This window comes from Camelus ferus, chromosome 11, assembly GCF_009834535.1.
Source record: "Camelus ferus isolate YT-003-E chromosome 11, BCGSAC_Cfer_1.0, whole genome shotgun sequence".
Lineage (NCBI taxonomy): Eukaryota > Metazoa > Chordata > Mammalia > Artiodactyla > Camelidae > Camelus > Camelus ferus.
Genome location: NC_045706.1, coordinates 5,338,047 through 6,491,479, shown reverse-complemented (window position 1 = coordinate 6,491,479; position 1,153,433 = coordinate 5,338,047). Strand labels below are relative to the sequence as shown.

The 1,153,433-nt window shown below is 45.2% G+C and overlaps 9 protein-coding genes, 5 long non-coding RNA genes and 1 pseudogene across 35 annotated transcripts; 3 read left to right on the top strand and 12 right to left on the bottom strand.

Moving 5' to 3' along the window:
• Positions 1-154,827: 154,827 nt before the first annotated feature.
• LOC106730122 lies at positions 154,828-170,180 on the bottom strand. 3 transcript variants are annotated; one of them, XR_004323737.1, is made up of 4 exons: positions 170,000-170,180; positions 169,698-169,893; positions 156,109-156,283; positions 154,828-155,366 (listed from the first exon to the last, which is right to left on the bottom strand). It is a non-coding gene; the product is annotated as an uncharacterized LOC106730122 (long non-coding RNA). The 3 variants fall into 3 exon arrangements; XR_001366558.2 differs by lacking the exon at positions 169,698-169,893 and having other exon boundaries at positions 169,965-170,156; XR_004323736.1 differs by lacking the exon at positions 169,698-169,893 and having other exon boundaries at positions 170,000-170,156.
• A 2,038-nt stretch (positions 170,181-172,218) lies between these two features.
• On the bottom strand, positions 172,219-174,857 carry LOC106730120 (annotated as a pseudogene).
• A 31,760-nt stretch (positions 174,858-206,617) lies between these two features.
• Positions 206,618-280,299, bottom strand: LOC116666933. Of its 2 annotated transcripts, XR_004323734.1 has the most exons (5): positions 280,185-280,299; positions 275,626-275,783; positions 247,666-247,786; positions 231,168-231,230; positions 206,618-207,961 (listed from the first exon to the last, which is right to left on the bottom strand). It is a non-coding gene; the product is annotated as an uncharacterized LOC116666933 (long non-coding RNA). The 2 variants fall into 2 exon arrangements; XR_004323735.1 differs by lacking the exons at positions 231,168-231,230; positions 247,666-247,786; positions 275,626-275,783; positions 280,185-280,299 and adding an exon at positions 208,051-209,273.
• A 28,467-nt stretch (positions 280,300-308,766) lies between these two features.
• Positions 308,767-319,132, bottom strand: TEX36 (testis expressed 36). 2 transcript variants are annotated; one of them, XM_006188741.2, is made up of 4 exons: positions 318,789-319,132; positions 313,830-313,961; positions 312,866-312,946; positions 308,767-310,621 (listed from the first exon to the last, which is right to left on the bottom strand). In XM_006188741.2, the coding sequence occupies exons 1-4, from the start codon at positions 318,837-318,839 to the stop codon at positions 310,325-310,327; spliced, it is 561 nt and encodes a 186-aa protein (XP_006188803.1). In that variant the 5' UTR covers positions 318,840-319,132; the 3' UTR covers positions 308,767-310,324. The 2 variants fall into 2 exon arrangements, with proteins under 2 accessions (XP_006188803.1, XP_032346578.1); XM_032490687.1 differs by lacking the exon at positions 318,789-319,132 and adding an exon at positions 315,429-315,945.
• Positions 319,133-322,426: 3,294 nt separating this feature from the next.
• Positions 322,427-327,986, bottom strand: LOC116666931. The gene is made up of 2 exons (XR_004323731.1): positions 327,849-327,986; positions 322,427-326,964 (listed from the first exon to the last, which is right to left on the bottom strand). It is a non-coding gene; the product is annotated as an uncharacterized LOC116666931 (long non-coding RNA).
• Positions 327,987-340,965: 12,979 nt separating this feature from the next.
• On the bottom strand, positions 340,966-347,479 carry LOC116666932. 2 transcript variants are annotated; one of them, XR_004323733.1, is made up of 3 exons: positions 347,277-347,479; positions 345,830-345,974; positions 340,966-340,978 (listed from the first exon to the last, which is right to left on the bottom strand). It is a non-coding gene; the product is annotated as an uncharacterized LOC116666932 (long non-coding RNA). The 2 variants fall into 2 exon arrangements; XR_004323732.1 differs by lacking the exon at positions 340,966-340,978 and adding an exon at positions 343,905-345,463.
• Positions 347,480-347,678: 199 nt separating this feature from the next.
• On the top strand, positions 347,679-383,389 carry EDRF1 (erythroid differentiation regulatory factor 1). 4 transcript variants are annotated; one of them, XM_032490684.1, is made up of 25 exons: positions 347,679-347,915; positions 348,867-349,075; positions 350,767-350,833; positions 351,466-351,591; positions 352,635-352,759; positions 353,261-353,417; positions 356,294-356,395; positions 356,663-356,784; positions 357,573-357,684; positions 358,945-359,092; positions 359,178-359,286; positions 359,577-359,688; positions 361,174-361,434; positions 363,544-363,615; positions 363,920-364,070; positions 366,132-366,320; positions 366,647-366,847; positions 368,209-368,427; positions 370,068-370,291; positions 371,672-371,830; positions 372,010-372,159; positions 373,444-373,597; positions 374,957-375,072; positions 375,943-376,094; positions 382,561-383,389. In XM_032490684.1, the coding sequence occupies exons 1-25, from the start codon at positions 347,808-347,810 to the stop codon at positions 382,718-382,720; spliced, it is 3,705 nt and encodes a 1,234-aa protein (XP_032346575.1). In that variant the 5' UTR covers positions 347,679-347,807; the 3' UTR covers positions 382,721-383,389. The 4 variants fall into 4 exon arrangements, with proteins under 4 accessions (XP_032346575.1, XP_032346574.1, XP_032346576.1 ...); XM_032490683.1 differs by having other exon boundaries at positions 382,558-383,389; XM_032490685.1 differs by lacking the exon at positions 356,294-356,395 and having other exon boundaries at positions 382,558-383,389.
• A 1,621-nt stretch (positions 383,390-385,010) lies between these two features.
• Positions 385,011-392,268, bottom strand: MMP21 (matrix metallopeptidase 21). Its single transcript, XM_032492053.1, is given in 9 exon segments — positions 385,011-385,544; positions 385,811-385,930; positions 385,933-385,986; positions 388,291-388,346; positions 388,348-388,429; positions 388,432-388,485; positions 390,839-390,874; positions 390,877-391,120; positions 392,254-392,268. Coding segments are annotated over 9 exon segments (1,125 nt in total). The 3' UTR covers positions 385,011-385,080.
• A 9,459-nt stretch (positions 392,269-401,727) lies between these two features.
• On the bottom strand, positions 401,728-428,382 carry UROS (uroporphyrinogen III synthase). 11 transcript variants are annotated; one of them, XM_032490675.1, is made up of 14 exons: positions 428,107-428,382; positions 424,905-425,077; positions 424,697-424,798; positions 419,304-419,392; positions 419,078-419,161; positions 417,379-417,475; positions 414,492-414,566; positions 411,511-411,585; positions 411,035-411,091; positions 409,008-409,137; positions 407,951-408,031; positions 405,963-406,048; positions 405,136-405,234; positions 402,113-402,249 (listed from the first exon to the last, which is right to left on the bottom strand). In XM_032490675.1, the coding sequence occupies exons 4-13, from the start codon at positions 419,364-419,366 to the stop codon at positions 405,155-405,157; spliced, it is 828 nt and encodes a 275-aa protein (XP_032346566.1). In that variant the 5' UTR covers positions 419,367-419,392; positions 424,697-424,798; positions 424,905-425,077; positions 428,107-428,382; the 3' UTR covers positions 402,113-402,249; positions 405,136-405,154. The 11 variants fall into 11 exon arrangements, 9 of the variants coding, with proteins under 9 accessions (XP_014418089.1, XP_032346566.1, XP_032346570.1 ...); XR_004323729.1 differs by having other exon boundaries at positions 402,211-402,249; positions 409,008-409,078; XM_032490679.1 differs by lacking the exon at positions 411,035-411,091.
• Positions 428,383-428,631: 249 nt separating this feature from the next.
• Positions 428,632-439,223, top strand: BCCIP (BRCA2 and CDKN1A interacting protein). The gene is made up of 7 exons (XM_006188734.3): positions 428,632-428,811; positions 432,169-432,243; positions 432,953-433,033; positions 434,824-434,913; positions 435,669-435,856; positions 437,339-437,513; positions 438,774-439,223. The coding sequence occupies exons 1-7, from the start codon at positions 428,665-428,667 to the stop codon at positions 438,942-438,944; spliced, it is 927 nt and encodes a 308-aa protein (XP_006188796.1). The 5' UTR covers positions 428,632-428,664; the 3' UTR covers positions 438,945-439,223.
• DHX32 (DEAH-box helicase 32 (putative)) lies at positions 439,008-489,067 on the bottom strand. Of its 2 annotated transcripts, XM_032490671.1 has the most exons (12): positions 488,807-489,067; positions 474,279-474,801; positions 465,715-465,908; positions 459,983-460,355; positions 454,190-454,435; positions 452,826-452,925; positions 452,578-452,736; positions 444,425-444,616; positions 443,675-443,824; positions 441,818-442,005; positions 440,556-440,737; positions 439,008-439,549 (listed from the first exon to the last, which is right to left on the bottom strand). In XM_032490671.1, the coding sequence occupies exons 2-12, from the start codon at positions 474,555-474,557 to the stop codon at positions 439,378-439,380; spliced, it is 2,235 nt and encodes a 744-aa protein (XP_032346562.1). In that variant the 5' UTR covers positions 474,558-474,801; positions 488,807-489,067; the 3' UTR covers positions 439,008-439,377. The 2 variants fall into 2 exon arrangements, with proteins under 2 accessions (XP_032346562.1, XP_014418087.2); XM_014562601.2 differs by lacking the exons at positions 465,715-465,908; positions 488,807-489,067 and having other exon boundaries at positions 474,279-474,448.
• A 77-nt stretch (positions 489,068-489,144) lies between these two features.
• Positions 489,145-580,578, top strand: FANK1 (fibronectin type III and ankyrin repeat domains 1). Of its 3 annotated transcripts, XM_032490672.1 has the most exons (13): positions 489,212-489,302; positions 496,400-496,504; positions 497,209-497,322; positions 556,383-556,560; positions 563,759-563,883; positions 570,826-570,907; positions 571,971-572,045; positions 572,874-572,939; positions 574,713-574,878; positions 577,977-578,120; positions 580,038-580,115; positions 580,205-580,249; positions 580,357-580,578. In XM_032490672.1, exons 3-13 carry the CDS (start codon positions 497,289-497,291, stop codon positions 580,420-580,422), a joined length of 1,059 nt encoding a protein of 352 aa, XP_032346563.1. In that variant the 5' UTR covers positions 489,212-489,302; positions 496,400-496,504; positions 497,209-497,288; the 3' UTR covers positions 580,423-580,578. The 3 variants fall into 3 exon arrangements, with proteins under 3 accessions (XP_032346564.1, XP_032346563.1, XP_032346565.1); XM_032490673.1 differs by lacking the exons at positions 496,400-496,504; positions 497,209-497,322 and having other exon boundaries at positions 489,145-489,302; XM_032490674.1 differs by lacking the exons at positions 580,038-580,115; positions 580,205-580,249.
• A 2,775-nt stretch (positions 580,579-583,353) lies between these two features.
• ADAM12 (ADAM metallopeptidase domain 12) lies at positions 583,354-909,659 on the bottom strand. Its single transcript, XM_032490670.1, is given in 24 exon segments — positions 583,354-588,318; positions 590,464-590,594; positions 606,724-606,738; positions 606,740-606,904; positions 608,675-608,783; positions 609,391-609,526; positions 612,137-612,245; positions 614,920-614,997; positions 617,101-617,299; positions 617,394-617,502; positions 634,128-634,323; positions 635,786-635,875; positions 640,305-640,482; positions 659,524-659,672; positions 663,401-663,485; positions 665,761-665,930; positions 672,291-672,362; positions 673,615-673,680; positions 680,997-681,183; positions 692,641-692,717; positions 706,437-706,515; positions 821,952-822,025; positions 867,746-867,882; positions 908,947-909,659. Coding segments are annotated over 24 exon segments (2,757 nt in total). The 5' UTR covers positions 909,035-909,659; the 3' UTR covers positions 583,354-588,260.
• On the bottom strand, positions 636,732-638,510 carry LOC116666928. The gene is made up of 2 exons (XR_004323728.1): positions 638,378-638,510; positions 636,732-637,867 (listed from the first exon to the last, which is right to left on the bottom strand). It is a non-coding gene; the product is annotated as an uncharacterized LOC116666928 (long non-coding RNA).
• A 30,028-nt stretch (positions 909,660-939,687) lies between the features above and the next one.
• On the bottom strand, positions 939,688-1,151,347 carry C11H10orf90 (chromosome 11 C10orf90 homolog). The gene is given in 11 exon segments (XM_014562609.2): positions 939,688-940,641; positions 940,729-940,828; positions 943,895-943,958; positions 960,305-960,482; positions 962,593-962,771; positions 965,989-966,273; positions 1,007,677-1,008,643; positions 1,008,645-1,008,797; positions 1,016,620-1,016,711; positions 1,128,141-1,128,213; positions 1,150,486-1,151,347. Coding segments are annotated over 11 exon segments (2,634 nt in total). The 5' UTR covers positions 1,150,990-1,151,347; the 3' UTR covers positions 939,688-940,602.
• Between the last annotated feature and the right edge of the window lie 2,086 nt (positions 1,151,348-1,153,433).

Genomic DNA, 1,153,433 nt, shown 5'->3' with positions numbered 1-1,153,433 from the left:
CACAAAGGACGCAGGAAGCCTGAAACATCCACACGTGTGTTTTCATCATCTGTTAACACTGCGGTTTTATTGCGGGAACACGCGAAAGTGTTTCTGCTGGTGCTGCAGCCCAGCCATCTTCAGCTGTCTTCTGACCTCTAAATGCACTTTTAGAGGGTTTATTTATAATTTTATAATATTCTTAAGCTTTTTTTGGGGGGGGATTAGATTTATTCATTTAATTATTATTTTTTAATGGAGGTATTGGGGATTGAACACAGGACCCTGTGCATGCTAAGCATGCGCTCTACCCCTGAGCTATGCCCTCCCCCCATAACAATTTCTTATGTCTCCCTTTCTAGAAAATTGAAGTCTTGTCCTTTAAATATCTTATTTTTAAAGATTTTTTATGAAAGGGAATCAGAAAAGGAAAATAGGATGACACCCCCTACCTTAGTGATGTTAAGTGAAGGGAATAGATTTCTTCCTTCGAAATACTGTTTCCGGGGTTTCCCGGTGAGCACCTATTCCTGTGCCGAGTGTGAGGAAGGAAGGCTCTGTCGTTGCCAAAGGAAGACTCAACTTCCCTTTTACCTCGTCTCAGCCCTGCCCCCACCCCCACCCCCACCAACTTCCCACCTACTTGCTAATGGCATGTTCTCACTTTTTCATCATCTTTGCAATCTGATCGTCAAAAATGATACCTGTATAGCTTTAAAAGTGTAGCTCTGTAAAAACTAGCATTTTCTTAAATTGTGGTTGCAGTGATTGGCTCTGAACATTTCTTTATCAAGCCAGTGTGTGATGTTCTTACTTCTCCTTGACTGTGGGTTATGGGTTAGCAATTCCTGCCTATTGGTTTTCTTCAAACGAGGAAAATTCATGGCTGTGTTTATAAATGTAGACGGCGGTTTTCAAAAGGAAATGAATTATGCAAACTTTCTAAAATTCCTCTGACCTCAAAGTCAACCTGAGTTCTTACCCATTACTCACCCCCTGTCTCACCGTAGTCCCTGCTCCAGTGGCCTGAACCCCCTTCTCTCTTTGAACGGGTAGGCTCCTTCCTGTCTTAGGGGCTGTTTCTACCCATTCAGTTCTCAGAACAGGGGTTGGCACTGGCTGGATTCTCAGGAACCTTTTGCTAAGGGGCCAGAGGATTTCTAGACCCTAGGGAAGCCCATGGGGCACAGGCAAGAAAATGTGCTTCGTGGCCCAAGACCTGAGTTCAAGTCCTGACCCCGGCTCTTCCTAGTGACGTTCTTGGGGAAATCGCTCAGCCCCCAGGAGCATCAGGCTTTCCCACCTGGAAAGTGGGGTAACAGCCCCAGGTCTGATGTGGAGAGTGATGGGAACCAATGGCAAAGTGCCATTCCAAGGTGGGGGCATTAATTACGCTCAGGTAACTGAGTCTCCGGTCAAAAGCCATCTCTGGGGAGAATGATGAGCTGTTGCCTAACAGATATATTTCATTTCAGATTTTTTTTTTTTAAAGTAACTTTTGGGATCAGTGACAGAATGAGAAATGCCAGTCCTTGGTCTTCACTGTTGAGGGAAGTTGGGCTGGTTGGGGACAAGAAGTGTGTGTTGTGTGGTCTGAGGGTGGCCTTGGGCACTGTGCCCATGAGAGGGGCAAGGACACTTGGCACCTCTGTTTGGCCTGGTCAGCCTGGGGCAGCTCAGGGCCACCCAGCCTCCACTGAGTGTCACCTCCTCTGTGCTGGGCACTGTGCTGGGGACAGAGGTAAGCCTGACCCAGGGCCTGGCTGGGCCTCTGGGGGAGAGACACAGAAGCAGGGCTGGCATGGAGCCAGTCCACCTCTATCTGGCATATCTGCCTGCTTCTGTCCCATTTGTCCAGATGGGTGTCGTATGGGGTGTTCAAGATGATGAATATCACTGTGCATGTAGGTAATGCCACATTCTGATAGTGTCAGGTACCCAGTGGAAAAGGAGAGTGTGTAGACCCAGGGGACAGCAGGTGTAGACCGGGTGGGGTGGGAGGGGCCTCCTGAGGACAGTGTAGTGAAAGGGATGAAAATACATACACTGCTGACTGTCAGTCAACGGGAAGATGGGGAGCACCTAATAAAAATGTAAGGTGCCATCCCTTCATCCAGCCACCCATCTGTCTGCTCATCCGTTCATCTGTCCATCCTGCAAACGTGGGCTGAGTGTCTACTCTGCTGGGCACCACGTCTGATGTGACACCAGAAAACCAAGACTCCTTCCTCATCCTTGAGACCTCACAGCTCAGTGGATAGTGACAGTCCCTCGTGAGAGCTTGATGACAATGCCATCAGAGCTCAAAGTCAGGGGAGAATGCCTGTTGGCGAGTGTGTTAAGTGGGGACTGGGGAAGGATTTGGGGGAGTCTGAGTCTTTGAGAAGGGCCTGGAAAGATGAGAGTGGTCAGGATTCAGGTGGGTGGAAGATGGTAAAGGAAGGAAAGGAGGACAGTCCAGGAGGAAGCGTGAGCAAAGGCAGGAAGGTGGGACCCCTTGGGCACGTCTGGGGACCAGAGAGGAGCTGGGTCTGCCTGGAGAGCAGGGTGTTAAGGTCCCTACAAAGGAGGAGTTGGAGATAATGGCTGGCATCCAGGTGGGCCACACCAGGGGCTAAGCCCCTTGTATCCATTACTACTCTGAAGCACCACTCTGGCCCTGTGAGGGGGACCCGTTTATCCCCTTCCCCCACTTTGCAGTGAGAACGCGGACGCACCTGCCCAAGGGCAAACAGCTGGTGAGATCGCAGTGATGCTTTGTAAGCCCAGGTGCTACGGACTGAACTGTCCCTCCCAGATTCGTATGTTGAAGCCCTAACACCCAACATGTTGGTATTTGGAGATGGGGCCTTTGGGAGATAATTAGGGTTAGATGAGTTCACGAGGGTGGGGCCCCCAGGATGGGATGAGTGGCTTTACAGGAAGTGGAAGTCACTCTCTTTGCACCATGTGAGGACACAGTGTGAAGGTGAGCCCGGAAGAGGGCTCTGACCAGGCACCTAATTGGCTAACACCTTGAGCTTGGACTTTCCAGCCTCCAGAACAGTGGTAAATAAATGTCTGTTGTTTGAGCCCCCAGTCTGTGGTCTCCTGTTACAGCACCCTGAGCTGGCTAATGCACCAGGTTTCTCTGGGCCTGCTGACTCTTCTCAGCCCGTCTGGGGCCGCCCCAGGTGCAGGCCCTCAACAGGGGTCCCCCATGCTCCTTCACTGATGACCACCGTGGAAAGAGCCTTTCCTCCTCTCCTTGGGGATGCACTTGGCCTTGGGGTTCCTCTGAGCTCTTGGACCTCCCCCAGATAAAAGAAGCCAACCTGGGGCTGCAAGGCTCAGCTTCCTCCCTGGGCTGCTCCCCCTCAACGGAGAACACACCACTCTTTCAAAGAATCCTTTCTCCTTGTTACCTTCACGCCAAGGTTATCTACTCAAGTATGTACCGAGTAAATGAGGTTGTTTGGCTTATGGATACAAATAGATACTGCTTTTTTGACTTGCAAAATGAATTCCACCGTGACTGGCTCACCCTGAAGTATGCTAATGCTCAATGAACCAGTTGTCTATTTATTTCTGTTTATGCCTGCAGACCCATTAGCAACTTTTTCTTGTTTTCTTTTAGAATATTAAACGGTTCCAACATATTCTAAAAATTAGTTGATTAGCTTGTTAGGGCACATTTTAACTGCTAGCTCCGCAGAACCAAAGGAGAAAATGAAGGTAATTTTGTTTGCAAGGAATGTATGATTCGGAGCTGACTGTTGAAAGATGTGCCGCGTCAACGTAATGAGGGAGTGTAATATCTTAGTTTGCATCAATATGGAAATAACCGCGCGCTTTGACAGACCTGATGCTGAAGGCATCACCCGCCCGCTCATTACGCATTCCGGCTCTGATTATGAAAAATAGTGTGTTTTCTTTTAAAGAGGAATCCGCATTATCAATCAAACCACACCAATTATTTCAGAAAGGGATCACAGTGAAGCCGACATGGGGGCTTTTCAGCTAGAACAGTGCCTGATAGGCAGGCTGATCGCAAAGGGTGTGATATTTTTATTTCATGACAGTTGTTAGTATTAATTAGGAACACTAACGAAGTATTTTGTGCCGTGGCACCCAGACAACCTGCTTTCCCCGCCATCATCTGGATCTTTATTATTTTGTTTTAATGAGCCCTGTCTTAAATAATATCAGTGCACTTCTAACGGTAGCTCTCATCCAGTCAGCTATTCCAGTGCTTTCCTAACAGGGCTGTCATATCAGGGAAATAAGGAAAGGGATGGAGAGGGGAAAAGAAAGACAACAGGAAAACCCTAGGCTGAGACGAGCAAAAACAAAACAAAGGGTGGAAACAAGACAATGCTCATTGCAACGGGGTATGTTTCCTTGTGTGCGTGTGTGTGTGTGGCATGTGGGTTTGAAGTTCACCCACTTATTTTTATTCTAACCTTACAGATAGGTTAGAGGAAGAGTCCAGGGGCCGGAACAATGGCTCCTGGGCCATCCTGGGGGTGTGGTCACTGGATTGCCGTTCTCCGCATTGATCCCCGCTGGGCGGCCAACTGCATGGGGACGGGACAGTCTTGCTCACATCTGGGGTATTCTTGGCAGGTTACTCCCGGGACCTGAGGCTAAGTTAACATCCAGGAGCTGTTTGCTAATTGAATAACTGACAGGAAGGAGCTTTCTCCTTCTAGTTTAAAACCTCCATCTCGATATACTTGGAGAGCATAGAGAAGCACACGTTTTTCTTGAACAAAAACACAAAGAAAAATTGACTCTTTAAGAGGCATGGGGGACACTGATTAAGCGTGGGGAGTCAGACAGACTGGGACACACTTTGGCTGTGACGTTGGGCACGTTGCGTCACGTTTCCATCCTCAGTTTCCTTTGGAACAAGCAGGGGGTGTGAATCAGGGATGATACAGGGATGATGTTGGCATTCCATCCCCAGCGGGTCATTGCTCAGTAAGTGCTTGTTGAGTGAAAGACTGGAGAGAGAACCGGGCACCTCTGGGTGCTTTTGCCCTTGAATTCCCAGTACCAGGGCACGTCGACTGGAGTGGTTGTGATGGCTGCACTGTTCCAGCAGTGGAACTGCTGGGTGGTCTGGGCTGTGGGTGTGGATTTGCACAGACCTGCACGTACATTCCGTCAGCGCTGCAGGACGGTAACAGAGAAAGCCTGGAGTCCTCCTTTTCACCACAAGGCGCGGCCACTCACTGAGCCCTCTCCCTCCCTGGGCACTGAACCCTGTCGGGGGCTCTGGCAAGTGCTGCTTCCCAAACCTGTCGCTCTCCCTCCCACCCACACTGCGCCCCACCCAGGACCTTTGGGGTTGAGGAGACTCCTGTCTATGAATCAGGTGGAGATCCCCTCAAACACAGATGCTCTCCTTCCCCAAGGGGCTCAGCTGTGCAGGGAGATTCCCTGTTCCCAGAGGACAGCTGCTGCTTGTGGCTGGGACACAGCCCAGGGCGGCACTGGGAGGTGGGGCTGACAGGTCTGGACTTCGGCCAGCCTGGAGGGGGAAGCAGGGATTTGTTTGCTGATAGCGAAGGCTGAGAGCTTGAGCCTGATGTCCTTGCACAAAGTATCCTGTGTCTACCAGAGACCTAGTCCAATGGCCTCTACTTGTTCATGCTTTCACAGATGCTTTTGTTCAGAACATGGGGTCCCTACAGTCTGCACAGAATGCACTGGATGAGGCTCAGTTTCTGCCCTCCAGGAACTTGGGGTCCCGTGGGAGGAATAAGACACGCTCTACAATCCAAGTCAGAAAAGACTGGTGTTTTGGAGAGGGCTGCTCCAGTACTGCAACAATTCTGAGAACTGAGGGACTGTAGGCAGCTGGGGGAAATCCGGGAGGGCTTCTTGGAAGAGGTGGAATTGTGTTCATTCAACAACAAGCACTTCCTGAGAATCTCTCTTAGGACTCCCTACTGTCATAAGCTCTGGGCTATAAGGTTCCTGCTGTTACAGTGCTTACATAATAGTGGGGGTGAGGTGCAGAGGCAGGCAGTGGATAAGTCAAGAAGCAGGTAGAAGGGACAGTGTGTAGAGAGTGATAAGTGCAGGGAATGCAAACGTCCTGTCAAGACAAATGAGTAGAACGGGGTCCTTCCAGAAAAGGAGGGTGGGTGCTCCAAGCAGGGCACAGTGAGGGCACTAGCGTGGGAGGAGCACAGGGCTGTGAAAGAGAGAGAAGACTGGAGCTGGGAAGTGGACATTTTATCCAGCGGGCAGTGGGGAGCCAAGGCAGGTTGTTGAGCAAGGGAGTGGTGTGGTGAGCACAAGCTGTGCTTCAGGAAGCACAGCAGGGAGGCGGTGGGTGGGACAGGAGGACTGCAGTGAGGCTGGAAGTAGGGAGACCCCACAGGAAGAGGCCGAGATGCCCAGGGATGAAGGAGTGGAGGGGATGAGAGGGAAGACCCCTGGGGGCAGCATGGGGTCATTGGAGTGGGGAGGGCAGGGTGCTTCCAAATGGGTAAGGCCTGGACACATGAGGCAGTGGGGGGTAGGGGTGAGGAGGGGGTCTGGGGAAGGTGGGGCCAAAGAAGAGGGAGATGAAGATGGCTGAGGATGGGGTACTTTAGCGACAGGACCTGTCCACCCTTCCATGACAACTTTCCTATCCTGATTTTTACCAAGGCTTGGTGGCCCTTGGATGGACAGGCTATGACAGAGTGGCAGACATTTCTCAATGGACTTAGGCTGCAGAGTGCAATTTCCCAGCACCCCTGCCCTCTTCCAGGGCCACCTGTGCCTGAAATTACAGCTTTTTGGTAGAGTTGTCAGATTCAGCAAATACAAGTCTAGGATGCTCAGTTAAATTTCATGTTCAGAAAACAATGAATAATTTTGTAGTCTAAGTGTATCCTATGCAATATTTGGAATATACTTAGACTAAAAAATTATTTGTTATTTATATACAATTCAAATTTAATTGAACATCTTGTATTTTATTTGGTAACCCTAATGTTTGGTAGCAATCTCTGTGAAGAAGCTGCCAGCCACGTCCTAGGAATTAATGTTTCTGTGAGTGTGGGGGGGGGGAGAGGGAGGGGCAGGGAGAGAGAGAAGTTATGTCTTAGTTCTGGAATAGAAGCAACAAAAATTCTGAAGGAGTTGAGGTTGCAGCTGCCTCATCAGATGGACACCGAGCTGTTCTCGCCGTGGCCAGCCCGACTGACCAGCGAGCTCCTCCTCACTGGATGGGTGTGTTGAGTTAGTGGCCGTGGCCATGGGATCCCTTGTTGTCGGGCTCCCTCCTCTGCATGGGCTGCTGGGAGCCACACATCCGAGTGGCTCTGATGACGTCCCATGCACTTGGGTCTGGCACTGTCAGGTTCTAGTTTCCAAAATGCAAGAGCCTGAAGGCTGATGACGTTGAACGTCCCCTGGTCCTGCTGCCTCATTTGCCCCGTTTGCGTCGACATGAAGAGTCCATGATCGTGGGGATCCCACACGAGGTCTCCCCTGTCCGGTTGTCTGTAATTTGTACTGAGCGAGAGCAGGACCCTGCTGGGTGGTCAGCAGGTGTCAGGGGCTTGGCAAAGCTGGCCCTGGGGGACATCTACCTGTCCGCAGGACCTGCCTGGTTCACCCTCCCTGAGATGATGCGGGGGAAACGCTCCCTGAGGCTTCGAGTCAGACCTGTCCTGTGTGCTGCCACTCAGAGGAGAGTGAGGAGGCCACGGAACAGCAGGTCCCTGCAGTTTCAGGCTCTGCAGAGGCCGTGGGGTCCCTGGCGCTGGGTGCTGAGGGTGGACATCTCTTGGATGAGGGGCTTAGCATGAGCCTTCTGGGGATTCCTGAAACTAGTTCCTGGAGAAAACCTTCCTTCTGCAGGGCCCTCCCACCCTGTTCTGGAGAGTACCACTGTGCTTGCAGTTAACCACACTCTGCCCCCTGCCTGGCTCCCCTCCGTCCCGTCTTGCACCAAGACCCTGCTTGTAGCCGGCTGTGGGGTCACAGAGGTGGATTAGACCCGGCCACCAAGTGCTCGAAATTGGGGCACTAAGCTGTGCCCCTAAAGTGGGGGGGTTTCTTTTAAGAAAAAGGTGGATTGGCACGGTCATTTCTGCCCTCAAAATTCAAAAAGGCAACGCTCGAGGGCCTGACCCTGAGTAAGTCAGAGGCAGTCTTAGCCCAGGTCGTGGGGTGGATCGAGGAGAACGCAGACTTCAGAGCCAGCCGGACCTGGGTGTCAGCCCCCCGACTCTGCTCGGCAGCTCTGTGACTGGGGGGCAAGCACTTGACCTCTGAGTGCCTCGGTTTCCTCATCATCTAAAGGCTGAGAGGACTGCCCAGGAGCAGGCAGGTAAGGCCCGTGGCTCAGGCCCACCATAGCCCACAAAGCCCTGCTGCGCGGCGGGGCCGTAAGTGCTGTGCACGGATTAACTCATTTAACTCCCCCAGCAATTCCGTGGCCACGATCATACCCATTGTGCGCACAGAGAAACTAACGGGCAGGTGTTCTTTCTCTTTGCCCTTGTGAATTAATGATCTGGTTTGAGGCACTGCCATACACCAGCTCCTGTGACTAGGAGCGGGCTGGTGAGTGCCCTCAGAGCGCTGCACAGGGTGCTGGGAGAAAGGGGTGGGATTCACTTAAATTAGGGGTGGTGGGAAGGCTTTTTGGCAGCGATGGGTTTAAACAGGGGGCCGTGAGAGACTGAAAGAATGTTTCTGGGTGGAGGGGGAAGAGGGTGGTTTGGATGGAGCATAAGCAGTGGCAGAGGGCGTGTGGGAGGAACAGTGGTCCTGCTGGGATGCAGCTGGGTGCTGCCTGTGTGTGTGTGCATGTGCACACGAGTGTGTGTGTGTATTGGTGGGGGACAGAGTGGGCTGAAATCCTGGCCAAGCCTTTTGAGATTTATTCTGCAGAAACCGGTACTATCTCCTAGGTGCAGACTCCAAACCTAAACCACCTTTTAACTCTCTATTATCGAGTCTGTCTGTCTTTTTAATAAGATGTTTTTAAATGGCAGTGGAAGCCTGCCCTTTCCGATCAAGATGGACCACTGGACTTGACATTTAATGGAAAACGCAGCCCGGGTCTGCAAGAGAAGGTGAGCGAGATGAGCACATGTTCTTACAGAGATTATCCTGTAACGGGGGTGGACATGTCTGGCTTCTGTTCCAGGGACTTGGTGCCTGGCTGAGTCTACCTATGGATATAACCAAATCACCGCACACCAGCATTGGCTGGCAGGCAGCAGGACAATGTGGGGAGATTCTGGCTTCTCCAACAGTCTGCTGACACATCACTCCTGTCGGAAAGTTTAAGGGACAGCTGCAGAAATAGCTGTAACAGAGGTCAAATGTGCTAAGTACCCTGAAAGGGGAATGTGAAATGCTGGAGGGGGCGCAGGTGTTTCCCTCTGGGGTCCAAGGGAATGGCTCTGTGAGGTGGTCCCTCAGCATCAGGGTGGTCATTCTATTAGCAGAAGCAGCCTGAGCAAGATTTGCTGGCCAAATGGGGTGACCGTCAGCCAGCAGCAAGAGTGGGCACTGATGAGATAGGGGAGGAGGGAGAGAGGTTGGTGAAGACTGGTGACCTGGAGGGTCCTGAGGAGGGGTGCTCATCTCGGGGATGGGACCTGCAGCTCTGATCCAGGAGGAAAAGGCTGTATCATAGCCATTGCCAGGCTCAGGATTTCTCAGCAACCTCTGAGGACCCTGGGAAAAGGAAGGAATAAATGGGTTGGCCAGCGTGCAACAGAAACTAACTCTGAACCTAAGCAAGAGGGAATTTATTGTAAAAGTAATCAGCACCAATGGGAAGACTGGAGACCTGGCTCAGAAATAGGCAGAAACCAAGGAAGCTTGCTGGGGTTGGGGTGGTGGGAGGATGGACACTAACAAGTAGGAATAGACTTGCAGTGGGAATGCTGGGATGGCCATCACTCCTGGGCAACTGGTCTACCTGCTCAAGCCTTGCGCTCAGCAAGGGCTCAGCCTCAGAGCTTCACACAAGCCCCATGTCTGCCTGTTGGCTGGGGGAGGAGGGCCCCGTCTACAATCCCACAGGTGAAGTGTGTTCCCATGAGGAGACTGGAATGCCATTAGAAATGGGAGGGGATGGGCCCTGAGCTGTGCCAGAGCCCACCAGAGCTGAACACTTGCTTGGAAAGGCTGTGGCCCACACCTGGTTCCCAGAGTACTGTCAAAAGAGACAGGTTGTCCTTTGTCCTGGTGACCCCCAGAGTGTCCATGTGCCTCATGTGTGGCCTGTGGCTCTGGGAATAGCCGTTCAGTTCAAGTGCCCCCCGCAGTGTAGAACGCTCGCATCCTAGCTGCGCGAGACCCACGTCAAACAGGAGACGCCTGTTCCCAAGCCTTTGCAGGAGCAACAGCAGGACACTGTTTCAGCAGCTTAAAAACATTTCTTCTAGCAGAAGCCATTATTCTACCAGGAACACTGCAATAAAGCTGAGAAAATATGACACGTTACGATAGACTGAGCAGTGCAAAAATGACAAGCCATGTGACAAGATGGTATTTTGGGGTTGGGGACAGAGTTAGAAATAATTGCAGTATAACCGAGCACAGCTTTCCCACCCCATCGTGCTGTGCTGCTGGGGTCTCGTGCGTGTAGACTGAAGAGAAAGGGGAAACATTTGACTCTAATTTCAAGCCTTGTTCCTCTAATGGTTCCTTGTGGAATGATGGTAAATAATGGTAATTATTACAGAGCCCTGGGCTTTGAGCTCCTCTTGTCAACTGCAGCTGTGGCCTGTGGGCTTTGCCATTTCTCTCTGAGACTGGTTAGTGAGGCCGGTCTACAGATGTCTGCAGATTTCTTCCTCTTAAACTTTGTAACTATAATTTGAGTAGGTGTCGCCAGATGAACACAGATCTCTTGAGTCTGACGTTGTAGGTCCAACAGTTTGGGCTTTTTGTAGGCATGGAAAACAGGAGAACACGGATTTACACACAACCAAGCCCCCAGTGATAGTCCATGAAAATCTTACTCATTCCTTCGCTCCATCCCATCAATTTAGTTCCATTCAAACACTGATGATTACCATGAACGAAACTCAGTTCTGCACCAGGTGCCCAGCACCCAGCCTGGGGCTGACGATGTAAGGTGAACGGGACATGCTTCTCCCTCCAGAAGTTCACAGAAAATAAAACCATTGGTTATAATACTGTGGAAGGCATTCTAATATAGACATGCACACGGGACTTAGGAATTAGAAAGTGGACTCCCAAGCCAGCTAAGAGACTCTAAGAGAGGATGATGCCTGAGCTAGGAAGTGAAGGGTAAGCAGGAGTTGGCCAGAAAAGAAGTCTCTTCCAGGCAGGGGGGCTTCACGAGTCATGGCATGGTGGCGTGCAAGCGAACTGAAAGTTTTGGGAGAAATAAGGATGGCTTAAGGAGAAATAAGGGGTGGCTGAAACAAGGCAAGACCCTATTTTTAATTTTAAAACAATTATGTTTTTCTAATTGTAGTAATAAGTATATAAAGGTAACTAAGGCTGAATGTTTGTAAATCCCAAATCCTGTACATGCTCTTTCTCTATGTCTTCCTCCCTCCCCCACTTCTTCTGTGGCTGTGCTTCCTTCTAGTCATTCACCTCTCCATCCCTCTCACTCCAGACCTGGGGTGAAATTGAACATATACTTTTATATCCTCTTTAATCACCTACTGATTATACTATGAACATTTCCCTTGCCATTAAATATTCTTCATAGATATTATTTTTAATGACTTTTAATATTTTATCGTATGAATGTACCATCATTTTCTAAACCATTTCTCTACTATGGAACATTTAGGTCTTGGTTTCTTTCTTTTTTTTTCTTCTTCTTCAGTTTTTTGCCTTATAAAAAACACTGCAATGAACACCAAAATAAAAGCATTTGTCCCTATTTCTGGTGATTTCTTTAGGATGAATTCCTAGAAGTCTAGAAGTGGAATTAAAGGCTATGAATATTTCTAAGGTTCTTGATACACATCATTAATTGCCGTCTTTAAAAAAAAAGTTTACACCAGCTTCCAGGTAAAGATGGCAGATTGAACACACTAATTTTGCCCCCTCTCCCCAACTACAGAAAGGGGATTTTTTTTTTTTAAAGGCATAAACTTGCAAGAACACGAAAGGAGAACAGCAGCACAATCTGGGAATCTGGCGAACAGATGGACAAGTGGTAACTGCTTTAGCAGATTTGAGAAGACTGAATCCCCAGCCGGTGGTGGAAAAAACAGAACACCAACTCAACGTATGCAGCCAAATCCTCAAAACACGCGGGAGTAGGTGGCACCAGTGAGTCTCAGGGAAGCTGGAAGTTGTTTCAGAAGCAGTGGGATCCCTCCATCTCCCCCCTACTCTGTTGGCTGGGCGTAGAGTGAATCCTCCCACCCCTCTCCCTTGCATAAATTCAGATATTATTCTCCGGAGAAGGTAAAACTGAGCAACTCTGCGCTGGGCCATCAGGAGCAGCTAGGATGGGGGAGCTTGTGACACCTGACGGGCTAAGTGAACTGAAGCAGGGTGGCCGCTGGGACCCCCAGTTCTCCCCTCCCCAGACTCCTGGAACACTTACAGCCAGGCTGGGACCTCCAGGATGGAGACTGAAGGAATTTTCTTTAGAGAGTTTGTTCAGAACAAGAGGAAAGACTGTAATGTACCAAGGAGCAGATATTCCAGATGAACTGATAGGGAAGTTCATGTTCGACATTCCCTGCCCACACACTCAGGGTTTCTAAACAGATTTTTAGTTTCTCAAGTATAAGCATGCGAAGGTAGCCAAGGATTACCAGGAATCTAAAGAAAGAGGCCGAAGCAAACCATCAGAAACATTGACCCCTACCTCACACCACACACAGAAGTCAATTTGGGATGAATCACAAATCTCAATGCTGAAACGTACAAGGATGACACTTCCAGAAGAAAACATAGGAGAATGTAGTCATGACCCTGAGGTAGGCAAAGATTTCTTAAACAGAACACAAAAACCCACTAGTCATAAAATAAAAGATTAATTAATAGGAGTTCATTAAAATTTAGAATTTCTGCTCCACAAGAGACACCAGTTAGAGAATGAAAAGGTGAGTCAAGGGGTGGGATTAGGTGTTTGCAATTCATACACTAGCCAAAGGGCTTCTATCCAGACTATACTAAGAACTTCTACAAATCAATAATAATAATAAAAAAGTCAATAAAAAAGATGCTTGAAGATTAAAAGCCTTCTAGAAGTAAATAAGGATTGGAAGACAAAGTTGAGAAATCTCACAAAAATAGAGTGAAAAGACTAACGGATGAAAAATTTTTTAAAAATTAGTAGACCAGTTCAGAAAGTAGGAAGAGGGGAAAAAGAAAGGAGAAAATAATAAGTGAACTAATTCAAGAAAAATTTACCAAACAAAATGACATATGTTTCAGATTGAAAGGACTCAGGAATTTACCATGAGTCGAAAATAGAGCCACATCATGAAATTTCAAGGCACTGAGGAACAAGCAAGCCATGAGCTGTCACAGAGAATAGAAATAAAATAAACCCATTGCAAGAAGACAAGTCACATTCACAAGGACAGGTGTCAGACTGGCTTTAGATTTCTCAGAGGAGAAGCAGTCTGGAAGCTAAAAGATAATGAGTGATGCCTTCAAAATATGGCAAGAAAATGAGTTCCACCCCCAAATTCTACTCGGCCTAACCATCAGTCAAATCTGAGAGTAGAATATACTTATTTTCAGACTTGGAAAGTCTTAGAAACTTTACATCCTATAGACCCCTTTCTCAGGAAGCTGCTACAGTTATATTGCACCAAAATAACAAAGTTAACATAAAGGCAGATTGAGAGGCAAGAAATTGGAGAAGCACGAAGGAGAGAGGTGAGAGGGTCCCCCAAGGTGATGGAGATGGATGAACCCTGGACCCATCTGAGGACCAAACATGTATGACAACAGAGTGAAGTGGTGTGAGTTGAGACAAGGATGCAAAGTTCTCATCACCAAGATGCCATCTCCTCTTTCACTATCTTTTTATTTTCTGCCCTGCAAATAATTTTAAAATTGTGGCAAAATATATATAACATAAAATTTGCCATTTTAACCATTTTTAAGTGCATCAGCTCAGGACATTCATTGCACTTCACAGAGGTGTCCTCCTTTGATCTCTCCTGATAGCTAGGGGTTAGTCATGGTGAACTCAGGGGCAGAAAGCAAAGAACACCCCACTCCCTCAGACCTATTCCTGCAGGATCCCCAGTGTGTGCCCACACCCCACCCAGTGCCCCAGCTGAAGTGAGTGCTGCTGCCATTAATTACTCATGGCCTCTCTCACTGACATCCCTAAAGGGGGCTCTTAATTCTCAGGGAAGCTGGAGCCAGACAATGACCCAGAGACTTGCTTATCTTGTCGTATCTCAGGAGCCTTCCTCCCATCCCAGTATACAGCAAGCTTTATGGCTGCCACTCAGCTTTCATATTAATTGCCATTAAATTCATTCATATCTAAGTAGTTGCTGATAAAGCAATAAAAATTTTTTTAAATAAAAATATTTGATTGAGAAAAAAGAAAGGTTCAGACTCGCCTATGTCTCACATAAGAAAAGAATCCATTTCACTGCACAAAATACATTTTTAGTATTTGGTGATTTGACAGGAGACATAAAGGTATTACTGTTTTATTTTTCTTTGTTTTGGTTATTGGGGAGACTGGCCAATTTTCTTATGTTTATTAGTTGTTTGTAGCTATCTTACATTCTTCAGCTCATGCATTTAGAATTTTTCACATCGAAAACAATGCTGAGTGGTTAGGGGCCATTTTTCACAACCATCCCACCTCCCTATCTACTCTGGCCCACCCGCTAGCATACTTCTAGAGGAGCCAGAGGCTGCAAAGTGGGGTTATGCACCTGGACCCAGTGATTGTCATCAAAGTAACATGCTGGTTATCTGGAAAGTCAAAGTTGCCAAAGACATTAATAAACAAAATGAGGAATTGCTGCAAAACCAGGTGGAGGGTTTGTTTTTCTTTCTGATCGCACCCACAGCAAGCACAGGGGTTCATGACGGTCTGGTGGCTGCGCCTGTGTGCGGAGGCAGGGCTGCTCATCGGATCCCAGTGGGAGTCCCCCAGGAGATACTTTAGCCTATTGGCCTGCAGCATTGGGCCCTGCGATGCTGGCAATATCCTGCTGGAAGATGCTCAGGGTCGCACCCACTGGTGTGGCGAGAAAAGCCACAGGTGACCAATGCATAGCCTCACTTGATTGTCTGCCAAGGGGTCAGCATCTCTCAAGGAGCCGCTTCTTTCTAACTGATTCTTCAGTTATCGTCACATGTGTTTAAAGCAAGGCGATACTAGATGTGGACACGTGCCATCGTTTGTGCCACGTTGTCGTTAATGCCCTTGAATGTAACTCAGGTGCCCAGCGGGGAAGGGCTATGCTAGGTCCCACTCACTTGAAGGAATCGTACACATTTGTTAAAACTGGGTTTACTGGGAGTTTATCATAAGATAGAAAAATGCTTATAGTATGTCGGTAAATAAAAAGAAAGTGGGGCACACCGCTGCATCACTGTGTTTTCACAATCATGGAAAAGAAGTAATCCATCCCAGAAAACAAAACATCCCGGAAGGAAACGCTATGAGCTTTGGCATTTTTCAAAATAAAAGATTATTTTTTTATGCTGGGCCGGGAGATCGACACCCTCTCCAGCTGTGTTGAAATCCAGCATCTTATCCAGAGTGGTCCAGGGTTGGGGGACAGGCTTTAGCATCTGCCAGGGCCTACGGTCTGTAATATGAATGGAGGTTCATAGCAACATCTCTGCATCAAATTTCATGGGCTTCAGAGGGAAAGAGGGCTTAGCGTGCTTTCTAATACTTCTTTAATCTCCTCTCATACTCTGCCAACACAGCCTTGACTTAATCCGAAAGCAGACTTTTGGCTGTGACCAAACACAAGGCTGTGGCCTAAAGAGAAGCAGACCCGTGGCCATTTTCCAGGGAGTCTGATCAGCTCAGGTGGTCGTTCCGGAAGTCATCACCCCAGTGGTTAGATTTGAGCCACATACTGGCTATGTTTTCAGTTACTCACAGTAGATGTCTATGCTGAGCCAGTTAACTGAACAGCCCTGCTCCCCTTTTATCCTGAGTTTTGTGGATATGATCCTCAGGAAGGCTTCTGCTTGCTAGACGTGGAACGGAATTAAGATTAATGAGAGAAGTGTGATTTACAGCTGCACCAGAGCAGTGGGCGGCTGGCAGGTGACAGGTGTGAGAGGAGGAGCAGGAAGTCCAGAATCCACGTGCATCTCACCTTGGGGTGAATTGGATCCTCACAGGGAACACACAGCACATTCATGGCAACGGTTTCTTGGGTTAGTGGGGCTGTTTCTAAAACTGAGAGACTGTACCTACGTTTTAAGCATTTTAAAGGGAACTGCTGCGGAGAGCAGAATTCAATTGTACAGGCCTTCTCCTTGCGGTCCGGGTGCCTGGGAATACGGGGTGGAGAGAGGAGCAGGCGACGGGGCACGATTCAGGGGCCAGGGGTGCTCTCGGAGCATTGAGGACGCGTTTGGGAGACTGGGCTGGAGTGAGGCAGAGAAGGAGCGGGGGTGATGGCGAGGGCAGGGGAGGTGGAACGGAAGGAGCACCCCAGGGGCAGGAAAACTGGGAGGCTCAGCGGGCGTTCTGGCTCCCCCAGGAGCAAAGGGTGAACGAACCTGGAGGGAGAGCCGGAAAATAAGAACCGGGACCAACGGTCCTGGGCACGGAATTACTCAGTCTGGAGAAGAGGTTAAGTGTGGGATTTGGCTGGACAGGCCAATGCGCAAGCCTGGCCTGTTTAGATGCGGAGAACAAAGGTGAGTATTCAGAGTCCCTGCTGTCGGGGGACAGAGAGATACAGAAAGCCCCTCCGGCATCGAGGGTCGACTCCATTAATGACCCCAGGCATGTGGTCTTCACAGTCTAGTTTGAACAAGAACACAAAATACTGGGCACTGACCCTGAGTTGCCAACTCTTCCTTTCTGTGGGTCAGGAAGTCATTTAAAAATCCCAAACTCACCTTCTCCACTCACCATCATTTTAGCAAACAGCGGACTTTCCACCATCATGAAAGTAGGAAAGGACCGCCCCCCAAAACGGGGCACAGCGCTTTATGCTGGATTCATGCCGTTTGGCAGGAACGGGTGTCTTTACTTCTTTACTTGCTTCCAACCAGTGTGAACTTCGTGGAGGGGCGGCTGCCCAGGGCCGTGGCTTCAGTGGGGCAATTAACCCGAAGGCCCAGCGACGCTCACCTGCTGGCTCCGCGGCCGCCCTCCGGAGGGCCCTGCCTTCTGATTAACGGGGACAGGGATGCCCTGGAGCCTCCGTAACAAAGGGACTGCGGTGACTGGAGCCAGGTGACTCCTGAACTTAATGTGGTGATTTGATTTGTGACCTTTACTCCCCATTTTAAGCAGAAGAATGAACAACTCTAATTGTGTACTGTGTTATTTTTTCTATATTTAACCTTCAACGTTACCTTCGGGCGAATACCTGCGCCTCCCTGGGCCCCAGGAGAGGCCTTCCTTGTTTACTCATTTAATGCTCCGCTCCCTCCCTCCCTCCCTGAGCTGACATTTTCAGCTGAAATGGAAGAAGGGAGAAAAGGGTAGGTAAATCTTTAAGCTTCTGTGTCTTGATTCTGAGCTGAAGACTTTCTCTCCTATTTCGGAGGACCTGAGCTGGATTTTTCAAAATTCTGGCCTCATATCCCTTAAGTGGATGTTAAGGGCGCATTGGGGTGACTCACCCCTACCTGTCCCGCCCTTGCACACAGTGCGGCCACAGGTGGTGTCGGGAACAGGCTCATATCACAGCAAGATGGGTAGGGGGTGAGCGGGTCCCCTTCGCAGTGACTGAGGACCCAATTCTGGTCAGTGAGACTAGAGTTTTTTTCCGGCAACTTCTGAGAGAGTTCTTTCTTACTTCTATGAGAGCCAGGATTTCTTCCTCCCTCTGGAGGTGAGAAAAGAATGCTCTGAATGCCACAGTCAGCTGTCCTGGAACCAGGAGTGTACCCCGGGAGGAAGAAGCTGATGATGGAGATGGAAAACCCTGGATAATCGTATGCCTGGGGTCCCATCTACCTGGAGGTTGGTGTCCAGTGACTTCTGGTTTGTGCAGGGGTTTTGTTTCTGAAACCAAAAGCCTCCTAGCCTGATGCCCCGCCCTGCTTCTTTTCCCCTGTGTACCTTGAGTAGGCGCCCCCCGGCTTCTCATGAATTCCTCCACCATCCCTTCCTGCATTCTCCGGGGACTTGTGTGTCTGCCCAGAACTGCTGGAAAAGGTTGATGAATGAATTGTCTCTTCTATTCTTCTTCCCGTGCCTGCCAGTTTCTTCCTCTCCCCGATTTGAGTTGTTTGGGCTTGTAGCCTCCAAGATGGAGTTCAAATGCCGTCTTCTCTGTACTCACACCCTCCTTTCTGCCTCCTTTGCGCACTGATGAGCGGGGGGCTGGCCAGCCCGCTTCTAAGGGATCGGCATTATTAGGAAACGGTGTCAGCTGTGTGTGCCAATGGTCTAATACCAGTGGCTTCAGGGAGACAGATATCTATTCCTCACTTACGTGGAAGTCTGAGCTGGAATGTGGTTCTGCTCCACGAAGTCGACAGGGTCCCTGCTCCTTCTCTCTCGTGGTGTCACAATCCCTCACGCGTTGCCCTCGGCTGCATGGTCCAAGAGGGCTGACCTCCATGTCCTCACGTCGACCAGCAGGAGGGGGCAAAGGGCAAGGGGAGAACTCGTCGCTTCCCTGTAGGATGTGCCCTTGTCTCTGCTCGCATCCTACTGCTTAGAAGGTAACTAAATAACCTGAGCTAGCTGCAAGGGAACCTGGGAAACGTGGCCTTTGTATTCTCGGGGGCTGTGCGTCCAGCTATTAGTTCGACTACAGTGAAAGGAAGAGGGGTTGGGCATAGGGGCCCCTTGCAGTTTCGGTGGTATATCACCAACATCAAACACGTGGGGGCTAGTTAACGCACGTGTCCACCCAGGACTCCTTTCGCAGCAGGTCCCGCTCCTGCTCAAGGAGAAAGAAAGCCAGTGTAACGGAAAACCCCCTGCTAGTGCCAGTCCACTGAGGGGCTGTGCCCCCGACACAAGCAAGGCGCAGAGCAGCCTCGGGCCACACTCTCCAGCTGCAGGCCCAGGACGTGGCAGTCTCAGGACACCAAAATTATGAGACCGAAATTGTGCATGGCATAGTTCTACTTACTGCGAATGAGAGATTTCTTTCATTTTCTACATCTTACACAGTCTAATAGGATCGCGCTACTTGCCTGGTTTGGTAAATCATGGAACGAACAGAATGTACGTGACAGCAACAGGAGAATGTCCCTCTTGCTGGCAGCAGAGCTTGGACGAGAACTTTCCAGTGCGTCTGGAGCAAGCCTTTGGTGCCCCCTCCATGTAGAACACCTCTCTCCCTAGTGCGCGCGAGGGACTGATGCTTTCCAGCTTGCGATCTCAACAATTAGCCCAGGGAAAGGCAGTGCCAGATAAGCTGTAACACTGTGTTCAGTACATGCAATCAACTGCTTATTTCAACCATAGAAAAGCTATGCTCTTCTTACTAACAGAAAAAGAATTTCTTCTACCCCTCTGTTACACAAATATTTAAAATGTGTTGCTTTGAAGGAGGGGCCAAGTAATTAGCCTGCTCCCAGGTAAGTCAAATGTCTTTTTTTTTTTTTTTTTAGTTTTTTTTTGATTGGGGGAGGTAATCAGGTCTATTTATTTATTACTTTATTTTAATGGCAGTACTGGGGATGGAACCCAGGACCTCATGCGCGCTAGGCATGCGCTCCACCACTGAGCTACACCCTCCCCCCAGGTAAGTCAAACGTCTTTATTGGATCCCAAAGGACTCTGCATTTTCATTACTTGTTAATAAGTCTCCCTGGCTCCCCCACGGATTCTAAGATTCTTGTGGTCAATAATGTACCTAAATCACAATATCCCCAGATGTTGGGGGATATGGGTAAAGCCTTGAGAAGACAGACACTGGTCCAGGCTGATCAGTATTCGGATCTGGATGAAGGATTCTATGGTCAGGTTGGAGCATCGCTGCCTGTGACATTCAGCTTTTGGAAACTCATAGCCCACATTCGAATACCAGAGGCCCTGAGAAGGACTGCTGCAAATAACTCAGTTTAACTTTGTTCACTCCAGTGTGTCTCAAACTTACATAATCACCCTTTTTTGAGGTATAGTTTGATTTCTTTAAAAAATGATTACTGTGATGTATTTTGAACGTGCAGGAAATATAAAGGCTGGCAGAAGCACCTGGTGCTTATCACCCTCGATGTTCAGTGTTAATATTTGTCAAATTGCTTCAGATTAAAAAAAAATTCGGCATCCATAGAGACAGAAAGTAGATTGATGGTTGCCGGGGGTGAGGGAGACGACAGCATGGAGAATGGCTTCTTAGCGTGTAATCTCCTCTGGGGAGGATGAAGATGTTCTGGGACTGGACAGAGGTCGCGGGTGCATGACACTGTGAATGTACTAAATGTCACTGAACTGTACACTTTATAATGGTCCCTTTTATATTGTGTGGATTTCACCCCCCCCCCGCCCCAAAATTCAAAGAGGGTGGAGTCTGGGAATCCTGGCTGGGGAAAGAACACTCCTGTCAAGGGGTATGGAGAAGTGGGCAGGGATCTGGAGGTGGCCGGGGAGGCAGAAGGGGACCCCGAGGTTCACAGCCCCGGGAGCTGGGGAGGGAGGTGTGACTGGAGAGCAGGTGGCCAGCGGCACTCAGTGTGGTAGAGCAGCTGGAGAAAGAGAAGCTGACCAGAAGGTCACGTGGCTTAATTATCCACATCTTAACTGCGCTCCAGAGATATGCCAGGCTCCCTGCTGGGTCAGGGGTTGCAGCAGTGTTTGAGGAGGTGGCTTTAGCGGTGTGCTGGGGAGGGAAGCCAGGTCTTAGGTACTGGAGGTGGGAATGTGCAGAGAGGGAATGGAAGTGCCAGATGCTGGACAGGGTGCACGGCCAAGTGAGGATGTTCATGCTCAGACGGTGGATGCAGACAATCGTTGGAGATGGAGGAGAAAAGATCTTGAAGAGAGGAGAGAGTGAAGGAGCTAGAGAGGGAAGAGTTGATTTTGGTGGTGGGGGAGGGGTCCCTTGAATGAGTGGCAGCCAGAGCCTTCTGAACCCAGCTCACACAGTGCCAGTGGGCGCACCTTGGGGGTTACTGTTTTGGATAGAGCCAGTAACTGGAATCCCAGCTCCACTGATGTCTGACTGGAGGAGGTGGCCCTGAAGGATGTGTAGGGCATCAGATGCTCTCAGCTGTGCTGAGCTCCTCTGGGACGTCTCATTACTGTCTGCCAGTCGTGTGTCCTCTCCCTGTGTTATCCAACCAAGGGGGGACCTGGCAATTTGTAACCATTTCTATTGGCTCAGTGAGCCCCAAATCAAGACCAAAGGTTTGAAGAATGCCATGATAGTTTTGATGCCTCTCTGCCACCACTCTGCTGGCCAACGAGCACTGGCATATGCGACTCCATTCTGTCCAAAACTAATTCAGTGCTTAAGAACGCAAGCACTTTCCAAAGACCATCTGTTTACTCTTCTGCTTAAGGAACTCCACTCTCCCGCAGACTCCTAGGATTGGATTCAATAAATCTTGACAGGGAGGGAGGGATATTTTTTTGGCGGGCCTAGGAACTGAATGTTTTCCAAATGGTACATTATTGATATTAAAACCGATTTGTGCATCACCAGCCATCAAAGAAATGTACTAAATAATATCTCCAGGAATGAAAAGGAAATTGAAGAGCCTGTCCTCACCCATTTATCAGCAGAAACACTAGCCTCAACCATAAAACTCAGCAAGAGAGAAATCTCCCGATCCCGGCACAGTGAGCAAAAGCTCCTTAGGTATATTCAGGCTTAAATCCACCTAAATCCACCTCGAAAGAGCCGACATAAAGCAAGCTGTCCCAGGCAGCCCTGGCTCTGCTCCCTTTCTCAGCCCGTGGCCGCCACGCACAAAGCAAAGACATGATGGAAGAAGCTCGGGTATGATTCCCAAGCCCCACCTCCCGACGCACAGATGTGCGTGATGTTGCCGAAGTTATTCAAACTCTCCAAAGCCTCCATTTCCTCATGAGTGAAATATCCTCCTCATAAGACCGGGTAAATAATAAATGACAACTAGCACACGGTAGGTCAATACATCTTCCTTTTCCTCAATACATCTTACTTTTATTTCTTTTTCTATCTACAGCTCTGTGCCCTCAGCACGAGATGCGCGTCAGTTTATCCTGCCTCCACTGGGGTGGGTTTGCCTGCTGCCTGTTTGCTGTCTCGGAGAATGTAATTCCCACTACAGAACACTAAACAGAGTAGTGGATATTTAATCAACGTTTTGTTGAATGCATAAGGATCGCGTACAATATAATTCAGTGAGTAACTTAAGTAAAGCAACGGCATAAATATTTAAAGACTCATTGAGGACGCAGCTGTAAATCTGTATTGATTGCCGCTGCGTGTTTTATAGAACGTTATAAATGTCTGTGCATCAGCACGGTGAAGGAGGGGGACAGATCTCCCCACGATCTGGAGGCAGGCACGATTTCCATTGGTCAGGGAGGGTGGAGTCTACCGTCTGCCTTGTCATCATCAGGGGTTCCCAGGCTAGTCCAGGAGCTTCCAAGGGTAACTGGCTGCAGCAGATTCCTTCTGAATTTTATAAAATTGTTTAAATATCAGGACTGTGGTTTTCAAATCAGAATCACCAGTGGTACATCAAATATTTGACTTAAATGTTACCTTTAGAATACTTTAGTGACTAGTTTTTTAAGATTGTAATTAAAAAAAAAAATAACCATTCAAATATGTTAGAGTCCAGTTCTCACCAGGTGGGGCTGCCGGGCCCGTCATGTGGGCTGACCCTGGAAATAAGGCTCCTGGGGTCATCTCTGTGCATAGGTATGAACTTTGAATAAATGTGTTGCTGTGAGGGGGAGTGTGGTTCTACCTTCTTTTTCAGATTCAGGTGTGTACACCTAATCACTGAACCCCTGGGCTGTGCCTGAATTAAAGGCTAGAAAAATTCAAGGGCATCTGCCTAGCACTTGTCCCCATAATACAAACTCAGTCAGGTGGACAGTTACACTTGTGCTATGATCATGCTGTCCAATGGTGGTGTTAGAACTTGTGAATGTAAGTTTTTACATCTGACATGTATTTGATAAAACATGGAGGCATCTGAAAGCTGAAACAATGTTATCTAAAGAAAAGCAGAGGAGACTCTCTTCATGATCGTGGGCTAGGCAAAGATACCATAAATAGGATCTACACACTCCCACAAATGCTATCCACTAAAGAAAAGATGCCAAATTTGACTTCACTAATATTAAGAACTTCTGCTCATCAACATGAAAAAATGCTCAATATCACTAATTATCAGAGAAATGCAAATCAAAACTACAATGAAGTATCACCCCACACCAGTCAGAATGGCCATCATTCAAAAGTCCACAGAGGACAAATGCTGGACAGGCTGTGGAGAAAGGGGAACCCTCCTTCACTGCTGGTGGGAATGCAGTTTGGTGCAGCCACTGTGGAAAACAGTATGGAGATTCCTCAAAAGACTAGGAATAGACTTACTGTATAACCCAGGAATCCCACTCCTGGGCATATATCCAGAAGGAACCCTACTTCAGGATGATACCTGCACCCCAGTGTTCATAGCAGCATTATTTACAATAGCCAAGACATGGAAACAGCCTAAATGTCCATCAACAGGTGACTGGATAAAGAAGCAGTGGTATATTTATACAATGGAATACTACTCAGCCATAAAAACCGACAACACAACGCCATTTGCAGCAACATGGATGTCCCTGGAGAATGTCATTCTAAGTGAAGTAAGCCAGAAAGAGAAAGAAAAATACCATATGAGATTGCTCATATGTGGAATCTGAAACAAACAAACAAACAAACAAAGCATAAATACAAAACAGAAATAGACTCACAGACATAGAATATAAACTTGTGGTTGCCAAGGGAGCAGGGGGTGGGAAGAGATAAACTGGGATTTCAAAATGGTAGAATAGATAAACAAGATTATACTGTATAGCACAGGGAAATATATACAAGATCTTATGGTAGCTCACAGAGAAAAAAAAAGTGACAATGAATAAATATATGTTCATGTATAACTGAAAAATTGTGCTCTACACTGGAATTTGACACAACATTGTAAAATGATTATAAATCAATAAAAAAAGTTGGAAAAAAAAGAACTTTTGCTCATCAAAATACACTGTTAAGAGAGTGAAAAGGCTTATAAGACCAGAGAAGATACCTGCTACACAGATATCTAACAAAGGACTTGAATCAAGAATATATAAAGAGCTCCTGCAAGTCAATAAGAAAAAGACAACCCAATAAAAACGGGCAAAAGTCTTGAACAGGCACTTCACAAAAGAAGGATATTCAAATGGCAAATAAGCATGTGAAAGACACTTGACATTACTTACCAGGAAAGGCAAATTTAAATCATAATAAAGACATCATTGCTCGTTCTCCAGAATGGCTAACACTGAGAAGGCTGTTCATACTAAGCATGTCCTCCAAAGGAATGCACAGAAGTGCTCATACCAGCTTTATTTAAACATTGGAAACAACCCAATGTCTGTCAAGAGTAGAATGGATAAATACATTGTAGTATTTTGACACAGTGGAATATTACACAGAAATGAAAAAGAATAAGCAATTGCTATAGACAATAACATGGATGAATCTCACAGACATAATGAAGAATGAAAAAAAGCTGGACACAAGAATATATACAATGTATCCATTTGTAAGACATTTAAGGACAGACAAAACAAGCCTATAAGGGAGGTCAGAATAGTGATTTTGTGTGTGTGTGTGTGTGTGTGTGTGTGTGTGTGGTGTGACTAGCAAAGGAGCTGTTCCACCATTGGTAGAATAATCGTATTGTGCTTCTGATGGTTCACATTACACACAAAACCGACCTACTCTGCTTTCAAGCTTTTAAAATCAATTAGGTAGGAGGTGTTTGCGTAAACTGCTTAAAAGTATTACTATTTGTAGCTACTTACCTGTTTGACTTAGGATTCTCTTGATATTGAGAATGAAAAATAAAGAAATCAATTGATTACTGGTGTTAATATTTCAATCTTCATCCATAACTCCTGGTTTTAGTTTTTGTGTGATTATTATAAAAGGCTTGCTGTTTTTAATTCAAAGGAAATGTGATAAAAACTGAATTTTTAAAATAGCTATTTTATATACTGAGGTATGAACTATTCAGGACTTTCTGGGGTGCAAGTCATAGAACACAATTTTAAAAAAAGGGAATATATTTACATGTGTAACTGGGAAGTTCTGGATAAAATTTAGGCATGGCTGGATCCAGAGGTTCAAATAGTGTTATCAGAGTTCATCAATCTGTCCATACCTCCAGATGCTTTTATTCCCAAGCAAGTTCTTCCCATGTGGTGAACTGTGCTGCTAGCGCCAGATCCCAGAGAGAGAGAAAAGTTTGGGAAAGACCAATTGGCCAGACTTGGATCAAGTGTTCATCTTTGAATGAATAACTGTGGCTGGGGTAAGAAGTGTCTTCACCAGTCCAGGTCGAGTGTGCCCATTTTGGGGCTCAGTTGGGTGTTTGGTACCAATTCCCTAGAATCACGTGGATGGTGCAGGCTAACTATGGAATTGAGACAGGCTGGGACTTGTTTACTGCAGTGCCTGCACCTGGGTAAACATCTCCTTGAGCAACAGAATACAAAGAAACTATAAGGGACTAAAAATAACTGTGGGCATGTGCAGTTGGGGCAAATTATGAACAACAAGATACAAATAGACCAAAAACCCAACTGCTGCTTCTGAGGTGTCAGGAGCAGAAGCAGGGGACTGAGCGGGATCCCTGCACGTGGCACCACCAGGGGGGTGGGCAGACCGCCTAAGCCACCCCTCTGGCCCCACCCACAGGCCCACAGACCCGCCCTACCCTCACCCCATTAAAGGGACCAGCTCACTCCCACTCAGGGGAGCGGGCAAGGGAACCTGTTAACTTGTTTTCATTCTCTGGTGTTGCAGCCCGAGTCCCAAAAAAGCCCTGCCTGAATGTCTCGTCTGGCCTCTTACCAGTTTCTATTGATCAAGGAGTCCAAGAACCCAGGTCGGTAACAAAAAGACACAAAGATGACCCTGCAGAGGGAGAAATTATGGGTAGACAGAGGTTCAGGGCCGTACAGCATGCAAAATGTCATTCAAATAAAAGCCTGGGCCACTACAAAGACATTTGGAAGATGAAACTCACAGGAAGAGAGGAAAAAAAGCTCAAGTCAAAAGGAAGAGGCCATGTGACTAAAGACATAGAAAGGGGAGAAGTCTGGCCATGCCTGATCTCATCAATGCCAGGGCGAGTGTCCTGGACTCAGGAGACAGTGGGGACTCAGGGACAGATGGACGGAACACTAGTCGAGTGATCTGGTTGGGGGAGTTCTTTAACCTCTCTGAGCCTCTGCTTCTTCACCTGAGAAATGAGAATGATGTCTACCTTGAAGCATCCTTGAAAAGACTAGAGACAATCAATCACTTACCAACCAGGTAACTGTGAACAGGCTACTTAAACTTCTCTGCGGCTCGTCTTCTGAACCTGCAGCGTGGGACGAGTATGAGCAACACCTCGTAGGAGTGCTGTAAATATTAAACGAGAAAATCCACGTAAACCACATAGAACAATGCCTGGAACACTGTCTGTGTGTAATAATAATTAGTATTCTAACATGGGTGGTAATTATTTTATTTATTACATTCAATTTAGTTTTTATATTACATTTTATATTATTTAATTTATTATAAATTTGTCAATTTAATGAAAACAAATTATATCTTATTAACCAAACGATTTTTTTTTTCCCAGCAGGTAAACTGGCACACTACACAGACTCAGAGCTACAAACCATTTTACAAGGGCAGACTTTTTCCCACCCTGCCTCCAGCCACGGAGTTTTCAGGATGAAAAATTCCCACTGCTGATCTCTCCCTACAGTTAAAAAACTGTTACCAGTTTCTTAAGAATCCTTCCAGAGAGAGCATCTAAGTCAATACATGTGTATTTTTTTGCACAAATGGTAGCATTCTATGCACACTGGCCTATAATTTAGTCTTTTAAACTAGACAGAGCTTCTTGAAGGTAGTTCCATCTCTACATACAAAGATTCTTCACTTTTTAAAAATCGGTTGACAGTACTCCATTTTATGAATGGAGCATAATGTTTTAAACCAGCCCCCTGTTGATGGACATGGGGTTTACATCTAATCATCTGCCATTGAAAACAGTGTCTCAGCAAATACCATGGTCTACACATTTTTTTTGTATATACACACATCTTTTTATACATGTATGACTCAGTCTGGAGGAGAAATCACTACAGGAGGAACTGCTAGGTCAAAGGGCATGGGTCAAATTTACATATTTGATGGATGTTACCCAACTGTCTTCAGTAGAGACTGTCTGATCTACCATCAGTGTATGAGACACTGTTCATTATCGAAAGGATAGACGCAAAGGCTTTATATTAAAAAATTTAAAACATAGCAGAACTCAAACAATCCATAAGTTTTTTGAGTCCTAGGAATTGCAGAGACCTGTAAGAATCACATGTGTCTGCTTTTAGAACTGGTGGGCGTATTTTAGGTCCGATGGTAGATTGTGTTCCTGTTGGGCTTGAGTCCACAGTAAGCACCTGCACTGCTCAAATAGAAAAGTATTTTAAAATCACTTTATGTGGCATAACAGAAGCGTCCTATAACCCACTCAGCCACTGCTAGCTTATTTAACAAATCCGTCCCCCTCTTATAATTGCCTTGTTTAATATACCATATATTTTAGTCACCCAATTTAAAGGGTTTGGGAAGATCTAAAAAAGTGTCATGCATCAGGACATTAACAACCTATTTAGCAGTATTTTTTTTTTTAGAAAAGCCAAAGGCCTAGAGGATAAATTTATCAAGTACATATTACACATACGATTTCTTTAAATGTTTGTTTCTGCTCCATTTCAAGCATCCTCGTTGTCTAAACTGATGGATTTTTATTTTAGTCAGTCTTAGATTCCAGGAGAGTGATCTTAATGTGTAAGATGTTGGCAGTTGACCAATAATAAACCACGAGCCCAGTTCTGTCAGAGTGAAACCGACAGCCATACAATGGCCTTTGGGGACTCAGTTTCAGCCCCAGACTTGTACCAAATCAAGGCCAATAAAAATTCTTGCTTTGGTAAGAAATGGGAAGAGTCTTTTGAAGAAAGTGACTTTTTAAAAAAAATCATGGGAAAGGATGCAACTAAAAGGAAAAAGCACAACTGGGACAGAGAGAACTTTCCACTTGCAGGGGACGTCAAGTCCCAGCAAGTTATGTTCTGGGCGGCAACAAACTGACTCTCAGGTTTGTCCAGCGACCCGGAGAAGCTAACGCAGTGTCAGAGGAGAAGAGCAAAGTCAGAAGACGCTCCCGGACTTAAGACCTCTTACAAAGCTGCAGGCGGCGTGGTGCTGGTGACAGGACAGGCAAGTATGCCAGGAGAGTGAAGGCAGAAACGGAGAAACAGGGACTCATGAACAGAGTCAAATGATCTTTGTCAAAGGAGCGAAGGCAAACAATGGAGAAAGGACAGTCTCTTCAACAAACGGTGGACCAACTGGACATCCATGCAAAAAGAAAAAAAAAAAGAATCTAGACATTTGCAGTGGAGGGAACCAGCCTATTCGATGCTGGAAAGCGGAAATGTTGCACGACACGCCCGCGCAGGGCTACCGAGGGCAGCGAGAACGTCTTTCCTGAAAACTCGGAGTAAGAAATCCTGCCTAATTGGGAAGGTCAGCGCGGCTGGCTAAGGTTGCTGGGATTTTACAGCATTTTTCACCCTCTGAGTAGGCTGCCTCTGCTGCTGTTGCTTTATGGTGCCCAGGGGTGACGCAGAGCAGTCAAATGTGTCCAGGCGTATTACACCCAACCGGGGGCTTCCGCTCCAAGCAAATCAGAGTGCGAAATAAATACTCATTGGGTTTTTTTTTTTTTTTTTTCCAGGCTTATCTAAACAGGCTCGTTAATGGTCGCTTCCAAAAAATATATTTCGCCTCTTTGAGTAGAGGAAAATCAATAATAATATTAGGTTTATGTGAAGGTCAGTCGGTTCAGCACTTAGCTCCTCTCATCCTCAGGTTTTAAAGGAAGCGAGGAAGGAACATTATTTCTGACAACCCTGCATGGGAAATGTCTTGACTGAGATTCTTGGACTTAATAAAAGATTTATGGTGGAAATTCTGCAAGTAATATCTTGTTAAAATAACTTCTGTACTAACCTCAAGTGACAAGCGATTGCTCAAACTTGTTCCTGCGGCTCCTGGGCTTTCTCTTTAATCTTTTATTAGCGCTGTTCTCCAAACTTGAAATACAAGGGATGACAATTGTTTTGGTCCATTATCTTTGATATGAGTGTCTCTTCACTGTATTTGAAGATGTGTTTTCTTTTTCTGAATTACAAATGAAGTAAATGTCACCATTTGATGGCAATGGATGGCATTTAAATACACACTGAATGTCGCCCTGCTTAAAAGTCAAGACCCTTGTAAGCAGTATGAAGTGATGGGCAGAGGGCGTTTTCTGGGGTGGAGCAGACAACGGGAAGAGCTCTGGTGGTGAGAGCCAGAAACGCTGCCTGCCCTTGGCTCTCCAGGAAATCTCTTGTACCGAGATCTTTATTGTTATAACGTGAAAATAAAGAACAACCCAAGTGTGTGTGTACACGTAAAGCCTGGACATTTACAGAGGAACAGCGGCCAGAATCATCTGCTGACTGTGGGCGGATGCTCCTGGTTGTCTATGGTTACGGACTGAATCGTGTCCCCACAAATTCACACGCCGCAGACCTAACCCTCTATGTGATTATATTAGGAGGTGGGACCTTTAAGGAAGTAGTTAAGGTTAAATGAGGTCAAAGGGTGAGCCCTAATCCAAGGTGATTGGTGACCTTCTGAGAAGAGGAAGAGACACCAGGCGGGTGCATGCACGGAGAAAGGCCCCGTGAAGACAGTGAGAAGGTGCCCGTTGGCAAGCCTGGGAGAAAGTCCCCACCAGAAGCCGATCCTGCTGCCCCTTAATCTTGCATTTCTGCCTCCCAGAGCTGAATGAATCTGCTGCTAAAGTTCCTCAGGTTGTGACACTTCCTTGTAGCAGCCATAGCAGGTGAACACACCTGCCTGTCAGGTGATCCCAGCCTCCCTTGCAGCTAGGGCATGGATATGTGGCCCACTCCTGGCCAGTGAGATGTAGGGAAGTCTCCTGGGAGCTTCTGGAGGAGACTTTCCTCCTGATGAGAGAGAGAGAGACAGACATATGAGGAGAACCCTTCACCCCTCTCGTCTTGCTATTGAATGTTGTCATGTAAGGACATGGAGTCTGGAGCTGTTGCAGCTTCTTAGGACCCTTTGTGGTAAAGGCCAAGAGAATCTCCAGGGTGTGGCCCCAGAGCTCTGACCCTGTGGAGCCACAGGCCAACCCTGGAAACAGCCCATCCCTGGACTCTTTGGGATTTGAGAAATGTAAACCCCATATCTGAGCCACTGTACTTGAATATACATACTTCGGTTAAAATATGCTAAGTGATACTGTGATTAAAACAACAACAACAACAGCAACAACAACAAATTAAATCTATTGAAAAGTTTCGTTCCACATGGTACCATACAAGAGAAGTTGTGATTAACTCTGGCCATTAGAAAGTTGAATCTTCAGCCTAGAGGTTTCTCTGTGTTGGTATTACCTACAGACTGTGCACTGTCACAGGGACTGTGTGTGGTTCCGACATAAATGACATGGACTGACACTCTGGAGTTCCCAGTTTTTTGTTTTTTGTTTTCAAATAGATCACTAGAATTTGGCCTCTTTTAATTTCCTCCACAAACATCCAACTCATTGTCTTGCTTCTGTATGCTTCCCATAGCATCCCTCTTATGCCAAGTCACTTATCTTTCACTTAAAAAAATTTCAAATCAAAGTAACACATGTACATGATCAGAAAAGAAAGTTGCACGGAGGGACTTACAATGGGTCTCCTGTCTCACGTTCCCCTCCCAGTCCTGCTCCTCAGGGGTAATCACACATAAACCATTAAATCATCATGTATTAACTTTATGTTCCCACTTTTCCCCTTTCCACTTAAGTATAATCATTATTTTAGTATTTTTTTATAGTTTGTACCTATTCTTAACTATCTATAGTTTGACAGTTTCTTTAAAAAAGTTAAACACAGATTCACCCTGTGTCCTAGTGATAACTGACACCTAGGTATCTGCCTGCCCAAGAGAAATAAACGTGTATGTCCACCCAAAGAACTTCATGAGAATGTACACAGCAGCACTACTCATAATCGCCAAATCATGGAAACAACCCAAATGTAGATCAACTTATGAATGGATAAATATATTGTGCTATGTCCATTCAAGAATATTATCCACCAACAAAAAGGAATGAAGTCCTGGCACACGCTACAACATAGATGCATCTTTAAAACTTTAGGCTATGGGAAAGAAGTCAGACACAAAAGACCACACATTGCATGATTCCATGTATGCAAAATGAACAGAAAAGGCAAATCTACGGAGACAGGAACATTAGTGTTTGCCGGGAGCTGGGGATGGGAACAGGAAGTAATTGTAAATGGGCACAAAGTCTCTTCCTGAGGCTATGGAAATGTTATGCAGTCCCGTGAGCTTACTAATAAAAACTGAATTTTATGGTATGTAAATTATGCCTCAAGAAAGCTGTTAAAATATTAAAAAATGACATCATTCTTTATTTCTTGTCCCATCAAGGAGAAACAGTGCCCTCTACTTCCTTCTTTGTGACATGAGACGTTACTGCCCCATCTCCCACCTCGTCTCTCCCCTTCCACTTCCCAACCTTCCAAGTTGTATATTTACGTTTGTTCTGTGGGGGACGCCAACCTTTCTTTCTGTTTATCTACAAGTAAACTCTGTAGCGGTAAAGGCAATTACCAGCATTTATAATAATATGATTATGCAAATATTTTTCGCAAAAGAACTTAAATTATGACTGCATTTCCTTCTCAACGCTTCCAATGTTATTTTTCCTGGACTACTTGAAAAAGAATGTGCAAATGGACTCTGCATTTTTGCATTCCATCAATCCATTAAAATAATGTCACATTTTATTTTTTCTTCATACTTGAGCAATGCTTCTCTTATTCATTTGAATCCCTCCCCTGCCCCTTGATTGAAAAAAAAAAACCTTTCTATTTTAGAATAGTTCTAGGTTTACAGAACTGTGAGGACAGTACAGAGAGTTCCAATACACCCCACACCCAGGTTCTGTTATTATCAACATCGTACACTAGGATAGTCCACTGGTCACTAACTGAATTATCAGTGAATCAATATGGATGTGTCATTATTAACTAAAGTTCATCCTTTATTCAGATGTCCTTAGTTTTAATGTAATGCCCTTTTTCTGATTCCATTCTGGAAACCACAGTACATTTAGTCGTCCTGCCTCCCAGCCTCCTCTTGACTGTGACAGGTTCTCCGACTTCCCTTGTTTTGATGACCTTGACAGTTTTCCAGGGGGACTGGTGGGGTGCTTTGCAGGGTGCCCCTCTACTGGAATTTGTCTCATGGTTTTCTCATGATGAGACTGGGGCAATGGGCTTTGGGGAGGACAGTCACCGAGGTAAAGCACATGCTGATTACACTGCATCAAGGGTACAGACTGTCCGTGTGACTGAGCTCTGCTGACGTGGACCACCTGGTGCTGGCTGCGTCGTCAGCTTCCTCCACTGTGAAGTGACTTCTCCGCCTCCCTTGCTGTCCTCTTTGGATGGAAGTCACCCTGGGCAGCCTTAGGTAACACTAGTGGGAGTTAGGCTCTACCTCTTTGAAGATGGGACATTTACATGACATAAGTTACCTGGAATTCTTCTGCACAGGAATTTTGTTTATTCTCTGCCATTTGTTTATTCAATCACTCAGTTTTATTAGTATGGACTCATGGATACAGTATGATTTTTGAATCTCTCTAAATCTATGTAAAAATAGAGAGAGAAACGATATAGCTAACCCCCCCCAAATCCATGGACAACATTGACAACAAAGTGAGGTAATACTAGATTGTCTCTGCCCATCCCAAAGGACAGGTGGGTGGGAGAAACACCAAGAGCCACAAGACCTGCATGTTATCAGTGTCTGTGCAGGAGCGAGGTGGAGGAGGAAATGGAGTGGCACTGGATGAATCTAAGTACAGGGGACCCCAAATAACATGAGAATCTCATGGGAAAGAGGGTGGGGAAGCCAGGCAGTTGCAACTGTAGCCAGGAGGGGTTTTGCCCTCTCTCAAAACGAGGCAAGTGCAAGGGCCCATGGTAAGAAATGAAGGAGCTCCCCCCCCCCCACAAGGGAGGAAGTGCTGGAAATATAATACACATTGAGCAGGACTGGGACAGAGAAAGGAGGGAAAGGAAAACCCAAAATCCAGGTCAAAAGTGGGGAGAGGAACCGTGGCAGGAAAGCCTAGAAAACAAGCCATAATATGTTGGGGCACCACAGAAAACAGCAGAAGAGGGAGCTCTGTGAAGTTAGGAAAGCTTTTTTGAACCCTCCCTCATCCTAAAATTCAGGAGAACTGATTTCCCAGAAAAATGAATAACAAAGTACCAAGGCCATATTCTTAAAGTTATTCTTATTAAGAAAAAGAGAGACTGAAGAGCAGAAAAACAGCCCTGCAGATACGTGCAAGAAAGGCATCCTCAAGAAACAGATCAAAACGGGCACCCCAGGAACAAGGATGTGAGTCAAGGGTTTTAAAGGGAGCAAAACTAACTTTCAGGCGTGAGGACTGTGGGCAAACTGGACTATTCTCCCATGAGCCCCTCCTGAGGAAACCACGAGGACAAAAGCTCCAGACACCCCAAATGCCTCGAGTCATCAGCACACGGACTGGCCGCAAGCAGTAAGTAGTTACCCACAGAACGTAGAATAAATGAGGGCTACGTGGAGCTTGTCGAGAACATGAAGTCCGCATATCCTGATGATGCAGTAAAGCAATCGTAACGTCGGGGAGTGAGGGGGTACGTGAGTAAATGTTCAAGGGTACTGGTGGTAGTATCGGTACTACTGTTCTGGGCTGGTTGGGTGTGTAACGTGAGGAAAACCAAACGATCAATTCTAGGGCACCCTAATTTTCTCATTCCCGATGGCTTTGAAGACCAGGGGTTTCTGTGATTTCACATGAGTCCGTGAGACAGTTTACTTCCACAGCTGGGTGTGTTGGTGTGCTCAGTCGTTCGTTCCCTCGCTCTGTCTGCTGCAAAGACCCAGAGACGATGGCCAACTGTGTTAGGCTCGTAGGTTTATCGGGTTCTTTATTTCTAGATTTTCCTCACTACCCTGACCTCTGGAAGAGACCCAGCTAGCTGTTCAGTTGAATGTCTCTGCAGAGCCCCGGCTAAACCTCCCTGGCCTCCTTTGACCACGTGTTTATCTCCAGAATTGCCTGGAGCAGAGCACCGACTTTGGGTCAAAGCTTTGGGTCTATTTTTTGGTAACTGTTTCTCTGTCCCAGCCTCCATCACGCACATTTCTGTTCCTGGGCATCCAGGGCCCGCGGCGGTGGGCCAGCCCTTCCCCCGCTGGCTCTCACTCTGGCCGCTGGCTCTTCGCTGTAGCTCTCAGCTGGGCCCCAGCAGCGACCACCTCACCATCTGTTCTCTCCCCTCCATGAGTTCTGTGCTAGTCTAGGCTCAGCAGAGGCTAAAGGGTACCCCTTTACAGGGAAGTGCAACCCCACGTACAAAGAGAGTGACACAGGGGAGGAGGACGTGGTGACAGGTAAGTACAGTGGACTGACTGGTCTCGCAGGACCATCCAGTGAGGGTCTAGTGGTTCCCATCTCCCATTGGCCAAAGGTTTATCCCATGAGACTCCCAGGTTGCGGGGGAGTGAGAGCCCGAGGGGCCCTGCAGTATCGCATGCTCAGCATCCAGCGGGAAGACGGAGGCAGAGGCGAGACTTGGTCCGGCGGCGTCTGCAGGGAGTTGGCCTACACCCTCCCCGCACAGGCTGGTGCCGCTGTGGCTGGAACAAGGGGGCCTGAGAGGTATCCCACCCGCGGCTCTGGCCGATGGTCTGCCTTTCATTCTCTTGTCACCCTTGACTTAAACCTTTTTCTTCTGTGTTGTTTACTGTGATTTAGATGCAGCAACAGGAGAGACAGAAGCAGAATGCTCGCAGTCAATCCGAACGGTGGCTACACACCATGGATGGTGGGTGTCCTCTTCATTTGCCTTCTGTGCTTCTTGACATATGAAGACGTGAACTTGGCGGTGTGCCGGGGAATGCCGAACACTTGGCATTCTGGGGAAGAAGCCCCAGCGTGTTAGGATTTGCTGATGTCCACCGTGCAAATACTGCCACCATGCAACTTTCAGGTTCCCTATGTAATGTCACCGAGCGCAGAGCTGGGAAGAGACACACAATTGGCTCTGGTGAGCTGGTACAAGCCACACCCAGCACACCCCGTGTGAACTGCACAACGAGTAACGAAGGACAAGGTAAGTGTGGGAGGCTTGCTCCACGGTCGAGCTGTGAGTAGCAGAAAAAGTGAGCGACAAACAAGCAGAAGAAAAAGCAGTCTTCGCGAGCTGACCCTTTGTGCACAACAGATAACCAGCTTACAAATGAAACAGAAAATAGCTGCTCCTAAGAGGGAGACTGCTTATATTTTTCAGCTATGCCTGATTTTGGGGGGGTTATTTCCAAATCCAAGTAAAACATAAAGACAGTAACAACAACAATGACAAAACAGAGAGGGTTTGAGGAAGATGCAAGAACCAAGTGTATCCTGTTTGTTGAGCCCACGGGTTTACAACCAACAGACCTGAGACCCGGTCTCCACTCCCACCACGCAACTGCAGGAATTCCAACGGGCCCAGCCTTCCCAGCAAGACCTAACCTCAGTGTACCCGGGGCCCACACACTTAACTCACACAACCTATTTCCTAGCAAAGGGATTTTCTCTTGTGAAACACATCAGCTTCACCAGATGGGCTTTGCCCAGGCCCCATTCTAGATGAGTTAAATAAAAATTTCCTTATGATTCTAATGTGCCTCCAGAGCTGAGAATCTCTGCTGGAGTTCGGGTACAAACACAAGATGACTTCATGGTGATGGATGAGTCATGCCTTGTGGTGAGTCTTCAAGGGGCATCACTGAAAAATCAAAGCTCATCTGTCAAGAAAATGCTTCTAATGACGTCAGTGGTCACTAGAAGACCCTTGAGGAAATGACTTTGATGTTGATCCACGGGCTTATGCATACCCTTGCTCGTGGGCGGCCCAGAGGAGTGGCCTGAGGCCACCGGGCTGGCACTTCACCTGACACCAGTTCTGCAGGGTCCAAGAATGCGTAGCTCCTGTGAGGGGCACGGAAGTCCCCCAGGGGCTTACAGGACGGTGTGCAGAGATGCGTGTTGTCCTCCAAGTCCTGGCTGGATGGAAACGCTCCTAAGTCCTGAGAGGTCCCAGGGATGCAGAGAGACTGTGTCCCCAGAGCTCAGGCAGCCAGCGCCCTCAGCCCCCTCATGCAGGGCTGGCGTGCACACTGCTGCTTCAGCTGCCCCAGCTTTTTGGGATCTGGAGTCCAAGTCCACCCTGATCTCATCAAGGATGCTTCTTCCTTAACGGATTTTGACCGCACTCACTCAGATTTCGCTCTTCTAGACCAAAGAGGCCCAGAGCTTGCAGCCTGTCCTCCTCAGCCGCTCCAGTGTCATTTCTGTGGCCCTTCTGCGGGCAGCCTCGTCTAGGTCCCAGAGGCACAGTTTTGCAGACGGGTAAACGCTGCCCAGTCTCATTTCATCACTTTACACACATTGGATGCTCTTGGTTGGAAATAACAGAAAACTCAACTAGGAGTGATTTAACAAAAGAACATGTATTATCTCATGAACTGGGAATTCTGGCAGTAGACTGGCTCAGGCTGGGTTAGTTAAGCAGCTCAGATACCCTCAGAGACCCAGATGCCTTCTACTCTCCGCTCTGTCCTACCTTCCTGTCGCCTGCCTTGTCCCCTAACATTACAAGCAGGTGCCCAGTGCCCAGCAACTCGGGCAGACACACGACGTGAGTGGCAGAGGGAGAGCCTTCTCTCATATGTTTCCTTTTATCAGCAGGGGCGAGCTTGCTCTGGAGCTTTCTAGAAGTTTCCCTCAGTATCTCAGAAGCCATAAATTCATCACACACCCACCCCTAACTGATCATTGGCTAAGAGAATGCATTTACCAAATTTCCATGTTCATAAATAAAGCTTTACTGCAGCACAGCCCGCCCACTCATTTACATATTGTCTCTGGCTGCTTTGGGCTACAAGGGCAGGGTTTAGTGGTTGTGACACAGACTGCATGGCTTCCCCCAACTCCCTGAGGGCTGGGCGTAGCTGCCTGCCGTACCCCAGCACTCAGGACAGTGCCTGATCATAGAGGGCGTGGGGACATGTCTGCTGAGAACCTGCTTTGAGTAACCATCCATCTAGCCCTACCTGCAGCTTATCTTTCAGAGTTTCCTCAAACTCTCTGCTTGGCTTCAAGATTGCTTTTTAAAATCTTTTTTAAAATTTTCTCTTTTTCATTTTAACAGAATCTTGCAAGGAAACAGACAGGTCTGTGTACTTAGCCTGGCCATGATTTTGGCGACATCAGTTCTCACAGCTGTACGGTTTTCTTTGGCAATACTTAAGGTATTTATCTATTTCACTAGTTACTGAGTCAGGCACTGTGCTGGGCACTTGGGAGATACCAGTGAACAGAACAGACAAAGATTCCTGTCCTTGCAGCTGGGAAGACCCACAATAAATAATTAACATAATGAGAGAAAAATTACATAGTAAGTGAGATGGTGATAAGTCATATGGAGAAAAGAATTAGAGTGGTCTGAGGGGGTCCCAGGTGGTGGGTGTGGAGGTAGGTTGCAGTATTTGGTAGGGGTGTCAGGGAAGGTGAAAAGGTGAAGTCTGAGCAAGACTTAAAGGAGGAGAGAGTTACCCAAGTAGGTGTCCAGGAGAAGAGTGCCCAGGCAGAAGGAATACTAGACTTTGAGGTTGGAGGCTGCCTGAGTGTTTGAGGAACAGCAAGGGGGCTGATGTGATGGGCACAGAGTAAATGAAGGGGAGAGATACAGCCAAAGAGGTTAAGGACGGGGCAGGGGGCCATAGCATATAAGGTTATTGTGGGAGACTGAGTGTGTGTCCCCTTAAATTTATACGTTGAAATTCTGAACCTCATGTGGTACGATTAGAAGGTGGAGACTCCAGGAGGTGATTAGGTCATGAGGGTGGAGCCCCCATGAATGGGATCAGTGTCCTTAGATGAGGGACCCCAGAGAGCTCCTGCAGCCCTTTCGCCACCTGAGGACAGAGTGAGCAGACGACCACACAGAATCTACTGGCACCTTGACCATGGACTTCCCAGCCTCCAGAACTGTGAGGAATATATTTCTGATGTTTATAAGCCACCAAGTCTATGATTTGTTACAGAGGCTGGAATGGACTGAGACATTTGTATTTGCCATTGTAAGGGCTTTGGATTTTCCTCTGAGTGAGACCGTAGTCATTGAAGGAAGTTGAGCAGGATACCATTATGATCTGACTTATATTTTGAGAGGTTTTCTTTGGTGCTGTGTTAGGAGTAGCCTCTAGTGGGTCAAAGATGAAAACTGATCCATTTGGAGGCTAGTGCAGTGTTCTCATCCACCACTTTAACAGGGGAATAATAATGGAGGTGGTAAAATGTGATCAAATTCTGGAAATGTACATTTTTTATATTTTCCATATGTTATTACAAACATTTTTAAAATTCAGAAAAAAGTAGTCTTTTTAACATTGTCTTTTTTCTTGAAACATGGGTCACATTTTCTCATTTCTTGGTACGTTGAGTAATTTTGGGTTGTATATATTGTGAATGCTATGTTGTGAGACACTGGGTTCCATTATACTCCTCTGAAGAATGCTTATTTTTTTAATCAGGCACTTAACCTGGTTGGGTTCCAAATATAAACTGTCTACCCTGCAGGTGGTAGCTGCTCGAGTATTAGTTCAGTTCTTTTAGCTTCAGCTGGGTCTCTGGAATCTGCCTTCTCATGTGTGGTTTGGCATCAGCCAGAGACTTGGGTTGAGCTTACACCCGGAATGTGGAGCTTCATTTTTATTGTTCTTTTCTTTCCTACCTTTCTCCCCTCATTTGAGCCTTTCCTTGTATGACACCCAGTAAAAATGGGAAACTCGTCCAGAGTCCTTCCCTTCTCCCAGGTCTTCACTCCCCTCCAGAATCTGTCTGCTGTGGGTTGCTCTCTGGTGCATTTAGGTAGTTATATTTTTATACTTTATTATCTGTACTTGAGTCTATTTGATTGGAACTTCTCAGCAATAACCATAACTGGATATATTTTGAAGTTAGAATGTGGGGCTTGAGAGAAATTTGGTTTTTCTCCAAGGAGCTTTAACTGGAAATTTGTAGAGACAGCGTTAGTACCAGTTGAGTTGGGGAAGACAGGGGATGATGCAGATTCTGGAGGCAAGATCAGAAGTTCGGTTTGGGACACGTTGAGATTGAGATGCTTGCCGAGTATGCCACTGGATACACAAGGTCTGAGTTTGGGAGATACAGCTGGACTAGAAACATGCATATTTTTGAGACTGTCGGCATACAAATTTAAAGTCATGAGATGATCGAGACAGTGAGTGTGGACACAGGGGAGAAGACCAAGGACTGCGCTGGATGTTAAGAGCCCCATGAGAATGGGGGTTAAATGAATGTAAATGAGTGATGGTTTTTTTTTTAAAAAGCTTTTATACTCTTATTTAAAAATTTTTAACATCTTTATTGTGGTATGGTTCCTGTATAGTAAACTACACATATTTCAGATGTACAATTTGATGAATTTTGATAGATGTATACACCAGTGAAACCACTACCACAATCGAGATAGCTAACATTTCCAAGGGAGTGATGGTTTTGAGGTCTTCCTCCAGCATCCTTGTCCTTGTGGTGTTGGCATGTGGGGAATGAACATTCCTGCGAGATCAGGGCTTTGGGGAGAGCAAGGCTTCAGCTTTATTACTCTTAAAAAAATTAGGGGAATTATTTCTGCTCCATCATTCAAGCCTTCAATAAAAATAGTCAATACCAAATACTTTTCAGTCCCAGAGCCGTTACTGCTTAGCATTCTGTGCCCATAACGTTTTCACAAATTGATTGTTCAGTGTTTTGTTTTACTTAACATATCAGGGTTAATGGTAAGCTAATGAACAAACCCGTTCCCTTCACAGAGCCTTCTCCCACTCCTTCAGTTTGAAGTTTTGCTGCCCCCCACCTCCTCCCCTGCCCCATCTCCCCTGGCGCTCAGCTGCCTTCCGTCCGAAGCCCTTCTGAGCATCCAGGTCTCAGCTTGATGCCATCGTCCTGGGTGATCCCCTATTCTCCTCCCCAGTCTGTTCTTTATTTCAGCACCCTCTGCTTTTCCTTCATAGAACTTACTCAAATGTAGTCAATTTATTGATACGTTTCCTTTTTAAATGATCAATTTCTCTGACTAGAACATTGTTTCACTAGAAGCAGCATCACCTGCTCGTTCGCCACCATGTTTCCGGCATCAGTCATGGCGCTTGGCGAGCAGCAGGCATCTAACTTGTCGGGCAGGTGATAGTATCTCCACTTCATAAATGACAAACATGAAACCTGGAGAAAGTGGCAAAGCCTGGATTCCAGCCCAGGTCACCCATCCTTCTATTTCCATAATCTTTCTTGGAATCATGGGACAGCTTATTCTCTGACTCATCATGGTGGGTTAAAGTGGCCCCCAATTCTTTGTCGCGTTGCGAGGTGGTGCATACGTCCCGCTCCTCCCATCCAGGCTGGTCCTGACAAGGGTGCTGCAGAAGGGATGCTGGACCAGGTCCAGGCTCAGCCTCCCAGGGGCCTGGTGACTCTGAATTCCTCCCTCTTGGAACACTTACTCTTGGGGTGCCACGTGAGACTGACGACCCTTCTGGAGAGCTCACGTGGCAGTATCACCTTGGGAGGGAGAGTGGCCTAGCTGACCCAGCATTTCAGTAGAACCCCCAGACGACTCCAGCCCCAGCTGCCAGGTGGCTGCATTTTTCACGGGATCTCAGGTGAGAGCTGCAGAAGGATCTCCCCGCTGAGCCTCTGAGCCCACAGCACCGGGAGAGATGGAACGGCTGTTGTTTTAAGGAGGGTGGGGACTAGGGTGAGGAGGAAGTCACCAAGAGCACGAAGTATAAGGAGGTGCCCACCTGTACTTGCTGGACCTGGAGAGTGAATGCCTCCTTGAGCCTGGTGCCCGCGGGGCCTCCCTCAGTCCTGGCTCCTAGTTCTCAGCCATTCGGTTTGGGTGGTTTTTACCCAGCACTGTAAAGTTGCATCGCCTGTGGTGCCCAGCACAGAGCAGGTGCTCAGGGACCCATAATTACTGAATCAATTAAGGTACAATTCACAACTTCCAAATAAGGTAATTTCTATAGGAATCCCTGGGTCCGGAATATTTTGTATGGAAATTTCCTTGACACATTATTCTTATACATTTCCCACACGTCTTTCCCTGTGGTTCTAAACTCTGTCATTTTCTCCACTTCAGCAAACGTTTTTGAGCATCTCCTCTGGGCTCAGCACTGTCCAGGGCACTCAGGGAATTGTGGGGAGAGGGTGTGGGAGACATATGAGCAGGATGTGGTCCCTGCCTTCCAGGAGCTGAGCAAAGGGCAGGGCAGCCCTCTGTGGACAGGTGAGGTAGCAGAGAGCAGGTTCCGGGCATGGGATGGATGGGAGCCCACGCCGTGGGAGGTGGGGCTGCCGAAGGGGCTGGGGGCTGTAATGTTTGAACTCAGCGGTTAGGAGAAAACTGTGGAGGGGGCCATTTTGTGCAAGCCTGAAGGATAAGGGGTTCTGACCAGCAGCAATGAGGGGACAGGACAGAGAGAACACCTTGTGTACGGCCATGACCTTGTCATTCGAGATACTCAAAGGGCAAGAGGACATTGCCCTTTGTCCTTTTGTTCTCTTGTTTCAGCCCCTTACCCATCCCCTCTGAAAGATCAGATGAAAACGGTGTCTAAGAGGTCCTGCCTCAGTGGTCCTTCAGATTGGGTCCGGGCCTCTGCCTTTCTGGGTGGGACAGTGCTGGGTTCCGGTCAATGGCTGGCTGTGAGGTCACCATCACCCCTAGTCCAGCTCCATCGTCCTTTAAGAAGAAAATGACCTAAACGGTCTTGATGCCGTTGCTCCTATCTGCAGATGTTCTATAAAACCCGACACATTCGGAGTAAACACGGGGAAGCCTGCCTGAGATCAGGGCCCCGGCACTGCCTCCCACCAGTGCAACGCTTTACCCTCAGCTCGCCGACCGTCTGCAGCGAAGGGCGGCTAAGTGCTTTCAGAGCGCTCTTCCCTGTAGGTTAAACATTTACCTTCTGCTCGGCTAACATGGTTAATTTGCAGAATGAACCCCCTTTCCTGGTGGAGCTCAGGGTAAATTCCTGCTTGAGCTTCCAACGAATGCACCTGAATGCTCGCTCCAGGCCCTCCCCTGCAATGGGCTCCCTTGTGAGGGCAGGAGGGGGCGGGGAGGGGAGGGTGGTGAGCAGTTGGCTCAGGAGGGGGAGTGGGACGAGGCAATGGGTCCAAAAACCCCTTTAAACCTTTGTGGTCTGCTGGGGCCCTCCAGGACCTCCGAGAAAGAATCCCCGTGTTTTGGGACTCGTGGCTTCCAACTCAGGGAAAACCCGATGGATCGGACATGTTCACAACGTTAATGTCCATATGTCAATCATAGTTCTTAATTTTCATGTTGACATCACCATTCTTCCCCTGTGTTAGAACATCTCACTGAGGTTTGGCCCCTCAGGGTTCCCTGGGGACCTGGCTGGCCGCCCCTCCCCATTCGTGGGTCTGGGGGCTCAGCGGGCTTTGTCTCGCTCCGGCCTCTGATTCCTCAGGCAGGGATGCGGACTCGCGGGCTCAGGGGAGGCCAAGTGGCGGGCAGGCCTGTGACCAAGTGAGGCCCTGGCTCCCTTTGAAGGGAGGTAGGACTCAGCAGACTCCTGGCCCTGGAAAACAGGCCCAGGGGCCTGCGGCGGTCAGGTCTTAACAGGAGAAGATGGACATCTGGATTTTTCCTTGAAACGGGCAAAAGAACGTTGATAGATGAAACCAAACTTGTCGGCATTCCCCACTGGGCAGGAGCTGGGGGAGGGGTGGACTTTTGGCTTCTAGTTCTCTCAAGCTACTGACCGTGTGACATTGGCCAAGTCACGTCCCTTCTTGGCCTCATTTTCCACATCTGGAGAGTCATGAGTCTGGGAGATTTTATCTTCAAAGAATGGTTCAGCTTTAGGACTTTGAGCCTCCAGCATATGGTGTGACTACTAGGTTGTCAAAAACTGCTGTTGAATTACAGCATGAATGACTCATCTGGCCTTTTTTGCCAAGACAACCTCAGAACAAAGCCTTAGACAGGCTCCTCCTTTTTCTGAGCAAATTCTCCGTTGTTGTCTAACATTTTCCTTTGATGCTGTTTGTGCCCTAGTTTTCAGTTTCTTTTTCCCGTGAAAACTTAGCTTTTGGAAAAGCAAACCCCCCAGACCCATCTGCAGACCTTTGGTACGAGAGCCCCCGGCGGGCTGGCCACCCTCTCCTTGGCAGAGCTTCTGGGGTGGTCCTGATGCGCTCCCGTGGTCAAAAGCCACTGATGTGAAGGCCACGCCCTGCCACATCAGACAGGTGCGAACCTCCGAGAAGGCTGGCCTCCCCGGCAGAAGCCCAGAGCTAGGAAGGACCCCGGGCCTGTGGGGAGGTGATTAGCGGCTTCACAGCCAGGAAGGGAAATTGCTGGTGGGGTTCATCTGTGGCTGTGGACGGACAGGTGATGTCCCCAAGCATATCCAGTCCAGGTGATTGCATGGCGCCTGCACCTTCTCCTTAGGGACTCCCCTACCTGTACCAGTGAAGGCAGCCCTGCCAGAATAGGATCCCAAAGATGTTGCAGATGAAGATGGGGTTTTCCAGTATACATGGAATCACAGAACTTTTAAATTGAAGGGACCTTAGGAGAGAGGACAACTGGAAAGAGACTAACCCACTATGTCCCACCCACTCTTCTGAGGGCTTTATTTCACTCAATCCTCAGATTAAATGAGACACTATTATACCACTTCTTCAATAAGAGAATGAAGGCTCAGGTGAGGAAGGTAATTTCCCCAAGATCATGTAACCTGTAAGTTATAGAGCCAGGACCAAACCTCAGAATTAAGGCTCCAAAGTCCTCGTTGGAATCTAGAGACGATCTACCAGACTTGTTTCCCTCACTTTACAGGTGAGTAAATGTGAGCTCAACGGCTTTGCCAAGGTCAAGAGTGTGTTGAGCAGCTGGGGCTACTCCTGCCCCGAGTGTTTTCCATGCTGGGATATGGCCAGCTGGCGTCCACTGGCAATGCATCCAGCTCTGGGTGAGGCCAGGCTGGTGCAGGCAGGTCCCCAAGCACCAGGGATAGAAACCCTTGTGCCACTGCCCCCGCTTTATGGCATCCTCAACACCAAGAGTCACTTTGGATTAGTCATCTTCCAAAAGAAGCCACTGGAATGGTCAACAAGGCCACCTTGAACGTGACTTGGGACGCAAGATCTTGTGGGCAGTGGTCCACGTATAGGGGCCCCACTCACAGGGCCCCTTCTCTTCCTCATGGCCCCAGTCTTCTCATCTCCCCTTGGGGTGTTAGCAAGCTTGTGGTCCAGGGACTTCATTCAGGGTCGCACCAAGGCAGCAGTGGTGGGGGTGACCCAGTTCCTGGTCGCTGACCTTCCCTCTCCACCATCCACCTTGACCTGTGAGGTTTCTGAGAGCTTCCCAGCCGTCCTCAGATTCGTTTCAGCCTGCTAGGTTCTCCCGCCGCTGCGCCACCTGTCAGCCAACACCTCCCACACCAGATGGCCGCCCCCTCCTGCCCTCCGTGCAGTCCAGCCAAGCCCAGGCCCGGCACGGACAAAAGAGGTCCTGAGTGGCTGCGGCCAAGGTCAAAGTGTCCATCTGGACGCAGGTATCAGCAGAACTGAGGCACTGCCACAGAAATGACTTTGGCAAGAGAGAGGGTCCCCAGCTTCTGGCTCTTGGTTCCCTGTCACTCTTGCTTCAGAATCAAACGCTGTGCTCAGAGGCCCAGCTTCTCCGGCAGGCTGATGGCCCCCCCTGACCAATGCCTTCGGAAGGGCCTCCTCCTTCGGGCTGGGTCTGCTTTCAGTAACCACTGAGGGCCAGTCATCCCAGTCCTTTGCCAGAGAGGAGCCTGACCACGGACGGCTCCCCCGCTCTGCTTGTGCACGGCCTGCGAGGCCTGGTGCTCCAAGCCCATGGTCAGCAAACCCTTCCTGCGCCCCTCAACCCCTCCTGGGGGAATCTTGAATGCTGAACTTTTTTCACTGCCATCCCTCCTAAAAACTTCCTTTTAGCTCTTCAATTTGACCTCACACTGTGAGTCAGTCAAATGAAAACGCGAGGCAATATTATTGTACCAAATTGTTTACGAAAGAGAAAACTGAAGAGGAAACTATGCTTTGTTTTCTGAACAGTGAGAAACCTAAACAGACCTACTTCTTTTCAATTCTCTTATTTTTCTATGTGTGCATAAGAAGGCCGTTGAGCTGACCTTGGAAGACTGCTTGTTTCTACTTTCAACCAGACCCTCTCCCTTCAAATTGCATTGGTAGATGACACATTCTGAATTAAAAAAAAATCCCACAGCATTCTGAGTTTCCAAACCAGCACAATCCATGTCTTATTCTAAACAAGTGAACAAATATTTGTCTTCAGGGCCAAGATGTCAGTGTTAAAACAAATAAACAAACCGTAAGTCCAATCTGAGCAAGGCTGACTACACGCGTTAGCTGACACACAGAGTAGCCAGGTCTTTTCCTTTTTCCTGACATCTTTTATTTTATTTTCCCTCAAGTGGTAGCTTCAAGAAGTCACCTCTGTCTTCATTCCAGTGTGGCCAATGTTGGATTCAACTTTTCAAAATGGTACCAGTATCAGTTTCCTCTGTGACTGGTAAAATGGAACCCATAGGAACGGTCACTGTCTTTTATGAGAGACACGTCTGAACAGGGCAATCTTATTTATAGCTAGCCTGTCTGGGATGGTGGGTGGAGTTGGCGTGCGTGAATTAAATGTTGGACTTGCAGTTCTACTGGACTTCAAACGCCCATGTTGATTGAACACTGATTGGCTGGCACTCCTCAGATCACTGTTCTGCCATCTCAGCATTCCAGCTCTTTCCATCTTTTCCATTTGCTTCTTCGTGGATGGGCACGTCACCTGACAGTGGCCGCCGGGACGAAGCTGGCGTTGCAGTTTTGCCATTCTCCCCCGGCTGTCATCTGATGCCTGCCGGCACTTGCCAGCCTCATTTACACATTGCCAGTTCTAGAGGGGTAAATCAGATCTAATTAGAGCACCGTTTTATCTGCCTATTTTACACACAGATGTGAGTACATTTCTCTCGATTATGTAAGTATTTAAGCTTTCATTCCAAGTGTCTTAAAACACTTACTACAACAACCAACCAAACAGACAGCCCCCCCCCCCCCCCCAGTGCCGGAAATACCTTTTCACAGGCCTTGTACTTCAAAGGCTATCAAAAATAGAATGTTTTGAAATGAAGCTAGACTAGTGGAGGTTACAATAAAGTCACCCCAAGTTATCTGTCTGAAGCATTTCAAATTTTCTGGAAGTGTGTGCTGAGAAGTGGTGGGTAGAATGAGTTCTCTATTCCCAGCTTTGGCTCCTCCAAATGAAGTATTAATAATATTACTATGGCTATATTTGGCCATGTAAAGAAGCTTCCACCAGTAAGTTGTGCTTACAAACATGTTTGTATTCATTGCAGGTAAGCAGAACCACAATTTACATGGCATGATATGTGTGCATTCCCCAGGCACGGAAATTGATCAGGGAGGTACTGAAATCCTTGAGGATAATTTATTCACCCCAATGAAGGCTCACCTGGAGACGTGAATAAAGTGCTGTATCAGCAAAGCCTTGCTCCCAGTTAGTCTGGACTCAGTTATTCATTTTGGCTGCATGATCCCAGATGCAAATGACTGGCTGCTGGTGTCCATGCAGTCAAGGGGTATAAGTAAGCCACTGTACGGGGCAAAGAATGTGCCTCTGAGTGCTTCCAGTTTCAGCGTGGCTGATGTCTATGGTTGCTCTGATGGACTTTGTAGAGAGGACAGCCACGTAGTATTGGGTTTTAGAGGCAGGAGGAACCCCACCAAGATGGGAAGGATTAGTCAGCGCGAGTTGCTATAATAAATACCATAGAATCAGGGGCAGGGGGCTTAAACAGCAGACATTTATTTCTTAACAGTTCTGGAGGCTGTAAGTGTTCGAGCGTGGCTGGGTTCTGGTGAGGGTCCTCTTCCTGGCTTGTCGGTAGCCACTTTCTTGTATCTGTACATGGAGGAGAATATACAGTATGTGTCTTCAGTTTTATGGGCCATATAGTCTCACAGCACTGATCCCAATCAGGGGGATCCGCCATCAGGGCTCATTTCCCCAAAGCTCCACCTCCAAACCCCCCCACACCAAGGGTTAGGGCTTCAGCATGTGGGTTTTAAGGGGACAGGAGCATTCAGTTCATTACAGAAAGTGATGACTACAGATGCCTTTCGGGGAGGGAGACTGAGCATGACTGATGAAGGACCAGCAGGGGCATGAGGAGTGTAGAAGCAGCCACTCCTATGGGCTTTGCTGGCTTCAAGCAGTGAGGAGCTTCCCCCGCCTCATCCTGCCATGTTGAAGGTTCTTTGGAAGTTTAAACTGCCTTACACTCCATATTCCTCAGCTTGCTAGACCCAAACATTAAATACTTTAGCTGAAGTTTGTGGTTCTAGGTCCAAAACTGAGGGGAAAACATGTGGTTCATAGTTGAGCTTGCAGCCCGAGGTCACTCCAGAAGAAGAGGGTGCTGGTGAGCAGAGGGCATGCGGGAGCACAGGATGGCCACGGTCCTACTCTGCTCCAACCAGGAAGTCTGGCAAATGGAACCTCTTTGGGTATAAGCATCTTCAGTTACCTCTTTACCATGTAAGTCACCAGGATTAATGAGTTGAGAAACCCCTGAAGCTCCTCAGATAAAATGTCTATCCACTGATGGCATCATTATCCTCATCCATGGATGAGGTGTCCTTGTGAAGGAGTTTCCTTCTGAATAAAACGTGCTTCTTCAGGATCATCTGGGGTTCGTGCAGGGGCAGTGCACTGAACAGCGTTCTGGGCTCAGAAGTTGTTCACCATTGTGTGCTGCTCCGATCTTGAGATTCAATAGCTCCTGGTCACCGGCTCCTTATTGTCTCCCTGGTGCCCAGTCCTACAACCAGAAATGATGTCAGACTTTTCCTGGAAAGGGCCAGATAGTAAGTATTTTCAGTTTTGTGGGCCATCTAGTCTTGTAGCACCTGCTCAACTCTGATATTACTGAGTGAAAGTAGCCATAGACAGTATGTAAACAAATAGATGCACCTGTGTTTCAATAAAACTTTATTTATAAAAACAGGAAGCGGGCAGGATTTGGTCCTCTGCTGTAGTTTGCAGACTCCTACCCTAGACAGTGTTGGCTGGTCAGCTGCCTCAGGCAATAAATCAGTCATGTATTCAGCACTAAATCAGAGCCCTCTCTACGGCCGGCCCTGTCTCCCCAGGAGGGAGAATGCATGGTCCCAGGATCTAAGGCGTGGACGCAGGTGTGTCCCTGTTAACCATCATGCCCAGGGACTGACTGGGGGATTTTGTACTTCCTGTCTCCACAGCTCTGGACTCTGGAAAAAAAAACGTTCCAACCTGACAAATACTACCTCAGTCAGGTGATCAGGGTTAACCTCACCATGATGCCACACTGATAGCGTGTACCCTTGGGAAGATGCGATGAGGGTGGAATTTCATCTCTGTCAAAACACATACCCCAGTCGAGTATGAGGAAAACATTAGGCAAATTCCAACAAAGGGACATCCTACAGTCTCCTTGACCTAGTACTTCTCAAAAATGTCAAGATCATCAGAAATAAGGAAAGTTCAAGAAACTGTCACGGAAGCCTAAGGAGACATGCTAACAAAATGTGGTATCCTGGATGGAGCCTGGACCAGAGAAAGGACATCGTTAGGGGGAAACTAAGGAAATCTGAATAATGATAGGTATTATAATTTAACTATATTTTAATTATCAGTCAAGAAATAATGCATTCCTATTTAGTTAATAATAATGTATAAATATTGGTTTCTTAATCGTGACAAACATGCCCCCCAAATGAAAGATGTTGACAACAGGGAAAACTGGGTGTGGGCATATGGGAACTCTCTGTACTATCTTCACAGCTGTTGTAAATCTGAAACTATGCTAAAATGAAGTATTAAAAGAAAGGTTTTGCTCTCAAAGGGAGTCCAAGCTTGCTCAGGGACACAGCAAGGGTCTCACTGAACGAGAAGCTGTGGCTGTTGCCAGGGAACTTTGGACTCCTTGTGCCTGGGACCAGCAGATGAGGACCTGCCATCTTGGCAAAGGAAGTGCCCTGGTCAGCAAAAGAAAGGGCATTTCTTTTCCTGTCCTTTTTGGTGACGTTTGGGAATTTTTGTTCCATAGTGTGAACGTCCTGCTCTCCGAGTCTCTGCTGTCCTTAGTTTCTGTTTCCTGCAGACCTGGGTCAGAAGACACAGGACCTCGAGCCAGATCTCAGGACCCCACAGAACCAGCTTCTCCAAATTTTGTACAGGCCACCCCTGTCTTGGGAGCCAAAACACTAAAAAAACTCAGTGCTTCAAATTCATTTTTCTGGCAAAACAATGTTGTCTTTGTAAGATATCCCCAGGGTGCCTCTAAGAGCTTGTTTAATAAACATTGGTGGAGTTGAGGCCAGAATAGAACTTCCCAGAGTGTTAGGCGAGAGGCAGTGGAGTTTGGAGTCAGGTGCAAGTTCCAAGCCCAGCTCTGTCACTCACTATGACCTTGGGCAAGTTAGTTGATAACTCTGAGCCTCAACTTTCCTATAAGTCAAATGGGAATGTACACCTGTTTCACAATCTCTAAGTATTAAGTCAGATGACAAATCTAGATGAGCACTTGATATTTATTACTTTCTTTTTCCTCCTTAAATTGAATTCTAGTCCCCCCCACCCCCTTCCTGCTAGGCTGGCAGGAAGCTCCATGTTAGTAATGATTGAGGACCACTCTCTTCCTTAAATCTCTGAGCTTTTCTTGGTGGCAAAGACACTAGGAAATTTTGCAGTATTTTCAGTCTTCCCATCCTCGTGGACCTGCAAGAACCCTGAAGTGCAGAGGCATGGAGGGGGGCTACCCATCTCCTCTTTTGCCATTAGTTGGTTCATTCACTCACTCATTCATTCATTCATTCATTCATTCATTCAACCAACGTGGTTACCAACAGCATGTTGTGTGCCAGACAGATTTCTAGGCAGTATGAGAAGGGAGCAGTCAAGGGATGGAGTGGAGTGGATACAGTGGTGCAATGCCCAGCTTCCCGTGAGGAGCAAAGCATTCATCCTTGCAGCTGCAGGATGAGTTGGCTGCTGATGGCTCAGCTGTGTCCCTCTCAAGCCTAACCTTGGTGAAAAGGTATTGTCTTTCCCAGGACGCTCTTAAGCGTAGCCCATGTCCAGTGTGTGGTCACTGTCGGGGTAGGAAGGTGATGGTAAGTCTGGCCTCTTGCCTCAACTCTGAAGGGCTGCCCCAGCTCCAGAGCTTCTTTGTGAGACCAGCTGAGGCTTTAGTTTTGACTGCATCTTCTTCCTCTGTCCAAACCTGCTTCCCCCACTTTCTTGCAGGCGTTACTCCCAGCAAGGTCTCCTCCCAGAGTCCTGCGTTCAAAGTCCTGCTCAGAGTCAGCTTCCTGGGAATCCGACCTAACACATGCTCCTGATTTTACTGTCGAACTTCTCTACATTGTGTCTTTTCCAATGTCAAGACTTAAAAATATATACTTACTTACATAAGGAAGTCTACTATTCTTTAACTATAGATTGATTCAAATTATCAAAATCTGTAGACAACATTTACATTGTTAAGATGATGTAACTATTGTCCAATGCCTGATCAGATAGTGAGTTGAGACGACATTCCCTTCTCTAAGTGTCCAATGTCATGACCCCTGAGACATTAAACGGAGGGTAATCACTTTGCTTCATATTTGAATTGTGATTTTCTGGTGTAGTTTTGTTTGTTTTCTTGAAGTTTCTGATTGCCTTTCCTTTTTCTACTGTAACTCCACACCTCCACTCTAACTTATTGTTTGGAGTTTTACTTCAATCTTCCCCCTTTAAAGCATTTTTCTTGGAGAATGTTGATTTAAGGTATAATCTAGACTGACTGCTTTCCAAACCTGCCAGGTAGCATCCCTCTGAAATTTCTTGATTAGTTCCATTAATGACGATATCTCACTCCTTTCCGATTTTGGTTTTAACTATCTTCTCTATTTTTTCTTCTGAAATTACATCTTCAAGTAATCTTCTCAGAAGGGTGGATTAGGAATAAATTCTCTCCACCTTGTATTCGAACAACTTTGTTGGACACTTTTCAATGATCCCTTCTGAGTGTGCCATCTGTTCCTGGCTGGGACCCGGATCGGCGCACTAGGTTTGAAATGATACTCCTGCAGAACTCTAAAGACCTTTCTCCTCTGCCTTCTAGCATCAGTTTTGGTGATGATAAGTCTGATGTTAATCCAGTTCTTGTTCGTCTATAGGTAATTTTTTTTTCTCTCTGGAAGACATTAGGCTCTTTTATTAATTCTTGCTGCTATGAAAGGCTTACTAAAATATGTTATATTGGTGAGAATTTGTGTAGCTGTAAGTGAAAAAACAAATCTCCCTGCTCCCCACACCAAAAAAATCCAATTAACAGCGGCTTAAGCAATACACTTAGGAAACAGATGGTGCCAGGCTAGAGGCACCAGTTCAGCGGTACCTTCAAGGGCCCTTTCTATCTGTCCTGCCTTACCAAGGGTGTGGAAGGAAAGGACTCTTCTCACCCCTGCCTGCTGACTCAGGGCTGAAAGACGCTTCCACACCACACCCTCGCACTCAGCAGGGACAAATCACTTCTCTTTATGAGGCTCTGAGTTTTATTGCGAAAGAACAGCCCCAGCTCCACCACCACCCCAGGACATCTCCTCAGCGTCTCATTGTCCAGAGCCTGGCCACACGGTGCCCCCCGGACACCCGCTATGAGCTGAAAGTTTGTGCTCCCACAAATTCCTGTGTTGAGTCCCACCCCCCCAAGACGACTAGGAGGTGATCAGGGATCAGCAGGTGGGGCCTTTGGGAGGCGACTCAGTCACGAGGGTGGAGCCCTCACGGATGGGACTAGCGCTCTTATGAAAGAGACCCCGCGGAGCTCCTACGCCCCTTCCACCCCTGAGGACACAGCAACGCGTCAGCGGCCAGCAAGCTGGAAGAGGGCCTCCGCCAGAACCCGAACAAGCTGCCACCCTGACCTTGGACTTCCAGCCTCCACAACTGTGCGGAGTAAGTGCTTGTTGTTTCTGCGCCACCCAGGCAGACTGTGCTACCTTGTTAGAGCAGCCCGAACGGACTCAGACAACACTCACTGGTGAAAGAGAACGAACGTAATTTTAGTTGATTAAGACCGATTAGAACTCAGTCCCTCTTTCCTGATGTCATAGGATCTTTGCCTGCTACCTCGGCCCCCAAATCGGAGAACTGTTGTTGGGGAAGAAAGAGGAAGCTGTGTGGGGGTAGGCTGCAGAAGACGTCTGCTTCCTGTGTCTAGATGCGGCCCTTCTACTTTCAGATTTTTAATTTACAGCCTCACTTTTCCTTTTACTCTGGGAATGTTTTCCTCCCATTATCTGATAGTTTCTTTCTCTCTGTTTTTTTTTTTTTTTTTTTTTTCAGAATCCTTTTAAATGAAAATTGGACCTACTGGATTAATCTACCACATTTATTAACTTTTCTGCTAAATGCCCTGTTTCTTTGTCCTTTTGCCTTTGTTTTATAAGATTTCCTTGACATCATCTTCCAACCTTTTTATTTTTAATTTTATTTTACTTATTATTTGTTTCAGATTGATTAAGTTTATATATTCAATTCTTGTTCTCTGCTTCCGTTTTTTTTTTTTTTACAGCATCTTATTCTTATTTTAATGATGCAATATAATCTCAAATCTCTCTGAGGATATTACAGAGCTTTTTTAGAAAGTCCTCTTCTACTTCTCGAGTCGCCTGTTCCTTGCAGGGTCATTTTTGCTGCTGTTGTTATTCGTGTTTGTCTTTCATGCTTGCAGATTCTCCTCAAATGTCTGATGCCCTTAAAGAAGAGGGGCTAGAAATGCCTGCCTGGGGGCCTGAGGCTAAGTTTGGGGCTTGTTGACCTGCAGGTGTAGGATTCCTTAGGGTGCAGGGGCCTGAGAGTCAGCGCGACAGGACTGTCCCACCCCGATGGGTTCCAGAATGAGTGCTTTGTTCTGGGCCAAGGGCGCCCGCACCAGCTGCCCCTGTTCACCCTAGACTTTTGTTAAATAAATTGATTTAGAGAAGAACTGTGTTTTCTCCACCTTAGGTAGTAATGCCTGGCTGACTCCTGATGAGTCTGCAGAGAAAGGGCTGTGTGAGTGTGTGTGGGGACTTGACCATTCAGAACAGAGACTTTTCACAAATGCCTGTTTTCAGCCCCACCTCTCACCACTGCCCACTGGAGACCTGCTGTTTTCAAGTCTAGAGACTCTCTGGGTCCTTCCAGCTCTCCTTGGTTCCCTTTATTGGTGTGGGCTCCTACATTTTACAATATCTTAATTATTTTAATGGGGTCACAGGAGAAAGGAGAATGCTGGGGCTCAATCCTGACCTGGAAAGCTACTGTGAGGGTTTTTTCTTTTTTGATAGCATCATTGCTTAAATTCTTCTTTAAATTTTAAATTGTGGTAAAATACACATAGCATTTTTAAGTGTGCAGTTCGAAGTACATTTACACTGTTGTGCAACCATCACCACCATCCATCTCCAGACCTCTTTTCATCTTACAAAACTGCAACTTCATATGCATTAAACAGCTCCCCATCCCTCCTCCCACTCCCTGGAAACCACCATCCTACTTTCTGTCTATCTGTATATGACTACTCTAGGTACCTCATGTGAGTGGAATCACACAGTATTCGTATTTTTGTAACAGGTTTATTCCACTTAGCATAATGTTCTCAAGATTCACCCATGATGTAGCATATGTCAGAACTGCCTTCCCTTTTAAGGCTGAATAATACTCCATTTCATGCACATACCGCATTTTATTTATCCATTTATCCATCAGCAGATACTTGGGTTGCTTCTACCTTTGTGGCTATTGTGAGGAATGCCGCTATGAACATGGGTCCTTTTTGGCTATTGTGGAGAATGCCGCTATGAACATGGGTGCACAAACACTGCTGAGTTTTGAAAGGACTGCTATGCAGGGGATCCACAGCCAGTCAAACAGATGAATTTGTGTGCAGCCTTCCCATTGTGTTGGGATGAAGTCATCCTCATCACCCCATTGTCACCTATGTGATACCCCAGTGTATAGAGTTTTACTTGACATACCTCTTCTGGGTTCATTATCATAACTCACAAGGTGGCGAAAGCAGATGGCATAATTTCTGCATTACAGTCGAAGATTTAGAGCTACCGAGAGGTGAAGTGACTTGCCTAAGCTAGTAGATGATACAATTAAAACTACTAAATAATTCTGTCAGCCTGAAAGACATTGTTGAACAGTTTTATTTGCATAGACTCTATTGTGGGTTGACTATGTAGACATGGCCATAGAATGATTATCTCTAATCTAGTAAATTTAATGCAACTTTTCCTAAATGATGAGACAGGCTGATGTCGTAAACTTCATGTGAAAAAAAGAAATCTGTCTGAAGCTCTGCCAGCTAAGACAGAATATCAGATATGGTATAACTATTAAAATTATAGAGATTCATTTCTCTTTATTTTTCACGGAGGGGAACCAGGTAAATGTTCTTGGGTTGTTGGCACTGTTTCTCCTGTTTGTATATTCCTTCTAAACATGAACATTATGTTGTTTATTCATTTGTTAACGACAGCTGATTATCAAGCCATAAATATACATGTTGGATCTAATGGTTTGTGAATGTTAAGCATCAGACAGTAATATTTGTGGATATTTAGAGAAGAACTCTACAGTTTCATCCCAATCACTATCTAGCTTGTCAGTTTTCTGCAGAATTATCTGATTCTTTGTGCTGTCAGCCATGTCATGTGTTAGGCGGAAAGCAGATTTTTTCCCTCCATTATTGCTATTTTTTCCTTCCTGTCAGTAAACATATTAAAAAAAGAAAGAAGGAAACATAACTCTCTTGTGTAATCTAAGCTACAGATACCACATTTTTTCTATTTCTTTTGGAAAATAGCAAATGTGATTTCTTCAGGCTTTTCATTTTCAAGTCATTTCAGGAACATGAGCAGATACATATGCACTCAGTATTTTTGTACCATATATTGCAGAAAATAACAGATATGAAGATGCTAAAGTTCAGAGTAAAAGCCTTCGTCCTTCATCCCTCAAGTCCCCCGGTACTTACTGAAAATTAAAAAAAACTTAGCCACTCGTGGTTTGCTCCCTAAATGCCAAAACACATTTATTTACTTTCTAAGCAGAGCCAGAGCAGCCCGGTGTTTAAACTTTGACAGTATGCTAATACGCGCTGGAGAAAGACACACCGTTCCCCAGGGTGTAACCAGGAGCCTCTGAGAACTTTTCTTAAACCGTCTTCATTCCTCCACTCGCTCAGCGAACAGTGAGTGAGCACCTGCTGGTGCCAGCTCCGCGCTCAGCCCTGGGGAAACAGGAAGTGTCTGTGCTGGAGGTTCTCCAGGCCGGCAGGATGGCAGGTAAAATGGCAGAGCAGAGACGGCACGGCCAGAACTCCCGGGCTTGCCTGCAAGGGGCGCGGCCTTAACCTCCCTAAGCCCTTCTTTGGCAGGGATGGAAATACACACCCCAAGGAGCTGGGAGATTAACTGGTTTACACACTGCTGGCTCGAGGCACAGGATGCTCCTGCAGCCCTCAGGACGCTCCTGGCTTATTTCTCTTTCTTTTGCGCCCCTCGACCCCTTTCAATTTGATTTCTATTCCGTACACTCTACCAGTGCTGCTTTCTTATCCTCCTCCGCTTTTGCTGCTGCATTAGACCTTAAGAGCCCTCAAAGTCTTGCCTGCCTTCCCCTCAACACTGTCTTGTCCTCTTACCTCTCTCAGCTCCTCTCTCCTGGGGCCCTTGCTCTTTTTCTTCTCTTTCTCCAACAATGGATTTTCACAAAATCTCTGCTCATTTATCTCCTCGGAATATTGCTCTTTATGCATCAACCGTCTCTTCAAGTCCTTCTTGCTCTTTAGGCATCACTCAGATCCATTTTCCTGGCTTCAATCACATCCTCACTCTGATGACTCCCAAACTGACATCTTTGTTATTTTCGTATCCAAACCTCTAGCTTGAATTTTCAACCAAATAGCCAACTTGGATGTTCACCTTCAACTCAAAATCTCTAATGTGGTATGTATCATCTTTCCCCCAAACCAGCTCCCCTACTAGAAGTTTCTTCCCTCTCCCCTGCCTCCATCCGTAGCACCATTTTCTCAATTATCTACAAAGGAAATATTAAAGTCAAATCTAATTTTCTTTAACTGCCTTTTCATTTGTTCTTACCATTTTTATTTATTTATTTAATTGAAGTAGAGTTCGTTTACAATGTTGTGTCAGTTTCTGGTGTACAGCATAATGTTTCAGTCATACATACAAATGTACACACTCCTTTTCATATTCTTTTTCATTACAGGTTGCTACAAGATATTGAATATAGTTTCCTGCAGTATACAGTAGGACCTTGTTGTTCACCTATTTTATATATAGTAGTGTGTATCTGCAAATCTTGAACTCCCATGTTATCCCTTCCCACCCCTTTCCCCACTGGTAACTTTAAGTTTGTTTTCTATGTCTGTGAGTCTGTTTCTGTCTTGTAAATAAGTTCATTTGTGTCTTTTTTTTTAGGTTCCACATATAAGTGATTGCTCTTACCATTTCTGACTCTTCTTTCAAAATATTTCTGTGCAGAAAAGCATTAAGTCACAAAAGACAACAGCAATTTTAAAAACCTGTAAATAAATAAAAGAAACCCATAAGCTTATAAGGCAGCATATACAGTGTGACCCCTGTCTTGTTCTTGTTGTGTTGTTTGTGCCTCCGTCTCTCAGCTGCCAATCTATTCCATCTACAAACGTGCATAGAAACGGATGCAAAGAGTGTCCAGAAAATGCTGATGGTAGGTGTCCCTTGGTAATGGGATTATGAGTGAATTTTACTTTCTTTTTTATGTTTCATTTCCGTTTTTGTTTTTATTTTTTGCACTTTTGATGCCCAGAATAGGATTAATTATGTGCCTTAGTTTATGACACACACACAATTGGTCCCTCTTATTTGCTTATTTGAATATTTACTAGATGATTGCAGTCAGCGTCTATGCCCACCGCCCAACCCAAGCTCTTCAACCACCACGTTCGTGTGCATTTCCTGTGTGCTGAGCCCTGCCCCCACCATCTCCTGGGTCCTACCAGCAGGGCCTACGCCAAACCCCATCCAATATTTAGTATGTCAGGCTTCTTAATTTTTGCCAATTGGATGGGAATAAAATGGCATTTTATTGAGGTCTTGATTTGCATTTCCTCAGTACTAATAACACTGAAAAATCTTCATATAGTTACAGACGATATCTTTTTCCTCTATGAATTCATGGGCTTAAGTCTTTTCCATTTTTCAACTGTTTGTTTTTGTCATAGTGATTTGTAGGAATAAGACAAGGATGTTCACTAATGCCGCTGCTATTCAATACTGTCCTGGGGTCCCTGTCAAAGATTAATAAAGACGTGAAAAATAAATTAAAGACATTAGGACTAGAAAGGAAGAAACATATGACCATTGTTATTTGTAGATGATATTACTGAATATATAGAAAACCTCAAACAACCCGTAAATTTTTAGAATTAATGGTGACTTCAGCAAGGTGGTTGAGTATGAAATCAACAGACAAATGCCAATGGCACTTCTCTACACCAGCAATAAACAGAAAATGTAATATTAAGAAGGTCATTATTATAATAGCAAAACAATACTACACAATACCCACAATTAAACTTGTAAAAAGATGCAAGACAAAATCTTAAAACTATAAAATCCTTCAGTGAGATATTTGGAAGACCTAAATAGAGAGAAATTCAATGTATATGTTAGGATTTCAGCGCAACTCTATTCTGTGTCTCTGTGAAACATGACAAGCTTATTCCATTTCTATGGAGCAGTAAAAGCACCAAGAGAATTAACAGTTAGGACATCTCAGAAAAGAAAAAAAAGTAAGGAACACTTCCCCTATCAGATTTAAAGTCTTGTTTTAAACATATGGTGATTAAGATAGTGGCATCGGTACAGGGAGCGGCAAACTGTGATTGGAACAGATCAGAGACCAAGAACACATCCTTGCACATGTGGAGCTTTGAACTACATCAGCGGTGGCGTGAGAAAAGCACTGGGGAGAGAGAGGCTACTCAGTAGCTGAGAAATTGGGTATCCATGAGAAACATCAAACTGGGTCTCTGTAAACTCCAAAAGAATTAAAAGTCTTAACCGTCAAAAATAAAACTTTAAAATACAGCTGAATATCATTCTGATCTTGAGCCGGGACGGACTTCTTAAATAAAACACCAACAAGTTCATCATAATGGGAAAGATGGCTGAATTTGATTAAATGAAAATAAAATTCTCTTTTTTTCTTAATCAAAAAAAAATGCTTTTAAAAAAGTGAAATGGAAAGCCAACAAACTGGAAGGTATCTGCAAAAGTGACAAGTGATAAAGTATGTGTGTCAAAAAAATATGAAAAACTCCTATTAATCCTTAAAAAAGATAACCAACGCAATAGAACACAGTAGAAGCATGCTTTTATATTTTCATAGCAAAACTGTTTTACTTATGTAATAAAATGCATATTCTAAAGACACTATGAAAGTAAAAGAGCAAATTAAAAGAGAAATTGTCTTATCTATGAACTAAGCTTTCTCTTCATGTGGGTATTCTTTAATGTCTCTTTTTAAAAGGTTTTTTTAATGTTTTTCATTGTAGATCTCATGTATTTCTGGTAGATTTCCATTTAAAGATATAAAAAGAGACCAAATGTTAAAATAATTCATATAGAAATAGTTCTTACTACTTAATAAGAAAAGTACTCAACACAACAGAAAAATAGGATAAGGTTAAGAACTTGATGAAAGAAAAATACATATGGAAAATAAACATAAAAATGTTTCGGTGTACTAGCAATCAAACAAATTAAAATAAAAATGATGAGGTAATATTTCTTCCATTTCCAAAGATTATAAGGATGATTATAATTAAATGATATACAGTCATTCTTGTCTACTGAATCTGGGAGTGTGTAGAATAATTCAACATTTCTGGGAAGCAATGTGTTAGTTTGTATCAGGAGTATTTAAAGTGCTCATACTTTTTGACCAAGTAACCCAACTTTTAATCCATACTAAAAACAATTAGGGATAGGGTCAAAGTCTATAAATAACAATATCATTATTTATAATAGCACAAGACTGGAAACAAAAATAAAATACAAAAAGATAAAATGGGATCCATTCATTGGACGGGCTATTGTACAAACTTAAATTTTTCATACTCAGACAAGCTCATGAAGTCATATAAAATGAGACCAGATTTTACCAGATGATACCAATTTTTACTTATGAGATTACAAAGACTGAGAACCCTAAGTGATGACAAAGATATAATGATATAAAGATATGTGTGTGTGTGTGTGTGTGTGTGTGTGTATATATATATATATATATATATATATATATATATATATATATATATATATAAAGATATAATGAAACAGATAGTATCACACGCTTTGGGTGTGAGTTCAATGGCACAGCTTTTCTGGAGGGAAATCTAGCATCACTAATGAAAATTTAAATGTATAAACCCAGAAATTTTACTTTTGAAAATTTCCCTATAGATGTATTTGTATAGGAGTACAAAAGACTTTTTAAAAACAATTTTCACCACACTATAACTTGAAATACTCTAAACGTCTGCTGGTAGATGAGTAGTTAATTAAACTGCAGTAGATGCATATGATGAAAAACAGTATCAATCACCCTTATAAAATGAGATAGAACACATGTGCTGAGATGAAAAGGTATCAAAGACATATGATTAAGAGAAGAAAGGTATGTCTTAGTGTGGGTTTCCCTGGAAGCAGAGCCTGAGACAAGGATGTGGGTGCAAGCACATGCCCACATTTGGGATGAGATCCCGGGAAGCAGGAGTGAGGAAGCAGGGAGAATGAGACGGGGAAGAAGGAAAAGTAAAGGGGACGTATCGTCACATAACGTGGGCAGCAGGGGTGTGATTCAACTGGGATCTTCTGAGAAGAGTATGGAAGGGCTCCAGAATTGTCCCCTGATTGCAGGACAGGAGACAGAGCCTCTGGGACAGAGGGTAAAAAGAGGGACAGCACAGGTGAGAGGAGTTGTCTCTCACACAGACCTGCCTACCCGAGTCAGTGCTGAAATCAGGGGTGGTCCAGGGGATGTGATCTGGGGTACCATAGGAGTCCACAATAGAATGATTCCATCTGGTTAAAAGAAATAGTTTACATATATACAGAGAGACATGCATGAGAAACTCTCTTTACTGTGATCAGGTTAACCGATGCCCTCCATTCCCTTGATGAAATGTGGTCCATGCTTGTGCAGAATACTCGGGACTAGCAGGTTGCTCTCTAGAGTGACGGTTCTCAAATGCTAGGGACACCAGGGTCACCTGGAGGGCATGTTAAGACATAGATTTCTGGGCTCCACCCCAGGAGTTTCTAATTCAATAGGTCTGGGGTGGGCTGGAGAATCTGCATTTCTAACAAGTTCTCAGGTGGTGCGGAATCATGTTGCTGGCCTAGAGATCCCTCCCTCAGAACATCCGGGCATCTTCCCCACCATCTGGGTTGTGTGTTTACCCAGAGTCTATTGTGTTGGTTCCCAAACCTGCTTATGTCTGTTGTACTTTTACTGCAATCAGGTAATTTAATTAAATGTTGAATGAACTGATGAAATATGAGGAGGTGAAGAAAAATACATGTGTCTATAAAATACAAGTTGAATGCCATCGAAAAGATTCAATATAGAAGAGTCATTGAAAAATTGCTATAGAATTAGAAGTGGTCAAGACAACAGTTCAAGAGTCACAGTCACTGAAAATTGAAAACCACAATAATCTAGATTATTCAAGAGATTACTTGCAAATATCCTTTAGTTCTTGCTCCCATATACAGTATCTCAAAATAAAAATGTACATCAATATATTAACAGTGTGATCGGTGTAAAAAGGACACCTGAAATGCCCTTGAGCATTTTACACTCAAAGAGGTCTTGCACCCACATTAGAACATTGTCAAATACATCTAAATGTATTTGTCTTAATTCAAATATAAAGTTTAAGGTACTTATGAATTTTTCTGATTCTCTGGTTGAATTACTGTGATCAACTGATCCAACTGAATGAGAGAACTTCCCTGGCCTCCACTATGAACTTCCCCAGGCAGGAACCTGGAGACCAGGAATTCCAATGAGGATCCCTCAATGTCCCAAACAGTATTTTGCTATTAAATGTCAGTGTTGTGTTTAAAATTGCACAAATTGTACATTTTAAACATTGCTGCCAATAAATGTGAGTCACTGCCCTACCCCCAAGTATGCACAGAATAAAATCTAAATCCTTGGTGTGGCATTCAAGGCGTCTCTCTGCCCTGATCGACTCTGTCTCTCATTCCCTGTCACTTCTTACTTCTTCCCTTCATGTCCCTTGAATCACACATGAATTACATTTCCTGTTTCTGCAACGTGCACCTTTTTAAAAATGAGTTCTTTCTTCTAGTTATTCACGTAGAGATCCCTATTTATTCTTCACAACCCAGCCCAAACGCCCCATCTCTGGGAAGCCTTCCCCGACTCCCTCCTTTATTCTAACAGCTCTTTTCGTGTGGTCTTTGATAGTACTTGTCAGATTGCTTTGGATTTCTTTCTTTTTTTTTTTTTCTTTTTTTGCTTTGTGGATCCTATAGAATCTTAGCTTTCAGTGTCTAGGACCTTTACAACCTTTCACCACATTTTGCTGCACCACTTTGCCACAGCTTTGTTCCAGTCCTGACACCTGGAATGGGCTCAGGAACACTGTTGAAAACTATGAACGAATGAATGCACACTGGTGACCTCTTATCTTTTTGATTCTTCTTACTCAACCACCTGTAGACATAAAGACCCACTGCAATTTAAATAACTTAAGTACAATATACGTTGTCTTGAATTATATCACTCACTTTCTTAATGCTTTGCAGTTTCTTCTTGTATTCATAAATAAAGCCCATCCTTGTTTTAAAAACAGAAGAGTGAAACTCAAATTGTTGAACAAATAGCTTTGTTAGACTTGATAGCTTCAGAATTTTACAGATTCATCAGTCAAACTTCTTCACTGAGGCAACATGTGCTCCTCAGATGTAAAATGGTGCAATAACAGAAATGACATCTCAGAGAGATGGGAAGTATTTAGACAGATCACTTATGTAAGGTACCTGAATGCAGCAGAGACCCAAGAAATTACCTGGCTACATGTCTGTTAAATTGAGTTTAAAAATAGTCAGAAACTGTAGAGCTGCAAACACCAGAGCCAACCGCATGCACATCCTAAGACGCAGGAATCCCACTCCTAGGTATTCACCCGATAGAAAAGCTCACACAGATGCATCAAAAGACATGACAAGAATGTTGATAGCATCTGTACTTATGACAGTCTCAAATCGAAAACAATCCAAATGTCAGCATCAGAAGAGGTGAGTGCACGGTGTTATATCCACCAGTAGAACACTACACAGCACGGGGAACAGACGGAGAAACGCAACAGGAAAAACATGGCTGAATCTCATCAGCACAACGTAAGGGAGAAAAGCCAGATGCAAAAGGGCACAGACAGTGTTTCTGATTGAGATAAACTTCAACAATAACAAACTACCCCGTGGTGACAGAAACTGTGAGTGGTCATCGTTGTGGGGTAGACACTGGGAGGGATCTGAAGGGGTCCTGGGTGCTGCGATGTTCTAGACTTGAACCCAGTGGTTCTCTGGGTAGCTCACTTTGTAAAATTTCATAAAGCTATTTGTGACCTATGAGCTTTTCTGCATGATGTCACACTTGAATAAAAAGCTTCATTAAAAAGACAAGAGACACAACTGGCTGGGTGATTGGAAGGATGGATTTGACAAACAGAGTGACTAGGAACTCACAATATTTGAATACGCAGCAGAGACGCAGGGAAGCAGGGAACCATCAAGAATGTATTTTCAAGTGTCTATGTGTATCTAGGGATGAAAAACAAAATCTCTGACAGTAATGACTTGTTTTCTTTTCTGGATGACACAGCGAAAGGCTTGTCACCAGATAAGACCAGAGAGTAGCCATCTGCAAAAATAAATAATCTAAACTTCACGCTGTACATCAGGATGGATTCTAAACACATCAAAGATTTATATGCAAAACAGAAAGCCGTAAGTTTACCACAAGAGAAATGAAAGAATTCTTTTTCAATCTTGCAGCGGAGAAGAACTTTCTAACTGTGACAAAAGCCAAGAAAAAGACTGATAAATTTGATAATAGTCTCTTGTATGGCAAAACACCCACAGCCACATCATACACACAAAAGACAGCAAACAAACAAATTTACAAAGCAAAGCCAAAAGACAAATGAAAACTGAACAGATAAATTCTAATTCACACCATAGTAAGAGGGCTAACACTCCAAATACGTACAGAGCTCCTAAAAACTGGTAAGAGAAAAAACCCTAAACCAAAAATTCAAGAGAAAAACAGGCAAATGATACAAACATGGTTTATGGAAAAGGAAATACAGAGTGTTCTTAAACATATGAAAAGATGCTTTAACTTCTCTCAAAATAAGAGAAAGGCAAATCAAAATGAGACTCCATTGTTCACTTATCAGGTTTTGCTAATACTCTGTTGGTGAAGTCGTGGGGAAATTGGCATGTTTACACTTTGCTGTTGGCTGTGTAAATTGGTGCAGCCCTTCTGGAAGGCTATTTGGCACAATTTAAAAGGTATGCCCCTTTGACTCTGAATTCCAGCTCTGGGAATTCATACTGTAGATTCACTAGCCCACATGCAAAGTGACGTCTGTACCAGGCTACTCACTGCAACACTGTAACGGGGGAAGACTGGAGATAATGCATCAACAGATGACTGGTAAAACGGCTGATGCAACCACACAATCTATTTAGATAAAGAAAGATCTCCAAGATACACCGTTATGCAGAAAAAAAGCAAGGGAGTGCGGTGTACAGGAGATGCTACTTTTTACGTAAAGGTGTGAGTGGCAGGCGGGGGCACGAGAAGAATCTCTATCTGTACCTGCTTGATTTGTGTAAAGAAGCCTGGGGGACTAACTACACTGAGTCTCAAAACAGTTACCCGCATAGGGAGGTGGAGGCGGGTGCAGGCAGAGTAGGCAGCGGACTTTTCCCTGATGACACTTGCATATTAAGAGGTGTTTGATCTTGGTGAATATATTAGCTATTCAAATAATTTAAAACAAAGAAATGAAGTATCACATCTCAGCCTGCACGGGTAGAGTTTTGGGTAGAAGGCCCTGCCTCCTTCTTAAACTGATGACTTGGCAAAGTAAGATTAGCGAGAGAGAATTCATGTTCTTTTGTGGTTTGAGTCTTTCCATTAATAGAAGAGCAAACAGCAGATATGCACTAATCCAGGACTCGTGTTTTCTTACAATGGTTTTTAGTGAAAGAAAAGGGATTTAAATGTGCGGCCCAACCTACTTTTGAGATGTCATCTTAAAAAACAGGTTTGGAAGGGCAGAGCTGAGGAAGTACAACCACAGAAGTGTTTTGGGATCGCGCACTCGTAGCTCCGAAGGCAGAGACAGAGGAGGGCTATTTAGATGAATGGTCCGGCGAAAAATTCAGCGTGCGCCAATTCTACTCAATTACCTGGATATTTCAAACACGAGGTAAAAATAATTCTGGACAAGTAACATGATCTCCTGTTTTATTGTGTGCAACACAGAGAAGGATGGCTCAAAGTCCACGACCCATCCGAGTCCGCCTTCCTCTGACCCTCTCTCAGCGCGAGGGGAGCTGCGCTTATTCACGCAGCGCGGACTTGCTGCGCGAACAACTGCGTGGCCGGCGCGCTGTGCCTCTAGCCTTTGCGCAGAACTCGCACCAGGCAGCCGGCAGGTAAAAAGGGAATTAAGATGCGCGGTGCACGTGGCGGGTGGACCAGCTTGGTGAGTGGCGGTTCTCTAATTAAAGGGAACGTGAGGTGAAGCCGTTGTCTGCAACTTACAGACTTTGAGAAATTGTCTCAATAAAGGAGAACTTCATTTGGCCTTAGGTAGGAGCCAATCAATAAATTAGTTGGCTTTGGCTGAGGGCAGAGACGTGAAGGGAGAGAGAATAAGGGTCAGGCGAGGGATCTGTGTAAAAACAGGGTGGAGATGAAGAATCAAGGGTTGGAGGCGGGGTGGGGGGTGGGCATGAAAAGCAATTTACAAACGGTAACAAAATGAAAGGAAAGGAAAAGCTGCTCCTTCCCTAGCGTGCATTTCCCTGTGAAGTATAAACCAGCTGATCTTCGTTAGCAGTGCTTAGCCTTGGGAGAGGCAGACACGGCGGAAAGGGGGCCAGTGGGCATCCATTTCCCCAGTGTGATTGTCTCCTAATCTGTAATTCTGCTCTGAGCGGCTGCTGCTGATGCTATGCAGTTCTGAGGGGTGTGGTGGCCGAGCCCTGGACCTCTCTGCAGGCTGGGCGAGGAAAGATGTGCTCCATCACCTGGCGGCCGCAGGCGGGCGGGGCACCGGTGAGGGCTCCCCACTGGCCTTGTAAAACTTGAGTCATGGTGACAGAATTCTTTCCATCATCATTTATGCCTCACCTTCCCGCTGCATTACCGTTATTTAGCATCCTTCTGCCATCCATAAAGCACTTCCCTGCTGTTTGTTTGTTATTTCTCACTCTCCTGAGGTTCGCTGTTCTCTCTGCTGTGTTGAGGAGAGGAGAGGACTGGAGAGGACAGGAGGGGAGAGGGAGGGAAGGACTCTGTCCCAGGCTGCTGCCCCCGCAAGATGCCTCCTGCGCAGGCTGGGTGACTGGCTTCCCTTGGAAGGGCCCTCTCACCTTTGGAGGTGGCACCTGTCAGGTGAAATACGGGGCCTGGCACCTGGCCTCTCTCCCCACTGTTTCATTTTATGACAGTGGACAAATCTCTCAGGCTCTTCTGTGTGTCCTGAGCTATAAAATGGACCAATTATGGTGTTCCCTTTTCCCCTCACAGCAATGTCAGGCCAGATCTTTTGTTTTTCCCGAATGTAATAAAGTGGAGAGACTTTAGGATAATCAAGAAGAAAATTCACTGTGTTCTGAAGAAGGGGACATTTCTACGCTTTCCTATTCACCTGCATCCTTGCCGAAAGGCCAGCCTCTGCGAAGGTGTCCACACTCCCCACCGACTTCCTGAGCACGCTTTATTTCTGTCCCTCTGCTGAAACTCTCCAATGGTCCCCATCTTACACAGAGTCCAAATGGGTCCCCAGAGTGGCCTGGGGCCCCGCACAGATTCACCCCTCTTCCTGTCTCTTACAGCGTGGCCTCCTTGCCCCGTATGTTCCCTCTTCTCCTGCTCCAGCCACCCCTGTCTCCCCGTGCCCCCATCCTGGCATGACCCCTCCTCATAGACACCTGTTCCGACACCTCTGACTGCGCACTTGCTGTTTCACAAAGCCACATGGTCCTTCACCTCCTGTGCTCGGCTCAGATGTCACCCTCTCCGGGAGGGCTTCCCTGATTGTCCTTGGCACCCCTGCCTTATTCCCTCTATAGCACTTACACCAGCTGACGTGCTAGGGACCCGGCCTGTGAGTTTGTTCGTGGCATCTCCCCAGAACAGACTGTGACCTCCTTGAGGGTAAGAATTCTGCTGCTTTGTTCTCTCCAGACTCTTCAGTACCTTCGTCGGTGTCTGGCACATGGTAGGCAATAAATATTTACTGAATAAGTGAATAGAACTTGATTGCAGCAATGAATAATAACAGTAATACACATCTGTATTACAATTTACAAAAAGACCCATAATACTCATGTATTTTCCTGTGTTGCAGGTACATTTCTCAGTCACAGATTCAGATGTGCAAAGATGATCACATTATGTATACTGGGAGTTCACTTGTTTCCAAATCCCTCGTTCCACCTGAGGACAGAGCAATCCATCCTGGCAATACAAGGGAACACAGCAATTCCCCCCCCCCCCCCCCCATGGCTGACTCCAGGGGGCCAGCCTCCGGCCTGCTGCGTCCTCTGTGGCTGGGCTGGGTGGAGAAGCATCAGTCTCCCGACGTGCGTCCACTCCATCCTGCTTTCTTGGGGTGCTCCTCCTGGGAAGGGTTGTGTCCTGCCTGCAACCAGGCTGGGAAGCCAACCTTACAGCCTCGCCCCAAAGCCCCTCACTGGGCCCCAGGCAGTGTGCAAGTCTTTGAACGTTGGCCATCTTTGGCCTCTACTCAGGCATGAGGTGACTTCTCCATCTCCTCCGATGCCCTGAGGAAGCACAGGCTGGTCCCCTCTGCCTACGGTTGCCATAGTCATCACTGTCCTCTGATTCTCTTGAAGGCTCTTTCCTCTCAGACTTCCAATGGGGACCAGTTTTTGGTCTCCTGACCCATTAGGAGCATCTCAGATGCCTGGGCATCAGGATAGAAGAGGGCCCCTTGCTGGCGTTTGGACCCTAGCCTCCTCTTCTGGTTCTTCTAGCCTTTTCCTCAGCCTCCTGGACTGGCAGGAGAAACAGGGTGCTGGGGACACATTCTCCCCTCCACTGCAGTTCATGTCCAGTTCACTAGGCTTCAGTTTTGATGGGCTAGCCAAGATTTTAGAAATCCCCAAAGCCACTTTTCTCTCCAGGGCCTGGTGCATGCAAACCAAACGCAAGGCTGGCTGTCAAACAATGGCGAGGCATGGACTTCTGAAAGTCTGTTGGAAACTCAAGGGGAAGCACAGCAACCATCCAGAAGGAAAGATATGTTGAATAATGTTTCAAAATTGTATCTGCAGGCAAATACATTGCTGAAATACAGTTTACCCAAACACTTCTATCTACCTTGGAATGTTTGACCGTATAGACTTACTGTAGAGACAAAACAGGGGCTTCCCAGGAAGTAAGAGCCCTGACATTCTAAAACTCCAATCCTTTGGTTCCCCAGCTTGGGTTTTTTAGTATAGCAACTTTGCGTCTTTGGTCTCAAATTGGGCTCTATGATAAATATTGGATGACCTGCTGCCCTCATTAGCCTAGAGACCATCTCTGTTTGACTCCTGTGTCCTAAACTTAACAGACATGTTATGTGTGGATTGAAAACAAATTTCCACTCCCCAAAGTCACCTGTCCTTGGGAGGCTTATTATAGAAGTCACTTCGTTTTCTCTCTGTGTTTCTGCTTTTTCCAGTGCTTGGCCCTCTTTTCCATCTCTCTGTAGTGTATCTTGCTGGATAACTTGGGGGTGAGTATATTTCCCTTGTCCAATGCCAGATTAACAGGTGCTTTATAACACTTCCAAGTAATAAAAGTATTAATTTCTCTCTCTAATAAATGCAAAACAGATAAAATCACTGTTGCAAACAGACATTTTAAGGTCTTTTGATCCCCAAAGTGGATTTTCAAAGCTGCTAAAAACATACAATTATCCAATTATTTCACAGAGGACTACCTCTTTAGGTTGAGTAAATGATACATGTGTTTTGTGTACACAAGGATTTTAAAGACATGTTTTTGTTTTTTTCTCCTTTGTTGAGCAAATTTCATTGACTAATTTCAATGTTTGTTCTGCTCACAAGACCATATGTTGGTGAGAGGTTGGGTTAGAAGTTTTTTAATTGCCTGAAAAGTCTTATTGCATTTCTCTGGTTGTTAAATACACATATTTGTTTTGGTAGTGGCATGCTTAACACGTTTGAAAGGTGTCCAATTTTGGCTTTCGAATAGGTGCAATAAGCTAATTTCTAATTTTAAAGATAGTGACAAATTAAGGTCACTTTTAATGGTCAATTGTGTTGGAAAGGTACGAAGACTGGCAAAACTAATATCAAAAGTAAATGCTTATTTCCTTGATTTTCTCCATATCTCTTCCCCTCCTTCTTTATCCATTCAGTCATCTGTGAATTCATTCACTGAACAAATATTTATTGAGTGGCTACTATGTCCCAGGGGCTGCCCAGGTACCTGCTGGGCACCAGGACACACAGCCTCCGGTGATACAGTGTCTGCCCTCAAGGAACCAGTGATGGAGAGAGACTCTGATTTCCAGAATTGCCACATTATTTTAAATACAGTTTTCAGCAAAACAAAAACACAAAAACAAACCACAAGACTTGCAAATAAACAAGTATGGTCCACACACAGTGGGGAAAATTTCAATAGAAACTGTTCCTGAGGAAGCCCAGACATTGGATTTACTAGACAAAGATTTTCAATATATTCAAAAACTAAAGGACACCACGTATAAAGAACCAAATGAAAGTATGAGAATGATGTCTCACCAAAAAGAGAATATCAATAGAGGGACAGAGATTATGAGAAAGAACCAAGAAGAAATTCTGGATTTGAAAAGTACAATGATTGAAATGAAGAATTTACTACAGGGGCTCCATCACAGCCTTGAGCAGGCAGAAGAAAGAATCAGAATACTCGAAGATAAGTCAACTAAGTTCTTCCAGCCTGAGGACAGAAAGAGAAAAGAACGAAGAAAGATAAACAGAGATCTGTGAAACTCCATAAAATATACTAACATATGTACACTCAGAGCCCTAGACATAGAAGAGAGTGAGAAAGGGCAGAATAAATATTTGAAGAAATAATGACCAAAAACTTCCCAAACTTGATGAAACACATTCATCTACACATTCAAGAAGCCCAACAAATTTTGAGTAGAATAAACAAAGAGATTCACATCTAAATATATCATAATGCAACTGTTGACAGACAAAGACAAAGAAAGACTCTTGAAAGCAGCAAGAAAGAAGAACTCATCACATACAAGGGATCCTCAATAGGATTAACACCTGAGTTCTCATCAGAAACTGTGGGGGCCAGAAGACAGTGTGGTGACATATTCAAAGTGCTAAAAGGCTGTCAAGCAAGAATTAAATCCAGCAAATTATCCTTTGAAAATAAAAAAGTTAAACTGTTTCCAGAAAAATAAAAACTGAGTGATTTTGTTGCTAACAGATCTACCCTACAAGAAATACTAAAGGGAGTCCTTAAGGCTGAAGTGAAGGAACACTGAACAGCAACTGGAATCCATATGAAGAAATAAAGAAAATCAATAAAGGCATTTACATAAGTAAATATAAAAGACAATATTAATGTACTTTTATTTGTAATTCTTCCTTTCTATCTAATTTAAGAGCCAAGTGCAGATAGCAATACTTATAAATTTGTGCTGGATGACATACAATGTATAAAAATGTAATTTGTATTCCAGTAAGAGCACAAAGGATGAGAGAGAAAATGAAAAACATAGATTGGTATAATACTGAAATTAAGTTGGTATTAATCTGAATTGTATTGTTGTAAATTAAGATGTTAATTGTGATCTCTAGGGCAACCCCTGAGAAAACAGCTACATTTTAAAAAAGCATAAGAAGTGACAGTGAATTAAAATGGTACATTAGAAAACATTTAACACAAAATAGACAGTAAAGGAGGGACAGAGGAACAAAAAGGACATAAGACATATAAAGCAAATAAAAATAGCACACATAAATCTTATCCTATCAGTAATGACCTTAAATGTAAATAGATTAAAACTTCAATTAAAAGGCAGATACTGGTAAAATGGATTTTGAAAACTATATGCTCTCCATAAGAAACATGTTTCAGATTCAAAGACAAAGATAGGTTGAAAATCAAGGCATGGAAAAGACATACCATGCAAACAGTAATCAAAAAAGAGCTGGAGTGGCTATATTAATATCAGACAAAACAGACCTTAAGGCAAAAATTGTTACTAGAGACAAAGAAGGATATAATGATAAGACATCAAGAATATATAGCAATAATAAACACTTATGCATCTAAAACAGAGTTCCAAAAAGCATAAAGTAAAAACTGACAGAATAGAGGGGAGAAATAGCCAATTCAAAAATAGTTGGGGACTTCAACACCTGACTTTCAATAATAAAGACAACCAGACAGAAAATGAACAAGGAAATAGAAGACTTGAGGAATGTCATAAACCAACCAGACCTAACAGACATCTGCAGGAATACCCCACCTAACAACAGAATACAGTCTTCTCAAGTTCAAACGGAACATCCTCTGAGACAGACCATACATAAAGTCACAAAACAAATCTCAGTAAGTTTACAAGGGTTGAAGTCATATAAAGTATGATCTCCAACGAAAATGGAATGAAACTAGAGATCAATAGCAGAGGGAAATTTGAGAAATACACAAATAGGTGAAAATTAAACAACATATTACTCAGTAACCAGTGGGGTCAAAGCAGAAATCACAAGTGAAATCAGAAAATCTTTTGAATGAAATGAAAACACAACGTACCAAAACTTATGGCACACAGCAAAAAGTGCTTCGTTGAAACTTACAGCTCTAAATACCTAAGATTTAAGTTGAAATAAATAAAATAGAGAAAATCAGTGAAAACCAACAAGATAAAAAATTGAAAAATCTTCACACTGATCAGAAAAAAAGAGAGAAGACACAAATTACTAAAAGCAGAACTGAAAGAGGGGATATTAGCACTAAATACAAAGGATGCCAGTGTAGCACTATGAATAATTGCACACCAATAAATTAGATAACCTACATGAAATGGACAAATTCCTGTAAAGACAGAAATTGCCAAAACTGACTTAAGAAATGGAAAATTTGAATCGAAGGAAAGAAATTGAATTAGCAATCAAAAAGCTTCCCACAAAGCAAAGTAAAGCCCAGGACCAGATGGCTTCACTGGTAATTTCTACCAGAACTTAAAGAAGTTTGATCAGTTCTTCATTGAATCTTTCTAACACAAAAGGGGAGGAAACCACTGCCCAAGGCATTCTAGAGGTCAATATCACCCTAATATTAAAACCAGACAAAGTCTTCACAAGAAAACTACACTCCAGTACCTTCTATGAATATAGGTACAAAAGTCCTCAACAAAATACTAGTAAACTGAATCCAGCAACATATGAAAAGGATTATATTCCATGACCAAATGGAATTTAGCCTAGGAATGCAGGGTTGGTTCAACATATGAAAAACCAGTGTAATAACACCATATTAATGGACTAAAGGACAAAGCCCGCATGATTACCTCAATAGATGAAGAGAAACCTTGCGTCCAAATCCTGTCTCAGCCACTCACTGATTTTTGTCTTGAGCAAATGCCTTGACAGCTCTGAGCCTTAGTTTCCTCGGTGGTAAAGAATTAAATCAGTTAACGTATCTAGCATAGTCAATGTATGCTAGTAACGCTTACTGAAGAATGTGGGAGATTCCGATGCAGTAGATCAGGTGTGTGCATGTGCACGTGCATTTGACTCAGAAGCTTTAACTGAAAAGAAAATACGAGTGTATGTCAAAATTACAAAGCCCTGATGATAAAAGTCCTCTCCCTGGTGTTGAACAGATTCAGACATTTTCTGTGGTGTGGACGTTTCCCCCCACCTCCTGCGTGCGTGCCCTGGATGTCACTGGGAGCCACATTTGCTGGGATTGGTACTAACAGGTGTGAAACCTCCTGGCACACAGGTGTTCAATTAATTTTAGTTCCTTTTCTCTTGATACACTTCTTGTGCCTCTGGTATGATTTTTATGAAGCTCATTATTATTCACATTGCTATGCTGTATGCTTTGTCTACTGAACTAGCTCATGAACTCCTTCAGAGGAGGGACCCATGGCTTTTGTCACTTTTATGCTCACCACAGGGTCATGCTTTTTAAAATATATATTGTTGAGACCACATTAAAATTGATAAACTAAATGAAACAATTTTGCTCTTATTTCGATTTGTAAGGTCATTTGGAACTGTTGTTATAATCTAGTAACAATGCACTAGACACATTAGAAACACTGTTCCCTCTTCCCTGGTGGCACAGTGTATTGCAGTGATAGTGCCTGCACACCGCAGAATACAGTGCAGTGAACAGCATGGCACTGAGCACACAGTAGGTGCTTACACAACTGCTGAATGCACTGAGTAATGGTGTGATACGGAATTGTTATTGATGAGAGAACAAAGAAAAACATAGAACCTGTTCAAGACATGAAAGATACTCGTGTCAGGATGAGCAATGAGTTCTTACCTACACCAAATGTGCAAAGCAGCTTTTTGGAGACAAAAACAAAAGGTTATTTTGAAGGCAATCAATTTTGTTTAATTTTAACATGGCCACATTTATGCCAAGTGATTAGCATTTTCTCGTTAGCTTAGCAACTGTGATATGGCTAAAATATTTGGCAAAATGCTGATTTTATAAGTCAGATGTTGCGCCAACCTTGCTAAATGATGTAGATATAATTTTTAAACCGCCCAGCCAGTTCACGATTGTTTAAATGGGCCATAATAGCTTTTCATCAAAAGAACGATATTTTCTTTGGTGGAAAGATAGATATTTAAAGTACTGAAGATAATGTTGAATATTAGAAAAAAGGGAACACATTTGAGGCATTTGAAAGGTAGAGATATTGGATGTTAAAGAAAAATCACTCCCTGGAGGAACCTGCCATGGGAGTTTCCACAAGGCCAGGAGCTAGGGACGAGGTCCTGGGGTACTGCCTTCCCGGACCACGCTCTGTGGGGTTGCAAGGGAAACAAAGAGCCTGTACTGCCCACCCTGAAATTCATTTTTATTTTGATTTTGCCTTTTCATGTCAATTAGAGACTCTTTGTTAGAATGATTACATAATTTTCGCAGAAATGTGTTATTGCGGACTGGAGGATATAAAGCCTCTTAAATGTGACTAATGTACTCACAAATTCCTGCCCAGAGCACAATTTCTCAAGGGAGCCTCCTGCATACTATCTTTTTAAAGTGCAGCGGAGAGAGATGTAAATGCCCAAGAGATAGAAGCGAGGCTTTTGGCTGAGATGAGGGATAAACTCCTTGTTCAAACAGCCAGCAGTGGTTGCAGGAACCAAAGCATCCTTTGCTTTGGAACTCATCTCCACGCTCGGATCCTGTCTTGTGATAAGGTTACACTGAATGGGGCTGGCATCCTTCAAGGTTACTGTTCCAGAAAAATATTTGCAAATAATTTGACGTGCTGTCAGCTAGCAGGCTGCAGTGAATTCTTATAATTCAACATACTAATGTGGGTTTTCATGCCTTAAGCTATAAATAAGTTGGATATGCAAAAGTTTCTGTAATGTTTATTTAATAACAATATTTTAAAAATAAATCTTGATTATTCCATCGCGCTCCAATGGAAATCTTCCACTCTGACGGTTGTCTGTGACCTCAGGCAGTTTCTTCCTTCCTTTGTCTCATTTGACATCACTAAAGAAACATGCTTGTTTTTCTTTTCAGGTTTTTGGAAGTAGCACTCTGATGCTTCTGCCTACATGCGCCCCATCCAAGTCTCTGCTTGTTAAATGACTGAACTCAATTCAAGTTGAATAAACCCAGTGGGATAAGTGCCTCCACGGGCACAGGGCCCTGGGCTGGGGTCACAGGAAGTAAAAGCAGGCACCCCTGGACCTGGAGCCCCAGACTCATAAAAGACCAATCGCATCACAAAATCAGTGCCCCTGGACTCTGAGAACACAGAAGAGAATCATTGGTTTGCAGAGGAGGTGACCCTGAGTGGCATCTGCAAAGATGTATATACGATTTCATCAAGGGAAGGCGCAGGAGCCAGGTTGCTGGCAGAAGGATCTGATCTGACTGCACAGAGATGGGGAGGAGAGAGGGTGGCTCATTAAGGCAAGACAAATTGTAGCAGCCATTCTTCTACTAAGTATCTGGAATGAAGTCCTTTAAACTATGGATCAGCCAAGTACATCTGCATGGCTCTGAGCATGCCTTGCAGAAGACCTCCAGGAACTTCCTGAAGCTGGGCGCAGCCAGGAGCAATGGGGTTGGGGTCAGCACATATCGGGACCCTGGGGGACTGAAGGACATCTGTCCAAGTAGGCGCACCCTTCCAAGGGCCCAGGGCTACACACCCTTTGTCTGGGGTTGCTGCCACTGGTCCTGAAGGAGACTGGCATCCGACAATGAAAGGACACTGAAGTGATGCTCAGGCTTCACTGATGCACCCATGTCCCAGTGTGCCCCACAGTCTCAAGGCTGGAGTGGTGGATGCTGCGGGGTGGCAGAGGCGGGAGCGGGGAACAACGTGGTGGCTTCACATTGTCTCCAGGGCTGTTCCTAGAGCCAGGGTGGGTCCTGCCTTCGGGGAAGTTGGTGGCCAGTGCACGGGGCACAGCTGGGGAAGAGGAGGTTAGCACCCAATCGCTCTGAGGCAGGAGGCGTTGCTTCTCAAGCCACTGAGACTATTCCCTTACAAAATAACTTTATTGAAATATAATCTATACACTGTACAATATGCCCACTTAAGGTGCACAATTCAATGAAAACAAATATATATATGTTCATGTATGACTGAAGCATTGTGCTGTACACCAGAAACTGACACGACATTGTAAACTGACTATACATCAATAAAAAAAAATGCAAATAAAAAAATGCTGATCTTAAAAAAAGTGCACAAATTCAATTCTTATATATTCACAGAATTGTGTACCAACGCCACAATCAACTTTAGAATATTTTCATTACCCCCAAAAGAAAACCCACACCCCTGACCTGTCACTCCCCACCCCATCGCTCTCCATTTCTCCGTTCTCCCAGCCATAGACAACCACTACTCCTTCTGTCTCTATAGCCTTGCCCATTCTGCACAGTCAAGTAGAATCATAACATGTGGTCTTTGTACGGGCATCTTCCACTCAGCATAACGTTTTCTAGGTTCGTTCATGTTGTAGTTATAAGCTCCTTAAGTACATGACACACAGTCGGTGCTAAAACACAAATGCTGAATGAAACAATTTCAGTGGCGGTGGGGCAGCCAGGGATCCGGACTTGCCCTGAGAAGACCTGGGTTTCTTCCCCGCCCAGCTCGGCCACACACCCTGGGCTCTCGTTCCGCCTCACTTCAGCGCTCATCTGTACCATCAGGGAGGCAGTCCCTGGTTCATGGAGACTCGCATGACTCAGCGACTGTAAATTATTTTTGTGAATGTCAATGTCACATCTATATATAGGGAAATACTGTGAACAGAGCAGGTAAAGAATTCCAGCCTCCAGAGCAGAGCAGCGGTCGGTAGCGTAGCAGTCCAGGTAACTATTGTATTAATGCCTTATCCGCTTCCTCTCCTGCCCCACTGTAAAATACACAGGTAAAATAAAGGTTAAACCAGCCTTGAAAATATCCGTGTTGCTTTTTGAGCATACACAATTTGGGGGAAAGAATTTACTCATTACAGTTATACTCCACTAGGCAGAAATATATCTACAACTATGATTTCTTTTTATATTTTAAGTAAGTAGACTGGCTGCTTTTTTCTCAAGCAAAGTCATAATTGTATTTATTTTAAATTTATATCCTGTCTGCTTCAAAAAGGGATTTGAGGCAGCCAGGAAAATCATAAGCTATAAAGTGTGCAAGCTCCATTTTACACTAATAAAATAAAAGTTAGGATCTCATCAGTGAAACAACTTCTCTTTGTGCTGTACTGTGTGCAAATATTTGGATTACTAAAGTGAATTTATGAAGCAATTACTTTTAATGCTATAAGAGGAAATTAAGTACTCATTGATTCTTGATTTATAAGCTAGAGCTAAAGATCATGAAAAAGCAAATATAACTTAATTAAATGTCCCTTGGCTTTGCTACCCTTGAGGTCTTCACTCATAAAGTTAGTAAAACAAACCATTCTTAGAACATAAATGTATATTGGCTCTTCCAGTTGGGAAGGCAAATAATTTACTGGTTAAATATATTCAGCAAAGTTAACCCAAGTGAGAGATTTTCCCAGTGTCCTCTGGGGCTTGAAGAGATAAAAGCTATTGTTGTAGTTTTAAGGAAACCATTGTCCTGGGAATGATAGGCACTCACTTGCTGTAAAAAGGAGTAAACAAAAGGGCATCTCATTTTTTTTCTATTAGAAAATATATTTTAATATGCTCACAAAATAGACTATGAGATCTGTGAAAGAAATAGAGCTTTACAGTCTGTTCATTGGCTATACACTTGTGGTTATGCAGTGCTGACAGTGAACACATTAACCTGGGATAATTTAATTGAATCTTCCAGTAATGTTGCTATTTTTCTACTCTGAAGTATAAATGATTTTTAAAAATTGGGTTCTAAAATGTAACACTTTAAGTGATGTACACAGCAAATCAAGGAGCCAGTGCAAGTCTCCTTTTGTGCTCCATGAGTTATCGATCAGAACAGAAAGACTAAAGAAAGGAAAAATAAAAGAAAAAAAACAGCAGCAAAAGAGCGTCAAATGGAAATAAGCCCAAGGAGAGCTTGCCATGAGGAAGCTCCTCTTACACCTCCTTTTCCTGCCCTCTTTGGTCCCCTATTGAGATGAGTGAAGTCAAGGTGTAGGCTTCCTATCTAGTTGGGTCAAGGGAGGATTTATTCAAATTAGCTGTTAAGTGAGCACGAACATTAAGAGTTCCAAATTTTTCGTGGAAAATAAAGGTTTTGAGAAATTCTCATCATTGTGATAGACCAGAATCTCATCCTCAACGGGATATCAAGCTGGTTTGAGAAAGAAAGTAGCAAGAGAATTGGCTTTTGAGATCCTAGCCAGGAAATGTTAGGGTAACAGTCATGAAAGATGGAATATACTGACTCCAAGGAGATAGAATTATCACCAGCAGGGCCTGTATTTTAAAAGCGTGTTTTAAAAGAAGTATTGATGGGCTGATTGATAGGTTGGTCTTTTGATTAGGCAAACATTTACGTCTAGCGGTCGCTTGGCATTAGGGGCAGTTCTGCAGTGATGGAGATGTTTTCCACCCTGTGACTGAATCCATGACCTTGGCCTCATTGGCATTATATTCTAATCATAGGTACCAATGACCTAGATTTGCATACTGCATGCAGTAAGAAGTACACTAAGAATGTAAGAAAATCAAAGTAGAAAGATGAGTTGGCTAGGGTTGCCTTAACAAGTAGCACAGACTGTTCTCACAATTCTGGAGGCTGGGAGTCCGGGATCAAGGTGTCTGCAGCGTTGGTTTCTTCTAAGGCATCTTTCCTTGGCTTGCAGGCGGCCATGTTCTCCCTGTGACTTCACATGGTCCTCCCTCTGTCTGTGTCTGCATCCTAATCTCTTATACGGAGACCGGTCATATTGGATTAGGGCCCGCCCCAATGACCTCCCTTTAACTTAATGACCTCTTTAAAGACTCTGTCTTCAAAAACAGTCATATTCTGAGGTCCTGGGTTTAGTACCACAACCCATGAATTTAGGGGGACACAATTCAACCCATAACAGAAGAGAAAACTGAGGCAGACACATGGTTGAGTCAATAACAAAGAACTAAATGAACAAATCTTATCTTTTCCTCTGTATTTTTGTCCATGTCTGTCAGTGGTGTGCTGGTAAAGGCTGGCCAAAAAACTGAGAAATAAAAAACCTGACTTTCAGCATTTGCTGATTTCCCTGGCATAAATATTCCCAAGATGGCCTATTTTCAACATACCAAAGTGACGCCACTGAACAGAGTAGAGAGGAAACCCACAGTCTGCTCTCATGAGCAGGTGTAGGCTGGCTCCAAACCACCACTGATACAGGGACCAAGACAGAGAAGTAAAGGGGAAGAAACTGAAGCTCAATTTTGGTAATTTGAAAACTATTCCTAGAAGGGTTGACAACGGCAGGGGATTTAAAAATGTTGATTAAAGTGAATTACAGATAATTTTCATTTTGCTTTTATTTTCTTGTTAAAGATGAGAATTTTATAGAAATATGGAGAAAGGACTAGATAAAAAAGGACATAATATAAAGAGTGTTAAAAAGAGCTCCCATTCCTGGTAATGTGGAAGACTAGGAACCCTGAGACACACTCAAACACACACAAATCCCTTTTAAGAGTGTCAGTGACAAAAAACAGGGCACCGGGTAAGCTGCTTTTCTTCTTGAGAGCATCTGATGAACAGGATAACCTTGAACTTTGATTTTCATAGCTCCATGGGCATAGGAGACAAAACTCAAGGTCTATGTAAGGATGGAGTCTAAACGGAGAATCCATGCTGGTACCCTAAAGCAATGTTTTTTCCTTAATTGAGGGTGATTTTGCCAACCAGGGCACACTTAGCAATGTCTGGAGACATTTTTGATTGTTATGGCTGGAGAGCTGCCACTGGTGCCTACTGGAGAGAGACCAGGGCTGCTGCTAAACACCCTGCAGTGCACAGGACAGCCTCCCAGGACAAAGAATTATCTGGTTCAAAGGTCAATAGTGATGAGGTTGAGAAACCCTGCTCCAAAGGCTTACATCACCAGTATAAGAGTGAACTAGAAATTAAACCACCTTTCTCTCATCCCCGCAAATGCTAACAAAATTATGTGTTTGAACCATGGTGCTGGGGTGGTGTGTCTCCATGAGAATTCATAACTACAAGTTGCCCCTATACAGATTTGCACCTCAAATTCCTTCCAGCTGATACTGATTTAGCTCATTTACCTCAGGCTAACTTAAAGTGGTTACACGCCTGCTGTCCTCCCAGGTACTTTGCAGAAGCAAACCACCTCTCTCATCTCTGGGTAGATCCACCTTAACTTGAGCCTCAAATGCCCCATACATATACATTTTGGAGAAACACACACACGTAGTAAAAGACAAGAAAATAATGTATCAATAGTGAATGCCAGCAGAAAGAGAAGAGAACTAGCCTCCCCAAGACTTTGGTTGTTGAAATTAAAACACAGAGGATACAAAATAAGGATAGGTAAATATTTAAAGAAAAAAATGAGTAAAAGAAAATATGATTAAGGAAAAAGATTATAAATAATGACCAAGCATATTTGAAAAATAGAATTAAAAAAATAAAAACCAGAATTATTACTAAATGAAAAACAGAATGACTACTATCAAAAATTCAAGGGAACGCAATCAGACACAGCAGATGAAGAGTTAGTAAAATAAAAGGTAGGGCGAAACACTTTCACAGTGAAGCACAGAGAGATTAAGATGCAGAAAAGAAGAGTGATGAAAACGTGCAGAGGATGGAATAAGAAGGTCCAACTTATGTCTAATTGGGGATTTCTGAAAAAGAGAAAATGGTGCCAGTGCAATATTTGAAGAGATAATGACCAGTCATTTCCCACAACTTGTGAAAGATGCCAACACAGAGATGGAGCAATCCCAGTGAACCCCAAGCAAGATGGATAAATAAAAGAAAATCCTACACATAGACCCATCACAGTGAAACTGAGACAGAAACAATCTTGAAAAAAAAAAAAAAATCCAGAGTGAGTTAAATTCACTTCAAAAGAATGACAATTAAGCTGATTGCTGACTTCTCAATAGGAACCACAGAAGCCCAAACAGGACTGAATGGTATTGTCATCATCCTAAGAGAAAATAACTATCAATCTAGAGTAATGTACCCAGTAAAATATCTTCCCCCCAAAGCAGACTTTGGTGTCTGCAGAGCTCTAAGTGAAGGAAATTCTACGAGACAGACTTTAGGCAGAAGGAAAGTGATCCAGATGGAAGGTCTGAGATGCAAGAAGGAACAAAGAGTGAAGAAAGAATGTGCAGCTTAACAAACATGAACTGAATAAAGCAACATTAACAATTCCCCCGCGCTGAAAAAGATAAATAAGAACACTTACAAAATAGCACTAACGTCTGGAGGGCGTGATCAGAATTGAAGTGTCATTAGGTCTTGTATTGTCTGGGAGGAGGGTAAAGATAGTCATTCGTTATATATTTCGGTAAATTAAGTGTGCATGTTGAAGTCTCTAGGGTAACAATTAAAACAGTAAAAATGAGATTCATTCTTAACTAACAGAGGGAAAAGGGAAGGACTCATGTATAAAAAGTTTAAAAACAAAACTACAAATATTTTGTTTAGGGATACAAACGCATGATAAAACGTTTAAAAAATAAGAAAGATAAACAAAAGTGAGGATCATAGTTACTCAGCAGGAAGTGGAAGGAATCAGATCAGGGAGGAACACGAAGGGGATTGACTTCAAATGTAACTGAAAGTTTTTCTTAAACTGAATGATGGGTACATGATCACTGAACTGTTGTTACTTACAACTTAAATGTAACTCAATCTTTTGTATTGACTCAAATTAGATTACAAAAAAAAAAAAAGATTTTCAAAAGAAAAGGAAAAAATACTCTCCAACACTTTATTTTTTGTAAACACTACTAACTCTCAAGAGTCAGAGAGATTTGTGTAAATGGCTCAACTCCGTCTCCTAAACCATCTGTGGGCTGCTACAATCCTCTTGGCTCCACCAGCACCTCACTTAGCACTAGCCTATAGAAGACGTTAAACACATGCTATTGTGTTTGAATTAAGATAAAAGAAGCTGTAACTATCAGTAGGATGACTGTACTTAAGTTAAAGGGACACTCTTATTCACGTTATTTAAAGGTTTTCATAGCAAAGCTTAAATAGTGTCTTTCATCTCTTTAGGGGGCTGTCTTGATTTGGGTTCTCCTGGAAGCAGATCCAGAGATAAGGATTGAAGGGCTAAGTAGTTTATTTGCGAGGTAATCCCAGGAAATACTGGCAGGGGCGTGGGGAAGTGAGACAGGGAAGGGAGGGAAGCCAAAAAGGAGGAATTACGCAGCCAGCTTTTCACTGAGCTGGGCTCAGTCCCTGTGTGGCCTCTAGCAGAAAGCTCACATGTGCCTCAGAGTTAGCCCAACCACTGGGCTTGGCAGTCCCCTGTCACCAGGTGAGGCTGCTTCCCGAGGACCCCCTTCCAAATTTCTGACTTGTCCTGTGCACAGCCCAGCCGTCTCTCTGGCTGGAGATACAGCCCCCTGGCAGAGAGCTGCGGTGTTTGCAGTAAGCCTCCTTCGGCTTGCAGAGGGGATATCTCGGGGAACGTGGGCAGAACACCTACAGCACCTGCCAGAACACTGGAGTCCTTCTGGGTAGAAAGCTGAGATGTGGGTGTGTGGGCAGGAGTGGCAGAATTTAGCTTTGGGGAATCAAGTTAGAGAAAAGAAGCCTTGAGATAGTCAAAGGGGACAAAAGGGTGAGGAGGGCAACTGCAGTAAGGTAATGGCCTCCGTGGCAGGCGGGGCACAGAGGTGCGCTGATGCAGCTCGGACGGTGACGGCTGTGACCGTAACTGGGGCTTGTCTGAACACAGACGTAGAGAGTTAGGGGCTTTACAAGCGTGAGCATTCTACATATGGCAAGGGTAAAAGACCAACAGGTGAGCAGCGAAGTTACCACGAGAAAAAGGTTAACCTTTTCCTGCAGGGCAGATGTGAAGAGAGATGACAGGCATGTCATCCCTAAGGGTGACTCAATGGCTGTAGTTTCATTTCCACAGGACATATATATACTGAGATAGGCAATGATGAGGCAAGCAGAATAAAACAGACTACAGGATGATTATGAAGTAGAGAATTCAAGGAAAGAGGCGCTGGGTGAGGCAATCGTTAGGGAGGTCGTGAATGGACATCGGTTGGCTGTTTTTCTGGAAACCACCCGCCCACTATTACCCCGGTTCCCTCCCCCTTGAGGAATGTATCAGTCTTCCATTATTAGCCACGTGTCTTAAGGTGGCAAGGACCCACTTTCAACTCTGGGACAGGCCCCAAAAGAAAACAGATTCCCCAAAGAAAGTAGAAAGGAGAGAAGCCAGATTCTAGCAGCATCGTTACTGAGCAAAGGCTCCCTGCCTGATGCTCAAAGACGCCAGTGCAATGGTACCGGCTTCAGAAAAAAGAAAGAGCTTTATTGCCAGGTTGACCGACAAGAGGACAGGGGGCAAGGCTCTCCTACCTGTCTCCCTGATCCGGGCCTTGGGGTGAAATTTAAGGGATTAGGGGCAGAAGCTGATTGGCTGGTCTCGAAATGGTCCAAATAAGCTACTCAGGCTGCCGGAAGCCAGCTTTTCCTTTCTGAAGGCATTCTCTCCTCGTAAAGGGCTCTGATGGCAACAGTTCCTGTTCTTTGAGTTCCGTAGATTGAGGATTCTTGGTTCCAGGGTCACCCTGGAGACAGGAGTCCCATCTTGCACGTGCACAGTGCTGGCTCTGGAAATGACTCCATGTTCAATTAATCAACAACGTGTTTTAAGGAAGAAAAACCAGTTTAAGCCAGTCAATGTTTTACCTGCTGTTTCAGCATCATCTGGGGCTGCTAAATCGAGCCTCACTTCTTTGATTTGTTAGTTACAAAAACCAGTATATTCTGTTTATTGTTTAAGCAAGTTCAAGTTGGATTTTCGAATCACTTGCAACATAAACAGTTTTTACCTACAAAGAGTATAGTACACAATTAAGATAAAATTGTCATAATCTTTATTAACTAAATAAAACCTAATTATTGAAATATGTAAAGAAAAACTCAAGAAATGTGGGAGGAATACAATTGTACTGGAAGACTTTACAACTCCTCTTTAGGGGCCAAATAGGAAACAAAAGTGAGCATGTGGAAATATGAATAATATAGTTAACAAGGCAGGTCTATCAGATGCATTAATTTTACACAGTATACCTTTGCAGGTGCCAATGGTACAGTTACAGATTTTTACAATTAAACCAAACCAAAACTTAATTATGTTCCCTAAAGGAGAGAAAGGACTGCAGTCTCTTCCAGATATTCCAGGAGTTAATAACAAAGGTGGACAAGAAAACAGTCTTCCAGGCCTCTGAACCAAACAAGGGCCCTGCTTTCTAAAGCATTTTTTCAATAAAAAAGGAAATAAAATTTGTAACTATAGAATATCTGGGAAATAACTACAATAAAAATGTGACTTTAAAACCTTTGAGATATAGCGCAAGTTGGACTCTAAGGGCATTTTCTATTAAGTATTGTATTAAATAAAAAAGAAAAAATACATAACCCAAGTATCCAAGTCGAGAAATACAAATAATCTGTACTTTCTGCTCAGTTTTGCTGTGAATCTGAAACTGCTCTAAAAAATAAATCTGTTCAATAAAGATTTCATAACTCTTAGGAAAATGCAAGTAAAAAACTGAGACATAAAATTAATGTTGACAAATTATAAAATGGTGTAACTAATAAATAAGCACAAGAGAGTTCTTAGGAGGTGGGGGTTGATGCACTGTATTCATCTACTACTTTGCTTAGTCAAGAGCTCAGAGAGAAAGACCAAATTTACAAAACTAGGAATCACACAGGGAGACTCAGCATAGAGGCGGATAAGATTTGAAGGATTCTAAGATAGCACTTTGCTTAATTTTATGTTAATCTACTGAAGTATAAGAATGAAACAAATGATTTCCAAGGAAAGTACCCAAGACCATAATGAATAGAAAGAAAATTAGAAAATCAAGATGGGCTGATGACCAAGGAAAGGGCTGAGGAAGCAGTTTAAGAAGTCTTAGCCTACAAGGCTCGAGACCCAGAGGGCTTCACCGGCTGTTCATTCAGACCTTCAAGGAGCAGATAATTCCTAGGCTCTGTGAGCGCTGTCAGAGCCCAGAGAAACAAGAAAAACCTCTAAAATCTGGTTAGAAAGCCACAATTTGTAAGAGGGAGCATGCGACAAACCAACCAACCAACCTGCTGACAGACAAGCAGCAGGATGATTTCACTCAACACCTGGGTCAATATCAGAATCTGCTATTGAAGTGTAGAATCTATGGGGTATTAAAGGAATTATGACCGAGAGGAATTTTTAGCACAAGAGTAAAAATGGTTAATACGATGAAATTATTCCATTAATATATTCCACCATATATTAGCAATGGATACCAAAAATTCATTTGATGCATTTCAATAGCTACTCCTTACTTTTAAAGAGCCCAGGGTAAAACAGAAATAAACGGATACTTCTTAGATATAATTTTAGGTGTGTGTATGGTATGTGTGTGTATTTTATAACACAAAACAATAGCCAATATCCTGCTTGCTAATAGAACTCTAGAAGCAATGGCCATTATAGTCAATAAAAGACAAGAGTGCTGGTTATTACTATTATTACAATTTGAGAGTTATCACCAAATTCCCATGCAGTAAGGTTTAAGCAGTTTATACTTCCGTCAACTGAGTATGAAAGTGCCTGTTAACCTACTCTTGTCTACACTGTGTTATCACTCTTTTAAATCTTTGTCAACGTGATGTAGAAAATAATAGTTTACTGTAGAGTTAGTGATCATTTCCTAAGTGTTGGTAAGCTGAATTTTTACATGTTTAAAAGCCATTTTGTGAATGGCTTTTATGAATAAACTATTCAAGTCCTTTCCCCACTTTTTTGTTTGATATTCTTTGATATTGTTTCATTTGTAAATTAACACTATTAACCCTTTGTCACATAGCTTACAAATATTTTTGTTTGTCTTTAATCTTGATGTTGACATTTTTCTGACATGAAGAAATTTAAGTGTTTTTATAGAATAAAATGTTAAATCATCTCTAAAGTTTTGTGGCCTTTGTGTTTTTATGGAGAAAGGATCTCTTCCAAGAGCATAAAAATACTCTCCACTGTTTTTTTCTAACAGTTTTATACTTATAGTTACAATTTTGCATTGAATCCTCTGAACCACCTGTAATTTATTGTGGTATAAGGACAGAGGTGAGGCAAGTTTTCCCATCTCCATCGAATAAGTAATTCATCTTTCGCTCGTTGGTTTCAGGCATCACCCTTAAACACTATTTTCTTTTGTAACCTCGGGTTTGCTGGTGTTGATTCCACTTGTCTGGTCACTGCTATGACAGCACATATTGTTTTAGAAACCAGCATTATCGGTTCTAATATTTGTCAGAGCAAATGCTCCATTCTTCTAGGACTTCAGTGTTTTTTCTTGTTATTCTCACAAATTAGTTCTTCCAGATGAGCTGCAGAATTATTTTGTCAAGTTCCAAAACAAGCTCTGCTGGCATTATGACTGAGACGCTACTGAATTCTAGTTCGATTTAGAAAGAATTATTGAGTATGTCTATCTAAGAGTAAAATATGTTTCTCTATCTTAAAAATCATTTTTATGTCCCTCAGTGGAGTTTTATAATTTTATTCATGTACATCCTATGCTTTCTTCACTAGCTTTATTCTTAGGTGAATTATATTTTTGATATTAGCGTGGATTTTCCGTTATGTTTCTTTAAATCATATTTTGAAACTGATTGTTGGCTTTATATTAAAAGTTGTCTGTATATTAATTTTAATTGGTAACCTACACGGTAATATAAATAACATAATATTATGAAAAATAACTGTATTTTCCAAAAATATTATAGTAAATAAAGTGGCTTTGTTTTATATTTTTGCAAATCTCTTTAATGTTTGGCTTAATGCAAGATGCCTTGACTCTCTTGGCTGCTTCTGCATTCAATCTACTGTATTGTCATGTATCATGTAGCCTCTGGAAACCTGTACTATATATTAGTAAAACAATGAGAGTGAAAAAAATCAAATAGCATCTTTATGTTATTATCATGTTCTCAGGAACCTCCAGGGGTCCCCAAAACACACATTGAGGTCCACTGCTCATTACCACTATTATTAATATTATTTACACAGGCTATCAAACATAATTTTTAATGGAATTCTACTGTTTGTTGAATGTCTACATTATGCTAGACCCTCTCTTAAAGTCTTCAGAATAATCTTTCAGGGCTGGCATTATTACCTCGTGGCCCCTCCTCCCCCCAATTTAGAGATGAGCAAACTGAGACCCAGAGACTCAACCATTTCCCTAAACTCACACGCTGGCTGGTAATGGTACCAAATTCAAACCCAAGTCTATCTGACTTCAAAGCTCAAACTCTTTCCACCATCCCTGTCTCTCAACATATTTCATTAAAAGCACTGTGCTAAGGTGAATTAAATGACAGCAATTCCTTTGATCTCCTCCTTGAGTGCTCTGTTCCAATGCAACACGCTATTAGGGTTCTTTGTGTGGCCAGGACCTAAGCTGACCTAAGCCCTTCCCTGGTCACTGTCTATGCAGGGCAACCAAAGCTCCTCCACGTGCTTCGCTGCCGTCAATTCTGACGAATGGCTCAGAACACGCTTTTAGCATATTGCATCACACGCTCTGGTGTGAGGACGATTATTCTGTAATAAAGGAAAGGATCACATCCTCTCATGAAGAATAGGCAGCAGTGGTAGATCAATTTCTTAAAAAGATTTTGTCTTTATTACTGTCAGGGGGTTAGATCTAGGATAGTGTAGCATACAGATAATAAAGGTGAAATACAGGATACTTTGCAGATAACTACTATCCACTTTCTTTTTTCTGACAGTTATGGAGGGAAAGGAAAACCACAGATGTCTGATAAGGCCCAGAGACATCCTTTCATTATGTGTCTTAGGAGACAGAAATAAGTGAGAGTAGAGGAGAAAGAGACATAGGAGAAAATTAGGAGGATAAAGGAAAAAACGGAACAGTCTCATATTATATGGGTGGTTTCTGATTACTGCACATCTGCAGACAATATCTGAGATTTATTTCTGCTCTCTGGGGATTCCTTGCTGGGCTAAAGTTGATGTCTGGAGCTATGTATAGCTTCTGTGAAAGGATCCCTTGGCAAATTAAATTCCACGGTTTTGTCTTCATTCATAATACATACTTTATACATCTCTGCAAATAACCATTGGAATTTAAACGAGAAAGTGACAAAATCATCTTGGCTGTGGATCTAAACAAAATTGGAACAGCTGACTATTCTGAAGTCATCCCTGATCACTTTCTTCTTAACACCAGACTAAGCTTTTCCCATTGAAATGATTCTTTCTCGCTTTCAGAATTATCAACAGTGAAGAATGAAAACAAAGATGCTACAGTACAATTTCTCAAAATAAGTCTCTATGCTAACATCATCCATACGGAAATAGGCAGAAAATCACCATAAACATTTAAAAGAGAAAGGAAAAAAGGAAGAAAACGCAGAGGACTCTGCCCACCCTGCCCACTCTGACCTGGCCACGAGAACACTGGAGTCCTTTATAAACGACTGCAAGTAACTGCAGGCAGATTCAACTTCTTAATGGAATTATTTCAAGATCTAACCTTAAGGTTCCCATAAATACAATTCCAAATCTCAGAGTACTCCGAAGACCTTCACCCCAGGCAAGCAGGAGAAGTAAGACACCCCTCGCCATCAAGCTCACTACGACGGAAGCCTGCCATGGTACAACATCGAAGTGGGGGTTCACGCTGGCCATGACTGACGAACTGACCAGCGTTTCAGTCCGTTTGGAGATCTGGGAATTTTCTAGATACACTTAAGTTTCAGGTGAACATTTGTTCTTTTTCTTTCTTTCTTTATTTGTAAATGATCAGTACACTGCTGAAAGAAAGAGAAGTAACAGTACAGCCTACAAAGAAACAGAGCACACGAAAACAAATATATATAAACATAACGGTAACAGAGTGAATAGAAACAGGGGAAACAGTTATCCATAATCTCACCATTTTAACTTGACGATTTGTAGCATTTTAATTTTTTCCCTGCTGATCTTTTTCCCTATGTGCCTATGTAAGTACATGCTCTTTTTTAAAAAAAAAAAAAATGGTCACATTATATTGTGATATAATTTGTATCTTGTTTTTTTAAAATTTAGCATTTAGTATCATTAGCATTCACAAAGTTCCTATATAATTTTAATAATTAATTAGTGGATGAACCATAACTGATTATTCCCTTTTGACTATAAGTGCATGTTGTGTCTAAATCGTGTGTGTGTGAGTGTGTAGAATACCTTCATACATATTGCTTTCCCTTTTTTTCTTTCTCTTTCCTGGTGTTTCATCTTTGTTTTCTTTTATCTCTAATTCTCACTTCCCCATTTCTTACTTTCTTCACTGAGCCCTAAGTTTAGGATCCATCCACATTGCTGTAGGTATATCTATGTCCTTGCTTTGGCTGCAGTAAACATTCCACGCTGTGCAATCATCCCACATGTCGTAAACTCTCCACTCTCCCAGTGCTGGGATCCTGGGTTACCTCTGACTCCCCTCTGCTACGAATAACTTTGTCCTTTACCTGTCCCTTTTAGGAACATACTTGTACGTGTCCCTTTTTGGATCTCTTTGAGAATTTCTTGGGGAGGTATATCCAGGGTGAGACTGCTGGATCATAAGGCTTGTAATACTAACCTTGACCAAGAACACCTGAGGTTGTTTTCAGAATGGTTGTAACTTCTTAAGTTCTTACCAGTAGTATATGAAAATTTCATACCTCCATGTCCCTTCTGACACTTGAAGTCATCTCACTTTCTAATTGTAGCCAGTCTCATAGATATAAAGTGATGTCTCATTGCTGGCTTGTCACTCTCTGATTATTAATACATTTGAGTATCTTTAAATTGACCAGCTAGCCTTTTGGGAGTCCCCATCTGTAATTTGCCTTTCCATATCTTTCTCCCATTTTTCTACTGGGGTTGTCCTTTTCTTTTGATTTGCAGGACTTCCTTCACTATCCCAGATATCTTTGTTGGTTTGAGACGCTGCAAATAACTTATATTTTATCATCTTACTTTAATCTTTGTCTATAGTGTCTTTAATGGACCAGAAATCCTTACTTTTGATATAATTAAATTCATTCGCTTTATGCTTTATGATTTGTGCTACTGAAGTTTCATTTAGAAAGTCGTTCCTTTCTCCTAGATCATAAATGCACTGTCCTATACTTTATTGTATGGGCTTTATGATTTTGTATTTACAAGCAGGTTTGATTCATCTGTAGTTCACTTTTGAATACGGTGATAGGTAGGAATTCGATTTTTTCCCTCCATATAGGGAGCAAGTTTTCCCAATCTTATCCAATAAGATAATCTGTCCTGTTCATATTGATTTGCAGTGTCACCTCTGTCATATATTAGGTTCTAATATATACATAAATCTGTCCCTATTGTGTTACATCACACTTTATTTCTTTGTAGTATGTTCAAACAAATGTTAACTCTTCTTTTTCACAGTTAATTTAGTTAATCATGGATTTTTTTTCCTATTTATATGTCAGAATAAGTGTACTGAGTTCCTAAAAACTTCCAGAGGGAACTCTAGATGATACTACTTTGAATTTATACAGCAATTTGGGACAGATGACAGCTTTATAATATTGAATCATCCTACTCGAGAGCATGAAAGTCACTCCATTTATGCAATTTACGATCTATACACTTCACTGGAGTTTTAAGTTTCCTCCAGAAAACTCTTGAATAGTCTTCATTAATTCCTGCATACATTGCATTTTTTCTATTGCAAACAGTATCTTTTTTTTTAATGGTATCTTCTAGTTGGTCATTGCTGCTGTTGCCTAATCTAGCAAACTCTTTTATTAGTTCTTTTATTGATTACTTTTAAATAAAAATATTATTTCATCAAAGTTTTAAAATTTAGTTGCATACAGTTGTTCATAATTTTCTTATTACATTTCAAACTTCTATTATGAAAGTAGTAATTTTTCCCTATACATTTGATATTTTGCTCACTGATTTTGCTCTTTTCTTAAATAGATGAATGATTATCTCTAAATAATGATAGGTTAATCCCTTCTCTTCTAATTCTATGTCTCTATTGCTATGTGAGACAATACCAGTGAGAGTTAGCATTCTTGTTTTGCTTCTTTCTTAAAGAGCATGATTGTAAAGTTATTTAATTGAGTATAAGTTTTGGTGTAGGGTTTTTTTTGGGAGGGGGTCATTAGGTTTATTTATTTATTTATTAATGGAGGTGCTGGGGATTGAACCCAGGACCTTGTGCACACTAAGTAGGCACTCTGCCACTGAGCTATACCCTCCCCCAGCTGTGGGTTTTTGATACATAACCTCTACTAAGTTAAAATGCACTCCTATTCCTGCTTTGCTAAGAACTATTGCAAAAACCACAAATAAGTGTTGTTTTTATCATATAATTTTTAGGCATCAACTTCAATAATCATTTGCAGTTTCTCCTTTAATCCATGAATACAATGAATTACACTGACAGATATTCTGAGGATGAACCATCCTTGAAGTCCTAATATAAAGTCTACATGATGATAATGTATTTATTAGATTTGGTTCAGTTAATATTTCACTTGTCTATCTTTATAAGTGAAGTGAACATGTAATTTTCTTTTCTTGTGTGTGTTTTTTAATCTAGTTTGGGAATCAAGAATATTAGTAGCCTCAAAACACTCTGATATAAATCGTAGCAATGTTCTCCTAGGGCAGTCTACCCAGGCAAGAGAAATAAAAGCAAAAATAAACAAATAGGGATTAATTAAACATAAGCTTTTACACAGCAAAAGAAACCATAAATAAAATGAAAAGACAACCTACAGAATCGGAGAAAATATTTGCAAACAATGTGACTTACAAGGGCTTAATTTCCAGAATATAAAAACAGCTCATACAACTCAATAACTAAAAAGCAAATAGCCCAATCTAAAAATGGGCAAAAGACCTAAACAAACATTTCTCCAATGAAGACATGCAAATGGCCAATAAGCACATGAAAAAATGCTCAGTATCACTAATTATCAGAGAAATGCAAATGAAAAAACTACGAGACATCATCTCACACCAGTCAGGCTGGCCATCATTAAAAAGTCCACAAACGACAAATGCTGGAGAGGGTGTGGAGAGAAGGGAACCCTCCTCACTGTTGGTGGGAATGTAGTTTGGTGCAGCTGTTATGGAAAACAGTATAGAGATTCCTTAAAAAACTAAAAATAGAGTTACCATACAATTCAGGGGTCCCAGGAGGAGTCCTGGGCATATATCTGGAGGAAACTCTAACTCGAAAAGATACATGCACCCCAATGTTCATAGCAGCACTATTTACAATAGCCAAGACATGGAAGCAACCTGTGTCCATCAACAGATGACTGGATAAAGAAATTGTGGTATATATATGCAATGGAATATTACTCAGCCATAAATAACATTGTAATAATGCCATCTGCAGCAACATGGATGGGCCTGGAGATTGTCATTCTAAGTGAAGTGAGTCAGACAGAAAGAAAAATACTATATGAAATCACTTATATGTAGAATCTAATAAAAGAAAAGACATAAATGAACTTATTTACAGAAGAGAGACAGACTCATAGACATAGAAAACAAACTTATGGTTACCAGGGGGGAAAGAGGATGGGGAGGGATAAATTGGGAGTTGGGGATTTGCAGATATTAATTACTATATATATAATAAATAAACAACAAGATCCTACTGTATAGCACAGGGAACTATATTCAACAACTTGTAATGGCCTGTAATGAAATAAAATATGAAAAGGAATATATATACACATATATATATATATGAATCACTATGCTGTACACCAGATATTATCACAACATTGTAAATTGAGTATATTTTAATTGAAAAAAAAAGTTAAACATTACCAAGTACTGTTTCTGGAAAAAAACTCAGAATACATTAACCTTATCAAATAATGTAGGCAGTTTTTTTTCTGACTTCTGAAACAACTTATTTAAGAAAAGAATGAATTATTCAGGGGAAGGGTATATATAGCTCAGTGGTAGAGAAATGCCTAGTATGCATGAGGTCCTGGGTTCAGTCCCAAGTGCCTCCAGTGAAAGATAAATAAATCAACCTAATTACTACCCCCCCCAAAACCAAACAAAAAATAGTGTATTACAAACAAAAAGGAATGAATAAGTCTGTAAAAGATTAGTACAATACACTTATAAAAACCATCAGGATACTTTTTTTGGGGGGGAGTGGGAAGGTAACATCTTTTCAATTAATTTAACATTTATTTCATTGATGTTCTAAGATATAATTGCATACCGTTGTTTAAAACTTTCAAACCACAAAAAGAAAAAGAAAGGAACAAAGAGGAAATACCAAATCAACTGCAAAACTAAGTCCAAAATGGCAATAAACACACATCCATCCATAATTACTGTAAATATCAATGGACTAAATGCTTCAATCAAAAGACACAGAGTGGCAGACTGGATAATAAGACAAGAACCTACAATATGCTGCATACAAGAGACCCACTTTAGGGAGAAGGACACACATAGATTGAGAGTGAGAGGATGGAAAAAGATATTCCATGCAAATGGAGATGACAAAAAAGCAGGAGTAGCCATACAGATTTCAGACAAAATAGACTTTAAAACAAAGGCCATAAAGAAAGATAAAGAAGGACATTTTATAATGATTAAAGGAGCAATACAAGATGAGGCTATTACACTCATTAATATATACGCACCCAATATATAGGAGCACCTAAATATATAAAGCAAATACTAACAGATATAAAGGGAGAAATTGATGGGAATACAATCTTTTTAGGAGACTTTAACACCCCATTAACATCACTGGACAGATCTTCCAGAGAGAAAATTAATAAGGCAGTAGAGAAATTAAATGATACAATAGAACAATTAGGCTTGGCTGGTATTTTCAGAACATTACATCCCCCCAAAATATAATATACATCCTTTTCAAGTGCACATGGAATATTTTTTAGGATAGATCATACACTTGGGCACAAAAGAAGCCTCAACAATTTTAAGAAGATAGAAATTATTTCAAGCATCTTTTCTAACTGCAATGCCATGAAACTAGAAATCAATTACAGAAAAACAGAGGAGAAAAAAATGACAGCATGGAGATTAAACAACATGCTACTAAAAACCCAATGGGTCAATGATAAAATCAAAGAAGAAATTAAAAAATACTTTGAGACAAAAACTTTTTATTACATTAAAAACTATGTATTGTGCCAGTAGTAATTTTGTCCCTAATATTTATTTAATAACTTTTTTCATTTCTGTTTTTCTCTTGATCAATATTGCCAAGGCCCATCAAACTTATTAATCTTTTGAAAGTAGTTTTATTTTTCTAATCTTCTCCATTATTTATTTTTCTTTATTATATTAAATTATGTTCTATTTATTATTTCTTACCTTCTTACTTGGTTTGGATTGCTCTGTAAGCTTGTTTTCCAATTTCTTACCTTAGCTTTACTTTACTTGTGTTTTATCTTTGAAACTTGTTTTTACTGAGACATAATTGACATGCAGTGCAATGAATGATGTTTGCGTACAGGGTGATGAATATTGACAGCTGTATACTCCTATGTACCCCAAACCCCGCTCTAGACATACAGCATTTCTGTGATCCCTGAAATTTCCTCCCACTTTTTCCCACTCAGTCTTCACCAGCCCCCTGAGAGGCAAACACTACTATGATTTCCACCACCACATATCACTTTTGCATTTTCTTCAACATTATGTAAGTGAAATCATGCAGTATGTACTCCTGTGTTTGGCTTCTTTCACTCAGTGTGTTTTGAGATCCATATTTTTATTACCAAAAAGTATTCATTGTATAATTAAAACCATGATTTGCTTATTCATTCACTTGCTAATGGACATTTAGGGTTCTCCCCCTTTCCCAGATCATCATGAGCAAATCTTCCAAGAACATTTTTTCACAAGTCTTTTTGGAGACCTATGTTTTCATTTTCCTTGGGTAAATCCCTAAAAGTGAAATTACTGAATCAGAAGTCAGATTCATGTTTAATTTATAAGAAACTACCAATGCGTTTTCCAAAGTATTTATACCATTTGACGCTCCCACCACCAACGTAGGAGAATTTCAGTTGCTCTGTATCCTTGCTGGCATTTAATGTTGTTGGTCTTTTCAATTTTAGCTAAGCTAGTGAGTGTGAAGTGGTTTCTTACTGTGGTTTTAATCTGTATTTCCCTCATGATTAACGATGTAAACACCTTATGTGTTTATTGACCATTCATATATCTTCTTTTATTATTTGTTTTGTCTTTAGCTTATTTTTAATTGGATTAATTCTCTCTTTATTATTGAATTGTGGAAATTATTTGCACAGCCTGGATCCAAGTCTTTAATGAGATGGGGGTACTAGGATTATTTTCTTGATCAATCAGAACAAAAAGGCAAGTCCAAAATCTTTTGATGACCTGCCTTTTCTTTTTCTTGATAGTAACTCTTGATGACCAGAAGTTTTAAATTTTGATGAAGTGCAGTTTATCAATTTTTTTTCACAGTTTAGTTCTTTTTCTGGGTACTTGCTAGCAAATATCTGGTAAGATATTCCCCTGAATTTTCTTAAAATTAATTTTTGTATAGGATGAGCATTGTTTTCCTCATATATAAATAGTCCCTGACTTAAAATGTTTCAACTTGTGATTTTTTGATTTTACAATGGTACAAAAGCGATATATATCTGGTAGAAACCATGCTTTGAATTTTGATCTTCTCCTGGGCTAGTCATATGCAGTAGACTCCTCTCTTGAGATCCTGGGCAGTGCAGCGAGCCACAGCTTCTGGTCAGCCACTTGATCCTGAGGGGAAGTGACTCATGCAAGTACAACCATTCTGTACCCAGACAACCATCCTGTTGTTCACTTTCAGTACAGTATTCAATAAACTACGTAAGCTATTCAACACTTTATCATAAAATAGGCTTTATTTTAGATAAATCCTGTCCAACTGCAGGCTAACGTAAGTGTTCTGAGCACATTTAAAGTATGCTAAGCTAAGTGACAATGTTTGGTAGGTCAGTCATATTAAATGCATTTTCATGTATTATCTTCAACTTAAACCCAAGCACAAGACGAGGGAGATCTGTGTTATCCAGTTGTTCCAGGATCATTTGTTAGAAAGACTTTTTTTCTCCCTGAATTGCTTTGATGCCTTGTCAAAATTCAATTAACCATAAAATGCGTGCCTCTGAACTCACTCTGTTCCATTGATCTATGTCTTTACACTAAAACCACATTGCTTTGATGACTATAACTTTATAATGAGTCTTGAAGTAAGTGAGTGTACACCTTTCAACCTTGTTTTGGCTATCTTAGGTACTCTGAATTTCCATATAAACTTTAGAATCAGCTTGACAATTTATACACACATACATGTGTGCATGAACTCTCACTGGCTAAGAATCTGAACGAGATTCAATCAAATCTGTAGATCAATTTAAGGAGTCTTAACAATGTTTAGTCTTTCAATCCAGGAATATATTTGTCCATTTGTTTAGGTCCTGTTAAATTTCTCTCAGCAATGTCTCGTAGATTTTAGTGTATGTGTCTTGTTTATATTTTGTTACATTTATGCTAAGTATTTTATGAATTTTGATGTTATTGCAAATGGTATTTTAAATTTTTTACTTTACAGTTTTTCATTGCGGATATATAGAAATCAATTGATCATTAAAGCCTTGACGATGTATCTCACAAGCTTGCTAAATTGGCTGATTCATTTTAATAACCCTTTTTATTGTTTTCTATATAGATGATCATGTCGCTGGTGCAAAAAGACAGCTTCACTTCTTTTTTTCTGACCTATATGCCTATTGTAATCCTATTACTTTATCTTCCTGGCTAAGACATCCAGCATAATGCTGAGTAGAGTAGAAGTGGTGAGAACAATACTTGATATTTCAGCACTAAATATGATATTAGCTGTGGGGTTTTGTAAATGCTCTTTATCAGGTTGATAAAGTTCTCTTTAAAACTCATAGTTTGCTGAAAGTTTTCCTCATGAATGGGCCTTCAATTTCCTTAAATGATTTTTCTAAATATATTGAGGTGATCATCTGGTTTTCTTCTTTATTTGATTTGATGTGGTGAATACATTAATTTTTGAGTGTTATATCAACCTTGTATTCCTGAGATTAAGTCCTTAGTTTGTTTATTTATTACTGGTTTGTTAAGTGAATATTGCTGGATTCATTTACTGATATCTTGTTAAGAATTTTTGCATCTATATTAATGAGGTATGCTGTTTTATTATTTTGTTTGTTTTGGTAAGTGTTTTTGCCTGATTTTGGTATCAGTGTAATTTGGCCTTATACAAGAAGTTCACAAGTATTTTTCCTTTTTTAATTTTCCTTGTGCAAAATTGGTATTACTCCTTTTTAAACAGCTTGATAAAACTCACGAGGGAAGCCATCTAAACTTGGGAGTTTTATTTGTGAAATTTTTTATTACAAATTCCATTTTAAAATTTGATGTAGAACTGCAGATTTTCTAATTTTTGCTATACTTTTGGTAATTTTTGTCTTTCAACTGTTTGTCCATTTCTTCTAAATTTTCAAAATTATTGGCTTAAAGTTGTTTAAAATCATCCCTTATTATCTTTCTAATACCTGTAGAATCTGTGGTGATGTCCTTTCTTTCATTCCTGATATTGACAATATATGCCTCCTCTCATTTCACTTGATCAATCCAGCTAGAGTTTTCTTTTTTTTTTTTTATCATATTATTGATGTTTTCAAAGAACAAACTTTTGGATTCATTGATTTCTTTCTACTATTCGTTTAACATTTTATTGATTTCCATTTACATCTTTATTATTTCCATCCATTTACTTTGTGTTTAATTTCTTTCTGTCCTATATTTTTAAAGGGGAAGCATAGATCATTAAGATTAGATTATTACGCCTTTCTAAAACAAGCATTTAAAGTTATCCATTTTCCTCTGACTCCTACTTTAACTTCAACCCCTGCAACTTTTTTTTCTAGCTCCACCATTTATTGGCCATGTTACTTAACAGCTGGTTCTCAGTTTTCCCATCTGTAAAGCACATATATTTACATGATAGGTAAACTCACATGACTGTTAAAATTATATGAATCAAGAATGCATCTAGTCTAGCTGCTGGCACGCCACACAGGAAAGCATCCCAATAAAACATTCTAAAAGTTGGAGGTATAGCATTAATCTTCATATTAAAAAGCTTCTTAAGATTTGCCAGAGTAAGTGGCATTACCCAAACACATAAAGGAAACAAATATTGTACAACATGGGGGAATATAGCCAGTATTTTATAATAACTGTAATCTTTAAAAATTGTATAAAAATTTTTTTTGAAAAAGGAAACAGAAGTCCAATATATAACACTCGTCCTGTAGCTTTCTCAGTTCAGCATCAAGCTTAAGAGACCATGGACTTGAGGGTAACCTGTAGCATGTCTGGATGAACTTGACTATTAAATCACTGTCAATCCTCAAATTTGATATGTTGCATTTTCATTACCATTCCCCTGTGACTTTTGCGTTTATTTAGAAGTGTATTGTTTAACTTCAAAATATTTGAGCATTTTAAAGATATCATTTGTATTGATTTCTAATACAATTTTATAGTGGTTAGAGCATACTATGTGTAATTTCAAATTTAGCAAGACTTGTTTAGTCCTTTGTGTGCACTTCAAAGGAACTTGTATTGTAGTTGTTGCGTGAGTTTTGTCATAAACATCCATTAACTTAAGCTTGTTGATAATGCTATTCTCTATTCGTCCAATTTCTGTTTACTGGTCCATCAATTACTGAGGGTGAAGTGTTAAAATCATGAACTATATCTTTTCCCCTACTTTTCACTTGTTATTTTGTTTTTTTAATGTGTTCATGCTCTGTGATCTGGTGCATACACATTTAGGGTTGTTAGGTCTTCCTGATTAGTGGATCCTTTTATCATCAAAAATCTCTCTCTTTATCTCTTGTAGTACTCCTTGTCTTTAATTCTATGTCTAGTATTAAGAGAGCCACACCAGCTTTCCTATAATTTATAACAAATGGTCAAGATTTTAATACATCTTTTTGTATCCTTTTACTTTTAACCTACAAATGCTTTTATAACCTTTATATTTAAAGTGAAACTCTTATAAAGAGCAAATAGTTAGGTCTTATTTTTTCTTTTTCCTTTTAATCCAGTGGAATTAGGCTAAATAAAGTCAACTGAAAGTAGAGAATACATTACACCAAGATGGGACCAGGAAACTAGTAGGAAAGTGAGAATTGTTTTAGTAACCAAGAAGGTGTCTGGTTAATATGAAAGGAAGAATATTTTAAATCCAATTATCCAGGTGGCCTGAATTTGCTAAGCTATTTCTTAACCTCTAGTTTCATGTTTTCTTCACATTCTTGATCCAAGAATTTATTACAGGAGGGAGGAAGCCACTTAATTTCAACCTCTTCGGGGAAAAAAACAACAAGTAAAAAAATAAAATAAGAAATTTTTGATTGTTCCTCTTTAGAACGCTACCCATTACTGAAGATGTGCTCACTGGATAATTAAGTACCCTAGTGATAATCAGGGGCGTTACGATGCTGGAACAGAAAGAGGAGATTTCATTATTTTCCCATAACCTGTAGTCTCTAGGCTGTGGTGCTCCGACAATCAATATTTTTATCTCTGTGAGGGCAGTGTAGATTCGTTTTGTTGCACATCTAGCATTTCCAAACAGGCCATTGTTTCTCACAAATAGAGTCAGCCCAGTACTCTGTTATTATAATGAATTCTCCTCCAAGAGGCATAAAGTACTCGGAAAATTGCAAACTCCTGTTCTAACCAGCATGACTTCCAGCAGTTTTAATGAATGTTTTTTTTAAGAGAAAAAAAAAATCACCCTGACAACAAACAGTTGTATTTATCATCTTTGCCACGAAATAGTAAAGATCTGACTGCTGTTCAGGTAATCAATTTCCATGAATTACTAATAACAGTTATAAGACCGAACAAATCTCCCAGGCTCAGTAACTCAACAGTTGTGTGTAAGCTATAATTTGCGCTAAAAATAGTCATCTCGTGATACAAATCCTGAGACCGTACTAACTGCTAACTTTTATGTAAGAGATATGGGTTGGTTACTTACACAACGGGTGCTATGCTATAAGGCACCTAAGTGCACAATTAAGGCTTATCACAGAATTCTTATATATTAAACATTTTAACCTCAAAATTTAGTTTCTCAGCTTTCAACCTACCATGGAAATGATGTTTTTAAAATTTACTATTGTAACACAGTACAGATTGATCCTTTTGAAGAAGTTTACCAAATAATTAGAAGAATAGTAATTGTAAATGCAGGCTTCAAGAAACATATTGGGTCATAATTTGAAGCGCTGTTTCTAAAACTCTCCCTGAATTATGTTAGCTTGGTTTTATGAAACAGGTTCTATGCTTTGCTGCCTCTGAAATCAGAAAGACAAAGACTGTGTTGTTTTTAGCGTCTTCTAACTATGTATTTGCATGCCTCTGACTTTGATCCACTCTCACCTCTGAAAGTGAACAATGAAAAGGCCTTATTAACGTGACATTCGCTAGGACAACGGCTGAGGTCCCTCTTGGTAGCTAAAAGTCTAGATCATGAATCTTGATGGAGAAAGATGTCATTCCATAAATATGTAAGATGTCCTTAAGCCGAGAGATCTATCACGGTGGCCTTATTTGTCAGATGCTGGGGAGCGAAGCCCGTCTCCTGAGACACTGCGGGGAGGGGCTGTCCCCAGCAGAGGCCCCCTTCTGGAAAGAAGACTTTTGCGGGAAGCTGGCCCGAGGACTGTTTTCTTCCTGGCTGTGCTGCCGAAAGAATGTTCGTCAAAGTGAAAAACAAAGAAGCATTGTTCAAACTGTGCAAAGAGAGAGCCTTGGCGATCAATGCCGTCTCCAACCCTAACCTCTTCGATGGGTTAGGCTGAGAAACCTGGGTAGAAGGTCAATTTAGGTATGTTTTCTGTTTAGGAGTGAACTGTGCTTTATCTTTCCAGGGTGGAATTTCACCTTTTGCTATTAGATATGAATACAAATCAGAGGTCAGAGCTGAAAATTTGGGCTTGGAATAGTTTTGCCACTAGTCCTGTGTGATGCCTGCCTTCCAAACATTTAAGCATGTTGAGATAACATGTATAAAACGTAAGCATAAAAATTTTAAAGCTCACTTTCTATGGAAACGATTACACATAATACCAAATAACTACAATTTATGGTTCTCTGGGAAAACAGAAGAAATAAAATTATTCATGAAGTCAGCTTTCACGTGGTTACCAATGGGCTCTATGAGACTAACTGACAGGTAAAAATGGTACCTGTCACCACCAAGTAGATAAAGTGACCTTAAGTTTCTTTGTACTCTGTGCACTCCAGTATTTGAGCGTATTTTCTCAAGCTTAAAATAGAAAGGCCATGAGAATATACAGTGCCCATAATTTTGTTATATTCAGGGAAATGATACTCTCTGCTACCATATGCATTTGTGAATGTGTAGGGGAATATTTATCAGGGAGGTGGGGCAAAATCTTCTGAAAAAATAAGTTGTAGAGAAAAAAACAAGTTAAAAAATTAAAAAAGATGAACAAACCAGTCAGCTATATTCTGAAGAAAGATTTTGCTTTTCACTGATGAATGTTGGAGACAACAGTTGTAACTTAGCCACATTTTCAACAAATATTTTTTGTCTGTTAATTTCAAAGCCTTAAAATGCTAGAGCAGGCGGGATCTCTGAGATTGTGTGGCTCAGGTGCCCCTCGAGGCAGGAGTTTCTTATAGAACAAACATTCTGACAAATAATTATCCAGAAGCCACTCGAACCTCCTGTGAGACCCACACTTCTCTCCCTTGAGAAGCAGCCTGTACAACTGCTGCTGGTAGAAGTCTCCCTCGTTTGCCATGGAAGCTCCCCTCTATGACATGCATTCCCCAGTGCAACCACATCCTCTAATGACAGAGAGCCAGCTTTTCACAGGAGGACCCTTCCACCTTGGGAGAGGGGATCCCAGCACCAGTTCCTTCAGAAAACATAGCAAAGGGAGCAAAAGTGGCTCTCAGTCTTGTCTGGGTCATTGTTCCCTTGGAAAATCAGGTGCAAGCTGCTTGCCTTCCTCTTCCTAAAGCAAATAGACACATGCACTTGCCCTTAAAGATGGATAGCAATCTCAGGGTCGCAGGCGTGCAGTTTGAGAAGTGCTGGGTCTCATGCGGGTGTTCCAGTTGTCACGGGGAGCATCAGAGGCCAGCGGGCAGCCCTGGGCACGGAGGCTTGAGAGGGGAGTGATCTGCTAAGGGGGCACCGGGCACAGGGAGTCATGGGACATTGATTTTTATTCCTTTTCAATGAAAATGACTGACACCAGGGTGTTTTGTATGAAAAACTGAATGCAAATGAATTCTGGTTCACTAAGGGCTGTGGATATGCTGAGGATCTGACTGTGCAGATGGGTGCATGTCAGTGTCCCATTTTCCTGGGGAGGGCTGGCTCGGCCAGCATCACACATTAACCTGCTGGAGGCTCCAGTGGCTGGGAGCTCTCTCCCTCCCCGTCACCATCCTAAGCTGTTATATGGCCATCATTGTTGGAAGAGCTACCAATCTCTTCTCAATATAGTATCTTATACTTTAGAATTAACAGCAGTGATGCTGGGAACAATTCATTCTCATTTTACTGAAGGGAAACCAAGCCACCGAGAAGATAAACCACTTGCTCGGGGCCATGGGGGTGAGTGTGACCAGGACCAGCAGGCCAGACTCCCCGTTACCCCACCCAGCTCCTTCAACAACACAAAGCCAACTCCTAGCCACTAACCCAGAGAGCTGGACAGTAACTTCATTAAGATAGAATGAAAAGTGTTGCATCCCAGACTTCCCAAACCTCATCGTCCAGGGCAGTGTCTTCACACAATAGGTGGGTTTGAAGCCCTAGGAGTGAATCCTTTACTGCTGATCCCAGAGGAACTGGGGATGACCAGAGGGGAGGAGCAGGCTTTGCGAGGGAAAGTGACCCATGAAAAGAGGCCATGCCGTCCTCGGGGGCGGGGGGGGGGGGGGCAGGGGCAGGTTCCTTGACCTTCAGCTCGGGGAGGACAAGTGACCTTCCCTGAGATTTTGTTGAGGGTCTAAGAATATAAACTGGGGGCCGGATAGCATCTCATAGAAAACAAAATCCTTAAGAAATCATATCTTGCCCTGGCCCCAGCCAAGAAGTATGAGGATGCCAGCCAGATCCAGAGAGCTCCACAGAGAAAAAAAAAACTCCAAGAACCGCAAGAGGAGCTGCATTCGGGTGGAGACCAGCTGTGTGCAGCTCATCTCTGCTCTTGGGTATCTGATGCCCGCGTCCGTTTGACTCCGGCAATGCCTGCTCCATATTTATGCTCTTCAATTTCTTCTCTGACCTTGAAAATGCATGAAAATATCTTCCTCTGCTGTTTATCTGAGCTTCAGGAGGCGAAGTCCACTCACGGCGAAGAGGGAGCACTGGTTGTTCAGACTTTGTGCTGGAAAGCTCTGCAGCAAATCAAACCCGCTCCCTATCTGAGACAGAAGGCATGTCCCGGGGGGCTCTAGGCTGGCCAGGGAGTGGAAGTAAGTGCCCCTGTGTGCTTCCCCACTAGCTCTCCAAACTGCTCGAGGCCACATGAGCAGGACGCCCAAGCAGGGCATGTGTGCCTGTCAAGCAGAAACCAAACCACCAAGGGCCCATTGCAGAGACTCCGAGGGGCACTGTATTTTGCCTGTTATGGGCTTGTCCCGGCCTCACCCCACACAATGCAGGACACTTTGGGTGCTGAAGTGGGACTTCTACCAGGAAAACAGTCTCAGTGGGTCATAGGTGGGTGCCAGTACAGGGTCCCGCTCACTGCCAGCGTGTGGCCTCAGGCACGTCTTACACGAGGTGAGCATCACTCATGGTCTAGATGTGCCGGCACCAGGGCGGCTGCCACAGGACTTCCTCGACCGAGGCATCTGTTAGAGACTCCAGCTGAGGCTTGGAGGATGAGATGGTTATTTTCATGTGTCAAGTTGACTGGGCCACGGAGGGCTCACATTAAATATTATTGCTGGATGTATCTGTGAAGGTGTTTCTGGATGAGCATTCGAATCAGTGGACTCAGTAAAGCACATGGCCTGTCCCAGTGTGGGTGGGCGTCTTCCAATCCATTGAGGGCCTGGGAAGAAGAACAAAATGGTGGATAAGGCGGAATTCACCCCCTTTGCTTCCTGCCTCACTGACTGAACTGGGATATTCATCTTCTTCTGCTCTTGTACTGGGATTTATGCCATTGGCTCCTCTGGTTCTCAGGCTTCGGAGCTTGGACTGGAACTACGTCACCGTCTTCCCTGGGTCTCCAGCTTGCTCACCCAGACCCTGCCAATCGTGGGATTTCTCAGCCTCCACAGTCATATAAGCCAGCTCCTCTTGCTTGTTCTGTTTCCCTGGAGAACTGGACTAACACAGAGGGCTGGGGCCATCGGACTAGTTCTAAGAGTCAGGGCTCAGACCTGGGTCTTTGAAACACAAAGCCAGTAGTCTTCTGATCGGGCCACGCTGCCCCAGAGCCGGTAAGATGGCAATATCCACAACAGGATGGTCTCCCCCACCTCCTCACAGGGCTCTGAGAGGACTATAGGGTGGCTGAGCCTCATGTGCAAAGCCCGAGATGGTTTTAGGCAGCACCGAGACAGGCAGTAACTTCACTGGACTCACACAGTGACAAAGTTATTCCCTTTCCAATTCCCTTTGAATCACTCTGGCTCCAGCCAGGAACAAAGGCCCAGTTGGGTGTTAGTCTTCAATACCTTTCCAAAGCCCCAGGCTCGGAGCCTTCTGCCGACAACAGCTTCAAGCCAAATGTTAATAACCCTGTTGTGTGCTGACTGCATTTGCTTTTATAGTTATTTTTTCCTATTGGTGACAAGTGACACTTATTTTCCATTTACACAGTGACATGAAATTTTAAAATTAACGTATTATTTTACAAATGGTAATTGATTTAAAGAAAAATAATCAATTAATTAAGAGGACAAACGGTGCACAAATTTCTCCAAGGCTTGGAAAACACTATTACAAGACCTACGGTGCAATCTGGGCTTTGAACTTGGCTCTGCTGTTCCCTAACCACGTAGCTGTGTGCAGATCACTTAGCTGTTGTTAAATAATGAGATAACGGAAATGGAGCTTTCCTTGGAGTATAAAGTAATAATCAATTATTATGTATTGTTATTGTTGCTGAATAGTTACATTTAAAAATATCACATCTCAGTCATGCTTGTAGTTGTCATTTGTTGCTATGACAACTACGGGTGGACATGGGGTATGCGGATACTACAGGATCTCAGGTGGAGACCTAAGGGCTAAAACCTGGGCGGGGAGGGAAGAGGCTGACTGTCCTGCTCAGGAGTAGGAATTGCAGCGCTATTCATCAGACAAATGGCTTCCTGATGGAGTCACAAGGACAATAGGCTGTTTGGCAGCTGGGCCAGGGACACAAGCTCCTGCTCTCCTGGGGAGTGAAAGGGTCTCTGCCAGTGAAAGATCCAGAGAGGCTGCAGGGAAACCCGGAGCTGGGTTCCCGTCGCTCTGTTATGGACGGGGTGCTTCAGCCAACGGCACTCCCAGTATCCCAGTGTCCATCAGCGTCCACCCTGAGATGCTTGGATCCACGTCTTCAGTTGCCTCGGGGAGGTGCTCCTGCGGGATTTGTATTGGCCTCGTCCTGGGGAAAACTTAGAAGAGGAAGGTTTGTGGGATATTGTGTAGCTCCTCCCACAGTTTTGGGGCCGAGACTGATGCTATTTTTCTCACTCCTCTACTGCTTTGGTTCACCTTTTCTTTTAAACAACTTTTTGGAGGTAAAATTGACATATGATAAACTATACATATTTAAAGTGTATGATCTGATGAATTTTGGCGTACGAAACCATCCCCAGAGTCAAGACAATGAACATTATCAGTTTCCCTCGAAGTTTTCTTAGTAATCAGTGCCCCCAGTTCTCTCTGTAGCGATTAGACAGATCCGCTTCCTGTCATTATAGATGAGTGCGCATTTTATAGAATTTTATATGGACAGACTCACATAGTATGTATTCTTTTTTTGTCTCCCTTCTTTCAGCATAAGAAGTATCAGCAGTGTTGTTGTAACAGTTCATTCCACTATATCGCTGGGTCCATCATATGGATACACCGCAACTTGATTCTACCTTCACCTGTTGATGAACATTTGTATTTTTTTCCCAGCTTTTGACTATTATAACTAGAGCTGCTTTGAACGTTTGAGTACAGTCTTTGTATGAACATATGCTTTCATTTCTTTAGGGTAAATACTTAGGAATGGAATGGCAGGTTCATATGGTAGGTCTATATTTAGCTTTTTAAGAAACTGCCAAAATGTTTTCAAAAGTAGTTGTATCATTTTATATTCCAACTAACAGTGTATGAGGATTCATTCCAGTTCTTTTAAATCCTCCCCAGCACTTGGTATGGTCAGTTTTTTCCTATTAGCCATTCTAGTGGACGTGTGATGATATCACATTGTGGTTTTAATTTGTATTTCCCTAATTGAGTGCTGAGCTAAACACTTTTTCATGTTCTTATTTGTCATTTGCATATCTTCTTTCATAAAGTATCTGTTCAACTATATTCACATTTTCAAGTTGGGTTGTCTCATTCAATCATAAATTTCTTTATATATAAAAAACAGAGAATTTTGAAGAGCAAAAGTTTTTCACTTTAAGAAATCAATGTAATACTATTTTTTAGCATATGTTTGTGCTTTTTGTTCCTTTTTGTTATATTTAAGAAATCTTTGCCAAATCCACATCATTAGGGTTTTCACTTATGCTTTCTCTATGAGGTTTATAATCTTAGCTCTTACATTTAGATATATGATCTATTTCATATTAATTCTTGTCTATGGTGTGAGGTAAGGGTTGGGGTTCTTTTTTTTTTTAAGCATACAAATCCAGTTGCTCCAGCACCATTATTCTTTTCCTACTAAGTTGTCTTGGCCTCTTTGTTGAAAAGCAACTGACCATATATATGTGGGCTGCTTTCTGGACTCTGTTCTGTTCCACTAGCCTCTATGTCTATCTTATGGTAGTATCACACTGTCTTGATGACTGTAGCTTTTTAATGAGCCTTATCAGGTAGTGTATACTCTCCAAATTTGTTCCTCTTTTTCAGAATTGTTTTGGATATTCTAGGTCCTCTGCATTTTCATGGAAATTTTAGGGTCAGTTTTCCAGTTTCAACTTGCCTTCCTGCATGATGATGGGTCTAGGCTTTTTTGGTTTACTTGGGCACCTGGGAAGGTAGTGAGTGCCACCTCTTTGCTACAGAAAACAATGGCAGGGGAAATGTCTGTGTCTCTGTCTCTCTCTCTTTCCCTGCACTCCTATCCCTAACTTGTATAATTTTTCAAGAAATACTTCTGGGAATTAAAATTCTTGTTACATAGTCATAGTCTATGTCAAGCATGTCTTCATGGTTGAATCTCTTTCTCTCATCTGGATGCCAGCAATCGGGATTCGTGGTACAGATGAAGATGGTGGAACACTTATTTTAATAGGCTAGAAGACTTCCTGGCATGTTTTGAGTAAATTGTGCTACAGTCATGCAGAACTGGATTAACGTCTGTTTTATAAATAAGACTCAAATGGTATCACTTTGTCTGCAAAGTGTAAGAGCCACGGTCACCCGGTTACATCTCCGTCTGCTGTGTTCAGAAGCTTTCTTGTCCATACTGTTTCATTTTTCTCTCTGAAGTGTAGGGAAAGGACTTGATGTGACTGAGTCCAAGACAGCTTTGTATCATAGCCTAGAGCTAACAAATGCAGAATCCAACCCCACTAGCCATATAAGACCCAGGGCTGGGTCTAGGGTGAAGATGTGAGGTGCCTAGAACATAAAATTTAATAGCCATTGGGCAGCCCTGAAAGTGAGCGTCACATTAAAGTCTGCACCCTGGGTGCCTCCCTCTCCTCACCCAAGTCCTGATTGTGCACGGCAGTTGGCCGAGGAGTGTTTTGAAAACTGCAGTGGATCTGAGGCATCAAGGACTCTCATTTTCAGCCTAATGCCATGCATTTTCAATGTTCTTCTAAATTAAAAACAAAAAATCTTGGCCTCCGTATGCTACTCCTATCTCTCAAATCAAATCAAACCAAACCAAACCAAAAAAAAGATACAACTCATTCTCTGAATTGAGTTCACATAGTGGATTTTAATTAATGTTTCATAAATCAAACTTTTCTTTTGTGTGTGTGTGTGTGGGGGGGTGGTTTTCTACTTTGTGCCAGGTCCTGGGCCCATGACAGGAAAGGCTGGGGTGGCCCCTGCCTTCCAGGGGAGCATGACCTCCTGGGGAGAGGAATAAACCCATGAGTGATTAAAGGCAAAAGGGGGCTGGAAGATAACGCAAGAGAGGGGCAGGTGTCTTCTGCGGCTGCTCGGGGCAGGGAGGGGGCACCTCTCCCTCCAGGGAGAGCCTCAGGGAAGAGAAGGCATTTGAGCTGGGCCTGAAGGTTAACCTGTCAGTTTTTATCAACCTGTTCACGGCAAATAATGACGACAACATCGCATCACAGGTAGGGAGCACTTCATAGGAGCCAGGTAACCCCGGGTGCTTTATGGCATTTTCTCCTTTAAGTCCCATAAAAATCGGATATTTGTATTTTATATATATGTAATATATCTATACATACACACTTATACACACGCACACACACACACACACACACACATTTACGTCTATATTGCCTCCAATTCACAGGTAAGAAAACTAAGGCTTGGAGAGAGGTTAAAAGTCACTTAGTTGAGGTTTATTATTATTAGCAGCTAACAAGAATAAACACCAAGACTTGAATCCAGGCAGTCTCATGTCACAGCCCAAACATTAGCAGAGAAAAATCTTTCTTTATGTTAAGTGGACTCAGGTTAAGCACTGAGTGGAACCCTTTCGGGTCTTTTTATTTGGCATGTTTCAATATTTAGGTGTGTTGAAAAGGCACGGCCCCATGCGGACTTTCCATCCTAAAACGTGTGTGCACTGACGATCGCGAGGCTTCTGCTTGCACACGAGCGTGCGGGGAGGGCCAACCACACCACCCCTCTGCCCTTACAAGCATTCATGGGGTTTAAATAAGACTTTTCTAGCTATAACACCCATCAGTTATCTGTGCTGTAGTGTAAACAATGAAATTCTTATTATGTACTCACAATCCACAAAGCCATTTCCATGGAAACTCTGTTTTCATGTCATATCTTTAATGAATAGGTAATGAAAGAAACGCTGCATTTACAACTTCATTACTAGTTAAAAACAGAAAGAAAGCACACACACTCAGACACACATACACAAGCCCAGCTGTAAATCTGAATTATGGTCGCTGCCGTGCTTTAGAACATGGTGAACATCACGGAGGAGTTTTCAAGTCTGTCATCTTGGTTTGAATGGATGGAAGACAAAAAAAAATATGTCTCCAAACCCTACCCACCATGCCAACAACTTCAAGTGTTAGTTTCACTCTTGATCTCATTATGATTTTAGTAATTTTGGCACAGAATGAGTCCCCATGCCCAGGAACAAGCACGTTTGGGAGTGGAGAGGGCGAATTTCAAATGAGACCCTTGTTTCCCTCAGATCCTCCCAGCTGACCTGCCTCATTTTTTCTTTTTTTGGTGCGGATATGTTAAAAACGGTTGTCTTCTTTAAGACTTTATCACAAGAAGGTTGACGAGACAGGAATCTGATTTACTGTTAGAAGATTGCTCTGATGTAACATAAAAGATCTTCCAATCAAGGCGTCTAATCACTGAGGGGGATCAGCTCTTTCACATCAGTGCAAGCATCTCAACAAAGCCTTTTACAAGAATTATTAACAAAGAACTGTGTAGCCTCCATTCTGATGGTCTGATCAAGACACATGAGCAGGTCTGAAGGGACAGTGATAGAACCGCAGGACGACAGGGACGAGGAAGAGGCTACGACGCCCTCTCCATATACACACCCACCCACCCACTGCCTCCCAGACCAGCAGACTGGTATTCACTGCCGCTGCCCACACCCCTCCCCACCCCATGCCATGGATGGAATGTGCAGATGGACTAAAACATCTCAGTGGCAATTTGATCTGCACAGATCAAACCTTATTCCCATCCCATCAGTCTGTCCTGTATCCCCATCCTTGCCCAGGTTAGGTGTCTGCCTGCTTAGGAAACAGCGCCATTTCCCTGCATGGTAACGTATCATCAGGTGACTGAGCAGTGACATCCAGTGGTTCACGGGGCAGCAGATCCTCATTCACAAGACACTCCCCCACCCCCGCAACCATGTGGGACTTGTGATCATCTTAACGATAACAGGGCTGAAGCTCATCTTCATCCTTTCCTGAAGAGAGCATGCTAAGAAAATCCACAGGGTTTTCTGGCAACAATAATGGAGACCTAGACTGCAAAACATAATTGAGTCCATGTTCATCATTTGGTTGAAAAAACTCATAGGGGTTGGGGCTATACTTTGTGTACTAAATTCTGTGAGTCTCCTGCAGTGATCACTTTATGCGTCCCATTGCCTCTGAGAATCTGAGGCGGAAACGCAGGATCCAAGATATTGGGAGTAGGATTATGTCAGTCCTACGAATGCTGGAAAAGTGTGGACAGCAGCTGCTGGAGATAATGCTAGTCAGTGTACCCTTGACCCTGAGTGAGAGCCTTCTGGCTGAAAATGGGAATAAGAAACTGGAAAAGAATGAAATCTAGATTTTTTTTTCTGCTTTAATTTACAAAAGCAAGAGTTTTCATTTGGGGACTTCAAATTCTTCCTGGAAATTTAGTATTAAGGGAGGGTTTATTTTATTTTATTTTTTGTAACTGATGGAATTTTTTTTTTCTCTTGGCTGGCATTACATTATTTGGAATATTGTTTGGGCTCACTGCAAAACCTCTAACGGTCCATATTGCACAACACAGCTAAGCATTATGAGAGATGGTAAATAAAAGAGTCCATCATCATTCCAAAAAAAAAAAAATGAAAGAAAATCCACAGGGAAAGAAAGATTTCAGAAAAGATATGCAGACTTCTTTCAAATGCCCTTGGGGTAACAAATGTCCATTTGTCTATAAAGCATAATTTATCTATTCATTAATGTTCTTTCCCTACGAGCTTTGGACAGGTCATTTTTTAAAGTGTATCTCCAAGTACTTGAAAATAATAAAGCTTCATTTCTTTAATAATACTCTATGGATGAGAGGCATTTTGCTGTAATAAAGACAAATACTGTTTGGGCTCCCTTACTAACTTACTGTGCGGCCTCGGGAAATCTGCTCCTCTGGGCTGTTTCCTCACCTGTACATTGAATGGGCAGGACAAGACGACCTCTGAGCTTCCTCCAGTTTTAATGTTCAGTGAATTCACATACTTTGCACTGGACCCAGGCTGAGCCCACCCCTACTAGGCTGAAGCACAGGGTCGCCTGTGTGAGAAGCAGCTGCACTGACACAAACGCGGCCACTGCCAGCACCTCCGGGCTCTGACTGACGGAGGATCCTGCTCATCGTCTCTGTCCACGGTCACTGCAGTCTTTGTCCACACGAGCCCCTGGGGGCTGCTGTCCTGTGTCTCTGAGGCGCCCCTGATGGGAACTTGTGTGGGCTACACTGCCAGCATCTTACACGAGCCTGCCTCTCACATGCCCTCCAAACCCAGGACAATCCAGCCGTTTCTGTGCGAGGCACATGAGTATCCACGCTGCACGGGGTTAGGGGGAGCCCTGGGGGAAGGTCACAGCACCGGGCTTGCAGTCAGACCTTCGGGGTTTGCGGTCCAGCTCTGTGATCCTGGGCAAATCACTCCAAGCTTCTGTCAGCAAGTGAGAACAGCAACACCTGCCCCCGAATATTGCTCTAGGTCCACCCGAGAAAGTGTGGTGCGAACGATTGATGAAGTGTAACGTGCAACACGAGTATCATAAGAAAAACCAGAGCAGACGCACTCGCCTCCCGCTCAGACTCGCCAGGCTCCTGGCTCCGGCCGGTCCCACTCCTGCCCCCCTGCCGGCACCCGCTGTATGCAAGCGAGGTCGTGGCTGTGGTCTGCCATGGTCCTCTGAGACGCCTTCCTTACAGGTTAGCCTTTTTCTTTCCTTATTTCTACTCATAGCACCTTCCTCAATGTTGAGCAGAAAGGACTCCACAGTTATGACACTCTGTATATGTTTGGGTCATTTGACAGCGAACAATTATAGAATCTGTACAACATACAAAGTGGTTTTTCCCTATAGATGAGTCGTCTTCTAAAGGGCAAAAGGTCCTTTTGATCAACATTTTCATTTATGGAACTCTACCCTGAGGATACAGTCTAAAATATATAAAAGTTTTATATGTAAAGATGTTCATTGAAGAGTTGTTTATAAAAAGAAAAAGTTTTAATTAATTTAAATGTCCAGAAGAGGAAAAGGAGCAAACAAATCTGAGTGTCTCGACTATGCAGACCACAGCGCAGTCCTTGGAAGCAGTATCTGAAAGAGTGGAAGTGCTTCCGTTTCCCATTGAGGCAGGAAAACAACGTGAATTGTAGAATTGCAGACTCACCACTAATTCATTTAGTCAACAAATATCTCTTGAGCACCAGGCATTGTTACAGGCCTGGAAGCAGAGCCGTGCACAGGCAAGTAGGCTCCGTGTGTGTGTGTGTGTGTGTGTGTGTGTGTGTGTGTGTGTGTAAGTGATTTCAGAAGGAAGACATTATGAAGTAGGGACATGCTGGGTGCCCATTAAGATTCACAGCTGTGAGTTCTAAAGTCCCCCGCCCCCGGCATGACTGTGAGCTTCTCTCCAACACCACCCAGCTGCTCAGGTGGGCAGGGGAGGTGATGGGGATGGTCACATATCCCTAAAGCCCAAACTAAAAAGACCGTGAGGAGACAGACCAAAATGGGTGTCTTCTGGTGGCGAGATCATGGTTGGTATTTCTTTTCTCCTTTTAATTGTATATATCTTCCAATTCCCCTACACGGAGCTTTAATAATAGTGAAAAAATAATTACAGTTTTTAAAAGAAAAAACATATGGAATCAGAGGTGAGGGTGGTCACAACTCCCTGTATGTCAGATATTTTTGTCTGCCAGGGTTGCTCAGTGACAGCTCAGCAAAATATTCAAATCAGCTGGAGAGTATTTCCAATGTACTTTTTAAAAGTCAACTTAATTTTTTTTGCGTAATTTGAGATTGAAAGAAAAGTTGCAAAGGCAGAGAGTTTCCATATCCCATTCATCCAGATTCCATAAATTGACAACATCTTACATAAACATAATGCGTTTGTCAAAATGAAGAAATTATCCCTGGTGCATTACTATAAACCAAGTCACAGACTGTAATTGAATTTCGCCAGTTTTTCCACTCACATCCTTTTTCTCTTCCAGGATCTAATCTGGGAAACCACACTGCATTTAGCCAGTTAGCTCTCAAAGATTCCTTGGCCCAAGTGCAAAAACTGTTAATTTTATCTACTCCATGGTGTCACTGTAAGAATTAACTGAAAAAAAAAATCTGTAGGAAAAAGCTTTGTAAACTGAAAAGTATGACACTTACTGAATGATGATGATGATGATACAAGCCTCACACTGGGGCTAAACCCGCGGGCTGAGACTGAAGAGGAAAATGAGAACAGAAACTTGCATTTGTACACTGTCTTGTACTTCTTTAAGGGCCTGAAAGTCTCACCTGCTGCTAAAAACCCCACCATATACCGTCTGCTATTTATGCCAGGCACTACGTTGTGTGAATATCAGTTTCCTAAGGCTGCTGTAACGAAGTGCCACAAACGGAGTGGCTTAGAACAGCATAAGTTAATTGTCTCACAGCTCTGGAGGCTGGAAGTCCAATCTGAAGGTGTGAGTAGGGCTGGATCCTTTCTGGTGCCTTTGAGGGAGAATCTGTTTCATGCCTCTTCCAGCTGCTGGGGGTTGCCAGCAATCCTTGGCATTTTTTTCGATTGTAAAAGCATCATTCCAATCTTTACTCTGTCATCGCCAGTGTTCTGTCTGTGTGAGTGTGTTTCCTTTCTCTGTGCCTCTGTCCTAATCTCCCATTTCTTGTAAGGACACCAGGCGTTGGAAAAGGGGCCACCCTAATCCAGCCTGACTTCATCTTAACTCAATTATGTCCGCCAAGACCTTATTTCCAAACAAGGTCACGTTCACAGGTTCTGGGTGGGCCTTAATTTTAGGGGGACACTAGTCAACCCAGTATAGAGCTAGCTCATTAACTCATTTCACATGACTCATCAACTTTACCAGGCAGATACTTACAGACAGAAACTGAGGCTTAGAAAGGTAAATAACTTGCCTAAAGTCCAACAGCATTCAGAGGCCACGTGTGAACCTGGTCTCCAAGCTCCATTCCTTTCACCACTATTCCCACGTTCCTTGACCTGGGGTTCAAGGTCATATTCTTGGGATTCCTTTATGTCTCTACAATAAGTTAAAAATTGTGTTCTTTTATTCTGACAACACTCTTCTAAAAACGCTGTGTTGGCATATTTTGGAAACTTGCCATGCGAGCGAAGCTTGAGCCCAGCGCCCACACTTCCAATTGTGGGTAGGACGAATCCGGGGTCAGGGCCAATCACGGGCAAACAGAGGACGGCATACGTAAAGAACGCCTCGCACCAGGTGACGTCACGACCCGCAGGGCACACGCAGGATCCCTGGGGGGCTGCACTGGGAAAAGCTCCCGTGACAGAGGGAGGTGAAGGGGCTTCAGCATGAGATTCCGGAACTCCCGCCACTGCCCACCAGGGAGCACCCCGAGGAGAGTCCCAGCCTGAGAGGCCGTTTAGTCCTGGCCCAGCAACGTCACCTATCACGTTAAATCCATGCTTCTAGTTGGACTTTTATAGGTTTTATGGTTTTGTTTGTATGTAATCTTCAAATATGCTTTGGTTTTTATAGACGTGTAAGAGCTATAAACATAAGGAAATTATACCTAACTTATGTTTGTACACATTTAAGTAATGTTATAATAAAATGAACTAAGGTCAACACAAAGAATTCATGAAGTTTTGCTCATGTTGGAGAAAAACCAGCCTCTGTTGTCTCTTGCCTCCCAGCTTCACGCCTGCCAGCAATTGTCAAGTAGGGTGTGTGCCTGCACCAGGCTTTGGGGGGAGGACACCTGATCTCCAGGAAGGCAGGTGACTTCCCAAGTGATGTCACACAGGTGGTTTGTGGGAAAGCTGAGAGGACCCACCCACTGGTCAGGACTCCATGCTGTAAGGGGCAGCAAACTCAATTCAAACTGGCTGAAAACTTAAAGGGAATTTATTGGTGCATGTTAGTAAATAGGTCAGGAGTAAAACTTACTTTGCGCTGGTTTTGATCTGGGGTTTAGATATGTGACCAGGACTTGGGTGGTCTCCTCTTAGCCCCCCTGACCGTTTCTCAGGTCAGCTCTTCTCCCAGGGCCCCAAGATGGCCACCAGCAGCTCCCTGGACTTGGTACTTTTCCACTTAAGGCCAGCAGGGACATGGCAGCCTAGAGAGCCCCCACCGCATATCCTCTTGGCTCCAACTCTAAAGCATCCCTGGGAACCAGGAGAAATGTGAGCTAGCCGACTGCCATCTAGGTTCCGTGCTCACCTCAGAGCCGGGGTGTAGACACCACCTCTAGAAGTGCATGGATGGGGTGAAGCTACTGAGAAAAGAGCAAATGTCTGGCTGGACACAAACCTAACAGATGCCAGGGAGAAAAAGCACAGTGGTTGAGACTGCACGGTCTAGGTTTTTATCCTAATTCTGTCACTTTTCTTACTGTGTGAACTTGAACACTTGCTTAACCTCTCAGTACCTCAGTGTCCTCAGCTGTCAAATGGGGATCATGATAATATCTATATCATAGTGTTCTGGGTTTTTTTGGGGGGGTAAATTAAATCAGATAATACACTTAAAATGATTATCCCAGCATCTGGGAAACAGAAGGCCTCACCAAACGTTAGTTGTTACTCACACCCGTTTTTAACCTGGTCACAAAACACAGAGGTGAATAGTAAGGATAACTGATGTCCAGGGTGAAGACTGGTGGGGGCTGCTCCTGGGCTTGACAGGTGAAGAACCTGTTCTTGTTTCGGATGAACATCCCTGGCTCATCCCTTAGTCATAAAATCTCTTAAAAAATGGGGCCGGAGGAATAAACCAATGAGTCCTAATTCAACTTGAAAGGTTTTTGCACAGCAAAGGAAACCATCAGCAAAACAAAAAGACAACATCCTGAATGGGAGAAAATATTTGCAAATGATATGACCAATAAGGGGCTAATATCTAAGACATATAAACAGCTCATACAACTCAATATAAAAAAAAAAAAACAATTAAAAAATAGGCAGGAGACCTGAATAGATTTTTCCAAGGAAGACATACAGATGGCCAACAGGCACATGAACATATGACCAACATCACGGGCCATCAGAGAAATGCAAATCAAAACCACAGTGAGATGCCACCTCACACCAGTCAGAATGGCCATTGTTAAAAAGTCCACGTAAGATAAATCCTAGAGAGGGTGTGGAGGGAAGGGAACCCTCCTACACTGCTGGTGGGAATGTAGTTTGGTGCAGCCATCATGGAAAACAGTATGGAGGTTCCTCAAAAAACTAAAAATAGAATTACCATATGATACAGCAATTTCACTCTTGGGCATTTATCTGAAGATAATGAAAAATACACACACTCTAATATTCATAGCATTACATAGTTTACAATAGCTAAGATATGGAAGTGTCCAGCAACAGATGAATGTTTAAGTTAGATGTTATACACACACACACACACACACACACACACACACACACACACAATGAACTATTACTCAGCCCTAAAAAAGAATGAAATTCTGCCATTTACAACAACATGGATGGACCTAGAGGGCAATATGCTTAGTGAAATAAGTCAAAGACAAACACTCTATGACATCACTTGTAAGTGTAATTTAAAAAAATAAAACAAACAAATATGTGTAACAAAAGAGAAACAGATTCACACACACAGAGAATAAACTAGTGGTTTCCAGTGGGGAGAGGGAAGGAAGGAGGGTCAAGATAGAAGTATTGGATTAAGAGATATAAACGACTATGTATAAAATAGATAAGCAACAAGGATATACTGTACAGCACAAGGAAATAAGCCATTATTTTGTAATAACCTTAAATGGAGTATAACCTATAAAAATATTGAGTCACTATGTTTTATACCTGAAAGTAATATCATATTGTAAATCAACTATGCTTCAATAAAAAAAAAAAAGTGGAATCGATGGCAAGGTGTCCTTAAAGTTCAGGCTCATGGATGTCCTGTGTCAACAATGCAGTGCATGCTCCCGTGTGGGTGTGTGTGCATGGGTATGTGTGCATGTATGTGGAACATGTGTGTGAGTGAGAACTATGGACAGGTATATGTGTGCATGTGTGTGTGCCGGGGAATCTGGAAGAATGATGTGAGGTCCTCAGACCGAGCTCAGTTTTGGAACCATGCAGGTAAGAGGAAGGTGGTCTGTGGGGATGAGAGCCTATGAACCCTGAAAACTGCCAGATGCAAAGGTGTGCCTCCGGGGCCTCCAGGCCTCACCTTTCTCCCTCCCGGGGAGGCCATGCTCTTGCTGACTCTGGTTCAAGAACCAGGAGGACCCAGGTGTAAAACTGACCCTTAAATGGAAGCACATGGAGACACGGGGGTCTCTCAGCACGTGGTAGAAATCTGTGTATAAACAGCCAGTGGGGTAGTAGCAGCAGTCCCTCTGTTTTCTCTGCGACTCTGGCGGGACCCAGCTGTGCGGTGCAGGGAATGAGGTGAACGGCAAAGGCCGAAAACCAAAACCAAAACCAAAACCAAAACCAACAGACAGTAAAAGCTTTGCCGGCACACGCCGCACCTCCTGCTGCTCTGGGGGCTGTCCTGCTTCTGGGACCAAGTTCTGAATCTTGGGGAACTCACACTGGGGGTGTGTGTGTGTGTGTGTGTGTGTGTGTAACTCCCCTGCAGTGTCCGCGTGTGTGTGTGTGTGTGTGTGTGTGTGTAACTCCTCTGGCTTCCCAGGCAGTGTCCTTCCCCACCTGGTATTATAACAACAAACCACCCCTCCGGTGGGTATTAAGCAGCACAGGGTGATGTGGCAATGGGCAAGATTCCTTAGGACAGGGACGGAGCACACTGCTCAACTTGTTCATCTGCAAAGAGAAACAAACCCCCCAAGTGTTCTGTTTCAACTTGTTCTGGGTGATCAGAAACTCACCAAGGTGATTTAGATGCCCTAAGCATCCTGTTAAAAGTTCTGGTTTCTAGATAGGGTTCTAATTCAAGCCCATGTTGAAAATTTAATTAAAAACCATGAAAAGGAAATGCAGGGAATAAATCAGTGAGGGGACTGTTCATATGAGTACATTTTTTTAAATGGCAGGGTTTCTTTCTGATAAGCAATCTGAGGATTTGCAGCATGAAGGATTGAGAATCATTTTTAAAGATGAAACTGCAAACAAAGACTGTGTAGCGATGCCTTCTCAGAACTGTCTGACTCAAAACCAGGATAAAAATAGAAGGATATAATTATTGATATGCACCAAAATTTATGTAAAGAAGGTTTATCATTGTGCATTCATAGTGCTGAAAATTGGGAAACAGTCTAACTTTCTAAAATAGGGAAAACAGTTAAATCACATTACTTCCACATGCTGGACTTAAATGCAGTTATTAAAAATCATATTTGAAAATATTTAATGACAGGGAAATGCCTATGGCTCACTGCCCACTTTAAATAAGGAGGGTTCAAACTCTATATGTTGTATGATCCCAATTTCGTGTTAAAATATACAGAGAAAAGACTGAGAGGAAATCTTCCACTACGATAACAATGGAAATGAAAGGTATGTCTTCATGGCTGGGTGGTAAGATAGGTGCTTTCTTCTTCATGTTTTCTTGACAAACATTTTGCAAATGTGTTTATATACACATACACACACACACACATATATAGATACACACAGACACACACATACACCACACCAAATATATAATGCAAGTATCATATATAATGTGATACAAATACTATGTATATATCACATTTATAATAAGAAGGCAATTTTGAAGATATTCAGATGATAGGAAATAGACATTGAAGATACAAGTACTCATTGTTAGTAGATTAAGAGCTTGGACAGTTATCTTGAGAATCCTCATTGAGCTGTGGGAAAATTTAAAAAAAAAAAAAAACACAAGCCTCTCTGATTCTAAAAAAGCTTCCCTTCACTGTACCTCCCGCTGATGACCGCGCACTTTTGCCTCCCTCCTCCCTTTCATAGCAGCCTCCTCGAGTTCCTACCTGGGCCAGGTCGCTGGGACTCTGTCCCTCTGTCCTGATGGTGTTACTTCTACTCCTCAGCTCCGGGGACAGTGTTCTCTCTTAGAACACTGGTAGCCTCCCGATGTTGGAGCCCTCACTTGTCTTAGCCGGCTTGGGCTGCCGCAGCGTGGGTGCCCGAAACAAGACACTTCTTCTCAACTAGTTCTGGAGGCTGGCAGTCCAGGATCAAGGTGCTGGCAGGTCTGGTTTCTGCTGAGACCTCTCTCCCTGGCTTGCAGATGGTCACTTCTCGCCGTGTCCTCGCAAGGCCTTTCCTTCATACGTGCACACACTTTGTGTCTCTTTCTCTTCTTATAAGATACCAGTCCTTTGGGATTAGGGTCCCACCCTTACAACTTCCTTTGCCTCTATCTCCTTCATGGCCTTACCTCCAGAAACAGTCACATTGGGAGTTAGGGCTGCAGCATAAGGATTGTTGGGGGGATGCGATTCAGTCCATGGCCATCCTGCCCACACCGACAACTGTCATCGACCATCTTTCACTTGGCTTCCAGGTACACGCTCTTCTGCTCTGCCTGCCTCTCTGACATTTCTTCTCCAGCCTGTTCACTATTGCATCTTTTGAATTTGCTTCTTACATATTCAGGCTCCTGGGCCCTCCTCTGTCCTCCTGTTGTTTATCCTGAGTGATCTCATCACCCTCCGGAGATCTGCGTGCTGATACCTAAATCCCCACCTCTGACGCTCAACTTCTCTCTCCAGCTCTTGTCCCATAATTCGTATTGCCTATGCCAGTCACTCTTAAATGGGGACAATTCTGCCCCCCAGGGGACATTTGGCAATGTCTGAAGATGTTTTTGGCCATCTCAACTGGGGCTGGGGGTGCTACTGGCATCTAGTGGTTGCTGCTAAACATCCCACGCGCACAGGACAGAATTATTCAGCCCCCAAAGGCAATAGTACTGAGACTGAGAAGCCCTGGCTACATCTTGGCTGAAAGTATCCCCATCTCCTCTGTCTCCCATGCAAGAACCTTTCTTTCCAAGCTGTGCCCCTCACACCCAGGACATCCAGATGAATTCCCAGCCCCCCGCACCCTCTTCACCCCTTGCCTCAGCTTGGGATCCTTTAGGTCCCTGATGCTGCAAATTCTTTGGGCTCAAGACTCCCTCTTCCCTTTATATTGTTTTTCTTCTTCTGGAAGAAATTTTTCTGAACTTGGAAAATACATAAACGCATACACTGGAAAGAAAAAACCATGACAATCTCACAGTTGATCTGTGAAGTCAAAAGCCCTTTCGGTCCCTCTGATTTCACCCCTCAGAGATATAACCACTGAGATAGTTTGGAGTGTACCCCCCCCCCCCAGTTATTTTTCTGAAAGTATATGAATATAGACACACAGAGATTTTTTTTAATCAAATGGGATTATTCTCTATGTATTGTTCTGCACATTGCCTTTGTCCCTTAAAATTATATCGTTTCCCAGGTTGGTATACATAGCTTTTCCTCATTCTTTTGAACAGTTGTGGACTATATCCAGTATCCAGATATGCTGTTCTGCTCTTGTAATACTACACATTTTTCATTGTAAAATAGCATGTTTATGTCCAAGTATGGCTAATACATTACTTTGAAAGAACTACATCACCAGTAAAGAGCTATGGGCTAAGTCAGAAAAGGTGTCACCATGCATTGCCACTTGCCAAAGACGGTTTGCAAATGAAAATAAAACATTCCCCTGCTCCCCTGGCCGCCCCCTCCCCACCCCGGCCCCTGGGCTCTTTTTAAAGTGTACGTGCTACCTGTTGGCGATTACTGTCATATTTTTACATTTATCAACAAAGTTTACAAACACTTGGAATGAAAAAAGTCCTCTTCCTCAGAGAGCCTGCTAAGGAGGAAGCAAGCCTCATACACCACAGTCCTTCCCCGACTCTCCCTTTCGCTCATTCTCAGCCCAAGAAACCTAAGCATAATTCTGCTTTCAACACACTACTTGAACACGTTTGAGAAGACTGGGTGGATGACCTTCTGAATTGTTTGGGAATTTCTGAGTTATGAGTCCCTGACATACACAAATACTACAAATAAATTACCAAACAAGCGTGAGGTGTTCAGAGTCATTTGCCTCCAGGTATGTTTGTTTATAAACAATTAGATTCAGCAGAACCACAGGCAGATATTTTGTTCTCTTCTATTGACTGCAACAATGAAGTTTGGAGGAATAGAGAAGTCCTCACTCTGTATAAAAAATAAGAAAAGCTCAGTGTACCACAGCAGTGTCTTTCTTAACACGATTCCTGGAATTTGTATTGTTTATGATAAGAACATACTCCTCTCAGTTTATTTATAAAGTCAGCTAACCAGTGGCCATGAGAAAAGCAGTAGCATACAGCATTTCAAGATTGAACTTCTTTTGTGGAAGATACGTGGGAGTTACTGAGTATCAGAGACCCAAAGCTCTGCTGCTACAGAGCATACACAGTTGTAGCAGAACATCAGGGAATTTGGAGGATGCATCTGAACTTAGAGGACTTTCAGGCTAATCTCCTCCTCTCGCCTCAGTGGTCCTCTTAGCCCACGTGGGTAACTGAAGTCCCCTGCATTTTGACCATGAGTAGTCTGAAAATGAAGTGACTGCAAGTTAGAAATAAGACCACGCAGGGCCAGGTGGTCTTTAAGACATCAGGTGGTGAAATGAGCTCTCTCCTGATCCTGAGGGTAGGCGCATCTACGTAGTTTCTTTAGCATTCATTTAGAACTGGAAGGGCTCTGGGGTCACCTGGTCTCACCCCAGTGCCTGGCTTTACAAACGGGGAATCTGAGGGCCAGCATGGCAGAACCTGAAATGAGCTTGATGTGAGCCTCCGGAGGCAGGTTCAGTATTCATCAGAGGGCAGAACTTGAGCTTGGCAGAGAAACTGGAAGTTTTGTGGCCATGGAGAGGAAGGGTCCCAAAGTCTGAGCACAAAAGCACTAGCTGCTGCTGTAACTCAGACATGCTGTAACTGACTGACCAGCTCACCTTGCTGGGGTGGGTGTAGCCAGGTCTGCAGCTTGGTCAGCCTCTGCCAGGTCCCTTCAGTTTCTCTGGGCCAAGCCCATCCTGAGATGCAGAGGCAGCAAACAGACACAAACTGTCTGATGAGCTCCCACAGTTACACAAAGTCATTCCCTTAGAAAAAATGCATATTCTCTATCATGCCTAGTGGTTCTCATTGTTTTAAAATCACATCCTGACTGATACAGCATTCAAACAGAAAGAATAAGAGAGCTACAGTGATTACATTAATGTTAGATTAAATAAATTTTAAGTCAAAGAGAATTATTAGAGAGCAAGATGGATAATTCATAATGGCAACAAGGTTATTAGAGCAGGAATATACAATTATACTAAATGTGGCTCTGTGTAATAACAGAGTTACAAAATATGTGAAGCAAAATGGACAGAACTAAAAGCAGAAATAGACTAATTTTACTAACACAAACTGTAAAACAATTTAAATATATTTAAAAAGTTGTACATATTATGTTCTCTGATCACAACAGAATTAAACTAGCAATCATTAACAGAAGGATCTCTGGAATATCCCCAAATATTTGGAAATCAAACAAACACTTTTAATAACCTATGAATCACAGAAAAAGTTAAAGAGAAATTAGAAAATATTTAGAGCTAAAAAATGAAAACAATTTATCAAAAAGTAGCGAGATGCAGTAAAAGCAGTGCATAAAGTAAAACTAACACCTTTAAATGCTTATGTTAGAAAAGCCAAATGTTCTCAAACCAGTAATCTAAGATTCTACTTTAAAAAGCTAGCGCTAGATAAGCAAATTAAACCCAAAGTAAGTAGAAAGCAGGAAATAATCAAGAGTGGAAATCAATGAAACAGAAAACAAAAAACATAGACAAAATAATTAAAACCAAAAGCTTATTTTTGAAATAATCAATAAATTTAATAAGCATCTACCTAGACTGATCAATAAAGAAGACAAAGTGTACCAGTATCATAATGAATGAGAGAAGGGGTTCTACAGGTCTTTTAAAAAATAAGGAATTACCATGAACAACTTTATGCCAATGAATGCGATAATATAGATGAAATGTATAAATCCTCTGAAAGACACAAATTACCAAAATGAACTCAAGAAGAAATAAAAACATGAATAAAGAAATTGAATTCTCTTTTAAAATCAGTCCTGCAAAGAAGATTCTAGACATTCATGACTTTACTGGTGAATTCTATCAAATATTTAAAGCAGAAATAATACCAATCCTATAGAAAGTCTTTTAAAAATACAGAAAGAAAGGACACATTCAACTTATTTTGTGAGTTCAGAATTATCCTGATACAAATGCCAGACAAAGGCATCAGAAGAAAAAATATTAGACAATCAAATCCACTAAAGCAACAACAATAGCAATAAAACACTGGAATGCAAGGTTGGTTTATCATTAGAAAATTAATCACTGTAAACCATTATATTAACAGAATAAGGAGAAAACCATACAGTCATCTCAATAGGAGTAGAAAAAGCATTTGGTAAAATCCAACACCAGTTCCTGAAAGCTCTCTGCAAACCAGCAATAGAATGAAACTTCCTCAAACTGATCAAGAGAATTTATAAAGAACCTACAGCATATATGCTACTTAATGATGAAATAGAGAACAGTTTCCTCTTTGAGATCAGGAATGGTCAAAGGATGTCCACTCTCACCAAAACTATTCAGTCTTATACTGGAAATCTTACAGAGTGTAATAGGGTACACACACACATACAGATTGAAAAGGAAGATATAAAACCATTTTTATTCTCAGGACACATGAATCTCCAAAAAGGTACTAGAACTAATCAGTACTTTTAGTAAGATGCCAAAATATAAGGTCAGTATAAGAGTCAATGATATTTTGCAGGGATGGTATAGCTCAGTGGTAGAGTGCAGGCTTAACATGCACGAGGTCCTGGGTTGAATCCCCAGCACCTCCATTAAAAAACAATAATAAACAAACAAACAAACAAACAAACAAACCTAACTATCTCTCCCCAACAAAAAAGAGTCAATGACATTTTTATGTACTAGTGATGAACAACTGGAAAATACAAATTTTAAATATCATTTATAGTAGTATAAAAATATGAAGTATTTAGGGATAAATTTAATAAGATATGTGCAAGAATACACTACAAAATATTGGTGAGATAAATTTAAAAACATAAAGAAAGATGTCAGTGTTCCTCAAATTGATCTATAGATTCAACAGAATTCTGATCAAATTCATAGCAGTTCTTTTTGTAGAAACTGACAAGCTAAACTAAACCAACTAAAATTTATATGGAAATTCAACAGACCCAGAAGAGCCAAAATACTTATTTAAAAAGAACAAAGTAGGAGGACTCACACTACCTGATCTTAAGTTTCAGTATAAAGTCACAGTGATCAAGACAGTATAGTGTTGGCATATGGATCGACATATAGACCAAGATTCTTATTTATATGATTAATTGTTTTTCACAATGTAATTCAATGTGGTCTTTTCAATAACTGGTGCTGGAACAACTGGATAGCAAATAGAAAAAAAGAACCTCAACTCTTTTCTCTCACTATATACAAAAATAGATGTAAAGCAGGTCATAGACATAACAGTATGAACTTAAAACTGTAAGTTAACATCAGATAAAACTTTTGGTTAAAAAAATTTCTTAAAAAGCAAACAAACAAACAAATCAAAATGTTTGCTCTTTATCGAAGTTAAAAAAATGAAAAGGTAAGCCACAGCCTGGGAGAAAATATTTATAAAACAAATATGACAAGAGGTTGGTGTCAAGAATATATAAAGAACTCTTAAAACTCAATTTTAAAATAAGGACAAATGACCCAATTTAAAAAAAAAAGCAAGTTTTGAACAGAAATTTCATAAAAGAGTATCTACAAGTGGCCAATAAACAAATGAAAAGATGCTCACAGAAACAAATTAAAACCACAACGAGAGACCAGTAATCAACCATTTGAATGGCCAAGCAGCAACTGATGATATCAAGTGTTGGTGAGGATGTGGAACAAGTGGAACTCTAATATATTGCTGGAGAAAATAAAAAATGATGTGGCCTTTTCTTCAGAAAACAATGTGGCAATTTTATTGAAGTTAGACATACTTGCCAAATGACGCTAGCAATACCACTTACAAATAACTACACAAGAGAAACAAAATATATCTATATAAAGGCTTGTACGTGAATGTTTGTAGCAGCATTATTCATAATAGCCTCAAATTAGAAACAATCCAAATGTCTTCATATCATTAATGGATTAACACATTGTTTACCTATTTAATGGAATATTACTCAGCAATGGAAAGAATCAAGTTACTGATATACAAAGTAACACAGATATATCTCAAAAACATCATTATAAATGAAAGAAGCCAGACACAGAAGACTACAAGTTGACAATTCCGTTTATATAAAATACTAGAAAAGGTGGAACTATAGTGATACCAAGTAGGTTGCTAGGGGTCGGGGCTGAGGGAGGGGACTGACTACAGCAGAGCACAAGGGAACTTTTTTGGAGCGATGAAAATATTCTATATCATGACTATGGTGGAGGTTATGTGACTGTGTACATTTGCCCAAACTCATCCGGCTGTGTACCTAACATTGATGAATTTTATTATGTGTAAATTATAAAATCCAAATGTATACCCCAAGAAGCGGGAATAATTTATGGACAAATAGGGACCTTAAGCAGGAAATTTGCAAAAAGTTACACGTTCTCCTCCTTGTTGTATATAGTCTAGCACTCAGGAAGTGATAAACTGATTCTTTCTTAAGATTAAGAGACCCTAGGCAGAGCTGCTGAACCCCACCACCACGTGGGACATCAGAGGCTTTTCCTGTGGCTCTCCCACACCCCTGCGCAGCGGTGGTGGCTATCTCTTCCCTCTCTCCGCCAATAGCTTTAAATCTCAGAGACCTTGGCTCAGAATGAGTTGAACACCCCCATCTTTTCCCTCTTGTCTAGCATACCTTCAGGCAAGCCCAACTCAATGAGACTATTTTATTTTCACATTTTTACTGAGGGGCGTTTGAACTTCCCTGGTACCCAATTTCATTGCCAGTACCCCTTATCTACTCCAAATCCCTAATGCTTCCGTTTTCTCTCATTCCTTTCCTTTTCTTCCCTGCAAGCCTATGAAGCAAAGCTTATAACCATTTTCTGTAAAATAACCACTCATACCCTTGAGGTACAATCATCCAATCACACTCCATCCTTGCACACTGAGCTAAATACTCCTCATGTTCATGCTTTTCATATTTCCCCACATTTCTCCTCAGAGGAAGGCTCCCTGGGCCCCTCGCTAAGAGTTCACTCTGGGAAAAGGTATTGTGTTCCAGGAGCCCAGGACTTTGTGTTCCAGGAAGTGGGGAGTGGGTTCTGCTACTTATTCACTGTGTAACCTTGGGACAAGTGGCCTCTCTGAACCTCAGTCTCTTCATCTGACTGTTGGGCTTTATAATATCTATGAGAGGTGCTGATGAGGAGCAGATGCTCACTAATTTTCCTCCTCCACCCTTGCTCCCCAAACCAGAAATCTGCTAACTCCTTTTGTACCGTGGAAAGTGTTCCTTGGCACGTGCTATGACTGAACTCTACTTATCTCGGTGATTAAGATATTGCTTAGACACTGTATTTTTGAAAATTAATGAAGCAAGATAATAATACCTAGTATTGATATAGTCTTTGGTCTGTGATCTTAATTATGCTTTATGAAGCTACTATAAAATTGTTAAGTAAGATTACTGCAAGTTAATTAATATTTATTGTACTCCTGGAAGCAAAGTAGAGCCTTCATAAATCAAGGAACAGGGAACTAAAGAAATTCTTCCTGTATTTGCAGGATCCAGTGTCACTGATGGGGTTGATCTGCAGCTAAATTAACCCTCAATTTTCAGCCAGCACTGCTAAAGTCAGCAGGGACCCTCCTGTACGAGACCTGGCATGTACTAAGAACTAAGAAGAAAGAAGAAGAAGTCATTGAGGACCTGTAGTCCATTCAAGGTACAGCGTTTGAGATAATGCCTGCGAAATGACACTAACAGTCCTTTTTACCTTTATCCTCTACTTTTCTTTCAGTCTTGTCGCCAATTTCCCAATTTGCTGTCTTTCCATTAGTGTACGCCTACCTACTCTTCCAGGGGAAGGGAAGGAGAGGGTCACGGGGTAGGGAGGGAATGACAGATGGGAAAGTACTGAACTAAAAGTAGTCACTGACTAATCAATCAAACTTCGATTTTGTGCTGCATCGATGTTCCCTTTACCTGTTCTTGCTTTATGCTGCGTGGGCTGGTGGTGTCTGTGATTCAGTGACTTAGTAAGTGAGTAGTAATATTCAGTTTGGATATGTGCTTTAATTTACATGATCTTAATGATGCCTTTGATAACGCTAAGTATGCTTTACATACAGCCTCCCTCACCCTTATCATCAAAGATTTTCTACTCAAGTTTGTTTCAGAATTGGTTTCTATTTAAGTATCTAATGGAATGCTGGACAATTTGAGGACAGAGGGGTTGATTACCTTGTATCTAAAAGTCTACCCAGCATCCAGAATAGACAGGTGTTATGTGTGTGTGCACACCTAAGTCATTTATAAACAGTTACATGGTACCATATGTACAAACCATATTGCTAGGATTTGTCTAAATGTTGTGATTTACCTACAGTGTGGTACAGGGGAAGGGATATGACATTCAGTGTAACAGCCCTGAGAGCAAATTCTGGCTCTAACACCCACCAGCTATGTAACTTTGGAAAGTCACTGTGCACCCTTACTGCCCCAGTTTCCTTATCTTTAAGATGAGAACCACTGTAACATATTAATAATAATTCAACCCATCCCTCCAATCTTAAACCTTCTATTTTCCAGGCACACAAACCACGCATTTGAAAACTGCAAAATTCTGCCCAGGGCTAGTTATTGCTTCCAGATTTCATGGTAACATGGATATGCAGACTCACAGGCTGGAACTGAATTTGGATAAAAAGTTTCTCTAATGATTTTAAAAGACATAAATTCCATGCTTTTCCAAGATGAGCATCCACTTCACACCTATTAGGATGGCTACTATTAAAATTTTTTAACCCAGAAAACAATAAATATTGGTGAGGATGCTGGGAAATTGGAACCCTGGTGCATTGTTGGTGGGAATATAAAATGGTGTAGCTGCTGTGGAAAACAGTATGGTGATTCTTTAAAAAAGTTAAACGTAAAATTACCATATGATTCCAACAATTCCAGTTCTGGGTATATATCCAAAAGAACTGAAAGCAAGTACTTCAACAGATATTTGTAGATCAATGGTCATCAGAGCAATGTTCACACTAGCCAGAAGATGGAAATGGATAAACGAAATGTGTTCTGTCCATAAGATGGAATATCATTCAGCCTGAAGAAGGAAAGACGTTTTGATACGTTTGCTACAACATGAGTGACACTTGAGGACATTATTCTGTGTGAAATTATCCAGACACAAAAAGACAAATATTGTGATTCCACTTACAGGAAGTACTTGGAGTAGTCAAACTCATAGAGACAGAGAGTAGAATGGAAGCTTCCAGGGCATGGGGGAAGAAGAGACTGACTGAATGGGTACAGAGGTTCAGCCTGCGAGAATGAGGTTCCAGAGATGGATCGTGGTGATGCTTGCACAACGACATGAACATTCTTAATTCCACTTAACGCTTAAAAATGGTTAAAAGGTAAATTTTAAGTAATGTACATTTTGCCACAATAAAAAAAATTTCCCATGCTTTTCCCTCCCTAATCTAGCTACTTTAACTATTGGTCTTTTAAATATTAAATTTCAAAGTGAGCCAGCTCAAAAGGCCCAAAAGTAGAAACTGGTTAATGAGAGAAACTGCTAGGCTGTGACCTTGGTCGGGTAACCTCATCCCTCCCCTAAGGTGGGAAATGCCTTCTCTCAGCTGTGGTGGCTCTTATTTTTAAGCGTAACCATGCTTTCAAGCTTTCATATTTGTACACCCCATTCCATAGTACTATCTGTACCCTATTCTACACCTTTTACAAAAGGGTTCACTGTATTTTTTATGCTGTTGTTGGGTTGGGTTTTGTTGGGGGGGTGGTGGCCCTTGTTTTGTGTTTTCTCCCTCATTTTGCGTCCTTTCACTGTAACATGCTTTGCACTGTATGGTCACACCTTTATTTCCACCGCCGTCTTTCTCACCCTCCATTTGTCCTAACTGCTCGGAGTCTCTCAGCTAATTAAAAAAAAAATTCTTTTTAAAGCAAACATGAAATTATAAAAGAAGACATACAAATCACTGAGAGTGGGAGAGGGAGGCAGGGAAATATAGAATATTTTTTTCTTTCTTTTTTAAATTTTTTTAACAGTAGGATGGGTTTGAGATCATGTTACTACCAGTTTAATAAAAACAGTTATAGTAATGGGTTGATAGATTTACAAAAAAGGGTAACCACAAGCCAAAAATTTACAAAGGAGTCACAAAAATTAAATAAAATCCATGATAATACAAAGGAAAATTACCAAACCACAAAAGGAAGAAGAAAGGAACAAAGAGGATATACCAATTCAACTGCAAAGATAAGTTCAAAATGGCAATAAACACACATCTATCATTAATTACTGTAAATGTTAATGGACTAAATGCTCCAGTCAAAAGACACAGAGTGGCAGACTGGATAATAAAGCAAGAACCTTCAATATGCTGCATACAAGAGACCCACTTTAGGGAGAAGGACACATATAGATTGAGAGTGAAAGGATGGAAAAGGATATTCCATGCAAATGGAAAAGCCAGAAAAGCAGGTGTTGCAGTACTGATTTCAGACAAAATAGACTTTAAAACAAAGGCCATAAAGAAAGATAAAGAAGGACATTTTATAATGATTAAAGGAGTGATACAAGATGAGGATATTACACTCGTTAATATATATGCACCCAATATAGGAGCACCTAAGTACATACAAGAAATACTAACAGAGATAAAGGGGGATATTGATGGGAATACAATCATAGTTGGAGATTTTAACACTGCATTAACATCACCAGACAGATCTTCCAGACAGAAAATAAACAAGGCAACAGAGAAATTAAATACTACAACAGAAAAACTAGATTTGGTGGATATTTTCAGAGCATTACACCCCCAAAAAATAGGATATACATTCTTTTCAAGTGCACATGGAACATTTTCCAGGATCGATCATGTACTTGGGCACAAAAGAAACCTCAATTTTAAGAAGATAGAAATTATCTCAAGCATCTTTACTGACCACAATGCCATGAAACTGGAAATCAACAACAGAGAAACAAAGGAGAAAAAAAGGAAAGCATGGAGATTAAACAATATGTTATTGAAAAAACAATGGATCAATGAGGAAATCAAAGCTGAAATTAAAAAATACCTTGAGACAAATGAGAATGAAAGCACAACCACTCAAAACCTATGGGACACAGCAAAGGCAGTGCTAAGAGGGAAGTTTATAGCGATGCAGGCCTTCCTCAAAAAAGAAGAACAATCTCAAATAAACAATTTAACCCACCACCTGAATGAATTAGAAAAAGAAGAACAAAAAGCCCCAAAAAGCAGCAGAAGGAAGGAAATAATAAAGATCAGAGAGGAATTAAATACAATAGAGATTAACAAGACCATAGAAAAAATCAACCAAACCAAAAGCTGGTTTTTTGAAAAAGTAAATACAATCGACAAACCTCTGGCCAAACTCACAAAGAAGAAAAAAGAGAGAGCACAAATTAGCAAAATAAGAAAGGAAAATGGAGAAATTACAACAAACAAAATAGAAATACAGAATATCATACGAGAATATTACGAAAAACTATATGGAACCAAACTGGATAACCTAGAGGAGATGGACAAGTTTCTGGAAACATACTGTCCACCAAAACTGAATCAAGAAGAATCTGAACACTTGAACAATCCGATCACTAGAAAGGAAATAGAAATAGCAATTAAAAACCTCCCTACAAATAAAAGTCTAGGACCGGACGGCTTCACCAGGGAATTCTACCAAACATACAAAGAAGAACTCATACCAGTCCTTCTCAAACTCTTCCAGACGATTGAAAAGGAGGGAATACTCCCAAACTCATTCTATGAAGCCACCATCACCCTGATACCAAAATCAGGCAAAGACACTACAAAAAAAGAGAATTATAGGCCAATATCACTGATGAACATAGACGCCAAAATCCTCACCAAAATTTTAGCAAATAGAATCCAACAACACATAAAAAAGATTATACATCATGACCAAGTGGGGTTCATCCCAGGGACACAAGGCTGGTTCAACATACGCAAATCAATCAGTGTAATACATCACATCAACAAGAGAAAGGACAAAAACCACATGATCATCTCAATCGATGCAGAAAAAGCATCTGATAAAATTCAACACCCATTTATGATAAAAACTCTCGCCAAAGTGGGTATAGAGGGAACATATCTCAACATAATAAAAGCTATATATGACAAACCTACAGCCAGCATAGTACTCAACGGTGAAAAACTCAAAAGCTTCCCACTAAAATCTGGGACAAGACAAGGATGCCCACTATCACCATTCCTATTCAACATAGTCCTGGAAGTCCTAGCCACAGCAGTCAGGCAAGAGAAAGAAATAAAAGGGATCCAAATTGGAAAAGAAGAGGTAGAAGTGTCATTATATGCTGATGACATGTTACTATATATAGAAAACCCTAAAAGGTCCACACAAAAGCTACTAGAGCTGATTGAAGAATTCAGCAAGGTAGCAGGTTACAAAATTAACGTTCAAAAATCAGTTGCATTTCTTTACACTAACGATAAATCAACAGAAGAAGAAAGTAAAGAAACAATCCCCTTTAAAATAGCACCCAAAGTAATAAAATATCTGGGAATAAATCTAACCAAGGAGGTGAAAGAATTATACACAGAAAACTATAAACCATTGATGAAGGAAATTAAAGAAGACTTTAAAAAATGGAAAGATATTCCATGCTCTTGGATTGGAAGAATCAATATTGTTAAAATGGTCACACTGCCCAAGGCAATCTACAGATTTAATGCAATCCCTATCCAATTACCCAGGACATATTTCACAGAACTAGAAAAAATCATAATAAAATTCATATGGAACCATCAAAGACCTAGAATTGCCAAAGCATTACTGAAGAGAAAGAAAGAGTCTGGAGGAATAACTCTCCCAGACTTCAGACAATACTACAGAGCTACAGTCATCAAGACAGCATGGTATTGGTACCAAAACAGACATATAGACCAATGGAACAGAATAGAGAGCCCAGAAATGAACCCACAAACTTTTGGTCAACTCATCTTCGACAAAGGAGGCAAGAATATACATTGGAATAAAGACAGTCTCTTCAGCAAATGGTGTTGGGAAAACTGGACAGCAGCATGTAAAACAATGAAGCTAGAACACTCCCTTACACCATATACAAAAATCAACTCAAAATGGATTAAAGACTTAAACATAAGACAAGATACAATAAACCTCCTAGAGGAAAACATAGGCAAAACATTATCTGACATACATTTAAAAAATTTTCTCCTAGAAGAAGTAAAAGCAAGAATAAACAAATGGGACCTAATGAAACTTACAAGCTTCTGCACAGCAAAGGAAACCAGAAATAAAACAAGAAGAAAACCTACGGAATGGGAGAAAATCTTTGCAAGTGAAATCGACAAAGGCTTGATCTCCAGAATATATAAGCAGCTCATACGACTCAATAAGAAAAAAATAAACAACCCAATCCAAAAATGGGCAGAAGACCTAAACAAGCAATTCTCCAAGGAAGACATACAAATGATCAAAAAGCACATGAAAAAATGCTCAGTATCACTAATTATCAGAGAAATGCAAATCAAAACTACAATGAGGTATCACCTCACACCAATCAGAATGGCCGTCATTCAAAAATCCACAAATGACAAATGCTGGAGAGGCTGTGGAGAAAGGGGAACCCTCCTACACTGCTGGTGGGAATGCAGTTTGGTGCAGCCACTATGGAAAACAGTGTGGAGATTCCTCAAAAGACTAGGAATAGACTTACCATATGACCCAGGAATCCCACTCCTGGGCTTGTATCCAGAAGGAAATCTACTTCAGGATGACACCTGCACCCCAATGTTCATAGCAGCACTATTTACAATAGCCAAAACATGGAAACAGCCTAAATGTCCATCAACAGGTGACTGGATAAAGAAGATGTGGTATATTTATACAATGGAATACTACTCAGCCATAAAAACCAACAACATAATGCCATTTGCAGCAACATGGATGCTCCTGGAGAATGTCATTCTAAGTGAAGTAAGCCAGAAAGAGAAAGAAAAATACCATATGAGATCGCTCATATGTGGAATCTAAAAAACAAAAACAAAAACAAACAAACAAACAAAAACAAAGCGTAAATAAAGGACAGAAATAGACTCAAAGACAGAGAATACAGACTTGTGGTTACCAGGGGGGAGGAGGGTGGGAAGGGATAGACTGGGATTTCAAAATTGTAGAATAGACTACACTGTATAGCACAGGGAAATATACACAAAATGTTATGATAACTCACAGAGAAAAAAATGTGACAATGAGTGTGTATATGTCCATGAATAACTGAAAAATTGTGCTGAACACTGGAATTTGACACAACATTGTAAAATGTTTATAAATCAATAAAAAATGTTAAAAAAATTTCTTTTTAAATTTTCTTTTTGGTGGGGGGAGGCAATTAGGTTTGTTTGTTTGTTTGTTTGTTTATTTATTTATTTACTTGTTAACGGAGGTACTGAGGATGGAACCCAGGACCTCGTGCATGCTAAGCATGCGCTCTACCTCTGAGCTATGTCCTCTTCGCTCTCAGCTGATTTACCCTGCATCAGCTGAGACAGAACCCTCCACCTGCATCATACTCGGACAATCTCCGATCTGCCTGGGTTTCTTCCGAGGAACTTCTAACTCACCAGCCACCCCGCATCTGCATGGTGTTACCAGGAGATCCTGTCTTCCGGGACCAAGACTTCTTCCATAACAGGTCCCTGTTCGCCTTCGGGAACACAACATTTCCTCATTTCCCGGGATATTTCCCTCCGTTTCCTCCTCTGCCCTGGAGCCACTCCTCTTCCCACACTGCTCCCTCGGGCCCAACACATCACGTTGTGCTCGTGTACCAGCTCCTTTTCTCTCCTTCCTTTGCTGTGAATCTCTGTGCCTTGCGTCTTGCCTCTTCTCAAGTTCATTTTCATTTCCCTTTGCTGGTGTTGACTCTTAACACAGTGTTTCTAAATAGGAAACTGGAAATTTAAGAACATTTTGGTTTTTTTTTTTTTTTTCCTAAATGATACTGTAGCATGAAAAACGTTTGATTCCCAAGAAAACCTCTGAATTTCATGATGGTTCTCCTCCATTGTCGGGCTAAATTCACTGTCTTTTCATCACCTTGGCATTTAGTCATCTAGCCTTAGTGTTCCAGGAGATGATTTCAATCCTTGCCTTGCCTTGCCTTTCACTGGCTCTGGTCTCTGGCAGCCTTCAGGAGACAGTGGATTTGAACGCGGTGTTCTGTTGCACCCTGGGCAGGGAGGCAGCTTAGCTTCGCAGTTCATAACATAGTTCCGAGCCAGATGTGCGGGTTTGGACCCTTTATCCACCACTTGCTGTACCATTGTTGGCCCCCGTGAGCCTTTGCTTCCCCATCTGTGACATGAAGGATCTCTGCAGTATCTAACTCGCTGTGGGAATTGATGTGCTAACGCACACAAAGTCTGTGCCAATAGGTGACAATCATCCTGCGTCTGCACTGCACGCTCCACACTGGGTAGGACCTCGCCTCCCCGCCTCGTACCCAGGCCCCACACCCTGTCTGGCTGGTAGAGTTGAGCATGAATGGGGGCAGGTGGGGGGTTAAGACAGGTGATGTTCTTTGGTACCCGCCTGCCCCAAAGACTCCAGCACCAGTTCTCAGGACCTTCCCTTTACGACGCTCATGCGCCCGTTGGCTGGCACCTCACTCGTGTGCCCACACTAGAAACACGTGCACCTTCCTCCGCAGCCTCCTCCCTGCAGTTCTGGCACCACCTTCGTATTTAGACTCCTCACGTTTCTTCTCGACTTGGATGCCCTCATACATTTCTATTGTCTCATCTGATAAAGCTTGCCTTGTCCTGCCCAGTCCCCGCCCCTGCCCAGTCCCCGCCCCAACCCCCAATCCGGGCTCACCAAATGGCTTAACTCTTCTTTCACCTCTGTTACACCCCAGGAGTCTCTCCAGGAAGGGAAATCTGTGTTCTGCCTGCCTTGCATTGTTTGGAAACCACGTCAGCCTTTATAATGAAAGTCCTGTGTGCTGTTATAATCTGATTTTAATAACACGGGGCTTCCAGCCTTGGAGGGAAGGCTCTTCCCTTTTTTAAAACATGTCTCAGCCACTGCCTTTCCTGTTAAAGTCACATCAGAGTGTGGGTTCTGATGCTGGGCAGCCTGGGTCTGAATCCAGCTCACCTATTCTCTAGCTGTGTAACCCTGGGCAAGTTACTCAACCTCTCTGTGCCATATCTGTACAGGGGGATAATAATGACTTTTACATCTCACAGCAACATCGTGAGGACTCAATGAGATAATGCCTATAGAATGTTCAGTGTTTGGATCATAGTAATGTTCCCTGTAAACATTTTTATGAGACTCCTACCACAAGTAGCAAGTCTTTCCATGTTTTCTAATTTCTGGTTTTTGCTCAGGCAGAGCCACCTGGAATCCCAAGGAAAAGCTGTACTGGGCAGAGTTCACGTCCAGTTCCTGCCCTGGTCTGCATCCACAGTCTCCTCCCATCCTGCCATTTGCTGGCCTGGGCGTTCTCACAGGCGCTTGGAAGCACCTTGGAGGGAGTCAGAAGATGCTTCCTCCGGGCCTCTACGGCAGCTGGAGCAATTCCATTTAAATCTGTACCTTCTATCTCTGTGCCTCCAGCCATGTCCACTGCCAGTTACTCAACCAACACTGTGTGCCAGGCACGGGGCGAGGTGACATAGAGGGTATCTGGAACCCCTGTAACATGTGGTGGCGACAGATATGTAAATGGAGCCTCCAAAACCGATGCAGAGGCTCAGCGATAGGGGTGGGTACTCGCGGACCCGCCTCAGGGCAGAGGTGGAAGCAGGGGCCACCAAGGGCCATGAAGGGAGTGATGCGAAATTGGGGTGGGGGTGAGGAGGAAGCCGCGGGATGGGAGTGGGCAGCACATTCCAGGCACAGGGAACTGTTTGAGGGAAGCCCAGAACTGAATGCAGTTGTGTTAGGGACAGAACGGCGTGACTCCTCCCCGGACTTCTAAGAAAGCCTTCTAACTGGGCCATCCATATTCCATCTTGAACGTCCCCAATCCATTTTCCAGCCAAAAGCCAAGGTGATGGTTTTCAAACTAGAAATCTGGCCGTGTCTCCACTATCCACTCCCTCCTCCGCTTCCCTTGGCTTCTAGGATGGAGATCCACGTTCTTACCAGGACCAACGGTGTTTGCGTGATCCCCGTCCCCACCCCACCCTGCCTCTGCTTGTTCCAGCACAAGCTTCCTCCATCCCCTCTCCTCCCCCACCTACTGGGACTTCACTCACCTGGGACCTTCCTCACCCTCACTTTCTCCCTAATGCATCCTTCAGAACTCGACCCACACAGAATTCCCTCTGGGAAGCCTGTCCCGACACTCCGGGAGACCTCAGGTGCCTGTCACCTGTTCTTGGAGCCTCTGTTCCTGTCCAGCCCTCACCAGGGCGTCTTACCTTTTCGTCTCTGCAATCAGCACCATCATTCTGTCTCTTCCATCAGCTCACAGGTTCCCTGAGGAGGGTTTTTGCTCCACTCGGTCTCTCTGGGGCCTAGGACAATAGTAGAAATGCAATATAAATTAATGAATTCCTCATTATTAATTTAGAAGCCATCAAGCAGAGTCCTACCAGTGGGCTCCTTAAGTATGGAATTTAATGCCAAATCCTTATGTAATTTTAAACAGTTCTTTCACTAAAATTTGGGGAGAAATGTCATAATGAGAACCACATGGGGGGTACATTTTGCATATATTTCAGAAATGGAGATTGTGTAAAATGACATTCTCTGGAAAAATTCCCAGGCTATTAATATTAACCCAAGGTTAAAAGGAAAAGTTATTTCCCCAGTGAGTTGCACTGAACTGCAAAGTAATGCATGAAGGTGGGGCATCGTCTCACAGACCTCTGAGCTCTTCATGACTTTGGAAAAGGGAAAAGAAACTTCCCAAAGCAAGCAAGAGTGAGACAGTAAATGTGTTTGCAGTGACTGCTCCAACAAACTCATTCGCGGTTATAAGATGTGCAGTACAGGCACAGAATTCGTAGTATCTATCATTAGGGTGCTAATGAGAAAACATCACACACATATCACCTGAAAGCTGCAGCTGAAAACCACTATCACTGGAAGGAGCTAGAAATGGAGTAATCAACATCAACAAAATCTATTGTTCCCAGGTTGCAAAATTGAGGGATTATTTCTACTGCAAGTCAGAATGAAACCTGTTTACATTTGTCAGCAAAATGATCACATTTTACACCATTAACATTTGGCAAGACAGAGCACCCTCCATTAGCTAATCTGCAGATGCCCTAACCACGGATTCAGGAAAACAAAGAGCCTGGTGGTGCCGACTGGTCCCCACTGAGGCGAAGTGATGCGTTAGGGCTGCGTCTGTCTGGGTTACAACTCAGGTAAGGCTTCAGCCTGGTGGGTAAAATGGAATGGTTCATTAAAACAATTCAGGATGTGGTGACTGCTGGGAAAAATGTCACCAGGATGCATTAAATGTCAGGAGGTACTCAGGCAGGGACCGCTGGCACATTAAGATATGCATGGGGTGACCATAAAAGGCTTGGGACATAGCAGTAAATAAAATAAACACCCCTCATTAACTTACGTACCAGGATGGAGAGCAGGCTCCATGTATTTGGCTCTAAGCACCGCTGCTTGAGCCCTCATGCTAAATGCTGAGTTGGGTCCCCTCCTCATCCTCCACCCTGGCTTTCTCCTTGGGAGGTGGCCACTTGACCAAGGTATCTTCTGCTTTGAATCCTTCTAGGTGGAAACTGGCAAATGACTTTCCCCAGCTTAACCTGCCCTCCTTCCTGGCTCAAAACTCATTGGTCATCTGGGAAGTAAGGTCCACAAGTACCACCACCTGTGGCCACTGGACATTCTCCCCAGGGAGAGAAGCCCACACAGGATGCTGCAAAACAAAACTTGCCTGGTGTGGGGCTAGATGTGGCTGAACAACTAGCAGTGAAACTCCAGTCACAGAGGATCCTAATGACTTGCTGGAGATGGTCCATCCAGCAACAGTGCTGAGACTGAACACTAACAACTGGTCCCCAGATTGTCCTTGATAAATGGATCTGTGGAGGTTTATACATGTGGATCTAAGAAGATATTATGAAATATAAACACTGTAAGATTTATTAAGAAAGAATCATGACTGGGAATTTGTGCTGACACATAATGGTGCTCAATATTTATTGAACGAATGAATGAATGAGTGACTCCTGACTCCAAGAAAAGACGTGAGACCACGGAGTAAAGGAAAGCTTCCCATCTTATTACTCAAACTGTCCTTCTTAGCAGAAATATGTCAAAAACCAATCCACACGAAGCAAATATAGAGCTCTGGGAGCAGGGCTACCGCACGTATTTTTATGCGGAAAGGTTAGTGATTGTGGAAACTGAGAACCATCAATGTAAATGACTCTTAGTCAGCAAATGGGGCTATTTAATATGTACTAGCTGGACAGCTTACAATAGTCATGGTTGGGCTAGAATCCAAACTGGAATCTTCTAGCCCAGAAGACTCCACTAATGGACTTTTGCAATGTAGTCCCTGTACTGTAATAAAACAAAGGATTGATCTCAGCTATCTAGACAATGGTGTCGCTATTTTGCATTTGTATGGTGCTTTGAAAAAGTACTTCTATCCACTATTTCATCTGCACACACAGTATGTCTGGGAGGAGAGTGAGGCAGATATTGCCTCTGTGAAGATGGAAAACCGATGCTCTGGGAAGCTCCACTTGCCCTCGGTGGCCCAGGGGTCAAGGGTGAGCTGGACAGAAGCCCCACAGTCCTCTCAGCTCCGTCTGGACCCAGCAGGAGACAGACCCTCTCTCACTGGGACACCAAATTCTTCCCACCTCTGGCTCTAGTCTGTGTTCCTTCCCTCTGCTTAGAAAAATCACCCTCCCCTACTCCACCCTCACCCCCATATTCTGCAGGTGGAAACTTCATGTATAAAGATTTTCCAGAGAGGCATTCCCAGGTCACTCCATCCACATTTGTCCTCCTATTCGTGTCCTTCTCAGAACTCATCAAACTGTGTAATGACATGTTTACTTCCATGTATATGTATTAACATCTGCCCACCTCAGTAGCCCTGTTTTGGTTTGTTCCCTGGTATAACCCACTTCATTGGCATCATCCCCACCTGCATCATGTCTTTTATCAACTTCTGTCTCTAAGCTCCAAACCCAGCCTCTGTTCTCCTCTTGGAGTTGGGGGCTGTCCCTTTACCAGCTGGTCTCAGTAAGCGGCACTCGATGGAGCCTGGGCAGGCGGCAGGAGGAGGGAGGAGGGATTTGCTTCTTCCTGCTCTTCCTGCCAGTTTCCCTAGCAGTTTTCCAGGTTTTCTTGGTTTTGCTTTGTTTTCCTTTCTGCACTCCCAGAGGTTCTATCGTGCTCTTAGGCATTCGTTCCCCAACTCAGAGGTCTGAGTCCCATCTCTGTGGATTCTCTCCACTAAGGGCCCAGGTTATAAAATGTATATAATTTTACATACACACACACACACACACACACACACACACACACACACCCCATAGATATAATCATCTCGATGTTCCTGCTGGCTGCTCCCTGCAGTTCCCTTTCACTTTTTCTGCTCACCAATACTTGTTAAGCCCGTTTCTCATATTAAATTCTCCCTGCTACAATAACTGGTCTAGCTTCTGCTTCCCTGACTATCAGGACCCCTGCTGATAACAATCTCTGTAGTCATCATCATGGCTAACATTTACTGAGTGTTTATTACACATCAAACCCTGTTCCAAGGGTTTTACGTGAATTCATCGCATGTTCCCGATCCTGCGAGGGAGGCACTGGGTCCTGAAACTTACAAAAAGAAATGGAGAAACAGCGAGATTCAGCCATGTGCCTGAGTTCACAGCCAGTAAACAGCAGAGCCCGGAGTCTTCTGAATGAACGAACGAGTGAAGGAGAGAATGAATGAGTAAGTCACTCAGTCAGGGAATGAAGCCCTCTGTGCGCACCAGCATCCAAGCTGCACCACTGTGTTGGGGGCCTCCTGGGGTCCACACCCCCGACTCCTCCCACTTAGGAGCCCTGAGTTAGGCTTGGTCTCCAGCTTGAAAGTTTTCAGCTGCTGCTGTTTAGCTCATCCTTCGAGGCTGGCTTGAACGAGACAAGAAAAGCTCCCTTCCCTACATCTCAGTCTGTCTCTGTCCTCAGCCACTGTGGTCAGGGAAGCGGTGATAGCCAGGCAGGTGATGGGAGGCGGTACCAAGGGTCGCCTTAGGCAACACCTGCAGGAACGTGGGTGTCCATCACACAAACCCCTGTGCTGCTCTTGCTTCTGCCCCACAAAGCCCTGAAGAGCCACCAGGAAAGGCGAAGTGCTTACTAGGGACATCATGTAGAGCGCTGAAGCTTCCGAGTGCTGGTGCATGCCTAACGCTGAAGAGGAATTAGGCTTTTGGAGTGACGGCTGTTACGAGTTACCGCGCGGTGCACGGGCTGAGGGTGCTTCGGAGTAGAAGAGGCTTTCCTCCACGCTGCAGGATAATTACTTCAATTTCCTTCACTCACATGGATGTTTAATTTTATAACATTGCTATTGGGCCCAGAAAAAAATCCCCCCAGAGCCCATTATTAACATCCTGAAAATGGAAAGCATCATCTCAGAATAGCTGAAATAATATTTTGCCAGGGTTTTATTTTTGCGTTGTGAAGGCGGGAGGCTAAGCAGTCCTTTGGAGTTTCGTGTATTAGAACAAAGTGCTTTAAAAACAAAGGAAATTGAACCGAATGGGGTGGGATGGGGGAGACTTCATTCCTCCCCACAATCTTTGAGTCCAGTCCACATGCCCTTCAGAGAGGGGACAGCAGACAAGGGCAGAGGCGAGACCACCCCCCACAGGGAGACCCCAGACTCCTGCACCTTGCCTGGTACTCCTGTGGTGGTTTGGACCCTGGGCTGTTCCCCATCCACTCTGCCTCTTGCATCTGCAAGCTCAGAATTTGGCATCTCTAAGTTACGCCCTTAAATCATCAGCTCGTGTAACACACTCTTGGCCACATCTGGGCTGAGCGTCAACCCACACTGTCCTGTTTTCTGGTCCTTTGGGCTGGCCAGTGGTTTGGGATTCCATTTCTCCACACCCAGACTGAGAGTTTGGATCAGGCTCACCCCAGGGCTGGGGGCAGCTTGCTCATAAACCATCCTGAAAACAGAGAAAATGAGAGTGGCTTTCTTCCCTCCCCACACTCGTTGCTTCACTAATCACTGAGGATTTGTTGTGAGGCTCCCTGGGCCCACCTTTGCCTCAGCACGTGTGAGTGCTGGGTGCCCAGCCCTGCAGCCTTGACCCCTTAGCGCAGTACAGGGATGCTTGACACACAACTGACCTGAAGATCCCTGGCCTGGCACTCATCCTGAAGTCATACATCTATTAATTTACTGAGACAGGAAGCACTCACTCAGAGACTTATTCAGAAACATGTTTTAAAACTGTAATCCAGAAATGTAATTTAAATTTTAAATAAATACACTAAACGGTGCAATCTGAACAAGGCTACAGTGTGGCAAATTTAGGAATCGATCCTGACATTTATCTTGGAATTCCAGTTTCCCTCCCCAGATGTCTAGATTGTGGGTTGGACGAATTGGAGGTTGTGCAGAAACCGTCTAAGGATGCAGAAAGCTGAGTACCAAAGACTTTCCTTGGGCACAGAGGCCAAGAGAGAGGACCGGGCCGGCCCTGCCAAGGGAAAAAGTGTGCTAATGCAGATGCTCGTTTTAATTATACCTTTGGTATTAGGTACTAATATGTTAGATGCTGAGTTAAACAGTCCCCTCTGGAGAAACTCCCCTCCCTCCTTGCCACCCTCCTCCCCACCTCCCACTCTCCCATCCCTAAAGCCTCTTCCACACACACTTCAAGCTTTATTTCATCCACTTAATGCACTCTGCTCTGTGCTCAGGTACTTAAAATCTCCCATTACTATCACTCTGGCTCTTTTACGGCTTTTTTTATTTGCTCTATCATTTCACAGTCCAGTTGCTCTTTTCGGTCAGGTGGACTATAAAATACTCCGATAACAAGTTCACGCCAGGAGCCCATGGCAGGCTCAATCCATAATGACCGCAGACTCCTCTATTACCAGGTGTCCCAAGTCAACGCTTCCAAAAGGCTGCACATTTTCCCCCTACCCAGAGAACTGACTTCCTTACTCTTCTGTGGGCTGCTCTGAGGGTACCTCCTTTCATACCAACAATTCTTTTAGATAATCCAGCCTTTTCCACCTTGCTTCTGAGTTATCCCTCTTCCCTAAAGGTTTTTTGATCTGTTGCTGTACATGTAACATTACTCCTCTCTACCTTGGCTTTGGTGAACATGAAACAAAATCGGTGATGTACCTCATCTCTGAGGGGTGTCTCCATTGGCATGCTACCTTTGGCTGTATCTTCACAGCACGCCTTTATAGGCCCAGTACCCGCCCGGGGAGGGACAATGGCTAAGAGCGTCCCCCCTGGGGTCAAGCAGCCTGTGGCTCCACATCACACTCCCTGTTCCCGTGCTTGAGCCTCTGTGAGATGGGTACAGTGAGAGTTCCTCCCTCGGGGGTGGTCCTGAGGATGGAATGGGACGACCTGTGTGGCACCGGGTGCACGCAGGTCTTATTACAGGGGTCAGTGGAGCATGTCTTTCCCCTGGGGGCACACCTCGTAGAAGAACATGGTCCTCGTTGATTCTCTTCTTGCCTCAATCTCAAGAAAGAATGGCCCAGCCAAAATTCAAAACTCACCACTGCTGCTTCCCTGGGCCAAGGCCAAACCTGTGCCAGCCAGATGTAGCCAGTCCTGAGTGTTACCCTCTGCGTAAGGAAGTGCGGGCATCACTCACTCAGATCCACGATGACTGTTAGGCTTCTATCACTTCACTTTATTCATCCAAGCTTTAAAGTTTATTTTCCAAAAACACCTCCATGGCTTATAGTCTCAGTAGAAGTTTGATATCAACCAAGCCAAATTCAAGACTATTATTATTGCTATCTTTCTTTAAAAAAAACTTTTTAAAATTACACATTAACTGTATACGAGACTAAGAGTGAGGTGCTTAGCCAGTACTCAACCTACAAAGCCCTTCAAGGTGGATGTTATTTTCACCCATTTTACAGATAAGGAAACTGCGGCTGAGAGAGGCTAAAAGTCCTTCTTTGTAAGGTCATGCTACTGGACAGTGAATGGCAGATAGGATACAAGATTAAGCTTGCCTGACTCCTGCTACTGGACACTCCCTCCCAAATTTGCCCTCTGGGAGAGGACTGCATCTCAGGCCCAACCTGATCCCACGTGGGCTGGCCCCTCTTTTCCCACAGCCTGACATCACGGTTCAGAAAGTGCCAGTGGATCAGAGCAGTGTTGGACAGTCTAGAACATCAGCTCTGTATATGAAGGATGGAGTATTTATTACCTGCAATCATTCTTCACATTGAACTCCTGTCACCCTGATTGCTGGATGGAACATGATATGGCTTGATTCAATGACAGCAGTACATTCATATCACATAAATCTCATTTTGCATAAAATTAGGGTATTTCTTCCTATCAGTTCATCCAACTAAAAATAATGATCTAAAATTGAGATTCTTCTCTCTTCCATCTTTTTTCCCAGATACTTTATCCTTTTCTGAACAGAAAGCACCTTGAAAATAAGATGAATGAAGCAATTCATCAGCAGGACATGAAAGCTACTTATTACTTCAGATAACTATACTTACTTATAATGTACCCCCATCCACTTCTAAAAATTTTTTGAGGTGACTTATGGTAACAAATATACAGATACCAAGATCATTAAGACAAATTTTGAAAGTTAAAAACTGTAGTGAAGGAGAGGGACATTCAGTATTCAGCCTGGTGAGAGCCTCACGAAAGTGCTGTGTCCCGTGGAGATTAATTATGACAGCATCAGTCATTACATCTGCCATTTGTTAGCACACCCTCTGTTCCAGTTGCTTTATAGACACTATTTCATTAAAGCCACTCAACCAGGCTCCTGGTAGGTGTTATTGTCCCTGGTTTCAAGCTGCCATAATTTGCCCAATGCCCCAACTTCTCCAGGCTCTAGGAATGCTCTGTCTGCCTGCAGGATTAGCTTATACAAGCTGCACAAAATTCTTCTCCCTAGCAGCCCTGCCCTCCACGTCCCAGGAAATCTCTCTCTCCAGACTTTACTGGTTGGACAACTTGCTCCCTCCGGCTGCCTGTTTGTTTTGGCTAACGCATTCCCTTGGGTCCCTTGCTCGTCTTCCTCCCTCCCCTCTGGACTCGCCATTGTCTGGTCTGTCACGCCTCCTGGCCCACTCTGGTCCAAGCAGCTAGCATTTCCTCCTTCGGCCACGGAGCAGCTCTGTCCAGCACTTCCCACCCCTGTCTCTGAGCAGTGCTACCTCTCAGCACTCAGCTCAAGCCTCCTGTTGGCCCTCATTGGCCTGAGCATGCTTTGGTCTAGTCCTTAACCCGCTGCCCGGCCACAGTCTGATCTTATGGGCTGAATATGCTTCTCTTAAATTCATGTGTTGAAATGCAAGCCCCTAGTGTGACAGTATTAGGAGGAAGGATCTTTGGGGGGCGATTAGGTCATGAGGATGGAGCCCTTGTGAATGGGATTAGTGTCTTTATAAAAGAGACCCCAGAGAGCTCCCTAGCCCCTTCCTGCATGTGAAGATAAGAGAAAACAGCTGTCTGCCACCCAGAAGAGGCCCTAAGCTGACCACACTGGCACCCTGAGCTCGGACGTACACCTCCAGAACCGAGAAATTTCTGTTGTTAGTAACTGTGGTATTTTGTAACAGCAGCCATAACTAAGACATGTGCCAACCCACCCTCCTTTCCACTGGGCCACCAATTCTTCGCAGTTGCCCCTGGGTGACTTGTTTATCGGGAGGGCCCAGTGAACATATATTGAATACCTGAATGAATCACTGAATGATGAGATGATGAATGGATGACAGCACAAGCCACAGGCTCTGCTTGGAAGGACACTCAGACACCAGGATCACACCCCTAGGTCCACACCCACCTGTGTCAGTGTCTCTAAGGTTCAGGCTCTTTTCTCTGCACCCTGGTCTCCCTGGCAGTCTGTGACGTCCAGGCTGTACACAAACCAACCAGACCTCTGAGTGCACTGCACAGCCTCAGGCCACTGTGCGTTCTGGATTCCCTGGGGACGGTGCCTCCTGGAGCTGTGCAGTGCCGCAGCCCTGTCCCCCCTTTGCCACCTCCACATTTTGCAGATGATCCCTGGCAGCACTACTGTAAGTCTAACCACTGCAACTCCAGAAGGCTGGACATGCCCCGGTGCCCTGATACCTACAAGAAGGACACGTCTTGCTAAGGCACTGCCAGCCAATCCAAAAGGAAGCTCACAGGGCTTAGGGCAGGACCAAACTTGAGTCTCTCACAACTTTTAGCTGCTGTCTTTGCCCTGGAAAGTAACAATGGAATATTCCATGAGAGTCACACTTGCTTTCCTTATAATGCCCATTCAATACATTGTTTTGATGGAAACATCAAATCCATTTTGTGAAAACCAACGATACCTCCACCCAAGAATTCAATAACAGGACATGAAACTCAGGGAAAGAAATAATCAAATTGTCCATCCTGAGTGGAGTTAAAATTGTCATGAACATTGATCCTTCATTGCAGGGAACAGAAATAATAAACAGTTGCTCAAAGTGCAGAGCTGCAGAGATTTCATTCTCTAATTGTCAAAAAGCATTAAACATCAACTATTTATTTTGCAGCAGAGGAAGCAAAAACAGACTTCAGTGCATCCCTTCACCAGAGGTTGTCCCTAATTGTCATGCATAGATTGCAACAGAGGTTACTGAGAAAAACTGTTTGCATTTATTAATCAAAAGGAGTCACAGGCACACAAGATATCATCAAGGCTCCCTTGTGCTGGGGGTAGGCTGACAACTAACATTCCTGATGAAGTGTTTGCAGAGTGTTTGCAATCTGTTCAGAGACTTTTTTCTTCGCAGGTGCAAATCTTTCTATCTGAAACATCAAAGAAACAATTGAAAATTAAACATAGTAAACATCGTGATACAGGTTTCAATCTTCCATTTTTTAAGACAATGGAAGAGGTATAATTAATTTCAAAGCAATGTTTGTGTTCTTTCAAAATTCATTTGTGCACATTAGCATTTCATTAGCTGCGTATTAAGCACTGTTACTCCTCTCCCCGTCTCTTTTGCCCCTTTTGTTTTTTAAAAAATTAGAAACTTGAACTACTCTCGAGATGTCTTTTACACCAAAGCATCCATGCATAGATAATTATCTTGCTCAGCCTGTTTGATCAGTAGAATAAGTCAGAACTGCTTGGGTAAAGTCAGGCAGCAGAAAATAGACTAAGGGAGAAAGAATTCCTTTCTGGAAATGGTAAGAACTTCAGAAGCAAATATAGCTTCACTAAATTTTGCTACTGAATAATGAATTTAATGTGCTCATTGTAGGTGCCTTTTAACATGTTGATTTTCTTAAAGTGCTTTCCCCACCCTCACTCCATTTAGTTTTAAACTCATCTTCACATAAGATAAACTAAATGAAAATACAAGCAGCATGTATTATTTTGACATCTAAATGTTACAAGTGTCTTTTTTATATTTTGTTTTTAACCAATATCTGGCTTTTGGATATTACATTCAACTGGTGATATTTCCTGCATTATATGAGTTAGATACTAATAACCTTTTTCCTTAAGGTGTATTATTAATTTTATACATCCTGGACAGGAGATTGACTTTCTTAAACTGACGCAAGGTCACTCATGTTAAGAAAAATATAACCCTTTATTGTGCTCCATAAAATTGCACAAGTTAACATGAATTCTATGGTTATTAATACTTTTTAGTAAATAAGAATAATGCTTAATGTTTTGAGTGAATGTATTTATTAAGAGATAACATGATATTCACTTACTTTGTCCATTATTCAAGTACAATATATAATTATTCTATTTGTACTTAAAATCTTTAATTTGTGTAGCTCCAATGAGTACAGAATAGAATATCTGCTAATAAAAATTCAACACGGAAGACCAAATGGACCTTAACCCTGGTAGGTTGCCTCAGTCCCTGCCTCTTGGGAGAGCTGTATATGATGCTTGTTCTGTACACAACAGGTGCAACAGGACAGGGTGTGACCCAAGGTCTATCTAACCAGTGCCAGTTCCACAAGTATTTACTGAATGGCTACTCTGTCCAGCATCAGCCGTGCAATAAGCTGTAATATTATGGGACTCCACAGCACTGAAACGTGCTCATGAATACCATGCCCTCCCTCTATCTGCCGTAACACCCCCTTCCAAAAGGAAGACTGGATGGATAGCAATTGATTTTTTAAATTGCCCTTGGCCATCACAGAGTGTTTTAGAAGCAATGTACCAGAAATACATATTTTATTTGGGTGACTTCAAAGCAATGATTTGGATGAATCTTGTGTCCCCCTGCTCAGCGCTGAAAATGACTGAAGGAACTGATATTGCAAAAATACTCTACAAAGTGTTATCAAAACAAGAACCATAAAGATGGCTACGCGGTCACAGCCTTGGAGACACACAGTTGCCCACGTGCAGTTCCTTGTCTTCATCTCCCGGACGGGGGAGATGTGCTATATTGTCTTCCCAGCCACGCCCCTCTGCTGCGCCAAGCTAGAGACCCTAACAACCACCGGCAGGGTTAGTTAGTTAGCAGCCTGGCAGGGCTGCGGTTAACCTCATGCCCCAGGGGAGAGGAGAAAGGCTCAGCTAGTGACTAGCCCATCTTGTCCCTGTTTCAAGTCTGGTCCGTTTCTTTGGGTGGAGAATGCTGATTAAATCTGAGCAGGAATAAGCAAAGTTCTGTTGGTTGTTAAATCAGGATGAGATGTTTCCAGCTTCTCCACCCTTAGCAATTTTGAGTTTTCTTTTTAAAAACAAGGCTTGAGTTTTCTCAAGGGTGGTAAGAAATGCCCTCTCTTCTGTTGCCTCTGCCCTCTCTGTTGAGATCTTGAACGTTAAGCCCCACGAGGCAGCACAAGGAAATAGCGTGAGGGAAGCAGAGGAAATCAGCATGGAACTGAAGAGGATCACTTTTTTTGAAAGCTGACTTTATCACTTTATTCAAACTTCTGACTAGGAGCAATACTAACTTCTCAGATAAGGAAAAGCCAGGGTTTTACAAAGTCACAGAAAAACCTAAAAGAAAAATCTTCAAAAGAGCAACTGGCCATGCCTGTGGGGCTCCCTTCAGGTGAGTGTCAGTCCCGCGTCCCCCGCGTGGCTGCCTGGGCACTCCTCACACTCGCTCTGGGGGCTTGTCAGACTCGGGGCTGCTCACATCTTCATCCAGTATCGTGCCGAGATGTCTGACGAGGTCACTTGGAAATGCACCAGTTTAAAACTGTCAGCCTCTCAAGCGAGTAGTTGTTAAAGAACATACTCAAGCTCCCCAGTAATTTACTTGTTCAAGACATGCTGGAGGCTGCGTTTTGACGCTGGAGACAGTAGGCAGAGAGCAGAGATTAACAGCTGAAGGCCTGCTCTCCCGAGGGCTCACAGCTGGAAGGGCATTTACATCCCACGAGCCTTCCCAGACAACAGGGCAGCAGGCTTCACGCGCCCAGTAATGAAGGTTAAGCCTAGGGTAGCTCTGTTTATTTGCTAGGTCAGTAATTTCAATGACTTCTTTTCAAAGACTTCCTTCAGAGAGGAGAGAAGTGGTTACCATCAGATGTAGAGTTAAAGCGTCCTCAGTGAGAGATGCTGTGTTTTTCTTTTAAGAGCCTAAGGCCCCATACTGATCAAGAAATACAAATTCCATTTTACACGGAGCACAGTGATTTGAACTGTGATGAAAACTCCCAAAAATTTCTCATGCCTACTGAGACTTGAAAACGATGAAATTCTGGAGATTAAAATTTTCTATTCAAGTCAAGTAAAATAACACAGGATTATTTTATTCTCTTTTCATGGTTCTAAAATGACTTACTGTGGGATCAAAGAGGAAAACATTCATTTCTTTTATAGGAAATAGTTACTAAGTACTTACTATGTGACAAGTCCTGCGCTAATTTCCAGATGTAAAGATGAAAATACATGGACCTTCTTCTTAAAGGGTGTATGCCTCAGTGGCGAGATGAGCATGCAATCAGGGAAGACACTCGTCTACGAGAGGCATCAAATGAGCACCAGTCAATGTCCCCATCATGCTGGGCACCGGGGGACTGTGGTAGACAAGACAGACCACCTCCGTCTCCCTGGGGCACAGGAGTCCTGCATGAGACACAGACATGACACAAACGACTCCACAGTTACTCACTGCTGAGTGTGAGCCCCTCGGATGGGGAGACAGTCCTCGTGCAAGGATCCAGGGGATGCTTCCTGAGGAACTGATACAAGTGCCAGCAAAACAGGGCCACCAAAGAAAGGATGTTTCTAAGAATTATATTAAAAAAAAAATTTTTTTTCAAAGCACCAAAGTAGTCATTGTGTGAAAAATAGGAGTTTTATTAAACGATCGTACACTTATTGTGGGGTTTAGTTCTGTCTTTGTGTTTCATTCCATTTTGTAGACAGGCAACATCGTCACTCCTGTGCTTCAAGCTTCTCAAAGTCTCACTCTGGTTCTGGACCTGTTCTGGGCAGGGACCAACTTAAGGATTCTGAGTGTTGCTCTAGGAGCAAGGGAGGCTTAGGCAGAGGAGTGATGTGGTCAGATTTGCATCTTTAAGACCCCTCTCTCTTCTTTGTGTTTAGGGGGAGGAGGGTGGGAGAGGAGAAGAAATGCAAGGAGACTGGTGAGAAGGCGCCACAAAAAATGGTAATAATTAACTACTACTTACCGAACACTTCCTCTCAACATGGTCCAGCGGGAGCAAACAGGAAGACCTGCTCCGTGCTGGCAGGAAAAGTTCCAGGGGGTGGGCGCAGGTAGGAGGCACTGCTCCGTTTGAAGGATAAATAATTAATTACTTTGCAGGCGCATGGTCCTGGGGCAGGGCTTTCCAGGCAGAGAGAGAAGGATATGAGCCTGAATCTGTAGGGAAGAGGGGTGACTTGGGATGGTAGCGCTGGGGATACGGGGTGGGGGGGGGGGACAACTCGTGGGAACTAAGGCTGATCAGGCAGGGAACTGTGAAGCAGAACAGAATCCGAATGCTACGGGAACGGATGGAGGATTCAAATTTGGTGAGAGGGTTTGGATTATCAGAGCTCTCTCTGGGGGCAATATGGAGGAGGATGGGAGGTGGACAGAGCTGGACTGTTCCATTAGTTCTGTTGGGAGACCGTTTCAGTTGATAACCAGGGCAGTGGCTGTGGGGCTGGAGTTGATGTGTCTGCCTTTTTAATTTCACTATCACAAATGTTTCCAATGGTAGGAAGGGACACAGCAGATTTTAACAAATAGGCCTAAGGCCTGGTTACAAAGTGGGAATAGATCATCTTCAGTAATGGACCCCACTTCCCTGGCCCTCTCTTGCTAGCCTCTCAGCCTCAAGAGGAGGGTCATGTTCACTGCTGTATCTTCAACACCTAGCATAAGGTCAGCCATATAATTTTTATTTAAGAAAGTGAAAAACAGCCCTGTTGATGGACAGACTATGATGTTCCTAGCTAAATACAAGCAATGTTTCCAACTGGTCATGAGAACGTTGCATAAACAATGTTTCTATCCATGGCCACGTTTCAGCCCAGGAGACGTCTGCATGATGGTTCTGGGGGACTGCTGCTCTCCTGCTAACGACAGCCCCCATCCCACTTTAGTCCTCCCCCTCTGAGCAAAGATTAGTGAGATACCAGCTGCTGGCTGCCCCATATCTTGACAGTGTCCAACTGAAACTGGCCTTCCTTTTTCTAATCCATCCTTAGAATCATCCAGCATAAATTCATCTTTCCCTGTTGAGATATATCGCCAGTTTTTTCAGTGGGGGGGAATACATCCTCTCTTGCTGCATTCAAGCTAAACAGACCTGGACCTAATTTTGTTGACCATCGATGTGACCTTGGTGGTCTAGGGTTCATGGCTCCCACACATTCAGGGGATGGGTGCCGAGGAAGCAGGGTAGCACGCGGGGTTTGGGGGTTGGTCAGACCTGGGTCCACTTCTGTTACTTACTAGCTGGGAAGCTTTTAGTGAGTTATTTGGCCTCTAAATTTCAGCCTCCTCATCCATAAAATGAGGATAAAACCTTCCACCTGGGGTTAATGAGGGCAAAATGCTCTAAGTCATACAAAGAGTTTAGCAGTTGATCACACAAGGAAGCTGTGCTTAGTAAGTAGTATTTATGCGAGATGTCATTGTGGAAGCACCATCAGATCTGCTGTGACTTTGAAAGAAGGCTATGCACAATAAATAGAGTTGGGACATTTCCCAAGTGTTAGTTTGGAGACTGGATGAATGGAAGTTTCTGGAAGTGTAGGCACCTTTCCCCCAAAGAAACTTACTCTTTAAGACTGATACCAAAAAGGGAGGTACATAACAGACAGAAGGAGGGGTATTCTTGTCAAGTATGGAAGACAAAGAGCTAAACATCAAAGCAATGTCTTTTTTTTTAAGTGGTTGAATTCCTGAGTGATCAGTTACTACTGCCTGGAAAAACACTTGCAGATGGTATTATGGGCCTTCAAATGAGTGGCTGTAGTAATAAAAAGTTACATCCACTTTAACATGCGTGGCATGGAACAATTTATGAGAGCTCAGAACAAGCTGACGCAGGCTCAAAATCGTCCCCCACAACACGCAACGTGAGAAGAGGTCTGAACCACCTGGAGATGTGAGGTTGTTAGGCACCCACAGAGTGAACTGCGGCTCCCTGGAGCTGGTAGGCTTCCCAGCCTGCACACAGCTGACAGGTTATGCAGGAGCCCGCTTCCTGCGGTTCCACTTGCAACTGACTCCAGTGCTTCTTGGAAGAAAGTCTCTGTTACAGGCTAAATGTGTCCCCCCAAAATTCATATGTTGAAATCTACGCCCCCAGCGGGACAGTTTTAGAAGGTGGGGCCTTTGGGAGGTGATTAGGTCATGTAATCGCTAATAGGATTAGTGCCCTTATGAAAGGGACCTCTGAGAGCTCCCTCACCCCTTCTGCCACATGAGGATGCAGCAAGAAGATGCCAGTTACGAGCCGAGAAGCAGATTTTCACCAGACACTGAATCTGCCAGTGCCTTGACTTTGGACTTCCCACCCTCCAAAACTGACCTACAAGACCCTACAGGAGCTGCCAGCCTCTCCTGCCCCTACCGCACCCGTCTCTGACCTCAGCTATTAACACTCTCCCACTCGCTGACCACATCCCAGCACCACCCTGGTCTTTCTTTTCTTCCTCGTGTCCACTGAGCTCCTCGCTATCTCAGGGCCTCAGCACCCGTGGTTCCCTCTGCTGGGAATGCAGCCCCTGGAGCATCTCAGGGCTGGCTCCTCCCTTCTGCTGGCAGGACAGTTCAGACACCATCTCTTTCCTGAGGCTCTCCCCAACCAGCTCACATGCTCCTGCCTCTATTCTACTGCCTTAAGGCACTTTCCTTTTGGCACTGATCACTAATTTATTTCGTTTACTTGTTTGTTGTTTGTCTTGTCTGCCCTCTGCCACCCCACTGGACTGTATGCCTCAGAGAATGAAGCTCTGCAAACAAAGCAGATCCACAATACTAGGTCCCCCATCCAGAACAGCGCCTGGTACATAGTATGTGCTCAAAAGCTATGTGTTTAATAACAAATGAATTCAGCAGAAACCAAAATAACTATAACAACTGTAACTTAAATCACTACAATATGCAGAAGGGAAAGCACATGCTCTGTGCCCTCAAAAAGAACTCAAATGTATTTCAGCTCTAAGCCAGCTGTATTCATACAAGGCTCTCAAGGACTCTGGGAAGTTGAGATTGTTACCCCCATTTTAAAGACGAGGGAACTGAGGCTCCTAGTGATTGAGTGACTTGCCCAGGGTCACACAGGGCAGCTGTACTGGTTGGCTATGGCCTGAGTCCAGTCCTGACTTGGGATGCCTGTGACATCACAGCTATTAGATGTTTTGCTATCACTCCATGATGGTTAATTTTATGTGACAAGTTGGCTGGGCCACAGAGCCCAGATAATTGGTCAAACATTATTCTGAATGTTTCTGTGAATGTGATTTTTTTGGATGAAGTTAACATTTAACTTGATAGACATTTAATAAAGCAGATTATCCTCCATAATGTGAGTGGGCCTTATCCAATCAGTTGAAGGCCTGACTAGAACAAAGATGTCCCCCTAGCAAGAGGGATTCTGCCACCAGACTGCCTTTGGACTTGATCTGCAGCACTCCCCCGAGTCTCCAGCTTATTCCCCTAACCTATCTGAAGGGAAATAGGATTTGAATCTGGTATACAGTGTTTCAGAACCTATGTTCTTTCCACTGAGCTGTGATGCATCCCAGAGGGGAAAAAACGGGAGGAAATGGGCACATGAGCAAGAGAGAGATAAAGACATGAACAGGCTCAAACAAGGAATGGGTGGATCTTGCCACTGGGGACCGGGCTCAGCCCTTCAAGTTCCTGACGAGAGAATTTCTGGGCCTGCTGAGGGATGATGGTATCAGGAAAGGATGATTTCCGGCAGGGGTGCAGTTGGGTTAAAAATGTCTTGCCCAAATCTCAATGTTTTAGAACTCCAAGTTACAAGTTGGTGAAATCTGGCAGCACGATATGCTGTGGTTTCCCAGCACAACCCATTAAGCCTCTGACTTAGGACTCCAACGTTCAGGTAAGACCTTACCCCAAGACAGACAGAGGGGGTTTGATGAGGCTGTTGTCACTCAAACTCTCGTATTATTTCTATGAAGATATGGGCAAGAGGCACGTGGTTGAGAAATTGGGAGTACTTAATCCAATTAGTAAATCAAGCCCTTGATGTGCTATTACGTCCAAAAATGCTTTTAAATTGCCATGTTTTAAGCAGAAAGATGAAAACAGAGATATTTTATTAAATATTTATATCATTAATAAACACAAGAGAATCACTGAATTTTTTTTCTTTTTTTCTTCTTTTTATTTTGAATTAACTTTTCCATTTGGGTTCAATGCACATTTCATAGACATACTCTTTTCTCTTGATGTGAGGGAACTTAATTACAAGAGCACAACTGGACTTCTACTCTGTATGAAAATGAGGCAAATGAAATTGCTTTCCCCCTCAAAGGTTGTTGCTATGAAGAAACACAATTGAGTATGACAGTTCTCTGCTACCCAGGAATTGTTTTTTGGATGAAGTTTGGGGATTATATGCAATTATACTACAGCAAATTTTCCATGACCATTCATGTTCAAGGACTTATTTTAAAAACAGAAGGAAAGCCTAAGCACAGAACAAACAGAACCATGATAACAAGTGTCCTTTATACCTCTCTTACATCAGTGTAACAGTATTATATCTGCTTATCAGAAATCACTATAATGGAAAACGTGGAGCAGTCTGCAGGAAAATCCTATCCGCAAGGCGTGGCATCTTTTTGTACCTCCTTTTCCAAGCCCCCAGTAGTCACTCTTCTTCCTTGTTGCACAGTTCTTCCTTCCTCACTCTATGGCCAGATAAGACAAAGAGAAAGATGAGTGACTATGGCGTCTGGCAACTTGGCACCGCGCGGTGCTCTGGATGGATGGGCAGTCCTGGCTCCTGGCTTGTTCCCCCAGTTCTCGGCAATTAGGTCTGCAGATGGCTTCCCCCGCAAGGACCATGGCCCAGGAATGCTGCCTAAAGCCTAGCAGGCTGTGCACTGCACAGTGGTGGGGTCTGGATGGGGGAGAAGTGGACAAGATTCACACATAGTGCAGTGGGAACGGGGCCCTGGAGCTATGCAACGTTGTGGCACACCCCACTCTCCAAACGAAATCCCCCAGAGGCAAAGGTAATCCATCCCCTCTCTGAGTGGTCCCTGGGAGGTGGCCCGCAGCTCCTTATCTCCACTGTCAGCAACAGTACAAAGGGGCCTCTCTGGCATCCAGCCCTAGAGCCCTCTGGCCCTGAGTCGAACTCTGGGTTCACGCAGCTTCTGAGCCACAGCACTCCTTCCCCCACCGCTTCGGTTGGCTTAGGGCTCTAGGAGTAGGCTACTGACTCAGTTGCCCTATGTGGTGACAGCTGGCTGCCCTGCTCCCTCACCCAGCTCCTCATTCTCGGGTGGCACCCTGGCACATCTGCCTCTCCCTTTCACAGGGCCTGCATCCTGCCCTAATCCTACCCCAGAGTTCATGGTCAGGTCTTCTGGAACAATGACCACTGCCTGCCAGACTTCTGAATTGCCTCTGCTGGATCCCACCAACCTGGCTGGATATCCCCAAATCCAAAATATGGGATGAGCTGGAATGGCTGCCCCCTGGACACACTGGGGTTCTGGCTGTTCTCTTCCAACACCTCCTAAAGCTCCTGGCTTCCATCTCATTCTGCGAAGTGAGCTCCATCCAATCCATTATGCTGCTCCATCTCTGACAAGTGTCCCTTGAGAAATATTTCAGGGAAGAATTTTATCTGATCACTACAGGCAATGATCAAAGAAAACTAATTCCACTGTGTTTGTTACAACATCAGTGAAAGAAGTCAAGAATACAGTCTCAGAAGAAGCATAAAGTATGCAATAAAGGCTAATACATAATTAATGCCTATGCTGCCTCTAACATGGCACTCCTCAAAACCAAGCACACGACGTGTAATTACTCCTCACACCATCATAAAACAGGGAGTGGGCAGATGCTAGTTGCCTCTTATAAGTAAGGAAATGGGAGAAAAGCCAAGTAATTTCTCCAAAGGAAACCACCAATGGAAAGTAGAATGAAACCCAATAATCTTGAAACCCAGTTGTGATGCACTTAAAATGTCAGTATAAATCTCCATCTCAAATTTCCACTAATCTAAGGCAATCACTTGGCATTATCAGTTTTACAGTATCTGCTGTTGAGAATCCCAGCGCTGTCACAAGGTTGAACCAGTTTACGAGTTACACAAGAAAATGAGTCTAATTACTCACAAATGGCCACGTGGTCCAATGGGTAAGAGCACAGAATCTACGTCATGTTGCTTCTGTTTCAGTCTCAGTTCGACTGCTTACTCATATAGCTCTTTTGTAAAGATTAATAAAATTAGTAGTTAGATAGATAATGGATGCTGTTTAGACGAATACGTACACTGAGTATACGATGAGTACTGTGCATGCAGTAGCTCTTACTATCTATCACATTGTATTCAGGTTTCATTTTGACCCAAAATGGAATTAATTACCCATCTTGATCATGCTTGTTATTCATCACAATTGGTTTGAAAGATCTCCGGTTTAAAAAAGAATTAAAAATACATCCTCCAAGAGGAGTTAAATATATAGTCAACAGAATGATTCTACAAGTTCTAAAGGCAACAAAGGCCTCGCTAGAATATTCTGAAAGGGGCCACAGATTCAGATGTCTCCAGGCAGACTGTGTGAAATCGAGAAGTAGCCTGGTGTAAGACAACAGGAAAACATTTTAAAGTAATGTTGGCTAAACAAAGCATGCCTTCAGGGGATGTTAGTGAGTTCATGATGAATTAGTTCTAATATTATTTATTTGTAGCTGTTTGGTATCTTCTCTCTCACACTCATAAAAGAAAGCTTTAAATATACAAACAGATTGAATTACATTCCTTGTGCAGGCCTTCTTCTTCATCCTTTAAAAGAGCCTGCAACTGATTCTAGGTTGGAGGTGAATTTACTACGGAGTCAATCCACTCTTGTTTGGATGATTCTAATTATTCTAGCAACTCCTCAGCCTGCAATCGGTGAGATATATTTGTGCCTATTTATGTAAATCTAATTTGTGTTCTTGAGAATTTGGGTTTTTGTTTGTTCTCTTTTCTCCATTAGAGTGGAAATTCCTCAAGTGTAAGAACCGTGTTTCAACTCAGCCTAATAATCAAACATATCTATTAAGTACCTAATTGTATCCAGTGCTGAGCTGGGCAAATAGAGATTTCAGAGCTCAACCTTGCCTTTCATTCTTGTAGTCTCCGAGGTGGCTCAGTTCAGTGAAATGCTCCAAAGAGCCGTGACTGTTTCTCTGAAATATTTGCCAAGGGGTTCCACTGTGCCAGATCCCTTCCAAGTGCCTCAGACCTGTTGTCTCATGTAATTCCACAACAACTCTACAAGGCCATTCCTATTATTATCCCCATTTTACAGATTAGGAAGCTTTAGCAGAGGAGATGAAACACCTTGCTAAGGTGGCACGGCTGTTAAATGTGGAGTCAGGCTGAGAACCATGCTCTAGTTCCCAGTCTGCCTTCTGCATACCACGTGTGTGCACAATGGACCTGCAGTGAATGTAGCTCTCCTGGAATTCTTGTGCAGACCGTCCTCACCCCCAGTGCAGGCACTTTCTAGTATATGAATTTTTGGACACATATAATAATAATAGAAGGGCAGGCTCATTGGTTATAGGTATCTATTTTTCCTCCTGCCCCCAAGCCCTAGACATAGTAGGAAAAATAATTTTTCTAACATTAACTCTGTAACGTTGAGAAGAAAAAGAAATGTTAGTGATTTCCCGGGTAAAAGGAAGCAGATGGGGATAGGATTTACGGAGAAATGAGAGTAGAGAAAATCATGGCTGCAGGAGACATTTCTCAGAAATTTACAGATCAAGTTGACAAAAATATAAGTGAGCCCAGGGGCTACTGGAACAGCACAACTTATAAACTTGATCTAGTAACTATACAGAATTTTCTAAACAAAAATAGAGAATCATTATTCTCTTCAAACATCCATAAAGCATTCACAAAAACATGAATTATGCTAAAAATAAAATTCCCCAAAGCATAAATCTCAGAGGCCACCTTTGCTGCCCATACTGCATTAAAATCTGAAACTAGCAATAAGACAGAAGAAAAAAAACTTTGGAAATGATGATCGAAATATAACCCTTTAATTTGTTCGTATTATTCAGAATTATTATTTAGAAATGAATCTAAGTGCCATGTACATAAATAGTGGCAAAGATACCATGAAGGCAGTTTTGCTAGGGTAGCGGATGGAGATGGAGAGAACAGAATGGACAGAGGAGCTACTGAGAAGTAGAACCAACAGAACTTGGAAACAGATTCGAATGGTCCCCTGCCAGCCCTTCGCTGCCTGGAGTCCAGCCTTGCTTTGTTTGAACAAGACTTTGTCTGGCTTGTTCAGCACTGGATCCCAGTACCTAGTACAGACCCAGACCCAAGTCAAGTGATATATGTATTTCTGGTGAAAATCTTTCTTAGGCCTCTCCACTCAGCACGGACTCCCGTTCAATGAGGCCACCAACACTTGGTTACAACCCTCTCTCCTCTCCAGCAAATACCGTGCCTGACCGAAGCTATGAGAGAGGAACACCATCTTACCTTTACATATACTTTGCAACTGACAAAACTCTTCATGTAAACTATCTAGTTACAATTCTTAAAACAAGATTATTCTCATTTTTCAGATGCTGAAACTGACACCCAGCTTATCCAAAGTCACAGTTGGCAAGTGGCAGAGATAATATTTGGACTTGGCTACTCTAAACGAAAATTGAATAGTCTATGAAAATAAGTAAATAATCTAACATGTATTAATTTGCTGAGTGCCTCCTATGTGCTAAGTACCATGCTGGTGCTTTTTAGTAATCATTACCTTATTTTGTCCTCACAAGAACTTTGCAAGGTATTTATAATACAGATCCATTTTCTAAACTAATGAGGAAACCAGATGGGGACCTGCCCAAGCTCACAAGTAGAGGGGCCAGAGTTTGAACCCAGGTCATGAGTTCAAGGCTCATGCCCTTTTCCAAAGGTACACTGCCTCTCATAGGACCCCATGGATTCAACTTCATTATCAAGGCACTGTTAAGTAAAAATTTCAATACAATTTAATCATGATCTGGATCTTTTCTCAAGGAGGATGCTGTTTTTGTAATATGAAAGTGATGTTTTACAAAACTAAGCTAAGGGACTGTTTGAGAAATCGAAGTACTATTGATTGCTTAACAGCTGCTGTATAAATTTCCCGGGACACAAATCGTCTACTATTCTTTAAAGAGCAGGAGCCCAATATCTGGAAGAAGCTGGACAAATGACAGCACGATGCATATGAGAATCCAGGAGAAAACCAACAATATAAACCAACAATAGGGGTGGTTTATAAATATTTCATAGGCTCAGGAGCTATCTGTCCTAGAGTTCTAGTTTTGATAATCATCATAATCAGTTACTTTAAAGAGACTATCTGGAATAGAACCTTAAATTCTGATAGGTAACTACAGCAATATTATAAATGCACGAATCATCTGGATTAATTTTATGTGAACTGTAGTTTAAAAGATATCAATTTATTGATTTAAGAAATAGGTTTGGAGACAGAAGCAATTCTTGGATACCTTCATACAGTAAAATGAATAGCTCTAATTACTGAGTGTGACACCCACTTTGTGTTTGCTACAAATGTTAGAGACATAAATTGCAAAGCTACTTAGCATTCCATATATTAAAAGTGTTTTGAAATTAGGATCAATGTCTAGCCACATACGAAAATTGTCCTGAAAGAATGACCTGTTTGTTCACAGTTTTTCAGAAGGAAATGAAAATACTAAGGAATTTATGTTAGGACAAATAACAGCTTGGTAACTGGGCTCATTTAGTCATTCTTTTACTCATTCACGAGTTCAAGGAGCATTTATGGGATAGCTACTAAGTGCCTGTAGGTTAATTCTTTGGGGGAAGGACAAAGGTGTAGGTAAGCTAGAGCGAGTATACTTCATTGATTAGTACTCCTGTAAAAACACAGGAGACATACTTGACATACAATAAACTGCACATTTTAAAGAGTACAATCTGATAAATTCTGACTTTATATACAACTGGGAAATCATCACAATTAAGATAATGAACATAACCATTATTCCAAAACTCTCCTTATGCCCCTTGGTAATCTCCCCCCCCCACCTCTCTCCACCAGCCCCACCCCTTAGTTCCCCAGGCTACAACTGATCTACTTCTGTCACTACAGATTAGTGTGCATTTTGCATAATTTCATGTAACTGGAATCACACAGTATGTACTCTTTTTGTTGTTGTTTGGATTCTTTAACTTGGTATAATAATTTTAAGATTCATCCATGTGGTTACATGTATCAGTAATTTATTCCTTTTATTTCTTAGTAGTATTCCATGATGAGGATACACAACTTATATTTCCATTCACTTTTTGATAGACATTTGTGCTGTTTCCAGCTTTAGTTTCCTATAAATAAAGCTGTGAATATTTGTGTACAAGTTTTTGTGTAAAGTTTCCATTTCTCTTAAATATACAGCAGTGTAATGGCTGATTTATATGGTAGATGCACGTTTAACTTTGCAATAAACTGCCGAACTGTTTTCCAAACCGGTTACATTCCTACCAGCAGTGAGAGCTTCAGGCGTTCCATAGAGAGTTCCAGAAGTTCCAATGTTCCTTTCCAACACTTCTTATGGTCAGTCTTTTTAATTTTAGCCATATGTTATCTACAAATATTTTTCCAATCCATAGCTTATATTTTCATTCTCTTACCAGCGTCTTTTGAAGAGTAGAAAGGCATATATGAGAAAAATAAGTTGAATCTTGTTTTTTTTGGTTTTGTATTTGCTTTTAATCCAGTCAGATAATCTCTGTCTTTTGATTGCAGTGTTTAATCTGTTCATTTTTAGTTTATAATTATTGATGTGATTGAATTTACATCTGCCATTTTGTTATTTATTTTCTATATATTTCATAGCCTTTTTGTTTGTTTCTTCTTTTTTTTCAGGTTCTACATTGCTCACAAGGGCTTTTTTAAAATAATTAATTAATTAATTAATTGAGTTATAGTTAGTTTACAATGTTATGTAGATTTCCGGTGTACAGCACAGTTTTTCAGTTATACATGAATATACATATATTCGTTTTCATATTCTTTTTCACTGTGAGCTACTACAAGATCTTGAATATATTTCCCTGTGCTATACAGTAAAAACTTGTTTATCTATTCTATATATACCTGTCAGGATCTATAAATCTTGAAATCCCAGTCTGTCCCTTCCCACTCCCCTCTCCCGTTTCTTCTTTACTGCATTCGTCTGTATTAAACAGGTATTTCCTAGCACACTATATTAAATCCTTTGTTGGTTTTTTTAAACTATTTTTGAATTATTTTCTTAGTGGTTGCTCTGAGGATTACAATGTACATCTTAATTTATCACAATCTATTTCAGATTAATACTAACTTAATTTCACGAAAACAGAAAAACTTTTCTCTAGTATAGTTCCACTCCCATCTCCCTTCTTTGTGGGATTGTCAGTATATAATTTCATCTATATGTATTACAGATTCAACAATACAGTTTTGTTAAGTATTGATTTTTATAATCTTACATCTTTAAAGTTAACAGAAGAAAGAAGAAAAATGTATTAGAGTCTTTGATATTAACTACGTATTTATCATGTAGATACTCTTCATTTCTTCATATGAATTTGACTTATCATTTGGAGTCATTTTCTTGCTCCAATATACCTTTATTTCCTACCCCCTCCATTGTTCTATTATTGTCATATATGTCACACAATTATATGTTGTAGGCTCAATAATACAGTTTTATAATTGTTCATGTCATTGTCTTTTAAATTAATTAACAAGAGAAAATGTCTATTTATACTTTAATAATTACCTTTACTGATTCTCTTATTTCTTTGTGTGGGTTTGAGATACAGTCTGTTGTTATTTCCTTTCAGCTTGAAGAACTTCCTTCAGTATTTCTTGGGCATAGATTTTTGCACTCTGCTTCAAATAAAGCCAGCCTCTCTGCCATACCCTGGTAGAACCACCACAGAGTGGAGTTGAGGGGAAGAGGAGGAAGGCAGTAGCCCTAGGCTAAACTTCCACAGGTTCCCACTGTTCCTTTCAAGGTTCAATAGTTCTTTTGAATAACTTCTCAATCTGTTGTCTGCCTTTGGTCAGTTCCTAGAGCCCCTAAATGACTGTGACCATTTTCTCATTTTAAGTTGCTTCTTGGGAAGAGGATTTGCTGAGACCTTAGCTCAACCACTTAGGAGCCTAAAGTTACCATCTTCATGTTTTCCTCTTCTTATTTGTCCCATCAATTCTTGGTTCTGGTTTGCCTCTTTTTTTGCTTCCTTTTGGATTGATTCACTGTTTTTTAAAGTTCCATTTTATATGCTTTGTTGGCTTATTAGCTATTACTTTTTATTGTGTGATTTTAGTGTTTAGTTTAGGGTTTATATTATACATATTTAACTATTCCTAGTCTACCTTCACATGGTTTTATATCGCATCATTATTTGTCACAGAAAGCTTACGAGAATATACTTCCATTTCTCTCTTCCTGGCCTTTGTGCTATTGTTGTCATTTCACATTTGCATGTATTATAAAACCATAATTCTTTGCTATTTTTTATTTAAATAGTAAATTACATTTTAAGGAGACTGAAATAATATGATAATTTTTATATTTATCTATGTAGTTACCATTTCTGGTATTCTTCATTTCCTTCTGTAGATCCGTATTTCCATCCTGTATCATTTTCCTTCTGCCTGTAGAATTTCATTTAATATTTCCTATTGTTCAGGTCTGCTGGTGATGAATTGTTTCAGCTTTTATATGTATGTATTGCCTTTATTTTGAAAGATATTTTTGCTGGGTAAAGATCCTAGGTTAAGACTTTTTCTCTTTTTTCCCAGTACTTTGAAGATGTTCTTCAACGTCTTATAGGTGGCATTGTTTCCATCAAGAAATCTGGTAGCTATATCTTTGTTCCTCTGTACATGTCTTTTTTCTGTTTCTTATTTAAGATATTTTCTTATCACTTGTTTTAAGTGACTTGGTTATGTGCATTGGTATAGTTTTATGTTCTTGAGCTTGGGTCTGTTGAGCTTTTCTATCTATGGGCTTATAATTTTCATCAAATTTGGATGTTTCAGAGTTTTTTCATTATTGTTTCAAATTATTTTCCTTCCCTGCTCTTTCCTCTCAAGACTCCAACTATAGGAAAATTAAGGCTGTGGAGTTGTCCCACAGCTCACTGATGCTCATTCATCTTACTGTTAGGTTTTTTTCCCCTGTGTTATTTCATTTTGGATAGTTTCTATTGCTATGTTTTCAAGTTTACTAATCCTTCCTTTTGATATTTAATCTGTATTAATCCCACTTAGTGTATTTTTTGTCTTTGATATTATAGTTTCAACCCTAGAAGTTTGAATTGTATCCTTTTTTATGTCTTCTATGTTTCTGTTTAACATACTCTATCTTTCTCTAGCTTCCTTACATGGAATATAGTCACAATAATTGTTTTAATGTCCTTGTCTATTAATTCTGTAATTGGCATCAGTTCTCCATCAGTTTCAATTGATTGCTTTTTCTCTTCATTATGGGCTGTATTTTTCAGCTTCTTTGTATGCCTGGTAAGTTTTAATTTTTTATTTATTCCTAAAAATATTCTTGAGCTTTGATCTGGCATCCAGTTAAATCAGCTGGAAATAGTTTTGGATCTTGCTTTTAAGCTTTGTTAGATGAAATCAGAGGTATATTTAGTCCAGGATTGGTAACTCCACTAATGAGGTAATACCCTTACAGTACTCTAACTAATACTCCATGAATTATGAAGTTTTCCACTATAGCTGTTGGGAGTAGGCACTATTTTCTGCCCTCTGTGAATTTCAGGCACGATTCTCTCTAACTCTTTTGGGTGACTCCTTCCCTTGGCTTGAGTAGTTTCATCACATGGATGCAGTGACCAGTTCTCATTTGAATATTCAACTGGAGCCCTCTGTAGAACTTCAGAGCTCTCTCTTCTCTACAGTACTCCTCCCTGACTGTCTCTTAGCTGCCTGGGCATCCCAGGACTCCCTACCCTGCCTCCTCGATTCAAGGAGTCCACTGAACTCTGCTTAGATTTCCCCTTCCTGGGCTGTGGCCTGGAAGCTTTCTCCAGGCAGAAAGCTGGGGCAATTACAGGACTCATCCCATTAGTTCCCCATCTTGTAGGAATCTCTTTCCTTAATTGCTTGATGTCCAATGTCTTGAGAGCCATTGTTTCTACTAGTTTGTCTTGCTTTTTAGTTGTTTCTGGTGGAACAGAAATCTGTAAAACCTGTTACTTCATTGTGGCCAGAAGTGGAAGTTTCATTAATATTCTTTTGAAAGGACTCTTATTACAGTGTTTTATTCAACATCCACTATGTACCAGGCACTGTGCCTACCATGTTCATTGGCCTGTTAGGTTTTTGTTTTTGTTTCTCAGGAGGGGGCAGCGGGGAAGGTGAGGAAGTAGAATGCAAAAGTGGTAAGATATGATCCCCTCTAAAGGAACTCACAAGTAGCTGGGAAGGCAAGATACACTCACAGTTCAGAGTAAAGACAAACAACACTATAAAGAAGACAAAGACCCAGAAGCATCTGTTCAACAAATACATATTGGGAGCCTGTTCTAGCTCTCATGAAGAACCCTTCGCCTCATGTAGCTTACTTCTTAGTGGAAGATTAAACAGGGTAAAGGAACAAAGGATGACTGGGCGCTATTTTAGAAGGGAAAGCCTTTCTGAACCGCTCCATTGGAGTGGAGACCTGAATTCAATGAAATGAATAGTAAGAGCAGGTGACCTGTAAATCAGTTTCAAAGGAAGAGATTCCCCCTTTAACTGGAGGTAGTCAAGGAAGGCTCATAAAGAAGGTTCCATTTGAATTTCCACAAGATTTTCATAAAGAACAACCCATCGCTGGGGGTGGTGGGGTGGGCAATGATAAGAAAGGGAAAGGCATTTTTGTAGGACAGAGAATAAAGACTCTTGGCTGGAGCAGAGTATTCCAGGATGGGGGCAAATGAAATGTGGAGGAGAGAACTTCAGGGCTCAACTGCAGAAAGCCTGAACGGACAGGCTGAAGGGTTTTTAATCTTTGTTCTTCTGAAATTGCTTAGGAAGTGAGGCAGCCTAAGTACTAGGATAACCACTCAAGCCTCCATGTATACAGGACAAAGCAGAGGTATGGCACAAAGACAGAAGTCAGCAGGAGCGGCAGCGTGGGAGGGTACGCTGAACCTGGAGTGGGGATGGGAAGATGGCTTCACCCCTCAGAGGAAGAATCAGCAGTTCTTGGACACTCAGTGAGGTGTTGGGCAGCCAAGGGGTAAGGGATCCACAATACCACCACTGTCCAAATTCATTGTAAAGGTTTTAACACAAGGACTACAGAGTAGGATGGTAATAGAAGCTTTCTGCAAAGAAATATTCAACTTTAAAATATCAGACTGTTGATTTTAAACTGGTTTTTCACTGTGCCTTTTCTTAATCCACAGATAGGACAGTGATGCCAACCGGCTCTTGTGCTGTAACAGACTTGATTTCCAAGTGAACAGCTCAAATCCAGCATCTCTGAAAAATCTGAAATGTTCCACTTTCCCTGCCAACCAAAGGCACGCATTAAAAAAAAAAAATCACTACTTTCAGAAAGTCTTTTTAGTTTTCCCATCAGGAAAAAGATTTCTGAAAAGACGGAGGCAAGCTCCTTTAGACATCACATAAAGCAAACTATGCTCGAGGGACAATTGCAAATGAACTAAGGGAAGCGTCAGCCAAACGAAATGCGACAAACAACTGTCATATTCCAAATGGTCAATCAAAAGCTGGAACAACTTGAATGTAACAGAAGTCTATTGTGATGAAAATAATGATTCCAGGACAAGGGATACTTAATGATTTGCAAATTTAAGTACAAAATAAATATTCATCCATGTCCAACTGGTAACTTTCAAGCTCTAAGCACTTTGTGTGGCTGGGAGTATTACCTGGAACCGTGGGGCACCTTTAGAGTGAAAGGGGAAACAAATAATTCATCTTCATTTTAATTTCAATACAATTGCAGAATACCGTGCTACACTGGAAATGTGAATGATACACTGAGGGGTATCTTTTTTACATTCCAGAGTATCTCACTGTTTGGCCAGAATGGTTCTCTTACTGGAATTGTTCACAAAGCAACCTATTATATGGTGAGAGGTACCCTCCGGGCACCATTGAAATTAATATGAAAGGAACAATCAAGAATGCCAAGTGCAGAGCATAAAACGCAGGTAGGTGGTGGAAGACAGATAAGCAGCCTAGGAGGTTTAAGTTGCAGAATCTGAAGCCGCAGAAAGATGTGTTATACAATTTACATTACAACCAGTCACGATTTTAGAATGGGTAATGAAAAGCTCATATAGTTAAGTATTGAGTCCATAAAAAAACACAAAAAGCTTTACAACACAGGGGAACTAAATGATGGGTAAATAGACAAAGAAGATAATCAGAGAGCAGGAGGAAAAATCCAAACTCGCTTTCACAAAATTCCTCTGGTTTTGGCAACTTGACCTACACATCACAGGTAGCACTGTCTCTACAGTGGGATTATTTTAAAAGAGACTTTCTCAACCTTGGAACTAGTGACATCTGGGGCCAGATAAGTCTTTGTTGTGGGGGCCGTCTTGCGCATCATGGGACGCTTAGCAGCATCCCTGACCTCTATCTGTTAGTTGCCAGTAGCACCTACTCCCTTAGTTGTGACAACCAAAAATGTCTCCAGACATTGCCAGAGTCCCTCCAGGGGTAAAACAGCCCCCATTTGAGAACCACTCCCTTAAAGGAAAGCAACAATATAAACTACTCCTGTGAATTATTACCCCCTGTAATCACATGGACGTCACCCTTTAAAGAGCATTAATTATAATAAAATGCTAATTTTGGTCAAAAAGTCCTATTGCACACCAATTTAATCTGGAGGGCAACCTAATAGTAGTTTAAAATAACCAATTTCTGTGAGTTCTAGAAAATCTCTTTGCTGATTTCTCCCTCAATCTATTTAAAACACCTGTGAAAGTGTTTGGTTTCCTATTCATTCATGTAGTGAGCAATACTTTTTTGCAAAATAAAACCACAGATCCGCACCCTCTTAGGACATAGAGCAGCTAAACAGTAGTTCAACACTTTCTCCCCTGGATGAGACACTGAGAGAAAGCCAGGTATATTTTGTAAAAGAGAGAGAGGTTTATGTTTACTGTCAGACACTGAAGCAGCAGGAACAGTCTCGTGGTCATCAGGCTATCAGAGATAAGAAGGTTGACCCTTCCTTAAAGGTTACTCCTTAAAATTTGCACCCTAGCTGCATAGTTATTGCTGTAAGTTAAACTAGTTTCTGCTGAGTCTTTTCCTAACCTAGAAACTGGGCTAGATTTTAACGCCAGTAGGGCAGGGACGACGCTTTGTGTGCCATGCTAACTGAGGTATCCGTAACACCCAGCCCAGCGCCTGGTCTATAGCAAGCACATAACAAACATTTCTTGAATGAATGAATGAATGAATGAGGACAAAGATGTCAACTTTCAAGCAAACAGATAAGGATGCCAGCTCCTTAAGGACAGGAGCCTTTTCTTATTCCTGTGCCACAGCCAGCTCTCTGGTTGGCAGCTGGTGCACAGTAGATGGTCAATGAATGCAGAACTCACACGGATAGGAGTTCTCTGCCTGCATCTTTCGGGCAGCAAAGCCCATCTGGGGAGCACAAAGCCAAGGCAGCTGTGCTGCCTGAATCTGATGACCATGCTCATCCGTTCAACTGTGTCCAAGTACAACACAAAGACATATTTCACCATGAGGAAACAAATTAAGACATCTGTGTGGAAAGATTTCAATTTGCACTTTGCAAAAGGACATTGTCACCCCTCTGACAGATGAGGAGGTGGATCTGGTCCCTCAGCATCATGATCCTGTTACTAGAGAACTTCGGAAGTGCCACAATGGCCACTCAAACGGGACGTGACATCACTGGCTATGCTGCAGTCTAGGCAAAGGCTGGGGGACATTCTGTGCTAAATAAGTCACGACAGGCATCAGGAGTTTATCCTCATCCTCGAAGGCATTCTCTCATATTGAAACTTCAACGACTCATCTAAAATGAAAAATCAGAAGGGTGCCGAAACACAGAGCTGCAGGAGGAGTAAGATGTGGCTCTTGGGGAAGGCAAGAGATTCTAAGAATTCTAAGAGAGGGCCCGGTGAATGGCACACTGGGATACACATTAGGCTGGTGGAATGACAGTGCCCAGAAGCTACTGTGAATGGTACTGACAGGCAATAAAATACTCCTTAAAAATCCAGCAAAAGATAAAGAAAGTAGATTGTAGCAACGCTTCAAAAACCAACCATTAGGAGATTAGCACAGACACGGTGAGAAAACACAACTAAAAATTATTCAATCTTACCAAATGCTTGCAGGGAAACTAGACCAAGAAAGCAATCAAAATTAAATAGAAGCAAGGTGTGTTTATGTAATTCAGAAGTTCAAAAAAGAATTGCGAAATGTTTTACAAAGATATTTCAAGGGTTTCTAGCTCCGCTTTAAGAAAAAAAAAATTAATGAGACTTTCATTAAGGTAAAGAAAAGAAGAATACAGTTCTTCTCTATGACCCCGACCCCCATTCCAGGCCCAACCAGTATTGCCAGGAGATGTCGTATTTTGTGTGAGAATCCCAGGGTGCAATCATAAAGTATCACACACATTTATGCAATCTGAGTTAAGTTTGGTTATACACCATATGTGGCAGACCTCTTGAATTAATTGCACTAAATGTTTTCAGTTATAGAAAGAAGATTCATGACTCACAGAGTCCATAAATGAAACACGGCATAGGGGGTAATTACTTGAATTGCATTCTTGAGTCTTTAAAGACAAATTAGCCAACAACGAGAACTTGGTAACTAATGTTGCAATTAGTTACAGGTACAATGCAGTGACCTACGTAACTTACTGTTTTTTAAAAATCTAAAATTTACACAGGTTAATAGCATAGGAGACTGGTCACTGTTACTCACGGCAGAACTGCAGTCCTCTAAGTGCACCCGGGCGGTCTTGTAACCATTGCTTAGCTCTTCATACGGACGTAGGGTTACTCATGTTAGTTCTCGGAACAGGAAAGGCGCAGATCAAACCAGCATTCCCCGAGCATCACCGCGGCCCAGGCACTTGGACAAACAACACCTCACGCGATCTGCCCGTTGCTCCTAAGGGCTTATATCACCAGCAAAGCCCATTAACAATTCCCAGGAAACAAAAATACAAGCGGCGTAACAATATCTAACCTCTTTTTCTTCCCCTGTGCTCAGTCCGGCCTCACCTGCTTGCTGGAGCCGCGCAGAGGCCCTGCCCCCGGCGCTTCAGACCCGAGCTCCCAGGGCGGAAGGGCTGCAGCGACCCCTCAACTCAGCGTCCTAACGGAAGCGCTTCAGCGCTGACGCAACCTAAGATGGCGGCGGCGGCAGCGGCGGCAGCAGCGGCGGCGGCGGAGGGCCGTGTGCAGAGCCGCTGCGCGCGGCACTGGGATCCGGAGCGTGAACACTGCGGCTGCGCACACCCAGCGAGAACCCCGCCCCCTCACCGCCCAGTCCCCGCCTGGCCGGAGAGACACTTATTAAGCAGCCCCACCCACCACCCTTCTGAAAGACTTGTCTCTGGAGTGTTCTCTCTAGAGCTCACTGTGCACTTTTGGATCAAAGAATAAACGTTTGTCTCCTCCTCCTTCTGAACCCAACTTGGTCTTGATGTGGGAAGCCCCATAAAAAGACCGGCAGGACCCCTAGGCAGGGCAGCTGCTTTTCTCCCATCCCCTTCTGGTTCCCTAGCCCAGAGGCTCTATCTCACTTTCTGCCTCTAAAGCAGCTAACTTGCACCTAAAATTCTATTGGTTCCCTGAGCTCATTTCTGCTTGGTTATTTCCTTCACTCCTGATTGGTTATTAGTCTCATTTCTGATTGGTCCACTTCCCTAACTTCTGATTGGTCCATTTGTAGTACTTCATACGCATGGAACTCACTCCTGATTGGTTATTTCTCTCACTCCTGATTGGTCTATTTCTACAAATCTTGTTTCTGGTTGGTCAACTTCTGTTATACCTGATTTGCATATGATGTTGCAAAGTGTAAAATTGGCAGCCTATAAAAGGCCTGTGTAAACCTACAGATGGGGTCCAGAGTTTGAAGTGTTAACTCAGTTGGGTCTGCTGGCATAATAAACCTGAGTTCTCCAACTCTGTGAGTGCTGTTTGGTGTCTTGCCGGGATCCTGGTTGCTATCACAACTGAGCTATAACTCCTAGCTGTAACACGTTTTCCTGCAACAGTCTCATTCTAATGGTACTAGGAGCACCAGGCGGAAAGACCCTTGTTGGGACCAACTCGGGAGGCTCGGTAACAAAGGCCGTCCTTTCCCGCAGTGAGGCAGTGGGGCTGGGGTGGTGATGTCTTTCCCTGGGGAAAGACTGCCCCTTCAAGCCCTCTTGTCACTGAGCTAGGGGTGGGTTGTGTCATAACGTGTCCCTTCTAGGAAACCAGCTGTCCCTCAATCCCTAAACATCTTCCTGGTCCATGGGGTTTGAGTGTAACCAACGGCTGAATCCTAGTCTAGGAAGAAGCGCTTGGCCCAGGCAGGTTGCGGTTAGGTAACTTGGAGAATCTGCGCCCCAGGTTCTCAAGCTGACAGGACCACATGGGCCTAAACTGCAGCAGCCTCACTGCTCCTGGGTAAGTAACTCTGCCTGAGAGATGGCCAACTCAGGGAAACGATGGAGAGACGGAGAGAAACATTATCAACACCATTTGAATTGTACCCTGAAGTCAACTCTATCTCAAACAAAAAATCTTGTTAACTAAATTCTATTCTCTATTGCAATTTCATTAGTTTTTCCCTAATGCCCCTTTTCTGTTCCAGGATCCCGTCCAGGATATCACATTACGTTTAGCCGTCACGTCTTGGACATCTCTGGGCTGTGACGGCTTCTCAAATGTTCCTTGTTTTTGGTGACTTTGAGGAGGACTGGTCAGGTATTTTATAGTATGTCCCTCAATTTTGATTTGTCTGATCCTTTTCTCATAATTAGACTGGGGTTGTCAGGTTCAGGGAGGAACTTACCACATTATATCGAGGTTACATGATTTTTCACTGAGGATGCTGTGAATGCTTTTTAATCAAAGACCATCAAGAACACTCCTGCAATTAAATGAGATAGGTTTGTACGTCCTGCACTGAGGGAGTGCACACTGGGGAGCTGTGGCTGTCTCAGTAGAGGGTGCTGGAAAGAACCTGTAAAGACTTGGGCTTTGGTTGGCTGGTTTGGGGCAGGTCTAAGGAATCAGGACTTCATCTGCATTGTAAGCTCTAGCTGGTCAGAAAACAGGGCAGTTCTATGACTGGTGTCTCAATAAGTCCAATCTATAGGCAGAGGATTCTGGCACAAATTTTTCCTCCCCATAATTGAAACTTTGTGGAAAAAGTGACACCAAAATAGGAGATCACTGCTAATACCTTACAAAATAAAACATAATTACATTATCTGGTTGGATTAACTAGACTTACTGAACTGATGAAGCTCTCTGTCCCAGAACGCAGTCGAGAAGGTGTGCGATGACCAGTGTTGCTTTGTCCTAAGTGAACATCCTTCCTTGAGCCCGGCCTTTCCTCCTGTCAGCCGGCACAACACTGTCGAACACACTGTTGAACATCCTGCACAAAGAACCACTGTCTGAGCACGGCTGCAAGCTGCCCTCATCCAGTAGCAGCCTCGACATTTTACGTCTGTCAAAGCAGAATTTGGACTTTAAACTAGCTATTTCTTTTTATGTGTTTTCTTTTCCTCTCCGAGGATGGATATAGTAAATCTCTAGCTGAAGGCTATTGATCCTTACCTATATTTATCTACCTACTTATAGACAAATACAGCTATCTAAATCTGGTCTGCGGGGAGGGGAGGCTGAACACGGAAAACGCTATCAGGGTGAGGAGGAAAGTCCCACATTTTGGCTGAGAGGTGTGTGTGGTCTTTTGTGGGTGGCACAGCGATCTTGTTTTTGCCTGTGCTCAGATGAAAGTATGAAGTGCCTTTGTTTTGTCTAATTTAATTGCAGTGTCAGAATAACTGAGCTTGGTGTTCTGTGAGATTGGGTCTCAGAGAGGAGTATGGTCTAACTGTGAGAGCCAGACCAGCTTCTGAACGTCAAGGGCATTTTCTTTGTCAGGGCCAACCTCGATCGCCTATGTTTGCCAAGCTCCTCCGCTGCATCATTACTTTCCCCGGTTTCTGCACCGTACTGTACTCTTTGGAAGGGAGTGACAAAGCCTAGGTGACGTTTAAGCGGCGGGAGTTATGCTCCATCTCCTTAAGAGGTTATCCTTCAACTCTGACATCCTTTTCACTTAAGCTGATTTGAGTCAGGTTTTGGGAAACCGGACAGTTCTGATGAGCGTTCTCCGCCTCAGTGTTCCCGTTACTAGGGCTATTGTGCTGATTTCAGGTCCTCTTCCTAACAAAAACTTTACAATGAAGTCACCAAGGGGATTTCTTTGGAAACAGATTAAGGGAGACGATATGTCTAGACCAACGAAGTAGGTTTTTCCAGGTATCCTATTGGAGGATCGCCATATTAGCTAAGAACCAAATGTGCTTCTGGAAGTCTAGGGTGTCCACCATACTCCAGATGGAAGCTTCCTTTGAAAATTCAACTTGAACAGAAAACCAAGTGCTAGTCAGTGTGCCATCTAGAAACGATAAAATGCCATACTAACAGGAGAAGAGTTTCTAACAAATGAACGAAGCAGCATTCTGGCTGTGAGCTGGGATGATCGGAAGAAAACAGGTTGCTCTTTAAAAAATAAAAGTGCTTTTGTTCTGCACTAGAAAAGATAGAGTTCTTTCACTTTAGCAGTCAGTGTCTATTCACCACAAGCATTCTCCTGTGTAGGAAAATCAATAAAGACAATAAATAAATGGCAATCCCATGGAGGGCTGCTTACTAAGTGATTAAATGTTTCAAACCCCAAATACTTGCATGCTTCAGGGATACAAATCTGAATGAACATATGTAAATGGAATTAATGCTCAAATAATTTTCTAGTTACTTAGCACAAATGTGCAATTATTAATACTGCCATAATTTATGTTTGAATATTTTATCCCCGTTTTCCTAAACATAAAACCTTTAATCTACTTTTCTGAGATAACTTGAAAATAGACGTGGGAATCTTTTTAATCATCCCATGCTTTTTAGTGGAGAGAGAAAAGAGACCAAAAAAAGAAGCCTTGCAGGGATGCTTAGTCTGAGATAAAGTGAGATAATTTCTGATGTCTCCCCCCGCCCCACCTCCACCGGAAAGGGAAGCATATGGGTCTTCCCAAATCCATGATGAATGTGGTACTGAGATATTAGTTTATACCTCACTGTTTGCCGCTGTGGATGAAAAATGTTGCCTGATGTACCAGCAAACAGAGGACGCTGAGGCCATCAAACCATCAGCCACAACAGCCCCCCCATGGTGCCCTAGAACTCAGGATGGAGACAAACAGGCTGCCCACAGGCCAAGTCCCTCACACACTACGGCCACCTCCAGCGGCACATCCTGAAGGGACTCAGGATAGGAAAGAACAGGACACTGGCCCTAGATGGCTAAGGTGCACGTCCCAGGAATGATTTCAAAGAGCCCAGATGCTTGCATCTTCCCATACATAGGAAAGCACTAAATTCGTTGACTTGAGATACCTGGTTTTCTTTAATTAACAGGAAACTTTTGATGTTCCAGCTACCTGGTTTTTATTGCAAAAACTCCTATATGTTCTTGCTTCTCCCTTACCTCTTTGGAGCAGTCGCTCAGATCTACCTGAAAGGCTGTCTTCTGGGCTTAAATCCTCAGTTCTGCCCACCAAACAAAACTTAATTCTCAACTTAGGCTGTGCATCTTTTTTCAGTCCACATTGCAAAGACCATGCAAAGGACAGGTTTTACAAGTTATTTATGAGAAAGATTCTCTTGACTTACAATGAGGTGCCTGCGGGAGGTGTAGTACAAAGATGGCGTATTTGAGTCTTCTGACGCATTAACATTGAGAGGAGGGTTTACACCTGAGCCGAGGTGCTTTCTATTTGCTCTTGACTTCCTCCTTGGGGAGCACAGGTGGGCCCTGAAGGGTACCTCCTCGGCCAGCCTGCATCATGCCTCATAGCAGCAGGGGCTCATGTCTTGTTTCTCACCCCAAGCCTGCCGTCACCCTGCCTCGTTGGAAAACTATGGTCCTTTAGATGCTGCCCGAGTGTTTTTTAAACTTTGATGCTGGACAGAAAAGCCTCCATGCCCAAACCCTTCACTGTCCTTCCCATCCTGCCATCCACTCTGGAAGGGAAATAAAGCAGACACTGAGAGAGGTTGAGAAGATAAAGGGATGGCCTCTTGTATCTGCCTCCTTTTTCTTAGAAGGAAGACTTGGGTTGGAATTCCAGTTGTGCTGCCCACTCACTGGATGATGTTGGAGGAAGTTCTTCTCTTGGAACATCTGTTTCATCATCTCTTCAGGAAGAAAGGAAGGAAGGAAGGAAGAGGGAGAAGATGGAAGAAAAGAAGAGGGGAGGCAGGGAGAGGGAAGGAGAAAAAAGGAGTAACCTGGATGGTCTCTAAAGCTTCCTTCTAAATGAGAGTCTACGGTTCTGAAATTCCCAGATATTTTAATCATGTTTGCTGTGTCTGCTACACTTCTCATGTGTCCTGCAGCCTCATCTCTCCCACCTCCTGGCTGCATGGTGGGCACGGGCCTCCTCTCTAGGAATGTCCAACAAGCTAAGATCAGCGTGTAGAATCTTCACTGCCGACCAGCCTCCAACGTCTTGGGCACCTAATAAGGTTTGGAGGAAGTGAGCTGGGTTTAAATGTCAAGGAGACAAATGTAGCTCTAGTTCAATGAAAATTAAACTGTATGGTATCAGGGAATATTGTTGACGTTGACTTTAATAATACAGAATGGAGAACCAAGTGAGAAGTGAAAAACTACGGAAAGTTGGTTTGGTTTTAAAAAGTAAATAATACTATCATTTATGGAAACTCTATTCATGTCTCATTACCACACAGAATCTTGTTATCCTCAAGTATATGTTAAATTAAACTGTTGAAATTTTTAAAATGTCTATTTTTGAATTAAGTATTTCATTCACTTTGTTCAAAATACAAAAGTTGCAAAGTGTGTACAGTGAACAGTCTTCCTCTGATGCTGTCCCTCGGGCATGCAGCTCCCCTCCCCAGGGGCGAACAACATGACTAATTTCTTATGTGTTCTTGTTTATAAAAGTAAATATATAGATTAAATATATATTCTCCCTCTCTTTTTACACAAATGATGACACAACCTAAGTTGTGCACATTTTATGCCCTTAAGAAAAAAATCTGCAGGTCACATGGGCTTAGCCCTCATGATTGTCTGCTCATTAACTTAAGAAAAACTTGGTCTATTTTGATTGTGATTGACTCTATTTGTTTATGGACACAATAAACACATGTACAGAGCTTACAACATGCCAAGCACTGTCCTCAGTCTTTATAAGTATTAATTCATTTGCTCATCTCTCCTGTGATCTATTAAAGGGATCCTAAGGGAGGACTCAGTCAGTCTCATCAGCAGTTCTCGAGGGAGTTGTACCACCCCCTAGGGGGCATTTCAGAAATCTGCAGCGGCAATTTTTGGTCGTTACGGTGGTTGGTTGGCACCACTTGCAGGTGTTTGTTTGGTTAAGAGGTCCTGCAACGGACGGGACAGCCCCACTTGACATCTGTTGTCCTATCTGGGATAAGCTCTAAATGTCCCCCTGCACATTCAGCTAGGTAAACCCCCCACGCACGGTCATCTAATCCTAGCCCCTAACCCTGTTCATTACATAAGCACAAAACACTTCTTGCATGGTTTTCATATACAGTGAAACATCCAGGAAGGCAACAATGATGGAAATTGAGGGAGGGTTGGACTTTGTTTCATTGGGCACTTTACTACGAACTTTCCCCCATTTCAGGAAATCATATCGCCGACAGCAGTTCCTCCTGTGGGGTTTGGGGCCTCAGTGCAGCACCTCATCAGTCTGCATCACCAAGCGGCTCGGGCTCATTTTTTCTCTGTCACCATGGTTTGGAATCAACGTACCTAGAGATAAATGTCAGGATATGCTTTCAAGTACCTGTCAAACGCATTCAGTTCAATCGACCAGGACAATACCAAAACCAAGAGTCACCCAAGAATTGAAGAATGTGTGTGGCTATTATCTTAGGGGTCACGGTGCAGCTTGCGTTCGTCCTCAGAGTACCCCTCAGCTCTGGGCAAGTGGGAGCTTGGGACTTGCTGCATGAAGGGCTTCTAAAAGCCAGGATTGTGGGAGGGGGTAGGACCACTTAAGTTTATCTACTGGAAAGAGCTGGGCCAGGAAGAAAGGAAGGACCCAAACATTCAGAGCAGGTGGAATAGAAAAAGGGACCAGAGACTGTGGAATTAGGAAGCAGAGCTGCAAAGATTGCCAGAGAAAGCGAGGGCAGAGTGACCTTCGTGATAACCTGAAAGGGAGCCAGGGAACAAGAGGGAGCTGCAAGGACCCTGGGGTGGTTTCCCTTCCAGAACAGCGTCAGCCAACCATGAGGATGCACGCAGCCACTCGCTGCAACCAGGTAAAGCCAAAGTTAAAGACTTCACAGCCGGTTCTTGCAGAGGTGCTGGTGATTCAGTTATGGTCCCCTACTTGGACAATACTACTGTGTGAATTTGACAACACAGTGAGATAAAAGACATGAACATGGAACATAAAAAGACTTAGACAACTTGTTACTTGACTCTTTAAGGATTTAAACATAGGATGAGCCATTTAGCTGGTAGTATGTGTACATTTCCAGTAAATTTAGCCTAAAAACACTGGGCTCTTCTCCTTTAGTGTAAGATTGAAGATGAGGTTAGCTTCCCTTGTGTTTGTATCCCAACTGGTTCCATCTCATTCTCATTTTCCTCCCCAATCCATCCTCAATGTTCAGCAAGAGTCAATTTTTTAAAATGTACGTTAGACTGATCACGTCCCTTGCTTAAAGCCATTCAGTGATTTACTGTTGAACTTAAAACCCAAACAAAACACAAGTCCTTAGCATGATCTATAGATCTGTCCCCTCCTTACCTCTCAAGCCTCAAATTTTACTGTTCTTCCCCTCACTCACCATTTCTAGTTACATAAGCAATCATCATCTCTATCCACATGTCCCATAAATGTTCCAAGCTTTCTACCACCTTGTGCCTTCCCATGGTCTGCCCCCTGTACACTGGAGACCCAAGAAGCTGATGGTGTCATTTAGTCCAAAGGCCTGAGAATCAGGAGTGTTAGTGTCCTAGGGCAGGAGAAAATGGATGTCCCAGTTCAAGCAAAGAGAGCTAGTTTGCCTTTCTTCCACCCTTTTCTCCTATTCAGGAGCTCCGTGGACTGGATGATGCGCACTGGCATTGGTGAAGGTGGTCTGTCTTAGTCTGACTGAAATGCTAACCTCTTTTGGAAAGAACCCCACAGACACTCCCAGAAATATTTTAGCAGCAATCTGGGCATCCTTAGCCCAGACAAGTTGACACACAAAATTAACCATCACACTGTCCATCAAACCAGATCACTAAATTCAATGAAAAAACAATGATCAACAATAGGAAGACATATCTTGGGGAATTTACTGAACTTTAGAAATAAAGAACACTCCATGCAGAGAGAAAGACAGGACGAGTCTCTTTGAATGTGAAAAGTTAAGCTGGCCTCAGAGCTTAGGTAAGTGATATTTAACGCCAACAGATAGTGGAGTATACGTTACAGATTTTGAGGAAAAAGATAAGTGACCCAAGTCTGTTTGTGCAGCCAAGCTGTCATTTATATATTATGACAAAACACAGACATTCCTAAGAAGTATGCGAGGCCTAAAGAGATACATTGCCCTTACTGTGTGAATTGGAAACGTCTACTTAATGAAGAGAGGATGTAAAACAGAAAGTTATGGTTCTAAAGAATTAGAGGTAAGCACTGAATCTACATAAATAAAGTTAAACAACCACAGCAGTGATGCTATTAAAAACAGAATGTAAATTTATATGAAAAATTTAAAAATTTTACAAAAATTGGTACTACAAAGAGAATGTAAATGTTTTGTGCAAAAATAAAAACAATGATAATAGACTGAGATCTAAAAATATATACCAATGTTAAATATACCACAATGTACACATTAAAATTAAGAAGAAAAGAAGTGAAGTAAGCAAAAGAAATGTAAGGATACTAATTTCATTGAAATGTTTCATTTTCTAAATTGAGAAATGAAGAAAGATTTAAAAATATTGTTTAAAGTTGTAAAGGTAGCCATTTGTTAGAAATTAAAACAGACTGTGTATCTTCCATATGCCTCCCAAGGCAATGAAGAATCAAAAACAAGCCAAAATATATAGTGAAAGAAAGAACACAAAGGAAAAAATGAAGGAAACAAAACCCCAGAAAACATTAAATAGAATTACATAGTTGAAATGAAACATAGTTATTATAAAAAATCAATGCAAATGGGATCAAATACTAAAGCCAGTTAAATGTTCTTAGTGACAAACTTTGAAAGTAAAAGAATGGCCAGAGATACACCAGGCAGCTGCAAATAAAATTAAAAGAAAGCAGGATTTGCAATATTAATATTAAGTTGAATTCAAGGAGAAAAGCATTATCATGCTGAGGCACAAAATTCAAAATGAAAATGTAAGTTTCATTCATCTTTATACACCAAACAATATGGCATCAAAATACATAAAGTAAAAACTGCAGGAAATATAAAGATAAACCAATTAAAACAAAATAGTAAGGGGAGACTTTAACACACTTTTCTTACTCACTAGTGACTTCCAGAGTCTAACACAAGTAAACAGAAAGACATATACACACATATACAACCCCACTGGATCTGACTAATGTAACTAATAGAAATTCCTTTTTAAGTGTCCATATATTTTTCAAAAATTGAGTGAAAGATAAAACCTCAACATATTCTAAGAAAACATAAAAGGTACAGATTTTCTGACCTCTGCTGTTTAAAATTAAACAGCAAAGGAAAACAATAGAAATAAAAACTCTCTGCTATTAGTAAATATAGAAACATCTCCTAAACTACTCTTAAGCCTTAAGAAGTAATCAAAACAACAAATGTAAAGTAGCTAAAAATAATGACAAGAAAAACAATGCAAAAATAAATCCTAAAGCTGTACCCAGATGCAAACATCCATTTTAAATTCTTTCACTACTAATCATTAAAAAATGAAGCACATGAATTAGGCATCCAAATCAAATATTTAGGAAAATACAACAAAACAAACACAAACAGCAAATGTAAGGAATTAATAATAAGGATTAATGCAGATATAAATGAATTAGCAAATAAAACGGAAAGAATTGATACATAAAATCAAGACCTTGCTCTTTAAGAGGAAAGAGGAAAACTCCGGAGTAAAACAAACAAATTGATAGACTAATCAAGAAAAAAGTGAGAAATCACAAAAACCCAAAATTAGAAATAAGAATAGAAAAACAACCGTAGATACAAAGGGGGTTAAAAGACGCAGAACAATATTTTGCTCAACTCTAGTTAATACATTTGAAAACCTGAATGAAAAGTCAGTCATTATATTTCTGTCCCCCAGGTTCCCAGCCTCCCTTGCTAAAGGGACATCTGCTGGGGGCTTTCGGGAAAGTGTCTGCATTCCAGCTAACAGACAAGCATGGATGCACTGACCCTTCCTCTGTTTTGAACACAGCTGCATTCCCAGAACTGCTGCAGCCTCCTTGCAACCTTGAGAGAAAGGCTGAGACTCAGACACTGGGCAAGGCTGGGGGATGGAATGAACTCACAGCCTCGACCTCCAGCTTTCTTGCTATTGGAGAAAAAAGAACTTTTTGTTTGAATCTCTATTACCGAAGTTTTCTATTATGTCCAACAAAATGAATTTCTAACTGGAGCATATACACTTTGTTACCAGCACAAAGCCAATGTCTTGCATTCATTTTAAAAGCAGGCACTATTGTGACTTTCACTTAGCTTTATGCCAGAAGTTTTAGCCGATGCAATTAGACAAGCAAATCAAATAAGACATATAAACAATAAAAAGGAGAAGGCGAATTGTCATTATTTTAGATGCTATGACTGATAGAGTACCCAAGTGAATGAACTAAAAACTATTATTAAAAATATAACTTAATAAGGTGCTTGGCTACAAAATTAGTATCCATAAATACAATCACTACTTAGCAAATATAATAAAAGGAAAGATCCCATTTATAATAGCAACAAATTGATAACATAACTAGGAACACATTTGGAAAAACAGGATTTAAAACTATAAACATTAGACTTGATATACGCAGAAGTATGTGCCCAACAAGTGGAAAACAGTCATCCTCCTCAAAACCATGTAACATTTCAGAACGTTCACATATCATATCCTAAAGAAATCTCAGTTCCCAAAGGTAGACACCATAAATGCCACTTTCTCTGACTATCCTTCAATTAAACTAGAAAACATAGAAAACTATAATAACTCTAAACTCTGGACATTAAAAATTATCTTCTAGATAACATAAGTTAAAAATAAAATAAAAATTAAATTATAGAATATTTCAAAACTGATAAAAACCAAGACACTACAAATCAAAGTTATTGAGATGTGGTCACAATTCTATTAAAAAGAAATTGTATTGCCTTAAATACATTTTTTTAGAAAACAATGAAGACTAACAATAATAAATGACTAAGCATTCAACTCAAGTAATTTGAAAAAGAATAAAAGGAAAGACTTATTCATAACTTACATCCAGAATAAAATTAGAAATTATTGAAATAGAAAGCAAAAAGGTAAATTTGATCAACATAATCAATAGCAGATTCTTCCAAATAGCTGATAAGATAAACCTCTGGAAATTCTAACCTTAAAAAAAACAAACATACATTAAAATATTAAAAAAGAAATATGAGACATAAAGTTATAGAAAAAATTTAATAAGAACAGTTGTATACTTTCTCTCTTACAAGATGATGTTTTAATAAATCTTACAAATTATGTTAAGAGAAACAGGACAGCTGCCAGACAGAGGAGTATATTGTGGCTGCCATCACTGCCTGCACACAGCAGAACTTAGCTTTGCTTAGAAGCTCTCTCTTCACTTCAACTTCACCTCAATAAATGTACTTACACTGGCCAAAACTTAAGCAGTTTAACTTTTTACCTATATTTAGACCCCTTGGGGTTCCATAAAATGTCTTCAGGACTAATCCTAGTATCACAAAACGCTGAAGGGAGTAGCTCTGTGTGTTCAGGGTGAGCTCCTAAGTCTAAGGAAGCCGGAGCCCTTCAGGCCGCTGCAGAGACTGGAAGAGATATCTCAGGGGCCAGAGAAAGGACCCCCCTCCCCCCCAAGTTTCTTTCCTAGAAGAGTCCACTAAATTATTGGAAATATCTAGCTATGAAATATCATTGTTCACATAACTAAGGGCAGGAGTTAAAAGAAAACTAAAAGAGAAACAACACCCCAGCAAACAACAAACTTGCCAAGTGCCCAGGTCTTGTTTTCTGATAACCCTTCTCCACTGAAAGGAACCAAGGCTCCTTGGAGAAAGGGATGATTCTAGGACCAGGGCAGGAAATATACAAGAGGAGCCAGAGCATCCTACAGAGCCACAAAGTGTGCTGGTGCTTAAAAAACATACAGAGAGACAGACAGAAGAGCCCCCAGTAACAGGGATATGTCAAGGAGACACGGGAGCCAGCCAGAAGAACTCTCAAAGGCTGAAGACAGAGCAATTTAAGCAACACAATAAAATTGTACTGGATTATAACTCAAAGCATAAAATAAATATCCATGAGTCCATAATGTTATAAATAAATGACTGAATAGGTTAAAAATGGGAGAGAATAGACAAATCTTGCAGAAGAATTCTAAATAATTTATGTAGATACTCTGCCCTTGAAAAGGTGGAGCCTAACCCTCCACTCCTTAAGTGTCAGCTAAGTATAGTGACTTCCTTCTAAAATGTAGAGAATGGAAAGGGGGCAAAAAAGAGTAGCTTCACAGTCGAGAAACCTCCCAAGTGCTACCTCAGCCAGGTGGTCAAGGGCAACACCCACAACCATAAACCACATGGAGAGTATGTGCTCTTGATATGATGTGGTGAACACGAAACTTCATGATCTTCCTCCCAATAACCCATTAACCCCAGTCTTGTCATGAAGAAACATCACGCAGATCTCATTGGAGGGGCGCCCTGCAGAATGCCTGAACGGCACTCCTCAAAACTGGAGAGGTCATCAGAAACAAGGAAAATCTGAGTAACTCAGCCAAGAGGAGCCCACGGAGACACAATGACTAAATGTCACCTGGTCACCTGGATGAGATCCTGGAACAGAAAGGACATTAGGTAAAAACTAAAGGAATCTAAATAAACTATGGTCTTTAATAAAAAGGTATCATATGGGCTCATTTGTTGTTACAAGTGGACCATCGTATGTTAACGACAGGGGAAACTGTGGTCCAGGCATATGGGAACTCTCAATCTTTCTCGAAACTGAAACCATAATAAAAAATGAAGTCTATTAAAAAAAAAAAGAAAGAAAAAAACAACCAGTGATTGATGGAGCTGGGATATGGACAGAGCAACCTGATTCTATTGCTTATACTATTAACAGAAAATAATTTTCCAGAAAAGCAAAAATTATCACAATTTTCCTAATAAAGGGAATTTAAAAAACCTAACTAGAACAATAAGCCTTCATAAATGTAACAGGCTGTCAAAATTGCATACCTCCACCTTCTCCCCGCCCTCTAAAAAAAGGCAACAGGCCCAGATGGTTTCATAAGCAAGTTTTTCCAAAGGAACCAATGACTCCTGTGATACTTAGCCTTTTCCAAAGATTAAAAAAAAAAAAAAAAAAAAAAAAAAGGCTGAAGGCTTCTCAACTCATTCAATAAAGCTAGTATATTCCTGACACCAAATAGGACAAAAACAGCACACACATCCATTAGACCAATGCTGTTTGTGAACACATATGCAAAATGTGATATAATAATAAATTTTATGCTGGGGAGGAGCAGAGGGAGCCCAGAGTGAGTTTCTTGAGAGACCTGGGGGTTGCTGCCATTTACCAACTAGAGTAGAGCTAGTTCAATATTTCACAGCTTTCCTGACACGTCTGGCTGATGGTCAGCCCTGGCACAAACCCCTTTATGTTGTATATCTGCACACACCTGTGTTTTCAAGTCTGTAAATACATAGATCAGGGTCTGCAAGGACCCAGACTAAGCTGCTGACTCAGATGAGAGGATTGGGACCAGAGCCATGCTTGGTAAGAAAGGGAATTTTGCTTTTTATTCAATGATCTTCTGTTATTTGGGGAGTATAAAACTTGCCCTTAGATTAAAATATATTATAAAACTCAGCATTTCAAAAGTGCCATCCTGACTCAGGAGTAGGTTTCTGATATTTCTGTTTCTGTCTAAATGTCAATAGATCAGAATGCAGTGTCCAGAATAGATTGGGGCATATGCAGAAATTTAATGTATGATAAAAGAGGCATCTCAGATCAATGAGGAAATGATGGATAACTCAGATGTCTAGCCATTTGGAAAACATAAAGTTAAGTCTCTATCACACTGTTTACACTGATATAGATTAGATGCTTCAAAGATTTAAATGTAAAAATCTAAAACTGTGAAAGTACCAAAAGAAGTCATGAGTGACTTGCATAATCTTGGCATGAGGAAAGCTTTCCTGATATGGCAAGGAAACCAGAAACCACACAAAACCAGACAGTTAGGCTCCCTAAAAAGTAAACACTTTAGCACAATAAAGAACACCATAAACAAAATCAAAAGATAAAAGAGAAGCTGGGGGATGTGTTTGCCACACACATAGGATAAAAATGTGTATCCTTTGTGGAGAATAAGAAAAAGTAAAAAGTCCCAAGGCAAACTGGAAAAGGGAAGTGATGGAAAGAGAAACAGGCAAAACCCTGACAGAGTGATATTTAGTGATTCTCCCTCACATAGAAAATGTGCCTGCTCTTTGGTATAGATATTCCACTTCTAGGAACTGATTCTCTAGACACACAAAAATTGTAACATTGTTTGTAATAAGAAAAAAATGTAGAAAAATCTAATGTGCACTAATAGGGTATTGATAAGAAATTGTGGTATATCAATACAATGAAATACTCTGCTACCATCAAAAATAAAAAGATAAATCTATGTGTACAGACATAAAAGTCTCCAAGATAGTTATTTAAGCAAAAAAAAAGTTGCATAGCAAAGTGACCACATTTTTGTAAAATATTTAGAAGACATATATTTGCATAATTATAGAAAATGTTCTTGGAGGAATATAAACCAATCTGTTACAAGGGAGATTTCTGAGAAGTGGAAAAAAAGTAGAATGAAAATATTTCTATTTTATTTCTTACATTTACACATAGTTTGAATATTTTTACAGTTGGCATTATACAATCAAGGAAAATGACAATTAAAATTCAGAAATAATTTAAAAATTGTTAAGTATCTTTACTCACTTTCGTATTCTGCTTTATTAGCAAAATAAAACTTTCTAGAACAACAACAAAAAAAGGCAACCAGCCTCCATGGTTAGCCCACTGGACGAGTTCAGCATCATAGGCAATTTCAAATTTTCAGCCAAGGTGCTAGCTAGTTCATTCATAAAGAACATTCAGAAATGGGATTAAGAGAAGAGCCCCAGCGAAAACCATCACCGTCTCTCCCAGAAACTTATTCCTGGAACTTCACTCTCCAAGCAGGCTGATGGCAGCACTAGCCAGGGACAATGGTGGAGAATGAACAGCTCTGAACAGGAAGTTGCCATTCCAAAAGGAAACTTGGCAGGAGATCTGAATGAGTGGCAGCTTTGTGGAGTGAAGAAAGCCCACCAGCTGTGGAACACTGCTGGCAACTGTGTGTCTGAAAAAAACACTGGACTTGAGAGTCTTGAAATTCAGGTTGAGTAGCCCCACTGATGCTTGAGTTAGAAAATCAAATCATCTCTTTGAGACTCATTTTCTCCATCTGAAAAATGAGATGATAGTGATATCATAGGGTTGTGATGAAAGGTTAAATTTAAATATGTGCATGGAATGCTTTGTAAATCGTAAGTGTGCATGTGTGAAAACGGTTACTCTCCTACGTATGGAACGTGTTAGCCAGTAGAAGGCAGTAGTGGGACCCGAACTCTCAGCTCATGCTCAGTGCACCGTGGAAAGTCTAGGTAGCATTGCTGGATAAAATACAGGATGCCCAGTTAAATCTGACTTTCAGATAAAGAATTTTTTTTAGTGTAAGTGTGTCCAGTGCTAACTGAGCGTGAGCTAGCACTTGGTTTTAACTGCTTTCTATTGTTTTCTCCTCGTTTCAGATAAATTTGATGCATTTCCCCAAGCATTTTCAAAGCCCCGTGGGAATACAGATCCTGTCCTTGGATCCTCCAGGATGTGTGAACACTGTCATGCACACAACAGGTACTAAATAAATGATGGCGAGAGCAGGGTTTGGTTTGGGTGCCGTTAGTTGCTCTGACATCTTCAGTGCTTGAATGCACATGCTGGTGTCCTCGGGGTGCTCCTTCTCATCCAGCTGCCCCAGAAAGCCGTGAGTCAGCTAGTGCTCAGCGGCTCAGATACGGGCCCATTTCTGAGTTAAGGAAAGAAGGTCCCAGAAACTTAGTTTGATATAAATGTCTCTAAGCTCATTCATATTTGCTGCATCACTTCATAACGCGGGTATGACTCGAGTTACCTACACGTGGCTTAAAAATCTTAAATTCCTCCTGTACTGCATTTTAGTGTTGCTCCATGGTCATGCTTCAGTAAGGGATAAATAGAAAATGTTAGACTCTACTTGATTTATTAAAAAAGAAGAAAGATAATTTATACCTTTAAACACAGAAACTAGCTTAAGTTTGGCTGGGTTTTAGGCTACGAGATTTTGAAAGGAAGGCAGCCTTTCCTAAACCCTGGTCCCTGTCATTCTTCTTTCTTGGCTCTTTCTTGCTAGACTTTTCAATGAGGTTTTGGAGCTGCCGCTAACATCCCTGGGTTAAAAGAACATACTGAATCACTGTTTGGTTAGAAGAGGGGAGGAAAAACCAAAGAATGTAAGAGTTACTCTAATCTGTAGACAAGATGATGATCTAGATGCACTATGCATATTACGTGGTGCATTTTTCTTTTCAGGGAAGATACAGAACTTTCTCTGAGATTCTTTGATGAAATATCACTTGAATCCCCAAAACAGAAAAGTGACAAGGAAATACTTTGCATACTGAGTTGTAGCCGTGATCTTGGAGAAGCGTACACCATTCCCAGTTAAACAAAGAAATAGGCAGTAGAAAACACTTTTTGGAAACCACAGAGTCTCTCTGAAAGAAGAGTGGAATTTGCACGCTACCTTACTCATTAAAGTTAGAAACTGCCATCCCTTTAATGAGCAGCCGGAGGGTGGAGAAATTGTCTTGAATAGCTATATTCCAGGGAGCTCTTGGCATCGTCACTGAAATGTAATGTGGGATTGCAATTGTGCGGGGTTTTTTCCCAGTGAATAGGAAGTGATCAAAGATAACATTGCCTGAGAAAGAATTAAAATAGTGTAACATTGCATCAAGTTATAGCCAATGCCAATCATTATATGGATGAATGAACAAGATCCTTTAAATAATAGTATAGACGTGCTGTGGCATTCAAAATATAATGACCAATTTCAGTGGGGTTTAAATAAAAATGCAAAAGCATGTGCCCACTCATCTGGCCAGCACAGTGAAGTATAAGCATGTCTCTTTAAATAGATCTGTAAGCCACATCCTTCATTTACATCATCTATAAAACACTAGACTATACGAGGTAAATTAATTCAAAAAAAGCTGCCTTAGGAATTTTATCTTAGCAATGAGAAATGCTATCTACCAGGAGACTGGAAAAATTAGGAGCACAATCAGAAAACATAAAGTAAAAAGGACTTCTATAATTACAGTGTGATCACCTTTCCCTCTGTGAAAGGACAGGAAAGGAGGGCACAATACAGGAATTGAATTCATCATTGTGCAGATGAGAGTTCCTGGCATATAATGCTAGACAGAGCTATTTACTGTAAAAAGTGTTGGTTTATTTACATGCTAAACAGCACCACCTTCTAGCTTCGGCCCACTGACAAATAACAGCACAGCAAGGAAGAGAAAGAAAAGGCACTCTCCCCTGTTCCAGAGAGAATGAGAGCAGGAGAGACAGGGGTTGTCACAAATCCAAACATCTTGACCCCATCATTCTAAAATGCAATGCCCAGCTCCTCCAAACATCTCCAAAGAGATCATCTTTTCTTTTTCAGTAGCAAGAATCTTAGCAAGGAAACTTGACTCTGCATCCAAAAGGAGGGATGGGTGCGGGGGGGGGGGGGGATCAATACTCATCTAATCTACTAAATCTCCATAGCACAACTCTTTCAAAAGACGCAAAAAATAAAATTTAATCTTTGTCAAAGGACTTACAAACAAGGCCAAATGCACCCCTGTGCACTTGACTAAAGCAAAGGTGAAAAATGTCTGATCTGATGAACAAAGACTGCTGGATGAATGGAGTGAATTGTCTTAATACAGTAAACAGGAGATCTGAATAAAGAGATCAAAGGAGGCCAGAGAGCGTAATGCACCCACAACTGCAATTGCTCCCCAGGGAGTGACAAGAATAAAATTGGAAGACTTTGCTGGGAGAGATACTGCCACTGATTCTAATCTAGTTGTCTATGCTAATCAAGGCACAGCCTTTGAGCTTCCTCTAGAAGTTTCCACTTTTTTGATTTAGAAAATAATGCTTGAACTTGCAGTTGTTATGTATAAATTCTGACAGATATCAAGAGGGGAAATGAGGGCACTGAGAGGGAAAACAAAACATTCACGATGTTGTTCTAGTCTTGCTACTCCTTGCGATGCAAGCTTTGGCAAATAATTGGATCTCTGGGCAATTTCTAAATTTTATGTGCTTACCTTACTCTAAATATTTGTATTTAACAATAAAACACACAACCAAAAAAAAAAGTTCATTTTTTTTCCCCTTAAAAACAAGTAAGACTGGGTAGAGAGAAAATTCACATAAACCGTAGGGACAATATCCACGTTTTTCTTTTCTCATTTGACATTTAGTTTACTGTAGTGGGATAAATTCTGTAAGAAGTTATCTGGGTACCATTTACTTATATGACTTTAAAATTTGTGAACAAGGCTATAGTTAATTGGATAGAAATGAAAAATGAATGTTCCCATGATTCTGTTTGAATTTCAGTTTAGGGCCCAAAGTTTGAAGATAAGCTCACAGCAAAGCAGCACTTGGGAAGGTGGTGATGAAAATGGTGGGGAAAAAGGGGGGAAAAGGCATTACCTTCCTAGAAATTCGTGGTATAACCTTCAGAGATTAAAGCGTTCAGTGTGTCTGGTGAGGGGTTTCACAGGCGATGAGCATTTACCAAGAATGTACCATCTTACCGCTGACCCGGGCTGGACCTAGGCCAGGGAGCAGGGCCATTGCCCGAGGCCATTGTTCTCAGAGGATTTTGGGCAGTCAGGCCCCGCCAGGATGTTTGCACGAGGGACCCCAGGACTTGAGGGGACCGACCTCGGGAGGGAGAGGAAGTGACTTCTCACGGCGGGCAGAGGCTGAGGCTGGGTGGCACCTGACCACCTGGGCAGCTGTCTGAGGTGCCAGGCTGTAGGAGGCCACAGGGAGATCTGGAATACTTCTGGAATTCTATACAGATTTGGAGATTGTATTTTTTCACAACAATGCATCTCACTTCTGGTGTTGGAAGACTTCTTTGAGATGCTGATTTGGGTAAAACTAACTGCCTAAGGGGGTAGATGGGCTATAAACTTCTGACTTGCCCAGGTAGGTGTGCCCTCAGCCTGCAACCCCGGTCATCTATGGTTGGCCCACCTCTGTACCCACCCTTTCACCTCTGCGGTGCTCTGTCTCACCTCGAAGTAAATGCAGAGCAAAACATTTACAGGATTGTGCTTGTGGTGGAGGAAGAGGACCCGGGGGTTAGCAGGAGTGTGTCATTTACATTGTACCCCAGCCCAGAGCTTTGTCACTTTGCTGTGGTGGGCAAAGCCCAGATCACCTTGAAATCAGAGGTGTCCCTCTATGAGAGCTTGGTGTGGAGCCGGGCCCCGGAGCAGCAGCAGATCTCATCCACAGCAGCTGGGGAGGATGGGAGGAACGTGGCAAATAAGACAAAGGAAATTTCCCAGCTCCGTGGGGGTGTGGAATTAGAGAAATCTGTTTTGTGACCATCATCGTGACTCCTCTCCCCAGGCTGGGTGGCCTGGCACATGCGGAGAACTGTGGTGGTGAAGCTGTGTGGTGCCTCAGAACCTGGACACTTGACAGACAATTGCTGGCAGAGAGACTGCTGGCTTTGGGAGTCGTTTTGTAAACAGGCTTCTGTTTGTCAAAGTGTTTGTGGAAGGTCTTAATATTCAGCTTCCTGTGTAGAATGGGTGACATGGGTTCAGAACCCTGGATCCATCCAATGCACCACACATTCCCAGAGTCCTATGGACGAGCTCACAAGACAGTCTGTAGGGGTAGAAAGACTTCTGTGAAGAAATCAACCAGAAACTGGATTTGTTCCTGTTAATGAAATTTCAAAATCCATGCCAGACCCAAATACAAATCGTGGACTAGGACTATATCCTAGAGTGGCGTAAAAAGAGGAATCATTTCGGGTAAAAATATGGCACTTCCATCCTGGAAACAGAATTTCATCTTGGAAGCTTAAAATTCCAGGCTTTAAACATTAAAGTTACGAGCTTATTACAGTATCTCCAGCATGGACTGATTATGCAAGTAAAGTGGTGAATTTATCATTTCATTTTTAAAAGAAAATATTTTACATCATTTGTATCCCTTGAGTAAGGCCATTTTTTTCGTTTGGTTTTGATTTTTACGTTTTTAGAAGAAGGCATCTCTGATGAAAATAAAATGCACAGGGAGAACTACATAAGCTTTAGCCCCAAGAAATGTAGCCTGCGGGCTGCAACCATAAACCAGTGTGCCGGACAAGGTTACTCCGAGTTTGTGTACGTCATATTCTTAACACCATGTTCTCTAAAAGTGGTGCCCTTCAAACAGGAAGAGCGAGACAGAAAAAGTAGAGGGCACGTTGGAATTTCCAGGGTAGACACCATAGTGTAGTAGAGAAAGACTATTCTGTAGACTTCATCTTTTCACAATACAAATTACAGAAGTTAAGGCTTGACAGAATCTTTTTTGCTTATGGGGGAGATGCAGTGGTTAAAGGAGAAAAGTTAATTAAGTTAAAATAAAAAAGATTGAGAAACTATTAAGCTGGCCTGAAGAATTTATCTACTGAGAAGAAATTTAGATAGAGAAAATAACCATATGAAAACAGGAAATATGGTATAGACTGATGGAAACGTCCTAGTATCTGAATTAAAAATCAGCATTGCATTTGAAAACTTCAGCCATAGATAATAGGTGATAGACTGCAGATTTCCAAAATTAAGGGACTAAGATGATGAAATTCACCTTTTCATCCCTATTTTTAAACCAAAATTAGATTTATATTTGAAATCAGACACGTATTGAGGTCCTTAATACTGTGATTTCATTCTGAATAATTGCCTTTTATTCTCAATGCCTATTGTATCTTTACCTCATGTCACCATTTAATCTCTCCTTAAACTTAATTTAATGCCCAATTTAATCTCAATATGACAGCTAATAATTAAGAGAGCTCACGTTGTGTAGCTTAATGTTTGGTTGTGTTGGTCATGTATACGTGTCATGTACGATATTGTTTTATACCATGCAATTTAATGAACAGCATCACTTGATATGTTTATTCTAAAGAACAAGAAGCCAAGCCACCACTTTTTGAGAGTCAAAACATAGGTTTTCATGGTGATGTTGTGAACAGCAAGAGACTTTATGCAGTACACTACTTTTAGTGTTTGAGCATTACATGTACGAATGTACAAACTGCGTATTTACATGTACAGATCTGAATATGCTATGCACAAATACGAAATGATCACTTTGCAATCATAGTAATTACTTGGATTAATACTTTATATCAGTGGTTTTCAACTTTCCTCCCCTTTTTATTCAGTGAAATCTTTCAGAGGAATCCTTACTTGGAAGCGCCATTTGCAAAGCAGACAAAGGTGGCTCTGCTCTGATCAAAGTGCTTGTGGGGGCCAGGAGGCAGCCTTTTAGATGCACTCTCCATGGCCCTCAAGCCCTTTCATGGACGCTCTAGAATTTCTGGAGCACTGGAACCAGTGTCACACATAGTGCCTACATTTGCAGTGAGCTTGTATACACGTGCAGCGTTTCATCCTCATAATACTGTTCAGAGACATTCCATTTTGCAGATGAGAAAATGAGAGGTCAGATCAATTCATCCTCACACTGCCACGTAACTACTGAGTGATTAGATCTAGAACTTGAACTCAAACCTCTGACTCCAGTGTTTTTCCCATTATTTCATACTGTCTACAGCAATATCCAAAACATGCTCGGCGTCTCATACCAAGTAGGACAAGGTAGAATTTATAAGGCATGTGGGTATCTTAATGCTGTCTTTCTTCTGCAGACATGACTGACTGATGGTAGTCACAGGGGTCACACTCCTGTGGTTTACCCAGATTGCTGATGGCAGACGGCTGTGAGATGTGTGTCATTCCTAGCCCATAAACCTGGCCCTTCTCTCCCAACTCAGAGGATACTGGACTGCAGGGCATGAGGGTGGTGTTATCATCTGGATCTACTTTTATTCATGAGCAAGGTGAACAGTTCACAAATTTCACTACTTTAATTATTAGTGGAAACAATTGCTCTTCATCATCCTAGTTGAGAGACAGTATATCTAAAGAAGCAGAATTAGCGATCAGCACCTTGAGAACTATTGTTAGAATATAATATTAGAACCAAAAATTACCTTGATGGGAGAAGAGACTCAATAGGGGCCAGTGAAAAAAGGAAAATTAAGAAAGAAAAATAAACTGCCTGGGTATGAGATGGGAAGTGTTTAGTACAAGTGGAATTAATATAGCAATCAGAATTAGAATATTTAATACCAGCCAATGATGAAGCACTTAATTTTGCACGTGGCGGATACCTTCAGTACTAGTCAGGTGTTCACCAAATGAGCTTCCCCAGTTCTACATTTCTTCCCTTCTGAGGATCTAAAAGGATCCTGGAATGGAGTAAGAAGGAGCCACAACTCTCAGAGAAATGCAAAATGAAACCACAGCGAGATATCACCTCATACCTATTAGAATGGCTATTATCAAAAAATCAAATAAAAAGGGTTGGCAGGGATGTGGAGAAAAGGGAACTCTTGTGCACTGTTGGTGGGCATGAAAACTGGAGCAGCCACTATGGAAAATAGCATAGTGGTTCCTCAGAAAATTAAAAATAGAACTACTATATGATCCAGCAGTTTCACTGCAAGGTATTTGCCTGAAGGAAATGAAAAACCTAACTTGAAAAGATATATGCGCCTACATGTTTGTTTCATTGCAGCATTATTTACAATAGTCAAGACATGGTATTAACCTGAGTGTCTATCCACACACACACACAATGGAGTATTATTCAGCCACAAGAAAGGACATCTTGCCATTTGCAACAATATGGATGGCCCTTGAGGGCATTATGCTAAGTGAAATAAGTCAGACAGAGAGACAAGTACTGTATGATCTCACGTGTGGAGTCTTAAAAAAAAACAGACCTGAACTCATATATACAAAGAACAGACTGATGTTTGCCAGAGGTTGGACAGGCAAAATGGGTGAAGGGGGTCAAAAGGCACAATCTTCCAGTTGTAAGTCATAGGGATGTAATGTGTAGCATGGTGACCATAGTTTATAATCCTGTATTGTATATTTGAAAGTTGCTACAAGAGAAGGTCTTAAAGTTCTCACCACAAGAAAAACAATTTGTACCTCTGTGGTGGTGGATGTTACCAAGACTCACTGTGGTGATCATTTTGCAACATATAGAAATATTGATTCATTATGCTGTATGCCTGAAACTAATGTCGTATGTCGATTATAGCTCAGTAACGACAACAAAAAGGAGCTGCAACTCAAGGCCTTTGAGAAAAAAATAGAGAATGATATGAGTCTGAGGAAGGGAAAACTGAGGTTTCAACTGAGCCATTCTGAGGAGAGAAACATAAAAATGAGAATGGAACCATTTTGTCTCAGTCTCTTAAAGGGCAGGACTAGCCATTTATAGGAAATAAATACGAGAATTTTGCCATGTTGAGGGTGGAAGGCAAACTACGAGGGGAAGGCGGGTGAAGCCAAGAAGCTCATTAAATACGGGAGAATTTCTCACTTACCTAAACCATTGAAATTTGTTCTTGAAGACAAAGGTACAGACCAGTGAACCCCCTTGGATCTCTTCTATATGGTTTTATGACTCTTACGGCCAACAGAACACAAGAGAATTTTTAGCAGAGGAATTGTAGATATGCAGCATCAGTCGTGTCCCATGATGTGTTAATAGATCCTATGGGAAAATTGGTTCTGTGGGCAAAACATTTTGGGAAGCACTAAGTTTATACAAGGTCTACAGGTGTCTTCAGGACAAGACTTCTTTGAACCCTCGATATGTTCATGTACCTTGTAATGCTCTCATCACAAGAGAACCAGAAGGATTTTACAAACTTAGTTAAATGAAGAACATTTCCCTACCTTTTTACACCTCACAGGACACTAGAGTCCTGGGGAACACAGTTTGGGAAATGCCCATGAAGTACAGCTATGTTCTTAAGCAAGGACGCACAGGCAGAGAGTCGGCAGGTTCCTCCTAATTAATAAGAAATCTCAACGTCTGGGATCAAACTTAGGAATTTCACACTACACTTAGGTAGTCTTTCCCTCCCCTGAATCACACAGGACTAGGGTTCTATGGGACGCCCTGCGTCTCTGGGTCATGCTGTTCTAGCCCAACTGTTTTTGCTTACCCAACACAACCTACAAATTCCCATCTTCCTTCCTTTGTTTAATTGCCTTTTCCCAGAGTTAGAGTGTCCTGCGCTGAGTGCTTGTTAGACACAAATAGAGCACAGAACTCGTGGCAGGAGAGGAAGAAGGAACTGGGGAAGCTTCCTGATTTACACCTGAAGCCTTGACAATGTTTCCCTGCACCGACTCTTCTGAACCTGCAGGTGTTATGTTTACACCTCTCTTATAACTCTTGCCATTATTTTGCTTTGTACAATAGTTATTTTAAATTTAATATTAATTGAGCACATATTCCATGCCAGGCACTGTGCTAAGTGATGCAGAGGACAAGAAAAGGGGTCTGTATTTAAGAGCAGTTAACATTCAGGTAAAAATGTGTTAGAAAGGTAGTAATTTTTTTTCCTCTTTTTGACAAATTGACAAATAATCGACAAAACTGTATGTTTTTCAGGCATACAATATAAGATGTATACATTTTGATATGATCACCACAATGAACACATCTATCATACCACATAGCTACCTTTTTAAAAATTGAAATATATTGATTTACAGTGTTGTGTTAGTTTCAGCTGTACAGCAAAGTGATTCAGTTATATATATGTATATATATTCTTTTTCAGATTCTTTTCTCTTGTAGGTTGTTACAAGATATTGAATATAGTTCCCTGTGCTACATAGTAGGTCCTTGTCACTTAGTTATTTTATATATAGTAGTGTGTATCTGCTAATCCTAAACTCCTAATTTATCCGTGCCCCCTTCCCCTTCAGTAACCATAAGTTTTTTTCTATGTCTGTGAGTCTACTTCTATTTTGTAAATAAGTTTATTTTATTATTTTTAAAATTCCACATATAAATGACATAGTATGATATTTGCTTTTTCTGGTTGACTTCTTTCACTTAAAATGATAATCTCTAGGTCCATCCATGTTGCTGCAAGTGGCATTACTTCATTCTTTTTTATGGCTGGGTAGTATTCCATTGTGTGTATGTATGTGTGTGTGTGTGTGTGTGTGTGTGTGTCTTCTTCATTCAGTCATTTGTCAGTGGACATTTAGGTTGCTCCCATGTCTTGGCTATTGTAAATAGTGCTGCTATGAACATTGGGGTGCATGTATCTTTTCAAATTAGAGTTTTCTCTAGATATATGCCCAGGAGCGGGATTGCTGGATCATAGGGTAACTCTATTTTCAGTTTTTTAAGGAACCTCCATACTGTTTTCCATAGTGGCTGCACCAATTTGCATTCCCACCAACAGTGTAAGAAGGTTCCTTTTTCCCTGTACCTTCTCCAGCATTTATTATTTGCAGACTTTTTGGAGATGGCCATTCTGACTGGTGTGAGGTGATACCTCATTGTAGTTTTGGTTTGTATTTCTCTAATAATTAGTGATGTTGAGCATCTTTTCATATGCCTATTGGCCATCTGTATTATCTTTTAAAAAAATGTGCACTTTCATGTCATTGCTGTGCAGGGGCCACACTGATTTTCCTATCATTCCAGTTTAGTGGTGTGCTGCTGAAAAGAGCACTTACTAGTCACTGATTTGTTACCTCAAGTCTCAAATCTCCTGACTTACGAGAAAATGTAACAATTGTCCATTAGTTTTAGACATGCAAGTATACAGATACACCCTCAAATGTTATCTTTTCCTTTGCTCCTCCCAGCCTCCAGTCCCATACAAGAAATGAAAGGCTCTTTCTTAATATACCTTCAAATTCATGTTTCTTTGTACGTAGAGATGTGACCGTGTCGAAGGTGCCCTGAACCAATTTTTAAATTGATTTTGAATGAGAGGTAGGAAATTAAATACTAATGTTGCCCAATATTATATTCTTTTTTTTCTTTACAATATTTTGGGCTTACCTTTTATATCTTAATCGTTTTCTTCTTCCACATTTATTTTTTCCACTTAAAGCTAAATAACACAAAATGAAACCAAAGTGGAAATATCTTTTTAAATGATCAGTATTACCCCTTAGAATTTTGCTTTATGAAAATATTTTTAAAGCTAGTACTCATGTTGAAGTTTTAGCATTCATTAATACATGTATTTTGTGCAAAATTAGCAAACTCCACATTCCCGGTTTGGCTGTTATACACACAAATTAATGAATACACTTTAATGAATTTGGTTAATACGCAGCAGTTTAAGATCCATTTTGTATTATTAGCACAGAAATGTCCCGCATTGAATGCTGCTGAATCAGAATGCTGTGTTTGCCTGGGAAGGCTGTCACACACACACACTCACACACACACTTCACAATAATGTAAAGCTAAGATTTACATAATTATCATAATTCACTCATTAAGATATTAGCAAACTGTCGCATCCACAAAAGATTCTCCATGCATGGAATTTTCCATCTTTTGCCTGCACCCGAGCTATACACGCAGTGCCAGCGCCAGAGAGTGTAAACGGAAACCCTACTTCTGCATTTTATTAGCAAATTTTGCAAACTACAAACAGCTTGAGTGTTGTATAAATTTATGGTTGTACTTGCACATTTGTGATGGTGGTTTTCGGCATGGAAGTTTTATCTAAGAGCTTTTACTTGGAACTGCACAGAGCAATTCCAAAACCTCAAAACTAAAGGAAAATAAAATTGAAGTGCCTTTACAATTGAGTGATTTATACATTAAAGTATTTATTTTAAAACAAGATTAAAAATACTGCACTCCTAGAAACATTCTCTCCCGGTCGAAGCCACTCAGATGGAAAATTTCATCTATTTCAAACTGATTTTTTGCCTGAATGACTCTCACATATTTTCCTAAAACCTAGTCCATGTCAAATGATTTATGCTGCTTTAACAATGCTGTGCAAGTAGCCAGGAAGATTCAAGTGCTGAAGGGGTAGAAGGCAGTTGTCCAATTAGGTGTTTGACTGTATTTTAATTTTTTAATGCTTATATGTACTTACTCTTTTCTTAGCTTCTGATTTCCTACTCAGCAGCAGTTTCTTCTAGATGCTGATTTCTGCATATTTCTGTCTGAGGAACACTGAGCCAAATTTGAACCACAAATTGCATTTTAGATCAAAATTCCACATAAGGATAAGGAGGGAAATCCATTTTCCTACAGTTTAAGAGCTAATAGAGGGAGGTCAGGTACGGTGTACAAAGGGCGCTCATATTTCCAATGTCCTTCACACAGTACACCCCACCCTCCGCAGTGCGGTACCCCTGATGCGGCCACACTGCCCCTAGCAATAGGGATGCTCTGCATCTCATCAGAGTTGACTGGTCTAAACGAAGCTACCTGGGTCCAATACACAGGGCCACTTTTCAGTTAGATAATTGATGCTTTCTCTTCAGATTTTTCTTTCTCTTAATTAAAAAAAAATATATTTTTGTGCTTCAACTGTTTTTGCCATTGACTCACCATCCTCTGTGGTAACAGACACTGTTTTTGAAAACTGAGTTTTAAAGAAAACAAACAGCATGTAAAAATTTCTTAGGGAAACAACTGCCAGGTGGAAAAGTTAATGGGAGGCTGTTATTCTCTGAATGGGTTCATGTCAAGATCTTAAAGTTAAAAAGATTAAAGAATGTGGTATAACTTCCAATTTATGATCTCTGGTAGTATGTGAGAAAGCTACAAAAGTAAATCTAAACTTTAATATTTGGATTTTTTTTTTTGGCTATGGGAAAAAGATGCTAATGATAGCAATGGCTGTTGAGTTTTCTCTAGGGCTAGAACCCTAGCTATTTTGATTCTACTCAGCAAATCAGACCCACCATTATTTTTCTACATAGCAGTACCAAAACAAAACAAAACAAAACAAAACAAAACCCTGCAGTTTAGACTAGGTTCTTACTTTGGCCCATTCACACTCATGTAAAAATTCCTTAAGTGAAGGAGTTCGGAGCTTCCTGTGACAGCTCTGGGCCAGCCATAGAGAAGCGTGATGTGGCCAGTTAAGCCCATCCCCAAATGGCCATAAAACTGTCATCAGAAAATGGAAAAAGCATGAAGTCTCAAGCTTCTTTCTTTATAATGCCTCATTTGGAATAAACAAGTCATCAAGAAAAAGAATTCCTTTTTGCTGCTCTGACTCATGCATGCCATCCAGGGATTAGAAAGAGATAATCTGCTAACACTGCTAACCAAAGGCTGCTACGCCCCGTTACCTCAGGACTATTTTAACGTTCCCAAATTCCAAGATACTTGCTTAATTAAAATAAAAAATGAAATCATGATCCTCCCTAGAAAGTCATATTTGTCTCTTTCCAGCTGTTTGGTAACTTATTTTTAACTTTGTAAAGTCACTTGTTTGTAATTTAAACTGAAGTTTAGTTAGTGCACAAGTTGCTTACCTGTACGCTGGAGCTAATTTGTAATGAGAGACGAGAAAGATAACTGAGTACCACCAACTCTTGTGAGGAAAGAATTAACAGACCTCAGCCCCAGTTTTGGGAAATGTATGTTGTGTATACATCAGTCAGGGTACTGATGTAAATAACAGAAGGCATTTTTACTATTTTAGGCAGAAAGGGATGCTATACAGGGAGTTAGAACCTTAAACATTCATTGGAAGACTTAGAAGAAGAGCAGGCTCTCCACTGACCTCCAGGAATGACTCCGAGAACAATTTTGCAGAACCTAGCTTCCAGAGGGTTCCACTGAATCAGGAAGCCGCAGCGGTAACTGCCACCCCCAGGATCGCTGCAGATCTCTGATTTTAGCTGCTTTCCAGGGATCAGGAGGCACCACTGCAGTTATTAGCTCTAGAAAGTCACCACTTAAGCTGCAATCTGCTGATGAGAAATTGCAGCCAGGACCCTTGACTTCAGGGCCATGCTGTGCCTACTAAATGCACAAGAGGAAACTGGGTGTCTCCTGTATCCCTGCCTCTCCCTCCACTGAACTCAGTGAGTTCACACTGGTTTCTTTAGCTGCAAGGGAGTCTGGGAAATGTAGGTTTTGTTTTGTTTCAATTTTCTAGTTTTTTCAATCCAAGAAAGCATGCTAGCAGATCAGAACATCACTGAGATAGTCAGTTTATCAAGTCTAACCCCCAAACCCATAGACTTTCTACTATGTTAAGCATGCATAAAATCCTTCATAATTTCTTTGCTTTTCTAAAATTGGTGCTATTCCTTCTTTTATCTTTTTTGGGATCTTACACACAGTTATTGTAAAGTCATTTTGAGATTGCTCTACCATTTCCATCTTGCCAGGAGTAAATCAGTCTCCTGATCTAATAGGCAGAATAATGTCCCCTTACAAAGGTGTTTACTTCTTAATCCTTGGAACCTATAAATATGTTGCATTACATGGAAAAGGGGAATTAAGGTTACAGATAAAACTGAGGTTGTTAATCCTGACTTTAAGACAGAGAGATTATCCTGGATTATCTTGGTGGGCCCGATGTAATCACAAGGGCCCTGAATGTGGAAAACGGATGCAGAAGAGGGACTCAGTGTGATACAATGTGAGAAGAACCTGACCCACTGTTGCTGGCTTTGAAGATGGAGGGAGAAGCCGTGAGCAAAGGAACGCAGGCAGCCTCAAGAAGCTGGAAAGGGCAAGGAAATGGACTCTCCCCTAGAACCTGCAGTAAGGAATCAGCGTGTTAGAACCTGTTAGATTTGAACACATTGAGATCCTGTCATCTTCTGAACTACAAACTCATAATAAACTTGTGTTGCTCAAAGCCACTAAGTTTGTGGTAATTTGTTACAGCAGAAACAGGAAACTGATACGTCTGACACAGATCGTGGGCTTTTCTGAGAGCAGCTTTTTTGTCGTGAGCTTTGACGTGTCAGCTTGCAGGTGCATCTTGAGTGGGTCTCCCCCTCTCTGTCTACTCTCCGACCGGGTCTACCTGTCTGTGGACACTAGGAAGCTTCCTGGGTCCCCAGGTCTTAACCTGGTTATCCAGCGTCCATTTCCATGATGATACTGGCACTGTCCCAGAGCCAGCCACCAGACCAGTGGACGAGTGCTGCCAGTGCTGTTCCCTCTGCTTCTTTCTGCCACTGTCACAGTCAGTGAATGGCAACTAGGGCTTTCTCTGGCTCATTTCACATATTAAAACCCTGACCCAGCCCTTAGTCATCTGCAGAAAGGCCAGCTTTGGTCCCCAACTGTACATAGGATGCTCCTGTCCAGGTTACCCCACAGGAATCAAATCTTTACCCCCTGCCTGCTTCAGTGCTCAAAGCCCCATAGACTTCTGGCTAATGATGCGCTTTCTGCTTTGTAGTTCTGTTTCTGGTCTGTTAGGTTGGTTAGGTCATTTTTTAACATGACCATACTTTTACATTTATAATATATATTTAATATTTAATTTGTAAAATGCTTATGAAACGCTGGCTGCATATTTTGTTATTGCTGTGTTTGGAGCAGAGAGGAAAAATTCCAAGCGCCACCTTCATCACAAGACCACCGTATGTCGTACGCATGATTAACATTTCACAGAACGCCACGTCCCGGTTTTTCACCACGTTTTAGCTGAAGAGAAAATACAGTGAGGGGTTAGATATTTCCATTGCTCTCAGTGATTTGCTTTCTGTATTCTCAGGGATGTCACTTCCTCTAACAAATAATAGCCTCTTGGCAGAAGCTGGGCTGGTTGAAAATTATAAGAGAAAGTTTCATTGTATTGCACCTTCAGGTGGTGCTTCCAGAAATTCATCTTAAAACTTGCTATTTCAGGAAGTTGGCTCAGCTCCTCTGCTTTTTCTGTAGTCCATCAATTCCATAAATTGGCTAGGCGTTACTGGAGGATGACTGTTAGGGTCAGGAGAGGGGAGGAACAGAACGCCAGGTGTTACATTAAAAAAGGTGGCATAAGTCCCTGCTTTAGTCATGTACTTTAAGAGTGTGGAGAATAGCTGTTCGCAGTTAACACCACAAGTGCTCATTAAACTGGTTTTCTGTTGGGAATGATTCCCCCAGAATGTCTCAGGCTATCAAGTAGCTGAAATTCTATCAGGATTATGATACCCACTGAGTTACAAGTTAGAAGAAACTGATACTTGAAATAAAGGCTTTACAGGCAAATTAAAATAGTAATAATTTCAGTTAATGTAATGGTATCTTTTTTTTTTAAATCCCTTAATATCATTCAGCCAAAATTACATATTTGGAAAAAAAATGAGCTACTAAAGAAGATTTCCTAATTGTGTGTAATATGCCTGAAGGCACATTGCAGATGTAATTCAGATGCCTGGACACAGAGGAAGATGGCTCTGATGATGACATTGTGCAAGTAGAACTACATTTTAGTCACGAGTAGTCATAATGTAAAATTACTTCCCAGGAAAAGGAAGCTGGGACGATGCCACAGCTTCCCACAGTAAGCTCTGTAACCCTGGCTGCACTCTGGAGATGACATAACTACGTGAGCAGCCTTCTCCGTCAGCCCCCAAACCTTGCAGATCCAATTTTGACATCTACCATCTCAGTACTTCACAAGCAATAGCGCTTGTTTCCCTGAGATTCAGTCGAGTCTCTTGCCTCCTTCGTTTAGTTTACGCCAGTGTGGTATCCTCTTCACCAGTTCGTGTTGGCTCACCCCTGTCTCATCTACAGACGAACATAACCCCAAGCCATTTCTTGAGGTGAAAGGAGAATTAGTTAAACCAAACACGAATCATCCTGTGTATAAGTAGGAGTAACTGAAGGGCCTTCTCTTTCCTTGTACCTTGCTGAGCTGTATGTTGTCTATCAATCTATCAGTTAAAGTATCTCCATTTACTATAGTCCAGTGGCCACAGGCTCTTGCATAGAATTTCGAAAAGATTCACATGGGATCTTGATAAATGACTCAGAATCAAAACTTAAGGACACTGTATACTGATTTGTGGTCTAACTCAGGTGAGTAAATCTGGGATTTTTTTTAATGCTCAGGCAGATTTCGTAGACCAGACTGGCAAAGGCTCATACAAAAGTAAGTTTCTTGGTGTTAACCCCTTCTCTCCCCAAATCCCATGGTTTTAGAATTCCTGAGATAAAGGCTCAAAATCCATCTGGGCCACACTGTCGTGAGCTCTGCTTTCTTACCGGCCTCCGAGCTCACCATGGTGCCTTCTCCTTCGACGAGTTTAATTCCCTGTCCAGCCTCCCATCTTCTCCTTACACTGGGTAAGTGCATTCCACTGGGGTGGCTGGGACAGTGGAAGCTTCTGGGGAAGCCTGAGCTCCCAAATAGGCTTCTTGCCTGGTGAGTCTGGGTTCACAGTCCAGTCTCCCTGCGTTCTGTTTACGCCTATCTCCCCAAGCCCTCAGGGCCAGCTTCATGATCGCTTTCCAGTTACGTCTCGGCACTTAGCAAAGCTCAGCTGTGGACTCTGGCCCACTATTTGGCCAGGGTGGTCACTGGCTTGGGCCTCATACATCCAAGGGGGAGCCCGGAGCTGGGAGAGCAAAAAGGAACAAACAGTTGTCTCTCTGGCCTCGGTCAAGTCTCCCCGACTATTTCCAGACACTTGGAGAGGAGCTCAGTGTTCAGGATCAGCTCCGGGCTCAGTTCTTTCCAGAAGACAGAGGAAGATGAAGACCCATTCCCAGCTTCAGGCTGGGCTTTGTAAGAAGGCCTCCACCTCACTGCAAAGGCTGGGCGAGGAACCTGCAGAACAGGCAAGGCCCTCGCTTTTGTTTGACTCCTAGAAGGGCCCAGTGAATAATGGCTGAGAACTAGCTAAGAGGAGGCGACAGCTGGCACCCGCAGGCGTAACCAACACCAGATACTGTACAAGGATCAAGCTGTGGGTTTTTAGATGACACTGTCATACACAGAGCAAGGCCAAGAACTAGGCTAAGCTGGGATGGTACCGAGTACCTGCTGACCTCTTACCATTTCTTGATATCCAGAGAGCTGCCTTCTGGGGTCTAGCTCAGCAGTAGAGTGCATGCTTAGCAAGCATGAGGTCCTGGGTTCAAGCCCCAGTACCTCCACTAAAAAACAAAAACAAAAACAGAGATCTGCCTTTCTGTCTTTACTTTCCGTGTGAAACAAAGATGACAGATATAATCCTTTCTCCCCTCATGAGAGAAAGGGTCTGTGCAGATATCTGTTTAATCAGTTTAACTGCTTGCTCGTCACGCTGTACGTGTGTAGCCTTCCACGCGCGATGGGGAAGGAAATGGAGAGACAGGCAGTGTCCTGGAAGAGTCCTGCTCTCAGTAGCTATGATCGGTCACACGTGAGCCAGTGCCCCTTCCTTTGCACTGTGTTCCTCTGCAAAGAGGGGTGACAGTAAGAACACTGTGCTGACTTCCTGATTTTGTGGGGAGGAGCAGGTCGGAGAAGGGATGTGTCAAGCTCTCGAAAAAGAAGTTTACAAACGTGTTTAAAAAATACCTAGTGAGTGGCAGACTGCGTGCCAAGCCCCGTGCTAGGCCCTGGAGATCAGAGGTGAAGAAGACAGCCACCTGCCTCCTAGAGACCAACACTCCCAGCCGTTGAGAGGTGAAGTCACTGCCCCCGCAGGACATAACATTATTATGAGTATGACCCTCTGTAGCGACTTTAGTGTAGTGTCCATATTGCTGCAGGGTTACTTATTTTCGAGTCATGGCCCATTGTTTTTGTCCTTCCACCTCTACCTAATTTTTCCCTTAGTATCTTCTTGCAAAACTGGAGGTAGTGCTTGGGGACCAGACAGGGACAGTTGGTGCTGGGAGATATGTCAGTGAGCAGGGAAAGCGTGCCGGCAGAAGGGACCTCTAGCTGAGACCCGAAGGCTGAGCTGGATTTGATCAGGCCAAAGAGGGTTGGAAGTGATCGAGGAAGAAGCCAGGCTGAGAGGAAACAGCATGTGCAAAAGCCCAGGGATGGGAGAGAACACGGACAGTTGGAGAAATGTGAGTGATAAGGGGTGACTGGGATAAAGAATCCAGTAGATGGAAGGGAAAGACGTGGAGATGATGAACACTCTCAGGTATCTGGATGACAGGCAGATGGAGGGGAGATGAGCAGCTAACTAGCTCTAGGGGGCAGAACCAGGATCAAAGGGTGGAAATTCCAGTGAAAAGGACATTGACTAAAAGTTAAATTACAGTAATGATTTCCACTCATATATTCCTTACCATATGTCAGACACTGTGTTAAGGGTTTTACATCCATTATCTTGTTGGCTCCTCAGAACCACCCTATGAGGTAAATGCCATGAGGAAACAGAGACAGAGAGGTTAAACGAACTAGCTCAGGCTCGCACAGTAAGGACAGGACAGAGCCGGGGTTCCAAAGCTGGTGCTCTTAGTCACCACCCTCAAGGTGCTTCCTTGTGAGAATTACTTGTAACAGTGCAAATGCGCATCTGTGAAAGCTTCCCATCACTGCAGGTGTTTGAGCATTTGGCTGGGATACTGCAGAGAATCCAGGCATCAAGGAGAAAACAGTAGCTTTCTGAGGGTCTTCCCATTGTGAGATTCAGGGATTCAGTGGTGTATCAACAGCTGGAAATGCAAACCAGCCCTCAAAGTCAACCACCCTCTGCATGCGGGGCCGCTTCGTTGTCTTGTGTGTAACGGGCCCTCGCGGGGTACCTTTAAAGGGGGTGTTCCGCGTCTCCCTCACGGCAGGAGAGAGGGGTCTGGTGAGCACTGCAAGGGAGGCAGAGTGAAATGGACCGAATTAGGGCAGCTCAACCCTCCAGTGAAGACATGCATCTTTCACAGACATCTGCTTTAGCTACTGCTGGCCCTGGGCAGTATGAAATTATGTATTCAGCTCTTAAACTACCACAGATTCATGTTTCAAGAACATAACCGTGAGAAAATACTGCACCAGTAGCAGAAACAAAACAGCCTCGCTCACTTTGCATTAAACAATTTTTTGGTGGATTTCTATAGTCATTCTTCATTTTCTTTCAAATTAAAGGGCATTGTGGGAGACCAAATAGGTTAGAATGCATAAAAATTTTTTGTGTGTATTGACTTATTGAAAAAAAAAAAAGAATAAAAATTGCCTCTTTTGCTCATCATTCAGTGGAGGATATCCAAATAACAACAATAAATTACACAACGAATTCGGGAATCTTAGAGGCAGAGAGAACTTAGAGGGCACTTCGACACATTTTCTAGAACGTGGGAACTGCCTGTTATTTATAATGAAGTGCTCCACTGAAGCGTTAAATTGTGATCTTCTCGATACGTACCCTGTGTAGCCCAACTCCTATCCGTCCCAGCATTTTCTTAACACAGGAAGAGTCTTAGACTATCACAGTGTGAGGACTTTACTTGTGAATCTTAAAGAGAGACAGAAAGACAGGGGTTGGTGGGGGAGACAGAGAGATGCTGGGGAGAGATGAGGGCGGAGGACCCTCTTTTATCATCCACCCTGACAGATTTAGAGGTGAGCAGTCAGAAAGTAGCATTCAGAGTTTACCAAGACGTGTGCTTCCCAGAAATCCCAATAAAATAAAACACTGAGTCATCAACACAAGTGTGCTTTGCAAAGGCAGCCCAAGGTCCTCGAACACTGATGGAAGGTACTCTCCCTAGTGCTAACGGGCACAGGGGTTGATCTCAGGCAGAACTCAGAGCTGATTATCCTCTACCTTCAGTTGAGCAAGATATTTTCATTCCCTCTCCCCTTCCTCACCCTCCAAACACATAACAGCTTTCACGTCCCTTAAGTACTCGCTCAATTAAAACCCCGCATTCCAGACGCTTTCTGGTTCTTTCCTTTCTTTCATGAAGGGAAAAGCTCCTCTCTCACATAGGTATCCACAATATGCGCAGAGCATTTACTCTTAAAAGGTTGTGATAAACCGAATTTTTGAAAATAACATTCAGTATCATTACTTTTGCAACAGTCCTTTCCTATTTTACTCCTTCCATAAATATTTACCTAAATTTTTGGATCATTCTTGTTTAAAGAAAGATACACCAGTAGCCTTATATAAAAGAATCTTTCTGGCAACTTGAAAATGCAGTTATTTATAATAAACGGATAGCAAGGATTTTACAATAAGGGCCGCATACACACAAAGGATCTCAACTGGTATAATCATGTCAAGGAGCAGGCAGGTGGGCAGGCGGGCAGGCGACTTTTCTTAAATAGAATTCAACCCACCAGCACCAGCCATGGTCCAAATAAGGGAACGGCTGTGGGTCAGGGCCTCGAAGACAGAGCTGTTCGGGGACAGTTTCGGCGGTGGTGAACTGCGGGCACCTCTGCTCATCTCCTCTCTGGTCTAACGCGCACGAGAGAAGCGTTGATCTTTGCCAGCTGGCGTGAAACACAACCTGTAGGAGAAGATGAATTAAACTCAGCAGAAGCACGCTTGCTCCCGGGGCTGCTGAGGAGGCAGGAAGGAGTTTGGTGTGGGGCTCAGCAGGACCCACGATGTCTGAGGTGGGCAGGTGGAATGATGCTGGGCTGCGCCCAGAGGCCATCGGAGGCTGGGACTTCGGGCCTGAACCCCAGGCATGTCCAGCAGCAGTGTCTCCTACCAGCCAGGACTTCTGGACACCTTGATGCCTCTGTGCCTGGGAAGAAGTGGCAGGAGGAGGTGGAGAAACCAATCAAGGCTCTTTCGACAATGGCATTTCTTTGGAAGGTCTTCCACTGGTTTGCGTGGCTGAACATGGCTCTACAGTATCACGCATGTCAAGCTGTCCAAACTCACACTTTATCAAGCACTTTATTCCTCCAAGTCAGCACACAATCTGAGATCTGTAAAACAGTCTGCCAATATTTTGTTTCCTTTTCTCTCCCCTAAAGCCATTTTTTTTAGGTTGCATATTCGGGCATGTGCGTTAAAACTGAAGGCATCTGTCAAAAATGTTTCGTTTAGCATGGTCTTTGTGTGTGTCTTTTCATGGCCCGGGAACTGTTTTATTTTCCTTTACTGTTTGTCTTCTCCCTTCATCTGGCAAAGACCAAGCATCCCATCCACCTCCAGTGATTTAGAACAGAGAGGAAATTAATATCAGGGCTTTGTTTAACAGCGGCACTACATCTGCCATTAGACAACTTTTACTTCCTCTCTGAGTAGCAGGGAAACTGTCTTTCCTCAACCGAAATGTCAAATGAACACAGTCCTTAAATAAGAACACGAATTTGACCTTTACCGGATGTCTTTATTCCTTAACATTCTTCAAAGATACACACTTGAAAAAGTGAAGGCTTACGGATACCCAGCATGGATGCTTTATCGTCTGTCGTTTCCAAGTGGCCAGCGGCTTTCTTCTGTGAACAGAACGACGATTTCCCACATTGTAGCGCATAATTATGTATTCACCTAGGAGAGCAGAGGAAATAATTTTTTAAGCTAAAAACACAGAATGGGTTGTTTCTACCACGAACTCCCCACAAAAGCAGGAATCTTACTTCATAAGTAGAACCAGACCCCCACTCCATTCTCTGCCCAGCAGAAAAATTACATGGCTTTTAGCTTTAATGGCCTTTTAGGCTTGTCGCCAAAAGAAGTTCCAAAAAAACTTTTCTGGTCCCAATTTGCCCTCTCAGCCCAGTTCTTTTGTAAGCAGGGAGGAGAGACGCTGGAGAGAGTCCAAAGCCCGGCCCTGAGAAACGCAGCCCGAGGCCAGAGAACCACGCCACACGATCGAGAGAGAGAGGAAAAGGAGCCCCTCGACTGCAGTGAGTCAGGCTGACGCGGAGCGGGTTTCGGGGGGTGGGCACAGCCCCCCGATCTGGACTGAGCCCACGGCAGGCGCACAGGATGACAAGGATCCTCCATCATCACTGTGCTGTGTTCTCATCTGTTTCTGTCTTCAGTGAACAAACACGGCTTTTTGTTTCTTCTTTAAAGACTGGGGTTTTTACTTGAACGTCACTCCCCAGTCCTGAGCTCTTCCTGATTATGAAGCAGAGAGCTTCTCTGACTCTTCAGGGCATCTCCAGGCTGCAGGGATTTCAGGAGAAGAAACTGAGTATTCGAGCCAAAGCCGCAGGGGAGTTTGAGAGTAGCATCCATCCCTGCCAGTGTTAGCCGTCATCCTCTCCGTGAGCTGCGCTTCCTCACGCTGAAGATAACGGTCACTAACTGTCATAGCGGTCGCCGCTATGCCATATTATAAAATATTACGCAGCATTTTTGCATCGCACACAGGCTTTACCCGCCGCAGCCCTGGCATTCCGTCCTGCTCTCTCTTCTCCTCCTCCCATTCAACACCTGTCTACGTGCTCCCGAGGCACCAGGAGAGACTCAAGGTTGAAGTCCGCTCAGCCCCTGCCCTCAAAGAACTTAAGAGTTGCCCAGAGAGATGAGAGGGTGGCACGAAGGACAGAAGTGGCCACGACGATCTGCCCGGAGCCGTGAGGGCCGGCAGGGAGGAACCCGAAAGCAGCAGTTCTGCCAAGGAGGGGAGCTTGCTTCTGCTGTGGTGATCAGACACGGCTCCGAGGAGGGGCCTGCCCCCGAGGAGGCCTTGAAGGCTCCCCGGCTTGAGACCTGCAGAGGCTGAGGGCGGGCACTCCAAGTGCAGCAGGGGATCATGGAGAACCGTTTCCTCCCCACTTCCTCCGGCCAAGTGGGCACCTGAGGGGCTGGTGGGGTGCTCCAGGCCCTTGCCTCCCCTGCCGCAGCTGGCCAGGTTAAAAAACTGGTTTTAAAGCTGACACAAAAATGAACAGAAGTAAAACAAAAGCTTAAAATGGCCTGGATTGGAGGAACTTTAAAAAATATACCTAAATATGAAAATGAGTATGTGTATGTATATGCATGACAGGGACATTGTGCTGCACACCAGAAACTGACATATTGCAACTGACTGTAGATATGTACATATAAAACAAAAAGGGGTGCCCTGTGGTTTCAATGAATAATTTGCCTGGGTTCTAAATCGTGCCTGGATGCACTCTGAGCCCTGCCCCGGAGGTGCTGGAATGCTCTGTGTGTCCGAGGGATTCTGGACTCAGGGAAGACCAGAGCTCTGCCCTGGAAGCCCCTGGAGATGGAGCTTGTGAGACTGTTGTCGAAATCAGAGATGATTCCTGAGAATCAGAAAGCTGCGAATGCTGTGACAAACTTACACCCCGGGTTTCATATGAACAAATCCGAACCTGTGACTGGAATGTTCTCACAGTTATTTAAGTTGCCAGAGTGTGGCGAGTTTTCCTTCTAACCATTTCGTTCTTGTTGAAATGTAAGGAAAAGGAAGCTGAGAGATGGCATCCTGAATACGGGTCAGAGAGCCAAGAATGTAACAGTCCATCACAGGCACGTCCAAACCTTTCAAATGGAAGACAACACAGTTAAATCATTTTTATTACAGGCATAAAATAAAAATTAGTATAAAATATTAAATGTTTATGAGCACAGGCTCTGCTTTTAACAATTTCCAATTTAGATGGGATGGTGTAGCAATTAATTTCTCTCATAATCACTCTCCTTGATACATTAAGTTCCCTAAGTTTCACCTTCAGTCGTTTAATGGCAAAAGACAATGGTGTCTGTAGCCATATTTAAAATATAAGAAACTCTTCCCCCAGCGGCCTTTCCCTTCTCCGCTCCCCCGTCTCTGAATGCTGGACCAGGAGACTGCAGGAAGGTCAAATCCCTGGAGGGGCAGCGGTGGGCAGAGGGTGCCATTCCATTTCCTGGCACAGATGGGAGCTACACCCTGGAATCTCTCTCTTCAGCCCAGCTTAAGAAAGGGTGGCTTGAGGAGAGGCACTGTGTCCCTGTATGAATAATTAATGAAGTAACATATTTTTCCAGGGAGACAGTTTTATTCCTTTGGTATATCTGCATTATTTCTCAGTACATCGTACGTACTCATTCTGCGCAAACTTCATAGTTTTTAATACTCATAGTTTCATTTTATTAAAGATTTTAAAATATACATACAAAGGATCATATTATACACATATTTCTGAATCTTGCTTTTTGAACTCAACAAACCTTCATGGAAATCCCCCCAAAACAACTGGTATAACTTTAAGTCATTTAAAAATGCTGTGTAATATTTTATAATGTGGCTGTGCCATAATTTATTCATTCTCTTCCTGACAGGGCTTAATTTAATTTCCTCCTTGTATTTTATGCTTTTGCTAAATAATATACAAATAAATATCCTCTTATGTGTGTATATCCTTATGTCCTTCTGCTTTTATTTCTGTGGATTAGATTCCCAGGAATGGGATAGACATTTCCAGATAGCGGCTAAAAGAAGGGTTGTAACACTTTATAATGTGTGCATATTCTTTAGTGCTCATCCCTAGCAATATTAAGAATTTTGAGTTACTTAAGCTTTTCTCTAGTCCAGTGGCTGCAAAGTGATTCATTCAGCAAACACTTAGTGAACACCTTCTCTGTACTGGGTACTGTTGTTGGCAGCCGTATACAGCTGTGAATGAAGCAGGTCAAGTCCCTGTGCCCATGGGAATTCCGTTCTCGAGAGGCAAACGGACAAAAACATGTGGATACCTGGTGCGTCAGAGAGGATCTGAAGGGAAGGGGACAGGAGTGATGGAGGCAGTGGCACAGACAGCGCTATTTATGACAGGGTGCTCAGGAAGAACATCTCAGAGGCAGCATCTGAGCAGAGACTTGAAGAAAGTGTGGAACTGGGTCATGGGAAGAGGGGGCCGCTGGTGGAGGCTCTCAGGCTGGTGCATGACTGGCGCGGCTTGCTGGACGGACAGCAAGCGGCCGGTGTGGCTGGCAGGGGTCTCCGCCGCTCTATGCCTCGGAACTCCTTGGAAGCCCCCTGCAGAAGCGGTGCCACGGAAACGCACTGGGATGGCACCACCAGGTGTCCAGCACACTGCTGGCTGCCGCATACAGCAGGAGCACACTGAAGGCACACTGGAACAGGAAGAAAGACCCCATCTGCCCCAGTTTCCCTCCTGAGCCTCTACTGGCAAAATTGGCACAAAAATACATTACAAACATTTTTTCCAAAAATACCATGTGTCTTTTTGACTTTGTATAGAGCTCAGTTTGTCATCCCAGAGTTTAAAAACTGTATCTAGTCATATATATATGTCATAAATATCATACATACATGAATATCATATATATGTAATTAATTTAAAATCTATAACTTCTAGTTGCCAGTCATGGTTAAGAAGGTCCTTCCAGTCCCTGGATGGTATGCATACACCTCTAGATTTTCTTGAAATGTTTAGAATTTCTTTCTTTTTTTTTTTTTTTGCTTTCAAATCTTTAGTCCATCTAGATTATATTTTTTAATGTGATGTAAATAAGGATCCAATTACATTTTCTTTCAGACATCCATTATACTGACACTATTTATTAAATAATCCATCTTTTCCCCGCTGAAATGAAACCTTGTCTATCATATTTTTGTACTTGCTGGGATCTGATTTTGGATTCTCTGTTTGGTTCCATTGATCTCTTGGTCTCTTTCTGAGCCCACACTGACTTGACTGCAGAGCTTAGATCACGACCCATTATTTTGTAAGGCAAGTGTATTCACTGTTCTTTTCCATAACTGGCTTAGCTATTCTGGGGGCACTTATCCTTCCATATGAGCTTTAGTATCATTCCATCCCATTTGGAAACAACTCATTGAGATTTTAATTAGAATTAGATTACTTTCGTATATTAATTTAGGGGAATTGACTTTTCACGATATTAAGTCTTCCAATCCAAAAAGAGTATTTGTTCAGATCTTGTTTTATATCATTCAATAAGAGTCTTTGCTTTTCTCCTTTTAAAGACTGCACTTTTTTGTTAAATCCAATTTCTAAGTATCTGTGGCTCTTGTTATTACCATTGTGAATGAGATGTCTTTTCCCGTTTCTGCTTCTAGGTGCTTGTGGTTGTGTCCTGGCCAGAAACACATGGTATATTGAAGTGGGATACTAAAAAAATTTAAAAAGAAAGTATAAATGTGTAACAGGGTGGGTGTAAGTAAGGGAAGTCAGTGAGTGGAGAGGCAGGCCAGGGTGAGCCGAAGGGGCAGCAAAGGGTGGGCAGGAGCTGTTTACACAGCATGGAGGGGAAGCCACAGCTGCAGGAGAGGAGAGCTGGAGGGGAGTCTTCGCGGAGGAGCCAGCAGCCGGCCAGCCGAAAGGAAGGTGCCCTGTCTCTCCCTCCTCCCGCCCTCCCACCTCCTGCCAGTGGTTCCTATTGGCTGAACCCAGCTGGAAGCCAGGGGGCGAGAAAATCGATGCAGGTGAGCAGAGCCAGGCAAGAAGGGAGGGCAGTGACTCAGGAAGGCAAATGGTGAGTATCCAGCACAACACGCAAATCCAGAATAGAGGAAAGCTGTTGAATTCTGTGCCTTCGTCTTGTATTAGGCCTCCTTACATGTTAACTTATTAATTCTGGTAACTTAAAAAAAATCAGATCCTTCTGGGTTTTCTGGGTATACAGTTGCATCATTATTAAAAACAAGTAAGTCTATCTCTTCTTTTGCAGTGTTTGTATTGTCAATTATACAATTATATATACATCTCAATTTTTTCATTTTCCTCTTGTGTTAGTTACCCAGGGTTGCCGTAGAAAAGTATTATCAACCACGTAGCTCAAATAGCAGGAATGTATTGTCTCACAGCTCTGGGAGCTGGAAGTCCGAGACCAAAGTGTCATCAGGGCTGGATCCCTCTGAGGCTGTGGGGGAGAATCTGTTTCGTGTCCCCCCAGCTCCTGGTGGTTTACTGACAGTCTCTGGTGTTCCTTGGCATGCAGAAGCATCACCCCAGTGTCTGCCTTCATGTGCACAGGGCACTCTCCCTGTGTGCACGTGGCTGTGTCCAAACTTGCCCTTTTTATTGGTCATCTTGGAGGAGGGCCTAGTTTTAATGACCTCGATCTAATTAACTTGATCATCTGCAAAGAGCCTCTTGCCAAATTAGGTTACACTCACAGGAACTGGGGGTTAGGACTTCAGCATTTTTTTCAGCAGGGACACAATTCAACCCACAACACTTGTATTGCTTTTGCTAAAACCTTTAAGATGACACTTAATAATTATTAACAGCAATGGCAGACATTATTATCTCACTTCTAATTTAATTGAAATTATTTAAAGTTTTCCTCTTATGGAATATACTGGCTGTTGATTTTTGTTAAATGGTCTTTATTAATAATTGAGTAAATAATAGTTTAATAAATAAGTAATAATATAGTTGTTAAATTATTTCCTTCTCTTTCCCTTTTACTTAAAAATTGTGCTAGAAATAAAATTACCACTACATTTTATCAATTGCCTTTCTAACATTTGTTGATTTGATCACATGATTTTACTCCTTTAATTGATTGATATAATGGATTGTTGTTGATAATTGTAGAGCTGTTGAATCTTTCTTGCCTTCTGATATGAAACCCTTTGTGATAAAAATAGATTATTCTTTTGATACATAGATATATTCTAAAAAATTTTATTTATAATTTTTACATTGATTTTCATAAGTTAAATCAAACTATAATTGTCCTTTTTGACAATTTCTTTGGTCAGGTTTTGGTATTAAAGGTATGCAAATTTCACAAGTTTCATTGGGAAGACTTCTTTATCTCCGGCTTAGAATAGCTTACATAATGTTGGCTTTATTTATCTGATCTTTAAAAGTTAGATAAAATGCAGCTGTGAACCCACCTTGTTTTATATATTTCTTAATGACACATCTTTAAGCAACTCTACAATTTCTTCTGTGGTAATTGGTCCATTCAAGGTTTCCACTTTTTATTGTGTCAATTAAGGTAATGTATACTTAATTTGTTTTTTTCTCTACATTTTCAAAGTATTTGCCATAATATTACATGTAATATTTCCTATTTTTTCTAAGTTATTTTTCATCTGTGATTCAATCTCTTTTCTCATTTTTATGCTGTATACTTTTGCTCTCTTGCTATATTTTTCTTAATGAAACTTGAAAGGAATTTATCTTTTTTTTTTTTAGTGTTCTTTCCAAAAAAATAGCTTTTGGATTAATTTATCCTTCTACTGTCTTTGTTGCTACAGTTTTCTACTTCATTAATTTTGTCTTTTAAATTAATAAATTCCCACTTTCTGACTTTTTAAATTTATTTTATAGTTCCTTTTCTAATTTCTGGTTTCCTTCTTTTCATTATTTTAATCTTTTATTTTTTTATTTTATTATTGTTTTCTTATTTTTCATTTTTGATAACTAACTAATTAAATCTACAGTTTTTTTTTAAAGCTTTTCAATGTGTACCATAGTTTTTTTTAGAATAAAGTGTTCTCTTCATTATTTGCTAAGTGTTTTGCTATTTCCCTTTAATTTTGTACTTGATCTGAAGGTCAGCTAGGACTATGGTTCTTAACTTAAAAGATTTTTGGCCAATGTTTAATTACTTATTTATAATTTTTTTGAATTTGGTATAATAATATGGCCTTTAAATATCTACTTTTTGATCCTCTATGTCCACACTTACTTTTGATTTTTCATTATTGTTTCCTGTTTTTTCTTTAAAAATTTTTCTTATTTAGTCAAGTTGCTGTTCATTTCCTTTTCCCCAAGCTAATGTGGAATTTTAACTAAAGATTTCTATTCAATTAATGATTATTAGACTTTCCCCAAAACTCTTAAACAGAAACATATTTTTAAATTATTATTTTAATCGAGATTCTAAGTGCTTCCCCCACCAGGATGCACTGTTTCCCTTTTCTTCTGCGCTATCCCAGTCAGGTGAAGCCATTTTCAAGATGTTCCTGGCTATTCTGGAAATTTTATTTTGGTGAATTTTAGTGTTGATTTATAAAATTGAAAAATTAACAAACAAAACTAAAAAAGCAATTGGGATTGTGATAGACACTGCGTTAAGCAAATTTTTAGGAGCAGTGGCATTTTTTACAACATTGACTTTCCTGATCCGAAAATAGAATCTCTTTCTATTCACGTGTGATGTGACATCCTTCAGAAAAGCTTTGTCAGTTTTTTTATACTGAAGTTATGCATGTATCAGACTTATTTCCCCAATTTTGTACTTTTAATTGCTATTGTGAATGGATTTCTGTTTTCATTATATTTCCTAGCTGGTTATCATTGTAATAAAGGAAAGCATTTTGTATATTCACCTTGTCTCTATTAGAAAATCACCAGCATACTAAATTTTAATGTTCCACGTAGTGTAGAATAATGGTACTTAGAGAAGGTATTCTGGTTTTATTCTTAACTTCAGTCCAAATATCTTTATTTAAATATGAATTTTTATATTCTAATATATATTCTATATCATTTTATTTTATTTTGTCTTACTTTATTTTTTTCATGGTAAAACGAAAACAAGTTTATTTAGAGAGAGACACATTCCACAGACAGACTGCAGTCGGTCTCACTCAGAAGGGAAAACTTGACTTAGGAGATGCGTGTTCTGTAGGCAGAATGTGGGCCATCTCCAAAGGTGAGCGGGAGAGAGAACGAGAGGTGCGGGGGTACTTAGTTTAAAGTAAAAGCAGATACACACTCCATCGACAGAGTGCGGGCCATCTCAGAAGGCAAGAGAGAGAGCGAACGCAAGGCGCGGAGTTGTTAGGTTTTATGGGCTTGGTAATTTTATATCATTTAAAAAGTTTTATTTTATAGGTATTTCTAAAAGTTGTTTCTTTTTATTCAAATCCAGAATAAATCTGAAATTTTGTAGGCTGTCGTGATGTCTCCTGAGATGCTTACTAAATTTTTTCTTAACCTTTCAATGCAGTGATTTACATTAATAGATTTCTTAAGAATCTTTGCGTTCTTAATCTATTTTATACCCCACTGTAGTCGATTTACTAATATTTTCTTCTGGATTTTTGCATTTTTGCTTAAAAGTAAATGGCCTCTAGTTTTTCTTTCTTGAGCTGCCTTTGTCTGATTTTGATATCAAGGATATGTTAATCATTTAAAAGATGTCTGAAAGACACTCCAAATGTATTTCTGCAAAAAATACGAACTGTATCTTAATTCTATTGAAAAGTGTCTATCACTCTAATCAGGTCTTGAAAGGAAGGGATTCCATGGCTCAGCAGGTCTGGGAAGTGTACCCTCTCTTGGAGATTCGTAATACATCATGAGCAAAGGCTCTGAAAATTCCTGTTGGGAAGAAGCTTATTTCTTCAACCTAGACGTTACCAAACTAATTTCAGCACAGAACACTTATTTTTTAAGTTCATCTATTAAACCATCCTACAGGAGATCTTTAAAGAGATACCAGTTTTAGAAATGCCATTTTAAACACAAAGATGTTTCTTAAAAATTATTGATAATAGGAAGATTAGGAAACAACCTAAACAACAGGGGAATGTGTAGGTAAATTTTAGTGGAATGGGACATTACGTGGTCACAGACTGCTGTGTGCAAAGATTTTATAAAGGCATGAGAATGCATTCATGTTGCATGCGTGCATTGCATGAAAATGCAATAATGTTAAGTGAAAAATCAGGATAAAAATATACGATGTGATCACATGTACATTAAACACAAAGAAATGGAAACAGAGAAAGTGATTAGGAATAAATTCACCAAGATTCAGACAGTCATCTCGGATGGTGGTTGTTTCGTACACTTGTTTCAGTGTTCTTTTTTCTGTTTCTATAAGCACGTGTTGTTTCCATATTTGGGGGAAAATGGTAATACCAAAGTAGGAGAAGCCTTCCTTTTTTACCCAAAGGGAGCATGGAGGTGGGAGTCTGCTGGTGGAGGGATGAATGTCAGGAGAAGGTGTTGGGTGCCAGGGCCTCTGCCTAATGTTCTTTCTTGCCTCCTGCCTTTGCAAGGGCTTCCTGGGGCTGGCCACGTCCCTGGTGTGGACGTAAGTGTGAGCAGCCTCTCCTACACACCAGTGCCAGGTTCTAACTTAGCAGGATGGGCTCCTGAGCACATATTCCACCCTGCCCCTACTCCCTTTCCATCCCATATTTGCACTAACCACATTAAGACTCTCTCTCGCATTTGACCACAACTTCTCCAAGGCTGAGGACAGGGGCTGATGGACCTCTGAGTCAGTTAGCACAGTTCTGGCAATTAGCACAGGGCTATATGAAGGACACAAATGAGCACTTGTTTGTTCGTATTCTAAAATAATGTAAGTGGTGTCATTCTCTTTAGATGCCCCCCCACCCCCAGCTCCCAAAATCAACCCTGCTCAGCACAGAGGAGTCCAGAAGGAAGCAGAAGGATTCTGTAGCTCCAGGAAGAAGTGTTAGAGGCACGATGCACTCTGCTGGGTCACTGAGGACACTTCTGACTCTCTCCCTCTAAATCCAGTTTCTCCATTCTTGGACCTAGGATTCCCCCACCCCTGAAGTAGAAATTTTCTGTTCTACATTATGGAGTTCTAATTGATTCACATGACTATCCCTCAATTTCAGAGTAGCAGTGAAATTTTGTATATTGGGCAATTACCCAGTAAGGGCTTTTTTTCATGACAGAGAGAATTTTTCATCACAGAGAGAACTGGGATATCTAGTAACAGCTCCCACTCTTGATATATTTATTAATGGGATTCTGATTCTGACTAATTACGCAAAGGTTTACATAATTCTTGACCTCTTCTAACAGAGAATGTGTACTATGCAATTTTTGAAGGCTAAAGACACAGGATCTCCTATAAATTCTGGGCCACACACATAAAAGATCAAGAGCTAATTTTTCAAGGAGCACTCTCTCTCTCCTGCCTTCAAAATTCACGTGTGCAATCCAGAATCTATTCAACCACCACCTGACTTTGTATTATTTTGATCCTCTCTGTCAGATTAAGACAAAGCTTCGTTTTCCTGAGATTTTGACATAGTTTTGACAAGCAATGACCCCTTAATACCAAGAATGGCACCATCATAATGGCTTTCGTGGACTGAGCTCTTCCTCTGGGCCACACACCAGGTCAGGGCTCATCCTCAGAACCCACGGCCCTCCCACCGAGTGGCGGGTTCTGCTGTTGCAGGTGAGCAAGCCGAGGCTCAGGGAGGTCCAGTCACCACCTAGGACGGTGCAGCTAGTGAGTATGCACGAGGTCAGGGGCTCAGGCACAGGTCGAACTTTCTCCATAGCCAGAGCATTTGTTTGTAATGGCTGTGTGGGAAAAATGGAACTGACACATGAGATAGGCAGTACTCATGCAGTATGGTCATAATAGAAAGAAACTCCAATTGTCTAACCCCTGAGCAGCACCAGGCACTATACTTGGCACTCATGAGAGATGAATTCATTCCATTCACAATGACCCTAGGAGGCAGGGACCATTACTGTCTCCAGTTTACAGGGGGAGCAATGCAATGGTAGTTTAGGCCACTTGCCCAAGGCCATGCCTCTGGCAGGAGCAGGGCAGGGCTCTGACCCCAAGGAGTCTGGCTCTAGGTCTGGGGAAGAAGCTGCTACTCCTTCCTGCATGAGAGCAACAGGAGCCCTAGGACTCTCTTCTTGGCTGTTGGTCCCCTCTGTTAAAACAGATTAATCCAACACTTGCACTGCCATCCTCAGCTTAAAGAGATTTTTGGATTATCTTTGGAAATTGGCAAGACATGTCTGTCCTGGGCTAGTCAAGATATTCCAGCCTCTTTGCAACTGAATGTGTATCTTCAAGCACCCTTCGGGGAGGCAGGAAGCAGTGGGAAAAATCTGGCTATGGATTCGGTATTTGTTAAATCTGCATGTCACTTTGGTATAAATTGAGTTTTGGACTGACTTCTTGGTTTAATCAAACATCTATGTGTGTGTGTGCATGCGTACGCGTGTGTGTGTGTGTGTGTGTGTGTGTGTGTGAAAAAGCAGCTTCCTTCAGATTTTTTTAATCCAGATGCTAATAAGATGGTAGGGAGGAAAAAGAAAGTTCTGCACTTCACATTTTGGGGCACCAGCTGCCTTAGACCATATTAGTGACTCTTGTGAAGTGCTCTTTTCCCAGGAGATTATCATCATCAGAAGACCACCTCAAATTAACATTTTCCAAGAGCTTCCTATCCTCTTTGTATTTATTATTTGGCTTCAAATTACCTCAGTCAATAAAACTACCATTGTTGGTTCGCACCTTTCAGAAAATTTGTGTGCATTAAACACTTTGGCAATATTTATTTATTCTGCCATCTGTCTCACTATCTACACATTCTCAACAGTCTGGCCCAGAAAGCGCCCAAAATCACCTGAGCATCATAAAATTGTCCATGGCTGTGAGAGTAACGCGTGGAGAACACAGCTGCTGTCCTGCTGCCTGGTTTAATGAGGTTCTGAAAGTATGTGGACAAGGATGCTTTCCCTTGGTTACTATGGCAACAGGACGGGCGCTCAGAGCAGGTGGCAGCAGCACTGAAATCAAGATGAATCAGCTGATGGCTCGTCACCTGGGAGGAGGCAGTGACCAAGCCGAGGCGGCTCCAGTTTGCACATAGTCTCACCCTCCTGTTCCTTCCTTCAGACAAACTCCAGGACAGGGACCCAAACTCCACCCCGACTGTATTCTGAACATGTTGTGTTGCCATATAAGCTTTGTGAGTCTAAGAGGACTTGCACTTTGAGAATTTCAAAGTTAGAAATGCCTAGAATACTTCTGTTCTTTCAGATCCTAATTAATTGGTGATCTGTTGTTTTAGCTGAAAAGAAATAGTCACACAGCCACCCCGCACTTCCCTTCCTCCAACACGGGTTTAGTTGATTTCATTCAAAGTCAGGCTCACCTCCAGAGGAAACTTTTTGTTTGAGTGAATAGAATAGGATATCCGGTGCTTCTGGCTAAACTCACCATTTTTAGGGTCAAAGGCTCTTTGCACAAAGCTGGTTTTCATCCTAAATTATGTTGTTACCAGTGAAGCAGCACAACCCATGAACTTTAGTGGCAGCTCCGTGAGTCACTAAAGTTTATAAAGGGCTCATTACATCACTTGTAAAGAACAGAAAATTGAATATAAAATAATTCTCTACAATTCATTCTATATTTGTGGAATAGTTTTCAAGTGGGAAGGTATGAATTCAGTTTGGCTAACTGAACTGAAGTATTATTGGAGAACTAAGAAAAGGCTTGAACACCGTTCTTCAGAAAGTTCCAATTTGGCACCAGAAACTCGAAGCAGAGTAACCTTTGGTAAACACAGATCTCTTCCGATTTTTGCAAAGAGAAGGAATCTTTAACTTCTTGGCTTCATCTTCTTAAGATTTTTCTCCCTTTTTGTACAGGGTCAAATAGAATTCATTAGCCAATTAGCTCAGAGAAAATAAGGCAGCGTATATGCTATTTCATGTAGAAAAAGAGCAAAGTGTTCAATTTTTCTGCTTTTTGGCTGAACTGACAGATATTCTTTGTTCTCTAAGAATGTGATGATTTAGGCTAAAATTCTGCTTCCTGAATAATTCAGATAATTGCCTCAACCCCACACTTTGCTGGAGCTGGAGAGACTTGACTTCAAAAGGCAGGTGATTAAATTAAAATCACGTTTTGATGACCCTATTTTAAGCCATTTTTGAAAGAAAAAAGATAGGTATTTACTGCTTAATTAAACATTTCTATGTATTTTGAAAACATAGATGAACCACATAGATGCTGAACAGATTAGTCTAACGTTAAGTGGTGAGCAGTGAAAAAGCTCTTTTGAAATGGAGTGGAGGGTGTGTTGGATACACTAGACTTTGTTCCGGAAGAACCATCCAATCAGATGTTTTTTGTCAGGCAGATGTTACAGTTTAGATGTTGGAGGAGACAGAGCTTTCATCCTGGCCCTTAGAAGTTGCGAGCACAAAGTGGTGCTTGTTACGCGGCTCTGTAGCTGCCAGTCTGTGGCATGTCATTCAGTGCCGTTGTCCCGAGGAGTCTGAGGGCTAGAGCCACACCAAGCATTTCTTGGGTATTACTGGCATAGGGGCATCTAACCTGCACATGAAGGGAAATGCAAAAGATGTAATTGAAAGAAGTGGAGATGCTGTCAGACTTGCCTCCTGTGGTAGCCGAGAGCTCCACTTTGGCATCACGAGTGATTGTGTTCTCACCCTGTGGACACTCGCAAGCCCCTGAGTCATGCTCCTAACTCAGAACTGTGATTTGAGCACCGGAGTAGTTTGCCTGGTGGGTGGGTGATTCGGCCTGCGCCATCTGCACACCTTGTCCCGAGCGACCCAAGTGCAGGGTTTACTGCCTGGGGTGGACACGCACAGCTGTAGCCGCAGAGCAGAACGGAGCCAGGGAGGGCTGAAGCAACGGCTCCTATCTGTCCGCCGTGCCCACCGGCACAGGGCCCACCTAGGATGGACCCAACTCTGTGCCAACTCCCTGCTGGGCCCTGGGCTGCTCCTGAGTGCTGTCACACCCTGGGCAGGTGGGAGGCTGGACCTGGTGGCATCTAACCTCAGCTAGGCCTCAGCACTGCCCCTGAAGCCCACAGCCCTTTGGGGGTACGACTCTCTCTGCAACTCTCAGTGAAGCCCACTTTGAATCTTGGCCCCTTCCTCAAATGTCTGCCCAACTCTTCCAAGGGGGCCCCACCTCTCAGCAGGTGACTTTGTCCCCCAGTTGCTGGAGAAAACAGAAACCCTTGGGCAGGGATATGACCAGCCCTACAAAGCAACCTGCCTTCACCCATCCTCTCCTCATTCTCTCCTGTTCTAATAATAACATCAACAATAGATAATGCTTATACACCGCTTACCAGGAAGTCTCTGCATGTGTTACTTTACTTAATCTTCACGAGACCCTTAGGATGTAGGCGCTAGGCACATCCCCATGTTACAGACAAAGAAACTGAGGTACAGAGAGGCTAGGACACTTCAGAACCAGCAGGTGACCACCTTTTAACCACTATGCTAAGATGCAGCTCAGCTTCTGTCTCAGGCCAAGTCCTCCCACAGGCTCTGGGCCCTATTCCATTCCACCTTCTGCGGGACTCACTCCAAGGGCTATTTCTGCCTCCTCCTGGATCCTCAGCCCCTCCTTTTCCTCTTGGCCCCTTCCCATCGGCAGTTACATACACTCAAGCCCCCATCCCTCAACCTATCTTTTTAAATCCTGGATCCCTCTTCTGTCTGTTGTCTTCTCTTAGCTCCTCCCTGCCCACTCCACACTCACTCACTCACTCACTCATTTTCTCTGTCCTCCTCTTCACAACGACCAACCTTCATACAAAAGTCATCAGTGCTCGTGGCTCCATTTCCTCACCTCCACTTACTCAGCCCATGACAAACTGGCTTGTGCTCCTGTCACCCTATAGAAATGTCCCTCAGGTTGCCAGTGACCTCCATTGGGTTATTTCAGTCTTTTTCTTGGCACATAATTGGTTTTAATTGTGTAAAATAAATGAAGAAATGGATATACAAACAGAGAAATACATAAAATCTTATAAGAAAACCTTGGCTGACTTCTCCCCACTTTGTTCCCCATCCTTCTAACCTTCTAACTTCTGGAGATTCCCCCAAATCAGCACATCCCCATAGCACAGTTTCTCAACCTGAGCTCCTGGGACCACCTGCACGGGAACTGCATGCCCTCCCCTGCCCCCCAAGACCTGCTGAGTAAGATTCTCTGGGTGGGGTCCGGTACGTGCACTGTGAACGGACTCTGGCGGTGGGGCTCAGGCACGTGAGCTTTGAAGGACGGATGCTCCCCCCACATCTGCCCTTCTGTTAATCTTTATGACTCAGTGCTCTCCTTATAAACAAAAGGTTTAAAACCATAAGAAGCGATTGTGCCTTTGGAAACATTCACAGATACAAAGGAAAAATAAGCGTTATCTCTGGCATGCAGTAATGCCCGTGGAATTTCAGCAGCCCTTGCCGTTTGCTTACGACATTTACCCTTTCCAACAAGGGTGTTACTAAAGGCTGCCGCCACCGAACAAGAGCAGGAGCCATCAGGGCTCAGACTGCGCTCTGATCAGCTTCCGCCTGGGAGCTGACATCTTGGAGACTGATAATCTATTTTCTCTGCTCCCACTTTTTGGAACAAGAAAGTCTTAGTTAGAAGGTAGAATTGCTTCCCAGACAAATGCAGATCAGGGAGTACTTTCCCCTTATGTGAAAATGCTCAGTGTTTCCCGTTCCGCGTGATTAATAACTCTGCCCTTCCTGCTTGTCTGTAGACTTGCCGTTTACACCGCACGGTGTGTGCTTTAGCGCGTTTGACTCCAACGACAATACAGAGAAGTGGGCAGGGACTTCGATGCACCAGCCCTTACCCAGACTCCTGACAGCTGCCTGCTCTGCTCCCAGCCCCAGCCTGGGTGCCATGGGAACAGGGAAGAGGGTCTGACTTGGACTCTGCTGCTCTAGGTAACTTGCAGGCTAACGGAGGAGACAAGCCACGGATACAGCATCTGATACAACCTCGAGGGAATTCATTGCCATGCATTTTCCCACCTGTGAACTGTTGGGTCCTGCTCTTGGGTCTCCCCTAGCTCTGCCACGTACAACTTGGAGATGTTGGATAGTTTATTTAAACTCCATGAGTGTCCACTTCTTCATCTGCAGAATAGGTGTAGTAAGATTACCCACCTGAGAACCTGCAAGAGTTTCTAGGAAGCTTAAATGAGAGAAAGAATTTCAAGCGTTTAACACCATGCCTGACCTGTAATAAACATTCAGGCCCCGCTGATGACTATTGCTTGTTCAGAATCTTGTCATAATCCTCAGGTGCCAGCTCGGGGAAGTGTATACCCAGAGGATGCAGGACTCCTGGGTTGCTGGGGGCACCAAGTGACTTCAGGCAGAGGGGAAGCCAGGCATCCTCTGTGTTCTGCTCAATTCCAGTTTACAGCCCCAGTTCCCTGGCACCTCTGCCCGAGAGCAGGGAGCTGATGGCTTGTGAGTGGGCACAGTGCCATCTTAAGAGACGGGAATGAGAGCAGGCAGCCAGGGGAACATGTAAGTGTCCTGCCGTGTTTGTTAAACAAACCATTCCCAGCCGGGGAGCACTAAAACAGCTGTCAGTCCTGGTCTCACGAAGCCTGGTGACAGGAGACGTGCAGCCATTAATCCAGTTCTAGGAAGAATTACCTTTCAAACTTTTTTTTTTGTAAAAAAGAAACAGTATAGTAAACGCACCAAATACAGAGAAGTTGATTTATGCCTCATCCATCAAACTGAAATAAATGTTATTCCATGGAAACGAGACCAACACTTTGAGACTGGAGGTAGTAAATTCATTTGCTGAGCCCTGACTGAGGGGTACTCACATTTGTCACTTTCCCCTCTCGTCTGAAGGTGACACCCTGCACCCTGCCACCAGCAGCACGAGTTCTTTTAGTGGCTTTTCGTCCCCATTAGTGATAATGGGCTGTGTCTGGCCAGGCACACACTCCCTTCTTGAGCCCAGCAGGGCCTGGCCACAGCTGGTAGCCCCTTGGGGTGACATTTTGGACCACAAATAGACCAAACCTCAGCCTTTGGCACCTCAGGATGTTTTAGGTGGGTGTTGGGCCTGGAGAGAACAGACAACTGCTGGATGCAACAGGCAGGGAGAAGCAGGTGAAAGGACTCAGAAGGCAGGGGCTCCTCCACCACGTATCAATCACGGACCTTAGAGCCTCAGTCTCTACATCTGCGAAATGGGGATGCAAATGCCTGCTCTGCCTACTTCCCAAGAATGTGAAACCACACAAAACGAAGGCCTTGTTCCTGTGTGAGATATAATCATAACGGAAGCAAACATGTATTCTCTCTGTATTATTCTTTTAAAAAGACTTCCACATCTAGTATATATTTTATTTTTTAACAGCTTTGGAAGGGTTTAATAAATATTATTTTTTCCATTTCACAAAGTAGAAAACTGAGGTGCATTGAGTTTGACTCGCCAGGGTCATCGAGTGGAGCCCAGGCCTCCTGTTCTCACTGGACCGCACTGTCCCCAAGTGGCACAAGGATGCTGGGCTTGGGCACCTTCTTTCCATGACCTCGCTTTTATGCTCCTGTAGGTCAGTTCCAGCCGGGACTCAGGGAGCTGGGGCTCCAGGTGTATGACTGAAGGTTTCTCACCTGGAGAAGCCCCTAGGAGCCTGCCCCTCATCTCCTCCGTCCACAGAGCTCTGCCCTCGGAGGACTGGCTTGGTCAGAGAGACTCGGACTGGCGGCACAGCACCTGGCTTGGAAAGGCCAGTGCCCTGCTGGAAAGAGGGCAGACCTGTCAGGCAGGTGGAGTTGGGTTTTAGTCTCTCCACTTACCGGATGGGTAAGTCTCTGAGTCTCAGTTTCCTCAAAAACTGGGGACAGTACCTCATGCCACGTGCGGTTGTTGGAGGATTAAAGAACATTCAGTGTGCGAAGTACCAGACCCAGTGTCCAGCTCAGGGCCGGGGGACAGCGCTCTCTTCCTTCTTTTCTCCTGTCCTTCTCATCTCTCCCTTCTTTCCTTTCTTTCACGTTTTCTTCCTTCCCTAGGGGTCTTGGAACTACCTCAGATATGAACCAGACGTATCGTGAACTTGGGGAATTCTTGAGCAGATACATTCATGCTCATGTTCAGCAGATACTCCGAGGCCACACTGATGGTCAAGCAGATTAAATGAAAAGGGGGAACCACAGTGGCCTCTGAGGACAGAGACAAGCAAGATGCAGCTGGCTGTTCCTATAACTCAACTCATGTCGTTCAAGTATTTCTTAACTGGTACACCGCTCCTCACCTGCTGGGCAGCAAAACGGCCTCAGAAGCCCTGGAAGTTGCTCCAGCTTTTCCGAGATAATGGAGTATACCCTGAGTAAATCCTGAGGCCCCACGTGGTCCACTCTCGGGTAGTGTCATGTCAGAAACTCTCAGGCAACCACAAACGAGTACAAACAACTCCAATCCCCGCTGGAGGAACATCAGAGGAAATCCAAACTGTAGTATCTAGAAACACTTCTGAAAACTCCTTTATTCTTCCTTCCTTTTTTTCTCCAGTTCTCACACAGTCCCTGCATGGGGCTCTCAGACTGTAAACACTTCACTCTCAAAATTCTGCTTCCAGGTGTCCCAGAAGTCTCAACCCATGTGGCTCTTAAGTCTCTGGGAAGAGGAAAGTTCTCACCACTCCAGCCTGTGTGTCTCTATCCTGTCTTAGAAGTCTGGGGGTGCAGGACAGGGGAAGGCAGGACGCTCCGGAAGGACAGAAGAGGAAGAGGAGGGGAGCTGGGACCTGGGAGAGGTGGCAGAGTTGTGGCAGGTGATAGGCTGGGAGCATCACACAAGGATATCCTGTTTCTACTGCACATGCCTGTGCAATGCACATGCCTGTGGACCAGCAAATCTCCCCAGTGCGAGTAGAGACAAGACCAGGTGAACTGGTGCCCCCAAACTTTTTCTAGCGTGTCTGTGTGGGGAAAGGCAGGCAAGGATTCTGTGTGCATAAAGGCGCTGTGGTGAGATCCCCAGGACTGTGTAGACAGATCAGAATTCTTTCTCTTTTTTTGGGGGGGGGAGTAACTAAGTTTATTTATTTTTAAATGGAGGTACTGGGGATTGAACCCAGGACCTTGTGTGTGCTGGGCAGGCACTCTACCACTGAGCTGCACCCTCCTCCCTCCTTTTCTCTTTTTTGAATAGAGATGCTGGGTGATGTTTAAACTACTTGTGTAACTAGGAATAAATTTTGTAAATTTCCCTAAGACTCACTCGGTTTCCAACCCAACGGAAGACATTTTCCTAGCTCCCTAATGTAATAAAGTCAAGTCAAAGCTCATCACATTTCGGCTGTAATGAAGCCTTTCCTCTGCTGGGTGACTAGTAATTTCGCCTGTTCCTTCTACGCCTTGTGCTCGGTACTCACTGCTGCTCCCGACAGCTGCCTTCAGCTTGCTCCTGCTGCCTTGTCCCAGTTGTTCTTCATACTTTCCGGGCTCAGATTCAAGAAGGCTGGCTCATGAATTCCCCTGCATCTTCATTTACCTTAATAGTCAATGAGCCTAGGTATGAGCAGCCCTTTCTGAAAGGCCAGTACCTGGATATTTTTAGAATGGGATTCTTTTAAGGAATGTAGCCTTTTTGATACTAAATATGCCACAGAAGTAACACAGTGTACTCTGTGTGTGTGTGTGTGTGTGTGTGTATAAATAAGCTAGAAGACCAAGCCGGGAGATCTGGCCCTTTAAGCTCACAAATTGTTGTATTATTACCATTGCTCTATTAATAACATCTTCCGTTGCCATGGCACTTTGTTTTAAAGTATATGACCTGCATCACCTCCCTTGGTTTCCTCAAAACCCTTCAGGTCTTTCTGCTGACATTCTCTTTTGCAGAAGTTAAAATGTTTAAGGTGGTCAGGCATCTCAGGAGGAAGGCTGGCTCTACCTCATGGTCTAGGCAGATGTGCCCCCAAAAGTTTCAGGTACGCTGCAGACTTTTCCTGCCAGAAGGGACTATTGTGAGCTCTGGCTCTGCCACCTACCAGCCCGGCCATTGGTGTGGCCCCAAACCATCATCTGGTCCCTCTGTCTATTTCCTCCCTGAGAATTGAGGGGTTTGAACTGGATCCTTAGAGCCAGAAGTGAACTTCAAGCTCACTTGTCTGAAGCTAGAGAGGTCGTATGATTTGCCTAAGATCACACTGAGGGACCAGACCCCCGGCTTCCTGGTTCCCACTGGCCTGGGCATCTTCACCGCCTAAACACATGGTAGGTGCCTTTCCAAAGGAGCTCGCAGTTACACCTCTGGAGATGCAAACACCCCGGTTCTAACCACTTCAGCGTCTGGGAGGCCAAGCTTTCTAAAAACAAGGCACTTTCATTTTAAGGGCTGACTCTGGAAAGTGTTTCTTATCCTCTCCTGCCCCCAACCTGCTGAATGGTTTCTATTTTCCCACTTCTCCCCACTCCAGTCTGCAACCCAGAGGCTCCACGTGCTTGGTCAGGTCCTCGCTGCTCCCTCCCATGCCCCTGGGATTCAGAAGTGCCCCGCCACTCGAATTTCTTAAGACAGCCGAACCTTTGTCTGACAACGTGCTGCTTCCTCTGAGAACGTCTCTGCTCGCCCGTCTTCACCCAGCCATCACCAACTCAGCTCAGCATCACTTCTCCAGGAAGCCTTTCTGACCACCCTCATCCACCCCACCCACGTGGTCCAGGAGAGGAGCCCCTCCTTTGCTGCCTCCTCCTGTGTGTGGGCCCTGTGCCGGGCAGGTGGATGCAAAGATGAGCAAGACGTGGTCCCTGCCTTCGGGGAGCAATGACGTGGGGGAGACAGGACGGTGCTGGGCTCACCTTCCTTCTCCTGCAAGTCACACTGTCTACATGTCTATCTCCCCCACAGTGCACCCCTGGAGTCCTGGGAGGGGATCTCAGCCCCATCCGTGCCCCTACCCCGGCCACAGGTCCAGGCGTTTGTAGTCCTCTGCCCTCAGTGGATGCGTGGTCAACTGAATGAATGAACAAGCGGACTCAGGCGTGAGGTACGTGCAGATGTGTAAGGCGCAGCACAAACCTGATGCTACTGACTGTTGTCTAAGAGGCTGATAGTCTGTCAGGCATGCATGCTGATGGGGAAATTCTTAATTCAGAGTTCCCCGAGCAAACACTCTGATGGACAAACAGAACGGTCTCCTTCCCAAGAGATTCCTGCTGAAACACTCACTTCCTGCAAACGTGCACTTTTCTTGCAAACTGGAGTCATGGGTTAGGTTCCTCCAGGACAAGAATTAGGGTGAATGATTTATGAAAGGAGCACTCCTGGCGACCCAGGTGGGAGTGGGGCAATTCTGGGAACAACCCCAGTGCCAGCCTGATCCCACAAGGATTTATGGAGCACAAGTTACACTTGTGATGGCTTATTTTACGTGTCCACTTGACTGGGCTAAGGGAGCCCCGATAGCTGGTGAAACACGATTTCTGGGAGTCTGTGAGGCTGTCTCCAGAAGAGGCTCATGTCTGAATTGGCAGACTGAATAAGAAGAGCGCTTGCCTCCCCCTCTAGTGCTGGTGGGCATCATCCAATCCGTTCAGGACCCAAATAAAACAAAGAGGTGGAGGAAGGGCAAAGTCCCTCTGCATGAGCTGGGACATCCCCCTTCTCCTGCCCTTGCACACCGGTGGCCCTGGTTCTTGGGCCGTCAGACCTGGAGCAGAACTTACACCGTCAGCTCCCCTGGTTCTCAGGCCTTTGAACTCAGACTGAGTTACACCACCAGCTGTCCTGATTCTCTAACTTGCAAACAGCAAACTGTGGGACTTCTCAGTCTCCATAATCACGTGAGCCCATTTCTGTGATAAATTTCCTCATGTCTGTATCTGTATCTGTGTCTGTGTCTGTATCTAGCTATCCTATTGGTTCTGTTTCTCTAGAACATAAAACGTCTCAAAGCTGAGCTTGGGGAAACACGACCCCAGGAGCCGGCAGACAGGCCTGTACAGGAGGCTGGGCCAGCAGAGGCAAAGTCCAGGAGGCTGGGGGTCTGGGAGGACCTGGGAGCTCACAATAGTCCCTTCTGGCAGGAAGCTACACCTTGTGGGAACAAGATTGTTTGAAAGTCCTGGAGTTGGGGACCCCTTGTTTCTATCTTTATTTCAGAGTCTGTGTTTAACTGACAAATGCTGACAGCCCCACTCAGCAGTCCTAGAGCAAACACCCTGTGCGTGTCCTCCAATCACACCCTCTGGCTGGATGGCGGAGGCTGATGCCATGCGCATGGGCTGATCCCAAACACAGGCTCCCGGATCCCGTGGGCCCCCTGGTCCACTGCTACGAGGGATCCTGCCTGTGCCCTCAGGTCCTCTGCTAAGGACTCCATCATACTGTGCCGAGGGTGGGCAGGGGTTAATCCAACAAGACAGAAGAAGGTCTTCCTGAAGATCAAAGCATGTCTCTGAGATATCTGGTAAACTGCCAGAGACTACGACTGAGAAGGTGGCCACGGAAGCCCTGAGGGCTGAGTGTGCAGAGATCAGAGCTCTCTTTCCTTCCTGGCTTGAGTTTATTTCTAGAAAACATCACTTTAAAAAATCATTCAAAGTTATATTCGTGGATGCCGTGGCCAAAATATTTTAGTAGGACAGAGCGTTATCGCCCCCCTCCCCGCTGTCTCTAGTTCTTAGGAATTAAAGCATTTTTCTCCAGAAAAATGAAGGCTAATGTGAGAGAGAAGTGCTTGGGGAATTATACCACTTAACTAATTTCATAAGTGTTTACAGCAAACACAGCCTCAGTGGAAACTTTGGAGGGAAAGAGGAAGCTTTTCAAAGCCTTTATAAAACGTAGCAGCACCCCTCTGACACCGGGGAGAAGGTGAGGATCACAAATGAAAGAACATCTCAAAATTCAAAAGGAGGAAAGGATAGCTGGAGGAGGGCAGGGGAGGGGAGGCAGCGAACACAGGAAAAAAGGCATCGTTCCCACTTTGCTGATTACAGAGCTCAACCAAATCCTCCCACGCCGGAAAGAACAAAGTCCTGCGTTTCCAGCAACCCCGGAGCAGAAGAAGGGGATATTGGCGGAATCTCTTCTTATTAAGGAGCAATTAAGTTATTAGGAGATTTCAGAGAAGTTCCAAGGAAAACAGAGCTATTTTTTAATGTTACAGAATTACCTCTGAGCCCTTCACAACATCACAAGACACAACACTGTTGTGTTACTTGTTATTTTTTGGCTGTTATGTTCGCTCATTCACTCAACAAATATTTATCAAGCAACTTCTACGTACCTCATTTATCAAGCGACTTCTACGTACTGGCCATGGAAACCATTTCAAGGAGCCACCAAAACCCTGTAGAAGAAAGAGTCCAATCTGGAATTAGAGAATCTAGACTCAAGTCTCCACTTTGCTGAGTGCATCCTTTTTCATATAGATTTAAAACTCCAGGGTCTCAGGGTTCTCATCTGTAAAATAACACTCTGACAGTGCTTCTCAGAGCAAGTGGAGTGGCACTGTGAACCACAAAGGCCTTTACAAGGTGAGCTGTCATTATTTCTGAGCACTGTCATTGAGGTTCCCTGGCAGGATGGGGCAGCACCCTGGTCTTCCAGAAAAGTCCCAGGTTCCACCTGCTTTCGCAGCCCCTTTTCACTGTTACAGGTGTGCCAGTTTGGAGAATAAATGATACAATCCCCTCCTGGTAGGATCATCTGCAGCAAGAGGAAAGTGTGAGAGGAGGCCCAGGGCTCCGAACTGACTATCCTGTCGCAGGAACTTTCCGTATCTCAGTAGCCTGCTGGTGGTGGCTCCTCTCGGCCTGACAATACCTGCTCCTTTTGACGTTGCAGCCAGCTCAGGTGTGAGAATTCAGTGTGCTCACAGAAATGAGTACTTGGCTGCACACTCACAAGAGAGGTTTCTCAAAAAGAAAAAAGAAAAAAAGAGGGAAAAAAAGTCATTTGTGGAACACCCATTATGAATGCAGAATCTGGGCATAAGGAAATGTTTTCCCACACAAAGACATTCTTGAGTTTATAAACCAAAACATTATATTTAAAGGCAACAGTGCCGCTGGCCTCTTCAATAGGCACAAAGCACTGGCTGAGTCTGGCAGCGGCTGAAACCCAGGAGACTGGGGGCTCCCCAGGTGGAATTAGGCAGCTGAGCTGTGGTCAGGTGGGAGACACTGCTGAGGCTCGGGCTTGGATTTCAACTCTCAGCTCTCCTGCCCTTGGCTGTGTTTCTCAGTCTCACCTGCTTCAATGTCCTGACTTGGGGAGCGGGTACAACTGCCCCTACCCCTCAAGTGCTGTTTTGAGGGTTAGGAGGGCTGGTGCGTGTGGAGCATTTACACTGCCCCTGACACGCAGGGACATTGTCCGTTGGTTGTAGAAAGGCTTGTCATTCTCAGTTCTGCTGCTCCCAACAGAGTGGTCTGCAGAGGTCAATGGGCATTTTCATGGGTAACAAATAAATGGCAGGAGTTAAGAGCCAGCCCCTGCTATACATTCTCTCTTTTGGCCTTGATTCCAAATGCTCCAGAGTATGGTCCAGAACAAAGACTTTCAAATGTGGCCAATGAGTTTGGATGCTACCTGCATCAGTTAGCCATTGCCACAATAATGACTTGTAACAAACTACCCCAAGCCTCGGTGGCTTAGGACAGCAACGATTCATCCTCACTGATATGTAGGTGAGCTCGTGTCGACTGGTCCCGGCTGAGCTCTGCTTCAGACTGCCCTGGTTGGGGGCATTTTGGAGGTAGTTCTGCAAGGACACATCTCCCCTCCTCCTCCTGCAGCCAGGGGCCTATCCAGAGGCTGCTCTTCTGATGACAATGGCAGGCGCTAGAGGGCTAGTGGGAACACCCTCCAGGTCTCCCAGGGTCTAGGCTCAAAGCCAGTCATTGCCACTTCTGCGCACATGTCACTGACCAGAGCAAGTCACATGACCAGGCCCAAAGTCGACTCTCTCCCCAAAGGGCCATGGCAGGGATGTGGTGGGAGAGGGGTACAGAACTGGGGCCAATTCACAACATCTCATCTTTTGCAGAAGAGGATGGAGCAAACAAATTCTGAGCACCACTGTGGGTTGGGACTTGTTTCAGCTTCATGAAACCCTATAAAGTAGGTAATTTCTCTCTGTTTTATAGATGAAGACACTGAGGGCTGAGACTGAATCAATCAGCTCTTGCTCTGACCAAGCCCTCCCAGACTTAGCGTCTGGGCACCGCCATGTATCTAGTTCACAATCCTGCAGCAGCCTGGGCTGGGCTAGATGGATACTTTTGAGCTGATCTCAGCTGGAACAGCCACGCATCCATGGTCAGCTGGCAGGTCAGCTGGGGGCCGGCCAGTCTGCAGTGGCCTCACCCACTGTGTGATGGTTGGCTGGCCATCGGCTGGCAATAGGGGTGCCTGGCCCATGAGTCCCTCTCCTCACCCAGCACACTAGCCAGGGTTTGTTTACATGTGGACATCCTAGTTCCAAAGGCAGAAAGGGAGCTGTCCCAGAGTGCAGGCACTTTTTCCGCATTCGCAGGCTTGTTTGCTAATGTCCCAGTAGCCAAAGCAAGAGTTAAGGCCAGCCCAGAGCCAGCATGGGAGGGGGCAACCCACAGGGGCAGGGAGAGGAAGTCAGGTAACAGGTTGCCACTGTGGTAATCTCCCACAAGTACCTTGCTCGGGGCACACAATAAATGCACGGCAGACTTCCTTCTTCGGTGCTTTGGGCTGACAAGCATGTGGTAAGCCCGGCCTGCAAGTCTTCTGTGTCCCTGATGTGTTCCAGACATGCATCACTTCCCAGCAGGCCACGTAAACTGCCTGGTCCTCACTGGACTCATAACACAGCCCAAGAGCCTCTTGTCACAGGAGTTAAATTAAAAATGAACCAATAAATGTACTTACGTGACCTTTGGAAAAAAACAATGTGAATGTCTTAGAGGCAAAATTTACTTTCAGAAAAAGAAAACTTGCATATATGATTCTAGATTAATTCTCAACAAGCACTTTTATAAACGGAGGCAGGGGGCTCTACAGGTCTCTGCCCTCACCCCCAGCAGGGCGCTAACGTGTCAGCCTACTGCTGGGCCTGGTTTCCAAAGGAGCGCCTAGGGTTGGCTGAAGGCGCCCAGGTCTTAGCATGTGAGCTTTTACTATGTAAATAGGCTCAGATGCACTCACCCATTTTGCATCAGATATCTGGAAAAGGGCAAAATCATTTTTCCAAATTGGAGGGGAAGGGGAGTGGGGAAATGTGTTCAGTGTTATTGCAATTAGTCACGCTTTGGAATATCCTGGGGAAAGTCTACTCTCGAGTTATTATTGACATAGTGAAGTGGAGGAGGTTAAAAAGAAGTCTGCAGGCACCATTAATTAACCTCTCCATTATTTTTACTTCCCCGTGCATTTTTCTGACAGATGGGAGATCACGGGGTCAAACCCTGTTAGAGCTGCAGGCCTCCCGGCATTTACTGAGGCCAAGCCTCCTGCTTTCCAGAGACAGAAGGAACTGTGGGCACCCTTCACAATCACGGTGGGCTATCTGGCGAGCTCAGACCCTGGTCCGATATTGTTTGTGAGGTGGGCCTTCCTCCAAATCCTGCCAGTCCTCCCAAGACTGCTCACATGCTGCGTCTCCAGGAAGCCTTCCTGGAATGGACATCTCCTTCCTCTGTAACTCTCAGCCCTTCCTTAGAGCCTCCCTGCAGTGGAGGCTAGGCTATTCCGACCAGATTCCCTCTTCAGGATGACAGCATTCATCCCCCAGCTGCTCGCAGCTGCAGCCCTCCATGGCAACTGCCTTTGGCCACAAGAGAATAGACTTGTTCAAGGTTACAGGCCTCAGGGGAGCCTGTAGCCAGTGTGACTGGCTGAAGCTGGGAGACCAAGTCCAGCCCACTTCCCTGGATTTGGGCGCACTCTGGCTTCAGAGCTCCTGTAGGATCATCTGGGGCCTGTGTTGCACCCGCGTGGTGGACCCACTTCTGCCCAGGCCCTGCTTCCTTAGGTCCACCTCTCCGTAACCCTTCCCAGGACACCTCTGCAGGCAGCTCCTCTGCGAGTCTGTTTCCAGGGAATTCAACCTGAGACGCTCCTTCATGATACCCTGTGTCTTCTTTTATGTTTGCTAACTGGGTGCTCTGGGGCTGAACTTATACTGATATTTATTTTTCTGAAAGCTTAAATGGCTAAAAATGAGGAAAACTGTGATTTTCAAGTTGCCCACAGTTTTCTCCTTATCTAGAGGTGGAGGCCAGCCCTGTCCCTGGGAAAAGACTGTGTCTGTTTGGGGGCGGGAAGGACATTTCAGTGTCCTTGTGGTCATGCAAAGTGGAGCCCCAAGCCTGCTCTGGGATGGAGATTTGAGGCTGCAACATGCTCAGACACCACGTTTTGACCTTCCAGGATGTCTCTGCCAGGCAGGGAGTTCCATCTTGTTAGGGGAACCAGTCAGGGGGAATGGGTTTCTTTCCTTCTTGGGGCTGAGACAAAGCACATGGCCTTGAACTGACTCTGGTTAGAGGAAGATGATGGAAGCCATCCTCTCACTCCTGGAGGAGCTGCCTGGCCCTGCCAAGCATGACTGTCTGAGATGGACACCTAAGGAGAAAGGGAGCCGACATGGGCCCCTGTGAAGGGCATGGCCGGTGGACTCTGGGAGATGTGAGATCTGGGAGCTGTTTAAAATTTTTCTTCCTTTACACTGCAGGCCTTATGTTATCCCTGAGCGTCCGTGGCCACAAAGATATACAGGAAGAACCTGTGTTCACACTTGGATGGAGGAGGAGAGCTCCAGCAGGCTGGACAATGAAGGGGGATGGTGATAAGGGGGTGGACATGCCCAGCCGAGGTGATAAACTGTAATTCGGTCAGATTCGTGGGATGGACACATTCCTGAGCCCCTCAGAAAAACTTGGGGTGGGAGCAGGGGACTGGACGAAAACAGGACTTGTTGGCCGGGTGTTGATGGGAAGGTGCCTCCTGGAAACTGGGTCTGTGGACTCTGGCTGGTGAGTTCTTTCCCTACTCAAGGCTCCTTGAGAGCAGGGGGCATGCCTCATTCCTTCCTTGAGTCATCCTCATTGCCTACTAGCATGACTGCACATGGTAGGACCTTAATATTTGGACTCTAAAGCAATCATCCATTACAGACAGCACAGTGAGGCTGCCTGCCCAGGGTCCCAGAGTGAGCGAGTGGCAGACCCTGGACTAGAACCTGGCTCTCCAGATCCCTGGGTCTGTGCTGTCAGGAACTATGAGTGTCCTGGGTAAAACTAGGAGCAGCTTCAGCCTCCTGGGAGAAAAGAAGTAGTGGGTTGCCTTGAGCCAAGGGTGCACCACTGAGCACCCAAGAGCCAGCAGTCCCCTGTCCATGGTTTGTGGAGATCAGAATTCTAAGACGACCCTCACTCTCATGTGATCCCTCGCTGTGTACATGGTGAGCTATCACGCCTATGATCACGGTGTGTGATGTGGCAGAGGGATTCTGCAGCTGTAATTAAGGTTACTAATCAGTTGACCCTATGATAGGGAGAGTATCCAGGTGGGCCTAACATAATCCCAGCCTTTTCTCTGGCTGGTGGCAGACAGAGAAATCAGAGAGGTTCAAAGCACAAAAAGCATTCAATGCATCTTGAAGGTGGAGAGGGCCATTTGCAAGGACTGGAGAGTAGCCTGGAGGAGCTGAAAGCCATCCTGGCCAACAGTTGGCAAGTGTATGGGGACTTCAGTCCTACAGTCACAAGGAACTGAATTCTGCCAACAACCTGAACGAGCACATTCTATCCTAGATACGAGCCAAGCCAGCTGACACCTTGATTTCAGTCTTGTGATACCCTAAGCAGAGTCCAGCGGAGCCTGGTGGACTTCTGCCTGTGGAACTGTAGATAATGGGTGTTAGTTCTAAGTCATAAACATGTGGAGATTTGCTATACAGCAACAGAAGACTGATCCAGTCTTCCCTGAAAGCTCTTTGCAGAAGGTTTTGGAGCAGGACAGACCACGGATGAGTTCCTGTTATTCTTACCAACTCTACAACCGCTGAGCCTCAGTGTCCTCATCTAAAAGTGATGGCTATGACACCTACCTGTCAGGGTGGCCCCCTTTACTGGAGTCTGAGGTAGGTGGCTGCTCTCAGGAGAATCCTTAACCATTCTGATCTCAGCTGACTCCTTATAAAATAGGGCCCATTCAATACTCATCTTACCATTGGTCTAAACATCATATCAGATGAGACAATGGACAGAAGGCACAACACCAGCATTCCCTATTTGTACTGTCAGCCTGAGCATGAGCCACAGACAGCACACGCCCAGGATCAGGCCCTAAACGGCCATCTCCTGTAAACACATCACCAAGCACTGTCATTTTTGTGTCGTTTAGGTCCCTCTCATTAAGAAATGTATTGAATGTTCCAAAAGAATTAAACATATCATCAGTTTGACTAGTCAGATATCTCAATGTAATATTTTATTTGCATCAAAAAATAAGACTTCATGGAAGTCCAGAGGAGGTCCTGGGCTTTGAGCCTCTCTCAGCAGTGAGCGTGACTGGCTTCCTTATTTTATCAGGAGAGAATCTTTGCCAAAGAAGCCCCATCACCAAGGAGTTTTTGCCAAAAGAAGTCGTCAAATCAGAAACTATGTTGTCATTTATCTTTTCATGCCAATCCCATCCCGCCCTGTCCCACCGGGAAAGCTCCTAGTAAGGCACAGGCAAGCGATAAATTAGGAGAAGCAGCTGACACGTCGGCAGGAAGTAGTCACGTGGCCGGCGGAATGGACTGCTCCGAAGGGAACTGCCTCCCACTCACTGCGCCATATCTGAGCGCCCATGATTCATGGATGCCCCGATCACAGGCCCCATGTTATCTAATAGATTTCTGAAGTTTTCCACCAAGCATTTTATTTTAAATGACAGTTATTTCTATTAATGGGTGGGCCCTGTCAGTTTCCTGACCTCGGTCGGGAAGGATGTCTTTCTGTTCAAATGGCAGTCATCATTTCTGTGAAGTGATGCATGTAAAGGAGGCAGCCAGTGCGAGGCACCTCGCACGGGGCTGTCACTCAAGTTGACATCTCCATGTCGGAGCATTTTCTCAAAGTTTTCTCCATGTGACCTGTAAGTGAAAGATCAGGGGGCTCCCTTCATCCAAGACATCCATGTGCCAATCATCCTTACCTAAAAATGAAACTTACAAATAAGCCGGAGCTTCTATTTATACTCCTCTGCCAGACCCATCTTCTGCCTGTCAATCTCCCTCCTTCATTATGGATACGTGGTGCCGCGTCTCCTACGCTGGATCACAGATCAGCTGCTCCCGTTCCTCCACTATTTGTTTTCCCGCACCTTCTGTGATGTTTTATAAAATAATCCATGTCCTCCTGGCCTTAATAGGAGGAGAGTACATTTTCCTCCCCTTTCCTTTTCCTCTCCTTCTCTTCCTTCCATCTCTCCTCCTTCTCCTCTTTCCTTCCCTTCTCCCATGTCCTCCTCTTCCTTTTTCCTCCCCATTCCTTCTCATTTCTCTTTCTTTCTTTTGTCCCTCCTTCTTTATTCCCTCCGTGTCCCAATGTCTTCACACCAGGAAGCCAAGATTTGACTCTTGCTTGCTCAGCTCCTTTCTTTAGCCCTGCCCCAGGCCTCTTGCACCTGCCAGTCTGAACCCCTGGCCTACCTGACATCTTCCTCTTGTCCTGACTGAGCTGCCCCCTTGTGACAGACTCACTTCTCCCCTTGGACCAGCCTCACCTCTCCACCTGGGGCCTTTGCTTCTCTGTACGGCCACCACTGAGGATCCTTCTCAGCAACCCCTGGTAAGAGTACTACTCAGCTCATATGTTCAACAAATTTTCATCAAGCACCTTCGACATGCCAGGTTCTATGGAGGGACTAGGGATTCCGTGGTTAAGGAGACAGTCACAGACCCAGCTCGCAAGACCTGTGAAGCCTGACAGGGAAGACAGACACCAAGCCCACTTCTGCCAACACGTGGTCAACACATGGCGACGTGTCCACATGTTCACCATGTGACGCGTGTCACAAAGGAAGAGTCTCTCATCCATTTCCCCCATCGTCTGCCTGCCCTAGCGGGGGCCACCAAAGGTGCTGCTCCCTGAAAACCGTGATCTGCTTTTAAGAACCTCCTGCCTCTGAGGACGGAAGGCAGGCCCATCCTCCAGGGCAGACGAGGCCTTCCAATCCTCTCCAAAGTCTTCCAAATGCTGAGCTGGACGCCAGGGACCAGAGTGGGGGAAAGAACTGCTCGTGGCCCTTCCCGCGGGAAAGAGCCCCCTCGCCACCCTCGTCCAGGTGCGCTGTGGGACTCAGCTGTGCTCTCAAGCGCTTTGTGTGCACGGCGCAGTCTCCCAGCCCTCCCTCCGGCTCCGGCCGCTGCCTCCCCGCCCTCACCATTTGCCTTCACTGGGGCGAAGCCTGACTCTGAGTCTGAAGACGCAGGCGTGAGCCCTGAGCTCCGAGAGCCCCAGGCGCTGCGCTGCTACCGCGGAGCGAAGGAAAAAAGCGAGTCTTAAAAACCACAAAAGTAGTGAAGAAAGGGAAGAAAATCATTGGCATTGTCAGCCCCAGTTTCCCACGTGTGACGTGGTGGGTGGTGACAGCACAAGAAACATTTTCAAAGCATCGCACACACCATTTGCCCCGCAAAATGTTGATCTGTGCGACAGAGCTCGACACGGGAGCAGCACAGGAGAAGGTGGGGCGCACGCACACGTCTCGGTCTCTCTCTGCTCATCCTCCCCTGTGGGTGGTCACGTGGAAGGAAGTAAACTGAGGCACCAGGGCTGGGCTGACCGTGGGAAATGAGGGGTGTGATTTGCACGCCAGCCTCGATGTCTTCTGCACAGATACTGGCGACGTGAGACTCGTCATGACTTTGTGCGCTTTCTAGGAGAAATTCAGAAAGTTCGGATACGGGCAAAGCTGCTCTGGGGCCAGCACTGCTGACCTCCGAGACCAGGTGGCACTGCGAAATCGAACGCTTTACTTGGAGGACTGGGTTGAGGATACTGGGAGTTAAAAAAAAAATAAAACAAAGCTACTGTTAACTTTTACACTAAAATAGCAGCCCAAAGTCAGACAATTAAGTGGAGAAACCATGCACAGATGTCATACACAGAGGAGGAGACAAAGGAAAGGGCGGCCTCTGATAAAGACCAGGAGGGGCAGCGGATTTTTATGGCGTATGCTGACAAATGGCCCAAGTGGAAAAAACACCCAGTAACTTGATTTCTCAGGATGCTGCAGAGATCAAAGGCTGGCCTCAGAGGCAAAATACCACAAGAAATGGCAGACCCTTTTGTTTTTATTACTATTTTGGGGGACAATTTGTATTTCAGAGCCATAACTCAAGGGCTAGAAACTCATGAACCAGCATCATGAGAGGTCAGTCGGTTGGCTGAACGGCGAGGAAATACTGCACTTAGAAATGTTTTCCATCCCTCTCATCCTACCCCTTCTCCAGTAAAGGGGATACAGGACCTCCGTAAACGGACGGTGTCTCAGTTAAATGCTCCCGTGCCCGAGAATGCGGCTTCTTCTGAGTTTGATACTATGTCACTGTGTGTGCTCTTGTCAAACGTTCCATCATTACTGCTTGCTGGCATTTCATGTTCTCATAGTTACCCGTATCCCCTGGACTTGCCTCCCTCTAACTTTCTCTTCAGCGTCATCTTTATCATCTCCTAGGTGTGGTCTTCTTTGAATTGCCTATGGTTACATCTGTATCCACAGGATGAAAGTTACCCATCTCTCTGTGATCTGTCCCAACGTGTAGACATTTGGCAGCAGGTAAATAAAACATCCAGAAGTGCAATTGCTTCCGTTTTCATCCAGAACTTTGACAGAGGGTAGAGACAGCCTGGATGAAAGCTAGCCTATTCTCAGGATTTTCCACGTTTGGTTATCATTATGTTGTTATTTATTGTTCATTTCATATAATTTACTAGCTCACCCAGGTAGCGATCAACAGGCATAATAATGTGATTAATATTTTATACAAACAATTATCCTTCAAATATAAGTTACTAAATGGATTATGATGAATCCAAGAATATTTTGGCAAATATCCCCAGAAGCTGCATTGGGACTAAAGCCATGGTAACAAAGCAACGTGTTCAAGTTAGGGGATGACTGCGGTGTTTGAAAAGCTTAATAGAAACATTAAGATTGTTGATACTGCTGATTCCAGGAAAGCAGGCAGAGAAGTTTAATCGGGTATTAGGTAACATAGAGAATACAAATAAAATAGATCAGAAATGCATGTCCTATAATTGGTATATTTGCATCTCTCCAGAAGAGAATCACTCAGAGTGAGGGTAATGCTCAGGTTACTGTCGTGTGTTTGAGGAACCTGAGAAGTAAAGGTGTGCTGCCTGCTGTTGCTGAGTTCCTAGCAGGTGTGGTCCAGGGTCTGATCGGCACTGCTGAACTCCCTTCTTTCTCTGCGTGGCCAGTAGGGGCCCACGAGCAAATTTGTGTTTCCACCCAGGCTCACGCATCCTCAAGCCCTTTGGATGTTTCAAAAATCCAGATCCTCAGTGGGTCTTCCTCAGTACGGCATTTGCTAAAAGAGTAGTTTTTCACTTAGTTACTCTTCTTACAGAAAACGTCAAGCACTTACTAAGAGACAGCAGTATAATGAACCTCGAGGTACCCATCATTCAGCTTCACCAATTAGCAACCTTTTACAATTTTACTGCTGATTTCTTTTTTTATTTGGTTACCAAAAAAAAAAAAAAAAAAAACAACTCCTAATGTAAAATTTAGCATCTGAACCATTTTTAAGTGTACAGTTCAGCAGCGTTAAGTATATTCACATTGTTGTAAAAGAGATCTGCACAGCTTCTTAATCTTGTGACTCTCTATGGCTATTACACAACTTCCTTTTTCTCTTGCCCCAGTCCCTGGAAACCACTATCATGTTTTCTGTTTCTATGAATTTTACTACTTTAGATACCTCATGTGAGTAGAATCATGCAGTGTTTGTCTCTGTGTGATCAGCTTATTTCACGGAGCATAATGTCCACAAGGTTCATCCCGTGTTGTAGTATGGGACAGGTTTTCCTTCCTTTTAAGGCTGAATATCCCATTGTATGAACATATCACATTTTGTTTATCTATCCATCTGTAGGTGGACACTTGGGTGCTTCTGCCTTTTGGCTGCTCTGACTAGTGCTGCTGTAAACACAAGTACCCAAATACCTCTTCAAGATCTTGCATTCAATTCTCTTGGATATACACCCAGAAGTGGGATTGCTAGATCATATGGTAGTTGGCTTGTTTGTTTGTTTGTTTGTTTGAGGAGACTTCATACTGTTTGCCAAAGTGGTTGCACCATTCTGCAATAACATCAACAGGACACAAGAGTTACAATGTCTTTACATCCTTGCCAACACATGTTATTTTCTGTTTTTTGATAGTAGCCCTCCTGGATGGACGTGAGGTGATACTGTGGTTTTGATTTGCATTTCCCTGATGATTAGTGATGTTGAGCATCTTTTCATACACTTATTAACCATTTATATATCCTCTTTGGAGAAATGTCTAGTCAAGTCCTTTGACCATTTTTTAATTCGGTTACTTGATTTTTTATTGTTGAGTTGTGATTTCTTCTTAAGCAGAGACATAGAAGGTTTTCTGGCTTGTTTTTAACCATAAAATTGTAAAAGAAAAAAAGTGACTAGATTACTGAAATGGAGAAAGATCCAGATAATCACACAGAGGTGGTTTCCAACATAAGCCAGCGAGAACTAGCAGGCGAACTGGAACTATCCGTATGGCTAATGTGAATCACCCTTCAGTCATCAAACATTTACTGGTGCCCTATGGAGCCAGCCCTCCTAAGAGCACGGGGATATAATGTGTTCAAAAGAGTTCACATCAATGGAGAAGAAAGGCAGGGTTTTTTGTCTGACTTTTTTTTTAACAGCTTTATCGAGATATACTTCACATACCTACATAATGTACCCATTTAAAGTATATAATTCAATCGGTTTTTGTATATTAAATTTTGAGATGATGATAAAGTATATAAAATATATATTTTATATACTTTATCATATATATATGTATCATATATATATAATGTGTAACATAAAAGCTATCATTTAAGCCATTTTTAAGTGCACATTAAGGCACAAGATTTGGGAGTATGCATCCCATAGGCTGGCCAGCAACCTTCAATATGATTGAGGTTCTTCGTGCTACTTCAGGCGGGATGGTCAAGTTTTCTTCTCAAGTTCCTTGTGAGAGAAGGCAAACGCATGAGCCCTTATTGCTGCCTTAACTGTTCCCTTCGGTCAGAGGACAAATACTAGAGAGAAGCTGGTGAAGCATCTAAACATGCCCCTCCTTTGTTTAGTCACTAATCACCAATTACTTGGTATGAAGGTCTTTAAATTAAATAGTATTTTTTTTTGCCAAATTTTTTTACTCATTCATATGGTTCAAATGTTAAAAAAAAAAAAACCAAAAGGATGCCAATTCCTCATCTCTCCCAACAGAGGACCAGCATTATTAGATTTTTTATTTCTGTTTCTTTTTCCTTCCAGAGATTTTAAAGCATGTGCAATCCAAGGCAAGTACTACTTTCTGCCCGACTTCTATCATAAATGGTAGCATATTATGTACATTGTTCCACACCTTGCATCTTTCACTTAACAATATATTTGGAGAGCTTTCATGATGAGTTTTTAATCATCACAAACAGTAAGAAATCAAGACTTCTGATGGGAGTAATTTTTTAAAAGTATTTAGTTATTACTTGATGACTAATGTGTGAGTCATTTATAATCAGTGTCTACCAGAGCACACAAAAGTTCACAGCCTGAACATACCTGGGTGGAAAGAGACCCTGTCTCTACCTGAATTATGAGGCAATTGCGTTGATTAGAGTGGATCTAAAAATACATGGCCCTTTCCCTCTTCCATCAGGGACATACTCCTTTGTATTTTGATCCCAACTTATTTTCAAAATCAGCATAGCTGTGGCTTGAACTGCTTCACAGACACTTCAAAAGTGAGGCAGTGGCTCAGAAAGATGAGAAATAGCTCCGTGGGGGCCAATCTGTATCCTAGAAAACCGACAGACCTCTCTGGGGAGTAAATGAGGAGCACCCGAAGGTGAGAACCGCTCACTGGAACACGAGGTTGTGGCAGATCCTGAATCAGTCGACCAGCTCCTCCAAGCCAAATGCGTCATTAATCAACGGGGAAAGAAATCACCTCCCCTGAGCGATGGGTACTGCGGGAAACCGGATTCAACTGCGGGAAAATCCACTTCCCCACCGCAGGTGGCCTATTCCTAAGCAGAGCTTATGATGATTGTCAGCTGGACAGCTCAGGATACACCTTGAAGGTGAATGGAATTAACTGCATCAAAGGAAAGAATGGGGTACAGAGAGGGGTTATTGAGTATGAAAAGGGACAGAATTTGATAGCTCCCAACTGGTGAAACTCTCCTCTTGACCTTATGTGGGGAAGAAAAATAAGAAAATTGGAAAGTTTCATTTTTGCCTCAAACATTCCATCTGTGGGCTTCTATGATAATATTCACCATCACCTATTAAATTATCCTTTCCTTGTCAAATTATCATCTGAGCCAGACCACCAGCTATCTCATTCATCCATTTCATCTCGGCCTTCAGTCCTTTGATTGAAATAGGTAATTCTGAAATGACCCATCTCCCTTCAGTTCTAATGAAGTGGACAGGCTTCCTACAGGTGTGCACATCCTAACCCAGCGTGGACCCCGCCCCCCAGGTTCTGTTCCCATCTCGGATGAAGGGAGCCCGCTGCCTTGTTCTGCCGTCCTGCATGCCTCTCCTTCCAGTCTTCCTCTGGCATGCCCAAGAATTTGCAGAATTTTAATATCTTCCCCAGATGTCCCACAACTGTGCCAATTAATGCTTTAAGAATGATCTATATTTTATTCCTTAATTCCATTAACAAATTTATGACTTAACAGACTTGTGGGTTTTTAACCAGAGAGAATGCTATCACTAGAAACTGTCGCAACATATTCTTAAACCTCTAGTGAGAGGAGCTGGCTGGAGGTGCAGTGCCTGCCTGCGGATGATGCCTGCCTGGGGATAAAGTCATCTGTGCCACCTGCCCCGAAGCCCTGGCACAGCTCGAGGGGGGAGACCACTGGGGTTTGTGAGCGCATTGTTTTGGAGAAAGATACTATGGCAGGAGGTTGTTATTTAATAACCAGTTGCCTTCTGAGCCGGAGAGTTAATCACTACCATTAAGCAGTGATCGCTCCAGGTGAGATGAGCGCTGCTTCACATTGGAGAAAGTTTGGAAGACAAAAAGCTAATGGGCTGACGCAGCGGAAGCTTGACAAGAATGCCGTTTGCAGTTCCAACTGTGTTGGAGCATCAGTGCCTTCCTTTGAGTTGGGTGCTTTCAAGGTGGAAATTAAAACAAAACAACTTGATACTGGGGACAGCCCCTTTCTGGGTTTTACCTGTCTGTCATGTTTGAAAGTTTTTACCATTAGCCTGTCTTATTTTTGTAATTAGAAAAAGCAATTGACATTCTTTAAAACAACAGAAAAAATTTGTTTTTGTTTTTTCATTCTTGCTTTTCGCCTAGCTCTGTAGATAGCAGTAGCAGCTCAGGGTTCAGGGATGTTTACCCGACTGTGGTAAACAGCAGATTTTTGCTTTTACTTTCTGACTTTGGGAGAGATGAGATGCATGAAGGCTGTTTCTAAGTAAGGCAGCAAAATCAAGAACAACAAAGAAGATGGAGATAGAACGGTCATAATTTCTAGCCTGTTGGCATTTGTCTTCAGCTTGTCTGTCGGTTCCCCAAAGCCATTCCATGTACGCTGCTGGGAATCAGCTCTGACATTAAGAGCCAGAGAATGTAATGTACAGGGATGGGAGTGGTGTGGCTTATGGAAGGGTAATCCAGTGATGCTGGCTCAGAGACACTGCCATTCAACCTTGCCTGCAGTTTTTATCACCCAGGGAGCTTCACAAGAGACTGATGATCTAGGCCCACCCCCAAAGATGCGGACATGATTGCTCTGGATACACGCCAGCTGACTCTACTGTGCACCTGAAGTCAAGACCCTTCACCCTTCTCCCGTCTCCGGCTCCTGCTGCGGTGAAAGCTCCCTGTTCAGTGCGGTCTACGGGCCAGCAGCACCCACAGCTTCTGGGAGCATGTCAGAAGTTCAGACTCTCAGGCCCCATCCCAGACCTTCTGGATCAGAACCTGCATTTTCACAAGATCCCCAGATGTGTGGAGTGCATGTCACACTTTAAGAAGCACTGATCTAGGCCTCAAAATCTCTTGCCGAACTCATCCACAGTCTCCCAGGGGCCTTCTTTTCTCTGTTCTCTCCCATTTCAAGGCCATCTCCATACTGTTGAAGGGGTTCAGAATAAGCCACTGTAAAATTATTTTGAGCTGAGGCATTTGAATTCCTGAAATCTGCCTAAAAGCAGAGCCTCTCAAAAGAACTCAGTGGTCATAAATCCCCTCTCCCCGAGCAACTCTAAGTTTCTTCTCTTCTCTGACTCAAAAAGACATTGTGACAAGACCATCATATCTCCCATGTATTCTCCTAAGGGCCCATTTGTCTTTCCAAAAAGTCGTTTGCTTTTCCATAAGTTCCCTTTCTCCCCCTCTTTTAAGAAGTCATTTGTCCTCCCAAAAGTACCCCTCTGCCCCTTCCTATCCCCCTGGTAAGATGGTATATAAGCCACAAATTCTAACCACCTCCTTGAGTCACATTTCTTTGTGAACTCTCCTGTATGTATGTAATTAAATCTGTTTTTTCTTTTGCTAACCTGTCTTTTATGAGTTTAACTTGCATTCCCCCAAGAACTGAACCTAAGAGGGTAGAGGAAAAGCTTTTCCTCCCCAACACTATGTACCTGATCATGTCATGCTGGTGCCCATAGGATAAAGCACAAACTTCTTCACCTGGCAACAAGGCGACTCAAAACCAGGCTCCTGCCTACTTCTCTAGACCTATTGTGTGTCCCTGGCTCCCTGGAACCCTGCTGCTCCAGCCATGTTCAAACCTAGACATCAAAGCCCTTTCATGAATCTGTACATCTCCACAAACTGTTCACTCTAACAGACTGTCTTTCTCCCTCTTCTCTCCCTGGGGGTCTCTCACTCTCAAGAACATCTCCAATGTTGCCCTATCCACACAACCTTCCCTATTTTCTTCCCAGAAAAGGTTCTCAGTGCCCTAGTCTGTGAATCCAACACCTAGCATGACATCTAGTCCACAGGAGGGCCTCAAAAACTAGTTTTGTTTGAGTAAATGCACGGAAGAAAAGATGGATGGATTGACGGATGGGAGACTAAAAACTTTTATTTCCCAAATCCCTCCATCCATAAAAATATTTAAAGGTCAGTACCACCCTTAGCTTCAGGCAAGAGGGGCCTCTGTCCTGGGTTCTGAACGTCTGAGGGTTGTGTATATCACAAACACACACAATGAATGTTTTAAAGGACACATGGGTGCCTCTGTCACAGGGGGCCTCACAGGTGATGCTGGTACAGTCCCACTGGCAGCCCGAGCCACCTGCTCAGGGGAAAAGCATAGCTCAGCCCCTAGGGAAGCACTTCTTTACATGTCTTGCTCTATGTTCTTGAAACAAAAAGTGCCTGAGCTCAAACGCCATGAAGGCTTGGGGTTGTACCTGTAGATGTCAGAAATAGACACAGCTTCAGAACAGGGGAGGATTTGAGCAGCGGGAGTGCTTAGGTAAGACAAACAAGTAATTAATTACCTTGTCAAACGCATTCTCCTAGACAGGACAAACGTAAGAGATTCTTGCATAATGAAGCCTTCGTTGTGATGCTGAGGGTCATTTTCTTGTTTCTCATTTTTCAATTTGTAGCCCAGAGGTACTGGAAAACATTTTGCAATAGTTAAATAATTCATATTACTCTTAAATTTACATACATATGGATCTAGATATAACATGCATGAAGCCTGGTAACAACTCCTGAGCTCATAACTAGATGGGCATTGAACGCTAGAAATGGAAGTAACCCCGTATTTGTCAGCTATGTAACATGATTAGCTAAGGTTTCAAAATTAAATAAAAATTCAACTTTAAAAAATAGCTTCACTTTTTATACTTGTTAATGCTATTTTCTATTTTCCCTTTTAATTTTAATAGATATTCTTACTACTTTAAAAGAAAGTAACTTAAAAACATACGTTTCTGTTTTATCATCAAACAAAAATGTTTTTGTCACATTTGCTTTCATTTACTTTTTGATATAAATATATTTAAATTGTATTTACTTTTAAGTCCAACTGCATTCTAATTTTAATCTTTAAATCACTGGGAATAAATATAAGGCAAGATCGTGATAGGAATAAAAAACAGAAAGCGGAGCTCAGAAAAAAAACTGAAAAGAAAAAACAGAGTACCTTCAAATAAGTGGTCTGTCTAAATCTTTTAAAGTTAAAAATAATAAAAGTGAGAAGACTATGTCAGGCATGACTCATTAAAAATTTGCTAGTGAGACATTATAAAGTCTATATTTAATAAAGTTTTAATTACTGATCAAAACAATGAAAATGAGCAAGAAAATTACTCAAATAAAATCCACAACTTCAAGACGTTAGATGAAATTCCTGGGACCTCATATTCTTCACTACATGAAGATTTTTTTTTGTCACTACATGAAGTTTTAATTACTGGTCAAAGCAATGAGAATGAAAGAGAGGACTGTTCATAACGAATTCACAACTCAGAAGCAGCAAGTATAAGCCTGGCTTGTCCACTGAAAGATGTATGAAAATCCATTCATGAAATTTAGTAAATTGGATGAGAAAGATGAACTCCTGGAGTGTGAGTCATTTATTGTAGGATGATCCTAAAAATGGCGTCAAACCCTCTCTGACAGAATGAGAATGTTTCTAGCAAAACAAAATCTGATTCAAATTAGCTAATACGATTTTTCATTAGATGAGTATGGCAGAAAACTCAGTATTTAATTTTACACCAACATTCTTTCAAATGGAAAAAGAATCACTAAAGCAGGTTTTTCATATTCCAAGGAGAAAGAAAGAGGATGTTGTTACATAGTGTGTTACATAATTCACAACCAATTTTCAAGATCAATTTTGACCGATGAAGTTATTTGTGACCAAAAATATTTGGACTTTTTATTAAAATAATACACAATGTCACTCACACACATATGAAAAAAGTACACATGCAAGCACCAGAAATTTAAAAACAGGCTGAAAAAAACAGCAAACCACCAATGGTGTTCAACAGTGACAAGAAATGGCAGTTTAGAACACTGTTGGGATGTTCTAAAAAATATTACTTTGGGGTCCAATATTTACCCAAGAGTTATGGTTTGTTTTACAGTAGTAACAGTATGGTATTTATGGAAAGCAACACAATTTTTCTAAGTTTAATAGAAAAAATTCCAATTTTTATGTTAGGATGGTCAAAAATGTAAGATGGGTAAAAATAATATGACAAATAACCCCCATCTAGGGTGAATAACTTAAGATGAAATTGTTAATTTAGCAGGTAACAAAGTGAGAGAGTCAATCACACGTAACTTAAAAACATGAGTAAACATTACTCAGGGAAACTAGCTGTCAATGCAACCGCTGACAAAAGCCATGTGGAGCAGCAAACATCTGCTGTGTGTGCTGTTGAAGAAGAAAACAAGAACATATTGCATTGCTTTCACACCTAGAAGTGCGGTTTTTGATTTAAGTAAGAAGTGGAAAAGTAACTTTCAATTTTAGGCATTAATTTGAAAGATTGTTGAGAGTAAGTCTATGAAAACGGCACAGACGTAGTTGGTAAGGAAAAAAGTGTAGGGGCCAGAATTTTGTCAAAAATTCAGAAGCATCCTACATGGAGCTCACAGCTTGGATTTGTGACTAGGACACGTGGTCTCAAGTGGGTCCCTAGTGATGTGTCCTTCAGAATAATTAAGCAAGTATAAAAAGTATTTTCTGGATCCGCCCCAAATGGGAAGAGCTTGATCAAACGTACATCAAATCTGACCTTACAGACTCTCTCAGGCATGCAGTGGGAAGGCCAGCGAAATGCTGTCCAACAAATTAGATTTAATTTAAACAAAACATGAGAAGAGCTCCACCAAAAGCTCCAGCAAAAAAGCAAATGGGTAGAAAATGAAATAACCTTGAATTTGCATTATCCACTGTTGTTCAGTATATATTATTGCTTGCTCTCAATAATATTACCAGAAGCTTCCAAAAGAAAAGAATTATGTAGCTACTTTATTTTTTAATTATTAAAAAGTATTTTTTGAAATTTTAAAGAAAATGGGTTTTCATAATCAAAAGAAAATACATATGAAATATGTGGCATTCCATTAACATATAAATAAATTAGAAAAAGGAAAAAATAATTGGATAACTAAAAAGATCTATATAAAATAACTCCCAAATTAGTTTCTATAGAGAATATTTTCTGGTCATTGTGGATTGAGAAACAATCTCAGCTGAGAAGAGAAGTGAAAAAAATTGAGCAATTTACCAATATTTTCAGTTTTCTTTGTATTAACCCAGCACTGAAAGATTTGAAAGAATGAATTAAGAAATATTAAATCAACCTAGACACTGCTTTAAGAGTTGGCTAAAATAATAATAAGTGATAGTTATTTGTATGATAAAATATTTTCTGTAATAATCATCACATTTGGTTCCATTATAATTTGTGAACGTGGTACGTACAATTCATGATCCACTTTGGAGTCTATAACTATTGCATGAAGTTTACTGATGACTCCAGCAGTTCTACTTCACAGAGCAAAGTTCCTCCAATTTGAAATTAGTAAAAGGCTAAGAACTATGATAACTCAAGAAATGTCTGATTTGGCATTATTCCATATAAGCATAAGTTATATGAAAACTCTTTATGATGACAATAGTTAATTTTGCCAAAATAAAGATAAGAAATACACATTTTCTGTCATAAGTATATAATTTATGAATTATACATGTCTACTTTATTACTCACTCATCCATCACTGACCCATCAGCAAAATGTGTGGACACACACAATAATTAAATTTGGTCATCTTTCAACTTTTGTCAACTTTCTTTTATGCAAAAAGTAGTCAAACATATTTATTTTATATGTTAATATTTAACATACATCTAATTTTTAACATATTTAAACATTTTTTAAAATTGTCCTTATATAGGTGTAGCTCTCAAGTGAGAAGGATGGAACATCTTTTGTTTAACAGCTTGTTAGATGGAAGGTATTTTAAATGATCGTCACTGACATATGGTATGAGGGTTTCCACTTGCACTCTTGTGCTGGAAATGGGCCTTTTCTGACCCAACGACAGAGACATTTTCCCCAGTTCATCCAGTGACATTCCTAGAACTCCAACAGCCCTTTCGTTTCTCCTCACCTTGACTGGTTTTTAACTCAGTGTCTGTGAGGTGGAAATGGGGGTTGGGAGAGTACCCAGCATTGGCCTGTCCCACAGACCCCTGGGACTCAAGTTTCCCTGACGGAGTACTCAGCGCCTGTCCCCGGACCCTTCAGCTGACCTCCTGTCTGCTGATGGCTTCCATACAGCTGGCACCTCCACCCCAGGTGCCCTACTCCTGCAGGACACGGTTGGGAAGATGGACCCACTTGTGGCACCCCAGAGTGACTGTCTCTAGCTTCAGTTCATTAATCTCAAAGCCCAGCATGGACCCCTAGACTGAAGCTGTGTGCTTGCAGCACCATGGCTGACAGCTCCCCATGAATATCATGGCTGCGGTGGGGAAGCGGGGTTTCCCAAAATTCCATCATGGTGGGGTCTGCAGCAAGCTTGCAGCTGCGCCTTGGCGTCCTGGCCAAGCCCAGACGCCCCCTATCTAGAGCTGGCCTCTCCTCTCTGTATAAGTTTCCTACTGCTGCTGGCAACAAATGACCACACACTTGATGGCTTAAAACCACACAAGTCTATTCGGAGGTCAGAAGTCTAAAATGGGTCTCACTGGGCTAAAGTCAAGGTATTGGCAGGGCTGCTTCCTTCTGGAGGCTCGAGGGTAAATCCATTTCTCTTGCCTTTTTAGGATTCTGGAAGCTGCCCTCACTCCTTGTTCTGTGGCCCCTTCCATCTTCAAAGCCAGTAATGGCTTGTGAGCTTTCCTTACACTTTTTTTCCTGGCTTCCTTTTCTACTTACTGGGACCAGGGGAAGGATTTGATGTGACATAGCTTGATTCCTACGCCTGTCCCTGGACTGCGGTCAGGGAAAGGGGTGGCATTACTGGCTCAGTCTGCGTCACACACGTGTCCATCCCTCCAGCCAGAGAGGTGGGATGCAGAGATGGGCAGCCCTCAGCGAAGCACAGGCTGAGGTAAGAGAAGTTTTCTAAAAGGTCTCAGGTTCTCTTTCTGAATGGACAAAACAATAAATACTACAAATGTCCATTATTTTAAACCATGGGAAAATACTAAAAATTCAGAGTAAAAATATCATGTATAATCCTGGGATCCCAAAACAGCTGTAATGAGCACGACGGAATGTTTCCTGCAAGCCTTTTTTTTCCCCTCTAGGCTTTTTTTTTTTTCCCTCTAGGCTCATGTGCATGTTGAATATAGTCTTACCAGATTGTATAGGCAATTTTGCATCCTGCTCTTTTTACTTGAAATTCTAACAGAAGGATTTTCTCATGTTATTTCCTTTGACTCTGTGCCCTGCACAGTCACTTCCTTTCCCACTCGGCTCTCTAGCAGCAGAATTTGTGGACTGCACACATAACGGGAAGGAGTAGGGGCTTTTCTGATCCGGGGGCATTTGAGCAAAAAGAGGAGAAAGAGGGATTAAAAGGACAAGCCTCTGTGACCTCACAGAGCTGCTGAGATGAACAAACGACATATTACATGTGAGAGTGCCTTGGAAATGGCTTACTGATCAGAGTTATAGTCACTAATCACCAAACGCATTTTCCCCCATTTTTAAAATAACTGCATCCACCAGAGAGTCCTGAGTGCCAGAGGGAAGTCGTGCTCTCCCACCACAACGTCCTGCAGGGAAAGAGCGATTTCCCAGAGAACCCACGGATTTGGTGTGGGGGGGTGTGGGGGTAGGGGATGGCAATAGAGTTTTCCAAAAGCACCCTCAGCTTCAGGTGAGGAGAGGATGCTATTCTGAGAGCTGCTGATAGTACACGCATCCTAACCCACAGGCTTTGAAACTGTTTAATTGAAATTCACATCAAAACCTAATTCTGGTTTAGCTCAACTTTACTATGAATGATGAAAATAAATCCCTGGGTCACACAAGGATAGTGAATGAGTAGAGCTTGTTTGCTGGCACAAATCAACATTTCAACTGGAATTAAATTGTCTTCTTTTAGCAGAACTAAGTTTTCTGTCATTCTCTGACTTGGATTTTCTTTTTTCCCCAAGATAACGTGGACAGGACCCCAGTGTAGTCAGAGACTCAGAGAAGACAGTTCGTATATGCAGCCAAATCTGGCTACAGGCTTCCCCGGTATCCAATGGTCTCTGCTTTCCTGGAAGAACAGAGCCCAGGGAAGGCGGGGTGCCCCATCCTCCATCCTCCTCCCGCTCCTCATCCTGTCTGTCCCTTCACCAACAAGTTCTGCTGGTTCTACCTCCAGATTCTCCTCTGCTACCACTTGTAGCTAGACCACACTCGTCTTACCTGCACCCCTGAAGGTTAGCCTTACAAGAGCAAGAGTGACCTTGGAAAAACCAAAACTGCAAGCACCATTCCCCTACTCACAGCCCTCCCACGGCTTCCTATTGCATTGAGATCAAAATCCCCACTCTTTACCATGCTCCTGGCCCTGCCAGTGGAACCCTTCTGAATCCGCCCACCCATATTCCTTGCCCCACACACTGTGCCTTCCTTCTGGTTCCTGAGCACCCAAACGGCTTCCTGCCTCCGGGCCTTGGCACCTGCTCGTGCCTTGCCTGAGCTGCTTCTCCTCAATTCATCTCACCAAGGACTCGGATTATTTAATTCTTGACTCAAAGTCAAGATCATCCTTCTTAAAGCTTCCTTGGCTACTTCCTGTTGTATTGCATTTCTAGTACATTCACTCTTGGGCGGAAGTTCGTTTTTTTAATTCATGCGGGCTTATCCTCTGTCTCCCCAGCTCGAAGTAAGCTCCTTAAAAGCAGGGATGCTGTTGATTTCAGTTGACACTGTTTATCAAGAACCTGCTGGATATTTAATAAATATTAGTTGGAGGAAAGAGTGGATGAACGTCCAATTCTGAAAAGATATGTTTTTTATTAGATGTGGAGAATGACATTTTGGAGAATCAGTCTCACGCCAGCGACTGTCCCCTTGGCTTTTACCAGTAGTTTCCCGCATGTCGCGCTTGTCCTTGAGCTGTGAAAGGGTTCCCTTGGCATTCACTGAGGTCAGGCAAGGGAAAGTCTTATTCCCAGCGAGGAAAAGCGAAAGCATCAATCTAACTAAAATGTCAGTCTCCCTAAGGTGTAAAAAATATTTTAAAATTCTCCATTTGCTCTTTTCCTTTGTCCAAACCTTTTCTCCAAATTATGTTCATGCCTGATAAACGGAAGAAGAGGGGTTTCCAAGAATACCACGAAACACAACCAGCTAGGTGCGGTTTATGGGCTTTAAGTGTCTTCCTAACTCACAGTGCCCGGTCAGTTGGAAGCAAAAGTGGAGAAGTGGGGAGAAAAGGGCAAATTTAAATTTAGTGCCCAGAAGCCTTCTGAAAGGGAAGGGATCAAGACCCCAGACTCTCCTTTCCGAAGTTCAAAATATCTGAAGGCTGCCAGGTGGGCCTTCTGACGGGGAAAGTGGCCCAAAGCTTCTTCTGGCTTCACATTTCTGCCTCTGGGAACAGACCCCACCCCTCTGGCCAGGCCTGGGGAAATAACCCATCCTAGGCCAGTTATAACCCTTCATCACCTGGACTTCCCTGATTGGCCCAGGGATGGCCACATGACCCTATTTACCAGGCCAGAGTCCTTCCCTGGAGCGTTGCTTTCTGGAGCCAGAGGGAAGAGTTCTCCGTGATGGATGTCAGCCCGGAGGGGCTTGTGACCAAGTTCCCTGCAGAAAGCCCCCTTGTTGTCAGAGGGATCAAACTACCAGCAGAGGCAGACAGACAGATTCCCTAGGGTGTCTGGGCCCAGAGCAGGAGGAGTCTGTGCCAACTGTGTGGCCCCTGGCCCACCTGGGCTCTCCAGCGCAGCAGCCTGGGGCCAGCTTCCCACCTCGAGTCCCTGTGGCTTTCTTGTTCTCTGCCTGGGCTTCCTCCAGCTGGCACAGCCCAGAAGAGCAGAAAAGTTCAGATTCGCAGGGGCAGCTCTCAGCAGCAGGGGAAGAGAGGTGGTGGATAAGCACTGGAAGATTTTGAGGCCTGGTCTGGCAGCTTCTCGGGGTCCCTGCGTGGGAGCCCCGTTGCCCACCGCGCTAACTCATCAGTCACACAGGTCCTCAGGCTGTTCTCGCTTCTCTGTTTCTCTTTCCCCTACACCCTCACTTGAGCTTTCTAGAAACACCTACACAAATGACCTGCAGCCACGTCCTTGTCTCAGGCTCAGCTTTTGGGGAATTCAAACTAACCAGAAGTCGCCCAGCTATGATCATCCCCAAACCCAGCCTGTCTTTGCCCTTTTGAGGGCCGGGTTGCCTGAACCTAAAAATTCTGTTCCGGCCTAAACTTGTGGGATTGAATTTGGCTTCTGTCACTCTCCAGGAATCCTGAAAACAAAACCAAAAAAACTACTGGGCAAGTCACTGCAGAGAACCGGCTTTGAGGGAGGTGGTCATTTGCTGGGGGCGGGAGGGGCGATGGACTCCTGACCTCGCTCAAGTGGGTGTGAGAACAGCAGCCCTGGGAGCACGGGCATTTGGAAACAGCCTTGTGTGGGGAGGGAACCATCCGTCTTCCCAGCAGGAGGAGCCTGTGGCCCCAGCACAGCAGCGAGAGCCTTAGCCCCACTCACAAGGCTGCAGTGACACATTCCACGGGGCAAGCAGGGCTCTCCCCAGACTGCGTGCGGCTCCAGGCCTCGGGGCCAGGGGGGAAGTGGCACTCCTCCTGGGGCAGCCAGCTCGAGGAGGCAGGTCTGAGTGCCCGCCAATGGCAGAGGCAACCGAGTCATGAAGCAAAGGGGCACATGGCCCTTCAGGCCTGACAGCTCACACCCAGGGAGGTGGGCAGGCAGGGACAGGGTGCTACCTGCTGGGTCACTGCTGGGCCTGTAGCTTACATCCTAAGTGCTGCATCGTCCATAAAAAGAACCATGGCTTTCAGCTCCAGGATGGCTAGCAATAAAGCACTTTTGCCCCCATTATCTGACTCTATCTTCTCAAATTAGACTTCATGTACATCTCACAGAGGAGGAAGCTAAGAATCTAGGAAGTGAGGTGGCTGACAGCCCCCCACAGCCAGGAGGCATCCCTAAAAAGAGAAAAGAGAAAGAAACCTCCAGAGCTTGGGCAAGTCTTTCAAGTGAATAACTTCACGGTCAGTTCTCCCATTCAGCTGAGTGCGTATTTACAGATTGGAAATTACCACCAAATGCATAACATTTCACTGTTTATTTATGTGAACATTTGTGTTATTTTGTGAGCTATTTAATTAGCTGCTTAAAAGTTGAGAGAGTGACTCAGATGCAAATATACCTATAGGCATAAATCCACCATTTGTCCATTTGTTCATTCAGACAATCAACAAATAAGCCCTAGGAATTTACTTGGATTAAGAGCCCAAAGTCTTCTTGAGATGCCATTTTTTTTTTCAGTGCTTATTTCACTTTGGGTTGCTAGGAGATAAATTGGTTTTTTAAAAAAGCAATTTGCATAAAGACCAGGAAAGCATTTTAATAATGTCAATATATAGCCAAATGGACTAACGTAATAAAGTGACTATTTTTCACTGGATAATTAAGCCTCCAAATTTAAATGTTATAAAAGAGATATACTTGTATTCCATGGAGGTCTACCCACTTAGGTAGATAATTATTTCTTAAGAACAACACTGAGTCATGTTAGACATCTTCTTGCTAATCTAATAATATTAAACTACTGGGAGATGGTTCCTATCCTATCACATAATCAGGAATGGAAAGCGGTAGGGTTTTAATTGCAGAATTGTGAGAAATTCATTTTTCTAATCACTAGCACAAATCTGACAGTCTGTCTGGCAGCCAGGAACTAAATTAAAGAAGTTTTCTTTCCCTGATACATATGCTGTAAATCTCACTAATTCAAACTGATGGGGAGGAACAGCCAATCTATTATGGTGAAATATATTCACTGTAGGGCTTATTCAATACTTAAAAATTTTTTCAAGTCCAAATAGAATCTTGAGTCTGGCACAAAATGATATAAAAGTGTTAGGCATTATTATTGTCTCAGTATAGGTACATAGACCAGAAGAGTTTTTAAATTTCTTTAAAATGGTATGGTAAGTTGATTGCAAACGTTTACCAAGAGAATCAGATCGTTCCTTTCAACCCTGTACACTAGCCTCTCCACACCCTGACTTTACCACTTCTCACAGCCACAGGAGGGGTCTGTTTCCCCACCCTTGGCTCTGAGCAGGACTTAGGACTTGCTTTGACCAATAGACTGGGGTGGAAGTGACACTGGGTGAGCTCAGAGCTTGGGCCTTAAGAGGCCTTGCAGCCCCTACCTCTACCCTCTTGGGACGCTGCCGCCACCATTTCATACAGCCCCAGCTGGCACTCCGGGGAGGAAAGGCCCCATTGAGAGAGAGGCCCAGCTGACGGTCACAACCAACTGCCAGACTTGTAGGCCCCCTTGGACCAAACAGCCCCGGGAAAGCCACCAGACCACTGGAGCCACGTGACTGACTCCAGGAAAGCCCAGCAAAGCTACCTAACTGAGCCCAGCCCGAACTGCTGACCTACAGAATCATGAACAAATAAAACAGCTGCTGTCTGCACCTACTAAGTTTTGGGGTGGTTTGGAATGCAGCAGCAGATAACTGGTACAAATGGGTTTTTAGATAAATGTAGACAATTCAGGAATAAAAAAAGCACAAAAAAGAAAGATACCCCCCACAATCTTACCTCCAACGTTAACTACCCTCAGCATGTGTAAGTCTTCTTCTTCCAAACTTGTTTTTGGTGTTTATTTTTTACATGATGGAAACATATTAATATTGTTTTATAAATGTGCTTTTTAATCATCCCATCTGAATGTTTTTCTGTTATCAATAAAATAGTCTTTGTTCAAGAGTTCTTTTGTGTGATGGTCAGTCGGGTACAGTCACAAGAGGAGACACAGGAGAGGCTCAGGAAAACACGGCTGTTGTACTCACAGGTGCCAGACACAGGAGGCACGCCACACCCCGCAGGGCCACAGGGGAAAGCACCAGGGTGGTCAGGAGGGAGGAGCGGCAGCAGCCAAGGGAGAGCCAAGGCCACAGCTTTTATCAGAGTTCCTTTGGGAAAGGAAGGCAGGGCACGGTAAACAGCTAAGGTAGGATTGGCAACTTTGAATAACTTTGGCAGGCTTTAGGCTATGGGGGTGGTCTCCAGTTGCCTGGTGCCTGGCCCTGGGAGAGTAGGGCAGAGGACAGACAGAGGACATAAGGCTCTCAAAGAGCCTTTTGCTTTGCTGTCTCTAAGAATTGTCTAGCTCTAGCAGGGGCAGCCTCTTCCCAGCTGACAAGGTTTCTTATGATGTCAAAGCACCATAACATGCAGAAAATAAAATAGATATATAAACAATAAAATCTTCAGCATTATTTCAAATAATGGCTTTGTATAATGTCTTCACATAGGTCCTCTAGAAAGCACAGCCTTAGGCAAGGATTAAAGTCCTGATAACTTTATGTGGGAGGTGCAGACCCAAGGCCCAGACAGTGAAAAAGAGAAGAAAAACACAAGGTAATATACACTGTAATGAGTCACCATGCTGGTCACAATTTCAGGATGAGCTGCAAACAGATACAACAGGTCCCTCAACAGACATGTCCCCTCAGCATTGGAGCTTCCCAGAAGGGCTACGAGGAGGAACCACACCACGAGTAGCTCCCGGAGGGGAGCAAGAGGACAGGATGCATCCGCCCCACTCCCTCCTGTGACTAGCCTCGGGAGCTAACCCTCCCGCAACACTCGGTGCTGTTTGCTGGGGAAGTTCTGGCTTGTGGTGCTTCGTCTAAGGTCAGTAACAGGGGGCGACGTGTGCAGGTAGGACGCCAGACCCAAAGGACAGAAAGAAGCAGGCCGTCCAGGGAGTCTGAGGAGGCTCACAAGTCTGCATCCAGGACGTGCATAAGCACAACTTTTAATCCCTGTTTTCATACCTATCATTGTACATTTAGTTTGTTTCCAATTTCTTTCTTTTATCAGCAGGGTTGTGATAAATACTCTTGTAAGTTAACCTTTGATCTTATCTATGACTATATCTTTGGCCTAAATTCCTAGAAGTGAAATTGTTGGGTCAAAGATTATACATAGTTTAGAGGTTTTTGATAAATATTGCTACCCAGATAGGTACTGTTACGTCTTATTTAGTTTCGGGTCCTATATTTTTCTTGTTAAATATATACCTCTGTATTTTATTTTGTATTGTGACTATTGTGAATATATCCCCTAACTAGTCAGTATGTTTGCTGTTTTATCAAAAGGATTTTTTATATAATCATGTTTTAATTTAGTTTTAAAATGTTATTACATTCACATGGTTCAAACTTTTACAATTTTAGAAAAGTTATATAGTAAAAAGTCTCCACCAAGATCCCTCACCCTGCAGACACAATGTTGTCAGTTTCTTATCTAGGTATTTAGAGACAATTCATACAGACGCAGATAAACACATGGATCATTCTTGTTATGTGGTAGCAGTTCTTGTCCATTTCACAATGTACCTGGGAGATTACCCCATATTAGTAACTAAAGAAAAGAGTCCGTCTTTTTTCCTAGGTTCTCTGGCATAGGTTGGATACCACAGTGTATCCAACCATTCCCCTGTGGACAGGCATTAGAATGTTTCTCATCTTCTGCTATTTCAAAAACAAACAAACAACGCAGCAGTAAATAGCTGTAAGCATATCCTCTCACACACGTGTGAGTATATCTGTATACTATGGGGTTCTCTGAGGTCAAATGGACATTTGCAATTTTGGTAAATTGGGCTAGACTGCTCTCCAGAGATGTGGTACCAATTTTCATCCCAACAGGAACTACCAGAAGAGTCCTCCAGCCCCATCTCAGGGACTTCTCCACCTTAGCCAGGCTGACCGGTGAACAGCAGAATCTCCGTGTAGCTTTCGTTCGATTTTTCTTATTAAGAGTGAGGCTCAGCACCTTTCCACGTGTTTAAGAGTCATTTCTATTTCCTTTTCTGAGAACTACTCTTTCATGTTCTTTATCAATTTCATTAGGTTGTGTGTTGTGTATTTCTTTAAGGAACAGCAAGCTTACTAAATTCTCTTTTTAGTTCTAATAGTCTGTTGGTTGATCTTCTTGGATTTTTCAGGAAGACAGCTACAATACCTGCAAATAATTACCACTTTGTCTTCTCCCTTCTAAAGGCCCATCTAATATTCTTCTCTTTTTCTGTGTGTGTATTTTTACATTAACTTCCAGTTTCCAGAACAGCCCTAAATAATTGGGTAATAGTGGCCACCCTTGTCTTCTACCTGACTTTAATGAGAAGGCTTCTAGTATTTCACTAGTAAGTGGTATGATACTGATTGACAATTTAAGATAGACATTCTTTACCATTTTAAAGGAGGGTCTTTCTATTTCCAGTTTAGGGGGAGGGCATAGCTCAGTGGTAGAGCACATACCTAGCATGCATGGAGGTCCTGGGTTCAATCCCCAGCACCTCCATGAATAAATTAAATAAATAAGTAAACCTAATTACCCCCTCCCGTGCAAAAAAAAAAAAAAAGATTGCCTATTTCCAGTTTACTGCAGTAGTGTTTTAAAAATGTAATCAATATTGGATATTAAATTTTATTAAATACCTTTTCAGATATGCAAGTAACCTTTTTTTTTTTTTTGGTCTAACGATAAATTATATTAATAGAGTGCCTCATTCTAAACTATCTTTTCATCCCTGGAATGGTGTGTTAGGCTTTAATGTAGTATAAGACTCAATTGCCTAGTATTTTATTTAGGATTTCTGCATCTCATATACATTCATATGAGAATTTACTATATGGTTTTTCTTTTGTTAATATCTCTAAAGTCTGAGTACCACAAGCTATTTGATTGTTCTTAAGTAGTCTTGAACTTTAAGCATTATTTTGCTTTTTCAAACCTGCGTAATTATGTCCCCGCCTCTTTTTCCACAACTACCATCACCTGTCTGCAGAGTGTCAGCAGAGAATCCACTTATTAGCACTGTATGACCACAGGCAAGTTCCTTAATCTCTCTCAGCATCATTCTCCTTTTTTATTTAAAAAAAGGGAGAGGGGTGAACAATAAATGCTGTTTCATGGTGGCAGTGTGTTGTGAACATTAAACGAAATAATGTTTATAATAGCCTTTACCACGGTGTCACAGAATAAGTGCACAGAATGTAGAAGATACTAGTATTATTATTATTAGGCTAAAGGTCTTTCTTGAACCAGCCCTATGTGATGGAAGCTTATGTCGATACCGTACTTAGTAAGTGCTTACTGAATGCTCAAGTAAGATGTTTGTGAAAACACTTTGGAAACAAAAACACTGTGCTGATGTTAGCTACTGTCAGAGTGCTATTGTCTGGCTGAAGAAGTATGATTCACATTATGCTGCTCTTTTGAATGACGTGGTTTACAGAACCACACTGTGACACAGCACAGAGATTCACTACGTACAAATATTAATCGGGAGGCACAGAAGGCCTCGAAAGTTGTTCCACTGCACAGTTTCAACGTGTCTCTGCAGTTTTCTCACACTAGTGATTTTAATGGAATACGGTTTTCCCCCACATATGGCCCAGAGGTAAGTAGTCTCAACAGAATTGGCCTGGGCCGCCCCACGCTTAAGAAACAGCACTTCCCAGGGACTAGGAGCCCGGGTTCCAGGATTGGGGGGGGGTGTGTGTGTCTTGTGTCGTTACCTGTGAACCATGAATGATGAGGATAGAAGCCATCTCATCTGTGAGAACCGAACAGTGAGTTACTAAGGGTGAAGCATTGGATGAGTGTTCCAGGTCATTCATGTCGGTCCTATTACTGCTCCCCACGCTTGGTTATCAACAAGAAGAAAGATGAAGTGTGGGTGGGTGAGCGAAGTTTGGGGAACTGTCTATAGCTGGTTTTCATCAGGGACCCTGGTGCCCAAATCTCCAACAAGCCGGCCATTTGTTCCACCTGGAGTAGCTGGGCGGCAGCGGGGCCCAGAAGTGAGGGGCCCAGGCCACATGGATTTGTGGGGAAGATCCCTCCTGACAGGGGCAGTGGCTGGCTGGCTGGATACCTTTGCTGACAGAAACCTTACTGACAGAACCCCTGTCCCCACAGCTCTTCCTGCACTCTGACTTACTTGAGTCTGTAGAAGGTTAGTATCTCTGTATCAAAGCAAATCCTAGTCTTGACCTTGTGGTTGTTAATACTCACACATGTGGAGCTGCCACAGGAAAGCAGAAAATCCCCAAACAGAGGATCGATCAGCAGATGCATTCACGATGGTCTTGCTCACTCTGCTGTTGCCAACTTTTCTTTGTTTAAACCAGCCTCCTCCCCTTTCATGAGAATCGCTGGTGCCCAACGCGGAGACGTGGACCTTTGCATTTCACGAGTCAGCGAGCTTTCGTTTCTGAGCAGGCCGCAGGCTCACCCATTTTTTCACAAAGTGACAGCTGTAATCAAGCCCTAACAAATGACCGTCCTGCACAAAGAACTGCAAATAAAACTCTACATCTTGAATATGCTTATTGTTCCTTCTTGTTTGCAAACATGTACCCAGTGAGATCTTGACTATTTCAGAGCTTGGAAAAACAAAATTGTCTTTCAGCCTGTTTGAGCACTGGTTGATTTTTCTGGCTCCTGGAGAAATGCCCTACTTTTTTGGAAGAGCATCTCTTGTGCGTCCTAAACCCTCCCACTGGAAGAAAACCCTCGTAAAGACGACGAGCCTGACGAGGGAGAAGCTGCAGGCAGCAGTGGAGACCATGGGCGTGAAGACAGACGCGCACGCGGCACACCTGGCCCACGGCTGGACCCCAAAAGTGCGTCTGACCCCACATGTAATGAGTCTCCCCTAACCATGTGCTCATAAATTCAGCATGGTTCTTTCTTTGCTTTTATGAAATGCAGTTACTTGAACTTTATGTTTATGATTCTAAATGGAGGAAATTGTTCCCAGCTTCTGAGTGCAGATCGGTGTTTACCAGCGGGTAAGAGAGGGGAAGGGGTGAGTGATTGGTTAATGATGTGGGTTTATTTTGGGGTGATGAAAATATTTTGGAGCTAGATAGAGGTGGTGGTTGCACAATACTGTGGATGTACTAAATGTTACTGCTTAAAAAAAATTTTTTTTGCTTTAAAATAATTAATTTTATGTTATGTGAGTTTCACCAGAATTGGGGGAGGGGGGGAGACATAGTCTCTTTAGCAGAAGTGACACAGGCAGGTGTTGGCAGAGGAGCACAGAGTCCAAGCAGGGCTGGACTCTGGGAGCTGAAGGTCCCACACACCAGGCTTCCAAGGCGGAGGCCCAGCTACCACCTGGATTACGCTGTGCAGAGAGAGGGCTCACCTTACCTTAGCCCGCAAGAACTTAAATGCTAAACTTCTGGTTTCCAGCATGTAGTAGCCAACTGTCTTCTCAAATAAGCAAAGCAACAGACTATTTACTGGAAACACATTTAAATAAGAAAAGGTTGAATGTAAAGGTATGAAAAAAAGATGTCCCAGTTATGTGAGCACAGAAAGAAAGCAGATGTAGTAAAATTAATACCAGACAAGATTGAAAATCATTAAAGGAGGCGAGAGGGATATTTTATATTGATGAAAAGTTTAAGCCTGAGCTTTCATATTCTTGAAAACATAGCTTCAGAACCTGGGAGGCACTTAGAAAGATCAGAAGGGGTTGATAAGCCTGCATTACAGTTCAGTATGCCTCTCTCAGAAACTGATCAAGCAGACCAAAAGGTTTTCCTCAAAGAAGAATACCCAAGCCCACGTTTTTAAAAATTTAAAAGCACAATTCAACACGAAGTATCAAATTCTGTGTGTTTTGCTAAAGCAGTACCTAGAGGGAAAGTCGGAGCTTTAAGTACATAAATAAATACATATTAAAAAAAAATTGAAATTGATAAACTGGCTGAACAAGTTAGAAAAAGAACAGCAGTGTAATGACAAAGAAAGCAGAGAAGGAAATTACAGAGCCAGAAAGAAGTAAACAAAATAAAAGAACAGAGAGAACCCACAAAACCAGTATCTGTGTTTCAAGAGATTAACTGAAATAGACAAATTATGGCAAGTTTGGGTGAAGAAGAGATGGAAGGAGATAAAGAAAGAGAAGGCACAATACGAACTATTAGGCATGGAAGGGGAATAAATTGTTAGGATTAAGATTTTAAAAATCAGAAGAATCTTTGACGTAAATTATTCTTTAAGTTTTTAATAAAAACTTAAGGGAAAATGAGTCATTTTCTAGAAATACCTATTACAAATAGTGAATTTAGAAAAAATATAAATCAGAATGGGTCTATCAAATAAATTAAACCAGAGTCAAAACTCTTCTCACACAAAAGACCTCTGATTCAGCATGTTGACAGGTGAGTTTTGCCAAACCTTCAAATAATAAGTAGGTTACCTCTCACTTATATAAACTCTTCCCCTTCCAAACTACATAAGTAAATAGAGGAAAAGTTCCTCCAACTCATTTTACAAAGCTAGCATCATGTTAATATCAAAATCAGACAAAAACATTTAGGGAAGGGAAAGTATTGGCCGACTTTATGCAGCAGCTTCCTGGCTAAAACTCCTGCTATTCTTGCCCTCTTAGAGTTTATTCTATGTGCAGCCCAGCATGATCTATTTAAAGTATATCAGATTATGCCATCACCTATACACCCTGGACCCTGGCCTCCTCTCTGTCCTATCCTCTACCTCGCCTCCTCACAGCTCCTCAAGCATGCCAAGAGTACTCTTGCCTCAGGGCCTTTGCACTGACTGTCCCTCTGCCAGGACCACTCTCCTCCCACATTCACATGGCTCTCTCCCCACCTTCATTCCACCTCTGCTCACATGCCCTCTGCTCAGAGGCCTCCCTGACCCTCTACCTCCCTCACCCTGGTGACTTTCCGCATCGTCCGTAGCACTGCCCCCTGCTGTGGACTGAACTGTGTCTCCTCTCCCCCAACCACAAATTCATATTGAAGCCCTAACCCCCAGTGTGATGGTACTGGGAGACGGGGCCTTTTGGAGGGAATTAGATTTAGATGAAGTCATGTGGGTGAGGCCCTGATGAGGACGTTAGTGCCCTTATAGAAGAGACTCTAGAAAACATAACAGCATATTGACTAGTTAGCATTTTTCTCAGGAAAGCAAGAATAAGTCAACGTGAGATTTGCCAGCGTAACTGCTATAAGCTTAATAACGTCCCCCCCCCCCCACCAACCACCACCAGAGACATCTGTGTCCTAATCCCTGGAACCTGCAAATACGTTACCTTGTGCAGCAACAGAAATGCTGCAGGTGCGGTTAAGTTAAAATGTTGAGATTGGAATCTTAGCCTGGATTATCTAGGTGGACCCCAATGCAATCACCAGGATCCTGATGAGAGAAGACTGGAGGGTCAGAGTAGGAGATGTGAGGACAGAAATAAAGATGAGAGAGACAAGGAACGGGGTGGGGAGACGGGTTGAGATTTGAAGATGCTAAACATTGGCTTTGAAGAAGGGGGAAGGGGCCGAGAGCCAGGGAGTGCGAGCAGCCCGTAGAAGACAGAAAAGGCAAGAAAATGGGTGCTCCCCTAGAGCCTCCAGGAGTGATGCAGCCGGGCTGACGCCTTAATTTTAAGATTTCCAACCTTCAGAACTGCAAGATAATGAATGTGTCGTTTTAAGTCACTAGACTTGTGGTAATTAGAGCAGCAACAGGAAACTAATACAATAAGTTACAATAACAGACTAAGCGGGAAAAAATCATCTCTATAGACGCTGAGAGAGCACTCGGCACCTGCCTGTGGCATGGACAGGACAGGCCCTCAGTGCTACTAGTCAAGGCCAAGGCCGGCCATTCGGTGTGGAGCACTGTTCCCTGTGCAAGTGAGCGTAGCAGACGACCTGGAACTCTTGACTCTGACATTCTGGGGCGGGAATCTTGGCTCACGATGCAGTGTGTAAATGTGGACAAATGACGTGATTTCTTGTGTTGCATTTCTCATGTGTAGAGAATACCTACTTAAGAAGTCTCCATGCAGTTCCATGAGGTGGCCCACGCAACACTCCTGGAACGGAGCTTTAGCTCCTGGGGGCTGCTTGCCCTGGGGCGGGGCCCTGCAGGTTTAGGGGGGGACCACATCACACTGTTGACTTCCTGTCCCCCAGAAATGCCCCGTGCTGGACCTCCCAGCTTCCTATTCCATCCAGTGCAGGCGGGGGCCTGGCCCTCAGGCTTGGACTGACCCCACTTCCTTCCACAAGTGAAGTCAGTACACTGTCCCGCTCGATGAGGTCCCTCCAGAGCCAACTGCCACCTCAGGCTTTGGCTGCCTGCAAATTTGATTCCAGCCTCTTGTGCAGCATCAGCAGGACACATGGATTTCCTACCCTTCCTCATAGGGCTGTTGGCCATATTCTCGAGCCTGCCTTTTTAGATTCTAAGGCCAATAACAATCTAACAAGATGATAATAATGTGCTTTGGTGAGAGCATGGTCCAGGGCGGGCCCTGCACATCTGTTACCTGTAAGCTCACAGCAACCCTGCGGTGGAGCAGCAGTGGAGGAAACCAGACCGCACGGGCTGAGTTAGCCCCCAGATCACCTGGGTGATGCCCAGGCCAGTGCCCTTCCCACCTCTGCCGCCACCTTGGTCTGGGTTTGCACTGCTCAGCAGCCAGTTCACTTTGACCTAGAGGACTTGGGACCCAGAAAGTCCATGCTTCGGGCCCATGACAAGGACAATTCTCCCCAAAATCAACAGTGCCTAGCTGGTGAACAACCATTGCTCAATGGGCCTAATTTTTGTGCTCAGAAAAATAAATCCAGAAAGTGCATTCCTGCCATTCTCAACATCTCTCTTAACTCTGTATTTCACTAATCAGCAGATTTTACTGATTTTTCACTTGGAGGTTTTTAGAAACCCAGCAGATTGATTATAGGAAATCAAATCCACTCAGAGGCAATAGCCAAGCTGTTTCATCATTGGCCAGGATCAGAACTGCCTCAACAATAACTTACTTTACCTGAATTAAATTGTACCTTTTCTATAGGAAAAAAAAAAAAAGGCTAACATTGAGTAGTCTGGAAATTTCTGTACCATTGTTGGAAACCCTCATCCAAAATTATACCCTTGGTCTCACTGATCAGCCCATTAACAATAATGTGGAGCTAAATGTGAAGCTGACGGTATCAGCCACGTATTTCCAAAAGTGGAAACGCTCCGTGGACTCTTACCCATCTAAGCGCCACCTTGCTCCCCTTCCCACCAACTCTCGCTTTGCCACTCAAAAAATCACTCACTGAACGGTGTACTCATCTTGAACCTTTTTCCTTAAAAAAATAGGAAAAAAACACTCTTTCATTATAAAATGTGAAAGGAAATTTGAAAAATGGGAAAAAGAAAACAAAAAACACCCATAATCCCAGCAAAGTGAACCAGCTGATGGTTTATGGTGAATGTCCACACGGTGGTCCTTGCAGATGTAGGGCCACCTGCATGGTGACCACAACTCCGCTCACCCCCCGCCTTCCCAGCTGGGGCAGCTTCCTATTTGGAGTGTGCATGTGTGTGTGCGCACATGTGTGTGCATGTGCGTGTTTCCTTATCTCTTCATTATTGTAGCTGATGCCCCTTCCTACTCATTTCTCACTTTCTGTCTTGTTCTGCATTTCCTTCCAGGCAAAGCCCTTTAAGAAATGAGTCCCTCATTATACGTGCTCTCAAATTCCATGCATGCGGGAGGAAATGGATTCATAGAAAAGGAAACTGCCCATGTGCTGCGGAAGGATGGCCCAGGTGTGCATGGGGCTCACCCACCCCCGGGGCCACACACCTCACCAGAATTAGCAACATCTCACAGCTTCAAACGACTTGCCAAGAAATCCTGCAATGAAATGTCCACTGAGTTTGTGCAAAGACAGCATTGTAGCCCAATTTTTCAGAATGGGCATGAGTCAGTGGCCCCAAAAATGTGAATAAGAGTCCTAGTTGTGAACTTTCACAAGTGGCTCACCTTTCTGAGCCACCTGTAAATGTGAGAGTCAGTTTCCCCACCTGTAAATGTGAGAAGTCTCTAAGGACCTCCAGGGAGGAATTCTGTGGCTCCCCAGCCACCGTAGCCCTCTTGTGAGAGCAATGACTGAGACACCACCCCTAGCTGGGCCCTGCCCTGGACTCTGGGACCCACACTGACCCAAGGACGAATGAAGCTTCAGCTCCTTGTTTCTGGATTTGTCAGGTGTCCAGCCCTGACACCCCTACCCCAGCTCAGGAAACTGGGCTTGGGTTGGATTCATTTAGGCAGCAAACACAAATGAGCTTCTGCTCAGAGCTGGGCACTTGCCAGGATGCACAGAGGAGTGGTCCTTGTCCTACCCAGAGCGGCCAGTGGGAGGCAGACGGACAGCACCACACTGTATCCAGCCCTGGCCCTCGCACTTGTGCCCCTGTGCCCAGCCCAGCGGGCAGATCTGCCTGCTTCCCTAGACCTGAGCCTGGACCTGGCCGGCCCCTGTGACCCGCCTAGCAGCCACTGCACACTCCCACTCCCACCTTCAACGCACCTTTCTTCCTCCAGGACTTAGACTCCTGCCCTGAACCTGGGTCTGAGGCCAGGGTTTCTAAGAACTCACTCCTCCCAGCCTCCCTGACTCTGACTGCCCTCTCCTCCTGAGACCCCAGTACTCAGGGTTAGGCCCCCTGAGCACCCCATGGCCTGGGAACCGCCCCATACTGCGGGGCATCTGCTTGGACCCTCCTCTCTCTGAACTGGTCCTCCCACCAGTGCCCCAGCAGCCACTGCACCCTGCCCCTCTGGTCATCACTGACCAGCCTAAGGGGAACATGTGGCTTAGGGTAGGATTGCCAGAAAAGCACTGGATGTCCAGCCAAGTTTGAATTTCAGATAAACAAAGGGTCATTTTTTAGTATAACCATGCTGCTCCACACTGTTTAGGCAGACTTCATTTTTATTGGCTAAATCTGACCACTCCACCCAAAGTAGACCATTCAAATTCTCTCTGGTAGGATTTTGAACCTAGAATTCAGCAAGACTATAAGGTAATATCTTGGGGTGAGAGTGAGGCAGCAGATAGGAAGAGAAGAGAGGAATTAGATCTGCAAAGAGAAAGAACGAAGCCGAAGAAGGCAAGAGGCAGCGTCTTCCTCTGCGCCATGGTGTGGACATCTCCTGAGAACAGGGCATCGGCGCCCTAAGATGCCTTGGTGTTCTTATAATTAATACCCTCTTCAGGTGAGGGGTCTTGCCCAGCATGTTTTAGGTACAACCCCTTCCTTGAAACCCAGGCAGACTAGCTGTCATGAAAATCATGTTCTGTTCGCTGCTTTCCCCTCAGCGTCCCAGGCATCACTCTAGACTCCTCTCCCCCATCACCACATCCCTGCATCCAGGCCCTGTCTACTCCATCTCCCACGTCTGTGCCAGCTCTGTCTTCTCTCCATGCCAAGGCTGCCACCCTGCTTCTGGCCTGGATTACTAACTACTTTTCTTGCCTCCAGGACCCTCTACCCTCCAGCCAAAGCAGCTGTCCTAAGACATAAATCTGACTTGGTCCCCAAACCCCCTACTGGAAACTCCACAGGGGTTTGCCCTCCAGTGGCACAGAGGCTCCTCCGCGACCTAGCTCTTGTTGAGTTGTCTAGGATCACCTCTTCCTTTGCCGTTTCCCTACCCCATTCTAGGCTCTGGCCACACTGACCAGCTTTCACGTCCTCCTCCAGGCTCTCTCTCTCTCTCACCTTGGGGCATTTACCCTTCTCACCCCTCTTCACCTGGCTCTCTCCTGCCTTCTGGGGACCCAGCCTGGGTCATCAGCCTGCCTTGACTCCCTCCACCCACCTCCTGGCAGGTGTGATGAGTGCTTCCCCTGCATTGTGCTTCCTGTGCCCTGGGGTCCCTAAACCAGCAGCAGCACCAGCACCTGGGAATATGTCAGGAATGCAAGTTCTCTAGAGCCCCCCTGCCTCCGACTTCCTGAACCAGAAACACTGGGCTGGGGTCCAGCAGTCAGTGCTTTAATAAGCCATCCAGGTGGGTCTGATGCTCACCAATGTTTGAGAACCACTGCTATATTGTGATTATGTATTTATTTATTTGAAATAAATAGCTTGAAAGCCTTGAGAGGATTAGAAAAGCACATGGTAGACTTTTGGTAAATGTTGGTGGATGGAAGGAAAGGGAAGAAAAGGGGAAACTAGAAGGAAGGACGGGAGAAAGGCAGGCAGGCAGGAAGCTGCAATCCTGCCAACAGCACACTCGGTCTCTCTGACCCTCCAAGTGTTTCTAGACACAGCCACCCCTATTCTGGCATTTCGCTGGATCTCCCCTCTGTTGGCTGCAAGGCTGGGGATAGAGACAGAGCAAGACTCTGGGCACTGAGTTCAGGAGGGCAGCAGGACTTGCCCCGCGACCAGCGGGCCCCACAGTTCTTGCTTGGAGTTGGGTGCTTGCGAAGAAGCCCAGGGAGCTCTGTGTTTGCACGAATGGCCAGAGAGGGTGTTGGAATTTGGTAGCAGGAAGAGACTATGGCTCTGTTGCCCCACCCCCTAAGGCTGCTTCAGGCCGTGTGTTCTGGCACATCTTCCATCTCTTCCATCGGAGGCAGGAAGAAGGGCTCTGAAACGAGCATCTGCCCTTTATGTTCTCAGTGGCCTGCACTGACCACAGTCCCTGGCTGGGCAGTCCATGGAATCCCTGATGCCCTGTTTCCAATCTCTGCTCCCCATGCCTGCTTCTGAGCCAACAAGTCTTTCGTTGCCAGGCCTGAGCTGTCACCAGCGTCACTAAAGGGAACGGGTAGAGATCCAGGAAAACCCAAGAAGTGAATCATCCACAGGGGAGGCAAGGGCAGGGAGCTGGCCTCTGATGCAGAAGCTTCTGGAAAGGGCCTCCCAACTGGCTGCCACCAGCACCCCTCCCTCACACGGTGAGAAGGCAGCGAGGACAGGCTTAGGCCCAGGTTTCCCAAAGACAGGAAGGGGAGGACATGGGAGAAACTGTTTGCTATTGAGTGGCAGCCAAAGGACTTTCCTGCAGAAGAAACTGCAGCCATCTTCAAACTGGCAGATAAAACGATCCGGTCCAGCCAGAACCGCAGCCAGCCCACCCCGTCCGGGAAAAGTGAGACCCTCACTCCAGGACTCAGGTCTGGCGGGGCTCCTTCAAGAGGAAGAAGCTCCCAGTCACTTCCACCTGAGTTGCTAATAATAATCTCACACTTGAAAAGCTCTTCACCAACATCAAAGCCCACATCCTCGCCACTGCAGTCCTCGCCACCATCCTGGGAAGATGTGAGATTTCAGTACCGCCTGTAATAGATGAGAAGACCGAAGCTCAGAGAGATTAGGGCCCTGGGCAAGGAAGGAATGGAGCAGAGAAGGGAACTTCTCAGATGCACAGGCCAATTCTCATTCCCCTGCCCAAGCCTGTCGCTCAGTCAGACAAGGCAAAACGCACAAAACAGAGAAACAATCAGAAAAGCCTGTAGAGCGAAGGCGCTGATTGGTCTGGTCCGAGCTGAGAGAATGCTGCAGAGGCTTTCCTAATTGTCAACACCCTCTCAGCAGGTGGGAAGGAGGCAGGGGAGTGGGGGCAGAAAGGATATAAATGCCCTTTGGGTATTTTCTGGGTGGGTTTCACAATGCTCACCCACCCAAAGGGCAGTTCCCAGTCTAGGCTTGCTGAGGGAAGCGCGTCCTCCCCTCTCTACCCCTAGGCCACAGCTGGCTGCCCACCCACCCCCAGTCCCGGGCAGGCAACTTATCTATAGGCTGGTCAGTAAGTTAGGACCTGTGTAAGATAAGCGGGGCCAATCCGATTTCTTTCTCAAAAAGTCAGCATGAGAAAACAAAGAGATTAGGACAGTTGGCTGCAGGAATTAGTTTATATAGAGAGTTTATACAGAGAGGATAGGGGAGGCTGTGATGGATCATGTGTGGCTGAGGATGGAGTGGAGCCCGGGGACCCAGGGGAAGGAAGACTGAGATATGGGCAGATGCAAAAGGAGATGGAGGGGTGTCCTCATGGAAAGACCATGTGGCTGTTCCATCACTGTCCCCGCTCCTGGGAGAACCACTTTACCTGCAAACCTGGATCGCTGAGCCGTCCCTGTTACACTTACAATAGACCTTCCTTTACTGAAGCTACTGTGGGTGAGTTTTATTCTATTTGAATTACTTAAAATCAGAGTAAAGGAAGCACTCAGTTCTAACCCATTTTCAACAATTGTGGAAACCAAGGACCACAACAATCAAGGAACTTGAACCCAGGCCGCCCAGTGATCCCCCAGGGTCCCAATCACAACCCTCACGGCGGTGGCCCTTGAGTGACGGAGTTCAAGAGGGCAACAGACACGCTCTTGTCTTTAAACTGAACACAAATCAGTCTGTTTCCAAATACAACCCCATGGAAAGACCTGAAAATCTCTCGGCATCTCATTAGCATTTCAAGCGTACACGAAGCCCTACCTGTGAAAAAGTACGAAGGCTTGATGCTGTAAATGTGAGATGCAGAATACCACGGCCATTTCTACTTGGGTCGTACCTGAAACACTGAATAACAAAAGCCTGGCTGGTGACCTGAGCCCGCAGGAGACAGCTGCTGAAGATACAATGTGTTTGCCAAGTCCAAAAGCAATTTTGCTTTCACCTTCTTGCTTGGCCAGAGGAGTTGGCATGTTAAGTGTTGACTCAATTCGGCTCTCTTGTTAAAACATAAGACTTGGAAAATTAAACACATTTGTGAAATCTAAGCATACTTCTATCTATTAATGTCTACATTCTAATATTTTTGGTTTAATTTTCAGTTGCTAATTATCGCCAACATTCATGATGTGCTTAGTATGTGCAAGGAACTTTTAACTAATAATCATTTTTAATCTTCACAGTAACCCTATGAGACAAGTGTATTATTACAGAAACTAAAATAATTATTATATGAAGACCTCCCAGGAACTTGCCCACGACTCACAGCCAGGAGGTGGCAACACCAGGCCCCCACCTCAGAGGCCTGCTGTCTCTCAGCCTTTCAGCCATCTCACCCCGGGGAGGGTTAGCTGAGGAAACAGATGATTGCTTGTTTGTTTGAGGTACAGACAGAGAAGATAATTCAGGAATTTGTAATTGCTCATCCCTGCTGGGGGACATTAGCTAGACATTAGCCGTGACACGTGAATCACGACACTTGTTTCCGGCTGAGTTATTACCTATGCACAATGGTGCTCACCAGCTCGCCTGCTTGCTTCAGAAAATGATGGAAGATGGGCCTTGCTGCTTCCAGCTGCTCCCACTGCCGAAGGCTGAACCAGGAATCAGGGGCCCCCCACCCTAATAGTGAGCCAGTCCCTGGCTTCAGTTCTACTCCCGTAGGGTGAGTCGTGTTCCCAGCACAATTTTTAGGGATGCTGATGTATCACAGGCAACTATGCAGACACCTTCCAGGAGCAGTGACTGCAGCTCTCTGGGGGCCCAGCAGATGCTCAGAGACCCCTGACGGGCTGTACCCTCAGGGTCCTCAGAGTCCCCTCGCCTTCGCTGTGGGCAGGGGCCCAGGGGCAGGAATTGACCTCTGGGAGCCTCCCTTGTCCCTGCTCTCGATGCTCCTGTGGGAGACCTGGGCCACACGTCCCGGGGTCACCCTGGCTGCCCCCAGGAGGGAACTGCACGCATTCCTAGTGAGATCCAGGGGAAAAGACCTGCCCAGGTGCTGCCCTTCCTGCTGAGCACGCCACTGCCCCTCTTCTGTGCATCAGCGTCCTTGTCTGTCCAAGAGAAGTGCTGCCGGTGGCCCGGGGGAGGAGGGGAGGGCTCAGCCGTGACTCAGTGGGGCAGAGACAAGGTCCTGCTTACTCCTGGGATGCAGGGCAAACCCAGGGCCCGTCTCCTGGCAGATCCTTGGACAATATTTTCATCTCACTTCTGGGCATACACAAGGCCTTCACTTTCATCATGAAATTTGGAGTGAAAATGGTCATTCTTGTGCTTTAAAATATAGGAGGGAGGGTGGGAAGGGATAAATTGGGAGTTCGAGATTTGCAGATACTAACTAACATATATATATAAAATAGATAAACAACAAGGTCACACTGTATAGCACAGGGGACTATATGCAATATCTTGTAGTAACTTATGGTGAAAAAGAATATGAATACGAATATATGTATGTTCATGTATGACTGAAGGAATATGCTGTACACTAGAAATTGACACAGCATCATAAACTGACTATACTTCAATAAATATATATATGCAAAACAAAATAAAATAAAATGCATGCATAAAAAATAAAAAAATATAGGAGGGGAAGCACTTTTCATCCATTCAAAAAAAAAACCTTAGCTCCCAATACATCTCTCTCCCTCTCTGTGCTCTAGTTGGAGGATTTCCTTACTCCCCAGATACCGCCTGGTCCCTCCCTATCTACCATTTAGGAGTCAGCCTGAAGCCCCCTGTGAAGCAGCCACCTCTGAAAGTCTGTCTACCTGGAATTCATGCATCCTCCTGTGTGTCCCCAGCAGGGCACCATATTACTCTGACCTGTATTTAAACCATTCATTCATTCATTTATTCATTCATCAGACATCCCTGAGCACTTCCTCTCTGCCCAAGAGATGCTCAGCAGAAGAGGCAGAGAAGCCAGGAAGCATGACGTCCAAGGCGGGGAGAGGGCACAGGTGGAAACATGACGGAATAAGCCGAACTCTCTCCAGCCAGTTTATACTCTGTTTTATATTTACAAGCAATACAGGATTTCATTCCTTTAAAAAAAACAACACTGCTATCCTTTCATGGAACACCTGTAAACACAATGCCACACGTGTGTGGTGCAAATGAGGCCTTCCTGTAGAGCGTGACTATTCAGGGCCACCTGGAGATTTCCTTCTCTCTGTATCTGCCTTACTTGGGCCCAGGCCCACCTGGTGCCCTGAACACACAGGAAGGGTATAAATGGCTCCCTCCAGCAGAAAAGGGGCAGAAAAAGATTGGGACAGCTTCTTAAGTGCAACAACTGCCTGGGTGGGGTAAGGCTGAGTGGTCTTCCTGTTGCTAAAATGATTTAAATAAAGGTACCACCACTCCTCACCTCTCCCCTCTAGTAACAGATGGCTTTCCACTTAGATTTCTCCGACATCCAAGTACCTGACCGTCCCATCCCCATGCCAGAAAACTGAAGATGGGGGGCCCCGTGGTTCACGGGAAAGCCCTCAGGCACCCCCTACTCCCCCTGAATCTCCTGCATCTTCCTTCCATCCACCCCACCGCTCTTCCCTGTCCCCCCACCTTCGAACACTCCCCCCAGCCATTCAGTATTTTCTCCTTTAACACCACCCCCACCCATATTAACACTGAAACTTCACAGCATACACGAGCAAGGCCATGTGATCACTCTTACCTCTAAAAGGTTGGCAGGGGGTTGATGGCAAAGTCGGGGACCCGCTAAGATGGCTGGAACCCAGCAGCAGCAGAGGGGTTCCAGGGGCAGGGGTGCACAGCCAACTGCATGGACTTTGCGTCCCAGGGGCGGCGGGCCAAGCCTGTTTCCTCCTTCCCCTACAAGGACAGAGCATCCACGGTTCCCCACTGCAATCCTAGTGTTGAAGATCACAGCCCTGTTCCATCTGCCAAGACCCTGCTGCTCCTGCTCCACCTGAGCACCTAAGAGTGGGACCCTCGGGAGTGCAATGTGCCCTGTGTCTGCCAGCAAAGAGTGGGAGTAAAGAGGCCACTGCTGGGGCACAGGGGCTGGTGGGATAAGAATGGGTCCAGTGGAAGAGGCCGTGCCTGGTGCCTATCTGGTTCAGCCAGGCCTCTCCCAGGACCCACTAGGGGCATGCAGAAAGCATCTGCCCAGGGAAAAAGAGACAGATTTCCCAGGGAGAGGAGGGGAGGATGCTGCCCGGAGGCCAGGTCCTAGCCCCCAGCCAGGCACCGCTCCCTTGACTGTCCTCTTTCCCCTCCGGTGACCTCCTGTCACTTTACTTTTCTCCCCAGACAGATGGTACCTTCTGAGGTCAGAACCATGCCCTCCCAGTTCATCTCTGTATCCAGTATAGTGCAGTGGTGTATAAGTTCTTATTAAGCTTTTTGTCGAATGGAAAAAAAAGTGTATGAAGGAATGAATGAAGGAAACTCTCTGGGTCCAAGATTGGCATATGTTCAGATTTAGAGCACCTTTCGCTTATTTATCAAAACCAACTTTGTAGGTTAAAAAAAAAAGATGCAATTTATTCATTCATCTACCAAGCTTTTATTTAGCACCTACTACACAATTTTGTATTTGGGACTTTATGGGCTCTGAGGGATCTTTGTATCTGAGAATATTCCTCAACTCTCCTGTTACTCCTAAATGCAACTCTTAGAACCCCAACAGTCATGTTCCTAGGAGAAGGAAACAGACAGTCCTTTTAACTGAGCACCCTTGCAGGATTGTTCCCCGCCTATAATGAAATATGTTCAAGAATGACACAATGTCCATAGATTCCTGTATTCAAACATCTATCCAAGAATCCAAACCCTGGGCTGCATCTCCCTGTCTGTCTGAACAGGTAATTATACTTTGTATATTAAAGTCTTATATCTCAGACCTATCCAGTGCACAAAAACAGTTTAACCTTTAAACCAAGTCATGTACACCATTTTACTCCTAGAAAGATGAATTTGTGTTACTCCGTCAAATCAGTATCAGCCTGACCTTTAAACACATCAGTGTTTCTTGGAAAAATACTATGGCTGGGATGCCTACCGAGGTAAACAACATTAGCTGCTCTTCCCCAGCGCTGAGCCACGCTGCATGGAGACCTATCAGAATAAGGGGGTGGAAGGCAGCAGGGCCCAGAGCTCTTCTGACAAACTCCATAGGATATGAAGAACAACGTAAATGCACCAGAGCTGGCAGATCTAGTTCTCTATTACTGTTCCAGAGATAACAGCTAAGGTGAATCATTTCCCACCACCTACCATTCCAAATTATTTCAAATTCTGAAGGGACCCTATTTATTTCATTGGTAGCTAGCAATTTACTTAGCTCAAGATCATTATATTTATGCGTCTGTGAAATCCTCACAATAATTACACATTTGAGCCGTCTCAGGTGGGCTATCCGTGGTCTCATTAGTCATAGACTTGGAGGGATATTATCACGTTTTTGTAGCAACCTTCACAACGCATGTATAATGCGCCAAGCTGGATGTGAACTTTGAGTCTCATGGTTTTCTTACACATCAGATTCATCAAACAGCAGGACAGCCTGCATTCACAAGCAAATGCTTACAGAATGCTGGGAAATTGTCTTAATTTCTCTTGTTTTCTCAATCGCTTCAGTGCGGCAGCCCTGGAAGATATTGTATTGGGCAGCAGGGAGGACAAACCTAGCTGAGATCTAAAATTACTTGAGGAGCTTACCAGAAAGTTCCATTATGGGGACTATTTATAAGATGATATGCTTCTTTCCCAACTGTACAGTCATCGAAGGGTAAGGAGGAGGCGGGTGGAATTGCCAGTGTTCTCAAGCACGTGTTCCCAGGTTGAATTCTCAGGACAACAGCTGTGAGGCCGGTTGGTTTATCCGAAAAGTCTATTTGGTTGTTTCAAAGCCACAGATTATTAGAGGGAACCAATCGCCTAGTGGTTTTGCCCGTTTCTGCCTTCTGCACATTTATTTCAGAAGAACCTACTACTATTACAAACAGGGTGATTCTCAGAACATCTCTAACCTTGATAGCAAATAGCCATGATAAAACAATTCCCTGAGCAAGGATTCTAAGAGAAGATGGTAGATTCACACACCCGTCATGGAACCACGGAGCTCAGGACTGGGGGGCTTCCATGGCACGCACCACGGTTTACCAGGGCACACAGTTTGTGTGATCACTGCATTTACACGTGACTCCCCCAACTAGATTGGTAAACCCCATGAGCACATGGACTGTATGTGTTTACATTCACCTCGTACATCCTCAGCACTTGGTACAGTGCCTCGCACATAGTGGGTGCTTGATAAATATTTACTAGATATTGAGATATAACTGAAGGAGTTACCTGGACCTACTCTGTGCCCTTCAACTTCAGGTGGGTAGTATGATTATCTGACATTTAAATGGTCTGAGGCTACATCACGTGACTTTCTCATGCATGATTGAAGCCTGCGTGTCCAGACCATCAGGCTCTACTACATTCTATTCATTAAACAACAATTTGATGAGCAGCTACTATGTGCCAGAAAATATGCTAGTTACAAGTCACGGGGATCCAGCCCACACAGAACTTCTGGTCTAATGGGAAAACACGGGAAAACAGACCTTTAGCAAAAGCTCCAAACAAAGGAGATTCCCAGAGCAGGAAAAAGTCATCAAATGTGTACAATAATGGAGCCAGGAGAACGTGCCCCCAGTTACCACCGCTGTGGGACAAAGTACTCAGAGCTTGGTGGCTTAGGAGGGGACTTTGAGGGGCGATGAAAATGTTCGATATCTCAGTTGTGATGGTGGTTTCATGACTACACATTTGTCAAAACCCACCAAACTGTATACCTCAAAAGGGTGAATTTTACTTGCTGTAAGTTATACCTTAAAAAACTGACTTTAAAAACTAAAACAAACGAAAAGCAACTTTAGAGGCTAGAAACAGCAGCCACTGACTATGCTCATGGACACTCTGGATTGGGGATCTGGGCTGACCCAGCAGGGGTGCTTGCTCTGGGGCTTCTGCTGGGAGAAGCCATAGGCTGGACATGTCTGAAACGGCTGAGAGCCGGAGCCACGAGGGGGCCCCGGCTCACTCCCGTGTCAGGTGCTGGGGCTCTGGGCTCGGGTGACGGGAAGAGTGTCACCTGGGGGTGAGTGTGATCAGTGGCTGTTGTTTTTAGCCGCTGTTCAGCCCATCCTTGTGAGTACCTGCTGTATGCCAGGCACTGCTGTGGACAGAATATAGCAGTTAACATAACAGACAAACATCTTTGCCCTGTTGGAGATGACAGTCAGGTGGAAGACAGACAATAAATAACAAACATGATAAATAAGTCAGCTGATGATCTGGTGGAAGTAATATGTGCATAGAATAAAAACTTAAACCAGGTGAGGGGGTGGAGATGTGGAGGAGAGAATATTCTATATGAATGGCGCCTCCTGGGGCTGTGCAGCTAATGGTCCTGACACTTTGTTTTGCCGATGCCACGGTGTAAAATGGTATCTTGGTGCAGTTTTAACTGCATTTTTCTGGTTTCTGGAGACCTGAGCATCTCTTCAGATGTGGCAGGCCACCTGCTGGTCACCAGACGAGGTTCCTCTTTGTCCTGGGTCCAATTGGATTACTGCCCAGCCTCCCCTGTAGTTGGCTGTGGCCTCGGAGTTCCAACCAGTAGAAGGTGAGCGGTGATGGCCTCACCATTTCCAGGTCCAGCCCGTAAAAACCTCTTTCCTTCTCCCAGTGGCCCAGTTCCTAGGGCTACTGTGGAGGTCCCACATGGAAGATGACAGAGCTCCTGGCAGCTCGGGGCCCTGGGGGTGTGTGATGAGCAGACCCTGCCCCACCCCCACCAGCCTGGGGCACCTGCCCTGTTTTACGCTGGGGCCTCGACGTGGCAGCAGTGAGCCCGTCCCAGCTAAGAAGTTTCATTGCTCACTGGGGTTCTTTCTTGCGAGGGTTGCCTGCTCAGACCTCTGCCAGGCTTGGCCTGGGGTTATTCCCTCTTTCTTCTGTATCTGTGGGGGCTCTTTTATATCCTGGCTCTTCAAAGGGTGGCCTGCGGCCCGGCAGCATAGACTTCACCTGGGACCTTGTTAAAGATGCAGACTCTCAGGCCCACCCCCACCCCAGCCCCTCACTGAACCAGAACCCGCATTTACAACAGCTTTCCTGGTGATTTCTACGCAAGTAAAGTTCTGTCGCCGGCAAAGCCCACGAACAATCCTACGGAAATAAAAATAGAATCTGGGTAATACAATGAAGTCTAACCTTTTTTTCCCCTTTGTGCTCAGTCTGGGTTCACTTGCTCACAGGGGACGGCGTGCAGAGGTCTCGCACCCGACCCTTCAGACCAGAGGCTGTGATGGAAAATGGCTGCGAAAGGACTGCACCCGCACCTCAGCTCCCGGCTGGATGCGGGATCCCCGCCCACGGCCGCGACTCAAGATGGCGGCGGCGGGCCGTGTGCGGAGACGCCGAGCGCGACGACCTGAGCAGGCGCAGCACAACTGCGCCTGCGCCCGGGAGAGAACCCCGCCCCTCCCCGCCCACTCAGGAGACCCTATAAAGCAGCCCGGCCCGCTGGCCCCTCTGGGTTAGCGCTCGCACCTCTCCGTTCTTTGATTAAGGAGTATAGCTTTCCTTTGCTTCTGACCCGAACTCGGTCTTGCTCTATTGGCTCAAGTGACACCGAGCAGAAGTACCTTTACTGGGGACTGACTCAGGAGGGTCCGTAACAGTTTGAGAAGCACAGCTTCACATTTTCTGCAATAATCCTTCATCTTTTATGTGCACTGAATTCATTTCCTTCCTGTCTGTATCTTTCCATTTTTTGACTCTATCGGCTCATGTTCAGTGTTTTGTTTTTTTTTTTTAAAGTTTAACATCGTAGTGTTTACCAAAACTTAATTTTATAGTTTGTAAGTCCTCTTAGTCTTTCAAAAAATTTTTTTCTTCCTGAAGTCATACAGACCTCATGCTATATTTTCTTTAAGAAGTTTTAAAGTTTCTTTTCACAGATTGTTCTTCCACCTGGAATTTATGTTTGTGCTGTGCCATGACGCTCTCATTTTATTTTTTCATATAGATAATAATTACCCAGAACCAATCATTGACTTATCCATCTATTCGCTCCTGGCTTGTGATGCCACCTGGCCATTGGTCATATGTCAAGTTTCCATACGCGTGTGGTGCACGTCTCTGGCCTTCCTACTAAAATTTCTCTGTTGTGTAACCTGCTTTTCTCCCACGTAACCATATATTGCAATACATTTTGTCCCCATCATGAGTTTCTTTCACAATGTAAATTTCACCAGCTGCCTAGAAGTCTGCCATGCTTCATTTTGTTACACACTAACGTTGTTTTCAGTTTTGCTCTGTCGTAAATAATGCTGAGGTGAATATCCTTCATGCAATCCTTGCTCAAATGCATATTGATTGAAGATAAATTCTGAGTGAAATTAGCAAGTAGGCATATTTTTAAAGCATTTGATGGATTTTGCCCAATTGCCCTCCAGAAAAATTGTACCAATTTATATTCCCACCTGTTTCCTGCCACTTTCCTCAACATTTTAATTCCTCAGCATTTAAATCCCTGCCAATGTAATGGGTGAAAATAAATAAAGACATACTATTGTGGTAACAATTCATGTGCCTTTTATGACAACTGATGATGAACATTTTTATATGTTTATTGGCTTTTGCATTTACTACTTTAGCATATGTGTGTGAAACTACCCTGTTCTAAGCCCACTGAGGTGTAGGTTCATGTGCTTTTTTTCTTTATGGATAAAGGTCTTCATATGTGAAAAATGACAACTCCTGCTTATGTAGCTTGCAAACTTTTGTGTATTTTGCACTTTTATCTTTTTCTTTTGCTTGTGGTAGTTTCTTAATGTACAGAAGCTTTAAGTGTTGTTTTTTTTTAATTGAAATATAGTCAGTTTACAATGTGTTAATTTCTGGTTATAGTATAGTGATTCAGTTATACATATTATAAGTGTGTGTGTATATATAAATTCCTTTTCATATTCTTTTTCATTATAGGCTAGTAAAAGATATTGAATATAGTTCCCTGTGCTATACAGTAGGACCTTGTTGTTTATCTATTTTATATATAGTAGTTAGTATCTGCAAACCCCAAACTTCCAATTTATCCCTCCACCCACCCCCTGTTCCCTCCTGGTAACCATAAGTTTGTTTTCTGTCTGTGAGTCTGTTTCTGTTTTGTAAATAAGTTCATTTGTGTCATTTTTTAAGATTCATATATAAGTGATATCATACAGTATTTTTCTTTCTCTTTCTGGTTTACTTCACTTAGTATGACAATCTCAAGGTCCATCCATGTTGCTGCAGATGGCATTATTTTATTCTTTTTTATGGCTGAGTAGTATTCCAGTATGTGGGTTGTGTGCGTGTGTGTGTGTGTGTGTACCACAGCTTCCTTATCTAATCATCTGCTGATGGACATTTAGGCTGCGTCCATGTCCTGGCTATTGTAAGTAGTGCTGCTATGAACATTGGGATGCATGTATCTTTTCAAATTACAGTTTCCTCCAGATATATACCCAGAAGTGGGATTGCTGCATAATATGGTAAGTCTATTTTTAGTTTTTTACAGAATCTCCATACTGTTTTCCATAGTGGCTGTACCAAACTACATTCCCACCAACAGTGTAGGAGGGTTCCCTTTTCTCCACACTCCCTTCCCAATTTATCATTTGGGGATTTTTAATGATGGCCATTCTAACTGATGTGAGGTGATACCTCATTGTAGTTTTGATTTGCATTTCTCTGATAGTCAGTGATACTGAGCATTTTTTCATGTGCCTATTGGCCATTTGGATGTCTTCATTGAAGAAATGTTTGTTTAGGTCCTCTGCCCACTTTTTGATCGGGTTGCTTGTCTGTTTGTTATTGAGTTGCGTGTGTGTAGCTTTGTAGTTATGCAGTTGTATCCTATCCAGCCTTCTTACGAGTCTGCAGCCAGACAGGGGCTGCCTGGGCTCCTGTGACCACGTCATGCTCTTCTTCATGCAGTGCCACTGGGCTTTATAAGCTGGCAAACATAATATCTAAAAATAATTTAGTTTGTCTTATTTCTACTAGTCATAATTAACATTTTTAATTTGTTTATTTCATTGGCTAAAACTTTCAGAACATGTAGTCCTTTTATAATCAAGGGGGAAAAAAACTAAGTAAAACCAAAATAGAAGATGGCTATATTGTATGTAGGCTGTAATTTTTTTTTCAATTATAAATTTCAAAAGATATCCAGATGGCCTCCTGATGTGCACACAAAGATCACCTTTGTCATTCTCGTATCAGTACTAAAAGCAGCCAACATCGACCCCCACAGTCCCCAGCAGCCTGCCCTGTTCTCCTTTTGTACCACAGCAGTGAGTCCAGTGTTCCAGTGGGAAGCGAGGGTCACACCCGCCCCCCTGATGCCTCCGAGCAGCAGAGTGCAGTGTGCAAGCACACCACCTGAGTGTCAGGAAAGCCGGAACCCAGTCCCAGCTCCGGCCCTGGGCTGGCGTCCTGTTTGGAGCAAGCCATTGTCCCTCTCCTGGGTCTCACTTCCTCACCTTCCAGCCAAGGCACCTGCCTCCCTGGTCTGCAGCCTGGGACTCCAGGCTAGCGTTGAAATGGTCCTTCAAGCAGTGTGGGTCCTGCCACCTTCCAGCCCCAGATCTCTGAGCAAAGTGATTCTTGCCAGGGTGAATGCAAGCCAAGTGATGCCTTAAGTAAACACTGGCTTGAAAGCCTGCTGCAGTGAGGATATTAAGGGCATAAACCTTGGAGGATATTCTATATTGGCTGAGTTGAGCCTACATAGATCACAGAGAGAATAACCCCTAAAGCACTGTCAAACCCTCACGGAGCAGAGAGCCCAAGACGAGTAACGTCAGGGAAGGACAGGCAGTGGGAAGCGCTATCAAGCCCAGTGGATGCGGAGACATGGGCTCAAATCCTTCACGCTGCTCAAGCACCGCCCCTCCGCAGAAGCCCTCCCTCCTCCCGTCCCGTCACCCCCACGCCACCGCTCCCCTAGCATCCCAGGGGACATTTCGCCCGCTGCGCTGTCTGCTGCTTAAGGGCAGGGAACATGCCTCATCATTTTTGTCTTCCCACAACCCTTTTAGATGCTCAGATGGTGACATCATTTTTACTTTTTTCAAATTGTGTTTTTTAATTAGAAAAACATCAAACGTTTATTTTAGAATATTTAGGAGATCCAGAAAGGTATAGGAAAATCCGATCACAGTTGCCTCATCCAGAAATCAAACATTACACTTTGAGGTATTATATTTCCTCTCTGTTTTCAATGTTTCTTTTTACAAAGTCAATCTTATTATATGCATAATCTATATGTATATATATCATTGTAAACATTTCTTATACATTGAATATTTTTCTAAGATACGATTTTTAGTAACTACATAAATTTTCATTTCATACCTAAACTGTTTGGCAGATATTTAGCTCTGGTCCTTGAATTATTATAAATAACTCTGTAATAAACATCTTTGCCCCTAAATCTTTTCTAAGTATCTTATTGGCTCCTTAGGATATGTTTTCAGATAGGGGATTATTGGGCCAAAAGATATGAATTTTTGTAGGGCTGTTGGTATGAACCACTACATTTTCTTACAGAAATGTACCAGTTCTGTCTGAAGCTATCCATCTCAACAAATCCTTGCCAGCATTAGGTATTTAAATTATAATAATAAAAATCTTTGCTCATTTCATAGTGAGAAATGGAAACTCATTGTTGCTTTAATGGGCTTTTCTTTGATTACTAGTGAAGCTGAAAATTTTCTCATTTGGTTACTGTCCATTTGTAATTTATCTTTTGTGGATTTTCTATTCATTCCTTTCTCCTTTCCTCCCACCCTCCCTCTCTCCCTGTTTTCCTCAGATGTTCAGTAAAAATGCACTGAGCATCTATTTGCCAGACCCTGTCCAGGTACCATGGTGGACGGGGGTCAGGAAGATCTGGTCAAGAACTCAACACACCTGGGTGACACACACTCCAGCAGGACACTACTGGACAGTTAATGACAATTACTGTGAGAAGGCAACCACATGCAATTTTTTAAAATTATGGTAAAATACACATAACATCAAACCTACCATCTGAACCATTTCTAAGTGTACAGTTGAGTACTGTTAAGTATATTCACATTCTTGTGCAACCAATCTACAGAACTTTTTGTCTTGCAAAACTGAAACACTGTCCCCGTTAAACAATCCTTCATTTTCCAGCCCCTGGCAACCACCACTCTACTTTGTCTGTATGATTTTGACTACTCTAGGGACCTCATGTAAGTGGAATCATACAGTGTTTATTCTTTTGTGATTGGCTTATTTTATTTAGCATAATGTCTTGTGATAGGATTTCCTTCCTTTTTAAGGCTGAATAATATTCCATTGTGTGTATATGTGTGTGTATTTCACATTTTCTTTTTTCACTCATCCATTGATGGACACTTGGGTTTCTTCTATTTTTGACTATTGTGAATAGTGCTGCTATGAACTTGGGTGTACAAATGTCTCTTCAAGATGCTGTTTTCAATTCTTCAGGATATATACCCAGGAATGGGATTGCTGGATCATAAGGTGATTCTGTTTTTAATTTTTGGAGGAACCGTCATATCATTTTCCATAGCGGCTGTACCATTTTCCGTTTCCATTAACAGTGCATGTGTCCCTCTTTCTCCACATCCTCACCATACTTGCAAGTCTACTAACTCATTTGACAGTAGTCATCCTGATGGGTGTGAGGTGATATCTCCTGGTGGTTTTGATTTGCATTTCCTTGGTGACTAGTAATGTTGAACATCCTTTCGTGGGCTTGTTGGCCATTTTTATATCTTCACAACAGGTAATTTTCGACATTGCGTTTTCATGTATAGACATTGGGAGAGATTGTCTTTCTGTGTTCACTCACTCCTTTTTTGTAAAATCTTTAATGTGAAGCTGACTTGAAATCGTCCTATGATTGGCCAATTTCAAAATGGGACAGAAACCTTGCGTCAGTCTGTGATCCACCAAATCCTCCACAGCCCCTGAAACATCAAGGTGTGAGGCCCTGTAGAGATCTGATGTGATCGGAAGGTTTGAAGTGACTCTGTAAGTGTGAGAAAAGCATCTTAGGTTCATCCCAGCTCTTTGCAGCCTCACTATGAATGTTATATCAGCAAATATGTACCCAGGGATTTAATGACACATTAAGGAAAAGATTGGAGGTCAGTTACTTTGAATGACGGTCTGTGCAGTTTGAATTTACAAATAATCAGCCGCCCCTTTGCGTTGGCTCTGGAGACAGGGCATGGGGACGCAGTAACAGCGATCGTCAGAGTGGACACGCGTGTGCGAGTCAGCAGGGTCGACACGTGCGTGGACAGGCTGGAAGGCTTTCTAAGACAAAGGTTACTCTCCCTCTTGGTAGCATTAGTTCTTAAGTCTCAGCTTTCAGAATTATCTGCATTTGCTTTTTTATTCTAAGCTGGACAAAGTTGCAGTCTGGGATGTCTTCTTCTAGCTGTGAATTGTGGCAGGCTCAAGAAAAGCAAATTAATTCCAGGATTTGTGGACGCAGAACATATTCTGGCTGCTGAGTCCCCTCATCTCGCAAGACTCCCTGCTGCCCGGTGTTGAGAACCTACTGCAAGATGACCAGACACTCATAAGACGCACGATTCTGCAGTTCAGAGAGGCAAGAGAGCAGTATGAATGTAACAGAGCTGTGACCAGGGGACTTGGGGACACTGCATGGGGGTTCTGTGGGAGGAGGCTCAGGTGCAGAGGATTCCAGGGAGCGCCACGGACCCTCCAGCAGCAAGCCCAGGGATCTAAGAGCAAGCTGCCTCTTTGCTCAGAGAGATAAGGAAGGGGGTACGAAGGCAGGAGTACAGATGCAAAAGGCAACGTAGGAGCCGTAACTGCAGGGAGGCCAGGGTGACCTGGAGTTTGGAGAATAAAAGCAGCAAAATGAGGTTTCCAGGAGACGAGCCAGGCCGTTTAGATGGCAATCTCTCCAACCTGGCAAGGGAGCACGTCTTCCAGAAGGTCCATGGCAATCCTTGTCTCTCCCCCACGCACCCAGCTCAGCCATAACTTAGCTGATATGTGTGCCCTGAAGCTCCCACCAGACCGTGCACCCCTTGTGGGCAGGGACTATGCCTCATTCATCCTTGTTTCCAAGCCCAAAGCCAGAGCAGGGGCTGGCACAGAGTAGGCACAGTGATAGTCTGGTTAAAAAAACTAAAAATATTTGAGATTCCCAGCCCACTCCCGCAAAAGCAAAGTTTTAAAATTTTCTTTTGAGTGAGATAGGAGGCTATTAAGAGATTTGAGTCAAGAAAGGAGAGATGTCCAAATGTAAAGTGAAATTCAGGTTTGATCCAAAGATTATGTTGATGTTCTGGCTCAGTTCATATCTTGGTCTTAAAATATTTGTTTCCATCTGGGGGTTGGCAGAATTGTGTGTCATAAAACCCCAATAATGTTTTCTCTTTTACAAGGAGAAACAGGAGGCAGACTGGAAGATTAAACATGACACATTTCTTACAAACTTTTAAAATAATTTAAAGAGCATTACTGAGATGTAGTTTACGTGATGCAGATAGGAAAGTCTTGTCGTAAGTGCCCTGCTCGATGTAACCCCACGCCCAGAGCAAGAGACAGAACACTGCCAGCACCCCAGTGGCCTCTGGCTTAGTGCTCAGCCACTTTGGCAGCAACGCCCCCCCTTGTACACGCCAGGCTGTGTTTTTCCAACTGAGGCTGGCTCCACTGTGGGTGAAGGACCGGCCAAGCCCAGCTTCCTCGGCTCCGAGGATGCTTCCTTGTCATGGATTCCATGTAGTGGGCTCTGTGGTGCCCTGCCGGACCCCCTGTCCCCCGCCCCCAGCACACATCTTCAGGGGTTGAAGAGCCACCTTGCCCAAGGTCATGCCCCTTCCTGGGGTGACCCGCATCCAGTGTCTGGTCAGTGCAGGGGATAAAGGCCAGGCCCTCTTGGCCCGAGTCAGGACAACTCTGGAAGGCCATCCTAGCTCAGAGCGCCCCTTGGGGACAACCAAGGCTGTCTTTGGGCCACTGGTATCGCAGCCCAACCTCTCCCTTTGCTGGTCCCACTTCCTTCCCCTCCCTCCCATGGTGTGGTCCCACGGGCTCTCCCCGGTGAGCGTCCACACACCGAGCGCCCCCTGACCTCTGCTTCCTGAGGACCCAGGCTGCCACCACAGCCTTCCAGCCTTCATCCTTGAAGGTGGTGCTGAGCACCTGCTCTGTCCCGGGCAAGGTCCCGGCAGTGGCAGACATAAAGGGAATAGCACTAAGGTCCATGTGCTTCGTACAGTGCTTTGCTGTTTACATTGGGTTTCTGCTCATTCACTGCTTCACTCACTTATCCAGCCAGTGAAGTGCCTGCTATGCACCAGGACTGAAAATGTGAAGAGGAAGGAGAGATTTCCCTTCCTCCCAGAGCTCACAGTCCAGTGCAGAAGGCCCAAGCCAGAATGGAGAATTCTCCCCGGCTCTGAAGGCCAGGCTGGGAGAAGCCATGAAGTGGGGAGAAGGATGGTGTCCATGCAGGGGAGACTTCCAGAGGGTGAGCTGCCTGGCCGAGCCAGCAGCTACAGAGCAGATCACTGAGATCACTGAATCCAATGCCCAGACTCACAGTCAGGCCTGGGCAGTGATGTCGCTGTGTACAGACTGAGCCGCCCTGAGGTCTCCACCGGCTTAACTCAGGATGGCAGGAAGTCTGCGAAGCCCACCGGGCCCGCGTTTCCCCCAGTGCAACCTCCCAGGGGTCTCCTTCTCACACTTGGCGCTGCTGGTTGGGTCCCCGGGCAGCTGCGATGGGAAGAAAGGAGAGAGGCGGTGAGAAGGGGAGGAGGGAGCTTCCGGGCAGTGGGTGGGTTGGGGGTAGGATTCCAAATAAAAGAATAACATGATCCTGGCAAGCTGCCCCAGGTCCCACTTCAAGCACTGGATTAACTTAAATCCATCTTTGCTACTTTCCAGAGTCAACAGGATTTGCTGAATTTTATATCTCCAATAGGGGAAGAATCTTGTGAGAACAAGATTTAAAAAAATACACATAAGTGAGATGTTCTCACTAATCTGAAAGTAGGGCATACTGACACTTGGAAAAAATTTCAAATGCTTAATTGGGGGGTGAGACACTTCTTTAGAACATCTCTGCACAGAAGAACAATGAAAATCAGATTATGCTCTTGGTTGTTACAAAGATGAAAATATATCTTAGCTATTTTTCAAATTAATCACCCTATAATCTAAAGACAAATGGGATTCTTAGGGCAGTGTTCAGCCAGTAATTTAATACCTAAGTTTTTCTGATCAATAAACCATTGGTCTGTTAGAATATTTAAGTCATGCTTAGAGTCATTCAGAAAAAAAATCTATTAACTTAAGTTCTTTGAAAGCATGTCTGTAATTTAAAATGTCATTTTCTATTTAAGCATTGCATTTTACATTATTATAAAACAACACCAAACTTAATTTTAATAAAAATATTAAAAAATTTTTTGAATCAGAAATATGTTATCATTTATGAAGTTTTTTTTATTTAATGAGCATTTGAGTGCCGATACCATGGGCCACCACATGGTACACCCCAAGGGGCACCAATCATGTTGCGATCTTGGGAAATGGTCCAGGTGTGTGTGAGGCTCTTGGGATCCTGCTGTGAACTGCATGTTTGCGTCCCCTCAAAATTCATGTGCTGAAACCTTAACCTGCTGTGTAACAGTGTTTGGAGGTGAGGCCCTTGGGAGGTCATGAGGGTGGAGCCCCCATGACGGAGTTAATGCCCTTTATAAAAAGAGTAAGAGACCAAGAACTCACTCGCCTGCCATGTGGGGAGACAGCCAGAAGCAGCGGTCTGCAAACCAGGAAAAGAGTTTCCCCAGAACTCACCCATTCTGGCTTCCTGGCCTCCAGAACTATGAGAAATAAGTGTTTGCTGTTTAAGACATACTTGTTACAGCAACCGAACTAAGACAGGTGGCACGGTGATAAGACACAGTCCCCGTGCTCAAGGAGGGCCAGTGGGTACAGGGGAGCAGGGCTGGACAGAAGTGAGCTCAGGGCGCCCTGGAGCCCAGAGGAGGGCACCAACCCTGCCCCCCATGAGACTGGGGAAGTGCCTGGCGTGACTCCAGGAATGTTGAAGCCACAAAAGTCTCTTCAAAGATTCTTCAGCTGAGAGGTTAAGAGACTTGTCCAGGCTAAACCAAGTGGCTTTAACGCTAGACTAGGCACAATTTACTGCCTGTCCAAATTTACCATGTTTACGCTCACAGGTTAAAGGTCATGCAAGTTATTGGTGCTTAAAAAAAAAAACCTCATAATAAAATGTATTTGAGATGATGTGATGATAAGAAACACTTGGCATGCTGAAGGGGGAAAAAGTGCAGCTGTTGTAGACTGTGCTGTTGCAGAATTCTCCTCTATAAAAACTTCTGAATTTGTGTGCTGGGCCTGGGAGGAAGCAAAGCTTTAAAGAACTCCGCTTGAAGTCACTGCGTAAGCCAGGCCGCCTTAATGCACACAGCGCATGCTCTGTGGGATGTGATTTCCACCTCAGCACCTCGGACGTTGGAAACACAGCTGATGTCCCACTGCAGTGAATTTGTTATTGTGGCCTCCGATGTGGGTTTGTGGCAGTTGTGCAAAATCCCATTTCCTTGAATCCCTTGGCAGCAAACCTTCAGAGGGGAAACCAGTGGATGGGCTGCTTTAGAAGACACTGCCTTTGCAATAGATCGGATGTCAGTCTTTGCCACCACTGACCAGGAAAATGGGATGCAAGTCTTCATTTATCTGGAAGTTTTCTTCCAGAGATAATAGCTGGATCTTCAGATGCAGTATGGACGCGTGGAAAGGCACACCTGTTCTGAGGGGATCTTCTAGGAGACCACAGAGAGGACAAGATTTGTATACCGCTGATGATGGAGACACAGCATCTCTCTGGCTTCTCGGTTTGCAAGATCATTTTTATAGATGTTTATAGAAAAGCAGGGCAGTGAGCACGGTGAACTGTCTGCGGAGAGCTGCTGTGCCCAGGCAGTGTCGTAGACGGTCCGCACGTGGTGTAGGTCACAGGAGAGGCACGGCTGTGAGGGTGGGAGCAGCACTGCTCACTACATGCCAGGGTCAAATGCTTTACACCCATCATCTCATCCAATCTTCACAACGTCCTCTTGAGAAAAACTGAAGTGCGGGCTACATTTTACAGATGAGAAAGCTGACGTTCAGAGACGCGACTGAGTTGTCCAAGGTCACGTGACTTCTACACCCCCTCAACTCCCTACCGCTGAGCTCTGCAGCCTCCACCCAGCAGCCTGGATTGGCGCAGGGCGCGTTGCAGGTGAACGATGCATCAGCGTCCTCAATGCTTCAGCCTTGTTGGTACCGTAAGTGCAATTAGACTGTGCAGCAGAGACCAGTGCTGACCAGCCACAACGAAATCCTGAACTCAGAGTGTGTAAGAACCACTCCAAGAGCGAGGCCGGCTGGAGTTTATAAGAAACATTTTGAGAAAAACAATTTGTAATCAGAAAAAAGCCCAGGGCCTGAGAAGCCTGTCTCTTCATCTTTCTCGGAGAAATTGAGGCGACTTTAAATTACCCAACAAATTTGTTCATTTTAATGTCAGAATGCATTGGGGGAGGAGGGGGTTCTGAGGTGAAAGAAAAATAAGTGTAATTGCTTCTTTTTCAAAATCACATATTACTTTGTTCATTATGGAATAATGAAGCATTATTTAATCCCATTATGAAATAAATGAGATTGAGTAAATAGCACATCTGCATTCATGCAGTGATATAAAGTCAGGAAATGTTTATCCCACTGACATTTAAAAATAGCAGCTCAATTTTTCTTAGTAATGAAATTGTAGGTGTTTTCATTACAAAAATATATTTTATAGAAACACAAATATGGCTTTGTTAAATTAACTATTAGGGGACCTTTTCTACTGAAGTCTTTCCTAGATGGTTGCATTTTGAAATGCAGACTCACTTCTTCAAAATGAAGTCCATCTGTGGGCAGTGATCAATATCTAACAAAATCAGTGAAATGCAAAAAAAAAAAAAAAAAAGTCAATATGAGAGACAGGGGTTAGGTCCACGAAAGCCCTATTTCAGTATGTACCCCTGCCCTCTTGTGGCATTCATCTGTATGGTCACCTACGGTGCATGTTTAAGATTTTGAAAGTGGGTATCTATTTTTTTTTCTATTTAAAAAAATTTTATTGAAATGTAAATTTCAAGTTGATTTACAATGTTAGTTTCAGGTGTACAGCAAAGTGATTCAGTTACATATATATATACATATATATATTTTTCTTTTCAGATTATTTTCCATTGTATGTTATTACAAGAAATTGCATATAGTGCCCTGTGCTACACAGTAGGTCCTTGCTGTTACTTTATATACAGTAATATGTGTATGTTAATTCCGAACCCCTCATGTATCCTCCCCTGTGAAAATGGGTATCTTAGCCAACACCCTATGGGGCTGCGTGTCTCTTACACCTGACCGCAGAGCCTTGTCCCTGAATAGTTCTCACTCTTTCCAACAGGCACTCTGCTCAGCCTTAAAGCCCGCAAGGCACGCTCACATAGCAATAATGGGGGGAAATTCTAATTACTGGCATTTCACTGTCTTGGTCCAGCTGCTAAGGCTGCATTAAAAACTACCCCGAAACATAACGGTGCAAAATAACCATTCTGTGAGTCAGTTATTCAGGAAGGGGATGGTTTGTCTGGGGCCTCGTGTGGAGACTTAAAGACTGAGGGCTGGAAATATCGGAAGCTCTTCCACTCAGATACGGTGATGGAGGCTGGCTGTAGGCTGGGGGCCTCCGTTTCTTCAGCACGGGGCTCTTCACAAGGGCCAGTTTGGGCTTCTGCAGAGCATAGTGAGTATCCTGGGAGAGAGAGAGAACGCCAGGCAGAAACTCTACCCATGTTTATGATCTAGTCTCAGAAATCTGATATGGTCACCTCCACCATATTCTATTGGTCATAAGGAGCCAACCCTGATTCAATAGTGGAGGGGACTCTACAGGGCATGAATACGGGGAGGCGTGGATCATTGGGGACCATCTTGAAGACTGGCTGCACACATTTCAATAATGAACTTACACTGCGCTTTATTTTTAAGCCGGGTATGACCGCCATCACCTTCTGCCCCTAGTCCTACCATGCTCTGCGTCCAGCTGTGGGTCAGCACGTAGGACTGAAGGCCTCTAGCCCACCTGATTGTCTCCAGGAGAATGACCAGGGGAGAAGTCCCAACTAGAGTAAATCATCCCAGGGAAGAGGTGAAATCTTCTGGGATTTAGCTCTGGAAGAAAAAAAGGAAGGGCAGAGGAGGGACTCCAGCACAGATGGGTGGGAGGTGGTCAGGCTCCAGGGAGGGAGGGAATGGGGACTCCTCTCTTCTCTCCTCTTCTGAGGTCCCTCCCAGTCCCCTTTCCTTACCCCCACCTCCACCGGCATTTTAAGAGGATTTCAAGGACTCTAGGAGAAATACAAATGACTAATACACATTAAAATACATACACACATCTCAATTTCATTAGTAACCCTGGAAACAGACATTGAAGCAACAATGAGATACCCTGAAAGGATTTTTTCAGGTGGGAAAGGTGTGGTCAGAATGCTTTCTCATGAGTGCAACCTTATTTAATCTGAAAATGTACTGCTGCCTATAATCATCTGAGTATATCTCAAGTCTTAATTCAGATTTTTTTATCTTTAAAAATATGAGTATTTTTGAATCTTACAAAATAGCCTCGTACCCAAAGATAGGAAGCACTGGAATTGTGACCATTACCCACAAGCTTTTCAGGGGACAGCTCTGCAGGCAGAAGCTTTCTTGGTGTGGCCACGACAGTAGGACAGAGATCTCACTCCTGCTCTTGAACATTCTGTTTTTATCAGAAAGGGAACGGCCCGGGGGCAGGACTGGGGAGTGCGAGAAACCTGAGAAGACGGCACTGGACTAGGGCTCTGAACAACAGGTGACCAGGGTTTTTTCCGGGATTGCTCCTTCTGATGGGGCATGGGGAAAGCATGCTGGGTAGACAGAACAGTGTAAGCCAAGACCCAGTGGTGGCAACGAGTGCCGCAGGCTTGGGAAATGACAGGCACTCATTGCCCGGTGGTGACACAGGAAGTGGGTGGTTGCAGGTGCACGTGGAGGGTGACACCAGTTGTTGAGGACCATGGCAGGGAGGTTGAACTTCATTCATTGACGGGAGCCTTCAGTGGTTTTTAAGCAAGGGCACCATGCAGTTGGGTGTGTTTTAGGGTAATTCCTCTGAGCGTCGTGGCCATGGAGGGGCAAGATTGTATGGCAAGAGAGGACAGCAAGGGGGGGGGGGGGGACTGGGGCCGTGGTGGTAGGGGTGGAAGATAGGAAATTATTAAAGAGACGTGCCTAAGGTGGGATGGCATGATGCTGAGGGGGAGAGGCAGGGAGGGAGGCGTCTAGGCAGACTCCCAGCTCTGGGCTTTGGTGACTAGGTAGCTGGTGGTGTCTTTAACCAAAATGTGGGACACAAGAGGGAGGAGAGCTGGTCTCAGGGAGAGCCTGAGCTTTCCCCACATTTGGACTTGCCAAGTTTACAGACTTGGGGGACGTCCAGGGCACCAGTCCAAGCCCTGCCTGCCTTGGGGCACTTATCTCATTAAATCATTTTTGCCTGTCTGCGTGTCTCCTCCCCACTGGAGCGGGCCCTCCCAGAGGGAAGCCGCGGCCCCCTGTCTTGAGTCTCCTGTGCATCTCAGGAGGGTGCAGCAAGACTGCACAACAATAAATGGTTGTCTACATGAGTAACTGACCAACAAAATGCATGGAAGGAAGGGAAGCCGGAAGAGGCTGGAGGGGAAGGGAGAGGGTGACGAGTGGAACTTTGAGAACCACCATTTGAGAAATGATTGGAAAAAGGGAAGCCAGTGAAGGTGACAGGAAAGAACGGAAGGGAGGAGCCCAGAGAACCCGTCCCCAGCGAGTCCATGTCAACAGACCCAGCAGCAGCCGGGCAGTGAGTCCCTCAGACACGGTCCCCGGATGAAAAGCTGGCACTGAGCTGCTCAGCCTGACAGCGTGGGCTGAAATGAGTCAGGACTGGTTCTGTCCACTTTGATGCAGCGTCTGCTCCCTGGAAACAGTCCATGCGAGTAACCCAGCTAGCATCCCCCAAGCCGTTTTCTAAACAATGAGAAACAACCGGAGGTGGGATTTCTACACACAGTTCATTGCCTTGTCTTTCCATGTCATACTTATGGAGAAAAAGTTTCCTAAACATTATTAATTACCAGAAAAAATTCAATAAGTGAAAAGACCTGACGAAAGATTATTTTTTATTGATGGTGGTAACTTTGGATATCGGTAAAAATCAACAGATCTCCTGACGAAAGCTAAGAAGGGCAGTCCTCTGAGACTTAATTGAATTTCTTGATGTTTAGTTGATTTGCTTGGCATTCAAGCCTCATGTGACGCTCTTTGTTCTGAGGAATGGCATCTGGTAAACAATTAACTAATTGTGTTCCCAATCGATTGTTCATTTTTTTCTTGTTGCTGTTGTTGTTGTAAAACCAACACAGCAGCAGAAAATTTAGAAGCCAGGGAAAAAATCCCCCCAAATCCTGCCCCCGTCGCGAAGGTCCGATGACAATTGCACATTTCCAGTCCTGTGCCCTAAGCAGATAGCTTCGTAGCTGTAAACACAGGAGGCGTTGGACCCTGCTTTTTTTCACTTAACATAATCTAATTCTCTTTTACGAGCAATGAAATTTGATACGAGGTGCCGCTCACACAGCTTTTTGAAAGACCATTGTTGAAAGGATCAGTGAGTATTTTCTAAGCCCCATCGACTTCGGGGAATCAGGAAATTAAACTTTTTATTTATTGGTCTTTGACTTTCCCATAAATGGACACAGTTCTACCTTGTTTGACTGCATTGTAAACGCAGGCACTGGCTGAACAAAGGCCGCACCGATGAGTAATTAGGCGTAGGTGGAGGCAGGGCGGTGCTTTATGGGGCCATTAGTAACTCGCCCAGCTGCTTTCAAGGTTCCAGCCTGCTCCTCGGGCATAAGATACCTTTAGTCTCTTTGGTTTAAAAAAATTACCTAGGCGGGGGTTTTTTTGGTTTGTTTTTTCCTTTCGGTCCAAATGCTTAAAAACAACAAACTGATCTTTGTAGTCATTTAAGGGAAAGGCTTTTGTCACACACGTGATGTTTTAAAAGATATTTCCTGAATATGGTTACTCCTATGTACACTCGAGTGTTTGGGGAACGTGTAGATGGCGCAAATCCTTCTGCAGAGCCGGGGAGGCAGGTCTCAGCCTTCCGGCCTGTCTCTTTCATGCTGCATAAAGGAGGTGGTCCGACCTCCGCACGTTTTCTGACATCCCTGGGAGGCCGCGTTGTTATGACACATTCCCCCGAGAGCCCACTGAGGTTGTTCGTCTTAAGCAGAGTTCTGGGGGAAAAGTGGTTTTTGCTTTGGGCACTTTTCCTCGTGAAATGTATCTCTTCATATATATTAAGTCCACAGCAAAAATTGTTATCTGCTGTACCTGTGAGCACAGCTATTAAATCAATAACTAAAGGGAACCTATCTTCAGAGGAGAAAGATTGGAGAGTTCTTTTTCACAAATGTGACCTCAGTAAAACGTTGTCATCTTTGAAGACCCATCTTTACTTACCTGCTGCAGCTTTGTAAAGCAAAATGATCTTTGCCACTTCGAGAATGGAAAATGTCCATTTTGCTAAAATCCAGAAAGTTGAAAAAATGCCCAGATGTGCAAACACTGGATTTAGTGGTTGGCTGCTTTGAAACACTCCCTTGCTCGTTAGTGCAATAAATTGTTGGTGAAGGTCAGACAGGGGACTGAGCGCTGCAACAAGGAAAGGGTGAGAGGGCGGATGTGAGCCTGTCCCCGAGGCCCCGCAGCCTGGGAGGAGGGTGACGCAGGTGCCTAACGGAGCGGTGGCTCAGCTCTGCGAGGGAGCTCAGAGGAGACAGGAGAAACGTCACCTCCAGCTGGGGGCCAGGGGAGAACGGCCAGGTCTTCCCTTCGCAAGGCAACATGAGGGAGCAAGGCCACATCAGACCCACCACCCGCCCAGCGTTCCTCAGTTCTCTAGGAACCCAATGTTGGTGCAAGACAATTGTAACTAGGGAGCTGATTTTGTGAAGATTTAATGCCGAAGAGTCTTGACAAGAAATGGGTACCACCCCACAGCTCCATGCATCCAGAAGAAGGGACCCCGTGGGGTCACCCTGCCAGCCTCACTGACTGGCCATTGGACACTTCCAGGTAGCTTGAACTCTCATCCTGCATGTAGCCCTGTGTGCCTCTTCTCATGGAATCCTTAATCCTGTGAGGTAGGTTCTCTCATTAGCACCAACATAAGGATGTGGAAACCATACTTCAGAGTACCTGGCCCCAAATCACAAAGATAATAAGTAACTGAGCTGAATACCTAAGCTGCGCTCTCCTGTAAGCTAAGACCAGCCTTCATGACTGCCCACTGCAAAGACATTCTGGATGCTCTTTTGGTAGCCTCTTTCGACAATGCTCTGTATGCAGGGCAGGTATGGCATCCTGGGGTCTGGAGCTACAGCAGAGAGGGGAAAGTAGACAGTCTTCTGCTGTCCCCAGATTCTGCCATCATCCAGACCTGAGAACCTGGTGGCATCTCATGCCCCAGCACCCTGCCTGCTTGCTCACATTTCCTCCTGTTTTCCGTGCATACCATCCAGAGCTCCTTCCTCCAGGCATAAATGAGCCTCGGGAGCTGGGAGTTTCATTGCAGCCCAGACTGGACCCCAGTTTCCAGAATTCTTTCAACCTCTCTCCTTGGTGATGGGCAGCCTGAATGTCTAGGACACTTCAAATATTTACTCATCATGTTTGCTCAACTATTTTATAAAGGTGATTTGTTAAATAAGGCAATTGGTTAAATGATTAACCATTTTGATAACTTTGTAAAAGTTCCCCCAAAAGTTCACAGATACGATTTTTCTCCTCCCTGTGCTCCAGGTCTATAAAGCCGCTCCGTGGACCCACGTTGTACCACTGTGTGCGCCCCCACGCAAGCCCGCCCACCGCTTGCTCCTGTTTACCTGCGGGTGGGTTCTCTTCATTGCCTCCTGTTTTCTGTGCGCATGCTCAGTCCTAGCTTCTCCAAAAGCTCTGGTGTGTTGGCTGCGTTTCCTTGTGTCCCGCCAGTAGTTCTCAGCCCTGACAGGCCCTGGAATCACCTGGGGAGCTTTGTAAAATGCCAAAGCTGCGTCCTACCCCAGAGACCTGACTTAACTGACCTGGAGGGGACCCAGGCCTTGGCACCATCCGAGGCTCCCCAGGAGATTGAGTGGGCAGCCAGCCTCAGGAAACTTGCCTCCGGCCTTCTTGTGGCTCCATCTCCTCGCTTTTTCCTCCCCTTTCATCACTGTCTCCTGTCTTACTCCTGACGCGCTGAACCCTGTGAGGAACCCCCAAAGCAGGACCATGGACCCTCTCTAAATCCAGGCCCTCTCCCAGCTCCAGGGCCTCCTGCAGCTGGTGGCCCAACCCACCTACCCTGAGGTCCTGCTCAGGCACCTCTTTCTCCACCTCCCTATGCAGACGCGGTCACTCCGGGGGACTCGCGTCCTCCCTCTCCCCTGAGGCTTTCTCTCGGCTCCTCCCACCCCGCTGTGCGATGGGCCCCTCTTGATACTGCACCACGTGCGTCTCCTCCTCCTCCATCCTCAGGCAGCCTAGTCCATCCATGTCCTTCCCTTTGGCCTGCAAGCACCACTCTTTCCTATGATTTAAAACAAAAAATCCTAAAAAAGAAAAAAGGGCAGTGGAGGGAGACTCTGAGGACAGAATCAGAGAGATGGCCACGCGGGAAGGACTGAGACCAACACTGCTGGCCTGGAGGATGGACGAAGGGGCCACAAACCAAGGTTCCGGAGGCTGGAAAGGGAAAGGAAGTGGACTCTCCCCTAGGGCCTCCAGAAAGGAGTGAGCCCTGCGCACACCTGGATTTTTGCCCACGGAGACCCATTCTGGAGTCTGACCCCCAAAGCTGTAAGATAATACATTTGTGTTGTTCTAAGCCAAAAAAACCAAAAAAAAAAAAAAAAAAAAAATCCTTCCTCCATGGAGCTCATTCTGTCTCCTCCCTGCGTATCTGGTTCTCATCCTGAACTGACCGCCCATGCCCAGCTGTCCGCTGCAGGGCTCCCTCTGCCTCCCCCAGGCACCTTAAAGGGAGCCCAGCTGCAACCACACTCATCACCTTCTCCCCCATCCTGGAGCCTCCGGCCTACCCCTGCACAGCTCACTTTGTCTAAACCGGGGCTAAATCCTGCCTAACTTTACCCAAGAGCAAACCCTGTGACTTCACGTTCCTAGCTATAAGGTGGGAAAACACCAGACTTCATTCCATCTGCCAAATAACCTCTCACTATTACACTATTAATTCCTAATTTCACCTGTCATTATGCTTTCAGTAAGTAAATAAATGAAATCAAAATAGCTGCATATATCCATAAGTCATCAAAATTTATTTAGTGCTTTAGTAGTTTGTTTTTCCAATTTTCCTTTAATTAGCAGAGAGATTTAAAATCAATTCCTCATCCAGCAGATAAAAAAATTAGACTCCGCTTTTGCCCTCAGACATACCCAAATTTTAATGTACACAAGAAACACAAATTTGTAATTGTTCTGTAATATAATATGTATCCAATATTAAACAGATTTCTATGACATTTATCTTAGCTCCCTGATCACAGCTTAATAAAAGTATAATTATGACCTTTAAAAGTATTATCGCCTGATCCGCACTTAATCGGCATTCTTAGGTTGAAATCTTGGCTATTGCAAGGGGGCTGCTGCATTTCATTGACTGATGATCATCTAGATTGTGTGCATTTTGAGAAAGGATGAGCCTGCTGTTAATCACCAAATCAGGGGCTTGAAAAATAGTCATTGAATGTTGAGTAAATACATGAGGTGTTTGGGCATGTCTTAAACGTATTCCGATTGGTACCCATGGGAAGGTGGCCCAAAAGGAACAGGGCGATTGAGAGGATGGGAGGATGAGGCAGGGGTTGGGGCAGGGCCACATTAGGAATGAGCAGGGAGTCAGTCCTGATAGTTGGCCAACATATCTGCTTTAAGCAGAACTATCCTGGTTGACTGAAGACCCTAAAGTCTCAGATGGCTGTCTACCAGCAGAGCCAAATCCTTCCTTTAAAGCTCTAGAATGTCACAGATGTTAGGCATTGGTTTCGATACAAAATATGCTTTGGAGGAACAATAAGATTTCTCCCATGGGATTAAGTACCCAACCTCTTTTGGAACCACAATGACATTTGTTGGAGAAGGATGGGATACACCACTCATGACTGATAACAGTCATGGAAGCTTAGATGAAGGTTATAAACCCTAGGAGAATATTTAGGACAGTTTCAGTGTTTCTCTTTCAGGCTTAAGGGATAGATAGCAGTGGGTTCTTGGGCAGAAGACCACATCCCAATGTGGTCACTTGTAACCCTGTGAACAGCCGTATGGGACGAGGGTAGTGAGTGACATTAGTCTTTCTGCTGGGAACTAGAGTTTTCCACCACAAACGATGCAGCCTGGGTGAGGCCCAGCTGGAGGAGAAATCATGGTCCTTGCATCTGAACATTCTGATGTGCCTATTTGGGTGGGGGGGAGGGGTAGAAAGGAGAAAAATGTGATCTGCACTCCTGTGCCAATTTGGGAACATGCAGATCTGTTTGATTTTGATTGGGAGAGAGAATAAAGCATTTGAAGTTATTCTGGTTAGTCTGTGCAGAAATCACACGCTACACCTAACAAATTCAACAATTTCATAGAGCCGTCGTCAAGCGTGTGAGTTACGATTTTATTCATTCCGCTTGTTCAGTGAGTCAGGCTCTGACAGGGGGTTGATTTGTTGTTTAATATTTGGGGGGGATTATTTTGGTAGATCCGTTAACGTGTTTACTTAAATACTGTGTGGTAAATGAGATGTTTTCGTTTGTTGTGATAGGTACTTATAAAGGCAACGTACAGCACTTCACGCTTAACACAGCCCTGCCTGAGTCCTTAATGCGGAGCCGGGATTCTCACAAGGACTCCTCTGTCTGTTTGGGAAGTGCCAGCTTCGTTTCACCCAGAGAAAAGCAAGACTTGAGCAGGGCTGTCGAGCCCCGAAGCCCAGAACTGAGCTGGAGGGGGCCTTTCCCAATCGCTAGCTCCAGACACCACGCTAGGACTAAAGATTGTGGGCGGCAGCAAAAAGCTCAGAGGAGGAAATTTATTCTCCTTGCTTGTTTTATGGTTCTTAGGGTGTTACCATAACAGCATGGATTCTTCCCTGAACTCAGCGGAGCATATGGGAAGCCTATACTTAGCTTATCATTTCAAACCTTCCCTCCCCCACATCCATCTCCCCTCAAGGAGGTCTCAATATGGTACCAATGCTGTAGGTAAAAAAAAAAAAAGTTGAATTGAGTGAAGTGTCCATTCCCCCTGCCCCATAGGCCAGCAGTGATGTGTCCTGAGCTTTGACTGGAGGTTCAATTGACCACTAACATGCAAAGACAAAATCGTTCACAAAATGATTGTCTTATCAGTCACGGAAGGAGAAACATGGTCACCATATCTGAATCCAGTGTGGGGCCAGCAGAACAGAGATGGTTGTGGCCAAAGACAGCCACCAAATAGGCAAAACAAAAAAAGGCAGAAGACAATCTTTAAAATTAGCCATAAATGGCAAAAGAGACCAAATGAGAATGTGCTTCTCCGCTAAAAAACAGGCAGCGTCTAAGAGTTGGTCTCGTATAGGAAATCATCTGGTCTTCTAGCAGTGGTGTCTAAGGGTCTTTAGATCTGGTGTTTGCAAGTATAAATTAGAAAGTCAGCAGTTAAGCACATGCCTGCGACACCCACAGGAAGTAACCGGAGCTTCCTGGTTTTGTTCTGGGATGGATACTAGGTCGCATCACAAAACGCTATTACCAAGCTGTCAACTGTTCTTTTAATGTCTAAGTCATTTCTAGGATGGCACAAGTCCAAGTCTAATTCACCGAAACAGAAGAAATCTATAAACACCTGCATGTAATTGATTAGTAAGTTGGGGCTTCTTTAACTGGCTGTTCAGTCCTCTATTCAAAGCAACACACTAAAACAAAGAACCAGCAACAGCAAGTCGTTGACATTTTGCCAAGTTATTATTTTTGTAAAGGGGGTTATTATATTTGGGGCGTTAACCCTGGATTCCCCAAGACCTACCCCTCCATTAAAGTTCTATATCCTTTTGTTCTTAATTCACTGGACTGAGAACTGCGAGGTCATTGGACAGCATTGTTTATTTTTTTACGTAAAAAACAATTACGTGAAAAAGGACTGGTGCCAAGGGCACGTTATCTAATTTGGGCTTCTGTAGATGGTAAATATACTCTTTAACCCCAGAGAGTAGGGACTGATCTTCCCCCATCTCCATGTACCTGCAGATTTGGTTCTATATACCTTTTTGGTGATTTTTTGAATTTCATGTCAGAGCTGGGGTCACTCTTGTTGGAGAGTGTTGGTGTTTGAGCAGAGAAAGATGAGGCAAGACAGAAGTTCAGCAGGTGAGGGTTTACGAAGAGACTTTGGGAGAAGAAAAGGAAAGAGAAAGAAATGTACCTGATGAAGAGTGGCACTGAATTGAACTTCAGGGAGTCAGACTGTGATTTGCAAAGAACTCACCCCAGAGCTAGAGTCACATAACCCTGTGCGCAGAGATAGAAACTTGAGAGTCAGTTACAGTGCAATCCCCAAAAGATTCTCAAGCGTTTGATTATTTTGAAAGTCTGGATCAGGGACCCAAGAAGGAGGATTGCACATCAGAAACAGCTCATGTCGTAAAATCTGCCTGTTAATAGAATCTGGCCTTCTATTAAAACAGATCAAAACAAAAACAAAGCATCTCTTTGAAACTGGGAACAAGAGGGATTACAGTTTCCCTCAAAAAAGGAACAGTAGATGGGAACCCCCACAATTACTAATTTAAGATGTATAAAGTGTCACTGGGCAGTCTATCTAGAGACGGGGCCGAGGTGAGCCCAACCCTCCCTCTTAGTCGGGAAGTCACGGCCGTAACTTCAAAACCAACACAGAGAGTCTGGGATATTTGGTTTGCCAAATAACATGTTGTTTTCAGGGTAAGAAATTGTTATTCACGCCACTGCCCAGAAGTAAAATCGTATTTAACAAAATAGAAGCCAGCGTCTAAGGGTTTAAAAATTTCTCCCGCCATTGTGATCAGCATCTGCTGAGCCTGCCCTCCACACATGTCACGTGTGCGGCGCACAGAGCGGTGCTTGAAACGTAGCTGAGAGCTGGGACCATCCTCCAGGGGAGGGCTGTGGCAGATTTCAGTGTTGGAAGACAACTCTGAGGATGTCCGTTCCCAACCCTTTCCTGAAGTGTGGGCGACACTGTCAGGTGGCTCACAGATGCAGCATTAAATTGGATTGGCTTACACACTGAGAAAGTTGTTTCTTTTTCTATTCTATTTTAAACCTTCTGTTTGAGTAGAGAAGAAAGCCTTGGGTTTGGTAATAGTGTGTCTAACACCTCTGACACTTACTAACATCCCTTTTCAACAATCCGAGGGAAGGCTTCAGACAAGGAGTCTTGAAAAAGCAATGTTTGGGTGGAATTTAGTCACATTGGATTGGGTTTTCTCCCCCACTGCATTTACTTTTAGGTTACTTTATTTATGACTAGTGACCCTGATTTTCTAAGAGATTGCAGGCAGGAGCAGAGTGTGCATGTCGGGGGTGCTGCAGACGTGGGCGCTGCTCCAGGGGTGCGAGGGTGGAGGCAGCAGATTTGGGAAGAGGCAGCACCTGGGGCACTGGATGGATTTGTTTATAGAGATTTTCTGCCAGAGGTGGTCCTCATCACATTCTTTGTACCAAGCAGTGAGCTGGATCCAAGTCTGTGCCAAAGCAAAAGGATTGAGAATATGTGGTCACCTGGGCCAGGGGTCAGGTGATGGCAATGGATGAACTGGGAATCCTTTCCCTGAAGCAGAGCTGGTGGCCACATGCTGGGTGGTACGTCCTGTCTCCCACCCACCCTCACACCAACAGTGTAAGAAGAACATATATGTGCTCACGTAAAACCAAAACTCACTAAATGTTTGCACTGTGCTAGAAAATCAGACAGACATACTGATACCCAAGGAAACAAAATGGTAAAAAACCAAGATATTGGAAGAGGGAGAGTGTAGCTCAAGTGATAAGAGCACATGCTTAGCATGCATAGAGTCCTGGGTTCAATCCCCCGTACCGCCTCTAAAAATAAATAAATAGACCTAATTACCTACACACACAAAAAATAAGATATTGGAATAAGTATAATTATTTTCAGACAGAGTTGAACATTACATCCAGAAATAAGAGACAGAGAGAGACCTTGGAAATTAAAAATGTTGTTTGGTTATAGAAAAAGCTCAATGCTTTGACTAAATAGTTAAATGGGTCACTGAAGAGCCAGTGGTAACCTGGAAGACAAAGGTGAGGGATTCTCCCCGAACCCAGTACAAATAGACAAGCAGATAGAAAATATAAAGGAATACCGGAGGGTCCAGGAAGATAGGCCCAGGTATTTCCATATCCATCTAAGAAGCATTCTAGAAGGAAAAGGAGTAAATGGAAGAGAGGAAATGAAGAAAATTTTCTGTTAAAAAAAAACCCTCAAAACCGTAAAATTAAAAATAAAACCCCAAGGATCCTGAAAGTGAAACATCCCACCCAATTTCCAAGTGTACATATCATGTGAATGTTAGACTTGACTAGCCAGTCAACAAGCTAAGTATAATCCAAATAGAACTTTGTAGCCAGCAAAGGAGATAGAAACACACACAGGCACACAGACACACAGACACACAAGTAGCGCTTGTAAAACTAGTAAAATCTGAAGTTCTGTGGATCGTACCACTATCAATCTGCTGGTTGTGATATTGGCAGTAGGAAGAATTTTAAGATGATCCCATTGACTCTCACTCTTGTGTAATCCCCTGCCTTTAAGTGTGGGCAGAACCTGTGAATATAACGCAATTTCATTCCCATAATTATTTTAAGTTATACGGAAAAGGGGGTTTTCCATTTTGAATTAAGGCCCCAAGCCAATTGACCTTAAGATGTGGAGATTGCCTTTCAGCCACGTGGTTGCAGAGCACAAGCCCTCATCAAACCCTGAACCTGCCCCACCTTGATCTTGGACTTCTCCAGAATTGCGAGACATAAATGTTGTTAATAAGCAAGCAAAAAAAAAAAAAAGATATGGAGATCATCCTTGGTGGGTCAGGTTTAGTCATGTGATACCTTAAAAAAGGGACTGGACTCTTGCTGGTGAGAGAGATCACGAGATGCGAGAGGAACTCCATCACTGGCTTTGGAGCTGGAGGAGACAATATGGCAAGGAAAGCAGCAATACCTGGAAGCTAAGAATGGCCCCTGGCTGACGGCCAGCAAGGGGGCAGGGATCTCAGTCCTACAGCCGCAAGGAAACTGAATTCTGCCACAACCACATAGGCTTGAAATAGGACCCTTGAAATAGGTGAGAGTGCAGGACAGTCAACCCTTGGTTTTAGCCTGTGAGACTCTGAACAGAGAACTCAGCCGCATGTGCCCAGGCTCCTAACCTACAGAACAGGGACTTAGTAAATGGGTGTTGTTTTAAGCCACCACATTTACTGGTAATTTGCTACAGAGCAATAGGAAACTAATACACTGTTCACTGTAGCTATGCCAGATGCCATCATCAGGGACAAGTGGGGGAAGGAGACACAGACTGTCTCTTTTCTATTTTCTATTACAAATTTTTTATGGATCTACAATTACTTCAAAATTAAAAGTTTGTTTTTTCAAAAAAGGTTTAAAAAACAGAAATTGCACATTCTTTTCAAATACATGCCAGTTTCCAAAAGGGACCACGTGTTATGCCACAAGGACATTTTAAATTTTTCAGAAATCATACAGGTCTTAATCCCTGACCACAATGCAGAAATTAATCAATTAATAAAACATGGGCAATAAAAAACAACAACAAAATATAAATTAAAAAATACACTTCTTAATGATTCTTGGATTAAAAAAGAAGACAAATGACAGGCTACTTCAAAACGAGCGATAATGGGAGGCCCACGATGTAGCCACAAAGTCGCATTTGAAAGGAATAGTTTTGCCTACATTTACAAGAAGACAAGAAAGGCTGCAAAGAACTGAGTTATGCTTTCACCTCAAGAAGCTAGAAAAAAAATCAAAGTAAGCCCAAGAATGGAATTAGTAAACATGAAAGCATAAATTATCAAGATCAAAAGCTAACAGCAACAAAATATAGATGTGGTGAACAGAGCAAAGACAGGTGAGCAGCATTCAACATGTTGAAAGGACAGGACTTAACCTTAAAGCATTACAGAGAATATATTAAAACACCAAAAATTTAAAAATCCGTATAAAACAGATGTCTTCCTCTAAAAATAAAAATGTCCAAGACTAGAGAAAAAAAGAAATAGAAGCATCTTGCAGGCCGAATTCCATAAAATATATTGAAAGGATGTTCAAGGATCTGTGCCTGAAAACAACGGCAGGTCCAGGAGATTTTATGGCAAATTCTATAGACATTTGCAATTTATATAAACAGTGTCAGAGCATAGTAAAAACAGATTTAAAAATCCTAAACTATTTGCATATCAAATCTTGGATTTATCAGAATAATACATCATAACCAACAAGAATTGGTCCTAAGAAAGCTAAAAGAGCTCAACACTAGAAAATCCATTAATATAGGTTACTACATTAATGGTTTAATATAGAAATTTATGATTATCTCAACAAATGCCAAAATATCATTTGCTATAAAGTCACCTCATACGTTAACAGAACTACAAAACTCAACTTACCTAATAATCTCAAAGGAGGCACTAAGCAAGGCATGAAATCCAGAAGCCATTAAACAACAGTCATACATTTTACTGCATTAAAATACATGCAGGGCCAAAATACAGTATACACCACAACCCAGTGCAAGGTGTTAACAAGAGAAACTGGGTGGGCAGGGATCCAGGGGAGAGTGGCTATATAGGAATTGTCTGCTTTCCATGCCATTTTTTTGTAAACCTAAAACTGCTCTAAGAAATAAAGTCTAATAACTTTAAAAATTCATATATGTATATATAGATGTAAATCTACATTATGTCTCTATATATGTCTGTATATTAACAAACAGTAACAAAAAACAACAAACTACACAAAACACTGGCAACACATCTTTCTCATATTGTTGCAGAAAAAACGGCTCGGTGTTTCAGCTCACTTGTAACAGCAACCTGGATCCGGGCGAGAGACCAGGCAGCACTCAGAGAGTTGGGGAACTCAGGTTTACTACGCCAGCAGACCCAAAAGATCTAAAACTTAAAGCTGTGGACCCCGTCTGTAGGTTTACACAGGCCTTTTATAGGCTGCCAGTTTTACACTTTGCAACATCATATGCAAATAAAGTACAACAGAAGTTGACCAACCAGGAACAAGCTCTGTAGAAATAGACCAATCAGAAGTGAGCTCCATGCAAATGAAGTACTACAAATGGACCAATCAGAAGTTAGGGGAGTGGACCGATCAGAAGTGGGAGTAAAAACCAATCAGAAGTGAGAGTAATAACCAATCAGAAGTGAGCTCAGGGAACCAATAGAATTCTACGTGTAAGTTAGCCGCTTCAGAGGCAAAAAGTGAGATAAAGGACTCTCGGCCAGGGAACCCGACGGTGCTGGGAGGAGAGCAGCGGCCCTCCCTAGGGGTCTTGCTGGTGTTTTTATGGGGCTTCCCGCCTCAATATCTTGTTAGTAAAACCTGTGAGCTGGAGCGTGGTCTCTTAGAAAATTCGACAGTGTGAATGAAAATTTAAACTCCAAATACTCTGTAGTTGAACAAATGTATTTTTATGAGTTTCACATACAGAAATACTCATAGATGAATGCAAATATTTATCTGTAAATGGTTTTATTCCAGATTATGTTCAGTAGGGAAAAACTGAAAACTGCCTAAATGGCCATCAAAAGATTACAGGGACAATGACACTGCGGTGTAGTGAAACACCAGGCAGCCATGTTTGTGAAGAAGAAATAGATATGGAAGTACTGATACGAAATGACGTAGACACAGGTGTAGCTGGCAGTCTGGTGGCAGCCAGCAGCAGGGGCACGGATCCGCTGGTGGTTGCTGAGGGGTGTGTGTGTGAGAGAGAGGCAGCGACAGCAACTAAGCACAGCCTACCTCGAGAAGGATGCACGGGAAAAAATGTCCACAGCGCCGCACTAGGGGAGGGAGTGGGGGCTGGAAGTAAGGGGTGTGAGGGGAATTCCTTTTCACTGTTCATTTTTATTTTCTTTGAAAATTTTCTCATGTACGTGTACTTTAAAAAAAATCTTAGTGGGGAAAAAACAGGAAACTAAAAATATAAGAGAACGTTCTTAACTGGATAAAGGTTTTCTATTTCAAACCTACAATAGTCAGACTTCAGAGTGACACATTAGAAGCAGCCCCATTAAATTCAGACATAAAATAAGGATATGTGCCACCTATGCTAATATTCAAACTGTATATATAAATACTAGTATAAATATTAGAAATGATATAATGATCACTTTCACAAATGTTACAATTATCTACCTAGAAAATCCAAAAGAATCAACTGAAAAATTAACTAGAACTATATTTTTATTTTATTAGAATAATTTTTATTTATTACAAGATGTTTATCAAGGCAGTCAAATAAATACAGGATTCGCATACAGTAATCAATAGCTTTTTTATGCATCAGGCAAAACCAACCTAAAAATATAACCTAAAACACATACACTCAAAATAGGCACATTTCAAAATATACAGAAATAAACATAGAAAAGAAGCATACACGTATGTGAATAAAATTATAAAACTACTGAAAAACATAAAATAAGATTTGAATAAATGGGTATAAATATAAATAAATGGTATAAAGATGTCAATTCTCCTATAAATTAGTATCTAAATTCAGGGATATCCCTATCAAATTGCCAATGGATTTACTTGACAAGTTTATTCTAAAATTCACCCATAGGAAAAATATCTAAATAGAAACAAGAAAATTTTAGTATAGAATGATGGTGATGCTGCTTAGTTTAAAAAAGGGTAATATGAATGGCCACCAAGTGGGAAAAGACGATTTTCACTAATAATCAGAGAAACACAAAACAACAAAATTGTAAGATACCACTTTTTTGTCCTTAAATCTAAAAGATAATTTGAGCCGGAGGGCCAGGGGGTGGTGAAGACCCAGAAACTCAAAGATACTGTTGGTAGTGGTTTAATTGGTCCAGTCTTTTTCAAAGATAATTTGGCAGCATTTATTAAAAGTCTATGCATACTGTCCAGTCCAGCATTAACAAGGTAAGTTTCAGAGATTCTCCCGAGTGCAGGTGGACATGCACCCAAAGGTTGATCATGCATGTTCGTGCAGCACCAGCTCTGACTGCCGAAGATTAGAAACAATTCAAATGCTCATTAATAAGATAGTTTTTTTAAAATATGGTACATCCATATTAGGGAATACAGTGTAGTCGTTTAAAAAACAAACCAATCTATTCACACTGATACTGCAAGAACTCCAAGATACATTATGTACTTCAAGAATATTACACTACGTACTGTGTAACATAATGTACGTTCAAAAATATTATGTAGTTATGCCCATGTATATGATTGTAAATGCACAGAGTAAAAGCAAATGGTTAGCTTACTTCTGGGGACAGGACAAGGATTAGAGATGTGCTGAAATCAAAGGGGACTCCTGCTTCCTCTGTTTTGTTTGAAATTTCAAAATGAAAATGTAGGCATAGATTAATTATATAATTTCTTAGCTCTCCCGAAAGTTAATGTGGCAATTAAAAATTGTATTTAAACACATTTTCATTTAAAACACATCCATTTAAAATGTGTGTGTCTTCACACATCTTTATTTCATAAAGGAGTTGAATTTTTTCAACTTTATTAAAATGATAAAAATATTTTAAAGGTGAAGACTGGTAACATTATCTGTTGCCTTTCTGGTTTCTCAATATAAGGACTTTAATCTCTATGTTGTCACTGCAAGAAAACTTCACCTCAGCGTTAAGGCACATGTGGTCTATAATCTCTAATTTTAAACAAATCTTATGTCAAATCTGATGTAGTGCTGGATCGGAAAACACATACTTTTAGAATGTCCGATGAAATAACAATATTGCAAAACTCATCAAGAATCTTCTGGCAAGATTAGGGCTCCAGTGGAGAATTGGCCTTTTTGTTCATCATGAACCTTACTTTTGGATTCTTTTTCAAAAACTCCATATAACTTTGCTGGGGAATAAATTTAAAAGTGTTCCATATCTCATTATAACGTCTTGGAAAGCGTCTGAAAATTGGGACCACCACAGCTTCCCGATAGACATAGGATATCTGGTTATTTGAAAAGCCATCGAGACAAGATGGAACATAGTCACATGCCCAAAGATTGAAATTTCTTGAAATGTGTTGCCTTTTTTCTGGGGAGACCTTCTTACGTCCCAGGCCCTGGAGAAGGATCACAAGAAGATTAGGAGAAAAATGTTCAAGGTTACACAGTCCAGAGGTCTTTAGCAAAACCAGCTCTGTGACATCCTATGTTTAAATGCACAGTATGACCACCCTTTACCAGAGGTACCCTTTACCAACCTGTTGAGGGCTGTAAATTGACACCCACAACATCCTGGTTCTCACAGCCTTCCACTCCACACCAAAGGCACTGGGCTTCTAGAGACATGGAGGGCAGAACCAGAGAGACCCCAGCCTGGACTCTCAGAGACCCCAAGTAGGTTCTCTGCAACCAAGTGGTTCGTCAGCATATCTGTCCCACACCACATCCCCAGTGCCCTATGGGATACATGGTTCTTACTCCGAGAGGTCCAAAGATTCTTTCCCATCTTAGAGGACTCCCAGTGAAGGGAGCAGCACCTTTGGGTCTCATCCCACAGGAAACATAAAATGAAGTAGCAGAAATGAAACACCCCAAAATTATTATAACAACATGAATGTGTTAAATTCTCATATAAACAATGACTATTGGATTTTTTTAGAAATCGTGTTCTATTCTAATAATAATAAAAAACAAATCCAAAACAAAATGACTACAAAGTATCAAGTCAAAGGAATGGAACATGATATAAGGGGGAAATGTTAATAAAAAAAAATAATAGTGGCAAAACTAATATCACAATGTAGAATCCATGGCTAGAAGTATTAACGCATATGAAGAGGGCTACTTCATATCGATAGGTAGCAAAGGCCATCAAGAAAATAAAATAGTCATGAATTTTTGTGCAGAAAGGTGTGGTATTAAACTATATCAGGCAGAAAAAAAAATTATAGAAACTCAAGAATAATCTTAGGAGGAGAAATTGGCAGCTAAGGACAAATATTAAGAAAAGGATATGAAGGATTTAAATAACATAATTAACAATCCTGAATTAATAAATATAAAGAACTTTGTAACCAACGGGTGGGGAATACATATTCTTTGTAAACACCCATGAAATTTTAATTTTATATAATTCTGTATTATTTGAAATTTTTATAGGACACATTTACTTCAGCAATTTAGAAAAACATTTTAAACATTCTATTTAGAGAAGCAGGCAGAGTGGATATTCTGCTTCTTTATTCAACACTCTGCAGAGGCCAAATTTTTTTTGGTTAAACCATTTCAATTTAGCCTAGATACTGTCTCCTGGAAGAAAAGGTAACTTTAGGCAAATTGTTTAACTTTGTCGGCTGTCAGTTTCCTCACCTCCAAATTGGGGATAATAAGAGTAATTGGCCAGGAGGATTGTGGTGAGGATTAAATGGGATAATATGAGGTGCTAGCATACAGCAAATGCTTAATAAATGGTGGCTATTATTAACATTATCACTGTCATCATTGACTTTCAGGTTTGGTAAAGATTCTCAGGGGTCACCTGATACAACCCTCTACCTAAAATACATTAATCCTGTGCTGTCCAGTTTGATGGTCCCTAGCCACATGGGCTATTGGACACTTAAAATGTGCATCTTCCAAACTGAGATGTACCATGAGTGTAAAATACAAACTGGATTTTAAAAACTTAGTTTGGGGAATGTAAAATATCTTCTTAATAACTTTTGATTGATTATAGGTAGAATTGATAGTTTGGGGAATTATTGGATTAAATAAAATATATTAAAATTAATTTTACCAGTTTCTTATTTTTACTAATGTGGCCATCAGGAAATTTAGAATTACATATAATCTATCTCGCAGTCTATTTCCATTGCACAGTTCTGTGCTCACCACCACTAACAACTGCTCCAATGATGGGGGAATCACCAGGTCTAGCGAAAAGACTATTACAGTTATTCAGAAGTCCTTCTTTATACCATGTAAGCTCCCTGTCCTTTGGACTCCTCCTTGTGGGTCCTGGCTCTGCCATCCAGAGACACACACAGGCAATCCCTTCTTCCCATGACAGATCTTCCTAAGAAAGCTCACAAATGAGACCGTTTACGGGAAGGTACTTTGAGAAGCATGACGTGCATGAAAACATACGCCAGAGGAAGACGGGTGGGTGCAGACTTTGAAAGCTGCGTGGGACTTTGAGAACGTCATGCTCCCCCCCCACCCCCCTGGCAACCTCCTGTGAGGCTTTAATTTTGACCTTGTTCCAATTTTGAGGTCAGTCCTCTCTCTTCAACATGTCAGAGAAAACCAAGAACCCTGACGTCCCTCTTCATTTCATTAGCAAGTTGGAGAGAAATACTCACGGAGTCAAAATAGTATCCAGAGTTCTGAAAGCTGTGCCGATTGTCATGCACGGAGAAGGGGAAGTTGTTACTTACTGCTTGCTGGAAAAGAGTGAGGGGAGAGGGAAAGACACACATCAGAACTGCAGTGTGTTTCCAGAACCCGCCTACAGTGGCATGGAGGGAAGATGGAGGAGGCAAAGTCACCTCCCAGGAAGAATGAAACCCATCGGCCGTTTGCTGGAGCAAACAGCATGGGGGTGAGGTCGCAGGCTTGCCCGTCAGCTCAACGCTTTGAAACTCAGCCTTACGGCCAACTTGCTGAAAATCATAAAAATTCTCTTTGAAGCACCTTATCGGAGGCAAGGCAAGGAAAGCTTATAGGCATGGAATTGAAAGCTGGAGAGGAAATTCAAGGCCATCTTCTTCATCCTGTAAGGATCCTGGAAGACCAGAGCACTGGCCCAGGGGGCCCAAGTGTGAAGTCAATACCTCCTTCCCCCTCAGCCACTTCATGCCCCAAAAGTTGCTCATGAACTGGCCAGGAAGGTAGAATGTGCGTGTTAAGAACTTTGTCCATAGACTGGGCCAGGTGGAGAGGGGTATAGCTCAGTCGTAGAGCATATGCTTAGCATGCACAAGGTCCTGGGTTCAGTCCCCAGTACCTCCACTGAATAAATAAATAAATAAAACCCCTACCCCCCCCCAAATTTAAAAATAAAAAGGAATTTTAAAAAGAAAGAAAGCTTTGCCCATAGAGGAGCCTTAATTTTATTGTCCGGACCAGGATGTAGTTTCCTCTAGAGAGTATTTGGGGTTGTCATAGTGACCAGTTATGAGGTGGACATGCCACCAGAATTTAGGAATCCAGGGAGGGTAAGTGAGCAGTTCCCTCCAAGGAAGAGCTGTCTGGCCAGAAGTGCCAGCAGTCCCAACCCGTGAGGAGCCACAGGGCATGTGGCTGTGGCCAGTGCTCTGGACTCACCTTCTCCCGGACTTTGTAGATTGGTGGTAGCTTCCCCTCCACTTGCCGAGACAAACGTGGACTCTGCGGCTCTTTTAACATAGTACATGTGATGGATTCTGGTGTCTTTTGCACGAGTCCAATGTGAGGGAACTGGAAAACAGCACACGACCTGATTAAAACCAGACACATCTGAATCTCCAAGCCAAGTATCAGGGCTTCCTCTGTAAAGTGATTAAAATGCAATTTGGGTGTTTCTGGCATGCAATGGAAATGGCATAATTTTTGTAATTTTCAAGTGTTCTTTCCAAGACAAAAAATATTGTAATGGCCCAAGGCCATCGGTGCTGGTTGTTTCAAGTTACGGGGGCCACCCTGCTGCTTGGAGCCTGGAAATATTCCCTCTGTCTCTGTGGAGGGTGTGGCCCTGTGGGAGTGAGCTGCTGTGCTCTGAGGAGTCAGAAGTGTGTTACTTGAGATCCTCCTTCTGGTCAGGGAGCTCCCCACACTTGGGGTCAAGGATTCAACCCATGTTCAAAGGGATGAGCCAACCTCCTGCAGGTATGAGGTGGACCTCAGGACGCAGGGAAGGTGAGGAGAGAAGGGTCACAGTGAGTCTCCACTGCGAATGCAGAAATGGTAGGGGTCGGAAGGTCACTGGGGTTCCTGGGGGTGGGCTGGGGGGTGGGCTTTAGCATCTCCCTATGAACAGAAGGAAACAGGACTGGGCCAAGGGAGGCAGTCCCAGCAAAGGCCTCGACCAGCCCCACAGTGAGCCCTAGACATGCGGTGTGCTCTCAGAGTTGTCCTGAGCTGGAGGGAAGGACTGGTCCTCTGTATGCCTTCATCTATCAGTCACTGGGTAGAAGAGGAAGGTGGGGGGCCCAGGAAGAGGGGGTGACCTTGCAGAGTCAGCTCTTTCCAGCCAGGGAATACCCAGGACTGGACCTCCCAGGCCACACTCTCGGCAGCTGTGGGAAGGACTCCACTCCCGAAGGGGCATGTGGGCGGCCTTGGTGGCCACTGTAGCTCACCCCCCAATTTTATTTCAATGGCACCTCTTAAAAGCCACTCCAAAAAAGTAGGCTTTGAAGCAGGGATCCCTAGAAGAGGGATATGAATGGGAACTAAAATACACACAGAAGGCAATACCCCATCACGTGGTGAAAATTCCTACAGGAGGAGGAAGGATAATGGGGGTGGAGGGGTCACAGACAGCAGATTCAAAGGCCCTGAGTCCAATTCTAGCTCTCTCTCCTACAAGGTGGACCTTCTGCAAGAGACTTAATTTTTCCAGGCCCCAGTTTCTTTATCTGCAAAATGGGAATAATAATACCTACCTGATAGGGTAGATGTGATTAAAAGCAGAAGCACATGCACCCAGAGAGTGTTCGGTAGCTGTTAGCAGGTTCATTGTTGCTCACAGCTGTCCCCTCCCTTGTCCCTAAACCCACTGCCATCACCCCCAGGCTAGACTTCTTTCCTCCCCTTCGACATTATTAATGATACTGGCCAACATTGCTGTTCTCTCCTATTCCTTCTCAAGTCATAATATAACTGTATATCCAGGTGGCTTTTGTTTAATTCATGCACAAGAGTATGTTTCTGTATGCTATTTACAGCAAAAGGTGGAGAGATGATGTCATTGACGTGGTGTACTTGGGGCATTGCCGGCAGAGCAAAAAGAAGCAATGGACTAGATGACACTTAGCAACGGAGTGATCCTTTAAACGCCATGCTGAGAGGAAAGAAGAAACAGAATGAGATCTGTAATCCAACCCCATTTATGCAAATAAATGACCCCCCCACACAAGACAACAATGCGTAATTCACCAGAACGCATCTGAGTCAGAGAACTCTCATTGAACACACGCGAACGGCGGCCGGTGGGGCGAGGAGAGTAGGAACGGAACAGCCACGCCAGCCAACACACTGTCGTGCGGCCGGGCTCCTCCACGGAGCAGCAGGAACCTGGCGACAGGGACACCTCGGAGGAAGGCATCAGAGAAGGAGGAAGACCTTTTTTCCATTCGTTTAAATGATTTTTAAACCAAGGGCATCTATTCCATTGTCTTGTTTTCCACAACGGAAATAACTGTATTTGTCTCTGATCAGAGTTGTAACACCTACTCATGGTTTAAAATAGTTCAAACAAGAAAGAAAAACATAAGGAAGGAAAGAAAATGCCCAGGAATCCCACCACTCTTTCCCCTTAACTCTTTGTCATGCGTCCCTATGCAACTGCACACTCGTATGTGTGCAAAATTTTGCATAATTGGATCATTGTAAATGTGATTTTTGAAAAGTTATGAGTATCTTTTTATTTAACAGTAACTTTCAGTTACTCCCTCCTCCCCCTTCTTGACACCCCCACTGCCACCCCAGGTAACAGTAAGAACAAGCGAGCTTTCACATGATCCTTTACAAACACCTGTACGTGCAGTGGGGATTTATACGGCTTTACAAAAACTGGACCATAGGCTACATAGCATTCTGCACCTTGCTTTTCTTACTTTACAATAGACCCTAGGAAATTTTCAAAGTCAACCTGTACATTCCTAATTCATCCTGTATTATATTTTTAAACATTTTAGAACAATTTTCAAGTAAGTATAAATAATCCAAAGGGCCTCCAGACTCAGAACCTTCCCCTTTTTCCTTCCTCTAATCTGATTTTCCAAGCTGGAAAATCAGGCCGGGGTTGGGGAGTTGTTCTAACATCAGGATGGATCCCTCTCACAAACTAAAAGACAACGGGCTTGAGTTCATTTGTATTCTGCAAGTCTGTGGACTAAATCACTGTTAAAAAATGGCTCCAGCATTTTAATTTCACTCTTTTAAAATATATATTTAATGGCTATAACATGATAGCTGTGAAATAAACCCTTCTGTTAGATATTGTAACCGTGAAATACAGCTTTTTAACTAGTTGGCGGTGAAATTTTTGCTGCCTTCAATCACTGAATGACTGAAATATTAAATAGGAAGGTGAGATTGTGTGCAGAGAGCCTTTCCTCCCTGGCAACAGCCAGATTACAACCAGCAAGGTCAACTGCAAAATGACTGTCACCTTCAATGTGGCAATTACCGTCTCCCAAATGGGCTGCTGCTGACGCAAAGCCAACAATTTCTTTAATTTTCCCAACTCGTCTACCAGTGACTTTGAGAAACTTCATGTCAGCACGATTCTTTTTATGCTCTTAGGAGCTGGCAGCCAAAAGGACCCACAGCAGAGGCTCGAGTTGGACTTTGGGGAGATAAAACCTCTCTGCCTAAACGGGATCCTGGTACATTCCTAAGGTCCCAATAGGAGATGCAGTGTCCTTTCTCGATTTCTTTCTTATAACTCAACCCCGACTTTGTCTGGGGTGGCCATGTGGCTGGTTAAAAAACACCCCCCAAACTCCCTTTGGGCTCACATGACCCACTGAGATGAAAGCAGAAGTCTGTGGGCGGGGCTCCTGGGAAAGCTGTTGTTTTTCCCAGAAAAAGGGGCAGACTTAGCTGACAGGGGCCTTCTGGCCTTCTGGCCTTTGACCTTCCCCTCATTTACCTGCCTGAGTTGAGCCCTGCACTAAGGATAACAGAACAGAAGGCTGGAAAGAACCTGGGCCTCTAATGATGCCCTAGAGCATCTGTACCAGCCCTGAAATGCCTCCTTCTGGACTGATTGTTACTTGAGACACACCGACCCCTGTCTGGTTAAGGCACTGCAGTCAGCTTTCCATAATATCCAGTCAAACACAATCCTAACTGATATCACAGGTGATAAAAAGAGGAGAAGCTACTTAGCCCTAGAAGCTTATGCTTGTCTCTTCCTGACCAATGAGTGTTACGTAGTTTACACTATTTTCCATTTTACTTTGGCTGCCGGGAAACTCAGAGTCAAATCTGATGTCCAGATAGCCACTGTGTAGGCCAGATGGCCTGTATAGCTACGTCATATATTTTCCCAGTCTCAGCCTCTTATTCTAAAGTATATTTAAACTGGTTCTGACTTTTTATCTTTTTATACTTTTCTATTTTTGTGAATATCTTCCATACATTACTTTAAATCTTTGTGGAATGGAGCAGGGTATACAAGAAGGGTACATCAGTGTAAATATATGTCCCTTGGAATCTGCAGGGGATTGATTCCAGGCCCCCCGTCCCACCTTGCAGGTACCAAAATCCATGGATGCTCTGGTTCCTTAGTTGCCCTTCGGTATCTGTAGGTTCTGCAAGGTGGACACATATACATATACTACACATTATCTATGTAATAGTTAGCAAGTACTGAGTGGTTACTATGTTTCCATGCATTATGCTAAGCACATTATGCTATGTCCCCACCATGGCCCTCTAACCATGGCCCTCTATATTACACTCTCATCTAACAGATGATGAAACCGAGGTTTAGAAAGACTGAGCTGCTTAGCCAAGGTCCTGCCCAGGTGGGTACAGTCAGGTTTTTAAAGTCTTCAGACTCAAATTTTCCAAGTTGTTTTTCCATTTTTCTTTTCTTTTCAAACAAACAACAACAAAAACATTTTTTAAATCTATGTATTGCTTTCCTTAAAAAGATTAGCACCACAGTTTTCTTTGACATAATCAGTAAATTAAAAAAGGAAAGATACCAGCCCCATGGAGTTCCTATTCTAGGAAGGGGAGACAAACACACATGAAATAATAAATTACAGAGTATGTCAGAAGATAGATGTCACAGAAAAAAAAAACAAAGTAGAGCACACGGCAATGACTGCTGAGTGGACATTCACAAGGTGTCAGTGTGCTGAGCGTTTTATACAGATTTATTTCATGTAATCCTCGCTAAAGTACCATGAGATTCCCATTTCACAGATGAAGGAACTGAGGCCGGGTGAAGTGATCTGTCAGAAGTCACACTATGATACGTAGCAGAAGCGGGATGTGGACTCAGCTCTGTGCCCTGGCCACACCCACGTGGCCTGAGAAGGGCAGCAGGTGGGGTATCTTTCTTACCCATCTTCCATCCTTGTCTAACGGTGGGTTGAAGCGTCTCCCTTTGGCCATTTTCGGCAGGAAGCTGAAGGCGGCTGAGGTTGGCTCCCTTACCTCTCTGTGGCCTCATCAGCTTGAGCTCTGGGAAGCCAGCCCTCCTTGTTCCTGATCCTTCATTCTCAGCCTCTCCCTGGAAGGGAAGTCCGGGAGTGGTCCCTGTTGTCATAGAATCAGAGCCCACCCATCACAATGGGGGAGGACCGCGGGTCTTCCAAGCCCCCTGAAGGCTCCTTGGAGCCACCGTGCCTCAGTGTATGAGCCATCGGGTCCCAGCTGAGGATGTCCCATCAAAAGGTCAGACGGGTGTGGACAAGACAGTCTTGAGATAATGGCAAACTTCCTATATCCTCTAAGTCCTTGAACTGATGGTTTTTGACTTGAATGTCCCCGTGGTGACCATGAGGTTTTCAGAGAAGTAAGCTGAGTCTGCCTTGCCTGAAGCAGTGGCTCGGCACCAGGCCAGGACCCCGGCCTCCCCAGTGTGCTCCTTTCACGGCTGCCTCCGTGTCCCGGCTCAGACTCCCCCACTGTGCGCCCACCTCCCTGCACAACCCCGAGGCCACGACAAAGCAATCATCATGAGTAATTCTCAAATGCCAGGTGCTGTGCTAAACACTTACACGTGTTTTTATTTTTTCTCCATGACAACCTTTGGTATCTGCAAATGAGGAAACAGGGTCATGTACCCAGTGGCAGGGACAGCTCCAGAGCTCGCCAGCCTTTCCGAGGGCCCCCTGGCCTCCCCCAAGCTGCAGAGGTGGCTCCCGAAAGCCGGCCTTTCTCTCTGGGACTGGACACTCAAGTCCTGCCTCACTGCTCCTCAGTAACGTGGCTTCTGCTTCTCTGTCTTTTTTCTCCTTCCTTTCATTCTGTATCTTGACGATCCTCTTGGCGACTCCCGGTGAGAACAGCCACAGGGGAATCTGTCCAGCTCTCTTTTGCTAAGAAATTGTGTCCTCGTGTCCTTCCCCTAATCATCGACCGGGTGGTCCTAACAAGAGCTGTCGTGTTAGTGATGTGGGGGTCTCCTCCGGGCGGGGCTGACGGTCCAGAGAGGGGGCTCCTGGATGTGATGCCTGAGGTGGACCGTCCTCCTACAACCATGGGGCCAGAGTCTCGCGCTGAGGAGGGAGGAGGAAAAGATGCTGGGCAGCCTCTTTGAGTGCCCGGGAGCCGCCGTACCAGCTCTAGACAGACAACCCTGACGTGCGGGGAAAACGAAGCCTGTCTGGGGGTCTGCTGCCGGCTGAGCGCCCCTCGGAGATGAGGCTTCTTCCCGCCTCTCACTCTGCAGCTTCTCGGGCTCATGGTGTGCTCTTGTCATGGGCTCAGCTGCTTCCTCCCAAGGAAAGGTCTTTGTAGCTGCCCTGCAACACTTCGTCTTGTGAGCCAGAATTTGGTCACATGGTCACACTTGGATGTCAGGGAGGCTACAAAACAGACTTTGTCCTGGTGGGGTCATGGTCCAGTCCAAGGCTCTATCACCATGAAAGAGACGGAGCATCAAGGGCAGCCGAAGTCTCTGCTCCCCACCCCCAGCCCCGGCCCCTCGACGGCTGTAAAATACTCTGTCAGCAGGATTTCCCTGAATTCTAGGAAGACGAGCAGAAGAGGATGTACTGTCTACTTCTCAGCACTGGGGTGACAAAGGAGGCAGACCCATAGAAGTGCTTTGTAAACCGTAAAGTACTTTGCAAAAATGAGGGAGGTGACACGTATGAGAAACACTTCATTTACGAAGCACTTTCATAGTCACTGTTTCACTCTTACAACAAACCTGAGAGTGGGCTGGTTATTTTCCTTTTGTATCCCCCCTCCCCCACAGTTCCGGTCCTTTCTCCCCCCATCCCCACCTGGTTTGGCGCCCTGGACACTGGTCTATGAAGACCACACCGCCTGTTCCCTTACCCTTTGCTCTCGTGGGATCCATCCAATAGGAAGAACCAGTGGGAACTGGAAGGGCAGGGAGAGGTCAAGGCGGCAGTGTGCTGGTAGATGGCTAACAACCTGCTCTCTGGGGAACAGTCTGGTTCCTAGTGGTGTTTGCCACTTTCCCTGGTGTAAACACTTCTACCATGGTTTTCAAGCTACTACGATCACAGAACGTGGAGTCGGGAAGAGACGCACACACAGGCTCCAGCCCCCCCTTAAGGTCAAAGTGCTGCTCTCCCGGGCTCCCTCCCTCTCGGGCCGCACTTGGGGAAGAGCTGTGTTCCTCCATCTCCACCCACCGCTTTTCCACAGCTACAGCCTTGCTGTTAAGAGCTCCCCTCCCTGTCCCTTTGGGCTAAGGGCAGGCCAGGCTTCCTGCTCTCTCTGGCCCCTTGTCAGCCTAGACCCTGCCCACTGCCCTAAGAGGAGACCCTTCATACAACTCCCTCTGTCTTGGAGCGCGCCACCAGGTTCCTGCTGGACCACAGACCAAGGCTGAGCCGGCGTTAGCCATTATCGCCACCTACAGGCGGGGAGGCTGAAGCGCAGAGAGGTGAAGGGACCCACCCACGGTCACACAGCTAAGTAGGCAGCAGAGCCCAAACGAGAACCCAGGTGTACTGAGGCCAAGTTCAATGACAGCCGCAGACAGGGTTCAATCCACTGCAGTTCCCTGACCCTGTTAAATTATCTGGCAGTGAGTTTTCTAGGATTGCTTTTCATTCCCTCTCTTTAATCTACATGAAGCTGGGCCTGACTGCACGCCTGCTGAAGCTGCGACCCCGCTCCACGGTGAGCAACAGCAGGACGGGGGGCAAATGACTGCTCCTCCGTGGCCTCCCGAGGGGACGCCAAGCCAGGGGACCCTGCACAAGTGGAGGGAAAGGATTAGTGCAGAATGCTGCTTCTCCCACACCCCGAACTGAAAGTAAAGCAATCGGGAAGGGGGGGAGCCAAAGACTGAGAGTTTAGAAAACCTAAATACAGGGCCATTTCCAACACAGTATTTCACGTGCATTCACTCTGTCTCCACCAATGGAGCAGAAAATCCTTTAGATCTGAAATCTCATTTCTAAAAATATATTTTGCATCTCCTCTGTATTTAGTCTTATGCTCTGTTAAACAAGGTATGTAATCACTGTTTAAGGTGTATTCCAATTTTCTCCTTTTGAGTGACTGCTTAAAATTCTAACAAGTTTGTCCAAGAAAATCAAAACTGAATAGAGTACCCAGCCAGGAAAAATGAAATTCAGCTTTTCTCCAGCTAGGATTTCCTCGCTGCAGACTGGGCTGGGGTTGCTCCTTGCGGACGTTGTTGTTTTCAGAGGTTTGAATTACTGGGCTGAACTTTGTGACCCACCATCCTGAAAACAAGTCCTGCAACACTCAGGGCACTCAGATCCCTGGGGCTGGGGACACGGGAGGGTCCTTGCATGTGAGGGGTCCTGCTCGCAATGCAGGGATGCAAAACGGCCTGTTACAGGCGGCTGTGAAGACAACAATGAGCGTGTGGAGGGCTCATTCACTCATTCAACAAACATCGACCGAACATCCACTATGTGCCCGCACTGTTTTCAAACAGCACTAAGGCAATCCCTGAAATTAGTTTTAAATAAATAGCAAATCACAGACCCACCAATACATCGGGTGATCAGTACCCCAAATTATTGATTTAAAAATTCTTTTTTAGTTTAAGTATATTCGGTTTACAGTGTGTGCATTTCTGGTGTACAGCATAGTGATTCAGTTATACATACACATTTCTTTTCATAGTCTTTTTCATTATAGGCTATTACAAGCTATTGAATATAGTTCCCTGTGCCAGACAGTAGGACCTTGCTCTTTATCCAGTTTCGTGAAGATTTTCCTTATAGTTCCAATCGTACGAGATCTGTCAAAACTCAGTATGTTTTCTATGAGAACTGTTCCACATGTAGGCGTATTTGTGACGTATTCACGGGCGAGGGTGAGCTCTGTGTCCTTCTACTTGGCCATCTTGAAGCCCTCCCCCTAATAACGGATTAACCAAAAATGACTTTCAGTGAGCCATCTACAACATTTATGTCTGCTTTGCCCAATGTATTTCGTGACATGACAGCTGTTGTGTACTTTGACCTTTAGATCCTTTACATCCGGAGCGTCAAGGACATTATGAAAAGCAGATGTGTGTGTCTTTTCCACGTGTTTTCAGTGCAGTGTGCTGCTCCTTGCTTTAATTAACAACATGCTGCCTTTTACAGGAGAAAGTGGTAGAATCGCAGGTACCATGCAGGGATGTTTCCACGCACGCGTCCGCCTGTGCCCACCAGCGGTGCCCCGTCTACCCTGCGCACACACAGGCACACTTCAGTTCCTCCTCCCACCAAATGAAAGTTTCACTGCCACCATCGCATCCACAAATCCTGGACAACTTAACTTGCACGTGGGGAAAGCCGAGGCATCTGCATGTGAACTGTTGAGCATCTGAGAAATTCTCCAGCATCTGAATTATAAAGTATATTTTCGTTTCACCCTGCAAGATAAATATCTGGATTCTTTCTGCAAATAGCAACTAAATTGAGGTGACTCAATGGCACTTTTTTATTACAAGTCATGATTCATATGGTTTTGATAGACATTGTAATGGATACACAACCCATCTACATGGCATCTTAAAAAGTCCTCAGGCATCTGCACAGGAAAGCACATTTTTTGTTTTACCCTATGTTGCAAGCGATCTGGAAAATTAACTGCATCTCTCTCTCTCCTCCACTCAAGAAAACAATTCCTGGATGAAGTCAAGCAAGACGAACTGAAAGACAAGGAGGGTAACTTGACCAACTTGGACGTTTATTCAATTGATAGGTAGAAACTCACAGTAACATTTATAAAAACGCTTGACTCTGCCAACACATACGAGTCAGCAAGGATATGAGATGCTGCCTGGTAATGACTGAATGTCTCATAACCTTGCTGACACGTGAATTGCTATAAACGTTTCAGATCTTGTCTAGAGAAGCTGTTGGTTAATCGATAACTTGGAGACTTGGTCACTCAAAGAACTGCCACAATCCAGCAATTGTACCGGACACAGTGAAGGTCACAGTCAGTACTGTTGCTGACCCCATGTAGCTGGCTGTCTTCTGGGAAGACAGACAAATGATTGGTTATAATTGTGAGGGGTAGGGGGCGCTCGAGACCACATGACAGAGGGACCTGTGTGAATCTAAGGGTGACTGGGAAGGTGATGAAGAAATGAAATGAAGCATGACTTCAATGAGCCAAGGGGAGAGGGGTGCACATGCCAGGAGGATGGAGAGCCCATCAGAGGCCCTGAGGCTGGGTGGAGCTTGACTCACTCAGGACCCAGAAAGGACTAGAGGACAGCACAGGTTGGAGATGATAGATTGAGAGCAGGAGGCGGGTCACTCAAGGCCTCAGGCTGTCCGAGACCGGTGGACAGGCACCTAGCCCTCTGTGACCTCGACCAGCCGCTGGAGAACAGGCAACAACAGCAAAACGCTAGTTGACAGCTTTGGCTTTTTTAGGAAAAGCACTTTAGAAATAAGACTCACCCTTTAAGGGGCAGCAGGCGTGCCGAGTTCATTCTTTCTCCAAATTTTGAAAAAGACAGGCAGAAATATTTAGTTTGCTCTCCGTTTCTCCATGGGTTGCGTTTGTCATTCCTGTTCCCACTTCTGCATTTCTGTGTTTGTTGAGGTTTCCGTGAAGACTCCACGCTATTGTTTTCGCCCCCTGGAAAGACAGCTGCTTTTGTCCTCTCGCAGTTTGAATGGGACAGTCCTCCGAAGACACAGAATAAAAGACAGCAGTAATTACAAGTGTGGTTCAAAACAGAGAGCACTGGGATGGAAAGTGCCAGCCTCCAGAATCATAAAGCAAAACAGCCAAATAAATAGATATTTTTCAGCTGAAGAGAAAATGAACAGTGTTTTGGAACGTGATGGAAAGTTCATCTCTGCCCCTCGCGGGGAGGGGAGCCAAGGAGGCAGGGTCTCCGAACGGAGACCTGTAGGCCTTTTAAAATCGCCTGCAGCCTCTTACTGTCTGCCATAAAACATAATGGAGATTTCATCAACTTGGCAGGAAATTGTGAGCTCATAAAAGAGCCTTGTTACAAAGATAACAATAAGACAAAGTCGTAAAGGACAGCTGTGGGCTGAGCCCTGGCTGGGCCCCTGCTTTCTCCAGCTCGACAGGGATCCAAGGTTCATCAAGTCAGTTAATCGTGTGGATGGCCCCCAATTTGTCCTTTCCTGCTCTGCTCTGTCTTCACATTTCAGGGTATTTCTGCCTACTGGGGGTGCCCGGAAAAGGCAAAGAGGAAATGGACACACAGCATCAAGTCTTGCGATGCTGACTTCTGCGCAGGGTCTTTTACTCCCTCCCTTTGTCCCTCCCTCCCCCTAAGTTGGCTGTGAGGTAAGGAACCTCCGCACCTCCAAGGCCTCACTGCTCCAGGCGAGCTCCTTGGACCAGAAGCCTGAGCGTCTCTTGAGAGTTTATTGGAAATGCAGTCTTAAGCTACCCCTAGACCTACTGAATCAGATCTTCATTTTTAACAAGACTCCTGGGTGACCCGTGTGCACGTAAAGTGTGAGAGGCACCACCCCGGAGAACCACGAGGCCCCTGTCAGTGGATTCAGGGCACCTGTGGGTGCATTTGACCTCGTGCCCACAGATAAGTGCTGCAGCCTAATCCTTGGCCAGTGACCACTGTCCGTTTAGACTTTTAAAGATTTGGAAACCGAAGTAGGAGGCTGAGTTTACATCATATTTACCTAGGAGGTTTTCCCTCTGGCGCTTAAAATCTTTCTAAGGGACCACACCGACCTTCGGTGTGCCTGTTACGGAAGTAGGGAAGTGGAGAATGTTTTCCCCTGGAGGGCCCCGAGACACATGCTGTTTCTTTGCACAGTTACATAAACCTGCTGCAGTGTGGTTGTCTTAATGTTTAATTTAGATTGCTGCCCCATTGATTCAACTGTGGCTCAGGCAAATGAGAGGAAACCAAATTCACGGTTCCGCCGCGCCACGGTCCAGTCGCTCTGACGGTAGGAGAATGACCACATCAGGGCTGTGCGCCTAATTAAGCACTTAGTCAATAACCCGCTCCCTCTGGACCGAGCCATTTGCTTCATCCATTGTGGGAACGAGATCAAGCCGGGCAGTGAATGTGGGTAATTCATGCAGGAAGAGCTCATTTTAGGTGAGCGTGGATTGACTGGAATTAGTTATCGCAGAACCAGGGCTGGAGACGGCAGAGAGAAAGCGCTTTCCTTCCTCGGGCGATTCCAACGTTCCTTTATGAAGGTGGGGTGAGGACCAGGTCTGGCTGGCCACGGGCACACACCTGAGCGAGGACCATGTAGAGCCAGCATCCCAGGGCGGAGGCGTGTCTCTCGCCAGCGCGGACTCCGAGACCTGGGGAGAGACCGTCACTGGTGTGCACACAGCTCCCGGCTGCGTGAGACCTCGCGCCATTCTGCAGCGTGACAAGAGCACTCCGTTTTTATCTGAGATCTCAGGACAGCTTATTGACTGCACTGTCTCGCTGTACAGCACATAACAGCATTGTTAGGGGAAATGTCAGTGCAGGCCTGAAGGGTGGAAAAACATGAAATCAAATTTCTCACAAGACAATGGCTTGGGTATTTGTTGGGCTTTTGCTTCTGCCAAACGGGACTGAGGATTCTTTTCAGGCTGATTCGATCAGACACTGCATAGTGTTTGTCCAGCCAACCCACCCAGCAGTTAAAACATTTTAACCAGCCATCTCCTCTCCCTCCTCCCAGAAAGAGGTCTGGGACAGGCGGACACTTCGCCGGTCGCTCCACAGAGAACCCATTTTCACAACGTCCCGAGCCTCCTAAGATTCCGTGTTGTATTCTTACAGCAGCCATCTGCTAGGGCGGTTGCATCCACAAGACATCTTCCTCCGCTGGCATAATTAAAAGAGATTCTCTCCTTTCCAACGTGGTGTTACATTTACATTCAAAGTTATTTTGCTCTCTCTTCGCCCTTGCCCTCAAGGAATTGTGGGAATTCAAGTTAATAGGCTTTTAATGGTTTTGTGATAACTGTGATTATAAACTGTGAATCAGATCGGGGAGCATCCAAGTTCAGCTGCATTGCATGCAAAGACATCACCGTTGCTTTTGATCCTTGGTTGAAATTTGGTTTTCTGTGTTCAGACACCACCATCCTTTAAAAAAAAAAAATTAAAGGCACCTCATTTGCTTCATAATTGCTTTGATGACAATTTTAAAGCCTTTAGCCACACATTTTCCTTTTGATCTATTAGCAGTATTTAGAAACACATCCTGCTGCTAAAAATTAAATTTCAAAGCCTACAATTGTACTTCCTGCTTTTCTTTAGAGGGGAAGATGCTGGGTTCATTTAAAACACATGCAACATGTTGGACACGTGCACGCACACGCACACGCAGTCACACGTACACACACACTGCCTTCAACCTTTCACTGCCAAATATTTAGAAATAAATTTTTACTGTGTTCTCTGAACATATAATTACTGCTTTGAGGCTAGTTAATGAAAATACACTTCTCTTTGAAACATGTTGGCTCTACTAAACGAGCCTTTCCTCTGAGTCCACAGATGAATCGATTGTGAGCCTCCTTGAAAAAAAGAGGCATTCTGATCATTGTTGCCAGATGTCTCAAGCAAGCCTGCCAAGCTGGGGCCAGAAACACAGCCTTAAAATAGTAGGCACAGAATCACACCATCAGCCAATTAGGGCCCTTAGAGCAAATTAGCTCTCATTTCCCATTGGCCAGAGCAGCTGTGACTTGTGCAGGGAGAGCCTGGACACGTTCCACCGAGCATCTCCTACTCTGGCCAATGGTTGCTAGCATCTGAAAAGACCACAAAGAACAGTCCCAGGTTTAAAAAACTGCCTTTCTGAAACACCTCAGTTCAAGTCCCAGGAAGATCCCCACGGCCATCCCTGGAGAGCAGGGTGTTGTCTAAGGCAAAATAATCCCTGCGGGTGAAACAGTTCCCAGTGGCAAAGCCTCAGGAAGTTGGGCTCTAGAGAGAAGGTCTTACTCTCAGGTGAGGGCCCTTACCTACAGATCCTCCTTGAGGAGGAATTGAGAGGATCGGTTCCACGGGAAATTCACAAGAATGAAAGCTGAGTGACTGAGCCACAGACAGCACAGCGCTGTCCCCGGAACAACCCTGATCTCAAGCTGGAGATGGCATTCACCATCAATTCTAAAAGAGACATTTGAATGAGAAGCCATGGGAAGCATCGAACCCTTAAAGACCAATTCATCTGTAAGGAACAAAGGACCACTGTAGCAGAAAGAGTCATCTACAAAGGTCAGCTCTTGGCAACATATGCCCCACTGGGCAGCCAGGAGCACTTTAAATACTGTCCAACGGTGCTGCCAGGACTGGCATCAGGACCAAGAATTAAGAAATTACTTTTGGCAATAAAGAGTAATTTGGTTGCAATAGTGCCCCCAAAGCCTTAAAAATATCCATATTTACAATCCAGCATTTCTACTTCTGAGAATTTACTCCAAGAAAATACCCATATATTTGCCCCAAGATGTATCCCTAAGTATCCTAATTACTCTACTTGCTAGAGAAAAAAGATTAAAATAATGTAAAGTTGAACCCAATGCAGTCATGAAAAACAGAAGAATGTCACAGAAAAATGTTTACATTGCGTTATACAGTAAAAAAGGTTAATACCTCTATAGAATGATCCTCTTCTGCAAATATATATATATTTGCTGAGGGAATGTGGGTCCTGGTCACACAGGTTAAACCTGTACCTGAAACTGGCAATACCCCTGAAGTTGTCAGTGTGCAATATATATGTTTGTATGTATTCATGGAAAATGAAAGGTTATACCAAAAGTTTAGAATTACTTGAGTTTCTTTTTTCTTTTCTTCATTGGGCTTTTCCAAATTTCCATAATGAGCATGTATTGCTATTGTGGTCAGAAACAAAATCAAAAGAATTTTTAAAAGGAGGCATAGCAAGCAAGTAATGTGTGATCAATGTTTTTTGCAAGAGTTCAAGTCCCAGACAAGGTGAAGGACATGTAAATTAAGCTATAAAACATATAGAATCAGTGACGGTCTGCTAAGAGCAGAGAGCGCTAGACTGGCTATGGTCAAATCATGGATTTGCTTATGTTCCAGAAAAGTGTTTTGCTGGCAACCCTCCACATTACATTAGGTGAAGGTACTACAGTGAATTATCAGTGGTTTGTACTCTAGAGGGCCCATGGTTTGAAAGAGGAATGTGTCCATATTTTCAGAGAAACATTTCACGCCACCCTTGTGGCAGGCAAAGTTCTCCCAACAGCTCTAGTGGAATCCACTTTAATGAGCTTTGTGTCATGGAAAGTAAAATCATACAAAGCTTAAAGTCTGCAGAGGCATGATGCTTGGCCTTAACCCAGACTTTTAAGAGGTAGACCTTGAAGTCAAACAATAAGGAATAACAAAGTTCTAAGTTCCAGCAGTAGCCCTGCTGAGGTCTTCAAGCAGAAGACATGCTAAAATGTCTTCATGGGCTCCTTTAAATACGATCTGAAATTTTCAAAGTTTCCATCCTTAGAAATCGGATCCAAAAAAAAAGGTAGATCATGTCAATTTGGGATACACCCCCTCTCCGTTATTGAAAAGCTTTTGCCATGACTTCTTTAATATCCAGTGTTGATTTTTGCAGTTAATAGACCCCCTGACAGATTCTTCCACTTGACAGGGGTTAAGGCAGGCCCCAAGGGCACTGGCCAAGTGATTAAGGCCAGGGTTCAGTCTTAAGGACCAGATTTCAATTTAATGGGGTAGTTATGAGGGATTGGGGTAGGAGGAACTGGGGGGACAGCAGACATTGGGGCTCGCCTCTCCAGCAGCCAGCATCCCCCACTTTTCCAGCAACCACCCCTATTTCTGCCCCATCCCCACCATCACTCCACATGGTTTAGGTGGTGCTGATTCTGCCCTTCGCTCTGGCACTAGCCAATCAGAGCATCATACTCTCCAGGCAATAATGTTTGTTGCTGGAATGGACATGTGACAAAACCAGGCCAATCAGAGCAAAGTAACTTCAGCTCTAGAGCAAAGAAAGAATCTCAGTCTTACCTGACAGATTTGAACCCGAAAGCATGTGGGCTGGCATCTCTGGAGACACCTTTCCACCTCAGTCCCTCAAGAATAAGACCAACTCCTAGAGAAGACATGCCCAGAGGGGCTGAGGGAATGTGGGTCCTGGTCACACAGGTTAAACCTGTACCTGACATTGGCAATAGCCCTGAAGTTGTCAGTGCGTAAGCCAGTGAAGTCTCCTTCTTGCTGTGGAAAGGGAATGAGGATTGAGAGAGGGGCTGATGGGGAGATGAAAGAAAGAAAACAGGGCCCCTGGAAGGTGATGGGAAAGAAAGAGCAGAATCCATGCCTTCAGGGTCAGGGAGCCCTGCATGAGGCCTGGCTAATGTCTTCAAAGCCTGGGAGCCTGCTGCCCAGACTGGGCCCTCCCCTTGCCTCCTCCTCGTCCTTGTTCCCAGTCAATCCCCTGGTGTCCACCACGGCTGAGCATGTCCCATCCTCTGCCAGCCTTATCTTCTGCAGGTCAGGGCCTCTGGATATGGACTCTCCCCAGGAATGATAATAGTAGGAGGAACCTCAATGGGGGAAAGGGAGGGAAGGGGGAAATTCCAACTCCCTGGTCCCCATGGTCCCTGCACGGACCTGATCCCAATCCCAGCCTACTCATCCACTCTCCCAAACGCCACCTGCCTCTCCCTGGAAAGGACTTCTTCTGACAAATCCCAAGACCTCCCTGATGGTCCCACCACTCCTCCCATAATTTCAGCTTTCCCTCCAGGTGGCACAGGCAGCCCCGGATGCACACCCCAAAGACAAAGTGACCACTTCTTGTTCTAAGTGTGGCTTCCTTCTCGTTAACAAGACCTGCTCATGTGTCACCCACAGGGCCCAGTCTCTCCGTTTGGGGTTACGCAGGCAGGATGAGGGAGTTATCTCAAAAGCTTAGGAAGAACAAGTGGCAGAAGGCCCACCCACTCAGTTTCATTGCACAGACTTGATAAGTTCCTTCTGTAATTTATTCCCTTAGTAATCACCACATCAGTATCATTAATGTAAAATTATGTATTTTTCTGTTAAGAAAATGGGTATCTTCATCCTGCATCTTTGTTGACCAGGTTTTCTGGATTTGAGTGCAGTTGGACCGTTTGGTCTGAAAAAACTGCCAATCTCTTCTAACCCAACCCAGTGGAGTAAAATGAAAGTTTTAAAAGTACATCTGGAGTTACCGGTTGTCTGTACTCTAAGTCATGCTTCAAAGGAAAAACACCTAGATGCTAATCCTCAATATTTCTTGTAGTTCTCAGGATTCTCAATATTTCTCTGGCCAGCAGGACAGAATTCCAACACTTAGAAATACATGAGCAGTGGCAAAAACCCCGGGAAAACCTGCCCAGGACGGCCTCTGAAGACAGTGTTGCCCAGTGAATGCCAGTGCAGCCGGGAGGTGACCAGCCAGTGTCACCCCAGCACGGCCACTTCCTCGGTGTGTGATCTTGAGCAAGTTACTTACGTGCTCTGTGTATCAGTTTTCTCATCTGTAAAATGGAGATATTAAAATGGGTACCTACTGCTTTAGGTTATTGTAAGGATTGAAGACACTGATACAGGTAAAATGCGCAAAAAATTGTGTGACCCCTAGTGAGCTGTAAATAAACGTGAGCTGTTTTTACTACATATTACTGGTTCCCCAAAGTGCATGCATTTTGTCAGGATGGCCTTGGGAACTCAGTGGTGGTGAGGGCAGGAGGAGGAGGAGGCCTTGGAAATCAGAGGCGGGCAGGACCAGAGCTGGGGACCGGCTCTGTGGATCTGGGAGTCTGTCCCCAGAGTCGGGGCTTTGGGATGTAAACGAGGCTGTGGCAGAGGCAGGTGTTCTCCGTGCCAACCTGAAAAGCCCAGCAAGAAGCCATCCTAATTCCCAAAGGCGGCTTCTCCGGGCTTCTCCCAGGCCCTGACCTCACATTCTGCCTTTCATTCTCTTTCTCTGCTTGGACGTGAGATCCCCTCAGCTGTGTTGGCATCTGTTCTCCTTAGGACGTGGAGGTGGGGAGTGCAGCTAGGTGGCGTGCAGGTGGGATGAGGGTGAGGAGCAGGGTGGTGCAGGAGGGGGCCCCCATGCACCACCCGGGGAGCCCGGGGAGCGCAAAGGCTGGTCTGAAGTCCATACCGCTCTGCTAACGGGAAGCCTTGCTTCAGTCTGAACTGGGGTCTTCCAAGAAGCAGCACCAGCAGTGACAGGCTCTTCAATGTGGGTTCCAGCCACAGGCGAAAGATCAGGCTTCGCTGAACCGGAGTGAGGCAAAAAAATGACAGTAGGTGTCTTCTTGTTCCGCACACAGACTGTAATCAGCTCTCCACAAGGTCATCCTGGAACACCAAGGACAGTCCAGACCCCTCCTGGCTGTCCTCAGTAATGGACGGAGGCAATGGTGCAGATAATCCAGCCAAATGGTGGGTAATCCAAAAGCCATTTCCATTTGGCCTTGGGAGAAGTTTCCAAGCTCATTCTGAGCGTGGCTGTACGCAAGCCTCTCTGCCAGATCTGGGGTGCATGGCGGGGTCTGGGCACATCCCAAGACGAGGCTGCATTCAGGGGACAGCGTCTCCCAGCAGCTGCTTTTCAGGCTGCGGTCACTACAGAGCATGGGCGACGACACAGGCGGTTTAGGAAGGGATGTGTGCAGGGGTTCTCTACCTGCCCTCCTTCCCTGGTCCATTCTCCACCTTTCCCTCACCTGCCCAGGAGGCATCCTCTGGGCTCCTTTGCCCTCTGGCTTCCTGGCTGGTTTGAGTGCCAGGACGTGGGCTCAGAGAAAGTAGAGAAAACCCGGGGTATCTCCTGCTTCCTCCCTGCTCTGGCGCCATCTCTCTAGAAACCTCTGCTTCCCTCCCCTTCCTCCTCGGTACTAGTTCTCACTCCCTCCCTCGTTTATCCCTGCAGTCCCTTGGGGTGGTGACAAAGCCTTGTCTTGTCCCCTGTGGGCCCTCCAGCTGCCCACACCTCCATGGGTGGTACCTTCACTGGAGGCTTTCACGAAGCCTCTGGGGCGAGGTCTGTTTCCCGCTGAAGCCTGACTTGCAGAGGGCGGCAGAGGACAGGGCCAAGGCTGGGGCTGGAGCTGGGGCCGGGAGGGCTTAAGCAGAGAGGCAGCTCAAGTCCGCTCAGAGCACAGCCCCTCACTGGATCTGACTGAAGCCCACCACCCCTTTCTGTGTAGAGGCCGCCTGGCTCTGCCCAGACTGCCCCACCTCCTCATTCCAGAAACATGGCATCAGGGACAACTCACCTGGATAATCCAGTGTTGGAGGCCCATCCATTTCCTCCCTGTGGTCATCTGCGCTGACCAACCTCCCTTGGAAATGTAGATACCACATTTTAAAAGGAGGAACTTACCCAACATCCTTGAATTTTCCTTCTCCTGAGCCCCTTTGATCCTGGATCAGAAAAAGAAGAAAAGAAAAAAAACAGAAAGAAAAAGAAGAAAGGGAGTTATAAAGGATGATTTGAGACTGTTGGGGAATTCAGATACAGCTCCTATACTGGCTTTTATCTCATCAGAGCTGAATACCTGCCTGTGATGCTAGTATTATGCAAAACCACTGAGTGTCCTTATTCTGAGAAGAGCTATGCTCAAGTATTTAGGATGGACACATAATGGAATATTACCTTCCAAATATTCAGCAAGGAAATTATGCTCAAACTGATACATATGTAAATATATGCATAGAGAGATAGAAAGAAATATAGATAGATGGATGGATGGATGGATGGATGGATGGATGGATGGATAGACAGCCATCTGACCGAGAGAGAAAGATGAACTCAGAGGAAGTTGATGTGACAAAATGTTAACAATAATGAGGCAAGGAATGCAGTATTCAGGTGTCCATTGTTCTGTTCTTTAGGGGTTTTTGTTTTTTTTTATAGTAGGTTTGAAATTTTTCAGAATAAAACAGAAAAAAAAAGAATCTGAGTAGCATAAAGATTTCCCAGCAGCAGCACTGAAAGCCAAAACCAGTAACAAGGGTGCCTTATAGGATAGTGAGCGATAATGATTTTTCGATCCAGGTTTCTATTCCCAGCCAGACTACCGACCCAAATAGGGAGGGTAAAACAGATGTATTTTTAACATGGGCAAGAACACAACAGTTTTATAGTCCATGTACCTTTTCTCCGGAAGCTGCTGAAAGGTGTGCTTCGAACAGCAGAGATGGGATGTGGGGAACAGTGGAGCTTGTTATTGGTAAACATGTAGCAGAACATTAAGGAAAACATAATGATGATAGTACCCAGAAACCTGAGCAAATATAAAATTGATGCCACTGTTAACTCCAGAAAAAAAAAAAAAGTATTCCAGAAAACAGACAAGGGACTAGAGGGCGTCTGGCTCGGCAGTTGACGACAGTTGTAAAGTTACAATAAAGAAAACACTGTTTCACCAAAACTAGGGTGGGGGGGGGGGAGTGTGTACATAGAAAGGTAGGGAGTTGGTGATAATGAAGTCCTAGCCTGTCTGATTTCACATGTCTGAAAATTAAAAGATAATGTAAAAAAAAGTGATAAGTCAAGAAATAGCTGCCCCAAGCAATTGAAAAGAGAGGCTCAGATAGGTCTGTGTGCACTCATGTCCATAGCAGCGTTACAACAGCCAAAAGGTGCAAACCACCCAAATGTCCATAAGCAGATGAATGGGTAAACAAAATGTGGCACATACGTACAATGGAATATTATTCAGCCTTAAAAAGGACGTTCTGACAACTGCTGCAACACGGCTGAGTCTCAAAGGCATGATGCTCTGTGAGATAAGCCAGTCACAAAGGGACGGATACCGTGATTCCACTTATATGAGATACTCAGAAGCGGCAGATTCACAGAGACAGAAAACAGAACAGAGGTTACGAGGGGCGGGGGTGGGAGAGTGGAGAGCTATTGTTGAATGAGCACTGAGTTTCAGTGTGGGAAGGTAAGAAAGTTCTCGAGATGGATGGTGGTGCTGGTCGCACAACACTGCAGATGTGTTTAATGCCGCTGCGTTGCACACTTGAAAACGGATAAAATGGATAAAAAGAAATGTCTGTATAAGAATCGTATTTGAAGTTTTGGTAACCAACAGGAGAAACAGCCAGGAGTTGTCAGCCCTTGCCACCAGGAAGGGCTGTGGGGAGGTGGAGACGGGAGGGACGCAGCGAGAGAGCGCTCCTTTTTATGAGAGTACTTGATGCACTCCTTTACTTTTAAAAGTATAGTGTACCCATTCATATAGTGCATGACCGTGTGCCAGGCCTGCTTTAAATATTTCATGTACAAGCTCGTTTAATCCTCGTTTAGCTGTGAGGTAGGTGTCTGTTCCACGTTTTGCAGAAAATAAAACAGAGGTGGTGGGGAGGGCTCCAGCCCAGGCAGGCTGGATTCAGAGTCCCTGCTCTTAACTGTCCGACGTTGCTGCCTTTTCATGCACGCATACTACTGTGATAAAAGGAAAAAATTAATTTGAAAATATGCTTGTAGATATATTTTATGTGCTAGTGTGAGAATATCAGATCCCTGGGAGTGAAAAACCCTCAATTTTTATAAAAGACAAAGCACAGCATTCAGTTCCTCACATAGGCATAAAAGCTATTAGAACAACACTGACACTGACATTCTGCTCATTTTACTCTGCAACTGAAGCACAGAAGCAAATGACTCGTCTTTGCAGTTATAAGTTTTAACAGGTCTCGCTGGTTTTGCAATCCCCCCGAATTTTCCCTCTCCTGTCCCTTGCCACAGTGATCATCACCATAATGGTACCTGTGGAACAAAACATGAGAAAAATGAGCACTGAGAGAGTAAATCAAGCTTCCTTTAGAAACAGAGGAAAGTAATTTTGCAGTTGAGAAAATATGTTGAAATATTATTTTAACAGTGAAAATAGTTATATCACAATTTTAAATTACATTTCCATTTGAAATGGAGTCGATTTGCACCACCTACTGGAACATACAGCTCTTATAGAGTCAGAGGTTTCAAAATTATTAAACCACTTTTAAAATTTTAGAGCTGCGTTCCTAGTTATCTTCAGGAGACCAGCCCCTTTGACACGCTGGAAACGCCAAATGCTGATTTACTTCAGGGACCATTTTCTAAAACAAACTTTCTTTAGAAGCCAAATTTAATCATCTAGCTAAAGTAACAAATTGTACAACCGCTTATAAAAATAAAGTGACTAAGCCAAATACATCAGCCAAAGGGATAAAAATGTAAATTAGAAGCAAAACTGAAATCAATGCACATGATCAGTCGCTAACTCACTATTAAAAAAGAGGATTCAAGCAGACAAATGGAAAATGGCAGGAAACAGAAGCAGACAGGATAATAAACAGAACATAACTCCACATTAATTAAAAAAAGAACTCGCCCAGTGAAAATTTGATTCTGTTTATATCCAAAGTAATAATCATCGTCATGGCTTAATTATAGCCGAACGTCAACACACAAAGTATTCACACTCAGGTTCCTTGACGTTTTAAAGGAAACACAAACAAAAATTTCCATTTTTCATGACAAACTACTCCAAGCAATACATTTCTGAATACATAGTAGCAACATTTATTATTGTGTAATTGACAGAGATTCAGGAAAAAAATTACGTCTACAGAACCTACTATTCTAGATGAAATTGCTTTAGAATAGAAGCCTAAATATATTACATTTTAATTTCTTGAAACCTATTACAGCATTTCACTTATTTTATGGGTATTTTGTCTGAAAATTGATTTTATTTTTATATGTCAACTAAATTAGATGTCAACTAAATTAACTGAAGCATAAAATACGCTGGCAAGATACATTTACAAATACACACGGCAAAATGGTGTGCGCGTAACAAGAATCTGATTTAAACTCACAAGTACAGAAAGATCCCATGCGATGCGACCAGTTCATTCACAATCTTTGTTGTTGCAGGTGATTTGTGCGTGACAAGCCTGTTTACAGTGACAAATGCCACGTGCAAGGTTGCTGGAAGTTTTTTTCTTTCTTACTTTAGTTCACTGCTGGTGTGATTTCATTCTTAAGGTTCTCACCTGCATTAGAAATCCTGGGTTGTTTAATTTCTACCAGGTGAGCAGTCAGTCTCTTCCCAGACATCACATCCATGGACCCTAACCCTAACTCTAACCCAAAGGTTAAGGTCCACTCACCACCTCTCTGGAGATGACTCGGACTCTCACACCCTAGTCTGCAGCCCTGACCTCTTTTTACAGCCTGAGCAGTAAATCCTCCTGTCGGCTGAGTGCCCTCCCAGGTGTCCCAAAGGTACGCCATCCCATATGTCCCAAAGCCAACTCATAACCTACCCCTCCAGCCTCATCTTGTCTCAGTGTTCCCAGCTCACCCATCCCACTTACCCAACCAGGTAACCCTGATACCTATTTCCCGCTTGCCCCAATCCAGTCTCCCCAAAGCCCTGGCTGTTTTACTTTCTAAATCTCCCTGGAGCCTGTCTGCCTTTCTGCATCTCTATCATTATCCCACTGGTCCAGAGAACCATCATGTCTAGCCTCGACCAATTCAAGAAGGCGTAGCCTCCCTTACCCTGACCATGTGACTCCTTGTTCAAAGCCTTTCACTGAGGATACAGAGAAATTCCTTAACAAGCCCGCAGAGACCTTTCCTGGTCGGTGCCCACCCACCCCTCATCACGAGCTCCCCCTGAACCACCCCTTTTCTGTGCCTCACGCTGGCAGTGCCTCCCTCCTCTGATACCAGAACTTTGCCCACAATTTTTCCTCTCCCTGGAATTCTCCTTTCTCCACCATCTTGCCTAGTTACCTCCTCCCTGACCTTCCTGACTGCGTCAATGAGGACGTGCAAGTTCACATTTTAAGGAGAACTTATTTGAAAGTTTCTGCGTGCCCCCACTAAACTGTTTCCACACCAGCTGCACACAGAAATGTGGAATAATTCACTCAGATCAGGGCTAGAGGGGTAGCCCTGGCTCTCCCCTGGCTACCCCCTCCCCACAGGGAGACAGGCCCACCCGGAGCTCCAGCAAGCCTGCCCTAATGGCTCCAAGCCTGCTTCCCAGGCCCAGCCCCCAAAGGACCTGGTGTTCGCCCCCGCTGTGCCCAAGGGATGGCCCAGGGGCATCTGTTAGAAGGATCAGAAGACAGAACATTTCAATAGTTTCCAAAGGGATGGCTGTGACGAAGGCATATTAACCAAGGAAGGAGAATAGGACGCATTTTATTTAATAATTTTTTGGCTTAATATATAACTTTAGATGTTTAGCCATAGGCCATGCAACCTCCATTTATAGTCTCCCCCAGACCCTGCAAAAACACACAAAACTCCCCAAATGGGCACAGGGTTGGCTTCGTGCGTATCTAAGAAGCAACTTTCTCTCTCATTTAGTATCAAGATCTGAAATCTCAGTTCATGGAAAATTGACTCTTAAAGTCAACGGAGAGGTAAAAATATGAAAGCCGAGACTTGGTGGGCACAAAGGGTGGGGCGTGGGTGGCGTGAACTACTGAAGTCAGCCAGGGTTGAAAACACGTTCCAAAATCATTATATGGCAGCAATATATTAAAAATTATGTTCTTTGGATAGTGGGACAATGCATTTTCTTGCCTTTTGCATTCTGCTACTGTTTGAATTTTCCAACTTAAGTGTGCCTGCATTTGTAATGAAAACCTTATTCTTTTGAAAAGTCAAGTTACTATTCTGTTTCATTTAAAAAAACGTGAACATTTTGCCAAGTGTTCTTTGCTCTCTGTCACACGGAAGCAATGCTTGGAATTTTCTGTCCATGAATTTCACTGGCAGAGACAAAAAAAAAAAAAAAAATCCCGTATTTTCTCAGAACTCAGTGGAAAAAGACTATGGTTATACTTACAATTTATGTAGTGTGGGATAACAATAAGCTTCATTTATAGGTTTTAAAAAATGCATTGCCTGACTAGTGGAAGCAGGGTCCACTTTATTTCAGGCAGCTCCTTGAGTTTTCTTACATGACCCCCACTGCCTAACTTCCATTAAGCCCACGTTGATGTCTTTCAGTTTCCTAAGTGTGGTTTGGAGTTTGTTTTTCATAGCCATGCTCTAAAAATCTAGTTTTGGTTTTCCTTACTTAGAAATAAGTATTGTCTAGTTATTAACTGCCCACCCCTCGTTCCCCTATTCCTCCCCTCAAGCCCCATGAACCCTGTGTTCCAGCCAACTGGGTGACTCCTGTCCCCACACCTGCCTCAGCTACTCCCACCTCCACATTTTGCCAAGTGTTCTTCCTTCATCGTCCCACCCCACGCCCAGCCCTCCAAATCCCTTCCCAAACGCCTGGGACTCCAGCCCTTCCTGAGCTCCCTGCACCCTCACCCCTCCCAGCCCAGTGTGTGTGTCTCAAACTGGAGCATCCCCCACACCTGCATTCTTCCTCTCTCGGTGGCCATGTCCGCCTGCCATTACTGGGTACTTGCTACAGCCCTTGTCCTCCCCCTAGACTAGACGATAGGCCCTTGAGGTCAGGAGCCCTGTTCTGCTGATGTCCTTAACCCAGTGCTGTCCCTAGGACTGGATAAGTGTCTGTTGGGTGGAACTGAGTTAAGCATACACCATCTGGTCAGTCCCATCATCTCTCCCAGAACGGCTTAGGGCTCTCTTGAGAAAGGTGTCTTTCCATAGTCAATCCAGCAGACTTAAGACAGTGAAAAGACAGAAGAAAATAACTGGAAGAATGCAAAAGGGAGGATTAAGTTAAAAATGATTTGGGGTGGGGGAGGGGAGGGCTTAAGTGTTAGAGTGCATGCTTAGCATGTGTGAGGTCCTCAGTTTAAAACCCAGCACCTCCTCTAAAAATAAATATTCCTAATAATCCCCCCCCCAATTTTTAAAAAATGTTTCAGGATGAACTAATTTTAATACTAATCTGAGGAAGGGGAGGGTTCATGGAAGCAGACTGGATGGGATTGATAAGTCAAGGTGGGTGATGGTGATGGCTACCTATGGGGTTGTTTTGCTGTGCTCTCGGCTTAGGTATGTATTTGAAATTTTTGTGATGAAGGATTTGGAGAAGAAGGCAAAGGAGGAGCAGCAGACTCAGAGGGTACCCTGGGTAGAGGCCTGAGAGAGGAGTTGGGATGTGGGTCTCTCTCCCTCTGGGAACCATCCTTCCTGGTAGCAGCTCTCCTCCAGCATCTAGACACGCCCCCCCATTCATTCATATGGTCCCTCCACACTCAGACCTTTGACCCAAGTAACACCATCCCAGGCTGTCTCTTGGGTAATGCCAGGGAGCATGGGAGCCCTCAGAGCCAGGCTCTACTTCAACTAATCCAGCTGGCAAACCCTCATCCGTGTGTGTGTTGTCACAACTGAGATCTTCTGGGACAGAAAGTCTTTGATGTTTCTTAAATCATATCAAGCAGGGCCCCTACAAGAAAGAATCTGCTACGGGTCCCAGGAGATGTCCTGGTGGCAAATGTTCTGGAAGCCTTTCAGTGACAGTGGAGGCCAGTGCAGCCCACCTTCTGCCCAGAACCACTCCATTTTAAACGACTCCTCAGAAGGTCTTCCCTACGGCTGTGGTTCTCCCGTGAGCCACTGCACTCAGAGAATACACGTTCATTGCAGCCAAGATGCACAAAGCACTGTATTGATCGCACACTCTGGTCTTTCCAAAACAATTCGTGACATCCACAATGATCATGTCCAACCAGTTTTAGGGATAAAAAAAACCCGAGACCCTCCAAAGGGAGAGCTCCTTCCTGCGCTGCCCCTTCCCTACTTCCAGGCCTTTAAGAGAGAGATGTTTGTGATGTAGATGAGGCCAGTCCTTTTGCACAATGTTGACAGACAAGAGGAAGGTTCCAGAGAGAAATGCCACAGCAGCAAATGAATATAAATGATCCTTTTCCACTCTGTGTTTATAAAATGCCTTTTGTACCCAAATCTCAAAGCTCTCCGGGAAGCCAGGCTTTGACTGGCATTCCACTCAGGGTAACCGTGAATGGTCAGAGCCTCTCGAGTAATTTGTGATAAGAAAGAACCAAAGTCCAGACACTTTTAAAATGCAATAGTCTTGCCTTCTGGGTAGTAAACAAAAGTGTACAGATGGATAATGACATCTGTGGATTCTGGCTTCATTTTCTAAACAGAACAAAATGTAAATAAATATGTAAAACATTGTTTTAGGTGGATAACACCCATGGTTCATCCAATAGTTACCGTTCTGCCCAACATTGTCCTTAGATGGATTCCATTACTGGGTGCCTTGTGCCTGCATCATGGTGAGAAGGTGAAATAGAGCTCGTCAGTGCGGACCAGGAAGGCAAATACAGAAATGTTTAGTAAAAAGGTCCAGTCGGCGGTTTTGACATGGGACAACTGTGCACTCAGTGACACCTTCCTTTGTTCTCGCCACTGGAAGCTTCCTTGGAAATGCTTCATAGTTAAATGCTTCCTTAGGGTCTGCAAAGGCCAAGCCCTTAACTGGAAAGGCAGAGGCCTGCCTGAAGGACTGACCTGAAGGTTCACATGAGAATTCTTTCCTCCTTGCCCTCAGCCTGAGGTGCGTGCCCAGCAGGAAGAACCACTAAGGCTCCATCCAGCCGCCAGCGAGGTGCCTGCAGGGCAGTCGTTAGTGACTTGGGAACTGTTCCTAGGATTCATTTAGAGTAATAATCAGCTTCGGAGGATAAAACTCCAAAGACCTAAGAACGCTTCTGCTGAGGGAGTAACACCTAGCAGAGACAACCTGCCCCTACGATCTCTTGCAATGGATTCTGAAAGTCAAAGTTAGTAGCTTGCAAAAGAATTTGAAAAGAAACTCAGAGGAAGAAAATACTTCATCCAGTAACTAGAAAAGGAACTCCTTCAAATGCGGGCGAAATGCTTTCCAAATGGTTTCAAGTATTTTGCTTAGATGTTATTATCAGTCTACAGAACAGCAATTAAATACTTATCAAGAATAACTACATAAGATGTCTGTAAGCACGAATGCCTTGCTATTAAGCTGGTAAATTGTACATCAAGGTTGGCATTGTCTTATATACTAAAATTTTTCTACTCTTGTGAAATTAAAGTGCAAAGGAAAATATAGATCATTAACTTGATAACTATTCTTAAAGGGTAGCTAGCATGTGGTTTTTGGTTCTAAAAGCAGTGGTCTGTAAACTTTCTTATCCCACACCATTATTAGTTGAAAAAAAACTCTGAGCGTGTAGCCCCAATATATGCATATGTATTTATTTGTAGGTAATACACTAGCAGTAATACGTTAGCATAGCACGAAAGTAGAAAATGTTTAAAGTCTAAAACAATCAATATTTTACAGATTTTTATTTTATTTATTGACCGCAAGCTAATTCTGCTCTCGCTAACATTTTTAAAAGATTAAAACAGTCTCTCTTTGTGACTCTTGGTTGAAAACTTTGTGATATAACAATGTGAAGTGTCTGTCTAAGTTCAGTACATTTTAAAACTTGGTTTTGACGGCTGTCATCGCTTAAAATATCTCAGAAGATAAGTAAACTAACTAGGAAGAATCACATGGCTTACCAACTCAAACTACTCACTCCAGTTGTATCCATAAACTATACAAAGGTTTAACTGAAATTTGGCTAAATTTCCACCTTCTTTTAAGTCCATCCACCCTACTTTGACAAACCAATTAAATGGTGTCAAGGAATAATTCAGAGATAGTTGTTTGACGTGTAATTTGTTTACTTGTACTTACACGAGGAAGAAAGGTCAGTTGACTGTTGTCATGGGACAAAATTAAAAACAGAATGTATAAAATAGAAGACAGAGGAAAAACCCTGCTGGCAGCTGAGAAGAGTGAAATGTGCAGGCACATTTTGGGGGTAAACAAATCATCTGGAGACAAAGAGATCAGTCTGAGCATTCTGAGTAGGCCAAGTAGGAGTTATCAAAAACACGAAAACAAAAACAAAAACAAAAAAAACCAAAAAAAACCAAAAAACGATTCTAAGAGGTGGATCCAAAAACTCTCCATCTGGAAGATTTTTAAAGGAGGTGAGAAATTTCAGTTTCTAAGTTTTGTGCAGATGTTAGTTTTTGTTTTTTTTAAATAAGCGACATGGCACTTTTAGCAACAAAATCACATAACATTGGAAAGATTTGCAAACATCTTTTTTTTCAAAAATGCTCTCTCCATAGGATACAGTTCTTTTGAAAACCAAAGACTTTCTCACTCATTATTAAAACATTGCCATTATCTTGAAGGAAAAGATTGAGTCTGTTTGTTTTTGTGAAACTCTCTCTTACAGCATCCCAATGACAGTTATCTGTCATCATGGAAAAGATGAGGAAATGTGGAATACTTTCAGAAAAAGAAAATATAGTAACTTGTTTTTTTAAGCTTGACGATACTTTTAAGTGTTTCGTCACAAGATGATCTGTGCTCTTTGCATGGTGTGTGAGATTTCCAAGGTCACCCTTTTGTTATATGATTACAAAACTCTGAAAAGATTCACCAAAAGGCCTTGTTTTGCCACCAAATTTTACCACATAGATGGCCTTTATGGTAGCCAAGCCACCCTATGCTGTGGTAGACTGCGCAATGGTTCACGGACACCCAATGTCCCTCCTTAGGGGAGCAAGTCTTCAGTGCCACCCGGATGCTAAGTTTGGCCATGTGTATCATTTTGGCCAAAAAAAGTGAGCAGCAGTGATGTTTGTCACTTCTGACCAGAAACTTTAGGAGCTGGTTTATGGTTCTGCAATCTCTTTGTCACACCACCACTCCAACTGGCAGGGCACCAGATCCAGGTTGCCTCAGCCTGGGTCTGGGAGTAAAAATTACCTGGACTAGTGAAAGGATGTCCCAAATGTCACATGGGACACACCTTTGCTAAATATTTGGGAATTCTCACTCTAAATTTTTTTTTCACTGTTTATCTGTAATTGATTTTACCTGGCACCCCTCATTGTACGTCACTGACATTTGTTTCGGCTGCATAATCCTATCTTACTTGACTGATACACCAGCTGACCACGGCCCAAGGAAGGACACCTGTGCCAACCTGTATATTAAGTATTAGTAAGGGTTAATTTTGCCTTTACTTTTCAAATTAAAACAAAAACAAAACAGAAATTACAGTTCTTCTATACTGCAGGGGATTGTGTTTGGAGATCACTGTCCTAAGGTGTGGTCTACAGGCCAAGGTTGTCAGTCACTAGTAAATCACTAAAAATGTGGATTCCTCCACACTGCCCTAGAGAAACTGACTTAGAATCTGGAGGTGGCTGGAGAATCTGCTTACTTAACAAGTTCCTCGGGTGATTCTGAAACATTAAAATTCCCCTAAAAGGCATTCGCAATTTAAATTTTAAAAGGCTAACAGCACTAACTAGTACTCAGAGACCTGCCTGTGCTATTGAACTAGCTTTGTATGACGTTCAACAGGTCAGTTCTACTCTCCTTTCCGGACTGCACTGCTCTCATCTAAAGAGGGATGCACTGGCTCCGATCATCTCCAAGCTCTCTTCCAGCCAAAGTCCAGCACCAGGAGTCAGAAAATCAGGGCCTTCCGAAATCAAGCAGGCATAGTACACAACTGAGGCTGGGTAGGTTAAGGCACTAGTTACGGAGGGGACTGGGGGCAAACAGAGGGTCTAAGCCCCAGTCTAAGCGCTCCGTGAGTGTTCCCTCTTCTGTTCAGGAACTGGAGGGCCCTGCGCACATCTACCTTACCTGTAACTGTACAAGTTTTTGAAAAGATTTCTCACGTTGCTTTGGAAAACACTGCGTGCACTGAGTAACTAAATGAATTTAGAATTGACTAGCATTTCTCTGAAATCATCATGGGTGCTGGGAGGATTTTGGTAAGCGGAGAAAGTCTAACGTACAAAGTGTTTTAGAATGAAACACACCGTGGGAACACTAACTTCAATAATTAATAACATTGACACTGCAATATTTTGGAGATACTTCATTAGACAGTTTTAGCTTTGGTTCTGCAAGATTAAAAAAAATATATATATATATCCTGGAGCCAACAATAGTGTTTTTACGTCTCAAACGTTTGATAAGCGTTTAAAAAGCCTCTTGGCACCATTCATTTTACCTGCATTGCCTAAGGGCTGAAATAGTTCTATGGGCTGGTGCTGTGCTGCTGTTGGTAAAACTGAGATGATCAGTTGGGACATTAACCCTGAGGAGCTCACCATCAGCAAGGGAGGCAGATACCAACAGGTAATTGTTCTATAAAGGCGCAAGCGCAGGATAAAGCTACAGACAAGTTCTGGCAACAAAGAGAGGGACTCCATGGGTAAGGAGCTGGAGGTGTTAGGAGAGACTTATTAGGGATGATTCCTGAGATGGATGAGTCTTTAGGAATAAACCAGGTGAGGAAGGGAAAGGTATTCTAGGCAGAGGAAAAGCACCAGCATACATAGACTTATGGGACCACTTGCTGAAGCAGCAAACGAGAAGCAGTTCATTCATTCAACAAATATTTCTTAACAGCATCAGGCACTGGAGAGGCAGGTAAACACGTGAGTGTGCTGACTGGTTACAAGATTCAGGACAACTGCACCTCCAGGGCAGAGCAGGGCACAGATGACGAGCGGGGCTGGGAGCTGGGGGCAGGGAAGGAGGGGAAGGCAGAGCTGGGAAAAGATAAAAATGAACAAAAAGAAGTATCCTAAAATGTGAAACTCTGGAAGTAATGACCCATGTTTTCATACCTTGTATTTCAATCATGTACATTAAAAACATGATTAATAACTTTAAAAAAAAAACCCACAGCACATAAACATTTTTGAATAGGGTAAAGAAATTAAAAAGAATATATAAACTTTGTATAATTCAGATGTGCTCAGTTTCTCCTGCCATCAGGGACCACCCACTGAAATCTCTCTAGTCCCAGCCCTGTGAGAGGCCCCAGGAAACCCGGTCCCTCCTCAGGTTTCCCTCCACAAGTGGATCCTGGGAGCCCCTGGTTCCCCTAGACTGATGTCTCCTCTGCTGCTCACCTCCTTTTCTTGCTGAGTTTCTGGCTCTCTCTGTCTCATTCTTCTCCGCCTTTTCACAGGCTGTTTCCAGCACATTTTCTCTCTAAGCATCATCAAGACGGGTTCAGGCACTTACTTCTCAAGAGGACTGCAACATATCTGAGTCCTGAAAAAAGAATTACTGCCACCTCAGGAAATCCCTTCTTACAAGGACAGAATTATACAACAAAACAACAGAATTTAAAGACTATTAGAAGCTAAATTATATATGTAGAAAAGCTTAATAAAGTGACATTTTACTATAAAATAATGAATAATTTGAAAGAGAAAAAGATTTAAAGGATAAATTTTAAATCACTTCATTTTACCACTCAGATGTTTTTATGGACATTGACACAGAAATAGACATTCGTAAAATTAAGACCTTCTTACATATTTGCTTTAAATTTTTATCACTTAATGTGATGCATAATTTTATAGTATAGGTACATTTAACATATCATGTGCAATTTAAATGTTCTTGAATACTCTTGAAAAGTAGTTGCACGAGTTAATGGTATTATGTACCAAAAACAGACTTAACTACCCTCCTAATGTTATTTGTGTTCAACTTTTTACCATTATGTATAATAATGTATTACTTGCAAAAAACAAAAAAGACTTAGGTATAAAATACAAACAAAATTACAAATATCAAAATCAATACATGTTGATTTGTGTCTAAAAAATGTGCTATTCTAGTAAATTCATTGTTAAACATAAGAATGTTTTGTGACACTTGAAAACAATTTGTAAGCTGAGTCTGCTGACAGTCACAAGGACTTCTAAATATGCAGATAATTAGTGCGTTATCAGAGTCGAATGTAAATTACAAAGTGAGATAGCCAATAACTGCAAAGGCAAAATTAATTTTTTTAAAAAGTTCAGTATTTTACTGCAAACTTAAACAGACTTTTTTGAAGGATGTGTTTGCATTTAATTACGTTTGACTTGATATGGGTGTTGGCTCAGGGAATAAGAGAACCTAGCACCTTCAAAGCTTTAAATTGGCCTTGGCTATTTCTCTACCTCTTTACTACTCAAAGCACTGGCATCATCTCCGGGGGTGGGGGGTGTCTGGTAGAGATGCAGAAGCTCAGGCCTCTCCCAGAGCAAATGAATCAGAATCTACATGTTAACTAGACTCCTAGGTGTTTCCTGAGCATTTTACCACTGGAGAAGTCCGTGGACCACTGGACGCCCTTTGCTAGCTCCTGGAGCCAGACAGTCAGTAAGCAAACTCTGCTCCTTCGGGGAGCCACTCCCCCCGAAATCCATCCCTTCAGCAAAGGCGGAGGGCCTCGTCTGCACCGCTCTCCCCGCGGAGCCCCGCCGCTCCGACACTCGGGACCGCGAGACCCGCGCACGCATTGTGATGCGCGGACAGGACGCCGAGTCCGGGCGGGCTCGAGTCTGGACTGCCCCTCACCTGGGAGTGTCTCCCTTCCTTCCTGGCTCTGGGAGCCCGTCTGTAAATCGAGGGGGCCCTGACAGCTGAGGAGGGAAGGCTGCTAACCCTTCACTACTTTATATAAAGAGAGTCTCTGGTTACACCAACAGCAGCTTCTCCCCGCCCACGAAAAGGACCGCGGCTCACTGACTAAAACCAAAGCTCGAGTCCCCGAGACCTGTTTGCCAACAAAGACCGGCGCGCAAGGGGTGGAGCCTAGTCGTCAGATAACGCGAGAGTTAGCTTCCTGAAGAGACTCTGACAGACGCAGGCGCACTACAGTTCCCGGCCCCTCTGAGAAGGTGGCGTCTACCGGGGGAGGGGCGGCCGGGCCTCTAGCACAAAGCTCGCGAGATTTGAACGAGACAGAGTCGCTTCTTCCTGTCAGAGGCCGGAAGTGCGGAGTGTGGGGTGTTTCTGGCGCTGTTCTCCCGCGCTGCGGGGCCCGGGTACCTGTCCCGGCTTCTCAGGTAGAGCCTCTCCTCGCCTCCCCTCCCCTGAACCGAGGTGATGGGGGACTCCAAGGAGGCCGGGGCTGAGGCTCCGCCGGCCGGGGCCGCTGCTCGAGGAAGGCTCAGCCTCCTGTCCCAAGGAGACTCCGAGGAACCTTCTGCACAGGTGAGTCCGCCGCGGGGCCGAACCTGCAAGGCTCCAGGGGCTGCGGGCCTGCTCCGTCCGGAAGGAATGTCACGGTTCCCGGCGGCTTCTGGCGCCTTCTCCACGACTTCCGCAGCGCCCAAAAGGGAGTGGAAGTCTGTGTGCCTGTCGCCAAGTATTCAGGTATTTACTTGCAAGTCATTCGTATCAGAAACAGTCCTGGCTTCCCACTCGGCGACAGGTGCGTTGGACAAGGTCTCTGCTGTCAGGGAGGGTAGGTGTAAATATGTAGTTCCAAAATTGGCATAGTTGTCAAAGCTGGAGGGAGAAAAGAGGGAGCTCACCGAGATGGGACTGAAGGATGCACAGTGTTTGCCAGGCCGAAAATGCACTGCCTGGAAGAAGGTTAGAATAGTTAACTCAGACCCGGAGCTTGCTCGGGGGTGGGTGTGCCAGAGAAAATTGTGAGGCTCCCCCAGTGACTTTCTATGACGTTAGATGTTCAGAGTATTTCTGTAATAAACTGATAAATTACTAAACGCTTACTTTAAAAAGGCCCAGATACCTGACTACAAACTGCTTTCTAAATGATGTATATTACTGAAATTAAAATATACCTTTAATACTGAACAGAGGTTTTAAGTTTTGCATTTAGTTAAGGTGATACTGTTGATTCCTTGATTTCTGCTTCTGCATTTTCTATGAATGTTTTAAAAGATTGGTTGGCCTGTTTCCTAGCTAATAACCATAACCATCACACTCCTTGAGTCATCTTTTTTCTTTGAAATTATGTGAGTGCATGTTATTAAGTAAGTGTTAAAATGTATGCTCGCCTTTATGAAGTGCTGTTCGTAACATGCAGCATACGATCTTGTAAGCCTAATGTGGGTGGTGTTTTGTTTTCTTTTTATAAAGGCGAGGTTTCTCATTCCTAGTAGTGTTCGTTAAAGTATGACTTAATGTGTCAATCAGGGATCAGCTTTATTTCTCGGAGGCAGTGAAGTAAAGAGCCGAGCTGTGGTGAAATACTCTTCTGCCCCTCCTCGGACGGCATTTGCTCGCCTCGAAGAGAAAACAGACTTGAAACTCCCACCTGCCAACTGGTTACGAGAGAGTGCCAGACTAGGACCAGCAGGAACTACCATTCTTGGCAATAGTAAGAAAAGCAAGCCATTTTCAAGGTAAATATTAATTGATGGCATTTTTAGCTGTCCCTCAGCCCTCCCCTTATATCTAATACTTGCTTTTCAGTTTAATTTGTAATGCTCAACTTGCCGAGATTTCACTTTAGAGAAATATTATATTTGACTTTCAGAGTTCTTTTTTCTCCTGATAATAGGATTGTATTATAATACGAAGCTATGAATTGTATATGCGTCTTCCAGATCTGCATCATGTTATTAACAAAGATGAGTTTTAACCACTAAAATTCAATCAGCTATTTTAATTTTAGCCAATTTACATGCCTTCTGAATATGTGAATACAGAGAATCAAGGTGGCATATGACAGGAAAACCGTTAACACTGCTTAATCTGTCCTGTGGAAGTTTTCATTAAATGGTGGTGGATGGTCTGGTCTGAAAAAGCAGTGATGTAGAAACCCAGCATGCTGGGTGATGTACACCCTTGACTTTGATCCTTGCTGGAAATTTTGCCGGTGGTATTTAAAGTTGAGAGAGTGGCTTGGAGTCTTATAGAGAAAAATGTACTAATGTCTGTATTCTTGTAAGCCATTTAATGTGTCGGGTTCTCTTTTTTCCTCTCAGTGATTGAACCTAAAATATTTCCGCGTAACATATAGCAGGAGCCATAAATACATTAATACTTTATGTGCCAGTAGTTTGGAAATTATCCTAATGCCTCATAAGGTAAATGTTGTATTTGCAAAATGTTGTTTGTTTGTAGCATTATTTAGACTAGAAAAAAATTGGAAATAGCCCGCATATCTTCTTTTAGAAGAATGGCTTAATAAATTATATGACAACACAATTAAATGTGAGGTGATTTAAATGGTTATCATATTGACTGTGTACAGCCACTGGGCTAAGTACTTTATGTGTTTATCTCATTTAATTTTCACAACAATACTCTTGAGTTTGGTACTGTTAACCGATTTTTATGTGGAAAACTGAAGCTTAGAAAGGTTAAGTAACTTGCCTGGACCACATGGTAAATCATCAGCATGCTTTGAAGTGAGGCAGTGTCCTGACTCAGGATACTAGGTCAGTATCCGGACTCTTTGCCACTTACCAACTGAAGAATGGAGATGTCAGCTGCTTTTCAGGCTTGCAAATTATAGATGTGCCTCACATGGTACCTGGCACAAGCTGGGTGCTCATTTAGCTTTTTTCCCTCCTTCTGGTTGAATTGGTGTCACGTGCATTTTTTTCTCATATTTTTTTTTACAGGGTGTTAGTCTATATCAGTGGGAACAAAATCTCAGAGACTAAAATCCTGATAAATGTTCCTGTTGCTATTTTGCTTATCTCCCCACCTGAAAAGAGTAATTATCTCGAACTGTTTTCTATTGTATATTTTTTAGATTTCATGACTACAAAAATAAAAATAATTGCTGTTTTTATTCTAAGTATTTCCTATTTAATTGCTTCTAATGATTATATATGATTATATGTATTATTATATATTCTCTATGTTATTAAATCCAAGATGTCATTGATTTTGTCACCCCATTATTTTATATAGCACTAAGAAGGAAAAACTTGCCAATTTTATTGGTGATTGGCATACTGATTTCAGGATGTTCGAATGTGCAAAATGTGCATCCCAGCAGTGATAAAATATAGTATTCTGTTATAAGCAATACCTGCACCTCCATGAACATGACCTTTGTGGCCTTTGTTTCCTCCGTTAGCTTTGGAATGGCATACGACTTTATTGATTCAGTGGGAAATGACGTAGATGTTGTCTCTGACTCTGAAGTAAGTGTCCTTATTGCAAATATAATTGAGATATTTGTGTTGGGTGGGGATTTATAGCATGCTCTGTTCTGCAGTCTTGAAAAGTGAGTGATGAAATAAGATTCAACTGTCTGATTATTGAATACCTTTTTTATTTAAAGTAATACTGTTTACCACATCTTTCCTTAAAGAGGAGGGAGCAACCCCCAAAACGCTGGCAGTGGTAATATTAACATTGATGGTAGCATTTTAATAATAGCAAATATAATGTTAGGTTGTGTAATGTTACCAGTTGAGAATTAGAAATGATACCTCCAGTAAAATCTATTGTTCCTTAGTTGGTCAGTTTTATCTGATATGCTAAAAGCCTGGGTCAGTGTGACCTGTACATATTTTATGAAATTCCATTATGTGAAAATAAATCTTTGACTGTCATTTACATTAACACAGGGTGACTTGTAAAATGTAGGTGATTCTGGTTTTAAAGCTCTGTCTTCCACGTGTTTGTAGGTAGCTCTTTGTGTAAAGTACAGTTTATATGACCTTAAGGAAATAAAGTTTATTATGCTTTAAAATTGAAGTTAAAGTTTGAAAGATTCCAGATCATACTAAAAAGGTCCTTCTAAACTGTTTGTCCTCTTAACTTTTTTAAGAACATAAAAAAGCTCCTGAAGATTCCCTACAGCAAGTCTCACGTGAGCATGGCCGTGCACCGCATAGGGAGGACTCTCTTACTGGACGAGTTAGATATTCAGGAACTCTTTATGAGATCATCTCAGGTAATGCTTTTTGTGAAAAACAACCAGAGGAATACTATTTTAACAATTTAGGTGTACTAGAAATGTGGTTTTGTTTCAAAGAAAGCCAAAGTGGAAGTGTGTTTAAAGTACTTCAACTAAGAAATGAGAAGCTTCCCTGAAGTTAAAGCAGCTTTAATAAAGGAAAAAAAACAGAAAAGAGAATGGGGAAGAAACTTACTGTAGTGATACTGGCCGCCAGGATTCTTACAAGGAAAAGGGTGAAGCCAGTGAGGAAAGTTGTGAAAAATCTGATTTAAGGGACTAGTTTAAATTTTTGAAAAATCCTTTGATGTCACCATTAAAGAGATTCTCATGAAACGTGGCTGCCCAGAAATGTGAAAAATGTTATAAAAAAAATTATTCCTATGAATATAGTTATTAGAATTAATTGGTTCTCTTAAAGCAGAGCTTCTCAAACTGTATGTTGGTAAATGACTATCTTCCCAGTTTTATCAGACTGTGCTGAGGATGGATACTTTTGTGAAGTATAATAATGTTGCAGTTTCTCGGTGCTTACTCTGCATTTCTGTGTTTACCTTGCCATTGAGCATAGTTCACATTCCTGCCAGTGCCATAGGCTGCACTTAACAGGGTTCCTGTGATGCTTTGATAAAGGAAAATGAGTTACAGTGATTTAAGTTGACATTTAAAATAAATGTTTTTCCCTTTGGAAAGACCACAGTTCGCTTCATCGTGTATGTACTAGCCGCTGGGCAAGGTCTTGAGACTCACAGTCCTTGCTATAAATGTACAAACAGTATGCAGAGTGGGATTTACTCCAAACACCGAAGAACAGGTTGTGGGGAAGGGTCACCTCTTCTAGTCTGGCTTAAGAAGAGGAGGAAGACAGGGAGATTTCCTGAAAGAGGTGATAAGAACTGAGTCTAGAAAGATAAGTGTTTCATGAGTATGTGTTTCTGAAACAGTATTCAAAAAAAAAAATTTCCTGTGAGAGAGCAATAGGTAACACATTGTTTTGACTGCAAGTTTGTTCTATTTATCAATTTTTTATGTTTAATCAGACTGGTGATTGGACATGGTTAAAAGAGTTTTATCAAAGACTTATTGATCAGAAGTGGCAGAGGAAGAAAAAAAGCAAAGAACACTGGTATCAGAAGGCTATTCTTTCCAAGTTTTTGTATTACAGGTACTTGGCTACTTGTTTATTTTTTCTCTTAAGAAGAGAAATGAAATTCTGATCTAAAACTTAATATGAAGCCAGTGAAAGTAATTTATGTTTTGCCCATGTTATTGTTTTATTTGTTTATTTTATTGACATATAGTTGATTTACAGTTTGCATTAGCTTAGGGCACAAATGATCTTATAAAACAGAAACAGACCCACGGACATAGAAAACAAACGTATGGTTATCAAAGGGGAAAGGAGGGGAGGGATAAATTAGGAGTTTGGGATTAGCAGATACAAACTACTGTATATAGAATAGATAAACAAGGTCCTACTGTGTAGCACAGGGAGCTATATTCAGTAGCTTGTAATAGCCACTGTTATTGTTGACATTTATCCTATATTCCTTTTTTAATGAGATTTATGCTCGATTATAGAATCTAGTTTTAAAAACCTCTGGGCTGTTGCATAAAGTTACTGTTAGTAACAATGTGGTATTTTTTTTATTCCTGATTTGGCCAGTATCAATGGTGATGGAGCCGCTCAGCCTGTCCCGTCTGCGGCAGAACAGCAGGAACCGTCCAGTTCCGATCAGACGAACGATTCTGATGGGGCTTCGTGGCCTGCCCCCTTTGAAATGCCTTCTTCAGTCTCTGAAGATCCCAGTGCTTCCAGTCAGGTTAGTTAGTACGTACGTGCTAACTTATTTAAGAAGACAACACCAATTATCTTGTTAATAAAAATAGACCAATGGGAATAAAAAATATTCTGTCAATTTATGTCTTCGCAATTAGAAAAAAGTACTTTTCTTAGTTTTTCAGTATGGAATTCACAAGAGATATTATGAATAACTAGGTCAGATTTTTTTCAGTTGAATAATTCAAAACATTTGAAATAGCTTATCAGTATGCTTATCAATACTGAGATTATCTCTTGAAAGTTATATATATATATATATATTTATGTATATATAAAAATACAGTGGCATAGTAGATTTAAACTACAGAAATATTAAATGCCCATCAGATATTGAGACTCACAGGCCTGTCTGTCATTTAAATCCTGACCTACCTTAACTTTTAGTTAGATTCTTAGGCCTAAAATAACCCTGAAGGTTTTCTAGATGAAGTTCTGAAACTTAACCTACATTAATGTTATTAAGCTTTTAGAAGGGAAGAGAGAGTAAGATACGTTATCTGTTTTGTGTCTTACACTCTTGGTTTTTTCTTATTCTTTGTTTTTGCCCTTATTGTGTCTATCAGGGAATAAAGTATCTCCATAGATGTGAATTGTGCATGTCTATTTTCAGGAAAATATATTGACAAATTCAAGGAAGGTAAAAATAAATTCTTTAACTTTAAAACCTTTAAATTTTGTTTTTCCTCTTGCTGTGTGTTCTTACACATTGAATGCTGTTTGTCCAGATTGTTTCTGTCCTCACAGAGTATAGGGTTATAGGAGGCAAATACATTTAACTTCATTTTAGTTTTAGTAGGTTTTCAGGTAGAGATGCCTCATTAAACTATATAGTGAACTTAAATTTTTTGCAGAGTTGGGAAAACTGTAAGGAAATGGAAGGGAGTAATTACCATGTAAATCCACAGAGTGAGAACTTTAGGAGGTGGGGGTATTTAATGGATGAGAAGGGCGTGGGTGCTGGGTGCTAGCAGGGCCCCATGTTGTGACCTGGGTTGTGGTTACATGGGTGATTTGCTTTGTAGTTAGTCATTATGTTATATTCTGTATTGTTTGTTTTATGGACTTTCCTATATGTGATTGTATTTCACTAAAGGAGTTGTAAAAAAATTATTTAGTATTCCTAGACTTCAAAACACATACATTCCAAAAAAACCACGTAATAGAAATACTGGTTTTCTACCACCCATCTCCCCCTTTATCAGCCTCATCATTCTCTTCTTAAAGGGTTACTGTGAGAAACCTTGCAGGCTTTTGAGAATCTGTAGACTTGCACGTGGAGGAAGTGAACTGGTATCTATTTAATGCCTCTTATGCCATGTGCTTTATGCCGTGTGGGGTGTGTAAGTTTTTTTCATCCTTGGAGCTGTATATGTATTATGTTGTTGGTATCATTTTACAAGTAAGTAAATAAAGTTCATATAAAGTAGATGTTTATCTGTGGTCACACAGCTGGTTAAGTTCAAGCTGGGGTTTAAACCCTGATCTTCCTGACCTCAGAGGTTTGTTCTCACAGTGGCACTCCACCGTGTCCCTGGATTCCACACATTTAGAAGGCCCTGTAAGCAGTTAGGTTGTCTTAGCAATGGCATATTCCTAAACAGAGCTAGCCTGCCTAAAAATAATCTTTTACAGATTATTTTTTATAACATTTGTCGCCTAAATTTCAACATATAGAGATTTATTTTTGTTAGTAAGCTATCACCTTGCAAATTCTTGCTTCCAAAACTAAAATGTAAGACAGTTTGAGGCCTGTGTTAAGCAGTAATAGAGTTTAGATAGGTGCCTGTGGTATGGCCTTGGAGCCAAAGCTTCATTGAGAACATTACAGCCCAGAGCCCAAACTCCCGCTAAAGTAACTACCTGGCAAATAGAATCTGGGGGATTGGTCCATCGGTTGATAACTTGTCTGTTTAAACAAATAATATAATCAGATGAGGTTCTTTAAGGAGAAGACAAGACATAGCAAAAGCACTGAAGATCCCCCCACCCTCCATGCTTGCAGTCATACATTCTTACTTTGCAAGCAGGTGCTAAGCCTTGTTAGCTCACAAGTAAGAATAAGCAACACGTATACATGTCCATGTGTGCACACATTTGCTTGCTCATCTTGGTTTCAAATAGTCTTTTTTAATAGCGGCTGCCCTAATGGTTGGAAAATTGAGTGGTGGATTGAGTTTACCCTGTGTCAAAGGTTCCCCTTCCTATGTGTTTTCCAAAATGTATTCCACAGAATGTAATAAGAGTAAAAAGTGTTACGAGATCGAATAAATTTGAGAACATTGCATTATACAGAGGTAAAGTGGGTTTTTCCACTGCAGGTCTTCTTAGAAGCCTTATATGGTAGTAAGTATTGTTCCTATCCAAAAGCAAATCCCTTAGCAAGCAGTGTTTTTCAGACTTGACTCAGGAAATTTTTCACCGAGTACCCCAGGAGCTAGACTTCTGTGAAACACACACTAGGAAATGTGACCCTGGAGGCTCTCCTGATGACCAGTGTCTCAAAAGTATGACTGAAGTTTCTTAGACACCTTTTAACTCAGTAGAGATGGGGTGGGCTGAAAGGGCAGTGCTCTTCACGGTCATCCAGAAGATAGTAAAATAAAAAAAAACTTCGAAAGTTTAAAATCTTTAGTCTTTTTTATTTGAGTAAGATCTGAACGTGATTAGCTTATGACAGTAGCTGTGATAATTAAGAGCTGAAGGATGCCACTGAGTGATGAGAGTTAGTGATCTGTATTAGTCCTAATTCACCAGAGTGGATCCGAGGTGTGTGCTTTGAATGTTTGGGTGGTACAGTAGGCCGTTTTTAAGAAACTGTGGCAGCGGAGTCACTCCTTCTCCTTGCACTTTTCACAGGGAAGTGAGCCTCTTGAACCCTCATACATAGTGGGGCATGTGGCCTCAGCACCTAAAGAACAAAACCTGACTACTTTATTCAATGACGGGGAGAACAGTCAGGTACGCTTCTCCCGGTGTCCAGGTCGAGACACCGAGTCCCCAGCCTGCTTCGTCGTTTAAAAACTAGTCTAAATTGGAATTCATAGGGGAAAAAATTCACTTGATCCTGAAAGTCTCTTGCTAAACATCTCTGTGATCTTGTAGCTCTGGCTTTAGTTTACTTTGTCTCCTTTGTCTTTTCCTTTTTCTAGTCTTTCTCTGGATCATGGGGGGAGATTACGGATCTCCTGTTAATTACATAATAATCTTTCCTATTTTAAATCAAAGGGTCTTAAGAATGATTTTGTTCGGAATATTTTATGGACATTTGAAGATATACATATGTTAGTTGGCTCCAACATGCCTATATTTGGAGGAGGCAGATATCCAGCAGTCAGCTTACGTCTCAGGTAAACCAAAATTGTATTCCTTGAGAATCAGTATTCCACCTGCTTTCGCCTGTCTATCTTTCCTTTTCCTAGTGTTCTTCACCTCCCTCTTTCCACCCCCCGTCTGTTGAAATGGCCACAGTAAGGAGGGAGTGTTTCAGCAAAGGCTGAAAGCCCTCTGGCTGCCTTTTCGTTCTAATCTTTAATGAATGGATTCAGAGATCTGTTGTCCGGACCTAGCCTTAAGTCTGAGTCTACAACTTGAGAGAACAGAAAACAGTTATTTAATTAGTTAAGGAGATGGTTTACCGGCTTCCTGTTAACTGATTGTGAACATTTTTCTTAATGTTCCAGGTGTATTTGTTCATAGTAGCCAGTGTGAATTCTGACTTGGGCTTTATCATGCAGGTGGTCAGGCTTTCCTTTCAGGTTGTGTGAGGAGCGCGTAGTAGGCTCCCAGTCATTCGCTGTCATGGTTCCTTCTCCTCTTACTGAAAACTCTTACGGTCACCAGTTAGAAATCAAAGCAGAGTTTATGGAAAGATGTTACGTACAACACACCACATGAGCTGTGTGTGCATATCTCATCAGAAAAGAAAGCATAATGACTGGGACATAGTGCTGTATACCAGAAATTGACACATTGTCATCGACTGTACTTCAGTTAACAAAAGAAAAGAAAGCATAAATGGCCTTCTCCATCTGGGGAGAATAGATTAAAATATTTAAATCCGAGAAATACGTCTGAGATGGATTAATTCTGGAACATCATAATTAAATCAAGTAACACTGGAAATGTCTATTTTTAGGGATAACAACAAGCCAATTAATGTGCTAACTGGAATTGACTATTGGTTGGACAATTTGATATGCAACGTACCAGAACTTGTCATGTGTTTTCATGTAAATGGAATTGTACAGGTAAGGTGGATGCAGTGTGACTTTTTATATAACCTTTCAACCACACATTGGAGCAGAAAGTATCTCACCAAAGTCGTCAAGGCCCTGAACTAGTAGGGTGTATTTTGGCAGGAAGATAGCTATGGATACGCTGAAATGTGAGCATTTTCACATTTGAGTTGGTGATATCAGAACCTAGATGTTATAGGAGTCTAACTTTACCTGTAATTTGTGGGCTGGTCATAAATATACTAAAACCTCCATTTGTAGCCGTAGAGCTGTAATTCTAGTGGCAGGAACCCATAGCAATTACCTGAAAGTATCTAAATAGTGGAGGTGTTTACTCAGCATATAAATACCTACTCAGTTTATGCAAAGTTTTAAGAAAAGTTTCCAGCAACAACTGCATAAATAAGAGTACTTGTGTAGCAAGTTGTTATCGAGCATGTTCTGTTTGTGAGGGACTTTGTTGGGAGAAAAATAAGGTTTGGTCACTACTCAGATACAGTCTAATGGGAAATAAGAATGTACAAAGAGAAAAATAGGAGACAGTGGATTAACTATTAGAAGCATAGTACACACGGAAGTTTGGGTGATCAAGAACGGTGCGATCACTTCTGTTTTGATCTGGTCTTATTTTCCAGTTGATTTGCAGTTTCTAGTCTTCAGTAAATACGGAAAGAGGCACTTAGAGGAGGGTGAACAGAAGACAAGAGGAAAAAATACGGAGGCGTTTTAAAAATAGTGGTGGTAATAGCCTTGCAGCCTTACTCTTACTACTGCCTCTGCCCTCCGTGCCCCATGTCTGTAAAAGAATGGAGTCCATGGCTCAGGGGAAAACTTGTGTATACTAGAGAGACTACTGTCTGGGGAAAGAAAAAGCCAGAAATATATATTTTGAGAAAGCTTGCTGGATGAAGTCTACCTTCATTTACCACCTTCCCAGTTGAAAATCGTTGGTGTAGAATTAAAGAAAGTGTACATTGCGATTTGTTCTGTGGTTAGGACAAAAATGAGATCCCGCCTAAGTCTGTGGTTCAAAATCTGGTAATGATTCTCTTTGGAGAATTAACTCCTGTAGTAAACCAGCCACATTGCTGGGCGGGGTGGGTCAGATTCCTTTGGAGTTTTGGAGCAGAAAAAAAGACCAAAAACCATTGGCTTAACTCTCATGCTGTGTAGATGTCTAGCTGCAGGGTTTATATATTCAGTTGCTTTTTAGTAAGAGAAGTGTTGCTGCGTAGGTTTTCTCTTAAACTATTTTCTGTCTGTGTCTTACAGAAGTATGAAATGATAAAGACAGAAGAGATTCCCAACTTGGAAAACTCTAATTTTTCTACTAAAGTCATAAAAGACATTGCACAGAATATTTTATCATTTCTGAAATCTAATTGTACCAAAGAGGGACATACCTATTGGCTGTTTAAAGGTAAGCTAATTCTTGAATGAATAATAATGTATTTGTATGGCAACTGTAAAATGAAGTTTATTTGGTTTTTTGGTTTTCTCCCCAGCAAGTGGCAGTGATATAGTGAAGCTTTATGATCTCACTACTCTTTGTGAGGAAACTGAAGACAAGTATCAAAACCCCTTCACAATGCCAGTGGCTATTCTTTTATACAAGTGAGTGCTGTAGAAAGTTACAATGAAGAAGTAGTTTTCTTTAAAATTTTAAGGGTACAACCACATTGTCCACACTTCGGTTTTAAATGCCTTTTAGCTTTCCATAGTTTAAAAAAAAAAACTGTATGTGTACGTATGTTCCAAAATAACCTGGTGGGGGGTGTAAAGTACAATATTTAGTTGTTTCTTACAACCCTTATTCCACTGGAAGGAAAGAAGAGCGTGTTTAGACTTGAGTCTTGCAGAGGATGGTGAGTGCGGAATAAAGTTGATAAAGAACATTTGTTTAGGGTTGCTTGCAACATGATGATGAAGAAGAATCAAAATAAGAAGCACTATGGGACCATTAGAACCTTGCTTCTGAACTGTGTTAGACTGCTGGACAAAAGCAGACATCCTCAGGTGAGATTAACATTCGTAAGTTCTCTCAAAATGTTCTGGCGTCCTGATAGCGTTGTTGCCTAGACGTTAAAGCTGCCTAATTCATAGTGTGTAACTGCCCGGCCCGGCCTGGCGGCCAGTTGCCACATGTGGTGTTGAGCACGTAGAATGTGCTTACTCTGAATTGAGACGTGCTTTAAATGTAAAATACACACTGGATATTGAAGATGTGTGTGTGTGTGTGTGTGTGTGTGTGTGTACACATTACGTTTGAAATGGTATTTTGTGTTTATTGAATCAAATATAACATTAAAGTTGATTTCACCAGATTTTACTTTTTTAATGTAGTCACTAGAAAATTTTAAACCTTGTGTGTGGCTCACACATTAATTACATTTTTCTTGGATAGCACTGTCCTATAAATTGAGAACTCACGTAATTTTAACAAAGTAGTGCTGTTTTTTCCTTTGTTTTATCACTATGAGAGGGTGGGAAATTGTTTTATAGTCTCTTTTAAAAGATCCATTTACATGACTGGCCTTTGTTATCACTTTGTTAGTATAAATAAGGCTCACATTCTATACCTCAGTGTATGAAAGCATCTCTCAAAACAGTCTCTCAGTCCTGTGCCCCATGATTTTACACCACCCTTATCACCCTGAAAACTGTCTGAAACTGACAGCTGTATGTTGTAGTGTAAGGCTAGTTGTATCCTATTTAAATCAGAAAAGATGTGTAGTATCTACGGTTTTTTAAAGGTCCAAGTTAATTTTAATTTTAGCCACATTCAATTTGGAGATAAAGATTATCCTAGAGACGAAACCAAGAGAAATTGTTTTTGAAACAAAAATGACAAAACTGTTTCTGGCTTACTTACTGCTGACTGATTAAGGAGATGGGGGTTAGTGGAAATTGAATGGCTTATGTGAAAGTTAGAAAATAGTGTTAAGACTATTGCATGTCTGTGCTTAAGAATTACTTGAATAATAGAGTAGAATGAATGCATATATATAAATGCTAGTTTCAAGAGATGCCAGAATTTCTGGACTTTTCCTTCATTAAGCTAGTGGGGGTTTTTCCCTTGGAACTATAGATTGTATAGTGAAGATTAGTAGCCTGTTAAAGATAAACTCGTTAATTCACAGCTTGTGAAGAGAAATTCTGATTTCTTGGATGATACAGAGTTATATCTTACTAATATTTTAGTTATGACACTTTACACGTGAAAACTTGTCTCCAGTGAAATATAGTTGCCACTTTTTTTTTTTAAGAGGAAGGGCTGGGAATGTAATAATTTCAGGAAATATATCAACCCATGAGGATTTTACAGAGTACGTTCAGAGTATTGGTACTTTAAATCAGGAACATTTCTCTATGTGTTAACAGCCTATAGTGGAAACAGCCTGTCTGCAGACCTCCTAAAATTTGTTAGTATAGCAGTAAAATTCTACTTTAGAGCGCTCAGTTTTGATGACAGTCACTTATTTTTTTTTTTCATTTTATAAGATTATTGCTTCAGCCAATTACATGCTTTCAGAACTTTTTCAACTGGATGAACCTAAAAAAGAAGAAAATTCAGAATCTCCTTTAAATGAGAATTCTGATGAAAGTTACAGTGAAGAGGAGGAGGAGATGCCAGACAGTGATGAAAACGGATCCTACAGCACCGGTTCTGATCCATCAGATGACAACAAAGCAGTGGCTGTAATTAAGTCTGTTGGAGAACTGTCAGTGCCAGAAAAATACAAATCTATTCACCAAATCAGAGTAAGCATGTTGAAATGTGTACTAAAAGTTTATCAGTGGAAAAACAAACTGTGGTTAATTGAATACAGTTAGCCTCTCAAAAGATGACATTGCTTCAGTAAATCCTTAATGGCCTAGGGTCTAATAATCATCAGCTCTGTGAATTCTAAAACTCGGTTTTATACTTGTCCCAGGGTAACTGACTCACGCGCAGACCTGTGGTAGGCAGTTGCGTAAACCACACATCAATGTTTTAAGTTTTATGTGGGAGGTTTTCCTTTCCAGTAACCGGTGTGTAGTTGTGTTTCCTCTTCCTGGTTGCTGGGAGGCTGAATGTAGAGGTTGCTTGGTGAACATACAATCCGAGCAGATGGATGGCTCTTTGATCCACGTGTGGAGAGATCTGGCACATATCCCTGTGCCACAGGACAGCACTTTTCAGGGACCGTGGCCACGTCAGCTCAGTTAGACACATCAGTACTGGTTAAGGCCTGATAGATCCTAACAGCTTCCTGCCCGTCAGGCTTCTGTTGGTGTCAGTTATGTTGACTGTCATCAGCCTTTTTCTAGACAATGTAATTATGTTTCATTTTTCTAAGTTAATTACTTTCCAGTCATATTTACAGATAATCTCTTAATTTAAGGTCTGAGTTTAATTTTCATCCAGAAACTTTATATCCAAATAGATTTTTAGAGGACTCCACTCTGTCCCCTAAGACATTGGCTGTCTTCCCAACCTTCTCTTTCTTCATTTACCCTCTAGCCACATGGCCTTTTTTCTGTCTCATAGTCAAGATCATGCCCAGCTCGGGGTCTTTGCATCTGCTGTTGCTTGTGCTCAGACCTTACCTTTCCCTAGATCTTTCTGTAGCTGCCTTTTTCTCAGTCTTGACTGAAATGTCACCTCCTCCAGGAGACCTTCTCTGACCACTGTAGCCAAGACATGCTGTATTTTTATCTACTTCAAGGAGAGGATAATCTGTTCCTGAAGTTCTTGTGTTTGTCTCCCGTCACTAGAATGTAAGCTTCCCGGAGGTCTGGACTCTCCTGTAGCTCCCGTGGTGAGAACACATGATGGATGCTCAGTAAATATTTGACCACTAATGCAGGAAAAAAGTCGTTAACTGTATGTCTGAATTTTAGTGCACTTCCAGCTTGAACCCTGCAGTACAGTAAAAAGTGTCTCTGATTATAAAATTATTGATTGTAAAAGTTACCTGTATTTGGGAAACTGCATTGTACTATAATGCAGTAACATTCTGCATTCTGTACACTAGACTCTGGATTTATGGGACAATTAGATAGTAATTAAAGATGGAGAGTGGTATGTTTACAGATTTTTTTTTTTATCCAGAGACAGCACTTTCTGTCAGTATCGAGAGCACTCAGAAATGTAGTCACAGTGTTCATATAAACACATCTTTAGTAGTTAGCATTGCCTTATCACTGTACTCTTTGAAGTGCAGACAGCGTGGCTCCAGAGCCCGGCCTCAGCTGTGTCGCACGCCAGTCGCGCGCTGTGTGCTTGCACATGTTAACATCTGTGTTTACGTCTCTTCCGTAAGATGAGAATGGTGATTTCCAGCCTCACAAGAGTCACCAAAATGGAATGCCTTGCAGAAACCCTTACACATCACAGCACTTAGCAGATGGATTTATTAGCTGGCTTTGCTCTTAGTTAAGTATGTAAGTTACACAGTGAGAACACGGGCAGTACTTGTTAACTTATTGCTGAATTGATGATACTGTTAATTGTGTGTTACCAAGTACTGGTGCTGGTTAGGAGTCGAGCTGACCTGTTGAATTAGGTCTACACCGATTTAAAACATTATTACTCGCATTCTTGCTTTTTTTTTTTGTAATAGAATTATTCTTTAAATTTTAAGTACTTAAGGCAACATATATGATGAGAGATCTTTTAAGCAGCATTTTTGTTGATGCTTTTATCAGTTTACTCTGCAGTTAAAACAATGCTTCAAGCTGAAAATGTCAGATACCTCACTAAGCAGAATACACAAGACAATTTCAAAATGATTGATTTTTAGAGTTTTGGTAATTCCTGGGAGATGAGAGCTATGGAATTTGTCACGTTGGCAGCATATTAATAATTTTAAATGCTTGTTTCTGAAGCCCAGTTGTGCGTTTCCGGTTTGCCATGACACAGAAGAACGCTGTAGGCTTGTACTCAGCTATGTTCTGGAGGTGAGTCTTAGTTTAGGCTTCACTATTTCAGTGAAGTCTGTACTTGATACACAGGTAGCACTTGTTTATTGGTGTCTGAATGCTATTCTGAGTGATGTTCTGTTGTAGTTTTTTTTTTCTCTTTAAGCATAAACTGAAAATTAGTTTTTCCCAACACTTTCAGGTCAAATGTAGTTTTTAATAGTCTGCTTTCAAAATATAAATTCTCTTAAATGTGTTTAGTAGTCCAGACATTGCCTTATGTTTGGTTTTCAGTTGACGTTCAGTTATATGTATAGTAAATGTTTCTCCCTTTTTTTCAAAGGGTTTGAAATCTGTGGACAGCAGCATTAAAAAAGAAAGCGACCTCCCTGCAGCAGACCCTAACACCCCAATCCCCTTGAAGTATGAAGATGAGTCCGCAGGGGGGGGTCCTGAGGGTCTGGAGAAGCAGATGGCCTTGTTTTTGGACAAAAGTAAGTTGAATTGAAGTGCAAATAAGGCCTTTTCAGTGGAGTGATATACTAGGCCTTCTTCAGCAGCAGGCTTATGTCAATTAAGGCATTCATTGAAAGGAATTCAGAAAAAGGATATCATGTGAATGGAAAGTAGGAGAAGATATCCTTTCATTCAAAATATAAAGTAAAACAGGGTAATTTCAATCGTTTGTAGATGCTTCTAGCAAGAACATAAGGAGCCTGCTTCTTCCCAATACCTGCTGTGAGGAGCTAAGGCCTGCAGCCTGGTGGGGTTCTCCTGAGAAATTACCACTTCCGTAAACACAGTCGAGTGTTAAAGCACAGACTTAGGAACCAAACCGCCCAGCTTCAGATCTCGGCCTCGCTAGGGCAGGTTGTTTGACTTTTTTAAGCCTTATTTTCTCTCTCAAAGTAGAGACAATAATTAAAGGCTTGTCATGGGATTAAGTGAGTTAATAGCACTCAGGACAGTGCATGTGGTAAGCACCATAGAAGCGGTAGCTGTTGCCTCATGGTGCTTGAAGAAAGCTGGAAGCGCCACTTATAGAATATCTGATTTGTTCCTCAAGAACATCACTTCACGAAGAACGTGTGGACTTTGAAGTAAAAGTTCTGAGTTTCTTGATTATTTTAATGTAAGTTGTATTTCTTTTTTTTCCAACCTTGTCTCTCCCATTCCTTTTTTTTTTTTTTTAAATCAGTTTCAGTTATTTTTAAAAGTGTTTTGAAAGCTTGTATATTTGAAATAGTAGCGAGTGCTTTCTGGTCTTTTCTTTGCTTCATGAACGTAAGAGCGAGGATTCATTTCCCAGCTTTTATGTAGAGCTTCCTGTGCGCTGGCCTGAGCCTGTAGGCAGTGAGGACTTCAGACATCTCTCCACATTTTTCATGGTGTTCTCTTTTCTGAAATGCCTTTTCTGTCTCCTGCCTCCCCATCTCAGCTATTGAAAATCCTGCTCATGATCAAGATCTCCGTGCTCACCTCTGTCCCCAGCCAGAATCACCTGATTCCCTCACCACTTTGTCCTGTGGTCACTTACTGAAGCCTGCTTTAGCCATAGTCAGCTGTGTTTAATGGTTTTAGACAAGCACACGAACACACTCGTGAGCAAGAACTTTATCTTATTCATCTTTGGTTTCTCGCAATGCCTCACACACACAGAAAACGCAAACAGTGGTGGCAGAGGAAAAGGAAATACATGCAGGAATAAAACCACAGGAGAAACAAGTACTTGCCATTGCTCTGAAAGGCTCGTGTGTTGTAGCTGGTGGGGTTGGGTTCCTGGAGCACTTTGTTCTTCCCTCTGTGATTGCACTGATGTTCTTTGTTGTGCTTTATGTTATCAGCCCATCTCCATCTCTAGTCTGTGAGGTCTGCAGGGACAGAGGCCATGGAACTTCATGTCACTGTTTCTGGTGCCTAGCACAGTGCTTGGCACAGAAGTGGTCATTTGTTGGCTGAAGAAGTAGTAGTGGGCTAGCCTTTAGAGGGTATTCCTGTTGGAAGAAACAGCAAATTAAGATGGAATATAGGAAAAACAGGCATCTAATGTAGACAGCAAGCAGCAACTTGACTTTGGCTGGTGGAGGGTAGCAGGGGTGGAGAACTGGGAGGAGGTAAGACTGAAAAGATAGAGCTCAAGAAGTGGAATTTAATAAGTGGTGAGAAGCCATTTTAATGTTTTCAAACAGCGGTTCCACTGTGATTAAACCTGTGCTTCGGGAAGGTAAACTTTTTGACAGGTTGATGCATAGACTAGAGAGAGGAGGCAGATAATCAGTCGTGAGTTTAATCATGTCAGTGACCCCAGAAGAGAATGACAGGGTTGGCAGCTGCAGGGGAGCAGGCCTTCGGAAATCCCAGAGTACTGGCCACTGCTGAGATTCTGCTTTGTTGCATTTAAGTAGTAAAATATCATATTTACCAGTTTTGTTGTTAACTATTAATAGTACCTAAGTCTGGAGTGTTTTTATTAAGAAACAGAAATTACTCTTCTTTTTTACAGTGAGACCTATGTTCAAATAAAATGTGCTGCCTTTCTTTCCCTCATGTCGTAGTGGGCTCCCTTCAGAAGGGTAATTATTCCAGTCAATCTGGAATGATCCCTGGTTCTTGGCAACATAAAATGAAACTCCAGCTGATTCTCAAGTCATCTAAGGCCTATTATGTTTTGTCTGATGCTGCCATGAGTCTTCAGAAATACGGAAGAGCGTTACGATACATTAAATTAGCTTTGCAGAGCCATGGTAAGTCGCTGTGAATGAGTGGGTCTAACAGGCTTTGGGAGGAGGGAGCAGAGAAGGCGTCTGAATCACAGCGAAGTCTTATTCCTACTTCTATTGTAAAATTTAATTAAAAAAAACTTTTTCTAATCTCGTCTATGCTTCCTGGTGTTTCCACTTTGAGTGGTTGAACATCTGTGCACTTTGTAATGTATGAAGTTGGGTGAAATCTGACGTAAACTAAGAGTGGGCAGCAGTGGTACAGGGCCTTCAGCTGCTAGCAGATGTTGTTAATATCCACTCACTTCCCGCATGCTGTGTTTTCTCTCCTTCCTGCCCTTTCCACACAGACACCTACTGCTGCCTCTGCACCAATATGCTTTCTGAGGTGCTGCTGTTTCTTTCTCAGTATTTGACACTCTGTGGTGATATCCAGCTAATGCTGGCCCAGAATGCAAACAACAGGGCAGCACACCTTGAAGAGTTCAATTACCAAACCAAAGAAGACCAGGAGATACTACACAGCCTCCACAGGGAGTCCAGTTGTCAAGGTGCGCCAGCGGGACTCCTCCTCTGATTCGTCAGTGTCAGGATGTTAGTGTTTGGAATTGCGGTTCTGTTTCATCATTTCTTAATGTTAAAATTGAGCGTGAACCTGTGGATTTGTGTATAAAATGGTTTCGATATATTTTATAATTACTAGTTACACAACTGGAAGTAACTGAAAAATAATCTCTGAAGACAATCGTGTTGACCTTTGTGGAAAGTTTTCCTAAGTGACCCTTCTAGTCAACTAACCAAGCCATGATTTTCTTTTGAAAGGGAATAGCAGTTGGTAAAAGTGGATGAATTAACCTTCTAAATGGTTCCTGGGGCCTAAGATATAGAGATCATTAGTTTTTAAACTTAGTTCATAGCTGGCTGGGTTTTTTGGGCATTGTCAGATTTTAAAACTAGGAAGAGGAATTTAGTCCACAGCAGCATTACCCCTCCCTTGTAGCTCAGTGCAGTTATGTAAGCGCCATGCAGTTAGGGTAGTAAATGAGATACAGGTCAGTCCTCTGCAGGTGCTGTTTGTAACGTATCCTGGAACTGTTTTCTCATGCTCGTAGATTGTTTATATCACTTGATACCCACGCCCCAGAAAGCTTTGGGCTGTTAACATCTAGAGAAGTACAGTGGGGGAGGAAATATTTCTTTGCCCTCTTTCTGCCCCTTTTCCCCTTCTGAGTTTCTCAAATGATCATTTTATTTTAATAGACATGGTGAGAAAATCCTTAGTTTGTTTTTACTACCCCCCAGCCCATCATGTTAATTTCATTGAAAACACTTCTTTGTGAGAGTGACGTGATCTTTGAGTGTTATCAGCAGGAGTACTGCCTTTTTTCTCCTTGAATCTTTGGGCCCTGCACCTAAGTTTACTCGTCCCCACTAGATGGCATGTTTGAGTCTTTGAGAGCTCATCTGTCAGCTTCTTTTCTGACTTAACCTCATGTGGGCAAACTGTAATGTACACAGCTAGCCTCTGGTAGCACTCAGCGCTTTATTTCACGAACTGTTTACAGTAATTAAAAAGAAAAAATGGCCTACCTTGTATCCGTGGACAACTCGCGGTCTGTACCAGTAAGCGATGGACCTGGTACAATCTGGGTCATGGGAATTGTTCGGTATTTTTAGACAGAAGAATATTTCTTTTAATCAAACATTAATGTCCCAAGAAAATATAATTTTATAAATAAATTAAGAGATCTTTAATTTGAAACTTAAAAATTTTAGTTGTATTAATTGAATCTTAGTATGTTTATATTGCATTTATTTGTTATTTTACCTTAAAAATATGATTACTTAGATTACTACTGAGGAAGAAGGGTTCATATGACTTACAGTGTTTCCTTTGTTTTTTTCTTTTAAGGATTTGCATGGGCAACTGATTTGTCTACAGACTTAGAAAGTCAACTTTCAGTTAGTTGTAAATGTTATGAGGCTGCTAATGAAATATTGCAGTTTAGTGACTTAAAAAGTCAAAATCCAGAACACTATGTACAAGTATTGAAGAGAATGGGTAACATTAGGAATGAAATTGGTGTCTTTTACATGAATCAGGCTGCTGCATTACAGAGTGAGAGAGTAGGTGAGTATCTCTTTGGTGTCCTCTTTCTTTTGCTTCTTCTATTAGAAAATCATGCTGATTTTACGTGGTTCATGTCATAAAGGGGTGCTCTGTTAAAGGGCCTTTTATTGTTAAATTCTCAAGAAATAAAATTAGGAAATTTCATTACCTCCTCTTGGGATTCATCATTTCGGTGTCCTCCATCCTCCGTCTGGTCAGTTCAGAAGTGAGTTGGACAGTCAGCCTTGTGCTAGGCTCTGTGTTGAATATGTAAGTGGCTAAAACAGTTCTTTGAGTCAGGAAGCCAGATATGAATGCAAGTCTCTGAAAAATGCTATAGGTACAAACACTGTGCAGTAGAGGAGTGGGGAAAGGAGACATTTCTTGAAGTTGGGGCATTCTTGGAAGGCCTGTGGGAAGAAGGTGTGGTTCGGGCAGATTGCTGCATCTTATGTAGGCCGTGGGCAGGCACATGGAGGGGAGGGGGGCTGTCCCAACTGGAGGAGGCAGCATTAGGAACGACCCAGAGATACAGGGTCCAGTGGGTGTTCATAGCAGCAGGTGGTCTTCAGGCAGAGGGTGGTGGGGTCATCTGCGCCCACGCTGAGTTTGCGATGCCAGAGGACATGTGAGTGAATGGCCTAATTTAGTAGTCAGTTAGAGATGCATGCTTAGAGCTCTTTGGGTTAGCAAGACATAGGTTGGGAACTATCACACAGGGCTGATAGTTGAAGCCATGAGGATGGATGAAAATGTAACGGCTGTACACACAGCGCTAGAAACCAGAAAGGCTGAGACAGAACTAGAGGTGGCAGGTAGGTTGAGCAGGTGACTGTGCCTGTCGCTCTGTGTGCTGTGCTCAGCACAAGGGGCGCAGAGTTCATTGCTGGTGGGTGAACCTGTGCCTTTTTGTTGTTGTTTATACATAATATTTTTTCTTTTAAATGAGACATAAGGACCTGTGCTTTTAAGGTGCCTCTGGAAGAGGAAGTCAGTGAAGGCATGTGAAAAGCAGTGGTCAGAGACCTCAAGAATTAGATAAGACATGGACTGTACATCTTAAAGTTCATGGGACCATGTGTTTGAATCTTTATAAAATAGCGCTTTGCTCAGATGTTTTTATTGGCCTGCTGTAATATCAACCAGGCAGTAGAGAAGAGGACTCTGAATGTTGTCCTAGTCAGCTCCAGCTGCCATAGCAAAAGGCCACAGACTCGGTGGCTTAAACAGCAGAAATTTCCCTCGCAGTCTGGAAGCTGGAAGTCCAAGGTTGGGCTTCTCTGCGACTTCCCTCCTTGGCACACAGATGGCCACCTTCTCGCTGTGTCCTCGCTGTCCTTCTCCCCGTGAACTCTCCTTACGTGTCTCTCTCTCTTATAAGAACACCAGTCATTTTGGATCAGGGCCCCACTTTCTGACCTCATTTAACCTCAAATGAGTCACATTTTGGTTAGGGCCTCAGCACGAATCGCGGGGGTGCGGGGGTGCAGACCTGGGCCCGTAGCAGGGGTGGCAGGAAAGTGTGCTGCAGGCAGTCCAGTGGCCGGCGCTCCTTTGGACGTCCCGTCACTGCCTGTCTCCTTTCGTCTCAACCAGCGACACTGGCGCAGTCTACACTGATACCTGCTTACACAATTGTTTTCTTTCTTTTTTTTACGAAGTGAGCAAAAGTGTGTCTACTGCAGAGCAACAGTTGTGGAAAAAAAGCTTTTCTTGTTTTGAAAAGGGAATTCACAACTTTGAGTCAATCGATGATGCTACGAATGCCGCCCTTTTATTATGTAACACGGGACGACTCATGCGAATCTGTGCACAGGCACACTGTGGCGCAGGCGATGAATTTAAACGGGAATTTTCACCAGAAGAAGGCTTGTATTATAATAAGGTAATGCACTGGCTTACATGTGGGACCATCCATTCACACCTGATTATCATTTACACTTTGCTGTTGCTCCACTAAAATACTATAAAACCAAGATAATTAAAAATGTAGTGATGGCACAGGGCTAGACAGATCATCAAAACACTCAGAAACTGGCCTAGGAATACTAAGAATTCAGTGTTGACGCTGACAGGTTGAATTGGTAGGGAAAAGATGACTGTTCAGTAAATTGCATTGGTGTAGCCAGAGTAAGTGTCAAAAAAATTAAAGATTGACATAGAGAAGTGAAAAGTCCCAGAGGAAAATACAGGTAGGAGTTTATCTGATGGGGTAGGAAAGGACTTTCCCAGAATAACACAGTGACCAAAAATCAAAAAGTAAAGGATGGATAAATTTGAATGCATAAAAAAGTTAAAATGACATCAGAAATCAGAATTGACAATCTAGGGAGAATACTTTATAGCACACATGATAGATCAGAGGTTAATGAAACCTTCACATATGGAGAACAGTCAGGAATCACTGAAAATAAACTTCCCCAGTAGAAAAAAAAAAAAAAAAAACAAATAACCTTGAACAAAAGAGTCATACATGTAAAAAAAAAAAAAGTAAATGATTAATATGTAAGCAAAATTTTAAATTTTTATAAAATTTTAAAGTTGAGTTTCTTTTATCAAACTGGAAATATTTTTTGGCAAATGGTAACATCCAGTATTGGAGAGGGTGAAAAAACACAAGAGCACTCATTTAATGGAGAACTTTGAAGCTGTTTCAATTATGTTAGTGAACAATGTTCATTGCCTAGGGAACTTTAAAAAAAAAAGGTGACATTGTTTCTGTTTTTCTTTAAGTTTGTACACAGAAAAGTGGGTAAGTACACACCAGAAACACAGGAGTCACTGCTGGGAGATGGAATTAAGTGTGATTTTGTTTGCTTAAGTGCAACGACCATGTGTTTCAGCACAGCAGTGGCAGAAGTGGGGAGGGTTGCTTCTTTCTACAGTCAAACCCAGCAGATCTTCTATCCATAGACTTGTCAAATTCTTTTTTCTAGTTTGCTAGGTATATAAACTAATATTCATTTAGAAAGGAAAAAACAAAGGAAGAAAATGCATCCTCGTGTCACACAAGTCATAAAACAGTCAGATTGGCTTTTGATAGACTCGAGATGGAAATGTGGGGTGGCCTGCAGTCCACGTGAAATAACTTTCTTCATTGAAATAGTTTCATTGATTTGCTTTCTTCCTTTCTTCCAAATATTGTCGTTTTATACATTCTCTCAAAAATTAAATTCACGTCTGAGTGATTGTGAAGTGTTTTGTGCTGACTGTGGTGTTGACGTGTATCTAAACTGAGTCGCAGCTGTGCTCTTTCCTCTCGCAGGCTGTTGACTACTACTTGAAAGCACTGAGGTCATTGGGAACACGAGACATACACCCAGCTGTTTGGGATTCAGTGAATTGGGAATTGTCCACGACTTACTTTACTATGGCAACGCTACAGCAAGACTATGCTCCCTTATCCAGAAAAGCTCAAGAGCAGGTAATAGTATTTGTTGGACTATGAAAGAAATCTTACCCTTATTTATTCCTTCGTTTAACAGATACCGGGCATCTGTAACAGTCTTTTCCTTGATAAGCAGTGTTTAAATGTTTTAAAATTTCTTACGTAAGATTATGGGCTTGTCATTTTTCCCCCTCCCCCTTGAAAAAAATAAACAGATTGAAAAAGAAGTCAGCGAGGCTATGATGAAGTCCTTGAAACACTGCGACGTGGACTCGGTGTCTGCTCGACAGCCTCTCTGTCAGTATCGAGCTGCAACCATCCATCACAGGCTGGCGTCCATGTACCACAGTTGTCTGAGGAATCAGGTACTGCCATTTCAGTTCAAGTTCGGTGCCAAGTCCATTTAAAAGTGTTCTGGTGCTTTTCTTACGTTTCTGTATAGATTTTAAGTCATCTGTTCTTTTAGTTGCTTGAGAAAAACTTGGAGCGTAGGTATTTGTCCCTTCTTGCCTGTGCTGTGTGTTTTTTCTACTATAATTGATTGGGTCTTAGTTTGCAAAACTAGGTATTTGCCTGGGTGTTATTTAGATTTTTTTTTAATGTAGTTAGGCTTTATAGTTCTAGGCCAGTGTTTCCATGCCTGTGTGCCCCTCCCTGTTGAGTGTCTCTCAGAACCCACCCAGATGAACCTCTGTCCTGGATTTTCTTGTGTGTCCGTACCTTTTCTGCGTTTTACCACTTAAACAGTGTGTTTACATTTTACCTCGTTGTGAACTTGATAGAACGAATCATACCGTGTATATTCTTCTGTGCTTATTGGTTTTCACTTAACATCATATTTGGGAGATTCTGCCACGTTGATGCATGTGGTTCTTTACTTCTCAGCTCAGTAGTACCTATTAAATGAACCTATCATTTACCTATCCATTCTATGATTACCAAACTTTGGGGTTTTCATTTGAGACTATTAGAAATAATACTATCAACAGCCTTGAATATGAATCCTGGTGCTCAGATGCATGTATCTCTAAGAATAATTTGAGGCCTGAGTCGAAGGTACCTTCCTTCAGAGAGGCTGCCTCCCTTCTGCCAGGAGTCTTGTGCTTGTAGTCTCCCAGGGGTGTTTTTTATTGTTCTGTTCTTTTCCCTTTCTTAGCTCAGCACCTTGACAACTTACTTTGCAGTCCCTTGGGTGTGGGTTTACTTGTAAGTTTTCATCCTGAAAATACTGTCCTTTGAGGTCCAGCCGGATCTGGGGAGGGGTTCTTTCCACTTTGAGCTGGCCCTAGACCCTGCTCCCCTTGCTGCAGGAGGCCCCAGCCTAAACTCACATTTATCCATGTGGCCTAATGTCCCCGTGGCAAAAGCAAGCTTAAGAGAATTCCAGGGCAATTCACTGGGAGGGGAAATTGTGTTTTCAGCAAATTGTGCTGGGACAACTGGATATCCGCATGCAAAAAGGGTGGGCTCCTCCCTCACATAATATACAGTAACTAACTGAAAATGGATTAAAGACCTAAATGTGAGAGCTAAATCTCTTAAGACTTACAGGGCACCAGCAACACTGAGAACATTCAGTGATCCAGAGACTTACGTAGTTGCTGTGAAATTCGAGCCTTAGGATCCATTTATTTTACTTTTGGTTCTAGGTTGGCGATGAGCATCTTCGGAAGCAGCACCGGGTGCTGGCAGACCTTCATTACAGCAAAGCCGTAAAGCTCTTCCAGCTTCTCAAAGACGCGCCATGTGAACTACTTAGAGTGCAGTTAGAAAGAGTGGCGTTTGCAGAATTCCAGATGACCAGTAAGTCTTACTTTTTTATTTCTTGGATTTGTATGCATTGGCTTATTGTTGGATTATCTTAGAGTGAGGCAGACCTGTGGATCTCTCTTGGATGTAAGTAATACTATTTTCTTTTTAATTTGCCCGTAGTTAATGACTTTAGGTAGGGACCAGGAGAAGTCGCTACATTTTTTGAAGTGCTTTTTAAAATTTAAAGAAATGCATTAGATTATGTTCAGTGACTAGAAATAATGAACTTTAGCCCATAGTTTATTTGAAAAAAAATAGTGACAAGTTAGTTCAGACAATTGAAGATTCAAGTCGTCATGAACGAGTTCGGAGCAGAGAAGCAGCTGTGAAGGAGTGGTGGCCCCCCGAATCCCTCTGAACGAGGAACTAAGGCTGGCAGCTTTGGATTGTGGTTCTGGGACAGGCTTTAACTGCAGAGCCTGAATAAGGCGAAGAGGAATTGGGAGGGAAGAGGGGTGAAAGCAAGACATTTTGTTTCATCATTTCCCACGGCAGGGGAAATTTTAGTTAGCCCTCCACTGCTGAGTGTGTTTTCCTAAATTCACTTCTCGCTCCGCTTCACCTGCTCTCCCTCTGCAGAGGGATCTTTTGAGAAATGTCTCTTGTGCGGTAAAGAAACAAGAAACATTTAATTGAATTACAACAATTCATTGATTTCATTTCAGTTGTTTCCTTCTATAAAGTTAAAATAAATTTAATACTTAACATGCATGCAACTGTGTTACACAGCATCTCTGGAAGGATGGCCAGGAAACTGATGGCGCTGTCGCCTGGGGAGGCCGTGAGGGGGCCTTTCAATCTGTGCCCACATGGACCTTACACATTTTTGAGAATGTATCATCTGTCCAAAACAGTTTGTAGACTTTTTACTGTAAGCATCTTTTTAAACTTTTTGCATAGCTGGATGTATGGAGTGGTCACCCAGGATTAACAGGAGCTCTTTCTCAGGGTGGTCTGGGGTGATCGATCATCTTTGAATTTTCTGACATGTTTGAATTCCTTAGAATGAGCAGGCATCGTTTTTATTTAAAAAAAAAAAGATAACTGGAAACAAATTTGTGAAGACAGTAAGTATGGTTAATTCCTATTTTAAAAACTGTTTAATACTATGTAAATATGAAACCAAATTGTGAGGCAGGGAAACAATGACTATTTCTTGCTTTGTCTAACCCTAATATTTTTCTCTAGGGACACTTATAAACAAAAGTTGGATTTAGAAGATTTCTTGGGATTCTCATGAGCTACCTTTACAGTGTTTTTGAACATTGGAATTTTCATTAGTACATTGACATTGAATGGGTTTCTAGGTTTGTATTTAGGGGAATGATCATTTTGTGTTTGACATTCTAGGTCAGAATAGCAATGTTGGAAAATTAAAAACCTTATCTGGGGCTCTTGATACAATGGTGAGAACGAAGCACGCATTCCAGCTCATCCGAGAGGAGCTTGTCGAGGAGTTTGCCCAGGTAAGTGGAGAAAAGATTTGTCACTGTTTTTTATTATCTTAAAGTGATAAATGACAAGTGTATATGGTAGACATACGGGATGTGTGTGTGTATGTGTGTATGTGTGTTGTGTGTATACAGATGTATACATAAATGTGTGTACTCTGCATGTGAACAGTTAACAGTGCTGTATTACATTTGTTGGTGGAATTATTAACTTTCAGTTGCAGGCTTATCTTTTATATTTTAAAATTGTTTCTTTAAATAACCACATAGACCTTGGTTAGTAAGGCCCCTGGGAGTATAAAGTCTCTATTAAGTTTTGCTTTTTGTGTGTGTTTTTTTAAGAAAGAAAAGGTCTATGCTTTCTTTTATAATTTCCACAGAACGGTCTGCTGTTGAACGGTGAGTAGGCTTCAGCAGGCTGCTTGGGAAGGCGTTCCCAGGGTGCCAGGCTGTCCCGCCTTCAGGCTGCCTTCTGCTGTTGCTAAAGGCTTCCTGAGCCCCCAGGCATTCCATCCTATTACTTTCTAAGCTCTGGTTCTCAAACCACGTAGTACCCATTTCCATCGTGCTCCTTGAGCGTCTGATGTTAGAAAGTCAGGTTTTGTTCAGGATTAACGCCTTCCACGTAAATGCCTTTTAGGTATGAGGCATTTTATTATGTGGTTTAGTCTGTCAGAATGTTCTCAGGGGAGGGAGGACGAGGAGGCCTCATCGCAGCCTCAGCCACCAGCAGCGGGGCTGTCCCTAGGGAAATCATCTCAGGTTTGCTTTTTGTTTTGTTTTTGGCTCACAAGTTGACTGGATTATTGGAACTGCAGTTCCATCGCTTTCATATGAGACTGTAGTTGTCGGGTCGCTTAGGTGAAATAACTTTGTTGTTTTTAGCCTAAGAGTCAAGAGACCACTCCAGCTGCTGATTCCTCTCCTAGTCTTAATCGGGAGGAAGTGATAAAACTCCTCAGTATATTTGAATCTCGGTTGTCACTCCTTCTCCTTCAGTCCATCAAACTGCTCTCTTCAACTAAAAAGAAAACAAGGTAAATTAATTAAATTATTTGTGGAAATTTCTTTCCAAGCACCTTCCTGTATGCTTTTAATACTGACACTGTGAAGGGATAGGCCGTATTTTTCCTTATGTTTTACGTAGATAGTTCAGACTTTAAGTGCTGCTGCTTCGTGATTTGTTAAATCAGCCGAGAGTCATCTCCATGTGGCCACCTTCATGCTGAGATTCCAGAAGCAAAACAGCCTTGCTGCCTGCAGATAAATACCCCTGTTGGTTGTAATACTTTCCCTGAGAAAGATGAATGACCCTGGAATGATGACCTTGACTGTTTCTTGTAACCCTTCTGAGCACTGTCTCTAATGGGAAGTCAGAACTGCAGTTTGGATACTCAGGGCGAAGTGCACCATAAAAAGCAGGTGACAGAACATGGGAGTCTCTCGAAAGCCCGAGAAGTGAGAGAGGAGAAGAGTGCCATCTCCACTAGGACACCTGTGTCGTCTTACACAGTTGTGTTGTTTTGCCAGAGGTAACATGTTGGCATTATTAATTTGAAATTCCAGTAGTAAGTACTAGATCAGGAAAATAATAGTAACAATATGCCTTTTTTAAAAAATATATAAGTACAGTCTGGCCATATTATAAAAATCTGAAAAATAGAAAAAGGGAAAAAATCATTTCTCCTAATATATTCATTGTTGTCAGTTAGCCTATGCATATTTTATCAATTTATAATCTTAGGGTACGGATTTTTGTCTCTATTTTTTGTTTTAATTTATATACAGTAAAAGTCATTCTTTGTAATACATAGTTCTTCAAGCTTTGACAGATGTGTAGAGGTGTATGTCTGCTGCCACGATCATGATACAGAAGGTCCCGCTGCTCCACACCTTCCCTCTTCCTGCCTCTGTGATTGACTCCCCTCCCGCCCTCCGTTCCTTAGTATCTCAGGGAGCCAGCGTCCTGTCTCTTACCATGAACTGTGACAGCTGTGGGTTTTTGTAGCTGCCCTTCGTCAAGTTGAGGATGTTCCCTTCTATTCCTAGTTTGATGAGAGTTTTTATCACGAATGAATATTAGTTTTTTTTTTTTAATGTTAAACCAGCTTTGAATTCCCAGGGTAAACTCCCCTTTATTATGATGTGTTGTTCTTTTTATGCATTGTTGGATTCCATTTGCTAATATTGTGTTGAGGATTTTGTGTCTGTTCAGGAGTATTGGTCTGTAGTTCTGTTGTAATGGGTTTACCTGGTTTTGGTATTAGAGCAGTGCTGGCCTCATAAAATCAATTAGCAAGTATTCCCTCTCCTATTTTTTGAAAGAGATTAGAATTTACCGGTGAAGCCGTCTTAGCATAGCGTTGACTTAAAAAGTTTTAACAGTGAGTTCGGTTTCATTTTGTAGAGAGGCCACCTGCGTAGTAATACTGTGCGGCTGCTTCATGTGTGTGAAGACTTCATCCACTCCCAGCTCTCCCCTCCCATCGGCTGTCCCGTTGTTGTCACTCATTTTACACGTTACAAACAGATAGTACACTGCTCCTTTTGCTTACATAGTGTCCTTTGTCTGTAGCTTTAAGAGGAAAAGGACTGTATTTTACTTTTATTCCATTTCCGGTGCTCTTCACTTTTTTATGCAGATACAGTTTTCTGCCTGGTATTGTATTCTTTCTACACAAAAAGCGTCCTTTAACATTTTTTGTAGTATAGGTCTGCTGGCAGTGAATTCGTCCTTCTTTGAGAAAGTCTTTATTCCTCCTTCAGCTTCTGGAAGATCTTTCGGCTAGGTATAGAATTCTAGGTTAATAAACTTTTTCTTTCCGCACTTCAGAGGTGTCACTGCGTGGCCTCTGTCTTGCACATTTTCAGACAGGAAGTCTGCTGTTGTCTGCATCTTTGTTTTCCATACACCCTGTGCCGTTTTTGCTCTAGCTGCCCTCAAGATTTTTCCCTCCTTTTCCCCCAGCAGTTTGGACGTGATATGCCTAGGTCACATGACATGTTTTTCCCTCCTTGGTGTTTTTATTTCTTCTCCATTTTCTCTTCTTTTTCTGTGGCTTCATTTATACCTATATTAGACTGTTTGATGTTGTTCCACAGCTTTTAGATGTTCTGTTGTTTTTTTTATACCTTTTTCTTTTTGTGTTTCCGTTTGAGTGACCTCTCTTGACCTGTCCTCAAGTTTACTGATTGTTGGCCTGGTCTTGTTTCATATAGAGTTGAACTATTGAAGACATTCTGTCACTGTGTTCCTCATTTCTAGTATTTCCATTAGTTCTTTCTTAGTTTCCCTCTCTTTGCTGAAGTTACCAAAATGATCTTGGACGTTGTCCACACCTTCCATTTGAGCCTTATAATCATTGTCGCTTTAAATCTCCTGTCAGGTGGTCCGAACATCTGTGTCATGAGTCTGGTTCTGCTGATTCTGTGACTCCTGGCAGTGAGTGGCTTCCTTGCCTTTCTGCATCTTGTAATTGTGGGAAACTGGACATCTCCTGTAGGCCAGTGGAGACTGAGGGAAATGACTATTTTGCCTGGAAAGTTTGTCCACCTGTCTCATGCTGGGCCTTGGGTGTTGGGGGCTGAGTTTCATTTTTCAGGGCTGGAGTTGAGCTGTGGTTGAGATTTTCTTGCTTCTCTGTTTCCACAGCAGAGCCTGTGTGAGGGTGGAGCCGCCTTGTAGAGGTGTCTCCCAGGGTCTTCTCCACCTTCAGCACTGGGCTTCCTTCCAGAGGGCTCGTCTTTCGCTCTTACAGCTCCCAGCTGTGTCCCACTCTCGCTGGCCCTTCAGTGCTTTTTAGCTGTGGAAGTCGGGGGCAGGCTTCTCAGTTGTTCAGGGTGAGCCTCAGTCTTGGGCGGACCCTGTGTCCCGGAGTCCCAGGGGTGTGGCCTTCCCCCTGCTCCCACCCCTCCCCCAGGGCTAGTGTTTTTCTGTTCCCTTCTCCATCTGTGCTGATTTCACCACCCCCTCCCCTGTCCCCTCCCCCTACACCCTGTAGATTCAGGCTCTTGTCGCCTGGGGAGGAAGGTCCAGGTGGGTCTGGGTGCCTCTCCCCACCCCCTACCCAACCCCGAGGCAGCAGCTGCCCCCTTGGCCAGGCCTGCACCATGACGGCGCTTCCTCAGGACACTCAGGACCAGGTTTTTCTGTGAGCTCCTGCTGGGGTTCTTACAAGATGGACTCATCCTATACCTGCACCCCCCAGGGACCCCACACTCCCTCACCAGCCTTCTCTCGGCCTCTACCAACTCATTAACTGTTCTAACTGAATTCCTCTTTCCATGCCCAGCAGCATCCGCCCCAGGTGAGGAAGTGCTTTCCTGTCTCTCCCAGGATCTGCCTGTCTGGCCTTAATTTTCGGGCTAGTCAGTTGCCGTGCAGCCAGCTCTGTGATGGGTTAGGCGTAGCCATGACCTTGAAGTTTGTCACGCTTTTATTGTTGTTTTTGTCGTAAGGGTCGGAGTGATACGTTTTTCAGCTCTCCACATCCTAAGCAGAAACTCCAGTAACTGCTTTTGAGTAATTCTCTCAACACCTAAGAAGAACATTCGTTTTGAGCGGTGCGCTGGGTGTTAGGTACACGGCCATCAGCCCTGTTGCTAATCCTTGGCGTCCGCCCCGTGTCTCCTGCCTGTGCGCGGCAGGGTGTGTGGGTGCACGTGGACATGTTAGTGGACACATCTGTCCCCCAGAGAACCGAAAGGCAAAGGGGACGGTGCTTGTAGTGACGCGCAGTTGCAAAGACTCATGGTTTTTCCCTTTTAACAGCAGCGGGTACATTTTGAAAAAAATGTTACTGGTTTCCACAAGGTGGCAACGGAACTACATGAGATGTGAGAAACGGTGATTCGCTGATTTCCATGAATCAGTGGTTTGAGTAGCTGGCTAACAGGTGACAGCTCAGTCTTACAGAATCTTTTATACTCATAACGGTCGCATGTATGACCTAAGTGATTTTTATTTTAGTGGAGGGTCTTCTAACCTTGTTTATTCTGTCTCTTCTGTTTAAAAAATTTTAATCTAAACTCACACATGATACATAAAGTCCTATTTAGCTAATTTGTGTTAGTTTTTTAAGGTTTATTGAATAAGAGACTGTGAAATACGCTGCATGTGTTAATACAGTTGATGTGTTGACAGGTTTCACTACACATTGGGTTAGTAAGTCAGTGACTGTTTCTCTCCTGTTTCACTGATATGCAGATGAAAACATCTGTAACTTTATTGGGAAGAGGGAAACAGCATGTGCTGCTAACCCCATCGTTTCACCAGGAATTCATGAACACTCCTTTTTGGAGTAAAGGGAAATCAAAATTAGCCTTTAAAAGGAAGGACATAGTCATACATTTATGTTTTGTTTTGACTGTTTCTCCCCCTCCCTCCAGTCCAAAAAAAAAAGAAGAAGAAACTGAGCTTGGTAATTTAAAATCTTAAGTTTTTATGAATCCTAAAGAATTGGAATGAAATCTAAGAAAAGTAAAATAATTTTTGTTTTCCTTTTGAGATTGTGCAGGCACTTGTCCTGCTGGAAACACTAGTTTTGTCTGTGGGATTGTGTTTTTTCTTTTTTGGATCAAGAGTGTATTTGCTTTTGTACTGCATTTTAACATTCATTGCTTTAGCAGATTGGAGTCTCTTGACCTTTTGATGGCCTTGGGGTTTAATATAATGAAAAAATATTTTAAAAAAAGAAGTAATCTCTGAGGGTTTGGATGCCCTCTGCCATAGTCAGAGAACAAATCCTTTAGATATATGGGTTTGCCTGGCCAGGTATGTCCATTCACTACTTGGTTAAGATTAGTAAAAGGAAAATAAAAGAATGTACCTTCCTTTGGAAGAAAGATAACCCTATGAAATGACAAGAGCCTTTGGCACCAAGTTCGTGGTTTCATTAACTGTGGAGAGTTGCTTAAGGAAGGGGACAATTTGTAGAAATTGGAAGATAAAGATTTAAGATTCAGAATTATGATCATTGAACAAATCAAAGGGTTTTATGTTGCATTTATGATCTCAGAAGCCACAGTTACCTTCAGGCATCTGGCTGCAATGACAGTGATAGTCACTGTCCATAGAGAAGAAGTCATGTTTCCAACAGTGTTTCTGATTGCTCAGTGCTGTTGCCTTGATTACTGTCAGGAGTTTAAATGTCTTGTAAGGTTATCAGAGGTTTTGCGAACGTTAACCCCTCTCCCCAAAACAAGAAACGTAAAACATACCCATCTTAGGCCCAAACTGCAGGTAGTAAGTGGAACAGTCACCTCACTGTGCTGTGGGTGGTCTTGGGCGGGGGTCGGGGGTGGTGAAGAGAGGAGACAGCCTGGTAGGAGCAAGAACAAGAGGAGAGGAGAAACGGTCTGTAAAGAGGGTGTGTGCGGGGCTCCCGTGGTGGCCGGCCTGAGGCCTGGGCCCCGCCGGCCGCCCAGTGGGAAGGGTGGGTCCTGTGGAGGAGGAGTGAGTGGAGCCGTGAGAGAAGAGGGGTCCTTCCAGCCTGAGCCTTGACGCAGGGCAGAGGGCGTCCTGCCTGCTGGTTCGCTCTCTGACGCCTGAGCCACGGGCACTCGGGCCGAGGTGGAAGGCTGGCGTATCGGAGAGTAGAAAGAGCACACATTTGAATTCAGAAAACGTTTGGACCTTGAACCAAATTATTTTATCTTTCTGGGCTGTAGCTGTTACATCTCTAAAATAAGCACACTAGGCCTTGCCCTCCTGAGGCGACAGGCAGGGTCGTCCGGCAGCTCACGTGCGCACCTGCTCTTCCCTGGTCGCGTGTGGCCGGGGCTCTGAATTTATTACATTCCTCTCAAGAAAAAAAAAAAGATGGTAGAAATGAAACATTATCCATTGATCGACCTACAGGGAAATGTTTTCAAAATAAAGTGCAAACTTAAAAAGTTTTTGTTAAAACAGTTTGAAACAGAAGTTCTGTCTAGAACTCTCCAGCGGAGGGGGTTCTTCACGCAGAAGCGGCACAGACCTTTTAGACAGACCGGGGTGCCGCACGTCCCTCCGGGAGGCGCCGGCACTGGGGTGTGCCCGCAACCCTGAGGCCGGCGAGGAGCAGGGGATGTGCTGGGTGGCTTCCTCGTGCCCCCGCGTCTCCACTCGCTCTTCTTCACAGCACATGTCACCTGACAGTCTGTTCTCTTCATTGCTTAGTACGTCTTCCCCCAGCTCCTCCCTCCGTAGAATGTGGATTCAACAAAGGAAGGGACTCCAGGTCTGTTTTGTTCACAACCAGGAGCAGTTCCTGGTACATGGTAGGCACTCAGATATTTATAACAAGAATAATCATTGGCTTTAATTGATGTTTTGAAATAAATGTTTAAAAGCAGGCCCATAAGCAAGCAATGCAAGAAGGGAGGTACGGAGTCGACATCAGGAGAGCACCCGCTTCCCTATGAAGTGGCGGCTGGGCTGCTAGTCTTGGCATCTCTTTTACAGCTGTTGGTGGCACCACAGCTTGCTTCATTCCTTCTTTTTTTTTTTTTCTAACCCAGTAGTAACCTTGAAGAAGATGTTGTCCTCAAAACCAACAAACAGATTTACTCTCAGCTTCTGAGAGCTACAGCTAACAAAACCGCAAGTCTCTCGGAAAGAATCGACATCCTCGTCCACCTGCTGGACCAGCTGGCTCGCGGCGGCGGCGGTGCTGTTCAGTGACTCACGCCCGGGGCCGCGTCCGCAGAGATGCTGTCTGTGCCTTCTGCGCTCGGGGCAGGTTTGTCCATTCGGTGCTCCATTTCATTAAATATGAGGCGAACATCCACTTAAAACAGACAGTGGAAACAGAGTTCTCACTTCCCATGACAGGCAGTCGTGGTCGAGTTCTTTGGCTTCTTCATTGGAGGTGCCAACGTCCGAATCAGACTTAGAGCTCTCACATTTATTTGTTCGAAAGTATGTGGTACCTCAATATTAATAGACTTGCTGTGATGCAGTTACACTTTTAAGTATTTTTGAAATCTGTTAAGCTACATGGGTTTAAGGTGTAATTATCTTGGATAAACGTTACTTTGGTCAAGGGAACTTTTATCCAGATGATTCTGGTGGTTCAAGTTGGTTAAAGAAACTTCCTGTACGTCTACAATGTTTCCTTCTAAATCGCACAGAAAAGCCTGCCCTTTTTAAGCTTCGGTACAGGATTTTTCAAAGACCAGCCATCGTGCAATTCTCTGTAGTTAGTGCATGTTCTGAAGGGGTCTGCTTTGACTTTGTGTGACAGTTGATCAAGAATAGGTACTACCCCCTCCTTTTTTTTCCATTTTAAACTTGAAACTGAATAAGGTAAGAAAACTATTTTGAATAAATAAATTATTTATTTTAAACATCTTCGTGGTTTTCCATTTCACATTCTTCACTTGAGGTTTAATTTGAACTAGTTCAATTAATAAATTTTACAAACTGAAGATTAAAACATTAAAAATAAAATTCTGCCATCACCTAAATTCTTGCTGGAAAATGACACTGAGCACTGGCTGCTGTGCGGCTCTTGTCCCGTTGCTGAAAGCACACCCTGCTTTTCCAGTGCCTATGTCATACAAGGCGGTACTTGTCATAGTTAATTCGTCTCGGTTTTGAGAAGGATAACGTAGTGTGTAAATCAGGGGTGCACCCTCCTGCTGTGCTGGCGGTTTGGTTCACGTGCACGATGCCTCTGCAGACGGGGGCTTCCCTGCCGCCACGTCCACTGGCCTGGCCCCAGGCCCGCTGCCGCCGCCCTCCTCCAGGGCCACCCGCAGGTAACCTTCACTGTGCAGATCCTACAAGTTGAGTGACAGCCCCTCCACTCACCCGCCACATGCCTCAGGCATCTGAACTGGACTGGAAAATTGCCTGGGAGACACTTGTGTGAAGCTGAATTTTTACAGACTGCTTTTTCATGCACTGAGGTTTTCAGGTGTTTCCACTGATGAGTGACTTCTGACTTAACTTGGCAGAATGACCAGTCTGCCATTTGTCCACTTCTTTGTAATTGTTTAGTTTGCATTGTCCTCAGGGCAGATTTGAATCAATTTTTAAAAATTAATCTTTGGAACTTTGAACGTTTTGCCTCAATTGTAAAGCAGTTGTGCAAAATCAACAGTCTTACATCAGGACAGCTGTCATTCCACCTCCCTGTGGCAGGCACACACAATGAAACTCTGCTAGTTAATCATGGACATGTTATATCTAACTTCGGATTAGTGATACTCTGCTTAGGCAGAAATAAGCTGGAGTTCAGGATAGTAGAGTTGCCTGTCTCCTAGCCTCTTCCCTTAGCGAGCAGCTTTACAGTTAAGAGGAAAACGTGCTTTTAAGCAAGAAGATATAAATTTCAGCTCTCTTCCCTTGTCAGAGCAATAACGTGATAGTTCTTACAGGGGAAGAAAAGGCCTTTTTAAAAGGTTTTTGTCATTTGCTGATTTTAATTTAAAATCAAGCTTTTTAAAGTGCCTCTGTTTTATCTTGTCTTTAGAAGCGTGGGGTATTTGTGGCCTGATCATTGAGAGGACTGAAGCTTGTTGAGTTTAACATCAGTGCCCAAATTGTGCCCTTATTGGGGTTTTTCTTTGCGTTAAGAAGAGATAATGGCCGTGTTATATACTATGTAAAAGTTAAAGGGACATGATCCCTATCCTAGAGATAGCTGATACAGGAAGAAAATAAAATTACCCAGTTAGCTTCGAGAGCCTTACTTTGGTAGTCTGACCCCCAGAACATACATAAGCGGCCATGTAAAGTGTTTCCCACCTGGAGAGGGGAGGAGCACGTTGCAGGAATTACAGCGAGCCAGAAAGCGGTTCTATCCAGGGCCGTCTGGGGTGCCGTGTGCATGTCCCAGCAGGAGTGGTGCAGGGATGGGGAGGGGGCTGGGGACCACGCGAGGAGAGGAGGGGCAGGAGCGACCGCAGTGGGGTTGACCAGACACAAGGGAACTTGAGTTTCTCTGACGAGAGGTGTGCACAGCGGTATCTGCCCCGCCCCGCTGACGGAGTCTGACCATCCAGAGAGAGATGCATGTGAAAACCCTCTGTACGCTGTCAAGTATTAGCAAGAGAGAAACTGTGAAGACAGGGACTTAGGAGTGTAGAGAATTCAAATTCTGCACTCTCTTCCATTGAAGCCCCGAGTTTGCAGTGCAGTGAAGTCATTTCCAGGCTTTTAGGTATGGCATCTCCTGTGACTGGACCCCATGAAATTGAGGCAGGGGGTGTGGAGAGATGGACCACTGAAAGAAGGTTCAGGGTGGAGGAAGAGAGCCACTTCTGTGAGACAGACTGCTTTGGAAATAAGCCGTCTGAAGGAAACCAAGGATGCTGCTGTTGGGCCGCGTCGTGGACTCGTTCGCCGGACGCGTCGCCTCTGGAAGAAGATGGAGTGGTGAGTAGGCTGAGTCTAGGTTTCTGACAGCGGTTTTGTGGCTCTGCTCCTGGAAAAGCCTTAGTAATTGTCATCGGACAAGGATCAAGGACTCGATTTCTGTTCACATCAAATGCAAACTTACCTGCCCAGCAAATAAGAAACCAAGACTGCTTTTCTGGAAGTCTTTGATTTTTAGGTTCATTTATAGCAATGAGGTAAGCAGTCTGTGGCTTTGCACCAAATTTTCTGGGCTTGAAATTCTTAATAATTTCCTGTCTGATGGGATGATCTACCACGGCCACGTATGCAGGTCCGTGGTACTTGAGAACAGCTTTTAACTAAGAACTTGGTTGTCTGACAAATTTCAGTTTCAAACGAGAAGCAGCACCAGGCTGGAAAGTCTTCTACTTACGAAGGACCCTTTGAAGAAGTCAATTAACTGCTTTCTTTTGTCATAAAGGCCGTGACCATTTTATGAGGCTTGGGAGCCAGGAAATCCTTCTGAAATCAAGCTGTGGTAGCTGCCCCTTCGTCTTCTGTGTGAGCCTGGTGCTTGTCACTGTCATGTCCCCACTACCGATTTCCTGAGAGCCAAGCAGGTTTTCATGTGGTTTATTACTGATAAGTCACAGGAAATGAGAGACAGCTGTCAATATGGGCCCCAGCCAACTGTGATGTTCCGCCACGATTCCAGGACAAGGCAGGACTTCAGCATCCGAGTGACGCCTCTGCTCAAATGATTACCCGGGTCTCGAGTCACCGCTAGATTTAAGCCCAGGAACCTGCTTCTCTCCAACATCATCACTGCAGTTAGTGTGCTTGCCTTTCACAGTGGCTCCCAGCCCAGTGTTGCTCATCGAAAGACAAAACAAAAGTCACGCAGCCTTTGTCGCATAAGCACCTTCTTTCTCTTCTCCTTCCTTTATAGTCTAAAGACGACACGTTAGGGGCCCGGGGTTATCCTCAGTCATTTCCCTATCCTAACCCATGTAAGCTTTCTTGACAGAAAAAAATCATGATGCTTATTACTGGATTCTGCTGTTTCTCCGGGGTTTTAGAATCATCGAGTTCTACCACCAGCCCCATTTTACAAACGAGGAGATGGGATTAAAGAGAGTCGAAGCAATTGTCCCAAGTTCAGACAGCCTGGGTCGAACCAGGGATACAGCCCGCAACTCCCAAATTCCACCCGAGTGGCTTTACCCACTGGCCTATGAAATCGTATTTTGTAATTTTGCTCTGTTTTCATTTCAAGACCCAAATGCTAATGTCATGCTCTGACACAGCACAGGATTATTCTAAGCTGTCCTTATTGGTTCCTAATCCTAAATATGTGCTATTTCATGAGCATACAACAGAATAAATCTACTGAGTTCGAGACTTTTGTGCTCACAACTCACAGAACATCACAAGCAGTTACTCTCCTCAGCAACCAAATACTCGATATATTTGGGAAGGTTCACCTTTGAGAAGAGTGCGACACGTCCAGCTAAAGGTGCAGGTCACTCCCACTGGAATGGTTTCTGAATTTAAAGTATTCACAGCACGTTAAATTTAAGATGTTTTTAAAGCTCCAGTAATAAAATACAGCTGTATTAACAGTAATCCCCTCGTGATGACCTAACTCTGTAATTAATATTCTTTGAGTGTTGCCAATAGAGATTCGAGTTCAGGACTTCTTAAAAGCACTGAAAGTTGTGCTTCCAACACTGAAAGATCTGAACTATTCAAGTCCACCCCGAGGCCATTTCTTTACATAACGCACTAAAATAATTCTTTTGTGTGACATTTAAAATTAAGACCAAATTTATGCAAAAGTCTCTTACGGCAAAATTTGCATGCAAAGTTCCTTTGGCTCCTGCCTCTTAACTCTTTTTGAGCCATTTAAAGCAAGGTGGTTATATCACCGGGATTCAGGCAGAGCGAGTGCCCACCACTTGTTTCTGGGCGGCAAGGGGAAGAAAAGGCAGTAACCACAAAATCATGTTTGAGATTAGACTCAGGGGCAGGCAGCCGGCCTCCGACCCGGGCACAGAGGTGGGGCAGGAAGAAGCAACCGGAAGGCTGCCTTCTGCCCTGATCTCCGCGTCTGCCTCCCAGCCAAGCACGGCTCCTCCCGGCTCACAAACCGCCAGTGATTCCCCACCACCTGCCCATGAAGTCCCCCAACCCTGGTGTTCAGGGCTGATGGTCCCCGTTTCTCCAACCTGGCACCCCCGCCTCCTGGGGTGAGGGCCCTGCCGCACCTCCCTGGGCTCGGCTGTCCCGGGACATCCTTGTTTCTGCTTGAAGGTTTTCCCTCTTCTTCCTGAGTCTGAGCACCACCCCGACCCGCCACGCACACACCATCTGGACGTGCTGTTCTGGGTACTCCAGTGCTACCCATCCTTTGAGTCTGATCAAGCCCAAGGTCCTGGGTGGCTCAGACTCTGACTCCAGCAGCGGCGATCACCTCGTCTGCTTATTCAGCCCTTCCAAACACACTTCTCCTGTCGGTCGGCTTCCACGGCTTTTTTCTGTCTGGAGTCAGAGTCACAGACTTTCGTAGGGAGGCTGTGTCTTACAAGTCTTTGGCAACCACCTCAGCACCTGGCACCCTTCCCTCCCTCGCTCATTCATTCACTCACTCATTCAGTGCATTCAGTGCCTTCTTAAAAAGATTAGGGGATGCAACACAATCCCGGTGGTCCCAGAGCCTAGAGTCCGACAGGACAGATATCAAGTCAGTGATTGCAAGAGCCTTGCAACAGAGTCGCCGGGAGGGGCGCAAAACACTGGGTCTGAATGCATTCGTTCGGTAAGAGGACCAGAGCCACCCATAAGAACTGTACCTTTGAAAGATAATGCTCACCTCTTCTCTACGTCTAGATGCAGGCAAAGTTCATCAATGTTTCGGGTGGGGACTCCGTGCCAACCTGTGAGGATCTGGACAGGGTCCCTGTAGATTCTGGTGGTTTTGATTTTCTTAAAGCTAGCACCAGCTGGAACGTAAAAAACACGTGCTGAATCTCACCATCACTTCTCCTTAGTGGTCTGTCTGCAAATCCAGTCAAATGTAGCATCAAATGATTCTTTGCATGAACCTTAGAAAAAAGAAAAAAATAGAACCGTCCAGCCACTTGACAGCTGGTGCACAGACCAACTGTGCTGACTTCCCTGTGTGACTTGAACAGAGACAACTACAAGGCTGGGTTTTCTATTCAAACATCTTGAAGCCAAGACACCACGTGAGACTGGAAGTGGGCCTCCCTGGCTGAGCTCAGGGGCCCGGCCACAGGCCTGGCTTCACCGTCGGCAGTGCCGCCCCCAGGCACCCTCCACATCTCCACCTGGGTGCGAGTTATCTGATCACCCTCAGCCTAGCTGCTGGCGCTTTTGATGGCTGATCTGACCGCATTAGAGGGAAGAAGTTGGGTTTTGGGCACACACCAAAGTAAGATTTCCACTGCAATAAATGTGTCCTGGCATCGGTTACTCTCCAAGGGTGGTGAATGCCACGAACAGGATGGTCTGAGTAGAACGGACACGCGGATAGTCCCTGTTTTAAGTGGAAGAATGGAAGGTCACCTTCCTTCCCTTCAGCCTCTGTGCTAAATCATTCATCATTTCAGTTAACTAATTAGCCACTAGCACTTTGCCCTGAACAACTAAATAGAGATGAAACTTCTGCTCTTGGCCTTGGGATTGCAGTCAATTTCCTGCAGAGGCTGGGGTGGCCCATTTGTGTCCTCTCCTCCTGTCCAGGGAATATGATGTGTCACGGGAAGAGGGCACAGGAGGGAGTATCCAGGGGAGGGTGCCTGGCTCTCCACCGCGGCTACAGTCTGGGCGCAGCCACCTTTAACCAAGAGGATCAGCATCACAGAGCTAGCGGGCAGCTCCTCTCAGTGCTGTTGGACTTGCCCTGCTTTGTGCTCCTTGGGGGCTGGCCTGCCCGCGGGGGGTGAGTGGTGCTCTGAAACACTGAGTGTCCTCTGTGTGCCCGGGGATGACCTCCCCCAGGAGAGTCTTACCTGCAGCTTTCAAACTGCTTTTCTGTCGGACCCGTCCCACTCGCATGCAGGCACCGGGGGAATAGAATTCAGCTGTATTCTGGGTCCTGTCCTTTGGATGGGAGGCAAACCGAGGACGTGGCCAGTTTCATGGATGGCCACCTAGAAGGGAATAAAAACCATCAATGCGGCACCAGCCCCGGGCGCCTGAGTGCTGCCAGGGCTGACCGCATCACCGAGGAGCAGTGCTTGTTAGGGAGAAGGGGGAAGGGTGGTGAGAACTGGGGGACTTTCTCAGAAGGATGTGTTTGAAGTCTTCCTGACAGAGCTGCATGCCAGGCACTGTGGGGATGAGGGGAGACTGCTCCAGTCTTCGGGTGCGGTGGGTGCATGTGAGGGGCTCGGGGTGCTTCAGAAAGCTCCTGGGGGAGACAGGAGCTGAGCTAAGTGCTCAGGAAGTAAAGGAGGTGCTGCCCAGTGGTCCCGTCCCTTCCCTGTGCAGGGTCTGTCTATAAAGCACGTCCTTTACTTCTCCCACTAGAAGTTCATCCAGCCTCAGTTCCTGGGTAGAGCTGCAGAGAAGTGACTTTGTCCAAACCCCTGAGCTTGGAGGCGGTGGGGCCTGGGTGAAAACCACCGGCCTAGGCCCGCTTTTCCTCCAGGAGGATGTGGGAGGTGGGACGGCGAGCACACGGTGCTCTCCGTGACAGTACTCACTGCGCTAGCCTGCTCTGGGACAACCAGAGGGACCTGAACTGGTGTCCCCAGGTGACACGTGCAGGTGTCTGTGCAGGATGACACGCCCGTCCCCTTCCCAGTGAGTTGAACAAAGCAACACCTACAGAGGGCTTACAGCCTGGCAGGTCCATCCCAGCACAGGGGCCAGCGAGCAGGAGGCCAGGCTAGGGTGACCCCACTCGGGCTGTTACTGAATACAAGTCCGTGTGCCCGATACATAGTGAGGCCAAAAAACATAGAAACATCTGAGTTTGGAGCAGAGAAAGGTTTACTGCTGGGCCGAGCAAGAAAGATAAGTGGCTCGTGCCCAAAAAACTCTGAACTCCTGAAGGGTTTCAGCTGAGCCTTTTTAAAGCCAGGTGAGGGAGGGGAGTCCCAGGGTCTGTGGTCAGCTGTGCACAATTCTCTGATTGCTTGACGGTGATCAATCCTTAGGTGCCAGAAGGTCTGGGGGCCACATGCTCACGATCATCAAGTAATTAATTTATTCCATTTGGTGGTGGTTTTTAGCATCTGAAAACTCAGAAATATGCATGAGATACTATTATCTGGGTCCTTCAGAGAGGAGCTGCAGCAGAGGAGATGGGGGAGGGGGTCTGTCCCAGGAAGGGCCCATGGGGTTCTGCCCAGTGACAGGTCTGACCCTAAGACCCCATTATGCTGAAGAGAGAGGACTGGGTGGGCTCAAAGTCTCTGCCCTTCTTACCTCGACCGAAGTGGATCGCGGCTCCGGGGGCGGGGGGTCATTCTGAAGGCCCAGCGGCGCCACCTCACTCCACACCCTGAAGGCCAGGCTCGCAGCTGAAGGCCCCCCCACCAGCCTCCTGGGTCTTTCGGAGGAAAGCTGGGTGCTGTGCAGGGCGGGACTTCCTCCTGGGGCTGCGGGCCTCGCCGAGCCACAGGGTGGGAGCAGCGTCTGCAGGAAGCGCCAGGCATGGGCCAAGTGTGTTGGGGTGCGGTGCCCTCGGCCTTGGCGGGCTGCAGGGTGCTACCCGTCCGGGACGCTGCAGTGGGGCCTGTTCCTGCCACGTCCAGCTCCCATCTCGCCAGCAGCACATTGACCGTCTGGAAGCAGCTCACAGCCTCCTCCAGGGCAGTGCCCACGGGGACCCCCAGCGGCCCCTCGGGTCTGCGACCCCAGGACACTGAAGCCTCTAGAGGGTGCCTCTGCCCACTGGTACCTGGACAGGAATCACTGGGTGGGGTCGGGGGAAATGCACGGGTCGATGGGGCCTGGGTCACAGACTGACTGCTCCTAGGTGTGTGTTCATCTATACTGTCTGTTTATACACTATATTAAATAGTGTACATTTGTGTATCTGTATTTACATTGCGTGTTCACTTATGTTGTGAAGCATTTGTCGTCCTTGTTCACTGGTTGCATGAGGACCCCCACCCGAGTGTGTGTGTGTGCGTGTGTGCGTGTGCGTGTGGGGTGTCTGCGTGATGCTCTTCTCTGGGCTTCTACCTGCGCGGTGAGGAGGTCTGCGATGGGGCGCAGGGGGAAACAGCTCCAGGTCAGTCGGAGGGAAGGTAAAGGCAGTGATCATGACCTGGGCGAGCCCTGCCCTCCCACCTCTGCTCCATCCCGCCTCCCCTCCTGGATGAGCAAGCCCAGATGCTTTTAAAAGGAGTCTCCAAGTTTCCGAGCCTTTCCCACTCAGGCCTGAAGTGTGCCCACCAGGAGGCACTGGACATACTGCCCTTTGAAAACCCGAGGACCACCCCTCTCCCCCTCTAGCTGGGGTGAGAACACCTCCCCTCGTAGCCCACGTCTGCGGTCATCACATCCTGAACCTACCAACGCCTGTGGATTCTGCTTCTATAGTGACGTGTGTGCCCCTTCTGAGCTGCGGAAGGATCACGGGTGCTCATCTGTCTGTTAGCAGAGGTGCAAACCCCGCCCAGGCAACCTGCATCTCAGATCTGCACCTGTAGTTCACCACCCTGGACCCTTTGCTCAGTTTGGGTCCATTTTTTTTTTCCTGCTGGGCTGGGGCTTGGAGATTTTCAGTTTGTTTCTCTTTTTTTTTTTTTTTCCCTTATCATTCAGTACTCCTGAATATGTAAGTTTCAAAAGTGCTGAGAATAAAGGAAGAAATCCTATGATTCAGATGGTACCCTTGTGGCAGGCATGCTTGCGGACACATGTATCTTGTACATGCATACAGAAGTGTTTGTGCTTCAGTTTATGTAAATCATGTATTCTCTATTCTATTTGATTACTTACAGCTCAACGCCATGGCACAGGACCTTTCGGTGTTCATTAACATGGGTATTTATCATCCTGGTTGCAGCTACCTGGTGCCCACTGTGTGGGCCAGGGATTTTTATATGCGGATAAGCCAGAATGACCTGAGGTTCTAGAATGTGCCCGGGGCCACACTGCCCCTCTGGGTTTCCCCTCAAGAAGGAGTCTTGAGTCTCTCTGGGACCCTGCAGACAGTGCCTCCCCAGTGAGCTTTCACTGGAGCAGATCAGAGCCGATGGTCCGGGAGGCTGGGACTCCTCCTCCCCAGAGTGCAGGCCACTGGACTATGCTGACCCCTGCACCAGAGGGCCCCGGTCTCCCGCACCTCACATGCCACCATCCGAGGTCTCTACCCTGTCGCCTCCCAGCCCGTCCTCACCCAGCCTCCTGTTCCCCTTCTTCCCAAACCTGACTCTTCCCTCTTGAATCCTCATTCCCCGTGTAACGATGGGGCAGAGCCTGCAAGAGGCTCCCCATCCACGTTCTGTCTCCTTCCTGCTTGTCTGCGGGGATGACCACAGAGAGGTGGGCGGAGGGATGCACGCCACTGCCAGGCCTGAGCTCTGAACCCTCCCTGCCTCTGCTCTCTCTTCCCTGGGCTCCTGGCGGGAGGCAGAGCATCCATGGGAAGGGGTCTGGGTCCCTGCATCCCCCTCAGACATGTGGCTGGTCCATAGTGAGCAGGAGACAGCCTCTACTGGGTTGAGATGGGGATGGGGGGTTGGCTCTACCTGCAGGTTCGACAACCCTGACTAATACCAGCCCCTAAACCCTCAGTCTGTGCCCGGGAAACCCTGAACGTTCTTCCTCCTGGGAGACTAGCCCCTCACAGAGGCACAGCTTCGCGGTGGGCTCTCTTCCCTGCCAAACCCCCAGACGTCCCTACCCGCTCAGCTAAGTGCCCTGTTCCTTTGAGTCTTTGCCCTTTGGCCACATCACTGCTGGCCTTCCCAGGGCTGTAATCGACTAGTGACTCAAGTCACTGATGCTCCACCCAGTTCCTGTCAGCCTGGAGACTTCTGGAGCCGGCCGTGTGCTGGGTGAGGACTGGGCATCCTGGGGTGAGAGTGAACGGGGACATGTGTATGCAGTGGGGACCTTTCTGATTACTAAGGGCCTCTCATGCTCGGCTGTGTCCATGGATTCCCCACTCCTGCCCCGACCCCGGGGCTTTCTCACCGCATCCTTCCCTCTCTCCCATGGACATGGTCTTCCCGCTCCTGAACCACCAGCACCAAGTGAGAGGGCCTCGTGGTCACTCCTCTTGTGGGGGGCGGTGACAAGCGTGGTTCAGGGCTTGGAATTTCTCATCACCAGCCTCGCCCCATGTTGTCCTTCTCACATTCAGAACAAACCCCAGGCATCGTAATTTTATGCATACATATTTCAGCATGGATCTGTACAAAGACTTTGCAGAAAAAGAAAAGTATACTGCCTACCATTATTGTATCCTAAACCTTAGCAATAACCCTTTAACGTTATCAAATTTACCCAGACGGCATTCGCATTTTCAACTGCAGCTTCGTTCTTTATTAAATTTGAAATTAGCTTTTGATTAGAAGCTAAAAACTTTCTGTAAAACAGAAACTAAGACGATGAAAGGCAGAATGAAATTACTTAAAGTGTCAGGCCGGCACCCTGTACTTCCCACATGACTACAACATTTACACAGGGCCAGACACCACCCCCCTGCCCCCAGGATACTGTGCCCTAGAGGCATGCCCTGCTCCGGTCCTGTCCCTGGGCTTCCGGGAGAAGCCTCATGTATCTAAATGAACCCCCTCGTCTCAGGGAACTGGCTCGGCAGGCTCTCTGTACCTTGAGATCAGACAATTCTCATAATCTGTCTTCTCTCCATGTGGTACATTATCGATACCTGTCCACAGTTCTCTGTTACACTGCCTGTTATCTGCTATCTGTATAACATGCACAACCATACATAAAACCATGACATAGGTCACCTGTGTGTCAGTTATATGTTGTATATATACAGCTAGTTATAAAACTATGTGTATAGTTATAGATGTTCAGTTACATTTACCAATTTCCTGAACCCTATCAATGTATGTCAGTGAACACAGATCTGAGTTGTGGTAAGTGGCTACGCCTAGAACTCTCGGGTCTGAGGACGCTGTTCACCTCCCCACATGGCAGTGTCATAGAAAAGAACCAATCTGACTCCATGTTAGATCTGCTCCTTTGGCTTTAACCCTGTGCTCTGTCTCCTAGGCTTAGTCTTGCTGGTTCTGCACTTTCTGTAAACGAAATGTTGCCTAAAGCCTGAAATATACAGGACAGCCCATTCTCAAGGCTCCGACCTTTAAGGGTAGAACACTTTCCCATTCATAAAAGATAACAGTTGCAGAATAGAAAATAACAGTTTGGTTTGTTGGAGGTTTACAGGGACACCATGATCTGACCCACTTGGACAGCTACAAGAACAAAGGATTCCAAGAACAAAGAATTCTTACACCAAGAAGTTTGCAGCAACAAACCACACCCCCCTCCCCTTTTAGTACAAAAGGAGCCTGAATGCTGACTTGGGGAAGATGATTCTCCAGGACACTAGACTGCCGTCTTCTCGGTCTGCCTGCTTCCTGAATAAAAGTCGCCATTCCTTGCCCCAACTCCTCGCCTCCCGACTTATTGTCCTATTGTGCGGTGAGCAGAACTCGGTAACATGATAACAGACTTCGTAACAGAAGGACTTTTCTTCTTTTTATTGAAATCTCAAACGATGTTTTGATTAGAAGACAAACAGTAAATGTGTTTTCTAGGGGGAACAAAAAAAAACCCTGCAAAGGTGCAAGACTTAGAACAAAATGATTGACAATTTTATTTAGAAGTGCCGCATTTCCTGGGAGGCTAAAATCAGCCTAATCAGGGGACAGAACTGAGAACTCTGTGATCGGGGTCTAGTGTTCTGAGGGCTGATGTCACACAGCCCATGTCCTGACAGGTCTAAAAGCCCTGGAATGCGCCTGTCCCTCCCTGCAGCTCTGGCTGGAGACTGTGCTCCTAAGCCAGGTCCTAAAACTTGCATGTCAGCTCTCCCTCTTGACGGGGCTAAGATCTCTCCTGGGATCATAGGTGTGGGAATTTATCACTGAAGGGTCTTGTTCCCTACAATTAATTCTATTTTTATTTTTTATTTTTATTTGGCTTCACGCAGCTCAGGACGCCTGGACCCAGGAGGTGTGCTTACTTATCATTTGAATCATTTGCTTTTCTCTTGGAGCTTATTTCTCTTCTGCGCAGTTATCACTAAGGCTTTGAAGAGACCTGTTTCTCCAGGCTCAGCACATCTGATTAACCAAATTGCTTATTCCAGGTAAATTGAATTTTGAGGAAATCGGTTGGATTTCAGAAGGAAAATAGCCAAGGAAGGTGTGTGATCTACAATAAAGACAGAGCGAGGGACAAGGGCTCCTGGAGGGGCTGGCTCCCGGTCTGTGCAGGAGACTCCCCACCTCTGAGCCTGGGAGGGGTCTGGCTGGGAGCTTCCAGAATCTCCTTAAGTACTGAGATGGCATGGCCCAGTTGTCGGTGGGAGAACTGAAAGTTATTTTTTCCCCTAAAACACGCATCGCTTGCAGAATGGGCTTGCATGTTCTCAGCACGGCGCGATGTGACGTTGTGAGCAAAGCGCCTCGGTCATTCCCACAGGAGAGTTTCGGCCTGACTCTGGAAGAGAAGCTGTTTCAGGAGGCCCAGTGTTTGGGAGGGAAACCCCTGGCTCCGTGCAGGCCGGTTTGTTCCCTGCAGCCGCACGCGTCTGGCCGGGAAAGGGAGAAAAAGGTTCTTCCCACTCTGTGTCCTCTGATTCCTTCTCTCTGGCCTCCGCCTTTCAGTCCCTTTTCAACCACAGAGAAACCCCTGACCCACCCCGGACCAGCTTAGGAAGGTCCGTCCCTGTTTTACACGCATGAGGCTCTGTGCTTGGGTCCACTCCTCCTCCCCTGAAGGAAGCCCATGGAGGTTGCTAAGCGGCTGTGGGGGGCGGTGGGGGCCACATTCACTGCCTGCCGGCGCTTCTCTGTCCAGGGATGCACTCGGCTTCCAGATCATGATTGACAGGCTGGACTTCGAGATCATGATCGCCGTGGCTGGCGGCTTACTGGTCGTCGCCTCCCTGCTGATGTGCTGTGTCATCTGTCTTTACTGCAAAGTGACCGCAAAATGACCAGGGCACTGAAGTGAGTGACGATGGTCAGAGGACTAGCACCCCGTCAGCTGGGACCCTGGGGCTCTGGGCTAGAGCAGGGTCAGTCCCTGCCCGGTGGCCACGCCCTAGGTGAGGTCAGGAACTGCGAGGGACTTGAGAAGACTTCAAGGCAGTGAGGGTAGAATCCTGGCTACTTCCCCTTGTGGTCCGGGGCTGTGAGCTCACAAGTGGAATGTTCTCAGCTGGGTGGATCTTTGCTGTCACTTGACATCACTGAGTTTACCCTCAGCTGGTTGATTCCACACTGGCTGGCCCCACTCTGTTGCAGGCAAACTGAAGACTGTGGGCGAGGCTGTGTGAGTGGCTCTCTGCCTCTGTGAGTCTGTGCACTCAGAGGACGGACTGAATTGACCCCTTCCTGAGCTGGGGAGCTCTCGGGGTGTCCTCTGATTCACGGCCCATGGCCTCAGGGACGGTAAGATGGACCTATAGGACCCTGCGGAAACTGAGCTGTGTGAGGACCCTGGGGGACGCCCGGCCATGGGGTTTGAGTCATCATAATTAAACTGGATCTCTTTTCAAAACGTTTTCCACTTTATCTGGAGCCAAGGGGCCATTTTCCAGAGGTAGAATTAACGTTTCCAGTTTGGGACAGTTAAACGTGTGAGCGGGATGGGAGCCCCAGAGCTGCTGCCCACCCATCGCTAGCACTTCCCCACCTACAGCCAGATGCACATCAGGCACGGACTGGTCAGACTGGTCAGACCTGGTGCCACAGCCCTCTCAGCATTTATAAAACATCGGGGGAGGAGAGGACTGGATAAGGGTTAAGGAGAAGGGCAGAGAGTTATAATCGAGGGCTGTGGTCACATGATATGATGGCTCAGCTGAGGACCTCTGACAATTTTAAGAAATGGATTTAAAAAAAAAGAAAGAAATCTAACTTACTTTTTTTTCAAATAAACTCTCTGAAGGAAGACATGACAATCAATGACACTGACACAAAAGGCAGGCGACTCGGTGTGGAAGAAGGCCATGCGGGGACCTTGCCATCTCCTCGTGCTCCACTGTCAGGCCGCAGACAGTGACGCTGCGGTGACCATCGCCCAGGCAGGTGGACTCCTCTGCGTCTCCCGGCCACAGTCCTATTGCGGGAAGTACAGACCAGCTCCGCTGAGAGCAGCTGCCTCCTGACTTTGTTCTTTCAGTGTTTGCAGCCCCCTGAGGGCAGGAGCCGGCCTGTCTCTGATCCCCTGGTTCCTAGCACGGGGCCCGGACTCACTAGGTGTCAGGGGTGATGACCTGAAGGTCACCTTTGCTAATCTGGTAACACTCTCGACTCGCACAGCAGTAAATCCTCAACAGCAGTACTTTGCTTATTGGCTTGGATATGTTACACGTCAGAATGCTTGGTAAAATGATTTCCTGCTATTTTATTTTCTGAAAATCCACACCTGTCACAGTGGTTTTATTTCACTACCTTCCATTCACATTTAACAGAACTGCACCAACATTCAACTTAATAATTGGCATGGAGCTATTATTCTAACTCAGTAAGTGAGTTACTACATGTAACTAACGGGTTAAAGCCCCTAAAACTTAAAACGGTTCCTGAGGACGTGTCCCACAATTGGGAGGCTGTAAGGTCTGGAAGGAACTTCCTAAACTCACTGCTGGCTACCCCCAGATCCCCGAGGCCCAGCACCCGTCTAGCTGGTAGAGTCCCGTCCTCTATCCACTCTCTTCACAAAGCCCTTCCTTCACCAAGTCTCAGGAGCACGGGAGCTGGCTGGGGGTTGGGGTGGGGTGCACAAGGGCGCCTGTGAACAGGGGGCGCAGAATACGGCAAACGCTCCTGTTGAAAGTCTCCCCTGCTCTGCCCTCTCCCACCCCACGTTCTGTCCCTTCCGGTCCTCATGAAGGCCACGAGGAGGTTGGTCACCGACCTCCCTGCGGGAAACTTGGGGGTGGGGGCTCTGTCAGGGTTGTGTGGACTCCGGCCTCGTGCCAGCTCCTGGCCACCACGTTCGGCCTAGGAGGTGTCCCGTGCATCCTCAACCTCAAGTCAAAGCCACACGTCCCTGAACTGGGCCTGTGCCCGGCCAGCTCCTCCTCGTGAGACTTCACTCACTATGCTCCAGCCGCCAGACCACAGACGATGAAGCAGCATAATCCTGGGCCTTAACGGACACTGTCGGCCTCTGGGGAAGGGTGACCTTCTGGGTTTACCTTTGCTGGGCTGCTTACTAGCACTGAGATTCTGCCCTCTGCCATCCTCAGTATCTTCAGAACCGGGGGTCCTTCTCCATTCACTTCCAAACTCATTTTTGCCTACTCGGCACCCACGTTCAAAACTGCTAACCGGAATCCCCAGCGCAGCTGCTGAGGCCCAGGTTTCCCCACTCATGGCGATGGCCAGGAAACCCGCACCGCCCTCTGATGGGCGAGCTCCTCTGCCAAGGCAGCAGCAACCCTCCCTAAGCACAGAGGGATCTCCCTCTTCAGCCACACCTGCCCTGCCTCACCTTAAACACTGGTGAGGGTTTAAACACTTCCTCGCCAAAAGGTGACTTTAGGCTGCTGTGGAGATGAAAGACATTTAGTAAAACCTTGTCCCCTGTCCCCTGTCCCGCCACCTCTGCCCTCCTGGAACCTCCTCCTGTCCCTGGCCCCCCGGGGGGTGATGCTGCCCCTCCTCTGCCGCTCCTCTTCTGAAGCCCATGCACCCTTTCTCACCCTGTCTCCTCGTCCACCTCCAGCAGGGTTTCTCGCCTCCTTCATTGCTCCACAACTGTCTTGTACTTCTGGAGTACATCAGGGGTCCCTCCTTGGCCAGGAGGGAGCCCGTTCATGGAGTCCGGTGGTTGCACAAGGGAAGCACCTGGATGGCTTCTAAAACCCTTGTGGCTTGAGCTTTACCCTAGGAAGCAATTAAGTAGCCTGCGGGGGAGGTGGGGCTGGGGGGAGGGGAGAAGGTGAGCAACTCCATTTTCAGAAGCACATCACGTGGTTCTGATTTGCAGCCACAGTTCCCGATTCATGGTCTACTGTATTTCACTCTGATATTATAGAGAAAAATGTGTGTATAAGGCAGTGCTTTCCAAATTATTTTACTCAATCCTCTGGGACAAGTGATAACCCCACACACCAGCTCCACTGGCCAGTTTTAGAACACGCCCAGCGCCGTGCAAGTTCCTTCTGGCCGGCCTCCGTCGGGACCACGCGCACTCCCCCAGCCGCCTAAACCCATCCTGCTGTGGCGGAGTCGTCCCCATGATGTCCCCATGACATTTCTGACTGGTTTGCTGCTCACCCCAACTGGGACCACAGTCTCAGATCAGCAAAGCTGCAGGTTTTTCCATTCACTTCCTGTGGGGTTCACCACCTTCTGCGGAAAAAGCCCTGGATTTTTGCCTCCCACCCCAAAGTAGTCAGTCCTCTGGTGGCAGAGCTGCTGGTCCCAGCAGTGGCACCCCGCCTCCCCCAGCCAGGAACAAAGAGCGCCTCCAGGCCACGAGGCCTCTCCTGCTGGCCTGACCCAAAGGCACGTTTTCAAGAATAAATGCGTCTCAATTTGTTGCCCGACTCAAGTCAATTTCCAGACCCCTGAACAATTTTGTTTAATTCTGCCCTTGTTTTCCATTGGAGATGTGCCGTCCCCCTCGCAGCTGGCTGTCCTGCACAGAATCAGTTCTAAAGTGAGGCGTGTACAGGGTTCTGCCCCTGTGCCGCCTGCACCTCTGGTCTCAGAATGACTCTGAGGGCCGTGGCAGTGGCTTCAATCCTTGAGAATAATGGAAAGAAAGGGAAAAAATTAAAAAGGAAAACTATGTTCATTGCACTTAGAAAGGTAATAAGGCAGACTCCTGTGGGTCAGCAATACTAAAGGGATTTTTATATCTCATAACTTTCAATTATGCTCATAATCCAAAAGCAGCTTGGCCTGAGCCAAAAGTACAGAAATAGCTGAGAAACTTCTATGCACTTTGATCCTTGCTCTGACTCCCGAGCATGTGGTCGGGGGACCAGCTGCCCGGGCCAGGTACTGTCGACCCTGCAGGGTGGTCTCTTGTGGCACCAGCTGCATGCTCACCTCCCAGAGCAGAACCACGTTGCAGCGGGGATAGTTAGGGTTAGTCTAGCTGCCTCTAGTCCCAGGAGGGGACATTCAGTCTGGAGGCTGGGCTCAAGACAGTCCTCCTGCAACCGTGGTGTGACTGGCACAGCTCTCCACGGCCACGGGCTCCTGCGAGTGGCTCTGAAGAGTGGCTTAGGGAGGTGCACAGCAGCCTGGCTCTGGCCATAGCTGGCTCAGCCTCCTTGGCTGCCGGGCCCTGGGAGGCACCACCAGAATCTCAGCTGGACCCCGAGGGACTGGAATCTGCCCCAAGAACAGACGAGAGAATGCTGGCAGAAAAGGGCTCCTTGAGCGTGGGAAGGATTTTGAACTCAACAATCCAGATATGACTTTCAAAGCAGAGGCTATGGGACGGATTCTGCCTTGTATTCAGAAAAACGACTGTAGACAGAAACATGGGGTCAGCACAGAACCTGCAGCTTCTGTCCAGGGCACACCCAGATTTGGGGAACTAACCATCAACCTGACGGGAGGTGGTTTATGAACGTCACGAGTCTTGGTCTAAGGACTGAGCAAGTCACTTAACCGCTTGAGAGAAATGGGAATAACAGTGACGTCCCCTCCCGAGGGTGGTTAATTGGAATGGAGCCCAGAGAGGCCCTGTGTGTGGGGCTGGAGTCGCTCAACAGAAGACGCCTTTCAGTGTGACCTCCCAGGGGCCCACACTGTGTGGGGAACACAGGAATCTTTCCTACCAACCGCTCACATTACTGACAGACCTAGGTTTCATTTTACCCAGCTCAAAATCCAGGCCAAGACTGAAAACGTGGAAATAAAGTTCAGGGACAGATTCCCGAAGCTGCCCTGCAGGACCCTATACCTGTGCATAAAGCCCCCCAAGTAAATCAACCTCTCCGCCCTCTCAGATGCCCCTCCCTCTCGGATGCCCCTCCCCTCCGATGCCCCGCCCCCCCTAGATGCCACGCCCTCTCAGATGCCCCCACTGGCTGACGGTGGCTGCATTTGTATTTCTGAGGGAAACGAAGTCTCTCCATATTTGAATTACAATTTCTCCAAAGCAGGAACTTCGATGTCCTTGTATAGGATGAATAAAACTTCAGACACAGCAAATTTTATTATCATACCAGGTCTGTCAGTTATCAGAACGTGGGCACGTCTGTTTCCGTCCCAAACACTGCTCTGCACTGACAACAGACAGCAGGTGACAATACCCAGTCACACAAGTGGCCAGGGTGCGTTATTTGATTTCCTTCCTGCTGCCAGGGGAGCCGGCACACTCCGGGCGAGGGTCCCAGGTGGTCTCCACGGAGGAAGGTCAGGGGCACGTGGGCCTGACGTCCGGGGGTTCCACGCGGGCCGGGACAGGAGCTTGAGGGCGCCGGCTTCCCGGGAGCTGCACCGGAGGTGGCAGCACCTTGCCGGGGCCGCGGGGGAGCGGCAGCCCAGGAAGCGCGAGGGACAGCGGACTCAGCACCCGCCGGGCTGAAGCGCCGTCCTGATGCCGGCGGCCAGGGCCTGCGGCGTGGGGCTCTCTGCGGTGCAGCTCACAGGCAGGCCCTGGGCGGCCAGGGCGCGAGCTGTGGTGGGGCCGATGGCAACGAACTGCAGGGAGAAGAGAGAAGGGCCTGAGCGCAGCAGACGGAGGGCGACGGGCACTAGGCCCACCAGGCATCCTGTCTGTTAGGACATGACTCCCACACGACAGCTTGTAAACGTGATAATACCTCCCAATGTGAACCTTGCTCTGTTGCCTACAAAGTGCCTCCTGACAGCCTCGCCATCAGCGTGAGTGGGTCTCACCATCCCTGCGGCTCCGTGTGGGGCACGACCGAGGTCTGGACTCAGCTCCTGCCACCTTGGCTGCATTCTGAGAAGCTTCCGCTGCTGACAGCTCTGCTTTGTGTCTGGGGGCCCGGGTGGGGCCGGGTGGAGCACAGAACAAAGCCTGGAGGGGCTCTGGGTGTGGCGGGCACGGGGTCTGGGCCCCCCAGGGGAGCGGAGCCACCGAGACCAGGACCAGCAGCCAGAGGGCTGGGCTCAAACACCAGCTCCACAGGATGGTGGTATGTGAGTTATTTCTCAATAAAGCTGTTTTTGTTTTTGTTTTTCAGTTGAAAAAGAAAGAAACTCCCTGAGATTAGGAACCAGCAAGTAGCAAACAGGATTTCAGCGGCAGCAGTTTGGTCACAACATGACTTTTCCACCCGAGTTTTTTGTTCCCTCTGGAACCCTCTGGTCACAGAGCGCTGCCGTCTGACCCTGCACCACAGGCCTGGTTGGCCACAGAGAGCCTGAAGGGCTGGCCCTGGCTGCAGACGCCGCCCCCAGAGCCATATGGTGTCCCCCTCGACCTGGCCCTGAGGCCCAGTGCTAATGTCCTGCCCCCTCCCTGGGCACCGCCTGGGCCGTTAGCGGGCCAGCCCTGCTGTGGGGCTGGCAGCTGGGTCTGGAGCCCAGCTCTGCCACCACTGGATGGTGACCTCAAAGCGTGAAGGCGGCCACTTCAGCGGCCCGTGCGGGGTTGGACCGTGAGAAGCAGGGAACACACCTGGCAGGTGGTGGACAGAGCACTCAGTTGCCTCCGTTAGTCTGGTGGTCCATGTGAATTTGCTTTCTTACTGCTTTGTAATGACTCCTCTGTGACCTTTAGAGACAGCTGTCGGGAGCCCCCCCTGACCTTCTATGGCCCACCTGCATGCTGTGCAGTGCTGTACAGTGGGTCCTGCCAAGAATCCTGGGGAGGGAGGTGGGCACCCAGCAGACAGGGGGCAGAGCTGGACGGGAAAGGGACGATGCCCAATCCATGGGCCAGGCCTGCATCCTTTGTCAAAACTGGAAATTCCTGCCTGAGCCAGTGAAGTTGCCGACATGAAGGCTAACTCCGCTGGTACACGGCATCCCTGTGGCCCCAGACAGCCCGCACTAAATGCTCACAGTGGTGGCTCAGTTGCCCACCCCCCCACCCTCCAGCAACGGCAGAGTCAAGGCCTGGTGGTACTCAAAACACCAGGGGCGGTGCCCTTAACTGCTGCAGGAAGAGGCGGCCCGGGCTGCTGAGAAGCCCCGAGTGTCTGAAGGGGATGAAAACAGCCCGTGACAGACTTAAGCCAGGGAAGCTCCCTCAGCCCCGGTGGTCTGTGGGCAGGGCGGGCGGTAACCTATTCATAATGGGTCACGCTTTAAGTTTAGATTTCAAGTGTTCACCTGTACTTTTAAAAAACGTATGTTTTGAAAGAAGATACAGTGTAATTAAATACACTGTTCGTTCTTCCTCAAAGTGGGCAAACACTGAGAAGCGGGGGCAGGAGGGATATGTTATGTTGATGTAACTGCCCAGGCAAGTCACGACAGCCTCTGGGACTGGAGGGGCTCCTACTGCAGGCGCAGAGGGGCCAGAACTGGGGTGGTCCCGCACCGTCACACATGCCAGCCTCCCGAGAGGAAGCACTCACCACGTGCCCACGACTGTGGGACCATGTTGTGGGTCATATCTCTTCAATCCCCCCAAACCTAAGAGCTAGATGTTCTTTTCCCTCCCCACTGACCCAGGTGCAAGCCCTGGGCCGTCTAGTGGCCCCCCAGGACTCGGCAGGCCTTTCAGCCTCCGTCTCACCTGTAGTGAGGACAGTAGTTCCTGTTACTTGGGATTCCTACCCCGAACTGGTGTGAGAACAACGCGGGATACCGGCTAGAAATACCCCATCCACGGGCCACCAGGGCCAATAACACGGACTCAGTCATCTGAGGTCCAAATCATGGCTCCTCCTCCTCCTATGTGACCCAGCACAGGATGCACAACTTCTCTGAGCCTAACACTGTAAAACTGGGGGACAGTCACAACCATGAGCCGCGCTTGTGACGAAAGGTAAGGGCCTTCGCTCCTGGCCGTATGAGTGCCTGCAGGGCTCCCGGTCACACCTGCACCCTGTCCTCAGTCCCCTCCAGCCTGGCCCAGAGCATCCCCACGACAGGCACTACAGTGCTGGGACTACTTGTAGACTCGGAATAAACACAGTCCCTAAAAATGGGAACAGAAATCCTTTGAATTAAAAGATGTGAAAAGGGGAAATGCTTTTCGGATAGATAATTTCAAGACAGATGGAAAAAGGGGGGAAGAATGCTAACACCTGTGCCAGGCCTGGAGCTAAGGGCTTTCCTTGAACTCTCCCATGTCATCCTGAGGCTAAGCTACCAGGGAAGACCATACACACGTCATAAAGGCCACAAAGGGACAGTTATCCTCACATTACAAATGAGGAAACAGGCTCAGAGAGGTTAAGTAACTTGTCCAAGAGCACCAGCCAGGAAGTGGGGCTGCCGAGCTTTAAGCACGGGGCCTGGGATGCCCAAAGCCCTGCCTTCTCTTCAGCTGCCATCAGGGCATCTGCAGGTAGGAGTGCTTTGACTCTACAGGGAAACTCTAGGAAAATTAGTAAAAATTTTAAAAAAAGAATCTGAAAAAGATCAAAAGTGCACAGAATACCTCACCTTAATTTGTTCCATGTTGTCACCAGATAACTCTTGAATATACTTGAGGCTGTACATCAGGCCAGAGGGACTGAAAAACGTAATGCTGGCTGGAATGCCCTGCAGGGAGAGAAAGCAAGGCCACCTCTTGCCATGGGGCCGAGGAGAGCCGTGCTCCCCTAGCCGGTCACGATCAGCCCCTGGAGCCCCCTGCGGCCCCCGTGCATTCACAGCAAGAGGGTCCTCACTGATGCTGGCACTCTTGGCTCCATCGGGCCGAGTGCAGGTCAGGAGCTGTTTAGAGGGGTGCGATGGGAGAGGCTGGGCGCCGCTCCTCTGCTGGACTCCAGGTCTGCATCTGCCTGGTCAGAGGACACAGGCAGCGTGGACCTAGTGCCCAGCTGGAAGATGCCTCCAGCTTATGTGGCCAGAGTGATACGGGTCATGTAGGAGCCCAGCTCCCTGTCACCTCTCCATCCATTCCGGAAATAGAGCAGACAGCAGATAGACTGGCCCACGTGGCCCTTCTGCTCCCAGTACTGGCCAGGCACTCAGAAGCCTGTCCTGGGAGGGGAAGGGGAGACGTCTTACTGAATACAGACATGAGAAACTTGGATCAACTCAAACAAGTGCCATGCACTCGTCTGCCTGAAGCCTCCAAAGGTCCCTGTGGCCTCCCAAATTCCATCCAGACTCCTCCGTGGGCACTGCAGGCCTTGCCAGTGTGGGCCCAGCCCCCTCTCCAGCCTCTCCCCCGCACCCACCCCTGCCCCGGGTGCCCGCCCTGCCCCGGCTCCCCCTGGATACCCCGCGCCCCCGCCCTGGCTCCCCCTGGGGACCCTGCGCACCTGCTGGGAATAGTAGCTGTGCAGGTTCACCTGGATTCCTGGGTGTGGGATCTTCTGATAGACGAGTATGCTTTCCATGGGGATCCCTGGACATCAAAACCAGGACAGGGACTTTACTGCACTGGGAACACACCCTGGGGCAGTTAGTGGAGGACCCCCACCCCACCCTGCCCCAGTGGGCACGCCCTCCTGGAACAAGCTGCCGGGAGCTGAGAGGTGTGGACTGAGTGCAGGTAGACTCGGCCGGCCCCCTGCAGCCTGCTTAACACTGCGGAGCGGCTCACATGGGAGAGGAAGGACAAGGGTTCCGAAACCTCAGCCATCCTTCATGCCGTGGACGCATTTTTTCCAGTTTGTGTGGGCCGTCCGCCGGACTGGCCCCGGCCCTCCACCGCGGAGGCCGCCTGTGTGGAATCCTGCACGAGGCAAGGGCTGGGGGCAGAGCTCTGAGGGAGCTTTACAAGCCTGGGGGCCGAAGCAGGCAGCCAGGAGCCTTCTGGGGCCTGGGCACCTTGGTCCCCAGCAACTTGATGCCAGGAGGCGAGGTCCAAGGGCAGCTCTCAGGGGACGGGGAGGCCATGAGTCAGGCAGGGGCCCCAGCTGCGTCCCAGCTCTGCCTCTCCTGGATGGGCCACCCCCCTCCAAAGGCCCAGGGCCCCCTCTGCAGATGCACCGGTTAGGCTGGGGACTGTCCCACACTCCCTCCTGTTCTGTTCGGTGGCTCTGAACACCCCCAGTGTGGCCAGGGCTGGCGATGAGGGAGAAGCACAGATTTCAAGGCCGTGGACACGGATTAGGGCAGCCACTCAGCGACATGACGAAACGTGTCAGGGAGGGAGTGGGTGCTTGGGCTAATGAAAATGATGGATGGGGTGGAGAGAAAACCTCTCAGAAAATATAAAGATGATTTTAGCATAAAATAGCAACCTATCACCATTTCATATCCCAAAAACCTGAAGAGAGAAAGCTGAAGTACCAAACCTCCGATTTATGTATGATTTCTTTAAGGACACCTGGGATCAGGCTCTTTTGTTCTCTCCCAGCCTTTCCTTGTCCAGAAAGGACAATGACCTTGCCGATCTCACTGCCCAATGTCCTGTGCCATCCTCCCTGGTAGCGTTTGGAAGACAGACAATAATATGTGTAGAAGATACAATCTCACTCCGTTTTACTGCAGGAGGGGACAGTGACAAGGTCCAAGATCATTCTGGGGAACATTCTTCACGTGGGCTGTCAAAGGTTCAAAACAGCAAGGCGACATAAAAGTTGCTGGTCCATGAACCGTTTGCTTTTGGAGGCCTCGTGCTGTGAGATCTCACAGCAGCTCCAGGAGGCGGGCTCTGTGCTTCCTGACGCCCACCTCCCCGAGGGGATGCTCAGAGGGAGGGTGTGGGCAGCGCGCAGTCACACAGCTAATGAACAGCAGAGAATTCAAACCTGTTTTTGCCTCATTCTGAAGCTCGTGCTCCAAACCACTAATGACCCCCTGCTCCCAGCCCAGCTCTCTGACAGAAGGCCTGCAGGTGACACCCAAGACACTGGAGTCAGCGGAGCTGGAGAGCCCCAGGCACAGGGGCTGGTTCTGAGACAGAGCCCGGGATCCAGGACAGAGGTGAAGCGAGGCCTGAGTGGCTGAGCTGGGGGACGTGGCCTGCGGGATGAGGTCAGCTCCCTCCTTAGACTGACTTCTGCGTGTGCCCGCCCTGGGGTCCCCGCCACACCACGTCCTCCTGGTGGGGGCTCCGCAACCCTCTGCGTGCTCCCAGCTGGGCTGAGCAGGTGGAGGGAGCAGATCTGAAGCAGGGAGGGCAGGCTGCACCCTAGACCCAACATGAGGGGCGCCCTGCCTTCCAGCCTGGCTGGTCCAACCCACATCTGCTCTCCCTCAAGGTCTCCCAGGGTGGACACTTCTGTTACCATGAAGGCTCTCTGTGGTCCCCAAAGAGCCCTTGGAAGGCGGTGCCCACGAGTCAGTGCATTTTAGTCACCTTTGTCCTTGAGCATTTTTGGCAGGATTTCTCCTTTGAGGGTTCCACAGGGAAACAGAAGAGGCAGTGCTGATGACTCCCCTGCAAATAAAGCAGCAGACTTTGTAGAACTTTGCAGAAACTCCAGGAGGTGCATGTGCCCAGGGGCGTGGGAGGAGCAGCTCCGGGCCCCGCCCCATCTTAGGTTTCTGTTACAGGACCGGGTGGGAGGACAATCACAGGGTCATGGGGGCGAAGGCATGTGGGAAAAACAGCCGCATGAGCCGGGGGCTGCTGTCACCCACTCCCAAACTCTTGTACTGGTGGCGCCAGGCAGCAGGTGTTGGTTAGAGCGCAGTGACCAGAGTCAGGTCAGACGCCAGGCCTGGTGTCGGCAAGAGAGCAACACTTTCCACCACCACCCACCTCTGGAGGAGCCCTGATGGGATGAGAGGTGGCTGGAGCCTGGGCCCTGCCCATAATACAGGAGACCAGTGGTGGTGTGGCCACGAGTGGACATGCAGCCACCTCGACAAAGACAAGCCGCGTGGCCACTTGTGTAATGGGGGAACGGTGGCTGCCAGGCCAGTTGCCCAAGGGGCTGACGGATGGCCGTGAGGGGGCGCCGCCTGCTGAGAGGGGCCCTGCCTCTTGCCCACGCACATCTCCACTCTGCGCAGAGACCTCAGGGCATCTGTCATTGGAAGCTCGCTCTCTGCAGAATCGTGAAGATGGCAAGTGGGCGATACCACCCAACAAAACTGACGGGCTGTCAGATGCCAGCATCGTCCCCAAATGTGAAAACAAAGCGTTTTAGTAAAACTGACCACTTTCCCCCTCCATCTCTCAATCAGAAATACGTTTTTTTTGCGGGGGGGGGGGGCGGGGGAAGGCAATTAGGTTTGTTTGTTTATTATTTTTAATAGAACTACTGGGGATTGAAGCCAGGACCGTGTGCAAGGTAAGCATGCGCTCTACCACCGAGCTTTACCCTCCCCGAGAGGTAAGAAGGTCTGATGGGTGTTGGCCATGCACTAACATGTATTTTTCTACATCGGGGAGACCTCTCTGAACAAACCTCCTTCTGGTGACTGCAATCGAAGGAGACAACGAGCCACGTTCCCTCCTCGGGCCCCATCTCCACGAAGGCTGGCGAAACAACAGGAGTACGCAGGCTTCCTTGTTTTCAGTTACTAAAAAACTACCAGCTGGCAAATGTTTTCTGTAAACCGCTTTGTAAACATTAGTACTGACATAAAAGAACACAGGGAACTGGGAAACTTCTAAACATACTGTAGATAAACAGATGCCCACTGATTTCGCTTCCAGCGTGAGGGAATGTCTGCATGCAGTACAGATGCCAGCCACAGAGACGCGTTTGCAAAGCCATGACCAGAGCCCAGGCGTCCCTCTGGTGTACGTGTCCATGTGTGTGTTGGGTGGTGGGGTGTGCAGGAGTCTAGGGGCCCAAGCTGCTCCCACAGACCCTTCCCAGCACCTGCTCTAGGGCAGCTGTGGGACCAGCAGCAAAATCAGGGGCTGCTTTTCCTGCAAGCCCAGCCCCAGGGGTGTGCGAGGGCCTTCTGGAGGATTCCGGCATCTGCCCTTTGCAGCAGCTCCTCTGTGGGTCTATCAGAGTACTGAGCTGCTCATTCGTATTCTCTGACTGCTGGTCACTACTAGGGAGGAGGTGCTCAGACATGCATCCTGGCGCACAGCAGGCGCCTGTCTTTTCGCACTGCACCTCCGGTGCCCAGCAGAGAGCCAGGACGGGCAGGCCCAGCCAGCCCGGCTGGCTTCATGGAAAGGCACTGCCTTGTCGGCACAAGGGAGGAAACCCTGAAATATCCTGGTTGAGGACTCCTTTCTGCCACAGGAGAGGAGGGATCAGCCACAACTGTATTCCCTGGGCACTAACCCCCTCCAAGAAGTCAAAAGCGAATAACCCATTCCTTTTCGGTATAAACGTACTGTCTGCAGATTTTTAACCCAAACAGGCCAAAGCTAAATAGGCCAGTGTTAAAGTTGGTTGACTCTGCAGAGGTGAGAGATGCGGTCCCCTCGGGACAACAGGGAGAGACCAGGACCTGGCAGGAGCCCAACCCATACGAAATGGTGAACTGTGGGGCTCGGAGACCCCACTCTCTGCTCCTTTAACACAAAGGGAGCCTGGCCGGCTGAGCTGGAGACAGAGCCGTGTTGAAAATCCTAAGAGAATGTTATGTAGCTGGGGTGGGTGGGGTCTCCATAAACAGTCACCATAGGTGACTACAGTAATGAGACCGAGCTTTTTCACTGGAGGAGATGTGCGTATCTGAAAAACTCTGACAACGTGAGAAGTCCGCAGTGACTGCCCCCGCCCAGGCCTGCTGTGGGAATGCAGGCGGTGCAGGCAGCGGGCACTTCACTGGAGATGCCTGGGATGACGAGGCCGGCTGGGGAGACGGAGGAAGAGCCCGGCAGGTGCGCAAGGCTGCAGGTCCCTCGTCAGCTCAGCTGCAAGTCCGGAGGACAAGCCACGTAAACTGCAGTGCGGTCTGCCTGCCTCCGACACCCTCCCGCCTCCCTGCCTCTCTCAGGATGAGAGAACTGTCTTCCACCTTTTGCCACTTAACTTGCTCTTTCTTTTCCATTAGGGGAGACATCCTGGGAGGGAAAAACGATGCGCTATCAGATTAAATGAATTAATAGCTTTAAGTGCTTACAATAGTGCCTGGCACAGAGTGGTACGTGTTTCAGTAAAATAAATAAGCCCTAACTATGAACTGGTCTGTCTACTCCAAGCCCTGGAAGTAGACTCTTAGCTTTTAAAATCAAGCCTCAATGTTTCCTGGGGAAGAAAATCATTAACGCCTGGGTGAAGCCAAGGTGAAAGTCCCCGTTAGTAGTGAAGACGGAGTCTTACTTGGATATTCTAATTGCGAACTGAAGATTTATTAGGAACCACAGACATGCTGGTGGTAACTCAGAGCAAGGAACAGAGGTTTTGCAAAGAACGCAGGCCAGGACCCTCCGAGATGAGGGCAGAAGGTGCTCCCACCCACCCTCCAAGCCTTCAGTCACTTAACCACAACACCGGCGTGGTGTCTCAGAAGTGACACTCACTGATCGATTCTGCCTCGTGTTTGCAAAGCAAGGAGCACCAGCTCGATGGCTCTGGACCTGAGGATGAGGAATGACTCGGGTTCCTTTCCTCGCCTTGCAGAACTAATGCACCAGCTGTGCGTGCAGCCAAATCGTCGGCCCTGGAGACAGCCTGGCACACAGACATTCCTGGGCCACGTTTGCTGGACCCCAGTGAACTGTTTTAGGCAGGGCGTTGGGGGGGGGGCGGGCAGGAGAGGGGTCAGTCAGTGAGATTGGGACCCCAAAGCTGACGAAGGCACGTCCCCTGGGCTCAGGAGAGCACAGCCTGAGGATTTCCAAAGGGCTGAACGACTCCGCGGCTGGAGCTCATCTTTGGAAGGAGAGTGATCAGGTGGAGGCACTGAGGAAACAGCCCTTTCCCGAGGTGGTGGGGATTGTGAGACCAGCGAACAAAAATAAATGGGCTTCATTTGGGGTGCCGTGTTTCTACTTACTGGAACAAATGTATTCTGCAAGCTTTTCCGCGTTTCCACAGTTTTCTCCCTCTGTGTGCAGGCCCATTTTATTCACTGGAAAACAGTAACAAAATACATTTCTTTCCATGGCTGTTAAAGTCCTTCTGTGCTGGTGTTGTTTTCTTAGTGTGCAAATACAGAGGCACGTGCTTTAAAAATGGCACGGAGAAAGCCTCCCCTTGAAAGCTGGTGCGGGGACATGGCAGCATCCTGTCGCCGTGGGGGAGCCAGGAGGGGAGGCTTGGGGTGACCTCCAATTCCTCTGAGAGCCACCCAGCTCGTGTGCAGGAGGGGAAGACACCAACCAGACGGGACTGTTTTAAGGGTTATACGAGATGACGAGAGCAAGCTGCTGGCCACCAGGGAGGAGAGCCGGGAAGGTGGCATTCTCAGCAGCCAGGCAGGAGGTGGCGAGCGCCTGGGGCGATCAGAAGGCGTCAGTGGCCTCGTTCTGTTAGGGAGACGAGGCCGCCCTCCTCCAGAAAGGGGTCCTGTGCTGACATGGCTGGGCTGAGATAGAAAGGAAGGGAGGTGAGGTTTCATAATGACCTGCCAAGAGGGACCCCAGGACCACAGGGGCTGCACCCACCACTCCTGTGAGACTCCTGTTCATGAACTGAGCAAGGAGCCGACCCCCAGGCTCCCGGGCACTTTTCCAGACGGGGAACACTCTGCAGGGGATGTTGATGAAGGAAGGGCCTGGGGCTGGCTCAGTCTTATTGAAATAAGCATAAATTATCTAGTCAAAATAATGTTCTCGTGAGATTCCACACAGCCCAAGAGCAAAGATACAGTGTGTGCTTTTCTCCACTATCAGCAATCAGTAACATGTACAAAACTGCAGGTCAAGTCACGACGTTTACGAAGATGCACGAGCACCTCTTCTCGCTGGGCTTCCACAACGAGACCCTGTGTTGCTCACTGGACCCTGTTTTCATTTCCACTTTGAGAAACATTTCTACTGTTTCCTCTCTTTGCTTAAAATGGTCAGCTTTCCTGATTTGGTTCACAGCCGCTGGAGAGCCAGAAGCTCGTGCGCCCAGTGTGATCAGAGGGCTCCTGTGTGCCATGAACTGGCCCCAGTGACTGCTGGTACCCACACCCCTGCATCAAGCCCTCCCCATGAGTGTGGACTGGACTTACTAGCTCGATTCAAACAAAAAGGAGATGCAACATCACTTCCATGATTAGGTTGTACAAGACTGTGGCTTCTGTCCTGGGTGCTGGCTCTTGGACTGTCTCACAACAGGAGAAGCCAGCTGCAATGCCGTGAGAAGCCCTTCAGAGATGCCCACATGTGGGAGCTGGGAGGTGGGTCCCTGTGCGTGATCTTGGAAGTAGACCCTCCCCTCGCCAAGCTGGGGTATCTGCAGCCTGGTGAGAGACCCTGGGCCAGAAGGACCCAACTAAGCCATCTCTGACCCACAGAAGCTGTGAGATATTAAATGCTTATTGTTTCTAGATGCTAAGTTTTGGGGTAATCTGTTACACAGCCAAGATGACAAACACATGGGGCCTGGTCTCCTCTAGCTGTCAGTGCTCAACCTCCTCTAGGTCTCCAGGCTCTTGCTGAGATTCAGGTGAACAGAAACCACTAAAGGCAGCCCCTTTTGTCCATCATGTCTGGAAAGGTAAACTAAAATAGAACTTTTCAAAAGTTGGGTTATTGATCTTCATGTGAAGACAGGGTATGGTTTCTCCCAAAAGATTTTTTACAACTGCCAAATCTCTGATTTCATCCCTCCTTTGAAATTATGTTTCCAACATTTAGAACATGTCCTTTCCCTTCATGACCCAATAAACAGGGAGCTGCTTGAGGCCAACGAAGTGCCCAGCTGAGACAAAAGCTCTGGCACCCAGGCTGTAGCTGGTGAGGGCCCAGCCTCCACTGCTCCAAGTCTCAGACAGATTTCTCACCGGTGTCTCACCATTTTCTTTTTTCTAGTTTCCTTCTCATTTGACAGAACAGCGAGATCAAAATGTGAAGTATATACTCCTGAATCAAACTGAAGGTCATGGGACAGCTCGAAATTATTTATCAGCTAACATGGGGAAGTGTGAATCTGGAGTACAAGGTCAAAATAGGAAAATTCACAAGTGCACTGAATTTGACAGTTGAATTTTTGGTATAAGCCAGAAATTACCTATATTATTTTCTTTCCTCTTCTGCCAGAAAAATAGAAATAATTAAAGAAAGTACAAGCCAATTCTTAGCTTATCTTTGGGGGGGATGTAGGACAGTGGGGGTGGCTCCCTTGGCAACCAAGGTGCTGATTCCGCTCCCGGCTGATGTGCTGACCCGGTGGAGGGGTCACGCCGCCCACAGAAGCCACGTACCACCGGTCATCTCTTACTTAGCCCAGCCACTCCCGGCTGGTCTCTTCCCCAACCTCATTCCGTTCTTCCGAAAAAGCGCTTTTAATCCTTAAACTTTTTTCATTCACACTGCACCCTCCCCCCAAATTTTAATATTCACTTGGACAAACTGAACTGTTTTGAACCAAAGTTATAGGTTCATTTAATTGCAATTGCTAAGTGTTAAGTAATTCAAAAATGTTAATGTTAATTTTTAATCATTCATTGTTTACATTTTGTGCTTTAAAAAGAATACATAAATTCCAGACTGTCTGTAAAAATGTGGAAAACACTACCACCAGAACCCCTCCATGCTACTGTCCTTTTGGGTTTTTACAGCAGCTCCGTTACATAGGCCTGGCTGATCAAATCATCGGTCACTGGTGACCAAAATCACCTCATTAAAGTCAACTCAGGTGGAGTTGAAAGAGGTGTGTTGTGAACAACAAAAGACGTCTTTATCTTTCTTATCATTTAGGAAATTCCAAAGGTTTTAGGAGCTCTGTTGTCAGGAATAGGGATGAAGACCAGAGATATATATTTCTCATTATAATCACAACATCACAGTCATTCTTTGGTGTTTTACTTGTATCTTAATTGCTTACCTAGAGAAGCAGTAGCATTTCCCACCACATACACCGACTTGGCATTCCACTTTTCTTTCAGAGACTTTTTCCAGACTGTAAAATATGAAATTCTATGTGAGTTTCAAATATCAAAGTGGCCATTTGGACAGCTGCCCAAGGCTACTGGTTTATGCCTTGTGAGCGAGGCAAACTATTAACTGAATACAAAGAACAGTATCCCAAACTAAAACCCATTTTCACACTGTTCATATTCTGCAGGACAATTTTAAAAAATCACTTAGGCAGATGTTTCAGGATGCCTTGCTTAATATTAAATCACTTCCACAGTTCACACCGCAAGCATTTTTAATGTGTATCAGAAAACAAACACAACCTGAAGAATTAATTTGCATGGTGATATTAAAACTAAAAAATCTAGACTTTTAAAGAAAAATTACTGGTCATGAAATAGAGGCAACTTACATGCCAATAAAGCAACACAACTGGTTTTATTTACATAAATCTGAAAGCAGCCGAGAGACTGTCATCTCAGATGAGAGGGCTCACTATCCATTAGGTCAACGCAGAGATAATAAATTCCAGGTTCATAAACAAATGCAATTTAATAGAAAACACTGCCATTTTATGACAAAAAAAATTTAAAATATGGATTAAAGAAATACCAAGATAAAATGGGTTGTATAAATGTACCACGAGGCCACTTGGCGTTCGACACCCTTTTAGAAGACAAGGAAACACGAGTTCTTCTCCCTAAAATCTGATTATGAGCATAACTTTCCCTTAAATTCAATAGTGTTACTCCACCCTTTACGCTCCTTTGAGAAATCATCTTTTAAATAGCAACAGAGATTGAGTTTCACCTTCTTTCCTTTCCTACTCCACTGATGTAAATAATATTTATTAAAAAATTATCCACAGCATGTGAACAAGCCATTCTCCAAGCCTCGCAGTGGACATCGGCTGGAGCCAGCCCTGGCTGGAATCAGAAAGCCAAAAGTCAGGAGGAGGAAGGAAATAATAAAGCTCACAGTGGCTGCAATGAAATACAGACAAAACACAGTAGAAAAGATCAACGAAAATAAGAGCTATTTTTTAAGAAAGATAAATGAAATTGATAAACCCTTAGCTAGACTCACTAAGAAAAAAAGACAGAAGGCCCTGCCCTTCAGAGCCGGCTCTGCCCTTTAACTTGGGTTTGTTCCTGGCGAGTCAGCTAACCCACCTCGTCTGTTTCCCGGTCAAGATAACTGGACTTAACTGCACCTCTACTGCCTGTATCGTAGAGTTGTTGTGAGACTCAAAGTAAGAAAATGCATGGGCTCTGTGTACACCTGTAACTTACATAATATTGCACATCAACTACACTTCAATTAAAAAAAAAGAAAATGTACGGGAAAACCCTTTTTAAACCAGAAAGTGCTGTAAAAAGTTACGGTGTCCATTTTGGGCTTTTCTTCTTTTTCGTCATCTTCATCCTCAAAACACACACAACAGGAAAAGCACAACTGTAAGAGCCAGCTTCCCAAGGCACCACCTGGCAGAGAACACGGGGCCTCTCCGTCTCGAGTTGCCCTTCTCCGTTTTGGAGATCCCAGGGCTCCGCTTCCGAGCCCCTCGCTGACTGGACAGCATGAGTCCTCCCCCGCAAGAAGAACCTTAGACTGTCTCCTCAGCGGGAAGGTAAATGTGTGTACGAGACACCAAGAGGGGGTGTTCTGGCTACGATGAAAGCCTAATTAACTGTAAAAAGGGAGCAGAATGGCCACTGAGCACAGCCACTAACAACGCCTGCCACGCGCCAGGAGATGCTCTGAATGCGTCTCTGCGGGACTCAGACACCGTAGCTGCAATCATTCATCTGCAGCCTACAGACGGTATGGGCTTGGAGAGTTTCACACCCCCTGCTCCTCAGGCTCCTCGTTTGTCAAGTGGAAACGCTCATCACCGCCACCTCGGGGGTAAAGCATTTAGACCCTCGGGAAGCTCTCGCTAGTAGAAGTGATGCTCCTCGGATGCAGGTATATTTGTGCCCACTTCACAAACAAGGAAACTGAGGCTCAGGAGGTCAAGGAGCTCGCCAGGGTCAGAACGGCCACCTGAACCCAGGCCTAGCTGGCTGCCACATGCTCTGGGTAACCACCCACCCTGCTGCCTCCACTCGTTGGTATAACTGGAGCTGGTCTGTCCTGACTGACTGGTTCCATGGCCTTGGACCAGTGCTGACTCTCCCCAAGGCTCAGTTTTCTCATCTGTAAAATGAGGACCACGGTAGGTGTGCCTGGTCTAGGATTAAACGAGATCATGCATGCAAAGTTAACACGGAGCCCGGTACATGGCAGGCACTCCAAAATGTCAGTTACGAAGCTGCCTGATGGAACAGACTAAGCCGGGCTCTGATGACAAGGGAAGGAGGCAGGAGGAGGGACTGGGAGGGGATCGTGTCCTCAGGTGCCTGGCACTGCAGGGACTGTTTTCTCAGGTGCTGTGGGATCTTCCCATCGTCCCCTGGAGGAAAGGACCGGTGACCACACATTGTGAGGGAAACTCTGACCATCTGGCAGGTGAACCTTAGACCCCCCCTCAGCGACACCTGCCTGGGCGTTCAGGAGGCAGCGCTGCCTCCTGTCTCCCCGGGAAACGTGGCTCACTCCCGCCAGAAGGCTAGCAGGTTATGTGTCATTCTGCGTGGGACATTAAGAAACAGCTTAGAAGAAGAAAGGCCATCTTCTGTTCCCTCCAAAGGTTACAGAAACATGAAGTAACCAGGTACCTAAATACTTTTTGAGCCAACTCACTGCATTTTTCTCAAACTTGAAGTCCAGCTATTTCTGGGATCTAGTATCACCAATAGGAGAAATCAGAGGACAGAAAAGTCCAGGGGAATTCACAGCAGACCCACCCTTACCTTCGGCTTTATTGTCTTTCTCCAGACACAGCTCCACTGCTTCTACTGCTCTGGGGCTGGTGAAAATGAGTCCCCCGTAACTGTCAGGCTGAGACAGCTGCACACCGAACAGCAATGAAGGCATTTTATATAATGGCCAAGTTCCACACTTCCCAGAATTCCACACGTTTCACAAGAGTAGGGGGCAAACTAATTCCTTCCACCCACTTATCCATCCATCCATCCACTCAAGACATGAGAGCTTACTACGGCCGTTAAGGATAGACAGGTGAATTCACAGCCTCTCCCTCAAGCAGCTCATGGTCCTGGGGAGAGACAGGCCAGAGCAATGTCAGGTGGCAGGTGTAATGGAGCCAAGGGGGCAATGTGACTCAGCCTGGGCTCGGCTGGGGTGCAGGCAGGCTGGTAGACTCGACCTGTGTCTGTAATAAAACTGGAATATGCAAAGAGTGATATCCACGCAGAAGCCCTGGTCTTCAAGGATAGAAATGATGATAAAATCTAGGCAACATGTATTCTGAGCTGGGCACTGGGCTGTTTTACCCATAATCCCGCACTGAGCCTGTGACAGCACCCTTCGAGACGTGCTCACCTATTTGCACCGCACAGGTTCAGACACAGAGCCTTGGAGAGAATGCGGAGCCAGCCCCAGGTGAGTGGCGGGGCCGGGACTGGCGCCCAGGCCCCTGCGACCCCCGAGCCCGGAGCTTCACAGAGGGGTCAGGACGCCCCGGCGGGAAGAGCCGGCCAGTGGGGTGGAGAGGCTCCTGCGGACACTCCAGTATTTGTCTGACCACGAGGTCCTAGCAACGACCTCACATGCTGAGCTCTGGTTCCCGGCTAGAGCTGTTTTCGGAAAAGCGTGCCCACTCGGGCCCTCTTACAGCGTCCTCACAGCACACAAACCCAGGGCATGGGAGCACGACAGAAGCCAGACCAATGTTTGTTGAGTAAATTGTTGAATGAATAATTCAATCTCCCTCAAATCAAAGGGAGAACGCAGGGCGGCTTTTCTCAGAGTGACGGGCGGGTTTTCAGGCACAGAGCTCCCTGGTGCTAACAGCGGCTGGGGAGCCCGGTGGGCAGGGCTGCGCACACCAGGCCCAGGAAGCCACCCTGGCTCTGGCCCGGGTGTCCAGAATGGATCCCCAGGGGAGATGCCTGGTGACGGGTCCACGTTGCTGGGGGCACTGAATCTCTAACCTGAAACATTTGGAAGGCTTTCCCAGGACTGTCTCCGGCCGTATCTCTCACTCCACCAGGCAGCGGTCCCAGCTCTCCCCTCTATGTGCTGGAGGACCAGCCAAGTTGCCCAAGCTGGGGAAAAACACCTGCTGGGCAGCTTTGCTGAGCTCAGGGGGCACGATTAAGTGAGAGGAGGAAGAGGAAAGGCTCTGAAAGGCCGAGAGCAGTGCAGGCTGGGCGCCCTCAGCACAGCCAGCTCTCCCGGGCCCCTATCCCGGCCTCACCTCCGGGTCAGCTGGCTCTCTGGAGGGGCTGGCAGGGGCTCAGGCTGAGAACCCAGCAGCATCAGACTCCTGGGGCCAGGTGAGCTTGTGCCATCCCAGTTTTAAAGTCTGGTAGTGAAATGCGGGGTAGTGAACAAGTCCCTCCCGCTAGGGCTGGCGAGGATTCCACAGAAACCAAATGCGTGCCACTCATAAACGGGGGTGCCCAGACACGGACTGATGAACCTCACCTTCTCCAGAAAACTGGGAAGAGACAAAAACTCAAAGGATAAGACAGGAATCAAAGTGGCTTCAAGTCCGTATAATCCTAATTCCTGCAAACAAAAGAATATAGTTCTGAGTTGGCCAGGGTTTGGAAAATTGGGAAAACATCCTGTCACAGGACCTTTCACAGCCCCTCGATTTCATTAACGAGGCAGGGCTGTGCTTTCTGGGACCATCGCCTCAGGCACTTACCCTGATGTAGGGATCCTGGCCACGGTCATCCTCCTTAGGGTCTTTGAGCAAAAGGACCTTCATTCTCGCCTGGCAGTCCTTACAGGGCGCTGTGACAGAGCAGGGAAACGGACCTTAATTAGACCTCAAAGGCTCTTCCTGAGCAGTGTCAGATGGGACAGAGCAGGGGAGAAGGTAACCACCGCGGTTGGCCGGGCCTCTCCCTCACACACGATGACTCAGCGTTGAGGGGCTTGTGTCTTCTGAAGACCTTGTCACCGATAAGGCCAAGGGACAGCATGCTGGCTTGTGATACCACTTGGAAAGGCAGAAGAAAGCCATCAGGGAAAGGCAGTGTCCTAGCCGAACATTTAAGGCTCACAGAAGAGAAGTGACCCAAGTTCTAGGCTGTATCAGTAACAAATAGAGTATCTCATATTTTAAGGAATTAAACAAATAATTGTTTCCATTACAAGATAAATATACTAAGTTGCTCATAAGCTGTTTAGGAACTAAAGATATTGACTCTTCTAGTTCTCAAATGATGTGAGATAATCTTTCAAAAATTTTCTAATAACCTGGAAAGCAGTTTGTTGGTATATGTCAAAAGGCTTATATACTTCATACCTGTTCTTCCCATAATTTCACATCAAAGAATAAACATCTAGGCGATACTCATAAATGTGTGCAAAGATCAACATAAAGATCTTCCTCCTGGCATTCTTTTTTAGGAGATATAACTGACATGTGACATTGTGTAAGTTTCAAGTGCATAATGTGATATGATACACTTACATGTTGCAATATGATTACCATTGGAGCAACAGCTAACACCTCTATCACTGCACATGATTATCATTCCATTTTGGGGTGTGAACAGTTAAGATCTAGTCTCTTAGCAGCTTTGAAGTTTATAACACAGCATTGTTGGCTGTAATCATTAGGCTGTGCACGGAGATCCCCAGAACCTATCTATCTACTGGTTGCAAGTTTGTGTGCGGATTCTTTGTAATTGTAAATAACTGGAAACAATGTAGATGTCCAACAATGAAAGAATGGTTAAATGGTACAGTTATATGAACTCACTGAAGTATTCATAAACTTAATTACATGGATTAATCACAAAATAATGTTAAGTTTAAAAAGCAAGATTCAGAATTGCATAAATAGTATGATTTTGTATATATATAAATATGAAAGAATATTCTTCGGTGGTAGATAGGGAGGTAAGGGTGATTACTTTCTTCTCTACATCTTTCTATTTTATACTCCAATTTTTTAAATAGACATTAAATTCCTTTTGTATCAAGGAGGGGAAGTATGCTACAGCCATCCCAAAGGCCTCAGAAAGGTTGCTGAAGACCTGCAGAATAAACTCTGCTGGAAATGCAGATTATATCCCATAAGCAGCATTAGAATAGCAGTTACTTAATAAATATTACACAGGGGTTGATAACAGTCAAACAGGGTATATTGTTTGGAGCAGAAATGTGTTCACTTTGGGAGCCATTACTTAAAAATTATTACTGAACATATTTCTGGAACATTATAATATCTATGGGACAGCTTAGGAAGATTTGGCTGCAAATGAACTGCTTTGTATCTAAGCAACCAAACCTGGGTGAACAAATAATAATTGTGAAATCAAGTTCAATTACTGCTGTTTTTGAGCAGCTAGCCAGAGAGATTGAGGGTCTGGGGAAATGGGCTGTCACACCGCTTCTATCATTTCCTAGTTACTCAGAATGTCACGCAGAAGTGAGGAATCTCCCTCCTGGTGATGGTCACTCTTATGTGCCACCTTGGCGAGGCTCTTTTCCCCGTTTATTCTTAAGTGCTAACCTAGGTGTTGCTGGGAAGGTAATTTGGAGATGTGGCAAAGTCCATCATCAGCTGGTTTTTAGCAAGAGAGGTTAACCTAGGTCATCAGAGAGGGCCTGATTCTGTCGGTGGAAAGCCCTTAAGAGCAGAATGGAGGCTTCCCCGAGGAGGACAAAGTTCCACCTGGGGCCACAGCTGCAGCCCAGCTGAGTCCTGGCCCGCCCTTCCTGCCGGTCGGTCGGCGTGCACCACTGCAGCTTTCAGACCTGCTCTGCCAGCCCCTCCAGCTGCCCAGGTCATTTCCAGGCAGTAAGTCTCCTGATACATAACCCCTGCTGTTCTGTTTCTCTGGGCGAACCCTGACTGATACGCCTTCCAATTTGGAGGCTCCGGGGATCTGGTACGTCACTGAGTGGCAGGTAAAACTTGGCATTTTCTGCTAAAGCATAAATCTTTCCAGGGCACACAGAGCAAGCAACTGTGGTGGGGGTTCAAAAGTGGGAGCATGACGCTGTGAGGCAGACATCCTGACCCCTGCTCAGCCCTACTGTGTCCCCCATGGTTTCAGGCTCCAGGACACAAGTCCCCAAGTTTCCAAAGGATCTGTCAGTAACAAGCCAATCTCTCACAACAGTGTTCCTACAGAGGCGCCAGGCAGTGGCTTCTGGGTGGGGAGTCAGGAAGCAGCCGGACTGGGGATTCACATTGGAGACAGAGCTAACAGGACATATTGATGTAATTCCAGGTGAGAAATCTGTCCGCAGCCTGGTTTGAAATGGTTGGGACCAGGATGAAAATGTGTGTTCCTTCTCTGAATCACACCTAAATGTTTGATTTGTTCCATGGAATCCTCTCAGTGAGTTGACAAACATTGGGAGATGGTTCCTGCGTCCTAGGCACCGGGTGTACTTATGGTTCCTGCCCTCGTATTTATGGGAGGGTAAAACAGGTGTCTTACAAATACGTAAAAACAGTGACGGTCGTAGTGTAACGAGCAGGATGAAGGAAGAGTCTAGATGCTGTGGAAACCAGCTGGCAGGTCTTACTGGACTGGGAGGTGTGGCAGGGATTGCCACTGGCCCCCAAACATCCACTCTTCCTTCTCCCTCATAGAAACGGAATCCCTATTAATGGGGCACATGGTTGCCCCCCAAAAAACGCGCAGCTGGACGTGGCCCGGGGACCAGGTTCTGGCCCACAGGATGGAAGTCGAAGTTCTGCGCACACTTCCGGGTCCGGCCTTAGAAGGAAGTGCTGTGCCCCCTCCTGGCCTTCCCTGCTTCTGGAATGTTCGGGGGTGCCAGCTCATCTACTGCAGGGGAGGGCGACGCCCTGGGGGAGATGGAAGAAAAAGGAGAAGGAGCAGGACCCCTCTGCGTGGCAGGGCCTCGGGTGAGCCGGGGCTTTTACATCAGAGGAAAGTTCTATCCTGTTTCGGCCGCTGTTCACTCAGATCTCTGTTAGAGCAGCGGACCCACCTCCCAACTGACACGGAGGCCAGAAGGCTTCCTCGAGGATGTGACGTTCAGAATGCAGACCGGCAGCCTGAGCAGGATTAAGCTCTGAGGTGACATGCCTGAGGGAGGGAGAGAGGTCTGGAGTGGACAGGGGACATGGGGACACGGGCCGGTCATGTCAGGGAGTTTGGACGCACCCAGCAGCAGTGGGAAGCCTCCCGTTGGTGGACTGATTTCTCCTCTCCCCTCATTTCCACTTGCCCTTTCCTCCTCCCCTTTCCCTCCAGGGATAACGTCAGGACGTGTGGTTTCACAGAACAAACAAGGACTAAGGACCAAGGGACCTGGGCTCTGGTCCCAGCTTTACTGGCCATGATGCCATCCCTTGTTAGATGGGAGTAAGGCTGCGGAGTGACTTGCAGGAGATCCCACCACAGCTACCCAGTCACTGAGCGCTTTCTACTGCCAACCCTTCTTTCTCAGCTGAGAAAGCCGTGGCTGCGGTGGGGCGGGGGGCCTGCCCAGCCCACACACGGAGTCCAGGCGAAGCCAGAACTGCACCCAGGCCTTCAGGGTCCGAGTCAGTCCCCTCCCGCCAGCTCAGGCCCCTCAGTCCATCTACAGCCTGGAGGAAGCAACACGGCCTCTTCTGGTGGTGATAAGCCCCCATGGGAACTAGCACTCAGTTACAATGACATCTTTCACTCAATTAGGAAGCTTTTCATCTGGGGTTTAATCTTAATTACTTTTTCTTATTTATTTCCCTCCACCCTGGGTCCCTCCAACTTAACACCGGGAGGGATTTGACCCCAGCCCTCTTCTATTCTAGGGCAGGGAGAGAGTAGGGGAGATGGCAGAATTTCTATCTTTATAGTTCGGGTGATGTTAGGCTGCACCCCACGGGCCTGCAAGCCCTGTACCCGCCCAGTTTCAAGACCAAAGAAAGAGCCCAGAGTCAGTGACAGAGACATCGACTGGGGGATCTCACACGTCTGAAGCAAGGTCCCAGAGCGACACCCCGCCGTGTGCAGCAGACAGCAGGCAGGACATGGCGGCGGTCTTCAATAGCAGCGGAAGGGGAGATTACCAGTCACAGGGGGAACTGACGTCACGTTGGCTCATCGGTTGCTGGGGAAACCATGAGAGGGGCCACCCCTCGCCGCCCCTTTGACAAACTATCACAGTGGAGATAGTTCTGATCTTAGAGAAATCACTAGCTGGGGCCAGGGGGCAGATACCTAGTTATTGACTAGGCTGTATGATTAAGAGGGAAGGTTGGTCAGGTGAGCAGGGTGAAGGTGAGGCAGGGACTGATCGAGCAGGGGATGTGCAGAGAGCAGGAGAACAGCCACCTGGCTGGCCTGATCATACAGGTGACCACATATCCCAGTTTAAGTCCCAATTTACACCTGCTGTTCTGGTGTAATTATTGCCAGCGCCCACTGCACTCTCAAGTCTCCCATTTTAGACAGTAAATTATAAAGTCGTCTTCCTCTCTATGGCTGTGGGTGCTCACAAATGTTTTCTACAGCTTGATGGAAAGGAAAAAAACGCAGGACTAGAAATGGGGAGACTCTCACTCCTGCCCATGAAATCTCAGCGGCGTGCACCAAGGCAAGTCTGAGACAGAGTATGGTGGCCAGCCAGTGGGGCCGGAGTGCAGGGAGCCCCCGGGGCAAGCAGATGGGCTCAGAGCTGCCATGTGGGGCCATTCAGGCTGTGAGGACGAGGCTGGTTTTGCACACTCTGTAGTTGAGAATGCCCATCCTCCACCGACGTGCCCCAGCCCTTCGAGCCGTGACTGGCTCACAGGAGTGCCTGGCGTCTTGGTCCTCTCAGCTCTTGGGGCAGCTGGGTAGGACCCCGGGCAGCCAGAACCCATTCCCCTTCCCTCCATGCCCACCCCAGCCAGGGCTGACCGCCTCTGGCTGTAAACTGTAAATCCTCACCTATTTATGGAAATATGCTGGATGAATAATTCATTTACTAGGTGTGCCATAGTGTTGAAAAAAAAAAGTTGAAGAGTACTGGTATTAGATATCCAGATGGAGAAATCAGGTCGGCAGTTTGGGCCGGGAAAGGAGTCAGGTCAAAGGACAAAGTCCCCGGCGTCATCAGTGTACAGATGGTACTTACAGTCCTGGGATCGGGTGAGATTGTGGATAGCAAAGAAGCGAGTCCAGGCCAGAGCCCCAAAGAACAGTGTCAGGTCAAGTCGGGGGCACAGGGCAGAGGGGACTGTGGCAAAAGAGAAGGAAACCAGATTAGAATTGTCTTAGCCTGGGCTGCTGTAACAGGGCAGCACAGCCTGGGGGGCTTGAACAACAGGCGTTAATTTTCTCACAGTTCTGGAGGCTGGAAGCCCAGGCTCAAGGTGCCATGAGGACCGGTCTCTGGGGAGGCCTCTCCTGGCCTGTAGACGGCTGCCTCCTGCTGTCTGCTCACACGGCCTTGCCTCTGTCCTTGTGCAGACAGAGATTCCTGCTGTCTTGTCCTCTTCTTATAAGGACACCAGTCCTATAGGATAGGGGTTAAAGCTTTAGGACCTCACTTAATCTTAATTACCTCTTTAAAGGCCCAATATCCAAATACAGTCACACTGGGGATCAGGGCTGTGACACAGGAATTTAGGGGCACGACTCAGTTCACAACAGAGTAAGTCACAAAGTACAGTGAGCGTAAAGACGTAAGGACAGCTAGCTGTGCAGACAGGAAGAGCACTTCCTACTGCAAACCCCCAGGATTCCAAAGAAAGGCTTAAAAAGTTTGCCTCCAGGTCGGGGCTCCTCTGATTCAGAGTTCGTATTCTGCTGGGGTGGAGGACGATTTAGGGTGAAGCATGCACATTCCAGCCACTCTGTACAGAAGGCCTGGTGGAATTAACAAATTAACAAGTTCAGCGTCAAATTCAAGCTGAGTAGATTTAAGACCGGCAGAGCCAGTGAGGATGCTTTTCATCCACCAGAGCCTGGAGTATCCTAGGGACGGGGGCAGGCGAAGGGGTTCAGAGGAAGTGAACAAAGCCTTCTCAGCACTGTGTCGCTCTGGTCAATGTACATCTTCACATAGAACTCCTTCACTTGCTCCCATCAAGAACTTCCAATACCAATCGTCCAGTCACTTGCTATGATGAACACACAGTGAGTTGGCAGGTCCCTGAACTTGTGCAGGTCCCCCGTGATGGGCTGAATCTGAGATTTAAATGTTGAGGTCTTTTAACCCCCAGGATCTCAGAAGGTGACTTCACTTGAAAACAGGGTCTTTGCAGATGCAGTCAAGTTAAAATGAAGCCATTAGGGTGAGCCGGTGAGTCCTAACCCATTATCACTGGTGTCCTTATAAAAAGGGGAAATTTAGATACACAGGGAGAGCACCACATGCAGATGAAGGCAGAGATCGGGGTGATGCTTCTACAAGCAGATGAAGGCCAATGATGGCCAGCGAACCACCAGCAGCCAGGGGAGAAGCCTGGACCCCTCACCACCTCACAAGGAACCAACCCTGCTGACATCTTGATCTTAGAATTTTAGCCTCTAGAACTGTGACACAACACATTTCTGCTGTACCCTCCATCCAGTTTGTGGCACTCGGATACAGCAGCTCTGGGAAACTAATACGGCCTCATGCAAGTTGTAAAGGAAACAGATCATGGGAATTCCTTTCTTCTTCCACTTTTGCAACCAAGTTGAAAGCTTCCTGCTGTAAGAAGCTCCTGTGCAAACTAAAGAATGTCGTTTGCCATCTGCCTCTACAAGGACGAAGTCACGAGCCACGGCAGTCGCTGACCTTTAACACACTCTGAAAGGATTTCAGGGCAGAGATCAGGGATGAGGCGCTCTGTGCTCTGGGAAAATCTGGCAGAATAGGACTTCGGATAGTTAGAGATTTTCAGAAGATTTTATGATCCCAGATCCTTACCTCTTCTCATACCTAGAAAAGCACTAAAATCATTAGCAGAGACATCTGCTCCTCCTGACTAGCAGCAACCTCTTACCAAGATGTGTGCTTGACTGCATGTACCCCCTTCACAAACTTCTATACATACTGACCTCCCCCTCTACCTCTTCAGAGCAGTTCCTCAGAGCTGTACATCTCTCAGCTGCACAGCTGAAAGGCTGTCTCCCAGGCTATAGTCCTCAGTAAGCCCCAAGTAAAACGGAACTACAGCTCTCACGTTGTGTGCTTTTTTGTCACTTGACACCTGGTACTTGCGTTACAGCAACAGGAGGAGAGAGGCAGAGGTACTCTGAGGCTTTTAGACCAGGACGGTTGTTTGTGAGCCATTTAGGGCTTTGGAAGCGGCACTGTGGAGTAAAAGAAGCTTGTGCCGGAGGGGGTAAGGCCTGGGTTCTGGTCTGACCTGTTCTTCTCTTGATCTCAGTTCTTGCATCTGTGAAACGGACTAAGTCCTGTGAACCACTGGCTTTTCTCAGCGACTTTCTTCACCGTAGAAGATGCTCAGTAAACATTTGTTCACATTGTGGAAAAACAACACTTTAGATTTACCCAGAAACTTTTGGAGCAGGGGAAATGATCACTTTTCCTTAAAGAGACAGGGAACTGTATTAAGGCCTCTTTGCTGGTCACAAAGAGCCACGCCTCAAACCCACACTTGTTAACTGTGTCCTGCTGCTCTGAGCATCAGCAATAACCACAGCCACCCTTCTATCCAGCACTTACTCTGTAATTTATAGGGCACAATATTTTGCATGCAAGATCTTAATTCTCATTTAAGCCAGGAAGGAAGGTATTATTATTCTCTGTTTTTACAGAAGAGGAAACCAAATCCCTGAGTTTGAGTAAAGTGCCCAGGGTCACACAGCACAGTAAGTGGCAGAGGTGAAATTTAATCCAGGTCTGATGTCTTCTCTAATTAATGGCTTTCTAAAAACATTCTTTACAACAGGCTGCAAACTGGCAGTCCTTGGGATAAACCTGACTGGTAGATGAATTTTACTGGTAGATGAATTTTATTGCACAGGTTTTACAAATCAAGATATTTTTTGTAAAAATGCAGGTCTACAGGTTCTCTTGAAATGTCAGAACGGACAACACTAGGGGGCATTTCCACTTGGCCACAACTGGCAGTGGCTGCGCGGTACACGCTCTCTAGTTTGCCACAGTCCCCTCCACTCTGTTCTCGCAAAACAGGCTCAGGTCTGTACTTCAAATATCCCCATTCGCCCTGAGGCATTTAAGGTTGATCCTTGATTTTGAAGAAACTTTCAGGTCAAGAAATGCACTTAAGGAGGGTGGGCTAGAGGCAGACATTTGGATCATTCCATCACTGACAAGGCTGTGCCACCGACTAGGCTGGGGGAATGCCCGCAGGGCCGGGCCTGAGCCTGGCGTGGGGGCATTTGCACCGACCCAGGGACTTTCCCTTCGGGGCCAACCACTGCCCGGGCCGCGGCCAAGCACCCAGGCTGGCAGGGCCCTCGGGGTTCAGCTCCTGACTCGTCACGCAGTGGCTAGTGCCGCAGGCGGGCCCCTGCGCGTCCGCGGAACTCCGTGTCTTCGTCGGTACCGTGGGCGGCGACACCTACCTCGCAGGGCTGGTGAGGCCCGAAAGAGCTAGGAGGTGGGGCCGTAACCAGCCCGGCACCGGGGACTCGCCAGGCGCCCAGTCGGGGGCGGAATCTCGCGGGTTCCACCAGGACACAGCGAGGCAGCGGGAGCGGAGAGCCGGGTGGGCGGCCCCATCACCACGTGGCCTGCGCTGCCATGGCGACGGCCGCGCAGGGCTCCAAGTACTTGCACCTCCGCCGGGGGTCCCGCGGCCCCGGCTGCTGACAGCTGGAGCTCGCGCATGCGCACCGACACCCAGGCCCAAAAGACCAATCAGAGATGGGTCGAACCACAACGCGAAGGGGAGAGGGAGCGTTGGAAAGGAGTGAGGGAAGATGGAAGGAGTTATGAAAGGCCAAGGTGGAACTTCAAATTGCACTTGGCTCTGAGATATCACGGGGATGGAATCCACCAGGGGCAGTGTCGACTCCGACCGATGGCCGAGGTTCGTTGTGATCTCCCACCCCCTAGGCTTGTATGGGTGGGTCCGAAGGGGCGGAGCGTGGAAGTTGCGCAGGCGCACTGAGGCCGGCAACATGGCGTCCAGGCCTAAGCGGCGCGCCGTGGGTGCGGGAGTTCAGGCTACGCACGACGAGGAAGAGGATGATGAAGTCGAGGATGAGGACGAAGACGATGAAGACAGTGACGAAGAAGAGGATGAAGACGACGAGATCGTCAACGAGGTGAGACGCACAGGCGACCCTGGTTTGGTTTGTAGCTGGGAAAAAACTTTCTGGCACCCAGAGCCATGTGAATGTGTGAGCTGCTTGGAGTGCGGCCTTCCCCGTGCCTGGGGGTCCTGAAGTGGAAACCGGAGATGAGAAAAGGGTCTCACTTGAGGTTCTATTTCGGTCTTTTCCGCACTGCAGCCAGAGAAGTTATTTGCAAAAGTCCTACCCCGGCCTGGTGGGCCCGGTCCTCTTCCTCACCACCTTCCCCAGTGGCTTCCTTTAGTTCTCAGGCTAAAGTCCCAAATCCTTCGAGGCCGGTAAGGGCCTGCCGAGTTCATCCGCCGCGCACCTCGGCAGCCACTCCTGGTTCGTGGTGCCTCCTTCTCTGACGGCGGCCTTCTGTCCGTTTTCTCCGAGGCAAGCCTCCTGTTTCTCCGCGCTGCTTCCCTGCGGTGTTTCCCCTTCCTTGTTCAGATCTCAACGGAGCTGTCCTTTCTGCCCCTCAAACCAAGTTCTGGTAATATTTTTTTCATAGAACTGGATTCTTTTCTTCAGAGTAGTTCCTACCGTAGAGCCTGGCACTATGGGTACTTAATATTTGTTGAATGAATATTTAGGACTGAATGCTCTCTAACACCAAAGACTGTCTCACAGGTATCGTAAACTTAGCACATCCAAAGCAGAATTTGTCACTAATTCCCCTGCTCCTAATCTTTGTCATTTCTGTATATGGTCCCCCAATTCACCAGCTGCTCAAATCCAAAACCTGAAAGTTTAATTTAATTCCTTCCCTTTCCTCATCCCACGTCAGTAAATCCTGTTAGCTTTACCTTCAGTATCCAGACATTCCTCATCAGTGTGAATGAAGAATATTGCCTGCCGTATTAGTAAACAAAAGATGTTGTGGCCATCAAACCATCACGATGCAGCCGCCCTGATGTTGAGCCCTGCGGGAACTCTGGATGGAGACAAATGTGTTGCTGGCTGCAAAGCCCTCAGCCACTGCAGCCACCCCAGCAGTGCATGCTGAGGAGACTCTGGATGGGAAAAGAACAGGACACTGATTAAGATGATTAAGGTGCACATCAAAGGAATGATTTCAGTGAGCCCAGACTCTTGCATCTTTCCATACATAGAAAAGTGCTAAATTGCCTACCTTGAGGTGTCTGGGTTTCTTTCATTTACAGTAATCTTTTGATGTTCTGGCTACCTGATCTTTGTTGCAAAAACTCCTGTATATCCTGGCTCCTCCTTTACCTCTTCAGAGCATTCCCTCAGAGTGATCTGAGAGGCTGCCTCCCAGGCTTGAAGTCCTCAGAATGTCCTCTGAATAAAACATAATTCTCAACTTTTAGGTTGTGCATTTTTTTCAGTGACATCAGTGATTCTGCAAAAATCATTAGTCCACACTTCTACCATCTCTTGGCTGGACTTCTGGAGTAACGTTCATCTGGCATGCCTTTTTCCATTCTTGTTCCCCTACAATCTCTATTCCACCTGCAGCAGAGAGATCATTTAAAAATGTAGGTCTGTTCTTACTTCCCTGCTCTGAGCACTCCAGTGGCTTCGCATTTCATTTATAAGAAAATCCAAAGTCCTCATGGTTATTGGACAGAAAGACAGCTAATATGGCAGGATCAGAATAAGCAAGGGACAGTGATGGGGGAATCAAGTCAGTGGTAAACATGGAGTTGGAGAAGTGTGGATGCAGGATTAGGGCTGAGATTTAAAAGAGCTGGTTTTCTTTCTGTTTTTCCTCCGCATAGCAGATATTGAAAAAATGCCACCAGCAAGCAGGCTAGGGGCTAAGTGTACTTGGTGTTGATTTGTAATCACCTGGGGGTGAGTGGCAGAGCTGTTCCACAGAGAAGGCTGTTCTCCCTGAAACCACATAGGTGGGGAGCCCATCCCCAGGGAAGGGGGTACTGAGCAGATATTCCATTCGGTGTCTACTGCAATGGTGGTGCTGTGGGACCTGGGACAGAGGTCTGAGGCTTCTATCTAGACAAGAAAGAGAGACTAGGAGAGCTTTATTTACAGAATTTCTTTATTTTTAAGAAATACTTCAAGACCTGAATAGTGACAAAGTGTTATTTGGCTTTGTTTGGAACACCCCTACCCTACTCTCTACCCCCCAGGTTTTGCTGCTCACACAATCTGGCTGAGCCTCCTTAAGACAGTCAGGATTTGAGTCTGTAAGCTGTCTTTGATATCCAGGCCCTGGCAAGTTTAATAGCCAAGAGAGGGCTTAAATATATGCACTGCCAGGATGGTGAGGCACAAGTAGGTCTGGTTTTCCTCTGTGGCCTCCTTCAGCTAAGATGCAGGTCCCAGAACCTGCAGAACTTGAAGTCTGTGTAAATACAGTATCTCACCAAGTTCGGTGTCGCTTATCAAGGTGTGATTTAGGATCCTCAAGGACTGAGCTGATTTAACACTTAAAAGCATTTAGGGGTTTGTTTTTGGCATGAAGTGACCCTTTCATTTTCTTACTGGGGTATTTCAGTGGCCTTGCGTCTTAGGGTCTGTTATTGTTGCTTTACAGAGATAGATCAGGGCGCCCTGCTGCACGCACCTCCTTTGAGTTACTTGTACTCACCACATTTCCTCCTGCCTCAGGGCCTTGGTACGTGCTGCTCCCTGTGCCAGGAACTCTCTTTACTAGTCCTCAGTTCCCAGCTCAAGTGCTGCTTCTCTAAGGGAAGCATTTCCTGGATTTCCGACCTCCTGTTTTTTTAGGCTGTTACAGCACCATTCACCTGTGTTTGTTGCCATGTATAGTTGTAACTTTATTTCCATGAATATTTATTTCCTTAATGTCTGTATTCCCACCTAAGGGCATCATCATTCATGCCTGCTTTGCTCCCCTTTTCACCTCGAGTGCCTGGCACAGTGCTTGTACGGAGGGAGTGCTGGCCCAGTGAATGAAGCCTCATATCCAGGGGCTGAATCGAGCTCTCGGCCGTGCCAGGGACTTTTCAAGTTATTTTGTTCTTTGCTGACTCTTACTGCAGTCAGGTAAATAACAATTTCTCCTTTGCTTTATCCAGAACAGACTTTCTCAACATGAAAACTAGGTCAGTCTGAGTGTTTTGTTCTCAGGCTTTTGGGTCAAAGAGGAGATGGTGTGAAGGTGCTTTGTTATCTGTACAGATGGCGGTCTTGGCTGTGTTAACTTATTTTGAATCCTAGACAGTTACAGTTCTTTAGATAACACTTTCTTCTTCTTGTCCTTTTTCTGGCCTGTTCTGTAGCTATAGAGCCAGAAAGAATGGAGGTAGAGGGAAAGGAAAAATCTGCAAATGGAAGATAATGCCTGACTATCTTGGTGAGTTACATCTGATGACCTGTTTTGTGTGTCATTTACAGGAAGTGAATATTGAGTTTGAAGCTCATTCCATCTCAGATAATGACTACGACGGGATTAAGAAACTGCTGCAGCAGGTATTGTCTTTGACTCATTACAAATGAATTTGCTCTTCTGAGAACTTCCAGGCTGTTCGACATAAGTTCTGTCAAATTTCACTTTTTCTGTTTTAGAGCTCCCATTTCTACCCTCTCCACCTTGCCTGGAAGGAGGAATGGGTTCTCTCCTTTTCCTGGGAGACTCCCCTGTTTGTGCCTCTGCTCCTAGACCTCTTCCTCTGACTGACATATTTAAGTATTCTGTGTTCTCTCATACCCTCCCTTTCATCTTTTAATTACTAGAGCTACTCTTCTGTTTTTCTCTAACTCATACCCAGACCTGGTGGGGTAGAGGGACTGTCACATCACAGCCTGTCTCTGACTGCACCGTCTGGTGCCCAGAATCTGTGCCTGCGGCTTCTGCTTGTTCCTTTATGCTGTACAGGGGGGCTTTGGTTCTCTGCCCTTCTTTCCAGCCTCTGGTTTCCTGGTCACCACATTCTTTGGCCTTTTGTCCATCCTCCTCCCCAGCGCCTCCTGTATGACCTCCCACTGCCTTTTCTCAAATTTCAGTGCCTTTACTTCTTTGACTCTCCTGGGCTTTTTCTTTCCTCTTGGGATTGCTTTTCTGAGTCACCTTTCTGGTCAAATCATTGAAATTTCATTATTATTTGAATATGGAAATTAGAACTTTCATTAGAAATCATGCTTTAGTTTTAATTTAAAATAATTTTTTTTCTCCTCTTAGCTTTTCCTGAAAGCTCCCGTGAACACTGCAGAACTAACAGATCTCCTAATTCAGCAGAACCACATTGGGAGTGTGATTAAGGTAAGCAGGACAGTTGTGTTTGTTCTGATTAAATTAGTTTTTTATCCTAAGTTCTGCCTGATTTATAGCAAGCAGGCCAGAAATTCAACTTGGAAAGTATTGCTGGTTAGGAGGCCGTTGCAGCAGGTCAGGGTTATTAATGCAGTCATCCGGGTAGTCGCACTAGGTGGGGAGAGAAGTGGGCTGGTCCCCAGGACGTGTGGGAGATGAGACATGGTGGGGCTTAATGGGCGATTGGGTCTGAGAGTTGGGGGAAAAGGAGTCACAGTGACTCTCACGTGTCTGCTGGAGGAACCAAGACAGCAAACGTGCAGGATGATGAGGTTGGGAGGGGAACATTTTGGATTTGATCTTCCTGTGACATGTGCAGGTGAGATACTGAGCAGCAGCTGGAGACTGGGGCGTTGAGATTCCCAGGGAGGGCGGGGACAGACGCTGGGGACCAGCCTTGCTTGGATGAGTGAGGCAAGCAGCAGAGCCTGCCGGGGGTACTCAGGAGTGACAGGAGAGGGAGAAGAGAAAGCCTTGAGTGGCGTCACCCAGAGCAGGGGGGGTGGCCTTTGGAGGAGGAGGGGGCAGGACTGGGGTGAATCCTGCCTCAGCCACTTATCCTCCACTGGCTTTTTCTGTTCCTTGCGGCTGCCTGCGTCTTGGTCTTAGAACAGCAGCGGTCATCTGTTTGGCTCGTGACTCTCCAGCGTGGTCACAGCTCAGTGAGGACAGCTCTTACTTGCTCCAGGTCACGTTAGCCAGGGAGGCTCATTGCGGGCCTGGAGGATTTTCTGGCCAAACGGCTCACTCCCATGCAGGGCAGGTTAGTGCCGGCTCTCCATTGGGAGGTGGCTGGGACTGTGGGCCCAGGCCTCAGTCCCTCTCTGGCGTGGGCCTCTCTACCCGAAAGACATCTTGTGGTACAGTGTCATTCCCACCATTCACTTGATCAGCAGACACGAAGGTCTATGCAGGTTAACGGGGAGGGCGCAGTAGACGCCACCCCTCTCAGTGGAAGGAGTGTCCAGGTCACTTTGTTAGAAGAGAATGTGGGATAGGAGATACATCGATGAGGCCATCTGCGGAAGATACAGTCTGCCACCATGGCCTTAATGTGCCTCCATGTGCGTCTCTGATGCTGAGGGTGGTCCTGATACCTACTTTGTAGAGCAGTAGGTGAACGAGATGAGTTGCCGAGCGTAAAGTGCTTTGAACAGTGTTGGCATGTGGCACGTGCTCTGTAACAGATGTGAGCCCTGGCTCATCAGTGTCTTGAGGCCGGGTGGGTACCGATGAGAAGCAGTCACTGCAATTCCTCGTTTCCTTTCTTGCCCCCTGTTTCTTCTCTCCTGCCCATGTGGTAGGATGAGAGGCACACCAGCACCGTTCACCCTCATTGGGGGTCCTGCGTGGCCAGGGCTCTGGAGGCGTGGATTCTAGGTGGTGGGGGCCCACAGAGAAACAAGCATGGCTGGCTCCAGCCAAGTCACTTAGGACATAGACTCAAATGCTTTATTTCATGAGATTTTACCTATTCTGGATTTATAGTACTTTGAGAAAAATGTCTTAAGAATCTAAGTAAAAAGAAGTTTACAGCAGAAAGAAATCATCCAGAGTGTAGAAAGGACAGAATCAAGGGAGGTAAAGTGACATGAGCATGACCACACAGTGTTAGTCTGCGATGCCTTTCTAAGGTTTGTGTTGGAAAAGTGAAAAGATAAATGAGGCCCAGATACCAAGACTTGGTGTTACACTTCTTCCCAACCAAATACAACTTTTTTTTTCTTCTTAAAATATAGCAAACGGATGTTTCCGAAGACAGCGATGATGATGTGGATGAAGATGAGATTTTTGGCTTCATAAGTCTTTTGAATTTAACTGAAAGAAAGGTTGGTTTCACTGGGTGGCATTGGAATGGTTATTCCTTAGGCTCAAACCTAAAGAATTAATTTTATGAAATGCATGATGAAACTGCCCTTAAAAATCAGACAGTGATATTAACCACAAGGACATGTGCTCTTGGAAATCTTACTGTGATCCTCTTTTCAGTATGAAGGGTTTTTTTTTTCTGACTAATCTGCACCCAGCTAAAGTCATTTACTGCCTGTGGTGTAGAGAATCACCGCTGACCTTCCAGGAGCTGTGTCTGATGTGGTGCTGACCCGGGGGCTGTTGTGCCCCCTCTGCAGCTCTCTTTGATTCTGAGTCTTCATTGCTCCCTGAAGTTGAGGTGCACATTTGTTTGTGTGCTCATTCATTTCTTTTTATTGAATCATTGATCAGTTCTCGTAAAAAGTAAGAACCAGTTGCTTACCCTCCTTAGAATAAGATGCAGGCTACACTTTATCTTAATTTTTAAGTGAACTTTGCAGTAATTTTTGTCTTTATGAGATGAACTAGAATTTCCACCCAGTGTGTCTGAGTGTTAGAGTAACCTTTTACCACTGATTATGGGCTGGTAAACACCAGGCAGAGTTACTTTTGCAAAAATACTTAAGCAGTCAACCCTGAAGACATAGGTTTTAAAGGTCATGGCAAAAAACTCCCCTTACCTGTTAAGATAAACAGTGATAGCTCTCACCTTGGGGTTTTCTCCTGTAAGTGACAGCCTGTAATAAAAAGCGAGCCTTCTCTTTGTTTCTAGGGTACCCCATGTGCTGAACAAGTTAAAGAGTTGATTCTCCGCCTCTGTGAGAAGAACTGTGAAAAGAGCTTGGTTGAACAGCTGGGCAAGCTTCTCAATGACACCACCAAACCTGTGGGCTTCCTGCTAAGCGAGCGGTTCATTAACGTCCCTCCGCAGGTTGCCCTGCCCATGCACCAGCAGCTTCAGTAAGAGACTTCGGAAAGTGCCCTTGAACAGTAGTTCTTTCCCCAGGTGGATTCAGAAACGTGATTGAAATGGAGTTTGTTGGTATAGAAAGGGTTCTGCTCTTGGTTTAACGAACAGTGTAGTGAGAATGGAAGAACAGCCTGTGAGAGGCATGCATTAGTAGTCATTGGCTTTTAAAGTGTTTTAATTACTAGGACCACTATGATGGTAGTCTTAATAATCTTAAAGATTTAAATGGTGTAAAAATAGATGTTTCATTTAGACTTTTTATTCCCATATGACCAAAGTTTTTCACCCTCTACACAGATAGATTTCTGTAACATGAATAAAATGTTGAATAACTACAACAATAATTACAAAAACAGTAACACTCCTACATTCTGTTGGGACATTTATGACTGATGCAACCATGGTCCTGACACTGCGTCTCTGGCTTCTCAGGGTTTGTTGTTGTTTGGTTTTTTAATGCAGGAGTTTCAAGCTACAGAAATACTCTGGAGTGCACGAAGAGCTAAGAATGGGAATTGCCTGTGCTTTGAGGTAGAGGTAGAGGAGGCCGACGTCGCCAGCAGGCCCCCGGGCTTCACAGGGTCGCGCCTCTCAGAGGTCGCGGCGCCTGGGGTTTTCCTTGAACTAGTTGGTGTGAATGTAACTGGTCTGAAAACCTTTAGGTTTCCCATCTTTTCTTTGTAGATTCATTGCTTTTTAGGTTTGTTCTTTCTCTGTCTCCCCCACCTACCCCTCTGCTGCTGGTCAGATTGTCCATCTGGCGCCATAAGTGTGTTGTGTTTTGCTTTGCCGTCTTCCTGGTCGGCTGGAGCTCGTGCTCATTTGGTTTCAGAGGAGGGTGATCTGCTCTCTCCTGATGCTCCATTAAAGGAAGCTGAAGTGGTTTATTCTGAGCTTCTTTACATTTTTATTTAGCTCGATGCACAGGGTTATGTCTAATTTAAAGGAAGAAAAAAGTTAAGGCTTCCTTGCTGTCTTACGGACTGTGGTCAAGTTGAGGGCCTGTTTTGCTGTGCCGTTCGTGCAGTAGGTCAGAAAGGAGTCCCAGACGCTGCTCACTGGAGACCCAGTAGTCACATGTTCTAATGGAACTGGTTCTGGCCACGTGCCTTTGTGTGTTTCAGGTCAGTAAATGTTTTAGAAAATCCAGCTTCTCATGTACTTTTAACCTCAGCGTAGGCAGAGCAGCGATGTTGCGTGAACTTGAGATTCATCTGTTGGGGGCTGTGTATCCACAACTCAGAGCATAATCGCAGAGCGTCGTCAGACTGTTAGTTTTAAAAAGCACTGCCATAATCTACAAAGTGCAGCTGGCCACGTAGAGAAAACTCACTGCTTTCCATCTAACATCTCTCTGTTAGCCTGTGTCACAGCAGAGCCCAGTGAAGAGGCCTCACTGGTTTTCTCTGTTCTCTGGATTGTCGGTGGATCTCTCCTGACCCAGCAGGCAAACCTCGTGTGTCTCCTTGTAGGAAAGAATTAGCAGAGGCGCACAAAACCAACAAGCCATGTGGGAGGTGTTGCTTCTACCTTCTGATCAGCAAGACGTTTGTGGAAGCAGGAAAAAGCAATTCCAAAAAGAAATGGAGCAACCAAAAGAAAGCTGAGTTAATGTTTGCAAATGCGGAGGAGGAGTTTTTCTACGAGGTAAGACTCTCCTGTTTTCATCTGCTTGTGTAGATGTCATTTTCTTGATGATAATCAGGATTTATTGCTCTCCCACTTCATGTCAAAGTCCTTCAGGTGTGGCCGTTCTGTTTCTAAACCTGTGTCTGCCGCAGCTAAGAGCTAGTCACACCGAGGGTGGGGAGGTCATCGCCGAGCACGCTGACAGTGGTCAGGCGTCAAGCACGTGCTCACCATAGGATGTGTAACTTTCAGGCCACACTGGGAGGTGGACACTAGCCTGGGTTTGCAGATGGGGACACTGAGTCTGAGGGAGATGAGGGCCATCGTCTGGTTGGTGTGGAAGATGGGCTGGACCCTGCCCTCCCAGTGCTGACTCACATGCTGCTCTGTGCCGAGTCCTGGATGTCATCCCACTGGTGGGATTTCTAGCACTTTCTATAAAAGCTTGTGCCGTGAATGGACACCCAAATGCCAGAGAATATACTTTCTTATGCGGCCTTCCTCTCAAACGTGTTACAGAAATCTCTGAGGAAGGATGTGTTTTCCTGAATTGGATGATCTCACTCATTACTTTTAAGGCTTCCACTAAAGACTAAAGCATCCTAGTTTCAGCTCTGACCTTGTTTTCCAGGAAGTAAATATTTGGAAATTAAAAAAAAAGTATGCCTCAGCACTTCAGGTAGATCATTTCAGGGACGTATTGTGGGTGTTTTAAGACAGCCTGGTCATGCACGTTTACCTGTCAATAGCTTTATGCCAAGGAAGCAGCTGGGACAGTGGGTAAGATCAGCATTTAAAGATGATTCTTCTTATTGTCAGATGCTGTGAGTCTTAACTTCACTTGTGTATCACAAGATTATTTTGAGAATCAGATGAGATTATGAATGAGTGAAATTAGAACTATAAACAGTGTAAAAGTGGGCAGTGGTGTTACTGTTACTTAGCTGCTTGCAAACCTCTTAGAAATGGGACAACTCATTCCATACCCCTCTTGTAGGTTAAAAATCTATTTGGTGAGTGGTTATTTTTTTTAAAGTAGGCAACACATTTATTTTATTGTATTTATTTCTAGTTGAAGTATAGTTGCCTTAGTGTTGTGTTGGGGAGTGTTCTGTAACTTCTGCCTGCCTGTCCATGTAAAGCTTATTTGATTCTATGTTTTACTTCCTTTAGCTGTCACTCTTCCTATACATGCCAAACATGGTATTTTTTGTTCTTGATTAAATTAGTTTTGCTTTTAGATTGTCTGAATTTTAAATTTATGGTTTTTTGGTTTAGAAGGCAATCCTGAAGTTCAACTACTCAGTCCAGGAGGAGAGCGACACGTGTCTGGGAGGCAGATGGTCTTTTGATGATGTACCGATGAAGCCCTTGAGAACTGTGATGCTAATTCCGGGTGACAAAATGAATGAAATCATGGATAAACTGAAAGAACATCTATCTGTCTAACCCATTTCCCATGGACAGTGGTGGGCTTGTTTTGGTAAAATGACCAGAAGACTCAGTGGAGACTTACTTACTGAAAAACTCATGGATTTATTCAGATTAAGGTTCTCTACAAAAAGCAGGGTTCTGTCACCGTGTCCGTGACACATTTACAAAATATCTTTGTTTTTTAAAATTTTGGTCAAATTAAGAATGGTTGATTAAAAACTTTTCCAATAAGAAGAAAAACATGGAGTAGTAATTTAAAGAACTCAATAAAAATTTCTATTTTTAATTTTTAAATAATATACAAAGTGTTATTTTTCAAGACCACCTCGTGTGGGTTATGGCGCCCTCCATCCCGTCGGGTGTCTGCGCGTCACGCCGGTGGGCCGCCGTCAGGCTCCCCCTGGGGGTTTTATTGCACATCAGGTTTTGTGTAGAAGCTTCTGCAGAGTCACTGCACAGTGCATCTTTGCTCAGTAGTTTCAGGGCACTTTTCACACACTGTCTGTTCCTTTTTCATTGTTGAAATGGGTGAAAGATGATCCATTACTTGCTGTAGGATGTCCTTACTTTCACTAGGAGGCAGATTACTGAAATAGTATTGTGGTGCCAGTTGCATAAATCTGTTTAAAACAAGAAATTTTTTTTTTTGGTGAGAGATACCAAACGTGACTGGGCACATCCCAGCCCTGGAGAACCTACTGGTAGAACTTGTGATTAATTTGAACTTCTCAGTGTCTTAACTGCCTTTGTAGAATAAATACTCTGTGGTTTTCATGGAACCAGTCCAATTGCATTTCTAGGATAAGCCGGGTTCTCTAGTGTTAAGCCACACAGCGGAAGTGATACCCACCGCTCTGACCACCAGGGAAACTGGTACTTCCCCTAAGGCCAATCGCAGTTTGCGAAGGATCAGATCAGATGCTTGGGAGAACCTTGGGTATGCAAGAGAGCGAGTATCTTTGCGTCTTTCTCTTACTAACTAATACGACACCACATCCAGCTGCTGAAGCTGGCACACCTACAGTTACTCTTGGCTCCGGCCTAGAACATCACACTGCCCCAGTGGCAGTGGTACCTTCAGGATGGGGCCGGCATCTGCAACAGCCTCTGAGAGGCTGGTGTCCGTTCTCTGCCGCCGCTACGGCCCTCTCACTTAGCAGCCAGAGTGATCTTTAAAATGTATGGAGAAGAGGTTACCCTTGCTTAAAACGCTCCAGTTGCTCTGTACTGCACTTAGGACCAACTCCAAACTCTTTATGTGGCCTTTATGGGCCCTACACCCCTGGTACCTGCCTGCCTTCAACCTCCCCTTCCCACCCCCTGCAGTCTCGGAGGCTCTGTGTTCTGAGACGGCTAAGCTCATTCCTCCTCAAGGCCTGCGCCTGCTGGCCCCGTTCCTCTGAGGCATTTTGATCCCCCTAAGGTGCACTGAGCTGTGTTTCCTGTTTCTACACTGTGCTCCCTGGAGGCAGGAGCATCTCTTAGCGTCTACAGAGCCCTGCCTTCAGCAGGTCCTCAGCATTAATTCAGGTGCGTAGCGGTATACGCTGCTTATAACTGAAAGTGTGTCCCTTGCTCTTCAAAGATGAATTCAAAAGGAACCCCCTTTTTCTCCATTCAGCTTACAGCTCTGGAGAGACCTCGGAGGCGATGCGGATGTAGTTGTTGTCAGACACGCTGAACTTGTGGAAGAGAACCCACTCGGGCACCTTCCGGGCCACAGCGTAGCAGCAGCGGGGGTGCAGCTGCGCGACCTGCTTGTGCGTCAGCATCAGGTAGTTGCCTGAGCCGTCGACGTCCCGCGCGATCTACGAGGCGGGGTTTAAGGAGGGAGATTTTGCATTAATACGGAGATCAATACACAAGTACATTCTGTTTAAAAAGTTCCCAAGGACGTCATACAGGATAGTTACAACTAAATTTGCCACTCATGATTCCTGTTTTCAGATAAAGAAAATAAGACGTAAACATGTTTTGCCCAGAACCTGGAGATAGTGATGATGTTTTTGTTTTTTTGTTTCGGGGGGGGAAGGTAACTAGGTTTATTCAGTTATTTTAATGGAGGGAGGTGCTGGGGTTGAACCCAGGACGTGGTGCGTGCTAAGCACGTGCTCTAACCACTGAACGTGCCCGCCCCTCAGGACAGTGATGATGATGGTGACTAACCTCAGCAGTTCTGGGGCAGATGCCACAACGGCGCGGCATGTAAGTTTAGCAGCCTCAGCACAGGTTACTGTTCTGGTCAAGAAGTCAGGCCAGCGTGCTCCCTGCTGCACTGTGGGCCGTGCACTCAACTGCCAAATGCTTCACTCCTGATGTTTTATTAGCTCACTTAGCCCTCACGGTAACCCTGTGACGCAAGGCCTTACTTTCCCCTTACAGGTGAGGAAATCCACGCCAAGACACTGCTTTTCCCCAGTAAGACTGCTTGAGAATTTATGTGGAAATACCACAGTATTTCTCTTACCAAGACGTGACGAGCACACCTGTTTCTTTAACGTGCTCGGTTTAGAGGAGCTACGTTAGTCAGCCTTCGCTCTGGGGAAGAAACAAGTGGGACACGGCCTTTAACGTGAGCTCGTTCACAGCCCAGTGACACGAGGGACTGTGCCGGACGTTCAGCCAGAAAGAGAGTTTTAATAAGTTTCCCCCCAGTTAAAGATCTTTTCTCCTTTTGGACAAAGTTCACATATTCTGGCTTAGTTCTCCACTCTCTTGAGGGGAAGTATTCTTAAATATTAAATCTTTAACAACATGTAAGGGTTTTTTAAATTTTATTTTAAAGTTAACAATAAAATAATCATCCTAAGTGAGGTATTTCTGACAGGATGTCCTGAATATGTGAAATTTTGTCAAGACCATACCAAAGTGGCCTTATCCATTCTTACCTGCATAAAATAACCAGACAGAAGAGCTTTCCTTATGTTCAGAGTGTTTTCCTTTGAGCCAAAAGCAGGTTCTGCATAGGGAAGCTCTATTCGCTTGATAATTTCCAAGAGCTCAGCTCGGATGACATCTGCCGTCCTGAGTGCAGAACAGTTGAGGAAGTGATCGTGACACCACTTTTCAACACAGTCTAGGCAGGAAAGAACGAGAGGCCATTGAGAGACGATCTGTCATAAGCTGAAAGAACCCAGGTCAGGAGGACACTGTATCTCTACGTCCCCTGTGCTTTCCTCTCCTAAAAAAGGGGTCACCTGAGTGAGTGGTGGGGAGGCAGCGAGGACAAGGGCCTCCGGTGGTGGCGGGACCAACTGTCCGTGGCCCCGCCAGGAAGGCAGAGGATGCTGGCTGGCAGCACCTACCCCATAGGGGCTGTGGGGGGGTTCCATGGTCCCACAACTGTGGAAGGTGCATGTTCCCAGCACTGACCAAAAGTATATCACCCTTGATCTGGCTCATAAGAGGCAGAGGAGACTGTCTTCAGAGCAACATTCTGTCCAGTGTGTCTAAGTGAGGATGTGCATGGCCACAACATTTCATCAAACTAGGAGGGAGAAGCTTACAGTACAAACACCTCTGACCCATGAAATTATCTCACATACTATTTAATTATAAGAAAGGATTACTACTAGGGTCCTTTGGGAGTTCATCATGTTACAGTTAAGCTTACCTACCACAGCTGCAAATTTTATTTTGAAATTCAGTCCCCTGGATCAGTTTGAAGTTTACTCTTTGTTGCCATCTGAAATTACTTAAGATGGAACCAGAGTTTTGCCTTGACCCAGGAGCGCACGTGACCTCAGCATCGTGGGCTGAGGACCTTCGTCGACCCTGCCCTGTCTACTCCCTCAGACCCACCTGTAGCCACAAGAGCAGGCACTTGGTCAAACGGTGTCGGCCATCCTGCCTGTGCACCAAAGATGCCACCAAACTCCTCGTGTACTTTCTGGCTCAACTGAGAACTTTTTCTTTTCAGCCTTGAAAAACTAACTCCTTGGTCTATACAATACTGCCATTCAGACTGCTGTCATATTTTTCACTTCACTTTAAATATTTTTCACACCATCTACTTGAGCAAAGGAGGTAAAAAAGGGTTGTGGAGAACCAAGGTGAGAGTAATCCTCCTTGCAGGCAGGCTCTCTTCCTGTCTTCAGCGTCCAGCACAGGCGTTTGACAGTTTTTTCAGTTCCCTTATCTTGGGAACAGGAGTAGACCCCCCGAAGTGAGACACACCCGCGACCCCACCTCAGCTGTTCCACACGCCTTTCTACTTTTCTGGACGTCCCCTCCTCTGCCAGGCGCCGGTCAGATTCCAGATTCTTTCCAGCCGCCCTCAGCTCATCAGCCTATTCTTTACCATTACCTGGAGCTGGGTTTTTTGGGTTATTTGTCTTGTTCTGAATGCTCCATACCCTCTCCCCATCTAGTAGTGAGCAAGCCATGTTACTACCGCATGCGGCACAGCTCTTGCCTGGGGGGGCGCTCAGAGTCCCTTGGACCTGGGAGCTGGACCGTGCAGGTTGGTCTGTCTACCATTTCGTGTCCCAGGCAAGCTCGCCCTGAAGGCTGGCCGGGCCGGGGGCTGGCGTCTGTGGGTGCAGGCCCGCCCCTGTGGGTGCCACGGCTCCGGGGACAGGAGGCCTGAGTTTCTGCCGCTCGGGGGAAATCTGTGGGCGCACGGGGTTCAAGTGACCAGTGGGGCTCGGGGAAAAGGGTGTCTGCTGAATAACCACTCAGCCTTATTTGGGGAAGCAAGGGTGGAATTAGGAGGTCATTTCTGGGCATGACAAGCATGAACTTACGGTCACTGGTGGAACTCAGAGCTGTGTCTTGGTAGGCCTTGTAAATGTTGATGAGCGTGAAGTGATCTCCTTCAGGGTGTAAAAACGTCTTCCAGCAAGTCAAGGCGGCCTCCTCCGCTCCACGAGGCAGATGCAAAAAGCAGTCAGGAGCTTCAAGACGCAGAAGGTCACAAGGTCAGCAATAATAATAACAACAGCAGGCAGAGGGCGGCTCACTGCGCGCAGGCCTCCCGTCTCACTCTGTAAACACTACGTCACCCTCATTCCCTCAGAAAGCAGAGGGGCTCGGCGTGAGCTGTCGCTCTGCGCTCCTCCTCGTGCTGGTCTGCTTTTCTCAGGTCTGCTCAGGGCAGCTGACACCGGGCTTGTATTAAGCGGGACAGGGGACCCCAGGTGCTCAGGGGCCCCGGCACAGGGACAGGATAACTCAAGTCCTCGTGCAGCGCAGCCTGTGGTTTGTCCTGCCAGTAAAAGAATCGATGAAAACACACAAACCAAGATGAATGAGGGGGCAGGAAACACAGCCACTCGGGGAAGAGCACTTCCAGGGACAGCGTCTCGGTGTGCACCGACTGCTGCGGCAGAAGCAGGCGTGGCAGGCTCCCGCCTGTCTGATTAAGAAAGTCACTGGATGCTAATTTTCTACCTTTTTCATCTATTAGAACATTTCATTATCATTTCACATGGATCTCATTTAAATCTGTACCTGCTGCAGATTCATGGTACAAAAGAGCAGCCCTGAAGGAATACCTGTTACCATGGCAGCGATTGTCAGCATTTCATCTACGCAGTCGAACTCGCAGGACGCTAAGATGGACTTGGAGAGTTGTGGGTCAAGGGGGAACTCTGACATGATGATTCCAAATTCAGAAAGATTTCCATCATTGTCCAGCGCTGCCAGATAATCTAAGTCTTCTAAAGCCTGCATCAAACTTTCCGGTGCTAGGAAAGAAAAAATTAATAATCAGAAAGTCTCACACAACCAAGATGAGTAACAGGTACTGGATTTTCCCACACAAAATTGTGAACAAAATACATGAAGCAATACTTTGCAAGACGGTATCAGGCAACAGAGGACAGTGATTCTTGAGAGGGGGCCCTACGAGGTGAGCCCTAGGAAGAGCTTCCAGGCTGGGCGGAGGGAGGGGGACCCAGGTGGAGAGTGCCAGGCTGCCTGAATTACGAAGATGGTGCCGAGGGTCCAGGGAGACTAAGGCGGCCGGAGCGTGCAAGCTGCAGTGCCTGAGAGGAGAGAGCTGCACAGAGAGAGGACTCAGACCTACCAGCGTCCCCTCCACCAGTCAGCAGAGCCCATGGGAGACACCACCCCAGGCCAGAGAAAGAACCATCCAGAGGAACGGAGGGTCAGTGCCCGGTGCTCACACAAGATCTAGGCTATGCCTGTTTCCACCAGCCAGCCTGCAAAACCTCAGGATGCGTGGAGCTCTGCAGGGCAAACAGACGAGAACTACACCCCAAATACGCACTGTCCAGGGCCAGCCAACTAACCCTAAAACAAGACCTGGAAGAGTTATGCTGCATCCCAGGACAAAGCTCAAGAACACTCGTAGGAATACAAGACATCCAGTAACGAATGCAGACAAATCTACACTGTCTAGCATTCAATAAAACTTACGAGGTATGAAAAGCAGGAAAATACAAGCCCATGATAAAGAGAAAAACAAATCAATCAGAACCGACCCAGAACGCACAGATGACAGGAGCAGTAGACAAGGATGCTAAGAGAGTTATTTGCCAGTGCAAATAAGGACCAGAAGCTCATTTTCTCCATCCCTTTAAAGTTTATATAACATCAGTAATGGTGTAGTATTTATTATATACGCTTAATATCCACCTAAAAAGACAAATCCATTTATTCAAAGTGAGGTATTCTCCTTGCCCTAGCAAATTAAAGTTGTATTAAAATGAATACTTGGGGTTTTCACCAGGCCCCCCAAAGAAGCAAATCACATAGTGTAAAGCTGCTGTATTGTTCTACCCGCGAAACTGAAGGACTGATGAGCCACTGAGCTGCTTTCATTCGTCTCACTTCCGACGTGTGCACGGCAGGTGGGAGACGAAGACCGCGGGGACCTCAGCAGCAGTTTAACTGAGTTTATCTGGGAGCTCAAAGTAACAAACAGTAAACAGTTACTTATTTGCCAGCCAAACTTTGACCACTAAGCTGTTTGTCAAAATTTCAGGCAAACTGTGTAACTAAAAAGCCAGTCACAAATTCAGATTTGATAAAATCCCCAATTCCAATCAGGAGACATGGAGATGCTGGGAGGAGCCACCACTGTGGGGCGCGACAGTTCCCCGCATCTCCAGCCCTCTTGCTGGAGAAGAGCCGAGCAAGTCACAGGCATGATCTCGCCTCCAACGTGTGACCCGCAAGCCTGAGACCAGTTACTGGGAAAAGCGAGGGTCAGGGCTGGGGGTGCAGGCAGGCTGCAGAGGCCAGGCACCCGCTGGAGGACACAGCTTTCACCCCCACCTGGGAGGAAGGAGGCTTGACTTCCCTGTTGTTTTTTATTTCTCTCATCAAGATTTAAAACTGAGAAGAGCATGGCCTCCAGGGGATTCTGTTCCTGGGGTCTGACCCCTTGGTCCCTCCTGGGCACTTGCAGGAGCGCGGGCGGACTTCTCGTTCATTCTTAGAGACCCTGGCAAGGATGAGACCTTGAGAAGTCACAGTCCCGGGAGGTAAACAGATGGGCTATTTAGAAAAAACGTCCGAGAGTTCCATCAGTGAGCCATGAAATCAAAAGTGACAGCTGACCCGCTGGAGAAGGTGCAAGAAACAGCAAGAGAAATAAGCACCTCGGATTGAACAGAGTGAGAGCGGGCTGGGGGCACAAACTTAATTACTGAAAGCTGCTTAGAAACCAATTTCAATAAATCAGCGAAGCTGCTGCATTGTAAGTTATAGGATCCTTGGCAATTGTCCCTGTAAGCATCTGGCTTCACAGACCGCCTCTGTCCCCAGAGGGCACCTGCTCCGCAGTTTTATGCCCTGGAGCCGAGCTGCCGCACACAGGATTACTATCAGAAATAACTTCATGATTCTGCTCTTGGTCCTAATGCCAGGCTAAGAGAAGAAGTTCTTGGGGTCTTACGATATTAGAAAGAACAAGATGACGAATGCAGATTATGCAGGTGAAGGAACAACAATAAGTAACTGGATAGGACTTATGAATAACACATTCTGCATTTTAAGACATCTCCCCAGTGTGGCCCATAAAATTGTCTTAGATAAAAGCAGAAGGGTTTAGATGAGGGTTCTTTATGGCAGTGCTGTTTCAGTGTAATCCACGGCAAATAATGCAAACAAATGAAATGTAAATGCTTTAGTGCGAGGCCGCTCCTTTACAGCAGCGCAGAATCACACTGCTTTATTCTGAAGGCAATTTCAGTATGAACGAACATTTTTCTCAGGCTTTACTGCCAAAGGCAGCCGCACTCCCTGTCGGGTAGCTCGCTGCGAGGTCACACGCCTCCCCCACTACCATCACTCAAAGTAACTTGAGGGGCTACTGTCACAGTACTTCTCTCTGGTTCCGTCTGCTCTTTTTCCATGGAACTCCAAATGTCAGGCGCCAACAATGAATCTGCGTTTTCCTTCCGTGGTGTCTGCAGAAAGGCTGCTCACAGACGAAGAGGTCGTCAATCTGTAACGAGGGTCTACGTCCACCAGCCAGAGGAAGGGACTGACCCGGTGCTGAGTCTAAGCAAGAGCACTGGTCAGATGAGTCCAAGGCTGAGCTGTGTCATTTCCAGAATGACCGCCTCACATGGCATGATTCCTAAGGCCTTGAAATGGGTGCCAAAATCTTAGACGTGAAGTAGTAGGAATCAGGTTGCTCCCCTCTGCCTCACAGGGACGCCCACTCGGGCACTCAGCAGGGGAGAGCGAGCGGAGATGCACACAGAGACGAGAAATGGCCCCAGTGCTGCTCAGGCCTCTGTTCTTAGGTGTCCCTGAGGCACTGCCACACTCTCGTCCTGAATTTTGTAAGAAACCCCAATTCCTTATCAAAACGCACCTCTGCTTGTGCCAGTGAGTCGCATTAGTGGTGCTCACGTCCAGAAGAACACACACGCGGAACAGACACACGCACACATGCAGGCGGATGCAGAGAAACGGAGTGAGCGCTTGAGAGGGCGGAGGCAGAAAATGAAGCTGCTGGTCTTGACTGGTTTGAGCACTGGGGCTTGGGCACTGTGCACACAGAAGTAAGGAGCCCACAGAGGGGAGAAATGAAGGATCCACAGAGAGTGCTGGTGTGACGGTGTGGATGCTACAGAGTAAGCTTGGCTCTGGAGAGGAGAGGAGGAGAGGCTCCTGTTTCACTTAATTTCACCAGGACACGCTCAGGCACGCTGGCATGTGCCCGGCTCCCGCCCTACTCGGTACAGTGGGCGCCCGTGCGTAAATAACCTCACTTGGACCTTAGTCACCCCGTCACCCAAGAGGGCAGGTTACAGGTGAGGAAGAGGTAAGTGACCTGCCAAGGCCGCAGCGCTGAGCAGCCTGTTTCCTCGGCTGTAAAATGAGGACCTGAACCCTTTCCACCTGCAGTCTCTGTTCTAACCGGCGTGCAGTCGGCACAGCCGCCGCTGGACCCGCGTCTCCCGGCTGCAGGTCGGCCACCCGGCTGTCACATGCTGTGGCTGTCACGTCATCCGGTGTTGCCTCCCAAGACCCGGGGATCAGTAGTTGTTTCCCGCACCATTAAACTGCCCTTTGAAGGATCTCCTGCAGCTCGGGGCCGACGAGCCTCCTGTCTCAGCCAGCGCTCAGGCAGGAGCTACCAGGGGACGACAGCTAGTGTTTACTATGTGCAAGTCACACAGGGCCCGCGAGTGCTTACGAATTCATCTTAAGTCTATGAAGGAATTACGTGGAGCATCTCATGCTCAGATGAAGACACCGAGGCACTGAGAGGGAAGATCCCGCGCCTCACGGACTGTGAGGGCCGGGGCTGCAGCGTGGGCAGTCCGCCCCGAGCCCGAGCTGGCTGGCGGAGTCCCCTCCTGATGAGGCCGAGGGCAGCCCCATTTCTGTCCCTCACCAGCGGAATGAAGAACAGTGTCCCCTTTCACCCTCCAGCACCCAGGCCTGACAGATAAATCACGTGGTCACTGGACCTGGGAAGAGCCTGATGGGTGTCACGGGCTGACAGTGCTTCCTTTCTGTGCCTTTAAAAATCTCTCCCAGGTTTTCTTTGCATTCTGAAAACTGTCTTCCTCCATCGCTCCCAAGATCTCATACTGGCTCTTGAGAGGTTTTGGCGTATTTGTGCCTCTTTTTCACACCCCTCCTCCACCGTTTGAATGTAACAAAAAGCTGAGTGGCCTTTGACAGACAACCACGTGACCTTAATTAACTGAGAAACAGCCCAGGCCTCTCGGGGCTGTTGGTGGGGTGACCAGCAGCAGGCTCCCTGCGGCGGACAGAGAGACGAGGCTCAGCAGCCAGGCTGCTTCTGAGGGGCCACGATGTGGGGACAAGTCCGCAGCCCACCTCCCCTCTGGCTCCTGGTGTGGTCAACAGACCCGCACAAGGTTCCGACTCACTGACTGGTGAACCCTGTGAAATGCCTGCCCCGTCGCCACAGATCAAGCCACTGGAGAATCTTCACCGCCTCCTTTCGCAGCTCCGACTTCATTCTGTCCTGGCCTCCTTCTCCATCTTTGCGAGGCCTCTGTCTTACCCCAAATGCCACGTCTGGCAAGTCTGTGTTGGACCTCATTTTTCACCGATCATTCCAAAGCCAGTCGTCAGCTGCCACCAAAATGAGCTGAGTCCAGATACTAAGATGACATCTGCTCTTGTACATTTCGGCTAGTTTGTCCCCAAATTTCTGTCCAGGCTCCACTGCCCTCCCAGAGGGGAAGCGTGTGGGACCCCCAAAGTGGTCAGCTGGTCCTGAGCTTGCTGACCAGATCAACGGTGACTGCATTGCTCAGGATGGAGGTTAGCCCTCAGCACCAGGGAAGAAAAAAATAATGGATTTTTTTTAAAGAGATTTATATCAAGGGAATTCGATGAATAGCCTCGTTACACCAAATCCACTTCCCACGGCTCGTGGGTCCTGGGGAGGCGGCAGGTCTGCTGCATCTGCGTATTTCATTTACACGCCAAGTTCAATGCAGCAGCTGCAAGCATCATCTTTTTTTTCCTTCCAAAATGATGAGTCAGAGTTAATCCACAGTTATGTTTTCCCCAAGCACAGCAGAAAACAGTTATGTGCCTACTGTCGGGAGACAAAAATAAGTTGTCACCCTCACCCTTTTGTCCTGTTATTAGGGCTGAGGCTCATGGAGTGAGCAGAGATGCCGAGGGCGAGCACTGAGGGACAAGTGGCTTCTGCTCTGCTGCGGGCTGCTGTTTGCTTTTTAAAGTCTTTGACATCACAAGGCCTGCTTTTTTCTCTCTCCATGACTAGTCAGTCCACCAAATAACTATCATGAACAAGAAGATGCTCAGGGAATCGACATGGTGGTTCTTGGGCTTCAGAGGTGAGCAATTTTCAAAAATGAAACATGTTTCTTCAGGGGATGGCCTCTGGAGTGATGGCTGTGACTGGTCTACGACAGAAGCCAAACCATCTGAAGCCCCAGGGTCACTGGAGAAAGACGTTGAGAATGGATGCAAGGGACAGATGCTCGCCTTCTAGATGCCCTTTCCTTAGGAATCAGAGTGAAAGCCAAGAGCAGGGTGGCTTCGCTGCTGGCAAGTTAAGGGACCGTGGCTACTGGAACACGGCCGCGGCATTTCCCAGCCTGTCCCGGCCAGACCACCCACGCCCCCAGGTCCCCAGCTTGGCCCCTTTCTCACTTGCCTCAACCCCTGTCACTCCAGCAACTGCTACAGAAGAAAAATGTACTGAATCTGAGTATGCCAAGTATGTTTTACAACCTCAGATCACAGGCTATGACCATCTTTTCCCTCAGAGCCACCTTGAGACACAATTATCACTAAGATTCACTCCTTCCACTAGTTAGGAAGGGGCGGGGCTTAAGGATCCTTTTCTCAGGTGGGGAAACGCTGTGCCAGGCCACGTTGGCTGACATCTACAGAGGCAGACACTAGGCTGGGGACTGCTTGGCCGTTACCCAGGTGATGTGCTCCCAGGAACCCAAACGCCAATGTCTTCACATGTGCATTCGATCGAGGCTTCTTTTCCCTGCATGCTCTGAGCTTCTGCTGCAGAGCAGTAGCCCGTGACCCTTTTCCTGCAGGAACAGACGGCTACAGAGGAAGATCCATTTTAGACAGTGCTCACCGGGGTCCTTTTCCTTTTAGAGATTCTACTGCTCCTTTAGGGAAGTCTGTTGAAAATGTAAGATTCCAAAGGGTTCCCAAAAGTAATGGATTTTCCAAAGTGTTTACTGGGAGTTTCAACATAAAACTCCCTGAGGTTCTAGGGAAGGACTCAGCACTGCTGAAGGGCACAAGCTACCTGTCGGGACCTCCAGACGGGGAACCGGCAGGCGATGCTGAGGTCCCGGAGCCTCCTGTGCGGCTCCTGGGGGCCGGCGGGGCCGCGTCTCGGGCTGTGCTCTTCGTGTAACGACAAACCGTCTCCACAGCCTAGTTCCTTGTCTGCCGTTTTATGTCAAAGGTTAGCATTCTTAGGGCCTTCTTCTTACTTAACCTACTCCGAATCCCATGGGTTATCTTAAGAAATATTTGAGAAAGAGTAACTCTAATACAACCTGTATTTCTCAAGGGCTTATAAATCTTATTGGTACCACTGGAAAAAATGGCTGAAAAATACAGGAATTGAGACATAGCACTGCAAAACAGCAGAAGGCGTCCCGTTTCCATTTTATGTACACTCTGCTTAGAGGGTCTTTTGGCTGACTGCTCTCTCTTGTGCAAATTCAATAAAGGCCACGGATATTGTAACACTAAGGTTAATACATTGCCAATCACCTCCTTTGATAAACATACTGAAAAATTTAACCATGGGCCTTAAAGTATGGAAAAAAGGAAGGAAGTTGTTTTTACTGAAGCACAAGCGAAAACTAGAGTATCAACTGAAGGGCAGTCAGCACTTCAAGTCAGAAACTTTTCTATGGGGCCCCAAATACCCTCTCAGTTTCAGCGAAGTTAAGCTGCGGGTCAGGGCACAAAGCAGCAGGTGCCGAGGCAAACAGGGCTGGATCTGGGCAGCAGGAGGGGGCATGGCTCTGGCGGCCCCCTCCCACGCAGGAGCCGCTCCCCTAGAGCTTCCTCAGCCTCTTGTTCAGCATTCTGGTGGTTTCCACCCGAGCAGCCGGCTGCAGGGGCAGCAAAGTTCCCGACAAGGTCTGACATTAGACGGGAGAAAGCCAGCATCTCTCCGGTGACGAGGGCCTTCCTCAGTGACCTCTGATGTGAGGAGACCCCCAACGAGAAAGGTGTTCAGCCTGTAAACATAAAGCCTCAGTCCCAAGCCTAAAAACGGCACCCACTTCACGTAAAAGTCTGACCTTAATTAAAAGCAGTGAACTTCTAGTAGGTTTTCTTCAGGTGATCGTATGATTCATGAGGAAGGGTCGTCTGCCTACAAATGTTCCCACCATGAAACTAACACTGCCAAGAATTCGACCTCTACCTTCTGGCCTCTTTGGCCTTAGACTTCCGTTCTCCACCATCCCTCCTGTTCCTACTGGCCCGGTCCAGGCTCTCTATGTTCCAGTGTCCAATGGCAGACAATTTCCAGCATCAGCGTCCTAATTTTTAATTACCTTAGAGAATGTTTACTTCTAATGGGGACAGTGCTTCGGTGCAAACCAAGTCCCCACGCTGGCCTGCACTGCAAGTGCCACCTGCCCCTAGGACGGGGAGGGTGACAGGTGGGCAGGCAGGGCGCAGCCAGGCGGCTTGTGGACGCGGAGCACAAAGCTACCTGGTCTGTTCATGAAGTCACAGCGGCCTAAGCCCGCGATGTCTATTCTCTTCATAAAAAGCACCATGCTGGTTAGGTTGGCTTCCTGCATTTCTGCCGGCTTAAGTGGCCGCATGTCTTTGGAGGCAAATTCTTCAGAGTACAGACAGAAGAGTTTTCCTAGAAGAAACCAGGAAAGTGGTTTTAATGTTTCTGTGTTGCCTCCAGACCAGAATGTACGCCAGCTAGTTTTTTGTCCACGGTGCTACCTGAGGAAGATGAACCAAGAATCTGCTTGCGTATCTCTGCTTGGCTTTGGCTGATGGGCTGCGTGACGAGTGAGTTTGCTCTGATTCTAGGGTTGTACACCTTTAAATGGAAAGACAGCATCTTTAGCAACAGATCACTCAAGATTTAGCAGCCTCGCTGGCCCTGAAGTGACAGCTGCTCGCAGCACTTTACTTCCTGAAATGCTCTGCTACAGACTCGTTTCCTTTGTGCAATGTTTATTATTGTTTCACTTGCCTTGAGGATGGAAACTGCGAGGGCTCTGATAAACGGATTTAAAGGTTGTTTGCTCCCATTGTTGCTTCAATAAATAAGAGACCTCTGTATCACCTGCTGAAATACTAAATGCCACTTCTCAAAGCACTACACTGCTGAATGATGACAGATACTCATGTGCCATGTGGAGAAAAGGATGACCACCTGACAGCGATGCGTTTCCTCAAGGCTCTAGCCAGACTGACTGTGGCCTCAGAGGTCTCACCTTTGTAACATCTGATGAGCTTGTCCAGTCATCTCAGCTAATACAAACACTGCAGATGGCACTCGCAGTGAGCTTTCTTATGTGTAGTTTAAAGGTAAGTAACAGCCCTGGGTTCTCTGAATGGTGGGCTAATTCAATAAGAGCAACCCAGACTGGTTCCAAGGGAGCCTCCCTAACGGCTGGAACTGCTCTGTCAGAGTCATCAGGGAACTGAGGAGATGCATGGTCTCCTGGAGGGATGAGAGCCACACAGCATCTAGTGATGGCGGATGGGTCAGTACCTAACTAGGTTCTTTTCCATTTAAATGCTGTGATACCTCAGGTCCCAGTGTCTTTAAGAGTTTAAGATACCCTGCTTCCATTTTTCCTCATTTTTTATTTTAAGAAAGTGATAAAAATATCTATATATTTTTAAAAATTTAGGATGGAGTTTTATCAAGTCTACTACAAAGTCAAAATTTGCTAAAATTAAAGTCAGTGTACTTGAAACTAATTTCTAGTAAATTACCTGGGAGAAGATGCTAATTACGTTGATAAAAGGGCTGCCAAAAACACCCGGGAGATGTACAGAGGAAGAGATTAGTTTAAGAGTCAAATAATTTGCTTTACTAGTTGTCTTTCCTTAAAAACTTTTCCCCTGGTATCTCAGTCAAATTAATTTGTTTCCAGACTACCAACCTGCCTGAAAGGCAGTGATGTGTGATCAAGACTTCTGTTACTGGAGGTGACAGTCCTTCTTTGCAAACAAGACCAAATACAGAGAAATTCCAAGATCATATAGTTCAACCTCACTTTTGGGTCAACAAAATAGTAGGAACCCAAGACAATGATCAGCGGTCTATTCAACTACTTGATGATAATTACCTTTCTTCTCTCCATACCCACATCAATAACAAATTTGACCGTGTTGCTCCAGATCAAAGATTCTCCAGAGCTGGCAGTTAACACCACTCTTCTCTGATAAATTTGGCATCTTTTTTCTGTTTCATCACTTGGCTTGAACAATGCACATTTCTCTTTTGGATACAAAGGAACAACCACCAGCTCTCCGAGATCTGGGTTTAAGTCAGACCCCTCTTGACAAACAATTTCATAGGCTTTTTCAATATCCTGAAGTAAAAGAATAACATCATCCCATGAGAATAAAGTACATTACAAACAACTTCACTACTTTAAAGAGAGATGTCCAAATTATCTAAAACTATAGGCGAAGCCGCGTAATGTAAACAAGGAAAGGAATGCCTGTGTTGTTGCCTATGGGTATTGTTAAATACAGAAACACGTGACCGCATAAGAACATTTCTTTGCTGAAGTTAAACACAATTTTTTTTTACATTTTTTAAATTGAGTTATAGTCAAAGTTAAACACAATTTATAAACAACTTCACTGATTTTAGTCCCAAATGGTTTTCCTCTTGTGAAATGCACTATCTTTGCCTTTATGCATTTACCCTGCTATTTTTCTAGCTTGATGCAATTTCTCATATCTGTTAACAATGACAGGTAAACAAAAGTTATTCTCACACCGGTGATGATGCATCACTGTGCTTTAATGGTGGCAGAACTAAGAACTGTAAGCCAATCTCTAGATTTCCAATAAAAGCATACATACACACACATTCCACAATCGGGCTCTCTAATCTGGGTCATTCTGAAAATGACTGTTACCTGCTAGCACTTTGAAATAGCAGAAATGCAATGAAGTAGGTGGAAATGGTCACTGCCATTTCTCTTTGCAAGCTTCAGAAATTCAGAACTACCCTTTTAAAGCATTTCATGGTCAAATATATTTTTTAAAAAAGTAAAATTATTTTCCCAAAAACTACAAACAAGTAAGTATATTGGTGTATATTTGAGCAAAAGGCAAGGCATTTTAGCCAATAATTTTCTATCTCGAATCACAACTAGATTTTTAGTGCCTCAAATAAAAAAGATGTCAATGTTATTCTTACACCTTTTAACTTGTTTCCAAAATTTCTACCTTCTTCAGGTCTAACAAACTACCAGATGGAAGAAGCCCCATTTCGTTTCATTAGATACATTAGATTTCACTAAAAATCTGAATGAAAAAGATGATCTCCCATGACCATTATTGTTCTCAGACTGAGTCCACTTCCCAGTGCTCCGGCCCACTCCTTCTGTCCACACCACTTGTCGGGTGGGCTTGAACTAACTCAAGGGTTTTGCAGGTGAACAGATCTGCCTAGAGAAGTAGCAAGACCTGGGGGCAGCTCTCTGAAGGTTACCCCTGAGCTGCTGAGAGGTGCCCAGGACACGGGCAGAGGCCGCTCGTCGGGGCCCACATACAGTTACTCGGGTGCCCTCTCCTGCTCACGCCACCCTTCCCTGCACAGTTGGTTTACTTGGGGCAGATTTTTTTTTTAACTAAGCAAAGACGAGGGCTATTGACCATAATGAATGAACAGTTGCCAATTGGGATAATCAGAACAAAACTATTTCTTTCGATATTTATAATTCTAATCAATTCATCATTTGATGTGAGGACATCTTAGAAATTTCCAAGGAAGCGAACAGGCATGTGGGCTGCGTCTCCGAGCACCGGCTCGCGTGCAGCCTCTGGGACACTCACACCCCCTCCCAGGCGCGGCCTCCGCACCCTCAGTGGCCAACCTGCATCTGGAAAAGGCCGCTTAATTCCAGCAGCCCACTCACCAACTTCCAATCAAAACAAACCTTCAAACTGCACTGAATATTTCTCTTATTCTCTTAGAAGTTGGGCCACTCATTTTTTATTTGCTTCTAGTTGCTGGTTGCTAAAACCTTTTAGCTGTAGGTGGTTCATTTTGAATTTTGTTTCAAATGGGGGGAAAAAGAATTTTAAAGATCTTGAAAAGGAAAAAAGCAGAACACAATAGAAACAGATATTGTATACAGTTTGGACATCTCAAGCTCAGCTGATAGAGGGCTTTGAGGCCATAATCCGCAGAATTTAAAAAATGTTTAAAATATTCATCAGTGCTTCCAATCATCTACTCCTTTCCTTCTTCGACAGCATGTGCAGAGCTTTACATATGTGAGACTGTCCTACAATTACCTGCGGAGCTATGCACTGAAGGAAGATAGCGCACAGATGTCTAGCCCCCAGATTAAAGCCCACAACTAGACAGAACGTTTCCAGGAAAACCTTCAGCCTAAGAGCACCTGCCTTGTGATGGCTTCAACGGCGCACAATGATCTTGCTAGATAATACCGTAAATCTTCATTTGTTTTCTATTTATCACACTTTTTTTTTCGGGTTAAAAGATGGTTAAGTGTTAAGTAACAACACGCTGTAAACATGCAAGTCTCCAAGTCTCAAAAGTAAGTGCAAGACACAGGGCAGCACGCGGCTCACAGGTATGAATTCACAGCAGGTGAGATGCTAAGCAAGCAAAGCGAAAACATGAGGCGCCTCCTGTTCACCAAACAAAATGAGTGATTTCTTCAATTTAAATGTATTTAAAAACATTTTTTTTCCTTTTCTTCCTCTATTTTTTCTTTTTAAAGCCCAGTATTTTAGCCTTGTTTTTTTTTGGGGGGGGGTAATTAGGTTTGTTTGTTTGTTTATTTAATGGAGGTACTGGGGATTGAAGGACCTCGTGCATGCTAAGCTACCACTGAGCTATACCCTCCCCCTAAATGTATTTCTTAAGGGAAAAAAATGACAGTACATTTCCGTTAGACATCTTAGGTTTGTTTTCATATGACTTAATTGCTATGGTAGACTTTCAAGTTTAATATAGAAATCAAGAAAACTTCAAATAGCAATGGGAAAAAAATGATCAATATCTGTTAACATGGATTTCAGAGCAAGACAAAATTTTCCAAAAGACAAATTCCAAGGCCTTTGGAGCACATCTTAATATTAATCCTGCCATAGGTAGTAAAAAAGGAAAAAGAAAAATCTATCAGGATATTGAACTGCGTTCAGCAAGTTAGGTGGTAGACGTGGAAAAGAAAACCAGGTAACACCTACGGGACGTGGGGCTCAACTGTGAGAAAACCTCCAGCACCCAGAGAAGGTGCGCTCCAGCCAGCAGGGCTGCTGCCCGACCCGCTGGCCAGTGAGCTGGGAGCCCCTGGACAACAAGGAGCCCTCCCTCAGAGACTCCAGGGCTGGACCCGGGCCATATCAGCAGCGCCTGCCAAAATGATGAATCTGCACTCCCAGAGGCTCAGAATTGCAAAACCACCCCGTAGCTTTCATTGCACTATCATGTTAAGACTCTAAGACTCTGCAAGACTGATGGTTTCTTAATAGGAAATGTCTTTCTGGTCTGACTTAAGGAAGATTGTATACCTTTCTGAGCCCTGTGGATTTTATAGTTTCTACTACTGCCTAGGTAAAAATGCATCTTGTAAAGTCTGACAATTCAAAAGTCACCATGACATTTTCATTTGTTTATCTTGTAGCTGTTCTGATTGGGTGCTTTCTATTGTCCTGTCTTCTAGGTCACTAACTAGTTCCTCTGCATTATCTAGTCTGCTTTGCACTTTTAGATCATTCCTCATCTCAGCCAATGAGTTTATCCATTCTACTTGGCTCTTCTTTATAGCTTCAATTTCATTTTTGACATATTTTATATCTCTAAACACTATCTCTTTTAGTTCCTTCAGTACTTTGATCACTCCTTTTTTGAAATCTTGATCTAGTAGGCTATCGATGTCTATTTCATTGATCGTTCTTTCAGGGGATTTCTCTTGTTCTTTTAATTGGGAGTGGTTCCTCTGCTTCTTCATCTTGCCGAGGGGGTGGGGGTGGGAAGAGACAGACTGGGATTTCAAAATTGTAGAATAGATAAACAAGATTATACTGTATAGCACAGGGAAATATATACAAGATCTTAAGGTAGCTCACAGAGAAAAAATGTGACAATGAATATATATATGTTCATGTATAACTGAAAAATTGTGCTCTACACTGGAATTTGACACAACATTGTAAAATGATTATAAATCAATAAAAAATGTTAAAAAAATCAATAAAAAATGTTAAAAAAAAGTCACCATGCCTTTAATTATAGCTTGTATTAAACTTGTGAAAATCAAATACTTTAAGGTCATCTGCTACCTCCAATTCTGTTATGAGCTTTATTTTTTCAAAAAACTATTTTGGAATGTTTGTTCACTCTGACTTGAAAAATAACTACCCATCCTATCAGTCTTAATTATACTTTTTCCCCTCCCAGAAATGTCTGCCTTCTCTCTCACTTGGCAATTCTAACTTTCAAATGTTTCACTTCTAATTCTGCCATCCGTCCCTTCCTCAGGCTTCACCCAGTTACACTGAGAACCTCTAACTGTTTTCATAAATCCTTCTCCTGTCTCTTTAATCGCTTTATTACTTCCCTCAGGACTTTCTTGAATATCTTGAATCGTTCAGGATTAGGAAACAGTAATAGAATAAGTTAGTGTAGTAGGTAGAAGATTTACTATTCAAGAAACTGTGTATAATCTATACATGAAAAATTGATAAATATGCTGTAGCTATCATGCATTTGAGATTCTAAATTACTTTCTTAATGGAAACAGATAAAATATAAGCTGTGAGAAAATGGTCTGAAGTTCCCAAGGCTAAAGGATAAGTCACCCTTTATGCTTCGAATATAAAGCAGAATAAATGCTTCTGAAAGTATTCTTTGAAGACGTGTGAATACTTAAGAAAAGGCCTGATAGAGAGCTGAGATGCTTGTGTTTGTTCAGCTGGTAGCTCAGCCAATATCAAACAATTTCTTTTTGGTTTCTGTTTAATCGCTGGAATCCCTACATATTTGGGTCATGGTCTAAAAACTAGTGCTTTTACTGAGTGAGATAACGGAGAGGGAAAAGAGGCCAGGCAATTAGTCTCTAAAAGGTCTAACTCTCAAGATTCTGGAGGCTTTTAGATTTGGCCAACAGCACAGTGGAGAGAGCAGCAGGATCAGGGTAACTGTATTTAAAAAAAAAAAAAAAAAAAAAGCAACTGCAAATGGCACCTTGACTGTGTAAAAGCAGTAACAGACGCTCAGCTGTCCATCTCCAGTTGTTCTTTTGAAAAGACACTTTCAAGTATCCAAGTTAAGATTTGTGTCATCTTTTAAAGACAAGGAGGCCCAGGGTAGGGAGACGGCCTTCTGGGTGTGCTATAAATTACATTTCCTTGCCTAATATTCCACTGACTATTGCAGGAACATCGTGGGCACTTTTCATGTCCTGACTCCCCGCCACGTGCTGAGGTTATGTTCCTCATCTCCAGCAACACGCTCCAGCCATAAGGGAGGCAGCCTGAGTGTGAGACGAGTCAGGGTGCAGCTCCTCTGCTGAGACAGTTCACAGCAGGACCTGGGGCAGCCCAGGAGTCCGCCGGAGTCCGCTGGAAGGAAGTCAGCTCTGGCTCATTTCTAGAAACTCCTCAGATGTCTCCCCTGGCCTCTGTTTCAGAACAGCACGTGCTTTTAGAAACACTTCCTCATTCTCCCTTCAGCGCAGGTTTTATTTACTCTGTAACAAAGCTTCTTCTAAGGTAGAGAAAAATGAGGTGTGATGGGACCAAATATTTAAACAGCTAATTAGCAAACTGAAACCTGTGTGTTAGTTATTAAAAGCGTCCCAACAAGGTTAGAAGGTTCCCAATAAGTAATTTCATTACTCTCTTAGGTTAGAATATTACTTACTTACTTGTTCACAGGCCAGAAAGACTACAACGTCCCCCTTCTCACCCGAGTTGTGAATTTCAAAGATAAGGCGTAAAATAGACTCGAAAGACTCCTTCTGAGCCCCGCTAAGGTACACAACCTCCACAGGGTGCTTATGCTTCACTTCTATGAGAGGCACGTTTCCATAGTAAGAGCTGAGCTTGCTGATCAGGTGAGGTGAGGAGTTAATTATGAGCTTCAGTTCTGGTCTTGCCAGTAAAACATCTTTTAGAAGTCCAAGTAACACGTCAGTTGCAATGCTCCTTTCGTGAATGTCGTCTAGGATGATGACCCCATAGCTACCCAAGAAAGGACTGGACATCATTTCTCTCTGCAACATATCATCAGTACAATACCTGCAAACAAGAAACGTCCAAGTTAGAGCACTCTCATGAAAAACCGTGTAACACACTCCGAACATAAATAACAAAGATGCCTTTCCTATGTCCTTTCGTCTAAATAAGGAGTTTAAATCTTTATCGGGGCCAAGATTCCTTTAAAGTGGTAAACTCTACGGACCTTCAAAACAGAAAAATACACATCAAGAAATTTTAAGCACGGTTTTCGTATGTTCACAGACCCTCTAAGGACCATCGCTGAACCCGAGGTTACAGACCTCTGCCTTACATGTTTCTTACAGATACTAACAAGGGCTCCATTTAACACTTGCCTGGAGCTTCTTAAACAAAAAAGTAATTTGGCAAAATACCTTTGTCAGGTAAGTGTTTCCCCCTCTTTTACCAATGGAAGAATTCTGAATCAGAGCACACGCTCTTCAAGGAAAGGAATGGCTGCCCTGGCTCAGGCTCACGGCCCACGCGTCCACTGGGAGGTCTGTGAGTGGCTCATCGTGGGGGACGATAACAGCAAGGAGTTAGCATCAACAAGCTTGAAATGTCACCCAAGTAATAACCACGCAAAAGCATCCCCCAAACAACCACCTATCTGAGTGCAGCATGCAAACTGGCCAGCATCCCTGGAGGAGGAAGGGGTCATTAGTGATGTCAATGAAATTTTCTAGTAGTTCTCGGGATGTTTTTACAGACAATAGTAAAAATAAATACTTATTGGTTACCCAGCACCATACAAACATCTTCCTTCTGACACTATTTACATATTTACTTACATTATGCCTTGAGGAAACCAATCGTACTAGTTTTTTACCCACTTAAGGTATTCATTTTATTTGTCCCTGTCTATGGCAGGTCTGAAACTGCTATTCATAGAAAGGCCTTGGTCTTTGGCTGGTATCTGGGAGCTTAGATTTGGGAGGGTTCTCACCATTCCCAGAACCGATGCTTACTGTCTGCAATATGGTCTAACAATACGGACTAACCTACTTTCTGCATGGGAGGCTGGAATTCTAGAACACGGTAGTAGGCAGAGGGGGCCTATGTGACCAGCTCCCAGTAAATACCCTGGGCATTGTCTCCAGTGATTCTCCTGGTAGGACAACATTTCACACTCGTCACAACTCATCACTGGAAGAACTTAAGCATGTCCTATGTGAGTCCACTGGGAGGGGCCTCGGAAGCTAGTGCCTGATTGCCTTCGGACCTCACCTCGGGCACCACTTCCCTTTGCTGATTTTGCTTTGTAACCTTTCACTGCAGCAAATTTGATCTGTGGATGAACTATATACTGAATCCTGTGAGCATTCCTAGCAAATCATCAAGCCTGGGGTGGTCTTGGGGACCCTGATACAGTCTTCAATTAACCCCTTTCAAGGAAGAAAGAAAAGGAAAGGAGAAAACATTTATTAAGCTCCTAGTGTGTGCCAGGCACTGTGCTGGTACAACAGTTCTCATTAACTTTAGAATAGTCTTCAAGGTAGACATTACTATCCCATTATTTATAAATGAGGAAACTGAGGTTTAGAAAGGTTAAGTACCCTGCTTAAGGTCATAAAGCCAGGGAGAGAGTCAAGATTTAAGCCTGAATATCTATTACGTCTCATGTCATTGACAAACTATAAAGACTGCTTCCTTCCCCACCACAGATTGGTGATAAAGTCCATGTTCTCCCTCTGCACCTTTAGAAGATCAAAACATTTGCTCCCTGCCTTTCTCCTCATACTTGTTCTCATTCTGTGTCGGCCAAATGAGCAGTGATACACTGCTAATTATTCCTTTCCTCAAACTTAAGAGAAAAAATATCGAATACTACAGTATTACACTCCATGCAAGAAACAGAGATGCATCCAAAATCTAGCTTTCAGGTCACCTGTTACTGAGGTTAATCAGTATGATGTAACGATGTAAGTTACTACTGACTCTTATCTGAAAACAAGTTATTTTAATCTATGCTACTTCCCTAATGTTAGAAATTAAATTTCTATTCCCTTCTCAGCAAAACTCATCTAAGCACTGATCTGAGAGGAAGACATGCTCCCTCCCTGCCAGGTGGAGGAAGTATGTGTGTTATGTAAGTAGACCTTGGCTTAATTAAAAAGTGGGAAGATGTGACTCACCTAAATTCTACGGGACTCAGCAAGCAAGGCCTGGCCTTCCAGGCGGTTACGTGATACTAAGGGATGGCTAAGGATCTATCCTAAAACTTGCTATACAAGCCATTACTTTTCTACATAACACAGACCTCTATTTCTTACCTCTGTATTAATAAGACCATGTGTTCAGTGCTTAAGAAATGCTATTCCTGATGACTATGTTAAAAAAAAAAGACACGTTGCCAAGGTTTCAGGAAATGTAATTTATATTTTAAATTCTTAAGACCAAATTTCTGAATGCTAAGAATGTAATAAAATATAGGAAAGTTTATTAATATTTTCTAAAATTATATGGATTGAATTTGACCTTAAATAAAAATTGGAGTAATTAAAAAATTTGTGTTCTAGAGGATCCATATTTGAAATTTATGTGTCACTTCTATAAGATATTGTGATATCTAGCTCAGAAAGATTACTTTAGGTATATAATATTCAAGTATCCACTGTTTTTTAAAAGGCCAGAAAAAAGCTTAAAGAAGAACTAAGTTGGTCTACACAGCATCCAGAAAAATGAGAGTGGCATAGAGATTATATTTACTAAGTCCCTATTATGCACCCAATAGACCAGATACCAAGGAGTTATAAAGAAAATGAAAAGGATTACATCAAATACAGAACAGTCTTCTATAATCAAGAGTCACCCTCACACCCTCTTATTTAATAACAGCTGTTCAATCCAACCTTGTCAAAAATTACGGCTAGCATGTGTCTCCAAGAAAAGGAAATTGGCTCAAGCGTACCTTTCCAGTTACCCAAGCTGCTAACACGGACGTGGTGTTTACGTGCACCAGTCACACACAGCAGCTCACTGAGTCCCCGCAGCAACCCTGCGAGCAGGTCTGTCAACCGCCCTGTCCTGCAGACGAGGAGGGAAGCTTGGAGAGGCCAGGTGACTGGTGCAAGGCTCCAGGCGGGTGAGTGGCAGAGACACTCATTTCACAGCCACGCCATCTCCTCTTCGGAGCACAGAACGCCAGGAAGAAAACACAGGATGACTTTCTTTTGTCACGCAGGGCTCTTCACTAGTTTTGACCCCTGTGCTGCTACTCAAACCCAGCGAGCAACAAATCCGAGTATCTGCTGACTGTGCACTGGCTGGGGGACGGCAGGGTGGGGAGCGTAGCGTCCCCGCAACAACGCAACTGTAAAGTGCAGACAGAGGCCAGCCAGAGGACCGGGCAGCCCGCGGAGGCAGGAGGAGACAGAACCTGCAGCGGCCAACGCAGGCCCTCGCCCGGCTCACCGTCTCCACACCTGAAGGCTGCTTTCTACATGAAGGAAGGAAAGCTCCGTGCAGAGCAGAGCTAAATAAATTCAGCAGGACTGTAGTTCTTCCTTCAGCTGTTAGGACTGGGGGCTTAGGGAGTTTTCACCATAGAGCAATCACATGAAAAGCCAAGTCCCAACACACAATAGGTGTTTAAAAGGTGAGACGTGTCTTTGACCTACTTTGACAACATTATTGGATTTCTCCACAATTATTTATCTCTGTGACTTTCTCAAAAAAGTATATATATATGCATGCTTGATCAATTTTAATAAGATAAAAATGTCATAAGATTTCATTTTAAAAGTGACTATATCCAAGTGTTCTTTTCATAAGGCTTCCCAAGTCTAGATGCATTAAAGATATAAAAACACATATATTATCTTTGGAACCTAGTCAGACCCACACTTTAATTGAAACCATGACCACGTTAGAGGCGACTTCAACATTCAAAGGATAAAGAATGAATCTGCCAAGTGGAGAGATCCTTCACCCTTTCAGGGCTGCACGTCTGGTCCTGTCCAACTCTTCCGACTAGTTTGTGAGTTCCCAAGAAGCAGGGAGGGATTTTACGTTTATTTGTATCACTCACAGACCATGTGCATAATAAATAATTTAAAAATATACACTAATCCGGTGACTTGGGGACATCCTGGCTGAAACAGCAGACGGTTACACATCTTCAAGAAGTTCAAGTCACAGTGCGGTTGACAGAAATAATCCCTACGGCTTAACACCAGCCTGAAGACCTCAGTCTTCTATTCCTGGAGAACAACATTTGAGGGAAAGCAGCTCAGTACAAGCCGAATGAGTCAGACGGGCTTTCTGAGTGGAAAGAAGTGCACCGGCGTCTGCGGCAGCTGCGTGGGACCGGGCACCAGTCTTTCCTTCATTATCAAATTTGCTGAACATCCTCCAGGGACAAGCATATCAGACACTGGGAATATGAGAGCAAAAAACACCCTACGCTACATGCTACATGACACCACACGACGCCACGGCACCCCTGTCACACCAACTCTAATCAATGTCTGCGGTGGTGTCTGTGGCCCACTGTGCCCCACCAGGGGGTCTGAGGCCTGCAGACACACCGCGGCAGAAGCACGTGTCTCCTCAGATCTGGGAACGCTCAGGCTGCGCCTGGGGCAGCTGAAGCCCCTGGGGTAGTCATCTTTGGCTGCAAGCAGCTCTGACCAGTTCCTTGAGATGCCATAAGATACTCCAGCTTTCCATGAGGGCGATGCTAGAAAGCTGCTTGAAAAACTGGCCCAGAGCAGTGTTTTTTTTTCCTACTTCTTTTCTTTTTCCTTCTGTTAAGCTCTTGGAACCCACTGTGTAAAGGAAATTCCACAATGAAGCTAAAAACAGATAAAAGGATTTTTTTCTCATAACTTTTGGTAGCTACTGTGAAGGCTACTGAGAATCTGAAAAGTAGAGTTTGAAAATCACTGACCTAAATTGCCACGATGAAGGCAGATAGCAAGTTTTTATAAAAGTCCAGCGGAGTATTCTGTAATTTACACCACAGAAAGGTCAGGGACGCTCTCCTGGGGCAGGTGACCTCCACACAGCGTCTCGCAGAGCAATCAGCCAGGCCTGGAAGAGGCACAGACGTTCTCAGCGGAGGGAGCAGCGTGTGTCCAGGCACATGGCACACAGAGGACCACGCGTGTCAACCACCGTGCAGTGGAGCTCCAGAAGCACAGCTGGGAGGCCTCTGGGCCCGACCTAACAAGTTGTGACTTTTTCCTGATGATTAGGGAGGGCCATGGAAAAAGTTAAGACATGGAATCCCTGATGGTGCCCGTGTTGGGGAAACATCTGGTGACAGAGCCCGTTTATCCTTACACGTTACAGATGCTTAAAGCACAGAAGGCAAGAACGCGCTCTTCCACCGCAGAACACAAGCCAAGAGCACAGCAGATGAACCCCCCAAACCAACCTCAGGATCGTTTCAGTGGTACAGCAGTTCTCAAAAGGGATCACGTAGCCAACTTCATGACCAATGTTAACATCCATCTCGTCTGCCACCCGGAGGGCGAGCTGGACGGCGGTCTGCTTGTGGACCTGTGTGCATACCACGCCCCCGTGCTGGTAGTGGATGGAAAGGCAATATTCAGCACACCACTGAGGAACCTTTAACGGGGACAAATGAGACAGGATCAGCCCCGCTAGGAACACAACAAATGCAACACAAAAACCCAAGGGTTCACCTTGTAAGCGACTGTTGTCTTCCGCCAATGAATCACCAGTGAGCTGCATCACGTCTCGTTACATCTAGCTGCATCACACGTTAGTGACACTCTGAACAATTGTGTTTATGCAGCGTTATTATTAGAAAATGAAGCTAAGAATAAACAGGAGTTAGCAGGGACTGTGAAAGCTTGACTCCCAGATGGAAAAAAGGCAAGTAAGAATAAAAAGCAGAGTAAAAAAAAAAGTTTTTTAACCTCAGCTGTTCTGAAAAGACCTATGTACTTAAGATTACGATTTTCCTCCTGGTTACAAGGAAGTACCATCAAAGATATAGCTTCTGGCGTAACTATTATGTTTTAGGCAGTGTAAATGTTAAATAGCATTTAGATGAAAAATAGTGATTCAAAATTAAAACATTTACATTTAAATCTAAAGGATCATAACAAAACAACCACATAAGCCTACTTAACATTTCCCTGGTAATAAAAGCTAAAATACAGCGTATGGCATTCACCATCTAAACACAGTAAAAAATACAAGCTCAGTGAGATAATCAACCAATCCATCCAGATGTGGAAAGAGTCAATTCCAAGGCTGCTCTTGAGTCATTTATTTTTAAAACGCTTTCATTGAAAATGTATTACGGATCAATTGATTTTATCAGGCTCATTTGTGTAGGAATTGTTATGGTAGAAAGTACTGAATTCATTTGTATGCTGCAGTCTTAAGGCACTGTTAGTAAATTATGCTTTGTTACAAGTATTTTTAAAATAAATCGTTCTGAGTGTTAATAGGTCCAACGTATTTAAAAGTTTTAACATTTTGAATTATCTTGAGATTTACTATTTACTAGACTCATCATGGAATTCTTAGGTTTTAATACTCACTATAATTTGAAAAATAAATATAACTTACCAGAAATCAAGTAACTCCAAAATGAACACCTGCAAATTACTGATGATTAAAAGTGTAAGTGTAGTTCCTCTATTTAAGACAGGTGTCAGCCTTGTGAACAGGTTGAACTAATCAGTAATTATTTACTCAAAACCCGCTTTGTTCTTTGAAAGATTAACACTCACACACGACACTCAGGAAATCTGGAACCACTGCACAACACAAGAAACGACAAGGTGCCCAGGGAACCAAGAGTCAGGAGCCCGGGACCTGCGTGCCACTAGTTTGTTACTTGTGAATCACAACTTCTCTAAGCTTCAGTTTCCTTCCCTGTGAAACGGGCTGAATGGGTGAGACCTACCCGTCAAGTCTGAGCTGTGCCATTTTCTCCTCCAGGCTGGCTGTGACACCCCCTCTGCCCCCCACCAGGCAGGAGACCCCACAGTGTACTTCCCCACGACCATGGCAGGGCTCACACGTCCCGCAGCTGCCGGTCTGTTCCAGTCAGCGGCAGTCTGCTCACTCGCCCCCCAGACCATGGGCTCTGGGAGGACAGAGACTTACCGTGGTCACCAAATAACCCAAGTCAGTTTACTCAGTAAGTATCTGTTAAATGAACAAACTAATTTCTTATACTTTCCAGAAAGATTTTCAAGTTCTATGATTCTCTGTGTTCTACCTTGAATTGCCTCAGCATCACACAAAACTGGGAATGCATGTAACAGTTTCTGTCTCCCTCATTCCCTAGCAAGTAATTTTTTATTCTTGTCAAATCCTTAGTTTTTAACCTAATTCCCCCTATGTTTTTCACTTAATTCCCTTCATGTCAGGGTCTACTATCTATGTCCCTAACTGAGACCTCAAATATCATTTTGTGAAAAATTATAAAACCGGTTATTTGAATCTTTGTCTCCCCACCAGACTTTGAGATCCTTAAGCTGGCCATTTGTGGCTCACATTTTCCTCAATACTTAACAGAGGACCTGACACATAAGAGGGATAAAAAGTATGTGGATGAATGGATGGATAAAGACATCAGAATAACTGAAAAGAAGACAGAGAAAGGCTTGGACTCAGTACTTAACGTGGGAGAGAAGTAGTAAAACTGAGGGACACTTTTTGCTAAGGAAGAGTGAGCAGTGCTCACTACCAGTCTAATTATGCATAAGAAGCAGCAAATATTCTAACATTTCTAACTTGAAATTCCAGGGCAATGGTCTCATTAGCAACCACCAGAAATTTAAAAGTAAAATAAAATGAATGAATGAAGAAGCTATGTGCAGTAGCACAAAATGCCTTTGTGGGGAGTGAAGAGTTCGGGGGGGAGGGAGACGCCCTTCGGGAGTCAGGAAAGCAGTCAGTGTTAAGGTTAACACAGTGTTGAGGATGGGAGGACACCCAGGTGCAGCTCTCCTGAGATCCCCTGAAAAACAGGCCGGGAGCCTGAGCGAGGGGCCAGAGCTAGAGATGGACACAGAATTTCAGAGCTGAAAGGAATCTCCAGTAGGCACGTAAGCCACGGCGTCATTTTACACACAAGGTAAGTCTTAGAAGGGCGACTCACGCAAGTCACACTGCCAGTAAACAGCAAAGCCAGAACTGATCCAAACCTTCCAACTTCTCATCAGCGTAATTTCCGCTCTGCCAGTTACTTCCAAGCATCTTCATAGAAAGATGGTGGTGGAAGGTGGTTCTCAGCAGACAACATTTTTCACTACTCTTTCTAGCCTAACAGCAGTGTCAGGGGACAGTACCACGATGAGTGGGCGCTGTGTACGTAGCTAGAGATCCTGCTGAAATTACACCAGCCAGTTTTACTAAAACACATGAATATGCTCAGCTTGGTTACTATTCTAAGACCCAGAATAGCTGCTTTCAAACTCTAGAATTCTACATGAATCAGATGATTATGGGCCACATTCCCAAGCTTCTGATTTTGTTTTTTGAGTGTATTTCATTTATTTCTATCTCTTCATACAAACAAGTTCTGCAAGATTAGATTATTATAGTATGTTTATAATGATATAAACATCAGATAGGCCCGGCAGTGCAAAAAGTTTAACAATCCATCAGTCCTCACTGTCCTTTTTTGCCCTCATCTACTACCGAGCAAATTATTTCACCTATGAGGCAAAGAAAATAATTCAGAAATGGGACAGCTCTTCTCAGTATCAGTTAAAAAAAACAGTGAAAGACTGAACAAATGCATATTGTGCTTAACGCGGGGATGTCTGCTGACACAGCCAAGTTAAAAGTGGAGCACAAGTCACAGCTCACTGCAGAGGGCTGTGACCCAGACGCAGCTCTGACTGTGTACCACTCACTGCCCTTTTGGGAGCAGATGCGCACGGATAACAACAGTCCGTGGTGCAAATGCAAACTGAAAGGTGGTCTCTGAACAAAAAAGAAAGACATGAAAACATACCTTCCAAATCACTCTAAGCAAGCTCAGACACACTGTGCTGTCTGATGCCTTAACAAACTCAGAGTATTGGGTGGAACAGTTATGGTTCAGCAAATGCTGAAAAGGGAATATTTCAAATTTCAAGGGACACTAAGATTACAGCTTCACAGGGCACTCCTGCATCCTTTGCACTTCGAACAAGTTCTGTACCATTCCATGCCTAGATTCTGATTCTCCTCTGGGAGTGGCTTTTTCCTTGTCCCAACAGGACCTTACCCTTTTCACCAATGAGTCACGTGCCTTTTAGAGATTTCGTCTCTCTCTCTCTGGCTTCTCTTTGAACGATTTCTCCCTCCTGCCCCTGCATTTAGAAAAGTTGTGCAATTTGGTGAACAAAATAGAAAACTGCTCTTTTAAATGAAAAAAACAAACCTACTTACAGATCTGCTTGGGAGTTTCGGCAACAGACAACACCCAAATTTATATATTTGGTCTAGAAACTTTCCCTACTAGAAACCACGACTTCAAATATTTCCATTCTGAAGTCACCTTAACAATTTTTTTTCATATTCCTTCAATCCATTTTCTTAAAGGCAATTTTTTGGACTGTATGTTGTGCCACACGTGGTAAAGCCTGAGCAGTGAAGCCCACCTTACGTTTGGTTCCAAAGCCCAGCTGGCCTGGCTCGGGGCGCGGGCGGTGTCAGGGGGCCCAGGGACAAAGGGCGTCCTCGGCTCTTGGCGCTCCTCTCCTCCCGGAAAGCCGATCACCAGGCCCTGGCCAACCTGCCGCTATGGGAGGAGGGAAGATGAGCCCCGCGAGGAACCAAAATCTAATCTGTATCAAGGCTCCATCAACTGAAGTTAGTAACTGGAGTTCGACAAGCTGTATAGATTTGAAAAGTGAAGCCAAGATGCTCCACCTCCAACCCCAAGCAACAGGCACGGAGGTGGGGCTGCTGGTTTCTGGGAGGCTGGGGCCCCAGGTCCTCGGGGGCCTGATTCAGGTCAGGACCAAGACAGCAGCTACAGTCTCACCACTGCCGCTGCAGCAAGAGGACATCCATGTGAGTCACGCCGGGGTAGAGCTTCCCGCCCCTCCATGCACTGCTGGATTGCCCCCTCCTCTAATGGATGTATGAATACAGAAAGTGAGAAGAAAAGCCATCTGCTAGACACAATGCAACTCCAGTTAAACACGTTCTAGACCCAAAGGCCCCCAAACCATCATTTCCATCACTGGCCTGATTCTTCTCCTGGACCCGAGGGTGCAGCTGTGCCAAGGTCTCAATCACTCACTTTAACTTAAGTTCCAGAATCATGGACTCTAAAAGCTGAAAGGAACCTTGAGGACCACCAATTCACGAATCCCTACAACAATGTTCCTGTAAAGCACCCAAGCCTGAGCCTGCCCCTAAGGCTGCCCGACAGGAGCCAGGACGTCAGAATACATTCCTGAGGGTTCAGCGTCACACATCCCAGATACCGTATTTGTACATACCCTGGGTGAACACAGGCAGGGTCCACCAGCAGAAAATGGTGGGTGCGGCACTCAGCTAATAAGGTGGAGATGTTCTATACAGCTTCTCAATTTAGGCTCTCAGGTGGGTCATGCTTAGTCACCTCACTAACCCATCCGTTTCACGGGAAATTTCAGGACAAAAGCTGGAGGACAAGTAAGTAAAATAGATGGTTCTAAACATATTTCATGCTCTTTTAGGCTCTTTCAGAACCCTGCCCCAAAAAAGGCAGTAAGCAAATGCTCTGTAAACGTATGAAAAGTTGTCCCCTTTTCCAGAGGGCAGTCACAAAACGGCCTTCATGCCATCTGCACCAAAGAGAGAGAATTTTTAGGATCTAGCAGAAAACTTGTGGTCCTCTTTGGAAGGCTTAGGTCTAAAGACACATTTTTCTTTGAAAGGTTTAAAACTCTGAGGGAAAAGAAAAAAGTCTTAAAAGCTCTTTAAAAAATTACCAAGCTATTTCAAGAATTAAGAAAACAACTGATATTCTCATTATTTGGATTAATTTAGAAAAGGACCATTTGGTCATCATTTGAGTACTGTGTTGATTCCTCTCACCCTGAAGATACATACTGCCTTCATACTTAACAGAAACAAGCATGATTATTTAAAAGATTAAGAAGCTAAAGATGACAAGAGAAACCACTGCTAGGTATTAATATAACATATCACATAATATATGACAATAATTCTTGCCCATAAAGATCACAAATTCTAAAAGAAAACTCAAGGAGTATGTATTAAAAAAATTTTTTGACAGCAGTGTGGGTTAGCAATTCTGAAGTTAAGTTTTAAGTATTGAACAAGTAAAGATATTATGAATAATGAGGGCTAAGTTTCTCGTAGGTAGAGAAGGGAGTTACAAATATGGAAGCGGGGAGGGCTAGTATGAATGCTGTGCAGCTGAGTGGAAGCAGAGGCATCAGTATCAATCCGGGGTTTTTAAGAATACGGAGAAATAGAGATAAACAGAAATACGCAAGGAGAGAGAAATGTAAGCAAAGAAATAGAGACGGAAAATAGAGAAAGATAGAAACTGAAAGAACTAGAGACACAGGAGGAGAAACAGCTACAGAGTTAGAGAGGGAGAGGTGTGCACACCACACGCGTGTGTCTCCTCGCCACAGAGCAGTAAGTCAATGGCAGTGGGCACTCAGTACCCAGCTCCTGGTTTTTAAATACAATCTCCACTGAAAGGAACCAGGGCTCCTTGAGCAAAATGGCTGCTTCCAAGACTGAAACAGGGAACAGACTAGATGAGCCTGTGATACCTTGCTGTGCCAAAAGGCAAAGAAATGCTCAGAGAAGGATGTCAGAAGAATACAGAATTCATCGTGAAGGGGCTCCTATAGGACACATTAGGGATACTCTGAGCAACAAAACAAATGGGCTTAGTAATGGATTATAATCCACAGGACAAAATGAGAATTTGAGTCCACACTGACATAAATGAAAAAATAAATAATGAAGAAGAAAAAGCTCAGTTCTACAGAAGAATTCCAAATATTAAACGTAGAAGGGATGTCCGAAAAATTATCATTTGGTTACCACCACGCAGTAATGTCAAAGGTAAGAATCATCAAAGGATGCTCACGTTAGCAGGCGAATGCATGATGAGAAGCACACTTTACATAGTTTCCCCATATATTTCAATATGGTATCTCCCCCAAGGGGGGAAGAGCAACTTTACAATAAAGATCAAGAGAGTCGCCACCTTACCCAGTTATCAAATTTAACATCACCAGCCATGGGAAGAATCTTGTGTCTCCTGACATGATGCCTTGAGGTGGACACACAGCACTTCCATGCTCTTCCTGCCAGAAATGCACACTTGGAATCTAACCCAAAGGAAGCATCAGACATTTGAACTGAGGGATGTTGAACAAAATAATTAACTTGTTGGAAACTCTCATGGTCATGAAGGACAAGGAAAGACTAAGAAGCTGCTTCAGATTAAAGGTGATTAAAGAGAACTGACGATGAAACACACTGTAATTTTGGATTGGATTCTGAACCAGATTTTTTTTTTATTACTAAGGTCCTTATCAGGAAAACTGATGAAAACTGAATGTCTATAAATTAGATAACAATGAGGTGTCAATATTCTACTCCTGATTCTGTTGTGGCTAGCCCTGGAGCAGATATTGCTGAAGTATTTGGAGGCAAAGGGTATCATATCATCAACTTAACCATAAAAGGTTCAGAATATAAAAACACTCCGTGTGTGTGTGTGTGTGTGTGTGTGTGTGTGTGTGTGTGTGTGTACACCAACAGAGAGAATGATAAAGCAAATTGGTAAAATGTTAACATTTGGGGAATCTGGGTGAAGTATATACAGAAAATCTTTGTAATATTTTTGCAACTTTTTGTTGTCTGAAATTATTGCAAAATAAAAACTTGAAATAATTTTTAACTTGCCATTTGTCCCAAGAAACCAGGAAAACTACACTGCTTCAGTTTTCATCATTAGCTTCTTAAGACAAACTGAAACCATTCACTGTAGCAACAACGCATCATAACAAACAGAAAATCATAATAAACCCTTGATATTGGCAGCTATAAATTATAGGAAAAAACACCTATTTTCCGTCCCATCTCTTTTCAAGTTATATTTAGAACAAGCAAGCATCAGAGATAATAAAAGCTTGAAGCAGCAATGTATACTGGAAAGAGCTCTTAGAATTTCAGCTCAGATGGTTATGAGACATTAGTTAAACAAATTATCAAATCCCTCTGGGCCAGAGTTTCATCATCTGAAAAATGAAAGGGTTCTATCAGGTTATCTCTGTGGTCTGCTCTAATTCCTGTATCACAAGAATCTATAAATTAATTTAATAAGAGAAACACTTAAAATTTAAGAGTAAAATAGAGATCTCACTAAAATCAAACTTGAAGTACAAATATAACAACAATCAAGTGGACAGTAAGTATTAACTATTTACATTAATTCTTTCTTCCTTTTTTGATCCTGGAGGGGGTGGCTCTGGGCCTGGATCATATTTGGCCACTCAGTTATTTCTTACAGTCTGGAAAATAATTTCCTTGTGCTTTTGAACTTCTGTAACTTAACCAGCTTCACCAATAAACACGTCCACTTATCTTGACTATCAGACTGCTGGGCGTGTAAACATGGCAGTTAATCCCAAAATTTATGGTGGGCAGATAACATCTATCACATCCTTTAAAATATAATCTGCGCAAGAAAATAATCTGAATAGTTTTTTTCCTGCTTTTCTAAGGAAAATTCAGTAGTACAATAAACACAATTAATAGCCACATAAATGTTATTCACTTTTATTCAGCTGGCTTTAATAAATAAAATTAGGCAAGTAATTTAACTGTTGTGCTGAATTTCTAAGGCTCTATTTTGTTGTTTTCTGATTTAGATAATATCACTACTAAAACAGACCACTGTGCTGTGACACGGTAATTATTTAAGTTAAAAACATACAATACATAAGGCATATTTTTTTTTTAGAGGCTACTCACCTGAGAGCTCTTGCCACATTTAGCATCTCCTGAAATAATCACAATTTGATTTTGAAGCAGATACTCCATAAAGGAGTATTTTTCCTTCCATATTGGAAGGTCTTCTCTTTCTTTCAGAAGTTTATAATAACGTGATGAATACGGCAATCCATCAAAAGGGTTAAGTTCCAGGTCCTCACAGGCCAAAATCCTCTCCTCATCCCCATCGCTGGAATCGAGGGATTCGGGAAAGTAGCGTTTTTCGGGGGAGGAGTTTGGACATCCCAGTTCTTCTTCCATCGTGTCCAATGAGCTTAAGCAGCTGGCATTCCACAGTCAGGGTTCTCCTACCACTGCCCACTGCAAGCCGAGGGGAGATGCTATGTGCACAAACTCGGACGGCCCAGCCTCTAGGACTTCAGGTCAAGGTTGTTTAGCTAGTTGAGTTTCTCAAATCTGCATCTGTTCTTCTTTGCTGCATTAGCTACTGTGCTGGCTCACTTCAGCACTCTTCAGCACGTTAAATAACTGTCGACAGACCACACTAAAAACAACACACAAACGAAGAAGGACAATCAGGTACATACATACAGGATGTTCAAAAGAAAAAGCATAAGCGTTCAAAAACAAAAACATCATTTTTTTGTTAACTGGTTACTGTCTGTCATTTCTGCTGTCTGTTTAAAGGCCAAGAATAATTTAGGCTGGCTCTGTTTTTGTTTTTGTTTTTTTGCATATATATATATATATATATATATATTTTTTTTTTTTTACTGAAGTATAGTCAGTTTTCAATGTGTCAATTTCTGGTGCACAGCACAATGCTTCAGTCATACATGAACATACATATATTCGTTTTCATATTTTTTTCATTATAAGTTACTATAAGATATTGAATATAGTTCCCTGTGCTATACAGTATGAATTTGTTGTTTATCTATTTTATATACAGTAGTTAGAATCTGAAAATCCTGAACTCCCAATTTATCCCTTCCTACCCCCTTTCCCCACGGTTGTTTTCAATGTCTGTGAATCTGTTTCTGCTTTGTAAATAAGTTTGTCTGTTTTGTTTTGTTTTTTTTTTAGATTCTACATATAAGCAGTATCATATGGTATTTTTCTTTCTCTTTCTGACTCACTTCACTTAGTATGACATTCTCCAGGTCCATCCAAATTGCTGCAAAAGGCATTATTTCATTATGGCTGAGTATAGGCTAGCTCTTAAAGCCTAGCTGGCTGCTTTAATCGTTTGGAAAACAATTCCACTGGACCTGGAGCTCTCTGCCTGACCTCTGTCACACGTCCTGCATCGTGACTGACAGTGAACAGAAAGCAACAGGGGATGTTGTGATTGTGAGGCTCAATCACGTGGTCACTAATCCCACTACAAAAGAGACGCCAGACCCTATAAAAGGGAAAACTGTGAGGGTCTGGTGAGTGTTCCCCGACACTGGCTATAAGAAAGTCTATTATTTACTTTTTTTTTTAATTAAGGAATTCTCCAGTTTAAAGGAGAATATTAAAAAAAACCTTTTATTTTATATTTGCTTGTGCCAATTTGCAAAATCAAATGAGTGTATTTATTATTATTATTTTTTCCATCTGAGGCTATGGCTAGCTTTTGTTAATGAGGTCTTTCGTTTGTTTAATTAAACCAGAAATTGTAAGCATATTTCTTGAGATTCCTGGGTCTTAAGCCTAACATGTCAGCTTCAAGAGGCAATAAAATACAACATTTAATTTAAATGAGGAAGAGAAAGTGCCTAACAAAGGGTAAAATTTACACCAGTAATATTCCCTAGGTGTCTTCCAATCACTGATGGTTTTTTAAAAATCCTATCAGTATTGCTGGAAAGAGGCCCCTTTTCACAGTAACCAAGTGAAAACTAAGAAGACAAAAACTCAAGTGAAAAAGAACAAATAATAAAATATAGTTCGTGACATTTTGTCGCTCAGATCACTGTTTCTACAGCACCCCATTTACTGGGACCACTGCTTTACAGTGAGGGGGCTGGAAGGGCCAGCTCCTAGTCAAGAGTAATAAAAAATCTTCTCCATTGGCCAAGCCAGGCTCCATGGAAACAGTCAATCCCTAAGAAACACTTGCTGAGGCCTTTTTGGGGCTTAAATTCATAAACTAGGCACTGTGTAAACACATCGGGATACTGTGGGGGTAAGTCAAAGAGCGGGACAGGACTTCTAAAAACACACACAAATAGGCCAAAAGAGGGAGACACTAACAACCGGGGCGGGGCGGGGGAAGGTGTGGGGAAGGACGTTTTAGCTCTGTGCAGGTACAGTTCTGTAAAATTCATTGTTTCAAAATTATAATGGAATTATAACGGTGTGATAACATAAGTGTAACATAGATTAACGTCCCCGTTCTTCACCGCCTCTCTGGGTGAGACCAGATCCACAGACTAACTCCAAGAAACACAACAGCTTGAGATTGCAGGGCAATGTGACTTTGAGGAGGCCTCCAAGAATCAGAAAATCCTACTGCTTAAGAGAAGTTGACATTTAGTTTTATGTTCAATTTTCTTTTCTTCTGCCTAGAATCCCTTCCAAGGGATCTCATCGTGCATTAAATTAAATTGCTATTATTATGACCAATGATTGCCTTTGGTACTATTTCTGAATTGTTTAATGTCTTTAAAAAAAAAAAGCATAGCTATTATTTTTACCAAATATGTGTCCTTGAAATGCTTCTCTTAATTCTACAATGCTCCCTACAAGTGTAATAACCTTATAATTAGAGTAATTAAATTTCTTCATAATCAAGTCTTACTTATAAAGTATTGACCATTTTAAACCATTGGGGAATAGTCATGTATTCTGAATAGTCATCTTTCTGGAGATTTAAAGCTCAACTAGCCCCTTCACAACGTGTAAGACACATCACCCACTTTTCGGTCGTGGTGATCTAACGATTATTACAGATTCTTTGCCACTGCTCCCCTGCAGAGGTCGGGTCTATTTCCTCTCCCCTTGAGTCTGAGCTGTCCCTGTGACTCTCTACGACCACAAGAACGCCGTGAAGTGATGCTGAACTATTTCCAAGGCATTCATGTGCTTGAAACACTTCCCCTGGGAACCAGCTGTCATTCTGTGAGATGCCCAAGCCACAGGGAGGGGTCACTGGTTAGAGACCAAAGCTTGGCGTCGGCTGGCAGAAAGAACAGACCGCCAACCATGCGGGTGAGCCGTGGAAGACACTCCAGTCCACTGAAGCTTCCAGATGATCACAGACCCAGCCAACAGGACCCCCAGCAGAAGGAGCAGCCACAGGGGCTCAGTCAAACCAAAGAGTCACGGGAGAGACTATATGGTCACAGCCGTGAGCTGCCAAGTTCCAGCAACAGGTAACCAAGCTTCTAACTGCTACAACAGGATACTCAAAATGTAATTTTTCCTCCATGATTCAGGGTCACCATCAGTTCCTGTAACAGAATGATGTCTTCAGATTTCCCTCAAGGGTCAGGGGTCAAAGGCCAGCCTGTGACCCCAAAGCCCTCTTTTCTCCAAGGATTTAGTACCCACATCACTCGTCACACTATGGTCAGCATGCTTACTTGATGAGGCCATCCTCTGCTCTTCTAACCTGCTCTCCTACCTGTCACATTAGAAACCAGTTAGGCTTGTTTGACAGAAACACTTGAAATGATTGAGTCCACAAAGAGCTCTACCCTGAATCCAATGTGTCTGAAGCTATGAAGCTGGTGATGCCCATTTTCACTTCTCTCTGGACCTTTTTACTGCTGTACAGACTGAGCTCCAGACTCGGAGTGGGGAGCGGCTGAGTTCTGAGCCCACCGCCTCTCACGATACACACACACCTCTCCTCACTTATCCTGCAGCTGGCATAAGCCATGGCAATCGCTTCCTCCCAAGTGCAATTAAATACATACAAGAGACCCACGTCCTGGCCTTTGGCACATTTAGCAGTACCAACCTAAATAAGGGAAGACAAGTAATACAGTAGGTTACATGTCACTCAAAATAAAATCTAATAGAAACTGTCCTGCCATCAGTGTAAACTACACTGCACTGCAGAATTTTAAATCTGAAAGATGGGCATTTACTCTGTCCTACATGAGACTGTACATTACATAATCTGCCCAAGACCGCCCCGTGAAGGGACTTTATTACGACTCTTGAATGAGTATTTATGAAAATAATACGTATCTAATATAACATGAAACAACCTCAGCAAGAAAGAATCAGAATTTGATGTAAGATGAGCTGTGTCTTAGCCACTCACACGTTTGGCTGTGGTCCACTACTTCTAGACATGCAAATAGCAGTTCCCAGACAAGGACGGACGAAGACTGCAAGGGACTAAATGATACAAGATGGCGAAATCTGTCCTGAGTAACTTCGTTGGTTTTGCTCTTCAATACTCCTCTTCCGCATTTTCCTCCATGTTCAATTTAATAAAAAATGTGTTCTTCACAACTGCCAAACTCTCAAATGCACAATTTTAGCAGTTTGCAGAGATCGGGAAATTTCCCAAAACTTAGTCTCTGGAGGTCTTCCCTCTTCTCTCCGTAGGGCCTGAGTGGTCTTGTCCCATCTCACTGGCTTTAATGCCATCCCTATGTGGAGGACCCCTCTTTATAAGCCCTGTCAGTCTGCTCCCCTGAACGTCAGTCTCATGTATTCAACTACCTACTCGTCACCTCCAACTTGGATATTTAACAGGCACTTCAAGTTCTACATGCCTGAGACTGAGCTCCTGATATTTGCCCCAAAGCCACTAACCTGGTCCTCTCATCTCAGTTACTCCCTTCCTTCCATCTGCTCAGACCAACATTTTTGAAGTTATTGATTTTTCTTTATCTCAAATCCCACATCTGATCCTTCAATGGGTGTCTAGGCAGAGTAACAGCCTCCAAAGATGTGCGTGTCCTAATCCCGGGGATTTGTGAATATGTACTTAGCTTGAGAAAAAAGGACTGTGGATGTGATTAAATTAAGGTACTTGGGAAGTGAGATTAGTTTGGTGGGTTAAAGCTAATCATAAGAGTCTGAAAATCAAAGAAACTTTCCCAGCCATAGTCAAAAGGAGATATGACAATGGAAGAAGGGTCAGAAAGATGCAATGTTGTTGGCTTTGAAGATGGAGGGAGGGGGCCATGAGCCAAAGAATGAGGTGGGTGACCTCCAGAAGCTCTAGAAGGAAATGGATTCTCTCCCAGAGTGTCTAGAAAGAAGAACAGCCCTGCCAAACCCTTGATTTTAACCCAGTGAGACCCATGATGGAATTCTAACCCACAGCACTGTAAGGTAATAAATTATCACTAAATTTGTAGTAGTTTGTTACAAGAGTGATAATAAACTAATACATCTGATCATCTCAGGTCCACCTTGAAAATATATCAAGACCCCCATAACTTCCACTGCCAGCAGCTGGTCTGAGCCAGCATCCTCTCACCTGGATTATCGCAGCAGCCTCCTGGCTGGTCTTGGTTCCAATCCCTTTCAGCCAAAGTGATCCTAGTAAAGTCAATTCATGTCTCTTCGGCTCAAAATTTTCTAATCTTCATTTTACTCCAAGGAAAACCCGAAATCCTTAACAGATCGACCAGTCCTGTGGGCGTGAGACCCACTACCCCTGCCCTCATTCCCAGCAGCTTCCTGCCTCACTCAAGACCCCCTCACTACTCTTCAAACACATGCACACAACCTGCCTCGTTCCTGCTCTTCCCTCCATCTGGAATGTCCTTTCCGCAGATATCCAAATGGCCAGCTCCCTTACTTCCTAAAGATCTTCATTAAATGTCAACTGAGTGAGGGCGTCCCTGCCACCCAGCTGCCCTGTCTGAACGTTCACCCATGCCCCCCACCCACTTTCTAGTATCTTAATCTGCATGTTTTTCCTCCTTAACACTTACTGTCAATCTCACGTAACGTACACTTTACCTCCTTACTTTGTTTGCTGTTGGTGCCCTCCACCCACCACGAGGCAGGGATCTGTATATATTTTGCTCACCATGCCTACGGCAGAGCAGGCACATAGGAAGTATTCAATAAATATTTGGTGAGCGAACAAATGATGTCATCAGCACGCCAGAGACACTGCTGTTCAGCCTTTCCTGGCTGCCCTGTGTTAAGTCAGTGACCAAGTCCCTCAAAACTTGTCAGGATTCTGTTCCTTCCATCTCCCTAGTCTTCCATCCTGAGGTGCCTGTGACCACCCACTCTTCTCCTTGGTCTCCCCGCTGCAATCTACCTCGTAGACATTTACACCTTCATTATTCCACTCTCCTCAAAGTTCAAGTCAGCCTGCCGCTGCTGAATGAATAAAGCTGAAACATGTCTGTCAGGAACTCACTATGTTTCTGGATTTCTGTAACTTTTTGTTCCCTTCTATTAATGATTTATAATAGACCCTTGCTGGTTTTAAAGGATATGGCCTGAAATTTTGGTGAATCGCCACATTCACAAACTGAAATATTTGTACAAGCTCTTAAGTTTTCCCTTGAACTATATACCCAAACCACAAATCAGCTCCTTTTTCAACATTTATTAAACTTGCTTTTTCCTGATGACTTGAGAAGAGTTGCTGTGCAGAAAATCACAGAGCTGCACTGAGACTCACACAGTAGTGTGCTTGCTCCAGCAGACCCTGACCTTTCGGGCCCCTTGTAAATAGCCAATACGAGGAGGCAACGTCCCTAAATATTAGGGAACCACTGAACCATCTGTACTACTTACTGTCGTTTCCTCGTATTTTTAGCCCCTGTACTTAGACCATTATTGAGCTGTATCTTCCTCGGCAATTTTCAGTCTGAACCCAAATATAATGGGTATTCAAGTAGCAACTTAAGGCTGAGGAGATAATGAGTTACTTTCTGTTCTTTGGGGATTTTATGCTTTTAAGACTAAGACATGATTGTGCTTTATTATAGGTGTTATTCTTAATCCAATAGGTTTTCTCTATTGTCAAGTTTTCTCATCTTTAGTGCCCACATTTTCATGTCTTCCATTTTCTTCTCAGCCAATATTTGAGCGCTTACTAACTGACCACCCTGTGAACACGGTGGTGACGCCTCGTGGACAGGCAGGGCTGGTTCCTGCCCTCGTGGGGCTCCCAGTCTAGCTGAGGATGAACGTGGGTGTGAAACAAGGACTTCATCTCACAGCCAAGCAACTAAAGGAAGGAAAATACGGGTGGTCTGTAGCAGGACAAAGGAAAAGACTGGGACAGATAAATTTATAGATGAGACAGGGGGCCAAATCACAAAAGACCTGATATGCTATGGCCCAGAGATTGTGTTTTATTTTATGTGCCATGGGATCTAACTCACTTAATCATTTATCAAAAAAAATTTTTTGTTTACTCTTTTTGCTTTTCTTTACAATTCTCTTAAATCTGATGTTACTCAAGGTTCTGACTATTATCTGTAATTTTTCTAACACCTACCTTCAATTTTATTAAAGCTATTATTGAGATCACGTACTAGGAGACCTGGTGACAGTTTAATGCAAGTGGCAGAATGGAACAGACAGTGGGATTATGAGCAATGCTTACAAACAGGGCAGTAAGAGAAACCAAGGAATCATTTTTGTGTGAATATTTTTAAGAAATATTAAAGACCAAGTAACATTTCTTAAGTATTTAAAATTATGTTCACATAGGTCTGTGAAAACAGATCTGTTCTGGGATCTAATTCATAATCAATCCCTTTTCTTCTCCATTGTTTAAGAAAAGCGTTCTGAGGAAAACACACACACAGGCATACATACACACACACACACACACATCCTTTGCCTTTTATAAAATTGTTCTTTTAATATGACTCCCAAATTTGTTTTGACTCTATTTGACCAATGCATTTTTCTTAAGGAAGCTGTGCTAATTTTTATTGAAAGTTTTCGAATAATTTAATGTCTTTTTAACATCTCTCCATATTCTGCAGAGCAGGAAATAATTTATTATTGAAAAGTTTGCAAACAGGATCAAACATAGAATCAGTAATTAAAAAAGAAAATCTAGAACCTAAGGATGAATCTTCTAGTAACACTAATCTCAAAAAGTTGTACTTTTGTCATTTATGTTTAAAAACTAAGATATTCCCTAGTGTTGCAGATTTCTGAATCTCCCAGGAGAAACACAACCTTAATAAAGTAAACTCTGATCTCCAGGATGATAGTATAAATGCTGAAGAAATAAAAGGTATTAATTCTGTCCTTTTATGGGAGCAACTTAGCAAAAGGAGACATCTGTCTACGTGGAACCTTTGGAACAAAGCTGGAACACTAATGTGAGCCCCCACTACATATACTCACATTTACTCAGGTTCTCACTTTTTGTCTCTAGCTCTAGGTTTATGATAGACTTCCTAAGGTCAAGGTCTATTTCTGAGCCATCTTTGCAATGTCTACAAAAGAAGATATAGGGCTTTGTGAAGATTACATGATCAATAAATATTTGCTGAATTAATAAACAGTATACTTACAAACCATGATTACAATGTTTAGAAGAAAGAAGGTTAATGAGGCATTACGAATGAATAATAACTGTCTTCAGGATAAAGGGCTATTATTTTTTTGGAGAACAGGATCATTAGTCCCATATTCCATGCCAATTCTGTTCAAAGTGCTTGTCTATGGCAAGATAAGGGGCTTGTACCAGCATGTAAATTAACTCACTGCTTCCTTCGTTGAAGAAGTCTTGCTATTAAACTGAATTAAACAGTATGATTAGTGCCATAGTCTATTCACATTCTGGCACACGCTCCTAATCTTATTGCAAACCAGTAGCAGTCTGTGGACTGGCACTGGTCTGCTGACCACATTTTGAGAAGAATGGCTCTCTGCTACTACTAAAGCTGGACTGGTACTAATGATAACAATAATGATAATGATGATCATTCTACCAATTAGCCTTCACAGAGTGCTTACTGGGTGCCAGATGCTCTAAGTACTTCAAATTAAGCACTTTATGTGGATTATTTCATTTAAACTCTTAAGGACCCCATGAGGGTTTACTTTATTATTTCCATTTTTCAAATGAGGAAATCTAAGCCTTAAGCCTTCAGAGGTTCAGTTAATTTATTCAGCTTCTAGCAGCTCATCTGTGATAGAGCAGGTGCTTGAAGTCATGCAGTCTGATCTCAGCTTAACCGCAGGTAAGTGCACGGTGTATGCGTAGCCCTGCTGCACCACCTGCTTCCTGGCTACGTTAAAGAACGTGGGCTCCCGCTACAGCACTGGGGGTTGGAGAAACGCGGTACTGTGGGAGCTGTCAGGCAGGGTGGTCTGGAAAAAATACCACACAACCAAAAATGTGCAGTTCTTCTATGGAAACAAAAACATGGTTGTACTCACCCACATGGAGTTACAGTCTAATATTTAATGTGTAAACTTTTATTTCCCAGGCATGTTATATTTTAATGGAAACAATGGACTTAATATTACTGGAATTTTTAGATGATTACCCCTTTGTCTGTCCTTGTTTTAACTGGCTCAGAGCTCCCCAAAAGCATGGCCTATTGGTTTCTAGTATACACCTTTCTTTAACAAGTTAAGGTAAAAATTCAGAATGTATTTTAAAAATCTTACGTCTAGACTCCTAAAGTTGACTTCATTTTGATTTTAAGTAAACAAATTAATCATTTATTTAAAAACACTCAAATAAAAAATGATTCACTTTTAACTCAATATTGGTTCATATCAAATATAGCTTGAATAACCAATCTTGCACAATTTTTTTTTTTAAGAATCCTACATTCTACTGGTAATCTGTATATACAGAAAGGCTTTCTAAGCTCAAGCAATGCTTATGTACCATAATAACATACCACTCTCAACAGATAAGTTTGTAAATCAACGATTTTGTTAGAATTTCAGATGGCTGAGTCACTCAGTGCTTTTCAACATAATTTTAATGATTTTTTTTCTTTCTTACTGAATAATATTCTAAAAACTATCATTTTGAGTAGAAGCAGAGTTTATAATAAAGTATGCTAAAATAGTAATTTGGCTTATTCGTGCAGTCTAGTTAGATACCTAAGCAAACTGATGAGAACTAATAAAAGCTGAAATCTAAAGAACAGGCTATTGCTAGTCTCCCCAAGAAAGTCAATGTAATTATTTGACCTCCAACATATACAAAGTGAACTTTTATCCATCTTTTTTTCCTAGAGACAGAATTTGTTTGAGACATCATCATACCTCCTAAATTTACATTTTACTTGAACTGTCGCTCCAAACGGAGACTAGCGAAAAAACCACAAATGACAGGAAATTTTCTTTCTTGTTAATAAAGTAATGGGTAGCCATTTTGCATTAACTTTAATAAAACAATAATAGATCGACAATAATAGATTGTGTGTTCTATGTCAGGCAGAGGAAAATATAATTATTTCAAGGAATGCCAACACATGAACCCCCAAACAGTAGGGATCCCGTTTTATCAACCTTTCCAGATTTTCAGCTTACTTTTCCGGTCACTCTCTAGTCTCCCTGGGTTCTTGCACTGCACCCTGCTCCTAAAAGAACGTACCTGTGTATACCAGAGTTCTATCCTCGACCCTCTTCTCATTGCACATAATCTCCCTGGAGAGTATCACTCACATTTTAACCTCAATTACTGAATGCTTAATCCAAGTTTCTATCTTCACCTCAGACTTCCTCTTTACTTCTAGACCCACGTGTCTGACCGCTAATAAGATATCCCAACTTAGAGGACAGGCAATTTCATTGTTAACATTCAAAAGTGAACTCATCATCTACCACATTTCTTACACTCCTGAAAAAGAAAGACTTCTTTCCTTCTTTAGTGTTCCAGATTTCAACAACTAACAGAACAATCCCCTCCATGAGCTGGGAGTCACCCCTGGCTTCTCCCGGAACAACATCAAGGCTGCAAACTCCACCTCTCCCAGCAGCCCCCTCCTCTGGAGTCCCACCTACACTGCCTGAGTTATCTTATTATTTCTTCATGGAACTACTGCAAAATTTCCAGTTTTGTGGGGTTTTTTTGCCTCTAATTTTGGCTCTCCATCAATGTGTCATTCACATGTGGCCAGCGATCCCTTTCAAATGCAAAACTGATTGTGTCACCAATTCAGGTCCTTTTTATTACCTTCAAGATAAAAATCTCACTCCATAGGTTCGTTCTGATTTACCTTGTATTTACCGCTCCAGCCTTACTTCCTGCCACTCCTTTCTAACAAGTTCTTTGCTCCAGCCACAATGAACTTCAGCCCAGAGCTGGTCTCCCAAGCTTCCATGCCTCTGCCCAAGCTACTTCTCTGCCTAGGAAGCCCTCCTACCCTCACATACAACCCATCTGGTCATTTCCTGTTCGCTTTACGAATAGCAACTCCAGAATCCAGGAAGTACCTAACACACTATTGATAAAGCAGGAACAACCCTTTACATTGAAGAAGTTCTTTACAATATACAAGGTATTATTATTCATACCTATAATCACATTTATTTTATTTTCATTCTTACAACTTGACTGTTAGACAACCAGTGCAGGTTTTAGTACCCCCAGTCATCAATGAGGAAGTAATAGCTTCCTGACTTCCCCAAGGTGGCCGAGCTAGAATTAATGTAATCATCCCTGACCAAAGGTTTGTCCTCTTTTTATTGTTATCCTACTTAAATTATCAGGTGCACAATGAAAACCCACTATGAGCTAAAAGGAATACAGAAGCAGCCTAGGTTATGGACTTAGCTCTGCAATGTTTAATCTAATCAGAGGCACAAGACCCATAAACAAAAAATGAGAAAAAAACTGCACAAGAAAGTAGACTATAGGGCTAAGTGCCAAATTGTATAGTGTCCCCAGGAGGAAAGAGAACCCATTCAGTGGGCATTCGCCTATCCTGGAAAGACTTTCCAGATGGGGGTGGGAGCAGGCAGCACGGTTCTGTAGTCTGATTATACTACGAATGATTAAAAGAGCTGAGAGATGAGCATTCCTTGAGTCCAAAAATTTGAGTGCAGACCATGACAGGTCTGGAGGACAGAAAGGAAACAGCAAAAATGGAAATACAATTGTTTTCTGCCTTTGACTGAACTCCTGATGAGTTTCAGAAAGTACCCTCACTCTGGCAAAACAGCAAACAAAAATCCAAAAACAAAAACAGAAACTTCCTCTGACTTAGGATTGCTGAGCTAGGTAGGAAACAGAATAACACATTCATTTTCTTTCTTTTTCTTTTTAAAATCATCCTACTTGGATTAAATAATGTTAAATTCCTGCCGGAGTTATTTTTATTTTGAATTCTGATGTGGACTAAGAGATTTAAATAAGAAAAAGAAAGGCTACCTCTGTGTCTTAATTGCTACCTTGTTATTCACCATGATAGGGCTTTGGTTTGCTACATTTAGCTAAGCATCAGCAAAGTAAATAATAATGTAACTATTCTATCCACTGATGAGCTTGGAAACCTTAAAAAAAAAAATCAGGACATTGTTTTAACTTGACCATCAACATAACACCCTGAACATGCCCCTGAAAAGACCTAGAAAACACAGTAGTAGGAAAACCCCAAAAGGGACAACCAATACCTTTATCGATCATCTCAACCCTTAGCCCACTAGCAACCTTCTGATCTCAGCATATTTCCTCCAATAATAAAGCATATCCCTTTATCTAGAGCAATTTCTCTAAAGCTCTTCTCACTCATTCAACGGGCATTTAGAAGTACATTGTACTAGGTGCTGGAGAAAGAAAAACTGAATATTGTCCCTGCCTTAGACACTTTTATACCTTTCCCTCCTGCCATTTCCATCCCCCAACTCATCATTTCTTCCACAGGTACGCTACCCCCTAAAACCAAATGTTGATTTTCACAGTTGCCAAAGTCACCTATCACCTAAAATATTTCCATGCAAGACTTCCTCAATGTCAAGTCCAAGAATGATAAACTCATTCTTCCATATTACCATAAAGTATTCAACAACAGCAACCTCCAAGCTTAAAATCTACATGCAACTATTAAATTCTTGGGTCCCTGTTACTTTGGCATGAAGATCTACAATGTTGTTTCTTCATTTCTAAATACAAATGCCTGATTTTTTGTTCTATGGCAAAATTTAACTCTACCTCTTTTTTTGTTAATAAAGGTCAGGTTTTTATCACTATCTTCTCACTTTGATTATGACATACCTATGAATATCACTATGTTTGTTCCCTGGATGAAAAGACCAATTCATGAGTTTGCTAATGATGTGAAAACTAGAATTTGAAAACATTGTACTACTGAAGTCCTGTTGATCTCATATGCTTTCTGTCTAAAAATCCATCCCCTGGAGTTACACTTAATCTAAGTTTCAGGAACAGGTAGTTAAGGTACCATGAAGTGTTTACTTTCCATTCTTAATTTATTACTTTAATTTTGGGCTTGTGAATTATGAGTTCTGTATATATCACACTGCTTGTCAATATCCACACATAAACCTCCCTCCATTGACAATTAATCTAAAAAAGTCCCCATGGAGTCTGAGAGGGAAAAGACTAATTTGGTGGAATATAATAAATCTCCATTTCCATCACATAATATATGCTTCTCAGGTTCAATTAACCTCTGGATGATTCTCTTTCTAAGAGGAAAGTAATTCTCCTTGATGTCCTTGTCATCTGCGGAGTAGAAATCTCTCTAGCGGCAAAGAATGAGTAATCACTTACATGACAAGAGGCCAAAAAGGCTTCTTCTTTTCATTCCCCTCAAGTACTGTCTAGGGCAGCGGGAGGAACTGATGGAGGGGCTACAATCTCCAGACGTGAGTCCTAAATCAGTGCGTTTTCCTCCCACCTGCACTTTCACTGTCATCTTTTTCTTCTCTCTTCTCGTTTGTCTTTCCTCCTTACGGTTGTTTTCCTTAACCTCTGTATAGCACTCTCCTTGTGGTTTGAATTTTTACAACCCACCAGGTAAAATCCCTTGTGATCGTCAAAGCTTCCTTAAAGCACTACCTGCACCCGTGTTTTACAGACCAGTATTATGAAAGACTAGGGTGTGGGATAATGCTACACTTGTGTAACAGCCCTACAAAGTTTTGGTACAAGATGTGTGGGCTGATTCCACAACTCAATCGAAAACCAGGAGAACTGAAACAAACAAACAAGCAAAACCTAATTCATCCAGAACGATCCGACCCGGGCCCACTGCCTGAAATGTGATACTTGGGATGACAGTGCACTGCGGGCAAAGGAACCCTCCCGGGTTCCAGGATTCAAGAGGCCCGCTGGGCCCGCTGCTGACGCCAGGAGAGGCGCCCGTGAATGTGGCACCAGTGCCCGCATTCCACCCTCCCCAGGCCCGGGCCGCCGTCCCCGGCGGCCGAGGCGCCCCCTTGGCGGGCGGGTGCGCACAGGTTCGCTCCTCCCGCTCAGGCGCGGCTCCGGGAGGCAGGGCGCGGAGGCCGCCTCTGCGGGAGCGTTTCGGGGGTCGGGGCGGGGTCGTCCGGGGCCGGCCAGCGGGCAGGGAGCCCAGAGGCGGCGGGGGTGTGCCGAGCCCCGGCGGCCGCAACAGGTGCGCCGGGGCCGCCCACCCGCCCCTCCCGCCGCGGGGCCCGGCCCTTACCTGCAGCGGCGGCTCCCGAGTCCTGGGAGGGAGGCCGAGGCCCAGGCCCGGCCGCCCTTCCCCGCGGGGCAGGCCGAGCTCGCCGGACGCACGGACCGACGGACCGACGGACCGACGGACGCCTCGGGATGCCGACCGAGGGCTCGCAGGCCCCCTCCCCGAAGGCCCGGCCACTGGCCGCACCGGGGGCGCGAGGGCCGCCAAGGAGGGCGCGACCGCCCGACCAGGCCTCCGGGGCAGAGTCCTCAGCCGCCCGCCAGGCCGCCACCCTTCCTCGGTGCCCCCGGCGACGCGCGGGACCTCGCGCTCGCCCGCGTTTCCTCGCGGCTTTTGGTCCCTCCCTCTCGCCGTCCCTCCTGCCCCTCCTCCCCCGCCCTCCGGGTTGTCAGGGCAACCGAAGCGACGCCGGCCGGGAGGAGAGGCGTTAGGCGGGGCGGCGGCGGCGTCGGGGCTCGGCCCGTGGGGGCCCGGGAGCAGCTGACCATGGAGCCCCAGAGTAAGGGGGCCCGGGCCGGGGTGGGGGGCGGGGGGGCCTCCCCGGAACGGGTGTGGCGCGCGGCTCCGCAGGCTTTCAACGCTGGAAATACGGTCTCCCCCTCGCGCTTCTCCCTTGGAGAGAGAAGGGGGCTAAACCCTGCCGACTGTGTCCGCCGGGAGCCGGAGGCCCGGGTGAGCTTGGTGTGTGGGCAAAAGGATACAGCGCCCCCAGGATGTTCCTTCCTGAAATGACCCCAAGCAATTCCGTTTATTATTACTATTACTGTCGTTGTTGTTATTTTTAGTTTGGTAGTTTGAGTCGTTGATTGTAAATAGCCATGCTCCTTCTAAAGTTTCAGCAATTGAACGTGCAGCGAGGCTGGTCTTGTATTTATTAGAGACCCCTTCCTCCTCCCAGAAGTCGGAGATTTGAAGGAGCAAAAAAAAAAAAAGGTTTGTCTAAGAGTATTTAATCATTGCTAGAAGTTCTACAAAGTAGGCTTGGACATGCAAAAAATGTTATCATTTCCTGTTTCCCAGATTGTTTGGCAAAAAGTGGGCAGTCTGAAGTTAACAGATCTAATACAACCTTTAACTTGTATGTTTAAAAATATTGTATTATTGTTGTTGTTATTATTATTATTATTACTATTATTATTATTATTCAAACCACTCTAGGGACATAGTGCTCCGTCCTTCTTTCCCAAGCTAATGTTTTATTGCTGCTTTTGTTCTTAAAATAAGAATAGTGTTTTATATGGAGAGTAGAAAGACCTTGAACGTTTATAGAAGATTCAGTTTACCTCTCGGAACCACGCCGTCTTTTCTAGCACAATTTCAGAAATGGAAGTACTCAGACCAAATCCATTCTCTGGGGGCTGTGCTGACATTATTAGAGGCCATTAGTTTCCAAGAAGGCTTTTAAAGACTTTTTCATTTCCTTCAACTCACTTGCTGTGGAGAAAGCTGAGAAGCTGAGAGTTATAGTTGTTTGCGTTGATTTTATATAGTATCCTGTCACTTGCATTGCAACTCCTTGGATTCGACATTTTATCTAACGTATTGAAAGGAATTTAACTGACAACAAAACTAATACTTTGTCACGTGTCAAACTGATGCCAGGGTGTGTTCTCTCTTTAGAGAAGAAATAAATTGAAGTGAAATAGGTCTTTTAAAAACAGCAACTTTATTTCTTCAGATTTATGTTACCGTCTAAATGTGTAAGCTATGAATTTCAAGTCCTTCAGTGCTCAGGTGCTTTATACGCCCACACTCATTCATGGTATTCATTTTGTTCCAAACACTGTCCTAGTGGGTGAAGGACTGAACCAGTGAATAGGATAGTGTTAGCTTTGGTTATCCCTGGACAACTGAGCAGAGACTTGTCCAAGAATTACTGAAACCTCCCTGGGGTCTGAGTTTGGGGGGCTTCCGGTAGGAAGAAACAGTAAGCCTGCAGAATGACCCAGCAAGGGATGAGGGAAAGGGAGTCCAAGCAGAGGGAATCCCTTGGACATTCGCCCTGAGACCTGAGAGAGCAGTGTGGGTTTGAGTCTCAGAGTCCAAAGATCAGTAAAGCTGTAACTCAGATGACTGCGGGGTGGAGGGGAAGAGGAAAAAAAGAGGCAAGGCTGGAAAAGTCAGTAGGAACCAGTACATGAAGGCTTTGTAAAACTGTGTGAGAAATTTATTATATCCTTGAATTATACATCTATGTCTCATCTAACTGGATTTTTGAGGTGAAAAATATTTAAGTAATCTATGCCTGAGGAAGAACTATACATTTATTCTTTCCCACATACTCTTAAATGTTGTTGTCAATTTAATTTTAGATAATTCAAAAAATAACGATGTATCTTAGAGAATTCTTTCACAGCCTAAGAAACACCATTTTGAGTAATTATTAAATTATTTTCTGACAGTAATTGTTTAAAATGACAAGATTAAATGATCTTTAAGATCCTTTTTTTATTGAAGTACAGTTGATTTGCAATGGTATGTTAGTTTCAGGTATACAGCAAAGTGATTCAATTACATATAAATATAAATTCAGGTCCCTTTTAAATTCAAGATTCATACCCAATCAGATTTCACCTGAGACTCAGGTTACTATTTTATTCTCTCAGACATTGGAGAATACTATGGCTCAGATATTAATGAATATTACAATTATACTGTAACTAGTATTATATTAACTATGTTATGTTGCTATGCCAATGTTGTCTAACATATGTTAAGCCTGGTCTGTACATGGTGCCTTTTAGTATTGAGGGATTTCAAATAGCATTTTACAAGCGTAGTTGAATGTAGCATCAGTAAATTGACTAAAAGGAAGGCTCTTTCTTAATTGCTTTCAAAAATTAAGCGTATATCTAAGGACAACACTGAGAAACTACTAGAAATAACCCCCAAGTCAGTCTTATCCATTCTGTTTCCGCACACACTTAGGTTTCTATTATTTTTAGGAATGACCTTTATTAACTGAGTCATTAAAATCCAATAAACATAAACTCTTCAAATCCCACAGCTGGATTGTACTCTGGCAATAGGCAGAGGATGACAGAGGCTACCATTGTTTTACAGAATAATAACAAGTCAACGATCCAAGAAATGACTCTTCAGGGAAAGGGCAAATTAAATAAGTTCACAACCTTGGGCTGTTCAGAATGGTCCTGACTCTTGGCTTTAATTATCTTCTTCCTAAACTAACTACCCACTGTTGGAAAGATAACCCATGTATGAAATAACATGGACAATGTACACCAGATTCTTTTTATTTTAAGAAAATGCTTAAGTTCAACAGTACTATTTCTTCCCTAATTTTTTAATAAGTGACAATGCCAAGAGGTATCTTTCGGGGTCTTTAACCCTCCCTCTTGTGATCTTCCCTAGCCTACCAAATCACCCTAAACAAACACATAATCTGAGTTTTAAAATACGTATATTTATCAATTGCAGCATCATGAGAAGCCCTCAGCCCCCACTTACCACCACATTGCCACCTGCCCCCCAAACTTTCCCAATATAAAAAAATCTGGGTCTAGTTTAGGCTGAGTAACAGTTTCTTGATATATACATTTTCTTTTAAAACAAATGTTTAATGGAGATCTAAGTTATTCCAATGACTAAGAGACTGAGGCATATCCTTAAAGGAGTGAAGACTTCTTTCTCCAAACCTGTTTTTCCACATATGTGAATAGGATTTCACCATCTTCCCACTTACACCAGCTGGAAATCTGAGAGTCATCCTTAACGCCTGTCTGTTACTCACCACCCCTCCGACTCACCCCACCCACCAGCGTGCCCGTGTCTTCCACCTTCAAAGTACACCCCAGATGTGCGTCCTTCTCTCCGTCCCTGCTGTCATCACTGGTACTCCAGGCCACCATCTTGCCTAAACCATAATTGGAGGCTCTACTGATTTCTGTATTTCCCCTCCCCCAACTGTGCTCACCTGGGAGCCAGAGTGAGCTTTTCAAAGTACACATCGGATCATATCTCTCCTCTGCCAAAAGCCCTCCAAAGTTCTTACTTAGCTACTGCTTCAAACCACCATGTACATGATCTTGGATTCATCAACATATCAGGCTTCTTTCAGGACTGTGGGTCTTTGCACAAGCTCTTCCCTCTGCCAGGGCTACCTTCTCTTCCTGCTCTGGCAGGTCTGACTCTGTCCTCTGGTCTTAGCTTAAATGTCACTCTTCACTGAGTGCTTCCCTGACTCCCTGAAGAGGGTCCTGCCCCCTCCCTGATGTTATGCTATCTCTGCCATGGTGACAATTTGTAATTCTTTTGTTAATTTTTAAAAGCTGGCTTCTCTACTGCACTGTAGGGTAGCAGAAGAGGTCCCTGCTATTCTCTCCCTAGTGCCTAATGTGGAATCAGCCCTGAACAAGCATTTATTGAACAGACAGCACTGCTGTTAACACCTGGCTGCCTTATTTAATTTTATTTCCTTAAAAGCGTTGCAGGGTGCTTAAAAAGAAAGCCATTTTACTCTACAATAGAAATGGCTGTGCACCAGTGAAATTTGAAGTGCCTGTTGTGGAATATGCTTTGGGTCAAGTCCGTTTAAATCAGGTGCTTATGACTGTCAGGTCAGTTACAAGTATGGCAAGTCCTTTTTCTTCACTAGCCTAAAAGAGGTGTTTTAAGTATCACTCTATCCAGTAAAATTAAGGAAATAGGCAAGTAATCTTATTTTGGGGACCAAAGGACTGCCAGAGCGTAGACCCAGCAAAATCTTTGCACTGCAGTGGAGTACTTGTTCATTAATTATCTGAGAGGCTGGTAAGAATTTAAGAGCAATAAATTGCTTAAGCCTAGGAACATTTTTAAAAGTCTGTGTAACAATTTTTTTTATCAAGTAGTCTTAGCCTGTAAAGCATGTTAATTTTCTCGGGTTATAATTCATATACTAGTGAGTGTGGTTTGATGGGTGCAGTTGTGTCTCACTGGGAGCTCTGCGTTATCCCCAGACCAATTCTATACCTGATAACTTGGGTTTCACCTCCTCCTGCTGTAAAAGGAAGCACTGTTGGGACATGCTTACTCTGGGGACTTGCCCAGACACGCCCAGGAACTGAACTAGGCAGCCAGTTCACAGGAGGGGTTTGTGCCTAAGCCTCATCCAAGAGTGGCCTGAATGACTCATTAAGTACAGAAGGTGGTGCAGACAGCGTTAACAAGTAAACAGCTCACACCACTGCTCTGTGCATTCCCATGCTCACAGGACCGGGGCAAGCCAGGAGCAAAACTGGAGATGCTTGTCCGCAGGACCCTCCTGCGGGAATTCTGGGAGCATTTCTCTCCTGAGAGGCAGAAAGAAAGGAGGCATTCCTTGCTCTTAGACCCCAGGTGCTGATTCCTTTAGCTGTGACTCCGCCTCCTTCCAGGTGATCAGGGACCCTTCCCTGGCCTCGCCTTCTTGGGAGATACACTCTTATGCCTCCTTGTTTCTGCCTGGAACCCATCCACATATCTGTCCTTTAAAACAGCTCTCAGACATGACCATTTCTCAAAAACTTTGCCTGTCTGTTTACTCTGCTCAAACCCAAATCAGAGGTAATTTCTCCCTCTTCGGTACTGTGTCTACAGGTATTACTACTTTTATTATTTTAATATGTTGTAATTGATACATACTTATATGTTCAACGCTCCTATTAGAAGTCAACTTGAAATGGATTAAGGGCTTAAATGTAAGACCTGAAACTGAAAATCTCCTAGGGGAAAACATAGAGAAAACGCTCCTTGACATTGATCTTGGCAATGGTTTCTTGGAGACGACACTAAAAGCACAAGCAACGAAAGCAAATATCCACAAGTGGGACTACGTCAAACTAGTAAGCTTCTGTACAGCAAAAGGAACAATCAACAGAATGGAAAGGCAACCTGCAGAATGGGAGAAAATGTTTGCAAACCATCTATTGGTAGGGGTTAATATCCAAAATATATGAGAAACTCAGACAACTCAGAAGCAGAAAAACAAATAAGCCACTTAAAAAATGGACAGGATACCTAAATAGACATTTTTCCAAAGAAGACATACAAATGACCAACAGATACATGAAAAGGTGCTTGACGTCACTGATCATCAGGGACATGCAAATCAAAACCACAATGAGATACCACCTCACACCTGTTAGAAAGGCTATTATCAAAAAGATAGAGTTAAGTGTTGGCAAGGATGTGGAGAAAAGAGAGCCCTCGTCGGCTGTTGGTGGGTATGTAAATTAGAACAGCTACTATAGAAAAAATGAACAGTGTGGAGTCTTCCTAGAAAATCAGAGAATAGAACTACCATATGATTCAGCAGTCCCACTTCTGCATGTGTATCCAAAGGAAATTAAATCAGGATCTTACAGCGATACCTGCAGTCCTGTTCATTGCAACATTATTCACAATAGCCAAGATATGGAAACAAAGTGTCTGTCTATGGATGAGTGGTTAAGGAAGACGTGATATAGATACACAATGGAATATTATTCAGCCATGAGAAAGATGGAAATCCTGCCATTTGCAACAACATGGATGGACCTTAAGGGCATTATGCTAAGTGAAAAAAGTTAAAAACAAATACTGTATGATATCACCTATATGTAGAAGCAAAACAAGCTGAACTCATATAAACAGAGTAGAATGGTGGCTACCAAGGGCTAGGGGGTGAAGGAACTGGGCAGATATCAGTCAAAGAACACAAACTTCAAGTGAGAAGCTGAATGAGTTCTGGGCATCGTATCTGGTGACTATGGTTAACAATTCTGTACTGTGTTTTTGAAAGTTGCTGAGAGAATAGATCATAAATGTTCTCAGTGCATGAAGACAAAAGGTAATTATGGGGGGTGATAGAGGTGTTGCTCAGCCTGTGCTGGTATTCATTTCACAGTTTATAGGTGTATCAAATCTTCAGGCTGTACGTCTTAAACTTACACAAGATGATTTGTCTATTATATCTAATAAAGCTGGGGTGAGGGGAAAGCTGTGAGCTCATCTTTTTCCTTCCTGAAGCTCTCTGGAAGACAGGAAAGAAACCAACTAGCCCTATTGTGCTAATTACTTTTACTAAAGGGTCCTAAGGCAGCAACTATTTGGTTATCCTGAGCCTTGCCTTTTACAGGAATTGATAACAGGTTTCTGCTTTGTAGTTTAACTGACTTTTTCGCCACGATGAGCAGTGCACTACCAGTGTCCCTTTACTGTTGGGAGTCGTCAGTGTCTTTAAAATCAAATCAGATTGAAGAAACAATTCCAGCTAACCCAGTACTGATTTGGAAAAATCCTCGAAGTTCTGTTTCCCTGGACCCCACTTCCGTATCAATGTTTGTATCAACCAGGGTTTAATCAGAAAAGTGGAACCACCGTGAGGGGCGCAGGATAAGGGGCCTCTAACAGGGATTAGAGCTTGTATGATCGTGGGAGCTGGTGGAGAAGTCAGCGCAAACTGTTGCCTCTGCGACTGATGCTGGGCTGTTGTGGCTCCAAGTCGGCGAGGCTGGCGGTTGGGAAGGAAAGCTGGTTATGAAAGTGGGGAAAGCAGCTTAAACTGGAGCCTAGCAAGAAAAGCTGGCACCTGCCAGGACACAGTGGAGCCCACATCTGTCTGTCACCCCCTCCAAGGTCAGTGATGGGCATGGTCTGCGAGAGAAACTGGTGCCCTGCCCCATGGAGCCGTACACACGCCCGGCACAGCACTTTGGGGAACTGGAGAGAGCCTGTGTTCATGTGAGTGACTGGCCTGTCTCTGCATTTTGTGATTTCTTAGTCTGGTTTCAGTACCAAGTTTACTTTCATCTCAAAAAATGAGCTTGGCTGTGTTCCTTCTATTTTTGTTTTCTTTCTGTTTTATTCTCTTAAAAATCTTTGAAATGTTGATGCTATTTCTCCCTTAAGTTGAAGATTATACCAGTGAAGCCATCTGTACCTGGGGTTTTCTTTGTGGGCAGGTTTTTAGTTGTGAGTGCTGGTTACTTAATACACATCGGGGTACATACACTTCTGTTTCTTTGCTTTGGCATGTTGTGTCTTTCAAAGACTTAGCCCTTTTAATCTAAATTATCTAGTTTCTTGCCTTGAGTTTGCTTATATAAATTCTTGTCTTTATAGTATCTGTAGGATTTGTAGTGATAACCCTTTTCATTTCTTATATTATTAATTTGTGCTTTATCTTGTTTTAATCATCCTTGTAGAGTTTTATATTAGTTATCTACCAGCACATAACAAATTACTGCAAACTTAATGTCTTCAAACAGCCAACATTTATGATGTGTAGCAGACAGACTTCTAAGATGGTCCCCGTGATCTCTATGTCCCACCCAGTGTCACACCCCGTACAGTCTCCTCCCTTTTAGTGTGGGTGGGATCTATGACTTGCTTCTAACCAATGAAGTATTGTGTGTGTGATGGGTTGTTACCTGTGTGTGTGGCAGGTGGCCTCCAGGACCTGAGGTCGGCATCAAGTCCATGGCCAGTGAAAAACCTGGGTACTCAATTGTACAAACACAAGGAAATGAATTCTGTCAACAACCGGAATGAGCTTAGAGGTGAATTATTCCCCAGAATGCCTCCAGATAAGAGTTTAGCTTGGTTGATACCTTAACTGCAGCCTTATGAGGCCCTGAGCAGAGAACCCACTTGAGTTGTGCCCAAATTCCTGACTTATAGAAAATGTGAGATAATAAATGTGTGCTTTCTTAAAATGTTCACATGTGGTAATTTGTTATGCAGTAATAAAAAATTAATATATTGTCTCATGTAGTTTCTGTGGGCCAGGTTTCAGGAATACCTCAGCTAAGGGTTCTGTCTTGGGTTGTAGTCAGTATGCTGGCCAGGGATGCAGCCATCTGAAGGCCTGACTGAGGCAGGAGGATCTGACTTCAAGATGGGTCCCTCAACACGGCTGAAAAGGTGGTGCTGACTGTTAGCAGGGGACCTCAATAACAGAGCGCCTTAACTTCTCCGTAGAGTTGCTTGAGCGTCTTTACAATATGGGAGCTTATTTCACGCAGAGTGTATGGTCTAAGAGAGAACAAGGTGGAAGCTGCAGTGTCTTTTAGAGTCTAGCCTAGGATATCATACTCTCTCAGGTGCATTATTGTCTCAGTAACACAGGTCGGCCCTGTTCAGTGTAAGAGGAGACTACGCGAGGGTGCAGACAGCAGGGCTGAGAATCGCTGGGGGCCACCTTGGAGACTGGACATCACAGAAATGATCAATTGTAGTATTCTTTTCAAAGAACCAGTTTTGGGCCTTTTTTATTTTTTCCATTATGCATTTATTTTCTATTTCATTGATTTCTGGTTTTATCCTTATTTCCATCATTTAAATTTGCTGTTCATTAAAAAAATTTTTTTGAGATAGGTGCTTACATCATTGCTTTCAGCCTTCTTTTTCAAATAAATGCATCTAAGACTATGAATTTCCCCCAGGCCCAAATTTAGCTGTGTTCTTGAAGGTTTTTTTTTTTTTTTTTTTTTTTTTTTGGTAAAGTTCTATTGAAGTGTGACATTTGTACAAGAAAGTACACAGTATTAAATCTACAGGTTGATGAATAATCACAAAGTAAACACTCTGTTACTAGCAGCAGGATCAAGAAATGGACGACCGCTTGTTATTTCAAAGTCTGACTCTTGTAATATTGCCAGTTACCTTAAAGTTCATGTGTGATCGTTTCAACACTTGAATCACTTGTAGGTTTGTTTGTCTTCTTTGTTTTTGCTGTTAGTTTTCAGTCATTTGGTCATGTATCTTGGCATTCCTGGTAATTTTGGATTGCCTGACATTCTTTGTGAAAAATCATAGAGGTTTTGGTAGATATTATCCACAGAGGATTTTTATTAACCTTTGGCTGGCATTTAGGGTCCAAATAAATCCCCTTGGTTTATTTGAGGGTGGTCTATTTTCAGTTTGCCCTTATTCCTAGGATGTAGCCAGCCATCTCAGGGATATTAGCTGGAACCCTGGGATATTCACAGGTGCCCTTCCTTTTCAGGAAGCCTATGCTTCTGTGTGTTTGGTTTTTTTTAAATCCCCAGCACCATGATATTGCCAAAATCTCTGCTTATGTGTGGTCAGCAGATTCCTCAAGGAGGAATTGCTGTGCTCTTTTCCCTGTGTTCCTTTTTCTCTAGGATCTTAAGCCGTGGTTGTTGTGGCAGTCTTCAGTTCCAGTGTTTTTGTCTTCCCAGGTCAGTGTGACTGTCAAAGCTCTGTGATACTGCTATTTGTCCTCCCTGCCCCAGGTGTGAATCAGCAGATGCCCCAAGGACCAGTGTGGGGGGAATGGGGGCCAGCTTCAGTGCTCTTTCCTTCTCTCTGGGACCTTGGGACCAAGTCTTGTCTATGCTTTTGGACCCTGATGCCTTCATACAGCTGTTTTTATATATTACCGAGTTTTTGTTCTTAGTGGAAGTATTAGTGTGATACCTGCTGGAAGCCGAACTTGGTAATTAAAGTTTCAACAGAAGATTCTTAAAGATATTTAACTCAAACGAATTAATCGGGGCTTTCAATAATTTTTTCATAGCCTTTTTTTTTTTTGCGGTCTGAAAACATATGTAAAAAATTTAATTTATTAATCCAACCACATTTCCTATCTTTTAATCATTCGATATGTAGTTAGCAAGTGAATAAATTTTACACATGAGATCTATGTCCTCCAGTTTGTGATCAAATTGCATAGGTCCTAGTTAATAAAGATAAATTGAGACTTCAGTAGATGATTTTTCTGCGCTAATTCCTTGAAGATTAAAAGAAACTCATAACCATTTTATGTACATTGCATAGAAGGCACTTTTGATGGTTAAAAAATTAAATGTATCAAAAATAAAGTGAAGCCAAAGATGACTAAGGGAATCATTGCTCCAGGGGAAAGCAGTCTCTGCTGTCCTTTAACGTTTTATTTGTTAATTTGGCTTAGAATGTGTTCAGGATATTCCCCGAGCTGGTGAAAGGTGTCACTTCAGCCTCCTTGGATCCACTCAGATGAAGTCTTTTCTCTCTCTGTTGCCTGGCTTCCTCTCCACTCCGTGCGTATTTTGGGATAAGGACACCACTGGTTCCCAACTATCAGCAGCTTCCAGTTGCCCAAGGAGAGACTGAATGTTCTTTCTTAATACTAATTCTAAAATCCAAGGGAAGGAGTCTTATTAAGCCAGCTGTGTTGGATGCCCACCCCGTTGTGGAAGGATGCAGGGGAGGGAAGTCCATGACAGCTCATACGTACGGAAAGCAGTAAGGACCTGGGTGAACGTCAGCGCACCGTCAGCCAAGGCGGCTGCGCAAAACCACGGCGGTTCTATATTGTGTCCTGTGGGTCTTCTCGTTGCTGTGCTCTGTGGGAGGGAGGCCCGTTCCTCATTGACCATCTCCTCCAAAACTGTTACAATAGGAGCGGGGACTGAGTTTTCACTGAGTTACTTCGAAGATCCATTCAGAGATGTACGGACTACTCTCTTTTTTTTTTTTTTTTTAATTTGATGACTCGGCCGCTTTATCTTGCTTAAGGTGACCAAGATGAGTATTGCTAAGAACCAAAGCATTATTACAGCCAGGTCTTGCTGATCAATAATAAATTACCTCTTACTCTTTTGTTCAGAGCAATCTAAATCTAAAGTCACTCAATATCTGAAACAAATTTATTAACAAGTCTCCTTTCTTCCCGCTTCTCATGACGTGCTCTTTAGGAAACTCTATGTACTTGTCCTCCAACGTAAGATGGTCATAAATTGAACTTGAAGAAATCTTTTATACAGATTAATAGGAAGAATTTAGTCAGGCACGATGAAATCTAAAGACATGAAGTAGCCACAGTATTCTTCTTTTTGGTCCATAAGGTGAAAATAACTTGCAGTTCAGTTCACCGTGTAATTCTAAGAATGCAGCTGATCTAAGAATCAGAACCTGCAGCATGGGACATGTGCATTTACACCGCGGTGGCCTGTGAGCAGTCACAGGTGTCCTGAAAGCCACCTTTGTCTCTCTCACCAGTAAAGACCAGTGTGACAAGGTTCAGGACAAAACTTCCTGGTTTAGGTCAGTAACTCTCACCGAACGCAACTTTGTGTGCCCAAAGCACCCAGAGGCCAAACAAACCCAAACTTCGGTCTTGAATAGTTGTTTCTCCTGAGAACTAGGACATTCTCCTATGTAGTCATGATACGATTATCATGATACGATTAACACCTCCCCTGGAGTTAACACTAACATGATAATCTTATCTAATGTGTACTCACCATTCGTATTTTCCCAGTTGCCTTAATAACGTCCTTTATGGCTGCCTTTTTCTCTTAAAAAGAGACCAGGACCCAATCCAGGTTTACACCTTGCATTTAATTGTCATATTCTTTCATTCTTTAATCTAGAACAGTCTCCCATATTTTTTTTCCCCTTTCATGACACTGACATTTTTGAAGCGGCCGATTGTCTTAGAGAATGTTCCCTGCTAGATTTGTCTGATCGTTGCCTCAAGACGTTTTAAGTCAAATATCTGCACAAGGAATGTAACGTTACCCGTGATGCTGTGTCCTTTGCAGGGCCTAACATCAGCAGGCACATGACACCAGTTCTGTACAATATTTTGATACAGTGTCATTGCTATGATGGAAAAAGAAGAGATGAATTTTCTGGAACACAGTGTAATTACAGGTTGGGGAATCTCAGTTCAGAAGAGGAAGACTCGTTTCTCAAGGCGGTCAGAACTCTGCTGCAGGAGCTGGTCCATTCGTATTGCTTCAGCCACAACTCAGTGCTTCCCACGTTCGGGGTGTGGGCTAGGTGTGGGGTGGCAGGAAGTATGGAGATGAAGGGCATCCCCTCTGCTCTAAGGAATGCCCTCCTAGCAGAGGAGAACCTGACATGCGTGGAATTACTTTCCAGGGGGATAAGACAGCATTTTTCAGCTTGGGTCCAGGGCACAGATGTGATCATGGCAAGAGCTGTGAATCAGTGGCTTGCAACTGGGCCAAACTAGTATCTTTTTTTCACTGCTTCTGGGTACACTCTTATTATTCTAATCAGGCCTGTCTCCTTCCTCCCTTCCTCATTCACTAGTCATTCACGTTTCTATTCCTTCACTCATGTTGACTCACCAGTGCTCCTCTCTCCACTATCTGTGGTAGCCAGCCTCTAACATGGCCCCCACGGCCCCTCCTGCCCACAGTGTCCTCACCCTTGCCCCCTGCCTCATTGTGCCAAGGTAGGTCTGTGTGGCCCACGGCGTATGGCAGAAGGGATGTCACTCCCTCGATTAGGTTGTAGAAGGCTGGGGCTTCTGCCTCTGGCTGGTCTTCAGTCTGACTCCTTCTCTGTCTCTCTTTCTTGCTCTTTCTGTTTGTCTGACCGCCCGCCAATTGCCATGACATGAATACACTCAGCATCCTGTGAATGGCGTACATGGTGAAGAACAGAGGCCTCTGGCCAAGAACCAGCAAGGAGTGACCCCTGCCAACAAATCAGAGAGTGAGCTTGCAGGCAGATTCTCCAGGCTCCGCTGAGCCTGCACATGGGGGCGGCCCAGGCTGATCGCTTGACCACAGCCTCATGGGAGACTGTGAGCCACATCTCCCCAGCTAAGCCATTCCCAGGTTCCTGACCCTCAAAAACTGTGAGATAATAGGCATTGTTGTTTTAAGCCACTAAATTTTGGGGTAATTTGTTATGCAGCCTTGGCGTCAGCTGCCACCTTGCATCTATTACTGTAACCCCTGGCCTCCCCAACTCCAGTCTGCACTCATCTGCCATCCGTGACCCCTTCTGCACTTTGCTTTCTCTTCATTCTTTTTAGAGTTCATTTTACTTTTGGGATAAGTAACATAGTTACAAGTTTCAAATATCAAAAGTTATGAAAGAGTACATAGTAAAAAGTCTCCTCATTCTGTAAACTGCCACCATCATTCCAGAGCAAGTTTAAACATTACATATTTTGGAGAGCTTTCTGTTTAGTCCGTAATGCATTTTCTCATTTTTAAAATAACTGTATAGTATTCTATTATATGAATTTGCCTCATTTCTTTAGCCAGTCCACTACTGATGGAAATTCAGTTTATTTCCAGTCTTTGGCTATTGAGATAGGCTGAAAAAAGATGTCTAGATCTGAATCCCTTGAACCTGTGAATATGTTGCCTTCCACAGCAAAAGGGCCTTTGCAGATGCGTTAAGTGAAGGATGGTGAAGTGAGGAGAGCAGCCTGTGTTGTCTAGGTGGGCCCAATGAAACCAACCACAAGAGTCCTTACAGGAGGGAGGGAGGCGCTTCAGAGTCAGGAAGGTGATGTGAGGATGGGAGTGGGGGTTGCAGCGACACAGAGTCAGGAGCTCAGAAACGTGGGAAGCCCCGGAATCTGGAAAAGGCTCTCCCCGAGAGCCTCCAGAAAGAGCAAGCCTTGGACTTCAGTTGGGCAAAGCACATTTTGGACATCTAACCTCCAAAACTGTAAAATAATAAATTTGTGTTGTTTTAAGCTACTGTGTTTGTGGGAATTGGTTGACAGCTGCCATAGGAAACCAGTACAGCTATTATTTCAAACCGTTGTAAATAAAGTTGCAGTAAAGGGTCTTGTGTATCTGGCACTTTGCCTTTGTTCTCGTGTACTTGGAGGATAAACGTCTAGGTGTGGAATCGCTCAGTCAAAGGCAGTGTTAGTGTGATAACTGCTAACACCCCCATAGGGTTTATGCTAATTTACACTTCCGACAGCAATATGCAGCTCTCTTTCCACGGCCTCCCCAACACCTGTGCTGCCGAACGTTTGGATTTTTACCATTCTGCTAGTGAGAAATCCGAGTTTCCTAAAACAACCTAATTACGAACTTTTCCTCGTCTGCACAACAGTTTTCAAATGTCCTTCAGAGTTAGGATTAGGTCTTTATTTCTGTTTTATTTTACACCGTTTGCCTCTGTGTCCCTCCCACTACCTTACACAAAGTGGGTTCTCCCCATAGAATGGGAAAAGGTTACCAGTATCCATCCAGAGGCATGGATAAGAATGGGAAGTAGGTAGAATCCATTTTATCCATTTCTATATCCATCAAATTCCATTTAGGAAACAAAATGTTTGGACTAAAATATCCTACTTGCAGTCACTGATGAGTGAAGAGTTAAGAAAGGGTTGCCTGGCGATCAACCTGCCGACTGATGGACATCTGGTGTAGTCAACAAACAGCGTGTGCGTGGCCACGCCCTGCCCCTGACTTCAGACCTTCCCGTCTAAGGTCAACACGATCCAGGCTCCTCGCCAATCCTTAGTGACTGTTTGCACACGAGATAAAACCTGTTTGTTGTACCCTGTTCAAGGACTAACAGCCGCACAAGAAACTAACTCAAGTGCTTTTCCAGTGAAGAAGGAAACAGACAGAAACTTCTCCCACCTTCTCCTTCTTTCCTTCGCTTGGAGCTGAGCTATACCTCCATTCCTTATGTTATCTTCTTTATTTGCATTGCCAGCGTTTAAAAAAATTTTTTTTTCTTCCAGTTTCAACATCTTAATTTACTTTTTTGAGATCTTAAAACTTAAGGGAAAGGAAAAGCTATCACCCTCTTAAAAATACTGGAGACTTAAGTTAGTTGCTTTTGTTTACAATGTAGCCTGGTTGGTTTGAAATTTAATAAAAACTGTTACAGTAAAAGTTCTGATCTGGGAAATATCCTGGTTAATAACTTGAGCTGTTAGCTAAAATTTTTATCCCTTTAATATGTAGTGTTGAGCTTCAGTGTGAACCAATGTTAGAGTACAGGTTTAAGATTTTCAAAACTTCCAAGAAACCACAAAGCTTTATGAATCAAATGTAATAAACCACAGAAGTACAAAATGAAACAAAATCTGCTGACAATGAGCCCACTTATCAGAAATTTGTGTTTCCTGGAAAGGATATAAGACAATGAAGCCTTTTAAGAGGAACACATGCTTCCATCTCTTTGCTATTCTGAATTGGTGATTATTGACAGAAATATCCAGCAAGTGATTTCAAAGGGAGATGGGTAGTTCTCCATCCTTTCCTGGTTGTGCGTCCACATTTTGATCGGGACTTATTCTACAGGACACGTGAACTGGTGTCTGCCAGAAGGAGGGCACACTTGTGAAGGAGACCCTGTCCTGAGGTCCCGCACTCCAGGCGCTTCCTTCACTACTCAGTTGTCAGACGGAAACTTGATTACAGATAGCTTAGCGTGAGTCAGGCTGGTTTGCCACAGCTGTTGCACTAAACCTTTCTCCTCTCATATTCATTGCCACCACGACTTCCAAACAGCATCTGTTTACTTTGAGGTAATTTTTAGGTTTATTTATTGTTTTAAGTAGAAGTACTGGGGATGGAACCCTGGGCCTCCACACATGCTAAGCATGTGCTCTACCACTGGGCTATATACCCTCCCCTTCCCCAAGTTAACTTTAAATAAAAACAAATTAATTTACGAGATTGTGAGAATGCCAACAGCACAGTAAGGCAAGGCAAGGCGGCACGATGGGCACTGGAGTCAGTGAAGCCTGGGTGCCTCCTTAGTAGCGCTCCTACATGGCGGCTGCCACACTCACCCTCGGCTGGACTGTAAGCCTGTAAGCCCCACGAGAACAGCAGCCAGCCCTGCCTGTTCACAGGGCCCCTGCATGTTCGCAGGGCAGTACCTAGTAGGCACTCAAGTACTGGCTGACTAAGAAAATGGAAGACCTGAGGATGTAGGCAGTGTTGAAAACCTGAAGTGAGAGGAACCCCGCAGAGAGATGGTTAAGAAAGGCTGACACTCAAGACAGCGTTCCTTAACCATTTTCACTATTTCCCCCCTAAGGAGAAAAATTAAATTCTCCCTAACAAGAGGAATGAAATACTAAGGAACAAGATGTTTCCCAGGTACGGTTGAGCTTTGACAGGCCACAACCACTGTAAGATCTAAGATACTCCCACCTTTCCCCACCAGGAATAAGTCTGGGGGGTCCTGCCCCAGTGGAAAGTGCACGAGCTGAGGCTTGGGTCTGCCTTTGTGAGCTCGCTTGCACTTCCTGAAGCTTTGATTCCCTGTAGGAGGGCAGGGGGCGGTGTTGCAGTGATTAGATGTGTGGTCTGTCAGCTCCTGGGTTGGGTTAGGTGTGGAGGTGAAATGAGACAGATCTTCTGGCAATGAACTCTGGCAATGAACTTGAATCCACTCCGAGAAGAAGGCTTGCTGAGAGGCGGCCAGGAAGGCAGGAAGCAGTTGGAAAATCCTGGGCCAGATTGGGTGAGGCTGGTGGATCCGGTCCTAGGCTATAAGGTTAGGCATGTTGACCTGGTGTGGCTCTGACTTCAATGTGCCCCTGAAGAAATTCCGTGCTTCCGCTAGGGGACTCCACTTTCTGCATTTCTAACAAAAGCACCCAGGGGTGCCCAGGCTGCCCTTCCGCAGGTCATACTTTGAGTAGCGTAGAATAAACTCGTCCACGGATGCTCCTTATATTTGTTAAATTAGGACCCTGATTTGGGTATACAAATATGTATCGCATATTTAATTTACTATTAATGAAATAACCAGTCACCTTCCTTCCTCCCTTGTGAGCCTGGGTCACTCTCTGCCCACAGCTGTTGTAGGGTCCTTACACTGCATGGGTGATGAAGCGCTCTGAGGTTGGCCATAAACCTTCACGTGAGTTTTTCCATTGGATTTGATGACTTTCTGATTTCTTCTTTCTGACCTGACTTTTTAACCAACCCCAAAGCTGTGTGACTTTACTTTTGTAATTGTCTGAACTCTCTTGGGGCTGCTCATTCTTGATTCCTTGCTTCACCACCCAGGAAACGTATGACATTTTTATTTGTTTTTGCCTTTACTGCTTCTGGAACTTTTTTTTTTTTTTTAATGGAGGTGCTGGGGATTGATCTCAGGACCTTGTGCATGCTAAACATGTGCTCTACAACTGAGCTGTACCCTCCCCCCAGAACTTGTTTTTAAAGTACTGTGACTTTTCACAATGAGAAGAGTACAGATTTTTGCTAATGCTACAATCAATAGTAGTTCCTTTCAGTTGAAATAATGCTGAGACCATGTCTAATAGTACAGGGGACAAACATGGGCTTAGGAGGTAACTTCTGCCTCTGGGATTCTCTGTGGTGGGCTTCTAAAAATTTTATTATTTTTGACCTCATTTGTTTTTCTCGTTGCTGAAGAGCATTGTCAAACATAAAACAGAGTTTCAGACTATAGTGAAGAAACAGGACACTGAGCACAGAAGAAGGAACTAACCATCCTTTGGCCTGTACATTTTGCTTTTTATTTATCTGGATTCAAGATGGAGACCAAGTCTTGAAGTTGCTGACCTTTGATTCTTTCAGAATTGTGATGGTCCATGCGCTCAGTTTTAGATGTGACCTTGGAGTAAATGTTTTCTTTTACAGCCATTTTCACAGTGTGTCCAGATGAACTGTTACTGCTCACCACAACTCACCAGATTCATTAAGCAGGAAATTTGTGGAAGTCTTTTCTCTTCTGGCTGAAAGTGTTTTTCTTGATAAAACTTTTTCTAATAAAGAGAATTTTCTGTCTCTTGGAGTAGTCCTAGTAATAAGGATAAACACTCTGGAATGATTGTTTTTTCGGCGGAAGGCCATGTAAACGTTTCTATTTCTCTATGTGATTTATGGGAAGGGTTGACAAACATTGTTAAAACAATGATCATAAATAGAGAATGTGTCAGAGTTTGGACTCAGCACTGTGGCTGCTATCGACCCAGAAGAGAGTATGGGAAACCGGTGTGCCGGCGAGGGCACACATTTACAGCAGTGGTTTTGCAGGTTGCTTGTCAGAACTCATCTACCAGTAGACCAGTGTTTTATGATATTAGGTGAGGCATTTTGTTAAGGGTTTCTTCTTTTTCTAAAAAAAATGTAACTATAGTTGATTTACAATACTGTGTTAGTTTCAGGTGTACAGCTTCAGATTCTTTCCCATCATAGGTGGAATATATTATCAAGATAATTGAGTATAGTTCCCTGTGCTCTACAGGAGGACCTTTTTGTTTATCTATTTTATATATAGTAGTTTGTATCTGCTAATCCCAAATTCTGAATTTATCCCTCCCCCTCCCACTTTGGTAACCATGAATTTATTTTCTATGTCTGTGAGTCTGTTTCTGTTTTGATTTGTATTTTTTTAGATTCCACATATAAGTCATATCATATATTTGTCTTTCTCTGATTTATTTAGTATGATAATCTTTAGGTCCATCCATGTTGCTGCAAATGGCAATATTTCATTGTGTATATATACACACACACACACACATATATATATGTATGTATATATACACACCATATTTTTTTATCCATTCATCTGTTGATGAACATTTAGTTTGTTTCTATGTCTTGGACATTGTGAATAGTGCCACTATGAACATTGGGGTGCATTTTTTTTTGACTTGCATTTAACTATTTTTTAAATTCTTTTTTGTTTTTTTTTATTTGTTTTTTGGGAGGAGTTAATTAGGTTTATGTGTGTGTGTATGTGTGTGTGTGTATATATGTATATTTATATATATATATAAATTTTTAATGGAGGTGCTTAGGATTGAATCCAGCACCTCATGCATGCTAAGCATACAGTCATCCACTGAGCTGTGACCCTCCCCCAACTATGTATCTTTTTGAATTACAGTTTTTGTCTTTTCTGGATATATGCCCAGGAGTGAGATTGTTGGATTATAAGGTAACTCTATTTTTAGTTTTTTAAGGAATCTCTAGGGTTTCTTTTTTTTTTTATTTTTTAAAGACGCTTAATATAGGTTAATATCCATTTATAAAACAAATTTGGGGGAATACTTACAAATGCCTAGTATTGTTCTTTTATGGTGCTACATGAGGATTTTTGCTGGCCATGTAATTATTTCATTCATTAATCAGAAAACATTTATGTCTAACCCCTGCTTTCTCTCTGTTGACCTTGGTTGCTCTTGGCCTTTTGCAGTTACATATAAATTGTAAAATCATCAGGTTTTATTTTGTGACAGTTGGGATTTCCATTGGGATTCAAATGATAGGTGATTTGGTGAGAACTTTATAGTATCAAATCTTCCAATCGATGAATTTATCACCCCACTTATTACGTTTTTGCATTCTAAAATTATATGATTTTCTCTATGAAGGTCTACACATTTTGTGGATTTATTGCTAGGCTCATTGCATATTTGGTGCTTTGTAAATTACATAATTAAATTTTGATTTTGAATTGTTGGGTGTATAACTAGCTAACTTGCTATATTATAGATGTTTTTAGATGATCAATGTACACAATCATATTATCTGTAAATGAGTTTTTTCCTCCATTACCAGTTCTTTTGATTTTTAGGTATTTTCCTTTTTATTTGCTTTTTGTTTATTTTCCATGGACTAGGACCTACAGTAAAATGTTGAACAGCAGTGCTGACAGTGGTCGTCTTTGTCTTTTCAGTTTCGGAGTATACTTCCCGTGTTTTCATGTCAAGAATGTTGTCTTTTATTTATGATAGGTCTCCTTTATCAGAATAAAGAAGTTCCCATCTATTCTGATTTTGCTTAGTGTTTTTTTTAATCATGAAATCAGTTTTGAATTTTATCAAGTACTTTTGATGCATCTGAGATGACCTTTTTCCTCCTTTAATCCCCTAACGTATTAATGTTTTTCCATGTTAAAATCAAGCATTCTTGGTATAAACAAAACTTACATTGTCCTTTTTATATATTATTCTGGAAATGTTTCTATTGATTTCTAGTTTAATTCTTTTGTCAGAGAACACACTTTATTTGATTTCAATTCTTTAGTTTTGTTAGAGTTTGTTTTATGACCCAGAATATGGTCTATGGCACCGTGCCATACTGATCATTCTTCAAGTTTTGACTTCTTTTCCCAGTCTGCCTGCTGTTTACCTTTCGAAATCCTCTGATCACTGTTTATATTTTGTTGAGAGTTCTTTTAATCAGTGGGAATGACTAGCTTGGGTAGCACCACAAATTGTCAACACATTCTGAAAATAACTTTTGATCCACATTGAATAACATTGGTTTGTAAATATCTTTTCTTGCATTTGCCTTGTTGGATTTTGGTACCAAGGTTATTTTTATTTTAACCTCATAAAACAAGTTGGGAAGTGTTTGTTTTTCTATTCTCTGCAAGAGTTAGTTAGATTTTTTTAACTTGTATGTTTCATGGAAATTTTTGGTGAAGACATCTGGACCTGGAAATTTCTTTAAAGGAAGATTTTTTGACTACTGATTCTCAATATATTTAATATGAGAAGACTTTTCATTCTACTTTGAGTCAGTTTTGATGTTGCTTTTTCCTGGATTTTTTTTTTCATCTATACTTTAAAGTCTGTTGGCATAAAGTTATTCAAAATTGTAACTTATCTTTCCAAAGTCTTCAGATCTATAGTGCAAGCCTTTTAAAATACTGTGTATTATTTATTTTTCTATTGCTTTTTCTTAGTAACTCTTACTAAAGGTTTGTGAATTTTATTATGTGGTTTGAAGAACCAAGTTTTAGTTTGGTTGATGCTAGTTTATGTGTGTATATGTTTGTATTTTAATCATTTCTATTATGTCTTCCTTGTTTCTTTGAGTTTATCGTGTTCTAATTTATTTACCAATACTTAGTTTATTGATGTTTTTCAAAGTTTCTTTTCTAATGTTCATATTTAAGATTATGAATTTCCCTTTAAAAGTGGGTTCAGCTATATCCTATAGTTTCTGACGTGTAGAACTGATGATAATTTTTCTTATAATTTTATTTTTTGTCCATGGGTTACTTAGAAGTGTATGTCTAAATTTCTAAAATGTGGATTTTCTGGTTAGCCTTTTGTTTCCCGTTGCTAATTTAATTATGTTATTGTCAGACATTGTGATTTGTATTAACTCTACTTTGAGATTTGTTACTTGCTTTGCCACTCAAGTATATGGCTGATATTTCTGAAGTTGTTTCACATTTACTTGAAAGGAAGTACATTTCTGGAATCGTTAGATCTTGTGTTCTAATATGTCCATTGAGCATATTTTTTCATAATTTGGTCAAAATCTTCAACATTCTAATTTTTATTTTTTCTACTTGATGAGAGGTATGTTAAATATCCCTCATGGTTGTGGATTTGTCTTTCTCCTTATATTCTGTCAACTTGGGCTGTTTTTTTGAGGCTATATTTGGGTACTTTCAATTCAAAAAATATGTGTCTTTGTAATTTGAACTTTTATCAAAATAGTTTTTCATTTGCATATGCTCAGCTTTTTGAATAATACAATAACTTTGGTTAAACTGTTCTCTGTATGTGTATTACATGTATATTTACATGTATTTTTTAACTTTTAACCACTTTGTAACTTTACGATTTTGTAAAACAGCATGGAATTGGATTTAGCAACTTAACAATTTTTAGCTGGATTAGTCAATTTGCATTTACTGTGTATCCTAACAGGGCTTTTATACGTCATGGTTGAGTGTCTGATATGTGTGTGTGTGTGTGTGTGTGTTTGTATCATTTTCTTTTATACTTTCTATTTGTCCTACTTTTATGTTCTCCCACCCTGTGTTTCTTGCCTTCTGTTGGACTAGCGTGGCATTTTTTCTTCTCTAGTCATTTGGGAGTTAACATTTTTGTTTGTATTTTTTTCAGTGGCAATCATAGTAACCTCAACATTCATATTTAAGTTGTAAGTGTCTAAAGTTGGTTTACCCTTCTTCTGGGTGATACCAGAGCTTTCGAATACTTTAATTCCCTTAACTCCTTGAGTTTTATTATTATGTTTACATTTATTTTCATCTTTTAATTGAGATAATTGTAGATTCACATGTGGTTGTAAGAAATAGAGATCCCCGTATACCCTTCACTCAGTTTCTCCCAATGTTAATATCTTTCAAAACTATAATATAGTATCCCAACCAGGAAGTTGACATTAATGCGTCTGTTAATCTCACGCAGATTTGATCAGTTTACTTATTTGTGTGTATTTAGTTCCATGCGCATTTATCACATAAGCGACCACCGCTACTGTCCAGATGCAGATCAGTTCCGTCAGAAGGGTCCCTTGTGTTGCTGGTTTACAGCCCAGACACTGCTTTCTCCCCTCACCCCAGAAACGACCAGTCTATTCTCCATCTCTTAATTTTATCATTTCAAGAACATTATATGCATGAAACCATACAGTATGTAATCTGTAGAGACTGACTTTTTCGCTCAGTCTGATTCTCTTAAATTCATTCAAGTTTTGATATATTTTAATTTCACCATTTTTCGTTTTATATTTCATGGGAAATTACTTCTGTTGCTCTATATAGTCAATGTTAGTTTAGTTTTAACCCCCAATTCACCTGTTCTGTTGTTGTTATCCGTTCCTTCTTATATCTCAGACCTTCCTCTTGGGCCCACTTTTCTCCTGCCTGAGATACATCCTCTTGTGTTTTGTTTAGGAATGGTCTCCCGAGGCAAATTTTGGTGTACTGTAAACTGCCTTTGTTTCACTCTCATACTTTTCTTTACAGAAAAACAATGTATTGAGGTATAAGGTAATTGTAGGTAAGTACATGCAGGTATAAGGAACATACAAGTAAGATTACACACACACCCCTACATGAATTTTGCACAGTTAGCAGGTAGGACATGGAAGGTTACCAGCGCCCCCAGAAGCCTCTCTTACATTCCCTTCCAATTGCTACCCTCACTTCCTCCACAAAGAGATCTCCCGTTCTGACTTTTTACACTAGAGGTTAGTTTTGCCTGTTCTTGCCCGTGTGGAAAGAGAATCTGATTTTTGTGTCTGGCTTCTTTTCCTCAACGTTGCTCTTGTGAGATGCATCCTGGTGATGCACCTGAGGGGTGAGTTCATGTTCATGGTTGTGGCCATTTCTAATTTTTTAAAATTAATGATCCCCATGGCCTTCCTCACTTCAGGGTTGTTTTCAGTTGGGTCAACTACAGCAATGTTGCTGTGTCCTTTCTGTGCCCGTCGTGTGGTGCACACGCGTGCACTTTTACTGGGTGTCAGGAGAGGGGGGTTGCTTCGTAGAGCACGTGTGCGTTCAGCTTCAGGAGACACTGCCGAAAGGTCTCCACGCTGCTTGTGCCAAGTTACACTCCCAGTGCCTGCGTGTGAATGTCCCAGTTGTCCTCCCGACCTTCCCAGTACTTACCATGGTGCCAGCTTGAAGAAGTTTTCACTTTAATTTAGCCATTCTGGTGGGTCAGTGGTAGTACTTCATTGTGTTTGTGATTTGATTTTCCTTGATACCTAAATCAGCTGAGCATCTTTTCAGATGCTGTAGTTTTGGCCACTTGGATATTCGCTTTGGGGAAGAGCCTGCTCAGGTCTCCTGCTTATCTTTCTATTTAGTTGCTTGTCATTTTTATTGTTGATTTGCAGGAATTCTTAAATATATTCTAAAGTCCTCCAATTATATTTTCTCCTACTTGATGGCTTGCTTTTTCATTCTTTTCATGATTTCTCTTGATGAATAGAAATAATTGTAATAGTCTAATTTATCCATCTTTTCTTTTATAGATAACATTCTTGGTGTTCTTTATGGGAGTTTTTGTCTAATCATAGGTCATGACGATAGTCTATGTTATCTTTTAGAAGCCCTTTTGCATTTATATCTATAATCTATCTGGAATTGGTTTTTATGTATGATGTAGATTTTTTAAAAATATGGCTGTCCTGTTGACTTAGCGCTATTCATCATGCCCATCTTTTCTTCACCATCCTTCAGTATATATTTTATTATAAATCAAGCACCATAGATAGATAAGATAGCTAGATATGGGCCCTTTTCTGATCTCTAACCTCTTTCATTGGTTTATTTGTATTTTGTTTGGTTCTGAGAATAAGAAATATAATAAAACACAGTCCCTGCTCCTTAAAGTGCTTACAGTCTAATGTAGGAATCAGTGAAGTAAACAGCTAATTTCAACGTAATGGGATCTAGAAGGAAAAAATGTTAAAACCATGGTTGCATTTAAGTTTAGAATTAAACTGTTAAGATTCACTTTAGTAAAGAAATGATATTCAGCAGTAAGACTGTTCTCATAACTGAAAGCTATTTCGCATTTCACGTCTTAGATTTTCTTTATAGTTTACCATACACGAATGTATCCCTGCACACACATTGCTTAGCCTGGCCTGTTTGGCATTCATGTAAAATGGCATCAAGCCACATGTGTTCTGTGCTGTTTTGGTTGTGGCTCAATAAGTTTTTAAGACCAATTATGTTTTAGTGATGGAATTTCAGGCCATGGGAAAAATTTTGTTCCAACTGCTTCCATTAAATCAGTAGTTCCTAACATACGGTATATAATGTGACATGAGGCATTAAAATTTTAAAACACTGATCATTTTCCAGTTATTTTTATGGTTTCTGAAGTTGATAAAAAATGATGCTGCTTTTCCATTGCTTACGGGATAAAATTTCAAGCTAATTTAAGGACATGGAAGTCAGTTGTCTTACACGTGATCAGATACTTTCCACATCCGTGCCGCATGGCAGAATGCTGCAGTGGCACGGGAACGACACCCTTGGATAACGCTGCCTTGTAGAGTAGTGCCTCTTTCTGGGCAAGGGGGATTTATCATTGTCTCCTTCTGGGCGGGGCCAAGGCAGCGTTGCTCCGTAGGGAAGTTGCCATTGGCTGAGTAGCAGCAGCACGCTAGGCAGCGTTGTGAAAATGGTGAAATGGAACTTAGGTTTGCCATTCTTCCGCCATGAGTGCCTATTAAGGATGTACATATTTGGATGGATGTCAACAAATTTAAGATTTCCTTGGTTATAAGATTAAATACCACCTGTGTCTGGTCTCCTTCCCTGACAGATGGGGAGGTAAAGGGGGTACTGGGGTGCTTGCTAGCATTCTGGATTGAGGAGTGGATGTGCGAATACTGTGAGCTGTGTCCTGAGGGGGCCCTCAGTTCCAGGAAGAGTGATGCTTGGAGGGTGGGTGTCAAGGGACACGACAGAAGTAAAGGGAAGGCAGAGAGCCAAAGAGCAGGAGGTGAGGGTCGTGGAGGAGAGCAAGCTTGAGGAATATTCGCCATACAGAGTGACAGTGTGAGGCCACTGATGCATTTCACGGTGCTAAAATAGAACAGATTGCATAATTTGCTCCAGTTGCATGGTCAGGAAAGAAGCAAGAACCAACAGGACCCGTGACTGTGGATGCGGGAGCAGTGCAGGTCGTGCGGGAGAGGGAATGAGCTCAGGTGAGGGAGGATGGGAGCGTGACGATCTATCCCAGGCTGCAAAGGGCTACTCTGGAGGGGAGCTGACTTGGAGGCAAAGTTAAGTTCAATTTTTAATACCAAGTTTGAGGTCACTGGGGCCGGTGCACGAGGCTAAGATGATCAACAAAAAACTAAGCAAAGGTGCCAGGGGTGGGGGCCTCACCGGGCTGGAGACAGTTACCCAGAACTGCTGGGGCAGCAGAGGAGAGAAACAGACGGACGGACAGAGTCTGCACGTAGCCAAGGAGAAAAGCGAAGGCCACAGCCAGTGAAGCTGTCTAACACACCGTGCCTTCCTGCACACAGCATTTCACAGATATTTGTTGAAATATCTGTTAAATTTACGAGATGTGGCGAGAATTCAACTTTTAGAAGTGGAGCTTGTGGCAAGTTTAACCTTGGGATAGACTCACATGTGGAGGTGTTTAAAAAAAAAAGAAGAAGGAAAAGACCTTCAAGTTGTTGTGGCCGTCAGTTTACCTGGAAGAGAGCCCAAAGCTTTACTCCTCCGCCTCCTGCTCAGAACCTCGTGTGGCTTAGTTAACACATTCTTTTTAGCAAGCATGGCTCTCTACTTCCCTTTTCCACAGTAAATTAGAAGTCAGCAATAGCTGTTTCTAGGCTAATCAGTGGCAGGGAGGTGACGGCTGGCAGCCTGGTCTGCAGGGAGGAGACCAGAAGCCCAAGCAGATTGTGCTGAAGACTGTGTGTTCCTAAAAGAAACTGGGCTCTTGTAGAGCTGGGACAGGTGACGTGGTGAACAGACTCAGCGGGGCAGGGTGAGCGCTGGTGCGGGTCTTGCACACGCAAGTCACCTGTGTGATCCAGCCAGGCCGGCCAGCAGCGTTGGACAGACGCTGGTTTAGGGCTAGATGCACCTGCTTCTGAGGGAGTGTAGCCTGGGCGGTAGGTGGCAATGTTGGCAAGCCGACGAAGGCCTCAGGGATGTCTGGCTATTCACAGGGACTGAGTCGTGGGCAGAATTCCAGTCCTCAATGAATTAAGGCTCATCCCAGAACCCAGTGGAAGGAACAAAACAGACAGGAGGAGAGGAGGGGCAGGGCCACAATGAGGGCTGCTGCAATTTATTTAGCACGGTGTACTCAGCACTGTGTGCTAAGTTCTGTGCAGAGCACCTCACAAGCTTATCAACGCAATACCTCGGCTCCCCCCAGCCAACAAGGACAAGAAATCAGAGGTAGCCAAAAGGTGGCAGAGCCAGGATTCCATTCCAGTCTGACTGTTTTCGTAACTAGTGCTCTTCATCACCAGGTGATGACCGTCTCTTGCTGGAACTGTCCACTGTAGCAGCTTGGGTGCAGGTGGTGCCAGCCCCGCGGGCATGTTGCCGTGGGCCGCGCTGAGCAGTGGGTCCCAGCAGAAAGCTCGCTCCCTCTCCAGGTCTGCTCAGTGCTGGAGTCAAGCAGGGTTGAGACCTCGCTGGGGAATCCAGGTCTCCTCAACCTGGGGGGTGGGTGGAGCCACTCTTCTGTCTCTGCTTTCTTGTCTGAGGATCTTCCTCTTCTGGGGCGGCCCCTCTCCTCCCTTCCCGTCCTGATCATTCCTTTGCTGAAAGTCACCCAGTTGTACTCTGATCATCTTCTCTGTAGTCTTCCTTCCCGGCGTTGCTCAGTGGCTTGTAACTGGGGATGGTCTGGTGCTACTTCCTCTGCCCCACGCAGCTGTCAGCAACATGAAGTCAGAGCCCACGTCCGTCTGCTGGTCTTGGTGTCCCCGTAGCTGAGCACAGTGCCCGACACCAAGAAAGCCTTTAATACTATTTGATGAATGAATACATGAATGGCTGCCCTAAATTAGCTTTGATTGTCTCTTATTTGCCAGGTAGTATATTGTCACAGCCCTGTCTCCCAAACTATATTCAGCAGGGGAAGAAACTGAAGGCTTGCTAGTAATTCAAATCCCATTCAGAGGTAAATCAAGCTTTTGTGAGTTTTGAAGCAATTTGGGGAGCCTTCTTTAAAGAAAAAGAATGCAAATTATAAATGCTTGATTGGTTATAAAGGTATACATTTACAATGACAAAAAGTACCACTAGTTAAAAATAGAAACAGTGACAAATATGCCAAATGTAAAAATCCAGAAAAATACTTTAACTAATTGCCCAATACATTTGTATTATATTTTTTCCTATGTATTTTGGCTTCATGTTATTGTATCATCTTTTATACAATGATGATTTTATAATTTTGTGACTAGAATAGAAAGATCACTTGGTCTTTACATTAATAGAGTTATTAAACTAATTAGTCTAAAATTATTAAACTTCTTGTATAATGTTCTTGCTATATTGTATAATAACTGCAATATTTTATTTGGTTTTTTTCTGGGGGGAGTAACTAGATTTATTTCTTTATTTTTTATTGGAGGTACTGGGGATTGAACCCAGGACCTCCTGCATGCTAGGCATGCACTCTCCCACTGAGCTATACCCTCCCCCTGCAATATTTTAAAGCTAATGGGGGCCATCAGCAGAAAGGTTTGCATTCTTCCTTTATCTTCTCTGAATGCATCATTCTGTGTGTGGGTGGTAGTCAGCACAATTGATGGTAGGTTTTCACGCTACAGGAAAACATGGTCCCTTTTCCTGGAGCATCAATTTTACTTGCTTAATTTTACTTAAGATTAAAAATATCCTAGAATTGAATGAAAACTAATTTTAAAGCTCAAACACCAGGCTTCATGAGCCTATAATTTTGAGCTACTGTCTTAACCCTTTCGGTTCTATGATAATCATCTTGGTTTCTGTTACAGTGTTTCTACTTACTTATAGATATTTAATTATTTAGTGGTTTTATTCTCTTACTTCATCACTTAACTGGAATTTAAAACATACTTTCCTTTTTTTTTTTTAAGTCCCTTTAATTTCAACCGTTTGATTTTCCTGCTCCTGGAGATATATTAACAATGTGAGTAACAGCAACCTTGCCCTTTTGTAGAAGAACACCAGGTGGAGGAACCACTCTGCCTATGATTAGATCCATCTTTCAAGTCTGTGTTTCTCAACAGTGCATCTAAGGGGCAAAATTCTCAGTGAGTCACAGCCAAACTCTGTCGCAGACCCCTGTTCCAATCTACATCTGTTTGTTAGCTCCTGGGTGAAATGTAACCTTTCATTGCCTAAGTTCTAGAACATTTTGGTTTTATTATTTTCCTGATCGGAATTTTTTAGTTCAGGTTTCCTTATTTTTTCAAATTTTATTTATTCATTCATTCATTTAGTCTTTTTTTAAAATTTGAAGTGGAGTCAGTTTACAATGTTGTGTCAATTTTTGGTGTACAGCATAATGTTTCGGTCATACGTAGATTCCTTTTCATATTCTTTTTCATTATAGGTTACTGTAAGATATTGAATATAGTTCCCTGTGCTATACAGTAGAAAGTTGTAATTTATCTGTTTTATATATAGTAGTTATACCTGCAAATCTCAAACTCCCAATTTATCCCTTCTTCCCCCTTTCTCCCCCTGGTTACCGTAAGTTTGTTTTCTATGTCTCCAAGTCTGTTTCTGTTTTGTAAATAAGTTCATTTATGTTATTTTTTAGATTCCACATGTAAGTGATATCATAAAAACATACTTCTTCTTGACGTACACTGGATGCACAGAGAAAGGCTTGTATCATCAGCATGGGGCTTGCTGAATTTTCATGACATAGACACACCTATACCTCCAGAAGTCAGATTAAGAGACAGAACGTTGCCCCTGCCCCAGGAGACCCTCTCACTTTCTCCTCCACGTACTGTCTCCACTCCTGGCAAGCTAAGTACTGTCCTGAATTCTAATAGCGGAGCTTAGTTTTGCCTGACGTTGAACATTACATTAGTAGAACCGTCCAATTTGTACTTGTTTGGATCTGGCTTGTTTTTCCCAACATTACGTGGGTTAAGATTCATTTATATTGTGTGTGTAGTTGGAGATCCTTCACTCTCAGTGCTAGTCCCTTGTGTGAACAGACCACAATGTATATGTCTGTTTTACTGTTGATGGGCGTACTGTTTCTACATTTTGGCTATTGTGAAAAGGACTACTATGAATATTATGCTGCGTGCCTCCTAGGTGAACATACATATGCATTTCTAGGAGTGGAATCGTTGGGTCATAGGGTTTGCATATGACCAGGTTAGATATTGCCAAACACTTGTTCAGAGTTGTTCAAAGCTGTGATTTATACTCTCACCATCAGTGTGTGAGAGTTCTGATTGTTCCCCCTCTCCACCAACATTTGGTGTTTTCTAACTTTAGACTTTCTAGAACCTGTGTAGTGTTATCTCATTGTGGTTTTAATTTGCATTGCAACTTTAAAAATTTGGCAGTTTAGAAAAGATTCTGCTTCGTAACGTGTTTTTGATAGTGTGTACGTTTTCAGAATTGTCAGATTTGGAAAGACCTCTACCAGTCTTATTTCATGCACAAGCTTTAATAACAAGCTTTTATTATATACATAGATGTCTGGATGAATAATCTGAGACATACACACACTGGAGTACTATGAAACTGTTAAAAAAAAAGAGAGTACAATCTCCATGAATTGATACAGAGTGATTTCTGTAAGTGGTAAAAAACAAGCTACAAGAGTGTCAATAGTATGCTACCTTTTGTGTATATCTGTGTATACACACACACACACACACACACTATGTTTATAAAAATATGTAAAAGAATAAATCAGACACAAAATCAAACACCAACAACACAAGGTGAGTGGGAATAGTGGAGAAGGGGTAGGTTAGTGAGTGAGATTTAAAGCTTCCTATAAAGGTAGCAGCTAGCTGTTAAACTGTGTTAATTTTATGCTTTAATATGTAAAACCTTAAATTTACATGGATGGGTAAAACTTAAACAGGTCCATTTGTTTCCATTTACATTATCAAATTAACACACCACACAGAAGAAGAATTCATTTCCCATTTGAACACACTTCTCAGAGCCTACAAATTTAGTGGTATATATTTTAAAGACAGAGGCTAAAGGAATGTTGAACACGGCTTGTTGAGCTGGTTATCGATTCTGATACTGTTTCGTGTAACTCCTGAGACTGAGCACGTGAGAGTATGTTGATGCTGTCGGTGTTCTTGCCGGGGAAGAAGGGATACGTAAAGCTGGAGGGAGCAGAGCAGTCTTGTCGTGTTGATCCACTTATCAGTATGAACACGTTAAAAAAAATCCTGTCTACTGAAAAGTCCTAGAAGCAGTGACTTCCCAGGAGGAGTGAGCACGCTTAAGTGTGAGATCTTGGTTTTCTAAATGTTCCACCGTTAAAAGGAAGCAGGAGGAATGGCTTATGGCATCGAATGATAGTGGTATTGTAGCACGAAAAGAACAAGTTGAGCCTAAAACATCCAAGTGTGCCAGGACAGCAAGAATGTGCTTACAAATCTGTGGGGACAGGTGACAGTGGTACAAGAACCAGCGTGAAGCGTCTCTGCTTAGCCAAATTTGGGACAGTTTGAACATCAAAAAGGATAATGGTAGTAACTTTCCAATGGAGAGATCTGGCACACACCGCTGTAACCAAATGATCCAGCTTAACATCACTAACAGTGAAACACCCCAGGGTTACGTCTACCTGACGTGCACGTGATGCATGGGAGGCGGGGAGCATTTAGCATCACCTACACATTTCCTTTTGCTGAAAATGTTCCATGTTCAATGTGAATATAATTATGAATATGTAATCAGACAAGGTCATATTGTGGCACATTTCTCAAAACAACTGACCTTGACTCTTAAAAAATGTGAATGTAATGAAAGACAAAAAAAGGAAATCTGTTCAAGAACAAAGGAGATTAAGGAGAAATAGCAGCTAAATGCAGTTCATGATTATCCATAGAATTCTCAATGGGTTGAGGAGGAAAGCCTGGCTAAAAGTAGCATAAATGGGACAACTGGGGGAATCAGAATATGAAACATGTATTAGATAACATTAGTTCAAAGTTAAACTTTTGTATAGGGGCATGTTGCTCTCCTTAGGATACACATGCTGAAGTATTTAGTGGAGAAGTGTTATGATTTTTGTAACTTGCTTTAAAATGGTTCAACAAAAAAATGAAGAATATATACATAATATCTTGAAATAAACCAAATATGGCAATATTTTAACAATTTATCAAACTCTTCTGTTTTTCTGGAGGTTTGAAAGTTTTTGAAGTAAAAAGTCGGGGAAACATTAGTACGGGGCATTTCAAGTGTGTTTGCGCAGTGACTAATCCCCATGTCTCTTTATGTTAATACTCATTTACCAGTTTGTTGTTGGTGGTTCTATAACAGGAAGTCTATTAATATAAGTCACAGTATTAATACATCAAAAGAATGGCGAGAAAGCATTTCATGAAAGTAAACATCCTTTTCAGAGTTAACCACCTCTAAGTAAAATAGGATTACGTTGATGATTTCCTTTCTGTGATAAAATTATATTTCATTTTAAATGCCAGCATCCTGCTTAAGGGAGGAACCCCTAGACATAGTTTCATTAAAGACTGGGTCAAGAAAATAATTTCCACTGTCACTATTCATTTTTATAATTGGATAGTAGTAGCTAATACAGTTAGACAAGAGAAAAAAATAAAATTTGGAAAGGAAAGATAAATTTTTCATTGTTTGGAACTGATACGAATTGATATGAATATTTAGCTAGAACACCTGAGAGAATAAACAAACCATTACATATAATTAAGATGTCCAGATTAAAAAAAATAACACAATTCTGCTTTCAGCACTGTGGAAAACAAGGTATTTGGAAGATCCTTGCCTCTCTTTATGAAACAGCTAGATCCTGGCTATGGTTGATGCATTCTGGACTTACAGGAAGCGAGGGAAATTTCCCAAGACCTGCTCCCCTTCTGAAAAAGTAGTACCAAACCATGAAGGTGAGAAGTGGAAACAATGAGCTTTAAGCTCTCAGATAACAATGTTTAAAGTTAATGTCACAAACAAATTGTGTTAATTTCAAAAACAAAGAGGCTTAATAGTAGAAAGTCTATAAATCACATTTACTACATTAACAAATGAAAAGAGAAACATCATTTGATCATTTCAATAAAAGCAGAAAAGTCATTTGAAAGTCAACATTCAAAAATGATTTAAAAAAGCTTTGCGAATTAGGAATCAAGGATAGGAACTTTCTTAACCTGATGAATGGGTTGTACACATTTTTAAAAATGATATTAAAAGTACTCCCTTTAAAATCAGGATCAAGATAAATAAACTGTTTGAGCATTGCTGGACAAGGAGAACAAAGACTAAATTTTTTTTGTAGATATTACGATTATCTACCAAAATGATAAGAGTTTCTATAATAATGATGTAAACTAAAGACAAATTATTATCAAAGTCTCACAAGGTGGCCAGCAGAAGATCAACATGCAATCATTAATTGATACATTACTACATACAAGTAACAATTTGTTAGGAAGCATAATTTTAAAATATCATTATGCAAAATTAAAAGGAACCTAAGAATTCACATTTTGTTAGATCTAAGTGCTGTATGCAGACACTTACACAACTTCGTTGAAAAATAGTGCAAGAGCTGTTAAGAATCAAGTTCACAGGTAGGTAGACTGAGCAATGTGACGTTACCAGACTGATTTGTTTCTTTGCTCTATGGTCTACCTTTATGAAAAAAGTGAATCCGCATCCCAAATTAGAAATATATTTTCCTATACATCTTTCCAAACATTTAAAATTATACCTTTCATAGTTAGTCCTTAATTTCTAATCTTGGGATGGGCAATAGCTTTTCTCATAAAGGTAGACCATAGAGCAAAGAAACACATCAGTCTTGTGGAAATTCCACATTTGCAACATATCTGACAAAGGATTAGGTTCCAGGACAAATAATTTCTACAAATCAATTAAATATAAACAACCCAATGAAAAAATAAGTGATGAATAGAAAATGGACACTTTGCAGAGGAGGGAACATGTTTGGCAAATAAAACACTTAAATGACAGACTTTAATCTCTATGGTAAACAGAAATAAAAATTAAGATCACAATGAGATGCCACTGTGCATCTTAAGGGCTGGAAGTAATTAAGTCTGATAATGGTGTGTTGGGTAGTTGATGGGTCAATTCGTATACTTCTGGTGAGAGTGTGAGTTGGTATAATCACTTTGGGAAACAATTTGGTATTAATCATATAAGGTCAAGTACCTGTATACTTACAGACAAGCAGACTTCACTCTGGTCTAGACTCCAGAGAAACTCATGTGTATGGATACCAGCAGGCCAAGAGTGTTCATAGCTGGGCTGTCTGCAGCAGCAAAATCCTGGCAACACCCCCATGTCCACTGTCAGGAGAACAGCTGAATAAATCATGGCATACTCACATAATGGAATATAATCCAGTGATGTTAAAGTGTGAACCACAGCTACTCACAACTTGATAAATCTTGGTAACATTTAATGAAAAAGGCAGTTTCAGAAGGTAATACAGCTTAATATCATTCTTATAAAGTTAACGTAACAGCAAAACTAAACAATAAATTAAGATTCATGCTTACAACGTTAGACTACTTTCAGAAGTCATTGGAATAATAAGCACATTGATGGTGTATTTGGCAGGTTAAGGGAATATGATGGGTCAGCACATAAGTGGAACCACTGGTGTTAGTGCTGTTCTAGGTCTTCAGAGTTGTGCTGGGGGTTGGTTTCCAGTATCTGCTTGGTTGTTTTATTTTATGAATGTTCCACATACTCCTGTGATAGCATATATCATGATGAAAATGTACTAAGAAATAATTAGCCTTCATATATACAGACAACAACCAACTAGAAGATCTAGTAAGTGAACTTCCAACTTGAAATGATAGGAGTAAATCTCACAGGAAATGTGCAAGAGCTATGTGAAGATGATTTTGAAAGGCCACCGAGAGCCATTAAAAGGAGACTTGAAAATGGAAAGGCATAATTTGTTCTCAGAAAAGTCTATTTCATAAAGATGTCATTTCCTCAATCTATAAATTTAACTTCTTATAAAAATTCTGAAGTTTTCTCAGTCTAGACAAGCTAATTCTAGAATTCACATGGAAAATAAGTGTGTAGGAACATGCAAGGAAATTATGAAACTGAAAATGAGAGACTAGATAGAACCAAATATAAAGCTTTAGCAAACCTGCCTGGTATGGGTATAAAAAGAGACATAAAGTACAGAAAAAACCATCTTACAATTAATATGTGATAAAGATAGTATTTCAAATCAGTGGTAAATTTGAGATTGTTCAGTATATGATTTTGAGGGGATGAGATACCCATATTTTTAAAAAGTTTAATCCATACCTTATTTCTAAATTCCAGAATGATCAAATATTTAAATACTAAAAATGAAGTAAATAATTTTACAAAAAGAAGGAAATAAGAAGTCAAAATAACCTTGGAGTGGGATTGTTCTTTCTAGTCATGAGACAAAGTGCACAGAAGATTGATAAACTTAACTATACAAAGTTAGTGTATGAAATAGTAAAAATGTGACAAAATTGGAAAATTTTAGTTCATTTCCTTAGTACTTAAAGGATTTCTACAACAAATAAGACCAACTAGCCAATAAAAGAGCAATTTTCAAACAGGCATTTAATACATTTTCTAAAAGGAAATGCAAATAGCTTTTAAACATCAAACACAGTTCAGTCTCAGTAAAGGGGATGTAAATTGAAACGACAAGGAGTACTCAGATACGAGAGCAGACAACCCAGTGAAAAATGGGTGAAAGATCTGAACAGACATGCTTGTTTGCCATCTGTATATTTTCTTTGACGACATAAGAAGACCTGTTCCACATCACATGCTGTTAGGGATTGCAAAGTGAAATGACAAGATGGCAGTATATACCTGCCAGGATGGTGAAAACCCAAAATGCCGGCGGGGATGTGGAGCAGCAGCAATGCTCGCTCACGACGGGTGGGGATGCAAAATGGTGTGGCCACTTTGGAAGACAGCTTGGTGGTTTCTTACAAAACGAAACCTCCTCTTACCTTATGGTCCACGCTTACCCAAAGGAGTTGAAAACTTATGTCCACACAGAAACTCGTACACAGATGTTTATAGCAGCTTTATCCATAATTGCCAAACTTGGAACCAGCTAAGGTGTCCTTCAGTAAGTCTCGACAATCTGTGGCCCATACAGGCAATGGAATGTCATTCAGCACCAAGAAGAAATGAGCTATCAAGCCATGAAAAGACGTGGAGGAACATTAAATGCATATTACTAAGGGAAAGAAGCCAATTTGAAAAGGCAAAATTATCGAGACAGTGAAAGGAACAGTGGTTGCCGGAAGTTAGTGGGGGTGAGAGGGATGCGTGGGCAGAGCACAGAGGGTTTTTAGGGCAGTGAAAATATTCTGTATAAGACTGTCATGTGGATACGTGTCATTATACATTTGTCCGAACCCACAGGATGTGTAACACCAAGATTGAGCCCTAAGGTGAGCTGTGGACTCTGAATGGTAGTGATGTGTCAGTGTAGGTTCATCAGCTGAAACAAATGTACCACTCTGGTGGGGGCTGTTGCTCATGGGGTAGGTGAGGGTATATGAAAATTCTCTGTACTTCTCCTTTTTGCACTGAACCTAAAACTGCTCTTAAAAAAGTGTATTAGTGTTGGGAAAACTAGACAACTGTATGTGAAAGAATGAAATTAGAATCTTCTCTAACACCAGACACAAAAATAAACTCAAAATGGATTAAAGACCTAAATGTAACACCAGATACTATAAAACTCCTAGAGGAAAACATACGCAGAACACTGATATAAATTGCAGCAATATTTTTTTCAAAGCATCTCCTAGAGTAATGGAAATAAAAACAAAAGTAAACAAATGGGACCTAATTAAACTTAAAAGCTTTTACACAGCTAAGGATACAATCAAGAAGATGAAAAGAAAGCCGACAGAATGGGAGAAAATACTGGCAAATGATGCGACCGACAAGGGACTAATTTCCAAAATATACAAACAGCTCATACAGCTTAATATCAAAAAACAAACAACAAGCAATCCAATCACAAAATGAGCAGAAGTCCTAAATAGACATCTTTCCAAAGAAGAGATGGCCAGCAAGCTCATGAAAAGATGCTCAACATTGCTAATTATTAGAGAGATGAAAATCAAAACTACAGCGAGGCACATTACTATACATAAAATAGATAAACAACGAGCATCTACCATGTAGCACAGGAAACTGTATTCAGTTCCTTGTAATGAGCTGTAATGGAAAAGAATCTGAAAAAACATACGTGCACGTGTAACTGAATTGCTCTGCTGTACACCTGAAACTAACATTGTAAATTGACTACACTTCAGTAAAAAATAAAAATAAAAATAAATCACAAAATTAAAAAGTGATACTGCAAAAAAAATAAGCTGCAAGGATATGTTGTACAATACAGGGAATATAGCTAATATTTTATAATAACTGTAAATGGAGTGTAACCTTTAAAAAATGTGAATCTCTATCTTGTACTCCTGTATCTTATATAATATTGTACATCAACTATATCTCAATAAAAATTCATGTGTGTATATAAAAAAACAGAAAAAAGTTCAACTGAAAAAAGCATGTTAAAATAACGTTTAGGAGATGCCATTTAAAAATGAGCTAAAAACTTGACAGCACTCTATTTCTGAGGCTATGGAAGCAGGCGTAGATTTTTCTGGGGCGTGGAGGGGGCATCACATTAATCCAATTTAAACATACATATTCTCTGGCTTAGCAATTGTACTTCTCAGAATTTATTGTTCAGATATACTCCTCCATGAATGAAAAAGTGTGTGTGCACGTTGTTAATAGTAAGAAAAGACTGGACACGTTGTAAGTGCCCTATAAAAGCGAACAGGTTAAATATGGTGCCTTCACGTAATGGCATACGTTGTAGGTGTTGGAAGTAAAAGCAGGAGGATGATTTATTTACTCTTTGGTTGATGGAATTTTTTTAGTGGTTTAGGAGAGTTTCATCTTTGCAACTCATTATTGGTAATGCCATGTACACTTACAGGATTTTGCTGTCAAATTTACTGAAACTTCTTTCAGGTTTCTTTCCTGTGTGATCACTTCGCATTTTCTTGGGCCGGGGTCATCATAAATACTCATTAAATCGAGGACACTTGTTATTAAATAGCTTGTCACTAATGTTTTCATGACAGTGGCAATTATGAGTTTCATTTTATCTTTAATTTGTTTCCTTAAAGGAAAATGCTGCAGAAATTTCAGTGTTTTCTCAATGTGTTCGTATGATTCACTTCTCTCCATTAATTGGATTACTGAAAAGATCCAGGGTGTTCTTGAAATTTATCCTTTCCCTTTAATTACTGCTTTTATGGAGATCTAAAAAATTTTATCTTACAATTTGCTTCTTGATGTCAGAATAATTTCTGTTGCTCATTTTTAATCACTTTTGTTTCATATTTTAATAATGTTCTGCATCTTCTTTTGTATTTAATAATATATATGTGTAAACCTGAAATTTAAAATATTTTTATTGAACTAGTCTAAAATATTAAAATATTTTAATTGACCTAGCCTATAATATTAAAATATTTTAAAATAATTTGTATATCATAAAATATACCCTTTAAAAAACATATACAATCTAGTGGGGTTTTTTGGTATATTCATAAAGATGTGTAACTATCACCACTAATTTCACTTCATAACCCCCAATGGAAATCTCATACCATTAGCACTGATTCCCCACTCCCCTGTCCTCCTGGCACCTTGAACCCATTAATTTACTTTCTGTCTCTGTGGATTTGCCTCTTTGGGAAACTTCATATAAGCAGAATTACACAATATGTGGCCTTTTGTGCCACCGTTATTAATGTTTTGAATGAACTTTTTTTTTTTTGCCTTGTTTGCATTCAAGTTTTCTTTCTCACTCATAGAAAATGTTCTAGAGTCATTAAACTGTCATTGTGCTTTGCGGTGTGGTTGTGTGACAAGATGTCACTGCTTATTCATAATGGGCAAACTATCTCACTACCCTTAGACTCTTTAAAAGAAAACCCCAGTTTAACATGGATGTTTTAAATACTACATCTAATCTAAGAGAGAAATCCAAGAAAAAAGCATAAAACTGTTGTAAAATCCTGAAGTAGTCAACAACTTCAGGTACTGGGAGACAAAAAGCATCCAGAGTATATTTTAAAGTACTTACTAGTATTTTTAATTTATTATTGTTTTTTTTTTAAATGGAGGTACTGGGGCCTGAACCCAGGACCTCGTATGCATGCTCAGCACGCGCTCCACCCCTTGAGCTACACCCTCCCCCCAACTAATATTTTTAAAGAGTGTTTGCAACTATCACCGCTCCTGACAGTCATATTGTCCGTGACTGACTGCAGATGTGGAGCGGAGGTTACCGCTGTCCGGAACTGCATCCACTCCGTGGAGAATCCAGAACTGCATCTGAATTATTCTTGTGTGTGCCTTAATTTCAGATGAGCTTTGCCAGAAACCTAGAAATTGGTTTTCTGCACAGCAAATTGGTTTCCTGTCTTAGAGTAGCACACGTAATGGCGTACACAAAGCAATTCGCTATTGCAGAATCTGAAGCCATCGAGTGTTATTTGATGTCTGGTTTGTTTATTTGATTTCTCGCTTCATTTAGTTCAAGTTTTCCCCTATTTTGATTACTTCTTTATGAGCTGTTTTGGATAAATAAGTCACATCGGTCCTTTCATTTTGACAGTTTTCCAAGCACTCATGGAAAAATTGATCAAATCTAGCGTTGGTCTGGTTCCCTGAAATTTCTATTATTTGAATAGCATCAATTTTCATTGTGATATCTAATGGGTAAACCTTATTTATTTAACCATTTAATACCCTCGACTGCTCTTTTTAGTACTTTACAGTAATGCTGAATGTCCTTTCTTGTCTGTTCTTCAAGGCAATGGTCAAGCACATATTAATTTATGTGTAATCCAAGTAAATACAGCCTCCTTGTGGTCTGTAACATCTGATTTTTGAGAGTTCTCAATATATTTAATTCCATCAGAAAACTGAAGTTTTGTAAGTAATGTGTGTCTTGTAAAAATATTTCACAAGGTCAACAAAAGACCCAATGTATACATTTATCAAAAAAACAATATGTACATTCATCAGCTGTGGAATCAACTAGCCAAAATCTTATAACAATCTGTTCTTATTAAAATTTGTTTTATAATACCTGTTTAAGAAGCATTTTAACAATGTCTTTATATGTTCATTTTTATTCTCTCTAAATTGGGAGCATCACAATTTTGGAGGAAAAAAAACTTTCATTCACAATATGTGACAGACCAGTATGAAAGTTCAGGGTGCTTATAGAAGTCCCATTCATTGAAATGGGGCTGTGCAAAAGTATAAATAGTTTTCTGTTTGGAAATTATGCTTTGTGCTTAGGAATGCTCTGATTCTCATAATCTTATCACTTCTGTTGTCATTTTTTATTATCTGTACCTTCTTGACTGTCAGAGTCTCTTTGAAATAGTCCTGCATACCATTTCAACCATTAGATTTTAAAATTTTATTGTTACACAGTTGAGTTTTTAACATTTCAAAGGTCCTGCCAGTTTTCACTTTTTCTAATTTCTTCCGTTAGCTTCTGCTAGAGTCCTTACTTTCCATTGTATGTGAATTTGGGAATGATCAATAATTGTAGAAAAAATTGGAAAATTTATTTGAAATTAAGGCAAACATGAGAGCAATTCAAATGCGGTTAAAAATTGCCCCTGTGTTAAGTTGAGCCCCAGAATTATGTAATCAAATTATTCTCATACTACAAACACTGAATTACTGATGGGTATGTGGAGGAGTTTTTCACTAGCACGTTTGCTCCTCCAGGCTGCTTTGCTGTGTTGGTGGCAATTTCGCGTGCTGTTTTATCTGGAACTGTCAGACTTTGTGGGGTCAAGATGCAGAAGTTAAGATAAGGTGTGCATAAGGACTGCATAAATCAGACGGCCTTGTCTTCAGGTATACTTGAGATCTGCAGTAACACTTCGTGTCCTACAAACCAAGAACTTTGACAAATTTTTATTTCATGCGATATGCTGCAAAAAAGAAAGCATACTGTGTTTATAATGGTTCACATCTCTTATTGTCTGTATTTCTGACAGGTGAAAACTTCTGTTTTAACTAGATATCAGTGAGATCCAAATCCTCTGCTTAAGATTTTAAATGTGTGATGTTTGGAAGAATTTTCCAGAGACTAGCTACTGGCTCTATGCACTTCAGTCTCCTGTTCTGTTCATATGGCAGTTGGACCTCTCACCCTGAACCCACGTGATGGGGCGTGAGCCCAGTGGACAGTAGGGGTCTCCCCGGGAGTGACTGCCACAGAGGGAGGGCTAGCAGGACCTCAGTGACACACGGGAATGACTGCAAAGTGCACAGCTGTACCTCAGCAAACCAAACCAAGTGCATTTCCTGCTCAGCATCCCTCTAGTCCTGCGCTGGGAATACCCGTTCCTGCGGCACACTGTCCCCGGGGCGGTGGGCGGAGGGGAGGGTGCAGTGGGAAGAGGGGCTCTGCTGACAGCCTGGAGTCCAAACAAGGTGCGACAAGAAAGTGTCTCACCATGTGCACACGTTGCAGGGGCCCCTCGCTGAGCCTCAGAAGGCGCCACGCAGATGAAAGAGCAACCCCAAAGATTTTTAAAATTTTTCATTTGTTTTCTATTTATTTTTTAAATTAAAGCGAGAGACCCCAAGGATTTAGGCTTCATCCGCTTTATAGTAAATGTCTCTCTGTGTCTAATTATTTCACGGCTTAGGGACCCCCACCCCACCAAAATATTTAGTAAATACGGGTTCGGCTGGACAACATCGTCTCTTGGGCTGACGCCACATCCAGGATCCCTCCTGTGCACCACCTCGGGGCCAGGGAAGCGCTCCCCGTCAGGCTGCCTCTGCCTGCTGCAGGCCTCGGCCCCAGTTTGCCTAAACGTTTGTGTAAACGAGGTGCCTTAGACCAGCCTTGAGTTCGGGGAGCAAAGCCGAACTATTTTCTGTGACAGGAGAAGACCCTTTAATGACCAGTCCTGGTGATGAGCCAGGAACCCCACTTTGAGGGCCCCTCGGACTGGGGTGCCAGGGCCCCCTGCTCTGCGGGGCGGGCTCCTGGTTTGCATCAGGCTCTCTGGCTGAAGGGGCATCTCCTGGGGAGAGGCGGCCACACTGGCCTGGCCTGAGGGCTTTGGTGATTTTCAGACTTTGCTCTCCACACCCTTTAAGTAGAAGGGAGCTGCCTCGGGGCCATCTGGGGGATCTGGGAGATTGTGTGGGCATCTTCAGACCCCTACCACCTGCTTTTTCACCAGATCAGCTCTGTTTCTGTCTTGTGTATTGGGATCCTATAGGTGAATTTGTTTGCAGAGTGAGTTCCACTGCAGGGGAGAAACTCATGGTGACAATGTGGATTCTGGGTTCTGGACAATGAGCAGCTTGTTGAAAGTTCTGAACTTTGCTCTGAGATCCAAGCCCAAGGCAGCAGCAGAACCAGAATGCCTCTTGGTGTTAATCTGTGTTTTGTCATTTCATGGGGAGTCACACCCCGAAGATCCGACATAGCTCTATGGCTAAGAACTCTGGAGTCAGACAAACTTGGGTTCAGCCACCTCTGGGCAAGCGACCTCCCCTCTGCTCTAGGAGGCCTCTTCTCCGAGGCAAGGGTCCTGCCCTCCTCCTCTGGTGTCTGTGAGCCTGAAATGAAATTGTGGCCCCAAATCACTTAGCACAGTGTCTGGCCCCACATAAATGCTCACGTAAACTTCAGTATTGTCACGACGGTTTTGTTATGGGGTGAGAAGAGTAAAATTCCTCTTATGGAATCAAGAATTTTTAGATAAAATTGATATAATTTGACATTCCAGAAGAATTTTAATACTTAATGGATTTTTTGTCCCCCTGTGCTGGGAAAAATGGATTTTTAGTTTAAAAAGATAGGGAAAGGAAAACTAATTAGTTGAGCATCTATTTAACTAAGAGTGAAAGTTTGAAAAGAGCAATTGCCTGGAATAACGTTAGCCGAAATCACTGGAATTATTTTCGTCAGTTGCTTTGCTTGATGAAGAATTTCTGTGAAAAGCTTGTAATACTCATATTTGATGCAACTATCTTCTTTTTTAACAGAGGTACTGGGCTTTGAACCCAGGACCTCGTGCATGCTAAGCATGGGCTCTACCACGGAGCTATACCCACCCCCCAAATCCCAACTATTTTATTTTTCATGATGATTTAATAAAAGTCCAGTTATATGCTTCATATCAAGTAATTATTTAGCTCCCAAACAAAATCAAGTTTCTTCGCAGTAAGAAAAAATATACGACAGACCTAAACAAGCAGTTCTCCAAGGAAGATGTACAAATGGTCAATAGGCACACGAAAAATGCTCAATATCACTAATTATCAGAGAAATGCAAATCAAAATCACAATGAGGTATCACCTCACACTAGTCAGAATGGCCGTCATTCAAAAGTCCACAAATGACAAATGCTGGAGAGGCTGTGGAGAAAAGGGAACCCTCCTACACTGCTGGTGGGAATGCAGTTTGGTGCAGCCACTGTGGAAAACAGTATGGAGATTCCTCAAAAGACTAGGAGTAGACTTACCATATGACCCAGGAATCCCACTCCTGGGCATATATCCAGAAGGAACCCTATTTCAAAATGACACCTGCACCCCAATGTTCATAGCAGCACTATTTACAATAGCCAAGACATGAAGACAGCCTAAATGTCCATCAACGGATGACTGGATAAAGAAGGGGTGGTATATTTATACAATGGAATACTATTCAGCCATAAAAACCGACAACATAACACCATTTGCAGCAACATGGATGTTCCTGGAAAATGTCATTCTAAGTGAAGTAAGCCAGAAAGAGAAAGAAAAATACCATATGAGATCACTCATATGTGGAATCTAAAAACAAAATAAAACAAAACAAAACATAAATACAAAACAGAAACAGACTCATAGACATAGAATACAAACTTGTGGTTGCCAAGGTGGCAGGGGGTGGGAAGGGACAGACTGGGATTTCAAAATGTAGAATAGATAAACAAGATTATACTGTATAGCACAGGGAAATATATACAAGATCTTATGGTAGCTCACAGCGAAAAAAATGTGACAATGAATGTATATACGTTCATGTATAACTGAAAAATTGTGCTCTACACTGGAATTTGACACAACATTGTAAAATGATTATAAATCAATAAAAAATGTTAAGAAAGAAAGAAAAAAAGGAAGGAAGGAAGGAAGGAAGAATATATAGCAGCAGTGGGGTTCCTGGGAGGCAGAAGTGAAGTGGGGGGACTATATCGAAAATTCAAAGAATTGAAGGTTTTCAAAGTTTTCTATTGAAATGAACTACAACCAATCACCCTGGATATGGCGAAATGCCATCTGAGGCCACATTCTTATTTACTCACATTTTTAAGTTAGAATCAGGAGGAAAATGGAGGCTGATATAAATAACTTTGCTGAATAACAGTTTGGTGACAAGGTGTTTGTTCTTACCAAGAATGCAAACACTGAATACAGAATACATATTAATAGCCCTTGAAGCTTAAAGCAGTATCTTTATGGTACATTTTTTTTAGGGTGGAAGGAGGCAACAGCTAAGACGAGGACTGAATATATTTGAAGGGGGATTCAAAGTGACGTTTATTGAGGACTGCACTTTAAGAAAAGCAAAAACATCATGGGCTTTCTTAAAAATTATATAGAAAATATGATTTATTGGAGATATCCCTTGCTTGCGTGCCCTAATATGAAGCCTCCATATCGAATGCAAGTTACGCTAGTACAGAAAATGGAAAGGAGCAGTCAGATTTACTGTTACGCGTGAGCATGAATAATTTTAATTTTTATTGCCTTCCCACTTCAAATCAAGTTAGAGTTGTTTACTTTTGACCAAAGGCTCTTGTTGGGTTTACAGAAAATATAGCAGAGTATAGGAAAAGTGATATATTTATTGTATATGTTTGTAATTGTGTAAAGTAATCAAAGTACTAATTTATTTATTTATTATGGATTTAGTTTAAAAATTTTTATTGAAGTGTAGCTGGTTTACACTTAGTTCAGGTGTACAGCGAAGTGATTCAGTTTTATATATATACATACATATATATTTTTTCTTTTCAGAATCTTTTCCATTATAGCTTATTACAAGAAATTGAATAAAGTTCCCTGTGTTATCCAGCAGGTCCTTGTTGTTTATCTGTTTTATAAATGACAGCCCCTAATTTGTCCCTCCCCACCCCTTCCCCTTTGGTAACCATAGTTTGTTTTCTATGTCCAGTAATAATTTAAAAGTTACAATTAAGAATTTTAAATAAATTTAAAGTTATAGTTTAGTAATTATAAGAGTTAAATAACTGTGTGATAATCTGTGGGTATGTTCATTTAGTGATTTCAGTGACTAAGAAGGGACTCACTCAGGCTCCTTGAGAAAATATTTGACAAGCTAGAGGGAAGATCATTTTAGTAGAGAATTCAGACGGAGAGATGTGAGCTCACTATACACTTGGATAAGGGTGAGTCCTGGCAGGACAGAACGTCTCACGGTCTTTCTCTAAATAAAGCCGCACCATTTTACATTGCGCACGAGAACCTTGCACTCGTGTTCTTCCATCTCCCATACCCCTGGCACTGTTGTTCTCGTGTATTTTTCTTCTTTATATCCTATTACACTTCTGTAATTTTTACTGTAGGCAGACAGTCCCGTTTGTATTTCCCCACACATCTACCATTTTTCGCGTTCTTTATTCCTTTTGCAGATCCAGGGCTTCATCTCGTGTCGTTTCTCTCCTGCCTGAGAAACTTCCTTGAACATTTTTCATAATTCGGGTTTGCTGGTGATGAATTCTCTCAGCCTGTGTGTACCTAAAGAAGCCTTTGTTTTGCTTTTATTTCTTAAAGAGACTGTCACTGGGTGAAGAAATCCATACTTCAAGGGCGTCTCGGCACCGTGATGGGCTCACGCGCTTCTGAGGAGAGGTCTGCTGTCAGTCTTGCCTTTGTTCTTCTGTCCTTAATTCTTTTTTGTCCTACGGCTGCTTTAAAGATTTTTCACTGAATTTCAACAATCAGATTAAAATGCTATTTGGCAGGGTTTTCTTAAATTTATTCTGTTTGGGGTTCTTGCAGTTCTAGATCTGTGGGTTTATACTCTTCATCAAATTTAGGAAACTTTTGGCTTTTTTTTTTTTTTTGGCCTAAAACAACGGAAATTTATTGCCTCACAGTCCTGGGGGCTTTGCTGCCCCTGCAGCCATAGGGGAGGGTCCTTCCTTGCCCCTTCCAGTCTCAGGCGTTTTCCCGGCACCTTGGGCCCCTTGGCTTGGAGATGCAGCACTTGAATCTCTGCCTCGGTTGCCAGGTGGCGTTGTCCCTGTGTCTGTCTGAGTCTCTCCTTAATAGGACATCAGTCATATTGGAATTCGGTCCCACTCTAGTCCATTATGACCTCATCTTAACTAATTACATCTGCAACTACCCTATTAGCAAGTAAGATCACGTTCTGAGGCCCTGGGGGCTTAGGACTTCAACGTACCTTCCATGAGGGTACGCGACTCAACGGAGAGAATTGAAGACGTAGGTCAAAGAGAGTCCTGAGTTTAGTTTCCTATAAGAAAAATAGAAACGCTAAAGTCAATGAGCAGAATTAAGTGGCGTGTGACGGTCAGGTTCAGTGCTTTGTATTTCCAGCTGATTTCCCGACATTTAGGAACTCTTTCCACGAGCCCTTTTCTTCACCAGCTGCTGTGGTGGTGATGCGCTGCCTGTGTGTGCTGATTTCTGCTGCATTTCTAAGGATTTACAATAATGAACATCACCAGTAGTGGAAACAAGAGTGATAAGGAGTTTTCCTACACAAAATTGTTGTGATTATATCAATTTGGGAAAATAAGAAATGAAAGATTGGATGAATACGTTCCGTTTTAGAACATTATGTTAAACATACCAGTTCAAATAAGTGTGCTGCTGCTGGTCAGCACGGCCCGGCCATGAAGATGCAGAAGTGAGATTAAACCGTCGAGCCAATAATGGCCCTCGCATCTCTGAGCAGGTCTTAAAAGCATGGCTATTATTTCTTTAAATAATTTTCTGTCTCCCTTTTCTCCTCTCCTTCTTAAACTGCAATCACACGTGTGTCAGACTATTGTTCTTCAACCGTTAATTCTAGTTTTTTTTTCTCTCTCTATGCTTTATTTTATCGATTTTCTTTATTGCTGTGTCTTCTAGTTTATTGATATATTTTTCTGCCACGTATAATCTGCTGTTAATTCTATGCAGTTTTTCATTTTAGACTGAATCTTTCACTTCAGGCAGTTCCAGTTAGCTGTGTTGATGTCTCCTGCTCCGTCCTCATCATGCTCATGTTTTTGTTTATCTTCTCAGACACACAGAGCACAGCTATGGTGGGTAATGTGCTGGTTTATGAATTCCATCACCTCTGTCATTTCTGGGTCCATTTTCGCTGATTTTTTTTCCATTATAGGCCTTATTTTTTGTTTGTTTGCATATTGGTGATGTCTTTCCTAAAATAAAATTTACTTTTTTAATCACAGTTTAGATTTCAAAAAAAAATCACAAAATAGTACATGTTCCCACATAACCCACACCAGTTTCCCCTGTTGTTAACATCTTACATGAATATGTACATTTGTTACAAGTAATGAACCAATGTTGATATGTTATCAACGAAAGCCCATACTTGATTCAGATTTCCTCAGTTTTTGCCCAATGCCCTTCCTTGTTCTGTCCCACGATCCCATCCAGAGTACCCCGTCACACTTAGTTTCCACGCCTCCTCGAATTCCTCTTGGCTGTGACAGTTTCTCAGACTTCTCCTGTTTTTGATGACCTTGGCGGTTTAGAGGAGCACTGGTCAGGTGTTTTGTAGAATGTCTTTCAGTTGAGATTAGTCTGATGTTTTTCTCATGATTAGGTTGAGTTCATGTGTATTTGGACCGAAGGCCACAGAGGTGAAAATGCCGTACTCATTACACTGAATTCAGGACACATACCGTCAGCACGACTGAGCGCTATGGATGCAAACATGTCAGTCACCTGGGTGCGGTCATGCTGTCAGGTTTCTCCGTGATAAAGTTACTCTTTCCCCCCCTTTCCTGACTGAGTTCTGCGTGCAGCCCACATAGAGAGAGGAGTTATGCTCTACCTCCTCAAGGGCAGAGTATCTCCATAAATTATTTGCGATTCTCCTGCATAGATTTTCCTCTTACCTCACATTTCTTATTTATTTACTTCTTTATTTATGTTAGTATGGACTCATGGATATATATGTTATACTTTGAGTTATAGTCCAGTGCTAAATCTACTTCATCGCTTGAATGTGCCAGCTTTGATAATTGGAATTTTTTTTTCCTTCAGATTTTTGACTCCTGTGTCCCTTTGACATTCTCATGACAGTGGGCTTTTTGTTTGTTTGTTTTTTCAGAAGCATGAACTTGTTTTCTGGCACTGTATCTCAGGCATCTCATTCTTACCTGTTTCCTGCCCCACTTTTAGAATCAACCCTTTCCCCAAGGAGTCCTCTTCTTTTTAATTGAAGAGTGGTCTTAGAAACCAAGATCTCAGTGCTAGGTAAGCTTGCTGCTGTTGGCGTGTCTTTGCTTTTAGACCCCCTCAGCTGACAGGGCAAGGAAATATATGAGGGTATACACTTACACCTAATAAATATTTGTGTGTGTCATTTAAGCTAAACATGCATTTATATGGATGTCCCTACCTGTGAGTCATTAACACGTGGCTCCTTCTAGCCTATTCTCCCTGCTTGCCCTCTGTCAACACCCACTCCAACAGTGAGAAATCTGGCTCCTACCATCTGCCATCCACTTACCGCTTGGTCAGCTCCGGTATCCATGCGCATCCATACCAGGATGTTAACCTGTGCCCCCGTGGGAAATGACGTCATCCACTAGAGTGTAGCGCTTGGGTACCCTTTACTTTGACCTTTACTTTTAGAGACTCTGCTTATTCCCATGGTTACTTAGGGCAGAACCTTCTCCCCCTGCCTCTCAAAGGGGTGGTTTCATACATTTTTAATGGAGTTGGATTGTTCTGTATTCCACCTTGGGATTCTGCACCACCTTAATGATTTTTTAAAATTTGCATACATTAAGCTTCACTCTCTGTGCCATAAATTTCTACGGTTTCTGACCACTATGTAGTGTCATATGTCTACCTTTTAGTGTCATGAGAGTTTCACAGCCCTAAAAAAAGCCCAATGTTTCACCTATTCATCCCTCCTCCTCTCACCTGGAACCTCTGGCGACTATCTTTTTACTGTCTCCATAGTTCTGCTTTTTCTAGAACATCATATAATTGGAATCATACAGATGTATCCTTTTCAGACTGGTTTCTTTCACTTAGCAATATGCATTTAAGATTCTTCCATGTCTTTTCACAGCTTGACAGCTCATTTCATTGCTGAATAACATTCCATTGCAGGGCTGTGTACCACAGTTTCTTTCTCCACTGAAAGGCCTATTGTTTCTAGTTTTTGGCAGTTTTGAACAAAGCTGTCGTAAACATTATCATGCAAGTTTTTGGGTAAACATACGTTTTCAAATCAACTGGGTAATTAGCTCCGTGCATGATTGCTGAATCAAAGGGAAAGACTATGTTCAACTTTGTGAAGAAAACTGCCAAACTGTCTTCCAGAGTGGATGTGCCCCTTTGCATTTCCACCAGGAACGAGTGCGGATTCCTGCTGTTCTGCGTCTTGGCCGGCATTTAGTATTGTCAGGCGTCTGGATTTCGGCCATTCTGATGTATCGGGTGCAGGGGTGTCACGTTGTTGTTTTAATCTGCCATTCCCTGATGATGGATGACGGTGAGCGTCTTTTCACGTGCTAATTTTCCGTCTGGGTATCCTCCTTGGTGAGCTAGCCATTCAGCGCGTCTGCCAATTTCTTAATTGGGTTGTTTCCCTATTGTTGAGTTTTAAGGATTCTTTCTGTGTTTTGGATACAAGTTCTTCATCCAGCGTATGTCTTACAAATATTTGCAAAATGCTTGCTTGCTTTATTGGTAAATATGTTTGTTTCCTTCTTGCTCCTGAAGGGAAGTTTTCCTGAGCACGCAGTTCTAGGCCGACAGCTACTTTTGCTTTTCTCTTTGAAGACAGTACTGTGTTGCTTCCGGCTCCCACTGTTGCTGAGGAACTCTGCCGTCATCCTGATGTGCCTTCGTGAGGGACGAGTGCCTTCTCTCTGGTCACCTTGGGGTCTGTCCTCGCCTTTGATGTTCTGTTGCTTCGTTTTTCTGTCTAGGCTTGTTCCTCCTTTCATTCATCCTGCTGGGAGTGTGTTCTGCTCCCTGAAGTTGTGAGTTCATTTTTTCAATTAGCTGTGGCACGTTTCCAGGGATTTTCCTTTCAGTGTCGCCTCTCCCCCATTCTCTTCATTCCTCCTTTCTGGCCCTCTGATTCAATAAACATTAGATCGTCTCATTCTGTTAACCTTTGTTTCATATATTCAGCCTTTGCTTTATAAATCAGGTAAGTTCTTCAGGTGTATAATATCTCTTCATCTCTGCTTACTTGGCCATTTAACCCACCTACTTAGTTTTTTTATTTCAACAATTTAATTTTCATTTCTAAAGTTTCTATTTGCTTTCTTCCTCAGGTATCTTTGGTCATTCTTCCTAGTTTTTTGGGAATTTTTTTAAAAAAACTTTTGTACATAATTCTTGGATATTCTGAATCCAACAATTTGAACCTCTTCAGTTCTTGGAGAGTGTTTTTAAGTGTAGCCTTTATTATTATTTAGGTTACTCAGGTGTGATGAGGTGGACAGACCAGGAGACGACAGCAGTTGAAAAGCTAGTCTGTCACAGTTCCTGAGAGGAGGGGGCCCACCCTGTGGGGTGTGGATGTGGGGGCCACAGGGAGGTGCTTGGAGGCAGAGTGAACCAGGGGAACTGTGGACAGGAGCCTTGTTGTGGTCTCTGTGGGAAAGGCAACACCAGGCAGAGTGAGCAGGTTTAAGATTGGCTAGTTTGAGTAATTTCCCCAGGCCCTGGGGCACCGGGGCTGTTTCTCGCTGTGGGGTAATTGACTCTGGGTGGTTAGGGCAGGGATGTTGGCATGGAGTTTTAGAGTCAGTGGAGGAGGTGGGAGCGGGTGTGGGCTGTGGATTGGTTATTTTTTCACATGAAAGGTGCACTGGAGGGCGAATTGAGGGTCTCCAGGAATTGGCCAGCCCTGGGAGGCGCAGTCTCCCTGGGGTCAGTAAGGCCCTAGATGTCAAAACATCAGAATGAAAGGCCCTGGTTACTACAAGGGCCTGTGTCTCAGACTCCATGAGCTTTCTTTCCTTCCTTTGTGTTTTGTGATCTTTGATTCTAACTTCTGTGGCTGAGTTGGGGAATCTTCCCTTCAGAGAGCATTTGCTCTGCCCTGGGGGTAGTCGAGGGGCTTGCTGGAACCACGGCCACGTAGGTGGAGCCCCTGGACACCCGCTCAGAGAGGGAGTCTCTGGCTCAGCTGCTGCTGCTGTTCCCCAAGGTCAATGTCCCAGCAGATATTGGGTTACGCTGGCCCTGTGGTTCCCTTATGTCCTGCTGCCTACAGGTCAGGTCAGCTCTGGTTCTCCACTGCTCTGACTCCCGGCTTCTCTGACCCTGGTTCTCTGTCTCTGTAGATTGCTTGGTTTCTGTTTTCTGGGTGTTCCTGCATGGGCAGACCTCAGAGATGTTGTGGGGTCAGTTCTAGACTACTGCAATAAAGCAGGTATCACGATAAAGTGAGTTACATGAATTTTTTTGTTTTCTCCAGGCGTATAAAAGTTATATGTAGACAACACTGTAGTATATGAAGTGTGCAATAGCATTATGTCTAAAAAACAATGTACATGTCTTAATTAAAAAATACTTTATTGCTAAAAAATGCCAACCATCATCTGAGCCTTCAGAGTCATCGTAATGTCAAAGATCACTGATCACAGATTGCTGTAGCAAATATAGTAATAATAGTGAACATTTAAAATAGTACAAGAATTATCAAAATGTGACAGAGATGAGAAGTGAACCAATGTTGTTTGAGAAAATGACACTGATAGATTTGCTCAATGTAGGGGTTGCCACAAACCTTCAGTTTGTTAAAAAACAAAAAGTCAAAAAACCAAAACAGTATCTGTGAAGTACAATAAAGCCAAGTGTGATAGGAAGGAGGGAGGGGGTAACTGTACTGACTTTTGGGACGTCAAGGCACAGGTTACTGCTCCCTCTGGTTCCTGATTGACCTGAACCCTGCTTATATTTAAAATTTTTTTATGGGAGGAGGTAGTGAAGAGGTGGGTGGTCTCAGGATAGTTCTTCTACTTTTGGTGAGACCAATAATGTCTCAAGGGATGCGTCCCACCCTGGCTTTAATTGTTGTGGAGTGGAGGGTCCTTCAGAGAGTATGACAGTTTCTGGTGCCTGAATCTGATGCCTCATCATGACCTGTTCTGCTGACTCCTGGCCCTAACTAACCACCATGCTGTTTCCACCTGAATCACTTCGCTTGCTTCCTGGCTGGTCTCCTGCTCCTGCTCTCACCTCACTTGTGTCCATTTTCAATATGGCAGCCAGAACCTAGGTCAGATCGTGTCACCCCTCTACTGAGAATCTTATAATAACTTTCCATCTCATGCAGAGCAAAAGTCACATATTTTAGAGAGACTCAAAGGCTCTCGATAGCACTGTCCCTGCCCCGCTGTCCCCCTGCCCTCCTCCTCCCTCACCCCTGACTACTCCCACTCATGGTCCTGTGCTATCCTGGCCTCCTTGTGGTTCAGGGCCCGTGCTGGGCTTGCTCCTGCCTCAGAGCTTCTGCCTTGGTGGTGCCCTTCCTCCAGACACCTGTGTGGCTTGTCCTCTCAGCTCTGTCAGCCGTTGACCCAAAACTCACCTCCTCAGTGAAGCCTTCCTCTCCCACCCCAACCTAGAACTGCAGCCAGCCCTGCCCTCCCTATTCCCACTCCCTGCTCTATTTTCTTTCCTTAGCACTTCATATCATCTTACCTACCATGTACTTTCTCCTTTAAAAATCAACTTTATTGAGACATAATTTACATATAATAAGATGCACCTATTTTAGGCGCACAGTTAGATGAGTTTTGACAAATGCGTTCACCGGTGTAACCACCACAGCAGTCAAGAGAGAGGGCATTTCTATCACCCAAACTCCCCCAGGTCCTGAGCCAGCTTTGGTCCCTGCTCTGGGCAACCACAGATCTGCTTACTGTCAGTATCGATGTTTGTCTTCTGTAGAACGTCGTGTGAATGGAGTCAGCCTGCGTGAACTCTGATGTCTGGCTTCTGTTCTTCAGCATAATGCTTTTGAACTTCATCTACATAATGGCATTAGTAATGGCAACAGTGCTGTAACTAGTCATTAGTTACTGTGAATTAACTGATCACTTTTATTGCTGAGTGGTATTTTATTGTATGGCTATACCACAGTTTATTCATTTACATGGTGATTGGCATCTGGTACCTTCAGGTTTTACTGATTACAAATAAAGCCACTCTGAACATTCATGGACAAGTCTTTGTGTGGACATATGTTTCGCTTACTTTGGGCGAGTATCTGCAGGTGGAGTTGCCTGCTCGCTGCACGAGTCTATGTTCAAGTGTTTTAGAAACCGCCAAACAGTTATCTAAAGTGATGGCTCAGTTTTGGATCTCTGCCAGGGACATTCGAGTTAAAATTGTTCTGCCTCCTCACCAACACTGGCTGTCCTCAGTCCATCTTATTTTTAGGCATTCTGGGCATCTCCTTGTCACTTTAACTTGCATTTCCCTGATGACTAGTAACACTGAACGTCTTTTCCCGTCCTTATCAGCCATTTGTAAATCTTCTTTTGTGAAGTGTCATTTCTCTTTTTCTGCTTGTTTTTTTAACTTGTGTCTCTCCCTGTTACTGCCTTGCAATATATGAATAATTATATTTTGGACACAAGTCTTTTGTTAGATATATGTATCATGAATATTTTCTCCCATTCTGTGTATCACCTTTTAATTTTATTAATGGTGATTTTCAAAGAGCAGAGGCTTTTAATTTTGTTGAAACTCAACTTACAATTTTTTCACTTTAATGGCTAATGCCTTCTGGTGTCCTGTGTAAGAAATCTTTGTGTGGTCTGCGGTGCTAAAGACTTCTCCTCACATCCAGTGTATTTTGCTTATTTGTTTTGCTTAGTGTCTTTTCCCCCCACCCATCAAAACAGACTCCTTGAGGCAGGGATTTTTGTTGGATTTGTTTATTGCTGAATCCCCAGTATCGTGTCAGCGCATGGTTCATAGCAGTTTCTCAGTAAGTGTTTACTGGATGAATAGATGTATGAGTTTATAATTTTCTTACACAGGTATGTATTTTGCATATTTTATAAGGTAATCTAGCAAATATGGGTTGAAGTAAGAACAGTGGTTCCAGGTAGCATCTACATAGCAGAACCCATTCTTTTTCTAGCAGAGTGACAAAAACGTATAGTGTTCTGTGATGTAAATGAATCTCAGTTTATTTATTTGTTCTTCTGTGAGAAAACCAATCTCTCAGATACAGTTGATTTCTGCTTCCTTTAAAGATGTACCAAAATGAAACACAGATGTATCTAAAGACTCAACAGTTTTACTTCTAGGATTTTGTCTTGTAAAAACACTTGCACCACAATGTGAAGTTGAATGCACAAAAATTTTTATTGAAGTATCATCTGTCATAAATGATTGTACACAAAGCAGTTCGTTTTTAAAAACTGAGTTAAAGTCATACATATTAACATGCAAGAAGAGCAGCTAATAGCCTGTTAACTTACAAGGCAAACTGCAAAACAGCACCTTGAGTGTAACGCCGTCTTTGTAAAACTTTATGTGTGTTTGCTGAAGAAATCTTTGAATTTTCATCAGCCTGTTGCTGGTGATCATCACTGGGGAGGAGTTTAGTGAGAACTTTTGTTTCCTGTTTCAATATTTTTGTATTGCTTAATTTTTTTTTAAATAATGAGTAGATACTGCTTTTATACCGGGATAAATACTATTGTCACCATTTTGGAAAAAAATGTGTTTAACTGAGAGAGCTGTTTTTCCAAGTTTCTAGCATCTGAACAACTGGCTTTGTATCTTTTTTGTGACAGCACAGCATGCGCGTCAGAGCGCAGCCTCCTGGATGGTGTTTATCCCCTGTTAACCGAGGCTCTGCTTCAGTGCCTTACACGCGCTCATTTTCATTTGTAGGATCATTTTGTAATTTTGGTTTTGAAAGGGATACGCATTTACACACTATGGTAGAATAGTGTGGGTGAAAACAAAAGCTGTGGGTTAAAGATAATTTCAAATAGAAATCTCTTAGACATTTTTAGGAAACTTAAGGAAGGAGTTGAAGGGTAGGGGTGGGTATGAGAAAGGTGGGAAGAGGTTAAGGAAGAAAGTTGGAAAAGATTGAAGCGGGAAGCAGTACCTGATGGGAAGATTAAAAAGACTTGTGTTCAAGCTGAGATCAAAGCGGTACATTTGTAACTAGTGTAGCGAGGGGAAGTAAATCTATTGTCAAACTCACATGTTGGAGGAGAGCCTTTTTGGAAGGAGAGCTGTAACATACTAGCTGCCTCTGAGTTTTGTTCTCTGAACAGGTTTAGTGACTACTTACACTGAAGGGTCTGACAATGAATCTTGGCCCTTCAGGTATGCTTAGAGGCAGGAAACAGATGAATATGAAAACAGTCCCATAGTAGAAGCAGGGGATTTCTTATTCAGGACATTATTCTGACAAATGCAAAGAACGGTGACCATTATTTATAATTAATACCCGATTTATAATCCTGGTTCTTTCTCTGCTGGCTGCAAAACTACAATTTATTTTTCTGTGTATACCCTTGTAACCTATTTGGAGTGAGTGGAGAAATTTATAGTGAAAAATTTGTTTTTATATGGAAGTTGACCCAACCCTTTTGTTTATCCTTTTTATTGTAAACCCTTGCTGTTGGAGAACCAGGGACATGGTTATAGGTCATAGAAGAACCTCATCTGGAAGCGCAGAGTATGTGGCAAATACTATGCGCTGATTTATGACAGAAAATGGTAGTGATTTCATTAATAAGTTACAACTCTTAAAGATTCCTATTTATCCGATACGTTGGTGATGAGGGCTGAATTTTTCTCCAGAGGTCTTAATATTAGCAGAACTACTCTCTTCCTTTGAAAATGATCTGATTCATTTTTAGGTCTGGATTCGCATCAGGGAAGGTTGCACTGCATGTTACTGTCAGTGTGAGTGGAACGATGCGTCTTTTTCTTGCTGTAACGTCTTCATTGGCCTTTCTGGGCTGCAGCCTTGAGGTGTGAGCTCAGATGTCTCTTGCACCTTGGTCTTTTTTCTTGAGAGCAATGACCACGATTGCGATCATTTTGGGGCGTCTCTTGTTGAATGTTTGCTTCTGCCACAAGACCAGACTCGGTGAGACTCGGACCCGCCTGTCTTGTCCTCCTGTACTCTCAGTACTGAACAGGATGCCTGCCACACAGTAACTTTCAAAAAAAAAAAAGACATTGGGAACCAAAGAACAGAGAATGGCTAGAAAGAGATACCGGCAGGAGAGGGAACAGAGAAGGAAAATGGCAGTTGAGAGAAATTTAAGATGATAACCCTGATGTAATCACCCTTTATGCTGCAAAATGTGCTTAAAAAGCTGTAGGGTTTCAGAAATTTCCATTCCATTATATTTGTTTAAATCAGAGAGATTAAAAAAAAGAAGAAAAGAAAAGAAAAAACCCAGAGAGATTCGTAACAATATGGTTGATTTGTTACAATCTGGATTGAGGTAGTTTTTATAAAGCTGCATGGAAGGCAACTGACAAACATCTGCATCAGGAGACCAAGTGTCACACCCTATGGGATGACACAGATGGACCAGAAGATGGGCAAAGTAATGATTTGAACTCACAAAACATAAGTAGCGGGGACCTCTCTTTGCTTATTTGAATTTCTCTCTTTCACACCTACTGGTAAATAATAAGCAGTCTAGGTATCGATAAGCATTGACCGCTGTAGAGTAAAATATGGTAAGCTATATATTGTGTGTTGAGACACTACGTCTCCTTCATGGTTAAATTATTTGCATCATATTTTAAGGAGCTATGAAACAGAATCCCTTGAATATCTAAATAATGTCAGATCAGCTTGGATGAAACATCATGTGGTGTTGGGGGTGGAAAGTGAACAGACCCTAGCTCATCTCCTCAAAGAATTTAGTCTCTCATTGGATTGAACGTGTCATTGGAATGTAGAAAACATTAAACACACCGAGCTCCCAAAGGTTTCTGAATTTGAAAGTGAACCACCTTTATATAACATTTTAAGGTAGTTTTGAAGTACAGGTTACCTGGATACCCATTTACTCGGGAGATGAGTAATATAAGGATATGAATACGTTCATGCATGCAGTATCTTGTTCTGTTCTTTTATTAAATAGTTCAGGCATAAAATATATAAAATAATACACATATGCTGCCACCAGCTTAAGAAACAAAATGTTGCCTATACAGTGATTTTTCTGCCATTCCATTCCTTTCTCTCCCTCCCCCTTTTGATACAGTTTTGTTTTCTCAAGGTTTATGTAAATTGTATCATTCTGTATATGTTGTTTTACAACCTGCTTTTGTGATCCAACCCCTCCCCACCCGATTTACTGATCTAGGTATATTTAATTGTAACTTTAATCTTAACTGCCGTGTAACATTCCAATGGGTGATTATCCGTAATTCACCCAGTCGTCTCATGCTGGCCGTTTAGATGGTTTTCAATTTTTCCCAGCGGCAAAGTTGCCGTGAATGTTCCTGTGCGCCAGGGACTGCAGCTGGGCCCGGGCCCCCTGGACCATGGAGAATGTGCACTTAGGAATTTTACTTCATTCTGCCAGGTTGCTCTCCAAAGAGATTTCCCAATTTGTGCTCCCACCTGCAGTTAGGGAGTGTTCCCTCGTTTCTGCAGATTTCAGTTTTGTAAATTGGATGATTGTGCAATACTGTGCATTGTGTCCTTCTGGGCGTCTGTTGTGCGTGCTGCCGGCGTTCTGCTTCTGCTAAGTGGCTTGGGCGGACACTTAAGTGGTGCGGTTTTCTTGAGAATGTAGGTGAGCTGAGCAGATGCGTCATGACCATTTCCCTGTTGCCACTGTTAACACATCCTGCCCTTTCTCACTATAAATAAATTTTAAACTTCAATGACATGCATTGTGTCAAGAGACTACACATAGTGATGTACCTTTTCGTATCTGATTGTGAAAGACGTTGTCATTTCACGGGGACTCATTGTTCATTTTCATCGAAGAGCTCTGAGGCTCCACACGGTGCAGACTCTGGAGTGAGAAGCCTGGGCCGAAAGCCCTGCGCCACACCCGCCGGTTATGAAGATGTGAACAGGCGGCTTTACCCCTTTGAGGCTTGGTCGACTCCGCTCCCATCCTCACCGTGAGGTTCAGACGCACTGTCAAGTGTCCAGCACGGTGCCCACTCAGAGCCAGCCTGCGGGAACTCGTAGTTATTCTATTCCGGCAAAAGAAACAGCTTCGAAAAACACTTCTTTGTCTATGACCTACTAACCACATAGAATTCCAAGCAGGGTTTCCGTGAAGCCAAGAGTATAAAACAGGTGAACATTTTCAAAAGTGTTACCACTGCCTTACATTTTGTGAAGCTGTTATATGTTTCAAATCACTTTTCAGTATTTTAAAAATCACTTTTTTTTTTTTTTTTAGCTTTGCAGTAAATCTGAGATGGAGGCAGGGAAGGTATCTTTAAATAGCCCCATGTTCCAGATGAGGAAAATCTGTGGCGGAGCCAGGATAAGAGGCAGCGGTTCCTGTTGCTTACGCTAGGAGGGTTTTGTCTTTTGCTTTCTGTTTGTGAGTTTAGTTTTTTGTGTGGTTTTTGATGTCCAAACAGATTTTTGCCCACGAAGAGCTTACTAGCAAAGTAGAGAGAAGCAGCTTTGAGCAGTTTGCATTTTGTATTGTTTTCTCTTAAAAGAGAAGGATGCTTTGGAATAAAAACATGGGAAAATTTTCCAAGTAAATTAAAATGTTTTCCATAAATGATGTCCTCTCTGGCCCCAGGCCCTATTAGACTGATCCCCCTGATCCTTGAAACCTCACCTTCGGGCACCTCACTTAAGTGCTTTGTGTTTGTGTGCTGGCATGCCTCTGCTTTGTATTTGGGACCAGGGTTCCCTGCTGGTCTCTTAGCGCCCTTCCCCTCCCCCTCCCTCCCTGTTGTGCTTGTGCCCTTGGGACGTGTAGCTGGCGTCCCACCAACGTGCTGAGTGACTAGAAGTAAACTTATCCCTTGGAAATAAATGTGATGCAGAATATCTGCTTGACACCAAAATGGTCAATAAATTGAACCGGAGAGTAACTGAAATGTCTCATACTACGAAGCATCCACACTGACTTATTCTTGGTTTATTTTTATCACACCTGTGTCTGTTACACACATACAAGCTCAGGGAGGAAGAATCTAGACTGGTAGTTTATCTTAGCTGCATTCTTTTTTCATTAGGAATCAGTGAAATTGTGCTATTACAGTTTTTCTTATTCAACACTATCACCACATTAAAATTGACCAAAATACCAGCCACACTTCTACCACTCCAACTGCCTTTCATTTTTTAAAATTCTTTTTCAATTCTTCTGTCCACATACATCAATGTACTTTATCGTTATAATCAGTGTCTGTGCAAATTTGTATTCCTCCCTTAGCATATCAAGCATACTTACATTAGTACATGTTCTTTCTTGTGTGGCTTTTTAGTGGCTAAATGTTCTTGCATTTAAATGATGCACCACAGTGTACATAATAAATTCTGTTCTCGGGCATTTACACTGTTTGCAGTTGTTGTTGCCATCAGTGATGCCAAAGCGATTCTCTTGGTTTTTATTTTATGTTACCATTTATGTGTCTATGTGTTTAAACTTCAGAGGTTGTCTGTAGTGTCTAGAGCACTTAAGGGCGTGGCTCTGCAGTCATGTTGCCTGGGTTCGGATTCTTGTTCCGCTGCTTCCTGGATGCCCTCCCTGGCAAGTCACGTGACCTCCGTGGCGTCTATAGTTCATCTCTAAAATGTGGGACATTCTAGTACTTCCTAAGGTTACTGTGAAGATTAAATGATAAAACATGAGTAAATTGCTTAAACACAGTCTGATACAAAGTGAAGGCTCATCAAAATTGAGCTATTAAATAATCCAGGTTTGGGGAGAGGGATGGAGGGAGAAGCATAGATGAAATAAGATTGGCCGTGGTCCTGCTGATGCTTGATGGAGCTGGGTGTCAGGTACAAGGGGATTCCCTGTAATGCTCTTCTTACTTTTCTATATGTTTGAATTTTTTTTATATAAAAGTGAAAGCACATACAATAAAAACCTTTTAACTTTTAAATTTATTTTTTAGTTTGGCATTATGTTCTTTGGATATGTTTCTAGGAGTAGGGTCACCAGGTGAGGGACTTTCATAATCATTGTTTTGAATATGGCCAAATTGCTTTAGCAAAGGATTGTTTGATGTATGGTGCTAGCCACAAAGGCTAAGTAAGCCAGCTTTATCACAATCTTTAAAGCACAGGGTATTATCATTTCATGTTTTTTATACACTTCTATCAATAAAAGGGTCCCTCATGGTTCCCTCCCCCCTTTTAAAATTAGTGGAAACTTTGAGCATTTTCTTAGTTTTGGCTACTGGTGGTTATCATTTGAAATTTTTTCAATGATCTACTTCTGTCCTTGGTTCTTTCATCTAGGAGGATTTTATAGGATTCATTTTATTAAAGCAATATAATAGTTTGGTGGAATTAGACTCAGTTTAACTGTCATTTCATTTTTAAGTGAAAGGAGAAACTGTCATCACTATGTGGCTACTGTGACATTTCACTGAAAAATTCCCTCTTTAATATGTACTCATGGCAAAAGTGTTTCTTGAAACTTAAAATGCAGGGTGTAGGAATGATTATGATCTCCATGTCTTATTGATTTGGAAAATGCTTTTGATTTATGGTTGCTGTAAATATATGGTCAAGCTGTGATGGATTGCCCCGAGGTGACAGCCACCACTGTTTTTTATGTAGTGTCCCCTCAGTGTGCTGTCATCTTCATTACAGACCATCTGCCACCAGAGGCCAGGCTGCAGATGTCTGTTGTCAATGAAATCTGACCGCAGTAAATTTGCAGGTGTCTTTGGAAGGATAGAACACTACCATTGTGCTTTTCCGGTGTTCCGTCTTTGTAATGAACATACCTGTGTTTGCTTTCTCCCTTCACCATTTCCTGCTTTTCATGACGCTGATCACAATGCTGATCACAACTGCTAATTCCAATACAGATCATGGTCACGAATTCTCTGTAGCTTTTAAAGTATGGTCAGCTGCCTATGGTAATAATGCTGAGTAATCTAATGTATTCGCACACTCATCTTCTGAGTCTCCCCTAATGGGGCTGGCACATTTATGTTGCATTATATTGTTACAATCTGTGTATTTAAAATGTTAGAGGGCTAAGGCCTCATACTGTACAGTGGTTTGCTTAAACTCTATAGCATTCTGTGTTTAAACCTATAATTTGTAAATGATAGCTTTTTAAAATGGATTTCTGGTGTACTTGAGAGCCACACTTTATGCCACCTTTGTAACCCTAGGGACTGACTGGTAACTGTGAAAAGCCCTCTGTATTTCATGTTCATATTATTTATTACTTGACACATGGCAGGAGGGGCATAACATTGTTTTATTTGTCAGATTTGCATAAGAAGTTTCTTAAGAAAAGCTTTTATAGTACGCAGCACATACATAAATTCTCATATAATCATCCTTTTGAGATCAACCTTGTAGTTTTGTTGCTGTTTTTCTTTTTGGAAAGCTTTTTTTTTTTTTTTTTGTACGTATCTATTTATTTTATTTTATTGAGGTATAATTGACATCTAACACTATGTTTCTGGTGTACCACATAATGATTCGAACATTTGCGTACCTTGTAGAATGATCACCACAATTAGTCTAGTTAATGTCCATCAACATACATAGTTAAGTATTTTTCTACTTTCTTGTGATGAGGACTTTTAAGATCTACACTCTGAGAGACTTTCAGATATGCAATACAGTATTAACTGTAATCACCATGCAGTGCATTGTATCCCTGCAACTTCTTTATTTTATTGGAAGTTTGTACCTTTTGACCCCCTTCACCTATTTTGCGCTGCCCTCTCCCCACCACCGCCTGCTTCTGGCAACCACCAATCTATTCTCTGTCGGAAAACTTTTAAGATAAGAAAAATTTGCTACAATGGAAAGAGCCTACCAAGTGTTTAAAGGAAACATGCAAAATTGAAAGGAAGGCTCCTTTTTTTCCTTTTTGTTAATAGCTTTAGAAAAGTTAAAATAAAGTTTAAGCCTGAGCTAGTGACATAAGGTTATATGATTGGCTAAATTGGGATTCTGTTTATTAGACTTAAAGCAAATAAGCAAAAGCACCTTTTAAAAGATCTGATACTTATAATCAAGAAAAAACAGAGTTTGAAAACTTCTGTGTAAGAAATAGCATCTAGATTGTATTTATGAAAAAAAAAAAAAAAAAAAAAAGAAGAAACCTACTTTGCTGGCACTTTGACCTTGGACTTCCCACCTCCAGAACTGTGAGAAATAAATGTCTGCTGTTTTAGCCAAAAAAGTAAATAAATAAAATGTGTCTATGAATATGTGTTTGTGGGTGTGTTGTATATATACTTTATGAAAGTTATGAAAACAACTCCAAAATAGTGTTTCTGTTTATATAAGATAAATACAAGTGTGGACATAAACACCCTGGCTAAACAAATAAATAACAAAAAGGTGAGCTTTTGAGTTTTCCAAAATGTTGACTTCAGTCACTTTAGGAAAGCTGTGTTATTCCTCGTCATTCAGCTGGCAGGTGAGGCCCAGGGTAGAGGGAGTCAGGGCTGTCGTCATACGAGTAAGATACACTTACCTCCCCCTGCGGGTCTAGCTTCACCGTGAAACGTGGGGATGACGATATTTAAAAACGGAGGAACTTGTTCATGTATTGGTAGTAAACGCAAAGTAGCGTACTTTCCCGACGTGATGAACGGTCCCTGCCCTGGTACCAACAGTCTTCTCAGATTTATCTCTGCGTTATCAACCGTTGTTTGACCCACATTCAATAACCTTTCCTCCTCTATATTCCATGCGGAGCGGTAAGAGGCACCTGCCGGATCTTCCTACCCACTTGACAATGTTGAGGCGAATGTCCCCAAACCTCTCAGTCTCTTGGCCTCCTGTTGTCTTCCAAGACCATCTTCCTTTTTATGGACTGAGGTCCTGAAGATCAGCAGCCTCCCTGGCCCCAGTGCTCCCTCCTCATGCCTGTGACATCCCCACCCTTCATCATTCCAATAACTACTTGGCTTTCATTGTCTGCCTTCTTCTTGTTAAGTTCTTTGGCTCACTTAAAAATTTCCTTGGGGTTCAAGCTGGTTCACAGTTTAAACCTGATTTAAAATGAGTGGCTTGAAGAAATCTGGAGATCTAACCAATAGCTGATTTTTCACCCCACATCTACACATTCCATCTCTATTCCTACGATGTCCAAGGTTAAAGTCAGGACTCTTGTGCCAGATCCTTGTGTTTTGATCCTGGTCCTGCCAGTCAGTACTGTGTGACCTTAGGCATGTTACTTAACCTCTCTGTGTCTGAGATTTTTTAATAACAGAGATAATAAAAATCCTTCTACTTTGTAGAGTTACAGTGAAAATGAAATGAATAAATAAAGCATCCACGACGGCACTGGCACAAAGTTAAGCAGCTCGTAACTGGTGCTGCAGTCCTGCTGCCCTCCTCCCAGGAGCCGGACTGTGGCTTTTTATTTCTGTCCGCTCTCCTGGAGACTCAGAGCTGACCTGGTCTCTGATCCCTTGGCACAGCAGTGTTTGCTCTTTGGCTAGTGACCTGTTTGTATACATATTTTAGGATCCATCCTAATATTAACATCCTCAAATATGTGTATTAGCAGATCATGACAAAAATACCAGAATTATTACCAAAGAGAAAACACACACTGCAGTACAGGGTACAATGTTGTAAGGATTAAAACACACATGTCACATGGCTGTAGGTCAGCTGAGAATCGAAACAAAACAACTTTGATCTCATCCGCTGTTTAGCGTTTGGACACCTGAAAAACCATCACTCTTACCTGCTGAGGACATCCAATCATGGGCTGACCATCTGGGTCCTATCTGGCTCTATTAGTTTTCTGCCAAAAGCAGCTCTCGCCTCGCTGGAGATTTGCACCTTGATGAGTTGCGTTTCAAAGTAAGGAAGACGTAGAACGTCATTGCTGGTCCCTGCACTCACCTTCGGGTCCTGGGAAGTGAAGTGCGGTGCCAAGCGCTGTCGCAGTATCAGCCAGGCTGCTGCTACCATGGCCATGCCTTCCATAAGTCTTCGTTATGAGCGCTGAACCTCAGAGAGGCTGCGGGGCGGTGAAACTTGGATCACTTAAAAAAAAAAATAAAAGTAACAATAAATCAACTTTCCAGACACCACCCTTTTCTGGTGTACCAGATCTGGATGGGGTGATGACTAGCAGGGAGGGCTCCGACTCCGCCCTCAGCCGGCAGGTGCAGGTGGGCACGTTGCCAGGTCTGGTGGCAGAGTGGACCCTCTGTGGCTGGCGCCAAGCTAACGGACAGAAGTCTCTCGTCACTTGCCTGCATCCATGGTGAGTAAGGAGCAGGGCATGAGAAACTCCTGCATGACCAGGAATATTCTCTTCTTAGTCCTCATATAAATTTGTGATGAACCTTTTCGTGTGTCCCTCGTGAGACCTGGCATTCATTTGGAATTTCATGCCTGTCTTGACTGCCAGTGGAATTCTAAGCTAGGTTTCTTTGGGAGAGATTTTACTCGGCTTCCACTTACATTGGAGGTGATTCATCACCATCTCCCAGGCCTTGTCCTGGAGTGGTTTTAGGGGGCTCTGGAGACAGAAACGAGTTGCTTAGCAACAGTGTCATCATGTAAGGATGTGAGTCACCGTGATATTCGCCAGCCAGAGCTGCTGGGATTACATGAGGTGACACGTTGAAAAGCCGTGCCTGACACATGGTGTGTGCTCATTAGCTCCTTTCCCCACGTGTGTGAATTAGTATTTAGAACACTGAACTAGGTTTCTCTAAGAAAGCCGACAGCTCCGTAAGAACAATGTATAGCATTTGTTTTTACAGTTATTTCTTAAAATCGTATTTCAAACGTACCGAAATTATTGAAAATCATAATACAGCCCAATGTACCACATAGGTTTCAAAGGTTAACATTTTGCTGTATGGGTCTTAAATTCTTGAAGAAATGAAACCCTGCAAATACATCAGTGAGTCACCCTCCCCGCCCCCTGCCGTATCTCCTCCCTTCCCCGACTTCTTCGGGAGAACTCTGTCCCAAGTCGGGAGAACTCTGTTCCACTGGCGGGCGCTCTTCCCGTCAGTGTTTTCAACTTTGGCTATATATCTAAGCGTTCACAAGTAATATGTAGCATTGTGTGTGCTAGAAATTTATGTAAGCAGTATAGTAACACAGTGCATGCTTTCAACTCACTCCTTTGGGATTTGAGTTGCATTTAGATCTACTTCCTCTTAGCTGGTGTGTAGGAGAGCAATGGACTGTAACTTAGATACCTCGTATACCTTTTTTACTCATCACGAAGCACTGTGAGGTGAGTTTTTTCCACTCGGTTTCAGAGCATGCACTCAAACCTAGGTTTCTCCAATCCCATTAAGCCATGCTTTCAATAAATATAAGGAAAATAAAGTTGAGAAGAATGAGCTGGCAGGCTGCCCCCTAGTGTACCTCTGGGATCTGAGTGTAAAGGGAATTGGTGGCCATTCCTTCTGGCCTGTAGTAGGCAAGATGAGGGCAGCCCTGCCTTCCTGGGAGGTGGGGCGTGGTAGGGCTGCCCTGCAGGGGGCCCCGGGGTCTGCGGGAGCAGCGGGTCAGCCACCTGAGATGTTCACTCGAGGGAAGCACAGGACCCTTTCTCACTGGATAACGAATGTAGTAAATCAGTGACATTTTTGAGGCCTGAAGAACCTCGAGGGGCAGGGAGAGGTTTAAAAGAAGCCTAAGACCTGGACCGAGCCCTCAAAGAACTTAAAGTCCTAGCAGGGGAGATGAATCTAAGATGAAACAGAACCACTGGATGCAGACCAGCTCAGTGTATGCGGTGCAAGCCCCTGTCATCTTTCACAGCAGTGGCCTTTTTCTCTGCATCTTGGTTTTTCCCTCAACAATACCTTCCTGAGATCCTTTCAAGGCATCTAGCATAGAACTAATTCATTTTTAAAGGTTGCATAATATTCCATGATATGGACATGTTTTTTATTTGACCATTCTCTTATTAATCGGTCATCTCCTTTTTGCTGTAAATGGCTAAGAACTGTAGCAGTCACCATCCTCACGTGTATGTCCCTGTGTGCTTAGATTCTGTGGGACAGACTGCCAAGAGTGGGATGGCTGGACAGGAGGGGTGTATGCATTTTTAATTTTAATAGATGCCGCCATACTGCTGTCTAAAAAGGCAGGAATTCGTATTTCCCCACCACCAGTGCATGCGCGTCCTCTCCCTGCATTGTTATTTTTAACAGTTATGATACCTTTTTTTTAAGTATCTGACTGGATATAAAGTTATACCCCATTGTGATCAATTTCTTTTTTTTTTTTTTAACATTTTTTATTGATTTATAATCATTTTACAATGTTATGTCCACTGTGATCAATTTCTGCGGCCACTCGGGAATACGAATGTCTTTTTGGACATCACGCTGGCTGTTTGTTTTTGCTGTTTGGTGCACTCCTCACCTTCTGCCTGGTTTGTTACTATTAGCCTCTGGGTTTTTCCCTTGGTTGATCTGTAAGAGCTGTTTACGTAGAACAGACACCAATCCTTTGTCATCTGTGTTACAAATATTTAGACAAACTCTATCATTTGTTGGCTTTGTTTACCAGTCAGTTCACTGAAAAATATAGCAGAAAACTGAGTTTCATCAGCTCAGAGAATAACCTAATGAGTTTGATAAGTTAACCAGCCTTTTGGGAGGGTCCATGAGTGAAGTGTGACGTTGACAGGAAAGGTACAGTCTGCTCTTTGAAGAACGTGGCAGCTCACTGCATCAGCTGGGTTTTCCATCACTGAAGCTTTTTCAGTGTTCTTCCAGCAACAGGGAGGAATCCTTACGTGGATGCCTGATGTGGAGGAAAACACAGTTTGATCTGTGAGTAGCTGTCATGCCCTCAGCTGATCTCTTTGCCTTATGAAGATGGAACACTGAAATACTGTCTCTCTCTCTCTTTTCTTTTTTTTTTTTTTTTAATAGAAATCACACCATCCTCAAAACCTCATCCACCTGTTGTGGGCAAAGTGACTCATCACAGCATTGAATTGTACTGGGATCTGGAGAAGAAAGCTAAGCGGCAAGGACCTCAGGAGCAGTGGTTCAGGTTTTCCATTGAAGAGGAAGACCCCAAAATGCACACTTACGGTATCATTTATACGTAGGTGCAATGTTGCATTGCTTAACACTTTGATTTCTTGATTAGCTGGAATGGTTTCTATTGTCTCCGAGAGGACTCATCTTGAAATTAAAGAAAAGAATGAGTCAGCATCATTTGCATGCATACTTTTTATGAAAAATGATTTTTGGAAAATAAGCTTTAGCAGTAACGTTGAAATCAAACCTCCTATACATTTGAGAGCTTCTCAGGCTTCTGAAATATACTAATGGTATATTTAATAAAATGCAAGATGCAGATACAGATGCAAAGGAGAGTTGGGTGATATCAGTTGGGGTTTCCATCAGGCTGTTCTGTTCACAGATGTGACAACTTCCTTTTTTAATATATATTTTTATTGATGTATTAGTCAGTTGACAATGTTGTGTCAATTTCTGGTGTACAGCACAATACTTCAGTCACGGAGGAACATACATATATTTGTCTGCATACTCTTTTTCACCACAAGTTACTATAAGATATTGAATATACTTTCCTGTGCTATACAGTATAAACTTGTTTATCTATTTTATATATATAGTAGTTAGTATCTGCAAATCTCGAACTCCCAGTTTATCCCTAACCCCCCTTCCCCTCTAGTAACTGTAAGTTTGTTTTCTATGTCTGTGAGTCTGTTTCTGTTTTATAAATAAATTTGTTTGTCCTTTTTTTTTTTTTTCAGATTCCACATATAAGTGATAGCATATGCTATTTTTCTTTCTATGTCTGGCTTACTTCACTTAGAATGACATTCTCCAGGTCCATCTATGTTGCTGCAAATGGCATTATTTTATTATTTTTTATGTCCTAGTAGTATTCCATTATATAAATATACCAGAACTTCTTTATCCGGTCATCTGTCAATGGGCATTTAGGTTGCTTCCATGTCTTGGCTATTGTAAATAGTGCTGCTATGAACACTGGGGTGCATGATCTTTTTGACCTAGAGTTCCCTCTGGATATATGCCCCAGGAGTGGGATTGCTGGATCATATAGTAAGTCTATTTTCAGTCTTTTGAGAAATCTCCATACTGTTTTCCATAACGGCTGCACCAAACTACAGATGTGACAACTCCTCGGCCTCACATCACACCACTGTTCCCTTGTTAGCTCTTTCCAACCAACCGACCACCTCTCTCTTGGCCTCCATCAGGGCCTTTCTTTTTGCCTTTCCCTTGAATGTGTTTTCTTCTGTCTTTATAAAGCTGGTTCCTTCACACCACACAAATACCAGATCAGATATTGGCCCCTTCTCTGAAGGCCAGTTGAAGTGGCCATCCTTCCACCCAGCTGTCCCCTCTGTCATGACCCTGTTTCATTTGCCTCGTGACAGTTAGCTCTGCTGGAGTCATTTTACCATTTGCCTGCTTATTTTCTGTCTCCCCACCACTGCCTTAAGTCCACTGAGAGGCAGATAAGCTTCCCGCCTGCTCCATGCTCGATCTCCAGCTCCCTCCTAGACACTGTTGACACGGTCGGCGGCCCTCAGAATATCTGCTGCGTGGATGAATACATGAATGCAACAGGAATAGTCAAGAAGCCATTTTTCTTCTTAGTCATCATTTCAACCCTTATTTCTGCCTTTGACAGCTGTAACTGCTTGCAAAATGACTCTGGGTTTCAGGAATACCAAAAACGAGATGCAGATATGGTTTTAAATTAAGCTTTTAATTTTGAGGTAATTGTAATTATCTTTTAAACTTAAGATAATTTATTATCTTTTGAATTTGAGATAATTCATATCTGGCTGTAAGAAATAATACAGAGAGATCGCATGTACCTTTTGCCATGTCCCCAGTGGTGACATCATGGAAGACCAGCGTGGCATCACCACCGGCACGTCGGGGATGATGCGGTCAGGGTACAGAGCCGTGCCAGCGCTTCGCTGGTTCTGTCCCAAGCTGGCATTGTGATACGGGTGCTGACGTGAGGGTGCCTACGAAGGTGTCAGCTGTTACCTAAGCGACAAGATCCCTGAGATTTGATGAACTGTTCTTTGTACCTGGAGAAAATATGCATTTGTCTGGAATGTCATTGCCATATGAGAATAATTCCTGGCCTGCCTACTTGAAATGGTGTTTTAATCATGTCTTGTCATGTGTTATTCTCTGGTAGGTAGTTTCCATCAAAAAGCATGAATTATGATATAAGAAGTATTTCTACCAAGTGAGAAAAAGATATAGCTTCTTTCCCCGTTTCCTTCGTACTACCAGCCGTGCTGGGCCATGTATTTGTCAGGGGGCTGCCCCGGGCGCTCCTTTACTTCTGTCTGCATCTCCCCTTCGCTGGGCGACCAGGTGGACAGCCACACCCACTGGTGCGTGTGCTGTGTTTCCTCCAGAGACCTGGGTGCTGTCTGGCCCGGGAGTTCACCAGGGTGGCTGCCCGGCATCCCAGCAGCCAGGCCTCCAGACCCCCGGCTGGCGGTGCGGCTGTGAGATGCTCGGAGAGCTAGCACCAGCCCTGACCACTGGGTGGCAGGATTGGACTGTGCTAGTCCTGACCTCCTTTCTCTGCTGCACCACTTTCCCTCGGTTTGGTTAAAATGAGCAGATGCCTTTCTTTAAAAAAGCGATTCTGTAGACGATCTGACCTTGGGGCTGTGGATTTAAGAACCTCTTTTTGGCTTGTCAGTGCCGGTCCACCTTCACCACCAGCCAGTCTGGAATGAGCGGTGTCGTCTCTGACTTGTGCTCTCCTCACCTGCAGCTAGTTTTCCAAGTTTTCCCTTCGCAAATCCCTTCTCTGCTTTCCCTCGTTAGACTGTGGCGTTTCCCCGGCGAGGATGCGAGTAGGATCCACGTTCTGACAGTTCGCCGCTGCATCCCCAGGTCCTCCAGCTGTCCCGCTCACTGGCCAACTGAACGGATTGGCCGTGTCCCTCTTGCCTTGCCCTCCACCCTCCCTTCTATCTTGCTAGGTTAATTTTCTTTGTAATCTTCCTTTTTGTCAGATTGCCTTCAATGAGTGTCCACTGCTTAAAGGTGAAGGCCACAGTCCTTAGAGTGACCTGGGATGTTCTTCACAGCGTGCCCACAACCTGCCTTTCTTGCTGCCTCTGATTTCTGAGCGTGAACCTTTCAGCGCGATCTGCTTACCGTCCTTGGACTGAGCCCTGACTTTTCCCGCACGTGTGGTCCAGCTGTTTTCACTGTTTAAGTCTCCCCCTTCTCCATCCTTTCTTTCACCCAAGTCAGATTCTACCTTGACAGAGAAGCTCCCTTCACAACTCTATTGTCTACCCCTAGAAACTCCTGTGATAACCGGTGCCCATGCGACGCATGTCATTCATTCAGTCAGCGTCTCCTATGTGCCAGACACTGTTGTGGATGCCGGGGGTACGGTGCTGGACGAACAGACAAAAATCCCTCCCTCACGATGAGGAAGACAGTGGGTGGAGAGAGCATGGCACCCTGTTTCTTGAAGCTTCTACCCAGAAAGATACACTTCACTTCTGTCTATACTTCGTTGCTCAAAGCAAGTCACAGAGCCAGGTCTGAGCTCAGCAGCGCTGGGGTATCGGGTCCCTGGCAGCCAGTCTCCCACGGGGCACTGAGGGTTTTGGCCAACTCGAGCAACCAAGTCTAGCAGGTGGAGCAGAAGCTCGTTTTGGGACTCTCAGGCATCCAAGTAGGGGCGTCAAGGAGGCACTTGGGAAAGACTGGGCCAGGGGAGAGTCTGGGCTGGAGAAGCGAATTTCAGAGTCACCAGCAGGGGATGGGATAGGAGCGCTGGGAGTGGGGGCATAGCGAGAGGAGAAGAGTCTGGTGGCGGCGTCAGGGGCAGCCCAGCACTTACTGTCTGCTCAGCACCTGCATCAGATACTCACTTTGACTGACAACAGAAATAAGGGTACACTTTATACTCTGACATGTTTCCTCTGCTGTGGAAAAGCTCTAAGCTTGTTTCATCTTTTAAGCTATTGTGCCTGGACCATGTGAGGCTGGAAGAACTGCTTCTGTCGGACACCCCCGCGTCTGTGCTGCAGTCCGTGTCACCCTGTGTCTGTGCTGTTGTCACCGTGCAGGACGCCATGGGCAGCTGTGTCTCTGGTCTTCCCCGTGGGGCCATCTCTACTGATGTCATGAGAGCCTCCAGCCTCCCATCAGTGTGTCCAGTGGCATCTGTTTTCTAGACAATTCTGTCTTTTCTCTTTCCAGGGGTTAGGAACGTGCTGTTTGCCTCATGGTGATCTTATGATATTTAGCAATATTGTATTTTAATGGGGGCACCTTTGGTTTTATTTTGGTCTAAAACTGTGTTGAGCCTTTGACACTCAGCACTCAGTTGGGCATTCTATTCTCAGTGAGCGCCTAAAGATCTTTTCAGACGCTGCAAGCTGAGGGCTCAGTTTCTGTGATTCCGGTATCTTCAGATACAGACCTGTGCTCACGTAACAGCAAAACCCACCTACTCATAAGCGTACTTCGTGCCAAGCTCATATATTTTAGTTTGTTGTTGTTATTTTTTTAGACCATACAGTTTTTCATAATATTTATTCTTGGTTTTAGAGCTTTTTCTTTTATGGTAAATATATTTATATCAGTTTTCAATGTTTGGTTTTTTTGGCTGCTTAATTCAGATGTTTGTCCTAATGGTGTTGGTATCATTTCTTCCTCGTCTTTATTATAGTTTCTCCTTTGTTGATACACGATGTATCGGTTCTCTATTGCTGTGTAAAAGCCACCCCAAACTTAGTGGTTTTGTTTAAAGTGTAAAATAATCACACGCTTGCCCAAGGGGGCAAGAGCAGAAGCTGCCAGTGTCTTAAGTCCTGGGACCCAGAACTGCGCAGCATCCCTTTGCCTCGTCCCATCCTATTTAAGGGGAGAGGGGTGTTTAAGGGACGCACCTGCCAGACGGGAGGGATAGTTGAAGGCCACCTTGACTGGCGTGACTTCTTTGGTGAAGACAAATGTGCTTCAAGTAAAGATTGTATCAGTTAGGAGGGCTGCACCGCCTCGCCAAGGACGGGGGGGGAGGGGGCACAGACAAGGGTCAGAAGGGCCTGAACACCCTTGTCTCTTTCTCGCCTCTAGGGGAGCTCTGGCCCAGAGGTCACTTAGATTTTGGTGCCTGAACTTGTGATGGAAAAAGGGACTCTGAGTATTCAGGATTTCATTTCAGCTTAAAATGTTGTATTTTGGATAAACAATGAAGGGAGAGAAACAGAAAGGGCAGAGGGTCTTTGTGATTCTTTTCTAGTTTTCAAACTTGGTTCTCCAGGTCTTTGAGCCGAGGTCCCCCGGGGAGCGCACATCCAGACCAGTCTGATCCCTGCTGGGTCCTTCTGGCCCTTGTCCTTCGCTCCCACACCCTTCAGTCCCCTGGGATTCCATGTCCGCTAACCCACGTTCCTTTCTCACACTGCCTGGGTCTTTCCTCCCCGGCCTGTCTGCCTGTCTGTCCTGGAAGCCGCTCTGCCCATGTCTCACTGCGTCAGAGGCCTCTTCACTAGAGGAGAGGCTTCGGGCGCCCCCCCCCTCCCCACGGCAGAGGAGTGACTCACCTGATGGATGGGTGTGGGAGGTAGACCTTAGGCGGCTTCCTGGGTCTCCTTAAACTATTCCAGAGGGTCCCCTCCCTCTGGAGCAAGTGCTGGGATGGGGCTCTGGCTGTGCCCTTGGCGCTGTGCCTGCATCTGTGAGGAGAGGCTGCTGCTCCCGGTGGGGGGGGGGGGCGGTGGGCGGGGAGGGGTGAGGCTGTTTAACTGATGGGTGAGGTGTCAGACCACCCGCCCCGGCCCGGACCGAAAGCCAGGCTTCCACATGAGCCTTTGGCAGCCGCGTGCCCGCTCCAGCACTGTCACTCCAGCCTGCCCCAGCGCCACTCCTCACCGCCCTGGACTACGTGTCCTCTTGCACCCGTCAGCAGCAGTTGACAGATTCTCATCCTTGAGCTGGTCCAGGGCCACATCCCAGCCCGGCCCACTGTCTCACAAGTGATGGGCACTAGACAGGTTTGCTGGGTTGCATGGAATGGGACTGATGTATGAATATTTCGGTAGCACCTAAACAGTTTTGAAAAATTAATTGTGAATTCTGAAGTGTGGTCTGGACCTCCGTACGGGCCTCTGAGAAGGAAAGACAAACTAGAGACAGAAATCGGAGAAAACAATGGTGCGTGTGGAGTCCAGGGAGCTGTGGCGTGCTCTGGAGGGAGGAGAGCGCCGCCCGGGCCGGGAGTGAGAGCAGGAGAGGAGAAAGAGCTGGAACTGGCACGTCCTCGCACACCCTCGCAGACCCAGCCTGGGTGTGAGGAAAGAAAGGTTTAGATAAAGGCTTTGAAAAGAAGTACATGGAATTTACTCAGATGCCGATAAAAGCTCCTGGCGGCAAAGACGAGCTGAGGTTTTGGGCGATACTGGGAGATACATACAACTCCGTGGACTTGCAGAGACCTAGTGTCCCGGAAATTGGGCCAGTCAGAGCCAGGCCCCTGGGCCCTGCCTCAGGAGCAGAGGGCTCGGGCCTCGGCCCCTCCGCTGGGTCCCGGCGTCTCCGCGGCCAGGAGCTCACCGTGTGCCCGCGGCTCCCGGTGCTGACCGCAGGCCCCAGACAGTCGGCGCGCTCCTCGCCTCTGGATTTCCCTCGCAGCCTCCCATCAGCTCTGTTCTGTGCGCGCAGCACCTCCTCCCCCAGGCGTTCCCCTGGATGAACCTGACCGTGCGGCCGTGATGTGCGGGTGGCCCCTCACGCGCTGCCTGACCCCCACCCCCGCCGCCACTCGGGGCTGCTCGGGGGCTCCGAGCACCCGCCCCCTCTGTTTCACAACCTCTCCCCGCAGGAGGGCTTTGCCTGCAGTAGCTGCACCGCCGCCGACTGGACAGCCTCGCCGGTGCAAAGACCCCCGCTAAGAAAGCAACGTGTGTGCTGTGGCCTGCCTGGCTTAGCTTTCAGATGGGAAACTTTGAGGACGAACAAATATCATGGGTTAACGTGATCATTTCCCAGAAGTACACAATTGAGGGACAGCTGGGTGTCAGCACTGGTGGGGGGTGGGGGCTGTGGAATAGCAGGCGGGGTGGGGGCCTCACTTGGCCTTTGTGCTCAGCCTGCTGGGAGGGACCGGCCACCACCAAGGCCAGATCTGAACTGGAAGTAGCCAGCATTCCAAATCGCCTTCACCGGCTCTTCCAGTGACTCGGGCAGCCCTGACTCACTGCCCCGCCGCCCTCAGCACCTGTGTCCCCTCCGTCTAGGGGATACGCGACCAAGCACGTTGTGGAAGGTCTGGAGCCCCGGACTCCGTATCGGTTTCGACTGAAGGTTACCAGCCCCTCTGGAGAGTTTGAGTACAGCCCAGTGGTCGCCGTGTCTACGACCAGTGAGTATACAGTCACTCGGAACCCATTAAAATTTTTTTTTTGGTGGGGAGGAAGTAATTATGCTTATTTTTATTTTTTAATGGAGGGGCCGGGGATTGAGCCCAGGACCTCGTGCATACTAAGCACACGCTCTGCCACTGACCTATACCCTCCCCCTTTTAGAATTCTTTTTTATTTTTATTTTGTTATTTTTTTCTTTGGAGGTACTGGGGCAGACTCGCTGATCTAGAGACGACAAGCAGTGGGAAGGGAAAAGGTGGTTTGCCCTTTGCTCGGCCTCACAGGAAGCAGAACCGGTTCCATTTCTGACACGGTGATAACATTGTTCACTGGCCGGGTCTGGCCGCAGCATAAGGGAAGTCTGTTTACGCTTTACCAAAGAGAGAGCTGGTTTTGGGCCAGCCCTGCCCCAGGGACGTGTACATTCAGAAAAAAGCCTAGAGTCACCTTTCTTCAGAAACAGGCCAGAGGGGTGTGGGCCGAGCCCGTGTTCCCACGCGGAGAAACAGGCTGCCCACTCAGGTGACCTCCAGTGAGGGGTCCACTCAGCGATTTGTCCCTTTGTGGGAAACTTCAGTGTGTCTGCCATGACTTGACACAACAATCTGAGTACTGGAGATGCTGTGAGCAAGGAAGAATGAGCAGGGCTGCTTCTGGCCACAGGACAGTGGGAGAGAGCCCCACGCAGGGTGGGCGCGCGGCCACTTCGTTCGCCCAGGGCACGTGTTAAGGGTGCACATGATCTCTGCGATTGGCATTTTAAAACATTTTAAAGGTGTGTGTGAATGCAGTGCCACCTTTGACCTGGAATGTTGTGAAGATTAAAATGGCCAGTAGTGTTTCTCATGGTCAACCCGCTGAAAACACAGATTGTTTTTTTTTTTTTTTTTTGGTTGCACCAAGGAAATCTTGTGAAAAGTTATTCAAACATTTTATTCAATGTACCATTTAGCTTGTATATATATGTGTGTGTATATATATATATTTTTTTCTTCGACTTTCAATTGTGTCCTTTAGGCATTTATTCAAGGACGTTTTTGTTTGGCTGAATATTCAGATTTTGAGTCGGTTCATGACATCTTTGGTGGCAAACAAGGCACTAGGGGGTTGAGAATGGTGTTAGAGCCAAGGCTGGCGAGCCGTGTGCTTCCCCGGATGGTGTTCAGCTAGCTGGGGGGAAGCGGAGTTTCGGAGGGGACTTCTGCAGTGAGACGGTCCATTAGGGAGATGCTGGGCAGGAAAGAGGGCTTGGCCCTGACTCTGGCCAGGGGAAAGGCGTTTGCTTTTCTGTGGAAGGTGCTGAGCTCCTGGAGTTTTTAGGGGAAAAGGAAGAAGACGGAGCAGCAGACTGGGCCTTAGCGCTTTGCGTGCTGAGGGAAGGAGCGGCTCAGGGAGGAGAGAAAGTTGGCAGAGGCGGCCCGTCATGTGACAGGAGACTCCCGGGGGGGAACATGGGGCAGGAGGCCCCCCATGCCACCTTTCAGCTCCCTCCCGCCCTCCCCGGCCCCCCCCAGACCCCCCTAGTGGCCTGCCCCTGCACTCGGGTGCCCTCCGAGCCCCCTTCACTCCCGGGCCTGCCCAGCCTGCTCCCCTCCCAGGCAGAGCTCTGCTCAGGGGTGTCCCTGGTGTGGGTCCCCTTGTCTGCCAGGCACTCAGCAGTGTCTTACCACCTCCAGTACCACTTCTTGCCTCTTGTTTTAGGTATTTGTTTATCTTCTTTGTCTCCCTGCAGGGCCCAGGTGACAGGTCCGTCAGGTCTAGTTTGTAGAAGGGCCTTAATAAACAGGTGGACGGATGGTGAAAGAGAAGTCCTGAGGCAGAACTGGGGGTGCGGGGAGCACCGATCTCAGCTTGCTCTCTTGTCTCTTGGGAAACGGGTCTAGTTCCCACTGGTTGGGAGAGTCCACCTGAACCTCCCAGGCGAGGGCACACTGGGTGCAGGACCAACCACGGGGGCCCTCCAGTGGCCACTGGCATCCTTCTTAATACCGCATCACAGCCAGGGCAGGGGCTCCTGGGCCTCCTGGCCGGAGTTTACAGGGAGGCCGTGCACCATTTGGAGCTCTTGCAGGAAGGCAGAAGCCGTCATAGCGCTCTATCAGCTGACACGGGTTGTGCCTGTCCGCCAGCTGTGCCCTCTCCTTGCGGAGCTGGCTTCTGAGAGGCAGCCGTGGATAACTGGTCCAGTGGTCCAAGGCATTTGTCACTGCAGCCCATGGCTTCCAGGGTAATTAGATAAGACCTCCTGCAGGGATGAGGGTGTGGCGGAAACGTGGCTCCTGGCGCTGACCCTCCTGCACTTTTCCCTGTCAGGCCACTCCACACGTGCTGGCAGCCGGGTGCCCCTCTGCTGGGTGGTAAGGAGCAGGCACCTTCCGCCTGCCAGGCTGCAGCTCCCATAGGCTGTTGTTATTCTAATATCCAAAGCAGCCTCCCTTAAGGAGGCAGTTCATGCTAAACAAAGAATTAAAAATGTGCACGTTATATACGACAAGTGAAAATGCTTCTGTGGGATGATCATTTGCATGCGGTTTGAAAGTGTTTTAATGAATCACAAAAGCATGTACTTTGTTTAAAGAAAGGATGCTCAGCCTTTTTTTTTCCTCCCCAGGTAAAGTACACGAGACTCTTGCTTAAATGAGGCATGCAGTTTTAATCAGTTGGGCCCTTAAAAAGAAAGAAAAACAGCTGCTGCTTGTTAATTGGCAAATATTTTCTCCAATGAGCTCATCATTTATTCACTGCTTTTAATAGAGACTTAAATTCCACCAAGAAAGGTGTTAGCACCGCATTTTAATATCTGTCGGCACATCTTCAGCTAAATGACCCCTTACAGAGCATGAGGGATGGCTTCCCAAAGACCTCTCTGCCCTGCTCCCTCCTCCTCCTGGGTCAGGCGAGCCCCTGTGTGGCCCAGCCCCATGAGTGCCACGCAGCTGCGCAGGGCGGGCGCTCACAGACATCCTCACCGCGGGCAGTATCAGTTCAACATCTGTAATTGCGATGTTCGGCATAAGCACTAGAAAAACAAACCCACAAAGGCAAAGTCTGCCCTTTTTTTATGTCCCTTTGCACTTACTGATGGCAACCTCTTGGGCCAGGCCCAAAACGTCTTGACAGATTCAGGGGCGGGAGGACTGGAACATCCTGCTCACCCTGGAATTTCCTCTCTGTTTTCTGACTCCTGCCTGTGGTGGGAGTAGACGGGACTGCCCTGCCTTGCAAACAAGAGCCTTTTCATCTCTCTTCTGCTTCCCTGTCAAATGCCTGTAAACTGGGGGACTTTTGTGCCTTGGTTGATCCCTGTCTCGGCTGGTGCTAACCCTCCGTGCCTTGGCACGGGTCTGAGAGGGTTAAGGAGTTAATGCCATGACAGTTACTGCTTCCTTTTGCCAAAACTCAGCAAGCTGGGGAGGACGAACAATTATGCTGTTTTCCTTTCTCTTCTGTGAGAAGTCCCTTTGTTCTCAGAATAAGTCAGGAGAGCGCTGACGACCTCTCACAGAAGCTGGAAAAGGCGATACATTTATTTAAGTGATGTTCCAATATCAAAACACCCCGGTCTTTGCTACGCACGGTCCTCAAGCTTCTAAGCACAAAATGAATTTTCATTTTCCGATGTTTGTGCGCTGCCGAGCTTCCTGGGTGGGAAGCCCTGGGAAGGGCCCCCACGGGGAGGGAGGGCTGTGGCGGGCAGGTGAGAGGGTGAGGAGGATGGAGGTGGTCAGGGTGACATGCTGGGCGCTGGGTGTGCGTCTAGAGTTTCCCTTCTAAACCCCAGGAAGCGAGCACTTTCCCAAAGCTTCCTAGGCTTTCAGCCTCTTTCGCTTCACACGAGGCGGGGCCTGGGGTCCGTGTTGGTTTATTTCAGATGTCTGCTTGTATTCCAAATTTCATAAGGATGGAACTGCTCCGCTGCCTCAACATGTGTGACCAGCCCAGAGGAGGGAAGGAGGGCGGCCTCAGGAAAGACCTGGCTCTGAGCTCCCATGTCGCCCCCTCCCACCTGGGTGACCTTGGGCACGTCACTCAGCCTTTCCGCCCCGCCCCGTTCTGTGGACCGAAGGAGAATCCGGAAGCAGCATGTGAAGTCCTGGGTGCAGCTTAGTGAACAGGATCTGGTTGGAGTACCACACTTTAAAATTCAGTAGACATAGGGGGAGCTTCCTATTGTCGACTGAACTAAAACCACACAGCGTGAGAGTTGTGGGTTAAGGTTTATTTGGGGCAAAGTGAGGACTATAGCCTGGGAGACAGCATCCCAGAGAGCTCTGAGGAACTGCTCCAAAGAGGCACGGGGAGAACTCAGTATTAGATAGATCTCAGTGAAGGGGGGACGTGCAGTCAAGCACACACCTGGGCAGAGGCTGCTGCTGGTCACGAGGAGCGGATGTCACTGTTAATGATTTTAGTGCTTTTCTGGATGAGGAGATTCAAGAATTGGGGTCATAAAGTTTCCTGAAAACCTCTCTCTGAAGACCTGTTCTGCCAGTTTTCCCAGAGCACAGAGCGCCTCCTTCCTGACCTCCCCCCTGAACTCCTTGCAGGGCGTGTTGGAGGTCAGCGGCTGCAGCGGCTCGTGATTTAATCCAAGCAGAGGGAGCCGGCCAGTGCCAACGTGATCCAGTCCTTGTAGAGGCACGTGGCTAGTGCCACTTTTTAGTTAGCATATGTTCTAGGTGATTCTATGCAAATTCCTTGTGTGGGTAATTTTAGTGGCAGTTGAAGTCTGAGAGTCACAGCAGTGGGGCTGTTTGGTGGGATAACAGAGCCTTTCCCACCACACCATCCTCCCCCTCCTTTCTGAGAAGTGGTGGGGGGAGGGAAACTTGCCATGGGTTTAGTTTGTATGGTTTTAGTTTAGTCCAGTAAAGTACGGACGGGTCACCTTGTAGGTCATTTTAAGTCTGCACGGCGCCAGTGCAGGGATTCTCCCTGCTACTGGCGTCCGGGGCCGGATAATTAGGGATGTGAGGCTCATCCCATGTCCGTGGATGTTCAGTGGCATCTCTGGCCTCCAGATGCCAGTAGCACCAACTCTTAAGTTGTGACAACCAAAAATGTCACCAGACTTTACCAAATGCCCTCTGGGTGAGCGGGTTGGGGGGCAAAACACCACCCCCTCCTGCAGCCCCTCATGGAAACACAGGGCTAGACGTGACCTCCCTTGGAAGGCTGGGGACGGCCATGGGCCTTGCCCTCTGGTCATTTATCATGATACTTTTATTTGGGGCTTTTGGTCTAAAACTATGTGTGGAATGATGAAAAGGAAGTACAATGTAGCTAAAGACGTCTTTAGGAGGTTGGCAGGCTCCAGCAGACAAAATTGTGATTTCAAAACAGCTTTAACTTGGCTTAAATTTATTCTTACCAGAACAGAAGAAAGGGTATCAGCAGAAGGTCACTCTGATAGGGACCTTTCATTTTTCTGCCCCACTGCTTCCCAGCTGGTGCTTTTCCCAGCTAAACCCTCCAAGGAAACCGGGAGGACAGAGGTTTCCGTGCCAGGGAGCTGGCGTAACAGAAAGGTTTGCCACCCTAAGGAGCAGGAATAAGAGTTTTACTTCCCCTCCGGCCGAGATGGTGGGGGCCCTGTGCAGGCCAGACTGTAAACAGGGAGGTTGAGTGGTGGGGGGTCCCGGGGGGGGGGTCTGGGGTGCAGTGCGGGTGGGAGGGGAGGGGCGGGGGTGGACGTCTTCTTTCAGGGTTGGTAACAGTAACCCTGCTCAGATTTCAGCTGAAATTGATGCTGCCGTGTAAAGGGCAGGGGGAGCACATGTGGGTCTCATTGTCTCTGGGACCCCCCCCCACTTCCCCTAGTGTCAAGACTTGGCATGTAAGTTACTTAATAAACATTAGTCGAATGAATGAGATGACTAAAACCAGGGCTTATCAACTCAATGCCCATGGGGGCAGGCAGGGCGCTAAGTGTGGGAGGGGCTGGGCACGGGGCAGAGGGGAGGGGTGGGCTGTCTCGGATGAGGCAGCTGCCCCTACGGTTGCTGTTACCATCACAACAGGTACTTACCCCCGCGGGGCAGCTGCTGTTTTAGTGCCTCACTTATGTTATTCCACTTCAACTTAATCATAATTATTTTTTAAAAGTCAGGAAGTCATGGAAGGTGAGATAAAGCCATGAAATAAACGTCTTGACCAGCGGGCTTTTTTCACTTGGCCCTTCCTTCTCACCCTGCGCATTTTTAAACTTCTGCTCCATTCTTTTCTGCGAGGAGTTAAAGGTCCCGCCCCTGCCTAGGGGCCACCCCTCTTCCCGTTCCTTTACTGCTTCTCAGGCCCCTTCACGGGCTCTCCTCCCCTTGGCAGGCTCTCTCCCATAATCGAGGTTTCTCGCAAAGCCCCACCTCTCTGGGTAGGAGCCCTTCTGGCCCCAGAAGCTCAGAGGGGGCGAGGCTGGCGTCGATGTCCTGTTCCTGGGAAGAACTGGGCTTGTGCATTTCCAACGTTAAAGCAGTCTGTGTTTTTTTGTTTTGTTTTGTTTTGTTTTGTTTTGTTTTGTTTTGTTTTGTTTTGTTTTGTTTGTGGTTCAAATAGTTTAGTGACTCCTTGGCAAACAAAAGCAGCACATTATGACAATTGTGGAGCTTCTCCTTGCCTGTAAGAGGCATTTATTAAGTCTTAGGAAATCTGAAAGGATTATTTTCAAATATCAAAATAACATCCACACAGCAGTACTTTTAAAACTTGACAATGTCCCAAGCCTTTAGGACAATCTCAGTGTTCTCCTCTTAATATGTGAAAACAAGGTCTTTTTCAGTAGAAGGAGGAATGAAGTATGTACTGTAAGAGATACTCATTGGAACAGCCAAGTGCCTTCTTGGACGTGATCGTGAGCATCCACTCAAGGCCACAGGAGGAACAGAGCTGGAATGAGACTTCTTTTGTTATACTTTGGATGACTGCTTTCTGTCTAATTTCTTCAGGGGAGCCTATAAGTAGCGAGCACTTTCATAGAGCTGTCAATGTGAATGATGAAGATTTGCTGGTTCGAATACTTCAAGGAGGGTAAGAAGACTCTGCCTTTTAAAACCTTAAAAAAAAATTTTTTTTTTTTATTTTTAATGCCCAAGCAAGTGCATAGAAATGCTTTCATGCAGCTTTATTTGGTTTTCCTGAAATTTCCCATGGCTTTCAGACTGGCTCCAAGATTGGCTCAAAATTGATCTCAGGTGACTGGTGTGAGTTCCGCATAGTTCATAAAGATGAGCCTAGAAAGTCCCATGCCAATGTTATGTTTTGTACTTAATGAAAATTGAAACCGGAAATGACGAGTTTGGGTGTCATTTTCATCCCAGAAATAACTTATGACTCTTGCTCATATGCGTTTTGGCAGATTTCACCCCCAAATGCCCACGTCTAATTCCTGATGAAATGAAGGCATCACTAGATCAGCTGTTTCTAATTCAAAGGCTGATAAAACACAAGAGGAAAAAATGGCGAATGCAGTTGCTGCAGATGGGAGATTTGAAGCTGCTCCCAAATGAGAAAGGGGCAATGGAATCTAGATTTTTTGAATCAGTAATTTTGAGCGCCTTAGAAGGCAAGTCACCTGTGAATTAAGGCTCTGTAAGTTGGGGAAGAGAAGGTTCCTGCAAAAAGCCACAGCCTCTAAGCGGCTATTTAAGAGCGTGGCTTTCTTATTCGAGCAGCAGAGCTTCCTGCCCAGGAGGTGGGATGGGAGTCAGGGGAGAGATGAGGGTCTCCATCACTCTGGGCTTGTGTCCGGTGGAGCTGAGAGTCTGCAGCCGAGGCATCGTGTCCCCTGCTGGTTTAAAGGAGCAGTGCTCTTCCTGGTGTGCTTTATCAGATCTCGTAATGGTTTCCAGGGGAAGGAAATGCCCATTTTAAGTGAAATTACAGTCATTTTCTTTTCTCGTGAATTTGAACCCTTTAAAATATGAGGCAGGGCAGCAGCCTAAGACAACAAAAACTTAATGGTCCAGAAGGAATTGGAGTTCTTGGGAAAATGAACCATTTTAGCCACCTGTTCCCCACAAGAGATGTCAGCTGCGAATCCACAGGGAGCCGCGCCGGCACGTTAATCTCTTTTCTCTGTGTTTCCCCCAAGCAACGTGAAGGTGGATGTTCCCAATAAGCTTGGCTTTACCGCTCTGATGGTCGCTGCGCAGAGAGGGCACACCAGGTAGGGCTCTTCCTTCCTCATCCCCCAGTGACGGGCTGAGCCCCTCGTTCTCCCAAAGGCTCCGGTCTGGATGGGGTGGGAGGGGAAGGGCTGTGGGGGAACCTGGCTTCTGTTCTCTTTCCCAAACCGTGCCAGGTAGGGGCTGAACAGAAACTCAGCTGCTTTTACCATAAAGTCATACAACATGCAGAAGAGGCTAGAAAAACATAATTGCATGGTAAGGAAGAGAGGTAGCCATTTTAATTATATCTTGCAAGGTCGTATATGCGTCCTGGGAAAACTGGTTATTGGAATTTGAATTTCTTTAGAAAAATAAAGGGGAGGGATATTAATTCTGAAAAGCAAACTTCCCTGATGGCTTGCTCAGATACAATTTTCACTGATAACTACTCTGTAATCTCTCCTCCACACAGAGATAAGCTTAAATACTAATAGCTTATTTTTCCATAATAGTGATATTTTAACTATTAAAATGCCATTTGAAAGACATTGAAGGGTATCTCCATTAAATGCTACTGTTTGAAAACGTATCTAAAATAGTCACGGAAGTGACAATGAGTTAGTTTGATCGTCCAGCTTGCTTCATGGGAAGGAGTTGTGTTTTTCAATGAATGGTTCACATAAAGAGTGAAAACCAATTTATTTGGTGTGGAGAGGCAGTTTCCTGGTTTAATAATGCCCTGTCTTTAAAGCCAGCCACCTCTGAAGATGGAGAGGTGGTACCAAGATGTGTCTGAAATACAGCGTCGTTCATTTTTACTGGGTTATCGTGGGCCCCTGCTCATCAAAGCTGCAGCATCCAGCAACGCTGAAATTTGTTTCATTTAGGCTTGTGAAAATCCTCGTTTCTAACGGCACAGACGTGAATCTGAGGAATGGAAGTGGCAAGGACAGGTGGGTGTGGCACGTTCCCTAAAACGTTCCCAGACTTGTGATACTAAGCTTGTGCCCAGACGATTTTTGATTTGATTCCAGTATTTTCTTGTTTCTTTTGACAGTACTGAGAGGTGAGTAGGTCTCACAGGAGCAATGTGATGACAAACGCTGGCTTATTCATTTGCCCACTAACCCCCTAATATTGCTGATGCCCGACCACCCACGCGGGCCTCCCCACTTGTCCCTCACAGGGTCTCCCGTGCTTTACTCGGGGGTGTGGGCTAAGGCCATGAACCAGTCAAGGCTCACACACTGCATCTGGTTTTTCTGTCTCTTGTCTCTTTCATTCTAGTCTGGTCCTCTATCCATTTTTTTTTTTAATTAAAATTTTGTTATAGCAATGACTTTTTGAGGAGTCCAGACCAATTATCTTACAGAATGCCTCATGCTCTCGATTTGCTTGTCTCCTAGGTGCGAGGGAGGCATTTAACTTGTTCATTCGTCTCTTTATACCCAGTAAAGTTAAAATTAGGTTTACAGGCTTGACTGGATTCAGGTTAACATTTTTAGCAAGAAAACTTGAGAGCTGGTGTTGTGGCTTCAGTTTGCGTCCGCCAGGCCTGTCATGCAGGTTGCCCCACAGCTGGCGATTCCCGGTTTGATCACTGGGGTGGAAGAGCTAGATCTCTCCTTGGTAAATATATAGCTTCCCGCTGCAATTAGGAAATAATCTATGGGTTAGTGATTCAGCACAGAGTGGACATCCACTAGCCTTTCATCCAATAACTGTAGCATCCACCATGATCCTGGCCTGAACCAGGTATTTAATTGGGACTCGCCAGAGAGTGGTTTTCTCCTTCCATGATTCCTTCTACATTTATTAGCTGGCAGTCTTCCATCAAAAAGAACTTTCCCTTATCAACTGGGGACGGACTGCCTTTCATCCTACAAAGGCAACATAAATGTTTATCTTCTTTAAATACCAATATTTAGAGTAAGGAATTGGTTTAATTATCTGTAATAATGTCCAATGAGTGTTTCTTCTCTTTTTCTTTTTTGAGTATCATCAGAGACTGGTATATGTTTTTAAAATCCAACATTTCACTCAATGACAGTGATTATTCATTTTTTTTTCTGAGGGAGAGATTCACATATCACAAAATTCATTCCTTTAAAATGTCCAGTTCAGGGGTAGGGGCCAGCTCAAGGGGTCGTGTGTGTGCTTAGCTTGCATGGGGTCCTGGGTTCAACCCCCAGTACCTTCAATAAAATTTTTTTAAAAATTAAAAAAAAATGACATGTACAATTCAGGATTTTAAAATATATTAACAAAGTTGTGCAACCCACTGTCTAATTCCAGGTGTTTATCAGCCCAAAGAGAAGCTCTGTGTTCATTAGCAGTCTCTCCCCATTTCCTCCCTCCCAGCCCTGCTAATCTGCTAGTTCTGTGTCTCTAGATTTGTCATTTCTGGACATTTCCTATAAATGAAATCATATACCCTGTAGACTTTTACGTGTGGCCCCTTTTACTTAGCATAGGTTCATCCATATGGTGGCAGATACCGGTACTTCATGTCCTTTTTATGGCCAAATAATGTTCCACTGTATGGATATACCACATTCTGTCTGTCTATCAGTTGATGGGCCACGTACATTTTATGTAAATAATTTTCATGAATTTTCCACTCACATTAGGATTTCTGTCTCAGGTTTGGGCCAGGGAGGGCAAACGCGGACATGAGCATGGGGACCACACTCACAGCCAGACGCCGCTGCTTCTGTGTGTTGTAGTCTCATGCTCGCGTGCTATGCGGGGCACCTTGATGTGGTGAAGTATCTCCGAAGACATGGCGCTTCCTGGGACACCAGAGACCTCGGCGGCTGCACAGCCCTGCACTGGGCTGTGGACGGGGGCCACTGCGGTGTGATTGAGTGGATGATCCAGGACGGCTGTGAGGTATGGGTCTCCCTTCTTAACCACACACACCTAGTTAAGAACCTAACTGCTGATCCGTGGGTTTCAGGAGAAGCAGAGCCTTTTGTGGATGCCTTGGACTAGCTGAGCCTAGAAATGCTGGAGGAAGTCCTCTGACTTACAAGCAAGATGGTCCTTGAAGCCTTGGGAAAAAAGACCCTTATGGAGTTGTTATGATAGAGAGGCTTCAGATGATCAAGGATGTTCATCTTGTGTAGGAAAAGGGAGCAGTGCTGCGTCCAGAGCTGGACCTGGTGCTGCTTCCACCTTGCTTGTTCCTTCACTCATCCCTCAGTGATCTCTCCTTTCAACCTGCCAGCAGGGCTTGATGGAGCTTCCACCATGCCCTGATACTGTCTTTTTCTTTCCCTCTTAATTAAATTTTATTTTTTGGCTTTTTAAAAAAATTGAAGTACAGTCAGTTACAATGTGTCAATTTCTGATGTACAATGCAATGTCCCAGTCATGTATATACATACATATATTTGTTTTCATATTCTTTTTTTAAAATAAGCATTTATTTTTTCCTTTTTCTTATTAGTTTTTTTTTTTTTGGAAGGGGGTTGGAGGTAATTAGGTTTTATTTATTTATTTGATGGAGGTACTGGGAATGGAACCCAGAGCCTCTTGCGTGCTAAGCATGTGCTCTACCACCTGAGCTATACCCCCCACCCCACCATTTTCATATTCTTGGTAGTGTCTTAGGTGCTGGACACACAAGGATGTTAACTCATAGCCACAGTGCTGCTTACTTGCTTTTGGAATTAGATTCTTTTTATTCTTGGTTTGCTTTAAAGATTAGTCATTACACCAAACTTCCAAAGAGCAAACGGACTATATCAAGAATAGAGAATTTCAGCTCTAGTGTCTTTAGCTTGAAGCAGGTGTGTTGGTCTGGTTTTGGTTTCATGTCATTGGAAAGTACAAATTCGACTTAGAAGTAGTGTTGTTTGGACTTCTACAGATACTTGAAGATAGGCAAATAGAATTAGCTCAATAACGGTAATTGCTGATAACTTGGAAAAAAAAAAGTTCAAGACTTCAAAGAAGTTAAATAAAAATTTCAAGGCATGGAAATAAGGAGCGACGAACAAAATGGTGTCCTAATGGTGACTGCCAGATGGTGTAGAGTGTGGAGAAGTTAAATTGATGACCTGGAAAATAAACTCACATGGAGAAGAGTTATGACTCCTGGAAGATGTTTGTAGATTTGTGCTGGTTTGTCTCTGAAGTGTGATTGAGGGAAAGCAAGACTTAAGTTGTGGGATCTCACTGGTTCCTAATGTTGCTTTTAGAGGGCTGAAAAGAGGGCCCCTTGAAGGAAAAACCTCAGTTGTTAAGATAATTCCCTTTTGTTACATTTCTTGTTTTCTTTGTTTTAGAAACAAGCACAAAAGGTCAGAGGGATTAGCCTGTGCGCCCTGGTGGTCGGAGCTGGCCACACCCGCCTTGTGTGGTTGTCACAGCCACATCCCCCTTGTTTGCTTTATGACAAATTCTGCTCGTGCATTGGACCCAGTGAAAATCTGGAGTTGAAAATGAAGGTTGACTTTGTTGAAAGAAGGGCAAGTCTCTGCCATCAACATTTAAGTACCAGATTTTTGGAAGTGTAGGCTCTCTGGGCTTCAGTTACAAACGCATCCATTTGGGGTAAATCCCATCCTTTTCTATAGCCCTGGAGATACGTGACTGTCCACCAAGGATTTCTGCGTGGCTGGCAGGTGGTGGGTAGATGATGTCAGCGTGAGTCCCTCTCTGTTCTTGGCAGGTGATTGACCCGATGCTTTGGGAGATGGTGAGACGGATCTGGGAGCAAAGTGGGGGCACTGCCACCCTCTTCTTGAATCTAAGGATCTACACTGAGACTGACTTGCTTGAATGGGGAGCCATTTCTACATTTAATGAGCTGTGTGACCTCCGGGGAGACATCACGTCCTCTGAGATTTGGCTTCATCATCTGTAAACCAGGAATAAAAAACACCTACCAGTGTTTAACCTTTAGGACCAAAAGAGGAAACGTGCGTGAAAGTGCATTAAAAACCGCATAAAGCACCCTGTAATATGAGGGGATTATTTTATTATTATTTAAATATAATGAAGCTCGCTGCCCAAAGGTTGTTTGTTATTTGCATGAGGAAGAGCTGCAAATCTTAACAGTGTGGCAGTGGATAATCTCATACATACAAATAACCAGAAATGTCCTAAGGACCTACTGGCAGTTCCTTGTTATTCTGGTCCAATGTTTTACTAAAGCTGTAGATTTCTTTGAGTAATTCTTCTGTAAGAGAATTAGATGTGTGCGTGCACAAGTCCGTCTGTGCACATGTGTCTCTGTTGACTTCAGTACCACTCTTCCTGGATTGATGAGGTCTTTGTTGCAATTGGAGGAGGCAACACTTACACTCTCTTATTCTAAAATATGTCTTTTAAAGCACTAAATTGAAGGATTTTAATGTAGGGCAGATGATTGGAAAATGGCCTATCTTATTACCAGGCAAACTATGTTTTGGAGAAGGACTTAGGTTGGCTAAGTTTTCAGATTAGATTTCGTGTAGGAGATCTTTGTATTTACCCTGCCTGTAGTTCTCCTGCTTAAAATGAGTACGTGTTGGTAAATATAAGGGTGGGTGCTTACATTACCATCTTGTTCCAGAAGGGATTTAAAGCTGCTTACAGAGATGCCTAAAAGTAAGCAGCAGAAACTCTATTTTAAAAAGCAGTGAGGAAAGTTAGGCATGAGAAAATAGGGCAGGGGCTCATACAGAGCCGAGAAGAAGGTGATGATGTTTCATTTTTCCATCCCATCTCTTTTCCATTTGAACAAAATGTAAATGAAGATGCCAGTGGGTGGGAAGGGGGGGTCCTGGGGCCTCTCAGCACCCTCTGAAGTGACCCAAAAAGCAGCTTCTCACTGCATAAACGTGAATTAAATCAGCATAGTCCAACCAACTGTCACCAGGTCTAGAGAGACGATCTACATTGGGGGAATTTGGGCAAGCAGACGTTCCTCTGTAGGTTTCCGATGAGTGACTTTATGGAAAAGAACTGGGCTAAGAGCTGCTCTCCCTGTGGCACGACAGGTGGACGTGGTGGACGCGTGCTCAGGGTGGACCCCGCTCATGAGGGTCTCTGCGGTCTCGGGGAACCAGAAGGTCGCCTCTCTGCTGATCGATGCAGGAGCAGATGTGAACGTGAAAGATAAAGACGGAAAGACACCTCTAATGGTACGTCTCTCTTCACAAGACAGCCTGGCTTCACATGTGGGACTAAGGTCAGAGCTTCTCCAACTAGGCAGTTCTTGACAGGTGTACAGCACAATGTCCCAGTCATGCATCTACATACATATATGCATTTTCATGTTATTTTTCATTAAAGATTATTACAAGATATTGAATATAGTTCCCTGTGCTATACAGAAGAAACTTGTTTTTTTAAATCTATTTTTATATATAGTGGCTAACATTTGCAAATCTCAGCCTCCCAAATTTATCCCTTCCCACCCTCACCCTTTTTCCCTGGTAACCGTAAGAATGTTTACTATGTCTGCAAGTCTATTTCTGTTTTGTAGATGAGTTCATAGTGTCCTGTTTCCCCCCTTTTTTTAGATTCCGCATATAAGTGGTATCATACAGTATTTTTCTTTCTCTTTCTGTCTTACTTCACTTAGAATGATGATCTCTAGGTCCATCTATGTTGTTGCAAATGGCATTATTTTATTCTTTTTTATGGCTGCATAGTATTCCATTGTCATACCACAGCTTCTTTATCCAGTTATCTGTTGGTGGACGTTTAGGTTGCTTCCATGTCTTGGCTATTGTATATAGTGCTGCTATGAACGTTGGGGTGCATTTGAGTTCCTCCAGATTCATACCCAGGAGTGGGACTGCTGCGTCATATGATAAGTCTATTTTTAGTTTTTTGAGGAATCTCCATACTGTTTTCCATAATGGCTGCACCAAACTGCATTCCCACCAGCAGTGTAGGATGGTTCCCTTTTCTCCACACCCTCTCCAGCATTTATTATTTGTGGACTTTTGAATGATGGCCATTCTGACTCATGTGAGTTGATACCTCATTATAGTTTTGACTTACATTTCTCTGATAATTAGTGATGTTGACCATTTTTTCATGTGCTTATTGGCCATTTGTATGTCTTCATTGGAGAACTGGTTGCCCATTTTTGGATTGGGGTTTTTTTTTGTTGTTGTTGTTATTAAGTTGTATGAGCTGTTTATATATTCTGGAAATTAAACCTTTGTTAGTTGCATCATTTGCAAATATTTTCTCCCATTCCATAGGTTGTCATTTTGTTTTGCTTATAGTTTCCTTTGCTGTGCAAAAGCTTATAAGTTTAATTAGGTCCCATTTGTTAACTTTTGCTTTTAATTCTCTTGCCTGGGTAGATTGCCCTAGAACATTGCTAAGATTTATGTCAGAGAATATTTTGCCTATGTTTTCTTCTAGGAAGTTTATTGTGTCTTTTCTTATATTTAAGTCTGTAAGCCATTTTGAGTTTATTTTTGTGTATGGTGTGAGGGAGTGTTCTGACTTCATTAATTTACATGCTGCTGTCCAGGTTTCCCAACACCACTTGCTGAAGAGACTATCTTTTCTCCATTGTATATTCTTGCCTCCTTTGTTGAAGATTAATTGACTGTAGGTCTGTGGGTTTATTTCTGGGCTCTCTATTCTATTCTAATTGATCTATATGTCTGTTTTTATGCCAATGCCATGCTGTTTTGATTACCATAGCTCTGTAGTATTCCTGTAGTATTTTTGTTGTCCTTTTTACAACTATTTCTTTAAGGATTATCAACCTCAGTCCCCAGGGCCATTTTAGGATCAAAACAGATCTGTTAAAACAAAGAACATGCTGCCTTCTGTGCTGATCTGGCCCAGCCCTATCAAGCGATTTTACAGTGGAGAAAGGTGGATTTCATTCCCTTTTCCTTGCCACCGCTGGGGAGCGAGGTACACATCCCTGTGTGCAGAGCCACTGCAGCCCTGCTGGCTCTCTGCCTTCGGAGGATGCTGCCTGGAGTCACCGGACCTGCCTGCACCAGGCACCCCATTCCTGCAGCCCATGCCCGATGCAGGGAGGGCGGAGCCCACTCACACCCCACCGGTGTTTGATTTTCTAGGTGGCCGTGCTAAACGATCACGAAGAGCTAGTCCAGTTACTTCTCGACAAAGGGGCAGATGCAAGTGTTAAAAATGAGGTATAGAACTCAGTCTTCATCTAAAGATTTTCCCTGGAGAGGAGGAAAGACCGTATGTATAAAAGCATTTTTGTTGTTTTCTCTTCCAGTTCGGCAAAGGTGTCCTAGAAATGGCCAGAGTTTTTGACAGACAGGTTGAGAATGTTCTTTATCCCTTTAAGGCTGATCTTGTAGTGCTTTAAAAAAAATTTAAAGAAACCCCAAAACTTTGGATTACATGCACCTGTTTTTGTTTATCTAGAATGTCATCTTCTTATTAGAAGAAAGGAAAAAAAAGCAAATGCCGAAGAAGTCATCTGTTCGCTGACCTGGGGGCCTCTTATCTCTGAAAGCCAAGTGAAGCAAAGCAGAATGGGACTTGAACTAGAGGGCGATACATTTGATTATTTATTTAGCTGAAGATGCACAGTGACTTTTGTAACATACGCGTGTTCCCACTTTGAAATACATCTCTTTACCTAAGCATGTGCAGTGGTGTCGTCACTGGGCGTCCGCAGGACAGGGAGGTTTTCCTGTGCTCGGCCTTTTGGAGTGAGCCATGAAGCAAAATATTTATGTCCTGGAGCTGCACAAACATACACGGTCCCCCACTTCCCACTCCTGCCCTCCAAGCCATCCTCTGAGCCACTCCAGGGCCCGGTGGAAATTCCTTCCCCCATGTGTTTTCAATTACATCCCTCCCTCCCGACTCAAGGCCTTCCAGGCCATGTTGTCAGGGTGATTCCCTCCTGGAGGGACACTCCTCCCGCAAGCCCAGGAGGCCACGTGAAGAGCTTTCTCCTCGCTGTTGGCCTCACATCAAAGCGCAAGAGATGCATTTCAAGACTCCGATTCTGCTCTGTTGGAGGAGCCTGGTGGAGGGTCAGTCATCGTGGAACGGACCTGTATCTGAGGCTGTGTGCGCGTGCACTTAGGCCTCGGCAATGAAAGACGCGGCCTGCTGGCCTGTCGACGACTTTGCCAGAGAGGAGTGCCTCACATTCAGTCCTCAGAGCAGGAGGGGTTTGGATGCCCAGCACGCGGTTCAGAGACAAGCGGGAAGGAGCAGGTCGGCCGGGCGGGAGCTCAGACACACACGTGTGGGAGCCGTGACTCCGCAGGCACACTTAAAGGCCCGCGGGGCAGTGAGCCAGCCGGCCACGTGCACATTGTGTCTCCAGAGACACGCTCTCCGCCCCGTGAGAAGACCAGCTACAGTGGTCGGCCCAGGACTGGCATTTTCTCTGCAGGTGATTAAAAGGTAACTAAAGCCCTGGCTCAGGGGGAAGAGCATAGGGGAAAAAAAACACCGTCCATTTTACTGATGTTGGCAAGTCTCAGCTTTATTCCAGTCTACAGAAGATCCACATCAGGCACTGGGTCTGTGGGTCACGTGCAGTCTTCTCCTTAGATCTTTCACTAGCATTTTACCTTTTATACAATTACTTATTCCTTTAAATTTGCTGGAATAGATTTTTAAAAATCTCTCTAACAGCCAGAGCACAGTCACAACTTCGCAGGGCTCATCCTTCCCACCATGGTCAATGTTGACGCTCCCCTCGATTCCGTGTCTCGGCCAGTTGTAGGTAATACCCCAGCCCCCCCTGTGGGAGGGGGGCACACCCCTTCTTGCGGACAGCAAGCTGGGCCGTGTAACGGGGCTGACTTTGGTCAATGAAGTGGGAGTGGAAATGGCTCTTGTCCCCCTGCACAGAAGTTCTGTGAATCCCCATGTCCCCCTTCCTTCTGCCACAAGACCAGCTGTTTCTTGGACGGAGATGCTCCGCCAGCCCAGGGCCCCGAGGCGAGAGCCAGAGCTCACCCAGGGTGGGCGTGGCATGTGAGTGAGGGAGGGTCCTGCCATGTTGTCAGTCACCGAAATTTATGAGTGGCTTGTCATCACAGCGTAACTTAGCCCAAAACGACTGCTTGTGAGGTCTTAGCATAGATCTGTGAATTTAATTTTCCACTGAAGCATCTCAGATGTCTTTTTAGCATCTCTGATAATCATCATATGGCATATTTCCCTACAAGCTATCAATTTGTTAACTTGGATTACTAGCTTTTAAAATATTGAGCCAACCTTCTACTCCTGAGGTACCCTTACTGGGTTATACTGGGATGCTGGATTCTTTATCCTCATGTACTCTGTGTGTTTGCTTTTTAATCTTTTTCCTTAATAAGATTAGGTAGTGGCTTATCTTGTGTCCTTAATTATCCCAAAGAACCCACCCTTGGTTTTCTTAGTTTCATTTCTGCCAATTAATTCATACTTTTTATTTCTGAATTGGAATTCCCTTTGAATTGGAGACTCCAGGGAAAGGGCATGCGCAGTGCATTGTACCAAGCATCCAGGTGAGTTCTGATAACTGCAGAGTCTCAGGAGCATGGCCACAGTGTGCCGTCCCCAATGGTTCCATTTGCTGTCTGCCAGATAATCTGCCATTGATCTTTGACTCAAAAATCATTGCATTTCTAGGCCACAGATTGTTTTTCTACTTTTAGTGCATTATAATGGGAATTTGTACCGTTAGGATTTGAGTTTTACTTTGTGCATTAATATACACAATTATAAATTTTTTTCCGGAGGCACTTTGAAAGAAGTATATTCAGTACGTTTAAGTATTCCATTTGAGATATGTGTGTGTGTGTGTGTGTGTGTGTGTGTGTGTAAATATAAAGTTGATCATTATTAACCATGTCTCAGCTCTTCTATGTACTTATTTTTTGCTTACTTGCTTTGTCATGGGGAGAGGGTGGTAAGAACAAAGATCCTTTGGTTACCATTCTGTAAATTTATTTTTCTTTGTCTTTTCTGTTCTTTAGGAAATTGGATGCCATTAAAAACTCTTGCCATAGATTTCCATTACGTTTAGACTGTTATTCTGGATATGTCTGGTGTCAATGGTTTTATTCCTGCTTGCTTTTTAAATCTATCTCTTCTATAAATAAGGTGAGTTTTTAAAACTTTGATAGGTTATGTGTCACATTGTTAAAAAGAAATATGTATTAAGTCCCCTCCCCAACAGTGTGCATGTGAGAAGGCATCTCCCCTCCTCACCCCACCATCCGACTGGCTCACGGGGGTCGCAGCCTGCATCTCCTGACTCACCAGCTCACCCTTCTTCCTGGATTCTTATGTGCTGTTCCAAAATTTCCTTATGCATCTATACATGAGCAAGACTACAGATACGTTTATCCACACGAGAGTTCCCCCTCCCCCTTTTTGTAACATTCCCAGGAATGAATGAGACATTTCTTGATATTTACCTGGATACCATTTATTGGCTATAATATCTGAAACAATGACTTTTCCTATGACAATAGCAGGTTGTGTTACCTGTGGACTCCCAACAGGAGAAACGTGTACAAAAGTAACAGACTGTAACATAAGAAGGTATGAGAGGAAACCTTAGCAAACCAAAGCGTTATACATGGACGAAGCACTATAAAATCAATGTACTGGTTTAGTAGCTATGACTTTGTACTGTGCTGGATAGGCTGCAGCCAAGTTTTAAAGAGTGATACTTTCTGTGCCACACACTCCAACAGCGGACCCTCCTACAACCTCCCAGTCCGACCTGACGGAGGGGCAGGAGGGAAACGAGCTTTGCAACTAACACTGGTCCTGCCCTGCACTCAGAGGAGTTTCTCTTTCTAGTTTGATGTATTTTTTTCTATCACTATCCTACTTAAGTACTTGCTTATAGGCCATGAATAGAGACATCATTTGTTGTCTTCGTAAAACTCAGACCATCACGTGATACTTACTCTTTTGTCTGGATTTAAAATGTGCTACGTTGAGGACTAAAAAGTTATCTTATGGAAGGAGAATCACAGGGCGAACACAAGACACGTGTTCTGAAGATGATGTGGAAAATCAGGGTTGGTTACAGAGGATTGGAACCTGGGAGGGCCGAATCCCGCCGGGAATTCCTTTAGCTGTGTGTGAAATCTGGCCACCAGGACCCATTACTGAAGATTTTAACAATTTTGTATGTGGTGTTTCTTCTTGTTTTTCTCATATGAAGCAGGCTTTCAATGGCTGGACTACAAGCTGCCATGAATGTCTCAAAAGTAAAGAGGGGGTTTTCTTTATGAAAGGCCGGGGAAGTCCGTTCACGCGCAGGTAAACGGCTTCGGGAAGCCTCACTGCACAGAAATGCTTCTCAGCCTGGGGCGTGTGAACCTGGCTGAGCGTTTGTTACTGGTATCACTGCCCGGGTTTCCAAATAGGTTTAAAAGAAACCGCTGTCCGTAGGACTGGAGAGTGTGTCGAGAGACTTTTCGAATCATAGGTAACCTGATTTTCTGTGGCCACCCCCTTCTAATTAGAATAATTAGAATTATTAATTATTAGTTAATAATTAGACTAAGTCTTTAGATGGGAAGTGCTTGCAGAAGGGATTTTTCTGGACTCCAGGCTGTTGGGGGAGTGGGTGGGGTCGCTGGGCGCTGCAGCTCTGGAGAAGGGCTTTGGGCGTCCCGGGGGTGGGCATGGGGAGGGGGGCAGCCGCACCTGCAGCCGTCACCACTCGGGCTGAACCGACGTCAGCACTGGGTGATGAGGAGACGCCGGAGAGGCACAGGGGTGCTGTGGCCCAGGCTGCCTGGGTCCAGATGTGTTTTCGGCCTCATTGTGAGCCATGGGGAGTCGCGGTGCAGCCTCGGGCTGGCCCTGTGCAAGTGGGGGGGAGAAAAGACGCCCCTGCCACGTGCCCCACCGGCCGGCTCCAGCCCCGGGGTCACGCCTGGGGGGGTCAGTCCCGGCCCTGGGAGACTCCTGGGTGGAATGTTTCTCCCGGTTACTCGTGTGGGGCTGGGGTCATTTTGACAGCCTTGAGGACGGGGCCCCAGGCCGAGCCTGCCCCAGGCTTCCCGCTCCCCAAACACCCAGGGGCGCCCTCAGGAGCGAAAGTGGTAAGTGATGTAAGCTTCCCGGACGAGGAAAGCCGGCGAAGGGGGCAGGCGGCTCCCGGGTGCCCGGCCCTCCTGGTTGGTTTTCGGGGTCTCAGTGGCTCAGATGCTTAGTAAACAGCAGTGGCGAGATGGCGGGGAGACGCTCGAGCTGGCCCGGCACAGGCTCTTTTTTAGCACCACCGCGGATGACAGGCTCCTGAGAACAGTCTGACACAGAGCAGAGTTTTTCCTGTTTTTCTTTGCGGGGCTACCCTGATGTGTTGCATTGATTTGCCAGAGAACAATGGCCTCTGGTTTCAGCCTGAGAATTCCTAATAAAGTTAAGAAGGCATAAAGATGTCCCCTTTGAGACTAGTCAGGGGTATTTATTCTCATGTAGTTTAATTCGTTGCTGTTGTGGTTTCTGTGATGTCATCCCACATGTGTAGGCTGGAAAAACTCACACTGGGACGCGGAGTCTCCGAGTGCACATTCTGACAATGGAAAATGTTATGCATTGTTCCTCTTGGTTGCTACCCATCCGATCCCACGTGTCGGGAAAACAAACTGACACAAAACTTCGGGAGATAAACTTCTCAATAAAGTGGGGTCATGTAACCTACAACTCCCATAAGACAGAGGCACAAAAGGGGTACTACCCTCAGAGCCCACTCTAAGCGAGGGAGGCCCTTCTAACCTCACCTCAACTCTGTTATTCAGCCTATACAATTTTTAAAAATGAAAAATAGACTGCCATTGAAATACAACTATTGAGTTTTGTTTCCATCATCTCTGAGGATATAAAAAGGGGGAGGACTACTCCCCTCCCCCAACAACATGGCTATTGGTTCCTTTCCTAAGTTATCTTACAGTGAAAGTTACGGCTAAATACGCTTCACTTGCTAAATACTGCACTTGGAAGTACTGCCCCTTTAATAATATTATCTGGGTATTGCAAGGAGATATTAGTTTGAAATATGTTCTTGTCCAGAAATAAATTGCATGGCTCTATAAAAGCAATTAGCACTCTAGAGAGAAGAATGCGTCATCCGCCGTGGCCCCTCAGTGGCCGGTTGATGACATAGTGTAAGATCACAGTGTTAACCTCCTTTAATATCAAACTATTCCTGGTTCTCTGAAATGGAAACACAGGAATTGTAGTTAAGGACAGACAAAAAAAAAAAAAAGTTCACATCCTCTTACTTGCACTGGGAGAAGGGACTAAAACGCCAGATCAAAGGGCTTGGGTATCCACAAAGGTAACACCCACATGATGCACCATAAAATTTCTGTAAACTTTTCAAGCTGTTTTGGCCTTAATACCATTACCAAAATTATCCCAGTTACAGTAACTCTGTACATGCTCATCAGCAGTAACATTTCCTAACATGGCTTTGTCGTTTTAAGAGATTGATCACTGTGTAATGAATAGCTGCGTGCTGTAAGAGCTGGAATGTTTCAGAGCTGGGTCCCCTTTCCTGTGTGTTTGTGACATGGCTTTATTTAGTTTCTCCACGGTCATGAACACTGTGTTACCTAGAGACGGAACACGGGGAGAGTCAGATGCACTCCTGCTTTCTGGAAGGCAAACCAAGGTTCTCGGTACGTTTTGTTTTTCTGCTTCAAGGCATAGAAAAGCCATTGAAATGACCCCAGATGAAGGCTCTATCATAAAACAGAGTGAATTATGGAACTGCTGTCAGTTGCCTTCTAATGTGAAAACTAGTCATGTCTGGCCCCACTAGAAGACAGAGGCATAAAGGCATTTTACCTTGTCTGAGTAGTTTTGTAAATTTCACACCATTAGGTCCAGGCATCGCCATGATCTCCTTGTGAAAATGGCTCCCCAGTCAGGCATTTGAAGAGGGAAAGCTGAAGGGGCTGCATTTCATGAATATGTAGGATGAGGAATTGGATTTCCTCATCACAATCTATGATATTCGAATAACAGGTAGGCTGTCAGTACTTAAAAAATAGATTCAAACTTTCTGCTAAAAACATCTTTTAAAGGTTCCTGCAGCCCAGCTGGGAAAATAGGATGGCCCAAAGAGAACTCACTAGTAACTTAATGGTTCTTCATCCCACCTGTGCTGGCAAGGAGAGCAGGCATAACCTACCCCAAGGAACACAGCATTGCTTTTGGTTGTAGTTTCTGCAAGCATAGGGATTCTGCCGAATTTTGAATAGGCTGAGCCTTGCAATAGAAGGAGATTTTTATCTATGGATTTGATTCACTAGATCTGGTTACTAGTTCACATCTGAAAGTAGTTATGGTCCCGTGGAAAGCCTCATCTGTCTGTCTGAACACAGAATCATTGTATTAGAGTCAAGAAGACAAGGTGGTAATTTGTTTAGCTCCAAACAGTCCAGGGAGATGGTGTCTGCAGCGCCTGGGCAGTAGCTTTCCCGTAGAAACAGCCCCTTTCCCGACTGAAATGAGGTGCTGATGCCAGCGCTCTGCAGAGGGCAGCCAGGAAAAGGCGTTCTTGGTGTTTCTGTAGAGCAGACTTTGCTGCCTGCTCTCCCAAAGTGCTCTCGGCTGGTGAGCTCAAGGTCAAGTTTCTGCCTGGCCTCATATTTGGTCTCTATCTATGCTGGTGTGGCCACACCTCAAAATTCCTTTCTGCAACCCAGGTTCTCTCCAAAGCTTCCTGGCCAGAAGCCTCCTTCCCGGCTCTCCTGGAGCTTCAAGGGGTAGGCATGGTGGGCCAGCCCGTCTGCTGTGACAGGGCCCAGGTTATCCCTGAAAGCCAGGCACAGCTGGGACCAGGAGCCAGGCTCTGACCTGGGATCAGGGGTTCCAGGAAATCACTCAAGGTTCTACCTGGGGTCTCTTGAGCTGTGTCGGGCACCGTCACCACAGCCATGGGTTGCTGGGGATCTGGTCTCCAGTAAAGCCTCCATCAAAAAGTAAACATCCTGTCCGGAATCCCATAAAGCACGATATTTCAAGTTCACTAAACTATTAAAAGCACAACAAGCCTTCCTTCCATGGAAAACTCAGTGATGGTAAAAACGCCCCGTCCAGCGCACCGCGCTGCAGCGAGCATTCTGCATAAATTAATAATTTACAGTACCTGAGGAAGTACAGAGCACCTTAGCACAGCACAGCACCGACGGCAGTAGCTCAGAGTTCTTCAGATCGTGGTGTTTGAAACATTAAAAAACATTCTAAAAGTTGGTACAAAAAAGAACTCCAACTGGAGCTGAAGGGTAGTGCAAACTTCTGTCTTCACTGTTGAGAAAAGGTGTCGGCTTGCTTCTCACTCAGCATAGGCGATGTGGGGGCGGTCTGGGCACTTGAGGCGGCTGCTTGGGAGCCGGTCTGCCTCGAGAGGGGAGAAGAAAAAGCCGCAGTGAGAGGCCCTGAGAGCCACTTCTGCAGATACAGACGCCCGGGTGGGCGATGACCTTCCCTGCACTAGGATGTGTTTCCAGGATCAGACCCCACCCCCACGCTGGGGGCTGGACACTGTTCTTGCTTTTGGCAGGGGTTGCAGATCACGAAAGGGACCTCGCTGGGGGGCTGCCGGGTCTTCAGTGGTTTATGACCCTCCCATCCATCTGCAAGGTGACTCCAGGGGAGGGCCACTCAGCAGAAAAGCGGTGCAAGCCGCAACGGTGAGCCTCCTCTGTAACTTTAAATTTCCCAGTAGGCTCACGAAGAGTAAAAAGAGATAAAGCTAACTTCAGTCAGAGATTTCACTTAACCCAGTATGTCCAGAGTAGTAGAATTTCAATATGTAATCAACATAGAAAATTATTAATGGGGTGACTGACATTTCGGGGGGACTGACTCTTCAACATCCAGTGTGTATTCTCACTGCCAGCAATCTCTTTTTTTTTTTTTTTTTTTTTTTACTAGCCGCGATGTGCCCAGCGGTATTACTGTGGTTCCAGAGGACAGAGCAAAGCTGGGCCTGTGAGGTCCCTCAAAGAGGAGCATACAGGGCATCCTCTTTCCAGGACGAGACCCAAACCAGCTGCACTGGTGTCAGCATCTGGCAGCGGTGAGACAGGCCACTGCCTGAGGTCATTTAAAAAGAGGGTCTGCCCGCTTCCCGTCCATGTAAAGCGGTGCTTTCCCTTTGTAACAAGAGAAGGGACTTCAAGATCAGCCTACAAACCACAGTGAAATAACCAGGCTGCCCGGCAGCTTTCCTCTCTTTGTGGAGCCGGGAGTTAAACCATCGTCCTGACCCCTTGACCAGCTTTATCTCTGAGATGTATTAGGCAGCTGTCTCTTTCGCAGGCCAAACATTTTTCCCAAGAGCTGTAATGAAATCACCAATGTGGGCCTTCCCGCTCCTAGGTACTGAGTTATTGAACGCAGGGCCTGGCCGACACCCTACCTTTGGTTCTTTTGAGCTCACAAAGCAAGCTGCCTGCCAAGGGGGGGCACGTGTGTCAGAAGCGTGTTTCGGCTGAGGATTTCACCCGTCTGTGTGCTGGTGAAGGTTTAACTGCCCCCTGCGGTGGGAGGAGGCGTCCTGATCCGTAGCGCTGCGGGCTTCCCTGCACGAGCACTCTGCTACCCGTGCCACGTGACTGAGCACGGACGAGACGTTCGCGAGCCACCGGGGCACGGTACGTCCATCACACGGAAATGACAGACGTGGGTAACCTCAAGCACGTGGATTACAAATAAGATAACGAAAAAGAAAGTGGAAGTGAGGAGTTTGGGGCATTTGTTACTTTTGTTTTTAATCTAAGAGCTATCGTTCCAAGTTTATATAATCATATTCTTCAGAACGGCTAGGCTTAACACCTACCTTGCAAAATTCCCGGAAATGTCATAGCCCTTGCAAACCGGTGTGACTGGCTCCAGCCCACTGCTGGGGTCACCTCCTGGCACAAGCCAGGATCCAGGGCTGTGCCTGCCTAGTCCCCTGGGGGAGGGCATCAGAGGACCACAGCTGCAGCCGAGTCATCAGAGAGACTCCTGCACGTTGGGTGGGGAAGCTCCCAGTCCCCCGGGCCCCCTCCTGCCCAGCAGCTGCCTGGGCCTGACTTCTTTCATGCCTTGTTTCACCCATGACCCTCCAGCCCCACCTCGTCTCCTTAGGCTATTAAGGCCTAAGTGAGATTTTTGGAGGCGGGTATCCAGCTGTCATCACATCCCCCCTTTTGGTGCCTTTACTTCTGTGCCTCTTTGAGGGATGCGGCTCGGCCCGTATCATCAGCCGCAGCTTTCCCAGGGATCTGTCCTACTCGATCTCGATTTGACCTCACAGGTGCCGTGGGATCATTGCTAAAGCCACCTGGGGTGCCTGTGCTTGTAAGCTCACGGCTGCCTCCTGCTTATTTTCAGATCTACCCTTGCATCTGTCCTATATTGTTCGCAGGTGCAGGGAGTGCATAACCCCCCGCCCCCGCCCCACGGCCTCAGGTGCCTTGGGAAGCAGGGCTGGGTGCAGCCGCCCCACATGGTCTGGAGGGGGAGGAGGGGGCGTGGCCACACCGCACCCACCTGATGGGCGCCAGGCGGAGCCCGGACTCCCGCTGGCCCAGGGGCCGGGCAGAGGCACCACTCAGCCGGGTTGTCTTGCTCAAAGGGTCTGCAGGCAGAGGCTTCTGGGGAGGGTTTGGCTTACGAGTTCCCTGTAATAAACCAGAAGAGCGTGTGTGGTCACCATCCCTGCGAACTTGGACAAGACATTGACCCCAGAAGCCATCAGGGTGCCCTGAAGGGCAGGCTGTGGAGAGCAGCTAGGTCACTGCATGGCACAGGCTTGACTTCCTGTGAATGGAGTGAAACCGTCTGACCGTGCGGGTGTGGTGGGGTGCGTGTGCGTGTGCGTGTGAGGGGGCCTCTGTTAGAGATTGATCCAGAGCGGCATTTGGTTACAAGCAGCCAAATGTGGGTGTTCAGATGCTACACTGTTCACAGGCCTCGGGAGTATGGTTGAGGCTGGTGTCTCTGAGCCAGTGGACCCAGGGGACGTCCACTTTCCTGTGCTTTTAGGCTTCCTCTCAATTTCGAAAGGCCTAAAATGGTAAGTTGGTGAAAATCTTTTCAAACACATTCATTTCTTGAAGTTTGCCAGAGTCCTGTAAGAGAACCCGCTCGGCTGTGGACGGACCGGATGGCGAAGGTGATCATCCGCCCTCCGTCAGCGTGGGGCCGGGAAGGTCGATCCAGATGGCTCCACGACGTGGACCTCGGTTCTTCTGTCCAAATGCTTTCTAATAATTAACTCAAAGAATCATAAACTCACCAGAAAAGTGACACCCAGAAGGAAAACCGAAGACACAGTGGTTTGAGGGATGGATACGATTCTGTAAGGAAGTGAATGGGGAGGTGCCCTGCCGACCAGAGGCCAGTAAGGGAGCTGGCAATAGAAGGGGGCAGAGCGTGGGCCTGTGTGTTCCACTCTGGCTTTTATGCAAAGACCAATACTCTGGGACTTGTGCCATTCACTTGACCTCCCTCCACCTCAATTTCTCCATCTATAAAATGGGAGAACACCAGACCTATTTCATAGTGTTTTAAATAATGCACAGGGAGCCCCCAAAGTATAGATAACAATTATTCAAAGTCCCTTGTTTCCCCGGGGCCCCTTTCTTGGCCACCGGGAGAGGGGGTTCTCTGGGGCTGGGCTGGGGAGTCAGCACTGACAGCGCTCTTTTGGGTCGGGGGTGAAGACAGGCACCAAGACACCACCTGTTCTGGTCCTTGGAGCCAAGAGGCCCTCACAAATGTACAGAGAGTCTGTAGGAAATGGTGCTGGAATCTCAAGGACATCCTAACAAACGTGACCTAACCCATTTTCATGGGACTCAGTATTCCACACAGCCAGGAACACTCAAGATGATTTAAAAACGTCTGAGTTGAATTTCTCACGGTCCTCATCCCACTAAAATTGCATCTCCTCAGTCCCTGGCGCTCAGTGCAAAGAACGCGACAACATACTCACCACTTAGGGTATCTCTGAAAAGCCAGGGAAGCTAACACAGAAGTCTGTCAGCCACAGCTGCGCAGAAAATGCGCCAAGTTGAAACAACGGGCTGGTTGGGATAGGAAAGAGCGCCTGACGGAGGGACAGACTGAAAAGTGACACTGTTCCATCAGTTCTCCTCAAAGGAAACATTAGCTGGCCGTGGAGTAGAAAACAGAACACAGCCCCAACCAGGAACAGAGGCCACACCGCGCGCACCAGCACGGAGCCAGGCTGCTTGTCTGCCCGCCGGCTTCTGCGCTTACCAAGTCGCGGGCGCACAGGTCGCAGAGACGGGATGACGTGAGGATTAAGGGAGAGATCCTCTGTAAATCTGTTAGTGCACAGGGCCTTGCACTCAGCTGGCCAGTGAGGTCGCTGTGACCGCCTCACAACCACTGTGAATTTCCCAGGTCCAGACAAACTTTGGATGATAAACTCTCGCAATAGTTCAAGCTCCATTTGAAGCAAGTTCCATATGAGCAAGATATTAGTGGGTCATGTAAGCATGAATGCACCCACGAAATTCAGACTTTGAGGATTAAATACTTCATTCCCTAATGATACTAGTTTTGCCACTAAGTATCTAGTCTTGGCAGCAAAGATAACCTCAGGTTTTTACTGCAACGTCCGGAGACAAAGTGAGATACGTGTTAGTGTATCACAATAGAGCTGAATTTATCATGGAAACTTAGGAGACAATTAGGTTGGCCGTTCATTCTGGTTTGCCTGTGACAGTCCCAGTGTCTGCCCTTGTTTAATTATTAATCGCAGTCTCTCCTCATGTGTCCTGGTGTAGAGGGCAAGTTATATGGTCACCATAGTGAGAAAAGCCCAAACAGCTGGGATGTTGGTGGAAAGTTCTGATTCAAACCTGGGGCAGCAGAGGCACCAATCCGCTTTCTTCCTGCCATGCCCAGGACGTGATTTTGATGGAAACATGAAACAGGTATTTGCCTCGGTAAGATGCCAGCTTCCCACCAGGCCCAGCTGGGACAGACCAGCACCAAGTCTGAGTTAGTCCAAAGATGATGTGTCCTCCCCTCTCAGAGAGCAGGCGTGGCGACGCGGAGCCCAGGAGCCACTTGGGAAGAAGCGCCAGCTGCACGCGCTCTGACCTTGGAGAAGCGGGTGGGAGCTCCGCCCTCCCTTTGAGGCACCAAGCTTCATGCTGCCCGGGCAAAACCTGAACCCGGGCTTCCCCCAAAGAAGTCCAATCCAGCCCGGCCGCAGAGTGGCATCGGAGCGGAGCCGAGGGACGGCGCACACTCACACACTCCTTTTGCTTGACTTTAATTTTAAACAAGGAGATGAGTTCAGGACACCTCCCCCCACCCCCACCCCCATTTCTCTTCCTTTTCAACCTTCTACGTATTGGAGAAAAATGGAGATCTGATACTAAAGAGAGCTGTCCTATTTCTCCCTATTCTGCTTATGTTCTCACAATAGATACATATTTCAAATTTTTTAGAGGGTTAAAGACAAATATTTAAATCCAAATATAGCCCTTGGCCTTGACCATCATAAATTCTCAATTGTTATCTACTTCTGCATGATAAGCAAGAGTAAATGCATCCTGCTTATCCGGAGAGATCTCCCCAGGAAGACTGGATGTTATCACAGGAAGATGCCGGGGGTGCGCAGCCGTCCCTGGGTTGCCTCGTGCAGGGCCGGGGCAGCACAAATGCCGCTCACTGTCTGGCCCATCCCGGCCCTGTGGGAATAGACCCTTTATGATAACACCAAGGTCAGCTGGTTCTCAGGAAGATGCCTCCATTTCTTCTTCTTCTCTAATCAGAAGCAGCAGGGGTCTTTTAAAGAACACGTATACACCAGCTTTCTCCTGGGAAGGGGAAGTTGGGGGTGGACTTGGCAGGGTCTAGATGAAAGCAGGGGAGGCCAACCCACCCATCATCCCTCAGAGCCCTCTGTCCCACGGTCCCTCATGAGGTGGGCAATTTGGAGCTGGCCCTGAGCGCTGACCTGACCTTTCCCCCAGTGTCCTGCAACTGGTCCTTCTTTCCGGGAAGGACTCCTTCCCTTTGAAGAGGAGTTTAGACACACTAAACAGAACTACTGAAAGGAAGCCAGCACAGACATATTGCATAGCACAAGGACCCACATTCAATATTCCTGTAATAACCTATAATGGAAAAGCAGCTGAGAAAGAAAAAAAACATATATATACATATACATACACATACATATATACACATACACACACACACACACACACACACACACACACCCGTACACCTGAAACTAACAATGTTGTAAGCCTGTACTGAACACAGTCAGGGCTGTGAGGGTCCAGCTTGACGGAAATGGGGAAAAGTTCAAGGGTAAATGACAGATGAAGACCACAAAGGTGATACACTCACAAATGGTGTCACTTAAGGGGTTTGAGCAAACAGTAAGGAGAGAAGAAATACCCAGACTTAATTTGTAAAAGCTTTTCTGAAATAGTCAAGTCCATGGATCGAAAGTGTGCACTGTTTCTGTGAGGAAAACAAGTCAGACTCAGAATTAAGACATAACCTGTCAAAGCTGCTGGAATTCAAGGTTACGGAGTCATGTCACTTACAAGGGGAAAAATAAGTCAGCTTCTGAACTCTTCAGAGCAGATAGAGGGAGCATGCGTGTGAGTTTCAGGGAAGGAAAGTGTGATCCGTTAATTTTATGCCTAAACTGTCATTGAAAAAATAAAGCAACTGCCAGATGTCTTTGAACGTGCAAAATTCAGGGAGTAGGCTTCCTAAGAGCTCTTCTGAAAGGAATTCTGGAAGTCGAACAGAATGGACGTCAGCCAGCTGCAAAAGGAACGGCTCAGTGACAAAGACACTGAGCACTGAATCCCTTCAGTGTAGACCCAAGGCTGACAAAACTGTGGGAATTACGGCCACAGAAAGAAAGACACTGTTACAAGCCATAATAACACAGACAGTACAGAACTGCCTGAAGTTGGGGGGTGGATCTTCCACTTCCAGATACAGGGCAGGCTGGGTTATTCTGACCTACCTTCTCTCTAAAACCACTAACATTATTGGATAAAATGTATTTAAATTTTTTTCTTAAAAGCATCAAAGAGCTACAAGATAGCAAGATGTTATCAGGCCAACACCTAAGTGAAAGGAGAAACCCAGAGAGGTAAGGCGTGCGCGGAAGCTGTAGGCATTTGCCAAATTAGGGAAACCTGGGTTTTGGTTCTGATACCCTTTTATGGTGAGGGATGCAGGAGTCACAGGTCAGCACCAGCCCTAGTTTAATAGGAGACCATTTTCTTCCTGACTTCTCCCCAGTAAGTCTGGGCTCTGTGAAGGGCTATCCCTCTGGGTAAGAATGTTCCAGAAGTAAATGCACACCACTGCCCATCCCTAGCCGACTGCAAGGAGCCCTTTGGTGCTGGGCGGACTAACGCAAGACAATGACCTGCAACCACAAATTGCCCCAGAGGACCTGAAGCTGACGTCACATCACCTGCGTTGCTCAGTAACCCTGAGCCATTTCAAGGGGCCTCGAGCTGGTGCTGCCCTGGGCACCCGGCAGAGGCATAGTAACATCCTCTCCAGAGGAACCACCTGCGTCCTGGACACCAAAGGCTCCCAGAGACTCTTCCAGAAAAGGGAGCAGCTCACAGTAAATGACCGAGCGCCCAAAGCAGCAGGGAATTGTGAGTCAGAGAGCAGTAGAAACTTCAGCGGGAACAAACCCAAAGACACTGGATTTGGGAATTATTGGGACAGATTTTCTTACTGCGTTTAAAGAAATAGAAGACAAGACACAGATCTGAATAAGAACCAAAGAGAATGTCAAGAAAGAAAAAAATAAAAATAAAAAAAGTTGAGCATAAGGACACATCTTGTTACGCTTAGTTTGATACCATTTTGTAAACTGAAAAGCATAAAATACTGTATGTTATTCATGGATACTTATTTATGTAAAAATGTTTGAAAAGTGCTACAGAAAAGCAGCACCAAACTGTGTCTGGAGCGGGGCTGACGTGGTCTGTATCACTTAGTTTTTCCTTTTTTAAAAAAAGAAACGTATGCATATTACATATCTGAAACTTAAATAGGTGCGTACATAGAAAAACAGAGATTATAATAGTCATTTCTGTGTAGTATAAATATGGGTGATTTTAGATCATTCTTCCTTTTCTATATTTAAATATAGACATTCCCCAATTTTCACAAGTTCACCTTACGTCCCTTTTACAAAAGATCTACGTCAGTACTAACCAAAAGAAGTCTGGAGAGGTTCTACGCTTTTACAAAAACAGGCAGAAAGGGAAAAGGGGTTTCAGCGTTTGTTTCGCAGCGGCTGCCGGAGGGGCAGCGTGCACCCTGAGCAGGGGGTGCGGCGCCTGCCAAGCTCCTTCCCCGGGAGCCACACTCACATCTCCGCATCCCGCCGCCAGAGCGCGGAACTGTGTCCGTGAGCATCTGTGCTTGATCCTGACTTATTTTGTGCATCCCTTAGCAAGACATGTCCTAAGGGAACTGCTTCTTTGCGTTACACGGAAGGTTTCGTAGGAATGAAAGCTCAGCTTTCAGATAGTAGTGGAAATCTGTGTTTAAAAACTTACCAACAACATTAATTTCAATCTTTGGGCCAAAGAAGAAAACAAAAGAGAAAACGTGAACTGTTTTAAAAAGATAAATATTGAAAATGCCATAAATTAGAATAAGCACAGATAATGCTGTGTTTGGGAAATCCCTAGACTCACATGCTTATGTTAATCAAGCAGGAATAAAAGTATGAAAAAAATGAAATAATGATCCAAGAAGTTAAGGAAATAAAATAGACCTAAGCGCAAAAGAAAAATGGAAGGATAACGATAAAAGCCGAAAGTAACCAGGAAAATAAAAATTAATTTCTATCATTTAGCAAAGACATTACAGACATTCTAGATATTTTCATTTAATTGTCACAAAGTCCAAAGAGGCAGGTATGACTTCAGATTTGTAGAGGGGATATTAAAGTAACGCTTCTGTGGTCTAGTGGTAGTAAAAGGAAAATCATATATAAACCCTAGAGCTGGTTCTTTGGGGGTGGGTGGAGTTAAGGAGACACCAGAGAAGCCTAACAAAGAAAATAAAAGCCAATTAAAGACAAATAAGTCCAGAAATGCAATGAATGTTGTTGAGGATGACTTACGTGTCATCTAGAAAAACAAAGCTAGATTCCTACTTCATTTTATACACTTAAATAACAGCAGATGGATCAGATATGTGAATGTGAAAAGAAGGTCATGAAGGTAGAAGAAACAGAAAAACACATCTGTAATCTTTGGGTAGACAAACCTTTCTAAACATGACAATAAAAAGGGGCAAAGAAGATGAACAAGCAGTTTATGAAAATGGAAAAAACCAACATGGATCTTAAATCTGTGGAAAGACCTTCCATCTCATTTTTAGGAAGAGAAATGGAGATAACTTTTTAAACCTAGCTTATCGGCAAAGATGAGAGAAATCTCTGAACACAGTGTATTGGTGAAGATTTGGGGAACAGAAATTGGGACGACTCCTTTTGAGGCATTTCTGCCTAATCTACCAAATTTCTAAATGCATGTGGCCTTTGATCAGCAATTGTGCTCCCAGGAATTTATCCTACATCCATCATCGTGCATGGGCCCAAGGTACTCGGGCAAGAATACGCCTATTTGAAGGAGCAAATGCTTGGAAGCCACCCCGGTAAGGGGCAGGTTAAAGAATTAATGGTGTGGCTCTATAATGAAATACTATGCAGCCAGTGAAAAGGATGAGGTGGATCCTGAATAACCAGCATGGAAAGAAGCAGGCAGGGGGCTGCCATTTGAATCCAGAATAAGGATCTAAGGTGAAATAAGAATGGTAGTGAGGTGACGGGGGCTGAAGATGGGTGACAGGCAGACAGGTTTCATTGTCTCGCTCTAATTTTGACTGTTTGAAAATTCCCAGTTTTCTATAGTCCCTCACGCTGCAGAGAGAGACAGGTGGAACCAAGACTTTTCACCGTCTCCTACACTGTATTTTACAAAGGCTAGTAATGATGGTTACCTCTGGGAAGGGAGTCTGGTGACAGAGGCAGGAGGGAGACTGTTTTCTGAATAACCCTTTCCACTGTTGGAATTTTTACTTATAGGCACACATTACCTATTACAAAATATAAAGGTAAAATATCAAACATCCTTTTTTTTCACACACAGTTTGGGTATTTATAGTAACAGAAGTGACTGGAAAACAAACACTCCTTTGGGTGCAGTGATCAGGTGAATGCCTCCTCTTTGAAGTTATTTCTCTCCAGGGAGATGTGGATGCCTCCAGCTGTAATACCTTTAGAGGCAGCAGATGGATTTGTCACCTGAATATCAGTGTATGATCTGAAACCAAAAAAAGTTTTAGCTGAAGCTTCTGGAAGTACTGGGCAGGCAGCAGGGAGAGGTTAGTGGGAGTCCAAGACCTTGGTAGCTACACTTTAGATTTACAGGAGGAAGTGACACAAATGTTTATATACCCCATGACTCATCGATGTGATGGCTCCCTGGGGAATCACGGATACTGTGACAAGGCTTACTATTTACTACTGAAAATTCACATCAATTCAGCATACTTCCCACGTGTCTACTGAGTTCAAAGGACTGGACTTAGGTGTGCCTGGAGATGAATGACTCAGTCCTATGCCTTCTGGAACGGAGCAGAGCAGGTGTCCGGGTAACTGCAAGGCAGGCCAGGGGAGGAGGTGAGCAGAGGGACCCACGGGAGGACCACATAACAGCTCAAGGAGTGGGGAGGTCTTAGAGGATGTCTGGGCAAAAGGGTGAAATCCTGGAAGCAGAGAGCAGGCACAGAGGGTGCTTTCCAGCACGTTTTCTTGGTTACTAGCTTTTGGTTTGCCTGCAGTCATGAAGGCTTTTATAACGATTTCAGTTTTCTTGTATTTCACCCCACTTCCTCGGGAGAACATCTTGACAAACGGATTTCCTTTCCTTGTTACGTACTGGCGTTTCTGATGAGCAAGGGCCTCCATCATCAGGTTTCCAGACTCTGTGAGCACTGGTTTAAGTATCAGACGCCCACTCAGGTCAGAAGGGTATAAGTCCTCATCCAAATGCTGAATTCATTCTGTTGAAGATGACTTTTCAAAGTTTGGGCTCAACCTCAGAGTGACCAGCTTTCATCTGACTATTCCAAAATTGTGGTCTAGAATTAATTGGTGTTGCTCGTATTTGCGTCCTTACAAAGCATTTATGAATGAGTAGCTGCTGCTTACTAATAAGCCCGTGATAATCGTTCCTCAGTCTTCCTGTGGGTCAGGGGAGGGAGGGCCCTTATGCCTCTCCCCCACTAATGAAGAGATGTACCAGGCTGTCCAGTCTTATTTGACAAAATACGGTGTGTTGTATGTTCTACAGACACAGAGAAGATGTGGATTAGGAGAAATGTCGTGTCTGTCAGAAACACTGAACTGAAAATCTCCACATCTACAAAAAAAAAAAAAAAATGCACGGAGGAGTCTTCATTGAAGATGCTACAGATATGTGAAATGCAACAAATGGCTGCTGTGGTTCTGAACAAGGGCTGGTTCCAAGAAAGACCAATTATGACAAGAATGACAGGAGCATGATAGTGTTACAAGCAAAAGAAAAGAGAAAGGCAAGACTCTCTTGTTACAGACTGAGGCTCTGCATGATGTCAGAAGGTTCCCTCCCCCGTACCAACCCCCACCGCTTTTATCTCTGTGGCAAACTTGGAGGAAGTGAACTAAAGATGGTGGAGGCAGTCAGCGATCTAAAAGATGCTCACCATCACGGTCTTCACTGCAGTGTCCTCCTCCCTCCCATCTATCCATCCATCTGTGCGTGCACCCATTTTAAGACTGCAGGTAGAGACCTTGGTTTTGAACCCTGGCTCTCCACCTTTGGGGGTCTTACTCTAGAAGCTATTTGTCCTCACTTGTTTCCTCCTCTGTAAAATGGAGCTATGGGCGGTATCTGCCTCCTAGGCTCCTTGAGAGGGTGAGACATGCCTGCAAAGTGCTAGCCCAGGGGTACTGGCCACATCATTGGTGCTCAGTAAGTGCCTGCTCTTTTGCAATTCAAAACGCAACTGGAAGCTCCTTATACCCAAAACATAATAAAATAACTCAAATACACACACACACACACACATTTGTAGACCATTTGGCTGTCAGAGTGAAAACAAAAATTAATCCTTCCATTGCTGAAATTTCTACAGCACAGACAAGTAGTGCCAGAAACAGGGCTGATAAACATTCTCCTGGGCCAATCCACTGTTTCAGGAAAGGACTTTGATTCAGCAAAAATCAGTCTAACAGACAGATTCAGGTGTCCTTTTTTGCTTCCTATTATTCTACTAAAGAAGCTAATCTGACTGGAAAAGTGATCTTTTCCAGTTAGTTCAGAGTTATAATTCACTGATTAGATTCTGTGAAGAACCATTTCCTAAAATTTTCCTGGAAACTAAGGGCTTAAAAAGCCAAAACAATCCAGACCAACTAGGACCACACACCAGCACATACAGTTCAATGCCATTTTATGGGGCAAACTTTCAAAACAATACAGAGAAATGCTAAGTGAGTGACATTTTCATGAGTTTTTTACCTTTGAGAAAAATGACCCATCTATGCATTGGAGGTGCCACTTATACACCCATTAGAATCGCAGTGCATTTCAGCCCGACAGCAGAAAATTGTGGTTCTATCTCCTACTTCTTAGCACAGCCTTCTCTAGACACAATTCTTTCTGAGTGGAGAAATTTATTTCTCAGATGTGACACTGAACGTGTTTTTATTCAAACTTTAAATGAATGAAGCCTATGGACCATCATAAGCTGTACAGAGGATTCCAGTTGGCTATGTCCTAGAAATCTCACGAACCTCCCCAAGTTTGCCCCTGTTCCTTTCCTTTTCTCTTCCGGGAATAAACTCAGTCACACTGGTGTTTGGCAGTTAAGAATAGCACCTGAGTGTCTTCGTGGTCCCTAGTCTTTCAAGTTTTGCTGATTTTTAAATTCATAGTAACTTGAGACCCTCTCTTGTGTGATGGCAGGACACTCCATCTGCATCCAAAGCTTGCTGGAGATACCTAGATGGGGTCTGCGTTGGGGCTGTGCCCGCCACCTCCCACCCTGGGAAGATGCTGTGCTCCCCCTGCACACGAGCCCCTTGTGTGATTTCAGCCTCTCCTCCATTTGCCAACCAGCTCATGCCCGACCCTGGGCTGCAGCGGTCAGCACACTGCACTGAGGTGTGAGGATGCCATAAGGCAACCAGCATGCAGAAAAGGAAGGATGTTACTCCTCCTACAGTCGCCAGCTCACCCAGTGTTTCTCGGGCCCCCTTCCCTCCTGGAAGTCAAGTCTGTTGACTTAACAAACGATGTCTGAGGTCAGGGGAAGTGGCCCTCTTCCTCTACACAGCACAGCTCCTGAACTCCTGTGCCCCGTGTCTCCCTCCCCGCCTGTCTTGGTGTCAGAGCGCAAGCCTGCTGCCTGGAGAAGCCCTTTCAGGATTCTGCTCAAGACATGTGCTCGGTATGCACGCGGGCTTTCTCTCCTTAATATACCTTACTCTTTAAAAAAACGATCATATGGTAAAACTGACTTTTGGTGGGGTGGTGCAAAGCTGGATGATTTTTTTAATGTTTTTGTAATCAGAGAAAAACAACCTAAAGTGAACAGTTACCAGAAAGTCTCTCAAAACCCTCTGGGATCCTTCTGTACCCATTCCTGTGACTTGTCCTGTTTTACTTTCCTCCCCTTTCCCTTCCAGGGTCTGAGATGAACTCTCTCTCCAGCAGTGAGGTGGGGATGGATGCTGGTTTGCCTGGTCTCATTTAAGTGCCTGTTCCTTGTTTGCAAACATAACATCTAACTTAGGGCTGGGCCAATTCAATGCCAAGCATGGCAGAGATGTTCCATCATCCTCCCTGCCTATGCACACAATTGTAGGGGATCACTCACCCCCGTGACCTCGTATTTTTTCCATCATTTTTCTAGCCTTTTCTCAAGCCCACACTTTGCCTTTCATGCTCAGGTTGTGGTTCGGGAGAACTTGGCAGCCGTCAGCTAAAAGCTAGACGAATACAGTGAATTATTTTCCTCTAAAAGAGCTGACAGAATGAAAAGGAAATGATAGTTCGTTTCCTTGATTGAGGCTGAGGAGTAAGTTGGAGAAACTTGAGTTCCAAGGCTCATTCCACCGAGAAGGAAAGGGTACCCCAGAAAGGCCAGTCTGTGGACAAGAGAAGGAGTTGATTCAACTGTCCTTGATTTTTGAAAATCAAACAGAACATCTGATGGAAAGGTCAGACGTTTTCTATAAAGAACTAACTTACCCTTTAGACGTGAGGTCGGCCACTATTGCCGTGTTTATGAGGGTTTTCTTTCCGGAAAGGGTAGATGGTGAGTTTGAATGAATGGAGCGGGGCTGGCCGTGTAGTCGTGTGACTTCATGTCATGGGGGACAGGGCACAAGAGCTCTAAGGCACAAAAAGTCAGTGGATTCTGTCCGTGCCTCCAACCAGAGCCACTGCCAAATACGCCCCACACCTGCATGGAATTAATCCCAGTCCCCTCTGTGGGATGGGAGAGGAAGGGCGTGCTTAGTCTGCATCATATGTCTCAGGAAAGCTGCAGACAGACATGAGCCTGAAGTGAGAATGTGGGTTTTTCAGTTACTAATGTTTAAAGGCTAACATTTCAGTAGTTTCATAAAACAGAATGAAGGGCTTTTGGGGGGCCTGCTTTACAGGAAATCTTGAAGGAATGGCTTTGGAAAGCATTCACCTCTGGTAGGAAAAAAGACAACAGCAAGTAGAAATGGCTTTCCTCAGATCACGTGGTCTATTAGAGAGTCTCGTTTCCCAGGGTCCACAGGTGAGTTGCTTTTGAGACATAGGAAAGGCTCAGGACAAGGGAACCCATGGGGGAAGAGGTTTATGGGCTCTGGGAGTATCTGAACTTTGCACACAAAACATTGAGTACTGGTGCAACTCCTTCTACTGTCCATAGATGGGCCTTTCTGGGGTTTCATTTCCTTCTTGGTAGAATGAGTCAAGCTTCTCAAACTAACTCCTCAGCACCTGATCAAGGAAATGAACTTTCATTTTCTTTTCCATTTGCATACAAAATATTGAGTACTGGAGCATCTTCTGAGGGTTCATCGCCTTCATCAGATTCTTGAATAAGTCCATAAGCCCAGAAAAGTTTAGAAAATGCCCATCCCCTTCCACCAATGTAAACCCAAGACAGATTAGAAAAACAAATGCGAAAGACAGAAATGTCAATAGCCAACAAAGCAAGCAGAAGAAATTAGAGATGTATCTTAACTGATCGAAACGGGAGAGGACATTGTAAACACAAAAGGTATAGGAGAATTCACCAAAGATTAATAAATTTAATATACAAAACTAGAGTTCCTTTCATTTCAAAAAGTAGCATAAATAAAATTGAAGGACAAATTGGGGAAATGTTTGTGATAAATTACTGGAAAAGGGTAAATATTCTTAACCTATTAAAGAAAATGAGCTCTATCTTTCAAAAAGAAAAAGGAAATAGGCAGAAGATGAGAACAGATAACTCACAGAACAAGTGTCAACAGCAGCTCTGTGCTGCAGCCCGCTGGTACTTGCTCATGTCAACCCATCCTCTGTTTCTCGTTCAGTGACACCATGTTAATAACTTGAAATTGACCATGGTGGAGTTTTTACAGCAGAGAAATTACCTACAAATCAAGGTTTTTTTTTGTTTTTTTTTTTTTGGACAGCCAATTTACCAATGTATCTTTGGTTAATAGATACACAAAAAGGAGCTCAAGTGTGCCAGCAATCAAAGAAATACAGAAAGAAATGAGGTCTGAACAAGACGGAATAAGTGCCTGTGACTCTATTCTTCCTGCAAATTACAGCAAAAAAGTCTGGAGAAAATGCATATTGTACCGAACAGGTGCTCTAAAAGTTGGAGAAAAGTCAGTGAACTGGCTAGGGACCTCGGAACTCAAGGGACTACCTGGCGGTGAATCCTTGTTTTTTTGTGTTTGTCTTCTTTATATGTTGGCCTGGGCTCTGGAGAGGCCCCCAGTCTGCAAACACCAATAGCACTGGACAAGGAACAGTCCCGAGAAAAGCCTGCTATCTTCAGCTAAAATAACAGGAAAAGAGTGACCCAGTAAACATCTTGACCATGTCTGACCTTACTCTGCCTCCAGGTGAATACCAGAAAAGAGCCATGCCCTGCTCTCCCTACTGGGCACCGCATCCTGGAGACGGCAGGGCCCTGCTTTCCATCCCTCCCTGTGCTAACAGATCTCATCTCGTCCCTGGAGCAGAGACTGTGGGTGGAAATTTTTAGTGGATTTCTCATCACCAGAAAGACCAGAAGGAAGCAGAACGTTTTTCAAATGTTGAAAGAAGAAAACAATCCATCCAGAGTTCTATATCTGTTGAAAATATACTTCGGGAATACAGGTGACACAGACATTTTCAGACGAAGGAAAACTAACAGAATTTGTCACCAGCAGATGTGCCTTAACCAAACAGCTGAAGGAAGTTTTTCAGACAGAAAACGGTAACAGAAAGAAAACTGGGACATCAGAAGTGAAGAAAGAATGGGAAGGGTGGATACATGAGCAGATGTAGGAGACTATTCTTCTCAAGTGTAAAAAATTATGTTTGAAAGCAGAAATGACAACATCTGAAGTGGTTGTCACTATACATAAAGGGAACACTTAGGGCGTCTCTATCTTAAAGGGACCTAAAAGGTTGTAAAGGTTTTACATGCTGCTGAAAGTGATAAAATATTGATACTAATAGACTGTGATAAATTATATACGTATATTGTAATCTTCACAGCAGCAGTTTCAGTCAGGGCAGTTTTGTCTCCCAGGGGACATCTGGCAATGTTTGGAGTTACGACTACACGTCTACTGCCGTCTACAGTTGGTAGAAACCAAGATGCTGCTAAACATGACAAGACACTGGAAAGTCACACACAACAAAGAGTTACCCAGCCTGAAACGTCAATAATGCTGAGGCTGAGGAACCCTGTCCTAGAGCAGCCATATAAAAAAGTGCACACAGACATATCTCAAAAATACTGTAGATGAATCGTTACAGAATACCAAAAAATGTTCAACAAACCCCACAGGAAGTCAGGGAAGAGGAGCATGATGAAACAAAAATCAGAGGGAACAAACACAAGATTAAGATGGTAGACTTAAATTCTAACATAGCAATAATTGCATTAAAAGTAAATGGTCTATAAACACCTATTAAAAGACAGTGACTGACTGAATGGATGAAGAAATGCACAACCCAACTATATGCTGTCTCTGAGAAACTCATTTCAAGTAAAATGACGTAGGTAGGTTAAAAGTAAAAAGATGGAAAAAGACATACCTTGCAAATGCTAAGCAAGAGAAAACTGAAGTGGATGTGAGATCAAGTGGATTTGACCACAAAGTCACCGGCGGTAAAGAGGGACGTTACACAATGATAAAAGGGTCAATTCACCAAGAGGAGACAATAATCCTAATTCTTTTGTGCCACAAACGACAGAGCTTCAAAACACATGAGGTAAAAACTGACGGACAAAAAGTGACACATTTATAGTTGGAAATTCATCATCCCTTTCTGTGATTTATAGAACCCCTAGACAGAGAAAGATATTTTGTTTTACATATCAAATGGGCAAAGCTTTGAAATGTTAATACTTAGTACTAGCAAAGTCATGGTGGGACAGGTGCCTTGTGACAACATGGGAGTGTAAGTGCATGTCAGTCCTGAAAAAAATGTTTAATTTATGTATTAAGAGACTTAAAATGATTATATCATTTTCAACCCAGTATTTTCACTTTTAGAAATCTCTCCAAAGAAATAACTAAAGTGGTCCAAAATTTACCTGTCTGGACCTTCATAACAGAGCTATTCATAACAGCAAAAATTGGAAACACCCGAAGATGCCCACTGATTGGCAAGTACTTAAAAAAGTATTCTATATACATATATAGTGTTATCAATAAAATCACATTGTAAAGAATTTTTAATGCCATGATAAATGGGAATGACTTTAAGGCAAAAAAGTAGTATGTAAAGCAATGTATACACAGAATAATCTAAGTTATGTTAGAAATATACATTTAATTTTAAATATGCAAAAATTAATAGAAGAAAAAATATCGTGATGAGAGGAATGAAAGATAACCAGTGATTGTATCTTTGTGTTTTCATTTGGTTGTTTTTACTTTTTTCCCCACTTCAAGTTGCCTATTATGAAATACTGTCACATTCATGGTCATAACAAACAGAAAGTGTGACTTCCAAAAACACAAAGTGTCTTATGCACTCTTGCATCGGGTATGGAGAAACTAAATTGGTGGTAAAGTTTTTGTAAATAATTCTGAGAGTGAAAAATGGTAAGAAAGTATTCCATTGCTCTCCCTAAAGCAGTCATCTCTGTTTTACTGCCCGGGACTTAATAATTATTCACAGTACTCCCTGTCATTCTCCAAAGGGTCACGGTGCCGATGTCACGTTGAATGGGCGCCCTCACTCTTCTAAATATCAAATTTAAAGGTGTTACTAATAATAAGTGAAACATATTACACCATAACTATCTACCAAGCACTGGACTATTGCGTTACCTGGAGTATCTCTTTGAACCATCTGAGGAGCTGAATGATCTCCGTTTTATAGAGGTGCTGAGAAGCCAAGCAACTTGTCCAAGTGCAGACATCAGCAAGCAGCAGAGTCTGGATTTGAACTACCTCCGTCAGAGTAACCGCTGAAGGCATACCTGGGCCTGTCTGAGCTGCAGGGTTGGCCGGCAGGGGTCTGGCGGGGACGCAGGGCACAGGAGGAGCCTGGTGCAGGGGCGGGAGCACCCGCTGAGAAGAACTGGGCTGAGGAACATCCAGGGCTTTGAGGGGTCTGCTGATGTCCACGCTCGGACACTGCGGCGATCTCCTGGTGTTGTCCTGTGGGGTCAGAGCCGAGAGTCACTGTGGTGATCACCGTCTCGTTACTGCAGGGAAAAGCAGGGCTGGAGGGAGAGGTGGGCCGGAGGAAAGGAAAGAAATCAAGGCGTTCCAGGAGGGGGGGGGTCTATTGTTTTTCATGTGAACTTCAAAATTCTAACAGAATCCCCCCCTCAAACCTGTAACAGAGAGGTTGATTCTATTTGAAATTTTAAAAACTGGTTTAATTCACTAACATACGTAGGTGCAAGGCCCCTGTGGACGTGCCAGCCTGTGTGAAGACACAGGCCAGAGCTTAAGGAAATTAAGGACTTGTGAAAATGACATGTAGCTCAATGTGCACGAGGCTTGATGAGAAATGAGGAAAATTCCCGGGGAAGCAGCATCAGGATTTAGGGCTTGTGCCCGAAGGACCCTCTCCTGCGTAGTGGCCTCGTGCCCTCTGTCCCTCCCTCCCTCTTTCCTTCCTCTCTATAAACTCTACTGAGGTTTAATTTCATACATTTTGACATAAGTTCATCCCCCTGAAACCATCACAATAAGCAAGATAATTAGCATCTCCATCCCCCGGTCATCCTTCCGTCTCATCCTTCCCTCCTCTTTATCCCAGCAACTATTGATCCGACTTCTGTCACTATAAATTGGTTTGCATTTTCTAGAATTTCATACAAATAGAATCTTTTTTTGGGTGGGGGGAGCCTGGCTTCTTTCACTTGGCATAATTATTTTGAGATTTATCTGCGACGTCGTGTACACCAGTAAGTTCATTTTTTTTTTTTACTCTAAATAGCATTCTACTGTGTAAATATACCACAGTTTGTTTATCCCTTTACCTGTTGACTGATATGTGGGTCATTTCCGGTTTTTGGCTCTTCAAAATAGAGCTGCATTTTTGGCTCTCACAAATGAAGCTGTTTTGCCCACAGTCCCACGGTTGGGGGTGAAAGGTGGTAACGCTTAACAGGAATGGCTGTCTCCTCTTTAGAACCATCTACACTTTTTGGATTACGGGATATAAAATATATATACAAAATCTATCTATCTATCTATCTATTCTTTTGCCTCCTGAATACCTGATAATGGTTTTAAATATCATTTGTCATTTCTTGACACCAACACTGTTCACCGCTACAATCTGGACTCTTGTTGAGTGACTTCAACATTCAGGAATTCTTGTAGATACACCAGAAACACTTGGTGGGAGAAACTACATACTAGAGTGAACTCTAATCATAATTCACCAGGGTAGCAGGAAAGTTAGGAGACAGCAGGGAGCCAGGAGGTACTCTGGTTTAAGGATCCAGATCTTGGAAACTACAGGCTGGACAGAGCTTCCAGAACCCAGGGCGGGGGCAAAATGGACCCAAGCAAGGGTTCCGTGTCACTCTTAGAAATACCCTGGGGGTAACCGTGGGCTGTAGACGTTCTCCCAAACCCAGCTGGTGGCATTTTCAAGTCACAGGAGGGGTCCGGCATCGGGAGCCTGCTTGGGTGGCAGACCTAGCGGGCCCCCTGGGAACTGGGCCATCTGGGTGCCTGGAGGGGACACGGCTCGCCGTGGACCACGCACAGGGTCCTGCAGGGGACATTCCCTCAATGGAATCCAGTAGCGCTTCTGTGGGGCCCCGTGAGCCTCTTCCCGCCCCAACCGGCCCCTCAGGAAGACCCTGCTGGACCGCCTTGTGCTGACCCAGCACTTCACAGGAAGAGCCTCTGGGAGCGATTCCAGCTCGAGGACTCACTGGCTTCTCACGCTGGTTTAAAACTCACCTTCGATGTGCTGGAAGGTGGCGGTTTTGTCGGCAGGCCTTTGCTGAGGTGGGCGAGGCGGGCCTGCCCGGGCTGGGGACCGCTGGATGGCCGGGGAGGGCGCGCACACCTGCAACGCAACCGCAGGCACGCTGACCGAGGGCGCACTCCCCTCTGGCTTGCCCTTTTCTATTTTGTTCTCAGTAACGCTCCGAACACAATTTTCTTGTTTTCACTTAGTGTGTAAACATGCGACAGCAAAATTATCTAACACTCTTCTTACAAGATTAAAAGATAAACATTGATTTCTTTTCCCCAAAGCCACTATTCTGTTAAATTTGTTCTTGCAATCCATAGAAACACAGCTCTGTGACACTGAGACACATTTTGTATAAAGCTGGCATTTCAGCAATGATGTCTTTGAATATATTTGGATCAAAAGCTACCCCTTCTGATATGAATATCTCACTATTCAGCATGTCTTACAAAAATTACTAATGTAAGGGTGGGAAAAAATACATCAGTGGAGTTTGTCCACATGCTGCTTATTTATGTAATAAGCAGCAAACAGTTTGCAGGGAAAGTAAAGGGGGCAGATAGGTCTGGCAAAAACTTAAAAAAACCAAATCGACAGAAAATCTGATGGCTTCTTTGCTGAAGAAACAAAGCGAGAAGCAGGTGGCTACACTGTCTTTCAAACGCCGTTTCTTGGAAAGGTGACCTCCCAGACACGGTACCTTAGCTTTTCGATGGTGGTTTTTTTATCTGTAAACAGCAGTTGTATGAATATCTTCCTTTTGAGATAAACCACAAATCCAGCAGCAAGAAGACAGAGGATGGTCACCAGAATTCCTATAGTTAAACCTTGGTTATCTGAAACAAAGCATGTTTGACACAGGGAAGAAGGCAGTTACAGTGAAATACGGGAAGCATTAAACTGTGACATTTACAGCAAAACAAACTTGGAAGGAAGGAACAGAAACAGAGTGTGTAAATCCCTGAATGGCGTACTGAGAAATTAGTCTTACTTCAAAGGTCCTGTATGAGGTGCAAGCTAGCTTGCCACCTGTCACTTCTGACAATTCTGGAAGTTGCTAAGCAGGAATGCAGGCTGGTAGGTGGGACTGCAGCCCTGGCCACCCAGGCTCCCCCAGGGGTGATGACAGCCGGGGAATGGTGGCCATGGAGGCTAACAGGGAGCCATCACTACAGTCCCATCAGACTTAAAGTGGTCCCCCAGCTAAAATCTTCCCCGCCCCATGGCAAATACCCTCCTGCAGGCTCTTCCTTCTCTCCTTTTTCTGTATTGGGGTTTGTTTCATTTTCGGTTTTTTTTTGTATTTTTTTAGACTAAGACTTTATTTCTGGATATCGTCAAATTAGGTGAAAAAGAAAAAGAAAACTCAGCTTAAATGCAGGGTCCCCGGGTTTTGTTTTGTCATGCCAGGGGCTTAAAGTGCAGCCCGTGGGGGCAAAGCCCTTTCTCGGGGAGAATGCTGCTTATTACCTCTGAGGAAACTTCCCCTTCTCTGGGATTTGATCCCATTTTGTTTAGTACAGAGAACCCTAAGGCTCCTCAGGGGCGTGGAAAGGGGTGGAAAATCACACCATCACATGGTTTCTGACTGCAGCTGTGGCCGAGGGCTGCCTGGGGAGGGTCCTCAATGCCAGGATTCAGAGGCACTGCATGTGGAATTTCACCTGGGCCGTGGGTTCTCTGAGAGCACAGATCTCAATTCATTTGTCTCTGTCTTCCTGCCGGCAACCATCAGTTTATGCTTCACGTGGTAGGCGCCCAGCGGCCCTTTCAGGCTGCTCCCGGCTGCGGAGGTGGCTTCTGTCACCCGGGCTCGCCCCTCCCTGCCTCTGACCTGGACGTCCTGCTGGCTGGGAACCAGTGGCTCCCACTCCGGGGGGTGCCTTCACACCCCATATTTCTAGACTTTGTCCCCAACTGACAAGTCCTAACAGGGACAGCTCTTAGTCTAAGTAAGACAAGCAGCGTATGACAGTCTTGACTGACTTGTAAGTGTCACTGGAAAAGCATTGCTCTGGCTTCCCGGCCAAAGTGTCATTCTTTTAAGACTGTGAGCTGGCAGTCACAGGGGACTCCGGCTAGAGTTCTGCTGTCTCCTAACAAAGCCAATTAAAAAGCGAGCAGAAGCATCTTGAACCATAGTTTCTCGTTCCTTAAAATCAGATCCCTAAGTCTTAAATTGATGGGGTGGGTGGCAGGGTCCTCGATGCATTAAAAACTAAAACTGCTGGTTCTATACAATAAACTCTTAAACCCAATGGCCAGTTGGAAAGTTAACTAAGTTGGAGCAAGAGGCCATGCATCGAGGCAGAGATGACAGTAAGGAATGGGGACACCGGTCCAGGCCTTGCTTCCTACCCACCGGGATGGACACCCCTGAAGAGGCAAGACATTGTGGCCCTTTTCCCTCTTGCCATGGGGCTGGGCCCGGGAGAGCAGGGCCCAGGGCGCTCTCAGCAGCCACGCTGAGACACGTCCATCTTCAAGCAGAAGGATGACCAGGAACTCACTTTCCTTCCTCACGACACTGTTTCTCCAGATGTGCCTGCCTCCGAGGGTCTCTCCCTCCTGGCCCTGTGTCCCCCGCCTGGCCCTGCTGAGCAGTGTTGTGTCTGTTGTCATGGGAACGGTGGCCAAGCCACAGAATCAACCGCCACCAGTCACAGTGGGACTTGGGCTGCGTGACGTCCCCTGCAGCGGCATCAGCCACCATCTGAGTGTCGCTGGGGCTCAGGTGGGCACCGAGGTGGCACACAGGTGTGCTGGGGAAACTGCCAGCCCCGCTACCCTGCGGTGCTGGCTGTCCGCTCTCTGCACCATCAGCCTTGCTTCTTTCACATTAGCGGGGGCACCCCTCGGACCCGCCCCGGCTCTGCCTGACAAGAGCTCAGAGAAGATGGTACCACATGAGGGCACCGCTTCTCAACGTCTCTGAGGAGAAATGAACCCACGGCCCCAGCACAGCAGCTCTTGTCGGGGGAGGGTACGGCTCAGCGGTAGAGCACGTGCTTAGTGTGCACGAGGTCCTGGGTTCAATCCCCAGCACCTCCATGAAAAGCAAAAACAAAAAACAAAAAAGGCATTTGACTTCACATCTCTTGGCGCCAGTACACAGAGGCTGGCCTTCACAGAGTCCTTTGATCCGACAATGAAGTTCATACCCACTTGGCAGTTTGCCGCAGGATGACCTCAGCTAAGGGAGCGTCACGGGCTGAAAAGCGGTGAACTCGGCCTCAGAGGAAAGCAGGGGGAGGAGCCTGCAAAGCTACCGTGAGGACGAGAGAGAGTCTCAGGCTGTGTCAGGTCCCAGTGGGGTCCCCACTGCGTTTCTGGCTGTGCACCCACACTGATGGTTGGTGAGGCCTCCGTCTTGCTCGGCAGGACCCCACCTGGGGTCCCGTTCCCTCCTGCTCAGCCCACTCCCAGGACGTGCGGCCCCCAATCACCTGCTTGCCGGATGGGGCCGCTGTCTGTGCTGCCTCCAAAGCCAAACTTGTCACAGAAGGGAGGTGCCCAGTGGGCCTCGCAGTGGCAGTTCTTCCTGTTGTTACACACCTTTCGGGCGGCCGGGAAGGAAGACACCAAGAAGGAAGCAGTGTCAGGACACGCCTCTGCCTGGCGCGGAGCTACGTCTCTGAGCCTTAGTTGAGCCCCAGAGCAAAGCAAAGGTCCTGTGGTCAGAGCCCCCGTAACACCCATACAGATGCAGCCAGACTCCGTACGTGCCGCCGGGAGGATAAACCCCGCACCTAGCCCCACACCGGCGAGCCCAGAGCCCGCGGCTGCGGGGTAGCATGACGCGCCTGGCCGCGGCTGCTGAGATGGTGCGGAGGTCGTTAGGGCTCACCCAGCTCCTTGCACCCCTTTCTCGTCTCAGTCGATCTCCACGTCCCTCGCCTTAAATCCAGGAAGCCCTTCGCACCTGGCCGTGATGAGAGGCCCTCTCAGTGTGAGGAGGGACCCTGCTTCAGGGACACGGCCGAGCCCTCGAGTGTCACGGACCTGACCACCCTGGGCCCCTTCAGACAGGAGGCTCGGGAGGCTGGGTCCCCATAGCAGGACCACAGCCCGGCCTCCTGTTTCCTGATGTCCACAAGGTGCCGCTCCCTCTAAGCCGGCTGCGACACCTTGGGCCTGACGCCCGCTTCCTCCCAACGGAGTCTGTGAATTGTGTCCTAATGGAATAAGAGGATGGCTCTGGTCTGATGGGAAAGGGGTGCCCAAGAAGGCAGGAGGGGGCTGGCTTTGCTCTTACTGAGCCCTGAGCACTGCACTAAGGAGCCAGGCGGGGCTCCCCTGGTCACCAAGGGTGACGGATGGAGTCTGCTCCCCAGCCCGTGATGCCCGGTTCCACTTGTTCTTAGAGCCTGTCGTCACACACGTGCCGTACTGAACGACGACAGGGGCCAACGGAACACGAGCACGAAAACCAGGGGATTATTTCCAAGACAATGAGGCCGAGTGCTTTGGGAATGTTGGATAAACGCAAGGCACTGAAAAGAATTTGTGACAAATTTGGAATGGGCGGGACAACAGCAAAACGTTCGGGCAGAACTGCACAAGACGGGAAGGTTCTGCACTCAGGCTGCTCATGAGCCTTGGTTTCCCTTCCACCTAAGGAAACAAGCTACACGTCGCAGACGATGCACTTTGGGTGGTTTACAGAAGTCGGGGCAGAGCCACGGTCAGTACACCCGTCCCACAGGCTCCAGCCCCACATCAAGATATTGCTGGATGGGGCCAAATACACAATTTTATATTTTAAGGCAAAATAAATACTGAGGGATGTGTCTCATTTGTGATGTTTCTCTGCTTTCACTGGTCTTTTTTTTTTTTTTAAATGAATCAACCACCTGCCCCAAAGGCTTCGAACAATAAGGCCGACAGTCAGGATGGCCTGTGCCTAGTGGGGAGGTATGTTTCTATGAAGCTAAAACTAAGCAGAATTCATTACTGGGTAGCAGAGCCTGTGCCGGGTCTGGAAGTCCTGCCTGTCTCCTCAGAGATGCTGCTGCTGACGGGGCCCTCCAGAGGATGCAGGCGCTGTCCCGCCCACACAGTTCTGCGTGGTCTCCCACCGCCAATCACAGTCACGGGGCACAGCCCGAACCCCCTCTTGGAGGTGCTGCTGGTAAGCCTGGTCTCACTAGGGGAGGACTGTGGTCAAGCTGTGACTTGTTACCAACTGCTCTCTCTACCAAGAAGATGTGGGCCTTTCCTCTCCAACGTGTGGATGGGACCCCAGGGATGTTGGACACTGAGGAGTCCCAGGTCCCTGACCCAGCATCGCTACCAACTGGTCTTGCAACCTTGGATGTGTCGCCACCCCGACTTGGGTCCAGGCTTCGTCACTGGTCAAATAATAAGGCTGCACTAGATCATTTCTGCAGCCATCAGAAAGGAATCTACGATCCAATAAGGACATAAAAAGATTCCATCTAATATTGACAGTCAGCTACACTCACCATCAACAAACCCATCTGAGGTGGCACTGAAATCCTTTATGGTTACAGCACAACAGTAATTTCATGAAAACCTCCATAATTCTATGTTAGAATCATTGGCGAGAGTCTGCAAGTTTTAAAAATAGAATTTGGGGCACAGTTGCTGTAGAAAACGTTTCAGAAAAACAAATGAACCACTGGCATAGCTAATCAAGATTAATATGATTCCATTGGAAATAATTAAGCCCAGAGGAAAAATAAATTATGTTTTAAACAATTAGAATCCTCTTCGCCCCTAAAAAAAATCCTCTGAACGAAAATAATAGCCTTCCTTAGTTGAAACCCGTTGTATGTGACTTCAAGAAGATGTGGTCAGTGTGTCCTGCCTTCTTTGTTTTAATTCCTGTGGGAAATATTCCAGTTCCGACACATATTCTGAATCTTGGTTGTGAGAGGGACAGCTTTGTTTGAAACATTAATGAAAAACTCTTCATTAAGGAAGTTAGTGTTATAACTACTTTGAAGATGACAAAGTCCTTTAAAAAAAACAAAACAAACCCAGACTATTCATTTAAAAGCTAATTACCACTCAATTTGATTTTCTTTGTTAAATAAAAATCACATTTCTTACGCTGTGTAAAGGTCAAAGCAAGTGAGCACCTTTAGGACAAAATACTGGGGCGACACTGATGGCCGTAGTTTCACAGCATCATGCGCTGCAAAATCCTTGGCAAAGGAAGGGTTTAGTGCCGGACCTGTCACCGGCCCGCTGAACGCAGGCTTACCCCTCGGCTGTGGCACTGCACCGCGCACTCGTGGACCCCGAAGACGCTGACGTTCTGACAGCGGCGGTTGAGGCAGATCTGGAGGAGGAGGGAAACACAGCGAACATCTCAGCACCTCTACAACCACACGCACACGCACACGCACGGATCTGTGGCTCCAGGAAGAAGCAGCAAAGGTTCGCCGGAGGAAGACCATCTTCCCTCAGTTCATATGGACGTGGCACGATGGTGCATTTTAACTCGGACCCGGGTGTGCACCCTGATGTCTTGCCTCCAAACTACACGCTTCAAGACTCAGATCCATGTGGACACTGTGGAAGCCTTTTATACTTCACGGCATTTTATATGGTTTCTGTCAATCTGGAAATTACGGTAACTGATTTTTTCATGATTTTTGTTTAGAGCTTGTGATGAAATCTACAAATTACAGCATTGTCCTCCCTCCATTAAAAGACATAGGAGAGAGTAAAACCTGAGCCGATGCAGACTCAGACTCCAAGAATACAGGGTCCGAGAATGTTTTAAGGGAGATATTAAAATATGGGAACTTTCCAAAACACTGGCTGACAAGGACTATCATCGATGACATGAACCATCAACAGAAATGCTCCGGAGAAGAAAACAGATGCTTCTCTGTGTTTATCCAGCCTCTGCAGAGGCAGTGATTTGCTAAATGATACTAGGCTGGTTGGAAGAGTTCAGTTTCATTTCAAGGGTGCAAAACACACTCCAGACTCAAGGGATCAGGCCCTTTATCTCCCATAAGATACTACAAATTTATGGAGTCAAAGGAAGAAAAGTCTAATTTTTAGATTACAGAAGCATTTTTAATCAAGTAGGACCTTCCTATGGGACAGTCACCATCTGACCCCAGCAGTTTATCTAACGCCCTTTGAAAAAAGTGCTGGCCCCAGCAGCTCTCAGGGCTGGTGGGAATCTTGGCCAAGGGGACTGTCACATTCCGGCTGATAAAAGACAAGGTCTGGGACTGCACTGAACACAGCAGGACCCCAGTCAGAAGCACAGTGTATGGGTGCTGCTCCCCACCAACCCACGGACAAGGCTAAAGATGGCTTTCAAAGAACCAGCGTTCTGCAGCAAAGAGATCAGAGCACATTTAATCTTACACAGGAGGGAAGAAGCTCACTGATAACTTGAGTCCTTGGGATTTCAGTGTGCAGATGCACCCGGCTCTGGCTGTTCAGACCGCAGTTTAAACGGGTGCCGTTCTAATGTCTAGGCTTGAGTACAAGCTAATGTGCGTGGTTAAGGAGACACCTGCAACGTATAACATGTCTCACGTTAGCATCCTCTTTCCTTAAGGATAAAGCATGGTGCTCAGTGTGCACGGGGGACGTGGGGACGCGAAGTGGGGGGGAACTCTCAACCCCCTGGGACTCTGCTACTGGAGCGGAATCTGTAACTTTCCTTTCTCCCTCGTGACTTCCACATCAGTGAAGGTTTTCATAATGTTTTTATAATTCACATCATTGAAAATGGGGTCTAAAAAAAGCATGTGGGGGTTGATTCATCTTCCTTCCTAAAACATTTTATTAACTTGCTGTTATTTAGTCTGATGAGAAAGTTTGGTAGGAAAAATCAACGTGGCAGAATGTGAAACTCTGACATTTTTCTTATTTTTTTTTTTTTGTTTTGGACTTTATTTCTAAGCCCCAAATATCTCAGTCTACCTTCACCCCTGGTCTCCAAGAACCCCTTTGGCTTTAAGCTTATCCTTTCCCTTCCCCTCTGCTAGTCCCTCCACGGGGGCTCAGACTACATATGACTTCCCATTCTGTCCAGGTGACAACAAGTCCCCACTGTGCCAAAAGCCAAGGCCACATTTCCAAAAACAATATAATACGCTGCAGAGTTTCCTTCCAAAGTCATTCTGGCTGGAAACCCTCATAACACCCAGAGTGTAGAAATGACTTAATAACACTAAAGGGCTGAGAAAACAAGCTTGATTTTCCCAAATCTGCATCTCAAGGGTCAAACCAGGATCCAGGATTTATTGACTTTTTCTTCTAGGTGCAGAGAACTGGATTCCAGAGACACAGTTCTGAGATGTGGATTTAGGAAAACAAACCAACCTTGCAACTCAGTTCTCGAACAGGACGTTTCTCAGTGGGCCCCCTTCCAGACTTACATTTGTGACGCGAGGGAGCATTTGAGTCTTACTTTTCCATCCGCACACTTTGTGCCGGCAAGCACGAGCCCAGGGTCCGGCATGTCATCGCCCAAGTACACGTGGGTCCCACGGCACAGAATCCGACCGCCTTCCTGCAGCGGGATATTCGTCTCTATGGAAACGGCATTGGTACCAATGACTGGCCTGCTGGCACCTCCTTGACACTGGATTTTTCCACATTTAGCATCTCTGGAAGGGTAGGAACAGACAGTCTTCAGAGAGGGAAAGTTTGGCGGTGCGGGAGGCGCAGAGCCGCGGCGCGGTCAGGACGCAGCGCCCATACCTCAGCTCACACTTGGCAAAGGAACTCTTGGAGTTTTTGCCGCAGTTGCCATAAGGGTCACCTGCAGAGTTGACTCTCTCAAAGCAGATCCCAGGGGCAGGTTTAGCACCTGAAACGGAAGCAGAGCAGCACTCTCACCTTCTGCAAGTGTTTCTAATATTTTTGTTTGAATAGCACAGGGCTTTCAGGTTAGGGGGAGGTGTACTCAAGTGTCCAGATAAATCGCGCCTGGCGTCTCGGCTGACTCCTGATGCGAGCTGGCCAGGGGAAGCCCGGCAGCCTGTCCGGGCTCAGCTCGTAGCAGAGCATGCATTTCATCACTCACTCTCCGTGAGGGCTGCTCTCCGGGCCCCACGGCATGCGCAGCCTCTCGGGAGATGAGGCCTGGCTCTGGGGCCAGACCCGACCCAGCACCAAAGGAGGTGGCTGGCTGGCTGCGGGGAAGAGAGGGAGGCTGGCTGTCGTTCACAACTCCCACACAATTCCGGTGAGAAAATGCAAGCTAAAGCAGGCGCCAAGGAATAATGATGACTAATACGAGGAAGCAACGAGAGACAGAGAAGAAATGAGCATCGCAGGGGACTTACACGACATTTCCAGTTCCGCAAAGCTCACTATCAGTGAATGCCTGTGTTTGCAAGGCAGAGACTGCTCTCAGCAGCCATGTAGGCATAAAATCCCAAAGGCACTTTCCACAGCATGACGGTGCCCAGCAGAGGGGGACGTGGGAGCCAGAGAGCTCAGGAAATGGCCCTTTGTAGCACATCTTCCGGCCAAGGAAAGAGAGAACCCAGAACTGGGGCTGGCGCTGCCAAAGCTCTGGAGGGCTCTCAAATCCTGCTTAGTGGTATCTGTTGAAGGCTGTGTGAGAGATTCAGGGAACTGTTCCACAGTCTTCAGAATAAGCCATGCCCTGTGCTCTGATCCGGGCCTGCCTTTCTGCCCCCACCGCTGGCCCGTCTGGGCGCTTCCTCTCACATCTGCCGGGATGCCAACGCCCCAGAGCGCAGCTCTGCCCTCCGCCCTTCTCTGCGCCCCACTCTGGGGAGGCCCGTTCATCTTCCAAGGTGACAATCTAATGATGGGCAGCGTGCCCTTCCTCCCAGGGAAGAGAAGATGCTTTTACGACTAAAAATGCCCATCTTTCTTCAGCCTGATCCCTCCTCGTCAGACACGACCAGCATCTCATTAAAACAAACAAACAAGCAGACAAATCAAACCAAACACCCTGTTGCGACCGTTGAGACCAGTAATGGGCTCAGCCACTGACCTCTGCCCTAAGCCACCCCCTGTCCTGGACCACTCACGTTCCCGTTCTCTCTTTTTAAAAATTATCTAAGAGAGATCTCCCAATCTCCTTCCTGAGGGTGCTGCCCAGAACGGGACACAATTCTCTGTCCTGGGAAAAGGTGAGGTCTCTGGCTCTTCAGTATTACCCCCTCATTTCACCCAGATTCACATGCCTGCTCTGCCCTGGGGATAGGCCGGCCTCTAGCTCTTATGGACCATTTCTTGTGAGCTCTGCCTCTTCTTCTTCATCTGCCCACTGGAGGGGGGACAGGTGGGGTGAGTCCCAGTACTGAGCCTGCACTCTGTACTTAATTAATCCTCTTTGATGGTACTTTGATCAAAGTACCTGGATCCAACTGATCAAAGCGGCAATGAATACCAACTCCATGGCTGGCTGTGTGTTTGCACAGACCCTGTCTGGCTTTGCTTGTCTCTCCTCCCTCCCTCCCATCTATCCATCCATCCATCCATCCATCCACCCGCCCTTCCATCATGTGGCAGTTCAATTATATACATGGACTTGTCCAGCACTTACTATCTGCTGGCTCTGGGGGGATCATGGTGACCGATTTGGACAAAACTACCGCTTGCTTGAAAATTGCAAGGAGAAACAGAATATGTTCCTCTGCAGCCCAGGGGCAGGGAGTGCCATGAAGGACAGCAGAGGAAGAGGTCCTGGTGGGGGCTGATTCAGGGAGGCCGGAAGAGGTCAGGGAGGACTTCTCAGAGGAGGGGCCACAAGCTGAATCTTATCACCCTTAGTCTTCGCAGCTGAACGTGGTGATCCTGCGTTTACCATGTAAATATAATGGCAAAGCAAAGGGAGGCCTGATATATGAATATCAAATAAAAACCAAAGATTGTGACAAGTTAAGCAAAGGACTATGAACGGTATTTAACGCTGGGTAATGAATCCGTCAAGGGAGGTCTTACTGTCCCATTTTATGAACAAGAAAACTAGGATTTACGAGGTTAAAAGTGTTACTTAAAGTCACACAGCTATGAAGGGCAGGTCCATCTGAGGGTCAAGTCCAGCCTGTTCCCTCTGGGACTCCGAGGTTTATCGAGGCCCCATATGTGCTGGGCCCTGTGTGGGCCACAGGGATGGAGAGCCCGTGCTGGCCCTGCCCTGCTGCTGAGTGGGGGGCCTGGCAGGTGAGTGGCCCGCCCTGCACCACAGGATGCACACAGGGAACAGAGCAAGAGACACGACGCTGGCCAGCACGCAGCCCGAGGGAGACCGGCTTCTGGGGAATATGGGACGCAGTGCTCCGGTCACACACAGAAGGGCTGGTAAAATGAGCCCTTCTTTCCTCCTTTCCCCACTTCAGATGACCAGGGTGAAGGAACGCCAGCAGGTTCCAGTGGATGCTAAGCTCCTGGAACTGGGAGGCAGTGCTGATACCACCCTCTCAGTGACCATGATGCTACGCTGATGCAATAGAGATGGTCACTCTTACTGTGGTCAAGGAATTTCTCTCCTGGGCAATGTGACCACTTAAAAAAAACAAATCCTCTGCAATTCAAATTGTTAACTGGGAATTTTGTTTTCCTTATAGGGAACGATAAAGAGAGATTTCTGAGAGGTTTTAGACATGTGGCCATGAAAAGCAGCTCAAAGGCAGGACTGGACGAGCGCTGGCCTGGGCTGCGCAGGAGAGGACGAGCAGTAGGGAAGGAAGGGGAGGAAGAAGCTGGCTTCCATGAGGATTTACGATAAGGGGGGGGAGCCTGATCCAGGAATACTGAACAAAGGGGCTGAAACACAACAGGAAATCAAGCAAAGGAATACAAATAGTATTTAGACAAGTATAAAGCATCTTAATACGCACACCCCACTGTTCACAGCAGAACTACTTACAACAGCCAAGACGTGGGAGCAGCCTAAATGTCCATCCACAGATGACTGGGTAAAGATGTGGTATATTTTTACAATGGAATATTACTTAGCCATAAAAAAGAATAAAATAATGCCATTTGTAGCAACATGGATGGACCTGGAAATTGTCATACTAAGCGAACTAAGCCAGAAAGAGAAAAAAAAACCCATATGATATCACTTATATGTGGAATCTTGAAAAAATGAGACAAATGAACTTATTTATAAAACAGAAACTGATTCACAGACATAGAAAACAAACTTGTGGTTACCAGTGAGGGAAAAGGTTGGGGGTGGAGGGATAAATTGGGAGTTAGGGATTTTCAGATACAAATGACTATATATAAAATAGATAAACAGCAAGGTCCTACTGTAGAGCACAGGGGACTATATTCAATAGCCTGCAATAACCTACCATGAAAAATAATATGAAAATGAATATATATATATATATATATGTATGTATAGCTGAATTACTATTCTGTACACCAGAAATTAACACCTTGTAAACTGACTATATTTCAATGAAAAAAAAAAAAAAGCATCTTGGAAGAGAAAACAAATGCTGGATCACTGCTTGGGATTCCCAACCCAGAACACACTGGGTCTTCTAACTCTGAAATACTGTGCACGCCCAAGTAGAAGGCCACCCCACGTTTAAGAAGAGCTGCCGTTTTCTTAAAGAGAAAAATCCCACAGAAAGGCTGGTTGCCAATTTGAATATGTGAATTTTTAGCAATGTGGATGACACAGTCAAGAGCCTTATACTAGGCTGTCAACTAACTTAATGATGAGAAATACTGAAAAGTCACATGTCAATTAACTAGTTAATATTTTTTTTTTTTTTAACTCTCCAATATCATGAAACAAAATTACTCAGTTTCTTTGGTCTCAAAGTCTTCAGTCAACTGCTCTTTGACAAAGGGACCAAGAATATACAATGGGGAAAGGATAGTCTTCAAAAAGTGATTCTGGGAAAACTGTATATCCACCTGCAAAATAATGAAACTGAACTCTTATAATACCATAGACCAAGAGTGACTTAAAATGGAGTAATGCCTTAAGAGTGAGAACTGAAACTGTAAAACTAATGAGAAGAATTCATAGGGAAAAAGCTCCTTGACATTGGTCTTTGCTATGATTTCTTTGATGGGAGACAGCAAAAGCACAGGTAACAAAGGCAAGAACAGACAAGTGGTACTACATCAAACTAAACAGCAAAGGAAACAAATCAACAAAATGAAAGGCAACTCGGAGAAAATATTTGCAAACCATATACTGGACAAAGGGCTCATATCCAAAACACACAGGGAATGCGGGAATGCCTACAACTCAACAACAGATAACCAGGTTAAAAAATGTGCCAAAGAACTGAAAAGACATTTCTCCAAAGAGGACATTCAAATGGACAACAGGTATTGGGAAAGGTTCTCAACCTCACTGAACATTAGGGAAACACAAATCCAAGACCACAATGAGCTATGGCCTCACATCAATGACGGTTGCTACTATCAAAACAGCAAAAGATAACAGGTGTGAGGATGTGGAGGAAACGGGATCCCTCATAGATTGTTGGGGAGACTATAAACTGACACAGCCACTGCAGAAGACAGTATGCAGGGTTTTCCAAAAATTAAAAATAGAACTATCATATGATCAGCAGTCCCATTTCTGCGTAAATATCCAAAGGAATTTAAATCAGGGTCTCAAAGAGATATCTGAACTCTCATGTTCATTGCAGCACTATTCACAGTAGCCATAGACGCCACTTAAGTGCGTGCTGGTGGATGAATGAATAAAGAAAATGCAGTACACGTATACAACTGAGTATTATTCAGCCTTTAGAAAGAAGGAATTCCTGCCATTTGCGACAACGTGGATGAACCTGGAGGAGGTTATGCTGAGTGAAATAAGTCAGATACAGAAAGACAAATACAGCCTGATCATGGAATCTAAAAAAGTTGAACTCACAGAAGCAGAAAGTAGGATGCTGGTTGCCTGGGGCTGGGGGAGGGGGGAGGGGGAGGTATTGGTTAAAGGGGACAAAGTTTCAGTTATGCACAATGAATAAATTCTACAGATCTACTGTGCAGCACAGCACCTACAGCTCATAATACTGTATATACACTTAAAAACTTGCTAAGAGGATAAATCTTATGTTCCCTGTTCTTATCACACACATGAATAACAGTGAATAAAGAGGGTGGGAGGAATATTTTGGAGGTTATGGCTATGTTTTTGGCTTGATCATGTGGATGGTTTCGCAGGTGTATCCTTATCACCAAACTCATCAAGTTGTAGACATTAAAGATGCATTCCTTTTTATATGTCAACCATGCCTCAATAAAGTGGTCTCCCACAGCACATCCCCTCCATTTCTAGCTTGCTTGGATGCTGACCTTTTTATTCTGTTGTGATGCTGTCATTGGAAATCTTATTTTTAAGCACAAGTCCCCACTCACCCAACAGTGTATCTTTTAATTTTGCTTTTTTCCTATTTGCTCAGTGTGTGTATATTCACGAACTCCATGACCCAATCACCCATTCTGTTGCTTGTCAGGGTGACTTTTTAAAAGCTCTTCTACCAGAATAAAACAAGTGGAGGCATAAAGTCACAACCTAGGAATAATAATTAACATGTGATAAACGTCCTCGTCTTTTCTCAAACCCAGTTTTGTCACTGACTTTGATGGGCCTCCTAAACCAGCACTGGTAGAGGCTCCCAAGGTCCAGTGTGCCTTCCCAAACTGGACTGTGATATTCAAAAGAGACACGTGAGAAACTAAGAGGTCAGGAGTAAAACATTCTTTTCTTGGGAAAACTGTGTTTTCTATCCGTGCATGTATGGGATCTAAGAAAAACAAGAACAGATGCTCATCCAATCTCAGTTCCTTTTGGAAAGCCTCCTCCTGCTTGATCGCGAGGATCCGTGGCTGTGCTGCAGAGCTGGAAGAGAAGGACTCACAATAACGTGGGCTGATCTGGTGCCAACCCTACATATCACAAGGTCCGGGTCAAGTTGTGGGACAAGGACATCACCTGACCTGAAGGTGCTGTGAGGCTCAGGGGGTACCCCAGGCTCTCAGGAGACCTAAATTATACTGAAGACTCCCCATTGATTATGGGGAAGGGGATGGTTTGGCCCCTGGACATTAAGGATGGCAGAATGTGTGAGGGAGGGGAGAGCTCCTGGTAGCTGACCTCGTTCGCAACACTTACCCCGTTTATAAGCATTCATAACTGTGCCGGTAGGGGCTTTACAACTGTTTCCTTCACAAAGGATCCTCCCCAGTGCCCAGCCCGTAGTAGGAAATCGATGCAGACTGCTGAATGCCTGGATAACTAATTCCTGGGCCCACCTTGGGAAATGAGAGGGAAGAAAGAGAATCTCCTTGTTGGAAACCCTGGGAGGTTTTGTATACACTTTGCATATTAAATAAAAAGTACAGCCGCCTGTGTGTAAGTCTTTCATATCCTTGGCCAGTTTTATTCCTAAGAATTTTATTTTGATTAAGGAAATTAAAGACGCTTTAAAGAAATGGAAAGATATCCCATGGATTGGAAGAATTGATATTGTTAAAATGGCCATACTACACCCAAAGCAATCTACAGATTTAATGCGATCCCTATCAAATTACCCAGGACATTCCTCATAGAACTAGAACAAATAATCCTAAAATTTATATGGAATCACAAAAGACCCCAAATTGACAAAGCAACACTGAAGAAAAAGAATGAGGCTGGAGGACTAACCCTCCTCTAAGACCTCAGACCACACTGCAGAGCTGCAGTCATCAGAACAGGTGGTACTGGCACAAAAGCAGACATGTGGACCAACAGAACAGAATAGAGAGCCCAGAAATAAACCTACACACTTACAGTCAATCTTTGACAAAGGAGGCAAGAATATACAATGGAGAAAAGACAGTCTCTTCAGTAAGTGGTGCTGGGGAAGCTGGACAGCTGCATGTAAATCAGTGAAGTCAGAACACTCCCTCACACAATACACAAAAATAAACTCAAAGTGGCTTAAAGGCTTAAACATAAGACAAGACACTATAAACCCCCTAGAAAAAAACATAGGCAAAACATCGCCTGACATAAATCTCAGCAATGCTCTCCTAGGGCAGTCTACCCAGGCAATAGAAATAAAAGCAAAAACAAACAAGTGGGACCAATTAAACTTACAAGCTTTTGCAGAGCAAAGGAAACTATAAACACAACAAAAACCTACGGAATGGAGAAAATATTTGCAAACCACACGACCAACAAGGGCTTAATTTCCAAAAAATACAAACAGCTCATACAACTCAATAACAACAACAACAAAAAATAAACAACCCAATCAAAAAATGGGCAGAAGACCTAAACAAACGTTTCTCCAAAGAAGACATACAAATGGCCAATAGGCACATGAAAAAAGGGTCAATACTGCTAATTATCAGAGAAATGCAAATCAAAACCACAATGAGGTATCACCTCACACCAGTCAGAATGGCCATCATTCAAAAGTCCACAAACAATAAATGCTGGAGAGGCTGTGGAGAAAAGGGGAACCCTCCTACACTGCTGGTGGGAATGCAGTTTGGTGCAGCCACTGTGGAAAACAGTAAGGTGATTCCTTAAAAAACCTAAAAATAGACTTACCATATGATCCAGCAATCCCCCTCCTGGGTGTATATCCAGAGGAACTCTAATTTGGAAAGATACATGCACCCCAATGTTCATAGCAGCACTATTTACAATAGCCCAGACATGGAAGGAACCTAAGTGTCCATCGACAGATGACTGGATAAAGAGGTTGTGGGATGTATGTCTCTCTGTATATTATATATACATATAGGAATACTATTCAGCCATAAAAAAGAATGGAATAAATGCCATCTGCAGCAACATGGATGGACCTGGAGATTGTCATACTAAGTGAACTAAGCCAGAAAGAGAAAGAAAAATATCATATGATATTACTTATATGTGGAATCTAAAAAAGTGAGACAAATGAACTTATTTACAAATCAGAAACAGATTCACAGACATAGAAAACAAACTTGTGGTCATCAGTGGGGAAAGTGGGGGACGGGTGGGGTGGAGGGCTAAACTGGGAGTTCAGGATTTGCAGATACTAACTATTAGTATAAAATAGGTAAACAGCAAGTTCCCACTGTATAGCACAGGGAACTATATTCAATACTTTGTAATTGCCTAATGATAAAGAATATAAAAAGGAATATATATATATATACATATACATATATATATATGTAAAACTGAATCACTGTGCTGTACACCAGAAATTAGCACAACATTGTAAACTGACTATACTTCAATAAAAAAAGGTACAGTCATAACTCAAGGATTTCTGCTTCCCTGCACCATCTCCTCCTTACTCATTTTAATGCCCCGTGTCCTGTGCTCATCCTGGACGCCCTCCCAGCTGGCCTCATCTCACTGCACAGGTGCTGAGCGCCATTTTGAAAGAGGCTGAGGGAGACTTCAAGTAAAGACACTTGAGTTTGACTCCCTGGGAACCAAGAGCGTCTTCCCTGTAATTTCTTTCCTCACCCTTAAACCAACAGACACAATTAAAATTACTGGGTAGGTTTTAGATCACCGACACGCCCCCTGTTGGCACCCTCACTATTAGGTATTGCACTGGGGACGGCATGCAGCAGAAGTCAGTCCATAAAGAAACAATGCTGGCTGGGGTTTGACTGGTAAAATTTACTCCACTCTGATATTAATTTGCCCAGTGGCTTTAACAATGCAGAGTTCTAAAGGTTAACTTTCTGTCTCTTGCAAGCAACCAATGCCTGTCTATTTCCAAGAGTTTTATTCATTTCCGCTCTCATCCAAAGCTTGAGGGAGCAGGAGGTGCCACGTCACGCTTCAGTGTTGGTGCATTGGCTGGTCGTGTTACCGGTGGAGCAGAGCAATGACAATGGTAAGGGAAACTCACATTTGGATGAGTAGAGGGTCATGATTTCATCGGCTGCATACACTTGGGGAGAGGCCAGATAGATCTCTCTCTGTGAAATCAAAGCCCAGAATGCACACCTGATCCCTTGTCACATACTTTCTTCATTCTCTGATCTGGAGGATTAAAGGAAAGTACACTATGATGGGTGATCCAGGGTCAGCCTTGATGGAACGGTCTTTTGCATTTCCATCCTCAAACACTTAGGGATTGAAAACTTTCAACCTTCATCAATACTCTGAAACTGCTGTTGTTTCCATTGTGGGGAGGGGATGGGGGGGTGAGAGACAGAGGTGAGAGGAGGGTGGGGCAGAACTCCACTTACAATGCTCATTCTCATCCAGCTGACTGACACTTCCTACCTGAGGTCTCCATGTGGGGATGAGAAATCTTGCATGAGAAACATGGATGTTTCAAAGCTAAGATGTTTAAAATGAATGAAATGTATTTTTAGACGTCTAGGAACAGTTGAAACTTGATCCGGATCACAAAATGCCCTACTGCTGCCTCCCCTCCAATTTCAGGCTGTAGGACAGAGTCATGCAAGGTTTCAGGCCACCCCTGGGGCCAGCAAGGTCCCAGCTAGAGGCGGGGCCCTGCTCAGCACCACCTTGCATTACCAGTGGCACGCTGGCCATGGCCCTCCTGGAAGGTAATCTCTCTGTATACGAGACCTGCAGGGGGAGGAGTTTTTCTCTGGTGCTTTAGGGCAACCATAGTGATTTGTGGAAACGAATTGCAGAGTAGGAGACTTATGATTGTTCAATTCTGCTGCCTAACACCTCTCCCATATCCCTTTTCTAGGAATAAAACCCTTTTTCTTATGGGAAACCTATTTTCTATGGTTCAGGTGGGGCTAACTTCCCCAACCAACCCCAAAGGGAGAGGTGTGAGACTCAGTTCTGGCCAATCAGTGTGCTCCATGCCACAACTCGTAAGTTTGGGTCAGTGATGGCTACGTGACCGCCCACTGCCATGTACCTCAGCGTCCTCCCTGGAACCCGACAGCTGGAGCCGGTTGGATGAGGGTCCTGGGCTGCTGTGTCCTTCAGCACCTCCCTCCATCACCACCTTCCTCTGAGGCTGTGGCCCTTCCTTCTTCCTTGTCCCCTTGGGCCATCCCCTCCTTGCCCTTATCACACTTGCTTTTACCTCCTGGGATGTCTCAAGGCTCCCGTCTCACTGTAAAAAGCCCTGTGGACCAGGACGGTGCCTCAGGCTGCACAGAGCAGGTGCGTTCCAAACATGAGTGCGTGGAAACCACAGGGAAAGCAATTCAGGGAAAGCCCATGACGTCTCAGCTGCCCTCCCCCGAGGAAGTCAGGGGTGATTTCCGCAGAGCAAAGCGCCTTGGGTAGATGAACACTGTCTCCTGGTCTATCTTTCCTGTGACTCTGGGTTTTCACTTTTTCCTTGAAGTATGACGAGGAAAAAAGATATAAAGTCATGAAAAGACAGACATTTTGCTTCCTGGAAAGAAAAACTATCATTCTCTCAAAGTTTAGACGAAGTAAGAAATCTTATAAGCAGGGTAACCAGAAAGAGGACTCTGGGCCGACCTCGGGAGCAGATGCCACTCTTGCACTAAAAGAAAACACCATTAAAGGAAACAGACTGGAAGACCCAAACTCAGAGCGGCTTCCTGAGCGCCCTGGCTTTGGGGACTGGTGCACATCCGGCAGGACAGAGCGTGAGGCTCCAGCAAAGTGTTTCCCGCGGCTTTTGTGTGTAAACAGCCACTTGGTGTTTATCTCAGAGACAGAATGGGGGGTCATTTAAAAGGTGTAAATGACTTCTATCCACTAGTCAGACGTTATCAAGGCACAGATTTGGCTTCAAAGTTGCTGTGCTTAAAAATGTCTGCCTTCGTGTGTTCATGAAGACAAGATATTTCTTGTCTGTCTCATGAAAAAAAAAAAGACACCACTTTTCTTATTGCAACTGTATTATATCAATTTTCAGCCTTTGAATTCTTAATAATGGAGCATTTTGATGTTCTGCCCTTATCAAAAGATGAAATTTAGCCTTTCAGAGGGAATTCTGACATTATACTGCATTTTATACTTACAGAAGAAGTGATGGCATTTAATTACCAGGTTTACCTTCAGAGTTATACAACTCATATCTGGAATTGTCATTTGGAAGTTCCCAATGTCATTATGTCGCTTGAAAGAGAGATGATGACATTTTGCACTCAGCCCACAATTTACTGGATCTAATCTTTTCCCTAAAGTGACTCCATCAAGCAAATACACTTCTCTAATTCAGTCACATCGGCTCCTCCTCCTGTCACTAATTCCCCTGACCCCTGTCACCAACGTCCACAGACAGAAGCGTGTTCACAGACCACTGGAGCCTGCTTGTTCTCCCCAAATTTCTCCCCTTGTCGCTCTTCTCCAAATTGACCTCTGTATTCATTGACAAATGAAGCCCAATAAACACATTGTATCACTTCCTTCTCACACAATGGGACAAAAAGGAGATGTTCCTGACTCCTGAACAATACAACTCTTGGCAAAAGTAACTTTTCTTCCCATCTGGAGCCACCCGCGTTGTAGACGGTTAGTAAGTGCCCTGCCCCAGGTGTGTCACAATAAAGCAAACGCATTTAAACCAGCCTTGCAGATAAACGCTAAATATATGTACCCACCCATAAAAACCGGCTGGCCAGCCCACTGCATAAATCAGGTGACACTATTTTCTGGTGAGTGATAAAATAGAAAAAAAAACCCTAAGATACTTCTGGACTTCCTTGATGCAAATCATGTGTGGTTCTAGACACAGTTACCAGTAAGATTAATTTCCGAGTAACATTTTCAGCAATCGTACTAGTGGTTCAGCTAAACAACGCGGGCAAAAGTAAATTTGCTGCCTGAAGAAACCAACCCAGCTGCATTTCAGGAGTAAAGGTCATGTCACACTGACAGAAAATCTTTGTGGCTATTAAGACTCAAGTGGACAGAGAGCTAAGTACAAGTTACAGTTTGAACTGCAGATAACACTGATACGTTTGACTTCAACAGATGAAGTCCTGCAAGATTTGTGGGAGAAACATCAGTGAGGAAAAAATTTCAACTCCAAGCCAACAAGAGTATCGGCCACAGTAATAATTAGGAGAGCAAATGAATGAACAAAACTCCCAAAAGGTATTCGAAAAATATATTCCTTTGCCAGTTAGGCGCTGCAGGCATATGTTTTGAATTTTCTACAATTTTATTTGTAGAAAGATTTGGAAACAGGATTATCCTATTGAAATATAATGCTGGATTGAGAAAAGTCCACTTCAAAAGGGAACAGTTAGCTGGGAGGAAAGGGTTTCATCCGGTCAGTGGTCTGGGTAGCCCGATCTGGGGACTGAGTAGCTGACTTCCTGAACGTAACTGGAGGACTCTGGCCAGGTCACTGGGGTGCAGATGGCAGAGGCCAGCAGAGCAAGAGCTCAGTGACTCCCAGATTTCTTCACAGGGGCCTATGACCCCAGCAAATGTGGTCCAGATCCCAGAGCATTTTACTCTGGATGGGAAATGAAATATTGCAAATGTGTCCTTGACAAAACGTTTTCCTCTTCTGAATCATGAAAAACTAATTCAAACCAACCACTGCAACGCAGCAATAAAAGGCTCTGAGCCGGCTGCATCTAGCTGGCCGGGGCCTGGCTGGGGAAGTAACCTCTGCCCTCCCGGGATGGGGACGCTCCCATCCTGACTCTGCGCCAGGTCCAGGCAGGAGTGCACTGGGCCTGTGGGAAGTATGTCAGTCCGGCAGAACCAGGGCTCTTGAGTCAGCACCTCACAATAGCAGGACATTGTTGAATATTTTGTAGATGAGAGAACTGGGTGGCAGACGAGGACCTCCGCTCTCCAGGGCACAGCCCGAGCTCTAGACGAGCAGAACTGCCGGCAGCTCCCTGGAATGGCCCCCTCCTCTTCCTATGCACCTTGACCTCTGCTGTTCTGGAGGAAATGCCCTTCCTCTTCCACCCCTGGTAAGGACCACTCCAGGGCAGCCGCATCCCAGATGCCTTCCTGGTTGGCTCCCCGACCCCCACCCCAGGTGAACCTTCCCCAACATTCTCCACCACATCCCAGGCCTTACACAGCCCAGGCACTGCACAAGCAGCGTGCTACTGCACGTGATGTATTACACGGACCTGCTAATAGGCTCTGCTGGAGGACAACGTACACCCACGTGGTGGGCACAGGACTGTCTCCACTTTGCAGATGAGGCACAAGGTTGAGTCATCTGCTGAAGGTCATCCTGCTAGTAAATGGTCTGTTCATTGCCTGCAGGAGGCACAAAGTGGCCCCCCAAAAAGTCTGTCCTAATCCTTGGAACCTGTGAATATGTGACCTTACACAGCAAAAGGGACTTCGAAGATGCCACTAAGGACCTTGAGGTGGGGAGATGGTCCTGGAAGATCTAAGCAGGTCCAATATAGTCACAAGGGTACTTATAAGAGGCAGGCAGGAGGGTCAGGGCCAGAGAAGGAGATTTGACTACAGAAGCAGAAGTCAGAGAGAGACAGAAACTGGAAGATGCAGTGCCACTAGCCTTCAGGGAGGAGGAAGGGGCCACGAGCCAAGGAACTGCAGGCAGCCTCTCCAAGCTGGGAGAGGCAAGGAAGCAGGTTCTCCCCAGAGCCTCTGAAGGTAACGCTCCCTGTTAGCATCTTGATTTTAGGACTTCTGACCCCAGGAACTGTAAGATGATAAATGTGTGGTGTAAGCCACTGAGTTTGTGGTGCTGCTAGAGCAGCCCCAGGAGACTCCTGCAGTGCCCTGGAACCGGGCAGCGAGGCAGCCACGCGGATTTGGAAGGAAAGGGACACACCGAATTTGCCAAGGGGGCGATCGAAGGCCTGCTAAGAGGGCCCCAGTACAGAGGGCCACGGCTGGTTCTGGCCCACAGGCTCTCTGCTCTCCTGAGGATGTCTTTGTTAGACTGACCCCAGGAAGTCATGAGCCTGCGGGGGGCTCCCTAAACTTGGTCCCCATGCTTGCCATTGCCAGGAGCCCTGAGCATCCCTGATATCTCTGTGCAGTGCCCCCCTCAGGCCAAGCCAACTGTTGTCTGGACAAAGTCCCCCTCAGTCACCAGGTGAGGGTGGGAGGAGAGAGACTAGAAGGCCAGGAGCCCTGGGGAGGCAGCCTTGCTCAGGAGGTGGTGCTGGTCCCCAGAAGTCAGGCCTCAGGCCCCCACTCTTGCTCACAAGGATGTTGAGGGTTCCAAGCAGGTAACTGTTCCTGCTCTTCCTTTTGAAACGCTCAGCCTGTGAGTCATGCTGTAAGTTTGTCTGCCTGTCTGGCCCTCTTTCTGGTCAGGCAGCTCGAGAAGGAATAATCCGATGAAATAATAAATACCAGCCTTGGTCACCGTGAATCAAAGGCGCACAGCCAGCTGAGTCACTCAATGGCGGTGGCTCAGAGAGAGCTGTGGGGCTCCATCTGACCTCACTTTGGAACTGGGGCCAGGCGGTATAATACAGCAGGGCACTGAGGACAGCATTTCACTCCAAAAGCTCTGAGTGCTGTGTGCGCTCTGGCCACAGAACACTCCTTGGAAGGGAGGCTTATAATGTCTCTTGTAACTTAAGAAGGGGGAGATTACCGAGCCCGGAGGAAGGCTGGGAAGCAATGGTCACTAGGGATGCGTTCGGCCATGAAGATCTGGCTTTCAGCAATAGCCACTGTCCCAAAGTGACCCCACTTGGCTAAAAGGTCTCTGAAGTCACTAAACCATTCCAAGCCCATACACTCACGTGACACGTGTATAGTGAGTGCCTACTTCGTGTTTGTCATCGTAAGGCATCTGCCTGACTTGAAGCCACAAGCCCCACCGGGCCTGGGGGCCCTCCTGCCCGCAGAGGGAAGAGGCCAGGGCTGGGGGCTGGTCAGGGTCCAAAGAGGAAGCACTGAGGCTCAGGGACCAAAGACCCCCTCTTACCACCTGCCCAAGCCCATCAGTGAAGGCTGCGGTGTCGGAAGAAAGCTCCTCGGAGAGCAAGATAAACGGAGCCTACGTGAGCCCCTTGTTGCTGCGTCCTGGCCCATCGGTCTTCTCCCTCAGAAGGTCCAAGCACACGGGGCACCTCTGGCTTGCGGCGGAAAGGGCAGTGGGCTTGGCGACGGGGCCCAGCCCCAAGAAACATCTGCCTTGTTCCCCACGCCTCGGGTCACTGCCTCTGCTGATCACACTTAAAGCCGGAGCTCTGACGGTTAGTCATTGTTTTCTGCCCTCATTTCCTTCCCTCGTCACTCCTAAAACCAAAACCTCACCATAAAAGTCTGACAAAGGCCCGTATTGGATTTCTCTCCCCCACAGAGCCTGCGCTTGCCTGGCCCTCTGCCTGGGCCTGGCTGGCCACGGAGGCCTTGCCACAGCTGGGGCCTTGGGCCAGAACTGAGGTCACCCTGCAGCCGGCAGGAGGAAGGAGAAGAACGACAAGATAGTTTGGGCCACGGTCTTGGAAAATACCCTCCATGCGAGTCACTGCCTGAATCCCGACGCAGGAGACTAGCAGCGAGTCCTGGGGTGGTGCGCCCATGCCCTGGGCCACCCCACCAGGCCGCGGGTCTCTGGCCCCAGGAGATTGGACAACGCAGGACAGAGGCACACAGGGACTGATTCTTTCCCCTTTCACATCTGAGTATCCATTTAACTCCAGAGCTTCCGTGGGACTTTGGTTTAAGACCTGACTCTATGGGGTGCCGGCACAGGGTGGCAATTACACGTGGGCTTTGGGTCACAACCACCTAGGCTCAACTCCCAGACTCATGACCTTGGGAAATAACTTCCGGCCTATGAGTTTGAGCTTCACTTCCCAAAGCTCAAGTTGTTGTCTTTACCTCAGGGGTCGTGGGAGGGTTAGAAGGGCCAAATCGTCCCGAGCCCTGGGCCCAGCAGCCCACATGCAGGAAGTGGTGAGCACCCTCTCAGTGACCCAGCCATGCAGCAGCCGCTTTCTGGCCACCTTCCCACCTGTGTGCTTTTTCTGGGACACACATGTCTGTCACTCTGCCTTCAGAACCCAAAAGGCACTCAACGCCCTTAAACACCTGTCTCCGTGTTCCTCCCTGGGGCTCTGGTGCCCAGGCCTCCCACGCTAGCCGGCCCTCCCCACCACAACTCATGCATCATGTCTGCTCTGGGCCTTCCCAATTTGGCCCTCCAGCTGCAGTGGTGTTCTCTCTGGGCCCTTGGTTGGGGTCCTCACTTGGGCGCTAAGAAGTATGTACATAATCAGGGTGCTGGTGGGAAGTTCTGCTGTCTGTCTGCCTAACTACCTTCTAAGCTGTCTGAGGGTAGGGGTCCTGGCTGATTGGTCCCTGTTACCCCATGTGTACACAGTAGGTGCTCACACTTCTCTCACTGGACCACAATGAATGAGTCAGGGTGGGCTCCAGGCAGCACCCACTTCTGTGTGCTCATTGCCCAGCACAGCCCCAGCCCTATCAGGGAGCCCGTCGCTCCAACTGAACAGAAGAAGGTTTTCAGACAGCAAGCGCCAGGAGGGAGGCTTACGGAGATGCTCACAGAGACAGAGAGCTCCCCGGTCCCAGCCCTCTCCTCCCAGGTGCTGGTGGCCACGTACCTGGTCCCCAGAGGGTGACGCACTGCTGCTCGTGGGTCTGGCAGATGCCGTTGTAGCAGTAGCCGTCCACCCCCTGACACGGGTGCCCGTCATGCAGATACACGTTGGCTGGGCAGTGAGGACTGGCCCCCGTGCAGAACTCTGGGAGGTCGCAGGAGTTGCTGGGCTCCCTGCAGGCTGTTCCCGCAGGTTTCAGCTGAAAGGAGAGGGCCATTTATCGCACGTGGCTGCGGGGCGGGGGGAAGCAGGGGCTCAGCAACGCCCCCGGGGGTGGAGGGGTGCAGGCCCGTCCCCATACAGTCTCACGGAGAAGGGCGAGGATTTCCAAGGAGTTCCCTTTACCGCAGAGAGAGCTCATGAGATAAACGGATTCTCGCTCTGGGCTCTGGGGTTCACTTTTCCATTATGGGGGACAACCAAGAGCAGCTTCTTTTTAATTTCATGCACCATTAGGGTTTTCTGGTGAGTGTTCAAGCTGGTGGCTGGCACCTGTCACCTCGGAGGAGGTAGGGAGGGGAGTGCTTGCTGCCCGATGGAGTCACTGATCCTTAAGAACAAGGTCTCTGGTCACCGACACCATCGCGTTCCTTAGGATGACGTCTGCACTCACAGTGTTAACCTCTGCGGGCAAGCTGACAAAAGTAACGCCAAGGGCACACTCACGACAGCAACTGTACTTTCTCATCAAATCACAGAGCTGGAAAGCTGTCCTCGTAGGGGCAGGCAGAGAAGAAGTCAAGTCGTATGGGATGTCAGGAACCATCCGACAGAGCCTCATCTTTTTGTGGTTCTAGAACTGAGCTCAGAACGGCAGGCCTGAGGTCACACAGGCACCTTCCACCACGAGCGGCGGGGGTGCCAGGGGTGCCTGCTCCTCTTAACGTTCCCCATAAGTTAACTGCAGGTAGGAAGGGGAGGAAGGCTAGTTTAAGTTGAATGTAAGACATAGTAACGCAGTTCTGAAACACTGCGCTCCAGTTGGGTCGCTAAGGGGAAATTTCCTGCAGACAGAGTGCCAAGATCAATGGCTTAATTGAAAAACTCTGCCCTCAGAACCTTTGAATCAAAAGCTCAGGCTTTTACCCTGTCAGATCCCGGCTCTGAAGAATGAGACAAACAACGGAATTGCCAGGACAAACGCAGTCAAGGAGGCAGAAACGGCCAAAGGATAAAACTGCCTCCCTTGGCTGGGCTGGGTCGATCGGCACCTTCTGTTGGGGGCACAGCCCAATCAAGACCCTGACACAAAGTCCCCGGAACAGCCCACACGGCTCCTCACCAGCTGGCAGAAGTTTTCGGGGTCGAGCAGAGGGACCCGGCGTGAGGCTGGGTGACACGAGTCAGGACTGGTTTTCGAAACGTTCCTCCAATTGCACAACCCGGGACATTTAATGTGGTGCTTGAGTATTTTAATCAAATACTTTTGGGCCCATTAATAAATAATTGATCGCAGATGGTCCAGGGTGAAGGTGCGCATTTCACACGGAGATCGGAAGGTCATAAACACAGGCGGCGGATGTAGATACCAGCTTGCGGGAAGAGCGTTCACCTCCCCGGCCGTGAGCGCTCAGAAACCGTCCGGCCCCACCGCTCGCCCCGCGCCCGCGCTGGGCCCAGGGCATGTGCGGGCGGCCGCGGGGCCGGCAGGACTCACTCACCCGGCAGGCGTCGCAGCACAGCCCGTGCGCGCAGACGGCGTCTGGCTTCAGCGTGCAGGTGGTGGCGTTGCAGCAGGAATTCAGACACTCCTGGAGGTGGGACGGGAGGGTGCGACAGGGTCATGTGGGGCAACTACTCACCGAAAGCAGAGGTTGTACCTGAAGTCACTGAAAAGGGAAGAAAGACCCAGACAGCCTGGTTCTTGAGCTGGAAAGCAGCCTGACTGAGGAGGACCTGTAAGAAAGCCAAGCTCCTGGTACGTGTGTATGAGCTGACCCGGAGTGTGAGTCCCTGCGAAGAGTCAGCAGCTCTCGACTGCCTTTCAATACGGGGTAAGGGACCCGGACGGGAAGGCTGGCAGCGGGGGTCTCTGACGTCTGTATCAGGATCGCTGGAGTCCTCTCAACTTAACTTAAGTATAAAGAGATGAGTACACACTTTACTTTCCAAAGACTGATCCAGACATTCAGGGAGAGCCTGCTGTCAGGAAATTAAGTCAAATCAATCATGTTTGAACCACAGTTCCTTGAAATCCCACCGAAAGCCGTAGGTGGACTCTCGCTCAGCACAGGTGGCCTGGACTCACCTGGCGAGGCTCCCTTCAGGCCGGAAATGCATCGTAGGATGAGCAGGAGGCCGGAAGGAGGTCAGTGGGCTGTCCCATTGATTTGAAAGGGATTTAAACCGATAGATCAAATATCAGGTGGACTGTCCCCTCTGAATTAAAGTCAGAGTGGAAGTAAACGTCTTTGTTATGCTCTGCTTCGCAGGTATCCAATTTTTTCTAACAAAAAGCAGGAGGTTGACACCTTTCACTTGGCTCTCAACAAAGTCTACACAAACCTATCCGGTGTATTTTTGACATCCTTGTGCTTTAGAACATTCCAATAGCTTGGAAGAAACTGAATTATCTTTAGAAAGAAGAGTTCAGTAGAGTCTTCAGTATTGACTTTTCAATGTCCTTTTATTTAATATATGATGTGTGCTGAAGAATTCATACACCATTGGCTAGAGTGACGCCAATCACATACTGTTTTAATACTGTAATAATTTACTCCTGAAAACCATCTCCTGTGAAGGAATTTATCATTAGTATCACAAATGCTATTAATAAAATTTTGTCGATAATCCAGAAGATTTATGGCTAACCCAGATGTCTGACCTGTACCCTGTGCAATACTCAATGAATTATGCTCTCATTTAGTGTTTACTCTTTGCCCCTATTATACATATATCCAAAGTTATTACATTTTTAATTTGTTCAAGGACTTTATAAACATCCGGAGTGCATAGTGCACACAATAAGATAAAACTGCCAACCAGAAGGCACAGCTGTAACTTTCATGACAGTAAGGGTTTCTAGCTCATGGACTTATAATCCTAAAACATTTAGGGCTGTTTTGCTTTTTTTAAACAGAGTCCATCAATTCCATTCCTGATCCGGGGGGCGGGCCATCATGTGCACAGCAATGCTGTCCTGTACATTATGGTCTAACTGGCTCTACTAATAATACATTAACCAAATTATAGGTTTCCTTGAGATTCCAAGTTAGCTCAGCCATCCTACAACTGGGTCCTAAGAGCCTTTAAGAACTCCCTCCCACGCCACCCCCCACCATATCACTAAATAATATAAGCAGCAGTTTAAATGGAAACGCAGCCAAGTAGAATGGTTTTGACTTCAAAGGCGATTGATAATGTGAGAAAGATAACTAAGTTTAAAAGATATTTGCAAGCTACTGGCATCCTACTGACTTTAAACAAGTAGATAAGGCTGCTTTCCCAACCCTATTAGCTTGGAAGAACGAGTGAGTTGTCAGGGTATCCTTATGGTTGATGTAAATCCAATGCCCTGTACGGAAGGCTTCAGCAATCACTTGCCTTTTAACTACCCAGAATCTATTTCTTCTACAAGGCTATATTTATCAGAAGAGGCAAATTCTTCATCTGTTGCTGCGTTTACTATTTTAGTACTCAACAGAGAAGTCCAACGGAGCCAATGAGCACGAAGTCTCCAAAGAAGAAAGAGTAATGAAGCCATTAGAGAGTCGTCAGCAAATGCCCCAATTGTCATTCTTGTGCTGTTGGGAGGAGACATAGATTCTTAATCACAATGAACCGGGATGAGACTGGAATGCATTTTCTTGAAAATAGTGGGGATTATTTCTGGGAGCGCAGGAGCAGAAGGTGGTTCCAGCTGTAAGCTGGGGAACTGTTCTGACTCCATTTACTCATGGGTGTGGTGACACATGAAGTCCTTTATGGGCCAGGGGACCCATGTGGCCAGGGACCAATATGGAGCAGAGGCGTGATGAGTATTTCCAGGGCCTGAGCACTCAGTATGGGGGTAAAGAATCCAGGTGCACAGGTCTGATTGAAAGTTTGGGGTCAGTTTGAAAACTGGAAGTGGGCTTTCAGAATATCAGACACAGTTTGAGCTGGAACCTTGAAAAGAAAAAAAAAAAAAAAAAAAAAAAAAAAGAAAACTAAACATCAAAGCACAAGGCCTGCCTGTGACTTTGAAAGGTTTCTTGGAAGAAAGAACTTGGGATGAGGAGAATGAGGGTTCTCTTCAAATATCAAGAACTTACCCCACTGAGTAAGGACCCTAAGTACAGAAGTATGCAGCTGGGAATTACACGCAGGGAGAATATGGCCCTACAGAAGCAAGGAGTTGGATTTAATCAAAGCTGTCCTGCAGTGCAATGCACTGCCTGCAGAGAGTAACCCCCTGCCCCCACCCCACCCCCGTCATAGCCAAATGAGTCCTTGATGGAGATGAGAGACGATCACAACATCGAGGTGGCAAATCTCAGGGACTCAAGCATTTGCTGACATGATGGTGGTGGTGGTGGTGCTGGTGGTGGTGGTGGTGGTGATAATGATGGGGTGGTGGTGGTGGTAACGACAATGGTGACAACGGTGGAAGTGGTAACAGTGGTAATGCTGACAGTGGCGATGGGGAGGCTGGTGGCGATGCCGGGGTGGTGTTGGTATACGGCATAAGTCATTGCTAACTGAGTCGTTCCAAACCTGAGAGTTCACGGCTCCGTGAAGAGCTGTCAAATTTATTTAGATTAATAAACAATTACGAGGAGTTTAAATAATAGATAAACCACTTTAAGTCAAATGACCATTCCTGAGAAATATGGGTAATTTAAACTAATTTTGTTTTCTTTGAGTAATTAGAAAAAGCCGAGGCAATTTCCCCTTTGCGTCACCCATCCCGTGACAGTTTCAAGTATTCCTCCACTAATCTTAAAAGGTTTCTGGAGCACCATAATTAGGACTTGTTTTTGCACAGTAACCATTCTCCATGCTTTGTGAGCAAAATTAAGCACCGCTCTAGGCAGTGCCGTTACCACCAATGGATCCAGAGTTTGGCAGGCGCACAGAAACATTTGATCCGACCACCTCTTCAGTCCCCAACCCCTAGAACTTACTCAGTCCCAACTTTCTTACAGAAACGGTCAGACTGAGACTCAGATCATTTCTGCTGATGGGGGAAAGCTCAACGGCTTGGAGGCTGGGATGTGATGAAGATTCTGTAACCAGCTATTTGTTTCATGCACACAGGAATTCCAGGGACGTCCCTCCCATCCTCGAATCCCCCTTTCAGAGCAGCCCTCCTAGACAATGCTCTTCCTAAGCCCTCACGAAGCCCACTGTGAATTTATCTGAGCCTTCCTTTAGCTTGTCTACCCCCATAGCTTGCATAAGCTCCCAGGGACGCAGCCCCACATGTAGACAGCCTGCTATATGGATGACTTGCTTTGATTTATTCTAAGCACAACCTCCTCCAAACTCTGAGGTGGGGGGGGGCTTGTTTTACTGGGCGATCTCCCTGGATCCTCCTCCTCTTCTCTTTCCACCCCAAGATTACTCAGAGATTAAAAAATGACTGTTATAATTTTTATGCTGATTAACTTTATCTTGGTCCCTACAGAAACAAGAAAATTTCCTGACATTGGCTGGAAAACAGGGTTAAATAAGCCCTTTGTTGGATAAAAATATTCCCTGCTTTCACTTGTTGCTTCTGAAAGCTAACAGGCAGAGAGGCAGAAGTGTGGGTCCTGCATACAGAGGAGGCCGGGGCAGCAAGAGCGGAATTTCAACTTGGGAAAAAGCGCTTGGTTAAAGCCGATTGCTGCTCGTTCAAATTCCCCTCTGCGCTCACTTCACAGAGAGAAAGACATGGTGCTTATGAGCACCTGAAGCTGCCGTTCCAGGCTTTCTTCTCTGCCAAACTCAGAGCTAAGTGCTTCTTCACTGTTTTTGTCTTCATCTTGCCGGAACTACCCCGTCCTTCGACAGAGAAGATTCTCTCTCTGACCAGTGATACAACTTATTCTATGCAATGCTTAAGGTTCCAGAAGGCCACCCCGGCTTAGGCGGCCACGTAGGGCCTTTCCAGCCTGAATTTCTAGCACTTGCGTCCTGCTGCGCAGTCCCTTCCTGTTCTCGCCTCTCGGCCCAGCCGTGCACACGAGGTGAACGTTCTGGAAACGTCTCTCTTACCTCCGGCTCCCCGCAGTCACACTCCTCTCCTTCTTCCACGTATCCGTTCCCGCACTTCCGGCCCCCGAAAGCCTGCCTCACTTCCGGCAGGTTAAAGAGGCACATGCCCACGCCCTTCTCCAGGCTGGCCTCCAGGTCCCTCCTGCTGCAGCTGCTGAACAGCACGGGGAACGGGTACCTGCGGACGAGACCCGGACAGTCAGGCGTCTGCCCCATGCAGCCCCGCCCGGGGGGCCCCTGCTCGTCTCAGTGAACAAAGCTCGAATGGTGGAAAGTGAGGCACTTGAGCTACACCCTGAGGTCCGTCCCTACACGGTTCCCACGCCGTTGGCACGGAAGTGCTCGATCAAAACAGAAATGAAGCGTTGTGCTGTACGCCAGAAACCGACACAGCATGGTAAACTGGCTGTGCTTCAATACAAATACACATATACAATTAAATTAAGAGAACAGATGAAGACTAACAAATTAAAAAAACAAGAAATGACTTTTGGATAGTTTTCTAATCAATAAGTTCAGAGTCTCATTACACACGTCATTAATAGTTTTGTGTGAAATGATACAGTGGAATGTGAATTCTTAGGGTCTGTAGCTTGCACTGTGAACACACCCCGATGTCGTATTGCAAAGTACAGAGAAGAAAAAAGTACAAATGACCGAGCCTGTCAATTCCAGGGCTTCACAGACACGATCCTCGCCAGTGGTCGGGGCTGGCCGACGCCGCTGTTCGGGCCCGTGACGGGCAAATTACTGTCTTCCCCAAGCACAGCTCTATGGGAACAGAGGCGGTCAGAAGGCAGGTCCTGCTCCTGCCTCGAAAAACCAGGGCTGCAAAGGGATGTGGCAGGGTGGGCCAACTTCCCTGCAAAGTTCACACTCCCCTCTCCATGGCCCGGAGGGGCTGTACCAGCCCCTTGCACCTCGGTGGGCTGTGTGATCATTCTTGGTGATGGAATTAGCAGGGACGAAGGGATAAGGGTCACTTCGGGCTGAAGGTAGTTAAGTGACTGCTCCTTTCTCTCGTCCTTTCTATCCCCTGCTGCCATCTGGGCTCGAGTCCTAGGAGGAGGACCCAGCACATGGTCCTGACTCATGGTGGCACAGCACAGAGCCCCATGCTGTCACACGGAAGGGAAATATCTCTATCCATTAGGGTAAGCCACTGAAAATTGGGGGTTTTCCTATGGCTAGGGTCCCCTAACATACACAGAGTGTCTGACTCTCTATTACAAATGTGCTTTCCCGTGTCTTAGGCAGCAATTACCATGACGGACAAGCGGACCGGAAACCCAGAAGGTTTATTACTTAGAGAGGAAGGAAGGCCTGCCTGCTGACCCGCAAGCCCTAGAACCCTCTTCCCTGCAGACGTTAACAGGATGACATTATAACTGGATCCCCAACCAACTGGCCAAACCAATGTGTGTTGCTGTGTTTCCCCGAAAATGGCAGACCAGCCACCACTGAATGATTGAGTTTGGCAATATTTCAAGATCAGGATGATTTCCAGGGCCAAACTGGTAACACTGTGCCATCTCCCCAGGTGTTTTCTATCAATCTCAGGTTATTAACTCTGAAGTATAATTCTTATCTACAAAGAAACTTGTACATGCAAGTCTTGCTCTTGGACACAAAGGGAATAAACCAAGACTTATCTGTAATGCTCTTATGAGGTTCCTTTTGAGATCTTTATAACTGTCCTCGGCAGATAGATTGATTATTCCTGGTATCAAAGTGATGCTGAAGAGCTTCAAATCATGAGCCACAAGAAAAACTGTAATTCTGTCCATTTAGAAAGGGTTTTGTGTTGTAAGACAACAGTACATTACACAGGGAGCTGGAGAGCAGTAATTCTCTTTGCAAAGGCACAGACTGAAATGTCTGTGTGAGCTTCTCCCAGGGCCCGAGTCAGGAGACTCAGCATCGTTCTTGCCCAGTGACGTGCAACCACGTGTTCTCATGAACTCTCACTGGTTTGTTCCGGAAGGGAACTGACTTCTAGAAAATGTTAACAGTTAGTTAGGAAAGACACGAGGGTGAATGGTGAGTCTCAGGAAGGGTTTATAGCAAGGTTAACAGTAGTTGAGGGAAACCCAGTGAAAGAGTGGTATCCATCACTCCACGCCCCAAGTGAGCCAAGATTGTCTGCCAACATCTGGGGACCAGGGCACTCTGAGACCAGCTCCAGTCACAGGTCTCACAAGTCCTCACATCTCATCGTCTTTCAAAATAATAAATACATTTTTTTGGGGGGGGGTTGATATTTAAAAAAGGGATAGAAACAAGATGAGATCAGCTTAAGTCCAGGATTTAAAATTCAGTGTTTGGGAGAGGAGAACAGAGCAGATCATTGTTGGCAAAAAAAAAAAAAAAAAAAAAAAAAAAAAAAAAAAGACTTCCCTGTGTCTGAGCTGGATGCTGTCAGAGAGAAGTCGAGTTATCTGCGTAATAAAACATTGCTAATTCTCTTAGTTTTCTCCTCTTCTGTTGAAGAATAAGCCCCAAATGCTTTTAAAATCTCTCTTGTTTGGAATCATGGATAGGTAACATCCACCCAATTCACAGGTTTCCAACTTTGCTACGAGGAACTGCGTCCAGGCATTAATTCCTCAGGGTGCCTCTGTTTTAACAACAAAGTGGCCATGTGCTCGTCAGATGCCAAACGAGGTGTTGAGCTCACTGAACCTGAAACTGGCCCTCTTTCACGGCCGTGTGCAGGCAGCACAGAGCCCAGCCTCACACCATACACCTGATTTCACCAGTGCACCACCTGCCTTCCAAGGTGGTACAGTTAAAGCCTCCAGAAGCTGCTGCCTAGGGCTCAGAGCACCTGCCCCAAGCACATGTCCAGCCGGTCCTCTCTCTCTCCAACCTGAGCCTTTCTAACTTGCTCCGAGCCCAGTGAGGCCCCTCGGGAAGGCCCGCGACGCTTCCCTCCACCTTCCTGTCTTCTGCGTGGACTGGACCAGGCAGCATGCCTGCCTTTACGTGAGGATGGAGAACTGCCTCTGCCAACCTCCGAGAACTCTCTTTTGATGATGTGGCAATGTGGCCAGGGAGCACTTGGTACCTGCAGAATGTCTTTGCTGGCTTACCCTTTCACGACTTCTCACCATGGAGAACAGATGACTGTTTCTCTCTGACAGAACATTCCTGAACCCTATTTGGGCATTTAGAGAAAGTCAGGCTTTAGAGGAGAGAAAGCAGAGGAACCTGTCACTCCTCATTCAATTATTCTGCAAACATTTATTCGAAACCTACTGTGTGCCAGGCATGCTTCTAGGTGTTGGGGACCCAGGGATGAACAAAACATACAAAAATCCTGGCCATTATGGAGCTTGCATTCCAGCGAGGCAGGCAGATCACACAGAAGATAAAGGAGTAAATTACATGTGTTAGAAAGGAATGAACGTTAAGGAAAAAAATAAGACAGCAAGGTGGGGGAAGAGGTGGGAGGTCCTGGACTTTTAGGAGGGTGGTCAGGGAGAGCCTCACTGAGGGGGAAGGCAGGGGAGGTTCTCACTAGAAGGATATGAAGGAATAGTTGTGGGCACACCTGGAGGAAGAATGTTCAAGGCAGAGGCAGGAGCCAGTGCGCAGGCGCCCGGACAGGAGTAACTGGCCTAGTGGACTTTGTTCCACAGAAAGCAGCAGGATCCTCCTACAGTAACACAAGCCCAGAGAGGCGACCCTTCCCCAGAGAAGACCCCTGAGCCCCTTGAGGTCATGTCAATGGCAGGATGAAGACCACAGAGAATCATTAAACCGGGGAGGGGAATTTCCCCTGCGTGGACCAAGCACTGATAACAGCTGAAGGCATTTTTCATTAGAATTTCAAACTCTTATCCCCCCCCTTTTTTTTACAAACTATTTTTGATTAACAAGCAAGGGTTAGTCATCATCTCTCTTCTCCTACTGGTATCCTCTCGGGTGACTGGTGTGTAGGAAGAAATAAGAGAATACCTAAAAATTGTATCTAAACCAGTGGCCCCCCCTTGATAAACAGAATTCAGTTGTCTAAAATGATTTCAAATTTCAAGTGATAAGGGAATCTGAAGCTACTAAATATCAGATTCCTCCTCGAATTACAATAGGATCCTAATTTATACATATTCGAGCATCTTTTACATCCAAGGAGTCACTGGTTGCATAGTAGCTAGCACACAAGAGATGTCACTGACCGTTGGCTTAAGGAGTCAAAGAACAGTGCGTTGGTTTGCATGAAAAAGGTGCCAGTGGTCTATGAACAAGACACGGAATCCACGCCCCAGCACAGCGTCCGGAATCCACGGACAGGATCTAGCCCCACAGTGATTACTAAGACTGCTACTCCTCCAATTTGGCCACACAAGTGAATGAGTCCAGGCAATTGCACGGCACAGCCAAGAGCATCACCCTGCTTCCCAGATGCCAACTCTGCTCCTGAACTTTTAAAATAGTTTATTTATTATTATATCATTTAAGTAAGGGGGTAGGTAATCATGTTTATTTCTTTAGAGGAGGGACTGGGGGTTGAACCCCGGACCCCATGCATGCTGAGCGTCCGCTCTACCACTTGAGCTATATCTACACCCTATACCCTCACCCCTGCTTCTGAACTTTTGATGACAGCAGAATCAAACCTTTTGGATAGTATGCTCAATACTCCTTCATTTAGCCATTCATCCACTCACTCACTGGAGAAGTAGTTATTATATTTAAAGCTCTGAGGAAGCTCCCAAGATGATTGGAAAAAAAAAAAAAAAAAAAGGCCCCAGCCCTTCCCACTGTCCCCTTGCCGGACCTTTGCCAAGAGAACTGTTGGACATGCCTGCTCCCCGCTCCGCTTCTCCATCCACGTAAATAAAAGGTTAGAAATACATTTATATATATCAACACATCACGTGTACTTCTCCATATGGAAATTATATAAAACATATAAACATGCATAATTATAACGTACAGAATTATATTGAATTGATATATACTTACATATTATACATGTAGTTTTGGAATAACTATTGAGAACCTGCTTGAAGCCAGATGATACGGCGGGTACTTTCTCATAGTCATATTTGCTTCTTCTTTCTACTTTATTTTTAAATGTAAAATTTTAAAACAATCCAGCGAGCTGGGTATTATGAATTCCCATTTTGCAAATGAAGTGAAGGAGCTTGTTTAAGACGTCATGGTTAGGGGATGGCAGAGACTCGATTCAATTTCAAGTTCAGTTCCTTAAGAGACTCCTTTTCTCCATTGCTGATGTCAGCTCAGCGCTGGATCACCTGCAGCAAACTGCTGAAACAAGACCGTGATCCATGCACCCTGGATGTGCTGAGTTAGATACGAAGGACACATCCTCCCGTGACTCAGCACACGCCTGGCTCGGAGCTGCTCAAAGTGTGGTCCTCACCTCAGCATCACTGGGCAACCAGCCAGAAAGGCAGATACTCAGACCCCACCCGGACCTGCTGCCTCGGAGGATCTCAGGGCGGGGGCCTGTGCTTTAACAAGCTCTCCAGGTGATTTTATTTCAAATTTAGGTAAAATTCCTTTAAACATAAAATTCACCATTAAAAAGTCTATAACCCAGTAGCTTTTAGTACGTTCACAATGTTGTGTAACCATCCCCTAGAATTCCAGAACATTTTCCTTATTCCCAAAACAAATCCCATCCCATTAAGCAGTCACTCCTCCTTCCCCCGTCCCCACCAGTCCCTGCCAGCCACGAATCTGCTTTCTGCCTCTCTGGATCTGCCTATTCTGGACATTTTGTATAAATGGAATCATCCAACATGGGACCATTTACGTCTGGCTTCTTTTACTCAGCCTGTGTTTAAGGTTCCTCCCTGCTGTAGCACTGTGAGTACTTCATTTTGTTAAATGACTGAATAATATTCCACTGTAAGTAAGACTATACCGCAATTTGCTTAGCTAGTCATCAGTTGATGGTCCACGTGATGCATCAGAATTAAAGTCTGGAGCAACCGATCTAAGTTTCAAATTCAAATGCTGATAATGCATGGGCAAATCCACACCTATTAGAATAAAAAAAACAAGAAACACAAACTGGGCAGATTAGAGGCCACCTTTCTTGCACTTCAGTTAGAACTAGTCCTGTTTCACACTGGGGTTCCATTTTCTAAGACAAGCTCAGTGCACAGCATTTTGAAACCTCGTGTGATTTTAGGCACGTGCTCGAAATTCCATGAGCATCTGTCTCTTAAGGCCAAATTCAGATCACAAATAAATTCAAGTATCTCTAAGTATTACAGCAGGCTGACTATTAATCATCAGATGCTACACTAATTAGGAGCCACGAAAGGGTCTGACTGTGAACATAACGGGGTGTCTGTTCTGAGCAAGTTCCTTCCACTCGCTTCAAACTCCAAAGTACGGAGGCTCTGCCTTCCTTTGGCTCACTGTGCTGCTTTCTTATGGCAGCTTTATTCCCTGAAGTGGGAGCGAGAAGAACGTTGAGTTGGGCCGTAGAGTTCCTCGTGACACTGAGATCTCATGCAGCCCGTGGTCAGTGGTTTAAAAGGACAAGCCTCCGTTTCTTCCATAGCTTTTGGCAAACTCATCACGATGTGCTTTTTAATGTTTTTCATAAATTATACCAAACATGTCAGGACAGCGTCTAACTGAATCTGACATACAGCCGTGGTAGACTGGTGCAAAGCAGTAAAATTGGAGAATTATTCAGAAAATGAGCCCTTTTGCAGGATACTTTCCCTTGGCACAAGAATGCTTTAAAATGATTATATCTAGGACCCAAAAAGTGCTTGCGGCTCACAGGCAGAGAGTTTCTCTCCGATACCGCGCCAGGGTGACTGGCTCCTGCTCTTTAGTGAGACACACCTGCCTTTTCCCCCTAATATTTAACTACTAAGGACACTTGGGGGAAATTTTACCATGTTGAATGCAAGGTTAGAAATAAAAAGGGGATGAAGCAGACAGCTAGGTGATTTTGGGAAAACACGCGCACACACACACACAAAACCCACTTTTCAAAAGAGGAGCGCCACTTACGGCTTCCTACCATCGGCGTAGTCACAGCTTAACAATTCAGCCGTCACAAAGCTGCCAAGTAAAACACGATCAGGGGTTACTTTACTCTGACAAAGCTGCAGTCAGAAAATTCTTTTCTTGTAGGAGCCCATTGTGCGTATCACCGCTGGATTCTTGGGGGTGAATCGTTACTAAGCCAATGTATCAATCTTGACAGTAGAAGCTGGGAGTTATCTGCCCTGTAAAAGCTTTCTGGGAATGCTTCCTTCTTGGTGGAAATTAGGCAGCCAGGGAAAGCGGCTGCAATCAGGCTGGATTCCCCAGGGCTGCAGGTCTCTGTTCTCCATCTTTCCTTTGATTTGTTGCCTCATTAATAGACGTGTGTTGGGTGCCAGGGAATCCGGGTTCCCCAGCTCCAAGCCGTGGGGTGACACAGTCCGCATGCGGACCGCATGCAAGTGGTCGGAGGAAGAAGGATGGCACAGCTGGAGCAGCTGCTGAGAACAGCTTGGAGCTGACAAAACTGTGACAGGAAAAGCCAGCATCGCAGGAAACCGGGGATGGAAGCCATCCAGATTTCTCGTTTAAATTGACTGGAAAAAAAAAAGAAGAAGGAAAAAAAAACCCTCACATCTTCCACAGTTGATAAATGATTAGATGGTATAGAGATAACTGGTTTTGGAAAAGATGGTGCTGACAATTTGCTTCCCACGGATTTCTTCTTGCAGACTGGAATGGAGTTTTATTTTCTCCTTACAGTGGAAGTGACAGATGCAGGAGGCCTGGGAAGCGATTCTCTATCTGGGCACAGAGGAGGTGGAGAAGAATTGAAGCTGGAAGAAACAAGTCTGTGCACCCCATCTAATAAACTAAAGTTCTGTTTAAAGCTGAGCCTCAGTGTTCCCATCTGCAGACTGGGAATAATAACTACCTCCCGTGCCGAGAGAGAGGACAAATGAACTTCAAACAAAAATGTGGACGCTTTGGTTAACTTCGTAGCACTGGGAGATGCTAGTTGCTAGTTTGTCCATGAAAAAGAGGTCTTTCTTTTCCTCACTTAGAGGTGCGGCTTTGGCTGATTCAAATTACTGACGCCAGCACCTTGTGTGTTCTTAGGGCTTAGAAATATTTTTCCAATATGGTGCAGAATTGACTACAATTGAAGCCACAATGTAGCAAACTTTAAAACCACAAGTACAAGTAAACTTGAGAGGAGAATGACTCAGGCAAAGGAGCAATCAAGCAGTTAAATGTGAGCCCTCAGTTTAACACATATATGGTGCTGAAGGCTCTGCTCATTCTGGAAGGGCCGGGCTGCCTCCAGCTCAACCAGAACACGGGCTTAGGAGCATAAACAACCCACCGAACAACCAACCCACAAAAGCAAAGGCACCGTTTAGATGGCTGTGACCTGCCACGCGGCTAGGGTGGCTCCCAGTTCCTGGAACTTTTTCCAAACGTCTTTCCTGAAGCTCGTGTGGCGTGAGCTCCCTCCATGCGTTCTGCCAACCTTTCCCTCCACGGCCAAGGCCAGGCAGGAGCTGGGAGTGGCATGTGGCCGCAGGCAGACCAGACCTGCCCTCCGCTCTCTGAGAACAGGGCCTAACGACCTTTAGCCCTCATTCCACAACCAGCCTCTGGAGCTTTTCCAAAAACAGACAACAGCTCAGAGTTCAGGGCCAGCACCACGTATTCCTAGACACTCCAGGAGCAGAGGTCCCACGCCATTCCCAGGGCCTCTTCCCGGGAGGCCCGCTTGCATCAAGCAGGTGTGAGAGATCTTGCTTGGCGTAGGCTTTGCTCGGCCAGCTTTCAACCCCAAAGTTCTAGGGCCGTCTTCAGAAAAATCTTTAGGGTTTTCACAGTTATACTCAGGAATAAGAACTTGCCATCAGCAGGTCCAGAATTTAGGAGTGACTGAGAAGCACGCCCGGCTGGGGCGGGCGGCGGGGCCCACACCTGCAGTGACTGGCCCGGTCACCAGCAGCTTGGCGGGGCAGCTCAAGGCCGTCCCACTTCAGGGCCTCGGGCTTCCTCCTGCCCGCACGGCCCGGAGAGTGAGTGCGAATACTGCCAGCTCTCACTATTCTTCAGCCCTGCTGAACCAGGAGGGTGGGCGTTCTTGCTCACTGACCGCCCTGTGAGTCAGACTGGATCATCCCCACTTTACAGACGAGGAAACTGAGGCTCAGTGAGGTTAGACAGGTCACCACAGTCATGCGGGTCCGGAGTCAGGACTGAAAACACAGCTTGCTGACCTGAAGGCCCGTGATCTTCCTTGGCAAACACACTGCCTCCGGCGCCGTCAGGAGGCCTCTCCAGGCCAGGGGCCCCAGGGCAGCCTCAGGCCTGACCTGGCACTAATGGCCAGGAGCCAGCGTCAGCACCCAGGAGATGGACAGCCGCCCAGGCGCCCGGGGCTCCCCGGAGTCAGCCGTAGGTAAAAGGGACCCCCTCCTTGGCCCTGCAGCTTCTCCAAGAGCACCTTCGAGCGCCTCTGTGGATGCCTTTTGTGGAGGGCGGGGCTCAGGATGGATGCAGCACACCTGAGGCCGAGCACACACCGGAGGGAGGTTGTGAGCCCTGTGCGAGTCTCAACAAGATGTGGGCAGAGGAAACCATCACCCACCCCACCGGAAAGCAGTGTGACGTGGCCAGAGGACTTTCCTGGCATGTCCTGAGTCCACATTCTGCCTGGCTGAGGGTCCCCGGCGTGACGCGGAAGATGCTGGCTCACAGGACAGAAGGGAACCCTGGCAGAGCCACAGGAAGGCTTCATCCTCACACCGAGTCCAGGAGCGGAAAGGGACCGACTGCCTTGGGACCACACGCTGGAGCCCGTGGGCCCGCCAGATGGGCCGCAGACAGTGAAGGAAACCACCGGACTGGGAGCAAAGGATCAAAAATGTCCTTAGTAGGACAGGCCCGTTGTTAATAGCAAACACCTGGGGCCCAGAATGGCGCCATCTGCGGCACTTTATAATTCACGTTTTTAACACGTGAACTTTGACCTCTGCTCCTCCTCCCCGGAAACCAATTAAAGCGTAAATGTAATTTCCCAGGATTTTTAATAAAGAAGGAGACCAACTAAGCTCTGGTCAGTTGAGGGTGCACGGGGGCCTCGAGGCGTTAGCAGAAAGTAGACCTCACCTCTGGGCTCTGCTGGCTGGTTCCTCCCGAACCCAGTCCTGGAAGGCAGGGGACTCAGGGCAGGGGGCCAGCAGGACATTACAAGCACCCAGCTCATCAGAGACAGGCTCTTAGGCTTCTCAGCTTCATTACAAGAAAAGGCTGCTGTCTCTGCGTGGGGCTGGTCGGGGACGGGGCAGACACGCACAGATCCAGAGGTTAACAGACAGCGGTTCACACGTCGTCCGCCCTTTCCTCCTACCCCAGCAGACGGACCTGTACAGATCACGCCAGTGGCTTCCGCTGACTGCAAGTCTGTAACAGGGAAGATGCTTCTAATCAAAAATGGTAGATAAAGTGGTCGTGGGAGATATTTCCAAGCCATCCAATGAGGGCCGAGGTCTGCATAGGCCCTGTTCTTGCCTCACTGAGCTCCTGATACTGGGGTTGCCATAAGGGCTACCAGAACTCAGAACGGTGAAGACTGGCCCCCTCCTGCCCCCAGGGTTGGGACCCAGAGCTTCCTTTGCTTACAAATACCTGGTGAGGGGCCAGAAGCTGAGGGCTGACATCTTGAGTCTGACCCCAACCAACTAGGGGGCTTCTGGCCTTCCCGAACCTCAGTTTTCCCATCTGTAAAATGGGGGCGATTGTACCTGCCGTTTCCTTAGAGCTGTGACAATTAAATGAGAAAGGATATGTGAGCGTTCTTTGTAAACTGGGGAATGGTCTGTGAGGTCTACAGGGTCTTATTCTTACAACTACTTTTAGTTTTTATATTTTTAACCCTCCTCCTCCTCCTTCAGCTAAATTAAGTAAAGTCTTTCAGAAGAAGCTACTTCTGGAAGAACTTCACTTTTGAAAGCAAATTGCTCCTGTCACCCGGGTTTCCATGGAGTTAAAAAAAAAATAGCAATGGACTCAGCTTCCTATTTACTTGGGGTTTCTCAGTCCTTACTCTTTTTTATCTTATTTTTGTTTTTCTGTTTATTGTATTGTATCTGTTCTTGTGAATTATCATAACTCCACTGTAGAAGATGTGGAATATACAGTAAGGAAATGGCAGGGCTGCAGCACATGCTATAGTATAAAAGGCAATGGCCTTAGAGTCTTCTCCCCAGAAGTTTGGCCATTACACAAAAGGTGAACTGTGACTTCACCCTGCACACATCTGATTGTGCAGGAGTCACCATCCATCTGTCCATCCACCCACCTGCCCACCATCATTTATCCGTCTGCTATCAACCCACTCAGTCATCTACCCATCCACTCATCTACACATCCATCTTCCATCCACTCTTCCATCCACCCTTCCATCCATCATCCAACCATCTATCCATTATGATCCATCCATTCATCCATCCTTCCACCCACCCTCCCATCCACCCTTCCATCCATCAATTCATCCATTCAACCATCCTCCCATCCACCCTTCTAGCCATGCCATTCATCTATCCATCCATACATCCATCTTTCTAGTCTAGAAGTATTTATTGAAATCTACTATGTACCAGGAACTGTTCTATGTGCTGGGGATTCAGCAGTGAACAAAACAGACAAAATTTCTGACCCAGTAGAGCTTCAAGTGGGTCCTTCTGGATATTATTGGTTGCAGAGAGGCCCAGAATTTACTCTTGACCTCACACTGCAGCCTCTGTGCCACATATCGTAGGGAGAGGAGGAGGCCATGAGTGTGAGTGTGTGTGTGTGTGTGTGTGTGTGTTTGTGTGTGTGTGTGTGTGTGTGTGAAAGGTGGAGGAGGGATTGGCAGAATTTCAGCGGCAATGTTTTCACACATGTTCTACCACAAATAAAATGCTGGATTAACAAGCAATGACAGGAAATAATTCTCTGCTGTTGTAACATAAGTTGAAGGAGATTTGCAGAACTAAATGGCTTAAAAATGGGTCAGCCTTCCTGCTTCCCAGAAGTCACATGGGGACAAGGCTCTGTACTGAGAGGGCTTCCGCCCCTCAGGAAGCCTGAACACGGCCCACACAGCCGAGGCAACCTCCACGTGGTACGGACCCTGGGAGGTGGGACTGCACGCTGGCCAGGTCTCAGGCTCAGGCTGAATCTCAGAGCTCCCTCGGAGCCCGCGGTGGGAAGTGAGCACATCTTTCTCTGACTGGTTCTCCAGGGTGGACACCTTTCTCTGCTTCCTGAGGTTTACAGCTGCTGCAAATTTTTATTTGTGATAAGAGGAAGGTGGAAAGTCGGGGGCTCAGCCTTATGCCCTGGGGCTTCCATTTGGGCAGTTTTGAAAACATAAGCAATTCATTGAACTTTCTGGGCTCCAGCTCCCTCACCTTTAAAATGGGTATAACCACACCCACCTCACACAGTTTACCGATAAAAGAGGATGTCCCCAGTGCAATCTTTTGGGTCAAAATCAAGTCTGTCTCCATTCATTTCCTCGAAACTGGATACTCAAGGAGGAGTGGCCATGTGGACCAGTCTCCCTAACTTGACCCCTGGTCTGCACCCAGCTTTAGAGAAGAGACATGCTACCATGCCCATGGCAGTGACTTTTACAATCCCCACTCTGCATTAACTGCAGGCAAATTCCTTTATTTTCCAGTGAGCAATATCTGACTCTACGGAGAGGAGGTAAGAACGCGCTCTGAACTGACGAGCCCTCTTGAACTGCTGGCAGGAGCATCTCCTGCCAGTTCATTTCCCCCTCTGGGCCACGTCGGGAGTAGCCGACTCAGTCGCTCTGGCTGGGTAATTAAACGGATTCTGACCCGTAGTGTTTTTAACGTTACTAGAGTTCCTCATTTTGTTGCTGTTTCTTTCCTTTTTCTTTTTTGTTTTTAACTGCTTGGATCAAGGTCTCCATCTTTTCCCCCTGCCCTTTGAAGAAGTGAAGACTTTCCTAAAATTTTCATTTGAGGAGAAAAAAAAAATCTCATCAAATGAAGAGCTGATATGGGGCAGTAATTTCCTCCAAGCCTGTTCTCGTGAAATCCCTTTATGATAAATGTATTTCATGACCTCAGATAGATCCTCAAACTTCAAAAGGGGGTGAGTTTTAATTACATATATTCTGCACTGATTTTCAAGAAAGCAAGTTCTTCAAAGGGTGCAGACTTTCCAGATACATCAAATTTCCATTGATTCCAACCACATGTGAAACCTGGGAATTTTTCACTGAAAAGTACAGTTGATTTTAATTTCTTGAAGGACATTTCAAATAGAGGCCTCCTCAAAAAGAAATCCAATTTTAACATGAGCCAGGCATTCTCAAGGGTCTCCCTAACCTTATTCACCTCTTCAGGGGTTGGTTCCCACTGAACTTTATTCCGGAATGTTCCCTGGCCACCAACCCTTCCAACCTTTTCTCCTTGTTCACAATGAATTACTGGTCATTTTGTAAAAGGTGTGAAATGGTACTATGGTAACGTCAAAAAACGTCTCCTTATCTTTTAGAGGCACAACTGAAATACTTACAGATGAGATGTTATGATACTCAGGATTGTGTAAATAGATCAGGTGCCCCTGCGGTGAGCCCCACGGCACCCCAGAATGTCCCCTGTCAAGCCCCGAGCTTCCGGTCTGTAATCGCCAGTTCACTTGCTCGTCATCCTTGCCACAGTACGAGCGCCTCGAAGTCAAGGTTCCTGCCTTTTGGGTCTGCGGCCCCACTCGCGTCCTGGATCAGCAGGCACGTGTGCGCATGAGTGGCTCTGCTATGACTGGGCGCCTGGCCCTGTCGCCTGCAGCCGGCTTGTCCTGATGGGAGGCGGGGCCCGGGTCCGCTCCGTTTTCATGAGAGAAGGCGGAAGCTGGGCAGAGGCCATCCAGACGGGCTCCACGTCCAGACAGCTGTGTAGCAAGGAGGTATGCAATGAGGGTTTCTGGAGGTGAATTAAATGGAACTGAGTGAGTCGATCACACGCACTTCTGAGGAGGTGGAGCGGCGGTGCTTTCCCCTTCACCGTGGTTGTTCCATCTAGTTGTAGACGGTATCCCTCAACGCCCAGCCTCAGCTCCATGCAGACTATCCACACCCCCGGCCAGCAGTCAGGAGCCCTCATTGGCTTGTTTTCTCAGCCCACATCATTCCGGGCCATCAACGCACTGCCCGCCACTGTCAGGGTCACATTCTCTGCTTGAGACCCATTTGCCAGTCTGGATTAGACAAAACCCACCCAGACCCAAACCTCGAATCTTAGCATCAGACTGAAAACTTGGGCAGTCATTCCTTTCAGATACACACACGTAGAGTGTGGAGGTTCTCTTCTGTGGCTCTTCAAAGTAGTCCTGAAAGAATGCTTACAGTATAGAAAAGCAAAATGAAATTCTAAACAGAAAAGAATCTTTTACATCAAGGAGAAGAGACTGGAGAGGTGGGTGGGGGAGGGTGCGGAGCGGTGCGCCACCCGGTGTGTTAACAGGAGCCTTCTCAATGGGTTCCAAATGCCTGTTAATCACACTAAAATAAAATGCGAGTTTATATACTATTGCTTTTTTTTTTGTTCCCTCGTCTTTTTTTTTTAATAGACAGTAAACCCCTTAATTTGGCAAACTCCAATCATTCAGACGCTTTGTGATCCTCTTAAAAGTGAAAAAATTTTTAAAGATAGGTCAGGTCATATAACTGCCCTGCCTAAAACCTTACAATGACTTCTCCCTGCCCTGAAGACAAAACCATGTTCCTGCTGTGGCCAGCGGGGCTTTGCTGGCTCTGGCCCCAGCATCACTTCCCCCCAGCCCTGCCCTGTTCAGATCCCACCCTACAAGCCACTGGCTTCCCTGTCAACAATGCTTTCCCCCTTCAGAGCCCCTGTGCACGGCGTCCCCTCTGCCCAAATGCATGTCCTTCCTCCCTTCTGCTATCTTTGCAGGCTCTCATCCCTCTCTCCCCTTTGGTCCTAGCTTACACGTCACCTCCGCAGATCGGTCTTCCCCAAACCACTCAACGCCGGGCGTCTCCTTCCTTTTCTCTTCGTCTGTCTCCTTCGTAGCTCTCCTTCCAACCTAAAGCTTTTATTTACTGGTTTTCAAGACTGTCTTCCCCACGAGAGCGCAAGCTCCATGAAGGCAGAAAGCGTCCACCCTGCTCATGGCTGCAATAACCCCAGCATGTGTCAGAGCGTATCGTACGTTGCAGGCGCCGAGTTACTGTGTATTTCAGTCAGCTGCAGCCATCACATGGCTTTCCTACTCCAGTTCTCATTTTAACGGAAAGTTTTCCGCAAAAAATAAAAGGAGGCTCTGAGAGTAAGTTTTAAAAAATTAAAAAAAAAATTTTCAGGCGGTAGGTAATTAGGATTTATTTATTTATATGGGGGTCCTGGGGATTGAACTCAGGACCTCGTGCGTGCTGAGCACACACTACCACCGAGCTATACCCTCCCCCTCTTCTGAGAGTAATTTTTGAATGCTAATACTGCTTTTCCTGCTCTAGGAAGGGACATTTACTATTATACTAAATATTCTTTTCCAAAAATGCTCAAATTATTCACATTGTCTTACTCCTGTAAACGTGGAATACTTACTCCTCCAACCCCTTAAGACCAAATGCTCCAAGAAGTTCATTAATGGATGAGCTCAACCGAGTTTAAACTCCCACGCGACCCCCCACCCCCACCCCCAGACACTGCTTTTGCCAAAGCATAATTTCCAAGACAGGTCTGAACGTTAACTATCCGAAGACATACAACACGCCCTGTCACACACACGCAAAGACGCGCAGTCACTGATGGTATAGCCTGTGAGGAGCCCCCCCCAGCTCTTCCTGTAGCAGGCGACTGAAGCCGTGACACCCGTGTTTAAGGGATCTCCGCTCTACCCGGGATTTGCAGGCCTTCGGGTCCAATTTGTCAATGGTGGCAGTTGGTGAAACCAGAGTCAGGGTTCCGGAATGGTTTGATAAAACATAAACAAGGGGCATTAAGGGATGCGGTTTTCCCCTCTAAACTGCCTGAAATACTCAGTTCTCGTTGATTCTGGGAGCCTTTCCTAGCATTAAAACAGTCACTGATCCACCTCTTTGCAAGTCACCTTTGGGGCTGAGACCGAAGTAACAGTTTCACCGTTTACCAATCCTGTCTGAGTCAGCAGCGGGGAGGAAGTCAGGATGAAGGCTGGCGTTTGGACGTGGGCCAGTTTAGAATGAGCCACTCACCCAGAAACCGTGGCTGCCTGTGTGGCACCAGCAGTGCTTTCCAGCAACTCTGAGCAGGAATTCTGAAAAAAGCCGTGAACTTTTCAATGGTTCAACATCCCTGTGAGCTAAACAACAGTAATAATAATATGAGCGTATGTGTGTGGAGTGATGTACAATTTATAAAGACATATGATCTCATTTAATCTGCTCTCCCACTCTCGTGGGGACCCTGTGAGGTAAGAGAAGGGCCACACTGAGATAACACTGGAGATTAAAAGCAGCCTGGAAGTTCCACAGTGGGTGATGGATGACTGAGGTCGCCTGGATGGCTTGACCTCCCCCTTTCTGTGGGCTTTTGTGATTAATTCACCCACTTGCTTAGGAAGTTTCTTTCCATTGGAGAAAATTAAAAACACCACTCTCTGGACAGGAATGTGGGATCACAAATGAGAACCAAATAGAAAAGATTTACGCAAAAGCACAAACTCAGCAAAAGAGAAAACTTAGAAATCGCTAATAAGGTATAAATCAAGCAAAGGCTACTAGCAAACCCCTGGTAAGAAAAAAAAAGGCCTTTTAAACGATTTGTTGAACTCTTAACAATACCATTTCTACCTACGATCTTCAAATATCTCCAGGGTAATTCAGCTCATATCCTTAAAAAGTCCCATGACGACTGTCCAATTTGAAGTGCTTTACACAGAATCACAGAGTGTACCAGAAAGCAGTGCCTTGCTGTTGTGCCTTGAGAATCGTATAATTTTTAGGGCTGTTGGGTCTTCCTTATCTGTGCATTCTCCACAGTAATAAACACAGGGGCCAGAAGTATTTGTTTAATGTGTGAACAAACAGGTGAAATGAGGAAGGGAGGGATGGATGGATGGATGGATGGGTGGACAGATGGATGGATGGATGGATGGATGGGTGGGTGGACGGATGGATGGATGGATGGATGGATGGATGGGTGGACGGATGGATGGATGGATGGAATGAATAATGAATAGATTGATGGAAGGAAGTAAGAAAGGAAAAAAGAAAGGAAGAAAAGACAAAGACTAACTTACTCATTCTACTGATTAAAAACATGAGGGCCAGAAGGGTTACTAATTCGCCTGTACTATAAAAAAAATTGGTGTCAGAATTGAGGCTACCAGGGGTTTCAATCCCGGCCCAGCGTTCCCAGCCTCGATTTTCCTCTCTTCCATTTATTTGTCTCTTTTATCAAGAGTTCTGAAAGATTAACAATACTGATCAACAATATAACCTTCTTAGTCATTGGGAACCACTTTTGGAGGCACAGAGGCTGGCGCGTTGGTGCCTATCTGATGATCAGGGAAATTAAGCAGAGAGCAGCTTTTCTGTGGCCGCTTTGAGCTCATCAGGAATGAGAAAGTACAAAGACTGACCCACGTCAGCTTCCTGCCCATTGCGTCCTCCGGGATTCACGCAGCATGTTGGCCGCTGCTGCCGGCCTCTACCTGGGCCGGTGGAACATGGGAAACCGGAGACGTCCACAGGCCCTGGCCCAACCTCACCTCCTAAGAAGGAATTCTTGCCCCAAATACCCTACGAACAGTGACTCTGCTTCTGCCCCGGGAGTCTGAGTGACAAGGAGCCCACCGCTCCTCAGAGGGACCTGCTGCCCTTGGGCGAACTCTCCTCGCCAGTATCCAGTAAGTGCAGCATTTCAGCTGCGGCTGGTGTTGCCCTAAGATGCCTTCCCTTCGGGCTCAGCTTCTTGGCCTCTGCCATCACAGACTCAGAGAGCAAGTGCCTCTGCTAGGTCTCGGTGACTCGCCTGAATTGTGCTTAAGACAGAACCACAAGCAAAAACGATGTACCTCGGAAGGCTCAGTGCACCTGGTGGCAACGGATGGAAGTGGTACCTGGCTGTGAGAAGGTGCCTCCCGGCAGGACAGCTCCCGGGAAGGGAGGACGCCCGCGATATGCGCTGCGCAGCTCTGCCTCACGAGCCGTCTGGGAGGAGGCCACGGGGCGACTGCCTGCCAAAGCACAGCCACTGTTCCGTGACAACCCACTCCTCTTCTGGGACTTCCAAATCTCCTTCAGCAGGCGCCCCCCTCACACCACGACGGCCCTGCCGGCACGGCTACACGGAGGCCAGCCTTCAGGCTGCACACCGGCTCTGGCTTCTTGCTCCAAGTGGTTCCTTTCAGCAAACCCAGGAGCAGGCTTAGTCTAGGAAGCGCCTTAAGTATAAGCACTGGGAAGGTCTCAAGGTACAAAAATGTCGTAACAGGCTCATGTTTTCCTTCAAGAATGAAAACCTTCCTACATTAGCACAACAGTCTAGTTTGGGATGGACCCTGGGAGGAACAGGAACACATCAGAATCTGTGATCCCTCCAAGTGGCACCTATTTCCACCTCACTGGAAGGTTCCAGTAATGAAACTGTCTTTTTGTCCCTCCACGCCTAGAGTTTCAGAAAGGCATTTAATAAGGAAGAATGATATAATTTACCAGTATAGAAAAAAGTCACTTAATTTAAACCTTTAAGATCTGATACAGGGATGTGGTATCTGAGGTGGATGCTGCAAATCCCCAAGCTACTAACACGTTTCAGATACGCCCTGGGGCCAACCCCCAGGGGGAGATGCACCTCCTAGCATGTGACCCATGTGACCTCTCCCCCTTTGCCCCGTGGCTTTGCCGGGCCCAGATGGAGCAAATCAAAACCCCACGCTGGGGCTGTGGGCTAGTCTGCGATCTCTAAACCAAGACAGCATCCACACCCATCACCTCTCAGCCAAGAGCTCAGGCCCCCGCCACGTGCACAGCAGCCCGGGTGCCTCGTGACTCTCTCAGAGGAGCACAGCCCACTCTCATGACATGGGATGGAGTTTCTTTCTGGGAGCTTCTGTGGGTGATCTGGCCAGAAAACCAGGGTGCTTTTTGCTCAGCTGTTTCCTAAAACGCCTCTCACGTTGCAGCCCAACGCCCAGAGCAGCCAAGAGCGCTGGTACTTGCCCGGTTGAAGGGTTCATGATGCAGCCTCCTTTGTCGGCAGCCGTTTTGCAGCTACAGCCCCTCTCCAGCGTGTCGTGGTTCATGCCGAAATTGTGGCCCAGCTCGTGTGCCAGGGTCACGGCCGCGCCCAGGGGACTGTCTGAATGGTCCTCAAAGAAAACACAAGAGCACCAAGTATAGTTCACATCTTTTTGGCCTCTTTCCCAGTCCCTTCCGCCCCCAGTGCTGCCCCCCAGACACTGATCTTTCATTAACATTTAATGGAATCCAATCTCCTGTAAGGAACCAACATAGAGCCCCACTGTCTAGTTCAAACTTACAAATAGATTCGACCTATTAAGCCAGCCTGGGGTCCCCTCTGCTGAGGAATGCACACCTCAGGAACACACGTAGGATTCCATGTGTCTTGACATGAAATAATCAAGGCAGTCATCTCCCTCCTGCTTCCTACAATCTCTCACAAGACATTGTTCTATTGAATGAAGCAAAAAGTCATCCCGCATCATAGGAAAAAGCAGGTCATTCCTTCCCATGTAGTAAAACTACCATCTTATCTTTGAGAAGCTGCTGACGAAAAGTTGGAAGGGGACGGACACTTTGTACAGTCTAAATAGGATCTGAGCAACTGTCGCTGAGTATGCCTCTTCCTGTCTACTGGGTAGAGAAGGATTCTTGGGAAATTCACAATAATTCACCAGAAAAGCTAACCACACTGAGTCATCTGTTTGAAGACTCAGTGAATTAAGATATAACGCGGTTATGCCTCACTCTTGCTAGCCCTTTATTTTGTCAAGTTGACTTTGGAAATGGCTGGAGGGACCCTGATTCTCTGACTTCTGATGCTAGGAATTTGTTCAACCTTTTGCTTGGTTTTGGGAGGCGGGTTCTCCATCCAGCAAGCACTACTTGGCCACCCTGAACTTCATGGAGGGCATGCGTGGCTTGGCTAAATAGATACTAGAAATTAATTTAAAAAAATTACTACTTAACTTTAACAAACTAAAATGAATTTATCAGTGAATGTGATTTGCTGAAATCGTGCCCGTGATCGGTATGTCTGAAAAGGCCTGGACACCACGCAGTAATGAAGGTACTTTATTTGAACCCTGCTTTATGCTACCCAGGAAAGAGATAGGTTACCCTGAAAAAGGTTATGAAAAAAAATATATATATATAACTGAATCACTCTGCTGTGCACTAGAAACTAATGCTGTAAATTAACTATACTTAAAAAAAAAGCTTCCAAGAAATAGCGCTACCCTGCTTTAGAGAAAGCATTTTGTTTGTTTTAATTTTTCCCCAATTCATTTTATTTAGAAATTTCTGGAAACACTACATTCTAAAATACTTCAGTGATACACCTTGGAATTTTTTAGAGAAAGCGTTATTCTTGATACAGACATGTTTGTAGCTTCTTGGTAAAGGTGAGTTCGAATAAGATTTTATAGGTTTGTTGGTGGCTCCGGCTGTGGCTGCCTCTCTCACCAGCCCTCGGTCTAAGAGAGTGGCATGCCAGAAACCCAAGTTATTCCTAGAATAGACGAAATTCCTAATAAATTACTTTGTTTAGGTTTTACAGTTTCCTATTGTAGGAAGCTTCACAAATATATTTCAGGAAATCAGTTTTCTTCAATCTAAGAATGTTGGGGGCTGAATTTAGCATGCTTTAGCACAAAATTCAAGGAATTCATCCTCTAAAAAGAAATCACTCTTTGTCAGATTCTTTTGTATCACTGAATACCTTGGTTTTGTTTTTAATTGCCAGAGTGCTTCACAGTCTTTCACGCATAGGTGGTTATAAACAGAATGCCTCTTGAGAGACCCTGATGAACAGTTTACATGTCTAATAAGGCAAAACCTGATTTCTTTCTTTCTGGCATCATCTCCAAACCAAGACTATTTGAGTCCCATTAGATAGATAGGCATGGCTTTCAGTTACTAAAATTAATGATGTGCTCTATCTTGGAAAAATACAGAAACAGTACCAGCACTTGTATTTTCAATGTGAGTCGGATTCCTGCTTCCTTGCTACACAGTCCCCTTCCTCTTGGATTTGTGAGTCTTGCAAGAGGCATGGTCATGAATTAACTTGAGAGACAATGGGAGAGAGTCTAGATCCGGTCAAGACATGGATCTTGCTTATTTCATGAATTTCATTGGAATTAAAGGAGTCGTGGGCTTTCCCCCTACTCGATGCTTCTCTTTTATGTGGAGTCAACAAGGAGGGTGGCTGAGGACGACCTTCACTGCTGCCAAGTCCGTCAAACATACTTCCTGTTGACCAACTTTGGTTCTGACCTGATTCTTCCCACAGTACCTATATCTGCTTATATTTCCCACATTAATTTTCATCCATTTAAAAAAATTAAGATTCCCTGTTTGCTTTTAAAGAAGGAATCTTATCAAATGCTAATACAGAAAGAGAATAAAGGATGTGAACTTAAGAAAGCCACTTAATGTGACCACACCGGTTACGGAACATTTAAACACTCCCCAGCGAGCAGAACTTGCCATGCTTAAAAGGAATTCAGTTTCATCTCTAAAAATATTTACGTCAATTTGAAGTCACAAAGTCACAACTGGCCATGGACCCGTGAAACAGAAAATCAGTCCCTCTTAAAACTTCACAGGCTGTTCTATAAAAATACGGTTTGGATCTGACTTGAAATTAACCGGGCACCAACCAAAACCAAACTTTCCAATGACTTCCATAGTGGAGATCACACACAGGGCTTCCAGGTTCAAAGAAAACCAGAGGGTAGCCCATTTAAGCCAGACGTCCACTGCGTGGGTGCGGTCCCTCCAAACAGCCCGCTCAGCCTGTGCATTTAGTGCACATTTCTGTTAATTACCAACGCCACCCAGAGAAGAGGAAGCCGTTCTTTGTGGAAATTCACTGAGAAGATGAGGTTGGGTGGTATGTGGAGAGAAAACAACAGTTGGCGGAACATTACTCCTTTGACCCTCTAAGACAACAACAGAATGTTCACAAACGTCCTATTTGAAAAATGTGGAGGAATGCAGGGTTTCTTGGAAGAGCGAGGTTCTGTTTGTTTAACGCACATGGCGGAATGGTCTTTGAGGGTCCTCCCGGCCGGAGAGCTGCTGCAGAGAGGACACAGCATCTTCCTAGTAGGGACAGGAACAGCATGGGGTGAAAACCTTCCCTTTAATTATCTGGTGAAGGGGAGCCTATCAAAGCTACCCTCCTCTTAAATTCATAAGAAACAAGTCCCAAATACTCGCCCCCTTTTACTTCCTTTTACACACATAGATAGCCCTTATATGACAAAATTATCCTTGTAAAGCAATAAACCTAAGTCTCTGACTTCCAAGAATAAGGTTATTATAAAGACAGATTGGGCACTGGCTAGGAGGCATGTCAAGCATTTGCAGTGGTAAATAGTTAAAAACCTCAGACTTTTGGCGATTGGGCCTGGAGGCAAAACCATCAGAAAGCCGTTCTAATAGTAATGTTTGGTGAGAACACAGTCCATCCCAGAACCTGAATGATGAGGGCAACCCCAGGGCCCTGGCTCATCCCATTGCTGGGAGGAATTCCTGGATGGAAATGCTTTGACTGAAATCCCAGTTGAAATTTTTCTCCATAAAAGGTGCAGGCTGGCTTCCACTGAGCTGTGTGTACACCCTCACCTTTCCTGTGTGCAGCTTGGTGTGTTTTATAAACAGTCCCTAGAATATTGTGGGATACGGAAGACCACAAACAGAGCTAGAACCAGGGTAGGATTAGATCTAAGAAGCATGACAGAAGAGGACCTAATTTTACGAAGTCTCATAAAAGGAGAGATTTCCTGAGAAATCGTTGAAGGAGCTAGGTCTGGACGTTGCCGTCAGCTTCTCGGCGCTCCTGGCTTACCATGACGATTCCTCCTGACTGTTCTGCGGTGCACATGCTCATGATGGGTGCCATGCCGATGGTGGTCCCCTGGAAATAGACTCCACTAGAAAATAAAAGAAAGGGCTTTCTTAAATTAATGGAGCATAAGGACGTTTTCTAATATTTTGAAATTCTATTGGACATTCCTGCATGCCTAATAACGACTGAAAAAGCATATGCAAAGACAAAAATAGCAGCATGAAAATATGTTGACAGGTGATTTCTGTCTTTACTGCTAAAATTTATTTTCCAGTTGCATCATGCTCCCATAATCCTTTCAGATTTTTGTTTTCAAGACTCGGACAACAACCTGTCATGACTCGTGTATTTATATTGTATCTTGTCTGTTTCCTAATGAACTGCGGGGAGCTGCCCTTTGAAACAACGTCTGTGGGAGGAAGGGCTGCAGAGAGTCCCAATGAATCACTGTTAACATGTGAAATGCATTAGATGCTGTACTGGATTTCCTACTGCAGCTGAATTTTGCTTTCCTATGTAACATAACAATTAGGTCAGAACCCCAAACTCTTCCAAGATGTCCTGCTAATGTAGCCTGAAAAAGCGAAATCTGCAACAACAACAACAAAAAAAGATTGATCCTCTGGACTCAGTGTAGAAGTAAATACGCACAAAGCCTTGGCACCCCAGGAGGAAGCTTCTGGAAGGGGACCTCAGGAGTTAGGTGCAGGTTTTTCCCGTATATGGAATCTTAATCAATGAGGCTAATGACATTGAGTCTATAATGCAATGGTGTTAATTCCAACCTCAAGGAATAAAAATTAAACATTGTTTGGATTTGCTGAATCTCCTTTAAGAGACACCAATGACTTGCCCATGTAATCTTGGCCATTTACATATCTAGATTTTACACATATTATTTGAAAAGTTATATATTTTGGCAGTTCTCAGCGGGACGAAATGGGGTAAATGTATACAAAATATAACCTCATCTATGTACATACGTATGTATCCGACCATCCATCCATCCTATTACACTCACATGTACAGCAGTAGGAATTGTAACTTTTATATTTACATCTGTATAGACCATTTTAACAGATACAATTATACATATATAAACAATAAGGTTATATAAGAGGCTAATTTTTTCCCAGATGTTCAAGTTGGACAGACTCCCTCTGGGGAAAAAAATCAAAACAAAACACTCTGACTCCACTTTTGGTAATTCAGGATTAATCAGTGCATAAAATATGAGGCAACCACAAATATCCAGGGTGGGGAGAAAAAAAAAAAACAACCCTGTGAAATCGCCAAAGTAAATCATCAGGGGATGCCAACAACTTCAGTTCAGAGGCAGGCGTTTTCTAAAGTGAGGATGGGGAAGGAGTGCTTTTTAACTTCCCCAAAGTGGTCAGTTTGTCTTCCCCAGATTCAGTTTGTCTAAGGAAGTGTCTGCGACACCAAAGCTTCCAATTCAGTGATATGAAATACAAGGGAGCACAAGGACACTGGCATCAACTGGTTAGGGACTTTAATAAAAAGCTTGTCACTTCAGGAAACATCTACACCATTCCAACTTAGATTATGACAGGCTTTGTTTGTTTGTTTGTTTGTTTAAATATAAAAGTGTCTGTAATATGTTACCAGTGTATCATGCTAAATTACAAGTGTGCTTTCATTCACTTTACTATCTTCATGACACTCATCATGCTCTGAAATGTCCTTGTTGATTTTTGTCTCCTCCCAGCAGACTGGAGACTCCCCAGAGCAGGGAGGTTTACAGTGTTGCTCACCATTACGTTCAAAGCCCTTAAAACATGTTTGGTTCCTAACAGGTGCTCGATTCACATCGACTGAATGATGGAACACAAGGTTGATCTGCTCTACTGCTGTGTCCTCTGATCTAGAAAACCAAGAGTAACAGCAAAACAGAAGGAATGATGGTTTTCTTTCTCCAGGCAGCTGTCAATGATCACCCGCATGTACTGTTTTCAGATCTTGGATAAACATCTTTTGCTAATTATGACAGAAAATGAGCTTTTAAAAAATACACTACTCAGGACAACTTTGCATCAAGACTAAACCTAGGGAAAGCTGCATGGAGGAAAATGTCTAGGTATTGGAAGAAGGAAGTTAGCCACCAGCTAGAAGGACAGGTTTTCCAGGGTCCCTAAAGGAAGGTTTTATCCAGCAGATTCCAAATGTCAATCGAGATGGCCTCCCCTACCTGGTGTGGGCTGAGACGCCCCCTTGCCCCTCGTCCAGTGTTCTGCAGGACAGGTGCAGATTCGGGGACAGTGCAGGGGAGGCTAAGGGGAAGGCAGATGTGCTGAAGTCACTTTTTTTTTTAAGCAAAGGAGAGACAATAGACGCCTTACCTGATAAGCTGTGCGTTGTCATGGGACTTGCGAGGTAGAAGCTTCATCTTTCTCCAGTCCAGAAACTCGTGGAGGCTCGCGAATGGGTCCTGACTTACAGAGCATTTGTCAATGTCATTCCACACCTCCACACCGACCAACACGATTCGAATGTTCAGTGGTCTGTAAAACTGAGGAAGACAGAAGACAGGCATCCTTCGGGGATCACGTTAATGAGAACTTAAAATGCCGAGTAGAACTGATTCTGATTTGCATCTTCTGCTCTTCATAGATATGACATGAAAAATATCTCTGTGCTCCCTTCTTTCCCTGGCATTAGAATTTAAGACATATTTTCAACGTCTGATGCAAAGTGATGTGTTAACTGGGTTGTCAAGTCCTGCTGACCAATCAGATGTTAGAGTTACCAGCCCTTTTGACGTCTGTCCTTATCTGCACGGAAGCACACATTTCAGCCGATTCATTGGTGATGTGAAGTGGGCATACAGATGCGTAGCACAGCTAAAGCAGTTACACTACAGCTAAAGATGGCCAGTGAATGTCTATTGCAACAAAAACAAAAAGTGAATTAGGATCTTTCAGACACTCTGCCAAGGGCAGTAATTTGTTCATTTTTAAGCAAAATATTCTACCTATGAGTTACTGAAAATGAATCTATATTAATTTTTCAGCAAAGACTAACACTTGGCTGGCATGATCAGATTCTGTCACCTATAATTGACCTAGAAGGTTTCAACTAAATGGAGAGAGCAATATCTTTCAGGATAATAAAGGCATACACTGAGACCATCTTCAGGAAGGTTGAGGACCATTCTCCTCGCAGCCAGATGTTAGCTCATCAATGGTGTTGTGGGAAAGATCTGGTAAAGGGAGTTCTTCTTTTCTTCAGATACACCACTCACATCCAGTCTTCCTGCCTGTCTCTCCCCCGTCTTTATGCATCCTGACTTCAACCTATAGCCCTTCCTCCGTAAGCAGATCATCCTGGGTCAGAGGTAGGAAGAGCAACTCTTTTGATGGCTAAGGAATAGTTTGATCCCAGATGAGCTTATTGGCACAGGATGAGAGGTCAGGGTAGGGGTAAGAACTGTTCATTGCCTCCACTACCTTGCTACCCCCATGGGCATCATGCAGACAGGAGGTGGCTCTTGGCTCAGGGCCCGGGGGTAAGAACACGGGCTCACCTGGCTGGCTGTAAAATCTCTCAATATCTGCAGCGTGTGAGGCACTGTGAGGCAGTACCCAGTGAGAAAGTCCTCATCTTCCCATACTCCGGGGAGCCAAAGAGAAAGATGTGGCGAGTGATCCAGCCCAAGCCAAGCTCCAGACGGGACCAGGTCCTATTCTTAGTTGTTGGAAGCATCTTGGACCAACAAGTAACAAAAAATCACAGAAGCTCTGCATTTGCTAGTGCAACGCCATTCCAATGTGGTGAGCGCAAGGGCAATGAACTCCACGGGGCTGAGCACTGACCCGGGTTCTGACCCACATGAGGCAGATCATCCTCTCCCTGGCCAGTCTCCCTACTGCCATCTGGTAAGCATTAGGTGAGCAGAAGAATGCGACTGGGACACAGAGTCCATAACAGAATATAAATTGACTGCAGCAGCCCAACTTGGTTTGAGGCAGATAACAATTACGGGCATTATATTAATACGTTAATGAGACAATTATACGACCGAAATGCTGCCCAACAGCTTGTTTTTAATCAAGAATTGCTTGGCCTGTGTTCTCCACTTGCAAGCTCCCAGCCCAGGCTTCCCAGGCAGAATGAAGTTCCTGGCCTCCTCTGGAACTCAACGCACATGTCTGGCTGCTGCCTTCTGATGGAGAGATTCCACGTTCGGCAGTATTAGACACAAAGGTACCAGTGATCAGAAGGCAGAAAAGTTGGCGATCCAGCGCCGACGTCCACACCAGCCTGCTCAGTGACGTCCTCAGGGACGGATTGTAATTTCCATCTTTCAGCCCTCTCAAGTCACATCCTTAGAACACATCCAGATTTCATTTGTGGAAGGACATAATACAGCCCTTCCTCTCCAAAACCGGTGCTACTGATTAACTGTCTTCGATGCTAAACTCACATCCAGTCATCACACACAGGCCCTCCGCTGCCTGTGGGGATGCGCTTCGCAGGCTGCTGCTGGCTTCCTTCTGGTTCTTCCTAACAACAATGACCACAGCTAACACTTAATGAGCACTTACTATGTCCGAGGCACAGGGTTCAGTACTTTCCATGCCTTAGCTCTCTTAGTTAGCCCGCAACACCGTGTGATTAAGATCTATTATGATTTCCACGTTATGGTCAAGGACACTGAGACGTGGAGCGACCAGGTAAACACTCAAGGTGTGAGTGGCACAGCTGGGTATCAACACAGGCCGGCTGGCGCCCAGGTTTTAAACCACGAAGCAACACAGCCGGGCAAGTGCGAGAGCGGTGATTCCCTTCCAGGGTAATCCACTGTGACCCCACGTCCAGAGACAAGCAAAACCGGGGCTTGGCAGTTGCCTGCTTGGCCTGTGAGTCCCAGAGGGCGTGTGGACACGGTCCGAGACCAGATGAATTGGTTCACCCATTAACACAACAGCGACAGGCTCTTGCTTGGCTCTGTGCTAGGGTTGGCACTGGCACAAAGAACAAGGATTAAGATACCCTTGCCCTTGACTCCCCAAGGCTCAGAGGTCAGCGAGAGGCTCAAGGCGTGGGACGCTGGGGCACAATCACAGTAAACGCCAATCGAGTGAACTGCCAAGAAGGGGTGCAAACAGGAAGTTTAGGGGATGCTGTGCTTGAGGGCTCAAAGGACATCTGAAAGAACAAGGGTGGAATTATAGGGCAGTCTGCTGGAGTCCAAAACGTGGTATCCCTCAGGCCACTGGCCTGGGAGAGGACGGGCGAGGACCCACACAACAGGGAAAAGACCAAAAGAAGTTAAATGCATACAAGAGGAGTCCTTTAGAAGTAGGTGCAGAGCTGCACCTGAACGAATCTACAGCTGGTGTTAACTTCCTAATGAGCAAGGAGGAGGACTGACTGGATGGGAGAGACTCAAGAGGCGATCACTTCACTGGGCGGCCACACAGCCCGCTGCTCCAGCCCCGCCATGTAATTGGGACCCGGGGGAAAGCCTGTTAGCGCCCATGTAGAGGTTTGCCTACAAGTACGAGCATCAGACTTGCTTTCTGTGTTTCTCGCGCAGAGGAATTTCCTGAATGTTTCTGAACGTCACCCTTGTCCCTAAATCACTTCTCAGACTCTCAGTCCAGGCTGTCCTCTCCCTCTTCCCTTCATACCAATGCAGCCGGCCAAGCAGTTATTAATTAAGAGCCAAGATTTCTGCAGATGAGGAAGTGGCCACTGGAACATCGTTTTTTAACCCGAGATGCTTGCACTTGTAGCTGCAGAACTAAACCTTGGAACACTCGCTAGAGCCCAGGCCCATCTGTTAGTGGACTTGGGTGCACGGAGCATCCGAAGGAGCCTGGGTGCCCTCCCTGGGTCTTCAGGGTCTGCTGGGGGCAGATGCACACGTGCACTCAGCAGTTCAGCGCTCCCTGCCGGAGACACGGGGACAGGCAGGCTGGTGAACTTCATTGAGTCGGTCAGGACTTCTCTGAGTTAGATGGTTCTTTATGGACCAGGGCAAGTTATTTACCAACCCCCAGTTGCTCAGTTTTGGTTTTGCAAACTGAAGCAAGATATAGTAGAGAGTGACGTGTAAAGAAATACAGACAGGGAGGACCCAGGACGTCACTTTAAAACGGGATTTCAGCAACTACCAGCTTGAATTTAACACTGCTCATGGTTTCCTTTTACTTCCAAGCCCTAGCAAGCACTTGAATCCTTTGCTTCTTGGTCCCACCTCATGCTCACATCCCTGGAGGTGTCTGGAACGTATCTGCCCCAGGCTCCACCCAGGCCAGTCAAACCAGAGTCTGTGGATTGAGACTTGGAATCAGTATTTTAAAGGCAAACATACAGACAAATAAATGAACCTTTCCAGGGGATTCCACTGCTCACCCAGCCTGAGAACCAGGTCTGACTCCTCACGGTCTCTGGCATACGCTCTGGGAGCCGTCGTCACCACCCACCCCGGGGCCGGAAGCATCGCCGTTTACAAACATTCTCCTGCATCTCTTTGACTTGGGGATAAAGTTTAAGTTTCAAAAAGTAGCTATCAAACACAGCAGCAAGGATGGGCTGCCTGGGAGTCTGACATGCCTAGAAGTTCTGGGGGGACCGTGATGGTGCGTCCTAGGATGCCAGCAACCACTTGCATTTTCCCACTTTCAGAAAGTTCTATGGGGGGTGGGTACAGCTCAGTGGTAGAGCACATGCTTAGCATGTGTGAGGTCCTGGGTTCAATCCCAGCACCTCCATTACAAACTAAAGAAGTCCCATCCAGCCACAGCCTCTCTCTGCACACCAAGCCCAGATCTCCGACTGCTCAGGGTGCCCCATGAGACCCCTGCTCTTGCTTCCTTGGGTCTGAAGCCCCGTCTACCTGTCTTCCCAAACCTGTGCTCATTTGGGCCCCTGCTCTTCTCAGCCTCTGCTTCTGCTTGGTCAGGGAGGGCTGGGAGTCACTGTGAGTGGGTGGAGTCGAGGCCAGGGGCTCCTGCAGAGGAGACCAGGGCTCATGCCCGATCCTGCCTTCGAATGCTACTTGAACGTGTGCTGACTGCTTGACTAGCCTCTGCAAACCTCAGCTTCATCTGCTGTAACAGTGGGAATACTGGTGTCCACCTGGGAGGGTCTGCACAGCGCACTTAGCGTCTGGAATGTAGCAACTGCTTAAGAAACTGATCAGGAACCACGACTCTTTAAATGCCCTCAAATCTTCGTCTTTCTTGCATCCCCACTTCCCCAGCCATGGGTCAAATCTTTATGACTTCTGTCTTGATAGACTCCTACCAGCCCTATTTGTCTTTGGTGTCTCCATCCTCCACACTGACTACAGGCACAGCTATGTGTGACCCTGTGTGTCGTCTCTGCTTAGAAACACTCACCTGGCTCCCCATGGACAGCAGAATAAAATCACGATGGGGTCTAGACAGCTTTGCAGGACACTTAGGGCCCTGGCCACGAAATCTCCTGCAGCTTCACCTCCTCCTGCCCTAGCTATGCACACACATACACACACGTGCACACATGTATGTATGCACCGGTGCACACACACACCTGCTTAGTTAGACGGAGTTACTTGTGAGGAGCAAGCCAGGCCCTCCCTTGCTGTGCTCCTCGTGGAACTGTACTCACCTTTCAAAATCACTTCCCTGCAAAGACTCCCTGACCTGCAGGAGGAAGGAAGGAATTGCTTCTCTTCTGCCTCCCCACAGCACCTGATTCATAGCGTCAGCCTAGTTCCTATCACGTTAAGCCACGCTAAGCGGGTTGGGGGCCTGCGTCTCTATGAAGCTGTGGCCTCCTCGCAGATGCACCACACCCGGTGCATCCTGAATCCTCGATGCTCAGCGCTTGGTACTGCCCTGAAGGCCTCACAGGATGGAGCTGAACTTCTGGAAGGGCTCTTACTTTCGCTTTTCTGAAAACTTGGAAAACTCAATTTCAACATAATAGGATTGTTTGCAAACATAGCTACTGTGAGGCATCCTCAAACTGCGATGGGTGAAATGTGACCATTTCAGAGAATCCTGGCCATGAGAGGTTCAGCAATGAGCTGGATCCCTTTTCCCACTTCCAGTGTCCTCCCGGGCAGGAGGCGGGCTGTTGCTGAGAACTGCGGTTGCATCAGGACGGTGGCTGCCAGCCGTGTAGCACAGGAGAACCACCGGGGAGCGCCTGAAAATTCTGAGGTCCAGGCCCCACCCAGACACGTGGGCAGCAAGGCCTTTGGAAGTGTCCTGGCAGCTCTGACAGGGTTCGGGCTGAGAGCCCTTGGCACCAAACAGCCGGACGCCCTCCCTGCAGGGTCTGTTGCTGAAGCAGGTGGCCGAGATGGCTTCATCTTGCAAACAGGGAGTGTAAGGAGCACTGGTGAGCAAATATCCCCGGGTTAGACCCGAGTTCCAGGGTCTCTAACAGCTCTCAAGTCATCTTTGCTAAAGCTTTCCAACAGCTGATTGAGCCGATAGCCAATTTCTGTGTCCCAGGAGTCCTTGTGTCCTTTATCAATGACAGACCACCCTCAGGGGGCCTGTGAGACCCTCCCAGGAGCCCTGGGAAGAGGTCCACTTGGAGCTCTCAAGATGGTCAGATGCACCTTCTCAGGGCTCTGGATCTAACTGGGGAGAACAAGATGCTCTCAGACTGGGACTCTGCCTGGCCAGAACAGAGTCTGGAGGGAGTTGTAGGCCAAGGCCACCACTGTCTGGACAGCATGGGGTGGCATCTTCTGTAGCTGCTCCCGGCCCCAGGAATTTGGAGCTGAGGTGAAGAAGTCAGGTTCCAGCCCAGGACCAGAGGCAGAACCCGGCCTCCCTAAGTCGGATGAGGTGTTCCATTCCCTCCACGTCATTTCCAAACATTTACATGATTTGAGTGATTTAATTACCCCCAAAGAACTTACCTTGTCAACGTGATTAGCGATCTCTATTAATCGCTGCTTAACTTTTTCCAGATCTTTTCCTTGCCTCTGAAACTTAATAATTTTAAATGTCAGCATTAATAACAGCAAGAGTATCCATCAAATCTCATCCTCTCAGCTCCTGGAAATGTGAAGTCTTGGGCTTTGCAAATCCCGCAGCCCCTCCCTGGCTTATGGTGAAGTGAGCGCCCATTCTGCCGAGTAATTCCCTGTCCAGGGTCTTTCTGAAACTCCCTGAAATTCACCCAAGCCAAATACTCTTAAGACAGTAACTTTTGTGCTTTTTCCAGCCTCATAAATGATGGAGGCAGTGACATGTTTTGGCAAAGAGCAGACAGACAGCCAGAAGGCAGTCCAAAGCTATTCTTCATATCAGCAACTTGATTTTAACTTCCTCTGAAATTTCCTTTATATTTGTTTTTAAAAATTAAAGAGTAAAAGTAATAGAAGCTCATGGCAACAAGTCAAACAATACAGAGAATGGATAAAAAATGAAAAAATTCCCCCTTCTCCCCTCTAATCAGAACTTCTAGAGTGGGAACAGTTGCCTGAGAAATTGTCAAGCCTGTTTCATTCAAATGCGTGGAGCTGGTCTGTGAGAAAATGCCACCTCACTCATCATATATAGCAGAGGTGAGAAATGAACACAGAGAAGCTAATCTAAAAAAAAAACTAATTAAAAACTAATTAAAAGTGGGGGGTAGGGTATAGCTGAGTGGTACAGCGCATGCTTAGCATGCACAAGGTCTGGGTTCAATCTCCAGTACCTCCATTAAAAATAAATGTAAATTAAGTAATTAAAGTAAATAAACAAACAAACTAACTAACTTAATTACCTCTCCCCTCAAAAAAAAAAAAATTAAAAGAAAAAATTAACACAGCATAAAACCCTACTTTGGAAGGTAGGGTTTTTCTGTTGTGTCTTGACAGCCTTCCTTCATTCATTCGTGTTAGTTTAGAACATAGCGGACATTTTTAAAACTACACTTTTCCCCAAAACGTTTTAGAATACATTCTAAAACCATCTGCATTTCCCTCAAATAATTCTCCCTGTTTGGCGATCTCAGCTATATAGCAACTCTGAAGTCCTTGCTAATATTTTGTAATCCCAGATACATTTTTAATATTTTATACTTTATAATATCAGAAAGGCATTTTTTTAATGAGTTGTTTACAATGCTTTTAAGGCCTCATAGAAAATGAGATTAATTAAAGCCAGTAAATAACTTGCTAAATATTTTCTTTTTCCTGTTTTTTTTTTTTTTTTTTAAACCAACTGTACTTAGAAATTTCAGAAAGTTCTTACCTCTCGGTTGTCTGCTACGATAACCAGCTCCACATACTTGGTCATCTTGAGGGTCTCTCTTTTATGCTGCAAAAAGTAAACATGGATTTAATGTCCCTCAATGCCCCTCTGGAGCTTCGTCAATATCTCACGCTATAAGCACTTGGACTAAGGTGACACCATCCTCAGCAAACCCTGGTTCCCATGCCTCCCTTCCATCTGGAAGTTCGCCCAATCCCAACAACCTCTGTAAAAGCTTCTCAACATGAGTGACCAGTTTTCCATTTCTACCCGGAAATCCATGAAAAGAAATCCAACCTTTCTGCCGGATCACTGATTATGGGATAGAACAAGCTGAGCTCATTATTGCACAAAACACACACACAGACAAGCAAGACCAAAGCTCTCTCTGGAACGGGAACCAGTCAATGGTCGTTCATTTTGGGCGGGATGTAGTACATTTCCAGATCATTACAGAAGATGATGGAATTCAGGGTCTCATGGGTGTTCCCTTTGCCTCTGTGGTCCAGTTCTGTGATTTGAGAAAAGTGGAGGAGAATCTATTTGAGCAGGAACTGCACAATCCTTCTGGGGAAACAGTGAGTAGTCCGTTCCAGGGAGCTGATTTCTTGTGGCGGATCATTTAAAAATCGAGTTAGAAGCGAAGGAAGAATGGGGAACAGCCAGGCCCATAAACGGGGAAGAGTCAGGCAACAAGGAGGGGTTAGGAGGAAAACCAGAAAAGAACAAAAGAAAGAGAATAGAAAGAAAGAGATTCAAGAAAAAAAAAAAAAAAGCCTGAAGTACACCACTGGAGAAAAGGGATTTGGTAAGACTGAAATAGCTGGGAAACTGTGGATCGGGGCAGGGCTGACAAAGACGCGGGCAGCCCAAGAACGAACTCCTTCTCACATAAAGGCAGTCTCTGAAGTGGGTTACATTTGAATCAAGTTTCCTCAAAAAACATTCGCACTCTTCCATGAATTTCTGGGAGAATCCCAGAGGCACTTTTAGGAGAAAAAGGGCAATTCATGGAGGGTGGTCTCAAAAAGCAAACATTAAAAACAAAAAACAAAGCCTTCTGTCTCTGCAATAAAATGCAGTTGGAGGAAATGGGGGTTGAACTGGTCTCGGTCTTTCGGACCGATATTGCTGGTTTATGAATTAACTACACACGCCGCTTAACGTTTAAAACTTGCATGTTATAACCACGCTTTCAGACAAAAGCAAAAATGACCAAGGCATGCTTTGAATCAGCTTCACAGTCATACAGTCCTGAGGGAAACATCTTTTATAAAACAAATCCCCATCAGTCCGGGATCTTCCAAACAGATTTTTACAAGAAAAATGTTTGTCTCATAGCGGTGTTCCTCCTTACCGCCCAGCTGTGCTGATTCATGAATATAGGTATCCCTAAAGAAATCTGGAAACCTTATGGAGGAAGGAAAAATAAAACGCCATGAAAGGTATAATTTCTCATACTTTTACAACGTTACAAAGGAAAAAAAAAAGTTAAGCTTTGTAATTGTATGTTGTAGGCATGCATTATGGTGATAACTATGTACTCACAAAGGAAAAAAGATTAGCTCCAGTGGTACTCACTGGTGTATGCAAAATGAGACACCTCAAAGTGTAGAGATCGTGCCCCTTTTCCTTACTGAGGTGAAAAAGCAGCAAAAATCTCTTTTTTTCTCCCTAATTCCCTGATTTACCATGAACCGATTCAGCTAATCATACAGAAGAAAATACTCTATTAAAGAAAAAAATAAATTAATCCCGCATTGAAAAACTCAAATAAAGGGCCCTGGGTGTTTAGACGTTTACACCTTTCAGGCTGTGAAGGGGTGAAATAAATGACCAGGGTCTATTTCCAAGTGGCCTTGGATCATCATTTAGAAAATACACAATTCCAGATAATGAAAACAAACACATGAACCCAATTTTCCTGTCTCTGCAGTTTTCAGAGAAGTCCACATTTTCTCATGAATTCAGAGAATTGCTAGCTCAGAGAGAAGTCTAACCACATAATAATAAAAAGCCATGGGGGAGTGGCCGGCTCATGGCCACGAAGGTTCATTCCTCCATCAGCTGCACACACAGAGAGGCTTAAATTACCTCCACATGATTTCCACCTATCTGGGCGATCTGGCTATAAAAAAAATAAAAATCATGTTTAAAAGTTTTGATCTGCAAAGCAACATTTGAGACTGGTTGCTCGACTGAATTTTCATTTCGGGGGTTATAAACAAAAGCCCTTCCCCAAACAGATAGGGGCGTACGCCTCTGCGAATGGCCCAGCAGTCTCTGCTCCAAGGTGGAGACCGAGGCGGTTTTTGAGTCCTGCTCAAGAAGGAACCAGTTCCTGGACCTCTCGGAGTCATCATGGCCAAGTTCCCAGAGAGAACTGCTCCCACACATGCTACAGGAACTCTGGTGTTGGGAATTCAACCCAACCCGAGTCAGAAAAACAAGCTGAGATTAGGCTGACAATAGATTCTCATTACATCTCTCTCTTCCTGTGGGCCAGCCCCCTGATGGCCTGGCGGAGACAGGACGGCAGCAGCACGGGTCCTGAGACTGATGTGTTGCAGCGGTGGGCGGAATGGCTACCATTCAGGGAGCAAGGGAAGAGTGAGGATGAGATGTGGCTGAAGATGGGGACAGCGGACAGGGGACAGGGCCATGGCAAGGAGGCTGACTGGCAAACAAATTATCCAAGAGCAGTGGGGAATCCTTGGATGTGACACTTTTTAAATATCACTCCGGCTGCTGGGAGGAGGATGGATGCAGGCAGAAGAGAGTGGAAGTGCAGGGTGCAGCAGAGAGCTGCTGACCATTTGAGGCAGGAAAGATGGAGACAGGCAAACAGATTCAAGTTGGGTGTTTTACCAAACAACAACAACAGAACAATAACAATGGAACTAGAGCCATTCAAGATCAGCAAATTCCATTCATTGAAACCTTGGTTTATCTTCCTCTGAGTAAAGAAAGACCTTGTGGGCTCAAGCGAGGCTCTATGCCTTGACTCTAAGGCCACCTAATGCATATTTATCAACTGAGCCCTGGTCTCTGCTGTGAAAGGTCATCTCTACCATCCTCACCAATGACGTCTGCGTGGGACACAGCCTCTGAGGCCTGGCTGATATTACATAGGCTGCTGAACCGATGGGCAAAGGAGACAAAATGCTGGACGAATGCGCTGAATCCGATGAACTGAATGTTACAGGGACAAACGCAAAGTATTGAGACAGAGTCCAAAATGCCAGTGGCCCCAGTGAGGGCTGGTATTGATTTATCCAAGAGTTTTAATTGATTCAAGACTCAGAAGGATCCCACACCTGGAGATTTTGAAGCCTTGGTTCACACTGATAGATGCTCAGAGCTCAGAACCAAGGAAGGAAGGGTAATGCTGGCTCTGTTATCCACCACCCAGCTTTAAGAATAACTAAGGCAATCAGAGAAATGCAAATCAAAACTGCAGTGAGGCATTGCCTCTCACCGGTCAGAACAGCCATCATTAAAAAGTCCACAAACAATAAATGCTGGAGAGGGAGCCCTCCTACCCTGTTGGTGGGGAGGTAGTTTGGTGCAGCCACTATGCAAAACAGTATGGAGATTCCTTAAAACACTAAAAACAGACTTACCATATGATCCAACAATCCCACTTCTGGGCATATATTCAGACAAAATTTAAATTTGAAAAGACACATGCATCCCAATGTTCATAGCAGCGCTATTTACAGTAGCCAAGACATGGAAGCAACCTAAATGCCCATTGACAGATGACTGGATAAAGAAGTTGTGGTACACACACACACACACACACACACACACACACACACAATGAAATACTACTCAGTCATAAAAAAGGAATAAAATAATGCCATTTGCAGCACCATGGATGGACCTAGACATTATCATCCTAAGTGAAGTAAGTCAGACAGAGAAACACAAATCTATGGTATCACTTATATGTGGAATCTAAAAAGATGACACAAATGAACTATTTACAAAACAGAGACAGACTCACAGATATAAAATACAAACTTACGGTTACCAAAGGGGAAAAGGGTGGGGGATAAATTAGGAGATTGGGATTTGCAGATGCACTACTATACATAAAACAGATAAACAGCATCCCACTATATAGCACAGAGAACTATGTTCAGTATCTTGTAGTAACCTATGACAAAGAATATGAAAAAAAACATATATATATGTATAACCAAATCGCTATGCTGTACACCAGAAACTAACACAACATTGTAAATCAACTATATGTCAATCAAAAAACAAAAGTCACCCAGGCTGAGGGAACTTGGGATGGCATCTTAGAGGAGGTACAGAGGTTATGTTAGAGAGAAATTAAACATGCCTGCTGTGATTAACAAGTTTTCTAATGGCTCTGGCCAGTTCCTGGTACTCACCTATTACAGTCCCTACAGATAATGTACTGTTACTGCTGCTCCCACCACCACTGCTTGATTAAGCCAAGAGGACTGGGTGTCTGGACACCCAACAGCCACAGCCCTGGTCCATTTCAGAATGGCTGTGTTTGAGGGTACACCACAGGGTCTCCTTGATTAACCGGGTGTTCTGTCTATACCCAGTAGCCCCAGCAAACACTGCCTTCTGGAGAAGGCATTGACTTTTACATCTGACTTGTAATTGTCCATACTAGTGGAGGGGAACAGTAGCACAGATAATCCCCAAAGAGAGGCTAATTCAAAAATAATTTACATTTGCCTTCAAGATGTATGGTGTGATTTTCTCCACCAGCAGATTCACCGCCTTCACCTGGCGCATAGCCTGCTCGGACGGGCTTGGCTAAAGTTAGTGTGCATTTTTGAATGAATTGCTGATGGAGAGGGAGGGGGTATTCACGGGAGGGCTGAGTGGCAAGGACTCTCCTCTTCCGGCTGGACTGAAAAGGCTGCAGAGGAGGGAAGTGGTGGTGAAGCCTTCTGACTGCAGGCGCCCTTCCAGAAGCAACTTGGGTTCTCGTGAAAATCAAACGTAGAGCCTTGTAGAAATGGCAAACAATAGCTCAAGCTTAGATTATAGCCAGTGCCTACCCCGAGTGCAGATTTATTCCTGGGGCCCCTTGAAGAAAAACGCACGCATCTGCAGAAAAATCTCAGTCTGCAAAGCCAATCTTTGCAATAGTTAACATTTAGTAGAGGCAGAAAAATGCTGGGGAAAAGCAAATGCAGTTGCTGCAGTGCATAAACAGGGAGACTTCCCTGCAGCGATGTTGAGTTTTGAGTATAAAATAAAGGTGGTGTCAGGCAGGCAGGTATGCGGCGGAGAACCTGTGTCCCTTCGTATTTACCGTAGGGGCTGCTCCAAACTGTCTTGGGTATAATTCTGAGTCCCATGTATTCCACTTACTTGAAAATGATTTTTTGTATCATTTTGATTGTACAGATGAACCTTACGTCAAAGACATTTTCTCTTTCCTAAAAACAATCACAACTATTTCTAGAGAGAAATATCGAGAACGGAGTTGGACTCCAGGAGGTGCCGCCCCTTTCCAACTTAAAGGCTCGTTTACACTTCAACATACATGATTAACAAAACAGCACTGGTATTCAAGGTTTTCCCCATTTTGCTCCAAGTCAGAATGACCGGAAATTACTGTGCCCATCATGGTTCTATGGAGCTGTAAGCTTAAAGAATTAAAATATGGCTCGCGAGGACAGACCAGGCGCGGACTTATAAATTAAACAGCAAACGTATTTGAGTGTCGTTTAAAGTGTCAGGTTATAAATCTCAGCAGGTGGATAACGTGTGTTCAACAAGGCATTCCAAGCCAGGAGCCTCGAAAACAAAATGCAAATGTTCTGCTTGTTTATGACGGCAAAAGCTACAGCTTCATCACATCTTATCCGAGGCCTGGAATCAAAGGCCAGAGCGTTTGGAGCATAAAACGGGCCCTGGGACCACAGAGGCTGGCTTCTGTGAGTCCACCTCTTAACTCTGTCACGCTAGGGGGGCAGGGGGAGGAGGGCGGGATGAAAAGGCTCTCCAGAGGCTGCTGCTATGGGGGGGGGGACTTCTCCAGCCCTGCTCCCTAGGATGAGATTCACCCCGCCATAGGGCAGCAGTGTTACGGTGCCTGACGGGCGTGATGGGCAAGGACTAGACAAAAGAGTTCGTAAGCACCTGCTGTAGCAAATCTCAGGAGTATATTAACAAACAGGGGAAGATAGGGCCACACAGGCGGAGGAATCAGGATGGGAAGAAGGGGTGTACAATTAAAATGAAGGGCCCTGAAGTGGTGCAGGTAAGGGCAGGTGAGGGGAACACGCACCTCTCCACGGGTCGGACGGAAATTTTAAGAACGAGAAGCAGTGGTTTAGGATAATGTTTACTGTTTGACTTTGGAAAAATGATCGGGAATCAAAGAGGCACAATATCCACAACGTGTGGCGTGTTAAGCGCTGGTAACGCTCAAGTCAAAGCTGGGAAGGACCGGGGTGCTCCATGGACCCTTGAGAACGTGTCCCCCGACCATCAGGTGGCGGCACATGAGACGTCATATCTAGGAATTCTTGATTTCTTGTCAACAGAGGAGAGAAAGAGATGAAAAATCAGGAGGTTGTTGATAGCTTCCTATCGGGTTGTGCTCATCTGAATTCAGGGCCTCCAGCCGCATGTGGTTACCCTGACTCCTTTTTAAGAGTGTTCTGCAGTGACTGGGGGAGCCCACATCACACTGATGAGAGGGTCAGGCAGCCGTTTGGGGTGGAGGGTTCCGGGAGGGAGAGCTGGAGCCCAAACTCCACTAGGTGATGACTGTCTCCAGTCACACAGCAGAAGGGAGGGCCTGGGGGTGAGCAGACCGGGCAGGTGGCCAGAAGGCAGAGAGCCTGGGAGGGACGTGGGACAGCCCCACGCAGCACCGACTGGGGGTGAACAACCCTCCTTAGCCACACTGCCTGGACCAGGACTCCGTTTACCTGCACAGGCGAGTGGGCAAGGGTGGGGAGTGCTGTACAAATCCTACAAAGACCCTAATTCTCAAACAGACTTGCGATGGGGAAACTTCCACATTGTTTTCGGGGAGGGTCCGTGCCAGGGTGGGACGCCACAGTGGGGCAGAGTCCTGGCGCCAGGCCCGGCAGGTTCTCACCGGAGACAAGGACCGGTGGTGTACTGTCCTCTGCGCCTGGCTTCGCCCAGCATAGGTCGGTGAGCCCGAGGCTGACGTTTGCAGTGTGAGGATGGAGGTTTCGGGATTTGATTACGTTCCACCCACGTAACACCAACCACCTCCTAATCAAGTGGGTGACTCCACCCCTCAGACACAGACGGCAAAACTTCTCCAGACGTCTTAGCAGTGAGCCCCCCAGCCGGAGCCCCCAGCTCCCCAGAGACACAACACGGGGTTTCCCTCCTACCCTCCTTGTTCGCGTCCGGGAGGGTGACAGGAGCCTGCTGTGCGCGGCGAGGCCGGACACGTTGGGGTGGGAGCCGCACGATCCCCAGGCGCCCTGCAGGTTCTCCACGGGGAAGAGTTTGTATCTGTTGGTTGCATTTTTCATTGGCTCCAAAATATAGGTGTTATTTTCAAAGGTAATAAGTCCCCTGTTGAAAAAGAAATAAGAAAAAAATACATGACTTTTCTGGGCAGCTTCTTGTTAATGGCTGAAACCTAGTTCTTAATGAGGGAGAGAATAAAAGGAGAAACACCAATTTCTTTACATTCTCAGCTCTGAATTGGAAAGGACATTTCTGTGCCATATGTTTGCACTGATTTATTTTTGCAAGTCTTTTAAAAACCAAGTCTGAGAAATTTTTTTGTCTCAAATATTTGATGGTAAAGGGTAGACTGTGTTTAGCCTTTACGTTTTCCATTTGTTTGTTTTTTCCTTCTCAAGGATATATTGCCGGGAAGAAGAGTTAAGAGAAAAGATGTTTCATCTGCTTAGAAAGTAACTGTACTTGAATTAGCAGACATGATTCTGGAGGGAAATCTTTTTTTTAAAGGAAAATTCCTACAGCTGAATTATTTATCCTGATCAACTATATTTGTTAAATAGTTGAAGTGATTCTGATGTAAGTTTGAGTATTAAACTTAAGCTTTTTTCAAACGATTACGGTGACCAAAGGGGAAAGGGGGGGAGGGATAAATTAGGAGTTTAGGATTAATAGATACACGCTACTGGATATAAAACAGATAAACAAGGACCTACTGTATAGCACAGGGAACTATATTCAATATCTTGTAATAACCTACAATACAAAAGAATCTGAAAAAGAACAGATACAGGTATATATATAAAACTGAATCACACACCTGAAACTACACAACATTGTAAATCAACTATACTTCAATAAAATTTTTTTAAAGTATGCTCTTTTATATTTTACTTCTTCATTTTGTGGGCGATGTGTGAATCAAGGACAAATGGAAGTGCACCGAGCATCAGAACTGCTCCCTGAAGGCTGAAGTCTGCCGCCAGGGTCAGTTCTGGTGAACAGCGGACCGTTCTTTAGAGGCGTGAAGAATGCCCCAGCCCCTAGACTGAGAAGGAGGCCTTCTGAATCCAGCAGCCTGGGTTAAGTCCCAGCTCTGCCACTTACTAGCTGTGTGACCCTGTCCCGCCTGAGCTTGGTTCTTCACCTGGGCAGTGGGGCTGCTAAGCCATCTGGTTACAACTTCTCGCCCAGCAGAGGTCACGGTTGGTGCTGAATGGTAGTAGCTCTTTGATACTGACAAGGGCGGACCCCCAGATCAGTATTCATCCAAAGACTGACAATTTCAGGAGGGTCCTATGCTTTGGTGACACCTCTGCCTGCATCCTGGCCACTCGTGGCTCACTGACACGAACTACAGCATTGACATGATACATATACTTCTGGGAATGAAAAGAACTAACAAAGAACCCTTTGTGCTGACATTTAGGTTTGGGAATAAAAGTCTAAATTCTTTTGAAAAATGGACACATTTGCTAACTATTCTAATTTGCAGAGACAGAAGGTGGCATGACCACACGGACCCCAAGGCATGTCTGACCCGGGGCAGGACAGGGCTCATGGTGTGTCCTGCTTCCTGGAAATGAGGCACACCAGCTCCCTTCCAGTGAAGAGGAGACATCAGCCTACATGCTGGGTTTCGTTTCTCTTTTTCCCAATGTGGAACAGTAAGTCCTTTAATTTAAAAGGCTCCTCCTGATGTTGAAATAAGTTTTTTTCTTCATGGGAGTTTGGGTAAAAGTAAGCTGGATGCGCTGAGTTCCCACACACCTAGCAGCTTCTGTGATTTATCAAGTTGACCACAGTCTCTCCATTCTAGAATTACATACAAATTTTCAGGAAAAATTCATCTGATTGTAAATAGACACCTCTAACACACTGACTCATAACCTCTTTTGAGACATGAACTCCTTACACTCTCCCCAGAAGGATTTCCATGTACATATTTATCCACAATATTTTGCAGATAATTTCAGGAGATTCAGGACCAGGGATGAGGGCCATGGGCTCCAGGTTTGGGTATTAGTTCTAACACGTGATTTATATTGTCTCAACCCAAGGATGTGAGTACACCTTACTCCTCAAGAAACAGCTGGGTAAGCTGGGTGCTCCGTCAGTTTTTTTCAGACGATCTCAGCTTGTTTCCAAAGTATGGAGCATGAAAGGCGGGCCTGTGTCACCCATTATGGCTGAGTTACTTGTTCATTCATTCACTCATCCGAGGCGCACTGATGGTCCACTTAGAGGGGACGATTTAACCATTCTTAGATTTTAACGGAATGACAGTATTTCAATACTCAAATGGTATGGAAGAACAAGGTTTGACTTAAATATTCATTGTGAACACAACAGAGGAACACATACTCACTAATCAATTCAGTATCATTCAACTAGGATTACTCCGCTAGTCCTGTTTTGTTATAAGCAGTGGGAGAAACAGCAAGGTCACGCCCAGGATGACCGCAGCCTAAATGAGAAGACAGCACGGGGACGCACGGGGCAGCTGGAAACCACCGGAAAGCTAAGCTGTGCGCTACCAACACTTGTGACACTTGACTGTTCACAGATGGGGGCGCCCATGTGGTTAGGAGTAACTGAAGAATCGTTGGCTGTTTTCCAATCCCACAGATTGATTAGAAGTCATTATATGTGGCTGTTCTCTTGTGTTCCTGACCCCTATCCCCCAGGCCCAAAGGGAGGTCTTCATGTCTCTCCGGGTAGGCCATACAGACATGACTTTGGTCATCAGCTCTGGGGTGGCTTGTATTTTTTGCTTTGAAAAGTTCTTGATGAAATAAAACTTAGATTTCTCAGTTTAGGAAGGGTGGTGAGGGATTTCTGTCAATTAAAGTTGATTTTTAAAAGGCCTAAATTAAGAAGGAGAACTTTGGGGAAAAAAACAGGCCAGGGGAAAGTGGAAAATGCATACATTTGAAAGGAAAATAGATTGGCTAGAAGATGGATGTTCCTGCCCTAAAAAGAAATGACACCAACATTTCATTCCGCACTGCAACATTTTCTGTTTTGCTTTGGATTTAAATAAGCTGAACACTTACAGTAAAACATGTCACCAAGCTCTAATCATAAGAAGCAAATTACTGAAAATGTTTTTCTGCTTAATGGAAAATTTCTAGAAACTGTTACTCAGTCATAAAAATGTTCTCATATCTCCTTTTATCTTTCAAGTCATCCAAAGGCCAGATGTTGAGAAACTGGGGTGAAGCCTTTCCCTTTGCTCTAAACAATTGGCAGCCAATAATGCATCTTAATTAAATAATTGCTTTGGACTGTCTTGGGTATAATTAATCATTCAGCTCTAGAGATTGCTGGAAACCACAGTGGACACAAAATTCAAGGAGTCAGGGTTTCTGAGATGTAAAAACTTGACATTCTCACAGTCCTTACTGGCCCCAAGCTAGATAAGCAAATGCAATTTAAGTTGAATGTCACAGATATTTAGTTGTAAACTTGGAGTGGAAAGGATCTCATAGAGTGCGGAATTTAAATCAAGCAGACTTCGAAAGTGGGGTTCTTTTCCCATTGGTAGAGGAGGGGGAGAAAGGTTGGAAGACAGTTTTCAATGTTTGGGAAAGATGAGGACCGTGGGTATCTTCTCTATGGGGAGATTAGGGGGTCAGGAGAACACTGCACCAGCCCAGTGAGTGGTGGTGAACCGAGAGAGGAGAAGACAGAGGGGTGGTTGGGGGTGACGAGGACCACCCCGTATGGCCTAGGATCCAGGTTCAGTGGGTCCACATACAGCGCAGCCCTTGTCACTTTCCCCGCTGTCAAGGGCATGCAGGTAGCTTGAGGCACAGGTGGGACCCAATCTGGACCCGTGTATTCAGAGCTTGAGATCCATGTCCACACTCTCCTGCCTCCTTCTAGCGCTGTTTTGAGAGGAATGTGGGGCCCAGAACAGGGATGACCATGATGGAGGCAGAAATCAAAAGGAAAGGGGCCAGAGAAATGGAGTCGCTGCTCTGAAAATGCGCAGCCTTAGTTTAAACGTCCAAATCATGTTGTTCTCCCTTCAATGGAAACCGGGAGGAATCTATTAAAATTTTAAAGTCGATTTTGTTAGCTTTGCAAGTGATAACTCAGGGAACCTATATTTCCTCAAGATAAGTTTTTGTCCTTCTTAAAATTCAGTTTTTAATGTCCAAAGCTAAGATGCACCAGGCAATAACACAGCTTAACAGCGTTGCTCGTGTTAAGATTTTTCTCACTACTCCCAAGCCAGCAGGGTGACGGCATGCGGGTTTTGACGACCCATAATAAGATGCTGATTCGAAAGTATGAATTAACGGGGCTAGCTCCATGTCCCACTGCTAACTGCATGTTCTTGGAAAAAGACTTTTGGGCTCAATACTGTGCTGTCAATCAGAAGTTAGAGATGCAGCTGGCCTGAAATTTAATTTCAGTCCCTTTTGGGAGGACCTCATGGGTCAAACGTAACATCCTGCCACTTCTGTGTTTGATCCAGTGACAACAGCAGTGTTAGCAATCACACAGGCAGCATCGAGCTGATTTTCAACACGCAATCTCCACATGAATGACTCACATACAGTCAAAACAAATATCCGTTATCCCCCACGACATGCCAAGCGCCGGGCTAGCTCCTGCAGAACACATGAAGACATCTCACCCCGGTTCCCGTTCCAAATGTAATTCATGACCAGTTGCGGAGGCATGACAAAAGAGGTAAAACAAACCGTTGGGAAGAGACTCAGAAGCGCTGTTACTGGCACATCGGTAATAATAATGGCCGCTCTGATGTATGCCTGCCCTGGGCCAGGCTCCTCTTAGAAATAACAGCTTTATTGAGAAATAATTCACAAACCATTAAGCTCACTCTTTCAAAGCACAAAATTCAATGGTTTTTAGTATATTTACTGAGTTGTGTGACCATCACCACCACCTGATTCCAGAACTCTTTCATCACCCCCCAAAGCAAGCCCTGCACCTGTCAGCAGTCACTCCCCACTCTCCCCAGCGCCCATGAGCCAGGCCCTTGAATTCTCTATTTTTTCTAATATTTATAGCCGTCCTGCAAAGTAGTTATCATGAACCTCTTTTACTAATAGGAAGCCAATGATGAGAGCCTGAGGTCTCTGTGCTGGGGTGAATTGTGTCTCCCCAAAAGATATGTCCAAGTCCTAATTCCTGGTACCTGTGAGTACAACTCTTGGGGGAAAAAGGGGGGTTTTGCAGATGTGACTAGGTTCAGGACCTCAAGATGAGATTATCCTGGATCTAGGGTGGGCCCTAAAGTCAGTGACATGTGTCCTTATAAGAGACAGAAAAAGGAGAAGACGCAGAGACACAGGGCCGAAGCCCACGAGGACAGAGGCAGAAGCTGGTGCGATGTATCTACAACTGAGGAGCGCCGAGGACTGCCAGGAGCCAGGGGACGGGCATGGAGCGGGCTCTTTCTCGGTGCCTCCAGAAGAAACCAACCCTGCCAACACCTTGATCTCAGACTTCTGGCCTCCAGAACTGAGAGAGAACACATTTCTGTTGCTGGAAGCCACCCAGTTTGTGCTCACGTGTTATGGTCGCCCTAGGAAACTAACACAGGCACACAGCTGGTCAGCGGCAGAGCCAGGAGTCCCCAGATGCACCTGGCTCTCAAGCCTGCTCTCTTGTCCTTGGCCTCAATGGATGGTCAGGCCCTCTCCTGAGTCGCCAAGGACTTGTTCTAGGGTGGGTGCAGCTGAATTCCAAATGCAAAACGCCGGAGGAACTCAGAGCTGACCACGGGCCGGGCGGTCGGCCCAGTGCTGACCTAAGCATGATTGATAAATGGCCGGTGGGGGACAGGGGCCTTGCAGGGAGTTCGGGAGGACTGGGGAGGACTTGGAGATGTGGGATGTGAGTGGCCTTGAAGGAGCAAGAGTAGGCGAGAGAAACAGAGTGTGATTGGAAAGAAACGCTGTAGCTGAAACGGAGAACACGTGCGGAAGGACAGTGGGGACCGCAGAAGGCGGGCGGGCGGGCGGGCGTGGACTTGGCGGCGGTGGATGGAAGGCGCGGCGCTGACCCTGGCTCTCAGCCTCGGGCTGCACCTGCGGCCGCATGGCTCACTGTGCTGCGCTCGCCGCGTGCAGGCTGTGGTACTGCCTCTTTTACCCGCTTCCAACTCTCAGCCTCCAGGACTCGGCTCTTGCTGGCCCCTCTTCCCTGGCCACTCCCCACCCCCACCCCCGGGGCCTCTAGCCAGTCCTCCTGCTCCTAGTCTTGTAACCCTCTGGCCTTGCAGGATGCAGGCTGCTCTAGGGCCAGGGCCGTGTTCCCCGCAAAGGCCTTTGCTGTTCCCGGGCAGCCCTTGGGCAGAGCCTTCCAGGCTGAGGCATAACTTTTGAGGTCCGGGTCGGCCATCCCTTCCTGCAGGATGCTCTGGCCTTTAAGGCCCTTCCGCTGAACTTCTCAGGGGGTTTTGTGTGCCTCCTTCACGGCACTTACTTCGTTATACAAAAACGATGTGCGGCGGCAGGTGATCGGTATGTGAGGAGGATAAACGCCCATGGAAACACTGCTAAAACAGTGTCTGAGCCACGCGGCTCTGAGAGCTGAGTGTGGCGGGACTTACAACCACACAGTGTTTTTGAAACACGACCTTCTGTAATGCGCATGATGGCTGTGGAGGGAAGGGAGGAGGTGGGCAGTATGGGTGGGAGGCAGTTTACAAATCCTGGAGGGAGGGCTGCTCCGGGGTGGTGACGGGGAAACGGGGGGAGAGGGAGTAGGACGAAAGAGATGCTGTAAGCAGGGAGCGGGCCGGGGCTGGGTGCCTGCCGGAGGTTGTCAGAGACCCCCGGGGACTAAGCTTAGGAGCCTGAGATGGGCTGGACCTTTAATGGAAAAGAATTCAGGGCAGGAGCCAGTCTGGGGACCGAGGAGTAGGGATTTGGACAGCCCGAGTTTTGAGTGGAGTGGGGCCTGGGAGGGCTGAAACTTGACCTTGGGCGTCCTTCAGGGTGGGGACCAGAGCAGCTTGGAGATGGTGCAGATGGGCTCCCACAGATGTTCACACAGGATGACGGATGAATATCTCCGAGGGAGGAGGAAGAGGAAAGGGGAAAGAGAGCCCTGGGCAGAGATGGCATGGCTGGTGGGGTGCGGGGAGCCAGCGTAGCCGTGATGGGTGCTGAAGGAGCAGAAGGTCACAGAGCAGAGGTCAAGGTCAAATTAACTTCACCTCCACTGTAAGCTAATTTCTTTCTTAACATGATCTACTAAACTTAAAAGACTTTTTAAAACTTTGGACTGGCTGGCGTTACGTTTCGTTGACCACTTGGCGGCTCGGGGAGAGCGAATTTATTCCACCAGTGTTTACTGAGCGCCTATAAGGTGCCAGGATCCAGGCAGTGCTAGGGTGGCCAGGGCCCTGCCTTCCTGGAGCTCAGGCCTAGCAGACGAGACAGCAAGGGCGAGGTCATCTCCATGTGCCTGACTTCTTGGTCCCATAAACCACTTTGCCGCAGGCCATTCAGGCTGAGCTGTGAGATGTGGAAAACCCACCCGCACCCACATCAGCGAACACTCCAGCTGAGCTGCGAGGGGCGGGGACGACCGGAACCCACGCGTCCTCGGTGTGGCTGGCCCTGCCGGAGGCTGCGGCTCATTTCCCAGCTCTCACTTCGCCCCCTCTCACTCGTTTCCCTAAATTGCAAAGCACTCCTTTCACTGGAATGGTTATTTCTGATTCCAGGGACCATAACACTGGCCTTTTCTACCCTTTAAACCTAAGCTGATTGACTAATTTTCAATAGTATGGGGGCAAGAAGTACTCTTGCATTCTGTGTTATATCTGATTTTGTTATATAAAATTTGGTGCAGTAAACTTTATATCACATAATCAGAATCAAGGCAAGACCTTAAAGGAACACAGTATTGTGTGTGCTTATTCAGGAACCAAATAACCTCGCATCTGAATATTTTTATTTAAATTGAGTTTTTAGAAGCAACTTGTGCTGCCTCCCACATCGAAGGCCAGTGCTAAGAGCTCCAAGGCCTGGAAGGAACATATCAGACATGGTCCCCGTCCTGAAGGTCCTGACAACAGGGTAGTGAAACCGCAAGATACGGTAACTGATGGTCAGTGGGCCAAGGAAGGACGGGTGCCTTAACACAGGGATGTAAACACACGTGAACTGGCCGCTCTGCTGCAGGAACTGTGCTGTGTAAGCAAGGACTGTCTGTGGCAGTGCAGGCCAGGTAGGGTTGAGCTGCGTGGTGAGGAGTGTCTGAGAAGCCAGGGTGGGCTTCACGGAGGAGACACCATTTGATTTGGGCCTTGATGGGAGAGAAGACCTTCCAAAGCTGATGAGAGGTGGTGAGAGGAGTGTGTCCTGGGCCCAGGTACAACAGGGATAAAGGCAGTGAGATGTGTGGGGGGCATGTTCTGGCAATAGCTAGAAAACAGTGTGTCTGGAATAGGGGGGGCTTCCTCAGGGTACAGGATGATGGGGCAGAAAAAGAAGGTTGTTCAACTGAAACATTGTGCTGTATACCAGAAACTGACACAACATTGTAAACTGACTGTACTTCAGTTAAAAGAAAAGATTAATAAAAGTAAAAGAAGGTTGGATGCAAACTGTGCAAAAGGTTTAGTGGAACAAGTATGGACCGAGGAGGTAGCTAGACTTGGGCTTGAGGTGGAGTCCGGCCCATCACAGCTGAGGGACTCTGGGGAAGTCGCTTTCCCTGCCTTCACTTCCCCGTCCGCAGTCTGAGGCGTGTGATACCCGCCCACGGCTTAGTGCGCATCACATGAGGACATGCAAGGCCTCCGTGTAAACGCCGAGACGCCTCTCTCCTGAGATGGCAGCTGTGACTAGGGAGGGGGTGACAGCATGACCTGACAGGAGACGCTGCAGCTCCGAGCTGCGGCGTCAGGACCAGGCTCCTGGTGACCGAGCTGCAGCTGCTCTGCACAGCAGTGCCAGGACCACCTGCCCCGTCCTCCTGAGAGCAGAAATTGTGATGACGACAAAGAGCAAAGCCTGGCATCGCCTGCTTGTCGTCACCACCCCGGGAAATGGGCGTGTGCACGTGTGTGTCTGTGTGTGTGCCTGTGTGTCACAGCATACGTGAACGTAAGAGTGTTCAAGTGTGAGTGTGTGCACACCTTGTGCTCAGGTACCCTAAACCCCATTTAAAAGTGACGTGATTATTACAACCAATATCTAGTTTACAAATCTAGATCCCAGGTTCCTCATCTATTAGGTGAATGCTTGGCTTACGTCTGTCAAAGCACAGGTGGTTCCCTGAGAAATTCAGCCTGATTTTAACCACTATGCCCGCAGGTGATGGGAGGACCTTTGGCTTATTCCAAAAGTGTCAGCCCCCGAGACTCCTTGTGTCAGATTTCCGAGCAGGAGCTGAAGGTCGAGCAAGAGAATAAGGAGCGATGGTGAGAGACAGTCTCTTCTCTCAAGGAGCTCATGCTCTGGCTGGGGAGTTGGAAGAGAGTGAGAAGGTGGTGTTTATGAATCAGATCAGGACACAGGGACATGGCTGTTTGGATGCCCCAGGAGGAGCGAGCCAGGGCTGGATGTCTGTCCCAGCACAAAACAGCAGCTGAGCTCCTTTGGGGCGGAGGGGAAGAATCCTCTCCCCATCAATGCAAGTTTGTCCCTGGGCAGACAGTGCCGAGGAGCCCCGGATGCTCTCAGGGATGCCCGCGGGCTCAGGAACCCAGGGGCAGGGGGCGAGGCAGGAAGCAGCGAGGGCAGACGGGAGAGACCAGGAGAACCACCAACACTGCGCTGAAACTGTGCTAACGAGGGCCGAGCATCTTGGGGAGCCACGCGATACGGCACAAAGCTAACTCACGGCCTGAGCTTCCCATTTGACTTGGAGTCCTTTCAAAGTGTAAGCTTTTCGGCCTCACTCGTTTTTATGACCTGTTTTCCACACTGCACTCTATTCCCTCCATGAAGGAGCTGCTTCCTCTTTCATCCTTTCTTCTGGGATCTCCGTGCGCTTCTCTCTCCCTGTCTTTCCCCCTTCAAGCTTCAGATGAAGAAGGACGGCTTGTCCGCTTCCCTCCTCTCTCCTCTCCTCCAGGACAGAGCTCTGCTTGCCTGTCCACCTTTGATCAGCCTTTTTGAAGCAAAGCAGGATGTTCCTTCTCTGCTTTTCTCTGCAAAACTCTAATCTGCGGGGCTCTAATGAATGCGTCCCCGAGGACACTTGAGTTTTCCTCCACATTCCTAGATCTGAATGTATTTGGGGTGGGGGAGTCACACCATCTTTCACATCATTTTTAACCCTGTTTTCTTTCTGAAAATCTGCTAGGCTGGTGCTACACTCACTGCATTTTTCCCCCTTTATTCCTACTCTCAATTGATTCTTCTGCCAGGGAGCAGTTGATCGAACACAGCTTTGCCTCTGGCCTGACTCTCTCCTTGCAAGATCACAAGGCTGACTACATCACTCCGGAATTTCTCTGCTGATGCACGGTCTGCTGCTTTTGCAACAACAGCACAAAAAGCTGGGAAGTTTAAATTCTCAGGAGCGCCGCCCCCGGACAGCGTGCCCCGTCAGCGTCCCCACCCTGTCTCAGTGGTCGGCACCAGACGACGCAGCACTCACTCTTCTGACTTTTCCTGAAATCCCAGCCACAAGGATTTCACGTTATTCCTCTCTGCCAAGGCGTGGTCTGTGCCAGGTAGCCAGGAGGGAACGTTCTCCAGGTGGGAGATGGGAGGTGGTCACCGAGAGTCAGATGCTCGGCAGAATCTGGTGTGTGTGCTGTGGTGAGTGTGGTATATTTTGTGTGTGTGTGTGTGTGTGTGATGTGTGAGGTGTGTGCACAGTGGCCTCCTCTCTGTGGCCCCATTCAGACTCACAGCCCCGCGAGGCCCCCAGGCTGGGACTCCCAGGCCCTCCTCTGTCCACAATACACTGCTTTGGTGCCACAGGCCAGTGCCCAGCAGGACTCTGAGGACACAAACCGCTAGTTCACAAATGCAATAAATAAATCCAGTAAAAAGGCTGAGGCGACTGGAAATATGTCAGACAAACTGGTTTTCCCGGAAAGCCCACGAGCCCACGGTGGCTCCTTCCTCTAACTGGAAGGGGGGCTGCATGTGAGGGAAGGGGGGCTGGTCCTCGGGCTCAGCTCACCTGGACCTGTGCTCATCCGTCCCCTCACTCTGTCTCCTCGTGAGAAGAAGCCCTTTTTATTTTTATTAAGAAAGCAGCTTAAATGCTAATAGCTAATGTCCTATTTTTTAACACCAGGAATTGTTTAGCATCGAGCCGCAAAAACAAAAGATATTCCCCAAATCCTTGGATGCTGAAACCCAGCCAACCTTCTAGGCCTGAGAACGGCCTTGAGAGAGGAGCAGCAAAGGAGAAGCTGAGATGGGGGGAGGAGAACACATGGGGGTGGGAGGCACTAAAGTTGTCAGAGTTGTCACTAGAGGGGACCTTGGTCCTGCCAGATGGAGGGGAGGCCTGTCACTCATTCTACTGCTTTAGAGCGACTGGAGAAGGAGGTGGTCCGTGACAGCTGTGCTTAGGACCAGAGCTGCCATTGTCAAGGTCACTCACCTGAGACCAGAACAGGTGCTGACACTGACCGTCGAACCAGGATATCCTTGCACACGTCCGTGGTAGTAACAATGGCCCTAAAAGGAGGAGAAACGAGGCTCAGTCCTGGGGTCTTCATGTCCCCTCGCCATAAACCGACTGCCTCCCACCATCCTGCGTTCAGCTACACAATTCCCTTTTGCATAAAATATTGCACCCACAATCTTAGTATCTACCGCTAGCCCAACGTGACCCCACCAGGATGGATGGCTGGAATATCTGACTGACATAAAAACTATCAACGGGGTTTTTAAATGCAGCCCTCTTGGCTCTCTGACACCCTTCAGGAAAACCCTGATGCAGAATGTTTTACAAACCCCAGTGGCTGAACAAATCGCAGTGGCATCGCCATTTTCCACTCATGTAAATTGTCTTTTGTCGTGAGATGAGGAACCGATGGGGTATTTAAGCACACAGGCAATCAAGTAAGGCCTGGATCTGTGGCTTATGAAAACAGACAGAGGATGAAAGGAAGGCGGGTGAGGAGAGACAGAGGGGACCTTGATGAATTGCCCAACTGAGAGCAGAAAGTCTCTCTTAACAGAAAAGAAAAATAGGAAAGTCCTCTATGGCAGAAGTCCCTGTGTGACGTGCCTACGACATTCCACTTCTTTAATAATGTCACCTGCAGAAAGAAACCACAGCACGGACACTTGATTACTGATGACAGATATCTGTCCGGAATCAAGGTTAATTTCACTGTTGAATGAAGGTTTTGCCGCAGCCCCAGGTAAGTGGCTGGCTGGCAAGAAACGCGAGGGATGCTCAGCGCTCCTCATTCACGGTCTCTGAACAGCGGCTGTGTGCGGTCCCACAGCAAAGAGCTACGTCTTCTATGGGGCAAGAGAAGTGAATGCTGGGGTTTCAACCTCAACACACCCCTCCTCCAGTCAGGACCACAGCTAATCACTTTTTCCAGGGCAGGGCTTGGTGTCCAGTTGTTCTGCCCCACAGGGACAAAATTCCAAACAGCACCTTGACTTTGCTAAGAAAGAGGATGGAATAGGATTGAGCAACTGGGGAAATCCAATAACACCAAGAACACCATAAGAAAGGGGCCAAGATGATCTCCTCGTCACTGAGCAGAGACATTTTAGGCTCATCTGAAAGGCAGCTGGAGAGGGGAGATGGGAGTCCTGCAGAACATTTGTTATTTTGACTTTTTCTTATTGATTCTGGAAGTTCTTTATATATTCAGGAAAATATATTAATATTTTGTCTGATGGTATATGAGAAATGTCTTTTTAACTGACTTATGCCATCTTTTATTTATCCAATTCTTATAAAGTCAAATTTATGCATCTGGTGTCTTGTTTAGGGTGGCTTTCTTCAAGGTTATACACTTACCTTCTCTTACTTTCTATTTCTATAGTCTTAGAATAAGCTCCTTAATTGAACCTGGAATTAATTCTTGGGCAGGCATGAGTTTGGAATCTGACTTTTCCCACAAGCGAAGAGCCAGCTGGTCTCCACCACCATTTTCCTTTCCTCGCTGATTTGAAATGCTCCGTGGTCATATATGGAACAGCCCCATAAACACGCGGCCCCACCTCGGGACTCTCTGGGCTAGGCCACCGAGGCGTGCTTCTGTCTGTCCGTTCCTGTGCCAACACCGCGCTGTTGTGGTTCCTATCATTCTGCAGTGCATTCTGATATCAGATAGAGAAAGTCCTCTTTTTTTGATTCTGATGAACTTCGCATCCCATAAAACTCAGCTTTTAAAAGCATACCACGGTGGGTGTTAGTATATTCACAAGGTTATGCAGCCATGACCACTACTTAATTCCAAAACATTTCCATCAGCCCCAAAAGAAACCTCACATCCATTAGCAGTCACTCCCCATCACCCCCACCCCAACCCTGGCAATCCCCAAACTGCTTCCTGTCTCTGTGGACGTGCATATTCCGTTCATTTCATGGAAGTGGAATCCTATAAAATGTGGCCTTTGTGTCCAGTTTCTTTCACTGAGCATAATGTTTTCAAGGTGCACTCATGTGGTAGCAAGGGTTAGTACTTCATTCGTTTTTATTGCTAAATAAAATTACATTGTATGAATATACTACATTTTATTCACCCATTCATCAGTTGAGGAGCATTTGGGTTTTTCCCACCACTTGGCTACTATGAATAACGCAGCCAGGAACATTTGTGGACAAGGTTTTTGTGTGGACATCTTTTTCCGGTTTCTTTAGGCACGTACTGTGGGTAAGTACGTGGTTAAATCTACAAGCCAAATGGCTGGATCACCTGGTAACTCAGTTTATGTTTTGAAAGCACTGCCAAGCCTTCCCGGGCAGCTAAGCCGCTGAACACGCAGCGTGCGGGAGGGAGGGAGGAAGGTGCCGCGCCTCTGGTCCTCACCCACGCTTGCCTGTCTGTGCTGCTGATTAGACCCATCCTGGCGTGTCTGCAGCTCGCTGCAGTTTTGATTTTCATTTTCCTCATGACTTAGAATGTTGAGCATCCTTACACATGCCTGCAGGCTGCTTGCATATCGTCTTTGGAGAACTAGCTGTTCAAAGCCTTTGCCTATTTTTCAGATGGATTTTTGTCTTTTCATTGTTGAGTTGGAAGAGTTCTTTATATATTCTGGATACTAGACCCTTATCTGATATTTGATTTGCAAATATTCTCTTCCATTTTGTATGTTGTCTTTTCACTTTCTTGATGTCTTCTGAAGCACAGAAGTGATCATTTGATGAGATCCAAGCTGTCCCTTTTTTAATTTGATTGCTCATGCTTTAGGTAACGTATCTGAGAGACCATTATCCAACCTAAGGTGAGGAAGATTTACGCCTGTGTTTTAAGAGTTTTACAGGTTTAGCTCTTCTATTTAGAACTTTGATTCACTTTGAATTAGTTTTCATACATGCTTGAATTAGGGGTTCAATTTCATTCTTCTGCATGCGGAAATTCAGGTGCCCAGAACCATTTGCTGGAAGACTATTCTTTGCCCAATTTTTCTTGGCAACCTTGCTGAGAGCAAGTTTTCTTTTGATCCTACTTTTCCCCCCAGAAGTTTCCACACTATTATTGTTTACTTTCTCTTTCAGGGGAATTTTAGAATCCAATATGAAGCTCTACAATGATCCACTGAGATTTCAGCTTGACTACTTTGAGTGTCCAGGTCAACTTAGTCAGGATTTACAGTTTTCAAATAAAGAGTGTCCCTGTTCATGTCCAGGCTATTTCTCTCCACGTGATAAGGCCATTTTTCTGACCTTCAGAAAACTTTCAGGTTTTTTTCGGATGGCTTTGGGAAGTTTTCATCAGGCTTACGTCTAGGGGATGGTAGAGGCTTGCTGACAGCATGAATAGGATCTTTTTTTCTGTTGTATCTTATTCATGGTGATTTTTAATGTAAAGGAAAACTTTTTTATTTTTTAAACAGATCTTACATCGGACCCTCTTGCTTGAACATCTGATTAGCTTAATAGTTTGTAGCTTATCTTGGACTTTTTGTGTTATTGATTATACCAACTACAAACAGTGAAAGTTTTGTAGGTTCCTTCCTGACCTCCATGCAGCATCAGGGAGCAGGGTGGCCTGGAGTCTGGGGACAAAGGTGGGAGTGGGACTTTTCCACAGGGAGAAAACTTGTCCAGGGATGGTGGGCAGTGGGGGAGGGGCGGCAGCTCAGGGATGGGGCTTCCTCTTCTTGGCTGGAAGATTCAAGGGGCAGGAGCACAGACTCACAGCCCTGCTCCTCTCCCTGGCAAAGGTGTCCTCTTCGGTGAGCACGAGGTTCAGGAAGGGGTGCACGAGGCAGAGGGGTCGGGAACACCTGCCCAGCCAGCCACACCAGGCCTCCCGCCAGGCTGTGGGGCACTCTCACTGCCAGCCTGCCTCCGCAGCCTCCATACGAAACAACTTTTGAAAAGTTCCAGGGCCCCCTCTCTCTAGATGACTCTAGCTTGTGCACTTAAAGGAGGCACGATAACAACCCTCTAAACCTGTGGAGATCGTGTAACTGGATTGTACTGCCCCCGGCACTGGGAGGGTCCTGGCACCCTCTGCACGGGGCTGGGGGATTTCAGCCTTGGGTACCAGCACAGATGTCGGGGGCAGAGGCGACCCAGAAAGTGAAGGGACACAGCTGATGTTACAGTTTGGGCTGCCTGGGGTGACCAGAATCACTGGTTTTTAACCTACCCACCTTTGGGGGTCTTGTACATTAAATAATTTGCTCCACTTTAGAGCAATGTGAAATGTCGCTATAGAAAGCCGAGTATTGGTTAAAAAATTAAAATAAAAACCAAATGGTGGCAGCAGTCTTAATTACTGACCTCTGAAATTTCAAACTCATTTATTCTCAGTTTCAATTTACTTTGAATAGATTACTTATCAAATGTACGTTCAAATTAAATACCCAGAAATATAAGCTCATTAAAGCCTGAACTGAGAACAAATTAGTATAAAATTAATTTCCAGTTCAACAGCTAGGCTGAAGGATTGCTTGCAAAAGAGGAGGGGGTGGAGTCTAACTCTCATAAACTGGTCCTTAAGTAATCCCACTTGTCTCCGTCATTACCAGAGTTAACACCTTATTTCTTAGCTCTAAAACGACTTTCTTTTTATCTTCAGACAGTTGACTAGCAAGCTCACTGCTCACTCTTTTAAAAATTAAAAAAAAATTTTTTCCTTTTTTATTATTTTTAGGGGGGAGGTAATTAGGTTTATTTATTTATTTTTTTAATGGAAGTACTGGGGACTGAACCCAGGACCTCCTGCACGCTAAGCAGGCGCTCTGCCACTGAGCTGTACCCTCCCCCTGGTCACTCTTAGCTTTTCCTAGAACTCCAAATTCCAGATTCTCCAGGACATTTACAATTTCATGAAGTTTCATTTGTTTCAACACGATTAACTAAATGTTTAAATAAACGTGACTTCGTTTTTATAACATAGTAAGTCATCATATAGATAAAGTGACAACTCAGAGAGACACACTCATCGCACGAGGTGTCACATACTTGGTTGGGGAATTTGACCAAGGGGAGTGGAGGAGATGTACGCTCCTGCCCCTCTGGGGGGTTCGACCTCCGCTGGAGGCGGTGAGGCTAGGGGAGCAGTGCCCACTCGGCAAAGTCTCCAGGTGAGCGTGTGTCCCCATGTCCAAGGGCCAGGTTGCCTCCCATGGACTGACGCTAAGAGGCAGGAACCTGCCAGGACTTGTAGATTTGCAAACACGAGTCCCGTTGGATGTGGGTGCGGTCGCACCAGTGAGAGATGCAGTCATGCCCTGGAGGTGTTGTGCCCCAGGGCCCACTGGATCGATCAGAACAATGACCCTTCCTTCCCAAACTGCATCCTCTCCCAGATCCCTCAAGAGAGTCAAAGTTACGGTCTCTTTCTATCACACTCACGTCTCTAAAGACACAGCTGAACAAGACATCATCCTATGTGCACAGTGGTCTTTGCCTAGTTCTGCTGATCCGATACATTCTATTTCTACCAACAAAACATAACATAGAAAATAGTCCCAAACATGCATGACCACAAAATTACATCTTTTCCTCTACAAAACCTCTAACCATGTATTTTATATACTTATTACTTAACCTAATGCATTTCTCCCTCCAGGAAAATAAATTCTCCTTCTGTTTAATACTATCAATCAAACATAATGGTGGGGAAGAGGAATCTGGAATAAGAACTCTCGAGCTTGAAAATAACAGCCCTCAACGCTACGCTATCCGGGAAGTAAAATAAAAATTCTGTTACCCAACTCTCGGTGGACTAGGAAGGAAGGAATTTTATATGCTAAATTGCTAACAAGAATGGTCTGACCTTGTGATTAAAAAGGATCTCTAGCAGACAAATTCTGTTAAGGAGTAGGCTGGGCGAAAATTAATTTCCATGCGCTTTTCCTTGGGAACTTCCTAGGGCCTCCCCCGCCATGTGCAACAGTGACAAATTGTCTCGATGCAGCGTTTGAGTCACACCATGTTCTAGCTGGAAGGAAGCTTCAGGCCATCCAAGGCCAACCTTCCCTAAACAGATGTGAAAACTGAGGCCTTGACTCGTTAAATAATTGTCTGAGGTCCCCGGGTAGGCTCATGGCAGGACAGGGACTGAAATCCAAGCCCCTCAGCCCCGGGCCGGGCAGTTTCCATCTGTATCTTGTTGCCTTGAACATGCGCTTCATCAAATCACATCACTCGGGGAATCCTGGGAAAGTCAAGTCATTTCCAAACTCAGAAGGATCTGCAGATGGGAAGGGTGTGAGGGTGAGTGTGTGTGTCCGTGTGTCTGTGTGTCTGTGTGGAGGTATGTGGACCTGGGTGTGCACATGTGTGTGTGTGTGTGTGTGTGTGTGTGTGTGTGTGCGCACGCACAAGGTTTGCTGACTGGCATTTCAGAACGCCTGCGGCCCAGCCTTTGCTCCCTCCTACGGAACATCTGGCCCCCCCACCACATATTTGCTTGAGACTGAAACAAGGCGTCAGTGCATTCAAGCAAAGTAAAAAGTGACTTTTCAACCCGGTGTGCTTCTGTGACTGGGCGACATTACACTTTCCCCTGAGAGGGTGCAAGACTGGATTGTCAAGAAGTCAGTTCGCCACACCCACGCTCCCAGCTCTAACGAGAACCGTGTCTGCTTAAACAACTGGACAGGACCGGCCTCAGGGGCCATTCGCGTGACTTGGCTGGGCAGGAATTCTGCAGGAGAGAACACAGCTTGCGAAACTGTGGTCATGACCTTGGGGGGCCTCCCTGCACGCGGGGCCTGGACACAGCAAGCCTGCACTTGTGAGAGCGTGGGCCCATCTGGAGCTGGGAGTCTGGGGGTTTAAGACTCAGTCTCTGTTTTTAATTCATAAAATGGGATTGACACTGACTGTCCAGGGCTTCAGGGACCAAGTTGATCTGTGAAAGGTAAGGCGCTGTCACAGACCTGGGATATGAAAACGTGCACTTTAACCCATCCCGCGGTAAGTGCGGTGTCCGCCTGCCGCGTCCCGCCTGCCGCGTCCCGCCTGCCGCGTCCCTCTGAGCTGGCCTCAGCTTCTTTTGCTGAACGAATGAGCGAACACGTGTGAGAGAAGCTGAACTCTCAGAGACCAGGCAGCGTGGTTTTCTTACACTCCCACACGAGTTCCTAACTCCCAGATCCAAATCGTCCTGGCTGTCGTGTGGGACCTGGTGTGGATCCTGGGACCGGAGCAGGGAAGGAGGAGGGCGCGGCGGGAGCCGGGTCAGAGCTGCTGGGACCAGTCCCCACCTCGTGAAGACACATCGGCCCTAAGAGCCCAGTTCCCTGCCCAGCTCATCACCCCCTTCCTGTCAGCAGCTCCCTCTCTCGTCCTATTACCACGATACATGATGGGCTTCAGAAGGAACGGATGGTCCAGGGTGGTTAAGAAACGTAGTGACTCGATGGTCAAAGCAGAGCAGCGGCTACAGTGAGCTCGCTTTTCTAGAGGCCTGACTGTGCGCCAGGTGCGGCGTCTGTTTCGTGTCCGAGTTCCCGGCTGGTTCTGGGCTCGGGCTGGGATTTACACCTGGGCAGCCTGCCTCCCTGGGTTGTGGTCCCACCCTCCACACACTGCTTCCAGACAGGAGGCGGTCTCGGAGCCTCCCCTTTCCGGACAACTTTAGAGCAGGAAAGTCACCAAGCCTGGGGTTCCTCTGGGAACTCACTGCAGATTTCATGTGGATTTGGGTCCTCCCTTGTTTGGTTCCTAAAGCATCTTGGTCATGGGTATGTTGTGTCATCTGTGGTCAGAGGGTATATTCCTTGAGGATGGGGACCATGTCCTCCCCTCTTCTGCACACTGCCATGGGGCATGGGGCCTTACTGATCTCAGTTCCACGGGGCTCCAGAGACATGCATTCAGCAAATTCCCAGAGGGCCTTTGGGCCTGCCTTCTCCCCGTATCCGAGGACTGCAGCTCAGCAGAGCATCCTCTGCCCTCCCCTAGCAGCACCTGCTGGGTGTCTCTCTCTGCAAACGAATGCCAGTCCATTCTCAGATCCACCTCACTACAGCTCTCTAGACTGAGTCCATAACACAGGCACCCGGGCCAGGGACATTCCACACACACACTCCGGTGTTTTGCTTGCATCATAGTGGTTAAGAGCTTAGATTCCAGATTCAGACTATGTGAGTTTGAATCCTTATTAGCTGGGGGACTTGTCTAGTTATCCAACCCTGCGATGTCTCCGGTTTCCTCATCTGGGTATTAAAATAGCAGAAATGGATTTATGGTGAGGATCAAACCACAAAATGTATGTGAAGCCCTTTGCACAATGCCTGGCATATTGTTGGTGCTGACTTGATGATAGATGGGGCACTCGACACACATTTGTCGAATGTGGGCATGGAAAGGTGGGGTATGTCACCACCGTGGAATGGGAATACGGTCTTAGAACTCTGGACTCGGCTTAGGAGGCATCGAGGAAGCGACTTGATGATTTGGGAGGATCGAAATACAAATGCAACAGGGGATGGCATAAAGAGAAAGATATTCTAGAAGGATCACGGAGGCAGGAGTGGTGGCTGGATAAAACGTATTGGTGAGATGAGAAGTCAGAAGAAAATGTCAGGTGGCTACAATGTCTTCCAGTTGAGAAGAAGGGAGGGCTGAGCTGCAGCAGCAGAATTGTGAGTGGATGGGGAAGGGCTGCGAGATGGCTGTGAAGTGGGGAATCAACACGGGACATGGTGAGGACCTGGGGGACTGGGTGCCTCAGTCAGTGAGAGATCGGAGCTGCCTTTGAGAGAGATGCAATTAGACGTGGGCAGAGTGACACGAATGGCAGGGAAATTAAGTCCATGTTAAATCATTTTTGAAGAATTTGACTGGCAGACCTAGCCCACACCTGGTACACTCAGGAGATGTGAATGACCTCTGACTTCCCTCCTGCCTCCATCTTTTCACACTTTCCAGATGCTCTCTGGTTGAGATGGGGCATGGCTGACTCCCTAACATCCATTTGCCCTGATGTGTTCAGTCCAAGGCAGCTGTAGAAGATTCTACTTCTTTTTGATGGGAAACCTTTGCCATGGAAATGAACGGGACGCCACTCAAACAATACTTTTGATCAAAATACAGAATTTCACACCTATCTGATGGTTCGGCCTCAGTTAACACTGCTGGTCTCCTTTAGATGGCTATTATACCAAATGTTTTCATCAATTTTTCCAACAAGAAACACATACAACAAATGTCACCCTCCTGGGTATTGCTCAGGTGTAGAACGTCAGATCTGTTTCCTTCTCCCCATCATGTGCCACTGGCCTCACAGCCATCTCCTCTCACCTGGGCTTGAGGCTCTTCCACAAGAGCCAACTGCTCCATCTTGCTGGGTCTCCACCCTTTCATGGTGCAGCCAATGGGGTCTTTCAAATCCTATCCCTAGTCATGACACCCACTTGGCTGAGAACTTTTAATGGCTTCCCCATACTCTTCCATGACAACCAAATTGTCACCTTGGCCTCCAAGTCCTACATACCCTGGCCCCTGTCAAATTATAAACCCTTCCCCACTTCCAAGTAGAGCTTGGACTCAGCCTGCAATGTCCTTCCCCTCCCCATCCCCGGCTCATGCCGCCTCCACCTTCAGATCTCGGTTCACACATTCCTTCCCCCACGAAGCCTTCCCTGGTCCCTTAGAGCAGATTAGGCCCTTCGGTGTGCTTGGCACAGATTTTAATTAAGTCTTTAATTCCTGGAATAACGCCAGTCTCCTCCCTCCAGGCCCCACGTGGGCCCCCTGTCTGTTTGTAATGTCCGCTGTATTCTCAGTGGCAGTCACAGGGCCTGGCGCTGTGGAGGTGCTCAGTTAACACGCATGCAACAGAAGGATGTTCTTGAGGAGGGGAGGGAATAGCTCAGTGGTCGAGTGTGTGCTTAGCATGCACAAGGCCCTGGGTTCAATCCCCAGTACCTCCATTAAAATAAATAAATAAATGAATGAACGTAATCCCGCCTGATCCCCCTCCCCACCCCCCCAAAGAAGGACGCTCTTGGATCAAAGCACAGACAATATTCAGGAGACTTTCTGGAGGGCCACTGTGGCCATTCCCAGAGTTGTCTTTTGGGGTGTAAATAGCATAAATGTCATGTGTTTTATCTCCCACAGGCCTTATTAGAAGAGACAGTATAAAACAACATCTTCCCTTAGATGTGGCCAGCAAAGGATAAAGCCACAAATATGTCATCCTGTCAGGACGACCAAGAGATAAAAGGGAGCAGTTCCAAAATTAGAAGCAGCCACTAGTCTGCTGGTCAACCAGCTCACACCGACTGTTGAGAGACTACGTTGAAAAAAGAAAGACAAGATAGTCAAAAAGTGGTTCTTGTTTTATGCATAATTTTAAATTTAGGGAAATTCACTGTGTGCTGACTTTCAGGGAAAAGGGGATGAGTCAGCACATTTCTTTTTGTCTCCCAGCCCGATTCAATAGCAACTAAACCCCCAAAGCTGTGTGTGTCTCCTCACCACGAAAGACAATACGAGGCCTTCACAGGCCTTCAGCCCCCCTTAACGGGTTCCTGCTGGGACGACTGGCTGCCCAGCTCTGCGGGTTGCCTTTAGTGCACAAGACTGTTCACGCCTCATCTTTACAGTCACACGACTGACAGCTCAGAATGGCGCTCAAAGGAATGGGGGAAGGTAGCCACCAGATTTCAAAAACAGTCATTGTTTTTCTAATTATAAAAGCAGTGTATGTGGTTGGTTCCGAAGGTTTAGGGGTGTCAATTAACCTAGCCTCCAGCTGCTTCACCTGAAGAGAGACTCAAAGAGTCCGATGAAGATCAAAACACACTATCGGTTTAACCACCTCCAGAGAAAGGGTTCCTGGCATATCTCATTAGAGGATTCAACTTAGGTCAGGGCAGAAGGGAGCCTCCCTGCAATTTCCAACCTTCATCTCCCCTCATCTCCCCGCCCTGCTCTTGTGAGCCACGCCTTGGGGCCCATCCTGGGGAGGCTGGGGCTGCAGAAGACTGTTCCCTGGAATACTCCGCGGAGGGGCGGGCAAGGCTCAGCCACCGCTGACTGAGGGAAGACAGCAAGGCTAGCCTGGTGGCCTCTCCAAAGCAGGGACTCTACCTGCTCCCCAATTAGCTGGGACCAGAGGTTACAGGGCCTGCCCCCTCCTGTCCTCATCTCCCTGAGAAGACGCTTCCATGGGGAGGAATGAGGGAGTGAGCAGAGGGTGAAGCAGATGCTTGCCCGTCTATACCATCACCTCGTGGACAGAGGAGGAGGAAAGGAACTGTAACGCCCCTCCTCCCACCCACACACAGTAATCCTAGAAAACGGAGTCTCCCACCAGACAGAGGCAACTACCATGAACCTTCCAGCGCCCCTCCATCCGGGCTGCTGTCTAAGATGCCCGGATTTACAGCCTTCAGCCATCACAATCCAAGCCCCACACACACCCAGCAGCTGTTAGACCCTCACTCATCTAGCTCTCTATTTCTTCTTCTTTCTTATTGCATTTTTCTTCCCAACTGAGAAAAAAGGACCAAAAAAAAAAAAAAAAAGCCTAAGAAAAGGAAATTAGTCAGAGAGATTGAACCAGAAAACATGAAGCTGTTTAAAGTATCTTGGAAAGCTTATCTTCCATCCCCTAGAGCGTCCGTATGAGACAAGGACCATACACTACCATCTAGACGTGCAGGACTCGAGCCTACGGTCAAGCATTTCTAGGAAGTCTTTTTTTTCTGTTCCTATTTGGAATGACAATTTACACTGTGAGGAGAGCTTTACTGCTAAGTCTAAAAGCACATTTTAAATGAGATCCTTCTAGGAGATAAACAGAGAAAAAAGAGTAGAGAGTTAGGTGAAGTCAGGGCGCCGATTCCTTGCATCTGAGATGGAGCCTCGGATCTTCCTTTTTTGAAGACCTCCATCCTCCTCCTGTACCCTGGCTCGTATATCAGACTGCCTCCTGAGCACCTTTACTTGGCTGTCCCACTACAAACTCAACAGGGACAAACTTGTATCGTTGTCCCCTCTGCCTTCTCAAACCAACAACTGCTCCTTAATGATATAAACCAACTTCCCATTGGATGGCCTAAACAGAAGAGGGGTACTGTTGCTGCCTCTTTAGTTTTTTTTTGTTTTTCACCCGTATTCACTCTGGAACTTCTATTAGGCCTTTTCTGTGCTCTTTAAAATAGTTAACATTTTCCCTGCTTTTTCTATTACCTAGCATTCCTGGAGGTGCTAACTCTCTTGCTTCCCTTGTCACTTACACTGGCTTTTTTTTTTTAATTGTGTGTTTTGTAATTTTGATTTTGGGCTCATCTTTGATAATCTTCTTCTTCTTCTTTGTTTTTGATATGGGAAACTCATGTAAGCTGGGCTGTAGAAATACCCCTGTGGAAGTACTTGGGGTTGGCTTCAGCTTGGGCCCAGGGAACCCCAGGTCGTTGATCTGGGACCAGTTTTGAGGTCAATATATTGACTGGGAATTCCACTTCCATGCTGGTATTAGAAATCTGGACACCAGTCCACCTCATGCCAAACAAACACTTTGTGAGTCTAGCTGGGGTTTCACTTGCTCCATTATTTCTGAAATGTTTCTTCAATTCAGGACACATGGAGGCAATTCTCTCTGTTGCCCCTTCTCTGGACTGGAGTTTTTTCTTGTCCGTTTTTCACAGAGGAACCACCTCTTTGGGGGCCCAGCTTTTTAGGGATCCCCAGTTGCAGATGTTCATTTCTCTTATCTCAATCCCCAAGCACCGGGCCCTCTCTCTGGGTCCGGAATAGCCCACTGGGGTCCCATGACCTCAGTGCACCAGCCTATTGCTCTGAGCTTATATCCCCAATTTGTTTCTACCTCCCGGGGATTTCTGTGACTTTCTTGAGCTTAGTCAGGCATTAACAAAAATTCTTCTCTGCTTATTTTTCACCCTCAAGCTTTCTTCGGGCTGGGAGAGCTGCATCGATTCACTCCACCATACTGCTGGCAGTCTGAAGGTAACAATTTGTATGTGCCAAGCATGTGATAAAGAAAAGTGTTGGTCTAATGCAGAGAGGGGAGAAATTACTGCAGACCAAAATGGCTACTTGACAACACTTCAGTTATAAACTACAGCCTTTCTTTAAGTTCATTCTTTTTAAAGCAAATACCCAGAGCTCTTTAAAACAAGTAACCGCTCTAGTCCTCAGAGGACAGCAGCTCCCTCTGAGTGTCCATATGCACATGTGCACAGCTGAGCACAGTAAGCGTTTGTTGAAGGAACAAGTAAAATTAGCATCTCGTCTGAGTTACATATAAAATTCAGATACTACAGAAGCTGACTAAGAGGTGATCAATGTCACATCAGAGTAACAACCATGATATAGAATGATACTGACATGGTGGATAGATTTAAAATAGGAAAGTTAAGCAGTGTCCATTTTCCTTTGAATTTCTTTAAGGAGCCTCCCAGTTCAGTGCAGCCGAGTTCAGCCCAGGGATGACCGCTTGCTGAGCCATCTCTGACTTTGGCGTGGTTTGCCAGGAGGGAATCGCCCAACTTAGTATCCCAGAGTCACTGGCAGGTGGTTTCAAAGCCAGCCTGCAATAAGGCCACAACTTTAAGGACTGTCCTGGCATATACCTGGCCATGGCCAAGTTTTTCCGGTGTTACAATGACAGATATGCCCAAAGAGTAGGTGATGCCCAAGATCCTTTTGGGGTCTAAGTGAAGGATCTGGGCACGTGACTTTGGTTAGGATAAAATGGCTACCGAGGTTAAGCACAGATCTGACAGCACAGCATCACGGTGGTCCAGGCATGCAGGGCTTACTGTGTAATTGCGAATGAGGGAGACGTCAGTGCCATCTTGCAGGTAGTGGGTTTCCGTGAAACTGCTAGCAATGAGACCTCTGCGGAAAAAGAGAAACAACACAGATGAGCGTAGAATCTCACTGATACGTTGCTCGTGAATGTCTAGGCTGCAGCATTGCAGGGATCTGACTCCCTCCTTATTTTACAGGTGATCCCGTGAGGCTCCCGTAGGGCCATTAACCTCTTCAGGTTACCCAGCGAGATCAGAAGGAGACTCAGGCAGGCAAGATTCAGATGCATGCACTTTGAACAGTGGCCCCCACAGTACACTCCTTCCCCACTCCCTTCCACCTCATTCCTCCAACACACGCAGGTGTGTGTACACACGTGCACACGCACCCTTCTCCGAGTAGCACACGCAGATTTCTGAGTTGGGAGAACCATATTTCTGGAAGTTACCAGGCTCTGCCATCTAGAGTTAGCAGCGAAGCTACCTGTTTCCAATAATAAGCTACTATTACAGGAAAAATAATTTTGGAGCCACCATCTTGTCTCTGCTTATTCTCCTGCAGGTGAGGGAACCAGCTGTCAATATTAAAATGTCAAAGAAGAGTTTTGAACAATGATTAAATGTTAACGGCAGTGGTGGAGGAGGGGAGGAAAATGACTTTGGACACAATAAAATACTGAATTTCAAAGATTAACTAATAGTGGAGCAAAACCTCTATTCATCCAACCTAAAATTACATGCAATCTCCTAGGTCTTCATTGATGGGAGCAAAGCCTGAGTTCATTTAGGTTTTAAGCTGTTTTGTGATTTCTTTTGTAATATGCATATTTTATTCTTTTTACCATCATGGCAACAGGTCGTTCCTGTGTACTTACTATGTGCTGGGTGATACACTAGCTGCTGGCATATAAAGATAATTAAGGATACTGCCTGGCGAGGTGACAGACAACACCTAATACAGTGAGGGGGTGGCTGTCACTGACGCAGGAAGAGAGCCTTACTGGGTGAGCGATGCACAGTGGGTGGAGTGCAGCCAAAAGGGAAGGCTTTACGGAGGATGGAGTAGGCCTCGGCCAGGCAATGGAGGGCTGGGGGGAGGAGGGAATTCCAGGCAGAGGGTGGCAAAACCCGGAGACCTAGGAGTCTGGAATGTGGGGAGCCAGGCTGGTGGGAGACAGGGAAGGGCTCTAAACATCTCTAGATTTTATCTTTTAGGGCAATAATGAGTCGAGAGTTATTTTAAATACTAGACTTTGCAGGAGGGGCAGTGTGTATTGATAATGCTGTCTGCCCCTCTGCCCAGGGAATGCATTTCACACCACTGGGTTCTGCAGGGGTCACTCTACCCCCAGGCCCAACATAAACATGGGACCCAGGCTAACCAATCACCCATCTTCCCTGCAGCATGCTAGGAGCTGGGGCTTCTGGACAAGAGGCCTTTCCTCTTTGTTCTCAAAGCCTCATGGATGTGCACACAGGGCTGCCTTCAGCCTGGTCCCTGGCTGCAGGAGGACACTGCCCGGGGCAATCACAGCCATCACTTGTTGTGATGAAGGACAGAAAGGGAAGATCTTCCAGGTGCCCCGGGAGTCCACTTCACCTCTCTCTGTCCTCAAGGAACCCCTATCTGTTGCTTCAGCTGGTTTGAGTTGGGCTTTGCAACCAGAGTCCTGATAAAAATGGACAGGAAGAAATTGAAGTGGGGATGCTACAAATGTACCAGATGAGAAACAATTTCCCTACCAGACCCCCTCCCAGCCAAGTCCAGGACTGAGAATCCTCTCCCTGTTTCATATGGGTTTTGATATATTTAGGACATGCCTGGTTTAAATCAGTTAGACCCATACAGCAGGTCTGAGCTGTGCTCTACTTAACAACGAGTGTTCAGGAAGAAGGTGCCAAAAATATAGAACAAAGATAATCTCTCACTCTCGCTGACAAAGCGCACACTCTTCCGCACCCCTTTCCCTCCTCTCAGAAGGAGATCAATCTTGCGGGGGGAGGTTTACACCCTGCTGCCTTTTGGTCTCAAATTCCCATCTTCTAAACGTCCGTCCTCTGAGTGGTCACAGGACCCCCGGGGCAGGCTCCCTGCCAGCAGCCCCGCCTGGAGGGGCAGGAATAGCAGAAGGACAGTGGGCGGGGGAGGTGGGAGAGGCCACTGAGGCTGAGATGAGTTTGGAGAAGGAGTTGGTGGTCGTCCTTCACACAACAGAGTTCCAGGTGGGAGGCTGGTGACCTTGGCAGGGGCAGCTCCGGGGGTGGACCAAGGAGGCGAGGACAGGGAAATTCAACGAAACTGAAGGGAAGCAAAGAGATGGGGTGTGAAGAGGGGTCATATAAAGGGACAGGCTGGAGAAATGGGCGCAGAGAGAGGCAGGGGGCAGAGCTGCAGACCAGCAGGTGGAAGATGCTCAGAGCACAGATGACAGGGAGGAGGACCAGGAGCATCACCTGCGTGGGACGGGACCCATTACGGCTTAGCGGTCTTGGTGAGGGAAGGGGCTTGGTCAGTTTCAAGATCGCGGAGAAAGGAGAAAAAAAAACTTAATATAATTTAAGTTATATTATTTTTATTGCTTAGATTGTCTACTGTTCAATAGTCATTTTGTTCTACTTATCTCCTATTTTATTAATAATTCAGGAATTCCATTCCTAACAATGCTGGATCCTCATTTTGGACATAACGTATATGAATACCTAACACCAAAAGGAGTAACACATCCAGGAATCTGTAGAACAAAGAGAGAGAATTTCAAGGCTTTCCACCTGAAAACTAGTTTAGATGGATGTCCAAGGAGATGACTCCCTTCACGGGTGAGAAACAGGGGAAATCCATCAGGGGAGCCAGGGATTGGAGAAAATGAGCTTTCAGTGGACGACAGTTGGCAAACTCGTAGACAAGACGAATGGGGAGGGGGGCGGTCAGCAGCCGTAAAATGAATGATAAGGTTTTAAAACGTGACTTAGTACAGTAGTAGCAAGACCCATGAATATTTCTGCTGAAAAAACCCACTGCTTTTCAATGTGACAATGTCACTCGTCCTTTCCAGTTGAGTATTGTATTTTCTGACTTCAGAGTCTTTGGGTGGATGGGGCTGAAAATGATCATTCGGAATTTACATGAACACATTATGACGTAGATAACAGTCTTCCTTATAAAATTTGCTGCCCTTCTGAAATGATTTCAGTACTCAAATAAAAAAGTTACCCCCCAAGTTGCTTTTTCTAGATCAATATTGAAATGACGCTGCCCTAATTTTACCATCATGTAATTTATATTGTTTAAATGAGGTGGATTTCACCAAAATGACGTATTTTATTCCCCAAGGCATTAGGAAAGCAGGAAGAAACATCTGCTCACTTTGACCCCTGGGAGCCAGCCATCCTCTAGCTCCCTCCACCCTCGGAGTGAGTTAACTCTTTTCTTGTGTTCTGCCTGGATTCCGTTGCAGGATTTTCCCTGTTCTATTTCATTTTTTGATTCACTTGTCTTCTCCCACATTAGGTAAACTAAGGGGCAAAAACTGCCTCCCAAAGCTTAGTACAAAGCCTAGCACACAGTAAGTACTTAATAAACGGATGTCACCAACAGAATCATTACTACCGGAAAAGCAACCCAATTTGGATACAATGTGTTCAAACTAATTGGATCAATTAAAAAATAAAAGAAACACGGTTCCAAATTACTGTTACTGATCGTGAAGGGGGGATGTGGGGTGGGGAGTATTACATTCACTCCCTTGTTATTTCCAGAGTTCCAAATGCTGTCAGGTTAGCAAGACCAACCCTGACAAGCTGACATCAATTTTAGAACCATTTAAACAAGAGACACAAGGAAGGGAAAACTGAGTGATGGGCATCAATTACTTAGAATTTGAAAATCTCATTGATGACTTGTCATCTTTTTCCTATTATTTTCTTTGAAGACCATGCGTATGGTTTGCGGGTTTAATTCTATGCAGCATATTCATGCAAAAGTGACGTAAGACAGCTCTTGTTTGTCAATTAACACCAGAAGGCACTTCAGATACTCTTCGCAATTAAATCGTACCAACGCTGCAGGCTTCAGTGATCTTCCTAGTGAAACCCACTTGGTATTCAAAGGATCCAACCCAGTTTCCTGCTGAAGATTTACTCCACCACAAGTTATTATTCCACAAATTACAAAATCACTCATATATAAATTTGGGTAATGGTTTTCTTTTATGAGAATTTGGAAATACAGCTACAAATACTTTCCTATGAGGGATAAACTGCTTGAAGCGTTAACAAAATGCAGTGTGCATTAAAAATCATAATTAAAACCCATGATCAGGATTTTCCTAGTTACTAAAAAAGATATCCTTCGTTGAAAATTACCTATTCCTCAACCAGAGCTAAAAATACAGAGAAAAGATTGAGGGGAAAAAAAGCCAGTATGTACCCAGACTGGATTCTGGATTCTTCCACACTCTGGAAGAATTCACTCTGGTTTTTAGTGAAAACTCAAGGCTGGCTGGAACCATGGGACTCAATGCTGATGTCATGGGATCTTCTGGACCATTTTATGGAGAGCTCAGACAACTGAATCATTCACTATAAAGATGGCATGGAGGTATGAAATAATAGGAGGAAAGTGGAAAGAAAGAATCAGAGATCTGGTATTTTCTACATCTCAGCTTGGCTTGAAGTTCTTTCAGAACCTGGTCTTTGCAAGTATTTATGCCTTTTGTCTTCCTTATGGGAAAAGTCATCATAACCCGTTAAATAACTTAGGCTCTGCGTTCTTGATTTTGAGAGTAAAAGCAAAGCACACCGTTGACACCCATGTCCCCTCGTCTTCATCAGCACGGCCACCCCCCTCCTACTTCTGCTACTGTTCGCTCACAGTGTGTGGGGGGCCCTGGGCCACCTGCTTGTCAAGTGCACTTTCTTACTTCTTCTTGGCAGAGACCCTGTGCGGTAGGAGCGCTTATCATCCACCTGACAAGGAAGAGGAAAACACTCAGAGAGGTTAAGTGACTTGTCCAAAGCCACACAGCCGTACCAGTAGAGATTCACCTTGACTCTACTGGGCTCCAAAGCCAGCCTCGTCCTAACCACTGGTCAACACTGCCTTGCCAGGAAGACATGTCAGCACATGGCTTCCAAGGTCTGAAAACTAAGCAGCTGCAAATTGTATTCCCTCTTCTGAAATAATTTTTCTCCACAATGCAAAATGGGGCTTATGTTGTTTCTCTTAGCACTCAATTCAATTTAGCCACCCCCAATTCAAATTATTTTTGGTTACGACTTCAGCATTTGGGGAACCTGACCATTTAGAACTGTACATCTGTACGAACAATGAAGCACTGACGTTGGGTTTTCTTTCGTTATTTTCCATTTGCTAAAATACTCAAAATGATCAAAACAACTTTTTTTCCCCCTGGAATTAAAAAAAAAAAGTTCCCTTTCTCCAGCTCTTTTTCATTTAGTTTCACAAACTTTAATAAATAAAACTGTTAACACAGCATTTTCGAAACTGGAGGGGACAATTGAGTTTCCTGCAAAATAATTTCTTAATATATTGCTTCCATTTTAAGTCACAAATATGCAGAATTTTGCATCCAACCCTGTGGCATTTACACTGAAATATGTTGTTCTTCCCGTCATCTCTGACTGTTCAGATGACCATGTCCACTCCTGAAATGAACCGACCACACGTGCCACTGCTGACAATTGGAGACTCGGGAAATCTCTTTAAGAACAGCAGGCTCTCATGACTTGCCAATTGCATTTTCCAGCTGAAAGGTAAAAGCAGGTGACAAACGGTGGACCTCTGTCTTTGGAGTTCCACGGCTGTCATTCAGCACAAGCCTAAAGCTTCAGGCTACTCTCTCTGCTTCTTAAAGACCATCTATAGGTCCAAGGCCTTTTGAACGTGGGCTTCCAGCTGTTCTAGGCTGTTCTTGGTGTGCTATGACCGTCTTCATCATATGAGATTTATCAAGTTGAATTAACACAATTTTTAGGAAAACAGAGCTGGCAAACAAGAAAAGTTGAAAACCCAGTAAACCATTATTTCCAAAGGTCAATAAAGCCCCACACCCCCTTAGCTCAGAAGAGACTGCAGGAATAGCTTACAGGTTAGCTTCCAGGGTGCTCTAGGAACACTCCTGCCAGCGCAGGTAGACGGCTGTTCTTCTGAGGCTTCAGAACTTTCCCTTCTTCCTTTTGAAAAATACCAGTTGGGCTGTCAGAGCAGCAGAAGTAGCTAGCATTTGTTTGAACTCTTACTAAGCAAAAGCACTTTACGAGCAATATTTTATTAAACTCTCACAACAGCCCTGGTTGGCAGGTGCCTGTTTTGCGATGAGGCGCCTCGGCTCAGAGAGGTTAATGACTCGCCGATGGTGGCACAGCCAGTACCGTGTAGCGAGTCTGACTTCACCATCCAGGCTCTTACAGCTACACTTACACAACGTCTACCTACACGTCCACCTTACATTTATTTGCCTTTTCTGCTCAACTCCCCTTAAATGGACACTATATTGACTGCCAGTACTTGCCTTTCAGAGAGGAAGTGCAGCTTGGGTTGTGTCATTTCCCACTTGCTGCCATGGCTTCAGAATGGAAAGGAGCAGTTAGGAACGACGTGAGGCAGGGTCCTGCTCACCTCTAGTCTGAGGAGTGGGCACCGAAGTGTGGTTATTGTTATTGTATTGGTGTAGGAAAGGTCGACACTCTTCCACACGGAGAGGTGTATGGAAAACTCAGTAGTGAAGTACACGAGGCATCAAGCCCACTGGAATTCACTCACTGGTGCTAAACATCACTGGGAAATAATCAAGTAGGTTTGACACCAGAAGCCTGTTCATTTTCTAATTGCCTGTCCTGCCCTGCACGGAGGTGGTATCCATGAGCTGCGGTTCAGGAGCCCAGACATGATCTACTATGTGCAGACAGCTAGGGGTTCTTTAAACCTTTACAGTAACAATGTGAGGCTGGTATTATGGCCATTTTACGGATGTAGAAACTGAGGCTCAAAGGTGTTAAGAAGTCTGCCCAGGCTCACAGAGCTGCCTAGTGGCAAGAGACCGAGGCTGTGAGGGGCCAGCCTACCTCCCACCCAGCCCGCAGCCCTCGCCTGTACGTGGGAAGACACGCTTCCCTCGCCTCCAACAAAATTCTCGGTTGATGATTTGCAGGAATGCTTCTACCTCATCGAATAACTGAGTAGAGGGCACAGAGGGACTGAAGCTGAGAGAAGAGTCTCTCCCGCTGGGCTCGGCCCCACAAGGGTTGGGGTGAGGTCTTCCTTAATCACATTTGAGGCTCCAGCCTTGAGACCAGTTCCTGGCTCCCAAAAGGCTTTCGGTCAGAATCTGCGGAATTCTTGGGCTGATCCACTTCTCGGTAAGAGAAATCTGAAGGCAGACAAACCTACCTTCAAAATACATCTTTGGCAGGATGACAACAGTGGTCGAGAGCTCATCTGGTCCCACCTTTTGCTGCTTCTGTGACCTTGGGCAGAAAACTTGACCTTGTGGTACTGCATTTTCCTCATCTAAAATGGGGATAACAGGACCTCCCCACAGAGTTCTCGTGAAGATAATACACAGTAAGCACTTATAAGCGTGCCCAGTGCAGATTATGTGCTGAACGAATGCAAGCAATTAGTATTAACAAACCTGTCAGCTTCCGTCTGTCTGACCGCCCACCTCCCTGGTCCAAGGCGCCACTTCCCTCCCCGCCCTTCTGTGATCGCCTTTATCCCTGCCGCCTGCTTTCACTGCTACCCCATTACCACCCATTTCCCACACAAGAGCCAGAGTGTCGAGTTTGTAACACAAAAATCAGATCATGTCACTCTTTCATTTAAAACCATACACAGCTTCCTCCAGAACCCACAGTAAATTCCACCGTGTGGACTGGCCACCCCCCACCCCCACACACCCCACCCCCTGGGTCCAGCTCTCCTCACGTAGGCTCTGCGGGATTCTGGCCTTCTGAGCTTGGTCTGGAGCATTCTTTCCTCTTTCTCTGCACGGCCAGCTACCAGTAGCCCTCACCCTAAATGGCGTTTTCTGGGGCAGCATTCCTTCCCTGCCTGCTTCTTTCTGTATCTTGCTTCTCCTCTGCTCCCCACTTGCAGGAGGGACCCCGCTCTGTTTTTCTGCTCATCACATTTACACATCCCCTCTGTATTCTCAGCCCTTCGACTCGGGCCTGAAACCTAGTAGGTGCTCAATAAAACATGTTTGGAAGGACATAAATATCAAGAATGAGACATACACCAGGGGCACTCAGAGACAACAGTGAGTCGTGACTGAGGGGCTGCGGTTTTCCAGTCTGAGAAAGGGTTTCTTTCTAGTCTAGAAACCAAAGACTACCACCACCACCACCACCACCACCACCAAACACACACACACTCACACACACACACACACACACAACCTCAGAGATGAAACATACTTTGACCCTTAAAAGTTCCACTACCTAGAATAGATCTGGCCTTTTCTTCATCCTGTGGAACAAATAATATACACACACACACATATATATATATTTTAATCTTCAAAGAGAATTTTCTCAATTTCTAGCGTTAGAAAAAAGTTATCAGATTATTCAGAACCACCCAATCAAAACACCTTTGAATCCTCGGACACACAGCTTCAAACCTGAAAAATAAAATGTCTGGGCTGCACAGACCTTTCCCACGGCAGCCGAGTCTTGAGAGAGGGCATCTTCCACGTGGCGCGAAGCTGGGGGGCCAGTGAGACCGCAGGCCTGGGGACCTGGGGGACTGTGTCACAGAGAGCTGGACACCGTTCAGCCTGTCTTCCTCACCCACGCCGCTCACTGAGGAGCTTATTAATTGCTGCTCTGAGGCAAAAGGGAGGATTTTCTTGGCCTCGGTGGAAGCCAGCCCTGCCAGCTCCCAGGCCGACCTGCAGCCCAGCCAGCTGGGCTCCTTACAAACTGACCTACACTGAACCAGACTCGCAGAACGTGTGCTCCATCAAATTTGTTCTCTCCTGCTCGCTCAAAGGGAGTTCTGCTCTGCAAATTTCCACACCAACCCTGCTGAGAGAGATGCCAGGAGTGACCCGGGGCCGGAAAACGGGTCCTTGCCCTTGGAGCTCTCTAAAGCAGCCCCGGAAACGCTCAGACCCTCTTGCTGATGCTAGCAAGTGACCTGCCTGGGTTTGGAAATGGGCGTATTTCTCCTTTTTTTAACAAGGGCCTCTGGGTGTGAACCTGGGTGTGTGGAGCCACTGTCACTGAGAACATCCTCTTTCCTGCCTGAAGTCCGAGAGCACCCCCCCCCCCCCCCGCACTCCGAAGCCACAGACTGCTGCCAGCTCTGAGCAGGCACCCGTGCCCGAGAGACAGCTGCTTAAAAAATCCATGTCTTTGGGACAATGAAGGGCTGTAAAATGTAAAACTGTAAAATGAAACCATAAATCCCATCTGAATTCTAGTTGCTGCATTTTTCCCAAGAAGTATTCTTCTGATTTCTTTTTTTTTCTTAAAAAAAAGAAAGAAAGAAAGAAAGAAAGAAACCACAACAAGGTGACTATTTCTGTTTCCCAGTAACTATTCTCTCAGTGCTCAGTTGATTGACTAGCTGATCAGCAAGCGGGCTCCCTCCTTCCTTCCTCTTTCTTTTTCTCTCTCTCTTTCCTTCCTCTTCCTCTTTCTCTCTCTCTCTCTTTCTTTCTTTTTGTACCTGGAAGGGTTTGCATTTAGCTCTGACACTGTGGAACTCTCAGAGAAGAAGAACCAAAGAGCAGACACTGGTGACAGCAGCCGTTGACGGATTTCTCTCCGCGCCACTCAGCACTCCCCCAGCGGGGGTGTGAATGATTCACCTCGCCCTGTGGGGACTGCAAGGCTAAACGGACACGTTTCACAGCGCCTTCATTTTTTATTCGAGTCCGGCTCCCTAAGGTTACAAAAGGAGTGTGGCTAACTCCGACCGCTAATTTTCTACAGGTACTTAAGGCAGTTTAGTCCGGACGATGGTTGGGGATATATTATGTTGCTTTCATTGCTCTTAAGATAGGGCGCTATGAACTACCTTGCTGATTTAGTTAAGTAATGCAATTCCTGAAGAAGTATTACCTGAGGTCGTGAAAAATAGCGATCTTTAATAGACATCATCATCTCAAATTGTGAGATTGGTTAAAAACCACAACCTGGGTGATGCATTAGCTCCTGTTTGGTTGAAGCAGTGAGCTATTAACGCTTTTGAACCTGTCAGAGCTCACTGGCTGTCCAGGCATTTTAACGTGTTACTTACGTGGAGCGCGTTTGTTTGCAAAAGCTGCTGGCTTTAGAGCAAGGACACATCTAACGGCACGCAGCTCAGGCTTAGAGCTCTTTTCTTCTCGGTGTAACTTCCCACTGCTGAGTCCCCACGGGGTCCTGGGGATGGGGCAGACATGGAAACCTGCTCCGTGCGCCCAGTGTGGAGCATCACTTCACTTCTCTGGACACATTGTGGCCAGAGAGAAGGCGAAAATGCTTCCAGTACTTCTGGCTTCTCAGCCAGGGATCTGTTGCTCAGATGATAGTATTGTGGTTTCTTTAAAAAAGAAAAACAGGAACACTTCCTCTAAAGAGCCCAGCAGCTAGAATTCAGATGGGATTTATGGTTTCGTTTTCATACAAAGATCTTGCACGCAGAGTTGGGAACTGGGGTTACATCATGTGTGCTACTAAACTCATATTCTAAAAACATGCTCCAGAAAGGAGTTCTTCATTAAAAGCTGAAACCTTTCCATGTGTCTGGGGGGAAAAAATAGCAAAGTATGCGGAGGGGGTGGAAGGCACAACTTAATCATTAGAAAATGTAATTTACAGTGATCTGCCTCAGTAATCTCTCCTAATAGTTTCATGGGGAAAAAAGACCATAAGCACCTGCAAGCTGATTGAATTGACCAACACTTCTTGGGGGGGTCAGAAAACAATTATGCATCCTGTACTTAGCAGACAGGAGAAAGGGATCAAATTAGAAAATGGATAAAATGTCAAATTAGCAGCTCTTTATTTTTCCCATAAGGGTGGACATTTCCAAAATTAAACAATCACATTCCAGCTCTCTGGGGATCTGAGGATGCTCCGTCCTGGGACGTGTGAATCTGCAGTGGTCATCATCTGCACCAGTTCTGGGGAATTATTATTAATTTTGTTGGGTGTGACAATGGCACTGTGGTCACAGAAGAAAATTCCATTGTATTGTAGAAATGCATATTGACGTGTGGAGGGGTGAAATGACATGATGTCTGGTGTCTGTTTAAAATGACCTCAGTCTTAAAACTTACTGAATCCGGGTGATGGGTGTCTGGGCAGGTCTCTCAGCCTTGGCACTGTTGACGTTTGGCACCAGATAACCCCGTGCTGGGAAAGATGATGTGCTGTCCTGGGTGATGCAAGATGTTTAGCGGCATCTCTGGCCTCTACAAGCCAGTAAAAATCCCCATTTGTGACAACCCAAACTGTCACCAGGCACTGCCAAGCCTCCCCTGGGAGGCAAAATCGTCCACAGTTGAGAACCACTGAGAACGTGGGAGGAGTCACATACTGTTTTCTCTGTTCTTGAATATATTTAAAAGGTTTCACAAAAAGTTTCAAAGTTAATGGAGGAAAAAATGTGTAAAAAAAGAAATCGCGATGCTGACTCAGTCTCTTGGACTGTTTGGAGAATATTCCTGAGCAGTGCGTCAGCAGACGCCTGGGGCCGGGACACCAGAGAACCACTGACTCTCGTCCTGGACCTCTGCCTCCGATCACAGGAGGGGCGTGGACCTGCCTTGGGCCAGGGGGTCAGCATCCTGGGGGACCTGGGCCCAGGAATATGCAATTTTTTTAAAAAAGAGCACTAGTCTGTCATTACATTTTATTCCATTTGCTCTGTCTCTCTCTCTGTCTCTCCCCAACCACCTTCTAACCCACACGCACACGTGCACACACACACGTTTTTTCCTAAACCATTTGAGGGTGATTACACACTTACACACATCATGGCCCTTTGCCCCCACATACTTTATGGTGTATTTCCCATGAGCAGGGCTGTTCTCCTGATCTCAGCGCAGCTGTTAATGTCAGTAAACACGACAGAGATGCAGTGCTTTTCTTCGCCCTTCCTTCGTATTCCGACACTGACGGCTGGCTCACGGATGCTCTCCGCAGCACTCACTCCCCCTCCAGGACAGAATCCAGTCTAGGGTCAGGCATTGCACTAGGTGGTCATGTACCCTTGCTTCTTTTTTTAAAATAGTAACAACCTTGAGAAATAATTCACACAGCATGTGATTCACTCATTCAAAATGTGCAACCTAATGATTTTTGTATCTTCAGGGAGTTGTGCAACCATCGCCACCATCTGGTCGCAGACCACCGCCATCCCTCCGCCCTTGATGCTGCACCGTTACCACTGGCCTTCTTGAAACACTTGAAACCTTTCGGCTGCATTTCTTTTTTGATGATGTTGACATTTCTGAAGACTAGAGTCTCCCTCCCTTTTTAAACAGAAAAATAAAAATGTTCCTTACTGGGGTTTGTCTGAGTTTCACTTGTGATTCAATGAGGTTACACATTCTTAACCAAAATCCTTCCTCGGGGGTGTGTCCTCCTCAGGGACCTCACGTGGAGACACGTGGTGTCCATCTGCCCCTCCTGCTGATGTTAACTCTGATCACCTGGTCCAGGAGCCGCCTGACTTCCCCGCTGACTCCCGGCATCCCCAGGCGCCAATCTAGGGGGAAAGCCGGACAAGGAGCAAGACCACTGCACGGTCTTCAGGGGCCCCTCACAGACGGCCTGTGCCTGGGAAGGACAGAAACCCCTCAGTCATCTTGGAGCTGCCCGCTTCCCCGCGCTCGGGCACAGCTCCTGGAAGATGCAGACGCCCCTTCAGAGCCTGTGGGGGCGGGAGGTGGCGGGGGCAGGCTGGCTTCGGTCTGTGCAGCCACTCTGCCCAACACTAACCCACACACTGGCTGCCCGGCTATTCATAGCTTTCTGGAACAGACCTCGCCCCACGTGTGGATGCTTCGACCTGGCAGAGGAGGAGAGCGCACTTCTGGAAGGAGGGAGGCGGGCGGTCCTTCCCCTCAACCCCCAACGCAAGGCATCTCGTGCATGGGAACGAGCCATCCAGCAATCCTGCCCCCTCCAGTTCAGGGGGCCCCACAATCGGTTTTCTCAGAAAGCTCAGCTCCCCTGGGATGAGCCTGGCCCTCCCCCCCACCAGCTGCTCCCCTTCCCGTTTGCTCTGTTTCAGGCCTTTCACCACTCCCCTCAAATGTCCACGGCAAAACGGGGAAGCCACGCTGGGAGAACGCCCCTCTCGTCTTGCAAGGTGAGGAGAAGGCGGCAGCGGGGAAGTGAAACGGACTCGGCCACGGATGGACTGAGGTGGGTGGGCAGCTGGTTGTGGCAAAGTCCCACAGATGCTTCGTGTGGACTGGCTCGCTCTCTGGGCTGGAGCAAACCCTGTCCTCACTGCTCTCTGCTGCTGATGCAGTTGAGAGCCGCAGAAGCGGGGGCCTGCCCCGGGCAAGCAGGGCGTTTCTGCTCAAGAAGTGGGGGGCGGCCCAGTCGGAGGGAGGCAGAGTGATGGGGAGACGTGCAGACCACCTTCAGAGCCAGAATCCCTGCAGGAATGGTCAGAAACACAATGACAGCCCACGGCATCACTTGACAAGGACCCACACCAAGTAAACAGAGCACCACACACAAGGAGACGGGGCACTTACAAAGAGAGGAGAGGACGCCACGGAGGGGCGCAAACATGACCTTCGGAGGACCGGCTTACGCAGAGGGCGCCAGGCTGCCGCCAGGTGCCGAGACTCCCAACCCTCGTCAGCCGTGGCTGGCCCGCTCGCGGGGCGGTGTTCAGAAATATTATTTATTATTTAATCGTAACAAAAACAATTGCTCAGAAAATAAAAACCAAAACAGGCAAACCATTGGAACATCAAGAAGAGATTTCTAAAAGTTTTTATTTTAAACATATGTTTCTAAGACAGTCGCTGAAGAGTGCCAGAGACACAGCATCGAGTCTATTTTTCTTTTTCTGTGTACATGATTTGCTTTGGAAACTGCCTATAAATGCAGTTTTAAGTTTTTTTTTCTCTCATCAGAAACAATTGAGGAACAGTACAAGGAGTCCTGAAGCATAACCTAGTTATTTCATTCGTGTGGAGTGAGAACGCAGGAATGGGGTGTTCGTGTGTCACAAATGTGGAGTCGTGGGGGTGGTGGTGGCAGGAAAAGGCTTTGCTCGTCCCTCCGGACTGCACGGAAGAGGCATCACACTGTGCAGCGCTGCGGGAAACCAGCCCGGCCGCCGGCTGCCCTGCAGGCTGGTTGTGGAGGGAGAGGAAAGGCCTCTCTGTTACCATTCTGGAACCCCACGGGGGCCACGGCATCATGCAAGCGAGCCCAGGGGGCGTTCCATCCCCAAAGGTGGGCCGGATATTCCGTTCCCTTGTTTCGGCATACGGGCCCTGGAAGATCTCTCCCCAAAGCCGTGGGCTGGAAATCCACGCTCCCTGTGTGTGAGCGCAGCATCGACAAACAGCTGTCCTCACCCTCACCCCGCACACCACCCAGAGCTCCTCCAAGGGAGTTAGTTCACCACGGTCCTCAGGCCTAGGGGTCAGGGAGCTGGGTGGCTAATAAAATAAAACAGACCGTGCACTGAGTTAGCTCAGTGATGTCACCGAGCACACGTAACAATGGCAGAACCCTCCCAAGTAAAGTTAAGAACATCCTTGGGGACTCCATCTGAAAGAAAGCATCATGAATTACTATGCATTTAAGACCTTCTCAGGCCCCACCACCCTTTGCTTCAAACATTCACAACACAAGTGAGAAGGGTAAACAGCGCTCTCTGCCCAAAGCCGTGATTCAAAATTCTGGCTTTGTTATCCTTCAGCATGGGATTAATTATCACAAGGCCTCTTAGGGGATTCATTTATATACGATGTAAAAGAGAGTTTACTGTCATTTTAAGTAAAGACGCTAGATGAAATTTAAGACACATGAAAGGTAGAGAGAATATAAAACCAGAAATGGCAAGACATTGCAATTCCGAGGAGCTCTCTGAATCACTGATCTGGGCCAGACTCTATCTTGTGTTCAGAATAAGTAAATAGCTGAATTAACTACATTCTGCATTATTTTATCTCAGAGTAATACGATTCTTTTGTTTCAATTGTATAGGAAGCAATAGTGTAACTAAAATATGGTAATCTTCTTTTAGCCCCCAAATAATGAACTCACCGAAAATAAATTGGAATAAAAACCTAATTCACAAGGGGCTTTTAACAAAATCTCTCATGGTTTCCTAAAGTATGGAGATTTACGTGGTTAAACACAAGGCCATTCTTGAGTGTGATGTCAGTGGACCACAGACTCTTCCTCTAGGAGTTTGGGAAGAAATCTGAAGTCATGGAGATTTCAGAAGAGGGGTCCCTTCATTTAAATAAGAGGCAACCCATGTGTATAGCACTACAGTGAGCCTGTCGTTGGATCATCGTTTTTTAAAGCAGGGATGTGCCAAGAAGAGACTGCGAGTGAGCGAGAGCTGGTAGCCTTGTCGAATGCATTTGTGTTCACTACGGCTGGATGCTGCTGCGGTGGCATTATGAGAACTATTATGAGAGCCGTTTATGAAAGGAGAGGCCAGGTTGTCAAGAAGTACTAAGAAATGTAGAATTACATTACCTCAGAGGGATACAGAAAACAGCGTCAGACTGTAAATTTGGAAAAAAAAAAGTAAAAGATCAGAAGATAGAAGATTTGATGTTGGTGAGACGTGGAATGCTGATAATTATTATTATGGAGTAATGATAACGGTTACCTTTTATTGAGTCCCGACTGTGTGTCATGAAGGGTGCTAAGCACACTCTCATTTAACATTTAAAAAGACTCACTAGGTCCCATAATTCTGCCCATGTTTACAGAAGAGACAACTAAGGCACAAAGAGATGACTTATTTTGTAGTAAAATGCAGATGCAGGATTGGCACCTAAATAAATCTGACTCCAGACCTGTTTCAAAGTTTCCTACTAAAGATTTGAGACTCTGATAGGAATATTTTTTTTCCAACTGATTATTTAAAAGACAAGAGTGAACAACATTTTGGTTTAAGAATGTGGGAAGGAAGCCTGGGGAGAACCTAGATTCAGATCTGCAAAAGAACAAATGAAAAATAAGCAGGGTACAATGAATGAGATAAAATAAAGTATCAGAGTCAAGAAGTACCTCCTGCTTGATTGTGTTGATGCAGAGGATGGGAACTCAGTGGCTGCAGAAGCCCTTCTTCAGTCAGGTTTCTGGCCAACAAGACTTGGTTGGAAGCATTTGGATACAACAACATGCCATTCAAGTCTTTGGTACCTAATTTAAGTTCATTAAATAAAAATCTCTATAAGTTCATTCAATTTAGCTTGTTAACCTCAATTGGAATAAAATTTTAGTCTATAATTTAATTTTGGAACTTTTTCCCCCTAACAATAATTAGGTAAGCTCTTGTGTCTTAACTTATGACTGTCACTGACATGAAAAATGACTGTCAGTATCGCAGCATCTTTGTTAGACAAAGTCAAACATGACAGCCATTTCAAAAGTCTTTTCTATATAAATGTGGTCTACTGTCTTGTGGAGAGAATAAATGTAGTCTCAAACAATCCAGAAAAAAAAATTACAGTTACAAAGTTCCATATCAGAGGATTTTTGTTTCTGATAACACAGTACTGTTATCAATTCATATTATGGAATTAAGAGAATTTTACACCTTCAATTCAAATCAAACTTGTTAGAAAAATTGAGAAATACTCCTTTTATTTCCCTTTTGGCTTTTACCAGCCCTCACTAGAAGATACCATTTTTCCCCTATAAACATCAAAATAGCTTACACAAGTGTCAGAGTCTCTTTTATGTAAACGAGCAAAATACGAAAAGCAACATATTTGTTTGTATGCTTATAAAAACAATTGTTTATTTATTACTCTTTATTTTATGCCATCAAAAATGCTAGAACGCAACAAAAATAGGCTGAAAACAGAAAAATGAAATGAAAGGAGATATAGAGGTGAAATCAGAATACTTCATAAAAAAATGTTCCTTGTAGAAAAGTAAAAGAGAAAAATGTCTTCATTGCATGTGAGTTGAAAAACATGGCATGCAACTGACAATATCCACCCAAGCAGCCCTCAATCAACATGACTGTGTAATTTATTTTATGAATATAAGTGGAATATATGGGAATCTCCTACCATTCTTACTGCAAGTTGTCGTAAGTAACCATTAAAAAATGTAGCAGTTCTGAGAAGGAATTTTAGAGTGATAAGTGCATATATTAAGAAAATAGAAACATCTAAAGTAAACCACCTAATTTTACACCTCAAGGAATATAAAAAAGAAAAACAAACTAAGCCCAAAGTTATCAGAAGGAAAAAAAAAAAAAAGCAAGAATCAGACTGGAAATAAATGAAGTAGAAACTACAAAAACAATCAGAAAGATCAACAAAACCAAGGGCTGGTTTCTGAAAAGATAAACAAAACTGACAAATAAGAAAAAAAAAACAGAGAAGACTCAAATAAATAAAATCAGAAATGAAAAAGGAGACATTACAGCTCATACTACAGAAATACATACGGTCATAAGTGACTACGACTATAATTATATGCTAACAAACTGGATAACCTAGAAGAAATGGATAAATCCCTAGAGAAACATGCAATCTAATAAGACTAATTCAGGAAAAAAATATAAATACTGAACAGGTTGATAATGAGTATGGAGATTGACTCCATTAAAAAAAAAAACAAAACCCTCCCAACACAGAAAAGCCCAGGACCAGATGGTTTTACTGGTGATTCTAACAAACATTTAAAGAAAAATTAACGCCAATCCATCTCAAGCTCTTCCGAAAAACTGAAGAGGAGGAAACATTTCCAAATTTATTTTATAAAGCTAGAAATACCCGTTGGTAAGCCAAATACCAGATAAGGATACTGCAGGAAAAGACAACTATACGCCAATAGACCTGATGAATATAGATGCAAAAATTCTCAACTAAATATTAACAAATCAAATTCAACAATATGTTAAAAGGATTATACACCAAGTGAGATTTATCCCAGGGATGTAAAGATGGTTCAGCACACGCAAATCAACAAATGCAAAATGCAGAATAGACGAACAAGATTCTACTGTAAAGCACAGGGAAATATACACAAGATCTTACAGCAGCTCACAGAGAAAACAATGAGACAATGAATATATATATGTTCACGTATGACTGAAAAATTGTGCTCTACACTGGAATTTGATACGACATTGTGAAATGATTATAAATCAATAAAAATGTTTAAAAAAACAAATGGGATACACTACATTAATAGAATGAAAGATACAAATTATATGATCATCTCAATAGATATAGAAAAAGCATTTGACAAAATTCAACATCTTTTCATGATAAAAACCCTCAACAAGTTGGATATAGAAGGAATATAAGTCAACCCGATAAAGGTTACACATGACAAGCCCACAGCTAACATCAACAGGAAACACTGAAAGCGTTTCCTATATTATAAGGAAAAAGACAAGGGTGCCCATTCTCACCACTCTTATTCAGCATAGTACTGGGAGTCTTGGCTAGAACAATCAGGAAGACAAAGAAATAAAAGGCATCCAAATCAGAAAATAGAAGTAAAATTGTCATTATTTGTATATGATATGATCTTATATGTAGAAAATCCTAAAGACTCCACCCCAAAAAAGCTATTGGAACTAATCAATGAATTCAGTAAAGTTATAGGATATAAAATCAACATTAGAAATCAGTAATGTTTCTATATTCTAAAAATAAAACATCTGAAAAAGAAATTGAAAAAATTATCCCATTCACAGTAGCATTAAAAATAATAAATTACTTAGAAATAAATTTAACCAAGAAAGTGAAAGATCTGTAAAATGAAAACTTTAAGACTTTGAAGAAGTCACAAACATATGGGAAGATATCATATCCTGTGTTCATAGATAATATTGTTAAAATAGCCATACTATCCAAACCATCTACAGATTCAGTGCAATCTCTATCAAAATTCCAATGGCATTTTTCATAGAAATAGTAAAAAAAAAAAAAAAGTCCTAAAATCTGTATATATCCACAAAAGACTCCAATGAGTCAGAGCAGTCCTGAGAAAGAACAAAGCCAGAAACATCACACTTTCTAATTTCAAACTATATGACAAAGCCATAGTAATCAGACCAGTACAGTAGTAGCCTAAAAATAGACACAAGAGACCAATGGAACAGAATAGAGTCCAGAAATAAACCCCCATATACACAGTCAACTAATATTTGACAAAGGAGCCAAGAACAGTCAATGAGCTGTTTAGTAAGTGGTGGTAGGGAAACTAGATAACCACATGCAGAAAAATGAAACTGAACCCCTATCTTATACCACCCACAAAAGTTCACCTGGAACGGACAAACTACTTAAACATAAGGCATGAGGCTATAAAACCCCCCTGGAAGAAAACATAGGGGAAAAATTCCTTGACATTGTGGACTTGGCAAAGAGATTTTTGATATGACACCAAAAGCACAAGTAACAAAAGCAAAACTAAACAATTCAGACCACATCAAATTAAAAAGTTTCTGCGCAGCAAAAGAAACAATCAACAAAATGAATAGGCAGCTTACAGAATGGCTGAAAATATTTGCAAACCATATATTGGACAATAGCCAAGATATGGAAACAACCTGCGTCCATCGATGAATAAATGGGAAAAGAAGATATGGTGTATACGTACAATGGAGTATTACTCAGCCACGAGAAAGAAGGAAATCCTGTCATTTGCGACAACATGGATGTCTCGAGGGCATTATGCTACATAAAATAAGTCAGAGAAAGACATATACTGTATGAACTCATTTATATGAGGAACTTAAAAAAGCTGAACTCACAGAAAGAGAATAGAATGGTGGTTACCTGGGGCTGGGCGGTGGGGGCATTGGTATAAACTTGCAGCTAGTAGCTAAATGAATCCTGGGGATCTAGAGCACAACATAGTCATTATAGCCAACAATACTTCAAAGTTGCTAAGAGACTAGATCTTGATTCTTCTCAACACAGAAAAAGAAGGGATAATTACATGAGTGTAAGGAATCAGCTAACACTACAGTGGTAACCTTATCACAACATAAAAAAGCATCAAATCGACACCACTGTACACCTGAGACTTACACAATGTTGTATGTCCATTGCATTCTCAATTTAAAAAATGTGTGGGTTTTTCTTTGCTGCTTACTTTGGCACCACTGTATTTATTACAAGGGTCCCAGCAAGTAACTGTGCCTTCGGTCTAAGTCATCGCCCAGATTGTTTCTATTCTGGTTTCTTTCCTGTGATCAATCCATTCTACAAGATACCATTAATCAGCGCTGCTTTCTTTATCCATTGGACTCAAAATGAGCTGGTTGGATTTGTCAAAATCAAATTAAGTTTCTAATTCTATTAATCTATCAAGAGTGGCACTGACTGTGATAGAACAAACAAAACCGACCCTAGAGAGAAAGCTGAAGCAGTTTAGAAACATTTTTGACCTTGTAGGGGGAAAAAGAAAAAGATCATGGCTTTTGAATGCTAAAAAATTATTGCCGAGTCACAGCAGCTTTTTCTGTATTTTGACTGTGCTCAGCGTTACGTATTAATGCGTGCCATAAACACTGGGTGCCTACAAATGCCAGGCTTGGTTGGAGCTGAGGATATAAAGATGAATTAGACAAGGTCATACACTCTAGGAGGTTTCCAGTCTAGTGAGGGCGACCTAGATGTAAGTAAGTATAAATAAAGTGTTCTAGGTGCTGGGCGAGCAATTTACAGACAGCACAGCAAGGCTCGGAAGAGGGAGTCGTCAACTGTCAAGGGACAGGGATGAGCGCTTAAGAAAGGTCTCCTAGGTGTCACTGACCTGACACTGCTGCTTCTCCTAAGTCTTATTGTTGGCCTTCAGAGAAGCTCTCTTACAGTGTTTTGAAATCCATGCATGAAAGCTCTCTGTTCTTCAAAGAGGAACACTCTTTAGGCTGGAAGGTCCATACACTATCCATCTAAATAACACAGACGTGATCCAGGCAATATTATCATAAATAAATTATTTGGGGTGATGCCTATGTCCTAGGTGCTACTTTAAGCATTTTTAAGTCCCTATAATAATCCCTGGCACTATTGCCTCGTTTAGCATGAAGACTGATGCTTGGGGAGATGAAGATGTTCTAAAGGTCATACATCCAGTGAGCGGCTGAACTAAGACTAGAGCTGAGCTTTCCAACCCCAGGGCTCAAGGTGGCAGCTACAGCAAGCCTTGTGGGAAGGAAACTCTTTCTGCGTGTTCTGTCCTCAAGAACCAGCTCCGTGATTCTGGAGGGATCAGCCAACCACAGGTGTCATTTTATTGGTTTGGCACTTGAAAGTGTGTGTGGATGTCTGTGTACGGATGATGCATAAGGATGATTACCATAATCGGAGAAAAAGTAATGATAAAGCACTGAAATGCTAAACAGAGAAAATACAGGAAATCTGAATATAAAAGGTAAGCTTGATAATACCTACAAATGCACGTCTTGGTCTTTTTGAGATGCTACAATAAAATGCTACAGACTGAGGGGCTTATACCCAGCAGAAACTTATTGCTCATCGTTCTGGAGGCTTCGAGTCTGAGATCAGAGAGCCGGCATGGTTGAGTGACGGCCCTCCTCCTAGTTCATAGCCGCACGTGGCGAAAGGGGTTGGTGAGCTTGGTGGGGTCTTTTGGTAAGGGCACTAATCACATTTATAAGGGCCCCACCCTCATGACCTAATCACCCCTCAAAGGCCCCACCTACTATCATCAACTTTGGAGGTTAGGATTTAAACACATGACTTTCGGGCGGACACAGACATTCAGACCCCTGGAACATGTATCATGCTTTCTTTCCGAAACAAGATCGGCCCCAGTATCTGTCTATCTAGCATGTGGTCCAGAAGGCTTTAAAACCGAGTCGCAAAGTGCCTCAGTTCATCGTATAAATATTTCTGATGTTTTAATTTGCTTTTGCGTTGGAAGTTAGTGATCTTTTTCCTTATTCAATTATAAAACCTTATCACATACAAATAAACTTCTGAGAAAGAAAGTTAATAAAGAGTAAGCTTGTAATGTTTATTAGTTTTCATTTCCCAACGTGGTACTGTACTTGGAGAGAGGGCTGCTGTAATTGCAATTATGCTCAATGCACTTACATTATTGAACAATCAGCCAAAAACATTCTGGAAGAGGAAGAAGGACAACTACAGCTCCAGTGAAAGGAGTTTAGATGCTACTTTCAGTCTGATAATGTAAAAGGTGGATACTATTTCATGGACAAAAACTATACCAGCTCATTAACAAGAACTGATAAAGTACCTAATGAATATAAACGCAGATTGTGCTACATCGGGATTTTGGTCATGGTTTTATTCATTCTTCCAAATAATTCCAGGAGTTATAGAGTTATACTGATTTACATTACGAGGCACTCATGCCTGCTGTTTTATCAGTAAGTTTGATATTTGTGTATATACCCATCCATCCATCCATCCATTCCTTCATTTATGCATTCCAGAAACCTTACATAAGTGCCTGCTGAGCATCAGCACTACGGTGGTGATTGAAAGACAAATGTGACATATGAATCAAAGAAGAAACAGTCAGAAGGAGAGCCAGGAGAGACACATTGTGGGATTTCATCTCCACTGCTTATTTGGTTAAAACTGCAGCTTTGTGTTTGCCTTAACTGGTGTTGCATTCATTCACCTGGAAATTAGCCAGAAGCTTTTGACAGTCAAAAAGATAAGTCCCTGAGCGGCAGGCCTTCTGGTTTCATGAGTTGTTATAGGAACCTCTTCTAGCTTGGAAGGAGCTGAGATCTACCGGGGATCTTTGGCAATTTTTACTGCCTTTAATTGCATCACCTGGTCAGTGACCATCAATCTGTTGTGCACAGAATGACTTCTCCGGGAGCAGCAGCAAAGCATAATCCTTCTGAAGGCATTTAAAGCACTTAATTAGAGAAATAAATCAAGATCAAAATTCAGCCTCACACAGTGCTGGCAATGCAACTCACCCCGTGGAGGTGATGGCTGGCTGGATGCATGTAAGGGAAATGGAGGCCGTGGCAGGATGTACTAATCTGCCTGGTGGCTGGTGAGTTTCTTTGACATGGCTTGTCAGGAACGTTTCTATTTCGAAACCACAAAAATGTGGAGGGAAAGCGTGTGGAACCATCAGAAATCAGATATTTAGGTTCAGATTTATATTATAGCAGAGAGTACTTATCTGCAGTGTCTAGAACATATTAGACATCTAATAAAAAAATCAGACACTGAACAGACATTTCATAAATTCTGGTAGAGAAGGAAGATCTTTAACAAGGGACCTAGAATGGTCCAGCAAAACAAAACAGTGTTCACTACAAATTATTCTCCTGCAGGCAGTCACTTATTTAATGAAGATGGGCTGAATTCTTGATCTTTCAAAGTATCATTTGCGTGGGGGTGGGGAGGACACAGAAGAGGGAAAAGGGTAAGAGTAACAGAGTTTGTCTTTGGGAAGACTGAAATTTCCATGGAATTGTAAGATTCTCATCTCACACATGAGACAGAGCAAGGATATGAACCCAAACTTATGCAAGTAAATACTGACCACGTGGGGCAGAAATAAACACCCTCAGAGATCCGCAGAGTGCAGCAGAGCAGTCTTGCTCCCATGACTCTCCTTGTCTGGGTTAGTGCCTCCCTGGTCTGATCTCTCCGGTCATCGTGGATTTACATGATCTCGGGGAGATTCAATCCACCACCCAGTGCTTCTGACTCTCTCACCACATGAGTGTGGTATCTGTGAAGATACTACCCGTCTGCAATCAGTGCTTGACATTTTATTTGCAGCTTTACTGAGTTCTAACCGACGGATAAAACTGTAAGATATTTAAAGCGTACAACGTGGTGATTTGATACACATATACACTGTGAAGAAGTTGCCCCCGTTGAGTTAGCACATCCATCACCTCACATATTTTACCCTTTTTCTGGGGGTGAGAACATTGACGTTCTCCTCTCTTTGCAAATAAGACTGTGCTATTAACTATAGTCACCACGTTATACACTAGATCCTCAAAACCTACCATCTTGTAACTGAAAATTTGTATCCTTTTACCAGCCTCTCCCTATTCCTCCAGCCCCAGCCCCAGCCCCTGGCAACCACTCCTGTACTCTCTGTTTCTGTGAGTTCAATCTTGTGCTTCTTTGTTTTGCTTTTAGATTCCACAGGCTCAGTGATACCAGGCAGATTCTGTCTCTCTCTGTCTGGCTTATTTCACTTAAAATAATTCCCTCCAGGATCATCCATTTGTCACGAATGACAGGAATTCCTTCTTTTCTAAGGTTGAATAATATTCGTACACACACACACCACATTTTCTTGATCCATCCATTCACTGACAGACACTTAGGTTATTTCTGTACCTTGGCTATTGTGAGTAACGCAGCAGTGAGCATGCGGGGGCAGATAACTCTTCCACATTCTGTTTCCATTCTTTTCGATACAGACCCAGAAGTGGGACTGCTGGATCAGAGGGTAGTTCTACTCTTCATTTCTTGAGGAAGCGCCATGCTGTTTTCCACAGTGGTTGCACCAGTTTCCATTTCCACCAATAGTGCACAAGGGCTCCCCTTCCTCCGCATCCTCACTAGCACTGTTATCGCTTGTCTCCTGATAGCAGCCATCCTAGCAGATGTGAAGGGACATCTCACTGTGGTTGTGACCTGGCTTACATTTGAAACCTCTGCACCCCACTCCCTGGATAATGACTCCAGCCAGGTAAGTTCGGTTTCTAGCCTTGCTTATTTACATACCCTCCTAACATAGCAAAATAGGTGGAAAAAAAAAGCATTTGGGGGCAAACACAAAAGCACAGGCTTTCTGAAGATGTATCTGGCAAGTATGGGATGCTGGATTTACACATTTGTTCCATACTTTTCAGATGTCTACTTTGATTAATTTACTCCGACGTTTCTTGGATGTCTCCTCTGTCCCCACACATCATTCTAAGTGCTGAGGGCATGACGAAGACAAAGAATCAGATGTGGTTTCATTCTTCACCGAAGCACCCTGAAGGCAGAAACAACAGTGGTTCTCCCGGAGCCCACGCATCAGGCGTCCAGCAAAAGTTCAGTGAATGGATGGATGGATGGATGCGTGGGTGGGTGGAAAAATGAGTAAATGAGAGGATGTGTTGAAATCCAGTGATGTTATGGCAATTTACATGTAACTGTAGAAGACTCTCTTACTGAATCCAGTGACTAACACTCAAAAACTTGGCATTACAAAATGTTTCCAAAATGCACATTTAAGCAATGATTGTATAACAATGAATTATCTAATAGCCTTTCCTTACATTATTACTCTCCTTATATTATGCTTGCTTTCTCTAAAAAGAGCAAGAAATCTCCATTTAACATAATAACTCACGAGCCAAGGAATCTGGATCTAGTCCTACCAAATCTGTACCAGGACCAGAACTTTGTCCCACGGAAGGGACATATTTCCACTCTTTCTGAGATGGACCCTGTCCTCCCTTCTCCCCACAGCCATCTCAATACAGAGAAAATCAGAATTGAACTTGATAAAAGCGAAGCAACTCAACTATATTTTAGTATCATTAAACTGAGTTTTGTTACATGACCAACTTTGTGATGATATGGACAAATTAATCTACAACAGGTTTCATGATTTTTCCTAACGAAGGAATTTCCTACAGAACGCCCCCAGCTCTTGAGTGTTACATAAAGTGGCCTCAAATTTTTAATAGGGCACAAAGCTTATTAATCCTACTCAGATTTCATGCTTAAACATTTGTTATTACATTAGTCTTCCAAATATGATTTATTTAAACTCAACTCCTCCAATTTTTATGAAGAAACGGCGAATGCTGGATCATATTTCACAAATTACAAATGACATCTTCTAGACTAGAAGGAAGGCATTCAGCACTAGACTTCAATTTTGTAATGTGTGATTTTGTCAAAAGGGTAGACTTTGGGCACCTCCAAACTCAGTGACCTCTCTGTTGGCCACCATCAGTGTTGTCTCTCAAGTATTTGTGCCTTGTCTGTTGACGGCTACGCTGCAGGAAAACCCCTGGGGTGGCACGGGGCAGCAGAAAGTGCAGAACATCCACCTTGGATGATGAGAGTTCAATCCTAACTAGACACGTCCCCTTCTCCCTGCCCCTGCACAACAGGGGTGACAAGACAGCATCCTGCCATGTGAGGATCAAAAACTAACTGTCAGTGGCCAACACCTTCCTACACAGCAGGGCAAGGAGGGGAGCCTCCTAGGAGGTCTGGAGAAAAAGCCACCGTGGCAGCCTGACTACAATCTCCTATTGGATTAAATCCTCTCATCTAATGAAGCATGAGCCGGATTCTCAAATTTTCTCTCTGAGTCTTACATCTGACTCAGGACTGCCTTTCACAACACTTTGGATATTACAACACAAAGCTGATCTCCAGCCCGCACCCATGGGTAATGAATGGTGTGGGATTGCTCTGGGGTTGTTGGTCCATCTGTCCCCTAAGTCATAAAATACTCTTTACTCTGACGTCCACGAGGAAAGAAAGATGTTGTGATCGCGTTGCATTTTTCAAACACGTTCTCATTTCTCAACACGGTGCGAAATGGAAAGGGTCTGAACTTACTCGCGGGCTTCCATTTCTGGAATTTCTGTTTGCCAGTCAGGGCTGTGCCCTACGGTCTAAGTGGACTGCCTCTGATGGTTTCAGAGGAGCAGACTATAGCTCCCTTTCCCGAACTCAGTGCTCCCAAACTTGGCAAGAGTCAAGGTTGCTGGAGTATCCAGGTTCTATTCACATCTGTTTCTCAGAACAGAAGGAAAGTAATTTTTAGACAATATATAATGGAGCCAACTCTGATCTATTATATGCTTAATATGAGCACTGGAGAGGGAAATTATGGCAAAGCTTTCCCAAAAGACAGGGCAGAGAAGCAGGAGCACGTTCAGGGGACTGCACGCAGCCTGGCAGAAGGACCGAACACACCATCCCTTGGGGGAGCAATGGGGGAAGTGGACAGGATGTGAGTGACACAGAGCAGACCGGTGACAGCGGGTGGGAACCACACCAGCCCGGGCAAGCCATCTCGAGCGATCGTTTTATCAGCACTGTTCCTGTCTTGTGACACAGGACAGCTCGGAGGAGAGCGAGTTCCCTGGCCCTGGGAACGAGTGTTCTCAGCGACATCCACGATCAGACAGGGGAGAGAACCAGGTGACTGTCAACATCCCCTGTAATTCTGAAGTCCATGGCGTTTCATTTAAAGGTTCTGTCTAGAGTTGCATCGCAGCTGTGCGTCACTGACCTCCGTCTGGAATGCGGGCTGCTCCGGCCCCACCAGAGCGAGAGAGCCAAGGGAGGGCGGCCGCTTCCGCCCGCCGTTCCCACGGGTTCCGGCAACAGGGATGCTCTGTCCGCAGACGCCAGCCAGGGCTGCGTCAGGAGGCTCTGCGCTACAACTCCTTTTTGACTTCTGTCTTCCAGCTGGTCAGTGTCCCTGCACAGCTGCCAGGTCTTCGTGCCGTAATTCTACTAACGTACTTAGCAACCATTACCTTTGAGAGAGTCACTTAGTCAACAGTGAAGAAAGGAGTGTCTGTGACCGGGGACCACGGGGCTTTGTCAATGGAAAAGTTCAAATAACATGTCTGGCTTGGGAAGTTATCTGCATGGAGAAGAGTTTACTTTACTTGGAACCATCCCGCCAGCTCTTTAAATGAGGGAGCCCCATCTGAGTCTTGCTGGACGAGGTGACGTTTTGATAGGACGGACAGCACACAAACACTGCCATCCAGACATTACTTTCCTTCCACATCATAAATGGCGCTGAGATACAGGAGCTAGCGTTTTTTTTTTTTTTTTTTTTTTTGAGGGGGGAGGTAATTAGGTTTATTTATTCCTTTATTTCTAGAGAAGGTACCGGGGATTGAACCCGGGACCTTGTGCACACTAAGCACGCACTCTACCACTTGAGCTGTGTCCTCCCCCATGAACTAGCATCTTCGCTTTGCAGGTGGGGACACTGAAGCTCGGGGAGCAAATGTGCTTTCCCGCGGTCACACGGTGCCCAGGTGTGGACAGCCGGATCCCCGCCTTTGGATCCCAACCTGCGTGGTCTTCCCACGGTACCTGCACCTTTCCCAGGCAGCGTGGCTTCTCCCTGTCCTAGTTTCAATTATGTGAGTGCTACAATAACGAATGACTCTGTTCATCCTAACGTGCGCTTGCTGTTTACATTCAAGAATCTTTTGCCTCGTGGGAATTACTACATAGCTAAGCTTTTCCTATTTCGTCTGAAAGGACAGACGATAAAGGACAGTTGTCCCCTGAGACGTGACCCTCTTTGGTGAGATCGTCTCCACATGATTTTTATTATTCTCATTCCTTCTCTTTTTTAAGCTCTCCCCAGCTGTGAAGGAAATGAAACAAACAAACAAACAAAAAACAAATGTAATGTTGCTAATGAAATGTCAAGTCCCTTTGGGCTGCTGGGGGCATTTCCGTAAATGACGTCGACCTTCCTTCTAGCTTCTTTGAAAAGCCAAAGAAACAAAAACGCTGGCATGCAGGCATCTGGGGGGCTCAGCAAATGGTGGTCTCCCACAGCTGTAGACGGGAGGCTCGGGGCTGGAGTCACTGTTAAGCAAGAGCTCGTGTCGGGTGACCTGGTCGGAAACTCTACTCCGAGGCATCACTGTCCCCGCCCTCGAGGGTGGTGGTGAAGCAACGTCGCCCTCAGCCACGTGAAAGAGACTTCAAAGAGACCACCTACAGGAGGAACGGGCACAGACCAGGGCGCCAGGTGCGAAGAGCCAGACGTCACACACCTGCCAGCGTCCTGGGTTTCAAGTTCCTGCTGGAGCTAACGTTGAAGGCGCTTCAAAGACTCATTGCTTTGTGTTCTGCCAGCTCCAGGGCTGATGTGCACACGGCAGTCCTGCTCTTCCGCCAGGTACCAGCTGACATCTCCTGAGCCCGCCATTGGGGTGAGTGGGGTGAGCATGTGAGGAGCAGCAGCTTCTGATTTAGCTCAGAGACCGCTCAGCTCCACCCAGACACGTGGGGAAGGGGGTTTAGGGTCCTGCGGGGGAGGCTTAAGGTTCTGAGACAGGTGCCATCCGACAAGGCAGATTATGAAGGGCTCAAGATGCAGCAGAAAACTACACCGTGAACCCTGGGACGTGTTCCCAGTCTCTGCCGTCCTCTTCCTCCTCCCGACTCGAGCCCCCACATCACTCCCACTCAGCTCTTTTCTCCTGGCAAATCCAGGTCATAAGGGGAAAATATGTAGAGAGCAGATTCCGAGGACCCAAAGTGGAATTCTGTTCTAAATTTACAACCCAAATCAAAGCCTCTTTCAGTGGACCTTTATTAGATGTTATATGAACCACTGAGCACGACCGAGTTTTCCTGGCTGCGTCACTGTTGGAAAAGTGTAGGGTTGAGCGTGGTCACAGTGCTGCCCTCAACCACATACATCGACATTCCTTCTCAAACAGACTCACCGAGTGGAGCATCTGCAGATCAGTCTGTCCGTCCGTCCATCAGTGGGGTTACTTTAAACCTACTATGCATCAGGCTTTCTGAGGGGAGGAAAAAGCACACGAGCCTAGCCTGCATGTGACCTTACAGTCAGGGCTCGAGAACATTTGTATTTCCTTTTATTCCAGGGACTTTAATCAGACACCAGCATCTCCCATATATGGAAGCATTTCTCTCATATTTGATCCCATGACATCTCATTATATGCCTTTTAAACCCTCCTTCCACCTTTGCAAAAACATTTAAAATTTTCTCTCTATTACCATCAATCTTCCATCTATCCATCCATCCATCCACACATACATTATCCATCATCTATCACTCATTCATCATTTCCACTCACTTATCCATTCATGCATTCATTTATCATCTATCCATCCATCCATCATCCACCCATCCACACACGAACATGTTCTGCATGCCAGGTGCAGTGTGAGCCCTGGTTGCTCGAAGGTCCCTGTTCTCAAGGGCCCCGCAGCCTAGAGCAGGGAGACACACATGCAAGTGTGGTGAGTGCTTTAGGAGCACTGACGAGGGAGCGCTGGGCTTACTCAAGGAACTGGGGATTGTTCCCAGACCGCATGACACAGGGAAGGAATGTAATGGAGAAGGGCTCACAGGACAGAAGAGTGAGTGGAAGGTTTGGACAGTGGGAACAGCACGTGGAAAGGAAAGGAAGCAGGGAAGACTGTGGGATGTTCAAGGAATGGGGAGAAGTTCAGCCGGGATGAAGCATGGGGCACACAGAGGGCGGCGGAACCCAGGGAGGCAGGGCAAGTTGGGCCGGAGGCAGCCTCCTCCTCCCGGCCTTCCTTATCCTTTCCTTGATCCTCATTTCACCATCAGGACGGCAGCAGCCGTAACCATGTCCGCTCTCCTCTACTGACACCACCAACCATCACGACTATTTTGCGAAGTCTGACTATGAGCCAGGCGTGTGCTGAACACGCATCCCTGTTTGTTCCTCTCAGTAACCTATGGCGTAGATACTCTGATTATTCCAGCTCTGTAGATGACCAAGGGAGGACAAATTGGACTCCCTGGCCCAGGCCGCCCTGCTAGTGCTCGGTGGTGGCACTGGAATCTACACTCTTGCTGCAGAGCCCGTGGGTCGGGCGGACACACCTGCCGAACCTCCCTGAAGATGGCACGGGGGCGACTCCCACGCCTCTGACCACCCAGAGGGTGTGGCGGCTCGTTTCACTCTGTATTTCAGACGCACCCCCCACTAGCTCTCAATGTCCTGTAGGTCTTCCCTTCTCTTCCTCAGCCGGTCATTAGTGACACGGCATCTCAAGTGGGGCTGCGAACTCACGTTTCCTAATGAGTTCAGCTGCGACGCCAGGCAGGCCCTAAGAACCCAGGGATTGGTGTAGATGCTCTGCCCAACATCCAGCCTGCTTGGGCTGGGGCAGGGTCGGGGGACTGACGTGTGGCACATCCATTTCTGCATCCATCTCATTCATTCATTTAGTAAAAACCGCCCAACTGCCCCGTGTGTACTGGATGCTGCAGATTTGACAGCAGGAACAAGCATGTTCCTGCCCTGGTGGAGTTTAAAGTCTGCTGCAGAAGCAAACAAAATGCAAAGTGCACATATTAAAACTTGCAGCTCTTTTCTCTATGAAAGAAACACACACATGAATTGGAAATTGAAAATGAGATGGTGGTGGAGGCAGATAGCTTTAAAGAGACTCACTTAGGCTGAGGCCAAAAGCAGGAAGGTGCTGGCCTCGTGGATGAGTTTGGAGAGAACCATTCCAGCGGAGGGCAGAGGCAGAGAGGAGCACCACACAGCCCAGAAGTGGAACAAGAGAGGGGAGTCGGAGCCCGTGGGCAAGAGAGGGCACGGAGGATGCTGGTGAGATCAGCAGGGTGGGCAAGCACCAGGGCCAGGAGTTTGGATTTTGTTTCAGGCGCAAGGGGGAGCCTTGGCAGGGCTTGAAGTTGGGAGTGTCACGGTTTGGTTTGTGCTTTAATCTCTAACTGTTCAGTGGGAAGCGGATGGGAGCGTGGCAGGGGTGGGAGCTTGGAGGAAGACAGGAGGCCACTGCGTGAGTCCAGGTGAAAGTCAACGATGTTTGGATGGGATGTCAGTGGGGTCTGCATGGACAGAGGCTGCCGGGTGGATTCAAGATTGGCGTGCATGGGAAGCAGGTGGGTTAGAGGGGCTGGGTGAGGAGAGGGAGGAAGCACAAGGGGTTCCTGATAGTCTGGTGTGAGCGACATCGCAGATGACATGTTCCTGCGATAGAGAGACTGAGGTCAGGGTTGGGCAAACTTTGAGGGTGCCAAGGCTGGTCAGCAAAGAAAATCCAGCAACGTCCAATGCTGTGGGCAGCAGCCCAGTGTAGGGGTTGAGTGGGTGGGTCTCTGGAGCCAGCAAGCCTGTGTTTAAATCTTGACTCAGCTAATAACTAGCTGTGTGTCTTTGGGAAAGTTGCATAACTTCTCTGGGATTGACTTTTTTTCATTTTAAAGATAGCAATGATCTTTATGTGGTCCTTATGAGGATTACATAAATGTGTGTGTGTGTGTGTGTGTGTACATATATATATATTTTTTTATATATTTATACATATAGATGTGTTTAGAACACAGGTGTTTGGCCCACCCAACAAGTGATATCCATTACTTTTTTATACATTAACACACAGGTTGAGCACCCCTCTGCATGAGGCCCTGGCCTGAGCAGACATCAGCGTCACCTCCTAGGGGCTTACATCCCATTGGGGCACCACTCAGGCATTTGAGCATAAGATACACCTCTAATTATCATTTTATATCGCCAGTGGCCACTTGTTACAGGCAAAGAAGAGTACCAGGATTCCAAGAAAAACATGCCAAGAAAATGGACTCTTCGCAGCTGTCAATCTACCCACCCCTCTTATTAATTTACTGTTGGAAACCTTCATTTTATACCTTCAGTCGATCTGATCTTCTTTGGAGGCATTTTTTAAATACCCTCCGGCCAGCTGTTGATCATGCGACCTCTAAAGTGGTTATGAAATATTTCAAAAGATCAAATTTAAGCAAGAAGCCCAGTGGCATTTTATATAATGTGTCGAAAACTCATTTCAGCATGTGACTATCTGGTCCTCCTCCGGTGGCACTAACTTTGCTCTAGAGCTGTGGGTTTGCGCCATGTAATTCTGCAAGAGGCAAAAACATTCAACCTCCTTCCAAAGGGAGAGAGTAGGCAAACTTTGCCCCAGGATTTATTGTAATGGTTTATTGTATTTAAGGGAAAAAAAAGGTCAAATACAGGTGATGAGCATGAACTCAGGGAACCAATACGATGAAAGGTTTTGCTTAATTTGCAAAGTCATCACAATCTGATGGCTACAAAGGAGAAAACCTATTTGATTCCTGCCACAGGCTAAATCTGTTAGAGAAATGCACTTACTGTGCAAAATAAAACTGGGAGCTTCCAATAAAACTGTCATGAAGCCCAGAAATAGAACAGATTCTTTCCAAAGATAAAGCGAAGACAATAGCATTAGCATCTCTTAGGTGAGAGAGGCCAGAAATGGGAAACCAGTGCTGAGAAACTGACTTGGAAATTGTGGGGGGTGGGGACTGCTTTCGTGCAGCCTGAAATACTTTCTAGAGTCAGTGCTTCCCTTCCTGGAGAATCTGCATTTGTGAAACAAGACTGCTACTCAAGAAACGCTCTAGGTGCTTATCAGGAGAAGATACAAGAAGAAGGCTCCAGATACAGAGCATTTTGTGAGCAAAAGCTAAATCAGACTCTGGAGGGAGCCAGTTTCAGGCAAGGAAGCTGTCGTTTGCCAGCACTCACGGACACCTGATCAGAAGCTCACATGCTCAAACAAATGCTTCCTGGAAGCTGTCAGCCCATCTGTGTGAAGACCAGACAGGAATCCTTTAAGCTTTTGGAGACAAATCAAAGGCAAAGGAGAAAAAAGGAAATACACACCTCGCCGTTTATCGTGGAGCAGACTCAGGTATTTTTACCAAGCCAGTGGCAGATAAAACGTCGTTGAACGCAGCCCTGCTCACACGTGGAAAAAGATTCTCTAATTTTAAGAGACCCCTGGTGTTGACCTAAATTATTTTTATGTTCATATTATTTAAATGTATACAAGCAAAATGCTAGGTATAAATGTTTGCTTATAGCACGTACCCAGCCAAAACCAGACGTATGAGTGAGATACAAACTGAACGACCAGCCCAAGAACACTCAACGGAACAATATTAACCCAGCCTCGCAGATAACGTGGTTCTGTTGAAACAAAATTGCTCCCATTGAGTTTCAGAAAAATGTGACCCTGGTTCTGGTTCTACCTTGAATGTTTCTGTATTTGATTTTAATAACATTCTTGCACGTAATGGGTGTTTATAGATGTATAGAAGCAGAATGGTACACAAATCTTCAGAGCATCGTTTGTCTGAATCAGAGAATCAGACTTCGTATGTCTCTGAAATTCTTCCCGTAAGCAGTCCTTGTATGCCTCTGTCAATGAGGTAGACTTTGATCACCTTGTTATTTGAAGCCAGGGCAGCAATGATCAGAGCAGGAAAAATCTGCCTTCACTATGTACCGATCTTAAATACCACTGGGCTCCTGGGAAACATTTGTCATTTTATTTTTACTATTCTATTTACAAACGATAAACCCTTGGGAATTGGTATCTAAAAGATGGGGGATCCGTGAAATTGTTATGAAACCGACATAAAACTTGGGAAAAAGGCAAAAAGCTTGCTATGTGTTTTTTTCTGAGTCCAACCAGAGCACCACCTAACAAGCCTGCCCAGGCTTCACCTGGCTCACAGGGGCAGCAAGGGCAGGGTCTGCACACACACCGCCACTGCTCGCCCGGGTTCTGCGGGCACAGCTTGCTGGGAACACAGTCACTTACACGTTGCCTGCGGCAGCTTCGTGCTTCCACGGTGCTGCTGCGTAACTGGGGGCCACCTGACCTGCAACGCCTAAGGCGCTTAGCACTGGCCCCTGGCAGAAGCAGCTTGCCCACCCTTAATCTGGGGGATGCTGTTTGGGTGGGTTTGCTATTTGCTATTGATTACGAACCAGATTCTGCAAAGTTAGAGGTTAACTTGTAGAAGGCCGATAAATTGCAAGGGATTTATGCTGGGTAGAAAAGATAACCCTTCAAGTTATGGTTTTTGTGCCCTGAGGGACATTAACCAGTTTTATATCTTAAGTCAGCCTTCCTCTCCTCCTTCTTTAGTCTCTGAGCCAGCTCTGTCTTCCTCCTGTTTCCCTCCTTAAGGAGCCGTCTAAACCTTTGACAGGTGCTCACCACCTACTTGGATTTGAGTCCTGTTTTTAACTTTCTGAAAATGTGAACTTCAACATACTTTATTTGTTTACATCTGATCAAGAGTGTACATTTTCCGACCAACTCTGATTGGCTCAATGACCAACTGAGCCCTTTCTATGTAGAAGGGTTATTTTAGGTGCCCTGTGGGCTATTCAGGCAAATAAGAACTGGGGTTGATGGAACAGTGTGAAAAATAACTCCCCACACTACAGACATTAGACACGTGTGCTCAGAAAAGAATGTGTATAGTGAAGTCATGTTAATAATACTGACTACAAGTTATGATTCTTTATGGATGGGTGAGAGTATGGATGTTTAAAGTTTTCCCCTCTCCTTCCTCCATTCTCTGTAAAGAGTGTCTGTTGCCTCTTGCAAAATTTTTAAAGGTGTGTGTGTTGCAGAGGATGGGATTTTAATTTTACAACAATTTTGGTTCAAGGTTAAAAACACACAGTGAAAGTAGTAGGCAAAAACACAAAGAGCTACCTTATTTTCAAAGGGGAAGAGGTGACTTTTTTCCCCTGAGAAAACTGTGGGAGGCCATGTGGTTTCAGTGGGAAATTAGGGGACAGAGAAACAGTTTAGAGAGGGCCGGGGAGCTAGACTGCAGAGGCCTTGGCAGGCAGGCTGACAAGTCTACCCATCATTTTGGTTAAGATGGGGCCGCTGTGGCCTTAAGACTGGAAGGGAGACAGGTGGGAACCTGCGGCACCGCCTAGACCTGAGATGTAAACAGCACAGTTCTTGGCAGAGGGAGGGATGTGGGAACGACAAAAACAGTTAAGGAACTATTTCCAAAGACAGACCTAGTGGTGACCGAGGATGCTCTGGTGACGGGTGGCTGGGAAGAGCGCCTATCCGAGATGGGAAGGGGACAAGGCATCTCTGGACACACCCTGTTAGAAATATAGCTGACCCACTCCAGGGGTGAGTCCTCAGGAAGCCAGCAGCACCCTGTTCATCCTCGAATCCCTGAGGCTTGGCTACCGGGATGGCCTTGGTGACTAGGGCTCCAAAAGACTGGATGAGAGTCAGGGCTCTCACGTGTGGGAACTGACTCTGGCTGAAGAGAGGCTGGTCTGCTGAACACCCCAGCACACAGAGATGAGCCTGAGAAAGGGTCTGGGTTGGCGTGAAGGAACCTGCCTTGGCTGTATCTGGCATTTACATCATTGGCACCCAATGAATGCTCCATCCATGAACTTGGGCATTTGTTCATTTATTTAAAAGATATGTGTTGATCATCTGCTGTGTCCTGAGCGTGTTTCTAGGCCTGGGAATACAGCAGGGAACAAACAGGGGAAATCTCTTGTTTTCAGGAGACACATTCTGGCTGACACATTCAAGCTCACTTGGGGAGGCAGATAATCAACCAAAGTAAGTCTGCAGTACGCCAGAAGGTGATGAGAACTACAGAGAAAAAGAAAGGTGTACGGGCAAGGGGAGCCCTGGCAGGGTGGCCGAGCTGCTGTTTCATCCAGCGGGCTTAGGGACAGCCTCTCCAACAAAGTGACTTTGGCTGAGACGAAGGAACAAGCTGTGTGGATCTCTATGACAAGACTGGGAGTTAGCGCTGAGCGAGGTGAGGAGGCACAGAAGGTCGCGAGCAGAGGCCGGGAGGAGCTGCTTTACATTTCATAGGGTCACGTCATGCTGGCTGCCGTGCTGGGCAGAGTCTGGGAGGCAGGGCAGGAGCACCTTCAGTGACCCAGGTGACAGAGGATGGTATGGTGGCTTGGATCAGGGAGGGTGTGGTGCCACTGGGGCGATGGCCTCAGGTCCTGGATACAGATATTTAAGATCAGACTGATAGGATTCAGTGTTGGATTGTCTGTGGGGTATGAAAGGATCAAACAAAAGTCAAGGATGTTTCCAAAATGTTGGTCTTGGTGACTACATAAATAGAACTGCTTTTTAATGGAGATGCAGAGGAAATGAGGAGTGAGGAATTCCATTTGGACATACGAAGTGAGAGATGCCTTTTACCGGTGCAAGTGGAAATGCCCAGTAGGTCACTGTACATGGGAGCCTAAGAGTCACCCACCGGCTTATAGCTGGAGGTATCAGCCATGAGACTGAATGAGGGCACCAAGGGAGTGAGCGGATAAACCGAGGATAAGAGGCCTGAGGACCAGGCCCTGGGGTGCGCCGGCAGGGGGGTCTGGGAGAACAGGAAGAAGCAGCAAGGGTTCTGGAAGGAGTGGCCAAGGAGGTAGGCCGTGAACCAAGATGCCAAGTGGATAAATTGTTTCTGAATCGTGGGTAAGAAAGTGAGGACTGAGCACAGACTGTTGACTAAGAGCCATTTTGGTAGAAGGATGGGAACAGACGAGGACAGGTGGAGGGGAACTGACAGCGTCAAGGACGGGGGACGGATCCAGGAGCGATGCTCTAAATGGGAGCAACTGCTGAGGCGGATGTGATGGGGAGGGAGGTCTCACCTCTTATGACGAGGGACCTCATAGCCTTCCAGACTCAGGATTGTCCAGGACAGAACCAAAACCTGATGCTGCCAGGACAGCGAGGAGAACGTGCTTGTGCAGGTGAGAGAGGACCGGGTGGGGACACAGACCGGGCACTAAGACGGCGGGGCTCCTGGACATGGATGCAGGCAGGGGCAGACAAGAGGATGGAGCGTGTGGAAGTTTGAGGGAAGAGGAGAGTGAAAGGAATTGGGAAACACAGCAGAATTGCCAGGTGGTCCTAGGGGTTCACCTGAAACGGGCAGTTAGAGCAGTGCAAACGATTAGTAGCCTTAAAGTGGGCAGTTTCCAGAGGGTGGACAGGCAAGAGCCAGACCAGGGTGGGGGTGGGGAAGGGGGTAAGGGAAAGTGTGACACCTGCACACCTGGAGGCAGAAGGGAGGGAGGGACGCTTCAGGTGGCAGAAGTTTCAGGGAGAAGCTGTGTTCGTGGGAACGTCTTTGAGGAGGTAGGAAGGATACAAATGGTGGAAAACTCTTCATGAGCCTGAGCGCCGGGAAGAGGATACACACCTGGAAGGCCACCAAGGGCTCCGCCAGGCCTGCGGCGACATCCCCATCCGCTAGCGACGGCAGGGGCTGGAGAAAGGCCGAGGGATTCAATGCGCAGTTCGTGACACTCACAGCACATCACACATTCAGATCTGACATCGCTGATTCATAAGAAACACGAAGATGCACATGAAGCGCCCTGCACGGGACAGGGCCAGCTGCGAATCCAGACGGATGGCCATGATGAGGAACAGAACCCCCAGATGGCTCTGCAGCCCTCCTGGGGGAGCCCCCACTCAGAGAATCCGCAAACGGGGGAATGGGAGAGGGTTGAATCACTGCTGGCAGATGCCACGTGACGTCCAGTGTCAACAGACACGAAGATTTGATCTCAACTCCTCCGCAGCTGAGGAGAAGTCACACTGTCCGGAGAGAGGTCTAACGAGGTGTCAGGTGACAGAACTTACACAAACAGGAGAAGGATCAGAAAGGCCCTGGTGAGTTCTGTCCCCCACAGGCAGGCCTGGTCCCGCTCCCTGAAAGGAAGCCATCAGGAGGGAGGGGCCCGTTCCGGGTCTCACAGTTCTCGCAATGAACGATTTGCCATCTGGTCTGCGGACGAAAACTGTGCAGTCAGGACCAGCCCAGCCTCTTTGCTGAATGTTCATTCTGTGGCTTCCGTTTCAGAGCCTGAAGACCAGAGAGATCCCCCGCCCACGCCCCGCCGGCCCCCCGAGGCGGTGGGTACCGGGTGTCCCTGCCTCTGCCTTAGGACCGAGTGCCTGGCGTCTGTCCTTGCAAAGCGAAAGAACAACCCATGAGAAACAAACCCGTTTTTCGTCTCCAGGTACGTCTGGGCTTAAACCTGACAACATGCTCTTTCGAGTCTATTCTTCTTTAAACCCCACCAAGTTTCATGTGTATTTATGAATATACTGTTACTGCCAAATTCCTGGCGATTTATTCACCTCTGAAACTCCCAGCTGTGGTGGGAAAAGGGGAGGACATTTTTCAAGACGGGAAGAAATGGCTTTGCCCAATATATCAAAAAGATGTCCCTTTTTATGACCACATATCTGATATCAAAGAGCAGAGGAGGCAGCATTGAGGACAAGGCCTACAGATTCCAGAGCTTTCCTCCAGGGGGGCCTGCCCCTCTGCTCCAGGAAGTCGGGGTGTCGTGCAGTCGAATCCTCAGCCTCACTGGTAACACTACCTCCTTCCAGGGTTGAGGGCCCGCACACACTCAGACTCACCACGTGAAGGTTTGGTTTGGGGCAATTATCTGGATGACTCACTTGTGTAAGAAAAAGTGAGTTTAAGGACCCAGATGATGCCAGGGAGGTGAGGCGAGGCATTCCAGTGATGCCGGAAAAGGCAACCTGCTCCCCACTGCCATCAAGGAAAGCAGAGATGACCTTGCTGGCTGGAACACCCAGGTCAGGGTTGCACCAACCACCAGGTCGCTTGTGCAGGAGTCGTTACAGGTACGAGGGCAGCCGGCCAATCCCCAACGGCCATCCATGACTTAACACACTTTCTAGCTTCCAGCAAACAAGGTGGTGCACTGCCAACGTGTCTCTGCGCCCAGTGGATGCCAGGGAGGGTCCACTCGCGTCCTGCCCATTCCCTACTCCCACTGCCCGCCACAGGAATCCTCAGTCCAAGGCTGTTCTCAGCCACGTGTCTTAAATCTCAGCAGACCCTGTGCTGATGTGACGCTGCTTCATAAACGTCCAAGAGCCCATATATTTCATACGGCCACATGTCCAAGGCAGCTAAACAAAACCAAGTATGCATTTTTAGGCTTCAAGGAGTTATTTTTCATTAGATCAGGGAAAAAAACAAGGATTTTAAATTATAAATGAAATTTAAAGAATTAACATTGAGTTTTTCTACATGTCCATAATAGTCCCAGATCATAGAACAGTAAGAATACATTCTTTTAAAATAAGTTATGCCCTCTCACTCAAGCTAACTGAGAGTGTACATGATGATGAAACAAGAATTAAGGTTTGTTCTGTTAACAAACCTAGGCAGTGACCATCTGATCAAAGGAACACTTTTTGGTCAAACAATTGGCTAATAAACACAAAAGTTTCCCCCGTCAGTCCTAGCACTGAACGCAGGCATTCGACGGGGCCACGTGTGATGCGTGGATGGGGTCTTCCCCGCACGTCATGATCTGTACAATCCGTCAACCAAGGAAGGACAGTGGTAGCAGAGAAATCAAGGCACAGGGGATGCTGTGAGCAAAAACACAGATACTGTAAATGTGCATGGAACGTTCTGGAAACAATAAGTTGACCGGTCTGGGCAGGGCACAGGGCCTTAAATGTAGGTTGCCAGGTAGACTGGGAGGCTCCGCCAGGCTGCGAAAGAGGATGAACCCCCAGCTAAAGTAGTTAGAACTTCTCCCACAGCGAAGAAGGTTTTTGAGCAACGGAGTGATAGGAAAGGGGGAACTTGAGGAGGAACAGCGTGATGGGTGTTGTGGGTTGAATTGCGCCCCCAACCAAACAGGCATATTCAAGTCCTAAGCCCTGGTACCTGTGACTGTGACCTTATTTGGAGCAGGGTCTCTGCAGATGGGATCAAGCGAAGATGAGGTCATACTGGAGCAGGGCGGCTCCGACCCAATGACTGGTGTCCTCATAAGGAGAGAGAGATCTGGACGCGGAGGAGAAACACGTGAAAAAATAGAGACACAGAAGAGCCACGGGGAAGAAGGCTGTACAGGCTGTCGCTGCAAGCCCTGGGACACGAAGGGTGACGAGCGGGCCCCGAGCAGGCACAGGCAGGCGCGGGCTCTTCCCACCAGCCTTCAGAGGGGGCCCGGCCCTCCCGGACATCAGGAGTCCTTGATTTCAGACTCCTGGCCTCCGGAATCACAAGAGAATACATTTCTGTTATTTTTAGCAAAGTACCAATTTGCGGTACTTTGTCATGCCAGCCCTTGGGAAGGAATAATTGTGGGGCTGTGCGCGGTAGAGCAGAAGCTGGGACTGGACGTAACAACCAGATCTGATGGTGGCGGTGACAGTGGGCAGAGCTGAGAAACCGTTCTCACGGCAGATCAACAGGACCTGGAGACGTAGCAGCCGTGCGGGGAACAGGAGAGGGGAACGATAAAGATCCAGGGGGCCAGGGGGCTTCTGCTGATGTGAAGACAGACCAGCAGAGAGGACGCTGTTTCGTGATCTGGGCCAGGGCCCTGGGGGGGGGGGGGGAACCTGTTAGGTGCGGACGCAGGGTGCGGGGTAAGCGAGTATGTGATTAACACGAAGGCTGTCCCGGAGAAGCAGGTGGCCTCCGCAGGGTAAAAGTGGTTGAGCCGTACGGGTGTGAACACGGGAGGCCAGGCCTCCTGGACTCCCCACGCCCCTCGCCCCCTCTTGAAACATGCCAGGGCCAATCACAACTTCCAAACGTGTCTGTTAAACTAGACTTTTCGCCGTGACTGGAGCTCCACCTCACGTGGAGAAGTTCGGCTCCAAAATGCATTCACGTCGGTGCCCAGCCCTTTGTACCTGCGGAGAACTTTTGCTTTATTTCAAGATCTTTAGAAAAATAAACAAGGCATGCCATAATTGTTGGTTAATTTGCTTGCAGTTAATTGAGTCCAGCTTTGGGCTTGATTACTGCCAATTTTACCTCTTAGGGTCCAACCTTAAGGTCACTGAACTGCAGTTTGGTACGAATTTAATGACTATCCGATGACATTACAAAGTCTGAAAATCTTCCTTTTCCATTTTGAGGTGTCCCACCCTATAATCCAGGGGTCGGAAAAAAACCCAGAGTGTGCTATTTCTTCTCTCTTTCCCTCTCTTTTGTAACCGGAAGAGAATAAAGGTCACTGTCCAGTCAGAATAATTGCTGGAGAGGAGAGAAGGTATTTTAAAAAACTTTCTCACAAAATTATAGATTTAAGATGACAATGAAAGTAAAATTGCAGTTGAACTCCAAAGCAAACCCTTCAACTAAAAATACAAGCTGCTCACAACATGCAATTTGGCCGCGGCCAAGGGGCAAAACGCACTTTGTTTCAACAGAATTCTCATCAAGCCTGAGTGTCTAGGGACTTCAAGTGGCTTCACGTCGCATAAAGTCCCCAAATTACCGGAGGTTCGCGTGCCTAGGTGTCTCTGAAATGCTGTTCTGACATTTTTCCGAAGGTCAAATTGAGACTCAATCCTCAAACCACCAAAAAGAAAAACACGTCTCCATTCAAGACATTTTTCTTTTATTTCACGTGGCTGCCGATGGCAGAATATAGCGGAATGATGGATAAACTTTTGTACTGGTTCCTTTCAAACGTGCCACAGAAAATCACAACTTCCAAACGTCTTAGTTGAACTGCTGTTTCACTGTGACATCTCTGAACAGACAATTTCTGTGGAAGTTCAGGTATTCGACAGCACGTAATTTTAATCGGGAAGGGTGTTAGCAAGAACAGAAGTATGGAGATTTTTACAAGTGGGTTGTTAATATGGTAAAAACCACGGAGAACATTCATTTCTAAACTGAATATTTCTTACCTTAATACCTAACAAGAGTGTGAATTTTATTTAATCTGTAGAAACCACAGTAGTGATTTTCTATAAGGAACTAGAAAGCATTCTTTCTTTGATATGTATATTAATGTTGTATGCCACCCTATTAACCTCTACTCAAAAGAATTACAGGTTGAGGGAGAAAAACATACCTCGGTTCAATTGTAACTAACATCACATTTAAGGTAAATACTGCAGCAGACGTTTTAACTTTATTTTATAAAAAGCAAGTATAGTGGAATTCCGGTATGGAATGTAGATGCTTCAGCCAAGAAAAATTGTGTTTTACAGATTTCAGACGTTCTTTTTTGCACAAATACAGAAACATAAACAGGCGGAAACACAGAAGTCAGCAAGGGAAACGATTTAGGTATAAACTCTGTCAAAGCATCAAATACCATTTTACTGAAGAGCCATTCAACGTTTAGATAAGAAATCATGTTTCACAAACAGACGCTGAATATCCCTTACTTCTCTGACAGAATCTGACCAAATATCTTTCAAGGTACAATTATTCGTCCCACCCCCACAGATTCCTCAGAAACTGCTCAGTAGCACTGAGAAAACACAGTTTCGTAAGTTTGGCTGACGGGCAGCTCTGACCCCTGGCCCCGGCCCTGTCTGGGGAGCCTTACTGCTCCTGGTGAACCTCCTTTTCTGGAGTAGATGTATCCTTGGAAAAGTCGAGTAGATCAGATTTTTGGGGGGGATGAACCAAGTCATCTTTTCAGTGCCCTCAGAGCTCTACCCAGGAGTTGAAGAAATTCTACAATGAGTGTTTTTGCAAAAGAAGCAGCCATCGCAGCGCGGCGGGTGACGGACATCTGGGTCACCCCGCCTCCAGCTGTCCCAGCCCTTCCTGCTGCCTCCTGTCACTGAGGCTGGAGATGGCCAGTCTTCCTGCCCCTGAGGTCCAATTCTGGCCAGTGGGTCTGCTGGGGAACTTTCTGGAAAGGTTTTCTTCCCTAATGCAGAGCAATGCAAGAGAGGAAAGAGCTTTTTTTTTTTTTTTAAACCATTAGACACTGCTGGGTGAAGGTCTGATGCTTAGAGCGGCAGCCTCACCTGTGCCTGTGACGCAAGGGCCCTCGGGCGCTGGGGCTGTCCAGGTGCTGAATGAATCCAGAGAAGGCTGGATGACTATTTCTATGAGATAATACACATACCTCACTCTTGAGGCCACTGTGGGGTGGATACCCTTACTCACATGACGGCTTTGTGTCCTGATTTCATGGGCGAGGGTCCTCTGGAAAACTCCTCTGATCCATCAAGACTGAGTCAGTGACCAACGTGAGGGAGCCTCGTCTGACCCCGAGGCCGGGCTAGCCACCCCCTCCCGGCACCCTGTGCACACGTGTGCTTCGACTCCATGCAAATCTGAATTTTGCTCACCGGCAGGACCAGCTATAAAACGTGTGGTTCCCAGAGCAAAGGGAAAAGTGGTGTCCTTGTTCACAAATCAGTAACAATTTCTAGACGGCAACATCAGAGCCATAAACCAGGGTGAGGCCTCCGTGACCCCCTTGCTTCGTATACCCATGATGTCGGCCCTGCTTACGATTTTACCTTACCTACTAGAACACAGCTCGGCACGTCTTTTCTGTAAATGGGCAGATGGCAGATATGATAGGCCTTCCAGACCACACAGTCTTTGTCACAGCTCCCAACCTGCCCTGGTGGTGTCAAAGCAGCCACAGTCAATATACAAGCAAATGGGCATGGCTGTGTTTCAATAAAACTTTATTCATAACAAGTGGATTTGACCTAGGGAGTCGTTGGCTGACCATCGAGCTACAGCAGGGCCTCCTAAGCTTTACAGTGTGAGTGGATCACCTGAGCATCTTCTGAAAGTGGATTCAGTGGCAGAGAGGGCTCGAGTAGCCTGGTCTGCACTGACGCGCTCCCATGCGGTGCTGATGCTGCCGGCCCTGGGGCGGCACTCTGGGATGCATGCTGGGGTCTGAGAAACACTGGCCTGGACTGGCAGGTGGGACCGTGCGACACCGCTGTGATCAGTGGCCCGCACAGGGATGCCCCTCTAGGCTCCCCCATGAAGTCCAAATGAGAGCAGGAGCTGGACGACCTGTTTTGCTCACCACCGCTGTACAACCAGCACCCAGCACAGTGCTCCGTATGGTTGAACCTATGTTCAGAAATGTAAATTAATTACAAGGTCTCCATGAACGTTTGCTGAATGAACTCCCTAGGATGCAAGTTCCCAAGGGACAGGAACTATTTCTTACATTTCTGGTATCATCTAGACTTCTTAGGAGAGAGTCTTCTATATTATAGATTTTAAATAAATGTTTGTTGAATATCTCTTAGCTGTATCTTACCCAGATTCTATCTTTACACTTCCACCACTGCTGGTCTAGCCATCCTTTTTTCCCCTTTCTGTCCATAATTGTTCCCCCTTCTGCTGGTAACATAACCGCACTCCTGTGGACACTCTGCTCTAAGTGGATTACATAGGTCTGATAACCCCACTCATAGCCACAGGGATTGGCATGAAAACCAAATCTGGCAAGGGTAATCCCAGTCTCCTGGCCATGGTGACTGGTTCAGGGACAGGCATAGGATGAAAGCCAGGCCACGTGAACACCACCTTGCTGCAGGTTCCCGAGAAAGATGGTACCATTTATGACCATGACTAAGGGATGCCGGTGGCCTTCTTGACCATCGTGGCCAGAGAGCGGGACCAAGACACAGCCGGAGAAGCAGGGCCCTAGTGCTATTCTGGGCCCTCGGCTCCAGCCATGCCTGAGGCAAGTTGTACCTTGCTTCCCAGTTCTATAGGTGCAGAAACTTCTTAATGTTTTCATTAAGCAGCTTGAGTTGGTTTTCTGTCACTTACAACCAGAAGTATTCTGATTTTACAGAAAAAAACTACGTACCTTGAGCCAACTTTATTTCTCTTAAGTTTAATTCGTTTAATTACATGAACTCACTTTATGTAGGATGGCTAAAGATTTAATTTAATGTTAGTAAAAGCTATAAAGCCTAAAATGAATGAGGCCACCCACATCCACTGACCTGTTACCATTTCTTGACGCTCAGCTCAATCCATACCAATTCCAGATGCGTACGTTTGTTAAACATGACCTCTCCTTTCTATAGAAAGCCCTTTTGCAAGAGATAGGCTTCCACAGATCAGGTGGACACCTGGCATCAGGCAGGTGAAATGCAGACACATGCTGTATTTTCCAGAAGGGAAGACAAAACCCAAGCTGTGCCATCTTGTCTCAGATTTTGTGAGCTCCTGGTGTCTCTGCCTTCCCATCACTTTATGGCTCTCTGGAGAGGCGGTCTGGGAGTGTGCATCCCATGTTACTGCTTGGGAAATGCTGATCAGTATATTGTGGTGATGTTCTTTTTTATTGTTGTTGATACTTGAAAAAATTTGAGATAGTCTGGTCACCAGATGATTGGTTTAATGAGCAAAAACATCTCTGGGACCTGGGTAAATTCCAATAATGCTCACTAATGCACACACTCACCACATTTTAAAAAAAACACATCATAGTCTAAAAATCTTTGGGGGAGGCTGTGATCCAGCCTTCCCAGAAAGACTTCACGTGTCTGGAGAAATGCCTATTTTTTTTTTTTTTCCCAGCAGCATCGAAACAAGTTACCTTGAGTACAGCGAAGCTGAGTCTAAGCTGAACTCAAGTAACCAGACCTCAGAAATCTCTGACACTGTACAGTTGTTAAAACTTTCTTTATAGGGGAAAACAGATCGCAAGAAAACAAGGTCATTCTGCAAGCTGAGACCACGAGTTCCTTGAACCAGCACGTGGACACTGGTTTCTTTCTTACCCTTTCAAAAAGTGTTTGCCATACACATCGGAAATGCTGACCCTGAAAGGCTTCAAGACCCTAACACTAAAAACAGCAATAACGCCATTTGCAGCAGCATGGATGGACCTGGAGATTGTCATTCTAAGTGAAGTAAGTCAGAAAGAGAAAGAAAAATACCATATGAAATTGCTTATATGTGGAATCTTAAAAAAAGACACAAATGAAGTTATCTTCAAAACAGAAACAGACTCACAGACATAGAGAACAAACTTATGGTTACCAGAGGGAAAGGGGGTAGGAAGGGGTAAATTGGGAGTTTGAAGTTTGCATCTCCTGGGGAGTAATGGAAATGTCAGCTGTCTTGATTGTGGTGGTTCTTTCATTGATGTATATACATCTACCAAAACTCATCAAATTATACATCTGAAATATGTACAGTTTACTGTACAGGAGTCAGACCACAATAAAGGTGTTAAAAAAAAAAAGACAATTTAAGACAAAAACCCCACAAAAACAGCCACGTCCGTTAAATTATACTCAGTTGGGATGCTCTCCTGGCTGGTCACAGGAGATGCACTAACCCCATTTTGAAAACATTTTCAAACACGTGCATTAAAGTAAAAGAGTAGACTTCTTAACAGTCAGCCAAGGCATTAAGTTAATCATAACATCACATGAATAAAGAGAAACATTCTCCTGCTTCCAACACGTGTTTGCATGTCCCATGTTGACAAAGACACTAATTGTCTACTGTTAAAAAATACACCTTTTGCTATTACAGGATGTTGGCCTGTAACTGCTAAGACCAAATACTAGATGATTGTAAGATTATCTGGCCAATACCACCATTTAAAGAAAAAACACATGCAAGAATCGTGGTAAGGTCTACGTGTTGCAGATTGTGGGTTTTCTTTCTCCCGAAGGCTTTATCATTCTCTGCAGATCCAAGAGAAAGAAAACCAGGATTAAGGACGTGACCCGGAAGTCACTTCAGAAGGACCCTTTGTAATCTTGGATTAGCAAGCTTGGAGGAAAAGAGGAGTCGGGGGAAAGGACCCAGAAAAGAGGGTCATTAAGCCTCTTTGTCTGCACAAGACAAGGCTGCGTGATTTCAAGGATATTAGCAGAGATGACATACTTTTGACTTCCTAAGTAAGAAATAATGATGCATTAGGGTCTTTTCTTACCATCTGAGCTGTGTCATAGCCCAGATTATGCAAATTATCGTAATTCAGTTTGAGGTCCGATATTGTGTGTGAAGCAACATTAAAAGATCATTTAAGAGACAATTTTCAAAGAAGAGACCCACAGACATCTGTGCACTGGAGACATTATTTTCTCAGATTTGAAATGCTATTGATACTGGGGATGGTTTCCAGGCCCTTGTCCACCAATAATAAACTCAATATAAAATATGATTGCTTCTACCCTGATAATACTGACTCACATAGCAACTGGTTACTAAAATATAATTTCTTTGATGGCTAACATTTTTGTAGAACTTTCAAAGTTTATACAACTCTTGATTATTTACTGATAAGAAGATTATAACTGCTGCTTTTAAAACAGTTACACAAACACCAATATTCTTCCAGATTCTTTTCTATTCATCTCATCATCATCCCTCAGGAATCAGAGATTAAATTTCAGAATACAGTGTTAGATAAGATTACAAAAATATACAGAACCCCTTACGTGTTTTAACATGAATAACACGAGAAGGAAAAACAGTGGACCGCTAGCCTTCCACGGTAACCAACATTTCCATTTCTCTGCAGTGTTTTTTTCTGGTAATGTATGGTTTACATAAAGATAGTTGTTATTCACAGAATTGCATCTCGTATATGGGATCATGTAGTTCTGCCAACTTTATGTTTCTTGATGTGGGACTCATGCCGCTCTGATGATGAAATATTTCTATCAGCTGACTGAGATAAGAGAAGGGAATCCTTGGGGAATTTGAAGAAACTGCCATAAAAGGTCCTTATTTCAAATCACTGGTTCTCAGCTGGGAGTGATTTTGCCCCACAGACAGCAATGGCAATACTGTTGATGCTTGAACAAGATGGGTTTGAATTGCACATGTTCACTCAAATGTGGGTTTTTTTCACTAAATACAGACGGCAGTACTATACTACCCACAGGTGGCTGAATCTGTAGACGTGTGACTGTGGATACAGAGGACCAACTGTAAATCTGAGTTATCCTCAGATTTTCCAACCGCAGGGGGTCAGCGCCCCCAGCCCCCGTGTTCAAGGGGCAACTGCATCTGGAGATATCTTTGGTTGTCACAGCTTATGGGGCAGATAGTGAGTAGAGGCAGCTAAACATCCTAAAAGCACAGGACAGTCCCCCACCACCCCCAGCAAAGAATTTCCCCTTCTCTGCAAAAGCCAACGTGCCGAGGCTCAGACACCTGTTCCAGCTTCATCAGCCTCTAGTTCCTGGTTGGCCGAATGGCTCTCCTAGCACCTGAAGACTCCTATGTGATTGTGTCCGAGAAGAAACACATGCGGGAGGCCCAGGAAAGGCACAGCATACAGAGCTCCAACAGAGGTACAATAAAGAGAAAGAAATCAAATAGGATTTATCTTTGCTTTTCAAGGATAGGTGATTAACCAACAGGAAGTGTATCGCATGTGTATTGCGGGACAAAGTCAACAGCTCAAAATGCAGTTGGAAGAAAACAACAGCTGATGATATGGGAAGAGTGAGCGGAAACCAAGAACAGTCAAAGCATCCTGGTTAAAACCATCGGGTGCCTGCAGCAGGAAAGGCTCGGAAGCCGGCGGGGAGTGCACTTCTCTGAATTGTGTCCATCAGAAACTCTTGCAACGCAGCTTAGAAAGGAGCAAGAAAAGCAAAGAGATTTTTTTTTTTTCTCACTTTTTGGTGATCACATCCCCAAGTCTGCACCAAGTGAGCTTTTTCTCAATTATGTGCCAACTTTTTGTCCTAAGAGTATTCTCTGAGAATTGTCAAATGACAGACGTTTCTTTTCAAGAATTAATGAAACTTTTCTATTCCTCATTATACCACTGTCAAAATTGAGACCAGTGAGAGCAATGAAAGTGGGAATTCTGACAGCAAGAAAACTATCCATTCACAGTTGGGAATTCTGGCGAGGAACCCAAGTCCTATCAACACAGGGGGTACATTTTTCACTCTTTAATTGCTTCTTGTGGCTACTTCCAGAAAATGGAGACCATTCACACCTTGATGAAGAGGGCGAAATGATAACGCAGCTCCTGAAACCTTCATTCTGGCAGCCTCTGAGGGTATTCATTTCTTTAGACACCTCTATAAAATTCTGCTGGACGTGTAAATTGTCCCAAACTGATAAAAATGAGTGGAAAATTACCTGATTGACAGGGCTGTTCCTGCCTGGGCACAAAAGACAGAACTGTCTTAAGCAGTGACTATTCTTTAGGATTCATCAGGGTAATTGATGAGGATAAAATAAATGACCGGGGTCTCCTGTTGTCACATAGAGTTTACTAGGATTTGTCATCATGACATGATGCCACTGTCATGCCTTTGATTGTGACAAATGCAACAGTCAGATTTTATAAACTGTAGAGTTTGAGACGGTGCTCCTGTGATTATCAGAATAATCCAGATATTTCAGCTGTGTTCTGTCAACAGCTATTTGAGAAGTCTGCAGCAAGAGGATGACAAAGCAGGGACTATATTGTTACACTGGACAGAGGCTTGAAGCCATAGAGGATCCAAGAATGAGCTTTAATAAAACAAGAAGGTTTTACTCTTTTTTTTTTTTTTTTTAACTGTAGCTCCCAGTCCAGTTAGCCTTGAGCTCAATAGCAGAACACATGATTCAACAGATTTAGGGGTCTGGACCCAGAAAAGTTCTAAATCCAGCTGACTCTCCTAGTGAGCACTCAACTTCACTGGGGGATATTCTACTAAAAACAGTGCACGTGTAACTTATTTTCCTTAATGCTTTTACTAATGCAGAATCACGTAACTAGATCTTGAGATTCTCCAGGCATGAAGTTAATCCACAGGTTTGATTCTCAGCCTTTTCTGGGTGCAACAGAGACCTTGGTTGCAGAACGTCCTGTCCCCCTCCTACTCTCCAGGTGCATCCCTACCTCTGGCTTCCTCCTGAGCTGACCCGCTATGGTCAGAATCCCATGACCCGCTATCCCTTCATCTCTGCCTTCATCTCATCTTTCTGGAAATAGCATATGATGAAGCGGGGACACCTGCAGCTCCCTTAATGGATGCTTTCTTTGCTCTGCACCAGGGGCTGTGCTGGGAGCTTTACAAACATCATTGCATTTTATTCCCCAGCCCTTAGCCCAAGAGACAGAGCCAGCCCCTGCAGCGAATCCTTCCTCCTCCCCTGGGTGCCAGCCCCACTGAGTCACCTAGGACTTTGTCCCAGCAGGTCCCAGTGAGGACCAAGGCAAGGACCACACATCATGCCAGGTTTCAGATAGGAAAGAGCAAAGTGTGACGGAGAGGGGAGAGGGGAGGGAGGACATCCCAGAAGATGATCCGGCTGATGGGATGCGCACTGAGTCTCTCCTAAAGGTTGAATATGTGCGTCAAACAAAGGTGGTGGAGGAGACGAATGTTTGAAATGACTGGTACGGGGGATGAGGAGGAGGAGGTGGAAGGGCCCCCGTGAGCCAGGGATGCCACGTGGACATCAGTACAGGGCGCAGAGCTTGCTCTGTGCGGAGGGAGGCGGAGGGAGAGAGCAGAGGGCTGGGCTGATCTGGAGTCAGGGCTTTTCTAGGCATCAGGGGTAGGTCAACAGGGAGGGAGGGAAACCCTGAGAGACCTGACCGTCGGGGAAATCATGGAAGCATTATACTGGGCGTATGGATGGCTTCCAGCTGGGTGGCATTCTGGTCTCTGTTTTCCTTTGGGTACCCGCCCTTTTCCCATCCGTAGTCTTTGTGGTTTGGTGGAGTCGACTGAGCCAGTGGTGGGGGGTCTAGGTCTTACTCAGTGTGACAAAGGCTCTTCCTCTTTTCCCATGTTGGGGCTGTGGAACCGCAGTGCCAGGCAAGCTGCTGCCACCATTTGTAACCACAGGGGGCGCATGTGAGGCAGCCAGAGGGGATGCTACGGAGAGAATGAAGATGGAGCCGATTCTGCACGAAGGGACACTGTCAGAGAACCCATCCCTCTGACATCATATAACTGCAGTCAAACTTGCCTGACGTGTTTCCTCCCCTCCTCCTTTCGCAGCTGGGAGGGCTCGCCGCTGCGCTTCTGTTCCCCTGCACCACCGTCTGCGGGGTGAGATGGGGCGGCTAGCTTACCTTCCGGCCAAGGGTTGATGGGCCATGTGGGGCTCCATGTAGACCTGACTCAGGGCACGTTTCCCAGGCTGGCCAGGCAGGTACCCACCCTGCTGGGCTCAGTGATTGGTCTTCAAGGGGTGGGTGCCTCGTTAAGCTCTTCTTCCTTCCACAGTGATTGCCACAGAGACTGGGAAAGAGAGTTCACATATTCTCAAAGGAGAGGGAACCTAAGACCACGTGACCCTGGACCCGCCAACAGCCGTCTGTGCTTCCCGTGGACAGATGCAGATGGAGAATGAAGACCACAAAGGGGGCAGCACAGGCCGAGGGGCGGCTGCGTGAGCTGACGGATTCCCTCCTGTGCAGAAGCTATTTTGAGTTGGGTTTTCTGTTACTTGAAACAAATCAGACCATGCTTTGTCGCATGTGAAACTCTTGGGCTGAAGCAGTTGTGAAGTCCAGGGTGGAATGCAGAATTTAGGTGCCAGGCAAGGAATAAGGAGTTACCTGGGGCTTACGTGGTGCCGGAGGAGCTCCTAGCCCGGCCGCTCTGCAGCTTGGCGGCCTGGCGGTGCATCCCCGCGGCAGGTGCCTGGCGGTGCATCCCCGCGGCAGGTGCTGTGCTGCCGCTGAGGATTCAGGCACAGACTCCTGTTTCCCAGATGAGGATTTTCTCCTCTCTTAGGCTTGCTCATTCACAGACTAGGAAAAATGTTTCACATACAGATATGAGAATTCATTCTGAGAGGATGGTGTCAGGACTGAAGCAACACAGCTTGGGTTCATTAAGTAGAATTTTGAAAAAAATAATGCTTTTTTTTTTTCTAATAATGATCAGGATGCTGCTGTTTTCCAAGTGACTAAATTCTACCAACTTTATCTTCAACTGAGGAATAAAAGGTATATTCTGAACGCACATGAATCCCACCTCCAAGATTTATGAAAAACTATTCTTGATGAAATATTAGTTCATCTTTTGCTAGCAATATACAAAAACAAACAAAATTAATGGTGGGGAGTTCGGCACCAGCTATTCTGTCCTTTTTTTTTTTTTTTTTTTTTTTTTTTTTGTTATTTGGGTTGATCCATTCTCACTTGCTTATATGAAGAGAAATGTCTTGGTTTCACACGCACTGCTAGACCTCAGTCTAATTTTGCTTGTCTAGACTCAGCCATCTCACTGACTGATACAGCATCTCTTAAACATAAGCATTTGGATTCTTCTGAAATTAATTAAAAGAGCCTTATTAGGGAGAAATCAATTCTTTTTAATTTTATTGCAATAGTAGGCAAAAGACCTCTCCTCTTTGGTCGTGACCAAATACCCAAGAATGGGTTTGGACCGCTGAGCTCAGTCCCACCAGCTGCCCTGTGTGAATTTTCCCTTATGCATGCAAAGGGATTTGTTTTTTAGTAATAGCATTATTGAGATATAATTCACATACTATAAAATTTGCCCCTTTGAACAGTATTTTTGTATATTCACTGAGTTGTGGGAGGGGCCTTTTTAAAATACACATCAGATCTTATCCCCACCCTTCAGAGCTCTACAAGCTTCATGTTTTGCTCACCATCTTTCTCCTGAAGTGTTCAGCAGATGACAGGTGCTCAATAAATACTTGTAGAAGGAATGTATCCATTATTTTAGAGGCAGGGTAAGCTCAGAGCCCTACTAAATATGGGAACATCTGTGTTCTGGCAAAGGTATTAGAAGCCAGAATTTTATAAATAAAAAAAATGCTATAGGTTATCTTTTTTGCCTGACAGTAAAATCTTATGTTGTATCTGATATAATGAGTAAATGCTTTGTTCTTGAAAAAGAACACACTTCCCTTAGCTAATTTCAGTCTAGGACAGTTGGAGATGATGTCCGGAGTGAGTGGCCAGAGGGAATTTGTTGAACATTAAGTGAGAATCTCAGACAGGCAGACAGGCAGGGAAAAAATCAACCATAACGGATCAAACATTTATTTCAACAGGACTTTGTGAGCTAGACTTTACCAACGCTGCAGAATAAACAAGGCGCTCACAGGAAACGCTCAAACATTTTCTCTAGGAGGGTTGCAGAGTAACTGCTAAAGGTAACTATAGGCACGAGCTAAATTACCCACTGACATAGAAGTGAGTATTTTCTTCTTAATATTAAATTTCCATGTGACTGGAACTAATTGTTGTTGTGTTGGATAATCCATATTGTGAAGAGCTCCCAGCATGTGACAAAGCATTCAGATGGAAGCAAAGGACCGGGAAGGTGTTTCCACGATGTTTTTAAAAGCTTCTCTGCCAAATGTTAGTAGAATTAAGTCTGTTGGTGGCTTCCGCCTTCAAAGCGGAGACCGTCTGCTGCCCTGTCTGTGACGCTGTGAAAGGAAGCTAAAACATGTCCCTTCTTTCTGAACCAGCTTTCTGAACCGACGTGAACTCCAGCAAACGTCTCGTTACTACTTTTAAGAAAATAACACAGCAAAAGCCCAACTTTCTGACTTGACCCAATAAATCACTTCAAAGCTGCGATGAACTCAGAAGACTGGAAAGAACTGAAATGCCCATCAGCAAGAAGCTGGTTAGGGAAACCCGGGTTCATCAACACATGGTATTCTGTGCAGCTATCAAAACCGTGGGCCAGGAGCCCGTGGCCGGGAGGGAGGGCCCACGGGGAGCTCAGCACAGGAATGGCCCGCACTGAGCAGTCGTGTCCCAGCTGAGCCCTTCATTAGCCGCGTGATGTAGGAAAGTCGCTCCCTCCTGTTTCTCCCTCCAAAACGGGGGAGGACGGTAAGGATCCTGCCTTGCAGGGTTGCTGTGAGTTGTCTCCATGAGAAAATGTTTGCACAGCACTTACAGTGGTGCCTGACATACCGTGAACTTGGGCAGATACTTGCTCCTAGTCTTGTCCTTGTCGTCATTGTCACCAGCAGGAGCAGCTCATAGACACGTTCATTTATGCAGGGATTGTCTCTGGAATGGATATGAGGAAACCTGCCTCCTAGAGAAGGTTCTGGAGGGTCTGGGAGGAGGGAGTCAGAAGCAGATTCACTTACTCACAACTCCCTTTTGTAGTAAGTGAGGGTTTTTTGTTGTTGTTGATTTGTTTGCTTTGCTTTTTACTGTGTACATTTGTTACTTTAAAAAGAAAAAGCAGTACGTTTTTTAAAAAATAAAGAAATAGGCCACTGACAGGAGCAAATGCTGTCGAGATGAGTATCTGTGACATTCATAATGACTCAATGGAGTTGAAGGCAGGTGGCCATGCCTAGGCCATTTTTGGCCCTGGAATAGCAGGCTTGGGCCATTAACCCCTTTCCAGGGCTGCCACGGGGGTGAGGACCCTGGTCACCAGGCCTCCCAGGCCTCCACTTCTTAACCCTTTCCCTGCCTCACCAACTCTCACCTGCTTGTGCAAGCTGGCCTGGAATCCTCACGGGGCCATTTCCCTTCCCTACACCCGCTATCACACCACACCTGCTCCAAACTCCTGGGCCTGGCCTCGGAGGTCCTCCAGCTTCTCTGACCACACTTCATCTGTCCAGCCTGATGTGTCCTGACCTTTCGAAACAGGGCAGCTCAGGCCAGCCTCAGGGGTACCCCGAGCCTCCCACTCCTACCGTGTGGCACTCAGCTATGGTTCCAGGCTACCTGTGTCCAAATGTCACTTTGCTGCTGGCAATTTTGATGTCCAACTTGGGCAAGCGCCCTCCCCTCTCTGGTCCTCGGCCTCCCCAGGAGACCAGGGGTGACATCCCCATGGGCACTGCTGGCAGGAGGGTGAAGGGAGCTGTTGCATCTCTGGCTCTGGGACAACCCCACTTTGTGTTTCTCATTTCTCTTGGCCCCTCCCTGGTTCTGGTGGCTCCACCCCTTCCTCTTCTGAGGACTCCGAGTTTAAATCTGTGTTAACTACGTGGGGAGATCACATGACAGGGCTCTCCCCTGAGGGGCGTGCAGTTCAGTTCAGGGTCACTTGAAATCACAGCACATAATGAAGTAATTGATGGTGGGGCTCAGGTTCTGGGGACTGCATAGGAGTTACTGGGGAGAGTTGGCCGAATAAAAACCTGGGGCCGTTAGGGAAGACTTTACAACACAGCGGACACACGTTCAGTGAACTGAGGACAGAAGCAACCTGGACAGGTGCAGGAGAAGATAGACGGATGCTCATCCAAAAGGCACCAAGCTGCCCGAGGCGGAACAGCCCTCAATGGAAAGAGGACAGGGACTCAGCTCCAACGTGAAACTCAGGCCCACAATGAAAATCAGGTCATTTCTCAAAAGTAAATTGTCTCCTGGTCACCCAGGCACAACCACAACTCTAAGGCTTGTGTAAACTGTACAAAAAGCCAGGTCTCTGGGCCAAGGGTCTCCGCATCCAGGAACACGTCACTGTTTTAACTAGTGAGCGCTCACGAACTACCCGTGTTTTCTGGCTAAAGTCCTCCTTCTGACGTTCCTTTAGGATATGTCTGCATTACTGCCTTAGACGTCATCCCCTAATTCTTAGGCAGCAATAACTATGTTCCCTAAGTCACTCGATTTCTGCCTTTTGTTTTCCCTTTTGCATTCTTGCTTTGCCATGCGGTGTTAAGAACGTCTGCTCACAGCTTGCTTCTCTTCATAGGGTTTGAATGATCAGAGAGAAAATGGTGAAACTCCCCAAATCACACACTGATGTGTCCTGTCCAGACGGGTGTTCATCTGTCCTGCCAAGGATTCCCGTCCTCACGCCCCCAGTATCTGAGTACTGGATGGAACTGGGGAGATAAAGCTTGGCTCTGCCCAACAAGGGTGAGCTACGGACTTTCCTACAACTGTAAAGCTCACTCCAGGGCTCAAAGAATTCCGCCAAAGAGTAAAAACCAACTCCAGGCAAGCACCAGTCAGCTTACTGAGGCTGAACCATTTGTTTCCTGACTGTTACCAAACTCGAAAGCCCTCAATTTCGCCTCTAACAAGATGTGTTCCATCAGAGGTCCTACATAAATCGCGGCTTGTGATAGACCTTTTGTCTCAGCCTCAAGAAACTGTTAGGCCTGAGTAACTCCAGGAAAAGGGCTTATCCTCCAAGACTATAAATCTTCTCCTTCTACTGTAATGTGAAATGTATCACGCCACTTCAAATGTTACTTCAGACGCATCCTTTATTAACGACGCTTTTGGTTTTGACCATGCGGAATGTTGAACATGTATCAAAACCCCAAAGGGCTCAGTGGGTCAGGGAGGCGGCCTCCTCCCTTCCTGAAACCTAGCCAGGCTGTCAGGGGAACGCTGGCAGAAGGCCAGAGGACACTGCCTTGGACCAAGGAGAGAAGTCCAGATTCCGAAAGGTGAGCCTTGAGATGTTCCCAAAGGGGTTCCAGGTGGGTATCCACATCTACACCTTGAATCTCTAGTCCTTGGTGCCTTTTCCTTGGAAATTTCCACATCCTGTGGTTTCACCTGAGATCCCACGTGACAATGGAGAAGGTGGTTGTTTCCCCCTGTTCTCTTGGTGCTCAACTTTCAGACTGTGAGCTCAAGAATCGGGGATGGTAGCAAATCAACCCTTGTATGTTAGAGAAGCTTAATTAATAAAACAAGGAGAGTAAGCAAAAAATGTCTTTTACAGTAGGGAAGACTGAATAAGATGAATGCACTTTTATAATAGTAACTACAAAAGGCTAAAATTTAGTGACCTCATGAACATCCTAGATACATGTGATCTTTGAAAAGATAAATGAAAGTTTATCCAGGAGAGGGCAAAGGTTACTGAGAAACTATAGCCCTATAGGTTTCTATGGGAAGAAAACACCCCAAATCTGTGAAATTATCATAGGGAAATAGGAAAAGCTTATGTATTTGGCACATTTTTGATCCATATAAATTATGATATTTTCCAATAAGAAAAATGAGAAGCTTTTAATTGCATGGAAACACGAAGTAAGAAAACATTTTTTTGGTTTTATGCAGGTCAGTCCCACTATCCGCTAGCAGTAACAGCGACACTACTGTGACACAATCGTCAATCGTGATCAACACCCAAAGCAAATACAATTGTTGGGTGTCTGTATATTAGGGTGGCCATCATGCAGACTGGGACACCTTTGACAGTCAGAATGGACACTGTTCATAAAGATGACCTGACAATAGACATAGACCAGGTGGCACCTGGCAAACCTGGACACAGAGTCCCCCTAACAGTGTCAGCCACCTAACTCCACACCGACCCACCGAGGAAGGTGTTATTATCCCCAACTTACACACTGGAAAAGAGGCTCCTGTGAGGTCACACAGCTAGCAAATAGAAGAGCTGGGCTTAGAGCTGATCCCAGAGCACTGGGGCTTCCGGGCAGATTCCCAGCCAGTAAGAGACACGCTGTGGTTGCTTGGTGCTCTGGGTCTGTGAGAAGAGCCAAGGCAGAACAGACAGAAAATCCTCAGGCTCTAGTGACAGAGCCCAGGATGGGTTCTGCAGGCAGCAGGGCACGAGGCTGCCTGGGCAGTCCGGGCTGCCTTACCGGAGCCCTCGCCCATTCACCCCACTGCGCTGGATCCGCACCTGCTTCGTTTTCCTCTTTTAAAACAACGCCTTTATCTGACGCGCAACTGAACATGAACCCCAGTCCTAGGAACAAACCTCCAAAGGGAGAATGCCCTGCTCTGTCCCGTTTCTCATGCGTCATTAGGAAGAGCAGCTGCCGGATTAGGATCTGTAGAGATTCTGGGGGTGAGGAAAGACTGCGAGTAATCTAGATATTTGCAATAAATACTGACACTGACACTGACACCTGCCATCAATTGCACACCTGCTCTGTGCCTGCCCTTGTGCTTGATACTAACAGACTTTTTAGCCAATCCTCCCAATCCTGCAGGGAGAGGTTACCCCAAATTTACAGGTGAGGAAAATGAGATGCAGAGGTTGCAGGTAGTCAGTAATGGGGCCAGGATGCGGTAGCCAGGACGGAAATCCCAGAACCCACACACCTTCCTCCACAATTGTGCATTCCACATGGCTCAGCCTATTTTGGGTTGCCCTTGAATGAAAAAGTACAAAAACAAAAGCCAGCCCATTGCCTTAAGCTCCTAAAGGATTTTCTACTCAAATCCCATCCTGTGACGACATTGCACCTTTGAGCTCAGGGCCTGTGCTTTGTCCTCCGTGCCCTGCGGGAGCAGTTTGGGGAACTGCTCAGATGGAACCATCACCACTGCAGCCACATCACGGCGGCGCCCACACCCTTTCTCCCCTGGGCAGGCTGGGTGCCTTGGCTAATCTGGACCTACGCACACCTCTTTAGCTCTGTGGAGCAGGGACACCAAAGATCTTTTCCTTTTCCTTTCTTTTTTTTAAGATTGGCAGAGCTATAAAATGTCCACGTTTTACAGAGAAAAGGAATGTCCATAAATCCAATTGTGTTACTACATTATATTTTATATTTACTATATTATATTTTAACAGCTCAGAGGAGTCTGGTGAAAATTCTCACGGCTGAATGGCCTTAGTCAGATGTAGTCACTCATGTTAGAAAGAAACACACTGTTGTCTGGAAATCATCTTTCCTTTTGTAGCCTTGGGTTCTGTAAGACAATCAGTCAATTTTGGTGATGTAGGTCCAACCATCAAGTTGACAGATTTTCTATATTAATTAACTCCATCTCTGTAAAAAATTTCTTTGACAGACTTTTCTTTTTTTTTTTTTTTTTTTTTTTGCTATTACCAGACAACTCTGGGTAATTGAAAAACATTTGTCAGTTTGTTGAGGAAATAGGACACAGGGTTTTTTTTTTTTTAACATTTTTTATTGATTTACAATCATTTTACAATGTTGTGTCAAATTCCAGTGTTCAGCACAATTTTTCAGTCATTCATGGACACATACACACTCATTGTCACATTTTTTTCTCTGTGAGTTATCATAACATTTTGTGTATATTTCCCTGTGCTATACAGTGTAATCTTGTTTATCGATTCTACAATTTTGAAATCCCAGTCTATCCCTTCCCACCCTCCACCCCCCTGGTAACCACAAGTCTGTACTCTCTGTCTGTGAGTCTATTTAGGACACAGGGGTTTTGCATTGGATTGGATATTCAATGGACGTTGACCTGGATCACGTTTGTCAAAATGAGGCCCCTGGGAACTGGACATAGGAAGCAAAGGAGAGACAGAAGCTGGGTAAATCAGAATTCGCCATGGTAATGAACAGTACGTTATCATACCGAGTGGGATGTCTCCAAACCTTGGCAGAGACCATGATGGGCTCAGGATGCTAATGGGTCTCCTCTGGGGATGCTTGCAGAGTCAGTCAGTTACTAGGGCTCTGCCATCCTTCAGAGGAAACAGACTGTGTCTCTGCAAGGCTACTTGAAACACAACTGGCGTTCCTGGACTCTAAAGAACTGGCCTCCCCTTTGTGAGATAGTAACAGCAGTCGTCAGTATTTATTGAGGACTTGCTGGGACCAAGCACTTAACAACACTCTCTGAAGGTAAGTGCGCTGCTAATGCCCTTGTCCGGCTGAGGAAACGGTGGCTGTGAGCGTACATAACCCACCCAAGTCTCACCCTACATGATGGCTCGCGCCACGTTCATCAAGCCTGGACGGGTTGCCTGATAAAATACAGGATGCTGAGTTAAATTTGAATTTCAGATAAACAATAAATACTTTCTGAGCATAAGTATGCCTCATGCAGCATTTGAGACCCATGCAAAAGACTATTGAACCTGCAATGGAGAAAAGACAGTCTCTTCAACAGGTGGTGTTGGGGCATGCTGAACAGTGAAGCCGGAACACTCCCTCACACCATACACAAAAGTAAACTCAGAGTGGCTTCAAGACTTAAACACAAGACAGGACACCATAAATTCCCTGGGAGAGAACACAGGCAAAACGTTCTCTGACATAAATTGTAGCAATGTTCTCCCAGGGCAGTCTACCCAGGCCACAGAAATAAAAGAAAAATAAATATGCAGGATCATAATCAAACTTAACGCACTTTTGCACAGAAAAGGAAGCCATAAACAAAATGAAAAGACAGCCTACAGACTGGGAGAAAATATTTGCAAATGATGCAACTGACAAGGGCTTAATTTCTAGAATATACAAATGGCTCATACACGCAATAACTAAAAACAAATAAACAAACAAAAAAACCCAAACAACCTAATCAAAAAATGGACAGAAGACTTAAATAGACATTTCTCCAAAGAAGACAAACAGATGGCCAATAGGTACATGAAAAGATGCTCGATACTGCTAATTACTAGAGAAATGCAAATCAAAATTACCATGAGGCATCAACTTACATCAATCAGAATGGCCATCAGTAAGAAAGTCCACAAACAATAAATGCTGGAGAAGGTGTGGAGAAAAGGAAACACTCCTACACTGTTGGTGGGAATGTAATTTGGTGCAGCCACTATGGAAAACAGTATGGAGGTTCTTTAAAAAAATTAAAAATAAGAGTTATCATATGATCCAGCAATCCCACTCCTGGGCACATATCTGGAGGGAACTCTAATTCAAGAAGATACATGCACCCCAATGTCCATAGCAGCACTATTTACAATAGCCAAGACATGGAAGCAACCTAAATGTCCATTGACAGATGACTGGATAAAGAAGATGTGGTATATTTATAGAATGGAATACTACTCAGCCATAAAAAAGAATGAGATAATGCCATTTGTAGCAACATGGATGGACCTAGATATTGTCATACTAAGTGAAGTAAGTCAGACAGAGACAAATATCATATGATATCACTTACATGTGGAATCTAAAAAATGATACAAATGAACTTATTTATAAAACAGAAACAGATTTATAGATTAGAAAACAAACTTACAGTTACCAGAGGGGAAAGGTAGGGCAGGGGAGGGATAAATTAGGAGGTTGGGGTTAGCATATACTAACTATTATATATAAAATAGATAAACAACAAGGTCCTACTGTATACAGCAGTGAACTATATTCAATATCTTATAATAACCTACAATAAAAAAGAATATATATGTATAACTGAATGACTTCGCTGTACACAAGAAACTAACACAACATTGTAAATCAACTATGCTTCAATTAAAAAAATTAAAAATTATTAAAAAAGAGATTATTCCATTATCTGAAGTTCAAGTTTAAGTGGGTGTCCATATTTGTATTTGCTAAACTTGGTAACCCTTAGTATCTTCCCTTCTTCCATGACGCTAGTAACCTGTTCCAAAAGTATGAATGCTTCACTCACAAAACAACTGGCTTTGAAAGCTTTACCCAGCCTGAGCAGTCAGAAAGGGTGCACTGACGGTCAAGCGGGAGGAAGCTGCTCCATCCCTGAGGCACGTCAGGCAGCATCCACCCTGTGAGCACCTGCACCTCTTGCCCCGGGGCACCTGCTGGTCCCTAGGTGACCACGATCAGTGCCTTGGGGCTGGGAGAGCAGCAGCTCTGACCCCGCCTCTCCAGCAGACCACGGAGGCCCGTGGGCTTCTGGAACGTATTCCAATCCCACCCCTTTATGCGATGAAACAAAGACCATCTACAGCTCCAGAGCATGGACTCACGCAGCCCCCGGCAAAGCAGTTTGACAAAACACACCCAGAACCTTTCTTGCCCTGGCCCTACCGCACTACCTGCGACTCTGTCCCGAGGAAACAGTGTGCTGTCCTACCGGGCATGCGTGACAACCAGGTTCATCCCGGTATAGTTTCTGTTATAAAAACCTGACACGCCTAAATGCCCAGTAACCGAAGAATGGCTCAAAGAGATGGCGAATGCTCTCGGTGGGCTAGTTCTCAGGCATTAAAGACTGTGGTTTGGAGGATTACGCAGCGACGCGGAACAAACATATGGTATATTAAAAAAAGAGAGAGAGAAGGATGCAAGTCATGTTGACATTATCATGTAATATATGCACATATAAAAGTTCTGAGGGGAACATATAAAATAACAATTATTCTGCTTAAGTTATTGGATTATGGGTGATTTTAATATGCGCGAGTTTCCACTCTTTTTATAATGTTAAAACATGTGGACAAGGTTAAAATACCTAAAATAAACTCTTCGCCATCTGTCTTTTCTCTCTCACTTAAGGAAAAGGAATTTGGCCTGCGAGTCGCGGCTCATCTTTCACATGCAACACGGAGGGGAGAGGGGTCCTGCCATCTGTCACGGGGGAGTGGGAGGCAGGTGTGAGATGCAAAGGCCTGGTAATCTAACCTCCCTCTTGCCCAGGAGATTAGCTTCTCCTCATTCTCCCCAAAGAGCAAGTCGTCTGAGCTGGGTGCTATGAAGCTACCATGTTAAAGAGACGCCCGGTCACCCAGGTTGTCACAAATCAAAAGGGAAAACTAGCAGCATCTTTACTCCTCTTGATGCCAGTGTTGACCTCTGAACACACACAGACCCTCAGAACCGGAAATCAAGACCCGGGCCTCAAGCGGTCATTCTGTCCTGGGCCACCCCGTGGGCAGCCACTGTCCATCAGAAATCCCCTCTCCACAGGGCTGTCTCCTGAGGTCCTGACTTCAGCCTCTTCTGAGCTGTGACGCTGGCTGCCTGGCACATGCAAACATACGTCTTACATGAAGTCATTGGCACTGTCAGTCTGTAAACAAGGAGGGCGGCACTCAGTAACAGGGGCAGCTCATGGCCCCAGCCTCTGCGATTACTGATTGCATGTTCTGGGCTTCTGCATAAAGCTTTTGTTTGCAGAGAGGATGCCAGGTAGGAAAATTTCTGCAGCACAGCATTCTCCCTACTAAAAAAACCCGTCGTGTTCAGGGTGATTTGCCTCCGAGGTCTTACATGAAATTGAATTGACAGGTTTCTAAGGCGCGGCCCCACTCCTAGCTGCTCTGAGTCAGTTTTCTCATCTGAAAATGAGGTTCTTATTCCATTGGGCTGCTGGAGGAAGAGCTGAGCACAGCCCAGAGTCACAGTGAGTGCTCAGCGCACAGACTTAGGATGTCTTCCTGCAAAGAGCTGTTCCAGGTCCCAGCAAGCAGAGAACAGCGCACGTCTGACACTCCCCAACAGTGGGTCCGACCAGCAGGCTGATCCAAATATGCGCCTAGAGCTCCCTTTCTGGGGCTCCCATCCTGCATTTCTGGGTTGTTTTCTAACCATAAAGAAGACAGGTGCCACGCTAGCGACTTCCATTTTCAGGAACGGTCAGTGACAGCAGAGGCTGCTAAGCACCTGCAGTTTCACACTTCGGTAGTGTCAGAGGCAGTGGGTAAACAGCACAGAGTCTTCGCGCCTGCACGCACACGCTCGCCCACTTGCACGCTGCTTTGTGACTCTCCTTAGAGACCTCAGCCTTTACTCAATCCATACTCCAAGTTCTTGGGAAATTAGACTTGCAATAAGAAATTTTCCAACGTTTCACAGAGCCAAGGAAAAAAAGCCTCTGTCAGCTGATTCATCATACTAATTGTTCCCCCCCGCCTTCCCGTTCCCTGGGGATTCAGAAAGCGCAGCTCTGCCGTTCTTCCTATCAATTTACGGCTTATACGGTTTCACAAGTCCTTCCTTTTAGATCGGAATACAATTTGGGGGGAGGTAGTTCACCTATAATGTGCACCATTCCAAATAAACTCGTTCAGTTTAATCTAGTCATTCTTACGTCTTAATACGTCTAAAGTCAAATGCTCTGACATAGACTCGGATTTGATTTCAAGGAAGATCTCACATTTCAGCTTCCGCCCGTCACCTTCTCCTGTTGCTACAGATCGGCTGAGATGAGAAGTGCGGAGAAGACGGACACTAACTGGGAAGAGGAGTTTTTTCTCCTTGGAAATCATTCTGTTGTCTGTCTCTGTCCTACATAAGGCAAGGAATGAGACGAAGAACAACTTTCCATCTTAGGTGTCCTTGAACGTCTGAGTCGAGAACCCATCAGGGGTGTATATATAATTCTTAAAAGGCCAAGACTCAAATCTGAGAGAGAGCAGTAGGCAGAGAACGCGAATAGAATTGCCCCCGCAGCACCACAAGCGTGCACCCCACACTGCAAAACTAGGGGCCCGCGTGCTCCCTCCCTCCCCGCTTTACGTCATAGGAGAGAGGTGACGTCAGACGCAGGCACACATGCAGGCCCGGGGCTCAAAGGAAATTCCCCCTTCTTGGGTCAAAAGGAGGAAGTCGGGGTGTGAGCACCAGCGGCTGGAGGGAGAGGAAAGCTGTGGGGTGAGTGTGGCTGCTTTGGGTGTGATGGTAACACCCAGGGTGCCTGGCCCTGCTCCATACGGGTGCAGAGCTGACAGTGGTACCTCCCGTGCCTCTCCCATGGGGAGATGCTCAGTTCTACAGGTGCACCTCAGGGAGGCGGGCTGAGAGTCGGGGGCCTGAATGAGAACCCCGCAGCACGGCGCCCTCAGAGTGGAACTCAGCCCCACCCCAGCTGAGGCTATGGGCTCCAGACATCCGGACTCCTGGGGGTAGGGGCCAGCTTGGGGGAAGGCAGCTTCCAGGTGGGCCGCTGGGAGACTGCAGCATCACTGTCCACAGCTGTTGTCACACACAGAGACGTGATACAGCGTCAGTGAGGCCACTACCTGCAGGCAGCCCCACCACAGGGCCTGACTTGGGCCTCCTCCTTTCCTTCCTGCCCGTCCCCCGGGGCTGGGGTCACCCATGTTAGGATCCTCAACCCCTCCCCTGCCAGTCCTGTCCCAGCCCCTTGCAGCTCCCAGCTGGGGCTGTGACAGAGAGGAGAGTCCTAGGAAGGAGAAAAGTTCTGGAACACACCCCCAACCCTCAGGCACTGCTTTTCGCCAGGATCTGGGCGCCTGCCGTTTCTGGACTCAGCTCTGTTCCCTGGGGCCCTTCTGGAGAGGGGAGTCCCTGCAGGCCCCCCAGCCCTATAATATACAGCACTTCGAGGCAGGGCCCGAGAACCCGCCCAGGTGGGGAGGAAGGAACAGGAATCAGGGGGAGAGACTTTCACGAGAGGCTGTCATGGTGGCTGAGGCGTGAATACTTCTCTGGGGAAGAAAGCTCCTGGCCATTCAGATCCCACCCGCATGGGCCCAAGCCCCCTGCAAAGCGAGGGGGAGAGCCGGCTGCATTTGTTAAAGCACTGTTTACAAGTCATACGTTACATCCTGAGATCACAAAGCCAGGAGGCGGAGGTGAAATAATGAGAAGGGAATTATTTAAAAATATGTCACACACTCAGGGATCACGATCTGGCAGTCACAGGGTTTCAAAGCTGACCGATCTCTGCACAGTTTTCTAGTTAACTGCTTTCATTTCACAGGTGAGGAAACACGCCCAGAGAGGTGAAGAAACCTGTGCCACATACTTGGAGGGAACTCTAATTCAAAAAGACACATGCACCCCCATGTTCATAGCAGCACTGTATACAACAGCCAAGACATGGAAGCAGCCATGTCCATCGACAGATGGCTGGATAAAGAAGTTGTGGTATATATACACTATGGAATATCACTAAGGCATAAAAAAAGAATAAAATAATGCCATTTGCATCAACATGGATGGATCTGGAGATCGTCATACTAAGTGAACTGAGCCAGAAAGAGAAAAGAAATACCGTATGACATCGCTTATATGTGGAATCTAAAAAAAACACACAAGTGAATTTATTTACAAAACAGAAGCAGACTCACAGACATAGAGAACAAACTTATGATTACCAGGGGGAAAAGGGGTGGGAAGGGATAAATTGGGAGTTTAGGATTTGCAGATACTAGCTACTATACATAAAATAGATAAACAACAAAGTCCTACTGTAGAGCACAGGGAAATGTATTCAGTATCTTGTGGCGACCGATAATGAAAAGGAATATGAAAATGAATATATGTATGTACATGTATGACTGAAACATTATGCTGAAACTGACACAACACTGTAAACCGACTATATGTCAAGTAAAAAAGAATGCAAAAAAAAAAAAAGGAAGAAACCTGTGCCAAGTCACGCAGCAACAGAAACCTGCATAAGGTCAGGACAGGAACGTGCTTGCTCTTTGCATCATCTTGCCAGATTATTTGGAAAATCAACTGTTTTTTATTTTCTTAAAAATTTTAAAAAATTCGACTACAGTTGATTTACAATATAGAAAACAAACTTATGGTTACCAAAGGGAAAAGGGGGCGGAGAGGGATAAATTAGGAGTTTGGGATTAACAGATACACACGACTATATATAAAGTACATAAACAACAAGGACCTACTATATAGCACAGGGACTGTATTCAATATCTTGTAATAAACTCTAATGGAAAAGAATCTGAAAAAGAATCACTTTGCTATATATCTGAAAATCAGTTGGTTTTCACCTTTCAGCTGGGAGCCAGGCTTCTCTGAGTAAGAGAGTGGAGGCATGCACATTTAACCTCTGGGGCTGGGAAAGGAGCCCATGCATTCAGGGTGCAAAAGGTCACAAAGCAGGCTGGTCTTATCTGCCAGTCCGATAGCCACCTGGGAGTTCTGTACACACCATTTTCAGCTTTTACAACCAAAATGAGCAAAAGACTTCCTATGAACTGCAGTTCATACAAATGTGGCTGGGGACCTTGCTCCTCTCTGAGCTGTCTGGAATTGCAACTGGGAATTCCCAAAGTCCCGAAGCGACCGTTCCAACTGGATGTAAGAGCCCAATGCACAGTAATTCTAGCCTACCTCGCAAATGGAATGAAGCTGAAGCTTTTCTTAACTTTAATAGAAATGGGCGTGGAGCAGAGCTCCCCGTGAAACCTGAAATGTACAGTGGGGGTTCAGTCCAAGCACCCTCGAAGGGCAGTAAGGATGAGTGTCTCACTGGGCATCAGCTGCAGACGTGCACGCCTGGTACAGGTGGTCCCTGCAAGCTGGGATCATGCTCTGTGCATGCATCACAGACGGGTTAGAGATGAAGGCTGGATGTCAGAACAGTGAGCTCCGTGAGATTCTCGTGGGTCCAATACTGTTATTCAGCCTCTGGATGTCTGCCTGAACACAGCTCTCCAGGACGGAATCAGAACCACGTGGGAAGACTGGATGAGTTCAGGGACAAGAGCAGGAGAAAGAGGAGGACAAGGGTGCACGTGGATGTGGCTGATGCTCCACTCACCTGGTGGGGAGCTTCCGTGTGGAGAGGATGAGGCTACCTTGCAGTCTTCCTGCCTGCTGACCACATGGGAGGAGAGTTTGAGGGCCCCTCGAGCAGGCTGACACACACTACATGGTAATGGCTCTGCTCCAGAATCCCTGCTTCATCACGGCAGAACCAGGAGGTTAAGGGTTTGGGCTGTGGAATCGGACTGAATTCCAGCTCTCCCTCCACCCACTGAGTAGCTTTGGGCAAAACTTAGTTTCTGCATCTGTAAAATGGGATTAATAATCACCACCCCCTAAGTTTGTTGTGAAGGTAAAATGAGAAAAAAAAATCACATAAGGTGCTTGGCATATAGTAAGTGCTCAGTAAATGAAAACAGTAGCCAACATTTATTGAAGGACTACTGTGTGCCTGGTACTTCTGCCAGATGCCGGACACCGGGATGACACAGACTGACTCAGTTTCTGCCTCTAAAACTTATGGTCTGAAAAACTAGTGTTGGTTTGCAAAATGCACTAAATTCTTGGGTAGAAATATGAACCCATCTTTTACCGGCTGAGGTGAGCAAATTCCTGTTCCTTGATGCTTGTCCTCTGGAAATAACTCCTTCTTCTATGCAGGTTCAATAATGGTATTTCCTTGAAAGTAAATGTTTCCTGCTATCATCAGTATCATCACCGTCATCACCGTCATTACCACCACCATCACCATTACTATCACCACCACCATCTTCATCATCATCATCACCATCATCTTCACCATCATCACCATCACCGTCACCATCACCATTACTATCACTACCATCATCACCATCATCTTCACCAACACCATCACCACCATTACCATTCTCTTTATCATCATTTTCAAGCACGCTATTAAGTACTTGCTACCTACCAGGACCTTGGCTTAGCCGTTTGCATAAATTATCTCTTTGACTTTCAAGTAAAGCACCCTTCAACACTCAAAGCATGGGCCAGCAGCCTGTGGTCACCTGGGAGCTTGCCAGAAACACAAATCCTCAGGTCTCACCCTAGCACTACTGATTCAGAATCTGCATTTTAATGAGATCCCCAGTGATCTGTAGGCAAGTTCAAGTTTGAGAAGCACTGGCTCACAGTGGCGGCTGTCTCTCGGCAAAGTGACTGGTTTGGAGAAAGTCTCCCGCCACCCCTCCAGCCCCTTTCACGTCTCCTTCCCAGGATCCCCACTGACCAACGCTACTGACAACCTCACAAAGCTAAGAAAACAGAGGGACAGAGAAACAAAACTCACAATACTTTTGAGAGGCTGAAAGAGAGCTGGAAGCAGGGAGGAGGGTGAGGAGGAAGAAAGTCCTGGACAGTGGGCTGGCAGCCCTGCAGAACCCCACCCTTCACACGGCTCCGGGGCCTGAGGTCCCTGGGGGAGGCGTGGGCGGATGCCTTCCTGTGATGACACTCCTGAGTCAGGGCCTGCGGTCTGGAAAGGGAGGCGCTTCCACAAGCCAGGGGAGGAAGAGAGGGCTGAGGACCGCCCCACACTCCCTCGAAAGGCAGAAGGAAGCTACCTAATGGGGCAGCCTGCCAGCTGACCACCTGGGACCCCTGCTTGCCCCAGCACTGCCCAGGTCCTACCGGCAAAGGCAAATCAATGTTGGAAGTTTGCGAAGTCTTAAAAAGGCCTCAATATTATTGCCAGCAAACAATTAACATTACTTAAAGCCTGACACTTAGAATGTGAGTGTTTTTGCTCGATTAAAGTGCACCCGAAGATTTTTTTTTCCTCCCTTCAACTTCTATTAAATGCATGATTCCAAGAGATCATTTCATTCGAGCCCAAGAACCAGCAGCTGAAGAAACAGAAGCAAAACAGATTTCCAAAAAGGAACTTCAAATGTACGATGCTGGGCTCAGAGAGAAGGATTTAATTTTTATAAAACCCTAAGAAGGTTTAGTCATATTTTTTAAACACATGTCTTTTAGAAGTACTTAAATGGAAAACATCCTACTCATAAGTCTATTTCATACTAGAATGAAACCAGATTAATTAGAAACCATGCTTCTGGTAGGGTATTTTTATACTCTGGAAATGTGGCACAATTTCGTACTAAATGAAATCCTTAGTTGCACATATTTGTTTTTCCTCGTGGTGCTTTCCCGTTGGGATTATCAGGAGGAAGGGTGGGCTTCATACTCATTTTTTCTGCCCACAAATCACGGTCAGGACAGGCTAGCCCGCCCACCCATGCCTGGCTATTCCTCTGTGTCCAAGCCTCCTCTGTTCTTTAAATGGAAAAGGCTGTCTTCTTTGCGAGTACATAATAAATTTTATTTGTAAGTCCAGTGCTGGTGCAGAGTGTGATTTTACAGACTTTTTTTAAGATCAAAAATCTTATTGGCAGGACATACAAGGGCTGTTAGAGGCCGTTCAAAATCAATGCTTGCAGAAGGAAAGAAAATCCAGTACTTTTATGGGATCCTCCTCTTTGCCCAGGAAAAACAAAACAAAACAAAACCCTGGAATAACCACATACATGAAACACAGAGGCCAGGGGTTTCCTTACTCAAGCGAGCACGCACGTGGATGCCTTCTGCACAGCACCCGGCCCCGCAGGCAGGGGGAGCGGGGCTGGACAGAGGGTGATGAGGGGCAAATACTCTTAACTGATCTGTAGGCTCTTTCCTTTTGAGAAAAAGTCTGTAGAAACCAAATGCAAGTCTTGTTTGGATAACTGCTCAGCTCAGTTTTGGATTTGGTAGGCGGCGACCCTTCTTAACGGCACGGCAGGCTGAAGGCTAAATTGTGTTGGGTGTACTAAAACTTTTATTCGTTTTAATGACTTCATAAATAATAGTTTTCAATTTTCTGGAATTATAAATTTGATGTATATTAAATAGAAAAAAAAATTATAGAGACATTTCAAGTTCCCAATAATACACCCTGGAGAATTATTTATTAGCTTTTCATGATGTTTCCCTTCTGTTCCTTTCCCTCTGCCTGCGTTCTCTCTCTCCCTCCGTCTTTCTCTCCTCCCATACTTTCCACTCACCCTCTTTTCCTCCAGTGGCAACACGCACATTTTCCTTTGGGATCCTCGCCCCTTCTCACCCCCATCCCTGTGGCGCAGGTGGCCCTCTGCTTTCTGTCCTGGTAAGCGCTCTGAGATGTGGCTTTTCTCTCTTGTTGATTTCATCCTTTTGCTCTTTCTGCTGAAGACCGAAAGCAGGGCCGCCAAGACCTCTGTGACCCGCTCCTGGCTCACACCCCCACACCTCACGTGCACGATGCCCCAGGAACCGTGCTTCTCCAGGGTCGTATTCACCCACACTGTGCCAGCACACATCCCTGGGTCTGGCCAATTCCTACCTGTGCTTTACATGCGGCTAACTCTTACTCATCCTTTCCATCTTGGCTGAGGAAGCCTTATCTGGGCACTGCCTGGTCCTGTCTCTCTAAGCCCAGGGCAGGTGTCTGTGGCCCCTGGGTGATCATCCAGCATTGAACTGCCATGGCCTGTTCCCGTATCTGTACCTCATATGCACCGAGCAGAGGACGGGAGGGCAGGGGTGAGTATGTTTCCACCCTTCACCCATTACCTCCCCTGTACCCAACACAGTTCCTGGCTCTTAGTTGATATTCAATAAAAACCATAACCATACTGCAAGGAATATTCTTTTGCATACACCTTGGAATACATTAGCTACTTTCCTTAAAATATATCCCTGATGTGAAACTGCTGAGTCAATAGGTACCAATACATTCAATAGTCTTAATATTCACGGTGGAACTGCTCTACCAAAGGGTGCCTACCTTCCATTCTTCCAATTTATGTCAGAGGCCACCTACTTTCCTGAAATTTCATCAACACTGAATAGTATCTTTTTTTTAATCTTTGCCAATCTGATAATCGAAACAGGTCTCTCATTTGAATATGCATTCAAGCATAGATCAATTTGAATGTTTTCCCACATATTCATTAATCATTTGTACTTTCTGATTGTCTTAAGCCAATTTTTATTTCAGTGTGAATTGCTTCTTGATTTGTAAAGTTCTTTATATATTGACTATACTTACGTGAACAATACCTATTCCAGTATATCATTTGCTCTTGACTTTTTTATTTTAGTATCTGTAATTTAAAAATCATTACTTAATTAAATATTGCACTCATCATATTTTTTTCTTTAACTTTATGTTGAGGAAGGTCACATACAGAATCTAAGATCATGTCATATAGAAGTTGCAAAAGATCACATTTTAGAAGGCTGTTAGTTGAGTTTTAGTAACCAAAAACATTGTATTAAGAATATAAAACATCACTTTAAAAGGAATACTTTGGTGGGTCATTCTGTTAATGGAAGCATCCTCTGTGAGTCCTTCTCTGAATTTTGCCAACCATGTACAATACATCTGAATATTCTTGCACCTTAGTAACTTCAGTTTTTTTTTTAAAAGTATTTCTTTAATCTACTAGAGGCTGAGGTTTTTAAAATAGACATTCTACTCCACTAAGCTGAGGTTACTGAAGTTTGCTCGAGAGTTGTTTTCTCTGCGTTGGAACATTTGACCTTCTTCTCCCAGCATTTTTATAACAGTGACGCTTTTCCAGGAACTTAACAATCCATATCTCCCACATGCTGAAGTGGGGAGGATGAAGAGGACCCCACAAAGAAGAAGGAAAAGGAGCAGCCAGTGAGGTGGGAAGGAAATTTGGACCTAGGAAGTGCCTGTTGCAAGAAGAGGAAGAGAGCTGTCTTCAGATTTGGCTGGGGTGGTCATTGGTCACCTTGATACCTTTGCAAGGGAGACAGGAGACCCACCGAAGCAGGTGAGAGACAGTGAAGGGCAAGGAAGAAGACACAGCAAATTGAGACAACTCTTGGAGGAGAGACATTCTGAGTGGGGTGAGAGCCAGACCTGGAGGCAAGGACGGTTCTGCTCAGCAGAGGGATGTTACTGAAGCATATTTGGATGACGAGAAGGACCCATTAGCTTGGGTTGATTTTTCCTACTAATAGCCTATTTCTGTTCCCCTCATTTCCTCCCTACTAAGATTTTCCAAGGCTTAATCCTTGACCTGCTTTTCTTCCGTGTCTTCTCTCTTTCGGTGACTCAGTCTAGCCTCACTTTAGGTTCTTTTGATCCCCGATTACTTTTTTTTTTAGCCTGAATTCCAGACTTTTCAATGTCTCCACTTGAATGTCCAGCAGACATTGCAGACTGAATATAGGTAAAAAAAACTTCTTGATATTAGTGTCCCCTCCCCCTGTTGCCCACTGTCACAGGCTGGATAAAGCTCCCCCTGCAGACATCCATGTCCTAGTTTGTGGAGCCTATATGCTACTCTACCTGACAAAGGGACTTTGTTAACGGGACTGAATTAAGAACATGGAGGCGAGAGATTACCCTGGATGATCTGAATGGCCTCATATAATCACAAAGGTCCTTCTAAGAGACAGGCAGAAGGGTCAGAGTCACAGAGAGAGACTAAAAAATGACATTCTGTTGGCTTTGAAGACAGAGGAAGGGGCTAAGGAACGCAGGTGACCTCTAGAAGCTGGAATTTTCTCCTACAGCTTCCAGAATTTTAAGACAATAAACTTGTGTTGTGTTAAGCCACTGAGTTTGTGATATTTGTAATAGGAAGCTGTAATAGGAAACCAGTACATCCACACCATGAAAACCAAACCAAACCAACAAACGCTGCACTCTTCTTGTCTCCTCCCCAAGCACTTCCATGTCCAGAAGCTTAAGCGTCAGCCTTCCATCAATTCTGAAAGCCTGTCATTCCCTTCTTCCCCTCTCCTGTTGCACATCCAACAGGTCATCAGCTGACACACGGAAGGCAAAGCAGGTCAGTCACGTTAGAACTGCCCACTGTATAGGCAGGCAGCGATCGCTGTGGCCCTGGTGAAAAATGGCAGAGGTTGGAACTAGGAAAATAGTAGTAGGAGGGCAAAGAACGTAAAACATATGGATGACGTAAAATCCACAGGACTTTGGGAAATGATGGGCTCAGAGTGCCGAGCAGGTGAGTGGGCGTCGGGACGCCCAGAGGAGACAGAGACACGGGGGAGGAAGGCTGTCCGGGTACCTTCCCACTGCATCTGAGGTGTGTGGGGACATCGTCTGGGAAGAGACCGCCAACATCCCATCTCAAGGCACCTGGGCCTGAGTTTCCGGGACAGATGTGGGCGAGAGATGTGGATTTGGGCTTCACCAGAAAAGAAGTGGGAGTTCAAATCACACCAGACGATGGGTCCCCCAGGGCCCGGGTGTGGGGTGAGAAGGACACAGTCAAGGGCAGACCCCAGGGCTCCCTTATTTTGGACCTGGGAGGGGGAGGACCAGATGAGGAAGAGGCAGGAAAGAAGCCCCGAGGGTGACCCGAGGGCGCTAGGAGAGCCCAGGGTCATGGAATGAGGTGAGGAGAGGGGCTGAAGAAGAACTTAGGACTGTGTCAGATGCAGAAGTTCCTGGGGGTCAGCATCAGAAAAGGTCACGGGGGTCGTGTGAACAGAAGTAGCAGAGATCGGGGCTGACAGCAGATGCGGAGGAGAAGGGATGGAGAGAGATGGAGGAGACCATGTGCAGAGGAGCTGCAGGACCCACCGGTCTGGGTGGGTGGGGAGAAAGGAGGTGTGTTTTCAAGGCTGGTATATTTCACATGCTACATAGGAGCTGAGAAGGAGGGAGAGGGTGGAGAAATGGGAGATAGACCCATTTTGCAGGAAATGCTGTAACAGCGAAGCCTGGCCTTCCAAGAGCCCCCAAGATCCAGCAGAAAGGAGAACATTCTGTGATTACTGAACACTTGTGAGTCAAATGTTTCCAACAAGGAGGGACCCCTCTCTGGCGTATTTTAAGGTGAGCCCGTCCCGTATGAGAGCTGCATTCATCCTGCAGTAAAGCGATATTTGATTTACGATCACAGATAAAGAGGTTAAGTGGTAACTGTATTGATACACGGCACCTGGTGTTTTATGATCCTTCGTATACATAATTCTGTATCCCCAAAGGTTCTATGAAGGAAACGAGAAGAGATTAAGCAAGGGGCAATATATCACTGTTATCTTTGCAGGTGCAAGATGAGAAAATAAACACACCTATTTTACTGTAAAGAAGGCATGAGGCGGCTGTAGTCAGCCCTCCTGAGGAAAGCAGTGAAGGGGCTGGTGACACAAAGCAGGCCGAATACAGAAATGCCCAAGCTGATCAGCACTTACACCGTCGCCACCCGAGGAAAACCACTAGCCACAAGCGCCAACGTGTCACAGGAGAAAGACTGGAAGGAAGCACGCTGAAGTGTGAGGAGATTATGTGCCATTTCTCTCCCTCTTTTTTCTCTTCTCCATGTTTTCTCTATTTTACATCATTATCACGAGTTGCACTTGTATGTAGAAAAAATAAGAGTTACAGTAAAATGTACGTCAACAGAAACTCAAAACTATTCCTTAATCAGACATTAAGTGGTTGTCGGATCTTCGTTTGCTTGAAAGCTAGTTTAACTGCTGTTGCCAGTTCCCCAGCACACAAAGGCAGATGCCACTGGGCCAGGGGAATCACCTTTAGAAACACCCACAGGTACAAGGGCAAAACACATCCCTGTTTCTCTTGGCGGTCACGTGACTGGACACTCACAGCACTTCTGACACCAAGTCTTCCCCCTAAGCGATTCTCTGTGACACCGCCTGGGTGTCCTACAGCTTAGTTCAGTTCTGACACCAAGCGGAGTTAGTGCGGACCCCTCCAGTGAAGGGCTCAGTCTCACAGGACTGCCCCCCCACCCCCACAACAAGATGCCATCACAGGTAGGAGGTCCCCCCCGTTAACCAGAACTTCCATCCAACTCGGCTACAACTCGGAGATTCCTACGACCTCCCGTAATAGAAAGGAACCAATCTGACTCCACATGAGGTCTGTTCCTTTGGCTTTGAGCCGGTGCCGTGTTTTCTAGGCTTGGTCTTGCTGGTTCGGCACCTTTTGTAAAAGAATGTTGCCTGGAGCCCGAAGGAATGTTTGTTTTGTTGGAGGTTTTACAGGGACATCATGACCTGACCCACGCGACAGCTGCAGGAACAAAGGATTCCAAGAACAAAGAATTCCCACACCAAGAAGTTTGCAGCAACCAAGCACACTCTGTCCCCTTTTTAGTATAAAAGGAGCCTGAATTCTGACTCGGGGAAGATGGTTCTCCAGGACCTTAGTCTGCCATCTTTTCAGTCTGCTGACTTTCTGAATAAAGTCGTTATTTCTTGCCGCAACACCTCGTCTCCTGATTTAGCGTCCTGTTGTGCAGTGAGCAGAACAAGCTTGGACTAGGTGACACTCCTACCCTTGGATTTATTTACTAGAACAGCTCACAGAACTTGGGGAAAAACTTATGTTTACTAGTTTATTTTATAATAAAGGATATGACAAAGGATTTAGATGAACAGCCAGATGCAGAGACACATAGGGTGAGGTCCATCAGGGTCCTGAACCAGGGAGCTTCCATCCGTGTGGAGGTGGGGTGTGCCCTCCCAGTCCGTGGGTGGGTTCAGCAGCCCGCAGCTCTGAAGCTCACACTATCAGGACTTTTGTGGAGGTTTCATTGTGTAGGCATGATCGATCATTAACTCCATTTGTAGCCCTCTCCCTTCTCCAGGGAATCAGAGTGGGACAGAAAGTTCCAAGCTTCTAATCACGGCTGGACCCTCCAGTGACCAGTCCCCATCCTGGCTGGAGTGCACCCAGAGTTGTCTCATTTAAAACAAAAGACACCGCGGTCACCCGGGAAATCCCAGGGGGTTAGGAATTCTGTGTCAGGAACTGGAGTCACAGGCCAAATATCGGAACAGAAGATGCTCCCAGTCCTCTTATCACTTCGGAAATTACAACGGTCTTAGGAGCCCTGCGCCAGGAGCCAGGGGCGGGGACCAGTGTGAACATTGTCTGTGACTTCACAGCAGGTAAACCACACCGTGCAACATACAAACAGAGGCTGAGAAAACAGAAAGGTACCGTTTACAGTTCAGCCATGTGACCCTTTCATGACCTACTGACCAGCTAGAGTGCTGTGAAGGATCTGAATTAAAACACGGTACCTACACTATCAAAACTCAAGACAAGCCTGGCCTGGGGGAACAGGGCCGCGCCTGGGGGTCCCTGCTTCTGTTGGCGAGGGTGGAGGCTGAGTCTCCAAAGCGTGGGTTTGTATTTCCCTCCGTCTATGTAAGTGAGGAGCAGAGACACCTAAGAACGGTGGCAAGTCAGCTCGCTCTGGAAAACTGGAACAATTCCCCAAAGAGGGAGGGGTGATGATGCCTGTGTTCGCACCAGGAACCAACCAGGAATAGCCTATCCACAGGTTACCGGAGGGGGGCTTCAGGGCCCAAAGGAAGTCCCTGAGCTCAGAGGCACAGAAGCACGGGGGCCCGCCCACTCATTATAACATGACGTTAAGAAGGCACCATGCTATGGGTGGGAAACTGAGGCAGGGCATCCTGTGACGAAGGCCAGATGGACGTGGGAGGTGGCAAGAGTCCACGAGGAGCTGGAGGCAGGGGCGGGGAGGGTCAGAGACCTCGCAGGACCACGAGTCCAGGCCCAGCCACTGCTGGTGGGTGGGTCACAGGCCAGGGCGAGCCTGAGCAAGCCGTCACCTCCAGGGAGGGCCACTTCTGCAGCACAAACGTGGTCATGCAAAGGCAAGAAAAAACACCTGGAGGGAAACAGGACAAGCTCAAGAAGCGATGAGCATCTGATAAGGGCTTGGTGATGGAGCACGGGGGTGGGCGAGCCCGGGGACTGGGGTGACTGTGAGCCCAGGCACTGCCCACACCGGCTTCTGGACCTTCTTCAGGTTACTTGAACATCCTGCTTGAGTGTGTGCTCGTCTGTGAGACAGGACTGAATGACCTCAGGGCTGTGGGGCATGGAAGCGCTGAGGCCCGTGGGCGGCTCAGAGCAACGTTCAGCACAGTTTGTGCTCAATAAACGTTAACGATTCATCCACCTCTCTCTCCAGCCTCACCATCCATGACTGCTCCCTTCCCACTTTCCATCTCGGGCTTCATTTGAAGGAAAGGGCTCTACTGTTGTTTTAAATGTTTAAAAACAACTGGTTTACATGAAAAATCATGGAAATGTTCAACAAGGGTGGTGGCATCAGGAATCTGAGGGTCGGATTCCAGGACGTGGCAACCTGTTCGGTGAGCAGGAGGCAGGGATGCAGGTGGGAGGGACCTGGACAGACCAAGGGGCAGCAGAGAGTGTGGTGTATGCCAGGGCAGCTCAGGGGACATCCCCAGTTCAGGGTCAGGCAGGTAGAGGGGCACGGGCTGAGGCTGGAGCGAGGGGCCCTGAGGCAGGCTCTGAGTGCAGTGCTGGGGTTCTGAGAAGGTGAGACATCACTGAGGGAGGATGGGGAATGCATTTGTGATTCAAGAGCAGAGAAATGCCTGCAGGCTATTGCCTTGCTCCCAGGGAGAGAGGATGGGGCTGGGCCAGGTGAGTGACAGTGGAGGCAAGAAATAAAAGGGAATCAAGAGATGTGCCAAAGATGAAACATTCTCTGACATAAATCTCAGCAATGTTCTCCTAGGGCGGTCTACTCAGGCAAGAGAAACAAAAGCAAAAAATATACAAATGTGATCATAATCAAACTTAAAAGCTTTTGCACAGCAAAGGGAACCATAAGCAAAACAAAACAACAACCCATGGAATGGGAGAAAATATTTACAAATGATGCGCTGACAAAGGCTTAGTTTCCAGAATATATAAACAGCTCACACAACTCAACAACAAAATAAAACAAACAATCCAATCCAGAAATGGGCAGAAGACCTAAACAAGCAATTCTCCAGTGAAGACATACAAATGGCCAATAATCACATGAAAAAATGCTCAATATCTTTAATTATCAGAGAAATGCAAATCAAAACTAAATGAGGTATAACCTCACACCAGTCAGAATGGCCATCATTCAAAAGTCCACAAACGATAAAACCTGGAGAGGCTGTGGAGAAAAGGGAACCCTCCCACACTGTTGGTAAGAATGTAGTTTGGTGCAGCCATTATGGAAGACAGTAAAGGAGATTCCTTAAAAAACTGAAAATAGACTGACCCTATGATCCAGCAGTCCCACTCCTGGACATATATCTGGAGGGAACCCTAATTCAAAAAGATACATGCACCCCAGTGTTCATAGCAGCACTATTTACAACAGCCAAGATGTGGAAGCAACCTAAATGTCCATCGACAGATGACTGGATAAAGAAGTTGTGGTATATTTATACAATGGAATACTACTTAACCATAAAAAAGACTAAAATAACGCCATTTGCAGCAACATGAATGGACATGGAGATCATCATTCTAAGTGAAGGGAGCCAGAAAGAGAAAGAAAAATACCATATGATATCACTTATATGTGGAATCTAAAAAAAGAGAAAAGAAGATACTAATGAACTTATCTACAAAACAGAAACAGACTCACAGACATAGTTAACAAACTTACGATTTTGGGGGGGAGGGGGTGTTAAGGGATAAATTGGGAGTTCAAGATTTGCAAATATTAACTACTATATATAAAATAGATAAACAACAAATTTCTTCTGTATAGCACTGGGAACTATATCCAATATCTTGTAGTAATCTATAATGAAAAGGAATATGAAAATGAGTAAGTGTGTGTATATCTATGGCTGAAACATTATGCTGTACACCAGGAATGACACAACATTGTAAACTGATTATACTTTAATGAAAAAAAAAGAGAGAGAGAGATGTGCCAAGGACAGCATCAGCAGGACCTGGTGCACTGAGGAAAGGTGTGGGCCCACTCGGCGGACTCGCGGGCGCCTGGCTGGGACCACGGGTAGACAGGCATGCCGGAGCCTGAGACGGGGAGCCCCAAGGATAAAGGTGGGGTGAGGAGAGCAAAACTGTGAGCTCAGTTTTGGATTTACAGAGTCTGAGTGCCTGGAGGACAGCTGGGTATGGGCAATCAGGTTTCTAGAAATTCCTGGGCTGATCTGCAACTTCAGAGAAATCAGAGCAGGAGACACAGGTGTGTGTGGCACGTGGAAGAGGGTGGGGAGGGAGGAGAGCGCAGCCGAGTTGGCATCTGAGGAGCATGAGCCCAGAGGAGCTGTGGGAGGCTCTAGGGAGACATCAGGTCGCGGAGGAGGGAGAGAACCCTGGGCGGTGGCCCTTCCGGGGTGGCGGCAGTGGGAGCATTGCCCTGGAACAGGCAACAGCAGGCGTTTTCCGCAGAGAATCTAAAACAATGCAAAGTGACCAGAGCCTGTCTGCTTCTTATTACGACCAAGGTCAGCAATTCTAGGCAGCGTCAGTGATGGAACACCCCCACCCCCCGAGCGAACCTCTCCCACCATCCCTCGCCCCATCCTCCCATTAACCACTGCTTTGACGAACACATTTTTGTTTTTTAAGTACTCTTTAAACAACATCCTCTTGGTATATTTAATTTGGAGAGTTTCTTTAAAAGTGCTTCACTTCCTTTTCTGGACTATGAGAAATGCATCACCCCATCCTTTACTCTTAGCCTTGGCTGTCAGAGCGCTATGGGAGTTTTTTTTTGTCGGTTTGCTGGTCTGCAAGGACAGTTGTCAGCTACAGAAAAGAACCCTCCAAAGCATTCCTTTTAAAAAGTCATTAAATGGTCATATTTGCAAGAATTCAACTTTCAGTCTTTTTCAGGAGTTCATATAGTATGTAAAACGAGACCCTTTAAAATTCTCAAGGCACCTTGGGAGCTGAAATAAACCAAAATTAAGAAGTAAAACCGTGTCAACATTCTTTTGTTTACTTTTTTTCTTTTTCTTTCTTTCTTTCTTTCTTTCTTTCTTTTTTTTTTTTTTTTTTTTTTTTGCGGGAGCAGTGGAGAAACTATTGCTACCACAGTATTTTTAGTTATAATCCGAAAGTTTAAGATAAAAGTCCGAAACTATGTAGAACATTCTAGAAATTAACACCAGAACATGGAGTTTACTCTCTAGAATAGGAGTCTGTGTAGCATTATGCTTCAATACCTATGTCATTACTTCTTCCAGGCACTAGCTCTAAAAAAATCTGCGATTATCTGCCTGGCTTAGAGTCGCAAGAAACTGCTTTTCTCCCTCACAATCTGAACTTGGTTTCGGAGAGCAAACCTGAAATTCCACTGGCACATATTCTGCTCCACTGTATTTTTTCCCCTTTTCTTTTACAAAGAGGATTTGCTTCAAAGGCCATGCAGACAAATGAATTATTCATAGACAGAGAGATAAAAGAGAAGGTTTCGGGGACTAAAATATTTAGGCCTCAGGTTCTATGAGTTTGATCACACTGACTAGGCGGGCACCTTGGGAGCTGAAATAAACCAAAATTAAGAAATAAAAACTGTGTCAACAATTTTATTTTTATTTATTTTTTTACTTTTGTGGGAGCAGGGGAGAAAGTACCATTTCCAGCAACAATGCCTGTTTAAAGACTAACATTTGATGCTGAACTGATTCAAATAGCATTACTTGGACACACAATGTAACGATGTTTTCTAGCTAGAGGTGGGGCTGGCAGGCTGCAGAAACAGAAGCTGCCTGGGGGAAAACGCCATTTTCCATGAGTCTCTGACGTAATAACCGACTGTCCTGCTGGGAAGGCGTGTGGAGCGACAGCCTCTCCTGTAAGACGTCTCAGAACAACGAAGCTCTGTTGAAGGTTTCATCAGCAGGGTCAGCGGCCCATCCCTCACCGCATGTGCACAATCTGTCTTTGGATTTCCAACCATCCACCTGGAGCAACTGGAATGTCCAGTCCAGTGGGGAACTCAGGGCTCCGGTCACAGGGAACAAATCCCAGCTTTCTCAGATAAATGGCTGTGGGAGTGGGGGTGACATATGCTTTTCAGAAATTAATTTAAAGCCTACAGTATCTACTGAGCTCTGTATTTTCTATAAGGAAACAAAAGTCATCTTGAGAGAAGTACAACAGAATTCTCCACTGTGGGTCTAAGGAAGGACGGAATGCGTGGTTGCAACTTTTTGATCTCCCTGTGGGGCTCCTAAAACCTTGTGAGGTTGACGAGCACTGTTCACTTCATTTGGAACTGGCTGATCACGTATCAGAGATTTTCGGACGGGAATAAGAATCTGGTCCCCGCTTCTGCCCTAAGTGGGCTCAGAGCCCTGTGCCCGCATGGTGCTGGCAGGGAGGTGTCCCATCCGCTCTGCAGTGACCAGCCCGAGGCCGGACTCCTGCTCAGCCTTTCCCTTGCCTCTCACTCAGACCAAAGCCTGGCGTGCCCACTGGTAAGGACTCTTTCCTGGCTGAAGACAGGTACCCGACCGAGTCACACACACCGTTGGTAAACATTCATTCAACTGCACCCTTTTCAGCAGTGGGCGCCGGCAGGACGTCGGTCCCTCAGAGGAGACAGAAACTGCGCTGTGTGATAAGGGCTTTTGTGAGCGCATTAAAATGTTTGTGATTTAAATAGAGTTTTAATGTCAGGAAATCTCTAGGTGTCAGAGGCCCCAAGGGGTCTGTTGAGTGCTGTGAGGTGGGGAAACCCCCTCCCCCCCCCCGCCAATGGCTGGTATGAGGGACGCATGTTCTTTCTTGAGACATCAGAGCAAGGCCACGTGAGCTCCATCTCTCAGGCCCAGACCAGACATCAGCCCCCACCTGGAGGGAACTTTGGGAAGGACCTGCCATCTTGGAGCTACCTGAGCTTTGGTTCTCTCCCTCTACTGGACCCGGAGTTGTTTTCCTTTTCAACAGCAGGTGTGCAGTTCAGGGACCACAGTTTGCATCCCCACTGCCTGCCTCTCCACACCCTCTCTGAGCCTTTCCAGAGAACAGCCCGTATTCCTACGAATGACCTGAGGATCATGTCTCAGGAAAAGGGGCTGTAGTCTCCAGCTCCAGGACACCCAGTAACAAAAGTGTAAACAGGGGCTTACGTCCTAGGACACAGGCACCGCGCAGGCTCCGAAGGAAGCTCCAGGCTGCGCGAGGCCTGAGCACCGTTCCTGTTTCCATCTTCACCATGTATCTAGGGAGTCTCCCCTGCCTCTCTCGGCCACTTACTGGGCCTGAAAGGCTGGACCTGGGGAGGGAGGCTGTAACACCACGGGCGGTAACAAGGGCGGATTTGGGGCTATTTCCTATCCCAGTGCTTTTCAAACCTGAGTGAGTGTCAGAATCACCTGGAGGGCTTGTAAAAGCTCAGACTGCTGGCCCCTATCCCCTGAGTTTCTGATTCAGAGGTGGTGGTGGGTGGGGCCCAAGAACTGGCATTTCTCACTGGTTCCCAGGTGCTGCTGACACTGCTGGTCCGGGCAGCACACTTGGGGTACCACCGTCCTGGATGCGAGGACCCATCTGGGCTTGACCGAGTCTACCTGTCGAGCCAGCCAGGCCCTGGAGATAAAGCAGCAATAGCAGAAATCGTGCTGTCAATGGTGGTTCTAGGTGGCAGTGGGGACGGACGTGAAATGAAGCAGCTCACATCGTACCTTATGAAACGGGAGGGAAAGGGGAGCGGTAGGAGAGAAGGGGTGGGGCAGACTGGCCTCCAGACACCGCGGTCAACTGTCTTCTCTCGACATTTGGGCTGCAGCCCTTTGAAGGCCAAGGAGAAGGCAGCCAGGCAGGCAGACGTTGGAGGCAGACCTTTCTGGGCCTGAGATGGAAAGGACACATATCTGAGAACTGAGAAGAGCGGCTGGACCCCATGAGCCTGGAAGGTCACCGTCGGGAGCTGCGATGTCATCTCACCAGCCACGGGCACGTGCCGACTTCCTCGCTGCTGCAGCCGCACTGTGTTCCTGCTCGGCCTCCGCTTCAGAGCTGGAGACTTGGCTGTAGCGGCTGGCTAGGGACGCCAGATTCTTCGGAACAAAATTTAGGCTGGCATCAAAGAGTCCTTCAGGAACGGATGCATGGATAAACAATATGTGGCGTGTCCATGCAGTGGAGTATCACTCAGCCACTAAAAGGAATGAAATTCTGACACGTGCTACGACGTGGGTGAACCTTGAAAACATGCTAAGTGAGAAAAGGCAGACGCAAAAGGCCACACAGCGTATAATTCCATTTAGAGGAAACGTCCAGAAGAGGCAAATCCAGAGATGGAAAGATTAGTGCTTGCCGGGGGTGGGGCGGAGACAGGAAGCTGGGAGGACAGGAAGTGACTTTCAGAGGTGTGGGGTTTCTTTTGGGGGCTGACGGAAATGGACTGGCATCAAATCTTGGTAATGGCTGTGCAGCCACGTGAATATCCTCCAAACTAATGAAAGTGTACACTTCCGAAGGGGGAATTTTATGTTTGTTTGTTTGTTTATTTAAATTTGGGGGGGTTAACTAGGCTTGTTTATTTGTTTATTTACTTATTTATCTTGAATGGAGGTCCCAGGGATTGAACTAAGGACCTCGTGCATGCAGGCACTCTACCACTGAGCTATACCCCCCTCCCCAAAGGGTGAATTTTATGTTATGTGAATTATACCCCAATTAGAAAAATCATAACGAGGAAGTAAAACTGTCTTCTAAAAAAAAAACGTCATTCAGGAAACTGTGTCCACCGGTCTCTTAGAAACACAGCTACTCAGATCTGCAGAGTCTCTATCTGGGGCGACATCGCTTCCGCCCGACGAGCTTGTGTGTGTTGGGCTGCGGTTTCAGTCTACTCTTCATAAGACGCAGAGAGGCCATGACAAAAAGAGGCTCCTTCCTGTCCCTCGCTTGCCCAGGAGGCCTCAGCAAGTCTGAGGAGACGCAGATCCATTTACGTCCAGGGTAAACCAAGTCTGCGCCTGACTTGTCCGCAGTGGCCGTGCGGCCTGGGGCAAGCCGTGTAAACATGCTGAAGAGTGTCCTCATCTATAAAATGGAGACAGAACGCTTGCCAGGTTACCACATGGATTAGAGGGAACACATGTGCGGAAAAAATAGAAGCAGCGGACACTCAGTAAGTCATGTTATTAATAGTCTTATCGATACACTCCACAGGGTCTTGGCAGTCAGTGCATTTTATAAACGTTCTTTGGAATCTCCATGGAGGAAAGAGCTGGTGGGGTATACTCTGTAGAACACAGCATATTTTTTTCAAATCCAATAATCATCTCCTGATACACATGTTTGGAATCTTAGACTGATTTCCCCCCCCCCCCCTTTTGGGAGCCAGTCTGCTCGCTTCAATTCATGCTTGCAGAGCGATGTTTCTGAAAAGTTGCATGCAGATCAAATTTTTACAATTCTGATAATATTTTCCCATTGTTCCACATTATAGGCTCAGGGGTGATTTATCTTCATTTGTGATTCATTTTCAATTGGCAGCCGCTCCTAACACTTTAGTTTTAAGCCTCTTTTCTCCCCAGACTCTGTCAAGTTGTAAAAACATACTTTAAAATACCCTTGACATTTTAAGGAACCTCCCCCCTCCTCCCCGCTGCTCACCTATTCTATAAAATCAAACTTTTACTTCAAAGGCTTTTGCTACAAGCAGGGGATTGAGTCGTATTTCTGGTTCAACAGTTGACACTGAACAGGCTTGCTTATTTTTTCATTGAAATCCCCCAAAGACTATCAAAATCGAGGCAAAATGATGCAAAATTTAAGTACAACGTAAGCAGTTCTGGCATTGCACAGGGGAGGGGCCAGGGTGGCTTCCCCTCCACGAGATTGCATGAACACGGGAGTCTAAATCATGAGGTTCCCCCTCGCCTGTCCACAGCCGGTCCCCCACAAACCCTCAGACGTGTGCTGAGCAAACCCGCTCAGTGAAGACCAGTTCAGCTTTGTTTGAGTGGAAATAGGTACAGAAGTGCTCTCTCTCCTTTTTGTATACAAACACTAAACAAAGTCCTGGCTGGGGACTCAGGCGCCCCAGGACCCCAAGAGGCCGACGTTGGGACAGAAAGAATTAGCTGCAGTCGGTCTCCCACCCCCGGGCTTAGTCATGGGGAGAAACAGCACTTGCCTGCTCCTTTGAGTGCCTTGTTTTGACATCACAAAGTGCTGTGGGCTTTAATGATTTCATGGAAGGGCGCATTCCTCTGTTCCCCACATCAAAGCTGTCCCCGCAAAGGGACACGACCTAGCCGAGGCCACGACACGGAGGCAAGGACAAGCAAGCCCAGCCGGTGGTCCCCGTCCACCCGCGTGGGGCTGGAATGACTTCACCCTTTTGTTTTTCCCCTTAGACCCATTCATCTCGTCTGCCAGCTCAGAGCGGCCGCGGCCGCCGCAACGCGTCGCGGGAGGGAGGCCAGCAGGACCACGTCGCCGCGGGAGCAGCTGCTGAGCCGGTAGTACGAGGCCACCCCTGCACAGGCGACCCCCATGGGAGGGCCCCACCCCAGGGGGCTGAGGCCACCACCCATCAAATCCTTATCAGAGGCCTTGTGCCCAGCTCAGATGACTAAGCCACATGAGAGTAGAACTGGCAGTGATTATGGATCGCAGTGTCGAGCGTGCAGTTATAACCAGAGTGAACTTTACTGACTTCCCCCTCCGTACCCAGCGCTGTGCTAAGCTCTTTTCACACACCAGCTTATGTAACTCTCTTGGCTCCCCGTGAGGCCAGCACTAATATCCTCGGTGTGGACCAGCGGGGAGTACGTTTCCTGTGTGCCAGTGTGTGTGTTTGTGTGTGTGTTTAGGGAGGTCGTTTAGGCAAAATTAAAGCATTTATGGGATGCGTTTTTCACTTTCAGGGTAAAGAAGCTTACTGACATCTTTTAGGGGGCCTACAAGCGGCATTTTCACAGATACCTGCTTTATGAACAGAACACTAATGAGAAACTGTGCCCAGCTTTCTGGGCACACACGCAAATACCTAAACGTTTCAGACACGCAGACAGAGGGAAGCGGCTTCTGACACCTTTGGTCCCGGAATCAGACTGTGGGCTATTCTGCAGAGCTAAGGAGGGCTTCCGACTGCTCCGAGACGGCACACGTATTGGCACTGGGGAATTTAAGACTCAGCCACAGTGACTGTCCTCTACAAATGAGTTCTTTTAAAATCTAGAGAAAACTAGTTGCGAAGAGATTTGTAGCCTTATTAAAATCTGGTGGAAGGCACAGTACCAACTGGACCAGGCTGGGGCCGCAGGTTTCTGTTGCTCAAATTCTAGTCATTTCCAGACTCCTAGTCATGTTTTGGCAACTCTGTGATCAGAGCACACGGGTTCAGTCTTAAAACTGCGGCTTTGCTGGTCTTGAGTCCTTGGGAATGAAGTCTGAGGAACCTAAACAAGCCGTCAAGAACCTGATACACAACTGTGTGCACACCACAAACCCAGCATTGTTGGAATTCAAAACTGGCCAGCATGGCCTTCGTCTTCCTTCAGCTCCCACGAAATCCTGGGAGATGAGACGAGCAGGGGAAGACGGCTGCGGAGCACGCTCAAGGGCTTCACCTCGCAGTGGACCGGCTGCATCTGACGGTAACTGCAGACGGCATGGAAGAGAGAGGGTACGGGTGACGAGAGAGCAAGCTCCAGAACCAGGGAGAACATGAGGAACACACATGCGTGGGAGCGGACGCAGAGTTCTCTGGAAAACTTGGGCTGACTGTGTACTGGCAAATCTTGATAAACATGGTGGAAAGCTGGGACTGGATAAGCCAATTCTTAGGGACTCAACCCTGTTCCTTCAGTAGGAAAGTGTCACTGAACATTTAATTCCATTGGTGTTTACTGGCATTTGTTAATTTACAGGCCTGGTGCCAAGGATCAAGGAGAAGATACTTTATGTCAGGTCCCATGTAGCTCCCACTCCATGAGTATAAGCAGGCCTATTAACAGATTTAATAAAATCCACATGCTGTGATGAAGATGTATGGGGGAAAAGAGGAGGGAAAATTCTATCTGAGCTGGCGTAGGACTAGGGTCACTGCAGACTGAACAAGAAAAGCTTTCAAAGGTTATATTGGAGTTGTACATTAAAAAAAAATTAGTGGACATTGATTCATTAGGCAAAAGTGATGACTACATTCTAGACATGAGAGCTGTGTGAGCAGAGACACGGAGGTGTCACTGTCTGGGCATGTTTGAAAATGAAGGATAATGAGGGTTTCCATTAGGTGAAACCGAGGGTTTGTGATCCGAAAGGGGGCTGCACTGAGGAGGAAGTGGATGGTCAGCAGCAACGAATATGCACCGGAGTCAGGACACAAAGACCCTTACGAGCATCCTAAGGAACCAGGACTTCCCCTTCCCAGAACCGGGGGGACCATCAAGGTGAGTGAGCACAGCAGTGACACTCCGTGCTTGGGGCAGGACACTCAGCTGGCAGGGAGAAGACAGACAGAGGGGACATGACAAGTCTGGGATTCTAGGCTGACATCTTCATAAGATAAAGTGGTGGCAGGAAATTGCTAGACGGTCATCTAGGAGACTGTTGAAAATCCAGGTGTGTACTTGATGCAAACCTGGAGCAGGGCAGGGAAGAGAAAGGACACACCCAAGAGAGACTCTGAAGGAAGAAACATGAGCACTTGGACCAAAGCTAGAGAGTGAAAGAAGTCCCTGCCAGCCAGAGAAGAAGGGATCGCAGTTGGGAATGAAAGCCCACTTGGAGGGCTGGGGGGGTCTAGGAAATCATGTTTGGAGGGGTTGGCTTTGGGAAAATAATGGGACAGCCCAGAATGACTGGACAGTGGGTGACAGCTCAGGGCTGGGGCATTCATTTTGAAATCTATGGCATTAGGAGATGGGTCTCAGAGAAAGCCTATGAATTAAGACTCCAGGGCTGAGCACTGGGTGCCCTGGCATCCATCCACCCTTCGAGGCCCAAGGAGAAAGAGAAGCCAGTAAGGAGAAGTAGCAGTGGGACAGGCTGAGGACACGAGGAGACAGACCATTGTGGAAGTCAGAGTAGGGGGTACCCTCACGGAAAGGATGACAACAGGGACAGGAGGAGAGAGGGGATCTGAGAAAAAAGGCATTGGATTTGACAAGAAAGTAGTCCTTCCTTTGGGATCTCTGAGAGTCATGTGGGAGGCGTTGAGATAGAAATGGATGCAGAAGAGGGAGGGGAGCAGAGCCCACAGTTATACAGAGTTTGGCTACAAGATAAAGGAGAAAAATTTGACTGGGGAGGGATGGATGGATGGATGAATGGATGGATGGATGGATGGATAGACAGGGGGATATGGATCTTTCTTTAACAAAGGAAATATCATAGCATATGTAGAAGTAGAAAGGAAAAAAGGAAATGAGAAGGGCCTAGAACAAAGAAAATAAACAGGGACACAAAATCCTGGAGCTCTGGAGGAGAAAGAGATAAATAGGACCTCATATACAAGCAAAACAAGATGGTCCTAGGGACAAAATGGTAGCCCTCTTTCTCAGAAACTGAGAAAAGGATGAAAAACCGTCTATAGGGATGGTGATCTGTCCAGGTAAAGTTAAGAGTACTTGCTTAACTCTCCCCTTTATTTTGAATCTGTCATAAGATATTTCAGATTTAATAGTTCTAGCCTCAAGGAAATGCCCACGGACAACCCAAGGTGAACTCTGCTGATAGACAGCCATCCACACAGGTACATATTTAAGCTCTTATTTTTCTAAAGCAAAGAAGAAATGCCACTTGATATTTAAATGAAAATAGTTTTGAAATTGTATAAAATCATTTGTCTTTGGAAAATAACACCAATTGTCCTTTAAAAGATCTGAACGTGGTTCCTAAGAAAACCCTTTCTGTGTCAAACCTCAAACCGTCGACCTCACATCAACTTTACTGTACCCCGAGTCAGAATGCCAGGAAGCTTAAGAGAAGCAGGTGCCTGCTTCATTTATGCATTACTGCCTTTGGAGATGGTTTTAAAATAGCACTGTATAAAATACTTGTGTACAATATTAACTCTTCTCACCCTTTTTCCTAGACAAAATAGCTTTGATTCCACTCAAGTGCAATGTCAGCAAAATCAGCAGCAACAAACATTTCGTAACCACCAAGATGCTTCCAAATTTTGTTCACGTGTCAAGTAGCAGCAGAAACTGGAAAAACTCATCCACTTGACAATTACTGTTGGCTGTTTAGGGAAGAGGCTGCCATCAGTGACACACAGGCAACTCCAACATCCGGACCAGCCCCAAGAAACTCATGTACTCTCTGGCCCCAGTCATAAGGGACTGATGGCATTCCACAGCCAAAGAAGAAAGTGAATCATTTAAGACAAGGCTGGGCGCCAATCTTGAGAATAAGTCACCAACCAGGAATTCTTTGCTCTTATCTAGTTTTGGGTACTAGTAAAACTGTCAACCATGAATAATGAGCATGCGACTCTAAAAATACATCTTAAATCAGTGTGGTGGCAACACACAGATAATACAGTCAGCACACACTGGCCATCACTTCACTTCCTTTTCTGTCCAGTCATTCAGTAAAACTCCAAGAAATAAAAACGAAGCCTTGCTTCCTGAGCCCCCGCTGTGAACCAGTGACTCAGGGACAGGCTTTCTGAACTCTGGAATTTCCTCAAACCAAAGACTTGAGAATCATAAGGGTCTCTGAGGGCCGGGAAGGCAGCAGGTCCTGGGGGAGGGCTGCAGGAGAGAGCGTCAGATGCGGGTTCAAGTCCCCGACACGACGCTCCCCTCTGAATTACCTTGTATTTCATGTTCTCTGCTCCAGTATCCTCATCGGCAAGACGAGGGTGGCAGCCATAGCTCCTGCACGTCACTGCACCATGGAAAGGACCAAAGGCCAACATTCACCTATTCCTTTTAGAATAAGCTCTACGCCCTGTGCCAGGTTTTCATCGAGGCACTGGGACTCTGAAATGAACAAAACCGGCAAAATTCCCACGTGACGGCACCTACAGCACAGAGGCTGGCGCATCATAAACGACCATTTCTGTCTCTCCTTCTGCCTCTGAGCCAGACGCACAGACGCTCCTAGGTCATCCCTGGGCCCCGCCCCCAGGCAGCTCTCTTTGGTTTTCAGAGCTGTAGTCGCATGTGTGTCCCTTGATTTCTCTGCTTATAATCTGTACTTTCCACTCACTGGTGCATTGCTGCCCTCGGGGGCCAATCGGAAGGCATCAATGCCCTTGACAGGCGCATCCTTACGGACCATTTCAGTATTTTTGACAATTATCGCGTGTGTACCACGAGCTAGGCGTTGTTCTAAGTGCTTCTCAGGGATTTACTGACTTCATTCCTGGAACCACTCATGGAGTACAATTATTATCCCAAGTTTACAGTTTGAGGAAACTGAGGAACAGAGCAATTAAGTAACCTGCCTGAGACCACACAGCTTGCGTTTCTCCTGAGTCTTGCCTCCTACCGGCGGAAATGTCCCCGTTCTTTCTTTCCAGTTGGCTCAGGAAGAGATTTTCTAAATCTGTAATCAATTTCCCCTCTTAAAACCTAGCCACTCCTGATAATGGAGTCAAATCAAACACTCTACTCCCCACGCCTCTCGAGCCCGGAGAGGGTGGTCGAGGTGGGGTGAGTGGTAGAGTGGGGGCATGTTTGAGTCTGTAGGGGGAAACAGAGGACTTACGAGCTCGTGGAAATGCTTTGGAAAGCCTAGGCCAGCATGGAGCCATTGCCTACAACATAATTAAACTGCAGGAACTCTAAATGCTTACGTGGCTGAATTCGCTGTCTTCCTCTTGAATTCATTTAGTGCTTTGTGATGCAGCACCCGGGACATACGAACCCACGGCTCTGACTGGTCGTTACTGGGGCACGTGTCATGGTTCTCCGTCCAACTGTAAATTTCTCTGTTTAGCACAGGGACTCATGCACTGTACACCACCAATAAACGCGGGCAGGAAGAACTAGGAAGGGGAGAATGAAGGAGCAAAGTCCGGTGTGAGGCCGGATCCCACCTTCCATCAGGGCAGGGGCTCCAGTCCATCCTGGATGGCCACAGCAAGCAGGGGCCGGGCACTCTGACCACAGGATCTTCACAGTCCCTCGAAGAGGTTTCCTCTCCCAGCATAAATAATCCCAGCATAAATGTAAACACGGCCCCGGGGACCCAGGAAGCCTAAAAGCATCCTTCACAAGCTGCTACTCACCAAGGGCCACCTTTACTTAAATGAACCAGCATTTAGGAGATACGGCTGCAGAACAAGCAGCTCTTCCTAAGACAGACCACTGGGGACGACGTGGGCTGATATTCTGTTCACTTCTGTTGGGAGGGCTGTGCGTGTGTGTGTGTGTGTGCGGTGGGCAAGTCAGCAAATGTCCAATAACGAGGATTTTTAGAAAGGGAATATTCTGACCCGGCCTTGCTCTGTTATTGTATCCTATGTTTTCCTCAAATGTTTAAAAAGAATTTTTAAACCGTCAAGATTCTTCTATTTAAACACCTTTTTGGGGGATTTTTTTAAGGAGGGGGGTGATGGGGAATTAAAACAATAAACTCCAACAGGGAAAAAAAAAAGTCTTGGGATTTTGAAGTCATCATTAGCTTTTTTTTCCCTAACTGAAATCTTTATCATTGTAGAATCACACGCACTTGTCAAGCAATAATGCAGGGAGACCGTCCGTAAATTTTGCCCAGTTTCCCGCAGTGGTAACATCTTTGCAAAACTCTAGCCCAATAACATCACAGTCAGGATGTTGACATTCACAGAATCCTCCGACCTTCAAATTTCCCATTTTAATTGTGCCCGTTGTGTGTGAGAGTACGGGCGCCCTTAGCTTTTTATTGAGAACAGCTTATATTATTGATCTGCTATCAGCCCTTCCGATTTATAATTGGTCAGACCCAACCTCTGTGGTTTCAGCTCTTACAACGATGGGGTGGTCATGGTGCCAAGAACTTCATGTGCATCATGTAAACGAATCCCCATAACCTTCTGGCTTCCTCTGGTAGCAGAAACTCTGCCTCCCCAAATGGCCAAAGAAAGAAACTTGTTTCCTCCCGGCCAAGAGGTGGGGAGGTGGCCTCGTGAGCCCATCAGACACTCTTTCTGGAATAAGTACACAAGCACGTACTCATCGCACCCGACGAGCCTGTTCACTGGCCCTCCCAACAAGATCTGAGTGGCCCTGGTCCCTGTCCGGTCTGAGAGCTGGTTCTTTGTACTTTCTGCTGGTTCTGCCAGCTACTCCACGTCCTTCCTTGGGGTCCCCTTTCTGCTGAAATCAACAGAGCCAGTTTCCGTTGCCTGCAATCAAAGAAACCTGTCAATTGAGTGGGTGCTGTGATTATGAGGTTCTCTGTGGATGAGGAAGCGGGACTACAGAAGTCAGGGAGCTGCCCCAGGTCATGTGGCCGCGAAGGGGCAGCTTGCCTGTCTGCAGAGCTGATGCTCAAGGCAAGGAGCCAGCTGCCTCCTGCCGCTCCTAGGAACAGACACCGGACACGGGGGCATGTGCTGCTCTGGGCTCCTTTCTCTGGGACATCTCTGGGTGGTAGGTTAAGCCACGCTCTGATATGTGCTCTTAAGCCTCAAAGCAGACGTTCTGTTACAGCTCCTTTCTCCTGGCCAGACATGCCTGTTTAGGACTGTGATTCATAGTTCCGCTGCCATTCCAGAATTACTGCCCCAAACTACATTTAGCACTCACTGATTAAAAGGATCCTTTCCAACCTGCCCTTCCCTGAACCTCTCCCCCCAGGGTCCCACACAGGAAGTGTTGTTTTACCATTCTTGACATTTACTGCATTTTTTTTTTTTAAATGAAAAAGAGAGGGAAGCGGGGAGACGCACACATTGCAGTTTGGAGTCACCACGACGCATTTCTCGGGCATTAGCTTGTGCTTTCACAACTGGTCTTCATCAAAGGGTTTCATCCGCTCGCCAATGTGTCATCTGTCCTAATGACCCCCGATGAGGACCCGTTCCTTTCAGCGTGATTTATGCTGGCTTATCATTTCCTCGTTCTCCCGGAGGAGGGGTCGGGGGGAGCTGTCGGCATCGCCACTAGCCAGCCGGCTCTGCCTGTTAAGGAAGCCAGCTAAGGGCGCTGTCCGCAAACGAGCCCGCTGGGAGACCCGGAGACATCTGCTTACTGTTGGACGGCAGAGGCTGGACAGGATGCGGGGACTCCCACCCCCAGGAGGAAACTCTGGGACCTCTGACAGCTCTTGGACTCACTTTCCATTAGGGGGTCTTCAGGCACCACCCAGCTCATCCTTGTCTGGGGACTCCTGGGGCCCAGAGCACAGTGCGGGGGTGGGGCTGGGGCCAGCCACAAACAAGCCGCAGTTCCTGCCTGGTCTGAGCTTGCACACATTTGGTCAAAGGAGCCACAGGCACCAGTGAGGTGGGTCCCCATTTTTCTCCACCAGCCCCCAGTCCTGCCTCTGGAGTCAAGCAATTACCAGGCGCAGCCAGACGCTGAGGGCCAGCACGCCGGGCAGGGACATCATGTCCCTTCACCTGGCTCTGCTCTCTCGGGCGGAGCCGTTCAGTTGCTTCCCCAAGGCTCCCCACACCCCTCCTGGGCAGCAACACTAGTCACCACAACCCCCCCCACCCCAGGCCCATCCCTCCCCTCGGAGACTCCGGAGGATGCTGCGTGCGGTGTTAGCCAGGGGAGGGCAGGAACCCGCCTGGCTCTGCGTCCCAGCTCTCTCACTGATCAGGGCGGTGCCTCGCCTTCCACATCTGTGAAACAGGGACAGTCACAGCAGGCAGCTCCCAGGGGTGACGTCAGGAATAAACACAGTAACGTGGATAAAAATGCTTAGCACAGGTTTGTGCTCCATCCAGCCACCTCAGCTGTTTCAGTAACCATTCAGCTCCAGGGCCAACCTGTAGCCCTGGCAGCCGTGTGACCCCGCGATGGCCCCCTCTCCTGAGAGTGCAGACAAGCTCCTTCTCAATTTGGGACTCAGTCCCTTCCCAGGGGACACTCTTCTTGTCTCCTGCCCTGCCCTCCTCACCCTGCTCACAGGGTCCTGTTACCCAGCGTCGACTTCACCCAGGCCCCCTCCTTGGTGCTCCCAGACTGTCCTCCCTGCCCTAGGATTTCAATGGGGGGCTCACAGGAGCTTCCATCTTTCTGGGGACAGGGCCACTGGTGCTTCTGTGGTCACGTTCCCAGGTCCCCCCCGGTCCCCTGAGCTGAGCTGCTCAGCAAGTTGCCATCTCTGGGGAGCCCCCTTTCCTGGTGGGCATTTTCTCACATATGCCGAAATCATATCAAGACAGGAGGCCTCAAAAATGTCCCAGTGGGGTAAAACTGTCATTCATTCATTGATTAATTTTTATTTCATTTTTTTATGAAGGATCCGGGGATTGAAACCAGGACCTTATGCATGCTCAGTACGTATTCTACCACTGACTATGCCCCCCCAAACTGTAATTAGACGTCACCTCCCCTCCCTGACGTCACCCCCTCCCTTGAGGCATGGAGCACACGCACTCTGGCTGCGACCTGCCCTGGTCAGCGCGGCATTTGGAGAAGCGCTGCGCTCCGGGCGCCAGGAGTGGGGGTCATCGTGGACAGTTCTGGGGGTGCCCCTCTTTGAGCTTATCTGCCAGCTTCTCCTGCAACGCTTCACTCCTTGAGGCTCCCAATCGGGAGCCCCAGCTCAGAGCAACATCACCACCGACTGCCCGCCTTCAAGGTCATATGCCTGGTGTGGCTTCCTGCGTGTCCCTTCGTTACTCCACGGAGGTCTGTGAGGCTTGATAACCCAACACAATCAGTCCTCGGGCTCTGACCGACTTTGGAAAGCAGAGGGTGCTCATTTTTTATCCCAGGAAGTAACCTTGGGTACTGAGAACCTCAGACTGCGTCCTGAGTGAGTCAAGGTCACGTCTGCACTTCAGCCCCAGCCTCCCGCAGCTCCAGCCCCTCAGATCCCACACACTGTCCTCACCACGCCATCCAGTAAGGCTCTCTGAACACTGATAAGGTGTTGATGGCCATGCTATTCAAGTCTAAGAAAACAAACAGCAAAGGTTTCCAGGAAAACTCTTTTTGAAATCCCAGCATGAAACAAAGTTGTCTGTGGTGCCCCGCTTTGCGTAACACGCTTCCCTCGTGCGGGGAGAAGCCCTCATGGTCATAGGCTGCGTTTTCCTGCCCTCTGGATCCCCAACAAAGCACCCAGCCCCAGGAGGGCTGTGTCCAGGGACACTGAGTGACGGTGCAGAGGGGATGAGACTAACTGCCCAGGCTAGAGATGTCTGCACAGAGGTGGCGGGTGCCTGGGGGGCACACAGGCTGGAGAATGATGGCATTACCTCCTGCTACCTCCACCGGGAGCCAAATCCAGGCAGTGTGGACTGTCCAAGGGCTTCCCGAGTCAGGAGCAGTGCAGGGGAGGAGGTGGGCAGGGTCTGTTGGGCACTAACCTGCCCCAGAGTAGCCCCTTCGTGTCAGTCCTCCCTGGGGGCTGTGGACTTACACCAGCCTGGCCCTCCCTCTGCAGTGGCCCTCAGCCTGCTGCCTGCTCAGCTCACCCTGGGACACTTAAGAAGAACACTAGTGCCTGGGTAAAAACAAATCAAATTGGCCTCCCCTCCTGGGGGCTTTTTTTTTTTTAAGCTCTCCAGTGACTACTGTGCAAGCAGGATGGAGAACCACTGGTCTAACCCACAGTAACCATATTTTCTGAATGAATGAATGGATACACAAAAAGCCCAGAGCCCCACAGCCCCATAACCATAGAGGAGGAGCTCCAGTGTATGAGGAAACATGCACCAGCCCTGAGTCTACCCCCTGGAACTCTTGGTTTAGTTTCCAACCTCACCAATACGTGAAACATGGGCACTGGGGCAAGTGCCCAAACCTCCCTGCTCTTAGAGTCTCCGTCTGTAGAATGGACAAGATGACCCTTGAGGTCCCTGCATTCACTGTGCCCGCAAGCATCTGGCACCATGAGCACCCACTGTGTGCAAGGCTCTGTCCTGGGTGCTGGGATTCAGCCAGGGACCAGACCAGCCCCTGTCCTCCCGGAGCTTACCTTCCAGCAGACGTTCTCACTTCCATCTACTTCCACCCTGGACCCAGGACCTCGCACATGCTGAGCACGCACAACCTAGTCGATGAGCCTAGGAGTCTACTTCACTTATCTGGGCAGTAGCCCAGCTCTGAGACTCAGAGATTAGATCAAATAAAACAAGAATAACCGGAAGAAAATTTCCCCTGAGTCATGGGAGGACCCGACCGGGGTGGAGATGAGGTTAAGTAGGAGCCATAAGGGGACGGGGCGATAGTGGATTTATCCAGAAATCGTTTATATTAATATCAAGATGACAAAGGCTGGCTCTTTACCATTTCATCATATTTATTCCTAACAAGTACTGTTCCTTTGGCTTTGAAGGGGGAGTAACAGTAATAATGATGATGATGATCAAGGAACGCCTGTGGCTTTAAGCTTCCCACGTTTTGCTGGGCACTCGCTCATCCCTTCTTAGCAGCTGCCCATCCACTGCCCCCCCCAACCCCAGGCTCCCCGATCCGCTGCTGCGTCCCTGCCCAAAGCCCACGGCTCCCACTCCTGCCCCTTCTTCCCTGAACATTTACACCTCTGCCTAGGTGTTGCCATGCTGGACTATCTTTCATTTAAGAGCCACCACCTAACCCTAACATGTCTGCAAAATACAATGACGAACAACTGGCGCACTCCAAGGACAGACCAGGAAGGAATTACATAAGACAGTGACGTCCCAAGGCCAGGCTGTCAGCTGTACTCACCCCAGTCTTCTCACCAACAAAATGCTGAAATAAGTAACCTTGGAACATCCGAGTCGTCTGCAGCTCTGGGGTCAGATGCTCCCTTTGTATGGAATGGACTGTTTGCTGCTTAGAGAGAGCAGGAGCTGCACTGATTTTAGCAAAGTAACTCTTTCTGATCCAAATAAGACTTAGAGCAAAGAAGGGCTTCTCTGTGCACATAAGAATCTATTATTTTCCCCAACTTTCTCAAATGCACAGGTGTGACACTTTATTTCTATGCTGTATTTAAAAAAACATTTTATGGACTCTTTAAATAAAATTCAATGCACAATAATAAAAGAAAAATGGGGAAATATGACCTGTCACGGCAACCATGTAAGAATTACATCACACATAAAATACTACAGCTGCTTCATAAAATAACTTTCATCCATCAGCCGTGGAGATGGCAGGGCAATGTAACTGTCCGCATTTTACAGAGGTAACAACCAAGACAGAGATAAAAATATATAAACGCATAGGTTAGAATGAAGCAAGAATCAGCCCTCCCATGGATTCAGGAAAGACTCAGCTGAACAAACGATGCCAGGCATTTATAAGCAGGTGACCTTTTGACCAGAGGTCATGGATTTCTGGACAAAGGGAGGTGCTCTTGTGAGCACCGAGCCTGGGGACAGCCAGGAAGCTCGGTTCCTGGCCTGTTGGTCAAGGTTAAGGGCAACCCCAGAGCGAAGATGATTTCTCAGATTTCACATTGAGAAGACACCAAAAGGATCGTTGACCATCATACATCTACGGCATTTGTCTCTATATTCGATTTATATAGAGAAATGCACCCATCACCGATGGAGCTGACACTCTGCTTACAATGTCTAATCTAATCAGTCACACATTTCAAATGTATTGCATAAGTTAATTATTCACATTGCTTTCCCTCATTTTCACATCTCACTAAACACTTTTATTTGAAATCTTTGTCATCACTGGAGTCTTTCCGAGCCATCTAACAGTCTTCTAGACGCAGCATCTTCACCTGCATCTGAAGAGTCTGGGATTCAGTCATCTTCCCTGATCATTTCTTAAACTCCTGCATGTTACTCAGGCTGCACGGCCTCTGGGCTTGACAGTCTCACCAGCCCTCACGGCGTTTGCTGATGGGCCTCTGACGCCCACGCACGCACCCCTCTTTCGCTCTCAGCACAGCAGTCAGGGTACCATTTTGAAAATGCAAATGGCAATGCTACCCGACTTACAGCCTTCGGCGGCCCCCACAGCACACAGGATAGAGCCCTGTCGAGGAGCTTGGTGGGGTCTGGTCTTTTGTCAGCCCTTGGCTGGCTGCCAGGTCATTCTCCGAGCTTCCAGCCGTCTGGCCCTCAGCCAGCACCTCCACGCCCCCAGCTCCTCCCCACCTGGGCCTGCGCGCCTCTGTGTGCTCAGCCTGAAACTCACCTGGCTGCTCCCACAGGTGATGGTGCCTTTCCTGGTTTGCCAAGACCAAGATACCTTTCCTGCTCTCGTTTCTACTGTCAGAAGCAATAGCAGCCTAATTCATTCTTTGCAGCCTTACTCATTTGACCCAATAATCTGCAAACTCTCAGGGGACAAGACTGGTCCTCCTTTGCTCCCCACTGTACCCCTGTGTTTGCACAATGCCTGCTCTATAGTGGAGAAGCTAAAATATTGGTTGAATTAATACCAGCTAACATTTAAGGGACATTAATTATGCCTTGGGATCTAGGCTAAGTCCTTTCATGGACTTCTGATTTAATTCTTTCAACAAAAGGATAATCTTGGTGATCCCCGTGTTACAGACACCACACTGAGGCTTAGAGAGGTCAGTTCCTATGTTCACACAGCACAGCCCGGGTTTCATCACGATGATCAGATTCCTAGCTGATTGCTTCCCATTTTTCTGATAAAATAAATAACCTTCTTGGAGATCCAAGTGAACGCGACACAGAACAAAAACACGTTTTCAAAAAAGGAGATTTAAGAGGACAAATAAGACTCAGTCCAGTTGAATCATAAGTTCACACAATGAGCAGGAGCCCTGGTGGCTCCAAAAACCCTCTTTTCAAGATGTTTGCAAAGTTTGTTTACTACAAAGAGGTACGGCGTGTTTTCCTTAATAACAGAAAACAGGACGTCACTCATGTTTGTTTGTTTGTTCACTTCAAAGTTCTCAGCCCTGCGATCGGGTCTGAGACAGCTAAACCTTTCACGTGAGAAAACGCAGTTCCAGTGCTTGACACGCAGATGTGAGCTTGCCGCCCTGGGTTCTCTCGTCCTCCGTCTCCGTGGCCTTGAACGACCCTTCGTCACTGTCTACACATGGGTTAGAGGGAGCACCCCTCCGCCAACCTCTGAAGGAATAAAGGACCCTCTGAAGATTAAACCGGTGCAATACAACTGACTTAGCTGGCGGATCTCTTCCTGAAAAAGTTTCAAAACCCTCATCGCCTGGTTTGGTGGGACAAAAACTTAACACTGAAAAAAAAAAAAATGTCTTTCAGCTAAACTGAGGGAAATAGAGTTGGCTCGTTAGTGGCAGGAGGAAGCCAGGGAGGTGCAATGGTGACAGGTTCCTTGAAGAACTTAGAAATAAAGGGAATGAACATTTTCTCTGTGGGTTAAACTAGGAAATCAATAGGAAAGGGAGGAGTTCTGACCATGACGCTTCAAAAACAAACAAACTCATAGAAAAAGGCATCAGATCTGTGGTTACTAGAGGCAGGGTGTAGGGGCGGGCACTAGATGAAGATGGTCAAAAGGTACAAAGGTCCAGTATAAGACAGATAAGCTCTAGGGATGCCATGTACCACGTGCTAAAGATGACTGACACTGCTGCACATGACAAGTGCAAGCTGCTAGGAGAGTAAATCCTAGGAGTGCTCATCACAAGGGAGATTTTTTTTCTATTTTTTCTATGAGATGATGGACAGTCACTACTTGCTGTGATGATCAGCTCGCGACGCCTGTGAGTCAGGTCATCACGCTCTACACCTGACGCTTACACGGTGCTGCATGTCAGCTGTATCTCAGCAAAACTGGGGGAAAGGGGGGAGTTCTCCCTTTACCCACGGAAGTTCCCCCTTGAGCAATGAGTGGCCTCCCAGGGCAGAGGCTGGAAGGTGCGTTTGGAGACCTCAGGGGCCAGCAGCAGTCCGACAGGTACGACCTCTACGGCCAAAAGAGGGTCTTGGGAACAGAAAGGGCAGCTCTGGAGAAATCCAGAGTGGGGCGTCCAGCCACAGAGACAGGAACAAGGCAGGCTCACCCAGCACAGTTGAGGAGGGAGTGACGCTGACCGTGGGGGCCGCCGAGGTTCTGGTCCCTGGAACAGGGGCCTGTTGTCAGCAGGAGTGGCTCACTGGGCCTTGCTCTGCCCTGAATTAACAATTGGAAAAGATACATGCACCCCAGTGTTCACTAGCATTATTTACAAATGCCAAGATTTGGAAGCAACTGAAGGGTCCAAAGGAGACAAGATGACTGGATAAAGAAGATGTGGCGTGTACACATACATATACACATTGGAATATTACTCAGCCATAGAAAAGAATGGCTTTTGCTGTTGGCAGCAGCATGGATGGACTGGGAGGGCATCACGTTAAGTGAAACAAAGTCAGACACAGAAAGACAAATACTGTATGATGTCACTTATATGTGGAATCTCAGAAATACAACAAACTAGTGAATATAACAAAAAAAGCAGCAGACTCAGACACAGCAAACAAATCAGTGGTTATCAACGGGGGGAGGGGCGACACAGAGGCCGGAGAGGCGGGGTGCAAAGCACCGGGTGTGAGCCAGGCTCAGGGCGCATGCACAACACAGGGAGTACAGCCAATATTTTGTAATGCCTGTAAATGGAAATTAACCTTTCAAAATTGTATAAAAATTTTTTTAAGTAAAAATAAAACAAAGCTAATTTATTAAGCATTATTATAGGCTGGGCACTCGGCAACATGCCATACTAGGACCACATGACTGAATCCACCTCAACTCTAGGGCGTACTATTCCCATTTCAGAGATGAGGAAACTGAGGTTTAGAGAAGTTAAGCATTTGACCAGAGTCCCACAGAGAGTAAACAGTGTGGAAGCTCCGAGTCTGACCTCTCCCTCCAAGGGCTGTGGCTTTGCCACCTGACTGTCTCCCCAACGCTCCTCTGGATGGCTTAGCCTTGCCCCTTCTTCCAGTCCTGATCATTGACTCGACTGCCCAGGGCTTCTGAGAACAATTCCAGTTTAGATGTCTGCCACATGTGAGGTTGATCGCAGTGACTCAGACCTCAGAAGTCCTGTCAAGAATAATTTCTGGATGTGCATAGTTGGGATGACTCCAGAGGTCACGATCCAGCCTTTGAGGTTAGCAGCCACCCCCGGTGACCAGGTAACACCTGAGTCACCATCTACAAGCACACCAGCCATGTTTTGCCATAGATGTTCCCGAACCACCAACTGGTCTCCTCTCTGCTGTCCAGTCTGTCCTGGGAAAATAGAACAGATTACCTGGAGCCACCTCTCAAAGCCGCCTGCTGAATTATCTGTGTTCACAGGCAAACCTGGATGCAACTTTGCATTTGAAAAATTGATCTCCGTTCCTGCCTGGAATTCTCATAAATCAAAAATGGTGAGTGCTCACAGCAGAGTCCAAAGGGAGAGCTGTTGGGACAGCCCCAAACACTTAAAAATTCTCTATGGGGACCAAGAAAGCTTCACGTGAGGACAGGAGACTGGAGGGACTAATCGCCGATTGTCATCTGGTTCTCGTTTAGAGAAACTGGACTCCCGGGGAAAAGGGTAAAAATAAAAATTGGAAGCAAAAAAAAAAATCTTTAAAGGCGAGCAGATTCCCGCATTCTGAACACATAGAGGGTTATACTCGCAATTCGACTCTTTCCTTCAGGCCATTTAGTTGTTCGGATGGCTTTCAGGCTGTGAAGGAGGCAATATGAAAACCTGACATGAACTGGTGGGGACTACGGCCACAGTCCCAAAGAGGAGAGTTGTGTTCAAACCCCGAGATCATCGGTCTTAAAACAGGGGGGGTTCGCTTTGGCAGAGCCACAGCGATGACATCTGCCCCTGTCATGACGCCCCAAAGGCACTGTGACAGAAACAGACCATTCACAGATCACACATAGGAAATAGACAATTATGTGGTATGTCATATATAGTTATATATTTGTGTACACATATATACAATATATGTGTATGCGTGTCTACTAATATGTATGCACACATGCTACAGATACTGGTAAATTTAAAGCAACTAAGATTATACTTAGAAAGAGGCAAACATTACTCAATCAGTTGGAGAAAAAGGCAGGACAAAGACTGGAAGAGGAAGAGCAATATACTATTTCTCTAATTTCCCTATTACATTAATCAGAAACTGTAATTTCCCAATGCCCCATGGTGAGTATCTGTTTTAAATCAATTCAGACAAGCCCATCTTCTGTATCCCAGTGCCCAGAGCAACGTCTGATGTGTTGTTTGTTGAATGGATGAACCAATACACAAACACACAAGAATAAACAGTCCGTGCGTTACGGAGAGCATCAAGCACCTCAATACCAAAATGTGAAAAGTAAAAATGGCAGAACACATCCCAGACTGGAAGTCTTTTTCTCCATTAATAAAAAAGGATTATAATACTTTTTAATACTCTACATATAAAGGTTGGGAGGAAATAACATTCAATCTTACCTTCAAAGGAGCCCTAATTTCTGTTTCTAAAACAAAATATACAGATTATTTCCAGGGCATGAGTCACATTTACACTGCTGTAGAGTTTTTTGAAAAGCCACTGAAAGTACAGCATGAACTAATAGATTTTTCTAAACATAGTACATTGGTTACTGGTTCAACCTACCAAAATGAACCACTGCATCCTATAATGACCGATATTTATGTATTATCATATGTTACAGAATGTGTGAGGATATATAAGTGTATTTATTTATGTCAGTACAGAAATTTAATTACAGCTACATTCTGAGAAACCCCACTCTTCATATAATATTTGTGTTTGCTTTCACTATCTCCACTTATAGGAATCCCATGGCAATGAGTAAAGAAAAAAAAGATGTCAATTCACCAAAATATTTAGCCCATTCTTGTTCTTGGCAACAGAAAATGATCACTTTTCTTAAATTCATTCCAATGACAGCGCCCTCTGCAAATCCATTACGATTTCCATTCAAAGAGGTCAGAAGGGAAGAAGAAACATGTGTTCAAAAAAGCAGTATTGGTCACTCTTGAGTGTGGACAAGAGAAGTGGGTAGGTTTTGCCACAAAAAAAAAAAAGTGCTTAATTTTGTGGCTATGGAGCACATACAAAAGAATGTAAAAAATGAGCTCTAAAGAGAACACTCACATATCCATCACTGGGTTTGAGAAACAGCATAACTAGAATCTGGAGGCTCCTTGCTGCCTTTCTTCTATCACCATATTTGTTTTTAAAATAACTTTTCAAAGGCTTTAAGGAGATTAAGGTCGCGATCACATATCAGCACATCTTGAAGGCCCCCGACTTCCATCAAAGGTCATCAGACTGTGGGGTCGCCTCCTCCCCTGGGCACCTCCCACCAGAGTGGGTCTCCATCCTGGAGAGTGGGTATCCCAGGCTTGTCTCACGGTGCTGGCCACACGCTTCCCCGAGTGCACACATCTCCTTCTGACATGTAATCTCACGTGTTTAAATCTCCCGACAGGCTGCTCCGAGCACAGAGATGCACGCTGGAATTCTTAGGTCTCAGGGGAGCGGAGCTCAGGGCCATGTGGAAGGAGTTACTGATAAAGGTTTCCTGGCTCACTGAAGTCCAACTAAAGAAGAAACCTTGGCTCTCGTAGGAATTGTTTAATCGGTCTCGATGCTTAAATACAATCTGCTCTACACGACTCCACATCAAATATCGTAAGTATGCTTTCTCCAGTGTGATTAGTTCAAGAATTCCTCTGGGAGAAGTAAGAACATAAACTAATTCGGGAAATTACTGAGGCCATAGATCTTAGAGTGGAAATGTGCTCCTGAAAACCAGTCCAACCTGGTCCCCAAACTGATAAGGCATTATTATCCTCAGATTACAGATGAAAGAAGCCAGGTACAGAGAGGTTGATTAATTTGCCTAAAGTCACAAAGCTTACATACACCAGAGATTTCATGTTTCCGTCTCCTCGGTTCTAATGCTTCTCCTTTATAACACACTAAATCTTCTTCGCACTTGAACACATAAAAAGTAAAGCAATGACAGGCATAACATTATTCTTCCCCAAATGGTCATCTTCATCATTTCTAGCAGTATGAACTACAATTGTTTCTCTGAAAATGGAGTGAAATACAGAAGCATTAGTGTACTGGGGGATGGGATAGTCTATACATCTGGAGAAGGTCAATTAATTAATTTATGTATCTTTTTAGCAAACTTGGTTTTTCTCTGTGATACGATAGGGCATAAACCAACTAATTAATTAACTGATTAATAACACATTGCCATCTACATCAGTCATTATACTTAGGTTCTAACTTGCAAAAATTACCTGGGAAAAGGCATCAGCTTTTTCTTTTTTTTCCTGCTCAGAAATCTTTATTCCTTTCTTTTTTTCCCACACATGATTCAACTTTAAGCCTTTGCCTTTTGTTAAAATGCTCTTTTTTTTTAAAGCATTAATTTTATAAACAAAAAGAGATTTGTGTAATGTCTATATAAGTAATTGATGGTCCAATGTAAAAAATACAGGCTTTTGCATTAAGAAGTATCTTTAGATTAAAAGGAGTAATGGAATTAAGTCATAAGCATCATTCTATTAGGTAAGATAATAAATTTGATCCATAATTTAAATGTATCTTAAATGTATTTATTAAATTGTAAGCACAGTACTTGAAGTAAGTAGTTAATGTCACTAAATATTTTTTTCATTTAACCAACCTTCTAACATTCTGTATATTTTGTCAGTATGAATGTACAATAGCATTGGGACTTACTGAAAATATTAATTTCTTTACTTTGTAAAAACTGCACATAAAAACCACATCCCAGAACTCCCAAGGGAACTTTTGTGGGATTGAGATTTGTTAAATGGGTGCTGCCTGGCTGCCAACACCACACAGAGGGAACTTCCTTGGGAGCCTGTCAGACTTTTCAAAGAAAACCAAGAAACTGACCAACAAAATCCTCTAGGCCAGTTAAGACTGCAGAGATGGCCTCAGAAGGGCTGTGAAAATAACTCTATGCATAAATAAATCATCTCCCAAAATAATTTCCCTGCTGTGGGGGTTTGGCTTTATATCCCCTTCTATCTGCCACATGTTTTTCATAAGGAAGAAAATCACCCACAAAAAAAGAAAGAAAGAAAGAAAGAAAGAAAGAAACTCTTATTTTCCCCTTACAGTAAACCCACTTCATCCCACAGTGAAATCCACCAGCACACTGAGAGGGGAAAGTGACCATTTCATAACATTTTTAGATAAAGGCTCTTTCTGTTTTTCTTGGGTGCACCTGAACAAGTGTGGCTAGCCTCTGCATCCTTCCAGGTCACAGGTCTTTAAGGAACCTACCACTCTTTTCCTTCAGTGTGACTAAATCTGCTTGCCAATGAAACAGTTGCTTTAATTTGCCATTGTTGTTGGCATGGAAACAGCCCTTGAAGGGACAGGCGATGTCTGGACCCCAATTCAGACCAGTTTTCGTGCCAGCAATGCTGGGACCAGTTCCTGCTTTCCTATTCTAACCCCTGAGCACGTGCTTCCATGCAGGATGCAGGGATGCATCTGATTTTAAAAGGACAAGAAAATCAGGGGCTCTGTGGAGTGGTTTCAGGGTCAGACTTATATCCCGCACTGCAGCAGCTGCTCAAGGACAAGCTCTGGCACACTTCTGCACCCCCAAAGAGCCTGTCACAAATGGGGGTGCCCAACAAGGGGCCATGGAGTGAACCCCCAAGAGTGAGATATTACATATGGGGATACAGCGGTTACCAATAAGCAAAGGCAGAGCAATGATGAGAGAAGTTCCCTAAGGAGTGTATCCTGCCTTTTACCTCAAGCCTCAGGGGAAACCAGTAGTTGATGAGGGAAAGTGGTTCTCTAAATGAATCCCAGCTAACAAAACGAAGAACAACAGAATTAGAACATCACCCCTTTGCTAGAGCTAAAGAGAGAACTGATCTAGGCATTCATTGGTAAAGGCCACTGACTCTGGCAGGTGAAGGTTAGTGTGGGGCTTTATAATGAAAGCATCAGAATGACCTCTGAACGCAGCAATCCATCCAATATCACAAAAATGAGACAAGCAGAGGCCAGAGAACGCCTGACATGATACAAGAGAAAGACGCAGTGCCACCTACGATGTAGTCCTGCTAAAACACCAGAACCCAAATCTGCTCAAGGCTGTAGATCTAGCTACTGGTTAACAGAAAGCACAGGGGACAGAGGAACGGGCTGGACGGCACCATGGGGATGAAATCAGCAAAATCGAGACTGAAAAATTCTATCGGGCAAGCAACCTGGTGTCACTCACAAGGACTGCAGGATTTAAGAATTAAAAAGAGCAGGGTCGGGGGGTAGCAAGTGGTAGAGCACATGCTTAGCATGTATGAGGTCCTGAGTTCCAGTCCCTCCATTAAAATAAACAAGTAAATTTAAAAAAAAAACAACCTAACTACCCTCCCCAAAATTAAAAATTAAATTAAGACTTAAAAAGAGGGAACCAGAACCTATATATATAAAAAGACTTCGATGTAGCAACCGAACGTAACCTGGAGACTGTATGTATACCCTGATTCAAACACTCCAACTGTCAACAAGTGTTTCAAGCTCTCTGGAGAGTTAATTTTATTTATTGTCCCATGTGATTAATGAAGAGTCATTATGTCACCCAAACAGAGGCATCGTGGCCTTTCTGTCGAGGACATGGCAACTAGGAAAGGCAAGAGGCTTGTCATAAATACACTCATATCTGCACATAACCACCCCTGGCCATGCTGCAGGGACGGGGACGGTGAAATGACAACCACAAAGCCAGCACTGGCTCTCCATTCGGCCCCCGGAGGCCATCTGGAAATGGCCGGGACAACCATCATTCTCCATCTGGAATGTAGTTCCGGAGAGGAGCCCCGAGGACACAGCAGAGCTTTCGTCAGAAAGTCCCAAGCCCACAGCACAAGACGGACATGATGGCGCATGACACAGTTAGACCTGGAGACACACTGTCATGTCAAATGGCCTTTTCAAATCCTTCTAAATTTAAAGAAGTCCTTTCAAGGATGCCACACTCTCAAATTGGCACCCAGCGGGGCGCCGTTTTGAAAAGGTTGATCTTAACTGGTTTAGGCACTTTAAAGTTAAGTCAGGTTGGAGACCAAACACTCTAAAAACGGTGTTCTGACCTTTTCCAATGTTTGTATAACTTCAAAGGCTGACAAGAGGAGGGAAGTGCAAGGGAATTTAGTTCTTATTCAGGGGGGAAAGAAAACTGCCCAATTAGAAAGATCTTAAATGTTAATGCTAAGAGATTTTAAGAGAAATCAGAAGGAGCTTGGTCTAGTTAGAAGATTGCTGAAGTCCATATAACTCTCGTCAATTCCACGAGCCTATAGTCATACTTAGAGTCTGATTTTCTAGCGTACTTTCTCCCCTTCATCAAAGTGCAGAGGTTACCCCTCTGGTGCTGCCTGGTTCCCTAAAATAAGGGATGAAGCTTATTAAGCAGGAATTAGGCAACCTGAAGAGGTGCGTTAACTTGCTGTAGGAAAGAACATTACCAGGGACCATGCATCAGCCAAGACAGAAACCCCATACCGGCAGGAGCTGGCCAGCCGGTGTTTCCCTGCCCGTCCCAGCACTGGCCATTGGAACCTCCTGCCACGATGGAAATGTTCCTATAGCCACACGTGACTATCAAACACCTCAGCTGTGGCCAGTGTGACCGAGGAACTAGAGTTTCAATCTTCTAAAATTAATTTAAATGGCTTCACGTGGCCAATGGCTGTCCAATTAAAGTATGAATATAACTCCTTGCGGAATATGTTAAAATACAGATCCCCATGTCCTATCACTGGGGATTCTGGCCCAATAGAGAGAAGAGGGGCCTTTGGAATAAGCTCCCCAGGTAGCCCTGATGCTGGTGGTCCCCCCAAATGCCCTAGACTGGAAGGAGGGCGAGAGTCCATGTGCGCTCGCGGTGGAGGGGCACACCTGCTGCATGGAGGCAGATGATAGGAAGGCCATGGAATAGGACTTGGGAGTGAGCTGGAGCCACAGGCTCGCCCCACCTGGCTCCTGCCTGGATATTACATGAAGCATAGACACCGCCTGGGGCTGTGACAGCTATTCAGATGCTCTCAGGGCCACGGCCAATGTCTCCTGATGTTCCACCCACCGCAGGCTCATGCACTCCAGTTCACAGCCCTCCGCCACTAATATTCTTTGGTCAGCTTCAAATATTCATGGATCCTAAAGAAATGCCATGTGCAGTTCCACATGATAATCCTCCACAAGTCACCTCCAGACCAGATTCTGTTAGATCCAAATGTCCACCTTCCTCCAAGACTCAGAGGACCATGTCTATTATAATCAATGTCTTTGTGTCCCTGACCACTGCTCAGAGGGCAAGTGCTCAGTCCTTTCCTAGGGTTCTCTGTTCTGATTGGATATCATCACTGTTTTTCCAGCATTTCATGTCTAAGAATGATCCTTGACACCTTCCTCCCCATCACACCACACAAACTTGAATTTAAATTATCTTACCCATGATGGGTGCTAAAAGTCAATAAATGGATGGTTTTCATGGATGCAGGAATGCTTATGACTTTTTCCCCCTCTGATGCATGGACCGACACACAGCGTCATCTCCCTGCTGTCTCTATGTCCTTAAAGAAGAGCCAATTTTCAATGACTCAGAAAAAAGCTGAACCTGACCATGAAGTTGAAATAAGGTGGCAATGAGCTGGCAGAAGGAAGGGAAAGGCACTAACAAATCAAATATGGGGTCAGTAGCCAAGCCCACTTCCATAACGACTGGGGCTTCTGGTTCAACTGCTGTCCATTCTCCCTCCAGAACATTTCTCATCTGCCCCCTTCTCTGAGGCCCACTGCCCTGCTCACAGGCCCTGCTTCCACAGGGCACCACGGTCCTTGGGAAACATAGGAGGTCTTACCTTGGAGCCCAAGTCCCGCATGGACTGGCTGCCATTTCTCTCTCCCTGTCTCCCCCTTGCTCACCAGCACACTGATGTTCTTCATTTCTGAAACACTTCAATGCTTCCTCCCCTGCCCTCGGGAACTTTCCACACGGCCATCCTTCCCTGCAGAACCCCCTGCACTCTGTCCCCCTTTGCCTGGCTCACCCTGTTCACGTACAGCTTAGATGTGGCCTCGTTACACACCTCCTTCCCTAGATGAGGCTGGGTCTCCTGCTTGTCCTCCTCTGCCCTTAGCACCGCTGTCACTCAGCACTGTTTTGTGATGATCTGTTTAGTGTGGGGCTCCTTGGACTGACCTCCAAGAGGACGAGGACTTGACCTTGCTGACGACTCTCTCGCCAGTGCCAACCTAGTGTCTGGTATTAAATAAATGTCTGTGAATAAATGACTCAATAAATAAAGAAACGGTTGCATTGATTTATTATTGATTACTGTGATGAATCATTTGAATGGATAAAGACTCTGACAAAGATTTGTGAGTGGCGGAAGGGAAGCTGAGAGGTAAAACATGAGATGAGAGAGTAAAGTTTCTGAGATTTGGTTTTGCCCTCATTGGTTTAGTCAATAATGAGAACCCCCCCCTCCCCCCAGCAAAGTAAGGCTGGAGGTTCTGACAGGCAGGTGAGGCGGCTTCTGTAAGAGAAGAAATGGGAAGAAACAGTACTCTCCGCACAAAGATTTAAAAATTCTAATTCCTGAGGCTGTCAAGATTGTGAAATTAAGACCATGACAGCAACAGGGACCCAAAGGATTAGCAAACTCACCCTTTCCAGCTCTTGTCAGAATCGAGATGTTTGGCCAGCATCGAGACTTATAGGCAAAGATTAGGCATAACCTGACCTCCGTTAATTTAGGACATTTGAAACAGGACATGGTTATGATGAAGCCAAGGATATAATTGGGTGAAATAACTAATGTCACTGGATCCACAAGAATATGTCATTGAATCATTCAAATCTGATCATTAAAAATAACGAGCTCTAATCTCTCGGCACTGACCGTACACAGGCTTTTATTCCATTTTGCACATTAGGATACAAGCAGCTTGTAGTTGGAACCAAAGCTGGGTTTCAGAACCTGGTTTCTCGATGCCAAACCCTGTGTTTTTTCCATAAGTTTTCCCCTTGACTGGGTAGTTTCTCGCACCACCCAGGACAGCCCTTTAACCTCCTGCTGAGTCACTTCTGGCTGGGTCCGGGCTGTCCGTGTTCCATCACTTACATCTTTGAGTGCCAGAAGGTGCCCACCACAGGCCGGCCCATGTGCAAGAGGGTGGAGGGGGGCATCAGGACCCTGCTCCTGACCTAAAGGACGTTTCTGGTTGGTGGGAGAGGTGATGAGAGTCCAACTGTGCCATGAGAACAGTGGTAGGCAGCTCTCAAACATCGTGCTTGAAACAGTGCAGAGGTCAGGGCTCTGCGTGTGGCCTGAGCGGGGTCACCACACAGCAGGACACCTCTTCAGTCGGGACCCAGCCCCGGCACCTGAGCACACATGGGTGGCAGCCATCTTTCAGCAAACACATCACCTCAGGGGGTCACATTGAGTTTGCAGGTCTCATCACAAGGACTACTAGTCAACTTCCTTCTGAACTTACAAGGTTTATTTTTTTGTTAACCCAAGCATAGGACTTTACATTTATCCCCATTAAATCTCATCTTGTTAGTTTTGGCCCATTGATATAAACTGCTAAAATCTCCATAATCCAGATTCTGCCACGCCGAACAGTTTTCACCCTCCAGCTTTGTGTTGCCAAGAAGTCTGATCAACGCACCTTGTATGTCTTCATAGAGATGAGCTGACAAAATTGTGGGCCAGGATGAGGCCGTGTGCACAGCTCTACCGCCACTGCCAGCAATCTCGGTCCACCAGTCTGGCACCGTTTGGTTCAACCTGAACGATGGATGAATATCCTCTGCGTAGTTATTCAGCCACCTGCTAATCCACCCAGTGTTGTCTCTGCCCTGGCTGAAAATCTCCACCCTGCATCCTGATACTCTGAGCTATTGTCTGATAAATGCCTGCTCAAAGATTGATGCCCATGTTTGACAAATTTAAAATACTCCTTTCTGCAACTGCGTTAGAGTGAATATTCATTCAAGTGGCCCCTTAAGAGATATCTGGAATTATTCCAGACGGGAGAAAAGTCAGTGCCAAAGTTCTTCTAGCTCAGAGACACCCCAGATAGAAATCGAGTGGGCCACTGGACTTCCCCCGGCAACTGCCTCCATCAGTGACGGACAGGGCTTGGAAGGCAAAAGCTCGGTGGGTTTGAGATACTGCAGGGAGTGAGATCTACCGCCATCAGTTTTCATTATCCTAAACTGGAAAAACGGATGTCTAAGCTGGCCAGCCTGTCCAATAAAGCATTTTGATCAAAGACGCAGTTGCACCGAGCACCTGTGTGAGCAATGGCCTGGGAGTCCGTGGGGACACAGCAGAGTTATGGAAGGTGTAACGCCGGGTCCTGCAGTTAGGTCCACAGGCAGGCAGCAACACTGTGAAAAACGCTTCTCGTGGGAAGCTTTGAACTGCTTTAAACATTCAACGATGGCTACACAAACACAGACTTAAGTGAACAGCACCAGATCTTTGCACAAATTAAAGATGCTAAAAGGCAAATAAAACAGGTTCCCCGAAACAACCACACAACACGAATTCAGCCCTGCTTCATGAAGAGTTGGTTTACACGGAGGGTTTCTGACTAAGGGGACCTACGTGCCTTTCACCATGAGCTTTAGATCGCGGCTTTTAGGATTTAAGGCACTGAGGCCACTTCCATTTTGGTCATGATTAAGCAGGTTTTTAACGAAAATAGATTTCTGGACGTAGTCAGTGGGTAGAGATCTTTCGCCCTGTGGAAGTTTCCGGAGGCCTTTCTAACATCCACCCTTCCCTTTCTATGAATAATAAATGCTTCAACATTCTTTTCAACCATCTTCAAGTTTTCGCAGCAGCTTTTTCCCAGAATAAAAAGTTTTCCTAACTTTAATAATAATATTTTCCGGTTGTAAAACATTAATAAGGTAAATATCTTCCGAATTTTTCTAGTAAATGTGGACAGTGAGTGTAATTTTGAGATAAAAACTGAATGCCATGTAAACGATGATCTGACATGCCGTTTACACGGATTATACCATCCGTGCTTTTCCTCATTGCAAAGATTCCATCATCGCCTTTAGATGTACTACCGTGCAGTCCTTTAATAGCTGAGTCAGTGCGTTAGTTAATCAGTCTCCTATTGACGTCCTTTTAGGTAAAACATCCTGCAGTGAGCATCCTTGAACACAGGGCTGATTCCCACCTGAAGCCGGATACTGACCAGGTCACTATCTGATTGGTCAGGCTCTCTGCTCTGCTGGTTGTTAAATATTTGCATTTACCTTGCTTGTTCGCACATCCGTCTTTGGGTTCTTATAGCTTCATTTGGAGAAATTCTCTAATTGGATATACTGGGCAAGTTAAAAATTCTGTTTTATACTGGGATGGTTGATTACCTGCTGTGCCTGACAGCTTTAAGAGCCAGAAGGGTGCAAACATTTCATTCTACCTATAAAATTGTACATTTTTTTTGTTATTCATTGTCTCAAAAGTGAAGTTCTTCTGGAAAACACATGTAACCTTTTAAAAAAATTTGTTATACTGAAGTATTTGGAGGGGTGGATTATTCAAATAGTAATATTGCCATGCTCTAGTTTTGGAATTTTTATTTTTAACAAAACAAAATCGCCACAGTTAGTGTAAGTAGCAGAACTGAAACAAAGCCATGAAATATCACAGGAACATATTAAATGATCTCCATGTATTTTTCTAAATGTACGTTGACAGCAAAGTTGGGAAGAGAGAAATAAATAAAAAAGAGGTCGTTTTATGTTTTCCACTTTTCTAGTTCTGAGATTATTTTGTGAAAGGCCCAGGAATGGAGGTGAGCAAATGAAGGCACCCTTTAAAATGATCTCTTATACAAATTAGCTGCTGTCTTGTAGTCAGCGTGCACCATGCCATCCGCCTAAATCATTTTCAAAGGGAGCCATGAATAAGGCTGGTAAATCACTTTACCGACTCAGAGAACCAGATGGACCCTAAGCAGTGCATTTCTTAATGAAAAAGTATGTCCATTAAAAAGGTAAATGAAAAAAGCAGTAAATCAGATTACACACAGACCACGATATAAACTAGGAAGACAACAGAAGCAACTCCTTTTTTATAAGAAAAAACTCTATATGAACGTTCACCAAAATATTAACCAGAGCTGTGTTTGGTGGTAGGGGTACTTTTTTGGCGGGGGGGGGGGGGGGCAGCGGGGGCAGCTCCTGTTTTTCTTACCCCTTTGGTTTTCAGTTTTCTGCACTGGACATGTATTCCTTTTAGAGTGAAAACAAATAAGGTTTTTATTATGTCCACTTCCGTCCCTCCACCGGCAGCCCTCACAGCATCTAAAGGTCCAGGATCGGTCTCACTCACACATTTACCACATTCCTCCAACAGGCTGACAGCAGGAACAGTCACGATAAAAACACTTCCCAAGTCCAGCTGCCAGTCCCAAAACCCCACCGAGGAAATACAGCACCACCGGAAGCCTGTCTTCTTTGGTTCTTTCAGCGAATACCTAGTTTCATCCACTGAGATACTTTCAAAACCACGTACAGACAGCAGCAGTGCAAAAATTAAGATGTCCTATGGTACTTTTGCATGAAAAAAAAAAAAAAGGGCAGGAAAATATTTACTTTGCTAAGAGACACATCAAAAGCAATATACACCTTCCACCCAGCGCCCTCGGTATCCGCGATCTGTGCCTGAACCTCCATTTTAAGATCATCAAGTCACAAGAAAAGCTAAAAACACATTATTCACTGCTCACGAAGGCTGTTAACCCATCTAATGGTGAGGGGGGAAACACGAAAGAAATGCAGAGGCAGATGCAGAGCCCAAGACGCAGGTCATGCTATTTTACATATATTCACTTAAAACACATTCATTTTTTTAATACATATTCATATGCATTTAAAATTGTATCTATTTTTTTAAATATATAATTGCTGTTGGCCGTGGCGTCAGACCCTGGATGTGAGAATTGGCCATTCACGATCTCGTTCACCCGATTTGCTCAGGACCCTCAAATCCAAGCACCGATACAAGGAAGTAAGAGATCTGACTCGTTTACACGGAGGTGCTGAGTCAGATGCTTATGACTCGGTATCTCTGCAGAACTCATTCCAGGGAAGCTATCTTATCCACACTGTCATCTCAGCAGAAAATCAGCATTTCACTGAAGGGTGAGAAACAGGACGCAGTAATTGTGGAAAAGAGAAACTCCTATTTTGAATCAAGCATGACTTAGGAGCTTGATTTATATCTTTAAATACGGATTGCTTCTTAGGGAAGCTCGATTCTTTTCTGGGACTAATCAAATGGAATAGTAAGTGGTCCTTTCGATCTGAGGAACCCACGGGCAGAGCCACAGAGGGTAAAAACATGACAGGAATATGAGTTGTTTTACTTAGGGCTTGAAGCAGGCACACTTTTCTCCTGGGACAGCATACACAAAATATGTAATAACATCCAAGCGCCACAGAAAAAAATATAATACCATTTTCTGAAAATTTATATAATTTTGCAAAACAGGGCCAAATTTTTCAATAAAAAGATAAAATAAATACTTTATACTACTGGAGACAAGCTCTGAAAGATAAAATAAACTCTTGCTATTTCTCAAGGAAAAAAAGAGTTTCTACCCATTTGAAGCTGTTTCTCCTTATATAACCCAGGAATTGCCAAAAGTCAACTAATTATAAAAGACTGTTATTGGAACAGAGCAGAGGATGCTTAAATTCTATCCTTGAAAAAAATTGGGCTCTGAAAAAAAGAAACATCAGAACTATGAGAAAAACCCGCTGAGCCCGAAAGTTCTTTTTTAGAGTGATAAAATTCTTTATATATCCATTGGATCATTTTTTTTGAAGTTAATTCCAGCCTCAAATTCAAATTGGGATTACGAATCCACACATTTAGTTCTGTGTCTCTAAATGCCAACGTAAATTACACAGCACTTTTCAGTCCACACTGCCTTCACTCTCTCCTATCATGCCATAAAAAGGAATTAACTTGACTTACTCATTTCTTTCCAGATTTATGATCAGTTCTTTGCTTTCCAGTTGTATTCGAAAATTCAACACTCCTGGATGATTCTGCAAGATAAATAAGGGAAGTCAGTTGAAAACCACTTTGCTCCGACTTGCCAATATCCGAATATGCGCTGTAGGCATATTCAAAGGAGGGAGAGAAAAAAACATTTTCTTCTTGGGACCATTCTGAGACCCTGAGGTGAGGCCAGGACAACCAGGACAAGGGTCTGGAAACACATCACCCTCCCAGACGGAAGTGACATGCCCGCACTTCTGGGCTTTGCACTTCTTTCCTTTGGCCACACACTCTTGGGATCCTTATTGACTCAACCCTGTTTCCCATGATCAACTTCTTCCTCAGATTCCTTGTCTCTAGAAAGGGCACCTTCAGTCCCCAGCCGCTCATGTCAGAAATGTGAAGTCCTTCTCCCTCAACAACTGCATCCGATCCATGGGAAGGTCCCATTGAGTTGCCCTCCCAGCACATCTCCCATTGTCCAGATCTGATATCTCTCCACGCTGCTCTGGTTCAAACCACAATCATCTCTCACCTAGATGCTGCAAAACCCTTCTACCTGGGTCCCTCCACATCTACCTGGGTCCCTCCACATCTCTGCTTTCCTCCCATTCCTTCTCCAATGGCTACGGAAGGATATTTAAAAAAAACACAGCCCACAAACAGCTCACATAGCTTAAGATAAAAAAACCAAAACCCAAAAACAAACAACCCAATTGAAAAATGGGCAGAAGACCTAAAGAGACATTTTTCCAAAGAAGACATTCAGATGGCCAACAGGCACATGAAAAGATGTTTACCATTGCTAATTATTAGAGAAATGCAAATCAAAACTACAATGAGGGACCACCTCACACCAGTCAGAATGGCTATCATCAAAAAGTCTACAAATAATAAATACTGGAGAGGGCATGGAGAAAAGGGAACACTCCTACACTGTTGGTGAGAATGTAAATTGGTGCAGCCACTATGAAAAACAGCATGGAGGTTGCTTAAAAAACTAAAAATAGAGTTAGTTACCATATGATCCAGCAATCCCACTCCTGGGCACATACCTGGAGGAAACTCTAATTTAAAAAGATACATGTACCCCAATGTTCATAGCAGCACTATTTACAGTAGCCAAGATATGGAAGCAACCTAAGTGTCCGTGAACAGATGAATGGAAAAAGAAAATGTGGTATATATAAAAATATATATATATTTAATATCCATTATATATAAATAATGAAATATTACTCAGCCATAAAAAAGAATGAAATGATGTCATTTGCAGCAACTAGCAATGATCATACTAAGTGAAGTAAGTCAGACAGAGAAAGACAAATATCATGTAATATCACTTATATGTGGAATCTAAAAAAAATGATACAAATGAACCTATTTATAAAATAGAATCAGACCCACAGACACAGAAAATAAACTTATGGTTACCAAACAGAAAGTGGGGTGGAAAGGAGAGATAAATTAGGAGTTTGGGATTAATAGATACACACTGCTATATATAAAATAGATAAACAAAAAGGTCTTTGTGGTTCAGGGAACATATTCAATATCTTGTAATAACCAATAATGAAAAAAAATTGAACAAGAATATATAGAGAGAGATATGTATAACTGAATCACTATGCTGTACACCAGAAACTAACACAACATTGTAAGTCAATATATTTCAATTAAAAAAAAAACACCTCATCCACTTAACCCCTGCTTGTGTCAAGCCTGAGTGTCGTCCCACTGCACTGCTGATAAAATGTCAACTCTTGAACGTGGCCTCTAGTGCCCGTCTGACCTGACCCTCATATCCCTCCACACCCACATGCATTGCTCACCCAGCTCTAGCTACACGCCAAGCCCCTTTGCAGCTCTGAGTCTTTGCACAGGCTGTTCTGTTCCCTCTACCTGGAATGCATTTTCTCTACTCTTGTACTCGGTATCAGCTTAAATACAAATAATTCAAAGAAGCCTTACCTCTCTCCCCAGGCTAATGACATCCACCTCTCTCCAGGCATTCTTTCTCCCAGTCCCCTGTCCTTTCCCTCCTTGTAGGGAAGACTTCCTTCCTACTCGTTACAATTCAGTACGTTGACTTGTAGGTCAACTTGTTTATTATGCTCATGAAAGTGCCAGACAAATAATAGAAGATCAGTTAATATTTGGTGAATGAAAGAATCAATCAATAAATAGGGCCAGTTGTTCTACCGGCCTCTTCTCCCTCTGGCTAGACAGACACCGTCCTCCCCCTCCTCTATGTCCCAGGAAACCCTAGTCTGGGTGTGCCTGTCTGTTAATGGTGGGTAGGCATCTATATTCTCTATTCTGGCCCAGAAATTCCCAGTTTCTTGCCTTGGCCTGGGAACATATTCACGTGGCAGAGTCCCTTAACCCTCACCCCTACCCTAGGTTCTCCCTGACCTAAACCAGGGTGGTTCGAACACGCCACTCTCTCTCTCTTGCTGAGCCCAAGTCAGTGATTCAGAATCCTTACCCAAGTCAAAATCGATTTGCCACCCCAAAGCTATTCTACGAAGCCCCTCCCATACCTCCCCTCCTCCTGGGCATCCTTCACGATTCCGGAACTGGCAGTCATGTCCAGCTCCCCTCACCCAGGCTAGTATGTTTCAGATGGAGGTTTCACACGTCCAGCAGGCATTTCTAAGAGAACTGAAATTTTTTAATCTTTATTTTAAAAAAATCAAAGCAGAAACAGACTCACAGACATAGAAAACAAACTTGTGGTTACCAGGGGCGAAAAAGGATGAGGGATAAATTGGGAGTTTGGGATTTGCAGGTACTAATTAGTATATATAGAATAGATAAACAGCAAGGTCCTACTGTATAGCACAGGGAACTATATTCAATAGCTTGTAACAGCTGATGACAAAAAGAATATGAAAAGAATATTTATTTTATATATATATATATATATATATATATATATATATATATATATATATATAACTGAATCACTACGCTACATACCAGGAATTAGCACAACATTGTAAATCTACTATACTTCAAAAAAAAAAAAGGCAACATGTGATTGGTGGCTACCACTACTGGACAACCTAGATGTGGAACATTCCAATTTTCACAGCAAGTTCACAGACATTTCCAACTTCATTGGACATTCCTTAGTCATCAATAAAGACCTAAAATATGCACCATCCAACAGCTGCCCACGTATTAGACTGTTTTAAATACTGGTGCCTTCAGGAGATAAAATTAGGTGCAAACCGAAGTTGATTTTTTTTTAATGTGCTTTAAGAAAGCTCTTCTCAATTTTAATCAATGGGTGGTCTTATTTTTAAGTAGTTACTTAAGCTTGAGAGTTAAACCGGTAAATTCCATTTACATGAAATGCTTCAGTATACTTTCTGGGCTTAAATAGATTTTGTTTATTATGGATTCATTCTAGCAAATGACTACATAAACATCTAGAGATCTAGTGAAAACCATGCTTATTACCTCGGTGTATTTTGCTCCTGCCTGGTGTTTATAAGAATTGTACGGATTTCTGAGTATTTGCTGAACTTTTAAATTCAATATCACTATTCCTCTCCCATATAACATTAAACACACATCATTTCTTTAGATTTATAGCGTACAAAAGTGTTTCTCAGCCCTAGATTTGCTTTTGAGGCTGTCACAAGGACTTTTACCCAAATTTACTCAAACTTTCTGACACTTGGATTTAATTACAAACACATATAGAATGGTCTGCATTTTTTACTCACTCTTTATATCTTAGTAAGACAACACTATTAATTACACTTACAATAAAATATTAGAACAAAAACACATCTCCGTTCTGTCGAGATGTATCCAGTGTATGTGTGAATACGTCTGTTTGCATGTGTGTGTGTGAATAACAGTTACTTGAATTCCAAATTGTGTCTGCCTAAGATATTTACATACATACCACTGTTTTAAAGATAAGTCCTGACAATTAATACTTGTGAGTAAAAATAAAATACTTGCAGCACCTTTTTATCCCCCTGAAAAAAATCAGCTAGTTTAAACATTAACATTTGTACTAATTCCACATAAAGTCCCTACGGGAGCTGTTATAACGTTGTAATGTCAACATATTTCAAATGAATAGATTTTCCCCCAGGAAGGCAGAGCTTTATCTGTATATTTTAGTTGAGATCTGAATGGTACAGGAGAAATCAATGGAGATGGAGAACAGAGAGCTATTTTAACTCAAAACCACTAATTGCATTAGATTTCTTAGTTTAAAAGCATGCATTCACTCCATTTTCTTTTGATTTTCAGCCATTGGAGATGATGGACTAGTGCTGGTTAAATACAGCATTCCTTTTCTTAAAAATGACATACTGATTGCCCTAATGAAACTGTCTTTTATTGAATGCTTAAAGAACTGCATTTGCTGAAGAAATCAATTCAAAGCTTATCAATATGCTAGAAATGTTTTAACAGTCATTATAATTCTATTTTTAAATTGGGAAAAGCATATCCAAAAGAGTATATAAAATGTATAAACAGCAGTATAATGATCATCAGGGTACCTACCACTCAGCTGAAAAATCAAAATATTACCAGAATCTTCAAAGCCCCCTGCATTAGTTTGCTAAGGCTGTCATAACAAAATATCATAGACTGGGTAGCTTAACTAACAGAAATTTATTTTCGCACAGTTCTGGAAGCTAGAAGTCCACGGTCAAAGCAGGTTTAGTTTCTTCCGCGGCCCCTCTCCTTGTAAGTTCTTCATGGAAATGAGTTTGGCCAGGTTCCCCCAGGCAATGGTTTGCCCAGGTAGGTCTGCAAAGTAAGGCTCTGGCCAGACCCCACTGCCTGTCACTTGGACCCTCAGCTGCCCTGTACGCTTTCGGAGGTCTCCCATGATGCGCTTGTCCAGCACATCCCACTTAACTGGTAGTATACACACATGTTTAAAACGTGATTTATTGATTAGCTACGGTTTGTTTCTTTTCAGCATTATCCCTTGTGCTGCCTTTCCTTAATCTGTGTAATTGGGAGCTCACTCAAACTTGAATTTAAATTACCTTACCCATGATGGGTGCTAAAAGTCAATAAATACAGGTTTTCATGGATGCAGGAAAGCTTATGACCGTTTTGCCCCTCTGACGCATGGAATGATATACAGCGTCATCTCCCTAGTGTCCTTATGCCCTTAAAGAATAGCCAATTTTCAATGACATAGAAAAAGCTGAACCTGACCGTGAAGTTGAAATAAGGTGGCACTGAGCTGGCAGAAGGAAGGGAAAGGCACTAACAAATCAGATATGGGGTCAATAGCCAAGCCCACTTCCATAACGACTTCCAGGCTACCCTTTCAAAGACGATGGTCAGTTCTGAGCCAGCCATTCATCTCAACTGTCGATACTGCAAGCTCAGAGGGATCTGATTTTTCAAACAGAACAATATTAAAATACTGCGTTCAAGGGACTCAGCTATAACTCGATCCCTCTCCAGCACTAAATAAATGCTTCAGGCTGCAGCCTTGGCGCTTCGTGGGGCACGAGGGAGTCATTTATTGCTATGAATATTTAGAGGCTTGATTACCACTTTAATATTAGTGCACTGGTTCCACAGCCGGGAAGATACGTGCACCGTGGAGCTGAGAGAGGACAAAACTGGATTAGCTGCAGAACAGCACAGTAAGGGAAGAGGGCACTGCAGCTCCCTAATGGGTGTCTCTGGCTTGGAGCCTTTCAGTTATCATGTAAATGATGGTAATGTTTATTCATGAGTCATTGATCATTTTTTTTGATGGGAAATTGACATGAGCAAAGCACTAGTTAATGTGGCACACATCACCCTCAGGTAAAAACGGCTTTTGAAAGACACAGCATGTAGTTTTAAGTTGTTTTTGTGTTAAAATGTTAGGTTATTTTTTTGTATGGACTCTTCTTACTGTATTTCTTTGCAGGACGAGTTTACAGATTTCCAGCCCACTTCTCCCTTCCCACCACCTTGGGCACGTGTGATGCTGTTAGTTCAAGTTCTTTATGCTGTTGCTACTGGTAGGCTTGCTAATGCTTGCATTAGCAGAAAACATTTCAGATTTTCATTCTAGAGTACTTCAGCTATAGCCAGAGAATCTTTTAGTTTTTAATTTTTATTTTAACTAGAATTAGCTACTCTTTTTTTTAAGATATATTGTTTATTTACTGAAGTACAGTCAGTTACAATGTGACAGTTTCTGGTGTACAGCATAATGTCCCAATCATGCATATATATATACATATATTCATTTTCATATTCTTTTGCACTAAGGTTATTACAAGATATTGAATTTAGTTCCCTGTGCAGAAGTTCTGCTGTACAGAAGAAATTTGTTTTTTTTTAATCTCTTTTTATATATAGTGGTTAACATTTGCAAATCTCAAACTCCCAAATTATCCCTTCCCATCCCCTTTCCCTGATAGCCATAAGACTGTTTACTACGTCTGCGAGTCTGTTTCTTTTATAGATGAATTCATTAATGTCCTCTTTTTTCTTCTTTTTTTTTTTTTGGATTCCACATATAAGTGATAACACACGGTATTTTCCTTTCTCTTTCTGGCTTACTTCATTTAGAATGACGATCTCCAGGTCCACCTATGTTGCTGCAAATGGCATTATTTTATTCTTTTTTATGGCTGAATAGTATTCCATTGTATCTATCTATCTATCTATCTATCTATCTATCTATCTATATCACAATTTTTATCCAGTCATGTGGATATCCAGTCTGTGGATGGACATTTAGGTTGCTTCTGTGTCTTTAGCCAGAGCATCTTAAAGCCTCATTCATTCACTGAAATACTGCCGTTCTCCCCCAATGCATATGTGTGCTATAGGATTACAGTTCCTCCCGCTCTGTGTCCAGCTGAGGACAACGGCTGATTCTGAGCAGACAATGGTCACCTGTTCCCTCCTGGAGCCTACCGCTGGGTTGTAAGAGGCGACTGATAGCACGACTTAACAGAAAGCAATCTAGGAAGCATCACAACGCAGTTTCCTCAAACTTAGCACATCTAAAATCCAATCCTTAGTTTACCAACCCTCCCCAATCCAACGCAAAGGGGAACTTGGGGAAAGTCCACACCAGCTCTCCACTGGAACTCTCCAGCTTAGTAACAATGCTCGTCTTTCAAACCCTCCAGTGGTGACCCTCTGTTCCTAGAAAAACTGTGGTCCTCACACCACAAAGGGTCTGGCCTCTCACCCCTGGCCTGGCATGAGCTCTTCCCCACCTGCTCACTAAGCTCCCGACACGTGGCTGAACTGGGCAGGCTCTTACACTGACACTTGGGGCTGGATGAGAAGCCCAGGGAGTGTGTGTCCCCAGCCTGGCTCCTGGCACACTCCTGCTCTTGGGACCTTAGCAATAAAGAATCCAAACCAGAGCAGAGGGGTGGAGAGCGTGCTGCCAAAGGAGGGGATGAGATGGATATGAATCAATGTAAAATACAAGATGGTGGGCGTGGGGGCTACAGAGTTAGAAATCAGAGCCATGCTGGGGCGGGAGGGTGCAGAGGGAAATCAGAGTAGGAGGGATCTGAGGATGTCCTAGTCTGCTGCTTAATGGTTCTTAACTGCCCAGGGCTTGGGGACTGGACCCTGGACCGTCGAGTGGTGACCTGGTGGCTGGGGAGCTGGACCCTGTGGTAAGATCATGTTGCTGAAATGAGCCTCTGATCCCAGAGACCAGGAGGTATGCACTCGTCCTTGGCCCTCTGTGGTCCTCCTGCACCCTTCTGCCTGGCTCAGACACCTTGATTAGCAGGAAGGAGAGACAAAGTCGCCCTCCACCGGCTGCCTGCCAATGGCTGGGAACATCAGGACGCCCAGGGCAGGATGCCAACGGCGAAGATGGACTTTCCCATCAGCCAGGCACCCAATCACTCATAAGACCACCCGGAGGCCTAGCGCATATGCCCATCACCCCATGTACACAAGGAACCTGGACCTGCCGTGTCAGTGAGGCTGCACCACCGAAGACAGGGCTTGTGATGAGGAATGTGGTTGAGGAATGAAGAAGGCTTGGCTGGGTGCCGGGGCCCAGGTTCACATTAGCATCCTCAGACTTTCTCCAGCAGCTGAGCAGAAGGCCACTGAGCCTCTGAGTGACGTCTAGGGTCATCTTAAGTGGGAAGTTGAGGGAGCAAATATGTAACAATTCCTCATTCCCTGATTGTAAAGGAGCAAGAACCTTACCTAAGAAAGACCTTCTTCCATTTCATCTTGGAAATGCAGTGTTTCTCCATTTAGGAGGCTGTACCTAGGAGGGCTCAGGCCAGGGATGTGTCCACAGATGGACTGGATTCTGCCACTTGGGCTCAGGGACCGCTGGTCAGTCATTTAACTCTGCAAGGCCTCAGTTTCCTCCCCGGGACACCAGGGCTAACAGCACTCTGCCTGACTACCGGTGTGGTCGGCAGAATAATGGGCCCCTAAAGATGTTCTTGTAAGAACCCAAGGAACCTGTGAATACGTTACCTTATTTGGAGAAAGTTACCTCGCATATGTGATTAAGGAGGGGCAGGGCGATCTCCTGGTTTATTCAGATGGGCCCAGTGTACTCATGAGGGTCCTTAAATGCAGAGAACCCTTCATTGCCGGGGGGTCACCACGAGGCGAATTTGACCCCTTTGCTCCCTTTGAAGATGAAGCAAGGGAGCCATCAGCCAAGGAAGCAGCAGCCTCCAGAAGCTGGGAATGGCCCTCAGTCTACAGCCAGCGAGAACCCAGGGCCCTGGGCCCCACAACCTCAAAGAGCTGAATCCTGCCAGCATCTCAGATGAGCAGGGGCATCAAAAGGGGCAGCTCTGCATGTACCTGGACCTTAACCTCATGAGATGCAAAGCAGAGGACCCAACCAGGCCGTCCTGTGACCTTCAGAACTGAGAGGTCAAAAATGGGTACTGCTCATGCCACGTAAGTTGCGGTGGCTTGTTACAGCAGCAACAGAAAGCTGAGACAGTCAGGGAGATTGCTGTGAGGTTCAAACGGTAAAACGTCTGTTTGGAAACCATCAAGCATGAGAAAATGGAAATGCAGGTTGATTGCAGAAATCCAGTCACACGTGGAACTGCTACTTCACAGCACAACGGTGACAAAACACCATTGCACTTATCATTTATTGCTATTTACCCAAATTGCAACCTTTTCATGCTTTTTGTATTTAGATCTAAAGGGCAGAATAAATTAAGTATTTTTTAAAAAGCTAACAAGTTTTCAAAGAGAAATATTATATATTCATTAACTGGGGCATGTTTGTAAGGCAGGCACCAGGCCAGTTCCTGGGGAGGTGGCTGAAAGCAACTTCTATCTTCCCTTGGATAAGCAGCACGTTGCAGGAGACCCTCTGTCCTGCCACTTTAGCAGCTACATTTTAACTTTAACTTAACCCCCATGCTTCATTCACCTCTGGCCGAAGCACACCTTTCAAATCTTTTGATCATACAATGCCTTGCCTAACCTGTTGCTTCTTTTCTTAGATTAAAGAAGTAGAAATGAATAAGTAATTCATGGATGGCTAGATCTTTCCCCCAGCTTCCCCTTCCGTTATCCCAGGAGCAAACTGCGTGAACCAGGCAGTATCTAAAGAAGGATCACAAGGCGTCAGCAAGTCTGCACACGGTGAAAGATGATGGAGACTCCCATCCCTTCCCAAATGATTAACTGCAACTAGCTTCCCCTTTTTCCCTTTAAAAACTTTCATGGTCAAATAGAATCTTTGGAGTTGGTTCTCGGACATGAGTCTGCCTTCTCGCCAGGTTGCCAGCCTCCTGAATAAAGCAAATTTTCCTTTTCCAACCAACACTTTTCTCTCAAGTATTGGCTTTCAAGCAGCAAGCAGTCGAACCTGAGTTTGGTCACACTGGTTTCAGATGGAAAGATCTTGTACCTCTATGACCAGGGCTACGAAAGAGGATAGAAGGTCCTGAAAGACCCAAGTGGACACAGTACAAAATACGTGAAGGCATTTCATTTTGATGTGAAATATTCTCAAGATAATACTTTCTAAGGTCTGCCTACTGATATAATCAGGGGCATTACACTATGAGAAAACAGCACAGAGCATCGCCTTACTGGAATGATTGCCTTGTGTTTCAAGACACAGCCGTAGAGCAACACGCTCTGTGTTTATTAACTAGAAGGCTTGGTTTCCAATTCAAAGTTCATTTATCTAACTAATTTGATGTCTGGAAACATTTACGCACCATTTTTCCCCCCTACAACATTATTTCAAAACTGTCAGTCAGAGAAAGTTAATTGCTTAAGTTGCTAGTTTGTTTGCATGCGAGCTGTCTTCTAGAGCGAATATCCCATTTAAATGTTGACTAAGGGCCATTTATAAAGCATCATGGTAATCTCTTTCAAATAAACATGAGCAAATATAACAAACTCTTTAAAGAGTAACCCTGCTATCGATCACGGAGGCGCTGCCAAGTCCTTGCGTCCTAACCGAAGCTTAGTGCAAACAAGCTTTTCTACTGCAAACAGAATTACAGCTAATTGCCAACTTTTTATAAAACACACCCTAATGGCTCCATAAAAACTGACGCTAAAAGCCTTGCAGAGATCTCAGAGAATCCACATTTCACAACGTCAGACAGGAAGTGCAGTATGACTGTCACCAGCTTTTCCCATTGCTTGCCTGTCACGCTGTTTATTGGGATGTTTGGGCTTCAAAATCAGGGGACAGAAAGAGCTGGAAGGGGGACTCCGAGTGAGGAGCCGGAGCCGGAGAGGACGGGGCTGCGGGCGTGCACGGATGCGGGCCTGAGACGGGGGGCGCGGGAAGGGCAAAGGAGGGCTCAAGTGCCTCAGAGCCACGCGCGGACCCTCACTCCGCTGGGTTCGGGGGACTCTGTGCCTCTTGAAGATACAGTTCCCCGCCTTCGCCCTACCTTGGCTCTGAGACAGAGAGGCCCTGAATCCATGTACCTCGCTGAATGCAAACCCGAATTCAACTTTTTTTTCTATTAAAATATTAGTAAAGTCAACCAATCAAAAATCCAGTAACGCTTATGGAGAACTTTGTCCCCTATGTAGAGGGCCTCCAAGTCCAAATCTCCAGCTCCAGCCTCTATCTTGTGATGCGAATGCCCCACGAGACAAGTCCAACAGATGTCTCACCAGCAACTCAAACGCCACCGGGTTTAAAGCTCGCTCCCCGTGTTTCACATCCTCTACACAACATCCCCAAGCCCAGACCCCCTTCTGCTCCCTGTTCTCATCATCATCATCCCTTTGTGCCTCATTCGTGCCATCTTCTGACTCTTGTGCTTCTCCCCATCCCATGGTGAATTAGTGGGCAAGCTCTGTGGATGCAACTTCTGGAATGTCTCTGCAGCATGGTCCTCATTCCAGCTCTCCTGGCCACTGTCTCACCTCCCAGCCCTCGACGTGGTTCCCTGAGCTGTTTCACAAATGCAGGGCTCACATTACACTTCTCCCCTTCCACTTGGTCTGAAGCAGACGTTCCTTGGCATCTCATGCTCCTCAGCCTGCTCCCCTCCCTCCGCCCCCACTTAACGTACAAGGGCAGAGTTGACAAAATTTTCTGTAAAGGGCCAGATAATAAATATTTTAAGCTTTGTGGGCCATTTGGTCTTTTCCAGGATTACTCAACTTTGCCCTTGCAGGGCAAAACCAGCCACAGACAAAACAGGGCTGGCCATGGCTTTAACTTTGTAAAAGGATGGCCTGCAAGGGCTCAGGGCTCCCTTAAGTTCTGCTGGGAAGGAAAAAGAGCAGCTCCATTCCTATAAGTGACCTTAAAAACATCTGTGCAAAACTGGACAAATAATCAATTTAATTGGACTTTGCAACAAAGTAACGTTGACTTGACAAAAGGCAAAACAGAGAAAGAAGAGTCAAGATGGCTAAGAGCTGCAGCACGTGGGTATGAATAATTCATAGCTGACCTACAAGATGTTTAACCACCGAAACCCCAAATTCCATTATGTTCTAAAGAAAATGTCATACAGGGATACCTGAAGTCCTGCTGAAAAAAAATCTTTTATTTGTAACAATTTCAAAGAGAGTAGTTCAGTAAAGATATGAGTTACCAGCTAGGTGACATTTTGTATAAAGAAAATTGTGCGTGTGTTTGTGGATTTTTCTTAAACAAAAGATAGGATCTTACCTAAAGATGCACTGAAGTAAGGGGCGACACAAAGATCAAAGGAAGCGGTCAGCAAAGCGCATCAGTAGCTTTACCCTAAACCAAAATTTTTTTTTTTCTTTTCATTATAGACACCTTCCTCTCCCCTAAAATAAACAGGATCACGACAGACTTGCGGTCAAATTCAAGTGCCATGAATCACCACCTCTGCGACTTAGTCATTGTTAGCCTCTCTGTGCCCGTTTCTTCACCTGTAAATCATAATAATACCGACTGCGAGGATTAGATGACACGGTTTGTACCAAGCCTTGGACGGGGATGGCAGGCGGGAGGCTCTTAATGTGACTGGCAGGAGGGGTCGCAGCACAAGGCTGCTCGCGTCGGTGTACAGATCACACCTCCGTTCCTTTTCCTAAGAATATATTTTTGCCTCCCCATCCAGCAAAATATTCCCATTCTTACAATCTAGTTTCCACTTTGTTGTAAACCATAACATCTGACAGCAAAAAATACATATACACACATTTATTTCTGTTCTACAGGAATTGTTGGGGGAAACAAAAAGAATTACTCATAAGACCCTTATCCAAACTGTCAATCATGGTTTTCTGAATAAGAAAAGAAAGGTTAATAAACCCCTTCTCAATAATTCCAGGGGACTCTGTCCCTCACCGCCTAAATATACACACATTCCTTCCCCTGTTCCATGTTTACTTTTTTTTTTTTTTTTTGCCTATTCTAGAAGGTGCTGTTTGTAAAGAAAGACAAAATAAACAAAACCATGGGATGCAGAGTGGACAAAAGGCAAAGCCAATCTCTCTTCATCTGACAAGAAAAGCTAGAAATAAACCACTGTGATGAAGCACTGAGCAGCAGGGAAACACATGCGCTCCACGGGCAAACCACGCACCTGCACACGGTGTGCGCTGTGAACAGTGCAACCTGCTGGCAGGTAGATTTCATGAAAGGCAGTGGCTGGAGAAGCAGCAGGCTCATAGCCGTCCCTGTGCGTGGGGGCCACCAGGATGTGTGTGCCAGGACACAGTTTACATTAAAATGCCTGGTAGGTAACCACCTATTCTTTCTTTTTAAATATACCGTTGAAAAGAACTACATTTTCAAAGTCATGCAAAAGCATTGTTCCCTCCTCAAACACATCCTCTGGAGGAGCCACACAGCCCTGGTCCTCCCACTGGTTTCCATCAGGCATGGTTATCATGTAGTCACCACCAGGGGACTCTGCTCTGAAACCACATCTTTTTAAAAACGTTATCATTTACACTCATTGTGCTGTATAAAGTACGTACGTAATGCGCACATGAACTGTATGGAAGTACCTCTATCTCCAAATAACATTATGTGGTGTAGCCCGCAGTCTGCAGGAGCATCCCGGCCGGTGCCTCTACCCTTTACAATCCATCGCTGGTTGCTGTGAAAAGTATGATGCCAGATGAAGGGGGGAAAAAGCGAAAGCATGGCTACACTTCTCCAAACATACACATACACAGCTTATAATGGAACCCCCATGGAAACAAGTCACATGACCACATTCGATGTAATATCTACAAAGTGTGGACTCTGAAATATAAAGCCAACTGCATGTAAAAATATATCAACTTTAAAAATTACTTACAGTAAGACTTAGCTTGTGTCTTACCAACAGGTAGCTGACAGTCAAAATCTCACAATATAGATGTAACAGACATATAAGAGCGACAAGAAAATCCCCGAAACCCACAAAGTTGTTCAAATGTGAAAACAGAGAAAAGTTTCAACAATGAAAAATTCGCTGTGGTGAGCCCACACCATCTAAGATAGAAAAGAGTCTAGAAGAAGGCCTTAGGTGTTAAATAAATTTTGACTTCCTCTTGCTCAGAGAGTGTTCTTACAGTGCAGCCACGGTTGTAGCATTTCAGATATGAATCACCTAATTTAGATTTCAGTGCCACTCCTTATCCTCCAAGATCTGTACCTTCCAGGTCTATGATTCGGTCCAGGACTGCATCAGTTTGTCATCTGCTATGATCCCAGCTCTTTATCCTATGAAATGCTATTGTCTCAGATTCCCCCTCTCCTAGGGCAGCTTAGCTATTTTTTAAATTGAACCACAGGCATCATCATCTAGTTTATTGATTTGTTTTATGAGTTTGGGCCCGTAGTTCCAACTTATTGAGAACTTTTAAAGCCATGACTCTTTTGGCCAACCTAGTAGCTACTCAGTGCCGTGCCAGGCTTACGAAGTACAATACTGCAGTGTTGGTGAGATGCCAAGAAATGGGCACGTTCATGCACAGCTGGTACAAGAATAAATCGGTGCAGCCTTCCATAAAGAAATCTGGAAATAGTTATAATACTCCTTAAAATGTACACATCTTTGATTCAACAATTCCACTTTTAAGAACTCATCTAAGGGGAATAACCAGAAAAATAAGTACAGATATAAGTAGAAAGATATTTAGCACAGCTTATATTGAAAAGTTTAAAAATGCCTGTATATCCACCCCAAGGGAACGGCTGAAAAAAAGCCACAGGAACCAGGTGATACGATATTACACAGTCGTTAAGCTGACGGTCCAAGAATGGAGAAGTTCTGCTTCTGCTGATGACAGTCTGATTAATTTGGATTCATTCTCCCACAGAAAATAACTATAAAAGCTGGGCAAAGTATACAAAAATTCTATTTGAAGATAATGTAGAGTTTCCAAAGTAATGAAGATTCATGGGGCCATGACCCAGGGAGAGGAGGAAACCCAAGGTGTGAGATTAACGTTCCCACCCGAGGCATCTGAGGATGTTTGAAGAGGCAGTTTAGAGGCTGAAGACTTCAGCATAACTTTCAACAGACTCACAGGGCTGAAGGGGCAAAAACTGAATATAAGGGACTGTTAAGAGGTGGTACTGATAACCCCCAACTCTGGGCTTTGGGTTGGAATGCCTAAATGCTGAGTCTTGGGAGAAAGGGTGAATGAGAGATAGAGCAGTCCTCAGGGAGACTGCAGCCAGCCCAGCGCCCGATCACGAGTGCTCCTACCTGAGGCACCAACCAGAGAACATCAGTATCTCAAACTATCTTTAAGCTTTACATACACAATATCTGATACTCAGAATTTAACCAGGCAGAAGTGGATGCCAAGAAGAAGAGGCTGAAATGCAGGAGAAACCATAGACACTGATCTGCAGGAGATCTAGTTAATGGAGCTAAGAGAAACAGACTTCAAAAATGAGCTAGGCTTACTATGTTCAAGGAGTTAAAAAAAACAAAAAGTTTCACCAGAGAACTGGAATGACATGGATGTTCTAGAACTGGAAAACATAGCTGACTGAATAGGTTCAACAGCAGTTTAAACGCAGCCGAAGAGAGGAAGAGTGAGTGGAAGACAGGTCTGCGGAAATTTGCAGGGCTAAGGCATAAAGAGACAGAAGGATGGAAAATTTAGAAAAGAGCTCAAGAGACATAAGGGATGTGGCGAAAGGTCTACGCGTGTGCAATCAGAGATACAGAAAAGGACACAAGAGAAAACACAGCAGAAACCATATTTGAAGAGAAAATAGCTAGAAGTTTTCCAAAATTGGCAAAAGTCATCAAGGCCCACATTTTTAAAACACTCTGAGGACGGGGTAATAGCTCAGTGGTAGATGGCATGCTGAACATGCACAAGGTCCCAGGTTCAGTCCCCAGTACTGCCATCAAAAAAAAAAAAAAAAAAAAAAAGGAATTCTCTTAAAATAGATTTACAGACATAGAAAAGAAACTATGGTTACCAAAGGGGGAAGGGGTGAGGGAGGGATAAATTAGGAGTTTGGGATTAACAAATACACATTATTAAATATAAAATAAACAACGGGGACCTACAGTACCGCACAGGGAACTATATTCGATTTCTTGTGATAACATATAATGGAAAAGAATCTGAAAAGAAAAAATATATATGTATGTCTACATATAACAGAATCACTTTGCCGTACACCTGAAACTAACATTGTAAATCAACTACACTTCAATTAAAAAATAAATAAATAAAAGTAAAACACTATGAACCCCAAGCACTGATAAATAAAAATAAAAACCACACATAGACTTGACACAGTAAAATTCCTGAAAAATAGAGATGAGGAAAAAAATACAAATCTTCAAAGCAGCAGCAGTAACTGGCAGATGACATCACAGAAAGCAATGGACTCTATTACAGCGCGGAGGGAAAGTAATTTCCACCTGGGAGTTCTGTATCCCACGAAATACCCTTCAAAACTGAAGATGCAATGAAGATATTTTCAGGCAGAAAAAAACCAAAACAACTCATAAGCAACAGGCTGCATTAAGGAACACTAAGGGCTCGTCTTCAGGCAAGAGGAAACGGAACCCTTGACAGCTGCTCGGCGATGCAGGAAGGCACGAAGAGGTGCGACTGACACGTGGGAACCTCGAAATGAATATTAAAGGCAGGATACAACCATACTATGGAAGAGGAAGTAAATAGAATCCATTCCTACTTAGAACTTCTGTCACTAGAGATGCAGCCCATATTTCTTCTGGCCACGCTCATTTCTTCAGCAAATCTGCTGAGCATCTATTATGTGCACACTGTGCAGGGCGCTGGGGCCACAGAGAGGAAGAAGCCCACTTTAAAGGTGACAAAGAAAAACTCGGGGAGATTGAACAACTTGCTCAAGATCACCAGGCTCATGACTGGCAGAGCTGAACTCCAGGTCTATTTCCTTGTCATAGCTCTTTTACTAAGCAACTGTTGCTCCCAAGAAAAAACAATGTATATATGAACGCTCAGCTGGAATTTATCTATATTATTCTCTTTCTCTATGATGTTTTGTTGCCATTAACATTCAGCGTTTTTTTCCTCTCACATCCTGACATCATGTCACTCTCTTCACAATCTTCAACTTATTCCCTTTAACTCTCTTTCCTACTCTGGATGCCTCTGTAGCAAAAAATATCTTGAACTTGTTCATGAAATGTGCAACCTTCTGTTTCTTAAGATGTCAAGGCTTCAGCATCCTGCACTTGAAAGAATCTCACTGGGATTTTCAACCCTTTGAGGTCACTGCTCAAATCATACACAGCTGCTGTCCACTCACCCTGGTCAAGAGCTGGGGTCAGGGTCAAAGGGGAAGCTCCGTGGTGGCCCAGGAAAGAAGGAAGAAGGCTGCTATGTCCCTCCACCTGCCTGACCCCATCCCACCTGCTGAGACCTGGGCTTGGGGCCCCGGTGCTGAGCGGAGCGGGGGAAGTCAGTACTCATGCTACCAATGGGGCTCGTTTCGGCTTCTCATTACTGAATTCACAGCCTCCAAGCCCAGAGTCAGCCCCCTTAACTCTGGCAATAACTCCTGCATATTCCTGCATTACAGTTTAACAACGCAGAGGGAAGAATTACTTCTACAAAGCAACGATCAATCACGTGTCTCCATCTAATGCACGGTCAAGACACATTTTTAGAACACTGAAATACTGCTTCAGCATTTCTGCTGTTAACACAAGACCCTGGTTTTATTTGCTGGAGAGCTTATTAACACAGGGCCTCACATTTTTTATGAATAAGAAACACAAAAACTGACCTGACTGAAGAATAAAATTCCAAGCAGAAAAATAAAAGTAAGCCTTAAAAGCCTGCGATACACCGTTTGTACAGGCTGGGTGTTTACTTCTTCTCACACGTCCACAGATGAAGTGTCTCGCCCACAGACACGGCTCCCATAGTCCCTGAGATCCCGCAACCACATTATGATGGAAAAGACCAACTTCTGAGGGGACCCCCAAGGTTTCTGTCAACAGGTCTTTTTAGTTTGTCTGCTGAATAAAGGCAAATATGCAAAACAACCCACCATTTCAATAGGTAGGTTGACATTAGTGGTTATCAGCCGGGGGTGATTTTGCCCCCAGGGCACACAGTGGCAATGTTTGGAGACGTTCCCGGTTGTCGTGACTGTGCGAGGATGCTACTGGCATCTAGTTGGTAGGGACCAGAGATGCTGCTAAACATGCCACAGCAGCACAGGATGACCAGGCTGTCCCCAGCTCCTCCAGCAAAGAAGTGTCTGGTCCCAAATGTTAACAGCGCCACAGTTAAGAAGCCTTGGTTTAACATCTTTCTTTATGAATAGCTGTATTTAGCCAGATGGTCTATAACTTAATAAGTACTAACCATTCCCTGCTTTATGTAGCACTCTTTCTCATTATTTTATTTATATATGCAAACAGATGGATTATGTATTTTTAAGACCACCTTTGAATGGGAGAAAATGTGCCAAAACATAACTACATTCAACCCATGTCAGTGTGAAGGTAGTTTCACTCAGCCCCAGAAATGATGGAACATTGGAAAATAGATTAATGTGTATTTAAACTGGGGAGGTCTTCTGGAAGAGATAGGTCTTTGGTTCTTGTTTAAAGGAAGATCAGGGCATGCTGGTGGGAGGACAGGAGAACTTTCATGTTTCTGAGTCAAATGTGCAAAAACTTGGAGTCAGGCAAAAGGCACATGGGGGTGGGAGTGCTGGTCAATACGGCTGGAACAGTGGGTTTGGGGAGGGACATATATTTACTTGAGATCAAGGCTTATAGGGTGTGACCACTTGGCAGGAAGATTTGAGGACAATCAACAAAAGTTTGCATTTAATCCTGAGCAATGGAAAGGCAGGGACCATTACAAGCCCACTGAGAAATCAAAGATAAAAACACACCAGTCCACTCTGCTCTCATCCAAGTGGATGACGCGGCCTTTTGCAAACACTCTTTCCTAATTTTAAGGCATAGTTAATACTCTGCCCCCTTAATCCTAGTTTATGCGCTGTGACCGGGGACTAATCACTTAATCTTTTTCAAATTTAAGGAACATATATGGGCAGCATGTATCATAACCATGGGACAGCTTGAGCCACTTAAGAAAAATTTCAAATCCAAATAATGAACAAAAACATCCTGGCTTTATCTAAAATTTCAACATTCTCTGGAGAAGCAACAATCTCTAGTGTGTTCTCCGGAGGGATCCTCAGGGTCATCCAATTCTGATGCTTAAATCAAATAATCATTTGGCTTAATTCTCTTATTGTTCCTCAAGCCCTCCCTCCCACCGCCGCCCCCATGCTTCCATCTTTCCCAACCGTCCACTCTGTCCGTGTTTGTTTCTGTGCCAAGTTCAGCCTCCAGCCTCGCACTGTCCTTCTGCAAGAGGGGGGCTCAGACTCCGTCTTCACTGCCTTGTTACTGTGATCACAGATGTGCTTCTGGATTGGTGCTCCTTTCGCGTGCGATCTCATGGAGTTAAGGCTGAGACTGGAAAGTCAGCATTTTTTTAAAGAAAGTAATTGGTCTTTTACGATATTTTGAACATGATAAATGAGTTTTAGCAAAACCAGAAATGATTATGATAAGAAAGAACACAGATAGTTGGAAGAATTCACCCCATGCATGAGGACGTTGGATAATGAATAGAGGCCCAAGGTACAGGAGGGGGGAAGGGGTCTTAAGAGCTGGAAATAATCTCTATAAATTTAAAATAAAAGCACAGTTGTCTCCTGTCTAAAGCCAGTTTTTAAAAAAGAAAATCTCTAATAGGGAGGACCCTGTGATGCTAAATTAGAAATCACCACTGAAAATTAATACTTTAGAAAGAAAGCAGAAGGGATTTTCAAACAGGCTATCCATACCATCACCAAAGGATGCGTCTTTCCAGAACTGTAAACATCCGAACCAAGGGTATATTCCAGTCTTAATACGGTAAAATCCTCATTCCTTCCGATTTCTATTCGTTGAGCACAATCACTGTGACTTCAGAAAAGAAGTGACCCACACAAACGGGGAGCAAAGGAGAGAGGGAGGTGACGCAGCTTTGGAACTGGCTGGACATTAAGGATAAAAGAAGAACAGCCACGGAAGCTACAAAGTGGAAATCCGGGTGTCTGCGAGGACACTGAGGGCGGGACCGAAATAAGGAAATGGGGAGAGAGGGCTGCTTTGATAACTTTTCTCCGGGACATCTTAAACATTTTTATATGTGTGAAATTAATGTTTCTCTTAAGGACAATGTAACCCATTGCTGTTTCAGAAAACAGATATTTCTTTCCACGTGCTGGTTGTTAAAATCCCCCATTCATCACAGTGCGCTTTTCATCCTTTTGGTATTTCCAGTTGCTCTCACTAACCTATGCATGTCACTAACAGAACAACAGCTGTTTTTATTCCTGCTGTCATGATGCTGGAAAAGTACAAACATGTTTGTACGGCTTTTCTAAGCAAAACTGTCGTTTCCCCTTTTATTAAATTGGTCTTCCATGATTAGTGGGAACAGCTAAATAGCTGTAGAAATACGATTAGAAAGAGTAATGTAACAGCCTCTCCAGGGGTCCCAGGCCATTTCCCAAGACAGGTCGCTAAATTACTTCCTAAGAGGAGAAGATTCACATATAGCAATTTTCCCTCAAATACTCATTTAGGGCAATTAAGAAGGTCTTACCCTAGTCCGAGCTCTTGAGAATTTCTGGAGGTGAGGTATTATGCTTTGAATAAAACCAGGGAATAGGGTAAAGGGATATTACTTCTGCACAGCAGGACAGGGGAACAAGCAACGTGTTTGAAACCTAGCCTCGGTACACACGTGCTTTGAGACAGACCGAGGGCGCATAGCAGATTCTCTTTAACCCATGATGACCTGGGCTCCTTAATTCACTGCAAGGCAGTGCTTCACCTTGCTTCTCCTAATTGCAAGAGCACCATTACATTATACCTCACATTGGCTGATTCATAGAAGAGTGAAGATCCTAGGCCAAAGCTATTTTTAAATTCTCCCACCATGGCATAGTATTATTTGACAATAGACTATGAATAAGTTAGAGAAGCATATTGTAAATGCCACCGCCTTTCTCCACCCAACTTCCTCCAGAGATTAAGCTGTAATGCCTTAAGACATGTATTATACATGATGAATTCACTTCTTTCCTATGCATTCAAGTGCTGTTGATTATGTATCATTCTTGGGAGAACTGATAAAATAGACACAAATCATTTTTTTTGTCTTCTGTGTTTCAGATGAGAAACCCTGACTGAGAAAGGCTATGCTTCACACAAATACCATCAATTAGTCAATCAATTGATGAAGACAAAGAACAGTGTAGAAAACTAGAATACTAAAAATCCAGTAACAACTCTACATTAATCCAAAACAAGGTAAGAAAAATGAACATAAAAACAGGTGGAGAAGTAGAAAATAAAGGGCAACGACTTCAGTATAGTTAACCCTATTAATAATTACATTAAATATAAATGTTCTAAACACTCTAAAATAAAAGGCAGAGATGATCAGACTGAAAAAGCAAGATTTTAATTATATGCTGTCAACAAGAAACCAACTTTAAATATAAAGAAGCAGATAGGTTAAAAGTAAAAGGATGAAAAATAATAAATTATGGAAAATTAAATACTATTTGATAAATTGGACTTCACATTTTGAAAATTCCTTTTATTAAAAGACATCATCAAGAAAATGTGAAGTTTAACCACTGCATGGGAAAAAATATTTGCAATACAAAGGATTTGTATCCAGAATATATAAAGAACTTTTACCATTTAAAAAGAGTTTAAATAACCCATTTAAAAGTGGGCAAAATTTTTTGAACAAATATTTTTCCTCATATCAAAAAAAGATATTTGAATGGCCAATAAGTGCATGTAAATGTGAGCCATCTCATTAGATACTAAGGAAATGGGAACTAAAACCACAATGAGATACCAACACTCATCTATTAGAATGACCAAGATTAAAAAGACTGAGGATACAAGTGCTGAGAGTTGGAGCACCTAGAATGCATATACTTTGCTGGTGGGAAAGTAAAATGATATAACCACTTTGAAAGACAATGTGACAGCTTCTCAGGAAAACGTACTTGGCATTTGTAATAGAAATCCCACTCCTAAATATTTTCCAAGATATAAAATACATATGTCCACACATCAGTTTACACAGGGATAAAAATAACAGCTTTATTCTTAATAGCTCAAAATTCAGTGGCTCAAATGTCCATCAACAGGTAAATATATGAAAACAAACTATCGTATATCTAACAACGAGTTACAATTCATCAGTAGAAAGGAATGGACTGATACCAATAACAGTATGAATGAGTCTCAAAGACTATACCAATAAGAAGTGAGAGATAAGAAAAGAACACATTGTATGATTCTGTGTATATGAATTTCTAGAAAAGAGAAATCTTTAGTGATAACACTTGGGACCAGGGTTAATGGGAGGGGCTGACTGTAAAAAAAATTTTTGAGGGTGATGGAAATATTCAATATCTTAATTTTGGGGATGGTTTCATGAGTGCATATATTTTTCAAAATTAATTGAACTGTGCACTGAAAATAGGTGTGTTTTATTATTTTTTATTATTTTATTTCAAAGGTTACTTTTAAAAAATCTCCATTGTAGTATGTTTTGTCTGTCTCTCCTTTTAGTTTATTGATTTTTGTAGTATGTATTTTGCATAAGCTCTAAAATATAAGTTTTTCAGACTGAAGGGAAATGATTCTGAATAGAATTATGGCCTGTTAATTGATCCCATATCAGTATGACATATCTATCTTTATTTCTAATTATGCTCTTGTCTTAAATCTACTATATTTTATATTATCACTGGTCTGCTTTATTTTGATTTGTATTTGTATGGCATATATATTTTCCCATCCTTTATTTCAATAGAAATGTCTTTATTTCTATATTCTATATGTGTTGATATTTAAAGTGTATCTCTGATAAATAATATAAATCACATATGGTATCTTAATTCCCCCTGAAAAATCTTTGTTTTTCAATTTACCCATTTAATTTTAATATAATTACTGACACAGCTGAGTTTAAACTTCCCATCCTATTTATTTTCTTGTCTCATTAGTACTTTGCTCCTTTATTCTTCCTTCCCTTTAAAAAAATGAATCTTGCATTTTAATTTAATCTTTCTCCCCTAATAGCTTCTTAAATCTTTTTGTATTATCCTTTTAGTGACTATTTTAGAGATTAAAATATTTACCCTGGACTTACTTATTACAGTGTATCTTAAATTACTATCTTTACTGCTTTTAGAACAGTGCAAAAATATTACAAACATTTAACTCTATTTGTCCCCCCCTTTGTGATACTAATGCCACGTACTTCACTTCTACATACGTTCTAAATCCTTAAACACTTTGTTATTGCTGTTTTAAACAGTCGATTCTCTTACATTTACCAACAAGTTTAATTTCTCTTTCTGCATTATCTGTGTTTTCAACTGGTATAATTTTCCTTCAACATGAAAAGCATCCTTTTATATAGTTCTTATATTTTGAGTCTGTTGGGGATAAATTTTATCACCTCTTTTTGACCCTGAAACATCTTTATTTATCATTCATTTTTGAAAAATATTTTTACTGGGTTTGAATTCGAGGTTGGCATTTTTTCTTACTTTCTGCCCTTTCAAGGTATCTTTTCTTCTGGTCAGCATATTTCTGTTGAAAGGTCAACTGTAAGTTTTAATTTTCCTCCCTTCAAAGTCTTTTTTCTCCTGGATGTTTTAAAGACTTTCTCTTGGACCTTGACTTGATTTGATGGGGTTTTCTTTGTATTTATCCTAATTGGGATTCACTTAGCTTCTTGAAAATATGAGCTGACTGCTTCTCATCACTTAAAACAATTTTCAGCGATTACCTTTTTAGATAATGCTTCTGCCCCAATTTTTCTCTTCTTTTCCTTATGGGATTCCAATTGCATGTAAGTCAGGTTTTTGACTGTTCTATATGCTCTGTTGTGCTCTTTCCATTTATTTTTCTACGTATGTTTCATTTTTCTTCTACTGCTCTGCCTTCAAGTTCACTATTTCTAACTTCTTCTGTTTATATTCTGTTGTTAAACTTTCCAATGAGTGCTTAACTTTAGATATATTTTTTGGTTATAAAAAGTCCATTTGGTTTACGTTGTATATTCCAAGCTACTGTTGAAAGTCTACATATTTTTCTCTACTTTCAACTTTTTTTTTTAACCATACCAATCCTAATTAATTTTAAGTCCTTCTCAACTAATTCCAATACCTGAATTGTCTCTGACTCTGCTTTTATTATTTGTTTTTGTCTCCTGATTGTTAGTCACAATTTCCTGCCCTTTTTTGCAGGTCTAGTTACTTTTTATTTCATGGAAGACACTGTGCATGAAAGTACCAGACAGGCTCCAGATGATACTCCCTGTCAGAGGGAAGGCAGCCTTTCCTCGGTGGCCATATGGAACCAATGTGACAGGTCGCAGACCTGTCAGGAATCTGGGCTGGGTCAGGGCTGGGTTGCACTCTTAGTAAGACTCAGCCCGCTTTGGGTTAGTGCCTGTGCCTTAAAGGTGACCCTGTCAGGCTTCTAAGAATGTGGAGGGTCTCTGTCTTCTCATCTCTGAAAAACTACAGAAGAGGTTCAGTTTTATCTTTTGGAGGTTTGAAGCTTATTCTTTAGCTCCTTACCCAAGAAAATTTAAAATCTGGTATGAGGGGGAGACCAGTCATGTGATGGTTTCAAGCCCTATCTCTCTAGCTGGATCTTGCCCCTTAACCAGCACAAGACTGTAGAAGATTTCGTGTTGCCTTTACCACCCAGCACCCCAGCCTCCTAAACTACACCAGGGCTCACATGTAAATTTATACCACTGAAGCCAAGGAAACTTTCAACAACACAAACCCGTTCTTTACTACTTTAAACATTCCCCTAAAAATATGGTTTACTCAGCCTTTATAATAGATAATATAAAAGTGAACTTCTATCTAGCCACTGTTTAAAATTAATTCAAGTTTTAAGTAAGTGGTGTTTTAACTATTTTTTTTTCAAAACTTGCTTTTCTATTTGAGGAAATTCCCTCAAAGTGTATCCTAGAAGTTAAAAATATTCACTGCAAATTGGCTCATGCTTGGTGTGCTTTGTAGTGAAGGACATCTGAACATCTCATCTCAGATAAGAAGCATTATCATCTCATAGTTAGCGACTGCAAAAAACAGCTGTGAAATGTTGCAGTCCTTTTAATGTTATATCCATCACTGACAGTCAGATCTTATCAATTACTAGTCCAAGAATGATGCATAAGTCAGCTGTCATGAAGCCTCTTCTGGGATAACTGGAAAGATGCATTCACACAGTTGAGTAGACATTGGCCATTTTTGCCTTCTTGCCTTCCTTTTTGTCTTATACAGTCCTAGAACCCAGGGTTCTTTGGGGGAATCACCACTATCTCACTCAGTTCTTGTGATTATGGTTGACTGTCACGCACTGCCAAAGGTAGACATATGGCTCAGACTTGGTCAATCACTAATTCCATGCCCCTGAGCACACTGACATTTCAGATACTGAAATTTGACCCAGACTAGTTCTCAGAGACTCAATTTGAGGACTCTTGTTTACATTATTGAGGAAGAGAGTATTTGCAGCTGGGGTTAAAGGGGAAGAGACATGAGACAGTAGCTGTTGGCAGCCATCTTGCCACTATGAAGACAGGGCCTCTCTGATAACATAGCTAGTCAAGAGGATGACTAAGGGATGAGAGAAAAAAGACCAGTTTTGAGAACATTGGTTGAGTCACTGGAGCCTGTCATGTCTGAAGCCAGGAACCACCGTGGGACTTTTCAGTTTTGTGAATAGAAAAACAAATCCATGTTTAACACAAGCAGGCTTTAGTTACTTCTCTGTCACTCACAATCAAAAGTTGGTTTATTCATCAGGCAATTCTCAACAATGAATCATCATTCTCAGCCAGAGTCCATTCCAAAGCAAAGGTTAGAATGGGGAGCTGGGTCCAGAGGGTGGAAGTATAATCAAAGTGCTCTGAACTGGCTGGCTCACAACCCAAATGTGGATGTCAGTAACTCATTCAGCTTTTAAGGGGAAGCAGAGAAACTCACTTTTGGGGACCAGCAGCTGGAGAGAATGGCACGATATCTAGATTGGGATGACCTAACGTAGTTGGAATTATGGACCTGAACCTTGCAAAAGATCAGGGCTGGAGATGAGGATTTTGTCATGATGACAGAGGTGACAGTGGAAATCTTGCAGAGTGTTGAAGGGACCCATGGAAAGAATGCAGTGAAAAGGAAGCAGACAGAAGACAGTACTTTTGGGGTTGCATGGTTTCAGAAAGCTGGGGGAAGAGGATGGGATAAGGGAAGAAGCCCATGGAGCCGTCAGGGAGAGAGGAGGAGAATAAGAAAAAACCTGGGACCAAGAAATCCAGGGACAGCAACTGGAAGGAAGAGAAAGAGATCACCAACTACAAAGACCAAAAAGATGAAGACCCCTGAGCCTGAGAGGAGGGCACGGGACCTACCAAGGTCACTGCTGACCTTTACAAAAGGTATTCCAGGCAAGTGGTAGGGTAGAGCCAGGCTGCAACAGCTACAGCGCAAATCTGTGGTGAAAAAGCAGATCTCACGAGCAGTCAGCAGCCTCTGAGATTCCTGGGGGCTGAGGCATGGCCAGAAAGGCAGGCATAGAGAAACCAGAAGGTTGACACGAAGACAGACAGGCAGATAGAAAGACAGATAGATAGATAAATAGATAGGTAGATGCCATGACATTGTCTCTGACTGCAAATCACAGTCTAGGATGCCAGTTTCATTTTCAATGGGATGGGATAAAAAACTTAGTAAATACAGGTGTGAGGCTAAAATGCAGAGTAGAACACATTCAGGAAAATTACCAAGAGCTGAATTATGTCTGTTCAGTGAGAAAGGACCAAAATATGAAACTATGTACTAAGAAAGGAAGAGTAAGGTTTTGGCCAGCATCTACTGTGTAGGTGACACGTGGATCCCAGAAGGCAGAAGACGAGGGTTCTGCCTTTGGTGGCTGCCAGTCTACACTGAGGTTCAGTGTGGAAAAAACCACCAGGAGGTCTGAGCTGTGCCGTTACTGGGTCTTGGGCCCCCCTGGTTCTCCTGGATGCCAGGCCTGGTTCAAGCACAAGCTCTTTTTTTAAAATATATTTATTTTTATTGAAGTACACTCACGTTACAATGTTGTGTCAGTTCCTGGTGTACAGCCCAATACTTCAGTCACATAGGAACATACATACACTCATGCTCATATTCTCCACCACAGGCTACTGCAAGATATTGCATACGGTTCCCTGTGCTGTACAGTATAAACTTGTTGTTTATCTGTTTTATGTATATTAGTTAGTATCTGCAAATCTCCAACTCCCAATTTATCCCTTCCTACCCTCTTCCCGCCCTGGTAACCATAAGTTTGTTTTCTATGTCTGTGAGTCTGTTTCTGTTTTGTAAATAAGTTCGTTTTCCTTCCTTCCTTCCTTCCTTCCTTCCTTCCTTCCTTCCTTCCTTCCTTCCTCCCTCCCTCCCTCCCTCTCTCTCTCTCTCTCTCTCTCTCTCTTTCTTTCCTTCTTTCTTTCTTTCTTTCTTTCTTTCTTTCTTTCTTTCTTTCTTTCTTTCTTTCTTTCTTTCTTTCTTTCTTTCTTTCTCTTTCTGGCTTACTTCACTTAGAATGGCATTCTCCAGGTCCATCCATGTTGCTGCAAATGGCATTATTTTATTATTTTTTATGGCTCAGTAATATTCTATTGTATAAATATACCACAGCTTCTTTACCCAGTCATCTGTTGATGGACATTTAGGTTGCTTCCATGTCTTGGCTGTTGTAAATAGTGCTGCTATGAACATTGGGGTGCATGTGTCTTTTTGAAGTAAGGTTCCCTCTGGATATATGCCCAGGAGTGGGACTGCTGGATCATAGGGTCAGTCTATTTTCAGTTTTTAAAGGAACCTCCATACTGTTTTCCATTCCCATCAACAGTGTAGGAGGGTTCCCTTATCTCCACAGCCTCTCCAGCATTTATTGTTTGTGGACTTTTGAGGGATGGCCATTCTGACTGATGTGAGGTGACACCTCACGGTAGTTTTGATCAAGCATAAGCTCTTGAGCGGTGTTTTCTCTTCTTAGGTGTCTGTCACTTTTACTGGGCTGAAAATGCCAAGAAGGCAGGGACTATATTTTATTAATCTTCATTTCAGAGAATAGACAGTCAATGAAGATTACCAGATTTAGGAAAAAAATAAATGACATCTAGTTAAATTTGGAATTCAAACACTGTACAGGGACATACTTTTATACAAAAGCTATTGTTTCTCTGAAACTCAAATTCCCCTGGGCATCCTGTGTTTTCTCTGGCAATCCTCATCCCATCCACGTCTGCTGAGCGAATGCAGAAGGGTACGTGGGTGGAGTGGGGAAGGGGAGGTGTGGGGGAGGACAGTTACTCCTTCTGAATGTATTCTCCAAGAACAGTAATTGGTAAAAATAGCACAAATCTAAAGGTAATACACTGGCTGTGCAGTTAAGATCATAAGAAGAAGAGATCAGAGAAGTTGAGAAAAGTCTATAAGAGGAATACCAGTCAGGGATCCACAAGATGAGTGAAGGGGGTAGCCCTCTCTCTCCAGCAGCTGGGTCCTGCTCCCCTCTCACCCCCAGGATCACAGCTCCTGGGGTCAGAATCTGGCTGTACCTCTGGATGAATGTGGCTGAACTGAGGTGGTCTCTTTCCTAAACACACAGATACAAGAGGAGGAACGCTGTGTGCAGCTGGGTGGTCCTGACCACGCCGGGGAGGGATCCAGACATCATGGGGTCAGTGGAGCCTGGGTGGTCAGGGAAGGCTTCAAGGAAGAGGCGCGTTGGTGGTAGGGCCTTCAAGGAGGAGGAAAACAAAAACAGGCAGAAACCTCTTCTTGGGTTCTAACTCTGAGTTCTTTGTAATTAAACCTAAAAAACAGGCCAAACATGAGATCAACATTGTGGCTGGCTTCCTCAAAACTCAGTGTGTTGACTGTTTTAGCTTTTTCCCTGCTTCAGTGACCAGCAATTCTCTTCTCTTCTCTTCTCCCGGCAGATAACAGTCCCTGCCAGGATCAGCACAGCTTTGTTTCTACAAGCTGGGACCTGTGCCTTCTCGCTGCAGGCCATGTGCACAGACACACATGCACCTTATGGAGAAGCACCGCCAGGCTGCCAGCATTTACAGGTAGGTCTTCAGACTTTGTATTTCCCTCTTTCCTTCCGTTTTAATTGACCCCTTCTTACTTTCTTGCCTCCTTCTTACATGGGAGGCCACTACTTTGGTTCAAACCAGGAGAGCATTTAAATTGCTACTTTGCTTACAGTTTCTGGGGGGTGGAAACTTGGAATATCTTAGCTGCTGAGAGGTTCTATCCTGGGGTCTCTCACGGGGTGTGGCCAGGTGTCCGTGGTGGCTGCAGTCACCCGAGGGCTTGGCTGAGACTGGAGGATTTGCGGCAAGATGGCGCACTCACATGCCTGGTGATGGTGCTGCCTGTCGGCTGGAGGCCTTGGCAATCCACCCGGGCCTTCCCACAGGGCTGCTTAGGTATCTTTGTGGCTTGGCAGACAGCTTCCCCCAAAGGGAGAAATCCAAGAGACCAGGATGAAAGTGTAAGGTCCCACAGTGTCACTTCTGTCTTAGTCTCCTGGTGACACAGACCAATCCTGACTCAACGTGGAAGAGGCAATCAGAAGGGCGGGGATCATCTGAGAGGCTGGCTATCACAAAGCCAGTTCAGAAAATTTGACTTAGAAAATTCAAAATATGCTCTTTGAGGGCAGTCTCCCACCCTGGATATAGATGAATGACATTTTGAGATCTTATAAGGAACGGCCAGAGGCCCAAAGAAACCATATAAAGGGGGAGGCAGAGAACAGAAAGGCCTCATTCACACCATCTGCTTCAAGGTGATGGTCCCATCCATCCATCAGCCTCCCACCCACCCAGGTATCACTGGTACTTATCACAAGAACGCCTGTGGTGGACTCTGGCAAATAGTGGTGAGCCAGAGAGAGATATCGCCATCCTCTTGGAACAGACAGGCCAATGGGGGAGGCAGACATTAAGCCAGGATATGAGCAAACAAAATGGTGAGGAACACGGTGAAAGACGCAGAGAGGAGTGACGGCAACCATCAGAGCGGGCATCCGCTTAAGTGAGACGACCGAAGTCTCCCCCGAGAAGGTGGATTTAAGGCAGAAGAGAGGAGAGGCTCACCCATCGTGTGATGAGACGGGAGGTGGAGGGACTCCGGGGCTGAGGTCAGAAGAGATGTTAGTTCACAGGACGGTTTCTAGGCCTCTTCTGGATAGAAGCCCAGAGGAGAAGCCACGTCAGGGACAGGAGGGGAAGCCAGGTGTGGAAGGTGAGACCCCTGACTCTGTCCTGAACAGCTTCAAATACAGGGGGCTTATCATTTATGGCACAGCCATGGGGCAGCAGAGGAGCTGTGGGCAGATAGGGAGTCAAACCTGGAGAGAAGAGTGTGAGCAGAGGTCCCAAGAATCTGGGAAAAGAAGCCAGTGTGATTGCCAGAGGGGAGACCGGACGTCCCAGGTGAGGCAAAGCAGAAACCAGTGGAAAGTGGTGTGGTGGTGGGAGATGGCGAGAGGTAGGTGCTCTAAAGGCAGCTTTAACACAGAGAGAGTGCAGCAGGGGTGCGCTTTGGGGCTGCCGGCCGAAGTCTGACTGCTGTTTAGAGCATCATCTCATCAGGGCCACCCATTAACGAGTTCTGCTTCTCATTTTAGACAAACCTTGGAAGCACCATCCACTGACACATTGGGATGCACCTGAATCAATCAGAAGATAAGACATGTCTATTTCTAGGAAAAAAGTTTTGCCTCAGAGCCCCTTGTTTATAGTAGCATTTATAATAATTTGAAAATGCAAGTGCCTAAGGGAAATGCTTGATTGCTAAACTACTTATGAAAGTGATTTTTAAAAAAATTTTTTTGCAGCATTCATCAAACCTAAATAGAAAAGCACTAGATCAAAAAAAAAAAAAAAATCAAGGCAAAAGTAAGTGAAAAACAAGGGACTCTCAAAGTAAACATAAATATTAACACAAATGTCTTTGAGGACCTACTACATGTCCAGCACTGATAGACCCTGAGGATGCTGAAATGAGCAAGACACAGTGTCTGCCTTTAAAGGTTTCACAGTTTCCCTGGGAAACCATAAGAAAACCAACTGTTATGTGTGTATGGCGTGCACCATGGTAGGGGGACCGATGGGGGACTGGGGAACCTGATTCATGGTGGAGGCACTGACTGGGTTCCTGGCAGCCAACCAGATGCTGACAAAGGGTGTGGATGTGAGGAGTTCAGGCAAACCAGTCTGCTTGGGCCGCTATGATCAAGTACCATCAGCTGGGGGGCTTTTACTGCAAACCTCTGTTTCTGAGTTCTGGAGGCTGGAAACACAAGGTCAGGGTGCCAGCATGGTGGGGTCTCAGCGAGGGCCCTCTTCCTGGCTTGCAGATGGCCACCTCATCACTGTATCCTCATGTGGTGGAGAGAAGGCTCTGGTCACATTCTCTTCTTATAAGGGCACTAATCCCATCATGAGGGCCCCTACCCTCGTGACCTATCTAAATCTGAATACCTCCCAAAGGCCCCAGTCTCTAAATATCATCACTTTCGGGGGAAGGGCTTCCACATATAAATTCTGGGATGACATGAACATTTGGTCCATAACACCAACCAGAAAAGGTAACTTCTGAAATGAGTCCAGAAAAAATGAAGAAGACATTAGGGCATAGAAGAAAACTTCGTGCAGAGCACAGAGGCAGGAATGAGCCTCTGGGGGCTGTAAGTTGTTGTCGGTGAAGCACAGAGCAGGCTCAGGTCACCGATGGGGTGCAGGCCCCACGTTAAAGGTTTGGGTCTTACTCTGAAAGAAGCAGGGAGTCACTGATGGATGTTAAGCAGTTCTAAGACACAGTCAAAATTGTGCTGAAGAAAGATTCATTGCAAACAATAAGGATGGACTTGCCAGAGAGTGAAGATTCCTCTAAGATGCTACTAAAAACCAGGCTGTGTCACTAAAAACCAGATTCTCCAAGAACGCTCCATGGCACAGGAAGTAAGCACAACAAGAACAATAATGATAAAGCAGGGGGAATCCCGGCCTGTGCCGGACCCTTAAACATCATCTTACCAATCTCAGCAACAGCCCTCTGAAATCGGTACTTTTTGCAGCATTCCTGTCTTTAATGAGGAAGTAGAGGTTCAGGGAGGGCATGTAACTTACCAAAGGTCACAGAGCAAGGAAGTGGCAGTGTTGGGGGTGACCTGAGGACCTGCTCCTCACGACCACGCCACTCTGCAAACAGTCAGCTTTGACGGCCTCAGTGCTGCGGAGGCGTGGGCCGGGGAGGAGGGGTCCACGCCACCACGGGCCTGCCGCTCTGCAGGCTGGTGACAACTCCCCAGCCCGAGCCAAAGAGAAACTGCAAGGGTGACACCCCTGGGAGTGGCCTCTTGAGAGCTGTCCCCTGACTCCTCAAACCACTGCAGGGCTATGACTTTTCATGTATGGTCGGGGTGCAGTGATTTGGGGAGTGATATGGACGTAGTACATTTTGTTTAAAAAGGCACCTCCTCTCCCCAGATGGATGCAGGGAGCACTGACGCTGACATTTTGCTCACGGCGTATTTATCCAGCAGTGGAAATGTCTCGGCCAGGAGCCCGAGGCTCTGGGGAAGGCCACGCCCAAAGATCAATGACAGCAAGCCTTTGCCTCTCGTCCTCCTCCAGCAGGGGAATCGAGCCCTCAGGTCACACTTCCATCCTGGGTTTATCTTCACTGAGGCAATGCTTGGGGTTTGCATGGGGTCTGAGAGAACAGGGGCCCCTCCACTGTGTCCTGGCTCTGGCCTTCTCACGGGCTTGGACCCTGCTTTCTGTCTCCAGCACAGCCTCCCTCCCCAGCCCCGGCCACCACTCTCCCTCCCAAGACAGATGCTCTACTTCAAACCTCTTTGAAAACTACCGCTGCCAATGCCACATGACTACTCAAAACCCTTCTGTCCCTCTCCACTGCCTTCAGAATGGAGTTCTAACCTCCCAGCAGGACAGTCAAGGTCCTGCCTAGTCTGAAAACGCCTCACCCCAAACCCCAGCTCTGAGAGTATCTTATCTAACAGGTGCTTAAGAGTCATTTATGAAAATATACAGAGAAAGCTGCAAACTGCCACTCAGAGCACAGGGAATTCAGATCCTGCTTCCAAATCTCCACTCTGACCCTTTTTTCCATGACGAGAGGAGGCAGGGTTGCAGTTTAAGAAATGTATTTTGCAGGTGCAACCCCCATCTAAATAAATTATTTTCTTCACCTTATACACTTGACAGCTGAAAAGACCACAACATGGGAGTAATAATGGGTCAAAATTTACAAAATAAAGTACCACTTCGGTGTGGGAGTCGTCATGAGGCTGTGTTGAAGTGACTTAATGAGGTGGGATATTGAGTTTTTGGGTTTTTTTAATGGACTGAGTATCCACTGAAACGGATTTGTTCAGCCATTTACATCAGTGAGCATTTAAATGCAACAAATACCATGGCAGGTGATGCAGCACGAATGAATACAAGTCCATGCCACAGGACTTAAAACAAACAAAAAGCTGCCTTGGCTTGTATAGAAGCTAGGACTTGTCACTTAACTAATGTTTCCTCTCATTTGATCCAGAAATATAAGCAAGGAAATTCTAAGGGAGGCTGTTCCAGTTTCAGCTGCTTCAAATAAAATAGTTAAATTAATTTGCCGTCATGGCCGCAGGAATTTCTTGAAAGAAGTTGCCTTTGAGGTTAATGAGCAGAAGGCCAGTCCTGTGTGTGCTGAAATTCTTGGAATCTGAAAACGTGGGCAGTTGCAACTGGTAAAGTTTCACTGAAAAATGTGTATGTGTTGTCTTTGAGAGTATTTACTTAACTAAAGACGTACATTTCCACGGCTTCTGGACATTTATTTGATGGGAAAAGATCTTTAAAGCGTCTCCAGCTCGTTTCCCCACCTGCCAGCTGTGCCTGCCAGCCCTTCCTCGCAATGCCTGCTGGTGCCAAAAGCATGTCTCCACGCGCCTGTCTGTTATAACCAACAAAAATGCGCTCGATGTTCTGTATTTGACTTCAGATCACTGTTTCTGTCCTTCTCCACTGACAGCTCCTTCTAACCCTGTCTGGGCAGCTGCGGTATGTGGTGCGAAGATCAGAGTCTCAGTTCAGCCCTCAGAACCCGGAGGCTGACCCGCTTGTGTGATGCCTTTACAGGCGTCTCCCGTGGCAGCTGCATCCCCAGAAACGCTTCCAGACTGAACCAGACGGGGCTCGCTACCTGCCAATGAAACAGCAGGCTGGAAAAACTCAGCACTGGGACTCCACCGAGACTGTTCTGGGGATGAACCTTAAAAAGCTCCCTTCTCCCCTTTCTTAGGCCGTGAAGCCAGGGGTTCTCCGGAACTGGAATTCTTACTCTTCCCAGACAACCCAGACATGCAGACGGGAAGACAGCGGTCACTGCGCTGAGCACTCCTGACGCGAGAGACACACACGTGGGAGGCCAGTGCGGGCCAGCCCTGAGCTCCTGGGGATCTGATGCTTTCCCACGTATTCTGCTTAAGATGCTAAAACCAGCAATAACTTTTGGCAATGCAAACACATTCCTATTAGCTGAATAGGCACGACCAAAGATTATATGCCCCAGTGGTCTTGTTTTGAACTATAAAAGAAGAGGCTAGATTTCAAAGGAGCTATGATAAAATTCTCTACCCCTGGTGGGCTTTTAACTCTTCCTGATGTTTGTGCTGCAGGAGGAGTTGACATTTCAAGGAGTTCTGTTTGAGCAAGCTTCAGAGTAGTTCCGAAGTGAAACTGCCAGCTTTTGCGCATGTTTTGAAAGGGCGAACATCCGTCCAGTGCCTAGCACAGGGCCTGGGACATATTGAGGTCGTAATAACTATGTGCTGATTAAGTGAATATCCAGGAAGAACTCAATAGAAAAGTGGGATACTCTTTATTCAGCACATTTTTCCCCCTTAAAACTCTTAGATAGAATTCCATTGAATGGTGCCTGGTTCCTAGGCAGGGCCATCACCCTCAACTCTAGGGACCAAATGGGCTCCGCCCCCCAAGCTATACAGGACTTAATTTACATAGCTGCACATGGCACCCGGAAGCATTTACTGGATGGGAAAAAAACAGCGAATTTGTTAAAGATGTAAGGCACCGTTTTCAAATACCATAATGTGTTTCCCTAATGATAGACTTCATTTCAACCTTTTCAATCATTTTTCTGTGTTTGAGAAAAAAAACAATACATAGAGCAAGCATATACAAACTATGAAATGTGGCTGCTTCTGTAATTAGGCTAAAATCTTGCATGTGGGCCATGGGTGACCAAAGCTTGGGAAAAGCATATAAAATATGTCACCTACATACACAAATATAGCTTCATTAACCCATCAAGGATGGGCAGTGGAGTATGCAACTCTTCAGGGGAGTCCTTTGTGGGATGCTGCTGGGGTAAGCCATGCCAGGGATGGCCAAGGAACTGGGAATCCTAATGCAGACACAACCCATAACCTGGTCCTGGTCTCATTAATTCTGTGCTCTCATCAACTCTTTTCTGGATTTATGACCATGTCTTTAAATCATATGCTCGGAAAATTAATAGGTCCATGCAAAAGGAAGACCTTTAGTACCTTTGCTGAGTAAAAATTGCATATGAGAATGGTTATGTCAGCTGAATAAAATCTTTCTGTTGCCACATTTAGGAAAAGGTCAAATTAACTTTAGTAATCAGAAGAAAGGCAGCCTGGAGGCAGGGACCAATTCAGGGAGTGTGAAAAGCCAGAGTGAGGTCAAATGCTAGAGAGTTGGGAATTAAATTTTAAAAATAGCATTTTAGGGACAAGAACTTAATGATTGGGTTTGATTTCAAGAATGAATGTGGTTTTCTGAGAATGACCATCCTTCTTTTCTGACCTGTACAGGCACAGGTATAAGAAAGCCAGATCCCTGCTATGTTCCCAATTATGCAATTTTTTTAAATTAAATATATTGTGTGAAAAGGAATGGTGCCATGATTCAGCATTTGAGATTTTTTTTTTTTAACCTAGCAAGAGCACATACATATATTTCCTTGCTCTGTCTGCTGGGAAAACCAAGAAGCAATAACCCTGCAGTAGCAGTGAGCACACCCAGCACCCAGGTCTTGGTGTCTAATACCATTTCCCAATGAACCAGGGCTCCATGGAGAAATGGCTGACTTTAGAACAGAGACAGGAGGCGTATCAGATGAACCTGGTGCGTCTTGTAGTGACTGAAAGTAAAAAAGGGCTCACACACACACACACACACACAATAATGGGTATTTATCAAAAGGACACAGGAGCTGATTGAAAGAATCTCCAGCGGCCAAAGCAGAAACAATTAAACAACAACATTGCTAGAGTACAACCTGAAATATAAAATAAAAAATCGCTGAGTCCATGCTGATCTGAATAAACGATTGAGTCCGTAAATAAACAGAGTAGACAAATCTAACACGCAGAAAAATTCAAAATAATTTTTGTCGCCACTTCACCTCCAAAGAGGTGGAGCATAATTCCTCAAGTGTGGGATGTGCACGATGACTTCCTTCCAAAGAACTCAGTCTAGAAAGGAAGGAAGACAGAGGAACTTGACAGTGGAGATGTCTGACACACGTGACCTCCGTCAGCTGATCAGGGTTAATGGCAACAGGGACAACCCCGTTTTTGGTCTGTGCCTTCCCTCTGGTGTGACAGGAGCAGTCCTTTATCTCTGTGGTCTTCTCCTCAAAGCAGACAAGCCCCGTTCAGTCATGGGAAAAACAGCAGACAAATTCCGGTCGTGGGACATTCTACAAAATCCTTGACTCATGCTTCCTAAAAACCTCAATATTATCAAAACCAGAAAGTGTGGGAAATCGCCACAACCAAGCAGAGCCTGAGGAAGCAGATGACTAAATGTCATGTGGGGTCCCGGACGGAAAATCTGAGAACACAACAAGGACAGTAGGTAAAAACTAGGGAAATCTGAATAAGGTACGGACTTTGGTTAATAATAATGTGTTAATACTGGTTATGACAAATGCACTTATAATAATGTAAAATGTAACACTAGGGGGAACTGGGTGTGAGATATACGGGGTCTCTGTGTTATCTTTACAACCTCCCTGTACATCTAAAACTGTCCTTATAGAAAACACTTATTTTTAAAAGGCTAGTAAGAGCAGCCTTTGAGGGAGAGAGAAATCGACCTTTATTCTTACCTGCCCCAAATCTCCAATGGGCAGATTTCTGTAAATACATCGAGTCCTGGGAGACATGCATTTCCATACGTGGTGACCATCATGCATCCTCAGTGGGTGGATATTTGCCCTCAAAGGGGCAAAAATTGGTACTTGGGGAGGGGATGAAAATTCTTAGGTTATTACCTTAGTTCATGTCACCCCAAAGTTTAAAACTACCCAACAAAATCTTATACCTTAGCACTTAATTTCCCCCACTAGGGAGAAATTAAATTTTAATTTTAATTAATGTCATGTTTCTCTTGAGGTGGGCAATAATGAGAACATGGCTGTAAGATACTGATGGATGCTGCTCAGAAGCATGTACCTGTTCCTCCCAAGGATGCATGGAAGAAATGGGGCCGGGGCGGGGGGTGGGGAGCGGTCAGGAGCACTTTAAATCGGCACCAAAGGAGAATCTTCACACAAGCGCTCTACCCAGACCTTGTGTCACAGCCACGTAAGAGCACTCTATTCAGTTATTTTTAATAAGATTGTACCTACTTGGTTGTAGGCACTCGCATGGTAAGTTTAAAAATATTCCACACTTTTTAAGAAAAGACTAGGAGGATTTCCTTTTTTTTTTTTTTAATCTGAGCTTTAAATTTTTGTTGAACAAAACATCTTCATCACCATCAGGACTGTTCACGGAGCAACAGTAAAGGAGCAGGTCTCTGTTGGTTACGTTTTTACTTTAGAGAAATTCTAGAGGAAAGATGAGGCAACCAGCAGCTCTTCATGTTAATGAAACTGACCCCAATACGAAACTGCTAAATGCAACGTTGACACACGTTACATCTCTCTTGGGAAGCGATGTTCTTTCATGTAAACTGTGATTTTAAAATTATAATCCTTCCCAGGAAATATATGTTCTTCCAAATGTCCCCACTCCTCAGAAACTTTCCCTTGTAGTAAAAGGGTTCAAGTTAAAATATAAAAAAACACATGTCATTAACTGTTACAAACGGGCCACGCAAGTGTCAATGCGAGTAACAGGGAAAGCTGGGTGTGGGGTATGTGGGAACGTTCTGTACTATCTTTGCAATTTTTCAGCAAATCTAAAGCCATTCTAAAATCGCTTATTTAAAAACTTACATATCTTTTATTAAGTACTTTTTAAATTAATAACAACCGTTAGTTCACTCAGCTCTGAGCCATCCTGTGTCATGGGAACTTGACCCAGGACACAGCAGGCACTCACAGAGCCTTGGATGAATGGATGAAAACCTGAAAACAGAATTCATCCAACTCCTTTTCTCCCCCAATCAAATACGCCCTGCATGTCAGTCCAACACAGAGTCTTACCCAAGGATTATAAAAAGATATATATTTTATAACCTCTGAACAATGTAAACCACTCTCCCTGCTAGCATGATCCAAATGTGTTATTTTAAAATACAATTTTTTAAAAAGACCTAGTTCTGTGATGACGCTACAATTCTGAAGAAGGAAAATAGTTGCAGAAACCATAGGGAGACCTGGTTCAGGAGACAACTTTTTGGAACGTGCTATTAAGACCCGGCTAAGAGGTCACAAGAAATGAATGCGTTAGCGGAGAGCTTGGTGGAAACGAAGCCCAGAGCCCTCCTCAGTTGAGTGACGCGCGCCCAGTGGGGGGACACAGTGGAAGCAAGCGCAGCGCCTTGGCGCGCTCTCCCCTTTGTGCTCGACCTGACCGGGAGGAGGAGTGGACGGGGCAGGCAGGGCGGGGAGCGGGGATGGAGCCCTCACGTGTGCTTGAGGAAAGCCAGAGACAGCCAGGGGGCAGGATGGCCAGGGCTCGCCATGCCAGCCCTGAGCCGAGACCTCGCCCCGGGAGTCCAGATTTATGAACCAGTCCTGATGCAACGCACGAGGGAAGGGAAGCGAAAGGTTTTCCAGGAGGCAGTCGGGCCCTGTGGGAAGACCAGACGTCAGAATCTAGCTGTCAGCCCTGTCACTTCCTGCTCTAACCCTGGGAGCCTCTGCACCGTCACCTGCAAAGCGCTTGCAAGGCCGCCGTGCGGGCGGCGGGGGCACCGGGGTGACGATGTCAGCGCTAACATCTAGAGTGCGTCCGGCCCGGGGGTCGCAAACCACAGTCTGAGGGCCAAGTCCAGCCCCTTGTCTGTGAGCCAAGAATGGTTTCACATTTTTTAATGGTTAAAAAAAATAAAAGGAAAATACTTCATGACACATGAAGATTATAAAATTCAAATCACAGTGTCCACAAATAAGTTTTATCGGAACACAGCCACGCCCCCCGGTTCACGTATCATCTCTGGTTGCTTCTGCCTTGGATGCTGCGGTGGCAACGCTGAGGGGCTGTGACAGAGAGCGTAGGACCCACAGAGCTGAGTGTACTTACTGTCTAGCCCTTCATAAAAACAGTCTGCCAACCTGTGGTCTAGCGCCATCCAAAGGGAGGGTTCTCACTAACTGCCTTTCTACAGTCCCCAGTCTTTTCCCAGTGCAGGGGTTCCCGACCTGGGGCAACCGTGCAGACCCCACCCCCACCCAGTCCAGGGTGTCCTGAGTTGACTCGGCTGGGGAGGAGGATGCCACTGGCACCTAATGGATAAAGACCAGGGTGCTGCTAAACATCCCACAACGCACAGAACGGCCCCTCCCGGTGCGCACACAGCCGGGAACTCTCCAGCCTCAGCAGCAGTAGCGTTGAGGCTGAGAAGCCCTGCGCAGTGAACGTGGAAAGGCCAGAATGAATGAAGGGCATTCATTTTACTGAGCCTGCCCAGGGCTCTGTGTCAGGCAGGAAGGTAACCATTCCCAGCTCCTTGACAAATAAAGAAACAGAGCCTCAGCAAGGGTAAGTCACTGGCCCAACATCACACAGCAAGGCAGAGGCTGCGCAGGAGTCCTGAATGCATTTCTGCACGTTCCAAAGCCTCTTCTCCTTCCCCTCGGCGTAGTACCAATTCTTAACAGCACCTGAGTTCCCAGAGAGGCGAGGATGCCAGTTTTCACCTCGATACCCCCCTCCCGGGAGGGCGCGCACAGCCATGGCTGGGCAGGCTGAGGGAGTCAAGGCCTGCAGCGCCTGCCGGGGTGTCAGAGGCAGGCCTGTGGGGGCTGTCAGGCGCGGGGCGGGGTCGGAGACTCGGACGGGAGTTGAGAGACCAGCGAGGGGGAGAGACCGTCCTAGGAGACCACCCTGTCCGGAAATCATGTTCCAACCTCACAGCCCCTCCACATTTCTTATGAGGAGCTTCACAGTAGGTATTTTAATAAAATTATATTCCTAAGAGGAAGCACTACTGGCCGGCTTATAAACGAATGAAAGCTCAGTGTTCCCCGGGTCCAGAGGCTCCCCAGTGAGCTTCCTCGGCCACCTCCCCACCGCCGGCCCGCGGCCACTCCCGCAATTACCAGCACGTCCCCTTAGAGAAGAGGAGACCCGCTCTCTGCAGGGCAGGCCACGGAAACCCCTGGAACGGAGAGGGGAAGAGTTATTCCAGATGAGACGTCAGCAGCCACAGCAGTGACAAATGCCGCGTTCTCCCAAGTAATAAAAGACCTCCAGATGACTTAAAGGCACCTACACTAGGATAAAATGGGGTCAGCAGTGTCTAAAAAGTCCAGGTGGTCCCAGAGTGGTTTGCAAACTCTCTGCAGAAACGGGGAGGCTCCCCAGGCACCCGCTGGAATTTGAATAAAATGCAAACATTGACTTTTGCCTCCTCTGTCTCCTGGAGCACCCAAGGCACCGCCACACCAGCGAGTGACCCGGCCTGGGGCACAGAGGAAGGCTCAGAGCCCGTCAAAAAACGTTTTGTATCCTCACTAGATGCCAAACACCACACTAAGGGACCAGGACAGCAGAAGGCTGAGGCCCCGCCCCAGGAGGGTGCGGGCTGGTGGGAGAGGTAGAAACACACGCTGGTGATGCGGCACAGTATGATTGTGCTGAAGAGCTGAGTCCCACGTGGCTCGGCTCAGGGTCCACAGCCAGTGCAGAAGGCAGAGTCCACGTCAATCTACCAAATACCTTACAGTTTCTGTGCTTTTATACAAATTCAGTGAGGCCATTTCTTCTCTCCAGGACAGGGTTGTTGGGTTGAGCACAGTCAAGCCGTATTATTCTAGGGACCCTGCTGTACAATGATATCCAACTGAAAAAAGCAGACTCGCTCTCAGAGAGAAGGGGACCCGCCCTGTGACGGGCAGCCAAACTGAGGAACCAGCAGACGCAGCTCTGCCCTCGTGCCCACCCCGGCCACACGCTCCTTGAGGACATCAGAGGGTGTATGTGTGATTTTAGTCATGTGTCCGCAGCATCTGTTTCTGCCATGTCCTCAGGCTCAATGTGCATGAGTTAAGTGTGTCGTGATGTGACTGATGAGGACCAAGGTACAGGAAGGACACATGAGGCTGGGGAGGTCTGAACAGGGCTTCATAGAGGAGGTGCTAGTTAAGCTGGGGCTTCAGGAACGAGCAGGACACAGGTGTCAGGGACACAGCATCGCTCAGCATGGCGGTCAAGAACATGGCATATTTAGGCAAGAGGCTGCCAAGGACATGCAGGATGGCTGAGGTGTGGGAGCAGAGCCTCCAAAATCAGGGCGGTCCAGCCAGCACAGCTTCTTGGTTACCAAGCTAAGGAACCTGACTTTGAAGTTGGATGTCATGAGAAGCTTCTGAAGGATCAGATGTCTCCACTCTCACGATTTGAGGGGAACTGGAGGATGACAACCTTATCTTCTAGAGGCTATTAAACATAAAGTGGGGAACACGGATGGGGGACACTGTCCACTTCTGGACATAGCGCATGAAGGCAATTGGGAACTTCCTGCTGGAAGCACCTAAAATCCATTGGAAGTCAATGCCCAGATCTCAGGGGTCAGAGCAGGGTGGGCAGTTTGGATTGTAAGTCACCGTGTGTCAGAGGATGATGGGAAGGTGATCAGATCCACCCACTTCACACACAGTAGGAGCTCAAGTGTGGTCACTCACAGGAGCCCCACCCCTCCCTGCGACAGGGGGACAGTGAGGCCCCAGGAGGGAAGGTCACGGCCAGTGGGAGCCCTTTGTCAGAAACGGACGGAGAAGGAAACTCAGGGGAAACCAACAGTGAAGGGACAAAGCCAAAAAGAGTAATAAAAAGTAAGAAAGTAAGTTAAAAACAGATGAGAGGAAATAAGAGACAACAGGGTCTCGGGAGCCAAAGGAAGTGATGTTTCAGAGGAGAGTGAATCAGTGTCCAGAGAAGGGAGATAAAGAGCGGGAGGCGTGCCCTGGCCTCAGGGGTTGGAAGGCCACCTGTGACCTTGGCAAGAGCAGTGGCGATGAAGTGTCGGGAGTGGAAGCTGCTACCGAGGGTCGCAGAGGGCCCGCCGGGAGGACGCAGGGAGGGGAATGTGACCTCTGCTCCAAGACGTCTGATTGCAAAGGGGTAGAGGGATCGTTATTTGAGGGGAAAACAGCTCGTTTTCTCAGCCGTGAAACAAAGCGAATGGGACTGTCCGGAGCAGACTCTACCTCTGCCATTTTAATTAGCTGCTACTTGGTATTTAAGAGCCTCAATATGCTAAGGGAAGCTTTGGTTTCATGTTCTAATGCTTTTGCCTCCTTATTTTCCATTTCATATTATTTCCATAATTTCATTCTCATGCAAGAGAGCTGGAAATTGGAAATTTCCCGGAGCACTCAAAGGCTGAGCTCAACTGAGTTCATTTCACGATCAACCACATCTTGATCTGTCTTCCCTGGATCCAGGGTTAATTTTTTTCAAGACATGAAATTGGAGATGGGTCCCTAAGGACAGTTTAAAGTTTCAGTATCACCTTACATTGGGGCGGGAGTTTTTCGTTTCCAAGTATTTTCACAGCCATTATTTCATCACATTCTTACAAGGACCCTGAGAGGGAGGAAAAGCAGAGCAGCTCATACGCATGTTATTGAGCAAACCAACAGCAAACAAGCAAACAGCATGATGGACGCTGTCTAACGCGGACAAGGGCACATTCTTTCCCGTTCCTCTGCTCTTTGAGCCACACGGTTAGGGGCGATGGTGGCCTGAATCTTGATCTGTAAGGGACATAACAGTATCTCATCCAGATATGTCTCAATCACAGATAAGAGAGAGAGAGGAAGGAAGGGAGGGAGGGAGGAAGGGAGGAAGGGAGGGAGGATCTGAGGACTTTTGCCTGAATCAAGCAGAATCAACTTGAAATCAGATGAATCAAGTCGACCAGCCCCCCGGCGCTGGACTCAGTGGTTTCCCCGAGTACCGAGTACCGAGCTTCTAAACCCATGTGCTCATCAGAATCACCTGGGGTCACATTCTAAAAAGGGAGATGCCTGGGCCTTCCCATAAAGCCATTAAATCAAACTGTCAAAGATTGGCTGAATTGAAAGAAACAGGGGGGTCAAGGAATAAACTAGGGGAACAGGAAAGAAGGCAAATCTAAACGCCTATTATTCTAACATACAGCAGGCATCGTTGTGCCGCCAGACATTCATTGAGTGTGTTTTGCACACTTGAAGATACACTCTGTTAATGCAGTTTAAAATGACAACGTTGACTGTTATGTTTGATAACTAGGAATGACATACACATCCAAAACATTAGCCAGAACCTCTGTTCCTACAGCAAATACACACATCTACCCCGTGGAGAATTACTGCACACATGTACACGCATGTAATGCACCTGAACGGACATTTCCACGCACCCACCAAACAAGGGTGCTCCCTGCAGTTACAGAGCCATGATGCTGACCCCACGCGTCACATGTTGAGATGAGGCCCACAGCATTATGACAACTTAAATGCTGTTCCCCAAGTCACCGAAGTCCCTGTTCCCTCAAACAATGGCAGTAACCTGGAGTTATTTGAGTCAAGAGGTATGTGCCTACTCCCCTCATGGTTCTAATCCTGGAGGGAGAACCCTAGAGGAGTCGGGACAGCTATCAAACAATAGTGGGTTTTCCTAATTCTCTACAAAGATGGTGCTGGTGGCCCCTAGTCATCAGGTTGGAAGCTTGGCCAGGGGCAGGTGTGCCAGCTTTTCCCTGCCATGCCTCCTGACATCTGGGAGATGGCTGGCTGGCAGGAAGGACGCAGTGGGAGGTCAGAAACGAGAGCCATTCTGGTCCATTCCCGTGGCACATGGAGAGCCTTCATCAGCTTGTTCTTTGATACCCTCCACATCGGTTACATGTGGATTTTGATAAACAACAATATCCCAAATATTGCATGGGATATACTTATACCAAAAAAATGTATATTGTTTATCTAAGTACAAGTGTAGCGGGACATTCTACTTTTATTTGCTAAATCTTGCAACCCTATCATCAGGGAAAGCTCTCATAAAGGCTTTTACCATCCAAGAAAGTTTAGATTGCTCCACATTTTTGTATTATAATTAGTGCCTGTAAATATTTCAAAGATACACCTTCTTTGTAAAATAGTATATTTCTCTTTTTCCGAATCTATTGTGTAGGTTCTAATTTTGCAAATTAATAGCATGATGAAGTTCTCTGTAATGTCTTAAGTTTTTCTTCCAGGAAATATCATCAGTGTCACCATAATTGACTTGTGCTTAATATATTCAGTTTGCAACAGTCTCCATGAAGTAGAAATAGTGAAAAACTTTAGATTTGACATTTGGATCCTTTAACCAAATTTCCAACCTTTCTGAAGGCTCACTTTTGCCTCTAAAGCTTTTTTAGAAAATAAAATAATGATGTAAATCATATTATCATTATGTACATAAAGGTGGCCCAAAGCAGCCCTTCCAGAAAACTACAGAGGATTTTCACAATCTCAACTGCTCTTTTATAAAAAAAAATCTGTTTTCCATAATCAAAAATAATCTAAAAATAGCTCCACAGAACACAATGACAAAGCCATCTGTATGATCTCTCCAGAGAGCTCATATTTCTATAGATTTTATCACTTTCCAACTGTTCCAACAAGTTCTGAAATTTAAGAAAGTTATGTAGATTTGTCAGATAAAACTCATCGAAATATTAAATTTAATCACTAATATTTCAATTATTTTATATTATTGTTTTACATCATAGAATACTTTAAATCAAATATTTGTCAGAGTAAACAAGGCATAAAACTGCATTAAAACTCATTATGAACTTTAAAAAATGTTGCATTAATATGTTCCTATCAATAATCGACCGATAAAACCAAACTGTTGATGAAACAGATATAAATACAGGAAAATACCCAGCACTCAAGTCAAATGAACTGGAATTTGTAAATCTGGAAATACTATCCCTAGTGCATATTTGAAAAAATAACTTTCAACAGATGCAAAGAGTTCTGGGGCACTCATCAGAAATGTCGGGTCAACATCAGTTTGTATTTTATCTTCCTGATAATGAAGATTTCACATTACAAGGAAGGATCAAATTGGGATTAAAATAAAGACAAAACTTAAATAAAGGAATTTGAACGCAGCTGATGTGATCTTCAAACGTCAGCCATCAAAAAGTCAAGAAGAAAAACAGACCAAAACACTGACCTCCGAGTCCACGTCCTTGGTTGGGTTCCACGGGTCTCCGCTCAGAAGAGACGCAGCGACCACTTCATAAGCTCCTCCCCCGTCGCCCGCTCCAGCCAGTTGCACCGAAGGTCCGAACCTGCTTCCCAGGTTCAGCCCTGCAACGAAAAGAAAAACCCCCCTGCTTATTGTGGTCAGGAAGAGTTGGACATAAGGGACTCAACGAAAACATTTGGAAGTTGAACAAAGCCAGGGAAACAGCATCATCTATTAAATCATGGTAAGTGTTCAAACTGATTACTTCTCTGTCGATTGAACCAAAAAGGTTTGTAACTTAAAGAAAACACAAGCTAATTTTTTCCTCCAAGCCCTGTGGCATGTGCAGGGTGATTATCACAGTCAAAGTATATATAATACTGTCCTGCAACGAGCCACAAAAACCCACAAGCCGTGACTTTTTAAATGATGAATTAATGCTTTGCTGAAGATCAGCTCTCTATTAAAAGTCTCAGGGATTTAGCTGTATTAAGGCTAAATCCATTTACTTAAGTCCCCATGAATCAGTTAAGCACAATGCCAATTCTCCTTTCTGTCCTTACGGAGGCTAATTTTATGTGCTTCGGGGAGCGATTCTATAGACAAAATTAATTTGTCATTTCAGACTGACTAGACTGGTTCATGTAAAAACAAAAAAATTAAGTCATTCAATAAACTATTACATGATCTTGTTTCTTGGGGTCCTGTCTGTGAAACCAGTTAATATACTGACCCCGGTTCAATTTAGCACCATTTCCATAAACAATCCTCATGGAAAGTATAACATTTTTCTCTTCTGGAGAGTGTATCGCTTTCTTAACAAATACGGTAATTTCTCCAGGCTTGCTCTCCTATGAGGTCACGCCTCTGCTATTCAGCGAGACCACAGTGTACCCTCAAGGTAAGGATGGGAATGGGTTCCCTCACATGTTATTCCCATTTCTTCAACCAGGACTCATAATTTTCAGACCTGAGTCATAATAGCACAGTTTTAAGTTACTAAAGAGTTCACATTTATTGGGCACAAATGGTATTGAAATTTTAATCCTAGACATTTTACAGTTCTCCAAATACTTTTAAATCCACACCATTTTATCATTCTCAATGTGGAAGTCTGCAGTTATAGTCAGGTTACAAAAGGATTACTACTTGAGTATTAACTGTCTGACAGCCCCGCTGGAAAATTCTCAAGCTGGTCACAAAGTATTTAAAACACCCAGTTGTGGAGCGCCCAAGGAACGAGGATGAACCAAAATTTGGGAGTATGGCCAGTGGCTGGGGTGGGGAGGTGGGGTGTGAGCTGGGCTTCTCGGCCAAGTGGGGAGGGCAGTGGGAGAGAGAAGACCATGGGCCAGGGCAGCGGGGGGTGGGGGGGAGAGCATGTGGTCTCAGGGCTAGGATGAGCTGAATTTTCAGGGATGAACTTGACTTGCGTTCTAGAGCTGAGGGTTCCAGCCATGCGAGCAGAGGGGACTGGCTCCGGGTGGTGGCGGCAGACACTGGTGGAAGGCTGGATGGAGGGAAGAATGAGCTAGCTGCATGGAAGACATCAGAAGTCCTTCTCTTGGCTGTAGAGGGGGCAGCCACTGGAGGCATAGAAATCTTAAATAATGAACCTTGTCCAGTGCCTTGATTTCATGCCCTTCAACGTGCTCCAAGGCAGTGCCGAGTCGCTAGCAGCAGGGCTACGGAGTCAGGCATACGCCAGCGTCAGCACCAGCTCTACCGCGCCTCAGCTGCGGGTCCCCGTCCAGCTGTTGGCCTACCTGTTTGTTCGTTCACTCATCCACTCACTCACTCGTTCACCAACTGTTTCTTAAATCCCTGCCTTGTGACAGACCCTCCAGACCTGATGTCTCCTATTCAAAAAGCCCATTCTTTCTGCTCCAGGCCAGTAAGCTCTCGTGTCACCTGGAGCCAGCCCCCTCTGCTGACACTGCTGGGACCCTCATCTCTTAAAGACAGCTTCAGCCCAGAAGACTTGGCTCCCTCCATCCCACACAGCTAAAAGAGGGTCACAGATAAAGCTGCTCTCGTGGCTCATGTTTTCGTGTCGGGATAGAAATGACTGGACCACTTCAGAGAGCAACCAGGGCTATGAAACAGCGGGGCCACGGGGCTGTCCTTGTAACTCCTATGTAAATCCAAGATGATTTCAAAATAAAATTTAATGAGAAAAACAGGGTGATGGCAAAGTGGCGGGGAGGGCTCCTCTTGATGGAGCATCAGGAGAGACCTTTATTTGCTAGGATGGGAAGCACCGAAGCTGAGAGTGAAGATGAGAACCTTCGAGCCCCACCCAGAGCCAAGGGAAAACCGTGTCAGCAGAGGGTCAGCAAATACTTTCCTATCCCATAAAATGAAGGCAGAGCGCGGGGTGGCCCAAGGCAGATGAAGCACATGGAGCACGAAGAACACCAGCGGGCTGCTTTGGCAATCATTCTCTAAGCTTTGCCAAGACCCAGGCCTCTTGCTCTGGAACCTCAGTGGGATTCCCAGGTTGGAATTTACTGAGAGATAAAGTGAGTTTCAGTCCAGTTACCCAGCTCCTGCAGAGCCGGACTAAAAGTGCAATGATCTGAACTTATCTTGAAGGAGTGCTGGTGTGTTGTTTGAATTGGATTAGAAAGGCTTTGAAAAATACCAGCAGTTACGGAGTGAAAGCTGGAGATCTGTCTGAACTCTCCCCTCCACCAATGAAAACCAAGCATGTGCCAAGAGTTACCCCGGCCAATATGTTAATCTTCTGAAAAGTCAGGTAAAACTGTTAAAAAAAGCGACTGCGAGCATTTTTAAACTTCCTCTACATAAACAAAGCAATTTGATGACAGGCTCCTCCTGGCGGCTTTATCAGTTCCGTTTCCCACACAAGTGAATTGTTAAATTGAGGAGTTAATCGCAAATTCAATTGTCCAAGGCTTGTTAAATCCAACACTGGAGTCCTCTGTCACCTGCCACCCAAGACACAGTGGGGAAGACGGGATGGTTTCCAGACATATTCCAGCCTCGATACTTTCGCCCCAGGCCTCAGATACTTAGGGAAAGAGTTTTCCCATTTACTAGAACCTGTTGAGAAGCTGTTATGTCCCTCTCTTTTTTTTTAATTGATGTATACGAGCTACAACGTGTCAATTTCTTGTGCACAGCACAATGTCCCAGTCCTGCATATACATGCATATATTGGTTTTCATATTCTTTTTCATTAAAGGTTATGACAAGATATTGAATATAGTTCCCTGTGCTATACAGAAGAAACTTGTTTTTTTATCTATTTTTATATATACTGAATAACATTTGAAAATCTCAACTCCCAAATTTATCCCTTTCTTACCCCCTTTCCCCAGTCACCATAAGATTGTTTACTATGTCTGTGAGTCTGTTTCTGTTTTGTAGATGAATTCATAGTGTTCTTTTTTTTTTCTTTTTTGGTTCCACATATAAGCGGTATCATGTGGTATTTTTCTTTCTCTTTCTGGCTTACTTCACTTAGAATCACAATCTCCAGGTCCATCCATGTTGCTGCAAATGGCATTATTTTATTCTTTTTTATCACTGAGTAGTATTCCATTGTATAAATATACCACAGCTTCTTTATCCAGTCATCTGTGGATGGACATTTAGGTGGCTTCCATGTCTTGGCTGTTGTATCCAGTGCTGTATGTCTTAGAAGAAAGGAGGTGTCACTATGATCCAGATCTCTGGGTTGAATCATTAACTTGTTTCTGCAAGCAAGGGAAATTGGAGAGGCAGCAAGTCCACCTCCTTGGCTTTGGGGAGGCTGGGGAGGCCTTTGTAGGGCTTCCCATTTGCAACTGCACAAACCAAATATAAAGAGTTCCCTGGACCTTTTCCTCCAAGACTTTTAGTAGCAGAGAAAAAGTTATTTATTCTCCTGAAGGCAGAATATCACAAGCCCTGAACATTTCCCTTTTCACCTACATATTCCAACCTCTTAATCCAAAAGAAGTCCTGTGGGGCTGGTTTTTTTTTTTTTTTCCCTCCTGCTAAGAGGCTTTATTTCCAAACATTCCAAGGAGAATTCAGAGGCAGACTCTGCCAGCACTTGTAGAATGTTGTGTAATCTTTTAAAGAAATTGAGTAACGGCACTATTTGCTGAGTACAGTATTTCTTATCTATACACATGGATAATGAAGCTATCCCTCAGCCTTTTAATTGGTTGCACAACGTCCCCCCAGCAGTATGTGTAGTCAGAGGATGGCTTCTTATGAGCTTTGCTTATGTATTTATACACTGCTATTTCTTTCAGATGATGCAAATAAAATTTTTATTTGTGCTGCATGGATAGACAGAATAAATTATACACAGCTGTGAGATATCAGAGTGTATTTTATGGAGTGATCTTGTTGACAAACCATAAAAGGAGGACACACATTCAAGCCCTGGAAACCCAGGGGAAAAAAACATGACCTAAGAAAATAGACAGTTTGCATACATTTTGTTTTTCCAAATATTTGTGCATCAACAAAACTCGGTTGACTGCATAAAAAATGCGAAGAGCTTATATTGGGGAAGAACTTCCAGGTTTTTTTTTTTTTTTGTGTTGAGGAACCAGATGCACAGCTTGCCACCTTGATAAAATTGCCAATTCGCTTCAGTCTCATAATGGGGAAAAAAAAGCATATTAGATATTTTGGCTTCTAATACAGTTATCTTCTGTACAATCAGTTCTGCTTTCCCACGAGGTAAGTGTGCCTAAATTGCTTGTCTCTTTGTGTGAGTTTGTCATCTTAAGACCTGATTACAGCTGGTGAGGAGGGAAGTGACAGACCAGTTCCTCAGGCAAGAATCTTTGCAGCAATGGCTTTTAAGGTTTTAGAAAAGCCAGCAATGAAGTTACCCCCAAAAGTGACTTCAGATTCCACCCCTCCATGTAAATCACCCAGAGCATGGCTGCCCATGGAAGTTCTGCCTCGTTCCCACTGCAGCTTACTAAGGGAGGTCCAGACTACCCTGATGCCCACCTAAGGGCTTCAGCTCATTAGAGGTGGAGATTGACATGGAGTTCTGAGATAGTGGACAACAAACATCTTGGAGCCACAAGACCTGGCTCTGTTCTTGACCCTTCTTCAATTTATTGCCCTGCATCCAAGACTTCATCTGAGGTTCTGCCTTCTACAAAATGGGAACCACATTCTCTCCCTTCCTAATACCCATAGGGTTAAGGAAACTCAAACATGTCAGTACAGTCAAAGGGCTTCTGAAAAGCTCAATGCACAAAATCAGTCTAGGATGTTGGAACGCAAATTTCCAGACTCCTCGGTGGTGTTTGTCCAACCAAACCACACGACTGGTGTGAAGACAACAACCCGATACCCATCACTAGACAGTGCCAGGGTTTTAGCTGCTGGTGGTCATCCATTCAAGCTGCCCAGTGGGCCGCTGGGGAAGCAGCCTCTGATGAGGCTACTGGTCAAGATGAAACTTAAACATCACACCTGGAGTTCTGGCTTTAAAGGGAAATCATTATCAACACCCACATAAATCTAAGCGAGGAGAAGCAATCTGATGTGTCACAAGTAGGATTAAGATAAATATCCTTTAGAAAGTCTGGCTGGTGGGAAACACTGAGACAACTGTTATGAGTTGCAAAAGAATCTGGAGCCAAGGTCCTGGAAACACATAAGGCATTTTTCTTAGCCCCAAATCTCTGAGAGCTAAAGAAAATTTCATAGAATTGGCTGAGCAGTGCCTTGGTTCAGGGAACCACGGTGGCAATGCTCCCATAAGGGACAAATATGTTTCCTTGGTTCGGATCTGTATCCACAGTCTTCAGCAAATAACAGTGTCATTCTCTCATCTCATCTGCACACTCTGTAGGTGACAATTAGGGATGTGATGTTTAAAATGGTATAGCTCAAGGATGTTCCAAAGAACCATGGTAAAAGTCAATCCTAAGAGAGTCACTCTGCAGTAGAAAACCTGAAAAACACTGCACCAGCCAGATAACCAAAGTCAACAGCAACATCCACCATCCTGCTGTTGGCATGTACTTTTCGTAGGACATGATGAAAACGACGCTCTACTCTGTGATCTTACTCCCTCAAAACCACCACCTCAGTCAATCCTGACACAAATGCCAGTAGAGGTGCTTCCTACAATATATCTGACCAGCACACCTCAGAACTGTCCATGTCATCAAAAACAAGGACAATCTGAGAAACTGTCACAGCCAAGAGGAGCCCAAGGAGACACTAGGACTAAATGCATTGTGGAATCCTGCACAGACTGGGGAAGAGAAAAAGGACATTAGGTAAAAAGCAAGGCAATTGGGATAAAGTATGAATGAACTGTAGTTAAAAATATTATGTCAATATTGGTTCATTAATTGTAACAATTGTACAATACTAAGGTAATATGTTAATAATGGGGGAAACTGGTTATGGGGTATAGGGGAAGCATATTACCTTCTCAGTTTTCCTGTAAATATAAAACTGTCCTTTAAAATGAAGTCCGTCAATCATCATTTAAAATTTAATCTATATCTTGCCAGAAGAATGTCATTCTAGGGCAATTCAGTGTCAAAAGGCTCAGCTGATGGCTCCAAAGACCAGCAAATTGGAGTCTTTACCCTTCATCTCTCCTCTAACATTGCTCCTCGTTCAGAAGGAGGAAAGAAGTGGTAACGACAGCCAAGTGAAGTGCATAAACTAATTAACTGACAAGGTTTCCTAGAGTATAAAAAGGCGGAGGTAAGCAAAAGTAGTTGATCCTTAAGCAGCGGAAAGGCCCCTCTAAGTACCCCCAGGGAACTCTACAGAACACAGAAATAAGCCGCTATAAAAACTTGACATTTTTGGTTATTGGCTACAAAGCTCTGAAGTAGTACAGAAGTGAAAAGTTGGCTTAGGAAGGTGACACCAAGTGACAGTCACATGAATACTCCGATAAAACGGTGCTGACACTGAACCAGATTCGCACCGAGTCTCAGATCGGAGCTCTCCGCAGCAGAAGGCTGACTTACCAAGACACAGCCTGGTGTGGGGATGGCAGCTACAGGGCTGTGAGCCGGGAGACACGGCGTGCGCCCGCCGCAGGCTCTGCGTGGACGCCCCCGGGCTGGTCTCTCGCACTCTTGACACACAAACCCTTTACGTGTCCAGGAAGGCTATGGACCGTTGTCCACCGCAGAGGGCTGGCAAGGGAACCGAGTGACATCTTGGATGCAAAGTGTATGTGGATGTCATTTAGCTTAGTTTTTTTGTTTTTGTTTTTGTTTTTTTTTTTTAAATCAGTCTTCGGAAAGAAACACGTGAAAACGCTCTTGCACGGCTTTTGTGGAGGGCCAACGGGGCTGTGGATTTATTGGTTTCTTCATGTTTGTGTGTATCCCTGATGGTACTGTAATCAGCCATATCACTTTTACAATGGATGAAAAATTTTAAACCTCAATCATTGGGACTCTTGATAACAAACCAACTGATTTATAATGTTTCACTTTCCTACTGGCTTTCCTGGCATCACAGACACTCAGCCTTGGGCAGGCCAGAGGACATGGCCCATTTGGAAATAAAAGCGATCAAGTCCTATGGAACAATTACAATTTTGAAAAGATGTTTTGTATGTCATTTCAAAATTCAAAGAAAGCTACTTATAGCTTCCCATAAATGTTTCAGGTGGATTCACACCCCAAGCGCAAGTCGTCTCTACTACACATAAAGATGACTTTTCTTGCCTAAAGTGTCTCCTATCTGTAGGGAGCAAAATCATTTACAACATTGGCTTATATTTTTATACTCCTCTGCTGGTCAGTGGAAGCTAGTGTGAGTCCTATTTTATAAACAGTGAGACGGCACTCCAGAGTTACACAGGTTATTCCTAATGTTTCCCATAACAAATGGCAGAATTAATGGCAAAACCCAAGCCCTTTGCATTTCAAATGTGTCCACACACTTTGTCCTTCAGAACAGAGACAAAGACATGCTGCAGGAATTCATCTGCAATACTTTCAACGGTGGAGGATAGCAGTCAGAATTTTCCAAAATTGACTTTGCAAGAAATGATATAAGAGGAAAATGGAACCAATTACTAAAATCTTACCACACCAGCAGTTTTTGGAAGTAAACAGCAGAAGGTCAAGAAGAGAAGCTAGTTGATTCCATTCACCACTGTAAATGTATTAGATGGACTTAAACAACGACAGAGCAGTCATTTAGCATCTCCACTAAAGTCCCCGTGCCACCTAAGGTCTAACATCCTCGCTGCACCACTGTCATCTTCGACCTACCTTCTGCTGAAATGCACCCTCAGCCTGGCAGAACCTGGTGGTTCTGGTTTTCTCCACTTCTCCAGCCAAATCTAGCCTTCTCCACTTAGACTCCTTCCTCTGGCCTCCTTTCCTCCCTGGGGACTTGAACATCCGTCAAGTCCCAGCTCTTGGCCATCTTCCCTCCCTATCTTACCGTCCCCTAGAAAACTCAATGTTTTTAACTGATGTTGCCCAAATCAGTATTTTTCCATCTGACCATTGACCCAAGCACAATCTGTATTACAATATCTACTGGACATTTTAATCTCAATACCTTGTCACTGTCATCACCTCTGATTCAGCACATTCAACAACCAGAGGTCTCACTCCCCCCCCAGTCAGAAAACAAAACATTTTCCACCATTAACATCTTGCCATCACCACCACCACTCACTCTGTAAGTCACATGGCTGGGCGACATCTTTGACACACTCTTTCTAATGCCCACATTCAACAACTACGATTGGGTATTTTGTGCATTGTTTTTGTTTTCTTCTGTTTTCTACAAACTCTCCTACTTCCTAACTGAATCCTTCTAGACAGTTTCATCACCTGCAGTCTCCCCCACCTCCATTCTTGAAGGAGAGGGACATGTGGTAAGAGCAAAAATCTACGGCAGAGTTTTCCATCACGAGAACGTGAACACGAGTGCCCTAATGGGGTAGAGAGCTTGGTGGGCTCCGTAGAGACAGAAAGGCAGTCAGGGTGGCCAAAGTGGACTGAGAAATGGGATTGGGACAGGTGGGAGCGGAAGCACAGGAGGCAGACCAGTCTTCGAAGGCAGGGCTTGGATTCTGAGTGAATGCAATGGGAAGGCACTGTAGGGCTTTTTGCAGAGTAACTTTGATTCATTTTGGAAAAATTCTCTGCTTGAGAATGCAGTGTGTGAAGACCATAGAAGAATGGATAAACAAGAACTATTTATAGGGCAAAAATGCAAAGTTCAGCATAGATTACATATAGATTACAATGGGGAACACTAATTAAACAAGTGCTATGCACCAAACCCCATCCTAATCTTTTTATAAGCTTTTATTTGTTTGCTTGCTTAGTTGTTGTTTTTTTTTTGGAGGGGGAGGTAATTAGGTTTATGTGTCTATTTTTAATGGAGATACTCGGGATTGAACCCAGGACTATCATGCACGTTGGGCAGGTTCTCTACCACTGAGCTGTACCCTCCTGCCTTTATAAATTTAAATTGTTTAAATTTCACAACAACCCTATGATGTTCATCCTCATTGAGCAGATGAAGAAACTGAGACACAGAGAAGTCATTAGAAACTTGCCCACGGTCCAGAGAACCAGGAAGCCAGGAAGCCAACCCAGACAGCCAAATTCTAGGATCTGTCCACCAGCCACACCACATGATAAACAATCGCTCTGGCCAGGAAACACTTGGAATCAAATTCAAATTCCTTCCTGAGTCCTGCGAGTTCTGGAACTTCATCCCTTGACAGCTCCATCTTGCCCCCTCTCCTGTGACTGCACTGACCACCCTTCGGACCATCCATGTGTCCGGCTACGTCCTACCTCATGTCCTTTGTGTTTGCTCTTCCCTCTGCTGAGAAGATTCTGCTCGCAAACCTCTGCACGCCCTCAGAGCTCAGTATTTATGGCTCAGCTCAAATGTTAGCACCTCAGAGGGGCTGCCCTAGTTAATACCCTTCCTTCCATTCCAAGTTTCTCTCCAGCCCGTCATCCTATTTGGTTCCTTTCAAAGCACTTTTCAGCATCTAAAGTTGTTTTCTTTCTTTATCCTTTGGGCTCCACCACCCGACCCACAAAATCTAAAATGGCAAGCAGTAGGGGCACCGTTTGTCAAACTCGTGTGCAGATGAGTATTTATTTCATGAATTAAACAAACAAAAAGTTGCCATGACCTTGAGATCATAATGACGTGGGGAGGCGGGGGAGGTCCCCGCGGCTCGGTCCTTGCCACAGAGACTTCTGACAGGTGATTGATTTTTAGCTCACCCAGCAATGTCTGGCTTCTTGCAGGTAGGTGCCCAGCACCAAACCCACGTGAGCCTTATTTAGGTAAGCCAGAATTCCAATTTATTTATTTTTAATGCAAAAGAACGAGCAAGCCAAGCAGAATCTTCATCTAAGGCATTTTGCTCATTATCTTCCCAGCAGGAAGCCTTCCTCGAGAAGCCCAATTAAGATCAGAACAGAGAACTAAGGGACCAGAACAGAAATTGTCATCATGGAAGCCTCCCCTTTTCTTCTCTACAAGACTGTGTACCTGGCACGCTAACCAAGGGCGCCCTAAATCCCAGCTGTGCACCAAGAGTCAGCGAGCACAAGCTGCTTATTCGAACTTGAATGCGTTTTCTACAGACTCGGCGGGTTCTCGGAGGCTAGCTCTCCAACGCCTAGGGACGCATCATGTGTTTGCCTCTCATACTGCCATTTAGACACATTTCATTTCCTTTGTGAGAAAAACAATCCTGAGTTTTAACTTACGTAATAGTTTATAGACCTAAACCCCACGTGTGTTTATGAGAAAATACATTCAGAATTCCAAAACACCACACCGGGGCCATGCCCTACAGCTCATGCCCTTCCTGCGGGAACTTTCACTTCCCCGCTTGCTAGGAACTCAATTGTAGGGAGCCTGTGGCTTGGGCAGGATGGTAGTGGAAACAGGCAAGACAGGGACTTTTGGACTTGAAGCACAGTGAGGATGGGGGCTTCTAAGTTAGGGGACACCCGCCTAAGTCCTAGGGACCAAGGGGAAATTGTGGCCACCTGGAGGCAGGTGCTGATCTGATTTTTGCAACTTTCATTTCCTAGTTGTTGACTTCGTCCATGGATTTGGGGGACTCTAATTTAAACAGTCCAACAGGATACCCCAGATGATTATGCCACAGGGCTAGAGTCCTGAGTTCAGAGAAGTTTTAGTTCTATGTGATTTGACAACTATTTACTAGGTTTACAGAATGAGCTCAGATCTGGTTTAGTCATTATGATTAGAAATACTTTTGTTCTCAGTTTTTGATACTGAACAAGGTGCTTAAGTGGCTTTAAGTCTTGCTTCACCTCAAACAGATAAAGCCAAAAAAAGAAAGGAAGCTGTTCAGAATAGGCACTTTGAATCTATTTCTTCTCAGTGATACACAGCTTTATTCTGATCTGTTCCCACAGACACGAGAACTAGCCACTCCCATCCGGGCCAACAAGTATCTCATCGGAGCAGGTGCACTTCGGTAGATGGAGTATCCTTGCCCTGGTTTAAAACTCACACTAGTGATGCATTCATTCTTCTAAAATGGACTTTCAACTCTCTGAAATTAGCAATGATAGGTCATCCAAGGGCCACCGTCGTGAGAAGGCTCCTGGCAGAACCAGGAGCTCGACCCGTCTTCTCCTGTTGCAGCTTCTAGTCACACAGTAAAGTCACCAAGAGAAGGTACTACGTCCCATGGCCTCCCTGCACTTATGGCGGCGGGTGAGGGGGTGGGGAGTGGGCAGGGTTCCCTCCTGCCTTTGCTGGATCTGAAGTATGACTGTTTTCCATTCATTCAGCAATGACCAGGCCCTGGCAGGTTGACAACCCAGTAGACAATTATTATAAAGAAAAATCCCTATAAAAAAAAAATATATATATGTATATATATATATATATGACATTGGTGAGGAAAAAAATTATTAGTTGTTTCAATGTGAATTTGTCACTGAGGCTGAACTTTTTCATATTTTTATCAGTTGTTTTCTTTTCCTAATTTGAGGATTATTTGATCATATCTGTCAGCCCATCTTTAATTGGTCTCATTTGTTCTAGTTTATGTACGTGAAAGTTTATGGGTTAAGAATATCAAACAGGCTTATTTCTAGAACAAACAAGCACACAAACCACCGCTGAGTCAACCCGAATCCTCCCTGCGGAGCGGAAGCCGGCCAGTCATACAGCCAGCGGGGACTGTCTTCTGCTGTTCAGAGCGGCGTGCGGGGACACGGTGTCAGAGAATGGCTAACAGCACATCAGGGTTCCGTGTGAGTCAAGGGCAGGTTCAAGCTCTGCTTTTCACCAAAGGTGGGACCTTTCTAATTATACAGCGGAACACACAGTGCGTCACCCTTGGAATAGCTGAGAAACCCAAGGTGGCGGCTTGTGGAATGACCTGCTATGTGGCAGTGCTCACTTAGAAGCAGCCATGACAGAGGGAAGAAAGGAAGGAAAGAAACCTTTTCTGAGTGTCGATTTCCTAGCAGATTTCACGGCGTGGTTCTTTCCTCAAATTAAACGTGACTCTGCCCTCAAGGAACATGAAGTCTAGTGAAGAAATGGACAAGAGCCTTTTAAGAGCAAGTAGAGTTGAAATAGAAAATGGAGAGCAATTTAGATGGTCCAGGAAGTCTTCACAGAAGGGGCGCCAAGTGCGTCAGGCTTTGAAGAGGCAGGATTTGGGTGTTCACGTGTTGGGGGGAAGGGGTCTAGGAGGAGAAGGGAGGGGGGAAAAGGGTCCTTAGACTGATACCCCAGGTCCAACTCCATGACACAGAAACAAACAGCAAGGAAGGGAAATGTGAGGAAATGAGGGAAAAAATAGTACTGGCCTGAGTCCAATCAGAAGTGCAATAGATGTGAGCTATTACTGGTCTACTTTTAGACTTTGTTCAAATAGGACATTCGTTTTCAGTACATGGAAGGGCTAGACTGAGATCTCCCCCATCCCATCCCACGTAGACTTGCAAACTCACAAAACCTTCATCACAGAGGAATTTCCTTTGATAGTCACTGTTTACGATGCAGAAAAATAAATTGGGGTTTATGTGGAGTTGCCAGATGGAGCAAACAAAAATATGACTCCCAGCTCAGTCTGAATTTCAGATAAACGTGGAATAATTTTTCAGTATGAGTATGTCCCTCATACTTCATGGGTCATACTTATACCAAAAACTCATTCATGGTTTACCTGAAATTCAGACTGAACCAGGAGTCCCCTGATTTATCCATCCATGCTAGGTGCAGGCTTCCATGAATAGTTCACTGGCCCACAAAGTCAAAAATTTTCAATCGATTCTTAGGAACATGTTCTGGTTTCAAAATTTGAAGTTAACACGAGAATGCCTGAAACGTAATTACTCTCAGTCAACCCAGGGTGTATGACAATATTCTGTGGTACAGCATTTGAGACCAGAATAACCTAGTGACATATTTTGAAGGAGGAAAAGAGATTTTTAAGCTCACTCGAGGACACACCTCTTACGTAACTGGATCCTCTTAATCTCACAGCTTGTCTAACCCAACTGCTGGAAGATGAAGTCTATACACAATAAAAAGTTTCATTCAAGGGTCCACATGACTCCATCCGTCACTGAAGCACATGTTTGGCACGGATTGAAAGCTAAAAGCAGTCGAACAAATACTTCAAAACTGAATTTATATCTCTCTAACACATGGTTTATATACGGATGTAATACCTAGAGAGATTTGCAGTTCTCAAATAATATCCTGGCTAAGGTACAATGACGTCTGCAGCAGACCACAATACCAAAATTATTTGCTTTTTAAGTATGTGAAAGAAATCTAAGTTTAGGAGGGGGCCGCTGCCCAGAGATGCCTACTTGAGCGAGCAATTGTTAAAAGAGGTAAGAGCCCACATGGATCCACAGTAAGTCAAATATTTGCATAATTCCTTAAACAATGAGAATGCGCCTCTCTAAAGCACCAACTTTAGAATGAAATTACCAAGGGTGGTAACTCATATTTTAATAAACGTCACAAGTTCCAAATATCTCTTCATCTAGGAAAATCGCTTGAACATCAAATCTATAGCAACGCACATATGTTCACTTCTTGTTACTTACAAGTAAAAAAAGCTAGCCTCGTGCCGTTTTTTGTTTTATATGCAAGCATGCTCAGGTATACTGACCTGTTCTTCTAAGTGATTTTCCCCACTAGACAAGTTTCTAGATAAAGCCCCCAAAATATTTTTTTTAAATAGATATTTAGTTTCCACTGTCAAAGAGCCATGTATTTGCCAACTTCCCTTTTTTCTCCATCTTTTTCGTTACCTCCCCAACAATCTGATGGCAGGTAGACCCAGCCTCAGTCTGTTAGAGAACAGATGTATTTACCCCTGGCTGCCCTATGACATTCTTGTAAATATTTTAATAGCCTCCCTGTTCCCAAGAAGAAAATGGAAAAACTGCAACAACTCAAAGACAGCAGGGTCCACGCGCTGGCACACACTGGCAGTTCCACTCACTTTCCCAGTGTGCGCGCAAGATTGCTTTTCGTGAGAAGGGCTGGGTGGGGAGCAAAGAAATTGTCACATTGATTTTCTGTGGAAATAATATAATTTATAAATTTTTTTTAACTTGACAGTATCAGCGTAAATCAGAGCCAGATGGAGAGAAACTCTGCTCCTGAAATCTCACACACAGCACACACGCAGTCGGCAGACCCTCTAGGGCTCTGGAGGGCAGACTTGGTGGGGGGGAGTTGGGATTCAGGTCAGGGACGGTGACAGCTGCCCACAGTGTTGCTACCACAGCGGGGTCTCCCTGTGCTACACCGTTGGCAGCATGAAGGGAGGCTCCTGCCCCAGAGCCGGACTTGGCTCATTTCTTGAAAGACTTTGTACAGGAAGCTCTGGGGACGAGCGTGTGTGGTCATAAGTGGCATCTCCCAGTTGTCAGGCACTTTACAGTTTACAACATGCCTTCCCTCGCGATTATCTCACCCAACTCAGAAATGCCACAGTAGGCCATAAATGCCCCATTCTACCGAGCGGTGAGGACGGGGAGAGGGCGGGTGGGAGAGCCGTGGGGAAGCCGAATGTCTTGCTGGAGCTCACACCCCTGGCAGCTGTCTGGGGAGAAGCTCAAAGCCAGCGCCTTCACCCCGCCACGGTCATCTGAGCCCCAGAGTCTCTGTGTCTGAGCTGTCTGTCATGTCAGTCCCCAGCGCCCTCTCCCCTTCACCTTCTGTGCCTTTGTGCTGGCCTCCCACCTGTCAGGGACACCACCTCCCCCTCAGCGAGTCCAAATCAGCTCTTAAGTCACAGGAAACAGGGCTTGGTGAGGGCCAGGCTTTCAAGGGAAGCTGGGCTGTGGCAGAGACGCCCAAAGAAGGTGGCTCTCGGGTCCTCGAGGGCCAGGGTCCACCCCCTAGCAGAAAGCTGGCACCAGCAACCTCAGCCCCTGGCTTGTCACTTCTGTCCCCTGGCTTTTCCCTCCAACCTCAGATTCCCGGCAGCCACCTGGACTTCACCGATGTGGCCTGGTTGTGACTGGTGCTCCTGCCACCTCTGCCCCCCAACAGGCCCCACCCAGATCAGTGGGGTCTCCAGCTGGATGGACAGGCCGGTTCTCTGCCTTGCTGGAAGTCACCCTGCATGCGCGAGGTACAGCAGACCCCTGCCCCCACCCCGCAGAGCTGCCTGCATCCTTCTGCAAGGAGCAACTCCAGCCTGCTCGGGGCCCTCTGAGCTCTGTGTCTGCTCTTCCTGACACGGAGCCTGTGCCACGGCAGGTGGTCACCACCCGGCCACCTGGGAGCTGGATCCTGGAGAGAGGGACGGGGTCTTATTCTCCTCTGTGACTGCAGCCCCGGCACAGCACCGGGGTCCTACCACGTGCTACGTAAGCGTGTTGCAGGGATGTGACCGAGTGGGATGAGCTCCAGACGGCGTCAAGTGACGTGCATGGAAGTGCTCCGTGACCGCTGGTCTGGGTCCAGAAAACGCCAGCCTCCTTGTTGACGAGGCAGCACCTCCATCTGCTCGCGGCTTGTGCAGCCGGGCTCCAGGTGGCTTCAGGTGTCGTCTCCGCGTCCCCTCATCCCAGCTGTGAGCTTTCGCCCGGCCGTGGGACTTGCAGCCCCAGAGCGGGCCACTGAAGGCACTCACAGGTCACAGGAGAGCTGAGGACCGCCCCTCCCCTCACTGTAGGAAGCCCTCTCCCCTCCACTTTACCAAAGCTTCCTGCGGCTGTCACTGAAGGAACTCAGGCCTCCAGTCTCTCATGACCCAGCACGTATCAGCGCCCCTCGAAGGGCCAGACCTGCCCGGCGGGCGGGGCCCAAGGCGCTCTCAGGCATGGACATTAGGTCAGTGGGGGGACTGGTTACTCCCTCCTCACTTTCCTTCCAAGTCTTCACATTAGGACCAAGGCTGTTGGGTATAATGTGCCTCCAGCCCCCCAGCCCCTGGCTAAATGCCCTTCTCGTAAAGGGAGCAGGTGTCCAGCTCAGGGACGTCAACAGGCACCAGTGTCTGGAGTTTAATAACATTGTTTTGTTTTCTTTCGATCGATTTGTACAGTATCTATAACAAGTGCCACTGGCCTTCTGTTTATAACAGGGAAATACAATTTCCTTCTTAAATAAATTTAAGTAAAACATGTATATTGACTTAAAGGAAAATTTAGGATAAATTAAGAAAAAATTATGTAAGTAAAAAATTGCACAGGTGATAGACATACCTGAAAAAGTCACGGAGAACGCACGCCAAGCTGGGAAACGTGGCCGTGCACGCACTGGTCAGCACTGCCGTGCGTTGAGTTACTTAAAGAGTTTGATGAACAAGCACCCCCCCCAACACCGCAGCAGTGATGAGACTGATTCAGGGTGGGTACCAGGTGGGGTGTGAATCTGCAGGCCTAACAAGCTCCCACAGGGATTCCAATGCAGGCCATCTGGTAAACCGACGGTCTCAGAGACCCCTGGCCTTTGAACCAACAGCCCCTGACCTCCACCTGAAAACAGAGTCACAAAGGCTGCGTTTGCTGTGGGCACTGCCCGGTTTGGCTGACTCCTACCACAACCAAGCAGGCTTCTCTCTGCCACTCCAGAATACCCAACCATCATCCACAGGACACTTGAGCATCTCCTACGTACTGAAAACAGCCCACAGACTGAGAGGGAATTACCACATGCTCCGCATCCTCAAACGGATGCAACACCTTATGAGAGGCGATAGGTGAGACATGTACACTGGCGTCAAGGAGCTCACAACATCATGAGGCCATTATTTAACCTGCCGGCCTTAACTGAGCACCTGCTCTGTTGGAGTCTTGGGGTCGAGAGTCATAGGTCACAAGACCAGCTTTGAAAGATTCCAGTCTAAGCAGGAAAGACAATGGTGTGAAACCAAGACAGTGGATCACCCAGAGAGACTGCCCACCACAGCCTGGAGAAAGGAGCCCACGGAGGAGGTGGGAGGACGTGGTGGTCGGGAGGCTTCCGAGGGACAGAGGTTAGCAGGCAGCAGGGGGCGGAGGGCAGGACCAACACGCAGGGGGAGAAGGCAACACGTGTAAGCAGGCACACGATGATAAAACACGGCAGAGACTGTGGTTACATTTGTTTGTCGTCGTTTTCCATTTGATGTGCAGAGAACTCAGCCTGTTTATTAAAGACCTGAGTTATACGTGGGCCTCTAGTAGCAAAATAAAGAAGAGGTTTATGACTGTCCTAAAGCTGACCACTGTTTGTGAGTAGACAAAGCTAATGCAATCCAGGTCTAGCCTGGACCTGCCCATATACCTTCTGGAAGATGTCATCACGAACCCTCCAGCGTCCCTAAAAAGAAGGGGAAACTGCCTTCTTTAACCAGTTGACTGCTCTGGCACAAACAGCCAACCGCAGGCTTCCGGCTGCCCCCTACTTGTGGAGACTCATTCCCCAGCAATAACGCCCCTTCCCAAATCTTCCAGATCATGCCTTAACCTTGGCCAGGGGAGTCATGTTGACAGTGACTTCCACATGCCTAAATTTAATAGGAGAAGAAGGTAGCCATTTAAATTGGATGACATATTTAAATATCTTTTATACTGACAACAAAACTTTTTTCAAAGGGAAAGAAAGGTATTTGCATTTCTTTTACTGCTAACTTTCCCATGGAGATGCCACCTCCACCTCCACCAAATCTTCCCTCTTTACTAGTTTGGCTTCGGTCCTTGCACGCTCATCTGACCTTCCCAGCTTTACCTTCCTTATCTGAAAAACAGCAGACTGATGGGCCGTCACCCCGCTTCTTGGACTTCAAGGATGTAGTACTGGAGTCCTGGGAGTCATTTTTTCTTAAAGTAAAAGCCCCAGAATGTGTCCCACATTGATGCTGGCTTATCTAGTGCAACTACTGCCTTGGCTTTCAAATCATTAACGACCCTATGTTCTGGGAGGAAGGGCGAGGGGGGATTCCGAAGTAACTGCAGGTGGTGTCTGGGAGGACACAGGTGAGGGAACGGTGACCGAAGGACTGGGGAGCCTCTTCTACTTTCTGACGTATCTCTAAAATCCCAACATTCTTTATATTCCCTATGGCTTACTGGCAGTGATACCTGCAAATGACATTTAAATTCAATTAAAATTTTCACCATTAATTTTTTAAGAGTAGGATTTTAACGTGAAAATCATCTTGAATGCTGAGAACAAACTGGCTATTGAAAACAAAAGCTCCGTGGAAGGAGTCTTTGGAGAAAAAGAGTATTCATGAACATCTAAATCTTCTAATGCATCCATTTGCAAAGTGAACGCCAGAAATTGGCCACGCTGTGATTTCAGATAACCACTGCTAATCTTTTTGGGAAAAGGAATACCCAAAAGAGATACTTGACGGATGAAATTCAAAATCTATACTAATTTTTTTTTTTGGACTGGTGGCAAAATAAGGAGATGGAGGTTTTTCACGTATTTATGTTAAAACTTGCATCAGTCTTGGAATTTAGTAGTTCACAGAAAATCTGCCCCACAAGAAATTGATCTCAATCTTCAAACAGCAATTCTCCAAAGGAAAAAGAGAAACAATGTAAAGAAAAAAGGTAGAAAATGTCTTATATTCTGTCTAAAGAATGCTACACATCAAAATATATGAAGAGAGCCAAAAATTTACTAGCAGGAAAATGTGTAGTTTTAAATGCTTTTATTATCAAGAGATAAGAATATAAATGAACTATGCATGAAGCTAGAAAAAATCAGAACCAAAACAATGATAATTAAGAGGAAGGAGTTATGAAATAAAAGCAGAAATTATTAAATTATAAGCCATAAATAAAAGCAATAGACCATGAATAAATCCAAGACTTAATTCTTCAGGCAGACCAAATACATAGCTCAAACTCTAAGTCCAAACAAAGAGGAAAATGAATTGCAAATGGGTATAATTATAGGTACAAAATTTAAATTATAATCAAGTATTACACATTGTTTATACTAATAAATGTGGAAACATGGATAAAATAAATATTTTCTAGGAAAGACTTAAGTTAGCAAAATTGGCCCAATGACAAATGGCAAAACCAATGACCATGTAAGAATTTGAAAAATCTGTAGGAGATTTAGGTTCCATCAAGATGCTGGGCCCAGGCAATATTAAAAGAGAGGTTTTATAGCTCCCCAAACAGGTAATTCTCAAGTTATTTTTACTATCCTCAAACACAGACATCCACACACACACAGATAGGTCAAAAGAAACTTTAGGATTGTGGCTGGTTGCTAGAATGGCCCTGATAATTCACTGCCCCTCCATCTGCACCCCAGGGAGCTCACAGCTTTGTCTGTTTCCCCATCCCCTGACTCTGGGTTTGACTACCTAACGCGATGGAACGTTAGCAGGTGCGACCCAAGCAGAGGCTTGACATCGGCTTTCACTTTAGGGCTTATTTGATCGTGTTCCTCCACCTTCCCATGAGAAGGGGCCTGGGCTGGCCTGCTGGGGGCGGAGGGAGAGACATGCGGAGCGGAGCCCAGTCACTCCCTGGACAGTGGACCCACAAACATACCGGCAAACCTTGCAGAGACCAGAACCGCTCAGCATCAACCCCTGACTTGCAGACTCATGAGCCAAAGAAATATTTTATTGTTTGAAGCCACTGAGTTTGGGCCAGTTTATGAAGCAGTAGATGTCAATACACAACTCATATACAACCGTTTTGCCTACTTACTAGAGATGTGAAAAATCTTACTTAGAACATTAGGAAGTTAAATTCAGCAGCACATTAAAAATATAATACACCTTGAAAGAATTTATGTCCCCAAAATGTATGGATATTTTGCTATTGGGAAATCCATCAATGACTAATTATAGCAATAAGCCAATGAGTATTTGTATCACTAGATCAAAAGATTAAAATTGGGGGGGAAGATGTGGTGGCTCATTAAGAGTCTAAAAGGCAGTTAATAAACTCAATATCTGATGCTGATTTAAAAAAGAATTCCCATTTGAAAACTAGAAATTGATTCTTCCTTAAAATAATGAACGTACATCTTAAATCTACAGTGAATGTCACACTCAATGGTGAAACACCAGGGGTCTTCACGTTAAAGACCAAAATATAAGGGGGATTCTTCCTGTTTGCACACATTTTTAAAACTGTTCTGTATGTTTGAGAGACTTAATAAAGCAGTAAGAAGGAATTCAGAGAAACAAGTGTTAGAAAAGAGAAATTATTTATAGGTGATTTGACTAGTTACCTAGGAAACCCAAAAAAATCAACTGAACATCTACTAAAACCAGTAAGATATTTTAATAAACACATCAGTCCCAAAATTTATATATAAAATCAACACAAGAAAATACCATTACTAAAATAAAATTGAAAATTGAATCCTATTTATAATGACAAGAAAAGAAAAATAACTAAGGAAAAAACCAAACACCTACAAATGCTTAGTAAGAAATGGATGATAATGCTGTTCATCCAAAATTTTGGCTCACAACAGAGTAGTGCCATAATATGTAAATAGCTCTTGACAAGTCAATAAGAGAAGGATGTGAACTGATGAGTCAAAAAAAGAAAATCATAAATAGCTGATAAACATGAAGGGGAAGTTCAACCGCATTATTAAGTATTTAAGGAGACTCTCTTTCCCCCAACTCCTCCAGCCACCCCATCCTTATTTCTGTGCACATGAGTTTCCATCTGAGTAGTACTCCCAGCCTCCCCCAACTCCCAGCTCCTCTGGGGAAAGAAAAGTGAATGTGTGATAGAAGTGACTGGGAGGAGAATCTAGGCTTTATGGCTCGGTTTCCTCTGGGTTCTCCCTCCCTTTCTGGATCTGTCTGCAGCACATCTATCCTGCTCGTCCCTCTGCCATACATTAAGGGGAGAAACCCCATGAGGCAAGATCTGGTACTGGCCAGCAGGACTGATGACTTTCAAATCTGGAATTGAAATAGCAGCAAACCCACTCGGCTACAGACTGAAAGCAAATTCTCCAACCAGGTTCCTAGTAATAACTGATAGTTTGATCTGTACCATTTAGCCTCGTGAGTAATCAATGAACTCTGGGTACAAGAGGGGAACAGTGGTGTTACTTATTAGACTTCCAAACCCTCAGCAATAAATTTAAACTGTGAATTTAAATATTTTAACCCAGAAAATTGGCAAAGAAAATGTGATGATAACTGACAACCATAATGCCACAGCTGGTGATGAAGAGGCTTCAGAAAAGCAGGCAGGAGGACCTTAAGCAAAGATGGCCTTCTGGAAGGCAAACCCTTAACACACAGCACACATTTTAGAAGGTGCTTACTCCTCGCTGGTCCATCTGCAGTTTGAATGCAACCTCGTTCCCATTTCTTGTGATTTCTTTCTAGATTCTAAAGTTTATATGGACAATAGGTGAGATGGAACAGAAAAAATACTAAGAGAATTGTATAAGGGATTTAGATCGACCAGATATGAGCACTATTAAGCGGCAATACTTAAGCTCAGTCCTAGCCTATGGCTAGGCAGATCAATAGAAATGAATGAACGTGAGGAAACTGAATCAAATACAAAGGAAAATTCAGTATATGATCGAATTTCCAATCAATTGAAGTAAAATAGTGGTCACATCTGAAGAGAAAATGGATCCCGATTCTCACTCTTCGTAGGAAAATAAATGCTTAGGTGACTGGTGATTTACTGTAAGAAGAAGAAAACTACCGGATGAAAACCCTGGGACCACACTAACTTCACAGAGCCTTTCTGGGTCCCACAGCAGGATGCGTGCTCCTTCCTGGGGCTCCTGTGATAGCGCAGGGGAGCCACCCCAGGGGGCAAGATCTGCTACCGTCCAGCAGGACACTGAGCTAAACATATACGTTCTAATCCCTGTAGCAGCCAGTCAAAAAGAATCATAATCAAATTAGGAAATGCAGCTGAAAATAATGGCACACCAAAACGACACCATCAAGAAGAAAACAGGCAACGAAGAAAAAGAGAAACATATTGGGCAAATATGAAAGAAATAGCAAGAGAATGAACCTAACTCCTCATATGAATAATTAGATTAGACGTAATTGGATTAACTATTCCATTTTAAAGGAAGAGACCCTCAGAATGGATAACAATGTAAGGCCAACTATTTACTATCTGTAGGAAATGCACTTCAAGCATAAATACACAGGTTGAAAGTACAAAGAAATAAATACATAAAAATGGAAAAAGACACTCCACGCACGCATATACATACACTGAGCGGAAGAGAGTGGAGGTGGCGATATTAGTATCAGTCAAAGTAGACAAAGGTAAGAATTACCACCAAGATAAAGAGGAAACTTCATAGTGATGAACGGGTCAATGCAGCAAACGGACGTAACAATTACGTGTATAAACCTAATAAGGGTTTCAAAATACATGAAGCAAACTGACAGAACTGAAAATAAATTGCCAACTCTGGTTAAAGGTGATATACGTTCCCTGTAGTTGACAGGAACGGCAAACAAATGTATCAGTAAGCACTGAGATCTGACAACACCATCCAGCCACTTTGTTATTTATAGACCACTGCCCCATCCAGCAGCTTCAGACACGTGTTCCGTCCAAATGCTCAGGAATGGGCAGCAATACAGACCACAAGCTGGAGCATAAAACAAGCCTCAACAGGTGTAAGGATCAAAATCATAAAAGATGTCTTCTCTGACTGCAAGAAAATGAAATGAAAAATTAAAAACAGAAAGATACACTTTGAAATCTTCAAAACAGTAAACATTAAGCAATGCACTTTTACATAAGCTATGGGTCAAAGAATTCAGTTGCAAGGGAAATGTGTAAATACTTTGAGCTGGATGATAATGAAAATGCCGCCTGTGAAAATCTGCGATGCGTAACTCAAGATGTGCTTTTACAGGATGGTTTATCTTTTCAAGTGTTAACACAGGAAAAGCAGAAAGATTATTTATGTCAATAACCTAAGCCCCCCCCCCATAAGAGAAGCAACTCAGACAAAGAAAAAGGAAAGAAATACTAAAGCACAGAAATCACTGAAATAGAAAACAAACGAAAAAGAAAATCCTTGAAACCGTAAGTGGGTTGTTGGAAAGCACTGATAAGGTTATTAGATTCCTGGCAAGATGAAAGACAGTGAGAGAAATCACAACTTATGAGTTTCAGGAGTTAAAAAGAGGACATCATTACAGGTAACATGGGCTTTAAAATGGTTAAAAAAAAAAAAAAAAACTAGGAAAACTGTTATGCCATAAATTGTTTACTCAGGTGACATGGACAGGTAGTTTGAAAGACACAAATCACCAAGACTGGCACAGAATGAGGACTGTCTTCACGGCCTTCTATCTGTTAAAGAAACTGAATTGATGACTAATTCTCTCCCCTGACGCACACACACAGACACACCCCTCTCCCGGCCCAGACAACTACACTGATGAATTCTACCAGACACTTAAGAGAGAAATAATAACATTTCTATGCTAACTCTTTCACAGAATACAGGAGGAAGGAGCGCCTCCCTGACTGTCATTATGAGGCCAGTATAACCCTGATGCCAAACCAGAAAAGAATGCAACAAAAAAAATTACAAAGCAGTATCTCTTATTTTCTTAGACAAAAATCTTTAATGAAATATTAGGAAATCAAGCACAGCGTTCGCTCGCTCTCTGTCTCTTCCTCTTTCTCTCTCTCCACACACATGCACCCACCCAGAGGAAATGAATAGGTGTGCTAATCTGTGGACCTAAATAGTCCACACTCCCAGGACTGTGCCTTATTTGTATTAAAACTCCTCAGCAACATGAATTTCACTCTTCCTTTGATAACCTACTTCCGTATTTTGTGAGCCAAGCTTAGTGTTTAAGCTACGTAGGCAAAGGACTGATGGTAAACCGCCAAGAGAAAAATGTATTATAAAAATAAAAATAAATAGGGCACAACCTTCAGAACTGTACTTCCACAATTACTGTTGAGTTCACCAACAAGGAATTCTGATGTTTTTCAGACATTTGTATATAGAGATGTTTCTCCCCAAACCACTGAAATCATCCAACGTGGACATAAATGAAAGGATAACCAAGGCCAATGTAAGGAAACAATATAAAACAAAGTAAAATTTGTGATTTGCAAATTAGCCTGATGAGAGGTTTTGTGGTTTGTTTTTTTGTTGCTTTTCCAGTTGCTGAAGTTGAGTTGGTTTGAGAAAGAGACATTTAATCCTCCAGTTGAATTTTGACTCATCTGGGTCAAAATCATTTCAAAAGTTTAAAACGGGGGAGGAGTGCAGCTGAAAAGGAAAAGAGTGAACGCACAGCACAGTTAGGTTTGTCTTCACCAGGTCATTAGGTACTAGTTAGAGGGAACTCAAACCCGAGCCAGCACAGAGCTACTCACACCGTGTGTTCCTCAGTGAGATCACGGGAACGAGCTAAAAGGTAGAGACTCTTTCAATTCTTATTAAATGATTAATTATTTTCTACCCAATAAAAGTAACGTTCGAAGAAGAGTTCCCTAGTATTCCCCAGAGATGTTTCTTTGGGGGTCACTCAGAAACTCACTGCCATTTCTCTACCAAATATTAGGACGCCTGGTCTTTTTGAAAAAGATTTCCCAAATATGCTCATTCGTTTACATGAGAAGTTGTACAAAAACAAAACATTTCGGTGAAGAATAGAGCTTTAGTGAACCACATTTGCTGAAAAGAAAGAGAAGCCAAGGAAGTGGGGCTGTTCGCTCATTGTGCCGATATTCACCGAGCAGCCGGGACGCGCTATGCACTGGGGACAGCAGAGAGAGAGATGGATATGTTCTCCGTCACCACGGAGCTTAAATTCTAACCAGGAAGACAGAGACTCTGATAGAGAAATGGCGCTCTGAGCGTGCTTGGCAAGGGGACCTCTCCTCCATCCTCCCCTGGAGTGGGCCGGCAAGGACCAAGAACGGGATACCTTGAAGCGGTGATGTCCAGGCCAAGTAGGAGTCAGGCCAAATGCTGGAGCTTAAGGCGGGGCAAGAACTGTGTGGCAGAGGCAAAGAATTCACTGCAGCACAAAAGGACATGCAACAGTTGAACAGATAAGGGGAAAAAGGCAGAAACACAGAACCACCTGACTAAAGGACACAGCTATTAATTCTGGTGCCTCTATAGAGTCGGCGGGTAACTCGGCAAACCAGAGCTCCTAGCTTTGACAGCTGATATTAACGACACTCACTGCGGTAGACAGACGGGTACGACGGTCCCCAACGACTCTGCCGCCTGGTGTTCACACCCTTGTGTGATCTCCTCCCGTAGCGAGGGGCTGGCCCGGGGACGTGCTTCTGCCCAGCGGAATAGGGCAATAGGTTACAAAGACTTGTGACCTTTTCCTTTCTGGCAGACGCTCTCTGTTGCCTTCCCAGCTGCACAGCTGGAGAGGGCACGTAAGGGCCCTGCGAGAAGCCTCCAGATGACGGTCAGTGGGGCGCTGAGACCCTCGGTCAGCAGCTCTTGGGGAACTGAATTCTGCCAATAACATGTGAGTGTGGAAGCAGATCGTTTCCCTGTCCAGCCTCCACAAGAGAGCCCAGACCTGGCTGACACCTGGATTACAGCCTGTGTCAAAAGCCAAAGCAAAGATCCTGCTAAGCTGTGCCCACGTCCCTGACCCACAAGACTGTGAAATCACAAATGCGTATCATTTTAAATCACTAAGCTGTGTAATTTGTTACACAACAATTGGTAGCAACACATTCATGAATGTGCGTTTATAATTTTAAAATTCTCTATAGCTGTCACAGATGAAAGTGACTAGGGTGAGTCCTGTGTTTCATTTGTGAGAATGGAATAGAGGACAGTGTAACGGAAAAATTATTTACAAAAAAATTTATATACAACTTTTCAAAAATATCTTTTTGTAAAAGGTGAAATAGAATTCCTCTACATGTGAGCCAATAACATACATGTTTACTGTGTAAACAAGGATATTCGCTGACTTAGCCTGGATTAGGTATCTAAAGGGTAATTACCTTGTCCTAAATGCTTTTGAGATGCTTGGTCACATTTGTGCTCCTCTGAATTACAAATATCTGTAACATTAAAAAAAAAAAAAAAAGGAACAGAGGACAGTATGCTTCATCATCAAACAGTAAGTTTCCCCGGCAGAGAAAACATATGTTAGCCAAGTCCACATGGTCCTTTAATGAAAAAACAAGGGTCAAAGATATTGGACCTTGAAAACGGGTCACTAGTCCTATCTTTCCTGTGACTCCCTAGAGGTCAGGACCCACCCGCAGGAGAAGTTCCTTGGATCCACGCAATGCAAATCTCAAGCACTGCTCTACTTAGTGCCTTCCCAGAAAGATGAGTTGCTTCCTCCTTAAACCCCGACACCCCCAAATCAGCACAAGCTGGGACAGCTGCGAGGGGTTCTGAGCCTGGACGGGCACTTGGAAGTCCTGGTTCTTCCCAAGGGAGCCCAGTGGTTTATCACGTAGACTCTGAAATCCTCCATCTAGTTTGGTCCTGGCTCAACCTCTTATCAGAAGCGGGGGCTAAAGCAAGGCACAAGTTTTCCATGCCTTGTCCCTGCTTCTGTAAAACGGAAATAAAACTGGCACACACCTCCCAGAGCTGTAGTGAGACTTGAAAGAGAGGGCACCTGCCGAGTCATCACTATCACTGCGATCAGCCTACGTTCTGCTTCTGCATTTCCTGTCTGTACAGTAATTCACGGGCAAAACCCCAGTGGTGCCGCCTGCTAGCTGCATGAACTTGTGCAAGTTTAACTTTCTAACCTCAGCTTTCCTCTCTGGAAAAGAGAGTGCGCGTGTATCCACCTCCCAGGTGAGTAGTGAGGATGGACAGAAAACATAGGTAAAGCTCTTGGAACAGTGCTGGCACACAGAAATCACAAAAGCCAAAACACCTTTATGGAATTCCTCAATTCTGCCCTCAAAGTCTGAGCAATTGCCATCGGGAAATGTGACTGTTACTCAGGGACGCAGGTAAAACTGTAACACTGGGGCCCTTGGCTTTTGTCTGATGATGTGCTGAACTAAGGTGGAGTGGACATTACTGAAAATTCATTTGCTTCTTTGCCACTCAGGGGCAATTGTGGCCGGAACCAATAGTTTAAGAAAAATTCAGGAGATAAACGATCTTGGCAGTGGGGAAAAAAATAACTTCCCACTTACTTATTATTTTTTTCTATAAATTGGGAAAATAACACCATTTAGTCTTAGTGGAACATTTCTGTCAGATTCCAGAATGTTCTACACTTGCATTGATTGGGACCACAAGGATGCAGGGCCTGTAACCATGCCGTAGTCACACACTCTAAGTGGTACCTCACACCAAAGTTAAGAGTGTACATCTATGCTTCCCCCATAAAACGTGGAAGATTCCCATTCGTCACAGTAATTCTTATTAACACCTACAGACAACCCTGATAAACATGTTAAATGTTATTTTCCTTGCAATCCTTACTCTTAGTCATCCTCCCAAACCCCTTTCTCAAGAAGCCAGCGGAAGCCAGGGGCTGGGAAAATGCACCTGGCCTGGGTCTCTGCCATCCTGTCCTCCTTCTCCAGCCCTAATGCCGTGCCCACAACACGTCCCATACCGGGGAGAGGGAGGAAACAATTACGCGTTTTGTTTTGCTGTAACAAAACGGTATTTGCAAGAGCTGACATTACGAAGACAATCTCAAACGATCCTTGTTAACAGAGGTGCCCCAGTCCAAGATCAGTAAGAGCAAAGAATGAGACTTAAGGTGGGAGGGAGAAAGGAGCAGAAATGTCCAGCTCTCCCAAACCTCTGTTGACCTTGGGGATTAACTTGTACGCCCATCAGGGCAGGACGGGAGGGTGACTCATGGATGTTGAGAAATCTGTGCCTCCCAACACAGGAGGGCAAATCGATGTCACCGAAGGAACAGGGGTCCCACGTGCCCCACAATCTACAGGGAAGACTTTATTTGTCTTATTGAACTATAGTTGATTTACAATGGTGCTTTAGTTTGGGGTGTACAGAATAATGATTCAATTATACATACATATGTATCTTCTCTTTCAGATTCTTTTCCATTATATGCTATCCAAGATAGTGACTATAGTTCCCGGTGCTGTACAGTGGGTCCTTGTTGTTTATCTGTTTTACATGTAGCAGTGTTATATGTTAATCCCAAACTCCTAATTTACCCCTCCCCCACATCTCTTTCCCTAAAGGGAAGACTTTAAATTATAAAACGCATTTTCCAACATTTCCCTCATTCGATGACCTCTGCAACCCAGTGAGACAGGCTATAACCTGATTCTTCTTGGACAAACAAGGAAACTGAAGTTCAGAACGATTTAGTAGGTTCCTCAAGGTCACACAGCTACAAAGAGGCCGAGCCAGAACTCAGAGTCAGGCCTTCTCATCCAGGTCTGGAACTCTGGCCATGGTCCCAGCCTCCTCTCAAAGTCATTACTACAGCATGAGAACACACAGCACTCATAGCCCACTAAATCCGCGTGAAAGTCACATCAGCGGGAACAAGTTAAAGACATCTCGCTATTTGATGTCATTTCTGCCCATAAGAGACGCAGAAGCTGCTCTTAGGGATTTTTTTTTTTTTTTTTTTTTTTTTTTTTTTTTTATGCTTCAGGCAGTTGTCTCGACTTGGCTGTTCAGACTAGACCCGAGCCAGTCCCTTCTGCCACCCTTTCCGGGATCTCTTTCTTACTGGGCCTCCGTAACCAACGACTTGGCCCTCAGCTGTGTTGAGTCAGAACGGGGGTTGAAAAGCACTTGAAGGGTGAGCAGAGACAAGAAAAAGAGACGGAAACATGTGTCAACTTGGAGAGGAAGTTTTAGGAGGACCATCTATTACAGCTGAATAACTTATGCTCCAAGGAGCACACTTTCCCCACGAAGCAACTGGAAGCAAAACTTAACGAACTGAGTAGACAAAATCGGACATGTCCAGATTTTAGCGGCAAACCAGGCATTCGATTTTTCTAGATAATTCAGTGGAGTCACTGATCTCTATGGGATCATATTATCCCTGCCAAGAGTTACAAAGATGAGTGTTTCAATCATCGGCTCTCCTCATTATACACTCCACTCTCTATATTGGAATTTTAAAGTATGGAACAAATTCAACATACGCTCCTGGAAGGCTCATATGAATGGAATTCTGTTGACACCTCTGCTGGCAGAGGAGCAGCTTCTGGGAGTGTGGGCCGGTCTCGTTTCCCAGCTGTTCTCATTTTGCCTCAGCCAGAGGGAGATGGGAACAGCTGATGGCTTCACCCCCAAAGCCCAGCTTGGCCCCATCACCAGCACGTCTCACCCCTGCAGCTGCCAAGGCAAAGACTAACATGCCAGCGGGAAAGCAGCTGACTCGCTTTTCTGACCCAGTTTGTGGAGTAGTAATAGAAGCCGAGAATCAGGGTACCAGGTGGGTTCGACGCCTTTCTGTGCATCTTTGGGATCCACTCCCTCTACATGCCAGGAGGGGAGCGTCTGTGTCTGTTTTTCTCACCATCACATCCTTAGCCCCTGGCACAAATCCAGGATTAAACGGATAGATACATTGACAGGCAAATATACTGACTTAGAGAATCAAAGAATCCACGCTGGAGACTTCCAGTCCTGAAAATGTGCAGAACTGAACTGATGCAGATAGAAAACCTTCCCACTACAAACACATAAAAATGTTAAATAAAATGTGACACTTTTATGGCACATACATAACTAAACTAGAAAGAAAGGAAAGGAAATTACCAGGATCCATAAATAAAAAGGGAATTCATAGCCAGTGCATTCAAACACTGCCAATGCCATGGAAATCCAGTAGACCCAGCAGATACCGGCCTTCAGTCTAGGAGCTGTAATTTTAATGACAGGAGGTATGACCTGGAGCACAAGAGATGCAAGAATGGAGATGAGATCCTTTCAGAAAGCCAAGATTCTGCAGGACTGTCCTTCCCAAGTTCAAGGGGCTAGAAATACTATACCAAATGTCCCAGAGAAACTGCAAAGTGGCTATGTTTATCCAGACGGCCTGTGACAGGCAGTCTCCCAAGAGAAATCAAAACTTCAAGCCTTTGCCAAGTGGGTGTGGAGACCAAATTTACAATAGCCATGTGGTGTAAAATTCCTAAGATGAGAAATGAACATACTCTGCTGAGTAAAACCCTTGAAACACCTGTCATAACTAAAACCCTGTTATCCTGGACCTTTCTCAATCCAGGGTGCACAGCACTCTCATGGAGGGCATAGTGGTGGAAGGGAAAAAGCTGAAAATGAGTTCACTATTCAAACCTGCAAGGCATTAGGAGAGTTAATTTATGATAATACAGGTTCAGTGCCCTAGGAGATAGAGTTAATAGAATAATCTAAAAGGGGTAATAACATATGAATCCAAACATTTTGAAGACTAGAAGAATACATAGAAACCATGATGCAAGATGGTAAAGGGACATTATTCTTAAAGATCTATTAGGTTTAAAAAAGAATGAAATAAAGCTTCTATAAATGAAACAGGCATTGGAAATTGCAAAGTAAGTCCACAGGCCATTTAAATAGGAATCCGGAACTAGACACAGTTCAGGAGAGAATTACGAAATGGAATTTAGATTTGGAGGCATCGCCCGGAATGTCAAGCAGGATGATAAAGGGATGAAGAGCAGTTAGAAACAGGACGGCTGAATGATAAGGTCCAACCACAGATTAAAAAGTTCCAAAGGAGATCACAGAGAAAATAAGGACAAGACAGTAATTGAGGCGATAATGACTGGGAACTTTCTGTAACTGGTTGGCCTCAAGGAGCACGGCAAGGCCAGACATACGTAAATTGAAAATGAATCCATGTCAACAAACATGGCAATTAAAGTACAGAACCACAAACAGAGAGCAACCTTAAAAGCAACCAGAGAAAAAGGGCACGTTTAGTGCACGGGAACAATCATTAAACTAAAGGACTCTCAACAATGACAGCAGAGGCCAGCACGCCTGTTAAAGGACAGTAACTCTCAGCCTAGAATTCTATGTACAGCTAAGCTAACAGGTAAGAAAAAGAGAAAACAAGCATTTTTCAGGCAGACGAATACAGAGGATTCACTATTTAAAGATCTTCAATGCAACACTACTTGGATAAGAGGCAAATTGAATCCGGGAGGCAGAAGAGGTTTGCAAGAAGCGATGATAAAAAAAAAGGGGGGGGGGCACTGATTACATTGGATAAATCAAAATAAGCTTGTTCTACTAAAAACAAAAGCAAAATCTACCACTACCTCCCGATGTTTTTTTTTTTTTTTTTTTGATGAGAGATGTGCTTCAGAATGGAAGAACTAAAATGCGAGGCAACAATAACAACAAATGGGAGGCGTGATGAAAGGCATGGAAGCATTCTCAGCCTGGTGGTGGCGTTTAGGAGGCCAGAGTCATTGGCTACATGTACACCTTATTAACCGGAAGTGCAATGTTAAAAATTTAGCAGTGCCGCTAAAATTGTGGGAATCGAATATAGAACCTCTAAATTTATAGAGCTGGGAAGAACATAGAGAACAAAATGGAAGAAGAGTTCAAAAACATCAAAGGTTATGATGCATGTGAAGGAGTGGAGTCAGTTAACAGGCAGCAATTACAAAGTTTTTAAATTTCGGCATACTTTGTTTATAATAGACACGTGAAATATAGTGACATGGAAAATTTGCAAGTAAAGAGATAAGAAAAGATATACAAGAAAAATACTAACCAAGAGAAAATATATCAATAGTAATATTTGCCTTAGACACACCTGAAGTTGTACACAGTTGAATGGACCCAACAAACTACCCTCAAAATGTATGCTGCAAAAACTGACAGAATTATAAGGAAAAATAAAAAATCCATGATTGTATTAGATTCTTATAACCTCTCAGAAAAATACTGAACAAGAAATATTAGTCATAATATAAACTATGACATCAGTTAACAAGCATAATCTAATTGACATATTTAGAAACATACATACACAATACTTAGAAGATATACATTATTTTTAAACACAAATGTAACTTTTACAACAATGAACCATGTATTAGCTCATAGAGAAAAGTTCAAATATATGAGAGTTAATAAGCCACAGATCACCTTCTCGGACACCAGTGCAACAAAATCAGGCATCAAGAACCAAGAGTTACTAACCTTACTCAAGCACTTGGAAAGTGAAAAACAAACACACTCACATACACACCAATCAAAACATGTGTCTAAAGAACTAAGCACTCAAAAAATCATAATGCATGTAGTAGACTATTTTGGCCTGGATGACGATAACACAAAACTAAAAGCAAACCTTGTGTGAAACAATGAAAGCAGTAACTGGAGGAAAATCTTCAACTTTTGTGATATAACAGAAGGACGATTGAAAATGAAAGAGAATGCATAAGAACTATAAAGGAAAAAACAAAAATTACCATCATTTTTCAGGTGATAATTCTCAGAATTTCTATGAAGTTGGCTCACAAACGATTAGAACTAATAAAAATCGAGCGTGGTTGCCGAATTCAAAATAAAAGTACAAAAATCATCCATTTATACTGAAAAAGGAAACATCGATTAGGACTTTTTAAAAAGATACAATTCCACAGATAAAACAAGGATACTCACGAGCTGGTACTTGTTGAAGCTGAGTTATAGACACATGGGTGTTCATTATGTGAGTCTGTCTACTTTTGCATATGTATAAAATTAGCGACATTAATATTTTTTAATTAAAAAAAAGCCATTCCATTCAGAATAACAACAAATTTAGTAGGTACTTAGAGCAACTTGAAATGTATCTTGATAAGATGTGCAAGAACTTCAGAGAGAAAAAATATTTAACGTATTGAATAATACTAAATATATACATAAATGACCATATTTATGGCAGGAAGCTTTGATGTCATGAGAATGTCAAGTCTCCCAAAATACACAAACAGTTCATGCAGCCTAATACGAAAAAAGGTAACCAACCCAATTAAAAACTGGGCAGAAGACCTAAATAGACATTTCTCCAAAGAAGACATCCAGATGGCCAACAGGCACATGAAAAGACACTCAATATTGCAAATTATTAGAGAAATGCAAATCAAAACTACAATGAGGTATCACCTCACACCAGTCAGAATGTCCATCATTAAAAAGTCTATAATAATAAATGCTGGAGAGGGTGTAGAGAAAGGGAACCCTCCTACACTGCTGGTGGGAATGTAAATGTGTGCAGCCACTATGGAGAACACTGTGGAAGCTCATTAAAATACTAAGAATAGAGTTACCATATGATCCAGCAATCCCACTTCTGAGCATAAATCCAGAGAAAACTCTAATTCAAAAAGATACAGTGTACCCCAATGTTCACTAGGAAGCACTGTATACAATAGCCAAGACATGGAAGCAAACTCAATGTCCATCAACAAATAACTAGATAAAGAAGATGTGGCATGCATGCACACACACACACACACACACACACACACACAATGGAATATTAACTCAGCCATAAAAAAGAATAATAATGCCATCTACAATGTGGATAGAACTGGAGATCGTCATTCTAAGTGAAGTAAACCAGAAAGAGAATGACAAATGTCATAAAATATCACTTATATGTGGAATCTAAATACAATGATACAAATGAATTTATTTACAAAACAGAAATAGATTCACAGACACAGCAAACAAACCTATGGTTACCAAAGGGTAAGTGGGGTGGGAGGGAGGGATAAATTAGGAGACTGGGCTTAACATATACACACTACTATATATAAAATCGATAAACAACAAGGACCTACTGTACAGCACAGGGAACTATATTCAGTATCTTGTAATAACCTATAATGGAAAAGAATCTGAAAAAGAATAAAACTGAATCACTTTGCTGTACATCTGAAATTAACGCAACATTGTAAATTAACTATACTTCAATAAAAATGGTTTAAATATGGGGAAACCATTGGTAATGGTAAAAATGGTTAAATTAAAAATGGTTTAAAAAATAAAAATAAAAACTACTTAATAAAAGATAAATATAACACAGACTCTAAGTCCTGAGGCAGGCTCCCAAGAACAGTACCGAAAACCCCCAGGATTTAAGAAAGCAAAACCAGGTTCTCAGATGACATTCAGACTCATGAGAAACGCTTCAATCCTATCCTGGCTTTAATCACAAATATAGCAAAACACAAAACAAGGAGTCTTTCCATCAAACTGAAGGCCAGTGTACCCCACGCCCTGCCAAGGGAAGACGAGTCAGTGTGTATCAACAGTTCTAAGAACGGATCATCCAAAGGGATTGGGGAGGCCAGCGCTTCCAGGAGCAGGTCAACAGATGGAAGGTCCGGAGTGAGTCCAAGGAGGCTGCCCAATTTTTTAAGCAGCTGCCTAGCAAGTGAGCTCTTAATGTCACCTTGGGATGACATCAAAGTTTAAAGGATACAAAATATCAATATGATACTGAATTATCTGCTTCTCCATCTCATAAATCAGATGCAGGCGAGGTACACTGGACATTAAGTAAGGCACCAGGAAGCAGGGTGCAGAGTGAGCTGGAGGATTGCAGTGGGAGCCTGCAGTTTGCATGATACTCCAGGCCCTCATTTCTATAGGCAAATAAAGTTTATTCGAACTGTATTACCGTATTGTTTAAAAGAAACTAAATTACAATCTCATTGCTATAGATGTTGTAATTACTTCAGAAATAGAGTATATAGATCACAAAATGTGAACCACAGCTAGGCAAAGACCTGGTCTCCATCACGACACAGCCTAGAGATGGCCGGCATCTGCTGCTTAGCAGACACTCAACAGTCTGAAGCCGCGGTTTCTTCCTCTGTAGCCTGAGGTCAATACCAGGGCCAACTGCAAGCTTCTCCCACGAGGACCGAGTGAGACAGCGCATGCAAAAATCCTGCCACAGCTCCTGGCACCAACACACTCAACAAATGCCGTTTTAAGTAACTGTGTGCTGGTATGAAAACTTTAGGTTTAATAAAATACTAAACAAACACATATAAAGAAGCAGCTACTACAAATGCAGAGAAACTATTTCCCAAAACACTCAGTATAGATTATATCAAGTTCACGCTCTCAGACCCGGAGAGCTGATAATTAAAGAACAGTACACACTACAGAGCTGTTCCAAACAGCTCTCCGTGGGCACACGGCCAGGGAGCTATAGGGCTAGCTGTTCCGAACAGAAGCAACATCTGAAGATGTTTCTCACACCTGTCTTTATAAATCAGAGATACTGCAGGAACCATTTAGCTTAGAAAGGCTTCTGGAACATACTCTGATACAAAAACAACAACAACAAAAAATTCTTTTTTTTTTTTTTTTTTTTTGCAACTGTAATGAGTTCATTACAGCATCTTCTACACCAGGAAAAAATATGTTAGCTTCTCTAGATGATGTAGTTGGATTCCTTAAAAAAAAAAAAAATCCTTTACAGTTTCCACAGCTGCAACATCTATCTCATTAGGTATAAGCTGATTTTGAGTATTTATAGATTTTTTAAAGAAAGTTTTGAAACATTTAAAAATGGATGTAATTTTTGTTTCCATAAGGAAGAAATAGAAATGGCCAAATGACAAGTGAAAGAAAGAAAACACGTCTGTATGTGGAGTGTGGTCATAAAAGCGTGGGGCGACTTTTAAAGGCACATGGCAGACCCGTAGGTCGGCACTCCCTCCTGAAACCCTACAGTACAAATAATAATCACAATAATAATAAAAAAATAGGAGAAAAAAATAACAACAGGTAAGAGAAAGCAACAAAGCTTTGGAAGATGAAAGATGAGTGGTTACCTTCTTAACAGAGGAAAGAGAGCTGGAACCCTGTCGCCTAGAGAGGAGGGAATCCATCAAAAAGTGAGATGCAAGAGGAGAAGCTTGGCAAGGCTCGGGAATGGGAGGCACTAGGCACCTCTGACAGTCAGTACAGCCTGGGCTGAAGGACCATCCAAGGAACAGTTAGAGCTATAGGAAGGTTGCAAAGCCAGCACAGGTGGGTGACCGTCCCTTCCACTTCATCAGAGAGGAGCTATATGTTCTGGAGACACTGAAACAGAGAAGTTCTGTATGCAGGCCCTCCAGGCAGAGCTGAGAATGAGGAAGTGCTAGCAAAGGGCCAAACTGACAGCAAAAGGATTTTTAAAAAGAAAAATAAACAAAGCATTTTCATAGGTGAGACATCCACCTTAACCCTGTTCCCTACTCAATTCACAAACCCCATAGTGAGGCTTAACTCCTCAGCAGGAGGTGGCGAGATTCTTCTTTGGGGAAACTGACCACCCCAAGAAAAAAGACACTCAGTGATGTATGGAGGTTCCCCCTAGCAACGTGAAGGCCAACCAAGTACTAAAGCCATCCTTGAAGCAGACAGAAGTTTCAACCAGCAAATGCCTTGTGATTAAATACAGACAGACAGCCAAAATACAGACATTTGAAGAAAGTCAGAGACTACAACAAATGGGGGTGGGGGCAGGGTCTGAGAACTAACAATGAGAATAAAGTGAGTGAAACAATGTTTAAAAAATAAAATTAATACATGCCAAGAGTTCAGAGAAATCTTGTATCCATTATTTTAAAAGAATAGAATCTTATGGGGGAAAGGAACATTCATAGAATAAGAAACATTTCTTGGAAATTAAATATATAGTAGCAGAAATAAACAACTTGAGTGGCAGGGTTGGAAAATGAAATTAAACCAACTCACCCAGAAAGCAGAACAAAATAAAAGAGACGAACAATAGTGAAGACAATTAGGGGATGTTTTCAGAAAGTGGGGACATTCAGCTAATCGCAGTTTCAGAAAAAGTGTGAGAAAAACAGTGAGGAAGAAATCATTGAAGAAATGATAAAAGAAAGTACACTGGAACTTTACAGTGTGAGTTTTCAAACAGAAAGGGTCCATGGAGTTGCCAGCAGGACTACTGATAAGAATTTAGCTAAGGCTTGTCATCACAAAATGGGGAAATACTGAGGATTAAGAGACGATGATAAAGCTTTGAGAAAGAAAACAAGGCTACATTTAAAGGATTTACAGTCACTATGCCAGCAACTTCCCAAGCAGCAATGGGCATAGAGACAATGAAGAAATGCCTCATTAAATGCTGAGGAAATATGATTTCCACCTTGAAATTTTATTCCTAAAAAACCTAGCAATCAAAGATGATATATACTACCACTTTGAATATATATATATATCAAAGGTGGCATATATTATATTGCTGGTTTGCATATATATATATATGCATGCAAGATATGGCAGACACATGTTCCAACCTTCTTTCTTACTCATAGAACTCTGTTTTGTTTGAAACACCAATGTGTACAATGAAAAATATTCACTTGTCTATCTTCCCGTGCAATGAGCAGTGGCCCTGTGTCACAGTCTAGCCAGGAGAAAGTCTGCTACAGAATTTTCTGGAAATTCTTAATTTCCCAATGAAATAGATGGGGCTGACTCTGCCTTTTGCCTCTTCTGCCTTATCACTGCCTAGAATGCAGATATAATGCCAAGATGTGCAGCAGCCATCATGAGACCATGAGTCAGTAGGCATAAATGCAAAAGTCAACATGTAATTATGGCAGAAACAAGCAAAAGTAAGAGTCAACATGTAATTATGGCAGAAACAAGCAAAAGTAAGAGCTGGGGGTCCCTGATAGTATCAATGACCCAATATACCAGCTGCTACACTGCTTACTTCACAAATGCTTGTTAGGAAGAGGTTAAAAAAAACCTGCTGTAGTCAGGTTTTCTGTTATCTGCTATGGAAAGTATTTAAACATTCCTTACAAGTTATCAAAGTTTTATCTCCCACATGCCCTTCTCAGGAAGTTACTAAAACATGTGCCCCACAAAAATAAGAAATAAACTGAAAAACAGAAAGTTACGGTGTTCAGAAAACAGGTGGCCCAACACAGGAAGGATGTTTCTAGCATCTTGGTAATATGGTAATCCTGAGACAACAGCTCAAATGCCTGCGTAAAAGTAAGCAGTTTATACTAGAACAAAAAGAAAAGGGTTCCAAGAGAGAAAGCAAGAAAAATAATGGATAGATTACCCAATGTGTTTGATCATGTCGAAAGGAGTTTACTAACTGTCCCAGAGAGTTTGGAGGTAAAGTAGAGATTGGTACACAGGAGACAAAGCAAAACAGTAAAAAACAAAAACAAAGCAGATATTAACTCTAGGAAAAACAAAAAGTTGAAAGAGGGATGAAATGGAATTATAGAACATCCTATGGCTCAGTCATAAATAATAGTTGCTTCAAGGTGCAAACACTAAAAATTGGGTTTTTTAAAATAATTATGACAATATTACATTGGAAAGCAGGAAAGAAGAGAAGCTCATGTGGCTGGAGTAGAGTGAGCGGGGGAAGAATAAGGGAGATAACAGAGGAAAACAGGCATTAGGTTATCCAGAGGTTTGGATTTTTCTTAAGACCCATAGAAAGCCACTGGAGAGTTTTAAACAGGAAACCAGCATGATCCAACTCATGATTGAAATTGATGACCTTGGCTGTGGTGCTAGGAAGAGTACATTGTGCAGGGACAAGCGGGGAAGCCAGCGGACGAGTTAGGAGGCTACTGCCCTGGGAATAAGAGGCTTCTGCAGAAGAGATAAAAAGAAGGAGGAAAAAGAGGCCTAGGTTGAAGAAGGCACACTTTGAAAATGGGGGGACGTGGGGAGATGGGAACACATTTTGGAGGTCGGTGGCTTAGGGAGGGGAAGGGGAGACTCAGGGATGATTTTTCTAAGTGTTTGAATGAGGCATCTGGGGACAGAATGGATTCAGGAACAGAGGGTTTGGGAGGTCAGGTTCTGTTCTGGATCTGCCAGGGCTGAGAAGCTACGGGAGGGTACCAAGGAGGCAACTGCTCTGGGACTCACTGTAACACACAGAGATAAACCCCCAAATATGCTTTGCCTTCAACAAGTAGTAATCCCTCCCTTTCTCTTGCCAACACAAAGAAATGTTTCATTATATGTTTGGATTTTTAAGCAACCTCAGTGCTATGATTTGGTGCACTGATGGATTTAAGACTTGATACTGAGAATCCAAGGATAAACAAGCAGTGAATCCTGGGATATGGCAGCATGTAACCCACTCTAAATGTATAGGCCTAACCGGTTTTCTATTTTGAGTCACATCTATCCTAAGGAAAAACCCTCTCTACCAAAGCTGCAGTCATAAACTAATAAAAGCCCTTCCTCTATGAAATAATTTCTCATTATTAGCTTGATTCTGTAAACATTTTCCTCTAAAAAATTACTGTCCATGCTCAGTGGACTTCTGTTTATGTGTGCAGACCATGTGCCAAGCGAAAGATCACCTCGGGCACACTTTGAGATTCTGTTTCAGTTTTTAAAAAGTTCTTTCTCAATAAATATTCAAAAGGACCAATTTGTACAAAAGTCTTTCAAAATACTTTTGACTACTATTATTTTCACTTGCAGGTCATAGAGTTACTTAGCTAAACAGCAGTATTCTTTCTTGTTTTTTTTCACTGTTTCCTCCTTGCTTTGAGCAATCCTTTTATTTAATCATTCATTGCCAAGTTGGTCTTCATTGCCGCGTGGATTTTCACGGGGTAGGTGGGGGTGGCCACATTACAGCAGATGCGGTGGGGATGAAGGAGGGCAGTGGCAATTGCAAATAAAACATACCATAAGGTGGTAATGGTTCGTGATTGAGGCCAGTTGTTGAAAAGTAAATGCCTGTTAAATAGAATCATAGAAATTTAGAACTGGAAGCCAAGGCAAGACTTTCATTGATAGGCCGACAGCGCCTCTAGCGGCAGAAAGACGGCGGCGGCGGCGGCGGCGGCGGCGGCGGCTGCGGCGACCGGAGGAAACTCCGGATTTTTTACAAAGGCACCTGCTGTTTGAGTTCTCATTATGCAAAAACGAAGGAGCCACGGGTGCCCGATTTTAAGAGGATGCAACGTGGGGAAATCTAGATCTCTAAAACTGCTGTAATAGCCACACTTCAGTTTAACTTCGGAATGAGCCGTCACTTTACACAAGCGAGATTATTTAGCCGAGAAAATGACTGACAGAGTGGCGGGAGACAGAAAAATTCTGCTCAGGTTTGGCCTCCACGGACAACTGGGGAGCGATCCAAAGAAAACGAGAAAAGTAGGCGAAAGAGTCAATTTTAAAAATGGAGAGCGCTGTGCGACGCAGCAGACACACCTGCGGAGAAGGGGCTGGCTCACCTGCGTGGTTCCTGTGCGTCCCCCAAGTGTATCCGCGGGGGAGGCAGGGGTGGAAAGGAAACCTCGTGAAGGGTTGACCCGGGGCCTGGGGTGAGGGGATTCACTAAGGGACTGGGTGAGATGACCCGACGCGCATCATCCCGGGCGACACGTGTAACTGTCAAGGCAGAGAGACACCGTCGCAAATGATCCCCGAGAGGGGAGGACAGCGGGAGAAGCCCCAAGTCTGTGCCACTCGGACTAAGCGCAGGCGGCTTCCAGGCCCCGAGCCAAGTGTTCCCTCCTCCCCCCGGGAATTGGCACCTGGTGGGGGCCGGAGGGAGAGGGGGGTCCTCTCTTGAGCTGGGAGCCCGAGGCCCCCGGGCTCGGTGGCAGCGCCCCCGCGCGCCGCCTGGCGGGGCAATCCTGCCACTCGGTGTCCCCCGGGTGCGGCGCGAGGTGCCCCCGGAGGGCGAGTCCCCAGCCGGAGGATGCCCCTGAGCGGCAGGCGGGAGGGGAGAGCCAGGGACCGGCAAAGGAGCCGCCTGGGCTCTGGAGACTTACCTCGGGCCGTGCGTGGCGCGAGCAGAGCCCCGGCCAGGGCGAGCAGGAGGGCGCGGGCGGGGGGCGCGGGCGGCGGGCGCGCTGCCATCGTCGCCGGCCTTCAGTGCAGCAGCTCTCGGGGCCGGGCGGCGAGCGCTGCACCATCCCACGCGGGCGCCGGGCGGGGGCCGGGCGGCGCGACCCGAGGGATTTCCTGCTGCAGGGAGTCAACTGCGAGCCCCTCGCGCAGTGCCCGGCCGCTGAAGAGCTAGTTTAGGCTTTCATTTTTTTAAAAGAAAGTTTTCCCCGGCGTGTGTGTGTATGTGTGTGTGCGTGCGTGCGCGCGCGCGCGCCGTTCTGGCACGAGCCGGCCTTGACCGTTGCAATAAATGAGCAAACTGTCCGAGTTGGCCCGGGGACGAGGAAGATCGTTAGTGAGAGAAGGCAGGCCTGTGAAATGGATCCACGGCCAACAGTCACCGGTCTCATTACCACGGAACAAATTATCGTCTCCCCCGCACCCCCGCCTGCCGGCGGCGTCCCGCGGGTCCTAGAGACCGCTCAGGGTCCCCTGCCAGGGTCCCGCCCAGAGCCGGCGCTCGCCCACCCCCGGGGCGGCTCGGGGCCGGGCGCCTCCTGGGCCGCGCGCCCCGGCGGCACAGACGTGGCGCGGTGGCGGCGCGGGCGCCCGGAGCGCACACATCCCCGCCCCGGGATGATGTGGCCGCGGGGCCCCGGGCGCCCGGCTGCCAAGAGCACACGCGGCTGCACGGTCCAGCTTTCCAGTCTGAGGCTGGAAACGATGACTCGGCTGCTCGCTCCCGGCTCGCCGGGAACCCGCGGAACGCGGGTAGCAGGTTTGAAAGGCTGTCCACCACCCGGACGCGCTTCCCTAAGCCCCTGAACGGGTATCTCGGTGCCAGAGAATGAGCTTGGACTCGCTGGCACGCGACGTCCGGGCATTCTGCTTTTGACTCATTGCTTTAGGTTTTACGTTAGTAGATCGGCTTTAGGTTTTACGTTAGTAGAAGAGTTTCTCTCTTCCATGGCATGGACCCGAAACGGGGTGCACGGCGATGTTTCCCAAACTTTTCTGATCATGAGAAACATCTGGGTGTGTCTGTTAAAAATACAGATTCCTAGGCTCCCTCCCACGCCTTTAAATGAGCCTCTCCAGGCCGCGGAGCCCAGGGAGCACCGAGTGTTTGGGAAGTATCAGTGAAGTGGATGGAGGGCGTCGCCTACGAATCCGAGTTCTTGGTGGTCTCTCCCTCTTCTGCCCCACAGCCTCGCAGAGACACAGTATCAGTTCTTATAACAGAACTTGCCCTCTCCGAGACCATCGGTAGCAGCAAGGAAGGGGTCACACAGACTACAGGAGCTGGACAGATCAAGGATGGCTTTGCGCCCCACCTTGTGGAACCACTGTGATCCCCACCCTTGGCCACCTATTAGAACGCTAAGGGCTAACCAGAAAATAACACCCCCACCCAGATTAACTCAGAATCTCCACCCATGGATGGAGCCTGAATCGTTTCCAAAGCCCCAGGTGACCCTACTGTGCCGCAGGGAGGGAGAGTGCCCTGCAGAACTCTGTCCTGTGACCTCCCACGAATTTGAGACCCAAGCCCCCGTCCAAGAGGCATTCAGCCAGCATCTGAGGACACTCCCTCTCAAGCCATCTCTTTTTACTGGAAAGTAGCTTTTCTCCTTTCTCCCCCTTACTCCCAGGTTTCTGCAGTGTTCCCGAGAACCAGGTCAACCTTTCTCAACAAAGTGCAGGCCTTTTTTAAAAAAAACCAAAAGCCAGAGGCACTGGCCCCAGGGCCCCCTTCTCAGCGCCAGGACATCTCAGAGCTCCACTGGGAGCCAGGCCTGGGTCCAAGTCCCAGTTTGAATCCAGCCCTACTACGCACCCCTCTGCCTGTCCTTTGTTCATTCATTCACTCAATCAGCAATTAGCAACACTACATTGGAGACTTGGGAAACCAAACTAATGAGAAATGCCTCTTGCCTTCAAAGGCTTTTCTGTCTCGTAGGACAAACTGATAAATCACAGCTATTGACGGGCGTGAGCTGGTTACTTAGCCCCTTTGTAATCATTCGGTTGCTTGTGAACTACATTATTTATTACACACTTCATATAATCGGAGTATTGTGCTAAACCTGCACTATTTCATTTTGAAATCCTGAAGATACGGATGAGGAAATGGCAGAGTCTAAAGGTTAAGTAGTTTTCCCGTGGTCACAGGACTGAGAAGTGGGTCAGAGCTCACACCAGGTCCTTGCAAACGCGGCCTCTGTCCTTACTTCCAATTCCCAACCTTCAGTTCATCGTCTGTTAAGTGAAAGTAAAATACAAACCTCCTGCGTGGGAGCGAGCATTCAGTGAGCTAATCCAGTGCCTCCCCAACCCACGGGATTCCTAGTGTTTGCTAAAAATCCATGTCCCTGACGTTTGCCCTGGGGTTCTCATGAGGGGGGTCTGGGAAGGACAGTTTTAGCAAGTGCTCAGGTGGTCCTGCTGCTTGTGTTCCACTGAGCCCTCAGAAACACTGCACAAGAGAGTTTAAAATTGTTTCCTTTAAGGTCAGTGGGGAAGATTCGTTTTAGAACGAGCCCAGCTGCTGGCCTCTTGAACCTTCATGACTAGTTAAATTGTTTATTCACTGTGGCTGGGCGCTGGGCAGAGGGTCTTTTTAGCCTTTGTCTCCTAATGATCCATTTCTTTTTGTCCTTTAATATTCAGCTCTTGACTATAGAAGTCCTTTTTTTTTAAACGTGAAAGTTGCAAAGCTCTCTCCAAAGGGCTAAATGTGCCCCCAGGGCTGTCCTTGGTTTGTTTCTGATTGAAGGGAGGGAAAAAAAAAAAAACCCACAGCCAACGCAGGGGGCAAAAAGAAAGATAAAAAAGAAAACCCTGTCCACTAGCCCTAGTTTCTCAGTCCTGTGATTCACCACCTCTTGTGAAGCAAGGAGCCTGGGCTGATGCTTATCCAGAAAGACTTCATGCTCCCTGGTGACAGCCAGCTAGGCAGAGAGTGACTTGTACGTCCGGCAGATGGTCAGCCTCTGGATGGAAACTCTGCCCCCTGGTTCACAGGAAATGGAAGCCGACATGGCATTCAATACTAGATTGTTAGGTAATGGTATGGGGTCAGAGGCCAGGATCTGCTCATTAAAATTTCAGATAGATGGCTTGTTGTCCCTTCCTTTCCAGAAGAATTGACCTTTGCAATACCGTTTCCTGTATCCTATTTTTGCTCCACAGTCTGGCATTCACAATGAACCGGGCACTCATTTCTTAACCCGTGCTCACATTTAGTTGAATCTGCTTTGAGTACCAGCAGATGAAAAATGGAGGCAAACTTTCTTAAGCCAGGACTTTACAGCCAGCCACTCCTGATTTCTGCAATAAGTAAAGGGTCAGCGTCCTTGCCACTCGACTTATTGATGGAGCTTCAGACACAGGCTCACAAAACAGCTTTGATCTATCCAAGCACAGTTGCCAAGGCTTGCTGCAAAAGTAAACAAACACAATCGCCCCATGATTAGGATTCTTGGAAATCTTTATAATTCCATCTCATGGGGAGATTGAAACTCATGATCCTCTCAGCCTATAATAATATGAAATCCATTTTGTTTTCTTAGACCTTCTCACTTCAAGAGTCCATGCCTTCACCTCTAGAAACTTGCTCCCAAAGAGCCTCCTCTGGGCAGATTAACCCCTTTTGGGTCTGATACTTCCAGTGTTGCACAGAATTGGTACTTAAGTAGCCCGTCCAAACACCAAAGAAAGAATGCTCTTGGGGATATCGGGAACTCATGGATGCTCAAGCCAGAAGGCACATGGAAGGTCACTTAGACTAGCTCCATACCCCCATCTATACTTCTCTGTGTCACCCTGTCAATGGACCATCCAACTCCCCATTATATGCCTACGGTGGTGGGGAACTCACCCGCCAAGAGAGCCCATTGTAAGTACCCCCAAGTGATTGACAACACCCAGGAGGAGCAGAGCCACCACGGGCAAATCACCAGCTGCTGAGACAGACCCCTGGCTGCACCTGTCCGTTCTCTTCCACCACCAGTCAAGAAGCCTGAATGAAATGACAGTCCTCAGAGAAAGGCAAATGGGGACTCTCAAAAACAAACATGAACTCACAACAAGAATGATCAAATATATAAAGCTCCTCCTTCATTTAAGAAGTAAAGGTTAATCTTCCCTTCTCATGTGGGCTGGGCTTAGGGACTCATTCTAATAAATCAAATAGGGCCAAAGTGACTGGTGTGTAAGTTCTGAGACAAGTCATGAAAAGCATGAGTGACCCAGGTCACTCACTCTGTGGGACACTGGCTGCCACGTGGTGAGAAATCTCAGGCAGCCCAATGGGGAAGGACCGAAGTGAGAACCTGAGGTCTCATGCCATCAGCCACATCAGTGCACCATCTTGGAAGTGGATCTTCCAGCCCCAGACAAGTTTTCAGACGATGGCAGCCCAGGGAAGTTTCTGACTGCAACTTCCAGTCTCTGAGGTGGGCCCATCCAGCTGCACTGCTCCTGAACTCCTGAGCCACAGAAACTGCATGAAATAATGAATTTTTGTTGACTTGAGCCACACATTTGGGGGGGGGGGGGTAATTTGTTACACAGCAACAGATGACTAATCCATATTTAATAAAGCAAGCATTCCACTTCTGTATTTTTTCTAGCTTCCAAGGATCCCCAATCATTTCAATTATCAAGGGCACCTCCTTTCTTGTTTTTGAACTTTGAATATGAGTTACAGACAGGGTGGCCATCGGTCCCAGGTTGTCCTAGCATAATTATAACAGTACCCCCCGCCCAATCACTTTCACAAGTGTCCTGGTTTACTAACAAATCACCCTGTTAGCCCATCTATAGATGAGTACGTCTTTTGCATGGTGTTTTGGTAGCAGAAGAGGGAGACCGGCACATAAGCTTGGTTTTACATCCCTGCCTCTGTTCCTTTTGTGAATGATGATTGAATGAGTGACTGAACTCACGGTGACGCATAGTACCCGTAAACATGGCAACAGCTGTGACAACCAGAGCCAATTCTCCAGGAGACTAGAATTTCACACGGTTTTCTGAGTATTTTCACCACACGGTTAGCCAGTCACGCAGTGACCTGATCTAAACGGCCACTTGCGGAAGTTGTGACACACTTCTTACCAGGTGCCGAAGAACCTGCAGGCTTGTGCTGTTGACTGTATTGTGAGCACATCAACAAGAACATGTGATAAAGGTCATGCTTGCTCTTGGATGAAGAGACTGCCCCTAGAGAAAGCAAAGATGTCCCCACCCATCCAGGCTGGCCACTCACTTGTCAACTGAAAAGATGCATGGGCCCCAGAAGCCAGGACAGCTGGGATTGGAGGAGGCTTTGGAGGCAGGCCAGGGCCTCCACAACTCCCGGTCTCCAGCACATCTCCTCCCCTTCTTCCCCCACCCCCCAGGGGCCAGCCTTATTTTATAATAACTCCACGGGAGGCCGTTCTGAGACATGCACACACGGGCATGAAACTCTTCTTCACCTGATCTCTCCTGTGGCAAATTAGGCCGTTTGCCTCTCATTCTGTGCTCTTGAACTTGAGAAATAACTGGACAGCGGTCCCTCTTCATGTATAGAGTGCAGTTCCCATTTTGTCTTTACTGTTTTAGGCAAATCAACCCCAATTTCTTTAACTTGCCTCTTGGGTCCTATTCTCACTCTCTTTAATCATGCTTTTTGCTCTCTTTTGGATCCTCTCCAGTTTCTTGATTTCTCTTAAACTGTGGAGGCCAAATGTGGCCACGAAGCTCCAAGAAGGGTCTGCATGTGGCCGAGGGAAGCAGGGGGGCGGGTTTGCTGCATCTGATTTATTGGTGAGGGTGGAGTGAGGGGTAGGGGGTGGAAATGTCTCTGTAGCTGAGACTTTTAACTCCTCTTTGGAGGCCTGGACTGGTTTCTACTTTGGGTGAAGGAGCAATTCTGGGTGGCTCTGGGTGGGCTGGCTACTCTGATGTGGGTGTATTTGTCCCCAGCCCGTCCACCTGTCTGCTGCAGGGTCCTGCATCTTCACTGCGGCTATTTAAGTCCACTTCCTGGACCCCAGCTCCCCATGCCTCTGTGACGGACACTTTAAGGCAGGGCTCCTGTCTCCCGTTAACGCCCTGATGGACTCAGGCAGAAAAGCCAACTCCAGTCTCTAGGGCAGGGGGTCGGATGTGTTTCCTCCCACCCCACGCTCTGGTCTAGGACCTGATGTCACTTTCGTTTTTGAGCAGTTACCAAGCATTGGACGTTTCTCACCAGCACCACATCCTGACTCAGCAGCTCCCCCATCACTGTAAGCCTACGGCACCTCAGTGGGGAAAGCACACTGCTGCCTCCCGGGGTTTAAACATGACCAGCATTCCTTTCCCTCCAGCATGTTTAAACAATCCTCACAAGCAACTCTTCAGCTCCCTTTGTCCTAGGCTGGGCTGAAAAATAAAGAAAAGAAGTTGAGCAAACATCCCCAGAGCTCCTTCTGTGTCCTGCACTGGAGGTTAGGGACACAGACAACAGCCCCCATTCTCATGACCTCCTAGTCTTGTGATGCACAGGAGACCTAAAATGACCACAACAGACAGCATCTGTCCTGTGTCCACTCTGCCCCAGGCCTCCAGGAGCTCATCAACCTTCATCAAATCCTACTAATTACTCTTCTGTTGAAGAAACAGAGACTTGGGAAAAGGACTTGCCCACAGATGCAAAGGTGGTACAGCTTAGATGGGACACGCTGGGTCTCTCTGACTCCAGGGGTCTTCTGTTTCATTTCCTCCCTGCTGATTCTGGCCCCAAACTCAAGTCACATCTGACCCCTTCCTTTCTCTCTTCCTCAACCACGCCTTTCTAATCAGTCATCGAGTCCTGTATGGTAGACCTCAGAACTCCCTCCTGAGTCTGAGCCCTCCGCCCCTTGCCCCCTGGAGCCCCAGGGCTAGGGAACCACAGGACATCCCCTTAGTGACAGTCACAGGCTCCTGGAGCTGGTGTGCTGTCATTCTACCCACTGCAAGAGCACTTCTCAAGTGAAAATCAGACAAATGTCACTGGAGCCTCCTCGCCTTCAGTAATGTGTTGAGTCTCCCTGACGGAACACCAAAGGCGATTTGGGATTTGCCCACAACCAGTGTGTCCAGCCTCATCTTTCTCCCTGCCCAGGTGCACGGCCCCAGCCTTTAGCCACGTGGAACCACTCAAGATTTGAAAAGTGTTGGACACTGCATGGTTTTCCATAAGCTTCTCTCCATGTCAGAATGTCCTCCCCCTTTCCATCAACTGATCCATGGCTCAAGGCCCAGAGAGGTGCCATTTCCTCTGTGTTTTCTTTGCTTGCACAGTTCTGTGTGTCCCCTGCTAGTGTCAGGCTTCCCACTCTGTACTAGAATAATTGTTGTGGGAGCAGGTCTGCCTTACTAGACAGGGAGCCCCTTGCAGGCAGACCTCCTTCACTTGCTCACTATTCCACCTGCTACGCCTGTGCCCAGCCCAGAGCCTGGCAAAGAGAAGGGACAGCAATCTCTGGTTGAGTGGATAAATGAACCAATGTGTGACCCTGTTCCACTTGGGGCCTTACGACTTTTCCTCTCTATACAGCTGTCCCGTCCAGGCTCAAACACAGTGATTCCATGTAAGTGTATTTATTGCTGAGGTCCAACAAGATAAGCAGGCAATATTTCATTTCTTTCCCAATCCGTTCTCCCAATAACCTCTATAATTATTCCAGTTAAAGGCTCATTACCATTGCAAATCAAGTTAGAGCTGACTTCCACAGAGCTTGCAATCTGCACCAGGACGTGTTTTTTTTTTTTTTTTTTTTCCTAAAAATCATCGGTTTTTACCTAAGTCTGTTACTTCTGGTCCTATTTTAAATTTAATAGAAACAAAATAAAACTCCTTTAAAACTCTAAAACAATGTCAAACTGTGTTTTGTTCTGGTAATCAGACAATGGATAAGGATTGTGGTTACTTGGAGATATTGCCAACACTGGAAAAACACAAATAAGAGCATGAGTCAGAATAATTTAAAACCAGAAATGTGTGTTGGTAATAACTCAGAAAGTCACATGGAAGATCCTTGGTCACAACATCAAATCTGATGGTTTTTTAAAAAATCATAATCTCCGAGATGAGAGAGCCCCTTGCACCTGGTAGAGTGCCAAAAAAACCTTACAAAAGCTAGTCTTGGGAAATCAAAATCCTGCACCATCAGGAAAATGCTGTCTCTCTTGGGGCAGGATGTAGACAGTCTCGAGTGCCATATGGAAAAATGAGCCAGCGTGGTGAGGAAGCAACGTATCATTACAGAGGAGACCGTTAAAGTAAGGTAAAAGCCATTCCTGCAGCCTAATCCTTTTAGGCAGCTTTCCAGCAGCACAGAGGGAACTAACTGTAGCATCACTCTGGGTGGGGGTGATGTGGGATTGGATTCCACGTCCAACTGCATTGCATTGGAATACCAGAAGCATTACCAGAAGTGTGGTTTTGCTATTCAAAGCCAGCCACTCCTCTACCTATCCATAGAGGGAGAAAAAAGGACCCGGCTTAGTCATCCCCAGGCAGCCTGTCGTCCCCAACCCTTAAATCTGCCATCTTGGTGCTGGTGACCAGTGACCGTGATCTCCGTCCTCGAGGCGGCCATCTTGGAAAAGAAAAGTCACGGGGTCAGCAACGTACAACAGAGTGTCTGGTGTTGCTCCTCCACGGCCAGATGGTCCTTTCGGCCTCAACAGAGCAGGCACCAGAGGTCTAAACGTGAAGTCTTTCTGGAGCTCAGCCCCACTTCCTTCTTCTGCTTACATTTGTGGCCATTGACCTATTTTACAACCCTTTTACTGACCTACTTTTGAGTTCTATTTTGGAAAGTGACACAAAAGTCTCTCAGATCCCTGCAAAAAAAGAGGAGGAAGAAACACACACACAAGTGCCCACATACACCCCGCACCCCCCCACCAAGATCAAGGCTGCGGTAATTTTCCACAGAAGAGCATTTGTTTTCTCTCACCAAAAAACTTGTCAGAAAGCACTTTTAAAAAGCGTCAACAGTCCTTTTGGCAGTAAAGGTATACAAGTTAATTTATTAGATGCTGATTTTCTGATAAAAATACCTGCGCAGTAACCGTAATGCCTATGGATGGAAAGCCTCATCTTACAGACGCCAGTGACTGATGGGCGAGTCCGAGAGGCTGAGATGCAGATACCCCCCTAAAATTGCCCCTGCTTAGCTGTATATCTCCTAAGTGGTGAGCTGGTGGGATAAAAATTACATATTTCTTTCTATAAGAGAGAATTACATCCTGAATAGCAGGTGAGCAGACGTCCAGTTCCCAAGTGCTAATTAGAGGTCTGCCCAACAATGATGCTATGGTGGTAATTATCATTCATTAAGCACTTCTTATGGTCCAAACACCTCACATATAACATTTCTAAACTTTCACATTACCCTATGAGGTTTATTTCAGTTTTCCATTTTCCAGATGAAAAACTAATACTCAGTAATTTTAAACAAATCATTCAAGACCTCACAACTACGAAGCAGCAAACCCAAACAAGGCCTCAAACCCAGGTCTGCCGAAGCCCACAGTCTGCACCTTCTTCATCTAAACCAGACTGCCTCTTATAAAAGCAGATTCCGCCAAGATTTGGACTTAAATCCTGTGATCAGCCCACTGCCAGTAAAACATTTGGTTCTTGTCCCTTACCACCTATAAAATGGGAGCACTCTTTAGCTTTGATTGGTTTTTAGGTCAATTAAACATGGAAAGATAGTAAATGCAATGTGGTATCCTGGGTCCGATCCTGAAACAGAAAAAGGATATTAGAAATTTGAATAAGGTCTAGAGTTTAGTTAATAGTAATGTACCAGTGTTGGTTTCCTGGCCTTGACAAATGTACCATGTTATTTCAGATGTTGACAACAGGGGAAACTGGTGAACGGTATGCAAGAACTCTACCTTGGCAAATCTTCCATAAATCTAAAATTATTCCAAAATTTAAAAGTTTATTTTTTAAAAAAGAGGACATCTAAACAAATAAAAAGAAAAAAAAATTAAAGGTCAGTTGTTCTCTTGTGGTTTCTGATTGTTGAGAACAGACATGAGTAGGCTAACGCCCTCCAATTATACATCAGTGCGTTCGGGTTAATACATTCATTTAAAAGTGCCACTGAAGCCATTGGAGTTTTTTGTCTTTGTTTATTGTCTTAGTTGATGAATGCCAAAAGTGGAACTACTATCCAATATAAGCATTTTTGACATCATAAAGTGATCTCAAGAGCTAAGTCGAGAAAAGTGGGTTTAGTGTGCTACCATTTATCCAAGAAGATGTGATATGAATGTGTGTGTGTGTATAATATTATACTCTTACAGTTTTTTAAATGAACAAAAAAAGACATAAGTATTGAATAATTATTTCATATAAGTGGAAGAATGGACCATGGCAGAGAGGAAGGAGTAGGTGAGACTTCTCTGAATGTACTGTGGTTTGTAGATTCTATTTTAAAACTATAAAAATGTTTTTACACAATTATAAAACAAATTGAAATATTCAAAAAAGGAGTCCCTAAAAGTCAAATGCAAAACGAAACAAATAACCCAGCTATATATTGATTTTTGGCATGACCTCAAAGGCAGAAATTATTTCATGTGACTTTAAAACATTAATTTGACTGCACATCCTTAGTAAGACATGCCCTAGAAGAAAAGGAACGCACAAAATAAAAAACAACTTAAAGGCTTTTTAACAATCATGTTACTGACTGTAAGATTAAGGTTGTTATTCTGAGATTTAAGATTGATGGGATCAAGTAAAATACTCCCTAAATTCTAACTGAATGTATTCTTATAAACTCATTACATGTTTTATTTAAAAAAAATATTTTCTAGTTTTATGCCCTGAAAAAGTCTGGGAACAATGACCAACCCCTCACTAATGAAAGTTTCAAGTGTCTAGATCGTAGCCTCTAAGTACCATTTCACATCAAATGCAATCAGGGCTCCTTGGACACATGGCCAATTCCAGCTCTGGGACAGGAAAGGTATAAGGTGAGCCTGGGAAATCTTGTCATGTCGAAAGAAAGGAAGCTATCAAATATCACTGGAGTCATGTCACAAGGACCCAGGAGTTAATCTGACTAGGCACCCATCAGCCAAACATGGGGCAATTTGAGCATCAAAAATGATAAATTAGTGAATTGAAACTAACCAAAACATGTTTATGAATTCACTAGGATAGATAAAAACAAAAAACATCCTTTTGGTGGCTCAGAATGCTAGGGAAGTTAACGCACTATTTTGAAAATGGGTTAATGCAGAGAAATATTGAAGCAGTGCTTCTGATTTCTGCATAAACTCTACCTTGAGGCATTCAAATATTTGATGAGGAAAAGTCTTTCTTCCCAGAAGTAGACCAAGTAATAAATGAAGAAGAAACAGAATTAGGGTGTCACCATTTTGCAACCCCCAAGGAAATAACAGATCTAAGAATAATCATTGGTGGCTACTAATGTCTCAAGGAGAGAGGACCAGACATTGTGCCTCCTGATGAAAGTATTCAAATGCTATGTCCGAATCTAGCCAAGACAATTTTTTAAAATATAAGGAGCAGAGAAATATATTCAAAGACACCCTGGGGATGCAGCTAGCTAAATCTGGACTATGGGAAAGTAGAGAAGCGCTAGTCAACGTGGCCTCACAGACCGGCAGCAGCAGCATTTCGGAGCTTGTTAAATGCAAGTTCCCAGGCCCTACCCCAGAGCTACTTAACCTGGGCTGGGGCCCGGGAATCTGTATTTTAACAAGCCCTGCAGGTGATTCTTTAATGTGAGAAGTGTGAGAAACACTTATGCAGGACAAGCAACCTGGATGCTTCCACAAATGAACTGCAAGGAAAAGGGAAACTTACAGATTTAAGAAGAATTTTTAAAAAGACCAACAATATGCAGTAGGTGAACTCTGACTGGCTCCCGATTTGAACAACCTGTAAAAATCTTTTGTGAGAGAAACGGAGACATTTGAACACTGACTTGGCACTTAATACTAAGAAGATACTGGCGGGTTTTTAAGGCGTGATAGTGGTCTTGATTATTTTAAAATAGTCCTTTCTTTTAGCAAAATGTACTTAAATATTTGTGCATGAGATGATGCTATCAATCAATGTCCTTAAGAGCCTAAAATCTACTTATCTGGTAGGATTTCATACACATTTTTTTAAAGATAAGAGAATTTATTATTATTATTATTATTCTCTTAAAATCTTTCTTTTTTTAAGTGGTGGCCCTAGGAATTGAACCCAGGACCTCATGCATGCTAAGCAAACTCTACCATTGAGCTATTACTCCTCCCCTCCAGTACACATTTTATACAAACAACTAAATTCTTTGGACCTTGTGAACCTATTTCCATAGCTGGAACACATGGGAAGATTTGGCCTGAAATTCGCAGAGCTCTCAGGGATCGGGAAACATTTTCCGTCTCCAAGGCTGCATTTGCACCAGGCCTGGAGGCACAAAAGAGCAGAGCCAGGTCCCAGGAGGAAGCTGCCCTGGTTGGCAGAGCTTCGATCGCGTAGATGTGTCTGGCCACCATATTGCCACGATCACAGAAAGCAGCACATACACCCTCTTATGTTTCCAACACTGGCCAAGACCAGCAATCTTCTCTGTGTAGAGGCTTGCTGGGATGTGAACACTCTGCCTGCCCGGACTGCTCTCTGAGTTCAGGAATTCCCAGCAGTGACCTCATGGTCCAAAAGCGCATGCCAAGAGGAGAATGATCACGGAGATGTGACTGTGGTCCTCTCTGGCAGACACGTCCGCATAAAGGCTGCCATGTGCATAATGAGGGAGTGAGAATTCACTGCAGCGTTAAAATCACCTGGGTGCCTATAGAGATCCTTGTAACCACCAGCAATTAAACTGAAAGGCCCATCTTTCAGGCAAAAATTTAGCTTTCACTGAACTTCAGCAAAATGATGACCCCAGTGGACTGACAGCTGCGACTTCGGTTGTGAGCATTTCACGAGCATCTCTCTGTGCAGAGCACGCTGCAGAATGAAAACACACTCACAGGGCTTGAACGCCGAGAAGACAGAGCTGGGGGAGAGACTGAGGGAACCGCAGTCTCACGGGTGTTTCTCCACGCCACGCTAGCCCGGGCGGTGAGAAACAGGCGGCATTCTCTACTGCCTTGCCCCGCACTTGTCTGGGTCTCGGGTGCATTTTCTATGCCCACACAAGGGCACAAGACCCTGCTCTTCACTTCCAGGTGGGAAGTGTGCTCCCTGGGACTGTCCCATGTGTGCTTCTGAGCCAAAGCCCTTGGCGTCCGCTGTCCCCCACCCCCACCCTGGCACTGCCTGCAGCCCCATCGCCCTGAAGCTCTGCGGCGGGAAGAAGCACCGGAAGGACCCAGTGACCAGCGCTGGGCTCCAGCTGCACGTGCTGTGGCGCATGACCCCAAGCAGGCTGCCTGGTCTCCAGATGTCTCCCGGGAATTTCAATGAAGAGAGTGCCTGCCAGTTCAGACTGAAAAAAAACCTACTCTCGTGGGAGTGTTCTCATACTTACCCTCCCTGCATCCCATGGAGAGAAAATCCTGTGTGGATGGCCCACGTGTCTCCAGCCTGCTGGGGACAGCTTGCTTCCGCCAGCAGACTCCTGGGTTTTGTGTTTCAGGAGGAGAGGATGAGCAGTGGAGGGCGGGAGAAAGGCCAGCGAAAGAGGTTAAGACGCCACCCTAAAACTCATCAGTATGATATGGAGCCCCAAAAAAGGACGGGACTGCCTATGAGTTTGTTTGTGGCTTTTGAACCAAGTTTCTTGAAAGTGACCCCAGCGTGGCCTGAGTAGGTCGCGTTCAAGGTCCTCCTCCTAGCACTCAGACGTAAACAAATCTAAAACCCAGACCCAGCCTCTGAGTGGACCTGTGAGCAGAAGGGCTGTCTCATGCCCCCAGAGGGGGTCCCATGCAGGAGGCTGCCCACCTGTCCGCCTGCCCAGGTCAGTGTCCCCGCAGTGGGGGAGGCCAGGGGATAAGCTGACGCCGGAGTAAACTTCCAAGAAGGGCTTCCTCCCGGCAGCTCTGTCCACCCGGCTGGGTCCTGCAGCAAGGGGGTGTGCACACACGGCGGGAAGGCCAAGATCGTGAGAACCGTGTCCTGCCTCCAAGGACAACTTTGACCAATCAAGGCTCAAGCTATAGCCAATTATTCAAATAAGCTTGGATGACATCAGATGGCCGGTAAAGCTCTATTAGTTCCATTTTAAGCTAATTAGACTGAATATTTATGCTGTTTGGGTTCAGAGATGCACACATTGAGAAAGGAACTGTATATATTACTGATTATGAGGGAACTTTTGGTTGTTTGAAAGATGTTTCCAAGTCAGTGAACTTCCTACTTTCCAGAGACAGTTAATGACATGAAATAATGCTAATTAGTAGTGATGGGGGAAAAGCAAGATTTAAATTACATAATATATCATATAAATTCTGTGTTTCTGTCATCCTTCTGTTCATCATTCTGCCTCTCACTTTCTAGCTATGTAACTAACTATAAGAACTGATAGATGCATTGTACAACAAGGGGGATAAAGCCAGTATTTTGTAATAACTGTAAATGGAAAGTACCCTTTACAAATTGTATGAAATTTTTTTTAAAAAGAAAAAAAAATTGATAGAAAATACACCAAATATGCACACTGGTTATTTCTGGTTAATGCAGTTGTAGGTGACTTTTTATTTCTTTATTAAACTGTTTTTTTACAATTTCAAATTTTTCTTAAACTGCATTCAATTAGCCTTTGCTTGGTGACAAGTATTCCAAAGCTTAGTTGCTTGAAACAAGACTCAGGAAATATTATTTCTCATGATTCTGGTGGGTCAGGAGGGTGTTTGCCGGGTCCAGCCTGGCTTGGGGGGTCTCTGTGGTCAGCTGAGAGTTAGGGTGGGTGAGGGTGCCCTAGTGGCCAATGGGAATCTCCGGCAGGTGGCAGACCGCTTGGTCTCAGGGCTTGAGCTGAGCTGGGCTTCCCCACGGAGACACCTCATTCGCTCATGTGCCCGCCCAGGCTCATCACGTGGGGGCCTCGGGGGTCCAAAGAGCAGGAGGAGAGGCCTCCTACCCTGCACGCTCCTCTCGAGTCTCTACCTGCATTGCGCCTGCTTCTATTCTTTGGCCAAAGCATGTCACACACCAAACCAGGATGGTGGGGTGAGACTTCCCTGAAGGACTGGCACGCAGCGAGGACAAGTGTGGCTGTGCGGGCAAACACACATGACCCTGAGATCAGGAAAGAGATGTTCACGCTTACAGGAAAAGGTAGAGGAAAGTCTCGCCAAGAGACCTGGAATTTTGGGTGAGAGCTCAAGAGCCAGAGGTCCCTGAGAAAATCAGACGCTCACAGAAGTGGTGAGCCCTTTGCAGCCAAGACTGACTGCTGCTGCCTTGGAAAAGTCTGAGATGGTGAACCTTCCTTCACCTCGCTGAACTTGGCTCCCTTTTCAAGGACTTTTATTAACTAAAAATAAATGTTTGTAGGAGGCAGGACTTGGCCCCTATGTTCTTCGCTGCCTGTGAACACACTGTTACAAAGCAGAAGGGAATTAAGCTTGCAGGTGGAATTGTTTGCAAATCAACAAACCTTAAAACAGGGAGATTATTCTGGATTTTCTGACGGGCCCAGGGTCTGTGAGGGCAGAGGAGTCGGTCTGAGAGATGCGAGGGATAAAAAAGGGCAGGAGGGCTTTGAAGCGACTTTGAAGATGAAGGAAGGGGGCCAGCAGCCAAGGAGTGTAAGTGGCTTCTAGAAGCTGAGAATGGCCCTCAGCTGAGCCAGCAAGGTAACAGGGGGTCCCAGGAGAACCCCCAACACAAGGATCTGAACTCTGCCAACAACCTGAATGAGCTCAAAAGTGGATTCATCCCCAGGCCCCTAGAAAGGAGTGTAGTCCTGTGACACCTTGGTTTTCCCCAGTTGAGACCCCTACCGGACGTGTGACCTGCAGAACTGTAAAGTCACACATTTGGGTTGTTTTAGCTTTGTGCTAATCACTTACAGCAGCAAGTGAAAACAAATACAATGTTCATGATAAAAACTCTTAAACTAAACAAAAGTGCAAAGAAAAAAGCAAAACCACCCCTCCTCCTGTTATCTCTAGACAATCACATTCTAGTTCAGAGCTGTTTCTGCTGCGGGGCCGGGGGGAGGTGGGATCAGGCTATTCATTTAATCGGAGGTACTGGGGATTGAACCCAGGACCTCATGCATGCTAAGCACACACTCTACCACTGAGCCACACCCTCAGCCCAGGGGAATTTTTATCTATTTAGCCAAGTAGACACTGCTGCCCTCAGGGCTGGGAAAGCACCTCCGAAAGACCATGCTCTTATCTGGGTCTGATCGCGGCTTCCTTCAGGAAAACTGAGTGATGACTTCCCCCTGAAAAGGAGCCCGGATCGCTACTCCAGCAAAGAACCGCACCAACCAGATTTTCTCTGACACCCAAGAACCACCTTCCAGGGACATCATTCCCCAAACAGTCATTACCCGGAAGCCCTTTTTGAAAAATGGACATCATTCTAATCTTTTGACAACAACCTGCTGCCGAACTGAAATTCGCTGACACAAATAAGCACATTTAATTACTACCCACTTACAGTCCCGGCTTGGCAGAAAGACAGCCTTCATCAGGTAGGATGTGCCACCCTTCCAGGTTCTGGAGCAGTGAGCCAGAGTGTCTTCTGGTCTGTGTTTTCTTGTAATAACTTGACTTCCAGGCAGCCACTTACGTGGGCAGTAGACGGTTGGATGGGAGTTCATTTTCCTCCTCTGGGCCATAGGAGGCTCGTCGGGGACTCTCTGCCAGAGCTCCCTTCTTGGCCAGGTTAGCTTATCTTTGCCAAGAGACCAGAAATGGAGGCCACTTTTTCTCGCTCTTTGCCCAGCAGAAAATGGAAACAACAGGGTCTTTGCTCACCATAATTTGAAGACTTTCTATATATATGTGTGTGTGTATATATATATATATGTATATGTATGTATGTATATATATGTGTATATATATGTTTCTTTAAAATATATAAATATTTCTTTATATATTATATATATTTTCCAGATTCTTTTCATTATAGGTTATTGCAAGATATTGAATAGAGTTCCCTGTTCTGTAGAGTAGAAACTTGTTGTTTGTCTACTTTATATATAATAGTGTGTATCTGTTCATCCCAAATTCCCAGTCTGTCTCTCCTCCCCTCAAAGATTTTCTATCCTGGAATAATGAAACAATCCCCACTCTGGTCTCCAGACCAGAGGGCGGGAGTCACGCTGAGCATCACTGTTTCCCCGCCCAGTCCCGCACAGTCCCAGCAGGGGAGACAGCAGACGGCTGCCCGTGGTCCTCACTTTCTCCGGGGCCTGGGTGTGTTTTCTGTGTCCACGTGTCACACTGCACGCAGACCAAGTCTGAAAGTGCTTCCTCCCAGCCTCTCCCCTCAATGATCCTGCCTCCTGATCCAGCCTCAATTCCACCTGGGCGCTCTGTCTGCTGCCCTTTAAAACATCAAAGAACAGCTGCTCTGGCCGACATAATGGTTGTCTTTGTTACTCCCGAATGACTCGAACTTTTAAAATGTCACTTCCTTGCAGATCTCGTTTGGTATAAATGAAACTGATTTTAAAGTTAAAACTTGCACTTGGAAGTTTATTCCTGGGGATTGTGGAGGCTTTTGGTTTGGTTTGGTTTGGGTTTGGGTGCCTTTCAGCTGGCTCCCTGTATGGGGCTCTCTTGCAAATCCTTGAGACTCGTGCAGTTTCTAAATCCTCCCTATCTGAACTTGGAGAGGCATCGCTGCGGACGTGCCGCCGCTGCAGTCGTGCGTCTGACGTTGATAATATCGCTATGTTCAATGATTTTCTTTTCTCTTCAAGCAACAGTCATGCTTGTGTTCATTTCAGAAATGATTGTTTTCCGTAAGATTGGATGAATCATATTAAGAGTGACCAATTCCTTCACGTTCTGGGCTGGCAGCCACTGGCGTGGCGTCAGCAAGTCCTTCTGCTCAGTGGGGCCACCGGCCGTCTATGGTCTGCTCGGGAGGGAGAGCCTGCATCCCTGTGTTCATCCTGGACCCCAGCAAGAAGGTCGCAAAGAACAGCATCCTGATTTCAAAGCCAGGGCTGCGTCGGGCCATGTTCACACACCGCTGAATGTCCACTGAGCAAACGGAAGGGCGGTACTCAGGACTTCGGGAAACAGCGCCCTCCTCCTCCTTCCCGGGGCACCAAATCAGGTCATTAAAGTAGCCCTGAGAAGACGAGTGGGGGCAATCAATGAGGCTATGTAGCCTCGGGCGAAATGGAAAGGAAACCATCACCATTCACATAATTTAAAATAAACATTTTCCCCAGGCTGGTGACCACTGTTTCTGCAAATTGACTTTTGGGGGGTGGGTCTTCCCTACCAGGGTGCTTGGCCAAGCACCAGGCCAGTCTTGGCCGAGATGCCCCTCCACCCGCATCCCCCTCCCAGGATGAATGGCCCGTGAATCCCACTGGCACTGTTACCTCCAAGCCTTGGCTCGGCGGGCAGGTAGGTCGACCTCACAGGGTCGCTTCCGGTCGGCATGGGGGCGCCCCGAATGCTGTACGGAGAAAGACTTTGAGCCGCACGTGGGCTTAGTGGGAGGGAAGGCAGCCAGCGGTCATGGAATGACCTTGGGCAGGGAATGGGGAGAAAGGTCAGTCCTCTCTGCTGTGCTGCTGGGGAGTCCCTCGTGCCCACTGTCCCTGGTGGAGGGCCCCCAGGCGAGCGTGGTTTGGGTCTCAAGGGCTCTCCCTTCCTGAAAGGAGAGGTGAGCCTGGCCCGCAGACCAGATGGCCTCCCCAGTTAGCGGGGCATCTTTCTTGGTGGCTCCACCAGAGCATTTTCAGTGTGACCCCCCCAAACACACACCCCACCCAGCCAAACCATCAGTCATAACATCGCCATTTATTTCCCAGGGGTGACAAGTTCTTCACGCTTCAGCGCACGTCATTTTAATGCACGCGTAAGATTTCTTCAAATGGATAGACCGGTTTTCACAACCGCTTCCCTGTTGTTGAATGTTTGGCTTATTCACATTTTTTTTTTCTCTTAAAAAGAAAACTGTAATTAAATTTTTTACATGATGCCCTTTTAAAACTTGAGAGTTTCTTAGAATAGGATCCCAGAAGTAAGGTTATTAGTTCAAAAGAAATGCACATTTTAAAGCTTAACTATGTATTTCTAAGTTTTCAAAAAGCGTTATATCAACATTGCCTCGCCAGTAACTTTGAAAGTACTTTAAAAATTCGAGAGGGAAACAGTTGAAAGTTATGTCTTAAGACATAACAATGTTACTATTTTCATCTAATTACAAAGGTAGAAAATTTGGCAAACATGGAAGAAAAAAGGAGAAAATAAAAACAACATATAAGTCACTATTCAGGGGGAGAAGGGCACGACTTCTGTAACTTACTATCAAATAGTTCAGAAGAAAGAATATATATCATTTTAAATAACGTGTAATATTACATACACAAGAATATGCATGTTACATGCACGTGTCATACATGTAAAATATAAACAATACACATCTTTACATGCATATCATATAAAATTACCTGCAAATTACATAATGCACCTACTATACACACATATATCATGATACACATTTTATGGAGCGAGTCACAGTGTTACTTGTGTGTGTGCACGTGTAGAGGGAGAGAGAATACGAAAGCAAATATGGCAAAATGTGAACAGCTCATGAGCTTAGGTGACGGTTTTTGAGAAATCTTTGTACTTACAACTTGCAACTGACCTATAAATGTGATGCTATTTCAAAATAAAACATTAATAGATTTGGGGTAATATAGTTTCTGGGTTTTTTTTTCCCCTATGCATAAAAACGCCAATTTAGGGTTCACATGGTTTAGCTTTTTTAGTAGCAGCTTTCTAACACCACATCTACCATCACTATGTTGCCCTGACATTTACATACCATCTTACAGATAAGCAGTTTCCTTCCTGTGGAACTTCTAAGTCGTTTCCAGTTTTTCACTAATAAAAATATTTCATCAACTGTCTCTGGACAGAATCTCTTTGGTAAATCCCCTCACTGGGAAGGGCTGGTGACAAACTGTCAAACGCCCCTGGACAGGTCCTGCTAAATCACTCCACCACTCGACACGCAGAAGAATTTCTTGGTCAACTGCCAGAAACAGAAGCCACTCCAAGCAGCTCAGGTGGGAAGCGGGGGCCCCTGTGGGCTCCTGGGGTTGTCAGGGGCTCCGGCTGCAGGGAGTGCAGCCTGGCATTTCCGACCTGCCACCTGAGCCTGTCCTCTCTGCAGCCATCTCCCCTCCCCATCTGCCTCTTGGCAGCCTGGCGGCTTCCCTGCAAAGCTCCGAGTTCTGAGTCCCTCCACCTCCGCTCATAGGAGGCATTGGTTCCCGGGGTGTCCTCTCCTTCCCGCATCCCTAGCAGCAGAGCTGCTCTCCAGGTGAGCACAGGTGGGGGCGGGGCAGGGGACGGATGTCTTAGATCTGGGGAGGAACAGCTGGATGGAGACCCACCCCTCGGGGTCACATTGTGCCCTGTGGGCTCACTACAGCTTTTGTGCAATCTTGAGAAAAAAGGAAAAAAGGAAATGTTGATAGGTTTAACTGTCTCGTCATTTTATAAGCAGAGAGGAGAGGGGGTTCCCTGAGAAGCGGAACCAGGCATGGCTTTCTTCACGTACATGGAGCCATTTTTGGCTTGAGCCATTCTGTGGTCTAAGCCTGGCCCGTGCATGGGTCTCAGTCATTAATGATCCTAAGGGAAGCGAGGGCGTGCAGGGACAAGGGGAAAGCAGTCAGGAAACCAGAGCGCAGCGATTAAGCTCAGCCCTCGCTCCTCCCTGAGGGATGCACGTGACATCTGGTAAGTGTCTGGGTTCTGCAGGAACTAAGGCCCCCACCCAGGTGGAGGAGGAAGGATGATGCTGACCCTCCCGACTTCAGTCAACTAAAGCTTGGACTCCGTCGACCTTGGCCCCAGTTCTATGCTGAACTCGCCTGCTCCAGCCCCTTCATGAATACTCATGCCCCCTGAGCTTAAAACCCCCAATTTTGCTGTGTGGGGAGACACTGCTTTGGAAAGATCCCCCAGGTAGTCCCCTTACCTGGTACCAGTAATAAACCCTTCCTGCTCCCGCCCTCTGGCTTGGTTGTGGCTTTGGGTTCAACACCCACCAAGCGAACTCTGGTTTGGGGTAACAGTTTCAATTGCATTTCTTCAAATACCCGTGATGTTTAGCGTTCGTGCAAGGTTGTGGAGTACTTCCCTTCCTTCCGTGAAGGGCCCGTTCACGCGCTTTGACCCACTGGAGTGTTTCTCCTGCGGCGATGTGAACGAGGCCTTTATAAAGTTACTATTCTCTATCATGTCGTTCACAGGTGTGTCCCCCTTGCTCTTCAGCTCTTTTATTTTGCTCATAATATCTTTTGACATTCAATAGCTTCTCATTTATGGACAACCCAATTTAAGTTTTGTTTCGTTTTAACGGCAGCTCAACATTAATGGAAATGCTCCTTCCTCTGCTTTCATCGGAAGGGTTTTGCCTTCCACGTGCTATACATTGTGTATCTACCTGTTTTCTTCTGGCACTTTGGTTTCCCGCACCGCATCCCCTCTGGCTCACTCCCGCGGTACCCAGCACAGCGCCCCAGGTAGGCAGTCCATCAGTGAGTGATGGCCGTTGACTCGAATGAAGGGTAATGAAAACTCTTTATGGTCCAATGACTTTGGAACATTATTCACGAGGCTGCAAATGAGAATTCAAGAAGCAATGTCCTAAACGGTACCTGAGTGCCTCTCAGAGGATCTGGCTAATTGAATTCAAACCATATGTGGGAGCTGCCCTTCCCAGGACAGCGTGCTCAGAGGCAGTGGAGACGAGCTTTGGCCGGATCCTGGGAGTCCCACAACAGGAGTAAATAAAGATTGAAGGCAACAGTTTCCTTCTTCCCCTTCAGAGACTTGGATTATGATGTGTGCCTGCTAACGGTAACTGTTTCTGAAATTCACACCGAGTGGTAACACATGGGGCTGTCGGCAAAGAGCAAAGCCCGTGCATTGTTTTCAAGCAGAAAACGGTCCACAAGCAGGAGGCAATGAGGCGATCTTACTGCTGCTCTTTCTACGATGCCTGTGAGCATGTACGTTGGAGACAGCGGGGTATCGCTGTGGTGGGCCTTGTGATGGTTCCCGGGCTTTAGATCCTACTTCCGAAAGTGCCCACAGGAAACAAAAACAAAAGCAAAAACCATGTAGTGCATTCTAAAGACCTACTCCTCCCTCAGCCCCTCTGTGCTTTCTTAACTCGCGGGAGCAATCTTTGGTTTGAAATCTTGCTTTTTTTGACAGAATTATTGATTCTGTCTTGACTGCTTGTCTCCAAGATCGTGACTTCTCCTGGTCTTTACACAGCAACACTTGTAGACTTGTCTCTTTCACCAACATCAAGGAAGAGGGAGCTTGGGTTTTCTAAATAAAGTACCTGGAGAAAACCAACGTGTGGATCGCACAGATTGCATTGTTAATAATGCATTTTTAGATAAAGTTAATATTTTATGGGTTATTAATAATACATGGGTTTAGGGAAATGCCGACTTCTCTAGAAGGAAGAGAAAGTTATAAGCCTTGAAGCTCACGTCTTTGTATCACAGTGCAGTTATGACCTGTATTTGATGAAACCTGACTGTTATTTTTTATCTAGAATTCAGTCCCTTCACTGATGGAAGCTGGAAGTTTCAGAACCCAGAAGTTTCCACCTCTGGCCGAGATTGTTCTGATGGTCCCTTCTCCCCACATCAGGCACAGCTCTGAGCATCGTCAAAGGCAAAACGGTGGCTATGAAGAATCCAGCTGGGGCAGGTGACTGTCACTTATCTACATGCAGACACAGGAAGTCTTCCTCAGATCTCAGAATGTGATTTCAACTTGGCAGTTTCTGCTCAGAATTTGAAAAAGGTCTGTCTGTCCCATTCTCTTTGACTTTGAAGAGAGACTTGGTGCCACATTCACTTTCCCAGATGGAGCGAGACACAGAAGGAAGAAAAGTGAGGAACAGCTGGCAAGGTCCAGATGTAGCAAAAAAAAACTAAGCACTGAGGGCTGATGACACTGAAATGAGAACATCCTAACACCCATGGGTGCCCGGTGCTGGGGAGGAGAAGCATGACAGCACCCCCCGCCCCCGCACCAGGTGCTCCCAGTCTGCTTGGAAACTTCACATTACGCCATTATTCCCATGTTGTGAGAAACCCACTGAATTCTTCCTTCTTCTGTCACACCGGACATCTCACTGCTACGGATGCCAATTTCCAAGTCAAATATTTTCTCATTTTCTTCCCTTGAAGCTGTGAGGGATCCTATTCCATAATTTACATCTGATGGAGCTCAGAACATGCAACCCCACAATATGGCGCCTCGGCACATAAGATAATAGGAATTTGAGAAATGGCAGGTGCAGGAAAGGCTCTCTGACCTCCTCCTCCTCCTCCTCCTCCTCCTCCTCCCTGAGGCCGTCATAAGACCCTCCTGTGAGAGGTGCCCTACCTGTACCCAGAGGAAGGGAGGAGCATCATTGGCTCAGGAGATGGAGGGATACAGAGAGAAATTCGAACAAGCAGGTCTTGCCAAGTTTCCCACAGTTTACCACCCCTAGCTCAGACCCTCTGTTGCACCACGTTCTCCCACGACGTTCCACTCTCCATCAAAGCTAGTATAAAACCACTCACGGTTAACCATTGGAGAGTTCATTCCTTAATGAAGGCTCACATGTCGCCTTTATTAAATAAATTTGTCTGCCTTCTCCTGCTAATCTTTGTCAGTTTAATTTTCAGCCCCAGCCAGGGACTGGAAAACGGTCAAGGAAGACCGTATTTTAAAGGAAGCTGTGTGCATCACAGCCCTCTACATACCAGTTTCTTTATCTGATGTTCAATCGATCTGTTTCAGAGCTGGAGGAAACACTGACGGGTTGCAGGCCTGCACTCAGAGAAGTTAACCTGCCTTCCAGAGAGCACCTAGGGATTTTTAAGAGGGATTCGGGCGTTGTACCATTCCGTCCTTACCTGACCTAGAAGCAACCCCCCACCCCAACGTGCGCACCGCCCCCGGGCTCTCCTTGAGAGGAAGCCGGCCCAGGCCACACGGAGCTTAGTTACCCGCCGCCTCCGAGGGCTCTTCCGAGAATAATGCCTGTGAATTGGGCGTGCGTTGTAAATGTGTGGGGAGCACCTGCTCACTAGCCATGGGTTTTTTTGCCTCAGAAAAGAAAGGAATGGAGAGATCTCAGAACACAAGAAGAGACCATTGAGCAGCTTTGCACCCTAAAGCCCCCTCTCTCGTCATCTTTCACGAGAACAGTCTTGGAAGCCAAGCTTCGTGGGGGGAGGGGGAGTCATTTTCAAAACTCAAGTTTCATTAGGATGTTACGGGCTCCACCTGAGGGACCAGATGATGGCGATTCTCTGTCTACATGCCAGAGGCAGCGAGGATCCAGGAAGTGACCTGGACAAGAAACCCATGTCCTTGCGGCCAGACAGAGGGAGGGATTTGTTTTTCCAGTGTTTCCAGGCCTTTCCAGGGGCATGTAGGAAGCTGTCAGCATATTCTCGTGAGACAGGCGGAAAGGGGGCAGGGCAAAACCTTTAAAAGAATGACCTAGCCATTGTGGATATGACTTAAACTGGTTAGAACCAACTAGGCCCAAGATGGTGGAAGATTCAACTCCCAGCAGACCTTGAGCCTCGTTAGACACTCATCGTAATCCATTAGCTGCTAAAGGACAGTCCCACAGGCGCCATGGCAGTTCCCAGGCCGACCATGAAAGGCCAAAAAGTGGGCAGTGGCCCAGTTCCTGGAAATCCCCGCCTCTTCCCCCAAATAGCTGGAGTAATCCTTCCACTTGTTAGCGTGTGAAATTACCCAGCCCATAAAAACTAACCACCCTCGTACCAGGGGGCTGCTCTCCCTTCTGAGACAGACAGCACCCTGTCCATGGAGTGTGCATCTCTCTGAATAAACTTGCTTTCACTTTACTATGGCTCGCTCTTGAAGTCTTTCCTGCAAGAAGCCAAGGACCCTCACTTGGCAGGGCATGTCCCAGGATCTCACTCAAGACCTGGGACATGACCATCCTCTAGCACCCCATTTGCCTGCAACAGCCGTGTGCCCCATGGGTAGACAGGGAAGCTAATGGTACTGGTTGGGAAACTCCTCAGGGAGTTTATACAGGCGAGAACAAAGGGCTGCAGAGCACAGGGACCAGGGGTCCAGGGGAGTCACGGCAGACCTCAGGGGGATACACTGTGCCTGAGAGTGTAAAAGCAGAGCCCAGTCAGCAAGGGGGACCAGCCGCTCAAGCTCAGAGAGCTCACCTGCTGTAGACATGGGTGGCAGATGCCAGCAGAACAGGCAAAGAACAGTGTGGCTACAGAGGACAGCAAAGGTCCTGCCTTAGTCTACGTGGGCTGCTGTACGAAATGCCACACACTGGGTGTCTCACACAAAAAAACTCCTCAAACTTCTAGAGGCTAAGAAGTTCAAGATCAAGGTACCAGCCAGCAAGGTATACTTCATCCTGAGGTCTCTTCTCTTGGCTGGTAGGCGGCCGCCCTCTGTGTGCTCACGTGACCGCGTGCCCCGGGAGAAAGAGAGCCCCAGCTCTCTGCTGTCTCTCCTTACAAGGACACTAATCTTGCCGGATCAGGGCCCCACCCGCCTGACCTCATTTAGCCTTCATTATTTCTGTAGATGCCCTGCCTCCAAATACAGTCACACAGGGAGCTCAGGCTTCACGAGGTGAAGTGTGGGGGGCACAAACGCTCAGTCCACGTCAGGCCCACTGCTGTCAGAGGACCCAGAAGCTGTCTGACTCATCCCTGAGTTTCTCCCATGTGCATATGAGGATTCATGTTAATAAACTTGCTTGTCTTTGCCGTGTGAGTCTGTCTTTTGTTACAGAGCCCTATCTGGGAACCTAAGACGAGCAGAGGAAAAATGTCTCCCTGTGTGGCATGTGGTTAACACGCAAGAGAAAAATGTTCTAAGCTATCATTTTTAGAAACACTTGACAGGGTCCTGGGTTCATTTTTTTTTTTTTTTTTTTTTTAGCTTAGGGCTCTCTTCTTTTGGAGTAGGGCTGGGAGGTGGAGGAATCTAACTCAACTGCTCACTGAAAATTAGGGTCAAAACACCCCAATCCGAAACAAACATTTCGGCAAAAACACGCATCGCCCATCAGAATCAATTCCAACCCTCTAGAAGTACGGATGGCCACACACCTGAGTTTAATCCATGCGAAACTACTTGCTATCCATTGTAGAGACGCAGGCTTGGCCTTGCTAATGAAATGTCGTGGCTACCAAAAACCCAGAAAAATATCCTGGATTATTTTGTCATTTTGATTCAAAAAACGTTTCAGCTGAGAGAGCAAGATTAATTAGAATTATGTCTGCATATAATAATTAAATCCGGCCTAACCAGCCTCCAGGTATATTTTTAAACAAAAACAAACACAAAAATTCTGCACGTGCGCTCAGTAGGTTTTAACGTTAAGCACATATTTGGCAACATGTAACCGCTAAGCAGACCATCAACTTTAATTCCTTCGGTTTCCGCGTAATAGCGTCAGTCACGAGGCACCACGGTGGCTATGACACACCGTGTGGGTTTGTTTTTCATACATCGGCAGCAGTGAGAAGATTCACAATTTCCCTCTCCCTGACATCAGTGGGCAAGCCAAGCGGGCCGCTCCGCAGGCGTGGACGAAGGAACTTGTCCCAGGAACTCACTCAAGACCTGGGACATGACCATCCTCTAGCACCCCATTTGCCTGCAACAGCCGTGTCCGTGTCCGTGTCCTCTAGAAGTACGCGCCGTCCCCGCGAACGCAGGGAGCGGCTGCAGCGCCTTGTCCCTGATGTCGCTTACAGCTGTTGCCCATCTCAGGCGTGGCGGCAGAGTGAAGCTGCGTGAGCAGAGGAAGGCCGCTCTGAAAGGCACCACAGGACACTCTTCCTGTGTGGGCGACATTATGGGCACTCTTTCAGAAAAAAAGATTTAAAGAAATTCATGGTTTTTCCCCCGCGGTTGCCATGTAGACCACAAACTTCTCTCTCTTTCCTTTTAAGCTCTGATAAGAACCACCCCGCATTTCTGAAGGTCCTAGGGGCACGTCAGGGCTCCCCCCTCCCTCCCGCTCCCCCCTTGTCAAGGCCCGGATGTGCGAAGATCCGAGAGAAAAACCGTTGCTTGAAGTCACGCTTCGGGCCGCAGGCAACAGCAGCACCCAGGATGCGGATGTGAAGTCCTTCTTAGAGAAGAAAAAGCAGAGAGATTTCACCGCCTCCCCCCACCTCACACACGTCAGACATCTCTGGGGGTCTCAGGACCAGAACTCTGCCTGAGGCAGCTGACAGGACTTGAAAGAAACCCTCAGTTCCAGGGGAGACGCGCCAACATTGTGGCCACGCTCCATGTGGAGAAAGCATCTGCATGGAGGCGTCCGCCCCTCCCAGACATGCAGCCGGACTGTGGGCGGACAGGCCGCGGAATCTCAGCGCAGTTTCTGACAGCCTGCTCTCCAGACAGGTGGGGGGCAGCCTGTCAACGGGGGACGGATAGAGGAGGCTGGAGTGATGGCCAAAGTGTTGGCGCCCTTGGCGCACCTGGTTCAGCTCAGTGGCAGCCAATTCCAAAAAGTTTCTATTTAGCCAGACATTCAGGGATCATTACCGAGTCTTGATGAAAGTACGAATAAGGATGAGCTCTGTAACGCTGAAGCATCTGCTGATGCTCATGTTAATCACTTCCCAGATCATTTCCTTTGCTTCTCACGCACATGCCAACCTTCTCACACAAACCCACGGTGAATCACCCTCTAACATCGCCTTCTGACTTCCTTAACCCAGAGCCCGCCGGATCCTGCGGTCAGATACCCTCCAGGGGGGTGAGGTGGCCACACATCCCCTTCCCCTATTCTGCAGCTGGACCTGCCTCACACGCAGACGGTTGGCCACTCGATACAGTTGGAAACCAGGTCCAGGCGCTGTGATTTTTATACCAATAAGTGTTGACACAGGAGAGCTTCTTAAGGAACAGGGTTTTCAACCACACCTTGACAGTTGGTTGTTTCACAAATAGTTCTTTCAAAGAGCCCCGTTTCATCTGAGCAAGCACTTGCTGACTCACTCAGGGAGCACACATCTTCCAGGAAGTTTGTTGGCAGCAGACAGCGGCTAAAAATCCCAGGCAATTGTTTTTCCATGATTCCATTACCAGCTGGCAGAGAGGACAAGTCACTAAAATAGGAATTTCTCCTTCGACATGAAGTCATGGAGACCACAGTGAGGCAGCCTGGTGCCCGGTCTGGTCTGTCCCTCTCCGGTATCCCTGGTCCGAGCTCACAGCCATGAAACTGTAACTCCTGCTACGTGCTTTGTCGTTGAAGGAGTGTCCCATGCCAGAACCCAGACACACTCAGATGCAGAGAAATCAGCTCCAGGACAGAATGTGATCACTGAAGTCACAATGATAAATTCTGCTTAGAATTTCAAAATCCTAGTCTTGCCCAAAGTCTGATTTCAGTAAGAGAATCCAGCAAATGGGAGCCCAGTTCTGGACAGAACATAGCGACGGCTATTATGACTCAAGCCTTTACTTTCATATTTATTATAATCTTATTATGTTTCTGTTACAACCTCATTAGAGCAGAAAAGAAATGCTGAGCATCTGAAATTCACTCACTAGCATTAAAAAACAAACAGCTACAACAACACTAGAGGGAAAAAAATCAATTGCGCAAAAGACAAAACTTCAATTTGCAGCCTTGTCCCGAGCTGGCTGTCCAGAGGAACGACCCGCCCAGTCGAGACCTCACACAGTCCCACTCACGACTCCACCTCAGGTAGCTTAGTTAAGAACTGTCCTCAGAAACACATGATTCAGTGGCATTTAATCTCAAATGGGTTTTCATTTATTCTTTAGATGTTAAGACTTGACATCAGGTTTGCAAAGGGGGAAAGCCCTTCATGGGCATTTAAAAAAAGCTGGCTCCACACAGGCATCCTGAGATAGTTAGATGTTAGCTGATATAAATCCACTTTTTGGAAAGCAATGCCCCAAAATTCAAGAATCTTTTTGGTGCATTTTCTCAGCGCCAAGCAAAGGGATTATGAGAATGAACAAGTGGTGGCCCCTGTGCTCAGGGTTTCTCAGGACACTCTGTCCACGTCTATGTACATGTAACAGGAAACATTCAGGCTGTTTGCCAGGGTCCTTCCTCCTTGAAGCACTCGGCTCACACTGGCTTATTCTATTCCCATAATAAATCTAACGAAGAGGCACTGTAATTATTTCCATTTGATAGATGAGCAAACTGAGGCAAGCTTACACAACCAGCTGTGCCAGTTTTCAGTGCATCATCCTGCACCTCCCAATGCACCCTTTTTGCCTGCTCCGTCAAAATGGATCTGGGCCCTTGGAATGTTTTCCCTCTTCCTCCCGGTGCAATGCCACACTTGGCCAGTAGAGGGAGCAGGAGAAACATCGCAGGAGGAGAAGGGCGTGGCTTCCCAGACCTAGGACAGTTGCTCCAGATCCCTGCCAGTGTGCATGGCATCTTCAGCCCAGCCCCAGTTCCTACCAGTCAAGCAGCCGGCAGCTCTGGATGGCCAGCTGCCGCCCCAGCATCTCCCTCAGGTGCTGCTGTAGCAGAGTGCCGTAGACAGGACAGCTCCCCTGTATCCCAGAGAGTGGACTTCCAGCAGGATCCACCCACATGGTACCCCAGGAACTCCTCTGCACCTGCTGAGCCATGACTACTGAGTCTCCAGAAATATCCAGACCTCAGCCCAGGGCCGGAGGGCGTGCTCTTCCTCAGGGCAGCACTGCTCCTGTATCTGCTATTCCCACCTGTATTCGAGTTCTTTTTAGTCCTCACTAGCCAATCCCTTGTTACTCCAGACCTCTGTTATGATTCAGAACCATTACATTACATTTCCCTGTTGGAGCTGCTGTGCGGTTCCTCTCTCCTGATGGGATCCAGGCTGATACCTCTGCCTTCGACCACAGACCAGGGAGCAGTGTGGGCAAGATGGGAATCCAGAGTCTGTGCCCCTGGTGGTGTGGTCAGACAACCGTGCTGGGCAAGACGGCACAGGTTCTGATGTGTTGATTCATCCTGAGAGCAGGACAGATGGGAAGTGTCAGGAGAGAACCCAGAGGCTGAGCTTTGAAAGAGTTTTCCAGAGACACTGGAAAACAGACAAGCAGACGAGAGACATTCTAGGAAAAGGGGCAATGTCTACAGCAGTGGGAGAATGGAAGGGGACGGAAGTGTCACTGGGGCTCATGCCTAATCCCCTAAACTTCCTTCTCATTCCTGTGGAGACTCCTGGGGAGATGCGGGTCTTCAGGATCCCGAACCTTCCCTCCACAGCCTCCCCTGCTCCTCCCATGCCAGCTTCCTGGGAACAACCTTCTCCCGGGCCTTGGGAAGCCCTGGGGCTCTGACCTGGGTGCTGTGATGGTGAGAAGGCAGCGGTGCGGGAGCAGGTCAGAGGCCCCCGCTGGACCCAGGCTACGTCTCTCTAAACACCATCTGCACTGGCTGCTCCATTCATAACAGAGCACGGATACTTTAATTTTTGTAATAATTGCATTTATTTCCATTTTTGGTAAAAACTGTTAACTCCCCAAACACACACTTATAAATAATGGACACTGTAAATGTTTGCAGGAACAAATGGCAGAGTTGGAGCCATCAGGCTGTTGTCAGCAACACAGCTCTTTTTGGGGCAGGGGTGGAGGGTTTGCAGAAAACACCCAAGTTACCTACAACTTTTTCCAGCCAATTCTGCGCTCACGGATTCCACAGAAACAGACTCTTGTGCTAAATGAAGAAAGGAGCCGGGAGCAGGGTGGGGGGTGGAGAGGGCTGCTCTGACCCCAGGCCACAAAGCAACGGGCCACCACTCCCTCCTCTCCAGCTGAGCCCCGCCTATTTCCCAAGTTGGCTTCCAGTGTTCCATGGTGCACACGTCCGGAGAGGTTTTCAACACACTGTGTGATGACCTGAAGTTCGGAGTCGGCAGAAGGGGCAGAAGGGGCAGAAGGGGCAGAAGGTGGGGTTGGTATTTTAAAAGTGATAGATTCAGGTCCTTGAAATTTGACGAGAAAAAAAAAAAACAACCCAGCTCTCAGGCATCGAAGTGCACGTGAGCGCACACGGCCTTTCTGCTGGGGTGGAGAAGGTAGGTGGAAAATATCACAAGCAAATGATAAAATTCAGAAGTTAAAAAATGAAGGGACTGCATCGAGGGGGTTCCGCTGAGCTGATTACCCCACGACAGCCGGGTGGCCTGTCCCCACAAAGGTTTCCTGTTTCTGCTTAGTTTGGGTCAGCAATTCTAGGAAGCTGTGCTTTTCTTTATGAAAAAAAAAAAAAAAAATCAAAAGTCGAATGTTTCACGTCATGAAGATAATGCTAAGTTTAATGGTTTATCCAGCGTTTGAAGTCACCCCAGGTCCAGGTAGAGGGTCAGCAGGGCAGCCTGCGGTTAGACTGCGTTCCTTTGAAGGAGCTGGTCCAGTAATTGCTAGGGAAGGAGGAAACAGAGATGTCAAGGTCACAGTCAGCATCTGTGCGCCACACGCATCACACCTGCTGGCGGCCGGGCCGTTACCTTTTTGAAGACTTGGGCCCGGAGTCTGTTACTCTGTAAGATCACCCTTTTCTTTTGGTCTTCCTTTTTCTTTCTAACTTCTGGCAGGTTATTATAGATTCTGAAACAGATGCAGAAAACACCCTGAATGGTTGCAAGACACCATGGACCTGCGTCCTGCCTTGGCCGCAGGCTCTTCTGTTTCAGAGGACAGGCGGCCCGTGGGCCACCTCGCGTCTGTGAGACACCGAGCCCTGAGGCTCCCTGACGGTCTGCAGGTGGGCGGCCCAGGCCCAGGCCGCGCAGCCCAGAGTCCCACCCAAGGCGGAGCTGGAGCGGCTGCTTGTTGGTTTAGAAGCCACTCTTCCTGTCTCTGCATTCTCTGTGACAATTAACCACTGCCTTGTAAAGGGAGTGATTCCAGCCCTACCGCTTTGCCGCTCTGCGTGTAAACTTCCCTTCTACCAAATGCCTTTCTGCCTCTCAAGTTCTGCCTTCCTGTGACTCAGGACAGGAGCAGCAGATCAGAGGAAGCAGCAGGAACTGTGCTGAAATAACACACACGTAAACTGCATGTGTGGTTCTTCACCCGCTGCCTTCCTGATTCAGCTGTTCCCCTAGACATCTTGGGCCTAAGTGTGATGTTCTTGTCCTGGTGTCAAATTAGAAGCTTCCAAGATAAAGCAGGGCCTGAGGGGCCCTTCTTCCGGGCCCTTCCTTCCTACTTCCCATCAGAGATGGTTTAAGTACTGCTGCTAAACCCCACGGGCACAGCGGACACGCCGCGGCCTGAGCTTTTGCGGTGCTGTACACACGGTGCTCAGCTAAACATCTCTTCTTTATTTTCCCTTGTGTTTGAAAGCCAGACAGCATCTGCTTAACACGTTCCACTGTTAAAATAAGAATTACAGAGTATAACAACATGGATGATGGCGACATCAGCCGCTGACCTTGTCCTGGTTACAGGGCACTCGGCTAATCCCTTGACATGAGTTGTCTCAGTTAATCCTCGCTGGAGTTGGAACAACATCCAGTGTCCCGCTGTTCTGTGAGTGACCAAGCCCAGCCCCAAGGAGGTCTGGACGCTGGTGCTTGAGGGGCTGGGATTCCAGCCTGACTTCATGCAACGCTGTCTCCCAGTCATGCAGCACAAAATGCCCCAGGAATTGCTCACACCACGTACAGCGCCCGGCATGCCGTGGACGTCAATTTGGTCTAAATGAATAAATGAACACATAACTGCCAAATCCAGGAGCTGTTCTTGAAAGGACCAGGAGACGACTGTAGGGTCAGTAGGAAAGCTGACATGTCCCAAAGCCCCACAGTGGAAATCCCTTTGGATCCATAGAGACGCACCTTCCGAATACAGACCATCCGAGCATGCGGGGAGTTTAGGATAAAACCTCCCAGGTCCCACCCCTGGAGCCTCTGCTGTGGCACTTTGTTAAAAGAGCGCCCTACGTAAGTGATGTGCGTTTATGCAACGAGCCACTCTGCGTGAATGAGGAAACCGTCGGCGTCAGCTGACCCGGAAGACCTCACAGACATTAAGTGAAAGAAACAAGCTTCAGAAGGGTAATACACACTGTGATCCCATTTATGACTAAGAATTAGGTAACTGCCTATGTTTAAAAAAAGGTCTATTTTCAGGCAGAGAGAAAGGGCTGGAAGGATACACGGGATGGATCAGAGGCATGTGGTGTCTGAAGACAGGACAGGCTAGGGAAGCGGGGAGGGAGGGCGGAGCTGATCAGGACGGACTTCAGCTCTAGCTACCTCCTTTGTATGAATTTTTAAGATGAAAATGCGATTCAACAATATAATTAATAAGAAAGGAGACAAAAGCAAAGAAAGCTCTGATGTGATCCTAGGGGTGAGTGAGGTCTGTGAGCCGGGGTCAGGGCTCACTAAGGGCACAGCCCGCAGGGCAGAGTGGACACCCCAGGACCGACTGCATCCAACGAGCCCCTGCTTCTGGCTGGGGAAGCCACGACGTGTGTAGCAGCATCACCCCACTCATTGGTCCTCTCGGAGCCTCAGTGTCTTCTTCAGTAAAACGATAGGGTGATACTCTGTCCATAAATGCTGCTTTAAGAGCTGTTATTTTAATTGCAACTCTCCATAAGAGCAGCTTTGGGTTTGGGGACGGGGAGGGGGAAATTTGGCTGAATTTCCCAAGAAGTTGAAAAGGGAATACTTTTGGCATGAGGTGCGCACAACTTTGCACTTCTGAAGCGGCAGGACCTGAAACCCAGTGGCCCTTTAAAAACTCCAGTTAGAGGCTGTGAATCAGGTCGTTAATGGGATGGTCCCCTTTCTCCTCACTTCCACTTTCTTATTTACAAAGAAGTTCCCAACAGATAATCCAAGGTTGGCTAATTATCACGGAAACAATACAATCAGGGTAAAAGCAGAGATTTTGTGCCTGGAGTAAGGAGAAACGTGTTCTTCCGATTTCAGTGGTTTCCCTAAGTTACACTATCAATTTGGTTTCATCATCGTAATTCCTCCCAGAGCTAGACACCTTGTTATAAGCTAACGACATTTTACTTGCATGAACCTGGCAAACACGGCCGAGTTATTACATTTTGGTTGGGAGGCCAGGTCTCGGAAAGAACGGCAGCTTTTGTGTGTTGGTGAGAATGAAAGGGCTTCTAGGCCAGCAACCTGCCAAGCAGAACAGGGAGTGCTGCGGTGGAGCCCGCTGGGGACGGAGCGCCGGGAAGGCCGGCTGCTGGTCCCCACTTGCCACCGGCCTCCAAGTGGGGATGCTTCCCTGCCGGCCGTGCCCGTCAAGGCCCTCAGGAGACCCCGTCTCTCTCCTCCTCATAAAATTACCTGCAAAGGTGCGCCGTGACAAACAGCACCTGCCCCCGGCGCCGAGCGGAAAGAACAGAAACAGCCCCGTCATGAGTCTGGGGAATCTCTCCGAGACCAATTACCAGGTCCAGTCCAAATCCAAGACCCACCGCTTTCCTACGGTTTTCCAAGAACAACATTGACATCCAGAGGCGCAATCTGACAACCGTACTTCTTTTAGCCAGCTTTTCAAATTCATGGCCGAGAAGACCTCAGACCTTAAACGTGGACCTGGAAATAGCGGCCCCGCGAACAGCGCCCAGTTTCATCAAGCCAGCTCTCCCCCTGCCCCCAACTTCTTCCGACCTCACGCGACACAACCAAGTACCTTTTTGATCGCATGTGCATCTCCTTCTCTGAAATGTACCTCTCTTTGGGTTTGAACAAGTTATCTGGAAAAAAAAACAGAAAGAAGGTTCATTTCAGAAGGTCCGGACGTTGCACGTTTCTTGAGAAACATCGTGGCGGACTTAGTTCACACTCCGTCGTGGGTCTCAGTCTCAGCCCCAGCCTGTTAACAAATACCGCAGGACTCGGTAGACACACACCGTAAACTGCGGTACTGGGATCAAAACCGACAGGGCGGCCTGACGGGAGTTAAATACAGCGTGACATCCAGGGTGAGCACGTCACAGACTTTGTGGACAGCGACTCCTTTGCCTGCTTTGTTGAGCAAGAAGGGGCCACGGCCTGCTGGGGCAGAGCCAAGGGGGCGCAAAACGCGTCAGTGTGATTCTCGGAGCACAGCCCTGGGTGTGAGGTCATTGTGTCCGTAGAAACATCTCCACACTAGGTTTTGGGTGCCTCTGAGGACAAGGAAATCTCCCAGCAATCGCAAGAATATTTCGGGAGCAAGATTTTTCCCTCACAACCGTAGCCCTCCGTCAGGACGCTCAGCCTCTGCATCCTTTCTGATGGAGCAATGAGCCCTTTCCAGTGTCAAACAGTATCACGGACGACAACATGATAGTAACGTCTGTCTAGTGTCCTTCGAGAAAGTGCTTAGTGGCTAAAAGTCACCGAGTCCGGAATGTCTTTTTTTTAGTGTCAGTACATATTATTAACCACAATGATGTTTTCAGATGGCGCATTTAAAAATGGTCTGTGTTTAAAAGAGAAACCGTGGAGACCCTCTGGCAATAACCCTGAAGTTTCCGTGAGACTCTCAGCCCCATAGATTAGCCGAGTCTGGCCCAGAAAACTGCTCCTGGGGTGCTCACTGCGTGGGGAGCAGCTGAGCAGCCGCCACACACACCGTCTGGGACACCTGGACGGTCACCAGCTCACCTGCCTCACTCAGCACACGTGGACAGGCAGCTCAGCGTCCCTGCCGAGAACCATGGAGTTGAGGGGGGCTTCCTGTGGTCCCAGCCCAGACCCCACCAGGTTTCCATCAGCCTCCCCGACCTGGGCCCGCCCCCCTCACTCAGCTCTCCAGTGGAGCCACTGGCGACTTCTCAGGCTTGAGAACAGGCAGACATTTCCAGGAAGAGACAAGAAGGGGGAACAGAGGCAGGGATGAAAAGTCTACTCCGCTCCAGGGAACTGTAACACAGCTACTGAATCACAGGATGGAAATGACACAGTCAGCCTGTGTTCTGTCTGGTTATAAACGAAAAAGGAAAATGGCGCCATTGCTCAGCTTCAGAGAGGAAATCCAAGGGGGAAATAAGAGAAAGGAGGAAGAAATCAGGATTCTCCCAGGGCAGGGGACACCTCTCCAGTCTCCCGGAAGGTGCTGGGCCCTGTGATGAGGAAAGCCAACGGCGCTGTGAAGAAAGATCAGCTGAGGTGCCTCCCAGTGCCCGTCCTCCACTCGCGCTCCAGACGGGACCGGGCCAGAGCCCAGGGCCTCAGGGAAAGCCGACTGCGCTCCGGAGAAATGGGTGTTGCCTTAGAGCATCAAGGTCTCGGGCAAGCAAACGTGTCCATCTGGGGTCTCGCACTCACAGACACGGAGACGGAGCCTCGGACGGAGAATGAGTCCAGTCCGCTCTGGCGTTCCCCAGGCGCGCTCGGGAGTGGGCTGAGGCCACTGTGGACACATTCCTGGTGCCCCCAGGGGACAAAACTGTGACAAGCTGCATGTATAACCTTTTTATCATCCCCATCCAATTATATGTGGTCTACCTCAGAAATTAGCTTTGTTTTTGTTTCGTTTCATTTCAGTTTGTTTCTTTAGAGCACCTGATAACACAATCAAGCTTCGGTCTTTTTTTCCAAGAGGAAATAAAAACATCTGTGAGCTGTTTGGCACCTCTGCTGCTTTGTTTTCTTTTTTTCCCCCTGAATTCTTCTTGGCCTGCTGTGCCTCAGCACAGTTTTAAATTCTGGGCCCAGCAGCCCATGTTAAGTGCAAGACAAGCAGGTTTGTATCCAAGAGGGCCAACCCCCGCTGGTGGGCGCCACCCCTCACCTCGGTTGGTTGCTGTTGACTCTGAGTTTTCATAACAACACCAGGCCCACCAGGAAAGAGAGGGGACGAAAGGGGGGCCCTACCCTGGAGGAAGTTGTTTGAAATAAATCAAGTGTGTCACAAACGGCTCCCCAGTCACTAGAGTGAAAAGAACTCTACTTGGCACTTTGAGAGGGGAACCGGCAAAGCAGAGGGGAGGGGACAGGCTGATACCTGAGGGTCGGCATTACTATCCCTAATGGACCGTTGGTGCTTACTGAATCTCAGTAGATCTTCACCCCAACCCTGCGACCTGCTCATCAGTCTTTGTATTTTAGGGCTGGGGAAATCGAAGCTCAAAGGGCCAAGGGTTTCTTGCTCAGGTTCTTGCAGTGAACACGTGAGTGGCAGAGCTGGGTTTCAGTCCAGATCGGTGCAGCCACGTCCACACATGCTGTTAGCCTCAGAACACGCCACCAACCCCCGGGCACAGAATCGGCCTTTTGGAAGCGTGGACAAGCACTAGTCCACTTCCCGTGAGACCATCCCTAAATTCCTTTCTCCTCCTCCTTCCTTCTGCATTTAACGAGCACCTACTGTGTCTTCAGGGGATGCACAGGAGGGAAAGAAAACGACATCTTGTGACCTTGAGACCTCACTTGTCAAAGGAGACGTCAGTTAACTAACAGACCAGTTGCAAAGTATTGGGTAAGTGCTATGACAAAATCGAATCACAGCCACACGGTCAGAGGAGACTGGGGAGGTCAGGGGAGGAGATACTTAAACCACAACCCACATGACCACCCGTGGGGGCCAGCAGAGAGGCAAGGAAGGAAGGAACGGGGGACGTGGCGGGGGACGCAGTGTGAGGGAGGAGGGCACGAGGGCAGAAGGGAGTAGAGGCGAGAGCAAAGACAGCTGTGCTTATCCACCGAGGCTGCCCTTCACCACCTGGGAATCCGATTTCCTCACATGAGCACTGGAATCCGAGCCAGAACCTTCTATGATTCTACTGGGCACCAGAGGTGGGAATCATCCGTGTTGGCTTTTGCAAGCCTATTAGGGAGATTTGCAAGCCTGCTGAGTTTTCCTTCAGAGTAAGAGAGACGGAGAGCCATGCGGGGTTCTAAACAGGAGATCCGATATGGATCATCAAAGGATGACTCCAGCGACTGCTCAGAAGATGCACGAACAGGGCAGAGGAGATTCAAACATGGCAGGAAGCGGGGAGACAGGTCAGTCCATCGCCTCCGGGGAAGCCAGAGAGGGTAGTGCTCAGCACAGCTGGGAAGTGGGAGGACGCAGGACTTGTCTACACCGAACTTGAGCAAAGTGAGCTGTGAAGATGGGAGAGAAAACCAGGCTTCGGGTTGAAACAATCCTTCACTGATGACTGTTGAGTTTTCACCTCTCTGGCGCTCGGCTGACTCAAAGATCAACAAGATTAAGGACTCAGAGTCCAGCGTGAGAGCCAGATACCTGAAGCCTTCAGATGCCAGGACCCACGCCTGCGCAGGGAGGGGCTCACGGGGGATGCGCGGTCCACCAGGGAAGGGGCGCGGCTGGGGAGGATCCACAGCAGGAGACAGCCAAGCTGAATCTTGAAAAACAAAGAGGTGCCCTGATGGTGGGAGGAGGGGTGGCAGGAGGGCCGGGAGGAAGGTGGCCCAGGCAGAGACACAGCAGGGCCAGGGGGCCCGGCCTGCAGCAACAGAGGCTTCTTCGAGGGCACGTACGGCAGGCTCCGCTGGGGACCTTATTTCATGGGATGGAATCCGTTCTGCACGCTCTTTGCTCAAAAATACAGCGAAATCCTATTTATCAATTCCCTTTTAAGGGAGACTCTGCCTTGATAAAATTAAAGTGACTGGTGAGAACCATTTTCAGCCTGCTTACGGGTCTTCCGTGTTTCTTGGGAGCTTCGTGTATTGTAATTCACTAATGTGGAGGAAAGAGAACTGAGGATCTATTTATCTCTCATTATCATTCAAATAGACTTTTTTCCCCAATTAAATCACAAATTGCCCATTTCTGTCTTTCTGGAAAATCCTTTTTTAAAAAAAAACCCTGAATCTCTTGTGTCTGCTCATTATTTCATCCAAACTGCTGGCCTGTTGCTAAGTACACGCGACAAGGCCAGACGCGCCAAGCCCTTGCCTGGTTCAAAGGCAGCAAACAACCAGGGACCAAGATTTCGGTGCTTCTGGGGCCGTTCTTCGCAGCTGAGCGAAAGCCAAGCCCCGACGTCCCATTCATCTCTACAAAGACACGGGGATATTATAAACTTCACCACACAAGTGTGCAAACACGTGTGCATGCCCAGGGACAGGTGGCCTCAACGTTCAGACAGCGGACAGTGTCACCAGGAGGATCACCCGGACCCCAGCACGATGAGCTGTTCATGAGGCCAGAGCTCAGTCTCCTCCGCACAGAGCCCGTACCCGCAGCTCTGATTGCAAAGCTTCATTTTTCTTATTGAACAAGTGATCTAAACGATAATCAAGTGCACACTGGATTTATTACTGCAGTGCCCTCCCAGAAGCTGACGTTCTGCAGTCACCCTGAGCACCTTTGAAGCATCCTTTCGAATGGGCTTCCCCCATCTTAAAAAACAAAACCGAGAGAGGTGACTGGTGGAGAGAATCCGGCCAGAAGCCAACAGCCAGTTTGGAGTGGAGATGCCAGGTCCACACTGCCCAGAATCTGCTGTTAAAGTCTGAGCCTCCCCAAAGGAATGGAAATAGGCTGTTTTAAGGAAGAAAATCTCTACAGGAATATAAGGAGGAAAATCTCTAGAGGATTCTTCCTCCAGGATAGGACCTCAGTATGCGTGTATTCTAAGGTCACAAGGCTGTTCATTATGTCAGTGTCAAAGCCAGTGAGCAGTGGCCTTCCTGCCACTAGAAAAATCACATCGTGGTTTTCAGGAGTTAAATGCAGCTACTTGCACATCATTTCCACTCTGCTCGCCTCGGTGAGACCTCTGATTTGCTGATGTTGGCAACCGCCGAGTGGTCTACCTTGGACTAATTAGCCCTCCAGAAAATTAAACAGTGTGCATTATGCCATAGAAAAGCGAGTTAAAGACTCATAGCTTGTTTGCCTCCAAAGTGCCCTTGTGATGATAAAAGCTGTTGCTGGGAATCCCTTCCACCCTCCTGTGGAATCCTGCTCCTGAATGTCAGATCCACTTGCTGAGCAGCCCATTCTTGGGTCCAGAAGGTGGGTGGACCCTGCATGTTCCTTTTAGATAAAAGTGATGCTCTGTGACAATTACCACTCAGACACGAAAGAGATGCTGATATCACAGTTTGGAAATGCAACGAGGTTTTCCGACCCTTCTGGCAAAAGGCATACAAAACTAAGAACTGAAAAACAGACCAGAAGTCTGCAGAGACATCTATTTCTCTCTTCAGGCTCAGTACAAGAAGTGAGCTGTCAGAGGGCTTCTGGCTGGAGATGAGAAGATGGCTCTCTTGGCAGAAAGCTCAGCTCCTGCACGTACAGATTTATCCTCAAGGTTAGAGCTGGATCGCCATCTCAAGGCTTCCATGAACAGATAGAGAGCTGGCAGCTAAAGGATGGATTTGAGAAGGGGCTCACACCTGGGCAATGGGGTGGCAAGGAGGACGGCCCACCAAGCACACTGGAGGCCCGTGAGCCTCCCACAGATCGTAACAGGAGAAGCCTTGATGCGGCATTGGTGGATAAGGCCTGGGGACCACGGCTCCAGTGTCCCCAACTAGAGGAACCAGATCTCCAAGTCAAGCATGTCTGTGAAAGACAATTATTGGAGAGAAATGGAGTCTTAATACAATCCCCAATGCTATCCGCCTCTCTCTCTCTCGGACCCAAGAGCTCCACCCTAAGCTCCCTTCCCCCGGCCCCCAGGGTCCTCTCCTATACGGTTCCAGACTCGGTTTACTTGGCTGTCTACCTGGCCAACTCCCTCCCCAAGTGGCTCGTGAACCCCTGGAGGACAAGGGGGAGTCCCTTCTAGTCTATTTGCTTCTCCCCTGACCGACATCCCTGATGCCCTGGTTCATACTGCAGCTCTGTGGCCAAAGACACCAAAAGTGAACATTTCTATTTATCTTCCAGTTACTCCTCAAGAGATGTAGCAAGGGACAAAGGGGTCTAAGGCTCCCCATGAAATCCACGGGGCCGAAGAGGGAGGCTGGCCCCCATCGGTGGTGGCTCTCTTCCGTGCCACCTCCTTCCTATCTTGGGTTCCCGGCACCAGGCCACCTTGGAACAAACTGAAACTGTGCAAATTCAGTTCACCCTGGTGTCTGCAGGGTCATAGATTTGCAAACCAACCCAGATCCTTACTCAAAACCAGATGCTTAGAAACTGAGCGTCTGCCAAGGGCTCCTGTCAGTTGCCTAAAATGTGCATTTTAAGGCGGGGGGGGGGGAGCCCTGCTGGTGCTGGCAAAGCCATGTTCGGTGTTTCCTGCAACGAGCACATTGGTGAAGTTGCAGGCAAACCAGAGGCAGCTGGGCAGCTTCACCCAGCTGCTGAGATTTAATTAGTGACCTCACTGCACACGGCAGGAAATTCATCGTGTGTTTCTGCTTACATGAAAATAATACGAGCATCAGTAAATGAAGCATGGTGCTTTTATGATGTCAGGCTGATGCTTCCTCTGGCCTGACTCTCTGCACTGTGAGAAAAGGGTCGCTTTGTGGTCCAAGTCTGAAGGCCTGTGGGTCAGTTTAGGCTTCAGCTCAGCGCTCTGTGCCCTGGGACTGGTGGCTCGAGCTTGCTGACTTTCCCTCCGTCTCTGCTCAGTGCAGGGGCAGTATCTGCTTTAAAGGTCCTTGGAAGGTCTCACGGGAATGGTCCATATGAAAGTGCATTGTAACCATGGAGACGCCAATGGCAGCAAGGATGCTAACTAGCAGCACTTGTTAAGCACCCGGGGGCCCCACCATGATTTAATTAATCCTGTGACTCAGGAAAGCGGCTCTTCTCTTCAATGGTGAGCAAACTGGGGTCTTGCAGTTTGGTAACCTAGCCTCAGATCTCAAAGCCAGTAGGTAAGAGGCCTCAGAACTGACACACAGGACACTTTTCACAGAACTGGAACAAATAATCCTAAACTTTATATGCAATCACAAAAGACTCAGAAATGCCAAAGCAATACTGAAGAAAAAGAATGAAGCTGGAGGAGTAACCCTCCCAGACTTCAGACAATACTACAGAGCTACAGTCATCAAGACAGCATGGCATTGGCACAAAAACAGAGATGTGGGTCAATGCATCAGAACAGAGAGCCCAGAAATAAACTCACAGACCTACACTCAATTAATCTTTGACAAAGGAGGCAAGAATATACAATGGGGAAAAGACAATCTCTTCGACAAGTGGTGTTGGGGGAGCTGGACAGCTTCAGGTAAATCAATGAAGTTAGAACACTCTCTCACTCCATACTCAAAAATAAACTCAAAATGGCTTAAAGACCTAAACGTAAGACAAGACATCATAAACCTCCTAGAAGAAAACATAGGCAAAACATTCTCTGACTTAAATCTTAGCAATGTTCTCCTAGGGCGATAGAAATAAAAGCAAAAATAAACAAATGTGACCTAATTAAACTTACAAGCTTTTGCACAGCAAGTGAAGCCATACATAAAACAAAAAGACAACATATAGAATGTGAGAAAAATATTTGCAAACTATGCAACTGACACGGACTTAATTTCCAGCATATATAAACAGCTCATACAACTCAATAACAAAAAGAAAGACAACCCAATCCAAAAGTGGGCAGAAGACCCAAAGAAGCATTTCTCCAAAGAAGACATACAAATGGCCAATAGGCACATGAAAAAATGCTCAATAGCGTGAATTATCAGAGAAATGCAAACAAAAACTACAAATGAGGTATACTCTCAAATAGATCAGAATGGCCATCATTAAAAAGTCCACAAGCAATAAATGCTGGAGAGGGTGTGGAGAAAAGGGAGCACTCCTACATTGTTGGTAGTAGTTTGATATAGCCATTATGGAACACAGTATGGAGAGTCCTTAAAAAACTGAAAATAAACTTACCCTATTATCCAGCAATCCCCCTCCTGGGCATATATCGGGAAAAGGCAAAAACACTAATTTGAAAAGACACATGCACCCCAATGTTCATAGCAGCACTATTTACAATAGCCAAGACATGGAAGCAACCTAAATGTCCATTCACAGATGACTACATAAAGAAGTTGTAATACACAAACACACACACACACACACACACACACACACACATATATAATGGAATACTACCCAGCCATAAAAATAAAATAATGCCATTTGCATGGACCTGGAGATTGTCATACTAAATGAAGCCAGAAAGAGAAAGACAAACATTATACCACTTATATATGGAATCTAAAAAAAAAAAAAAAAAAAAAAAGACACAAATGAACCTATTTACAAAACAGAGACACATTCACAGACATAGAAAACAAACTTATGGTTACCAGGGGTAAAAGGAGGTAGGGAGGGATAAATTGGGAATTTAGGATTCATAGATCTTAACTACTATATACAAAATAGATAAACAACAAGGTCCTACTGTACAGCCCAGGGAACTATATTCAACACCTTGTAATGGCCTATAATGAAAAAGAATCTGAAAAGGAATATATATATTTATGTATGAATGAATCACTGTGCTACACACCAGAAATTAGCACAACATTGTAAATCAACTAAACTTCAATTAAATTAATTAATTTAAAAGAGGGTGAAAAACAGAGGCTTGAGAATTGTCACTGATGGAATCAAGGGGATGTCTGTGCTCTGCAGAAGATAGATGGTTGTGCTTCTCAAAGTGAGCCTTACATTTTCACATAAATGCCAACATCCTTGTGGCTTTGCTTCCCATTCAGTCCCTGAACCAGTAGTGTCAGCAACGCCTGGGGACTCATCACACATGCAAATGCTTGGCCCCACCCCAGGTCCCCTGCATCAGAAATCCTGGGGCTAGCCCAGTGGTCTGAGAGGTCACAAGCCCTCCAAGTGACTCTGACACTTGCTCAGGTTCGAGGACCCCTGAGAGAAGGTAACAAGAGCGTTAGGAAAAGAATCAAGTCCCGACATGGGTTCCCAGGCTCTGAGGAAGGCTTGCCAAATATAATACAAGATGCCTAGTTACACTTGCCTTTTAGATCAACAATGAAACGTTTTTTACCATAAGTATATCCCATGCAATATTTGGGACATACGTACGCTAAAAGATGTCTTGATGCTGTGAAACGCAAATTTAACCAGGCATCCTGTATTTTCACTTAATGAGTCTAGCCACCCCACACTGAGGGTTTGGAGAACTTCTCCATGCCATGGAAACAGACAATCAGGTCACCAGTCCCAGGGCCCCCAGTGGCATAGTCTGATTCAGCTGCCTGAGTCACAGGGAAAGCCAGCCTCTGCCCTAGTTACACAGTCAGTCCCCCGGCAGTTTCTTGCTCCCTCTAGCCACTTTCTCAGCTCTTGGTAGGGACACGCCACCCTCCCTGGTTATTGTGACATTTGTGAAGTGCTTTCCAAAGGGATTGTGAATGGCTCCTCTTTCTCTGATGGACTCTGTTGGGTGACAGCGTGATGGCACTGTTACAGATGCTGGGGCAGCCCACATGGAGAGAGGTCCAGGCAGAGCCTGTCTCTGGACAAACTTCCAATGAGGCAAGCCAGCCACAGACTGTGAAATCGGCACCATGCCCCACTGCCCGGGGTCCCCAGGCCCTTCAACTGTCGCTTTCAGACATTGCTAGACCAAAGGGATTCAGATAATGAGAGTGAGACCTCCTTCCCACAGCCCCAGATTTCTGTGGGAAATGGCAGATTGGAACTCTGGGGTTGGGGTTTCTTGGCAAATTGTGGTAGATATTTACAAAAGCAAAGATTTCTAGAGCTATGTCTCAAATGTGGACTGTCAAGAATTAGATAAAAGCATTCCAAGGTCAAAGAAGTTTAGGGAAAATGAGCTTAAACAAATGTAAGCAGTCTTCACTGTTGCAGGACTTATCAGTGCCTTTAACACACACTGGGCATTGTAAACCTCTAAGAGAATACAGTGCACAATACATTTCTCCAGGAATCTGAAGGGATTGCTCTCCCTGTGGCATGCACTTTGCATAGTCTAGGTTTAGGGAAGCCAGGGAGAAACATGAAAACTGCACAATGTTAGAAGCTATAATTAGTTCTCAATTTTCAAAGTTATTTGTGACTATAGACTAGGATTTAATCTATATATTTATATAGAAAGATAATTTAATTTATATAATATAAAGAAAACCCGGTGTACTTTCACATTTTCTTAAGAACGTGTGTGTGTGTTGAAAGGCAACTTTAAATTACTCATGCAAAGGAACTTTAAAATGGCTCAGATCACTCACTTCACCAAACAGCAACATCCAGTACATGTCTGAAAGACTGGCTATGGATATAAAAGTCTTATTTGCTCCAATTCCAGGGTTTCCCGGCATTTTTTAGAGAACCACAAAATATGGTGATTTATAGATGATGAATAAACTTTCATGCTGGTTGCCAAGTAGATTTATATCCTTGGTGTCACTGCAAGGTTTATTGCTGAGCTGCGCTGTGGGATAAAAGGGAAATCATTTGGAAAATAAAATCCAGGCAATTGGGAGATTTCCCATCAAGACATTTTTCCTTACCACTCTGCAGTTCTGTGTTTTTCCTCCACATTATTTTAATTGGAAAGAACACTGTCCTGTAGGTCTACTGCTGATCAACAGACATAATTTGATCTTTTCTTCCCCTGTTTCTTAGAAAAAGACACAACACCTTTCTCACCAGTCCGTGAAGGACACCAGCAATAGCGTACATGCAGATGACTTTGAATCAGGGAAATGGTCTTTTCGCTATATCACGCTTCTTGTTTTCCTTGCAGACGGATGAAGTAACAATTTACTTTTATCTGATAAGTACATTTTAAAATTCCTTTGTGAGTAATACTGGGAGAACTAGCCCCAAATATTTATTCAGATGATTGGTGGAAAGACATTCACAAGATCAGATCAGCCAGAGCAGGGACGGTGTGGCCAGCGCTCAGCAGGCTGCGTGATGAACAGCACATTCTTATTACTGCCATGACTTCCCCAGCCATCACATATCTGCTGGGTCACTGCTACAGCTAGACGCTCAGGGAATGCAAATTAATTTTAATACTTGCTCCAGCCAAAAATCATCAGTGGAAACAGATCTGCCAGAGAAGGCATTCTGCAGTGCCTTCTGGAGAATTCCACTCCTCTACTGCTCCGTGATTTAAATGGGTAGGACTTGGCTCACCTTGGGAAGTGTGGATAATGTAATTCAGATTAAGTGAGTCTGCTTTGCTACATGCAGCAGAGAGAGCTTCCCTGAGTGACTCGGTGTGCTGTGCGCCTGCTGGCATTTAGAATCGAAAATTTTTTGGTACACCCACAGGACCATAATCCAAAGTGAAAAGGTAAGAAGGCAGGCAAGAGAGAGAGATACAACAGACTGGAGGGCTCAGACTGGAAGAGGTGGGGAGGTGGAAACTGGATGGGAGTAGTCAGGGAGGGCTTCCTGGAAGAGGGGTTTTCCTGAAACCGTCTTCCTGATGGGTTTCCTACACATTCACAGGTTAAGGGACAATCTGGAAGAGCCACAAAGACCATCCAGTCAGCCAGAGGGGAAAGAAGCCAAGACAGAGGTAAGGCAGCCCTGGGCTGTGACTGCCAGGCTCTTGAACCAGCCTTGGCACCGAGTGCAGGTGGCAGCAGTGACTTATAAAGAACAAGGTGCTCAAGTGAGAAGTGAAAGTCCCCACGTGGCCCAAGTCGTGCATCACAGGAATCAGAGGAAAGAGCCTTGGGGGGAGAGACTGAGACAGAGGCTGGACTTGAGACAGGCTAGCAAGGTTAGGCAGGAAGAGGGACAGACAAGGCTTCTGTCAGGTGGTTTGGGGCCCCTGATTGTGAATGTTCCCAGAGGTAAGGAAGGACAGCCAATGAGACCAACTGGGAAAAGCAGGCAGGTGGGCAAGTCAGGTTGGAGGGGTCTGGGCAGCAGGGGGCAGAGGGAATCCAGGGAGGCTGGAATGCTGGACCCCCGGCCCAGCTTGGGGAGCTGCAGTGGGGCAGGATAAAGCCACAGACTGGTCACTGGGAGGCACTAGGCCTACTACTTATGAGTGCGGGAACGATACTTCCCACAGGCTTGCAGCCCGTCCTGTCCCAGATTCATCCCACAAGGCAGAAGCAATGGCTCATTCTGGAACACTGATTCCCAGGTGATGGTCAGCCTTTGAACAGCCCCAGACGCCAGACCCCAGACCCCAGGAGCTGAGCAGAGATGAGGAAGAAGCCCTGCCTGTAGCCCTGGGCAGCCCTGGAGAAGTGCAGAGGCGAAGCCCTGACTTGGGAAGGAGAGAGAGGCCCACGGATGAGAGTCAGTGACCTCAGACACTGAGAGCAAAGCCCGGCCTCCTGCCCTCCTCCTCCAGCCTCCTGGAGTCTCGTCTTCTCTCCCAAACTTGGCAGCCCCACGTTCCACTGATGCTGTCACCCAGAACCCCTGCACCTGTCACCCTTCTGCATTCCACTGCCCTGCCTGGCCAGCCCCCGTCACATCTTACCTGGAGCGCCTGTCTCAGCCTCGACCACAGAACACAGTGAAACTCACGGGCAGCATATACAAAGCCTGGTAACCTCCCTGGGCTCCTCTTTGGCAGGTCCCTCTCGCCCTCTGCTTTCCTCCCCCATTTTACAGCTCAGCCGTAGCTGAACTGGGCACCCAGCGACCACTCCCCACGGTGCTTCCACGGCCTCACCCAGCACCATCCTGCGCTCCTCACCCTGCACCACGACTCGTCTGCCTAGTCTCTACTCATCCTAACGCCGTACACGGTCTCCTCCATCAGGAGCCTCAGGTACCCCCAAGGTGGGAGCAAGTCCACCGCCTGCCTGAGGGTTTCCATGGCAACCCCCTTTCATGGCACTTAGCAGATCCCAAGGTCACTGCCTCTTTACCTGTGTGCTGTCCCCAAGAGGCGGGGAGGTCTGCGAGACCAGGGACCGGGCGTGGCGCACAGTGGGGTATCAAGAAAGGTCTGCTGAGAGAAGGATGGAGAGGCTCCGCTGTGTCACTGCTGGAGCCAGGCAAGGTGGCCCAGGCGGCCCACCAGGCAAGGAAAGGGGCCGTGCATTTATCAGCTCTGCAAACTCAAGCTGCAGGTGATGAGTTAGTCAGTGAAGACAGGCTGGGGCTGCAGGCAGGACCTTTACGATGCTGCTTCCTGGACTGTCTGTAGTCTCAATTGGTCTCAGAAATCCCTCATCTCCACACAGGGAGCCCAGTGAACACTTACACACACGTGCACTCACATGCGTGTTTGCACACATGTGTCACCGCCCCCTGTGCCCTGAGGCGCCTCAGGATTCGTTAGCCAACAGGAAGCAGAGCTGGCCCGTGGGCCCAAGGGGGGCAGAGTCCCTGACATCAGTCCCCGTCCGAGGGGGCATCTGTCAGCCGTCAGAGCTCCCACCTGAACCCCTCAGGTCTGCGCCAGCCCCATCAGAGGCAGCGCCCCCAGTTCAAAAGCAATCCGACTCTTCCTTCCAACCGACATCTTGACACCATAGCCAGAGCTCGTTCAGGCGGGTGATGTACTAACTAATTTAGCATGTACGAAAAACATCTGCATCTCGCTTTTATCATCCTGCCAGCAGACAGGCTGAAGACAAGATGTGCGCTGTAGACTTGCTTAATGGGGCCTTAAGCACTCCCTGCCCTTGCCCGAGCTCACATGAGGCTCTGGTTGCAGAAGTTGTGGGACTGAGCTGACCTAACACAAACAAACACAAGGGTAAACCTCTCATCAACCATAAACACCGCGGGGATCAGAGAAGCAGCCGTAAAGCTGTGCGCCGAAGCCAGCCCACAGCCTTCTAGTTGGTAGGACTGTCTCAGAATTGGGGGAAAAATAGGTGGCTAGGTTACTTAAAGCTATTGATGGGGTCGGATTGCCTTTTATTATTATACACGATTTTAAGATTTTTCCTTCAAAGGAATGTGAACTTGTAAGGATAATATCTGTTTGGGGCAAAACATCACAGTTGGATGATGGAGTGGATAGAACTACGTCTCCCCAAAAAGATGCATTCAGAGCCCCTTCCCTGTACATGTGATCGTGGCTTTATTTGGAAACAGGGTCTCTACAGATGTCTGCAAGTTAAAGTGAGGGTGGTCCCTAGTCCAATGACTAGTGTCCTTTTAAGAAGAGGAAATTTGGACACAAAGACACACAGACACGAGGGAGAAGGCAGGGGTTAGAATGAGGTTTCCATATGCCGAGAAATGCCAAGGAGCCCAGAAGCTACCAGAGCTGGGAGAGGGGTGCAGGATGGCTCCTCCCTCAGCCTCCAGGAGGGATCAATCCCTTGGATGCCTGGATTTTGGACTTCTGGCCTCCAGACTATGAGAGAACAAAGTTCTGTTACTGTCCCACGCAGGCTAGGGCCATTTCTTACAGCAGCCCTAGGAGATTAGCACAGGCGATCAAGGCAGCATCCTTTTGACATTTGAGGTGATGCTCTTCCGGACCCCTGGGGCAGGTGCTATGGCACAGATGGAAGGGAGCTGGCCCCGAGGATGAAGACGGAGGGCCCCACACGTACCAAATTCCCAAAAGTCCACGGGTCTCCATTTTTTTTTTTTTTCCTACACAAAGCGAAGGGATCTGAGAGAAAAGGAAGCTTCCTAGTTGCCATTTTTGGGGGGTCTACGTGAGTATGTGGAGCTGTAATGTGACACTGTTTTATATTTGTTGACAACACATTAGTTTATCCGACCGCTTTCATCAGGCAGGATCTTCAAGAATGTTGAGGCCAAGTGGCCCCCACACCACAGGCACCCTGGCGGCCTCCCCAGGATGAGCCTGGACACTGAAGCCCCCAGGGGCCCCCAGCAGTGGCTGATATCTGGTCTCTCATAGCGCCTTGAGACAGCTGCACCTGAACCCGAACTGCTCTTTGTTGAGGCACAGACAATGGAGAACACACCCAAATAGAGTCTCTGCCAAACGCCAGTGGAAGTTTTTGCACACTCATTCTGTTTTGTCCTTTTTTTTTAAATTTTGGGGGTGCGGGTAATTAGGTTTATTTATTTAAATGGAGGGACTGGGGGATGAACCCAGGACCTCGTGCAGGCTAAGCACGCGCTCTACCACTGAGCTGCATCCTCCTTGCCAGTACTTACGCTGCTGATTCCCTTTTCTCAGCATCCTGGAAAGTGTGCCTGGGGAGGTGATCTGCCGCATCCTTCACCACGAGAAGGATGCATTCAAGCCCGCTCGTGGTGGGGTCTCGGACAAGCCCCCCGCAGAGCTCTGGGTGGGTGAGGGAGACTTAGCTGGCCCCTGGTTAACAGGAATCCTATTACAACGCCCTTTGTCCTCCGACCCTCATTTCCCCCGTAAGATCTCAGTGATGCTTGCTAAGCTGCATTTTATTGAATATGGTTATTTCCCCAGAGCGCTGTTATTCAGACTTATACCCATGATTCACCTCCTCGGGGCCAGAACAGTTTCCTAGGAAGAAAGGTCTTGTTCCTCTACCCAAAGGGATAAAACTGAGGCTTCCCCAGGCCTCCAGATTTTAAGACTTGAGTTGGCAGGCCAACAGCAGAGGCCTCCACGTCCCCACCTTTGCCCTTGTCTCTTACTGTTATCCTCGATGGTTTAACAGTCTGTTTATAAGCTCCACGAAGAAAGACCGAGGCCAGCCTCGCTCCCTGCACTCTCCCCAGCTCCCAGTGTGGGGCCTGGCCCAGAGAGGCTTCCTGGCAACTCCTCTCGTGAGTCAGTGGGCGCCGCCCTCCCAGGGCCAGCTAGACCCCGGCCTCCCAGTGCTCGGAAAGCCGGCCATTCCTACGCCGAGCTCACAGCAGGAGAGGGGTTTCGAGATGACGAATGTTGATGTAGACAAGCTGGAGTCAACCTCTCACCCTGGGACCTGTTTCACAATCTATAAAGGGCAAAGGGGAGCTCTTGCAAATATCTGTGAGGAGCCAAGAATCTGAACTGGCTACCCTGGCCGCTGCAGTCGCGTGGCTTCTTTCCCAGCCAAATCAGTACATTTGTGTCCCGAGTTCTCCCTGCTGAATTCGGGGCCCATGTCTAATCTCTCGAAGGGGGCTGGCTCCCCAGGCAGGCTGGACGACACAGAGGTTTGGGGACTTGAGTGCATACAAATCCTGCATGTGTCAGATCATCACTTGGACCATCAGCTCTGGGGGAAGGTTCCAGCCCCGAGACCCCACAGTCTCGTCAGCCCTCGCCAGCCACCTGCAACTTACCGCTGAGAGGGTGGGGAACGGTGAACTGCTTCTTGTTGGCACGGACAGGAAGGAGACTCTGCTTTGGGCGCGGGCTCTCCTTCTGCTGGGCTTTCCTCTGCTGTACCATGTGTTCCAGCTTCTTCAGACGTTCTTGCGAGCGAGAAATGAACTGAGGTTTACGGACCTCCAGTGCCTCCTAAGAGGAGCAGAGAAAACACATCATTCTTAGAAGAAGCGATGCAGGAAGGCAACATCCATCAGGTTTGGACCGGAAGCAGATCGACAGCACAGCGCACGAGCACGTCGCGTGGCTTCTAAGATGCTAACTTTCCACGTGTTGACGACACAGGACCTGGTGGTCAGTCCGGGTCAGCACCAAGGGCCCCACTGCAGCACGGCTGATGACAACCGACTCTGAGACTGTGACACAAAGCCACACCTCTACCCAGTCCTTCTCCTACCTGTGGATTCAGTCATTTCCGACAGACCAAAATCGGAATGCCCTGAATTGCATATTCCAACGCGACATGGGTGGGAAAGGAGTGAGGCCTGATGAGTGAGTCACTTGTTTCTGCTGGGGGATGGATGCCTTCAGCGGCACAGAACTCCCTTAATTTGCCGGAGACTACCCCACACCCAGCATGAAACGCGTGTCTCTTCAGGAGAAACAGGCACCGCGGCTAACGGAAACAGCTTCTCCTCCCAGGAAGAGCTGGCGAGGTAGCTCTGCCTATGCAAAATCATTTTGCAAACTCCAGAGGAGGTCAGAACTCCCGTGTTTCCACTTCAGCCTCTCCCTCCTCCCGCTCCAAGCATGCACTGACCACCTGCACAGGTTTACTGAGAAAGAATAACCATCGCGACCTCATTCTGCTTTGGACCAGACACTGGACCCGGTGCTCTGTGTGTATTCATTGTCTGAGAATCCCCACTTTGATTCTGGAAGGCAGACATATTCATTCCCATTTGACGGAGGCAAAAACTGAGGCTCGTCGTGATCTGGGAGATCACATGGTGACCCTGCAGCTGTGGGAGCCCCACCCTTTCCCCACCCTTTCTTTCCTTGTCCTCACTTGCTATTCCTCGCAAAGTGCTGTTTCAGCGGTGCCCCGGCCTAGAGGGCTACCCCAGCCGCGCCAGGGGCTCCAGCTCCAGCTCTCCTGGTGCCATCTGCCAGCCCAACCTCACAGACCACCAAGCGCAGGTGATTCACACAGGTTTCCCGCCATGCCCGGCTGTGAGTCCTGGGCGGCATGGGCCGTGTCTCATCCATGTCACACCCCTCACAGCCACTGCCCGGCTCTGCACAGAGTTGTGCTCCACACAGGCCCCCGGGAGGGGCTGCCGCAGCAGAGATGTCCCCTGCCCCAATTCTCTCCCAGCCCTGCCGGGAGTTCAAAGCTCCCGGGGGAGGGCAACACGGGCTCCATCTAGGTCATGGATGTGCCCTTGGCCACTGGGCCAGGAAAGGGGTCTCTTGGCCAGCTGGCTGCCGAGGTGCCAGCCCCAGGTCCCAGGCACAAGTCACTGGGGCCTGGAGGGCCGGCCCCCAGGAACGGCCTGAGGACCCATGCGTGGCTGCTGCCCAGAGGCCCCTCCCGAGGCTGGATGCTCGGGATGCGCTGGGGACAGCATCTGTCTCTCATGATCGGTCCACCCAGGCCCAGGGCTGCAGGGGTGGGCAGGTGAAGCCAGCTGCACAGCTGCAGGGCAGTTTCCAACTTACCTTGTGTCCTTTCAGAAGGCGGCTGCCATGCAAGCTTTCTCCAGGATGCTTACCCTCTAATCTTTATACCTGTGTGTTTTTTGAACTTTGAAAATATTTGTACACATTACTTCTACAAATGGGAAAAGGCACCAAATGAAAGCTTCCATATCCTTGAACTCACGGCCACATGACTTTGGGACTTCCTTAACCTTTCAAGGGCTAAATGTTCTTATCTGAAGACAGGGTTATAGGGACCCCTGCCTCGCAGGGGTGCCGTGAGGATGGAAGGCTCTGACGCCAATGAAGTGACCCCTCCCCCACGTTGGGGCACCTGAAAGTTCTCAACAAATGCTAAGTCATTGCTCCAATCACTGTTGATGGCCTGCCAGCCCCATTCTAGCCTAGTGGAGAAGTCGTCTTTATCTCTGGTACTCACACGGTGCAACAGAGGCCCAGAGAGGTTAGGGGACCTGCCCAGAGTCACACAGCCACCAGGCAGCGTCAGGTCTCCAGCCTCAGAAGTGGAAGTGAGCTCATGGGCCCATGGGGTCAGGGGCTTCCTGGTGACATTCAAGTCCAGATGCAGAGAAGGCCTTACCTGCAGGGTCAAGGAGCTCGCAGGCGTACGCTGGCTCTCAGGACAGTCTTCCGACAGGTCGTGAGCCACTGGTCCCCCGGGGGGCGCTGGCTCTGGGGACGTGGGCTCAGGCGTGGTGGGGTCCTCCCTCCTCTTGCATTCCTTTATTTTAACCACCAAGTCACAGCACGTGTAATCCCCTGGGAGAGAAGATTTAGAATGCTATTTAGAGGGCACCAAGTGATTTTCTCCTGGCTCCTCAACACCATTAGACACAGACGACAATTTTGAAAATAGAAACGCCAGCGGGTTATTAATGGGCCTCGTTAAGTGACGAGATCACATCTCAGCACAGACGCCCAGCTGCCCCGGTCACAGGGAAGAGCGCCTACAGGCAGCCAGACCGCGTGACAGGCTGACCGCGCAGCGAAGGTGTTCCCCGGGCGTCTGACGTTCTGAATGCCTTTGCTCACAACGCGAAGCAAGTTCTTCTATCCTGTGCTTCATATTGAGTGTGTCCTGTACAGTTATTACAGCTGGGTTGTTTGGGGACCGGGCATTCACTGATCTTAGGTTTGCTACGCTAATGCTGTAAGACAGAGGAGTGGTGGTCAATTATTTATCCCTCCCCTTAATTTGCCGGATAATATTACCCGCTTTACATTCGTAGTTGGCCCCCTCTTCCTCTCTCAGTGCTGGATTTGCCCCCCCACCCCGCCCCGGGGCCATTCTGACATTCCTTCATGGAAAAAGTCAAGGGATGAGTTGATTCAGCAGCTCCTTGGGCTGGGCAGCCCTTGGGGTGGTGAAGGGGAGGTTAGCACACACTCACTGACCACTCGTTGACCTGCTGCTCTGCCCGGAACACAACGTCTGTCCTGGCCCGCTTTTCCTGTCTGAGCTTCCCCCACCACACATCTCACAACCACAGCCTCACCAGGCCTCTCTGGTTCTGAAACTCAACAGCATCCTCCTCGCTGCTCATCTGCACGCTGTCTTATCTCCATGAAGCCCCTTTGATTGCTCCACCCAGTGACCTCTTACCTCCAGGCCGAGCCCCAATTTCTCAAGCAGCCGCCCTCCCCTTTCCGAGGCAGCTCCATCCTGCCCCCTCTATGCTCCCACAGTGGTCACACGCCACACCCTCAGCAGCATCCGCGAGCCCGTGGCGGGATGCTTTACCCCCACGAGCCTGAGACTCTCGCCCGTGAGGGCTGGACTGTGTCGCTCTCATTCTGCATCTCTCCACACTGCCAGCCCCAGTGCTGTTGGGAGTTCTGCTGGGAGGAGAGAGGTGGCCATTAGGAGGCCCACCTGAGCACAGGATGCCTCCATGGTCCTGTGAAACTCTTCTCTGATCCCCCAGTTACAACCCCCATCGTCCATATCTGGATCCTCTCTGGTCTGGCCTGGACCAGCTGTCCTATCTCCACTCAAAATCCATCAATGTACCCTACAACCTGTAAGCCCTACAGGCAGACCAGACTTTCCCTTTTTTAATTGAAGTAGAGTGGATTCATAACGTGTCAGATCAGACTTTTCCTGGCTTGTTCATGGTGAAGCTTCCACCTCCAGCTACCAATTTTGATTCCACCAACAACATGCTACTTCGAGGTTGTCAGACCCTTCTCCTTGTTCTTCTAAGCATTTGCTCCTATTCTCTCTGGACGATTTCTCTGCCACTCCCCTCATCCCTGCTTCAGGCCCGACCACTAGCCCAGGTATCTGTCCCCCAGTCCCCCTCCGCTGGAGGTAATTATACTTTCCAACACACTATCTCCATTTCCTGTGAATCTTCCTCCGAGCTCACCTTGTACATGGGGAAGCCAGTTTCCTTCCATCCCTCCCCGCCAGGAAGCACCGAGCACACCACCAGATCCGACAACCTGAGGGCAGCTGGAACACGCCCGTCTTCCTCCATGCTCACAACCAAGCTTTGCCCATCATCTTGAAAGTCTGTCTCCACTGCTGTGGCCGGTTCTCCCCAGTGACACAGTCTGTACTCAGCTCTGGCCGGGTGCCCGAGCCTCACCCTCTCCCATTGTTCCTCCACATTGTCCAGGAGACAGTCACCTTCAGGGCAGATCTAATTAGGTCTCTTTGCCTTCCAGGGCTCAGCCCTGCCTCCAGTCCAGACTCCCTTGGTGGGTTTATAAGGACCTTTCAACTTGACTCACGTGACCTTAGATTCACACTAGGCCTCCCCTTCACCCCTGCACTCTGGTCCCTTGGACCCCAAACCAGCCATGCGCTTTCCATCAGCTCTTTGCTTTGTGTGTGCCTTTCCCTCAGCCCGCAATGCTCTTCACCCTCGGGTCTGATTTTTAAATCTCTCTTCAGCTTTCAGGTCCTTTCTCAAAATCATTTCCTGGAGGAAGATGCCTCGGTGTCTACCCCCCCAATCCCTGGAGCATCTGGGGTTGTCTTCGGCTTCCTGATAGCTCACCACACACACAGTTATGACCCTGATATCCCTGGCACTAACCAAGAGCACCTGGAGGGCAGGAAGCACTGAGCACAGTACCTGGCACACAGTAGGTGTTTAATAAATGCTTCTTTCATGGCACACAGTGGGTATTCAGTAAATGCTCCTTTGATGAATTAATGAATAAAGAACTAGAGAATTAACTTAGGTTCGAAGAGAAATTATATTTATCAATTACCATAAATATTTTAACTTTTACAACCCAAAGCTCTATCATCTTTTTCTTTCTGTCCTTATCTATAGCTCTTTGGAAAAATCTTCAGAGTGACAGGAAGTCTAACTTTTCCACTGACATAACTGGACACCACTGATCTTTTTTCTATTTCATTCTTATGTTCTTTTATATATCAATGGTCACTGCAGTATTAGTCGGGGTCCTCCACTTGGCCTTTAAAGTAATAATGACATGGTTTGAATTCCTGGTCCCGTCCCCTGTGAGAGACTGAGATTGGGACCTATCTCAAAGGCGTCAGGCCCAGCGCACCTGTATATATTCCGTGCCCAGCACACGTGGTGGCCTACACCCCGCAGCCATCGTCCTAGCTCATCAGTTACAGAGGACCACGTCAGCCTGGTGGCCCCGCTGCCCTCAGGGCCGCCACCCCAGCATCTCAGATCCCCCCTAGCTAAGCTCAAAGGCCTGCAGGGCACCTGGGAGTGGACCTCTTCTCAGACTCAGGTGATGCTGGCCTCTTGTGCAGTAGGGCTGGGAATTCCTGACCCATGTGGCACTGCCTTCTCCATGCCTGGGAGGCAGGACTTGCCCACCACTTAAACCTGCCAGTCCTGTCCCTCACTGTGCTCACACAGTTAGAAAAGGGGCAGCTTCGTAAGGGAAGCTTGGGGGAACTGAGGCCCGGGAAGACCCCGCACCGTTTCCCCTCCGAGTACCGAGGAAGAATCACCTCAGCCCTGCCTCCCTTGCTCCTTACCTCGGGGCAACTCTCTCTCTACCTGAACACCACGGTCTTCCTGCGGAGACGTGCGTGAATCTCGGAGGGGGCAAAGGAACCCGGCTACGGGGATTCTGGGCTTCAGGAAGCTTTGCGATGGACTCTCTGCGGGTTCAGAAAGGTCACTAGGCTGACCGCGGTTGCTTGGAGAGCCTGGCCCATCGGGAAGATGGTTAACCAGTCTCTGTTCCGCTGGGGGAGCCGACACGGTCACACGTGCTCCTCCGTGTTGCTTCTCACTGCTTCCAGAAAATACTTCTGGTTCTACCAAAAATAAAATGAGAGTTGTGCTCAAAACTTCTGACGAGCCCACATCTAACGCACTGACGTCTGCACGCCAGGCTCTCCCAGAGACAGGCTACCGGGCCGCGGCGCGGCCTCGGGAGGACGGGAGCCGCAGGTGCAGACGCGCGAGCGGTCTCCTAGCAACGCACGGGCATCGGCCCGGCCCGGCTCCCAGGAGCTCCGCCCCACACACGGCTGCCGTGCACGCGGCCAAGGAGTCTGTGCTCGCTCGTGCCCTTGGAGCACTGAAGACCTTCTCAGCAGCAGGCAGGCAAGGGCGTGGCTCGGCACTGGGGCCAGATGCCTGGGTTCAGATCCCACCTCTACCACTTACACACTGCCTCCTCCACAAAACCGAGGTAAGAGATAACGATATCAAATACTATTTATTTATTACATTTCTTTTTACAATAAATCTACCTATTTAAATAATAAGCAATGTATGTATATAATTTATGTAATTGTATTTACATAATATATATTTATATTTTATATAAATAAAATATATTTAAAGTATTTAATATATAATTTATGTTCTAAAACAATCTATAAATTTTATAATTATATTTTCTAAAATTTATATAATTACATTTTATATAATTATATTTTATACATAAAATTATATAAATTTTATACATAAAGTATGAAATTACAAAAATTATATAATTGTATTATATAATTATTATATTACTATATAATAAAATCGAATTTGCATATTTTAATTAATATTTAATATATTTTATGCATAAATTATAAACTTTATTTTTATACATAAAATTATATAGTTTAATTATATTTTATATAATATATATGGATATTATTAACATGAATATTAAATGTTAAAATCAAGACAACACTATAATGAAATAATGACCCCTGTTAAAGTGTTTAGCAAGTACCTGATATATAGTAAGCATTTACTAAACTTTAGTTATCATTACTACTGCAGAAACATTGATGCCAGGTTATGTCCTATGGCAAGTGTAATAGGCAGGAGGTAATATGCCAAGTCTCTCCATGCTCACCTCCAATAAAGCAGTGGATTTAAAATGTGTACAATGTTTTGCTTGTTGCCACATTGTAATATCAAAGGTCTGGAAACCACCTTACGCCCATCAATAGGTGACTATTAAGGAAAGTATGGGATATTCATGCTTTGCAGCAGTGAAAAAGGAGGCACATGCTCTTGTGTAGATGTGGAACCATCTCTCAGGTACGTTATCAAGTCAACAAAACAAAGTGGAGACAGTGTGTCGGGTCTGCTTCCCCAGCAAATGCTCATCTGCTCAGAAAATCTCAGGAAGGACTCAGAAGATGCTGGGAATGGCATCGTCTCGGGAGAGGGCAGAGCAGGACCAGGAACTGGAGTGGAGGGAAGACTTTCTTTTCACTCTTTTCCTGTTTTATACTCTTGGTTTTCCTTCTTTATCTTTCAGGATACTCCATAAATTTTTAGAAGTTCCTCACTTTAAAGAAGGTAGTAACTCCTCACCAGGCACCGTCTCCTCCCTATTCTGATGCCACCGGAGCGGACACACACGGCCGCCAGTGGGATGTCCACACCTTCTGCTCACCAGGGCAGAAAAGAAGTCCTGGGAGTCACTGGAATAATCTTCAAAGATTCTCACTATTTTTTCTCAGATGTCTTATACAAAAATGAAATAAGCCCGTGGCTACCAGGCACTGATTAGAACAGTGACTTCTTTTAAAATGTCACTTGTCTGCAATTTGTTCCAGCCCCTCTGTCCCCAAGTCCCAGACAGTGAACAGGCTGAGCACGGCGAGGCCATGTGGGGCAGCAGGGAGAGATGGAACACAGAGGGTCCCCTCAGAGCACTTCCCAGCGGTGGCAACTGAGGTGGGAGAGTCAACAAGGGGGTGGACCCCACTTTCCTTTTCTCACAAACCAACAAAACAAGGGTACCTCTTGGTTTCCTGAGCCTGGTACGCAGAAACTACCCCTAAATGGTGGCGGTCACAGACCTTGTCACTGGAGAGGGGATATGGCTTCCTATGGCAGAGTCGGGCTTTCCTAATTTGTACAGAAAAATCTTTCCAACTGTGTATTTCAAAACCTGTCAATTCTGTTTAAGTATGTACTATCATAATCTCTACTCAGCCATAAAAAAGAATGAAATAATGCCATTTGGAGCAACATGGATGGACCAAGAGGTGATCATACTAAGTAAATCAGAGAAAAACAAATATTATGTGATATCACTTATATGTGGAACCTTAAAAAAAAAAAAAACAAGATACAAATGAACTTATTTACAAAGAGACTCACAGCCATAGAAAAAAACTTATGGTGCCCAAAGGGGAAAGGCAGGGGGAGGGATAAATTAAGAGTTTGGGATTAGGCAGATACAAACTGCTGTATATAAAACAGACAAACAACAAGGACCTACTGCACAGCCCAGGGAACTACATTCAATACCTTGTAATAAACTATAATGAAAAAGAATATGGAAGGGAATATATATATTCACTTATATCAGATTATATATATATATAACCGAATCACTATGTTGTACACCAGAAATTAACACAACATTGTGAATCAACTAAACTTCAATTTTGAAAAAATGATAAGCAAAAAAGTCCTAAAATAGCTCTTCCTTTCTCTGTTGCTTTCTTTTATTAGAAGTTCTCTTAAAGAATCAAAAACTTAATCACCAGGGATGCAGTCCCAATCTGCTAGTTCCCTCTGCTGTTAGACTCTTTAAATTAACATATTATTTAGAGATTCATGGAGACCTAACTATCTATCTATTGACCTACCTACCTACCTATTTCTTAATTATCTACCTGGTTCGATGTAAATTCCTGCATGAATGGTTCTGTGCAAGTCAGATGTCCAACTTGTGAGTTGAAAGAGTTAGAACAACTCCCAAGGGGAATGCGGTTGTAAACTGGGGAAAAGAAAAGTGTGCAGCCGAAGAAACACTTCTCTGACAACGTATCGATCAGGCCTTTCTGTGGATTCCGAGACGCACGGTTGTCAGTCACTGGTCCTCAGGCAGGCTGGCCCAAGGCAAGGCAGCCACATCTCTTTTTCCTGTACACTCTGCGTGCAGGCTGGACTTTGACTTCTCTATTCATGCCCCAAATTTTAAACTCCATCACCCCTGTGAAGACCTGTCATGCTCAGGGGCTCTGCCCGTCTTAGGAGAAGTTGAATAAACCATTAGCCTCTGCTAGGCGTTTCTATTTCTTGGACTGAAACGCAAAGCTGGCTTCCTGAGCCTGCCGCTCGGGGCGGGGGGGGTGCTGGGGCACCGTGGGTCTCCTTTAAACAGCGGCAGCCCCTCCATCCCCTTCTCTAAGTTGCATCATCCTCGTGGCTGATATTCTATAGCTCAACGATCCAGCAAACTCGCCTGCCCAGGACTGAGCTGCACACTAGGAACAACCAAAGGACCTGCCCAGCGCTCACGAGTTCCATTAAACTCTTCTCTTGGACTCAGAGTTGAGCTACTGGGACCTTGTACGGTGCTTACTTGTGTTCCTCTAAAACTCATTTTTTGTTGTGAAATGTATTCTATTTATAATTTAAAGATATTAAGCAGAGCCCCCATGTACCCTCCTAGATTAAGCAGAACATTCCGTGGGCTTCAGCCGTCCTCACCGAGCCCCTCCCGGATCACGCTCACCCAGACAGAACCGCTCACCTAAATTTTGTGTTGCTCAATTCATTGTTTTTGTCTGTAATTTTCCCACCTATGTAGATCCCATATACAATGTATTTCCAGTATCAAAGATCTGAATAGCAGGCACAGAGCCAGCTGTCTTAAGGTAAGGACATCATCACATCTGTTGGCAAAAAGCTTTCAGGAGATGAGTTTAGCCGACTGGCTAGACTGCAGCTTCCCTGAGAACTGATGGGATGTGATTCTGGGGAGACAGAGGTGAGCCCTGGATGAGTTCTGAAAACCAGAGGCCGGCCCGGGCTGGCGGGCGGGAAGACTGTCGGGGCACTGGGCTGCACCACCTTTTCTGTTCCCGGCCTCACTGTGTCCAACTGCGGACCTGAGAGCTAAGTTCCAGCATGGCACTTCTCTGTGCTGACATGTGGGCTCTGGGCTGCCCCAGGTGCAGGGCAGGGAGGGAAGAGCGAGGACCTCGTCGACCCAGCACTGAGACCAGCCAGGAAGAGACCTGACCTGGAGCAGGCAAGGCCATCACCAGTGCACGCAGACCCTCGGCACAAAATGAGAAGAAGCTGTCTGTGCCTCAAGACACTTTGCCTCCTTTGGATGGAAAATGTCATCATGAACCAATCTGATAGAAAATGGTGTTTTACTGCTTCTTTCCAAATATTAGGGTGATGCATAATCTTTTATGTTCTTAGACGTGCCCCTGTTGAGTCACTAGCCCCCACGGGCACATGATCCCAATGATTATGGCAATTCAGCTCCCATTAGGAAATGAGCAAGTGGAGGGCGGTCGCTAAGGAGGGGGACCAGCACAGCAGCCAGACTGTCAGAGGAACCGCAAAAGATGAGCGAGAAAACCACGGAAGACACACACCGGCCCAGAGAGCACAGCTGTTTGGGGACACTTAACAGCCCAAGGCAGGTAAATAACATAGAAAACACATTTTAGAATCATTTATCTTCAAATTAGTTTAAATTTGTTACAGGTGTTTTGGTTTTGAAGCTGAAACCAGCTCACTACAAAGATTGTCTCTCAAGGTTTGTGCCTCAGCCCCGTGGACCTTCCTGCCTCCTGAAAACAGACTGGAACCAGCCAATCAACCAAAGAAACATTGCTGAGCAAAGTCGGCTTCCTTGAATCCAAGACCTCATTTTCTCCCACATGTGAATGTTTCCAGAGGTGACATTTTCTCCCCTCAAACATTGGACCATCTTACAACTGACTGTGTCTTAGAAACACAACAACAGGAGAGAAACCCTCACACTATCTGGAATTACAGGACACGGAAGATGAAATGAAAGAAGGTAGAGTTAGTTGATGGCCCATAGAGAAACTGACCAACAGAGGAAGCAGATGAGCTTTTACACTGGACAAGGCTGGTGGGTATTTTTTCTGCTTTTTTAAAAAATTGAAGTATAGTTGATTTACAATATTGTGTTAGTTTTAGGTGTGGAGCAAAGTGATTCAGTTATACATATACATTTTTTTGAGTCTTTTCCATTATAGATTATTACAAGAAATTGAATGTAGTTCCCTTTTTAACTGGCCAAGGTTTCCTCTTGGCTGCAGATGAAAACTTGATTTCCTCATGGGGAAAGGGGTGTCCGTTTTGGTACCCTGCCTCCCACCCGATCCAGACTTCTGTTTAAAATCAGCCAATAATTGTTTCAGCATATTTCTGTGAAATTTCGACAGGGAGATGTTGCAGCCCAGGCAGGGAGGCAGAAAGGGAGGAGAGAGGGGGCAGCAAATGGGATAAACAGCTCCTGACAAAGAGGAGAGGCTGGGGAGGAGAAGCTGTGCTGGGGACCTGCAGGTCCCAAAGCCCGTTCACGCGGTAGGAGCAGAGCTGGAGTTGGCGTCTTCGGGAAGAGGAAGGAGGAGAAATGGGAGCCGGAGGGGAATTGGCTGCAACTTGAAGGTCAGACAGCGAGGATGAAGGGGCGTCCGGAGACGGAGATCGGCTGGGCTGGGGGGAAACACACGAGCGAGTCCTTCCCTTTTCAGGAAACAAGAATTCCTGTCCGTGCCAGCCCTTCCTAGACAGTAAACAGGTTTCTTCTGCTACAGGCGCCAAACTTTTCTCCCTAAAGAAGTAGACTTAACGGGGGTGGGGGTGGGGCGATGGCCAGGAAATAAAATCAGCTTGGGGACAGAGGTGGCAGTAGCTACTGGTCTCTGGAAAGAGCCTTCCCCTTCTTTTGGAACCCAGAGCAGATGGGGTGGGGGGAGCTGTTGTTAGATGTCAATATGGTGCTGGGACAAAATCATGAAGCCCTGGGCTCAGAAGAGCTCTCTGGATGCCGAGGAAAAGAAAATGCAGCATGTTCATTATTACTGTTCTAGGGTCAAGTTTCAAGGTACCATGTGGGGAATTGTGCACACAGCGCTCGTTTACGGGAAAGGCTCATTCAGGCCATGGCTGCAAAGAGTCACATAGATTATCCTGTCCCCGAGAGAGAGTCTAGAATGGACACTAACGAGACGGAGCTGTTTTTCCAATTAGGTCATGATCCTAGACTCTTAAGGTTGTTGAACAAAAGTCTCAAAACTTACAAAAAATATTTGGAAGGGCAAAAATAAAACACACCCACACATACACGGGTGCACACGCGAACCCACACGTGCCTGCCTGCCTGTTTCCTAGTAGAAGGATTACCTTGACAATCTTGCAGGTGATAAGAGACACAGTTCCAGTTAATTATTAGATCATACCTTTCTACCTTCCACCAAGAAAATAGTCGCAGATTTTCAATTTTCCCCATTATCCTTTATTCCAAAGCATGACCCAGATTCCTGAAGCACAGAAAAGGAACATTTTAAGCTTTTCTCAAAACTTGTTGCTAAAGGTTCCAAAAGGGACGATTCGAAGTGATAATTTTTTCATTAAGGCCTATTTTCTTAAAACTTTCTTTTCTCTAAATTGTAAAGGCAATAAATGATCACCATCAAATTTGAAAGACAGCAAATAAAAGTCATTGACAATCTGTCACTCACAAACGTGTTCACGGCGACTTTCTCTGGGAGGTATTGTACATTTATGGGGGAGTCATACATGCCTTTTTCTCTTTATTTCTTTTATTTCCATTTTGGATATAGCTTCTTCCTAGACAGGAGCACCCTCTTCCACACCAGCAGCACATAAAAACGCAGGCTCGTTAACATACTACGGTTTGGGAAGATTTATTGCTACTGCCGGCCACCATTCCACTTTTCTTGATAATTCTGGCAGGATTTCATCTCTCCTTCTCCTCTTGATTTTCCTGGGTGCTCTGAGAATTACCAGGCAGGTAATGCTGCATGGTCAAAATTGATTTTAAAAAATCAAACTGACCTGCCAGATGTCAAAGGGAGCAGCAGAGGAGAATCTTGGTTAAGGCTCCTGCAGAGTGGAATGTTCTCACAGGGCCCGTCCTCATCCCAGGGTGTATGTGTGTGTGTGTACACGTGCGTGCGTGTGTACACGTGCGTGCATGTGCGAGCATGCATGCAGTGGGGGAGGGGTGGCCCCGGGTCAGACTTTTACTCCAGTGTCCTCATCTGAGTTTTCAGTACTCCAGAAAGGGAGAAAACAAAGTTCAGTGTGGGTCTCTCCTGCTCTTTCAAAGGAACTGTTGACCTCTTTATATTCGATTCAACTATCTACTGAGTACCTACCACGTAGCAGGTAGCGTTATAGAGCACTCGGGATGCAGCAGTGCAAACAACAAGACCCCTGATCTCCCGATTCCTGAAAGAGCGTTCACTCCAGCCCTTCCTGTCACCAGTAACCATCACTTCCACTCCACTCCACCCGCACAACCAGTGACCATCACCTCTACTCCAGCCCTTCTACGGCCAATGACCATCACCCTCCACTCTAACCTCCCCTACCAATGACACCACCTCCACTCCAGCCAATGACCATCACCTCCACTACAGCCAATGACCATCACCTCCACTCCAGCCAATGACCATCACCTCCACTCCAGCCCCAACTCTACAACCAAATTCCATACCTGAAATGTATCCATACCCAGAGCTGCTCTTCTTCTGAACCAGTAAATCAAACCGTCCCACTCTCTGACCACACACAGTGACTCTTATAGCTCACAGAACACTACTCTCTCCATACCTTTAACATCATCCCAGAAGACCTCAAGTCCTAATCATCTCTGTGGAAAACTTGGCTGGCTGCCTACTCGGTATCTATTCATGTCTTTTTTCTTACTTCGAGAATCTTCATTTGTTCAAGACAGTAGTGGGGTAAAAACCGTATTTTGCTGTGGTCAGCTACTACTATGCCCAGTGAGATATAAACAGGAGTCCTCTGGGAGAACTTCTGGGAAAGTCTCAAGAGGGATGTCCAGCTGGTACTCACTGTGGATTTGGATGTGATGGCTGGAGCCCTGGCAACTACCCTGAAAGCATAATGATGAGGGTCACCTCAAGAAAAGGGGAGCAGGAAGCCAGAGGCTTGAGTTCCTGACAATGCCATGGGCAGGCCGTGCCTGCCCCAGACTGCCCACCCCTGGATTCCTTTGACAACAAGCATAAGCCCTTACATTGTCAAGCCACTGCTTTTTGGATGTGTAGTTACTCAAAATTAGACACAAGCTGTAATCGATCTAACCCCATGGATGGAGGTCTGGGTCCAGATCGGCAGGTTAGCGGCAAAACAGGTCTGAGTCACGGGGGGTGCCTTGTTAAACCCAGAATCCAGGATGGCCCAGCTTCAGCATCTCCAACTCGGGAGACACGAAGCAGGGCCCGAAACGGGCATGTCTGAGTTCCCGGGGTGGGGGTGGGTGGGTACTAGGCTGCTATTCCAGGAACCACACTTTTGAGACCTACTAGGTTATAACGCAGTGAAGAAACAAAAACAAAAACAAAGTTTTGTGACTCAGCACCTTGCTATGAAAAATGTGGTCCACAAACGCCAGCGCCAACACCTGGGACCTTGTTAAAGGCAGGGCCTCAGACCTCACCTCTAACTCCGAAACCAGAATCTGCCTTGGAGCCCCTTCCCAGGAGGGCACGGCACAGACTGCACGCCCAGAGTCACCCCAGGGTCCCTGCTCGTCACAGCCCTCCAGAGGCTGAGGGCGGCTCCACCTGGCCCTCTGCTTCTGCACCCCTGAGGGTGGGAGGAAGGGCACAGACTGTCTGCACTGGCCCATCAGGGCTTCCACTCCCAAGCCCTTGAATCGCTCAGTTTCAATGGCCAAAGTCAGTTTCATTGGTCAAAGCGGAGGGACGCGCAGTCCTGCCGTGGACCTCTAAGGGGATGAAGACTGTGAAAGAAGTTTTAAAGATTCCCAGGTTAGACTTCTGGTTTCCCAGCCTCTCCTACCCCTGCAGCTATGCTCAGACCAGGCACTAAGGACGTTCAAAAAGGTACAAGTGTAAATGTAACCACTAGAACAAAGATACAAATCTTCTTAAAAACCAGAAAAAACATTATAAATGAAAAGCAATGACTACATATCTTAGAGATGGCAGTTAGCAAACAGAACAAAATACAAATTACAAAATTATGACAAAGTTGGCACCAAACATCAGTCATTCCAATGAATGCAAATGGACTTAACTTGCTCCTTAAAAGAAAAAGATACTCAGTGCAGCTTACAAGGGAAGGGAACATGGGCAATGCCCGGCAGGGCTGCAGGTGAGCCCACCTTTCAGCCCAGAAATCCCACCACTAGGAACCCACTCTCGTGGGCTCACAAGATGGTCCACACACCTCGCCTGTGACACCGGCTGGCTGGCTCTTGTCCTCTGTCAGTAAACAAGCCAAGGGCAAAAGGCACAGATCTAAGGGCGGCGGGTCGGGCGCCCCGGGAATGACAGCCCTATACAGAACAGACAGACTTCACTTGGACAAACCAGGCGCAGATCCGGTGCTGAACTGAGGGTGTTGCCTCCTGCCCTGAGAAATTCAAATGACCAAACCAAGAATGAATCCGATGTGTGGGAGCTGACTGACAGAAACCAGCAGGGTCCCCAAGTTAAGGAACACGTCAAAATGATGTAGAAAAGGCCCTTTTGAAAGCCAAAGGGCAGCAAAACACAAAACGTGTTAGTATCTCTAATGATACTAACACTTGCAGGCAGCTTAGGGTGGCCTCCAGCCAAACCAGCGAGAGAGGACTCGTCCAGAGCAGATTAAGGACAGATGAAGGCCTTAATCCCCTTGGACGGGTCTGGCGTAAACCCCGGGAGGTCCAGCCACAGGCAGACCTTGCTGTTCCCACATTTGTGAACGACACCCTACGGCAGCGTCTGCACTTGGGCGCTGAACGTTAGCACGTTGCGATGCTGCCTCCGGCCCCAGCAGGGCTGCCGCTCTCGCGCGGCCTGCTTGCCTTCTGGCAGTGATTTCAGTATATACTGCATCTCCCCCTTCTTTACAAAAATGAGTAGAAAACGGGCACAGGACTCTGCTTGGGACTCACTGGACACAGTTCGGCTGAAATGAGAATCATCAGGTGTTGGAAGCAGCCGGCCTTTCAGCTGTACTCGCGCCCCTGGACGCCAGCCAGGAGCTGGTTGATTTCGTGCTGAGTTGTGAAGGAAATGAACAAAATTAAAGAGCCGATCTGAAGTGCTTAAAAGGATCAAAGACTGGGCCTAAAGAGTGAGTTACAAAATTAGGGATTTTACAATACCGCTGAGGGCTCTGATCTCAGAATTCCCTTTCTCAAAATGTTTTCCGGGACACAGTCAACTTCCACGTGTGTTTTCAGGGCTCTGACTGTCCGGAGTCCCCTATTTCAGTGCTTTGGGGGGCTTCGGCCAGGAAGGAGACGGGCTTGCCTGACACACAATACCTCCACTTCCTGCCTTTCCAGGTCAGTCGGCTTCCTCCCTCCCACCCCAGTCAGACCCTCGTTTCCATGACAGGATCTGGAAACCCCATTTGGGGAAGATAAAAATACCTCAGAGGGTTCCATGTCAGGAAAGGAAGTGAATTCCAGGGCTGTGGGATTCCCGTGGAAAAGGCCCCGGGTTCCCCTTCTCAGCACGGTGGGGACCGCTGGAAGCACTTCCTTGCCTGGCTGACAACAGTTTTCTGGTTTTCCCAGACGCTTTTTTCAAACCTCAATCATGTCATCCCAAACTCAGCGGGGAACATGTGGCGCTGTGTGCTTCTAAGAATGCTGCCCCCTTTGAAGAACTACTTTTGAATATCAGAACTGGAGAGACTGCCCAGGGCCTCTGCAGCGAAGCACATGCCACATGAAAAAAGCTAAGCCGAGTGAGTCAAGCGGCCAAAAGAGCGTGAATCCGGGCTGACCAAGTCGCAGTCCAGTCCGAACGCAAAGGGTGAGACCCTTGACAGGAGCTGGTTTTCTCTGCCTCCATCTCCCGAAACTACTAGGCTTGTATATTTCATGTCCTCTCATTCCCTGGTCCCTCCCCAAATGACCATCATCGCCCAGTGAAATAAACAGGTAGCACTGTACCCGATAAACGCTCACTTTCTAATCCCTCCCGTTTCACGTAGACTTACTTCCTCACTTATTTCTCGTCATAAAAAACAGCATATTTATTTTATGGGCTTGCCCTAAGAGGCAACTTCGGCATAGGAAAACGGAAAGACGTTCAACTGTTTCTTAAATGCTGCAGTGAATATTTGTGTCTAATAGAAGAATTTCGCTTACACCCTAAAGAGGGGAGGGATTTCTTTGCAAAAAATAAACTTATCACTATCTTTACTGAAAAAAAAATCATCATTTTGGAGCAAAGTGGAAAAGGCAAAAATCACAAAAAATTACAAGCTCCTTCTGAACCAATATCTAATACACGACTCTGGGGAAAGGAGAGACCCCTGTGTACTTTTATTCAGACTCATATTGGCCAGGAGAGGAAATAACTTCCTTCTGACATTTTTAAATGTTCAGTTAATACAGCTGAGTGTTCTTTTATATAAACGTGCACCACTGGCAGTGAATTATACAGAGTGACTATAGGATGGGCACTGTTCCCCCTATACCAAAACCCTCGTCTTTTTTTTTTTTTTGGCAGAATATCTGGATTCTTGATTTCAAAGCACTGAGGAAAAAAAAGACAGTTGATTGGTTTTCATTGGGCTTTTAAACTTCTAAACACCCCTATCAAGTTTTCTAAAAGTTCTCTTAGAAAGGCAGTTCGCCTGGTTTCCACCCTCTGGTTCTGTCCAGCTCCTGTTGTCCTTGGAGCTACTGTTTCTCCTTGATGCCTTTCAAAGGAATCTTTTGGTCCAAGCTGCAGGGCGAGTACAGTGCCCTTTAAAACGCGGAGTCTCCAGGCAGGCAGTTTTCAGGTTGCATTGGTGCTTGTTGATTTGTTTAAGAAAACACCTCTTAAAATGGTCCCAGTTAACATCAGACATGTTCGCATCCAGGGAAGCAGGTGAAAGACACAAGGAAACTGTGCCATTTGTGCTCCGTGTCTGTAAGTCCACAGTTAGTTCAAACTTAAACGTTTTTGAAAGTGGTCGTTTGTGATAGGTTAAAAAAAAACTTCACAGAGAACAGTTTTCAGACAACTGAAAGTCACTTCTCGATAACTCTGTACCATGACTCACTGTCTCTGTATTTGTTGATTAACCAGAAATGGCATAAACAGGTTTGTAAAATCCTGCACCACATTTATTAAAACATCCTGATGCATCTCAGCATGGTTTACAGTGTCCCCCAATTTCCTGGACAGCAGAGATGGGGACATCAGCTACTTGGAATCCCACAAGGTCAGCTCCATTGACTCGGTACCTGCTCCATCCCTCAGAGAGGGTGGGGCACAGGCCTCCCCAGGATGCCAAGTTTGTGCCCAAGACATCCTCTCAGAAAGATGGAAGACATTCAGAACACACAGGATGGAAAGAATCAGGAATACACATTTGGAGATCTGGGGTCTACTCCCTCCTGGTTCTGCCTCCCATTGACCAGTGATGGTGCACCGGTCAGCCCGCCAGCTGGCCTCAAGTTTCTCATCTATACAATGGGATAGTAATCATCCTACTCTGTGAGAAGGATATGGGACAATGTGAAAACTTAAAAACTGTAATGCACTGGGCAAAGGTGAGCCTTTGTTATAGTTTGCCCAGCCTTAAAGTGGTCCATATCTAAAGGACAGACTTAAAAATATGACCCTTAAGTGATATGGTTAGACTTTGTCCTTTCTTTCAAATCTAATAAAAAATACATACCCAAGGAGGCACAGAGAATGAAGACAGTTTGTTCATTCTTTGTTCCAACCCCACGCCCAAAGTCTCTTTCCTGCCCATGTTGCCAAATTGACTGGATGAAGGCCAGTGAAGGTCAACGCGGGTCAGGTTCTGTGGCCACCTTATATAGTGGGATGGGCACGGTCCTTTGCGTGGGACAAACCGAGCCATCCTCCCGGCCCTGCGGGAGCTCTGGGGGAGGGGACTCTGCTCTCCAGCTCCAGTGACCTTGTGCTGTCCCATGACTGTGCCAGGCCCCTGCCCTGAATCATGCAGGGGCTTTTCTGCCGGGGAACAAGCAAGAGAGAAAGGCGTAGAGCCACCTGCAGGAGCTGGAGAAGATCAGAGGCCCTTGGTGAACTTCCAGTGCAAACACCGTGAGCCTGAAGGGGGCAAACACCAGCCCCGCCTCTTCTGCATCTTTTCTTTCACCCTTCTCACCTTCAAAGGTACCCTGACCACTTTGGTCAGATGTAGAGGAATGCAAGTCTCCGCACTGGGGTGGGGAAAGGGGCGAGGAGCATACCGCGAGCTTCATGCCAAACCTCCACCCCACCCCAGGCCCCTGTGGGCATCAAACACAGTCAACCTACACATAGAAACAGAATTTCTTGGAAAAGTCCAGTCTCAGTGGGACAAGGTCTAGGTCACATAGGTATGCCCTGGAATCGGGGAAAAGATTGTAGTGAGAAGAGGGTTCAATCAAGGCATGGGGTTTCCAATAAGCACAGCAGATCACCCGCTGCCCAGAGCTGGAGGGTTTGGGGTGGGCCAGAGAAGAGGTCTCTGGGTGCTGAGCCCCCAAGAGACCCTGATGGTTCAGTCCCAACTCATCATGAGTGGAGCCAGACTTGGATAAACCCACCTCAAGGACACAGCTGATGAAGTGCGCTGCAGAGAGTCCTGGCCGTGGCCGTGGCTACGGCCTGCTGTGATTTACACGCTCGGGGATAACTCCTTTCCTTCTGAAGATGCCTTTCTCCCATTAAGGCTAATGGGAGTCATATGGCTGCAACGAAGGCATTTCATTTTCCAGATTTTCTAAAAATAAAATGTGGTGAAGGAAAACATATGTATTGTTTCTATTTGGGATCGTAAAAACACAAACAAAAGGAATCAGAGAGATTCACAGCCCCAGAGATCTCGTTCCTTCCCTATTATAATAGCAGATAGGTTACTTGTCATTAAGTAGGTTCAGGTGGGGGATGATCTGGAGTCCTGCTCAATTTATTATACGAGCACCGTTTAAGTAACGGTTTTCTTTTTATCCATTGAAAAATACATCCCATCTTTTCTTTGATGATCAGGCTACGGAAAGGTTTTCTGAGCTGGCAGACTATGGAATGGTCCTGTATCATGGTTCACAATAAGAGCTGTATTCCAGAAAAGTTTACTGGAAAGAAAATGATTTACAAGGAAATTTTATTTTCCTAACGACTTTCATTATTCACTTATAATTATGTACAGTAAGGATTTAATCAGTATCTCTCAGATGTTAAAAACAAAAACAATCACAGTTAAAAACACCAACATCCTTTTTAACTTACACGGTTAAAGGTGGTGGTAAAATGTTAGAATTCAAAACACCAACAGCACCCTGGGCCAGGCTCAAATCTTCACAAGGTAGCAACTCTGAAAATGAACTTCCTGTCTGCCTTGTCTCACTTAAGAGTAGTATTTTATTAAAACTGGCAAAATTTGCTCAGTCTTCTATTGGCATTAACATTCCTAATCTCCCTCTAGGATCATTTCACTGTGTGTTTTACTCATCCCATTATTTGAATTTGCAGACATCTTTAAACATGGTCACACCTCTGTGCACAACTGGGTCCAGTGCTTGGAACCTACAGACACATCTAGTCACTGTCCAGCAATGCGGGTTCCCCCCGGGGGACCGATGAACACACAGTGGTCTGCTCACCATCTCCTATGTCTGAATGTGACTAAGTGGGGCTTGAACTAAGCATCCTGTCCCTTAATTTAGTGTCTTGTTTATGCCCAAGTCTAGGCACTACTTCAATTCCTTCCTTCCCTCCACTCTGCACGGAATACATCTGCCAGTCCTGTAAAGTCTACCCAACACCTACCTGGAGCCATGCCCTCTTCTCCATCACCGTTCCTACCGCTCACCTGGATGGCTCTCCTGCTCTGATGACTTCCCACCTGAGACCCTGAGAAACTGTAAATCAAATCATGCAGTCCTCTGCTTAAACCTCCCCAACAGCTTTCCATCACACCTAGAATAAATCACAAACTCCTCTGAGTGTGATCGGACTTCTGCCCACCTTCCTGAGCTCCCCGGGACCCCCTGCACTCCTGCCCCACTGGCCTTGGTCTTGTCCCTTGAATGTGCCACCTCTGTTCTGTATCACGTCAAGGGCATCTCATCAGTTGTTCCTTTCGTCTAAAAGGCTCATCCTCTCCACCTGCACAAGGTGGGCTCCTTATCATGTAGGTCCTGGCTGAAATGTCACTCAGAGATGCCTTCCCTGCCCTCTCTGCCTAAAGGAGCCAGCATGTAATCAGCTCAGTCACATCACCTGATTCCAGTGCTCTGCAAAAGCTCTATCACCACCTGAAATTTTCACGTTAATGCTTCTATTTGCTGCCCATCTCTAGCCACTCAAGAGTAAGTTCCACGAGAGCGGGGGCCTTGCTCTGCCCACTACAGTACTTAGCACCCAGATGACACCTGGCACACTCAATAAACATTTGTCAAGTGACACATCATCATTAACTCATGGCTCATGTCTTCACAAGCTTCTGGCACATGAGAAGCCCAGTAGTATCTTGAAGCCTCACTTGCCGACCAGATAATCGGAGATAATGAAGAGATACAGAATCCCCACCCACAAGCATCATCAGGGAAATTTTGACACTTACTTAGGGGTGAACATTCACAAGTATTTCTTAGGTACCACCTACGGTCAGGCACCCTGTGATGAGCTAGGGGTGTGATCTGAGCAAAGAGACTTGGCTACTGGCCCTACAGAGTGGGCAAGTTGGGGAAATTGTGACAAAAGGATCAACACCTTATCCTGGGGGATAAACCCAATCCTCCCTCTTATAATAACACAAGCATATTATTTCAGAGGATCCTGTGTCTCAGTGGGCTCAGGGCAGGAAAAGCCTGTTTTGAGACGAAGCCTAATTCCTGAATGGCAGGGCCGTTTCTGTACTCTTCTGGCCTTTTGGTTTTTCTAAATCGCTCACTCTGCCCTGGAGGGTGTTGGAGAACTTTGTTTGCAGTAACTGGGCCACTATATTGTCAGGGGAGGCGGGGACATCCGACAGGGACAAGGGGAGAGGGGAGAACACCAGGTTGCATGCATCCCAGCCCAACAGAGACTGGACAGCAGCAACAATTCAGGTGTATGGATCATTCTGTAACCACTTCACTTCCAAGGACACCAGTTCACGCCCTTTTCTTCTCCAAACTTTCATAAACTGAAGTGGCAAATTTGACCAATTCCAACTCCACGTATTCTCTCCGCACACTATCTCAGCAGAAGCACAGGTGAGTAGAAAATTAGACGAAAGCCACGTGGACTTAAGAGCGGAGACAGAGGAGCAAAGAGCCCAATCACACTTTGACTGAAATCGTTTACTTCCTAAATTGCTAGTCGTTGCCACTATAGCTTTTCCCTGGATTTGAAATTACACGCTTTCCCTTCCTGACACGACCACCAGTCTAGCCATGTGAGGGCAGTTCTCAGGAAGGAAGCAGCATGTCAGCTTTCTAGGCCGTGTAGACCAGGCAGCAGACCCCGATGTGTCAGCTGGGGAGAGCAAGATGTCAGACTGTCTGAGATTAGAAGGGGCGTGTGATCTTTGCAAAAAAAAAAAAATTCATCCAAATTTTAAGGGGAAGTTTCTCTCCTGGAAAAGGAGTTAAGGAACCAGTTTGGGTTTGGCGAACCTCAATTTTAAGTTTCCCGCACCTGTGAGTGACACTAGGCATTCTTGCTGAATAATATGTAACAATAGGCAGCCTTCAGAAACTCAATGCATTTTAAAATTATCGTCTGGAAGATATTGCTGGATGAAGCAACACACTGCAAGACAGTTACGATATGTGGTTTTATCCCGATAAAGCTGTTATTAAATAAATCTTTTAAAAAGCAAGGCTGTTCACCCTGTTGACAGGCACGTGGACGGCAGGTTTCACACACGGCGGGGACAGCTGGGAGTTGCACGGTACTAAACTAAGGGTATTTCATGCTTGGCAGGTGGAACCTCAGAGAAATACTCCCGAACACTTCACATTCTGGTCTTCACTAGTCTTTTGACTTGCAGTCTAATTTCCTTTGGAGGAACTAATTCAACTCAGCTGCAGAGATTCCAGTTTTTGTGCGTTAAGTTTTATAATGTAATTAACGATTCACAACCAATTACATCATGTTAAAAATCCTTTTCCAATCCTTTCTCTGCTAATCCTGGCCTGCGTGCTGACTTGATCAATGCTCAGGAGAAAAGCAGAAAGCTCATTTGCAGCTCGGAGCTGAGCCTGCCATGATCAGGGATGCTTCAGTCTAGTCAAAGCTGTCTGAAGACACATGTCTGCTTTCGGTTTGTGGTTTGCGATCATTGGATGTAGTTCTGTAAGGAAATCCTAAGACTATAGGACTCCACCTTCAGAACGAGGCTTTTGCCTTCCATAAACCCGGCTTTCAAATCAATCAGATGCAGCTACTGTCACCTTGCTCCTCGTAGCCCTGGAACGCTCCACGACACCCCAGAGGGAGGCTTGAAATCTTTGCTGAGGACTACCCTCCACCCGGGGTCCTGAACCTCTTCTCCGTTACAGCATCCTGTTCACAACCCTTCAAGCCTCCAGCGACCCAAATACATTTTCTATCTGTCATTCTCCAAGACATGGTGCATTTCTGGATCGGCCATGTGCGCCATTCCACTCGCACCATCTTCTCCCTGAAACGTCACCTGTTCTCTCATTGGAAACCAGTCGCCCTCAGCACAAGGTTTGGATTATCCCATCGGCCTGACTTTGACTCACTTTGCATTTCTCTGTTTCTCACTAGCCTGTGTGTAACTTGGGACAGAGAAAGTTATTTTTCTCTTCCCTGTATCATCAGCAGTGCTGAGCACAGTAGTTCGTGTGTACTCTGTTTTCAATAAAACTTTAAAATGTGTTAAAGCTGCCTCCCACTTCTCTTTGTGTGTGTGCCAGCTCCCTCTACAGCCATGGTTATTTTGTGTTGTCACAACAACAATTCTCTAAAGACAAAGAAGTCAGAACGCAATAGCGCAAATGTCAAGTGGAAGTTCAAAATGACTGAGGGCTCAGGGCACAGGGTCCCAAACGGTGCAGGCTGATCATCAAGGTCCCTCGTGACGTCAAAGAGAACAGTAAAGACTCCTGGAAGGAACCCTGACACTCAAATTGCTGAAGGGAAGCCAGAACATAAGACAATTTCCAAAGCAGGAAATACACACAGCCAACAAACACATACAGCTGGCCCTTGAACAACATAGGGGTTAGAGGGACCGACATCAAAAACCCGCCTATAACCTTACAGTCACCTCTCCATATACGTGGTTCCACATACACAGATTCAACCAACTGCAGATGGTGTAGTAACGCAGCATTTACTACTGAAAAAGGCTGCGTTTAAGTGGACCTGCACAGCTCAGATCTCTGTTGTTCCAGGGTCTACTGTAATTTTGTCTTACTTGAAATTTGCAATTAAACAAGAATAAGATACTTTCATCTATCAAATTAGCAAAGCATAAAGATATATGTTCTCAATTCTAGAGAGACTGTAAGGAGACAGAAACTCCTACAGTGCCATTGGCAGCACACACTGCTGCCACATTTTGGTAAAGCAACTGGCAATACAGAATCAAAGGCCTTAATGATTCTCAAAGCATTTACTCAACAATTCTTCTTTCAGGGAAACAGTTGAAGAACACAAGCAGAAGTGTAGTTAAAAATGTGCACAAAGATATGCATTAAGTAATATTTATAGTGGTAAAAATTAGGAAATGAGCTAAATGCCCAGCATTAATGGTTTAAAAATTTAAATCACCATGTGATCTGATGGCTATTTCATGTGTTTGCAGAGAAATTCTAATAACATGTAAAATAGGTCACTCTGATTTATCCCTTGATTAAAAAAAAAACTAACCATGTTTGAGAAGCTAAATAGTGTCAACAACAAACTTTATAGACATGATTTGAGTCTACTTGCATAAATGAAGAGGTATTTAATATACAGATAGGAAAATCAGTTTTGTAATAATGACCATTAAACTAATCTACAGATTTTTAAAGCCCCATCCTCCAAAATCCTAGAATTATTTTTTACGGATGGCCAACTTTACAAAATTCTACTGGGAAAAATAAAGGAATGAGATCTTGTATTTCCTGTAATATGGTAGACTAGATATCCCAAAATACTTATGCTTTGTAACAACGACAAATCTTCGAACATAAATGCGCATTTACCTGTATAGCTCAGCTTGTAGGAAGACAAGTAAGAGCTCAAGAAGAAAAGTAAAGAACAAATTCAGTTGCCGTAAGGGCAACTGCTGATTTCTGGTCATCTAGAGCTTCGGATTTGAGGACAAAGAAGGTAGGAGACAAACCCTGGCACCTGAGAATGGAAACCAGTGCATAGACGCTCAGGATCATAATCACAGGCATAGGGCCAAAATTTACACAGCTTGCTTAGGGTGAGCAACTACAAGCTGAAAATTTAGCATCACGCAAGCCCACCTGAGCGAGCATGGAAATCTCTAGAGGAACTTGTCCTCTGTCTCAGACTCAGAGAATTTCCACAGGTCAAGTTCCAACGAACATGAGTTCCGAATCAACAGCAACAATACGTATGAACCAGAAATCACAAGGCATTCAAGGCAAGAGCCAGCGGACAAGCTAGACTGCAGAATCAGATCCACACACACCCTGGGTGCTGGAGATACCAGGCACAGGATCCAAAGTTACAGTATGGATCAAGGAATAAAAAGTTAGTCAAAATTATGAGTGAGGAGCAAGAGACTACAAAACTCACCAGAGTGATTTAAAAGAAAAAGCACACACAACTAAAAAGCACTCTTAAAAATAAAAAAGTAAATGCATTGAGATTTAAAACTCTGATCAATGTAGTTATAGTTGAACAGTAGACTTAGTGAAGTAGATTATAAACCTAAGAAACTTTACTAAATGCGTCACAGAGTTAAATAAAGTACGAAAGATAGGCTACAAGAAAGGAGGACGGAATGAGGCAATATGAAATACACCTGATCAGAACTGAAAGGCAATAGTAGCAGAAATAAAGGGGAGGAAATAAAGAAATAGCTGGGAAATTGCCAGAACTACTACAAAGAACCATTATTTTCATAAAGCACAACGAATCTGTAAATAACCAAAAAGAAACCCACTGTCTAGTAACATCAAATGAAGCACAACACCAAATACAAAGAGAACATCTTAAAAACTGTTCAAAGAAACAGTGCGCAGGGATGACAATTAGACTTATATCTGCCTTCTTCACAGCAACAGAAGCCTAGGGCACTGGGATAATGTTTTCAAAGGACTAAGAGGAAATAATTGTAGACATAGAATCATAAACCTTGCAAAGGCTTCTTTTAAGAACATGGTGAGACGAAGATGTTTTTAGAATTTCCACCTTTTCCAATTCCCAAACAAACCTGGGAGAGTTTAACCACCAAAAGTCCCTTTACTTGATGTACCACCAAAAGGAACATCTGAAATATATACTTCAGGAAGATGAAAATTGCTATCAACAGCAAAGACCTGACATGCATAAAGACAAGGTGAGCACAAAAATGGAAAACATAAGATAAATCTAAACACTGATTTTTATAAAAGTTACATTCAATTTGGAGGAGTCATGAGAACAAAGCAAGATAGAACCAAAAGATACAATAGCAGTAATGCGTCTGTCTGAGACAGTAATGGAAGCGAGAGAGCTCCAAGTTAATAAGCTGTTTGAGACATGATTAAAATACTGATCATCTTTTGGCTTTGGTAAGTTCGCATGTTACAATTTCTAGCTGGTGACTGAAAGGATAAAAATAAATAGTACAACTTCCAACTAGCAGAGGAAAAATAGAATGAGAAAAAAATTAATTCAACACGAAGAGACAGAAAGGTTAGGACAAATAGGAAACCTAAATAATGTGAGTGAAATGAATCTACATATATCAGTAATCAAAGTGAGTATAAATGGTCTAAGTTTTCTAGCTAACATAAAGGCATAAGATGGCTAATAAAACTTTGCAACAGAACAGAGTAGAGGTCATAATCTCATCTCTCCCTGTCAGATATTAAAACTTATGATGGAGCTATAATTAAAACAAGGTGATATTGGAGTATACACAGAACATATCTGGAACTAAATGAAAATGAAAAAATACATATCAAAATTAGAAGGAAGCTTACCATCATATTAGAGGTTGGGAAAATATTTGAAGGACATTTATACCTTGAACTGATTATATGAAAACATTTGACCTGAGTACTTGATCTAAGCTTCCCCCTTAAGCTAAAAAATTAAAAAGAAGAATAAATACGAGAATAAATAGACACATGGAATTAATGCTAAAAGCAAATCAATGTAATAGAAAATCAGCAAACAATAGAGAAACATCATGGAACAAAACCTGGATCTTGGAAAGAAGTTCAGTAAAGTGGATAAACCTCTGGCTAAACTGATAAGGAAAAGAGAGAAGACAAATTATTAGTATCAGAAATAAATAAATCACTACACATCCCAGGATAATAAGAAAATATCATGAGCAATTTATTGGCAATGATTTCAACAACTTGGACGAAGTGCTAAATTCCTTGAAAGACACAAATTATCAGACTCAAGAAGTCATAGAAACTCTGACTAGTCATATAGAATTCAATTAAAGAAACTGAATTCAAAATTAAAGGGTTCCCACAAAGAAAACTTCAAGACAAGATGACTTCACCAGTGATTTCTACAAAACACTCAAGAAATAAATGTTAATCTTCCAAAATCTCTTTCAGAAATAGAGAACACTTCCCCCTGAATTATATAAAGCTGGTATTTTCCTGATTTCAAAACCAAAAACATTTCAAAGAAAATGACATGCCAGTATTCATTAAAAACAAATGAAAAAAAAAATCTTAAAAAGATTAGCAAATAGAATCCAGCAACATATTTATTTTTCGAAAGTATAATGCATCATGACTAAGTATGGTTTAACCTAGAAATATATAGTTAATTTAGCATACGAAAATCAACATAATTCTCCATATTTACAAAATGAAGGCGGAAAAACCCCTTTATTATCCCAATAGGTACATTAAAAGCATGTCGGTATTCAACATCCATGCATGATAAAAGCTTTCATCACATCAGGAATAAAAACAAACAGCGAAGCAATCTGAATATAAAATGGGCAAAGGATTTGAATAGATATTTCTCCAAAGAAGATAACTGGCCAATAGGCACATGAAAAGATGTTCAAATTCACTAGGGTATCATTAGGGAAATGCAAATCAAAACCACAATGAAATACCACTTCACATCCATTAGGATGACTATTACCAAAAGGAAAAAAAAAAAGAAACAGAAGATAAGTGTTGGCAAGGATGTAGAGCAATTGGTAGCCTTGTAAGAATGTAAAATGGTGCAACTGTGATGGAAAACAGTATGGCGGTTCCCCAGAAAATTAAACATAGAATTACCATATTACCCAACAACTCTACTTCTGGGTATATACCCAAAAGAATTAAAGCAGAAACTCAAACAAATGTTTGTACACCTACGATCATAGCAGCAATATTCACAATATCCAAAAAGTGGAAGCAATCCAAGTGACAAATGAGTGGGATAAACAGAGTACGGTACATCAATACAATAGAATATTATTCAGCCTTAACAAGGAAGGAGATTCTAACACACGCTACAACGTGGATGAACCTTGAGGACATTTTGCTAAGTGAAAAAAGCCAGTCGCAAAAGGACAAACACCGCATGATTCCATTTATATAAGGTATCTAGGTAAATTCATAGAAACAAAGTAGAATGGTAGTTACCGAGGACAGGGAGTAGGAAGGCGTAATTCGTGTTTAATGGGTAGAGTTTCAGTTTTACAAAATGAAAAAGTTCTGTGCCTGGATGGCAGTGATGGTTGCAAAACAAAATGAATATACTTCATGCTGCAGAACTGAACACAGAAAAATGATTAAAATGGTAAATGTTTTGTTATATATATTTCATCAGAATGAAAAGAGAGAATAAATTAGGAAGAGAAGCAACCTTCCTCAAGCTGGTAGATGAAACCTTTCTATCTGTCCTTCTCTGCTAAACCCCCACAGCTAACAAGGGGGGAAGTCAAAGATGCTCGCTTTCATCACTTCTTTTCAACACTTTATTGTGTGTCTTACCTGGTGCAATAAAGCAAGAAAAAAAATTCAAGGTATCAAGATGAAAAAAGGGTAGACAGAACTTTGTTCTTACATAATATTATTGTGTACATAGAAAATCCTAAGGAATCTACAAAAAAACTACAATTATTAAGTGCTTTCAGCAAGGTTGTGGAATTCAAGGTCACTGTACGGGTATCAATTATCTATGTTTGTATGTGTAACTAAAAAAGTGGGAAATGAAATTTATAAAAATCAGTGTCATTCATTTACTCTAGCATTCAGATTATGAAATAAATAAGGTTACACTCATACTTTCAATATGTGAAAGATCTTTATAATGAAAACTACAAAACATTGTGGAAAGATAGGTGAAGTGACATGAAGAATTTCAAAGGCATTAGTCTACCAATTGCTTAGTTTCAGACCAGTGATTCTCAAGTGATTCCGAGTGAAAGAAACCTTACACAAAGAAAGCCCGATTTGCTTTAATTTGTATAAATTCTAGAATAATGGCAGAAAAAAAATCAGCGGTTTCCTGAGGCTGGGGGAGGATGTAAACTGACTGAAAAGAAGCCAACTTTTTCTGAGGTGATGGAAATATTCTGTATATCACTGTGGTGTTGGTTCCACGGGCATACAGGTTAAATGTGTGCACTTTAATGTTAAGTAAATTACACCTCAATATATAACTAATTAAAAACAAAAATGAGCATGTAGGATCAGATTGAGAGAACATTTTTAAAATATAAAATTAAAATTTGAAAAAGTATGGTGGTGCCTACCACCTGAATCCTTCGGGAAAGAGATACACCAAATGCAAACATTTTACACGTGGAAGTATCTGAAAGATTCCCATCTTTCAAATCCATAGATGGTAACGGAATAGCTTTTGGGAGTCACATAATATTCAAGTGGCATAAAAATTTCTAGAAGAAAACAACTGCGTAAGTCAGGAAAATCCTTGTATAAACACAAATTTGATATATGATTGGTATTTCCAACCAGTAAAGTAATCAAAGATTGTCCCAACAGCAGTCCACAGACAACTGGCAAACCGATATGAAAAATAGATCCCAACCTTACACCATCCGAGGAAACACAGCCAGAAAGATAACAGATTTAAACAAAGGCGCTAGAGAGGAATGTAGGCGAGACAAGCCCATTCTGAGTCTGTCAGCAAAAACAAAGGGGAGAGGATTAAGAAGATAATAAAAGCATCTGAATGTCAAAAATTACCGTAAACAGACATGACGACTAAATGCAATGTGGTATCCTGGATGGGATCCTGGAACAGAAAGAGGACATTAGTGGGAAAACTGGTGAAATGTGAATAGTCTGCAGTTCAGTTAATAACACTGTAGCAATACCAATTGCTTAGTTTCAGACCAGTGATTCTCAGATGCAAGTCGTTTTGCTCCCCAGGGAACATGTCTGGAGACTTTTTCAGTTGCCAATTATGGAGAAGAGGGAGGTGCTACCAGCATGTCATGGGTGGAGGCCAGGGATGCTGCTAAACATCCTACAATGCACAAGACAGCCCCTGCCCCCACAGCCGAGAATCATCCAGCCCAAGGTGCCAGGCGTGCCAAGGCAGAAATTCTGGCTTGGATGAAAGTACTGTGACTATAAGGAGAAGCTACATATACAGGATATGCAGGGACTCTCTGTACTATCTTTGTCACTCTTCTGTTAAGCTAAAATGATTTCCAAATCCAAAGCTTAAAAAAGTGGGATAAACAACATTAAAATGTAAATACAAAAGGATATTTTTAACATGAATAAAAATTCAAAACAGGCTAAAGAAAAATGACCAAAGGAAATAGAGGAAATGTACAAAAGAAGAAAAAATACCGATGTATAAAAAAACACATGAGAAAGTTAAAAAAAGTACAAATGATCATGTCGTGAATGTGATTTTTCACTTATCAAAAGAACATGAAAGTTTTTGTAATGTCAATACCCAACGTTCGTGTATGTTCAAGGGAGACGCTACTGAGGTATCCAGAGTGTAGCTTGACACGGCTGTTAGCAAATCATTTGAAATCTACATCAAAAAGCCTTAAAATTGCACCCATCCTTTGACCCAGAAATTCTAGGAATCTGGCTTCAAGAAAGCACATGAAATGCCCACAAAGATTTCTCTACAAGGACATTTATCAACAATTGGTTATAAAAATGCAAAAATGGAAACAATCTATTTAACAAGATTTTCAAACAATAGCTTAGGTAAATCCTTACAATGGAAGCCTATGTAGCTATTAACTGATTAATAGGAGAATTTGTAGGACATGAACAGGAACTTGATAATCCATTGTTGAGAAAAAGCAGCCTCTAGAATGGTGTTTTGCATGATCCTCTGTTTGTTAAGGAAAGGAGAGGAAAGAAAAAATAAAAAAAAAGAAAAATTTGTTTTATACATAAGAGGATCCAAATAATCTATTTGGGAAGATGTATTGAAACATTCACAATGCTGTTATCTGTGGGTAGTGGAGTTATGGCTGGTTTTTCTATTTCCCTCTTTTTGCTCATCTACATTTTAATTTTTACAATGCATATGTTTTACTTTTTCAATAAGAGGGGGAGAAAGCATAACAAAAGCAATGGGATTGGAGAAGAAGCTGATTACATTTATGCCCTTTTCTTAGCAGCATTTTCATGGATGATGTTAGACGTGGAGGGAAACCATAGTGCAACCAGCAACGCCATCAGCCAAGGTGGACCCTGGGACTGAGGACTCACAGCAGGATTTGCTACAATCAGTTACATGATCGCAAATTCTCCCCGATGTTTTGCAAAGCTGAATCTCCCCAGCGCACGACCCTGTGACCGCCTCTCCCAAACCCCGCCGCCTGGGCTCTGATGCTCCACTTTTCACAGCTCCTTTGCTACCTTTGCTGAACTGAAGTGGGTCAGTAGGTCTTTTACACACACACACATGCACACACACGAGGATGCCGGACAGGATGCCACAGGGACTTAGAGTCATTTGTTCACTATCTACATAGGCAGTCTGATCAAAATCACCTAAATACGGCCCATCTATACTCAAAAATGGATAAGCCTCTAACTTAAAACACCAGAGCCATTTACCTGCTGAACATACACCAAAGACTCCATATCATCTTGTTCAGCTACAAGCCTGGCCTTTCAATCAGCCTCCTGCCCAAGGTGGGAGCAGATTTTAAGTAAAACTCTGTATTTTTTCCCTTCATGTCAACCAACATATACATTTATGCACAGGAAAGACAAGCCAAGCCAGAACACCAAATATCACCATAACATTCTGCATGTTTGCAAGAGCGGGACCTCAAAGTTGGCTCTGAACCATCTAACAGACCACAAAGAAGGAGAAACATGAGGAACTGCTGGGGTCGGATCCTCTGAGGGGTTAAGAACCAGAGTTGTTCAGAAGATGCACAACTCTGGGAAGAGGGAGAGTGGAGATTTTAGTCCCTGTGGGGCCCACGTAAATGGCACTGAATAACATGAATGACCCACATCCTTAACATGGGCTTATGACTCAACAACAGAACACAAGGAAAGCAAGGCAGTCCTACAGAAGACCAAAATGGTGCAGTCCTTGTATGCAGTGCTTCGGCTAATTGAGAAAATGATGAAGAAAATCTGAATTTTGTAGCATTTGTAGTCTTTAACTTCTGATTCTACAGACACCCACCACCTATTGGGCCAATGTACATGCTCTTCACCCAGACTGTGAGTTTGAATATTCCTTCAGGAAATTTATCACAAAAATCAGAGTAGGAAAGAGCAAGGAGGGAGCAAGTCCTAACCATAAGTGGCACAACAGAGGCTGTGTTCCCTGCAAAGAGAACACCTATGATGTGCACCTGCCCCAGGACCTCCTGGGGACATCAACCTTGCAGGATCTGACCATTACCCCTATGTAGTGAGAATCAAGGTACACAGTAGAGGGGAAATGCTGTCCTTCAGGGCAGCAGAACATGCTACCCCAACATACGCCACTTGGTATAAGGATTATTTTGAGCTGAAGGCAACTGAGGAAAGATGGCATCAGAGGAATCAACATAATAAATTTTACTAACTAGCCTTTATCCACCATTATTTTCCTCCCATATAATTACCTTCCCACTTTGACAACCTTGGAAGGCTAAAAATGCTTTCCTTTGCCCTGTCATTTCTCTACAAAATTATTGTTCTTCGTTGAAGATGCTGTATAAGCCAGAGTTCTAAACCACTGCTTTGAGTTACTTATTCTCCCCAGGTATCTCCCACGTACACATGAGGAATACATGTTAATAAACTTCTGTTTGTTTTTCTCTCGTTAATCTGTCTTTTGTCATAGGCATCCCAGGGAGAACTTAGAAAGGTGGAGGGAAAGTGATTTTTCCTTCCTTATATCCTCCAGATCAGAGCTTTTAACCAAAAAGGCACTGACTCAGATTCTAACATAGGATCCAACATAGGCAGTTTTGAAAAAGCATCCCTAATGTGTCTGATGCCCTCCCCTGGTTAAGAATATCTTTTCCACACCGTTCTGTAACAGTCCCTGAATCATGCAGGATCATTAAAATGCCCCTGATGTGAACTGTGGTACTTCATCCACAGTAATGTCTTCATGTAACTATGACCTAATGTGGGAAACTAGTGACCTCAGGATAACAATGTGAAAAAGATTTCTGCATTTAACAACAAATTACCTGGACAACATAGTTTAAGATAAATTTTTGGGCTGGTCCTACCATCTTCACTCATCTCTTATTCTCTAAAGTCAGGAACACTGAAAATACAATCACATGTTTTGGAAAAATTGGAGCATCTGTATGGAAATAATTGGGAAAATAGCAAAATTTCTTCAAGCCAAAGGAATTAAACACACCACCTATTTCTCACATTTCCCATTTTTTCCAGGGGTCATCTATATCCGGAATACGTTTCCTTACAGAATTCACCATGTTACTACCACTTCCTCTTTCCAAGACCATGTCTAAGTTGATTTCCCGCAGACAGCTCAGATGACACCGAATACTAATGATAATTACAAAAGTACTGAGTTCCCACTACGCAGCACATTGCCCGGCGGTCCTCACATAAACACCCTCATGGAGGAGACAAGGCCAGCAACCTTGAGCCTGAACTGAAGCTCAGATGGGATTCATTCCCAAATCCACGGTGCTTCTGCTAAGCCACCCTGATTATTATGGTTTATCTTTTGTGTACAGAGGGCTGATCTGCAGTTTTCTCTTAAAAGATCAGACCATTATCTTATCAGACTGCTATAGGCCTTGAGTCCATTACTCGCACTCTATCCCAGGCAAACATGAGCAAGTGGTCCATTAGAATGACCACTTCCTAAACAACATGGGGGCACAACCCATTCATACAACTGAGGGAGTTACTCAGAAAGAAAAAAAAAAAAAAAAAAGTAGAGATAGTGGAGGTGGCTGACATGAGCAAAACTGAGAGACCGTCCAGACTCTGGGGAATGTTCCAAACATCATATTCAAGATTATGGAAAATAACATAAGATCATCAAGCCTTACCAAGAGTTAAATAAATAAACCAAAAAAACCCCACAAAAACCCAGAAACGTTCAAACGATTTTTGCAACATTGTTCACACATTTTCTATTTTTTAACATTAAAATTGACCATCTGAAGGATAATAAGGTTCTTCCATGACAATACTTGATTATTCTTACTGAGGTCTTGGAGAGAAACAATATTTTGAGAATTTTTTTCCCTTCAGTGTTAAAACCAAGTGGGGATGCTATGGGTTTCACTTCACTTTTCACAACCTACCTCTGGATAGTGACTCTCACATGGCTCCCCACCCTTTCCTGGCCAGGGAGGTTTTGGATATGACCATGGGGAGAGATGGTTTGAAGAAGGAAAGACACTGAGCTTTTAATTGACCCTGACATCAGCAATGCTTTGTTGGGTCATCAGAATGACCTATCCTCTGCCCGGCACCCAGGTCCTGAGCAAGTGTGCCGGGCTCTGCTGGCTCACTGCTGGGCGTGGAGAGCTGAAGGCTTGGAGCCCAACCTTCAGGACGGTGCAGTCTAGGGGAAAGAAAATGACCCCCATGCATCACATTAAAAGGCAATACACTTTCTGGGAGTTGAGTACTTGAGAGGTGGAACTGGGAAGGCGCACTGAGGCCGGGCTGCGGTCTGGTCAGTGAGGAGGACTGCCAAGCAGGTGGTCACAGTAACGGTGGGGCCCAGTGAGGGTCAGTGGCTCTCAGCCAAGGATGATTGGCCAGCTTGATAATGACCAAGATAATGTCTGGAGACATTTGTGTTTGCCACAACTGGGAGGGAGGACTACGGGCATCTAGTGGATAGAGGCTAAGGATGCTGTTGAATGTCCTACAGTGCGCAGACAGCTCCTCACCACAGAGCATTATTCAGCCCCAAACGCTGATACCCTCAAGGCCTAAAGAGGGAAGGCAACTCTGGGGTGGGGGTGGGGGAGTGGCACTGAGTCAGCTATGGCCAAGGTCAAGGTGAGAAGCAGGAACCATGAAGCAAAATGTTCCCTTTTACTGGCACCTGCAGAGATGCCAGCTCGAACCACAGCAGCATAGTTGTTTTCATCTGGAAATTTGCAAAGATTTGCAAATTAACACCTAATTCTGGCCCAGCACATGTGGAAAGGGCCTTCACCTAGGTTCCTCCTGGAGACTAATCTGGCATGTGTGTCAAGAACCTTAAAAAGGCCGATACTCTCTGAGTCAGACATTCCATTTCAAGGATTTTTTCCAAAAGGAAATAATCCAGCATACAGAAAAGCCTTATGCCCCAAGTGTTCCTATGAATATTATTCCAAAAAGTGAAAAACGCGTAACTAACTTTAAGGACCAACAATGAAGAAATAGTTAAACTACGATATATCCATAAAACACACCATTTCATAGTCAATAAAACTTATCTTTGTAAAATACTGTTAATTTCAGGGGAAATTTATGATAGAGTGCTAAGCGCAGAGACCCAGAGGGAAATTACATACGCAGAAGGATCTCTGCTATTTAAAAGGAAAAATAGGCATGCATAGAAAGGGAACAGAAGAAAACATACCAAAATATGAACTGTGATTATTTAAGGGTACTGAGCCTTTTATTTTGCTTATTGTTATTCTCGGTTGCCTAGAAGGCATTAATTTTATAGTCAGGAAAATAAATCTATTTGGGCATAGAAATTTCATGAAGATACTAAAGGCTTGAATGAGGTTAGTGGCTGTGGCCATGGGAAAGAAGGGAAGGACAGAAGAGACTTTTGACTTTGCCAATGATTTGATGTGGCAGCAAGGGAGAGGAAGACAAGAGTCCAAAGATGATGCAAACTTGTAAGCCTGGGGTCCAGGAGGTACGAGAATCCTTACCAAGAGCAGAAGAAAATCTGAGCAGAAAGGTGACATCAGTGGCCTCAGATGTCATCAAGAGGCCATGAGAGCAGAGCCAGATGCATGAGCATGATGTCTACCCCACCCCCACCCAACCAGCCATGCAGCCCTGGGCAATGACGTAAATTATGTACCTATCCCATAGACTTTTAGGGAGGAGCAAATGGATTAAAATTAACGAAGTATCTGGGACAGCGCAGGACACACAGCAAAGACCTCAGAAATAAGAGCAGAGGATGTGGTGGTTGGAGCACCAGGAGAAGTGCAGTTGCTCCTGCCAGACCTCTAAATGTGAATGTTCCCAGACCCTTGTCACTTCCTGTCCTTTTTTCCCAGCTGTTCTTAAACATTTCCGGGGCATAAAACACCACCTAGGGAGAACACTCTCCAGACCTTAACTCTAGCCTAGAGCTTTGTTCTGGGCCCATCTCAGTCTGCCATCTGCACCTGCCTGATCCGTTGACACTTCAGACATAACCTGCTCACATGGCACCTGGGATCTCCTCCGCTCCTCCTCACCTGGATAAAACTCTTCTCCCTTGTTATTCAAGATATACCAAGAACTCTTAAAATCCAGCAGTTAGAAAACAAACAACTCAAAGAAGAAATGGACCAACACCTTTTACAGACATCTTACCAAAGACAACATACAGATGGCAAATAAGCATATGAAAAGATGCTCCACATCACATGTCATCAGGGAAGTGCAAATTAAAACAACAACAAGATCCACCGCTCAGCTATTAGAATGGCCAAAATCCAGAACACTGACACCACCAAATGCTGACAAGGATGTGGAGCACCGGAAACTCTCATTTGTTGCTGATGGGAATGCAAACTGGTGCAGCCACTTTGGAAGTCAGTTTGTCAGTTTCTCACAAAACCAACATACTCTTCTTACCATATGATCCAGCAATCGTGTTGCTTAAACATGAGGAGTTGAAAACGTATGTCCACATAAAAACCCGCACAAGGATGTTTATAGCAGCTTCATTTATAATTGCCCAAACTTGGAAGCAATCAAGACATCCTTGTTTTTTCAACACCCATTTATGATGAAAACTCTCACCGAAGTGGGTATAGAGGGAACATATCTGAACATAATAAAAGCTATATATGACAAACCTACAGCCAGGTTAGTACTCAAAGGTGAAAAACTCAAAAGCTTCCCACTAAAATCTGGCATAAGACAAGGATGCCCACTATCACCATTCCTATTCAACATAGTCTTGGAAGTCCTAGCCACAACAATCAGGCAAGAGAGAGAAATAAAAGGGATCCAAATTGGAAAAGAAGAGATAAAACTGTCACTGTTTGCCGATGACTTGTTACTATATATAGAAAACCCTCAAAGATCCACACAAAAACTACTAGAGCTGATCGAAGAATTCAGCAAGGTAGCAGGTTACAAGATTAACGTTCAAAAATCAGTTGCATTTCTTTACACTAACGATGAAATCAACAGAAAAAGAAAGTAAAGAAACAATCCCCTTTAAAATAGCACCCAAAGTAATAAAATACCTAGGAATAAATCTAACCAAGAAGGTGAAAGAATTATACACAGAAGACTATAAACCATTGATGAAGGAAACTGAAGAAGACTTTAAAAAATGGAAAGATGTCCCATGCTCCTGGATTGGAAGAATCAATATTGTTAAAATGGTCACACTGCCCAAGGCAATCTACAGATTTAATGCAATCCCTATCAAATTACCCAGGACAAATTTCACAAAACTAGAACAAATTATAATAAAATTTATATGGAACCATTAAAGACCTAGAATTGCCAAAGCATTACTGAAGAAAAAGAAAGAGGCTGGAGGAATAACTCTCCCAGACTTCAGACTAATACTATAGAGCTACAGTCATCAAGACAGCATGGTATTGGTACAAAAACAGACATATAGACCAATGGAACAGAACAGAGAGCCCAGAAACGAACCCACAAACTTTTGGTCAACTAATCTTTGACAAAGGAGGCAAGAACATACAATGGAATAAAGACAGTCTCTTCAGCAAATGGTGTTGGGAAACCTGGACAGCAGCATGTAAAACAATGAAGCTAGAACACTCCCTTACACCATAAACAAAAATAAACTCAAAATGGATCAAAGACTTAAACATAAGACAAGATACAGTAAACCTCCTAAGAAGAAAATATAGGCAAAACATTATGTGACATACATCTCAAAAATGTTCTCCTAGGGCAGTCTACCCAAGCAATAGAAATAAAAGCAAGAATAAACAAATGGGACCTAATGAAACTTACAAGCTTCTGCACAGCAAAGGAAATCATAAGCGAAACAAAAAGACAACCAAGAATGGGAGAAAATTTTTGCAAATGAAACCGACAAAGGCTTGATCTCTAGAATATACAAGCAGCTCACACAACTTAATAAGAAAAAAAAAAAAACAACCCAATCCAAAAATGGGCAGAAGACCTAAACAAGCAATTTTCCAAGGACGACATACAAATGATCAATAGGCACATGAAAAAATGCTCAATATCACTAATTATCAGAGAAATGCAAATCAAAACTACAATGAGGTATCTCCTCACACCAGTCAGGTTGGCCATCATTCAAAAGTCCACAGATGACAAATGCTGGAGAGGCTGTGGAGAAAAGGGAACCCTCCTACACTGCTGGTGGGAATGCAGTTTGGTGCAGCCACTGTGGAAAACAGTATGGAGATTCCTCAAAAGACTAGGAATAGACTTACAGTATGACTCAGGAATCCCGCTCCTGGGCATACATCCAGAAGGAACCCTACTTCAAAATGATACCTGCACCCCAATGTTCATAGCAGTACTATTTACAATAGCCAAGACATGGAAATGGCCTAAATGTCCATCAACAGATGACTGGATAAAGAAGAAGTGGTATATTTATACAATGGAATACTATTCAGCCATAAAAACAACAACATAACGCCATTTGCAGCAACATGGATACTCCTGGAGAACGTCATTTTAAGTGAAGCAAACCAGAAAGAGAAAGAAAAATACCATATGAGATCGCTCATATGTGGAATCTAAAACAAACAAACAAAAAAATAAAACAAAGCATAAATACAAAACAGAAATAGACTCATAGACATAGAATACAAACTTGTGGTTGCCAAGAGGGTGGGGGGTGGGAAGGGATAGACAGGATTTCAAAACTGTAGAACAGATAAACAAGATTATACTGTATAGCACAGGGAAATATACACAAGATCTTATGGTAGCTCACAGAGAAAAAAAATGTGACAATGAATATATATATGTTCATGTATAACTGAAAAATTGTGCTCTACACTGGAATTTGACACAACATTGTAAAATGATTATAAATCAATAAAAAATGTTAAAAAAAAAAAAAGACATCCTTGTTTAGGTCAATGGATTAATAAATGTGGTACATCCAGACAATGGAATATTACTCAGTGCTTAAAATGAAATGAGCTATCACACAATGGAAAGACATGGAAGAAATTTAAATGCATATTAGTAAGTGAAAGAAGCCAGTTTCAAAAGGCTACGTATTGTATGATTCCAAGCATAGGACACTCTAGAAAAGGCAAAATTATGGAGTCAGTAAAAGGATGAGTGGTTGCCCGAGTTTGGGCGGGGAAGGATGAATGGGGGAACACAGGATTTTCAGGGCAGTGAAACGATTCCAGACGACACTGTAATTGTGGACACATATCAATATACATTTCCCCAATCTCATGGATGGTGCAACACCAAGAGTGAACCCTAACATAGACCACGGACTTTGGGTGATACTGAGGGGTCAGTGCAGGTCCATCAGTTGTAGCAAACGCAGCACTCTGATGCGGGACGCTGATGGTGGGGGAGGAGGCTGTACATTTGGGAAGATGGGGTTAATGAGAAATCTCTGTACCTTCCCCTCGATTTTAATATGAACCTAAAACTGCTCTAAAATACAGTCTTTTTAAAAAGCCCCCAAATCTCCCAGTGCCCAAGCAAGAAAGTCGATGTCATCCTTGCCACCCACTCTTTCCCCTCCTCCTGACCTCACGGATGTTCAAGACTTGTGAATTCCACCATCAGACTATATTCCCACCTCTCAAGCCTCCACCATGGCTCTTACCTCTCCCACGGCAACAGCCTTACCTCCTTCAGTCTCTTACTTTCTGATGAGAAAGAGTGAGCTTCTTAAAGCATACACGATATCATAGCATCTCACTGCTCTTAGGATAAAATTGTAAATCCTCATTCTGGGCCCGAAGCCCCTGACCCTAACCATTTCCTGAGCTCACCTCTTCAGCTTTGAGCTGACACCTCTTGCTGTGTTGCAGACATGTCTAAGTTCCTGCAAAATGCCAAGCTCATCTCTGCCTTGAAACTTTGGCACAAGCTGGTCCTCTCCTGATGCTTCAAGAATCAGTTGAAAAGTCCCTCCCCCAGAAAGATCTCAGCAAACTCCCTCTTCTAAATGAGGCCTACCTGCTCAACTCCTGCATGGTCCTCACCTCCCCTTGGCACTGACCACCATCTATAATGACACACATATTTCAGGGGTACCAGTTGGATGTGTGTGTCCCCTGCATAGTGGGGAGACCATGTCTGGGCTTTGCTTCAGCTCTGAGGAACCGAAAGCTCACCCATCACCTGGTCAGCACCTGGTACCATGGCTGACACCATAAATGCCACAGGAGTGATGGGACTTTGGTCTGGCACTAGCAGGAGGTACCAGGCTTGGACACATGCCAACCACTTATTGAGGATGGTGGGTGACCCAGAAGGACCTGATCTCGCCACTGATGTGACAAGGGGCAGGAGAGCAGCATGCCAAGGGTGAATCTGGCTGGGCACCTGCATCGAGGGAGGGGGACGAAAGACTCGGAGAAAGCCGTGAAGGTACTGGTCAGAAAAGGCAGAGGAGAACCCAGGGTAAACAGGGTCATGGAGGTCAAGGGTGAGGGGGCTTTGCCCTTTGACTCTGAGCATCTCTCCTACATTCTAAGAGTTACCTGAAAATCAGACTTGTCTAAACAGCTATTGTGATAGAAAACCAGAGCCAGAGAAATGCATAAATTAATGGGCCAGGAGAGAAGAGGTCAAGAGATAATCTGGTCTGTCCCACAGGTGAAGATATTCTGGTCACTGCAGAGATGAAGGAATGGAGACCTCGTGGGAACCGGCCCGCCCAAAGCCTCCCAGAGCTCAGCCTTGAGCTGGGGCTGGCCCGCCTTCCCGGTAAAGGCCCAGACAGTAAATGCTGCAGGCTTACTGGGGCACCGGGCCTTGTCCCAACTGCCCAGCTGGAGGGTGCGAGCAGCCGCTGCCAGCCTGCGACTGAACACACAGGACTGTGCGCAGTGAAACGAGCAGGTGGACGGACGGTTTGGCCCCGGGCCGAGGTCCGCTCGTCCCTGCTCTCAGCTGTTGCTGGCACCAGGGGTCCCGGTCACTGTTCATTTATCAGCTGATTTGAACACTCCCTGGTTTCTCTTACTATTCACAGCAAAACAAGACACAGAAGTTCATTCTGCCCAGTTCTCCTCTCGCAGCTTAGACCCCGTCTTAAGACTGCTCGCCTGGTCCTCACCCAGCAGGCGAGTGTGCGGGCTGGGCTCCGCGACAGCGCTGGCAGCCGCAGGCAGCGGGTGTAAATGTCCCCATCCGGCTGGGAAGCACTGAGGGGGTGGGGCAGCCTCAGGGGCCCGCAGAGGGCCGGACACCCCCTGCAGCACTCCCGGTCCCCAGGGGCACTGCCAACCCTCTGGGCTTCACCTTCACAACAGCCCCGGAACCTGACGGCTTCTCAGCACCACTGCCACCCTGTTCCAAGTCGCCACCCCTGCCCGATGGCTCGATATGCGTTTGTTGAGTGAATGAATGAACGTCAGGGGTAGGACCAGTCGGAAGTGCGAGAGAGCCTTCCCAGAGGAAGCAACACTCCAAGAAAACATCAAAAGGCTTTGAAAGAACCGGTCACATTGAAGAGAGAAGGGGGCTGTCCTCGGCTAAAGGAAGAGCAGCGCGAAGGCAGAGAAAGAGAAACTGGTGCCTGTGGGGGTGGGGCAGCGAAGGGCGCACGTCCCGAGTAACAAACAGAGCTTAGATGTGTGGAGGGCCTAGAACACAAAACAAAAACCGTGCAGGGCGGGAGAGCAGAACTCTCTTCCTACAGGTGTCTTGGTCCACACCGCACGTCCCCACCCCACAGCCCCAGGGCCAGGCTTGCGTGAGCCTTGACTTGTTTTAGAGAATTCTGAGACCACGGAGTGGAGAGAGTAGATTGAACGGCAGGATGGCCAGCTGTGGTGCACCCAGACCCGCCCTCGGAGATGAAGGATGTCGTCCCCCTGCAGCTGGGGGTCCTGCAGGAAGAAGGCCGGTCCTCAGCGTCCGCTACAACTGTGGCCGCTGGCAGGCTCACCCAGGGTCACATCCTCTTCCCAGGGGTGTAGAGGCCAGCCTCCTTGCCTCCAGGCAGAGTAACTCTGAAGGGCCACCCCAATTTCAGAGTCCCCTCAGGCCTTCATTACGACAGCGTCCCAGAACCACCTTTCCCTCTGCTCGCCCCGCTTCCTTCCCTTCCCATCCCCGATCGCCATTCCTAAGAGCTTCGCAACAAGTGCCCATGCGTAGTATTCCAGAGACTCCAGCAACTAATACTGGTAAGCAGGGCAAACCCTGTCTTGGAGGACAGACAATAAGTAGCAGGCAAATCACGGCCAGCACCCTACATCTGGCCCACTGCCTGTTTTTGTAAATAAAGTTTTATTGGAACACGGCCATGCTCATTTCCGGATGCGCGGTCCGCGGCTGCTTTCATTCTCCCACGCCAGAGTTGAGTAGTTGCTACGAAGACCACATGAACCAGAAGGCCCAACTTAGTTGCTACCTGGCCCTTTAAAAAACAAGTTTGCCAACCCCGGTTCTAGATCATTGAAGAAAAACATCACATTTGTGAAACTGGGGGTTCCTCAAATGTCTCTGGCATCTCCAGCAAGAAGTCTCTCTGGGACCGCAGAGCTGAGTCTAACGCAGGCCTCTCTGGCAGGCTGGGCGTGCACACGTGGTGTCAGAGTCTCCCCTTGCGTGGTGTCTAAGTGCTTTCTACATGAGATAAACCTCACTCACTACTGACGGCTAGACTGCTGTGTCACAACTGCTAGTGGGCACAGCTTCCATTCAGTGATCTGCCAGGGGTTCCTTCCTCTCCAGTCATTCCCATCTTTGGTCACCAGGGATCATAAACTCCACTAGGGACTTCTCAGACCAGCACCACCAGGAGCCCATGTGCTGACCGGGCCATTCTAAGACAGAGGGTCCACCTGGAGCATCAGCGTTTGGGGCAGACAGATGTGGCCCAAGAGTGCATTCAGCCCTGTCTTCTCCAAAAGCACCTAACAAAACCAGGAGGTTGCTCCATCTACTTAACTGTTTTGAGAACAGGGGAACGTTCCAGATTCAGACCACTGAGGGCGCAACAAAACTGGCAATAAATAACATATGGAAGTCGATACTGGCTCAGGTACGCAGCACCCAGGGGGGAGATCAATATGGTATGTCCCACAGAACAGCACGGAGAACGGGTCAGGCTGGGAAGGATCTCTGAGCCAATCAGTTTTAACTACCAAAGTGCATGGCTTGTTACATTTAATTAGAAATTAACTGTATAGCCTGTTCTAGTGATTCTACCAGGTGAACTGGCCACCAAATGCTGGTATTATCTATATGTCCATGAGCAGTTTCAGACATCACCTTGATGGTGCTGGTGGAGATGGGGCGCATCCTGCAGAGATTCCCTACCACACACACATCTGTTCTCAGCTGCAACACTTAATGGCCAGGTGGGCTCGGGCAAATTATTTAACCTTCAAGCCTCCTTTGTCTGCAAAGTAGGAATAATGAGATTCCCTTTACAGAAAGATCTGAATGATTCAAAGTCATGAATACAATGGATGTAGCCCAGGGCTTGGCATCTAGGATTTCCGTAGGATGTGTCCCAGGTATTGACAGAAGGATGTGGATGCAGATGAGGATGTGACAATGCTGATGGAGCTCTTCCTCACTATCCAGCAGGGATCTGCACCATGCCCATCTAGCAGGTGCTCGCAGGAGATGTCAGTAAGAAACGCACAGAGACTGAGGAGGTGAACAAAGAGGGAACCAATTCCTGAGCCCTCAGCCTCGGAAAAGAGAACAGGTGCCCGGGTCTGTGGGAGCGCTGCGTCTGCCATGCACAGAGCATCTGATGGCATCCCATTTTCCCTAATCCTAGTAACTTTCTAGCGCATGTCCTGGAGGCTCATTCAAGAATACAATTTATAGGACTTTCTGTCTGATGACCTAGCGACTAGAGCTATAATGGCTTTGCCTCCATTTGTAGAATCTCCCAGACTACACCTACCTTGCAGCTGAGTGTCAGTAAGTGGGCCAGAGAGGGCGCCGCTCGTGCGGTATTTCGGAATCCTTCAGATAAAAGGATTCAGTAACTATGAAGTATGAAGACCACTAACAGTGGGTGTAGCCACAGGAGGCTGTCAAGAATGCTTCAGAGAAGATTCCACTTTTCAGACAGGAAAATACAAACAGTTCCTTGGAGTTTTAATGAGCATCGCTGCTGTCAGAAAGCATCTGCATCAAGGCTAAAAAGCTTTGTCAAGGCTGAAGGTCAGAGAGCTCGGCCTGGAAGCCTCGTGTAGATTATCCTTGGACAGACTGCCTGAGTTGTGCTTCTAAATCCCAGGCAAGAATTCTACAGCGTGGACAAGAAGTGCTTTCTTGTCACCTGGTAAGAAATACATTCCTTTGCAAATTAGTTTCTTAGTGAGAGAGCACAAAAGTGCAAGGGTGTGTGTGTGTGTGTGTGTGAGCACATTTATACACAGTGAGGCGGGTGACCCAAGCAGTGACCCCAAGTTTCTATAGATTTGAACCTCATGACTAAGGGACCCAGAGTCACATGGAATCACTTTCCCTTATAGATTTCATCTCAGAAAAATAGAGCAGAAGTCTTTTCAAGCTTAAAGGGACCTTCAAGATCATGAAATCCACCTCCTTGTCTAGCTCCCCAGAGGAGGGAACAGGCTCAGAGAGTTAGCGTGGCTTGTCCACGTTTAATGTGCTGGAAAATAGTAGATCAGCAGCTCTGAAAACAGTGGTCTGGCCTTCATGCCTCTTCTGTCAAATGGTAGAATGAGGCCACGCAATTCAGAACCACTCAGACGCTCCAGGTGTGACTCTCTGGGATGAGAGCTGCTCTGAAGGAAGCCGACCCACAGGAAGGAGAAATTAACTCGTGCTTTGCCTACGAAAATCAGTTACAGAAATAGTCGTTTCACAAAGTCACAATCAGAAGTCTGCACCAAAGCCAAAAATAAGATGGGGGACTTCCTCTGCTCACGCTTCTCTCCTCCGAGGTAAGTGTGCGAGACCCGGCTCTTGTGACGTTTCAGGATCTTTTGGTGAAAATGCTATAAATCTAAATGATTATTTCACACCTGAGACGTGGCACAAAGACTAGCATGTGCTTCACTGAGGGAGCTTACAACTCTGCAGGCCGAGTATTTCCAGAATTTTTATCAACAAGGAAGAGGAAGTGGCCGGCTTGAGCAATTTCTTTAAATTTGAAAGTGAGGCCCATCTTTGCAACACTGACAGTGTCTAACGTTTTCCTTCGTGCAGTCAGTCTGCAAGACTCAGAGGCATTCAACAGTCTAATCCATCTGAAAGCCATGTCAAATTGCCTTAAAAATCTCTAAGCATTCAATATACATACACTTGTTAAAATTAATTACATCATTTAACATTTCTATGCACATTATGGCTTTAAAATGTTTTATGGTCATTTTTATTAATTAATAAAGCTTTTAATGGACAAAAATTGCACCGTAAAGTTATTACGCACATGCTGCATTTTCAATTTTCCTACTATATCTTTAAGTATTTTCCCCAGTGGAAAGTCACTAATTCATAAACCAGAGTCTCCTGCAGAAAGTAAAGCTGGAACTCAGACGTTTACACAGAGAAGGAAAGAAATCTGGCCTCTGGCTAAGGTCTGCTCCCCACTCCACTTCCATTCCAGTCTCCCCAGACAGGTAAAGGGTGCTCAGGACAGCAGACCTCGGACATCCTGTCTGGCCCTGGCAATGGCAGAACCGGCAACAAATCCTGGCCAAGCTGCTCCCAGAAAACACAACGAAGGAAACAGAAAACAGCTGCTTCTGCTGTGGTCCTGGGGAGTCCCCAGTCTGCCCCTTTTTGAAAGAGTCCCATGATTACTACACACACTCATGCCCACGCACGCACATACACTGCATTGTGGAGCTTTGAGGTCTAGGTTCCTGAGGCCAGGCCATCACTATCGGCTACCTGATTGAAAAGTCAAAAGTGTGGCGCTCTGGAACCTCCAGATACGCAGCTGTTCGGACCAGAGACACAGAACATCTGTGAGTGGCCGGCCCTTGGTGCTTCTCAACCTGTTTTGGAATGACCAGGGCCTCAGTGAAATTCATTTGGGGGTGTGTTTTCCTTGGTCTGGAACTCCTCTTGGAAACAAAACTTTGAGGGGAGGCCTTTTGTAACCTACAAAAGTATCGTCTAAGAAAATCCGTCTAAACCAGACACCAACACAGAGCTATCAATGGTCAACCTTGAGTGCAGCAGAGCAACCACCGAGAACTGCTCTCGGAGTAAGTTATGTACGAGAAACTCACGACGCACCTTGACGATGCACTTAAACCAGTCACCTGAAGGGGAGGGGTCTGCGCTCGGCGGCAGGGGGGTTGGGAGAAGCACTCACCTGCCGTGTAACTCCAGCCGGGGATGTGAATGGACAGCTGGTTGGCGTGACCGCTGATGTGACAACGAGCTGCCTGGTCCTCCTGCCCTTTTCTTCCAGTGACCTGGTTAGTTTCTGCATCTGCGAATTCTGGGGTTTCCAACGGAAGAAAGCCCCTCCAAGGACATGGGCTGGTCCTCATGGTTCCCGAATGCACCCGCCCCAATGATGGGTTTTCCTTCAAAAAACCTTGCAAACCCAGGTTCCAGCTGGGGCCTGGGAGGGTCTGGCTTCCCTCCGTGAGCTCCGGCTTCAGGGCTCTGCTCATTGGCTCGGCGTTCACTGTGCCAGCTGCTCCATCTGGTGTCAATGTGTGTGAACTGCAGCTGAGGCTGAGGGACAGGACGGATCTGTGCATTTTCGGGCCAGCAAGTCGAGGTGGCTCAATGGGGACAGAGAGGGACCTGTCCAGGTAGTAGATGGAGTTTGGACACTGCTGAGACACTCTGAGATGGACACAGGAGCTGAACACCGGGGGGCTTTTTCCAGACCGCAGGGTGCCAGGAGGAAAGCTGCCCCCTCTGTTGTCCACGTTGGTGATCCAGTACTCGTGGCCCGCACACAGCCCTGCGTGGGCCTCAGGGACCTTCAGCCTCATCACAGCGCTGTTTCTGGAGAATCCTGCGCAAGTGAAAGGTCCGTGCTGTTGACTTGGATCGGCACCACTGGCCAGAGCAGGGGGGTCCCCGAGCAGAGTGTCCTGGGCCCTGCATCTGATGCAGAGTGGGTCCTCAACGGCCTGCCACACCAGGGTGCTGGCCGGGGGGACCACCCTCCTGGCCGTGATGGTGATGGAGGCAAACCCCTTCGGGGAACCACTGCACGGCGGCTTCTCCTCTTTGGGGGGCAGGCCCGTCACAGGTCCTCGCTCCCCAAGCCGTGTCTGAATTCCCAGTCTCCCGGGAAGGAACGCAAATGCCCTGTGAATGGTGCCTGCTGCTGCGATTAGCCAGAGGCGGCTTCATGGGACATGCTGGCGGCACCGGCAGCACGGCCCCGTTCTCTCTTGATTTTTTCCCATCAATCAGCTGTGAAATGACTATGGATGAAATCATCTTTGTGTTCTGCGACGCCAGAGTCCCCTGCAAGTGGAAAAAGATTGCAATTATTCAAGCAGGCCATTGTAATGCAAGGCAGGGAGCTCTTTCGAGGGCCAAGAGGAGGCTGGAGAACTCTAGTCTCAGCACCCAGGAGTTTCTCATCCAAGGCCTTATATCACACACCTGACACCCACCACCCCTGAGCATCCAAAGGGCAGGAAACCCAGACCTGTTTGTAAAGTGGTTACACATTCTGGAAAAAGTCCCTCTGACTGCAGAATTGGTTTTCTCTGCTGGGCGTCTCTTCTTAGTTTATTTAATTGTGTTTGTGTCGATGGGGATGCTCAGATTTCCATAATCACCTCCACCAGGCCCAGGAGCACCTGAATGCAGGTGCACAGCCTCATGGGGGAGGGAGGACGGGATTCTGGAGGAGGCGGGACCTGGGGCACAGGTTTGTGTGGCGGATGAGTCAGCGCCCTCCCTTGGGAACAGCAGATGCGGTTACAAGGAGCCACCCCCACCACGTTGGTCTCTAATTCCCCAGCACAGTCCTCCACTGTTGCTGGCCTAGACTGGGATTCAGTCGCTTCCCCGTGCTTGGCATCACAGAGGTCAAAGTCCAAAAACTGAAACAAATTAAACACCCAAGCACAACAACTGCCCAGACTAATACAGTGACCACGACCATCACATAACAGAACGGGATGGGGGTGGGGGTTTGGACCAAGACAGATGTACTTCTGCTGCATTTCAATGCTCCGTTGCATGAGCCTGATTTTCATCCAGGATAATGATCAAGGTGTTGTGTGCTTCCTAATCAGCAGATCCTGTGTCCTGACAGTAAATCACCAGTGTGTCCAAAACAATGTGCTGTGCTTTTTAATAAAGCATCTCACCAGGTCTAGGCCAGGAAGAAGATTCTGTTCTGTCCTCATTTTGTTTTTATCACGCGTATGCATAAAGCACTGCAGAAAGCGCCACGTAAGAGTGAGTACACCCAGCGCTAGGGAGTGCGTGCGGGGTCCTGTGCCCCCGTTTTGACATTCATTATTCTACGTGCTTAAAATGAGCCCTCAGCATGAACTGCAGGGGATCCAAAATAACCCTGGTAACCGTCCAACGCACGCTGCCTGCAGAATCATCACCCCGGGAGCCTGTAGGCATAATTGGGGCTCAGCACAGAAGCAGCGGCTCTCCAGCTCCACAGTGCCTGAGAATCACCTGAGATGTTATGATTGCAGGCCACCCAGGCTCCCCCGAGACTGATTCTGTAGGTCTGTGGGTGGGGCCCAGGCACCCGCATTTTAACCAACATCCCCGTCATCCTGATGTAGGCGATCCGGGGGCCACTGAATTCCAGTCTAGACCAGCAAAGGTGGATGGCTCTGCTAGGGAACTGGGAACCAAGGTGTGGGGAGGGAGGGGGCTCCTTGTAATCTCATTTGCTGTTTCCAAGGGGGAGCGCTGACTCATCCCCACATAAACCTGTGCCCCCAAGTCCCGCCTCCTCCAGAATCCTGACCACCACCACCCCCACCCCCCCCCGCCAAGGCTGTTCACCTGCATTCAGGTGCTCCTGGGCCTGGTGGAGGTGATTATGGAAATCTAACATCCCCATCGACACAAACACCACTTTGAGGAACACCGACAGAGTCATGGAGGGGAATGGCCTGTGTTTGATGATCGCAAACACTTTTTTTTTTTTTTTAGAAAAGGGAGGCTTTTTTTTTTTAGAAAAGGGTTACTATTCCTTTACTCAACTAATGGACTGCACTCGTCCAGCTGGACTTTTGACAGGAGGACCCGGCTGTGTGATCTTAGTGTCCAAGTCCCACCGCATCCTTCTATTAAGGCATGGGAAGATGACAGCTTGTATTTCTTGGTTTTTCCTCTTTTTTTTTTTTTTCTTGTTTTCATAGCAGTCTCCATCACTTTACATGTCATTATGCTTTAAAGACACGTGGTCAGATGCAAATTCAAAAGATGACAAGAGGTAGGTGAGGAAGAAGAAATGGAGAGGGGCACCACTAAAAATACACATAAAAACAAAGCACCGGGCTACCTTTTCCCAGACGGCCAGTGTGAGCCAGGCTCTGCTTGAAACCTCCTCTTTCAAGGGAGGGCCTCCTCTTCAGTGGTTCTCAGCCCAGGCTGCACAGGAGAGTAACCTGGGAGCTTGTAAAAACCCCAAGGCACAGGCCTCACCCACTGCAATTCCACTAGAACCCTCGGCGGAGGGGCCCAGGCGTCACTGCTTTTTAAAGCTTCCAGTAGATCGCAGAGCCAGGCCACGGAGAACCACCTGGATGCTTGGCGCTCCACCCTCTCCCCTCCCCTCCCTACCACCTGCCCACAGCACTTTCCATGCCTGTAGTTTCCCTATCAGAAAACTGAAGTTCACCTGGTCCCTACTCCAGGCCATTTGACCTGTATGCAGTCCCTCCCACTTTAATTAAGTTTCATGCTGATAATTGGTCCCATGCACTCTACAAAGTGCATCATCACACCCAGTAGGAACTCCTTTGACATTGGCTTTGGAAGGAAAAACAAACAGCCGTCTTGGAAACCGGGCAGCACTGGTCTTACAGTGCAATGTTTCCCAAAGTTTCGGCCAGTGATCACCCATATCAAAAACACCTGGGGGGTTAAAAATGCCAATTTCTGACCCCTCCCTCCCTAGACCTAGGGTAAACTAGGATCTCTGTGGGTAAGGCCCAGAAGTTGTGTCTTTAACCATCTGCCAGGTGATTGTCCTGCACAGATAAGATGGAAAGGATGCTTGTCCAGGACCCAGACCTCCTGGGGCCCCTCCTGAGCCTGGGGCTCCCAGACTGGCCCCAGGACCTTGGAGGAGGCTTTAGTTTCCATAGCTACAAAGCAAGGAGAGAACAGAGTAATTCTTGTGGGGACTCCAGGCTTCCTTGAACTCTGGTCTCCGACATTAAGATGGTACCCCTCCCTCCAGGCTCCAGATCCCATGAGAGCCTTGGCCTTGATATAAACAAGGGGTGTCAGAAGCAAGGGGTGAGTTTCTAGGACTGGGTGAAGGCTGTTTCAGCCTGGAACAAGGGCCTAGGAGAAGCTGACTCCTGCCACCTGAGCTGAGACAGGGAGGCAGCGCCTGGAGCCCAGGGCCCCACGTGCTGGAAGGAACCCCTCGGGGCTGCTCGGGGGCTGTGGGTGTTGCAGCGGGAGACCCTAGAGGCCCAGAAGGGTGGGCAGGAGAATCGGCCACCATTTCATTACCTTGGGCCTGGCAAGCACTACTGTGACTTTGATACCAGGTACAAACAGACAAGGGAAGAGAAATAATAAATGGTGTGAATTTGAGCTTGTTTATGAGGCTCCGTCACCGCTCAGTATGTCAGGGTGACACTGTCCCTGGGGGGTGGGTGCTGATGGAAGCCCAGTTCCCAAGAAAAATCTATTTGCCTTCTCAACCTCATACAGACATTTTGGAGATTAAAAACAATGAGAGACGTGAAAATCCCTTTCAAAATATGAACATGTTATGTAACTAACTCCACGCTCTGCCTTGTCCTGTGGTTTAGCAGAAATCGCTGGGTGTCTGATACAAGCAAACCTTCGGAGTCATGAGGGGGTATTTTTACTGAAATTCTGCCATATTTCGCTGGCATTTCTAACGAGTGCATTTGAGTTTACTTGAGTTGCATAAACAGAAATAAACCCATTACAAACCTAATACACGCAAATTTTATTAATGTGAATGTGAAATGAAAGTGACTATTTTAGATGCAAATTCTGCATTCATAACGTGGAGTCATGGTCAAACCGTTTACTCACTCAGCAGACAAAGATTTATTGAGCAGTTACTATGTGCCAGGCTCTGTGCTGGGTGCTTGGGAAACTTCCTGGCCTCATGGAGTTAATATAATGGAGATAACATCTAGCAGGTAATCAAACTGCCAGGACAAGGATTATTAGGTTAAATGCCACTGAGTTTTTTCAGGTGTTTGGACTCAGCTTTAACAAGAGCCCCAAGGAACAAACCCAAGGAAATGGAAAGGGCTGGTACCTTCTGAGCCTTCCTGCTGTGCCTTCGCACTTTCCCCCTTCTGCACGTGTCTATGTCCTGATTTCCTCTTCTTTTAAGGACACCCTTGCATCGGAGTGTGGCCCATTCTACCTAATAACCTCATTTAGCCTTAATCATCTCTTTAAAAACCCTTTCTCCAAATACACATTCTGAGGTCTGGGAGTGAGGACTTCCACGCGTAGATCTGCTGGGGACATGATTCAGTCCACTACATCACTTTGTGTCCTATTCTGCTTCCGGGGCTGGGAAACCAAGGAAGGGAGGAGACAGAGGGAAAACCTGAGGTTCCTATCTGCCTACTGCTTTTAAAGTAGGACAGATTTTCTTTAAAAAGTAATTGCATCTTTTATATCAAATATCTTCCCCCAATTCAGCTATTTCAGGGTGTCACTTTTTCTGTCCTTTTTACTAGGTTAACTGAACATGGCTTTGAAAAAAGATGTCTTTTATCTAAAATAAAATTAACTGATGTAAGATTTGAATTGAAAGGAAGAAAATGATCTGGTATTTAAAGTAGCACATTCAAGGTCAGAGAAAGGTCGAATGAGTACTTGGGTTTCGTGTCTTGCTTTGGTCGTAAATCACCCATTTCCTGACCATCACCACAGGACGCGGCGTTGGCACATTTTCTTTTTCATAAATGCTGCTCTAAGATATTGATTTCTTTTAAATGTTTCAAACATGATTTTGTAGCGCTGGTGACGGCTTTCATAGTTTTATGCATTTTATTGACGGCTTTTTCAGTTTATACTTATGCCTTAAGGCATATTCCTGAGAAGGACTCCATTTCATAAATTGAAGTAAGAGAGAGATAAACAGCAGATGGTCAGGGAAATCAGAGTCTGGACCACCGGAATGAGGGTGTTCCCACTCCTGCAGCAATTTATTTCTCGGAAGGATCTATAGCTTTGAAATCTGTACCTTCCTCCAGGAGACAATTCTCCCCTTTTCCACAGCTGCTCTGCAACCTACAACTGTATTCACCAGTGGAGCCTGTGGTCCCATCCCCCCACCGCACCCCCGACCCCCTGCCCCCAGATACACTCTGCTGTTACCTCCCCATTAGCTGCAAGCATGCTTACTCTTAACCGGTTGACCTAGGATCATCACTACCAGGTAATCTGCCAACCTCATCGTGGTATTTCGTCCTGAACGTAAGAGTGTTTTCAAGTGTATGGGTTCACTCTGGTATGCAACAACAGGGAAGAATGATTTTTAAGACAAAATGGAAAAATTGGAGATTCTCTCCCTCTCCAGCCTGAAATATTTAGCTTTCCACACATTTACTAGAAACCAAAGGATTCAGGGCAGTGGAATGTATCACAGGGAAAACCTGGCAAGAATCTAAATGTTTTTTAAGAGGGGATTGGGCAAGTGAATCATGGCATGCACAACTGCATCATATTCTGCAGAAATTAGAGATTACAAAGAATTTAAATGCTATGGGAAATTGTTGATCTACATTACAGTCACGTTTTAAAAACGCATGGGAAAAATAAAGGAAAGAAATATATATAAATATTTTCTTATTTATATATTTGTATTTTCCTAAGTGTCTACATAAGATTGCCATTATTCTTGCTACCAGGAAAATTTAAACATTGTTTTTTTTTTAAAAAAAAAGAAAACTCTCTTCCATATTTCATCTCTTTTAAGTAATCACTTGGCTGAAGAAGTGTCTGCATATCATTTCTATGGCTTCGATGAATTTGAAAGGAAAAGTGATCAATCTTGTGCATGCTCGGGAGGAGAGGCAGAGATTTACGGCCGTTACAGAAGAAGGGCATCCGTTTGGAGTGTTTCATCATCTTACAGCATCCTTATAACAAACGCACAGGGACGAGCTCAAAGTTAGGAGGGAGATTTGAAAGTTGCACTACTGCCGTGGTCGAAGTGGATGATCCAGATCGTTCCAAAGCAGACATTTAGAAGATGTGATTTCTGGGAGTTCTTTAACTCAGTCACAGACAGTTACCAATTTTGAGTACATGAATGTCTCTGTATGTGTGTGTGTGTGTGTGTGTGTGTATGTGAGAGAGTGTGTGTGTGTGTTACAGAGACCCAGCCACATGGCCCCAAAGATCTCTGTCATTAATGACCAAACAGGGAAATGCTGAAGTTTGCCAGCTCACTGTGAAAACTAGATGGGAATGATCTTCAGTTGGTATCTTTCTTTTTAAAAAAAAGTAGCAGCTGGCCTTGGCGTTATCCTCCCTTTCTTAGCAGGGCCTCTCCTCCCAGGGGTGGTTCTCAGTGGTCCACGGCTCCCCCAGCTCATTTCCCTCTCTGCAACCCGGGAGGGTCCTGCCCCTGCTCCCAGGGGACACAGTATTATAGCTCCACATCTTTGCATCTTCAGACCGGGAGCTCCGTGTTCCACATAGAAATGGCTTTAAATATTGATGACTAAATCTCAAGACTCAGAAGAGTGTCCTTCCTCCATCATGTGAAATTCCAGGCCTGGGGTCTCCAAGGAAATGTTGAGCTTTATTAAACGCAGAGCTAAATCAAAGGATAATACCTAAGACAAGCATTTTGGGGGACAAAATTATGTTTTACAGATACCCTTGCTACTTTAACGTCATGAGGGATCGATTCTTAGAACTCTGCTCTCTCTTAGAATTACACAAAAGCTAGTGGCAGAATTTCCACTTGTGAAAGACAACAGGAGCCTTATAAACTGCAACACCTCGGACAGTTCTTTCAGGCAGGAAAGTCCTTATTTTAAGCTCTGCTCACTGGAATGAGCCTTCCTCTCGGCCAGCCCTTCAGAGCGAGATCAGGATAGGAGCTCCGGAGCCTGACAGCTCGTGAGCTGTGAGATATGGGGTAAGCCAACTCCCGGAGCGATGGGAACTTTATGGTTTTCTCATCTGCAAAATAGGTATAATAATAATAATAATAATAATAATAATAATAATAATAATAATAATAATAATAATATAGTCGCCCCTCGGTATCCAAGGGGGATTGGTTCCAGGACCTCCTCAGACAACAAAATCCACGCTACACAAGTCTCTTATATAAAATGGTGGAGTGTTTGCATATAAGCTATGCACATTCTCCTGTAGACTTTAAATCCTCTCTAGATTGCTTCTAATACCCAATACAATGTAAATGCTACGTAAATAGTCTCTGACATGTGGCAAAGTCAAATTTTGCTGTTTGGAACTTTCTGGAATTTTTCCTTCCAAATAGTTTCAAGTCACGGTTGGTTGAACCCACAGGTGCAGAGCCGGTGAATACGGAAAACCAACTGTATCTCCCTCCCAGGATCGTGGGAAGGGTGAGATAAGTCAGACAGAGCCTGGCAGGTGATCCATGGTCCATATTACCCCCATGTGCTGAGTTCTTTGCTCTCTGGAGTCAGAAACGGTTCATTTTATACATATGACCTCTGATTTTCTTCCTTGAGACCACTGACACTTTTTGCAGTTGTTAAATGCCTGTAGTAGCTTGTTAGATTTCACATTACCTCTTCTCCACCTTCAAAATGCTATATATGACATCATCTTCTCTCTCCAGCAGATCAATTTTGGTTTAAAATTGAGATTCAATCACCATACTCACCTTCAATACTGCAAACCTACAAACTGTTGGTGAAGATTATAAGAGAATAATAGAATACACAGTGCATACTTTAATGTAACAAGTCCTAGTCATTGACGGTTAGACTTTTCTGCCACATTGATTCCATTTTTGACTAAACAAAATAAAATGCACGCACATCACAAGCAGGCCAGTGCTCAGGATTTACAGCTGGCTGCGCTGTGCTGACCACGAGAAGTTAGAAACATATGTTACCTCGGTGAAGTCAGATTTCTTCTCTGTAACATCAGACTGGAGATTTTTAAGGGCAATTTGACCATGAGTTCTGTACTGGTTGTCCGGCAATCCTAGGCAAAAGGAGATAATATTGCTACTTTGTAGTATATGAAAGGATACAGTGGAGTATATAACTTTACTATAAAATTGAGTATCACCTAAAGTATTCTGTGAACCAACAGTGAATCCAGTATATTCTGACCCACGATAAAACCGTGTTTCCCTCATTCAGCCCACCCTCTCCGTTTAAAGCTCTCCGAGTTCATTATTACTTAGTTTATTGGGCTACGAGCTTCCTTCTTCCAGGCACTTTTTTTTGTTCCTAGACTCGGTCCTAATTAAACAAGTTTAGCTTCTGCACATTCACCAGCATCCTGAGTTTACACCCAGCAGAAGAGAGGATCCCTCAACAGTATGGGGTTAAGAAAGGCTGACCTGCAAGACGGATTTTCATCCAAACTCTCAACGCAGCTGCAACCGTCCTGGAAGGAGCACTGAGCGACTCAGACACTGATACTGAAGACGCTTGGGAACTTCTGAGGATAATGCTGTGAGGATCAATGGGACACCGTGGACCGCCCTCCACACAAACATCAACCGCAGTGACAGCCCAAGAAGTCATCAGGTTCAAGTGCACAAGGTGGTGGAGCCCGGGTTCTGGTCCTGGCTCCCCATCAGTCAGCTTGAAAACGATGGACGTGCCTATGGAATCGCTCTGCGGAAGCTCCTCGTCCACCCAGCCTGCCCCGCACGCCTCACGAGCTCTGGGCAGAGGGGAAAAGCACTCCGTGATGGAAGCCAGCGGTACTGGGACGCCTGCCTGGGCGTCTTGCTAGTAATGCAGGGCGTGAACCGAGCACGGGAAGGTGGGGTAGAGGACAGTCTGTGTGGCCGCGTCTCCACAGTCCAGGGTAACAGTTTTGCCTTCACAATGCCGCTATTCCGGGGAAAGTGATTTTTTTTTTTCCTTTTTTTGCAGGAGGGATGTAATTAGGTTTATTTATTTGGTTTTTCAATGGAGGTGCTGAGGATTGAACCCAGACCTTGTGCATGGTAAGCATGAGCTTTATCACTTGAGCTACACCCTGCCCCCCGAAAGTGATTTTTCAAAGGCTACAAAGGAAACAAAAGGCCAGGACTGGATGGCTTCACTGAGGAATGCGACCAAACACACAAAGGAGAACTTACACCAATCGTTCTCAAACTCTTTCAAAAGACTGAAGAGGAGAGAACGCTCCCAGACTCATCCTATGAAGCCACCGTCACCTTGATGCCAAAACCAGACAAAGACGTGACCGAAAAAACAAAATCACAGGCCAAAGGCTGCAAAGGATAGTTTCGCAGCTGCTGGTACAGGTGATGAGAAAGAGATTTAAGGAAGCCGTCCTCTACGTTAGCATCCTGTTTTTATCAATTCACTAGAAGGGTCTATTTAAACATTTAGATAGAATTTAAAACATTTTCTAGGGAAAATGATAAGCTGTAGTATTTTCAAGTCTGGCAGATTTGCAAAGGGGTCAGGACATGGCTCGAGGCAATTTCAAGGGCCACCACTGACCCATCCAAAACCTGTTCATGTCACAGCTTGCCCCTGGGTGATGACAGAGCCCCCGCCAGCTCTACTGAGATGTGTGGCTGTGCCTCCATCTGTACTGAGTGACGGAGACAGTCATCCAAGATGATGTGCACAGATTACTTTCTGGGCAACGCAAATAGAAGACCTGAAAGATCTCATGGATTTCTGGGCAGAGCCGATGAATCATGATGAACTGACAATAAAGGTGATGAAGACGGACATCTCCTGGCTCTGGTCATGCGGCATCATGTTAAGAACTCCGCAGGCGGCACAGGCTTTGGGGCCAGACAGGCCTGGGTCTGCATCCCAGCTCAGCCCCGAGCTCACCTGCAGTAGGTGAGTTGCTCCCCCTCTCTTAGTTTCTTCATCCACAAAATGTAGCCTCGCCATCCACACACTAAGGGTAACGAACGTCAAGTCCTTGGGCTGGGGTGGGATGTGGGGATGGTGCTGGATCAGTGACCCTGGTTGTGACTGCTAATGAGCGGGACCAAGGCAGCTCGTCCCCCCGCCCTGACTTGGGCCCAGATGGTCACTATCACCAAGGCATCAGTGGTCACTGGAATCAGACCACAGAGTCCCAGGGTCCCTGGTGACACATGCGACTTTGGGCGAGTGACTCGGCATCCCTTGGTTCCTGGCTGTGAAATGTGCTTACTGCACAGAGTGCCTGAAAAAGACTAAGTGGCCTAAATAACTAGCCCTGAGCACCGTGCCCAGAATCTGACAGCATGCAGTGAACGTTAGCTATGGAGAAGGGCCACCACCTCTAGCAGGGAGGAGGGAGATGGCTGTGATCAGATGACAGGTAGGGCTGTGTATGAGTGCCTTATGGCTGCTGTAACACACGGCCACCAACTCAGTGGCTTAAACAACACGGATGTTCTATCTCACAGTTCTGGAGGTCAGAGCCCAAGACGGGCCTCCCTAGGCTAACATCAAGGTGTCGGCAGGGCTGCACTTCCCGTGGGAGAGTCTAGGGACACTTCTCAACCTCAAGAGGCTGCCACGTCGCTTGGCTCATGGTCCCATGTCACTGCAGCCCTCGTTTCCGCCATCACATCTCCTGTGACCCTCCCACTTCACTCTTATCAGAACCCTTGAGAGTAGATTGGACCTGCCAGAAAACCCAGGAAGGCTCTTAACTTGATGCCACCTCCAGAGTCCCTTCGGCCATGCAAGGCAACATACTCACTCACAGGTCCTGGGGAGTAGGATGTGGGCATATTTCAGGGGACCATTACTGCGCCCATCACAGACCTAGTTGGGGAGACTGAAACAGGTGTATTGATTGGAATGCAGGGCCTTTAAAATGACAACTAGATGGGAAAGTACTTACAATGCAGTATTTATTAAAAGAAGAAAATAAGAAGCATATAAACCCCGTGACTGCAACATTTGACATTTTTTCAAATGTGTGTGAGCATCTACACAAATAGTAGGTCGTAACTCAGAGTTACAAACCTATTTTTGGGTGAAATTGAGGTGTGACTATAGCCACGCGTGAGCGTGCCTGATGAATTCATGCCCCCAGAGGCATCAGGAGGGGAGCTACCAGGATGGTTAAAAGTGGAGACTTTATCATCTGATATATTTTTAAATGTTCTTTACATGAAAATTTATTTTGTATTTTTAAACTTTTAGGGGCTTTATTTTTCTAAGTTAGTTAACTGTAGTTTAAAAAAAAGTATTTTGTATCTACTTTTGTCACTTCACCAGGATAAAATATATTGAAAGAAAAAAAAAAAAGAAAAGAAAAGTAGAGATTGGGGGGAAAGAAAGACCCTGATTCAAATCCTTCTCTGACACTAACCACTTGGGCAGTTTAAGTCATTTTAGGCAAGTTCCTTAAATTGCCACATCTCCTGTCCCTTCCCCCCGACCACACAGTTGTCACCACTGGTAGAATCCCTTCACATTTGGTGGCCCCACCCTGGCACCTCTGGGTAAGGCAAAGCTGGTGGACATTTGGGGCAGATTAGCAGGGACAAGGCTGGTTTCCTAGCTGCCAGGGTCTGTGTCTCCCATACAGAACACAGCAGAACCCTGGCTTTGGTTTCTAGAAGAGCTCCTGCTGCAAGGCCAGGAGGTGGCCAGGCCAGTCTGCTCCTTCCCTGCACAGCGCAAGCTGGCCTGTCCCAGAGCTTCGCGGGGGCAGATGCCTGTGCCCGGGGCCATCCGCCAACTCCACTCTGCATCGGGAAATGGTCCTGGTTAAAAAAACCAGGACCTGGTTAAAAGGGTGGGCAGGCCCTGAGCGCCTGTAGGACACATGCCAGACGGGGCTTCGTCCCTGGAGTCAGGCAGGTCCAAATGCTGGTGGTGCGGCTCTGCGAAGTTTACGCAACTTCATGGACCCCAGCTTCGCTCCTTTGTTGTTAGAACACAGAGCTGACCCTGTTCCTCCCCCACCCCATTCCCTCGCTGCTCTGGCTGTCGGGAGGGGAGCGGTCAGGGGTCCCGGCTTTGCTCTCCCCTGAAAACCAGCTTCTGTGAAGGCTGAGCCTTTCTCCAACTTGGCCCACAGCCAAAGGTGACTCAGGGGTACAAAAGCCAGGGCAACACTGTTGTCTGTTCCAGAGCATAAAACGAGGGCCACACTGCACCTGAGAGCCCTCCTTCCCCATCAGGCCTCCCTAATGCTCTCACGGTTCCTCCTCGAAAAGCGTCCCCACCCTCACACCCCTCAGCCCTGCCTCGGCTCTGCTTCTTGGAAGCACAACATGGTTCCAGCTCATGGTGCTGACTCACAGTGGGGGTTCCGGAAGTGGGGCCCCAGACCAGCAGCCTCAACACCATGGGGTAACCTGTCAGAAACGTACGTTCTCTGAAGTGATGCCATGTACAGCACCGTGGGTAGACCTAGAGTTTACCAGACTAAGTGAAGCGGACAGAGGAAAACAAATAGCATATGATATCAGCTACATGTGGAATCTAAAAAAAATGACACAAATGAACTTATATACAAAGCAGAAATAGATTCACAGACATGGAAAACAAACTTATGGTCACCAAAGGGTTTGAAATGGGGGGAGGGACGAATCAGGAATTTGGGATTAACAGATATATACTAATATACACAAAACGGATAAAACAACAAGGACCTACTGTACAGCACAGGGAGCTATATTCAATATCCTGTAATAAACTATAATAGAAAAGAATCTGAAAAGAGTGTATATACACAGATATATGTATGTATGTATAACTAAATCACTTTGCTGTATACATTTAATTAAAAAGTAAAAAGTAAAAAAAAATTTTTAAAGAAATGCACATTCTCAGGTCCACCTACTAACCTGCAGACCTACAGATTCAGAAACTCTGGGGTGGGGCTCAGCCTTCTAGAACCTTGCCTGCAGCTCTAGTCGAGGACCACTGTTGGTCTTAGACCAGCAAGCTCCTGTACAGATGGTGAGTTTGAGGCCCCAGGAGGAAACCAAAGTGCTTTTGATTCACAACCATCCCATAGCTTTTAGAAAAACACACCTAGGGGTTTGAAAGGGGGCTTTTTACCAACAGCCTCAGTTAGATGAAGCCATCAAGAATGGCAGCATGCTATTATTTTGAAACAAACTAAATATCAGCCCAGTTAGCAACCCGGTTTTTGCTGGTTTAGGGATTGGCTGTGTCTGGTGTCCAAGTGTCCTCTGTGCCCCGGGGAGTGTGTCACTGCAGGCGCTTGTCTGACGAGGGTTTCTCTCCTGAGATGCTTGGAAGGATGGAACCTGCTTCTGTGCCTATCAGCCTGAGTCACTCATCCAAAGCCACTCCCGCCCTTGAGACCTTCCCAGGGGCCACAAGTGTCAGAGCAACATGAACTGAACACATCATGAGAACCTGAGCCAGGCTCTCCTGGAACCCAACTTTCTACCTGGAGGAAGGTGTGCTTTAGGGATGGAATCCAACTGAGCAGGAGCTGATGCGGCTCTGAAGGTGATGGAAGCCCTGGGCCAATAGGCAGAGGCGGCGAGATGCTATCCCCTCCCACGACTCTAAGAGGAAGTCATAGCTTGGCTACCTCTGGCCCCACTAAGCCACCGAGAGAGCCCTGCCAGCCAAGGGACCCAGGAGAGGTGTGGGATGGGGTGGATTTAGACGAAAGTGGCCGTGGGGTGGGGGGAGGGTGGCACCGCCCAAGCAGGGGTAAGAGAGGAAAGTGGAAATGGCTTAAGGAAAAGTGTAAGCACAGAGAAATCCAGCGTCTCTGGAAAACAGCACATAGCACGTTGGGTGAAGCCCGAGACACAGGTGAGGAATCACACACAATGCCCACACGGCACCCAACACTGCTTGAGCTGTCTGTGGGAAAATAGCCGACAAGCAACATCACGCATTGCCTAATGAATCAATCCATCAACGTCGCACGTAAGTGATGAGCGCCCCAGCCTCCTGTTAGCTCAGCGAGCTTGCTTGTTTCCATATCTGTGTCATTTGCATCCCGGCCAGAGCCGGCACATTCCCATCCCCACTTCGCAGGCTGTGAATGCCTTCCCTCGCTTCTCGTCTGATAGGAGACAAGGTTCACTCAGAATTTTTTCCCGCCTTTAACGATACCCCTTCTTAATATTTTAAAGTGGATGTTTCTCAGAGAGAATCACTTTTCAGATTTGAATTAAATGAATCATCTCTGTGACACTGGACCCTGTTAACCCAATGCTTCTGGAACATCTTTCCATCTTTGACTTCTGGACAATGTTGTTTTCTTACCGTCTTCCTCCCTCTTGGCTATGTGTCTGACTTTCTTCTGTGGGTTCTCCCCCTGACACCCTCCATTCTCCCCCTGGGCCCCCCAACCAAATCTCAGACCAATGCCAAGGAAGAACCCTGATCTCCCCTTGGGCACCAGTCCATAGCTGCCTCCATGTCTCCTCAAACTCAGCTTTTCCAAAAGGGACCAACCAGCTCCCCTCAAGCTGCCACCACTGCCGTCTGCTCCTCCTCCTCGTTTACTTCCTTGGCAAGTGGCACCATTCTCCCATCACTCACAAGAGAAACTGAGGTGCCCCCTTCCACACCCACCCTTCCCCTCACCTATACTGTCCAGCTGAAAGCAGGGCTTGGTTTCTTTTATGAAAAAAGACTGCTACGTCACATGGGCTTAATCTTCCCTAAGCTGCCTGGTCTCGGCAAGGTCACAATCAAGCGGTGACCCCACCAGCCTTGTCTCCGGTCAAGTTTCCCCCACATCCCCTTGGCACTGCCAATCTGTGACCTTGTGAAGGTCACACTCGCCTTTGAAAATTCAAATGAAAAGGGATACATTTTCTCCTGCGGAACAGCACCTGGGAAACAGACCCGTAAGAATCCGAGCACACGTGCAGGGCGCCGGGGGCTCAGGGAGACCAGGACGGAAGTCCTGAAGACAAGCCCCCTCCCACTTTCTGGACGTGGTTGCTTCAGCATCTCTGGGTCTTCGGTCTCGGGCGCCCCCTGCCCCCTTTCCCCGCGGGGCTAACGCCTCGCCCCCGGGGCGCAGCTCACGGTCACCGCCTCCGGGAAGGGCTGTCGGTCTGCCCCTCCCCATGTGCCCCCGACCTGTGCTGGTGCCTGCACTCGTTCCGAGAGCTTCCACAGCAAAGCACCACGAAGACGGCAGCTTAAGACATCAGGGATGTGTTCTCTCGCAGTCCTGGAGGCCAGACGTCTGGCATCCAGGTGCTGGCAGAGCTGTGCTCTCTCTGGATGATCCAGGGAGAATCCTTCCCTGCAGCCTTCCTAGCTTCTGGAGGCTGCGAGCAGCTCGGCGTTCGTTGGTTTAAGGTGGCATAACTGGTCTCCCTCCATCTTCACACGGCCATCCTCCCCGTGTCTCTGTGTCCCCAAATCTCTCTCTTTATAAGGACACCAGTCCCTGGATTGAAGGCCCACCCTAACCCAGTGTGACCTCATCCCATTCACAGGTCTGGGGTTAGGACTTGAACACATCTTTTGGGGGGACACAACTCCACTCAGCACAGTGCCCCCGACAGGCTGTCATTGCCTCGTGTCCTCACCGCGCTGCTCTGTAACCATCCGTCTGTGAGTCTGTCTCCCCACGCTGACAGAGGTCTTTAGAGGACGTCTTACTGGCACCTTCCCCTCATGCCCAGCACCAGTGCCTGGGTGCCTGGCCAACTGCTGACTGTCAACTGAACGAACACATTATTTTCTATTTTGGTAAGAGTTATGTTTGTGGGGGAAAATCAGAACATACCTTCCTCAGGCAATCTGATCATATTCCACTGACGTTTCAAAGACTTTTTACTTAGTTTCAAAGGTCTTTTAATGACAAGGACGTGTTTGGCGAAAGGAAAGAAAAATCAGCCACAGTATGTGTCTGTAACTCCTCTCGGAATGAGCCAGGTTCCCACCTTCCGCGCTGTTTGGAGACGCTTTACCTGTGATGAAGTCACCAGAATGTTTACGCGGCAACCGGGAGGTGGGGGGGAGACCACCCTGTGCTGTTTCTCCTGAGCAGGGACAGCAATCATCACTTTGACATTTGTATCTGCGGCTTTGTAGACAAGCAAAAAAAATTGGCACAACCATTACAGTTTTCCGCAGAGCCCTGTTCGATGTGAGACAAAGAACTATTTCATCTACCGCCTACAGTCAGACACACATCTCTCCTCAACTTCTCATTACTTTATTTTTCACCTTGTTTTCATGATGCTGGTTCTCTTGCCAAGCAGCATTTTTACCGTTGGAAAGTGCCCTTATTATTAACATACATTCAGATAACATCACAATATTAATTTGTCTAAGCCACTTGTGATACGTGTTAACCAATGTTTGCAAACTGGTTTATCTAGAAAATTGGGCAACACGGCAGTCTGTTTACCATGAAAGCTATTACAAGAACGATCGATTAGTTCAATTTAATAAAACACCTTTGACACTAAATTATAATGAATATTGTTTTATAATTTATACCAAGCCACATCTGAGGTAGCTTATAATTAACAACACAGATAAAAACTGGCAAAACTGTGATCAAAGAAGCAAGTGATGAGCTGGAGAAATCACTGGACCATAAAGCCTGGGCTAAATGTGGCCCCGGCACGGAGGAATCACAAGCTAAGGGTGAGTTTGCCGCAGCCACGGCCAAATAGGGGACACGGTAAATTGCATAACTTACTGCCTTTCAAATGCAACATACCGTTTTGTAGGGAAAATGGTGTTTTATCCCCTGGGATAAGGCATAGATAGCACGGGTCATTGTATAAATGGACAGTGCCTTTGCAAGCTGGTTCAGAAACAGGGGAACAAGGCACATGTCACTGGACAACCCCACGGAGCTTTGAGTCTGGTCAATGTCACTGTAACATCATAGTGGCTAAAATGTACTGCGCCATCACGGCAAGACAGACGCTGAACTAAAAGATTATCTCCTTTAACACTCAAGACAACCTTCCAAGTAGGGCACAATTTTTACTCCCATTTTACAGCTGGGAAAGCTGAGCTCACTGAAGTAACCTGCCAAGCATCACCTGTCCAAAAGCCTCAAGCTGAGGGTTTGCAATACTCATGATCACCAAACACCTAGAAAAGGTAGAAGCGGGGCAGAATCCGTGAGATCTGGTAACACCTCCTATGAAGCCTGAGAGAGCAGACGGTTTGGGCAACAAGGCCAGGTGACACCTGGCACTAGAACATTCTACCGCTGTTTGCGCCTCGGTGAGAGAGGTAACCGAGGGGCTGGGAAGAAAGGGTTTCCAAGGGTTTCCGCACACTGCCTGCCACACAATGGGCCCTGAAAAAAAAATGGAAGGTATCAGTAGCCACAGTTTTACGCAATTTTCCTCTTTCTCATAAAGATGCGGAATGTTATAAGACCCGCCCACTATTAAGTAAAACCCGCCCACTGCTTTCGTGGCCGCTCGGGCTCTTGCCGATTCCCGACACACCTGGACTCACAGGCACCTCGCCTCTGCCCTCGGCATCCAGGCGCGGCCCCTGGGCCTGCTTTCCGTGTGGCTGCGGCGGGGGTCTAGCCCGGGAGCCGGGCTGCGGCCCGGGGGCGAGGACCGCGCGGCCAGACGTGACCTTGCACGTGCGCCAGCCCTCTGCGCCTGCCGCCTGCCCACGTGTGCGGCCCGAGCGGGGTCGCACCACGACCGCCGTTCAGCCAACGGGTACTGAGACCCTGACGTCCTGGAGGACCAGACTCAGGTGCTGGGTAAGAGATGATCACGGCACAGGAGTCCCCATCTTTGAAGAGCTCACAGCCCAGCGAAGGAGCGAGATGTAATGAGATCTTTTTCAATGCAACATGATTTGATTATTTCCTTTTAAGGGATCCCCCCCTTAGTTGCGGTAAAACGCACATAACATAAACTGTACCAGCCTAACCGTTTCTAAGTGTTCCACTCGGTGGCATTAATTTCATCCACCTACAGTCTTGTGCGGCCATCACCACCATCCGTCCACAGAACTTTCATACCTTCCCAAACTGGAACTCTGCCCACTTTAAATCACGACTCTCATTCCCCTCCCCCAGCCCTGGCGTCCGCCATCCTACTTCCTGTCTCTATGAATTTGACCACTGTCCGACCTCGTGTAAGTGGACTCGCAGTGTCCGTCCCTTTGTGAAGGGCTTATTTCACCGAGCATAATGCCCTCAGGTTTCGTCCAGTGTCTCATGTGTCGGAATCCTCCTCCTTTTAAAATGGGAACGATACTCCATGACATGGCTGGATCACACTGTTTATCTGTCCACCGGTCCATGGATGGGCCGCTCGCACCTTTTGGCCACTGTGAACAACGCTGCCATGGACATGGCTGTACAAATGTCACTTCAAGTCCCTGCTTTCAATTCTGTCCATGGGTTGCTTTCTGCCTTTCATGCTGTGGTCCTGTCTTGGTCTTATTACCTAATATTTTCTTAGCAAACACTGGAGTCCTTTTCGACGGGGAGGTAGGACAAAGAACTGGCCACATGGATAGAGTTTAGTAGTTGTCTTGAAAGAACTGTGCTTTCCTCCCTTTGGCCCCACAAGCACGGGGGAGGGGGAGAGAGGGTGGGTCCCGTTTGAAGCCTCTGACAGAAGTAAGCAGTTAAGCACAGGTCGTCTCTGTGTCAAGTAACCCAAACATCTTCCACGTGGGCTCCAACAGGAAGGGCCGAGAAGGTGCCACCCCCTCGGGGAGGACTTGGTGAGCTGGGAGCCCAGGTCAGAGAAAACCAGGGCCTGGGCAGGGAAGAGAGGTCACCGAGGGTCCCAGGGAACATGCGGCCTCACCTAAGCAGGGGTCCTGGGCTGGGGCAGTGGGAGAGGCGGAAAGAGGAGGATTTGTCCTCCATTCTCTTGGCCTTAACACAGCACGAGTTGGCAGGAGTCCTGACGAGCAGCAGGGACACGGGGCTCAGATTGCAGCTGCCACTCAGCATCGTCTACATCATGAGGAGGGTTCAGGGGCCTGCATGGCCCCCAGGACACCACCCAGCTCTGCCAGAGGGTCTGGTTCCACGGTGGCTGGGCCGCGAGGTGCTGGGGACATTTGAGGAAGGGTGTGTGAGCGAGCAGCATCTCCACCGGAGCTCGCATCTTCCATAAAGTGGGGAACGGCACCATCTCGCCCTCTCTCCTTTGAGGAACATCACACTCACTGACTGAGAATCATCAAACTGTATGGAGCGTCATGGGGTGGTTTGATTTCAGAGGTGACGGTTTCTGTCCCCAGGTTCCCCCACGTGAGACCCAGGCTGCAGCGGGGGCCCCACCAAGTCAGCTTTCTGCAGGATGATGCCTTTAGTTCAGGGCTGGGTGCCAACCAACGCACAAGGCAGGAATACGGGCCACCTTTGAAACCCCCTACAAAGGAACCGGAAGCCACGTCCAGCCCCGAAGCAGAGCCACGCGCTCCGGAGAGACCAGGAGAAGCTGTCAGCTCGGGGCCCGCCCTGTATACAAGCCCCAGGGTTATTTTCCTAAGATGTCAGCATGGATTTCCTCTCCTTCACAAGAAGCATCATGACTCTTGTTTGTGGGTCTGTGTGGCTTCTTGTTTCTCGTCCATTCGGCTCCCTTAGCCGGAGCCTGTCTGGGGCCTGGAGCAGGAGCCCGCAGAGATGATTACAGGGTCTGCCGCGAGCTGGACAAATGAGGCTGGTGCAGCGTCTGGAAGCTCCAAGTCGTAAATCTCTCATTATAAGAGCCATTAGCCACACGCCGCACATCAGGGGTCTGGGGAGAAAGCTGCTGTCACCGGACCAGATCCAGGAGCCCATCATTCAAGGAAAAACCCAGGCTTGGGGGCACTCACACACTACCTCCATCATCCTGTACTCCCACCTGGAAAGCCAAAGTGGCCTCTCGACAAAATTCTCCAACAAGATTATCTATTCTGTTCCAGAATGGTGTCAGCTGTGCTGGGCCGCCCAAACAAGGCTGCTCTTCCTGCTGGCTATGATTTTTGTGTTGTTGTTCAATGGAGCACAGATCCTAGCACTCTGGGCCCTCCGCTAGTCCCTCTGATGTTACAGGCTCCTGAACTTAGGCAAGAACAAGGGGAACTGTTCCCTTACACATGGAGGCTTGTCCTCACCTGCAACTTCGCCAAAAAAAAGAAAAAGACAAAACAGAGGCTCAGGTAGGGGCAGGGTTTGCCAGAGAAGCTCCTGGCTGGAAACTGGCAGTCAGGCTCACTCCATCAGATCTAATAAAGATCCCAGATCACTGGCTGTCAGTCAAGGTATCTCCTAACCACACCCAATCTAGCTGGGCTGGGCTGGGCTGCTCTCTCCCTGTAGTAGACTTAAAAGAAAAAAAAGAAGAAAGAAAGAAAGAACGAAAGAAAGAAAGAAAGGAAGGAAGGAAAAGAGAGAGAGAAATAAAGAAAGGAAGGAAGAGAGAGAGGGAGGGAGGGAGGGAGGAAGGAAGGAAGGAAGGGAAGAAATATATATATATGATTCATATACCATAAAGCTTATGCTTTAAAGTGTAAAATCCAGTGGTTTCTGTATTCACAGATTTGTGCAAACACCACCACTCCTAATTCCAGAATAATCATTCCCCAAGGAAGCCCCATACCCACTATTCGCCACCCCGGAATCCCCTAATATGCATTTTCTGGATTCGCCTCCTCTGGACATTCACATAAATGAAATCAAACAACACACGGCTTTTGTGCCTGGCTTCTTTCACTGTGTGTCACATATTTCAGGTCCATCCGTGCTGTAGCATGTGTCAGAATTTCATTCCTTCTATGGCTGAAGAACACTCACAGTGCATTTGTGTTCCCACCGCACAGACAGACTGCATGCTGTGCATCTGTTCTCCAGCTGATGAGCACCCGGGTTGTTCCCCCTTTGGGGCTGTAATGAGCAATGCTACCACGCATATTTGTGTAGCAGGTTTTATGTGGACATATGTTTTTCTTCTCACGGGTGGGTACCTAGGGTCCACATGCTGGGTCATATGGTAACTCCACGTTTAACTTTTCGAGGAGATGTCAAATTGTTTTCCCAAGTGACTGCACCACGTTACACTCCCACTGGCAAAGTATGAGGGTTCCACGTCCCCCCTATCTTTGCCAACACTCATTAATGTTCATCTTTTTTATTACAGCCATCCTAGTGGTTACGAAGTAGAATCTATCTCCTTGTGGGTTTGATTTGCATTCCCTAGTGATGAATAATGTTAGGCATCTTTTCATGTGTTTATTGCCCGTTTGTATATCTTCTTTGGAGAAATTTCTATTCAGGTCCGTTGCTTAGATATTAAATTGGGTTCTTTGTCTTTTTATAGCCGCCCTAGGAATGATGCTTCCCATTCTCCTCCCCCCTAAATGAGTGACAGGAACAACAGTGACTCTCAAACTCCCTTAAGACAGCATCTCCTTTCTAGCTAGCTTCAGTGAGAGCAGCATTACTGCACAGAGGCTTAAGAGAATGTTCTTGGTTGAATCTACTTGAACACTTAAAAGTTGGTGGCTTACAGACAGAGAAAGACAAGTATCATATGATATCACTTATATGTGGAATCTTAAAAAAAATGATACAAATGAACTTATTTAAAAATCAGAAATAGACTCACAGACATAGAAAAAAAAAACTATGATTACCAAAGGGGAAGGTGGGGGAGGGATAAATTAGGAGTTTGGGATTAGCAGATACACACTACTGTATATAAAATAGATAAACAACAAGGACCTACTATACAGAACAGGGAACTATAGTCAATATCTTATAATAGCCTATAATGAAAAAGAATCTGAAAAAGTATATATATGTATATATATAACTGAATCGCTTTGCTGTAAACCTGAAACTAACACAACATTGTAAATCAGCTATACATAAACTTAAAAATAAATAATTTTTAATTAAATAAATAAATAATAAATAAAGCTGGTGACTTAGATGACCCACTTAACTTTTCTCTGACAGAGCTCCCCCGTCTCCCAAACAGAGATCATGACCTCAATCCACCGGACTGGTAGGAGAGCTACGAGAAGGGAGGCACTGAGGGCCCTCAGCATGTGGCTTGGCGCACAGAAAATACACATTACAATTCATTTCCTCATTTACCCAGCAAACATTTATATAGCATCAGCCACAGCCAGCCACCGGGCCAGACCCCAAGGACACAGCAATAAGCGGGACAGCAGATCTCTGCCCTCACGGAGGTTATATGCAGCTTAATATTCTTGCACAAGCTAATGATGCTAGTTACTAGGATCATTCAACATTTTTACTCTCGATTGCAAAATAAGTATGGGCTCATCAGAGACTAGAATGACAAGACAGAGGGAGTTTCACTAATGAACTTGAACTTTAGAGAGAGATGAAGTGTTAGCTTCAGGAATAACAGATCTCCTGCCAGCCTTGCAGCGAGGCCTTTCTTCTGTATTTGCACAAAGACACGAAAGGAGAGATGCCTGAGAAGCCACCAGCAGTGCGTCCTCCAGGTCTCAGGAATGTGAAAAAGGGCACAAACATCAAGATTCAGCACTTCCAGGTGTCGAGGCCAAAAGAGGGATAATCTGCAGTTCCCAGGCTAAGGGAGGGGAGTTAGAAGCATGAGAACAGATCATGAAAACCAAAAATAGGATAAAGAAGTAAATGAGGATGCTTGGGAAGAAAAAGCAAGCAGAGCAGCTCTTGCTGCTTGAAAAACAGGTCCAGTGGGGCTTGGTGGGGCCGAACATGAAGCTGAATGGAGAGGGAGACTGCCGGCCTCAAGGCTTCTTCTGCCAACTGGGAGCAAAACCCGCTGGAGCAAATGAGGCTGCAGGGTCACAGGAAATTCTGCTCCTTTTAGAGGTTAGCAGTTCTGCAGGGGAAACACAGGGAGCTGACCTGCACTCAACACTCCCTCACACCATACACAAAAATAAACTCAAAATGGCTTAAAGACTTAAACATAAGACAAGACACCATAACCTCCCAGAAGAAAACATAAGCAAAATATTCTCTGACATAAATCTTAGCAATGTTCTCCTAGGACAGTCTACCGAGGCAATAGAAATGAAAGCAAAAAGAAACAAATAGAACCTAATTGAACCTACAAGCTTTTGCAAAACAAAGGAACCTATAAACAAAAATTAAAGTTATTATTTTAAAAACCAAAATCAGTTCCCTACTTCTGACCACAGTTTCTCCTAACATGCACAGGACGGCCCCACAACAGGGAGTCATCCAGGCCGGTGTCAACAGCACCGAGACTGAGAAAAACCTGACATAGACACAAAGTTAAAAAAAAAAGATTAGTAAACAGAATCCAACAGCATACAGATAGGATCAGTTCACCCTGACTGAGTACAGCTGGTCCCAGGAATGGTGCTAGAACGACTGGATATTCCACTGGGCGGAAAAATGCATCCAAACCCTCACCTCATCCAATTCACAAAAATTAATTTGAAATGAATTGGAGACCGAACACTGAAGTGAAAACTATAAAACTTTTAGAAGAAAACCTAGCAGAATATCTTTGTGAACTGGAAGCAGGCAAAGTTTTCTCATGCAGAAACCCAAAGCAACAACCATAAAAGAAAAGAAAATGATAAATTAGACTCCATCAAAGTTAAAAACTGCTGCTCAGGAGGAGAAATTGTTAAAAAAAAATGAAAAGGCAAGCCACAGACTGGGAGGAAATATTTGCAAACCCTATTTCTGACAAGGGACAGATGCTCAGGATATATAATGAATCTTTACAGCTTAATAATAAAGAAACAAGTGACCCAGTACCGAGTGGAATTACCAACTATTCAACCACCCTCACTGGGTTGGAAATAACCCACACTTGGCTGGTTGCCAGGCAGCTATGTGTGTCATAGAAATGCAGGCGGCCCACCCCCACATCCAGGGCACCAAGCTCCCTGTCGTGGGTAACCCGATCCTGGAGTTAGGGCGGACTTGCCCCAGTGTCCGATGTGCAGGCCAGCTGCTGGTCTAAGTTTGGTTTCCTTCTTTCTCATTGCATCTCAGCCTCCTTGATTCTAACTTGACCCATGGCCCTGTCTGCCTAAGGTGGGTCACTTTATGATGATCTTCTTGGGTGGTCCCAATGCTAAGTGGAAGCCATGCTGCCTCATTGCCAGTGTCACCTTCCCAGAGGCCATGGAGCCAGGCCTGAGGCCCCTCCCAGGGGCTGGCATCACCACTGCATCTTCGTCTCATTCCTCAGCACTTCCCTTGGCCCCAGGAACTCAGAGAAGACAACGCCCTCATGCCTTCTGGGCTTGAGCCTGGAGCCTCTAAGGGGCTTGATCAAAGTGGGGTCACCCCAGATCAACCCCAGTAAATGGAGTCAGGACTCATATGCAGACTGAGCACAAAGCAAGTGCTTAAAAACACTGCTTGCTACTGTATTTCTAACCCCACATAAACCCGGCACGACTGCCGACAGCGGTGTTCTGGGGGCCTCTCTCAGCTTCGTGGATAACACTCAACATGCTTGCGCTGAGATCTCTTCCCAGCCACACCACACAGACATCAAGGAAGTAGTATCTTTCCTGAGTCCTCTAAACATAGAACTAAGTCCCTTTCAACTCAGTGGAGATCTGTCTGATCACTTAAGGGCCAGCTCAAACTATCCCCCTAGAAGATTTGCCCCCAGGAAACACCAACCAGTTGCGCTTCCGTGTTTCCAGGGCACTTTTCCACACTGTATTGTAGTCAGTGGTCTGCAATCTCCGGAGGGCAGGGGTCTCTCCGTCTTGGTATCCCCACCACCTCATCTGGTGCTTGGGGAGATAAAGCAACGCGGAATGAACTCTGACCTCGGAGCACCTGACGCCAACTTTGACTTTAGCAAAAGTCAACCTCTCAGAGCCCATTTCCCATCTGTGAAAGGAGCAAAAGCATCAGTTCATTGATGGAAACTGCTTCCCGCTCTCAGCCCCCGTGCCCGGCACACAGCAGAAGCGAAGTCTGGCAGCTGCCGATCAATGAAACGAACTCATGGTGACCAGAGGGGAAAGGCGGGGAGGGATAAATTAGAAGTTTGGGATTAGCAGATAAACTACTATATATAAAATAAGCAACAATGTCCTACTGTATCACACAGGGAACTTTATTCAATATCTTGTAATAACTTATAATAAAAAAGAATATGAAAAAGAATATATATTTATATATATATATGTATAACTGAGTCACTATGCTGTACACCAGAAACTAACACAGCATTGTAAACCAACTATACTTCAACTTAATTTTTAAAAAAGGGCTAATGATATGTTTGCTGCACTGGGCTGAATTCTATATGCTCTAGGGGTGAACCCCATCCAGGGTCCCCATGTGCACCTTTTGAGGCCAGGATTCCCATAAAGCTGGGGCCAGACTGGACCAGAGCCCCCAGGATGTATCTACATATAAAGAGGAAGAAGGAAGAAATATAATGATCTGGGAGGTGTCTGTCGTTTCTCCCTCCCCTCACCCTTCCTTGGAGCTCTGGGCTCCACCCCACCATGAGACATAGGGGCCACCTGCTGGTGCCAAACTCAGGTCTGTTGGGAGATTCATATCCCATGCTTCCAAAATAATCTCAGAACGCCTGCCTCTTGCGCCCTACTTCTCTGGCTTGTCCCTTGAGAATTTCTGGGCATCTTCTCTCTGCCGCTTCATTTTCTTTGGCATCACATCTGCCCTTCTCCCCCGTGCCTGGTCTTAACATTGTAACTGGGCATTTTTCCTTCCAAATCTCTGGGCCCTTTGGATCTGGCTGGAAGGCGTTCTGCCAAGCAGAGGCTATTACCATGTTTGAGATACATGGTCCCTTGTTTCCTGGGAGGATTACTGGTGTCATCAACCAAGATCCAGTAGACACGGCCAGCTCTTTCCTGATGTCTACAGAGACTGCTTTCCTACATGTCTCTCACCCCCAAAGGAAGAAAAGACAATAGTGCCACTGGTCTGTGTGGCCTGCATCTGTCTGACAAGAATATAGAAATTCCGAGAAAAAATTCCAGGTTTGTCTGCTGTTACTGTTTTAATTCTGCCTCCCCATCCCCTCTGCTGATTGGCAGAAATGGGGAGGAACTGGTAGATTTGGGAACTTCCGGTGAGCACCTGCCCGTCTTGCACCCCCACGGTGGGAACAGAGCGCTGCCCTGCAATACCCAGGGGGTCTGCACCTGCTTGTGTCCTTTGGCGAGTCTCTGTGGACGTCGCGACCACCCCAGGAGCAGAATCAGGCCCCTCCACCTCACTGACAAGGAACTGATACCCGGGCTCAGGACATCTGAGATCCTGCTCACGTGAAAAGACCAATTTTCACTTCAGTCCCAGGAAAATGTTCTTGAGTTTTTCCCCCAACATTTTATTATGAAAAATGTCAGTTATATAGAAAACTTGAAAAGATTTTATGGCAAAAATTCACCATCTAGATAGTAAAATTAACATGTTACATTGCTTCATTGAAATCTGCATCTATCCATCTATCAATCCTTCTGTGTGCCTATCCATCAATTTGGGGATGCATTTCAGAGTAAGATACATTCCTGAGTACAAGGCCCCCTAAATATTTCAGTATGACTAGCATAGAGTTATTACTTATTTAAAGGAGTTTGGTATTTGTTAAAGGCTGTTTTTTTTTTTCTTTTAAGGTAAACTTTGCATACCTTGAAATGCGTAAATCCTAAGGGTACTATTTGGTAGGTTTTGACAAGTACGTACAACGGTGTAACCTAAATCTCCATCGAGATACAGAAAGTGACCAAGATTCCAACCAGTGTTTTTAGGCTCCTTCCCAGGCAACCCCCCACCCCAACCCCTGTCTCCATCTCTCCGGAGGAAATCTCTGTTCTGATTTCCTTCACAACAGGTAAGTATTACTTATTTCAGGACTTCAGACAGATCATCCAAGGACATTTTAAAATATATTTTTATTGGTGTACAGTCAGTTTACAATGTTGTGTCAATTTCTGGTGCACAGCACACTGCTTCAGTCATACATGAACACACACACATTCTTCTTCATATTGTTTTTCACCATAAGTTACTGGAAGATACTGAATATAGTTCCCTGTGCTATATACAATATAAACTTGTTTATCTATTTTGTATATATTAGTTAGTATCTGTAAATCTTGAACTCCCAATTTATCCCTTCCCCCCAGTAACTATAAGTTTGTTCCTATGTCTGTGAGTCTGTTTCTATTTTGTAAATAAGTTCATTTGTCTTTTTTTTTTTAGATTCCACATATACATGATATCATATGGTATTTTTCTTTCTCTTTCTGGCTTACTTCACTTAGAATGACATTCTCCAGGTCCATCCATGTTGCTGCAAATGGCATAATTTTATTATTTTTTATGTCTGAGTAGTATTCCATTGTACAAACATACCACATCTTCTTTATCCAGTCATCTGTCAATGGACATTTAGGTTGTTTCTGTGTCTTGGCTATTGTAAATAGTGCTGCTATGAATATTAGGGTGCAGGTGTCTTTTTGAATTAAGGTTCCCTCTGGATATATGCCCAGGGATGGGATGGCTGGATCATATGGTAAGTCTACTTTTAGTCTTTTGAGGAATCTCCATACTGTTTTCCATAATGGCTGCATCAAACTACATTCCCACCAACAGTGTAGGAGAGTTCCCTTTTCTCAACAGCCTCTCCAGCATTTATCGTTTGTGGACTTTTGAATGATGGCCATTCTGAGTCCGAGGACATTTTTAAACAGATCCCCAAATACAACATCACCATATTCTTAATAGATTCCTGCCACAAGATTGCAAAAACATGAAGTTGTGCTCAGACCTCTAAAAATCAAGTGCCTTGTATGAATTTCCTGGATGGAAAAGAGATGCTGAGAAAAGTATTCACGACTTAAACCCACAGCAGCAGGAATTCTCATTAGATAAAGAGTTTTTAAAAAATTCATTTGTCTTTAATCTGTCCTGAATCTTCCCATTGGCAATAAATGTGGAGAAAGTCCAGCCATTTCTTTTGCAGGCAACAGAGACGCCCTCGCCTCCTCTGCTGTCCTCGGTCAGGACTCTCCCTGCAGAGCACGCTGGTGAGGCAACGCCACGTGAATAGCAATGAGCCCGGAGACCCCCGGACGAAGCACGGCTGTCCTTGAACTTCTTCTTCTTCTTTTGTAATTTCATATCAGTCCATTTTCTTTTATTTTTATTGAAGTAGAGTCAGTTTACAATGTGGTGTTAATTTCTGGTGTACAGCATAATGATTCATTTATACATATATGTATTTCTTTTCATATTGATTTTCATTACAGGTCATTACAATGTATTGAATAGAGTTCCCTGTGCTGCACAGCAGGACCTTGTTGTTTATTTATATACAGTCGTGTGTATCTACAGATGCCTGCTAGCTCAGGCCCACATCAGGTGTGAGTGCTAAAATCCCTACCAGGGGCTCCTCGTCCCCAAGAACAGTCTGAGCTGTCACTACAGAGCCCATGATTAGGTGACAGGTAGAACAGAATCTTACAAGAGGCTGGTGTCCAGGAGAGCAGGCAGTCCCCGTGTGCAAGTGACGGATTCTGGAAGGAGCCTTTAGTGGTGCTGCCCTGGACCAGAGGGCACCAGTGGGCCTCCGTCTGGGGCAGCCAGCCCCATTGTTTGTCCCAAAACGCCCTCCCTCTGTGGATGCGAGGCCTTGACACAGCATTGAACTTGGGAGAGGGCGATCAGGAGAGGGCGGTAAGAGGCGGTGGGCAGTAAACATGCCTTAGCCAATAGGTTTTTGCTAAGCAATCAGCTCTCAGCAGTCAGTCTTGGTCTGGAGTCTGCCCCAGGCTTCAGGAAAGAGTGAAAATTGCTCCCATGTTCCTGAGCACAGCAGGGATTCAAGCTCAGCCCTGCTCAGCTCCAACCCAAAGCTTCCCCACCAAGCCACGCTGGCCGTGAGGAAATAGCTTCTGCCTATGCTCTCAACACCAACACCGTCCACCACAAACCATGTGTCAAGCCACATTTGTGTTCTTACAGACACATTTGCCCTTGAGTTCTTTCAGGGCCCTGTCTGAGTCTGATAAGATGGCTGCCCATCAAAGGCAGCCCTGAAAATCCTGCAGCAGGAAGCCTGCCCGACCGGGAGCCTTGGGGTTCTCCATCATGTGGCTTTTGGGTTTCCCCGAAAACAGAAAGCATCCAGGGGCTGCATTCGGCAAGCTGACCATCAGCTCGCCGAGTCCTCCGAAGCTGGAATAGGAATGCCTAAGATGAAACAAACACGAGGACGTAAAAATAAAGAGGAATGTAAGCGGGTTTGGTGCCTGTCTTCTTCCCCAACAAAAGATAACAGGTAATTGCTTTTTTATCACTAGCACTTGAAATTTTAAAGTAAAGAAGGAGCAAGGCTTGATATCACACCTCAACTTTACAGTCCATAGATCCTTAACTTCCACTTCTGCTAAGGGCCAGTAGTCAGACTGCCCTGGTGCTCATACAATTCAATAAGAAAAGGAGCCAAGAAGCAACAAAGGAAATGTCACCATGTCATTTCCAACAGGAGAGACTGACGTTTAGATTTTGTTAACTGATTACATATATACATTTCCTTTCCACGTACCCCCCCCCCCCAAATTCCAAATTGTCATCAATTTCCTAAAGGTAACCAAAGAAGACACCTGTCGGACAAGGGGAACGACATGGGCGTGGCTTTCCCAGGAAATGAGACTCCGTTGCTTAGCAACCCGGCCCCCCCACCCCCAAACTCCCGCCTGTTACCTGGCTCTTGTGAAAACGGAACGTCTTTAACAGACACAGCTACTGCCTGCAGCTGCCTGAGCAAAGCCTTCGCAGCGGGGCCCCGCTCTCCTCCCCCTCGTGCTTTCCCAGTGACAGAGGACGTGCACCAAAGTCTTGTGTCTGAGCTTCACCGCTGTCTCCCTCTAAGATTAAGATCCTCGGATTCTTCACCACTTTTCAGGTTTCCCTGCAACTCAGCTCAACAAAAAAGTACTCTTTTCTGTCTAAAACCTCTCGGGATGCTTAAGAAATTCTACAGCCCAGCAGAGGAACTGATGTGTCTTTACTTTGGTGGCAATTCTTCAGATTTTGATCTATGATTGAAATTTTGTAATTGGTAATATTTAATGAATATTGTCATAGTTTGAACTGTGTCCCCTCCCCCATTTATATGATGAAGTCCTAACCACCAGGACCTCAGAATGGGACCTTCTTTGGAGACAGGGTCTGTACAGAGGTAATCACATTAAAATGAGGTCATGAGGGTGGGCCCCTGATCAAAATGATTAGTGTCCTTGTAAAAAGGGGAAATGGAGACGCACCGACACACAGGGAGAGCACCACGTGCAGATGAAGGCAGAGGTCAGGCTGATGCTTCTACACGCAGAGGAAGGCCGGCAGTGGCCAGCAAAGCAGCAGGAGCAGGGGAGACGCCTGGAACAGATCCTCCCTCAGCGCCTCAGAAGGAACCAGCCCCTCCAACACCTTGGTGTGGGCTTCCAGCCTCTGGAACTACGAAGCACATTTCTATTGTTTAAGTCACCCATTTGAGGCAACTAGTCCTCCTGTTTCCTGTGTACCATCCACTGTGACAGACGTAACAGTTCCCTTTCTCAGTGGACTCTGACGCCCACCCGTGTATGATGAACCGTATTTCACACATAGGGAGACTGTGGCTTCGAGGGGTGAAGTAACTTGCCCAGCATCCCACAGCTCCTAAGTGAAGGAGCTAGACTGCCGGGGAGGCCCATGTTCTTAGCCCTCTTGGTGCTCCCCCTCTGCTTATTCTGCACGTAGCTTCCTGTCACTCCACAGTGAGGGCTTTCCTCCCAAAGTAGCTAACAGCACCGCCAACTGCTAACCAGGGCAGGGAAACCCAAAAGCCAAGCACTATGAAATATTTAACATGTTGACAGGAGGCATATTGCCAGCTGAGCGGAAGCCAGGAACTGGTCCTTGGCTGATGGGCAGGAGATTTCTGCTGCAGAAAGCAGAGTCTGGAGCGAAATCAGCTTTGAAGTTTTTTAAACCTTTGTGTCTTCTAGGGCCACTGGTTAGGTTGGGGGCAGCTCCCATGGTCCTGAGCTGAGCAAGATGGCCTGGAGCAACCTTGCTGCCTCACTGGCAGAGAGGGACATTTTGGAAGTATTTCTCACCTTTGGAATACTCAGCAACTCTACTGTAATTTGGATTTGTGCATTTAGCAGGAAAAACAAAACTGCTATGAACGGAGGAGGCAAAAGTCCGCGCTGGAGTTCTGTCCCACTGCACAAAAAGGCCAAAATTTCCCCCGGGCAGTGAAGGTGAGCTTATATAAGACAGACAAGGTCACCATGTTTGGGAAAAATAAACACATAGGGAAGGAAGAATTCTTTATTGTTAATGGAGTCTTGGTGGCAGCACTTTATGACAGGGCAAGTGTTTCATATCAAGGAAGATATCTCCACCCAGTGTGTGGTTAAAAAGGTAAGGTCAGCTAAACAAATGCATTTTCCTGGTTCTTCTGGTCATGCAGACCTTCAGCCAGACTGCTGTTTAAATAACTTCATTCTATAAATATATTACAAAGAAAGTGATCAATTATGTAAATCTGATTTAAAATATTTAATGAAGCAAAATAAATATAATGCTTCTTTTGTGATTTTTATAAAACAGGTCAAATTGCTGAGACCAATGTGTCTGGAAAAGCTTGTAAGCTAAATTTTCCCTAGCCTGCAGTTACTCAACATGCTACTTAACTTCTGAATGTCACATAAATAATGAGACTTATTGTGACAAAACACAAAATGCCAAATAATGGAAGTTTAGAACTGGGGAACACAGCAAGCATGCCCAAGGTCCCAGAGGGGCTGCCAACACCATAAAATAAAGAAGTAAGAGGCATGAAGTTGAAATGGAAGAGACAGAACTCTCATTATTTCAGATGATATGACTATCCGCCTTTAAACCCAAGGATTTAAGCTGAAAACCTTTACAACTGCTAGGAGAGCTGAGTGATTTAACCACGATCAAAAGCAACTCCCAAGAATCACTAACTTTCATAAAGAATGGCAATAATCAATTAGAAACCATTAGGAGAAAAAATAATTAACAATGGCAAGAAAACCATTATACACCCAGGGACACATCTAACATGAAACATGAAATACCTATGTCAAGAAAATCATAAAACTATGCTGGAGGAAATAAAAGGAAAATTAAGTGCACGGGGAGGCGTGACATGTTTCTGGATGAGAAAGTCAAATTGTAAAGTCAATGCTGCCCAAATTAATTTATACATTTCACACTTAATTAAAAACTGACAATAAATAAATCAAATAATAAAGTAAAAAATTAATAATCTGATTCATAAACGCATGTGGAGAGAGAATGTATAACAAAACCCAAGATAATTTGATGACATACAGTGAGAGTGGGGTATTACCACACCACCTTTCAAAACTTACCCTAATGCTATATTAATTAAAACAGTGTGGTCTCAGCAAAGGAAAAGCTGGATAGATCAGCTGGATAAAACAGAGAGTAAGACAACCATGTACATTTGGGAACTTAGTCTATGAAGAGGACATTTCAAATCAAAGGGAATAGGAGAGCACATAAAATGAGTCATCCATCTGAGGATAAAAAAATGCCATGGTCTATGTTTAAAGTCACACACAAAACTAAATTTAAAATGGATTAAAGGTATAAACATCAAAAAGTGAAATTAAAAAATTATAATAGAAGAAAAAAAAAACTTGAACAGTGGAAGTCTTCTTAAAGAAGACAAGATATCCAGAGGCCATAAAAGATTAACAACTGACCTATAAAGTAATGAGTAACTTTCATATGACAAGTGTTATTACATACAAAGTTAAAAGACAAGCAACAGACAAGAAAGAAAATATTGAAAGGGTGAATACCCACACTCTAAACGTAACTCATGATCACATCAGAAGAAAACACATTAGGAAAGTGAGTAAATGATTTGAACACGGATTTCATAGAAAAATAAATACAGTCGGATAATATACATTAAAAAGATGCTGGCACTCTTTGGCAATTGAGAAACCATAAATTAAAGCAATATTTAAATAGAATGTATTAAAGCTATAAATTGTGCAGCAAAGGGTATTATCAAGAAAGCGAAAGACAATCTACAGAATGAGAGAAAATAGTTGCAAATCATATATCTGATAAAGATCCAGAATCCAGAATATACGTAAAGAACACTTACAACTCAACAACAAGAAGAAAAGCAACCCAATTTAAAAATGGCATAGACGTGTCTCCGAAGAAGTCATACAAATAGCCAACAAGCACATGAAAAGACGTTCACCATTACCCATCGCTAAAGAAATACAGATAGAAACCACCATAAAATATTACATTATATCCACCTATATATATATTATATTTATAATTAAATCTAAAATAAAAAAGAACAAAAACCAGAAAACAACAAATGTTTGGGGAGCATATGGAGAAATGGAAACTCGCACATTGCTGGTGGGGATGTAAAACGGCACAGCCACTGTGGAAAATGGTCTTGTAGTTCGTCAAAAAGCTCAACAGATAATTGCCATGTGACCGTATTATCTCATACACACACACAAAAGAATGGAAAACAGGTACTCAGACAAATACTTGTCTACAACATTCTTATCAGCACCATTCACAACTGCCAAAACATGGAAATAACCTAAATGTCCATCACGGGATGCATGGATAAACAAGTTGTCGCACGTGTGTATGATGGAATCATACTCAGCCATCAAGAGGGAGGAAGTACTGATGCCTGCTACAACAGGAACGAAGCTGGGAGACGTCGTGCTGAGGAAAAGATGCCTGACACGAAAGTCGTGTATTGTATGAGTCCCTTTAAGTGAACTATCCATCATAGGTAAATCCAGAGATGGAAACAGATTAGTGTTACTAGGGACTGGGGGGAGGGGAGAGGAGGAAATGACTGCTTAATGGGTACAGGGTTTTGGGGAGGTAAATCTGATAATATCTATAGAAATTTAAAATTCACATGTCTGGTGACCTATCAATTTCACGTACAGGATTCAATTCCACACATGCCCCAAGATAGACGTATGTATTCTCACTGCTACGTTCTTTATTTAAAAAAAATGAAACAAAATAAAAAAATAGTATCTGTAAATGGGTGGTGTTGATTTTGTTGAGAGCCTCAAAGAAAAACCTGAAAGACCATTTGGTCCCTAACTGTCCTTGAACATCCGTTAAATCACCCATAAATTATATACACATGATTTATGTAAACAACTCAGTAAGGCAATAAATTGTAAACACATATGATTTACACTATAACAGATAATATGTAGTCCCATAAAGCGGTTGTCATAAAAATCAAATCACTCAAGTGCCACACGGCTTAGACACACTTCAACAAATTTATAAATATGCAAACTTGCTGGCTCTGCCCGTTGACGGGTAACCAAGGGCCCCTGTACTCTGGCTGTTTCATCTGAAAAACGGGGATGCCACACTCTTGTCCCAGAGGGTCACAGGGAGGACATGGTGAGTTAATTCAGAGAAAGGGCCTGGCGCCGTGTCCGGCGCACCTTAAGCGTGCAGTCAGTGTGGGATATTATTAGCCTTTCAAAGGGCTGACATTCTGAAAGAGGAGATGGATAATTCACAGGCAGCTCTATCTAGCGCAGTGTGATGGGGGCTCTGGCAGCTGTGAGCACAGGTCCTGCGGAGAACAGAGAAGATGTGCTGCGGGCAGGCTGACCACCCAGAGGTCCCTTCCCGCCACCTCTCAGTCCATGTGAAGCTGGTTACCACCCCCTTCCCCGGGACCAGCGCTCAAATGCTTTTCCCCGGTGGTCAGATTTCACCTCTGCGTGCCTGTGCTGCCCACCATTAGCACATATGTTTAAGAATTCTCTCGGTTGTTCTCCGGAAAATAAACTGTTAGAAAGAAAAATCAATGTTCATTAGCAGCGCTGTTACTTTCAAGAAAACCCTTTCTCAGGGAAAAGTGGTAGAGGACACTCCGAGAGCGGGTGTCAGTTTGACCTCCCCTGAAGGGCTGGGTGTGTGACTGACTCAGCTTCAAGGCTGTCATCCCGCCGGGGACACAGATGCGGTGGCCGCAGCCGCAGGCGCGGTGGACTCGGGCAGCAGGTGGGTGGGGCTGGGGCGAAGCGGAGAGCCTCCACTGGTGGTGGGTGCCTCTCCATTCAGCTGATAGAAGCATAGGCCTGCTGTTGCCAGACCTGTTACCCATAAGAGAAACCCTACGCCTGAATTTTCCTTTGAAATTTCCCAATTTTTCAATATTGTCAACAAGTTCAGAGTAAACCATGAAACACCCTTAGAGCCCAACCAGAGAATTTTTGTGGGATGAACCTGGCCCAGGAGCCCTAGTCGGTCACTTCTGTGACACACATTTGGCCTTGTAGGTGGGAAATTGTGCATCAAAGGTGCCACAGACCCCGGCCCTGGGCGTCGCAGGAAAACAATCTGCTCCGTTCTCTGGGTCCCTCAAGTCCATCCTTGCAAGTGAGTCGGTTTCGCATCTCCAGCCTGTCAATCATCTGCCTCTGGGATTCAGCCCCGCCCTCCTCTCCACACCCAGACCCCTGCTGGGGGGGCATCATTTGAAACAACACCTGTCACTCTGGACAGCGCTCCACCTACACCTCACTTGACAAAAATGAACCACACGAAGCATCCTCCACCGAAAAAGCACACAAGAGAGCTTTGTTTTCCTTTCCACTTAAGGAGTCGACAGAATTCGGGACATTCAGCATCTCCCCTTTGTCAGTGGAGCTTTTGGAAAGACTGTCTTAAATGAACGTAAAGAAGAATGATGTAGTCGGAGGGGAGAATCTCCACAGCCACCGGCAATGCTAGGGCGGAATTGATTTTTCTTAAGTGAGGTGAGTGAGTAATCACATAATGCCTGGCCTGGGAGAGAGACACTGAAACCCACACTTTCCCACGTGGTGTAATGTCCCTGCCTTGCCCTATTGATCCCACTGCATGTGCTCCTGAAAGGGTGGAGGAGCTTTGATTATCTGGTGGGTTTTAGTATCTTTCCCTCCCTCGTCATCAGCACTGGCAGGGTGACAAATGTTCAAGCCAATTTCTAGGCTGGGTTTTCCCCACCCCTGGTGTTGGCAAAATGATATTTAAACATCACAGTCATTTTCAGAAGAGACGAACTCGGAACCATTATTTAAAAGACACGGTGCGTGTTATCCCATGCACGAAAGTGACTTAGAGCCCAGCTGAGGTCATCTGTGATCACCGCTGTCCCCACCCCCGTGCCACCTCAGGGTATGACTGCCCCCTGACACCCTCCTACATCTCCAAGTACCTGGTCACACCCAGCCCATGGGACATGGGATGAGACTGAGCACGGTAATTATCTCCTACAAACTACCATTCTGGTCCAAAATGTCCACGCCATGGGTGGTTTTCCAATATCCTAACCCCTCTTGGTCAAAGTGCCTCTGTGGCCTTAATCAATTCCTCGTTCATCCCCGTTCATTATGTTAAGGAAGCATCATGACCTGCGTACCTGGCCAACTGAAACACAAATGTTTCGATTTTTCAATCACTGATTAAGAATCCTTTTAAATTATGCTCTTTATTCTTATCAATATGCAGTGTCTGCTTCAGGCTTAACTCTATCCTATTTATGTGATGACGAGACAGCTAGGTAACCTGGAGGCAAAAATGTCTCATAATATTTAAATAGCCCTCTTCCTCTCTCCTTTTCTCCATTCGGTAAATCCATTTACTGGAATTCCTGAAACCATGGAGGCAGGAGGGAAGTGACAGTACTTTCAAGTGTTGAAGAGAAGAACTTTCAGCCTAAATCCTATACTTAGAATATCATTGAGGAATGAAGGAAAAATCAAGACATTCTCAGATGAGAAAAACAAAAACCAAAAACTAAGAGATGTGGTGGCCAGCAGACTTAACCTCAGAGAACGGCTAATGGTGGTTCACTAAAGAAAGAAAAAGATAAAAGAGAGAAACTTGGAAATCAGGAAGAAAGAACATAGCGAGCAAAAGGATGGGTAAACACAATAGGCTTGAGTTTGAGTCTCCTCTTGAGTTTTGTAAATTATGTTTGATGGTTGAATCAAAAATTGTAACACCATCTGATGTGTTCCTAAATATATATAGAGGAAGTATTTTAGTAAAGTTTCTATACTTGAACTGGCAAAAAGATGATACAAGACACTGTGAGATATATATATAAAACCTGCCTATATTTCTCTATTTGAAATGAGTTTCTTGTAGATAGCAAATGGTTAGGTCATGTTTTATAACACATTCTGCAAATCTCTTTTCATTCATGTATTTAGATCATTTGAATTTGCATTGTATACATACATTATATATAATTTATATGCATACATTATATATATTTATAATATATTTTGTGTGTGTGTATATATATCATATATATATAATGTAATACCGAGAATATCACATCTAATACCTGATACTTAGACTAACCACTAAAAAAGCCATACAAACGTACTGAAAAATACTATAGTTAAATCATGATGAAATTCCTGCCACAGGAAGGCAGGAAGAAAAAAACCAGAGAAATGGAAAACAAGGAAAACAATAAATAACATGGTTGACTTAAGCCTTAACATATCTGTAATTATGTTAAATGCAAATGGTCTAAATACACAAATTGAAAGGCAAAAGCTTGTGGAGTGGATTAGAAAGCATGACCTAACCATTTGTTATTTACAAGAAACTCCAAGTAGAGAAAAAGAAGCAGGCTGAAAGCAAAAGACTGGAAGCAGATATATCATGCAAATATTAATCAAAGGAAAGCAAGCGTATCTATATTAATATTAAATAAAGCAGAGTTTAAAGCATGAAAAAATTACGAGAATGAGAGAGGGACAATATGTAATGATAAAAGAGTCAATCTATCAAGAAGACATAGGAATCATAAATGTGTACATTTCAAATAACAGAGCTGCAAAATATGTGAAGCAAAAGCTGATAGAACTGAAAAGATTAATAGACAAATCTGAAATTATATTTGGAGATTTTAACATTCCTCTCCCAACTATTGATAGAACAACTAGACAGAAAATCAGTAAGGACAGAGTAGAACTCAACAACACTGAAAACTGACAAGATCTAATCAACATTTATACAACACTGCAGCCAACAACAGCAGAATACACATTATTTCCAAGTGTCCATGGGACCAATACCAGAATACACCATATCCTGGGCCATAAAACAAACATCAACAAATTTTTAAAAATTGAAATCATACCAAGTATGTTTTCTGACTACAGTGAAATTAAACTAGGAACCAATAAGAGGAAAATCTCCAAACATCTGGAAACTAAGCAACACACTTTTAAATAATCAATGAGGTAAAGAGGAAGTCTCAAAGGAAATTTAAAAAATATAGTGAACTGGATGAAAATGAAAAGACAACATATCAAAATTGGGGGGACACAGCAGTGCTGAGAGGGAAATTTATAGCATTAAATGCATACAACAGAAAAGAGGAAAAGTTTTAAACCAATAATCTGAGCTCTTACCTCAAGAAACTAGAAAAAGAACAGCAAACTAATCCCAAAGCAAGCCGAAAGAAGGGAATAATAAAGGCTAAGCAGAAGGTAATGGCATTAAAAAAAAAAAACCCAGAAAAACAATAGAGAAATTGGTGGAACAAAGAGCTGGTGTTTGATAAGACCAAGAAACTTGACAAACTTCTATCAAAAAAAAAAAAAAAGAGAGAGAGACAGTGAGGAGAAATAGATTACCAATACCAGGTATAAAACAGAGAGATATCACTGCAGACTTGACAGACATCATAAGGACAATGGAAGAATACTACAAACAACTCTAAACACATAAATTTGACAACTGAGATGAAATGGGACTAACTACTTGAAAACATAACCTACCACAACTCACTCCATATGAAATACATAATTTGGCACTATAGCGAGCTATCAAAGGAATCAAATTCCTAATTCAGACTTCTCACCCCAAAAATCCCCAGGCCCAGATGGTTTCACTCAAGAATCCTACCATTCAAAAAAATTACCATTAATTCTACATGATTCTTTTCAGAAAAAAGAACACTTCCCAGATTTTTTATGAAGTTAGTATTGCCCTGCTGCCAAAACCAGATAATGACAGCACAAAAAAAGAAAACTACAAACCAATATCCCACATGAATATGGATGCAAAACTCCTTAACAAAATATTAGTAAATAGAATTTAGCAATATGTTAAAAAATTATACATTATGACTAATGGGGTTTGTTCTAGAAATAGAAGTCTAGTTCAATATTCAAAAATCAATGTAATCTACAATGTTAATAGGCTAAAAAGAAAAATCACATGATCATATCAATGGAGAAAAAGCACTTGACAAAAGCCAACACTGACTCATGATAAAAATTCTCAGAAATACTTGCAAAATCTACAAAAAGCCTAAAACGTTCTGATCAGTTACAAGGCAAGTATGTCTGCTTTCACCATTCTTATTCAGTGTAATGCTGGAAATTCTAGCCAGTGCAATAAGGCAAGAAAAGGAAGTGGAAGGTGTACAGACTAAAAAAAAGAAAACTGTCTCTATTTGCAGATGACATACTTGTCTACATATAATATTTCAAGGAATCTACAAAAAATGTCCCTAGAACTAAGTGAGGTTAATGTGACAAGGTTGCAGGATACAACATAAACATACAAAAATCAATCGTATTTTTATATATTAACAGTGAACACATGGATACCAAAGCTCAATTAAAATATCATGTATAGTTGTTTGAAAAAATGAAATTCTTAAGTTTAAATATAACAAATCATGTAATGTGTGTGCTAAAAATGACACCACACTAATGAAAAAAATCAAAGAAGATATAAATAGAGAGACATTCCATGTTCATGGACTGAAAGAGTCAACATGGTAAAGATGTCACTTCTCCCCAAATTGGACATACAGGTTTAATATGAATCCTACCCAGCAAGATTTTTTTTAAACATTTTTTATTGAGTTATAGTCAGTTTACAATGTTGTATCAATTTCCAGTGTAGAGCACAATTTTTCAATTATATATGAACATACATGTATTGATTGTCACATTCTTTTTTGCTATGAGCTACCACAAGATCTTGTATATATTTCCCTGTGCTATACAGTATAATCTACAATATAATCTTGTTTATCTATTCTACATATGCTTGTCAGTATCTACAAATTTCAAACTCCCAGTCTTTTCCTTCCCACCCTCTTCCCCCTTGGCAACCACAAGTTTGTATTCTATGTTTATGAGTCTGTTTCTGTTTTGTGTTTATGTTCTGTTTTTTTTGTTTGTTTGTTTTTTTCTTTTTTTAGATTCCACATATGAGCGATCTCATATGGTATTTTTCTTTCTCTTCCTGGCTTACTTCACTTAGAATAACATTCTCCAGGGACATCCATGTTGCTGTAAATGGAGTTATGTTGTCATTTTTTATGGCTGAATTGTATTCCATTGTATAAATATACCACCTCTTCTTTATCCAGTCATCTACTGATGGACATTTAGGTTGTTTCCATGTCTTGGCTATTGTAAATAGTGCTGCTATGAACTTTGGGGTGCAGGTGTCTTTTTGAAGTAGGATTCCTTCTGGATATATGCTCAGGAGTGGGATGACTGGGTCATATGCTAAGTCTATCCCTAGTTTTTTGAGGAATCGCCATACTGTTTTCCACAGTGGCTGCACCAAACTGCATTCCCACCAGCAGTGTAGGAAGGTTCCCTTTTCTCCACAGCCTCTCCAGCACTTGTCATTTGTGGACTTTTGAATGATGGCCATTTTGGCTGGTGTGAGGTGACAGCTCATTGTAGTTTTGATTTGCATTTCTCTGATAATTAGTGATATTGAGTATTTTTTTTCATGTGCCTATTGATCATTTGTATTTCTTCCTTGGAAAATTTCTTGTTTAGATCTTCTGCCCATTTTTGGATTGAGTTGTTCATTTTTTTCTTATTATGTCATATGAGCTGCTTACATATTCTGGAGATCAAGCCTTTGTCAGTTTCATCTTTTGCAAAAATTTTCTCCCATTCCATAGGTTGTTGTTTTGTTTTGTTTATTGTTTCCTTTGCTGTGCAACAGCTTGTAAGTTTCATTAAGTCCCATTTGTTTATTCTTGCTTTTATTTCTGTTGCTTGGGTAGACTGCCCTAGGAGAACATTTTTGAGATGTATGTCACATAATGTTTTGCCTATATTTTCTTCTAGGAGGTTTACTGTATCTTGTCTTATGTTTAATTCTTTGATCCATTTTGAGTTGATTTTTGTTTATGGTGTAAGGGAGTGTTCTAGCTTCATTGATTTACATGCTGCTGTCCACTTTTCCCAACACCATTTGCTGAAGGACTGTCTTTATTCCATTGTATTTTCTTGCCTCCTTTGTTGAAGATTAGTTGACCAAAAGTTTGTGGGTTAACTTCTGGGCTCTCTATTCTGTTCCTTTGGTCTATATGTCTGTTTTTGTACCAATACCATTCTGTTTTGATGACTGTAGCTCTATAGTATTGTCTGAAGTCTGGGAGAGTTATTCCTCCAACCTCTTTCTTTTTCTTCAGTAATGCTTTGGTAATTATAGGTCTTTTGTGGTTCCATATAAATTTTATTATGATTTGTTCTAGTTCTGTGAAATATGTCCTGGGTAATTTGATAGGGATTGCATTAAATCTGTAGATTGCCTTGGGCAGTGTGACCATTTTAACAATATTGATTCTTCCAATCCAGAAGCATGGGATATCATTCCATTTTTTAAAATCTTCTTTAATTTCCTTCATCAATGTTTTATAGTCTTCTGTGTATAAGTATTTCACCTTCTTGGTTAGATTTATTCCTAGGTATTTTATTACTTTGGGTGCTATTTTAAATGGGATTGTTTCTTTACTTTCTTTTTCTGTTGATTCATTGTTAGTGTAAAGAAATGCAACTGATTTTTGTACATTAATCTTTTAATCTGCTACCCTGCTGAATTCTTCAATTAGTTCTAGTAGTTTTTGTGTGGACCTTTTAGGGTTTTTCTGTATATAGTACCATGTCATCTGCATATAGTGACACTTTTACCTCTTCTTTTCCAATTTGAAAGTATAGACAAGAGGATTCTAAAGTTTATATGGAAATACAAAGAATCTGGACTGATGAAACAATTTTGTAAAAGAAGAATAAAGTGGGGGAAACCAGTCTACCCTATTTCAAGGTTTATTTTATAGCTTTAGTAACCAAGACTATGTGGTACTGGCAGATGGAAAGACACATAAACCAATGGAACAGAATGAAGAGCCCAGAAATAGACCCACACAAATATGTTCAACTGATTGTTGACAAAGGTGCAAAAGAAATTCAGTGGAGGAAAGATGGTCTTTTCAACAAATGGCACTGATGCAATTAGACATCCATAAACCAAAAAATTACCCTTGACATGTCTCACACCTTATACAAAAATTAAATTGGGTTATGAACTTAACCATGAAATGTAAAACTATAAATATTTTAGGGGAAAAAAACAGGAGAAAATCATTAGGATCTAGGGCTAGGCAAAGAGCTCTTAGACTTGACCTCAAAAGAATGAACCATAAAGAGGAAAAATTGATAAAGTAGACTCCATCAAAATGTAAATATTTTGCTCTGTGAAGAATATGTTCAGAGGATGAAAAGACAAGCTACAGAATGAGAGGAAATATTTGCAGACCATGTATCCAGCAAAGGGCTAGTATCTAGAATATGTAAAGAACCCTCAAAACTCAATGGTAAGAAAAACAAATAACCTAGTTACAAAATGATCAAAAGGCATAAAGACACATTTCACTACCATACAACATACCCATTGCATTCCTGGGCACTTATCCCAAATAAATAAAGATCTGTGTTCACACAAAAAACCTATCCCTGAATGTCTCTAGCAGCTTTACTCACAGTAACCAAAAAGTCTAGGAAAAAAAAAAAAAAAAGATGTCCTTCAATGAGGGAATGGTTAAGCACATTGCAATATACCCATGTCATGGGATACTACTCAACAATAAAAAGGAATGGACTGTTTATCCATGCAACAACCTGAATGAATCTCTAAGGAATTGTGCTGAGTGCAAAGTCAATCCCAAAAAGCTACATGCTACGTGATTCCATTTATATAACGTTCTTGACATGACAAGATGGCAGAAGTGGAGAACAGAGAAGTGATTGCCAGGGCTTGAGGAGAGGTGGGAGCAAGACAGAGGGAGTGTGGGTATAATAGTCCCACTGGATAGATCCTTCTGGTGATGGAAATGTTTCATGTTTTGACTGCATCCATGTCAATGTACCAGTTGTGATACTGTGCTATAAGTTCTGTAAGATGTTACCATTAAGGAAAAGATGTGTGAGTCACATCTCTGTGTTCTTTCTTAAAGCTACTTGTGAATCTATAAGTATTTCAGAAATTTTTGAAAGTTTAATTAAAATCATCTCTAATGTCACTTCTCTTTATCTAGCCCTCTTCTGTGTTTTCTCCCTCTCAGGGTCAAGGAGGAGGGGAAGGGAAGGCAGAGCCAGTCTTGGCCCCAGATGGTCCTAGATGTAAGACTTTGTTCTTCCTATGCCAGCTGCAAAACCTTGAGTGTGGCACCCACCTCCTTCAGGTCTCAATTCTATAAAGGAGCAATAATTAAATCTACTTTGAAGGGTTTCCCTGAGGGTAGAGAGGACATTTGGAACATGTGCATGGGGTGCCTCGTGCATAATAAATGCTCAATAACTAGTAACTGCTTCCCCTGCTATGACCACTTCTGTGTGGATTCAGTCCACTTTGTTTGGTGCAATGGTTGATGGCATATGGGTTCCGCCCACTAGATTGAAAACTCCTTGCACAAAGAACTGGGTCCTATTCATTTTTTTATATGGTATATATTATAGTCTTTCATATGGGAAACACCTCATAAATGCATTCTGGGTTAAATTCATAGAATAAAGTATCATCTAGGGAGAAACTGGGCAAAAAAAATTGAGGCAGAAAAACTGAAAACCAATAAGGAGAATGGAAACAACCTTGTTAAATGCAACCTGCTGTGTCTTAGCAGACCCAAGCAGCGTAAGATTCCTACACAGGGCACAATTTCTCCAAATTCATGTCTTAGGTCATAAGCTCCATTTGAGGTCATTTAATACAATGTCTCTAGGAAAAAGGGCCCAGAGAATAGAAAGCAGAGGATGCAGAGCCACCAGAACTCTCATGCATTGCTAGTGTGTGGGTAAGTTGATACAGCCACTTTGGAAAACTGTTGGACCCTATCCACAAAGTTAAGAAAAACCCTACGCCTACTGTATGATGCAGCTGGTCCACTTCGAGGTATATACCCAAGAGAAATGGATGAACATGTCCACTGGAGACACAAACAAAAGTCTTTTTGGTAGATTTCTTTTCATAACAGCCAAACCACTGGAAACAACCCAAACGTTCACCAACAGGAGAGCAGATAAATGAGGGTATAGTCATACAATGGATACTATGTGGTTATGGAAAAGAACACTAGGGTAATGAGCCACACTAGGACACAGATGAATCTCAGACCTAATGTCAAGCAAAAGAAGCCATACATGAGAGTACAGGTTGCATGAGTCCATTTCCATGAAATTCAATGGGCAAAAGTCACCTACTGCAACAGAAGTCAGAACAGTGGTGAACCTGGTGAGGTAGGTGGAGGTGGTGGTGACGGATGAGGAGGGGACATGAAGGCACTTTCTGATTTGCCGGGTGTGCTCTATCTTGATTTGGGTGGTGGTTATAGGCATATATACATGTGTAAAATGCACCAAGCCACACACCTAACATTCATGAGTTTTGGTGCGTGTATGTGATATCTCATTAAACATAATCCTAAAAATCCACTATGCACAGGGCGAGGTACACAGCAACCACTCAAAAGAGGGATACATTATTATCGTTAATTTTACTATCACAACAATAGATTTCTTCCCAGTCCCAGCCCCTGCCACTAGTTTCTTCTAGAATCTCTTTAGGAGCAATGCAATGCGTTTTAGGCATTAACCTGGTAGTTTTTAAATAACTTCTGTTTTCTCTTTTGTCTCAGAAAAGGTATATGAAAATCAAAGTTCAAATTCTTTGAAATGACTGCTCCTGCTGATTATACCTTTTATTGCATTTGGCAAAATGTGCAGTACAGTCAAGCCAGCATCAAGACAGGGAAGGAAACAAATGCGGAGGACGGCTGATTATCAGGTGCATCAAAGAACCTGGGATCTGCAGAAACCCTGGCTGTTGGCTTTAACTCTCACAGCACTCGCCTTCCTCGAGAGCCTTTTACCATACTGGAAAATCTCCCTGGACTATCCCTCTTATTCTGAGAAGACAATCTGATTGTGGTCCACACAAAAGAAGCAACTTCTTCTGAGATATGTCATCTGTACACTGTTAGTAGGACTCCACCTTAAAGCCAGGAAATTAAATAAGGAAGGTTGCGGTGGTGATAAAGCTGGTCCCACCTGACTCATCGGCATTTCATTTCTTACTTAATTTACAACTTGACTTTGGGTTAACCTTGAATGTTTACCATATAAATTGATTGGGCTCTGGGCGAGAGGGACCAGGGTTTGGTAAATAAAACATAACATACAGCAGCGTTCAAGCACCAGCTCCAAATAGAAAAGGAACTGGGAGAGATTGACACATTAGCTTACATGTCTCATCACACACTGTTTAAAATAAGCTAAAAACCCTTCAGATCCACACTTGGGTCAATGCAAATGAAATCAGCATCACATGGAAACGCCGATAGCAGGAGGCAGCTAGAAGTCCTCTCTACATGAACGGCTAGCTCACTTCAGAAGTTGCTCATTCTTAGAAATAGAGAGAAATGATTACATTCCACAAAGATATCGCCCTGTCTGCGCCTGAGTCAATTTCACATTTTAATCTGCCATAAAACTCCTGTGAAATTATACAGTTTTGGTGAATGCCTGTGAATTTGTAAAGTGAGTCATCCTCATGTTAGCCAAAATTGGTGAAAAATGTCTGGCTCAGCCTGCATCAGATCATTTAAGTGCATCTCTACTTTCTGATATTATCAGAACCAGCTGGTTGCCTGGCAGTGAGTCAAGATGTGCCGACACGTGGGACAAAATGACCATTGGTCGAACGCTGGGTCCCACAGTAACAATTTCAGATCGCCTATCATGGGGAAGAAGTGATACATGACCTATGATATGGAAGACAGCGAAATATCAATGGTAGGCACTAAAGAGGGGCTAAAATGTAAGAAGCAGGTACAGGAAGGTACATTGAGAGGATTCAGCACAGCGAACCAAAGTGACACCGTCTTTTTTTTTTCCAAGTTCAAGGTAGAGCAGTTTCTCCCCGTGGTTATCGAACCTAAATGCCTTTCTAGCTGCAAACTACGAAATGATCCTTGAAATTATATTACCAAGAGAAATTTTCCTTCGTTGCTTATTTTGATATAATTTCAATAAATGTATAGTTTGTGAAATTATTCCTTCATTTCATCCTGGTTCTGAAAATGAAATTCAATTTATGAGCCAGTCTGTGGAACATTCCAGCTGAGCACATCCCACCAGCAGTGCACTGTTTACGGCAGGACTAGGGTCCTGGGTGGTGGGTTTTCTCTCCCAGGGTGAGAGCGAACAAAAAACCCTTTAGGGGCAAGGAGGTCTTCAGATTTATTTCCAGGGGTTGAATCGTGGATTTTTGATTCTTAATCAAGAGTGGCAACTCAGACAGTCTATTTCTTCCATCTGTTTTGTGACCTTTGAAAAGAAGGGCACGAGAGAGATCTCACCGAAGCCAAGAGAGCCAAACACCAGGCTCACAGCTGTGCACCCTCAAGTGTGACCCCAGGCAAGAAACCTGGGCACAAGCCAGAAAGCCTGACCTGGAGAGGGGTGGGCAGGGCTCTGGGGCCCGGGCAATCCCTGTGAAGGCTTTCGGTAAGTGAGGAGTGCAGGGTCCTTCCAGGAAACATGTTAACGTGATGGTCTCAGGTGGTGGGTTTTTGATGACTTTAAAAAAATCGTAACATATTTAAGACATATAGAGGTATAATAAAAAATAAAGTGCACAGAGGCATAGTCTCCACTCAGCTTAAAAAATAAATATTATCAAACCAGGTTCCTCTCCCCAGTTACATCCCTTCCTCCAGTAAACAGTGCCCTGAACTTGGTGTTTGGCCTTCCCACGATCTGCTTGTATACACGTGTACGTATGATTCCTTTAGCAATGTGTAGCACCACCTTGTATGTTGTCAAATGCTTATGAATAGTATTATATCATTTCTACTCTGCTGCAACTTGCTTTTTTATTTTATTTCGTATTTTTAAACATTTTTATTGAGTTATAGTCATTTTACAATGTTGTGTCAAATTCCAGTGTAGAGCACAATTTTTCAGTTATACATGAACATACATATATTCATTGTCACATTTTTTTTTCGCTGTGAGCTACCACTTTTTATTATTCATATTTTTGTGATCTTTTTCTTTTTTTTTTAAATCAATTTTATTTTTTATTTTGTTGAGGAGAAAGGTAATTAGGTTGATTTATTTATTTTTAATGGAGGTATGGGGGATTGAACCCAGGACCTCGTGCAGGCTAGGCACGAACCCTACCACTGAGCTACCCCCTCCCCACTACGACTTGCTTTTTTGCTCTGTTTAATTGAGCCATTCAATCCAGTTCAGCTCTTTTTCACTACTGGATAATATGAATGGGCAGCCTCTTTCTTCTCCCCACTTTTTTTTTTTTTTTTTTTGCATTTTTCAAATTTCCTACATCAGACGGGTATTGCTTTTACCATCAGTACAGAATTAAGTGTGAAAGGGGGTGACATCCTGCATGTGACTGCTCCCCCCCACTCCCCTTCCAAGGGCTCTCTCTGGGGGAAGGAGGCTGTTGAGTCACAAAACTGCGGCCCCCCTCACCCTCCCAGCCAGCGGCCACGTCTTGCTGGCTGCTCTGCCCCTTCTTACATCTCTCAAGCCCGTCTCTTATCTCCCCTTCCCTCTCACAGCCTCACGTATGGAGCCCATCTTTTTTTTTTTTTTTTTTTTCCAGATTGTGGTGATGCATCTGCCCAGCCCCTTTCCCCTTGCCCTGCCCCAGATCAAATCCACTTTTATGAATTCCAACTGCGAATATCCCAGATCTGGCTACCATCCCCTCATGCTTGCATTACTTTACCAGAATCATTCCTGGTCTCCTGCCTCTGGTCTCGTTGCCAGAAGAACCTTTCTAAACAGAAACTCGAAACTTACTCAAGCCCTCCCTCCACCTTAAAAATCCTTCACCATTTCTCATTGTCTTCAGGATGAAAAGCTCTGAGGCCTGATGTATAAGACTCTTTGCAATCTGATCCTCGCCCAGCTGGCCAGCCTCACCTCGTCCACCGCTAAAGACCTTTGAAACTCTCCAGTCTGGTGTCTGGGGCACACCCTCTCCCCTTACCCACGGCATCTTCGTCTCTGCACCCTCCCCTCCTTTCACTGCCTGTCTAGTGCTGGCTACCCATCCTACAAGATTCCTCTGAGCATCCTCAGGATGTTTCTTCTGAGCCCCCTACCCCATCCAAGCTGGGCTTCTGCTCCATGCCCCTCAGCCTGCCCCACGCTGACCACTACACACCTGTCCACCCCTCTCCTTCCCACTACGATCTGGGCCCCCAGGGCTGTGCTGTGCACTCTGAATTCCCAAGACCCAGCTCAGGGCCCATATCTGGCAGGTGCGGGGCAAAGGGCAGATGAACTACATCAGGCCACCTGGGGGAAGGCGATGGCCACATGCCTTTGGAGACCGTGAAGAGCCATCATCTCAATATTAGGATTATTGAGAAATGTGGCCGTCTGAAAAAGTAGATTTTCTTCATCACTGAATTTCATCCCTTTGAGCCAGAAACACTTTTATTTAGTAATTAAAAAAAAAAACTTTTCTAAAAATATTCGATGCCTCTGATATTTGGCCAATATTCTCTGGTGTGCCTGGACCATTGTCTCTAGCCACGTTTACTTATTAATCATTCATAGGCCAGTGCCTAAGCCCTACAGTTGTTAAACATTTTGATAATCACTCCAGATTATTTGCTTTCTTGACTTTTTAAAGTAAGCAGTTAAGATGTTTCCAGCATCTCCTGAGGCCCATTGTCAGGCACATCCATCCTTAAGTGGTGGAATCCACACCAAGCTTTGTCCCTACATCCATGGGCCCCACGTGGCAGAACTTTTATATGTGCAGTTGACATCCCATCTGCCAATGACCCTCGCTGCCACCTGTCAATTCTCTGTCAACAAAGGAAAGTCCTGTGTCTGCATCAGGTCTCTTTCCAGGCTGTCCAGAGCAGCCACTGGGAGCAGAACTGAAGGAGGAAAGCCACAGCTCAGAGCAGCGGCTGGTCCAGTTCACTCCCCCAACCCCATCTCCTCTCCTTCCTCCTTCCATCCCAGAGCCGAGCAGAACATCTTGGAACTGTCACAGCTGAGTCAGTGCTGGTGGAATTGGTCAGAAGACAGGTAGCAGAGAAGTCAGAGCATCTCTGCTGCATCTAAGTGAGACAGCAGGGAAGGCGGTGGGGCACAACCACTGGAGGAACAGCACAGCCGCTGAGGACAGGGCACGAACTGGTTAGAACCAAGACGGCAGAAGATGTGACTTCCAGTGGACCTTGAGCCTCATGGCGCACCCACAGGCGCCATGACAGTACCCAGGCTGATGGTAAAAGGCCAAAGAGTGGGTGGAGCCCAATTCCTGGAAGTCCCCGCCCTTCCCCAACATAGCTGGAATAAACCTTCCACTCGCTAGCGTTACCTGGCCCATAAGCACTAACCACCCCTACACCTTGTGGCCGCTCTCCCTTCTGAGCAAGACGGACCGCATCCTGTCTATGGAATGTGTATCTTCTGAGGACTGCACTCTGTCTCTGGACCTCATATTCTCCCTGAATAAACTTACTTTCGCTTCACTGTGCCTCACTCTTGAATTCTTTCCTGCGTGAGACAAGGACCTATCCCCTGGCAACATGAGCAGCAGCCCAATGGCTTAAAAAACCAACTAACCAACCAAGCAACCAGCCTTACCTTGTTCCCACATGATGCCAACTGGCAAAGTTAGGCTATTTTGTATAACAGCTTAATCTAGAGTTGGTTTCCTAGAGGAAGCAAGTGAGGAATATTTTTCCCAGAGTTTATTAACAGTTCCTGGTCATTCATGCTGAAAATATTTGGTGGGAATTCTCCAGAAATTAGGTCCTCAACAGTTTCCGAGAAAATACAATTTAGATTCTCCATAATTGATAACAGTGTGAGATGAGACATGGGGGAGAACTACATGACAGTTGGCTCTTCCCATCACAACAGCAGCTTATATGAAGTCAGGCTGCTGACGGCTGTACCTGTTCAGTTCGCAGTATTTGCTCTTGGCAATAAATGTCATATTTTGACACAACCACTCCATAGGTTTTCCCCCATAATCTTAAGCTTGGGCTTTGGGCAAAACCGCATATAAAAGAGAATTTTTCCCTTCTTGCTGGACAGCGCTCATGGGCCAGTAAGAGTTACTTTCAGAATAAATAAGCAAGCCCCCCCCCCAATTTTTAGTGGGTAAGACTCAGCCTGAGATAAAATACACCAGCGATTAGAGCCTTCATTTTCAATTTCTGCATTTACTTACAACAGGAGGAAAACTGAAATTAATTTTCCACTTTACTTCATTGGCAAACTATTTTTCACTTTGCTGAATGTTCATGGCACGGTGATAAATGGCAAATAATAAGTCGTCAGCGCTCTGAGCTCATGGTTGGAGGCCCTCGCCTTCACCTTAATGGACACAGTCACGTGGCCCCCGCCTCACCCCTGGGTGAAGCCTGGCTGTGGGTCTGGCCCTGACTCACAACAGCCTTCAGTGCCACTGGATGGCAGAGGTCTCAGACCAGAGAGATCTCACAAACCTGACCAGAAATACAGCTCTTCCCTGCGTGAGCGACGCCAGCACAGTGGTCCCTTGGTGGTGACAAGGGACCAAAGCCATCCCAACCTAGGCACCTGCTTCTCCTCACCAGGGCTCAGCAAAGAGGAAATGTCATAGACTTGCAGGGCATACGGTCTCTGTCACAGCTATTCAACCCTGCCACTCAGCTCGGAAGTGGCCTCAGACAACACAGAAACCATGGGCCTGGCTGGACTCCACTCAAAATTTATTTATGGGCACCGAATGTGAATTTCATATAATTTTCACATCACTAAAGATTTTTCTTATCTTTTTTCCCAACCACTTAAGAAGGTAAAAAAAATATATGTATTTGTAGCCCAGAGATCTGACAGAAGCAGGCAACATGATTTTCTAGGACAGTATCACTGGTTCTACAAAGCCAGCGTAGAAAGTGCATTCCTTAAGCCTTTTGGAATAAATGAAAACTAAACTCCGGTGGGTGATTAAAGCCACCACCACGACGGGCTGGGCTTTACCCTGGCTTCTGTCCCACAGGTGTTTGGAGTGGACCAGAAATGCAGTCGACCTGTGCAGTCAAGGGTATCGGAACGGCTGGGAAAAAAACCGGGAGGTGTTCTGGAAGAAAGCAGCTCTGAAAAGTGCGCTAGGAGTGTAACTCACAGCCGCCGCCAGCTGCGAAGCGTGGGCCCTCGCCCTCTCATTCGTCTTAACGGCGACTCGGCCTGCTTGCGTTCCTGACACTACGGTGAGAATTCACTACACGGTTCCCTCAAGCATCTGCGAGGCTTGAATATCTTAGGAGCGGGTGAGTCCGTGGTGATGAAACTGCAGCCTGGGAGCTGCCCCTCGCTGGAAGCCAGCGGCGAACACGGGTTTTACACACCCATGATTACATGTTCTCTCTCGTGGCCACACACGTTTGTGCTGAATCCATTCAAATGTGCTCTCAGGATGGGGCTGTGCGACTGGAACGTCAGTGGTCCTGATGAAAAAATTCAAAAGCCAATGTCACCTCGCCCGCCCACGCTGCACGTCCGCACTGCAGCGAGGCTTGGATGTGACGGACAGACGTTACGTCCCAAACGGCAGCCGCAGATTAAACGAGGGGACAGTCAGAGAACCGCTCTGCCTTCCAAGCAGAGCAAAGGGCAGAGACAGAAGCCAGGCAAACCGCAGGCAGAGCCAGAGGGCAGCCAGCCTCCTCCCCTCCCCGGGGCTCCCAGGCCCCTGTTGGATGCTAAGCACCCATCAACACCTCCAGATGAGAGTGCAGGGAGGCAGGAGAGGTGTAAATTTGGAAGTCAAGCTAGAAAGAACCCCCGACTGGGAGCTGAATTAGGAGGGTAAAATTGGTGACTAGCAAGGTCTCCATAATTAGGAAACAGCCTCGAAAGTGCTCAGGCCTGGGATGAAGCCTCAATTCCCCAGCCGAGGTGCTGGCCGGCTTCCCTCCCCTCTGTCCAAGTGGGACTGGCTGCCCAGGAGGGCTGCTGGCCGGCAGCTCCCTTCCTGTCCCCGTGTGTTCGGAGCCCTCGTTAGCACAGCCCAGAGGAGGCCCTGACTGCACTGTCACTAAGCTGTGACTTCCTAAATACAAGAGGGTTTGCCAGGCCACCCTCCCCTTCCCCAAGCGCAAAGGCCAGGACTCAGCTCAGGACGAACATCTTTAATCAACGAACTATGCATTCATCTTCTAGCAAGACCCACAGCTGGGCCCTCTTGCTTAGCAAACAAGGACACTGGTCCCAAGGTGACTTTCCCAAGGTCTCAGAACATGTTAGTAGCAAACTAGAGTAAGAAACAAGAAAAACAGGAATGACACCTGGGTGGCCACCGCCAGTGCTCACAGGGCCCGGGGTGAGGCTCAGGGGATTGAAGATGTCGTAGTATCTAGTCTCCAAGGCCCTCTGTGAATTAGGGAGGGGTTCTTCCCTCCAGTCTACAGGGTCTAAGTGACTCTGTCAAGGTCTCACCACTGTAAGGTGGCAGAGCTGGAAATGAGACTTAAGCAGAGCCCACACTCCCAACCCCAAGCCGCCTAACGTCCCGCTAAGGAGAAAGGTGACGGACAGGCAAAGGGCCCGAAGGCAGGAGGGTCGTTACGCGGAGAGCCAAGTCAGGTGTATGCTCCCAACCAGCCCTCACCCCTGGGTCTGCTTGAAAGGGCCTCTGCACACACTCGGAGCACTTGTCTGCAACAGGAGGGGGCCTGCCTTGTGCATCCCGGACAAGTTCACTGGTTAAAACCACAGCAACCTCCCCCATGTCACGTGGGAGCGGCCAGCCTTACCCACGCCCGCTCCGGCAGGAAGGCTGGCTCTGTTCCTTCCTTTCCCTGCCTCCCACTTGTGTGTGGCATGATTGCTAAGTGCCTTCTCTGCACCCCTCCCTCCCCCAGTCATCCAATTAAATATTAACATGAAGACGTCTTTGTGTTGACTCCAGTGTAAGTTTAGGACTAAGACTCTGACCCGAGGCTTAAAATATATATGTTTATATACAACCTTCAGACTGGTACATCAGTCAATCTGCTGTCACCCTCCCTAAAAACAAGGCACGTAGAGGAGCCCCAATTTTTGCTTTTTAATATGTCCTTCTCGGGAGACAGGGAGTGGGAAGGGGTCAATGTGGGAGTCCGAGACTTGCAAATATTACCTACTATATATAAAAGTAGATAAACAACAAGTTTCTTCTGTGCAGCACAGGGAACTACATTCCATATCTTGTAATAACCTTTAATGAAAAAGAATATGAAAACGAATATATATGTGTATACGTATGACTGGGACATGATGCTGTCACCAGAGGTTGACACATGGTAACTGACTGTACTTCAGTAAGAAAATAAAAAAGTAAATAAAACATCCTTCTGAATTAGCCTCTGGAAAACTGGCAAGTTTCCAGCGAAATGGGAGCCGTCTCAGCACTCGGTGCTCCCGGGTGCTGCATGGGGCCGGTTTAAGGTACTTCAAAGCTCCTTGACGTTTGAACAAATTGGGAACAGAAAACAAAGCGATGAGAAAGCAACAACCCTCCATCCAGGAGGGAAGCGAAGCCCCGTCAGCCTTTGATGTGGCCCCGTCGCCACGTTCCTCTCTAAAAGCTCCAGACACGGGGCCCAGCACCTTCCTGCTGCTGCTTTGAAACTGAGCGAAGACAGCTTTGCAGATATGCCGCAGCACCGGGTGTGCAGGTGCACCTAAGGCTGCCAGCCCCCTGCGCGGACGCTGGTTAAAATCAATCCTGCTCCGCCGCAGCTCCCTCCTACGTCAGCCATCACATCGAAGACCAGTTCCCCGTCACATCTATTATTACTGACTCCCCTCCATCGTCCTGTGAGTGGACGCATCACCCCTCCAGGCGTAGGACTGAGAGGCTGCCCGGAGCCGGGACGCCCGTCTGCGAGCCCCTGACTCTGACATTCACAAAGGGTGACCTCGGGTAGATTATTTCACTTCATTCTGATTTGGTTTCTTTACCTTTTAAATGTTCATGATCCTAATACCCACGTGATGAGGCTACTGAGCGGATCGAATGGAATATCTTTTGCTTGCTTGAAGGAGAACAAACCAACAATTGAGGGTGTTCTTTTTATTTTTTGAATTCAACTAATATTTTCTGAGGACCCCCACGAGTCAGGCATCGTGCTTAATGCTGGAGACAGAACAGTGAAGACATTGGACAGAATCCTTGCCCTTCAGGAGATAAGGGGGAAAAAAGAGGCAAAAACATAAAGAATTACTTTCGAGTTCCAGAAAGTTTATGATGGAGACAACATGGGGCTGAAATAAAGGCTCTGAGGGAAGCCCTGCTGGGTGAGGGGACAGGGCTGGCCTCTCCGAAGGGCCACTGAACCAGGAGGAAGCAGCCCGCAGACAAAGGGAGAAGGGACTCCCCAGCAGGAGGCCAGGACCCGGGCAGAGGCAGGAAGGACCCTGAGGAGATGAGGATCTGAAAGAGGGCGCAGACTGGGGCTGGTGAGCCAGGACTGTGAGCCAGGACCAGCGAGCCAGGACCAGCGGCATAGACGACGGCAGAAGTCAACAATCTCAGAAGAGCACTTCGGCTCTTGTGTGGGGAACAGCCAAGATGTGTGCGAAGGCAGAGAGACCAGTTAGAAAGCACACTTTCAGGCGGGACATGCAGAGCTTGGTGATGGAGCACGTGCAGGGAAGGCAGGAAGGGAAGGGATTAAGCATGACTTCTAGCTTCCCTCCCGAGGCAGGAGGGCTGGGGAGCAGGTTGGGGGGCAGGACGGAAGGAAGTGGAACATTTCACGTAGATGTGTCCAGACTGAGAGGTGGATTACCCATTCTAAGGTAGCGTTGAGGGGGCAAGAATGGGGGGGTCTCGGCATAAAGAGACTGCAGGAGTGTCCGAGAAGGGACAGGGAGGAGCAGCGTCCAGGCTAGGGTGGGTAAAGGAGGTTGACCGGCAAAGCAGACCCAGAAGATGTGGCCAGTGAAGTGAAGGAAACCAACCAGGAGAAGGTGGTGTTCTGGAGCCAAAAAAGAGGGAGGCTTGGCCATCCTACACTGCTAGGAGGTCAGATCACACCAGGATGGAGAGGTGGTGCCATTGTTGGCCTTGGCAAGAGCAAAGGGCAGAGCAGTGGGCGGAGGAGGAGTGGGGACACTTCAGAGAGTTTTCTCCGAAGGGCCACTGAACCAGGAGGAAGCAGCCCGCAGACAAAGGGAGAAGGGACTCCCCAGCAGGAGGCCAGGACCCGGGCAGAGGCAGAGTTTTCTCTGAAGAGAGGCAGGGAACTAGAGGGAACCTTGAGAGAGCTGCGTGCTCTAGAAAGGATATCTTTTTTTTTTAAATGTTTTTGTTGGGGAGGTAATTAGGTTTATTTATTTTTATTTATTCAGGGGAGGTACTGAGGATTGAACCCAGGACCTCATGCACGCTAAACATGTGCTCTACCACTGAGATATACCTTCCCCCAAAGAAAAGGTATCTTTTAAATGGGGCAGGTCTGCATGCTGATGGAAATGGTCCAGGAGAGAGGCAAGTGAGATTGTATAAGGCATACCTGGAGAGATGCTCTTGAGAAGGCAGAGGGGATGGGAGCAGATGCAGAGGGGAGGCTTAGGCCATAGACCGAAAGATGGGCAACCCCCTCAGCCACAGAGAGGATGTCCTGGTTTTCTGCTGCTGTGTGACAGCCACACACTGAGCCCTTCAAACCGCTCAAGTTATTATCTCACGGTTCTCGAGGTCGGAAGTTGGGCAGGACTCACCCGGACTCTCTGTTCAAGGTCTCCCAAGGCTGAAACCAAGCTGTCATCCAGGGCCGTGTTCTCGTGGGAGTTTGATGTGCTCGTCCCCACTTATCCAGGTTGGAAGAGGAAGGATTTGGTTTCTTGCGGTTGTAGGACTGAGGTCACCATTTTCTTACCTGGGGCTGCTCTCAGCTCCTAAGGGCCACTCACTACATGGCCCCTTTATCTTCAAAGTCAGCACAACGAATGTCCCTCAGGTAGGAATGTCTCTGACCTCACCAAGGGCCTGAGCCTTTCAAGGGGCCTCCTAGTTGGGTCAAGCCCATTTAGATAATCTTTCTGATTTACTCAAATTCAACCGCTCAGTGTCCTAATCATGGGAGCAGCACCCTACCCTATTCACAGGCTGGGCCCGCCCTTAAGGGGCATGTACAGCCCGGGGCAGGGACCTTGGAATCCTGCCCATCGAGGAATGAGGGAAAGGATGGAGGGGCAGAGGCACATTTGGGGCGCAGAGTGGGGAAGACAAGAGATTTTGCAGCTCACCGTGCAAAATGCCAAATGAGGCAAGTTCATCTGCTGAGAAAGCTGGAGGAGGGAGCAGAGGAGGGTTGAAGAATGAAGACAGGAAGTTAAGGAACTGAAAGGCCAGGCTGGCAGGAGGAGGGCTGGAGTCGTGGCTGGGTTGGAGGCTGTGCTGGGGCGAGAATGGGTGCTGGCAACCAGGGGGAGGGAGGCATGGCCGTCTGCTGGTAGTGCTTCACTCCGGCCAGACTTTGCCAAAAGCGAGGAGAACGCCCTCTGGGAGCAGTCTCGGGGAGCGAGAGGGGACCTGGACACCAGCTTGGGGTGGTGGTGTAGAGCAATAGCATGCCTGAGGGGCGGCCAGAGGGCAGCCATGGGGAGGACAGGGGTATGAACCCCAAGAGCTCCGGGGTAAAGAGAGGATCTGTTCTCAGGCCTGATGCAAAAGCCGCAGCTCTTCCTGGGTCTGTCCAGCGGGACTCTTGCCTCCTTGATGGCAACACGCATCCTGACAATAAACTGTCTTTGTGTGAAGGGACTTGAGTGGGTCTCTGCTCCTCATAACCTGGGAAGCCCATTCACCCCACCTGTGCCAGGCTCTGCGTCAGGTACAGAGGGGACAGGGACACTGGTCTGTCCTTGGATCCCTGGTCCTTCCTCGGAGGACCCACAGCCTGATGCAAACTGACCAGCATGTCATCATCAAGCCGATCCAGATGGACCACAAAGAGAGCAATGAGCCAAGTATGTATCCTGGCAAAAAGCTTTCAAAAGAGGCGTGAAAATAAACAAGTAGACGCAGAGGGCAGGCGGAGCGGTGCGGGTGTGTCTTGGGAAAATGACAAGAGTGGGAGTTTATTGGCCGCACAGTCTTATCTCTCAGCACAACCTGTTGGGCATCTGTGGTCACCAGGCTAAGGTTCTGAATGCTATAAACGCTTCAATACAAAACAACATCACAATGCACAATCTTGTGATTGTCTCTACTAAAATCAAACCATGATCTGGAAAAATCAAGTTTGGAAGAGGCCCCAAAACTGAAGTTCTGAAGCACAGGGAAAGCACCTTGATCTAAAGAAGGAAGGAAGGAAGGAGGGAGGGAGGGAGGAAGGGAGGGAGAGAGGAAGGAAGGAAGGAAGGAAAGAAAGGGCTGCTTCTTTTTAGCTGGTGATCCAGCACATTGCACGGGGGCTGTATTTACGATTCGTTGTGATCCTTGTGCCCCAGAGGCAACAGCGTGCAGCTAAAAGAAATATCTCTTTAAAAATAAAATAAAGCAAACGCTGGCCATGAGCACTGGTGTTCCGCTGCATGCAGAACTCTGCCCTGATCATTCATATTCTCCCACTTTATTGCAGACCCCGGTTTATGGTGCATTATCTCTCCCCTTTTAATCCGCCACACAGCACGCTCTACGCCTACAGACTCAGCAGCTCCTCAGGGCAGGGACTTCATTACAGTTAGTGTCAATCAGTGGAGAGTTCCATGCATTTCCCATTGCCCAGTGGACTTTCTACACACTGCCTGGCTTTCCTCCTGCACCTTCCCACCACGCCGGCCCTTTCTTTAAGTCTCAGGAATCAGATGCATTTAAATGGACTCCTAGAAGTTAATATATTACTTTCCAGTTAGCGCAGTTTTATTTCACGGTAGTATAATGTAATGCTCAATGACTTTTGAAGCAATAAAAGGAGTTACTTTAAAACTTAATTAGGAAAATTTAGAGATGACACAGGATTCTCACTGAATTTCTGAAAACTTTGGATTAATGCACTGATATTCCTGAGATTTATCTGATGGAAATTTTGGAAAGGGTTTTGGGAACTGTTGTAAAATCATTCTCAAGTGTACTATTTCTTCCAGTTTCACTAAAGGTATTTTACTGAAAAGAGATAAGAAGCCAAACCAGTCCATATCTCACTCCTGAATTCTTCTGGGAGGTCCCCAAGAACCCTTTATGTTTCATTAAACTGGATTCAGCTGTGCTCCTTGCCACACTTCCCATTTCTCTCCATGTCTTTCAAACTAAAAGATCTCATTTAAAAGGAAAAAAGAGTCAAACTATTTGAGTCTTAATAGAATCTTCATCAAGACCCCAAAACACCTTTCCCGACTCATCCCCTGCCAGCATACCCCCAAATGGTGGTCTCCAGTGTGTTTCCATCCCTTCCTGTACACAAAGCCATCCTTGGCCCACAGCTGTATCTACTTCCATCAAAAAAGATGCTCTTGCCTGCAGGAGATTGCCAGGGAAATAAATGCTGGCTTCGGTGCCAGTGCCTTTTAAAGAAGCGGAGATCAGAAATGTAAAGGCAATTAGAAGACGCAGCCAGTGAGCACAATGTTCTTCTGGGGGCATGCACGCACGGAGCCTTCTTTTAGAAGTGAGGTCACATGAGCAATCACCTTCCAAAGACAGGAATCCTTCATATTCACCCCGACAAAAGGCTCCCACAACCTCACTGCAACCCAAGGAGGCGGGGGAGACTCACCAGGGCAACTTACCCTCTCAGGAGGGCTAGTCCAGAGCTCTGTGGCCTGAGTCACCCAGAACCAGTGCAGCTGGGGACCCGGGCATCAGGGTGGCTTTGCTGCTCCTGCTGCAGAAGTTCTGGGTGGTTGGATGGGGGGCGATCACCTGTTGCTCTGCCACAGGGAAGCCTCTCGGAGGCCCTGAACCCCTGGAGGAGGCAACACATGAATAACGAATGTGTTCTCACCTTGCATCTTTAGCATTACATTCAAATCAAGCAAATGAAACATCTGTTTCCCTTCCAGGCTGAAAAGGAGAAGCTCAGCCTCTCCCTCCAGGATAGGGATGAGTGAGGAGGACCTGGGACCAGGACCTGGCTCCCAGGGTGACCCTCCAGGATGGGGATGAGTGACGGGGACCTGGGACCAGGACCTGGCTCCCAGGGTGACCCTCCACCCACCAGGCAGCACAGTACAGCTCACCACCAGTGACTGGACAGGAACATTGCCCTGAGACTGGGATAGGAGACTTAGGACCTCAAGCTAAATAACCCCAAGACCTCAGATCACCAGCTACCAAAACAAAGAGGCACCAGGTACATAATAGCAGCCCAAGTAGTCAGATCTGTGCGCTCCTGGTGGGAGAACCAGCATCAGGGACCCGTGCCCCCTCAGAGGAAGACCTTGATGGAGATGGGGGACAGGACAACCTCAAATGGTCTTCTGAAAAGCACCCTGATCTGGCCCCTGTTCTTGGTAGCCTTGGCTCCAGAAATGAGCCCATATAGTCACACTGCATGTATTGCCCACCCTGAGCACACCAGGGCCTTCCAGAACCCTGCTTTGTCCCTGCCTTGATCGCTTTTCCATGAGCCCGTCTCTGCAGCACAGACTCCTGCTCCCCCTCCCGCCTCTGAGACGTCTCAGGGAGAGCGCCGCCGCCTCCAACATTCTCAGGAGAGCCCGGTAGCTCCGTCCAGTAAGCTCTGCTGTTTCCGTCTGTATCCGTCAGGATGTCTGCGCAAGGAGCACTTAGCAAGTATCTCAAAGGAGAGGAAAGTTATCTAAACTTTGCCTTTTTAACCCTCCATAAACACTGGTTGACATTTTGAGAGATTTGTTCAAATTCTACCTCTTGCATGGAGAGTGTGTGAAGATAGAATCATGGAGAAAAAGGGCTCAGTCCTGCTCAGGGGGCACTTAAGGTCCAACTACTTACTGTAGTTCACATGGCTTAGCAAAAATGCATCATGTTCCTTGATCCAAAACAAATTCTACTAATTAAAGTTTTAAACAGTAAGAAATGAAGTCTTAGAAGTACAAAAGGGGGATTGTTTTAATAACCTTAGTAAGAACATTCTTCACAGCAAGACCTCCAACTCCAGAAGTCATGGAAAAACTAAAAACTTCAACAACCTAAAAAATGAGAATGTTCTGCATGTTGGCAAAAAAAAAAATATGTCATAAACAAAACCAAAAGATAAATAACAAACTGGCAGAAAGATATTTGATGTTCATATGTCAGATAAAAGATGAATTTCCTTCACATATAAAGAGCCTCTACAATCAATAAAAGGAAAAACAACAAAAGAGAATAATGGACAAAGGGCATAAATGGGTAGTTCACAGGAAAAAAGTTAGAATTGGCTCTTAAACACATGAAAATATGTTTACCTCAAATACACATTATGACAACCTGAAATGGGTGTTATAAGACATGAAAATGAGAGGCAAGTTTCTCTTTTTAACATATATGCAAAAATCTTAAAGTATTATTAAATCAAAACCACTGATATGTAAAAAGTACAATACATCAAGATCAGGTGAAGCTTATTGCAGGTATTCAAGGGTGGTTTAACGTTTAATACATCAATCTATGCAATATACAAATTAACAGGAAAAAAAGAAAACACAAGTACCTTGAAAGATATAAAAATAATGTGGCCAATGTTATAAAAATAATCCAGAGCAAATTTCATTTTTAATAATAAAATTTTAAAAGCTTTCATCTGAGGATCAGGAATGATATAAATGTTCCTCCTTCAACCACTTTTATTCAATATGATACCAGAGGTCCAACTCAGTAAAATAAGGTAAGATAAAAAGAAATAAAATGCAGAAGTATTTAAAAGAAAGAAAGAAATCCCCAATTATACAGAGATAACATGATTATGTATATAGAAAACACAAAAGAATCTAAAAACTGTTAGAATCAGTAAGTTGAACTAGCAAGTTGTTTAAGTATAAAAGAGATATAAAATTAACTGTATTTCTATTTACTAGCAACAAACTAATAGAAAATGAAAAATTAAAAAAATTAAGTTATTTATAACAGCATCAAAAAAAAAACTAGGAATAAATCTAACAAAAGCTGTGCAAGATTTTTATTCTCTGGGCTAAAAACTTTAATATTACTGAAATAGAGTAGAGGCAAATAAATGGAGAGATGTACCATATTCATGGAGTAGAAGACCTTATGTTGTAAAGATGTAAAATCTCCCCAAATTGACCCATGTATTTATCACAATCTCATCAATATTCCAGCAAGACATTTTATGGAAACTGACAAGATGATTCTAAAATTTATATGAAAATTCCAGGCAATCTAGAAAGACAAAGCTGGAAGAATTTTACTACCAGACATCAACACTTACCCTAAGTTACAAAAATTAAGACCGTGTGATACTAATGAAAATATAGAAATGAAATAAAAATGGAAATGAATAGAGTCCAGAAACAGAGCATCACCTAATGTATACAAGTGTGATACACTGATGTAGGCGGGAAAGGATGGCCTTTCAATAAAAGGGATTGGGTAAAATGGATATCCATGGTGGGGAAAACATTTCTGGATCCCTATCTCACACCATACAGAGGAATCAATCCAGATGGATAGGGTCTTAATGTGAAAGGTAAAAATAAATAAATAAAGCTTTTAGAAGAAAACTTAGACAATAACATCTTAACAACCTTAGAGTGGGCAAAAAATGTCACAAACAGAAAATAGTCGGATTATTCATAATGCATACATAATGCAATAATAGTTTAGTGATATTAAATTAAGAACTATTCATGAAAAGATACCGTTAAGAGAGTGAAAATACAAGCCACTGAGTGGAATAGTTATTTATAATACACATATCCAACAAAGAATTCATATCCAGAATATGTAAAGAATTCCTACAAATTAGTAAGGACAACTGAAAATGGACAACAGATTTAGGTTCTTCACAAATGAGAATACCCTAGTGGCTAATAAACAAAGAGAAACGTGCTCAACTTTATTAATCATCAGGGAAAGGCTAATTAAAATCACCACGGGAAACCACGAGGCACCTATCAGAATGACCAAAGTGAAACAGTTGGAAAATGCCAAGTGTTGGTGAAGACGCGGAGCTACTGGAATTCTCATAACAGTGCTGCTGGTAGTGTGTGTTAGTAAAACCACTTGCAAAATTGTTCAGCCTGCCCTGTGACCCCCTGCTTCCCTCCTGAGTATATGCTCAATAGAAATGCTTCCTATGTTTATCCAAAAACATGTTCTAGAATATTCTTAGCAGCTCTTTTCACAACAGCCTCAATCTGGAAATTACACAAGTGCCCAACAACCAGAGAATGCAAGAATAAACTGTACTTTTGCACAAAGAAATTCATCCACTCAGCAAGGAGAATAAGTGAACCACAACAACATGCCATAATATGGATGAACCTCGCAAGCACAAGGTGTGAAAAAGGCCAGGCACGAAAAGTACATACTGCGAGATTTCACTGCCGCGAGGTACAAGACAGGCCAACCCTGACATATCTGGTCGGTATACTGATCCCAGGAGTGACACAAAGGAGACACAGGGAACTTCCAGGAGGCTGGGCATGTCCTATGTCTTGACGGAGGTCCTGGTTACATAGATGTTTCATTCTGTGAAAATTCGTGGAACTGCGTGCTTCTGACGGGTGCACACATGTTCACGTGTAGATTGTGCACTTCGATTAAAAGTTTTTTTTTGTTTTTTTTTTTTAGCCAGTTCTGCTCTTATGGGCAGGCATTTCGTGCCAGCTGCCCGGGTAGCCACAGCACAGCCTGGATCATTTTCTCTCAGGAAGCAGGGCCATCAGGTCGAACTTATCAACCACTTGCATACAGGTGTTGCGAGATTTCACTCTGCAAAGCTTTCACAAATCTCTACTTCTTGATGTGATTTTACACTAAATACGTTTCATTGAACTCTGTTCAAATCAAAGATTGTTTGAAACTTGGGAAAAAGTTTAGCATGAATATTATTCAGAGCTAGAGCACAGACAAAAACAACAGAAGTGATTTCCAGGAGCAATTTCTTATTGAAAGCTCCATAATTTTATTGCAAAATATTTCATATATATATATATATATGTTTGTGTGTGTGTATATATATATGACATACACATATATGTTGGTGAAGTAATGGAAGAGATCTTTCTTACCGTGCACCCATGTGGAAGGTATTAATATTTGCACGTATTAACCCAGAGTCATCCTCTGGACAACTCACAGTGCAGGGTTATTATTAGCTGCATTTTACAGAGGGAGAAGCTGAGTGGTTAAACAGTCTGTTCCCAGTCACAAGTCTCTTCCATGAAGTGGACAGGACACCAGCCCAAGTGTCTGGCTCCTGTCCTTGTCCTTCTGCTGGGGAACGATCTTCACCCAGGAGTGTGAGCTTGTGGGTCTTGGTGCTGCATCACTGTGCCTCTCCTGGGCCACAGTGGATTTCCTGGAGGTAGACACCTGACAGGTGGGAATCTATCCCTGTGCTGGCCGGCATCCAGAATCCGATCTAACAGCTACCAAGTATGGGGGTGGGATGGAGGTGCATTAAAGATGAACACCGGAGGGAAAGCCATGAACACCTGAATCCTTATTGCTGGGGCCCCCGGACACCCTGACTCCTGTTTTCCTGAGACCTAGATTTTCAACTCTTTTTGGATCCTATGAGATCTGTCTCTTTTCTTCTTAGCTTTTGACTTCTTTGTTTCTTTAACTTGAATTTTTTTCAGTTTTATTGAGAAGTAATTGACATCCATCAGTCCATATAAAGTTTAAGGCATACAGGATGATGGTTTGATTTACATATGTTGTGAAATGATTAACACAGTGGGTTCCATTGACATCCATTTTCTGATATAGATACAACATAAAGGGAGAAAATAGAAAACAAAATTCCTCCTTGTGACGAGAACTCACAGAATTTACTCTCTTAACAAATTTCCCACATAGCACGGCAGTGTTAGCTGGAGTCATCCCATGACATCCCCAGTAATTACTTACCTTATAACTGGAAGTTCGTACTTTTCAACCACGTTTCTTCAATTTTCCCTTCCCCCTCTTCACCTCTGCTAACCACAAGTCTGATCTCAAGTTTTCTATGAGTTAAGCTTTTCTTTTTTTTTTTTTAATATTGCACATATAAGTGAAATGATACATTATTTTATTTTCTAATCTGACTTATTTCACTCAGCAATGCCCTCAGTGTCCATCCATGTTGTCACAAATGTGTCTCCTTTCTAACTTATTTTTCCAAAAGCTAATTGGAGTTGGTTTCTCTCAGTGCAATGAAAAAAGAGAGAAAGAAAAAGATCACTAAGACGAGATGCTAATCCTCTACCTGTCCTTCGCATACACGAGAAGTGTGTGTGTTTCCGGAAGATGTCCACCCTCTCTCTGTCCCGCCCCTAAGGGACTAGCCACACCCCACCTCTAACGGACTAGCCACACCGCCAGTTTTCTCCCACCTTCTGGGCCCAATTTTTCCAACAGTCCTGACATAGTTGTTACAGGAAGCATTAACCTACACTCACAAGGCAAAACTGCAGGTGTCCAACCAGAGAACTCACTCACAGCTTGGCTGGGAAAGAATCCCCTTGGACCGGCTGCCTTGCAGAGGCAGGGAGCCCTGGGCGTCCACGCCGCGGCCTCCTCTAGATCCACTTTCTTCCTTCTCGGCCTCACTGAGCCCCTTAGACAAAACGGGACTAAGGAATATTCAGGCTGGGAATTTTATTCAGAAGAATTCAAAGGATGAGAAGGAAAAGGCCGCAATATAGGGAGGGTGCCAGCCTCAGAGTTTGACCAGCAGGTGTGCACCAGGGCAGAGCACTCAGCCTTTTTCCTAGGAGCACATCCTTGAGTTGGGGCAGCTGGGAGAGGGCTGTTCCAGGGACATCCTGCCACGGCGCCTTCTACCTATGCCGTGCGGCCCCAAAGACAGTCCTGGGCTCTGCAGGTGCTTCTCCATCGTGGGGACCACGTTTCCTCTCTTCTCTTTTCTGAGACTTTTGCCTTCCGTCTTTGCACAGGCTGGTCATTGTCTTCATAGGCACAAAACTGATGGCTAGAGTCTAAATTGAACAGCAGCTCACATTTGCCAATGTTAAAGCGTGGACGCGTGGGCCAATATCACAGACAAAATGTGATGAATACCTCCCCTGTACCTTGAAAATTCCTCACACTGTGAATCCTGCACTCCTAAACAAAGACAACCAAACAAAACCACATTTCCCAGCATGCTTTACTGCTAGGATGCAGACATGTGGCTCCGAGGCCACCCATCGGACACATCCCTACTGACTGGTTCAGAGATTAGCTCCAGAAGGAATCTTGTGGACCCTCTTACTGGGGCACAGTGGCAGTGTGCCGGTCTCGGAGGGCCATGTGATTCTGGGGTTGGCAGCTGTGGTGCCAACTTCTGGTGGTAGTCTGCTCCCAGGGCCCCTCCCAGGATGTCCCTTCATAAATCATCTGAACTGGCATCAGGGAACTCTGTGGTCTGCAACTAAGAACCCCGCCGATTCCTCAGGTCTGTGCTGAGTGTGTGTTCAGGGCGCTCTTAGAGAGTAGGGTGCATCTTCTCTGCTCCCCTTCTCAGTAGCTACTACAGTTTTGATTCGGAATGTGGGGCTGCCTGCCTTACTTTGATTACTTGGTTTATCTCTTTTGATTTCCTTTTTTCCTTTTCCACAATTCAGGTGAAACCTGAGACAGTTATTAAGCCTGCACGGAAGGTGTGGAAGGCACAGGGGTGTGGACCTGCACATCTGAAACCTGCTGAAAATCACCAGCTGAAAATCACCAGCCTTCACTGTGGAAGCGTCTGCTGTGATCAGGGGAAGAGTCTACACACAGAGCAGGGAAAGAGGGTTGGCATCTCCAGAGTCCAGGTTAATTTCCATAGTTAAACGTGAGAAGCAGCCCCTCAGTTTCAGTGAGAGGCGTGGGGGACGGACGTAACAATGTAACTACGCAGATGAACGAAGAGACTTGTATCTTCATTTTTGGTGCTTTTTATTTTTTCTCATGAGTCTATTTCTTTCCTGTTTTCTAAACATCCTGACAATGACATAGTTCAGAGAGGCAAGCAATATCCCACACGACCTCCAATGATCTCGAAGAGTGAGCCGAAGTCTCGAGATGAAAGGTGTGCTGGACTACTGAAGACCTGAAGATGGGCCTCACGCCCCACCCTCAGGAAGAGGTGGTGGTCCCACAGAATCACAGATCAAGAGACTCTTCCCTCAAGGCCAGAGTCATTCTACGGAGGGTTTCTCAACCCGGGCTGACACATTTGACATTCTGAGCTGGACAACCCTCAGTCGGGCAACCTGTCCTGGGCACCGTAGGACAAATCTACCCATGAGGTGACAGTAGGACCTCTCCCCAGCCATAAAAACCAGACATGTCCAGACATCATTGCCACCCAACCCCTGGGGAACAAAGTCACCCCTAGGTGAGGACTGCTGCTCAAAATCTGTGATTTTTGCGAAAAGTGTCCCAACAGACCACTTTGCCAAACCAAAGGGCAGAAAACACTGAGTGCGCATGTGAGTGTGCACACGCACATGTGGGCGTGTGTGTCTGTGCGTGTACCGACACAAGTGTTTCAGCTTAAGGAATGCTTTTCAGTCAAAAACTCAAGAGTTGCACATTAAATCTCAAGGTAGTTTCCTTTTATCTCGGAAACATTTGGAGAGGAAGAGCCGTTATGAGCTCTGATACAAAGAGCTCTAAAATCTCTCTTCCTCAGAACTCATTTCCCCCTATTTGAGGGTTTATATCGAAAACAGATCCTAGGTTGCCCAAAAGATCCCTTATCCAGCTTTATATTTCAGGCTTAAAGGTGAGGAATTTATATTCTCAAATTTCATTCTGTTTCATATTTATGAGGGTGAGCGTTATCAGTTCCATGCTTTTAAATAATCATTTCTTGTTATTCTTCTGCTCAGACTTCAGCCTGGCATGGTGGGCAGGTCCCCTCCGCATTTGGAAGGAGCTGTTGTCCTGTCAAAGCTCGAGCCCTGTGAGGACAGATGACTGTAGCTGGTTCTGCAGCCCAGCTTGCCACCCGGCCCAGAGTCCCCGTGCTCAGGTCCCTCAGCTCTTCAACCCTCCAGGGCCACCGGCTCTACTGTCTTAGGAAAGACGTCCAGCCTCCCATCTCCCCCCACCCAACAGGCTAGTGGAAATGACAAGCAAAACTGGATAGAAATTCAGTGCTCTGCTATTTACAATAGCCAAGACATGGAAGCAGCTTCAATGTCCATTGACAGGTGACTGGATAAAGAAGCTGTGGTATATATATACACGTGGAATACTACTCAGCCATAAAAAGGAATGGAATAATGCCATTTGCAGCAACATGGATGGACCTAGAGATGACCATAGTAAGTGAAGTAAGCCAGAGAAAGAAAAACATCATATGACATCACTTATATGTGGAAACTTTAAAAATGACACAAATGAACTTGTCTACAAAATAGAAACAGACTCACAGGCAGAGAAAACAAACTTAAGGTTACCAGGGAGGAAAGTGGTGAGGAGGGATAAATTAGGAGTTTGGGATTTGCAGATACACACTACTATATATAAAACAGGTAAACAATAAGGTCTTATTGTTTAGCACAGAGAACTATATTCAATATCGTGCAATAGCCTAGAATGAAAAAGAATATATTTATATGTATAACTGAATCACTGCTGAACACCAGAAATTAACACAACACTGTAAATCGATTATACTTCAATTAAAAATATTCAGTGCCCTGTCCTGGAAAGGAACCACCCCCTCCCCCAATAACAGCACCAGCCCGTCTGTAGACACGTCGACATGCTCACTGACTACCTCCTGCATTCGGCCCGTGGGGTCTAGGACCGAGCACAGAGCCACATGCAAGCTGAGGGCACGCTCTGTGCTGGGTCAGCGGAACCCAGGGAAGCCAGCCAGGACCTTCCCATCCACAGGAGACATGCATCGTTTCTGTTTGCCCCACACTTTGTCCCTGTCCTTGTGGTAACAGCCCAAGAGAACCCCCCCCCCATGGCTCCCTCTCAGAATCCAGCCGATTTGAAAGTGTCTGACATTCATCAACTTGAGTGTGGAATCTGGAGGTGAGGGTTGAGGAATATTATCCCATTTTTAGAATTTTATTTTGAAATTTTAGAACTTTACTTTTTTAAAGAGTTTTTCACAATTCTATGCCCTTCGAGTTCCGCGGGTAAGTCTAACCAGCCCTCCCTCCCCTCGCAAGTGTGTGCACATGCTCACACGCACAACCCAGCCAAACACTGGCCGTGGCCGACGCAGGGCCCCTGGAGGAATGCGCGCAGAGGAGCAGACGTGGAATCCGAGTTCTGTCTGGGAGACGCCTCCGAGCAGCATGGAGGACGGACGGAGAGGGGCCAGGCTGGAGACAGAGTTCCTTCTGCGATGCCTGCCTGTCTCCAGCTGCTCCAGGCAAAGGCAACAAAGGTAGGAATTACGGTGATGCTTGAGTCCTTGAAGATGGGATTCGGGCATTGGAAGAGAAAAGGGAGGGAGGGAAGGAAGGAGTGAGGGAAGGACGGTTACATCCAGCACGCGTGGGGCAAGTACAAAGAAGAGAGCATTCTGTGCGACTCAAGCGAAGGATGTTTGAGTTGGAGATCAGACTGGAAAAGCAAGTCAGGGCCAGACAACAGAACATGTTCAGTGCCGGGTCAAGGCACTTGGACCTTATGCCAGAAGCTGGGATTCTCCAAGTGGGGTCCCCAACCACAGCACCAGCCCCAGCCTCAGAAGCATTACGCAGGAACTGGATAGAAGCGCAAATTCTCTAGTGACTCTCTCCTCCTGCCAGACCCAAAGAATCAGACAACTTTACCACGAGGCCCAGCAAACTGAGTTTTAAGAAAGCCCTCCAGGTAATTCTGATGCTCCTGAGTTTGAGACCCACTGCTGGAAGCAACAGGGAATCACTGAAAATTACTGAGCGTGGAAGTAACTTACCTCCATCCCAAAACTGAGGCAGCTTATTTTTTTTCCCAGCCTCTCAAAATGTGAACGGTAAATTCAAAGTTTAAGTGGTTTCGCATCCTAATTCCATACCTTTGCCTTTGGCGCATTTTTTTTTTCTAATATTCAGCCTGAATTACTTGAGGAACGGTTTGGCTACCATACGTCTACATTGTAGGAACACCTTCCGAGACCAGCGTCCAGGTGTGATGAATGGGAGCCGCAGGAAACCTGCTCAAGGAGAAAGAGATGGAGGATGCTGTCTTGAAACCAAAGCCTTTCACATCCTCCAGCCGCGGCTGCCTGTAAAACCTTTGCTTTAATTAAGCAGGAGCGTATCTGTGGAGCCCTGACTGAGGTGGGCCCCCAGGGTGCCGACCCACGTGGTCAGGCAAGAGAAACTCAGAAGCTGGTCTGAGCAAACATGATGTCCCCTCGTGGGTGAATTCACGGTTTATGCGGCTGTCCGCGATATGCACCCCACCTTTTTTTTTTTTTTTTTTTTTTTTTTTTTGGTCTCACTTTGTTCACAAAATAACAGATTAAAAAAAAGAAAAACAGGTCAGTAATTGCCGCCTGGCACCTTCGAAGTGGCCATTTGCATCTGTTTCTGTCCTGAAGGTCTTACGTTTCATACAGCTGCCTGGCATATACCTAGAGAGCATTTTCTTAATTGGGTCTCCTAATCCCCAAAAGTTAAGAGAAAGAAGTGTCAGAAGCAGAGGGTGGGAGACTCTGGAGACCTTCTGAGTTCCTAGGTAAGCGGGGGAGGGGCTAACCATCCGAGGGAGATCGAAACACTGGTTTAATGAGGCAGTGCTTCAGTTTTAAAGTCTGTGCTCGGTCCTGCCACCACAGGTTGGGCTCCTCGGTGACATTACACTCCCCCCACCCCTAAGCCTCAGGAACCTGCCTTTGGACAAAAGTCCAGGATGAAGCTGTTCTCAGAGGCCAGCGCAGGAAAGGCCCCTGCACGTCCTCTTCTCCATCAGCAAAGGAGGCAACCCGGTTACAGTTGCATCAGAACAACAGGAACTATCCAAAGGTGATTCTATAATTATCCATTTTTAGTCACGACATTATAATAGCAGAAGAAACATGAGCTATGAGTTTCACGCCTGGGGATGCTGGAATCCACCAACCTGTGGCCACTGGTGATGTCACAGCCCAATGATGTCAGAGCAGTGACAACAGGGACATCTCACTGTTTTTGGCCCCTTTTATATTTTATTGGATAATTCATGTTTTAAAGCATAGATGGGATCCAGAGCATCTTGAGGCTTTTGCAAATCACGGTCTATGAATCATAGTAAAATGCCCCCCTCCCCATAGAACTTTGAGTTGAAAGGAGGTGTGGTTGATAAGCTGACATAATGTAATATTTTGTAGGCACTTAACTAAGTGTTAATTTTATACTTTCTCCTTTCGCATTTGGAACCATTAAAATGATTTTTTTTTCAGCCCCCGGCCATCTCACAGACCTCCGAAGCGCAGCCAGGCTGAGTCTGCAGCGGCTCGGTAGAACCAAAAGTAAAAGAGCCCTGGTGAAGTGCGGGTTCAAGGCATGCAATGCACATCCCACTCTTTGATCTACAGGAGGAAAGGAGCTGCCAAGAGGACGCGGCAGAGGACTTCCAAGGAGGAGCGAGTGTTAACACGAGAAAGAGCACAGCGACTGCCGTGCACAGAGCTGGGAGGATGGTGGAGAAATCGCGGGGTGAGGACAGCTCAGAACGGCCAGGAGAATGGAGGCATATGGTGTTTCCTAAGAGGTTTATTATTTCTCTATTTATTTCCTGTCCTACTTTATGCTCTCTGCTACCTCGTAGTCTTAAAAAATCACTTTTTTGGTTTGTTTGTTTTCAAATATTGTGTGGGTGCAGAGGGTGTTACACTGTCTGTGCTCCGGGAATAGCTTCCTCAGCCTTCTGGGCAAGACAGTGTTCACCTTAACTCCGCAGGGGGCGGGTGGGAAAGAGGGCGGGGGGGCCATGTGGTGACTGAGCTTCTGCAGAAAAAGATGAGATGAGGTCAGAAAAGTAGGACCAACCCAGGGAGGGAACGGCGGGCAGCATTCTAGAACCACAGGAGCAGAGACAAGCCGTGCATCCATCGACAGCTGGATAGTTACGTCATTGTAGAAGCCCAGGCAGGTTTTACCAAGAACGAGGCAAGAACGAGGTAGATCTCACCGTGCTGAAGTGGAACGCTTCCCTCCAGGCATAGCCCTGGGTGATAAAAGCCAGCTGCGGGGCAGCATGAATACAAAGATCTCATTTCCATCAAACACAAAAGCAGCCCCAAAATGGAGACAGATCACCTGTGTGTCCAATGTAAGTACATGGATGGAAATGGAAACGTCCAGAAAAGGACTGGAAGGATATACATGGAAATGTGGGCAACGGTCACCTCTAGGGAGAGTCTGGATGGGGCTGATGTGGGCTGAGTGGCTGCGCCCCTGAACCGTGGGATTCGGTGACAGCGGTCAGCTCATGTCAGCACCTCACCTGTCCCAGATACTCCTCTCCATGCAACATGGGGTGAACAGCGCCTGCAGGTGGTCCCATCCCGGTGGAAGGAGAGAATGCACCAGCGCACAGGTAAGTCAACCCAGGTGCTGGTCCAAGCCAGGGAGGGGACTAACTAGTGATGGAGAATGGCATGGTGCATGGTGACGGAGGGGGAGGTCCTCTCTGTGTGGCTGAATGACAATGAGGACAGACCGTGACAGATTCAGAGGGAGACCACAGGCAGGAGGGTCACCAGAGGAAAGGTCCTGAGAGACGAAGACTCCGCCATGGTGACGAGACAGAAAGGAGATGGGGAGGACCAGGGAGTGGGGAACAGACAGGAGGCAGGAGGCCAGCTCCAAGAGCACGCTCAGGGGTTTGGGCTGTACTGTAAGGGGAAGGGGGAAGGCTCTGGAGAGTTCTAAGGCGGGGCAGGGAGACAACAGGAAGATGACCCTGGCCGTGCAGGGGCAGCGGGACAGGCTCACGAGGAGGAGATTCCAGTCACTGGGGCAGGGGCAGGGGACACGGTTTGACAAGGGGCATGGCAGTAGAAATGGTATAAAGCAGTGGTTTTAAGATCTGTTTTTGAGGGAGGATTTGGCAGGACTTGCAGCTGCATTCGGTTTGGAGGTGGCAGCAGAGAAGGGTCGATTACAAGCCGGGACGGAAGGCTGAGCAGCCTGAGGGAAGATGGCTGTGTTGCTGAAACTGGTCAGACCGAGGAGGGCAGGAGTGTGGCAAGGTCTGGAGGGGAAACCACCAGCGGTGCCAGTTTGAGCTGCCATCCAGGTGGACGGTCCTGCGGGCAGGTGTGGACTCAGGAGATCAGGTGGGAGCTCTGAGTGAGAGCGGCCACCAGCAGCAGCGAGTGGAGCTCAACACGCCGGGGCAGGAGGGTGCACCTCCGGAGATGAGCAGGTGGATACGGAAATGGAGCTCAGGGGCACCCCAAGACGTAGGGTCTGGGGAAGGGGGCAGGAGCCAGCAAAGAAGACAGAGAAGGAAAAGGAGCAGCAGGTGGCTGAGTGGCCTGAAGGCTGGAGCAGAAAAGGGCTGAGGAAGGAGAACGTGACCCACTGTCTCAGCCATTCCTGAGGAGGTACGGCAACACGGCCGACCCTGGTGACCCGGACACCAGCGGATTCCGTGGTGGAGAGGGGAGATCGGGATGGAGCGGGCTGCAAAGAGAGCAAACAACAGGGACCTGCTGGTAGCACTGTCCAATACAGGGAACTATATTCAATATCTTACAACAACCTGTAATGCAAAAGGATCTGGAAAAGAATATATGCATATGTGTAACTGAATCACTATGCCGTACGCCTGAAACCCAACTTTGTAAATCTACCCTCCTTCAATTTAAAAAAAAGTAAATTAGAAAAAAAGGGAGAACTCGTTCATTTTCTAACCCGCCATCTGAAGGGCCTCATTAAGGATGCGGGAAGGCTCTGGCCTTGCTCCTGGACTGCAGGACTCAGCCCTTCCTGTGCCTCCACCTGCACCTCTGGCTTTCAGTTAGGCTGACAAGCGTGGAGAATTTGGAGACCCGAGCGGATCACCAGACTGTCAGGCCGCATTTCAGAAAGAGGAAGGAGGAAGAAAGCCCTAATTGATACCCACGAAGCTGACCTCTGCTCCACACTGACTGACAGGCTGGGCTCTTCCACTGAGATTCAGAATGTGCTTGCGTAGCCCCTGGACAACTGCCACCCCTCCTGACAAACCCATCTTTCATTTCCCCTGCAAGTGGCAGCATCAGGAAAAGACCATCTAAATTATTTCAGCTGGACGGGTTGCCCATTTTCAATGTTTAAAGTGCTGAAAAGGCAAACTGCAAATAAGGAATGCTGTGGAATCTCCAGCAACTCTCAGCCAGAAGCAGCGTGGGGGCAGGAGGTGGGGAGGGGGAGGAGGAGGGAAAGTGCGATACAGATGGGAGGACATCTGGTCTCCAGCCCCAGCCCTGGCAGGATTCACCTGGGCCAACTGTAGCCTTCCCGGAGCCCAGCTTCCCCATCTTTCAACTTAGGGATTAGACAGAATTCTAATATTGTTAGATGTGGAACCCTTTGTTCAAATGAAACCCTATGCAGAAGACCAATGAAAGCAGAGACAAAAGCGGAGGGGCACAGCTGGGTTTGGGGGAGGGCCCAGCCCTAGGTAAGTACCCCTTTCCGTGGATGCGTGCACACCCAGCGTGGCTCCTAATCTCAGGTGCTGGAAACCCCCGAGCTCGCTGGACAAGCAAAAAACATGAGCCTCAGCCCTTAGCTCACACCGTGCACAGAAACTAACTTGCAGTGGATCATAGGTCTGAAGGTAAAAGCTAAAACTATAAAACTTTCCGAATAAAACATAAGAGAAAATCTTTGTGCCTTAGGATAGCAAAGATTTCTTAGGCAAATGCCAAAAAGACTGACCATAAAAGAAAAAAAAAATGGTAATCGGACTTCATCAAAATTAAAATCTCCTGCTGTTTGAAAGACACCATTAAGAAAGTGAGAAGGCAAGCTACCTATTTATTGGAAGAAAATCGGAGCATTACATGTATCTGGCAAAAGACTTGTACCCATATTATATAAAGAATTTTATAGCTCAATGAGAATATGAACAACTCAATTTTAAGAAATGAGCAAAAAGTCTGAACAAGTACTTCATACAGAAAGCCAGGCAAATAACAAACAAGCTCATGAAAGATGTTTAACGTCCTTAGTCATTAGGGAAACTACAAATTAAAACCGCAGTGAGATACCATTAGACACCTATAAAACTGATTTAAACTAAAAATACAGACAGTATCCTGTGCTGACAAGGGTGTGGAGAAATCTGAACTTTCATATGTTGCCATGGAGAATGTGAATAGTCCACTGTGGAGAAAAGCTTGGCAATTTCTTATAAGGTTAAACATAGGGTTATGACACAACCCAGCAATTCCAGTCCTAGGGACTTACCCCCAAAAGAAATAAAACCGTGCATCTTCACAAAGATTTCCAAGAGGATGTGCATAACTGCATTCATCACCGCAGTGCTGCCTCTGTGCAGTGGAATATTACTCAGTAATGAAAAAGGAGTGGGTGGATGTTCTAGGACAGAGGTCCTCGGCTCACTCCTGAGGCTGGAGGTCAGAGAACACAGAGTGTGTCTGAGGAACTGCACGGTGGGGATAGAGAGGTGGGAGGAGGCCGGGCTCCAGATGCCTCGCAATCTTGGGAAGCAAGCCAGTTAGCCTGGATTTGTTCTCAGGGCAGCCAAAGTGGTGCAGCTGACAAACTGGATCAGATTTGCATTTTTACAAGACAGCTGGTTGATGGAAAGAGAGTAAACTGGAAAGGATCAAGAGTAGAGAATGAGACACCAACTAGGAGACCCGAGAGGACCTGTGGCTGGTCTGGACGGTGATGTTGGAGGGAGATGCGTGCAGTTGAGAGAGAGCTTCCAGGGACGTATCAGCAGAACTTGATGACTGACTGGATTTGGGGAAGTGATTGTACTTAGTCCCTATTAAATGCCATCTTCTTCACTTCTACCTTTCATTTTGGATTCCGGCATCTGGCACAGAAGCATTTCCCTTACAATCTGATCAGCGTCTGTCCTGTGTCATCTGAGCCATTGCTGTAAATATCACAACAAGATGAGCTGCTTTACAGCCCGAGTGACACAACACGAGAGGAAGAAAGGGAGGGTAGCATGACCTACTCTTGTAAACAGCCCTGGCCCCGACAGAACTCCAAGGAGTAGCTCCTGGTCCTGCTTCATCATCACCAGCCAATGGCAGAGACGGTCCCACACCCAGGACGCTGAGCATCACTCACTCCCCAGCATCACTTCTCCAGCAGCTTCGGCACTGAGATGATGGGCCTGGCAGAGTTGGCCTCTGACCCTCCTGTGCAACATGCTATAAACCCAGATGAATAACTGCATCTGGTATGCTTCTCTTAGAAGGGAGAAAGAAATAGCAAATATCCTCTTGACATCTTTCCTTTTCTGAACATCCTATAATCTGACCACATGGGAATTACTATCTTTGAGCGCCAAATCCACTGGAAGCAGATATTTAGAACAAAACCTGCCTTGTCCTCCAGCTACGCCATCCAACAGGTTATGATTTAAGCATCCATCACACCTGTACAGCTTCACGCCCCTTGCCTGCAGGCTCCTCGGTACTTACACATTTTCTGTGTCTTCCTCTACCAGCCCTGCAATTAAGAGACTCTTCCTGCGCACCGTTTCATTTGCAGTTGGCATGCGAGCTGGTCTTTAGGAGGGAAGCTGTCATCAGCTCGTGGATGGGCTTATTCAGCGGTGGTCCTTCTGAGCTGATTTAGGTAAGCTGTCAAAACTGAGTGAAGTTGTGAGTTCACAAGGGACCATTTCTGTCTCCGGTATTGATGGAGTGAGGGGAGGGGTGCACGATGCAAATGGATATACCGTTTTTCCTCCCACCTCCTTCTCCCTCTCGCTCTTTCTCTCCTCCTCCCCCCACTAAATGATGAAGGATTGCTGGCTTGTCATTGTCTACAGCCCAGCCCTGTTCTATCTTCTCAACAAAACTCCCCACATATATACCTGCTGGCAAACTTTTAGGTGCTACTTGATTGACAGTAATTTCAAAACTCGACGACATTTCTGTTGGGGTCCGTGTGCCTCTGCCCTGCCTGTTTCACATTTCTCCAGCCTCTGCGCCTTCTGGTGAGATCTCCCCGACAGAGGAAGCAGAACTCTGTGCATCACAGAGATAAGCTGGTTGGGCCCCACTGGACTTCTCGTTTTGAGAAAGCCAGGCCAGGAGAGGCTCCTGGAGCCATCAGTGGATGGATGGGCAGACCCCCGGGAAAGACCAGGAGACAGCGCGCCCCTCCGAGACACCAGGGAGACCTGCCACCCTCTGGCAGCCTCCTTGGCTTCGCAGGGTTTTAAGTGCTTCACTGATAGCTGTGTGCACAGTTAGAGGTGGATTAGGAAGACTGGTAGTAGGGGATTTGGGCACTAATCCCCTTCCAATTGTTAATATTAATTAAAGTGCTTTTTTCTTTCATTATGCAACAAACACTAACTGCCTCTTTTAAAAGGAAATAGAGAATGGAGTTTGGTGGGGGGTCACATTTGGCTGGTTTTTCCCAACCAGGAAAGCACTGTGTGTACATGGTTTTTTTTTTTTTTTTTTTTTTTTTTTTTCATTCTTAGAACAGAGATCCGAGATGAAACACGGGAGGAGGAAGACATCACTTTCGCCATGCCATTGGGGAGACATTTCTTACGTTCTGAGACAGAAGGCCTCTCATTTCTCAAAGAATTTTCATATTGGCCACTGCAATCACACTATTTAGATGAAAGCACAGACAGGGCTCACGTTAATGGGCACCAAGTATCCATGGGGGGGTGAGGCACAAGGGGGTGACTTTCCTTGTGGCCAAGAGGACGCGCACGTGGCCCGCGCCCCCCAGCTGGTGTGTTGAGAGCAGCCGAGTGGCTCGTCTCCCCTGGGAGATGCTGTGGAAAATCTCTCACCGCCAGGCTGACGAAAACACCCACTGAGCCCCGGTGTGTGCAGACTCTGCACTGCGTGCCAACCCTGCACTGTGTGCAGAGAGGAGGAACCCGGAGCACAGGCTGGGAAGTGGTGAAAGGCTGAGGGGCGTCCACATGGCAACCAAAGCAAACAAATGCAAACAAGTTAAAAAAAAAATTAAGTAAACGCCAGCCAGGTGCAGACTCCAGAGGAGGCACCGGGAGACTGAGGATCACCCCCGCACCCCATCCAGGGAAAACCCATCCCACACTGTATGAATTTCCAACCACAAAAAAAAGATACCTAGATCCTCCTTTGTGCTCAAACCAGAAAATTTACAAGATGCACTGCAGGCCCAGCTGCACACTAACGACTCTGTGTGTGTGTGTGTGTGTGTGTGTGTGTGTGCGCGCGCGCTTCTGCACGTCTGTTTCACGGCAATATCCAACCTCAATTAAGGGACACTGAAGCCAGGGGCTGTGTTTTATTTATCTTCCCCTTTTCCTCAACGCACAGTAAATGATGCCTGACCTCAAATAACCAGTTCTTCCAGTTTCTTGCCATTTCGGTGTATTTAGGCACCAGTCATCTCATTTGATTTAAGTGACTTATTTTTTAATTTTAATAGAGTCAGGTGATTTTTAGAGTTCTGTCCTAGAACTCAGAGGCTGGATAAGATTCCATGCTCTAAGGCTCCTACCACGCAGATATTCTTTGGGGACCAGAATAACCAGCAAGCCTTCCTCCTAAGGACCCACGAAGACGCCCCGCGTCACGGAGGCTGGGGCCCTGCCCCTCTCGCAGGGGTACCCCTGCTCCTAGAAGTGTCCCTCTGGCACCCAGGTGGGTCCCAGGAACACACAGCCCTCAGAGGCAGGAGCAGAGCCAAGCACTGCTTTCCCGGTTTGGTCAGAGCCCGTATGGGAACAAGCACCAGGGATTCGGTTTGTAAGCCAGTCTGCCCTGCTGCTGGGAGCCTTTAACCTCTCCCAGTCAGGACACACGGGGGTGGTGTGTCAGAGCAGAACTGGCAGGTTCGGGGATTTCTCTTCTGCCCTTCCTTAGCAGCACACACAACAATATGGAATCTATCTGTAGCAACATGGATGGACTAGGAGCTGATCATACTAAGCGAAGTAGGTCAGACCGAGGAAGAAAAATACCACATCACTATATGTGGAATCCAAAAAAAAAAAAAGACACAAATGAACTTATTTGCAAAACAGAAAGAGACTCACAGACAGAGAAAACAAATTTCTGGTTACAGGGGTGGAGTGATAAATTGGGGGTTCGGGATTTGCAGATCCTAACTACCATATATTAAATAGATAAACAGGGTCCTACTGCAGGGCGCAGGGAACTGTATTCAATATCTTGTAATAGCCTGTAATGAAAAAGAATATGAAAAGGAATGTATATCTATATGTATAACTGAATCACTACGCTGCACACCAGAGATGAACACATTGTAAACCGTCTATACTTCAATAACAATTTTTTTTTTAAATTTTAAAATGGTGACTCTTACAACTGCTGAATCTTGGATTTGGTGAAATATGGAGATGTTTACTCACCCCATTATTGAAATCGACTTCAAATGGTCAGTTTTCAAAATTCAGAATAACAGACAATTACAATAACAGGGGAAAGGGCTGATGTAGCACCGCAGGGTAGTGATGGGGCAGAGGGATGAAGTGGGTGGGGAGGGGGCAAGGGGAGAGGCGGACACTAGAAGACGGGCAGATGGCGGGGGAGGGGACAGTGCTTTGCATCAGTCACGTTTGGGAATCCAGAAGAGGCTGCCACCCGGAGGAACAGATCTGGGCGTCATCCAGGTCATCTCACGTCTCGGAGAAGACAGCGTTCCTGGGTTTGACCCCTGGCTGCCCCCACCTGCTAGCTGTGTGACCTTCGGTGAGCTGCATATGCAGCCTGTCTCCTTATCTGTAAAAGGAGCTGACGGCGGCGCTTACCTCCTAGGTTAGTGCGAAGGTGAAGTGTGCTTGTACGTTTCAAGCGCTGAAAGCAGCCCCCGGCAATTATTTCTAGAGCTCTAGTTAATCTGTGAAAGGATCCTTGCAGGCCTAAAAGGCAGGCGCAAAAGTGCGGTTGAGTTCACACAAATATCTGGATCTGGGGAAAGCTTCTGCTGGGTGATTGACGACCTGTAAGCCCTGGAAGCTGAGGGGAGGACGAGAGAGCCACCCAGGAAGCCTGACGTCAGGGGCTGCCTCCCGGCCGCCCTCCCGGCTGCGTTCCCGGCCGGATGCAGAGTTGAGAGAAGACGCTGGCTCGTCAAGGTGAGTCACAACAAAGGCGGAGATGAGCTCGATCGGACAAGCCTGAGAAGCAGGACCTTGTGTTTGCATCCCCTGAACCTGGCTCTGCACGGTGTTCAGTTCCTCCAGGATGTTTTTATTTCCTCCCACCTTGATAGGACCCCTCCTCCCAGGGCGGCCCGGGCTCCTTCCCAAAATGCACATTGAGAGAAGCCCTCTGGCCTCTCAAGCAATCCTCTTGGCAGCCCGGCCCTGACCTTCCGCCTGACCGTTCCTCCATTCCTAAGGAAGGTTGCACCTCAGGGGAAATCACAGCCCCCACCCCGCACGCCCCGTGTCCCCTGGGAGCCCTCGCCTGCGCCACATTTTCATAAAGGAAAAAAAGAAAAGCCTTCAGGTAATTTATCCACTATTTTTGCATGAATTGTTTGGCTGTCTAGATCCTTCATTTCCTGTTTCAGTCTTGATCTTTAGTTGAAAGGGAAAAAAAAAACCCACATATATATGCAGTTTTTTGAAAGAGAGAAAATTGCTTGAGTGAAAAGTCTTTCGTCTTCAGGGAGAACCTCATCTCTACCACTCAAGACAGGGAAGATAATCTACAAAACCCAGAAGTGCAGATGCAGACATGGCATTTTTTCCTTTCCCCCAGACAACCTGCAAAGTTCATTTCAGGATCTCCCCCCACCAGAAGCCACAGAGGGGGACACTTGGTTTTCACCACATTGCTCAGCGTCCTAAGGGTCAGAAAAGGCTGAGGTTCTGATAACAGACACAGATTTGACCGAGGTAACAATTTATCTACGCATCTCTGCAAGTTCCACCAAGCTTGAATTTCTTTAGCTGCATGGATCCATTTTAATAAGAGCTGACAGTTTAATCAGGTAAGATAAACCACATTTTCATAATAGGGCCACATTAGGTGTGCATAGTTTTGCATTAATGGATCTTGGGATTTGGTCACAGAGCACCTGCATAAAATGTAGACATTTCACTCCAACGTACCCTTTTGATCTGGTGCCACCCCAGGAAAGCTCAGAAAAAAAAAGGCAAAACTAGGTGTAAGAGATACTTTGTAATAAAATGGATTTCACGTATTAAAAGGAAGTCGCTTTTCAAATGAATGTTACTGCATGTCTTCAGTCACGCTGATCACTTAACGGCCATTTTTAACCTTGTAACTAAGATGGGGATAAAAAGCCCACAAAACTTCATTCTGAAAAACGGCTTCATATTTATTCCAAGTCGAGACAGAATGTGGGCCAACAAGTCATGAATATGGATGGCTGTAAACACCCTCAAAGGAGCATGCATTTCCGGGGGCCAAACCAGCGGTGATGTGGAGGCAGGAACAGGTCTCTCCCACTCCTCCGCTCTCCTCTCCCAACCTCAGTGCCGGCCCAGGGCCCTCTTCCAGGAGGCACAGCCACCGGGCCTGTGGGGAGTGGGCAGGGCCAGCCCTGCAGGGTACAAAGCAGGACTTTGTTCCCTCTGGGGGCTGATCGGAGAGGACCCTGGAGGAGTCCCACTGTTTCTGCAAAATAGCTGTTCCCAGCAGGGGGCCAGGAGAACAGCCTGTGTAAGTGGTCCCGGGGAAACAGACAGAAGAGGGAAGAACTGGGCTGTATCCTCCCAAACCCTGGTCCCAGAGGACATTCTGTTCTCGTCTTTGTAGCCAGGGAGAAAGGTAGGGTCTCAGGTCTCCTGGTTTCCTGCAGATGCCGTGACAACACCTGCTCTTAGACATGAAGCCTGCTGAGCATCCTGCCAGGGGTGACATCGCGGCCTCTGGAACTGGACCCAGAGCCTAAGAAGGACAAGGCCTGGGATCAGGGGCCCTGACAGCCCGAGAGTGGAGGAATGACCAGAAACCCAGAAGAGGTGGCTCCTCATGAAACAGAACCACTAGAGGAAGCAAGGAAAAACTAAACAAAATTCCTGCTACTAATAAAGAAAATCAATTCTAGTATTTCTAATTACTTTCTCTACTTTCAAAATGCCATGCATGAATTGAAGTAGAGGGTGGCCGCTGTCGAGACCCAAACAGGCAGCCTTGAAATTAGTGGAAGAAATAATTCAAATTACAGAGTAGCTATTCAGAGGTAATGCACTTTGGGGTGAGAGCATGTGAACAGTATCCCACCGCGCCCTGGGGGCCCAGGGATCCCCAACAGCTCTGCCCGCAGGCCAGGAAGCAACTTGCAAGACAGGAGAATGCCCATCAGGGATTATATTGCTGTTGTCATTAAAAGAATGTCCTTTGAGAAATGAAATTATATGAAAAAGATGAATAATGTCACTCTTGTAGGTGATCATCAGTGTGAGAAATGAGTTTGGTTTTAAAACACTTGAGGGAGAAAACCAGTTTGGCCCGTGCCCACGACAGCCTCGGGCAGGCTGGTCCTCCCCGGTGGGTGCTGGGCCCTCACACTGGTTGGTGACCATCGCATCTCTCTTTCTCTTTGAAAACCATGAAGATGCTACAGGTCGCTCACGCTGTTCGTGAAGGGTGTTCTTCAGGGGGCTGTCCAATATCAACTTTCTTGGCAAGCGAAAGTCAGGTAGTTTAATGCCAGAAAAATAAACCAAACAAAGGTCTAGGTGCTCCACCTGCTGTGGTCTGCTTCTGGGAAGCGTCGAGGGGTTCTACTGATTTGCTCTTAGGATGCAGATTACCAGCACACTAAACCTTTCAGAATCGGGAGTGGAGTTGTGGATGGAAGCTAAGAATTGCTCAGCTCTTGACTGAATCGGGTTCAATAATGTCAGTAATGTAGCTGTCTTGGTGGGGGTGTCTATTTTTGGATTCTTTGCACAAATGCTGGCAAGGATCCCTGCATTTCCACAATGAACCTGCCACACGTGGAGGAAGCAATATAGCCCCTGGATTTCATTTCCAAACCTCATATTCAATTATATGATGAAAAACAACCAGGGACAATAGGCATCAGAATCGTCAAAGCAATAACCCAGAAAGCTCACGGGGAAGCTTTTAAAAGTGAGCATCTCTTAAAGTTGCAGTTCTTAAAGTATGGGGACACCGCTGATCCTTTCAGAGCTCCACGGGGTCAAAATCATTTCTATACCGTTACCAGAATGTTGTTTGCCTTCCCCACTGAGTTGACATTTGCACGGAAGGTACAAAACTTCACGGTGGGTAAGACAGCCAGCCCGTCGCACCACCCACGAAGTACTAGCAGTCACTGTATTCTTCGCCGCCATATACATGTGGTATAAGACAAATCCAAAATTGCCCATTTCTCTTAACAATGTTTTTGATGAAGCCAGTGCATCCTTCTCACCCTTGTGTCCTATACAGGACATCTCCCATCTACCTCTCCAGATCCACTCCGCCCTTCTCCACCTGTGCTTGGTCCTGGCAGGCTGACCTGCATGGATCAGAATGACAGGGCTCCCCAAAGGGCCGCGGGTAGGTTATAAAAGCAGAGAGGTTGGGGCATTGATTCCTGGGCCCTCTGTGGGCTGGCAGAGTCTGGCTCCAGTAGGTGACTCTTTCGTTCCTCTCAGCCTCCCACACTCTACCATCTGTAATCCAGCTTCATCTCAGCACCTCTGGTGGGACTGGGAAGAGATGTTGACACAAGTCCTAGGGTTTGGCACCACCCCCTGCCCACACCTTATAAATGGTCCTTTTTTTAAACTCTCCTAAAATTACTCAAATGGAACATGCTCTCTGTCTCCTTCCAGGCCCTTGACCAATGGACTTGTACGGGTCCAACGCAGTGTTTTGGCATGATGGTCCTCGGGCATGGATAGCCCCGGGGAGGGCAGGGGCCTCTTCTGTCATGTTTACTGCATTTTCATTTTAATTCTGTCCATATGTTAAATCAAATGCTTCAGAACACTTTGGAATGGGGATTAATTGACTCTCATAGTCATTATTTTAATACACAGCTATAACCAAACCTCCACCACCCACAGTTAATAAATGAAGAACAGATTCATAACAAGTCAGCAGAAAGGAGGGCTCAAATAAAATCCCACCTGGAAACCGTACCTCGGACTCCACACTCCAGACATGTTCTTGTGACTAGAGGAGGGGTGGGAGTCTCTGTACTTGTTCTGTTTTTGTTTTGTTTTTTTTCCATTTGCCTTTAACTTTATGTATTTTTTTAACATAACAACTTGATTAAGATATAATTTACAAATAAGTCAGACAGAGAAAGACAAATACTGTATGATATCACTTAACATGGAATCTAAAAAAATATAACAAACTGGTGAATAAAACAAAAAAGAAGCAGACGCTCAGATACAGAGAACAAACTAGCAGTTACCAGTAGGGAGAGGGAGGGAGGAGGGGCAGTATAGGGGGATAGTATTTAAAAAGAAGAGATTATTATGGGACTATATGAAATCATGTGTATGAAACTTTTGAAAACTGTAAAGCACTATACAATTTAAAGAATCTTTCATTCAATAAAAAAGTACTTTAGAGCAAAAGAAGAGATATAATTCACATACAATGCAATTCACCCACTAAAAAATACCAATTAATGTTTTTTAGTATATTTACAGAGTTATTCAACTATATTCATGATCAATTTTATGCCATTGTGGCATATTCATGATCAGCTTTAGAACTTTTTCATTACCCCCAAAAGAAACGCCATACTCATTAGCAGTCACTCCCTTTTTCCTTCCAAATCCCCAGCCCTAGGCCACCACTGTCTACAAATTTGCCACTTCTGGAAATTTCATAGAAATGAAATAATACAATATGTGGTCCTTTGTGATGACTTCTTTCATTTAGCATAATCTTTTCAAGATTCATCCAGGCTGTAGAATGTATCAATAGTTCATTTCTTTTTATTGCAAGATAATATTCCACTGCATGGATACACTGCATTTTATTGATTCATTCATCAACTGATGGACATTTGGATTGTTTCCACTTTTTGGCTATTATGAATAATGCTGCTGCGAACATTTGTGTACAAGTTTTACGTGGACATATGTTTCTGTTCTCCTGGGTGGAATTGCTGGGTCTTACAATAATTCCACGTTTAAACTTTTGAGGAAATGCCAGACTGTTTTCTAGAGCAAATAAACCATTTTACATTCTTGTCATCAGTGTATGAGGATTCCAATTTCTCTACACTCTCACCAACACATATTATTATCTGACTTTTTATGATAGCCCTGTATTTGTTCTTAAATACTTCCAGGAGATGGGATTTTTGTTAAGGTGGCTTCAGTCAGCTATCTGAACTCCCCACTGAAGTGATCACATGTTTAAGGGGTTATTCTAGAACTGATTCCCCAGCACCTCACAATTTCTGGAGTTCTATTCGAGCCCAAAGGCCATGGAGTAGATGTGAGCCCAAGTAGCAGATTAAGAGTCCAGACAAATTCCACAATGGCATGAATTCTACACGCTCTAGGGCTTAAAGCCATCCTGTCCAATATGGTAACCATGAACCTAATGTGGCCATTCAAGTTTAAATTAATTAAGGTGAAATGAAATCAGTCACACTAGTCACATTGCAGGTGCTCAATAGCCCCCTGTGGCCAATGGCTACCACATTGGACAGTGCAGATGTAACACATTTCCATCATTGCAGAAAGTTCTAGTGGACAGCATGGAAGAGGAAAGTCTAGGGGCCCTGCACATCACCACCTGGGAGAAACGTTAATCAGAGGGGCTTTGTCTCCAGACCCTCTCCCCTTAAGAACCCATGACACACATTCCCATAGCTCATTTTGCCAGTCATCCAAAAAAGGCTCAGAATTCTTGGGGATGCCAAAGAAAAGCTGAGTGGGTGTATATTTTGAGGTAGAAATGCCAAAAATTAGACCACAAGACCTCACAGGCGGACTACCATGTTTTCCAATCAGTTCAGCAACATTGAAGCTGTTCTGTTCACTCCTCGGGGTCCAACTACCCAAACCTCAACGTCTGGATGAGAAACACCTAAAATACAGAATAAGCTCTTTCTGGAAACTCCTCTATGAAGGATTGTCAACATCATGCATTTCCATAAGAAAAGAATTTGCTGTGTATGTGCTATTAATAATTAGCAGTCATTTCACACTTTTCAGCTTCCAGCGTGTTAGAAATGTTAACCAAGTGGTTTTTAGGAGAAAAAAGTCACCCTCGAAGCAGCAATGCTGTGTCGCATAGTAAAGCAGAGTCAGCCTTGAATCCTGGGGCTGGAATCTGATGAGGCGTCCCAGATAGTGGATTCACACGTCCTTATAATTATTAATATTCAAAGAGTCTATTCTTCATATACTCGAAATGGAGGCAAATACTCCTTACTATTTGTGTAGAAGATATCAGTGGGCACTAGCCTTATCTGTCCTTTGCCACAAGTTATATGATGGCCAAAGACCAAAGCTACAGATGAACATTTCAATCCACTTATAAAAAGCTTGCAATTACTTGGGGTAGGGGGTTATAACTCAGTCGTAGAGCGCATGCTTAGCATGCACAAGGTCTTGGAGTCAATCCTCAGTATCTCCATTAATTAATAAATTAATTAACTAACTAATAAACAAACAAACCTAATTATCTCCCCCCCAAAAGACCCTCCCCCCAGAAAACCTTAAAAAAGTTTTCATAAAAAGTTTGCAATTACTAATTCAAATCTGAAAAATTACACAAAGTAACCTAAAAATCAAGTTCTCCACAGAACTTTCCTCCGCTTTAAATCACTGTAGACAGACTAGCTCTTGCCAGGTCTTGTTTTAAGGAGGCAATCAGTAACTTCTCCATCAGGACAAAGCAAATTGACCAGTAGGTGACCCTCAGGTAAAGACTGAAGGGCAGCGGGGGAACGCTTCTCTCTGGATGTGACCTTCCAGTCTATGTGGGACCCCAGGTGTCCAGCATTTTACATCTGAACGGAACACGAGAGGCCCCGTGGGGAGCTGCTGATTGTGATGGCCTGTCATCCGCCACTCATTCAGTACGCGTGAAGGGCAGCCTCGCCCGTGTTCCCCGCCAAAGGCAGCAGGGGGACCATGGACCCCGCTGAAGCTGGCGCCATTCTCCTTCTGTAAAGGCCTATGGTCTGTGTTGTATCAGAGCGGATTATGTGGTGTCACCATCTGATCTCCTCGTCCGGTGGATCCCAGAGCAGCAGCAGGGTACTGAGAAAAGTCAACGTAGTTGTGAAGCAGCTTCAAGACTGGATACGATCGGAAGTCTTTGCAGGACCGAGAGAAAGCTGAGTAAGACCACAGAGGTCGGAGTACGGAGCTCCTGGGACTCCACCTGCCCACTTTCGAGCAGGTAAGGTCGTATTGTCCTCACTTTACAGAGAAGCCATGGCAATTAAACCACTTACTCAAGGTCATGGACATGGGACAGGAATCGAGGTGTCTGGTCACCATTTATAAAAGGGATAAAAACATTTATAAAATGTGGTAATCCTCTCCAAAAATATCACAAGGTCAAGAATAAGCACAGCTCGTCCCCGCTTAGTAGACTCAAGGCTAGAGAAAGGCAGAGTCGAGAGAGCCTGTAACACCTTCTGCTCAGGGCTTAAGCTGAGCTATCAAATCCAGATAACAGATAACGCCTGCCCTTCCCACGTCTCTGCACTGGGGGAGTCATGCGGAGGAGGAGGACATGGGGCACTGGGAATTTGGATGAGGAAACCAGTTACCCCATTCTTAAGGTGAGTCCCAGTCCGGGACCAACGCCCTTCCACGGTTTTCCATCCTCAGCTCTTTCAACGCCAGCAAAGACTCATCAAACTTGAGGACCAGCAGACAGCAGACGTATGGGCCCCAAAGGGTTCCCCAGAAGGGGTGACATAGGACCAGAAAGGGGAGTGGCATTGGCTTCTGTTGAATAGATGTACATACTTTGGTAACATCTGAGATCATCTGTGAAATACAGCAGCAGAAATAGATCTTTCTACACCAACTTCTGGGCTCAGTTGTGGATCAGTTCCAACGTAACAAAGTGCTGCGAAATGCAGCGTCCTGGAACGACACGTACCTACAACAATACGTGCATGACTCTGTGCACCGGCTGCGTGCTGCTTCTGTCCTAGTCCGGTGGGCTGAGGCCCGATGGTCTACAACGGCCTCACTGACATGTTTGGGCTCTCAGCTGGGCCCCTGGGCTCCGTCCACGCGCGCTCTCATCCTCCACGAGGCTAGCCCAGGCTTATCCACAAGAGGCACAAAGTTTCCCAGAAACTGGATGGGCTGAGCCCTGCCTCACAGAGACTTTTCAAACTTCTGATTGCGCTGCAGCTGCTGACATCCCTTTGGCCAGAACAAGTCACCTGGCCCAGCCCAGAGTCAGGTGGGAGAAGCCACCCCAGGATGTGGCTACAGGAAGGCCTGATTCATTGGAGGCAATTTCTGCAGCAACCTGTCACAAACTACCCCAGACAGTGTGAGAACCCTAAGCCAGCAAAATATCTCTCCTCTGTTGAGAGAAAAGTGGAGAAGACTTGAAATAGTATCTAAGCCAAGATATTACAATTATTAGAAATGGTTCATAATATGACCTCAATAACTATTATTGGTGAAAAAGATGCATTTGAAGTAAGGCTATAAAAAATGTAAAGTCTAAGTACAATGATCTGATTTGACTCCTCCTTTTAATTTCCTTACATTTTATTGTCTAATGAAATCTCCTTAAGGTTTCTTTTTCAGCAAACATCTTTTTTCAGTATAATGATTATGAGGCATTGTGAGGACCCAGAGAGGAGTAAGGTATGATCTCTCCCTCACTAGAAGAGAGAGTCTTTACTGAGGCCGCTGTATTTGCTGTAAGAGAGGGGAAAAGGCGTTACGAGAGTACAGAGGCAGAGAAACGTCCAAATAATGCCAGGATTAGGCTTTAGATTTATCCTGTGTCTGTCTCGTTGCTGTAGCTTCATGGAATCCCCAGTTTTCATCTGGTTCCAACTTGGCCATGTGCTGGGCACCCTCCCTTGGGACACCACCACCTTTAGTGGCGTCTGAGGTCTTGGCATCAGTGATGGGGGTTCTGAGTTATCTGGACCATTGGATGGGAGTCATCCTCTGTGATGGCTGGATGTGGGGCTGAACAATGTCTCAGGGCACAAATGAGCACATTTATGCTAGACAGTTGATATGCAGCCCCCCCAGTGCTGGTGCTTGTGGTCTGCTAAGCCAAAAATCTCTCAGTTCCCTGCCATTCTTGTCTGACAGGGTCCTCCTCTTAAGCCTGTGACTTTTTTTTTTAATCTGTTCTGGGGGGTGGAATAAATTAGCTCTGCAAATATGCATTCAAATCTGTCTGCCCCCAAAAAGCAATCTACAGATTTAATCAATCCCTATCAGATTACCCAGGATGTTTTTTACAGAACTAGAACAAATAATCTTAAAACATATATGGAAGCGCGTGCACGTGCGCGCAAACACACACACACACACTCACAAAACAGAATTGCCAAAGCAACACTGAAGATAAAGAATGAGGCTGGAGACATAACCCTCCAAGACTTCAGACAATACTTCAAAGCTACAAGCAATCAAAGCAGCATGGTATTGGTACAAAAATAGACATATGGATTGATGGAACAAAATAGAGAGCCCAGAAATAAACCCACAGACCTACGATTAATTAACCTTTGAAAAAGGAGGCAAGAATATACAATGGAATAAAGACAGTCTCTTCAGTAAGTGGTGTTGGGAAAGCTGGACAGCTGCATGTAAATCAGTGAAGTCAGAACACTCCCTCACACCATACACAAAAATAAATTCAAAATGGCTTAAAGAGTTAAACATAAGACAAGACACCATAAACCTCCTAGAAGAAAACATAGACAAAACATTCTCAAATCATAGCAATGCTTTCCTAGGGCAGTCCACCCAGGTAATAGAAATAAAAGCAAAAACAAACAAATGAGACCTAGCTAAGCTTATAAGCTTTTGTACAGCAGAGGAGACTACACACAAAACAAAAAGACAACCTATGGAATGGGAGAAGATATTTGCAAACAATGTAACCAACAAGGACTTAATTTCCAGAATATACAGACAGCTCATACAACTCAACCCAAACAAAAAAACAAACAACCCAATCCAAAAATGGGCTGAAGACTTAAACAAACAATTCTCCCATGAAGACATGCAGGTGGCCAATAGGCATATGAAAAACTGCTTAACATTGCTAATTATCAGAGAAATGCAAAACAAAACTACAATGAGTTATCACCTCACGTCAGTCAGAATGGCCATCATTAAAAAGCCCACAAACGATAAATGCTGGAGAGGGTGTGGAGGAAAGGGAACCCTCCTACACTGTTGGTGGGAATGTAGTTTGGTGCAGCCACTATGGAAAACAATATGAAGATTCCTCAAAAACTAAAAATAGACTTATCCTATAATCCAGCAATCCCACTCCTGGGCATATATCCAGAGGAAACTATTTCAAAGAGATGCACGCACCCCAATGTTCACAGCAGAACTATTTATGATAGCCAAGACATGCAAGCAACCAGACAGATAACTGGATAAAGAAGATGTGGTTTATATACACAATGGAATACTACTTGGTCATAAAAAAGAATGAAATATTGTCATTTGCAGCAGCACTGATGGACCTAGAAATTACCATACTAAGTAAGCCAGAGGAAAAAGAAAAATACCATGTGATATCACATGTATCTGGAATCTTTTTAAAAAATGACACAAATGAACTTATTTACAAAACAGAAACAGACTCACAAGAAAACAAACTTAGAGTTACCAGGGGGGAAGGGGGTGGAGAGGGATAAATTGGGAGTTCAGGATTTGCAGGTACTAACTACTATATATAAAATAGATAAACAAGGTCCTACTGTATAGAACAGGGAACTATATTCAATATCTTGTAATAGCCTATAATGAAAAGAAATAGGTATATATTTGTATGTATGTATGTTATGTATTACTGAATCACTACACTGTACATCAGGAAACTGACTATACTTCAATTAAAAAAATAAAAAATAATAAAATTTAAAAATGTAAAGGGAAAAAAATCTGTCTGCCTCACATTTAAACCAAGGGCTTTTGAACTTAATAACTGAGCACTTGCCGCCATCCGTGCTTCTACTTCTGTAGCGATCCTCTTCCAACAAACAGTAGGAGACCCATGCCTGGCTGTCCTGGGAGAAAGGTTTTTAGGGCTCACCTGGGTGGGAGATGGAGGAGATGCACACCAAGTAACCATTCAGATATGATCCCACCCATCCCACTGAGTCTACCAGAGAGCCCTGCATCCAGCTGGCGTTGGTTCAGATGGGACAGGGAACATAAGCTGGGACTTGGGAGGGTTTCAAGAGGCAGAAAGGCCCTGCAGTCGTGGGCCAAGGCACAAAGACAGTCATGCAGTGTGAACTCCCTGGCAACTTCTGGCATCCCTTGCTGAGCAATGTGGTGGCTCTTTGTCCACTAACTGAACTTTGAAGGTCAGAGCAGAGCTTTGGGGTACTGGAGCCTCGTCCTTCCGGTCTGTGCAATCCATCTCCTTAATTAATAGCCATTCATGATTAAAGCCAGGCTTGTGGCAATGCGCACCACTAGAAGAACAAAACCTTTGATCCTTGCTCTTCGCTTGTCTCCTCCTAACTGAATCTCAGGCAGAAAGAAAAATAACACAAGCCCTCCCTTCTTGACCCAGTGACCTCCGGAGCCCCGGCGAAGTGGGGCTGCAACAGTGATGTGCGACCTGGCTTCTTGCTTCCTGCACCTCCCCTTCCTAACCAGGGCAACTTAATCTAACTTGAGAAACAATGGGAGACTCAAATCCCTGGACTGTGTTTCTGCTAAATCTGTTGGGCACCATTTGCTGTCAGAAAACCAAACTGACTTAATTCCTACCCAGAGAAACATCCTCCTGTTTCTCATGACCCAAACAGAGGCAAAGTGAAACATACGTTGTGCACAATTGAACCGTACAAATGTCTCTCTATCTGCTGGGCTAATTTTCTTTGAACTGCCTCCTCTTTAACGTCCCCAAATTACTCTGTGCACTTACACCTCACCCAAATGAGAAAATTTGGGGCATTTCTTCCAATTTGATCTCCAACCAGGGAGTGTTACAAGACCAGTGCTTGATCTCCGTTGCTCTCCCCAGGGTGCCAGTGAAAAGAATGTTCTGCTTACAGATTGGCAAGAACAAGCGCCACAGCGAAACAACACCACTGACCTAAATACCCATAGAGATGTTGTACCTTCTACGCGTAATGACTGGTTTGGGTTCTTCCAAACCATTGGGCGGAGTCATCACGGCTTGGGCTCTGACACGCCTCCAGCCCAGAGCCAGTCTTCTTAGCAGGTGAATATTTCACGGCTGAACATTCAGGCTTTGGGTATGGACACACACTGATACACAAGCCTCTAGATTCATTCTCTGCAAGCGCTGTACCTCATTGGCTTGAATGGCTTCTGTGGTCTTTGCCAGGGCAAGAGCCTTGACCAAGACTTTTGTCCCTGTCTGTGTCTGCGATCCTCTCTTTCTGCTCCTACATCCTACTCTTTAAGAGAAAAATCATCCTCTTCTATGGACTCTCTGTCTGTCCTGCTTTGGGTTTGCCATTGCAAATGTGGATTACATAGTGAGAGGGAGGGAGGGAGGGAGGGAGGGAGAAAGAGAGAGACCAGCAGTCACAAAATCCATAAGCAATAAAAGTTAACATATGCCAGTTTTTATTCAGAGCTGGCTGTGGGCCACGGCTGGTGAGTAATAGTTATTGAGTGCCCATGATGGGTGATGCCCCTCTGACCCTCTTGTGGAACATCCCTCAGGAGGGATAGAAAACGCTTTCCTAAGGGAACAAGCCTCCCTCACTGTGAGGCTCAGAAGGGAATCTTGAAGCTAGACAGGGTTTTATTACCATATTTCATCAAACTGAAGGTGCCTTTCAATCTTACAATCTTATATTGATGAACCATTATTTCCTGGACCTAAGAAAAAAAGACAGTACCATTAATTGCCAAGCGCTATGGACGGTGTGAGGCATCTAGGCTTCGGAAATGATAAAACGTGACAAAATGCGCGTGTTAGAACCAATGAAATAGGTTATTTTTATCCAGCTTTGCTCCTGACTTTGCTGTGGAAGCTTTTTAGTGCTGCGACACTATCTGTTTCCTTCTAAGATTCTAAGACAGAGGCCTCCCACCTCCCCACAAAGCATTGCTGAATTTGAAGCATCCTTATTCTCAACCATTCCTTCTTCCTCTCTGGCCAAGTCCTCTATTACGTTAATGTATGCTTGTCTGATTTTCCACTTCCCTGGATATAAGCTAGACTTCCCCTTCCTTGTTTTAAATAAAATTTTTTATTTGCTTAAAGACAGAAATCAAACACCTCTGCCTTTTCTCCTATGAGTCAGACTTCAGTTCCTCTTTATTGAAGTGTGACACAGTCACAGAGAAAGGGACTAATCACAGATGCATAGCTGGGTACCTGTTACAAAGGGAACACATCTGGACAAGCACCACACTAATTCTTAAAAGGTATGAGCCTCCCCCATGTCTTCCTCCCTTCATTCTCCACCCCGAGTTAATCATTCTGACTTCAAGCAGAACCGGAGATTTGTTTGGCCTGTTTTGAACTGTGTATGGATGGAAGCACACAGCAGCCACTCCTTTGCACCTGGCTTCTCTTGCTCAGCCTTATGCACACCATCTTACCGTGTGTGGCAGAAGTTTGCTCCTTTTTATTGTCACAATGTATTTGTCCATTTCGCTCTTGACGGACATCTGGGTTGTGGCCTGCTAATGTCTGTTACAAAGAAGATCACGTCCTGGATATTCACATACACGTGTTCCAGGACACAGAGGCACACGTCCTTGCTGGGAATATACGTAAGAGTCGAATCACGCGCTCACAGGACAGTGCACGTGAGCAGCTTTAGCACTAACTGCCAAGAGTTTTCCGAAGCCGTCGTGCTAGTTCATACTCCCCACAAGCAACGTATGAGCGTTCCAGCGGCTCCAAATCCTCACCAACACTTGATAGTGTCTACTTAATTGTAGCCATTAGTGGGTGATAACTCATTGTTTCCTGATGGTTAATGATCTTGAGAACCTTTTCATGTATTTGTTGGCCATTGGATATTCCTTTTCATGAAGGACCTGTTCAAGTTTTTAGCATTTAAAAAAGGGGGGGGGTCATTTAGGGGAGAGAAATATCTCAGGGGCAGAAGTGTGTGCTTAACATGCATGAGGTCCTGGATTCAAGCCCCAGTACCTCCATGAAAAAAACAATAAAATTTTTAAAATAAAAAAGGGTTGTTTTTCCGTACTGATTTATAGAAATTCTTCACATATTCAATACTGGATACAAAATCTTCATTAGATCTATCTATTTACCCATCACAATGCTCACAGTCCACTCTGTGGCTTGCTTTTTATTATCTTGCATGGTGCATTTTGATGCTCAAGAGTCCTCAATTTCAATCTAATTTAAAAATAATCCAGTTGGACAATCCTTTCCTTTACAGTTTAGCGTCTTATGTTTTACCAACCCTGCAATCATGGAAATATTTTCCCATGTTATTTTCTAAAACCTAGATATTTTAGCTTCCTCATTTAGGAAAACATTTCACAGCCCACCTGGAACTGATTTTTTCAGTATATTTCCAACTGATTCAGGATGATTTTTCCCCACATCACTCCCTTTGTCACACATCAGGTGACTGTGTGCATGTAGGTCATATCTGAGGTCTCTGTTCCACCCTTGCTCAAATTCCTCACTGCCTTGACTGCTTTAACTTTTTTGCTTTAATTAATTAAAAAACAACCCAATTAAAGAAATAGGCAGAAGACCTGAATAGATAAATTTCCAAAGAAGATATATAAGACATATAAATGGCCAACAGGCACATAAAAAGATGTTCAGTATCACTAATTACTAGAGGAACTCAAATCCTACAGTGAGATATCACCTCACATTGGTCAGAATGGCCATCATCAAAAAGCCTACAAATAGCAAATGCTGGAGAGGGTCTGGAGGGAATCCTTGTACACTGTTGGTGGGAATGTAAATTGGCACAGCCACTATGGAAAACAGCCACTATGGAAAGCAGTTCTAAAAACAGAACTACTGTATGGCCCAGCAACTCCACTCCTGCACCTGTGTTCATGGCAGCACTATTTACAATGGCCAAAATATGGAAGCAACTCAAGTGCCCATCAGCAGATGAATGGATAAAGAAGATGTGGTATATATACACAATGGAATATTACTCTTCCATAAAAAAGCATGAAATTCTGCCAATTGCAGCGATGTGGATGGACCTAGATAATATTATGCTTAGCAAAATAAGTCAGAAAGAGAAAGACATACTATATGATATCATATGTGGAATCCAAAAAATAATACAAATGAATGTATATGCAAAACAGAAACAGACTCACAGATATAAAAAACAAACTACTGGTTACCAGTGGGGAGAGGGAGGCAGGGATGGGCAAATTTAGGGTGTGGGATTAACAGATACAAATTACTATGTATAAAATAGATAAGCAATAAGGATATATGGCATAGTACAGGGAATTATAGTCATTATCTTGTAATAACTTTTAATGGAGTACAATCTGTAAAAATACTGTATCACTATGCTCTACACCTGAAAATGACATAATATTGTAAATCAACTATACTTCAATAAAAAATACAGATGCCAACAAAAAAATTAAACCATGTTAAAAATTTATGTTATCAAATAGTCACTCACGTGATTCATCTGCAAGACAGTTTCTTGAGAAAAAGAACATAGTCCATTGAAACAAAAGGAATTTTTAAATAATTCAACATTATTTGTATTTCTTGAGCACCTTCCTCCTCCCCAATTTAGCGCACTCTCCGAATTTCCATCACAGAAGTTAGAAAAAATAGAAGACCCTCCTTGGAGGGTGGAGGGCACAGAGGGAAGGAAAACTCAGCAAACCCAGAGTTGTTTTGACTCATCAGGGAGGAGAAAGAAAAATGCTAGAGTCATTGTGAATCATTTGTTTTAATTTGTTTTTAAACTCACAGATGCCATACATTTTATAAGTTTCAGTAAATGGAAGGAGAGGAATAATTTCTATTCCCAACTAATTCAACAATTATAAACTTAATGCATCTCTGCCTGGTCTTTATTTCACATGTTTAATTAGTCACTGTTTCTTAATTTGACATAAGAATTATGGCATGTTTTGCATTACTGCAACTTATTCATAACTTGTATCATAAATAGACACAATATTTGATAAAGGGTATTTCCATAATTTACATAATTTTTTTCCTCCTACTAACCTTTTGGGTTGCTTCTGATTTTTCTTAGGCTAGATAATACTGTAATGAACATCTTCAAGTGCTTGGTTGTTTTCTCTTTTTGAATTATTTCTTCCCCGTAGCTTTGACTAGTTTACATGACCACTGGCGATAATCAGTTTCAACATACACATGGTGAATTAACTGAAAATTTTAAGATGAAGTTGAATGTTTTCTATGTGTTTTCAAGTTACATCTCCTTCTTTGTCCTTTGTGCATTGATACAGCAAGGTCTTAATATATTTCTTTTCAATTTGCAGCACACATCTTTAGATGACAAACATAGTAGTTATTTGTCTTTTGTTAGACCTTGGGCTCCTTCAGATCAGGGCCAACGTGGAATTTATCTGCATATCCTCGGAGGCTGGCCCACGACAGGCACACAGCATGTGCTCAGTCAATATTCACTGAGTGAATGAAGTCCTGTTTGTTTCAAGTATTCCTCCCCATCTATTGTCGCCATCTGTGCTTTGTGCATGGAAGGAATTAACAGATGTTGATCATTTATTATGATAATGATGACATATGGTATATTTATTTTTAGTGGCATCTGTCATGAAGAAGAGCCCCCAATTTAGCAATTTCAGTCTGACAGTCTATGGATTGTTTTCTCTGAGGCCATTCGCCTCCTTCTTGATATTAATAAAAATGCCTCTATATGACATAGTATAGGGGGACGAAGGTATAGCTCAGTGGTAGAGCGCATGCTTAGCATGCACGAGGTCCTGGGTTCAATCCCCAGTACCTCCATTTAAATAAATAAATAAACAAGTAAATAAACAAATCTGTATGACATAGTATAAATACGAAAGTTTAGAAAGAATTCCACTGACTTTGCATGAACTCATCAATACCCATTTTTGATACTCTACAATCATTCTGCCTTTCAATGATACTGAACTATCTGCACTCCTCTGAATGCACTGAGCTCTCTCTCGCTTCTTGGCCTTTGAATGTACTGTTCTCTGCCATTTCTACCATCCCTGCCCCATCTTCATCCCTGAACTGCCTTATACTCAGTTTCTTCCAATTCCCAGTTTAGCAAACATCCCCCCAGGCTCTCCCTCCCACGTGCTGGTTGGGGTGTTCCTCCCCTCTGTCTTCCTGGCACCCCAATTTTCCCCTCATCTTAGCCCTTGGCATCGAGTATTAGAATTGTCTGCAGGGGTTGTGTCTGACTCACTCTTATGTTCACTCTCACCCCTCACCCTGGGACACAGTGGCACCCAAAAATCTATTATCAACTGAATGAAAGTAATTAAAATAAGCTCCATCGAGATCAACCTTTTCTGTCTCAGCTGATGAATCATGTTCTCAGACTGAGAAAGGAGACTCAGCTCCACCTCTCCTCTCTTTATTGTCTCCTCCCAATTGGCAGGCTCTGCTCTCTCCTCCTTGTGAATAAGAAAAAAAAATCTGGATTTTTTCTTTCTGTTAGTGTTGTTTTTAAGTCTGAGCACTCTATGATTGTGGTCCTCAACTGGGGCAGTTTTACCTTTTAGGGGATAGTTGTCAACGTCTGGGGACATCTGTGGTTTTCATAACTAGGGGGAGGGGTTGCTGCTGGTAGAAACCAGGGGTGTTGCTAACATCCTCCAGTGCCCGGGGCGCACCCCACCACACACAGTCATCCACCCAGTGTCAGTAGGGCTGAGGAACCCTGCTCTGGGAAGTCCTCCCCCATTACTTCAGCAGCCCCCCAGCATCACTCAGTCTCCATTTCCCCAGAAACCACTAGAGGTGTCCAGAACGCCCCTGCACACGGCCACAGCCCCTGGCTCTGACAGCGCCAACCCTGCTTCGTCAGAAAGGTGCACACACTGCTATTATGCAAAGAAATCTCAACAACCCTTCAGATATCTCCTTGACATAAAATTATTTAATTTACATGCGCAAGCCCATATTTTCATACATACTTCTCATTGCCACAAATTAAGTAGAGATATTGGAAAGCCTTGCATGAAATATTAACAATATAATCCGATTTCAAAACACTCCATGCGGTTGTCCCCATGGGAGACACAGAAGTCAGAACAAAGAGCTCAGCCCATGGCCTCAGGCCCCATCCCTGCCCGACCGGTAGCTCCACGAACTGCCGGACGTGCTCACAGCTCAGCATCCCTGCCGACCGCAGAGGAACGCTTTAAACACATAAGTAGGGGCACACTCTCCCCTGCTCAAAACATTCCCCAGGCTGCCGACTTCAACTTGAGTAAAAGCCAAAAGTCTTACCATAGCCTCAGGGGTCCCCCATTTGTGATGTCGTCCCCCATGGCCCCCCTGTTCATCAGCTCCAGACTAGCCTCTGGGCTATTCTCAATACTCTATGCTTGTCCCAGCCTCAGGACTTTGCCCCTCCCTCCAAATCTCTACATAGCACACTTGTTTCATTCATGTCTCTCAAATGTCCCTTATCCAAGAGGTCTTCTCTGACCACCTGTATAAGGCAGTGCACCCCCATTCCTCTCTAACACCCTCCTTTGTTTTTCTTTGCAGAGCCCACTGCTATCTGACAATTTATATCTTTGTGTGTCTGTCCCCCCAAGTAGAATGAGAGCTTTGTGTGGCCAGGTCCTTGACTGTTCGTGGCTACCCTCCCAGCCCCTAGAACACCATGTTGACTTAATAAATATTTGTTGAATGAATGACTCCATCATTGTGACTTTGGGTCTAATCTCATAACGCAAAGAGAGGAGGAACTTCGCAGGGCAATTCAGCCAGTAGGCTCTGAAATCTCAGCAGGTGTTTTTCCAGTGCTGGCAGTAGAGATGAAACCTGGTCCTCTCTTGTTTGTTTTCCATTCGGAGTTTGCATCAGGAACTGCCTCTGGCTAACCTAAGCCAGCGGGACTCACGGAGCTCACAGAACTGCTGAGAAGACAGAATGTGGAACCTGGCAGGAGCTAAGTGGGCTCCTGGGAACCCAACAGCTCGGAGTGTCAAGAATGGTTTTACAGCCAGACGCACGATCGGGATAAGAACATTGAGCCGTATGACCTGTGGTTATTTCTTTTCTCCTCGATGCTCATTCCAGAGTCAACACGCTAGAAGAGAGCATCCCCTGGGTCACCTGGAGGGTACATGGTAAGTGTCCAGAGCGGGAAGAGGAAGGGTCTGGCAGGACATCTGCCCAGGGACCACGTTAGCTTCCCTGGTAGGGAGCAGACATCCATATTTATCCCAGCGAGGCCAGTCACAGTGAGTCAGGTTATCTCTGGAAAGAACTCAGAGTGCTGGGATGAGACAGAAAGGGGCTCTGGACAGCGAAAGGTAGAAAAATACCCGCCCTTCCCTTTCCCTCAAGGAGCTGTCAGTGGTTTATTGTGAAATCACAAGTGAAGGATGCTTCAGGTCTGGAGGACCAATGGCCACGCTGACACAGGGAGCTGCAGCGGCTCTGAGCAAGGTGCCCGATGGGGTCCTAGAATCCTCCCCACTCTTCCTTGTTGGAGGCAAGGGATTATGTCTAAGCAGACACTGGTCTTCCCTTTCCCACTGGGCCCCAGGGCCCACCCTTCTAAAACAGACGCTCAGTAAATGTCCCCAGAGCCCTTGAGCCGGAACAGCCTTTCCGCATGTACGTTCCACGTGACATGTCCTGTAAGAGGCTCGTCGTGCAAAGGCCAAGCAAGTTTGCAGAACTTGCTCAAATACGCCCACTAGTGTAATGAGGGTTCTAAGAGCCCCTCAGTAAACAAAACAGCTCACTTCCATCACCCAGTGTTTCCCACACTGACTTGACCAAGTGATGTTTTTACAACATACAAAAAGTATTCAGCATCCTGTTTGACTGGTAACCAGCGGTGCATCCTTAGGGGTCTGGACCCAGAATAGAGCATTCTCTCAGGGCATGGTCTCCTGTCACCAGTCTCACATCTGATTGGTTCTGACAAAGCCTGAGAAAGGAGAGGAGTTCGGGGGACAGAAGTGAGGAGGAAGCAGTGTTGGATAAAGCCAACACACATTCTTTTCCTTTCTTTCTTTCTTTTTTTTTTTCCTTAATGAAGGTGCTGGGGATTGAACCCAGGACCTTGTGCACAGCCAAGCACATGGTCCATCACTGGGCTACACCCCAACCTTCCCCAACACACATTCTTTAAAAAGGGTTGACACCTCATTGCCAATTCCTTACTTTCTCTCAAGCAATCAAAGACCCAAATGAAGTACAGAGTGGGCAACGTAGGAACGCAGAAATCAGCTTGAGGAGTGAAATTCAATCACTTCATTTCTTCCATTGTCTGCCAGAATTTTATTGCAATCTTTCCTTCCCATAGTGGATGATGTTCAGATTGGAGATGTTCTGTGGGAAGGCCTCAGACAGCTTTCTTTTCTTGGTAAATAAACTGCTCTCCTCTGAACTTAAGCAATCATGACTGTACAGCACAGGGAACTATATTCGCTATCTTGTAGTAGCGTACGGTGAAAAAGAATAAGAAAACGAATATATGTACATTCATGTATGACTGAAGTGTTGTGCTGTGCACCAGAAATTGACACAACATTGTAAACTGACTGTACTTCGATTTAAAAATAAAGGGCAAGTAATCATGGAAAACAGGCCATTACCTCCATCTCTCTGTCCATCTGCCTTAAGCCATTCCAATCCTGCATCCCTGTGGTCCTACAGAGACCATTGTCCTCTCAGAAGCCATCGTTGTCCTGGGGAGTGGCGGGGGGGCTCTGGGTGAATTGCTGCCTGCCACAGCTTCAGCTCAGCTCAGGGGCATGGATGCCCAGGGCAGCTCAGGAGCAGCCTCCTACCTTGCCTCCCACGTGAAAGGCTCTTTGCTGGAATAATACACCCTTACCCCGGCATTAGTTACGTTCTTCCAACTTCAGAAAGGATTACCGCATCTTTGCTATCACGTTAAAATGGATCAGTAGGAAGAAATCATGATTGATCCTTGAACGATTGTGCTGATCTGTTAAAAAGTGCTAAAATATGCCCTGAGCAGAAACACTGAATCACAGAAATCAATAGCTGAGTGCTAGCGGTGCCTTCGCTGCGGGCTTCCCGGGTAGGCTGGTGCTGGCAATGAAAGCAATGGGCTGACATTGAAACCACCTCACCTGGAAGGTGCAACCTTGATTTCTAAGTGAGAGTGCAACTGTCCTTGAGGTTGTTGACACTTCTGAACACTCCTTTGGCATCTGCAGGGACATTTCCCTCCAGCAGCTACTGTGGCCACCATGACAAAGGCCGACTTGCAAAATTGAAACAAAGCTCAGTGCAACCAGGTTGGCCATGGAAGAGCGGTGATTTTCTTCTTACTAATGGAGATAAACTGGGCGTTTGAATTTCTGAGGAATGGTTCCACCTTAATAGGCCTCACGGATAATCAGGGGAAACTCAGTGTGGTCCCTGGTCGTGAAGTAGCAAGGCGGCAGCATCTGATCTAGAGGAGCGGTGCCCAAGGGGAAACCCACAAAGGAGAAATGTCTGTCTTGTCTCCCTGTGGTTCATGCCTCCAGTCCTGAAGCCAGACTGAAACTCCAGAGGTTGGGCTGCTCCAAGTTAAAATAAAATCATAACATAACATAACATACCATAACATAACATAAAAATGAGGCCTGGGATAGAGGGTGACCCACCGTTAGTAAGAGAAAAATCACTTGCAGTTCACTGCTGCGTTTTGGCAGAGACAGGCAAGGAGGGGGAGGCCTGATGGGCTGAGGGTACACACCACCATTTCTCGTGGCTCCTCCAGCAAAGAGAACACCAGGATCCCAGCTGCGTGGCAGACCGTGTTTTCATGTCCGTGTGACTACATCTGGTTTATTCCAGGACACACTCAGCCAGTTTTCTCTGAATAAGAGGTCTGCTTATTGTCCTTATCAAAATTAGCAGGTGTCTCTGGGGGAAAAAAATGCATGGACTTATACCCAGTCTGTAACGCATGTATTTGTCTTCACCGTGAAGAGGGCTCCGCAGTGTGGCGTGGGCGAGCTCCCGCCACTGTCAGTCTCGAGGCCCCGGAGTCCAGCCTGGCCGGACTGGGTCACTCGTCTGTTCTGTGACTTGGTTTCCTTATCGGTTGAATAGGACAAGGGGGTCTCTAAAGATCCGTTTGGCTTTCACATTCTTGGGGTCTCTAAGTGTCCATTTGTTGTAAGAAATTCAAAATGCCCAGGTTTGTGTCTTATTTATTTAGGTATTTTCAGGGCCTTTCTCAAAGTTGGAACCCATTAGATGTTGGGTGGATGAAGGAAAGTCCGGGTGAATGGATGGAAGGAAGGAAGGAAGGAAGGAAGGAAGGAAGGAAGGAAGGAATGGAGCTGAGGGAATACAATGTTTGTCGTTATTTCATGGGTTCCTTACTGGTGGAGGATTCCAGCGTTCACAATGAGCCCTCTGCTTGAGTTTCAACCGTCACTGGGAACACTGAGCCAAAGGGAGGGGTGTTGATCTTGTGAGAGTTCAGCCTCCCAGATGTGTTTCATTGGCTCCTGCTTCTCAGCATTGCGAACAGTTCAGTAACAAGTAAGCTGGGGCTGATTTGCTGAGTGGACAGTTCTGAATACTTGGCAGTCACCGCTCCCAAGTTGGGTATCTCCTTGGCCACTAACATCACCCTCCTGTCCATCATCCGGTCCCTGCAGCTTCTCTGAGGCCAGTCTTACCTACCCACTCCTCACTATCTGTTTCCCTCACAGTTGGGAGCACAATTAGTGATCGCAGTTCATTACACAGCAGCTGGGCTGTATCTGCCCCGTTACTTCCAGATACGAGGCTGCTTCCATGGGTCCCCCAACCTTGTACAGCATTTGCCATTTCCTGGCATAGACCTGACCTCTGCGGAGACCTCTGAATGGCCCTCGTGTAAGAAGCTGTTGTCTAAATAGGACTACTTGGAACACTGCCAATCCAGAAATTAATATTCAAGACACAAACGGTGTTCATAGAGTTACACCCTCACTGGGACTGGAAGGCAGAGGCCGCCTTCAGATGTGGCATCTCGGGCCCCAAATGCTCAGGAATGCTGAAGGCTGATTTCTGCAGCATTAATTTCCCATCATTGACCTCTTCCTGCATTAATTGTCAAGGGTGAAAACTTTTATGACGACAGTGCTTCTTAAACGCTAATTCCGTCATTTTGGCACAGAAACAAGGAGCCCAGCTTATCCCTTCTAAGGAGGACAGAGGCAGACCCCCTCCAGCAAAGATTTCTGATGAGCCACGTTGGATGGACACATTCTAATGAAGGGGAAACATCTGGCCGAAGTCCATCTTCAGCACCCTCAAATAAAACCCCCGCTCCATGCACAGCACATCTCAATTATCAAGAAAAGTCGGTTCGCAGACAAATGACAGGTGTTAAAGGCGGAAGCGGGCGGTGCCGCCTCCAGCTGCCCGACAGATGCAGACATCTGAAGGCATCTATTCTTTAGACAATGGCTTGAAAGGGGGAAAGTTTCCAAAGTAATTTTAAATTCCACATATTTAAAATTTGAGTCAAACTCATCAGAAAAACTGATGCTTACAAGGGAGGAGAAGCCATTTGTAGAAAAATGGGCTTATAAATAACAGGGCTCTGCATGCTTCGCATTCCGGGTGGATAGGACATCCTTTCCTATTAGTAAATCCGCATACTTTGTATTCAGCGAAGACAGCGGCCACCAGCTCGGCGAAGCTCTGTCCGGGGCTGGGGCCAGGGCCGCACAGCTCAGGGTTTGATGAATGGTGGCTGCAGGGAAAGGTGAGTCGGGGAGGGGATCTCAGACCCCAAAGGCTGTTTATGAACTTCACTGCTCCAAGCCTAATTTTTGCATTCGCCAACTTCTCTTTTAACTTGCAAATATTTCTTAGCATTTTATCTTGCATTAACTATATGACATTGTTCATCTTTCTTTCCTCTTAAAACACAGATCATAAAAATAACCATAGCCCATGTGTGCACTCTGCGTTAGGCACGGTGTCAACGTGAACTTGTTTAATCCCCTCAGTGACCCCGTGATGCGGGGACTATCATTGTCCTATTTTACTAACAAGAAAGCTTTAACCCCTGGAGCCCTTGCGTGGAATCAGCTTATAACTCCACCTTTATGTCAAAGAACTTTATTCGGCAAAACTTGACCGGACGCCTGCTGTGTGCTGAGTCCCAAAGATGCTCGGATGAAGGGGTCCCAGTGTGGTCCCCCTGTGAGCAAGCTAATGGGCTTGGGGGTGGGGGGGCAAAGGAGGAGGGAAAGGTGACCCCCCAGATGAGACAGCCTGGGCAGAGGGACCCTGGGGTTAGATTAGTGCGGGTCAGCAGTGGGAGAGGAACGCAGAGCAGAGACAGACAAGAGAAGGAAAAAGAGTCTTTCTCAAGTTCATCTGAGAAAACTTGTGTGTGTCTAGTCCAAAGTCAACTATCCCCGGGAGTGGGTGACCGCCAGCGCCTGCTCTGCCACATCCCCGCCCCCCAGCACATGGGGACAGGGGACTTGCAGGCAGCTGCTTCAGGGCAGCCCAGCCAGGGTTCGACCTGACGCTGAGCAGTTCTGAGACCTGGGCAGCTCATGAAGCCTCCGAGTGTCCATCTCCTTCCTTCTGGACTTAAGATGTTCTGATAGACAGCAAGCTAGTGGTTCCCAGTGGGGAGAGGGAAGGGGGAGGGACAATACACAGGGAGGGAATTAAAGGTACAGCTACCAGGCATAAATAAGCTACAAGGATCTATTGTACAACACGGGAAATACAGCCAATATTTTACACTATAAATGCAGTCTCAGCTTTAAGAATTGTGAACCCTTGTATTGTACACCTGTAACTTCTATGATACTGTATACCAACTATAATGCAATAAAAAATTCTTTATAAGATGATCATCAGTACCTCCTAGACATACTGAGAAGGTGAAGGAACATGCTTCACATGACATAATGCTCAGTTCCTCCACGCCGTCACTGCCCACATCCAAGCATTGAGCAAAACCTTAGGGCTTTCTTTCCACCACCTACCTGAGTGCATCTCGTGCTCCAAGGCCACCACCCTAGTCACCACTCTCTTCTCCGGACGGCTGCTGTGGGCCTGTAAGTCCATCTCCCTGCATTCACTCCTGCCCCCTTCATTCCTACCGTTAAGGGGGACCTGGGGTGAAGCAGAGGAAGCTTTGGGCCCCTCACCCACGTGGATGCCCTTCCGAGCCTCCATCAGGGCTGTGCAGCTTGCCACTTGTCATTTCGCATCCTGTTTCTTAAACAAGTTTGCCCAAATTATATAGGCTTTAGATCTCACAACATCTTTTTTTTTTTGGATATTTTGAATATGAACTCTATTTTAAATTTAAGTAAAGACGGGAGACAAACACTCTTTACAAATTATATCAAACACTTAACACGTAATCTAGGAATGCTAAACATTAATTCTTAATTTAAAATAATGATATTCATAGAATACACGCTGGTGTTGCCCAGTATGGAGTTTACTTAAACCCAGTATTTCATAAAAGCTCAACAATTAGTCCTTCCTAAAATTCAATGACTATGATTCAACTTTATAAGGTTAGGTAAGTCTTCTATGCAATACCCTCATATAACTTTTTCAAATACAAACATTTATACCAGCAAGGAAATTATAAAAACATATATAAACTATGCTGAAAGGCTTGATTAAAAGTCCGTCTATATACAGAGAGATGCATCGCACCTCAGAAAGCACACGTGCACACAAAACCCTTAATCAGGCACAGACACCAGGACACTCTCTGAGTTAGGTTACACACATGCATAAGTGGCCTTATCACAAAGCAAAATGAATCCCTCTTTTCGAATCCTTTAGTTACTTCTGCGTTGAACACAAAGCTCACTGTTGTTGGCACAGCCCTCCATCTGGACATCCTGGTCCATCTCCCGCCCACCTCTCCAGTCTCTTTTCCTATCACCCCCACCCCCCGCCAATATGCTCAGGCCACCCTGGGTCTCCTATTAGTTCCTTGAAGGTGCCAGGCTCTTCCCTTCCTCAGGACCTTTGCACATCCTGCTTCCTCAGCCTGAAGCACCCGCTACCCTGGCTCCTGGGAAGGCAAACACCTTTCCAACCTCCCTGACCTAAAGCAGGTGTCCCTTTGTTTTTCTCTCTTATCTCCTTGTTTTACTCATGCTGCTTTTTTGTCTGTTTCCTTGATTTCTGTCCATCCTGAACTCTAGAATATAAATTTCAGGAGGGCAGGTTGCTTTGATGTCAAGTTCAACGTTGCATACCCAGCACCCCACTCAGTCCCTGGCACAGAATAAGCGCTCAGTAAAACGGGAGGGCACCATTCGGGTTCACAACCTCTATCTCCAGGCCTTTGGCATCTCCAGATGTCCTGGATGGCAGGGACTTGAGCAGTGAAGATGGAAACCAAGGCCAGGCAGCATAAACACCAGGACCCAAGGACGGCGCAGATGTACAAGGAGAAACATGGAGACGATGGAATCGTCACGAAGGAGCCAGGGGTGCAGCTTCCTAACTCGCCCTTGACCAGATCAAAGACTCAGCTGCTGCAGAAGTGGCAAGAGCAGATGGGGCAGGCGTCAGTGGGGGACCAGACACTGTCCTCATTTATGTAGCTGCGGGTGCCCCAGTAGAGCTGGAACCCTGTGACCCCAGGGAGCAGAATTCCAAGCCACGTAAACTGACAACATGCAGACAGAAGAGAGGAGATTAGAATCCTCCAGGAGTGACTTTCAAAAGACACAGTCTCCCAGCCTCCAAAACCAGAGATCCCATATCTAGTAACTGACCCATCAGATCAGACCCAGATCTGTCCGACCTTGAGGCTGCCTTTCCAGGACCCTATATGTTGCCATGCAGCCCTGAATAGCAGTGTATTGGACCTTGTTTGCTGTGCCAGGCACAGGGGCCGCAGTGACATGGGGACACGTGTGGCCCCTGGGCACACTGATTTCAGGCCTATAGGCAGCCAGCATCCCTAGGCATCCAGTGTGTACCAGGCACATAATGTGCTCCAGTGCATTCACGCCCATCAGAGAACACAGGGGAGAAAACATGACCCTCACTTAAGGGTGAGCAATTCAGCAGCCCCCTAAGTTACTGATCTTCTCTGAATCTCAATATTCTTATCTATCAAATGGGCACAGGTGTACCTTCCTCTTGGAGCGGTAGTGAAAAGGCCCAAGCCCTGCGCACGCCCAGCAGAGCGCCAGGCACAGAGCTGGTAGGCGGATGGCATTAGGAGCCCCAGTTCTCCACCCCCCGACACCCCACGTTTTCAGTGGGCTCTGTGGCTCCTTCCATCGAGAGGTGGGGTCTGTTTTTCCACCTCCAGAGTCTGAGTGCTGCCCTTCGACTCGCTTTGCTTGCAGGCGTGTTTCTGCATTTCTCTTTCTGCTCTTGCCCCGCCCCGCCGGCCCTCACCCCATGCAGCCGGCTTGAGCGGAGCCGGCGCCCCAGCCGACAGCCTGCCGACCCCAAACACACAAGCAGGCCCAGAAGAGACCAGACCATCAGCCGAAATCGCCAACTCGAGGCTCGAGAAACATAGAAACTCTTATTATTCTGTAAGCCACTGAGTCTTGGGGAGGGGGAGTTTTTTGGTGTCGCTGTGGCAACAGATACCTGAATTCTATTATTGTTGTTCATCCCCGATCCACCCCCTCCCCCTGCCCCAGCCGGGTCCTCTGACAAAACGGCATTCTGGATCTACAGGGATCCCGACCTGACTCTGGCGTCTGCTGCCACCGTCCCGATGTTGCTCCCCCCTCCCCCAAGGTGCTACAACCCTGCTTGCGAGCATGCGACATCCAGACTCCGTGGGCCTCTTCCATCATCACTCCACGGATTCCCCAGAGACCCATGAGGCAGGGTAAGAAAGGGTGTGAAGAGAGGAAGGAGGGCACTCCAGGGCCAGGAGAGTCCTTGGAGATGGTGCAGCAGAGTCTGCCCGAGATGCAGCAGCCCACAGGCAAGGAGGTCACCAGACACCCACTGAAGTGCTTAGAAGCACAGGCCAGGGGAGCAGGTCTGATCCCTCCTAGGGGCGGCCTACCAACGTGGCCAAGGACAGGGATAAAGTTGACCACTGCAGGGCTCATGGCCAGGGATGGTGTGGGGCAGGAGGCTTCACAGTAAGCTGGGATGAAAGCATCTGGGGCAAAGTGGCAGGGATAAAGAGGAAGGCAGGCATGGGGATGGGCTGAGCATGGTGACCCACTGCGGGTGTCACTAACGGCTGGAAAGCTGCCCAGGGTCCCGGTGTGGCAGACGTGGAGTGTGCCCACGGATCACAGATCACAGGTGGCCCCTCTGTCTGTATGCCCACCTCGGCTCACCCTCTCTCCCCTTCCCCCAACATACGGCTTAAACAGAATGTTTCAGAAAAGGAATTATAACCTATAAGAGTCTGTATTTTTTTTTTTTTTGGTGGGTTGGGGAGAGAGTTGTTATCCTCATGCTAATTTAAAAATCAACAATTAGGATTAGTCAGACGTCATCAGGGAAAAGCAAACCAAAACCACAGTGAGATAACACCTCAGATCTGTCAAGATGGCTCTTACAAAAAATTTAAAAAATTTTAAAAAGCAAAAGATAACAAGTATTGGCAAGGATGTGGAGAAACTGGAACTTTTGGACAGTGTTACTGAATATGCAAAATGGTGCAGCCACTAGGAAAAACAGTATGGAAGTTCCTCAAAAAATTAGAATGACCCTATGAACCAAAAGTCTTACTTCTAGGTATTATCCGAAGAATTGAGATCAGGATCCGGAAGAGATATCTACTCTCCTACATCCAGGGCTGCACTGTTCACAGTAGCCAATACGTGGAAACTATTGAAATGGCCATCAACAGATGAATGGATAAAGAAAAAGGTGGTCTGTACATACAGTGGAATATTATTCAGCCCTTAAAAATAAAGAAATCTTGCAATGACAACATGGATGAATCTCGAGGCCATTATGCTCAGTGAAGTAAGCCAGTCACAGAAAGACAAATACTGCACGGTTTCCGCTTCTGGGGGCTCTTTAGAATGGCCCAGTTCATAGAACCAGAGACTGGAATGGTGACGGCCACGGACTGGGTGAGGGGAGGGGAAGATGAGGCATCACTAATCAACCGGTGTGAAGTTTCAGTTAAGCAAGATGAATAAGCCCTAGAGATCGGCCGAACCACACTGCACGTACAGTCAGCGAAAATGCGCTGCATGCTTAAAAACTTGTCGGAAGCGTAGATCTCACGCTAAGTGTTATGACAGTAAAATAAATTTTTCAAACGTTTAGGATTAGGGTTTTACGCCCACTGTAACTATTCCCCAGGACAACCAGGCAAGGGCGGTACTATCATCCCCACCTTTACAAACCATAAAGCTGAGTCTCACAGAGGTCAGTCCAGTCACGTTCGAGAAGGAACGGTGGTAGAGCTGGGGTTTTCCAACGCCTCCTAGTTTCACCCCAGAACACAGCTTCCAGTCTCGTCTCCGAAGGCAGAAACATTACCCTTTGACCCCAATTTTAATTCATGCCCAAGGCACCCCCAGCTCAGAATCCACGTTCCCCAGCTCCGCCGCGGAGCACAGCTTTCCGGAAGGGCAGTCCTTGACCCTCAGCATGGCCTGTTTTCAAAGCTGTCCAGGCACAGGGCTTGGCCATCCTCTCCCCCGGCTGCCCATCTTGAGGTTTAATCACCCTCATAGACCGTCTCCTCCATCCCATAAAAAGAACAAATCAAACTTAAGCACATGCCAGCCATTCAAGAAAGCCACATTCGGAGTTGAATAAGTAGCTGGAGGCCTGCCAGGGCCAGTATGAAGGATCTAAAAGAAACTATGAGCTGAGGGTCATTAAAGTAAAGCTATTTAATACCGGAAAAGGAAGGGAATTTTAAAAGCACAGTCCCATTACAGACGCTAGCTTCAGCCCAGCTTCCAGTGAAGACCCCGAGCACCGGTCCTCCTCTTCTCCCTCCGCGGGATGCCACGAGAGGCGGCCCTCCACGGGACAACCTGCAGCACCGGCTCCGGCTCACAGGCGCCGAGATAATCACATTCACGAGAGCCAGAAAATCGAGTGGGATTTAGGAACTCGAGCGCCACTCGGTAAGGAAGCGGGGGACGTCTCCAGGTCAAAGCGGGCTGCCCGCAGGGATAACCTGCTCTTTCCGCGGGGCTCCGGGTTAACTGCGCGCAGTGTCAGCGTTCAGAGAGGAGGCGATCAATGTTTATTCGAATGGTCCGTGCTCTCCTCCCAGCCCTGAGGATGATGGCTTTCAAGTCACGCTCCGACACACGCCTGGACTTCTGGAACATCTCAGGGGAGAGGGCCCACCTGGGCACGCGTGCTCACTGCCCCCCCTTTGGCCTGAGCGCCTCTGCGTCTGTTTGACAAATTGGCTTCCCATGAGATTCCATTTTAAGGAAGAGCTCCATTTAAAAAGTCACTTAAACCGCTTAGAGAAAGCGCAGCCCTCTGTGGTCAAGGCCATTTTGAAAAACAGAAAACCTCACAGCTGAAGCTCTTAAAATGAGATTCAGGAGCCCTCAGAGGTCAGGCCGCGGTGTTGTCAAGTATCAGCCTGAGGGAAGAATGTTCCGGAAGCTTTTATAAACATCAGGTCTCCTCCGGGACCCAGGCAGACACGTGACATGAAGCCAAGGCCTTTTCAAGAACAATAGCACCTTTGAACAAGAAGCCAGATCTTACCTGTCTCCTGCTCGAACACAGGGAAACATTTGCACCAGGACAGAGAGTCTGCGCTCCCTGGGCAGCTGGAAAGGGCTGTCGGCCCTAATTTTCCTTTTCTGGCAATTGAGACCTTCCTCGTTCATCATAAGTCTTGCTCAGCCAGACAGGGTCCTCCCCGCCCACTGCATTTCACCCCCCTCCCCCAGCTAAAGGCAAGTTGTGAGCCCGAAACCACACCCAGAGAGAGAGAAGGAAGCAGTTGAGGAGTTAATCAGTCCACAAGTCCTTGCTTCACAAGAATGATCTTCTGGCCTGCACTGGTATTTTCACCGGTATTTTAAAATAAGCAAAGAGGGTAGCCAGTTTGGCTTTGTTTGGACGTGACTTTATGCAGATCCTCTGGCCCTCTGCCTCAGTCACTGCCGGATAAACCTTCCTTTTGTGCTGAGAAGCTGGACACGAACATGATCGTGATACTAAAAACACAATAAGCTTCAAAAATACATTTAATTCCATGTGTCCCTTTCAATTTACGTTGCCTTTGTTTAGATGCTTTTTTTCTTTTCAGAAATCTTTTTTTTCAGATGGCCAGCTGGGTGCAAAAGCTACTCCAAAAAACAAAACAAAACAAAACAAAACAAAACAAAACAATCTTTCACCCAAACAAGCAGTATTCCACACAGTGGGACCCACAAGAGTTTGGGAATGTGCCTTTTATTTGCAGCCTTTTCTTGATAATCTACAGCCCTTGGAAGGAGTGCGTGACTTCGCACAATTATTTGTAAGTGTTATTTTTCTCTTGGGGAGCTCCTGATATACAACTAACAATTAATAAGGAAGTAGAAACCAATAAACCTTTCTAATTTAAAGCCACCTGAAGTCACACCAGCAATCATGTCTAAGCCCAGCGCGGACCTCCACACAGGCTGGGGCCCATGGTTCTGGGGCCAGGCAACGCCAGGAGGAGAGACAGTGATGAAGTCCGAGGAAGGAGATTGTGAAGATGGGGTCAGAAGAGAGAGTCAGAGAAATTCAGTGTGAATGTAGAGACGGCAGACAGGGAAATAGACACAGTGTCTGTGCATCATCTCAAAGTCCTTGTGAGGTCAGCCACGGGGCTGTGTCTGATCCCCTGTCCTGTGGCTCTCCAGGCTCCATCACCGACTTAGCCCCTTCCTCCAGCCAGCTGGCTCATCCCCCCAGCAGGTGTTTATGGGGTACCCTAGGCTTGTCATGGGTGCTGGCAAGCTCTGTGCAGCTTACGGTCTGGATGAAGGGACGGATACTCGTCAAATACAAATAAACACAACATGGCTATGATAAGTGCAGCAAAGAAGGTGGACTCCGGGTACCTGCAGGGGGGCTGGTCTTGAGATTGGGGATGGCTTTTCTAGGACATATGGGTGGATCTGTAGGATGAGTAAGGGGCACCTAGGGAGAAGGGAGTGGGTGGCACAGCTCAAGCAGAGGGATGAGCTCGTACAAGGATCCCCCACAGGAGGCACACGGAGCAGGGGTGCCACAGAAAGAGGGAGGGGAGGGAGTGGCGCTCAGGGGCCAGTGCCCTCAGGGCCTCTCAGACCACAGCAAGAACTGCCTTTATTCTAAGAGCAACTGAAAGGCATGGAAAGGTTTTAAGTAGGGGCCGGCATGGCCCAAACAGCCCCTTCTGTCTCTAGGTGGAGACCAGACACGGAAGCACGGACTAGTGCAGTAGCCCAAGCCAACATGGCGGCCGGGGTGGAGAGAAGAGGGTGAATCAGATGGGCAGGAGGTAAATCACAGGTACGAGCTCATGGATTGGACGTGGGAGTGTGAGAGGAAGAAAGACTCCCAAGGTTTCCAGCTTGGCCAACCAGATGGATGGTGGCGACACTTCTGAGATGGAACAGCAATTCTGAGTTCAGAGAGACAGAAATATGGAAGAAGGGCACACACACTTCGAGGGGGAAGTGAACTGAAGCTCATTCCACCACTCTAAGCAAGAGGCACAGTGGCCCTCAGGGACCGTCCACGTCATCCCAGCATCCGACTTCCCCAGACCCTCAGTACACGTGAGGCAGTAACTGAGCTTCCACGACTGTGAGAGGGAGCAGTTAAATCTGGCTGGATGCAGCTCCCTGAAACAGAGCTACATGACTGGGAAATCTTCAGCTGAGCTCTCTGCTTAGTACTTTATTTCATCAATTATTTTTAAAATTGGATTATGTACCAGGTGATGGGCGAAGATGCAGTGAGAGGCAGACTCTTGTACAGCGGGAGGAAGTTGCTCACTGCACTATTTATGGGTGATTGCAGCAAAACTGAGGGTTGAGACCGAGGCAGGCACTAAGCAGAATTCAGGAGGGGACATGAGCATGACGATTATTCATCAGAGAACAAACACGGACCATCACATGCCCCTGTGACAAAGGCAACTTGGTCTGTTTTCTTTCCAAGAATGTCCTACACAAGTTGGCACAAAAGACCCAAATGTGTCTCCCGATGTCATGCTCTGAAGGCAGGAATAAATGTTCTTTCTTCTCCGGGGATCAGAGGCTGTGCCGCCTTGTCCCACCTCCCTCTTGCAGAAGAGGGTGGCTGGAGGCTGTGTGAGGAAAGCACGGACAGACTCCACAGACGCCGCTTGGGGGGAGGGCTGTCCCTCTCAACAAAGGGGGCTGAGTCACAGGGCAGGTGCCAGTCATGCGAAGCGCTTGAAAGAATCTTGGAAAAAGCCAAAGACAGACGCTTTCCCTGTCAGGGGCTCAGCGGCTGCCATGTGACCCCACTTCCCAGCCTGCTCCGCGGGCTTGCCTGGGGGAGTCAGGTGGGCTCCCTGGAGGCAGTGGGCTCCACGGAGCTCCTCCACACAAATGCTGCTGCTCAGTCTGGTGAACCCTCTGCGGCCGAGTCCCTGAACTTGGAAGCGTGGAGTCAAGAGGGACAAGGTCCCTGCCCTCTGAGCCCACAGTCTTAAAGGGGAAAACAAAAGGCAAATCTACAAGGGAAACAAGACAGCACTGGAAGGACCATGACTGTAGGACAAACAAAATGCCCTTGGGAGATCGGGGGCGGGGTGGGTTGAGTCGGAGAACACACATGAAGAAGGAAGGATTTTCTCAACGGAAATACATAGAAGTCAGTTTCAGGAGAGCCTCTCCAAAGATACGCAGGTGTGAGTACAGGCGCTGCAAGGCTACGCAATTGGAGAAAAATCTAGAAGGATGAACTGGACTCAGAGGGAGAAGCGCATCAGATGCTGTGCCAGGGGGTTTATACTTGGCTCTCTGAGGATGGATGTGGCTTTTGACCAGAGAAACTGCTTTGATTAAAGGTACTCTTAACCACTGCTCAGTAGAGGAACCTTCCTCATGGGCAGGGAGGGCTCTATAATAAGGCAGAGAAGTGCAGAGTGAGCAAACAGCTCTGTTAAAAAAAAAAATAATCCACATGGCTCTCCTCCCACAATTAGAGCCTTAATTAGAAAAAAAAAAAACATGTTTTTCAGGGAAATCAAGCAGATAAATTTGGCATCCCTTCTGTACCTTGCTCACGGAGAGGCTGCAATTACAAACGACTTCTGGACGAGGAAAGAAACACGGCTCACATCAGATCCAGGGGGTCTAAGGTATAGTACGAACAACTCTTCTTCAAAGTGAGGTCAAGAGTGTGTGTTTTATTGGCACAACTGACTGTTCGACTCTATGAATTAAAATCGAAACTATGATTATGAAGGAAGCAAATCATTGTGCTTTTATAAGAGCTGGAATAAAGCAACAGTTATCCTCAGGTTTTAAGCAGAAATATAATTACTTTGTCCTACTCATCAATCAAAGACCCACCCTTTAAAATCTGCCAGTTGTAAAGGTCAGGCTTAATTGATCAGAAGGGAAAAAATTTCACGCTGTCCTACCTTCTTTTGTAAGCCAAGTGAATTAGTAATTAAAAATCCCCCATGACCATCATCAATTCCCTTTACGTATATTTCCTATAACTGATTTCCCCAGAAGTGGCTTAAGTGGCACCTGATTCTTCCACATCGCTAAATCCTTAGCTCAAGCAGTCTCGTCTGCAGACAGGTGATGGGGAAACAGTGAATGGAATCTTTTTATAACATGCAGGATGGAAATTGGAAAAGGACTTCCTACCTTCCACTGATTTTGTAAACAGATGTGAGTTTGGGCAGAAACGGTCATCCTTCCTACATTTTTTTCTCCCTTAGTGTTCAGATCCTATTAATCATAGTAAACTGAAATTTTACCCAGGCCAACGGATTTTAGAGCCCTTGCCAAGAGGACAACTTCAGCCTAAGAAATCCGCTCCCTGCCCCTCCCAGCCCTGGAATTTCCAATGACCAAGACAGTGAATTGTGCAAAGGAAGGAAACAAAAATGAAAATCCAAAGACGACATTCACTTCAGCTCTCCTGCGTGAGTGCTCTGAACCCTGTTTGGACCCCAGACACACTGACCTAGCTTCCATAACATAGGTCACCACCTACATCACTGGGTTTTAGAGCTGTCCCGAGGCGATGGGGGACTCCTAAACCACTGTTGTCTAAGACCTGAGGAAGCAGAGAGACTTTTCCAAAAATAAAAGACAAACCGAGGGCGAAATCCACACTGACACTGGATACCTCAACTTGAAAAACAAAACCAGACACAGGTTTGTGGTTCCCAGGACGGTTCCTCTTCCCACCTTATGCTGGGGGTACCTGAGGCTTTGAAGCCCCACCTTGTCCCACCTCACACACTCTCTCCTGCACTAATCTCAGCTCTTCTCCTGGTTTCTCCTGACCCACCGGTAAAGATGCTCACATCGAGATCCACCACCCTGACCTGTCTCATGATCTCAGCACCAAACTTCCAGCTGCTTCCTGCACATCTAGGCCAGGTGGCCTCTCACATGCAGAGCGTCCAAACCCCACAGTTCAAGATCCTTCCACCAACACCAGCCCTTGACGCCTGAATTTCCCACCTCACTGATGGTAGCACCCCACACCCAGAAACATCTTTAACTCCTCCCTTATCCCAACTGCCCATAAATAATTAGGCCATTTCCCAGTGCTCCACTGTTTCCAGCATCCCCTGCCCCTGCCCTGGCCTAAAACCCGTAGCATCTCCTTCCCAGAATTACACAGTGGAGATGTCTTCCTGGAACACAGATCAGATCACTCATTCTAGCAACTTGAAAATATTTAATGGCTCCTCTTTGCCTACTCAATAGAGATTAAAAATAAAGAAGGATGTTTATTTTGGCCCAACAAAATCTAAAGACTTTCTAACAATTCCAGCTGTGTAAGCAAGTCATGAGCCACCTTCAGATAGAGTGCGTCCCCTGTCCTTGGGTCTTATGATGTGGTCAGCCTTCTCTGCAAAGGCTTCCTACTCCTGCGTGGGAATGATGGGGAGGAGTTTCAGACATCAGGCATCAGGCAGAAGTTGGACAAACTCGAGATCCATGGGACCTACTTATGCCTTTGGGACATCAGCCTGGCCCATGGGCTCCTTCTGGGAAAACTGCCCTGCCAGCCAGGCACCCATAAGGCTGGATGTCCAGAAGCCATGTTCCATGGCATGATATATTTAAAGTGATGAAAGGGAAAAACTTACAGCCAAGAATACTCCATCCAGCAAGGCTCTCATTCAGATTTGATGGAGAAATCAAAAGCTTCACAGATAAACAAAAGCTAAAAGATTTCAGCACCACCAAACCAGCTTCACAACAGATGTTAAAGGAACTTCTCTAGTCATCAAACCATAAGAAAAGAGAACAAAAAGAAGAGAAAAGAAAGACGTACAAAAACAAACCCAAAACAATTAACAAAATAGCAATAAGAACGTATGTATCGATAATTACCTTAAATGTAAATAGATTAAATGCTCCAACCAAAAGACACAGACCGGGTGGCTGGATACAGAAATAAGGGCTCATATATATGCTAGAGACCTACTTCAGTGCTAGAGAGACATGCAGGCTGAAAATAAGAGGATGGAAAAAGATATTCCATGCAAACAGAACCCAAAAGAAAACTGGGGTAGCAATACTTATATCAGATAGAAGCCATGTTCCTAACTTCGAAGCCTGCCTCCTGACCTGAAATGCGTGCGTAAGGATGGAGCCTGAGAAGGTTAATCGAGAGACATGAGCTATAAGAGCCAGGCACCGGCTCCTGTTAGGGTAGCTCTAAGCCAAGGGCCACACTCTTGCTACCAGAGCCCAGGGAGCCTCCTTGGTTCCTGTGCTTTCTACAACCTGATGGCTTGTTCTTCTACAAAGTTCACTGGTTTCCTTACAATGGTTTTTCTTTCCTCTGCAACAGTGTGCTTCTGGTTCTTGCAACTCCGAGCCTGACCAAACCCTCTGCTCTCTGGGTTTCCCAAAGCCATTGAGAGGGCTGACAAAGATCCCGTCCTTGTGCTGGAGCTTTCTCCTGAGTGCTGGGACGGGAGTCTTATTCCCGAAACCAACTCCCCGTTCTTCCTTCAGGGAGCAAGGTTGACCACAGAGAGCTCAGGGGCACAGGTGACAGCTGAGGCCACTCTTCATAGAAGAGATTTGGCAGGTGTCCCTCCCTGACCAGACTTCAGTCAGGCTCCTCAGAGCCCTCTTCCTGATTGGCTTCATCTAGGTTTGCTGTCTTGGCCCGCCAGGCCCAAGAATCCCAATGAATCCGGTTTTAGAGAGAATCCTGCTAAGCTGGTTTCACAAGAATTTCCCTGACCTGTGATATCTAATCAAGCCCCCTCCCCCCCCCCGATATCTAATCAGGTTCTTCTCAGTGATTTTCCATCTGCGGGGTCCCTCGCTCCATCCACCCGCTGTAGGTCCCCGGCTGCCCTGTCGCAGTCAGGGCTGAGCTCAGTTCTGTACTGAAGTCTCTCACCTGCTGCAGTAGCTCGAATAAAATCTGTCTTGCTATTTTTAACCAGTGTCCAGTGCAATTTCTCTTTAACAGATGGGAACGGCCTCGTGGGGACATGTCAGAAAGCCAGCCCCCAGCAGAAGCATGGTGGCCACACAGGTGCTGACTCCGACTAGGACTCTCCTTGACCAAACCTGAGTCAGTCTCCTCTGAGAACTCTTACTGACAACGCCTCACTCTTGGGTTCTGTCCTTGGTCCGCTTTGCCCAATTTTAGCAAGAATCCTGCTGGGTCAATTTCGACAAAAATCCCCCACCCTTGATATCTGCTCAAATTCTTCATTCCCCACATGTCAAGTCAATTTAGCCAAAATTGCCTCTGATGTTTCCTCTTAGAAATCTTCCATCCTTTGACTGCCTCCCTGCTCCCTGGCTATAAATTTTCACTTTTCCTTATTTGATGTTGAGCCTAATCTCGCTTCCCTACTGTAAGACCCACCATCGTGGTCCCTGAATAAAACCTGCTGACCCTCTTTAACAAGCGTCATGGCTGATTCTTTCTTTAACAACTCCTTGCCTTCCACCAGAGTTTAAAGACTGCCTTTAAAGTATTCTTCCATAAGGAGAACTTTCAAAGTACTGATTGATCTAAAAGGAAGGAAAGAAATCCAGAAGACGTGTCTCCCTTCTCACCCGGGTTGCTTGGGCACATTCCCTGTGGCCTGGATGGCTAACCTCTGGCCTCATGGCTAGCTTGTACTTGTGTATAAGTCATCAAACTGCTACCTACCCCGTGAGCAGACATCCCTGTTGGATGTAGGTGCATTTCAAGTTGACCTAGTCCTCGGGAAAAGAAGACAGACATGTCCGCATGAGGTCACCTGGGCTGGACTGTCTTCCCAGGTCCCTCTGAGTGCCCCGAGGAAACATGGCATTCTTCTTAATGACTCCCGGTGGGGTGCCGGTGACCAGCTGTGTGCCCTGAGCCTGCTGCCATCCACACCACCAGAAGCTTCTATCAGTGGGTTCACATTCTCATCACTGGCCATTTCTGGGCTAGGTTTTCAAAGGATGCAAACCAAAAATCTGCTGCTACTGAAAAATAAGCTTATAAATAATGCTCTGGGGGCTCCAGAAAGGATCGACTAGGAAAGCTCCTTGCAAATCATGTTTTTGTCTCGGGTTGACTGTGTCAGTTATGGAAAGGATTTCGGACCCCTGAGAGCTCTGATGGAGGCAGGTGGTGAGGGGTAACGAGCAGCTACAAATGTCTACATGTATAATCACACACATGGACACACCCATACACATTTTCACATGTATCAGGTTCATCTGCCACAGTTTCGAATTCAAATTCAAGTGAGGATTAAAAGACAAAATTTGCGATGTGATAAACAAGTCTTTCAAAGTTATTTTTTGCTAAAGTCTGTGAGTTGAAATATCCTATTAACCCAGCAGTCTCCTTACAGTCCCATCAGACAATGTGACTTAAATCCACAGGATTTCTCTCACGAAAAGGGAGGGGAAAAGCCTATTTTCGTGCCATTGATGTTAACAAACTGAGCAAAGTTAGGAACTGGAACCATCTCACCTAGTGTTTTTATGGTTGAGTGGCTATGAATTGAAGCTTCATAAAAAATGATTTATGAACGCACTGATACTGTGCGTGTATTTAAACTGCACCTGCTCCAGTTCTGAGAAGATTCTGTATTTGTCCCATTACTCATTCTCAGCGGAGTGCCTGCTCTGCTCTGGCCTCACCCCCCTCCCCACGCTCAGCGATCTGGGTAATCTCTGCTTCTGAAGGCACTACCTGAGGCAACCAATATTTCTTCCGCTTTGTTTGTTTTTTTGGAGACTGCCGGCCTAAAAGCCTGTGTGTTTGGAAATTCAAATCAGCCTCAAATCTTGTCGGAGTCACAGAGCTCTCATTTCAGGTGAGGGGGAGACTACTCTCCAAAGCACATTTCATTATTAATAAAAATAAAGGCGAGGGAAAGTAAATAAAGGCTAGAACAGAGCACCACCTGGTCAGAGGTGAGTTCTTACCTGAGTCTGGAAGGCTCTCGTTTCTTTCCCAGGCAGGGTGATCTTTGGGGGATGAGAAGAGCCGACTCTGGATCTGGAAGAGAAATGGAAACCTTCCCAGTTTGATATTTTTATTTTCCAGATAGATAATCTTCAATACTGTATGTTATGATTTTTTTTTTTTTAAATCAAGACATGTCCCTAGAATCTCTCCTTTCTCCCAAGAAAGAACTCCAGATGGTAATGAAAATACTCCTTTCCCTTTTCTCCTGGGTCAACTCCGCCAGTGAAGAAAGGGTGGGTTTCTGATGATGGCAAAGTGCACAGGGAGGAAGCAGGGAGGAAGAAAAACAGGTCGGCTAATGTGGGTTTGGCCACGGATTTTGCTAGTAGATCAAAGAATCACATTCCATATTTGTTGCCTGCCCCAGCAGAGTGCTGATGGGGGTTGAGCTGAAACTGGACATTCAATAAATATTGATAAATTGATTAACCATGAGCAATCAAATTTCAGGAATTAGCCGTCAAGGCCCGGGAAATAAGATTAATGTATACAAAAGTGTTCTGCTGTCTGCAAGGATGATCGTGACCCTGACTTTCTCTGCCAGAAGACAAAGGTCTTTAGAAAAGACAGTGGCCCTTAGAATCCACTCTGCATCTCCTCGGAGATCGTGCACCAGCAAGGACCCCCATCTCCCTCAGTCTTTGACTTTGCCCTCCTTCACGTCTCAAACTACATTTCCAAATCTTTCTTGAGTTAAAAGTGAAACCAGAAAAGTCCCTCCAGGAACACCCTCTACCTTCCTCCTTTCACCTTCCCACTGGCCCCAAACCTTCTGGAAGCAGACAGCCACGCTCCCTGCACCACGGCCTCATCTCCGGCTCAGGCCTGCCTGCCACGCGGTCCACTGAGTCACTCTGATCCATGACACTGAAATGCACCTCGCTCTCTCCAGCGCCCACCTCCCAGCCAGCTCCATGGGATGTGTGGTACCAACACCTCCTGGGGGCTGCATCTCCCAAATCCCCCTCCACTGCCTCCCTGCCTCCCTCTGCTCCCCTCTCTGAGGCTCATGGAGGGCCTCAGAACTCTTGCCAAGACCACACCATGCCAGCAGCCCCTTCCCTCCTCTGTGTCACCAGTCATGTTTCTCTAAAGCAAATCTGGTTATGTCCCTTCCCAGCTTAAAATGCTCGAATTTCTAACGAATTCAAAATATCGTTAAAGCCATATTCATGCAAGACATTTCTGCAGTGTGGCTTATTATGGCAAAACCCCAGAAGTACCCAAAACCGCCAATAGCAGGGACTGGCTTTGTAGATCAGAGCACGTGTGTTACTGTGTCTATTAACATTATGACAAGTGGGGACAGGGGGAGGGATAAATTGGGAATTCAGGATTTGCAGGTACTAACTACTATATATAAAATAGATAAACAACAAGGTTGTTCCCTACTGCACAGCACAGGGAACTACATTCAATATCTTGTAATAGCCTATAATGAAAAAGAATATGAAAAGGAATATACGTATATATAAATATATGTGTATAACTGAATCACTACTCTGCACACCGGAAATTAACACAACGTTGTAAACCGACTATAATTCAATTAAAGTTAAAACACTACAAAAATGCTCCTAATTCCTGCCACAGTCTCCACACCTGCACATCTGCAGACATAAGGACATGTCACGGTGGCCTTGAATGCCACGCATATTTGGATACTATTTCCTAAGTGACAGGGAACCTTTGGTGATTTCTGAACAAGGAGAGTTCGCACCTTATGCTCAGTTGTGTGTTCAAGCTTAGTCCTGTGTACATGTTAGATTAGCGCCTCTTTTCTGGAGCCTTGACTCATGTGCTGAAATTAGCTGCAGCCTATGTAAGATGCAATGTTTTCCAGCTATGTTTTATCAACTCTAACATACAATATATTTTTTAATTTTAATTTTTTATTGTGGTTAATATATTTAAAATAAAATTTACCATTGTAACCTTTTCTGAAAGCTCAGTGGCGTTAAATACATTCATAATGCTGTGCAACCATCACCACCATCTGTCTCCGTAATTCTTTTAATCTTATAAAACTGAAACTCTATACCTATTAAACAGTAACTCTCCCTTTACCCATCACCCTAGCCTGGCAACCACCATTCTACTTCCTGTCTCTACAATTCTGACTACTCTAAGTACCTCATATAGGTGGAATCATTTTTGTGACTGGCTTATTTCACTTAGCATAATGTCCGCAAAGGTTCATCCATGTTGTACAGAACTTCCTTCTTTTTTAAGACTGATTAATATTCCATTGCATGTATACACCACATTTTGCGTATCCATTCATCTGTCGGCAGACACACAAGTTGCTTGCATGTTTAACTGTTGTGAACAACGCTGCCGTGAACATGTTGGACAAATATCCCCTTGAGATCCTCCTTTCAGTTCTCTTGGATATATACCCGGAAGTGGAACTGCGGAATCATATGACAATCCTATTTTTAATTTTTTGAGGAGCCACCGTACTATTTTCCACAGGCGCTGCACCATTGCATTCCCACGAACACTGCACAAATGTTCTAATTTCTCCCACGTCCTCACCAACTCTTGTTATTTTCTGGGTTTTTTTTTTTTCACAGTAGCCGCTCTAATGGGTGTGAGGTGGTATCTCACTGTAGCTTCGATTTGCATCTCTCTCTTTTTATTTATTTACTTATTTATTTATTTATTCATTCTTAACATTTTTTTAATTGAGTTATAGTCAGTTTACAATGTTGTGTCAATTTCCAGTGTAGAGCACAATTTTTCAGCTATACATGAACATACATGTATTCATTGTCGCATTCTTTTTCGCTATGAGCTACCACAAGATTTTGTTTATATTTCCCTGTGCTATACAGGATAATCTTGTTTACCTATTCTACATATGCCTGTCAGTATCTACAAATTTTGAACTTCCAGTCTGTCCCTTCCCACCCTCCTCCCCCCTCTTTCAATGATTAGTGATGTTGAGTATCTTTTCATGTGCTCATTGGCCATTTGTATGTCTTCTTTGGAGAAGTGTGTATTCAAGTTCTTTGCCTATTTTTGAATTGAGTTATTTGTTCTAGAGTTTCAAGAGTTCTCTATATATTCTGGATATTCTGGATCTTATCAGATGTATGATTTGCAAATATTTTCTCCCATTCTGTGGGTTGCTTTTTTATTCTGTTGATACTGTCTTTTGATGCACAAATTTTTAAAATTTTCATGAAGCCTGATTTGTCCATTTTTTTCTTTTGTTGCCTATGCTTTTTTGAGTCATGTCTGAGAAATCATTGCCAAATCCAATGTCTTGAAGCCTTTGTCCTATGTTTTATAGTTTTAGTCTTCTAAGAGTTTTATAGTTTTGGGTCTTACATTTAGGTCTTTGATCCATTTTCAGTTAATTTTTGTACATGGTGTCAGATAAGGATCCAACAGGAGTGATCATTAAGCGACTCCTAACTCAGTCCATTCAAGACTTTGCCCCCTCTTAGGCCTCTGAGGCCATCAGTGTGTTATTTAGTGAACAGCAACAGTAATTCACCAAGGCCACAGAATAGAGGGAAAGACTTAAGACCTCTTTTCCACCTCTGTTCCCAGAGGCTGCTGAGCCTACTTCAAGCCTGGGGTCACACCAGGAGCAATCACTGAGGGCTCACTGCAGCCAGGCAATTATGACAACTCTGCGAGAGAAATTATTCCCATTTTACAGAAGTAGAATTTGAGGCACAAAGAGGTTAAGTAACTTGCCTAAAGTCACATAGACCTAGTAAGCAAGAGAAGGAGCCCAGACTGGAACCCAGGAAATTACCATGACTCCTTGTGAGCAGAAAACTATGATCAGGATCAAACACATTAAAAGAATCATAATACTTTACAATCATAGGAAATGTTCTGGTCTGCAAAAGCTCTTCCATACACACCACCTCATTTTGAGTCTACAAAGTCCCTGAGATGTGGCCAGGACACACTGAGCTTTTTATACAAAGAAACCAAGGCTCAGAGAGGGTAAGAGACATAAATGCTCAAGAAGAAGGTGGCTCGGGCACCTATACCAGCCCCCCTGAGCTTGGTCTGGCGTTCCTTCCACCTCACCTCACCACCCGCCACCTTACAGAGCCCAACCTGCCCAGCGCCGCTATAACAGGGAAGAAAAACCTGACTTTACTTCAGATCTGCTTCTTTAGATGCAACCTTGAGCCCTGTTTCCTGGGCTTAGTCTTGCTGGTTCTGCCCACATTCTGTAAAAGAATGTGGTTATAGCCTGAAATGTACAGGACAGCCCATTCTCAAGGCTCCGATCTATAAAGGTGTAACACTTTCCCGTTCAGATAAAGATAAAAAGTTGCAGAATGGAAAATAACATTTGTCTTGTCGGAAGTTTACAGGGACATCACGACCTGACCCAGGTGGTCAGCGGCAAGAACAAAGGATTCCAGCACCAAGCAGTTTGCAACCACCACCCACACCCCCTCCCCTTTTTAGTATAAAAGGAGCCTGAATTCTGACTCGGGGAAGATGGTTCTCCTGGACACTGGTCTGCCATCTTCACAGTCTGCTGGCTTTCTCAATAAAGTCATTATTCCTTGCCCCAGCACCTCGTCTCCCAATTTATTGGCCTGTCGTGTGGCAAGCAGAACAAGTTTGGACTCAGTAACACTGCCGCCAGCAGAAATCCCGTAGTCAAGTCTGACACCAGCGAGGATGTTGATCACATTGACAGCAAATTGATCTATGAATTCCATCAGGAGCCAAAAGCTGTGTGCTAGCAAGATCTGAACATCGTAGGTGCCATAATACTGGAACTTTTCCACTTGTATAAGACTAAATGCTTTACAAAACCACTCACATTTTCTCATTGGATCCTCCCAAGTCCTGCCATAATAGCTGTGTTCTAATAAGCAAATACGTTACTGTATTTCGCTGGTTTTGCTGTTTGCTGACTCTCCCGTCATGATATCTGAGTACTCACCACAGGCCCACAATCCCTTATGTGCAATTTTAAAATCCAGGAGGCTCTGAAAGCTGAGAGTTTTTCTCTAGGAGTTTGTAGAAAACTAATCTGACAGCAAAGACTTACCTGAACTAACCTGAGGCTATTTATGATATTAATTTATTCCATTTCATGTGAATATTCATATATTTTATTGCAGAAACATCAGTGAGCTTAATTACAGGGTGCTGCCTCAGATCCCACTGGGAGGGGTAGGCAGCACCACCTTTCTGAAATAAAATTACGAAGTCACTGTTGAATTACATTTGGCCCCAAGAGTTTTGGACGGTGGATTGCGGATTGGTACCACAGATATTTAATGAATTTACTTGCTTCTGGGTTAAGGTTTTCCAAATATCCCTCATCCAGTCCCCACAAGATAGACATTATCTCTGTTTATAGATACAGACCCTGGGGTGTGGAGAGATTCAGTAATTTGCTCTACATCACAGAGCGACTAACAACCAGAGCCCAAACAACCAGAACTAGTGTTCTCAGCATTCCCCAGATTAACATGAGCGTGTGTGCGTGTGTGTGTGCTTGTGTGTACAGAGGTGAGGGAAGTAGCAGAGATGGTTTGTGGACTTTGCAAAGCATTGAGCAAGTAAAACAGGGCCTGAAACTTCATATGCCCCAGGAAAGAAGAGAGAGGTGAAAAACAGGGATTTCCAGACCTACACGGAGGCACCCCCTCCTCCACTTTGCCTCTTCTGGACACCTGCCTGGATGGCAGGGAAACAGAGGAGAGATTCTGAACTTGTCAAAGACCAAGGATGGATTTTAGCCGGCAGGGTCTTCTTTTGGGGATAATGGCAGACATTGTGGGAGTCTGCCAACAGAGAAACAGGGAAGAGGGCCATCTCTTCTCAGCATCCCAGTGCCTTCCTCTGGGGGTGATGGAGGTCCCGCTAGAGGGCGGATAACAAGCACGTGATGTGGATGGATCCAGGCTGAACTGCCGATGGGCTAACGCGGCCTCTGGGGTCTGGGATACACTCTCCAGGGCCAGACGAGATGAATGATTGCTCTTTGCCAGCGTGAGATGTTTGCATTCAATCTTCCGAACGCTATTCTGTAACAATAATTAATGTCCGAGCAGTTTATGGATCAATGGTGTATTTTCTGGTGAGCGCAACCCTGCACCTATAACAACTCAAAACTGAGATTTATCACTCTGCCACGATGCCCTCTTCATGCTTCATCTCTGCATGTTTACATCTGGTTTAACTTTTTCTAATCTAGAATAAATCAGCATGAAAAGCATTAGATTTTTCATTTAGATTCTCAATTGCCTTTTATTACCGAGATAATATCCCTCATCTGATTGCAAATGGTGGGACGGCTCCCTTGTTACGATCTGAACAAAGATGCTACAGTTCAGTCCCTCCTTGCTTCTCCTTCACTTTGGTTTTCAAGGTGGGGGTGTGGTGGGGTTCTGGTTTGAAAATAAGACAAATCAGGATGTAAAGAAGATACATTATTTCGATCACTCCTCCTCTCGTAAGACTCCCAGAGGAAGACAGCCTACCCTGGGTGCCTACTGAGAAGGGGGTCTTCGGAGAGTTCACTCTGTTTTCCAACCAGTGACTTCAGCCCCTGCCTGTTTGCAGGGGTAAATGGGAGCAGCAATGATGAAGCACGTGGCTGGAGATTTTTATGCAAACATCAGGTGTGGGGGTGGGGGAAATAACACCATAATCTAGGCATGTTAATTACCCAGTTGCAAAGTCAAATCTAGCTGAACTATTTTGTATATCAAAGAGGTAGATTTCCCCTGACTCCTTGAGTTTTCCTTTCAGTATGTTCTATTATGTTTCCTATCATTTGCAACATTTGCTCCTTACTTTAAAGTGGGAGCTGATGATTCCAGAAACTGAATCCATTTCTTGTACCTTGTGGAAGCTTTTTTCCCTTCTAATTGTTGACTGTCACAGTCTTCTTTCCTTCCGTTAGAGTCCCAAACTGCTTGAAATACTTCAACATCGAATGCCATAAAGTTACCCTGACTTTGGAACACTTGGGAAAGTTCTGAGAATTCAGTCACCCACTCAGCCCTACAACGTTAACTCAATTGATGTCGCTTCTCTTCGTCCAAAGAAAATGAGACAAAAAAGAAGAAAAGGATGAAGGTATTTCCTGTCCTTTGGCTCACCTGTTCACAGGAGCTCCTCCCCTGGGCCTGGGGGAAAGGGCTGCCTATCTCACACTGGTGACTGCTTTTCACAACTGTTTTTAGCCAGACTGACAGAAAGCAATCTAAAAGGAGCCCTTTTTCCTAGCTGACTTTCACTCCTTTTCAGAATTAGAAGTGATGACTTTTACTTGGTGAGAAATAGCAGAACAGGGTCCTTAATGGCTTTGTAACGGAAACGCAGTAACAGCTACACGGCAGAGCGGTTACCGCGTGCCAGGGACTGTGCTAAATGCTTCACGGGGATTAGGTAATCTCCATGGCGACTCCAGAAGGAAGGTACCGCTGGGCTCCCAACTGAGAGGTGAGGAAATGTCTTTCTTAGTATTACTGTTAATAGTAACATCAGTAGCAACATGATAAACAACTTAACGTTACCGTGATCGTATGATGAACAGAGCACCGCCTTGTCTTCCTGTGACCCCACTTTCTTCCACCCCGACAGATGCGCTAAATTTATTAAACCCATCCCAGGTATGAAGCAACTGATGCTGAAAACGAGAAGAGTTCATCAAAGTAGGAATTAAGGGGCAGAGTCAGGATCAAAATTTAAGTTTACTTGAATCAGGGCCCAAGCCCTCACCCCTCTGCCACCTCAACTGAACATCATCTATTTAATTAAGATGCCAAAGTCATAGCAGAAACTTATTACGGTCACAAAAAAAAAGCTGCATACTGCATGATTTCAGTTACAGAGCATGCCAGGCCAGAAAAACCAAAGTGGCAGGAAGCAGCCGAGCCGTGGTTGCCAGGGATGAGCTGCGGGGAACGCTGAGTGCAAAGGGCACGAGGGAAATTTCTGGGTCGGTGGAAATGCCCTACCTCCTGACATCGTACTGGTTACACGACTGTATGCATTTGTCAAAACAAAATGAGGTGCACACTTATTAAATGTATGAATATTAATGTATGCAAATTATACCTTAATAAGGATGATTTTTTTTTAATGTATCATGGATAAGCTCCAATTTAGCTTAGAGTTTCAATTCAACAAACAGAGTTAGCGAGAGAAATGACAGGGACCCCGACCTCAGGGATCTCACCACCTAGTGAAAAAGCCCCATCTTAGGCATCTATAGACACAAGTTAGAACAGGGCCAGATTCTCACCAGGAGACCCCTGCTGTTGCTCGCATTCTGCACCCAGGAGGGCCATGTGTTGGCTTAGCATCGCCTTCTTGAATTTTTCATAAATTGCTGTACAACACATATAACATAAAATTTACCACTTTGGAGGGGAGGGTTCAACTCTGTGAAAGAGTGTGTGCTTAGCATGCACGACGTCCTGGGTTCAATCCCCTGTACCTCCATTAAAAACAAACAAATAAATTAATAAACCTAATCCCCTCCTCAAAAAAAAAAAAAAAAACCAAAAGAAAAGAATTTTTAAAATGTGCAAAATCAATAAGAGCTCAAAAAAGTTTTAAATATATATTTTTTAATTTATCATTTTAAGTGTCCAGTTCAGTGAGATTAAGCCCACTCACCCCGTTGTGCAGCCATCACCACCATCCGTCTCCAGAGCTTCCTCACCCTCCCAAACCAAAACTCCATTCCCACTCAACAGTAATTCTCCATTCCCCGCCTCCACCCAGCCCCTGGCAGCCACCCCTCTACTTTCTGTCTCTGACTTTACCTATTCCAGCTGCCTCCAAACAGTGGAGTCCAACAAGGTACGTCCTTCCGTGACTGGCTTATCTCACTCGGCACAAGGTCCTCAAGGTCCATCCACGTGCAGGTGGGCGGCCTTCCACGCGGCTGACAGGGCGCTTTGATGCACACACATCTTTCATGTCGATGAAGCCCAGCTTACCCATTTCTTCCCTTTATGGCCTGCACCACCTTGAATTTTTTAATAGTTTTATCTGTGAACTTGGCGTTTTGTAGAGAAACCCCAGAGGACAGCAGAGAACGCAAGTGAGCAGAAAGACGTGGCCAACGTGTGTGTTTGTAGATTTCCTTGCTGTTCCGTCCACAGAGAGTGTTCGGGTGCCCAGTGATCACAGAATTCGGGTGAAGCTACAACGGGTGGGCGTTCAGCAAGACTCAAAGTGAATACAAAGTAAGCAAATTACCCCGAAAATGGAGTCAGCAAAGGGCTGACAGCCCCAAGAGGCCATGCTTTCCACTGGAACCAGACTTACTTCAAGTGCAGGAAAAGGGCTGGAGAGTTCCGAGAAACACAAATACGAGCAAGCCCCTCATACCCGTTCTCACACGTCACGTCACTGTGTTAGCCGACTGCTCGTGCTGAAAATCATGGAACAGGAGAGCGAGACACAGAGCAGCCCCAGTTCCCTTTCCTTTTGGTCCCTCCTGACTCATCAGTAACTGAAGGCAGAGAATGTTGGTAAAATATGCTTATACCAAGGAATGAAATTAAAATCTGAACTGGTGTTTGCAGCGTTTTCATTGTTCTAGTAAGAATACATATCTGCACGGATGAGATTAAAAAATGAAAATTGTATCATTTCAGTAATTCCAGATATGAGTTAATTGCTTTTATGTTTGTGTTGAACCCAGCATTACACAATCTAAAGACGAACAGTAAAGTTCACGGTAATCATTTAAAATTTTAATTTTTCTTTCCTGAGACCAACATGAAATAGCAAATAAAAACCACTGAGGCAAAACAAGAGAAACCACGGAAAAGGACATACTTAAGGCCGTAAATGACATTTTGCATGGATTTTTTTACCATGAGGGACCACATGTTCATTTTTGTCCTGTTCCCCACAAATTATCCAGCCAAACCTGAGTCAGCGGCCATTCATTGTGGAACTACTGCAGGGAAAGTCTTCAGATTTTGGTCCCCTGCCTCTGACGGCCCACACAGTGGCTCGCACACAGCAGCAGCACGACAAAGCTGCCTTCGTGGGTGTTATATCAACAGTGAGAAGTGCACGACGTGGACTTGAGCACGCGCGTTGCCCGTACACTGGGGGGCCCTCTGCATGTCCATCCGCCGAGACCCAGGCCCTTCCACACACCTGGTGGAGCCCATCACCACTCAACAGCCTTCCTCTGAAGCTACAGAGCATCGCAAAGCCGCTAAGCTGGAGAAGCCAGCAGCGGCCCGAACTCATCGCTGAGGCGCCGAGGAGCTATTTGTAGCTAAAACAATGAGCTTTGTGAACTTTCTTAAAGGGAGGACTGGATCACAGGGTTTGAGCCACCTCGGGGTGGCCGCTCAGGGGCCGGCCCCCTCACCACTGACCGTGGGCAGCTTTGCTGGGAAGAGGCTTCTTGTCCTCGATACAAAACGGCAAGCAATTTACTGGCTACTTTCAGAAAAGAATCCCCCCGTTCGTCTTCAGCCCTGTTTGTTTCTCTGATACACCATTACTCCTAATCCTGGATGTTTTCCAAGATACTTATTTTGGGAGCTGTCTCAGAGTCTTTTCTGGGTGGAGAAAGGATACAAATTAGACTCAGAGAGGAAATTAAGCAATTTCTTCATTCGGAATTTGATTAATGAAAAGGGAGGTAAAAGGAGTGACTTCTATTTTGGAGCTTCATTTAGGCAAACTAGAGCTGATGTCTGTCTGTCTGACTGTCTGTCTGTCGGTCACTAAAAGATGAGTGAATCTGGAAGGGAGCCTAATGTACGTATCCAATCAGACGAAGCTCCTTATGCAAAGTCATCAGCCATTATTCACCCTGGCCTCAGGTTTTCCTCTAAAACACACTTTATGCACTTTTGTTTATTCATTCATTCATTCATACATATATTCCAATGGTTCTTGAAGGCTGACCTGGTACTGGGGGCAGAGTCATGAGCAAGAATAGACTAGGGGCCCCTTTCCTTACAAAGCTCCCAGACAGAGGCTCAAACCTATGTGCCTCCAATTCCAAGGACTCCTTTTATTTCCTTTTTTGTACTGACACGAAAATGCTAAATACAGTGTAGTAAGCAGAATGCTCAGGTAGCCCCCAAGATTCCCACCCCTTGGGGGCCCATGTCCCATACGTTCTCTCTCCTTTGATCGTGAACAGAACCTGTGAAGGTGATGGGCCATCACTTCTACAATTAAATTATGTTATATGACAAAAAGATTTTGCAGATGCAATCAAGGCTGCCAATCAGCTGGTGCTGAGTTAATCAAAGAGAGACCACATCGGGTGGGCCTGACCTAATCAGGTGTGTCTTTCAAAGAAGTCAGAGGGATTCAAAGCAGCAGAGATTGTCCTGCCAGCCTTGAAGAGGCAAACAAACATGCTGTGAACTGCAAACAAACCCATCTGGCTGGGGCCACATGGAAAGGACCTGAGGACAGCCTCTAGGAGCTGAGCGTGCTGGCTGAGAGCCCCCAAGACAATGGGGACTTCAGTCCTACGATCACAAGGAACTGAATTCTGGCAATAACCAGGGATCCTGGAAGAGGAGACGGGCTGCAGATGAGATCACAGCTTCACCTGACACCTTGATTCAGCCTGGAGAGACGCTAAGCAGAGGGGCCAGCTAACCCACACCAGGACTTCTGACCTACAAGACCGTGAAATAATAAATAGGTGTTTTTTAAGCCACTAACTATGTGATAATTTGTTTTTCAACAATAGAAGAATAATACGAGTGTAACCGAGCAGGACCCTGGGGGGCCTTCCAGGGTCAGACCCCTTACCCATACATACCCTCTGCTGCAGCTCCTCTCTGAAGGACCTAGATAATAGTATCTCATGTGTCTTTCCTGAGCTTTTCAGATGCTTAAAACCACCACCAAAGGGGAGAAGTGAACTACTTGATGATCAAGAGCATGTGGCCCCCAGACCTTCTGGCGCCCAGGGGCTGATAGCATTGACCTCCACTGTAACTTCCACAGCAATCAGAGAATTGAGCTGATCACATGCCCTAGGACCCCCTCCCTTATCTGGCCTTTAAATATGCTTTGCTGAAACCCTTCGAGGAATTCGGTGTTTTCTTGGGCATAAGCCTCTCCGTCCTCCTTGCCCAATCAGCCCTGCAGTAAACTTTTCTCTGCTTCAAGCTCCGACGTTTCAGTTTGTTTGGCCTCATGGTGCAGCCAGCACACGAACCTGCTTTCAGTAACACAGGTAGTGTCTGCCAGATTGTCTTGCTTTTTTTAAGTAGCCAATCAGAGCTGAAACTATCTATGATCCTACACTAAATTGGCATTATCTCAGTCATAAGTAAATAAACAAGTTGCCTCAATTAATCTATGCAGAGTGAGCACAAGAAAACAAACATATTCCTTGGACTGGAGAACGCTGATTAGTGACGCTATGGTCCACCATGTCAGGAAACATGGAAATAGACGCTATTTAACGCGACATGGGCCAATCTTGATGATATATATCTGATGATATATTTTATAAATATGTTTATATTATCCTTGACAAGCAATGCTTTAACATAAGTTCCACTAAATTTGGAAAATTTTCAGCCATTATTTCTTCAAATCTTTTTTCTGCTCTCACCCCATCCTCACTCTTTCTGAGAGTCTAATTGTATGTATCTTTGATCTTTTGAGATTCCTCCTTCTCCTTTTTTCTCTCTTGTCTTCAGTTAGAAATTGCACTGGTCTTTTCCTCTGTAGCATCCAATTTGCTGTTAATCCCATCTAGCAAAACTTCCATTTCAGATAGTAATGACAGTGTCATTTTTTTTCTTCTCTGCAAGTTCTGTTTGGCTTATTTTCATATCAACTAATTCTCTTCCCATTATGGTAATATCTTCCCTTAAACCCTTGAATTTAAGGGGGAAGAAATATATTTATAGTATTTATAATAGCTTTTTAAAAAGTCTTGGCTGGCTAATTCTATCATCTCTCCATCCATTTATGAATCTGCTTCTATTAATCATAATTTCTTCTGGTTAAAATCACACTTTCCTGCTTCTTTGAATATCTAGTAGGCTTTGTCTGGATGCCAGATATTTTTAATTTTGTATTATTGCTTGATGGATTTTTTTGTAATATTTTTAAACTTTATATATATTTTTATTGAAGTAGAGTCAGTTTACAATGTTGTGTCAATTTCTGGAGTACAACACAATGCTTCAGTTGTACATGAACATACATATATTCATTTTCATATTCTTTTTCACCATAAGTTACTACAAGATATTGAATATAGTTCCCTGTGCTATACATATATTTATAAACTTTATAAACTTGTTGTTTATCTATCTTATATAGTTAGTATCTGCTGTTGTAATCTTTTAAAGAGTGTTGGACTTTGTTCTGGCAGGTAGTTAAGCTACTTGTGAAAAAGCTTGATTTTTTTCAAGGGCTGTGTTTTAAATTGCTATAGGATGGATCTAGAAAAGACTTTACTCTAGGACTAGTTTAGTAGACTTCCAAGGCATGACCCTTCCAGAATCTCTACTGAATTTACCATGTATTCAACAAGGTCCCTACATCCTCGATAGCGGGGGACTTGAACGATCCGTGGCCCTGAGTAGGCGCTGAGTATTGTTCATCTGGTAGCTGCCCAGCAACTGTTCCCTCTTTGCCAGTGGTTCTTTGGCCTCGTGGCGTTTCACAGGGCAGACTGGTCTCCAGCCACAGACTCAAGGGAACTGCCACAAACTTCCGGAGCCCTTTCTCTGCCTGGTCCCTCCTCTCGGGAACTCTGTCCTGTGACTTCTAGCTGGAATTCCAGAGGCTACTGGGTTCTGTTTAGGGTCTGCCTTCCTGTGCCACCACCTAGAAATTGCCACTCCCTCTGCTTGAAATGTCTTCCCCTGCTCCGTCCTTACTCCACATCCTCACTCTCCCTGCCGGCCACGGGGAACGTCAAATCCTCGGTGAAGAGCATGTGCACAAGGCTCTCCCTTGCTGAGTCCTCTGGGTCTAGAGCTCCGTGTGGACGCCCAGACGTGGCACTCGTCGGAATGGCTGCCCCACCACCAGATGATGTGAAGGGGACAAACCCGGCCTTTGGGACCTCTGTGCCCCCAGCACCGGGCACAGCTCCCAGCACACAGTAGATACTTCGTACATTTTTTAAAACAATCTGGCCCAATATTTCCTCTTTAACTCATATCCTCCACCAAAGAGGGGCGAGAACCTGGGACAGCAAGATCAGAGGGGACTGAGAACCCAGTGGGACTTAAGAATGGAAGGAGATGCTTAGTGAAAAACCCACGGAAAGGAAAGATGCCTAAAGCCAAAGGAGAGAGAGGATCAGTGGGACTCTAACTGCCTTTTCCCACCGGATTCTGCCACAGGTGACTCTCTGGGGCCGCCTGCAAAGTGCCCTGGGTCCCCAACTACTGCTGTCAGGACACATGCTGCTTCCCTCTCTTCTCCCCCAAGACCATGCAAGAAACACAGCCGCAGAGCAGGATGTAGCTAAGGCAGAATCTTCCTTCTGCCGCTCCTAACGGTGTCTCTGTGCAGCCTGCATCTGGGCCTCACAGAATTTTCTCTTTGGAAAAATAGGGCTCCATGTGCCTTGCACAGCTGTGGTCAGGATCAATGAGGCAATTCAGGGACCAACCAACACAGCCCCCTTTGTTCCATCTCCATCTCTGCTCTCCTCGCACACAGTGGTCCAGCCACTCTCCTCCCAAATCCCGCCCCCCCCCCCGCCCTCCACACCAGCCTTCTCAACGCAGCCAATTCACGTGGCCTTCTCGGTCATTTTCTCCTTGGTTCATGCAGCTGGGAAACATTGGTCTGAAACTTCCAGATCAAAGGTTCAGACCTGTCGAAGTTTCAGAGCTGAATCAGAATCCCCTGGCTTTCATGTTAAAAATAGAGATTTCTGGACCCCAGCCTTCTCAGAGCCCATGGTCTACTTAGAAAGTTCTCCTGAGGATTCTACAGGACGCTAACATGTAAGAGCCATTCAGTCCTTCATGAGGTGATGAACGTCATTTAGATCCTAGGAAGTCTTCTACGGGAGGGTGCACCTTACATGAAAAATGCCCCGTTAATGCTTCCCGACTCAGTTCTGGCTTTACCAGGCAGGACTCACATGTGTGTGAACTCACATCATCAACAGTCTTTGGTCAAAGATGGGATTTGCTGCTGACCACAGGACTGGGTGGGCTCTGAGTAGAAACTGTCCGTTCAGCTGAAAGACAATTTGGTGAGTAATCTCTGAGCTGTTTGGGGAATGGAGATTAACAAGCGAAGAGTCTAGAAGGTTGTAAGTCCCTGTCCCTTGGCGCTTTGAGTGTGCAGAAGGAGGGCAGGGGATGTCCACCCACTTTAAACAGGACTTCTTGCACAGAGACAGCATCATCAAAGCACTGGTCACAATTAGCCTGGGCCCGAGGGCCATGTCTTCATGTCACGGCTCGGCGACAAAGTTGGGGATGGCAGAAAAAGGCACAATGGAACTTAAATGCCAAAGATGAATCACTTTCACGGCATGCTGCCTCCGTGCCGGGCCCGAGGCGCAGCCTTTGTACAGATTACCTCCCTTAAGCCTCCCAGCAGCCCTGTAAGGTAGACGGCCACACGGTTGTCATGAACACAGATGAGGACACCAAGTCTCAAAGAGGTCAAGAAACTTGCCAAGGTCACTCAGCCACAAGACCCCAGGAAGACTCCATCCAGTGCCCTCGCTCTTAGCCACACCACCACCTTCCACCGACCATCTCCCCCGCCTTGGTTTGGCTGAAATGTGGGACATGGTCCCCCCATCCATGCCCAATTTCCCGGTGGAAGTTGGGCAAAATGATGTCAGATCTCATGAGACTTGGCGATGAATGTTCGGGATCAACTTGCGCTTCACCTGAAATAGCCCTTCATGGTGCAGTTCACTCGGAGACCTCAGTCACCAGGTGTGCTTCTTGACCTGACAAAACTCATCTCAGACCTCTGACCTCTTGTGCCTCTTCAGGACCTTGTCCCCTGACGACCAGCCTCCCACTGACAGGTGCACAGAGGGGCTGGAGGAATCCGGTGAGCGGGCGGCATTGATTCCTGAGGATGGTCGTTCCATCTTTGGCCTTCTGGATTCCCTCCTCCTGCATTTGGGCAGAGGCTACCAGACATCGTCAAAGGATGAGTGGCTGAGGCTGCAAGGAGACTCTGGGAGGAACACCAAGCACGCTCTCAGGCAGGAGGCAGGCTCCGGGCATGAGGCCGAGGATCCTGACCTGTTCATTCGGTAGCAAAGCTAACTGAAGGATTTATTATCCTTTGTGAAATGGCCTTTTCTCAGCCCTCCTCACTCTGGAGGGATCGGTGCCTTCACTGCAGCCAGAGCCACCCGCACATCCCAGTAAAAACACTGCTGGAGGCCGAGTCTTCAGCAAGAAAAGTGAGACTGGGAAGACTGATCTGGCTAAATCTCTCCAGTTTGGTTAGGAATTAGGTACATTGTTCTGCACCTTTGATAACTGTGAGAAGAAAGGGGATGTTTGTTTTACTTCCTATTTGGCCTCAAGCGACTTCTTCATTCCCTGAATAAACTTATCTTGAGGCCCAAGCACTTAAAACTTGAGGGCTTTTATTCCACACGACCTAAGGGCTCACTTCAGCCGTTGGAGAATAGCGGGACATCAAAACCCCCTGGGGAGCCACGTCTGCTTCTGGCCATGATGCGGGAACCAGACAAAAGCTACATACAAAGCTACTGTTTCCAGACACTGGACAACAAATGGTATGGGGCTGTGATCCCGGAGGGAGGGGGAACGAGAGGGGTGAACCCTACCATCTTCCACCCTAGAGGCAGCTTCCCGGCCGTGTCTTGGGAAGGCGAAACTTGAGAGAGCCCGGGGCCTCACTGAGCACAGGAGGCAGAGGTGAGGACTCAGAGAGGCCGAGGCAGCTAGAATCTGTGCGGCCAAACACCAAAGAGCTGCAAGGAAAGAGAGTCCTAGCTACCTGCAGGGGGGTCCGCGGTCTCTGGCTGAATGTTGATCTGCACGTGCTTAAGGGAAACTACCTGAATCCAGGAAAAGAAGCTCCCTAAGTAGGAAGCCAGCCCCTGCCAGGACTCCAGCCAGAGCTGGGACAGTTGTGTTCCCTCTGGCCCTGGTGGAAAGGTCTCACACACACAGGACGTTAAGTCGAGTCCTCACGAGGCTCATGCCTTGGCGGGTGGGTACAGCTCAGCAGTGGAGCACGTGCTTACACACACGAGGTCCCGGGTTCAGTCCCCAGTCCCTCTATTTAAATAAAATAGCAAAAGATCACGTCTTAATGGTGGGTCTGACTTAGCCCCGGATCAGGGCTCCTTACAGGCTGAGCGGCTCTTTGTTCTGGGGGCAGGGACTGTCCTGCGCACTGCAGAATGTCTAGCAGCAGCCCTGGCCTCTGCCCGGTAGGTATGAGTAACATCTGCCCCAGGTTGTCACAGTCAAAAACGTCTCCATTTGGGATCAACAGATACACATTACTGTATAAAATACAGATAAACAGCAAGGACCTACTGTACAGCACAGGGAATAATATTCAACTTCTTGTAATAACATATAATGGAAAAGAATCTGAAATATATATGTGTACGTATAACTGAATCGCTTTGCTGTATACCTGAAATTTACATTGTAAATCAACTGCACTTCAATAAAAAACACAATTTTTTAAATAAATAAAAATTTTAAAACATTTTTTAAAATGTCTCCAGATATTACTAAATATCCTCTGGGGGACAACACTGAGAAGCACTGCCCAAGACCAACATCTGCCAAAAAGGAAGTCTCAGAAGGATCAAAGTGTTTCCAAGTAACACAACCTGATGCCAGAACAAAGTTCAATTCTCTATAAAGGACAACAACAGAATCAAACAGTCACCCTGGGTCACAACGGCCTTGGCTGGGCCTCAGGCATATGTAGTTTTAAAAGTTCACCATGAGGAAACAACCCAAATGTCCACTGACAGATGAACAGATAGAGAAAATGTATTATCTACACCCTGGAGTATTACTCAGCCCTAAAAAAGAAGGGAACCCCACCACTGGTGACAATATGAATGAAACCAGAGGACATGATGCTGAGTGCAATAAACCAGTTACAGAAGGACAAACGCTGCACGACTCTGTTTCTATGAGGTGTTCAAACCAGGCAAATTCAAAGAAGCAGAAAATAGAATGGTGGTTGCCTGGGGCTGGGGAGGGCGCCATGGAGGCGGGGGGTGCAGCTCAGCGGGTATAAAGCTTCAGTGATGCAGGGTGAGTAAGAACTAGCGCGTTTCTGCACAACGTAGTGCCTACGGCCAGCAATGTGGCATTACTATCTCAAAATGCATTAAGAAGACAGACCTCATGTTAAATGTGCTTACCACCAGAGAACAAACAAAAAAGCAACAGGCAGAAGAGCACACGGAATTTTTAGAGGTGATGGATATGTTTAGTGCCTTGACTGCGGTGAGGGCACCACGGGTGTGAGCATATGACTAAACCCATCAAAACGATTTGTAAACATCAAATATGTGCAATTTTTTGCATATCTGACAAATAGATAAATATAAAAAATAGAAGTTTGCCATGATGGTTATATTCAGGCAGAACTGAGCACCACAGCCAAATCCAAAAAAAAAAAAAAATAAGGATGAGCAGGAAGAGGAGATGAAAATGATACAGATTTGGATATATGTGGAAAAGTATGGCCAAATGGCGATTACCAAAGACGCACACTTTCCCTGATTCATCTAATGAGGAAATGTAGTAGAAACTGTCACCTCCAGGAAGACAGATGGGTGAGACTTGGTGGCGTGCCCCAGCCTGCGCCGACCATCAGAAAGGTCTCGACAATCAGTTATCGGATGCCAGCTCACATTCAGACTCTGGGAGATCTGAGCACATCTCTGAATTCTACGTGGCTTCCCTGCTTCCTAATGTCAGGGAAGCCATCCACGCTCTGCTTCACAGAGAATCTCAGAATGTGGCCATGCTTGTGACGTTGACCGTGGCCAGAACTCAAATCTCATTGCCCAGTTATGGCTATTTTGGTGTCTGAAATTTATCAGGTACATAGGCAGGAGGAGAAAGGCCTTTAATATATTGTGTTTTTAAATCGTTTTGGGCATTTTGGAGGCCGCAGGGATGGAGGCTTTGCAAACGTGAGGACCAGAATCTTCAGCACCCTCAACACCATCTGTTTCTAACTCCAGCTGCCTTTCGGCAACACACATCCGCTTGCTGTGAGTGTTAAAAGGCAACTGAAGTAAGGGAATGAGTGTGGCTGGACCATCCCTGGGCCAGAGTTAGGCTGGGTCCCTGTGTGTCCCAGATAAGAGGCAGTATCTCCAAGCATTAACACAGACAGGACTCAGGCCACAGTTTTAGAAAAAGCCAGTCTTAGCCCTTAAACTCAACTCAAGCAGGTCTGTAGGTCCTTCTGGGAAGGAATTGAAATCCATAAGGTTTTTACAGAAACAAAATCTCCCAAACTCACTTTTCCTGGAGAACCAGCCAGTTTCCTTTGTCCAGCACTTTGCACATTGAGAGGTCATTCCAGTGACCTTGTTCATTTTTCGCCCTATCAGGTACTTTACGGTTAAAGCCCCAGCGGGTTAGCCAATGGCCTTGGAGTCTTCAAGAGGGGAGGGGTCACGGGGCCAAGTCTAACGGGATGTAGAGGCCGTGAATTGGGCTCTCATCAGCTCAGCTTGGAAATCGAGCAAGGAAATTGCCTTCTTGCTTGGTTTCCTAACCTAAATGGTGCTGACATGCCCCAGTGGGTACAATACGAACAATGAGGTATCACCTCACACCAGTCAGAATGGCCGTCATTCAAAAATCCACAAATGACAAATGCTGGAGAGGCTGTGGAGAAAGGGGAACCCTCCTACACTGCTGGTGGGAATGCAGTTTGGTGCAGCCACTGTGGAAAACAGTGTGGAGATTCCTCAAAAGACTAGGAATAGACTTACCATATGACCCAGGAATCCCACTCCTGGGCTTGTATCCAGAAGGAAATCTACTTCAGGATGACACCTGCACCCCAATGTTCATAGCAGCACTATTTACAAGAGCCAAGACATGGAAATAGCCTAAATGTCCATCGACAGATGACTGGATAAAGAAGAGGTGGTATATTTATACAATGGAATACTACTCAGCCATAAAAACCGACAACATAATGCCATTTGCAGCAACATGGATGCTCCTGGAGAATGTCATTCTAAGTGAAGTAAGCCAGAAAGAGAAAGAAAAATACCATATGAGATCGCTCATATGTGGAATCTAAAAAACAAAAACAAAAACAAACAAACAAACAAACAAAAACAAAGCATAAATACAGGACAGAAATAGACTCATAGACAGAGAATACAGACTTGTGGTTGCCAGGGGGGTGGAGGGTGGGAAGGGATAGACTGGGATTTCAAAATTGTAGAATAGATAAACAAGATTACACTGTATAGCACAGGGAAATATACACAAAATGTTATGATAACTCACAGAGGAAAAAATGTGACAATGAGTGTGTATATGAACATGAATTTGACACAACATTGTAAAATGATTATAAATCAATAAAAAATGTTAAAACAAACAAACAAAAAAACAGTTCAATGGACGTGGACAATTTTAAATTCTTAAATATTTACTAAAAGAACAGAGCTGGGAATGTGGAGGGACAGGAGGCACAGATCCTATCTTATGGTTTTCAAACTCAACCTGCCCTTGAGCGGAGGAAGCAGGTCCTGCCTGGACCACTTTTCAAATCACAGACAGAGTGAGGACTGACCAGCTGACCAGCCTGACTGTTGCGGGTCTGAAACTCACTTTAATAAGATTTAGGCTCTAGGTTACGCAGACAGCAGGCACGCAGTCTCAATGGCTGTATTTAGTAATGGGGGTTGGGAGGGAGTTGGGTCACACACACACACACACACAAAATGTTGTAGCTGTGACTCTCAGTACACTAGACGTTTTGTACAACCTTCTACAAAGATGCACTTTTCCACATTGTTACCATCAATGTCGCTTTTGGAATGAATGTTTTATGCATACCAAAAACTGGGAACACAAGAGTTGCTCTTTGCCATTTAGAGTTTCCAATGGGGCCATGAACACTCTTTTAAAATGCCAGATGATATAATTCAACAAGTTTTTCTCTCTCTCTGGAAGACTGAAAAATAACCTCAGTGAAAATTATACAATCATAAAAATTCTGTCCCCATCCGATTAATTACTTGTGAATAATAACATCTCTGGTTTCCTTCAATTATATTCTAATTGCACACCTTTTGCTCTGGTTGATTGGGCAATGAACTAATGAACAACCATTACTGAATTTAATTAACGCCATTATTTCTGTGGCCTTTATGTCTCCGTTGTGAACATGGAAATTCACAACCCCAGGGCTGGCACTGGGAGAAGCCAGCCTTGAACCCTGCAGAACAGGTTCTGACATTGCCCTGGAACAAGGGTGCCCAGTGTGGGGAACAAAAGACCTAGAGTTTTTGCCAGCATTCCCGGAAAGTCTTTCCTAGTAACAGCATCAGTATTCAGAAAGGTTACCTTTTCATAAAACATTAGCAATTTGCATGTTACATTTATCAAAAGGGATGGGTAAGTGAGCTATATGGGAATCAATTACATTGTCATTTATAATTTATTCCATGTACAATAAAGGGCTGATCAGATTTCGTGTGTTTACCTTCTGAAGGATCACTGCTCATGGCTTATTCTAGTTGCAGAATACAAATATGTTTCAGAGTAATGTGTTTATCTCACTTTGACATTCTAAATCTCCCAAGTTCTCCCTTTTTCTCCCACGAAAAGTAGTTTCGGCTTGAAAATAAGAGCTCACCCTCAAAAAAATAAAAGTCCATTCTTACTGGCATAATTTAAATCATTCTATGTTAACTTAATGCAAGGCATAGATATTCTCTCTCATAACACATCAGGAAACAAATAGGAATTTTTTTTAAGACAGATGATTGCAAACCTACAGAGCTAAGAATATTTCACTCACAGAAATGTACTGCAGTTTCTAAATGTGGATACAAATTATCCAACTCTTTGGAGCAGTATTAAATGTTTTAAATGCAGACGTGTGTCATGTGTCAATTACAATCATCCAATATGCTCCCCACTCCCCGGATTTCAAAAACTGAAAGAAATTAAGAGATGAGAGTGTCTTTCCCAAATCCCTTGGGGAAAACTACAAACCAGTGATTAATTTATTAGACCAGATAGAACATCTGAGCTGTCTGTCTGATAAGCAACACTCCATTTCTCTGAATTAGGTGTGCACCCACTGCTCCCCGGCCAGATTCAGCCTTACCTCGTATCTGCTGGCTGTCTGCTCAGCTGTCTTCAGGCCTTGATACATATGGATGATACAAACTTTGGCTCTTCTCTGGGAGGGAAACCAGTTCCTCTTCACGAAATCCATGACCATCACATGGTTTTTCAACTCAGTACTAAACGTTTTGATCTGAAAAGTCCGGCGGACGGCTGTTTCCGCGTGGTGGGCAGCAGACACCTGCTGCTGAGGCCTTGTAGGGATTCCGGAGTGCCGCATGGTACGCGGAATCGTGTGGCTTCGGCTCGCAAGCCTTGGCTGTGACCTCTCTCCGAGTTCTCCAGCTCCAGACCTAGTCGTTCCCAAACCCCAGCCACACAGCGCGCAGGATGTGCGTGTGGGAACCTCAACGGTGACCTTTAGGCGCCATAAAAATACGCCTCCTCGCTGCTGTCCAGCTGTCTCCAGCACTTGCACTTGTGTTCTCCGGTGGCTCAAAACCGTGTCTGATTTCAAAGACACCTTTCTCTCTCCCCGCTGCATTCAAGTCCCAGTTACAGTGAGATTCAATATGTTTTTCAGTCTCTGACCCCTCAAATCCAAATAAGTTACTTACAGGGCGCTGTACAAAGGAACCAGGAGTGATAATTGCTGCTTTTTAGAATCTCTGCTTTTTTTCTTGCCAGGATGGAAAAAGCAACAGGAACAGGCTCCTCCTGACACAAAGGGTGACCTCAGCCCTGGAGAAGATAAGAAACACATTCAAGTGAAAAGGAGAAGTCGGCTGAATGCAGAGATGACTACGCACGAGCATGAGAGACGCAGAGCTCTGGTAGGAAGCTCTGGCCGCCACCCGGCGGGAGTGCACTGGCTTTGCTGAGGACGCTGGTCCTGAGCCAACCCTGGGAGTCCCCTCACCACTCTGAGCCTCAGTTTCCCCAAGAGGAAACTTGGAATAATAACACCTGCCACTAACCGGGGTGTCAGAGGATCGGGTGAGTGAAATGATGAGGAAAATAGTGTGTAACAGAGTCACAGAGGGCATCCTTTCCAAACAAAAATTGCATGTGTTCCACCCAAATTATTTTACGCACAGTTCTGGTGATAGAGAAGAACAGATCTGACTCCGTATTGGATCCGTTTCTTATACTTTAACCTCTGTATTCTATTGCTTTTGGTACAAGAATGTTGCCTAGAGCCTGAAATAGACAGCCTATTCTCAAGGCTCTGATCCTTAAAGGTGTAACACTCTCCCATTCATATAGAGATAAAAAGTTTCAGAATAGAGAATAGCTTTTGTCTTTTTGGAAGTTTACAGGAACATTGGGACTGGACCTCCCTAGACAGCTGCAGGAGCAAAGGATTCCCACACCAAGAAACTTGCAGCGACCAGGCACACCCTCTTTCAGTATAAAGGCAGCCTGAATTCTAACCTGGGGAAGGTGGTTCTTTGGGACACTGGTCCATCCTCTTCTCGGTCTGCCAGCTTTCTGAATAAAGTTGGTTTTCCTTGTCCAATAACTCATCTCTCGATTTATTAGCCTGTTGTGCAGCAAGCAGCACAAGCTTGGACTTGGTAACATTCTTTCCACACATAAAATAGAGTGGAGATTTAAGTGATGCTGAGAATTATTAGATTCCGAATTCAAATCATTTAGAAATGCAGATGCTTGACGTATTCCTTTTCACGTCATTTTTGGTAGCATTTCTGTTAACCCAGTAGTTGAGAAGTGGAAACCACAAGCCTTGACTCAGGGGTCTGGGCCAGGAGAGAGCAGGTGACAAGCACCAGCACTGTGTTCCGAGTCCACACACAGAGCTCTCCTCACCAGGCGGCTTCCTCTTGGCTTTCAGCAAGGATGCCCCTTGAAATGCTCTCCGTCTCCACGTGGAAAGCCACAGGATGGGCGGGGAAAGCTTCGTAAGCCACACTCAGCAGCTCTAGGTCTTGGGCAGTGGAATATTAAACTTCCCCCTTTGGAGACAATGGAAATGTTGAAGCTGAGAACAAAAACAGAGTAGGAGATAGAAAAGACTTCGGAGGTAATTTAGGCCAACGCTCTCAAGTGGGTGTTAAGACAACAGACCTCTAGAGATTAAATGCTGTCCCAAGATCATGCAGTGGGGTTCCCTGTTCCTTAAACAAAACAGTCTGGTTCCACCTGTGGTTCTCCCAAGGGTGTCAATGCGAAGGTCAAGACCCAAGCGATGGCAGCCATGGTTCCCATGGAAACACAACACAGTGGAGACTGAGCAGGCATGCTACACACACCCCAGGGAGCTTCTGTGTGCTGGGCACTGTGCTGGCAGCAGACACACACAGATGAGGGGACACTGGCTTCCACGAGGAGCTCACTGCCCAGCAGTGGGACAGACGCCTGACGAGCAGGTCCTCAGGGCACAGTGAGTGCCTCTTATGACGAAGGTTTGCAGCAGCTGATGGAGACCCTGAGAAACCCTCAAGGAAGAAAGGATATTGCATCACATCTTGAAGGATGACTGGTGGGCTACTGGGCTGGCCTTGCAGGGGCAAAAGTCAACCACAGTTCCTCACTTTTCACTTGCCGTGCATACATTTTGTCATAAAGCATCCACAGCCAAGAGCGGGGAAGCATTAACTGAAGCCATATTGACTGCAAATAATCCTCACTCCTTATGGAAAACAACTACCTGAAGCTCCTGCTATTTTTTTTTCCTTAACCCAATTAACTCAGTCATTTATAAAAATTAGATCTCTGACCTTATTAATGCCCTACAGAAGACCCTACTTAATTTCCCCAAATTGGCCCCTGGGGAAGCTAACTAAAACTGTACCATTGTTAGCAGTTGCAACGCAATGACACCAAATCAACATAAATGAGCCTTGAATGTATTTAGTGTTGAAATATATGTGAAATTAGTCTCTTACTTCTCCCTTGCCCCGACACAATGTGCAGCGCTGTATAGGATACGCAGGGAAGTATTTAAATAATGAATTATTCAAAAAG

Bases quoted from the DNA above. Each gene is read 5' to 3' on its own strand.
- TEX36 (XM_006188741.2), bottom strand. From the start codon at position 318,839: ATGGCCAAAGGGAGACGCTTCAACCCACCGTTAGACAAGGATGGAAGA. The intron at 312,947-313,829 runs GTGAGTCCAGAG...ACTCTTTTCCAG, and splicing joins TCTACAAAGTCCGGGAGAAG to CAAGCAGTAAGTAACAACTT. The intron at 310,622-312,865 runs GTGAGTATTTCT...ATCCTTCTCCAG, and splicing joins CTGGATACTATTTTGACTCC to GGCCTGGGACGTAAGAAGGT.
- EDRF1 (XM_032490683.1), top strand. From the start codon at position 347,808: ATGGGGGACTCCAAGGAGGCCGGGGCTGAGGCTCCGCCGGCCGGGGCC. The intron at 352,760-353,260 runs GTACTTGGCTAC...TGATTTGGCCAG, and splicing joins TCCAAGTTTTTGTATTACAG to TATCAATGGTGATGGAGCCG. The intron at 363,616-363,919 runs GTGAGTCTTAGT...TTTTTTTCAAAG, and splicing joins TACTCAGCTATGTTCTGGAG to GGTTTGAAATCTGTGGACAG.
- UROS (XM_032490675.1), bottom strand. From the start codon at position 419,366: ATGAAGGTCCTTTTGCTCAAAGACCCTAAGGAGGATGACCGTGGCCAG. The intron at 408,032-409,007 runs GTTTGTTCAGAG...CTTTATTTGCAG, and splicing joins ATTGCAGTCACCAGAAGGAG to GGGAGTCATCAGCACTGCCT. The intron at 405,235-405,962 runs GTGCGCAGGGTC...CTCTCCCTGCAG, and splicing joins ACAGCTACTATTCCCAGCAG to GGCATTCCAGCCAGCATTAC.
- BCCIP (XM_006188734.3), top strand. From the start codon at position 428,665: ATGGCGTCCAGGCCTAAGCGGCGCGCCGTGGGTGCGGGAGTTCAGGCT. The intron at 428,812-432,168 runs GTGAGACGCACA...TGTCATTTACAG, and splicing joins ACGACGAGATCGTCAACGAG to GAAGTGAATATTGAGTTTGA. The intron at 434,914-435,668 runs GTTGGTTTCACT...CTTTGTTTCTAG, and splicing joins TGAATTTAACTGAAAGAAAG to GGTACCCCATGTGCTGAACA.
- DHX32 (XM_032490671.1), bottom strand. From the start codon at position 474,557: ATGGAAGAAGAACTGGGATGTCCAAACTCCTCCCCCGAAAAACGCTAC. The intron at 442,006-443,674 runs GTAAGTTCATGC...TTTCCTGCCTAG, and splicing joins TCTGAGTTCCACCAGTGACC to ACTGTGTTGAAAAGTGGTGT. The intron at 440,738-441,817 runs GTAAGAATGGAT...CCCGCCTCGTAG, and splicing joins TGTCTGGTTATTTTATGCAG to ATCGCGCGGGACGTCGACGG.
- FANK1 (XM_032490672.1), top strand. From the start codon at position 497,289: ATGAATTCTGTCAACAACCGGAATGAGCTTAGAG. The intron at 556,561-563,758 runs GTAGGTGCAATG...CCCTCCGTCTAG, and splicing joins ACTTACGGTATCATTTATAC to GGGATACGCGACCAAGCACG. The intron at 580,250-580,356 runs GTTGAGAATGTT...TTGTTTATCTAG, and splicing joins CCAGAGTTTTTGACAGACAG to AATGTCATCTTCTTATTAGA.